General features: G+C 38.1%; 1 protein-coding gene, 3 non-coding genes and 2 pseudogenes across 19 annotated transcripts; 4 read left to right on the top strand and 2 right to left on the bottom strand.

Annotated features, from left to right (window-relative positions):
• Nucleotides 1–175234: 175234 nt before the first annotated feature.
• SEMA6D (semaphorin 6D) lies at nucleotides 175235–782953 on the bottom strand. 16 transcript variants are annotated; one of them, XM_067029195.1, is made up of 22 exons: nucleotides 782822–782953; nucleotides 573000–573080; nucleotides 514767–514838; nucleotides 360073–360104; nucleotides 189645–189803; nucleotides 189133–189244; nucleotides 188521–188581; nucleotides 188349–188411; nucleotides 188139–188240; nucleotides 187814–187904; nucleotides 187029–187148; nucleotides 186256–186344; nucleotides 185323–185540; nucleotides 185093–185224; nucleotides 184626–184781; nucleotides 184362–184535; nucleotides 183432–183572; nucleotides 183259–183336; nucleotides 182722–182783; nucleotides 182307–182363; nucleotides 180666–180833; nucleotides 175235–178954 (listed from the first exon to the last, which is right to left on the bottom strand). In XM_067029195.1, the coding sequence occupies exons 5-22, from the start codon at nucleotides 189751–189753 to the stop codon at nucleotides 177666–177668; spliced, it is 3222 nt and encodes a 1073-aa protein (XP_066885296.1). In that variant the 5' UTR covers nucleotides 189754–189803; nucleotides 360073–360104; nucleotides 514767–514838; nucleotides 573000–573080; nucleotides 782822–782953; the 3' UTR covers nucleotides 175235–177665. The 16 variants fall into 16 exon arrangements, with proteins under 16 accessions (XP_066885296.1, XP_066885304.1, XP_066885292.1 ...); XM_067029203.1 differs by lacking the exons at nucleotides 180666–180833; nucleotides 182307–182363 and having other exon boundaries at nucleotides 782822–782952; XM_067029191.1 differs by lacking the exons at nucleotides 573000–573080; nucleotides 782822–782953 and having other exon boundaries at nucleotides 182722–182822; nucleotides 514767–514839.
• On the top strand, nucleotides 371784–371865 carry TRNAG-GCC (transfer RNA glycine (anticodon GCC)). Its single transcript is given in 2 exon segments — nucleotides 371784–371820; nucleotides 371830–371865. It is a non-coding gene; the product is annotated as a tRNA-Gly (tRNA).
• LOC131754173 (small nucleolar RNA SNORA20) lies at nucleotides 522237–522329 on the top strand. The gene has a single exon (XR_009335206.1). It is a non-coding gene; the product is annotated as a small nucleolar RNA SNORA20 (small nucleolar RNA).
• Nucleotides 629746–629852, top strand: LOC131754042 (U6 spliceosomal RNA). Its single transcript, XR_009335092.1, has one exon. It is a non-coding gene; the product is annotated as a U6 spliceosomal RNA (small nuclear RNA).
• On the bottom strand, nucleotides 757808–762295 carry LOC131752862 (rRNA 2'-O-methyltransferase fibrillarin-like; annotated as a pseudogene).
• A 130938-nt stretch (nucleotides 782954–913891) lies between the features above and the next one.
• Nucleotides 913892–914745, top strand: LOC131752638 (voltage-dependent anion-selective channel protein 3 pseudogene; annotated as a pseudogene).
• Nucleotides 914746–1149342: the final 234597 nt, after the last annotated feature.

Below are 1149342 nucleotides of genomic sequence, written 5' to 3'. Positions count from 1 at the left end.
CCAAATCCCTGCTCTTAGCAACCACTGGGACCTTGTTAAACTAGTGTACAGTTCCTTGGATAACTTCCCAGGACCTTTTGAACACACTTTTCTCTCTAGGCCCCCTCCATCTCTCAAGTCCCTCTTCAGTACTTTCTCTCCTCTCCTCTCTCTTGGCCACACTTAAACATCAGCTGCTGACTTCCTGGCCACCCACTGTAGCTCATTTTCCTGCATTTATCTCATCCTGTTCCCTGATCCTTTCTTTTAAGCATCTCTCCCACTTCAGGGACTCACTACCTGAGATTGCTATTTCCTCTCTTATTGTCCTCTTGTCTCAATCATTGATGACACATTATATCTATTATCATGTCTAAAACCTTATAGTCAACTGTTTCTGTCTACCCAGAGAATCAGAGTATATATGCAATGAATATAGAATTGGAAAAGATGGCAATTTTCATTATAATCTTTTATTATTTTTTAAGGTTTATATTGTACTATTTGATCATTTTCTGAGATGGCTTAGGAGGGTGTGGAACCAGGGAACTTACTTAGACTAGAAGCCTGAGAATTATAGTATAGAAAAATCTGTTTTCCATCATATACAGATATTATTTAATTGATGATTATTAAGTGTTAAATAGGAACAAAACATAGATTTCCTTACAATGTTCATACTCCATAAGAAAATTTGATGAACCCCATAATGGAATAGGGTTTTGATTTTGTTTTTTATGTATTATTTTTTACCATATTTATTGTTTCATTACTGGTTTTTTTTTTACTCAAGTTTTGTGTTTCCTGGTTCATTGTCTCTCCTCCCTTGTTTTCTTCTTGGCAGATGTGAAGGTTGAGAGAACATTATGAGTGGATTGCGTGACTTACATAATATCTCCTATGGTTTTTGTGACAGGATAGGCACTCAGAATGGGGGAACACTTTAAAAATTCCACAAATTTTCTTTCCATATAAATGTATAATGAAGAAAGAGCAATAGAGAGACTCATACACAAAGAGAACTATGTACCCAGAGTGTATCTAAGACGTTTCCTTAGAGCTTAATATAGGATATCACCTGCCTTTCAATGAATTGTTTATAGGAAAGCTTCCTCTTGAAGTAGACATTAAAATTGATATTATGAGGATAAAGAAAAAAAAATAAAACCAAGCATGGTTCAAGAGTGTGTGTCCTGGAAATGTGCAAAGAGTAGACAACTTGTGATGATTTAAATCATATGTTTTTTCATGAGAAAACTAATACACGCTTATTGTAGAGAATGTTGAGATGAAAGAAAGAAAGGAAGAAAGAAAGAAAAGAAAGAAAGAGAAAGAAAGATTTATGCATCTTTGTGCATAAATCTTTATCCAAAATTTCAAAGTTTTTTTTTTTTAGGATAGATTCCTGAAGGTGAATAAATTGAGCCAGAGTGCTGGAATATCTGTAAGACTCTTGACATATTTTGACAAATTGCTTTTCCAGGAGGTGGTATCAATTTACACTCCCAGCAGGAGTGTATGACTGTATCTCACCTCACCTTTGCCAGAATAAGATAATTTTCAAAATCTTTGTTAATTGGATAAGTAAGAAATAGCATTCTTTCTTGGCTATATTTTGTATTACTTTATTTCTAGAGAAGTTGAAGGTTTTTCATTTTTATAAGCTCATTAGAAAATAAGACTATTTTTAAAAGAAAATCATGTGCAAATTGAGACTCTTGTTAACCTCTCTTATTGTTTTGCAAGTGTCGATAATAGTTTCAATGGATGATACAAAGGTCCTCCAAATAGAAATGGTAACTGTTAAATAAGCCCATGCTGATAGAAGTAGAGGCATTAGCAGTATGTATGCTTACACAACACCCTGTTTTGGAAGGGAACTAAAAGACTGTATTCAACTCTCTAAGTGCCTTAGATTGGATTCTTCAGAATCAGCCCCTTAGGGTGCATGTGAAAATGATTTATTAAAAAGTATTTCCAATAAAAGACAACAAGGCAACAGGGAAGTGGGCCTGGGACAGAAAAGAGGCCAAACAGATGTGAGATATCAAGCAAAGTCGAATGGAAGGTAACTATAGTATAGATGGGCTTGCTCTGGAGCCATACCTCACAGCCACCCAATCAGGGGCCTAAGGAGCTGGAGTATTTATTTATTCCTCCCCATTCTCAGTCATTGTTTAAGGTGCTCAGGGAAAGAACATAGACTTTTCCAGGCACTACTGACTCTCCACCCTCCATGCCTTTTAGGCAATGTGGGTTCCAGAAGCCTGAGGGCAGCCCTCTGGCAAAGAGATGCAGCAAAGAGATGCTGGCTACCGGAAGTGAAAACATACAGGAACCCAATTTGAGTTTATTTTTGTGTATGGTGTTAGGGAGTGTTCTAATTTCATACTTTTACATGTACCTGTCCAGTTTTCCCAGCACCACTTATTGAAGAGGCTGTCTTTTCTCCACTGTATATTCTTGCCTCCTTTATCAAAGATAAGGTAACCATATGTGTGTGGGTTTATCTCTGGGCTTTCTATCCTGTTCCATTGATCTATATTTCTGTTTTTTTTGCCAGTACTATACTGTCTTGATTACTGTAGCTTTGTAGAATAGTCTGAAGTCAGGGAGCCTGATTCCTCCAGCTCCATTTTTCATTCTCAAGATAGTGGGAAGCAGCCGCATGGCACAGGAAGATCAGCTAGGTGGTTTATGACCACATAGAGGGGTGGGATAGGGAGGGTGGGAGGGAGCGAGATGCAAGAGGGAAGAGATATGGGAAGGGAACATATGTATATGTATAACTGATTCACTTTGTTGTAAAGCAGAAACTAACACACCATTGTAAAACAGTTATACTCCAATAAAGATGTTAAAAAAAAAAAAAAAAAAAGATGTGTTTAAAAAAAAAAAAGCAGGGCTTCCCTGGTGGCGCAGTGGTTGAGAGTCCACCTGCCAATGCAGGGTATGCAGGTTTGTGCCCGGTCCGGGAGGATCCCACATGCCGCGGAGCAGCTGGGCCCGTGAGCCGTGGCCGCTGGGCCTGCGCGTCCGGAGCCTGTGCTCCACAACGGGAGAGGCCACAGCAGTGAGAGGCCTGCGTACCGCCAAAAAAAAAACCCACAAAAAAACAAACAAAAAACAATACAGGAAGGCAGTGGTGCACAAAATGGTAAGAGGGATTTGAGGGTATCAGGGAGGAACACAGGATAGCATCTTCAACCCCAGGCATCCTGGGACTAAATACTTTTATGGAGAATAACTTACTTGACTGCCTTAGGCAAAGTCAATTACAGTTTGTTAAACATAAATGGACCTATGTTTTCATGCCAATGGTGAGCCATAAAATGTGGAGAAGAAACAGTAAAGTAAAATCTTGTTCATGTTTGTGTGTGTTGCTTGATGAGTGGGTGGGTAACTTGAAAAAAGAAAACCAGTGGAAGGAGAGTCTAAGAGGATGGAGGGAAAATGTGAAAGAAAAAAGAAACCTGATGGTAAAAAAAGAAGTGGGATCTGAAGGCCACTGATTGGGAAATGAATTAGGAGGCTGGGTGGCCAAAAGCAAACCTGGAATGGGAGCCAAATAAGGAGTGGACACAGGCTATATCCCGGTGGCCATAGCAGGGTTTGAAGTTTCTTGGTAATATTTTCTGTTTGACTTGAAAAGAAAATATAGATATTGACTTAAGAAATTAAATAATGTATATATTTGGAACATTCACAAAAAGATTTGAATATTTTGTGTATTAAAATGTTAATATTTCATTAGGTTTATGTAAAACATAGATCCCCTAACATGATAAATAACTGGATATAATAAGAGAGAGGGAATTTCCTGGGATTGACCACTCAATCTCCATTTCACCCTCCTTCTATTTGAATAGATTGGAAATCTAAAACGCAAACAAACTCTAAGGAACAAAACAAAACGCATTTACCTGAACCAAAAACATCTACCAAAACTTTTCAAGCTAGAGCCCTGGATGAATGAGTTTCTGCCCAAGAGATGCGCTTGTGTGACTTAGAAAACAGAAGAAACACAGGATCAGCTTCAGGTTGTTGCCATCGGTTAGGAAGATTGTAGTTTATCTGTGGCAATTTCTGGAATTTATTCTCCAGCTTCCTGGATGTTGAGAAACAATGGTGGTAGCAGCAACTCTCTTGTGTTGACTCCCTGATATGTGAATAACATTTTTAGGTGTCCTTTCAAGGTTTTAAGGTGCCTAGACACTGCTGTGGAAAGGGTGGCAGCTCTGGGCTCCAAGCAGCATGATCCAACAGCAGCCCCAGTCCTGCATTTCTCCAGAAATCATTCCCAAAGGCTCAGACTAGAATCTGCTGCAGCATCCTCCAATGAACCTGTAAGTATCCAATTACCTAAATACATACTGTTTAAAATACCTGGAGTGGTTTGCTTTTTACACTGAGCACTGGCTGACCCAGGAGTGCACACAACGCCCCCCCCACCCTGTGCCATTTTTAAATAATAAAAGGAGCAGTGATTCTCTTCCTCTTTCCCTCCCTTCCCTTTTCTCTTTCCTCTCTGCTCCCTCCCTTCACATCCCTTCTCTTTCTAAATGCTTCAGTCCAAAAGCCATTATAAGCATCCACAGGGTAGGAAGAGTCCTGGTGTGGCATTGTAGCCCATGTCGGTTGAGGAGGGCATCCAATGGGAGGGTGGCGGCAGCAGTGGTCTGGTGTAGGCCATCAAAGCCACAGCAGGATAGGGAGTTTCCTGTGCAGAGGTATCAGAGACTCAGTGAGGTGAGGAAGTCATGCTTTTGGGTGTGTGTGGTGCAGGATGTCAGAGCCTGAAAAGAGTAAGGACAGTCTATGTGTGTGCATGGCTGGGACAGGAGGAGCCAGTGGTGGTGGTTGGACAGAGTGAGAAGAGCATCTGCAGGGCGGCAGCATCAGCGGTGGCCTGATATGGGGTTGTTGGAGCCTGAGACAGAGGAGGAGAACATCTGTGTGAGTGAGGGGTATGTGAGGGGGAAGAGGCGGGTACAGCCCAGCATGTGGAGTCAGAGCCTGAATGGGATAAAGAAGGCATCCACGCAGCAGAGGGGAATTAATCCAGCAGCAACAGGATGTTAGATACAGACAGGGGGATTGAGCAAATAACTAAATATTTTAAAGATGATAGGAAGAAGATTCTCATTGTCAGAGAAGGTAGTTACAAATATGAAAAAGAGAACAAAATTAGAATGAACCTGATGGTGTTAGATTGGAATTGGGGATATTGATGTGAAATCATAGTTTTTGATAGATGTATATACAAATTGGGTATAAATGTGTGACATGCACATATTCTCTAGCTCTATTCACAAAGAGAGTCTGAGAGCAGCGACAGCCCAATAGCAATAAACACAGCAGATGTCTAGATCTTGGAAACTAAATGCCATTCTCCACTCAAAAGGATCCCTGAAGAAGCCCCAGAAATGGGACAGAGAAAGTATAAGTAATCCTGGAACACTGCATTGTGCCAGAAAGTAGTGATGTGCCTGATGAATGATGGGGACATGTCAAAGGACACAGAACATAGCCTGAGGGGCTCCCATTCAACAAAGCTAGGACAATTTGAGCATCTAAATAAATTATGATTATAATGGAATATAAACCGCTGAATAGAAGAGGCATCTATGTGCCCATGCTGATATCAGTAAGCCAATGAATAGGTTGAAAGTTTGATGAAGAGTAGAAATCAAGGCTCAAAGTAACTTCCTACAAAATACGTATTAAATACAAAGGAAAAAGGTAAATTTACAGTGGAGAAGCTGGCAGACACTGGAACTGGCAGACAACTGATCAGCTGATTATCACTTGACAATCAGTAATGTGATGTTAAATCATGTTGCTACCTAATTGAAATCATGTGCCACCTAATAGGATGCAGTGAAAAGAACATAGCATCACTTTGTTGTCATTCCTGCCAAAGCCAAAGTTGCATAATCGGTATCTAATCATACAGAATCATCTAACAACCCCAAATTGAGGGCCAGTCTACAAAATAACTGGTCTGTTATTTTTAAATGTCCAGGTTATAAAAGACTGAACAGATTTTTCAAATTAAAGAATACTAATGACACATGATAATTAAATGCAACTTGTGATTTCAGGCTGGTTTATTTTGCTATAAAGGACATTAATGTGACAGCAGGTGCGACTGGAATGGATCTGAGAATAAGATGGTGCTAGGTATCAATGTTACTTTCTTTTTTTTTTTTTACTTTCCTGGTTTTGATGGTTGTATCGAGTCTTATAGGAGAAGGTCCTTGTTTGTAAGAATTAGATACCAAAGCATTCAGGAGTGATGGGGCATCATGTTAACAAGTTACTCTTCAGTGGTTCAGAAAAAAACATTCTTGTGCTGTTCTTGAACTTTTTCTGAACATCCGAGATTGTTTCACACATACACAAAAATAAACAAACAGACAAACCCCAGTTGTTTAGAGTATCATTATCTAGACTCTCAAAGAAGGAAAGGTACCAAGGAAGGCACACGGTCACAGAGGCACAGAAAAATAAAGAGAAGAATTTCTTCATCCTTGGGTAATGGCAGTGAAGTGGCCAGAACCCAACATGGAGGCCTCCATTCAGGGAGTCTCAGTAGGGGTCTCTGAAAGGATAATACAGCACGGAACTGGACAGCGCTTGGGGCTAGGATTTACTCCTGGTTAGAGCCACTGAGTCTGACTCTGGCGGGGGCATCAGCGAGTGTTTTAATCAGTAAACCAAGGTCCTGTGGTCATCACTCATCACATCCCAGTACATCTGAGAAGAGCTCCCCCATCCTTGTCATCTTGGGCAGTGCCACGTGCAGTGCAGACCCCACAGAGTCCACTTTCAACCTTGACTCGTGGGCAATGCAGGTCTTAAACCTGCTAAGAAGGAGCCTCCATCATTCTTATTTGACTCATTCTTTCTTTGCTCATGACCTTCACTGCAAAATTTTTTGTCTTGTTCTGGTTCACATTCTGCCTCATCCCTGTGGCTCTGGACCTCTTGCCACTCCTGCCTGCAGCCTTAGTCTCTGTCTTTGCTGTATTTCTGTTCCTGATTGCTCTAGGAACAAACCTGGTTATCAGTCACATGCTAGGCAAAGAGATTGGCCTTTCTCTTTGAATGCCTTTTCCTATTGAGGGAAACCAGAGCAAGTGTCTCTGCTGGAAGGGTCCAAGAGATCCTTTAGCCCAATTCCATCATTTCACAGATGAGGAGACCGAGGCCTAGAGAGGCTACCTGATGTACCAGTGGTGACAGAGCCCGGAGCAAAGCCCAGGTTTTTAGTCTCTTGGGTCAATGTACAGACTACAGGCTATATTGAAGTGGAGATGGTGGTGGCAGAATTTAAAAAATGAAAGTGGAAGAATAGAAAAGGGCCTCTTAAAGGAGGCAGAGAATTCAAGTCCAAAGCTTGTCAATTTGATCTAGAAATGAATAAGGAGTCACTGCAGAGGGATGATGTATTTGAGATGGATTATGGCATTGATTTAACACAGGGTTTCTCAACAGTGGTATTACTGATACCTGGGACTGGATAATTCTTTGTTGTGTGGGCTGCCTAGTGCACTGTAGGATGTTTAGCTGTATCCCTGGCCTCTATCCATTAGATGCAATAGCACCTCCCCAGTCTTGACTCTCAAAAGTGACTCCAACATTGCCAAATATCCGCTGGGGTAAAAAATCACCCCTAGTTGAGAACCACTGGTTTAATGCATGGATTGGAACCGAGATGCACTGGAGAAAGGAAGCCAGTAGGAGGTTTACTAGAGTTTCAGTTCACTGAGGTGGTGCAACCAATGGTTTCAGATGTCTGCTTCAGGAGGCAGACCGCCTACTTTACATCAAGGCCAAACACTGGCTATGTGGCTGCCCCTGGGCTCGCTAACATGGCAGTGATATTAATACCTATCTTTTAGGGTTGTCATGAAAGTGTATCTAAAAAAACACTGATAGCAGGGCTGGCAAATAGGTAGATGCTTGATGTGTGAAGAGAAATGGAGGGAAAACGAGTAAGCCTTGACTGAGTATGTGACCCAAGAGCCAAGCCCTACAGTGATGTCAGGGTGATGGCCCCCCACCCCCCAGGGTATTGCACCAGGTGCTGTGAGCAACACATCTAGACCATTCTAAGTGATCTGTTGACTAATGTATTTGCTCTATAAGGATTTGATGACTGATTGGTAAATTAGACTTGCAGGCATTTTAGTTTCTACTGAAAGGCTGACAGGTCAAATTTTAGTAAACTTCATGTTTTATGGAAATAGATGAATCAAAGGAAAGAAATCAAGTCAGATGTCTCATCTTTGTTTCAAACATGAAAATAGATATGGAGGTACATATTTATTTCAAGTGAAAAGAAAAATCACAACAAATGCCTGAAGCCCTGGCAATTCAGGACCCGTTCTTCTGTGATCTCTTCAGTCAATTTGCCAGAAAGGCCTACACAGAAACGGTTCCTAGTGCCACCTGCCTTCCACTCACCACCTGTAACACTGCAATTCCCGCAACTCCCCGCATTCACGGGAACCTTGGAGTTTCAGCCTTCTTAACCCCGTACTAAATCTACCACTAATTACAGTATGCAAACCCAGGTGACTGTGCAATAATATTATGATAGCACTCTGTGCCCTTGTTCTGGGTCTTCTGGAAATATTTTGTGGGAATGAAAAAAATCTCCAGGTGATAACCACAGCATGGCTGAGCTCCAGTGGCCTCTAACATACCACTGGTGCACATGAAAACACTCCAGCGACGGACATGTGAACAGGTTTTACTTGGCTGCTGTTTGCTCTCCACATTTGTATTGTTTCCTCTGCCAGAGATATGCACTTATTTTATTTTCCCATCCTGAAGATTTATGACTCTCCCACCAAGAGGCCTCTCTCCCTCTTGCAGCATTCTTTTAAATAATAATAGTAATAATCCCCTACATTTATAATACTTTATATTTCCAATGCAGTTTCACATATATTAACCCACTTGCAGTATTATTTTTGCCTCAGAAATGGCTATCAGCCTTCTATAGAATTTCTAATTTCATTCTAAAACCCTGCGATCCTTTCATTTTGTTCTTTTAGCAACGTTATATGTTGTTCAGTTCGCAAGGTTCAATCTTAATTAAACCAAGTTCAGGATCCAAGCGGAAATGACTAGCAGTGAGGGGCAGATTACTAACACCCTATGGCACATTCACTCTAAATTTAGACGCTACCCTTAGAGTCTTCCAAGTGGAATCACAACCTTATAATTAATATTTCCTGTCCTTCCTCCCTGCGTGAGATTGTCCCAGTGGCATTTCACAGTATTTGCAAGTATTTATTCTTTACAAAGTGTATGTTACCAAATGTGAACTGAGAATAGCAAGACCATGCTTTTCATTTTTCCTGAAGAGACAATTAAAAACTAAAAGCCAAACCATTACTGTATAATTGTATGTAAATATATGGATTCTCCCCCCCAAAGTCCCTAGTTTGAAAAACCATATTTTTAAAGTTAAAATATGTTGATGTGTGTGAATCCTAATTCTAGTATCGCAATATGTGTGCATGGGAACACACTAGTGTGTGTAGAATGAAGTTTTAAAGCACCATGAACTTTTGTAGATCAGTATGCAAGGTAATGTCCATTTTGTTTGACAGCAGTATATCAATATGCATGAAGACCTAATACCAGAATAAAATTTACTAACAATTTGTAGCTTTTCCAATTTTTCTCCAACCAGATTTAAAGACACAGAAGAAAACCTCAATTTCAAAAAAATCGAGGTTCAATGTCAGGTGCCAGGAATTCCATATTCTGCTATGTGACAAATGTCTAATGTCTAAGAGGGAAGTGAGAGGAAGTAAAGGAGGGGAGAGAAAAAGACAGCAACCACCTAGGCTGAAAATGAGCAATGCTGCTTAAGGCTGGTGTGCATGTTTTCATGTGTGACCCTAATAAAAGTGTGTTTTATAGCTGACTTCAATGGGATAATTAACTGCTCAGATGTGCCCATCCATATTTGCCAATGGAAGGTATATTTGATAATTGGCTTTAATAACAAGCTTGCATAATAGTAACCAAGAGAAGAATTTGGCTAGCTGTGGATTTTCTCCTGTGAAAACCACATTTTGGATGAACTAACAACAGCTCAAATTGTGATGAATCTAGAGTGCTAGCAGAAGCCCAAAGCTACTCAATCCATCTATAGTTAAATTATCTAGTTCCTGGTCAATAGCAGGCGATATGAAGCCATCATTAAATGAACCACATACCCTAATATCATACTTGGAGAGGTTTATGGTCATTTGAGATGAGATAGCCATCTCTGTGACTGGCATGTCTCCAGCTATCTATGCATCAAAGACTTATGCATATCTATCCCAGTCATTTGCTATCCTAGTGTGGCTATGCCTTACAGAATTATGAACACCTGTAGCCCTCTCATATTAGGTCAGTACACATCACCTGCTGGTTAATAGCTTCCCAAAGAGGTTCTTGATGTCCCAGGAGACTAGCAGTGCTCTCATCATTGGGAGGCTTGTTGGAAATGCAGTCTTGAACCCCATCTCAGACCTCCTGCATCAGAATGTGCATTTTAATGAGATTCCCAGGTGATTCAAATGCACTTTAACATTTGAAAACCATTGCTTTACACAGTCTTTCGCACCTTCCTTTGGTCATTATCTTTTAAATCTGTATCAGGGCAAAGGACTCTAAACAGATCCTCCTGTCACCACTCTTACCCCACTTCATTAATGCCTTCATGCAGCTGCCAAGGCACAACTCAAACGATACAGGAAGTACACATCCAATCTCCCCAAGCCTTCCTGTGGCTTTCAGAATTAAGCCCGGACTACTCAGCCCTTTCTGGTCTATTCCCCATCTACATTTCCAGCTGCTTTTCTTAACATTTCCATGGGATGTGAGAGTGACTTGAGCAAGCATAGAGGTGGCTACTCTAAATTAGAAGGTCCAAGAAGTCTTCTGGAGGAGGAGATGGTTGAACTGAGACCCAGATGACAAGAGCTCACTATGCCCAGAACCTGCCTCCTTTTTGCACAATCCATTTCCTGCACCTGGAGGAAATGTGCTTACCTTACTCTGCTTCCTGCCTCAATTTTATATGCATTCTCCCAGATTCAACTGAAATGTCATTCCTTGCCAGAGAGTCTTTTCTGAGCAGCCCTGGTTCACATTTGGGTTAGTTCCCTTGCTTTGGACTTACATATATGTCAGGCTAAAATGACACTGTGAGGGTTTGAGTCGCTGGAAGCAGACACTGATGCAGAGTTTGAGTTACAAGATATTTATTCAGGGTCAACATTTGTGAATAGAGGATGAAGGAAGCAGGACTGGTCTATGGACACAATCTGAGGAGTTATGTAATGGAGTTATGTAATGGAAGAAATATGGACTGAAGTCATGCAGATTTGGGGCCAATCAAAATCTCATGCAAGCTGAAAGTCTGGGGAAGCAGAGAAACTTCTCAGTCTGCAAAGAGAAGAGTAGAGAAGTCAAAGTCCATGGGGTCCACTTAGAGACAAACAAGCAGCCTGAGTTCTTAACCTACACCTTTTCATCCCTGAGAGTGGCTACTGTCAATGAAATTGCCTGCTTGGTTTAGCCTATCTTGAGTGGAGTTCTGTTTGGTGCAATGAAAGGATCCCTGGCTAAGGTATTAGATGACATGAATATACACCCACAGGAAAGTAGTTCTAGAGTGAATTTCTAAGCCTCTTCCATCCACAGCTGGCCACCCAGGTCCAGCTACAAGTGATCCAGATGTGGAATACCTCCAGAAGACAAGGGTCAAAGTAATGTTAGCCTGGAAAATTCACTTGGGTCTGCTTCTTTTTTATAAAACTACCAGGGGATTGCGAAACTCTAAGCCTTAGTGTACACTTGCATATGGGAACATCCTGACTCATTTGAACGTCTGGAGAGAGAATCAAGGTTGTAAGGCTGAGGGGTAACAAGAGAGTAGTAGACCAGTTGTCTTCTTCAAATTATGTTACAAGGCTTGTGAGTGCTTGCTGTGTATTGTATAAAAGAGGGATTTCCATGCCAGCAGATCTGGCCAAGCCTGATGTCATTGACTAGCAAGCATGACCAGTGCTGCTGCAAAAAAAGATGGTGAAAATGTGACTGCTGGTATTAGCTGGGATTTTCCCAGCAAAAGTCGAGGTGAATCCACCTGGAATTGCCTTGATCAGGGAAATTGGGCTATTCTTTGGCATATCTACTCTACTTGTACAGTTTTTATAGACTTTTTGTTCACTGATATAACTCTATTCACCTTGCCTTCACACATGTGGGTGTTTGATGTTTACTGGTGAGCATTTAAGATGATGTTTATATATTCTGGTTTTGCACAGATGTGTCTAGGGATTTAAAACTTGGGGATTTCATTATGCCTCTCTTAATGACTAGATATTTATTGACTAGATTAATTAACACATTGTATATTCTTAGGCAAAAACATCTCCATTGTCAGTGATATAATAGTTTCATGGGAGACATTGGAGTCATTCATTAAGGTACATCTTTACCCTTCTGGAACACAAAAATGATTCTAAACTATTATCCCTGGAAAATCACACTAAATTACATACATCAAAAGACTTAGGGGGAAATCGTGAATAGTTCATTTCTGTGTAATTCCTAAAATCTTAGCAGCATGCATGGAGGGTGATGGTATTGGCTAACTCAAAGCCCTCACCTCTGACAGTAATGGAACACGTCAACAAAACTGTACTTTAGGAGATGAAAAGAAAACTGAAACCACTAGGACCATAATTATGGGCGTCAGCAAAAGAGAGATCCAGCTGTACTTTAACAATAGATTTCAACTCATACCTGTTTAATTTCCATCTGAGTTCATTATAAATCAAATAGAGTCTTCTCCTCATCTCATAAAATTCTCAAATCTTTCCCTTGGAGAGAGGGAGCCAATATCATTTCTGACCTATTGACTGACAGATATCCACCCCAGGCTGACCATAGTTCATTGAAAAGAATACGTGTGTTTTTCTTTATGTCATCACTTTATTGAACCCCACATGTTCATTGCTAGTTCTGAGACTAAAAGGTTAAATTACTGATATTGCAGAAGTTATCTAACTTTTCTGAAAGTTATTCTTCATGACTTCAAGTTTGGCTCTTTGAGGTAAACCTCCGGCCTGGGCATTTTTAGCACATTCTGCTTCTGAGAAGCAGGCTGCTAACTGTTGCTCGCAAAACATCACACTCAGATTGCTTATCGCCCGCCACCCCCCACTTCAACTGTTGCCAATAGGCAGGTTTTAATGTGTCAGCTCACAGAGCTCTCAGGAAGCTGCTGTCGCTTTTCATTTTTGTCCCTGTGAAGTTAGTGGATGTGCTCAGCATTGTCTTCCCCTTGTGGTGTGGGCCGTGAGCCTTCCATAAGCTAGCATGATACATGTGGGCAGAGTGTCTAAGCAATTTGGGGAATTAAAATTATACATTTATATGCTGCGGATGGGCCTTTCCCAAGGGCTCCCATTCCCCTGATTCCATCCTAGATCAGGGCCTTGAATCTTTTCCCCTCTGCCTCTTCCTTTAGGCTGAGGTTGGTGCATGGGCACAATGAAACAGCATCCAAGAAAAAGGTGGTGATTTCTGCTCAAAGATGTACTAAACATTTTTTAAACCTCATTATGTAAATGTATTACCCTAATACACTGATTCTCCTCTTGTTCAACAGAGCCCTTAGACACCAGACAGCCCACAACAAACTCAGAATATTAACAAGAATTCTTTCTCCTACTCTGTGACTGATGCACAAAGATCTAACTAAGGCCATTTCAGAGATTCAGGTCCAAGGCAAATTATATTGTGTTTTCTTCCAAAATTTTTATGTAAGCAATATTAGGCTAAAATTAACTTCAAGCTTGAAATGTAAAAAGAGTAGCATAAAGACAACCTACAGACTTAAAGCAAGTGTGACAGTGGGGCAGGACAGACTCAGGTTACTCAACATGTTGCTTTAGGTTTTATGGGGAACAATGGAAGGGAGGTTCCAGGAGGACCAATAAAACTCAAGAGTATTTGGCATCAGCTGTGGAGCCTCCACCTCTTCCCTCACCTGCATCCTCTCTAAGTCACTGCCAGGTACTAAGCAGGACTCCCCCCAAAGAAAGGGCCGAGCAAGGAAAGTCAGAACATAATGTGTGTGGAGTCTCAGGTTGGCCTTGAAAGCAAGTGAAGTTCATCTTAGTGGAGAGGAATGGAGAGGCCATTCTTGTCCAGAGGGATCACAACACAGGGGACTCACAGGGTCACAAGTGTGTGAGTGGAGACTAGAGGTCAGGTGGGCACAGGTGACAAAGGAAGCTGGGCTGGTGGTGCTGCCGCCATCTTGTTTTCTCTGCCTCTGGATCCCTATTTTCTCACAGCTGAACCACCGATTCCCCCACTTGTAGTCTCCGTCTTGGTCCTGTTCTCTGCCAGTCCTCATGGAGACTGAAAGGGTGTCCACAGCCATACCCTCTTTCTCTACCAGGAGTTGCACACTGCGATTTACGTCACCATTACAGACCTGGCCCAGCCATACCTACAGGACTGCTAACATTGCTCTTCATCCACTAATCAGATGCAGACAAATTGGTGCCCCTGGAGCGATGCCTGGAATCAGATTTTCCCAGATGACAGCTTACTTCCTGTCAGCTCCCAGCCCTTCTAGGTCTAGAGTCCTGATATTTCCAGGCCCCAGGGCTTGGAGCTTTATGGCTCTGCCTTACTCTTGATGACCTTTTCTCCTATATGGGATGGGAAGTTTTACCCCTGACCCCAGCCCAGTTGTTGGGATTTTACTCCCCCAGGAAGAGCTTTTCAAGATGATTATCTGTCTCCCTCATGCTCTGCTTTCTGGAGTTTGGGCCAATGTCCCTTGCTGGCCTGATTGGGAGCCCCATTTGGAAGCCAATTGTCATTTGAATCATGACTAAGATTGATGTTGATTTAAACACTGTTTAAAAGAGCTTAGCACTGTTCTTTACCTGTTCTTCCTGGTCCAGGAGTCAGCCTCTGCATCCCCATTATTTTCCCACCACTCATTATGACCTGGTAGCTTGTTATCCTGCTTCTTGGAGAAACACCATGCATTGTACTTAAATACAATTTAATCTATTATCAAGACATGCTGGGGGGCTTCCCTGGTGGTGCAGTGGATAAGAATCCACCTGCCAATGCAGGGGACATGGGTTCGAGCCCTGGCCCAGGAAGATCCCACATGCCACGGAGCAACTAAGCCCGTGCGCCACAACTACTGAACCTGTGCTCTCGAGCCTGTGAGCCACAATTACTGAGCTCAGGTGCCACGACTACTGAAGCCTGTGCGCCTAGAGCCCCTGCTCTGCAACAAGAGAAGCCACTGCAATGAGAAGCCCACGCACTGCAACAGAGTATGCCCCGCTAGCTGCAACTAGAGAAAGCCCATGTGCAGCAATGAAGACCCAATGCAGCCAAAAATAAATAAATAAATAAATAAATAAATAAATAAATAAATAAATAAATAAATAAAACTGCCCCTGCCCAAGCTCCAGTCCAGTCTAACTAAATCAGAGTTTCTAGGGTTGGGGCTTGAGCATCAGTGTTAAAAAAAAAAAAAAAAAAAGACATGCTGTGTACATAGGAGCGACACTAGTGGACAACCTCAACTGATAGCCTGTGATGTTAAGGTCTGATTTTATGTAATAATAAGAACAATAGCAACAGTTAACACTAGTATAATACAATACTTTAGATATATACTTATTTGGTCCTCACAATAATCCCACGGTGAGTACTACTATAATCTCCATTTTATAAGAAGGGAAGCCAAGTCACAAAGAGGGTAATTGACTTGCTCAAGTTTACAAAGCTGGTGAGCAGTATGACTGAGATTGAATCCCAGACATCCTGACCCCTGTGCCTGCATGCTTCACCATCATGCCATGCTACCTCTCTGAAGCAGGAGGCCACTTTAGGTTCACAGTATAATCAGTGGTCAACTTTTGGGATACTTTTGGAAATGCTTACATAAAATATCTCTGCTAAAAGAGAATTACTGCTAACTAAAGCTAATTTAGGCTTGCACTCTGCCAACACATATACATACACGCAAACACACACACACACACACACAATCTGACACAGACAAGTACTTACCTCTCAGTGTGCAAATTGTCAACTTGGGCAAGAGTTTTAGAGTAGAAATCAAACAAAATATATAAAGGGATTATCACAGTGTCTGGTATATTGTAAACATTTGATAATGTTATTTTGTAATTATTACTGTTAATAATGCATATGTCAATATTATGAATTAATATGCAGTCTCTATACTACTGTCATAGACACCATAGCTTACTATGAAAAGAAACAGGAGATATGTAAAATGATGCTTCTTCCGCTGTGTTCCCTTGTCTTTGGATGTTCCTTTAAAATGCATTACTTGACAATTTCTCTATATGTAAAATGGATGCTAAAATTTTGTCTCTTTCAACATCACAATAATGTTGGGAGGTAAGATAAAATAATTTACAAAGTAAAGCCCTTGAAATAGACTATTTTAATGAAACACTTGGAGAGTTCCTTAAAAATCAGATTATATTTTATACTATTACCCCTATACACTCCCTAGAAATATACCATTTTGAAGTAGCTTTTATTAACAAGGAATAGCATGTCCAATAAAGGACATGAAATTATTTTCAAGTACATAAGAATAGGAACTTCTCCCTCTCTCTCTCTGGTCTATATATCTACCCAGCTTCATGATGACTTGTACAGCCACACAGGGTCTCACACTTGGAAGATCTCCGTGCTTGCTCTGCAGTCACTGTTTTAAAATTCTTAATAATTTATGAACCAGGGTGTTTGCATTTTTCACTATGCACTAGAAATTTGCTCTACAAATTACGTAGCACCTATCATTAGTCTGTAATGGGACCTCCTTACAAGGTAGGGTTGATTCACTTGGGGAGCAACTTCTCAGGGTCTAGTAACTCCCCATAGGGGGTTAAGCTAAACTTAGAACAGAGGAGAATTAAGAGCATATTTCCAGTAAAGATTATTTCCTTTACTATTACCACATCAGACACATATCCTAGCAAAGTGACTTGGAAAAAAACTAAGTGAGGTTAGTGGGGAAAAAAAAAACTGATCAGTGTCAGAAATACCTGCCCCAACCAGGAAGGAGAGAGTTAATACTGAGATCACCCCCATTTCTACGATCTTGGTTACTAAGAAACGTCTCCCATGCTCAGCTGCCCATGCTGTAAGATGAAAGCTGATCACCCTGGGGACTGAGCTTCTCTGTGTCTCTTGTCCTGAGTGGGGGCTGCACACCCTCCTTCAGCCAACTTTCACCTCAAGCGTAGAGCTGCTCTTGTTTCAGAGTCAATCATTTCCTAAAACAACTTTATTACGATATAATTCATATGCTGTAAAATCTAATGTCTACAATTCAGTGCTTTTTTTTTCAGTATATTCACAGAGTTGTGCAATCATCACCATAGTCGCTTTTTCAACACCCCTGCAAGAAATCCCATACCCATTAGCAGTCATTCTCCACTCCTCCCCCACCTCTCACTCAGCCCCTGGCAACCACTGATCTACTTTCTGTCTCTATGAGTTTGTCTATTTCAGATATTTCATATAAATGGAATCATACAATATTTGTCCTGTAGTGTCTGGCTTATTTTACTTAGCATAATGTTTTTAAGGGTCATCCACTTCATAGTATGTATCAGGACTTCATTTCTTTTTATGGCTAAATAACATTCCATTGTATGGATGTACCTCATTTATTTATCCATTCATCAGTTGATGGACATTTGGGTTGTGTTCATTTGGGGGCTATTATGAATAACGCCACTCTGAACATTCAAGCACAAGGTTTTGTGTGGCTCTATGTTTTCATTTGTCTTGGATATATACCTAGGAGTGGAATTGAGGGGTCATATGGTAAAGCCAGTCATTTTTCTACATACCTACAAAAAAGAAGACCCTGCTCTCAGCATCACTAAAACCAAACTAGATATTGAATATGAAAATCCCTAAAGGCTCCAAATTAGATAGTAGTGAAATCTTTTATATTTGGGTTCAAAACTTGGAGTCAGGTTTGCTGAAACAGCCATGGCATCAATGGCTCTCTAATTAAGTAAACAAGACCCAGAAAAGGTTAACTGCCCTCTGCCTTCCAGCACAGAGTAGATAATCCAGGATTTTTGCTCTATTTCTGCCAAAAATTGCATTTGGCATCTGTTTAGCATCACACTCTCTCCGGAGGCACTTTGGGAGGTCTGACCTGGGACATATTTGTAGAAAAATGGGCCAAAAATTAGCTGCATCTCTGTGTGTGTGCCTAGGACAGATTTGGGAAGGAGAGTTCTGGGAGATGCTGTGGTCTTAAGTGTATCTTTACCCCGTATTCATGTGTTGAAATGTACTGCAAGGCGGCGGTATTAGTAGGTGGGGCCTTTGAGAGGTGACTAGATCGTGAAGACAGAGCCCTCATGAATGGAATTAGTGTTCTCATAAAAGATGCTCTAGAAAGCTGTCTGGCCCCTCTTTCACCATGTGGGGATACAAGGAGGTCTGTGACCTAGACCAGGACCCTCACCCAACCCTGCAGCACCTGACTTAGATTTCCAGCCTCCAGAATTGTGAGAAATAAATGTCTGTGTTTTTTTGAGCCACCCAGTCTATGGTATTTTGTTATAGTATCCTGCCTGAGCAGACTCAGACAGGAGGGGGTGTCAGTTTGAGGGAAGAAGTTATAAAAAATAATGTGAGTACTGCCACGGGAGTATTGTCAGACTCTGAAGTGCGCATGAATTGCTCGAGTGTCTGATTCGGGTTTAGTAGGTCTAAGAAAGAGGCTTTGAAGCTGCGCTTCTAACAGGTTCCTCGGTGCTGCCAGTGCTGCCTGGCTGTTGACTCACGCATTGAGTAACAAGGCTCTTCTGGACTCTGTCGCGGCAACAGGACGTGCTCGGTGACGTGACCCCCTAGAGGCTGAGCATCTCATGGACCCCAATTTGCTGCCCCAAATTTGACTCCTGTGTGGTCTCCTGGGTGAAAGCAGGCTTGTTAGGACCACATATCCCACACCTAATAACCTGAGGGGAGAGAGGGGAAGACAGAAGCACCACAAGTCCGGTTCTCCTCCCGGAGAATCAGGGAACCACATCTGATTTTTCAATTCAATGAAGCTCAACAAGCTTGATTAAGAAGCAACTTATTTGAAAGCCCAGCAGCTTCATGGTGCAGGGGAAGGCCAGGGTCAGACCAGAAATGAAGAATAATTGAAAATGAAATTCGAAGTTGTTCTGTATTCTCCTGAAAAACGTTAAAGGGGGAAATAATTTAAAAGCCACGGGGGGGATAAAAAAACATTAAAATGCTTCTTCCTCAACTGCCCTCTAGGTCTCCCTAGACACAAACCAAGGTCCTAAACATCTTTGTTCTCACATTTCTCACAACCCTGTCTTTCAGTCTGACCCATAGAGACTTTCTTTATCCTCTCTCTTCCCTTCCTTCTGGGTCAGCTTTTAATTGGGTAGACACTGGCTCTCAGACTTTAAAGTACACCTGGGATCTTGTTTAACAGCTTCTGACACGTAGCTCAGGAGCGGCCCAAGAATCTGCATTTCTAACAAGTGTCTATGTGATGTCCATGTGTGCCATGCTCTGAGGAGCAAGGATGCAAACTCACTTAACCTCTCTGCTTCTTTAATTTCTCCTTCTCCTTAAAGTTAGTAGGTAATAAATGCTGGTTGAATAGACTAAATGATCCTTTCTGACTCTTAGTTTTATCATCTGTAATAGAGATGACAATGAAGGCTACTTTTCCAAGGTCAGGTTGAAAACTAAATTTAATAGTAATATATGGAAGACCTTGTACAGTGCCTGACACACAGTAGATGCTAAATAAATATTAGTTTAGTTCATTCCATCTTCCTAGGTTCTCTATGGAGCTCTAGGCAGGTAACTTTTGTAAATGCAAGGGGTAAACAAGCATTAATAATTGATATCAACAGCTATCCACAAACCAGACATTTCCCCATTAATAAATGCACTAGTTATTGAAATAGAAGTGAACTATACAATTAATTGCTGTGAAAAAGTGCAATCATACTGACGTAGAAACTATACGAATTGCGGGTGACATCCTTTTGAGTCCAGGCCATCTAAAGTAAGATCAAGATTTCAGAGAAACCCAAAGGCAAAGGCCTCACCAGTCTTTATTCCCCATCAAAGATTATGCTATCAAAGACTAAAGTAAGAAAAGTCAGATATCACCACACAGGTCCGAGCCTCTGCCTGAAGGTGGGTTCTTCAATCATCACAATGAGTCTGAGCCCCGACTGACTTGGCTCTCTCTGTGGTGGGTGGAAAGATGACAGATGGGTGCCTGGCTCTCTAATGGGGGGCGTGGGGAGGGTCCTGCAGACCTGAAGAACTTCCTTTCCAAAGGAAGAGACATTCTGAGCCCTGCTTTATGCTTCCTCAAGGCAGAAAACCTCGAGACCCTGGTGATACCCGATCATGAATCTAATTTCATCAGAGACACTGAGGATCAAGATTCTCATATTATGTGGTAAAACACAGAAAGTCAAGCTAGCATGACTTCCAAACAAAGAGGGACTTTTAACAAGAAAGTCACAGACATTACACATTCTCATTCCTTACTGCACCCTGCCATCCATCTTCTGGGAAAGAGGCATACAGATCATGGAGCCACTTGCTTAGAACAATAGACAATTGTCACAGTTTATTAATTCCATCTGCTTCTGACGGGAAGGAAAAATGGTTACATGGTGAAGTCAGAGGCTCTCAGGCACAGATGGGGATTTTCCTGAGGGTCTCCCACAAGAACTGATGTATAACTGGAAGCATGATGTAAGGAAGAGACCTTGAGACATTCTTGGCCTCTGGGTTATCAAGGTCTCGGTCCCACCACTGTTTCTGTGATCTGAGCCCACTCTTTTATTTAAAAAGATATTTTTTCCAGTGGAGAGCTGGGCTTGGAGCTGCAGTATTAATATGGATAGTGTGAAAGTGAAGAAAAGCAGGGAGGGACTTTGGAGTGAGATTATATTACCTGCTGTAGAGTGGAGGATCTCTACCTGATTTGTCCTACCCGTGTCCAGCTACTTCTAAACCAGAGAGAAGAACAGTGCCTAAATATTCTTAGGTTTCTTGATAATTCCTAAATTACTCCATTTTTTATTATTTTAAAAGTTCATATAATTTGAGAGTATCATTTAGACCACCTTACCCTTAATTGGATCATCCCAGGAAGTAGGCCTGATAGGAAGCCAGGATTCCTTACTCTTCAACTAAGTGCTTGTGTGATCTTGGGTAAATAGTTTAAACTTTCTAGGTCGTTATTCATAAGAGAGTAGTGTCTATTGGTGTTTTCCCATGTGCATTGTGTAGAATAAGTGTTAGGCAAAAATAGGATTCATTGATCAAATAAATAGGGGTAATGCTGAGTTAGGGTTAGTTTTCTTTGTTGTCGGACTTCTCAGTGTCCTTAATATGCTAATATACACTGGGACTCTCCAAAAACAGGCTAGAATATACAGTTTCCAGAAAAACTTTGATCACAGAGCCCCTCTCCTTCAACCCTACCACCACTTTAGTAACATTTCCTGGGACTTGTATGAGATTGAACACATTTTAAGAAACAATGGTCTAAAAACTAATAGTTATTTTGAAACCCTTTTGAAAGGATATTGAATTCTACTTATCAAGTTGCCAACCTGGAGAACATTGTCAGAAACTTCCTGTAGGCATTAAAAATTCCATTTCTCTCAGGCTTTTCATTGACATAATATGAATTTGATGTCGATCATAAAAGCATGAATGAGTCCAATACCTTCATGTACTGCATCTGAAATGAATTATTCAGGCCTTTGGGACTGCTCTATTAATTCATTGAGCAGGGGAATGTTTATGTGATTTAAACATTAGCTCCAAATCTACTCAATCCGATATTTTAGGCTGTTTTAAGAACACATCAGATTGATTTTATGGCCAAACAGATTGCTCAAAACTCCTTTTGAAAATGGTCCAGGAAAAAAGAATAGACTTCATACTGTTTGATTCAAGGAACATATACAGAATATGCTAAAGTTCATTATAAACCACCACTTTGGTGGATTACAGAGGTGTAGAAACGTCCACCAAGGGTAAATTCTGGTGAAAGAAATTATGAGTTATCAATGATCTTTAGAACTTGGGTATTCGTCCTCCGAGGGGATATCATTGTCTGTGCAGAAAGAAGTCCTAATCACAAACAGGTTATTACAGTAGTCTAAGCAGTGATGATGAACCATTTATTCATTTTATTTCTTGGGTGATTGGTTCCATCTATTAGCAGTCAGCCACATATTTAAAAGACTTTTCTCCATAAAAACTTTCCTCTTGGGTGTGATGGTCATCTAAGCCAGTAAGCATAGTGGATTTTGCCAGCATCTTAGATCTGTGATGTCAGACACACCAGGGATTGGCCATAAATACCTCCCCAAACAAGATCTACCCAGTGACTCCTACTATTTTCTGACAAAAATAATCCCAGGATGGTGTACATTTTGCAATTAGTTTTCTTTTATTGTACAGCACAGATTTATATCATTTACTTTGCTGTGCTCATGATATCCTTAGAACATTGTAGGTATCAGTTTAATATGCCATTTCAGAAGGAGAATCTATTCTCCACTTCTCTCGAGAAGCTGAATCTATTTTACAGTTTGCAATAAAAGAGGTCCTTTCTGAGATGAGAGCACAATACTGATTTTTATGTGCCTTTCATATTTCAAACTTGGATTTAGTTGAACTACAAAATATTTATGTTTTTCACAACCGGCAAGTTCCTGTTTTGACAGTCTGATAGTAAAGAGACCCCCATCTCTTTTTCAGTTTTCAAAAATGTCCAAATTCCTGACTTTTCTCTTACCACCACCATTGCCATCTAATCTTCATTTTGGAAAAACAATGTGATCCATTTAGGAACTGAGGCTAAAATGTGCTAACATGTTATCATGGCGGAAGAGTGATTTAATTCATATCATTCCTGAAGGGATAACAAAAATCTGTTCTAATTTGAATCTTGGACCAGAGGGGCTGAAAATGCTGTACGTAGAATAGTGAATCATATTACTGTTATATCTTCTGATTTTGATAATTATACTGAAAATAAATTAGTGAATATCTTTGTTCTTGGAAAAAATTGTTTTAAAATCTGTCCTAAACTGACAAAAAGCACCACTTTGTAGTTCTCTGTTCCTGGAATTATACCACATTCATTTGAAAGGTGTATGATTCATGCAAAACACACTTTATGGACTCAAATAACTATCACCTGAGACCCTCCTCAGTAATTGTAAAACACAGTCAAAGGGAGAAAGAGAGGATGGCTTTATTGTCTACAAGATCGGAGCAAGGGAAAAAAATTTTATTTCCTCCCTTGAAGGTTAAATTTTCATTTCCATGAATTTAACAGACTATAAGAATTTTTTGTTTTAAATTAAAAAACTAATTTTGGAAGATTTCAAACCCAGGAAATAATACAACAGTATTCTGTGCATGAATTATGAAGAGTAAACTTATGTTAACATTTTTCTATATTTCTTCAGATATGCCTTTTCAAAAGAAGTACTATGTTATAGTACACTCAAGTGTTTTCCCATTTGTCCCCCTTCTTCCCTCTACAACAGCAATCTCTATCTTGAATTCAATGTGCATCACTGCAATGCCTATTTTGACACTTGAAACATGTATGTATACATGTCCCCAAACAAAATCTACTTTTGTTTTCTTACTTACCTAAATGTTGTATTAGTCTACATCTTTTTTCAAACCAATTTATTGAGATATAATTCACCTAACATACAATTCATCCATTTAAAACAAGGGTCCCCCACCCTTGGGCCACGGACTGGTGCCGGTTCATGGCCTGTTAGGTAATGAGCTGTACAGCAGGAGGTGAGAGGTGGGCGATTGAGTGAAGCTTCATCTGTATTTACAGCTGCTCCCCATCACTCGCATTACCGCCTGAGTTCCGCCTCCTGTCAGATCAGTGGCAGCATTAGATTCTCATAGGAGCATGAACCCTACTGTGAACTGCATGTGTGAGGGATCTAGGCTGCGCACTCCTTATGAGAATCTAATGCTTGATGATCTCAGGTGGAGCTGAGGCGGTGATGCTAGTGATGGGGAGCGGCTGCAAATACAGATTATCATTAGCAGAGAGGTTTGACTGCACAGAGACCATAATAAATCAATTGCTTGCAGACTCATATGGTCATTTTATGTCGGTATATGCATGGACAGAGTGGCTGCCATGACTGGACAGCTTTCGGGTTTCACTACTCAGGTCAAAGAGGTCACTTCTGAATGTGAGTCTACGCCCTGTGTCATCAATAGAGAAATGCTGGCTAGCTGAAAAATGTCACCTGAACTTAACAACTTTTTGCAGGATGTGATTAAAATTATCAGTCATATTAAAGTACATGCCCTCAACTCACGTCTGTTTGCGCAGCTCTGTGAGGCAATGGACACACAGCACAAGTCTTCTCTTATACACAGAAGTGAGATGGCTTTCTAAAGGTAGATCACTGGCCAGTGTTTTTGAGTTGTGAGAGCCACTCCAGAGATTTCTTTTAGAAAAACAGTCACCACTGACAGTACATTTCAGTGACACAGAATGGGTGTCAAAACTTGCTTACTGGGCTTCCCTGGTGGCGCAGTGGTTGAGAGTCTGCCTGCCGATGCAGGGGACACAGGTTCATGCCCCGGTCCGGGAAGATCCCACATGTCGCGGAACGGCTGGGCCCGTGAGCCATGGCTGCTGAGCCTGCGCGTCCGGAGCCTGTGCTCCACAACGGGAGAGGCCACAGCAGTGAGAGGCCCGCATACCGCAAAAACAAACAAACAAACAAACAAAAACTTGCTTACTCGTGTGACATATTCAACCTGCTCAATGAACTCAATCTGTCACTTCAGTGGAGAACAACTGTGTTCAAGTCAGCAGATAAAGTGGCCGCATTCAAAGCCAAACTGGAATTATGGGGGTAACGAGTGAACATTGGGATTTTTGACATGTTTCAAACATTAGCAGAGATTTTGAAAGAGACTGAGCCAGGGCCTTCTTTCTCCCAGCTGGTGCATGATCACCTATCTCAGCTTTCAGAAGAGTTTGAGCATTACTTCCCAACCACAAAAGGCCCCTGAACTGGGAAGGAATGGATCTGTGACCCATTTGTGAATAAGCCAGGTGAATTGATTTTGTCCTTGCTAGAAGAGGATCAACTGCTTGAGATCGCAAATGACAGTGGCCTTAAAAGTATGTTTGAGACAACTTCAAATCTCCATATGTCTGGATGAAAGTCAAGGCAGAATATCCTGAGATTGCCACAAAAGAACTGAAAGCCTGCTTCCATTTCCAACATCCTATCTTTGTGAAGCAGGGTTTTCTGTAGGGACAGCGACCAAAACAAGATTACAGAATAGAAGTCTGCCCCAGGGACATAAGCAACACACTTCGGGTGTCACTGTTTCCCATCATCCCCAGATGGGACCATCCAGTTGCAGGAAAACAAACTCAGGGCTCCCACTGATTCTGCATCATGGTGAGTTGTATAATGATTTCATTACATATTAGAATGTAAAAATATAGAAATAAAGTGCACAATAAGTATAATTCGCTTGAATCACCCCGAAACTGTCCCTCCACCCCGTCCGTGGAAAAATTGTCTTCCATGAAGCTGGTCCCTGGTGCCAAGGAGGTTGGGGACTGCTGATTTAACATGTACAATTTAATGGTTTTTATTATATTCATAGATATTTGCAACCATAATCACAGTGAGTTTTCTAACATTTTAATCACCTCAAAAAGAAATCCTGTATCTTTAGTTATCATTCCCCATTCTCCCGTCAATCCTCCCCCAACCCCTGTTGTAAGCAGCCACTAATCTACTTTCTGTCTCTGTAGATTGCCTATTCTAGACATTTTATATTAATGGAACCATATCATATGTGGTCTTCTGTGAATGGCTATTTTCACTTAACGTAATGTTTTCAAGATTTGTCCATGTTGTAATATATGGACCTACAACAATTTGTTTATCTATTCATCAGTTGACAGACATATGGGTTGTTTCCACCTTTTGGCTATTGTGAACAATGCTCCTGTAAACATTCGTTTACATGTTGTTGTGTGGACAGATGTTTTCATTTCTCTTGAGTAAATTCCCAGGACACAGCGTTGGTTTTTGATACACATAGATTTAATTCATTGTAACTGCCGTATGATACTGCATTGTGTTAATAAGCCTCGTTTTATTTCTCTCTCCTGCTAATGGACAAGCTGGTGGTTTGTTTTTTTCGTCTTCTGCTCACAGTGCTGCAGTGATGTCCTTATATGTAGTCCATATGTGTAAACGGGGACTTTCCAAAGGATGACCTTCACAAATGGAGGGTGAGCACATCTGGCACTTTCTACTTTTTGCCAAACTTCTTGCCAACATTGCTGCAAACATGTTCACATTTAGTATCAAGGTATAAACATTCTTATTTCTCTACATTTTCCCCAAACTCATTGTTATCTGACAACTATTTTTTTGCCAGTGACGGCTCTGACTTGGTGTTTCATTAGTTCACTTCTATATTCATTTCTCTGTTTAATAGTGAAGTTGAGCAAATTCTCATCTTTCTTGATCATTTTCATTTCCTCTGCAGTTAATTTCTTTCTTAATTTTTGTCTGTTTTCCATTGAGTTATATAGTTTTTCTCTTATTAATTTGTAAGATACCTTTTAGATATTCATTTTATGTCTATTAAAAAGAGATTGCAAAGATGCAAGGTCGCCTTCTGGTCTAAAGTGTTTTCCCCAAATTCAAAAAAATTAAAATTTTTTTCCAGCTTTATTGAGATATAATTGACATATGACGTTGTGTAAGTTTAAGGTGTACAATATGATGATTTGATACACTAATACATCGCAAAATAATTACCACAACAGGGTTAGTTAGTTAATACATCAATCACCTCACATAATTTTCTTTTTCTTTTTTTGTGGTGAGAACATTTAAAATCTACTCTCTTGGCAACTTTCAAGTATATTATACAATTTAACTCTAATCATCATGCTGTACATTAGATCCCCAGAACTTATTCATCTTATAACTGGAAGTTTGTATCCTCTGACTGACGTCTCTCCACTCCCTGCAACCCCCAACCCCTGATAACCACCATTCATCTCTCTGTTTCTATGAGTTAAGCGTTTTAGGTCTTACATACAAGAGATAGAATACAGTATTTGTCTTTTTCTGTCTGACTTATTTCATTTACCATAATGCCCTCAAGGTCCATCATTTTGTTGAAATTGTTTCCCAAGTTTTAGAATGCTTTTTAATCATACATGGGTGGGCTTCCCTGGTGGCGCAGTGGTTGAGAATTCGCCTGCCAATGCAGGGGACACGGGTTCGTGACCTGGTCAGGGAAGATCCCACATGCCGCGGAGCGGCTGGGCCTCTGAGCCTGCGCATCCGGAACCTGTGCTCCACAACGGGAGAGGCCACAACAGTGAGAGGCCTGCGTACCACAAAAAAAAAAAAAAAAAAAAAAAAAATCATACATTGGTTTTAGTTTTTAATATCAAATTTATCAGTGTTTTCCTTTATAACCTATGAATTTTGTGTTTTAGTTTTAAAATTCTCTCTTACCATAATCTTATGTTAGTTCTCTGTATTTTTTTCTGAAATGCTAGGTTGTGCTTTTTTCATATTTAAGTCTGTAATTCATTTGGAATTCTGTGTGTGTGTTTTCATGGAATGAATTGAAAATCTAATTTCTCCTTTCTCTATAAAATTCTCTAATAGTCTCCTTTAGATATCTAATTGTCTTAGGATCTTTTATTAAACAGACTATTCTTCATTGTCTTGAGATGCCACTTTTGTTATACACCCATATTATGTGTGTGCATGTGTGTATGTGTGTGTGTGTGTGTGTGTGTGTGTGTGTGTGTGTGTGTGAGAGAGAGAGAGAGAGAGAGAGAACATGAAAGAGCAAGCAAGCAGGGGAAGGGAGAGAGAGGGAGAGAAAAAGAAAGGAAGGGGGGAAGGGAGAGGTTATTTCGGGGCTCTCTATTCTGCTGTGTTTGTCTATCATGGTGCTATTTCCCCTTAATTTACTTTAGCTTTTTAGAAAGTCTGGTTATCTGAGAAGGTGAATCCTTCCTCTTCCCCCTCCTCTTTCTTCTTCATCTTCAAAATTATCTAGGCTATTCATGATCTTTTGCTGTTCCATATATATTTTAGAATCATATCATAATTGTTAATGCACACTTGCTAAGTTCCAAAAAAAAAAAAAACCTGCTGGTGTTTTTCTTGTAACTGTGTTGAATTTAAATTAATTTGGAAAAAGTTGATTAAGTTTAGACTCCCTTGAGATAAGTATACAATCTAAAATTCAAAGAGTAACCATTAAAAAATAGAAATGGAATATAGAACTTCCAAATCAGTACAAAGAAAAAAGGAAATAAAAAATGGTCTGGTAAATTGACATCTTTGTCATATACTGTCTTTTTACATGTCATTGTGTTTACTATTTTACTAGCACCTTCATTTTACAGACCCTACAAATCATCATTAGAATGCAGTTAATGAGTAAAAAAGAGGCAAAGAAAACTATGGTAAATTAGAAGAACAAATGTTATAAGAGAAACAAAGTCAATTATATCAGTAACCGTAATTACTATCAATTAACTAAACTCACCAGTTACAAAATGTATACATTCAGGCTGAACATTTGAAAGTCCAGCTACAAACTGTTTACAACTGATACATTCCAAATTATATGAAAAAATAAAAGTAAAGGGATGATATAAAAAATACGTATCTGATACTAACTGTGGCAGTCATGAGAACACACCTCTCAGATCTCTGATGAAGGGAGCATAGATGACCAGGAAAGCCAGTCACTGTGCTCTAGATCCAAGCTTCCTCTGGGCTATTTCCAGCCACTGGCTCCATGTGGCAGGTGTGCAGGTTCCTGGGAGACTTAGGACTCCTCTGACAGATGACTCTGGCTTGAAGACTCTCTAATGACCTCGTTGAACTTCTTTTAGGCTGGACTGCAATCTAAGGTGCATCCACCAACTTTCCTTCCTTCCCTCCCTCCCTCCCTCCCTCCCTCCCTCCCTCCCTCCCTTCCTTCCTTCCTTCCTTCCTTCCTTCCTTCCTTCCTTCCTTCTTTCCTTCCTTCCTTCCTTCCTTCCTCTCTCCTTCACTCAGGGCCAGGCTTGCAGTGCAGTCTGATGGCTCTCTCAGCCTCTCCCAGCTCCTTCAACATTTTCTCTGACAAAAATGAATTTATTGCATGTTTAATGCCATCTTGGAGGCATTGGGAGGGCCTAGATTTGTACATTACCCGCCCCCCAAAGCAAAAATTTAAAAAATTGAATGAAAAAACCCAGACCCGTTATAGCTATATTAATATTAGCAAAAGACTGCAAGGTATAATGCCTTACTAAGAATAAGGAAAATCATAATTTAATGACAAAAGGAAATATTTACCAGGACACATTTACCAGGAGTAATATATATGTTACATGTAACTAACTTGTAACCTCAACATGGCATCAGAATATACAAAAGAAATTGACAGAATTACAAGGAGAAAATGACAGACAACTATATTTTTCCTTTTCAAATCTGCCTGTGCTTTTACTTAGTGCCTAGTGATTTTCTTAGGGTTTGCACTCACAGGTCCATATATATATGTAGTATTTTTTTTAACATTCTCACTGTATCATCTCTTTCATGTTCCTGTTCTGTTTTTCCAGGTTCTGGAGCTTTAATCCGGCTTTATCTGCTGACCCTTGCACCTGGTGGAGTAATTCCTCGTGTATTTATGATCATTTTCATTGTAGACTCATTTTTAGTAAACACTTCTCCCCAGCTCTTAACCCATCCCAGGGCTGTGAGAACTGAAAGGATTTGCATTTGCTTCTGCCAAGTACCTCACCAGTTTTGAGGCCATAATTGGTTCACTTTTTGGTGTGGGAGTTCCTAAATATAGGCTAGTGTGAATTTGGATGCCTGTACTACACAAGGTGCAGATAGGGTGACCAGCTGTCCTGGTTTGCCTAAGCCTGAGGGGGTTCCCAGGATCCAGGACTCTCAGATTTAAAACCAGGACAGTCTTGGGCAAACTCTGACCACTGATCACATTAAGTACAGGCCTGCTTTCAATTACTTTCACTCAGGGAAGAATTGTTTTCCCACCCAAGTCTCAGGCAGAGATGGACAAGCTTCTATATCATGTCCCCGACGAGGATAATACTTTCAAGTCCACCTTGCCAATGAGGCTGCCACCCTTGGGAGCTCCTCGCTTTATTCCAGAATCTTGGTTCCTACTCCCCTGTCACTTGGTTCAAAGGTCCTGTCTCCGGTACCTGCACAGAGTATTAGGATGCCCCTATGCCAACCCCTCTCTGATACTCCTCATCCATTAGCTCATGTGCTTTCAACTTGTTTTAATTCCACCTTTGTCTCAGGCAACTGGGTGTTCCTCTTCTTGGTTGTGAGTTCATTGTGCATTTAAACATTTGATTTTTGCAGCATTTTCTAAGTCTTTATAGCTAGAGGATTGTCATGTTATCTCATCTGCCATCTTGCCAAGAGCAGAGCTCTTCCCATAACAAATTTTCACCAGCCTGCCTGGTCCTGCAGCAACATAGCCTATAAAATCCATAAAATATAGCAAGTTTTAAATGATTGCAGTTGATAGAACACATGGGTTTGCCAAACAACAGACGCTGGATAATTTTTGCGTATTAGTGAGGGTTCACCAGAAAAGCAGAACCAATAGGACGTACAGAGATACATTGAAGAGGAGATTTATTATAGGAATTGGCTCACACAATTATGGATGCCAATAAGTCCCATGATCTGATGTCTGTGAGCTAGAGATCCAGGAAAGCCCATGGTGTAATTCAGTCCAAGTCCAAAGGCCTGAGAATCAGGGACCAATGGTGTAAGTGCTGGTTACAGTCTAAAGACCCAAGAACCTGTCTGAGCAGAAGTTAGATGGCCCAGCTCAAGCAAAGAGAGCAAATTTACCCTTTCTCTGCCTTTTTGTTTTATTCAGGCCCTCAAGAGATTGGATCCTGCCTATCCACATTGGTGAGGGCAATCTTTTAAACTCAGTCTACCAAGTCAAATGCTAATCTCTTCTGGAAACACCCCCACAGACACACCCAGAAATAATGCTTTACCAGTTATCTGGGCATCCCTTAGCCCAGTCAAGTTAACACAAAAAATTAACCATCACAATGTGATTCACTATTTCTATAAATTATTTCTAAAACTATTCTGTGCAGTAGAAAATATAATTATTGTTTAGTGAAACAGACACAAGAAATTCTTCTTTATGGCATCTGTAGAAAAAAAAAGTCCCAACAGTTTGACATGGGGTAGATGATCCATGGGATTTGTTTTTTAAAAACACTGATATTGATCAGCTCTCCAGCACCAAATCTATTTTGTCTCCATCTCCGTGAGAATTGGCTGTGGCAGTGCCAATGCTGTGCCCCATCCTGAATTGTTGGTTCAGGAAAAGGTGACCCCCTAGAAGAAAAGGTGGATGTGAAATCTGTGAACCTTAATGGTGTAGAAAAGCCCCTCTGCCAGATACACACATCCTAGGTGAGATTAAGTTGGAGGCTCGCATCCACACAGTAACCAGAGTTATTCAGTGAAAAAAGAGCATAAGACTTTTCTAGAAATTTTGTAGAAAGGAAACACAAAATCTTGAAAATAAGATAATCTCACTAAAATAATGTCTCTGAAACCCCAAGCTTTCAATGTAAAAAAAATTAACCTAGAGAAGTAAATACTATGTATATATTTTTGTTCTAGTCTTAATGATCCTACATATTCTTTTTTTAAAAAATTTTATTTATTTATTTTTGGCTGTGTTGGGTCTTCGTTTCAGTGCGAGGGCTTTCTCTAGTTGCGGCAAGTGGAGGCCACTCTTCATCGCGGTGCGCGGGCCTCTCAGTGTCACGGCCTCTCTTGTTGCGGAGCACAGGCTCCAGACGCGCAGGCTCAGCAGTTGTGGCTCACGGGCCCAGTTGCTCCACGGCATGTGGGATCTTCCCAGACCAGGGCTCGAACCCGTGTCCCCTGCATTAGCAGGCAGATTCTCAACTACAGCGCCACCAGGGAAGCCCCTGCTACATATTCTTATATCTTGAATTTCTGAGCACTAGTACCAGAAAACATGAATAAGTAAGCGTTTCTTACTTTTATCCCTACTGCTGGCAGAAGGGACTTTACTCCTGAAAGATTTCATTGAATACTGGATAAATGGCATTCAGGAGGTTATTTGGCTTTTGAAACTGGGCCAGGTATGTTGGTTTCGTACCCAACGACCATTTACTCTTCTTTGCTCACAAATCCTGATTTCATTGGGGTTTCTGCCTTTTCTCCATTTGGCTCTGGTGTAAATCCTGATTCATCTTAGTCAGTCACCGGAGTTCCAATTTTCTAGCCTGTAATTGGGTATTGGGGGTGGGCATGAGAGCCAATGGGAATTAAGAGGAGATCTGGTGGGCATTTTCTAGCAAAGAAATTCTTCTTTAAAAAAGACAAATGATAAGCAATTTGTCTTTTATTTGACTGCACATCTACATTTGCCAATGATGTTTGCAGTTTGGGAAATCATCTCACGAATTTGAGGGGAGCTTGTTAAGAACAAGGCCAACATGCTGAGGTTGGCATAGTGGAATGAAGAATAAACCAAGGGCCTGATGTCCTTGAGCTGCCTTATTGAGCCACGCTAGAGCCAACCTATGCTAGGAAATATTGTTACATAAGTTGTAATTGCCTTTACTGTTTATACCAGGTGAGGTAGGATTTTCTGTTATTTACAGCCCAAGTCATCCTACTTGATACAATAGCAATGTTTAAGGGTCTTGGCTTAAAACCACTCAACTGGCCCTTGTAAGATTTGAAGGCCAGGGGCAGAAGGGATTTGAGAAATTCAACTTCCCAAACAACCTAGTGGGAGGAGGGGATGATAAATATGAAATGAGGAGGCCGTGGGGTGTGACATCAAGGCTATTTCTAGAAATCTTTCTGCGGTGCAAAATCGTCATTACCCATTTCAAGAGAGAACCTTCTAACACTGCTGGAGGTGCCTACCGGCTGATGATTCCAGGTTCAGGCTACTGTGGTTTAATTAGCAATGGGGCTCTTGCCTGCATCAAAAATAGAAAATTCACTGTTTTTTCTTTTCTCCTGAGGTACAAACACTGTCCAAGATGCGTGACACTGCAAGAAGGAAGGAGGGATGAGGAAAATCTCTTGTTTCGCAATTTTAAAAGGGTGAGAGACTTTCTACAACTTTCCTGAGTGAATACAATGGTTCCAAGCAGCTGATAACTGCCAAAGAACAAAAGAACCTGATCTTTTGTTTTGTTTTGTTTGCTTGTTTGTTATTTTCTCTTAACATTGGAAACAGCTGGTGGCCAAGGAAGGCTCTGAGGCTTCCAACTGCGAGGCTGTGCTAGACACGCTGAGGTAGGTCTTGGGGCTGCCATGAATTCCAGTGCAGGAGGGGAGATGTCGACACAAGACAGACAGAAGGACTTGCTCCAGCATTTCCTTCCTAGGAAGGCCATGCTCTGCAAGGTCCTGCCGAAACAGGAAAATACCCAGAGCGACAGATATCCATCCTCCCGCCCTGCTCCCCACTCCATCTAACCACGGAAGGCTGATGGCAAGTTGGATCCTGATGTGCACTGTTATCACCACTGTACTGCATCTAGCTTTACAGAGACATGAACACGTCTTAATTTTTCGGTGAGGGGAGGGGTAGTGGGGAAGAAATATTCTAGCACCTAGCAATATGTTTCACACTGTGCCCAGGAATTATTAAAGGAGATTCAGAAAATGCAGTGCTCTCTTCCTAGCACTGCTGTCTCTCACTTTCCTCTGGTGTTCACATCTGCAGCTAGGCTGCCGAGTCTCCAAGACTCCCTAGGTCCCTGGACTAGAGCAAGGCAGGTGAGAGGGAGGCTAGCTTCTCACCTGTTGTGATTTTCCTCTGTCAATAACTGAGATGGACTCGGATGGGGAGGAAAGTGTAAAAAAGGGTCTTGGGACTCTTCCTCTGTTTCCAGCTTTCTTTTGTGTCTGCATTAATCAACTGCCCAATGCTTTAGTCACAGCTTGCTGGAGTCCAGAGAAATACTTGGGATTTAGAAATCAAACAAAAAGATAATCACCCAGAAATCAGACTTAAATCTGCAGTGACTAAAGTTGCTTTTTTAAGGAAATAAAAGTGGTAAGAAGCTTTTTCTTCTAAGGCTACTGAACAGTTGTAGCTGGCACAAACAGGTTTGGGGCTGTTTGCATTGAGTGATGTGAAACCCACCTTGCATGTGGAAACAGGCTGTATTTACTTTGATTTTAAAGTTCTTGCAATCACTCAGAAAATGGGGGAACAACTCCTTGCTCTGATTTAGAAGAACTGATGCTTTCCCTATTAATTGTCAAGGCTCAAAATAATACAAACTTGCTTTTGGTTGGATCCCAAATGCCACCCTCACATCAGGAAAGTGAGATGACAAATATGCCATGGGAGCCCAGTGTAGGCAAAAATTACAATGCATGTCACACTGTCATTTTACAAAGTGACTTTTTAAAATAGCAAATAAATAAATAAAGCCAGAAAAACCCCACAGAGACATGTTAATGCCTCAACCTGGAACAATAAAGCTCTGTTAAAAACACTTGCCATTAGCCACCATCTGCTGTCAGCAGTTGGGGGTAATCTTTATGTCCTCTTGACAGCTTTGCCTCATTCCCCCTTGATGAAGCAAAAACTCTATGGTGGACAAAGTATTCAGGGGTAAGGATCCCTCAGTTCTGCAGCTTTTCAGAGCTCCGACCTTGGTGGCCAAGAATCAATAGTCTGTTCAGGGTGCTCAGGGGTGCATATTGAATTGGAAAAAATTTGCTAACTGTATTTCCTTCCCCACACATACTGCTCTGTTCCTGTCAGCATTTTCTGCGCAAATCAGAGGTAAGGTGGGCTCCCTGTTCTTGACATATTTGGGGATTTAGGAAAATAAGAAAATGGCTTTCTTGCTGGGCTCTGATAAATGAGGGAAGCTGTGTGCCACGCCAAGATTCTCTTGATCAGAATTCCCGCAGTGCACCTGCATTTTTCCCCCATTTGAACTTGTACTTTTAGACTATTTAGTAAATATAATTCTTGTTCACACCAAAAATAAAATTATTTTCTCCTTGTAGGGCTGTAGGTTAAGAAATCTTAAAAACCATTAGCAAGATAGATGACAGAGTCCCGTGCTCCCTGACAATTCGGTGAAGAACGCTTGTGCAGAAAGAGGCCCAAAGACGCTATTAATATTCTGAGTGCATTGAGACACTATTTCCCATTTTTCAGATATAATCTTACTGCATATGAAGAATATGACTAGAGAAGGGAACGCAATGCAGGTAGAATGTCTGAATGACACTCGCCTGTCATCTTTTTCCCCTGTGGGGTTTTTCCCTATCTGGCTCTCTGTGATGGCACAGAGCTATAAAATGCACTGGATGTTCTAGAATGGTCCTTCTCCAGATTTTGGACTACGTGAACTTCTTTGGGACAACGTTCCTGCATTCTTTTGTAAACCTGCTTGTCACAGTAGAGGAAATGGACTGAAGCCATAGACACAGTCACCGGGCAGGCGGTTTCTTCAGTCATCTTCCATCCCAAGGATAGTGCCCTCTGATCCACTCCAATCATGGTTATTGAGGTCATGCCCTGTGCCTTCATTTTTGTGCCTTCAGGTAGTACACTGAGAGAGAAAATGGGATGCAGGGGAGTGGCCCAGGCCAACCGATCAGATGTACGTTCTTTCACCGACAATTTCTCATTCTCCCTACAGCTATCCAAGGACAGTATTCCTTGCATTAATCTCAAAATATGGTGTACTTTCCATTTAAACGAGTAATAATAGGGACAACATCACTTTGAATCCATCCTGAGCACTCATGCTCTATTGGGAAAAGTTGCTCTAAGCCCAAAACATATGTCTTCCTTTTCTTTTCTTTTCCTCTTTTTTGGGTCACAGTTTTAAAATTTATTCTTTGTTCTTCTTTTTTCAACCTTAAACTGGCCATGGATTCACCCAGACCAAAAGTGCCACACTGTATACCAGTCTGCAGTCGTCTGGAAAACTCTAGGGAACCAGCAGACATTCTTCTTAAGGGCAAGAACCACCGCTCTAGGAATTGATATTCTCTTGAAAGATTCCAGTAATGAATAATTTGCATACATATATGATTCATGGGTCAAAAGTTTCCTTCATCTGGTTGTACCATTATGGTCTTTCAGGCAACATGAAGGACCTTAGCCTAGAATAACTTTAATAATGGGAGTTTATTGCAATCCCTGTGGTATATCACTTGCCCTCATGGAGAATAAGAATGCCCACTGTGGGCTTCCCTGGTGGCGCAGTGGTTGAGAGTCCGCCTGCCGATGCAGGGGACACAGGTTGGTGCCCTGGTCCGGGAAGATCCCACATGCCGCGGAGCGGCTGGGCCCGTGAGCCATGGCCACTGAGCCTGCGCGTCCAGAGCCTATGCTCCCCAGCGGGAGAGGCCACAACAGTGAGAGGCCCGCGTACCGCAAAAAAAAAAAAAAAAAAAAAGCCCACTGTTTGGAATATTGCTCAGACTCAAAGAAGGAATCGTCTCAGTGCAAATCAGTAATCATAATTCCCAGGAGAGAGGATATGATCAGGTTAGTTTTCACCATTATGGACCAAACACCTGACGTAATCAGAGGTTCAACTCACGGTCAGATGGTCTTCCTCGTGTCTAGACCAGTCATTATTTTCATCAACTTTATCACCATTATCATCCCCAACACTTACACAGGCCCTGTTCTAAGCATCTGACATATATAAACTCAATTTAATTGTGTCAACAACCCCTGAAGTAAACACTACCATTATCCTCATTTTACAGTTAAGGAAGTTAGGCACAGCAAGGTTAAGCTACTTGCCCAAGGTCACCCAGTAACCTTGGAGGAGCCAGGATGCTGGTGTAGGGCCCATGCTATTAATTGACAGCTCATTCAAACATGCATGCTGGCCAAGGCTTATTGGGGATCCCCGATTCAGTCAGGGAGGCTGATTAAGGTGATAATGCTCCACTGGGTCCTAGATGCCCCTTGCTCTGCTGCTTAAATTTCTTTGATTGCTGGATCCTGGGGAAGTTCCAGGATCCTCAGGGAAGTGCTGGTGCAGCCGTTTTAGGGCTGGAGGGAGAGGCTGTTTTCCAATTGGTAAGGAGGTAGTATTTTGGTATTTTAATTATGTGCCATCCCCAGTGGCACGTACAACCCTCTGAACATGTATGCACACTTACAGGACTCAAATACAGCTTAGTTCTCCTTGATTGAAAGTCCCTTTTCCTCTAGCCAAAAATAAAGGCACCAGTTATACCACCTTTCCTCCAACACATACATTCTCCCATTTCAGTAACCAGTAAGTTCATATGTTAGTTCATATGAGATTAGTTCAGATAGCAAAGTTCACATGTATAACTCATTTTCTAAGATTATTATTACAAGGGAAAACTATGTTCTGAGAACCAGATGGCATCTCCTTTTGCATTTAAAAGGTACAGGTCTGGTTAACAATGCAGTAGTGTCTAGCTATACTCTAAGTTGAGCCCAAGTGAAATTAGGAAAGAGTCAAATATATTTAGAACTCATTTATAAAAAGACTTCATTTAATGAGATTAACAAGCCTTGAAAGAATGAAGAAGGCATATACTGGTGTAAAGCTAAAATTACCACCCAATACTTTAAACACTTGTGCTGACTTAAATATGTTACTGAATGCAAATAACACACCCTAAGAGAAAAACTGTTTTAGGAGTGACACCCATTGAAAACAAATTCTGATTTCAAGTCCAATGCTGTAATCATCTTTCACACACAAGGTCCATATTATACTAGTGGAGGAATTGAGTTACTTCATCAAATATAAGCCAAAACCAGCCTTTCCCCTCCCAAATTCTGAGTGAGCTATTGTAACTTGGACAAGGTAAAACACCTCCTTTTTATGCCTTGTAAGTTTCACTAGTAGGCAGTTCAAAAGTTAAAAAAACAACCATCACAACCATCCAGGGCACTCAAAGTGGTTTTCAGTTGCTTTCCCTTCATGTATCAGAAAAGATACATTAAGGAGATTCTGTGAGGTCCTGAAGCAGGCAGGATTCTGGGTTAGTTCCAAGGGTCTCATAGGCAATTCTTCTGGAATTATTTCTAATTTAGAGAAGACAACTTTAAGGAAAGAAGGAGGCAAATCTCTTGGATGTGCTATCACCTGGAGAAGCTTCAGAGCCTCACCCTCACTTTTTTAAAAAAAACTGTAATAAACAGGCTGAATGGCATACCTTGAAATTGCCTTGGAGGATCAAACTCCAGCGTGATGAAAGTGTGAAAACTCCATTTTTCTGTTATTAAAATGGTCCCAAGCCTGGGGCATTTAATCTGGAAAGTCTGTTTTTGTTTGTCTCCAGTTCTCCATGAATAGGGGACCAGCATCTGCCAATTGTTAAAGTTGCTGGGGGCGGAGGGAGACAGGATTGAACACATCTGACATGGCAGCTCTTCTCACATCCCAAGTCTTTACGTTTTCCATGTTGTGCCTGAATTATATGCCCCGGAGAATTTACGTCCTCTTCTCTGATAGCCTTGTAGCTTATATCAACTCTAAGTTTTAGAATAAATAAGGAAAACTTACAGTGTTGAAAATGGTACCTTTGTGACAACAGTTTCCCTCAGTTTGATACCTACTCAGGTTGAGAGCATTCCCTTAACCTCAAACGTGCCAGTCCTTCATAAACCACTTCTCTAGAGGATGGAAGTAAGGCCCAGCACGATACTCTAATCCCAGTTACAAGCCAATGGGGTAGATTTACTATAATTACAGGGTTCCTGAGCTTCAAGTTAAGACTTACTTCCTTGACTTTAAAGGACAAAGGTCACTCTGGTTTGACATATTCCATTCTGGGGGGGCCATTTTCTTCTCTCTTTATTAGAACTGCAATGTTTTAAATGAGGACAACAATGAGTAATGACCAAGGATAAGGTAGAATTGAGGTCAAAGAAAAACGTAATCATAACTTCTGAACCTTCTACCACCATCTTAATGCAATTTGAAATATAATTTCTATTCTAGGACAGGTGAGAAAACTCTTTGCCATAATCCAATCAATCTTAGGGGGTTTTCTTCCCCTCACCTGCTAAAAATCACCCAGTGAAGGAATCTGAGAAGCACTTCTGGTGGGATATTTATCCTGTGGTATATCTAACTTTGTCAAACTTTTGTCTATATATTTATGTTTCTTCTTGACTCTTTAAGAGGTGGCCCAAGTCAACTGGTTCATTCTACAGAAGAAGAAACTGCGCTCTCTGAGAGAGGAAGTGACTTACCTAAGATTCCAGTGTGAGAGAGGAAAACCTGAGATTAGATGTCAACATTCTCAATACTTATTTGAGTTCATTACCGCCCAGTGATACAATTCACCACTTAAATAAAAATCAAGTTATCGTAGCAACTTCCACTGAATGGGTAAAAGATTTGGTAGATGAATATCCATGCAAGAGGAAGGAGAAGAATCAAGGGGGATTCTTCAAAGTTCAATCTAACTTTGTTCCCCAAGCTCACAATATACTTTTCTCAAATAATTTATTTTTATATATTTATTTTTATATACCAGGTACAATTTTACATTCAACATGAGACAGAAGTAGGGTGCGTTTCCAATTGAAGGTTAATCCAAGGTAGGTCATGAGTAGAATTTTATTGGGAAGGGAATTGAAAACGTGTTTGAAGTTACCTACAAGACACTCACTGCTTATTTCAGATGCCTCATGTCTCAAGTCCATTCATGATCCAGGACTCTCTAAGCCATGGACATAGCCATAACTTATCAAGAATAAAATCTAAAAAAAAAAAAAGAATAAAATCTGAAGCCTAATTTATTTTTCTACAGCAGTTCAGTAGATTGTCTTCCCAGTTTAAAAAATGTATAAATCAGAGCTTCTTTTAAGAACATCTATGTGCTACGGGAATTTAATGTTTTAACTTTTAATTAAGGTAAAATCTACATGCAGAACAGTGCATATAACTGTTTCTTTTGCTGAATCATCACAGACTGAACACATTCACATAAGCAACACCTAGATCAAGAAATAGCACATTACTAGTATCCCCTCTGGCCCCCTTTCAGTCACTAACACCCCCCCCCCCCAGTAATCACACTCCTGCTTTCTAACCACACACTAGTATCTCCTGTTTTGTACTTATAAATGGAATGATGTAGTATGTACTTTTTTGGGGTGTGACTTCTTTTGCTTAGTCTTGTGTTTATGAGAATCATCCATGTTGTTGCATGTATTTCTAATTGTTCATCCACGGTGCAACTATATTACAGTTTACTTAACCAATCTACTCTTGTTGGGTGTTTAGGTATTTATCCTAAAGATTTTTTTATTGTGTTGAATTGTTTGTAGAAAACATTATCTCAAAGGTAATAAATTCACCTTTTAGAAGAGTGGTATATTCCACTGAAGGAAAATACTAGCTCACACTACAGAATTATTTTCCAAAATCGAATTTGTTTTTCACTGCATGTGTGTGTACATTTTAATTTACTGTCTTCCCAACCAACAGTTTCCATTGAGCCTTTCAGAGGCTAGAACCTCAGGCTGCACTTAAGGAGCCTGCTGCAGTCAAAATGAATGGCTTAAAAAAAAAAAAAAAAAAAAGAATGGCTAAATTACTGTGACATTAGTAAACAGGTAATTCATTTCCCATGTCATTGCTCCTCACCTCAAGCTGGTTAGCCAGCTCTTTTAAAAAACCCCAACTTGTTTGACATCCTACCAGTTAACAGTTCATTTCAAGTCCTTTGGTGTAAAATACAATCTTGTCAAAGTGAAGACACCTGCTCCCGGCAGGAGGGTTACGCACCAACTGCCAAGTCCTTTGTTACGGTGTCTAGAAACAAAATGATCTTTCCATCTGGAATGTGTCTACAGCTGTGACTGCTGGCCTTGGGTTGACTGCCAACCTCTGGTAGCAGGATGAGGCAGAGAAACATGGGAGGAGAGCACTCGGAAATGGATTCTGATGAGTTCTTGATATTGTGATTTTAAAGTTAATTTTCTCTGAAGGAAGAGTGTTTACTTCCTGGGTGATCTCAGCAAAATGCACTATTTCTAAGCCTGGTTTATCCTTCTGTGACTCCAGTTCTAGCGTATTTACTGCTTCTGGGCTATTTTGAATTTTTGAAAAGTCTTTCATTAATTTTCATTTTTCTCTAAAATAATCGCCTTTATGGAAGACAAACTCCTGATTGGGTTCCCAGGCTTTCTTCAAGGCAGGAGAAGCCAGTGGGCCTCTGTGCTACTTCACTCCCTTCCATGACAGCATGGGACGCTGGAATCCTCCAATGGCCTCCATCAGGAAGACAGCTCTGTCACAATGACACATGGGTTAGCCCTTTGGCAGTCTGGGGCCATTGCAGGTGGCTTCTCTTTCTAGCTGTTATTTAACACTGTGAGTCGAGTCCATTTGATGTTTAATGGATGCATTTTCTAGTACCAATCTGCTTATTTCTGACTGAAAATTATCAATGTCCCCACAGTTTCCAACTGCCTGCAGTTAGAAGTAGAGGACTTCTGAAAAGTCTGGCTTTATTTCTATCTTCACTGGGTTGCGCCCGGAACATAGCCAGATATAGTTTTCACGTGGCAGATTTTTAAAATCTCGCACAATGGAAAGTGTACACTAAAATAAAGCATTTAAAAATTTTAAATATTTTTCAAGATTACCATTCTCTATTGAAACTCATTTCAAAGAACTTTAAGGTTTCAACTAGGGACTATTATTTGATGTAATTGCTGTGGATGGGAAAAAGGCCACTCAGTTTGATGCTTTAAGACAGAGTAATGAGAAAGAAAAATTTATCTATCTCAAGGCATCCTATAAATTGGAAAACCCAGCACAAATGTATTGTTATTTTAATTGGCCCTGAGGAATTATATGTTTAATAATTGTCTAAATGTCCTTGGTCTTCAGATTGAGTGAAATCTTGAAAAACAGCGGTCACCAAACTGTAAAACAAAACCTGCTCCCATTGTAGAAGCCCAGTAGTAATCTCTCCCCCTAAATTGATTTCCACCAAAGGTAAATAACCTCCCATGGGCTCCATCTTTGTTTCCTATTTAATTAAAACAACACTAATCACCAACTAATCTAGCTCGCTCTTAACAAACTATTGTACTCTAAAAAGTCTGGTTTTGTTTATTTCTTTTTCCTTCTCCAGGGAGAAAAAAGGATGAAAAAAGGTAGGTATTGTTTTGAGGTCAGCAAGGAGATTTATGTAAGAAAATTAGACTAGCAGGGGAATCAACTCCATTTAGCCATAAAGCATTTCTCCCTGCAAGCTCAGGGAGGATTTACAATTATTTACAAACAGATAACATTGTGTAGCTCCCTCAGTATTATAGATAAGTCACCAGAAAACAACTAGTTTGACAAAATTGCCCAGCAGCCCATTAAGTATACAGCTCTGCTAAAAATCCACCAGGAGCATCCCTCTGTGGAATTTGCTAAGGAAACAGAGAATGGAGTGAGTTTCCCACCAGACATCTGGAAATCATGAAAGAAGTAGCAGGAAATGGCTTATACCACTGATGTACTGTCATCAGTTGAAGTACCGGTTGTCATGTTTGGGTGTGGGATGTGTGTGTGTGTGTGTGTGTGTGTGTGTGTGTGTGTGTGTGTGTGTGGGCGAGAGAGAGAGAAAGAGAGGGCATAAATAGATGGTAAACATCCAGTAAATGTTCTGGATCTTCTAACTGTGAATGAATGTTTTATTACAATCTGTCCAGGGATAGCTCAGCTTAGTAATGGCTAGAGAAAGTTATTTTAAAAAATTAATTAATTAATTAATTTATTTTTGGCCGTGTTGGGTCTTTGTTGCTGCGCACGGGCTTTCTCTAGTTGTGGCGAGCGGGGGCTACTCTTTGTTGTGGTGCGCGGGCTTCTAATTGCGGTGGCCTCTCTTATTGCAGAGCACGGGCTCTAGGTGAGCAGGCTCAGTAGTTGTGGTGCACGGGCTTAGTTGCTCCGCGGCATGTGGGATCTTCCCAGACCAGGGCTCGAACCCATGTCCCCCTGCCTTGGCAGGTAGATTCTTAACCTCTGTTCCACCAGGGAAGTCCCTAGAGAAAGGTTTTTATCTGGTTCAGTGAAAAGTTATTTTCTTCATCTTAATGTAGATAAATTCCTGTTGTACTATGGTACAATTGGAAAGGAATTCAGCCATGCTAAGCCTGAGACCCTAGTTTAGTGGTGCATATTTAAAATCCTAGCAAGCAACACTTTTTTAAAGTTTATCTTTTATTTTCTCCTCTCCTAAGGTGCCTTCTCTACAGACATTGAGAGAGGTCCAGGTCACTTCTGTATTTGGGAGTAGGGTTGGGATGTGGTTGGGTGGGGCCCTTCGTACACTATAAAATAAAAATAAGTGCCAAAATAAAAATTACAGAAGCTTATACAAGTTCAATATTTGCATTTAAGATACTCTTACTTGGGACTTTCCTGGTGGTGCAGTGGTTAAGAATTGCCTGCTAATGCAGGGAACATGGGTTCAATCCCTGGCCTGGGAAGATCCCACATGCCGCAGAGCAACTAAGCCCGTGCGCCACAACTACTGAGCCTGCACTCTAGAGCCCACGAGCCACAACTACTGAGCCCATGCCCTGCAACTACTGAAGCCCGCCGGCCTGGAACCTGTGCTCCACAACAAGAGAAGCCACCGCACTGAGAAGCATGCACACCACAATGAAGAATAACCCCCTCTCGCTGCAACTAGAGAAAATGCCCACACACAGCAATGAAGGCCCAATGCAGCCAAAAAAAAAAAAAAAAAGGGATATTCTTACCTTCAATTCAGAAAGTACAATTTAATAAAATTGTGCCATTCAAAATGTAATTGGAGGATTTATTTTAAAATTTAAATTATATCACCTATAAGTATTATAATCTGGTAATGGGACAAAAGTTTAAAATTATTTGATGAACATCATCTTCTTCCAATCCTGTTGGTTCACTTCTGTAATTAAATATATAAATAACATTATTTGGATATAATGTCAGAAATCTAAAATTTAGGCAGTAATTGAATGGGAGACCCTGACCACAAGGACCTTTGCCCCTTTCACACTCTAGATAGGCCATCAGTTACTTCATTCTACTTGTTCATGATGGTAAGTAAGTTTGGGGAGTGGGAAATGATTTGAGGAAATAAGTGATTCTTAACATTGGTTTTCAAAGGCAAGTCCATAGACTGTCACCTGCTTTAGAATCATCTGGGCTTTCCATTAGAAATTTACATTCTTGGTCCCCACTTTGAAACTTTTGAGTCAGGATTCTAGGGTGAGTCTTAGGAATTTGCATTTATTACAATGCTTAGGTGATTTTGGGGGGGGGCAGAAATGTTTGAGAACCACTAAGCTATGGGGTTGGGATTGAAGGTAATAAAGCCTGATTTTAGATGTGACTAAAGTTGCAACCCAGAAACACTACTCTGCTCACATTCTGGATGGAAGTGACCCCTTATGGCAGCCATATTTTTTTTGCTTACCTCCTATCATTGGGGACACCTAAATCACTCCAGTGGATTGGGAACCACTGGGAATATTTTGAGCTTGCCAGTCTTAAAATCCTTTTTTTTTTTTTTTTACCAACCTAGTTCTGTTCTTGTGATGAAACACAAGCTCCCTGGGCTCAAGGAGCTCCTTCAGTATTCTTACTAGTGTTGTCTTACAGACAGCACCATGGAGGTTCTAGAGAACCATGAAAAATTCCTGTGTACTACCATGCCTCACCCATTACCCTGGGGCAAGAGTCCACCAGGGAGGTGAAGGAGGGTTGGCAGGGTAGTACTCTACCATCCCATAGTGGCCCTACCCTACATACTCTGCCTCGTGCTCAACTCAGAGAATCCATAGGCTAAAGTCCTTCCCCAGGAGTGACATGGAAGCTCAGAGATTCATGGCCAATAAGAATATGTTTTTTCTAAGAACTTGAATGTGGGTCAGTCCTCCCCACTCCATCCTTACTTTCACACTGTATTTTATTTGAATAGAGAATGAATATGTTCAATGGGTAAAAAAAATTCCTGAGCCCTCCCATGGAAAAGGACCTGGAAAGCATCCAAAGAACAGAACTGAACCAGCACCGGGGACTGTTTACAAGGAGATGAGCCCTTGTCTGGCACTGCAACCTGCATTCTTCCCTGTAGCATAACCAGAGGACCAAGTACTCTGGCCACAGACAACTCTGGTAAGTTCTGAGGTAGCTGTCCTGGCTTGGGAGAGTCTTGGCTAGATTGCAGCCTTCACTGAGAAAAAGTGAGTGAAAGCTATAGGTAAACTATAAAGCAGTACATGTGTTAGTTGTTACTCTTATCATTAACAGAAATCAGCAAGGTGATGTCATTTGCTAATTAATCATCTCTTTCTATGGAGGAACTCTTAGCACGTCAAAACAAAGCTTTTTCAACCCAGAAAAGTTATACATTGTACTTGTTTGTGTGCATTTGTTTTGATTCTGAAAGTTACATTTCATATTCTAAAGGAAGATTTTGGGTACTGCTGAGAAGTATTGAATTCCTCCCATTTACTTCCTCCCCATTGAAATCCTTTAAATCCAGTGCAAATGTCACCTTTATAAAGTCTTCTGATGGCCCTCTCTCCAGCCAAAATTAACAGCTCCTTCCTCTGCATTTTGGAACTTTGTAATTGTACCTCTTTTTAGCATATTGTCCCTCTGCCTTACATGATAGCTGTTTCACGTCTCCTCCCTAGTTAATGGCCTTTCAGAGAGCAGGGGCCATGCCATCTGTGCTTACCCATAAGCGTCTATCACAGTTTACAGATAGCAAGTGCTCATGAAACATCCACTAAATTAAAGTATGTAGTCCTACAACAGAAGTCACAAACTGGCAGGTCATAGGCTAGAAACATCTTTAAATTTTGACGTAATGGCCTATTGGCAGATTTCACAGAAAACTTTGGATGTCTGGCATTTCTCACAGCTATAATCAGCTTGAACAAAGTGACAGCTGCCCCTTTAAAGGGGGTATACTTCCTCTAGTTTTCTGCAGTTGCATTTCAATCACTTGATCATTTATATTATCTGCCTGTCCTCTATGGACACCCTTCTCACAGAGACACCATTCCCTTATCTCCTTTGACATTAGTCAAAACTAGTTGCCTCTGTTGATGGATGCATGACTGTGCTTATGGTGGAGGCTGTTCAGAACCAAAGACTGTATGTTTGCCTGGATCGCTCATTTATAGGCCAATTGCCAAGTAATCAATTGGTTTGCTGTGCTCTATGATCTAATTTAAGGTGGCAAAATGTGATCTGATCATATATTGGTTAATTGTTTAAGGCTTAATGGCCTTAATACTAGGCAAACTTCAACCTGAAGCCAGTACAAATAAAATTAATATATACATTAATACCTAGATCTCATTGGTCTGAGGCTCTACCAGCGTGACGCTTGTACAGTCCCTCCTTAATTATTTCTAGGAATCCACCCACGGGCTACAAGTTGACAAGGCTTTTTCTACCTGAGATCTCTATTTCCCCATGTCCCACTTTTTCCTTGACCTGAGCCAGGCTGGTATCTGATCTCACTGTGCTAGAGAACAATTCTGATAATCCTTCCAGGTCACCAAATGCAATGGATATTTTTTCAGTGCTCTTTGTATCCAGTCTCTTGGCAATCCTTGCACTATTTACCATGCTCCCTTTTTCCTGAAGTTCTCTTATTCTTTAGTCACTGTGATACCACATTCTTCATATTGTTCCTACTGCCTAACTGGCTTCTCTTTGTCCAAAGCTTTCCCTTGCATATTTCTCTCCACCCGATCATTAATATTTGAGTTCTTCAAGCCTGAGTCCTGGTATTCTTTTCTTCTTCTTCTATATATTCTTCCTAAGAAACATATTCTTGTCCTCAACTTTAACTACTACTCATATGCCAGTGATATAAAAATATATATTTATAGTCCATATTTTTTCTTTGTGTTCTAGACCATGTAAGTCATTGTCTACATGACATCTTTACTTGGATGTCTCAAGGGTATCTCAAGTTTAATTTTTACAAATTCATATCTCCCTCCAAGATTGGTCCGCTTCCAGGGTTATCTACCTAGTAAATATTACAGCCATTCAGTTGAACAAGTGAAAAAACTGGAAATCATCTGCCTTACTCACTTCCCCACAAAATAAATAACCATCACCAAACTTGGACATTCTGCCTTCCAAATGCCTTGAATCTGGCCACTTGTTTCCATCTATGTCATCCCCTAGTGGTCTCAGTTACCATTATTTATCACCTGGACAACTTAGACAGTTTGTTAACTGGCTTCCTCCAGTTCATTCCTATGTTGAACCAGAAAAATCCAGATGCAAATGTGAGCATGCTTAAAGGACCCTTTTAGTGCCTTCCCATTGCTCTTAAGGACCAGGATCCTTGAAAAGGCTGTGCATGCGCTGGCTTCTCCCTACTTCTTTTACCCCAGTCATAAATACCCTCCCAGGACTCTGCAAGCCAACCAACTTCTTTAGATGTTAACACAAACATCACTACCCCAGAAAGTCTTTCTTGACCCCCTTTAGTGTGTTCTCTCTGTAATGGCATTAATTATAGTTTGTAATAAATTCATTTTTGTGACTTTGATTAATGTGTTTCCACACTGTGTTTTTGCTCATTATTCCCCTAGGAGTCTCCTTAGCCCCTGTGTAATTCAGGAAATAAATATAATACATACATTTTAGGGGGTAAAATTGTTATTTACCAAATTATTGATCAGAAATATCTGAGTCCTAAGTCTAGCCTAGCTAAACACCCTGGTATACTTCATCAAGTCATTTCCCATTTCAAAGCAATACTGTCTATAAATTGTCTTCAGAACAAAGTTAATAGAAATGCTTTAATTGAAAATAAGAACAGATTTCTATGTGTGTGTCTCCATACATCTCTACCCACACCCTAAATTTAGAATTCTTTCGTAGTTTCAAAAAGGAAAGTGTCAAAGATGGATGGTAATGACAGAATATTTAAATTGCTTCAGTAAAACCATTAAAGGGAAACTAGGAACAATATTTTGATTGATTCAGCACAACAAACAAATTGCACTGATATGCTTCTAAATTGCTACTATCATGATCTTTAGCAATTGTATAGTGTAAGTCATTAGTCAATCAAGCACTCAGTATACTGTGTGAGCTCTAACCAAAATAGGCTAGATATGATAATTAGGTGAGAGTGTGATCATTATATGAAAATGAACATAGGCTTCTATCAGTTTTGTGATTATGTATGACCCTCTTCATCCTCGTGTACTGTACTAATAATTATTCCATTACACTAAGATTCCCTCTAAAGCATTAATACATACTTGAATTAACATTGAATTCTACATCTGAGCCATAAAAAATATTCTGAGTTGGGTTTTGATTTAAAAAAACAACAACATAGTCTTACTGGTTTCAATTTCCAATCACAGCTTTTCTGCTGAAAATTTCCTGATGTGGTTGCAGAGAATCCTTTGCAGGATTCTTCTTAGGGTATTGGGAGGCAGACTTCAGGGAAAGATATACTATATAATTGAGAAGCAAGGAATTATAGCAAATATTTAAAAGTCAAAGAGTTGTATTCTCTAGACTCTGAAAAAAATTTTAAGGCAAACATTAACAAAGACAAGTGTCTTTCAAGCACTGTTAACTGCAAGTTCCTCTAGGCCTTTCCATTTCGTCTCTGAAACACTTGTTTTCAGTGACACCAGCTCATCTGAATGTAAAGTGGAAAATGCCACATGTTCTGTACACTTGGCACTCCTCATCTGGCTAGCTCCCAAATCAGAACAGACTTCAGTGAACACAAAATAAGAGCTAGTGTTTGGTTAAAGTAGGACGTAATTTGAGTCACCTTTTCTGCAAATATTCTGATTAGACTGTAGAGTTTGTTTTTGTTTGAAAGCTGATCGATGGCTGATCCGAACTGTGACGCTGAATGGAGTTAGTGCTGTGCTGCACTTCTGAGCAGTGGGGATTATTTGGAAATCGAATCTCCTAATACAATCAATGACTGCCATTTATCTTCCCAAGGCAATTTGACTAATCAACTTCTCTCATTTTCCTGTATTCTGACTTTGAACCATGCTTCCTATTAGAGGAGAAACACAGAACTCTCCTTCCAACTGCTTTCCATACAATTAACATCAAAGAGAAATAAGTGACTCACAGTCACAGATAAAAAATTAGCCAATTATATATTGAAACTGGGACAAACAATTTTGTCGATAAAATCAACTGGGACAAGATGCAGACCAATAAAACTGGGACACTGAGCAGAACGTAAGACTTCCAGTCCCTGCAAAATCTCACTCTCCTTCCAGTCTGTCACCCACTAGCACAACTGGACAAATGGACAATGGATAATGGAGACTTGGAAAAAAAAGGTCATGGCTCTGGAGGGGGTCATTTAGGGCCAGTTTATTCAGCATGGCTGTATGAGTGTGGAATGGACCAAAAGCACTTCCCTTTCTCTCCTCTAAGCAAACCTTCACATAAAGGCATTAATTTAGCAGCCCTTGGGACAGATGAACGTTATTTTTCAGACATAGTTCTTTTTTTCTTGGCGTATAATATAGAGGGGAAAAGAGCCATCGATTTTAAAACTCAAATATTTAAATCTTGGAACACTGTTTGCCAGACATGAAGAATGAATGACTTGATTCAAGGTCATGCCTCTACACAATGAAATGACCAGCCTGAAGCATCACTGAGCCAGCTGCCATGCCATCTTAATAGGGCATCACTCTCCGAGTGGTCAGGGCACACGTGGCACATCCATCCGGACTTAGGAGACAGGCTGTGGTGATCCAAAGTGACGGGTTCTATTGCTCCATGGTCTTTTTGTTCCATTTGATTAGACACAGCTTCAGTTTTGACTAGTTTACAGATGGAGATGCTCGATGCATTCCAATTTGCAGTGAGGTTATTATGGGGCTAACAAGTGAGCTCTCTTTGGTTATCTGAAGCTTGTGTGGTACAGCTAATAAGCAAACCCCCCATTATTCCATGTGTCTGAATCCCTCCTCAGTAGAAAGTTAGGTGCTTAGAGAGCTCTAGTATCTATTTAAGGTCAATTAGAATACCATTTAATGCATTATTGCTTCAGTAATGCACTCTTACCTTTGCAAGGGAGCAAAATGGCCATTTCTGTAAGAGATGGAGAAATGCCCCTTTGGCTTGACCTCTGACATCCTCCTAACCATCATCAGTCATGCCATTTCTGAGGAGAGTGGACCCGTATATTTTTATCAATTATAGGACAGGGTGGGGGACTTGAACTTAGCTAAGACACAAAGTAGATCTCTTATAGTATATTTTTTCTTGGCTGCATTGGGTTTTCATTGCTGTGTGCCGGCTTTCCCTAGTTGTGATGAGCGGGGGCTACTCTTCGTTGTGGTGCACAGGCTTCTCATTGCGGTGGCTTCTCGTTGCGGAGCACGGGCTCTAGGCACGTGGGTTTCAGTAGTTGTGGCTGCTGGGCTCTAGAGCACAGGCTCAGTAGTTTTGGTGCATGGGCTTAGTTGCTCCATGGTAATGTGCGGTCTTCCCATACCAGGGATCAAACCCGTGTTCCCTGTGTTGGCAGGCGGATTCTTAACCACTGCGCCACCAGGGAAGTCTCTTTTACAGTATTTTGTAAAGGCCCAAATACTGACAGTAAATTTCTAATACCCCCAAAACAGTTTGGACATAGTATCTGAAAGCATCACTTCTTATGTTTGTTTGTCAATGGGTCTCTTTCTTTCCCTTTAAGACCAGAATTGCATCAGCAATCAAATACCCTTAATCTGTCTGAGGAAGAGAGATGTAGAAGTGGGGCTGTGTCCCTTGTCCTGTGTCTTTTCAGATCAGACTAATAGTTTCCCTGCACAGTGTCCAGAGGACCATCCATAGAGCATGGGAGATGGGGTAGGTAACAGCCAGGGTCAGACCAGTGCCCACTGCTGCCGGCTGGGCATGAAGAATGAACCATGCATTGAAATATCCATGGGAAGGTCTGGTGACCAGGCAGAGAGGCTGACGTTGGAATTGAATAGAAAAGTCTTTGAAATTTTAATTTGTATTATGTAACAGATTCCTGACCCCATTCATAAAGCATCAAAGTTAAGACTCAGATTTCACTATTCTTAAGGACAACAGGCCTGTATAACATGAGTCGAACAAGAAAATCCCAAGGTCAGCTAACTTGAAATCCTCAGCAATTTCCTTTTCAACTGTTTTGCCCTTTTTACCACTAACCTCCAAGCTTAAGTCCACTGTGACTTGACAGAACTCTCCTGCCTGTAAGTGATTTCAAGAATAACCAAAATATAACAGTAGGGAGGTGGGTCATCTTTTTCAAAGGTGTTTCCTGGGCTGACAGGGGTCTCATGGAGTCTTTTTATCAGTCCCGTACTGAACTTGGATAGCAGTAAACCTTGTAGCTGTGGCTGAATCTATCCGGCATGTTTGACAAGTGTTATCATGGCAAGCACACTGAGTCTAAGCAGTGCTGGACAGAATAGAAGGAAGAATAATCCCAGAGGGGCAGCTTGGGACAGGGTCCCAAATATTACATTAATCAGATTGTCAGCTTCTCAGCAGCCCTTTCAGTGAACACTGACTGAGGGTGTATATGTGTAGGGAGGGGAGGAAGGGAGTGGAGAAGAATGCTTTCTGCCTTTCTATTTTTTCCCCATTTTTAAAATACATTAATAGACTTTAGTTTCTTAGCTGTGTTTTAGATTTACATAAAATAATGGAAAGAATAAAGAGTTCCCATATATGCCCTCACTTTCTCCCCCCATTTTTCTCTGTTATTAACATCTTGCATTAGTGTAATGTATTTGTTACAATTAATGAGCCAATACTGATGCATAATTATGAATTAAAGTCCATAATTGACTTTAGGGTTTACTCATGGAGATATGCATTCTTTGGGTTTGGACAAATGTACAACGACCTGTATCCATCACCATAGTATCACACAGAATAGTTCCACTGCCCTAAAAATTTCCTACACTATGTCTATTCATCCCTTCCTCCACCCAACTCCTGGCAACCACTGATCTTTTAACTGTCTCCATAGTTTTGCCTTTTCCAGAATGTGTTATACTTGGAATCATAAAATGTAGCCTATTCAGATCAGTTCTTCCATTTAATAACATGCATTTAATGTTTCTCCATGTCTTTTCATAGTTTGATAGGTCATTTCTTTCTATTGCCAAATAATATTCCCCTGCATGGATTTTCCAGTTTGTTTATCCATTCACCTAGTAAAGGACATCTAGGTTGCTTCCAATTTTGGACCATTATGAACAAATTGCTATAAGCATTCGTGTGCATGTTTTTGTGTCGACACAATTTTCTGCCTTCCTATTTTTTAGTATGAGACTTTGAGAATTTGGGTTAGATACAACCTTAGCCCAAATTCATGTACTCCATAAGTCAAGGAAGAAAAACAAGCATAATAACCACACATCCCAGATGTAGCACACTGATGGGCAATTGTAGTTGTTTGGTAAATATTGGTTAAATGAACAACCAGATGACCCAATAAATAGGTTCACTTGGGGGTGTCATAGACTGAATTTTGTCCTCCCGAAATTCATACACTGAAGTCTTAACCCCCAACATGATTGAAGTTGGAGATAGGGTCTTCAAGGGTGTAAAGTTAAGCGAGGTCATAAAGGTGGGTTCCTAATCTGATATGACTAGTGTCCTTATAAGAGGAAAGCTAGAGATCTCTCTCCTGTCTCTTTGCACTCACACACAGAGGAAATTTCATGTGAGGACATGGTAAGAAGGTTGCCCACTGCAATCTAGGAAGAAAGCTTTCACCAGAGACCAACTCTGGCACCTTGATCTTGGACTTCCAGCCTCTAGAACTATGAGAATATAAATTTTTGTTGTTTAAGTCATTCCATCTATAGTATTTTGTCATGGCAGCCCGAGCAGACTCATACAGGGGGACTCTCTTCAATGATATTCTTAGGGAGGTTACAGTAAGGAGATGAAGAAAAAAAAATGCTTGTTTTTCTTGCCTATCCTGGGGACCCCTGTGGGTTTGCATAGGCGAGAACCCATTTATTCCTGCTCAGATGTGACTTCCCCCTGCAGTAGGTGCCAAAAGGGGCTCTAATAGTGCATCCATATATTATATGTATACATATGTATATACATATATATATACACACACACATATATATAGTTGAGGTTTAGTTCTAAAACTCTAAATGCCAATGTCATTAAGGATTCTTGGGAAATGTATGGGGTTTTTAAAATAAATTATTTATTTTTGGCTGCGTTGGGTCTTCGTTGCTGAGCATGGGTCTAGTTGTGGCGAGTGTGGGCTTCTCATTGCAGTGGCTTCTCTTGTTGGGAGCACGGGCTCTAGGCATGTGGGCTTCAGTCATTGTGGCACATGGGCTCAGTAGTTGTGGCTCGTGGGCTCTAGAGCACAAAAGAGCATATTCAGTTTTAAAGATTGTTATGTGTTGTCCGATTACCAGCTATACCCATTTACACTTCTACTAAGAATTTTTAAAAATATTCATTTACCAGTGCTGGCTGTTGTTACTATAAAAAACAAAAGTAAAGCAAAGTTTGTTAACTTCATAAGCAAAGCACATCTGACAGATTTTACAATTTGTATTTATTTGGAAATTATTGAGGTAGGGTATTTTTTATTTTTTAATGATCATTCATATTTCTGTGACTTGCAATTCACATCTTTTTTCCTTTTTACTATCTGCTCATATTTTTCTTTTTAAATTGAAAGAAACCTTTATATATTGAGAAGACTAACTCTATGAGCCACATGAATTGCCCATTTCTTCCAGGACCTTCTTTTGACATTCAATTGTGTGTAGGTATTTTTGGTGTGCAGTTCTTTTAATTTTTATGCCAGTACAATATATTGATCTATTCACTTTTGGTTTCTGCCTTTAGGATCATGTTCAGAAATTCTCACCCATAGCAAGGTCAAATATATATTTTTTCTGTATTTTTATCTAGTACTTTGTTGTTTGGATTTTTCCATTTAAATCTTTAATCATCCCATAATTATTTGTGTATACAGTGTGCAATAGGAGTCTGGTTCATTTTAAAGAAGTGTGAACCAACTTCCTTCTCTCTCTGACTCTGTTCTATTTCTCACTGACTTCTTGAGAAAATCTGAACTGAATTAGAAGATCTTCCATCAACAGAGATCAGGAAAAGAGAGCTAGAAAGAGAGGGAAGAAAAAAAAAAGGGAGATCAAGGGGGAAATTTTGGTTGAAAAAGCCAAGTAGAAAAGCCACTTTAGTTTCTTCATCTTCTAAATGAGCAGTTTGCACAGGATAATCTGTGGAGCTCTGTTCCAGCTCAACTTTATAGGATTTGAGGATTGAGGGCAAAACACATCTCTCATCCAGTTTTTCTAAAATGAGACTACTGCACACTAAACAACTCTAAGCTGAAATGACTTTTAAGCTCAGGAAATACTGGAACCCACCTGAAAGGATCTTAGAGAACTTTTAACCTCAATCAAATCATTTTGCTGATAAGGACACTGAGTCCCAGGGAGGTTAATGGATCTACCCAAGATCCCACGACTGACTGGTCAGTAGCAGAGCCGGCCCAGGGCTCAGGCCCACAAATCCACATGCGGCTTCCCTCCCGTCCAGGGTCCAGGTCTCTAGCGATCTCTTCATTTCCTCTTGTCTTCCTTTTCTTTTCATCTCTTCAGTACGGAATTCATTTCATTCTAATCATGATTGCTCTGCTGGAGGTGACACTGTTTGACAATGAAAGCTGAGAAAGAAGGTAGCTCGCACCAGGAAAAATGTTCTCTCTTAGGAAATGAACCACTTAAGGCAGTGTGTATGTGCTTTAGGCCCTCTCAGGCACTTTAAAATATTTTCCTCTGGGAGCCCAGAGATCTTTTCACTTCTCTTCCGAGAATCTGATTGCAGCCAAAGCAACAGACTCTCCCATTTTTGCCTAAAAGCAATGAAATGATTACCTATATCTTTAATTTAAATTCCCACTGACAGCTCAGACACTGTTGCAGCTGGAGGGGGCGAGTTGACCTTCACATCTGTTGTCAGTGTGGAGACAGAGGGGAATTTTATTGACCAGAGAGGAAAATATGCATTAGGCAAACCAAGCAAGGATGCTCTGACCTATTGGAATATAGTGCGGGGCAAAGGGCACAGGATTGGAGCTGCACATCATCTTAGTGTAAATGCCAATTGCGTCCCTTTGTGAGCTCTGCTGCGGCCCCTGCCTGTCTGTACCTTGGGGACTGCAAGAGAGTCTCTTTCAGTTGCTCTTTGCTTATCTATGGCATTGAGAAGAGCTTTGCTGCCAGCTCCCTCGGGGCTGCCTCTTGAAAAAAAGAGAAAACAACCGATTGCAACATTGCGAATCCCAGAAATTCCATCTGCATATTTTCGGAGCCTCTGGGACACTGGGTCACTCCTTAGGGGGACAGTTTACTGTATTTGCCTTTTGAAATGAACCTTCAGAAATCACTTAAGGGAATGCCCAATGAGCAATTCCGCTTTCTTCTCTCCATTCCCCACTCCCATCCCCGCTAAGTGTCTTTGGAAAATCTCCTCTCTAGGGACACTTGTTCCTAGTAATATTAAGCCCCAGTAACGCATGAGACTCCTGGATATTTTTGTTGTTTACTTCTTTCCTCACTTCCCATGTATAGGAGGAGAAGGGCAGGCTCCGGGGCCTGTTATGAGTTCACCAGAGTCCTGGGAACCAGCTGTCTTAGGGGCTGCCTTTTCCTACTGCATGGATACAGCGCTGTTCTAAGTGGCAAGCACTGGCCTATGTGCTTGAAATATATTTTCTCATCAGGCAGGTATTACTAGTATCCCCTTTTGACAAATGAAGAAACTGTGACACAAAAAATTTCAGTGATGCAGCAAGTAAGGTGATACAGCAAGTAAGTACAGGAGCTGTGATGTGAACCCAGGCATTTTGATTCTAAAGTCCACGCACTTAATTACATTCCCTCTTTTCTCTCTTTCTCCTTCTCTTTCTCTGAAGCAGAGGCTTTTGGTGCCCCACCCAGATTCCCTTTAGCAGGCAGTGCCCTATCCCCTAATTGCTATTGCTGTTGACCCATACCAGTTCATGGCCTTCTCATCTGCCCAGCTGTTATAAACCCCTCTGTAACTCTTCATTCCAGGAGTAGCTTCTTAGTTCTTATGCAGAAGATAAGAGAGCACCCAGGACAGGGCAGCATTCACCTGGTGAGGGAGCAGCCGTGGCAGGAACCCTGGAGGAGATGGAGTACTTATCAGGCCCTGTAAATGCCCAGTGGACAAGATTGGTCATCAGCAGAGGCCGGGGGGTTGGGGGAGAGCTCAGCGAAAGGCATCTGAGACTCTTCTGGAGCCTCCAAGACAATTTGGCAGGTGTTAGCGGGGCTGTGTGAACAGGTGGGTGTAAGAGGAACACAAGTGGTTTATTAAAGTTAATTCGATTTCTTTTGAATCTGTAGCTGATGAGGCCTAGGGTCACACTAGTTACTTTTGCTGGGTAACACATTATCCTAAAACTTAGGGGCATAAAACGATCGATTTATTTTTCTTATATATTCCATGGGTCAGGAATTCAGGGAGGGTGCAGCAGAGACAGCTTGCCCCTGTTCCATTATGTCTGGGGCCTCAGCTGGGAAAAGTCAAAGGTTGATGGTGACTCTATGCTGGGGGTTGAACTCATCCGGAAGTGCCTTCACTCACAGGTCTGGCTGTCCTAAAGAGGACAAAAGAGACCCAGATGATCATCCATCTGCAGGACACATAGACTGATGACAGAGTGGACCAAAAGGGAGCTAAGGATCTCGTTCATGGAAAGCACCAAACAAAGGGCAGGCTAGGAGGATGAATCCAGACTCCAAACGGCTTTGACATGCTGCATCCTTGTACCAAAATCTGACAGATGAACTTTCTTGTTTCCCTTCTGGGGTTTCCATCTTTTCTCAGGTCTACTTGATAGCAGCCTCCGATTCAAGAAGGAAATGCTCTGAATGCTTTGGAAATAGTTATGAGAATGGATATGAAATTATAGTCACTAGATCAAAGTATGTTATTGCTGGAAGGAATTTTGGAAACTTACCTAAATCAGTAATTTTTAATAATTAAAAACAAAACACTTTTTCAAACAAAACATAAGGTTCAAGCCCAATGTTCAGAGCAGATAAAAGCATAGCTGATTTGACTGAAGCAGGGGTAGGGGGTTCATGTGTCTACTCACTCATTGGACACCTGTGTGCAGCCCTGGGGATCTTTTTGATGAGGAGGACATTGAGTCCCAGAGAGATGAAATGATTTACCCAAAGCCACCCAACCGGTTTTTGTTTTGTTTTTTTTGTTCTTTTGGTACGCTGGCCTCTCACTGTCATGGCCTCTCCCATTGCAGAGCACAGGCTCCGGACGCGCAGGCTCAGTGGCCATGGCTCACGGGCCCAGCCTCTCTGCGGCATGTGGGATCGTCCTGGACCAGGGCACGAACCCGTATCCCCTGCATCGTCAGGCGGACTCTCAACCACTGCACCACCAGGGAAGCCCTCAACTGGTTTTTGATGGAGGTGAGAATGGGTCTCTGGATTCTGACTCTCAGATTAGGGCTATCCTACTTTTACAATTAACATTTTTCATTTATATCACATGACTAGCATACTCACTGTAGAAAATCTAAAAAATACAGACATGTACAAGATAATAAAAATCATCTTTAATTCCATGATCGAGGAATAACCATTTTTAACATTTTGATGTAGATCTTTTCAATCTTTTATCTTTGTGAATATACACATGGTAACCTAAAATAAACATTGTTTTATAGCCTGTTTTTTCTTCTTCATAATTTCATGAGATTTCCCATGTCATTAATTTTTTATAACACCACTTAATGGTTGCATATCATTCAATCATAAAGAGGTACCATGATTTATTTAATGAATCTCCTGTTATACTTCGTCTATTTCTTTTCATTTTTCCCTTTTACAGCTATAAATTAAATTGTGATAAACATCCTTACAGATATATCTTCATGCACATCTGGGTTAATTTGATTATAAATTTAAAATTTATAGGCATATAGTCCTAGGAGTACACTTTTGGGTGAATATGTATATGTGTTTATTAAAGTCTTTTGATACCTTCTGCTAAATTGGGTAGGATTCTTTCTCTGTAGCACCACAGTGCCTCCTCCTAGAAGACCACCCTGCATTTCATGGTAGTGATGTTCATGATGTTCACCCTTGGGAAGAGTTATATTCATTGTTTTGAGTTCTCTTTACAAGATAAAACCATTGCAACATTGACCTAGAAAAACTTCAGAAGCTGGATAGATCATCTCTCTCCCTATTATAACTAATACAATTTAACCTGGGAGTGAATGAAGTGAAGAGAAAAGTAGTGACAGGAAAATTTCAAAATTTAAAATAAGTCAATTGCCTGCCATTCCAGGGTCATTTACAAAAGTGAATGATTAGGTTATAAAGAAATAAGTATCAGGATTTCTTGCTTTAGCCTAAGCTGGGTTTTAGGCATATTTGGTTATGTTCAGAGGATTGGTAGGGTATGTGTGCCAAGGGTATCTTAATAAGAGGTACCTAAGGAAAGGTAGGTGACTCAAGAACTTCAGAAGGAATGGAAAATTCTGAAGATAAGGATGATCATCTCCAGGCTTGTATTGGTTTTTCTTTGGTTTTTATTGTTCGTTTGTTTTTGTTTGCTTGTTTTTGTTCTTTTTTTGCTGCGGTAGCAAATTGCCACAGACTTTTCTGGAGGCCAGAAATCTGAAATTAGTCTTATGTGGCTAAAATCAAGATGTAGATAGGGCTGTTTCCTTCTAGAGATTCCAGGGGAAATTCATTTTTTGCCTCTTCCAGCTTTTGGTGGCTGCCAGCATTCCTTGGTTTGTGGCTACATCACTCCAATGTCTGCTTCCATGATCACATCACCTTGTGCTCTCTTGACATCAAATCTCCCTCTGTGCCACGCCATCCCCCCCTCCAACCCAATCTTACAAGGACACTTTGTGATTACATTTAGGGTCTGCGAAAATAATCCAGAATAATTTCCCCATCTCAAATCCTTAACTTAATCATACCTGAAAGTCTCTTTTGCCACACATGGTAACTTCACAGGATCCAGGAATTAGGGTCTGGGGTTATCTTGGATCAGGGGGAGGTCATTATTTGACCTACAACGAGGCCCCGCTGAAAGAGTGCATGCCTAAACGTTAGGTTAAGGAAGCTGTGATAAGACTGTCAAAGGGAAAGTACACTGAAAAAATCTACTTCATCCAAGTCTAGATGGCTGCAGACTACCATAAGCAGCCAGGAGCAAAGGCAGGGCAGCAGCAATAAAGTGGGTCCTCAGTGTCATTCATTGGAGCCACTGATGCCCACAATATAAGCACTGTTGGCTCAAATATCAGTGCCCTTGGCCTTGGACTCATTACCTGAGCTGAGAGGACAGTAGTAGAATCATGTGCCTTTATGATAGTCCCTTGGCTTGGTCTAGCTCTTGCCTTTGTTATTACCAAATAAATCTGGAGCATAAAAGACAAGAACTTTTGGAAATGTAGCACGAGGACAATATTCAGAGCTGACAAAGATTATAGCTATAAGAACCATTTGAGGATTTGAAGGGGGACAGATTTCCTACAGAGTAAGTGTGATGAGGTCAAGCCAGAAGAATCCTGTGTTGAGTTTCTGTCAGCCATTCACATCTGGTGACTGGTGGGCCTGGGAAAGTGGGTTATACAAACATGCCAGAGCTCATGTGTCTATGGAGACGGCTCAAAGTAGACATCTGCAAGACTGCTGATGACCCAGATGCAGCCACAGCTTAACACTTTGGTCACTCCTTCTTGGGAGCGTCTTCAAGATCTTTGGCTCATCCTTTATAATATCTCCATTGATCACAAATGTTCATCTCTCCTTAAGAGAGGAATTGATTTATTTTAAAACATCCAAAACTGTTTCAAAACAAGTTTACTGAATGAAGCATTTGATCAGATTCTTTTTCTTTTTTGTCAAAAGGAAGTGTGGCTTTAAAGCAGGGGTAGGAAAACTGTGGCCCACGGGCCAAATATGACCTGCTGCTTGTTTTTACAAATAAAATTTTATTGGTACACAGCCAAGCTCATTCATTTACATATTATCTATGGCTGCTTTCAGCTAGTACAGCAGAGGTGAGTAGTTGCAACAGTAACTGTATGGCCTTTAGAGCCTAGAATATTTACTCTCTGGTTGTTTGCAGAAAAGTCTTACAAATCCCTTCTTTGGAGCCACATACTATCTGCGTGGCCGTTGTTCCTTTTCTTTCTTCCTTCTTTCTTTCTTTTCCTTCTTTCCTATTGTCCTTCCTTTTACAATTCGTTAAAAAGGTAAACACCATTCTTTGCTGCAGAGCCATACAAAAACAGATTTCTGACTATAGTTTGCCACCCCCTGCTCTAATCTAAAGCATTGATTCTAACTGCATTACTTAAGACTATTTTAATTACAAGTAATGGAAAACCTAGAACAAAGTGCTTTAAGCAAAGGGAAAAAGGACTTTACTGGATCATATCACTGGAAACTCCAGGAAAATCTCTAATGTCAGTGGGGGTTGATGCAGAGGTTTGCAGCTTCATTCCTAGGGGCTCTATATCTCTGTGCTTCTCTCAGCTCTGACTTTTCAGTGTGTGGGCTTCGTCCCCATGTGGCTCCACTCATTGCAGCAGAAATGCATGATTCCAATCATCATATCCTTGTACCACATCATCCAAAGAAAACTGTTCCAGTAGGTTTCTTGGAGAGTGAAAAAGCTTATTTATGAACAGCTCCCAGCAACTATCTCATATCTCATTGGCTCATATTGGGTGACATGCCCATCAATGAATCAATAACTGTAGTCTAGGAATAGACTTCTCTTGCTATCTCAAGCTAATTTCACCTAAATATAATAGCAAATGGGAGAGGATTTGGTTATCCCAGTGGAAATATAGACCCTTGCTAAGTAAGAAGTGGTCCATTGAGCAGTAACCTCTGTACCACCAAGGAGAAATACAGGTCAGACAGAGTGTCAGGTCCCACCCTACACCTACAGAATCAAAATCTGTGTTTGCACAAGGCCGCCCAGATGATTCATCTGCACATTCAAGTCTGAGAAGCACTGACTGCTCTGCTAAGAAAGGAGAACGGATGCTGAGCAGTAACAATAGTTGACTGCTACACAGATTTCCTTGTGAAGGTGTTAAATTGATTCTGACAGCATTTTCCATCAAGGAGATTACAAAATGAGTTGAGCAGTTATCATTTATCAGTTTGAATGTTTTCAGTGACAAATAAGAAATCTTCAACTCCAGAGGCTTAAAAAATAAGGGAAAAAAATATTATCTTACATAACGAAATGTTACAAAGTAGCATAGCTCTTGGGCTTGTTGGTTCTTTTTAAAACCATTCCGTGAAAACTCCCAGTGGGCCTTCCCTCACATTTATTTCATTGACAAGGACTAGTGTCCATGCCTACCTCTAAACCAAGAAAAATGGTATCTCCATCACTGGCCTGGGCAATTCAGGATGTACCTGTGACTCATAAGGGGAAGGGGTGTATGCCAAAACCCAATCAGGGCCTTGGCAACAAGGAAGAAAGGTCACTGATACCCAGGGATTCTCTACAGCATCTTTGATGTATTTGTGGAACTTCCTAAGATTGCTAATCTTTATGCCAGTATTTATGTCTGTATGCTCCATTTCTTTTTAATCAGTTGTTATTTTAAAGCTCTACCTTAAAATAATTAACTGTATTTGTTTATATGTACTTGTTTTTACAAATGAAGTGAGGAAAATTTTTAGTAAGATGAGGACCAAGAACAGCAAGAAAGAATTTTCATATACAGACTTCTGGCTGAGTGTGACAAAAGGCAAAATGAATAAAAAAGACACTTGACAGAATCCTTTATATAAAAAACGGTCTTATTTGTTTTGTGTTTGGGCAGCACAGCTTCCTTTTCCAAGGAGTGCAGCTGGAGGTCAGACTGTCTGTATCAACCAGGTTCACTAGAATTTCTGGCACTGTGGGACTTAAGCCCTGGGGTACACATTTAAATTGTCATATTTGGCCTGTCTCACAATGACAGTCTTTAGCAAGGAGAGAAAAATAGAGTGTGTAGTTGGTGTGAAAGAGAAAAGCCAGATACCCTTGCCAGTCGCACAAGAAAGCTGGAGGTTTCTTTACACATAGGCTTGTTTTCCTTCATTAAGGCAAAATACCAAGTTCATTCTCAGTCTCCTAAGAACAAGGACCAGTATGGGAGTGAATTAGAAGGCAGTTAATTACGCCCAGGGCTGTGTCAATCCTCTATTGATGACACCAGTGTTTGTTAGGAAAGGGTGGACAATCCTTAGCATCCAGGGGGCTGCAGCCAGTGAATGGCGACCCTCTCTTCCGAGCTCCATGTAATAAGGGGGCTCTCCAGCCGCCCTGGGCCCCCTGCCTTGTGGCCAGCCAGTCTGTTGCGCTAAGGGGGCAGTGGCTGGTTTTGCACTGGCTTTGTTTGGTTACTGAATAGATGGTTCTTGCACGATTTCTTTTGTTCCCATTTTATTAGCAATCTTCCAAGGCAGAGGAGTTTTGGACAAGTGTGGATGCTGGAAGGAGGTTATATTACAGATTTCACAGGCTTCAGAATGGCCGTGGTGGCCCTTCACCAGTCTCCAGTAGATTTTACTCTTGAAGCCTGGCTGTTTTTGAACATTCTTCTTGGATTTTACGAGAGAAAGAGCGTTTACCACAACTGAGGGTCATATAGCCGCCAAGCCCTATATCGGGCCCTTTCAACGCAATAGCTCATTTAATACTCTCAACCACCCTTCACAATGTGTAGTGTTAGCTACATTTAAAATATGAGCAACTGAGGCTCAGAAGGAGAGGTTGTGACTTGTTCCTGGTCACGCAGCAAGTAGGTGGGAAATCCAGAAATAAAACCCAGCTTTAATTTACGCTGAAGTCTGTGCTCTTTACCGCCCAAGGCTCCACCCTGTTCTTTGGTTTTATTTATGACATGTTTGTGCCCTCCTAAGGAGAGAGAGGGAACCCAGGCACAGAGGGTAAAGGCATGGAAACACCAGGCTCACAGCCTGCCCATTGGGTGATTGTCCCAGCAGCAAACAAGGAAATAGACCTCATTCCTCTGCTGGAGTCCCCACATTATCACCTGGAGTGTGTTCTTGCTCCTTCAGGATGGAAACATTTATTTATTCATCACTGTATTCCCAGAACCTAACAGTGTCTAACTCAGACACAAAAAGCACCAAATGCATTTGAATGGATGGAGAGGAGGTGACGGGGGAGATGGGGCATCACAGCAAAGGAGCAGGCCCCACTTGTTTTTAAGTAGCCACAGCATATTATTTTCAGCTTGAACCTCAAATTTTAAATTGTTGCTCTGTGACATTGGGCAAAATGCTAATTATCCCTGAGTTTTAAAAATAATAGTATCAACAACTAGGTTTGTTTAGAGGATTAAATAAAACGAGACAAGGAATATAAAGACTTTAGCTTGGTCTCTGGATGGGACAGGCTTTTGATAAATGGTGGTTCTCATCTCATCATCATGGTATTTTGCCAGTGTTGGGTATAGTATTATCAGTCAGGTCTGTTTCTAATCGAGGGAGGCTTTTGGCTGCCTGGCTGCAGGAACCTTGGTCTGTTTCCTTTTTTGTTTGTTTGTATGCTTATTTGTTTGTTTATTTAACAGGTCCTTGTTGGTTATCTATTTTAAATATAGCAGTGTGTACATGTCAATCCCAAACTCCCAATTTATCCGTCGCCCCCACCCTTCCCCCCGGTATATTGGTCTGTTTTCTTAAGGCAAGAATACTTGTGTTTCATGACTCCCAAGAAAGGAGTTTCTTGTCCTTCAGTCACATTGCTCTTCAGGGAGCAGGCCCAGAATTCTGAATATGGCAGGCAGGGCTTCCATGGATTTCTATTTTCCATACCAATTGCCTCTTTCACAGCCCTGTTACCTGGAGATTGCTCTCCCATTCTTGACCTACCAAAACACCATCATTTCAAGAAACAAACATCGGAATAGTCACCTTCTAAGTGTTATGGAGACCAACTAGTGTCTTCCTCAATGAGTGTTTTAAAACTAGAGATGTGTGGTTCGCTCAGAGCCATTTTACCAGAAGAGGCAGCCGCAGGGAAAATGACTTAAAAGGACATGAGAAAGACGGACTCAGCCTGTCTTCATGGTAACAGAAATATTGCTGTTATTAATATCATGCACTTAGACAGTTGTGCTTTCCCAAGGAGCTCAAAACATTGCACATATATTATCTTATTTCTCCTTGCCACATGCGAAGGAGGTAAAAGACAGGAGCAGGCAATCTTCAGGGAAAAAACACTGTTTATTGAAGTGCATTTGGGTAGAACTAGAACCAGACCGAATCATCCCCGTCTGGTGGGAAGAGAGCTAATGAGTCGTATTCCCGGAAGCACCTGACTTCCTGTTACACCTTGCAGAATGCGGGGTGGGGAGATAAGAGTTCCCTCTGCGTGAGACATCTGAACCCACACCTCAGAAGAAGGACAGTGCGCTGAGTCTCTGTACCACTCAGCAGCCTTCAGCACCCACAGCTGACCTGGGGGCGCCACTTTCCCTTGGAGCTCTGCAGGCTCCTGGGTGAGCAGCTGAGTCCAGTGCTTGCTCCTTGGCATCTTGCTGATCTTAGCTGCTGACCTTCTCCAAGGGTGTTTGTGGAATTCTGTAGGTAGACTCAGGAGTGTTCGCCATTACCCAGGACCTCTCCCTCTGAAGAATTTTGGATACATTTAGGGTTAGGCCATGGAAGATGCACTAGATTGCGATCTCCCACTGTCCCCTAGCCATGGGAGATTCTCCACAGAGTTGTATACCTAAGAAGCTGTCCAGGAGTTCAGGCATTTATTTCATGCTCTACACCCTCAGCCTTAGTGCTAATCAGAGCATGTCAGACTTCAGTTCATCCTAACTGAAATTTGACTCAATATAAAAAGTGGGAAGTTGCTGCATAGCACAGGGAGATCAGCTTGGTGCTATGTGACCACCTAGAGGGGTGGGATAGGGAGGATGGGAGGGAGGGAGACACAAGAGGGAGGAGATATTGGGATATATGTATACATATAGCTGATTCACTTTGTTATACAGCAGAATCTAACACAACATTGTAAAGCAGTTATACTCCAATAAAATATATATATATTAAAAAAAAGGAAAAACTAGCAGTAAAGGGCTACAGGCCCACATTTCAATCAATGTTGTGCTGCATCTGAACTGGAGCTTAAAAGAGGCCTTATTCTCGTCTTTGTAGGTGATGCAAGCTTCAGATAAAGTTAGAGGCATTTGGGGACCAGAAGAACCACTCAAAGCTACCTCAGTGCCCTGGGATGGAGATATCTTTAGATATCAGGTTCTGACAGACTGGAATTTCAATCCCGGATCCCCATGTACTTATCCAGACGATCTTGGCAAGTTCTCTCATCTTTCTAAATCTCAGTTTCCCCTTCTGTAAAATAAAAACCACAACATGGATTTCAGAGGGGTGGTTATGAGACACAAAGATCGTACCACACACTTGCCCACTTAGAGGGGAGCTTGGCGTAAGACTGTGGGAATCCTTATCTCCCTGTTTTACTCAAGTACACGTAACTTGGAGCCCTCTAGGAAATGGTAAAATTGGGTGTATCCCTTTAGGAAACTCCAGGAAAATGCTAGCATTTAGGAAACTTTGGGCACGGGGCTAAATACTATAGACACCATGATGGAAAAGGACAAAATCCCTGCCCTCGGGGAGTGGTGGTGGTTGTGTTTGCTTGATTTCCCCCCCCCCCCAGTTGGTGATATAAAAACCCCATGTGGCCTGAGTTGGGCTGCTGTCTGTAGAGCAGTGAAAGGAAACAGCAGACAATCTGCTGAGTTGTCATAGCCCAGGGATTCAGCAATTCCAGCTGCACCAATCACAGTGTTTTCTGTTGGGGTTGACCTTTGAGGAGACTGCCTCACTTATAAAAGGTCAACATCTCCTGGTTCTGGCACAAGCAAGTCCTGAGCTAGGTGGTAAAATATAGCCAAATAACCCCATGGAGGTTCTTTGTCTCCGCCATGCAGCTATGACTTGAGACTGTCAGACACCTTTGGAACATAGTGGTTAAGTAGCTCTGACATGCAAGGTGTGGGCTGGAAAATTAACACTTACATCTTAATATAAGTAAGTTGTGTGGGCCTTTTTATTAACAATTCAAAATGGGTTTCCATAGCTAGTTAGTGGTTACTCTTAAATGAATCAATTCTAAGCGTTATGTATTTCTCCATACAAAAGTTAAGGTATAGTAGGGCAATGTTAGGTAGCTGTTAGAGAACTCATTCCTCCAGTAGAAGGGAAAGTGGGTAAAGATGTTCTGTATCAAGTTCCTATTTTTCATCTTGCTGCCTTGACACAAACTCCAATAAGAGAAATTATATCTTCTGACATTACTGTAAGGATAATAGTGACTCTGGACCTAGATGCGATTCCCTGTCATGAAGCTCCATCTTTGTGGACTGTAGAATTCCATCTCCCTGCACCCAAGGAGTAGAAGACAGACCAGGCTAAACATTCTCCTCGGACGGACAAGACAAGGGAGAAGAATTCAGAGAGAACAGTAAGCAGGGTCAGGCCCACAGCGATTCTGTGGAATAGGCTTCCCACCTGCATGGCTTCTTCTATGAACCATATCCAGCCCTATATTCACACCAATTCCAGAGAGATGTCCTTTGTGTCACTGGACAGGATAACCAGTTTATTCTCAAGCCAGAGCACAAATCAGGCTGGAAACTAATTTTGATGCACATTTTCACATAGCTTAGATTTACTTGTCAGGGAGGGGCCTGGAATTTCTAACTCTTGTGCCCTAGACCTTTGGTTTGTTTTTGAAGTCAAGTTGTCAGCAGAAGATCTTTTGACAGAGTGCTATTATCAGAATTCTTCACTCACTTTTCTCAGAGTAATGCTGGTAACAGTACCCTTTCTGACATAGTTAAATATTTGTATTGTCTGTTGGATAGTCTTCCAGTTTATAAAACTTGGACTTTACAGGACCATAGAAAAAGGTGTCTAATTCTGGGGTCACAAGGTCTATGAATGGGTTGAAATCCTTATAATTATATGCAAGCAATTTTGAATATGTACATTTCTTCTCGGGGAAAGAGCTGATATTCTTTACCAGATTCCCAAAGCAGTCAGTAACCTAGAGCATGTTAAAAACCACCGATCTAGACAAAGTTTCCTAAACTCTGGTAGCTGATAGGTGACCAATAGAGGTTAAAGGTCAATTGTAACCAGAGAGAGAAGCAGTAAGGGAAGATCTGTCAATAGTAAGAGGAGATGATTCTCAACTTTTTTGAAGTATGCACATTATAACCATGGGCCTGGTGCCTGGCCTAGATGGATGTATTTTGGTTTTGTGCCTGTGTTCTGACTTTACAATAGGCTTCATATCACCATTCTATGTTGAGTTTCTTATGAAAAAGATTTGTCCAGAGAGCATCTCACTTTGATCACACATAAATGGTAATTTTCGAGGCTTCTCATAGCCAGCAAGTAGGAAAGCCTTGCAAATTTAAATTTGTAAAAAGAATACAAATGACATCAATCTTCTCAAAAGAAAGTTAGGATGCTAGAAGACAACAGAGCAAGCAGTTTTAAAGTTTTGAGGAAAATAAAGTTCAACCTAGAATTTTTGCCCACTCAAGTGGGAAGTCAGACTAGAAACCTTTTTAGATATCAGAGACTCAGAAAATGTACATCTTATGACTGGCAAGGTTGAAGTATCAGATTGAGAAAGTGGGAGAGAAGGCATGGCTGCACAGCAACCAGAGAGTTGCCAAAATTAGGTCACAACTGAGTTAACCATTCCCACTTCCGTAGAATACTGACTGCATACCCTGTTTCACTGCTGCAGCTGGCCCTGGACGCTGGACCCTCACACCACTGTCTTGGTGTCACAGAAACTCAACACCCTGGCTGATGCCACCAACACCACCATCCCAACCAGACAAATAACTCTATGATCCTTGTTTCTTTGAGTCACTAGTTCTCAATTCAAAGTCCTGAGTAGGGAAATCTGATGGGCAAACCCTCGGTAACTTGTTCATGGCCATGGATGCAAAAGAGATTAGGAAAGAGGATTGTAGATTCCAGTAGAAGAACTTGGGCTTTGACCAAAAATTCCCCACAAAGAAAAATAAAGTTTAGATTCTGAGGAGAAAAATTTACAAATGTCTTCATAAGATAACTTGGGCATACTTGGTGATATCATAAAGACCAAAATGCAAACTAAAATGAGAAATAAAATTAGAAACTCCAAGAAAAATAAACAAAAGGGGCAGAATGACCCCACTATGAAGCAGAGTAAGATGTTTGATTTTATGTAATTGATTGAGTATAATGGTATAAAGGGTTTTTTAAACTCTGATGCTAGAAATTTTCCTACCAATGACTGAGTGATCATGAGGCTAGACCTGCAAAGAAAGAAACACAGTCCTGACGTGCTGTTCAATAGAGCAATGAACAGAATTTACACAGTCCTAATAATGTAAACAGGCTTTGTTGTTTTAGTAGATGTTTACTGTCAATCTGTGAACTAAGTGCATTTGCTTGTGGTTGCTGGAATGAATGCAAATGTAAAGCACACTGGCAATGCCAACGTGTAGGAGATGGAAGGGGGCTGTAGGGAAGAGGAGAAAAAGCAGAGGAAAAAGTAGGACACTAATATCTTTATTTTACAAATAGGGTATCAAGAAATATATTGAAAGTCAATGGGATAAGAAATAGAATAGCATATTTAAAGCTCCAAAGAGAAACATTAGACATTTAACTATCAATTGCTGGGAGCAGAAGAGAAGAAGGGGGTAGTGTAAGTGACCCAGATATTCATCTTTCATTTTTGAAAGTCAATAGAAAATCTTCTAAATTTAAAAAATCAAGACATGGTGTTACAAGCATCTCTGAAGAGGCATAGTGATAACTTCAGAACAACTGCAAACTGACTAGCATTGAGATTGCTTTTGAGGAGTGGGACTAGAGTAAAGAGATGAAAGATTTCCATGCTTATCTCTTGAGTTGTTATTATGCATATATATAACTTTGATAAACATTAAATTAAAAGTGAACAAGCATCTTTTTTAACTTTTTTTTTTTTTTTTTTTTGTGTGTGTGTGTGTGGTACGCGGGCCTCTCACTGTTGTGGCCTCTCCCATTGCGGAGCACAGGCTCCGGACGCACAGGCTCAGCGGCCATGGCTCACGGGCCCAGCCGCTCCGCGGCATGTGGGATCTTCCCAGACCGGGGCACGAACCCATGTCCCCTGCATCGGCAGGCGGATTCTCAACCACTGCGCCACCAGGGAAGCCCTAGCATCTTTGATTGAAAAATAACCATAATGCACTTATTTATTTCCTTTGTTGCATGAATAGAAGAAAAAGTGGACTTGTGATATTAAAAACAGATTAGGAACCAGGATTATTTAAAAATTAGTTTGTTACAGATGAAAGGATGCTCAACAACATTAATCATTAGAGAAATGCAAATCAAAACTACAATGAGATATCATCTCACACCGGTCAGAATGGCCATCATCAAAAAATCTACAAACAATAAATGCCGGAGAGGGGTGGAGAAAAGGGAACCCTCTTGCACTGTTGGTGGGAATGTAAATTGATACAGCCACTATGGAGAACATTATGGAGGTTCCTTAAAAAACTACAAATAGGACTACTATACGACCCAGCAATCCCACTATATATATATATATATATATATATATATATATATATATATTTTTTTTTTTTTTTTTCCTCAGGCATATACCCTGAGAAAACCATAATTCAAAGTGTCATGTACCAAAATGTTCATTGCAGCTCTATTTACAATATCCAGGACATGGAAGCAACCTAAGTGTCCATCAACAGATGAATGGATAAAGAAGGTGTGACACATATATACAATGGAATATTACTCAGCCATAAAAATAAATGAAATTGAGTTATTTGTAGTGAGGTGGATGGACCTAGAGTGTCATACAGAGTGAAGTTAAGTCAGAAAGAGAAAAACAAATACCGTATGCTAACACATATATATGGAATCTAAGAAAAATAGAAAAAGTTCATGAAGAACCTAGGGGCAAGATAGTAATAAAGACACAGACCTACTAGAGAATGGACCTGAGGATATGGGGGTCGGGGGAAGGGTAGGCTGTGACAAAGTGAGAGAGTGGCATGGACATATATACACTACCACATGTAAAATAGATAGCTAGTGGGAAGCAGCCGCATAGCACAGGGGATCAGCTCGGTGGTTTGTGACCACCTAGAGGGGTGGGAGAGGGAGGGTGGGAGGGAGGGAGATGCAAGAGGGAGGAGATATGGGGATATATGTATATGTATAACTGATTCACTTTGTTATGAATCAGAAACTAACACACCACTGTAAAGCGGTTATACTCCAATAAAGATGTTAAAAAAAAAAAAAGTATGTTACATTTCCCGTCTTTATTTTTGTCATGTATACAACTATAAAGCAATGATTTATTTTATTTTTCCTGGAAATTATTCCAATAAAGATGTTTAAGAAACATTTGAAATGTGTAGTATATGTGAGCTCAATGTAGAATATACAACAGGTTTTCAAATTCCTTTTGGCAAGTCTTGATTACATAGAGCTTTTTTCTTTTTCTTTTTTTGGTGTTGTTACCTCCTGAATTTCAATTTTAGAAATCATCATCAGCAAAGATCTGCAACAGAAAACTATATTTTCAAACTAAGTCCCTTAATTTGACAGAAGTTGTTGAGTTCTGCAATTAATTCCTGTCTGTAGATAAATGAGTTGCATAAATGGCAGATCAACCTAGAGGGAACAAAATCCTAACGATGAAATCCTAACGATACAGAACAATTGGCTGTGAATTTAGGTCAGTTTGTCTGCTTTGAAACACTTTTCCTCTGTACTATTTCATACTTGACTAGTCCTTATTGTGTCTTGACACGTTTTATAATTGTTCATAGGCAATTTAGAATCTTAATGTATAAAAAAATATTAAGAGGGCTTCCCTGGTGGCGCAGTGGTTGAGAATCCGCCTGCCGATGCAGGGGACACGGGTTCGTGCCCTGGTCCGGGAAGATCCCACATGCCGCGGAGCAACTAAGCCCGTGAGCCATGGCCGCTGAGCCTGCGCATCCGGAGCCTGTGCTCCGCAACGGGAGAGGCCACAACAGTGAGAGGCCCGCATACCGCAAAAAAAAAAAAAAAAAAAAAAAAAAAAAAAAAAAAAAAAAAAAAAAAAAAATATTAAGAGATGTGAATGTTCAGGGCATGGATAGCATCATTAACCTGAAGTGTTAACACAGTGCAGGAAACACAACACCTTAAATATTCTGAGATTTTGGAATAATACCTACCGCCAGAATATGAGGTAGTTGGCAGGAGGAGGGTGTGGAAAGGAGAGCAGGTCTGCTGAAAGTATGGGGTGGGGCAGCATTCTGTCTCCAGAAGACATGAAAATTAGGGTTTGGGGTTAGTATCTCACTTAAGAGTTTGGTGAAGGACAAAAGCAGAGAGGTACCAAAGTGATGTGTTGGGGCACCTTTGCAATAAGAACTTCCGACGTGGCAGGCAATGTAATAGGCTCACAAAGGGGGCCTCCTTATGCATGCTGGGTGGACTTGCCTTTTTTTTTTTTTTTTTTGCAGTACCCAGGCCTCTCACTGCTGTGGCCTCCTGTTGCAGAGCACAGGCTCCAGAAGCGCAGGCCCAGCGGCCATGGCTCACGGGCCCAGCCGCTCCGTGGCACGTGGGATCTTCCTGGACTGGGGTACGAACCCTTGTCCCCTGCATCAGCAGGCGGACTCTCAACCACTGCGCCACCAGGGAAGCCCTCTTAACCACTTTTATAAACAGTCAAGAAGAAGCTCTGCAGGCAAATTCAAAGCTTGCTGGATGGTCTCAGAGCCTGCAGATTTAATCCTGTTGCACACAGGTGAGCACACATTCCCTTGGTCATAAAGGTAGGCAAGCCTCCTCGGAATTGCAGGACTGGTGCAGAAGAGTGCTCATTTTCATCTGTGCAGAGGGTCACAATAGTTACTAGCGATGGCTACTCCTCACATTCCCTTGACCTCTACCCCATCCTCAACACTTTTTCATCATAGTGGGTGCAACTTGCTAAACACTTGCTGAATGTAGTTCTTGACTTTCTCTCCACTGCTCTTTCATCTGCCTTCTTCTACTTGGTGAGCAGATGTTCCTCCTTCCAAGTGCTGAAGCCAGAAACCATGAGCAATCCTTAATCCCTAATTTCTTCATCATGCACTCTATCCAATCTAGTCCAAGTTCGACAGATTTTATTTTGAGTTTGTCTACTGTCTCCATTCCCATTCGCTCAAGTTTAAACATTCATATCTCTTTCCTGGACAACAATAGTCTCACTAGTCTTCCTTCTTCCTTTCTTGGTCCTTGGCAGTCCCTTTTACATATGGCTGTTACAGTGATCTTAAAAAAACCAAAAACAGTCATGTCACTGGTGGCGGTCAGTATACTTAAAGTCCAGATTTCTTAAGACAAGTGGCCCCTGACTCCTTCTCCAGCCTCATCTTGGCCCATTCTCTTCCTGCTTCCCACAGTTCGATTACATTGGTCTTTTTTCATTTAGTTGAATGTGGCCAAGCTCTTTCTCACCTTGAGGCTATCACACAGCTGAAAAGTTCTTTCTTCCAGTCTTTACCTGGATGACTCTCTTCTACCTTCCAGATCTTTCCTTCAATATCACTTCCTTAAAGACACTCTCTACAACTCTCTATAAACTCACATATGTGGCTAACACTGTATTTTTATAGGACAGCATTGCTCTAAGGGTAAGTAGGTACTTACAGATGTGACAAATGCAAGGCTAGCCTAGCCCATGCTTTATCTTTGCCTACTTCTGCCTTTCCCCAATCCTACCAGCCCATGTCCCTTGCTTTCTGCATTTTGTAGAATGTCTTGGCCCTGTCCTCACTAATGTCTGGCCAAATCACCAACTTTTATATGGCTCCTCATTTGAATATGCAGAACTCAGAATCTCACGTTTGAGGACTCTCTAATGATGCAGAAATTGGTCCTTGATATAGTAAGCTCCATTCATTCAAACACTCAATAAAAATTTTTAGAGCTACTACATGCTAGATACTGTGCTAAGTATTGGGAATAGAAAGTGAGTGAGGTGAAATGTCCTCCTGCCTGGAGCTCATACTTGACTAGAGAGGCAGATATTAGGCAAATACACACACACAGACACACACACACACATACACCTCCTCCCCTGATGTGTACACATGTGCACATACAATAACATTGGTACAAGTTGTGATCAATTCTATGGTGAAAATAGTATGACTGGAGGATCTATGATTTTAGAATTTCTAGTAACTATATTTAAAAAGGTTAAAATGGTGAAATTAATTTTAATAAAAATATTTTTATTTATCCAGTATATCTAAAGTATTACTTTTCAACATGCAATGTGTATAGAAAATTAGTGAGATTTATTTACATTCTTACAAGTCTTCAAACTCTGCTGTGTACTTTTTTTTTTTTTTTTTTTTTTTGCGGTACGCGGGCCTCTCACTGCTGTGGCCTCCCCCATTGCGGAGCACAGGCTCCGGATGCACAGGCCCAGCGGCCATGGCTCACGGGCCTAGCTGCTCTGCGGCATGTGGGATCCTCCTGGACCAGGGCACGAACCTGTGTCCCCTGCATCGGCAGGCAGACTCTCAACCACTGCGCCACCAGGGAAGCCCTCTGCTGTGTCCTTTACACACATAACACATCTCAGTTCAGACCAGCTGTATTTCTAGTACTCAGTAATCACATATGGCTAATGGTTACCATATTGGACAAACGAGACTTACAGGTTCTTAAAGGCTTATTGGTGTTGACCATGAACTAGTCCTAATTTTCTCACAATGGGATATGATCATTCAAGTAGGATGTGACTCTGAGTGACACACTCCTGACAACTTTAATTCCACTCAAGGCTGAAGTTGGTGGGTAAAGCCGACATGTAAAAGAGGAAGCTTTTGTGTAGCTCCAGTATACAGAACTGGAACTGAATTTCAAGGAGGCAGATTGTATTCAGAACTTTAAACAATGAGAACTTTCAGGAAACAAATGAGATGTCCTGTCTTGCGCTTCTTGTGATTAGAAGAGACAAGTAGAGGCTGATGCCCACTTGGGCTAGGATTCAGTAATTCAGTGAAGGCGCCTATCAGATGATCTCTCAAGTTCCTTTGAATCATGAGATCCTGTAATTGAATTAAACTTGAAACATTCGTCCAACAAAATATAGTATTATTTTTGTCTTTCTTTTGGCTTTCATTTAGACATTAGAAAATGCTTTTGAAAGCATTTTATTTTTAGAGAAAACAAGTTATCTATAGCTACACATACAAAGAGAATATGAGAATTTAGGCAACTACTTGAATAATTTTAGGGAAAAAATTATGAAAACCTTTTTGGAGGGGTAAAGAAGAGATAATCACTTTAACCCTTATTTATTGACCAGTTTTGTTAGTATAAATTAGGCCTAAATGAATTTTTACCCTACATAGCATGTTGGACTCATCCACAATCTAATTTGACTGAATGACGTATGTTAGTGATGGCAGCCCGTTTTATAAATGAAATTCTAACTACATATTTGTATATGAAATTAAATAATATTTACAAATAGACATTTTCTATACTATGGAACTCAGTAGGCCTGGGAAATGCTGACTGATTATAGTCACTTCTCTCAAAATTTAGATCAATACATTATGCTTCCTGAGGGTTGCCAGGAATAGCCTTAGTGACGCCTGGGTCGGGTCAGTGTTGAGCACCGGCATCCCTAATGCTGGGAAGATAGAACTCAGCCCAGACTGGTAGGAATTCTCCCTGCTTTAAACCTGGAAGGCAAAATTAAAAATTAACTTTTTTTAATGGAAGAATATAGAGAAATAAAATTGATAATATAGAGAAAAATGATACAATGTATTTTGCAATAACAAATGTTCATTTTTATTTGTTTTTTTAAATGACTAAGGTTAGGATTGTTTCTGGAAATCTGCAATTTTTATTTAATTTCGGTATTTTCACCATGATTATTTCCAATGTGAAAGTGCTTTCTGTATTTGTGGAGAGTTTGTTATTAACTCTACTCAAATCCAGTGTCCGTGTGCTCCACACCCCCATCCCTGCCTCCCCCTCCTCCTCCAGACACTCACAGTGACCTCACACATGCAAATGTGGCCTCATGTGCACACACACACACACACACACACACACACACACACACACACTGAGCAGCAGAGGAGTCCACTCTGTTAAGGCAGCCCGTTTGCTCTCTATGCTCCCAGGAGAGATAACTGTGCCTTTGGTTCTCTTAATTTCCTCCCAGCCTCTTTGTGTCCTATCAGTTACCAGATTCCCTAAGACAAAGTTCAAAGCCTTTAGTTCTATGCTCTAAGAGTAGTTTAGGCTGCAGAAAAATCTACAGAGTGCTAGATGGTATCCTTGTCCTGTTTAGAAAGGACTTCATTCAGGTAAAAATGGAGAGCTGTTTCCTCCTTTAAGTTTACTGTTTAACTCACTTATCTATTCATTCATTCATTCAGTCGTTCACTTAGTAAACATTATTTCTGAACACCTACTTCATGCCAACCACTGTATGAGGAGAGCAAACCCTTTCCATACCCTTACTTAGATTGCAAGTAAGCAGGGGACACTTTCATCAACATACTACATTTACTAAAACATCACAGATCACATAACGGGCAAGTGTGCAAAGTTTCATGTCATGGGGCTGCTGGGGAGGGAGTGACACACTCCGCCCACCTCTCTGAAGAGATGGGATTTGAACCAGGCTTGCAAGAATGCTGTGCACTTCTGGCACTTGGCAGAGGGTGGGAGCCTGAAGCCTGGGCAGGGTGAACAAACTGAGAAAGCACAGGGCATATGCAGGGAGCGACGGGTAGTGTGAAGTGACTGGCTCATTGGAGTCAAGGCTGCAAAAGCCAAGAGTGGGCAGGTTCTGAAGAGCATAGGCGCTGGATCTGCCCTGAACTTTCATTCTTCTCCCTTGACCTCCAGAATATTTTAAAATTCGAAGTCTGACAATGGAGACTAGAGAGTCTTCTAGAATGCTGGATTGGAAAATATGAGAAATAACCAGGTGACATTTTGGTGGCAGTGGCCTTGGTGGAGATTCTTCTCCTTCCTCCTCCTCCTCCTGCCCCTCTCCCTCCTCTTCCTCCTCTTTTCCCTACAAAATAGCAAGAAAGCATCTTTTTGTAATAATTTTGCAAACAATAGTGCATAGAAGGCCTAGACATGGGGAAATTCGGGTGCCACTCTGTACTAGTTTTCTATTCAAAAACAAAATGCCGTTATCTCATAGGCATAAAATGTTAATGAGCTGAGCCTCTGTGCCCACTGGGAACCACCCATGGTCCAGCTCTGCCGTAGAGAGCTCTGGAGATTGCTGAGTAGAATGTCAGAATTCAAGTGACCTCAAAGCCCTATTGTGACAAAGTGTCCCTTGGCATGAATGGGGATGTTCACACTCAGGAAAAGGAGCTGACCCACCAACCCTAGATGATTATGGAGTCTTTGCAAACTAGCATGGTCTTGGGCTTGTTTTCTCCTGAACTGAGGCTATGATCCCATGGGAAAGCAGGAAAATCTAATGTGAAATCTGTGTCCTGCACCGGTTGCGATATCTGAAAAGCCACCACAATGGAAAATGACTGATGAATCCTGTTGACTCTGATGAGTTGGTACTCAGGTCTTAAGTGCCAAGACCATGTTAGTAAGCCAGTCAGGCTAGACTAATCAGAGTGGCCAAGCTATTTTGTGCATCCAGACACAGTCTGGATCCCCACAATAAGTAGACTCTGGGCCTGACTTTTGGTGAATCACTGCATTGTACATAGGGTTAATTCTAAAACTTTGTTGCCAACCTAAGCACCTTACTCCTCCAGCTTTTAAAAGACCAGGGTAGCAGTCATCCAGACTTTTGCAAGCTCACAGCCATAAACATTTTTCTGAGCTCACATATGCCCATCCAGGAATCACCTTCATGCATTTCAGAAAGGGATGTAAGAGGTCAATGAATTGAATTTTGGCAAACGTAAGCTTCTTACACTTAAAACTAGTTTCTTCAAAATCTCCCAATCTGTCTCAGCTTTTCTCCACCTATGATCTATATCAGATCTCCCATTTTTGATCCCTAACCTGCCCCCACCAGTGACCCACAAAGTTTGTTACTTTCTATTTGCCCTGTCTGTTCTCCCTTTCTTAAAATGTCAACCTCTTTTTCTCTTACCTAAATCCTTATCCCTCTAGCTCTTGTGGCTTTGGCTTCTTTTTCATATTATCTAGAATTCTTTCCCTAACAATTTCTAGAAAATACAAATAACTCCTCTTCTTTCATTTTCATTTTTGTAAATATTTATCAAGAGACTACTTTATGTCAGTATTATGTGTTGTGAAGAATATAAAGGTAGGTTGGGACCCCTGTCCTAAAGAACTTATAATTTAAAGTAGTTAGTGAAATAGACAAGTATACCAATAAGGCATGGTGAAATAAGTGCTGAATCAATGTTTGAAACCCTGTTTTTTGGGACCCTAAGGAAAATGGGGCTGACAGTGACTAGAGAGATGAGAGAGACTGAAGAGTTTGCCTTTGAATTAAGCCTTGGTGAATGTGAATGATCTTTCATTTCTGATGTTTTTCAGCACTTGTTATTCTTGCACGGCAGCATTTAATTAAATACAATGTGACAGTCTTTTAAAATATATGATTTGTTTCATGCCCAATTTTGCCATCCATGGTAGAGTGGGTGGGGGGAAGTCTGGTCTCCCTGGCAGAGAATAAACTCCTTTAGTGCAAGCCCTGTCATCTTTTTCTCTTGTATTCCTCAGGTACACAGCGTGTACTCAACTAACCCTGGTTGGGTCATGGGCACATCATCGTCGTGAGTATCAACAGATTTGGTTCCTTCAAACTATCTCAGTGGAAGAACCCAAGACTTCCTTTAAAATAGGGAGTGTTGTTTAGAATCATAATAGATAATGTGGTGCAGTTCAAGATACTACCGTTCTCTTTAAAGCTATTGAACCACTAGAGTCTGCCTAATGCCCCCAAAGGACTCTCTGCAGAAGCCTCTTTAGAGACATTGAGATCTTGGAACCTAAATCTAGAACCAGAGTAACCTGATGTTGGTGGCCGTAAATCGACCTCTTTCAGAGCCCAGGTAACTCTGCCCTATGGTATCGTGTAATCAAAGAGGAGGATCTTTTAGAGCAAATGGGCAAAGCCCACATGGGAACTACAAGCAGTTCCTGTTACCTCTAATTCCAGACTGAAGCTGTACATGATCACAGAAGCATTTTTCTCTATTCTGTGTACTTGGTATTCAGTTGATGCTTGTTCTGTGACATGGTAAGCTGTTTGTGGCCTCAGGAAACTCTGGCTTCTTGACTGATGATTTTTCCTAGGAGTTGTTATAGCCAATCTTCTAGCTTGATAAAATTATTGGAAAGGATGGATGAACCATTCACGGGCAATCCCAGGCAGGAGGAAGTCAGTACTGTAGTCACCTCACATTGGAGTGTCAGGCCATATTAATCTCCAGCTAGATGAAGTTTTCTTCTCAGGAGGCTCCTTGCCTCTCTCAATCTTTAGAGGTCAGCAGAGCCAGATCTTGGTTTATTAGATATCAGGATATGATGCTTCTTTCTGCTACTCACCTTGCACAATGGGCCAGAATTGAGGGCTGGCCACTGCAACGTCTCCTCATTGGCCCCAAGATTCAGCTATTATGTCATGCAGCAATGCCCTTTGGATCAGAAAAACCTCACTGTCTAAGGACTTGATTTTCTGGACTGCTAGCTTGTGTTCAAGGATGTTCATTTCCTGAGAATGGCACTGAGCAGTTTTAGGAAATGCTGATACAACTGTAGCAATTTTTCCCAATTTGTTCTTGACAAAGAACTCTCTTCAAAATTGAGTTGGCTTCTTCTTTTTTTTTTTTTGAAAATGCTGGTAAACACAATTAGCCTCATTAACCTCAGTTTCTGTTTCATAACTGAAAATTAGCCTACAATCACTGGTTTGCTGGAAAGCACAGTTATAATTAGTCTTTGACTGATATGAAAATTCTGCCTCTTCTTTAATTTCTCTGACATCTCAGTGCATGTGAAAACATGTCTGAACTCTCCCACACCAGCCCTGGGGAGGTGAGTAAAAAATAAATCCAGTATTTAAATCAAGGATCTCAAGCTGAAACATGAAAACCAATATTCTTGCACATGGAAACTGGAGATGAAGAGGCATTTGTTGAAGAGGCAACGATGAGAAGGTAGGCGCTATGAAGTGTTTTCCCAATGCCGCTTCTAGGTGTCTAAAGATGGTGCTAGTATGCTGATGAATCTGTCATTCATAGGCAAAGTAATATGATTACTTACAGAAAAAGGATCTGGGGAAAAGTAGTTGCTCCCTTGGCACAGGTGAAGAATCACTATCTCAGCCCTTTAAATCCATTTGTTTACCAGCTTTTCCATACCTTTCTGTGGGCAAGTGAAAAAGTCACATTTCACAATCAGTCTTGGCAGTCATTCCTTTTCAGGCTAGCTCCTGAAGACTAGACTTTCAGGTCTTGTGATCAGACAGCTTGGATGATTAGTCTCCTGGAGAAACTCCATTGCCATCATTCCTCCGGTAGCTGGTAGCCTAAAAAAGGGTCCAGTTCAGGAAGGATGGGGATGTTCATTTCCTTTTTGTCAACAGACAATCTGCTGAGATAAAGGGAAGGTAATCTGAAGTAGTTCAACATGGTCTTTGGGTCTGAGTTTAACAGAGTGTTGTCTGGGAAGCCAGGCCATGACGGGCATCCATTTGGTGGAGCCCATCAATCTGGCTTCATCACTGAGATGGCATATCAAGCACACATACTGATGTGTGCCTTTCTGGGTTGTTGTCTGTGGGGACAGCATGATAGAGATGACTATCTCAGTGCTCAGAAATCCTTTTGTGTGTATATGGGGGTGGGTATGAAGGGCAGCAGGTCCTTAGGCTGAAGCATGTATGACTCCAGATAAGCTCATGGTGTAGTAGTACCCAGAATGGGGAGGTGGGGATCTACGTGTGGCAAGCATCTCTTCTTTTATTGACCTCAGTTTCCTCTTGATGGAATGAGTAGTTTGGAGGTTATAGTCCCTGACACCCATCTAGCTCTGGCGCTCAGTGAGTAGATACTACGCAAAGCCATAATCTCCAGCCTGAACAAACAAGCACTGGACTTCTTAACACGGACATGATTCCTTCCTTTGTCCCCTTTACCTCCTCCCCACACTAATTTGTTCTCTTAACTCCCACTAAAGATACTTAATTTCCAAGTTGTCTCTCTATAGACCTAAAAAATGCCCCCCCGACAAGCACATGCTCAAGGACTCTGATTTGTATCCCTGCCAGTGTGGACTCTGGCTGGAGGCTGTGAAATGGAGTTGAGCCGTTCTGTCTCAGTGCCCAAACTGCAAATTAGAAATCTTATAATTCAAATTGAAGTTCTCCTGTGTTACTCCCTGCACCTCTTATTAAGCCCCATAATAGTGAAATAAAAGAGTCACTAAGTCAGGAAATAATCCAGGGCAGTAAAGTAGCTTTTATTAGGCACCTAAGGCATTAGATGCAAATAAAGTGATGAGAGAGGAAATTAATATTATTTTCTCTGTGCTCATTGGAGAAAGTGGCATGTGACCCTTGACTGAGTAACAATATCTCTGAAACATCTTCCTTATTCTCTTCAGCACTGTTTATGCGAGAGGCTCTGTCTCTTCAATAACCAGGTTGGAAATAATCAGGTCGGGCAAGATAACTGGATCTAATGACTGAAAGCTCCACGATAGAAGTGTCTGAGTTGACAATTCTGCTTGAAGAATTCCCAAGAATGGACAATTTAGGAGCCACTTATTCCCAAGAATGACACTGAGACGCTTCCTTGCAGAGACATGTTTTTATTTAGTTATCCCCACCCGATTCCACCTTCTCTGGCCTCACAGCCATATGCTTCATCCATTTACTTTTCTGTTCATTTCAAAAAAGCATCGCATACCCCGCAGAAAGAGAAAAGAGCTTGAAGGTGGTTATTTTGACAAGACACTCAGGAATAGGGACCTCCCCCTTGCTCTGGCATTCATTTCTTGCATGCTTCTTTTGGGTAATTAAACACACAAAGGTCACCTAGCATCCTGGCAATTTCAGGAAGTGGGAGGGGGGAAAGTAAAGTAAAAGCAAAACATCAATATGAGGAAGTCAACACAGTGTTTCTGTTTTTCTTCCAGTTTCTCTAGAAAGGGATTAGTTATTTATTGATTATTCATATGCCACCTACTTCCCCAAAGATTTTTGAGGCAGTCCAGTGTGATAGCATCTCAGTAACACCTGCATGCTCCTAAATTGAGTGTCTTAGCAAAATAACAACAAGCCAATACAAATGTCTAACTTGAGTGCTTCTGAGTTCCAGTGAAATAAAAAATGTGTCTCAGCAAAGATATCTGTATTCACTTGTTCCATCTCCCTGTTCCACCATCCAGTCATGCTGTCTTTATTTCAACAAAGTATTTGCTTCCTTGCCCTGCTCAGGTGCATGTGTTAAAACAGATGAAACTACAAGGTTTGACTCTTTCCATGTCTTGCACCTCTTTGGCTCAGCCCAGTGAGGAGTGCAAACTGTGTTCCATAGCCCCAGTGTCTCAGGAGCCTTGTATCAGAGTGAACCCTCTTTCAGTAGGACTGCTTGTCTAGAGAACAACCATCCTTCCAAATCCATTCTTGAAGCTGATATCATGATAGGGGTCATTTTGAAACTCTGAGCCTTTTAAATTTTTTTAAATTTTATTTTATTTATTTATTTATTATTATTATTTTTTTGTGGTATGCGGGCCTCTCACTGTTGTGGCCTCTCCCGTTGCGGAGCACAGGCTCCGGACGCGCAGGCCCAGCGGCCATGGCTCACGGGCCCAGCCGCTCCATGGCATGTGGGATCTTCCCGGACTGGGGCACGAACCCGTGTCCCCTGCATCGGCAGGTGGACTCCCAACCACTGCACCACCAGGGAAGCGCTGAACCTTTTTTATTGAACTGAGTTATTGCCATTCTGTGAACATATCTTGGGCTTTCTGACTCCATGGTTTTATTCATGCTATTCTTTGGCCTGAAATCCTCCATGTTTATACTGCCTGTCACAATTCTCATTCCTCATGGCTTTGTTGAACGATGACTACCTCGTGAAGCCTTTGGTATCAGTTACGAATTGTCACAATGAAGCTGAGTAACAAATATCCAAACTGTGGTAGCAAACTGCAGTAAACATTTCTTTGTCCTCACAAGTCTACAGGTCTCAGCTGGGTTCACCCACGTATCTGCAGACAGCTCTGTGATGGCAGAAAGTTCTGCTCATCTTGGCTGGGCTCTTTCACGTGTAAGGGGGGTGGCTGGCTGTGAGGTAGCCTAGGTTGGCCTTAGCCGAGACAACTCTGCTTTCCTCCACATGGTCTCTCATCCTCCAGCAGGTTAGCTTGAGCTTGGTCTCATGGTGGTGACAGGGTTCTGAGAGAAAGAGGCAGTGTGCAAGGCCATTGGAGGCTTGGGCTCAGAACCGGCATGCTATCCCTTCTGCTCCTTTCTATTGGCCAAAGAAAATCACAAGAACAACTTGGTTTCAAGAGTGGGGAGCTAGACTCAACCCCTTACTGAAGGAACTGCAAAATCACATTTTATCGGGCGTGGATAGGAAGAATGAAGAGTTTGGGAAATTTTTGCAGTCAGTCGACCACAACCTTTTTGATTGCCTGGTTTGAAGTGGTTTTGCTTGTGGTTTAATTTTACTGTTTTGATAAAAATTTAAAAATAGAATATAATTTGGGCACCTGCTTTATCACCTTTTATGAGTCCCTTAAAGTCAGAGGCCATGTCTCCTTTATTCTTTGGGTCTCAAGTTGCTTAATTCAGTGACTTTCCCCTTTAAAGCATTAGGCATGTCTAAGAATAGAAACAGTGTACAAATAAGGCAAGATAGAAAGCATAAGCACCTAGAATTTAAAATGTGGACTGACCTCAAAAGTAAACTCCAGGGATTCCCTGGTGGTGCAGTGGTTGAGAATCTGCCTGCTAATGCAGGGGACATGGGTTCGAGCCCTGGCCTGGGAGGATCCCACATGCCGCGGAGCAACTGGGCCCGTGAGCCACAACTACTGAGCCTGCGCGTCTGGAGCTTGTGCTTCGCAACAAGAGAGGCCGCGATAGTGAGATGCCCGCGCACCGCGATGAAGAGTGACCCCTGCTTGCCACAACTAGAGAAAGCCCTCGCACTGAAACAAAGACCCAACACAGCAAAAGTAAGTTAATTAATTAATAAACTCCTACCCCCAACATCTTCTTTTAAAAAAACAAAAGTTAACTCCATCATCCTGTCCTGTAGTAGTATGTAAGCTGCTCTAAATGGAAAGCCAATAAAACAATTGTCTCAAAATGCAGAGAAGTTCCTCCCGCAATGAATGCCTGTTGCAAACAATGCACCATCCATGCACCCTAACACTCCAGCTTTAATCTTCCAATTTCTTAGCAGACAGAGATTAGCCATTTCCCATTTTCGCCTTAGCCTCCACTGTCTGCCTTCCTCTTCTCACTGTGATTCAACTACACCTTTCCATTGGTGACAATGACTTCTGTTTAGCATCCCCAGTAGGGAACAGCACCCGAGTACCAAGAACAGTGCTCTGCACGTAGTAGGTGCTCAGTTCTGCTTGTTGAACACATAGATGTAGGAGACTCCTTCCACCTGAGTGTCTCCAGATCCCAGCGAATTGAGCATTTTCTGGCTTCTCTGATGTCTTTCTTGTCTTCCTTCCTGAAACATTGCTCCCGAGGAAGTCAGACCACCTCAGATGGTCAGTGGAAATTGAGTTCCCATCCACTCAGCATCTTCCACTCAAGTTTTTGTCCAAAGTTGTATTTTAGGAAGATAAAGCCAATCTAGTGGGAGAGGAGGAGAGAGGAGTGAGTTCTGCTCTGAAGAGAAGGAGAAGATTGATTCTCTATTGATTCATCCTTTTTTTTTAAACATCTTTATTGGAGTATAATTGTTTTACAATGGTGTGTTAGTTTCTGCTTTATAAGAAATTGAATCAGCTATACATATACATATATCCCCATATCTCCTCCCTCTTGCATCTCCCTCCCACCCTCCCTATCCCACCCCTCTAGGTGGTCACAAAGCGCCCAGCTGATCTCCTTGTGCTATATGCAGCTGCTTCCCACTAGCTATCTATTTACATTTGGTAGTGTATATATGTCCATGCCACTCTCTCACTTCGTCCCAGCTTACCCTTCCCCCTCCCCATGTCCTCAAGTCCATTCTCTATGTCTGTGTCTTTATTCCTGTCCTGCCCCTAGGTTTTTCAGACATTTTTTTTTTTAGATTCCACATATATGCGTTAGCATATGATATTGATTTTTCATCCTTCTCAAAAGCTCTTCACTCTGCAGAATGGAATTCAATTAATATTTCAGGTTTTTAATGAAACTTCTTCTCATATGACTCTTCCTGTTGCCACTTATTTGAGTTCTAGGTTTGTAGAGCTCAGTAGTAAAGAAGGTCTTTTATAATCAGTATATGTCCTTGTGGTTCTCCTGGTTTGATTTAATTCCCCAGTCATATCACTGAGAAAGAGGAGATTTTTTTCTTTCACCCAAAGAACAGTTTTCAAGAAGGCTTATTTAATCTATAATTCTGTGCCCTTTACTGTTAGTTATAGGTTAGTATGTTTTTAGTCTCAGTGTACAACACAGATTCTCCCTGAATTATTTTTTTAAATTAGCCCCTGCAATGGTTAATTTTATGTGTGAATTTGGCTGGACCATTGGATGGCCAGCTATTTGGCTAAAAATTATTTCTAGGTGTGTCTGTGAGAGTGTTTCCAGATGAGATTAGCATTGGATCTGTAGACTGAGTAAAGCAGATTGTCATGCTCAGTGTAGACGTCACCCAACCCTTTGAGGGCCTGAACAGAACAAAAAAGTGAAAGAAGGGAGAATTCTCTCTCTCTCACTCTCTCTCGCTATCTGACTGCTTGAGCTGTGCACTGGTCTTCTGTCCTCACATTGGATCTTGCACCATTGGTGTTCCTGGTTCTCAGACCTTTGGACTCAGCCTGGAATTTCCACCACTGGCTCTCCTATATCTCCAGTTTGCAGACAGCAGATTGTGGGACTTCTTAACCTCCGATGTTGTGGGAGCCAATTCCTTATAATACATCTCTTCATATATAGGCAATGGGTTCTGTTTCTCTGGAGAATTCTAATATAGTTCCTTATCGTGATACAACATGACTTTGTGACTATAGAACAACCTGCTGTCTGGTCCCTTCTGGCTATTTATTCTCAGCTGTCAGCACTTCTCCCTCAGCAGAGGTCAACACAAATAATTAAATCGATAGCCCTGACTGCCTTCTTACTTTTCAGGATGGTCTACTATTCTCTATGACTTTCAAGATTCTATCTTTCCTGAATTTGAGTTTTCCTTGAAATTTAGTCTTTCCTATCAGAAGAGGACAGTTTTCCACGTTGCCTTTTAAAATAGGAAAACATTTCTCCCTCTCCAAATCATTTCTTCTCTTTTCCGTAGTCAGAGTCTATTTGAAATTTTATATCGTACTTTTAAGACTGGCAGACATGCTTACTAAACCCACTATTTAGAGTGATAACATTACTGGCTAAAATCTTTACAAGGGTTTGTTTCTGAATGTTTGGAAATGAAATAAAAGGTAGACTTAATGTAAAATTTTATCTATAATTATTTATTCCTAATAATTTCCCAGAGATTTTACCAAATGATACAGACCTCTCTGTTTTTCTCTACTTGTCCTTATCATTTGAGAGAAACCTTTATTCTTCAGACAGTTAAAACAACATTCATTGAGCAACTGCTAGGTGACTGGTACTTGCATTAGGTACGGAGGATCCAAAGATGAATGCCATCAGGTTGTGCAAGGAACATTTGTGTGTCTTCCTGCCGCTCCCATCAGAAGCCTGGGGCTCCTGACTAGGAATGCTGGGTGAGCCTTTCCCACTTTCCTTCTCTGTGCCTCTGATGGCACAATGATGTTTTGAGCCCTAGACGTTCATCTAGTTACTGAATAAGATATTGAACAGGTTCCTTTCTTGCTACCAGGAGATGATTTTAAAAAGAAATATCACTATTTTTTTCCCTTGCCACTTTATTTTTAACATCTTTATTGGAGTATAACTGTTTTACAATAGTGTGTTAGTTTTTCCTTTACAACAAAGTGAATCAGTTATACATATACATATGTTCCCATATCTCTTCCCTCTTGCATCACCCTCTCTCCCACCCCTCTAGGTGGTCACAAAGCACAGAGGTGATCTCCCTGTGCTATGCGGCAGCTTCCCACTAGCTATCTAATTTACATTTGGTAGTGTGTATATGTCCCTGCCACTCTCTCACTTCATCACAGCTTACCTTTCCCCTTCCCCATATCCTCAAGTCCATGCTCTAGTAGGTCTGTGTTTTATTCCCGTCCTACCACTAATCTCTTCATGACATTTGTTTTTTCTTAGAGTCCATATATATGTGTTAGCATATATATGTTTTTCTCCTTCTGACTTACTTCACTGTGTATGACAGACTCCAGGTCTATCCACCTCATTACAAATAACTCAGTTTCATTTCTTTTTATGGCTGAGTAATTTTCTATTGTATATATGTGCCACATCTTCTTTATCCATTCATCTGTTGATGGACACTTAGGTTGCTTCCATGTCCTGGCTATCGTAAATAGAGCTACAATGAACATTTTGGTACATGACTCTTTTTGAATTATGGTTTTCTCAGGGTATATGCCCAGTAGTGGGATTGCTGGGTCGTATGGTAGTTCTATTTTTAGTTTTTTAAGGAACCCCCATACTGTTCTCCATAGTGGCTGTATCAATTTACATTCCCACAAGCAGTGCAAAAGGGTTCCCTTTTCTCCACACCCTCTCCAGCATTTATTGTTTCTAGAGTTTTTGATGATGGCCAATCTGACCAGTGTGCGATGATATCTCATTGTAGTTTTGATTTGTATTTATCTAATGATTAATGATGTTGAGCATTCTTTCATGTGTTTGTTGGCAATCTGTATATCTTCTTTGGAGAAATGTCTATTTAGTTCTTCTGCCCATTTTTGGATTGGGTTGTTTGTTTTTTTGTTATTGAGCTGCCTGAGTTGCTTATAAATTTTGGATATTAATCCTTTGTCAGTTGCTTCATTTGCAACTATTTCCTCCCATTCTGAGGGTTGTCTTTTGGTCTTGTTTATGGTATCCTTTGCTGTGCAAAAGCTTTTAAGTTTCATTAGGTCCCAGTTGTTTATTTGTGTTTTTATTTCCATTTCTCTAGGAGATGGGTCAAAAAGGATCTTGCTGTGATTTATGTCATAGAGTGTTCTGCCTATATCTTCCTCTAAGAGTTTGATAGTGTCTGCCCTTACATTTAGGTCTTTAACCCATTTTGAGTTTATTTTTGTGTGTGGTGTTAGGGAGTGTTCTAATTTCATACTTTTACAGGTAGCTGTCCAGTTTGCCCAGCACCACTTATTGAAGAGGCTGTTTTTTCTCCACTGTATATCCTTCCCTCCTTTATCAAAGATAAGGTGACCATATGTGTGTGGGTTTATCTCTGGGCTTTCTATCCTGTTCCATTGATCTATATTTCTGTTTTTGTGCCAGTACCATACTGTCTTGATTACTGTAGCTTTGTAGCATAGTCTGAAGTCAGGGAGCCTGATTCCTCCAGCTCCATTTTTCATTCTCAAGATTGCTTTGGCTATTCGGGGTCTTTTGTGTTTCCATACAAATTGTGAAATTTTTTGTTCTAGTTCTGTAAAAAATGCCAGTGGTAATTTGGTAGGGATTGCATTGAATCTGTAGATTGCTTTGGGTAATAGAGTCATTTTCACAATGTTGATAATTCCAATCCAAGAACATGGCATATCTCTCCACCTATTTGTATCATCTTTAATTTCTTTCATCAGTGTCTTATAGTTTTCTGCATACAAGTCTTTTGTCTCCTTAGGTAGGTTTATTCCTAGATATTTTATTGTTTTTGTTGCAATGGTAAATGGGAGTGTTTTCTTAATTTCACTCTCAGATTTTCCATCATTAGTGTATAAGAATGCCAGAGATTTCTGTGCATTAATTTTGTATCCTGCTACTTTACCAAATTCATTGATTAACTCTAGTAGTTTTCTGGTAGCATCCTTAGTATTCTCTATGTATAGTATCATGTCATCTGCAAACAGTGACAGCTTTACTTCTTCTTTTCCTATTTGGATTCCTTTTATTTCTTTATTTTCTCTGATTGCTGTGGCTAGAACTTCCAAAACTAGGTTGAATAAGAGTGGTGAGAGTGGGCAACCTTGTCTTGTTCCTGATCTTAGTGCAAATGGTTTCAGTTTTTTACCACTGAGAACAATGCTGGCTGTGGGTTTGTCATATATGGACTTTATCATGTTGAGGAAAGTTCCCTGTATGACTACTTTCTGCAGGGTTTTTATCACAAATGGGTGTTGAATTTTGTCAAAACCTTTCTCTGCATCTATTCAGATTATCATATGGTTTTTCTCCTTCAGTTTGTTGATATGGTGTATCACGTTGATTGATTTGCGTATATTGAAGAATCCTTGCATTCCTGGAATAAACCCCACTTGATCATGGTGTATGATCCTTTTAATGTGCTGTTGGATTCTGTTTGCTAATATTTTGTTGAGGATTTTTGCATCTATGTTCATCAGTGATATTGGCCTGTAGTTTTCTTTCTTTGTGACGTCTTTGTCTGGTTTTGGTATCAGGGTGATGGTGGCCTCATAGAATGAGTTTGGGAGTGTTCCTCCCTCTGCTATCTTTTGGAAGAGTTTGAGAAGGATAGGTGTTAGCTCTTCTCAAAATGTTTGATAGAATTCACCTGTGAAGCCATCTGGTCCTGGGCTTTTGTTTGTTGGAAGATTTTTAATCACAGTTTCAATTTCAGTGCTTGTGATTGGTCTGTTCATATTTTCTATTTCTTCCTGGTTCAGTCTTGGCAGGTTGTGCATTTCTAAGAATTTGTCCATTTCTTCCAGGTTGTCTATTTTATTGGCATAGAGTTGCTTGTAGTAATCTCTAATAATCTTTTGTATTTCTGCAGTGTCAGTTGTTACATCTCCTTTTTCATTTCTAATTCTATTGATTTGAGTCTTCTCCCTTTTATTCTTGATGAGTCTGGCTAATGGTTTATCAATTTTATTTATCTTCTCAAAGAACCAGCTTTTAGTTTTATTGATCTTTGCTATTGTTTCCTTCATTTCTTTTTCATTTATTTCTGATCTGATCTTTATGATTTCTTTCCTTCTGCTAAATTTGGGGTTTTTTTGTTCTTCTTTCTCTAATTGCTCTAAGGGCAAAGTTAGGTTGTTTATTCGAGATGTTTCCTGTTTCTTAAGGTATGATTGTATTGCTTAAAACTTCCCTCTTAGAACTGCTTTTTTTTTTTTTTTTTTTTTTTTTTTGTGGTAGGCGGGCCTCCCACTGCTGCGGTCTCTCCCCTTGCGGAGCACAGGCTCCGGACGCGCAGGCACAGCGGCCATGGCTCACGGGCCCAGCTGTTCCGCGGCACGCAGGATCATCCCGGCCCGGGGCACGAACCCGTGTCCCCCGCATCGGCAGGCGGACTCCCAACCACTGCGCCACCAGGGAAGCCCAAGAACTGCTTTTTCCCATAGGTTTTGGGTCGTTGTGTCTCCATTGTCATTTGTTTCTAAGTAGTTTTTGATTTCCTCTCTGATTTCTTCAGTGATCACTTCGTTATTAAGTAGTGTATTGTTTAGCCTCCATGTGTTTGTATTTTTTACAGATCTTTTCCTGTAATTGATATCTAGTCTCATAGCGTTGTGGTCGAAAAAGATACTTGATACAATTTCAATTTTCTTAAATTTGCCAAGGCTAGATTTGTGACTCAAGATATGATCTATCCTGGAGAATGTTCCATGGGCACTTGAGAAAAATGTGTATTCTGTTGTTTTTGGATGGAATGTCCTATAAATATCAGGTAAATCCATCTTGTATAATGTATCATTTAAAGCTTGTGTTTCCTTATTTATTTTCATTTTCGATGATCTGTCCATTGGTGACAGTGGGGTGTTAAAGTCCCCTACTATGATTGTGTTACTGTCGATTTCCCCTTTTATGGCTGTTAGTATTTGCCTTATGTATTGAGGTGCTTCTACGTTGGGTGCATAAATATTTACAATTGTTATATCTTCTTCATGGATCGATCCCTTGATCATTATGTAGTGTCCTTCTTTGTCTCTTGTAATAGGTTTTATTTTAAAGTCTATTTTGTCTGATATGAGAATTGCTACTCCAGCTTTCTTCTGATTTCCATTTGCATGGAATATCTTTTTCCATCCCCTCACTTTCAGCCTGTAAGTGTCCCTAGGTCTGAAGTGGGTCTCTTGTAGACAGCATATATATGGGTCCTGTTTTTGTATCCATTCAGCCAGTCTGTGTCTTTTGGTGGGAGCATTTAATCTATTTACATTTAAGGTAATTATCGATATGTATGTTCCTATTACCATTTACTTAATTGTTTCGGGTTGTTCTTGTAGGTCTTTTCCTTCTCTTGTGTTTCTTGCTTAGAGAAGTTCCTTTAGCATTTGTTGTAGAGCTGGTTTGGTGGTGCTGAACTCTCTCAGCTTTTGCTTGTCTGTAAAGGTTTTAATTTCTCCATCAAATCTGAATGAGATCCTTGCTGGGTAGAGTAATCTTGGTTGTAGGTTTTTTTCCTTCATCCCTTTAAATATGTCCTGCCACTCCCTTCTGGCTTGTAGAGTTTCTGCTGAAAGATCAGATGTTAGCCTTATGGGGATTCCCTTGTGTGTTATTTGTTGTTTTTCCCTTGCTGCTTTTAATATATTTTCTTTGTATTTAATTTTTGACAGTTTGATTATTATGTGTCTCAGCATGTTTATCCTTGGGTTTATCCTGTATGGGACTCTCTGTGCTTCCTGGACTTGATTGACTATTTACTTTCCTATATTAGGGAAGTTTTCAACTATAATCTCTTCAAATATTTTCTCAGTCCCTTTCTTTTTCTCTTCTTCTTCTGGGACCCCTATAATTAGAATGTTGGTGCGTTTGATGTTGTCCCAGAGGTCTCTGAGACTGTCCTCAGTTCTTTTCATTCTTTTTTCTTTCTTCTGCTCTGCAGTAGTTATTTCCACTATTTTATCTTCCAGGTCACTTATCCGTCCTTCTGCCTCAGTTATTCTGCTATTGATCCCATCTAGAATATTTTTCATTTCATTGATTGTGCTGCTCATCGTTGCTTGCTTCCTCTTTATTTCTTCTAGGTCCTTGTTAACTGTTTCTTGCAATTTGTCTATTCTATTTCCAAGATTTTGAATCATCTTTACTATCTTTATTCTGAATTCTTTTTCAGGTAGACTGCCTATTTCCTCTTCGTTTGTTAGGTCTGGTGTGTTTTTATCTTGCTCCTTCATCTGCTGTGTGTTTTTCTGTCTTCTCATTTTGCTTATCTTACTGTGTTTGGGGTCTCCTTTTTGTAGGCTGCAAGTTCGTAGTTCCCATTGTTTTTGGTGGCTGTCCCCAGTGGCTAAGGTTGGTTCAGTGGGTTGAGTATGTTTCCTGGTTGGGGGGACTAGTGACTATGTTCTGGTGGATGAGGCTTTATCTTGTCTTTCTGGTGGGCAGGTCCACGCCTGGTGGTGTGTTTGGGGATGTTGGTAGCCTTATTATGATTTTAGGCAGCCTCTCTGCTAATGGATGGGGCTGTAGACCTGTCTTGCTCTTTGTTGGGCATAGGGTGTCCAGCAATGTTCGTTGCTGGTCCTTGAGTGAAGCTGGGTCTTGGTGTTGAGATGGAGGTCTCTGGGAGATTTTCGCCGTTTGATACTGCGTGGAGCTGGGAGGTCTCTTGTGGACCAGTGTCCTGAGGTTGGTTCTCCCACCTCAGAGACACAGCCGTGGTGCTGGGCTGGAGTGCCAAAAGCCTTTAATCCACACGGTTTAAAATAAAAGGGAGAAAAAATAGAAAGGAAAGGAAGGAAGGAGGGAGGGAGGGAGGGAAGGAAGGAAGGAAGAAAGGAAGGGAGGAAGGAAGAAAGGAAGGGAGGAAGGAAGGAAGAAAGGAAGGAAGAAATGAAGGAAGGAACAAAGCAAGAAAGGAAGGAGGAGAGGAAGAAAGGGAGGAAGGGGGGAAGAAGGGAGTAAGGAAGGAAGAAAGGAGGGAAGGAGGGAAGAAACGAAGGAAGAAAGGAAGAAAGAAAGGGAGAAGGCAAAATAAAGTAGGATAAAGTATAGTTATTAAAATAAAAAATAATTATTAAGAAGAAAAATTTCTATTAAAAAAAAACAAAGAAAAACGGGTCAGTCTAACCCTAGGACAAATGGTGAAAGCAAAGCTATACAGACAAAATTTCACACAGCAGCACCCACATACACACTCACAAAAAGAAAAAAGGGGAAAATAATAGTATATCTTGCTCCCAAAGTCCACCTCCTCAGCTTGGGATGATTTGTTGTCTACTCAGGTTTTCCACAGATGCATGGCACTTCAAATTGATTATGGAGCTTTAATCGGCTGCTTCTGAGGCTGCTGGGAGAGACCTCCCCCTCTCCTCTTTGTTCGCATAGCTTCTGGGGTTCAGCTTTAGACTTGGCCCCGCCTCTGAGTGTAGGTCGTCCGAGGGCGTCTGCCCTTCGCTCAGACAGGACGGGGTTAGAGGAGCAGCTGATTCGGGGGCTCTGGCACAGTCGGGGGGGAGGGTGGGGCATGTATGCGGGGCGAGCCTGCGACGTCAGAGGCCGGCGTGACGCTGCACCGGCCCGAGGCGCACCGTGCGTTTTCCCGGGGAAGCTGTCCCTGGATCCCGGGAACTCGGCAGTGGCGGGCTGCACGGGCTCCCAGGAGGGGCGGTGTGGAGAGTGACCTGTGCTCGCACACAAACCTCTTGGTGGCGGCAGCAGCAACCCTAGCGTCCCAAACCCGTCTCTACAGCCGCGGCTTGCGCCCGTTTCTGGAGCTCCTTTAAGCGGCGCGCTTAATTCCCTCTCCTCACGCCCCAGGAAGCAAAGAGGGAAGAAAAGGTCTCTTGCCTCTTCGGTAGCTCCAGAGTTCAACCGGATTTCCTCCCGGCTAGCTGTGGCGCACTAGCCCCCTTCAGGCTGTGTTCACGCCTCCAACACCAGTCCTCTCTCTGGGATCCGACTGAAGAGCGAGCCTCAGCTTCCGCCCCCCGCCCCCGCCGGCGGGTGAGCAGACAAGCCTCTCGGGATGGTGGTGCCGGTCGGCACCGATCGTCTGCGGGAATCTCTCCGCTTTGCCCTCCGTACCCTGTTGCTGCGCTCTCCTCCGGGGCTCCGAAGCTTCCACCCAGCCACCCGCAGTCTCCGCCCGCGAAGGGGCTCCTAGTGGGTGGGAACCTTTCCTCCTTCATGGCTCCCTCCCACTGGTGCAGGTCCCGTCCCTATTCTTTGTCTCTGTTTTTTCTTTTGCCCTACCCAGGTAAGAGGGGAGTTTCTTGCCTTTTGGGAGGTCTGAGGTCTTCTGCCAGCGTTTGGTGGGTTTTCTATAGGAGAAGTTCCACGTGTAGATGTATTTCTGATGTCTCTGTGAGGAGGAAGGAGATCTCCGCGTCTTACTCTTCCGCCATCTTGAAGCTCCCCTTGCCACTTTTGAATACTAGGTTGTGGTCATTCCCAACTTTATGCTTCATCACGACCCAGGTAGTATAATCTTTATACCATCACCTATGTATGCTCCCTTACTTTTTCTGGCTGTGCTTTCTCCTGTCTTAAAGTTTAGATTTTCTGTTCCCCATCTGCCAGCCTTTCCCATGAACTCTCAGGCACAGAATTTATTTCAATTTTCTGTAATCTCACCCTCTAGCACCAATAATAAATCCACCTATCTCTGTGAGGCCCTGCTGCCCTTTGCTTCTTATCAACTTGACGTATTTTTATTTTCTGTCTTTAGTTTTTAACATATCTTTGCTTCATTTCTCTGGTCTGGCTTCCTTTTGACCAGCGTTGTACCCTGGCCACCTACTTTTGACTTCTCAGACCCACACCTTCCCCTTCTGTTCCTTTGCAGAGGCTCTTCCACCCCAAGGCTCATGTTCATGGCTCACGCCTTCTGACTTTCTCACCAGGGTCTGCTATCTGCCTAATTGCCTGGTTCTCAGCTCCTCTGGGGCTTGTTCTACCTCTGGGCCCTCACCCTCCTCCTCCTCTTGTCTGTGCTCCCCAAATTACTCCTCCCTGACCTGACTGTGCAAAGCAGAATTTCCAGAAGCTGGAAAGCCTCTTTACCTGCCCCACCCCATCATCTGTCCCTGTGACACCCTCATTGCAGTGAAGCACTGGAAGTGCTGATTTGTTGGACAGGACTGAGAAATATTTGTGATGCCTCTGGCCTCTGCGAGGCTCAGTGTTTCCTCTCCATTCCCTGCTCCCCACCTTCTCTTTATCAGCTATTGGGAAACTATTGTGCCATGCAAAGAGATTTGTGTAATATTTTATTTTGACAGTTCCAACCTTACAGAAAAGTCATAAGAATAGTAGAAAAACCTCATATAGAATCTTGACACAGAACCCCATTCAAATTTTGCTCAGTGTCTCTGCAACATCCCTTATAGCAGAAGGTCTACACAGGATCAACCATTAAGCCTGTTGTCAGTCTCTCTGGTCTTTCAACCGGCTAGTTCCTTAGTCTTCTCTAACCTCCGTGACCTTGACATTTTTGAAGATTGTCAAGCAGTCACTTTGTGGAATGTTCCTCAGTTTGGGGTTTCCAGTGCTTCCTCATGATTAGGCCCCAGTTATATATTCTGTGGAGGGAATATCACAGATGTTGGAGTCCTTTCCAATAGTTCCTATCTAGTGGCACATGATGTCTATTTGTCTTGTAACTGGTGTGAATTTTGATAATGTAATTGAGATGGTGTCTGCCAGGTTTCTCTATTGCAAGGTAACTTCTTTTTTCTTTCTAATTAATCAATATACTGTGGGTGACATTTTGAGACTGTAAAATCTTATTCCTCATCCAGTTTTTACCCACAAGTTTTAGCACACTTCAGCACATTTCTTGCCTGAATTACTCACTACTATGATGGAAATGGTGTTTTTTCCAATATCTTGGTTCCTTCCACATTTATTAGTTGGTTTCCTATCCTCGGAAAGAACTTTCTCTTTCCATTCATTAATTTATTTATTCATTTATTTATATCAGTGTGGACTCATGGCTTCCTATGTTATTCAACATGTTGTAATTCATTCTCAGATTATTATTTATTTTGATGCTCACATTGTCCAAGTTTAGCCAATGGAAGCCCCTATATATGTGAAATTTTGGCATGTCCCTATCATTCTTTGACCATTTCTTTACTTACTGTCACAAAAAGGTGTTCTAGACTCATCTTGTTTTTTGTTTGACCCAGTCCTGGGGAATCAGTAATTTATATATTTATTTATTTATTTATTCTCTATCTTTCTAACTAGATAGAAAACCATGAGTGCTCACTGATATTTCCAATTCCAATCTAGCATTACAGGTTCATTCCAACTTCCCCCATTCTATATGTGTACTTCCCTTCTCTGAATGTGAGAAACCTGGATACCAGCATCTGCAGTCTCCTCACCTGGCGCTACCCCCCTGGTTACCCTTGCTTGGGCCTTTCTTCTTCAGATCACCTACATATTTGGGTCTGCCTTAATGGCTTTTTGATAAAGGAAGGAAAGAAAACAATAAATAGTTTTTAAAGAAGGGAAGAGGAGGAGCAAAAGAGCAGTGCTAAGAAGTTGTATCCAAACTACATTTTTTATTTCTTCCTTTGAATTTAGACAATTACTTCTTTACCATTTACAAAATTATCCTAAATAGTTTAAAAATGTATCTTTGACTATTTTGCTCTAATATTTTTATTCTGTTGACATTATGTGTTGTTTTTACAAATAGTCACTGTTCAATTGTCTTTGAGAATGGATAGGAATATGAGATACCCAGTTTACTGCTGTGAAAGAATAACATTCGATTAACATGTGTTAAGTTAAACTGTACAAACATCCACCAAATCTCAGTGACTTAACACATTGAAAGTTTAGTTCTTGTTCATGCTACATGTCCAAAGCAGGTAAAAAGATGGGGACCTCAGAGACCAAGATTTATGGAGGTTTCATTTTTAAATGGATTCCCAGGATTTCTGTAGATTTCCCATTATCTGGAAAAGACAATGACTAAGTGCACCCTGCTTTGAAAGTTTCTACTGGGAAGTTAAACACATCAGTTCTGCTTATATTTCTTTAGCCAAAGAAAATCACATGACCATGTTTCCCAGGAGGTGGAGAAGGCATCGCTACCATGTGTCTTGAAAGAGGAACGTATGAAGCAGTTGGAGTGTCCCCCACAGTGTCTTTTGACAAGGGACATCAAGGCCAGTGCTCCGACTTTGGCTCTGCCTTTTGCTACCAGCCTGATCTTGTGTTGTTTCTATTTCTTTATCTGCAGGGCAGAAAAACCTAGCTCATGTGGTTGTTATAAAAAAAATAATAAAAGTCCTTTACAAAATACAATACTATAAGAATGCATGAGAGCATCAAAACTACCATTTCTAATAGTAATGTCTACAAATGGCAGATAATCTCCCTGGGAGCTGTGTAACTCAGTGCATTCCATATTTCAGGGGATGATGAGAACTTTCTTTTTTTTTTTTATTATAAAAGTAATAGATGCTCAGTATTTTCCCATATTTTTACTTAACCTTAACCTTTAAATATTTTCATATAGTTATAAATTCCTTTTAATATCTTTTTTCAAAGCCCACTTACTGTTTTCTAATTAATTAAACACTTATCTATGCCTGGGCATTTAGGTGGTTTTCACATTCACAATATTCATGGTTATTTGACTCTGCTGAAGAGGAGAGAATTCCTTGCTTTCACTATACCAGTGCTGGGCCTCAAATTCACTCCTCATCCTTCCTCTGTTTTGCTCTGTATTACAGGTCTCAGGGTCAGTTGACTGCTGGCTGAATTCACCTAGTGAAGGCACTACTAACAGGAGATTGCTGGACAGGGGAAGGTAAAAGCCCAGCTGTTTCTCTCTTTCCACTCTCCGTTGGGTGCTTTCTCAGCAGCAGCCATGCCTCCTCCTCAGCTCCTCTCTCACCAGACAGGTTCCCTCCACATGATCTAAGCCCTTGGCTCCAGTAACACCCTCCTCCTCCTGTCTCTCTTGCCCAGGTGTGACAATGGCTTCCTGCTGTTGCTAACCTCTGGGTTACCGCTGCATCTCCAGATTGGAGCTCAGCTCCTCCATCACTTGCATTACGAATTCCAGGCATTAAATTCTCTGTATTGTAAATACTTGAAGAGGTTGGTGTTATCCTGTCTAGACTTTCATTTATTCCCACATTGGGACATTACAGTTACCGTCACATTTTCTTTCTGCCCAATCCCAGCTTGTGATTATGGACTATTTAAACTCAAGAAACAAACCTATTAAAACTAGTTCAAACAAACACACATAAAAGAGGTAGCCATTGGAAGAACAAACGAGCAGCACACATTACCCATAAGCAAGAATTACAGCCGGGAATCACAAGGAAGTACAATTCAAAACTGCCCTCCTTCATCTTTTCTTTCTGCAGATCAGAGTAAACAGACACCACAGAACAGAATAAATAGACTACCTCAGAGGAAGTGGTACCCACAGCACCAGTTCTACCTGTCTTCTCCAACCCAGTGGTCAACATGAGCTAAGTAGATCTCTGTTTCTCCATTTCTTATTATCAAGCCTTGCTTGTTTCAGGTGCCCAAAACTCATGCAATCATCTGTTAGCAAGAGTGGGGTGTGGACAAGGTCACACCCTCTACTGCTTACTCAGCTGCGGTAGGGGAGCACGGATTCTCTGAGAAAGGCCATGAGAGGCCTGGCCCCTTGACTAGCATGTCCTCAAGCCTATTACTTAGTGATACTAAAAGCCATATGGACTTTCTGTTTCTGGTGATGTGGCATATCAGTGCTACAGAGAAAGGTCTCCTAATACAGGCCACCTAAAACTGCAGGATAAATTATAAAACAACAACAACATCTTTTTAGTTCATGGCTGAGCTGGCAGTAAAGTTAAGAAAACCACTGGGATATGAAATGAAGAAAAAAATTCCTCTATGAATGGGAGGAGTGAGGGAAATGGCTCAAGAGATGTATAGATATGGGCATTGGTGATCTTTTATTATATAAGCTTGGTGGTGAGTATAAGTGCATTCATTTTATTACTATTATTTAAACTAAATTAAATAGGTATGTTTGCATGTATGATATATTTAATGAAGTAAATAAAATATAAAATTATGTAGGTATAAACTGGAAATACTTCTAAATCTCAGTTCATAATTGGCCAAAGCTTAGTTTTGAAAGAATAAAGATTTTAAAATGTATTTCCCTTGTTCTATTTCTGTTATTGCTGCTACAGAAAACCATACACAGCTGCAAATCTCCAGGTTTTTTCTACTCTAATATGCAAATTCTTTGTAGAATGATTGCTATGAAATGCCTCCTTCGGCTTACTGCTGTGGTAGGAGATTACTATAAATTTTCTTACCTTTTGATGAAAAGAAAGTCATCTGGGGAATTCCCTGGAAGTCCAGTGGTTAGGACTCTGCGCTTTCACTGTCAAGGGTGCAGGTTCAATCCCCAGCTGGGGACTAAGATCCTGCATGCCGTGCAGTGCAGCCAAAAAAAGGAAAAAAGGAAGAAAGTCATCTGTGAGACTCTTTCTTATGCCTTGAAGGTCTTGGTTCCATGATCATTTGCTGGGCCAAATCGTCAAGCACACCACTTGGCCATAGCAGCTGTGGATGAAATACGTTCATTTACCATCTCACTAGGCTTTTGCTGTTTAATAATTCCTATTCCAAGTGAACTCACTAGGCAAGATGTTTCCTGGGTCTCTCCATGAATCACTCCATCTTGGTTTCTATTCTGCTCCCTTTGTTTATAATCTAAATGTCCATCCCCCAGCCCTACAAGGTCATCCAACCTCCCATCCAGTCCCCTTTTGTATTTTCAGGAGGCAATTGCCTCTTGATCTCGCCAATAACTGGAATATCGCAGAACCTCTGCTTTTACACACTAATTTGTCAGAACAGTGGGTTTCCCATTTTAAGTGTTTATTTCTTAACTCTCTCATCACTCATCTCTGCACTTCTGTTAATGTTAGCCACAGTAGGAAGTCAGGTCAGGCTCTGTTTTCAGTCATGGTCCCTGACTCTTCAATTTGGGTCTCCAAGTGTCCCTCAAAACATGGCATCTTTATAATGTCCCTGGGATCAGCCTTCCCCAAGGGTTTACCTCTTGCCACTTGTTTTCATATGGCATTTGCAATCGTGTACTAGAGAGAATCATAATAGCTAGTGAGAGCTGATTGTTAAATATTCAGGAATTTTGTAATCCAGTCGTTAAACTATTTGCAGCTTGAAATTAGTCATGGGAGGATTTATACCATGGAGATTGGCAAATACTATAAACCAGGGCTTCCCTCGCCTCCCAGAAAGCCAGTTTACCAGCACAACACTGCATTTGGGCAATTAAAATGAAAATAAAGAAGTATTTTTGTGAACATGGATAATCGGGAAATTTTTATTCTTGAGAACACTTAGAAAATGTTCTTTAAAAGTTTCAGTCAAAAAGTCACCCAAACATGTAAAGATTTTCTAGAGGAAACAAAAAATGCTAAATGTAAAGGGAAAGAGTTCATAAACTAGACTACCAAAATTTAAAACTTCTTATTAAAAAATACTGTTAAGAAAATGAAAAGATATGCCACAGACTACAGAACATATTCACGATATGGCAAAGAGCTTGTATCTAGAATATACAAAAGCTTCTACAAATAAATGAATTTTAAAAGGCAAACAATTCAATAATGAAATGGGGAAAATATTGGAATAGACACTTCTCAATAAAAGATCTGCAAGTGGCCAATAATCACATGAAGAAAGGCTCAACATCATTATCATCAGGGAAATGAAAATTAAAACCACAATGAAATGCCATTTCACATTTACTAGAATAGCTGAAATCAAAGAATGTGTTCAGGATGTGGAACAACCAGAGCTCTCATACTCTGTTGGTGGAAATGAAAAATGTTGTAATCATTTTGGAAAACTATTTGGCAGTTCTATATAATGTTAAACATACGTCTACCTTTTGATCATGCCATTCTACTGCTATCCAACAGAAATTAAAACATACCCTCAAAAAGGCTTACTCAAGAACTTTTATAGCAGCTTTATTCGCAATAGCCCCAACTGGAAACTATGCAAATGTCCATCAACAGGAGAAAGAGTACACAAATTGTGGTACGTTTATATAATGGAATATGACTCAGCATTAAAAATGAACAAGTCGGGCTTCCCTGGTGGCGCAGTGGTTGAGAATCCGCCTGCCGATGCAGGAGACACGGGTTCGTGCCCTGGTCCGGGAAGATCCCACATGCCCCGGAGCGGCTGGGCCCGTGAGCCATGGCCGCTGGGCCTGTGCGTCCGGAGCCTGTGCTCCACAACGGGAGAGGCCACAACAGTGAAAGGCCCGCATACCGCAAAAAAAAAAACAAGTCATTTATGCATGCAGTGACTTGTTGAGCAAAAGAATCAGACACCAAAAGACTATGTACAGTATGCTTCTATTTATATGAAGTTCAAGAACAGACAAAACTACCCTTTGAAAAAAGAACAGTGGATACCTTTCAGGGGATAGAGGTAGTTGGGAGTCACTGGAAGAGGACAGAAGGCAACTTTCTGGAATGATGGAGGTAGTCTATGTCTTGATTAGGGAAATGATTACACAGGTGTATACATTTATAAAAACTCATTATCTATGTGTAAATTAACTCAATAACAAGACATTAAAAGAAGAGAAAAAAACCCTCTCCCCAAATAGTAACTCAGAGAATGCAACCAAAATGAAGCAATCTCATCAAGTCTCAGGACAATGAAGAAGTAACATTTTACCTGGTTTAATGATGGAAAATACATATCATCAGATGATATCACACAGAGTGTCAGACCTTAAGACAAAAAGAACAGAGAGCAGAAAGCAATTTAACCATATACCATTACACATTTAGCATGATGGTACACTAAAGCTTTCCACCAATCATTTTATTTCAGCTTAATGGTAACTCAAGAGTAGTAGTTTAATTCCTGGCCTTAACAAAAAAAAAAAAAAAAAAAGAAAAGCAGTTTGGCCTGTTTACTCCTATTGGTGGAAATAAGAAATCTAATAAGTCATCGTAGCCTCCCATGCACCTTGGCTGGCATTAAGCTGTTGACCGACAGTGTAGCCACCAAGCTCAGCAAGCCCTACACCACGAGGCCTGCTAATTGCTGCACAGCCAAGAAGATTTGAAGAGAAGATTAGAGGAGAGGAGTTAGGGAGTTGAGGACGTCTGCCTAGGAATCACAGGGATGGCAGAGGCAGCTAACTCATCATTGCTTAAACTAGATGTGGTTAGCCCTCCCTGCTGTGCCCCCATCAGCAGATGCAAGATTTAGTGGTCATGGGATGTGGGTATCCTTCAGCCCTAGACTTCTGGGTTAGCTTTGATTTTACTATTCAAGTAAGATAGCTCCGGACTCTCGGCTGCAGTCTGCCTGGTTCTGGGCTCTCGCTTCAGAAACCACCTATAGCCACTGCCTTGTTCTGATCCCACCCACATCGTGGCATCATGCAGGCTTCTGACCCACTCAAAGCTGAGGCTTGTCTCTCCCTTCAAACCCAGTCTCATTCTTTAGGCTCAGACCTCCTCCTTGAACAGGTGTGCACAAGGGAACAGTTGCCTGCTCCAAAATGGAGCTGCCTGAAATAAGTATTACTCATCCTTTTCCTTGAGGATGTATTTGAATAAATTATGTTTAATGAAAAAAAAAAAAAGAAGTAAGATGGCTCCAGCCCATCCCTCATTTTGACTGCCACACCCTTAGTACCTTCCTGGACATTTCTGAGAATGCCTGGGTGGTTCCCATGTGTCCTTGAGTCACCTGTGAGCACCCTCTCCAAACCTGGCTCACTTTCTCAGTGCCCTCTGGCATCTGGGGTCCTGGGACCTGCAATGTGAGCACAGCCCACCCAAAGCAGGGTTGTCACCAGTTGTACCCTAAACTAAATGGTTCATTAAGCTGTCTTGAAGGCGGGGAAGCATGGAGAGGGATTGTAGCACATACTGGACACAGAAGCACACTGGCTATGGAACAGCAGAGTTTCTGAACACTTGGCGTTGGCCTCCCCATCATCATGGAGCCCTTTCCTCAGACCTGGCTTCCTCATCTTATCTCTGGGACCTATGTTTACCTTATTGAATCCCTGACCCCCTCTGCTCTCCTCCCTCTGTGACGGAGGCTGCCACAGAGGAAATGAAAACCTCATTTCACATGAGAACAAGCTCCCAGTCTCAGAATTTCCTTACTGTGTACAGTACGTTAAGTTCTTTTGTCTTGACAACCCCATTCCAGACCACGTTCTTGCCTCCCTAACTGATACCCCTTTAAACAAAAGAGCAGCACTGGCCTGTCCTCACTCATGACTTCTGCACAAATAGTCACCCCTACCCATTACACTGAAAAGCTGCCTTCAGTTTCATAAAATAGCATTTTTTTCTTCCCTTTAATTCATTTATTATACACTTTGATTTTCCTAATGCTGGTGCCATTTGGGCTAGATATTTGTGGAAGCCCAGCATTCTCTAGAACACAGTATAACCTGGGTTTGATGGACAGGGAGGAGAGGATACAGCTAATTAGTGTGCTGCCTGCATGTCCTCTTGCCTGGCTCTGGAGCCACTCTTTGCCTTCTTATTTTTCAGGTCTGACTTTAATTTCTCTATTTTATGGATGCTGAGAGTAGATTAGCTAGTGTCTGCTTCCGGCACTCAGGGCCTTTCCTCCAGGCTACCAGGGCCCATGCATACGAACCAAGCCAAGGGACATCAGCTCTGGGCCGCTGAGATGCCACCACTCAGTAGCCCACGAGCAGCCCACCCATTTGTATTAAATGCTTTTCAGCTGGTCTATCGTTTTCACACCAGCTCTCCTGTCCCATCCTATGTGAGGGTCCTGGTGGAGGAATCAAGATTCTCCTTAACTCATCAAACGCTTCCTGACTACTGTTTTCTGAACCCTGGTTTCCCAAAGCAGGTTTGGAATAAGCTTTGCCAATTTTTTTCATGTAAAATAGGAAAACGTCGAGGCCGGTTTCTCTTAGCTCCAACTTCAACTGCCCTTGTTTACACTGTGGCATACTCATCCTCCACGAGGCTTGTGACGTGTAGGTAAAGCTGGGACAGGGAATGGGCTTACTCGTGGCTGCCTGGCTTGGCCAGCCTGCAAGTTTACAGGCCGAGGCCAACCATAAACAAACCTGGATTAGCAGTTTCAAACAGGCTTAGCAAAAAGAATAAATGTTTGTGATAGAAGAAAATAGTACTGATTGGAGCATTTTGCCTTTAGACATTCTCCCATGACTTTGTCTTTCATTCCTGAACCTTATTACAATATTTACAAAAATGCCAGGCATAAGCATGGGCCTGTGATTTTCCAAGTTTACTAGCCTACTGTCTTTCTTTCTTCCACTGCAAGGAATTAAGAAACTGGAGCTGAAAATGAAAATATTCACTAGCATTTTCTACACCAGTGCATCAGCGATGACTTTTCCCCCACTTTTTTTCCCCCCAAGCAAATAGTGCTAAGAATTGCAGACATCCAGCTCAGCTTAGGGCAACTTTTAAAGCCTACCACCAGATCCCCACCAAGATAAGCAGGCTGCATGCTGAGACCCTCCACAGTCAGATACAAGAGATGACTGGGACTGATGATAGGAAAAGAGGAGAGATGCTTTTACAAAAATAACATAATTTGGCTCCCTGAGAAAAGGAAAGGTAAAATGCAGGTGGTGTTTCCTCTTCTCTCCCTTGCTTGCATCCCTGGGTGGAAGCATTAATAGGCTTAGTGCTTATTAAGGTGAAATCAAAAATAGAGAAAGACAGAGGAACTGCGTGAACAAGATTGCTAGAGACTCAAAGTTTGAGAGTTTTCAGCTGGCTCGTTTATTTCAAGACGGAAATTTAAGGAGTGCTGGAGCCCCTTTCTACCTTCATTCAGCTTTAAAATGAAGAAGAAAAGCAAGAAATGTAGAAGGTGTGATCCAAAATGATGGAAACTGTTCCATTTTTCACTTCAACAAGCATTTATTTTACTTATTTTTTTGCATTTTATTTTATTTATTTTTTTATACAGCAGGCTCCAAATTAGTTATCCATTTTTTGCATATTACTGTATACATGTCAATCCCAATCTCCCAATTCATCACATCACCACTACCCCCACCACTTTCCCCCCTTGGTGTCCATACATTTGTTCTCTACATCTGTGTCTCTATTTCTGCCCTGCAAACCGGTTCATCTGTACCATTTTTTCTAGGTTCCACATATATGCGTTAATATACGATATGTGTTTTTCTCTTTCTGACTTACTTCACTCTGTGTGACAGTTTCTAGATCCATCCACGTCTCTACAAATGACCTAATTTCGTTCCTTTTTATGGCTGCGTAATATTCCATTGTATATATGTACTATATCTTCTTTATCCATTCATCTGTCAATGGGCATTTAGGTTGCTTCTATGACCTGGCTATTGTAAATAGTGCTGCAATGAACATTGGGGCACATGTGTCTTTTTGAATTATGGTTTTCTCTGGGTATATGCCCAGTAGTGGGATTCAACAAGCATTATTGAATGCTTATTATGTGTCCAGCACCATGCTTGAAATGGGAACCATTAAAGACTTAATCAATGGAATATTACTCAGCCATAAAAAAGAGTGAAATAATGCCATTTACAGCAACATGGATAGACCTAGAGATTATTATACTAAGTGAAGTAAGTCAGACAGAGAAGGAAACTATCATATGGTAAAATTTATATGTAGAATCTTAAAAAATAATGATACAAATGGACTTATTTACAAAACAGAAATAGACTCACAGACATAGAAGACAAACTTATGGTACCAAAGGGGAAAGGAGGAGTGAGGGATAAAGTAGGAGTTTGGGATTAAAATGTATACACTACTATATATAAAATACATAATCAACAAGGACCTACTGTATAGCCTGGGGAACTATACTCAATATCTTGTAATAGCCTATAATGGAAAAGAATCTAAAAAAAGAACATATATTTATATATAAAACTGAATCCCTTTGCTGTACACCTGAAGCTAACACAACGTTTGTAAATCAACGATATTTCAATAAAAATTTTTAAAAATAGACAATCATAGATTCTGCACTTAACATCTTTATAACTTAATCTCTGTAAAGATGAACCAGAGCTCCTTGTGAAAGAAGGCTTTCCACTTTCTGTACTGCTGAGACAGTCTGGGATGATTCACATGCATCGGACCATACCAACAGTTAAAAGGTCCGGTTGTGGGTCATTTCTGAGTCTTTGCAGTGGGGTAGCAGTGATTTTCGAATCCAGTTGACCCATTCTAATTTTGGAGTTGTTTATCTTTGCCTTTTTTTCCCCGACATCCTACATCTGAATTGTTTGCACCACACTGGCATCACTTATGCGGAACGCTAACCAAATTTGTTTCCCACATTCGAGCTCAGTGTCTCCATATGTGTTGTTATAGAATCATCTGGTTCTAAGTCACTCAGACTCTCTTGGCAGAGGCTCAGGGTAGTTGAAAGCTAGTATGTGCTTGTTTCAAGTCCTTCTGGTTCAGGACTCCCTGTCTGTCAATCCAGGGTATCTGCTTAGTATCTCTATATGTTATATCTCTAAAGATGCCTTGTTGAAAAAAAAAATCCCTGGGTATACTCACCAGCATAGCAGTCAGTCTCTTCCAGTTATTTGGCTTTGTTTTATGTTGAATGAATACAAAGCTTTCAGAAATAGTGTGTGTTTTAATTCAAGTTCAGAGCAGACTGATGCCAGAAAGATCTGCTAGAATTCTTCCCTTTGAAAAAGAATCTGGTTATGTGATACTACAAGCAGCTGTAGATGGCCATGGTATCCATGTTGTCTTTTTTAAGTGTGTGTGTGTGTGTGTGTATGTGTGTGTGTGTGCGTGTGTGGTGGTGGGGGTTGGAAAGTTGGAATGGAAATGACACTAGGCATTTCTGCAGAAATTAAGCAATTACTATTCACTGATATAATGTCAATTCATAAGTGACCCCTTAATAGCATCAAAGCACATCACTTGGAAATTAAAAAATAACCACCTCACTGAGCAAGCAGAGGTATTTACTTAGGTGAAGTATCCGAGAGTCCTGCGACCCTTCCAGCTAACCCAGACTGCCAAAGACAGGACTCCATGCACCCATCAGCCCGAGGAGGGACTCAGGAACCTGCATCGCCTACAGCCCATGGGTTCTGACAGCAAAGTGAATCACTCACTTCTGGGGAAGACAATGACTTGTTTACTTTTCACTGAATTGAAAATTGAAGATATTTCATAATAGGATCTGGGAAAATTTGCCAGATGTTTCATTTCATTCTACTGTGTTCTTCTGGCAGGTCTACAAGATATAATGCTGAGAAAGGCTAATAAATCAAGATAGGTATGAAAAGCTTAGCGACAAAATTCATAAAAACTCGAACTGCAGGGGTTTCCCTAGCTGCTCAAATATGAAATTTCCTTATTTTTCATGCTCCCAGATGAGCTAATATAAACTGTAGATCTCACTTTTACTCATTTCTCCTCTTCTTTTCCTCCTTCTCTCCTTCATTTCTGTCTGTCTAAGAATGTCTAAACCTAGAATAGGAAAATGTATTATCTAAATTACTCAAAAAGGATGATCACATGAATACATAACCACAGCTTTGAATGTAGCTTCAGCTTGAGGTCTTGCTCACTTGGCCCAAGGAAAGGTACACAGGAACAAAGCTTGAGATGCTTTAAAATAACAAATTCATTTTGCCAGGGACAAGCACTGAATGGAAAACTTTTAGCTTATTTTCCTTTTCTTCCTCCCCAGATTTTTGAGGTGCTAATGAACTGTGGCATTGAGTAGAGGAACAGTGGTGCAGACTTTGTATTAGTGATCTGTTACTTTGGACCACTGTCATTATCACAGTGACTATAATCCCAGTTGTCATAGTTATCTACCGCTGCATAACATCACCCCAAAATGCAGTGGCTTAAAACAACAAACACATTATCTCACAATTTCTGCTGGTCAGGAATTTGGGAGTGGCTTAGCTGGGTGATCTGGCTCAGGATCTCTTGTGAGGTGGCAGTCAGGATGTTGACTGTAGCTGCAGACAGTGAAGGCTTGACTTGGGCTGTAGATTGGCTTCCAAGATGGCGCACTCATGTGGCTGCTGGCAGGAGGCCTCAGTTCCTTACTCTGTGGAATTCTCCACAGACTGCCTGAGCGTCCTCATGCCATGGCAGTTGGTTCCCCCGAGAATGAAAGCTTCAAGTGAGAGAGGGAAAGAGAACAAGCATGAAGCCACAGACTCTCTACAATCTAGTCTCCAAAGTCACATACTATACGCTTTATTTTATTTGTTGGCAACAAATAGCAGAGTCAAGCCCACACTTAAGGGGAATTAGTCTCCATTTCTAAAAGGGTGGAGTAGCAAAGAATTTGTGGACTTATCTTAAAACCACTTCACTTGTTGAGTAGAATTTCTAATTTGTGCAGTTGTTAGGGAGATATCAACAAATATCATGTATTAAAATGAAGAAGAAAAGGAAGAAAGAAAAAGAAAAGCATAACTCTATTCCTGTCACTCTTTATCCTGCCATTCACTTCCATCTGAAGCCCCATCCCCATCCCTTAAGCCATTCTGACATTGCTCATGGCTTTAAATAACTTCTCCCTAACTCCAATTGTTGATCTTACAATTGTTGAGATATTAGAACATTCTTAACTTCTTAGGAAAAAGGGCCCAACATAGGCAGAGCACCAGGTACCCTTGATGCCTAGAGTCATTTGAGAGCTGAAAATCTACGAATTCAGAGGACAAGGTAATGTGATATGTAAGGAGGAGAGAAATTCTCCAGTTCTCCCACGTTTGTGACCTTCTCTTACCTGAGGTCTCCTAGTGTTCTGCGAGGCTTGGCTAAGGCTTCCCAGAGGATTCCCTTAGTTCCTTCTAATGACAAGAGCAGGCAACCTCCGTGGGGTCAGCATATCTGCTTTCTCACTCATCTCTCCTTCTACAGCTCCTCTGAGCTTCCTGGGTGCAATGCTTCCAGCCTCTGTTGAGGAATAATCATGGTACTACATCACTCTTTGCCCATTATTATCCAGACTCTGCCCATGGACATCTTTACATCCCACCAGGAAGTCTATTCTGATCGGCCATTCATCGACTTCCTTTCATACTTACGACAGGCAAGAAAAGTGGCTCCAGGGACCAGCAGCTCACACAGTGCAGTCAGTCCTAATGGCCTTATCACTCGGCTACCTGCTCCTCCTTCCCAAAGGGAACACCAGTTAGTGTATGTGAGCCAGAGAGTCTGGCTGAACCATCCTATTACTGTTTTATATAAAGCACTTACCGAATTCCTAGAGGGAAGAGGAGTCTCCAAGGGGGACTTGTCTCATTAAACTGCTGCTTGCTTTCCAAGCAGCCAGAGAGGATCTGAGAGATGATGAGCAGAGAGGCAAACCTTTGGGGGGCTTGGTGATGCTAATGTGCTAAGCGGTGGGCACGTGGGCCATGTAAAGGGGAATAACCTCAGAGGGGAAAATGAGAAATGTGCTTTTCTCCTTTGTCCCCTTTAATGAGGTTGAAGAAGAAACAAAGACATTTTTATAGAGTGATAAAAATATACCCAGTATCAAAGTTTCTAGGTCTGTGTACCTAAAAACTCTTTATGATTTGTTCTTTCCTTTCTTTCTTTCTTCTTTTTTTTTAAATAAAGAAAATTCTTCTTCTGTCTCTGATCTGTAGAATTCTCTACTTAGCCCCAGATAGATAAAGAAAATGGCGTCTGAAAATGTGGTCTTTTAAAAGCCTTGAGAAGAAAGAACAGAAATTTCTTTAAAAGGCTTCTGGCCATGATGTCTTTCAACTCTGGTTTATAGGAACCATTCACAGGAACCCTCTGGAAAATGGCTTTTTGCTAAGACAGCACCACAGAAAACAAGCCAGCTCCCAGGTTGACAGGATGCTCTCTGCAGAGAACTTGGGGATTGCATTTGCAAAGCTTTCCAGAGCAGACTGATGCATCTGGATGCAATGTACATGGGGTGTCAAATCATTAGGGACCTCATTCTATTGCCAAGGCTAAGTCTGCAGAAAGAGGAGAAGGAAGCCCTTGGCACCGTGGAGGACAGTGGGGCAGGATGATTTCTGAATCTCATTTTGCCCCAAAATGGGGCTGGCAAAATTCTACTCCCCCTACCTCCTACCAAGCTGCTCAACACAGAGAAGGGGAGTCCAATTCTCCCTTCTCTAATGTGGGGAGTTTAAGTAAACATTTACACTAGGCAGTCTGGGGAGGGGTGTGTGTGTGTGGTAGTATGTTGTGCCCGTGTAGTAGCACCACCTTCAAATATCTGAGAACTCCTGGATATCTATGACCTCAGAAAAGTCAGGCTGTACTTGGAACAAAATGCTTTGTTGATTTTCCTTTCCCAGGATGTAATTTCTTCTTTTGGTGATGGTGCATGGAAGCACAGTAATTAGGGATGAAGAGCCATAGTCCTTAGGGCTGAAAGCAAATATTTACTTGCTTCTTTAGGGCATTTGGTAGAACTCTTTTGCCCCACCCGCTTTGAAGTGAGCTGTGGCCATCTGACTTGCTCTGCTCACTAAAATAAGGATGGAAATAATTGTACCATCTCTTGTTGAAGCTTTAAGAGTTACTACCTAATTCACCACCTCTTCTTTTACCTGCCAAGGTGACTGGCAATGGTCAGGTGATGGTGGCTTCGAAAATGGAGATGACTTGGAGCAGAACCCCTGCCAGCCATTGATGGACATGTAAGGAAGAGTGAGAAGCAAGTGTTTACTGCCATAAGCTACTAAGATAATTGCCTTGCTTGTTAATGCAGCACAGTCTACGCTGTTCTACGGGACTCTCACAATCCCTTCTGGGAAGAGGGGAGCTTCTAGCTGTCAGTGGAAAAAATCTGTGTTCATAGCTTATAGAAACACCTCTCTACATGAGGGTTTGAAAAAGTCCTTCTCACTTCCAGTCCAGGGAAATATATATTATCGAGGACACAGGAAAGAACCAAGTTTCCATAAAACTTTAGCTATATATGATTTTATTGTGGGAGAATAGAGAATTAACCGATTTTTTCCAGTGCTTTATTAAAGTGTATGATGAAACTGACCTGCCTTTCTTCCTAGGCCTGTGGGCAACCTATAACCCCTATAATGTATATACATATGCTAGTCTCACTTTTTATCTGAATGTATTTTATCCCTTGAACAGGATTGGGTTGGAAGATCATGAGCTAATCATGCTTCAACAATGATGAAACCTGGCAGCACTCTTGTCTAGAGCATAATTATTTTCTTAATGAATTCTCACATCTGTCCTCTGCAGGAAATACTTTGGAAAAGATCTACTTTAGGACCCTTAAGAGTAAACAAAGTGTTGTAGGAAGTGGCCTATCACAATTTTATTCTCATCCAATGGGAGGTAGGAAGTACAGTGTGTGTGGAGTCTGTATAATAAGGTTCCGTATACAAGATATGATTGTTTTAAAAATAGGCAAAACCCTTGGATATGCATGGAATTATCAGCCTGAGTTTCCTAGAGCAGAGCTTAAGGCAGGGTTTAAATGCTAAGGCTTCACTGGGGGTATACAATTCCAGGGCACAGAGAGTAAGGCAAGGGAAGCAGACAAAGCAAGTCAAAGGCAGTGGTTTCTGAGGCAGCCACAGCTTCATGAGAAAGCACAGTTGGTTGCTCCAAGGGCTCTGGAGGTGCTGTGAGGAGCCCCTGTACCTCAGAACATTCTATTGAGGGGAGAACAGGAGTAGTGTTTTCCTGGTGGTTTCTTTCTGCCTCCTCTGCCATTTACTGGTCAGGTGTGGTCTCTCTGGGTATCACCCCCTCCCTCACCCCCCAAACACACACTGCCAGGCTGTGCCACTCAGCCCTTCTGGGAGAGGGCCAATTCCTAGCCTCGTGCCCTGGAGTTTCATTTGTGCCCCAGAATGTGGAGGACCTGAGCCTTTATGCCTCTAACAAGGTCTGTATAGGACCTGAGCTGCTGCCAGTGGTGATAGGAAACAGGGCAGCAGCAGCCAGGGCTCTCCACTGAGCAAAATCCAAGACCTGGGGACATTTGGGGCAGAGCGAACTGGGGAGATGGATAAACTGAGTCCATCACTGGTACTTCGTATCTAAGTAAAAGAAGTATATGTCTATGTGGAGACCATGATTAGACTCCTTGAAACTTTCTTATATGTGGGCAATTGAATCCTTGTAATTATAGATGATTGTCAACTTGTTTTGGAGGGCTGTGGACCTTCTCAGCAGAAAGCAGCTTAGATAAGGTTTAAGATTAAGATATTACAAGCTGTGTCAGAACTAGTATACCTCGAATGTCCAGATTGCTGGAAATCATGAGACCCAGTTAGACTACTGGAAACTTTGAGAAGGTGAGATCCGGGTCAGTTCTGCAAGAGTGGTCAGTAAGTCCTCTGTGGCAAACTTTTCAAAGACAGAGGGCCAGAGATGGCACTCATCATACTACAACCAAGTGAGGCTTGCTAGTACACACGCATGCACACACTCAAATAAACACACAAAACCAAGGCATTAGGTTACTGGGCACTGAAATAATTTGAATAGTAGGTTATGCCTACTTGATACCAGAAATCATCCAAATATCCAAACTGTGGGTATCATATACACCAATGAGCATGACTTTTTAGAGTGCTTTCCGAGATGTAAGATGATCTGGAAGTAAAGGTCTGTACGGTCAAGTATGTTTGGAACTGCTATGTGCATTGCCTTGTCTTGGAACACTAAAGTAGCATGAAGGCTCCAAGATGTCTTATGGTGAAGCAGCCTGCTTAACCTAGACTCTCCCATACTTATTTCATCACAGACCACTCCTTTTTGCATAACAATTATCCACCTTCCAAGAAACTTGAAATCCTTGGAGAACACTTTTTAAAACTCTTTTAAGAAAGGCAGTGTGGTTTGGTAGGAATTCAGGTGGCTGAGAGCCTAAGAACTGTGCCCTAGGACTGCTTTTGACATTAATGCGCTGTGACAAGAAAATCGAGTCGCATAACCACACCCTTCCTCAGTTTCCTTGCTTTTCAAATAAAGATATGTTACAAGGTAACATGTAGTAACAAGGCAGGATGTTACAAGGTCAGCAGGGAGACGGATGAAGGAATGGTTGTGTTTTGGAAAATCAAAAGGAAAGAGAGAAGTGAACGCTCTACTCTTGAAATGAACGTTGTACTCTATGATGGATTCAATAAGCACCCTCTCTTTTTTTTTTACAAATGAGTCCTGTGCTGATCTGAGCAGGTTTGGCCTTTACCAACAGGCTCTCATAGAGCTCTGTGAATGCAGAGCCAAGAAGAGCAGATGTTGAGTGGTTGCCAGAGTGAAATGAGGAAGCCCCGCTGCCAGCTTCCCCCACAAAATGTAGGTGCTTAGATCATATTATTCAAAACCAGTTTTTTGAAGGCACTAAGTGGTGAATAAATATCACTAAGATATGTGTGTGGATTCTCTGCTTTGGAGCTAGGAAATGAATAATTGAGTTCAGGGTCCACCCCATCACATATCTCTTCCTGCATATGCATATCTTCCTGTATGTTCCTTCCGGGTAGAAATGGAAAGAAGAGTGTGAATCATAAACCCCTAGAATAGCAGAACAGGAAGGAAATCTGGGGCTCATCGTTTCCTCTCTCCACTTGACAGAACAGTAAATTGAGACCGAAGAGCTACACCAGCCAATCCCGGTCAAGATGACTATTGGGGGGCGGGGGGTGGAGCTGGACAGTTCCCTTCCTCCCAAGCCAGTCCTCTGCCACGACACCACAACACCACAAGCCTCATTTCTTCCTCCCCAGTGATCTGAAAACATGACTACTGGAGACCCAGTAGCGCTTACATAGAAATGAACCACAGGGCACATTTGTTAGGACTGCATAAAACCTCCAAAGAGCAGCCGTGCAGCAAAGCAGTCTACCTACCATTTAAACCGGCTTTTCTAGAAGAGAGTTATGTGGAAAGTCTGAGGAGAGATGGGCTGAATCATGTTGGGTTCCTTCGAAGCAGAGCCTGACACAGGGTAGGGCAGACAGAGAAGCTTAGTGAGGGTGTGGTTTGGTAAGGCCCTGCCTTGGTCTGATCTATGGGAGAAAGGTTCTGGAGCACATGCCACACAGAACAATTGTCCCCTTTTAGGCAAGGAGGTCGGCTTTCTATATGCCCTTGTATATCAGGCACTGGCTGTGGGCCTCTAGGGAGGGTGCGTATCTTCCTGGGCAATGCAGCTCCTGTCCTCTGAGGGTGGTTTTCTGGAGAAGAGGGCAGCTATGGGTCATTAGCACAGTAAGTGGGATTGGGGCACCAGCTGGTTAAGGGGATCTGGGCCCAGCACCCTGCCCCCGACTCCCACCCCATAGCATCTACTGCAGGAGCAGAGTGTGGATGCAGGAGAGAGAAGAAGTTTTAACAGGGCAGAGAGAAAAAGTCTGGTCTATTGTCATTCCCTTGGACATGGGTGTTTGCTCAGACCCTTCAAGGCTGGACAGAAGAGGCAGTCAAGTGAGACCATCAGAGGAATGTGTTTGTCTTTGTTTCTTTCTGTGGTCATGGTCAGAGAGCTACGTCCCTCTCAGCTTCACACTTCCTTTAGGGTTTCTCCTGCATTTCAATTGTAATGATCTAAGCAAAGTCAACAAGAAGAAGGACAGGTGTGATGATATCTCTTGATGCTTTGGCAGCCATCCTTGACCCTCATGCTCCTCAGAGAAGCCATCCAGAACTTTCCCATTCTTCAGAGTGACAGGACAACAATGGCTAGTACTCATGGAATAAAAATGGGGAGTGGTACACTCCTACTCTGATAAATTGGAAGTGTTTTTCTCGTGCCCCATCTCAGTTCTCTTTGGTACGTGAACTTGTGGTTCCAGGACAAATGAGATGGCAATGTTAATTTATTTGCACAAAGGTATCTAAAATTTGTCAGACGGTCTCTAAAAAACAAACACATTCTTATCATACTGTGAAGAAAATATTAATTCTTTGTTTTGGAGAGCTTGAGCCATGATGCTGTGGTATAACGTTTTATTGATGGGAAAAGCTTTAGGATAATTCTTGCCCAACTTCTTCACTTTAAAGTGGAGGAAACTGAGGCCCAGAGAAATGGAAATGATTTAACCAAGAGCACAGAGTTAGTTCATGGCAGAAACTGTAAGTAGCATTTAAAAAAAACAGACAACAACAACGACAAACCAATGAGGCTTCTATTGGGCACCAAAATGCCAAAGCTTGTGCTGGGAGCCAAACATACCAAGTTGACTAGGACTCAGTGGTTCCCTCCAGGAAGGCACAATGCACTAAGCACTTTACAGCATGTGCTCCATTTGAAGTACACAGAGGTTCTGGGGGGATCCTGGGAGTCAGATACCATAAGATCAACCTGGGGAATTTAGGGGAAGTCTTTTCAGAGGAGGAAGTCTTTTATTTTGGAACTTAGAGGCTGAATCAGATTTTGAAATTCATGAAAGGGAGAATGAAGAAGGGTAAAGGAGACACCCCCACCATATGCACAGCCTGAATGAAGGCGGAGAGAGGGGAAGGAATGGCACTTTTCAGCTGAAGGCACAAATGAGTCTGAATAGCTGCACAGGAGTGCTGGAAGGGACTCCAGGGGAGAAATGGTGTGGGAGCCCCAGGTGTGGAAATTAAGCCCAGAAGGTGAGGTAGGAGAGAAGGGAATGAAGACTGAACTCCCAAAGTAGACTTGCCCTATGAGCAGTGATTTGAAGAGCAAATATTAGGACCTCTTAACCACAAAATCTCTCTCTGATCCTATCCAGCACACTTTTTAGTCACCGTGCTTAAAAGTCACTGTTTGGGATGTATTCCTTTGGGTATTGAAGATGTCTTTGCCTTAAGTAAGCCCTATTAAAATGTCATGCCCCTGAACAAGATAAGAATAATCCGTCAGGTAATACCTCCAGAAATTTGTTGACAACTAAATGACAGCTACCTGAAATCAAGACCTGGAGGAAAGAAAACAGAAGAGGCACGTGCTGGGAGGGAGTTGGGTGCTGAGAGAGGAGAAGGTGCTGAGAAGGGAGGATTCAAAATTGCGCCTGTGGCTGACCCTTCCTGAGAATGGTATGTGCAGGCCAGATATGGGGTCAAAGTGAACTTTATCTGAACTTGAGACTGATGGGTGGTGCCCAGAACCCCAATTCTGAAGGGAAAGTAACCTATGTAGACAGGAAAGTGTCCCTTCAGCCAGTGGCTTAGGGAATGAGGGTGCAACTTCTCAATATGCCCACCTGATTTGGTTTGCAGGGGGAAAGAGGGAGTGCTGGCTCACATAAGACTCTAGTTTCCCTTCTGCTTACAGGGAAACATGATGAATGTAACTCCAAATCTGGATATTCTTAGACTCTGTTGGGAATCTGCAAACTGGTACAGCACTGGCATTAAACTTGCTTCAGTCATCTCCATGATATGCATTGCACTTATCTCCAAATTTGGATGATATTGCCTGCCCATTCGATAGTAACAAAAATGTCACATGGCTACTAAGTGGCAGAGCAAAGCTCTAAAGCCATTTCTGTTATTAAACCATGAGTAATATCTGCCAGTTGTAGCCAACTCCAAGATGGCCCCAGTATATATGCCTGTGTTAGAGGCCCCTCCCACAAAGAATAGGGCTGACCTATGTAACCATTAGGATACTGCAGAAAGGATAGAGTGTGATTTCTGAGGCTGGGTCATAAAAGACAGTGTGGTTTCCAGCGTGTGTTCTTGGATCACTGGCACTGTGGGAAGCCAGTTGTTGTATCACAAGGATTCAGGCAGCCTAGACTAGACCAATGTGGTTAAGACCTAATGTCTCCTGCCAACACCCATGTGAATAAATCATCTTGGTAGTGGATCCTCTGGCTCCATCAAGCCTTCAAATGATTGCACTCCCAGCAGATATCTTGACTGCCACCTCATGAGACACCCTTAGCCACTCAAATTCCTGACCCCAAAATACTATGGATGATAAATGCTTATTGTTTTAAGCCTCTAAGTTTGGGGGTAATTTGTTACACAGCAGCAGACATCAAATATATTGCCTACTACAATGAAATTTGTGATAAAATGTAGGAGGACCCTGAGAACCAATACATATTACTTTAGACTATAGGAAGGATATGGATTTCTTTAAATTTGTCACAATCCTAAAAGGTCTATCCAGTGATCTAGTGGCCTGGATGGGCCAGCAAAATAACAGGGGAACGTTCTGTAGATTTATTCCTCATCAAAATGACAGGTAGATATAAAGGAAAACCTGTTCAGACAGGCACTGTAGGTCTGATATGCAAGGAAAACTATTGGAGTTACACTCAGATGAAAGATGAAGGGAAGCAATAGTCCCATGGAGAGTCTAGAGACTTAAGTGGTATTACTGTGAACCTGATTGACTTCTTGCTTTCCCAGAAAACAGGAAATGAAATGAAAACTGGGGAGAGAATTACCCCTAGGGAGATGTAGCAGATTTAGTGAGAGCATGATTAAGATAGCACACCCTGACTAAAACCATGAATTTGGCTAATCCATTCCTCATGCCCCTCTAGATAACATTCCAGCTGACCGCAATAGAGACAGCTCCATTTAAAGAGTATCCTTAAACAGAAGAGAAAGAGCATAGACCTCATGCGTTGAATCTCATGGTGCAAAAGGGAGGAAGGAACACAAGCAAAGGCAGACGGTCAACATTCCTTCTAAATTTAATAAGAACACCCTTTTTTTGCAGGAGTGTGGGAAGAATTAACTCACTCTCATTACATGTGCTCTGGTGTGATTACCAGTCACTCTCTCTCACTTTTCCTGCCAGAGATATGTGATCCAAACCTGGCCAATCGGAATAAATATTTATGAGACAGGACTGATAGCTTCAAGGATGGGCATGTGGTTGAATCTGGGCCAATCAGTCTTCCCTGGAACTTCTCTGCCAGTGCTCGGAGAAAAAAAATGCTCTTTTCTTAGCTGTGTTGCTAAACAGTAGAATATGTCTTGAGTTGGCAGCAGCTGTCAGGGCACTCACTTGTAGAGAGCTTAACCAATAGATGGAGACTTGAAGACATCAGGTGAGATCCTAGATGATCTTAAAACTGCATTGCCTTTGGACTTTTCAGTGATATGAACAAATAAATTCACTTTTACACTAAGCTAGTTTGAGTTGAGTGTCTATCATTTGCAACCAGTAAGTACAAATCAATTCATTACTACAGGAAACAGAAGAGCTCACAAGATAGTCTCTTAGGGTCTTAGAGAAATATAAGATGGCATAGTTCTTCTGGAAGAAAAAGAAAACCTGCAAAAAAAAGGAAGATCAAAGAAAAGATGGTAAGACAACTGAAAGTTTGAAAAGTGACCTGGCCAAGCGCAGAAAAGAAATGGAAGAGAAAGTCAAACTATTGCAAAGAAGAAAGTCACATAAAGAAAATACAAATAGCGAAAGGAAATTGAATGCAAACATTGTTACAGACATGGATAACAGGCCTGAGGGAATTATCACTTTAGAATCACAATATAATTTAAAAAAATAAAGTGTTATCAATAAAATGAAAAACACAAAATGCAGACAAAAATATATAATATATAATAATATACATGTATATATGTAATATATATATGTAATATATATACATATATATGTATATAAATATACATGCATATATATGATAGCTGTTTATTATATATATTACATATATATGGCTGTTGTTCATGAATAGCTAATATTTATATAGTACTTACTAAAGTCAGGCATTTTCTAAGGCTTTTATTACCTAATTTAATCTTTATAAAAGCTGCATAAAGTAGGTCTCCAGTTCATGGGTGTTATGGACTGAACACCTGTGCCCCCCTCACCAAATTTACATGTTGAAACCCTACCCCCACCTGCACCTCGTGTGGCTGTATTTGGAGATGAAGCCTGTAAGGGATTAATTAAGGTTAAAAGAGGTCATGAGGCTGAGGCCCTTAATGGATTACTATGCATTAAGAAGAGACCCCAGAGAGCTCTCTCTCTCTCTCCACCATGTGAGCACACAGTGAGAAGACAGCCATCTGAAAGCCAGAAAGAAGATGCTCATGAGAATCCAACCTCACTGGCACCCTGATCTCAGACTTGCAGTCTCCAGAACTGTGAATTTCTGTTGTCCAAGCCACCTAGTCTATGGTATTTTGTTATGGCAGCCCAAACAGACTAACACAATAGGTGAGGACAGCAAGGCACAAAGAGGTTAAGTAACTTATCCAAGGTCACTTAGAAGGTAGGCAGCAGAGCTGAGATTTGAAACCTGAAGTCTCAAATGTTCTCAACTGCTATGCTATACAGCCTCTCATATGTGATACAAACAAATGGAGTCTTAAAATATTCAGAGATATAATTTTAAAAATTTTATTGAAATGTTAGCAGTAATAGTAAAATATGGCATTTACTGTGTGTCAGGCTGTACAAAATAGCATACTGTGTCAGCAGAAAAACTGATAGAAAGTGATCTACGTCAAAGTAACTAGTGATAAAGTTTAAAAAAAGAATCTTGTGGCATCCAAGCAAATCATAATCACAAGAAAAAAAATCTAAGTGACCTTAAACTTCTCCATAACAACATTTAATGATAAACTACAGTTGAGCACTCATGTGAAAAATCCACATCAAAAATAATTTTGCGGGCTTCCCTGGTGGCGCAGTGGTTGAGAATCCGCCTGCCGATGCAGGAGACACGGGTTCGTGCCCTGGTCCGGGAAGATCCCACATGCCGCGGAGCGACTAAGCCCGTGAGCCATGGCCGCTGGGCCTGCGCGTCCAGAGCCTGTGCTCCGCAACGGGAGAGGCCACAACAGTGAGAGGCCCGCATACCGCAAAAAAAAAAAAAAAAAAAAAATTTTGCTTGTTTTATTTTTATGTTTACCTTAATTTACACTTTTGGTCCAAACATATTCACATATTATATGAAACTACATTTTATGTTTAATTCTTTGTCTCACTACTGTCAATATAATACAACTTATATGAAAATCTCAACTATATAAATATAATGTAATTTGGCTTAAGTACAAAAAATAAATACATAATACTTTGTAAGTTACGTATGTCTCTTATTACTCATTTATACATCCAAACACATCAGTAGGAGCAAAAATAATTATATTCATTTGTCTATGATAGTTCCCAACTTTTAGCCATATAAAAAAACTATAGTTTTACATATTTTTCAGTTTGGTATTATGAAGGTATATTTATCAGAGTAGGAAGATAAAGAGAATTTCATTTAACAGTTAGCATTTATAACAAATATTTAGGCACAGGGTAAGTGAGTTTTTGTTTTACTGTCACCACAGACCTCACCAGACTGAATAACATAATAATAATAATCATGAGATGGAGAGAAAGAGTAGGATGCTAATTTCCTTATAATTTATAATAAAACATCAATAAACAGTGTTTAAAGTTAAAATAGGGAGTTTTTTCCCTTTTAAATGATTTTATCTCTTCATGTTATCCATAATCTTCACTTTCAAATTTTAGGCATCTTTTAGAAATGTTAAAAAATGTTATCTAAAGATCAATATGTTTTGTTTTATTATATTTGGTTATATTCTGCTAACATTTATAAAAATTAAACTTAAAACATTTACTACAAATAGCTTGTATAGTAACTTCATTTTTGTGAAACTTGTCTCCCAACCTCCTTCTATCTGTATGTGAATCTCTGGAATTATGGTCCCTAAAATTCCCTGCTGCCTCTGTTAGAGGCTATTTCTTACTTAGCTCTTTGTACTCTGTATGCTTGCTTTTTCTTTTCCCCACCAGCAGCTATCATTTTCCCCAAAATAAATAAATTAAACGGCATGCGTATATATGTGTTTAGAGAAAACAAAGACAATCAGATTAACTTTGCCTACCATGGCATGGTAATTACTTGGTGATTTGTTGAATTGGGGTTCACTGGCTTGATGAGATCAGCCTATGTCACCTCATTTAGATTCTGCTTGAGGTGATGTGCATCAGCCTTGCTGATTTGCACAGCACCATATGCTGCTCAGACTGAGTCTTTGCATGGTATGAAATAATTCCTTTTGACAGGAAAACCACTATGACAGCAGGTAGGCCAAACTGGGGGAAAACTGTAATCAAATTAAGGAAGCAGTAATTATACAATTAGGTTCACCCCACCACCAAATGCCAGCACTTATCTGTTCAGTATATCTAGAGAGCACTTGGTTGGGAATGGCTTGAGGGCCACTTAGAACATTACTGCAGTATGAATGTGAGACCTCCTGAAGGTTCTTATTCATAATCTGTTTAGTCCTTATTGGTGGCATTAAGTCCTGAGTTCTGCCGTATTTTGAAAAATGAACATTTCTGTCCATGCCTCAAAACCCGAAAGTATAGCCCCAGGATGAAGGGTGCAACTACAAATTGGCTTTTCTGTTTAGCCTGATGGCCTCATGCATTAGTTTATTAGTCACATGTTTAAATTTTAGTGTCACAGGTTAATGTTTAATTATCTGGCAGAAAGATACAGTTGCACACTCTGGAATATAATGTTCAGATGATTCTTCCTACCTTCTGACCCTGCCCCCTCCTCCATCTCCCTTCTGTGCTGTCAACCAGCAAGCCAGTTCAGTAAGCTGCAGAACAAGGATGTGATTTTATAGTTATCTCATAGACATCCTGCTCAAGGGGGCTGGCCCCAAGACACTAGTAGCCCCTTTACATTCAGAGACCTCACACTTTTCCTTGATTAGCAGGAAGCACTTGACTCCTACATTCCCTAGAAAATTGCTGCTGTTCCCCCTTCCCCAATGTGTGCTCCTGAACAGACCTGAGACCTCAAGCCAAGCTGAATGCCTGAGATGAAAATTCGCTCTGGAGATGACAGGATTCCAGAGGTCAGAGTTCCATGGGACTGCTCCTCTGAGAGTAAGGGAAACTTCTGTTCTTTTTTAAAATTTATATTATTGAAGTATAGTTGATTTACAGTGTTGTGTAAATTTCTGCTGTATAGCAAAGTGATTCAGTTTTATATATATATATATATATATATGTATATATATTCTTTGTCATATTCTTTTCCAGTATGGTTTATCATGGTATATTGAATATAGTTCCCTGTGCTATACAATAGGACCTTGTTGTTTATCCATCTTACATATAATAGTTTGCACCTGCTTCTGTTCTTAAGGATCCTGAACAATTCTGAAGGAGGCCATGTTGGCAGGAATGCTTTTTAATGTCTCCTGAAGTTAGAAGGAAAAAAAATCAGAGTGTAATTGTGGGGTCTGATGGCTTTTTTATAGCCTGGGTCTTTAGGAACAGTCAATTAAAATTTACCTGCTAGAGTATTTTGCAAAACAAATCAATATCTCATTTATTAAAAATTAAGAACCCATAAACTTCTAATACATGGGTCAAAAAGCAGGGAAGCAGTGTAGCCATGAATGCTTGGGGGACTAGGAAAAAAAAAAACCATACATTTATGATTCTAAATATACCACAAGGTTCAAGGTGTTGTCACACTGAACTGCGTGGCATCAGCATAATCAGATTAGCTTACTTTTATTTTAAGAGTTGTAGCCCGTAGTTAGGTTTGACTTGCATTCTGTTTCTTCTAAACCACAGGCTCTAGTCCTGAAAGCAGGAGAGCAAAGAAGGAACTCACAGAGGCTGGAGAGAATAAGAAGGCTACTGGCCTTCTTTGACATGGAATAGAAAACAGAAAACATGACGACAGTGGAGACTTTCCTTATTGACCTTCCCATTTGTGGATTTTGAATGGGTTACTCCACCAAGGAGTTCCCCACCAACGCTGGGAAAAAACAAAACAAAACAAAAAACCAACAATCCAGTTCCTCTTCCCCTCCCTATCCTGTAACTGTAAGAACAGCAACCCACTGGCATTCCACAAATGCTCAGGGCTGCCCATTCCACAGCCACATCCCTGATTGGCTCATCATATCAGTACCTTTAGATACAGGCTCTCAAACTTGCCTGGGCATTTGAATCACCTGGAGAGTTTTTTACAAGCACTGATGCCTTGGTCCCAAACCCCACCCCCCAAATTCTGATGTCGTTGGTATGGGGTGCAGGTTGGGCACTGGAATTCTTAAACCCCCTACGTGATTTTGATGTGCAGCTAAGTTTGAGAACCACTGCCATAAGTCAGCAGTTCTCAAAGTGTGGTCCTCGGACCAGCGACATCAGGATCTCTCGGGAGCTTGTTAGAAAGGCCTCACCTCAGTCGGACTGATTCCGAAACTGGGGGTGAGCCCAGCAACCTGTGTTTTAACAAGATCCGTAAGAGATTCTGATGCCTGCTAAAGTTTAAGAACAATTGTCTTAAGTAAAAAAATTCTTTAGACAAAATGTGTTGACACCGTTTGTGGAGTAACATTAACATCTCCCAAATTGTCTTTTTCAGGAAACAGCAAGATCAGATGGAAAAACTATGGGCTTTGGAGTCTGGCCAGACCTGGGTTTGGGTCTCAAATCCATCCTTTGTGAGCTGTGTGAGCTTAGACAAACATGCAATTTAACCTCTCTGAGCTTTAGTCTACTCAACTCTGAAACAGTGGAAATTTTATCTAACCCATAATGGTGTTGTGAAAATTAAATAGGATAACAACATCTAGAACTGAGTCATAGAATACTTTTATTCAGATCTGAGTTCCCTGTCCTTCCTCTCTTCCATTCCAAAGTTTAACGAGCAATGGGAAAAAGTGATGAAATCTCTCTGGGCTGGGAGTCTTCAGTTTCTCACCAGTTCCTAAATATTCTTTCCTATCCTCTTCTAACTGCATCATTTATCTTCACCTGAACCAGCAACACAGCATGGGACTTCACCATCAGGCAAGTTTCATGAACTGGGCTCCAGCTATTAGGCCAATGAAGGAGAGTCTGCCTGTGGCCTCATTGGTTGATGAGGGTCAAAAAGCATGGCCGTCACTCAAACCCAGGCAGACCCTTCCACAGAGCCCCAAGGGCATAGATATTTATTCTCAGAGGCACTCTGAGTCCTTAGAAGTAGCTCCCTCTTTGACTCAGGCAAATTGCTTAGTTTATTCCAATAATTCCCCTGTTCTGACTGGTTTGTAGAATTCATATTTTAACAGAAGGGATTTAATTTCCCACTGTTGCCCACTGTGAAACAGTGCACCCCTTTTGCAGCCTCTGCAGGGCTGCTGCCTGGAGGGACTTAATGAACCTCCCCTGTGCTCCCCCTGGGCTCAAGTGGAGGGCGTTGGCAGGAGGAGTGGGGAGTGGGTATAAGGTCATAGGATAGAAATCAGTGTCATCTAATCTGCCCCAGCACTGAGACTCAAGGCTGAGAGTGCTGGAATGAGGCGTGGGAAAGACACACGTGCTAGGACCCAGCCACGGAAGCAGAGTCCACAGACCAGAGGGTTTGGCATCACCTGGGAGCTGGTTCAGAGCTGCAGACTGAGGACAAATCACCTGGGGGTCTGGTTCAACGTGAGCTCTGACTGGGTAGGTGTGAGGGGAGCCCTGAGATACTGCACTTCTCCCAGGGACACTGCTGCTACTGCTGTTCCTTCAACAAGAGTGGTTCTGGGGCACCTGGTAATTGCAGTGCAGTTCCTCTCTGTTTTCAAGCAAGTGCTTTTAAAATTGGAAAATATGATTAGGTATTCCCATGAAATCGATCTCATTATTCTAGGGACTAAAAATATTGGAATCAATGAGGGGAGGGGGCTGATAGTGGAGGGCACGGTAAGCTGAGAGGAGAGACTTAGAAACAGTTACTCTAGATCCAGCAGTTTGTACATAAATGTTTGGGCACCTGTTTCTAGTCACCAAGTCTATGCATGTCTCAGGTGCTCTGTGTGTTTATATTCTTATCATTTATTATCATTATTACAGCAGCACAGTAATTAACAGAATGTGGAGGGTAGTTTAGAAAGATGACTCCCCTGTTTGCTATTTGCATGACCTTGGACAAGTCTCTTACCCTCTCTGAGCTTCAGTTTTTTCATCTGTAAAATGGCAATAATAATTATGCTTCTCTCACTGACTTGTGAGAATGAACTGGAGTTAAAGACATTATGAGTTAAAGAATAATGATCTATTCAGATGTTAATTGTCATTACTGCTCTTATCAGCGATTACACTGCATGGACCCAGTTGTCCTGGAGTGGACTTAGGTGCCTTTTCCTTGGGCAACAATGGGAAATTAAATCCCTTCTGTTAAAATATGAATTCTACAAACCAGTCAAACAGGGGAATTATTGGAATAAACTAAGCAATTTGCCTGAGTCAAAGAGGGAACTACTTCTAAGGACTCAGAGTGCCTCTGAGAATAAATATCTATGCCCTTGGGGCTCTGTGGAAGGGTCTGCCTGGGTTTGAGTGACGGCCATGCTTTTTGACCCTCATCAATCAATGAGGCCACAGGCAGACTCTCCTTCATTGGCCTAATAGCTGGAGCCCAGTTCATGAAACTTGCCTGATGGTGAAGTCCCATGCTGTGTTGCTGGTTCAGGTGAAGATAAATGATGCAGTTAGAAGAGGATAGGAAAGAATATTTAGGAACTGGTGAGAAACTGAAGACTCCCAGCTCAGAGAGATTTCATCACTTTTTCCTTATCCCAGCCCACCTGCACGTGGTGGTGGAAGAACTTACCTATGAAGCTGGTCTCAGTGTCTCTCTGTACCCATGGCTGGGATAAGCTCCAGCTCTGATGGATCTCATGTCATTCAGGAAGGATGGATGGTTCTAAAACCACATCAGGTGGATATGGCATATTTTATGGAAGGTTTTGTAGAATGTTCTCACCATACACACACAAAAAAGATAATTATGTGAGGTGATGGATGTGTTAACTAACCTTAATGTGGTAATCATTTCACAATATATACATGTATCAAATCATCACATTGTAAACCTTAAACTTACACAATGTTGTATGTCAATTATATTTCAGTATAGGTGGTAAATTTATTTATTTATTTTTGTTTTTTTTTGTTTGTTTGTGGTACGCGGGCCTCTCACTGTTGTGGCCTCTCCCGTTGTGGAGCATAGGCTCTGGACGTGCAGGCTCAGCGACCATGGCTCATGGGCCCAGCCGCTCCGCTGCACGTGGGATCTTCCCGGACCGGGGCACAAACCCATGTCCCCTGCATCGGCAGGTGGACTCCCAACCACTGCGCCACCAGGGAAGCCTGGTGGTAAATTTATTTACTGATTTAGGGATGGTCTGTATGTTCAACTTCTATGTACATAATGACTCATGGTCTTTTATTTTCCTTAGTTTTTATTTTCTTTTCAAAAGATGGTTTAACTTTTCATCATGTTATCTGAGAGATTTAGTCTCATAAAAGAGGTGGTTAAATTGATTATTAATATTTTTATTTCACATATAAAATATAGATACATATATTTACACACACATTGTATACAGATACAGCTACACATATTTGCAGTTTCTCAACGTGTCCTTTCTTTCCTTGGAACATTTAATCAGTAAGATCATTTTTTTAAGATCACTTTTTTTTTTTTTTTTTTTTTTGTGGTACGCGGGCTTCTCACTGTTGTGGCCTCTCCCGTTGCGGAGCACAGGCTCCGGACGCGCAGGCTCAGCGGCCATGGCTCACGGGCCCAGCCGCTCCGCGGCACGTGGGATCTTCCCGGACCGGGGCACGAACCCGCGTCCTCTGCATCGGCAGGCGGACTCTCAACCACTGCACCACCAGGGAAGCCCTAAGATCACTTTTAATGTAAACAGTTTATTCTCTTCTCAGTGCTATAGTTGTTGTCCTTAAATAGTAGATCTAAATATTACAGATTATTTTTACATTTATGAAAAAAACATTTTAAAAAATAGAAAGGAAAGAAAAGAAAAAATTAAATATAGCATTGCTTTAAACATAGTGGAATCTATGACTATTATTAAAAGTTTTCACCTCATTAAGGGATGCTGAGTTACACTACAATTCAAACTGATGTTTAAGTAAGATCATCGAATAGCTTCTTTTGCTTTAATAATTTCTTCCCTTCTTAATAGTACCATTTATGGTGAAATGTGGTATTCACATTTCTGAGAAATAAAGTTGAAGGAAGGAACTTACATAAGATGATTACAAATGTTGCTTCCACTAAGGATGTCCATGCCTCTTAAGATTCCAGTTTACAGTTTAAGCACTTATAACCAAAAGGGAAAAAAATATCAGGATGCTCAGCCTCAGCTTCCAGCCTGAAGCAGGACTATTTTGTGGATGCCCTGAGGACCTCTACAAAAGCCTGTAACTGGAGCTCGGGAGTACGTACTACTTACCTCTTCCCACTGGGACTGAAATACAAACTCTGTAAGTGCAGAAGTAAGGTAGATGGAGCAGAGTAAAGAAGATTATTTTGCATCACTCTTCCATTGTTTTCACCTTTCCTTTTGCTAAGTCGGCTGTCAGTGGCTAACCGATGTTTTATTTTAACTCTGTTTCTTCATTAAAAAAAAAAAAATCCTATCTATATAACATGCCCATCTCAGGCTTCACCAGGCAATAAGCACAAATTGAGTTTTAATACACAAATCGTAATGGCTCCAAGCCCCTTACAGCACACCCCAAGCCATTCTACCCCCAGGGTAATTGGTCTTGTTATGGCTCATCACTGCTGCTTTCTAAACTTCTACTCTGTTTCATGGACACACTCTGCAACACTCTGCAGCACTCTGCAACCCTGCCTTGTTGTTTCTGGGGAGGGACCATTCTGATTCTAGAATACAGCTGCAGTCTCTGTTGCTGTTGCCTGATTCCTGCAGGAATTGAAAATCAGCTGTTCTCCATGTCAGAGAAAATGGAACGCTATCTCCTGACCAGGTGCCAGAGATTCTTATCACTGCTCCTGCAAGTCAGAAGCTGAGTGAGGGTGGGACTGGGAAAGTTGAGGGTGGGAGACAGGATTTCCTGCAGAACTTCAGCTTGAACCTCAAAATATCACAGCAATTAATGATCCAGCTCTTTCCTCCTCCCAGCGTGGTGGGTGTGAGCCTAGATCAGGAGCCCCCAGGCTAGCCATTCCTCAGAGACACAGCTCTGAAGGTGGAAACCTGCTTTCGTCCCTACAGTGGTGAGTACTGCCTTCCCCTGTCTGAGGTTGAAGTGGGTGCCAGACGTGCTTACTTTTGAAGTCAAAGGTAGAAAATGACTTCAGGGCTTCTCTGGTGGCATAGTGGTTGAGAGTCTGCCTGCGGCTGCCGGGGACACAGGTTCGTGCCCTGGTCAGGGAAGATCCCACATGCCGCGGAGCGGCAGGGCCCGTGAGCCATGGCCGCTGAGCCTGCGCGTCCGGAGCCTGTGCTCCGCAACGGGAGAGGCCACAACAGTGAGAGGCCCGCCTAGCACAAACAAACAAACAAACAAACAGAAAATGACTTCATTTTCAGTTTGAAAGGGAGTAAGATTCCCTGAGCAAGATTACATGAGCAGCCCTCAAGTACTTAGGGATATATTCTTTCAATGTATACACACACACACAGCTAGTGTAACTGGATATGACTAAATTGAGATGGGGTCAAATTCTTTGCCAGGCTTCCCAAGGAGACGTGGGACCTATCTGTTCTCTCCCCACCCCTCCCCGTGACTCTGGCTGGCCTGTGTTTGACTAGAAGAATGAGCACCATGGAAGTGAATCTACGCTGGATCTGACCCTGGCTTTTAAGAGAGCTGGCAGCCTCTGCCTTGACCTCTTGGAACCTGGCCCCAGCGTATAAGAAATCTACCTTGCTTGAGAAACTATGTGCAGAGGCCCTAAGACTCCACGGAAAGGGAAAGGGTCCAGCTGAGTCCAGCCTTCCAGCCATGCCTGCCAAGGCCCCAGGCATGTGGCAGAAGCCTCTGGCCCCTCCAGGGGAAGCCAGTCACCAGCTGAATGCCATGAAGTGACCCCAGTCAACTCAACACGTGGCAGAGGAACCGACCAATTCCTGACCTATATAAAAATGGTAATTGTTTATTTTTTAAAATTTATTTATTTATGGCTGCGTTGGATCTTCGTTGCTCTGTGCTGGCTTTCTCTAGTTGCGGCGAGCGGGGGCTACTCTTCGTTGTGGTGCGCGGGCTTCTCATTGCGGTGGCTTCTCTAGTTGCGGAACTCAGGCTCTAGGCGCACGGGCTTCAGTAGTTGTGGCACATGGGCTCAGTAGTTGTGGCGCCCGGGCTTAGCTGCTCCACGGCATGTGGGATCTTCCTGGACAAGATCAAACCCGTGTCCCCTGCATTGGCAAACAGATTCTAAACCACTGTGCCACCAGGGAAGCCCCTAGTCATTGTTTTTAAGATGGGGAATATTCTGTTATGCAGCAATAGATTCCTGGATCCCTGGATAAAGACAAATTCTATAGGAGCATCTGAGCTGTGTTTAGAACTCCGTTACCTTTCAAAACCTTGGTCCTGTCCCTTGTCTGTCCCTCCTCACTAGACTCCTTTCCACTGGCTGCAGACCGTCTGGGACCCTCAGATACATAGATATATTGGGACCAACCAGGGTCATTAGAAGAGTTTCGCCTTTTCTCCTACTAGTTACAACTACTGTATGCAAAGAGATATCCTCAGAGAATTGGAGACCCATCCTCTGTCCGAGGTGGACATGAAACTGGAGAAAAAAAGTAAATATTTTCAAAGTTTTTCTTCTTAGTATTTGAGAGGAAAGAAAATATTCAAGTGTGTGAAGTGCATGAATAATTAGGGTGCTTGAGTCCTTCCTCATTTTTACTTTGTAATCGTTATGTTTTCTCTTCACCAAACCTCAAGTCCTGAGGCCTGCACTGCATTTCATGATATAAATCCAAATGTTCCCAATTATTTTTCTCTGTTAGAGTGATTTTCTCCTCAATATCTCTTTCACTAAAGAGAAAATGCTAAAATTAAAATTCGTAGCTGGAATCCGTAGCTCATTCAGTATGTTGCTCTATAGCTCTGAGTCACATGCCAAGAACACCTTTGCAATCTGGTTCCCAGGGTGTCGGCATTGATGTGCTGTGCCAGGGCACCAGTGTGATGCTCAGAGATGCATAGTTCTTTCTATTCTAAGAGGCTACATTTGACTGTTTATAGAGCAGCAAGACACAGCCTAATCTGCACCTGCTGACAAATGAATGTGGGGGAGGTGCTTCTAGATTCATGTCACTGACGCTCAGGATCAGTGATTAGCTGAGTTTGGGTGCAGCTTACAGCAGCAGTAACTTAGTGGATCCTGGATCCCCAAATGGCCTTTTCATTCGATTTGGGCCTGAAGAGACCTTTTCCTAACTGGCTAGAAGCAAGGAGGGTTCAGGAATTTAACGTGTCAAAATTACCGTGTCCCATTTATCAGGGGATCTTTATTTTCTGATCCTCTCACATCAAGTTTTGGAGTATTTGTGAAATGTGTAGAAAGAAATCCAGTCTGAGGAAGAACTGAATGGGCTAGTTAGGACTTGTTTCAAGTTATAGAAAAACTAGGGTGACCATATGATTTATTATCCAAACTAGGACACTTTGAGAGTGAAAGGAGGCATTGCCAATAATTAGTCCAGGACAACAGGTACAAACCTGGACTGTCCTGGGCAAACGGGTCACCTTCCCACCCTTAAAATACCCCAGTTCAAGTTGTCTTGAGCAATCTGTCCCGCAAAACAAGAACTCCAGAGGTCAGGTGGGCTTTGAAGCAGACCAACCAGTTTCTTCTAATGTCTCCACTCTGCCTTCTGGATGATAGCTTTATCCTAAGGCTCGTTCTTCTGTGGTCATAGGATGGTTGCCAGGAGGAACTGGAGCTCCATGCTGCTGCTTTCATATCTGGCAACGGGGAGAGCACTTCTGTCCCAGCCTTACAAGCAAGGATTTTGAGGTTCAGACACTTAGGTCACGTGCCCACTGCTTATAAATGACATGACCCAGGAAGTGGAATGCCTTGATTGGTTTTCATCAACAAGGGTCCACCATTTGGAACTGTGAGTGGGTCAGTTTCTCACAAATACTGGGGCCCTTTGGGAATGAGTGGCTTTTTTGTTTTTCATTAAAATCTGGGTGGTATTAAGAAAGGAGGTGGGAGGCATACTGGAATATAGCAGTAAATGCCAGCTCTATTAGAAACAAGCCTAAAATTTAATAATTTTAGGCTGTGGGTAGTTAAGAGGGAGATTTCCCAGCTGTAAACCCAGGTTGTACCACTTACTAGCCATGTGATCTTGGACAAGTTGTTTTACTTAAATCTCATTTCCCCAACTTGGAAAATGAGATAATAATAGTATCTGACTTCTATGGTTGTTATGGGGTTAAATAAGATAATATAACCAAAGTGATTATGACATTGTCTGGCACACAGTAAGTGCTTAATAAAGATTAGCTTCTGTTGTAATGGTCATTTAAGTGACTCTTCAGAGGGATGTTCATGGGAATTTGTAAAGAAATCCTAAGGCATCAGCAACACAGAGAAATCCATTCACTTGGCTGAGGAAGAAATAATGAAGGCAGAAATAAGAGCTAGAGGAAGTAGCAGAGTGAGGGCTGCATACGGGAGAGGGAAGCATGACCACAAATAAGCAGAGGAATAAAGTCGGGTTTCAGGAAATTTTAACTGGTTCCCATCCAAGGTGAGTCTGTCATCCTTAAACATTACAATAGACTTTTATAAAAGCCTTTTGCAATGATTCATGGTCAAGAAATTCTCCCTTATATTCAAGATAAATCCTTCCGGTTGTCACATAAGCCCGTTTTACGTCTTTACACAGGATAAAACATGGGTAAAGATTTAACAGACATGGAGAGCTAAGATGAAGTTAAGAGTTGTAGAGAAAAGTGACAAGGCTTAGTGACATCCATTTTTTAGTGACAGGGAGAAAAGGGTAGTGTCAGAAGCAGGCCTGTAATGGTGAGCATGAAAGATGAGGGAGACAATGGTATTTGTGACAAAGAGGGAACAGGGAGAGGTTGGTCTGCTAGATAAGGAGTTGGATTTATAAATAAAAGATTGTGGTATTACCAGGGCTTTGATAGTAAAATCAAAATGGTGCCAGAATAGTAAAGAAGACATTTTTTTTTCCCCTTTCTGTCCCTTGCTAGATAAATAGGTAGTTAAAACAGAGAGGAGAAGAGAAAATGTTGTCAACAATGAGAACTTTTAGCAATCTGTACACATCCTGGCAAGGTTTATAAATTAGAAAATCATCAAAAATGGAGATTGTCAAATCCTACCTTTTGTTGTAGGGGGAGTGGAGGGGGGATTGGTGGCTTTTCTTTTATTTTTTAAAATTTTATTGAAGTACAGTTGATTTACAATGGTGGGTTAACTTCTGCTGTACAGCAAAGTGACTCAGTTATACATATATATATTCTTTTTCATATGCTTTTCCATTATGGTTTATCACAGTATATTTTAAAAACATCTTTATTGGAATAAAACTGCTTTAAAATGGTGAGTTAGTTTCTGCTGTATAACAAAGTGAATCAGCTATACATATACATATATCCGCATATCTCCTCCCTCTTACGTCTCCCTCCCACCTTCCCTATCCCACCCCTCTAGGTGGTCACAAAGCACTGAACTGATCTCCCTGTGCTATGCAGCTGCTTCCCACTAGCTATGTATTTGGTAGTGTATATATGTCCATGCCACTCTCTCACTTTGTCCCAGCTTACGCTTCCCCATGTCCTCAAGTCCATTCTCTACGTCTGCGTCCTTATTCCTGTCCTGCCCCTAGGTACTTCAGAACCATTTTTTTAAAATTCCATATATATATGTGTTAATGTATGATATTTATTTTTCTCTTTCTGACTGACTTCACTCTATATGACAGACTCTAGGTCCATTCACCTCACTACAAATAACTCAATTTCATTGCTTTTTATGGCTAATATTCCATTGTATATATGTGCCACATCTTCTTTATCCATTCATCTGTCGATGGACACTTAGGTTGCTTCCATGTCCTGGCTATTGTAAATAGTGCTGCAATGAACATTGTGGTACATGACTCTTTTTGAATTATGGTTTTCTCCGGGTATATGCCTAGTAGTAGGATTGCTGGGCCATATGGTAGCTCTATTTTTAGTTTTTTAAGGAACATCCATACTGTTCTCAATAGTAGCTGTATCAATTTACATTCCCAGCAACAGTACAAGAGCATTCCCTTTTCTCCACACCCTCTCCAGCATTTATTGTTTGTAGAATTTTTGATGATGGCCATTCTGACCAGTGTATGGTGATATTTCATTGTAATTTTGATCTGCATTTCTCTCATGATTTGTAATATTGAGCATCCTTTCATGTGTTTGTTGGCAATCTGTATATCTTCTTTGGAGAAATGTCTATTTAGGCCTGCTGCCCATTTTTGGATTGGGTTGTTTTTTTTTTTTTTGATATTGAGCTGCATGAGCTGCCTGTAATTTTGGAGATTAATTCCTTGTCAGTTGCTTCGTTTGCAAATATTTTCTCTCATCCTGAGGGTTGTCTTTTCGTCTTGTTTATGGTTTCCTTTGTTGTGCAAAGGCTTTTAAGTTACATTAGGTCCTATTTGTTTTTGTTTTTATTTCCCTTTCTCTAGGAGGTGGGTCAAAAAGAATCTTGCTGTGATTAAAGTCATAAAGTGTTCTGCCTATGTTTTCCACTAACAGTTTTATCGTTTCTGGTGTTCCATTTAGGTCTTTAATCCATTTTGAGTTTATTTTTTTAAATTTTTTATTTATTTATTTTTTAACATCTTTATTTGAGTATAACTGTTTTACCATAGTGTGTTAGTTTCTCCTTTACAACAAAGTGAATCAGTTATACATATACATATGTTCCCATATCTCTTCCCTCTTGCATCACCCTCTCTCCTACTCTCCCTATCCCACCCCTCTAGGTGGTCACAAAGCACAGAGGTGAACTCCCTGTGCTATGCGGCAGCTTCCCACTAGCTATCTAATTTACATTTGGTAGTGTGTATATGTCCCTGCCACTCTCTCACATTGTCACCGCTTACCCTACCCCTCCCCATATCCTCAAGTCCACGCTCTAGTAGGTCTGTGTTTTATTCCCATCCTACCACTAATCTCTTCATGACATTTCTTTTTCTTAGATTCCATATATATGTGTTAGCATACGGTATTTGTTTTATTTATTTATTTATTTTTATTTTTATTTTTTTTAACATCTTTATTGGAGTATAATTGTTTTACAATAGTGTGTTAGTTTTTCCTTTACAACAAACTGAATCAGTTATACATATACATATGTTCCCATATCTCTTCCCTCTTGCATCCCCCTCTCTCCCACCCTCCCTATCCCACCCCTCTAGGTGGTCACAAAGCACAGAGGTGATCTCCCTGTGCTATGCAGCAGCTTCCCACTAGCTATCTAATTTACATTTGATAGTGTATATATGTCCCTGCCACTCTCTCACTTCGTCACAGCCCACCCTTCCCCCTCCCCATATCCTCAAGTCCATGCTCCAGTAAGTCTGTGTTTTATTCCCATCCTACCACTAATCTCTTCATGACATTTTTTTCCCTTAGAGTCCATATATATGTGTTAGCATACGGTATTTGTTTTTCTCCTTCTGACTTACTTCACTCTGTATGACAGACTCCAGGTCCATCCACCTCATTATAAATAACTCAGTTTCATTTCTTTTTATGGCTGAGTAATATTCCATTGTATATATGTGCCACATCTTCTTTATCCATTCATCTGTTGATGGACACTTAGGTTGCTTCCATGTCCTGGCTATTGTAAATAGAGCTGCAATGAACATTTTGGTACATGAGTCTTTCTGAATTATGGTTTTCTCAGGGTATATGCCCAGTAGTGGGATTGCTGGGTCGTATGGTAGTTCTATTTGTAGTTTTTTAAGGAACCTCCATACTGTTCTCCATAGCGGCTGTATCAATTTACATTCCCACCAACAGTGCAAGAGGGTTCCCTTTTCTCCCCACCCTCTCCAGCATTTATTGTTTCTAGAGTTTTTGATGATGGCCAATCTGACCGGTGTGAGATGATATCTCATTGTAGTTTTGATTTGCATTTCTCTAATGATTAATGAGGTTGAGCATTCTTTCATGTGTTTGTTAGCAATCTGTATATCTTCTTTGGAGAAATGTCTATTTAGTTCTTCTGCCCATTTTTGGATTGGGTTGTTTGTTTTTTTGTTATTGAGCTGCCTGAGTTGCTTATAAATTTTGGAAATTAATCCTTTGTCAGTTGCTTCATTTGCAAATATTTTCTCCCATTCTGAGGGTTGTCTTTTGGTCTTGTTTATGGTATCCTTTGCTGTGCAAAAGCTTTTAAGTTTCATTAGGTCCCATTTGTTTATTTGTGTTTTTATTTCCATTTCTCTAGGAGATGGGTCAGAAAGGATCTTCCTGCGATTTATGTCATAGAGTGTTCTGCCTATGTTTTCCTCTAAGAGTTTGGTAGTGTCTGGCCTTACATTTAGATCTTTAACCCATTTTGAGTTTATTTTTGTGTGTGGTGTTAGGGAGTGTTCTAATTTCATACTTTTACAGGTAGCTGTCCAGTTTTCCCAGCACCACTTATTGAAGAGGCTGTCTTTTCTCCACTGTATATCCTTCCCTCCTTTATCAAGGATAAGGTGACCATATGTGTGTGGGTTTATCTCTGGGCTTTCTATCCTGTTCCATTGATCTATATTTCTGTTTTTGTGCCAGTACCATATTGTCTTGATTACTGTAGCCTTGTAGTAGAGTCTGAAGTCAGGGAGCCTAATTCCTCCAGCTCCATTTCTCAAGATTGCTTTGGCTATTCGGGGTCTTTGGTGTTTCCATACAAATTGTGAAATTTTTTGTTCTAGTTCTGTAAAAAATGCCAGTGGTAATTTGATAGGGATTGCATTGAATCTGTAGATTGCTTTGGGTAGTAGAGTCATTTTCACAATGTTGATTCTTCCAATCCAAGAACATGGTATATTTCTCCACCTATTTGTATCATCTTTAATTTCTTTCATCAGTGTCTTATAGTTTTCTGCATACAAGTCTTTTGTCTCCTTAGGTAGGTTTATTCCTAGATATTTTATTGTTTTTGTTGCAGTGGTAAATGGGAGTGTTTTCTTAATTTCACTCTCAGATTTTTCATCATTAGTGTATAAGAATGCCAGAGATTTCTGTGCATTAATTTTGTATCCTGCAACTTTACCAAATTCATTGATTAGCTCTAGTAGTTTTCTGGTAGCATCCTTAGTATTCTCTATGTATAGTATCATGTCATCTACAAACAGTGACAGCTTTACTTCTTCTTTTCCTATTTGGATTCCTTTTATTTCTTTGTTTTCTCTGATTGCTGTGGCTAGAACTTCCAAAACTATGCTGAATAAGAGTGGTGAGAGTGGGCAACCTTGTCTTGTTCCTGATCTTAGTGGAAATGGTTTCAGTTTTTCACCATTGAGAACGATGCTAGCTGTGGGTTTGTCATATATGTCCTTTATTATGTTGAGGAAAGTTCCCTGTATGCCTACTTTCTGCAAGGTTTTTATCATAAATGAGTGTTGAATTTTGTCAAAAGCTTTCTCTGCATCTATTGAGATGATCATATGGTTTTTCTCCTTCAGTTTGTTGATATGGTGTATCACGTTGATTGATTTGCGTATATTGAAGAATCATTGCATTCCTGGGATAAACCCCACTTGATCATGGTGTATGATCCTTTTAATGTGCTGTTGGATTCTGTTTGCTAATATTTTGTTGAGGATTTTTGCATCTATGTTCATCAGTGATATTGGCCTGTAGTTTTCTTTCTTTCTGACGTCTTTGTCTGGTTTTGGTATCAAGGTGATGCTGGCCTCATAGAATGAGTTTGGGAGTGTTCCTCCCTCTGCTATCTTTTGGAAGAGTTTGAGAAGGATAGGTGTTAGCTCTTCTCTAAATGTTTGATAGAATTCGCCTGTGAAGCCATCTGGTCCTGGGCTTTTGTTTTCTGGAAGATTTTTAATCACAGTTTCAATTTCAGTGCTTGTGATTGGTCTGTTCATATTTTCTATTTCTTCCTGGTTCAGTCTTGGCAGGTTGTGCATTTCTAAGAATTTGTCCATTTCTTCCAGGTTGTCCATTTTATTGGCATAGAGTTGCTTGTAGTAATCTCTAATAATCTTTTGTATTTCTGCAGTGTCAGTTGTTACATCTCCTTTTTCATTTCTAATTCTATTGATTTGAGTCTTCTCCCTTTTATTCTTGATGAGTCTGGCTAATGGTTTATCAATTTTATTTATCTTCTCAAAGAACCAGCTTTTAGTTTTATTGATCTTTGCTATTGTTTCCTTCACTTCTTTTTCATTTATTTCTTATCTGATCTTTATGATTTCTTTCCTTCTGCTAAATTTGGGGTTTTTTTGTTCTTCTTTCTCTAATTGCTCTAAGGGCAAAGTTAGGTTGTTTATTCGAGATGTTTCCTGTTTCTTAAGGTATGATTGTATTGCTATAAACTTGCCTCTTAGAACTGCTTTTGCTGTATCCCATAGGTTTTGGGTCGTTGTGTCTCCATTGTCATTTGTTTCTAAGTATTTTTTGATTTCCTCTTTGATTTCTTCAGTGATCACTTCGTTATTAAGTAGTGTATTGTTTAGCCTCCATGTGTTTGTACTTTTTACAGATCTTTTCCTGTAATTGATATCTAGTCTCATAGCGTTGTGGTCGGAAAAGATACTTGATACGATTTCAATTTTCTTAAATTTGCCAAGGCTAGATTTGTGACCCAAGATATGATCTATCCTGGAGAATGTTCCATGAGCACTTGAGAAAAATGTGTATTCTGTTGTTTTTGGATGGAATGTCCTATAAATATCAATTAAGTCCATCTTGTTTAATGTATCATTTAAAGCTTGTGTTTCCTTATTTATTTTCATTTTGGATGATCTGTCCATTGGTGAAAGTGGGGTGTTAAAGTCCCCCATTATAATTGTGTTACTGTCGATTTCCCCTTTTAAGGCTGTTAGTATTTGCCTTATGTATTGAGGTGCTTCTATGTTGGGTGCATAAATATTTACAATTGTTATATCTTCTTCATGGATCGATCCCTTGATCATTATGTAGTGTCCTTCTTTGTCTCTTGTAATAGTCTTTATTTTAAAGTCTATTTTGTCTGATATGAGAATTGCTACTCCAGCTTTCTTCTGATTTCCATTTGCATGGAATATCTTTTTCCATCCCCTTACTTTCAGTCTGTATGTGTCCCTAGGTCTGAAGTGGGTCTCTTGTAGACAGCATATATATGGGTCTTGTTTTTGTATCCATTCAGCCAGTCTGTGTCTTTTGGTGGGAGCATTTAATCCATTTACATTTAAGGTAATTATCGATATGTATGTTCCTATTACCATTTACTTAATTGTTTCGGGTTGTTCTTGTAGGTCTTTTCCTTCTCTTGTGTTTCTTGCCTAGAGAAGTTCCTTTAGGATTTGTTGTAGAGCTGGTTTGGTGGTGCTGAACTCTCTCAGCTTTTGCTTGTCTGTAAAGGTTTTAATTTCTCCATCAAATCTGAATGAGATCCTTGCTGGGTAGAGTAATCTTGGTTGTAGGTTTTTTTCCTTCATCCCTTTAAATATGTCCTGCCACTCCCTTCTGGCTTGTAGAGTTTCTGCTGAAAGATCAGATGTTAATCTTATGGGGATTCCCTTGTGTGTTATTTGTTGTTTTTCCCTTGCTGCTTTTAATATGTTTTCTTTGTATTTAATTTTTGACAGTTTGATTATTATGTGTCTTGGCCTGTTTCTCTTTGGGTTTATCCTGTATGGAACTCTCTGTGCTTCCTGGACTTGATTGACTATTTCCTTTCCTATATTAGGGAAGTTTTCAACTATAATCTCTTCAAATATTTTCTCAGTCCCTTTCTTTTTCTCTTCTTCTTCTGGGACCCCTATAATTCAAATATTGGTGCGTTTAATGTTGTCCCAGAGGTCTCTGAGACTGTCCTCAGTTCTTTTCATTCTTTTTTCTATCTTCTGCTCTGCAGTAGTTATTTCCACTATTTTATCTTCCAGGTCACTTATCCGTCCTTCTGCCTCAGTTATTCTGCTATTGATCCCATCTAGAGTATTTTTCATTTCATTTATTGTGTTGCTCATCGTTTCTTGCTTCCTCTTTATTTCTTCTAGGTCCCTGTTAACTGTTTCTTGCAAATTGTCTATTCTATTTCCAAGATTTTGCATCATCTTCACCATCATTATTCTAAATTCTCTTTCAGGTAGATTGGCTATTACTTCTTCATCTGTTAGGTCTGGTGTGTTTTTATCTTGCTCCTTCATCTGTTGTGTGTTTTTCTGTCTTCTCATTTCGCTTATCTTACTGTGTTTGGGGTCTTCTTTTTGCACGCTGCAGGTTCGTAGTTCCTGTTGTTATTGGTGGCTGTTCCCAGTGGCTAAGGTTGGTTCAGTGGGTTGAGTAGATTCCCTGGTTGGGGGGACTAGTGCCTCTGTTCTGGTGGATGAGGCTGGATCTTGTCTTTCTGGTGGGCAGGTCCTCGTCTGGTGGTGTGTTTGGGGATGTTGGTAACCTTATTATGATTTTAGGCAGCCTCTCTGCGAATGGATGGGGCTGTAGACCTGTCTTGCTCTTTGTTGGGGATAGGGTGTCCAGCACTGTTCTTTGCTGGTCCTTGAGTGAAGCTGGGTCTTGGTGTTGAGATGGAGATCTCTGGGAGATTTTCGCCCTCTGATATTACGTGGAGCTGGGAGGTCTCTTGTGGACTAGTGTCTTGAGGTTGGTTCTCCCACCTCAGGGACACCGCCCTGGTGCCTGGCTGGGGCGCCAAGAACCTTTAATCCACACGGCTCAAAATAAAAGGTAGAATAAATAGAAAGGAAAGAAAAGGAAGGAAGGAGGGAGGGAGGGAAGGAAGGAAGAAAGGAAGGAAGAAATGAAGGAAGGAAGCAAGAAAGGAAGGAAGGAAGGTGCAGAGGAAGAAAGGGAGGAAGGAAGAGAGGTAGGGAGGAAAGAAGGGGGAAGGAAGGAAGAAAGGAGGGAAGGAGGGAAGAAAGGAAGGAAGAAAGGAAGAAAGAAAGGCAGAAGATAGAGTAGTATAAAGTATAGTTATTAAAATAAAAAATAATTATTAAGAAGAAAAATTTCCTTTAAAAAAAAAAAAACAGAAAAATGGGTCGGTCTAACCCTAGTACAAATGGTGAAAGCAAAGCTATACAGACAAAATCTCACACAGCAGCACACACATACACACTCACAAGAAAAAAAAGGGGAAAAAAGGGGAAAATAATAGTATATCTTGCTCCCAAAGTCCACCTCCTCAACTTGGGATGATTCGTTGTCTATTCAGGTTTTCAACAGATGCAGGGCACTTAAGGTTGATTGTGGAGCTTTAATCCGCCGCTTCTGAGGCTGCTGGGAGAGACCTCCCCCTCTCCTCTCTGTTCGCACAGCTCCTGGGGTTCAGCTTTGGACTTGGTCCTGCCTCTGCGTGTAGGTTGTCCGAGGGCGACTGCCCTTCGCTCAGACAGGACGATTTTAAAGGAGCAGTTGATTCGGGGGCTCCAGCTCACTCAGGCTGGGGGGAGGGAGTGGCACGGGGCGAGTCCGCGGCGGCAGAGGCCGACGTGACGCTGCACAGGCCCAAGGCGCGCCGTGCGTTCTCCCGGGGAAGCTGTCCCTGGATCCCGGGACCCCGGCAGTGGCGGACTGCACGGGCTCCCGGGAGGGCCGGTGTGGAGAGTGACCTGTGCTCACACACAGGCCTCTTGGTGGTGGCAGCAGCAACCTTAGCGTCCGACACTCGTCTCTACTGTCCGTGCCGACAGCCGCGGCTCGCACCCGTTTCTGGGGTTCCTCTACGCGGTGCTCTTAATCCCCTCACCTCACACCCGAGGAAGCAAAGAGGCAAGAAAAAGTCTCTTGTCTCTTCGGCAGCTCCACGCCCGCTTCTGGGGCTCCTTTAAGCAGCACGATTAATCCCCTCTCCTCGCGCCCAGGCAGCAAAGAGGGAGGAAAAGGTCTCTTGCCTCTTCGGCAGCTCCAGACTTCTCCCGAACTCCCTCCTGGCCAGCCGTGGCGCACTAGCCCCCTTCAAGCTGTCTTCACTCTGCCAACTCCAGACCTTTCCCTGGGATCCGACTGAAGCCCGAGCCTCAGCTCCCGGCCCCGCCCGCCCTGGCGGGCGAGCAGACAAGCCTCTCGGGCTGGTGAGTGCCGGTCGGCACCGATCCTCTGCGGGAATCTCTCCGCTTTGCCCTCCGCACCCCTGTGGCTGAGCTGTCCTCCGCGGCTCCGGAGCTTCCGCCTCCGGCGCCTGCAGTCTCCGCCCGCGAAGGGGCCTCTAGTGTGTGGGAGTCTTTCCTCCTTCACGGCTCCCTCCCACTGGCGTAGGTCCCGTCCCTATTCCTTTGTCCCTGTTTATTCTTTTTTCTTTTGCCCTACCCAGATATGTGGGGAGTTTCTTGCCTTTTTGGAGGTCTGAGGTCTTCTGCCAGCGTTCGGTGGGTGTTCTACAGGAGAAGTTCCACGTGTAGATGTATTTCTCATGTATCTGTGAGGAGGAAGGAAATCTCCGCGTCTTACTCTTCCGCCATCTTTAAGCCGTCCCACGGTATTTGTTTTTATCCTTCTGACTTACTTCACTCTGTATGACAGACTCCAGGTCTATCCACCTCATTACAAATAACTCAGTTTCATTTCTTTTTATAGCTGAGTAATATTCCATTGTATATATGTGCCACATCTTCTTTATCCATTCATCTGTTGATGGACATTTAGGTTGCTTCCATATCTTGGCTATCGTAAATAGAGCTGCAATAAACATTTTGGTACATGACTCTTTATGAATTATGGTTTTCTCAGGGTATATGCCTAGTAGTGGGATTGTGGGGTCATATGGTAGTTCTATTTGTAGTTTTTTAAGGAACCTCCATACTGTTCTCCATAGTGGCTGTATCAATTTACATTCCCACCAGCAGTGCAAGAGGGTTCCCTTTTCTCCACACCCTCTCCAGCATTTATTGTTTCTAGAGTTTTGTTTATTTGTTTGTTTGTTTGTTTTAACATCTTTGAGTATAACTGTTTTACAATAGTGTGTTAGTTTCTCCTTTACAACAAAGTGAATCAGTTATAAATATACGTATGTTCCCATATCTCTTCTCTCTTGCATCACCCTCTCTCCCACCCTCCCTATCCCACCCCTCTAGGTGGTCACAAAGCACAGAGGTGAACTCCTTGTGCTGTGTTGCAGCTTCCCACTAGGAATCTAATTTACATTTGGTAGTGTGTATATGTCCCTGCCACTCTCTCACATCATCACAGCTTACCCTTCCCCCTCCCCATATCCTCAAGTCCATGCTCTAGTAGGTCTGTGTTTTATTCCCATCCTACCACTAATCTCTTCATGACAATTTTTTTTTTTTTTAGATTCCATATATATGTGTTAGCATACAGTATTTGTTTTTATCCTTCTGACTTACTTCACTCTGTATGACAGACTCCAGGTCTATACACCTCATTACAAATAACTCAGTTTCATTTCTTTTTATGGCTGAGTAATATTCCATTGTATATATGTGCCACATCTTCTTTATCCAGTCATCTGTTGATGGACACTTAGGTTGCTTCCATGTCCTGGCTATTGTAAATAGAGCTGCAATAAACATTTTGGTACATGACTCTTTTTGAATTATGGTTTTCTCAGGGTATATGCCCAGTAGTGGGATGGCTAGGTCATATGGTAGTTCTATTTGTAGTTTTTTAAGGAACTTCCATACTGTTCTCCATAGTGGATGTATCATTTTACATTCCCACCAACAGTGCAAGAGTGTTCCCTTTTCTCCACACCCTCTCCAGCATTTATTGTTTCTAGAGTTTTTGATGATGGCCAATCTGACCGGTGTGAGATGATATCTCATTGTAGTTTTGATTTGCATTTCTCTAATGATTAATGATGTTGAGCATTCTTTCATGTGTTTGTTGGCTATCTGTATATCTTCTTTGGAGAAATGTCTATTTAGTTCTTCTGCCCATTTTTGGATTGGGTTGTTTGTTTTTTTGTTATTGAGCTGCCTGAGTTGCTTATAAATTTTGGATATTAATCCTTTGTCAGTTGCTTCATTTGCAAATATTTTCTCCCATTCTGAGGGTTGTCTTTTGGTCTTGTTTATGGTATCCTTTGCTGTGCAAAAGCTTTTAAGTTTCATTATATCCCATTTGTTTATTTTTGTTTTTATTTCCATTTCTCTAGGAGGTGGATCAAAAAGGATCCTGCTGCGATTTATGTCATAGAGTGTTCTGCCTATGTTTTCCTCTAAGAGTTTGTTTTCCTCTAAGTGTCTGCCCTTACATTTAGGTCTTTAACCCATTTTGAGTTTATTTTTGTGTGTGGTGTTAGGGAGTGTTCTAATTTCATACTTTTACATGTAGCTGTCCAGTTTTCCCAGCACCACTTATTGAAGAGGATGTTTTTTCTCCACTGTATATCCTTCCCTCCTTTATCAAAGATAAGGTGACCATATGTGTGTGGGTTTATCTCTGGGCTTTCTATCCTGTTCCATTGATCTGTATTTCTGTTTTTGTGCCAGTACCATATTGTCTTGATTACTGTAGCTTTGTAGCATAGTCTGAAGTCAGGGAGCCTGATTCCTCCAGCTCCATTTCTCGTTCTCAAGATTGCTTTGGCTATTCGGGGTCTTTTGTGTTTCCATACAAATTGTGAAATTTTTTGTTCTAGTTCTGTAAAAAATGCCAGTGGTAATTTGGTAGGGATGGCATTGAATCTGTAGATTGCTTTGGGTAGTAGAGTCATTTTCACAATGTTGATAATTCCAATCCAAGAACATGGCATATCTCTCCACCTATTTGTATCATCTTTAATTTCTTTCATCAGTGTCTTATAGTTTTCTGCATACAAGTCTTTTGTCTCCTTAGGTAGGTTTATTCCTAGATGTTTTATTCTTTTTGTTGCAGTGGTAAATGGGAGTGTTTTCTTAATTTCACTCTCAGATTTTTCATCATTAGTGTATAAGAATGCCAGAGATTTCTGTGCATTAATTTTGTATCCTGCTACTTTACCAAATTCATTGATTAGTTCTAGTAGTTTTCTGGTAGCATCCTTAGGATTCTCTATGTATAGTATCATGACATCTGCAAACAGTGACAGCTTTACTTTTTCTTTTCCTATTTGGATTCCTTTTATTTCTTTATTTTCTCTGATTGCTGTGGCTAGAACTTCCAAAACTAGGTTGAATAAGAGTGGTGAGAGTGGGCAACCTTGTCTTGTTCCTGATCTTAGTGGAAATGGTTTCAGTTTTTCACCATTGAGAACAATGCTGGCTGTGGGTTTGTCATATATGGGCTTTATCATGTTGAGGAAAGTTCCCTGTATGCCTACTTTCTGCAGGGTTTTTGTCACAAATGGGTGTTGAATTTTGTCAAAAGCTTTCTCTGCATCTATGGAGATGATCATATGGTTTTTCTCCTTCAGTTTGTTGATATGGTGTATCACGTTGATTGATTTGCGTATATTGAAGAATGCTTGCATTCCTGGAATAAACCCCACTTGATCATGGTGTATGATTCTTTTAATGTGCTGTTGGATTCTGTTTGCTAGTATTTTGTTGAGGATTTTTGCATCTATGTTCATCAGTGATATTGGCCTATAGTTTTCTTTCTTTGTGACGTCTTTGTCTGGTTTTGGTATCAGGGTGATGGTGGCCTCATAGAATGAGTTTGGGAGTGTTCCTCCCTCTGCTATCTTTTGGAAGAGTTTGAGAAGGATAGGTGTTAGCTCTTCTCTAAATGTGTGATAGAATTCACCTGTGAAGCCACCTGGTCCTCGGCTTTTGTTTGTTGGAAGATTTTTAATCACAGTTTCAATTTCAGTGCTTGTGATTGGTCTGTTCATATTTTCTGTTTCTTCTTGGTTCAGTCTTGGCAGGTTGTGCATTTCTAAGAATTTGTCCATTTCTTCCAGGTTGTCCATTTTATTGGCATAGAGTTGCTTGTAGTAATCTCTAATAATCTTTTGTATTTCTGCAGTGTCAGTTGTTACATCTCCTTTTTCATATCTACTTCTATTGATTTGAGTCATTTCCCTTTTTTTCTTGATGAGTCTGGCTACTAGTTTATTAGTTTTGTTTATCTTCTCAAAGAACCAGCTTTTGGTTTTAGTGATCTTTGCTATCGTTTCCTTCATTTCTTTTTCATTCATGTCTGATCTGATCTTTATGATTTCTTTCCTTCTGCTAACTTTGGGGTTTTTTTGTTCTTCTTTCTCTAATTGCTTTAGGTGCAAAGTTAGGTTGTTTATTCGAGATGCTTCCTGTTTCTTAAGGTATGATTGTATTGCTATAAACTTCCCTCTTAGAACTGCTTTTGCTGTATCCCATAGGTTTTGGGTCGTCGTGTCTCCATTGTCATTTGTTTCTAAGTACTTTTTGACTTCCTCTTTGATTTCTTCAGTGATCACTTCGTTATTAAGTAGTGTATTGTTTAGCCTCCATGTGTTTGTACGTGTTTGTACGTTTTACAGATCTTTTCCTGTAATTGATATCTAGTCTCATAGCGTTGTGGTCAGAAAAGATACTTGATACAATTTCAATTTTCTTAAATTTGCCAAGGCTAGATTTGTGACCCAAGATATGATCTATCCTGGAGAATGTTCCATGGGCACTTGAGAAAAATGTGTATTGTGTTGTTTTTGGATGGAATGTCCTATAAATATCAGGTAAATCCATCTTGTATAATGTATCATTTAAAGCTTGTGTTTCCTTATTTACTTTCATTTTGGATGATCTGTCCATTGGTGACAGTGGGGTGTTAAAGTCCCCTACTATGATTGTGTTACTGTCGATTTCCCCTTTTATGGCTGTTAGTATTTGCCTTATGTATTGAGGTGCTCCTATGTTGGGTGCATAAATATTTACAATTGTTATATCTTCTTCATGGATCGATCCCTTGATAATTATGTAGTGTCCTTCTTTGTCTCTTGTAATAGTCTTTATTTTAAAGTCTATTTTGTCTGATATGAGAATTGCTACTCCAGCTTTCTTCTGATTTCCATTTGCATGGAATATCTTTTTCCATCCCCTCACTTTCAGCCTGTAAGTGTCCCTAGGTCTGAAGTGGGTCTCTTGTAGACAGCATATATATGGGTCCTGTTTTTGTATCCATTCAGCCAGTCTGTGTCTTTTGGTGGGAGCATTTAATCCATTTACATTTAAGGTAATTATCGATATGTATGTTCCTATTACCATTTACTTAATTGTTTCGGGTTGTTCTTGTAGGTCTTTTCCTTCTCTTGTGTTTCTTGCCTAGAGAAGTTCCTTTAGGATTTGTTGTAGAGCTGGTTTGGTGGTGCTGAACTCTCTCAGCTTTTGCTTGTCTGTAAAGGTTTTAATTTCTCCATCAAATCTGAATGAGAACCTTGCTGGGTAGAGTAATCTTGGTTGTAGGTTTTTTTCCTTCATCCCTTTAAATATGTCCTGCCACTCCCTTCTGGCTTGTAGAGTTTCTGCTGAAAGATCCGATGTTAGCCTTATGGGGATTCCCTTGTGTGTTATTTGTTGTTTTCCCCTTGCTGCTTTTAATATGTTTTCTTTGTATTTAATTTTTGACAGTTTGATTATTATGTGTCTCGGCATGTTTATTCTTGGGTTTATCCTGTATGGGACTCTCTGTGCTTCCTGGACTTGACTGACTATTTCCTTTCCTATATTAGGGAAGTTTTCAACTATAATCTCTTCAAATATTTTCTCAGTCCCTTTCTTTTTCTCTTCTTCTGGGATCCCTATGATGCGAATGTTGGTGCGTTTGATGTTGTCCCAGAGGTCTCTGAGACTGTCCTCAGTTCTTTTCATTCTTTTTTCTATCTTCTGCTCTGCAGTAGTTATTTCCACTATTTTATCTTCCAGGTCACTTATCCGTCCTTCTGCCTCTAATCCCATCTAGAGTATTTTTCATTTCATTTATTGTGTTGCTCATCGTTACTTGCTTCCTCTTTATTTCTTCTAGGTCCTTGTTAACTGTTTCTTGCAATTTGTCTATTCTATTTCCAAGATTTTGAATCATCTTCACCATCATTATTCTGAATTCTCTTTCAGGTAGACTGGCTATTACCTCTTCATTTGTTAGGTCTGGTGTGTTTTTATCTTGCTCCTTCATCTGCTGTGTGTTTTTCTGTCTTCTCATTTTGCTTATCTTACTGTGTTTGGGGTCTCCCTTTTTCAGGCTGTAGGTTCGTAGTTCTATCTATTTTTGGTGGCTGTTCCCAGTGGCTGAGGTTGGTTCAGTGGGTTGAGCAGGTTTCCTGGTTGGGGGGACTAGTGCCTCTGTTCTGGTGGATGAGGCTGGATCTTGTCTTTCTGGTGGGCAGGTCCATGTCTGGTGGTGTGTATCGGGATGTTGGTAGCCTTATTATGATTTTAGGCAGCCTCTCTGCTAATGGATGGGGCTGTAGACCTGTCTTGCTCTTTGTTGGGCATAGGGTGTCCAGCACTGTTTGTTGCTGGTCCTTGAGTGAAGCTGGGTCTTGGTGTTGATATGGAGGTCTCTGGGAGATTTTTGCCATTTGATACTGCGTGGAGCTGGGAGGTCTCTTGTGGACCAGTGTCCTGAGGTTGGTTCTCCCACCTCAGAGACACAGCCTTGACACCTGGCTGGAGTGCCAAGAGCCTTTAATCCACACGATTCAAAATAAAAGGTAGAAAAAATAGAAAGGAAACGAAGGAAGGAAGGAAGGAAGGAAGGAGGGAGGGAGGAAGGAAGAAAGGAAGGGAGGAAGGAAGAAAGGAAGGGAGGAAGGAAGGAAGAAGGAAGAAATGAAGGAAGGAAGAAAGCAAGAAAGGAAGGAGGAGAGGAAGAAAGGGAGGAAGTGAGGAAAGAAGGGAGGAAGGAAGGAAAAAAGGAGGGAAGGAGGGAAGAAAGGAAGGAAGAAAGTAAGAAAGAAAAGGAGAAGACAAAATACAGTAGGATAAAGTATAGTTATTAAAATAAAAAAATAATTATTAAGAAGAAGAATTTCTATTAAAAAAAAACAAAGAAAAACGGGTCAGTCTAACCCTAGGACAAATGGTGAAAGCAAAGCTATACAGACAAAATTTCACACAGCAGCACACACATACACACTCACAAAAAGAAAAAAGGGGAAAATAATAGTATATCTTGCTCCCAAATTCCACCTCCTCAACTTGGGATATTTCGCTGTCTATTCAGGTTTTCCACAGATGCAGGGCACAAGTTGACTGTGGAGCTTTAATCCGCTGCTTCTGAGGCTGCTGGGAGAGACCTCCCCCTCTCTTTGTTCGCACAGCTCCTGGGGTTCAGCTTTGGACTTGGCCCCGCCTCTGTGGGTAGGTCGTCTGAGGACGTCTGCCCTTCGCTCAGACAGGACGGGGTTAAAGGAGCAGCTGATTCGTGGTCTCTGGCTCACTCAGGCCAGGGGGAGGGAGGGGCACGGATGCGGGGCGAGTCCGCGGCGGCAGAGGCCGGCGTGACGCTGCACCAGCCCGAGGCACACCGTGTGTTTTCCCGGGGAAGCTGTCCCTGGATCCCGGGACCCCAGCAGTGGCCAGCTGCCCAGGCTCCCGGGAGGGGCGGTGTGGAGAGTGACCTGTGCTCGCACACAGGCCTCTTGGTGGTGGCAGTAGCAACCCTAGCGTCCCACACCCGTTTCGGTTGTCAGTGCCGACAGCCGCGGCTTGCGCCCATTTCTGGAGCTCCTTTACGTGGTGCCCTTAATCCCCTCTCCTCACGCCCCAGGAAGCGAAGAGGCAAGAAAAAGTCTCTTGTCTCTTCGGCAGCTCCGCCCCCGTTTCTGGAGCTCCTTTAAGCAGCGCGCTTAAACCCCTCTCCTCGCGCAGCAGGAGGCAAAGAGGGAAGAAAAGGTCTCTTGCCTCTTTGGCAGCTCCAGACTTCTCCCGAACTCCCTCCCAGCCAGCCGTGGCGCACTAGCCCCCTTCAAGCTGTCTTCACTCTGCCAACTCCAGCCCTTTCCCCGGGATCCGACTGAAGCTCGAGCCTCAGCTCCCGGCCCCCGCCCGCCCCGGCCAGTGAGCAGACAATCCTCTCGGGCTGGTGAGTGCCGGTCGGCACCGATCCTCTGCGGAATCTCTCCGCTTTGCCCTCCGCACCCTGTTGCTGCGCTCTCCTCCGCGGCTCTGAAGCTTCCCCCTCCGCCACCCACAGTCTCCGCCCGCGAAGGGGCTCCTAGTGTGTGGGAACCTTTCCTCCTTCACGGCTCCCTCCCACTGGTGCAGGTCCCGTCCCTATTCTTTTGTCTCTGTTTATTCTTTTTTCTTTTGCCCTACCCAGGTACGTGGGGAGTTTCTTGCCTTTGGGGAGGTCTGAGGTCTTCTGCCAGCGTTCGGTGGGTGTTCTATAGGAGAATTTCCACGTGTAGATGTATTTCTGATGTATCTGTGAGGAGGAAGGTGATCCCTGCGTCTTACTCTTCCGCCATCTTCTCGCTCCCCCTGAGTTTATTTTTGTGTATGGTGTTAGGGAGTGTTCCAATTTCATTCTTTTACATGTAGCTGTCCAGTTTTCCCAGCACCACTTATTGAAGAGGCTGTCTCTTCTCCATTGTATATTCTTGCCTCCTTTATCAAAGATAAGGTGACTATATGTGTGTGGGTTTATTTCTGAGCTTTCTATCCTGTTCCATTGATCTATATTTCTGTTTATGTGCCATTACCATACTGTCTTGAGTACAGTAGGTTTGTATTATAGTCTGAAGTCTGGGAGCCTGATTCCTCCAGTTCCGTTTTTCTTTCTCAAGATTGCTTTGGCTATTCGGTGTCTTTCCATACAAATTGTGAAATTCTTTGTTCTAGTTCTGTGAAAAATTCCATTGGTAGTTTGATAGGGATTGCATTGAATCTGTAGATTGCTTTGGGTAATAGAGTCATTTTCACAATGTTGATTCTTCCAGTCCAAGAATGTGGTATATCTCTCAATCTGTTTGTATCATCTTTAATTTCTTTCATCAGTGTCATAGTTTTCTGCATGCAGGTCTTTTGTCACCATAGATAGGTTTATTTCTAGGTATTTTATCTTTTTGTTGCAACAGTAAATGGGAGTGTTTCCTTCATTTCTCTTTCAGATTTTTCATCATTACTGTATAGGAATGCAAGAGATTTTTGTGCATTAATTTTGTATCCTGCTACTTTACCCAAATCATTTATTAGCTCTATTAGTTTCCTGGAAGCATCTTTAGGATTCTCTATGCAGAGTATCATGTCATCTGCAAACAGTGACAGTTTTACTTCTTCTTTTCCTATCTGGATTCCTTTAATTTCTTTTTCTTCTCTGATTGCTGTGGCTAGAACTTCCAAAACTATGCTGAATAAGAGTGATGAGAGTGGGCAACCTTGTCTTTTTCCTGATCTTAGTGGAAATGGTTTCAGTTTTTCACCATTGAGAATGATGCTGGCTGTGGGTTTCTCATATATGGCCTTTATTATGTTGAGGAAAGTTCCCTGTATGCCTACTTTCTGCAGGGTTTTTATCACAAATGGGTGTTGAATTTTGTCAAAAGCTTTCTCTGCATCTATTGAGATGATCATATGGTTTTTCTTCTTCAGTTTGTTGATACGCTGTATCACGTTGATTGATTTGTGTACATTGAAGAACCCTTGCATTCCTGGGATAAACCCCACTCGATCATGGTGTATGATCCTTTTATTGTGCTGTTGGATTCTGTTTGCTGGTATTTTGTTGAGGATTTTTCCATCTATGTTCATCAGTGATATTGGTCTGTAGTTTTCTTTTTTTGTCACATCTTTGTCTGGTTTTGGTATCAGGGTGATGATAGCCTCATAGAATGAGTTTGGGAGTGTTCCTCCCTCTGCTATCTTTTGGAAGAGTTTGAGAAGGATAGGTGTTAGCTATTCTCTAAATGTGTGATAGAATACACCCGTGAAGGCATCTAGTCCTGGGCTTTTGTTTGTTGGAAGATTTTTAATCACAGTTTTAATTTCAGTGCTTGTGATTGGTCTGTTTATATTTTCTGTTTCTTCTTGGTTCAGACTTGGAAGGTTGTTCTTTTCTAAGAATTTGTCCATTTCTTCCAGGTTGTCCATTTTATTGGCATATAGTTGCTTGTAGTAATCTCTCATGATTCTTTGTATTTCTGCAGTGTCAATTTTTACTTCTCCATTTTCCTTTCTAATGCTATTGATTTGAGTCTTCTCCCTTTTTTTCCTGATGAGTCTGGCTAATGGTTTATCTATTTTGTTTATCTTCTCAAAAAAGAAGGTTTTAGTTTTATTGTTCTTTGCTAATGTTTCCTTCATTTCTTTTTCATTTATTTCTGATCTGATCTTTATGATTTCTTTTCTTCTGCTAACTTTGGGGTTTTTTTGTTGTTCTCTCTCTAGTTGCTTTAGATGTAAGGTTAGGTTGTTTATTTGAGATGTTGCTTGTTTCTTGAGGTAGGATTGTATTGCTATAAACTTCCCTCTTAGAACTGCTTTTGCTGCATCCTGTAAGTTTTGGGTCATCGTGTTTTCATTGTCATTTGTTTCTAGGTATTTTAAAATTTCCTCTTTGATTTCTGCAGTGATCTCTTGTTTATTTAGTAGTGTATTGTTTAGCCTCCGTGTGTGTGTGTGTGTGTGTGTGTGTGTGTGTGTGTTTATTTTTACAGTATGCAGGCCTCTCACTGTTGTGGCCTCTCCCTTTGCGGAGCACAGGCTACAGATGCGCAGGCTCAGTGGCCATGGCTCATGGGCCCAGCTGCTCCGCGGCATGTGGGATCCTCCCACATCGAGGCATGAACCCATGTCCCCTGCATTGGCAGGTGGACTCTCAACCACTGCGCCACCAGGGAAGCCCCGTGTATTTGTATTTTTTACAGATTTTTTCCTGTAATTGATATCTCGTCTCATAGCTTTGTGCTTAGAAAAGATACTTGATATGATTTCATTTGTTAAATTTACCAAGGCTTGATTTGTGACCCAAGATATGATGTATACTGGAGAATGTTCCATGAGCATTTGAGAAGAAAATGTATTCTGTTGTTTTTGAATGGAATGTCCTGTAAATATTAATTAAGTCCATCTCATTTAATGTGTCATTTAACGCTTGTGTTTCCTCATTTATTTATTTATTTATTTGTGTGTGTGTGTGTGTGTGTGTGTGTGTGTGTGTGTGTGTTTCTTTTGTGGTACGCGGGCCTCTCACTGTTGTGGCCTGTCCTGTTGCGGAGCACAGGCTCCGGACGTGCAGGCTCAGCAGCCATGGCTCATGGGCCTAGCCGATCCGCGGCACGTGGGATCTTCCTGGACCGGGGCACAAACCCGCGTCCCTTGCATTGGCAGGCAGACTCTCAACCACTGCGCCACCAGGGAAGCCCTCCTCATTTATTTTTATTTTGGATGATCTGTCCATTGGTGAAAGTGGGGGGTTAAAGTCCCCTATTATGGTTGTGTTACTGTCAATTTTCCCTTTTATGGCTGTTAGCATTTGCCTTATATATTAAGGCGCTCCTATGTTGGGTCCATAAATATTTACAATTGTTATATCTTCTTCTGGGATTGATTCCTTGATCATTATGTAATGTCCTTCTTTATCTCTTATAATGGTCTTTATTTTAAAGTCTATTTTGTCTCATATGAGAATTGCTACTCCAGCTTTCTTCTGATTTCCATTTGCATGGAATATCTTTTTCCATCCCCTCACTTTCAGTCTATTTGTGTCCCTAGATCTGAAGTGGGTCTCTTGTAGATAGCATATATACAGGTCTTGTTTTTGTATCCATTTAGCCAGTCTATGTCTTTTGTTTGGAGCATTTAATCCATTTACATTTAAGGTAATTATTGATATGTATGTTCCTATTACCATTTTAAAAATTGTTTTGTTTTTGTTATTGTACGTCTTTTCCTTTTCTTTTGTTTCCTACCTAGAGAAGTTTCTTTAGCATTTTTTGTAAAGCCAGTTTGGTGGTGCTGAATTCTCTTAGCTTTTTTTTGTTTGTTTTTTCTTGCGGTACGCAAGCCTCTCACTGTTGTGGTCTCTCCTGTTGCGGAGCACAGGCTCCGGATGCTCAGTCTCAGTGGCCATGGCTCACAGGCCTAGCCGCTCCATGGAATGTGGTGTCTTCCCAGACCAGGGCATGAACCCATGTCCCCTGCATCGGCAGGTGGACTCCCAACCACTGCGTCACCAGGGAAGCCCTCTCTTAGCTTTTGATTGTCTGTAAAGGTTTTCATTTCTCCATCGAATCTGAATAAGATCCTTGCTGAGTAGAGTAATCTTGGTTGTAGGTTTTTCTGTTTCATCACTTTAAATATGTCCTGTCACACCCTCCTGGCTTGCAGAGTTTCTGCCGAAAGATCAGCTGTTAACCTTATGGGGATTCCCATATGTGTTTTTTTGTTGCTTTTCCCTTGCTGCTTTTAATATTTTTCCTTTGTATTTAATTTTTGATAGTTTGATTAATGTGTGTCTTGGCATGCTTCTCCTTGGATTTATCCTGTATGGGACTCTCTGTGCTTCCTGGACTTGACTATTTCCTTTCCCATATTAGGGAAGTTTTCAACTATAATCTCTTCAAATATTTTCTCAGTCCCTTTCTTTTTCTTTTCTTTCTCTGGGACCTCTATAATTCGAATGTTGGTGCATTTAGTGTTCTCCCAGAGGTCTCTGAGATTGTCCTTAATTCTTTTCGTTCTTTTTTCTTTATTTTGCTCTGCAGTAGTTATTTCCACTATTTTATCTTCCAGGTGTCTTATCCATTCTTCCTCCTCAGTTATTTTGCTATTGATTCCTTCTAGAGAATTTTTAATTTCATTTATTGTGTTGTTCATCATAATTTGTTTCCTCTTTAGTTCTCTACGTCATTGTTAAAAGTTTCCTGTATTTTCTCCATTCTATTTCCAAGATTTTGGATCATCTTTACTATCATTACTCTGAATTCTTTTTCAGGTAGACTGCCTATTTCCTCTTCATTTGTTTGGTCTCGTGGGCTTTTGCCTTGCTCCTTCAACTGCTGTGTATTTTTCTGTCTTCTCATTTTGCTTCATTTACTGTGTTTGGGTGTCTCCTTTTCACAGGCTGCAGGTTTGTAGTTCCCATTGTTTTTGGTGTCTTCCTCCAATGAGTGAGGTTTGTTCAGTGTGTTTTGTAGGCTTCCTGGTGGAGGGGACTGGTGTCTGTGTTCTGGTGGATGAGGCTGGATCTTGTCTTTCTGGCGGGCAGGACCACATCTGGTTTTGTGTTTTGGGGTGTCTGTGACCTTATTATGATTTTAGGCAGCCTCTCTGCTAATGGGTGGGGTTGTGTTCTTGTCTTGCTAGTTGTTTGGCATGGGGTGTCCAGCACAGGAGCTTGCTGGTCGTTGAGTGGAGCTGGGTCTTAGCATTGAGACGGAGATCTCGGGGAGGGCTCTCTTCAATTGATATTTTGAGGGTCCGGGAGGTCCCTGGTGGACCAATGTCCTGCTCTTAGCTCTCCCACCTCAGAGGCGCAGGCCTGACACCTGGTTGGAGTACGAAGATCCTGTCTGCCACATGGCTCAGAAGAAAAGAGAGAAAAGAAAAAAAAGAAAGAAAGAAAAATAAATTATTAAAATAAAAGAATAAAAAAGCAATTAAAAAAAGAAAGAGAGTAACCAAACCAATAAACAAATCCACCAATGATAACACATGCTAAAAACTACACTAAAAAAAAATGGATAGACAGAACCCTAAGACAAATGGTAAAAGCAAACTTATACAGACAAAATCACACAAAAAGCATACACATACACACAAAAAGAGAAAAAGGAAAAAAAAAATATATAAAAGGAAGAGAGCAACCAAATCAGTAAACAAATCTCCCAATGATAATAAGCTCTAACTACTAAACTAGGATAAGCATAAAGCTAGAAAGAAATTAGATGCAGAAAGCAAATCTCAAGTCTATAGTTGCTCCCAAAGTCCACCACCTAAGTTTTGGGATGATTCGTTGTCTCTTCAGGTATTCCAGAGATGCAGGTTACATGAAGTTGATTGTGAGGCATTAATCTGCTGCTCCTGAGGCTGCATGGAGATACTTCCCTTTCTCTTCTTTGTTCACACAGCTCCTAGGGTTCAACTTTGGATTTGGCCCCACCTTTGCATTTAGGTCGCCCTCTGGCGTCTGTTCTTCACCCAGACAGGACAGGGTTAAAGGAGCGGCTGATTAGTGGGCTCTGGCTCACTCAGGCCGCGGGGAGGGAGGGGTACGGATGCTGGGGGAGTCTGCGGTAGCAGAGGCCAGCATGACGTTGCACCAGCCTGAGGCAAGCCGTGCATTCTCCCGGGGAAATTGTCCCTGGATCATGGGACCCAGGCGGTGGCAGGCTGCACAGCCTCCTGGAAGGAGAGGTGTGGATAGTGATCTGTGCTTGCACATAGGCTTTTTGGTGGCTGTAGCAGCAGCCTTAGCATCTCATGCCCGTCTCTGGGTTCCGCGCTGATAGCCACGGCTCGCGCCCGTCTCTGGAGCTCGTTTAGGCGGTGCTCTGAATACCCTCTCCTCCTGCACCCTGAAACAATGGTCTCTTGCCTCTTTGGCAGCTCCAAACTTTTTCCCGGACTCCCTCCCGGCTAGCTGTGGTGCGCTAGCCCCTTTCAGGCTATGTTCATGCAGCCAACCCCAGTCCTCTCCCTGGGATCTGACCTCCGAAGCCCGAGCCTCAGCTCCCAGCCCCCACCCGCCCTGGCGGGTGAGCCGACAAGCCTCTCAGGCTGCTGAGTGCTGTTCGGCACCAATCCTCTGTGCGAGAATCTCTCTGCTTTGCCCTCCACACCCATGTTGCTGTGCTCTCCTCCATGTCTCTGAAGCTTCCCCTGCTGCCACTCCCCCAGTCCCCACCAGTGAAGGGGCTTCCTGGTGTGTGGAAACTTTTCCTCCTTCACAGTTTCCTCCCAGAGGTGCAGGTCCCATTCCTATTATTTTGTCTCTTTTCTTTTGCTCTACCCAGGTACGTGGGGAGTTTCTTGCCTTTTGGGATGTCAGAGGTCTTCTGCCAGCATTCAGTATGTGTTCTCTAGGGGTTGTTACACATGTACATAGATGTCTTTTTGACGTATTTGTGGGGAGGAAGGTGATCTCCACGTCTTACTCCTCAGCCATATTGAAGGTCCTCTGGGGTGGGTGGCTTTTCTTTGCTTCTCAGTGACTTTGGTAAAAAAAAGTGATACTTTTTTGCACCAGTCAACAGTCAAGCAAGCCTCCTGCCTTATAAATATGGTCTGAATTGTTCATGCATGTGCAATCATTTTAGACTTTGTTTCCCTATAGATTTTCTGGGATATAAGTCTTTCTTATGAATGGTTTCAGTGAAAGATAAACTAGGTTATCTGAATTTTGGTTATTCATATAATTGCATTAAATGTAATTTCTCAAAAAATTAAATACATTTTCATTACCAGAAATTATCTGAGGTTTTTTAAGTACGTAATTTAACTTGCTATACACATAACATCTGGTCATGATTTTGCATCAAAAATAATAAAGAATAAGGACTTGCCTCTGAAGTTTGTACTTTGATTTGTAAGTAGAACTATCTAGTCATATAATTGGTAGAAAATTAAAATCCCAAAGAGGATTGTGTTCCATGAAAAGGAGAGACTATGAAAAGAATTTTTTTCTTCCTTTTTGGTTCTCCCAGCATGCTTTGCTTGTGTCACAAACTATGGATTTTTCATATATAGTACTTACCTTATCTCCATTATCAAACTCTCCATTATCAAAAAAACGTACTTTTTTTACAAACAGTAGTTGCTCAAAAAATGATTGCAAGTGAATGAATGAATGAATCTATCATACTTCAGAAAATCAATTCATAGTCCTGAATATTTTAATGAGAAGCATTGAAATATTATGTGTATTGATGCAAACTTACGGACACAGTAAAGTTGCATTTTACATTTTTAAGTAGATCTGGTCCTAATTTATTTATATGTTTAAGAATTTAATTCTTACTTAACCACTTGACCTACTACTATCCATTATTCTCGATTATTTAACAACTTAAACTAACACTTAATAAGTATGTATATGGAAGCACCCTAACATAATGCAGGTGTCTTCCTAAGTGCCAATTATATGCCTCAACATTCCCTTCAATTTGAATGTGTTAGTAAGAATCTAATTACACTGGTTCATAACTGATGGAATTACAGAAGGTTTCTCTCCTACATACTTATTAGACCTCAATAAGTGTTCCTTTACAATCTGTTGCTATTCAGTTACCAAGTAATAACTGTCTTAATTAATCTAATTGAAATGCTTAGTTCAGACTCCTGTCACACACAATGAAGGAGGCTTTACTTGGAGTGTTTCCCCTGGATGGGACCTGACTTGTTTATCCAGAAAGAAGTGACTTCACTGGGAAGAGGGTCAAGGGGCAAAAGCTTTTGCAGTTTCAAGGTCATTCATTTCTCCATCATTCAAGTGTCATAAAACTTAAGCCCCTCCCCCAAACCTTGCTACTCAAGCCCATGCCTACACTTATCTTCACCCAGTCTTCAGCTTGTATTTTCCCCTTACAGTGAGAAACGTTGGTTTATCTTTTCTCCATGAAGACAGAATAATAATAAAAATGTAAATACCAATAGCTAATATGCATAGAATACTTCCTAGTGCCAGAGCTGCCTAAACACTTTACATATAGAAACTCATTTAATCTCCACAAACTCCCTAAGAGGCATATATACTGTTATTGCACCCATTTGACAAATGAGGAGACAGAGGATAATTTATTTTTTTGAGAAGGACAAATTTGCACAGCTTATAGGCTAATAAATGACAGAGATTGTGAAGCAACCCCAGGTCAACTGGCTCCACTGCATAAACTCACAAAAGCAAGACGTGAAATGAATGTTAGAGCTTAGTTGATGCAACCTCTTGTTACTCAGGAAATTGAGGGTTCAGCCTTACACAGCAGAGAAAGGTCTAGTTCCTGACCTCTAGTCTTGTGCACTCTGACCTAAACTACGCTGCATTGTTTAAAAACAACAAAATATTTATGAAACCAACACAACAACAAAACCCCTTGAGTTAGATGTTCTATTTAACACTCCTTCCCGCCTCCCTCTCCCTTTCTGTAATTGTTGTTTGGATCAGCGACTGGGTTTTAAAACTCATTTATCTCAAGGTGATGATAGAATTTGTTTGGAAGAATGTATAAGAGGACAGCCCAAAACATACCACAGTGTTTATTTTTCTTAAGGAAGAAATTTAAATTGTATTAGTCCAAACAGGGATGTGAGGTTGATTCAGGGAATTGCAGATCACTGATAGTTTACAATTTCTATGAAGATTCTGTGAGGCTGTGTCATTGCAAACCACCCTTGGAGAACTGGCTTGGCCACAGAGCTGCTGACACACGTGTGCTAAGCCCAGAGACTCACTGAAAGTCAAGTTAACCTCAGCAGGATGTGGTCCTTCTCAGTTTGTGTCCCCAGAGGCATGGTGATGGGCAGTTATCACATCAGGGTTCAGCTCTGGGACATACTCTGCATGGATTTTCTTCTCCAAAAATGATAGTGTGTTCAGGAGACACCACAGTGATTGCAGGGATTTCTGCTAGGAAAATGTCTCTATGGAATTTACAAGGATTTTAGATACACACACACACACACACACACACACACACACACACAACTATCTGGCAAGAGTAACAACACTTTACGTAAATTAGCTAGGTTTGCTGAAGCAGCGCCTTATATACAGGTGCAGTTTTTCTTCTTCACCCGTGGTCCATCTCAGTGGTGACTGGTGTCATTGCTCCAGTTATAAATGGCCAGAAATGGGAGTGCTCAGGCCTGTTCCTGACCCACGTTGTCATTTGTGCAGCATTCTTCTCATTTTAGTCTGTGATATTTTCCTCTAGACATCTATGCTTGTCCATGCTGATTCTAGGGGCTTGCTTTAAGACTCCTTTTGCATTCACTCAGGAACAGTTTGTAAGGAGCAAGGGTCCTCATATCTACCCAATGAACATATCACCAAAATTACAGAGACTTCTAACAGAACAATAACTTTTTTTCTGTGGAAGGAAAACAACACTACAGGTGTAGGATATTTACCCTCTTGAGGAAGCCCTGAGTTCCTCCAGCCAGCCAACGGAATCACTTTGGGTTCCAGGAATGTACCAAGCACTGTACTAGGTTCCCTGGCTCAAGGCCTTCCAGGCTATAGTTTATGGAAAGCTCCCAGGAAGGTCCTTGCAATGATGTCTGTGGGAAATTTGCAGTGGAGAACAGGGAACACAAAATGGAGAAATGAGAGCTTAACTTAATCCTGTCCTTCCTGAACAGAAAAAGCCCAGAACAAGGCTTCCTATAGATCTCCAGCAGGCAGGGACCAGTTCTGTGCAGAGAAAATGGTTTATGAAACAAAATTCAAGAATCACCAAGAATTTAAGTCCAAAATGGCTACTTATACGTATAGAAGGATCATGTGAATTTGAAATCTTTTCATCTGAAATCTTAAAATATTTAAAATGTGGAATTGTGTAGGTGCACACTGTAGTTACAAGCAGTAAATTTAGTAGAGTATGTGGACATTTTTTTTCCACAGGGGAATAGATCGTATAGCCCTTACAGAACATACACAGAAATCTGTATTTTTATTTGCTTTTTTTCAAGAGAGTGCGTTGTTTGGTTTTGAACATTTACAAGGGTCATTTACTTATCAGATGTTGTTTCTTTAGGGTACACGGTGTCAACAATCTTTGAATCGATGCCAGAGGACCGCAGTCTTAAATGTAGTCTAGAGAGTGATTCTCCGGGTTTGCACGTGCTGCTGGGCTGCTCCTTTATTTGTGGCCCCAAGCAGCTCTTCGTGAATCTTCCGCCCTGGAGAATTTCACTGCATCTCTTCCCATTCTCTCTCTCTGTCTCTCCCTCCTCTCTGTGTCTCTCTGTGTCACTGTCTCTTTCTTTGTCTCTCCTTTTGCTTCCTCTTGGCTCGTTAATTTTCTTCATAAAAACCTCAGAATCAATTTTGAGACTCTACTTTTGGTCCAAAGAGTTGATATGGATAGAATTGAATGATCTAAGCTCTGGATTTGAAGATCTTGATAACAAATGGAAAGGAAATAATCCCAGGGTATTAGGAGAGACACACAGGGTAAAGGGAGCCTGGGCTGAAGAAGGAGAATTTCTCTCATTCATTCAGCATATATTTACTGAGTATCCAGTCTGTTCTGAGGGCAAAGCCGTGAATGAAACAAAGTCCTGACTCGGTGCAGCACGCATTCTTAAGACAATCAGATAAAACACCAACAAATAAGGAAATTCTGGTAGTACTGAGTGTTATGAAGGCGATAAAAAGTGCCATTAGGGCTTAGGAGGAAGGGGTTATTTCAAGTAGGTAAGGCTTCCTGTGAGAAGTTAACACTTGAACTGAGATCTTACAAGCTGTGCAACTTTAGATAAATTATTTAAATTTCCTGAATCTCTCAAGGATAAAATTAAAGTACTCAGCTCTTAGTTTATTGTAAGGATAGAGGAGAGGAAACTATATATAAAGTGGTCCAACAAATAGTAGCTGTTACTGTCATTGACAAAATACTGTGTCAGTTAAAGGGTCCGAACAAGAAACTGACAACACACTCAAATTAAGATTTCTTGAGTAAAGTTTAACAGAAAAAGAATTCAGAAGATTCTTTTGTAGGGAAATGAGTGCAATATCTGGTGTCTAGTAAGAGCAGACAGCAATTCTCATCTCTCGACCCAAAGGAGAGAATGCAGTGTGGTTACTGGCACTTAGAGGCAGAGGGAGCCACGTGGAGCAGGCAACCAGGCTGAGCTCAAACCTTTGGTTCTGTGGCTTTGAGACATTTGAGGGTCTATCAGGTGCAGGGCTGGTTTAGGCCGTGTCACGTGTTACAAAGATGTGCTCAATATGGAGTCAGCCACAACAGGCTTACAGTCAAGGGTGGGAAATGACCAGTACATGTGCAGTTTGGTTGCAACGTAGAAAACAATAAGGGCCATAAAGGGAGTTTGGACTAAGGAGTCCTCGGGGTCAGATTTCTTCCAGCCAACAGATCTAGGGAAATGCCATAGAGGAGGTGGCTGTGTTTGCTGTGGACCTTAAAGGATGCACAGGATTCACACATGCACTGGTGAATGGTAGTGAGAAAACCCTACACGTGCAGAAACTAGGAAGTTTTGTTCAACTGGAGCCTCCGGCACGCAAAAGGGATTTAGATTTTGTCATGTCTGTGAATGTCCTTTCAAGCTATACTTCCCCTTCCCTATGTCGTTGACCTTCTCATTTTGCTCTTGTCCTCTTTTATAAGAGGGGGATTTGGGTGGAAGGGCAAATGGGAGTGAAGTGAGTCTCTACGAGGTACCAGAAAAGTGCGCTCAGCCTCGATTTCCCAGCCTCTAACTCAGCCTATTCCAGAGATCACTTGACAGGACGGGAAATAATGAGGAAACGAAACAAAATAACCCTAGAGCTAAGGCTATTTACTTTATCCCTTAAACCCAATTCTTGTGCTTCTATCCCCATCTACCAAGAACCAAAAGCAGAAAACATGGGAAACAGAAGGGAGAGAGATTTTAGAGAATGTTAGCATGGCATATGTCCTTCAGTGTGCCACTACCAGTTTCTGTGAAAACCTGTTTCATTTCACACCCCACCAATGTGCACCCCCTGCCTTGTACTTGACTCAGGTACCTGTCATTGGCTACAGGGCAGCAGTACTTTCCAATGTGCTGTACAGTTCCCCAGATTAGAGGCTTCTCTTATGCACAGGATAGCACTGCTTAGGGAAAGATAGATAAACTGTACTGGACCTTTTTGTCTGTTTGTTTTTTGTTTCTTCATTCACCATGGAACCCCATGGTGGAAAATTTAAGTTCAGTGCATTCCCACCAGTTTCTCTAGGTGTTTTCATACTGTTCAGCAGTAGACACTCACTAAATGTCCATTGAATGAATGAATGCATGTTTGCAAAAGGGTACCTGGGTTAGAGAACTATCATAATTATTACAATGTGTGCACTCTAATTGCCATTATTTGTTTGTTTATTTATTTATTTTTGCCTGCATTTGTTCTTCGTTGCTGCATGCGGGCTTTCTCTGGTTGCGGCGTGTGTGCTTCTCATTGCGGTGGCTTCTTTTGTTGCAGAGCACAGGCTCTAGGTGCGCGGGCCTCAGTAGTTGTGGCACACGGGCTCAGCAGTTGTGGCGCACGGGCTTAGCTGCTCCGCAGCATGTGGGATCTTCCTGGAGCAGGGATCAAACCCATGTCCCCTGCATTGGCAAGTGGATTCTTAATCACTGCGCCACCAGGGAAGTCCTCTAATTGCCATTTAAATTTTTATTCCTGGCCCTAAGTAAGCCTTGAATCCAACGGTGGGGAGTGGGGGAGGGAGGAAAATACTTTGTTCATATTTGAATCTCCAGCAACTGGAAGACTATATATGGTCCATAATAGGCCCTCAATGAATTCTTATTTGAATGAATGAATAACTAAATTACTGAATGAACGGTATTGGCTTCTAAGTATGACTTAGGGAAATGATAGGAGATAATGAGGACCCATCATTGAAGCCATGTTGGGAAGGGCCTTGTATACAAATAAGGAAGTTGGGATTTATTACTTATTCTTTTTGTTATAGGAAATGACTGAAGCTTTTTAAGCAATCAGGGAGTAATTTAGTAACCAAAAGCTGTTTTAGAAAATCATGCTGATGGTCACGTAGAAGATCAGTTGGGGGGTGAAAAGACTGATGTGCACCTAATCTTCTGTTGCTTTCAAAAAGTGATAATGAAAACTTTAATGACCAAAGGGCTTTTTAGTCCAGACATAGATGTGGCTGCCTTAACTCTGTTTTCTATTAACCGAAATAAATATACTTTACCAACCTTACACATTCTAAGAGTGCTGTATAGTTTTAGAAGACAAGTCCCCATGAAATTAGTGTAAACACATTTAATGTATTCAATTATCTATCATTTCAGTAAATATAAAGTCACAAGGAAATTCTAGATCCTTAATGGTCACCAAGACTATCCTCAGACTAAGAATAAGGAATACTCCCCTTCTGAATTTTTTTTTAACATCTTTATTGGAGTATAACTGTTTTACAATAGTGTGTTAGTTCCTCCTTTACAACAAAGTGAATCAGTTATACATATACATATGTTCCCATAACTCTTCCCTCTTGTGTCACCCTCCCTCCCACCCTCCCTATCCCACCCCTCTAGGTGGTCACAAAGCACAGAGGTGAACTCCCTGTGCTATGTGGCTGCTTCTCACTAGCTATCTAATTTACATTTGGGAGTGTGTATCTGTCCCTGCCACTCTCTCACATCGTCACAGCTTACCCTTCCCCCTCCCCATATCCTCAAGTCCATGCTCCAGTAGGTCAGTGTTTTATTCCCATCCTACCACTAATCTCTTCATGACATTTTATTTTTTTTTAGATTCCATATATATGTGTTAGCATACGGTATTTGTTTTTATCCTTCTGACTTACTTCACTCTGTATGACAGACTCCAGGTCTATCCACCTCATTACAAATAACTCAGTTTCATTTCTTTTTATGCCTGAGTAATATTCCATTGTATATGTGTGCCACATCTTCTTTATCCATTCATCTGTTGACGGACACTTCGGTTGCTTCCATGTCCTGGCTTTCGTAAATAGAGCTGCGATAATCATTTTGGTACATGACTCTTTTTGAATTATGGTTTTCTCAGGGTATATGCCCAGTAGTGGGATTGCTGGGTCATATGGTAGTTCTATTTGTAGTTTTTTAAGGAACTTCCATACTGTTCTCCATAGTGGCTGTATCATTTTACATTCCCACCAACAGTGCAAGAGTGTTCCCTTTTCTCCACACCCTCTCCAGCATTTATTGTTTCTAGAGTTTTTGATGATGGCCAATCTGGCCGGTGTGAGATGATATCTCATTGTAGTTTTGATTTGCATTTCTCTAATGATTAATGATGTTGAGCATTCTTTCATGTGTTTGTTGGCAATCTGTATATCTTCTTTGGAGAAATGTCTATTTCTTCTGCCCATTTTTGGATTGGGTTGTTTGTTTTTTTGTTATTGAGCTGCATGAGTTGCTTATAAATTTTGGATATTAATCCTTTGTCAGTTGCTTCATTTGCAAATATTTTCTCCCATTCTGAGGGTTGTCTTTTGGTCTTGTTTATGGTATCCTTTGCTGTGCAAAAGCTTTTAACTTTCATTAGATCCCATTTGTTTATTTTTGTTTTTATTTCCATTTCTCTAGGAGATGGGTCAAAAAGGATCTTGCTGTGATTGATGTCATAGAGTGTTCTGCCTATGTTTTCCTCTAGAGTTTGATAGTGTCTGGCCTTACATTTAGGTCTTTAACCCATTTTGAGTTTATTTTTGTGCATGGTGTTAGGGAGTGTTCTAATTTCATACTTCTACAGGTAGCCGTCCAGTTTTCCCAGCACCACTTATTGAAGAGGCTGTCTTTTCTCCACTGTGTTTCCTTCCCTCCTTTATCAAAGATAAGGTGACCATATGTGTGTGGGTTTATCTCTGGGCTTTCTATCCTGTTCCATCGATCTATATTTCTGTTTTTGTGCCAGTACCATACTGTCTTGATTACTGTGGCCTTGTAGTAGAGTCTGAAGTCAGGGAGCCTGATTCCTCCAGCTCCATTTTTCGTTCTCAAGATAGCTTTGGCTATTTGGGGTCTTTTGTGTTTCCATACAAATTGTGAAATTCTTTGTTCTACTTCTGTAAAAAATGCCAGTGGTAATTTGATAGGGATTGCATTGAATCTGTAGATTGCTTTGGGTAATAGAGTCATTTTCACTATGTTGATTCTTCCAATCCAAGAACATGGTATATCTCTCCACCTATTTGTATCATCTTTAATTTCTTTCATCAGTGTCTTATAGTTTTCTGCATACAAGTCTTTTGTCTCCTTAGGTAGGTTTATTCCTAGGTATTTTATTCTTTTTCTTGCAGTGGTAAATGGGAGTGTTTTCTTAATTTCACTCTCAGATTTTTCATCATTAGTGTATAAGAATGCCACAGATTTCTGTGCATTAGTTTTGTATCCTCCTCCTTTACCAAATTCATTGATTAGCTCTAGTAGTTTTCTGGTAACATCGTTAGGATTCTCTATGTATAGTATCATGTCATCTGCAAACAGTGACAGCTTTACTTTTTCTTTTCCTATTTGGATTCCTTTTATTTCTTTATTTTCTCTGATTGCTGTGGCTAGAACTTCCAAAACTAGGTTGAATAAGAGTGGTGAGAGTGGGCAACCTTGTCTTGTTCCTGATCTTAGTGGAAATGGTTTCAGTTTTTCACCATTGAGAACAATGCTGGCTGTGGGTTTGTCATATATGGCCTTTATTACATTGAGGAAAGTTCCCTCTGTGCCTACTTTCTGCAGGGTTTTTATCATAAATGGGTGTTGAATTTTGTCAAAAGCTTTCTCTGCATCTATTGAGATGATCATATGGTTTTTCTCCTTCAGTTTGTTGATATGGTGTATCACGTTGATTGATTTGCGTATATTGAAGAATCCTTGCATTCCTGGAATAAACCCCACTTGATCATGGTGTATGATCCTTTTAATGTGCTGTTGGATTCTGTTTGCTAGTATTTTGTTGAGGATTTTTGCATGTATGTTCATCAGTGATATTGGCCTATAGTTTTCTTTCTTTGTGACGTCTTTGTCTGGTTTTGGTATCAGGGTGATGGTGGCCTCATAGAATGAGTTTGGGAGTGTTCCTCCCTCTGCTGTATTTTGGAAGAGTTTGAGAAGGATAGGTGTTAGCTCTTCTCTAAATGTGTGATAGAATTCACCTGTGAAGCCATCTGGTCCTGGGCTTTTGTTTTCTGGAAGATTTTTAATCACAGTTTCAATTTCAGTGCTTGTGATTGGTCTGTTCATATTTTCTATTTCTTCCTGGTTCAGTCTTGGCAGGTTGTGCATTTCTAAGAATTTGTCCATTTCTTCCAGGTTGTCTATTTTATTGGCATAGAGTTGCTTGTAGTAATCTCTAATAATCTTTTGTATTTCTGCAGAGTCAGTTGTTACATCTCCTTTTTCATTTCTAATTCTATTGATTTGAGTCTTCCTTTTTTTCTTGATGAGTCTGGCTAATGGTTTATCAATATTATTTATCTTCTCAAAGAACCAGCTTTTAGTTTTATTAATCTTTGCTATTGTTTCCTTCATTTCTTTTTCATTTATTTCTGATCTGATCTTTATGATTTCTTTCCTTCTGCTAAATTTGGGGGTTTTTTGTTCTTCTTTCTCTAATTGCTTTAGGTGCAAAGTTAGGTTGTTTATTCGAGATGCTTCCTGTTTCTTAAGGTAGGATTGTATTGCTATAAACTTGCCTCTTAGAACTGCTTTTGCTGTATCCCATAGGTTTTGGGTCGTCGTGTCTCCATTGTCATTTGTTTCTAAGTATTTTTTGATTTCCTCTTTGATTTCTTCAGTGATCACTTCGTTATTAAGTAGTGTATTGTTTAGCCTCCATGTGTTTGTATTTTTTACAGATCTTTTCCTGTAGTTGATATCTAGTCTCATAGCATTGTGGTCAGAAAAGATACTTGATACGATTTCAATTTTCTTAAATTTGCCAAGGCTAGATTTGTGACCCAAGATATGATCTATCCTGGAGAATGTTCCATGGGCACTTGAGAAAAATGTGTATTCTGTTGTTTTTGGATGGAATGTCCTATAAATATCAGGTAAATCCATCTTGTATAATGTATCATTTAAAGCTTGTGTTTCCTTATTTATTTTCATTTTGGATGATCTGTCCATTGGTGACAGTGGGGTGTTAAAGTCCCCTACTATGATTGTGTTACTGTCGATTTCCCCTTTTAAGGCTGTTAGTATTTGCCTAATGTATTGAGGTGCTTCTATGTTGGGTGCATAAATATTTACAATTGTTATATCTTCTTCATGGATCGATCCCTTGATCATTATGTAGTGTCCTTCTTTGTCTCTTATAATAGGTTTTATTTTAAAGTCTATTTTGTCTGATATGAGAATTGCTACTCCAGCTTTCTTCTGATTTCCACTTGCATGGAATATCTTTTTCCATCCCCTCACTTTCAGCCTGTAAGTGTCCCTAGGTCTGAAGTGGGTCTCTTGTAGATAGCATATATATGGGTCCTGTTTTTGTATCCATTCAGCCAGTCTGTGTCTTTTGGTGGGAGCATTTAATCCATTTACATTCAAGGAAATTATAGATATGTATGTTCCTATTACCATTTACTTAATTGTTTCGGGTTGTTCTTGTAGGTCTTTTCCTTCTCTTATGTTTCTTGCTTAGAGAAGTTCCTTTAGCATTTGCTGTAAAGCTGGTTTGGTGGTGCTGAACTCTCTCAGCTTTTGCTTGTCTGTAAAGGTTTTAATTTCTCCATCAAATCTGAATGAGATCCTTGCTGGGTAGAGTAATCTTGGTTGTAGGTTTTTTTCCTTCATCCCTTTAAATATGTCCTGCCACTCCCTTCTGGCTTGTAGAGTTTCTGCTGAAAGATCAGATGTTAGCCTTATGGGGATTCCCTTGTGTGTTATTTGTTGTTTTTCCCTTGCTGCTTTTAATATGTTTTCTTTGTATTTAATTTTTGACAGTTTGATTATTATGTGTCTCGGCGTGTTTATCCTTGGGTTTATCCTGTATGGGACTCTCTGTGCTTCCTGGACTTGATTGACTATTTCCTTTCCTATCTTAGGGAAGTTTTCAACTATAATCTCTTCAAATATTTTCTCAGTCCCTTTCTTTTTCTCTTCTTCTTCTGGGACCCCTATGATGCGAATGTTGGTGCGTTTGATGTTGCCCCAGAGGTCTCTGAGACTGTCCTCAGTTCTTTTCATTCTTTTTTCTTTCTTCTGCTCTGCAGTAGTTATTTCCACTATTTTATCTTCCAGGTCACTTATCCGTCCTTTTGCCTCAGTTATTCTGCCACTGATCCCATCTAGTGTATTTTTCATTTCATTTATTGTGTTGCTCATCGTTACTTGCTTCCTCTTTATTTCTTCTAGGTACTTGTTAACTGTTTCTTGCAACTTGTCTATTCTATTTCCAAGATTTTGAATCATCTTCACCATCATTATTCTGAATTCTCTTTCAGGTAGACTGGCTATTACCTCTTCATTTGTTAGGTCTGGTGTGTTTTTATCTTGCTCCTTCATCTGCTGTGTGCTTTTCTGTCTTCTCATTTTGCTTATCTTACTGTGTTTGGGGTCTCCCTTTTGCAGGCTGCAGGTTTGTAGTTCTATCTATTTTTGGTGGCTGTCCCCAGTGGCTGAGGTTGGTTCAGTGGGTTGAGCAGGTTTCCTGCTTAGGGGGACCAGTGCCCCTGTTCTGGTGGATGAGGCTGGATCCCGTCTCCCTGGCGGGCAGGTCCACGCCTGGTGGCGTGTATGGGGATGTTGGTAGCCTTACTATGATTCTAGGCAGCCTCTCTGCTAATGGATGGGGCTGTAGACCTGTCTTGCTCTTTGTTGGGCATAGGGTGTCCAGCACTGTTCGTTGCTGGTCCTTGAGTGAAGCTGGGTCTTGGTGTTGAGATGGAGATCTCTGGGAGATTTTCGCTGTTTGATATTACGTGGAGCTGAGAGGTCTCTTGTGGAGCAGTGTCCTGAGGTTAGTTCTCCCACCTCAGAGACACAGCCTTGACACCTGGCTGGAGTGCCAAGAGCCTTTTCGGAGGTCTGAGGTCTTCTGCCAGCGTTCGGTGGGTGTTCTATAGGAGAAGTTCCACGTGTAGATGTATTTCTGATGTATCTGTGAGGAGGAAGGTGATCCCCGCGTCTTACTCTTCCGCCATCGTCTCGCTCCCCTCCCCTTCTGAATTTTTAACATCACTTTGGGAGAGAGAGTTCTTTGATTCCTATGGTCCTTTAAAGTGTTGGACATCCAATTGCATGATTTTGTAGCCACTCTAAGATTCGAAGGGTTGGACTTATAGAAGCAGATTGTTTTGTTTCTTTCTGCCATCTGTGTTGTGGGCCCCTGATGGTCACAACTTAACATACAGTTTCAGTCAACCACTTGGGATTTTCTCCATCAGAGTTAACTGAAATGTGTTGGCCTATAGCTGAGGCTACTTCAGGTCCATCAACCTGTGCTTTTTGCACCTCTAAAACATAGAAACACCTCTTTGTTACATATCATCATAAATATTGATTGCTCACTATGACAATATATGGCTGTAAATTTTTACAGCTCTTTCCATCAAGCAGTGGGGGTCTTTTCTCCCCTCCCCGCTGGATCTGGGCTGGCCCTCTGACTTGCTCTGACCAAAGGAAGTGACAGACATGATTCCGTGTGATTTCCAAGCCTCTGCTTAAAGCGGCCTTGGAGCTTCCACTCTCACATTCTTGGGACTCTACACCTTGAAGCAAGCCTAAGATAGCTTCTTTGAGGGAGAGATAGGGAAAAAGACAGACAGAGATCCTGTTACAATAGAGGTCCAGTCATCCCAGACATCCCAGCTGAGGCCCGAGGTATGTGAGGCCATCAAAGATCAGCCAGCCTCACGGCCAGCTCTACCAGCTGATGGATTGCAGATGCATGAGAAACCCCAGCCAACACCATGTGGAACAGAGGTGACAGAGGTGAACTGTTCCAACTGAGCCCTCCCCAAATTGCCAACCTATAGAATTGTGGAAAATAATCGTTGTTGTCAGCCATTAAATTTGGGATGTTGTGGTAGACAGAATTTTAAAGATGCCCCCACCCCAAGATTCTCATTCCCTTTTTATTTAATCAAATACTAATATAGGTACTGCTGTGAAGGGATTTTTCAAATGTAATTAAAGCCCCAAGTAGTTGACCTTGTGATAGGGTCCTGATGCAATCACTTAAAGTGCTGAAGTGAGCACTTTAAAAGCAGTGAGTTTTCCTTAAAGGTTTTCTTAAAGATAGAGTGGTGCCACATGACAAGGAATTACTGACAGCACTTAGAAGTTAAGAGTGGCTCCAGCTGACAGCCAGCAAGGGAGCTGGGGCCTCAGTTGTACAACCCAAACTGAATTCTGCCAACGGCCTGAAAGAGTTGGAAGGAGATTCTTTCCTAGAACCTCCAGGTAAAAGCCCAACTCAGCTGAGAACTTCTTACAGCCTTGTGAGACCCTGAGCAGAGAATACCCACAACACTAACCTATAGAATCATGTGCGAATAAGCATCCAGTTTGTGCTAATTTGTTCTGCAGCGATAGAAAATTAATACAAGTAATTTATTTCAGATGACCAATACACATACTAACATTTTCATGACACACAAGAAAGACATAACATAGAGCAGGGAATTTTAATTCTGGCTGAACATCAAAATCTTGTGGCGAGCACTTTGAACGTACCAATGCCTGGGCCCACCCCAGAGATGCTGACTTAATTGATTTAATTGTTCTGGGATGTGGCGCAAGCATTGGTAGTTTTGAAAAGCTCCCCAGGTGATTTTAATATGCAGCCAAAATTGAAAACCACTAATATAAAACAAATTATATATGGGCAAATAGATAGATGAGAGAGATTTCCACCTCATCACCCCTCCACGGTGAGATAACTACCTTAAGCATGTAGGTGACTCTATCAGTTAGGGTGATTTCAACTGGAAGAAACAATATCCCATCAGCCATGGGACAACAAGAATATTAATCTCTCCCTTAATAGGAAATCCAGATATGAGGGGCTTCAAAGTTGGTGAGTTCAGCAGCTCTATATAACCATCTTTCCCTTCGATATGTATATTTACGTTTAAAATAATTTGAATTCCATTGCTTTCTTCAGTTAAATTTTTTTACCATTTTCATTAAATAAATTTATGGTAAATATTTATGTAAATTATGCCAGCTTCAAGAGTTCAACTGTTTCTACCTCTCTGGAGATGGGTTGCATAGGTAATTGGAAATAATAGCTTAATAAGTCTCAGTATTCAGATGGGCTTATTCAGGCGGCAGCTGTCACTTGGGCAGTCTGAGAGGCTGTCATCAAGTCAGGTTGAATCTTAAGGTTTGACTTCAATTTTATGAGTTGCTGTAGGTTCATAATTGACCAACAAACAATCTAGATTGCTTAGACCAGCTAATGGTCCTGTCTCTCAACCTGAGATGTCCTTGAATTTTGGAGCCTAACTCAAATTCCAAATGCACACTAACACCTGAGGCTTTCAAGTTTGCAAAAGTACCCCGTTTCCATTTCCTTTTTACACTTTCTAAAGCTCTCCCAAACCTATGGCATGCTCCATTCAGAAAGTTAAAGAATTCTCTAATCCTCTTATTTGGGAACCTGATTTGCAAATGCTAAGTGGTATATGCTTCTGCTATGTTTATTAGCATTAACGTTTGCAATTGTCTGGTCAGTCTCTGACACTTGACTTAGAGTAAAACCCTGAGGCAGTCATCAAATTTGCTCCTTCAACAGACATTTTCTATGTTCTTATTCCAAGCCTCACAGAAGGCTAGGAAGCTCAGATCATCAGAAAACATTTTCCGTTAAGATAAAGTGTGATTCCTATAGGTCTCCCAACCATAGGGAAAAGTGGAAAAAATTATAAACGTGTTTAACTCCCAATGTACAACCCCAGCTCAACAGAAGAAATTCCAAAATAAGAAATAAAGTGAATTCTGCCCCAAAGACTCTCTGACAGTCCACAGATGTAGATCTGGCAGGATGCCCAGAAACTTAGATAGGTACAATTTGGACACATCAGGTTAGTTTCTTTTAACATCTCTAAATTCATCCTCTCGTTGCTTTCAGCCTACAGTATTGTATCAGTTCAATCCAGGGATTTTTTTTTTTTTCCAAATAATTGATTTGGCATGTTCATTATGATAGCCAAGCATGTGACCGATTCACTAAATGTTTCATTTTTTACTCGGTATTTGGCACATACCCCTCGATACTGTAATTATTCTACCCTTTTTGTCTCTCCTCATTATACATGAAACGCTGGAGAGAGGCCATCCTTTCTGATTGAACACTGATATTCTCTTTCAGCCCTTTCATGGAGAGTGTTGGTTTGTGCACAGGGCCTGAGTGTGAGAATATGTGAATTAGCCCTGATTTGTGAATTGGCTGTCATCTATATTTCCGTATCTGTCACATCCCCGCTGATCTCAACTTCTGCACCTGGAAAATGGGAATGACAAATGTTATTCCTTTCCAACAAAAAGCATGTTGAGAATTAACTCATAGAGCTCAAAAGCACCAGGAAAATGTAACAGGAAACCGTTCACCAAAGCCAAGTGCTGACCCTCTCTCAGGTTTCAATGGATGTGCCCATCATTGTTTCTAAACAAGAAAAAAAAAAAAAACCCAAAGACCCTCAAACTAGAACTGTGATTGATTGGTTGATCAACTGTGAGCTCAGTGTTTATGAGACACAAGGGTAGATATACAAAATGTACAAGGCAGGTCTCATCTTTTAATCAGAGTCAAGTGTCCCTTGGAGTTGTTACATTCAGAGCAGCAGTCTGACCTCTGACAGTTGTGGCAGCAGCAGTGGTGGCTTTCCAGATCAGTGCTGTCCAATATAGTACTTCAGTGGCATTGGCTACATTCCAACTGCTCAGAAGCCATATATGCTAGTGGCTACCATATTGGACAGCACAGCGTCTCCACCAGCATAGAAACTTCCACTTGACAGGGCTGTCTGACACTGACAAATCCTCCATCTCACAACTTCTCCAACTGGCCCTAAGTCAATCTTTACAGTAGCTTCAGGTGAGTCCATCGCACTCAAATGAACAACAGTATGAATTAACAGTGCATATGAAACAAGTGCCATATTTTCATACTTTCCTTCACCCAAACCCAGCACAAGAGGCTAAAATAAGCCAAAGTGTATGCTACAAAGAGATTTATCAACCAATAATCAATACCTAATTCTAAAAAGAATTATATCATGAGACAAGGTATAGAAATAGTCTATTTTCCTTAATTTGTGAGTCCCAGTTGATTCATGGTCTGAATATCCAGGGTCTGACTGCCCTCCCCCAACCTCTCACCCCCTGATTCCTCTGTGAATTAAAGATTGATTTTATTATCCATCCATTTCCTCTTTGTTTATGGTATCACATCTATTTGATAAAGAAGGCAACGTTAGCAGAGATTTAAGTGTTTTGCATGCTATATATGCAAAAAGGGTAAACATCAAATATAGACACAAGCTAAATGGCTTAAAATGCATTGTTTTCATGCATTATTTTATTGCCAATCTCATATATACCTCACATCTAACAGGGAACAGGGCTCACACATCCATAAAAAGCTTACAGACCGGGCTTCCCTGGTGGCGCAGTGGTAGAGAATCTGCTTGCCGATGCGGGGGACATGGGTTCGTGCCCTGGTCCGGGAGGATCCCACATGCCGCGGAGCGGCTGGGCCCGTGAGCCATGGCCGCTGAGCCTGCGCGTCCAGAGCCTGTGCTCCGCAACGGGAGAGGCCACAACAGTGACAGGCCCGCATACCGCAAAAAAAAAAAAAAAAAAAAAAAAAGCTTACAGACCAAGCTATTGAAAGAGTAATACTTAAGCGCAGCATTCATAAAATAGCTAATGGTGCTATAGAGTTGACAGATACCATAGAAGTGTCAGAGAAATGGATGTTGAACCATCTCCTTTCAAAAATGAGAACACTGAAATCAAGAGAGGGAACCCTCTTACACTGTTGGTGGGAATGTAAATTGATACAGCCACTGTGGAGAACAGTATGGAGGCTCCTTAAAAAACTAAAAATAGAGCTACCATATGATCCTGCAATCCCACTACTAGGGATATATCTGGAGAAAAACATGCTCCAAAAGGATACATGCACCCCAATGTTCATAACAGCCAAGACATGGAAGCAACCTAAATGTGCATCAACAGAGGAATTAGTAAAGATGTGGTACATATATACAATGGAATATTACTCAGCCGTTAAAAAGAATGAAATAATGCCATTTGTTGCAACATGGATGGACCTAGAGATCATCATACTGAATGAAGTAAGTCAGAAAGAGAAAGAGAAATATCATATGATATTCTAACAAGAAATGATACAAATGAACAAACAAAACAGAAACAGATTCACAGACTTAGAGAATGAACTTTTGGTTACAGCGGGGAGAGAAGGGTTGGGGGAGAAGGATAGTTAAGGAGTTTGGGATTGAAATGTACACATTGCTATATTTTAAATGGATAACCAACAAGGACCTACTGTATAGTACAGGAAACTCTGCTCAGTGTTATGTAACAACTTAAATGGGACAAGAATTTGAAAAAGAATAGATACATGTATATGTGTAACTGAATCCCTTTGCTGTACATCTGAAACTAATGCAACACTGTTAATCAACTATACTCCAATATGAAATAAAAGTTTAAAAAAAAAAAGAGAGAGGTATAGTGCTGCAGTTACTTGATGGGTAGTGGAGTCAGGATTTGAACCCAGCTCCCAGACCTGGATCCAGGGCTATTTTGGACCCCTTGTTCTTTGCCCTCCTCTGACAAGGAGGATGAAGGAGATGAGCTGGGAGGGGAGGAGAAGGGAGAAAGTTGGCTTCTCTCAGATGGCAGAAAGGCGAGTCCTCCTGGTACCTGGCCAGCACCTAGGCCACACAAGGCCCACTACTTTGCATGTGAGACACCCTTTCTTCTTAGCCTGAACCAGCATCTCTTGTGTTGCCATTTCCCAGAGTAACCTAAATGCCAACCAATGGGATCTCTGGAACCAGAGTATGGGTGATGTGTCTTGGTTAATTCATTTTCTTTCCTTATGAAAGAAAGTTCTCTAACTCCATTTCTCTCAAATGGCATCTAAGCATTTATCTTGAGGATTTGTAGATGTGGTTTTAGGGGTCAGTAAATCCCCTGAAAACGGAAAATGAAATTCAGCAATCAGTCCATACCATTCATTAAATTATCAAAGATGTCCGTGATTGAAAAAGGCTAAAATTTGCTATAAAGGAAGAAGAGAAAGATGCACTTTTTAGAAGAAAATCACTGAACCCAGGAAAACTTGTAAAATGGCCAGAAGGTATAATAAACAGCAACTTAATAGAAATAGACCATAGACATGAAAGAGAATACAATGCTCAAGAAGCCCAGGGAGAAGCAAGGCTGAAGATACATTTCCCTTAATTGTCTCTTCCTTCATTCGTTTGTCTAAACCCAATGACAGCAGCCACTAACTCCTGCCATGCTAAGGAAAGAACTAAGTGGAATCATTACTTTACCTCCCATTTCCATATTTGAGGAACGTTATCTCTTACTACATTCTTATTCAATTGAAACAATGGAATTGAGAAATGCCCTATAGCAACTAGCAAGAAATGTTCACAGGAACCTGATTTACCAGCTATAATTTTAGACTAAAATATTAAAAATTTCACACGAGAACACAAATCATGAATTTTAAAAATGCCCGTTGAACTAGCGATACGTGGACAAGGTGAGCCACTGGGATGTTGGCCTGAAGCATTTGACTGTTGCTGTAGTACATACAGTTCATCTGGTTTTCTGAATTATATGTTTTTCAGGGGCTCTGCCCAGCCTTCCAAGATGAGAATGGTGGTGCAACCACGACCTGACGGCAAGTATTCCAGGTAAGAATATTTTGGTATATTTTAAAAGAAGCTCTCAAGGATGTTGATTGACTTAAAAATATTTTAAAAACACGATACCTTCCAGACCTCTTCAACATCAAGAGGCAGGATATAATGACTTGTATATTTTATTTTGACTTTACATGCGGTGTTAAAAACCCAAAGTACATATTATTTACACATCCACAATACAAGTTTACAAGATATCTATACATGTTAAAGTACTCTATAAAACAGTATAGAGCCACTTCACTTTAGGGTTACTTTTTATGCCGTACCATTAAAAAAGATACAATCTGTGTTTACCTTTGCACAAATGGATAAAGCATTTAAAAATTAAATTAACAGGATACAGACTAGATTTTATGTTAGAAATTTCAACATAAATACTGATAGAATTCACATTACAAACTACAAGGCAGCACAATGTTACAAAATGTTATCCGGGTTCACATAGAGTTACTGTTCCACTTTCCACACGCTGGGATTAATATTGGTAAGGTGAATTCAAACAGGTTTGTCAGCGATGGACTGAGTAGTGTTTATCGTTGGTTGGTTTAATTTATTATCAATCTGTAATACTTTAGTTTCAAAGCTGAAGTGTTTCAAGAACAGAAGTTTTAGCTTTTGAGCTTCCAGAGACCTCAGGGAATTGCGTTCTTTATTAAACAATATTCTCAAAGGAAAATAATAACTGCATCCGTATTCTACATTCTGCATAAAAATGCTCTGGTCTTCTGCAACCCATCTCCCCCAAGTAATAGATATCATCACAGGAAAACAGTTGAACTTATTTGTCTGACTAAGTCAGAAGCACTCCTCTACCTTGATACTTTCTAGATGAGGTTCAATAAACTGGTGTGCAGCATATTAACCGAAATCATCATCAGGGTTGCACATCATCAACTCTAAGTGGCTTCTGCAAAACTACAAATAAATGACTCTGTATGGTTTCCGCAGGTGTCACATTACCCAGGAAACCTCATTTGACTTCACATTATCACTGTTTCATCCTTAAGAAAGTAGGAGTGGAATGTTTATCGTGGCAAAGGATGTAATGCAGCTATTTGGATAGATTGTTTTACAATTAACTGTTATAGATTGTTGTTAGGATTTTTTAAAAGTCTTTTCAGGTGCTGGTTGAAAAACATTTACAACTGGCACTCAGTAAATAATGTGCTATACTGAAAACACTTGACATATTTGAGTACTTCTATCATTCTCATGAATAAGGCACAAAATGCACAGATTTAGGTAAACTCACATGTAATATGTACAGTATACTGTCATTACCTGCATGACTTAGGAGAAAATTCTCACATCACACAACATAGACAACATGATTGCATCACTGTTAGGTTTTCACAGACTGTTTCTGCTAAGCCAATTACAACCCTCTCATATCCCCTTCTTTGTCTTCTGTTTTTTTTTTGTGTGTGTGTGTGTGTGTGTGTGTGTGGTTTTTTTGTTTGTTTTATCTTGGGGTTAGAGGGAGTTAAAAGAAGAGGAATTTTACTACATGGGAGGAACCAAACACAATCAAAATAAAACCTCGTTAGTGTGTCCAAGGTTAAGTAGAGTGATTCGGGCTTGGATTCACAGTGGACAGGTGAATTTTACTACTGAATACTGGTGGATAAATCAAGGATACCTCTTATCATCTCCATCTCCTTAAGCTGGCAAGACTGTTATAGAAGTTTTAGTGAATAGCAGCACAAAATTACTTAGAACTCTTACATTCTGGCATTGGGTAACACGTAAGTCAAGTTAATCATTTTGACCGTCAAAATCAGCCTCGGCTTTCTTTCTTTCTCAAAGCTGAACCCAATGGACTGCTGTGGGAAGAAGTTATTGTCTCTTGTTCAGTCATGTGCGATGTAAACAACTCCATAGCACTAAAAGATGCAATGGGCACCTAAACAAATCCTAGTGGGGACAGAACACACGCACACACACACACACACACACGCACACGCAACACAGTTCCTTGGTGGCATGAAAAAAATGCCACACATAAAAAAATGCTACAGTTTGGGTCAAAGACTGAATTTTTAGCAAATTGTTTGGTAATCTACAACTTCTTTTCTTTGAGACATTACCATTGTTTTTTGACATTTGTGCAAGAGGCAAGGTGAATGCATACATATTAAAATGTTCACATTTAATGGGAAGACCACACAGAATGGCAGTCTAAGTTGAACCCATTTTCAAGTATTTGCTCACAGACAGATTCTTCTGAGCACTGTATCAGCTCTTTATACTGGTTACAGGTAGCCCCTCGGAGCCACATATCTCTTTAGTTTCAAACAAAAGAAATGGAATGACCAGCACCTTCCTTTGTTTTCAGGCAAGTACACAGAAGCCTTGCTGCAGTAGCTACGTATGGCAAGCTCTGATGTTGCCAAAGTTAGGAAGAGTTTCTTTGGCCACTTGGTTCTCTTAAAATACAAGCGAGTCTCTTGTCTTAAGATACCCTTACAACATCATCCTCTCAACAACATGGACAGGATAAAGCCACATGGGGAAGAGCACACTTGAGGACTAGTAAGTATATTTGTTCAGTGGTCTGACAGATGTGGTTTGGGGAACAAATGAAGGCTTTGGTGGTACGTCAGGTTTTAAGGACGGTGTCCTCTTTAGTCCCGTCCTGGGAAGGGTGCCATTACTGGTGTAGCTGCTCTGTCTGGAGAGGGAAGGCTGCAGATGAACACTCACCGGTGTTCCCTGAATATAGTCCACCTTCGCCCCTGCGGGGGTCGGCATGTAGCCTCCACGGTTCATACTAGGCTGTCTAGATAACAAAACACCATTTGGTGAACTTAAGTTTTTAGGCATAGCAGATATAGAGTGCCTCTGGGAGGAATTTTTATGATAACCCCTTTGTCTTTCCAGAGAAGTCATTGGGACGCCAGGAGTGGTGGGGACGTCCACTCGCTTGGTTGGGCTATTTCTGGGGAGAGTCGAGGGAGGAGAGTAGAGTGATGCCTCGCGGTTAGGGACCTTGGGCGGGACCTCAGACATAGGTCCCACGGGATCCAGCATTAGGGTCTGGTGGGCCATTTGGATGTCTCCCATGATGGCTTTGGGGTTACTATTTGGGTCATTTAGATGCTTCAGGAGATCGTTGAGGGTATTTCTGGAATCCACAGAACGCCGGTGATCTCTTTTACTGGATGACTTTGTAAGAGGGTGGTCAATGTTTTGAAGTTTCTTTTCAGCTTTGTGAGCATTGGAGTTTGAGAAAGATGTGTTGTAGTCATGGGTAGCATTAGGAAGGACAATGGCACTGGGGATATGTCCATGACTTAGTGGGGAATGGGGTGGAGGACTAGAAGGAAAAAACTGGGGGGTTTCTTTCCTTGAAGCCCCATGGTTGTGGGCCTTGTCTGAGTGGCTCTTCATGGCCTGCAGGGTCTTCTGGTGAAGCACAGGTGTAGACTCAGGTGTCGGGAGAGCAGCCAGCTCGGGAGGTTGGCCTCGATGGTCCATGACCATGCATTTCGTATCTCCATTGGGTGGCAGCTCTTTCCGACTGGTCAGCAGGTTACTATACAATTTGGGAGAATCTATATTCTGTTGATATTCCTTGACTGGGCTGTCAAAGAGACCATTCAGCTTGGCAAAACTTCCACTGGAGTCTGTGCACGACTGGGCAGATTCTGCATCTTTATGGATCTTTCTGTTTTTCCGAACAAACATGTCACGATAGCAGTATACTGCCACACCTGCAATGAATGCACCCAAAACAAAAGCTGCAAAGACACAGGTGATGAGGACATTCATGTGGACCATCTGGTTGGACTCTCCAGATTGGACTTCCCATCGTACACCTGCAACAGACACACAGGAAAAGAGTCTGAGTGAGGAGCTTCTTTAAAACAATATTAGCCAGCAAATGGTTCCCATTGAACCAAGACTACCTTCACATGGTCCATATGCTTAGCTTGGAGGGTGAGATGGACTCCAAAATTCCATATTTTTTTCTTGAATCCCAATAGGATCCCCAGAGACATTTATGATTGCTACAAATACCAAGATAACTCTAATCTTCCACTGATCTGTATTTGTCTTTTCCCCTCCAATCCCTCTTAAATAGTTGTTACATAACATTCAAAAATTTAAGAGTTTCTACCTAAAAATTAGAGCTAGAAAGTGTATATCTTCTAAGTGGCCCATTTTGAACTCATAAAATATTTTTTTCTCATGATTTTCTCTTAATTCATAAATCAGGATTAAAGGGCAGCTACTGGGATTAGGGAAATGTATGAATTGGCATAAATATATATTTTGCTAATACAATTATGCTATCTTAATTAGAATGAAAGTATATAGTTCGTTCACAAACTAAAAGCATCTGCTTGGTCACTGTTAGCTACAAATATAGCCTTTCATGTTTACTTTGATTTTTTTTTTCATTCCATCTTGGAGTGAAGCACTCTTGAATTGCCTGCTATGAAAGAAATCCAGACAGTCTAAGGAAATATACTATTTTAAGTTATATTATCCAATTGTCTTAAGATATTTAAGAAATATTTAAATTAGACTAGAAGAAGAAGAGTGAATTAGTTTATAATTATTGGGATTTTTAATGCAACCACAGACATCTAGACATGTTAGTTTAAGAGGTATCCAAGTCTGTTACATGCTACAAGCACAGCTATCCCAGAGTAATGTTAAGTCAGAGTGATTTGAAGATTCTGTTTCTCTAGGTTAGTACTAAGGCCTTTGAACATTAGTTGTTTTTAACCAATGCTGAGGGCTGTGGAATTCAGTGGCATTGTGAAAGACAAAGAAAGAAATGTAGAGAGAAATGGAATTACTAAAGAAAATAAAAGAGGAAGAATGATTATAAAATTGTTTACAATGAAAACAAATAAAACCAAAATCAACCGATGTAAATCATAAATGACAATGCACTGCTATAAAAACTGATTGGAAACCTGATACCACAGTTTAGTAAGCACTAAAGAATAGATTTTTTCCCAGAGTGATCTGTCTAACAAGGTAACTCAGCAGACAGCTCTTTGATAAATGCTTCTATTATGGGCTGAAAATGATAGTTACAGACAAGCACTCTGTTAGGTTTCAGTGCTTGTGGCATTCAAACAACTTCCCGCCTCCCATACTTTTCAGATTGCATTGTAAATTGCAGCTAAACAAAAGTCTGGGAAAAGCTCCTCAACAAAACATCCGATATCAGGATATTTGCAATTAATGAGTTTTGTTTTTAGATATCGCTGGGGTGACCCTCGGAATTCTCTAATACCCAGCAGAGTGTAGCTTTTTCAGACAGAAGCCAACACGGATTAGATTGTCTGAGTGGCTGTTTTACCAACTCCTTCTTCAACAGCTTTCCACCTCTTTCATCTGCTAAGGAATGCACACTCCATGTAACCACAGAAAACCGGTGTGACTGTGGCCAGTGGCGGCGATGGTAACAACAGAGGCAGCTCCGTCTGGCTTCACCTCCACACGTTCCTCAGAGATATTAGGAATCAGGTTTCCACTCAGTGAGAGATGAGTTCCCTGGTGAGGCCTTACCCTTTGGGATACCTGATAAAGGATCAGTAAAATCAGAAGTGTTTGGGTCATCTTGAACTACAAATTTCCGGGAGCTGGTCAGTTTAGGTCTCCAGGTATCAATCACTTTAGGTGTAATTTCTGGGATACTTGCCATTGTGGTAACAGAAGATGAAGATACCTCCATGTCTGTGGTGGCAAACAGATTTTTATTAACATGGGTAGTGACAGCGGATTGCTTCTGACTGGTCTGTTGTATTTTCAAGTAAAGTTTAAGCAAATTTTATGAGAAAGCCTGTTCTAGGATTTCATAAAAACACATCCAAGGAGATTATACCAAATCCTTTTCTTGCAAGGGAAAAATATAAGCTAAAAATGAACAATAAAGACATATTAAGCAGATTTAGAACTTGAAGACACTGAAGCCTCTGCGGTGATTAATGTTACTCATGGAAAAGATACGATGAATCCCAAAGACTAATTGCTAGTTTCTCATCCTTTTGTGAGACAACATCACTTCTTTTAGTGTATATATTTTTAAAAGCATTTTCATAGATGGTTGGAAACTGTATTGCCTTCACTGGGGAGCCTACAGTGTAACGTCATCCGAAAACACCTGATTAGGTCTGCATAAACACTTGATTTTAGACCTGACAAAGAGGCTGTCCTGCTTTACCACAGCCATCTCGTCTATCTGTAGATTACTGACTGCACTGAGGGCTCACCATCCATGGTAAAGCACTGAAGCAGGGATGAACCTTGTCCGTGCCTTCCACAATGCTTGGGGAGTTTCTTCCAAAGAGTTAGCAGCAACTCATGCAAAAGCAATGGCATTTACAAGCTGAATAAGGATGTTCTGATACACAAGATCTTCCATCCTTTTCTCCCCTCCGAGGAATGAAACTGCTGGTAAGTTTTAGAACCAGCAACAGGATCGGGAGTAACTTAACCTCTTAGCGTGTCTATTACTGATTTCTGCCAAGTAGATTTTCCCTCAGAATGTAAGCATATGATCTTATGTTAAACCCCTGGAGACCCCAATTCAGACTGGTGCAACGGTCACAGATGAAGACTTCAAAATGGATGCAGACAAGAGGGGCACAGGGTGCCCAGTGAACATCTTAATACATCAGAAACCAGCTTCATTCGATGGGAACCTTTTTCACACCACTGAGACCACAACATTCAAAGGTTTCTGGGATTACCACAAACCATTCAGAAAAGATCTCTCAGATTTATAAATACACATTTTGGGGAAATGTGTATTTGTTTACTAGGTCTTAGGAAAGGTGAGGAGAGAAGGGGTAAATAATGAAATTCTGCCATCCATTAAATACAGATGGCCAGAGAGGGAACATTCACAATGCACAGGGTGAGAGAGAAGAAAGCTTGGGTGGACGGGCGTGCAGCTGGAATGCAGCCTATGTTAATCCATTGGATTTTTCTTAAAGGATGTGCCTTGGTCAATGATGGGCTGTTAACATGCTACACAGGGTGAAGTGCTGAATAAGAAAAAGTCTTTCGGACCATCAGGGGGGTTATGAGTCAAAGCACAAAAATGAAGGGCTGCCAAACTGTGCAAAAGGAGGGGAGAAGGGGCTGAAAGTGCTGAACTGAAGGAAAGAAAAGGTTGTTAATTCAAAAAAATTAAAAAAAACTAACCAGATGTTGGACCTCCAAATATTTTGTAATCTGGTGTAGTTGAAGTAGGCAAAATTTCTAAAAGAATTAAAGGAACAAGTAATCAGTAAAAAGTAACCAAAAGAAAGCAAAAATTTACGAATTCCAATTAAGTCAAAAAGTCAAAAGAAAGGACTATAAATTGAAAGATTAACCTACTGCTTAGACTACCTTTCTCTAGATTTCCTACAAGATTGTAAATGGTGAAGGAAAAAAAAAAGTAAGATTCTTCTCTAATGTATCCCCATGACCAAACAGCTCAGCTTTTGTGAAGTTTAAGTTAAATGCTAGGTGGCATGTGTCCTGAGTCATTATAAAAGGCTGATTGTAAAATAATGTTCACGTGCAAATGTGGTCAAAAAGAAGCACCAGGAGGGAAAGGAAGATTTGGTCTTACCATGGCAGTCTCCCAGATGGGCTGTGTTGCCATATTCCGTGTCCTGTTCAAATCCTCCAGCGCTGTGGTTATGGAAAGCAAAGAAGTCTTCAGTTAACAGCCTTCATAGGAAGACAAGTGACAACCAGAGCAGAACCAAGAACACAGACGGATTAGTATGAATGAGCAGACAGGAAAAAAAAGGACATTGCAACATAGCTTGCTAAAATTAGTATTTCTATTAAACATTTGGTAACTAGAATGTTTAAGAGAGCAGAAGAGAATTGGTTCTTTCTCTCCATCCATTTCCCATAGGTATTTCACTGTCTACAATCTCCTTTCCCTCTCACAGCTCCAGATTTTATTTTTTTCCTTCTCCCATACAAAACAAACAAACAAAAAACAAAAACAGAAAAAAGGAGAGAAAGAAAGAAAAGGAAAGCAAAAAAGAAAGGTAGCATTATTGGAAGTTTTCTAAAATGTCTAGCTTTAGAGTCCCTGGAGAAGATAGAAGCACATCTGGAGAAGATCTCAGCTAATGTGACAAAGTATACTTACAGCATCCCTGGGGTCACTTCACCACAGGCCCCTGGGCTTAACCAGCCACAGTATGGGTCTCGAGATGCAATACAAGACCTGTATAAAACCAAACAGAACGTAACTTGAATTTTCTCATCATCAAAGGTAATGATGCTGTAAGACCCAGGATAAGGAAAGAAACATCAGCCTACTTTTTACATGATCCATAACGCTCACAGCGACTGAGGGGGATGCGGATAACACAGCTAGAGAACGCCACATATAAAGCATGATGATCTTTATCCAACTGGAGGGAGATGACCTTTCTGTCCTCCTCATTCTCAGCATTGCACCTATATTGTGGGAGACATTTTGAAGCTATATGTTTAGTAAGTCAAGAGCTACAGGAACTATACGAGGCAAGTGAGGTTGGGTTTTTGCAATCATTGAGAGCTGGGGAGATATTAAGGAATACTCTCAGTAGCAAACCAGGCAAGCACGTAGTTTAGGAAGTAATAATTATGTGATTCATCTTCTACTGCTCTGCATGGCTGGTTTAATTTCAGGCTGGACAAAGGGTTTTTTAAAGATTGGCTTCCTGTTCTGATGATCGAAGGGAATTGCATTTGTGAAGAGCATGTTAGACTATAGGGAAGAAAAAGGATAATGTTTTAATGCATTTAAATCTTCCTGTGCTAGATGTTTCTGGATCTCTCCTTAGTCTTCTTTGCTCCATTTCTCTCATCTATTTCTTGTTTGTTTTAATGGTCCACATAATTTTTTATATCAGTGGTTAGAAGAATTATGGTGTACTGTGTGTGTGTGTTTGCAATCAACTGTCTGCTCCATGTAGCATCCTGAAATATATCTGCAAGGTAAGAGGGTCGTGGTAAAATATTCTCATTTTCCATAGGTGACAAACAAGGGCTGAATTATTTTTAAACTCATCACTGTCCACCCTCCAAGCCCTAGTGGACTCAGGAAAACAACAAACCCGGGTTTTATTTCAGTGAGGGAAAAAAACCAAACCAAAACAAAACACTAATATGCCAAACCACTGCTAATTTAGAGGGCTGAAAGGAAATGACTAGATGAAACACACACTGGAAGTACTAAAAAGTGTTCTCGTAAAATATACCTACTTTGCCTGGTTGTACGCTTCAATCTCTTCCAGTAACACGCTGTCATTCAAAGAGAAAGGACTGGTCTTTGCCAAAACTTTAAGTACCATTCCAGCTTCCGAGCCAACAAAGATGACTGTGTAGTTCTGGTGGGGTCCAGCAGAATGGTCAACGGCAATGGCCGTCAGTCTGTACCTGCCAGAGGAGGGGAGCCAGGTCAGGGGGCGGGCAACAGGAGGGGAATCTATTGGATGGGAGAGGGCCCGTGTTTCTGCACAGTCTTACCTGATCCGAGTCTTTGTGAACCAGGGCTCGTCGGCAATGGGTGGGACGGCAGAGTCCATCAGGGGGTGGGATTTAATGAATGACAGGGTTTCATCAGGGAAATCGATGGAGGTTTTATAAGCTTCGGCAAGCCCATGCTTTGCACAACAGCCAGGCCTGAAAGGAAAATAGTGTGTTTTGTCCCCCCTCACAATTTGTGTCTAGGGATTAAGTGTCCATTCTGGAAGTAGAGGTCAAGAGAGAAAGGAGAGTGAGCCAAACCAGAGGAGAGATGCTATTTCCCTGAACTCTGCGGGCTCTCCATATTCAGGCTCTCAGAGTCATATTCACTGACTTTCTGTCTGTAGTGCTGCACAGGGACCCTTCCTGGAGTGAGAGGTTGGCCCAGCTGCTCTCTGAGGATGGATGCTTCCCGTGACCAGAGGGTTTTGTCAAAGACGAAAATCCTCTCCGTTTTTTTTTCTTACCTTGGCTTTGGTACTTTGTCTTCAGGGACTGCTGTCCAAACAGAATCTGGAGTTTTCTGTTCTTTAAACCGTCCTCTGAATACTTTTTCAATGTCATCCATGCTAAATGCACAGACTGCAGAACCAGGAATGCTGAAAAAGAGGAACAGCATCAGGAGACAATGGGCCTGTTCTCGGTTCCCACAAGCGAGATAGGAAGGCCTTTTGAAGTGCCAGGGATCTGTTCTCACCTGTTGAGCTGTGTGGTAAACACCCCGACCACAGTGGGGATGCCATTGATTTGTATTATGTCTGTGACAGACTGCAGAACATCAAAGTAGAAAAATGAATCTCCGGGGACAGAACAGTTAAGCCGAGCCTTCAGAAATGAAGTCCAGTGTTTCTCCAGGACCCGCTGGGAGCCACCCATGTCGTTTTTACATATGCGGGCCACACGGGAATATACAGCCTGCCCATGGGACAAAAGCAAAGCAACGGGGTTATGAGCATGGAGGACGAACAGGAACAAAAAGCTGCCAGATAAGGGAGGGATGAAACATGCTAAAGATACATGTGGTTCAAAAGACCCCAGCAGCCTTCTCTCTAGGGATCTGTATAGTAAGAATGTAAACTAGATTTATCTGTGAGAAAAAAGGGCCATTTTCCTGCTCTGCCAAACAAGCTCCATAAGAAGTGAGCTATCGAATGGTCTGGCTGAATGGAAACCATTCCCGTACTTTGTCCCCCACTTAGCTTCTCATATTGTTAACAAAATGCACCATCCTTAAACCTGGCATAGAAGGGGCCGCAATATTTTAGAATCATATGGGCTTGTACTGAAGTATTCAACATTGAACAGGGGCCCTTACTTTCCATCCTGCCTTTTGATACTGAGAAAGAATAGCTATCAATAGATTTCTAAAGAGTTAAAGAAGCATCCACAGCTCAAGGGAGCCTGCGGAACATTCTCTGTAGTAACAGAAAAAAAAAAAAGAAATCTCAAGGCCCAAGGCTGCTGTTCCCACTCTGGCCATTGTGCAGGTATTTCACAGCAATTATTCTCAGGATAAGCAACTCACCTCTCTGCACTTGCCCCTAAATGCTTTGAGTGCTGGAAAATATGCAAAGACTTTACCAAAGTGGGCTCAATCCCATGTAGTATGAGTGCACAATCATATACTTGCCTTGCCCAAATTATTATGTTCTACAGCAATTTCTCGAAAGAAGAAATAGACATAGTTTCCATATTCTATGGCATGAAGAAAGTGTGGCTCTGAAAGAGAAATTGAAAACAAACTGGTTCCTAAAGGATAATTCAGTTAGTATCAGACCCTGACTGCCAGGCATGACTGACAGATGTCACATTGCTACATTCAAGCCAAGAACTCTCCTTGGCCAGCGAGTCTGTGGAGTCCCAGTATGGGTGTGTTGAAGCTTCAGGGAACCCAGAGTCTTTAATGTTAGCTAATGGACTAGAAAAAGCCTACAGGGAAATGAACTACAACAAAGGTCTTTGTTTCAACAGATTTATTCATTAACCTGTAGTTAACTAGGGAAGGAAACTTCTTACGTTGAAAATAAAAAAATCTTGATTTCTAGACTCCAAAGATCAAAATAACTCTGCAGATACGAACTAATGATTCCCAGGGTTAACTTTCCAGGGTAGGTTGATGGAAGTGGGCAAGGATTATTACATGCATTTAGAGTTAGGCAAATGGCACACAGAATTTAGATCTTTTTTTTGAGGTCACCTAGGATAAAAATCTACTTTCCTGACATGGCTACTGGTCTCCTCATCCCCCATTAATGCTCCCGTTCACAACCAAGGCAGCTTGTACTTGGCTCTAAATAAACAATATAAGGTCATGCACTGAATTTCCTGATGCCCAGGTCTCCTGTTCCCACTCAGCTATGTTACTTCCCTTGGTGATCTCACAAAGCTGTTCTTCAAAGATACCTTTGATCCACTTGGAATCATATTTTATAGTACGAAGGGCAGATCCATCGCCCATGCTTCGATAAATAACAGCATCACTGGCCAAGAAGTCAGCCACTGTGGCAGAATACAGCTTCCCATCTGAAACCAAAGTTATAATTTAGATAGAATAGCCATAATTATCCTAAGTGTGTTATCTTACATAGTGTATTATATCCTTTGGAGTGATTTCACCTACACTATTGCTACATATACAAATAAATCTAAACCCGATGCTCATAATCAACCTGTGACAGGTTGACCCATGGTATTATCTAAGTTTACAGATGAGGGATCGAAGCATCAGAAAGTTAAGCTGGGGCTTCCCTGGTGGCGCAGTGGTTGGGGGTCCGCCTGCCGATGCAGGGGACACGGGTTCGTGCCCCGGTCCGGGAAGATCCCACATGCCGCGGAGCGGCTGGGCCCGTGAGCCACGGCCGCTGAGCCTGCGCGTCAGAGCCTGTGCTCCACAACGGGAGAGGCCACAACAGTGAGAGGCTCGCGTACCGCAAAAAAAAAAAAAAAAAAAAAAGTTAAGCAACTTATTCAGGGTCACTGGCCTAGTTAACAACAGAGCCAACTGTCAGAATACTTATAATATGCTCACTTTTAATTCCTCTTTTTTGAAAACTAGTTCATAGCTTTTAGTCTTTGAAACACCTGTGTCAAGGTAGCTATCCTAGTTATGAGCTATTTTCTTCCTTTAAATTCCTTTTGCACCTTCAATGTCATTATTCATTTATATTCATTACACTAAAGAATCTTACCAGCAAAAAGGGCAACATTGGTTTGTCTGGCATCAAATGGGCACCTTGCCAAGCCACTAATTTCTTCCCCATCATACTCTAAGGTATTCAACTACAAAAGAAAAATAAATAGCTAGTGTCATATCTGTTCAATGTACATGTTTGAAGGCAATACTGCTTTATTTGCACTGAAATTCTATGGGAAGAATTCTGTCTTTATTCCTCCATAGCATTAGAGATAAAACAAATTACTGGGTCTATAGGAGAAAGGATTTGACACTAACGACATTCCAGTAAAGGAAGAAAAGTTGATTTTAAAAAAGCACATTGTATAAAATATACTTACCCTATAGTATCTACACATGGGATTAAAAGCATTGGTGCCACAAACAAAAACCATCTCATCGTTTCTCGGAACAAATACTTTAATAAAGTTGTGGCATTCATCCTAAAGAAAGTAACAATTACATTAACATTAGACATTCCATATGCTTACACTGTGGGCTCAAGCCCCCATAGAGACTCAATCTAGTAGGCACTTGTTTGTTTCACTTACTTTATGTTTGCCTTTCATAGCACAGTTTTCTCGATCCTGTTGTCTTGACCGCCATGTCAGTTTCTGTATCAATCAAGCAAACCACAGTTCAATATTTTAAATATTGAGGGGAGAGGGACATTACCCAAGTTCTGAGGGAATGCAAATAAATTTGCCAACTACACTTGCTCACCTTGTTTGGTATTACTTCTGTTTTGGGGATTTCATTTAAGTTTACTGTATAAACTTGATCCCTGTTGGAAACAAGGCAGTAAGTCATATCATGTGAATACATAAAAATGTTAAGCTGATTCTTATTTTATTTTTACAGATCTGCTTTTATTGTGTTTTAGAGATCATTTGGATTTTCTCTGTCTCCAACAAAGTCAACAAAGAGTGCTTTTTCCTTAGTAAGTTGCTTTTATATATCACTGTGGTTAGGGAGCAAAGAAAGTTCTTCAGGCATGGGTCAAACTGCTACTTGGTATTAGCACAGACATACTTCTAATGTTTGCTTGAATAATTCCAAGTTAAAAAAGAATAAAGAATGATTTTTTTCTGCTGCTGCTTTAGGAATAAAGAATGGTGTATGATTTCTTGATGGCAGTAATAAAATAAGACTGCTAAAAGTTTTTGCTATATTTTGTTCCTGGTACACAACACTGACTCTTCCAGGTGAATATTTTTGACTACTTGCAAGTTTTGATCACAATCACATATTAGTTTTTCATGAACTAGACACATTAATGCAAGCACCACAAGAGAAAAGAATTTTAATCTAATAAACCAACGAGAGGAAAATTACCTGCCAGCAATATAAAGTGTGTCTCGAATTTTCAACATCAGCTGAAAGTCCAGCCTATGCTGTGATTCATTGCCTGAAGGGCGTCCTCTAAAAACCGGATATTGCCTTGAATCTGCAAGTAAAAATGGGCTAAACCATCAGTCAGGATTACGGAGCTGAAGAATTGATATACAGCATTGATTAGCTGTATATACTAGTTGTAAAAGGGTTTTAACTAAATTCCCCTCTTAAGGTCTTGAATATGAATGAATAAAGGACAGTGAATGTCAGCAAATGGTCTTTTTCTTTTAACTGAAAACATATAACCTCTATATGGGTTGCTTTAGAAAAGCACCTAACTAAACTGTCCCATTTTCTCCAGACACTTGGAAATGATTATGGATAAATTAGTACGTAAAACATTATAAAGACATAAAACTCTCTCTCTCTTTCTAAAAATGAATATGCTTAGAAAAATCAAAACCCAAAAGGCTTCCTTCTTAGAAAAGGAGAATGTTCTTTAGATTACTTACAGTGATAGTCAACAGTATTAAGGGGTTCATCGTCTTCAGGAAAGCTGACTGCTCTCAACTGGGAAATCATCAGAAGCAGCATGTAGGCACAAAGCAGGAAGAACCTCATGGTGGGCCAAGATGAAATCAGAGCAGCCCCTCCTCAGAAATCCCACTTAGCTATGGGAAAACAGAAATAGTTTGGAAAGATCTCTATGCTGTGATGAAACTGTTTTGTCATTTGCAATCAGCTCAATTTTCACCACCAGCTCTCCAATGCCCCCTCCCATCAGAAAGATGGCAGTGGTGGAGGAGGTATCTCTGAAAACACAGGCCAAAGATGGAATCATGCCAAGTCTGATTAAAGCATCTGGTGAGCATATTGAAATTTTAGGCCAATTTGCAAGAGTTTTTGAGGTAACTACATATGTTATCACAGCAAAATCACCAGAACCACAAACAGAAATGCTGGTTGCTGATAAGAACATGGGCAAAGTTGGGATTAGAATTTTAATTAAACTCCAGTCTGCTTCCCTTCCCCCATCCCTGAAATAAATCCAGTACAAATCATCTCTGCCCCCTCCCCTGTAAAATGCCCAGGCTGCCTTGAGAGTATCCAAGGAGCTGATAGTCCTGTTACCCCTCACAGCCCCTTGAGGCTTGCCAAATTCCCAGCATTATTTAAGCCCTACCCCTAAATTCTTAAGTAGAACAGTTCCCTAAGCTTAGAAAGAACAACATGAAAGTAATGACATGAATGACCTTGAATGAGGGTGGAAGAGAATTAAAAGAAATGAAATGATTTCATGATCAATCAATCAAGCAGAGAAGGGGCCAGGATGAAGCAGCACAGCTGACACCAGATGACTGGGGAAGCCTATATTTTTACATAAAACCATTTGGACACAAACCAATTCCCTAAGTATGCCTGTCCTCTTAGCTTTATTAAGCTTTAGAGACATACAGGGCCTTAGGGACCATCTAGTTCAACCCCCTCATTTTTCAGATAAGAAAACTAAGACCTAGAAAGACGAAGGGACTCGCTGAATTTCATGGAGCTACTTAGGGGAAGATCAGAGTCCAGACTCACATCACCTGAGTCCCCCATCCAGGCCCTTTTCATCAAATTAGATAATGAAATTAAATGGCTGGGTTTTTTTTTTTCTTAGAAAATATAGCACTCCAAAAAAATCTTTCGGGGGGGTAATGAATACACTCATTATCTTTACTGAAGGGATGTTTCATAGGTGTAGGCATATGTTAAATTTTAACATGTTGTACAACTACATATGTGCAGTATATTGTATGTCAGTATCTCAACACAGCTTATAGTGTTAATTGTAAAATATTAGCTGCAAAAATCTTTAAATGTTATTAATTTATTAGAAAAATAAATTAAGGACCTACTGGGCCAATGGGTATGTCTGTGAAACTGTAAAACCTCTGCTTTGCAACAATATCACTCCTTCTTCAACAGAAACTGTCACTTATAGATACTATACTGAACAGTAAAACATTTAGCTTTAGCCTCAATCTCATATATCTAAGAACTTTAGGTGTGATCATGAGAATCACTTCAAATTCTGGGGGAGTACAACCGTTCAACTAAGTACTTACCATGCCTCTTTCATCTTCTTAATGTCAAAAACACAGATGCACACACATGCATTCTATACAACACTCTCAGTATTTGTCTTTCTAACTAGAGTAGAAGCCAAGTATGTATATGTGGAATTTAGAATCCTAGTTTTTCAAAAAGAGAGAAAAATATTGCAATACGATTTTTCTCAATGGACAACTAATCCAGCAGTAAGTTAACACACTTAAAATACTATATCGCTTATATGTGGAATCTAAAAAAATGGTACAAATGAACCTATTTACAAAAGAGAAATAGAGTCACAGATATAGAAAACAAACTTACAGTTACCAAGGGGGAAGGGGGACTAAATTGGGAGATTGGGATTGACATATACACACTACTATATATAAAATAGATAACTAATAAGAACCTACTATATAGGACAGGGAACCCTACTCAGTACTCTAATGACTTATATGGAAATAGAATCTAAAAAAGAGTGGCTATATGTTTATGTATATGTATAACTGATTCACCTTGCTGTACAGCAGAAACTAACACAACATTGTAAATCAACTATACTCCAATAAAAATTAATTAAAAAAAAAAAAAAAAAAAAAAAAAACCTGGAGGGTTTTTGGAAAAAAGCCTGCAAAAAAGCCTGGAGGACTGGGCCTTGCGGCAGCATCATTCTATACTCTAGTTGAAAGAGTGTGGACTTTGGTGGCAATGGGACTGGGGCTTGAATGGAACTCCACCACTCACCAGCTAATTGACCTGGGAAAGGTTCTTCGATCTCTCTTAGCATTAATTTCTAAAAGAACTAAAAGCTTGGCACCTACAGCTTCTCAGCAAAGTTAATCTTCCTTGCCCACTTCCTACAGGACACCATGTATATGACCAGGTTGACCTTAAGAATATGAGCAAAGTCCGGGAAAAAGATATCCTAAAATATTAAAGCTATTTGGCCAGTTTTTTTCCCACAAGTGGATAGTCAGTTTAAAATACGAAATGACTGCTTTTAGAATAAATTTTACAACTTGAGCCTATTTATCAAACCTAGAAAAAAAGTAAAAAGCAATCACTAACAATCCTACCATCTCAACCCAACAACCGTAATGATTTCATTCTAATCTTCTTGCCACACACACATATTTTCAATCATGACAAAATGACCTCTTTCAATCTACCATTTTTCCTGAAGCAGCGTCTTCCTGTCTTGCTTTTCCACAGTGTTTTCCCATTTATAAAGACCCTAAAGAAGATGTGGTATATATACATATACCACATATATATGTATACAATGGAATATTACTCAGCCATAAAAAAGTGAAATAATGCCATCTGCAGCAAAATGGATGGACCTAGAGATTATCATTAAGTCAGACAGAGAAAAACAAATATCATATGATATTGCTTATATGTGAAATCTATAAAAAAAAGATACAAATGAACTTATCTACAAAACAGAAATAGACCCACAGACATAGAAAACAAACTTATGGTTACCAAAGGGGAAAGGGGGGGATAAATTAGGAGTTTGGGATTAACATATACACACTACTATATATATAAATAAACAACAAGGACCTACTATATAGCAGAGGGAAGTATACTCAATATTTTGTAATAATCTATAAAGGAAAAGAATCTGAAAAGGAATATATATATATATATATATATATATATATGTATAAGTGAATCACTCTGCTGTTCACCTGAAACTAACACAATATTTGTAAATCAACTATACTTCAATAATAATTTTTAAAAAGACCCTAGACATTGAAGCAGTGTAAAAATATGAAATATTGCCCTAGGAATTAAATTCTGTTATTACATCAATCCCAAACTGGATGTTTCTGCTGGGTTTCAGAGGAAAAAACCAGAAACACCAATGAATCCTAAAGAAACACAGAAATATCTGCATGAACCCAAGAAGGTAGTTCTGTGAATCTTTCTCCACTAGGACAGGTAACTGAACGGTTCACATTATGTGGGCAGAGCTTCCATGCCCCAGACAGCAAGGCAGGGAGGGGCCCTCACCCAGAAGAGTGTCTTTCACAGCTGTGATTCCAGCATTGAGATTGACGGTGGAATCACTGCTGACTCACTGGTAAGCACCAAGCTGCTGGCTAAGCCATCATTTCCTGTAACTCATTCATCTGACACTGCAGAAAGCAATTTCTCCCTATACCCCACCCCTCACCAATCTCATCCTCCAAAAATAAAACCCCACCACTAATTACTTCCTGTCCCTGCATAAAGCTTTATTTAAAAAATTACTCTCAGATTTGCCACAGAACTTATAAATGGAAGCATTTAATGTAAAAACATATATCAAAGCAAAGCTGAGTAGGGGAGGTAAGAATCTGGAAATACCCAAGAAAAATGTACCAGGAAGGAGATTTATTTGCATGTAAACCCCTCAGAATACTTTGTTCTCACCTTATTTAAGGAAGTATCCCAGGATTCCAGGGCTCGGTGAAATCATCAAACCAGTTATGTGGAATGAAGGCAAGACATGAGGTAGGACAAAATGTTGGAAAAGAACCTAGACCTTGAGGTTAGAAAGATCTGAGTACAAACTTGCTTGTGCCATTGACTTCCTGGCTCTGGAACCTTGTTTAAGGTGAATTAACCCTTTAAACATGTTTCCTCATGTGTAAAATAGGGATAACTACCTTTACTACCTCATAGGTTCTTCTGGGGATTAAATGAGATAATCTATACAAAACATCTAACGCAGAACCTGGCCTATGATAAATCTCTAGTAAATCTTACTGAATATTATCATGACTATTATTGTTAGATCTTATGGTGCAAAAGGGCCAAAAAAATAGATATGTTTACTCTTTTATTTTGTACAGCTATTTATTTACAACTGTTTATATACATCATCATAACAATAATAGAGGTATTCTTAGAGGATAATGTAGAGCTTCATAGACATAGGTGCCTCCAAGAAGGAGGAGGGAACCACCTTCCTTACGTGTAAGCTTATAGTAAAGAACATACCTATATGAGGTTATTCCTTTCAGTGAGAGAGCAGGGAATCTGAGTAAGTATATTTTGGATTTTTTTTTTTTTTGTATGGGCTTCCCCCTTACATTCTTGAGTTTAAACCTAAATATAATGAGGATAACTCTTAAAAGGAGTTCAGAGCTGCCAAGATAGCCAGGGCTTGAGTGACAGAGACTATAAGTTTTTACACAAAATGCTCAACATTCAAGCGGCAATTACTAAACATTCCAAGAACTAAGATTAAGAGAGAAAAAAGACATAGAAAATAGGACCACAGGTAACCCAGGTATTAGAATTCTCATATATAGTTTTAAAAAGTAACTCTGTTTATTTTGTCCAAGAAAAAAAGGTGACAAGATGGAGAATTTCACCAGATACCTAGAATCTATTAAAAAAGAATTAAATATAAATTCTACATCTAATAAGCACAGAACTAAAGCTTCTTAATAGATGTGTTTAGCAACATATTTCTTATAGCTGAAGAAAAGATTAGTGAACTGAAAGATAGGTTAATAGAAAATACCACACAGAAACATGGACAGCAAAAAGGTTGGAAAAAACAGACCAGAGAGTAAGAGACACACAGGATCTTGTGAAAAGATGTCACATATGGGAGTCCCTGAGAGTGAGGAGAGAGAGAAAAATGGACAGAAGCAATAACAGACAAGATAATGGCTGCAAAACTGATGAAAGACCATAAGGCAATCATTAAAGGAGCACTAAGAACTTCTAAATACGAAGAAAAAACACACTTAAATATATCATAGTCAAGATGCTAAAAATAAAAATTTTTTAAATGTTAAAAGCTAAGATAGTTTACCTTCAAAGAAGCAGGAATACCGACAGATGACTTATCAATAGAAATGATGGAATTCAGTAGACCACAGAATGACATTTTTAAAGTGCTGAAAGAAATTACATTTCAAGCCTAGAATTCTATAATCAGTGAAAATATTCTTCAAAAATGAAGCAAGATAAGATGTTTAAGATAAGCAAAAACTGACACATTTATTGTTAGCAGGTCCAAACTAAAAGAAATACTGAAAGGAAGTTCTTTAAGCAAGAGAATTTATAGGGTTGGTTAATACAAGTTCTTTTTATGGTTACAGAATAGTGGCCAAATTTGAAGTTAATGAATCCCAGATAGAGAAATTGATCTATAGTCTGTCTCTCTTAAAGCTATATTAGTTCAAAGGAAATGAGAATTCAGAAATGCAGTAGGCCTACTTAATTTTCTCCGCAGTCCAAAGAACCCGGAAAGAACCATGCTGATTTTAAATCCCTGGCTCTCTTCTGGAAATGCTACTTCTCAAAGAGGAGCTGTTTAGACCCTCATACTCCCCCTACACCTCAGGATCTGACAGTGGAGTTGCTTCTGCCCAGTTTCCCAGTATTTCTTCTAGACTTTGGGCCTCCAACCTTTTACAATAAAATCCTGTGCTTACTTGAGGTTCTGCCCCTCCTCCTTTCTTTTAGCTGATAACTTCCCAGTCACTTTCTCTAAGAAAACCATTTCAAAGACTTTAGCAGCCCTGGTCCATGGTTCCACTCTTGGACTTATCAGCTATAGCTTCTTCACCTCAAAAATCAGGAAGTCAAGCAGTGCATGCTTTGATCCCAAACTTCTGTCCCTCCAGCTCGTTTGACTGCTTTCACCAGACTACTCTTCCTTCTCATCAGGGCCTTCAGTCTACTAACTGCTCTCCTCTCTTCTCCTAACTTCTAATCCATTATTCATCCCCAGTCTTGCCATACCACTTTATCCATCTTATATGTAATATTCGGTAGTCAACCACTTCAATAATACTTTTGCCTGTACTCTAGACTCCCTCATCCCTTGTTACTGTGTCAGACTTTCTTGCAAAGTTTCTACCTAGGATGAACACAGCCTTCTGCACCTTCCCCAGAGCAGCTGAGCTGCTGTAGGGAAGACAAGCACGGTCTGCCGCAATTTGATATGTACTAATGTCACAGAATTCTTGACCACCAACTACAACTCACACTATAAAACTGTGGGGATCCTATGTTTCTCTACTAGATTTGCCCACACCCCAAATCAGTAAGTTTAAGCTTTCCCCATTCACCTCAAGGCCCTCATCTCTTCTCCCTCCTCATAGCTACTTCACGTAGAAAATAAAGCTGTAAGTTAGGAACTTCCTCAATCCTTCCTTCCTCCTTCCCGTTATGAAGAACATCAACCTATATGCTTCGTCATGAAGTTTTTCCTCCTTCTCTCCTGTTTTAAGAGGATTTCACTCCCCAGCTCCCCTCCATGTGCTTTAAACCCAACCCCTTCTGTTTTTCCTGGAACAGAAAAAAACATGGATTATATTCTCTTCCGGCATGTTCTATAAATTTTTATTGCTTAAATATTATCCATCAGCACTTAAATTTGCCCACACCCCTCTCATCTCAAAAACAAAAAAGGTGAAAAAGCTCTTGTCACCCCAGACCCTTCTCTAGTCACCGCCTATCTCTTTCTTTCCATTTCCAGACACTGACAAAAAGTTTTTCATTCTCATTGTTATCATCTCCTCACCTCCCACTCAGTCTTCTACTTCCTCTGTTCTAGCTCCTCTCTCAGTAACATCTTTTAGTAAAAACACTGATGACCTTCAGGTAGCTCAATGCAATGGATACTTTCCAGTTCCACCTCATGTAATCCCTCAGTAGCTTTAGATGCAGTTGACTGTCCACAGCTTTTTAAAGCACTGTGGTTCCTTGCTTTGCCTTTTACCACATTCTTCTGACCTTTTCCCTACTTTTCTGTCTGCCCCTTGTTTGTCTCCCATTCATTCGGTAGATGAAACAAGAATGAGCTTTTCAGAATATAAACCCCATCATAGAATCTCATAATCCTCCAGGAACTTCCTATTACTCTTAGGAGAAAGTCCAGATCTTTGCAATGAGGCTTTAGGGCAGTTCCTGTTCTGAGTCCTGGCTCCCTCTCCAGCCTTATCTTGAGTCTCTCTCCCTCTTTACTCATGCTTCTACCACCCTGGCTATGGTTCTGGCCCTGGAATGTGTCATATGCCATCTACTTCCACCAGGCCTTTGCTCCTCCTTTCCCTCTGGATGGCCCTTCTTGCCTCCCATCCTTGGTCTAGTTAAGTCCTCCTAGTTCTTCAGAGCCCGAAGAAGAGTCAGTCCCTTGGGAGAAGCAGGTCTCACAGTTGTCAATACTTGATACAACTGTGAATAAACTGTAAATGAAGGAAGAAACAAAAGAACTAGTCATGTGTCCTGAAAACTACCAGCTCTGCTAAATTTCTCAGGGCAAGATTAGCATTTTGGATTCCTGCCCGATTTAGATTTATTTCATACTGTTAAACAAAACAACAACAATAACAACAGAGAGCAGCAGACCCAGGGAGGATGAGCACCCTAGGTTCTGCTCCCAAAGAGCATTCATTCTTTTATTTGAGTGTGCTGTGAACTACAGGAGAGAAGTGGGGTGGGCCTGGAGCTGCAGCAAAGGGCACCATTCACTCCACAGTCTATGAAATTCCAGGGGGCAGTGTTCACATTGCAGTCCATGAGAAGGACGGCCCATGGAGTTACAGGAGTTATAGGTCTACGGCCTGACAGCCCCACATGACAAAACGGAAAAGGAGCAACGGGTTTAAGTAGATTGAAAAAGAACAAAGAGAAGGAAGTTAATTGCTATTCCTTGGAACCTACCAACAAACGGAGGGTTGTAATTGAAGGTCAACTACAAAAGAGAAGTTTATGTTTATAGAGCATTCACGTTTTTAGATACTAGGCAGTGCGTTCTGTGTAGGACTATGGATTTTAATCTGTGCTCAACATCAGTATTTAATGAGAATGGTGTGACAACCAAGGTGACAGCATAACCTCTGGAGTATAAGAAGGTGAGAAGAAGAGATGATGATACAGATTCCAGGAGACCTCTTAGCAGAGTTGGGGCAGGGTCCTCTGGGCACTTCTCAGCAGCTTGGGTAGCTACTTACATCCAGGCTCACCAAGTGATTCTTTTTTTTTTTTTTTTTTTTGCAGTACGCGGGCCTCTCACTGTTGTGGCCTCTCCTGTTGCAGAGCACAGGCTCTGGATGCACAGGCTCAGCGGCCATGGCTCACGGGCCCAGCCGCTCCGCAGCATGTGGGATCTTCCCGGACCGGGGCACGAACCCGTGTCCCCTACATCGGCAGGCGGACTCTCAACCACTGTGCCACCAGGGAAGCCCTCACCAAGTGGTTCTTGACTGATGGAGTCTCTTGGGAGAGCATCAGCTCTCTCATTTAAGGAAGCTCTACTGTCACCCCCACTGCCACCATCCCCCCCTCGGCCCGATCTTCTCCTGCACAAGGGCTTGGGGACCAGGGCACCATGTAGGAACAAATATATCCTCCCTGACCCTGGGCCAGGAAGAGGTTTCTGAAAGGCCCTTGACTTCGAGACCCTTCCTCCCTCTGGGAACTTGGGTGCCCAGGTGAGAGGAAGAGGCTTCCTGCACTGTTCTGTTAATGACACTTTAACAACTTAAAACATTGCCCTCTGGCACTTTGAGGAAATGACAAAGCAGCTTTCTGACTCACCCCCCAACACAGCTGAAGCCCTGCTGACACACCAGAATCTGTAAGGATGTACGTTCTGATGGAGCAGGGAACAGTCAGTCTGGAGGATTGGGAGCTTGGAAGCATAAGGAATGTCAGGGCTGCTTCTCCCACTGACACCAGCAGCAGGAGAGGAAGGGACCAGGCACCAGCAGATCTGGGGTCATGGACTTGCTATGTGACCATGGACAGGAAACCTCACATTTTGGGCTTGAATTCTTCATGTAATAAAAGGGAGATAAATTGAAAGTGTAGGAGCACTTTTTCTCAGAGTCCATGAGCTCCTTCTGAGGGCTGGAGGGCAGAATCCAACTTCCCTGCCTGCTCAGATAAACATCCTGGTGTAATACCCACCGCTCCCGCGTTCTTTCCCCTCCACATACCAGCATCTCAAGTGGCTCGCATCACAAACAGTATCTCCCTGATCCTGAGGCTGCCTCCTTGATCTCCCTGTCTCTCACCCCTTCCCCAGCCAAACTGCTTTGAAGAGACGTCTCAGCCCACTGTCTCCATTTTCTCACTTTTTATTAAATTTTTAACTCAGTTCAGTCTAACTTCAACTTTTGCCCATCAATCACCTTACGGTCAAATCCAACTCAATCCTCTTTTTTTTTTGGCCGCGCCTTGCAGCACACGGGATCTTAGTTCCCCGACCAGGGGTCGAACCGAAGCCCCCTTGCGGTGGAAGTGTGGCGTCCTAACCACTGGACGGCCAGGGAATTCCCTCAATCCTCATTTTAAATCTTCTTTCATCTCCCTGAAGTATTCAGTCATGGTGGTCCCTCCATCAGGTCTTGAAGCTCTACTTTTGGCTTTCATAGTTATCTCCTCACCTCTCTAGCTACTCCTTGTCAGCAACCTTCCCAAACTTGTCCGAACATGCCCACCCTTAGATGTAGTTCTTCATGGTTCTGTTCAGGCTCTCTGAAGATTCACCCACATTACACACAACTTCTCCACTACCACTGATTAATTGATGAATCCTCACTCACTCCACATGCCCAGCAGAGATCATACTTCTCTGCTCCAGATCCAGCTTGCAACTCTCTTGCTAACTATTTCAGCTCATAAAATATAGGCAACTAAAATTGGTAAGGTGCAAATCTGAACTTCAGATACTCTGTCTTGACTTGTACTACTGCTAAATTCCCTACAGAGGGCAGGCTCTGAGCTCCAAGTGTTTGGGTTCAAATTCATGCACTATCACTTACCAGCCATGTGACCCTGGGCCTGTCACTTCACCTCTCAAAGTCTCAAGTTTTCACACATAAAATGAAGATAATTTAAGCACTAACATTACAATGATTTAATGAAATAATCTGTGTAAAGCACGTAGCCAAACCCTTTGCACCTGGTAAGGATCCAACAATTACAATTATTATTATTATTGTTGTTAGTAATATTTTTAAGATCCTACTCAGTCTCTGAAGCCTTAAACCTGGGAGTCACCCTAGATCTCTCCCCCTCCATCATCCTGTTTCCAACCTGTCAGTACATCCTGTTAATTTCTCTTTTCATTGTTCTAGAATCTACCCTGAACTGGTTTCTGCCCTCCTAGACTTTTAGTTTATTCTCCACAAAGCCACCAGAATAATCTTTTCAAAGCACAAATAGCATCATGTTACTTCCTTGTCTAAAAACAATTTTATGGTTCCCGAAGGCCTCTATGATAAGGTCCAAATTTATTTCCAGGATTTACAAGGTCCTCCACAATTTGATTCTTGCCAGCTTCTCTGTTTCAGCTACTAATGCTTCCCAATCTTCGTCCCAAAGTAGCGTCTTCTACACATACTATTATCTCTCAAAAGCCCTTCCTGGAAATTGTCTACTTAGCAGATCAGAATGTCCCTGGCCTTTGCCCCTTTCCCATTCTTCCAACTACCCCAAATCCTGCTCCCCTGGGTGCTCTGTTCCCCTCAGGATGACTAATCATACTATGACACTGTAAAGACTTCTATTACAGAACTCACCACCTCATCATCATGTTACTTATTTTTACATTTTTCCCTACTAAACTGGGCTCTGCTCGAGATAGTGGGTACGTAGTATTTGTCCTCTTTATCCTTTGCATGAGGCACAGGGCCTGGAATGTAGGAGGTCCTCGGTCATTATGTAAAGGATAGAGAAAAAAAGAAATAGATGGAGGCTATACACGTGGTGACTCAGCTGTGGTGGCGCAGGTGCCACGGCTTGAACACCTTGTCACCATTGCCCCAAACACCTGGAGTCTTGGGTCTACCATTTCCCTGCAACAGCAGTAGCACACAACCCTCATCAGCCCCAGGCGTTTCCAGGTGCTCCAAATCTAAGAGGTTCTTGCAAATGGCAACAGATGCCTCCTTTCACACCCTCCCATCATTAACAAACTGCTCTTTGATCCCGGAGGCATGGGCAACACAGGCCAAAAGAGTAAGTGATTTCCCTCACCCCCCCACCCCCACTGAAATTCTGCCTCATTTTGCAGCTTTCCCAGAACAAGGAAAGGAAAACTGAGCTGTTCCTGAAATTAAAGAGTGGCATATATGGAACTGGCAGAGAAGGAAGTCTGTTGACTCCCCACTACCCAACAAGGAAAAATAAAATAAAAATCAACCTGCCTAATGGCTGACTGATGCTGGAGATTCTGCAATGGGAAATTCTTTTCTTTGGCTGACGGGCTTTTTTCCAGTTATAAAGTATGTAGTGCTGGAGCGTAACATAAGCCAGAAATCAGTATGAATGCATTTGTAAGATCTTTCCTTGGGGCTAGATTCTGATAGAAGAGAAAAGAAAGAAAGGTGGCAGTAGACACCATGGAAGGCAGAAAAGGGCACACTGCAGGGTATGGAAGCCTGCTGTGTTCTTTATTAATGCCTTGCTTTTATAATCAATGTCTTCCTAAAAGTTGGGTCAGTTTTGTTTATTTTAATTATATTTTACATGCATGAGGAAAGCTGGCTATTTAAAGAAGTTTTCTGAAAATTAAAGCAGCTCTTATGTCAGGTTTTCATTCTAAGTCTAGGTTTTCTTAAAGCAAAGCATACCAATATCTCCATCAGTAATGCTTCTGGTCAAATATTAATAATTCAGAAAGGAACTGCACTTAAAAGGAATTGAGCAGGAAGGGACAGAAAACAGGATCTAACCTGCCTCTGCCAAATTCTAAGCAAATCTGACCAGGAATCCCAGAATTCGACCTCTGATCAGAGCCATGGTTCAGGGGAGCAAAATTCTAGTGACACCTACAAGCCTACAAGACTTTGCCTGTCCATCCTAACTCAAGTCGGGTAACATTTTAAAGCTAAACTGACCTAGAAACAATCTTCATTTAAAGTGAAAATAACAAAAGAAACTAATGAGAGGATGTGTCCCATATCTAAGCAGAGAGAATCTGCTACCCCGGCAGATGACAAAACACATCAACCTCTTAAGAGATCAACATGAGGACCAGTTTTGCGAAAATATAAAATATAGGAACCATCTGCAATTGAAAAAAAAGAGAGAGAGAGAGAGAGAGAAAGCAGAAGGTTGCTGTGGCAGAAATGAGTACAATGGTGTGTCCTTTTTCCAGGGAGGACTGCAGGGCTTTCAAGGCTAACTAGTGACAAGAGACATTAAAAGCTTTTCCTGTGTTATCTCCTCCACAAGTGTGGTCCCTGCCAGGCTCGGCTGCTCCCCTTTGGCCTCCAGGAAAGGAACTGTTCTAGACAAAGGAAGGGCTCCTGGTTCCAAGGGATGACTGAGATGCCAAAGGACTCAGCCTGTTTTTGGAACATTGGCTTATTCTACTAGATCACCTGCTGGGGCTGCCATATGGCCTGCGCAGACATTCTGTTCAGGCTAATAGGGCCTGGGTCCATGCCTGGTCCTGCCTTCTGGGCTGGGATGACAGAAGTAAAGCATGTTTGTTCTGTTTCTACTGACTCGTCTGATGCCACCACTATGGAGCCATAGCTTTCAATATCCTGTATGGGGCCTGTTTTAGGTTTTCAAAGAACATGAACAATACCCAGGCAAGGGAGGATTGAGGATGGGCTGCTGCTACTATTCCTAGGAGATAAATTAAGGGGCTTAAGGTCCAAGAGTGGTAAAGCTGGTGCAGAACCCAGATGTCATGGGAGTCTATTGATGTATGTTTCTCATTCCTGCCAATGACAGGAATTTGCTCTACATGAAGAAGCTAATGTTTTCCTGTTTCATCTTCTGCAGATCACCTTATCAGAGGTTCCCAGGTGATGTCATGATTTCAAATAGCTGTTGAAGGGTTTACAGAAGGGTTAAATTTAACAACCTAGAGAAAGCAAAGTAGACTTAAAAAAAAATCTGTAAAGCCAAACATTCCTGGTCCAAGCACTATGGTTTCCAGTTGCCAAAAATATGGCCTTTGTATTTGCCCTCTGTATCTGAAAACACAGTAACAGCTGCTTGTCTATGGCAAATGTGGAGAATGATTACTAACTGTTCAGAAGGATCTACGATACAGCACTAACATTATCTGCATTCCATTAGAGAATTCAGTTCTGACTTGTTTTCAAAAATCCACTTCCTGGGTGAAGAGTACATGGGACCCTGCTATTGCTGCAACTTCCTGTTAGTTTATAACCATTTCGAAACAACTTCTAAAAATGTTATTTTGTTCTACTGATGGAAATGAGGTCCCCTGGTGAGGGTTCAGCCAACAGACCTGGACTAATAAATTGGCCCAAGTGAATTTTTATGTCCAGAAAAAGCTCTGCGAGGGCCCAGGCTGGGCCTGAGTCAGTTCACCTGTGACTCACCTGCAGCCCTTTGTCTGGGCTCTGTTATCTCACGTATCTATGAGCTTTTGAAACCTCTGGGTCCACAGAGGCAAAATGGGAGTCTAAGTAAATCTATGCCAACTGCTGAGTTTTACTGAATCTATTCAACACCGAGCGGGTATGAGAAAAGTTGGGCCCTTCCTCCTCTGGGGTGGAGCCTGAGTGAGTGCTGAGCAGTGGAGTACCATGATTTCGAACATGAACTCTGCAGCCAGAATGCCTAGGGAGGAGACCAAGCTTAGTCACTTAAGCAGCCTCGGGCAAGCTGCTTAACCGCTCTGTACTTCAGTTCCCTGTGAAGTGGGGATAACTAGCAGCTCCTTTCAGAGAGATGCTGTGAGGCCTGAGTGAGTTACCTAAAGAGCAATCTCTGAGCTCCTGTGATCATGTTCTGTGATCAGGTGAGTGCCAGGAAGCCAGTGCAAGGCTGACCACGGCACCACCTTGAGGAAGGGCTGCGGGGTCCACGCTATTGCTGGAGATAATTATGCCTCAAAGGTTATACTACCCTTATCTACATTTATTCTCGCCTCTCCTTATGGGGATGCTAATTTCACGCCAGACGTCAAACATATCAAACACACCTAGAGATAACAGGGGACTGAGCAATCTAGATTCTACTCTAGCAGCCAAAAGGCCGCACCTCCTCTGGCTTCAGTTTCCTCATCTATAAATGAAGGGTTGGGCTAGAACATCGACCATCTCTAAGGCCCGTCTAAGTCATTAGATTTTATTGATTCTGAGTTTGGTGCCTGGGTCGAAAAAGGCTCTTTACCGAAAGTAACAGAATTCCGAATTCACACTTCTAAATTTTTCCTATAGCACTGGCGTTGCCTAGGATACAAAATGCATGTGCTCCCTCTCTGAACCCCGAGACAGGAGAGCTGTGATCGCTGCCTCTGATCCATAACACCAAACCACAAATGGGCTCTGTAGTACAAACCAACTGATGTGTTGAACATGGAATGTGTCTCCACTGGCGCTTATGAATGTGGATGTGGCATTCTGACTCTATGCCAGATAGAATGGCAGAAGATGCGTTTTTTTCCCCCTCCTCCCAATCACGTGGTCTTGGAAATACTGCCTTTAGGCGCTGCCCTCTAGCTTCCCTGGCCCCAGGGGTGAGGTGGTGCGGCCTCTCCCACTGGTCAACAGATCATTTCCAATTTCTTCTTTAAATTGTGTGATATGCTTGTGGGAAGCTCAGCTCACATACACCAGGAAACTCTAGGTTTCTTAGCCCCTCTCTGTGTCCCCAAATGTCCTTTGTAGCTGATCTGATGGAGGTATTTCACTAACTTCTGTGTGTGAGGGTGTGATGAGGAACTCCCAGCTCTCAGTGAGACTCACCCCAGACCAGAGAGTTGGGCAACGAGCTTTCACTTTTATAGCATCTTGCACTTTTTAAAGCAAATATACCTTATCTATTTTAGTCCTTAAATGTTTAGGACAGAAATTATTATCTCCATTGAACTCCATGTCAGCTTCAAGAGAACAGAGATGAGGTCTGTTCCATTCTCTGCTTTATCTTTATAACCCACCATGGTGTCTGGTACCCGGTCTCTACTTAGTGTTGGTTGAGTTAGTGAATGAATCTCCACTGTATAGATGAGGAGGTAAAGAACTGCTTGAGGCCAGGCTGTTAATAAAAGGCTTCTGGGGGCTTCCCTGGTGGCGCAGTGGTTGAGAGTCCGCCTGCCGATGCAGGGGACACGGGTTCATGCCCAGGTCCAGGAAGGTCCCACATGCCGCGGAGCTGCTGGGCCCGTGAGCCATGGCCGCTGAGCCTGTGCGTCTGGAGCCTGTGCTCCGCAACGGGAGAGGCCACAGCAGTGAGAGGCCCGTATACCGCAAAAAAAAAAAAAAAAAAAAAAAGGCTTCTGGGTCATCTGTCTCTAGGTCCACTGCTCTTTCTATCACCTTAGTGGCTAATCTGAAGAGAGGCTCAAAGTGGATTTGGATAGAAAAAGAAAAACCAGGTTCCACAGTGACATTCAGCAGTGAGCTTACAAATATGAGGCCCAAGAGGGACCAGAGGTCAGCATTTGGATGTCATTTCTCTTAGATGACACCTCTTTTGGCACCCCAAACTGTGGGTATATGAATTCACTGAGTTCTAATAACAAGCCTGCTTCTCCTGTCTCTTGGCCTTTGCATGTGCTGCATCCACCCCCTCGAGTGCCTTTCTTGTCCTTTCCTCTTCCTTTATGTGGCCAATTCCTAATCAGAAATCACTTCCCACCAGGCTTTTCCCTCTTTTCCTCCTCCTGCCGCCAAAATCTGGGCTCACCTTTATCAGAGCACATAGCACACAATATTACATTTCCTTAGTTTCTCAACATCCTCTCCCCTCCCCCAGCCCCACACTGTGAGTTCCTTCAGTATAAGGACTGTGTCCTTTACAACTGTAAATACATTCCTTAAAAAGTGGTTGGCATATAGGTTTTTAATAGTTGTTGGTTAAATGAATTGATACATGCAACTCCGTTATCTTTTGAAGGAAAAAAAAAACTTAAAAAATCTCCAAAGAGCACTTTTCCCACTCATGGTGAAGTGCTAGCAACAGGTCATCCCCCAGGTCACCAGCAACAAACGCAGACACACGCCAGCGTGGAATGATGCTGCAGTATGCAGGGAAGGTGTTCTCTCTTACAGCTGCTGATCTGACCACAGTAAGACTGGGGCCTCCACTGATTTTGCTATCGTTGGGATGAATATATAGGACTTAACGCACCAATGATATTCTCTGTCCCATTTCCTACAATGACCAGTGCCTTGGATCTGGGGCCCCCAATTCTATCCCTGTCACAGGCGGCATCCTGGGGAGGTACAGAAAAAAGTGTTGCTTTACACATGCCAACGGGCTGAACATTGTTGAAACTAGTTACCTTTGGAGGGAAACGTGTGGCTGCCTTTCTGTTTCACCTCCTACCCATATTACAGACTCACAGCTCCTGGATAAAAAGGAAAGATTATCCAGCCAGGGGAGATGGAGGGGTTGAGGTCTTTTGTATAAAGGATACATGGACAAAAGTGGGGTTACAACCAGATTTAGTAGAGAACCCTAACCAGTACTTGAAGAAGAAAGATAGGAGGGACCTCTGGGTTTCCTCCAAAGTGGTTGTGTCTGTACCAAGCTGGGGAGAGAGGGAGAGCTGCCTCTTTCACATTGGATCATACATGCTAAGGTCCCAGACAGCCCTCAGGGTGGTGGGAACTCAAGTAGCGGCAGCCACTGACAGGCACGATCTTCAACCCCATGGAGGTGGGGCTCCTCCTTTCGAGGTGCCCTAATCAAAAGTTCCCAGGCCCTGAGCTCTGTCTCGAGTGATCATTTATACCTTGTCCGCTTACTGTGTCTTTTGCAGCATCCATCCTGCCAAAGGGAGGAGAAATGGAAGCCACTGTGAAGGAGCACAGGGGTCCCGCAGCAAGGGTACCACCCACCCGCAAGTGTGGGGTACAGCGGCCTCCCGCGCTCCCAGGCCAGCCCTGTTGCCTCTTTGGAGGTGAGATAAGGGGGCATCGGTGCTGACTAACTCACCGTGGTTTTTCAAAGAGAAAAGTGAGACACTGTGAGTAAAAATACTCTGTAAATTGTAAAGGTGCTATCCGAGTGTGAAGAAGTCGCATTATTATCAGTGCTTTATTTAGCTTCTGCTCAGGTAAATATTAACATGCCTATTTCCCTGCATGAAGCTATGCTGCAAGGCGAGGGCCTTGCTGGGCCTCCTGCTCTGGGCTCCTGCTGTTCTCTGGACCAAGAACACCTTCCATGGCTTCTCTGACTGGCAAGTTCCTATTCGTCCCTTAGGAGCCTTCACCAGTTTGAGCCCTTTTCCACTTCTCTCCTTTCACAACACTCCATCCATTTTGACTATGGGTTGACCACGGTGGGTAGCACTGGCCAGCTACATGCTTGTCTTTCTGATTAGACTGACTTCCTGGAAGGCAGGATCTATGACTCCTTAGTGGAAATAAGTTCACAGGCCACTACATGAAATATTTACCGTGACTGCTCCACTAAGAGAGCAGGGTTTGCTGGGTAACATACTCCTCTTGTGTTCATGGGACACACGTGGAGTTATGTGTAATATGCACATGCTAGAGACTGGAAAAGTAGAGGTGAAACCGATCACAACAAGCCGTGGCTGAATGCTAAGGAAGCACTAGGCATTGTGCTAAGCACTCCCTAGGAGGCTGGTGCTATTTTCCCAAATTTTCAGCTAAGGAAATAAAGAGATAATCTGTCTCCAGTCACAAAACTAAACAGCGGGGCTTAAGTCTATTTGACTCCAACGTCATCTTAATCACCACACCAGAAAAAGATAATGCAGAAGAGACAAAAAGGAGAGGAGAAAGAGGCCTTTGTAATTTATTAAGAAAAGCACACTGTCATATGTTTTTAGCTTGATTTATTACTGTTATTTTAAGATATGAACAGCACTCATCTCTTCTTCTAGTCTAATGACCTAGCAGGTAACTATAGCAGACAAATAAATAAAGATTCCATGAAACAAAAAACTAATAAGAGAGGAGTTTCATGCCAGAAGCAAGCGAAGATCCTGTCTCCCTAAGTCTTGGGAGTTGGTTTCCACCTCTTCTTCCTACCTCCACCTTTGAAGCAGTCAGGGGCCTTTTGTTTACCATCCCTGACCCAACATCAGCGCCTTCAAGTTGTTTCTGGGGGTGACAGGGCAGGGATGCAATGGGGACCCACCCCCAAAGTCAGGGAACCTCCTCGTTCAGGTGTTCCTGCGTGGACACAAATTGAGGGTGGAAAGCCTGCCAGGCCCCTCTCTGCTCCTTGGTCCCTCAGAGTTAAAGAAAGGCTCCCTTGAGAATCTCTTCCTTTAAGTGTCCTGCAGGCCATGCAGAGTGGATGAGAGTGGGGGTGGGCACGTAAGAAGGCAAGTCTCCACCTCTGAAGGCTTGTCTACTTCCTTTAGTAGACAAGTGGAAACTCTTATCCACAGCCCACCTCAACCCTGAGAAATGGCTGAAAAAGGGGGTCACTGTGGAAACCCACAGAAGGAGCCATGAGAGGATGGCCCATCTTCTCACCACGCCTGAGAATAAACACCCTCACACAATCCAATGAGGAAATGGACTTTAAGAATACTCTGGTTCCACCACCCATTAGCGGTGTGACCTTGGAAAAACTACTTCACCTTGCATCTGTAAAAAATAGAAAATAATTGGACTATCTTAAAGGATTGTTTTAAAGGTTACAGGCTTAATATTCAGAAAACCTTTAAAACTGTACCAGTCAAATAAGTGCAGTAAGTATTAGCTATTATTATGGTTATTCCTGCTAGTATCATTATTAGCATAACTCTGTTTCTGAGTGCCCTGCCCTGTGATAATTTAATCTTTTCTGAAGACCACCTCTGGTGATTTCAGTGTCTTCTTCTACGTTCCAAAATCTCTCTTGGAATGTTCTTTGGAAGACTGGACAAAGAAACTGCCTTTCCCTTTGCCTGGCACTAGGAATAGAAACACCTAAATAAACCACTCAGCAATCAGGTGAGATCCTCATAAATGCAACTGTCAGCACATTAGATGATAAATATTTTGCCACTATAAATGCAGCAAATATACTTAATGTCATTATTTTTTTTGAGATGCATCACATACTCAGGCCCACCTCTAATATCTATCTTAAAAGAAAAGAGCCATGACACAGATGATTGAAAGCCCTGAGACCTGGCTTCCTGGGGAAGGCTGGGGAGTGGAAGGAATGCTGCTAGATTTCCACAGTGGAAAAGTCAGTCAAGAGACACCAAACTGAATGACTGAATTCCTTGTTGTGGGAAAGGTGAGTTAGGTAAATGGAGAACTCACTCCTGGAGTATTCTAGAAAGCAAGGGTAGAGCCCAGTGCTATAATATAATACCTCCCAGTCCATGGTGTTTCAAGTATCTAGATTCTTAGCCTTTCAAAGAGCTAGAATACTGTATGGCAGTTTAAAAACATGGTCCCCAAATATTTTTATACTGTTCCCATTTAGAAGTGGGTGTATAGATCCTTCTTTTGAATCTGGGATATGGTTACCTGAATAACAGAATATGGTAGAAGTGATGTTATATCACCTTCTGGGCTCAGAACATAATGAATGGGCAGCTTCCACTTTCTGTTTCTTCAGACACTTTTTGAATCCAGCCACCATAGTAGGAGGAAGCCCAAGCTGCCTATGAAGCATTCACGAAGAGGCCCAGGTAGAGAGGGACTAAGGCTGTGGCTCTCAGCCCTAGTTGATCTCCCAGATGACAAGCAACACCCATGGGCTTCCCACATGAGTGGGCCAACTTGGAAATGGATCCTCCAGCCCCTAGTTGAGCCACCCAAGTTGATACAATGTAGAGCAGAAGTGAGTCTCTCTGCTGAGCTCTGCCCAGATTGCAGATTCATGAGTCAAATGAATGACTGAATGATTGCTGCTATTTTTTTTTTTTTTTTTTTGTGCGGTACGCGGGCCTCTCACTGCTCTGGCCTCTCCCGTTGCGGAGCACAGGCTCCGGACGTGCAGGCTCAGCGGCCATGGCTCACGGGCCCAGCCGCTCCGTGGCATGTGGGATCTTCCCAGACCGGGGCACGAACCCGTGTCCCCTGCATCGGCAGGCGGACCCTCAACCACTGCGTCACCAGGGAAGCCCCGATTGCTGCTATTTTAAACACTCGGTGTTGGGATGGATACTGCATGTTTTGGGGAGAATCCTTTCCTGGATCCTTTAAGGTACTCTCTGTGGCCTGAAATATTGCTTTTTTTGCTTTCTCCTCTTAGTCGAGCTGAAGACTGAAATTAGCTGTCAGAGCTGGATATATTGCAGAGACACAGGAAGCTGTTGGTCAGAATGTAGATGCTATGACAACTCCCAGTCTTCAGATTGTTTTTCTGCATGTCAAGCAGGACTAAACTTGTCCCTAAAATGTCTTATCTCAGTTTCTTAAAAAATCAGCCTTCTTGTTATTAATCAGAAATGCAAATTACATCAACAAGGTACAGTTTTACAAAATGCAAATGCCTTTTTTTTTTCTTAAGGATAAAATTTAATACTAGTAAATTGGGATGAAATCAATATATTGAACATGGCAGGGTAAATCAGTACAACCGGGCTTCCCTGGTGGCGCTGTGGTTGAGAGTCCACCTGCCGATGCAGGGGACACAGGTTCGTGCCCCGGTCCGGGAGGATCCCACATGCCACGGAGCGGCTGGGCCTGTGGGCCGTGGCCGCTGAGCCTGCACGTCCGGAGCCTGTGCTCCGCAACAGGAGAGGCTACAGCAGTGAGGGGCACGCGTACCGCAAAAAAAAAATCAGTACAACCATTTAGAAGACAATTTGGCAATGTGTACACATATGCTCCCATCCATGCATGCTAACAATACTAACCCTAACTCAGTAATTTTTACTTCTAATACTTTATCCTAAGCAAATGATCTAAAGTAAGAAGAACAAAAAAAGAACCTGTTAGAGGAAGATGCTTATTTATGATGGTGAAAAAATTGGAAACATTAATTTTCTAAACATGGAGTAGTTAAAATAAAAGTATATTACACCAGTCTCATAGAATATTATGCAACCATTCAGATGATAATAATGAAGACCAGTAATCCTCAGTTTATGATGTAATACCAAGTGGGAAAAATCAGAATATAAAATTGTATGTCCACTGATTACAACTCTATAAAAACAGAGATACATATAGACAAATATTAAAAGAGACTAAAGACAAAATAAGTGATTTAAGGATTTTTCCCCTTTAAAAACAATACTTTGTATTTTTTTTAACATTATAAGAGGAGAGATGGAGAGATGATCAATTAAAAATATAAAGTCGGGACTTCCCTGGTGGCGCAGTGGTTAAGAATCCGCCTGCCAATGCAGGCAACATGGGTTCAAGCCCTGGTCCGGGAAGGTCCCACATGCTGTGGAGCCCATGTGCCACAACTACTGAGCCTGTGTGTCACAACTACTGAGCCTGCTCTCTGGAGCCTGCAGGCCACAACTACTGAGCCCACGAGCCACAACTACTGAAGCCCAGGTGCCTAGAGCCCGTGCTCTGCAACAAGAGAAACCACTGCAATGAGAAAGAAGCCTGCACACTGCAACGAAGAGTAGCCCCCCGCTCCCCTCAGCTAGAGAAAGCCTGAGTGCAGCAACAAAGACCCAACACAGCCGAAGATAAAATAATTAATTACTTAAAAAAAGCACAACACTTAAAATATATATATATATATATATATATATATATATAAATATAAATATATAAAGCCACCCTCCAACACAAATAAGCTGAGCATTTTCTTGATGAAGGCACTTACTGCCCTTCTGTTGACCAAAGCCAAGAACTAACAGTTGGATCCTATGGAATATGTCTCTTGGAATATTATTTTAGTTGGTAACTTCCTAGAGAATAAGTCCTCTGTAATTTTAAATATCATATTTATACTCTGGGTGTTCAGTAAAAGAAAATGGAAGTAATTCAGAGATTTCAGTTAAATTAGCATGTCATAATTTTGGCTTTACTCTTCTCCCCTTCTAACCTCCTACTTTTTCCTTCCTAGGGCTCCAAAATATAAAGTGCTAAAATAAAACCAGCAACAACAGTCTCTATTTTTAAAGTGAACTTTAATCTGATTTTCACAAAGATCCATGCCAATTCAAAATCGCTGCTGTACTCTTGGTGCTAGTAATATGGTGATTGCCTTTTGCATTAAGAATTCTAGTCACACAGAAGAAAGAAAACCTGGCTTAGACTTCTCAGTGGTCAAGTGCAAAAGCAAAGGAGAACTGATTGCAATTGTGTCCTTGGATATTTAAAGCCCAAACCATTTTTACCCCAGTTGTTTAAATATTGGCATCAAGGTCTCCTTTCTCTAGTCTAAAAACATGCACAGGAAAATGGAGAAGAAAGACCTGGCTCACACAAATTCCAAACTTCCTCTTAAAGCCCGGGGAGCGGACTGGCAAGAAGTAAGGACACTTTCATTGCCAGTCTTCTTGCTGGAGTCATCACCCTACTTCACTACCCGCCATGGAAGTGACATTCTAAGCATTAAGTATACTTTTATTTGTATGTGTAGCACAACATTAAATACATGTTTTCCTAATTTCTAAGCAGAACTGTTTACATTTTACCTTAAAGATAAATGGCTGCTGGAACACTGAATCCATTTCAGAATTTGGTCACTTTGAGCCATTTTTATTAGTCATAAAATAAATACCAGAGCAGACAAAGATAATGCTGTAATTCTGCCTCAAGGTGTTAGAGCAACAAGAAGTCAGACTTCAGCTCTTTCTGTGGCCCTTTTTGAATCAGCCCACTCAATGCTAATACAAATGTAAACACATCAGTCAGCCAACCATTCGGGGCTGAAGAAATATCTTGGGAGCTAAAATATAAACTCCCATTTGGTTCCAAGGCTCCTAAGCTAATCATCTTATTGCACACAATAAAACAGGCAGAAATCAAGATGTTCTCTACCAAGGTAAACTAGAATTAAATGAGGTTAAATTAAATGAAAATAAGTGAATAAACAAACAACCCCTAAACTGAGTAACTTTTAGGAGGCCCAAAGACATGATACTTCCAGCTCTTGAAAGCAGAAAAAAATTACCATTCTCTCTCTCTCACACACACACACCCTAAACTGAGTTGTTTAAAAGAATCTACATTAACACCTCTTGATCAATGTCAAAGTAAAAACTGCTTAATATTTAAGCGATGAAATCTGTAGCACCAAGCACCAAGGCTTTGATTTTAATTGGCTCCTGGTACTGTGACTTACACTGGAGTTGTTTGTGGGCTTTTAACATTACAGAACGGCTTCCCATCTCTGCTCAAACAGGCCAACAACATGTGTGCGAAGTGGAAAAAGGTCCACTTAATGATGCAGATGTTTAGGTGGGTGATTCGAGACACCTGGAGCATCAAATTGTCTTGTGATCTAAAATTTGCTCAAGTGGAAGGCAGCTCCAGGCAGAACTGAAGGTCTATCTCAACCTGATGACTGCTACATCTCAATTAACTTAAAGTTGTTTTTCTTTGATATGTCTTTATTTATTTCAGTTTGCTGGTGACCTCAACTTGATAAAAAGCATGAGTATACCTGAAGTCTGTGTTTGCCATTAAACAGCTACAAGTTTTAAATACAGAATTTACAACAGTGCTCTGAAGTGTCATAATGACTGAATCGGAGAAGATCTTGGTTCTCACACAGGGTGACTGCAGATTCATTGGCGGTACCTCTTTCTTGCACCTTGGAGAGACTGGGTCTCCAGAGAACTAGATATTTGGACCACCATGAGTACAGTGGTGTCTTCTCTACAAGTTAAAACTGAAGTTTAAGCCCACACAGTATATGCCCAGAGCCAGCATTCCCCCTGGCACCACACTGTGGGGTCTGTTTTAATTGGCCAGTTGCCCACGCCAGTGGGCTGCCTAAATAGTTTGATTATCACCTTGTAATATACAAAATGAGGACTGTAAATTAGAGAACTCTTAAGGATGCCAATATTTGTATATGAGAGTTTTAAAGTCTTGGATATAGATTTTTTTCTAAGTGTGGCTAAAGTATTGGAGTGAGTTACATCTCCTCTGGGATATTAGCATAAAATCTATAGAGAGGAAAGGACAATCCAAATGAAATGAGAAGAATAATGCCAGTGTTCAGTCAATTCGATTTTATGTTGTAAAATCACTAAACGGCATGTAGGCCTAGTCTAGAGGTCAAAAGTTTCAGCTACATAGCTCAACTTCTCAAAAAGAGTCCTGACGGCAACTTCTTTTTCTTTTGGTCCCATAATCCCCATGTCCTAATTTTGAATTTTGAGAGTGTGGTCACCCCCGTTACAATCCAAACCCAGGGCGGACATCATTTGACACTCGTTTCTTACTCTCCTGAAGTGTGCAGATTACCAGCAGTGACCCTGGAGACCATGTCTATTCTGCCTCAGTTTACAACTGAGGGAACCAAGGCCCAGAGAAATTAGGCAGCTTGCCTGAGAGTGCAAGGCAATGGGAACTCAGATCCTGTCAACTCAGATCCTACAGAATAAACAGCATTGGTGAAAAGGAGCAATCAGGCCAGGCTACCTGATTCACAGGGCCAGTGCAAAATGAAAATATGGGGCTCCTTATTCAAAAATTATTAAGAATTTCAAGATGGCTAAAGCAGCACATTCTAGGCATGGGGCCCAGCGAGACTGCACAGGTAACACACCCATGAAACTGATCCTGGATGCAGTTATTTCATTATTTACTAAACTTTGACTCTTTGAAGGCCAAGGGGAAGAAAAGCTCTTTGAACACTGAATATGTTCAAAAATTATCTATTGTGTGGATAAGTGAATGAATGTGTATATGAATGAGGGAATGCGCCTAGAAAAATTACAGTTCAGACCCAGGGTCAGGTTGAGTTGATACAGTAAGTCACTGTGAGTAACTTGGTCCATTATTTAAGTGATGCAATTCATAATCTGAAAATACTTCACAACATAATAAAATTTCCCAGCCCCAACATAAATAAGTTGCCAGAACCATGTCTAAAATGTGAGCAGCAAGGTGTACATGTGGTAGCATTATCAGGCTTTTATGTGCTCAAGAAATGCCACTTCTTAGCAGAAGTGGTCTTGCATTTTTTTTCTGTCTCTTTGTGTGTTTAGAAGTAACCATCCAGATATATTTTATGGAACCTATCCATGTGCAAAATCTACAAAATACTTCAGATATGAGTATTTCATATTGCCAAGCATCCTTGATTTGAAAACAGTAGTAATAACAAAACTATAATTTATTGAGTTTTTTATTATGTTAGATACCATGCTCAGTGCTTTGCATATGTTTCCTCCTGAAGAAAGACCTCACCACAACATGTCTATGAAGTAGATCTATTATCCTGATTTTCCAGTGAGGAAAACAAGGCTCCAAGAGGTTGAATGGCAGAATCAGCATCAGAATTTGACCTTAGGACCATTTAGACCCCTGGAGACTAATAGTTCTTCGGAAGGTTGGGTATACACAGAACAGCAGAGCAAGGGCTACTGCTTCCTTTAAGGAATGAGACTTTTATCAGATAAGGACTGAGTGAAGTTTCACTTTGGTGAACAAAAATGAAGCCATAAAGCACTGAAAGCAGAAATTTCTGATACTGAAGATCTAGGTGGTTAATTTTATTGCTTATTGCAAAGTCGTACAAAGACAGGTAAAGGAGGAACCTCCTCATCCAGATTTTAGGGGGCCTTAGGATCTGATTTACTGCATTACTGTATCAGGAAAAGAGGTTGAACAGTACAGAGTGAAGGAAGACTTAGCCAGGCTAAGATTTCCACTCAGGTAGTCTGCAGTATATTTCATTAAGGGACAAGAAAGACAAAAAAATGTGGGTAACTTTCAGGATTATAAATTCACATTTATCTCAGAGTTGAAGAGAAAGAGAGTTAGTGTTTCTGTCTCTACCTCTCAAGAGATAAAAGTGGCTTCATAATTATGGCTTGTATTTATTATGATGTTTCAAAGTGTTAATCTGGCAGGAGTATCTTACTTCTCCTTTAAAACAAGTCACAGGGGGGGAAAAAGAAAAAAATATGGGAGCAAATTCATTTGATATATTCTGTCCACTTGTTTGTAGCACTGTCCTCCAATGTCATATATTTTATATTTTTTAACTGCCTAATTAAATGAAAATGCTGTTCTAGGGACATAATATTTTCAAAAAATGGCAGAAAAATATTTCTGGCCACACACTAAAGTTTTATAGCTTGAAAGCACTCATGAATATGTTTATGTCACGTACACTGTGTGTACATAATATGCATATATAACAATGTATAAATACAAATAGTTTGTATTTTGTTCATGCATCCACTGGTAAGCCAGTCTCCTCCGTGTAAGTCGACTGTGGTGGTCCCATTCTCCTGCCCAAGGCTGCTTTAGGTTACAGGTGTGAGCAGGTGTCATGATTCTGTCAATGGGAGAGTTTGTACTAGGAAAGGTTTCTTAGGGACTCTTGGTCTCTTGATCTGCTGGATTCTCACCTGGAATGTGCCAGTTTTACTGGGAACATGAAAAGAGCTATAGCTAGCCAAGGGGAGCCTGACAGGATGAGAACGGCAGAGAATATAGACAGCACCTGAGTCTTTGATGATATTGTTAAGCCAAAGAATTAATCAACCCTGGAGCCACCCCATCTCGGGACTTATTATTATTGACTTAATGTTATATTTCCTCACTGTTCAGCAATTTTGAGTTGGGTTTTCTGTTATTTGTAGCCAAAACCAACATGACTGAGCACCTATTGTGTTCTAGGACCTAGCTGGCCAATTTCCATGCATTAGCTTTAATTTATTTCCCATCTCTTAAGGGACATTTTCTCCATTTAACAGAAAAGTAAACTAAGACTTGGAGAAGCTAGTGATATGCCCAATTTCTCACATCTAGTTAGCAGATAGGGGGCAGGATTCCAACCTATGTCTGTCTGACTTTGAAAAGTTATTTAAAACCTCTGTATGTGTTTGTGTGTATGTGTGGTGGTGTTCTATTTTTATATATGTCCACATTTATACATCTACGGTGAAGGTGTTATCTGTCGTAGCACAATCATTCATGGCATTTTTGAGTCTCTGATAAAATGGTTAAAAATGTTAAAAATATTCCCTCATAACTGAGGGAATAGCAACAAAATAAAGCAAATGGTAAGAACTGGCAAAAGTAATCATTATCAAGTTTCCTTATCCATTAGGAGTTACTTATTTTCAAGCTCGGTTCTGAGACATTGTGCCAGATGACATCTGCATTAAATTACTCATCAATCTGTATAGAGATCATTAATGAGTGTGAGTGCTTTAAGAGGGATATGTGTCTCCAAAGAAAATACCGAATCAAAGATGGCCAATTTGTTGTATAGAGGCTACCATGCCCTCTCCCTTTTTCACAGAAGACTTTGCAAATCAGTCAAGGTATCCTTTTTCTCCTTGACCTTAGATGTAGCCCCATAAGTTTCTACAACACAAGATGCAACAGCTACTACCAATCAGGTTTGGCTCTCTACTTTGAAACTCATTTGCCCTGTCTGTCCTACACATTCCATGGGGAGTGGCTCTTCAGGGAAGTAACTGAAAATTACAGGGAAATTGTGCAATGGTAGTGTATCAACCCCTGAGAGCTGAATGAGGTGCAATTACTGCTAACTGAAGATAGTATCTATGTATTTCTGAAAATTGAGTCTAAGAACTATATTAGCAGCAATGAAGTTTAAGTGATCTCGAAAGAAAAGGGCAAAGTGTTGTAAAATGTAAATGGCAATAATAAATTTGAAAAGTTGTACTACTTATGTGTCTGTCTCTTTGTACAGATAGCTATATGCACATTCACGAAGTGGATTCATATTTTTTTAAATCACTGTTAGATTTGCTACTATGAAGCAATTAAAATTAAATATGAAGATAAATATAACATTAAGGAATCCTGCTACTAGAAAGAAACTTGGAAATCATTTAGACTGTCTCTGATGCCCATCCCGACCTCACTTTGTTCTAATGAGAGCACTAGGGCCAGCAAGGCCAGGGCCTTGTCCAGAGCTATCTGGTGGGCTAACAGAGGAGCCAGGCCAGATTTCCAGACTCCAGCTCTGTCCTCTCACAGCCTTTTCAGTGATGGGTGCACGTTTTGAACTTTAAAACTACATTAATCCTCAGAAATCAGCAAAGTGTGTGGCAAAGAGAAGAAAGAGAAAGAGAAGAAAAGTAAGAGAGTGGGAAAGAGATCTCTGACAACTTTCTACAATTCTTAGCAAAACACAGGCTCCCGATTTTCTGACTGACCTCTGAGGACATCAAGCCTCAGAAGTTGGAGATGGTCTTGGCTATCAGTGGATGGGCTGGGGTAAGTGCTACCTGAGGAACCACATCCAATTGGCCAAGAGACACCATCAGAGACAGCAAAAGATGGTCTGGTTATATCCATTACCTTTTGTCAATCATCCTTTGCTGGACCAGTAGCTCCATTAACATACCTTTGTATAGTCCTCCAAAAATGGTCCCCTGGTCCCCCAAATGCTCTTTATTTAGTCACCCCATGAAAGACAACTGGATTCAGGGACCCTGTGAATTCATTTACCAGGTAAATAATATTCAACCTCACAAGAAAAAAGTGAATGACTATATATATAGAATGCTTAGTACAAAGTTAGACATGGAGATCAGTAAGGTTAATGTCTTGTGTTGTTACTGCTACAATGATATTTAAAAGCCCCCAATTGATTATTCTAAAAGTAACATGGCCCTCCTCACTACTTATGTTCTGTGATTTTATTGTTTCTTTCACTGACTGAACTGAGGAGATTTTATAGTGAGTGGTTGATATCATGGGCTTTGAAGTCAGACGGGCTTGGCCATGAATTCTGATGCTGCCATTGTGTGCTTCTAGCAAGTACTTAACTGTGGTAGACAGAATCATGTCCCCATCATCCCCAAAGATGTCCACACCCTGTCCCTAGAATCTGTGAATATGCTATTATATACAGAAAGAGGGACTCTATGTATGTGATTAAATAAGAGACCTTAAAATAGGGGGATTTTCCTGGATTACCTGGGTGGACTCCATGTAATCACAAGGGTCCTTAAAAGATGGAAGAGGAAGGCAGAAGAATCGAAGAAGGAGATGTGTCTATGGAAGCAGAAGACGGAGTTATATGATGGCTGGCTTGGAATCTGGAGAAAGGGGCCACAAGCAAAGAAATGCAGGTGGCCTCTAGAATCTGGAAGAGGGAAGGAAACGAATTCTCCCGTGGAGCCTCCAGAAGGAATAAAGCCCTGCTGACACCTTGACTTCAGCCTGGTGAAACACATTTGGGACTTCAAACCCCCGGAATTGTCAGGTAATAAATCTGTGTTGTTTAGACATCTAAGTTTGCAGTAATTTGTTACAACAGCAAAAGGAAACTCACTTATGCTCCTTGAGTATCTGTGCCCTCCGGAATTGTCAGGTAATAGATCTGTGTTGTTTAGACATCTAAGTTTGTAGTAATTTGTTAAAACAGCAAAAGGAAAGTCACTTATGCTCCTTGAGTATCTGTGCCCTCATCTATAAAATGGGAATAAAAATAGGATGTGCCCTAAAGGACTGACATGAGGATTAAATAAGAGAATGCAAATAAAACTCTTTAGTGCTTGGCAGGGATGAAGAACTCAATAAATGTTCACTGTCATTATGCATGGTATCATTATATAGAGAGGAGATTTATATATTGTGATTGTAATAAATGGTGATTCCATAAAGTATAATTCATTGTATCATAATAATCCCTTACATTTGAGTGGCACTTATCTGGTTTTTACGAAGCCCTTTTATCAACATCATCTTATTTGATGCTCGTTATAATTATGAGTCCACAGGTGAGGAGACAGTGCCTCCGAGGAGACAGTGCTTTCCTTAGGTCACTCAAAGAGCCCACTATTGGCCAAAGTTGGAGTCCAGGTCATCTGATTCCAGATACAATAGGCTGCCAATTTCATCATGTGGTTTATAGAAATATACACACAGGGTATGTAGAATCTTAACATAAAACAAAAATGATAAGGCCAAATGATGGAGTTCTTCATCCCACACAAGACCATTTCCCATGTGATCTCATCCAGAGGCGTTTTTTGCCAGGGCCTCCTGCCCCAGCTCCTGCAAGCGCAGCCCAAGGCCTCACTGTAATGCATCTAGTCAGTTGTGCAAAGCATAAGGGAAAAGATTCCATCCTGACTGCAGAAGGCAATCACCTGATACCCTGAAGCATGAAGTTTGATTACCCTTATCTCAGTTTATCGTTAAATCAAAAACTGTTGCTATGAATACTGGCCCAGGACTCCATTTATGAAATGATATAGACCAGTCAGCAGAAATAAGTGAGTGTCCTTTATGTTTCTTAATTTCTGCTCACTGTGAAGATCTTTTGCAAACTAGAAAAAAAAAATGGCAGCTTTGAGCAGATTTTATTACTTTTTATTACTTTCTAACTCTTTCATGAGCTGGCCAGGATGCCTTTGGCTCATAACCATTCACCCTGTGCTGTAGGCAAGAGGTTTGAGATCTACTACCTAGTGGCCTGCCAACACCAGCCTTGAAGTCTAGCACCTGGCTTTGATGGGAATCTGAATTTTAGCAAGATGCCAGGCAATTTGCAGGCGCACTGACATTTGAGAAACTCTGGCTACACCAGAGCACTGTTTCTCAAATTGTGGTCAAGGGACCATAGCATGAGTCACTTTAGGAGTTTGTTGAAAATGCTGACTCTGGGGCCCCATTCCAGACCCAGCAACACAGACCCATTGGTGCTGGGGCCCTGGGAATCTGCATTTTAGCCCTATGTGATTCTGATAAATTTTAAAGTTTGAGGACCACTGGTAGAGATCAAAATTGTGGGTGATGACAGGAATTGTTAGGAGAGGGCCTGAATTTCCATGGTGTTATTCAGGTTTTAATCAGACTAGGGAGCAACCAGCATAGAACACATACCAGTCACCTACATTTTTGTCCTTCGGCCCAACCAACAGAGGAAGCCAGATTTCTGACATCATGAATCTGAAATGGCTGATATATGGGTCAGGGCTAGGCAGCTAGGCGTCAAGGTCTAAGGTGACTCTCTAGGCCCCTGGAGCTCTCCTGCCAAATTCCCCTTTGCAGGCTGGCTGAATCTGTGGCAAGTATAGTGGGTGGTGGTAGAGAAGAGCTAGTTGTAAAACTGGCTTCCAGGTCTATATATCAGTCAAAGAGATATGATAAAATCACATGTGAAAAGACTGCATAGTATAAGGGCTAAAAGCATGGGCCTTGGAGCCAGACTGCATTTACTTTTACTTAACAGACACTGAGATAAATACAGCACTCACTGCTAGCCAAGCACCATTCTAAGTGCTGCTCAAATCTTAATTCATTTACGTCTCACAATGCCTACCAGGTGGGTACTACCATCATCATCCACCTTTTATGTCATGAAACTGAGGCTCAGAGAGGTTAAGTAATTCGCTCAAGATCACACAGCCAATCGATCACACAGCCAGGACGCACGCCCCAACAGGCTGGCTTGAGTTCATGTTCTTAACCATCCTACTGAGTTGCTTCCCATGGACCCGAGTCCCCTGGTTCCACTACTCATTAGCTGTTTGACCCTGGGAAAATTACTTAATCTCCCATCCCTTAGTTTTTCCCCCGTGTAAATTGAGGATATTATTAATAATATTACCCACCTCAAAGAATTCTGATCAGTTGATTTAATATATCCACTTAAAAGAGTATAAGGCACATGGTCAGCACTTAATAAATGCTAACTCTGAGGGAGCTATCAGCTATCCCACACTCTCAGGGGTAGCATGAGGATTAAATTAGGTAACATATTTAAAGTACTAGGCACGGTGCCACGGCACCTGGTAAGCACACGGTGAGGGCTAGCTGTTATTATTAGTTGAGCTGAGCCAGGCCAGTTTATTTTAGGTTTTGTCTGGAAAGCAACTGTGCTCTGTGCAGGGAGGCAGCACACCCTTCACTTCAGAAAGTAACTGGGTAGGAGCCAGACTAATTCCTAGATCCAGCAGGTTCTCTGCTTTACGTCACTGGAATATTCCTGAAAAGTCCCTAATATTGAATTTGTATATGCTTAACCCTTTTTCCCCATTGACCTATTTTATAATTTCTGATTGATCTTTCATTGGCAGTGTTCCCTCAGACTTAAGAGTCTTCTCTCAGACTGTCTGTCATGTAACCATTAACTTGTAAAAGACTTAAACATACCAGGGAAAATTGAACCACTGGAGCAATTCTTGGCAAAGCAATTGGCTTAACCATTCCCCAATGTAACTGTTTTCATTTTATTTTTCCTTTGTTACCTATTCATGTGCTTATACTACAGAGAACTTCCGGTCTTTCCTCCCAGAAAGCTTATCACCTCCACTATTAAATTTAATCGTGGATTGATTACAATTTACGTTAACTCAAGGGGTTAATGATGGCTTGGAAACCCTCATACCCAAACAGCCTCGCTTGGAGTATGGCAGGGCACGGGATGGGGGGGGCGGGTAAGGGAGAAAGGTGAAGGTGTGGGGGTTGGGAAGGTAGGGTCGTGGAGAGGCATGGATAGCGGTGAGTTTATCCTGAAAGCTCAGACCCAAAAAGGGATGCTGGATCCCCAGGGCCTCTCAAGGATGGGGTTTTCTAAAAGGAAGTATTAGTAACTCCAGGTTGTTTACTGCCACTTTTTTGCTCGTTCTATTAGGAAAAGGCTGCCATAGCTCTAGCGCCATTGCTTGCGAACTTTACCAGGCATGATAGGTTATAACTACAATCGAATGAAAAGTTAAACTCAATTAACATGTTTACTAAAATATCTGCACCACGTCTACTTATGTGTCACGTACTCTGCTAAGTTACAGCCGTGAACAGGCAGTCTAACCTCATGGGGCCTGCGGATCTCCTCTACCGAGCACCTAGACTCCAACTCATGCCTCTCTCGCGGTTTCAACAAGTTTCTACTCTCTCTTCCGCTTCCTATCTCCACATCTTCCCCAAACCCACATCTATGTATGCAGCTCATTCTCTGTTATAGAGTCTCTGTCTAGAGTCTCTTCAAGTTAAAGCAAAAAATAAAGCCCATGAAGCATCAACCTTCTAGTTTGATTCTGCTAAACCCCTCTGTGGGGGGAGCCAGCTTGCTGGGTAATTCGAGGCAAATCACGCGATCCCTTGCAATATTCCTGTGTAACACTGAACCAGTTGGCAGTTGATGTGGGGTCTCAGCTCTGATCACGGAGCAAACTCCTGAATCATCACAAGATTGATCCCATTCATTCTGATGGCTTAAGTCGCAGGGCCATCTGCTGATTGGCTAAGTAGAGTAGACCAGAGACACTCAAAAAATATTTGTAGATGGTACGGCAAACTGCTTCTTCACACCTGAAACGCGAGTCTAGGTCAGGACCCAAACGTGGACAAGTGATCTAGACCCCTACGCGCATCCCAGGGCCTTTGCCTAAGCTGTTCTCTATGCTTGGAATGCCCTCCCTCTCACCACCTCCCCTACTGCCCCTTGCTGTCCACCTGTCCAAATCCTACCTAGGTCAAGGGCCAGCTCGAATACCAGCGGCTCCACAAAGCCTTCCCTGACCACCCCAGCCAGAAATAACTTCTCACTCCTCTCAATTACCATAGGTCCATGTGTGTTTTCTGGCACTTAAGACACTTGCCATTTTATTTTGGCTCTATGGGTACCTCGTTTTCTCTACACCACTTAGTAAGAGCCTTGAACTCTGGATCCATGTCAGTTCCTCTTTGAACCGTTTCCCCACCCTGGCACCTCCTTGTACAGAGCCAACACTTGGTAAAAGTCAGCTGAGTGAACAAATGGTTACCCCAGCAAGGACAAAAACAACTGCAACATTCTGTATCTCCCCCCTTTTGCTGCCTGCCCTCCTCCTTCTTCTATAGCTTTAAAAAATATATTTACTTGATCCACCAATTACCCACAGGACGTTTGGGGACTTACTAATACAGACAACTCTGCAGACCAAACAGTTTCCAGAGACCCTTCTCATGACAAGAGAGGCGTAGGCCAATGTAGGCGCTGGGGGAGTCTGAGTCCCTGGTCTGCTGACAGCCGGCTCCTGGAATGGAAGTGTTATTTTCTCAAAGAGCTTCATCTGCTCTCGTTCATATGTGCCAGTTCCTCAGCTGAGTAGAAACTCCTGATTTTATTTTTAAATACAGACTCCAATAATAGGCTAAGTAATTGCAGATCCTCCTGAGGCCTTATTATACATGTACCAACATATTGGACTTTTTAAAACCCATATTTCTTTTCCCAAAATGTATGTTGAAAACCTTAAATTTCACCATTATATGTAGTGGTAATGTGTATTTGTTTTTTTCCCTCCCATAGGAATCCTGAATAAAAAAGAACAACAAAAAATGCGGGGCTTCCCTGGTGGCACAGTGGTTGGGGGTCCGCCTGCCGATGCAGGGGACCCGGGTTCGTGCCCCGGTCCGGGAAGATCCCACATGCCGCGGAGCGGCTGGGCCCGTGAGCCATGGCCACTGAGCCTGCGTGTCCGGAGCCTGTGCTCCGCAACGGGAGAGGCCACAACAGTGAGAGGCCCGCGTACCGCAAAAAAAAAAAAAAAAAAAAAAAAGAAGAAAAAAATGTGTATGCATGGGTGACAATTTCTCAACAACGTATCTGATTACTCAAAGAGGTAAAAGGATTCTCTCTCAACCATAAGTAAGAAAAATGTATATTACAGTATAATACATAGTCAAACTTCAGTAAGACAATTTCCATCCTCATGCCACTAATGCTTGAACAGCTGTAGCTCTGTCTTTGCTGATGGGGCCCATAAATACTCCTGGGAAATGGGACAGAGATACATAATGGATCTTCACCTGCCAAGATCAGGGAAATGAATGTCAATCGCACCCTGATGCAGAAGCACTTTTTTGGTGGCGAGTGATGAGTACTGCCATTTGTCCTATGCCATGCAATCTTGGACAGGAAAGCCTAACATGGAGAAAAATGGTGGAAGAAGATGCTGTTTTAGGACACTTGAAAAGAAGAGTGTGTCATTAATTATTTGGCCAATAGGAATTAAAATGAAAGAAGAGTACGCCAGTATGATTTAGTTTAGAGAAATGTTAAAACTTAAGAGCATACCGATTCTGTACATATCATTTCATTCAATACAAAGATTTCCCTCAAAGTATGACTCTTTTATTGAAAAAACAGTGTCAGAAATATCAGGGAGTCAGAAGATTGCAGGGTGATCTATGTTCCTGGAAACAGTTCAGTGCAGTGATGACATGGTGGGCTGAGATGTCAGTGAGACCTGAGTTCAAATCCTGACTCCACCACTTCCCTGGTCTAAGACCTCAGGAAAGTGACTTGACTTCTCAGGTGCTTGAGTTCTTTTTTTGATAAAGCGGTGATAATAACAGAATCTGCCTCACCCACCCCAGCTGTTTGTTACATGACATAATTAAGATAAAGGTCTTAGTGTGTGCCTAGAAATTAGTAAGCAGACTAACAACAAGTGTAGTTGTTGTGGTTGCTGCTTTCTCTTCTTCCTCTTCCATCATCATCATCGGCTGGAGCCACCACATCATCTCAGCTGTTTTGTGGCTGATTTCATTAGTAAACATTAGGAAAAGAGGTGAGAAGACTATCTCCCACCAAAATATGAGGCAGTCTCCCCTTCCCACATCAAACTCCAAAAGCAGTACTTCTAATTATAAAAGTCTTTTTTTAAAAAAAAAGCTTGGCAACGTAACCTAATAAACATGTCCACCTAATTCATGCCATCCTTGCTTTAACAAGCAATGACTACTGTAACAGATATCTTATTGAGTAAAAAGAAGAAAACAAACCAAACAATGTGGCAGAAAGCATTGGGTTCCGTTACTCATGGGTCCCAGATTTAGGTATATCACAGGTTCTTTGTGAAAAGAGATGAAGCAATGATACCTTCACTCTCCAAAGAACTAGACAGGGTCTTTTTCTGTTTTCAGTCATTTGGGATCACAGGCTAAAAGCTACTTCATTCTTTTCTTCCCCCTTTCAATAGACTGAGTTCTGAAGGTCTAGGATGAGTGGTGTGTGAATGACTCCTTTTAATTCTGTAATTCTGGTGGTTTAATCGTACCAAGTTTAAAGAGGCTTTCCTGTGGGTCACGTAAGGTTGAGGCAAGTCCGCTCTCAAGTGGAACATGCCACTGCAAGCCAGCAGGGCCTTTCTGCAGGTGTGCCCCCAGAAGTGGGTGAGGGGCCCAGCACAGGTTAGCAAATAATGGAAACCTCCTGTTCTGGGTGTTAACTTTAGCTACCACAGCCAGACAATGTTGCCAGTGGTGTGGAAGAAAAAATTGCTGTAGCCAGCTGTGTTGTTCACAGTCGGATGGATTCTGTGTAGCTCCAAATGGTGATGGAGCCAGCAGCTTGTTGTAGCCAAGGGCAGAATGATGGATGATCTACATACTGTGTCCAAGTAGAGAGAATGGCAGAAGTTCACTTCAGGGTTGTTAAAATGCTAATCTGGGTGAGTTAACAAAAGCTTAATAGAAAAGAAAAGTTTGAGAAAAGTATTCCTCGTGGGGTATCTAGTGGACCACGATTTGATCACTCTTGGTTACATAAACGGTTGCTTTTCAAAGTAAGAATGTTTCCTAGCGATCCTACTGGGAAGAGTGGAAGCAGCTTCACTTATCAGCTGCACTGACACTTGTCAGGGTCTGAGGAGGAAAAGTTAGCCCAACAATAGCCACCTTCACTGAAAGGGGTTATGATATGCTTAAAATAGTTACATGGTTTTCATTCTCTCTACATGTCATGAGAATAGATCAAAACACATTTTTCCCCCACAACTGGAAGTTGGCAGCTGTTCACAAAATAAGCTGCAACCTAAGACACTGGCTTTGGTAGATTTTAACTCTAAGTCTCCATTCACATGAGCCATTGAAAGCGAGATCTCCTGCTCCAATGACAGTTTCAACATGTGAATTACACTAATAGTACATTGCATTATTAGTGTTAAAGGCAGGAAGACTGGCCCCCCTATAAATACATGGTATGGATAATCTTGCCTTAAAATCTTTAGGATGAAAGAACATGCTTCAAAAAAAGATGCAGATTTACATTTCTTGCCAAATGATCCAGTTTTGCCATCCTCTGTTTCTTTGGATTCTTCTTTCTTACTTAAGTTGAACATAGAGAAACATGTCTGCCTCACCCGATGTTGGAACATTGGCTAGCATAGCTCCTTGCAAATGACAGGGACTCAATAAATACTGACTGGCTGGCATACCTCAAGCACTTCTTGCTTCCTCTAGAAATGAATCTAGAATGGGCAGGCTTAAAGTCTATTAACTGAAATAAAAGGTAATATTTTATCTTGTAATATGCTAAGAAAGGAGTCCACCTCCTACGGTTACACCAATAATGGTTAGACATTCAGCCAGGCTCTTAACTCTGCATAAAATGCATCAGAAGGGTGAAAAATGACCCTATTTCAGATGCATTTTTCACTCTTTGTCTCTTAGTGAAACTCAAATGCAAGAACAATGACTAAGCTAATTACCAAGGCTTATTTTGATGGAGCAGCAAGAAGTGAAGAACTTCTCCAGTTTCAATAAGTCCTTAACAATTATGGGCATTTTTTGTGAAACAAAGCTCCAATTCCTGCTTACTTTGTCTGTGTGCCTTTCATGCAATAGAAACCACCACACAGGATTCAGGGGCCTACTTACCCAGAGCACAGTTACTGGACAGATCCTTCCTGTTTAGCAAGCAGCCAGTGAACTTAAGTCCACTGGATTTCTAAGGAAGTTACCCTAACTCTAAGGACTAATAGGTTTGAGTCACAACCATCTTTCAAATCCATCCAAACGAGGGGAGACAAGACCAGATGGTGCTGTTAGAGGGCACATAAATAAATAAATAAATAAATAAATAAATAAATAAATAAATAAATAAATAAAGAGAAAGAGGGCAAAATGCCCACAAATCTAAATCAAATTCAGGTTAACTAGCTGTTTGGTGAAGGACAAACCACGATATTCCAGGCACACTGTCCTGCATCACAGAAATGTTCCTCAAAAAAGGTTACCTATGTAGCATCCCTAACAGAAACAAGGACAGGTAACAACTAGAATCCAATAAGAAATAGTAACTGGCTGTTAATTTCACCAAATGTACCACTGGAAGAAAATGGTTTGCTAAACAACACCATTTGGAAATCTCAGGGTTATTTGTCTTTCTGGGGGCACAGTCTAGGGACCTAAATGAAAGCATGGACACTAACTTTAAAAACAAAACTCAGCTATGTTTATTTACCTCAAGATGTTTACGTTCATGGTAATATAGGCCCAAATCTCAGAGCTTACTTGGCAATTTCTATTCATCTAAGCCAGCGTAAATGTTTGTGTAATATTTGCCAGCCTGACAGAATATGCCTGTCACTCACTACATTAAATGTGACGACACACAACTTAATTTCCTGAGTTAGCTATCAAAGAGAGCGAGGGGATTTTTTTTTAACAACATGAATAAACCAGCATCAAAACCTATTGTTAAACCACCAAAAGAATAGTAAAATCCTCACCTTGAGCTGTCTGGGATAAGATTTCTCAATTCTACAAGGAAGAAACCTTGAAAAATTTCTCCAAACAATTATTTCTCCAATTCTGAGGAACGGAGACCAAACCAGATTAAAAAATGTTAAACCTTTCCCCAGGACTTCAGCCTTGAAACAAAAGCATCCACTTTACTGCCCCAAATATCAAGTAGAGGGAAGGACAATCCTTAAAAAGCAACTAAACATTTTACTGCAGACTTCAATTCTTAGGAGCCAGAAGTTCTTGGGAAAATTGCCCTACACATTTCTTCTCCCAAGTAACTGGAAACACTACCGTTATTTTTAAGGGAAAGCCGCGGGCCCATAGTGATGGACATAAGGTCCTATTATTGTTTGCATGTCTGTATATATATATAATAATGATCTACTGTTCCTTCTGTGTGAATCTCCCAGCTGAACATAGTGAGGAGTGGGGATGCCGGAACTTGGGTTACTGACTGGTCACCTCAGAATGAGGAGTAGTATTCTGGGTTCCTATAACACCGCTACTTCACTCCTCTCTAGCTCCACGACATTTAGCTCTTTACAAGATTGGGATTTAGAGAATCACCTGACAGCAGTGGTCCCGAGAACTGATGTAACAAAAAATTTTCAAACCCAGTTCTCATCCGCACCTTCAAGTCCTTTATGACCTTTAGTTTCAATCCAAGAGTTATACACGACAGAGGAAGCTTTAAGCCCTTCCAAATTACCCAAGGCGGCTGCTGTATCAGTTTCTGCAGACCAGGAACAAACATCATTGCTGTCAAGACGGGAGATAAAAAGTTTCCCTACCTTCCGCCTCACCATCCCCCTGCCAGCGGCTGCCGACGCGAGCGGCGGCTCCCTCCGGGCTGCAGAATGCCTCTCGCCGCCGGAGAAGGGGCTCATGCAAAATTGACTCTTCCTTATTTGTTTCCATCCATAATTGATGGGCAGATGAGAACGTAACACATCTCAGCGCTGGGCTCTTGCCGCCTGGCGGAGACCCTGTCCAAGACGCTTCCGTAAATCATTTCCAGCCGGAGAACAAAGCACGGAAAGTTGCGGGGGAGAGCGGCCGGGAGAAGAAACGGGGCGCCGGGTGGGAGGCGGGCAGCGCTGGGCCCCGGAGTCCGCCCGCGGCGCGCTCGGCCAGCAGGGGGAGAGGGAGGGTTGGGAAGCGGCCGCCCGCCGGTACTGGAGCCTGGAGGGCTGGGGGAGGGCCTAGTCCCCCGAGCCCCCGCCCCTAGCCAACAGGCGCTACCGGTGGGCCGTCCGACCCCGGGGCGCACTGACAGGTAGCCGGCGTCCGCCGTGAGCCGCTCGTCCGTCGGCGGCTGAGCTGCGCCCCTTCTCCTGGCGCGGGCGAGTGCTCGCCCATCCACGGCTAGCCTGGCCCGGCGGTCCCAGAGTCGGCTCCCGGGCGGGCGGGCGGAAGGGGACGGCGGAGCCCGCAGCCGGCTCCTTCAGCCTTCGCTCGGCGGTCGCGCGGGCTGGGGACGTGGTGCCCGGCACCGAAGCAGCCGGGTTCCCACTGATAAGGTGAGGGGGAGCGCGGAGCTGGCGCTGCCTGGCGAGAAACTTTTGCTGGCTCCCTCCTTCGGCTTTTTTTCCCCCGAGGGGGGTGCACAGTGTTGGGGGGCTCACTCCCCGCAAGCCTCCAGCAATGCGAGATTTGACGCGACCGCCAAACCTCTCCAGCCCTTTGCGCGTCCCTGGTACAGCAGGCGGAGAGAACAGCTTGGAAAAGAAATCAACTCTCCAGTGCCAACACACACGCATACGCACACGTACACATACACCAGAAGCAATTCAGGCTCTAAGGATCAGGGTCCGATCCCCACCAGGCGCCTAGAGCATTAGCAAATTTTTATAAGGCTGTCTTACCTCATGGGGGGAGGCTGGTTTAAAAAAAAAAAAAGCTTATCACGCTCAGGGAGACTAGAAAATAAAAAATAAAGAAAAAGGAGATATATCCCTGTGTCTCTTTAGGTTTTGGCTTCTTCGATATAATCCTGAAACTCGCCACCACCAGTCCTTGCAGCAGCGGCAGCGACAACGACAGCAGCAGCGGGACGGAGCGGGAGCCAAACAAATCGAGGCACAGCAAATGGTGTAATTCGATCCATCTCCAAGTCAATCCATCAGGCGAGCCGGAGCCTCATTCCCTCCCCGCACTCGGCAGCTCGCGGCGTGGGGCCCACCCCCGGGCGCGGACGGCAGGAGGCGCGGGCGGCCCGGCGCGCTCGCCCTCTCCCGAGCGCCGCGGCCAGCGCCGCCTGGAGGCCCCCAGCCCGGCGCCGCGGCCCGGCTGACCCCTCGGTGGCCTCCGCGTCCCTCCTCCTCCCCGGCGCTCTGCTGCGCGCCCTCCCTCTCGCCAGCTCTGAAGAGCTGCTCCTTCCAGCAACTCGCAGCGCCTCAGTCATCCAGCTCGCGGTGGCTGCTGCAGCCTGAGAAGCAGCCTTTTTGCTTTCCTACCTCTTTCCCTCTTTTTTTCGCTCCCTCACTTTTTTTGAGCTTTCCTCCAGACATTTAGAGGACAAGGCGTTGCAGCCCAGAGGAGCTGCAGGCACAGTTGCTCCGTAAAGTTATGCCTTAGTTTCCTCATCTAAGATTTATTTTTTAAGCACATCCTTACAAGCCCGCCCCCATATTACCTTTGTCGTCCCCCGCCCCAATTTCTCTTTACAACCACTAAGCAAAACAGCTAGGAAGAAGCAATCAAACATTGTTTTATCTTTATAAAATACAGAAATTGCCTACTAAACATCCCATTTCTACTTTGAATGAAAGCCATTCAGTACAGTATAATTTTGCAGGCTAATGAGCCGGTTTTACAGGCAAGTGTGTCGTGTAATATGTTCTGGGAGAAATGAAAATGTCCTTGAAGTGACATCATTTCAAATTGACTGTCACAAAGGAAAGGAAAAAAGTCACATACTTAAAAACAAGAGGATTTTAATCCAAACTTCATATCCAAGAACAGGCTGTGTTTTTATTAAAATTTCCAGTTGAATTATGAATCACTGAGGGGTCTAAATGGCTGGAATGAACCATGATGCCCCCATTTAAAGAAAAAGAAAGAAGGGAGCTTTTCCAACAAACTTTTAATTTTCATTTGAGTATGGTTAATTACCGTGAATGAGAGGAGAAGGGGCTAGAGAAAGGATTTTCCTTTCCTCGATGGTTCCTGCTTTCTCCTCAGCACAGTTACACGTTTACATTTAGGAAAAATACCCTGTACTGAGTTATTTCTAAAACTTCCACTGACAGCCTTGAAAAGGAACTCAAAAAAGACACCCCAAGGAACTGCTGCAGGACTCATCCGGAGGACTGTTTCCTCCCTAGTTAACACTTTGTTACCAAAAGGAAGAAGGAGGGAGGAAGAAGGGGAGTCTTTTAAAATATAAACTCTCTTCCCGCTGTTTCTCCCATTCGAAGTCAGGGGTAGGGGGCAGAAAGAACAGCTTTGGCAACACAGCTTTGTGATTTTTCTGTTGTTGTTAAGGCTTTTGTTGGCTGGCTGGCTGGTGTTTTCAGGTTGTGCTGGGCTCTGACATCATTGCAAGTTACTTGGCAGTCGGGGCCCTTTCCCAGCCAACTTCTGACCCAGAAAGCTGTGCCTGTTTTACTGGTGTCCAGTCACTCCGTATTTTCTCCATCAAGGGAGCAAGCCCCGCTGCAGGGAAAGGGCTCTGTGCACTGAATGAAGATGCAAGAGGGTGACCAGTGGTTTGATGAGGATTCCTATCGCCACCCACCTGGAGGCAGAAAGCTTATGAACTGTCTTCTGTCTGCAGTAGCAGAGAAGAAAAAAAAAAGTTAAGTTCTCCAGATTCTTGAATTCTTTGCTGAAATTCTGCGATGGCCAGCTTTACAGAGTGCCACCCCAGAGAGTACAGTTTACCTGAGATTGAGTTCTTAAATTGTGGAATAAAAAAACCTTTAGGTTGCAGAAGAATATGCTGATAGGTTATTTTGAGCCAAGGATTAGATACGTTTTCAGTCTAGACCTCAGAGCCAATCCCCATGTTTGGTCCAAAAGGGAAAGAGAGGTAGGGAAGTGGACTATCTACTGACATCAAAAGAATGATACCCTTTATCTTTTAGTCAGAGCAAAATATTACTCTTAAAGATTCATCATTTTCCTGGTTCCCAGAACCAGCATTTGGTCCTTTCAGTTGATTTTACACACTTAACCTTTTAGTCCTGTTTACTTCTCCAGCTGGACTTTCCCCCTCCCTATGGTTGCGTTTGGCTCTAGCATTGCCCTGCTAAGTGCAGTTCCCCACTAGGTCACACTGTTTCACGTCTCCATGTCTTCACTTGTGTCTCTGCTTCCTGGGATACTCTTCCTCCATTACTGCATGTACTTTAATTTCTGCTTTTCTTGACTTTTAATAAAAATTTCGTTTAGGTGTCAGAATTTCCCTCATCCCACTAGCCCCCAGGATGGGTTTAAGCACCTCTCTTCTGTGCTCTCTTAGCAAGTTCACTTATGTAACTTATCACAGGGAAGGGAAAATAACTGTTTAGGATGACTTCCTTACTGGGTGCTTCTTAACTGCTAGGATCTTGTCTTATTTACTTGGACAGCCCCAGTGCCTAGCACGGTGCCTGGCATTTAATAGACACTCAATAAATATTTGTTAAACAAATCCGGCAAGGAAACCCACAACTTTCTCACACTCTTTTATGTGCTGAATCAGGGAGTATAGTCATCTCTAGATTGTATGCTCCTCCACAGTAGGCATTTATTCATTTGTGTCCCCAGGGCAAGCATAGTATCCATGTAAGGATGTTCATTGAATGAGTGAAGAATGAATAAATGAAAAAAGGAAGAAGGAAGGAAGGAAATAAGGAACATTTTGGCTCTTTTCACACCTAGAAAGAATACTTAAAAGTGGTCAGTGCTTTAGATAATTAGTGGTTATGCTTTTGCCGTTATCTCATATCTCCCAGGAGTGATAAGTAGTAACTTTATTTACAGTCTATTTTTTGTTTCTCTGTTTACTTTAGGAAAAGTTCAAAATTTTATTTCTATGTTTCATGTTCAATCTAGTTTTAAGAATAAAATGTATCTGAAAATTATAGAAAATCTGTGTGTAATAGTCAATAAAATTTTATCAATCATTGGAGAGTACCACTCCTTAACTATTACAGTTATTAAACAAAGCAATAGTGCTTACTATCTGCCAACCTCTTTTAAGCATTTTATAAGTATTACTGCTTACAACAATTCTCTGATTTAAGTACTATTATTATCTTCATTTTGTAGGAGAGGAAACTGAAGCTTAGAGGGTTTAAGGTACTTGCCTAAGGCCACACAGGTAGTAACTGCGCAGGAGCTGAACCCTAACCTCTTACTTAGTTGTAATAGTGGTTAGTAGTGAGGTCACAGTTAATAGCAGTAGTAAATAGTGAAGGCTTTGGAAACATTTGACAACCTGGATTCAAATCCATACTCCCCTCCTCTCTTGGGATAATTTATTTAACTACACTGTGCATCAGTGTTCTCATCTGTGAAACAGGAGTCATAACAATACTTCAAATGGATTTTATGAAGACTGAATGTGATAATTCATATAAAGTGTTTAGCATCTTACTTGGAACACAGCAAGCACTGAATAAATATTAGGCAATGTTATTATACGTGCCCTGTAGGCAGAGCAATCTTGGAATCCTGCAGAATTGGATTAGAAATTTAATCCAACCTCACACTAAATGTGAGACTTCGGGTGAAAGCACATGGTACACAATAGGTTTGCAAAATATTTTTGTTCCATTCCATCTCCTTCTTTCCCTCATCTATGTATATATGTCTATTAATTCAGCTATATACACTACTTAGTATCCAGTTGATATGAAATAACATGTATGAATTTTAATGAATCATACAGCTTAGAATTTCATGTTTCAAAACAAAAAGATATCGGTATTGAAATTTCAAAGGTAGCTACAGCTTCTGTGATTAATTTGGAATGCACATATAGTATTCCTTGCATTCGCACATTATAGAAAGTGCTTTCAAAACTCTCCATGACATGATAAATCATTAATAATGTAGACCCAAATCTCGGCATCTGCATGGGAACGGCTGGTCTCCTTATTTCAGCAGTCTGCATATAAAAGTGACTCTGTCAAAACACTTCACTTCAATGAAACATATTTATCATGGTAAAGCTTACACCTCAGATTTTACTGACATAATTCATTTCTATTATCATGTACTATGATAGTAGACCACCACAGCAATGCTTATGTTTGGAATGGTAAAAATGTGCTTTTGTAGTCATTGTGATTGCTCTATCTTAACATGAATAATTTTGCTGTGCACTCTGAGTAAGGGGAATGCACCGTGCATATATGGAAATAATAAATCAGTTACTTATCTGGTTTTGCTAATGACTCCTCAGGTGCCACTGTATGGAAGGACACTGAGTGCTCAAGCCAAATAAAAAGAATCAGCCTTTTTTTTTTTTCCCCATCAAAAAGATGAACAGCAAACAACCTCTAATAATACTAGCTCTTTTGTAAACAGACAAGAGGCAGGAATGCTATCAACATTTTATCAAAGATCTTTTGAACAAACAGAAGCACAATAAACTTTTTGGATGAAGGGTGACTTGCTTAATTTTACTTATATATACTTTGGGAAGGAATACTTAGGACACAGGGAGGTCAGCTTATATCCTGGCAGATGTAAGGAAGCTGGGACTCTGTATAAGTTCCTGACAGCCTTCTCTCCACAAATTTACAGTAACCAAGCCTCCGACCTTGAAGAATTGGGACCGAATAATATCTTTTAAATGATAGAATGTCCAAGGAGAAAGATAATGAAAATGAAAATAATGAAAAGGGGCAGAGAATTAGAACATTTTATCTGTTTTAAAAAATATATAACTTTTTACTTTGTTTTTAAAGACAGATCTCCTTGCCTAACGTTATTTTTTTTTTGCTTGAGCCAATGTTAAAATTCAAGTCAACAAAGGGAGAAGAAACTGTGGCTAGCCACAATAGTATCACTTAATTCTTAACACAGCTCTTGGAGACAGGCATCATTTAGGAACAAAGAAACCCATCCTTGCTGAAGTTAACCATCTTGTCAGGATTTTTAGCCCTTGTAGATGATAGAGTCTAGAGTCTAATACAGGTCTGTTTGGCTCTTAAGACTAATTTTCTTTCTAGGACACAATGCTCTGAAAAATGGAAAGAGCATACGTTTAAAAAAATATGTCTTGAGTAATAAAGGAAACAAAAACATTAGAAAACCTTGCCACATATAAACTAGTGTCAGGAACTCTTCAACGGGGTTTATAGCATGGTTTAAACCTCCATACATTATATGCATTCTATTACCCATGTAACTCCCTTGGATTGCTTGTAAATAAAGAGGTAAAAGACCTGTTTAGCAGCATGTGAATTTATATTAAAATCAACCTCACTGGTTAAGCTACAAGTATTTCAATTAATGGTTAGGGCTATATGATCATACCTGTGGCAAAATAATAATAATAATAATAATAATAATAAGGGCCGAATATTTATTATTGTTGAATGCTCTAAGTACAGGAACTTCTATATGTTAGAGCCAATTCTTTGCCAGAAACCACTAGGGCCATCTATTGGTTAAAAAAAAAAAAAGACTAGGATTCTGGGTAATTCCTGTCTTTCCAAATAAAGGCACAGAAAGCACACAAAGGATACATTTTTTCTTTCCTTTTGCTTTCTCAGATAGGATGCTTACTATTATGGACATTTTATTAATATTGAATATATTAGAGTCATTTAAAAAATTACACTGCTAGTATGAAAGGGAGTCAGGAAAGTATGTGTACAGGTGACAGGAAGAAGCTGACATTCTGGGATAAAAATCAATGGCAAACACTGTTAGCGTTCCACTGTAATTATAGGAGTTGTCTAAAATCCCCAATGCCCTATAAAACTGTGATAAGTGACAAGGCCCAGTAGCACATGGGAGATACATCTGGCTAACAAGTGTTTAACTCTGGGTCTGGGATATGCTGTCACTGAGTCAGCAATGGCACAAACTAGGTGACAGGAGGTAATGCTTGCTCCACCAGCCCCAGTTACAGGGGTTTTATTTGTGTCCTAGAAGGAGGCTTGGGAGAAACCTACAACTTATCTAACCTTTGGTTGGTTCCACAGAGTGGTCTGTACCCATGTTCTCCTCGTCCCCAGATCTGTCTGGCCTTTGAACCTAGAAAATATCACTTGTTGACAGTCTGCAAGGAAAAACAATAAGGCCTATTACATTTTTATAACAGACTTTCGTACCAGGGTGGCCCTAGTAACCCAGTTAGATTTAAACATTATCTGATCCACTTGACTATGGGCCAGGATGGGTTCCTCCATGGCTGTCTTCTACAAGCTTGAATTGTGATGGTTGCTGAAAAATCACTTCAAACTTATATTATCAAGGAAAGCTTTAAAATGAGCCTCACAGAGTTTGCCATTGTCTGAATTTGTATTTCAATTACAAAGCTAAAAGAAGAAATTGGTGGCTAAGAGCCTCTCTGGAAAATCCAGAAAGATCCAGAAGGACTGTTTAGAAATTTTTAACAGTATCAAACAGCCATTAAGGTAGAATATTTCCATGTTATAGTATATTCAACAGTTGACTTTTCAAATATTACTGTATCTGGATACACACACACACACACACACACACACACACACACACACACACACACTGTGTAATTTTCCTCCAAGAGTCCCTATTTAAAGGCTTTGTGAGTTCTTTTACTATTTTAAAATTTGAGGAATTGTGCTCATAGCATATCCCAATATGTTCTGAATTTCTGGGTCATAATTACAGAATAAACAGATTCACTTCTCATCACAAATTTTAATTAAGAATTCTAGTTATGCAATTATTTGCTAATGAAAAATAGCTGCTCAGTACCAAAGTACACCATTAAATATGTTTACTCAAAGTTATGTTTTCTAAAGATAGTTTCCATAAGTCAGTTTCTCATTTTTATGTCATCAACCTAATGTTAAAATAAGAGGAAAATACTTATCTCTTATTTTATCAAGCTACGTGGGGATTCAGGAGAAAAAGATAGTCTATAATTGCTGGAAATAAATTAATTTAATGTTAAAGTCTAATTAGTCATGATCTCAGCTCTTCATAAATGTCAAGATACTGAATTCTGTGATTTACCTTTGTTTAGATCCCTTCGTGGAGATACCCGATTGTCCATTCATTGGCTGGGCTTTTGCCTAGAAAAGGGGTCAGTGGAGGCAATTGTTTGCCCCACATTTATTTATTGTGCTTTAGAAAAAACTACCCCAATCTGGGTTACTGATTCCTTAAATATGCTCTTGGTTCCCATGTAGTAGGAGAACACTCAATTTGTTTGCTTTTGACTTATTTGCCAGCTTTTATGTTGATGAACAAAAAATATAAATAAATGAACAAATAAATAATCCATTTTGATATCAGGCAAGTGTGCAGCCTATTGAAGGGAGATATTTCTAGAAATTTCAAACAAAGTTAACCCTTCCAAGTTAAACTGCTAGAAACATACAAAGCCTGAGAGAGACTATGTGCAGAAAGGTTTCCCCTAAGAGACAGTGAGTTTAAAGGGAACAAAAATCAAATCAGGGCATTACAAAATCCAGTCGAGGTGACGAGAAGATATCACCCAGAGAAGAACATAAGTGAAGTGGAAAAGGACAGGATCATTCACTCATTTATCCTTGCATGCACTCATTTTACCATTATTAATAGCAGCAATCTGCTTTGTGTAAAGCAATGTGCAGAGATAAATGAGAAATATCTCGCATTTAGACAGCAACTTCAAGTTTGAAAAGCAGTTTTATCAGTCACAGTCCTGGCAGGAAACAGATGGCACATTCGACTTGGGTAATTTGAGGAGCCTTTAATAAAGAGATTATTTGTAAAGGTGTGGGTAGAGTGCAGGGAACCCACAAGGGAGAGTTACCCTGGGGCCTAACTTCCCCTAGGACCTAAGCAGCCAGAGGAGGGAGTAATTAGCAGAACCTGGAGACATAATGGCGATGTGGAGAGGTCCACTTCTAGAGTCAGAGAGTAGAGAAAAAGGACAGAGAGTGAATCTGGTGGAGCAAGTGGAAATTAACTATTTAATTTTATTTTGAGCCTTAAAGAACACTAAGTGGTAGGGATCTCAATTTAAAAATGAGAAAACTGAAACAAAGAGATTTGTTCATCATAACTTAGTTACATTAGCAGAGCCAGACCCTGAACCTGAGTCTTCTGAATCTCAGGCTGGTGCTTATCACACTGTCTTCCTATTTCCTGCCCTTGGGACTTCCTTATTATACTTATCTCACCACATCACATTATTTACATGTTTTATCACATACTAGACTGACCTCATTGACAGAGAGAAGTAGGTCTTCGTATCATTATTGTCTAGAATAGTGGCTGGGACTGGAATCCTGGAGACATTTGATGGATGCAATAATGAGAGGGTGCACATCCTAACTGGAGAGACAAAATGTTTAGAAGATAACATCATATGTGGCAGTTGATGCTGAATCCAGATGTAGAGAAAGAGTGCTGTAGACAGATGGAAAAAGGGGGTGGGAATAACAGTGAGGTTGTAAAAGACTTCATGATGCGGGGTCATATGAGCTGAGCCAAGCACTATGAAAGACGAATGTCAAAGGTAGAGGACGATAGCCAATGTGGACTGTGGAACTGTGAAGGCGGGAGAGGATGGCAGGGGTGTGGTGGGCTTGGGGCGTGCCTGCCGTTCCTGGAGGCAAAGGAGTAGGAGATGTGACCAGAAGGATGGGCTAGGGTTCTTTATGGGATTTCTGAATTGGCACTTGCTGGAGTTCGAAAGTTTTTCTCAGGGTGTTTAGAAGCCATAGTTTTTTTTTTCTTTTTTTAACATTTTTATTGAAGTATAATTGCTTCACAATGGTGTGTTAGTTGCTGCTGCATAACAAAATGAATCAGCTATATGTATACCTCTATCCCCATATCCCGTCTCTCTTGCATCTCCCTCCCACTCTCCCTATCCCACACCTCTAGGTGCTCACAAAGCACCGAGCTGATCTCCCTGTGCTATGCGGCCGCTTCCCACTAGCTATCTGTTTTACATTTGGTAGTGTATATATGTCCATGCCACTCTCTCACTTTGTCCCAGCTTACCCTTCCCCCTCCCCGTGTCCTCAAGTCCATTCTCTACGTCTGTGTCTTTATTCCTGTCCTGCCCCTAGGTACTTCAGAAGCCATAGATTTTTGAGGAAAATATCATGCTAGCTTTTGAGAGACAGCACTTAAGCCAGAGGGAAGCACAGCTTAGAGAAAGAGGAGGCTTCTGAAGTAAGGATGCTAATATAGGGGTCATGATAGAAGATGACTTTAATGGTGGAATCAATGGAAAAGTAGGGTTACATACCAGTGATGCACCAGAGTGGGCTGATCTTTGAATGTCAGAGGTAGAGATGTGGGAGATTTTTCCAAGTTTCTCTGTCTGGCTGAATTTAAGAAAAGTTGAAGTATTGTAAGGGATGGAGACACAGGAAGTGGAGCAGGTTTGCAGAGGGGATAACTGAGTTTGGTTTTGGCTAAGTGGAGTGTAAAGTGCTGGTATGGTGTCCCTGAGGGGATACCCAGCAACAAATTGGAAATTCTTATTAAAATTACAGCTAGTGGACAGAAGAACTTTCTATCTTCCAGAGAAACACCAAAATCTAAATGAGCCAAACGCTTACAAGAAAGTAAGAGGAAATAATCGAATGATTAGTTTAGCCCACATATCCTCTGAAGTTGCACGTGCTCGGAAACACTGAGGTGAGAAACTTTTACCCTTCCCATTTCTGGACTGTTTTCTCCAACATGGAAACCATATAGCATACAATTATGGAGTTATTCCCATTCCTCAATCATGTCTTACAAACACAGAAAAAGTAGACCCAGCAATTCATCATATTTTATTTAATAGTTTTTTGAGCTAACTGTTCAGTGCTATCTTTTCAGCCTGACACTTTTACTGAAAATGCTGATAGATACTTTTAAAACTTTTCATGAAATTATCCAAAATCATCATGTTAGATTTGCCAAGGGAAATTTTGTCTTTCTTAGTGTGGTGTAGATGAGAAAAATGTCCAAAAATTAGTTTACTTAAACCATTATCACTCCAGGTAAAATTAGGCATCCTTAGGCTCTGATTATCAATACTTGCTGCTAAAGTCTAAATGAACGTAGAGAATACAATGCAGACAAAGCTCTATGATTATAACCTGGGGAGCATCACGGAGGACTTGCTTTGGAGCCGTGTGGCTGACAGGGTCTTTGTGCTCTGGCCAGGTGTCAGACCTGAGCCTCTGAGGTGGGAGAGCTGAGTCAGGACATTGGACTACCAGAGACCTCCCAGCTCCATGTAATATCAAACGGCGAGAGCTCTCCCAGAGATCCTCATCTCAACACTAAGACCCAGCTCCACCCAACAGCTAGCAAGCTCCAGTGCTGGATGCCCGATGCCAAACAACTAGCAAGATGGGAATACAACCCCACCCATTAGCAGAGAGGCTGCCTAAAATCATACTAAGTTCACAGAATCCCAAAACACACCACCAGATGTGGCCCTGCCCACCAGAAAGACAACATCCAGCCCCACCCACCAGAACACAGGCATCATTCCCTTCCACCAGGAAGCCTACACAACCGAATGACCCAACCTCACCCACTGGGGGCAGACACCAAAAATATTGGGAGCTATGAACCTGCAGCCTGGGAAAAGCAGACCCCAAACACAGTAAGTTAAACAAAATGAGAAGACAGAGAAATATGCAGCAGATGAAGCAGCAAGGTAAAAACCAACCAGACCAAACAAATGAAGAGGAAATAGGCAGCCTATCTGAAAAAGAATTCAGAGTAATGATAGTAAACATGATCCAGAATCTTGGAAATAGAATGGAGAAAATACAAGAAACGTTTAACAAGGACCTAGAAGAAGTAAAGAGCAAACAAACAATGATGAACAACACAATAAATGAAATTAAAAATCCTCTAGGGGCTCCCCTGGTGGCGCAGTGGTTGAGAGTCCGCCTGCTGATGCAGGGGACACGGGTTCGTGCCCCGGTCTGGGAGGATCCCACGTGCCGCGGAGCGGCTAGGCCCGTGAGCCATGGCCGCTGAGCCTGTGCGTCCGGAGCCTGTGCTCCGCAATGGGAGAGGCCACAACAGTGAGAGGCCTGCGTACCGCAAAAAAAAAAAAAAAAAAAAAAAAAATCCTCTAGAAGGAATCAATAGCAGAATAACTGAGGCAGAAGAATGGATAAGTGACCTGGAAGATAAAATAGGGGAAAAAACTACTGCAGAGCAAAATAAAGAAAAAAGAATGAAAAGAAATGAGGACAGTGTCAGAGACCTCTGGGACAACATTAAATGCACCAGCATTTGAATTATAGGGGTCCCAGAAGAAGAAGAGAAAAAGAAAGGGTCTGAGAAAATATTAGGAGAGATTATAGTTGAAAACTTCCCTAATATGGGAAAGGAAATAGTTAATCAAGTCCAGGAAGCACAGAGTCCCATACAGGATAAATCCAAGGAGAAACACGTCAAAGCACATATTAATCAAACTATCAAAAATTAAATACAAAGAACAAATATTAAAAGCAGCAAGGGAAAAACAACAAATAACATACAAGGGAATCCCCATAAGGCTAACATCTGATCTTTCAGCAGAAACTCTGCAAACCAGAAGGGAGTGGCAGGACATATTTAAAGTGATGAAAGGGAAAAACCTACAACCAAGATTACTCTACCCAGCAAGGATCTCATTCAGATTCGATGGAGAAACTAAAATATTTACAGACAAGCAAAAGCCAAGAGAATTCAGCACCACCAAAGCAGCTTTACAGCAAATGCTAAAGGAACTTCTCTAAGCAGGAAACACAAGAGAAGGAAAAAACCTACAAAATGACCCAAAACAATTAAGAAAATGGTAATAGAAACATACATATTGACAATTACCTTAAATTTAAATGGATTAAATGCTCCAACCAAAAGACAAAGATGGGCTGAATGGATACAAAAACAAGACCCGTATGTATGCTGTCTACAAGAGACCCACTTCAGATCTAGGGACACATATAGACTGAAAGTGAGGGGATGGAAAAAGATATTCCATGCAAATGGAAATCAGAAGAAAGCTGGAGTAGCAATTCTCATACCAGACGAAGTAGACTTCAAAACAAAGACTATTACAAGAGACAAAGAAGGACACTACATAATGATCAAGGAATCAAACGAAGAAGAAGATATAACAATTGCAAACATTTATCCACCCAACATAGGATCACCTCAATACATAAGGCAAATGCTAACAGCCATAAAGGGGAAATCGACAGTAACACAATCATAGTAGGGGACTTTAATACCCCACTTTCACCAATGGACAGATCATCCAAAATGAAAATAAATAAGGAAACACAAGCTTTAAATGACAAATTAGACAAGATGGACTTAATTGATATTTATAGGACATTCCATCCAAAAAAAAACAGAAAACACTTTCTTCTGTACTGCACATAGAACATTCTCCAGGGTAGATCATATCTTGGGTCGCAAATCAAGCCTTGGTAAATTTAAGAAAATTGAAATCATACCAAGTATATTTTCCAACCACAATACTATACGAACAGATATCAATTACAGGCAAAAATCTGTAAAAAATACGAACACATGGGGGCTAAACAATATGCTACTAAAAAACCAAGAGATCACTGAAGAAATCAAAAAATACCTAGAAACAAATGACAATGAAAACATGACGACCCAAAACCGATGGGATGCAGCAAAAGCAGTTCTAACAGGGAAGTTTACAGCAATACAATCCTACCTCAAGAAACAAGCAACATCTCAAATAACCTAACCTTACACCTAAAGCAACTAGAGAAAGAAGAGCAAAAACCCAACGAAGTTAGCAGAAGGAAGGAAATCATAAAAATCAGATAAGAAATAAATGAAAAATAAATGAAGGAAATAATAGCAAAATCAATAAACCTAAAAGCTGGTTCTTTGAGCAGATAAACAAAGTTGATAAACCATTAGCCAAACTCAGCAAGAAAAAAAGGGAGAAGACTCAAATCAACAGAATTAGAAATGAAAAGGGAGATGTAACAACTGACACTGCAGAAATACAAAGGATTATCAGAGATACTACAAGCAACTGTATGTCAATAAAGTGGACAATTTGGAAGAAATGGACAAATTCATAGAAAAGTACAACATTCTGAGACTGAACCTGGAAGAAATAGAAAATATAAACAGACCAATCACAAGTACTGACATTGAAACTGTGATTAAAAATCTTCCAACAAACAAAAGCCCAACACCAGATGGCTTCACAGGAGAATTCTATCAAACATTTAGAGAAGAGCTAACACCTATCCTTCTCAAACTCTTCCAAAATATAGCAGAGGGAGGAAAACTCCCAAGCTCATTCTATGAGGCCACCATCACCCTGATACCAAAACCAGACAAAGATGTCACAGAGAAAGAAAACTACAGACCAATATCACTGATGAACATAGATGCAAAAATTCTCAACAAAATACTAGCAAACAGAATCCAACAGCACATTAAAAGGATCATACACTATGATCAAGTGGGGTGTATCCTAGGAATGCAAGGATTCTTCAAGATACACAATCAATCTATGTGATACACCATATTAACCAACTGAAGGAGAAAAACCATATGATCATCTCAGTAGATGCAGAAAAAGCTTTCAACAAAATTCAACACCCATTTATGATAAAAACCCTCCAGAAGGTAGGAATAGAGGGAAACTACCTCAACATAATAAAGGTCATATATGACAAACCCATAGCCAACATCGTTCTCAATGGTGAAAAACTGAAACCATTTCCTCTAAGATCAGCAACAAGACAAAGTTGCCCACTCTCACCGCTATTATTCAACATAGTTCTGGAAGTTCTAGCCACAGCAATCAGAGAAGAAAAAGAAATAAAGGAATCCAAATTGGAAAAGAAGTAAAACTGTCAGTGTCAGATGACATGATACTATACATAGAGAATCCCAAAGATGCTACCAGAAAACTACTAGAGCTAATCAATGAATTTGTTAAAGCAGCCAGATACAAAATTAATGTACAGAAATTTCTTGCATTCCTAAACACTAATGATGGAAAATCTGAAAGAGAAATGAAGGAAACACTCCCATTTACCATTGCAACAAAAAGAATAAAATGGGGCTTCCCTGGTGGCGCAGTGGTTGAGAGTCCGCCTGCTGATGCAGAGGACACGGGTTCGTGCCCCGATCCGGGAGGATCCCACATGCCGCGGAGCGGCTGGGCCCATGAGCCGTGGCTGCTGAGCCTGCACGTCCGGAGCCTGTGCTCCACAACGGGAGAGGCCACAGCAGTGAGAGGCGTGCGTACTGCAAAAAAAAAAAAAAAAAAAAAAAAAAAAAAGAAAAAAAAAAGAATAAAATGCCTAGGAATAAACCTACCTAAGGAGACAAAAGATCTGTATGCATAAAACTATAAGACACTGATGAAAGAAATTAAAGATGATACAAACAGAGGGAGAGATATACCATGTTCTTGGATTGGAAGAATCAACATTGTGAAATGACTCTACTACCCAAAGCAATCTACAAATTCAATGCAATCCCTATAAAACTACCAATGGCATTTCTCACAGAACTAGAACAAAAAATTTCACAATTTGTATGGAAACACAAAAGATCCCGAACAGCCAAAGCAATCTTGAGAAAGAAAAATGGAGCTGGAGGAATCAGGCTCCCTGACATCAGACTATACTAGAAAGCTACAGTAATAAAGATAGTATGGTACTGGCACAAAAACAGAAATATAGATCAATGGAACAGGATAGAAAGCCCACAGATAAACTCATGCACATATGGTGACCTTATCTTTGATAATGGAGGCAAGAATATACAATGGAGAAAATACAGCCTCTTCAATAAGTGGTGCTGGGAAAACTGGACAGGTACATGTAAAAGAACTAAATTAGAACACTCCCTGACACCAAACACAAAAATAAACTCAAAATGGACTAAAGGCCAAAATGTAAGGCCAGACACTATAAAACTCTTAGAGAAAGACATAGAACACTATGACATAAATCACAGCAAGATCCGTTTTGACCCACCTCCTAGAGAAAGGGAAATAAAAATAAAAATAAACAAATGGTACCTAATGAAACTGAAAACCTTTTGCACAGCAAAGGAAACCATAAACAAGATGAAAAGACAACCCTCAGAATGGGAGAAAATATTTGCAAGCGAAGCAACTGACAAAGGATTAATCTCCAAAATACACAAGCAGCTCATGCAGCTCAATATCAAAAAAAACAAACAACCCAATCCCAAAATGGGCAGAAGACCTAAATAGACATTTCTCCAAAGAAGATATATAGATTGCCAACAAACACATGAAAGGATGCTCAACATCACTAATCATTAGAGAAATGCAAATCAAAACTACAATGAGGTATCACCTCACACTGGTCAGAATGACCATCATGAAAAAATCTACAAACAATAATTGTGGTGAGGGTGTGGAGAAAAGGGAACCCTCTTGCACTGTTTGCGGGAATGTAAATTGAGACAGCCACTATGGAGAACAGCATGGAGGCTCCTTAAAAAACTAAAAATAGAACTACCATATGACCCAGCAATCCCACTCCTGGGCATATACCTTGAGAAAACAATAATTCAAAGAGAGACATGTACCACAATGTTCATTGTTGTACTATTTACAATAGCCAGGACATGGAAGCAAGCTAAGTGTCCATTGACAGATGAATGGATAAAGAAGATGTGGCACATATATACAATGGAATATTACTCAGCCATAAAACGAAACAAAATTGAGTTATTTGTAGTGATGTGGATGGACCTAGAGTCTGTCATACAGAGTGAAGTAAGTCAGAAAGAGAAAAACAAATACTATATGTTAACACATATATTTGGAATCTAAAAAAAAAAAAAAAAAAAAAGGTTCTGATGAACCTAGGGGCAAGACACGATAAAGACGCAGATGTAGGAATGGACTTGAGGACATGGGGAGGAGGTAGCTTAAGCTGGGGCGAAGTGAGAGAGTAGCATTGACATATATATACAGTAGCAAACGTAAAATAGATAGCTAGTCAGAAGCAGCCACATAGCACAGGGAGATCAGCTTGGTGCTTTGTGACCACCTAGATGGGTGGGATAGGGAGGGTGGGAGGGAGACGCAAGAGGGAGGATATACGGGGATATATGTATATGTATGGCTGATTCACTTCATTATACAGCAGAAACTAACACAACATTGTAAAGTAATTAAACCCCAGTAAAGATGTTAAAAAAAAATAAAAGAAATACAATTCAGTGGCTTCTTCTCTCAGTTATCCTGGACAACGTGAACATCACCATTTTACTTGATTTGAAATGTTAACATGAAATATAATAGAGAGTGGATCATTTCAGAGTAAGAAATCACATCTTGACAGCCAGGTGATGAAATTCTATAAAGATTAGATCACTTCCAATTCTCTTTACGAAAAGTTCTAGAAAAAATAGAATATGACTTTAATACTTCAAGGACAGTTTTCCTTTTTATTTAGAAAAAGAAAGGTTATGAAAAGTGAGTGGGGGTCCATGATCATCATGATATTATGTAATGTTCAGGGTGAGCTTTGAAGTAACAGTATTTTCAAGAAAATTTATAATGTAATAGAGGGTTAGAAAAATGGCCACTTTATTTTTTCTTATAGTGATTAGTTTTCATTTATATTATGTACATCATTTGAAAACATATAGTGTTTTCATAGTATTTAGCGGGGAGAGAGAGGAGGGCAAATGGGCAGGGGGGCAGAAAAGAAAAAATAGAGCAAAAAAGTGAAAGAAAAGGAAGACAAATAAGAAATCTAATTAAATTTAATGACACATTTCCAAGAAAAAGATATAGTCTTTAGCAACATCTGCAGTTTCAATTTCTAAACTGCAGGTACTTACATAGGTAGGTACTTACTTTTTTTTCTTTTTGTTTTATTATTTGCCATGAATAGAAGAAGAAATAAAATAGATATAAGTATTTGTTAATTTCATGCAAACCATTTCAAATTACACAGAATGTTATAGAATGTATACTTAATTACACAAGCAACCTTTGTATTAAAACCATCACTTTATTGCCCTCTATAAACATTTTATGAATCCGTTTAGTTTATGGTTAAATTAAGAGGAAATGAAAGGCAGGGATAAACTACAAAGGATTCTTTCTTTATCTTTTAAACCGACTTCATTAAAACTGTAATTTAGTGCGATGTATATCTGAGCAATCCAAGAGTAGAGATGGGACAAAGCTACACTTGTATTAGTCAGTCAAATGTTGAAAAAGTAGTGTTTGGCTTTTGATGAATATTTAATATGCCAGAGAGCTCTCAAGATTCCACTTTAGCAGTGAGATCTGGAGCAGTTTTCAGCAGGGACTGAATTGCTGATCTGGCCTCTTGAGCTCCCCTCTACCACTTTTCTCCCTCTGAAATTCCTTAAGTTGCAGAGAGGTAGAGAAATACAACATCCTGTTGCCCAAACAGTCTCTTATGTGTGCTCAGTAAATGGAGACAATCAGGAAAAGGACTTGGGACTGAGGCAATCCCCACTCTAGGGAAGGAGCAGGTTCCCCTGGGTTTGAGGAGTATGGCTACCCAGCAAAGGTTTCTGACTCCCTGGTAATGGCCTTAAGACTTGAGGGCTTGATGGAAAGCCAGCATTTTTCATACTGCAGCAGAGAATTTGGCCCTGATTGGAACACCCCCTCCCTTGCCTCTTGATCAGCCCAAGTCAAGACAGTTCTTGTGGGACAAGAACACAGGACTTTCACAGAGGTCTGGCCTTAGGGATTCCTACAATTCAGAGGGCTTGGGAAAAGCAAGGATTGAGAAGGCCTGGTGTGATTAACAAGTGACTGTCTGGTTAAAGTGGGAAATGGGGTAAAAAATCTTGGGGGTAAAAAAATCAGGGAAGAATGAATTCTAAAACCCTCTGCCAAAGATTATGGAAATTATTAAACCATATATTGCTTTATTCAATTATTTTCTTAGGGTGAGTGCAAAGAGCACAGGTTTTGGTGTTTTGCTTAGCCTTGGTATCCCAACAATTCCAAGTTTCAGTTTCCTCTTCTGTAATGTTGATATAATATGTAACATGAGGTTATCATTAGGAGTAAAGTAATTAATTTTGTGAGAACATATGTAAGTTTTATAGAGTAAAACTGTAAAAGCCTATATTAAGGTTAGATATTACTAAAGTTCAGAGACCAACATGGTGGCCATACAGCACCATGGGGTGCTTTGTTAAATGTTATGCACCACACCTGCCTCTCTTCCTTCTCCATTACTGATCTGTCCCTCTAGTGTCCTTCTCTCCTCTCTCATGAGCACCACTGCTTTAGTGACCCACTGTTATACTGTGTCTCATAAGTTCCTCAGAGTAATAAAGAGGGTAAAAGAAATTGCCCCCAGCAGTAAGAACTAGAAAGAAGGGGCCATATTTGTATCCCTAGTGCTTAGGTCGGTGTTTGGCTAAATACATATTTATTGAAAGGACGATTTGAGTGATAACACAGAAATTATTACCAGAAAGGTGAATGTACTTCTACCACTACAGTACATCTGTTAACTTGAAATACATCTTGAGTACAGCACTGAAACAAAACTCCAATAGGATAATGCTTTAACATGATCAAATGTAAACTGCTCAAATCGAAATCCAACTCAGTTCTTAGTGGTAAAATCCAAGAATTCCTCTTAAAGAAAAAAAAAAAGCCATGAACATCAGTCATCAATTGCTACTATTATCTACTATGATTTTGAATGTGCTGCCCAAAGCAATAAATCAAGAAAGTGAAAAATAATCATCAATATATTAGAAAGAAGGAGGAGAACATGGTAAAAATTTTAGAATAACAGAGTTTAGCAAGATTAATAGTTCATAAAATAATGAAAAAATCACGAGCTTTCCTATAAGCCAAATACCACACAGATATTGCAATGTTTATTGGGAAAATATTCCATTCACAAAGGCTAGTTACACATAGGTTATCTGAGGATAAACTTGGAAAGAAATGTGCTGAATATATATGAAGAAAACTGTAATGTTTTTTCTGAGGAACATGAAAGGAGATGGGTAAATGAAGAAGATTTAATTCCTACATAAGAAGTCTCAATGTGATAAATATGTCTATGATCTCTAAATTGATCTCTAAATTAATCTCTAAATACAGTGTAATTGGAATTAAATTCACAATCCTTGTTTTTTGGTGTTGGGTTACTGAAGACTACTTTAAAGAACACTTAGAATTATAGTATACAGCTAGTTTGGATAGTTCTGGACAAAGAAAATAGCCCTTGCCTACTCATGTAATAACATGTATTTTAAAGCTACAACTATTTTACATTTGGTAGTGTATATATGTCCATGCTAAGATAGGGAAGATGGGAGGGAGAGGCAAGAGGGAGGAGATATGGGGATATATGTATATGTATAGCTGATTCACGTTGTTATAAAGCAGAAACTAACACACCATTGTAAAGCAATTATACTCCAATAAAGATGTTAAAAAAAAAAAAAAAGCTACAACTAAAACAGTGCTACAGTGATGCAGGAAGAAGCATCCAAGTCAATGAACCAGAGCAGAGGATATGGATAGACACACATATTAATGTACAAACTAAATTCATCCTAATATGCAAACTAAACATAAATATGGTAGCATTTCAAGCAACAGCAAAAGGATAAATTATTAAATACCCAAGCTGAAACAACTGGCTGTCCATTTTGGAAAAAAAGCTGGAATTCTCTTTCACATTTGATTGCCTACCCCAAAAATAAATTTCTAATGGATCAAATATCTAAATTTTAAAAAGAGATTATAACAAAGTGTAAGTGATTATTTCCACAAACCTAAAGTAGGGATAGAGTTTCTAAATATGACACAAAACCAAAAATCATAGAGAAAAAGACTGGTATTTTTACTATAAAAATACAGAAGATTATATATAGTGAAAAACACAATAAAACTTGAAAATACTAACTAGAAATTGTTTGCAAGAACAAAAGTATCATTATTTTTTAAAATAACAGCTGTATTGAGATATAATTCACATGCTACGAAACTTATTCTTTTAAATTATATAATTCAGTGGTTTTTAGCATATTGATAGAGTCATGTACCCATCACTACAATCTAATTCCATCTCATCACCCCTAAAATAAACCCTGTACCCCTAAGCAGTCACTCCACATCCCTCCTTCCCCTGTCCCTGGTAACCATGAATCTATTTTCTGTCTCTAGATTTGCCTTTTCTAGACATTTCATACAAATGGAATCATACAGTATGTGGCCATTTTTGTCTGGCTCCTTTCACTTAGCACAAAATTTTCAAGGTTCATGGTTCATCTATGTTGTATCACATATCAGTACTTTATTACTTTTATGGCTGAATCATATTCTTTTGTATGGATAGACCACATTTTGTTTATCCATTCATCAGTTGATGGATGTTTGGGTTATTTCTACTTTTTGGCTATTATGAATAATATTGCTGTAAACATTTATATACAAGATTTTGCATGGATATATGCTTTCATTTCTCTTGGGTATATACCTAAGAGTTGAATTGCTAAGATAACCCTACATTTCATTTTTTAAGGAACTGCCAAACTGTTTTCCACATTGGCTTCATAATATTATATTCCTACCAGCGATGTATATGAGGGGTTCTAATTTCTCTCTGTACTCACCAACATGTGTTATTGTCTGTCTTTTTGATCATAGCATCTTAGTGGGTGTGAAATAGAATCTCACTGTGGTATTGCTTTTCATTTTTTAATGACTAAAGATGTGGAATATCTTTTCATGTGTTCATTGGCCATTTGTATATTTTCTTTGGAGAAATTATTCAAGTTCTTTTGCCCATTTATAAATTGGGTTATTAGTCTTTTAAATTAATGAGTCATAAGAGGTCTTCATATATTATGGATGAAAGCCCCTTATAAGGTATATGATTTGCAGATGTTTTCTCTCATTCCATGGGGTGTCGTTTCACTTTCTTGATGGTGTTCTTTGAAGCACAAATGTTTAAAATTTCAGTGAAGTCCGACTTACCTATTTTGTATTTTGTTGTTTGCGCTTTAGTGTCATATCTAAGAAACCATTGCCTAATCCAAGGTCACAAGGCATTATGTTTTCTTCTAAGAGTTATAATAGTTTTAGCTTTTACATGTAGGGCTATGATTCATTTTTGAGTTAATTTTATACAGTGTGATGTAGTGGGTCCACGTTCATTCTTTTACAAATGAAAGGACTAATATTCTTTTTTTTTTCTTTTTTTTTTTTTTGCATTACGCGGCCACTGTTGTGGCCTCTCCCGTTGCAGAGCACAGGTTCCGAACGCGCAGGCTCAGCGGCCATGGCCCACGAGCCCAGCCGCTCCACGGCATGTGGGAGCCTCCTGGACCGAGGCACGAACCCGCGTCTCCTGCAACGGCAGGCGGACTCTCAACCACTGCGCCACCAGGGAAGCCCCAGGACTAATATTCTTAATATATTAAGTGCACTTCAATAATAAAAAATGAAAATATGCCAATAATAAAAAGGCAAATGATATTGAGCAGGTAATTTCAGCCAACTGACCTATAAAAAGGTAACAATTTCATCATTAATCAAAATGCAAATTAAAACGAGTTATCATTTATATTCAATAATGTTGGCATTAATTATAAAGAATGATAAAATCCAAAGTTGAATAGTTGAATATGTATGGGCACATGAGCGTTCTTGTATGTATTGGTGGGAGCAATTTGACACTATGTACTTGAATGTAAGATGTACTTATCCTTTCAACCAGAAGGCCCACCTCTGTGAATTACTTCTTTTAAAAAGAATTAGGCAACTGCCCATAAATGTATGTATACTTAAGTCTATTTATGATAGCAATAAATTTCAAACAACCTAAAATATCTATTAATAGGAGAATATTTAAATTATGGTGTATTCAGTCACTGGAATACCATACAACTATTTAAAGTGATGAGATGTTAATATTTTGTGCATAGAACTACATCTACTATATACTAATATAAAAAGATAAGCTGTAGAACCTCTTATTTCATATGTTTTCGTTTCTAAAAAACAAAACCAAAACGAGGAGGGTGTGCGTCTGTGTATAAATCAAAATGTTAAAACCCCTAAGTTTTTATAAAAGGTAATTGTCTTTCTTCTACACACTTCCATGTACTATCAGAAGTATTCTTTCATTGAGTAGGGATTAATTTTATTTGCAGCCAAAACTTAATCTTGATTAAGAAAATCTAAAACCTTGTAAAACTTTTTAATATGTTCCCACATAATGATGCACACATAAACCTACCCCATCTTCCCTTCTCTCCAAAAAAGAGAGAAAGAAAACTGGGCCATTATTTAGCGTTGGACTGATATGTTATTCTTATCTCTACTAATTGATTTGGATATTTCAGGGAGGGTTTTTTTTGCCAGATTTATCTAGATTATTGTATGAATTTTCTACTTTCCTTTATGAAAATATAAGTTCAAAGAGTAAAAGCCATCTTACAGGCATCATTTTTCCCTCCAGGAAGTTTCTGGAAGTTGTCAGAAAGTGAGTTGTTTAATGGTGGGTTCTTTTCTCTTTTTCCATAAAAATAGTGACATATAAGAACCTTTACATAGAGGACCAAAAATGTGTTATGTTATTGATTATGACATAAATAACAGCTGTAGCCAATGTCATAAATTCAAATATGTAAATATGTATCTTTATATTTACTTTAAATAGCAAAATTATATTTCAGGTCCTATAAAAATAGCATGCAAATATTTTTATTGATTACACAAAAGGCCCTGAAGTGCTATAAAATGAATGTATAGCCTATAAAAATACAATCCATCAGGACATAAATTACAGTTAGCTAAAGCTAATGGGCTAGCTACAGTAAACATTAAACTCTTGATTAACAATTGTACACCTGCTTTAGAATTTAGAAGTTCTTCTGGAGGATTATTTCAATAGACTGTGTCTTTTTTAAAAAAGTTGTACATGGAATTATGAAATAAGAACTTTTTACTCTTAATAATAAATTCATGGAGCTGTATTCAAAAATTTTCCATCTGTCCTTTTCTTTAAACATACACACACATTGCATCATAGTCATTTTGGGAAAGTACTGACAAACACTGTGCTATAAGTGGGGGATTAGAAAGTAGGAATATCTCGAATTAGGTTTTCTGGCTTTTCCTCTGTTTTCTTTTCTCCCCTAGATGTTTCCTTTCCTTTCCTACTGAACTGATGTTAAATGTAAGAGGGCAACTTAAGCTACATGTGTAGGTATGGCTTGGACAGACAGCCACTACTCTCTGTTTCTGGTAACTTATGTTTCTAGGATTCAGTTTTCTGATATGTTAATAAAAAGAGTGCCAAATATCTAAGGTCTTTTTAGAGGTAATTTGGTATAGTGGAAAGAGCACTGTGTAGAGATAAATGAAGCTGAGTTTATATCCCAATTTCTTGGAAACATTACCTCGATGAGTTTTAATGTTCTTATGTATAAAATAAGAACAATGCCAATCCTAATAGGGTTGTTAAAGACTTTATGAGATATCATTGGCCAAGCACTACCATAGTGCTTGGACATAGCAGGGTTGCAATAATTATTAGGTCTCATGTTCTTTTACCTAAATCCTATTGAGGTAGGAGATAGATGGGCTCCAGGACGGGACAGCTGGTATCTGTCAAGTGGAGTAAAATTGAAGCTCTGTTTCCCCCAGACACTCCAAGGACAAAGCTAGTGGCAGAACCTGAGCTCTGCTGAAGTAAAGAGATAAGATGACCACTCCTGAGGTCAAGGAAAACTTCCCTGTCTGCACATGCACAGGAAGGTTCCTTGGAGGTCAAAAAGGGAGGGGGCGCCACCCCATAATAAGTGTGGACATACCCCCAAAGGTCTCTGCATTGGGATCCATCTTAGCAAAAAGTTGCGCATGCATGTTTGGGAGGGTCCTAGAATAGGTCAGGTGTGGGAAAAGAAATGAGATAACTGGCCAAAGGTAAACAAAGATCCAGAAGGACTGTCGTATATAAGTGATTTAAATCACCTCTTTACTGTGCTCCTCCTCATTAGGAAGGCTGCCCACACCCTTTCTCTCTGGGTGTGTATTTCTGCCTTGCTTCAGTCTTAAATAACGGTTTCTCTGTGTGCTCTCCCATATGTTGTGCTGGGTCTCTAATAATAAATTTTGTACCTGTGTTTACAGTTTTTGCCTCCTTGAAACATTTTTGCTTTCAAACTGGGTAAGAACCAGGGAACTTTGCTTCTAGCCTCTAGCCCCTGGTGGACTAGTGGCTAGGTACAATTCCTGGACAGGGAACTAAGATCTTTCTTCAGGACCACTCACTGCTGTCTCTCTGAGATCATTATGATTACATAGGGATTAGTTTCAGAGATGAAATTTAAGTGCCCATTGAATAGTATTGAATAAAAGGAGAAGTGAAATAAAGGCCTTTGAAAGGCTGGCATAGGCTTACCCTACTCATCATCTCTGGTCTGGCTACAGAGTAGATGTTCAATAAATTATATAAATAATGAGCAAAAAAAGCCATTTAGTCATTACTCTTTTTTCAGATTCTCCCTCTTTCATAATCATAGTCACTTCCCTTGTGCCTGCCTTTGCTCTCACAGCCATTTTTAAACTTTATTGAATGATACAGTGGACAATGTCACAGCTACTACTCTGGGGGTAGTGGTAGGCCTAGAAAACCATATATTAGGGACCCAGTTAGTCTCTAGTTCATGGGAGGCAAGTAAGTGTTATGTATTATGCCAACTCTGATAGTGACTACGTGGGATGCTGCACTGGCAAACATGCTATGGCTACAGAAGGAAGCATGGGGAAAGAGTACTATGATTGATTAGTTATGCCTGCCATGGGTACAGCAAGAAGGACTAGATGCCTGTGTTCCATGTATTTCTATTTCACATGTATGAAATAGCTAAACTAGAGGGAAAAATGGAGGAAGGGAAAAAGTAACAGGTGATTTACAGACAGGAAGAGAATAATCAAGTTTATAAATGTTTCTCATTTAGTAGATTCACATTTTTAGGTCCCATCTACATCAAAAGAAATTAATTTCCCTCTTGAGAAGTTTTCCTTGGTAGGAAGATTTTAATAGCCATGCCTTAAAGAAGTCTTAAGAAAGTTTTATTTTTTATTGCTAGAGGTTTTATGGTAGAAGCAAAAAGCATTTATAAAATTTTGTTCTTGACATTGGAGAGTCTGATCATTTTGTCTGTTAAATAATACCTTAGTTTACACTGGCCCTCTTTTTCTCATCTCTTCCATTGGTTACGTAAAGATAGAGGCAGAACATCTTAAATAGCTTGCATTTAAATGTTTATTGATCATCCCCCTGACTTCATCATGAGCACTGTCCAAATACTATATTTCATGGATTATGCAAAAAATATGTAATCCTAAAGGAATCTCACCAAACCCATAGTTTAATAATAAAAAGTAGTTATTTTGAGGGGAAATGAAAAAGTGCACATAGTTTCTACATGCATATGTTAAAGGTCAAGTGATATTTGATAGAAAGATTGAAACCTGAACGGATTCTAAAGATCATCTATGACCAAGTCTTCTAATTTACTGATGGGAGAACTAAGGCTCAGGGAAGTTAATGATCCTTTGGCCTTAGTGAGTGAGGTAAGCATCATATTGAAATGGAATCCAAGTTTCTTGGCACTAAGTCATAGCATTTGCTACCAAATGTTACTGCCCCTGAAAAGAGCCGTGTCAGAAATAAGATGGTAAGTATCTGTAGTAAGATGCTAGGAGGCTTATCGAAGGGAAAGGGGTAGGTAGGTTAAGGTGGAAAAATGAAGAAGGTGTAATCACTGTTACACATAAAATTAGATTAATTAGAATTAATCTCAAGTCAGCAGAGCTTCTCAATATAGGAAGAAAGATTTTGAAAGAGACTGAGGGACATTTGAAAAACAATGGGCTAAAGGGATTTTGGAGTCTGAATTCTAACAAATGTAGTTTATTGGATTATTATCTGAAAATAAGTAAAACTAGGATGAACCTTGGAATCCAATGAGTGTTAGCCAATAATCAGCCAATGGGAAAACCTCTCCCACTAGCAAATGCCACAACCTTTGCTAGTGGGAGAGAAGAGGCAAGAGGTTAACTAGGGCCACAACCCATCACTGTGGGCACTCTGGGTGTCCTGAGAAGTTCTTATGGGGAGTTCACAGAGGAAGGCAAGGCAGGATTTGCTCTTTTTAGGAGAGTAGGGTAACTGCTAACCCTAGAATACATATCAGAATACCTCTGTGAACAGTCATGGCCTTCCTGTGCTTCTCTGCTATGGCACTGAGGAGAGATACTCAGGTCCTTACATCCTGTTCTCTTGCCTCCAGCAAGTTCATAGACTTGCATTGCCCTTGCCTTTCCTGCACAAGGGAAGTGCTGCTGACACACCTAGCATGTTCTTTAAAACCTGGGCCTGGTGTGAGAATGAAGAGAAGCAGTAAATACATCCTCTTCCTATTTGGTAATTAGATAATTTTATAAAATATATTAGACACTTATGAAGAGACAAGCACATCATCACATAGTAATAGGGGCCTGGGTAGGACTAACAAGGTGATAATGATTGATTACTATGATAATGATAATAATAGCAGTTTCCATGTATTGAGTCCCTATTGTGTCAAGTACTTAAACAGATACTTTACAAATGTTAGTCTTTATAACAAATCCATGAGAGAGGCATTATTATCACCAGCATTGTATATATATCCATGAGATGTGTAGGCTGTCCCTAGAGCAGTGGTTCTAATGCCAGGTCTGTCACTACCTGTGTGACTTAGAGAAAATAACTGAACCCTTGGAGTTTCAGTTTCTTATGTGCAAAATGGGAGTATCAATTCCCACGTGGTAAGGCTGTGGGTGAAGTGCCTTTCACAGCACTTGGCCTCCAAGAAGCTGCAGAGCAGATGTCAGATCTTTACCATGGCTCCATCCTTTCTCTTCATCTTGGCAGCAAGAGAAGTCACTAGGAGCTTCTGCCAAGTTTTCTCACCACAGAGAACCCCTCTTGCTTCCCCCTCCCTCCCCTACTTCTAAAAATAGCTGCTGAGAGTTGCAGTCCCTGAGCGCAAGGTCTACAGTGTGCTGTTCAGGCTGAGAGAAACCCCTGAAAGTCCCCCCTCCATCCTGAACTTAGCAAGTGGTCTCATTGCTCAGGAGACGTTCAGAATTTCAGTGTCAGGTCAGGTAACTTTGACTCTGGGGATGGGTGGAGACTGCAGAACTTCCAACCAACACCTGGAGGAGATAATATAACCTGGTGGATTTGAAGCCTGAGTCATCTGAAGAGAGTTTGGCTTGAAAGCACGTTTTTACCCTAGTAAAAGCCTGGGGAAAAAAAGCCTGGAGTTCAGATCACCCTCTTAACCAACCAATCATCAGCTGACATCAAGGAAGCACACTGGAGGTGAGTAAAGAGAAGACTTCTCTTGTGCTAAGGAAAAATATATTTCCTAGTGGGTAAAGGACAGAATTAAACATTGTAGATATGCACGCACACTTGTAAACATATTTATGTTCTCTTTTGCAACAAATGTTTGCAAATGTTTACTAAAACTACCAATGACGTGATCCTAACAATATATTACTGAAACTTATGCTTACTGGATATAGTGATGGCATACTGGTTGCAAAAATGTCAGCTTAGTTTATCACAGATCAATAACTCATTACATGTTCCAGAATATACAAAAATCCAATATGAATCAACTTCCTGTCACATCCAGGCATTCAAATCCCACACCAATATGGACCGTCACTCATGTGACTTCATATTTTCTTCCTGTACTAGCTCTGGGGATTAAAATACATTTTATCTTTTGTTAGATAGAAAAATAATAAATGTTATGTTTAGATTTCATGTGGAAATTTCGAGAGTTGAAGGGAAGGCATCAGATGATGATAAGAATTAAGAACTTCATTTAACAAGACCTATAAATTGTGTGTGTGTGTGTGTGTGTGTGTGTGTGTGTGTGTGTGCGCGCGCGCGCATATGTGTGCACACAACTCTCTTCCTAGTTAGAAGTTATCAGGGCTTCATAATTCAGATTAGCAAATCTCTTCGAGCTGATTTTAGCTGAGACCATTCATGGCACCTTGCAAGGGAATGAAGGTTCCCAGACTGTTCCTACATTGTTAAACCACATAACCTATTAGGGCCTGAAATAGAGCTTCACTGAAGGGAATATAATTTACATGGCTATGCTAGCAAGATTCTTAAAGGCAAACAGGAAGAGGAATACATACTTTTTTTTTTCCTTTTCTTTTCTTGATTTGAAAAAGTAGATTTGGGTTTTTCATTGGTATTACAAATCAGCTTGAGTCCACAGAAGTTTGATTTACATTTGGACTCAGAAGAGGGACTTCACTGAGAATAGCCACCAAAGAAGTATCGACCACCAGTGGCTAGGCAATTTGCTTGTCTGCATAACTTAGGTTTTAAGCCCTGGGGGCATGTGTCAGGCACAGTGTTGCCATTTAATGAATAAATAATCTCCGTCAACATTAACAATTTTTGCCTAAGGCAATGCCCGACTCAAAAGCCTATCATGTTTGGGGCTTTGGATCCTCTCGCTGTAACTGGCATACATTACTATCTCAGTAACTGCAACACAGAATCTAATTGGACACAGATGTATTTTAATTTCCAACTTCTCTGCCATGACTTTTCATCTTTGTCACTTTCTTATAAAAATGATTCTGATTGGAGAAAGGCCATCGTATTCTTCCTATGCCCTGCTGCAAACAATAACTTGCAGCTGACTGGACACAACAGACACATGCGTTGATCTTTTCACAGCTGGGTTATTTGTATTCATATGAGCCTAGGAAAAATATTGCCATTGGTATCAGGTGAGTGAATGCACAGCTCAACCACAGGCCTGGAAACCTCAGTATGGAGATGGATGGCCAGAAGACGGAGGCTTGGGTTTCTTCTAAGCAGCCCTTGACTTAGCTGGAGAGGGGCATGTGAGGAGGGACAAGGGAGAAGACTTTTCTTGGAAGTTTGCTTATTTTGCAATTAAGAAAGGGGCTAAAAACTCTCTTCTAAATTTATGGTTTGGTGAGTTGGAGGTAGAGAGAAGAAGTCTCAAGTTCTTAAACTGGGATCTTTTGACCCGGAGATGTCCATGGAACAGAACGGTAGACCATGCACTCGCTGATGCTAAACACAAAATTTTGTGCACATATACATTTTTGTTGGTGGAAAAGGTCTGTAATTTTTCAGATTCTCATGAGCTGCCATCATGTAAAACAGCGGTCGCTAACCTTTTTGGCACCAGGCACCGGTTTCGTGGAAGACAATTTTTCCACAGACGGTGGAGGGTGGGGGAATGGTTTCAGGATGATTCAAGTGCGTTACACTTCCTGTGCACTTTATTTCTATTATTATTACATTGTAATATATAATGAAATAATTATACAACTCACCATAATGTTGATAGGAGGCGGAGCTCAGGCTCTGCTCCCAGACATTCTATTGCAATTGGTCTGGAGTGCCCAGGCAGTCAGATTTTCTTTCAAAACTCTCCAGGTGATTGTTATAATGTGCAGACATAGCTGAGGATTACTGTGGTAGAGCAACAGGAGGGTCATGGTGATAGTGGGGACAGGGAATGTATTGAGATAGAAGACCCCCTTTCACTTTCAATGATTTATCCATCTCATTTTTTCTTCTATACCAGGTGACAAACAACTGCATTAGTTTGCTAGGTCTGCTATAACAAAGTACTACAGAGTGGGCTTAAACAACAGCAATTTATTGTCTCACAGTTCTGGAGGCCAAAAGTCCAAAATCAAGGTGTCTGCCGGGTTGGTTCCTTCCAAGGGCTGTGAGAGAAGCATCTGTTCCAGATCTCTCTCCTTGGCTTGTAGGTGGTGGTATTCTCCTTATGTCTAATCACATTGCCTTCCCTCTGTGCACATCTCTGTGTTCAAATTCCCCTTTTCATAAGGATGCCAGTCATATTGGATTAGGGCCCACCTGAAATGACCTCATTTTAACTTGATTACCTCTGTAAAGATTCTATCTCTTTATAGGTCACATTCTGAAGTACTAGGGGTTAGTACTTCAACATATTAATTTGGCAGGGGTTGGGGTTTGAACACAATTCAATCCATAACACTAATACTGTTCTTTATAAGACAGCAAATATCCTTGGGAGGAAGACTCTTTCAGCAGATTTTCCATTCAAACCAAAGCCTTTTATAATGGTAGAAAACCAATCTTTTGTAAATATTGTCTTCTTTGCCTATGATTGCAGATTCCACTTTTCATAAGATGCTTTTGAGGCAGAGCAGTGAGATACCAGAATGAGGTCCCAGGGTCATTGCTACACGACTAGAAAATAGATGGTCATTGCTATGCATTGTGATGCTCACATCTGAAACCAGACCCCAAGAAAACTTGAACACCCTTTCCAGTTCAGCCAGCCAAGAATTTTCTGACAGGTTTACATGACTCTACTTTCCTCTGAGCATTGGAGAGTCAGGTATAATGTGTTTCTAATGTAATGTGACATTATTTAAGGCGCTAGACAACCTTGTTTTCACAGCTTAACTCTCTGTGCTCAAGGAGTGCTGTGTTTGCAGCATGCCTAGGGATTTTTTTAAGCAGAGAAATTTGTGTAATCACAAGTGGACCTTAGCAAGATCATTACCAGGGCAGCAGAGTGGTGGTTGGCATGGAAGATGTGGGAAAGCAAAGATGGTAAGTGGGTGTACATTCAATATTCTGATATGTTCACAGTGGAGGAGGGAGAACTCCGTGGAAATAACACTTTCAACTATGAGCAGAATTAAGTTAAGGGCTGGGGTGGGGTGCATTTCTAACACCACCCATGACTTAGATGAATGGCTAAAGCTGAGCAGAAATCTAGACGGTCATTAACTAAGAGGAAAAAAAAAATCTGTGAACAAGCTATCTGAAGAGTTTGGGCTATTCAGTACAGGTAGCTCTTAAATTCTTCACTGTGTTCCAGTCACGCTGGCCATCTTTTTTTTTTCTCAAACATCTCAAGCATCTTAAGGTTTTTGCCATTTCTGTTCCTTCTGCTAGAAATGCTTCTCCTCTGGCTCTTTGCACAAAGCAATCCTTGCCATCCTTTGTGTTTCATGGTAAATGTCAACTCTTGAATGAAGTGCTCTTTTACCATTCCATCAACATATGTTCCCTCTCCCACTTTTCTTTTATAAGAGTTTCACATTTTATATGTTTCCATTCGTTTACTGGCTTTTCTTTCACTAGAGAGTAAGTTCCACAAAGGCAAGGACTATATGCCCAGCACCTGGCCTCTGGTTGGCACTCCATATAGACTTTTTGAATGAATAAATGAGTGAATGAATGAACCAACCAATCTAATAAAGGTTTCAAGAATATGGACAGCTGACCAATGTTGGACTGGAAAACAGAGACATCTACTCCGTCTCCCATCAGACATGGTTAATACTTTTTATTAAGTACCTATTATGGGCCCAGCCCTACATGGGAACCCTATATTTATAATGTCTAATATTCAACTCAATCTGCAACATACATATTATTATCACTATGTTGTAGAAGAGAAGGTTAATAACTTCTCCAAGACCACAGACCTATGATTCAAACCGAGGATGCTCTGACACATCATTCTCATTTTATCATGAGAGTAACGATTGTTCCTTAATTCAATGTGTTCCCCTGCAACTGCAGACTAAAACACCAAGTGACAATGACAATGGTGCAAGAAGTGTTTACACTGCCTATCACCTTCAGTAAATATAGATACAGATGAGAAAGAGCATGGTTCAGTTTCTCTGCCTTCCCTTTGTTTCAAACACCCTGAGGTGCGCAGTGGTTACTATGATGGGTTACATAGGCTTTTGAGTATCATCCTGGAACTCTAGTTTTTAAAAAATAATGGTTCAAAGGGAGAAACAGTAACTTTCACAGTGGAGAAACCTGGGACACACCACTTTAACCAAGGGATCAAGGTTAACATCATCAGTAATAAGTCATATTGACATCAAGTACTGTATCTTCTGATATGATGCTCTGAGATGGGCTCAACAGTGCTTCTTTGGTATTTTTGAAAAAAATGCATAACCTCATTTTAATCATGAGACAACACAGATAACTCCAAACTGAGGTGCATTCTAACAAATAATTAGCCAGTACTCTTCAAAAGTGTCATGTGATCAGTAGGAACAGTCTGAGATTACAGGAGACTAAGGAGGATCAAGGCAGACCCTGGATTGCCTCCGGAACCAGAAGAAGGTTAGTGGGACAGTTGGTGAAATTCTAATAAAGTGTACGGAGTAGTTACTAGCACTATTGTATCAATGTTGATTTCGGGGTTTGGATTATTGTTCTATGGTTATATAACATGAGGAGGGAAGTTGGGTGAAAGGTATAATAGAAGTCTGAGTATTTCTGTAACTTTTTAAAGTTCAAAATTATTACAAATGGAATGTTAAGAAACAGCATAGTTTCTACAAAAAACAACAACAAAAAAAGATCTTCCAATTTCTAAAAACTAACCCTGAAAGAAAAACCTACAGAGGGAGTTTAGAACGAAGTTTGCTTGTAATTTGGGAACTGTCTAAGTTTGGTGCCACTGGGACCCAAAGTCTGTTTAGTGGATTCTGAAGGTACAGTTTGGTAATGTTTTGTTATTATTGTGTTTCTTAGATGAGGAATGAAGAAAAATAACTTGTGGAGTCTACAGGATATCTCTACACATGTGAATGGAAATGGAGAGTCTTTGATCCCTCACCCTCACCCCTGCTATTCTTTGGAAAATGAATTCCTTGTGGAGAATGTGGATAAAGTCTGGAATCAAGCTAGGAAGTGGATACTAATTGTCTATGTGACAACTATAACATCTCTAAGATTTGTGGTTCCTCTTTTCTCCATCTATCATGAAAGACTAATTCAAATGCTACCCCTTCCCTATCTTTACCATACACAGCACACTTGAAATACACCAGGAAAAGGTTCACAATCATTTAACTATGAGCCAGACTCTGGGAACAGTGACTTCTCAAAGCCACGAGGGAGAATCACCTAGGTTTTGAGGCTTCTGAGCTTTGCCATAGACACAAGTTGTTTCCTATTGTAGCCAGCCTATACCTCATAAATGGGCAAAGCGCCATGCATGCAGATGGGTAGCACAGAGTGTAACTGATGGAGGGAGCCAGCACCTCTGTATGACAGTAACACTCCACTTAATAAGGAATGGAGGCATATGGCCATGGAGGAGCTTTTAACAGCAGAACCCGCCCCCCCAGGCAGTATGTTTCAGGGAAACACTTTGCTCTAAATCCCTGCTTTCCCTGACCCCTAGCAAATCTCCTGCTGCCCAGGAAACCCCTGAGGAGCTGTGAATAGAAAAGAGATGATGATGAACAGGATTCATGCAAATAGAAAAGCTGCGTGCTCCAGGAAGCTCATTTCATCAGACTATTGTGGAGGCTGAGACTTTGAGTAGAGGCATGCCAATGAGAAGGGGCAGGAATGGAGTCAGGACCTTGCTCTGAAATATGCAGTCAGCTCATTTCCCAAATAAGTTGGCAGTGTGGCTGCGGATTGGTGCCGGGGCCAGAGAAAATTAGGCTTCTTAGAGGCCAAATCTCCCCTTTTGCTAGACCTTTTAGGTTCATGGGGGTTCTTCATTGAAGGCTCTTCATTATATCCAATGCCCAGGGCAAGCCCTTACACTGTGATATTAGGGAAAAATACTGCGGAAAGCAATCCAGGCGTCTGCTTATCTTCTAATGTTCTTCCCAATCACCTCAGTGAACTAGAAGCTGACCTTACAAGGCCAGGACCCCTACTTTAAGATATAACCAATTGGCTAAGCCTGACAAAATTCTCTGGGAGTTGCCCATCTGATTGGTATAATTTTATATGTGCTCATTTGGGAAGGAACCAAACCAATTTTTACTATGGAATTCAGTTACATGCTGTCTGAGACTGTCTTCCTAAGGCAATGTTCAGGATTTCAGCCTTTTTTGAACACATCAGCAGGGTCTAGAGATGTTCCAACTATCCATATAAAAATGAAATTCAAAGGGGTGACAAAAATTAGAAGCATACATTAAAAAAATCTGAATATAAGTGTAACTGTTGAGCATGATGAATGTGAACAAATATCACCGATACACTTTTCAATGTAAAGTCTAAGCTGATATCACCCACCAATTTGGAGCCCCTCCTCTTCCTGGGTGGGTCTTTGAGCAATATTAAATCCATTAAAATATTTGAATCATTGTCATGATTCAAACTGGCTTATCTATGACTCAACTGGTTTACACCTTTTTTGCCATCATGCACAATTAGCCAAGACGGATTTCCTTTGCCTCTCCAGAAGTCCTCTTTTTTTTTTAAAGTCCTTTCATCCAACCAAAGCATGTGTATGATAAATCTGCATAATTGAAGTGTATTGGTTACATATGTATAGAAAGTGTAGCCAGGAATATTAGCAAAACCTTCACAGAATTTAAGGACCTTAGCAAACATTTTGTCAATCTATTAATCTATCATATTTCAGTGAAGAAACTGAAGCACAGTCTGGTGAGGTTACACTATTAAATGGTGATTTATAAAATAAGTCTTCTTCTGGTTGCCCATTAAAATTACATTGCCTCGGGCTTCCCTGGTGGCGCAGTGGTTGGGAGTCCGCCTGCCGATGCAGGGGACCCGGGTTTGTGCCCCGGTCCGGGAAGATCCCACATGCCACGGAGTGGGTGGGCCCGTGAGCAATGGCCGTTGAGCCTGCGCGTCCAGAGGCTGTGCTCCGCAACGGGAGAGGCCACAACAGTGAGAGGCCCACATACCACACACAAAAAAATAAATAAAATAAAAAATAAAATAAAATTATGTTGCCTCATATATGTCTCTCTGTCATCCCCAGTCAGCGTAAATCATCTCAAGGTTGGAAATACATTAAAGGTTTGTTAACCTACCCATCCATCTGATCCATCTAACCTACCCACAAAATTCTTACCAGGTCTTCACTGAGCCGATGCTTAAATGCCCCTAGTGACAAGGAATGTACTACCTCCATGACTTTAATGAATAATTGTGAAATAAATGAATACTTTTATTATTTTTCATCATAATCATTAAAATAATTTTCATCCAGCTTCCATCTGATTGCCTTTTTAATATTTGAAGAAGAGTCATCTTTTATTTAGACTGAACATTCATGCTTGCTTCAGTAACTCTTAGGTTTTATCTTGGTTTTCAGTCTCTTCATCACCACCCTCTCTTCTGAATCTGCTTCTAGTGTGGTACCCAACAGTTAGCATGATGCTCAGCATGGTCTGATCAGCCTCAAGAAGAACAGAACTCTCTGTCTTAATTTGGAGGCAAATACTGTATTCATGCATCCTATCATTACTTCATGTTTGGTAGCCACATTGTGTTGTTGACTCTCTGAACATAGTGTATGTATATTCAAGCTCTATTTCCTATATATTCTATCTCTAATACTCTGGCCTCATTTAATCCCATGGCTTTAGTCATCATGTACATGTTGACTCTCAAATACATAGCTCAGTCAATGAGCTTAGACCTCTCTCATGAGTTCCTGATTCTTATGTCCAACTGTACTTTCATCATCTGTACTTTGATGGCCCGTAAGAACATCAAATTCCATCTGACTCAAATTTCAGTCATTATTTTCTCTCCTTAAACTGTTGTCCCCCAATATTTTCATCTCACTGAATGGCATAATCATATATACTCAAGCTGGAAATGTCGGAATCATCAGTGAGTTTCCCCATCTCCTTACATCTCCTATTCAGTAACTCAGCAGCACATCCAAATGCTTTAACCTCATACATGTCTTCTCTCCATTCTTACTAGTTATCAGACTCTTCAGCCTGGATTTCTCCTACACATGCCTATTTTCCACAAGCTTCCAGGTTGATACTTTTAAGACTCATATCTGACCATATTACTTTCTTGCTTAAAACTGTTCAGTGTGCTCCCATTGCTTTTATAGTAAAACCGAATCACTTAATGTGGCTTAAGAGGACTTTCATGGTCTGACTTTTGCTACACTTTCCAATTCTTTGAATAACCATGCCACATGCTATTCTGAAACAATCTACAGCTCTGCCTTACCTACTAATTCCCAATCTTTCTTTAGATTCCAGCTTAAATGTCCCTTCTGGAGGTTTGGAAGATATCCACCAGATAAGTTAGGTATCCCAACACTGTTTCTACTATTTTAGCACTTAGCCACATATTTTAATTCTGCTAGCTAAATGAATCTTCCTTCCCTGCTTAGAAGCCCTGCTGGACTGTAAGAATTTTGAGGCAGGATAGCATTCAGTTGCCCATCACTGTGTCTACAGGCCCAGACAGTGGCAGACATATAGCAGATTGTCAAAATTATTTGTAGAAGTTTGACAGTGTAGGAGCTTCCATTCTATCTCTGTAAAAGCTTCATATTTCTAGATCTGTTCCATTGCTTAAGTCTTTCAAATTATTTTTGGGTATTTTGTCTGTCATAATTAACATTAGTTTAATTTTAACTCATCTACAGTTAAGACTGTCTTTTGTGTGTTCATTCAAGAAATCTGACACACATATTGAAGTAATGATGAGCTCATATGCTGAAAACCAGCTGTTAATGAAGAGTTGGAGGGCCTGGGAGGGTGGCTGACCAAGAGGATGAAAAGAATAACCGTGGAGCTATGCTGAGGCCTCACCACATTTGGCAACAGTGAATTTGTGTGATGCTTTTTCACTGTTTTAAATGTCCATAATGTTAGCAACCTAGGTAAATGCATTATCATTGAGAATGTCCTAAACCTCTTTGAGATAGCTTTTCTTGCAGAATCTCATACCATGTAATCATGTGTATCTTTCCTCTAAACATTTTTTGCAGTTGGTCTAACTATGCTTAGATACCTAACCCTTCATACCTAGGGATGAAACTGTCATTGAAGCACTTTGTTTGTTTGTTTGTTTTCTTGCGGTACGCGGGCCTCTCACTGTTGTGGCCTCTTCCATCGCGGAGCACAGGCTCCGGACGCTCAGACTCAGCGTCCATGGCTCACGGGCCCAGCCGCTCCGCGGCATGTGGGATCTTCCCGGACCGGGGCACGAACCCGCGTCCCCTGCATCGGCAGGCAGGCTCTCAACCACTGCGCCACCAGGGAAGCCCCTATTGAAGCACTTTTAGAAAGTTTCAGAAGGTTGGAACTTAGTTAAAAGACTCTTCTAGGGCTTCCCTGGTGGTGCAGTGGTTGAGAATCTGCCTGCCGATGCAAGGGACACGGGTTCGAGCCCTGGTCTGGGAGGATCCCACATGCCGCGGAGCAACTGGGCCCGTGAGCCACAACTACTGAGCCTGCGCGTCTGGAGCCTGTGCTCCGCAACAAGAGAGGCCACGATAGTGAGAGGCCCGCGCACCGCGATGAAGAGTGGCCCCCGCTTGCCACAACTGGAGAATGCCCTCACACAGAAACGAAGACCCAACACAGTCATAAATAAATAAATAATTTTTTTTTTTTAAAAAGACTCTTCTAAAACCTGTAAACACTGAAAGTTTTTTTCGATTTGCCCCCAATTCATTACTTAATTTTTACTGTGAACCATTGCAAAGGATTTTATAATATGACTTCTCCCCCTGGGAACAAGGTAGATTATAAATGACTGAAGTCTTCTTAATAATATATCTGTACAGGAATGCATCATCCACTTGTTACATCTGGACAGTAGCTGAGAGTGAATATCCACATTTTCATTTAAATATACAATATCCAGTATTTTCGTTTCTATTCCTCTCTGCAAATCCAGACCCTCCTGCTCTTCACTGGGCTCTGTGGCAGTAATTATATACTTCTCCACTGGCCCATTCTCAGATATGCTTCTCTTAATCAGGTTGTGTTTTCTCTCTGGTTACTAGTTCTCCCAAAGGTATTGAGTGGAGTCTAAAGGATATGCAAAGCCATAAGAGGAATGTGGCACATCTCCCTGAGGTCATTACTAACGAGTTGTATTAGATTCCTCATATGACAGCCTCAGATCCTCTGGGCTTCACCTGTCTCCAGGATCCTAAGTCACATGCCCTACCTTAGCTGTTTTGGTTTGGGGCTCCCACTAGGGATCTCAGGACCCTCCCCCTACTTCTGGACTCAGATAAAGAACTACCTCACCTATGGGAGATATGGGTTGCTCCATGGCTTCTTGAAGGGGCTATGTGGTCCAATCCAGAATGCAGGGGAGTTAACTCTTGTGGGACAAATTTTCATAATACGGAAAGGAACCACTAGATAAATTCCTCCCTATCCCCTCCCCCACCCCTTCCAGTGAACTTTTCTGCAACACAATTGTCCCCATATTGCCTTTACCAAGACTTCTGGTCAGACCAGGAAATCAGTTCTGTTTGCTACAAGTGATGGCTAACTTGGTGATGTCCCCTCATCTTTACTCTCTCTTCTTCTCTGCTTCATCCCTTTCTCCTTCCCCCCTGCCTCCCTGGGATTACACTCACCAATGAAGTGTTAGTATGAGAGAATCTGCCTCAGGCTCTGTTTTCTAGGGATTCTGAGAAAACTCATTGGATGATATTGCACAAAAATGTCATAAATTTTATGATAAAACATGAGTTGCCAAAAATAGTTAATGCTTTCAATGGGCCCTTCATGATGTACAACTGGACCCCTTGGAAAGACAGTTTCCTTCTCTCTGCTCCTAGGGATTCTTCAGTAGAAACATTTGAGATGGACTGGAATAAGGTTGTGAGTCTTTCAAAACATTATTTGATCTTAATTAATATCATGGGAATTAATAATTATAGGAATTGATCATTGAAACTGATTATAATTGTGATAAATCTGCAAATATAAATTTTTAAAAATAGAATTCTCATATTAGTCTTACAAGTTGCTAAACATTCAACTGTCAATTATAATTGGTAAATTATTGGCATGCTGACCTTTAGACAAGCTATATAAATCCATTCATTTATTAAAAAAATAACTATTGAAGAGAGACCTTCATGATGGAGGAGGAGTAAGACGTGGAGATCACCTTCCTCCCCACAAATGCATCAGAAATACATCTACATGTGGAACAACTCCTACAGAACTCCCACTGAACGCTGGCAGAAGACCTCAGACTTCCCAAAAGGCAAGAAACATCCCACATACCTGGGTAGGGCAAAAGAAAAAAGAAAAAAAAAAGACAGAAGAATAGGGACAGGACCTGTGCCTCTGGGAGGGAGGTGTGAAGGAGGAAAAGTTTCCACACACCAGGAAGCTCCTTCACTGGTGGAGATGGGGGGTGGTGGAGTGGAAGCTTCAGAGCCATGGAGGAGAGCGCAGCAACAGGGGTACAGAGGGCAAAGTGGAGAGATTCCCACAAAGAAGATCAGCATCGACCAGCACTCATCAGCCTGAGAGGCTTGTCTGTTCACCTGCTGGGACAGGTGGGGGCTGGGAGTTGAGGCTTGGGCTTTGGAGGTCAGATCCCAGGGAGAGGACTGGGGTTGGCTGTGTGAACAAAGCCTGAAGGGGGCTAGTGCACCACAGTGAGCCACGAGGGAGTCTGGGGAAAAGTCTGGAACTGCCTAAGAAGCAAGAGACCATTGTTTCAGGTTGCGCAAGGAGAGGGGATTCACAGCACTGCCTAAACGTGCTCCAGAGATGGGTGCGAGCCGCGGCTATCAATGTGGACATCAGAGATGCGCATGAGATACTAAGGCTGCTGCTACAGCCACCAAGAAGCCTGTGTGCAAGCACAGGTCAGTGTCCACACCTCCCCTCCCGGGAGCCTGTGCAGCCCGCCACTGCCAGGGTCCCGTGATCCAGAGACAACTTCCCCGGGAGAACACATGGCATTCCTCATGCTGTTGCAACATCACACCGGCCTCTGCCGCTGCAGGCTCACCCCACATTCTGTACCCCTCCCTCACCTGGCCTGAGTGAGCCAGATCCTCCGAATCAGCTGCTACTTTAACCCCGTCCTGTCTGAGTGAAGAACAGATGCCAGAGGGCAACCTACATGCAGAGGCAGGGCCAAATCCAAAGCTGAACCCCAGGAGCTGTGTGAACAAAGAAGAAAAAGGGAAATATCTCCCAGCAGCCTCAGTAGCAGTGGATTAATTCTCCACATTCAATTTGATGTACCCTGCATCTGTGGAATATCTGAAGAGACAATGAATCATCCCCAAATTGAGGTGGTCGAATTTGGGAGCAACTGTGGACTTGGGGTTGGCTTTCTGAATCTAATTTGTTTCTGGTTTATGTTTATCTTAGTTTAGTATTTAGAGTTTATTATCATTGGTAGATTTGTTTATTGATTTGGTTGCTCTCTTCCTTTCTTGTTTTTTTAGATATAGATATATATATTTTTTTCCTTTTTTCTTTTTGTGAGTGTGTACGTGTATGCTTCTTTGTGTGATTTTTGTCTGCATAGCTTTACTTTTACCATTTGTTCTAGGGTCCTGTCTGGACATTTTCTTTGGTTTTTTTTTTTAGTATAGTTTTTAGTGCTTATTATCATTGGTGGATATGTTTTTTGGTTTGGTTGCTCTCTTCTTTCCTTCTTTCTTTTTTTCTTTTTGTATTCCTTTTTAATTTTAAAAAATTTTAAGAATTAAAAAATATTTTTTATTTTAATAACTGTATTTTATTTTATTATTTTCTTTCCTTAATTATGTTTTCTCCCTCTTCTTCTGAGCCGTGTGGCCGACAGGGTCTTGGTGCTCTGGCTGGGTGTCAGGCCTGTGCCACTGAGGTGGGAGAGCCGAGTTCAGGACAGTGGTCTACCATAGACCTCTGAGCTCCATGTAATAGCAATTGGTGAAAGCTCTCCCAGAGATTTCTATCTCAATGCTAAGACCCAGCTCTACTCCACAACCAGCAAGCTACAGTGCTCGACACCCTATGCCAAACAACTAGCAAGACAGGAACAAAACCCCACCCATTAGCAGAGAGGCTGTCTAAAATCACAATAAGGTCACAGACATCCCAAAACACACCACTGGATGCACTCCTGCCCACCAGAAAGACAAGATCCAGGCTCATCCACCAGAACACAGGCACCAGTCCCCTCCACCAGGAAGCCTACACAACCCACTGAACCAACCTTAGCCACTGGGGGCAGACACCAAAATCAACAGGAAGTATCAACCTGCAGCCTGAAAAGAGGAGACCCAAACACAGTAAGTTAAGCAAAAAAGAAGACAGAGAAACAACAGCAGATGAAGGAGGAAGGTAAAAACCCACCAGACCAAACAAATGAAGAGGAAATAGGCAGTGTACTGGAAAAAGAATTCAGAGTAATGATAGTAAAGATGATCCAAAATCTTGGAAGTAGAATGAAGAAAATACAAGAAACGTTTAACAAGGACCTAGAAGAACTAAAGAGCAAACAAACAATGATGAACAACTCAATAAATGAAATTAAAAATTCTCTAGAAGGAATCAATAGCAGAATAACTGAGGAGGAAGAACGGATAAATGACCTAGAAGATAAAATAGTGGAAATAATTACCACAGAGCAGAATAAAGAAAAAAGAATGAAAAGAATTGAGGATAGTCTCAGAGACCTCTGAGACAACATTAAACGCACCAACATTCGAATTATAGAGGTCCCAGAAGAAGAAGAGAAAAAAAGGGACTGAGAAAATATTTGAAGAGATTATAGTTGAAAACTTCCCTAATATGGGAAAGGAAATAGCTAATCAAGTCCAGGAAGCACAGAGTCCCATACAGGATAAATCCAAGGAGAAACACACCAAGACACATATTAATCAAACTATCAAAAATTAAATACAAAGAAAAAATATTAAAAGTAGCAGGGAAAAACAACAAATAACATACAAGGGAATCCCCATAAGGTTAACAGCTGATCTTTAAGCAGAAACTCCGCAAGTCAGAAGGGAGTGACAGGACATATTTAAAGTGGTGAAAGGGAAAAACCTACAACCAAGATTACTCTCTCCAGCAAGGATCTCATTCAGATTCAACGGAGAAACTAAAACATTTACAGACAAGCAAAAGTTAAGAGAATTCAGCACCACCAAACCAGCTTTACAACAAATGCTAAAGGAACTTCTCTATGCCAGAACACAAGAGAGAAGGAAAAGACCTACAAAAGCAAACCCAAAACAATTAAGAAAATGGTAACAGTAACATACATATCAATAATTACCTTAAATGTAAATGTATTAAATGCTTCATCCAAAAGACATAGACTGGTTGAATGGATACAGAAAGAAGACCCCTTTGTATGCTGTCTACAAGAGACCCACTTCAGACCTAGGGACACATACAGACTGAAAGTGAGGGGATGGAAAAAGATATTCCATGCAAATGGAAATCAAAAGAAAGCTGGAGTAGCAATTCTCATATCAGACAAAATAGACTTTAAAATAAGTCTACTTTACAATAGACTATTACAAGAGACAAAGAAGGACACTACATAATGATCAAGGGATCAATCCAAGAAGAAGATACAACAATTGTAAATATTTATGCACCCAATATAGGAGCACCTTAATATATAAGACAAATGCTAACAGCCATAAAAGGGGAAATTGACAGTAACACAATCATGGTAGGGGACTTTAACACCCCACTTTCACCAATGGACATATCATCCAAAATGAAAATAAAAAAGGACACAAGCTTTAAATGATACATTAAACAAGATGGACTTAATTGATATTTATAGGACATTCCATTCAAAAACAACAAAATACACTCTCTTCTCAGTGCTCATGGAACATTCTCCAGGATAGATCATATGTTGTGTCACAAATCAAAACTTGGTAAATTTAAGAATATTGCAATCATATCAAGTATCTCTTCCGACCACAATGCTATGAGACTAGATAACAATTACAGGAGAAAATCTGTAAAAAATACAAACACACAGAGGCTAAACAATACACTACTAAATAACCAAGAGATCACTGAAGAAATCAGGGAGGAAATAAAAAAATACCTAGTAACAGATGACAATGAAAACATGACAACCCCAAACCTATGGGATGCAGCAAAAGCAGTTCTAAGAGGGAAGTTTATAGCAATACAATCCTACCTCAAGAAACAAGAAACACCTCAAATAAATAACCTAACCTTACACCTAAAGCAATTAGAGAAAGAAGAACAAAAAAACCCCAAAGTTAGCAGAAGGAAAGAAATCATAAAGATCAGATCAGAAATAAATGAAAAAGAAATGAAGGAAACAATAGCAAAGATCAATATATCAAAAAGCTGTTTTTTTGAGAAGATAAACAAAATTGATAAATCATTAGTCAGATTCAGCAAGAAAAAAAGGGAGAAGACTCAAATCAATAGAATTAGAAATGAAAAAGGAGAAGTAACAAGTGACCGTGTAGAAATACAAAGGACCATGAGAAATTACCACAAGAAAATGTATGCCAATAAAATGGACAACCTGGAAGAAATGGACAAATTCTTAGAAAAGCACAACCTTCTGAGACTGAACCTGGAAGAAATAGAAAATATAAATAGACCAATCACAAGCACTAAAATTGAGACTGTGATTAAAAATCTTCCAATAAACAAAAGCCCAGGACGAGATGGCTTCACGGGCACATTCTATCAAACATTTTGAGAAGAGCTAACACCTATCCTTCTCAAACTCTTCCAAAAGATATCAGAGGAAGAGACACTCCAAAACTCATTCTATGAGGCCACCATCACCCTGATACCAAAACGAGACAAAGATGTCACAAAGAAAGAAAACTACAGGCCAATATCACTGATGAACATAGATGCAAAAATCCTCCATAAAATAGTAGCAAACAGAATCCAACAGCACATTAAAAGGATCATACACTATGATCAAGTGGGGTTTATTCCGGGAATGCAAGGATTCTTCAATATACACAAATCAATTAACGTGACACACCATATTAACAAATTGAAGGAGAAAAACCATATGATCATCTCAATAGATGCAGAGAAAGCTTTTGACAAAATTCAACACCCTTTTATGATAAAAACCCTGCAGAAAGTAGGCAGAGAGGGAACTTTCCTCAACATAATAAAGGCAATCTATGACAAACCCACAGCCAACAACGTCCTCAGTGGTGAAAACTGAAACCATTTCCATTAAGATCAGGAACAAGACAAGGTTGCCCACTCTCACCTCTCTTATTCAGCATAGTTTTGGAAGTTTTAGCCACAGCAATCAGAAAATAAAAAGAAATAAAAGGAATCCAAATCAGAAAAGAAGTAAAGCTGTTTGCAAATGACATGATACTATACATACAGTATCCTAAAGATGCTACCAGAAAACTACTAGAGCTAATCAATGAATTTGGTAAAGTAGCATTATACAAAATGAATGCACAGAAATCTCTGGCATTCCTAAACACTAATGATGAAAAATCTGAAAGAGAAATGAAGGAAACACTCCCATTTACCATTGCAACGAAAAGAATAAAATACCTAGGAATAAACCTACCTAAGGAGACAAAAGACCTGTATGCAGAAAACTATAAGACACTGATGGACGAAATTAAAGATGATACAATCAGATGGAGAGATATACCATGTTCTTGGGTTGGAAGAATCAACGCTGTGAAAATGACTATACTACCCAAAGCAATCTACAGATTCAATGCAATCCCCATAAAACTACCAATGGCATTTTTCACAGAACTAGAACAAAAAATTTCACAATTTGTATGGAAACAGAAAAGACACTGAATAGCCAAAGCAATCTTGAGAAAGAAAAACTGAATTGGAGGAATCAGGCTCCTGGATTTCAGACTATACTACAAAGCTATAGTAATCAAGACAGTATGGTACTGGCACAAAAACAGAAATATAGATCAATGGAACAGGATAGAAAGCCCACAGATAAACCCATGCACATATGGTCACCTTATGTATGATAAAGGAGGTGAGAATATACAATGGAGAATAGACAGACTCTTGAATAAGTGGTGCCGGGAAAACTGGACAGCTACATGTAAAAGAATGAAATTAGAACACTCCCTAACACCATACACAGAAATAAACTCAAAATGGATTAAAGACCTAAATGTAAGGCCAGACACTATAAAACTCTTAGAGGAAAACATAGGCAGAATGCTCTGAGATAAATCACAGCAAGATCCTTTTTGACTCACCTCCTAGAGAAATGGAAATAAAAGCAAAAATTAACAAATGGAACCTAATGAAACTTAAAAGCTTTTGCACAGCAAAGGAAACCATAAACAAGAGGAGGAGACAACCCGCAGAGTGGGAGAAAATATTTGCAGATGAAGAAACTGACAAAGGATTAATCTCCAAAATTTACAAGCAGCTTGTGCAGCTCAGTATCAAAAAAAACAAACAACCCAATCCAAAAATGGGCAGAAGACCTAAATAGACATTTCTCCAAAGAAGTTATACAGATTGCCAACAAACACATGAGAGGAAGCTCAACATCACTAATCATTAGAGAAATGCAAATCAAAAGTACAATGAGGTATCACCTCACACCAGTCAGAATGGCCATCATCAAAAAATCTACAAACAGTAAATGTTGGAGAGGGTGTGGAGAAAAGGGAACCCTCCTACTCTGTTTCTGGGAATGTAAATTGATACAGCCACTATGGAGAACAGTATGGAGGTTCCTTAGAAAACTGAAAATAGAACTACCATATGACCCAGCAATGCCACTACTGGGCATATACCCTGAGAAAATAATAATTCAAAGAGTCATGTACCACAATGTTTACTGCAGCTCTATTAACAACAGCCAGGACATGGAAGCAACCTAAGTGTCCATTGACAGATGAATGGATAAAGAAGATGTGGCGCATATATACAATGGAATATTACTCAGCCATAAAAAGAAACGAAATTGAGTTATTTGTAGTGAGGTGGATGTATCTAGAGTCTGTTATACAGAGTGAAGGAAGTCAGAAAGTGACAAACAAATAATGTATGCTATCACATATATATGGAATCTAAAAAAAAAAAAGGTTCTGAAGAACCTAGGGGCAGAACAGGAATAAAGATACAGACATAGAGAATGGACTTAAGGACATGGGTAGGGGGAAGGGTAAGCTGGGACGAAGTGAGAGAGTGGTATGTACTTATATATACTACCATATGTAAAATAGATAGTTAGTGGGAAGCATCCATGTAGCATAGGGAAATCAGCTCGGTGGTTTGTGACCACCTAGAGGGGTGATATAGGGAGGGTGGGAGGGAGACAGAAGAGGGAGGAGATATGGGGATATATGTATATGTACAGCTGATTCACTTTGTTATAAAGCAGAAACTAACACACCATTTTAAAGCAATTATACTGCAATAAAGATGTTAAAAAAATTACTAAAACCTTGGTATGTGGCACACATTATAACAGACTCTAGGAAACAGCAATGAACTAGTCAAAAACACCTGCACTCATGGAGCTTACATTCTATTTCATGTCTATGTAATTCAATACTGGTTGTTAAATGGGTATAGTCCCTAGCTTTCCTTTTTTAAATGAAAAATTGGGAATATATGGTCATAAATATATATATATATGGTCTCTCTCTCTCTCTCTCTCTATATATATATATATATATATATATACACACATACCCATAATTTTTAAGAAAGTTACAAACATAGTCAACACTGAATAAATGCTAGTAGCTATTATTGCTGTTGTTTTTATTATTAGTCTGGGAATACTCCATAAAATTGCATAGCCCACATGAAGCTAATGCAAGCATGACTATCCCCTTATTGCAGGCAGTATTTGATGTGGCAGTAGGAAGGTATCAGCATCTTTTAGGGAGAGGGGAATGGGGCCTATAATGCATTTCTTTTTGCAAAAACTGCTTAGGTGTGAAGACCATTGAGTCTCTCTTCCTGAAGTTGACTCCATATGAATTAATACAAAATGTATCCATTCCTTTAAGGAATTCTGCCTCTTTATCATCTGTCCTCAGCATCTCTTGGGTTTTGCTATCATTAGGTATTAATAGGAGCGTCACTAAAGGCATGTTGCTAGAAAAAAGTGAGATTAGTTACACATTATCAGAACTGAACTCAGTGAAGACACAATGCATTTCTTCTGTGCCGTCAATATTTCACTCAGCCATGGCCCCAGTGCCTCAACTCACAGAGAAGAATGAATCATTCATGTGCTAGTACAGCCATACTAATACTGGTATGTGATGCTAACACTAGTATACTTCAGATGTATGATGTCTGTTTATAAAACAAAGCAAATATCAATACAAACCAAATAGAATGTTCAAGGTTGTTTTTTTTCTGAAAAGAATGAAGAGAAGATATACAAATAATATCACCTTCCAGTAGGTACTAAACATCAAAGTGCTGTGCTTTCCAAATGTAGAGTTTATAATACAATGCAAATTTGAGAATTCTGAAACTTTTGCAAACTACTAGCTTTCTACTTTCAGAAGTTAGACATCACCACTTTTAGGTGGAGATCTTCTCATAAAAATATGTGCACAGATTAATCATTTCTCTTTGTGGTCTGCTGTTTGGAGTCTCAATGCAGCCGTGGGAATTAAACCTGAGTTTTTTCACTTTGCGCAGGAAAACAATCAACAGCATTTATATGCTTAGCATTAGTGTTGAGCATGATCTTTTGCTGGGGAAATCTCTCCTCCTCCTCTCAAATGGTAGTTGTGTAGTGTCTGGGGTTTCCATCTTCATTTCTCTCAGTGGACATGCATGAGGAGAGTTTTATGTACTGCTCAGGCTATGTGAACTCATATTAAAAATGATTTAATTTTCAGCTTAACTGGGATATTATTACTGGTAGCACTGCATTATTCTTAGAGTACTATGCCAGTTGTTCTGCAATAGTTTTATTGGTCTTTTGTTTGCACAGGATGATATGGCTAAGCCATCCTGTTAAAGAACCATCCAAGACTTGGTATGCGGGATAAGTAAACCAAGTCCTGGAAATGGGGGAATAAAGAGGGAATCAAGTCACTGAGGTCACCAATTCTTCACATATTTTCCTTTGTGATTCACAGATATGACTGAAAATGATGTGAGTACTGCAGACATAACTGACACAAAAATGGCACCATTTTAACTCCTGACATATTAACTGGTTGAGAAGAAACCTAAGAGCTAACTTTACCTTTTCAGGGTTTATATATGTCCCCTAAATCACACCTTACTTAGTGACATTTAGTAAGATTAATGTTATGGAGCTGAAACTTGGCTTCTATAAAAATTGAATATTATTTGAAACAAGTAGGCCATTCGACCTAAAAGCTTTTTCTTAGAGAGTATTTTTTTATGATAAATACTTTTATGACTGATTACATTTGAAAAACTTTGCCAACATCAACCACACCCCCATGACGATCTCTTCTTCAGGTGGAGAAATACTAATATAAGTTATGATAACAGTAATAAACCCACCTTTCATTTTATAATCCTTTACAATTAATAATCATTTCATTTGAATCTCACATCATCACTTTTAAAAATTTACTGTTATTTTTTAATTGAAGTATAGTTGATTTACAATTTGTGCTAATTTCTGCTGTACAGCAAAGTGACTCAGTTTTACACATATAGACATTATTTTTTTAATACTCTTTTCCATTATGGTTTATTCCAGGAAACTGGATGCAGTTCCCTGTGCTGTACAGTAGGACCTTGTTGTTTATCCATTCAAAATGTAACAGTTTGCATCTACCAACCCCAAATTCCCAGTCCATCTCTCTCCCTCCCCATGCCCCCTTGGCAACCACAAGTCTGATCTCTATCTATCACCACTTTTTAAAAGATTACTATCTAAGGATTGGAGAGGTGAAATACCATGTCCAATAACATACAGTGATCGAGTGACAAAGGCTGGTCTGAAGCAGGCATTCATTCATCCATTTACTTATTTATTTATTTATTTATTTTTTGCGGTACACGGGCCTCTCACTGTTGTGGCCTCTCCTGTTGCGGAGCACAGGCTCCGGATGCGCAGGCTCAGCGGCCATGGCTCACGGGCCCAGCCGCTCCGCGGCATGTGGGATCTTCCCGGACCGGGGCACGAACCCGTGTCCCCTGCATCGGCAGGCGGACTCTCAACCACTGCGCCACCAGGGAAGCCCCATCCATTTATTCATTCATTGAAATGTTTTTCTTCTTTATCTTGTTAAATAACATAGCATGAGATCTACCCTGTCAACAAATCTTTAAGTACAGTACTGTTAACTATAAGCACAATGCTGTATGGCAAATCTTTAGAAATTTTTCATGTTGCATGACTGAAACTCTACCCATTGATCAACAACTGCCTGTTTTCCTCTCCCCCCAGCCCCTGACAACCACCATTCTACTTTCTGTTGCTATGAGTTTGGTTGCTTTAGATACTTCATATAAGTGGAATCATGCCGTATTTATCCTTCTGTGACTGGCTTATGTCACTTAGTTTAATGTCCTCAAGATTCATCAATGTTGTAGCATGTGTCAGATTTTCCTTCTTTTTTTAAAAAATAGATATTTATTGGAGTATAATTGCTTCACAATACTGTGTTTGTTTCTGTTGTACAACAAAGTGAATACATATATCCCCATATCCCCTCCCTCTTGAGTCTCCCTCCCACCCCTCTAGGAGGTCACAAAGCACCGAGCTGATCTCCCTGTGCTATGCTGCTGCTTCCCATTAGCTATTTTACATTCGGTAGTATACATATGTCCATGCTACTCTCACTTCGCCCCAGCTTCCCCCTCCCCACCCCATGTCCTCAAGTCCATTCTCTATGTCTAGGTCTTTATTCCTGCCCTGCCACTAGGTTCATCAGTACCTTATTTTTTTTTTTTTTTGATTCCATATATATGCATTAGCATACGGTATTTGTTTTTCTCTTTCTGACTTACTTCACTCTGTATGACAGACTCTAGGTCCATCCACCTCACTACAAATAACTCAATTTCCTTTCTTTTTATGGCTGAGTAATATAAGGTTGAATAATATTTCATTGTATGTATATACCACATTTTTTAAGCCATTCATCTGTCAATGGGCATTTAGGTTGTTTTCACCTCTTAGCTAGGTGAATAATGCTGCAATAGAGATGGGAATGCAAAAATCTCTATTACCTGACTTCAATTCTTTTAGATAAATACCCAGAAAGGGGACTGCTGGATCATATGATTGCTCTATTTTAAATTTTTTCAGGAACTTCCATACTATTTTCCATAGATAAGTACCATTTAACATTCCCACCAACAGTGTACAAGGGCTCTAGTTCTCCATATTCTTGCCACCACTTGTTTTCTGTTTTTGCTTTGTTTTCTTTTTGTTTTGATAATGGCCATCCTAACAGATGTGAGGTAATATCTCCTTGTGGTGGTTTTTTTTTTTTTTTTTTTTTTTTTTTGCGGTACACAGGCCTCTCACTGTTGTGGCCTCTCCCGTTGCGGAGCACAGGCTCCGGACATGCAGGCTTAGCAGCCATGGCTCATGGGCCCAGCCTCTCTGCGGCATGTGGGATCTTCCCAGACCGGGGCATGAACCCGTGTCCCCTGCATCTGCAGGTGGACTCTCAACCACTGCGCCACCAGGGAAGCCCCTCCTTGTGGTTTTGATTTGCATTTCCCTGATGATCAGTGATGCTGAGCAATTATTTTTCATGTATCTGTTGGCCATTTGTATATCTTCTTTGGAGAAATGTCTATTCAAGTTCTTTGCCTATTTTAAAATCAGGTTATTTGCTTTTTGCTACTGAGTCATAGTTGCTTATATACTTTAGATATTAACACCTTGTCAGATGTAGGTTTTGCATATATTTTCTCTTTCTATTATACCATCTAGTAACTGTCTATACTGATTCATTTGAGCAGTGGGCAAGGCTCCACCTTGCCAATAACCATGTAACTTTTGATGTGTCCAGGTAACTACATTTATGCCATTGACCTCATTTCTTCGAGGGTAAGGACAGAAAGTCCTATACAAGATATACAATTAGGTGTAGGATTAAATAAAATATTAAAAATAAAGAATCTAATACAGTGTCCAATACATAGAAAAGACTTAGTAAACCTTTGCCATTAGAACAATAATTATGACTAAAGGGAAAGAGAAAGTGGGCTGGGATAGAAATCAGTACTTCACCACTGCCATCCACAACACTTCTAGGTTACTAGCTATGTGGTTTTGGCAAGTCTCTTCACTTAACAAGGGCTCCATTTTCCTCGGATGTAAGATGTGGACAATAGTATTTAGCAGTATTATAGCTGGTGTAAGGATCAAATGAAATAATTTAGATAGCACTTTCTGATATATAACATATCCCTAAGAAAGGATTGACAAAGACAGGATGGAAGGCAGAAAGAAGGAAGGAAGAAAGAAGGGAGGGAGGGAGGGAATGAAAACATCTGAAAACCATAAAGCACTTTTTGAATGTCAGGGGCTAAGAAAGGGAACTGTGCTTATCTGTGGCTGGAAAGTTGGGAACTATACCTTCTTGCGGCAGCTCAGCCACTGACTCATTGTTTGATGCTGAGAAAATCATTTAATCGCTAGATTACGATCTCAGTGGGTGTATATAATTTGTACTCTTCTGCCCTTTATCACTGCACTGGATAAGATGACCTTGAGGTCCCCTTCAGCTCTAATTTTCTATGATAAAACTACATTCTTTGTGCCAGTGGTGCCTCTCCAATAAAAAGAAAATAGTAAAACCTTAGGCCAGTGGATGTGTCAACTGCTTTGAGATTTGCAGGAGAAAATTAATGTTCACAGAGTGTTTCTCACTGAGAAAGGATACTCCCCATTTTCACACTCTTTTTTCTACTGAAGCTTTTAATTTAGAATTGTAATGCTTCTTTGCTGCTCTCCAGCTTTCAAACATGGTGTGCTTTTGTGAAAAGTCTTTAATCATCTAATTTCTTACATTCTCTGTCTAAAAGCTACATTATGAGAATTGCTGGCAATTTAAGCTTCTCCTTTTATACTATTTCTTGGTTTTCAGAGAGATACAGATGTCGTTTTTCACAAGGAGCCAAACGCTGGATGTCTTTAGTGTGAATAAACTGTAAAAAGTATCTTGCTCAGTTCTCTCATTTAAGATTGAAGCTCCTGGGGCTCAGAGAGGGAAGGCATCTAAACCAAAGTCACAGAGTAATGGACCCCAAACTCCTGGTTCTTAGTAACTATGACAAATTTCATTTTCTAAAGGTGGTCATAATACTATTACCCATTCCCACATATTTGTCTCTAGTGTGATTTTTGTCACTTTCCCATTAAGATATGGAGGTTAATTCTTCTCCACTTGAATCTGCTTTATCAAGTGAATGTAGCAGTGACGTGGGAAAATTGCAAGGCTAGGTTATGAGGGACCTTAGCACCCTCTGCCTGGGCCTCTAGGGATGCTTTAGTGGGCCACTAGGACCCAGCTTTAGTGTTGTGAGAAGCCCAAGCCACACGGAGAGGCCATCCCTAGGCAATATAGTCAACAGCTCCAGCTCAGCTCCCAGCCTATAACCAGCACCTACTCCTAGCCGAGAGTGTGAGATGGATGTCCAGCTGAGCAAAACTTCACATGACTGAAGCCCCAGCCACCATCTGTGACTCAGTGAGACACCCTAAGAGAGAAACTCCCCATCTGGGTCCAGCCTACCTGCAAATGAATATTTGTTTCAAGATAAAAGTTTTGGGGTGGTTTGTAATATACCAATTGAAAGTGTAATGCTGCAAAATGTAATTCAGTAATCTGAATAGTACTCTACCATTCATTGGTTCTCAGATTCCACACTAATAGTTTGTTTGACAACAGCTATTTGGGATTAGCAGGGTAATAGAATTAGCCCTCCATTGTTGCACAGAATTGAAAGTGAGAGTCAATCTGAGTTTGACTGGAGGAACAACCTAATGTCAGAATTCCTGAGGTTGCACAAATTGTAACTTCCCATCTTTTGCTTGTATGGAAAACTTGCCAATATTGGGCTATCTGTCTCTAAAAGTATCAGACCTCATAGAATTTAATAAGAAAGGAATCAAGTATGGAGATGCCGAAGTACTTTTTAAAGATGCAGTGGCAGAAACAGCTATTTGCCACCCAATATCCACTTTCCCCATTTTCTTTGGTGACAGAACCCTAATTTACTCAGAGTGTAAGTAAAATCAGCTAATAGTACATTTCTCAGCTTCTTTGGCTGCTAGAAGTAGTCATGTGACTAAAATTTGGCCAATAGGTATAGGCAGAAATGTATGCAATTTTCAGAAAAGTTGCTTTAAAAAGCTGCCTTAGACCAGAGGTAAGATGTTTTCATTCTCCCACAATTTCCCTCTTCTTCTGTCCTAGAACTAGACAGGATGGGTGGAGCTCCAGCAGCTAACTTGGACAATGAGGTGATATTAAGGACAAAAGTTGCTTTAGGCAGGGTCTAACCAGGAAAACAAAACCACACTCTGCATTTAACACTGATTGAATTCAAAGCAGGGAACTGCTTGAACAGGTATTGCAAAAGCTCAGAAGCTAAACTGAATGGTGAGAAGACCTAGAGATTAGCAAGAGCAGGTAGTCACTACCAATGCCACAATGGAAGGCAAAGGAAGGAGGCAGTGTTGCTGGAGCACAGAGTGCTGAGTCACCCCACACAAACTGTAACACAGTGGACCTGTCCTGCTGGAGCTAGAGCCCCAGACAGACACAGCTGCTCCAGAGGGGCAGACAAAGGCAGAAAAGTTTCTTCCTTCCTCCCGTGCCCCAAACTCTAGCCAATGCCTCCCATTGGTTAAATGCAGTCAGAAGCCAATGATCCCAGGAACCAAGCAAATAGAAGCTGCAGGGGCCAGCTTCCCTACAGCACAGGGAAGATTAGGGAAAGGGTTAGGTATGGCTCTAACAGCAAATGAGCCTGGAACCACCTGAGCCCCTGATGACCATGGAACTGTCGCATAAGATAAGTATTGATTGCCTATAAGTTGTTACTTTGGAATTTTTCTTATATACAGCAAAATACAATGCTAATTGATATTAATTCCTCTTAGGGAGGGGACTGTATTAGTTTTCTATGGCTACCATAATAAAATACCACAAACTGGGGGGCTTAAACGACGGAAATTTATTTTCCCACAGTTCTGGAGGCTGGAGTCCAAGATCAAGGTGTTGGCAGGTTTGGTTTCTTCTGAGGCCTCTCTCCTTGGCTTGCAAATGGCCACCTTCCTACCATGTTCTCATGTAGTCTTCTCTCTCTGTGTCTGCATGCCCTGGTGTCTGTATGCCCAAATTTTCTCTTCTTCTAAGAACACCAGTTAGATTGGATTAGGGCCCACATGAATGACCTCGTTTTAACTTAATTACCTCTTTAAAGGCCCTGTCTCCAAATACAGTCACATTGTGAGGTACTGGAGGTTAGGGCTTCAATGAATGAATTTTTAGGGGGACACAATTCAGCCAATAACAGGAGGTAAGGAGATTAAGTCAATTAAATTATATATGCTAGCTAGGAAATAATAGTGTTGATAACACCAAAAAGCAAATAATCTGAGAAACATTTTTACATGGCTTTATAATACTGTGGTCACTCCTTGATTAGACATCTCTTAATCCTGCTCTGTATTTTACATTGTTGATATGCTGTTATGTGCTCAGCCTGTTTTATTTGCTTACGTGCAGGCCCACCATTAGTTTTTCACTTAGATCTCTGAGCCAAGAGATCTTCCAAGAGACCTAAAATTTGGCAGGTGCTAATTATTCGCTAACCCCTCAACTAATAGGAATTCCCGCTTCTCCTGGGGAAGGGATACAGATGCCCAGGGAAGCCTTAATAAAGGGGCAGCTGCAAAACAGTGTTGCCTCCATCGTTTGCTCCTATAATTAGCTCCACCTTAATCCTTAACATACACAGTTCCTTCTGAGACTACAAAATCCCCAGCCTTGTCCAGCTGCCATCCCTCCCATTTAAGCTTGCTTTTGGCTGGACTGTGCTAATTCTGAAGATGTTATTTAGTGTTCTGTTTTAAAAGGCAAAGTCTAGTAAGTGATCTTGAGTGCTGGTAAACAGAATGCTCATCCTTCCAACCACCATGGCTACAAATAGGGTGAGAGAAAGCTGAGGCAGTCAGAGCGTCAGTGAAGGGGGCAAAAGTGACCCACTGGGTGGGAATTTCAAGTTATCCTCTTCATCAAACAATAGTTAATTGATGTTTTCATCATGAATCAAGCTTTCTCAAAACTGTGCTGTATGCAAGTAGAATCACAAGGGTTTAACACGGTCCCAGGGATTTCTGATGACATGATGATGATGGCTGAGGAATCAGGTGTGCTTTCCACAACCTACTTCTTTCCTACCAACCCTTCCTTGTCACTCTCCCTTCTACCAGGAGAAAAAGCCAGGCTTGAGGATATTTCAGAGATTTGAACATTACCCTAAAACTGATTTTTGAAATAGACACTGAGTTCTTATTTGGAAATGATTCTGCTAGCAACAGCGTATTTTCCCTATTTCACTTTATAGGGGTTCAAGCCAATGGGCCTCGGGGACACTTTGTCCAGGATGGGGACCTGGGAGCCAGAGCTGGTTTGGTGTGGAGGGTGGGTATGTCCCATAGGCTGCACAGGATGACGGGAGAGCTACAGAGAGTGTCCGGGGACAAAGGTAGATGACACTGCCAAAAGGAGAGGATGCAAAGACTGAACCAGGTCAAAGACAGAGGTGTTGAAGAAAAACTAGCTTGAGAAATCACCTCACACAGGGCACCGCCTGAAGACATATCCAAAGGGATGGAAGCACTGCATTACTTCTCCAACAGAGACCTTTATAGGCTATGCCTGCCAGTTTTCCTATGTGGGCAGAAGGGCATTTCTGCAGGCATCAGGCTAGTTGGGAAATTAGAAATTAACTCCTTGGTTTCCTTTCATTATCTTTCTTCTCCCAATTATCCTGGTGCTAATCCCCCCTGCCTCCAACATGCCCACGTGATAGCTTTCCTTCTTACTTTTCCTATCACACTGCAAGTTCCTGAGCAGAGCTGCCTTTGCCCCATAGACTGGGCTGGTTTTCAGCTGATCATGAAGCTTACAGTGTTGCCACTGCATCAAAACAACAAACTTTCCTGCAAACCTTATCCCTGGATTGAATGTGACATTTCCCGCTGAATGCTTTCTGGACCAGCCCAGTCATTGTGTGACAGGAGTGTAGGCGGCATTTGCAGATGTGGATGCTGGTAGACAGCCATTTGAAAGCAGGGGTTAAGTGGTAGAGGGAAAAGGGGAGGGGCAGTGTTCTCAGCTCACGTTGATTTCTGTCAGATTTCAGTTAAGGTCTGTGAAGAGATAATTGTGTTATATTTTCTCATCCTTCATAGCCTAGTGGTTCCTGTATAATTATATATGCCCAAGCTTAATATTATTTCAGAAAGAAGAAAAGTATACAACAGATTTTTAGCCTCAGGCTTCTTATGACTGGGTACAGATTTTACTCTTGTAAATAATTTAATTCTTTCTTCCCTTCACCAAGAGTAATTGTGGGGATGTGGCTCAAATGGATATCTGGCCACTGGGGGATTTTCTAGGGGTAGGGAAGATTGCCAGGTTAGGGGCATATGCTGTTCAGGACCCAGTGAAACATGTAGAAGTGGCCCTCCCCTGTTCTCAACAGCAACCAGGGAGATAGCGGATCTTTCTGTCTCTGGCATCAGAAGCTAAAGGAGTTGGCTTGCAATACAAAGCCCATTTGAAAAAGTGCCCTGTCTTTCTGATAACGCAACTGATTTGTTAAAATTGTAGGAACATTTCTTAATGTCATTTAATTTTTGCCACTTAACATTATTAATGTGATTAAATATTATTAGGTCATATTTATTATGTTGCACTGAATTATTCTGATAATTATTAATACATTGCCTAGAGTGGAAAAATAAAAAGCAACTCAGGTTGAGTGAAATTTTCATACTGATGTTATATAATTATCATTATTTAACTAGAAAAAGGAGCTGATGCAATTAGGAAAATAAAACCTAGTCCAAACGTTTTTATTGATATCATTAATACATGTACTCAGGATTGCCAATAAACATTTTCTTTTTTTTTTGTGGTACGCGGGCCTCTCACTGCTGTGGCCTCTCCTGTTGCGGAGCACAGGCTCCGGACCCGCAGGCCCAGCGGCCACGGCTCACGGGTCCAACCGCTCCGCAGCACGTGGGATCTTCCCGGACCGAGGCACGAACCCATGTCCCCTGCATCGGCAGGCGGATTCTCAACCACTGCGCCACCAGGGAAGCCCGCCAATAAACATTTTAATAAAACTTGGTGATAGAATAAATTACATCAGTAATTTAACTACTTCAAGTTAACTAAAATATTATTGGCATATATTTTTCTTAAAACTCAGGATTTAACCCTATGTTCCTCATTATTTCCACTACTTTCAGGGTTTCAATTTCCATGCAGTTGACTTTTACATATATCTTAGGTTTTGCCTTCTCTCTTAATTGTTTGGGGTCTATACGCAATAGAATAGTGGCATTCCCCCCAATACTTCACTTTGTAAGAGTCAGTTTCTGATGTGTAAAATGGGAATGATCAGGAAAGCCATTTCTCACTGTTGTTGGGCTCTGTCCAGTGTGATTAGTTAAGGCATGCGAAATGCTTAGCAGCATAGCAGAGAGGTTAAGAGTTCAGATTCTGGAGCCAGGCTACCTGGTTCTGAGCCCTGGTTTTGTGTGTGACCTTTAGCCAGTCACTTAACCTCTCTGTGCTTCAGTTCCTTTCTTCGTAAAAGGGAGATAAAAATATCATGTAGAAATAGTATAAGGATTACATGTGACAAACATATCACACAGGGATTTGAAAGTCTTCTATGAATTCATATAGGTCGTGTTTTTAGAACAGTGTCTGGCACATAGGACTCCGGTGTAAACGTTTGCTATTATTAGTAGCAGACTACCTGGCATGCAGTAAATGCTCAAATAATAGTAGTAGTTATTTTTACAAACATAATCACCTACGCTTGTCCTCAAATCAGGATGTTTCAACTCCCTATTCCACTGTAAGCACTGGTACCATATTCCTCTCTGCCACTCAAGTTCTTTCTCTCTTGCTTGCCCTTATATCGACGCAGTTACCAAGCTGTATAGCTTCTTCTTTCACATCTCTTTGATCCCATTTTATTGCTACCACCACCAGGTTTTCAAACTTAAAATATTGTAATAGCCTCTGAACTGCTACTCCTGCTTCTAGTGTTCTCCCTTTCCAATCCATCCTTTATGGTAGTAAAAGACACGCTTTTCCTGCTCGCTTACCACTTGGATCCTTACTTTGTCAACCCAAGCTTTCCATCTCTGAGCCTCAAATATGTTACTCCTTCCATTACCCGGTACTTCAACAGGCCTTGTGCTCCCCAAAGCTATGATCTTTGCTTTTGTCCGAAGTCCCCCTACCTATCTATTCAAACCCTACCTGCTTTCCTGTTTAAGTTTCTCTTTCTAGTTCTCAAATGTTTTTCATTATGCCATTTCCTGTGGATTTCAGCTATACTTTTTATGCACTTGCCATAGTTACAGATACTGTACTGCATTATGTTATCATTTGACCTCTGTCCACATTTGTCTACCCTTGAGAGCATGGGTCACTACCGACGGTTCTCTTGTATAACCTACATCGCCTAGTACACTGACAAGCCAAATGATAGGTGTTTTAAAAATTCTTGGAACAGCTATCATATCTAGCCAAAACTACTCAGTTTCATTTTTCAACTCAATTCAGCAGCATTTTGTAGTTCTTATGCACTGCGTATAATGAGATTTGCTTTGAGTTATCAACACTGCAGGGAAATGTTTAAATTAGTAGAGAAAAACCCACCACCAATTTCTTTGAAAATGGAATAAAAACACAAAGATATTTTTCTATATTCTATTATCAAAATATAATCTAAATCCAAAGCTATCATCTTGACAATACCATTGTTTTCTCAGGAATGCTAACTTGGTTTACAAAATGTACTTATTGTTAAGTAATTAAATGGAAAGCAAAATCCTTATAAAATACTACTGTGTAATATTTCTCACTACAAAAAATAGGTCGGCTAATGCTGGGTAACTAACACAACAGGAAGAAAAAGCAGATACCCACAAGAAAAGCACTGGACATGGGAATTTAATAGCAGTCCTTTAAAAGTGAGGGAGAAAAGAAGGAGGTGAGTGGTTTCCTAAGTGCTGAAGTGTGTGTGTGTACATACAGGAAGGAGGCAGTGGAGATTCCTTTTGTTCTTCAATCCTCAATTCCTTAACTATTTTCATCCCTTAGAAATTTTTCTTGTGCTCATCTTGGGAATAGAAAACTTCCTAAGCATTATTTCAAGGGAGTCTACAGTGATAGGAAGACATTATTGAAGAATGGCTTCCCCGTTTCTCACCGGCTTTCTGCTGTGCACTGGCCAAGACTCCCCGGGAGTTTTCACCTTGGTTCTCGAGTCAAGCACACTGCTAACCAAGCAAGGCCAGACACCCAGGAACCATATCCTTCTCACTCAAGACACTTTGCAAACTATAATTGTTTCTCAGCTAACATATCACATTCCTGGTGGTGGCGTTAGCACATGTGTGTGTAAGACAAACGAAGACACTACAGCTCACAGAGCAGTGAGTATGACAGACCATCCACAGGTGTTCACAATGCAACATAAGAATATTTTGTAAAGGTGTCTATGGAAGGTAAAGAGAGCACAGAGAAGGGATTGACTAATTCTGGTTTTTGTTCCTGAGTGTTCAAGAGGAGGGCGTCATAATCCAGGAATGCTTCATGGCAAGTGTGCTACTTGAACAAGATCTTGAAAGATGGCAGAATTTCTCCAGGTGGAGAAGTGCTAAGTTCATTTCAGGCAGGGGTGACATGCTCAAAGGTGCAGAATGAGGGAAATAGCTCCAAGTGCTTTGGGGAAGGACGGGGACTAGTACAAACCGACTGGCAAGCGAGTGAATGCCAGGTAGTTGTTTCACAACAGTTACTGAAACTTACAGTTACCTACGGTAACAACATAGTTCCCATATCCTAGAAGAAGAGAGGCTGGAAACAGCTGCAACGAGTTAGACCTAGGATTCAAGTCCAGCTCAGACCCTGAGGCAGTTTGTTCTACACACATAGAACAGGATGTGATGAAGCACAGATGCAAGTGTTATACAGCAAAGGAAGAAAGATGTTTCTTTCTCTGGAATAACTTAGAAGGAAAGGACAAATACAGGCATGGAGGAGAAGGAATTGACAGATATGTGTGAAGTGACATGCTGGGTCATCTCTTTTTTTTTTTTTTTTTTGCAGTACGCGGGCCTCTCTCTCACTGTTGTGGCCTCTCCCGTTGCGGAGCACAGGCTCCGAACGCGCAGGCCCAGCGGCCACGGCCCACGGGCCCAGCCGCTCCGCGGCACGTGGGATCCCCCCCCGGACCGGGGCACGAACTCACGTGCCGTGAATTGGCAGGCAGACTCCTAACCACTGCGCCACCAGGGAAGCCCTGGGTCATCTTTTGATACTAAAAGAAATGAGGCTGGGATGAGAGGGTGATAAGAGTTCTGAATAGTAGCCCTGGAGAATGAGAAAGCAGCCTTCAGAGTGTCAAGGCAGGCAAGGCTGATACCCAAGGGGGTGAAGGGCTTTGGAGTTCTGGGACAGGAAACCAAGAGAGGACTATCCTCATTCAGCCATTCATTTATTTGGCTCACAGTTAATAAACATGTCCCATATGCCAGGCATTGGGCCGGGCACTGACGATACTGAGAATAATAAGAAAAGGAGCCCTGCTCTTAGGAGTTTACAGCTGATTAAGAAGATACAGCCTTATAAACAACTCTATCAAGTACGAGTTACAGATGCTGAAATCAAGGTGTATATGTGAGAAAGGGGAAGGGGAGGCTCAAAAGCTGAGGTAAGGGTTCCATTTGTGAGGAGGTGTCAGGAAGGACTTCAAAAGATGGCACTTTAAGAATGACCTTGGGCTTCCCTGGTGGTGCAGTGGTTGAGAGTCCGCCTGCCGATGCAGGGGACACGGGTTCGTGCCCCGGTCCGGGAGGATCCCAACATGCCGCGGGGTGGCTGGGCCCGTGAGCCATGGCCGCTGAGCCTAGGCATCTGGAGCCTGTGTTCCGCAACGGGAGAGGCCACAGCAGTGAGAGGCCTGCATACCACAAAAAAAAAAAAAAAAGAATGACCTTGTTTTGAGGAGCTCTGTGCCCAAATATTTAGGGATAAAATGGCCTGACTGCTCTGCCCAACTTGCTTTTAAAACATTTAGAAAAGGAAAAGAAAAGTCAGATAGAAAGATGCAGATGAAATCAACACAACATTATAAATCAACAATTCTTAAATGAACTTTAAAAAAAGAAAGATGAAGATGAGGTCAAAGGCAGTAAAATAACAGTTGGTGAGTCTACATGGATGTCCGGTGTAATATTTTCTGACTTTTCTGTATGTTTGAAGTTTTTAAAAACTAAAAAGGAGTTACCTTACAATGAGGACGGAACTGTATAATACATTTACTGTGGAGTAGGCAAGGGCTGAGGGTAGAGGGACGGCTGGAAGATGGGAGGATAACTCCAGCAGAGGAAGAGCACGGGGACAAGACTCAGCCTGGGTGGGAACTGAAGGAACAGCATTCAGAAAGGATAGCACCTCAATGCAACATGGGGAAGAGGGGAGAGATGAAGCTGCAGTGGCAGAAAGAGGCCAGCTGTGGTAAGGAAAAATAAACTATTCATTAGGTCAAGGAACAATGATATTAAGGTATTGGAAGAGACTTTTGCTTCCCAATCTGCAGAGGGTCTCACTCTACAGGTTCAAATAAGCTTTTGGTTTCTGGAAGTGGAGCATGCAGAGAGAGGTAGACGGAAGGCAGGGAGGCATTTATCTCATTGATTTTGCAATTTCTGAGATGTACGAAACCAGAGCAAGCAGCTAGGAGCAGAATAGAGCCCATATATTACCCAGTTCTTTATGCATAAGCTGTTGGAATAGTGTACATGTTATAAACAGCAGAGTGGGAATTAGTTAGCCAAGACCAGGCTGGGATAGGTCTGACTTCATTTTAGTCTAACGCTTTCCAGTGTTAGATCAACAAGATGTTTATAGTATGACACAGAACAAACTGACCCAAGTTATTTCAGAGCCATTAATACTGTGCATTGTTTTAGACTACTGTTTTTACAGGTATATTCCAGGCTACAAAGTATATCAAAGAGGAAACAAAGTCAGTGGAGTTCATTATCAGTGACACTCTGGAGTAAGGTTGGAGATGAAGAAATATTCCACAGTAGTAATACTAAGGCTTTAATTTTTCCAAAACAAATTTCATGAACATTTTAATTAATTGTATTTGTTTAAGAAGATTTTTAAGCAGAGGATTAAAATTTTTTAAAATGTCAGAACAGAAACAGAATACGTATATGGGAATCAAAAGAGAAGGAAACACTTTTCTATCTTGGAGCCTGTCCAACTGGGTCCCCAGAACCCTGGACACCTCCCTCAGTGTCACAGTTTATGGAACTATCTGGATTCTCATGGGGATCAACGAATCCAATCTTCATGTAGCTTTCTATGAAGCATGAGGCCTGATGTTCTAGAGAATGCTTGTAGGTCCACACAAAATTTGATTATGTTGTGCTTGAAGAGTGTTTTTAAATACCCCCAGCATTCTGTACAACCATTTAGGGCTTCAGAAAATTAAAACTTCAGAATGACAAGTTAATTAACGATGATGGCGGTGATTGTTCCCGATATTCCTGGTTTTAACAAGCCACCCCAAGAGGTAGTGGCACAATACGACTCTTTGATTATGCTCACAGATTCTGGGGTTCAGGATTTGGGAGAGGGTGCAGTGGGGGTAGCTTGGATCTGCTCCATGATTTTTGGTGCTTCAGTTGGAAAGACCTGAAGGCTGGGGGTGACTGAACAGCTGGTGCTGAAATCATCTGGAGGCCTCTTCACTCCCATGTTGGACGATCCGGCTGCAATGACTCCAAGGCTGAACTTGGTTGGAACTGCTGATTGGAGTGCCTAGGAGTGGCCTCTCCATGTGGCTTGGGCTCTCTCCCAGCCTCGGGGTAGTTGAACATCCTACATGGCAGCTTAATATTTAGGGCCATTTAAGACCATGTAAGGGCCATGATGATGATGGTAATAATTTAGAAAGTATTTTTCAAACACTTAAAATGCATTCACATTGTAAAGCTTCATTTGTTGTTCATGTGATGAGCACACATTCCCTAATTATAGAGACTAGGGAGCAAGAACAAAAAGAGCAGGGGATTCTAACAGGTGGGTCATAGTGGGAGTAATTTAGCTGCACTTTGATAACTGTAAGAAAAGAAAATTCTATTGGAGCAGAAAAAAATTCACCACTGTACTCTGCATACTGAGGGGTATAAATACCTATGATCCTTGTCTCTGCCTTGCTCCCCCTACATAGTTCTGGTTTTGGAAAGATGCCACAAATCCATAGTATTTGCCTTTTGGAAAACATTCTCTCAGGTGCAGCCTCCCCAGTTCTCCTAAATGAAAATAAAGGAGTTGGTGACTAAGCAAGGGATTATCCCTTAAATGTCATCAATTTACCAAAGCCAGGCTGGTGTTAAATATAAATCCTAGTAGAATTACTCAACAGGGGTAAAATAGGGATTTTTCTTAGGGCACTGGCCTTGCCTTTATATATAGAGACATGTCTGGGCTCAACCTCTTGAAACAGGATGACAGTTCTATTTCTTGTTTTCTTTCACAGAACTCTCATGATGCAGTGAAGATGTAAACACTGTTAGAGCAGAACATTCGGGTAGGAATTGGTAAACAAAAGCATTTTTGTAAGTTCAGAAAAAGGTGTCATGTAAAATTTCTTTTAACTGCTGGCTGAAAATTTTACTATAAATGTTTTGGAAATCTGAATTCTCATGCTACTGGGACCATCCAAGTATTAGTGACAATCACCTAATTTTAGGACAGCAGTATTTTACACTCTAAGAATTGGGACACATGATCCAACAATAGGAAGAGCCCTGGAACTCTGAATTTATTCTGGATACTCTTGGCTATGTTGTTGCCAAACTTAATTCCCTAAGGCTGTTTCTTCATCTGTAAAGATGTGAGTGCTAAAACTGATCTAATGCTGACTAGTTCTTCTAGCCTAGTCACTAAGGGTAAACGTTTCTTAAAAAAGGGACTGAACATATTTACCCTAGGCAAAGTCTGCCTACACCCTCTCTCTGACATGATCTTACACTTTGACCACCTGCTGTTCTGTCTTCCTGAAAAATTGAGAGGATGGGAGAAAGACTGGGCAGGAAATGCAGAAAATAAAAGACAAAACATGAATAAGATAGGAATGGGAAGAAAAGGCAGAAAGGATGGAAAGGGAAGATGGAAAACAGCAGCTTATAACAAGAGTAGAGGAGATGGTCTAAAGCCACATAGAGAGTGGAGAATAGTTTTCCTTTGACCCTCCCTTCTTCCTACTCAAGGGCTGAGAATACCAAGAATCATTCATAAACACAATTTAAATTAAAAAGTTAAATAACAAACCCTACCAAGTCAATGTACATTTGCTATGGCTAGGGGGGTATTTGACAGAGAAGGACATTAACTAACGAAGCACGAAGTGCTTCTTAGAGGAGATAGGATCTTTTGGTGACACTCAGCCTGGGAATTTTTACCTACTTCCCCAACTCCCCATTAAAGCTAGGGAGGTGCATACAATCCTTCCATGGCAATAGCAGTTCTGTAGCAGCCATGGTTGCTGAAGCTGTCCACAGAGCCTGCCCAGAATTTGCATCTATCTGTCCAATTCGTGCAAATGCTGTGAATAGCATAAAGAGTGGATTGGTAAAACTCAACTCTAGAGATGAACTTCGAACAACCTCAAAGAAAATGCTTGGAAAATTTGCAATTAGATGTTCAGTTCTGATCCTAGGAAGTGGCTAATTGCTACAGATTGGTGAGGTTCAAGTGAAGAGGGCAGGAGAGGTGTACACTGGACACAGAGGAAAAGGCAAATGAAAAGCAGGACCAAGAAAGGGAACTCATTCCTCCTGAGGAAGTGACTTCACAGAGATGTTAATAGATCTGCCTAGGTTCACCTCCTGTTGAGGAGGGATTGTTAGACACCTGGTACAAATTATAGTTACACTGGTCCTTTACTTGTTTTTGAATATTTTATGGCTGTAACACATAATAAATGGTTCAGTTCATGTCATAGTACAGATTTGGGTATAAATAACTATTTTATTGCCTTTTTTAAGAAGACTTAAGAAGATTTCTTAATTGGAATCACCGCTCCCTAGAATTTTGCCTGGCACATGTAGTAGGAGCTCACTAGATATTCTATAAACAGAACTCAGCTATATATATAGGAATCTTCAGAAAGAACCCAATCGGAGCAAATTCCTCTGTAGTTGTGCCTGCATTTGTAAAGCATAAGGTAGGCACTTTATAAATGTAAAATGAGTGTCACCATTTTGTGTGTATATGTGGGTATAAACGTATGTTAGTTGAGCAGGACTAACTATAAATATTGGGTTGGCCAAAACGTACCTTCAGGTTTTAAGTAAAAATAAAAGACACATTTTTCATTTTCACCAAAAACTTTATTGAACAACATATTCACCATTTTGTTCCACTACCTTCTGCCATTTTTCAGGCAACTTCATAATTCCATCTTCCCAAAACTTTTTATCTTTTTGAGCAAAGAACTGGTCCAGGTGCCTTTTACAGTCTAACAAGGACTTGACATTTTTTCCATTAAGAGAACTTTGTAAAGACCGAAATAAATGGAAATCCGAGGTGCAATGTCTGGTGAATATGGCGGATGAATCAGAACTTCCCAGCCAAGCTGTAACAGTTTTTGCCTGGTCATCAAAGAAACATGCGGTCTTGCATTATCCTGATGGAAGATTATGCGTTTCCTGTTGACTGATTCTGGACACTTTTCGTCGGGTGCTGCTTTCAGTTGGTCTAATTGGGAATTAATCGTTTGGTTTTCTGGAAAGAGCTCATAATAGAGAACTCCCTTCCAATCCCAAAATATACACAACATCACCTTCTTTGGACGAAGACTGGCCTTTGGTGTGGTTGGTGGTTTATTTCACTTGCCCCACGGTCTCTTCCGTTCCACATTATTGTACAGTATCCACTTTTCATCGCCCGTCACAATTTGTTTTAGAAACGGAACGTTTTTGGTACCTTTCAGCAGAGAATCGCATGAGGAAATACGGTCAGGAAGGTTTTTATTGCTTAATTTATGTGGAACCCAAACATCAAAGCGATTAACATAACCAAGCTGGTGCAAATGATTTTCAACGCTTGATTTGGACATTTTGAGTATGTCGGCTATCTCCCGCATGGTATAACGTTTATTGTTCTCAATAAGCGTCTCGATTTGATCGCTATCAACTTCAACTGGTCTACCGCAACCGTGGCGCATCATCTAGTGAGAAATCTCCAGCACGGAACTTCGCAAACCACTTTTGACATGTTTGATCAGTCACAGCACCTTCTCCATACACTGCACAAATCTTTTTTTTTTTTTGCGTTTCAGATGTGTTTTTACCTTTCTTGAAATAACAAAGCATAATATGCCGAAAGTGTTGCTTTTTCTAATGAAGTTAAAGAAAACTAAGTGTTACTAGAGCCATCTTATGGAAAAAAAAAGAATGAAAGTTTTGGCCAACCCAATAAGTAATATCTGCTGTAGACATAATACCTTGGGTTGAAAACTGTTTTGCTTTGAGGCTCTATTAATGTATCCAGTGTCATTTGCCTTCAGATTTGTTTTAACACTGATTTCTAGATTTTTTTATTCATAAGAAAAATATCTACTCAGCCAAGATGAAGAAATCTGACACAGTAAAATATGAACAGACCCAGAAGTCTGAAGACTCAGGTTCCGATCCCATGAGTGCTCCTTATGGTCTGGGAGTCCATGGGCAACCACTATGCATTTGTGGAGCTGCATTTCTGCATCTCTAAACAAGAGAGCTGGGTTAGATGAGTTTCAGTATCATGTCCATATGCCTAGATTTTTTGAAGGACAGCTGCATTTTCAAACTTTTTTTCTTTTCTCCCATCTACCGCTAGAATATCTGGGAAAATCCAGCAGTTCAGTTTTCAAATTACAGTTCACAGGCTGCCTTCAATTCAAATAAGCACTGAGATCTTTTGATGAATTTTGTTTCAGAATTTTGGTAAAGAACTATAATCACTGTATTCCAGGTGCTTCCTTCCTGTGATACCAAATTTCACTGATTTTTATTTCTGGACCCCAGAAGCTTTAGCACCAGTTTACATTTAAAGGTTTCTTTTCCAAGCTCCCAACCCAATTACTACCATGGAAACAAAACAAAGCAAAATCCTGAATCAGGTGTTTCAGACATCAATCCGGGATTAATTCAAGATCAGGAAATAAGGTAACTCAGTTTTAGTGACACTGCATTGAGTCAGAATAAACAGTTTACTGGCCAGAGGAGTGAAAGATTTCAAGTACCTTACTAGTTGGAATAAAGTACTTTTCCCTTGTTGAACACACTTGGCCTTTTTCACAATGAACAATGTTCTTGCAGCATTCCTTCTGAAAATGATTAGTGTCTGTGTAATCTGTAAGGGCTCCAACTACTCACAAAATTAAAGGAGTTGATGTTTGTTGGGCACCCACATTGTATCAGGCACTATTAAATGCCTTATGTATGTTACTTCATTTGATCATCAAAATTGCTTTAAAATATATTATGAGTACTTTATGCTGATCTTTGAGGACTTCTGGAGTATGGTCTTAACTTACTTTTTGAGCCTACTTCTCCCCAACATGTAGCATAGTGCTGTTTCATCCCAACTGAACTATTTGCCATTCCCAAAACACACACTCTTGACTTACCATAACTGTTATCATTCTATATGAGTCAATGTATCTCTTTGTGTGAACAATAACCACTTAGTTTGATCTCCTTCTTCTCCCCCGCAATCTAACCTCTCAATCTAGGTGAAATGCCATCTGCTTAAAAAAAAACTTTTTTGTGTTCTACTCAACTCAAGGTTGTGTTCTATTCAACTCAAAATACATGTATTGAGTTGAACTGAATTCATATATTGTTTGTTTAAAATACAAGTTTAAAAGAAATTAACTCCTAAGAAGTTATGTAAATATGTAAACATAGAGAATGCCTATTGGGGCAGGGTATCGCTGAATCTTTTGGTATTTGTCCAAATAAATGTATTTGGACACGTTTAGGGTTCATATAGAGACCAAGGAAGGGAAATTCTAAGAAGAATGCACAAAGAGTGATGAGCTAATAACAGACTTTTCTGGCTTTTCTCATTTTACAACACTGTCATTAGCAGTTAAAACAGAGATGAATGCTATTTCATAAAAACTTGGCTAATTTTAGGTTTCAGTGGTTCATTCAAAGAGAATGGCAGAATCCCAGAGATGATTTGAACTGTCGTTCTGCTGAGAGTATAGTTTTGCTGCTCTCGGAGACAGTATGTAAGGACTCTGAGGACACAACACAATCACACTATATTACTCTGATTGCCTGTTTGCGGGGGAGACAGTGGGAGGGGGAATACTGCTGCCCCAGCACTGCATCTCTTTTGAATGCACAGCATTGGAAACACTGCAACCTGTCACCTTCCCAAACACCTAGACACACACTGATACACTCTAACATACAACCCCACCAGCTCTTCTTGTGCTTCCAAGGTGAGGCAAATCAGGTACATATCTGGGATTTGCATACCACAATTGAAGTCTGTAGTGACCAGCTAGGAAGGGGCCTCAGGTCAATTCATTGCTAGTGTTAGGAATATCAAATAATGAAATGAAGAAGCAACTGAGCACTTTTAACCATGATTTGTGCAAGACTCCTGGGATGATTGTCCAGCTGGGACAAGAAATGTGTTTGAATAACAAAGTTTTGTATTAGCATCATTAAAAATTTTTTTTTGCTTTGTTTTAGGGATGTGGGTTCTAACTCTACTCCTGCCTAAACTTCTGACATTTAGAGCAAAATCTCTCTGTAACTAGGCAACGTGGTTTTGCTTTGAACAAAAGGACTCCAGCATCACCTTCTCAGGACATAAGCTGGTCATTATTCTTCTTGGACGCACAAGCATTACCTTCAAAGTCTCCATTTTCCCACAGAGCTAGAGCTTCAGTTCTTCTGTTCACTTCCTGGAATAAGCTTTTCACTAATACTGCTTTTCTCTCTGAGTTCCTCCCTTCAGGAGAGAGAGTAAGAAGCCAGCTCTTCATGCAGTTTCCATAGCTTCACCCCTCACCCAGAAAATCTTAAGGACTGTAGATTTAGCAGGGCAGTGCCAAGGTGTTGACGCCAAAATGGATTTAGAAAATCTTAAATTTAGTCTGGTAGACAGAGATTACATCATCAGTATTTTCATTATCATCAATTTTGATTTCATTTTTGTTTAAGTAGAAAAAAAAAGATGTAAAAGAATCTAAAAAGAAGGCATTTAAAATAGGTCACCTCAAAAACAAATAGAGTCAAGTTCAGTCTTCATATGCATCTCTTATGAAACAGTTTCCCAGGGGAAGAGCATACTGGAAATTTCACGGAGGAGAGAGGAGGGAAGGGGGCCTGTCAGGTAAATGTTCCTTAAAGAAATGTGCAAGGATGAAAATGGTACTCAAAGTTGATTAAGAAAGAAAATCTACTTTTCGTTTACTTGGCTTCCTAAGAAAATTAAGTAAATACGAAAAAGAACTGATATCTATCGCTGAGAGTCCAAAACTGACTGGCTCTCTTTTGCTCCAAGAAGACATCTGGCAAATGTTACCGTGTTTCTTTATCCAAAACCTAACTTTATTAGCAGATGAAAGCAGCAGACTATGACTGCTTTTCAAATTATTTAAATTTGCGTTTGAAAACATGAGTTCCTGTAAACTGTCCAAACAAGTGTAAAGAAATATAGCAAAAAATCAACTCTTCAAGATCTTCAGGAAGTTTGTGAGATGCTGGATACAGAAAAATGTCACTTGTAACATCGAGATTAGTTTTTAAATAAATTAAATATTTTAATTGAAAAAGCAATACATGTATTTGACAAAAATTCAAATATTACAAAAAACTATCCCCCAAAAGTAATTTTTCTTCGTTCCCTGATCACTGGGTCCACTTTCTCAGAGCAAGTCCTGTTATTAGTTACTTGTATATCTGTCCAGAACTAGGCAAACAGATCCTATGCAAGCATGTAAGTCTACATACGTCTACATGTTATTTTGGCCCACATTTCATACGCAGTTTTCTGTATCTTGATACTCTTATTTTTTTAAGCTTAGAACATATAATAAGTCTCTTTATACATTTACATATAGATCTATCCCATGTAAAAAAAATGTTACACATTATCATAGTGCGCCAATCTCCATAATTTATTTAATTTGGCCTCCTATTCATCCAATTTAGATCATTTCCAGGCATTTACTACAACTTCTCAAGAAATATCTTATGTCCCTCACAAGTAGCGTGACCTCAGGCAAGTTATTTACTCTATGTCTCAGTTTCTTTATTTGTTTACTGGGGACAACAATAGCACTTATCTATCACAGATACTTTCATTTGCCTACCCAACAGCTATTTCCTCCTTCTTTTTTAAGATTTAGAACACTGACTTTGTCTTGGTGGCCACACAATATACTCGGTTAAGTTGAGTCCCTCCCCTAGTTCTAGAGGATAAACAATGATTGGTTTTAGCAAGATTGGCAATCACAATGCCCTTTGTCAGTGATCTGTTTAAGCAGATGCACACGATCTGGCAATATGGTTTGGTTCATTGTTTAAAAGTGTGACTGTGAAGTCAGAACCTGGGTCCAGCATTTATTAGCTGTGTAAACTTGGACAAGTTACTTAAACTCTTTTCATGTAAGAGGTGATAATAATAGTCCCTACTGCATTAAAAAATGTTGTGAACATTAAATGAGTGAATGGATATAAAGAACTTATAGCAGGGTCTGGTAATTGTTAAGTGCTCAAATAAGTGTTGCAATTAATATTATCTGTCCAGTGAAATGTAAGTGGAAGTTTGTGCTGGGTGAGGCTTCTAGAAAGACTTTTGCTCCTGATCAAAAGAGATGGACTAAGGAGGCACTGGTTTGCTTACTGCTTCTAATGCTACCATCTGACATTTTGTGAGACTGTGATGATCAGAGCTGCTGCAGCCTCTTGCCACCATCAGAAGGCCAAGAGAACTGCTAAGGCATCAACAAGATCCCAAACTGCTTATACCACAGATCTGAGCATAGGATCACTTTCTTCCAAACTTCTTGTTTAATTAAATACACTTCTAAATTGGGTATTTGGTTACTTGCAGCTAATAGCCTTCCTAATCGATGCATAATTTGTAGGATGTTTGAATGGATTATATAAACTGGCATTATATGTAAAGCACTTTGAGTAATGCTTGGTCTATAACAAATGCTTGATAAATGATAGCTACCATTATTACTATTATTATTGTATTTGAGTGCATGTGCAATTACATATTTTATATAAATTCCTAAAAAAGCAACTTCTGGATTACAGAGTATGTGCTAGTCAAACTTTAATATGTATCACCAAGTTACCCTTTACAGAAGTTATATCAAATTATAACGAGAGTATCAGTTTCCACAAACACTTGACAACATGTATACTCAAACTTTCCTAATTTTTAAGTAAAAATTTTATTGTTATTTTAATTTACATATTTTTAAGTGAGGTTAACCAGCTTTTGTACATTGATAAACCATTTGTATTTCTTTTCTGTAAGCTCTGTACTCATGATCTTCACCCCTTAATTTATTGAATTTTAAGAACTTTGTATATATAAAGGAAATCATCCCTTTGTTATGGCATACAAATATAAATTTGTCATCTAAAAATATTTGAGTCATGTGAGGACTTTTAATTTTGTAATCAAATTTATCAAGCATAATTTTTGTGCTTACAAAAACCTTTCCCACTCCCAAGTTTTTAAACAGCAACAAAACAACACAAAAATTATGATTACATATGTTTTTCTAATGCTTTCATTTTTTAAAAACATTTGACTGGTGGATCCATTTGTATTTGGTAACAATGTAGCTTTATTCTTTTGCAGATGGCTGGCCACTTTCCCATTACCATTTTATTGAACAACTCCTGTTTCTCCATTGATTTTAACATTATATTTATCATATACTAAGTTTTCTAAATATATTTGGAACTGGACTGTATCCTATTTTATTGTTCTGTTTGTATATAATGTGCTAGTACCAAATTATTTAATGTGGAAATACATTTATATAGCAATTGAGTTACAGCTCACTTATTATTTCTATTTTTCTGAACTTTTCTGACTGTTCCCATGTGTTCGTTTTGCCACGAGGACTTTAGAATCTGTTTTTCTAATTTAAAATATTCCATTGGTATTTTAATTTAGATTCTAGAAAATTCACTAATTTGAAAATTGACATCTTAATAATACTAAGACCTCCTGTTTAAGGATAAGGTATGCCCCTTTTGTTCCTCAATAGTTTTCTTTGACAAATCATGCTGATTTCTTGTTAAGCTTATTCCTAATAATTTTTGTTGTTATTTAAAATGATATTTTTTCTTCTTTTTATATTCTAAACAGTTTTATATTCTAAACTGCTGTGTGTCTGTGTGCTCTTGTGTGTGTGAATATGTGTATCTATGGAAGTTGAATGATAGTCTCCTACGATTTCTTAAACAGAATGTGCCTAATATAATTTAACTTTTTCTTTTAATGCAAATTGCTACTATTGTATAACTAATGTGATAACCTATGATTAAATAAGTTATCATAATAGATTCTAGAAGATGATGGACCAAATCTTTAGAAGTGTTGTGGGGGCAAAGATTGCATAATCCAATACCAAAATTGAATAAAGATAGCTTTGTTCGTTGCCATTTATGAATTTTGTTGCTAAAATAAAAATTAAACTTTGAAATTTAAATTTGGAAGTCTTCTATTTTATTTCTTTAATTCTAAGTTATACAGTTTTTCACATTTTAATGTTTTTGAAATTGAGAAGCACCTTATAAACCATATATATATCTTACATAGTAAGTTTCTTTTTCTCTTTGAAAGGTTCTTTACCATAATTATTGATGGCATCTAAGAATTGAGAAAATATTGATACTATAATACATTATAACTGTGAAGGCTCCCCCTTTCCCTCCAGGAAAGCAAGGATGGTTTAGTATATTTATTAATATGATTAATTACATTTGTTGTTCAAATGATAAAATGTATGAATTTATTGAAAGATGTTGAAAATTTGGGGTAAAATTTAATGTCTTCTAATTTTTTAAAAAGGTCAATAATGTATTAGGTAAAGAATAATACTTCATTAGCATCATAAAGATATCTATCTCAAACCAACCACCACCATAATTCTTAGAAAAGACAAATGTTACATCCACATCAGAATGAAGAAATTAAACCCTTCTGTCATTGCATGGAATAAATTTTTCTGTAAATTCTAGCTTAAGTTTTGTTGGATCAAAAAAAAAAAAAGGTATAAATGTTGCAAAGGAGGAGAACATGCATTGTTTTTAGATATATTCTTTCTCTTTCTGAGTTAAATTTTAAAGTAAATTTAATACAAAATAGGAAATGCAAAAATCATTAATTTCCTTCTATGCTTGTAAACTCTATTTCAAAATTAAAGTGGAAAAAGTACTGTTCAGTAACAATGTTAAAAACCTAGGAAAAAACTAAGAATGAGTAGGATTGCATTGAAGAAAACCATAAAACTCTGCTAAAGGACATAAAAGCAACTTCAACACATGGGGAATCATATCGCTTCTTTATCTAGAAATCCTAAATGTGTCACTACATACAGTTTTAAGGCACTCAGAACCTACAAATATTTAATAGCTTTTCATTCTTAATTCTGATAAGCTTAAAAGCTTACTACTCAGTTGACTTGCTATCATTCATTTATGCTCACCCATTTTTGTCTATAAATGTTATCAGCATTACTTTTTTGCTTCCATCTTTTCACTAGAGGAAGACAAATCAAACTGCCCATTTTTTTTCCAATGCTCTGATCTACTGCAGATATTGCACACATTCTACTGTTCAGACTATTTAGAGTAGTTCTGTGAGTCAGTATAATGGGTGAACAAGAGAGTACTTTGTTGGATGACGTGTTTTCAACATGGCAGCTTGATACTCTCTAGGGTTATAGGCATTACATAGGGCATTCTTTGCACCCTAATAGTTGTAGCTGTTCTATTTTTTTCTCTTTTGTCACTCATTGTTTTCCATTGTCAGAGTGTCTACTGGTTTGCACGCCTGTCTGTGCTTCTAATTAATGTCACCATCCACTGATCATCATCCTTCTCTGCATGTTTTGTAGCTGTTTGCAGGTTTAATATTTAAGCAAGGGGCTCTTTCCATCCATATGGCAGCTTTTATCAGCTGCATTTGGTGCTGGGATGCTTCTTCGCTGCTAAAAAGATTCTTTTATTTTTCTAGCTATTTTTGAGTTTGAAGACTTTCTTGAAGTCTCACTATTATAGAAGGCTCAATTCTAGACAGCAGAAGCTCACATGGAATTGTCCTTAACAGATAAGGATTCTATTACAAATAGAATTAATGTGTCCACTGATATCTGGACTTAATTCTAAAATAGCTTAAAGATGAAAACTCCTAATAATGCATGAGAAGAGCACAGAAACTAATATTTTCTAGCAAGAATTATGTTCCAGGGCTTCCCTGGTGGTGCAGCGGTTAAGAATCCGCCTGCCAGTTCAAGGGACATGGGTTCGAGCCCTGGTCTGGGAAGGTCCCACATGCCGCAGAGCAACTAAGCCCATGTGCCACAACTACTGAGCCTGCGCTCTGGAGCCTGTGCTCCACAACAAGAGAAGCCACCGCAATGAAGAGTAGCCCCCGCTCTACACAACTAGAGAAAGCCTGCCTGCAGCAACAAAGATCCAACACAGATAAAAATTAATAAAAATTTTAAAAAAAGAATTATGTTCCAGATACTTTATACAGTCAATTCCTGTTATTCATAGTAGTTATACTCTATAAAGTCACCACAAACATTGAAGTAGAGAATATTGAACAATTGCTCCTTGGGGAAACACAGGGTTAAAGTTCCTGTGAGCCTCTGTCACAACATTTATGTCAATGGATCAATATATAACCTTGTTTCATATGTGTGTTTTTGTTTAAAGGCTCCTATTTACTGTATATTGTTCATTGTTCATGGATTCATTAACATTGAACTCATGGCCAACAGCATAACTCATACCTGAGTGAAGCTTATCTAACACATGCATTTTCTCCATAATGCACATTACAGCCTTCTTGCACTTGGGAACACTAGACAGCACTTCAGCACTGTACTTGGGGACCATTTTGTGAGACACTGAAATTACCAAAAAAAAGCAAAAACATGTAAAAAAAATGGCAATAAATAGGCCATGAAAGGACAACTGTTTCCAGTATGAAGGCTGAAACAAAAAGGCAAAGCATAGCCTTGTCTGACTTTAGCTGGGAATGTGTTAAGCAACTCAAAATTTTCATCACTCCGCATGTCCATAAATAACCAAGAAAGTTCCACAAGTTTGATTTTGGAGTTACAAATAAATTTTGGCAAGTAGGCTAATTCACAATTACTGAATCTGTGAACAGTAAGGATCAATTGTATTTGAGTATTCATTTAACATTTAAAGTAGCTTTCAAAGATAAACTTTGGTATCCCTAACATATAGATGAGAAAGCTGAGGTATAGAGAAGCTCTGAAATAGAGAATTTGAAGAACACATTAATAATTTGTAGGGCTTTGTTTGTTTAATCCTATGACCTCTGTTCCTCCTACGATGGTTTTCCAAATATTTGCAATATTTAAAATAATGTGCATGGTCATTTAAAAACAATATGAGGGCTTCCCTGGTGGCGCAGTGGTTGAGAATCCGCCTGCCGATACAGGAGACACGGGTTCGTGCCCTGGTCCGGGAAGATCCCACATGCCGCGGAGCAACTAAGCCCGTGAGCCATGGCTGCTGAGCCTGTGCGTCCGGAGCCTGTGCTCCGCAACGGGAGAGGCCACAACAGTGAGAGGCCCGCATACCGCAAAAAAAAAAAAAAAAAAAAAAAAAACAATATGATATTGATCCATGTAAAGTTCCTGGACTTCTTTTAATCTTATTTAAGATACTTGTATTTATAGAAACAATATATGTGCACATACTATTCCCCATTAGGTTCCTGATTTTCTATTCAGAAAGATTTAAGAATATAATTATGAACAGACAGGAATTATGACAGTAGTTCTCAACTCTGGCTTCACATCAGAATCACCTAGGAAGTTAAATAAGAAAATATGAATTCCCAAATTCCAACCTGGGGCAATTAATTAGAATCTCTGTGGGTGAGGACTAGGCATCTGTAATTTATTAAAAAGCATCCCAAGTTATTTGAATGTAGAGCCAGGTTGAGATCCATTGAATTGCAAGGGTTGTGTAATCATTGAGGCCCATTTACTCCACCCTTCTTGAAAAGGGGTCATGCAAGTTATGGAGAGAAGGGTAAAGATCCATCTTATAATTAAAAACTGGCTGAAGAGTGGTGTAAGTGGTAATCTAACACCCCTGACTTAAACTGAAAGAGGACGAGTCTCCCAGTTTGGAGTGGAATGGAACGGTTATCATCATCCCTTCTTTCTTCCTCATCTTAGGTTATGACTTCGGTAGAAGATTTATAGTCACATCAATATGGGAGATAAGATTCCAAGTCATTATGAATGCCCAAGGGCAGGTACCCTATTTTGTTCACCACTGACTTTCCAGAACCTAGTTACTGTGCCTGGAACAATGTAAGTCAGTCTCATGTGTTGAATGTATCAATGATGCCTTACATTGATTTAGGAATGGATGAGGCATTCTTTAATCCTTGATTAATTCTCCATTTATTCATGGATAAGCATACCTTCAACATACATGCATGCCTTCTGTGTGGCTGTTTCCTATGCAGCATACAAAAGAATTTTTCTTTTTTCTTTTTTACCACCAAGGAACTTTCAATATTGTTGTGTAGACAAGGCATACGAATTACTAGTAATACACATTAAATAATAATTCTAAGTGCACCTCACTGAATCACAAAGATAATAATTACTGCTGTTGGGGGGTTTAGGCAAAGCTTTGCAGAGGCACTGGGTCTCTAAGTTGCTGCTGGAGAACCTTCAGGCTCTGTATAGAAAAGAGCAAGTCAGTCAAAGGAACAGTCATCAGATGAAGGAGACACTGGTGGTATCAGCTCTATTCCAGTCAGGCTTTGCTGTGAAGGAGCTGGCATTTTCTCCGAGTTAGGGAAGAGCACACGGGTTCTAGGGAATAAGCACTAGCAGTCGATTTTCTCTGCTTTTTGTGATTTTTTTATTTTCATCACATATTTGAAGAGTCTCTATTATCTCCTGCAGAGTCAAGTTTCTTTTTATGTGCAGATTCCATCGCACATTAAGAATGCTTACATGTGAATAGCTTCAGGTTACAGTTCTATTTAAAGTTTTTCTATGTAAAGCCTTGATTTAAGAAAATTTCTCATTATCTTGCATTTTCCTTGTAAACTGATCTTCCCTCAATTATACTTTGCCAGGTGTATGGGCATGTTTATCTGCTAAGAAGACAAATATTTTTATCATGCCCTTTCCTAGCAAAGGAGAATTGGGAGTATTAAGTATACACGGAGGTTAAGTCTATCAGGGTTCTTGAGTTTTGGGCACCACAAACTCTGTGTACAAGGAGTAATAGGCTCCTGTATGTTTCAGTACTTAGATAATTTTGATTCCTGTCACTGACCAATGATTTGATTTAAAAATCAGCTTTATTACAGCTGGACTGAAGGCCCCTTAAAAATACTTCCACTCACTGATGACAAATAGCATTATGGTGAATATCTAAGTCTGAGGCAAATCAGAGACTAAAATGATCACTTTCTTTAATAAATGAGACACCAATGAGACAATTATAGCTCCGAGCCAGTCTTTGAATCTTTGTTTGGACCTTGCTTTTTTTTGAGATGTGTGGGACACAAGCAACATGGAAAATTGTTTATCATCATCATCATCATCAATCATCATCATGATTATTTTAATAGTTCATGCCATAGGAGCACAGCCTACACTTGGGGTGGACCAAAGAATGCCCAGCAAGGATTTCTTGCTGTAAATATGACCCCACAAGTACTCAGCATTATCTAGCTACATAATTCCACAGTTGCATTTTGAATACTCCCTGGGAATTGGAGAGGGGTGGGGATTTTGAAGAAGAGAAGGGGGGTAGCTGGGGGTGGAGAGGGGGACTGGGGAATTCCAGCCACTAGCACAGACTTCAAAGTCCTATTCCTGCTAATCTCATAATGTCCTTGAGCTCCCCCACAAACAGCTGCAGTTGTTAGTAAAACTCTTCTTAACTCTTCACATACTGGTCCCCTGCAAGCTCAAAAAACCACACAAAGATCTGGTGGCATAGCTTCTGAAAACAATAGATTTTGGTTTTTGTTTTTCTCTCTCATCTTTTTTATATCTTAGAAGCATTCATTCACTCAACATTAACTGAGTGGACCTCCTATGTGCAAAGTACTGTTTAAAAAGAGCAGGGAATTCCAAATAAAAGAATTATTTCCTGACCACCAGGAGTTATAGCTTCCTGGTGAAGGTAGAGCAGAATATGATGTGTGGGGGGCCTAAAAAGGATTCAGAAGACAAGGTTATGAATAGTAAGAGTAGGAGGGGATCACCACCAACTTGGGAAATTAGGGAAGTGCTCCAGTATTTAAGCAGGCCATTCCTGAATGGCACACAGACTTCTCATCATCCAAGGTATGCTCAGGCAGAGGCAAAATGCAGTGGCTGCAAAGCACAAGGGAGTGACTGGTACCGCTAGGCTGAAGGAAGATTCACACCGGGTGGCAGTGGTTGATAAAGCTGAGGCTGGGGCCTAACTGTAAAGCCTGATGAAGTCTTTCTCATTAAGAAGTGCATAATCAAGGGGATGCTTGAGGAAAATGATTGCCTTGCTGGTGTGAGGTATTGTCTGGAGACAGGAAAATAGAGGCACACAGTGCAGACTGAGGGTTAAGAAAAATAATCCTATACATTTCTATAGAAATTGACCTTTTATGAAGTGCTTCCACATTTATCTCATTTAATACAAGTGGGGGAAACTGAGGGCCAGGGAATTTCACACCCCTCTTGGCAAAACCAGAACTCATATACTACTCTGTGATACCAAGTTAGGGTCCAGGGATTTCTCCCAAGTCACCAGAGTCCCAATGGTTCCATTAGGGCTCAAGTCCTTGAACTGAGATGGTAGCAGTGGGAAAAAGAAAGAGGGGATGGATAGAAAAGAGATTGTAAAGAAGACCCCCAGGTCTTGGTGAGTGATCTGCAGAGCCTGGCACCTGGGGCAAGAGAACAATCTAGACTCAATTCAACTCCTGACTTCCATTAAATTTTTATTGATGATTTGTCACTTTTCTGAATTCCTAGAACACATTGTCCGAAGCACGTAACCAGTCAGTTTATTCCTTACCAATATGTTCTCTAATTGTTTCTTGAGTGTTTGTTAGTTTTTAGTTCCAAGTCTTTAAGTGCCTGAACAGGAGACGTTAATTTGTTTATTTCCATTGTATTCCTCATATTGACTAGACCAGTACTAGGAAAGTACAAATAGATTTGTTAGAGAATCCTCTACCATGCACTTGAAATGTAACTTCTTTAGCTAATAGTTTAGCAAAACATGTATATCTTGGAAGAGAGGAGGAGAATACAAAATGATAACACTAATTAATAGATTAGTAAAATGTTGACATATGATTTTTTTAGATCTAAAAGGAACAAATGTTTGGATGCTACTCATTCATTTATCAGTATCTCACGGTTTCCTTTCCTGGAGGTATTCATGGTGAAGATTAGCTTTTTTTTGTTATACAAAACTTGTGTTGTAATGTATTTTGGATTATGGTTATTTATTCATTTAACAAACATGAATGGGTGTCTCCTACGATATAGGTATTGTCTTATGGAAATGAACCAGCACTTTGAAACCCTAGCCCTTCATGGGGGTAGATGGGTGGGTTTCCTTGGGACCAGATACCAAGGCAAGGAGTCAATAGCATATTAGAGGCACTGTCAACAGCATATCAGAAACTGTGTAGTTGTTTTTCTGTTTGTTTGTTTTTGTGGTCAGATCTTTCTAAGTAACTATTTTTCTGCACTCAATACATTTGGGGAAGACTGCTACATAGCTAAGAATGTAAATGAAAAATTAAAGATAAACAGATACAGCCTTCGTCTTTTACAAATATGATTCTTCCTCAATATCTCCCCAATATAAACTCTTTGGAGTGTTCATATATTCAGGAAGGAACAGTATCATCAGTACATATATAACACCTCTGAAGAAAGAATAAAGCTAAAAACAACCTCTGATTATGAATACATTTCAGTGTGGTGTAATAATGATATTACATTATAGTGATGGTAGAGAGGCTCTGATAGCACCCATCAGCATACTGCATGAGAAAAAAACCCAAGTTCACTTTTAAAAATTTCTACAAGCCACATACTAAAAAAGTATTTTTTTAAAACAGGACTACTTTATAGGACAATTTAACACAAATGTTATATGAACTGCAAATGAAGATTTAAAAGATTTAGCTGCTACTAAACACTCAGTACTGTTAATAGTATATCAGAAAATGTGTAGGACACAGAAGTTGCAAAACCGCTGAGATGAACATCAGAAAGGGTGCAAAATTCAGTAGGTAACATGGGAAGAATATATAGTAGAATCAGGAGGTCAGACCTAGAAGATCTACTGAAAATAAATTAGGATTGAAAATAGGGGCAGGGCATGGGAAGATCCTGGGTGATTGCCTTACTCAAGAATATTCCTTACCTGTCAAGATTTATAATGTGAGGGTGGATTAACTCTGGTTTAAAGACCTCAGCCAGATCAGTCATGAGTTGATTGGGAATCAGACTAATTTCTACTGGTAGAAGCTCTTTGATGGCAGGATTTGTGTATTTCGTGTTTGTGTTTGTGCCCCATTAATTGAAGCTTACTAACTTTTTGATGGCATATAGGTTACATACACTAAAGGAAAAGGAAAATGGACCTTTACCCCTTCATGTCATTAAGGTAAAGCTTTTTCTGAAAGTTATTAATAAGATCAGAAATAAGAAAACAGCATATAGGTGATTACAAACATTCACTAGGAAGCAGTATACAAAGAACAGATACAAACATTGACTGTTCTAATGAACCAATGACACAGTATGACAGGTATTAACTTCCAGATACTTAAATTTCCTTCTTAGAACATGTCAGCAAATTTGAATGCCATTTTCCTGTTTCCCAGGAAATCTGAACAGACTTGAGATGCAGCAGAGTAAGAGAAATACCACTCTGGACTCATGCCCCAGGGTAGGTGTGGTACCAGCCTTGTGGTTTTTGGTGAATTACCTAATCCCTTTGAGCCTCATTTTCCTGATCTGTAGAGTGGAAACAAAAATGACTGATTTGCCTATGTGTCAATGTTATTGTAAAGATAAAATGAGTTAATAAGTGTGAGTTTTGAAATGAAAACTACCTGTGATACAAACTACTATACAAATGCATGATACCTTGATCTGTTGAGAGGGAAATGAGCAATAGCAATTAATTACTGAGTTGGGGTCAGCTGTATGTCTATGTGTATATATACACACACACACATATGTGCACATATATATCACAATATATATTAGTATTTATATTGAGTATTTCTTATGTGCTAGGCAGCATATCTTCAAATTTGAATTAAGCAAAAATCACTCAGCTGTGAGTTCCCAAGTAGCCAGAGTGGTTTCTTGGATGAGATGTTGCCATGCTTTTTGTATCATAAGCCCCTCTCCAGGTGACTTTGGCATCGTTTATGGTACATGGACACATTGGATGAGGTTGTGTAGCACAGCAGTTCTGGGCTAGGTCTCTCAAGTAAGACAAACCTGGGTCTACTCCTGACCCTTCACTTAACTAGCAATGTAACTTTGTGCAAGTCAGTTAATTTGATGCTAGAATCTCCTTCCCAAGACTGCTGGGAGGACGTGCCTCCACGTGCTTAGCACGTTACTAGCACATCACTGGTGCTCAGTATATGTTATCTGTGTTGGTGATAGTGGTTGAGAAGGGACACCAGGGACCAGTAATCTGGCTCCAGCCTCTGTTTTATTACCTGTGGATGGTAAGAAGCTTTATTAACAAGAAATACTTTCAGTGTAGCCTATACTTTTTCCTGTAATGTTTCTTTAGCCAAGACCCTGAGCTGGTGGAGAAGGAAGTTTTAAGAATACACTATCAGCCCTCACTCCTTCATTATGGAAACTGCCTACAGGAGCTATTTTGTGGCAATATCTTTGAAAAGTCGTAGGGATTTGGCTTCTATGAAAGTGAACTGCCATCTGTTGGTCCTGCAGGCATTTGCACAAGGAAGAGTAGTAGCCCTTTCTTTTGATGGCTTGTGGCTGGTGCCCTTTTTCCCCTCTATTTTTGTGAAGGTCTCTGAGGGAAGGCCCTTCCTGCGCAGGCCGTTTTGATTGGTGTTGGATAGTTGTTCTCCCGTCAGCTGATAATGTTCTGATAGCTCAGCGCAGTTCAGCTTTGAATGAGTCAGTGTCATCTGTGTCAGGCATTTATTTTTAGTACATTTTGCCCCACAGATACATCTCTGAGATGTGTCACTTCCATCTGTCTGACTCTATGCTTCTGTTTAAGTGACACATAAAGGCTTGTATCCAATTCTTTATACCTAGGCCGTTCTCTTCCTTATACCATTGAGACAGCCACACAGAGCTACAGGGATGACCATTTATTCCCACTATTAAATGGGTTTCTCATGGTAATGATATCAATATTATAAATATATGTTAAAATAGGCCTATTCAAAGTACATACACATGTATACACATTTATATGCAGATATTCATACACAGTCATAAATACCCATGTGGATGTATTTTATATATATATATATATTTTTGTATCATTGATATTATATTGACATGTTAAAATTGGCACCTAAAAAGACATATACATATTTGCACATAAATACACAGGTGGATGTATATTACTCATAGCTATATCATATGTTTTGTAGCATCAAGTAGGTTTACAGTCTTCTTTTGTTATCTGTTGGGTTTTATATCCCCCAATTTTCCAGAATATGAGCATGTGAGTGTATGGAAAGGAATATTTCAGCTACCATCCCTCTGTTCCGCTTTGGGATGGAATGTGAAGTCTCCATTCCAGTATTAGGGAGTGTCCCACTACTTCTGAGCTGTGGGAGGTTATAAACACCACCTTACAATCTATAGAATACATTCAGGCTATTTAGATTCACTGCATAATTTGCCTTCATGAAGGCTGTCAGTGCTGATTTCCTTTGTCCACTATTGGGTGTGCTCAGTGTGAATTCTGATCTAGGAAAGCTCCAGTAGAACTTTAAAGATTCACAATGTGTGAAATTAATCTCATCTGCACTTGAGCAGACTGATTTAAGAATGAATGTGTTCCGATTTTCTCCTCTTTTTTTTATATATATGTGTTTTGTCATTAAAACATCCATACGTTTGTGTTAATGTGGAAAAATATATGCACATGCACATTTGCACTAGCAAAAAATACTCAATATTTCTTAAGTGTACCCCCCATAACTTATCAGGTATTGCATTTGTCAGCCTGAAAAATAAAGGTTTTCAATTAATACAATTCCAATCATGTAATCTTGTTAGCTCAAAGTGAGCTTCAATAGCCCTTGACAGACGCCAGCAGAACTAGCTCTCTGCATGAAAACAAACCACACAATTCCATTTCTATGTACATGCTGGTACTTGTTGACATACTATTAACTTGTTTTAATACGGCCTACTTAGAAAGGTGTATATCTTGGTAGTTAAAGCCCACTACATTGTAAAGTACACTTTATATCCAAAGTATTGCTCTCATAGGAAAACTGTAATTACAACGTTTAGACTATGTAGCCAAACTACGTTGCTTTGTCTTGTCTTTGGAAAACCCATAGTAAGCTAAAATTGTACCTGTCATTGAATCAGCAGTGACGAGAAAAAACAAAGTGATCACCCAGGGACTTAGCGGAATACGGAGGGTGTAGGTTGCTGCACAATTAACCACGGTTCTGCTTGATTATTATTGGTCACAGCTTCAGTCTGGATGGAACCTAAATGCCGACATTCCAGTCTCCGAAAATCCTGTTCTTTCATGAAATTTGTTTACCACAGTTTTCTCTCAGAGAAGATGATGAATAGTGACATATTTTTCACCTAGTGACATATTTTGCCAAAGGGGACATGTTTGCCTGGCAAATAAGTAAATCCAGTCCTACTCACACAAGCAGTCATATCCTTTCACTCTTATCCTGAAGTTGAACAACTTCCTGCTGCTTTTGTCATCACACCTGAGAGAGTGAGTGCATAGTCCTAAGCATGAATATGGATCAGTATATACTTAGCCCTACAGGCTTCGAGAGAATACAGTGATTCACAATCACTCTACTCACAGAACATTTCCAGCTTAGCTACAGCAACTTGATTTTCTTCTTTCTACTCTAAAAATCTCGAAAATACCATTAGGAGATTTTTTTTCTTCCCCTCAAATGATTCCACTAATGTATCCTTCTTTAGAAGTGTCTTTTTCTTGTTTTAAAACGGAGAGACTTCCAAATGTTTTCAGTCAGTTCTCAGGTCTACAAAGGCTTCATGACCTCAAATATCCTGCTTCAGTCTGCCTGGCACACACCTCACACCCATCCGTGACCACCTACAAGTAAGTTAGTCTATGTAAAGAGAAGACTGGGAAAGAAGGCCAGGGAGTGGGCTGGACAAGGAGCAAATGTGGAAGGATTCACTGTTTCTTGGATGTTTTGTGAATGACATGTGACGGCACATGCTGGTGCCTTCAGAGAGTGAGAAGTGGCCCCTTCAGTTGGTAATTGTTACAGTGATGATGACAGCAATGACACAACAGATAAGAAGAGGAAGAAGGAGATGAAACGAAGATGATCATTATATACAACTTGACTGTTTTCTTAAAGATGTTTCCAATAAGGGGCTAAAGCATCACAATTTGGCCAAGCTTCCTTTTCCCTTCTTCTTTGGATTATCAAAGCTGCCAGCAACGAAACAGGTTTGGAACCCAACCAGATCTCAGATAGAGTCCCAGCACCCACATGCCTAGTTCACTGTGACAGTCTGATCTCAACATCTTTACCAGAGTGGATATTCTTTTGTCATCCTGGAAACAGATGTGTTTGTCCTTTTAGAGACACACAGATCAGCACGTTGTGTCCCTGAAAAATCTCCAGTAAGCTAATTTTAGTCCTTCTCCTAATGTTGGTAAGCTTCATTTAGTCCTTTGAGACTAAATCAGGCCTCCAAAAGGAAACACCTACAGTTGGTAAGAACAGGACAGGCCCAAGGAAACACTTCAGTTGTTTCCATGACCCACCCGTACAAACTATTTGACACAGAAAAGCCCTCCTTATTACAAGTGAGAGGAAAGCTAGAATTAATTCCATCCAAGTGTATAGTTGATGCAATCCAATTTTATCATAATTAGTTTTACTTAAATGATATGACATTATCCATGACACAATGATTTTAATGCTGTGTAACTGCATGTGCACTTAACATCTGTATGTCATTTTCACTCATTTATCAACCATGCATGCATTCAGAATCCACAATATTCCAAAACCTGATTGTTTAAAAGTATATGATATTTGAAGGAGTTAAATATTAAGTGGGAGAACAAAGAATGGTACAAGTATTTTAATCTTTGAATGATTTTCAATACTTCACAGCAAATAAAACAGAAAGGCTGGGAGGAGACCTGGCATAGGTATTTTTTAAAAGCCCCCCAAGTGTAGCCAGGGATGGGGGTCACTAATCTAGACCATGGGGGATCAACTGACTGTCCTAAAAGACATGCTTTACAATCTTGCCTATGACCAGTGTCAGCATCCCTTGGAAGTTTGTTTTGAATGCAGAATCCCAAGCCCTAGGGGAGATCCACTCAATCATAATCTGCATTTTAATAATGTCCCTGAGTGAGCAGCACGTACACAGAAGTTTGAGAAGACCTGCTCTACCATGTCAGACATGGCAGCTGGGTTATATATTTGAAACCTATTGTTAAGCCTTGCCCCTGCCTCCTTCAAACCTGCATATGAAGCCTTGCTGGAGGCACTGAGAGGTTGCACTGTGCAAGTCAGACACATTCTCCTCTGTTTGTCAGATCTTCCAAAGCAATGAGCATGCAGGCCCTGAAAGCTCTAGGTGGCACAGAGAGCCAAGTCCATTCATGGTAATTAGTCCAAAATACATTCTTCTTCAGAGAAGCAGAGGTCGTGTGTGCAAAGTACTAGATTTAAGCCTCTGTACTCACTGTGTGTGGTGTATCCATCATGAATTGTCTTCCTGTCAATACAAGTTGTGGCGACCACAGAAAAAGACATCTCACATATATGACTGAGTAGAGATTTGCACACCTCTAACCTCTTTTTCCTTGTGCACTTGGGGAATCCTTCCTAGGAGTGGGACTTTGGAATAATCCCTATCTCTAGCACTATTTCTGCCTCTTTTGCTCTATTTCTATCTCCATCTCTACCTCTGTCTCACTCTCCATCTCTATTCCTATCCCTGCATCCATCGCCATCTCCACCTCTCATTATATCTAGTCACTCTGTCATTTTCTAAAACAGTATCCAAAGTGGTTCACAGTAAAAGAACAGGATAAAATCATACGTCACCCCAACCCCTCCTGCCTTATTTGCCCTGTCCTTGCTTCTCCACCATGATTGCATATTCAGCCTCATTGCCCTGGAGGTCATGGTCCACTCTCTTTCTGCTCACTACATTGTCTCCTTTGCTCTCTCTCACAGATTCTGGCTGGACCACTCCAGGTCTTCTGACTCCTTGTGGCTCCCACAAGGATTGCTGTATCTAGATGTGTGCATGCCCTGCCTGTCCAGCTAGATGGAGAAGACTTCGAGGGTAAAGCCTGTGGCTTTGGGTGCCCTAAAAGCCATGTTCCCTGCTCTCCTCATAGTGGGTGCTCAGCAGGTATTTATTGAGTGTGTGTGTGCTTATCTGTTTCTATCACAGGGTGAAGAAGAGTAGAAAGAACGCTGAGATCTGAGTCAAAAAAATCCCAGCATTCTCTGAATGACCTTTGCAAGACATTTAAGCTCTGCACCTCAGTCTACCCATCTGTAAAAAGAGAGGGTTGAACTAGTTATCTCTGTTTCTTCCAGTTCAGACTTGCTCTATTTCTGTTAGTGGTCACAGCTAAAGCCTCTACTGGCACTGGCTGCTTTAGAATCTACCTTAATAGGCATATGACATATCTTTGTACAGAACAATAATGTTCATCGATTGAGTTCTAAAATACAGAAAGATCTGATCCTGTTATCATCACCAAGTTAGGTAGGCCGCCTCCATTAAGAAGGCTAGGGAACAGATCATGATTCACTCAGCAAACACTTGCTGAGTAGCTATTATGTGTCAGACACTGTGCTGAGCTCTGGCGATAAAGCCCTCAAGGCTAGAAGGGAGGCAGACAAAGAAACCAACTGTAGTACTGCAGGCTCTGTCCTACCTTAGCGGTGCACACAGAGTGCTATCAGACAGTCCGAGTGCTAGGGATTATCAGACAGGTGCTCGTTCAGGTGCATTTCCTAGAGTGAGCATTACCAGTGGGCAGGGTTGGGGAGCATAGTGTTTCATGGTAGAGGGAGTGGTGGGTACAGACATGAGATTTATGGGAACCGAGAACAGTTCAGTGTGCCTGAAGAGCTAAAAGGTGTGAAGGCAGGTAGGACTTCAGAGGAGCAGGGAGCAATGGTCCTGTCAAACCGGATGCCTGGCTAAGGAACGGGAGTTTAGATGCCACACGCCAGGGAACTTACCTCTTCCACACAGAATGAGCCATATTTCCCACAAACTCCTGGCCGAAGAGCCCAGCCAGCCTGGATCCAAGCCTCACCAAGATGCAGATTCTCTAACCTTCACTGAGCTCCAGGCACTCCCCCAGGTACTTTCAGCAGCATGAGGCACGAAGGAATTAGGAATCAGAAATTTTGGAAATGGCAGAGAGAGACAGACAAAGAGACAGAGAGACAAAGAGAGGCAGAAATAGAGAAACGGAGAGACAGACATTCCTAAGGCTAAACACATACACAACAAATAATAGACCCAGGATTCACAGCTAGACCCTCTGCCAACAAACCCAATTCTCACTCTCTCTTAGTCCTACATCTTGAAGAGTTCCCATGTGTTTTGAAAATCTGCTTAAGGTCATGATAGTTCTGTAAACGATTCTTGTTTCCTGCTGTCCTTGCCCCTCACCACGGCCACTCATTATTCCACCCTAGTCCCCAAGCTGCATAAACATGTGAGAAGGGATAAAGGAGGGACCCGCAGGGCCAGAAGAAGCTGCGGGGATCTGGAGCAATGCCTTCCTCCTCCCTCTCTGCTCCATTTAACTTGGCTTTGAAAAGGCAGGCCATTGGAGACTGGGCTTTTATCACTAGTGACTTCCTTTCCCAAGAAATGTGAGCCCTGTGGATTTGAAGAATAATTGGTGAAGTGCTTTGAGGTTGCTTGAATACAAAGGACTGTGTAGGTGTGTAATATTATTATTACCACTTTCTGTTCAAGAAGTGATTTAAAAAAAAAAAAGAAAAGAAAAAGGTATGTAATTTTCAGCTTTTCTCCCAGACTGGCTACGGCCATATTAATATCATATTATCATTAATATTATATTCCTTTGGGTGCACATAATTAGATGTTTTTCTGTGACTAGTTAACTCTTGACTTGATAAGTGTATTATGTAACATCATCTTTGCTCCATTCCTAAGTAGTGAGGAGTCAGGCAGCCAACCCTGATGGCACTCAGTTCATAAAAGAGAGAAGGAAATAGCTCCACTGTATCATCTGAGGCTGTTAAGACAGAATATTTTAAAAGATCTCATAGATGTATAAAATTCATTGTAATTAATTAATAAGCAACTTCCTTTATGGTGATCCCTTAAGTGCACTGGAAGCTTTTTCTGGGGTGCTGATCCCCTCTTTGTGAGAGAATCACCAATTTCACTAGAGTATGAGACATTACCTTGAGCTCCCTCCAGGCTCAGATGATTTCACAAGTTCTCTCTACGGTGAAGTTAGGCAGGATTTCAAGGGTGGCTCTAGAACCACAGCAAGCTTCTGAAGATAACAGACACATATTTGTATCTTAAAAGGCGGGTCCAATTCTTTATAATTCTCTTCCTGAGACACCTTGATTCGTCCATCTGCAGGGAAAGCCCTGCAGATGGTGAGATGACTCATACATGGGAATCTCGCCTCGGTTCCAGCCTGTTTTTTCCTCACACTATGAATTATCCCTGGTGTCCAATATTTCTTGAAAAAGAATTACACATGCTTTTTAAAAAGTAGACTTTATTTTTAGAACAGTTTTAGATATGCAGAAAAATGTAAAAGATAGCTACAGAGACGTCCCACACATCCTCACACCCAGTTTTCCCTATTATTAACAGCTCACTTTAGTATGATATGCTTGTTATATTAATGAACCAATGTTGATACATTATATTAACTAAGGTCCATAGTTTATTTAGAGGTCCTTAGTTTTTACCGAATGTCCTTCTTCTGTTTCAATACTCCACCCAGGACTACACATTACATTTAGTTAGGTCTCCTAAGGCTTCTCTTGGCTGTGGCAGTTTCTCAGGGTGTTTTTGATGATGTTGATAGTTTTGGCGACTGCTCATTGGGTGTTTTGAAGAATGTCCCACTACTGAGATTTATATGATGTTTTTCTCGTAATAAAGATTGGAGCTCTGGGTTTTACTGGGAAGAAGATCACACAGGTAAAGTGCCATTTTCATCATATCATATCAAAGGTACAAACTATCAACATGATTTATAACTGTTGATGTTCATGTTGATCACCTAGCTGAGGTAGGATTTCTCAGGTTTCTCCACTGTAAATTTACTTACTTTTTCCCCCCTTTCCATTCTGTCCACTTTGGAAGGAAGTCACCATGTGCAGCCTACACCTTAAGGAATGGGGAGTTACGTTCTCCTCCCTGAGGGTGAGGTACCTCCATAAATTACTTGGAATCTTCTGCATGGGAGGTTTGACTCTTACTCTCCATACGTTAACACAGTTAATCATTTATTTATAATGGCATATATTCATGGATATTTATTTTATACTTTGAATTATAAGTCAATACTATTTTACTTCTTTGTTCCTCCAGTTGTTCCAGCTTTGGCCATTGGGAGCTTTCTGTTGGATTCTGTGCCCTTTTCCCGTTGGCTTCTGTGCCCTTTTCCCATATCCCTATCAATACATCGGCTTAATTTTTTGTTTGTTTGTTTTAAAAGCATGTCGTTACTTTCTGGCACTACAAGATGCTCCAGGCTCATCTTATACACATGATTTTCATTGGTGAAAAACAGCTGGTCAGCAGTGCTTGTCCCTTTAAAGGGATGTGTCCTCAGCCTTTGAATGAGCCTGAGAATGGATGTAGTTTAAAGCCCCACACTTATTGGTACCTGGTGGGAGCAGAGTCGTATCCTCCTGACAGAGAAAGTGGACAGGCTCCAGCGGCCTTTGTGCGTGGATGTGAGGGAGGACGCTACAGACATGCAGGTGACAGGACAGAAGAATGCCAGAAGGTTGTAGCTGAGGGCCAGCCCTCTTCCTGAGACCAAGTCCTACTTTCTCAGGCTGGGAGAACTGATCCTTTGCTGCTGAGAACAACCAGCCAGCCAACCTGATCCATCTGTTGACAGAATGTTTGAGTTGAGGCAACCAGTTTTTAAAGACACTGGGGGGAATCTTTGGTTCAGACAGGAGAGAGAAGGAGGGAGGGATAGCGGAGAGAGATGTAGGGAGGGATAGCAGAGAGAGAAGCATCTCCTTGGTGTCATGTGCCAACCCAAATTAACAACTAATGAAAGCAGATTGTATTTAGAAGATTTTAATCTAAATTAGGTTAATGGTGACACATTTGAAATAGTACATTGAAAAATCAGTCTGTAATAACAAGCTAACAGATGTTGGCATTTTTATTATAAATTATACATTTCATTATCATCTGATTATTGTCAAACATCGTTTGATAGAAAAAATCGTATAAATGATTCATACATATTTCTTACGTTGTTATGGGGTGCTAATATCTGTTTTATTAATGCAGTGACTTGAGTAGCCTGATACCATTCTAAAAATCTCAAGTTTAATCAAGACTATTGAGCTATACACAATGTCTAACAATAATCCTTAATTTAACTGTGCTTATCATTGCAGGATCTCAAAGAATTTCACATCCTGACTTGTCTGACTCACCCTTTTATCCTCTTTAGTGCAAGGCCTCAGAGAGGAGGTTCACTTTCTCAGGGAATATTACTTAAATATAGTGGCATCATCACACATCATGTCATCATTTCTCAAAAGGATTCCCAGAGAGAAACTGTTATGAATTTGTTGCTTTAGAGTCTGGGGAACTGAGAAATTAGGGTTTTCTCTTATATAAGCAAAATGAAATTAAGAAATGAGCAGCATAGATAGCCAGTCACCAGACCAACGCAGTTTTTTTTTAAATTTTTTACTGGAGTATAGTTGATTTACAATGTTGGGTTAGTTTCAGGTGTACAGCAAAGTGAATTAGTTATGCATATATGTATGTCCATTCTTTTTTAGATTCTTTTCCCATATATGTTATTACAGAGTATTGAGTAGAGTTCCCTGTGCTATACAGTAGGTCCTTATTAGTTATCTATTTTATATATAGTAGTGTGTATATGTCAATCCCAACCTCCTAATTTATCCCCCCCCTTTTACCAATGGTAGTCATAAGTTTGTCTTCTACATCTGTGACCTTTTCTGTTTTGTAAATAAGTTCATTTGTACCTCCAGACACTTTATTTATTTATTTTCAGAGCTGTAGCGGCTTTTTTTTTAATTGGAGAAAACTTGCTTTACAATGTTGTGTTAGTTTCTGCTGTACAATGAAGTGGATCAGCTATATGTATATATATATATATCCCCTCCCTCTTGGACCTCCCTCCCCCTGCCCCATCTAGGTCATCACAGAGCACCGAGCTGATCTCCCTGTGCTATACAGCAGGTTCCCACTAGCTATCTATTTTACACATGGTAGTGTATTTATGTCAAACTTAATCTCCCAATTCATCCCACCCTCCCCTTCCCCCTGCTGTGTCCACATGTCCGTTCTCTATGTCTCTGTCTCTATTCCTGCCCTACAAATAGGTTCATCTGTACCATTCTTCTAGATTCCACATATATGCATTAATATACCAATATTTGTATATTAGGTCCATCCACATCTCTACAAATGACCCAATTTTGTTCCTTTTTATGGCTGAGTAATGTTCCATTTTATATATGTACCATATCTTCTCTATCCATTCATCTGTCGTTGGACATTTAGGTTGTTTCCATGTCCTGGCTATTGTAAATAGTGCTGCAATGAAAACTGGGGTAAGTGTGTCCTTTTGAATTATAGTTTTATCAGGGTATATGCCCAGTAGTGGGATTGCTGGGTCATATGATAATTCTATTTTTAGTTTTTTAAGGAACCTCCATACTGTTCTCCATGGTGGCTGTATCAATTTACATTCCCACCAACAGTGCAAAAGGGTTCCTTCCCTTTTCTCCATACCCTCTCCAGCATACAGTTTTGAATGAGTTTTTTCCCCTCATATTCTTGGTCAAATCTGCTAATACAATAATCTGTCTGTGCCAGCAGCAAAACCTGTCTGGTCAGATATTCTTCTGGTTATGGTCTGTGAATACTCCAGGTCTTTTATCAAGTTGAACCTGCCCTCTTTGGCTGGAGTACACTCTCAGGGGTCCTCCATTACCCAGATGCCACATGATGCCTTCTGGCCAGTCCTCTTCTACTATTTCCTTATATGATTCCATGACTCCTAACAGCAAGAACATCTCAAGGCCAAGACAAGATGCTCTTTTCGACCCCAGTGTAGTTTTACTGCTTCTCCTAGACAGCACTGTACTAGGGTCAAAGGGAATAAGCCAGCATATTGGATTCTGTCCTGTTGAAAAGGAGTGAGAGGGAGAGAGAGAATCTTGCAAACAGCCTGCTCTTCTCTCACAATTCTGCCCATGCTTGGCTTTAACAAGAGCTGTACCAGGGACAAAGAGGTGCGTTCTTGGTTCTTGTTCCCTTTGGGTATTATACTGGTTCATCCATGATCAACATTAATTTTTAAGAATATAATTCAAGTTTGAAAAACTGCTCTTAATTCAGGAAAGAGTAAATTCTATCTGTAGTGCTTTTAAAATTTATCTTATGACTCTTTTATTTTTTATAATTGAATGATTTTTAATAAACTTATAAAGGTGTGCATCCATCACCACAATCCAGTTTTAGAACATTTCCATCATCCCTGAAAGGTTTCTTGTGCCTGTCTGCAGTCAGTCCTGCTCCCCTTCTGCATCAGTTTTGAGAGCAAAAACAATATACACATGTTGAAAATTCAAGATTACCTCTGTGAAAACAATGTGTGCTTGAGGGCCCTGAATAAAATGATCCTCTTTAGTAATGAGATTTGTTTAGTATTTAAGTTTTGTAAATTTTAATTTTTTGGTCCAGGGCAGTCTTTACTGATACTGACAACCAGGACAGAATTTCTGACTCTCACTCTGTATTTCGTTAAAACATGCATAACATCTGTCATGTGTACCTGCTGACATGGCTGTCTGCCTGCCAAAAAGAAGATCCTCAGTTTTGGCTGCACATTTTGATGTCCTGGTGTGGAGTATTTTCTTACACCAACAACAAATTCTCTGATTTCCTGGACACCAACTGTGTGTTCAACAATTCAATTCAATTTTGACACCAACTACCCAGAGTTCAAAGCTTAAGGACTCAGTCCCACAAGGCTGCTTCCCTACTCCCGCCCCTTCAGATGCTAGTCACAAGTCCTGGAACTCCTGTATTTTTGACTGACTGGCTATAAATCAAGTGTTCCCACACCCCTCTCCTCAGGTTTGATAATTTGCCAGAACAGCTCAGAGAACTCAGGAACACACGTTAGTTACTTTTACTAGTTCATTATAAAGGATATTGTAAAGGATACAAATCAACAACCAGATGTAGAGGTACATAGAATGAGGTCCAAAAGGGTCCCAAATGCAGGAGCTTCTGTCCCATGGATTTGGGGTACACCACCCTCCCAGCACATGGATACATTTACCAACCTGGAAGCTCTCTGAACTTCATCATTTAGGGTTTTTTAATGAAAACTTCATTACATAGACAAGGTTAAATAAATCACTTGCCACCAGTGATTAATCCAGTCTCCAGCCCCTCCTCTCTTTCTGGAGGTTGGGGGTGAGGCTGAAAGGTCCAAGCTTCTAATGATGGCTTTATTTTTCTGGTGACCAGCTTCCATCCTGAAGCTATATAGGGACTACCAAGAGCTGCCTCATTAGAACAAAAGATGCACCTATCAACTTTATCACTCAGGGAATTCCAAGAGTTTTAGAAGCTCTGTGCCAGGAACTGGGGATAAAGATCATACCTGGGGACTGTTTTAAAAAGTCCCAGTTCCTGGGCTCTATCTCTAGTTTCTGATCTAGTTGATCTTGGTAGGGTCTTGGTATGGATAATTTACAAAGTGCTCTAAGTAAGTCTAAAGTGTAGCTGAAGTTGATAATCACTGTAAAATATCGGTTGATCACCTTTTATACACTTAGCAGGGGCTATACTGGACTTTATGGCAATTACAAAGGAAAAAAAAACTTACTCCGATTCCTCAAGGGATTTATAATAGGGTCTAGGATCAGACAAATGGGTGCATATATTATAAAACTAAGAAATATGATAAGAAGATTTATTATTCTACTAAGATATAATAAAAAATCAATTGCTTTTGGCTGGAGGGACTGAAGAAGGCTCTACAAAGGTGGGGGCCTGTGGGCTAGGTTTTGAAAAATGAGTCAAACTGTTGTAGGTAGAGACTGTGAAATAGGCATTGCAGTTCCAGTATATTACTTATCCTTAAATTTCACAGACAAATCTGCTCTCTTGCAATGTTAACCTGGAAGGAAAAGTAACTGCTTCATTGAAAAATCCAGTTATACATGTATGTTTAACAAAGATTCTTTATTCCTCACTTATTCTACAAAGAATTTGAGGTAGGCAAATAATTCAAGGAATTTATTTAAAAATCACTGAGGACCAAAATAAATATATCCCATGTTCTGGTATTCACCACTCTGGTATATGACATGTGTACTTAGTATACATTTGTACAATAAAGCTTGACCCATTTCATATGAACTGCCAACCCAAGGTCTGGGAAAGAGAGTGTGATAAGATAGATTTGTGGAATAACACCTATCCTAATGTCAGTGGAGAGTGTTTGGATCTCAAGGCAAGTCTGTGCCTTCTAAATCTTCCATGAAATGGTATAATTATATCCTAAAGGAGAGTTAAAGTTTTATAACATCTGGTCTCCATTAGACAGTCCTAAAGAAAACACAGTCCATGTGGTGTTTGTCATGGAGGTGTGAATTTCAGCACTCAAGGGTCATGGCACTGAGATGACCAGTGGGGCAGCTCAAGGTAGCTCCATGCTATCAACAGTTCTGGTGTTCATCGTCCCATTTAAAGAGTCAGTGTGGTTCCGTCCATTCATTTATTGTTTATTTCTGTGATTCTAATAACTAGTATATGTCATCCTCACTGATAAGAACTTATGTAAAGTGAGAAGTGACAATTACATATGAAAATACATCCCTCTAATGGAATCTTCCAATTGAAGATTGGAAGATTGGACCACTTAAAATATGTTTCACTTAATATATGTACATCTTTGAAGTCCTACCTTCTGGTGAGAATTGCACTCTAAATTTGGCAATTAATTTAGAGATTTTTGTTCTAAAAAGTCACATAGAGAATATTAAAATCAAAAGGGAATTTCTGGTTCAGCCAAGATGGAGTAGCCCTGTTACTCTAAGATCCTTCTTACAACTAAAATCCTCGGGTATCATACAACAAGCATAGGAAGGCTCTGAAAGATGAAGAAAGCAGACTGCATATGGATGTTGGGTCTTGAGGAATGACAAAGTGGTGAGTTCCCTGAATTTCTTTATTGTCTCCCATATGTCCTTTACAGGGGGCTTCAGAAGCCAATAGGGATTGACTTTAAAAGCTCCAAAAAAGGCGTGCTGTCTTAGAAAAAAAAACAGGAAATGAGTGGCTCAAAACAGAAAAACTTTTTGGCAATACATGCCATACTCCTATCAAACACCAAGGGAAACACCTGCACCATCACCCCCTATGAGGTTTCAGTAGACCTTCCACCCTATACCCCAGCTCTGGAGAAGCAGGCAGTGCTCTGATTCATCTGCCTGGTTGTGTTGATGGGTAGGAAGTTGCACTTCTATTCCCCACCTGGAAAAAACAGGCAGTGCTCCAATTTCCCCTACCAGTAGTGTCAGCAGTGAGCTAGGCCTCTATACCTGCCCAGTAACAATGGGGTTGAACAAGGCTAGTTGATACTCCTGTTCCCCCTACCTGTGGTGTCTCATGGAGTGCAGTAGGTAACCGAGCCCCCACCTCTACCCAGATTTAATGAGGGTTTGAGGAAGGACTAGTGGCACTCTGTGTCCTCCCCTCCTCTCCCATGGTGGCAGTGGGCACATGGGGATGGTAATCTTCCATTCAACTCAAGACAATGAGGCAGTGCAGATTGGTGCCCAATCTTTGCCAGCACCTAGGGGAGAGCTGAATACACACCCCATCCATCTGCAACTAGGCATTATGAGTAAGTGCCCCACTTTTGCTGGTGTTGTGTTGGTGGGGCCCAGCAGGAAGCTTAACATACACACCTACCTGGCCTTCACTATATACTACAATGGGGGCACTCATGAAAACGAAGATTAAATGGATCCAGAATCTGGATAATATAACATCTCAAATATTTCAGAGACTATAGGAAATCACTAATCATATCAAGAACCATGAAAATCATAACATGAATGAGAAAAGACACTCTAAATATACCAAAACCAAGAAGAATGAGATACTGGAATTATCTGACAAGGACTTTAAAGCAGCCATCATAAACATGTTTTGACAAGTAATTATGAGTTATCTTGGAACAAATGAAAACAAGAAACAGAAATTGTAAAAAAGAACGAAATGGAAACTACAAAACTGAAAAGTGTAAGAACTAAAATAAAAGCTTGCTGGTTGGGTTCAGTAGTAGGGTGGAGATGACAGAGGACAGAAGCAATGAGTCTGAGAACAGATTAATAGAATTTATCTATTCTGAACAACAGAAAGAAAATAAAATGAAAAAGTTAACTGAATCTTGGGGGACCTGTGGGACAATAACAAAGGAGGTAACATTTTATCTTCAGATCTCAGAAAGAAATGAGAAAGAGCATGCTACTGAAAAAGTATTCAATTAAATAGTAACGGAAAATTCCATAGATTTGACAAATGACATAAACTACAGATTTAAGAAGTTGAGTGAACCCTGAATAGGATAAATCTAATGAAATCCATGCCAAGAAACATAATTCAAGTTTCGAAAACTAAAGACAAGGAAAAAATTGTGAAAGCAGCTTCAGAGAAATGACATATAACTTATACAGGGAACACCAATTTGAATGACAGCACATACTTACCTGAAACTATGCAAGCCGGAAGAAGTGGCACACCGTTTTCAAGTACTAAAAGAACTGTCAAATATATATCCAGTGAAACTATCTTTTAACATGAAGAGGAAATAAAGCATTCTCAGACAAAAGAAAACTAGGAGAATCTGTTGCTAGGAAACCTACCCTTAAAGAATGGCTAAGGAGGAAATATGGATAAAGAAAGGAAATAAGAACAGAAGGTTTTGGAAATTCAGAAAGAAAAGAACATTGAAATGGATAAAAATATGGGTAAATATAATTGAATATCTTCTCACGAGTTTCTTAACTCATATTTCATTGCAGAAACAAAAGGTATAACACCATATGGTGTGGTGATCAATATAGATAGAGGATATACATAAAACAATTATGCTTTAAAAGTGAGGAGGGTAAAGGAACCTAAATTGAAGTAGGGTTTCTATTCTTCACTTGAAGTTGTAAAACGATGATACTAACAGATTGTAATAATTATGTCTTTATACTGTAATAATCAAGGCAACCATTAAGAAAACTATAGAAAGTGATGTTACTTACAAGCACTATAAATAAATCAATATGGAATCCTAAAAATATTCAAATAACCCACAATAAGATACAAGAAAATAAAAGAGAGGAATGAGAAACACAGGAAGCAGAAAACACATAATAAAATGACAGACTTAAGCCCTAATATACCAACAATTATCTTAAATTTAAATGGTCTAAATATACCTGCCAGAAGGTAAAGATTGGCAGAGTGGGTAAAGGAAAAAAAACATGACAACTATATGCTGTCTACAAGAAATTCACTTCAAATTCAATGATATAGAAAGGTTAAAAATAAAATGATGGAAAAGATATACCACATAAACAGTTACCAAAAAAAATCCCCCAAAACCCCAAAAGTGGCCATATAAATATTAAATAAAATATAATTCACAGTAAAGAAAAACTACTAGAGACAAAGAGGCATCAATCCACTGGGAAGATATAATGATCCTAAATGTGTACATATCAAACAAAAGATCTTCAAACTATATGAACCCCAAACTGATAGAGCTGAAAGGAGAAACAGACAAATGCACAATTATAGCTGGAGACTTCAACACCCCTTTCTCTGCAACTGACAGGACTACTAGACAGAATATCAGCAAAGCTATACAAAATCTGAACAACAGAATCAGTCAACAGGATCTAATCAAAACATGTGTAGAACATTCTACCACAAAATAACAGAATACACTTTTAAAAACAGTGCCAATGGTACTCTCCCCAAGATAGACCATATCCTGTGCCATAAAACAAGCCTCAACAAATTTTAAAAAATTGAAATCATATAGAGCATGCTCTTTGACCATCATGGAATCAAACTAGAAATCAAAAACAAACAGAATAACAACAAAAAAACTTCAAACATTTGAAAATTAAACATTGCACTTCTAAATAAGTCATGGTCAAAGAACAAGTCTTATTCTTATTATTCTGATGCCAAAACCAGATAAAGACAGTACAAAAAAAGAAAATTACAGACCAATATTTCTTATGAATTTATATGCAAAATATTCAAAAAATTTAGCAAATCAAATCCAACTATGAATAAAAAGTATTATATGTGCTATGACCAAGTGGGATTTAATCCAAGTATGGAAGTCTGGTTAAAAATTCAAAAATCAATCAATGTAAATAATATACTATACCAAGAGGCTAAAGAAGGGAAAAAAATCACATGATCATACCTATTAATACAGAAAAAGCACTTGCCAAAGTCTAACACCCATTTATGATTAAAAAATCTTAGTAAAGTAGGAATAGAGGGAAACTTGTTCAAGAACATCTACAAAAAATACAATACCTAATACCATACACAATGGTGAAAGACTGAATGCTGTCCTAAGATTGGGAACAAAGCAAGGATGTCCACTGTTACTACTCTTATTTAACATAGTACTGAGAGTCCTACTCACTGCAATAGTCAAGGAAAATAAGTAAAGGGCAAATCAACTGTAAAGGAAGAAATAAAACTGCTCCTATTTGCAGATGATACAATTATCAAAATAGAAAATTTCAAAACATCTGCCTTAAAAACTCGTAGTACTAATGAGTTCAGCAAGGTCACAGGATACAAAATCAATATCTCATTTCTACATAATTAACAATGAACATGTGGAAACTGAAATTAAGAACACAGTATCATTAAAATCATTCCTAAGAAAATAAGATACTTAGATAAACTTAACAAAATATGTAGACGATCTGTTTAATGAAAATTTTAAATGCTGATACAAGAAATTAAAGTAACCTAAATAAATCAAGAGATATACCATGTTCATGAATTGGAAGTTTCAACATAGTTAGAATATAAATTGTCTCCAAATTCATCTATTGGTTTATTTCAATTCTTATCTGGCTCCCATCAATGTTTTTATAATAAGACAAACTTATTATAAAATTCGTATGGAATAGTGAAGGTTTTAGACTAGCTAAAACAATCTTGAAAAAGAATAATAAAGTGGGAGGAACCATTCTTTCCAAAATTAGAGCCTAGTATATAGTGGGAAAAATAGCCAATACAATTGTATGATGTATTATATAGCTACAATAACCAAGAGTGTGTGGTATTAGTGGAGGAATAAACATATAGGTCAGTGGCACAGAAGACAGAACCTAGAAATAGATCTAAACAAATATGTCCAATTGATTTTTTTCCCCCAGTTTATTGTTGACAAATGTGCAAAAACAATTCAATAGAGGAAGGACAGCCTTTTCAACAAATGGTGCTGGAGCAAAAAAAAATCTTGATCTAAATCTCAAAACCTATTAAAAACTGGCTCAAAAAAATGAATCACAGACTTAAATATAAAATGTAAAACTATAAACTTTTTAGAAAAAAATGGAGAATGTCTTCAGGATCTAGGACTATGCAAAGAATTAATAGACTTGACACTAAAAGTACAATCATAAAAGAAAAAAAAAAGATCAGTCCTCTTCAAAATTAAAAATGTTTGCTCAGCAAAAGACCACATTAAGAAGATGAAAAGACAAGATACGGACTGGAAGAAAATAATTACAAACCACATATTTGATGAAAAATAGAATCTAGAATATATTAAAACCTGTCAAAACTAAATAGTAAAAATGAAATAACCCAATTAGAAAATGAGAATTCACTGAAGAGGATACATAGATGACAAATAAGCACACACAAAAATACTCAACATCATTAATCTTTATGGAAATGCAAGTTAAAATCACAAGGAGATACCACTGCACATTTATCAAAATGGCTAAAATGAAAAATACTGACAACACCAAATGCTGATGAGGATGCAAAGAAACTGGATCACACACTTTGTTGGTGGGAATGTAAAATGTTACAGCTACTCTGGAAAATAGTTTGGCAGTTTCTTAAAAAAGTAAATGTGCAACTACCATATAACCTGTCAACTGCAATCTTGGGGATTTAGCTCTGAGATATGAAAACTTATGTTCACACTAAGAACCTGTGTACAAATATTCATAATAGTTTTTATTTTATAATAATAGTATTATAATAGTTTTATTTGTAATAGCCCCAAACTGGAAACAAACCAGATGTCTTTCAGTTGAGTGGTTAAACAAACTGGTACATCCATTGCATGTAGTTAATAGTGTGTGGTACTAGTGGAGGGGTAGATTAATAGGACAGGATAGCATGTGATACTATGTAGTAAAAAAAAAAGGGGGAACAAATTATTGATATAGGCAACAATGTAGATGAACCTTTAGGTAGTTATTCTGGATGACAAAAAGCCAATCCCTATAGTTTCCATACTGTATAATTCCATTTATATAACATTCTTGAAATGACAAAATTATGGAAATGGAGAACAGGTGAGTGATTGCTGGGAATCAGGGGCCAAGGGAGATGGAGAGGGTTGGGTGTGGCTATAAAAGGGCAAGAAGAGGGATCCTTGTGGTGATAGAGCTGTACTCTATCCTGGCTGTACCAATGTTGATATCCTGGTTGTGACAATGTATCATAGTTTTGTAAGATATTACTGTTGGAGGAAACTGGTAATAGAGAATTACTGGTATAGAAAATCTGGTGTAGATAATTTCTCTGTATTATTTCTTACAACTGTGAATCTACAATTATCTCAAATTAAAATATTTAATTAAAAATAATCCAATGGAAGTGACAGAAGGATTATTATTTATTGAGCACCTACTATGTGGCAGCCACATAACTGAATGCTTTTCACATATTATAGCGTAGATCCTCACAATATCTCTTTGAGCTATGTATGATTGTCCTAATTTACAGATGGGAAATAGCAATGGTTTAGAGATGAGAATCAAATTGAATGAGGAAACATAACTGATAGAGGCAGAGATAGAATTTCAACCCTGATAAACTGATAAAAGCTGGAAGACAGATGAATGTGATCAATTATTTCATTTACTTAATTCCACATCATCCTGATTTTTGCTTATTGGGTATTTTAAATACTCTCAGTGGTGTTCCTTTAAGATCTAGACTCATCTCAAAGCAGAATTTGCTATAAATGGATCTGAGAATAACCATGTCAAAGACAAAGATGAATTTATTTTTGTTCCTTTATACCTTCTCTCCCTCTCCCCAACTCCAACTGACATCACCAGGTTGGGAAGAGGTTGGCAGTAATCGCTAAGCAAGTCAGTGTCACCACCTGAGAAAGCTGTCCACTCATCTTTCTAAACAAGGAGAGCCTGCTGTGGTGAGAAGTTGAGTTCTCTTTCTGCTACCAGCGTGCTTTTGTAGAATTAAACGTTTTTGATAAGAAATTCTTTCTCTTTTTTTGTTTCATAGGATGTCCCGACTGTTAGTGTTCCTTTGTGCCTCCTGTTCTGTCAAATGATTTTAAATATCAGGAAATTAAATTCTGAACATCCCTTAAACAGAAGACTGCATGCATTTTGGAACAGCTCCATCAGCCAAAGCATTGAATTGTTTTGGTAGATAATTCAAGGCTGACTCCCACTTATTTGTTTAACACTCAACCCTCTTGAATAAGAGGAGTTGTTATGCCTTTCCAAAATTAACAGAGTACAAAAGGGACAAGGAAAAGCCCAGGGAAGGTGTGTGTAGAAGGGCAATTCAGGAAAACATAACAACAATAGCAGTAGCCACAGCAACAACAAACCTATTGTTTCAGGGCCCTTCTTTAATTCAACTTTCTTGGTTTCTCGGTCAAGTAAAAATATTGAGATTCTCACTTTTTTTTTTTTTTTTTAAGATGACAAATGTAGGGTTTTATTGAATCACCTCAGTTTCTCCAAGGCTTTGGGAAGCTGATGACAATAGTCATGCAGAAAGTCCACACAGTTTACTGGCAACTTTTATTAAGAAGAGCACTTCGTAGTTGAAGTATCAGTGACACGCTCCTTGGAGGGTGGCCACACACTCAGAGAGCTCACATTGTTTTATGTCACAGACCACAGCATCAGTACACCCAGGGAACTCCATGCCTACTCTTCTGTCCCTGAGTTTGTTAGGGAAGTAGCCTTCAACAGAACCCTGATTTCAGATAGAGCCAGTACTTTCTGCTGTCCCCTCACAACTCCTGAGTTGAGCATTGCATATGCATTCCCAGGGGCCAGTTCTTATCAGACAGCTTGACTGGAGAAGTCTTCTGGCTTAGGAACTCTGCCTGGAAAGTTGATGATCTAGGCAAAAGTTATACCTTTAAAAAGTCTACTAATGCTCAATCTCTCTCTCTGTCTCTGTCTCTCTCTCTCCCTTCCCTCCTTCTCTTTCTTTCCCCCTCACCCACCTCCTGGCTTTTCATAATCCCTTGCCTTTTCAAGCCCTGAAAAATCTTCAGCTAGATATTTAAATTAGTGGTCTCCAAAGTGAGATGTGGTTACTTCAGGGCTATGAAAGTCATTATATTGGGGGATAGGAAGAAAATACATGAAGGTATATTTGTCTGTAGTACATCACATCCTTTTATGTTCCTTTTTTGTAAATGTTGTATAAAGTTTAGTAGTTCATAATCATGCATATAATTTATAAATAAATGTTCATATTTTTGTATGTATTCTCAATAGATATTTTATTAATCAAGAAGCAAACACCAAAAATGTGGAGTCCACCCATCTAAACCATGCTTGGCAGATGACTGACTATCTTTTTAAGGAAAAAGATTTTTACAACTTTCAGTATTGACTCATCTAAACATTTTATCACTGTCGGTGACTATGCATTCATTCACTTCAATCACTTAAAAATTACTGTAGCACATAACCATTAGGCTATAAGCTAGGTAAATGGCTTTGGCCTGGAATTATTTTTCTTCCCCATGAGCAAGCTTTTCCCGTGAAAGAATCTTTGGGAGAAAAAGGATTTGTCTACCAGAACCTTAAGCTCATTTGTCCTTTCCTGAACACAAAAGAACAATTCAACCTTCTCATAAAAAAAAAAAAAAATCTGTGAAATGGTGACCATAATATTTAACCTGCAAGGCTGCATAAGATAATGCTTGTTAATGTAGCATGTTGTTAATTGGAACAGTTTTAAAAAATCCAGACATTGTTTGATTCTCAGGAGCAGTAATTCCCTTCTCCAGTCTATGCTAAATAATTCCATTTTCTTCAATATTTCCTCAAAATACATTTGATTAATTTATGACTCGGTGACTGAAAATGGATGCCCCACTCTGCTGAAGCCACAGTGGAGGTAAAATCCCTTCCCAGCCAAATACCTCAAACCTCAGTTAATGCATCTGGGAAATCTGAATGTGTCCTGCATTTTCTTTCTGTAATGGCACTTCATTGCTGACTCACATTTATCTTATTGTCAGTTATGCATCCTAAGTGTTTCCCCACTATATTTGTGCTTAGCCACCCTATATTTGTGTTACTGGATTTGTGTTCTTTGGAAGATGACCTGGCGTTTGCCATATTGCATTTCAGCTTTGTTGATGAAATCATTTTCTAATCTTTCAAGAACACTTTCTATTTTCCTCACCTCTAGAATTCTGGTAACCCCATCTTATTTAATATTATGTACAAATTTGATGAATATATTTGTAAGTTTTTCACAGAGGTGATAAAAAATGACATGTTCCCTACCAGAAACTGTTTGCTAGAGCTTCCCAGGTCAATGTCATTAGTAACTCCTTTTATCTTCTTTTCTTAGGCTAAAAGAAATGTGCAAAGCAGTGAATAAGTGCAATAATATGGGTAAATACCTGGAACTATGGAAGCATGCAGGTATGGTTCCTAACACAGTCTTGGGAGATCAAGGAAGTCTTCCAAGAACATGTAACATCTACACTGAGACAAGTAAAAAGGGACAAGACAATAGGTAGAAAGATCTGAAAATGAGAGACAGATCATATTTCTTCCAGGTACTGAAAGCAGTTCTGTATGACAGAGGGGGATTCGGGGTACTGGTGAGAGTTGAGGTTGGAGAGATTGGCAGGTCTAGTTCATGAGAGGCCTTGTCAGCCTGAGTAAGGAGTCTGGACTTTGAGGTCACTGGAGAGACTAAAGGACTTTTAAAGCAAGATCCTGACACCCACAGATTGTTTTGTAGAAAAATTAAAAATGAATCTCCTTTCAGTGTGAAGAATGGGTTATAGAGATGGCAAGATGTGAAGCAGGGGAATATTACAGCTATCTATATGGATGTCTTATCTTCCCTTATGGGCTACAAGTACTCTGAAACAGGACATAGTTCTGTTTCTTGTTTCCCTTCCATCACCTGGCATAAGCCCTTGAAAATATTTTATTGAGCACATGAAAGAAGATACATCACATCTGTACCTTCTCCCTTGTTGATCATGGCTACCAGTCTATTTTAGGAGAAAATTAAACTACATGCTCTTCACATGATACTGTTGGTATCAAAGCAGCTTTCATTTTCTAAGCCATTGCTAATTATTCACTTGATGATACACCCTAGTATATTCCTAAGAATGACTATGCTATTGGCAGGCATATCAGTTAGGGTATGTTGGTTATCAGAAAACATTATTTTGCTTTAGGTGCTTTATCTGTAAAGTAAGGATGATAATTTTACCTATATAATGGAATAACTGTGAGGATTAAATTAGTTAATGTGAGTAAAGTACATAAACTAGTGCCTAGCAGAAAGAAGTACTCAGTAAATGCTAAGTATTGTGTTGTGATTATTATAATTATTTTGGCTACAGAAAACAGAAGATTCAACCAATACATAAGACTGAGCCTGGGCAGGGCAACAGATGAGCCTTGAGAGGTTGGCCCGGCCATGTCAGGGAGGGCTCATATACTATGATATGGAGCTTGGATGAGGCCCTACAAGTAAACCTACTGATGTCATTCAAGCAGACAGAAACATGACTTGACATAACTCTCCTTTTGACTTAAAAACAGCTGTCAGAAAGGGGAGAAGGCAAGAGAAGGGTAGTTTTGGAGCAAAGAGTTGACACTAGAGTGGGTAGAGGACTTTGATTGAGCCCTGTCCAGATCCCCTTGTGTCCCTTTCTACTGTTTCCATGTACCCTTTCCCCAGCTTTTTTGTTCTTTAACTTCTAAAAGCCTGCAGCTCTCTTTGAAGGGCTGTCCAAGGGCTACTGGAGGCCTTGGGTCTGCAGTTGCAGAGCACCAGAAGCGCCTGAGAGTTCACAACCTCCATGGGACTTTCCCAATGGCCAACTCTAGACTGTACAGGCCTAAGAAAGCTAGGCTTCAGAGCTTTCCGTGGAACAAACCCTAAGATGTCATTTATGCTCAGAGCTCCCCACGGGGTCAGGGTGGGGCTGGGACTTTGCCTGAACTCACACACTTGCTTGACTTCTCCTTCCCTTTCCTGCTTTCCTTCTCCCTTACTGGTTTCTCCTGGAACTCTTCCGTAGTAAATTACCCACACTCAAGTTCTTGTTTCAGGGTCTGCTTCCCCAGAACCTCCTAGACGGGTGCTGGGAGGAAGGAGATGGAGAGTTGGAGCAAGAAGTTCAAAGGGCAAGGGCACTAAAGACAACCTCAGTTCCTCTAGTCCTGGACTGACTCTCTAGCAGTTTCTGGGATGGTTGCTTTGGATAGGCTGAGTTTCCCAGGTCTAGTATGTTCCTCTTTCATGTTGAGGACAGAAGCAACATAGAAGAAACCTCATGGAAGGCAAGCAGAAATTCAGCCTTGTTTGGAGACAAGGAAGTAGAACTTCAGTTACTCTTATTCTCAAGTTTTGAGATTCCTTGTGAATGAGGGTAGCTGAATCAGCAATCCCTCCCATATTTTCAGTGGCTGGGTTTGACCTGAATAGATTCAAGATGCTCACTGGTTAAACCACAAAAGGTTTTGATCAGGAAGTCATTTATAACCTCAACCACCAGTAATCTACTCTGATGACTCCTGGGTGAGTTTTCGGTCCTGTTGAATCAGCACTCTCAGTGGTGCCACTAGGAACTTCTACCTCATTAACAGAACCTTCCACGTTACTACCCCACCTGTCAAGGAGCAGCAGCTCCAGCTTTCATAGTCTGGAAATCAGAGGTGGGGTTAAAGTGCCATGCTTGAAGACTAATAATTTCTTAGTTTTCATAAGCTTTTCATGCTGCAATGTGCTTCCATATGTGCTACCTTGGTAGCTCTTTATAACAATATCATGATAATGGCGAATAGATTGAATTGTGTTCATTTAGCAAGTGAGAAAACTGAGGCAAAGAGAGGTCAAGTGAGGTCCTGAGAGCCACAGAAAGGGAAGATGTGGAGCTCAGAGTTGAATCGAACCAGGATCTCCATATTGTATGCTCTGTGCAGAGGGGGTGGGGCTGGGGAGTGTGGAAGACACCTTAACCACTTCTCCATTCTCCAGGACCTCAAGCATCCAGGTGCAGCATGTGGAAGTGAGATAAATTATGGCTGTGAACTCAGACACTCCTGGGCTTCCAGAAATTGCCCAAAGCCCCACACTGGCTCTTATCCGACCCAAATGCTCTCTTTGCACAGGTGTAGACTTCCTTGTCAAGGAAGATTTAAAGTGAGTCATTACTGTTGATTCACTGGGCTTAGGTATTTATCTAATTCAGCTAAAATAAAGATTCTGTTCTGGGAGAAGAGTTTGGACATGTAGAGCTTATAATTCCCACCTTTCTATTTCTGGTTGTGGCTGTGCTTTATGACATTTGGCCATCCTTTGTGGAGGGTGGGAGGGAGATGCAAGAGGGAGGGGATATGGGGATATATATGTATATGTATAGCTGATTTACTTCATTGTACAGCAGAAACTAACACACCACAGTAAAGCAATTTTACTCCAATAAAAAAAAGTTAGGGGCAAGTGTCTATGATGCCAGTGAGCACTGCAGATTTTAGCTGGTGGGGTCCTCACCTGTTGGTGTAGTGGTTGCACCCAGGGGAGGTTTGAGAAAATGCTGCCAATCTAGACTGGAACAGGCTAGGTTAGTTCCAGGATATTTTCTTACCACTGACTGTAAACTAACAAGGGTATAAGATCCCATCTATGTGAGTTTATACCCCACTGTGTGTACCACACAAGTGTCTTTTCATACAACCCTGTGTTGCCTAGTGTCCTTCTGTGCCTTCCATTAGGTCCCTCCTATTATACACACTCGGGATCCATGCTGTCAAGAGCTGGCACACAGGATGGCATACAGCAGGACACTCAGGCTGGGTAGCTCTTTCCCGCAATGGTTACTAGTCAGCCAGCCGGGGGTCAGGTTAGAGTTTGGTCTGCCCCAGCTTCCCCTTGCCACTTTGGAGAGTGGGTAGCTAAGATATATTCCCCTGAACCCCTCCACTCCCAAGGTTAAAAACACACCCACAATGAAACAATATTTGCACAAACATAAGATAATTTTTTAAAAGAGGTAAGCACAGCCACTCAACCACAACCACCACCACCCCTAATTTATTGCTTTTAGTTCCCACTAGATCATGGTGTGCTGACAGCATGATGAAGTAGGGAAGATGAACACACTGAGTGTCAGCACAGCTGGCTGATTTGCTTTTTAAAAATAACCCAGGAGTGGATCAATAAGTAACCAGAGGCTGCATGTTCCCCTTAGTTTCTAAACTTTAAATATTGGTTATTCTTTCCCCTGTGTCCTGAAATTATAAGGAGTGTCCATTACCTCCATATTGAGAACAAAATAAGCTGAGTGCTGACATGCAGAAGTGGATGCTCTCTCTCTCCAGCCTGCCCCCGCCCGTCATGGACCCTCCCTCCCCGGCACACCCACACAAGGTGGTCAGAAGCCTTGCAAAAGAACATGCCCATTTAAAGAGTTCAAAAACACCTGCTGCGCGGGCCCAGCGTGGGTGCACACTAGGCACCAACCTTGTGAGATGGCTCCCTGGGAAGTGAGTGCAGTCTTAGGTTGCATTCATAGATGCTTAGGGTCCAGGTAAAGGAGATAAGAGTGTCACTGGGCTGTGACCTGCTAGAACCATGTCTCAAGAGCTGAGCTCAGATCTGGGTGCCATATTTTAACCCTGCAGTTTCACTGTCACCCCTTTTCTAAGACATGTTGTTCCCTCACAACCTGTATTGATCGACAGTTATAGCATGAACCAGAAGACAAAATAAATTAAAATAATAAAATCTGATCACTGGAAGGTCTTTGACTTTTGGATTTCCCAGGCCAACAAAAGTGACGTAGGTTGCTAATCTTATATATTTCCTAGTAAGGATGCTATAATAAACACAGACAAAACTCCACTTACTTCTATCATCATTTCATTTTAAAGAAAGGCCTTTAAATGCCCTGAATTCAGCCTGAAGAGCAGTCCTTCAACCCAGAGTTTCTCAGACTTTAGAGAGCATCTGAATCACCAGGACAGCTGTTAAAAACAGACTCCTGGGCCTCACCCTCAGAGATGCTGATTTATAAGGCTTGGGGGCCTGAATTCTACATTTCTAACACGTTCCCAGGTCATGCTGATTCTGCTGGTCTGTGGGAACACTGCTCTAGAGAAAGTAGAATGAGTTTGGTTGGAACTCACCACCTTGTACTTATACTTATTTTGTCCAGAGCCAAGAAACATTGTTTCATACATGGGTTCATGCCTGCAGACCCAATGACCAAGTGTAACTTTTCACCAGATGCCACATCCCTTCTACTTGCACATCAAAGCATATGTCATCCATGGGTTTGAACAATCCCATCCTCTGTTGCATGGCTTTATTTAAAGATTTGAAGGTGGATATAATGGTCTCCTTCACCTGACATACTCATTGAATTAGTAGTTTAATTCCCTCCAAAGAGGAGAAGTGAGGATAAGGAGGGAAGGCTCTAGAGAGAGGGTAGCAGTGTTTGTCTAGACTAAATGGTGACTAATATAGGTCTTCCTTTAGTGGTTTGGCTGTTTCTGCTGGAGTTTTATTGCCTTGGGAACCACCTGGTCTGCAGAACTGCCTGTGGCTGAGTCCTGCAGCAAGTGCAGTTATCAGCTGAGTTCTCCCTTGATCCACCTTTACTCAAAAGGACACCAGCTCACAGCTCTTCTGGCCCAGGTCCAACTCTAGAAATGCCACCTTTACTTCCATACAGGAAGTGACCCAGATGAACAGAGAGAGTTATTTATATTCTATCAGACTATCTTATTTGTAAAGCATGCTTACACACATCTTCAAACCTATCCTAGGAAAAAGTTCTTATTAGCTCCATTTTTTAGATGAAGAAACAAATATTTACACCTAGCAAACTTCTTCAGTGTTACCCAGAAAGCTTTCTGTGTCACAGCAGTCATTCTACCGTGGCTGCACCATACACTTATTTTTGAGATTATTCTCATTCAGTTATGTTTCTCTTTCTACCCTTTCCAACACAGAGAGGTGGCAAAGGTCAAACGTGAAGCTAAATAAAGAAAGGAGATTATCTCTACTATTTCTATAATAGGAAAAACACCCTAAATCCCTATAGCGACATCAGAGAAAAGCGACCTAATTAATTCAGTGAGGAGATCAGCCACATTGATCGGCTGAAGAGTCAAGTGGACAATACAACTCATTGATTGAATGTTTTATTTTTCAGAGGGGTGTGCAGACATAGCCACAGGCAAGTCTCATCTGAAAGGGTTACCATGGCAACAGCCAATTGGTTTGCTAGTCCAGAGTCCTCTGGTTCCTCAGGCAGTCCTTTTAGAGACTCTGGTCAAAGGTCTGCTTGCCTAGGTCAGGATATGAGCACCTCTCCTTGGAATGGATCACTCTTCTAACAAGTGGGCTTGTCTTTCAGGACAGTCATTTCGATTATTACGTACCTCTTGATTCTTTACATGTACAAATTATTATGCTCCTTTTTTTGGTTAGCAATCCAAGCACTGAGAGAGGACCAACAGAGTTATCTCCATCTTAGAGGGTGTTAAGTCCCAGAGAGGGTTAGGTCAGCAAGCTAGATTGGGGCCAAAACTGTTTCTCCCAATTTGAATATTCTCTGAACTGTCTTCTGCATTTACAGGGATAAATCAATGAGATGCATTAACCTTGAGAATCAACTCAATTAAGAAAGAACAGAGAGGAACTGGAAGAGACATCTTATCAGGACCATACCAAATGGATACCTAGTGTAGTCTCAACTGGAGGAAATGAACTCAAAGGAGAGGGAGATGTTAAGAGTACCTAATAGTTATATTGCACCTAGCCTTTACTTTGTGCCAGGCACCGTTCTAAGTGTTCACACGGACTAACTCAGTTAATCTCTAGTTCAGCCCTAAGAGTCAGGTACCGTCCCATTTCATTCAGGTGAAAAACTGAGACTTGCTCAGGCTAATTTTACCCTAGGGCAACAGGTATGGGCTCTAAACCAAGTAATTTAACTCTGCAGGATATACTTAGGTGCTGTGCTTAATGCTTCTCGAAGAAAGAATGTTGTAAAATATTTCTTTATATTTTAAAGTGGAATAAAAAATACAGAAAAACCAAACCAAACCAAATGTATAAACCTGGCTATTTTCTCTTTTCCTTGAAGCTTCTTTCTGTTACAGTGTCACAGTCAAAGCAAATAAAAATTTGTCTACAGCAGCTCTGAAAAATAATATAAAAATTAACTGACTCCTCCTAAAGAGATAACAAAGAGGGTGACTTTCATCACACAATACACAGCAAAACTTTGTTCCATTAGCGACTGTTTTTCATGGTCCCATTAGAGCCTTTAGTTTTCATTGTCCCATAATCAACTACTAACAACAGTGATTTTCTCAGTCCGTTTCGTATAAGCCTTCAAGCAACAGACTGGAGTCTGAAAGATGATGAATTCTTCTTATCCTCTGCCACAGACTCTAGGTAACCTTGGAGGAGACACTGGAGAAACAGTAATGAGGCTCCAGCTTCTGAAAGAAACCCTGAACTCAACTAACAAAGAGATCAAGGTGGAGTGATGGCTTTGGCAGGCAACTCACTGCTGAGCTCATTGAAGGCAAGAGTTCACGCCTACCAATGTTCACACCTGGGAACTAAGTTTGCTGCTGCAAGTCTTGGCCCTGGGCTAATATGTGACTAGAAATTAAGGTGTAAAAAAGCATGCGTGCCAAAATCAGCTGTTTCTTAGCAGTTGAGTTGAAGCAGCTGAGGGAATCTAAAATACTTCTCAACAGATGTGTAGCGCTGTCTAGAAGTCATAGAACAGTAATGGTTGAGAGAAGATGGGAAGGCTGGAGCTTGAATTCCATAAAGGGGGAAGGGAGTTAAGGAAGGAGTTAAGGAAGAAAAGTGTACAGTCTTTCATTTTTGACATCTGTTTTTCCATCTCGGATACCAGGAGTTCCAGCACACAAAAAGCACACATCCAAGCCATCTTACCCAAACCTCTCATGCATGCATCATTTAACCACATAAATATCCACACAATTAAATAACTCACTGTCTAGGCTCATCTACAGTTTTGTCTTCAGGCTTAGCTCTTTGGAGAGCAATGGCATGCAGTCCACAATTCACATACTCTCTTTTTTTAAAGCATCCACATTGTACTACAGCCAAGTGGAGCAATGAAAATAGATGTTTTTGTCAAAAAGGAGATCACAGTTGAAAGAGAGGGAGAGATCAGTAATTGACTAATTCAAATATGACATACTCATATTTGAGTGTGCACAGAGGAATAAAGGTGCCTGCAAATGGATACCGCTAATCTACAGGAAGGCTTCAGGGAGGAGGTGATATATGTGAATATCTGAATTGGGCCTTCAAATGTATTAGGACTTTACTAGACAATCACAAGAAAAATTCACTTGTTAGTAATTGGCTATTGCATGACATTGTATATATTTTGATTTAAAATGCAAAACTTGTGTACATCTCAGATTTTTAACATCCCATCTGAAATGGTTTTCATCTTTTTGCTTTATTAATGCAAATGCTTTCACAAAAGAAAATTTCTGTCCAGGCCTTGCTGAGTGTTAAATAAAATAGGATTCCCTTCTTTTGTATGTATGACACACTTCCCTTTCCTTTTATTATCATCGTTTGGATTGATGTGGTAATAAAAGGTTTTGAAACCAAGTACTCAAATATATTAGAATTCATACCCCTTGGATCTTCCTTATATGTTTTCTTTGATAAGGATATTTTTCTGAATAGGTGGAAAAAAAGCGAAAATGTCCTCAATTTTGCAAGATAAACACATGAGAACTTTTTTTTTAGACCCTCAGTTTGTGTGTGTGTAAATGAAGTTTAATTTTTACAGTTATAACTATGAGGAAGCTGTCCTATGGTACAGTCATGAAAGTTGGCAGGTTTTGGATTCAAGGGAACTTCCTTAGAATGATCCTGAGATTCATCCAGAGTTCAAATCATTTCAGGTTTATTCTTAAATAAGTTGTGGTTGGCATATACCAGGGCCTTGAATAAAGTAGCTGTTGAATGGACTGAGAAAATACTAATTAAAAACAGTGGCCAAATACTGGCAAACATGGTGATAGTAGCTCATTTTATCATTAAATCAAACCCATAAGTAAGATACTATTATTAATCCCATATGATACATGAGAAAACCAAGGCTCTAAGGATTCAGTAAAGTGTTAAGGTCACACATCCTAAACAGCACAGTCTGAATTCAAACCCAGGTGGTCTGATTCCTAAACGTTGTATTCCAGTTACCGTCTGTCCTGCCCTGTTCTAGATTCTGGACCCACACAGACTGTAGGGTAGGAACTCTTGGGAGCTCACATCGTACTGGGGAGTTGATATGCGCACAAAGGTACTTAGCACCATCAGGAGGGCTATGAAGACAGGTGTGTAGGAGACAGTGGGGCAGAGTGGAGGGACTTGTTGGTGGGCTACTTAGGTCTTCTGGCTCATGCAGTATCCAAGTAACTTGACACAGGAAGCTCTGCTCTCTCAGAGGAAATCCAGAGGCTGGAGGGGAAAAGGGATTTGAGCTGCAAAGGATTAAACCAGGTTGTCCACTTAAGGAAGGGGTTTGGCACTTGGTAGGATAAACCATAGCAATGCTGACCCACTTGAACCATCTGAATTGGAATCTATTGCCTGCCATGACTGGCACATGGTGAAAACTTACAACTCTGCTGCGTGAGGTGCTCACAAACAAAGATGCACAGCTTCTTGATCATCCAGAGAGGTACCAATGAAGTGGTTTGGAACACACTTTGTAGTCATGTTAGATGCAGGATTTTTTGTTTGTTTCTTTCTCCGATTCAATCTTCATTTGTTTGTTTACATTTCTACAAAGGGGTCTTTCAGTTCTCTACCTGCAAACTAGCTGAAGTTTTTAAAGGAATTAAAACTAGATATAAAAAGTCTTAATTGCTGTAGAGTACTAACTGTACTAAGTTGTACTAATTTCAGATATTCCCCCAAATAATAACATTCATTTAAAAAAAAAAGAGGGGACTCTTTTTTTTTTTTTTTTGTGGTATGCGGGCCTCTCACTGTTGTGGCCTCTCCCGTTGCGGAGCACAGGCTCCGGACGCACCGGCTCAGCGGCCATGGTTCACGGGCCCAGCCGCTCCGCGGCATGTGGGATCTTCCCGGACCGGGGCACGAACCCGTGTCCCCTGCATCGGCAGGCGGATTCTCAACCACTGCGCCACCAGGGAAGCCCAGAGGGGACTCTTAATGGTCCAGATATATTGCATTCATAAGCATCTTCTTTCTTACAACATATCCTGTAAGCACCACAATGGTAAAGGCCAGGTGTTACCCATCCTAGTGTCTCCCCGCAAACTGAGCACTACCTAGTATTTTTGTATTATGAATGTATTTTTTTTTTTGCTGTTTTCCCCCAACAGATTTAAGCTCCTGAGAGAAAAGGCCTTGTCTGTCTTGTTCACTGCTGTATCTCCAGCACCTGGAGGGGTGCCTGATACATAGAAGAGCTCAATAAATATTTGATGATGAATGCATGACATATTAATTAAAACAGTGATAAAATATAGTAGAAACTTAAAACATTTCCTAATGAATGAATAAATGAGGTTCAAAGACCTCCTTCCACCCCCAACAACTGAAGGAGTAGGCCAGAGCTAGATGAGATGCAATCTGCTTATTATGCAAGTGTGTGTGTTGGTGGTGGTGTGAGGTGGGGTGAGGGTGAGGGGTGGAGTGGTGGGGTAGAGCTTCCTCAGTGCTATGCTTATAGACAGTTATCTAGATCTGTTTTACATAAATGTACATTTTCTATGTTCCTTAGAATTTAGAATAGACAGTGGCATTCTTTCTCCCTAAAATAATGGAAAAAGAAATAATCCGTAGTTTGAGGCTCCATATAGCTTACAATTCACTGCCATGAAACAACATTATCTATGTGTATCATAAACACACTTGCATTGGCTCTAAAATGTGTTTTGCATTGTACACTCTCTGTTAGCATTTTGAGGTTTTTATAACTCCAAGTTCCAGAAAAGAAGTTGTAGAAGTTCCAGATTTGTAGCAAGTTGCTGAGAGAACAATGGTTTGAGCATCCCTTCACTTACAAGAAGCCACATATTTGTCAATCTCAATTCTGCACAATAAAAGAGAAAAGTAAAAAACAAGCAAAAAGCCTCTGTGTTGCCAAAACAGTCTTTATAAAAGTCTGAGTGCTAAAGCCCATGCCTTTTACCCACAACAGCCCCAGGGCCCATGCTCTGTGACACAGTGCTAACCAGAAGCTTCCAAACCAGGCACAATGCAAAGGGCAAATGAGGAGGGCTTGGGGGCTGCTGGAGACAGTGAGAAAGGGCAGAGAGAGCCGGGAAATTAAAGAAAAGAAGTAATAGCCATGGAAAGGAATACAAGGTGTCCACAAGCATAGCCCTCCTGGAATCATTCTGGACAAGAGCTTTTCATACCACACGAATGTTTAAGGGCATTATTCTCCAATGTGAAAGTTTATTGTGTTAACTTTGCCCCAAAGGAAGAAATACATTGAATTTCTTCTGTTTAGGTAGGCAAGACCTGATGATCGCATTGTTTATGTATTTTATTTTCAAAAATGCTTGTTTTCTCAGTAGAAAGGTCTGTCTTAGTCACTGTGAGCCTTGAGGTTTGGTCACCATAATTCAATTTGCTTTCAGTTCTTTAAAGGAGTCTATTACCAATCCAAACATGAAAAGGGACAATGATACGGCCACAAGGACAGCATAAAGGGAAGTGTTTTGTTATAAAATTGGTACTCAGTGTAACATTCTCTTAAGAACATTCCATTCCAATGCTTAACAATCAGCTTCAACTCTCAGCCAGCTAATTCCAGGTCCACAGACAAGATTACCTAAACCGAGGACAATGCTAAGGGCAGAAACTCCCATCCCTGCTTCCTATTCAGCCTCATTTCCTCTTTGTTCCCTCACGCTCTGTTTTCATCCTACGTCTTTATTCTTGCCCCCTTTCCTCATGCCACTAGCACGCAGCTCTTACACATATGCCCCTTCTTGCTCTGGCTCCCCTGAAAGGTGGCTACTTTACCTGAGCTTAATCCACACCACAGCCTCTTCTGAAAACATAACTTTTTGACTATTGATTTCTGAACTCTTATTGGATGAACCTTCCTTTCTCAGAAACTGTTTAATGCTTTTCCTAGCACTCCAGGACTGTGGCTTTTGCAATAACCTATGCATCTTAACTATCTGTAAACATTGTTCTATTATAAGATTTAGTTTCCTATGTAGCATCCCATTTTTCTTTTATCTAATATATGCTCACTACAGAAAATACAGACCATACAGGAAAAATATACTTTAAAAATCTCCTGTAATTACATCAGCCTAATGATAAGCATGTCATGTATTTCATATGTATAAACATGCATGCACACAAACACGTTCATTGTATATAGTTTTGTAATTTGATTTTTCAATGTTTGAGCTTGAATATTTTCCCATGTCATTAAAAACTTATCGAAATAATTTAACACATATAATTTTGTCATAAAAACATACCATTGTCATTGTTGAATCATTTTTTTACTGTTAGATATTTAGGACGTACAAAAGGGAAGTTATCTTGCAGCTGAAATGTAGAGTAGTGCAAAGACTGTGGTATCTTAAATTCTGAAGCAAAGTTCTGTACTCTGTGTGTATGTGTGTGTGCGTGTGTGTGTGTGCGTTTGTGCATATGTGTGTGTGTGTAGGAAGGTTGTGGTGGGTAGGTGAATCAATTATATGCAACCTTGACACAGGTGCCTTTGCTGTTGCTTCCATTATGATGGGGTTTATATGCTTTCACTCAGGTACCGCATACATAAGGAATGACGACAGAACCTCAGTCATCTGTGTGCCATTTGCCATATAAAGACATATGCTCTGAACACATCTAGCTGTTTTAAAATCTTTGTAGCTGCCATATAACATAAAGTCATTCCTTAAATAACTTAATCCACTTTGAAGTGAGCTATATGTGTATCTGTTTCCTTTCCCCATCCTGCTTTCTTTCATTCTGCGCCCTACATTGGAAACAATCATATCAGGCATTTCTATAGTTTATTAACTATATTCTTTAGCAGCAGAAAAATAAGTAAATGCTGAAAAAATTTCCTTTTTAATATTTCAGCACAGGGTATTGCTATTAAGAGTCTGAAAGAAAAACTGTACCAAGAATAAAATATTGTACTATGAATAAGATAATAAATCTAGGAAGGAAGCAGATTATGAAAAATTTTCAAATAAAATCAGTAAAAAAAACTGTAAATGTACATTGTGGAGGGGATGTAGCTTGAGCCTCAGCCTGTTACTCCCCACTGCTAAGGTTCAGACATGTCTGCAAATCTTTATCATGCTGTAAGTGAAGATACAAGAAACATTTGTTCATATGGAACCCAAAGTTTTTCTTGGGATGGGGGACGTGGTTAAAGGTGAACCCACTGTTGGAATGGGTGCTGAACTTACATGGTGACCCGGTATAAGTCTAGTAGGGGTAGGCTGGCAGTAACACTAAATATTTTCCTGGGAAGAACCCATCCTAATGGAGGAGGGACTCAGCTGAGATGCTCTAACTCATGTAAAAGTCTTGGGTATCGGTGAGAAGCAGGGAGTCTGCCCACGGTGTGGGGTCTCTGACTCCAGTCTCTGACCTAGAATCCTGGAAACATAGCCAGGTCCTGGGGAAAGTGGGGACTGGAAACTAAAATGGAAAGAATCTAAACTAAGTCATTGGGGTTCAAGCCACACTTCTTTAGGACCTCTCTTAACTACAGAGGAAATCCATTCTTCTTACTCAACAGTGGGCTATGGGACAGTCTGGATATTTTCCAAGTAGCCACTAGGAGATAATGACCAGGTCAGACAGGGCAGCAAGAAAGACAAGGTCATTAGGCAGAACACAACAAATGTACAATGTCTATTGTAAAAGGCAGTTGGGGCCATGAAAGCAGTAGGGGCAGCAGCAGGTAGAGGGAGGTGGGGTAATCCCTGGTGGAGCTTCAAGTAAATACATGTGCTGTGAAAGGTGCTCCTGAGCACACGAGAGGTGCTGCCTGGGAACTCCCAGCAGGACTTGGGAAGGGGGAAATTTACAGCATACCAGAGTTCCTGCATGAGCGGGTAGGGGGCTGAGCCAGGTTAATGGGGTTATGGGTGTTAAGATTTAGTTAAGCCCTATGATTTACATATCACATACATATGCCATTTTAGTGCAGGAAGACTTCAATTTTAAGTAAGTTTTAGAAGCAGTGAACTTCAAAGACCTCCTTTGGGGTCAATTAAGACTTGCATATTTACCTTCAAGTATTTAAGAGAGTCATTAGTCAACAGAGGGGCAGCTATGCTAATGCATACTCAAATAGGAAGAGACTGATAAAATGGGCTCTGAAAAGGGCTTCTGCGTTTTGTTTTTAAGCTGGTATTTGTACTTTAGATCAAGCTCTGTATACACAGGAATATGATGGTAACAATAAACTAGTGAATTATGCCCCAAATATGTATCTCAACATGGTTTTTCCTGCTGGAGTATGGTATACACTCACCCTCCCTCCCTCTATGCCTTTTAATTTTGTTTATTTAAAGTTTTATTTTTTAAGCTCTATGTGATGGACTGTGCAGATAACAGAGATGCATAAGGGACAGTCACTAATCTTATGGCTACTCCGTTCTTCTGTGTTACACAATCCAAATCAGCAGAACTAGTGCAGGCACTTAAACATTTCAAGTGTAACGTCAGTGAAAATTCACAATACAATTTTAAACTGTTGCATTTAGTGTTTATGTGCGTTTACTGACTATAGGAAGAACACATCAAATCCTTAACTATTTGCCTAATTTTCTTTTGAAAGTGTGAACCACAGTGAACTATATGAATACAGACTAAACAAAAGCAGAGTGCTTTGTAATAATTCTGGGAGTAAATGTGTTTATCATTGTTTTCATCAATTTATAGTTTTTCCTTTAGGAAATTATTAGAGATTACCATGGATTTCAAAGGGAAAAAAATTCAACATAGAAATGATCATTTAATTATACCAGAAACACACAAGGTGCTGAAAGGATGGTTTAAATATACATACGTCAGATAAGTGAAATATTGATTTTTGCAGGATATATTTCGTTGAGTGTGCATCCAAAGAAAATCTGACATAAGTTATACATCTCTACTTTGTAAATAATATACATTTATAGGTAATAATAATATGGATGTTCATACCAAAATATAGGAAGTTATTTGATGCTTATAAGTTCTTGACACACTGTTATTTAACTATGGGAAAATAAATTATTAAGAGAATAATGAGACACAAGAGGGAAGAGATATGGGAACATACGTATATGTATAACTGATTCACTTTGTTGTAAAGCAGAAACTAACGCATCATTGTAAAACAGTTATACTCCAATAAAGATGTTTAAAAAAAAAGAGAATAATGGAGAGAAAACAAAAAAGTGGCCTCCTTCCTTCTAGACAATAGTTGGTAACTTTGCAATTTTAATGGAAATCTAGCAAATCAGGTATTGTAGAACTGTTTTCTCTTTCCAAAAGCGGTTAAGGAGGAAGTTCATATTCTATTGCTAAAATCTACAGCTGAAAATTCCTCTACAAGTAAAACCAACCCTAATATATATAGTTAGTTTAGTTCCTGGTCATTATGAGGTTATTAGATTAATCTAGGAAAGATAATTGCTAGTGATAGAGCATCAGGAAGAGAAGTTTATGAATCAATAATCTATGGATTGAAGAGTTTGACATCCTTTAAATCATCTAAGTAAATTGCCATAATGAATGTTTAAGGAAATGGCCAAGAATCCAAGTCTACGCCCATCTGGCACCTAAATGAGCCATTCCAGAATATTATCTTGACTGCAAAAAGAAAAGAATTTTTGTTTACATGTAAGCTGGAAACTTTTAAATAATAATCTTGAGAACTGAGAGTATACTACACTCCGAGGCCAAATTATGACCTCAGTTATAACAAAGACAGTACAGAGTCCTGAAAAGGGATAAGAAAGGGACAAAGAGAAGAGACAGGAAAACAAGTGGACAGAGGAATGCTTCGTAGAAGGCCAGCATAAGCCTGGCCTCTCCCCCAGGCCTTCTGCCTGACTGCGTTCACTCCTCATCCAGCATCAGCTCCTCTCTCCTCTAAGAAATGCCAGAGAACCCCTGCCAGTGCTTCATCAACACCAAACACATCAAGATAAATAGACTATAAGGCCATATTGCATGATTCTCCAAAGAAACTGCTTCTCATAAGAACAAGAGTTCTCATTTGCAAGATTTACAAAATCTGGAAGTACTTCTTAATCAAGTCTGTACTGTTCAATGAAAATATGTTTTTAAACACATTGGCACTTTCCCTTTGAAACCAATAATGCTCTACTTCTTGACATGTGTGTTTGTTTGTTTTAAGTAAAAGATAAACAGATATTTACTTATGGTAATAGAGGAAAAATGCTCAACTGCTCAGTATATTTAATATGTAGAAAGAGACAATGATTTAGGTGTTCTCTAACACAATCTGCTGAGGTCAATATCTTGCTTTGCAGCCTTACAGCAGCGTCTTAACCTTTCTGGGCCTCAGTTCCTAGAGCTTTAAGTTGAGAGTGTAGGAATGGTTGTGACAAATGTATAAGGTTGTTTGTTAGTTTGATGATCTGTGATCCATCCACACCAGCCAATTCCAAAATGTCATGCTAGAGATACCATTTGGAGGGTGAGTTAGGGGACGTGATTGACTGACAGGGGGGAGCCATGTGTGATTTTAATATACTTTTAGAAAAAGAAATATAAGATCTTATTCCCCTCAAATCAACAAAACATATTCCAATGCCCTTGACCTCGTCTGATGCAATCCTTATCACTTGATTTAAGCAATTTTCTTCCAGCCATCTTAGAAATGCATACATTTTAGCACTAGATGGTGCAATGTAGGCCATCCCTTGACTCTTAGATTTTAGAGATGGAAAAATTGAGGTCAAGGCACAACTCAGTAGCAAGAAGAGTACCAGAGCCCAGATTCCAAGGTTTGTGCCCAGTGATCTTTCCATTGCCAGATGCTACCCTCAGAAGCTTGAGCTGGACACATGGACCATTGTTAGGCCTTGAGAATTCTAGTGAGGATCACAAGCAGACTTATTTCAACAGCTCACATGTTCAAGGGCCACCAAGAGGTTAGTAAAATCAATGGATACTATATCATCTCTAGGTAAGAAATCACATTCTTGATCGAATTCAAACCACAGTCAAGGGGACACCATATTTCTTTGACACATCTGTAGCTAAAGGAAGAAAACTTGCAGCAGACGTGATGTTAGACTCCAGCATGGTTTCCGAATCCCTGCTTCTTGGTACACAGGCCCCTGTGTAGTTCCCTGCATGCTCTATCAGAGTTGTGTGTGTGACCAATAGAAAACAGCAGAAGTGATGGTATGTTACTTCTGAAACTAGATCATAAAAGGTATTTGGTTTTTGTCCCTGGTTCCTGGCACAAAGCTTCTAAAACCCTTAGAATTTCCTGAGTGATATGGGTGACTGAAGTGTCTTTTGTTCCAGTGAGATGACTCTTTGGCAGACCCTAGATAGCTTCAGGATGGGGGCTGGTCATGAGAAAGAACAAGCCTTCATTAGAAGCTTAGAATTTTCAGCCCCAAGCCCCAACCTCTGGGAGAGAGGGAATGGAGGTTAAGTTAATTGCTGATGATTAAGTTAATCAATCATTCCTACTAAATGCAATCTCCATAAAAACGCATAAAGGATGGGGTTTGTGAGTATACTGGTGTGCTTCAAGGGTGGTGTGCCTGGAAAGGGTGTGGAAGTTCCATACCCTGCCACTCCCTCCCAGGATATTTTCTCCTAATGCATCTCTTCCACTAGGTTATTCCTGAGTTGTATCCTTTCTAATAAATGAGTAATAGTAAGTAAAGCACATTCTTCAGTTCTGTGAGTCATTCTAGCAAATTACTGAACCTGAGGGGGGGGATCATGGGAACCCCTGAATTTATAGCTGGATGGGCAGAAATACGGGTAGCTTGAGATCTGAAGTAGAGACAGTTTTATGGGACTGAGTCCTATAACTATGAAGCTTTCACTAACTCCAGGAGTTGCTGTCAGAATTGAATTGAAGTTTTGGATACCCAATTGGATGGTATGAGAAAAAATATCTCTCAGGCTGCTGTCTTTCTTTTTCTCTCACTTTCTCTTTCTCTCAGATCACTCACTCTGGGGGAAGTCAGCTGCAAAGTCTTGAGGATACTCAAGTAATCTATGGACAGTCCTAGTAGTGAGGGATTGAGGCCCCGGGGCCAGCAGCCATGTTAATGAGCCACTGTTGAAGTGACTGCAGGACTCACACCTTGACTGCAGCCTTGTGAGACCTTGATCCAAGCTGCTTCTAGACTCCCAGCCCTCAGAAACTATGTGAGATAATATGTGCGTGTTGCTGTAAGCTGCTAAGTTTCCGGGTAATTTGTTACACAGCAATAGATGATTATTACAGTCCATGTTTCCTTATATCTACTCCATTTTAAGGTGCCTGTCATAAAATCCACCAAGGGTGGATCCTAGAGTTTGAAAAAAAGAAAGAATCCAACAAATTACCCTCAGATTTTCAAATAAAACATACATTCTATGTTTAATGTATATTATTTGTTAGCAGAAATCACAAATACTCATAATAGCTAATTCACTACCACCAAGTTTCAAGTTTCAGTGGCTCTCCAAGACTATTTTCTTCTATTGTTTTCTTGAAATTATTAGCGTTCTTGTTTAGTTATCTTTAAACAAACAGTGGAAAGGGTATCCACCTCTACTCCTAAGAAATTAAGTAGATCAAGACTTTCTAGGCTCTATTTTTTTCTCAATGCTTTACTTTTTTTCCAACCAGATGGGTTCTAGAATCTTTTTAGAAATTACGTTCTTTAATAATAATTATATTTTGAGAAGTTCTTTATGTAAAGCTTTAGTCCACAAACTCAGATGGGCAAGAAATATCCTATTTCTTCATTTTAAAAATATCAAGTTAATTTGGTGCCTGATTTCCATTTTACCAGACAGATAAGAAATCCAATCTCAGTTGGTATTGAGGCTTCCTCCTCCCCATCTCCCAGCATCTGGCCATGGTCTTAATCATTGCCAAAGCATCAGGGAGGGCCTCTGGCCTTCAGTTCCGACACTGGCCCTTTACGTGCTTATTTTGATACTGCAGCATGTTTTCTTCCAGCCCAAGCTGGGTGATATGCTTGCAGTGGTGGGAGAAAAACTAAGGAGAGAACAAACATTACACAATCCCTCAACAAATCATCCTGTGGCAGGGAGTCAGAGAACAAATTAAATGAAAGAAAAGAAGCAAGCAACAAGGTGGCAGCCTTCAGGCTTCTTAAACACTCAACAGGAAACAGAAATGCAGAAACAACATACTAAGGGATAAAAGCAGGTTATTGTAAGAAGTACCATTTAAATTGCAAGAGCTGGGGGAATCCACAGAATAAAATGTTGGGAATGGACTGGGTTTAATAACCACAAATCTATGCATATATAATCCCTCACATATGTATGGAATTTTATATATTATGAAGAACTTTTTCCACATTTATAATTTTGTTTGAGATACTCTTTACAATGAGGTCAGTAGGATACAAGTTAACAACTTCATTTTACAGGTGAGGAAACTGGGCCTCAGCTAGCTTTGGTGACTTGTTCAGTATCACAGGGCTGGTTGGGAGTGGAATATAGAACTAGGCCCAGCTCCCCTTCTACCAAGTCCTTTCTCTGCCCCCTCTTCCACTTCTAGGTGAATTGGTTCTCTGAAAAAGGTTAAGTTCTAAAGTAGGATTGGAAGCATCTACATGGACAAAGAGAAGAGGCCTCCAAGTGTGATAAGGAGTGTGGATAGCTGAGGGAGAACATGAAAAATACATGAGAAGGAAATAATCAAGGCAGGTGGAAGGTTCCAGATATAGAAGAGAAAAGCCAGGGTGTGGAAAGGAATGCTGAGTGGTGACCAAGCAGGCCATTGATATTAGACAGCAAATTTTCCCCTCCCACGCCTGACTCAGAAGTTTATCTCCTACATCTCTTCATACATAAATAACCACCAAGAAAACACCAGTATCTTGACCTAGTAGTACATCATCCAATTCAGGCATATACAATCCCTCTTTGGGCCCTTTCTAAATCTTAGACACAGTGAGTGACATCATTCTCATTTCCTGTTCTCTAAATCCTATACCCAAGGCTCACACAGGCATACCATGGAGATATTGCCAGTTCAGATGGAGACCACTGCAATCAAGTAGATACTGCAACAGAGTGAGTCACATGAATTTTTTAGTTTCTCAGTGATGTAAAAGTTGTGTTTACACTATACTGTGTAGTCTCTTAAATGTGCAATAGTATTATGTCTAAAAAAATAATGTACATACCTTCATTTAAAAATACTTTATTGATAAAAATTTCTATCACCTGAGCCTTCAGCAAGCCATATCTTTTTGCTGGTGAGGGTTTTGCCTTGGTGTTGATGGCTGCTGACTGATCAGGGAGGTGGTTGCTGAAGGCTGTGGGGGCTGCAGCAATTTCTTGAAATAAGACAATGAAATTTGTAGTATCAATTGATTCTTCTTTTCATGAACAATTTCTCTGCTGCATGCAATGTTGTCTCATAGCATTTTACCCACCACAGAACTTTTTCCAACGTTGGAGTCAATCCTCTCAAACCCTGTCATTGCTTTATCAACTAAGTTTATGTAATATTCTAAATCCTTTGTTGTCATTTCAACACTCTTCACAGAATCTTCACTAGGGGTAGATTCCATCTCAAGAAACCACTTTATTTCTTCATCCATAGGAAGCAAATCCTCATCTGTTGAAGTTTTATCATGAGATTGCAACAATTCATTTACAGCTTCAGGCTCCACTTCTAATGCTTGTTCTCTTGATATTTCCACCACATTTGTAGTTACTTCCTCCACTGAAGTCTTGAACCCCTCAAAGTCATCCATGTGGGTTGGAATCAATTTCTTCCAAACTCCTATTAACGTGCATATTTTGACCTCTTCCCATGAATCACGAATGTTCTTAATGGCATTTAGAATAGTGAATCCTTTCCAGGAGGTTTTCAATTTACTTTGCCCAGATTCATCAGAGGAATCACTATCTCTGGCAGTTATAGCCTTACAAAATGTATTTCTTAAAGAATAAGACTTGAAAGTCAGAATTACTACCTTGATCCATGGGCTGCAGAATGAATGTTGTGTTAGCAGGCATAAGAACAACATAAATCTCGTGGTACATCTCCATTAGAGCTCTGGGTGACTGGATGCATTGTCAATGAGCAGTAATATTTTGAAAGGAATCTTTTCTGCTGAGCAGCAGCCTCAACAGTGGGCCTAAAATATTCAGTAAACCATGTTGCAAACAAATGTGTTTTTACCTAGGCTTTGTTCCATTTACACGGCACAGGCAGAGCAGATTTAGCATAATTCTTAAGGGCCCTAGGATTTTCAGAATGGTAAATGAGCACTGACTTCAACTAAAGTCACCAGCCATATATTAGCCCCTAACAAGAGAGTCAGCCTGTCTCTTGAAGCTTTGAAGCCAAGCGCTGACTTCTCCTCTCTAGCTATAAAAGTCCCAGATCGCAACTTCCTCTGATATAAGGATGTTTACATTGAAAGTTGGTTGCTTAGTGTACCTCCTTCATTAATGATCTTAACTAGATCTTCTGGATTAACTTGCTGCAGCTTTTACATCAGCACTTGCTGCTTCACATTGTTTGAATGTTATGAAGATGGCCTCTTACCTTAAGCCTCATGAAACAACCTCTGCTAGCTTCAAACTGTTCTGCTGCAGCTTCTTCACCTCTCAGTCTTCATAGAATTGAAGAGAGTTAGGGCCTTGCTCTAGATTAGGCTTCGGCTTAAGGGAATGTTGTGGCTGGTTTGATCTACCGAGACCACTAAAACTTTCTCCATATCAGCAATGAGGCTGTTTCACTTTCTTATCATTCACTGGAGTAGCACTTTTAATTTCCTTCAAGAACTTTTCCTTTGGATTAATAACTTGGCTAACTGTTTGGCATCAGAGGCCTTGCTTTTGGCCTAGCTCTGCTTTTGACATGCTTTCTTCACTAGGCTTAATCATTTCTAGCTTTTGATTTAAAGTGAAAGATGTGCAACTCTTCCTTTCACTTGAACACTTAGAGGTCATTGTAGGGTTACCAACTGGCCTAATTTCAACATTGTGTGTCTCAGGGAATAGGGAGGCTGGAGGAAAGGGAGAGAGACTGGGGTAAGCCAGTCAGTGGGGCAGTCAGAACACACACAACATTTATCGATTAAGTTTGCTCTCTTATATGGGTGCAGTTCTTGGTGCTCTAAAACAATTTCAATAATAACATCCAAGATCACTGATCACAGATCACTATAATAGATATACTAAGAATGAAAAAGTTTGAAATATTGTGATAATTACCAAAATGTGACACTGAGACACGACATAAGCAAATGCTGTTGGAAAAATGGCAGTGATAGACTTGCTGGACATAGGGTTGCCATACATCTTCAATTTTTTAAAAACACAGTATTTGTGAAGTTCAGTAAAGCAAAGTACAATAAAATGAGGTATGCCTGTATTCTGGTCTGGACCATACAGACAGGTGAAGTCTTTAAGATGTGCATCATCTTCACGTGCCATTATGCCTCTGTAATTTTTACTGATACACCATATTGGCACTCACACTGACCCCACATAAACCAGTGCAAGAGCTTCTAGGGAGGTGCTACTCAAGCTGACTTCCTTCCATGGAATGCAAAGACAGGAAATGGTGCACTGTATCTTTAAGTGGAACAAGACAGAAGGTCTCTGAAGAAATAATGGGATGGACGGCCAATTTAGAATGAGACACCAGATGGGTACAGTGGACCATTATGATGCTGTAATGCTTTGTTAACCTTTCCATAAAGATCTTATGTGGCCTAAAGCTCTGATGTTGAGAATCTACACTGACTTATGTGTTTAGAAATAAGAAATTTATTAGCAAATGGAAAAAAAACATTCTACCAATATTCAATCCCTCCCAACTATACCCCTCTCTCAACATTGTTAGCTATTTTCATAAGCAACAGTTTTTCACAAATAAAAATTTTCAAAATCCTCAATCACACCCATATCCCAGAGCCTGGCCTTAGTTAGAAAGCTTTGTGGCTCTGACTCAGTAGAGCTGGTTATCCTCTTTAATTGGATTGATGGCAACAATTGCAATTACCTTAGATGAGATTGCCTGTAATGTAATTATGCTTCCTTCATCAGTGTGAGCTGGACTTGTGGAATACATACAGCAGATGCCTCCAGTTATTGAGAGGTTAAGGAGTGCATCGTATTGCCTCACAAATCATGTTTGTTACTGTATAGGATTTTAAAAATTATGTATGAAACTGAAGGAATTATGCCTCTAAAGCAGCTTTTCTGATCCCAAAACATTCCTATATAGAGCTATACTATATTAGTGAGATGGCTACATTCCAGAGCTCTATTTTTTATTTAAATAAAAAAAATATTTTAAGGACTCAACAGAGAGTACCAATAGAAAATCTGTATTTTCTTATCTAGTTACTGCTTATTGTTTATTAAGAGTGATTACATATAAAAAATATTTTTTAAAAGCATTCAATACACAGTACAGTTTAACTTGATTTTTCTCTATGATTTGAAAACTTACTGTTTCTGAGAGTAACGTAATAAATAACAGAGACATATTTAAAATAGACTTTATGATAGAACCATAATTAATACCTAAGAAGCCAGCTGCTTTGCTACAATGATGCCTCTTTCTATTTTTCAATTAACACACGGAGAACTTAAAATGTTTCAATTGGAAGCCCATCCTCTAAACAGGACAAGTCTGCCAAACGTACTACAAACACATGTAGTAGTTTAGGAGAGATGGCACATACTGGAAATCCACCCCAATCTTATTAGCTTTAGCATTGCTCTCATTAAAAATAGAGCTGCTTATGAGTTTTTCCTTCCCAAGCATATGAAACATAGAACTTGGAAATGTGCCTTTTTGAAAAACTTATTCCTGTATTCATAAATCAGATGGTGCACATCAAATGCATACTGATTTTCTAATGAAATAAAAAAGGGTTCCTATTGCGTTCTTTAACAAGATGAATGCATCCTCAATTGCTAGTTTTGATAGATACTCCTGGAAAGTTGAACAACTTGGCGAATGCTGTCCTGCTGTACCGGGACAGGAAGGCCTCACCCATGTAAAGAGATGGGACCATGCTCAGGGGACCTCTGCTTTTTAATTCTTCCAAAGTAGGTTCTAGGAGCAGTGCAGGCTCTTCCACAGTCACTCACAAAGAAACATTCTGTCTTTGAACATCAGAGACAGAGATGAAGAATCTGCTGTCTCATAAAAGGGCTGACCAAGCAAGAAAGACACTCTCTCTCTCTCTCTCTCTCTCTCTCTCTCTGTGGTTCACTGCTTAGTCAAGCCATCAAGCCATTTGATACATAGGATGCTTTCATTACTAACACCACCAATAAAAACCTAATTCTGGGCACCATTTGAATGTCACACTCATGACTTTGAGACGCCAAACAGTAAAAATGTATTCAAAGCCAATAAAATTATGCTGGATTTTTCCAACAAATTACAGAAAAATATAAGTTGTTTACCTTGGAGAAGGTTGGTTTGTATGGCCAAAAACCTGAAAAAAGAAAAAAAGGATTAATTTCTTGTTACTTCTGACCTTGCCACCATGATACTGCATTAAACACAGCTGTGGTATGCTTATTACTTGAGTGAGTAAATCCACATGTCATTTTTTTCTTGCTGGAAGTAATAGAATGGTTTAAGCCAAGCTGGATTTTAACCTGAATCCAGTTTCTCTGTTTAATTCCACTATTAAGTCTGGAATATGTTCAGCTGAGGAAAAGCATCCATCAGCATACTTGAAGAAAAACTTGAAGAAAACTGTGGCAGGCTACACATTGTAGTTTGAAACTTTTTTTAAACTTTTGACAACTTGAAGACCTCTGGTCTGCTATGTCTTATTTTATGTCACTCCACAGATGAGAAAACATTTTCTTTGTGCTGAGACATCCTATTTCATGAAATTCAACATCGTATCATTTTTCTTCATGAACTGCTCTAATTTAATGGTTATGCTGGAAGAGAACACACTACCAACAGGTTCAGCCATATAACACCCCAACCCTGGAAATAGCAAGTTGGATGCTTCACAGCCTACACAATAAATCAGTTACTCCATCAATTCTACAAGCCTAAGAGTCTGAAAATGGAAGGAAGGTATCTTGAACAGCACTGTACAAAAGCTGTTGCTGAGTTAGGTGTTCAGTTAAGCTGAACAACACGTTTTTTTCTCAGTTTGCTTTGCAGAAACATTTATTTTACATTTTAAATATGTGTATCTTCCAACTTGGGCTAGAAAGACCTAATTAAAAATAACACCACTACCACCAAGTTACGTTAAGGTTAATCAATACTCCAGGATTTGAAAAATTTTCCCTAAATGTCACACAGTTCCCTGGGACTGGGAGTTTTCCTCTCCTTAAGGTATGAGGCTGCTTCTCCTCTTGGTGTTGTACCATTTAAAAAAAAAGTATTTAGCAAACAGGTACCAAATCAATCAAAAGGTTAGCATTCCTTTTATTTTAGTGCTCTTTCTTAATAGGCAAAAATTGATTGATTAGTTCACCTAGAACATTCTTAGCCTTAGGGCAGAAACAGCACTTTGTACACAGTAGTGGACTGGAATTAAGAAAAGAAAAATCAACATTCAAGAATACAGTGAACTTCAAAAATGAAAGAAAATAGAAAAAGCAAGGTCTGAAAGCATATTGAAATTCCTATATATTTAAAATCTTATGTATATGTTTTAAGTTGTACTGGATTGTTATGTGTGTACTGGTGCTTTATCTTCGTTGGAAATGTACTTACATGATGACATCTAAATTCATCTGTATAGTTCATACTATCACCTTAGTTTCCCTAAGTTTCCCTTAGTTTCCTTCAATTTTTTTTTGAGAAAACAAAAATCAAGGTACTTGCCCAATAAATTCACAACCTCTGCTGCTTCCCTCCACCCTCACCTCCATACTGACTTCAAAGCTACTTTCAGGAAGAGGCTTCTTCCAGTGGAAAATCTGTTGACCTTTCAGATAAGACAGGGGGTGAAACAGAGCAGCAGCTAATTCCTTGCCACTGGCTAGAATAAAGTAAGAACTCTCAGGACTTAGTCACATGAATCCCCTTTTACTCTGACCCTGTTCTACTATTTACTGTTTGGGCATCTGGAAGTATCATGTCCCTGGCACAATAAGTTATATTGTAGGGAAAGTGGTTTTTAAATTTAAGTGTGCATGAGCGTCCCTTAATGGAGCTTATTAAAATTTCAGATTCCTGAGCTCTAACCCAGCTCTACTAAATCTGAATCTCTAAAGGGTTAGTGTGCAGGAATGTTTATTTTCAGTAACTTTCCAGGTGACTTTGATCAGATGGTCATTTGGAGAAACACAGACTTAGGAAGATAGGAAAAGTCATCTCAGTCTATGCCAAGTGCCAAGCCTTGGGTGGGTAAGTCTATTATATTGATATTCCATCTAAGAATACATAATAAATGTTTAAGTTTGAAAAATAGTATACAATATATAAGTACAATGTGTTCTTTACTTGCAAACGTTTTTCCTTCTCCTTTATGATTTCCAAATAGATAGATAACTGACCTGACTTAAGCATTATTCTCCTGTGGTAACCTATAAATCACTGAAAAAGGAGGAAGTTTAGGTAATATAGACTCTAATTAACATGGCCCTTATTTATTGTTTAACTCCAGTTAAGTCATAGAATCCTTGAAATTTATAGGTGGAAGGATTTCAGAAGAAAAATTAGTCCAGTCCTTTCATTTTTCTAGGTAAAGAACCTTTCATGCAGAGATTATCTTTAGGATTATTTTATAAATGGGGTGATCTGAAAGATTAATGGAAAATTTTAGCTATGATCTTGAATAATCGCCAGGTATCTGCTTAATTTTTACCCCTTCTCAGTGCACATGGAAATATCCACAAAAAGAACTATGTAAGTAAATACAATTAATCATAATCAATCATGTACTGTCTTGGATTTGCCTAGAACCAAAATATTGAAATGGACAGATGGCATCCTGCTGGTTCTAATTTTCCAACAATTTATTAAACATTTCATGCTTTGTTTGTGACAGCACAAACCTTTCAACTTCCTATTATAATTAATGTTATGAAAGGTATCAAAGTGCTCAAATACATGCCATGAAGTCCTTGAGAGTGGGATGGCCATTTCCAATACACACAGGGTTTGCATAAATTATAATAAACATATTTTCATTTTCTTTGTATCAGCCTCAGGACTTCACTTTCTTCACTTTTCTTTTGTTGGGCTCGGACTAGATGATATCTAAGAATCTAACAGTATGATACAATCAAGCTAAAACAAAACGTTTGATATAAAGATGCCAACTTTTAATTTAAAACATACAAAAATATTTTAGATCATCTCTCCCACCACCATCATTTCACTGAACAGGAAAATTTTAACCCCCAAAGCATAGGAAGCACATAGTTTCAAAATAAAGATAACTTTTAATTTGAAAAAAACATTAACTTTGTAAAGTGCTACAGTGAGTGTCCTTACGTTTTCCATATTGCTATAGATTCACAATAACTCTGTCACAGACCCAGTGCCAATCAATGACCTACTCTTCGGGAGCTACTGCTGTAAAGTTCTTCTACAAAGAACTCAGAGGCAACATTTCCCTACGTTTATCTGACACAACACTCATCCCCTGAGATGCTTCTAAATAAAGGGTTTCCTGGTTTTAGAACCAAAGGGCGAGGCGGTGGTGGGTGCTTCACAGCACAATCCCCTTTTAGAGATTCTTGGAGAATAATATATACAGAGTTCTCTTGAAATAAATAAAATGTTAACTTTATTTCATCTATTATTTTTAAAATATTATTTACCCCAGGAAACATTTTTTGCACATCTTACCTATTCACATTCTGCAAAACTAGTATTCTGCATAGCATACTGTCAGAGAGCAGTCTGTAATTTTCCCTAATCAGCTCCACATCCTGACCTGCCAATTATAGTTAACAGGTCCACCATTCCCCCACTCCCCAATGGTAACTTTAGGGGAAGCTTTGACATACACTCAAGAAATATTAGTTAAGTGGACTGGAAGTGAGCTCAAGACTCGCAGGTCAGTTCAGAATAAAGCCCTGGGGAGAGGAAGGCTTGGTCTTCATGAGGGAGATGGTGTCCTCCCATGCCCGTCAGAGAAACTCATGTCTCCTAGGCCCTCTCTCTTCCGGGTCACTTCGGCAAGTTCGGCTATGTGAAAGGACACCAAAATAACGATGGCATAAACAAGATAACTTTGATTTGTCTCTCATATATATAATGACTAACTAACATAATACATAATAGTCCTGAGCAGTGGTTCTCAAAGTGCACCTCTAGGGGAGCAGTATCAGCATCACCTGGGACCTTGTTAGGGATGCAAATTCTTTTTTGTTGTTGTTGGTTTTAAAAAATTTTTTAAATTAATTTTTATTGGAGTATAGATTTACAATGTTGCATTAGTTTCTGCTGAACAGCAAAGAGGGTCAGTTATACATATACATATCTCCACTCTTTTTTAGATTCTTTTCCCATATAGGTCATTACAGAGTATTGAGTAGAGCTCCCTGTGCTCTACAGTAGGTCCTTATTGGTTATCTATTTTATATATAGTAGTGTGTATATGTCAATCCAAGCTCCCAATTTATCCCTCCCATCCCCTTTCCCCCGGTACCATGTTTGTTTTCTACATCTATTGACTCTATTTCTGTTTTGTAAATAAGTTCATTTTTTAGATTCCACATATAAGCGGTATCATATATTTGTCTTTCTCTAAGTTACTTCACACAGTATGACGATCTCTAGATCCATCTATGTCACTGCAAATGGCATTATTTCGTTCCTTTTATTTTTTTAAAGAAATGCAAATTCTTGAGAACATCCTCACATCTACTGAGTCAGAGGCTCACCCAACCCTCCAGGTGCTGTTAGAACTTCCAGTTTCTAAACTTTCAGAAACGCTGCTCAGAGGTGGCTGGTCCAAGGCTGGAATGGGGACTCTGCTCCGAGGGGTCTTTTAGGAACCCAGGCTCCTTCTCTCTTGATGCTTCACTCACTACACCTTAGGATGTTTCTCTTACACTCGTGATCCCAAATGACTTGCTACCACATGTGTTCAGTCACAACTCCTGTGCTCTGTTCCTCAGGAAACGTTTTCTAAATCAGGTTCCCACTCTGAGTTCTTCAGCCATTGGCCTTGTTCAGGCCCTCATCAACTCCACCTGGACGGCTGTTAACTGTCTTCTAGCGAACTCTGTCATGCCCACTGATTCTCTTCAACTTAGTCCATCCCACCTAACTAGCAGAGCTATCTTTTTAAAAATGTGATTTGTTGTTTCTTTCTTACTAGACCATCATCTGATTTCCCTGCAAAGCCAAAATGAAGGTCACAGAGTCCGTCAATTTCTTGCAGCTATCTTTCTTCTTGATTATCCCTCACCCCCTCACCTAGACATCTTCAGGATCCCAGCTGCAGTAAACACCACTTCCACCCGCATGTTTTTACGCATGCTGTTCCCCTTGCTTGAAATGTCTGTGTTCACCCTCTACACACACACACACACACTCACACTCACACACATGCCCTCAGACACAATCTTCTTTTTCACCTGATGAACACCTTCTCATCTTTCAAAATCTAATCTACACACCACTTCTGCAGGGCCTTTCTCCACTTCCCCATGCTTGGTTACTCGCTCCCTTCTGCTCCCATTATAGCTATTCCTACTTATTCTAGAATACTCATCACATTGTATTTTAATTTTCTGTGTACAAATCTGCCTCCCAGATTAGATAGGGAGTTTCTTGGAAGCAGGCACTGCTACTTATTCAATAAACATTAAATGCCCACTTTGTGCCCAGAAGTTCATATCCTGAGGCCTAGGGCTTAGCACAGTGTCCATGTTCGACTGGTACCCAATAATGGCTAATTTAAAGCATGAATGCATTAATGTTTTCTGTGAATTCTCTCAAGGATGTTATGATTGTAACTTACCTGTGGGTGTCCCTGAGAAACACACATGGAAGCATCTTAGCTGTTAGTCATATATTGAATCTGCTAAATTCAGAAATGGGATAGTGTTTTCAGAATAAGTATTGGCCTTTAAAGAGCAAAAGAAGATGGAGGAGGGAAATGAGAAAAAACCCTGAGATCAGGGCAAAAGATATGAAATTTCTACACTCAAAGCAAGGAATGTGTTTGTATGTGGGGAAATTGGGCAGAACAAGTCCTGTAACAGTGATTGCAGCTCTACAGAGAAACAAATATTATCCTTCCAACTTTGTAAGACTTAATGGCACCTGTCCCTCTTGCTGAACTTGAGATGGTGAATTATGTTGTCTGTACACTGATAAATTTAAATTCCCACAGGCATAGTTTACTATGATGCCACTTCACCCTGAAATCTTTCCTTTCAATTTTTAAAAGAAGGAAGAATGTCCTGATGTGTGAAGCTTTTCCTCTGATTATTTAAAAAAATAAAATCTTTCCAGGCAATTGCCTAAGCCCAAGAGCTTAAATTAAAATGCTCATTTTGAGAATTTCTCATATAATTCCCTGTTTGGATTAAAGGCAGAGATCTTTTCTTGCCTAACGATGGGACAAAGAGTAATGAATGCTTCTGAAATTCCAAACCAAGTTAGAATCAAGGACATTCAGCAGAGACAAGTGGTATTGTTATGGCTCTCAGGAAGAGGCAGAAGGGCAAGCCAATCTTTTTATAGTCTGTCCTGTGCCAAGACCTAGCTTTGTTTATGCGATCAGTGAATCCATTCTGGAAGTTTATGCTCATTATGGTACTTTGTCACTAATAAGATAAGGGAAACAATGTGATTGCCAAGATTGTTACTTTTCAGAATGAATCAAGCGATATATATGCAGTTATGATGAATAATTGTTGGATGTAAAATATTATGGGCTATAGTTACAATTTGTCAATGATGGAGCCACTATACAATGCAAATAAAAAATTCTACACTTTTCATAATTTTTATGAAGAGCCTTATTCTAGATGCAAATTTTTATTTATGTAGTTTTCATAGGTTGTAATTTGACATAGTCTCTGTCTCCTAAGCAAGAGGTTTGCTATAAACACTCTATTTAGCTTGCAATTACCATACAGTTAAATGACTAATCACAGAAAGTCACTCCATGGTCACTGACAAAAATGGTCACACTTACAGCTGAAATTAACACAGAGAAAAATGAATCTGCCTCTCACCCACACCCAGGAAGTCAATCACAGAAAAATGCCCCAAACGTGACCACAATTTTGTGATGAGATACAGTTAATCTGTGCTGTCTGAGCCAGAAAATTTCATATCGTAGGTCTTGATTTCCCACTCCAAGTACAGCTGAGTAAAATGAAGAAGATGGGGAGAATTCATCCACAGCAACAGGGTAAGACATTCTCTAAGTATGTCTGGATGAGATGCTTGAACTCTATTTCAAAACATTTTTCTTCCCCACTAACCCTTCTCTTATGGCCTACCAAATAAAAAGATACTGATTTTTAATGAAACGTACTTATGAAACAATGACCATATCTTTCTAGCTCCCATTACCTTGATTTCAGAAATAATATCGAGTTCATGTTAGAGACTTCTGTTAGGGCTGGAAAACTCAGAAAATGTCACCAAGAATGCCATGACAGCAGGAAACAACTGCTCCCCCCTGGATTTCACTCCTCCCCCTGCAGAGTTTATCTGAAAAGGTGTTGGGGTCTTTTGGAGTGTGTTGATCGTATGCAGCTCTCTTTCCTGTTCTCCACTGTGGCTCTTTCAAAATGTCACTCTCCCTAAGTTCTCTCTCCTATCATATTTCTTATCAGATAAGAAAGCAGATAATCTTTCTTCTGCAGTCTGAGACATACTAGAAGCCAATACATGGGAACTCTCCCAACATGCTGAAACTTCTATACCGACCTCCTCATCCCTTTTTTCACCTACGTATTTGCTGTGTCTTCACCCATCCTCACCTGCTTCTCTCCTGATACAATGAAAGAGGTGTTTCTCCCATGGTCTAAAGCTGAACCCTTTAACTAAATCTTGAATCCTACCCTCTCATAGCTCTTCTCTCCTATATTTTCAACTTTTAGAATAGCTTTCCCATCGATATCTCAAATCACAATGCAAATGAAAACTTTCCATAAACCTTTCTACTCCTTAGAAATCAAACGTCCTTAAAGAATTGCTTCCAACTCGTGTGCTGTGTTGGTCAGTTCACAAAAATGACCCTACAACGAACCATTCCTCCTGGTCTTCAGGTCCTTGCTTCGTTCCCTCTCTCTGAAGCTCGGATGGACTTGTGACTCACTTTTTGGGCAAAGGGTGCAGCAAAGGGACACTGTGTAACTTCTGAGGTTAGGTCAGAGGAAGTCTTGCCCTTTCTACCCGGGTCTCCTGGAACACTCGCTTGCAGGGAAGCTAGTAGCCACATAAAAAGTCCAACTAGCCTGAGATTGCTGTGCTGGTAAGAAAACCAAACTGGCTATGTGGAGAGGTGGCGTGGAGAGAGAGAACAATGCCCGTCCAGCCCCCAGAAGTTCCCATCAACTCAGGTGAGTACCTGCCATGTGGGTGAGGAGCCCTCTGGGACATTCAGCCCAAGAGAACCTTCAGTTCGTTTCGGCCCCAGTCAAGATGTGACTTCAACCACATGAGAGACACTGTATTAGTTTCTGAGGGCTGCTGTAACAAAGTACCACAAACTGAGTAGCTTAAAACATCAGCAGTTTACTGTCATAGTTCTGGAGGCTGGAAGTCTGAAATGAAGGTGTTAGCAGGGCCATGCTCCCTCTGAGACTCTGGGAAGAATCCTTGTTTGCCTTGTCCTAGCTTCTGGTGGGGGCTGCATGGGCACTGATCAATCCTTGTCACTCCTTGAATTGCAGCTGTATCACTCCAGCCCCTGCCTCTGTCATCACGTGGTGTTCTCCCTGTGTGTTTTCTAAGGACACCAGTCATTTTGAATGAGCAGCCCACTTTACCTCAAGATGACCTCATTTTAACTAATTATATCTATAAAGTTCCTATTTCTAAGTAAGGTCACATTCTAGGTACTGGGGGTAAGGACTTCAACGTATGTTTTGTTTTTTAGGTTTTTTTTTTGCGGTACGCGGGGCCTCTCACTGTTGTGGCCTCTCCCGTTGCGGAGCACAGGCTCCGGACGCGCAGGCTCAGCGGCCATGGCTCACGGGCCCAGCCGCTCCGCGGCATGTGGGATCTTCCCGGACCGGGGCACGAACCCGCGTCCCCTACATCAGCAGGCGGACTCTCAACCACTGTGCCACCAGGGAAGCCCCTCAATGTATGTTTTTGAGGGACAAAATTCAGCTCATAACAGACCCCAGTCTAGAACCACTCAGCTGAACACAGTCAACCTGCAAAATGTGAGCGAGAATAATAACACCCTTAAAAAATGCAGGATCTGCAAAGTGCAATAAAACAAGGTATATATACCTGTACATCTATCTCCCTTCCTCAGTGAAGTCTATCAAAATGACCAAAGAAATTTGTATGCAAGAATAAATTCATCAAACCCCCGAAAAACAAAGGGTGACCTCAGCATACCAGAAACTTGAAGCATTTCTTAAAGATGCAAAGCAGGTGGAATTAGATTGAAAGAGGAAGCAAAAACACCAGCAGAGAACCCAGGAGGAGGCTGAGGAGAGAACCACTGAAACAGTGACACCTGCTGCCTCTACAGAGCCCAGGGAAGAGTCCAGGCTCGGAGTCGGTATTATCAGGAGACTCTTGAGAGGGCCAGAGCCAGTCTCTCCTCCCTGCAGCACTCTCTTCACGCAGAACAGCTGGGCAAGGTATGCTCCCTCACCTACGGGTGTTACAGAAATAAAGTGGGGCCCTTGCACGGGGGCTCCTACCTTGGGTATTGGGGCCAGAGGGGCAAAGGTAAAGCCTTGATAAAGGCAAGGCTCCGGAGATAAAAGGAAACAAAGCAGGGAGGGACACCCAGCTCAGCGTGGGGGCAGGAGCCATGAAACTGCCTCCCACCCATCTGCCCGCTTCTGCTGCACAACCCAGGTGGGCGTGGGGTCCTCGTCTGTCTGGCCACCCTCACACCCTGCAGGAAGCCTGCCCACAGGGACCCTCATATGACTATCCAGCCTATCCACTCACGAGGTCATTTCACCACTGACAGTGCAGAGCTGTTCTGAACAAGAGACACCTCTAATTCAGCATTTCTCAACATTGGCTTTACTGACATTTGGGGCCAGGCAGATCTTTGCTATGGGAGTCTGTCCTGTGCACTGGAGGATGTAGGATAAGCAACACCCTATCCTCTACCCACAAGTTGCTATAAGTACGGCCCCCTGCCCATGGTTGTGACAGCCAAAACAACGTCTCCAGACATTGCCAAGTCACCCTCTATTGAGAACCATCATTTTTTTTTAGCATCTTTATTGGAATATACTTGCTTTACCATGGTGTGTTAGTTTCTGCTGTATAACAAAGTGAATCAGCTATATATACACATATATCCCCATATCTCCTCCCTCTTGTGTCTCCCTCCCACCCTCCTTATCCCACCCCTCTAGGTGGTCACAGATCACCAAGCTGATCTCCCTGTGCTATGTAGCTGCTTCCCACTAGCTATCGATTTAACTCACCGCTAACAAGTCCCTTCTTCTGCTCTTTGCTTGCTATTAGGAGGCCATAAGTCTCTGCTGTCTGGGAAATACTGGTCGTGTCTAATTGTACCGGCCTGCTTAGCCCCTACCCCACTCTCTAAATTTCTCCAGGGACCCAACTCTCCTTCCCAGGCAGAGCTACCTCGGGGGTGCAGGCTCTCAGACAGCATCCAGATGTGGGTCTTCACACCACACTGGCAGATGCCGGCAGGGGAGGCTCTCTGCCGTCTCTAATGTGTGATCTGTGACTGCAGAAACGTGCAGTTCCTGTGCTAACTCAAAACTGCTCGCCAGAGATGATGGTTTGTACCAAGCCAGAGGAGATCGGCTCACAAGAGAGGAAAAGCAAGGGTGGAGCGGCCGGTGGAGAGGCAGATCCCGAGGATTCGACTCCCCTGAAGTTAGTGGAGGAGCAAACTATTCCGTGAAGGACTGGGGTAGAAAAGAGAACAGGCAGAAATTCTGCCCCCTCGACAGCTGGCTCTGCTGGAGTTTCATTGGAGTTCATTGCTCCTCTCGGAAAAGGAGATGTCCCCAGGGGAGAAAAGCCTCGCCTGCTTCTGGGAGGAAGCCTCATCTCCTCAGATGCCCTGGAGATGAAAGGTTGGGTGGAAGGAAAACTTGGAGAGTGAAAGGAGACACTTGATTGGGATTACGGCTGGGGTCCTTTGGGGGATCCTTCCAGCAGGCTGACCCCCACCCAAAGGACTGGGCGCATGTGTTAGGGGAGGGGAGGAAGCGGGGAGAAGGGGCCTCTTTAGCTCTGTCTTTCCACAGGCGGTGGGAGAATGTCTTCATCAGCCAGGCAGCTAGTTATCCTTCTTCAGGGCTTTCCTATGGAAGTAGATGCACACGTGCAACTCCCAACCACTGATTTCAGAGGGAACACATCTGCCTGAGTAAATCAACCTTGCCAACTCAGCTCTCACTGAGCTACTAACAGCAAGCTCACTCCAGTGGCAATGGAGAAGGGTGGGGAGCTCCAGGAATTCTATAATTCACCAAGATGCCAAAATGCCACCTCATTAAAAAAAAAAAGAAGTTGTTATCATTCCAGAGCAGTGGGCAGCAAACTCTGAGCCCACCAACTATTGTTGTAAACAAAGTGTTATCAGAACATAGCCTCACTCACATTGCCTATGACTGTTTACAGTGACAGAATAGAGTAGCTGTGACAGAGACCATATGACCTGCAAAGTCTAAAATATTTACTACCTTGCATTTTGCATAAAAAGTTTGCCAACCCAGCTCCAGAGCACTGAAGGCAGAATTTTTTTTTAATATGCCATTCAGTAGCCTGCTTTTCTTCTCAGTGCTTAAACAAAGTGTGAGGCTCACAACAAAAGACTGACATTTTTTGCAGAAGATATATTTAGATCTCTTAATTTTCCAACAAATGGTGCTTTTCAGAGAGGTCTGGAATGCTGCCAGCAGGGTCTAGTGTGGACCCTCAAGTCTGCAAGGGTGTGAGGTGGAGAGAGGAAAGACAAGACCAGAAATGTTTGGATGGAAGGACTGAAGACCAGGTGATGAGTCTACTTGAAAACCCCAGGACGGGGAATTCCCTGGTGGTCCAGTGGTTAGGACTCTGCGCTGCCACTGCAGTGGACACAGGGGGCCCAGGTTCAATCCTTGGTCGGGGAACTAAGATCCCACAAGCCGAGTGGTGAGGCAATAAACAAAACAAAACAAAAAATAACCCAGGACGGAGCCAGGTGAGCGGTGGGGTGAGGCAGGGCAGACAGAGTCCTGTATCCACGGCCCTTCCCCACTCCCAGCCATCCCGCCTTCTCGTCTCTGCTCCGCCACCTGTAGTAAGGGGCTTCCTCCCATGGTCGCCCGTACAGAAGTGCCAAAGCCCCTTCTCCCTGTGCTGCCCCTGTATTGCCATCACCTTCTGCTCTTCCTAACCCTCAAACCCAGATCCTCCAGAGAGTTCCGTCTCCAGCCCCACCCCTCCTGCAGCTTTTCCAACCCACTGGAAGCAGCACCCTGGGGAGAAGAGAGTAAACACACACACAGGCAGCGCTTGTAAAAACCCTGTCAAATATCATTTTGAGAATCTTGATCTGCTCTTAAATACAGTCCTAGCACAGAACAAGTAGCAGAACAGAGTTTTCTTTACAAATTGATGGCTACAGAGTTGGGGGGGGCTTGTGAATGCATCTGTTCTGTAGGATTTTTCATTGAAGAAAATTCATTTAATTTGGCAAAGGACTGTTACTATGAGCCAGCTGCTGGGGCATACAGGAAGCTTCGCTCACAGAACTCCAACTTAAGATGGTGTTGGTTTAAAAGTGGTTTTATCTTCCCAAAGTAAAAACTTGTTTATACAATGACTGGACATAGAACATTTGGATAATGCAACCCCCTTGTATTTATTGCATTTGTGTGATACTTCACAACGAATAAAAGCACTTTCACAGAGATGGCTATATTTGGTTTTCCCGGCCAATCTGAGAGGTAGGTAAAATGCTATTCCTTTGGGAAAATAAGTAAATTAGGCTCCTTGAGGTTAACTGCATTGTTAACCTTGGCTGTACTGGGTTAGTACACTAACCAAGACTTTGATTTCTATGTTCTTGGAATTTTCCCTAGCATTCTTATTGTATTTTCTAAATTAGAGTGCTAGTTTTATCTCATAATGAACCCCTATCATTTCTTGCAAGAGGCATCTGAATTCTTATGCTCACTAAGCATTGTCTATATACTAAATAAAGGTTATATCACAAATACATCCAAAGAAGCCATGATGAATAGAATATAATTAACTCCTTTACAAGGTGCCTTTTGTTATTTTTATAACCAACAAAGATTAAGAGTAAGGTCCTTTTAAAAAGCCTGAGAAATGTAAAATAATAGGCTAACTAAGAAGGCATTACAAGATTTGGGGAAACATAGGGGCTTTGGGTAGAAATATAATCCTGAACAAAGGGTCCCCTCTTGGCCCCATCTTTCCTTCAAAAGTCAATCAATCATAATAACTCCACATAGGGCTTCCCTGGTGGCGCAGTGTTTGAGAATCTGCCTGCCAATGCAGGGGACACAGGTTCGAGCCCTGGTCTAGGAAGATCCCACATGCCACGGAGCAACTGGGCCCGTGAGCCACAACTACTGAGCCTGCGCTTCTGGAGCTTGTGCTCTGCACCAAGAGAGGCCACGATAGTGAGAGGCCCGCGCACCGGGATGAAGAGTGGCCCCCGCTCTCCGCAACTAGAGAAAGCCCTCGCACAGAAACGAAGACCCAACACAGCCAAAAATAAATAAATAAATAAATTTAAAAAAAAAACAAAACCAAACTCCACATAGAGAGGTTGTGTGCCTGGTGGTTAGGGCTGAAGGCTAGAGCGTTAGATCCTGAGCAAGTTTCTAAACTTTTCTCAACTTAAGCTTCTGCAAGTATAAGACAGGACTTACTTTACTCGGTTACTGTAGGGATTGAATAGGATAATTCATTTTTATAAACTACTTGGAACAGTGCATAGCACATGGCAATTGATGGATAAATTTTTGTTACTGTTATCAGTAGGATTATTGATATAAACAATATATTTTTGGTCTCTCCCCTACCTCAGTCAGAAGTCTCTCAATTTCTGTGAAAAGATGCTGCATGGTTGAGGTATTGGATGCTTGCAGAAACCTGTTATAGGAAAGGTGGTCTGTCTTTCTCTGATTTCTTGCTACACAATGTTCTTGCCTCTATTAAGCTAGCAAAAAGCCCCGGGCAATATTACCTTTTCAAGATGAGGACAGGCTCCCACATTGGGGCTGTCAGAGAGAATTTGGGGTGTGTGAGCCATTTAAATGAATCAGACCTGACAAACCTGATTTACAGATTAAAACAATGTTGTGATATTTACCAAACGTATATATAGCAAGTTAAGACACCTCTGACAGGCAGCATTGATTGCCTATTTTAATCAGCTGGTATAATTTAGCTACCACCAGAAGCAAAATGCTTAGGAAAGTTAAATCTGATCATAAATAATTCCCATTTTGATGCATTTAAAAATCAAGTAAGACCTTCGTTCGGGGTTTGCTACAAGGTGACACATCTACTACATTATGCGAGGTCACATCAGGTTTCATTTGGGTGTTAGGAGAAGATCTGATATGACGTAAACAGATGCCAAACAAAGCGTTTAAAGCAATTTTACCAGATGCTGGTATATTAAGATAGATAGAGAAATGACAGAAACCCACTGCCTGCATATATTCACTAAATCTCTGGTGCTTGTGGGACTTTATCAATATTACTTAATCAATATCCCCACCAATTCTGAGCAGAATCAAGGATCATAGCCTTGAAAGAGACCTCAAGGAGTTACTCTGTCTAGAAACACTGGAGCGAGGTTATTGCTTAGGAGAAGCATGGTATGGCTTTCAAAACTTATTTGTTGAATGAACAGAAAAAATGATCTTCACCTCGCATCCCCAGAAGGCTGCTTTGTTCTGGAGGTATGAGTGGGACTGAAAAGTACGGAGCAGCCTCAGGGGTTTAAAGCCCTATCCCCTTACTTATTTATTATTTATAACCTGCCTTTTTCTAAAAAAGATTTGAGGCAGCTTACAACAAAAGACACAAACAGGGACTTCCTGGTGGCACGGTGGTTAAGAATCCACCTGCCAGTGCAGGGGACATGGGTTTGAGCCCTAGTCCAGGAAGATCACACATGCCACGGAGCAACTAATTCCGTGTGCTACAACTACTGAGCCTGTGCTCTAAAGCCCGTGAGCCACAACTACTGAGCCCATGTGCCTAGAGTCCTGCTCCGCAACAAGAGAAGCCACCAGAATGAGAAGCCCACGCACCGCAACGAAGAGTGGGCCCTGCTCGCCACAACTCGAGAAAGCCTGCGCACAGAAACAAAGACCCAATGCAGCCATAAATAAATAAATAAATAAACTAATTTTAAAAAAAGACACAAACAATAAAGAGCCTATCCTCAGTCATCCTTTGCAGGGTTTCATTATCACTTTCATGATCATCAAAAACGAGTATGAAGTGGCTATTTGCATGGGATGCTATGCCAGGGCTGAATAAATCAGGCAGAGCCAGCTCTGGCCTCTGTAAATTTCCATCCCTTCAGTTTGCGCTTATTCATTCTTTTGACAAATATTTATTCAGCACATCCCACATGCAAGTGCTGTTAGGTGGTATGGGGGGGTGGTAAAATGAGTAACGTGTGGGCACTGCCCTGCCTGCAAGAGGTTTATAGACAAGGGTAGAGGGTCTAGGACAAGTGTATGTAATACTCATGTGTGTGGGTGTGGATAAGACACAAACCTAAATTCCTCCAAGCGGGCAGAAGGGATCAGTGCTATGGGTGAGTTGCAGAGAATCACAGTGGAAGAACGTCAAGGGGGAGTGCATCTGCTTATTGTGTGTCCTAAAGAAAAACGGCGCTGAAGCAGATCAGGCTGCAGGCAAAGTTGTGAAGGAGAACTCAGCCTTCCCGGGCACCTCTTTGCCCTCCTGGCACTTTCTACCTCCTCTTCCCCCTCCTCTCCTTCTCATCTGGACACCCTAAGCCCTCATGCTGTCACAGCTGCCTAGTTTCACCTTTCCCAGAAGACTGGCATGCCACTTGCTGACGTGTCCTGGGACAAATGCCTGTTTGGACATGCTCTCTGCTGGCTATCATCAACAACAGGGATATGGAGCGCTTATCTACACCAAGGTAGAAATAACTAGCCATTATTTGTCACCATGCCATGCCTAGGAGTATCTGATTTTAAAGGAGGACCAGGCCTGGGCACAGAGGAAGCAATCTTGACAAAATCCATGATTGTTGGAGGCCTATGGTTGGTGTGAGAGCTTCCTGGGCACCCTCAAATCCAGGACCCAAATAACTCCTAGCCCTAGGTACCTAGAAGGCAAGGAGTCCCCAGAGAGAACATCCTGAAGGGGTCTCAATAGAAGATCTGCTCTCCAGCCAGACTGTGATAAGGAGGAGAAAGAACCTCTTCCAGCTACAGTCCTTCATTCGTTGGAGCAGTAGTTCTTAAAGTTTAGTTTATAGAAGAATCTCAGGGGAAGCTTGAAAAAGTACAGATTCCAAGGTTCATTCCTGGAAACTCTGTCTTCCTGAAGGAAGTCTGGAGGGGGTCTCAGAGTTCACATTTTAACAAGTATCAAGGCAGCCTCTGAGGAGGTGGTCTTAGGCTCACCTAAGACTTGAGATATATTGCCAAAGGGACTCACATTCTAGCAGAAGGTCCAGAAGAGCAGGACAGATGTCTGCTCTTCACGGGTGAACTTCTAGCACCTAGAACAGTGCATAGCTCAGATTAAGCACTCAGTAAATATGTTGATTTAATTAATGCCTGGGGACTTGCCCTGCCTCGTGGCACCCTGGGAGTGGGGGCCTTGGTAATATTTTTTGGTGAAGGAAACCTTGGGGAAAGTATAAAGGTATAGCAGTGTCTGCAGAAAGGATTATGTCGATGTGAAATGAGGTGGTGGAGAACTAGTCTAGTTGAGAGCAGGTATCCCAGGTGTATCCTGCCCTGCCCTCAATAAGTTGACAGGCTGAGGGTCAGGGTGGGAAGAAATGCTTTGAAGTTTAGCCCGAGGGTCACAGATCTGCTTAGCATCTCATCACTCACCACCCTCCCCTCCCTAGACTTCTAGAGGAAAGAAGATCTGAAAGAGAAGTGGAGACTGGAGAGGGAAGGAGGCACTGCTGGAAGCAGGCAGGGCGGGGAGCTCAAGGCCACGGGCGTGGGCTACCTGCTCTGACCCACAAGGGAGACTGAGCAGCTCTTGCCAGAGCTCTTGCTCATCTGCTTGGCACAGAGCAAAACCCTAAATGGGCTGCTCTGGGCAAAGGCATTTACCCTGCGGCATTTAGCCTACTGTAAGGTTAAATTTATTCTTTCGTCTTCTGACTGGCTTTGATAACAAACATGTCCCTCCACCTAGGAAGAGAAATCCTACAACTTCTTCCAATGACTCATTGCTGTCAGGAAATTCTCATGCCTCATGTCTGATGTCAGTTAGCAGGAAAACAGAGCAGTCCTGACGTCCACTAACTGCGTCGTTAGGTTTCTTAAGAGTGTGGGTAGATCTGGGCTCTGGCAGTTGTTCTAAGCGAGGCTGGCTGCCTTACAAATCTTGCTGTCATCTAGGATGGCTTCGTTGACATTTTGTCTGATCTATTTTCCTTTCACCAGTGGCATGAAACAGGACACTGGATATAACCTGGCTAAACTGGACTTCTTCCCAATATCATCATGCTTGAGAAAGCAATCAATGGATCCAGAATCTGTTTGGGGGCACTTTGGGAAAATTCCCCAACCAACATCTTCTTCCGCAGAGTTCGAATGAAGGACTCATCTAGGGACAGCTCCATATGTACGTCTATTACCATGCCAAAAGATGTGAGACCTAGGTTTTAGCTGTTAATGTAACTTTGCATAAGAAGTGTAAACTCTCCAGACCTCATATTCATCTGTAAATGGAGTGGGTTCTTCTATCAGTAGTGAAAAATCCCCTAATGAAAATTCCAATGACTTACAATATCGTATCGTCTGGGTGATTTGGGGTCCAGCTACTTTCCCCACCTCTCTATTTCTTGCTCTGGTTCTCTTTATTCCTCTAACACACGAAGATTATTCCTGCTTTGATTCCTGCTTTGCATAAACCCCCTCCCCAAAACTCTTTGCCCTCGATGACCCCATCCTCACACTTCTTCACAAGGAATGCTGTCATCCCAGGTTTTCTTTTTTTTGCATGACTGACTTCTTCATGTTATTCAAGTGTCAGTTCGAATGTGACCTTCTCAGAGAGGTTTCCATGGTCATCAATCTAACGAAGTGCCTCCCCATTTCATCCCAACACTCTCAACCACATTCCTTGACTAAATTTTTTCAAAGTACTTACCATTACCTGGAATTATCTTATTTGACAGTTTGCTTGTTTACAAATAGTTCTGCTACAATGTGACATATGCATTCCTAAAAAAAATCACCGTGTTGTATGAAATTACATACTATAAACCATGGAGCTACGGAAAAAATGGGATTGGGAACCCAACACTCAAAAACTTCATCAGTGACATATTTTAAAAAAATAGAAACAATAAAAATGGCAGCACAGTTTTATATACGTGTACTGGTCAAGATATACATAAATACTACAACAAATGTCACTTTATCTTGAAAAAGACCTGCAGTTTGCTTGTAGAAGTGGGGATGGAGTGGGTTGCAGATTGTGAGTTATTGTGAAGTGGTGGTAGGAGGGTTATGGACAGCTGTTAACACCAGATGTAGCTCATAACACACTCAGAGATTTGAGGTAGCTGGTAGATGTTTGAGTTGCATACACCTGTCCATTTTACGTATTCCTATGTGACTTGGTTCAGCTTGGTGCCCCTTTCTGCATTCTAGTGTTTCTCACAGATGAAATCATGCATAAGCAAACATGAAATTCGAATTGTGCTTAAATTATTCCCTAACATATCAGTCAGGTTGGAATATATTCTCGTTTTCAAAATAAGCATTATAGGAGATCTGATAGCATTTGTTTGCTCCACTCACTAGAATTTAAGCTCCGTAAGATCGGGGAACTTATCTGTTTGATTCATTGCTATATTTCCATCATCTAAACAGCCTGGAACATAGCAGGCTTTCAATTAATATTTGTTGAATGAATGAATGAATGAATCTTTCTTCAATTTTCTCCTCTCCCCACATACCAGTGATACCCTTTCAAGGGTTACAGTGGTCTACATTGGTATGGTGGTGAGGAAGTAATAGTACGACCAGAGGGGTTTCAAAATTGCTGTGTTGGGGGGAGGGGGCATGTGTTCTCTGAAGACAAACACAAAAATGGAAACAAGAAAAAACCTAAAGCCTAAATTACTACAAATGGTTATGATATCCACACAGGTCCCTCCACCTTTGTAGTCATGAAAGATCTCTAAGGCTCCTTCTATCCATTACAAATACACGATTGTAATGATGAATTATTTTGAAGAGTCAGTGCAGAACTATGGACCTAGAAACACTACACAGAGCCCTATGTTATGTGGAAAGGTTCCTGGAATTCATTCCACTAGGAATGAAAGAAGCTTCAAGTCTAGCAGGTAAATTTGCTGGGAAACACTAACTTCTGTCCCTCCTCTCCATATGTGTGTCTCAGACCTAAAATTTGATCACTCTTCTACTAAGTCAGAGAACAGAATTAGAAGTGGCTTTGAAAGGTCATCCTAGACAGGTAGGTTATGTCATATTCCTAAAGGGTTTGAAAACTGTTCGAATTTCAGGGAAATTGTCTAGTGCTACCAAGTAAAAGGTCAAATCAGAAAGCCCCCAAAGAGCTAAGGAATGATCTTTCTTCTGAATTTTTCTGATTTAAATTCTGAACCTAAGAAAATGTGCCTGCAAATGTAAATGTTGTGGTTGAGCTACTGTAGTTTATCAGGCAAAACAGGGAATATTCTGTTATGATTCTTTACTTCCTCAGTAACTGCTCAATCTTATGGAGAGTTGAGTGGAGTGGCAAAGTAATTACATGGTGAGTACCATATATTTACGATTATTTATGTTTTCTAGATTGGAGTACAGGGTAATTATTTTTGGTCTTATTAAGTGCAAATTACCAAGTAGTCTTCAGGAACATGTAATTACTATGTACTGTAGTCACATGCCACTTACCAAGCAAAATGAATGCAGTGAAAATTTTATTTAACACAAGCAGAATGACACATGTGGTTTTATGAAGCAAAGTACAGGGACCTGCCTTCCTGTCTTGGGAGAGGAAACAGAGCAGCCCTTCTTAACTTAAGGCATTTCCTCAGTGAACAAGATCCACATTTCTCAAGGGTTGGTGCTCATTAAGAATGCAGATGTCTGGAGCCCCATGCCAGACCTAGAGAGTCCCACTCTCTGAGGTGAGGCCGTGGAGTCTGTGTCTTCAGCAAGTCGCTGAGGTGCTTCATGTGTGCACTACAGTGAGCAAGCATCTTCCCCAAAGTCACAAAATACTCTGACCAGCAGGGTTACCTCTAAACACAGAGGTGGGAAAAAATGGGGCCTAGGTGACATACATTTTTCTGTTTTTCACTGACTAGTTTCTGTTCTTCTTTTTAGACTTTACATTGACAAGTATCCTTGAACCCATTGTTGCAAAGATATAGAAGTCTTATTATATGTTGAGTATTCCCTGTGAGTTGATTTTCTATTATACATAGATCATGTACATGTAATTTAGTTTAGATCTTTTAGATTTTAGTGAATACACACACACACACACACACACACATGCACACACACAGTTTGAGGGACAGAAGTATGAGGAAGAGCCAGAGGCCAAGGAGTGATTTGCCTCATGGTTGGAACAAGGGCAGATTTTACTCAACAGGTATTTCCTGTGCAGTTATTCCATGCAATGTAAGCTCACTTTCTATACCCATTCAATAGGTCTATTTCAATAGGTCTTATTTCCTTAATTGAGATAGATCACTAGAGTGGTTAAGGGCATAGGATCTGGAGTAAGGAGAGTCCAGTCCCACCATTTACTAGTTAGGAAACCATGGATGCTCTGTCAATGTTTGTGTCCCCCCAAAATTCTTAAGTTGAAATCCTACACCCCAAAGGTGATGGTATTAGTAGGTGGAGCCTTTGGGAGGTGATAGGTTTATGAGGGTGGTATCTTCATGAATGAGATTAGTGCTCTTACCAAAGAGACCCCAGAGAGCTCCCTCACTCTTTCCACTATGTGAGGATACAACTAGAAGTCTGTGACCCACCAGAGGACCCTCACCTGACCATGCTGGTACCCTGATCTCAGACATCCAGCCTCTAGAACAGTGCCAAATAAATTTCTATTGTATACAAGCCACCTAGTCTGTGGAGTTTTGTTACAGCAGCCCAAACCAACTAAGACAATGGGCAAGTCACCTCTGTGCTCACTTTCTTCATTATAAATTAGGGAAATAATGCTCCTCTCAGAGGTTACTTTCAGGAAAAAAATAACATAAATGCCTGCAAAGTGCTTAAAACACTGCTACCATCTATAAAAGTCTCAAAAAATTTGGCTATTATTGATGTATTAAACATGAAAATACCATATTCATATATTTGGCAGTTGGATTTTCTTCCTTACACCCATTCTGAAAGGAAAAATCAATAAGACAGTTTTTACACATATCTCTCCTCTCACATTTTAAAAACTCCAACCGCACTGACAGGCAAGAGTAGAACATGCTTTGTCCTTGCCAAGGCAGAGAAAAGGTTAACTTTTTGACTTCAAGAGAAGCCAGCTGGAGAAACAGACAGTCTGCTAATGGTAAGCGAGGGGAAGCAAGAACTAATTTTAGCCATCATTCTTCAATCACTGTCCAGTTCCCTCTCACACCCCTCCCTGCCTACCCCGATCCTCTCTGAACTGTGAGGCATAAGACTGCTTCCCCAGGGCACCTTCAATCCTGGAAGGGAAGGACATAATTCTACGACAACTCACTGCCTCTTCCAGTGAATTAGAGATGCTTATGCCCCAGCTTCAAAAATATCCTGAACACCATAAATACCAGCTTTCTATCACTTGCAAATTATCTTTGTCTTTTTCTCAGAAACGCTCATGCAACCATGTGCCTTTCCTGCCATTTTTGCTGAAAGTGACTTTTTCAGAAATGTGAAGCACTGCTGTGGAAAAATTTGAGAAAGTCCAGATACACTTTAACTCAGTCTTATAGTAAACAAAGATGAGGAAAGCAAAGATTAATGATGATTGCTAGGGTGAACCCATATGCTTGTATAACTTTCTTCACCCTGGCTGTTGAAGTGAAAATATCTGGGGAAAGGAGAAAAAAAATATTCAGGTAAATATTATATTTCATGAGCCTGAGGTTCTGCTATAAAGATTGTGAAACAGAATATGTATTTGTGAAATGCAAACATTTTTCACCTACTATTGTTTATAATTAAGGCACAAATTCTTACTGAAACAAAAACCCTAGCTTGGGGAAGAGAAGTATAAACAGAAACACAATTAATGCTTTTGCTGACAGCGGGTTTCTTCTGTGGAGAACAGCAAGCATTCCACGTGTGGAGAAATACTGAGATGTACTTCTGTAAGTACACGAATGTACATGCACATAAACTACGATCACAGGCAATGAGAGCTCAGAAACCAAAGGGGACATCTAACCTCAGATCTGAGAACCACATGAGCTCGTTTTGTTCTAGATTGATAAGCAATGCAGAAAAGGCTTGGATGACATAGTCTGAACACAGAGAGAATTAAAGAGGATTAGTTCTTTCTACCAAGCCAGAGAAAGCCCTGCCTGAAAGTACTCTGCTGGTGCTAGCCCAGGCCCAAGGAATAAGAATTTGAAAAAAAGAAGTTTTGAATCACAGGACTGTAAGAGGCCTTAATAGTCCTCTAGTTCAATCCTAGATTTGCCAGCAGAATGAACGCCCCAGTGACCGCTGGCCCAGGAACAGGGTGATTCAATGCAGTCACATAGCCTCTCAGCCTAGTAATGAGTGAGACTCAGACAAAGGGAGTCTTTACCTGGGGCCATCTGTGGATGTCAGCAGGCCCAAGATCTGAGATAAATTCATCAAAAGTGGGAGATGATTAGACCATCTTGCCCTACCTCTTACTGCCCTCATCATCATCATCTTCATTTTTTGTCTGAAGCTACACCTGGGGGCTTGCCTTGGAGCCTGGGCCTGCATTAGTCCCCGTTCTCAGGTATTTATCCCTTGGCCTCCTTTACCTGTGATGGGAAGATATGCTGAATTCAGCAGCATTTGGACCATGGTCTTAACAAATCATTTTAGTTTCTCTTTATTTCAGATCTATATCTCCATTACTCTGCCTTTTAAAGGGTAAATTTTAAACTAGACTCTAAACATTACAAAGGGTAGGTTTCAGTCAAAATTAAAATAAATACAGATAATACATTGGTTACTGATAGGTTTTTTTTCTTTTTAAATAAATCATGGTCAATTAGTAATGCTGGTAGAAACTTGTAGTTTAAAGGAATATCATTGAGCATCATTTTGTCATTTAAAAAATTTGTCTCCTTTGGGTAAATCCAGAATTTCCTCTATCATGGGTCCTTATGGAGCCAGACTGGAAAAACTGGAAGACAGAAAAGACAGTATGCATTTATTTAAATAATATACAGAAAGTATCTACAACATGTTTCCTTCTGTTAATCTTTAAATCTGCATACCCCTCATCCAGCTTCCACACCTACAAAGGTGAGATACCACAATGTTTACTGATGTCTTTATGACACCTCCTGGATGTCACCTCAAATCCCTTACTGCAAGAGTGCCCACGTCTTGTACTAGCCAGCCTCCATCCACCTGCACCTTCCCATGCCCTCTAGCCTGGGTTCCTTTAGGCCACCCCATATGTGGGCTTTGCTGAAACTTCAGCTAAGACGGTCTTGAATCTCTTAATGACCTTATTTCCACCCCCTGCCTGTCCAGCAGCTTTGTAATATTCTCTATTTAAGAAAGACTGTGTGTTGGAAGAAAGCTATGCATACTCTGATCCTCTTTCAGCACCCTCAAAAGAATTACAGAATTAAGAGATAGAGTGGAGTACATTACTACATAATTGATATGATTAATTTGTTTCAATGAATATAATGACAATTGTTTCTGCAGTGCCCTTGTTTCCATCAGCTCAGTGATCTGATCATCAGATCTGGTTTCACTTCATAGATACAGCTTAGCAAACACCCTTTGAAAGTCCTTTCATTCAAGAAACAATCTGGCATCATATTTTTAATGTCATGTTTGCTTGTAAGGAAGCTAAAAATTCTTTGGATTTTACAATTTGAACCAGGATTTAGCCAAACTAAATTTGATCTGTCATTTCCTGGGTAGATTAGAGTATTCAGATCCAAATGACACCAAACAAAAACTACTTTTTGAATATCGATTATTCTTAATATTGTGGGGCAACTGGGAGACACCAGAGCCCTGAGGATGAGATTAGTCTCTATCCAAAAGAACTTTGATGTTGTTCAATAATTGTTTTCTTGTACATCAACCTGCAAGGTCCATCGATTCTCGCTTAATAATTCAGATAATTAGCAGCTACAGAGCTCTAATGCACCACACTACAGGCCTCACGCTCATCATTTCACCAATTCACGGCAGCCCCACTGGGATACATACTACCACTCTTCCCATCTTTATAGATGATAAAATCCAAGTGACCTCCCTAGAGTCAATGTCATTGGTGGAACCAGAATTTAAGCCCACTTTGCTTGACACCAGAGCCAAGTTCTTAAGCGCTGGGTGTAGAAATCTAAGATGACGATGCCTCTTGAGAATGGCATAGTTTATGTGAAATAAATATCTAGTGAAAATGAGAGCCCAGTGCAGACAGGCTTTGTCACAGAAGACTGGATGGATTTGTGCTTGGTCACAGTGGAGTACAGATGGCATCAGCAATGAGGGATACTGTGAAATCAAAAGCATGGAGTAGTAAATGGATAAAGTGGTTTGGGTATCACTTAGATGTCAATGTTAAAAGATTGAGGGTTTATAGTTGGAAGGGGTGGAAAATAAAGTTGGATATGTAGGGCTCATTCCCGAGGAAATTTAAAGCCAGGCTGCGTTCAGACTTGGTTTGTTAAGTATAAAGAGTATAGCTAATGGTGAGCCAGGAACATATTTTAATAGTTGTGTTTTAGGAAGATTCAGTGCCATGTTAGCTACGAGAGATGGTAGAAGAGAAAACCAGCAATGATGTACCACAGTAATCTCAATGAGAATCAAGATGAGGGATTGAGCAAGGGTGGTGGCAGAGGTAATGGACAACTTGGGGTGTTTTCATGATACCTCAAAAGGAAAAATTATAGAACTTGACTGACTGATGTAAGGATCCCTTTTAGGAATTACAAGAATAGTATGTATTTAGTTCAAAGAAAGTCTGTCATATTAAAATAATTTCTATGTACTGGAAGTTTCAAATAATTTCTTTAACATGCATTTTGTGACTAAAGCTTGCCAGTTTTATAAAGTATATTTTTAGTATTTTAGCTAATTTTCCTAAATTTGCAGAATAAAATCTTCATGAGTTGTCAAATGTCTAAAGAGAACCTTCTTCTTAATGTGTAATATTTTCTTTTTAAGTAAGTGGTTCGTACAGTTCAGCTATTGATTTTTTGTTACATTAAAATATTTTAATGGGGGAGACCTTCAAGATGGCAGAGGAGTAAGATGTGGAGATCACCTTCCTCCCCACAAATACATCAGAAATACATCTACATGTGGAACAACTCCGACAGAACATCTACTGAACACTGGCAGAAGACCTCAGACTTCCCAAAAGCCGTGTGGCTGACAGGGTCTTGGTGCTTCGGCCGGGTGTCAGGCCTATGCCTCTGAGGAGGGAGAGCTGAGTTCAGGACATTGGTCCACCAGACACCCACCAGCTCCACGTAATATCAAACGGTGAAAGATCTCCCAGAGATCTGATCTTAACACTAAGACCCAGCTCCACTCAACGACCAGCAAGCTACAGTGCTGGACACCCTATGCCAAACAACTAGCAAGACAGGAACACAACGCCACGCATTAGCAGAGAGGCTGCTTAAAATCATAGTAAGGTCACAGACACCCCAAAACACACCACCGGATGTGGTCCTGCCCACCAGAAAGACAAGATCCAGCCTCATCCACCAGAACACAAGCACTAGTCTGCTGAACGAGGAAGCCTACACAACCCACTGAACAAACCTTAGCCACTGGGGGCAAAGACCAAAAACAATGGGAATTACAAATGTGCAGCCTGCAAATAGGAGACTCCAAATGCAGTAAGTTAAGCAAAATAAGAAGACAGAGAAACACACAGTAGGTGAAGGAGCAAGGTAAAAACCCACCAGACCTAACAAATGAAGACGAAATAGGCAATATACTGGAAAAATAATTCAGAGTAATGATAGTAAAGATGATACAAAATCTTGGAAATAGAATGGAGAAAATGCAAGAAACGTTTAAACAAGAACCTAGAAGAACTAAAGAGCAAACAAATAATGATGAACAACACAATAAATGAAATTTAAAATTCTCTAGAAGGAATCAATAGCAGAATAACTGAGGGAGAAGAACAGGTAAGTGACCTGGAATATAAAATAGTGGAAATAACTACTGCAGAGCAGGATAAAGAAAAAAGAATGAAAAGAATTGAGGACAGTCTCAGAGACCTCTGGGACAACATTAAATGCACCAACATTCGAATTATAGGGGTCCCAGAAGAAAAAGAGATAAAGAAAGGGGCTGAGAAAATATCTGAAGAGATTATAGTTGAAAACTTCCCTAATATGGGAAAGGAAATAATCAAATCCAGGAAGGGTAGAGTCCCATACAGGATAAATCAAAGGAGAAACCCTCCAAGACAGATATTAATCAAACTATCAAAAATTAAATACAAAAAACAAATATTAAAAGCAGCAAGGGAAAAACAACAAAAAATATACAAGGGAATCCCGATAAGGTTAACAGCTGATATTTCAGCAGAAACTCTACAAGCCAGAAGGCAGTGGCAAGACATATATAAGTGATGAAAGGGAAAAACCTACAACCAAGCTTACTCTACCCAGCAAGGCTCTCAATCAGATTCGATGGAGAAATTAAAACATTTACAGACAAGCAAAAACTAAGAGAATTCAGCACCACCAAACCAGTTTTACAACAAATGCTAAAGGAACTTCTCTAGGCAGGAAACACAAGAGAAGGAAAAGACCAATAATAACAAACACAAAACAATTAAGAAAATGGTAATAAGAACATACATATCTACAATTACCTTAAATGTAAATGGATTAAATACTCCCACGAGAAGACATAGACTGGCTGAATGGATACAAAAACAACATCCATATATATGCTGTCTACAAGAGACCCACTTCAGACCTAGGGACACATACAGACTGAAAGTGAGGGGATGGAAAAAGATATTTTATTCAAATGGAAATCAAAAGAAAGCTGGAGTGGCAATTCTCATATCAGACAAAAGAGACTTTAAAAGAAGATGATTACAAGAGACAAAGAAGGACACTACATAATGATTAACGGACCAATCCAAGAAGAAGATATAACAATTGTAAATGTTTATGCACCCAACATAGGAGCACCTCAATACATAAGGCAAATGCTAACAGCCATAAAATGGGAAATCGACAGTAACACAATCATAGTAGAGGACTTCAGCACCCCACTTTCACCATTGGACAGATCATCCAAAGTGAAAATAAATAAGGAAACAAAAACTTCAAATGATACATTAAACAAGATGGACTTAATTGATATTTATAGGACATTCCATCCAAACACAACAGAATACATGTTCTTCTCAAGTGCTCATGGAACATTCTCCAGGATAGATCATATCTTGGATCACAAATCAAGCCTTATTAAATTTAAAAAAATGGAAATCATATCAAGTATCTTTTCTGTCCACAACGCTATGAGACTAGATATCAATTACAGGAAAATTTCTGTAGAAAATACAAACACATGGAGGCTAAACAATACACTACTTAATAACCACGAGTTCACTGAAGAAACAAAGAGGAAATCAAAAAATACCTAGAAACAAATGATAATGAAAACTTGATAACCCAAAACCTATGGGATGCAGCAAAAACAGTTCTAAGAGGGAAGTTTATAGCAATACAATCCTACCTCAAGAAACAAGCAACATCTCAAATAAACAACCTAACCTTACACCTAAAGCAATCAGAGACAGAAGAACAAAAACACCCCAAATTTAGCAGAAGGCAAGAAATCATAGAGATCAGAAATAAATGAAAAAGAAATGAAGGAAATCATAACAAAGATCAATAAAACTAAAAGCTGGTTCTTTGAGAAGATGAACAAAACTGATAAATCATTAGCCAGACTCATCAAGAAAAAAAGGGAGAAGACTCAAATCAATAGAATTAGAAATGAAAAAGGAGAATTAACAACTGATACTGCAGAAATACTAAGGATCATGAGAGATTACTACAAGCAACTCTATGCCAATAAAATGGATAACCTGGAGGAAATGGACAAATTCTTAGAAAAGCACCACCTTCTGAGACTAAAGCAGAAAGAAATAGAAAATATAAACAGACCAATCATAAGCACTGAAATTGAGACTGTGATTAAAAATCTTCTAACAAACAAAAGCCCAGGACCAGATGGCTTCATAGGTGAATTCTATCAAACATTTAGAGAAGAGCTAACACCTATCCTTTCAAATTCTTCCAAAATATAGCAGAGGGAGGAACACTCCCAAACTCATTCTACAAGGCCACCATCACCCTGATACCAAAACCAGACAAAGATGTCACAAAATAGTAAACTACAGGCCAATAACACTGATGAACATAGATGCAAAAATCCTCAACAAAATACCAGCAAACAGAATCCTATTGCACAATGAAAGGATCATACACCATGAGCAAGTGGGGTTTATCCCAGGAATGCAAGCATTCATCAATATATGAAAATCAATCAATGTGATAAACCATATTTAAAAATTGAAGGATAAAAACCATATGATCATCTCAAAAGATGGAGAAAAAGCTTTTGACAAAACTCAACACGCATTTATGATAACAACCCTCCAGAAAGTAGGCATAGAGGGAACTTACCTCAACATAATAAAAGCCATATATGACAAACCCACAGCCAACATCATTCTCAATGGTGAAAAACTGAAACCATTTCCTCTAAGATCAGGAACAAGACAAGGTTCTCCACTCTCACCACCATTGTTCAACATAGTTTTGGAAGTTTTATCCACAGCAATCAGAGAAGGAAAGAAATAAAAAGAATCCAGGGCTTCCCTGGTGGCGCAGTGGTTGAGGGTCCACCTGCCGATGCAGGGGATGCGGGTTTGTGTCCCGGTCCGGGAAGATCCCACATGCCACAGAGTGGCTAGGCCTGTGAGCCATGGCTGCTGAGCCTGCATGTCCGGAGCCTACAGGAGAGGCCACAGCAGTGAGAGTGAGAGGCCCGCATACCGTGAAAAAAAAAAAAAAAGAATCCAAATCAGAGAAGAAATAAAGCTGTCACTGTTTGCAGATGATATGATACTATACATGGAGAATCCTAAAGATGCTACCAAAAAACTACTAGAGCTAATCAATGAAGTTGCTAAAGTAGCAGGATACAAAATTAATGCACAGAAATCTCTGGCATTCCTATACACCAACGATAAAAAAATCTGAAACAGAAATGAAGGAAACACTCCCATTTACCATTGCAACAAAAATAAAATACCTAGGAATAAACCTACTTAAGGAGACCAAAGACCTGTATGCAGAAAACTGTAAGACACGGATGAAAGAAAATAAAGAAGATACATACAGATGGAGAGATACACCATGTTCTTGGATTGGAAGACTCAACACTGAAAATGATTATACCACCCAAAGCAATCTACAGATTCAATACAATCCCCATCAAACTACCACAGGCGTTTTTCACAGAACTAGAACAAAAACGTTTACAATTTGTATGGAAACACAAAAGACCACGAATAGCCAAAGCAATCTTGAGAAAGAAAAACGGGGCTGGAGGAATCAGGCTCCCTGACTTCAGACTATACTATGAAGCTACAGGAATCAAGACAGTATGGTACTGGCACAAAAACAGAAATATAGATCAATGGAACAGGATAGAAAGCCCAGAGAGAAACCCACGCACATATGGTCACCTTATCTTTGATAATGGAGGCAAGAATATACAGTGGAGAAAAGACAGCCTCTTCAATAAGTGGTGTTGGGAAAACTGGACAGCTACATGGAAAAGAATGAAATTAGAACACTCCCTAACACCATACACAAAAATAAACTCAAAATGGATTAAAGACCTAAATATAAGGCCAGACACTATCAAACTCTTAGAGGAAAACATAGGCAGAACACTCTATGACATCAATCACAGCAAAATCTTTTTTACCCACCTCCTTGAGAAATGGAAATAAAAACAAAAATAAATAAATGGGATCTAATGAAACTTAAAGGCTTTTGCACAGCAAAGGAAACCATAAACAAGATGAAGAGACAACCCTCAGAATGGGAGAAAATATTTGCAAATGAAACAACTGACAAAAGATTAATCTCCAAAATTTACAAGCAGCTCATGCAGCTCAAGATCAAAATAACAAACAACCCAATCCAAAAATGGGCAGAAGACCTAAATAGATATTTTCCAAATAAGATACACAGATTGCCAACAAACACATGAAAAAATGCTCAACATCACTAATTCGAGAAATGCAAATCAAGACTACAATAAGTTATCACCTCACACCAGTCAGAATGGCCATCATCAAAAAATCTACAAACAATAAATGCTGGAGAGGTTGTGGAGAAAAAGGAACCCTTCTGCACCATTGGTGGGAATGTAAATTAATACAGCCACTATGAAGAACAGTATAGAGGTTCCAGAAAAAACTAAAAATAGAACTACAATACGAACCAGCAATCCCACTACTGGGCATATACCCTGAGAAAACCATAATTCAAAAAGAGTCATGTACCACACAATGTTCACTGCAGCTCTATTTACAACAGCCAGGACATGGAAGCAACCTAAGTGTCTACTGACAGATGAATGGATAAAGAAGATGTGGCACATATATACAATGGAATATTACTCAGCCATAAAAAGAAACGAAATTGAGTTATTTTTGTAGTGAGGTAGATGGACCTAGAGACTGTCATACAGAGTGAAGTAAGTCAGAAAGAGAAAAACAAATAATGTATGCTAACATATATACATGGAATCTAAAAAAAAAACAAAAACAAAAAACTCGTTCTGAAGAACCTAGGGGCAGGACAGGAATAAAGACAGAGACAGAGAATGGACTTGAGGACACGGGGAGGGGGAAGGGTAAGCTGGGACAAAGTGAGAGAGAGGCATGGAGTTATATATACTACCAATATCAAATAGATAGCTAGTGGGAAGCAGCTGCATAGCACAGGGAGATCAGCCTGGTGCTTTGTGACCACCTAGAGGGGTGGGAGGGAGACGCAAGAGGGAGGAGATATGGGGATATATGTATATGTATATCTGATTCACTTTGTTTTAAACCAGAGACTAACACACCATTGTAAAGCAATTATACCCCAATAAAGATGTTAAAAAATATTTTAATGTTTCCTTGTTTCTTTAACTTACAAATTCACTTGTCCCCACTATTTTGTGATGGTTGTTTCTTCCCGAGTGTAAGAGACTTTACATCTTATACATCTTTATTTCTTATTATCACATACCATGCTTATCATACTGTTGGGCACATAGAACATTTATTGATTCAGTGATTAACTTCATTTAAAAAACAAGGCTTTTTTCCCGTGTCAAGAATTTTAAAATATTAATATTTAATATTGCTTTTCAAATGTCCTGTTTTGACTTACTTTTAGAATGTAATTCCATAAGGGCAGAGTCTGCTATACGTGACTTTGCTTCTCTCTTAAAACCTAGCACAGTGTCTGGTGAACGTTGAGGAAACATTCACTGAACAAACGAATGGTTTATTTACTTGAATAACTACATTCTTATTCAAAATAATGAGTCCAGGTCTCTATGTTAATACTTCCTGGAAAAGCAATACATAGAACATATTCTGTGTTTGTGTTTTTCTTGTATTGGAAGAAACAGCTACAGCTATGTGTGCTTCTGGGTTTGCATGCCAATGTGAGTGAATGCATATGATTTGATTCTTAATGTGTCACTAGAGAAGTGCCTGTTTCTAAAAGTTGATCCTAGTGCTCTAGGAAAGCAGGAGAGAGGGTGGTAGACATCTTCCACACAGATGGTGGCAGAGGTGGGCCCATAAAGGAGGAGCCAGGGTCTAGCAGAACCTCTGTGCTCAATACAGAAATTGCCATCTAAAATGAAACTTTTGTTTCAAAACAGTAACAATTTAAGTAAAACAATTTTAAAAGTAAAAAGTATTTGTGCACTTCTCTGTATGTATATCACAATAATATATTTAAAAAGTGACCGATAGTGGTACACAAATAATTTATTTCTAAAAATAATTGAGGCTTAAAAAGTCTTTTAAAAATTAAAAATGACCTATAAACTCCATTTGATATACCTTTGGTCAGAGGAAACTAACCACTATCACAAACACATTTTAAGAAATATTTTGGATCTAGCTGTTCTCTGGAGATAACATCTAATCCTCAGATGATTGTACTAACCCGATGGCCTTTACTTTTGGAAATATATACTGCCACATGATCAAGGAGGTGTTTCTTAAGCTGAAATTTTCAATTTCATCTAGAATTAAGGTGATGCTGTTCTAAATCTATGATGATGTGTAATTTGCCTTCTGTTTCTGTAATACTTTGAACTTAATATTGGATAGGAAGCTCAGCTCCATGCAAAAAATAATAGGTTTTGTTTTTCAAGGACTTTTTGCTAGAAGAACAAATCATCTTTTCCAGGTAAGGATGAACTAAAGGACACACACACACACACACACACACACACACTCACACACAGAGAGACATACATATTTGTATAATCTCAGATACCCTATTTTCAAAACCCATATTTTTACAATTTAACCAACATTTGAGCAATTTCCTATTACTTACCCCCAAATGATCTTACAAAACTTTAATATTTGTGGTTCCTGTGAACATTACCCATTGAGATCTATGAAACTCTAAATATTCCTAAACCACAGCTGTTAAGTAAAACTATTTAACAGAATATTTTCTGCAGTGCTTTTTCAGGAAACCATCCCAGCCACAAAATAGTTCTCAGCATCAGATATTCAGCTTTCTTAAACCCAGATTAAAGACCAGTGATGATTCTGGGATGTTTTTAAATCACTCTGTAATTGCAAATGGTTAATCAAATTCATTAATCAGAATTTAACGACTTACACTTTGACTTAATGTACAGCTCTGAACTCAGGAATTCTCTAATCAGAGAGCAGAGCATCTGTAATTGGCACTCTCAAGGTCAGTGGCAGTGGTGACCACTTGTATAAATTCCAGGGACCTTAACCTCTGAAAATATCCTTTGTTTTATTTTCAAATGCTTTCTTCTAAGTTGGGCTTTGAAATTTTAAGAGCTCTATTCCAGCTGTGCTCTTAATATTGGCCTCAAATATATTTTAAATAAGTGGGCTGAAGAATGATTCTCCATGAGAGATGAACTTATGACCCTGTAAAGAAAAAGTCATGGTTAATGTGCAGATAAAGATTGAGGCAAAGCTTGCAGACAAGCAAGAGGGGAGCAGGGATGGGAGGGAAATCAGATGAAGTTTGTTTTTTTGTACCATTTTGGATTGTTTGTGGTCTAAAATTTATGTCAGCTTTTGGATCTGTTCACAGAGTCTGAAACTCCCCAGTCCTAGATGTATATTTGGCCGAGCACAAAAGAGTCTACACCTCAGTGACTTTTCAGAGTAGCTGAAACATGTGGAGCCTTTCTCACAGCATCAGGCCACTACATCACTGTGACTCCCTGGCTTCTTCCCACTGTCTAAAGCATTAGGTTGGACCTTGCTGTGCCTTTTGGCCACACCTTAATCATGTGGGAGGGAATAGTTTGGGGAGAGCTACAAAGTACCCCAATTTGTCCTGCATCAAGGGACAGCATCCTGGACTCAGAACTGAATAGAATGAGCCTTTGATAGTGGAGGGAGGATGTCACTGACCAGATGAGGCCAGGGCTGTGGCCACAGTGGGGGTGAGGCGCTGGGGCTGACTAGCAAGGGAGGAGATGATCGAATTAGAGGTCCAATCCTTTATGATGCAGGGAGAGTTAGGGAAATCTCAGGAGTCAAGTGGTAACTTTCTTATTTTATTCAGCCTAAGATATATTAAAAATAGAAAAAAGCAAAAGTGAGATTTCACCAATTATGGTGTATTTATTTATTAACAACTTTATTGGAGTATAAATGTTTTACAATGGTGCATTAGTTTCTGCTTTAAAACAAAGTGAATCAGCTATACATATACATATATACCCATATCTCTTCGCTCTTGCATCTCCCTCCCTCCCGTCCTCCCTTACCCACCCTTCTAGGTGGTCACAAAGCAGTGAGCTGATCTCCCTGTGTTATGCGGCTGCTTCCCACTAGCTATCTATTTTACGTTTGGTAGTGTGTATATGTCCATGACACTCTCTCACTTTGGCCCAGCTTAACCTTCTCCCTTCCTGTGCCCTCAAGTAGGTCTGCATCTTTATTTCCGTCTTGCCCGTAGGTTCTTCATGACCTTTGTTATTATTATTATTTTTTAGATTCCATATATATACATTAGCATATGATATTTGTTTTTCTCTTCCTGACTTACTTCACTCTGTATGACAGATTCTAGGTCCATCCACCTCACTACAAATAACTCAATTTCGTTTCTTTTTATGGCTGAGTAATATTCCATTGTATATGTATGCCACATTTCTTTATCCATTCATCTGTCGATGGACACTTAGGTTGCTTCCATGTCCTGGCTATTGTAAATAGAGCTGCAATGAACATTGTGGTACATGACTTTATTTGAATTATGGTTTTCTCAGGGTATATGCCCAGTAGTGGGATTGCTGGGTCATATAGTAGTTCTATTTTCAGTTTTTTAAGGAACCTCCATACTGTTCTCCATAGTGGCTGTATCAATTTACATTCCCACCAATAGTGCAAGAAGGTTCCCTTTTCTCCACACCCTCTCCAGCATTTATTGTTTGTAGATTTTTTGATGATGGCCATTCTGACCGATGTGAGATGATATCTCATTGAAGTTTTGATTTGCATTTCTCTAATAATTAATGATGTTGAGCATTCTTTCATGTGTTTGTTGGCAATCTGTGTATCTTATTTGGAGAAATGTCTATTTAGGTCTTCTGGCCATTTTTGGATTGGGTTGTTTGTTATTTTGATCTTGAGCTGCATGAGCTGCTTGTAAATTTTGGAGATTAATCCTTTGTCAGTTGCTTCATTTGCAAATATTTTCTCCCATTCTGAGGGTTGTCTCTTCATCTTGTTTATGGTTTCCTTTGCTGCGCAAAAGCCTTTAAGTTTCATTAGGTCCCATTTGTTTATTTTTGTGTTTATTTCCATTTCTCTAGGAGATGGGTCAAAAAGGATCTTGCTGTGATTGATGTCATAGAGTGTTCTGCCTATGTTTTCCTCTAAGAGTTTGAGAGTGTCTGGCCTTACATTTTGGTCTTTAATCCATTTTGAGTTTATTTTTGTGCATGGTGTTAGGGAGTGTTCTAATTTCATTCTTTTCCATGTAGCTGTCCAGTTTTCCCAACACCACTTACTGAAGAGGCTGTCTTTTCTCCACTGTATATTCTTGCCTCCATTATCAAAGATAACGTGACCATATGTGTATGGGTTTATCTCTGGGCTTTCTATCCTGTTCCATTGATCTATATGTCTGTTTTTGTGCCAGTACCATACTGTCTTGATTCCCGTAGCTTCATAGTATAGTCTGAAGTCAGGGAGCCTGATTCCTCCAGCTCCATTTTTCTTTCTCAAGATTGCTTTGGCTACTCGGGGTCTTATCTGTTTCCATACAAATTGTGAAATTTTTGTTTTAATTCTGTGAAAAATGCCAGTGGTAGTCTGATAGGGATTGCATTGAATCTGTAGATTGCTTTGGGTGGTACAGTCATTTTCATAATGTTGATTCTTCCAATCCAAGAACATGGTATATCTCTCCATCTATTTGTATCATCTTTTAATATCTTTCATCAGTGTCTTATAATTTTCTGCATACAGGTGTTTTGTCTCCTTAGGTAGGTTTATTCCTAGGTATTTTACTCTATTTGTTGCAATGGTAAATGGGAGTGTTTAATTAATTTCACTTTCATATTTTTCATCCTTAGTGTATAGGAATGCCAGAGTTTTCTGTGCATTAATTTTGTATCCAGCTGCTTTACCAAATTCATTGATTAGCTCTAGTAGTTTTCTGGTAGCATCTTTAGGATTCTCTCTCTATAGTATCATGTCATCTGCAAACAATGACAGCTTTACTTCTTCTTTTCTGATTTGGATTCCTTATATTTCTGTTTCTTCTCTGATTGCTGTAGATAAAACTTCCAAAGCTGTGTTGATTAACAGTGGTGAGAGTGGGCAACCTTGTCTTGTTCCTGATCTTAGTGGAAATGGTTTCGGTTTTTCACCATTGAGAATGATGTTGGCTGTGGGTTTGTCATACATGGTCTTTATTATGTTGAGGTACTTCCCTCTATGCCTACTTTCTGGAGGGTTTTTATCATAAATGGGTGTTGAATTTTGTTGACAGCTTTCTCTGCATCTACTGAGATGATCATATGGTTTTTCTCCTTCAATTTGTTAATATGGTGTATCACATTGATTGATTTGCGTATATTGAAGAATCCTTGCATCCCTGGGATAAACCCCACTTGATAATGATGTATGATCCTTTTAATGTGCTGTTGGATTCTGTTTGCTAGTATTTTGTTGAGGATATTTGCATCTATGTTCATCAGTGATATTGGTCTGTAGTTTTCTTTCTTTGTGACATCTTTGTCTGGTTTTGGTATCAGGGTGATGGTGGCCTCGTAGAATGAGTTTGGGAGTGTTCCTTCCTCTGCTATCTTTTGGAAGAGTTTGAGAAGGATAGGTGTTAGCTCTTCTCTAAATGCTTGATAGAATTTGCCTGTGAAGCCATCTGGTCCTGGGCTTTTGTTAGTTGGAAGATTTTTAATCACAGTTTCAATTTCAGTGCTTGTGACTGGTCTGTTCATATTTTCTGTCTCTTCCCGGTTCAGTCTTGGAAGGTTGTGCATTTCTAAAAATTCATCCATTTCTTCCAGGTTGTCCATTTTATTGGCATATAGTTGCTTGTAGTAATCTCTTATGATCCTTTGTATTTCTGCAGTGTCAGTTGTTCCTTCTCCATTTTCATATCTAATTCTATTGATTTGAGTCGTTTCCCTTTTTTTCTTGATGAGTCTGGCTACTGGTTTATTAGTTTTATCTTCTCAAAGAACAAGCTTTTGGTTTTAGTGATCTTTGCTATCGTTTCCTTCATTTCTTTTTCATTTACTTCTGATCTGATCTTTATGATTTCTTTCCTTCTGCTAACTTTGGGGTTTTTTTGTTCTTCATTCTCTAACTGCTTTATGTGTAAGGTTAGGTTATTTATTTGAGATGTTGCTTGTTTCTTAAGGTAGGCTTGTATAGCTATAAACTTCCCTATTAGAACTACTTTTGCTGCATCCCATAGATTTTGGGTCATTGTGTTTTCATTGTCATTTGTTTCTAGGTATTTTTTGATTTCCTCTTTGATTTCTTCAGTGATCTCTTGGTTATTTAATAGCATGTTGTGTAGCCTACATGTGTTTGTATTTTTTACAGATATTTTTCTTGTAGTTGATATCTAGTCTCATAGTGTTGTGGTCGGAAAAGATACTTGATACAATTTTAATTTTCTTAAATTTAACAAGGCTTGATTTGTGACTGAAGATATGATCTATCCTGGAGAATGTTCCGTGACCACTTGAGAAGAAAGTGTATTCTGTTGTTTTTGGATGGAATGTCCTATAAATATCAATTAAGTCCATCTTGTTTAATGTGTTATTTAAAGCTTCTGTTTCCTTACATATTTTCATTTTGGATGATCTGTCCATTGGTGAAAGCAGGGTGTTAAAGTCCCCTACTATGATGTGTTACTATTGATTTCCCTTTTATGGCTGTTAGTATCTGCCTTATGTATTGAGGTGCTCCTATGTTGGGTGCATAAATATTTACAATTGTTATATCTTCTTCTTGGACTGGTCCCTTGATCATTATGTAGTGTCCTTCTTTGTCTCTTGTAATAGTCTTTGTTTTAAAGTCTATTTTTTTCTGATAAGAGAATTGCTACTCCAGTTTTCTTTTGATTTCTATTTGCATGGAATATCTTTTTCCAACCCCTCACTTTCAGTCTGTATGTGTCCCTAGGTCTGAAATGGGTGTCTTGTAGACAGCATATATATGGGTCCTGTTTTTGTATCCATTCAGCCAGTCTATGTCTTTTGGTTGGAGCATTTAATCTATTTACATTTAAGGTAATTATCGATATGTATGTTCCTATTACCATTTTCTTAATTGTTTTGGGTTTGTTATTGTTGGTCTTTTCCTTCTCTGTGTTTCCTACCTAGAGAAGTTCCTTTAGCATTTGTTGTAAAGCTAGTTTGGTGGTGCTGAATTCTCTTAGCTTTTGCTTGTCTCTAAAGGTTTTAATTTCTCCTTCAAATCTGAATGAGATGCTTACTGGTTAGAGTAATCTTGGTTGTAGGTTTTTTCCCTTTCATCATTTTAAATATGTCCTGCCACTCCCTTCTGGATTGCAGAGTTTCTGCTGAAAGATCAGCTGTTAACCTTATGGGGATTCCCTGATGTGTTATTTGTTGTTTTTCCTTTGCTGCTTAATATTTTTTCTTTGTATTTAATTTTTGATAGTTTGATTAATATGTGTCTTGGTTTGTTTCTCCTTGTATTTATTCTGTATGGGATTCTCTGTGCTTCCTGGACTTGATTAACTATTTCCTTTCCCATATTAGGGAAGTTTTCAACTATAATCTCTTCAAATATTCTCTCAGTCCCTTTCTTTTTCTCTTCTTCTTCTGGGACCTCTATAATTTGAATGTTAGCGTGTTTAATGTTGGCCCAGAGGTCTCTGAGACTGTCCTCAATTCTTTTCATTCTTTTTTCTTTATTCTGCTCTGCAGTAGTTATTTTCACTATTTTATCTTCCAGGTCACTTATCCGTTATTCTGCCTCAGTTATTCTGCTATTGCTCCCTTCTGGAGAATTTTAAATTTCATTTATTGTGTTGTTCATCATTATTTGTTTGCTCTTTAGTTCTTCTAGGTCCTTGTTAAATGTTTCTTGCATTTTCTCTATTCTATTTCCAAGATTTTGAATCATCCTTACTATCATTATTCTGAATTCTTTTTCAGCTAGACTGCCTATTTTCTCTTCATTTGTTAGGTCTAGTGTGTTTTTACCTTGCTCCTTCATCTGCTGTGTGTTTCTCTGTCTTCTCATTTTGCTTAACTTACTGTGTTTGGGGTCTCCTTTTTGCCAGCTGCAGGTTTGTAGTACCCGTTGTTTTTGGTGTGTGCCCCCAGTGGCTAAGGTTGGTTTGGTGGGTTGTGTAGGCTTCCTGGTGGAGGGGACTAGTGCTTGTGTTCTGGTGGATGAGTCTGGATGTTGTCTTTCTGGTGGGCAGGTCCATGTCCGGTGGTGTGTTTTGGGGTGTCTGTTACCTTATCATGATTTTAGGCAGCGTCTCTGCTAATGGGTGGGGTTGTTCTCTTGTCTTGCTAGTTGTTTGGCATAGGGTGTCTAGCACTGTAACTTGCTGGTCGTTGAGTGGAGCTGGGTCTTGGCATTGAGATGGAGATCTCTGGGAGATTTTTGCCATTTGATAGTACATGGAGCTGGAAGGTCTCTGGTCGACCAATGTCCTGAACTTGGCTCTCCTACCTCAGAGGCACGGCCTTGATCCCTGGCTGGAGCACCAAGAGACTATCATCCACATGGCTTTATCATGGTGATAGTTGCATGAGTGTTTGCATATGTCCAAACTCATCAAATTGTATACAGGTAGACCTCGAAGATATTGCTGGTTTGGTTCCAGCCCCCCCCCCTTTTTTTCTTTTCTTTTGCACTTAGTCTAGTTTTACTGGCTCATAGAGTGTGGCATGCAGAGGCCTCAAACCCAGCACCTTCAGACCAGAGTTTCTAGCGCAAACTGGCTGCACAACATCCCAACTCAAGAGGGAGGCAGTGACAGCTGGCTGTGTGTCCAATTATGGTGTATTTAAATATTTACATTTAAACAAAACAAAAACACAACTTATCAAAAAATCCATTAAATTGTACTGTTCAGAAGGTAATTATAAGATTTATGACAAATATATCATCACAGAGTTCCCTATAAGCAGTGTGATTGGTAATGGGTCACAATTTAAGTTGAAGTCTGGACTACTTATTTTGATCTGGCAGTATACCCCCTAACTGTATGCATCACCTCACTTGAAGATGACATCAAAAGTCTTATCCAGATGGGCAATGGCCCTGTGGGCCAGCTGCATGGGGCAGGGCATGCAGCCTGGAGCCAGCAGAAAGGGCTTTATGAGTACACAGGTCTCTGTGTTTCTGAAGTTGAGAGACACAAGTGACTGCTGGGGCAGTGGGGGAAGATGTGTTGAGCAGCTTCGGGTTCTGAACTTTCTGATGTTAAAAAGAGACCTTGCACTAAACACAAGGAAACATTGTTCTGGGTTGGCAACTTTCATGTCTTTGTAAAAACATATGCTGCAAGATAACTAATTAGATATTAGTGTGTGTGTGTGTGTGTGTGTGTGTGTGTGTGTGTGTGTGTGTATTTCGCTCACTGCATTTCCTTTCTCCATTCCAAGAAGGTGTTTCTGTGTTCCCACAGAAGTGGGAGTAGTTGCTCCTGGGGGAGTGAAAGTCCAAGGTTAGAAGGGGAACGTACTTGGGGGTTCCTGAGTATCAAGGGCCTCTGCTTGGCACCTACAAGGCGCCATACAGTGGTGTCTGGTCCTCTGAGGGGTATGTCTCTGTGGTCCCCTTGGGTGGCTAGACCCAAGCACATGGTCTCCAGCTGCTATAAATGTCCTGTGCTCCAGATCATTCAGGATCCACTGAACCTCTTCAGGGCTCATATCAGCTTGTATGAAAAGCTTATCAGCAACGACCATGTGCACTGTAGGCCAGAGAGTCCTCTCAAAATGCCCTGCTTTGCATAAGACCTCTGGAACCTTGCATGATTCTAGGCAGTAGAGGGCAGGGCAGAAAGGGAGAACCACTAATAACAGATACTGAATTTCTTATCAGCCAGGTGGAACAGAGTTGCAGAATCAGAATCAGAATCAGTTTTAATATATTTTAAAAAATAATGTGACACTTCTTGCACCTTCATGTGATGCTTGAAAATGTATAGTTACTACAAAGTTATATATTTTTTCTTTAAAGGGAACCTTATTTGGAAGCCCAAAGTGAAAAGAGGTAAAAATTGAAGCTTTTCAGATTGAAACAGGTCACAAGGCCTAAAATTCTGTCTCCTTGTTTCCCCCAAACAGTGCCTAAGATGCTTCATAGATCTTTTGGGATTCCATAAAAATTTCTTGAGTTCCACTGAGCACAGCTTTAAAGCTGCTGTTCTACATAGTGACCGTTAGTGAAGAATTTATAATGGTGATAATGATAATACTAATAATGAGAATAACATGTTGCTCTATAGTCTAAAAAGTGCTTTTATGTATGTTATGTCACTTATTCCCTATGATAACTTGAAGTAGATAAAGTAGATATCTTAATTCTTAGGATGAAGCAACTTGTTCTGGACACAGTGCTAGTATGTTTGGTGCCTAATTTTGTAGACTTTTTTAATTTGAGAAAACAAAATACTAAAAGAGACACATAACTATCATTTATGTTCTTATCACTTGAAGAATAAATGTTAACATTTTGTCATATTTACTTGAGATGTAATCATTAAAAAATATAAAATTACAAATAAAAAATTCCCCTATGTTTTCTTCCCCAATCTCATTCCTTCTTTTTAATTCACAGGAACCAGTATAATTCATGTAATGTGGGCCAGGTTCTAGTTTTATTTATAAATGATGTGGAGAATTGTTTTGTAAATTTTAATTTATAAAGATATACTTCACATCAAACTTTCATTGTCACTCAACTTTACATCATTTTTACTGCTATTTGATAGTACTGCATAATTTGATTATACTACAATTTATTTATCCTTTCTCTTACCCATGGGCATTTTGGTGGTTTCCTGCTGTATGCTGTTACAAATATCACCTCAAAGATGAACATGACCATACCAGTTTTTCTAGAGGAAAAAATGTTAGTTTACAGGGTCTGAGTCTAGTAACTTTTATTAGATATGGCCATTTTTGGTCTCCAAGTTACATTCCTACCAGCAATGTATGAAAGTTTTGATACACTTATGTTCGTCTCAAAATTGGAATTGGCTTGTTTTTAAATTTTAAAAATCTAATGGGATTTAAATAATATGTTATTATTTCAGTTAGCATTTTCTCTCACTGTTAGTGAAGCTGAGCATTTTTTCATATGATTATTGGCCATGTGAGTTTCCTCATCTAGAGGCAAGTTGATATTTTCAAATCTTGCCCCAAAGAGGAAAAGGTGAGGCCTGTTCCTTTTCCTTTCCCTGATGCACCATCTTGTTTTCTTCCCAAACAAACCAAAAACATCTTCTATCTTCCTTCAGAATGCCGATTTTTGTCAGGACTAAACAGCTAGCCTTTACTGAACACTATCATGCAGCAGACAACATACGAAGCACTTTCCATGCATTAGCTCATTGAATTCTCCTAACAGTCCTGGGAGAGGTATTACCACCAGTTTCCAGATGTGGAGGCTCAGGTTCAAGGAGCTTAAATGACTTGCTCACACAGTTGTAAGAAGTACAGCCCAGATCTGAGCCAGGTGCTTCTGATCTCAGACAGGCACCTACTTAGTATGAAAGCAAAATGACCTGCCTGCGAAACCCTTGAGAATGCCTCTGTGCTTTCCCTTCAACTCAGAAAACCCTAGAGATACATTTCTTGTCCCTGCCCATGTGGGAGGTGTCTTGGGCTCTGAATCCTTGATGCACATACATTTTGTGATTAATTAACATGTAGATAGTAAAAAGCACACTCAGTTCAAGTGAACACACTCCAGCTTCATCTCATCTCTTCCTTTTCCCCATCATCTGCCTCATACTCTTTCCATTCATTTCTGCTGGCAAGAAGGCCTCAACACCACCCTCTTTTCTTATTTCTGCCTCCAGTAAGGCCTGAGTTGGGCCCATTATGCAGTTGGCAGAGCAGGTAGAAGCCCAAATGCTAGGATCTAAAGACTTTGGGAAAGTCCTCTGTCCCTTGTGAACCCAGAAACTCACAGATTTTCGAGTTGGAAGTGACCTCAAGAGACCTCCCCATCCAGCCATCTGCCTTTGTCAGGTGTCAGACATTATCTCAGTTTCGATGATGAGGTAACTGGGACTCTTCGAGATTACATGACCAACCCAAGGTCATGTGCTAAGGGAGTGACTGTGAGGGGCTGAAGCCCTGGTGTAATAAGCTGCTTCTTTTATTACACTATTAGAGTATTTTTTTGGGGGGTTGAGATATTTTTCAAATATATAAACTTTTATAATCCAGTGGAAAACTAAGAAAAAAATATGTGTAGTGACAAAGTTGATAGCCAGGAAAGAAACACCAAAAGTGGAGAGAGAGTCTCAAAGGGAAATGGAGGGATAATGAAGACAAATTTTGCTGACTTCCTGCTTTGCACTGCATAAAATACAATTTGCATTTCCAATGGTACTTTTCTGGAATTTTAGAATGACAGAGGTAGGAAAAAGAGGAAGGAAGAGATCCGTGCAAAATACACTACACATTTGTTATCTTATTTAATTTCCACCCCAATCCCCAAAACCTAAGAAGTGGGAACAGGTCCCCAATTCTTTATCTGAAACCCTTATGGTTAGATGTCTCCCAGATTCAGAATTGTTCAGATTTTAGAAAAGCAATACAGTATATGTATCATAAATTACAAAACATTCTGAACAGCATCTGGGACAACATCCTGTAATCAAACACATTTGTATTTACTCAGCCAAAAATATGAATATTCTCATTAAGTGGGATTAAATGAAGACTATAAATAGCCTCATATCAGTTCAAGTAAGGTTTTGCAGCCAACAAAGTTCTGATCAGGTCAAGTTTTGACATCAAATGAGTTATTTCAAAAAGGCTCTGTCTTGAGGGATTTCTGGAATTTGAAATTGCAGATAAGGGATTGGGGATCTACATTAATATCCTGTATTATTATAATATAACAAATGAAGAAATAGAGGCTTAGAGTTTAAGTAATTGCTTAAGTTCCCACAGTTCCAAGCCAGAAGTGGGAGTAGAAACCAAAGACCTAAACTCCACCCTCTTTTCTCATTTCTGCCTCCAGTGAGGGGGTTACTTCTCTCAAGGAGATGGAGGGCAAACTTATATGGACAGGCTGACATTTGTGCTTTATGTTTTTAATATATTCCAGGAGGGCTTGCACAGCATACGTACATGGTACACAGACTAAAGGCCTATGAATGAGAGAACGCCAAGGCTTACAAAGAAGCACAAAGGAGATAGTTTGGAGACGCGGCAGAGGTAGGGCTGGGTTTCTCTGAGCTCATAATTAAGATGGTGGGCAGAACCTCTCAAAGAAAGTATGGCAAAGGAGAAGTTGATTGTGGGTCTACACTTGCTCTTGTCTTTGTCAGGGAGGGTGAAGGCTAGTTGGCATTCTGCTTTTTAGGATCCTTGATTAGAAGAGGAGCTAAATGCCTATATTTGTAATCATCATGCAATCTCTATTTATTTCCCTAATTCTTCAATTTTTTTTCTTAAATTTTTAACAGATTTCAAGACTTTGTAAGTGATTCAGTGATTTTTAGTAAAGTTATGAAGTTGTACAACCATCATAATTCAGTTTTAGAATACTACCATCACCCAATAAGATTTCCCTGATTTTAGGGGGAAAGCATTCAGTCTTTCAGCATTAAGGATGCTAGCCATATGCTTCTGTAGAAGCCATTTATCATACTGAGGAAGTTTTCTTCTATTCCTAGTTTATTTCGAATTTTTATTATCAATGAGTGTTGGATTTTGCCAATGCTATTTCTGTGTCTGTTGAAATCATAATGTTTTTTACCCTTTGGTTTACTAATAATGTAGTATATTAATTTATTTTTGGATGTTAACTAAATGTACCTTCCTGGGATAAATTTAACCTGGTCATAATTTTTTAAATATTTTACAGAATTCAATTAATTTTGTTAAGGAATTTTGCATCTGTGTATGTCCCTCTTTGTCTTTAGTAACATTTCTGATCTTAGAGTCTATTTTATCTGCTATTAATATAGCCACTCCAGCTCTGTTATTGTTATTGTTTGCATGCTGTATATTCTCCCATCCTTCACTTTCAACCTACTTGTCTTTGAATCTAAAGTGTGTCCCTTATAGACAGCATAAACTTTCTTTTTTTAAATGAAGTCTTATCATTTCTGACTTTTAAGTGTGGTGTTTAATCTATTCAGAATTATTGTGATTATGATTGTATTTACATTTTTCATTTTGCTATCTATTTTAATTTCTTATATTTTTGTTCCTCTATTCTCCATTTACCTTCTTTTATGTTAACTAAAGATATTTTCATTTACTATTTTAATTGCTCTGTTGCTCTTTCCTTTCTTTTTCTTTCTTTCTTTCTTTTCTTTCTCTCTCTCTCTCTCTCTCCCTTTCTTCCTTCCTTCCTCCCTTCCTTCCTATCATCTATCATGATTTTCTTACTTTCTTCCTATCGTCTATCATGATTTTCTTAGTGGTTGCTCCAGGGATTATACTATGCATCTTAATTCATCACAGTATACTTCAGAAAAGTACTAATCTAGTTCTGGTAAAATATAGGAACTTTGCTCCAATGTATCTCCCCCTCTTTTGTGCTATTTTGTCATATATATCACATCTACATATGTTATAAACCCAACAACACAATGTTTTAATTATTACTTTTACAATCTTACCTAAAGAAATTAGAGAAAAGAAAAATACATTTATAGAATCTTTTATATATGCCCATATTTAACATTTCTTGTACTTTTCAGTAGTACTTTGGATTCTTGTTACTCTCTAGTATCATTTCCTTTCAGCCGGTATGACTTCCTTTAGCTTTATTATAAGGCATGTCTTCTAGCAACAGATTCTTTTAGTCTTTGTTTATCTATAAATGTCTTTATTTCACCTTCACTTTTGAAGAATACTTTTTTTTGGAGACAGAATATACGGTTGAGAAGATTTATTTCTTTCACTTGAAGGTGTCATTCCACTGACTTTTTTTTTTTTTTTTTTTTTTTTGCGGTACGCGGGCCTCTTTCAAATACGTCTAGATGTAGATCTCCTTGGGTTTTTCTAAATGAGATTCACTGAACTTCTTGGACCTGTAGATTAATATTTTTATTAAATTTGAGAAATGTTCAATCATTTCTTCAAATATTATTTTCTGCTCTGAATTAGTTTCCTGGGCTGCTGTAACAAAATGCCACTCTAACTAGGTGGCTTAAAAAAGAGAAATTTATTGTCTCTCAGTTCTGGAGGCTAGAAGTCTGAAATCAGGGTGTTAGGGTTGATTCCTACTTAGGGATGTGAAGGAGAACTTCATATGCCTCTCTCTTAGCTTCTGGTAGCCTCAGGCATTCCTTACCTTCTCTGTGTCATCAAATTTTCTTCCTTCTATGCAGGTCTTTCTCTGCGTCCAAATTTCCCCTTTGTATAAAGATATCAGTCTTATTGCACTAGAGCCCACCCTAATGACCTCATCTTAACTTGATCATCTTGAAATTCCCTAGTTCCAAATAAGATCACATTCATGGGTACTGAGAATTAGAATTTCACCATCTTTTTGGAAGACAAAATTCAATGCATAACATGCTCCTTTGGTTCTCTCCTTTCCTCTGGAACACCAATTATATATATGATGGTATGCTTGATGTTGTTCAACAGGTTCCTGAGGCTTGTTCATTTTAATTCAATCTTATTCAATCTGTTCTTCAGACTGGGTAATCGCTATTGCTTTATCTTCATGTTCACACTTTTTTTCCCCCTTCTTCCACTCAAATCTGCTCTTAAGCTCTCTAGTGAAATTTTTATATTTCAGTTATTGTAATTTTCAATTCTATAATCCCCTTTTGGTCCCATTTTATAATTTCTATATTTTTACTGAGATTCTTTACCTGTTCAATGTTTGTCATTATGCTTTCCTTTTGTTGTTTAAACATAGATTCCTTCAGTTTGTTGAACTTATTAATAAAAGCTGTTTTGAAGTCTTTGTCTGGTAAATCCAACATCTGGAGATAATCAGGAACAGTTTTTATTGACTGCTTTTTATTCCCCCTAAATGTTGGCCAAACTTCCTTGCTTCTCTACATGTTTTAGAAATTTCATCAAATACATTTTATGTAATATATTATAGTAATTTTGGATTTTAACTTTTGGGGATACTGTTTTTGCTGCTTTTTTATTCTTTTGTTTAGTAATTTGCAGGGATTAAATCTGTGAACTCTGTCTTCTCTGCAAGTTACAAGTCCTGGTGACCTTACTCAGTGTTTTCATTTACTTTGGTTTTATTTTTAAGCCAGCTTCCTAGGTATCATCCCTGTGTCTGCTTAACTTGGTGTTTAGGCCAAGATTGGTCAGAAGCTATGCTCAAACACTTTAAGCCAGTAAGTCTTCTACTCTATGCTAATGGATCTGGGTGTAGGCTAGGAAAGCATTCAAATTTCAGGTCATTTCCAAATCTTTCCTGAATTTTGCTTCCTTCCAGGTGCTCTTTTTTTTTTTCCCCCTCTGAGAATGTCTATACGCTCCATCAACCAGGGATGTTTGAAAGGCTTGAGCCTGTCCCAGTCTTTCCTGCACATCTGCACAGTCCAGTCAATTTAGGACATGTGGAACGCTTATCAATTCTCCTGTACCTATCTCACCTTGCAAAACTTCTTGTTAAAACTCTGGCTTTTATGACAGTCTAGTCCATTGCTTGTCTCACCTGGGACTGTAACCTTGGGCTAATGAAGCCTCTGGACCTCCCAACTCGCTTGCTACTAAGCTGACCACTTTAACTGCCAATGCTACAATACAGGTGAGCATTCTCTAGCATGGGTAGCAAGGCTGCTCCTTTTCATGAGCTAATAGAGCTTGGAGAAGTCACTGACAAGAACACCACAGATTTACATTGTTTTTAGCTGAAATTCAGTATTTTTCAAGAATAAATGCTTCTTAATTTGTTGTATGCCTTTGGTTGATTTCCAGAGCACTGAATGGTGGTTTCTCAGGTTTTCATCTAGTTGTATAGTTGCTTTTGGGAGAGAGAGTTTGTTTACCTCCCCATTCTGTCAGGCTTGAAGAGAATGAGCTCTCATTTTCATAGCTTTTTATCAGTCTTTTCTTTGATTTCTTCAGCATTGTGCATTGACTCTGCTGTGTCCTTTCAATGACGTTTTCTTTGATGCCTTTGGTTCTAGCAACTTGGAGATAGACTAGACAAGTTCTGGGGGTGGCTGAGCCAAACAAAATGCATAGGACCTTCATTTCCAATCCCTTACTTTATCTCTAGAAAATAACAAGTTTAGTTAAGCACCCATGAATTTTCTCATCCACTAGCATGCTCTGGAATGTTACCTCCCCCTTTTCAAACCAGCTGCTGCTCTAAGACTCTGTTCAAGACTACCCTCTTTTATAAAGTCATTTCTAATTTCTTCAACCCACTCCAACTTCCCTTCTCTTTGAACACTTTCGTTCTTATTTTTGCCATTATTTTTGGAGATTATACAGATTCTATAATATATTCTTCTCCCAACTATTCTTTTTATGCACTATTCTTTCTTATCTCCCCAGGGAGATCATATTTCTTGAAGGGAGAAGAAAAGCTATTATTATTTTGCATGTCTCATAGATTTTACTGAAATCCTAGATATAACTAGTGCACAATTTAGAGTTAGTAGGTTGAACTGAATATGATCAAGTGAATGGTTACCTGATTGGTGATCATGTCCTACACTTTTAGAAAAGTTGGAATCATAAAAGATGTTTTATACTCCTCTTCACATGGTACAAGTCCCTGCATGCTTAAATCACTGTACTTTTCAAAGTCTAGATAAAGTACCTCCTTCACGAAGCTTTCCTGGTCCCCTTCTTCCTGAATTTTCAGCACATTCTGTACTTTGCCTGTGGTGTTTATAACTTTCTGTTCTGCATCACAGCTTTATGTACATGCCTTTTTCTGTTACATATGAGCATCAGCTTCAGGCAAGGACTTATCTCTGTAGCTTCATTGACAGAATGTTCTGGTATACAATGAACTTGGTACTTGTATACTAAATGAATGAATAAATGAGGCTCAATCTTGGCTTTATAAGTTACACTCAGTTTGTAGAATACAGTAGTTGAAAATAGTATGTCCTGTAAAGTCAAAGCAGGTCAGCATTGAAAAGGAACTTACAGATGATCTAGAAGAGTTCCTTTTCAGATGGGATCACTGAGGTCTTACTAGGTAAAATGACTTGATCCAGTGAATGAGTAACAGAGTTCTTTGGATGGCTGATGAAGTTGCCTTGCATGTTTTTGCTCATTCTTCTCTCAGGAATGCAGACTAAAACTGTGGCTTTGTATCTGTTACAAGCAACTATTGGCTTCATCAGGATTCCAAGTTTCATTTAGTGCTTCTCTTCATGTCCATGAATTTATATTCAAATCCCTTCACCACCAACAGTAAAGCTGACCTTGCATTCACTGTAGAGTAACAAATTAATGGGCCCACTCTAATAGCAGAGTTAGCAGGTCTAACAACCAAGGCTTTTTCTTTGATGAGAAGATGTTAATAGACTCCAATGTATTGACTGGCCCTTAACAAGGAAGTAAATTCAAACCAATGAGAAAATGTAAACCTGATGTGATTTCCCTAGCCAAAACAGAGAGCAAACAGACCCCACCGTCTGTGAAGTGTATAGCTACTAAACTTTAATGACAATATCAGTTCTGCTTGATGAGGGCAATAGCAACTCCTTGGTTCATCTATTATAAAGATTGGAATTCAGGCTGATTTCACTTCACTTGGCAGGTGGCCGAGCATTAGCGAGCTAATGCAGGCCATATTCTAGCTATACTTAATGAAGGCAGTGCCCAAGACAGCAAATTCAAGCAAAAAGCTTATCTACATATCTGGTTCAGACTTAAAGGCAGAACACTGTGTTTGCCACATTGTTGATGTTTAAGAGAACATTAACCTCAAATTAAATAAACAGTAAAGTCACATTTGTAGGTTCTTCAAATTGTTAGGTAGCTGTCAAATTTGTACTTTCATTTTAATGAGGTGGGGTACTTTGGGAAAGGGCACTGATAAAGCGTGACAGGCACCGCCAGAGATAAACACTTCCCTCCTGTCCCTTTAAAACAACCCACGTTTACATCTTATAATAATCAGCTACTGTAAAATTTGTCCTAGGCCCCTTTTATCTTTACCCATTCTGCTCCTCTGCACCATCCCGACTCCTCCTGTATCTCTCTGCAACTAGAGATAACTGCTTTCACTAATTGAGAAGGTATTATACTCCAGGCTCTCTACTAGATGCCTTACATCATCTCATTTAATCATGACAAGTCGTTTAAGTTAGGCATTGCTACATGCATTTTAAAGATTAGGCACATAAGAGTCAGAGAAATTAATTGACAAGCTCAGGGTCCCAAAGCCAGAAAGAGGGTAAGTAAAGACAGGTTTTGAACACCTGGTGGCCTTGCACTGACACCTTGGTTTTATATTTTTATCCTTGATTCTTGACTTTGGGCACCCCAAAGACATCACGCCCAGCTTTTATTCTCCGGATTCTGTGTCCTAAAGTCAGGGAGAAGAATCGCACAGCCTGAGCCCTGTTATAGTCATCTAGGTCTCTCCTTTTGAGGAAAGGGGTTCCACAATAGAGAAAAGCAATCTGGGAAAGGGGACTTTGCATAAATTTTCTCCCTTAGTTCTGTATGCCCAAATAACTTTGGAAAGCCACCCATGGCTTTACACTTCTATAGCATGGTCTATAGACAATAGCAATAAAAATACAGGGAAAACCAAGAAAACTTTTACTATTGTGTTATATACACAATGCTGGGTGTAGTGCCTCACACATAACAGGTGGGTAATACATATGAATTTGACATTTTCAGTAAGGAAGTGTTCTCACAAAAATTCACTTCTTGATTATTTCATATAATAATATTTTTTGTCTATTCATTACACACTGTTATAATGTTAAATGAAATAAACAGAGAATAAAATCTTATCCATGTTATGATAACAAGGAAAAATTATGAGTGCATAAGGGAAATAGTTGGAAGGGAGTATAAAAATGGAAGTGTGGTAGGGTTTGTGTGGTAGGATTGTGGGATGATTTACTTCTTTCATGTTGATTCCTATTTAACCTATTATGGTGTTGTTTTGTGCAATAAATAATTTTTTAAAGTGTAACAATGAATACCAATTAAAAATAAAACACGTAAGGTGTGTGCTAACACCATCAGGAAGCATAAATGTGGCATTTCTATTTCTGCTGGAATTCTGGCTTCTAGTAAAGTCTTTATTCTTACTATCACAAAGTACATTCTGTTCTCAACTGTGTTAACTGAGGGAAGTGCTGATGAGGGTCATTTCAACATGTGGATGCTGAGGAGCCCAGGGCATCCTACCAGCCACTCCACTGGAAACCTTTCTGTTGTCTGTGGGCCTGACAGCCTAATAGGCATGGTTCTGTAGATCATTTCTAAATAATTTACATGGACTACCATGAAAGCATCTATACTTTGGCTTCCTTATCATATTTTGACTCAAACTGGAGTCATCACCTATTATACCATGTGATTTGATAATAACCAAAGGTACTGCAAGGACTGAACTAGTGGCTTCCAAAGCGTGGTTCCCAAGTAGCAACTGTGGGGACTTGTTAGAAATGCAAATACTCCAGCCCTCCAGTTTTTCTGAATCAGAAACTCTGGGGGGGCGGTCCCCAAAAACCTAGGTTTCAACAAGCTCCTCCCAGGTGATTTTGATGATTAGTAAATTTTGAGAACCTCTGCACTGAACATAGCCCCACCTTGTCCCCACTGTCCACTAGCCAAAGGGTCTAGTGTTTTTCAGGATTGATCATTAAGTTCATATTACTCACTTTATTATTTCAGGTTAAAACAATGAAAGTTATGTAAACCTGAATGTGTTGCATAGACAAGGTGGTGTTTTAGGATGTTATGTGCCATTAACACCTTAGATTGAATTAATTTATCAGTTTGCTTTGAAAGAACAGGTTCTTTAGGGTTTGAGAGTTGAGAGTTTTAACACTGGAGAGCAGTTATGAGAAGATGAAGACTAACTACGGTGTGGGAGAGGCTATCGCAGATATAGTTGGGGGTAAGTAGCATTAGGACACTCTTGAAAGGGGCAATCTGGGACCTGCAAACAAAACTTACCTACCTCTTAAGCCTTCCCAAACCAGCATGCTATGCATTCAAACCAGTTCAATGCCCTCCTCGGGAAATGGCTCCAGTCTACCTGCCCTTGTTGTAAGTAAAAGGTGGCTGTATCCATTCTCTGAACATACATTAGGAATTTAGTACCTAAAAATGGATCTTCTTGGAAGCCTCAATTCTTGTCCAGAAAACACTGCCTTCTTATGAGATACGAAGCTATTTTCAGATCAAAAATAACGTGCAGCTCAAACCTTGTCTTCACGTATAATTATGAATCCTGGATTGAGCCCTACTGAGCATGGTTTCATCCTAGGATCACCATAATCCCCCTGAGAACTCAGACTTCCTTGCTTTAGCACTTCCCCACTGAGTGCTTATTAGAGAAAACATACAGAAGCTACACAACCAAAGCAAAACCTTTATCTGAGGCTATCAAAGATGTTACCTACAGTAGCAACATGCAGCAGAGGACCTCAGGGGCTGCACACCTCTCATGTAACGCCACCATTCATTATCTAGGTGTCACTTTGGGTTTGGCTTTGCAGCCACACCTCTTGCTAAAAATGAGCAGGAGGATGATAAAAAGAGTGAAAACATAAAGCTGCTTTCTTGGGCACTAAAAGAAAACTGAACGCTGAAATTTATTAACATTATTTCCTGTCTAGTAGGACCATGATCAACCCTAAGCAGATTTATCCTGCAACAAAGTTTGTTTTCTTCCATTGCTACACCCTTTTCTCCCCAAAGTGCATCTCCTTCTCCAAAGTGCCAACCATTTGTTCTGTAAAACTACACTGACTGTACTCATTTCCTCATATAATTTGCATTCACACCTGTTCTTGTTTTTCTCCAGGCTAAATATCTGTAGTCTTCAGACTTATTTTTGATGACTAAGTAGGCAAACTGGAGAGAATAATGATTATGACTATGGGCTCTTGAGTTGGAGTGTCTGAGTTCAAGTCCTGTCTCCACCACCCAGTAGCTGTGTGACCTTTGGCAAGTAATTCAACCCTCAGGTTTGTCAGCTTTCTTGTCAATACTGTGGATACATGTATAGCTACCTCATGGTGTGGTCAGAGACGGTTAAATGAAATAACAGGTAGAGACCTCCTGGCACACAGTAGGTGCTTATATAGAAGTTTGGTTTCTTTCTCATGCTGCTCTATAGCCTGTCTCATCCTCGTCTTTCTCCTCTGATCATACTCATTTGGTCACCCTTCCTCCAAAAATGGGTTGCTAAGAGCACAGCGTACCTGGAATGCATTGCCCTGGGATGGTTTTCTCCTGGACCTCATATTTCTCTAATAAGAAATGTATCTTTATATTTAATCCACATTTTATAAAAGAGATTGGGAAAGCTTCTCAGATGCTATTTATTCGTTTACAAATATTTTACAATTCTTTTGTCTTGTCAAACAATACTGAAATGCCCTTCTTAAGATGGGAATAATATAGAAAAAAATGCTTTGGCCTCACACACAGCTGAATGAAGCGTGGTTTGTACCCCCAATACAATTTCAACTTCATTTCTAATCATGATTTAAAGTCTTTTTACACCCCCACCCCCGCCCCGTGCTCTCTCTTTCAAGTCCAATATTTGCTGGTACAATACATTAGTAGCTTTATTTTTTTATTTTTATTTTTTTTTTTGTATGCGGGCCTTACACTGTTGTGGCCTCTCCCGTTGCAGAGCGCAGGCTCCGGAAGCACAGGCTCAGTGGCCATGGCTCACGGGCCCAGCTGCTCCGTGGCATGTGGGATCTTCCCAGACCGGGGCACGAACCCGTGTCCTCTGCATTGGCAGGCGGATTCTCAACCACTGCGCCACCAGGGAAGCCCCATTAGTAGCTTCAAAATGTCTCTTTCAGGCAGGAAATGTGAGCTATTAGCAGGGCTATGATAGCACCAGCTAAGAGAAAAGGGTGATAGGCGTGGGTGTGGGCGAAAGGTGTTTTATGCAACCCCAGTGGGATCTCATCACTTTAGAAAACAATTTTACAGCCATAGAGTTAAATTCACTGGTACTTAGAGGCAATTATGTGATAAAGTAAAAATATTTATGCTCTTTAGAGCTCCAAAACTGTCATTTGAAGTGTAACACATTTTTAAGTAATTTCACCTGCAACTTTTGAAAGATTAGTTCTATGACTAAGGGCATAAAATTGAAACAGGTTGCCACTGTGAAATAAAATCAAACCTATCTCCTCGTAATTTCACTTGAATTTAGTGCTCATAAAATGTCTCACTGTCATAGTTCTCAGGCTCAAAATTTTTATTTTCTGAACAACCACAACTTGGAATTTAAAATTTTTAAATGCCATCTTCCCCTGAGGAACTTGAAATAAGTGCATGTGCACATGAATTCACATATACGTACACTTCTTGGTGCCTTGCCCTATAATTTTTTTTGCCTTTTTTCTTGATGATAAGCATAAGCTCATACTTTTCCCCTCATTCTTGTTAAAAAGTACATTAGAAACCATAAGCCACAGAAAAGAAAGAAATCACCTACTATCATATGTTTTACGGAGCTATTTTATGGCTGTTCATTACCATTTTTGTCTCTGCTCATGTACATTTACATTTTTACATAATTGCAACTATAGTGTATACAATTTTGTATTTTTCCTCCGTATTTTATATAACACATTTTTAGTGTTGTTACATATTCTTCACAACCATCATGTTAACAAGCTGCAAAATAGTCTTCTGAATGACTGCACCATCATTTACTATACTATTCTTCTACTGTTGGGCACTTAGATGGCTTCCAGTATTTCTCTATTGTACATAGTGCTGTGATGGACATTTCTATGCCTATGGCTTTCTCTTTCTTTTGCTCTATTTCCTTGGGCTAGAATCCCACAGGTGGGGTTACCAGGTTAAAACATATGCACCGTTTGCTTTGACAGCTCTTGATACCTAAGGTCAAATTGCTTTTCAAAGTGTTTTATCAATTTAAATGACCAGAAAACACTGCCTTCTTATGAGAAGACAATATATAATTTCATCTATACCTCTGTATATTTCAATTTCAGATAAACCTGTTTATTTATATGGTTTCAACAATATTATACCTAATTCTAAGGCATTTACTATGTCTCTGAATCTTTGGCCTTGGTTAACATATTTATTCCTGCAGTTTTAACAGGTATTAATATAACAGCATTCAAAGGCAAGTGCATGCATGGACACACAAGCACACACACACACAGAGCCCCAGATGTTAGACTTTGCCTGGGGTGGGAGGTGGGGAAATCAGTCAAATATGTGTCCTTGTTTACTGGAAGCACTAAGATGCAAAGAAGAATGAAATGTAGTATGTGGAGTTCAGACTCCACACTTTCTCACTTCATCCTTACCTCTTCTTTCCATCAACTCACTGCTTCAATCCTAAACTTCAGCTCCTGCAGAGGTTGTATTCTCTTTTATCTGAGGCAGGACACCAGCCTTTGTGCAATACTGTTGACCCACCTGGCCTTTTGCCATAGTCTAACTGCCTCTGAAAGTCACAGTAAAAATACGTGTATATTCAGTCCATCCATTCCCCCAGCCCTACAGACTGCTCCCAACCAAATAAACAAAGGATGGCCCATGGAGCAGTGCATGGAGCAGGCCATGGACTGCTAGGGCAGCACAGGGGCTAAGTATGCTCCTGGCTGGCCAAGCAATGGATAACCTCACTGAGTTCCCACCAATATGGCTCATGAATTGTGGTCATGTAATCATGAGAGACTGGGTCAGAGCTTGCAGCTCACTGCACATGGGTCACTCAGGAGCCTAGGACAGAAATAAGTTTGAATCAACACAATCAAAAGGTGAAAACCTCCATGTAACTAGAGGTGTAAGGAGCAAAGCTTACTGATGTCTAGAGTTGTTCTGGCTCTCATAAAAAATCATAGCTTTAACCTTTCATATATGATGGTTCTAGTCTAATTTTTATTATAATATGATGAATGATGTATGTCTATTTTATAGCATATGTGCACTTTCAAAAATGTTAATGCTGTATTTACTTTTACATTTTCTTCCACATAGAATTTTGCTCCCATTTTGGGATATTTCTGCTTGGACAGCATCATAAGGGTCAGCTCCTTGGGGTTTATAGGACCTCGGTGTCTCAGCCACAAGCGTGGCTCAGCTCTGGAAGAATTCTTGCAAATGAGCTTTAGGGTTACTTGAGCTTGAAAAAGGAAATGCTCTATACCTTTGATGAATATAATGCTCACTTGTCTATTGCAGCTTGGAATGGGCCCTGCATGGGCCCATGGGTGGGTGGTTTCCACTAAGCAGCTGGATCAGCCCATCAGTGGAGAATTGGGTCCCAGAGATTCTCATGAGCGCGCTACCAGATTCTTTTGCTAAGTAGTTTGGTTCTCACATTGGGGAACATATTTTGTATCCTATAAAAAAGAGGTTGTTTCTATCATATATACAAAATTAACTAAAAGCAGGAGAAATTAGCATGGAGTTATTTGTCTTTTAATTGAAAGAAGTGGGGGAGAAAATATATCTGGTATGGTTTTCTTTTGCCCCTCTTCTGCAATAATTCTGCCTCTCCTACCTCCCCTGTGGTGTTAGAAGAGTATTTGAGGGGATTTTTTGTTTTGTTTTGTTTTGTTTTATTTTACTTTACATCACAAATATTCAAACAAACCCAGAAAAGTTGACTGGCCATTCTTCCTCTTGATCAAAACTTCAAAACTTGGAAGGGAGGGAAACTGTAGCTCAAAAATTTATTATTTCAATCACTTGCTCACCCTCTTTCAATTTTAGCTTCCCACGATATAGTAAAACTAAAAGTCTCTTGAAAGGTTATAAAGTACTATAACAACATGCTCTATATTCTCTTAAACAGGACAGCATGTGGGCAGCAACACCTCTCTTCTCTCTCCTTAATGAGAACTTAGATTGCCCAGGGAGCACTTTCAGGAAGAAAGAAGAGAACACAAGTGGGAGATCCAGAATTCAATGACCTTTGTCATATCACCTGTGCAACTTTAGGCTAATATTGGCAACTTCAGGCAAGTTTAATAAAAAGAGTGAGACTCCCAAGGGTGAATTACACTTGCCTAGATCTACAGTGAAGAAAGGCCCACTTTTACACTTCTGGAATCTATTTCATTTTCTTAAAGTTAAGAAAGGCTAGGGTTAGGGTTAGGTTAAGATCTGAGGTGGAGGGGGAGGGTTATACAAATCAGTACTATAAATGTTTATAATCTTGATCTTCAACTCAATAACTCTAAAACTGACTTTGGTTATGGTTATGCTATTTGGTAGACACAAACTAATTTATTTCCTGTGCATTAAACCCACAGTGAAAAATTTGTTGATACTCTAGATTTTTAAAAAGTCATACTTAAAACATTTCTTCCATTTCCAATAAGATGGGATTGAGTTTTCCCTCAATAATAGCTCCATGACATAGAATAGCACTGTAGTCATGGAGACTCTGACACCACCACAGGCTTATCATAGAGTGCCTTCATGCCCTGATGGGAGCCTCACAGGAAATCAGCAGACTGTGCTGGGGAAAGAAAAGGACCCTCGAGGGTACCAAAACTTTGTTGCCAAATTTGAGAAGCTTCTCTTCACACACACAGCTGGCACAAAGTTCCCTAGGATTCCTCTAGCAAGGAAGCCTGGGTAGGGCCCCCATCCCCACTCCCAGAGCTGACTGTAGGCCCTCCTGCCACAAGCATTTCTTTGCCAGTTGTTGTGGGAAAGAAGCCCATGGTTGACTCCATAGGGCTGGGGAATAATACCCTGTGAAACACACAAGTGACTATGTATTTTTTCAGCCCCAAGGGTTGAATGAGTTAATTCAGATCAAAGTGTAATGATCTATAGTAGTTATGTCCTTATAACTCATGAGGTGACTTGGAAAGCACGGATGCCATGCTTCATGCTCCATGGTTGGTGCTGTTAATAATATTAATGATAATAATAACATTCTAATTAATAACAATAATGATAGTAATAGGAAGTTCTCCCAGGAAAGTCCATTATAATTTTATGGGATCACACTTTCCTGTATTTTTCTAAATGTTTACAATAGACACATGTTATTTTAGATTCAGAAAAAAATTATATATGTGTGTATGTGATAAACTTCACATATATGTATATATATGTGACATATGTATCAATCATCATACTGAAGGGGATTCTCTTATTCTGTCAATGGTTTTTTGAGAGCACAATGTGCTGTCCTCTGAGTGTTGATGCTGCTTTGAAGAACATCCAAATGGCAACTGGGATGCCTCAGAAGAGTTCTATGAAAACTATATTGAAAGGGCAATGGCTCTTTCCATATTTTTGAACACGTGCAAATTCCCTTACCTATACTTTGTATACTTCCTCATTTCTGTATTTGCTTCCAGAAGGGAGAGGGCCAAGAAAGAGCTGAACTTGTTCCAAAGGGAGGTGTTTCTGGCAGGTGTGAGGATTTTAATATAATAAAAACATGTAGCAACCAGCAGTCCCTTCAGCTGAGCAGCAGCTGCCTCTCCATGCTGTCTACTAAAGCCTGCTTTGGAAGTGTTCTTGGCTTCAGAAACTCAGCGACCCACTTCTGTGTTTCCAACCATTTGATCTTCTTACTTAGCCCATCGCTGGGGATTCCCAACTACTAAATTAAGAAAGTCTGAAAAGCTCTTCATTTCAACACTAGTTCCCATCAACTTTGGTAGGCAGAAAACATTGTTTTATGGTAAGCACATCATTTTCCTCAAATGGCCTGTGGCAAATAAAAGGACATAGGGATAAAATTGAATCAGAGAAAGAATGTGTCAGCAGTTACCATATTTGGGGGGAAAACAAGTTTTCACTTCAGAGGTGGGAAATTCCAGAATCTTCTGTGTTTCTGGACTGAGCTTAGCACAATTGTAGGTGAGAAAAAAACGGACTCTTTTCTTTTTTATCTATTTAATGTGGGTGAGAGCCATGGTGAGCTGAAACTGACTTCATTTTGATTGCTTTCCTGAAGGTAAGAGACAGATGTTAATAATGTTTTAGACATATTTTTATAAGGGTTTTAGAAGCCTTAGGCAAACGTGGCTGCTTTTCTAAGATTTCCTTTATGCTGTTTGCACATTTTTGAGCTTCAAATGAAGATTCTATGAGTCTGTTATTTTCAAGTGCAGATAAGAACATGATTGAAACAAATCTCTATTAAAGAACAAAGATGGATGAACACATTTCTTCCATTTTAGTGGGACTTACCAAATCTTGAAAGTTAAAAAAAAAAAGTTGAAAACCAATAAATCACAGAAACAGAAGCAGTGGCTAGAATATTTGATGTTTAAAACAAAAACAAAAGCAAAAATCCTAGTCAAGATATTCTACAAACATCAGTAGTAAAGTTTCAAAACAAGGCATTTTGGTCTGCCGTAAGGTCTTTCTCAAGCTTTGGGCCTCATAAAACTAAGCAGTGAATATGAATTTATCCCCCAAACAATTGTCCTGTGATTAGTGGTAATGGTGTTGTTGCTAATATTTCTGGAAGGAGTTCAGAGGCTTGTAGTGGTATGAGGGTTTATAAACTGGCAGATTTTGATACAGGCAGTGTATTTTCCTCATTTCCCCTGTCACGTACATCAGGATCCCCCAGAAATAATAATCATCTCCCCAAATAGGTATAATTTGATTTACTTGTAAAAATAGTGTCACTTCACAAGTGCACATAAAGTCAGAGTTATTTGTGTGTGTGTATTTTTATAAGCAATGATCCCACCATTGACTCTCCCCAGAGCAGGCTCAGCCAAGAACAGGCTATTTCTGTCAGCTAGAATGTCTGGCTCTTGATGCACAAATACTAGACAGAACTGGGTTGGAACATGGAGTGATGGGGCCAAGGTCACAGGCTGGATACCAGTTAGCTGTGCACAGAGTATACAACTGTGTCCTAGGGGCACAGATGCCCCCTGGTCATCTGACTGTGAGCTGCATGTGGTAGATCTCAAGGGAAATCCAAGTGTGAGTGGGCCAGCATGATCAGTCAAGTCCACTGGGACACACACCAAATGCTCATGCCCCACCACAATGGGTTTCTCCTTCATGGCCATAAGGTGCTGGTCATGAGTTCTAAATGTAAAGGATTGGTTGGGGTTGGGAAGGAAGCTCTTCTGGGTTCCATGGCATTATTTTCTAGGTCATTCACAATGGAACTTTTAAGCCAAGGTTTGATTATAATCTGAAACCATGTTCTGCACTCAGGGAGAATCCTATTTCAAAATACTTACAGATATACACCTACCTATTATCCAATATGGGTTTATTAGCTAGATTTCATTTAGTTAGAAGGCAAGATACTGCAGTAAAAAGAAACGCAACTCTGAAGTCAACTTTAAATTAGAATCCCAACTCCACACTACTTTCTACTTGAATAAACTTGGGAAAGTTAAATAATTTACTGAACCTCAGTTCCCCAAACCATAACATGGAAAATGGTTGATACTTGTCTTTTTCCCGTTTGGTGATACTCCAAACTCCTCTTTGTCCTCCCTCACACTATTTTCCAGCTCTTCTCACTTACATAGTTTGGAGTTTTCAGTTTCCTTAAATGAAAACTCCCTATGCCTATTAATAAAAACTTTGAAAACTCCCCTACCCCTCTCAGTAGGGTCAGTTCCAATCTCCCAACTCCTAACCTCTACACAAATGTAGTGAGTGTGTGTGCATGTGTGACGTGTTGGGAACGAGAGCTTCAGGCCGTACTTATTCCCGTGCCCCTACGCTTTTCCACCTTGAGTCACATGCAGCTTTCTGCTTCCATCTGGAAGGGGCCTTTCACATGGCCCAGCATGGCTGCCACATTGGAAGAGGAAGAAGAAAATGAGGGGAGAAGTGCTAGGAAAAGGTGGTGTCACAACTAAGGACAGAAGACCATATCTGAACTAGAACAGGATAGGATGTCCTCAGATGTTCATTCCAGGGCTCTTTAATTTGTTCTGTCCTCTGAATAGCAGAAGATATATATTTTTTCATCTCCTAGCTTGTTCATAAAATATGAGGGATAGTATGAATATATATTAAAAATTGATCATGTTTATTTAAATCTTAGAAGCTGGATTTAGAGTAACCTATTCATGGACATGCAAAGTAAAAGAAGACTCTATAATTCAATTCAGAAACTAACAAATTGGGAATATATGTTGATATTCTGAGCTCATAGCTCTTAATATCAAGAAAATGTGACATCTTGCTACTGCCCTGTGGTAAGGCTAATGTAGCATGAGGCGAATTCTAATCTAATGATGTATTATAGCCTAAGGAATGTGTCTTTCACAACAGACCACCCACAGCCTTAGTTATTGATCATGCAATCCAGTACAGGTATTGGTAGATAGAGTGCAAATCGATAAGTGTCCACTGTATTCACCCAGTGATGAATAACTTCACAGCCTATTTTAATTTACCTTAATTTGCAATTCAATTGGTTACACACTTTCCTCCAAAGTGTTAATCAATTTTCAATCAAAGCAGATTGAAGTGTCACCCTGCATCCCTTTCGAATCCCAAAGCATTATTTATTTTAGAAATAAAGTCAACTCTTTGTTATACATCTACATTTTCCTGGCAAGCTCTGAACGATAGATTTGTTGGTTTAATGACCCACTTGTACGAATAAAGGTCACCTCCTCTTCCCCGTCCCATGCCATCTCGCAAAGAAACAAATTCATGTATAATAATTTCCTATTATGGCAGCTTTAGATAAATCTACAGTTTTAATGACAACTTGCCCTCCTCCAGGTTTAGATTTTTCCATATAGTTATCTTTAAAAAGTGCCTGTCCACTTATTGATTGGCACAAACATTCAGGTCACTTAATGGATTGCTGCTCTAAGTTCTTAAAACAAAACATACTTTAGTCTGTAGCTGTACTGAGGCTGTGCAAAAGAAATACAAGTCCCCCTGGCCATTGTTTTTCTCTGTTTGGTTCTTCTGGAGCCTTAAAGCTGTTGTCTATGGAACCACATATAGGAGCATCCTACACTGCTCTGGATTTCCAGGGTCCTTCATGCTCTACACAACTTCCTGGTTCCTTTTTTCATCAGACTTTAATCACCATGACTTCCATTTTCCCAGGACTTCTTGGATGACAAGAACTAATCTGAATTATTTGATAGAAATAATGGGCTATGGTGACCTAAGATACTAATACTTCAATATTTTAAAATATAACAATGAACCGTAATATTATTTTAACTTACTTGTGAGTCCTAAGTTCCCAGCACAGTGCCTGGCAAATAGTTAAGTATTCAATTTTGGGCCCATAATAAGTATTCCACAGCTGTTTGTTGAATTAATAACTAAAGATACTTATTTGCATTCTAACAAGGATCCTCAAAGTTTTAACCCAAAGGGGTTTATGATGATGGTGTTATCAAAACTCAGAGCACATTTCTAAAGGATATTTTGGGATTAGGCTACTCCAGAAGTTATGCTGAATTCTACATGTTATTGGATGCTTGATTTACCACAGGTAAGGTTAATAAAAGTAATTTCACAAAAACAGATTTTTATAAAATACCTTGATACATCCATTTAGCAGGCATTAAAATGTTCTAATTGCTTTAAACCTAAAACCTTGAGCCCACATGCTTTTTTTTTTCTTAACATCTTTATTGGAGTGTAATTGCTTTACAATGGTGTGTTAGTTTCTGCTTTATAACAAAGTTAATCAGTTATACATACACATATATGCCCATATCTCTTCCCTCTTGCGTCTCCCTCCCTCCCAACCAGCCTATCCCACCCCTTTAGGTGGTCACAAAGCACCGAGCTGATCTCTCTGTGCTATGCAGCTGCTTCCCACTAGCTATTTTACATTTGGTAGTGTATATATGTCAATGTTACTTTCTCATTTCGTTCCAGCTTACCCTTCCCCCTCCCTATATCCTCAAGTCCATTTCATTCTCTAGTAGGTCTGTGTCTTTATTCCCATCTTACCCCTAGGTTCTTCATGGCCTTTTTTTTTTCTTAAATTCCATATATATGTTAGCATACGGTATTTGTTTTTCTCTTTCTGACTTACTTCACACTGTATGACAGACTCTAGGTCCATCTACCTTGCTACAAATAACTCAATTTCATTTCTTTTTATGGCTGAGTAATATTCCATTGTATATATGTGCCACATCTTCTTTATCCTTTCATCTGTCGATGGACACTTGGTTTGCTTCCATGTCCTGGCTATTGTAAACAGTGCTGCAATGAACATTGTGGTGCATGTCTCTTTTTGAATTATGGTTTTCACAGATGCCCAGTAGTGGGATTGCTGGGTCATATGGTAGTTCTATTGTTAGTTTTTAAAGGAACCTCCATACAGTTTTCCATAGTGGTTGTATCAATTTACATTCCCACCAAGAGTATAGGAGGGTTCCCTTTTCACCACACCCTTTCCAGCATTTATTGTTTCTAGCTTTTTTGATAATGGCCATTCTGCCTGGCATGAGGCGATACTCATTATAGTTTTGATTTGTATTTCTCTAATAATTAGTGATGTCGAGCATCTTTTCATGTGCATCTTGGGCATCTGTATGTCTTCCCTGGTGAAATGTCTATTTAGGTCTTCTGCCCATTTTTTAACTGGGTAATTTGTTTTTAGGATATTGAGCTCCATTAGCTGTTTGTATATTTTAGAGATTAATCCTTTGTCTGTTGTTTCATTTGTAAATATTTTCTCCCATTCTGAGGGTTGTCTTTTCATCTTATTTATGGTTTCCTTTGCTGTGCAAAAGCTTTTATGTTTAATTAGATCCCATTTGTTTATTTTTGTTTTTATTTTCATCACTCTAGGACATGGGTCAAAAAGGATCTTGCTGTGGTTTATGTCATAGAGTGTTTTTCCTATGTTTTCTTCTAAGAGTTTTATAGTGTCTGGTCTTACATTTAGGTTTTTAATCCACTTGGAGTTTATTTCTGTGTATGTGTTAGGGAGTGTTTTAATTTCATTCTTTTCCATGTAGCTGTCTTGTTTTCCCAGCACCACTTACTCAAGAGTCTGTCTTTGTTCCATTGTATGTTCTTGCCTCCTTTGTCGTAAATTAGGTGACCATATGTGTGTGGTTTATATCAGGGCTTTCTATCCTGTACCACTGACCTATATTTCTGTTTTTGTGCCAGTACTATACTGTCTTAATTACTGTAGCTTTGCAGTATAGTTTGAAATCGGGGAGCCTGATTTCTCCAGTTCTGGTTTTCATTCTCAAGATTGCTTTGGCTATTCAGGGTCTTTTGTGTTTCCATACAAATTGTGAAATTTTTTGTTCTGGTTCTGTAAAAAATGCCAGTGGTAGTTTGATAGGGATTGCATTGAATCCGTAGATTGCTTTGGGTAGTATAGTCATTTTCATAATGATTCTTCCAATCCAAGAACATGGTATATCTCTCCACCTGTTTGTATCATCTTTAACTTCTTTCTTCAGTGTCCTATAGTTTTCTGCATACAGGTCTTTGGTCTCCTTAAGTAGGTTTCTTCCTAGGTATTTTATTCTATTTGTTGCAATGGTAAATGGGAGTGTTTCCTTCATTCCTCTTTCAGATTTTTCATCATTAGTGTATAGGAATGCCAGAGATTTCTGTGCATTAATATTGTATCCTGTTACTGTACCAAATTCATTGATTAGCTCCAGTAGTTTTCTGGTAGCATCATTAGGCTTCTCTATGTATAGTGTCATGTCATCTGCGAACAGTGATAGTTTTACTTCTTTTCTGATTTGGATTCCTTTCATTTCTTTTTCTTCTCTGATTTCTGTGGCTAAAACTTCCAAAACTATGTTGAATAACAGTGGTAAGAGTGGGCAACCTTGTCTTGTTCCTGATCTTAGTGGAAATGGTTTCAGTTTTTCACCATGGAGAACGATGTTGGCTGTGGGTTTGTCATATATGGCCTTTATTATGTTGAGGTAATGTCCCTCTATGCCTACTTTCTGTTGGGTTTCTTTCATAAATGGGTGTTGAATTTTGTCAAAAGCTTTTTCTGCATCTACTGAGATGATCATATATTTCTTATCCTTCAGTTTGTTAATATGGTGTATCACATTGTTTGATTTGCGTATATTGAAGAATCATTGCATTCCTGGGATAAACCCCACTTGCTCATGGTGTATGATCCTTTTAATGTGCTGTTGGACTCTGTTTGCTAGTATTTTGTTGAGGATTTTTGCATCTATGTTCATCAGTGATATTGGCCTGTAGTTTTCTTTCTTTGTGACGTCTTTGTCTGGTTTTGGTATCAGGGTGATGGTGGCCTCCTAGAATGAGTTTGGGAGTGTTCCTCCCTCTGCTATATTTTGGAAGAGTTGAAGAAGGATAGGTGTTAGCTCTTCTCTAAATGTTTGATCGAATTCACCTATGAAGCCATGTGGTCCTGAGCTTTTATTTGTTGGAAGATATTTAATCACAGATTCAATTTCAGTGCTTGTGATTGGTCTGTTTATATTTTCTATTTCTTCCTGGTTCAGTCTCGGAAGGTTGTGCTTTTCTAAGAATTTGTCCATTTCTTCCAGGTAGTCCGTTTTATCAGCATATAATTGCTTGTAGTAATCTCTCATGATCCTTTGTATTTCTGCAGTGTCAGTTGTTACTTCTCCTTTTTCATTTTTAATTCTGTTGAGTTGAGTCTTCTTTATTTTCTGGATGAGTCTGGCTACTGGTTTATCAATTTTGTTTATCTTCTCAAAGAACCAGCTTTTAGTTTCGTTGATGTTTGCTATTGTTTCCTTCATTTCTTTTTCATTTATTTCTGATCTGATCTTTATGATTTCTTTCCTTCTGCTAAATTTGTTTTTTTTGTTGTTGTTGTTTTTCTCTCTCTAATTGCTTTAGGTGTAGGTTAGGTTGTTTATTTGACATGTTTCTTGTTTCTTAAGGTAGGATTGTATTGCTATAAACTTCCCTCTTTGAATTGCTTTTGCTGGAACCCATAGGTTTTGGGTCATCATGTTTTCATTGTCATTTGTTTCTAGGTATTTTTAAATTTCCTCTTTGATTTCTTCAGTGATCTCTTGATTATTCAGTAGTGTATAGTTTAGCCTTCATGTGTTTGTATTTTTTACAGTTTTCTTCCTGTAATTGATATCTGGTTTCATAGTGAAGTGGTCAGAAAAGATACCTGATACAATTTTCTTAAATACAGCAAGGCTTGATTGATAACCCAACATATGATCTATCCTGGAGAATGTTCCATGAGCACTTGAGAAGAACATGTATTCTGTTGTGTTTGGATGGAATGTCCTATAAATATCAATTAAGTCCATCTTGTTTAATGTATCATTTAAAGTTTTTGTTTCTTTATTTATTTTCACTTTGGATGATCTGTCCAATGGTGAAAGTGGAGTGTTTAAAGTCCCCTACTATGATTGTGTTACTGTCGATTTCTCCTTTTATGGCTGTTAGCATTTGCCTTATGTATTGAGGTGCTCCTATGTTGCATGCATAAATATAAGTGCTTAGATTAGCCAAGACATTCCATTGGGAATGAAAAAGGCCAAATCAAATTAAGGAATTTATTGGTTAGATAACGGGGGATCCAGAGATGGGTTGGCCTTAAGGCATAAGCAGTCAGTAAACAACTAGATGCAAAGACTCAAATGATCAGCCTCTTTCTCTTTTCCCTTTTCCTCTCCTGTATTCTCTCATTTCCTACTAGTTCAGGAAGGCAGAGATTGGGAACATGTCTTTAGCTAGCTGGAGGTTAATCGTGCTTATACTGGTAGTGGCCCTAGAAAAAACAGAATGCTTTCCACTCGCACTGTCCACTTATAAAATTTCAGGGAAGGACCCTGATTGGGTCCTCTTAAGTCATAAGATCATCTTTACCAATCCCTGTGCAAGAGAATCTGTACTGCAATTGGCATACCCATAAGAACCTTAGAAGAGAGGAGAAGAATAGTTCCCTAAAAGAAAGTTGAGGAAATGATTACTGATCAGGTAAAAGCTATAGATGCTCCTCCCTCTAAACCCCACTCCTCTAAAGAGGTCACTGCTGTAAAAATAGTTTTTGTTTTTCTGGACTATGTCCACACATTTCTAATACATGTAAATATATACATTTATACACACATCTGTGCATAGACATGTGCATATTTGCTTATGTGTATATATATGTGTACATATGCACACACATAGATATGTCTCTACATGTATGTGTATGTTTATGACTTTCTTAAAAACATAAATTGGATTATATTATAAGCAATGTTTTATAATTTTCCTTACTTAGCATTATATATTGGAGACTTTTCCATTACACACAAAAAAATCTCATATATATTTCTAATATTTCTCATAATTTTACTTTTTGTATTTAGCTTTTTCCTTTATCTGAGTTTTGGTGACTGGTTAGAGGCAGGAATCTCTTATCTGCCTCCCCCAAAAGCCACCACCACAAAATTACCAGTCACTTGCCTCAGTACCATTTATTGAAGAGCTCATCCTTTCATGGGTGATTTGAGAGCCTATGTATACTAAATATTAAATCTCTGATATGTGTGCAACTGTTTCTAGCCTTTCTGTTCTGTTCTACAGATCTATTTGTACATTCCTCAATCAATCATACTATTTTTTTTTAAACTTTTTTTTGTTTCTGTCATTCCTATTCTTGTTGCATAAGTATTACATAGTATTTCCTTTGCACGTGGTTGAAGGAGTATAGAAATATCTAGAGGAAACATGGAAGACCTTTTATTTTCCTTCTCATTACTCCCCCTGCCTTCCTTGCAATTGTCAAAAATTGGGAGATATTTTTCTTGTTTCCTTATATGTTTCCATATAAACAAGAAGCTATATAGACATATCCAATTTTGTCCTTCTTATTGATATAAATGTGATCATGCTATACATACAATTTCAACTTGCTTTTGTCATTTAACACTATTGGAGATCTTTTCATATTAGTGCATAATCAGACCTTATTTTTTTTTAAACAACTGCATGGGATTGCATAGTACTATGAGATATTTATCTACTCTTCTTTTTCTGAAGACACTGTTTTAATTAATGCAACTTCGCAGAACTTAATTGTATAGGGCAATAGTAGGATAATTTTTATTTGAGGATCAGAGAACAAGGTCTGAGATATGAGGAAGAGACGGAGGTAACCAGAGAGAGTAGAAGGAAGATCAGCCACAGCAGAAGCACCAATGTGCAAGGAGCCTGAGCTTGAAAAGCATGGCCTGGATGAAATTCTAGAAGGCCTTTGTGTGGAGCATAGTAAGTGAAGCAGGGGAGCGAATGAGGTAAAGACAGATATATAGACAGGGGTCCTATACAGTACCTAAAAGAAATAATATTTTACTCTAAAGCAGTAGTCACTGAAAGATTTTCAGCATGGAAGTGATATTTTGTAGTGGGTTAAACTGTGGATCCAAAAAAGATATGTCTGTGTCCTAACCCCAGATACCTGTGAATATGACTTCATTTGAAAGAAAGGTCTGTACAGATGTAATTAAATGAAGAATCTCAAGATGGGATCATCCTGGATTACTTGGGTGGGCCCTAAGTCCAATGACAAATGTTCTTATAAGAAGAAGAGAACAGGGGAGAAAGGCTATGTGAAGATGGAAGCAGAGGTTGAGGTTATGCTGCCACAAGTCAAGGAAGACCTGCAGCCACCAGGAGCTGGAAGAGAAGAGAAATGATTCTCCCCTGGAGTCTAGTCTTTGGATGTTGCACAATCCTGCCAACATCTTGCTTTTAGACTTGTAGTCTTGAGCAGTGAGAGAAAAAAACTCTTTTTTTAAGCCACCAAGATTGTGGTGCTTTGTTATGTCAGCCCCAGACACCGACATGCATTGCTTCCTTTATCTTTTTATTTATCTTTATCTTATCTTGAATATCACTCAGATATTCAACAAATGTCTATTGAAAGTGTTCATTATATATCAAGATTGTTCCATGTCTCAGGGATACAACAGGGAAAAGGAAACACACAAAAATGTTCCTGCATTTGTAAGCTTATATTCCTTTATAACACATTGGGTATTAGCATGGGACCTCGGGGGATTGCAGTCTTTAATGCCTGTCTTTTCTTCTCTCTTACCAACTGCCATATTGGGTTTGATCTTACTTGCAGTTTCTCATGATGGGTTCTTATGTCAGTGGGCCTTTGCATATGTCGATAAAAAATTTCTTCCCTACACGTGTTAAGTAGTAGCTTAAATATTTCCTCAGCTTCTATGAAACTTCCCTAATTGTCCTCAGTAAGTTTTTAATGTCTCTATTACAGCAGGTCTCAACATTGTTTTGTAATCACTTACCTGTTTGTCTTTCTCACTAGATTTTGAGATGCTTGAGGGAAAGGATTATTTTTGTTTTTATTTTTGTATCCCCAGGGAATGTCATAACCCATGTTCACAGTGAGTGCTCAGTATGCATTTAATTTATAAAATTTATTCACAAGAGAAATGATTGATAAATACAACTTTGTTAAATTAAAAACTTCTATTCTCTGAAAGGAACTTAGAAAGTTGCAAAGCCACAGACTTGTGAGGTGATATTTGTAAAACATACAATTGACAAAGTATTAGTATTCAGAGTTCATAAAATACTTCAAGAGGCAAATAAGGAAAGCAAAGGAAACAATTAAAAATGGATTTAGGGCTTCCCTGGTGGCGCAGTGGTTGAGGGTCCGCCTGCCGATGCAGGGGACATGGGTTCGTGCCCCAGTCTGGGAAGATCCCATGTGCTGTGGAGCAGCTGGGCCCGTGAGCCATGGCCGCTGGGCCTGTGCATCCGGAGCCTGCGCTCCGCAAGGGGAGAAGCCACAACAGTGAGAGGCCCGTGTACCACAAAAAAAAAAAAAAAAAAAAAAAAATGGATTTAAGAGAAGACCTTCAAGATGGCAGAGGAGTAAGATGTGGAGATGACCTTCCTCCCCACAAATACATCTACTTGTGGAACAACTCCTACAGAACACTACTGAACACTGGCAGAAGACCTCACACTTCCAAAAGGCAAGAAACTCCCCACATAACTGGGTAGGGCGAAAGAAAAAAGAAAAAACAGAGACAAAAGAATAGGGACAGGACCTGTACCTCTGGGAGGGAGCTGTGAAAGAGGAAAAGTTTCCAGACACTAGGAAGCCCCTTCCCTGGTGGAAATGGTGGGTGGGTGGTGGGGAGGCTTCAGGGCCATAGGGTATAGTGCAATGGCAGTAGTGCAGAGGGCAGATGGGGAGATTCCCACTTGGAGAATCGGTGTTGACCACCACTCACCAGCCTGAGAGGCTGTCTGCTCACCTGACGAGGAGGGTGGAGGGTGGGAGAGGGGCTCTGGCTTCAGGGTTCAAATCATGGTGAGAGGACTGGGTTTGCCTGTGTGAGTGCAGCCTGAGGGGGTCTCGTGCACCGTGGCTTACTGGGAGGGAGCCTGGGGGTGAGGTCTAGGACTGCCTGGGAGTCAGGAGTCCATTGTTTTGGGGTGCATAAGGAAAGGAGATTCGGAGTGCTGCATGAACGAGCTTGAGAGATGGGCGCAGACACCAGAGACAGGCATGAAACGCTGGGGCTGCCGCTGCGGCCACCAGGAATCCTGTGTGCAAGCACGGGTCACAATCCACACCACCCCTCCCAGTAGTCTGTGCAGCCCACCACTGCCAGGGTCCCATGATCCAGGGACAACTTCACCGGGAGAACACATGAGCACCTCAGGCTGTTGCAATGTCACAACAGCCTCTGCCGCTGCAGACTAACCCCACATTCTGTACCCCTCCCTCCCCCTGGCCTCAATGACCACAGCCCCCTAATCAGCTGCTCCTTTAACCCCCTCCTGTCTGAGCAAAGAACAGATGCCCTCAGGCGTCGTACACGCAGAGGCAGGGCCAAATCCAAAGCTGAACACCGGGAGCTGTGCGAACAAAGAAGAGAATGGGAAATCTCTCCCAGCAACCTCAGGAGCAGCAGATTAAATCTCCACAATCAATCTGATGTACCCTGCATCTGTGGAATACCTGAATAGACAACAAATCATCCCAAAATTGAGATGGTGGACTTTGGGAACAACTGTAGACTTTGGGTTTGCTATATGCAACTGACTAGTTTCTGATTTTTATGTTTCTCTTAGTATAGTTTTTAGTGCTTGTTATCATTGGTGGATTTGTTTAGTGGTTTGGTTGCTCTCTTCTATTTTTAAATTACTTTTTATATTTTTTTATTTTAATGACTTTAAAAATTTTTTTAGTTTAATAATTTTTTTTCTTTTTTATTTTTTTTTCCCCTTTTCTTCTGAGCCATGTGGCTGACAGAGTCTTGTTGCTCTGGCAGGGGGTCAGGCCTGAGCCTCTGACTGGGGAGAGCCAAGCAGAACATTAGACACTAGAGACCTCCTGGCCTCACATAATATCAATCACTGAGAGCTCTCCCAGAGACTTCCGTCTCAAGGCTAAGACCCAGGCCACTCAACAACCAGCAAGCTCCAGTGTTGGACACCCCATGTCAAACAACTAGCAAGACAGGAGCACAACCCCACCCATTAGCAGAGAGGCTGCCTAAAATCATAATAAGTTCAGAGATACCCCAAAACACACCACCAGACATGGTCCTGCACACCAGAAAGACAAGATCCAGCCTCATGCAACAGAACACAGGTACAAGTCCCCTCCACCAGGAAGCCTACACAACCCACTGAACCAACCTTACCCACTGCGGGCAGACACCAAAAACAATGGGAACTATGAACCTGTGGCCTGTGCACAGGAGACCCCAGACAGAGGAAGTTAAGCAAAATACACAGGAGATATATAAGCAAAGTAAAAACCCACTGGACCAAACAAATGAAGAGGAAATAGGCAGCTATCTGAAAAAGATTTCAGAGTAATGATAGTAAAGATGATAAAAAATCTTAGTAATACAATGGAGAAAATACAAGAAACGTTTAACAAGGACCTAGAAGAACGAAACAGCAAACAAACAATGATGAACAACACAATAAATGAAATTAAAAATTCTCTAGAAGTGATCAATAGCAGAATAACTGAGGCAGAAGAACAGATAAGTGACCTGGAAGATAAAATAGTGGAAATAACTACTGCAGACCAGAATAAACAAAAGAGAATGAAAAGAATTGAAACAGTCTCAGAGACCTCTGGGACAACATTACATGCACCAACAACATTAAATGCATCAGCATTCAAATTATAGGGGTCCCAGAAGAAGAAGAGAAAAAGAAAGGGTCTGAGAAAATATTTGAAGAGATAATAGTTGAACACTACCGTAACATGGGAAAGGAAATAATCAAGTCCAGGAAGGGCAGAGAGTGCCATACAGGATAAATCCAAGGAGATATATGCCAAGACATATTAATCAAACTATCAAAAATTAAATACAAAAACAAAATATTAAAGGCAACAAGGAAAAAGCAACAAACAACATACAAGGGAATCCTCATAAGGTTAACAGCTGATCTTTCAGCAGAAACTCTGTAAGCCAAAAGGAAGTGGAGGACATATTTCAAGTGAGGAAAGGGAAATACCTACAACCAAGATTACTCTACCCAGCAAGATCTCATTAGATTTGATGGAGAAATTAAAACCTTTACAGACAAGCAGAAATTAAAAGAATTCAGCACCACCAAACCAGGTTTACAAGAAATGTTAAAGGAACATCTCTAGGCAGGAAACACAAGAGAAGGAAAAGACCTATAAAAACAATCCAAAACAATTAAGAAAATGGTAACAGGAACATACATATCAATAATTACCTTAAATATAAATGGATTAAATGCTCCAACTAAAAGACATAGACTGGCTGAATGGATACAAAAACAAGACCCATATGTATGCTGTCTACAAGAGACCACTTCAGACCTAGGGACACATAGAGATTGAAAGTGAGGGGATGGAAAATGATATTCCATGCAAATGGAAATCAAAAGAAAGCTGGAATAGCAATTCTCACATCAGACAAAATCGACTTTAAAATAAAGACTATTATAAGAGACAAAGAAGGATACTACATAATGATCAAGGGATCAATCCAAGAAAAGATATAGCAATTGTAAATATTCATGTACCCAATGTAGAAGCATCTAAGGCAAATGTTAACAGACATAAAATGGGAAATTGACAGTAACACAATAATAGTGGGGGACTTTAATATCCAATTTTAACCAATGGACAGATCATCCAAAATGAAAATAAATAAGGAAACACAAGTTTTAAATGACACATTAAACAAGATGGACTTAATTGATATTTATAGGACGTTCCATTCAAAATCAATAGAATACACTTTCTTCTCAAGTGCTCACAGAACATATTCCAGGACAGATCATATCTTGGGTCACAAATCAATCCTCTGTAAATTTAAGAAAATTGAAATTGTATCAGGTATCTTTTCTGACCACAAAGCTATGAGACTATATATCAATTACAGGGAAAAAAATGTAAAATATACAAGCACGTGGAGGCTAAACAATACACTACTAAATAACCAAGAGATTACTGAAGCAATCAAAGAGGAAATCAAAAAATACCTAGAAACAAATGACAATGAAAACATGATGACCCAAAATATATGGGATGCAGCAAAAGCAGTTTGAAGAGGGGAGTTTATAGCAATACAATCCTACCTCAAGAAACAAGAAAAATCACAAATAAACAATCTACACTTACACCTAAAGCAATGAGAAGAAGAGAACAAAAACCACTCCAAAATTAGCAGAAGGAAAGAAATCATAATGATTAGGTCAGAAATAAATGAAAAAGAAATGAAGTAAACAATAGCAAACATCAATAATACTAAAAGCTTTGAGAAGGTAAATAAAACTGATAAACCATTAGCCAGACTCATCAAGAAAAAAAGGGGGAAGACTCAAAACAAAATTAGAAACGAAAAAGGAGAAGTAACAACACTGCAGAAATACAAAGGATCATGAGAGATTACTACAAGCTACTATATGTCAATAAAATGGACAACCTGGAAGAAATGGACAAACTCTTAGAAAAGCACAACCTTCTGGGAATGAACCAGGAAGAAATAGAAAATATAAACAGACCAATCACAAGCACTGAAATTGAAACTATGATTAAAAATCTTCCAACAAACAAAAGCCCAGGACCAGATGGCTTCAGAGGCGAATTCTACCAAACATTCAGAGAAGAGCTAACACCTATCCTTCTTCAACTCTTCCAAAATATAGCAGAGGGAGGAACACTCCCAAACTCATTCTAGGAGGCCACCATCACCCTGATACCAAAACCAGACAAAGACGTCACAAAGAAAGAAAACTACAGGCCAATATCACTGATGAACATAGATGCAAAAATCCTCAACAAAATACTAGCAAAGAGAATCCAACAACACATTAAAAGGATCATACACCATGAGCAAGTGGGGTTTATCCCAGGAATGCAAGGATTCTTCCATATACACAATCTATGTGATACACCATATTAACAAACTGAAGAATGAAAACCATATGATTATATCAATAGATGCAGAAAAAGCTTTTGACAAAATCCAACACCCATTTATGGTAACAACCATCCAGAAAGTAGGTGTAGAGGGAACTCACCTCAACACAATAAAGGTCATTTATGACAAACCCGCAGCCAACATAATCCTCAAAGGTGAAAAATTGAAACCATTTCCACTAACATCAGGAACAAGCCAAGGTTGGCTTGTTCACCACTATTATTCAACATTGTTTTGGAAGTTTTTGCCACAGAAATCAGAGAAGAAAAAGAAATAAAAGGAAACCAAATCAGAAAAGAAGAAATAAAGCTGTCACTGTTTGCAGATGATGCAATATTATACATAGAGAATCCTAAAGATGCTACAGAAAACTACTAAAGCTAATCAATGAATTTTGTAAAGTAGAAGGATACAATATCAATGCACTGAAATCTCTTGCATTCCTATACACTAATGATGAAAAATCTGAAAGTGAAATGAAGGAAACACTCCCACTTACCACTGCAACAAAAAGAATAAAATACCTAGGAATAAACCTGCCTAAGGACACAAAAGACCTGTATGCAGAAAACTATAAGACATTGATTCAAAAAGAGTCATGTACCAAAATGTTCATTGCAGCTCTATTTACAATAGCCAGGACACGGAAGCAACCTAAGTGTCCATCATCAGATGAATGGATAAAGAAGATGTGGCACATATATACAATGGAATATTACTCAGCCATAAAAAGAAACGAAATTGAGATATTTGTAGTGAGGTGGATGGACCTAGAGTCTGTCATACAGAGTGAAGTAAGTCAGAAAGAGAAAAACAAATACCATATATTAACACATATATATGGAAACTAAGAAAAAAAAAGTCATGAAGAACCTAGGGGTAAACTAGGAGACGCAAGAGGGAAGAGATATGGGAACATATGTATACGTATAACTGATTCACTTTGTTATAAAGCAGAAACTAACACACCATTGTAAAGCAATTATACTCCAATGAAGATGTTAAAAAAAAAAAAGACACTGATGGAAGTAATTAAAGATGATACAAACAGAGGGAGAGATATACCATGTTCCTGGATTGGAAGCATCAACATTGTGTAAATGACTATACTACCCAAAGCAATCTACAGATTAAATGCAATCCCTATCAAACTACCAATGGCATTTTTCACAGAACTAGAGCAGAAAATTTCACAATTTGTATGGAAACACAAAAGACCCGAATAGCCAAAGCAATCTTGAGAAAGAAAAATGGAGCTGGAGGAATCAGGCTCCCTGACTTCAGACTATACTACAAAGCTACAGTAATCAAGACAGTATTTTAATGGCACAAAAACAGAAATATAGGTCAATGGAACAGGATAGAAAGCCCTGTGATAAACCCATGCACATATGGTCACCTTATTTTTGATAAAGGAGGCCAGAATATACAATGGAGAAAATACAGCCTCTTCAATAAGTGGTGCTGGGAAAACTGGACAGCTACATGTAAAAGAATGAAATTAGAAGACTCCCTAACACCATACACAAAAATAAACTCAAAATGGATTAAAGACCTAAATGGAAGGCCAGACACTATAAAACTCTTAGTGGAAAACAGGCAGAACACTCTTTGACATCAATCACAGCAAGATCCTTTTTGACCTACCTCCTAGAGAAATGGAAACAAAAACAAAACCAAAAACAAATGGGACCTACTGAAACTTAAAAGCTTTTGCACAGTAAACAAGATGAAAAGACAACCCTCATAATGGGAGAAAATATTTTCAGATGAAGCAGCTGACAAGGGATTAATCTACAAAATTTACAAGCAGCTCATGCAGCTCAATATCAAAACAAACAACCCAATCCAAAATTGGGCAGAACATCTACATAGACATTTCTCCAGAGAAGATATACAGATTGCCAACAAACACCTGAAAGGATGCTCAACATCACTAATCATTAGAGAAATGCAAATCAAAACTACAATGAGGTATCACCTCACACCGGTCAGAATGGCTGTCATTAAAAAATCTACAAACAGTAAATGCTGGAGAGGGTATGAAGAAAAGGGAACCCTCTTGCACTGTTGTTGGGAATGTAAATTGATACAGCCACTATGGAGAACAGTATGGAGGTTCCTTAGAAAACTAACAATAGAACTACCATACGACCCAGCAATCCCACTTCTGGGCATATACCCTGAGAAAACCATAATTCAAAAAGATTCATGTACCAAAATGTTCATTGTAGCTCTATTTACGATAGCCAGGACATGGAAGCAACCTAAGTGTCCATCAATAGATGAATGGATAAAGAAGATGTGGCACATATATACAATGGAATATTACTCAGGCATAAAAAGGAATGAAACTGAGTTATTTGTAATGAGGTAGATAGACCTGGAGTCTGTCATACAGAGTGAAGTAAGTCAGAAGGAGAAAAACAAATACCGTATGCTAACACATATATATGGACTCTAAGAAAAAACAAATGTCATGAAGAGATTAGTGGTAGGACAGGAATAAAACACAGACTTACTAGAGCATGGACTTGAGGATATGGGGAGGGGGAAGGGTAAGCTGTGATGAAGTGAGAGAGTGGAAGGGACATATATACACTCCCAAATGTAAATTGGATAGCTAGTGGGAAGCTGCCGCATAGCACAGGGAGATCACCTCTGTGCTTTGTGACCACCTAGAGGGGTGGGATAGGGAGGGTAGGAGTGAGGGTGACGCAAGAGGGAAGAGATATGGGAATATATGTATATGTATAACTGATTTACTTTGTTGTAAAGGAAAAACTAACACACTATTGTAAAACAGTTATACTCAAATAAAGATTTAAAAAAAAAAAAAAAAAGATTCATGTACTACAATGTTCATTGCAGCTCTATTTACAATAGCCAGGACATGGAAGCAACCTAAGTGTCCATAAACAGATGAATGGATAAAGAAGATGTGGCACATATATACAATGTAATACTATGCCATAAGTGGAAATGAAATTGAGTTATTTGTAGTGAGGTGGATGGACTCAGAGTCTGTCATATAGAGTGAAGTAAGTCAGAAAGAGAAAAACAAATACTGTATGCTAACACGTATATATGGAATCTAAAAAAATAATGGTTCTGAAGAACCTAGGGTCATGACAGGAATAAAGACTCAGACGTGGAAGGTGGACTTGGGGATGTGGGGAGGGAGAGGGGTGGGCTGGGACGGGGTGGTGGAGTAGCACTGGCATATGTACACTGCCGGGTGTGGAATGGATGCCTGGTGGGAGGCGGCTGCATGGCATGGGTGATTGGCTTGGTGCTTTGTGACCACCTAGAGGGGTGGGATGGGAGCGGGTAGGGGATGCAGGAGGAAGGAGATATGGGAATGTATGTATATGTATAGCTTATTCACTTTGTTATACAGCAGAAACTAACACACCACTGTAAAGCAATTATACTCCAATAAAGATGTTTAAAAAAAACCCAAAACAATTATGAAAATGGTAATAGGAACATACATATAAATGATTACCTTAAATGTAAATGGATTAAAAGCTCCAACCAAAAGACAAAGACTGGCTGAATGGATACAAAAACAAGGCCCGAATATATGCTGTCTTCAAGAGAGAGACCCACTTCAGACCTAGGGACACATGCAGACTGAAAGTGAGAGGATGGAAAAAGATATTCCGTGCGGACGGAAATCAAAAGAGCCCGTATTCTTTAGTTTGGTTGATTGAAGTGATCAAAATTATCAAAATAATTTATTTATTTACTAGGTTATAGATGAATAGGGTAACTTCTAATCAATAGTAGACTTCTGAATATCCAAGACAAGTCTACCAACGGTTTCTTTATTTGAATAACTTACTTCATCTTCTTCCCTGGCAAATTCTACATTGTCTGATCTCTCATATCCATCATCATTTTTGTTTTATTTTTACTTGTATAGAAGAGAGCCCCACCCCCAATTTGACACAGTGAAAGTACCCAGAATCAATTTTATTAGGTTAACATCTTATCATAGACTAATAGGACTGAAATAACCCTCCAACAAGCATAGAATTCCAGAGCTGGGAGGAAACACTAGAGATAATTTAGTCGAAACCCTTTAGTAGAAACAACAGATTTGATTTAATAATTTTCCCAGAGTGACACAGCAAGTTTAGACTAGAATTTAGGCTCATTAATTCCTATTTCAGAATTTTTCTGTAGCACAATAGGTCATCTGTAGTCACACCGTCTTTAACTCAATCAAAACTCTTTTTTATTGTACATCTATAATGTGCCTTGGTGATGCAGGGACACAAGACAGTGCTAGCTTGATGCTGCCCTATTGCACTGCCCCTACCCTCAAGGTGCTCAGTCTAATATGTGTGACAGATGTCTAAACAGATAACTCCCAGCAATATAAAAATACAGAGCATTGTGGAAACACCTAGCAGGTCACCTAACTCAACCTGAGGTCAGAGAAGACACCTGAGCTGAGGCTTCCCTTCTAAGCCCCAGGGCTAACCTAACAGACACATGGAATCATTGCCGAGAAGAACATCTGACTTACTGGTTATGCTTCCCCCAAAGTCACACTAGTTCTCTTGTGACATTCTAGTGATCTACTCCATGTGGTATTGACTATAACCAGCAGAAAAGATTGACTTAAAGAAAACCCCAAACATCTCAGAAAAAAGGAGAATAGCACTGCTTTAAGCAAAATAGCATTCTACATTTTAGAATGGATAAGAAGGAAACGTAGGAATGCCAGTGCCATTAGCTTGGTAAGATGTGAAGCCAAAATAGGTCACATGTTCAATGTGTTGTTACTAGTGAATTGCACACAGGTTTGACCAATCGTTGTAAGTCACCAGGCAAAACAAGCAGTTTCACAAGGGCTAGCGTCCCAAGAATTGCATGTGTAGGATCAGGTAAAAGATGCATTTCTGTGCTCAGCTGAAAAGAAGCACGGCTACAGCAGAAAGGAAATCCAAAGGGTGGTGACTTGTTGCCAAGTTCAGGAAGCCATATAAGTTCTCCAAGGTTTATATATTCCAGATGCCACAGGATTGCCTTTTCGTCTAATCAGTTCCTCAACAAAAATACTCTTGTCAGACCACTGGGTTATTTCACTTTGGAGAGGAATATTTCTTGAATGTTATGGTGGAAGTCAGAAGAAGACAGAATATAATATTATTGGAATTTATGATTGGCTGATTATTATAGCATATCCATAAACTGAGGTACACCTGCAGTTCAGTTGTGTGACTGGTCTTCATGAGGATCTGACTGACTGTCAATGTCTCCATTTTTCATGTTATAACAGACACCTCACTCTTATATATGCATATATAACAGTTTTTTAAGGGAATGTGAAACTGTTTCAAGGGGTCTTTTAAAAAATCAAATAAGCAGCTGCAAATGGGGAAATAACCATTCCGACTCTGTTTGGGAAACAGCTCTGATCACTCAGGGTATTCAGCAACTGCACAGGGAACTTATTTAGAACAACTCTGAATATACCATGAAAACCAGCCCTAAGCTAATTCATCTGATTGTACTCTTGGCAGCTCTTTTTGGATTGCTAAAACTTTGCAGCTGTAAAAATAAAACAAAAACACCCTTGAAATAAGTTAGGTGCATATATGAAAAGCACAGCTGGGCTACTCCCACAGATCATCTGTAGATACAGGATTCTGTTTTTAAATGCTATTTTGTGAAAGGGAAAGACCATGGCCATCTCTGAAGAAAAGTCAAAACTGCAAAGATAATTCATTCACAGTTCTTTTTTCCCTCTTTACCTTTTCTCTCCTATCTCTGGCACCATTTTACTGAGCTCCATAGAAATTGCTGTTAGAAACATCAATTTTGGCTAAGTCTACACAAAACCAAGTAGAGATCAAGCAATTTTTGGAGGCTCAGAGTAACAGAGAATCTGGATAATTCGGTGCATGAAAGTTGTTTGCTATAGGGATTCTTTCAACTCAAATTCTTTGGATAATTGTTTATGTCCACATGGTCTTCACAGGAACACTTAGAAGTTATGGGGGTCAAATTCCCTTGTTGACTTTTTAGTGTACTGGAGTTAACATATCTTTCTAGAAAACTTTCAGTCCATCTTTAGTCCACCTAATAACACTTAAAGAACCATACAATTGAATATTTCTTACTTGCAATTTTCTTTAGTACGCTGCACATGAATGCTTTATCATGTCCAAACTTCAGAAGGCTCCATGAGGGAAGGGTCTGCATCTCTTACACATAGTATCCTTGCCTATGGCTCATCACAAATGTGATCGTGTCATTAAAATTCTTTCATCGTTCCCCTTTTTCTTTGTCATAAATGTTGGAATTTACATTTGATTTTTCTTCCTTTTCAGTCTTATCTCCTGCACTCTACTCCAGCAGTTTTCTTCTTGGCCAATAATGAACACTTGTTTTTGCGACACTCCACATTTAGCTCACACTTCTCTGCTCTAAAAGCTTTCCCCTCTGTCTGGAATATGCTCTCCATTTCTGTCTGGGATGCTCCATTTGTCCTTCCCATTCACTGTGACCTTCCTTTTGAAGCCTTCTTTAACTTCCTCAGGGCAGCCCTACATGTCTTTTTCTCCGTTCTTCCTGATGATAGTGTGAATTACTTCATTATAGGATTGATCATCTTGCCTTTCAATGAGGTGGAACACTCCCTGGGGCCAGAGCCTTCCCTTTTTATGCTTGTATTCAGAAGTGATATAGGGGCATTTACCAGTTAGGACACCAGCCACACATGCCTAGTTCATCTGTGCTGGGGCATGATGGCTGAGTGCAGCCTGCTTCCATCACCAGCGCCAGCAGCTACCAAACACTCACTTACCATTTACTGAATAAATTGAGAGATTCAATGGATGAGAGAATAAATGAATGGATGGATGAATGAATGATTTTTTTAAAATTCAAGTTCGTGGAATAACTAACTTGTCTGTTAGTAGCAAAGGATGCTTTTCTAATTTTGAAATATTATCTCACATTTATCAGTCACTCACCACAGAAACCTGGAAATCAAGTTTCCAGATGTTTTATTCAGATCCTATTTAAAGTGGATCTTTCTAAGCTACAGGCAAATCTCACTTATATGTGCGTAGATTCTTCGAATTATGGTTTATTCACAAGAAACCATGTTTTAAAGTTCTTATTAAGAATTAGCACCTACTATAAATTAAGTAGGTATTCACAGTGTGGCTTCATTATATGGCTTGAAGTGTTGTGAATTCCCAGAGCACCAGACACATCCAGATAAAAAAAATTTAAAAAACACATTACACAGCTAATGTAAAAGCTTTTGGGATCATGCTCCTAACTCATATCTTACATCAGTAGAGTCCTTCAGATTCTCCGAAGTGCCTTCTCATTCATTTTATAAAACTAGGGAAGCTGGCATCACCCCTTTTTACAGATGAGAAAACAGGTACTAACAGGATCAATGCATTGCCCGTGAAATGCAACTTGGTAACAACCCAAGTTGAAGGGCCCAGATCCACTGCCTCCTGGATCGGACATGGACCCATGTTTTCTGTCCGTTATCTTTTTGGCTACACTTCTCTGCAGTTGTACCTGTGTTTTCAACAGTGCTAAGCACACATAATCAACAGATGTATTTCTTATCTTTGCTCCTGTTTATATATTTAATTCCTTGGTGTAAAACTGAGCCCAGCATTACATGGTGAATGGCCTTTGTCTCAGAGGTATTAAAAATTATATTATTATAATATTATTAATCTCTTGATTATGTGAGCCCGTTTCTTTTGAGAATAAATTTACAATGTTTTAATTGTCACCATGGTATGTGGTAGCTAGTGACGTAGTTGTAAGCAGATGTTAGTAGAAATTTCAATGGCAGTACCAGGTGATGACAAGCATATCATAATATAGGAAACACTGAAATAAAACTTTTACATTCTAAATTATCTGGCTAGATCATAACATGTAGCAAAGCAGGATATTTCTTGCAATATGCTTTCTAACACCTTGTCCAAGAAAGACATGGTTATCAATTTCCCTGAAGGTTAAGTCGCAGCTTGAACATTTTCAGTAAGAAGAGGGTTTTTTAGGTTAGCTCAATGTCCCTTTTCTTAATTTTATCCCATGAGCTCTAAGTAGATCTTCCTGATACCAGGGAAATTATTTATTTTCTTCCTTTGGGTTTACATTGTCTGCATGGTTGTTAAAGGTGTGTCTGTGGCTTTCTTTCTCTTTAAATGATTACGTTTTCTAAATTTCTTTTTTTTGCTAATATTTTGCCGTACATCAGTGCACTGACACCAAATAATAATTTTAGTAGATTTTATGACAATTAGAAAATCCTGAAAAAGTTATTTGTTACTAAGCTCAATAAAAAAGGACTTCTTTATTAGAACATCAAAGTTTGCCCGACTTAAGCCTATTCATTGCTGTTTTAAACAACCATCCTCTTATATATTATGATGTATCAATAGCTATTGTGTTCATTCCACACACCAATCAACAGACCAGTAGGTTCTGGTACAGATAATTAGTTTGACTCTAACAAGATATCTTTGCTAAGCTGTTGGCTTTCTTTTCTAAAGTTGATATAATTCAAGTTTACTACAAGGTCTTGGTTTGAATTTTTAACTTAAAGTACCTGAGCTCTGCTAGCCCTCAACTTGCCTGATCTGCCTCTGGGTCTTATGGGAATTAGAGTGGAAGGTGAGACATATGGCTAAAGCCTCTAACCCCATTGTGACAACTCTCAAGTTGCTCACACTTTTTTTCTGGTAAGTATTTATAGGTCAGTCACTGTGTTAGACGTGGGAGACACATTATGAGCCTACACATTCTCTGCCCCCAGGTAACTCAGAAGCAAACAAAAGAGATCATGGTATTCAGATAATCATACTAAAACATTTCATCTGTAGCAGGTGCTTCCAAGGAGAGAAATATGATTTGATGAAAGTATACAACAGATTTGATCTAAACAGGAAGCAACTGATAACAAATTTCAGTTAATGTATTGTAGAAAGCCGAGGAGGGTTAAGAAGACTGGCATAAGGGCTCAGGACAAGTGGGAAAATAATAGGCAATATAGAGAGAAACATGGAAGAACAGAAGAGGAAACAAAAGGGGAGGAAGAGGAAAGATGGGGTTAAGACACATAAAGTACAGTTGATAGAACTTCTCACAATGGACTTCAACATCTAGATCTCCAGACCATATGGGTTTTGTGGTGGTGAGGAGACAGGAGATGGTGATAGTAATAGGCTAGGATTCATAAAAGAGAAGGGACCATAAGAGAGATGGATGTGGAGCAAAAAGAGAATCAGGAGGTGTCTGGATGGAAAGAGAAATCAGGAAGTAGAAGTTTAAACTATTGACTACATTCAGAATGTTCTAGGTCTTGAGTAATCAGAAAATCTATGGTTCTATCAAATTACTAGAATTTTTGAGAAAATATCTCATTATGCTTATATTTTTACCTCTCTGACCACATCTCCTCAGTCTCCCTACGTGGGCCCCAATTTTGTATGTGCTCTCAAGCTTTGGTCGTTCATCCTGGCTTCTTCCTGAATCACCTCCATGAAGAGTATATTTCATGATCGCATCCATATTGTTGACTTTCAAACCTACTCCTCCAGTCCCAACAGCTTTCCTACACTACTTACAGCCTCATGTTTTAAATCTGGGTAATCTGTTGTCAACTCTAACTCCCCACATCTAAATATAAATGACACATTCTCCCCTCTCTACAGAATCTCCAGCCCAGCAGCCTCACTTCTGTTAATGGCCATGCACTGTCCCAGACACAAAGGTAGAAACCCTTGAGGCATGTTTAAGTCATCCTTGACTGCTTCCATCTTTGCACCTCCAAAGCCAGTCTATCCCCAAGTCCCATGACTTTGAGAAGACTCTCAAGTTCACCCCATCTTCTCATTCTAACTGCCAACATCCTGGCCCAGGCCCACAAGGCTTCAAGAATGACACATGGCAGAGCCTTTAGTCTGTTCTCCCAGACTCCGGGGCTTTCTTCTCCTCAATACATTCTAAAAACATCTGTTTAATATTCCATAAATTAAATTTTAAACATGACTTTCTCCTTTTTAAGAACTTATAATGGCTCCCAATGCCTTAAAGCATCTAGTCTAAATGCTTTGCCTAGCATAGTTAATCTCCCCACTGCCTCCCTCTCATGCTGGACTACCTTCTACCTTGTACTTTGATTTGCCATGTTTCCTGACCCAAGAACATCCTTCCCTATCTTCTTAACCCATACAAATTGTATTTTTTCTTTAGGTATACTTTCTTGTTTTATAATCTGTTTAAACCCATCCCTACTAGCCATGATATATTTGTCAAGCTTTATTCTCTATTATTTGTGTCATGAAAATAAGAATGTTTGTTTTTGCCTCTTTCAAAATATATAATTAATTCATCTTTATTGTGATTTTCTAAATTATATACCACCTCCATGAGATTGTGGTAACCAGCATTCCCTGTCACAGGCTCTACTCTTATAAGATGCTTCTTATACAAACTGATCCTTTCTGACTTTTGTATCTAAATGCTTATAGATGCATCACTCTGATGTTTTCTTAATTAAATGCTTTCATGCACTGTTATATAAATGTGTCATGAAGACTCCTTACGTCAGACAATTTGAATTACTTTTACTCTTTATAAGCAACGAAGATATTTGATAATGAAATCAAAATGGTTCCACAGAATTTCCTGTTTAGAGCTGGGGGATACAAAATAGATATGTAATTATTAGAAAAAGTAAATATTTTACAAAATAAAGAAATAGGAAGTATTTTTTTAAGATTTTTTTTTTGATGTGGACCATTTTTAAAGTCTATTGAATTTGTTACAATATTGCTTCTGCTTTATGGTTTGTTTTTTTTCTTTTGGCCATGAGGCATGTGGGATCTTAGCTCCCTGACTAGGGATTGAACCTGCACCCTCTGTATTGAAAGGCAAAGTCTTGACCACTGGACCGCTAGGGAAGTCCCCAATAGGAAGTTTTAAAAAGCATTCAGTGCTTGTAAATGGGGAGATTATTCCCTAGATGTTCAGAGATGGCTCATCTGAGTTGGGTAACTTTATCGGTTTTTTCCATCTTGCCAGGTTTCTCCATGACTTGTGCTTTGTAGAATAATATAGCCATTGGAAATTGTGGATTTTATTGTTAGTGACCTAAATACATTCTGGTTGGCCTAATTATAATGGATGTGGAATAGCTGTTTTGTTTTTGACTGCATTTTTCCTCAATATTCATAATCAATATTTATCTTGGAAAATACATCTTGGGACCAATAATGAGATGCACCCTCTGTGTGAAGGCATGGACATCATTACTGATTTGTTCACCCTTAGTAATTCTTCCAAATTGTCCCTCAGTGTTAGCATGTCATTTGGTCTGAGCTGGAAGCCAACTGTACCATTTGACAACTGTGACTGAGCTTGCATTGGCTAAGAGAGACAGAACAGACTCCTCAAGTTAATCCTGCACAAGCTTTCACTGTGCCCCCAACAGAATTAATATCTCTTTCCCCTTGGACTTTGCACAACCTGTAAGTAGCTCCTCAAAGTCAGGGATAATATCTTCTTTATTTCTGTATTCCAGAAACCTACCCCAAACCCATGTTCCTAGGAGGTTCTAGATAAATGATTGTTCCATGGAACTGAACATAAATGAGCAGCTTTATCCACCCTAAACATCAACATTTTAAGTAACCATGCCATTCTCAATAATGGATTAATCTTCCTGAAGCACAGATGAAATTATTTTCATAGTCCCCAACCAAATAAAATCTAAATACTCTAGTAAGACATTCAAGGTTCCTCATGGCCTGAACATAACCTACCTTTCCTGCCTCACTGCCCACTTCTCCTCATGAAGACAACACAGGTTAACAAACTACCTGCTGTTCCCTGTATCCAACCCAATTTTTCTGTGTTTTTCCGTTACCTGAATATTCATTCAAACTTCACATTATCTAAATACAATTTACCTTTTAAATGTCCCCTTCATGAGGTTTATCTTCACACCCTCTCCTCTCTACCCACATCCCTTAACCCCTACTAACTAATTGCTCTCCTTTGAGAACTCCCATACCACTCACCAGTGTCTTCTTTTTTAAAATTTATGTCACATTCTACCTAGTATTCTAGTGGTGGCTATAGTTGTCTTAACTCCCTTTAGGGTAGCAGCCTCATTTATTGTTTACTCCCCCAAGGTACCTAGCATTTATGCATAGTAGGTGCTTAAAAGGCATTTGCTGAATTTTAATAGAATGTTTTCCTAGAATCACTAGATCCTCTGCTCATTTTAGGAACAAGGATTAGGGGCTGTAGAGTATAGTAGTTAATAGCATGAACTTTGAAGCAAACTGACTCAGTCCATATCCCATCTCTGCTTCTTCCTAGCCAGTGACCTTGAGCAAGTTCCTTGACCTCTGTCTGCCTCCATGTTCTTATCTGTGGAATGGGGTAACACTCATAACTACTGCATGGGGCTTAGAATTTAATAAGTAATATAAATAAAAGAACCTAAAATAGTACCTGATACTATGTAAATATCACATACACATTAGTTCAACCCCGCAGAGAAGTTATCTCAGCTTCTATTACTAATTTTCTGAAAGGCTGTTCCCTTTCATCTAGCTGGTTTTCCATCACATTATTTTTCTCTCATCCCTCTCAATTGTCTGACTCAATTACATGCTGTTGAATGATTTTCTCCCTTAGCTGTTCTTTTCCTTAACAAGTTTATTTCTAGTCTTCCTTGAGTTTAATACTACATATAGCTACATTTACATTTATTATGCATAAATCCACATATAGAACAAAGTGGTAGATCTGTGACATGCAAATGGAAAATGGGTTTTTTATTGGTACGGCCAGGGGAGATATGGAAGAAACAGTATTGTGGTAGAAATAATATAAAAGGAATTGTGTATGTGTTTGCAGGTAAGTAGAAGTGTGATAGGGTAAAAATTCATGCTGGGTGAAAAACTAAACTTTCCACAAGGGAATCTTCTTTAAGAATCAGAAATATTCAGAAACATTACATGGTTTCTTTAACAGTGGATATTGTCAGCCCAAACAACTTGTTTATGACAGTCAACACATCAACATATAATTAATATAATTATATTAGCTTAATAACATTCTATTTCTTTTTAATGAAAATTATATTATTAGGCTGCTTTAGTATTTAGCTCTAAGGAATAAATAGTTGTTGGCTTAGATGCATTTTTGCTAGTGATATCCTATAGGTGGGCACAAGTTTAGCGTATTTCCCCATTCTTCTCCCTGCCCTGCTCCCTTTCCAAGCAATAAGCACCCTGACAATCTCTGCCACAAATAACTATATAACTTTGGACTGATTTCATATGTGATGATTTAACATCAAATTCATACCTCTATGTCTTTGCATTGCAGTAAAAATTAACATCTCAGTAACATTTTCCAGTAAAACTTTTAAAAGCACTGACATTACTTGCAAATCTGACACAGTTCTACCATTTTGAATTTTGAGTCTTTTATCAAATTAGAGCAATCAAAGAACATTCAGTCTGAGTTCACAGGCCTATGTGACATCCCAGTTTTGGCTTCTATGTTAAACTCAGTAAACAAGTTCCATCCATCCCCCATCTACTTAAAAAGCCAAAAAATTTTTCTCTGCATATTCTTTTTCCAGTTGACTCCCTAACCTCCCACAAATAGAATATAATGGTTGGGTGTGGGCAAAGTCAAGGGGTGCAGCTTTGGCAAAAGTAATAGCCCTCACTCCCTCAGGAAGCCATCTACCCCTATAGCCCATCTCAGCTCAGTGAACTGTCAAATCTGTGTTGTCACTTCCTGTACTTCCTACACACCCTACAGAGAGCAAATCTACAGATTTTATTTTCAGCCTTAACAAAAATGACCAATTGAAAACTTTCTACTGACTATTACATTCTCTATATTTCCAAAGATGAAATAGCCATAAATAGTAATTTAATAATGTCCATGATATGTTTTACAAATAAATCCTGTGTTCAATTTACTGTCACCCGTGTTTTCAGGTTTTTTTTTTTTTTTTTTTTAAAGAAGATGTTGGGGGTAGGAGTTTATTAATTAATTTATTTATTTTTGGCTGCGTTGGGTTTTCATTTCTGTGCGAGGGCCTTCTCTAGTTGTGACAAGTGGGGGCCACTCTTCATCACAGTGCGCAGGCCTCTCACTATCGCGGCCTCTCTTGTTGTGGGGCACAGGCTCCAGACACGCAGGCTCAGTAGTTGTGGCTCACGGGCCTAGTTGCTCCGCGGCATGTGGGATCCTCCCAGACCAGGGCTCGAACCCATGTCCCCTGCATTAGCAGGCGGATTCTCAACCACTGTGCCACCAGGGAAGCCCCAGGTTTTTAAAATATATATATATTTTAAAGGTCATTTTAATAATTTCTAGAACAGAGTACAGGCTCTCTGCTGCCTTGCAATACTTTTTTGTTGGGTTTATTGGTTTATATTTATACCTTCTGAGGTAGATTCACATTTTCTTTTTGCAAATTTTCAACCACATGATCATTATAATTCCTTATCATCTACAGATCTTTTAGGCAGATAGGGAAAGAAAATACATTATCTCAGGAATAAAAATTTTAGATACCAATGGCTTCTCAATTTTATTACAGTCATTCTGCGGGTTACCAGTGGTAGCACATAAAATGAGTGACATCTAAGGACAATTTTTTTCTATTTTACTTGTGAATGTGACATATAAGATGGGCCGATTCTTCCTCAGGCTTAGCAATCTCATCATTATCATCATCATCATCATCAGTATCAATTGTTATTAAATGATCAAATTGGAATGTCACTGTGCTGAATGATATACACTTCACTTTATACCCATGCAAACTGAAATGAGCAATGAGAACACTGAAACGTATAAAGGTAAATTTTCTGCTATCCAGTAGTGTTGAGATTTGAAATGTTCGGCTTAATAGAAGATTAGAGTGAAATCAAGATACTGAGTCAATTTGTCAGGCATATTCAACTTCCCCTTCTTGATTAACCTGCCTTAGATAATAGCCTTGAAGGGCACTTCTCCACAGGATCTCTACCAACTCCTTTTGATTAGGCCAGGAGTACACAAAAGACCCAGGAAGACTCAATCCACTCACTGACCAGCCACCAATTAAATATTCCCTCTTAAGAATTTGAACTGAGAGATCCAGAATAACAAGGGAGGGTTAAACTCTGACATTTGATAAAGGTTTGGGGCTAGAATCAGTGCCATAACAACTCAGAGCTTCATGAAAGCCAAAGTGATGAAGAGCTGGAACTAAGAGCCTTAGTAAAAAGTCAGTGTGCAGTGAGAAGAACAGAGCAAATGTACAACACAAGTGAATGACACTGCAAAGCCAGAGAGACAGGGAGCAAGACAGTCAGACTTCATGAAGTTGGATTTTATGAGACTTTACTGCAGCCTCTTAATTAATGCCTTTATTCATTGACATTGTTTTTCCAGGGGTGGGTTTTCTAAAATGTTTTGCTTGAGAAAAACACTACTCAACTAAGACAGGCTAATTTTCAGAGGATTAAAATATATTAATGCCCAGTACAAGAAAACCTTTCTGGACTGTGATTTGATTTCACATTGATGCCTGAGAAAGTTCTCCAGGATCTTGCCAGAGGTGGTGGGGATAAAGCGCTGGGAGTGAGGCTGGGGTGTACAGGGTGGAGCGGAGAGTATGGGTATCATTCTACCACAAGGAACATTCTATTGGTCCACTGGGTGTTTCCCAGAACTGCCCTCCCCACCACCCCACGTGAACACACACACACACACACACACACACACACACACACACACACACACACACACACACAAAACAGTGAACAGCAACATGGCATCCAATTGGTAGCTCGTTTGGAATGTGAAAAAGTAATGACGGCTGGGGAGGCAGGCTGTAACCAGCCAGAGCCTTCCTTTCCATCGACTTCCAACACTCCATTTTGTCCTGACACTGACCCCCTAAAGGGGATGAGTTTGGGTAAAGGCTAGTCCTGTTCCCATCTACCCTCATGAATTGTTGTTCTAAATAACATCCGTGGAGGAAGCACTGGCTCAACTGTTAGATTCATTTGGCAAAAAGGAGATCATCACAAATACATGTGCACACATCCATAGTCCTTTTGCCTGAGAATATCTGCAATGATATAAAATGCTAGTTAAAATAGCATCTTCCCAACATGCAGCTCCTTTCTAATACGTGATAATTTTGGTCAAAACTATGTTACAGACTTCAGTGTGTGTGGTCATGTAATTAAAGCCCAAATATAATGTATCTATGCATATGGAGGCAAGGAGCAGAAATGAGGTTATCATGAGGATTTCCTGTTGGAATCCTAGTTTTCTGTATGCTTCAAATCACAGTCAATGCCAGGCATGTATTTTGCACATATAATTTTAAAGTGTCTATTTGCTATATGGGTATTTATAGCAAATTGACAATACATAGATTTCTTCACCAGAGTCTAATTTGGTAGGAAAATTTTCATATACATATAAACAGTACACATCTTTGACCTATTTTTATTTTCACTTAGATTTTGTTTCAGTTGTATAAAGGCAAATTGGAGAGACTGTCATGATTCATTTTTACTTATTTTTAATTTTTTGTATAAGTTTGTTATATGTAAAATATATGAAGTAAAATAATTATACCAATAGTAATGTACAATTATTGAATATTTACCTTGGTCAGATAGTGTGCTAAGTTCCTAACTTGAATTATTTAACTCTGTTAACAATCATATGGAGTAAGCATCATTCATTAACCCTATCTTATAGGTAAGGAAACCAAGGTTATGAGAGGTTTCATAATATCCTCCAAAATCATCCAGCTAATGAGTACCAGTGGTGGGACTCAGCTCAAGCTTCCCTGTCTTCCAGCTTTACCATCATCACTACTGAGCCACACGACTTTCTCTCAATAGCTCCTGTAAACGCAGATGATTTAAGCTCAAATTTATATTTTGGGAAAATGGATCTTAAAAATATCACTTCTGACTTGTGACATTTAGAAATGCCCTTAAGTACACACAGTGTATTCAAAGTCCAACTGAGGTCTCTTTAAACGTCTTGTGATCTTAATTATATAAACAAACAATCTAACTGCATCAAAAACAATCCTAGAGAATCTTTTAAAAGGAGCAGAAGAGTTTGAGTTTAGGTGTACACTGTATATGACAACAGACTTTCATACAAATGGCCCAATTTAGGGGATCATTGGCTAATGATGAAGTGTCTAATTTTGTTGTTTTAAATTAGGGCATTCGGCATTCAGAATGAAACATGTTAATGCATTTGTTCAAGTCCCTTCGGATCACTCACAAGTTAGATGTTCTGTCTAAAGGAATTTGTCATGAAAGGGAAGAATGCAGGGAAGATTTTAAAAATATGAAGTCCACCTTTCCTAAAGGAGATGCTATTGAACTGGAATCGCCCTTCTTCTGTTCCTGGGGTGTGTGCTGTCACGGCAGACAGCTTCTCCTATTTTGCCACGTGATTCAGGGCCTGAGAGGATCAACCAAGGGGCATCTTCTTGGTCCAAACGCATGGGAAAAAAGTCAAGATATGTGATCCCTTTGTTTCTGTCCTGACAGCCTAGCAGGGCTGTGGAAGCTCTCTCCTCCTCCCTATGGAGCTTTGTAAGCTTGCGATCGATTCACCACTTGTAGTGGAAGCTGCATTTCAGACTACCACCCAAAGAATGAAGACAAAATATGTGAAGCTTTAAATATCTTCCTGGAACATGGTCTTCCAAACTCGCAGCAAATTGATGGAGCAATCACCCCTTCACATGAAATAAAGTAAAGATTAAGAAAAACATAGGCTTTGAAAAATGAATATGATATTCTTCCCCAAACCCTACCATTTCCAAAAGGCTTATAGCAGTCTCACTTGCAGAACAAAAACCTCTTGCCAAATAAGGCTACTGAAGATATCATTAGTTAAAGATTGAGGAAATCCGTTAAGAAAAGGAAAAATATGCCTCAGAGTAAGGTTGACCTTTTTTTTTTTAGTACTAGAGAGACTTAGGGCTAAAATAGGGAAAGACCTAGGAGAATAGGAACCTCTTTTCTGAATGCAAATGAGTTAGCCTTAGGTAAGTAGATGACAGCCTATTTTGAAGCCTACCTTCTCCTACCCTCCCACCTCCAAGTTCCCCTGCCAATTCAAGTCTTGTTAACCAACATCTCCTTTTCCTTGTTGCATAAAATAGAATTATTAGCTGGGCACATAGACACCCAGTATATAGACTACATTTCCCAGCCTCCCTTGCAGCTAGATGTTGCCTAGGTCCGGCCAATGGGATAAGACAGGAAATGGTACCTCAAACACCTGTAGTGCAACCTTAGAGGAGGAGTTTTTCCCATCCTCCATCCTGCTACATGGTGGCTGGTCTTCTTGGATCATGCATGTAACAGCTACACCCTAGAGAGCAAAATATTCCTTCATCCCACAGTTATGGATGAGGTTTAAAATCAAATGTCTCCTAAAATGCTGTCCAACTGAAAGGGATGGAGGGGAATTAAATGATAAAGGTAAGACACAGTTAAATGGTTCCACAGACAACCTTTTCGATTTTCCATTCTCCAAGTTGCACTCCTTTTACTCAAGTTTGAGGACTGTACTCTAAGTTACCTTAAGAGAAGGACTGGACAACCTAACTGTATAAGGCATGGAGTGATGAGAAAGATCTAGATATGGGGGACTTTCTTCTTGGGAATTCTCTCCTTAGTTATTACCTAAGTAAAAACAAAACTAAAAATACATGGACATTGGTTACATGTCTAATCTTTAATATAGTGAAAGAGTGTGTGGAGAGCTGAAGATGCGTTGCCCTTACTCAGTTGAAAATGAATGCAGTGTCCACATTAAAGTTTAAAACAGAGACTCAGGATTACATCAACCAGATGCCTTCCACTTTTCTCTGCTTTGTTCTGGGGGCAGTCAAGCATGAGCATTGAAGGGCTGATCCTCCCACCCAGAGTCTGGCTGGCAATAAAATGATGCTACCTTTGTCTACTAGGAAACGGTTACACAGCACAGGAATTTTTCCTGTTGAAGGAATACTGGAAATCTGGTCTTAAAAAAATAATAATAAAGAATTGTGCTTTACTACACTGACATGCAATCTCCTGAAATCTGCAGGGGATTTTCCTACCTGCTGGGGGTTATAGAGTGTGAAAAAACAGCTGTTAGCAGTTTCAACAGTGGATTACTTTACAGAAATTTTCATGAAATAAATCCACATGCACTTTCAAGTTTATTTTTTCCCTTTCTTCAGGAAGCATCTAAAGAGGAATATATATTTAGTTTCTTTCTTTTTTTTTCTCTCACTGTTCAGAATGCCTAAAGGGAACAAACATCGTGGGGAAATAAAGTAAGGCTATGAGTTTTATAAGATTGGCATACAAAATTGCCTTCCTCATTTTGTGCTGTGAACTCAATAAAACATTTTATTTTCTCTAGGAAAAGAAACCCAACACAAAAACACACCTATACAAGAACACCTTTCATCAATTACTTTCACAGAAAACCTTTGAGAGGTTGGTTTTCTTGTTCTCCTCTGGAACTAGATCTACAACAAACTCCGGAACAATCTACATGTGGTATCACAGTTTTCTTTTGGCATTTCCATACAATTATTGGTCAGAATACCCTTTTGCCAAAATATGTATCCAAGATACTCATACATTTTTTTTTTGGCCACACTGAGTGGCTTGTGGGATCTTAGTTCCTCGACCAGGGATTGAACCTGGAGCCACACCAGTGAAAGGGCCGAGTCCTAACCACCGGACCACCAGGGAACTCCCATTCATACATTTTAAAAACACTTGTATAATATAAACAAAACATTCATTCTTTTCAAAATTTCTTCTTAGCAAATGTATATATTCAGTGTGTCACTTGCCAGTTTGAAAATTAGAGCATTATTTTTGGGGAGCGGACCATTTCATCTGTTTCTGGCTTTTTATTAGGAAAACCCAATCATCACAGTTCAGGCCCCGTTTGCACCCACTCAATCTGACAGGACTTTAAAGTACTTGGCAAACATTCCTCTCTTGGGGATAATTCCTGTCAGAAGCCAGCCTTAAGCAAAGTCCTGAGCAACACTGAGTAAATGAAGGACAGTCCACTTAAGAATCGCTAGTTCCATTTTGGTGCCAAACACCACTACCACCACCAAAACCCACACCCCAAACAAACAAACAAAAAACAATTGTAGCAGGCCAGGACAGCTGGTTGCCCACTGTCATAATCATAATACTATTTACTGATTATGGGTTCTAAATTAAAATGTTCATCACATTCTAATGGGCATTGCTGAATATTGGCCATGTCTCCAAAGGATTGGCTAGACACTTTCATGTGAATAAGGATGGTCCTTGAGGAGGATTATTAATAACAGTCAGGTCCCCAGGAGTGCTCCTCTAGCCAGAGCCTACCTCAAAGCCAGTCTTTTATGAATAGATATTCGCTTACATGGAACATTTTTAGAGATGTTGCTCTGGACTTCCGGCCCTCAAAAAGTTCCCCCTTCAGCATTCTTTTTCTCAATTATATTACATGATTGAAAGTTTTGAGGTCTTTTTCAAGTTCCCTAATAAAAGGCAAACAGTTTTAAGAAGGATGGTCATAGGCCCTCAGTAGTTCAGAATGAGGAAAATGTATGTGGCAGCTGATTGAGGGCAAAGTCCTGTAGGAATGGGCTGCCAGCTGGTAGCAGAGAGGGAAGCAACAAGAATGGAAATAAAGAATTAAGGTACAGATATTGGAGGTAAAAAGATGCCAAAGACTGACTTTGGTGAACAGCCCAAACTGCAGTTTGAAAGCACAAAATTTCTCTTTCTTATCTCATTGCTTGCTGAAACTCTACAGCACAACAAAGAAAAAGTGGGTGTTTTATCTGAGAGGCTTTTCCCCCCATAAATGCAGAGAACTTCTATAGTAGGTGGTCTACTTCCTCCCCTCTTCCACCTCACTGGACTGTTTTGTCGTTGTTGTTGTTTGTCTTTTAAAGACTCTTTTAAATGACTATAAGAGTAAATGATAGAGGAAGCTGCCTATCTGATTTCAGAGACCCCTGTGAGGCTCTTTTGCCTCTACTACCCTGTTGCAAGCTGAGATTGTTCAGGCAGAATTACAGGATTTTTCAGTGGGGTCAGAGGTCTGAAAGTGTATTAAATCAGGCTCCAGCTAATTCAAGGCCCTTTCTTAACCTCCTCTAGCAGAGGAGTAGTAGAGAGCAATTATTTCGGAAGTGAGGCTCCCTGTTAAAATGATAATACTTATTTTCAACTTCTGACCCCTCTTTTTGGATGAGTTTTTAAAATCCACTCTGAAAAGCAAGAATTGATAAAAGAGAAAGGGGAGAGCATGAAGACACTGATAAAGCAAGGAAATGGAAGGGTTACTTACTCAGGTGGCAGAAGAATTTGCAAAGTCCAAGAAGCTCTGAAGACTTTCTTCAGGTAACCAACTATGTAGCTGAGGTCCCTCCCTGGTTTGACCTGAATGCTTTGTAGCACCTTTTAAGATCTCATTTATGAAGCAGTTGTTTGCAAAAACATGAGGACCACAGCTATGTTTACATAAAAGACCCATGGTGACTTGAGGCTATGCTCAGACAAGTATAAATCTCCTATTTCTGCTATCTTAGAGGCAATCATTTTTTATCTTCTCTATCTCCTTAAATCAACTATTCTCACCAATCCTATCACCTAAGTGGGGAAGGGCAGAGGGAGAATTAGTGGCTGGAGGTAAAGCCACATGGAAGGATGACAGGTGAAGACATTGTAGTGAGCAGACGGAGGGACACTCTGTGACCATGAAAAGAGAGGAGCAAAAGGGAGCCCATTTCTTACACAGCCAGCCCCACTCGACAAAGAGAACAGCCTGGAGAGATGCTCAGGTTACCATGACTGTTACTAAATTTGGTCCATTGACATTATCATGAGCAAATACCTTGTCATCTCATTATCATGCTCATGTTCTACCTGGTTCTTGGTAGACATACTTGCCTTCTGTGATAGACTGCATGTTTATCTTCCCCAAAGGTCATCTTAGCAACCCTAACACCAATGGGATATAAGGAGGTGGGGCCTTAGGGAGGTAATTAGGTTTGGATGAGATCATAGGGAGCCTACGATCTCATAGGCTCCCTATCATGGAGGGGGAGCCTCCATGATGGAATTAGAAGAGAAAGAGACTTGAGCTCTCTTTCTCTCCACTAGGTGAGCACACAACAAGAAGACAGCCCCGAGCAAACCAGGAAGAGAGCTTTTACCGATAATCTGACTGTGCTGGCATCCTGATCTTGGATTTCCTCCAGAACTGTGAAAGATAAATGTCTGTTGTTTAAGCCACCCAGGCTATGGTATTCTCTTATAGCAGCCTGAAATGACTAAGACAGCTTCTGGTATCACTGGTCCCAGGAAAGGCCCTAACATTTGCTGCCTTGGCCTACTCCAATAAAGCAATTATTAAGCAATACCTTCCAGTAGACTGAGCCCAATTCATCTACTCAGGAAGATAAATTTCCTTATTTGCCACGGGGGTAATGCTAAATATGAGTGGAGAAGAGACTTCCTTGCATTAATGAAAATCTTTATACTGTAGTACTGTCTCCCTCTAACTAATTAGGTTTCAGAATGATCACACCCCTGAATCTTTTGGGTCTGACTTGATATTAAGTCATTTATAATTAGGCATAAACTACAGCAAGCTTTCTATTTGTCTATGATTTATCCATGGTATCAGGCACCTTTAGGAAAGTAAGCCCTTTATATATTTTTTATTGGCAGAAACCTCATTAATTTGTTGTGTTTTTTTTCCCCGATAAGGCTCAAATTATTACCAAGGTAATCTTTGAGTAAGTTTCAATCAGCAGCCTCACAAGGGGGGATGGTATGCAGGCAGGTGGAAACACAGGCCCCAGCCACCTGCATGAAAACTCTGCTCATCCTCCCGCACAATTTGCAGTCTCCCGGGGAGATGAGGATTAGGCTGAGCATGTTAATTCAGGATGGAATAAAATGGCTTAAATCTTTAGGCAGTTCCATCCATACCACGATACGGCAACATTCCACCGTGCAGCAGTCTTGTCAGCGAGGAGACATAATGCACAAAACTATCACTAAATTATACACTGAAGCCAGTTTGTATCAGTGGCAATAGATTTTATGATAGATCCTGTGCTGTGCAAAGCACATAATTTATATCTATCCCACATCTCTCGCCTCTCCTTGATAAAAGTCAGGAGGAAGGCATATTTGTATTCTGCTGTCCTCTGCTGAGGGTGTTTAACATGCTTATAGGCCAAACGAAGACGCTTTGTTTGTTATCTCCTGGCTTCCAGAAATAGTCGGCTCTGATAATGTGCCACTGGAGTTCTGAGTTACCACATCGTGATGTAATGGCTTGGGGAGTACAGTGAAACCACAGACTTTCAAATAAATTGACACAATTTTCTGCAGAGGAAGCAATCTGAAAATAACAGGCAGAAATTCTGGCTTCTTTTATACATAGAGGAGATGACAGTCATCACCAAAGGGGTCTCTGGGACTGTTCTGGTTGATCCACAAAAGGGAATGTTCACAAAAATCAGGCTTTTCTAAAGGTGTGGTGAACCCATCAAGTCTTCTTTACCTCCCTCCTAAGAGCAAATTGGGAGCAGGCTGTGGAGTAAATATCCAACACTGAGAATCATCAAGCCATCCTGTTTAGGTCTGGGCATCACTTGAAGAGTTCCACAAAGAATCATGTTCTCTTTTACTTCCTGACTTTGCACCTTCCATTTCCTCCACTTGGAAAGCTTCCTTCCTTCCCAGCCACTCCTCCTGCCTTCTCCTGCTCCATCCTGACCCCTTCCCAGCCTTGAGTCACAGCTTCATGTTGGTCCCCACTGGGAAGTGCTCACTGAAGAAGCCTGGAATTGGGAGAGTCCTTTCTCAGCAAACTGATCACCTGGGTCCTCTTAAAGCACAGTTCTGTCCACTAGACTGGGAGTCCCCTGAAGGTAGGCACTGTGCTTTATCCATTCATTCCTCTGTCCACAGCTGCTCTCACACTCTGAGTATAGAGAAGATGCTCAATCAGTGTTTACTGAAAGAATATTGAAAGACAGAATCCAAATTATGCGGCTTGGCTTTGTTGTTGAAATTTATTATTTTGAGTTTTCCTCTTTAAGCCCAGAAAGGTATTTACAAGTTCTCTCCAGAAGACCTGTGGTCTTTGCCATGGCCCTCTATGGGATATTCCATTTGCCCTTCAAGATCTACTCTTGACTTTTCTGCGCCTTGTTCCATGTCCTAGGAAACTGACCTCTCTGGCTCCCAGGAACCTGTGCCCTCTGGCTTTCAGCTGGATTCAGCCAATGAAGGGCACCATTAGAAGATGGAAGTTGGGAGTGAGATGGGGATATTCACTCCCCCATACCAAATCCCCACTCCCTTTCGGTGGGTTTGCTCTTTCCCTCTATTGGAAGGCTATATCCTTTTTATAGCCTTTTCCTACAGCACTGTGGCTCCATGACTCCTCTCTTTGCTAGGCATAGATGGCCTCATCATCTCTTACAGGTTTCTCTTAACTTGTGCATACCTTAATAAGGGTTCATGACATTCTCTCTAATTACCTGGTTTGAGAGCTGTCATCCATTTCCTGCCGGGACCCTGACGGATGTGCTTTCCTTCCTTAATTCTGCCCGTGGTGAACAAAGGAGAGCACACAAAGTCACTGGTGGCAGAGCTTCACCACCATTTGCTGGAGTCACTACGCATACCATATAAAGACCCCTTTTGCTTCCTCTCCAAGAGGAGATATCATTGAAAACTTTTGGAAGGGCTCTGATCCACTTAACTTTTCATTTATTCATCATTTAGCAAACATGCATTGAAGTTCCATGCTTGCCCCTTGAGACAGAGTGTGAACAAGACAGGCAAGGCCCCTGACCACATGGAGCTTATAGACTGATAGGGGAAATCAGATAATAACAAGACATATAATTTACAATTGTGGAAAATGGTGCAAGGGAAAAATGAACAGTGTCAGGAGATTTCTGAGCATATCATAAAGTTCATAGATGAAACTATTTCCTGTATGGGCTTCTGTATTTAAAAAAATCTAATACCTTGATTTTGAAATATAATTATAAACATTTAGCATTGTTCTTCAAAAGCACACAATATTCTGAAACTCCCTCTAAACTCCAAGTGCACGGCTTTACCTGGTTTCACATCAGCTACGTAGGACATGCTGTGTACAGTCTACCAGGTGCCCACAGAACTGTGCCAGCCACCTGTGGTTTGGAGCTGAGTTGGACAAATGTAGTCAGATTACTGCTAGATAAAGGGATACAGTCCCACTAAAGCACATTCTCGATAATGAATCTTTGTGATATATTTATTTTTTGGCCTGAGGAAGGATTTTTTTTTTAATCAAAATAATTTATTATTGCCCAGTGTTCTAAAGAGATTATAATCTGGAGTGATGGTATATGCAAAGAAAAGGAGACTCTTTCTAAACTGGTATCAGGACTTCCCTGGTGGTGCAGTGGTTAAGAATCTGCCTGTCAATGCAGGGGACACGGGTTTGAGCCCTGGTCCAGGAAGATCCCACATGCCGTGGAGCAACTAAGGCCATGCGCCACAACTACTGAGCCCATGAACCACAACTACTGAGCCTGCGCCACAACTACTGAAGCCCGTGTGCCTAGAGCCCATGCTCCGCAACAAGAGAAGCCACTGTAATGAGAAGCCCGCTCACTGCAACGAAGAGTAGCCCCCACTCGCCACAACTAGAGAAAGCCCATGAGCAGCAATGAAGACCCAACGCAGGCAAATATAAATTAATAAACAAACTGGTATCAAGCAATGATAGTGGAAGGAGTCATCCATTTACTCAACCAACATTTGTTGGTTGCTTGCTATATGCCAGCTGTGTCACAGGCACAGGGGAGGTAAAGGTAGATACAAGGCAAGCAGGTCCTTGAAAATTTTACATTTTAGTTGAGGAGACTTCCTAGAATGTCAGGGCAGGAGAAGAATGCACCCTCAGAAAGGCAATTGCCCTGGGCCCTGAGCAATAGCAGGTGGGGGCAAAGGTCTCTGCTACAAGGATGTGGGGAAGCCTGAAGCTTCTGTAGAGCCCAGAGTAACCCCACCACAACTGCCTCCCAGCACCTCACTCCTGACATCTCTTCCTCTTCCAAGTGCCCTCAAAGCACTGCAACCTCTGTCCAGCCAGGCTACGTGCATTAATGCAAAACTGAATGAGCCCACAATGATCCCACCGTGTACTCACAAGGTGGCCCTATGAATAGCACAAAGTTGCTCTTGTCAGCGGGGCACCTATGAGCCAAAACCTGCCAGAGGAGGTGGTTCTCTGCTGGTACAGTAATAGAAAAAAGGTAGCTTTTCCACTGTCCCAACCCTGATTCTGACCTCACTCACCCTGCCTGAAGCAGGATAATTAAAGCTCAAGAAACACAAAATCCAAGTTTTCTCTTCAGTCCTTTGAGACTCTTTTCTGCCTCAAAACCACAGCCAGCATAGACAGCAGGCACATCTGCCTTTGCTAGATGCTGGCTTCTTTCTGGTACCTTCCATCTCCCTTTGCTTTAGTTCCCAAAGCAAAAAAAAAAAAAAAAAAAAAAAAAAAAAAAAAAAAAAAAGCCTGGTACTTGATACTAGATTCTCCACTGTAATATCCCATTATTTGACCTTTGAACCCCTCAACCTCAACTCCTCTATTTCACACCATCCCCCCAAGGCCCTGCCGTTTATGGTTGAGATCACAGGTGTTCATGGGATACATTTCAGAAATAACTATCTTCAAGAATTGTTTGAAACCAACACAAAATGCGTATCTCTTCTCCTGGCTATTTTCTGTACTGTATTATGACAGGTAGAATTGGAGAGAAAATTCTGAGTCATCCTTCTGGTAGCTCAAATTCTATTGTATAGGTCTTGCCGAAGATGTGAGTAAAATGGTGTTAAAGCACGTTATGTCCATCTTATGTCCTCTCGGGTTGAGAACATGTGATATAATGAGAAAGAAAGGAGCACTAGTTTGTGTCCCAGGAGACCTGGTTTCCACTCCTTACTCTACCCCTGGCCGAGGCCCCAGGGCTTTAGCTTCTTTGGGTCTCAATTTCATTATAGCACTCTTTAACTATTAGGATTTGTTATGTGTGAAATAAATTTCCAGAGCATTATTCTCTAAAGTAAAATTTAAACTATATTTTAAAACCCAAAGAAACCTGATTTTGTATCGTCCACTGGTTTCTCTACTGCCCTACCTAGTAAGAACTGCCCAGGTTTCATGGAGACACAGAATCACACATGAACAGGCACAGGAAGATGTGGCAATTCTGTTTACATTTTCCTAAAGCTCTTGTTTAATGAGGAAACTCTTCTCCCTCTTTTCTAAGCTCCTTTAGGGAAGACCTTGGAAGGTAGGTAGCGTGAAGAAGGATTAACATAGGCTGAGAATCCAGTACTGAAAACAGGGTCTGTCCTAGCATGAAGCACAGTATGAAAACATTTGTGATGATGATAATAATGACAACTCTTGTATTTCTCCAAAGAAGCTCAAAGAATTTCACAGGCTTCGCATCAATCATTCTTGCTACTTCCCCATAAGGAAGGAAAAGGGCAGGCACTAATATGATATAAATGGCAGTAGCAGACTGAGCCATCACAGTGAGCTAGAGCCTTATAAATTGTCTGTTGCCCCTTGTAACAGAACAGCAGCTACAGGTGAAAGGCAGGGAGGGGGCTGGGTCCAGTCTCACGCCAGAAGCTACATCCCCTTGAAGGTCTCCAGACAAGTCAGTGCACCTGATTTTTAGAAATGGCACTTTGGACAACCATTTACCACTGATTAAGGCCTGTCTGGTTTCATATTTTGAAAGTCATCCTGATGTGTGTGCGTGTTTTTTTTTTTTTTCTGCATAAAACCTGCTGGTTTCCACAAACTAGTGATTATTGGATTTTCCCTTAACCCTCTGATTGTCATCTGTGTAAACAACTACTTATCATTCACTCCCTGATTGCCATCTGAGTTCTTGTTCTTGGGTTCTTTTTATCTAAAAAGAATTCGTGAAAGAGCTTCTTATGCTTAGTCATTACCTTTTTAAAAATAAGAGAACAAAGCCTTCTCCCAGGGCTGTTCCAGCCTAAATAGCTCCTTCTCTACTTTGTCCTCTCACTCCCTCTGTCCCTCTAAGTCTCTCAGTGTCCTGTGGCCCCTTATTATTAAAAACTAAATTCCTCTTCTGTGCTCTAAATCATACCTTTCAAATTCACACATAATTCCAGTTTAAAAGATAAATAAATAGCCATACCCCTGACCACTGTAATTTTCTTCATCTCACTATCGTTATCAAAATTTAATGGGCCCTCTGAAGTTCAGTCGACAGTAGTGGTCAAACAGAGCTGAAGCAAGCCAAAGTCCTTTCCTCGGGCAATTGCTTCTGGAAATGAGTTGGTATTGCCCAGCTTGGAAAACAAGCAGAAGGTCAGGGTGTGCTCAGTGAGGAAAATAAGCAAGAAGCCTAAGGAGAAGGCTTCAAGACATTTCTGGAAGATTGAGAAAAGACAGCTCCCCAACTTGTTGATGCTGAAAAAAGAAGTTTTATTAGTTGTTAGGGTAGAGGTCAGTCAATGAGGGGTTAAAGAGAGTTTGGGTGAGGCCCCAGAGGCATTGGATGTAGGTCACTCTACTTTAAAAAAAAAAAAAAAGAAGTGACATGAAATACAAGAGCTAAGAGTCATTCCAAGGTCAGGAGAAGAATCTCCTCCCAGATAAAAATTTCCTGGTGAGAGTTTGCTGGGGATGGGAGAGAGATAAGAAAACAAATACACAACAACAAGAGTAGCAGACACATAAAACCTCTCCATCTTATGTTATTTTAGGCTATATTTTGCTCCTACTCTCAGTGTCCTGTGGTCCCTCTGAAAAAGAAAAAGGAAAGCTCGAAATAGAATTCACTGCATTCCTTGTACCACAATATAGGTGTGTAATGAAAGCATGGTAGGGAGCAAATAGGTTTTTCCTATAAAAAAACAACTCAGCTGTCATGCCGGAGTCCTTCAAGTAGGTGGATTTCAGAGTGAGACTGTCTGACCTCAAAGACATCTGCCTTCCAATCTAAGAGTCTATGATCTAATTTCCAACACACCCACTTTGAAAGCTCCTGGTAAGCAATAACTGACAATGTGATCACAATGGAAAAATCAGGCAGCCAGGGAATCAGGAGCAGCGATACAACTGCCTAGGACAGTGTCTTTCCTCTGAATATGTATGGATAATAGACGATAGTTCATTCCTCATTCATTATAAAGATAAAGACCTTATGGGAACATATGTATATGTATAACTGATTCACTTTGTTGTAAAGGAAAAACTAACACACTATTGTAAAACAGTTATACTCCAATAAAGATGTTTAGAAAAAAAAAAAAAAAAAAGATAAAGACCTGAAAACTCTTTGGACCAAGATATTACTTTTCCCAGAAGTGCAGCTGAAAGCTACAAAATTAGAGAGTAGCACTGGCTTTTGAAAAGACTGGTTTTCTAGAAAGCATTGCTGTGCACCCATGGAGACTGCTTCAGTCCAGCACATCCCTCGACAAACCTTCATTCTTCTTGGGCACTTAATGTTTATTTAAAACAATTGTTTCTTCTTCAAAGAAATTAAACAAAATGCATTATTCAGAACAGCTACCTCTGCGTGTGGACGCCTTGCCTCACTGAAAACCCAATACTCGGGATCAGCTGCTAGGAGAATATTTTGGCACTTGGCAATTATTTTGCATGAGCAAGTATTATGACTCATCAATACTTATCACTTTAATGATGTCTTCTTCTAATTTCTTTAAAGAAGTGAGGCAAGGCACCTCACTTGTTAGCTTGGTAGAGCTGTAGCCCAGGGCACACTTCTAGGACACATACTAATTCATAGCATCCCTACCAGGCAGATGGGACCTTCCTGTCCCCGATCTGTCTGTCCTTAAAAGAGCAGTGGGGAGGAGCTCTGAACAGTTAGTATTCGAGTCTTCCTCCTATTCCCTGGGAAGGTACAACAAATTGATGAGATAGTAAATTAGGTTTTTTGTTAAGTCAACTCAGTTTGACAGTAATGGTTAAATTCAAAACTAGAACATCAATAGCATTTGAAAAGTAAGTTGACGGTCACTTTGATGTGCCCATGGTTGCTGTGATCATCTGAGAGCAAGCACACCATTTCATTCCAGAAGATCCTTTTGTAATTTCATTTAAGTTTGTTGTGAGGCCTGACTACTCATATTGTGGCATTGAACTGAAGTACCAGGTGGCTCAGCGTGATAAGGAGCTAAGTTTACATGAAGGTAACTGGGTGCCAATACCACTTACAGCATTATGAAATGAATCTGGCCCTCCTAAAATCAGGGTCTGTGAAGTCACTCTAAATGATGGTGCTGTTCCTGTACAAAAACCATCCATTCCATGTGGCTCAATGGAGGTCACTGTGCAAGTAGAATCCAATACTGTAGCTCACAAGTCTAAGGTTCCCTTCTGTAGCCAACCTGTTGCCCACAATTTGAGGTGTGGTTTTCTGCTTTCCAAAAGTAACTTTCTACCGCTGTCTTCCTTTTCAGAGCCACCCAAATTACAGCTCTGGATGTGAAGAAGGGCTGGAAGAATGACTGCATAGTGAAAAAGGTATTTTTGATAGGTAATTGCACTGTTTGCTAGTTCTGCTCCAAGTCTAGTCCACAGAGTCAAAATATATCAAAATGACACAAGACAGCCTCATTGGAAAGTCATCCTATGCATGGCTCATGCCTTTCACTAACTGAAGACATATGCTCCCAATAGCCTATCGTAGACCATGTTCTAGGAAAATGGTAGCCTTGCTCCAACTCCTCAGGGGTTCTCCAAGAGGAAAGGAAAACTCCCTGTGCAAACTCTACTTCTGGGGTTGCCTCTAGGAGGGATCCTATCTACTTCTTTCCACACTCAGACCTTTGTACTCTATCTGGGGATGAAGCCCTACCATTACAGGAGGATTGTTACAGAAATGAATATCCATCTCCAAACTGGCAAGCAGCAGAATATCTCTAGTACATCCATTAATTTATTCAACAAGTATTTATTGAGAGCCTGCTATGTGTCAGGGATAATTTTAGGTCCTTGATATATCAGTGAAGCTACTTGTGAAGCTGACATTCAGAGCAGTAGGAAAGCCGTGGGAAAACAGATAATAAAAACAGACATAGGGCTTCCCTGGTGGCGCAGTGGTTGAGAATCTGCCTGCCAATGCAGGGCACACAGGTTCGTGCCCCAGTCCGGGAAGATCCCACGTGCCATGGAGCGGCTGGGCCCGTGAGCCATGGCCACTGAGCCTGTGCGTCCGGAGCCTGTGCTCCGCAACGAGAGAGGCCACAACAGTGACAGGCCCGCATACTGCAAAAAAAAAAAAATTAAAAACAGACATAATAAATAAATTATGGCATATGTTAGTAGGTGATAAGGGGTAAGGAAATAAAAGACAGAAGCCAGATAAGGGTGACTAAGAATTTTGGGAGAGGGGCAGTTATTGATTTTAGAATAGGTAGTCTGTAGGCCTCTTTGAGAAGGTAATGTTTGAGCAAAGGCTTGAAGAAGGTGAGGGAGTTAGTGATATTGATGTCTGGAGGAAGATCAACTTCTGGCAGAGGGAATGCTCAGTGAGAAAGCCGTAAGTCAGGAGCACACCGCTATGTTTGAGAAAGTCTAAGAGAACGTGTGGACCCTTCTAGTATGATTGCAGAGGGATGAATGAGGGATAGGAGATGAGGCCCAAGAGTAATAGGAGTCCAGACCATGTGGGATCTCATAAAGCAGTGCTTATCAAACTTGCAAGTGCACATTAATCACCTAGGATCTTGTGAAAATGAATAGCCATATATACTTGATGTAGGGTAGGGCCTGAGATGCTGCATCTCAAACAAGTTCCCAGTTGCCTCTGGTGCTGCTGCTGAATGGCCCACACTTCAAGTAGCAGAACTTTTTACCGTTGTCAAATGACTTTTAGTAAAATGGGGATCCACTGAAAGATTTTGAAACTACTGAGAAGAGACTGTGGTGGAATAAAAGGAGAAAAGGGAGAACAGTTAGGAGGCTATAATAGTAACACAGGCAAGAGATAATGATGATTGGATCAAGGAGGTCTCAGTGGAAGCAGTTAGATTCTGGACATGTTTTGAAGGTAGAGCTATAATAATTTTTTCATGGATTAGAAGTTGTGTGTGTATGTGAGAGAGGAACCAAGTTGATACTGAAGGGTTTGACCTGAGCAACTGGGAAATGGAGTGACCATCCACTTGAAATGGGGAATGCTGCAAATGGAACATGTTTTAGAGTTAGGTTAGGAGTTCAGTTTGCACATAATTCATTTTGGCGATGTTCAAACTACAGAGTCTGGAACTTGGAAGAGAGGGCTGGATTGCAGATGAATGTGTGAGTGGCTGACAGAAGCTATAAAAAGCCATAACACTAGATGAGATCACCCAGAGAGCGAGTGTAGATAGAAAAGAATAGACCCATAACAGCTTTGTAGCACTCATCTCCTGGAGTTCTGTCAGGGATCTCCTGCCTTATAGGAGACAACACAGAGGAAGCCTGGAAACACAATTCTCTCTCAGGGTTCCCACGAAGTAACCCCTCTGACCTGAGTGTCTGAAGTCTCCTCCCAAGGCCCCCACAGCTCAGTTATACAGGTAATGAGGCATTTAGGAATGACTCATGAACAAATGCAGAGAGGGTGAAAAAGTGTACTTTCCCACCCTCTACAATCTCAGTTTCTACAATGAAGCCACATCCATCAGCATGAATTATCATTCGGACGGTCAACATCTTGGAGTCTCTAATACAGTGTGTTGAAACAGGTGAAGAACAAACAGCCATCAGAGGTAGCAGCACAAATATTTGTTTATCCATCCAACAACAAAGAGTGGGCAACACAATGAGTGAGTACTGACTTAAGCAAAACAGAAGCTACAGAGAACATCATCTATGAATCACCTAATTGTTTCAGTGCCCTTAACAGCTGAGCTTGGCTTGAGATGCTTCAAGAACAAACTACACAAACTACACACACACACACACACACGCGCGCGCGCGCGCACGCACGCACGCGCACATGCACACATCGCCCCCGGGAATCTATCTTGGATCTACTTCTCAAACCTGCTCATTCCATCTGGCCAAGCTTCTGTTGCAGATTTATCCCTTTACTACGCTACTTTCCTCTACCTGCCACTTTGCTAATGGAATTTTAGGTTCATATGTTTTCCTGGATTATATATTTGGCTCAGTTCTACCCATGCCTAAGGTCAGATGCAGTTCCCAAGACCCAGGGAAGGTGAAGCTGTAGGCCCTCTGCTCATTCAGGACTGGAAACGATTAGGTACTCTTAAGAAAATTATGGTGTAACAGTAATAGAGATTAGCATTATGACTGCTTGATAAATGAGCCAGAGATGTATATGTGCTTATATATTTTGATGTATACACAGAAGTGAACTATTCGTGGCAGACACCAGCATGTAACTTATGGCCATTTGGGACATTCTGCCTTGTGCTCCATCTCAGACTATGGCACCATTTTTTGTTTTTCAGAGGGAGGAGATTGTCATTCCCTGATATCCACCCCAAGTTTACGTGTATGCCTTAAAACTTCTTGGTTCCTATTGATAACCCACACTCTGGGTCTCTCATCCATGAATTTATCTATACCTTTCCTGAAGCTATTGACATTTTAGAATGTACCACCTCCTGGGGGTAATGACATAGCACTTTATGCATCACTGGAAAATGACAATGGAGAAGAAATCTGTCAAGGCCTGCTTTGGTTCCTGCTCCCACAGCCTGCCTCTTCCTACTGCAGGGGACGCATTCCTCCCACCTATAGACTAAGCCCTGTCTCAGGCCCTAGGACTAATCCTATCTTTAATCACAATGATTTAAAGAGTTGTCCTTCCACATTCAGGTGACTCAGAATCAAATCACCATAGCTGCTAGTTCTGTTAGGCCACATGACCCAGTTCTATAAATGAGCTTGTGTCTTGTTCCTGAGATCAGCTTCCCACATTTACCCCAGTTCTGGCAGCATTATGTTTGTGTTGCTCCTTTGTATCAAAGTCCCCAACTTGGTAACCTTCCCAGTACTCTCAGCCTTCTAGGAATATTTCCTGTCTTTTTATCCCAGGGCCTCTGCCTGAGTGACGGGAATCCTTCCACCTGAACCCTGGAATTGCCAGTGTCTCCTGATGCTGCCTGTTCACATGTCTGCCTGCCTCATGATCCCACATTTCTGTTCTCTGCTCACTTGTCAGGACTGCACAGAGTCTGGCATCTGACCTTCCACTCTCACTGCCTGCTGGATCCACCTGTTGTTGATGGTTTAACTGTGTGGACGTTGGGAGTGATGCATGGATGGTATTTGCTCTACCATGTGCACACATGCAGGAGAAATAAAGAATACTAACCTGAGCCACTGCTGTCTGCTGGGCAGACTACACACTGCTCAATCGCAGAGGGCACCACATGCAATGTCTGAAAGGTACAGCACATCGCAGCGTCAATGGCACCCCCTGGAGATGTACTGTGCAGCGACCCTGAGGCTAACCACTGCCTGATACCCAGGGGATACAACTAAGTGATTGCGCTTATAGCAAGTTAAGTGGTTATCAGCATATGCATCAGTATTTAACATATCATCAGCATTTAAGTTTGGGAATGCTGACTCAAAGCCACATAAATGTTAGTTATAGCCTAATAACAGGGCCAGATTCAAAGGAAAAAAGTGAGGCAGTATGCTTAATCTCAAACATTTGGTAATGTTAAACAATTTAACAGAAGATAAGAATTAAAAATTTCAGGATTGAGGCTGCTTGCCCAGGACAGGTGGCTTAATCCTAAATGATACAATATATATTTCAGATGCAATGGTCCTCAGAGCCCATGTGTGGCCTGAGGTGTGCCAAAGGCATTCTCGCTTTCAATCATCTCCTCCTCCCACCTGCCATAGAGCATACCTCCTCAACATTAACATCAGGTTTTCAGATTAGTTGAATTGCAGCCCTACTCAACTCTCATTTTCCCCTCTAACCGCCTCCAACTTTATCTTGGAAACCTAATTAGGTATTTATCTTAACACAAGTCAGCATTATTGACTTAATGGCTCATATATAAGTTTCTGAAGCGAGATGTCACAGGCCAGGTGGGTGGAAGGAATGTCAAGATATAGGGGCAACCTAATGTATTTGGCGGGGGAGTGGAAATTGATCTGAGAAGCAGGAGATGTGGGATCCAGGAGAGGTTAGACTACTCACCAACTGTGCAGCTTTGGTGAAATTATGCTATATCTCTGGGCATCTGCCTTTTCAACTGTAAAGATGAAGGAGGTTGGTGTGATGACTTCTAAGGTATTTTCCGCCACTAAAATTGCAGACTATAAATCTGGAAGTTGAAGCGTTTTTGGAGTGTAGTCCCACAGTGGTGATCTTTGGACAGCACAGGGATACAGACTAAACTGATGCTAAAGAAATTCCCAACAAGGGTGGAGAAGTGCCCCAAACCAACGCCACCTCCTCCACCGTTTGCCCCAGGACAGCTCTGAAGGAAGATGAATGCTTCATAACAAAATTGGCACTCACACAACAGCCACATATAATTGAAGAGGTGGTCTCACAGGCACCCTTTAAAATCTAAGGAAATTGGAAGCGGTACACGTTGGCATTCATTCAGAAGGTGGTATTGTGAATACTTATTATACACCCAGATTTTCCTCTCATAAATTAGATTGTAATGCACTTGGTTAAGTCTAGCAAGGTAACAATATCACATTAATCTGAGTCATAAAAATAAAGTATTTTTGGATCTGATTCAGCCCTCTAAGAACCAAGTGCCATATAGAAAGTGGTGTTGGAGGGTGGTGTGAGGTTAGTACACAATTCTCCCTGCTCCCATTCAAGGAAACGCATCCTTATTCATCTCGGTCCACTGACACCCTTTAAGCTGAGCTTGAGTTCCACTGCTCCGTGAACAGCCCCCATCAAGCCCGCCTCCAGTCTCTCCTCTTCCTGGTTTTCTGCGGCTCTTCCCGCCTGCACCTCATGATGCAGCTCTGCATTCTGACCACTTTATGTTTCTCTCTAATCATTGCATATATGCAAGTCTTGACATTCCAATTAGATTGTAAGCTCCTTCAGATCAAGATCCCATGATGAATTGTTCTATTATCTCTTCAAGGACCTGACACTGGAGGCTGACATATGTTTAATGCTCAAGAACATGATTTGAAAGGAATTAATTTCATAGACCTGTGAGAGTCTACTATGGGCCAGGTTGGGAGATACAACAATGGATTAGAGAATCTTTATCTTAAATATTTATCAAGGGAAAGAAAAGAGAGATATGTCCACAAGTAATCACTAAGACATGAAGGTCACGAGAAGAAAAAAGAACAAAATGTTTCACAATCAGACGAGAGCAATTCATTTCAAATGATAGGCCAAGTTGTGGATCTCAAACTTTAGCATGCACTGGAATCACCTGGAGGGCACATCTTGCTGGGCCCCACTTCACAGTTTCTTATTCAGTTTGGAAATGGCCTGAACATTTGCATTTCTCACTAGTCCCTAGGTGATGAACTAATCCCTAATTCAGGGGCAACATTGAGAACCACTGGGCTAAAGGACAAATAGGCCCAAAATAATGAAAAGTATCTCAGCAGCATCTCAGCAGTGGGGGAGGACATTGCCAAGTAAACAGTATGACTAAAGGGGTAGAGATATGGAAGCACCTGCAAAGTTTAGGGATATGCCAAATAGCTGTGTGAGGAGCTAAGGCTACCAAAATTCAGGGGCACTATTTTGGAGGCCGTCAATGTCATGCCAGGGAACTTGGATTACTTATTGGGCAATAGAGAATACAAATTCCACCCCCCCAAATTTTTTTAAATGTAAATAAAACAGAAAGAGAATACAGATTCCTAGAAGAGGCTGACAACAGGAGGCAATAGAAGAACGGACAAGAGGGCTTGATAATTAAGCCACTAAGCCAATCTGTCTTTATTCAGGGGGATAGAAGTGAGACAGGTGTTCTTCCAAAAGCCACTTCATATGTTTCTGGAGCTCATCTGAGTAAGTGGGACAAAGGTGTCCATTTGGCCATTGCCCAGGGTTTGGCGATCCTGCTTTTTAAAATCTTCACACACACAGAAACACACAGGTACACCAGAATTTAGAACACTCTTTCTCACACGCCCACAATAAGCTGTAGCTCCGAAGCTAGGATTTAGCCCCAGTGCTAAATGCATGGGTGTCTACGCATTACCAAATGCACAGGGTGAGACTGATCTATTACTCAAGTCAGGAGCTATCCAGGATGAAAACTGGATCTACCAAGTAAAGCTTAAAAGGAGGAAAATGGTATTGAACCCTCTAATCAGGTCTGTTTGAAAGAGAAATAAAATAGGATTGAGCTGTCTCCCAAAATAAAAATAACAGCCAACACATAATACCAAACAGCATTCTAAACATAATACATATACTATGTTATTTAATCCTCACAAAAGAGATGACTATTATCTCTGTTTTACAGATGAGTAAACCAAGAGTCCAAAACGTCAAGAAATGTGACAAGGTCACACAACTAGTAAGAGGGGGAGTCAGGATGTGAGCTCAGAAAGGCCAAATATCAGCATCTGTGTGTTTAACCACTGAATTAAGTTTGCACTCTCAGTTGGGTAAGATTCCTAAGATTACACCATATTTGAAAACTAAAGTCGTGATTTGTCTCTCATTTCTTCTTCCCTCCCTTCTGTCCTCCCTTCCTCCCTTTTTTCTTTCTTTTCAAATTATTGAACACCTATGGTTTGTCAAGCACTATGCACATAGATTGATGCTGCTTTTTAAAAGTTGAGCAAAGAAGCTATTCTAAGTAGAGAAATAATTCTAGCAGTGAATTACATACATGGCCAGTACACAGGGTCTTCCAAAAGATCAAACCACTCCATGGGGCCACTCTCTCAGAGTGCAGCTTTGGCTACACTTGCAACTTAATAAAATTCCAGGACCTCATCCCCAGCCTCATTTAGTTTCCTATCACAAACCATACTGAACCTTTTTGCAATGCCAAATAGGATTCAAAACCCCCTGGAAGAAGAGAGTGTAAAGAGGGCTTGTATATAGTTATGAGGAAGAAAAATCTTGAAACACATTCATCTGAAGGCTTCTTTCAATTCTCTCATGGAATGCTAACCTTTATTTGCAGTTTGTGAGATTCATGTAAAAAGCCTACTATAGCCCGAGGTTTAAACCAGAGAGATTTTGACTTGGTCCTGAGGCAGGTACCTCTGCAGCTTTCTAATCTCTCTCTCTGAAGTTCAGGGCTTTTAAAAGAGGTTGGTGATGTTCCCTGCAGAGGATTTTCTGTCATTTCATGGCAGGAATGCATGGTTGTGATACTAAGAACTGAACTTTAAATCTCTTTACATTCTGCTTAATTGCCATTATTGGCCTAATTGCAGGTACAGGGCTCAGAGAGAACGCATGTCACTTGCCATCTGTAGCTGGAAGGTGCTTGAATCAAACCGAATCTCTTCAGGATGCAAAAGACACTTTAATATATGCAGACGCCTGAAATGGCTCTACAGACCCAAATCCTTTTAATAAGCTTAAGACAGGCCTGAATTTATTTAAATGTCTAATTCTAAATGTACGTATGCCTGGTAGTAATGTTTACCATCTGTCTGACACTGCCTGTTGAGGTAACTGTCAAGCTACAGTATGACATATGGTGCACATATTTGGACCTTAGCTATAACAGCCTTGGCATGAAACAGTTGGAAACCAAGATTTAATCTTTGGTATCATTCAAATTGGAGTTGAACAAACAGACAGTTCTGGGCTATTACTGTTTTCTTCCTTTATGATAAATACTCCTCCATTAGATATACTTGAGAACAACACTGGAGGGTCAGGCCTGGCTTCAACACACTGTCTTTTTCTTGCTTTGGCTCTGGCACTTAGAAACCCAGTTGGAATGGCAATTCTGCAGACCAGAAGCCAGACTTGGGCCCAGGCAGCATCTAGTCTCAGCCAACAAATATAAGGAGGGTCCCACTTGAGCGCCCAGAAGAACTAGTTACCTGGGCCAAAGAGCAGAAGAATACAAGACAATGGCAATACAAGACAACTGCAATTACTCTTTCTACTCTTTATTCTATTCCCTAACTTCTCTTTCATCTCCATTCTATTTCCCTATTTAGTTTTCCCATCATCATTCTAATATGGTGGGGTCGGAGGAAAGAGGAAGAAAGGGTAGAGTCTGACAGTTCCAAGATCTCCCCTGACGCCCTGGGGAAATGCACATGGCTCCAGGAGATGAGAACAATACCCTTTTCAAGTTATTTTGGTTAAACGATAGAGACCCTAGAGTGACAAATATCTCAGGCACTGCTCCCTTTTTTTCCTTAAATACTAGCAGCACTGTAGCATTATATACAGCTGTGTAGATGCCTAAAGCCTGACTTGAAAGACCTACTTTATGCTTGGATTAGAGGATGAGTGTAGCTATTGTGGTTGCAGTCGCTGTCTGGGTCTAAAGTGATGTAAATATGGCAACAGGAATAATGTAACTCTTGCAGTGATATAACTGAGAATGTGGTCAGTGCCTCTTCTCAATGGGAATGGCATGTCATTATACATGGCACTCCATACAATAATAGCTTCCAGTATAAAGTCAACATAGACACTCTTTCTCTAACCCTGCTCTATCCCTGGGCTCCACTGCCTTTTCATTTAGAAAGGGAGGCATGGGGAATTCTGGTTAGCAGGATAGTCAACAATGATCTGTGTGTGTGAGTATGTGTGTTTGTGCAGATGCCTGCACAGTTTAGGAGGCCTGGAAGATGAAAATGACAATATATGAGGTTAGCCACCACGGCCATTCAGCCTTGGCTTTTCCCCCAGCCTGAAATCATGATTTGATTCCACATTTTGGTATCCTGCCAAGTTCTGTATTTAAGCCTGAAGCTTAACATGTCCTCTGTTCCTAATTAGCAACAAGGCTAAATTTAGCAAAGGTTTCTCTGGTGCCACCACAGTCACAAAACGATTCTAAAATCTAACATGAAGGCATGTTACTTGATGTATTTAGGAAAAGACAAAACAAATTCGAAAGTACGTCTCTGGGATCTGATGGCCTGGGATGCTAAGAAATTCTGAGACAAAGGGATAAAATTGGCCATTGTGTACATATTTAAATTTTGATACAGGAAACTCCCCCACTGAGGCTCAGAGTACACTGTGTGGCTGCCCAGGATTACACCCTCAGAGAGGCCTGGCCCCAGGAAACAGTGAGAAAAGGGCAAGATTCGTCTCTCATGCCTCCCAGTTCCCACACTGGAATCCTACTGACCCCCTATCTGACTCCTTTTCTCTGATCCTGGATGGTCCCCAACAGATCAAAGTCTCCCGTCCATTGCCATCCCCACACCCAACTTCTCCACACCTTGAGCCTTTGATCACCTGGCAATAATATCCCCACATCACCTTTCCTCCTGATTAGCCCCTTAGACTTTCTAGTGCTCCTTCCCCACGCTCCACAACTCTTTAAAAAAAATTCAAGTCCACAGAAAAGCTGTAAGAATAAGATGATGAACAATGAACAGGTGTAAAACCTATACCTCGAGTCACCAATTATTTGCATCTTGCCACATTTACTTTCTTTTTCCTTTTCTCCTTCCTTATATGTGTGTGTGTGTGTACATATAACACATGGAATATTTTTGCTTTTGTTGCTGAACTATTTGAAAGTTAGACATCCTGACCTTTTACTCCCAAGTGTTTCCACATATATCTCCTGAGAACAAGGATACTACCTAGATAACCACAATTATGGTCATCACACTTGAGAAATTTAACCTTGATACTCTATGACTAGCTAATATACAGCCCACCTTTATATATCCCCAATAGTCCCACAGTGTCTGCTGTAGGTCTTTCATGTATGATATCGATGTTCATGGAAGGTCTGGGCTAGTGGTTTTGCAGAATGTGCCTACTGCCATTAAGTCTCATCATTTTTGCTACCTCATCAGTGTTCCTAAACGTTGCTGGACATGGTTAAGACTTATGTTCTTATCCTCACTTAACAGGTAAAGAATAAAGATGCTGGATGACCTGCTAAAGGGCAGACACCCAACCTGGGACCAACCGAGGAACAGGGGCAGGAGAACACGCATACGGCCCTTTCTCGTCCCTTCATCTTAGGTCTCCCACAACCATATCTCTAGCTTCTGTAAGCCCTGGTTTCTTTTCTTACTCCTGGCTGACACCCACTTCTCATGCAAACAGCCACTCTGAGCCACTGTAATCCTGAACTCCATCCACATGCCTGTCTGGTTGCTGTGTCTTCCCAGGCTCAGATGACAGGAATGAGACAATTTCTCCTGATAGGAGCGAGCCCTTACTCCCCACTCCTCTTTTTTTCCCATAGAGAACAGGGAATTTCCACTCCTCTCCACAAAGAGAAAAGCTATGGGGAGACTCTAGCTGACCCCCTCCTCTGTGAAGTAACTAGTAAAACTGGAGGACAAAGGTGAGCACGCCCAGGCAGCCCCTTCCTCTTCTGTTCTAAGCTGCCTTTCTGAGCAGACACACTTACACGCTCACAGCATCCTCTGTGTGTTTGTGTGTGTGGTGGATGCTATTAGGGAGATACGTTCAATTGAGAGGGCAGACTAAGGTGCCTGTTGTGTGGCACATCAAAGCCCTATTACATTCTCTAATTAGCTTCATCAAACATACAGCTGCTATTTTGATGTTTATCTGTCTGATGCCTGCAATTCCGTGTTGTTTTCCATCTCAGGAGGGCAAAAGGGTCTCATTTACTGGCTCTCTGAATCCCCAACTTTTCTATCAGAGCATGAACAAGAGAGCAACACAGGTTTGCCACCACCCTCTCCATGGGGTGGAACAAACACAGTGCTTGCCCTGAGCTCTTCCCTCTTGGAGGAGACAGAGGGTGGCTTGGGCTGTGGGACAATGGGGACAACTCAGGGCCACTCCAGCAAGGTTGGGGTAGTGGGGACAAAGGCAGCCAGCCAGCCTCAGCTGAGCCCCAGTCTGCTGGTGTGCTGGGAGACTCCAGGGAAGAATTCAGAAGGTGGGAGGAAAGGCCCATGATTCTGATAAGCAGGTGCAGAGAGGATGGAAATGGACAGCAAAGTCTCCATTTTTAAGTCTCTGATGAAAGGGCCAATCTGGCTGATACTGCCAGCAAAGCACTCTCTCTGGTGCTCGGGTGGGAGAGGCTGCTGGACTCTGCAGCAGGAAGAGCAGCGGGCTTTGTGTCCAGCTGCCAAGGGCTAATGCGCTTGCTATGGGAACTGAGCCCTGGGGTTCCTACCAGGCTCTGTGGAGACACTCAGGCTTCTTTACCAGGAGGTGACTAGAGCTGTCCTTTCTAGAACAAAGGCTGCCCCTCAGATACAAAGAAAAATGGCCTATTGTAAGTTGGGGCATGGGGGTGGGAGGAAGGTTAAGTGGCAGTAAATATAAGGATTGGGGCCTTTCAGCCTTTTGCTTACATCACCAAGACTTTAAATGATGCTGAATGATATTTGGTTGGTCTCTGAGTCTAAGAAGAAAGGAAAGGGAAAGATGTCATATTCGAAACACGGGTGGAGCTGTGTAAACCTTGAGCTGTTACTCATAGGGGTCTGATGTATGAGTCTGTGTGTGTGTGTGTGTGTGTGTGTCTGTGTGTGTGTGTGTATGTGTGTGCATGTGTGCCCACAGACACAAGCAAAGCAGTTGATGTTCCCCCCAAGGGATAGTGAAATCAGTGTTCATGTCATCCCTACATGGCTGCCAACAGTTGAATAATTGAGTAGGTCCCAGCACCTCCACCTCCACCACCACACACACATATGCTTGTTTTCCTTCCCAGCAAGTATGAGTAAAATGGCCCAAGTCCCCTGGTCTGATCCCCCAGTCCTGACTAGAATCATTGCCAGCCTGGGTGTGCTAGACACGTCTGGATACATGGGTTGGTTTCTCAAGTTAAACTTTTGAGACCCTGTGATCACAGGACTTAGCATAGTGCATGGCACAAGGCAAGCATCTAGTAAAAGGGTAGACACGCTATGGCCTTTCCTGTGAGTGTGAAACAGTAGGATGTGGAGGTTAGTGGCATGAGGTTTTAGACCCAGTTCTGTCACCTATTAACTTCATGACTTTGGATCAGTTCTTTGACTCCCTTAAGTCTCATTTTCCCCACTTACAAAAGAACAATAAGGACTACCTTGTGCTATTGTTTGAGGATGTCATAATTTGGGCTAAAGTATGGAGCTGAATTCCTGGCAATAATAAAAGCTCAATAGAGTGTGGGTTGGAGCTGAGGGTAGTGCTTTATCAATAAACTGCTATATTCAAAAAGCTTTACTGGGCCTCTGCTCCTCATCTGCATAATTAACATGACTGGATTAGATTTTCAAATTAACCAGAAAGGATCTGCCATTGTTTGGTGTGTGAATGTTTGTGGGTTGGGGATGCCAGGGACATGGGTTCTCTTAGGAAGTCTTCATAGGAGGCTTCTGAGGCTCTAATAACTTGGGAAATTTTCCAACAGAAACTCTCGATTTTACATAATGTCTGCATTAATCCAGAGTTATAAAATTGCCTTTCTGGACATTTAAAACTATTAAGGTATGTTGAAAAAATAATGAATCTGATACATGAACCTGTGACAGACATAATTCAACTTTTAAACATTATGCTCTTCCTTTGCTCATCAAATTTTCTGAATTATACAGAAAGGACCAAAATCTTGCATTTCTATCATACTTGAATACATGATAAACTACAAAGGAAGCACAGCAATTTTGTGGCAATTTACAGGATTGAAAACCTCAAATGTGTAGTCTGTGACTAAATTAATGCATTTTGCTGCCCAGTGGCATTACTTTAGTCGTGGCATTTCTCCTAAGGTTGATATCCTAAGGAGAAGGAGGATTTCAGTTTGTCTTTATTTTTTTCTTTTCTTTTTGAATTGGAGTAAAATTGCTTTACAATGTTGTGTTAGTTTCTCAGTTTGTCTTTAGAAGTAGCAAAAACCATACACAGTCTCCACAGACGTAGACTGTGCACATGCTCATGTGTATAAATGTGTGTGTGTATGGACATGATGGAAATGTGCAGATGCAGTTAAATGCTGAACAATTTCAATTTCTTTTGTGACTGCCATTTTGTGTATTTTTTTTCCCCTGTGATGCTCCCATTTCATTCCTTATTTTATGGTCGCTGAAAACCCAGGGTTCCTCTCTTCCACAGGCAGTTAGCAGGGGATACAAGGAAATAAAATGAACCTATGCTTAAAGCCCAGACTTTCTAGCTAGGATGAGAGGGATCTGATTTATGCAAGATCATGTGAAAGAAAGCAGAGCACAGCATCATGTCCCACAGCAACACTCATACTCCTCTGATCTGATGCTAGGAGTCAGACCTAGAGTTATTTGGCTACAGCATATTCAAGAGCAGAATCAGGGCTACCACTGCCCTCAATATGTACAGCCATGCAGAGGAATGAGAGGACTCTTGGCGGTGATTCCCTCGTACTGCCTGATCGTCCACTTCTCACTGGCCAACAGACTTGTCTAGGAGTCTGCCTGTTTCTTGGTAGGCTATTCTCTCAGGATCTCCCCAGACGAAAGCTCTGTTGAGGTGCTCCTTAAAGTACATAGTCGTGAGCCCATGGCTTTGAGTATAGGCAAGTGATATGGTATATAAAAGAAAATGTGTCTGAAATCTGTGGCTCCTCCTCTTGAACTTGGGCAAGTTACTTAAACTCTTTAGAACTTATTTTCCTCATCTGTAAAGTGCAACTATTGGTGTATATCCCTCAGCTTGCTATTAAGGTGAAGTGAAATACATTTTGCATAATACCTACTATTCAATTGATGCTTGAATGTGTAAGCCTCTTTATCCTCAGTGACCATAGTACTTACAAGAGGGATGGACAATAACTCTTATCTTTCAAAGCATGTCTGTCCACCAGTCAAGCTTTGCCACATGACAGCAGCAGCAACAACCATAGTTTGGAGAACGGCAGGGCCATGTATTGGAGAAACCAAAATACTTAGGGTCAGGATACTTGGGTTCTCATCCTACCTCCTTCCTTTACTAGCCCCATGACTGTGAACAAGTCTCCTGACCTCTCTGGGTCTGTTTTTGTCCATCTCTAAATGCTTTTTCTACCAAACTCACATGGTGTTGTAAAGAGTAATAGAGACTGCTAGTGTAACTGTGCTCCTTCAATGGCAATGCTCAGTATAAACACATTAGATCAACAAAATCAAACGCCGGAGGTCAGGTTTCATCTCCAGAGGCTCTTCGTTCAGAACTGCTACTCTGCAGGAGGCCTGTCCTTCTTATCCTATCCTGCGGACTCTTGTAAAAAGATAGCACAGACATGTCTCTGAAACAAAAAGTAGAACCAGGAGAGGCTCAAACTTACCATATATGGCCCAATGTCATCAGTTCCCAATGCAAAGGATATTCAGATATCAGAACTTAGCCTGAGTCTGAAACAGATCTGTAACACTGTTAGGATAGTTCTCGGTGTCCTGGCTTGGCCAGGGGTCCCTAAATAATGAACAGCTGGCTCTTTATTAAGCAAGTTTTACATCCTAACATTAATTTATCAAACATTTACTACATTTATTAAGCATTTAGCAAGTGGCAGGAATTGGGCAAAGATGATTTATTTTATCTTAATAAAAAGTCTACAAATATTATTTATTATCCTCATTTTAAAGAAATGGGAACTCCAACTTGCCCAAGGCCATCTAGCTGGTGAGAGACAGATCAGTTGGAATAATCCAAAATCCATCCTCTTTTGACTCACCAGACTGACAACCTCACAATCTCTATAAGCAACACATTTAAAGGGATCTGGTATGGTTCCACTTACTTTGTTTTTCATTCTTGCAAAAGAAGAGTTTACATTTGGAATGAAGATGCAGTATGATCAGGTATATATCATTTCAAAGAAAATCAACATACAAAAAAAAGTTTTTCCCCTAAATAGATGTGTCAGCAGAAGGATATTAGAGTTTTATCTCAGAATTCATCACAAGATATCACTAAACATTAATTTCCCTAAGACATCTAATGTATAATTTGAATTCCAAATATATGGTTAGTGTAGATTTTTGTATTATATTGTGTGAACAAAGCAAGTATAAGAAAGTGTATAGTCAATAAAATAGACACCATTCAAGGCAGAAAAAAATTGTATCGGCTCTAAAGGCATATGAATACAACCATAAATATAATTACTGATTTTACTGATATTTTGTATCATGTGTCTAGGCAAAAAACACAAAATAAGACCTGGTTTTAAACAAAAATGAGGTTAGGGGGACGGGTAGGAGGAGATCACAGTAAAAACATCTTTTTCATTCTATTTATCTCAGTTTTTATGGGGAAATCACGGTGAGAATACAGTTTGATGAAAATAGTCCTCAAAATCAATGGACACATGTAGTGTCTTTGACCTAACAGTTTGGGTCACAGGACTCAGGAATATGGCAGAAGGCGGGGACAGCATTTATACATGGAGGTAGTGTCAAGAGACATTTCATGAACCAGTGAACATCTTCATGGTCTGAATGAATTTGAAAACTTGCTGCAAAAGATATTCCATTCATTTGGATAGAAGGGGACCACCTTTCAAAGATGATATGACATGCCCTTATCACCTTCAAGTGGTATGGGTCACAGATTTTTACTAATTACTGCATAGCCTTTAGATTTTTTGTCTCATATCAATTTTCTTCCAGTCACACCTCAGGCCAGAGGTGGAAGGGTAGCATTTTTCTTTCTTTCCAGGTGGCCTTATCCCAGGAAGCCCTCTCAATTGGGGGCAGGACAAAACAAAGGAGCAGAGACTGTGCAGCTGAATGTGCCAGATTCCAAGAGAGGCCCACTTTCTGTAGCTTACTTTTAAACCAAAGAACTTATTTATGTTGTCTCTCTCCTTTCTGTGGTCAATGACATGGGTCAAAGGCATTTAATCAAACCCTTGTAGAGAGATGGGTCCCATCACCATGCAGTGCGACGATCTAATTTGTCTTCTGTCAAAAAATGTATTTTGGGAACAGCGCTGAATATGATAAGTGTGATGTCTTTTTACAGTCACTGCTGAAATATGTGTTTGGCACAGATTTGCTAGGCTCATTATTTCATCTGTCTCTTGGTAAATATTGAAATTGTTGTTAGTGTGGATACTAAATACTGAGGAAAGAGGGGGACATGTTTTCTTTATTCCACTCTGAGTTCAGCTAGTTAAAGCCAAAATTACCTTCTGATCTCTGAACCAGAGTAACTGATAGCCAAGGAGGTAATTCAATGACAGAAGCATCTACTGCCAGATGCCTGATTGCTGTTGGAGAAATAATAATATAAACGGAGCTTACAGTAAGAAAAACAAAAACAGAAACAAACACAAAAAAACAACTCCAGCCAGCAGGTGGTGCCATAATTTATAATGTTTGGCTACTTTGGGTTTTATGTACAGCTTGCTAATTGCTTTGTGAATTAATTTAAGTGATGTAATTTAATTTCTTCTGCTGCATAGTGGCTTTTTAAGGAACTCATACCCAGCTCCTTGGCCCTGGGTAATCAGCTCATTTGTTAATGCTGTTAACTATTTCCAGGCACCCTCTGCTGACTACTCCATCTTCCTAACTCCCAGAGGAAGGGAAAAGCTTAATCCCATATATTAATCTAGTGCAGATATAGACCTAGTTTCTATATAGACCAGACCCTAATCTCAAACTTAAATCTGAACTTGTAAAGTAAGAAAACAGAATGATGTCCCATTCTCAAGATGTTGGAGAAAAATCTATATTTGGTCCCATGTAGGATCTTTTCCCCTAAGTCCATTCCAAGTTATTCCCCTGGTCAGTCCTCGTGTATTCTCCTACATATAATTTCTTACATTTGCTTTGAAAAAGAAGTGGAGGACAAAGTAACACATGAGCCAAGGAAGGGAAGTGAAAAACTAGCAAGAAACTTGACAGGTAGGGAAAATTCCACCTCTGAAAAGAACTCTAGCCAGTGATGTATCACCTAACACTTAGAGAGGTCCCTATTTAATTTCAAGCCTGGAATCCTGAAAGCTAGATTTCTAATGCAAATTAAAGAAACAAGGAACTTGTCTGAACAGATAAGGAGGAAAAAATTTTGTTGTTGTTGGGATTCCCATTTGCCCAGGTGCCAGAAGTTATTTCAATTCTCTGCATTGCCCTTTTCTGGAAATACCCAGGCCAATACTTCCCTCTACTGCTTGGAAGCAATTCTAGAACATAAGCCAACCTGAATTATTTATACAAAATAGTATACCTGTTTCACAGGTGTAGAAACTGAGGCATAAGTGTAAAGCTGACTTTTACAAAGAAAGTTTAGTAATAGTTCAAAACTGTCTCACCTCTGTAGAACACCTATATGTAAATATAGGCAAATTTACCTTTTTGAATGTAAATCTTAACCAACTGTCTCTATTATGTGAAAATGTAAAGCTTGGCAAAAGGAAACCTTTGAATAGATTCAGAAGAATAGAAGTGACAAGTTACTAAAATATGTATATACCTACGCCTGGGTTCTACTTCAGATTGATTACATCAGAACCTTTGTGGATAGAACCTAGGCACTAAAATTCTCCAAGGAATTCTAATAACTACTAAAGCGTAATCCTAGCTAGTGGGATATTTGAAAGCAGTGAAGAAGGGAATTAGAATAATATCTGTTTTATTAAATTCGTATAAAATTGTTTCAATTGCTTATTTGATATAAACATGGAATAAATTCATATGCATTGATTATACGATTGTCTTAATTATTTTAAATTGTACAAATATATGGAATAATCATAACTATTAGGCATAGAAACACACAATTTAGGGATTTTTGGCAGATATTGGTGTTTTTATATTTTTACCACTTGTAATTTAGCTGCCCAATTACATTTGGTTGCATTTGTTGAATAGCTACAGACAGAAGTTCAGTGTGTGAGTATCATCAGGTTCTGCGTGACCCCCAAGTACTTATTAAGAGAGCTTTCTTAAGGGCAGAGTGGTTTTTAACCAGTCAAAATCTCCTCTTTCCATTAGAGGGGCCATTCTACTAGTGTTCCCTCTAACTAGTTATGAAAATGGCTTCTCAAGAAACCAGAGATGGTGGTAGTACTGCAGCACCCAAAGGAATTCTGGCTGGGGAGAAGGGTTTGGATTTATCATTGATGGGTTAAGAGCAGACTGTGAGCAACTGCCCTTCAAGTAGCCATGGTGATGTCAAAAAACTTCTGTGGGTAGGATTGGTACTGCCTTTATTCACTGGAGAATAAGAAAAAGAAAGCTTGAACCATTGGGAAGAATCACTCATATCGCCACCTGTGAGCCTGCTGCTATATGCGGGAAAAATAACAGGCTATAAACACGATTTACCTGCAAAAGCTTTAGAACTGCAATTTTAAGCCTTACAGACATAGCTCTATCTTTTATTTAAACAGCCTTTGTTTCCATCCAAGAAACTATAAGCAATTTATAGACACAGATGAACCCCAAGTTTCATAAGGGATTTAATCTTGAGAAATATGTGACTTAAAATCATGTAATTAAAAGCTTTGACATTATCTTAAATTAGTCTTGAAAGATAATCTATTCATCATATTTTATGAAGCAGAATATTTAAATACAAAATATCACAATAACATTAATAATCCTATTCAAATGTTTGCTATGAGTTACAATTTGGTAAAGCTACACATTAATAAACTGCTAATTAATTTTTTAATTTTACAAATGACACAAATGTTTTATCTTGTGGCTGGTCTTATCTGGCTTTGCAGGTAAGCAGTGGAAGATATGCAGAACCTGGAAGAGGGAGGAAGGGGAAGTCTGGTGTGAATGAGCTTGAGAAGGGTGCAAAGCCGGGATAGAAAGACCACTTCTGGGGACAGATGAGAGGCTTAGAGAGAGAAAAGATCTTTAGTCTTAGACCTTGGTCTTGGTACCATCATTTCCTAACTGTGCAACCTTGAAGAAGTTTCTTAATCTTTACGACTGCTATGGTCTGAATGTTTATGTCCCCACCCCCACCCCAAATTCAAATGTTGAAATTCTAATGTCCAATGTGCTGGCTATTCATGCGTAGGGCCTTTGGGAGATGCTTAAATTGTGAAGGTGAAGCCCTCATGAATGAAATTAGTGTTCTTATAAAAGAGGCTCCAGAGAGATCCCTCACCCCTCCCACCACGTGAGGACAAAGTAAGTTGGTAGGTGCTGGCTATGAACCAGGAGGAGCGCCTCCACTAGAACCCGACCATGCTGGCACTTAGATCTTGGACTTGCCAATCTCTAGAACTGAAAGTAAATTTCTGTTGTTTGTAAACCACCAAGTCTGAGGTTTTTGTTATAGCAGCCTGCATGGACTAAGACAATGACCTTCAGTCTCCTCATCTGAAAGTAGTAAAAGATGATAATCACATGAAATCGTTTTAAGGGCGAAATTGAAATGATGCATAGAAAGTGATGAGCAAAGTTCATAGCAAGTACATAGAAAATGGTAACAACAATAATTTATATTATTATATATACCTGGTCTTCACTGAGTTGATCGAAAGAATAATGAACCATCATTCAAGAAATAAAGTTTTCTGCTACAAACTATAGTGCCTAGTACAAACAGGTGACAGTGTAAAGAGCAGTGCAACTACAAATCTACCTAGAATATCAACCCTACAACTTTTAATTGTCAGCTTATATTTGAGGTCACTGTATTCTCTGTCCATATCATGACTCTCCCAGTCTGCAGTCATGGGGGACTATTGTACATCAGGTTGCTTTTTAGAAATTTAACATAAATATTATTGAGGTGTTCCTCAGGTCCCCCCAAAGTAAGTCTTTTACACAGTTTATAATACATACTTGATTCAGTCTTTGATAACAATATCTTCCAAATTTGGTGAAAATACATCTATCCATTTTCATAATTTGTGGTATTATGGAGGCAAAAATGTACTTTTATTGGCCTTAATTGACAGTATTGTTATCTCCTAAATAACTCTGGACACCTATAACCCAGAGGGACTCGGGCTCCTGGGATTCCTCATTCTAAAATAAGATCCCAGAAAGGGCCTCCTTTTCTTATTCAAAGATTTCCTATCTAGCAGCTTTTTTAAGAGCTACGGATTTGATAGTTTGACATAGTTATCAAGATTGTTGAGAGATACAGGAAGGGGGGTAAGAGGTGCCAAATCAAATTTCCCTATTTTTCAATTTTTCTTCTGGTTGGTATGTAACTCTCAGTACTTATGATAGAGGGGGTTTTTCTTTGGTAAGCATAGGGTATATGTCTACGCCTCTCCATTGCTAAGTTTGGGAATCTGGAATGATAACCTTATGATAGAAATCCATGTAATGATCAGATCATTCTCTTCCTGTGGAAACACATGGTCTTAAAGTGGTATTGTAGGAGGAAAGGTTGTTAAAATAGGATGGACCAAAGTATGAAGACAATGATTGCCACATTGGAATATGGTCTTAGTTTGATAGGTAGTGGGGAATCGATGAAGGTTTTAGTGGTATTGGAGTCACACTTTAATACAATAATCTGACAGTACCATACAAAGAGACAGAAAATCACAGAGGAGATTTATTGTACAATGGTTCCTATGGGAAACCTTGAAGTTCTGATGCAGTATTTGCATCAGAAGCAGAGAGTTAACTTCTGCAGAAGTAAATCCTACTGGAAACTGACTAGAGGCCAAAGAGGGCCAAAGAAGGAAGCATGAAAAAGAGAGCAGGAAGATTAGGATGATTGCAAGTCTTCAATAGAAGTTGACTAGGAGTAAGGTGCTGCAGTAAATACAATTAAAAGATAGGAGTAAAAAAAAAAATAGTAGTTATAGTGGAAAGTGGGCTTGATTTTACACATTTTACACAGTTGGTTGAGGTGCTGAAGTCTGTTACAGAATTGATTGAGAAGCACTGGGAATGGAGCTTTGGAGCTGTGTAAGGAGGTCAAGACTATACCAATATACTTAAGGGTCATCTATTAGGGAGATACCTGCTACCAGGAAAACAGATTAATTTGCTGAGGGAAAGAGTGTATATTTAAGGGAGAAAAGGAGTCAAATAAGAGAATCAGAAAACAATAATGACAGGAAAGTAGAAATTTCAGAAAGGAACCAAATAGCAGCGTCAAGGATGTGAGGTCAAAGATAATGATCACTGGAATAAAAGAGGACCAAAGAAGAGGAGCCAAGGGTATAGATTTTGTTTGACACTGAAGGGAAGGAGGAAAAAAAATGAGGCATCAGCTTGGGGAAGTAACAAGTTTGAGAAAAGATTTTTTTCCTTTAAATGTTTTCTTTTTTTTAGTGTGGAGAAGACAGTATAAAGCAAGAGATTAACAGAGGCAGCAAGAAATGGAATCAGACACAGAGAAGAAAGGATGAATTCTGGCAATGAATAGGAACCCTCTGTTTCACAGACAGAGACAGAAAAGATCACAAATGAGTGATTACTTGTGAAGCACAGGACAGAAAATTAAGGGAATTGTATCAGATCTGAGTTTATCTATTGAAAGTGTAGAGAAAGAACTAAGACTGGGATTGTGAGACAATGGAGAGTGTTTAAACCATTGCTTAGACTTTGGTTGATGCCAACTAGTGGTGAATAAAGGGACTGCAATATAGACATAATAGCCCAAGTGAGGAGAGACAGCAAAAAGGCTTTCTCAGTAGTTTTCAGTGGCACAGAAGTCAAAACAGCCAAAGATCTTCTGGATTGGAGACCAGCAAGGTGGGAGGGTAGAAGGTCAAGTAGTCTAGACACCCTTGAATCATTCTGACTAGGATGCTGAATTTTCTGAAAGGGAATTCACGCTAAGAAAGTAGGAAAACATGGGGAAACAACCAAACAAAAAACAGGAAAGTGAGGATTCAAGTACCAGAAAGGATGTGGAAGATAAACATCAGGTTTAGGTAAAGGGTAGGGACTTCTTATCAGAGGTGAACTCGGACCATTTCAAATATGATGAGATCTAAGGTGTTGACTGAGTCACTGGTGTCTGAGGTAGAATGAAAACATGAGTTTCTGGAGCTGAAAAACAGAGGAGTAAATACTAAATTTAGGGAGGATGATGGACTCCAAGTACAGAGAGTCACAAAGAGGTTCTGAAGTCACTGAGGACATTGGGAAAGTGCTGATGAATCTTCAATGAAATAATGGAGAAGATGTTATAAATACACAAAGAGCAAACATTTAAAAAAATGTTCCTACCTTCATTGAGTGAATCAGTGGTTGGATGGTCCCTAACAAGATAATACCAACACTTTCAAAGACTACAAAATATAGCTCAGGTCCAATCATGGAAATCATACACTTAGTCTTTGACCACCTAGAGAAAATATTGAATATGAAAGTATAATAAATTAGCTCCAGTGTTCCATTAGGATACATTAGCATCTGTAATCAGAAATCTAAAAAAGAAATTTAATGAAAAAATGGAGGTGAGTCCCTAGTGTTTTCATAATACTCCATCTCCTAGTGAACATTGTTTCTCTCTCCTTTGGAGAATTTCCTTTTGGAGATCAAGTGAAAAATGTCTCTATAAAAGAATTATTGATTAGTTTAACAATCTCATTAAATTTGATTAACCTTTTAAGAGCATTAGGTAAATCTTTAAACTATACCAAGCTGAGTAATACTTTTATGTTCAATGAAGGGCACCTTTAAAGTACTTCAGAAATTTATGAGAATTGGGTACTTATAAGATTAAAGTTAACATTTAGAATTTTAAATATGCCATTCTTTCTGTACCTTACTTATTTTTTTAAAGATTACTCAGAATTTAAAATAACTTGATAACTGTTTAATGTTTTAAATTACTCATGAAGAGCATGATACACCACACTAGGCTAAAGGAGAGACCAATAGAAACAGAAAAGTTAAAAAGAGTCCTAGGACCTTCCTTTTCTTTGTTTTTTACCTTTTCCAAATTCTACATCCTCTCATTTATGATTCACAGATTCATGAACAAGACCTAGTAAGAAGGGTTCTAACATAAATAGTAATGGATCTAGTAGGGAAAGGAGTAAAATCAATCCTTCAGATGCAATAGCTAACCCCTCCATCTCTATAGATACTGTTAGGAAAATAAGTTCTTAGGCTTCAGTACAGAGTTTACTCAACTCTGTGAAGTCTCAATTTACAACCAAGGCATTAACGTAGGCTTTGAGGGAGAACAGAACTCATCAGTAAATAGAAAATCAGGCACTTTTTCTTCCTTTTACTTTTCTTTCCTTTTCTAAAAAAATAATTTATAGTAAGGAACACTCCATCTCTCTGAATGGACCGGTTGCAAGAATGGTTATTCCTTGTACAATTCCTTTAATCATGCAGTCATAAGAATCACTTCCAGTTTTTGTATTTCCCCTTTAGAGCATATTTTAAAAATAAAAATGGTAAAGCAGCGGAAACTTAGTCCCTTATGTAGTTGACCTTTTAAAAATTCAGTAATTTTATTGACTGTCCATTGTATTTTCTTCCCTTGAGATTCTGATATGATAATCAAAGCGTGGGAATAGTCAAACGTTATTACAAAACCCCAAAGCCAAATGCTTTTTCCACAAGGAACTGCATTACTCTTCCAACAACTAACTGTGTTTATGGTCAAATGCAAATATAAATGCTAGCAATCAAACAATGGCCTGCTATCATGTGCAGAATGATTCATCATTCAGTATAAACATATAAAATCAGTCTATTATATATAACAGATTATATTTACATAATCTCCAGATTTTTTTATTGTACTTTGGGGATAAGAATAAAAATAAGGGAACAGAACCCAAGTATTTTTTAAAATTATAGTAGAAGATATTGCCAAATCCTTCAGCAGCTATTTATCATATAAAGTAAGTTAGAGTAACTATTCACTGGTCATATACATTGAAACTTCCTCAAATTATATATTAATAAATTATGTCCAAGATGCATAAAAATTTTTGAAGGCTGATTTTCAGGACACAAAGACTTCTGACATGTTCCCTATATGTGACTTTAACACTGCTTAGAAATTTCTTCAGGGCATTTAAAACTCCTTTTGTGACTCTTCATCAGCTGTTTTACAGACAGCAGTGATGTCTATAATATATATTTTCACTTTTTGCATGGTTGAAGGAGTTCATGTGCTATATCCAATTTTAAGGTAGAGTGTAAGATTACATTTCTAGAATACAGAAAGCCATAGCCAACGAAACTGCACCATTGCTATTTATAGTAATTCCTACTATTTGCTGTTTGATGGACATTTGTGAATTGTAGAGAAGATGGTGCCAAGGTGATTATCAGGCCACTGTAAAAACTGGTGGTGCATGTTGTTAGCTGTAGATAGGCCTGAACAAGCAGGCACTCAGGTACTCAATATACTTTGAAGTGAGCAGATTCTCTGCTTTTTGAAACGGAACTGACTTTGAAAAATATGTTACAGAAATATATGAAATACCATTCTGGCTGACTTTCTTTGTCTTACTGAAGCCTTCGTGTTGCATAAGTTTGAGACTTGAACTTTCCATTGCAGATTTTATTCAAGTTGAAGTTTTGCAAACTACTCTGCATTTCCAGCACCTTACCATGAATTTTACAAAGAACACCAATGCACTTTCAAATAAAAAGTCTAGGACAAGCAGAATAGTGGGATGACTGAGGATGAACTTTAGAGGAGGGTGGTCTGAGATCGAATCTTAACTGCTCTAAGATAAATTACTTGGTTTCTCTGAGCACCATTTCCTGAGCTTCAGTTTCCTCACCTCTAAAGTGGGATCATTGTGTTTTCTACCTCCCAGGGATACATTGAAGAATAAATGAAACAATACACACAAAGCAGGTAATAGAGTCTCCGGCAAATAGAAAACACTCAGAACTGTTATGTAGTATAATTAAGAACTCACATACATATGTAGGCCATTTCTGTAAACTATTGTTTAGCTTGTTGACTGATTCCCTATCAAGGGTCTCTGTGAATGTTGGGGTATGTTTGGCTCCAATGCCCAGCATTGGTAACTACTTGAGATATATTATAATGTAATTTTCTAGCTAAGATATTGTGCTAGTATGGCTTTTCAATTCTAAAGAGAACCCTCCATATCTGACCCTGGTGATGTTTTTACTTGCCAGCAAAAAGACCACAAGATGAAAAGACCAAAAGGTTAGTGTTGCTAACGAAGTGTCACATGGCATGTTTCTCTGTGTTGCTAACAAAGTCTCACATAGCATGTTTCCCTGGCAGAGGTATGTTTTCAGGAAGCATAGTTTTCTCCACATAAGTACCAAACTCTGAGAATGGGCCATTGTTCACCTGTGCCTTCTGTTGATGTGTCCACCACCCCCATCACAGAATGGCAAGCATGAGGGATGGGAACCTCTTATGGAGAATTTGGCTTCCGTGGATGTTTCGAGAGTCTGATCGAGGTGGTTGATTCTTATATTAATTCAATTCCTGTTCTGCAGCCCATTGTTTTTGATTTGAAATCCAAGTGTGTTTCTTTCCAAGCTCAGCCTTTAAGGTTGGATGCAGGAGTAAGTTCTAAGTTTCTTTTCTTGTTTCCCCTTCTCAAAAGACCTTGGTAATGGATATGGAAGAATTTAATACCCTGAGGACTCTTCAAAGATTCTTACTTGGCAAATATCTAAACCAAAGTTGGGAACAAGACAACCATAAAAAATATATGTAAAACACTGATTCTTTTTTTATTTTTAAATGTTCACTATGAACTTTTTGTAACATTGTGTTTTCTCACTCAAGGGACACCAGTTAAAGTTATGCCAGTGTTTTCATCGTAAAACCCCTAGTACCCAAGCATTGAATGCCACCTACAGAAATATATGTGGACATGGAGTACGATATTCCAAACTTAAGATCTGAGTATATTTTTTAAATGCACTTCAAGTAAGTATTTCCAGAGTTTTTTTAAAGCTTAAAAGAAACAAACACACATTCAGGTTCTCAAGTAGTTTTTCAAAGCATCTTTATATACTGCTTGGAAAGGTATAAAAATATAGGGAGAACAGTGTAATAAATACACACATTTTAGTCCCGGCTAAAGATCAAATGTTCAGAGTTGCAACAAGCGAGCACTTCGTACATTTGCCTCAGAAATGTGTACTTCCTTCTCGCATGGACTCGAAGTGGGAGAGAACTTTTTAAGTATTAATCACAGTTTTATTTTTGCTCCCTTTGCCAGGAATTATAGAGACAATCCTATATTTCGATACTGTGGCTCCCTGGGATCTTATAGAAAACACTTCTGTTTTTTGTTTTTTTTAACCTCTATCCTCATTTCAGTCAAATTTAGTTTACCTAGTTTTCCGTCTAATTTGGATTTTTCTCTTTCGTTCTGGGTAACGTCATGTAACAGTATTTGAATTGGACATTTCTAATTAGGATCCTCTTATGCTTCTGTAGCCAAAGTTACTCACCTGTTTTCTTACATTAAGATGACCTGCCTTTATTGCAATCATAGACACTAATTGGAAAGTTATCGTGTTCTTGAATTTCCACATCTTGCATATCATGACAGAATCTAAAACTCGGAAGCCTAATACTCAGTACTTATGATCAAGATCCATCTTTTTATAAAGGTAATAACTCTAATAGAAAGAATTAGAACCCAAATGCATGAATTTATGAATTAATTCAACCAATGGGTTGAATTAATTTACTTTTTTTAACTGCTTTCTGCTCCAGGGAGGGACAAACCACTGCCATGTAAATGAGGAACAACTAGAGCACTGACGAAAGAGAAGATGAATTATACAGAATGAGATTCTTTGGCAGAAATTAGTAACTAAGGTCGTTTTGAAATGGAATCACACATACGCATGTATTTAGGTATGTATACACCCATACATACGTGTGTATATACACATACATATAAATGTATATAAACCTCAAATGGACAGACTTAATTAGGTTAATTCTAGTGTTTATTTATAAGATTATTGGTTTCTGCATGGCCCTCTTTTACCTTATTTCTGTTAAAAATATAATAAACTCACCACCAATTCAAGAACTAAAAACATTATCATTCACTTAGATCTATTAATGAGCACCTCTTTATTCCTTTCTTCTCCTAAGAAGTAAACAATATCTTGAATTTCGTGTATATAGTTTCCTTACTTTTTAAAGAATATAGTTTTAAAATCACATATATGTCATAAATAATGTACTGCTTAGTCATACTGTATTGTAGTTTTGCCTAATTTTGAGTTTTGTGATAAGGGTATCATATCATATAGCCTTCTGGGACTTGCTTTTTTCATTCCATGTCATGTTACTAAGAGTCAGCTGTATAATCTGTAACTCTAGTTTATATTTTGTTATTTCCATATAATATTCCATTGTAAGAATATATCACAAGTTATTTATCTACTCTCTTGTCAGAGTCTCGTGTCAAAAGACATCTTGGATGTTTCTAAGAGTGGGGTTATTTGAGAAGGGGGGGATGGTGGGAAGATTAAGGAAGTTTTATTATTTTACTGCTGAAAAATTATTGTATATGCCTCCTGATGGTGCATATGTGTGTTACTCCTTCTATGTATGTATGTATGTATATATAACTGCTAGGTCATAGGGTATGTAAATGTTCAACTTTATGAGATAATGCCCAATTATTTCCAAAGTGGTTGCTTTGGTTTCCATTTCCACCAGCAATTTTAAAGAGACTTCACTGAATCGTATCTTCTCCAGCACTTGATTTTGTCAGATTTCTCAGATTTTTTTCAAGTTTAAAGGGTGTAAAATGGTATTGCAAGTTTGCATTTCTGATTACTAATTAGATTGAGCATTATCTTCATATGTTTATTGACCAAATATATTTATTCTTCTCTAAAATGCCTATTGAGGTTTTTTAAAATCCATTTTTTGTTTCATTTGTTTTCCTTATTTGCCTCTTGAAGTATTTTATAAAATCTGAATACTAATACTTTGTCAATTGTATGTTTTACAAATATCATCTCACAAGTCTGTGGCTTTGCAATTTTTTAAGTGTCTTTTAGAGAATAGAAGTTTTTAATTTAACAAAGTTGTATTTATCAATCATTTCTCTTATGAATAAATTTTATAAATTAAATGCATACTGAGCACTCACTGTGAACATGGGTTATGACATTCCCTGGGGATACAAAAATAAAAACAAAAATAATCCTTTCCCTCAAGCATCTCAAAGTCTAGTGAGAAAGACAAACAGGTAAATGATTACAAAACAGTGTTGAAACCTGCTGTAATAGAGACATTAAAAACTTACTGAGGACAATTAGGGAAGTTTCATAGAAGCTGAGGAAATATTTAAGCTACTACTTAACACATGTAGGAAAGAAATTTTAATCGACATATGCAAAGGCCCACTGACATAAGAACCCATCATGAGAAACTGCAAGTAAGATCAAACCCAATATGGCAGTTGGTTAAGAGTGAAGAAAAGAAAGGCATTAAAGACTGCAATCCCCCGAGGTCCCATGCTAACACCCAATGTGTTATAAAGGAATATAAGCTTATAAATGCAGGAACATTTTTGTGTGTTTCCTATTCCCTGTTGTATGCCTGGGACTTCAAACAATTTTGATATATAATGAAGACTTTCAATAGACATTTGTTGAATATCTGAGTGAATAAATAAAAAGATAAAGGAAGCAATGCATGTCAGTGTCTGAGGCTGCCATAACAAAGTACCACAAACTTGGTGGCTTAAAAAAAGAGTTTTTTCTCTCACTGCTTGAGACTAGAAGTCTAAAATCAAGATGTTGGCAGGACTGTACACCCTCCAAAGACTAGACTCCAGGGGAGAATCATTTCTCTTCTCTTCCAGCTCCTGGTGGCTGCAGGTCTTCCTTGACTTGTGGCAGCATAACCTCAACCTCTGCTTCCATCTTCACATGGCCTTTCTCCCCTGTTCTCTTCTTCTTATAAGAACATTTGTCATTGGACTTAGGGCCCACCCAAGTAATCCAGGATGATCCCATCTTGAGATTCTTCATTTAATTACATCTGTACAGACCTTTCTTTCAAATGAAGTCATATTCACAGGTATCTGGGGTTAGGACACAGACATACCTTTTCTGGGTCCAAAGTTTAACCCACTACAGAATATCACTTCCATGCTGAAAATCTTTCAGTGACTACTGTTTTAGAGTAAAATATTATTTCTTTTAGATACTGTATAGGACCCCTGTCTATCTTTAACTCACTCGCTCCCCTGCTTCACTTACTATGCTCCACACAAAGGCCTTCTAGAATTTCATCCAGGCCATGCTTTTCAAGCTCAGGCTCTTTGCACATTGGTGCTTCTGCCGTGGCTGCTCTTCCTACTACTCTTTCTCTGGTTACCTCCGTCTCTTCCTCATATCTCAGACCTTGTTCTCTGATCCTCAAATAAAAATTATCCTACTATTGCCCTATACAATTAAGTTCTGCGAAGTTGCATTAATTAAAACAGTGTCTTCAGAAAAAGAAGAGTAGATAAATATCTCATAGTACTATGCAATCCCATGCAGTTGTTTAAAAAAAATAAGGTCTGATTATGCACTAATATGAAAAGATCTCCAAGAGTGTTAAGTGACAAAAACAAGTTGAAATCATACGTATAGCATGAACACATTTATACTAATAAGAACAAAATTGAATATGTCTATATAGCTTCTTGTATATATGGAAACACATGAGGAAACCAGAATATCTCCCAAGTTTTGACAGTTGGGAGGAAGGCAGGGAGAGTAATGAGAAGGAAAAAAAAAGGTCTTCCATGTTTCCTCTAGATATTTCTCTACTCCTTCAACCACATGCAAATAGAATACTATGTGTTCTTATATAACAAAAATAGGAATGACAGAAACAAAAAAAGTAAAAAAAATAGTATGATTGATTGAGGAATGTACAAATAGATCAGTAGAACAGAATGGAAAGGCTAGAAACAGTTGTACACATATCAGAGATTTAGTATTTAGTATACGTAGGCTCTCAAATCACCCATGAAAGGATGAGCTCTTCAATAAATGGTACTGAGGCAAGTGACTGGTAATTTTGTGGTGGTGGCTGCTTTTGGGGGAGGCAGATAAGGGATTCCTGCCTCTAACCAGTCACCAAAACTCAGATAAAGGAAAAAGCTAAATACAAAAAGTAAAATTATGGGAAATACTAGAAAAATATACAAGATTTTTTTGTGACATGGAAAAGTCTCCAATATATAATGCAAAATGAAGAAAATTATAAAATAATACGTATATTATAATCCAATTTATGTTTTTAAGAAAGTCATAAACATACACATACATGTAGAGACATATCTGTTTGTGTGCATATGTACACATACATATACACACACAAATATGCACATGTCTATGCACAGATGTGTGTATAAATGTATATATTTACATGTATTAGAAATGTGTGGACACAGTCAGTCCTACAAAAACAAAAACTAATCTTTACAGCAGTGACCTCTTTAGAGGAGTGGGGTTTAGAGGGAGGAGCATCTATAGCTTTTACCTGATCAGTAATCATTTCCTCAACTTTCCTTTAGGGAACTATTCTTCTCCTCTCTTCTAAGGTTCTTATGGGTATGCCAATTGCAGTACAGATTCTCTTGCACAGGGATTGGTAAAGATGGTCTTATGACTTAAGAGGACCCAATCAGGGTCTTTCTCTGAAATTTTATAAGTGGACAGTGCAAGAGGAAAGCATTCTCTTTTTTCTAGGGCCACTACCAGTATAAGCACGATTTACCTCCAGCTAGCTAAAGACATGTTCCCAATCTCTGCCTTCCTGAACTAGGAGGAAATGAGAGAAGACAGGAAAGATGAAAAGGGAAAGAGACTGATCATTTGAGTCTTTGCATCTAGTTGTTTACTGACTGCTTATACCTTAAGGTCAGCCCATCTCTGGATCTCCCAGTTATCTAACCAATAAATTCCTTAATTTGATTTGGCATTTTTCACTCCCAACAGAAGGTCTTGGCTAATCTAGGCACTTATATTTTGACTCTATATATTTGCATAGTTCGATTGTCTTTAAAAAGAGAAGGTATTAATGTGTTACTTGTATAAAAATGTCATACTTTGATTTAAATATCTATTTGTATATTTGTTTGATATTGTTTTGCCTATTAGATTTGAGGGCAAGGACCACTGTAAAAACAGGGTCCATGACTGCTATTTAGTAGTTGCCCAAAGAATGTTTAATTGAAAATAATGGTGTGTCATGGGAATGTCAAGTTGCATATATGACTCGACTGCAGGATGCTTGGGAAATGGCAGGGTTAATAAAGGAGATAAACATATAGGGACAAATCATGAAGGGTGTTTTAAGCTGTTCATAGTCAACAGTAGTATAGGTTTAGCATTGGTGTCATCAATTAAATTTCTGGTCTAAATTCTTCTCCCTATAAAATATACAAACTCAGTTATAGTTTTGCAATACCAAGAATTCATTAAAATATAATTATACTCTCCCATGTCTTTGACATGATGGAGAAGCTGGTTTCAGCAGGGTGCATATGAGGCCAAGATAACAGATGTGAGTCTTTGGTAGGCCTGCTTTCTTCATTGTACTGCATTTCCAGCTGTCTGGCAAACTTGCACTGGAGCTCATGATGGGAATGGGTGAAGGGTGTTTCCGAGTGGATGCAGATCCACTATAAAGAGCTCAAAACATTTTGGGTTGTTGGGGCATATCAACATCTTCATCTTCCTTAACAGAACACAACTTTACATATAGGAGACATTTTCCAACACTACTGTCTCGCCAGCAGAATCAACATGAAAAGTGCAATCTTCATAAAATCTATGCAAGTTCTTTCATTGTTGTTCTTGCCTGTGGTGCACATCTGTTTATTTTCTTGACTTCAGTTGCACATTACAAAATCACTCAGTACACGGATGGAAAATATTAGTGGGAACATTGACTGCAGCTGTCCTTTGCATAGCCTGATATTGTTTGCAACTCTGCCTTGTATACTTCTTTTAATGCTTTAACTAAAAATGAGTTCTTAGCCCTGGTCATTAAGTATCAACAATCCCATTTTCTCACTAGCCATAATGATGAACTTTAGCAGACTTTGGCTTTTATTAGCATCTTTGGATGTTTAACCATCACTCTCTTACCTGGCCCTACTGCCCTACTTTAGTTCACTACAAAGCAGAGTTTTGGCAATCCTGTTCTTTCATTATCTAAACAAACACAGTCCAGTAATGTGGACTTGCAATAAACAGTGCTGTTGGCCCTGTGGACTGAATCTTTCTGGCTCCTTTTGGAAAACAATATTGCCTTCTCCTATTATGTTAACTGTGGCTGATGAAAGAGCTCATCATTGGGTGCACTGTAGAGAGCAGTGCTACGTGTCTGGACTATATGAAATATGGACCTGACTGTGATGCTACTATGGCTCAGTGCTGTGCTTATCTGCCACTCTCAGGACCAATTTACAGACTATCCCGTTTGGGTTTTCTGCTTCATTTTTCTCCATGTGACACCAGTTCTGGACACTGGTCAAGCTAACCCAACTTAATGACATCATTCTAGAAAGCTCGATAGATAATAAAATTGAGCCTGGCAAAACTCTCTTAGGGTTAAATATTGTATGACTCTATTTGGCATAGGTTTAATTGTAATTAAGCCAGAGTATTTTACTCTCTGTACAAAATGTTTTACTATGTATTTGTTCCTGGTGACCTTCATTTCTTTTTTCTTGAGGGGTATGGTTATATCTTTATCTAATTGTGTTCATTTTGTGTTTATTCTTTCTTCCAACATATTAGTCACTTCTCCAAAATTATACCATGCTAGATACCATAAGAAACATGGATGTGACCCCCAAAAATGCTGGTTGGTTTCATTCAATGTTACTCATTACCTTAATGTGGATCTAGAAATATTGATCTCTCTTGTGCTTGTTTTTCAGGTCTGAATGACTCAGATTTTGACCACATAGTTAATCTCATTCAGTTTAGTCATGGTGATAAAGATATGGCCTTTATATCATCTAAGAGCATGATGAATTTCTATCTCCCATAACATAAAAGCCATATCCATAAAATTCCAAGTTGGTGTGTTCTCTAGGCTGAATATTCATAAGTATTCATAGATAACTACATTATCCTAAGATTTGTGTATCCAGTGTGATCTACTACAACCATCCCTGTAGTCTTTGAGGAATAAAGAGAAAAGGCTTAATAAATAAGTTTTCTAATCAGAGTCAGGATTTATCCCACAGGAAATCACATGACATTCTCTTCTCCCTTCCCCACAACTGTACAGCTTGACACTGCTCTTTGAATTGACTACTCTCTTGACAATGATAGGATTTAGATTGTATTTTTATTTATTGTTGACTGTAAGGAACAAGGAATAGAATTTTAAAATATAAATAGTATAAGATAGATATAAATGGTATAGGTTTTGCTTCCTTCTTGAATGCTATTACGAATTCATATGTTACATGGGGTCTTAAACCTGATTAGATTCCATCATTTCCATGCCTGAATATCCATGGCTTGAATGACTGACAAGGGAATAAAATATTAGATTCATCAACTAACTGGTAGTAGTATTTCATATGCTTCTGAAGAACTCTAATGATATCAGAAATGAAATAAACAATAAGGATCCTGAGTTGCTGCATAGTCATTGCAACAAAATATTTAATTAAAACCAAAAGTATCCATGTATCATCCCTCTCGATGGAAGGGATGTAATGATGTTACATAGGATGTGTCCCGAAAGTACCACAGAAGCATCCCTGCATTACTACTAATGGGGCAGGAATTTCAATAGTGTTACACACAGGAAATGTCCCTGAAGGGCTGTTGATGGGGAAGGGATATTTAACAGTGCCACACAGGAAGTACCTCTGCACTGTAACTGCTAAGACAATGTCAAAGCACTGCACGATGGGGAATGTTTTCAGCTTGGTGCCAGGCAAAAGATGACTCTTACTGCCAAAAAGAGACTGAAAATACCCTTCCTGCTGCCAGAGTGTGGTTAGAATGCTCCAAAATGCATAGAAAATGCTGATTGTTCTGAAAAGAATGTAAAGAGGAGGGAGCCCTCCTGCATGAGAAGAGTTGCAGGGCCAAGCAAATAAACCAAAGTCATTTATGAGGCTAACATGTAAAGCAGGCAGCCAGCATTTCGGTGACCTAAACAAAAATCTCTGCAAATGTTCAATGTGAAATGAACTTTAAGCTTCTGCAGATTGGAAGCCTAGAACTATCAATAAGGACCCTGAAATAAGAAACCCACATCCATGTATACGGAAACAAGGCAGGGCATTTGTAGCAAACCAAAGAGGCTCCAAAAAACAGGAACAACAAAAGAGGAGAAGAGTTCAAAGTAAGCCAGTATAGGTATCATCCCTCTTTCATGAGAGTTGAGAGATTTTAACAAATCCTTACTGAGAAGGGCATGAAGATCGAAATCTCAACACCACTGTTCTTGATGGTCATTCTATAGTAAAGGTAGTCTCATGGTAACTGAATAGTAAAATACATTTAGTTCCCATTCCAAAGAGTAGATTTAATCCCTCAACAAATCCTTCCATGGTCCTTAAAAACTCCTGGGTTTAAAATCTCCTCCAGGTATTGCAATTGATAGAAATTTAAATAGACTCTATCTGACTATTACAGTTAAGACTCTGGTGGACAAAATCAGGCAATCTGCCCTCACCATCCTTTGCAACATAAATTTATCCATGAAAGCAACACGGAAAATGCAACAGGCCAAATGTTCCACTCTATTCAGTCACTGGAGATTATCTGGACTTTCTTTTCATGAAAGGCAACAAGATTAGTATGAGTCAAGATATTGAATCTCTTGTCTCCTAAAAAGCCCTAGCACACATTTCTGTAGCCTGAAGGGTCTATGGCCAGTGAGTCTCTATGATCAGAGGTTAGAAAGTAATTGTTAACATTTCTTAAGTCGTATGGAGTTGACCTAACAAATATTCTGACAGTAGGACAAATGGTGAGGCTAAATGAATGACTCCTCATTCCCTCGGTACCCTCTGAATTCTTGATCATTCTTATGCTGCTATACATTTTTCTTTCTTTAAATTTATCTTCTTATAAACTACATGATTATTTATTGTATCTATTATAGTTTGTTTGTCCCCCCTTATTGTTGGAATTGATGCCCCAGGCTTGTTCACTGATGCATCTCTACACGCAAAAATGTACCTGGTACAGAGTAATTACTCAAAATATATTTATTAAAAGTGTTGAATGAATAAATGTTATCAACCTCAATATTATACCTCATCCTCTTTGTAAGCCATTTTTATCTAGTTAATTACATTCACATGGACCTAAACCTAATGGATTAATAAATATCTCCTTTTCTTATCAAAACAAGAACTCTTCCCATATTTCTCTATTACATTCTTAGAACAACTCTTTGTAGTCCCTTAGGGTACTACACTTTCGTTCATTTCCTGATCCTCATTTTTCCTCATCCTCTATGTTCATGTCATCCTGTTAGCATATCCTACATATTCCCGTTAGCATTCCTACATAATGGCCCCAGTTATGTCATTTCCACATATTATACCATAGTCTAAAACAGGAATAGCATTTAGGCGTCATCTAGCTTGCCAACTTAAATTGCTTGGTAGAGGCTTCCCAGAGAGCTGTGTTAACAGAGAAGGATTCTGATGCCATTCTGAAAGTGTTCTGCTTTGGAATATGGATGCCTGTCATGGAGCAGGTAATGATGGCATATGATCCCTGGTCTAAGGTCTCATCAGCTCATACACTTAATGTAGCAAACTCCTTCACAGTGCCCAAGTTTTAGGTCTTTCCACTATAATATCTTTACTATAAAAGTTTTTTTTTTTTACTATAAAAGTTTTAAACCAATCTTCCTCAAAAATATTTTACCATGTTTCTGTCCCCTCACTCAATAATTTATAATGGTCCCCTGTTGTCATCAAGTCATATCTTTAAATTAAATTCTAGACTTATCATTTACTGAACCCCCCCATTCTCAGAGATTTAATAATTTTTGATTTACCTACCCAGAATCCTTGCTCTAGCCATAGGATCTGCCTGTTTCCTTGCATGTCTTGCTTGGCACTGTCCAAGTCTACTTACACCATACTGCATGCTGCACCTAAAATGGTTGTTCCCCCTTTCCTTACCAAATAATTCCCTCATCTCTCAGAAAAATGACTTCTTCTAGCAGTTTTCTATAATTAACCATACCTGACAGGTCACACTCTACGTGTCCTCGGGACTCCTACATTGAGTTTTACTTTTTTTTTTTTTGACATGATTTTGTACTTAAACACATACCTATATCTTAAACAGGCAGGGTTGAACTATACATAGCATGTACCTGTGGTTCCTTCCTAGCACTAGGGTCAGGGTTTAGCGTTAAGAGGGAAATAGCCCACAGTGATTACAGACTAAGCCATACCACTTTCCCCTCTTGCTCGGAGCACTGAAGACATACTCAGTAATGGAGCTCAATGGATTTGCAAGTTGGAAGTAACTGGGGTTGGCAGTGGCCCAACTTCAGGGCCAGGTGTCTGGAAACTACAGTGGTTGTGGGTTAAAGGAGACTTGTATCCATCATTCTCAGATTCTTGGAAATAGTCATAGCCAGGCTGAGAAAAAGAACCATGGGAAATGTCCCAGTACAAATAGTTAGAGCTCAGGTGTCTAAAAAAGCTTAAGAGCTTAGGGCTTCCCTGTTGGCACAGTGGTTGAGAGTCTGCCTGCCGATGTTGGGGACATGGGTTCGTGCCCTGGTCCGGGAAGATCCCACATGCCGCGGAGCGGCTAGGCCCGTGAGCAGTGGCCGCTGAGCCTGCGTGTCCGGAGCCTGTGCTCCGAAACGGGAGAAGGCCACAACAGTGAGAGGCCCGCGTACCGAAAAAAAAAAAAAAAAAAAAAATCTTAAGAGTTTAAAACACTTGCTCCTTTCTAGAATCCATCCAAACTCTTTTCAAATCTGCCATAGGTACTTACCCTCTTCATGTACTTGAGCACAGAGTTACTTTGTAGCTGTAAATGAGCCCGGCTGTGGAGTTCAAGATGACAAATCCGAAGCTGAACATATTTCAGAACCTGAAAACTGGCAGTGTTCTGTGGCTGTTCACCTCAAAAAGGGCTCTCTACCCTTATCTAAAGTACCCTCATCTACTGTCTCCAGTCTTATCATGAAAGCTTCATGGATTTGAGCCCTGAAAGAGTCATTCGGAAAGTACTGAGCATCTATAATATAGTAGCTACGATGCTCAAGGCTCAGGTAATTTATTACTAGATAATTCCTTGGGGGGATTTTGAGTCTAATAGTGAAGACAGGCCTATAATTAGATAATTTCATTTTGATGATCTAGATCTAAGGTGAAAATATGAATAAAAGACAAAAAAGAACACAAAAGAGCACTTGAACAAGCCTTGAAGGTTTAAGAAGGACTTTCTGCAAGAGGTGTATTCAAACTGGGTCTTCCTAATTAAGCAGAAATTCACTAGGTGGAGGAAGGTAGCAGAGTTGGGGTAAGTGTGTTTATTTAAGTTATTAGGTTTTCATTATGAAGATAGAATGAGAAGTAGGACAAAGGTCTACTTTGTCCTCCACAAGACTGTTAGTGTTATTATGGCTGCATCTAGAAATAAATAAATACAAGCTAAAATGCTACAAATAAGAACCTTGGGAGGCAGAAGGGGGTGGGGGATTAGGTAAGGGTGTGTCATTAGTGTGACATGTGAGGTAGTTCTTGAAATAAAGATAGAATTGCAGGGTGGAAAAATAGTTGGGGTAGCATAAGCCAGGGAATGGAGGTAAGAAAGCTCAAGGAATGTACGGGACACATGAAGAGTGCTACTTAAATTGAAATTTAGGATGTCTGAAGGAGAGTAATAGGGGATCAGTTACAAAAGGCAAGTTGGGCTCAGCTTGTGGGTAACTGTGACTGTCAGGGTAAGGTGATTGGACTTTGTCATGTAGACCTTGGAGGACCTTTGAAGGTGTTTGAGTGGGAGAGCAACATGATCAGAGTTACCCATTAGATAGGAGAAACCCATTACACAGGAGAAGTACATCAAATACACTGGAGACAGGGAGAGATGGAATTAAGGAATATGCTTTGAAAGCACTGCTTTCCTCTAGGTGAGAAATAACAAAGAACATGGGCAGTGTAGTAACAATGATAAGAAAATAATGAATTTAAGAAATGTTGCAGTATTGCACTGGTCTCTAGATGGGTGTGTTAATTTAGGGAGGCAGGGGCCCTCTTCTTATCCCTGCACTCTTGTGACTGCAAATGGCCCCTAGATCTACTATATAGCAATTATTCAGTTAATAATAAAAGAGTTTCTGATTTACTCATCCCAAAGGTCGGTTTCCAAGTTGCTACTCTACAATTTCAACTTATTTTAGACAGACATAATAGAAATCAGATTCTCCCCACCTCCTGTGAGACAACCTCACAGAGTTGTTCTGATGAGATCAGAATAAAGTATGTAGTACATAAAAGATACCTGATACGTATGCATTTATTAGTATTGTTAGCGGAGTTCTTGTGTCAGTGGCTACATATAGGATTCATAAGAGGCCAGTCTCAATAATTGAGATAGGGTTCTTAGCATCATGCCTGCCCCTCACTTAACTTGGCATACAGAAAAAGGTTGGAGATGGAGACGATGGATGGGCAATTCAGGACACTCTGACTCATCAAATGACACTCAGCTCTGTACTGAGCATGGCAGAACACAAGGAAGATTCCTAAAGTGCGTTTGGTCCCCCAAGAGCTTATAACCCAGTTGGCAATATAAAATTAATATATGCATGAAGCGACTTTTTTTTTTTTTTTTGTGATATGCGGGCCTCTCACTGTTGTGGCCTCTCCCGTTGCGGAGCACAGGCTCCGGACGCGCAGGCTCAGCGGCCATGGCTCACGGGCCCAGCCGCTCCGCGGCATGTGGGATCTTCCTGGACCGGGGCATGAACCCGTGTCCCCTGCATCAGCAGGCGGATTCTCAACCACTGCGCCACCAGGAAAGCCCATGAAGCGACTTTTGACCAAGACCAATCAGGGCTGAAGAATGTGTTTCAGATTTTGAAGCACAAAGACTGATGGAGAAGAAAGTTCATCATTCTTTGTTTGCCATCTGCTGTAGTTAATCTTTGCCAAAGCTCTGATAAAGCCACCCTCATTCACAAAGCCTGTTTCGGTTCTAGTTCTCTTCCTTCCATCCCACACTACCCCAGTATATTGCCCTTGGCTTTTCCGTTACAGACTCCATGGTGGCTTCACAGAGGTCTGATATTAGCCCGATCCTCCTGGTTAGCATCACTCTTTCTTTATGATATTTGTGGGACTTAAAGATGAACCAGACAGACAAGAACTTTAAACTCTGTTATTGCCCTTCCTTGACACCTCCAACAAGTTAATTGTCTGTTTGCCTTCCTGTAATTACTTTAATTACATGCCATTACTGACTGACCATTAATAAATGCAAGTGTGTTTGAGTTTTCACAAATCTTACTTTTCTTACTCTCTGCAGAACTGCATCAAAGTTTTCACATGTGGTCAAAATAGAAAGTGAGGCAACTAAGCACTTTCACATTTAACCTTTGGGGCTAAAGTGAAAAATAAAGAATAATTCATGAATGGGCTAATTGTTTTTACTCAGCTTCTGACACTGGCCAGCATTCTTTCTATAGTGGTTACATATATACGCAGCGTGCTCATTTATAATACAGCAAAAGTTAAAAGGGGTTGAGAAATAAAAGCTGCCTAATTGCTGCTATTATCTCAACTCAAGGAGAGAACTGCTGGGTGATATTACGAGGATCGAAAAACCACTGAAGATTTTATTGATGGAACACTTTTGCTCTAACTTCAAGCCACAGAAAATGAAGGTCATAATTTCAGTTTTATGAGCACCTGATTGGGCATTTACATCGAAAGAGCTCAACTAAGAGGAGACTAAGACAATATTCTCTCTGCCACAGTTTACCAGATTACATCACATATCTAGTACAAAAACGGTTTCTCTAGTTTTATCTTTTGGTCAGCTTTAGCAATGAAGTCAACTGCAAGCTTGAGAAAAATGAAATGTATAGAGAACGGTTAGTTAGATGTTCCTCACTACATCATTCCATACACACATAAAAATCATTAGTAAAAATACTGAATTCTGTGACTGTTTAGATACTTCCAGCATAATTCGCTTGCTTATTAAAGCATTAAATAGACTAAATTTTTTTCATAATGATAGCAATATGCTCTTCTCCAAATATAAAATGATGATGTTAATCCCTAATTACTGTAATTTGTGATTTGAGTGTTTTTCTTGTGGTGAAAATGGGTTATGCCAGGTCATTCGTGATCTTTCTCTGCTGTAGACTAATGGCAACATTTGAGAGGAGGCTGGCCAGGGCTGAGCCTGTGGTCGGTCTCTCTGTAGCTATGGAAAAGCAACTTAAATGTGTTATCTATCCAGGTGAGCTCAAAAAGGTGGCGTCATTAGTGCCCAGGTGTTCCTTATTGGATACTCTACCCAGGTTATTAGGACTGATAACATAATTTACATGCTGCTTCCTGTAGGAGTTCATGTAGTATTTGAAAACATGCATCTTTTTGCAGAAATAAAAACCCAAACACTATAATTAATTCCAAAAAATGATATATTTTCCTGAAATTTGGGGCATATCTAGTTTGTGAATCTAGTCAGTAAATTTTGGTTAAATGAATTAGGGAAAATAAAATATATTCCACTTTATGAAACATCAGTTTTCTGATTCATCTCCATTGTTCCCACACCATGAGCCTTTAATCATACAATATGATCTTTCTACAAGACTGCTTAGTAGTACTGTCTCCTCCTTCTTTGAATGCCAACATCTTTTTGGATGAAAGATAGATTTGTACCTAAAGAAATCATCTGCCCAAGGCCTCTTGGTAAAGGAGGGAAGTGAGAGTGTGCTAAGAAAATAAATCGACAGGAGTTAGGAAAAAAAAATCTGAGAAATGGAGCAGGAGTTGTCTTAGGATGGAGTAAATGGGATGAGCTCAAGGGCAAAAAATTAAACAACTGACTGAATCAGGTCAGACAGTTTGCTTGAGCACGTTAGCTCTAGTCTATGTCCACACTTCCTCTATTCCTGTTCCCAGAGTTTGTTTCTAAAATGACTTCAGGTTTGGGGGATTTTTTGTTTTGTTTTGTTTGTTTAGTTTTGGGGGGAGACAGGAGCATGGGAAAAGTTGTAGATAGGGTAATAGATAGGTGGAAGAAATAGTACCTAACTCAAACTGTTTCTAAGCTCCACCATTGATATACGTTTAATTGAACTTGAAAATAATGTGTATTGGACTTACCTGGTGGCAAAGTGGTTGAGCATCTGCCTGCCAATGCAGGGAACACAGGTTCGAGACCTGGTCTGGTAAGATCCCACATGCCGCGGAGCAGCTAAGCCTGTGTACCACAACTACTGAAGCCTGCGTGCCTAGAGCCGCCCTCCACAACAAGAGAAGCTACCACAACAAGAAGCCCGCACACCGTAACAAAGAGTAGCCCCTGCTCGCCACAACTAGCAAAAGCCCACGCGCAGCAACAAAGACCCAATGGAGCGCCCCCAAAAAATAAAATAAAATAAAAATTTAAAATTAAAAAAAAGAAAATAATGTGTATCAAATTCTCAGATTTTTCACATACATAAAATGAGTATAATAATTAAGTCCATCTCCTTTCATCAAACAGAAGTTTATATTTAAAGGTTGTAAACATCATTTAGAATTCTCCATAAATGGAATGAGATAAAGCCTCTCCCAACCTGATTTTAATAACATTAATAGTTTATTTCTCTACCAACTCCTCTGTGAAATCTATGTTTAAACTAATCACCAGTCTTGAGAGTAGAGCTAAATGAATGAATGAATAAAGTGTCAACATCTCAAATGTAGAATCTTTTTCTATCTGCCTTTGCTTAGAATGCCCTACCTATCTCCTCTGCTTGGAACATGCCCAGGTCTCCTTCATGACCTAGGATAAATGTCACCTCTTCTATGGTACAGGTCTTCCCCCCAACAATTCTCTTTGTTCTACCATACTCTGCACAAACTCTCACTAGACCACTAGAGCCCCACAATTTATCAGCATCACTGTGAACAACTTGAGGGAAGTGCACACTACTGGCTTGGTACTTGTATTAGTCAGGACAAGCTCCATTATTCAAGTCACAAACTGACCCCCAAATCTCAGTGACTTAAAATGACAAAATACTATTTCTTGCTCATATTTTATGTCCAATGTGGGGTCAGTAGAGACTCTATCCACATAGTCACTCAGGGATCCTAGTTGACGGAGACTCCATCATCCTGTAGCTATATCATCTAGAACACGTGTCTCCTTGATTGACATAAAATCATACCATAAAATCATGAAAAACTGTATATGTGCTTTCATTTTCTCAGTCTGGAAGTGACACACTCATCACTTCCACTCATGGTCACAGCACCCTGCCTAATTGCAAAAGGATCAAGAAATATAGGGGAACAAAGGGAATATTATCTGAGCATTACTGTCTTGCCCTCAATACTCTATTATTGTTAAAATGTCCACACTCCCCTAAGCAATCTACAGATTAAATGTTATTCCTATCAAAATCCCAATGGCACTTTTTATATAAATAGGAAAAACAATCCTAAAATTCATATAGAACCACAAAAGATCCAGAATAGCCAAAGCAATTTTAATAGAAAAGAATAAAGCTGGATGTATCATGTCCTTATTTCAAAATATATTGCAAAGCTTTAGTAATTAAAACAGTATGGTACTGGTATAAATACAGATATAAAGAATCGATGGAACAGAACAGAGTTCAGAAAGAAACGCACAAATATGTGGTCAACTGATTTTTGACAAGGGAAACAAGAAAACCCAATGGGGAAAGAAAAGTCTCATCAATAAATTGTGTTGGAAAAACTGGATATTTGCATACAAAAGAATGAAATTGGACCTCTACATTACACCATACTTAAAAATAAACTCAAAATGGATTAAAGACTTAAATGTATGACCCGAAACTATAAAACTCTTAGAACAAACATAGGAAAAGAGCTTCATGGCACTGGTCTTGGCATTGATTTTTTGGATATGACCAGAAGCATAGGCAACAAAAGCAAAAATAAACAAACATAAACTACGTCAAACTGAGAAATTTCTATGCAGCAAATGTAACAATCAACAGAGTGAAAAGTCACCTTATAGAACAGGAAAAAAATAATTGCAAGCCATATATCTGACAAAGGATTAATTTCCAAAATACATAAGGAGCTCCTACAACTCAATAGCAAACAAAAAAATAAAACAAACAAAAAAACAAAAAATCACCCAATTAGAAAATGGGCAAAGGATTTGCATAGACATTTCTCCAAAGAAGACATACAAATGGCCAACCAATATATGGAAAGGTGCTCAAGATTACTAATCATCAGGGAAATGCACATCAAAAACACAATGAGATATCATTTCAAACCTGTTAGAATGGCTGTCATCAAAAATAAATAAATAAACAAACAAATAAATAAATAACAGGTGTTAGTGAGGTTTTGGAGAAATTGGAACCCTTGTTCACTTTTGGTGGGAATGTAAAATGGAGCAGCTGCTGTGAAAAACATTATGGAGTTTCCTCAAAAAATTAAAAATAGAACTATGATATGACCCAGCAATCTCACATCTAGGTATACAACCAAAAGAATTGAAATCAAGATCACAAAAAGATTATTTCACTCCCTTGTTCACTGAAGCATTATTTACAATAGCGAAGATATGGGAGCAACCTAAATGTTCATCAACAGATGAATGGGTATACAGAATGTGGTATATTCATACACTGGAATATTATTCAGCCTTTAAAAAGAAAGAAATCTTACCGTTTGTAATACTGTGGATGGACCTGGTAGAGATTATGCTATGTGGAATAAGCCAGTAACAGAATGACAGATACTGCGTGATTCCACTTACATGAGGTAGTTATCATAGTCAAATTTATAGAAGAAGAAAATAGAATGGTGGCTGTCAGGGGATGGGGGGAGGAAACAGGCAATTGTTCAATGGGTATAAATTTATAGTTATATAAGGTGAATAAGTTCTACAGAGCTGCTGTACAACATAGTGGCTATTGCTAACAATACAGTATTGCACACTTAAAAATCTAAGAGGGTAGATTTCTTGTTAAGTGTTCTTACCACGAAACAAAAACAGAAACAATAAAAAACAAAGTGACACAAGATAACTTTTGGACCTGACAGATATTTTTATTACGTTGGTTGTGGTGATAGTATCACAGGTGCCTGAATATGTCCCAAATCATCAAACTGTATACATTAAATATATGCAGTTTTTTGCCTATCAGTTATATTTCAGTAAGGCTGTAAATACTCTAGTAAGCACTAGGGAAACAAAAATGATTAAGACTTAGTGCCTTCTTGCTTGTAGCACTTTGGCATAGATACTGAATGGTTTTAATAAAGCCAGTACCTACTAGAGTAATGTTGCATAAATGAACATTTCATTGAGGTCACACAGTCCCTTTGAGAAGAATCATATTTTAAGATGACTCTTTGGAGTCATGTAACAGTTGCTGCAAAAATATACTCAAAAGTTTAAGACTTAATGCCATGTACCCTTTGATACATGCAATTAAGTTAGGGATGCTTAGAAATAAAAGTATTTGTAATTTATGTTTATGGTAATTTCATGGGAAAATAGAAAAGATCCCCAATGTATTGAGCAAACATTCCACAACTAATTAGGCCATTTACTCCTCAATCCACTTCTCCTCTAAACTGAAAGGAGAGAGGCTTCTGGCTAAGAGATTCTGACCCCAGTGGCGACAGGGAGGGTCTGCCTTCCTCTAGGCTCGGTTGTAAGCCTGTCTCAGGCAGCCCTCAGGCTTCTTCCGGACTCAGTTCACTCTACAAGCCCACAAACAAGGCAGCAAGCTGACAGGAACTAAGCCAGGATTCTTGGCCTTCTATTCTCCCTCATGCGCCAAAGGGAAAGGAGGCCACCTTCCAATATCCAGCCAGATAGGATTTAAGCCTCCTCCTCCTCCTCCCCTCTTCCTTTACCCTCGCCAGACAGCCTGTGGACAGCCTTCTCAGGCTTCCGGCTCTCCTAGCCAACTGGGAAAGGAACGGCCTTTCCAGACCCTGTGAGCTTGCCAATAAACCCTTTTTTTCTACTCAAGAGCCAGAACTGGGAGATTACAAAGCCACTGTCACAAAATGGTCTCTAATAGGGGGTTTAAGAGACCAAGGGAAAGAAAGAATTTCTGGGTCAAAGAAAAAGAAAGACAGTGGCGAGTTTCTAGCAGTGCAGTCATGGTTTTCTATAGTTTGCTGATAAGTAGAGGAAACCTTTTCCTTCCAAGGGACCCCAGGCAGGCTGGAAGATGTATTTCTGAAATCTGTTCAAAGCCACATTTCATTAGTTTTATTTTATGAGAAGCTTTCTTTTTGCGCATTAACCCCAATTCTCTAATGTATGAGAAAATTTTGATACTTTATGAAGAGACATAAATGTTGGTACCAGATCTCTGTTTCAGAGGTAGACTTCCTGGGGACTTGGTGAGAAAGCAGCTAGAAACACTCGTTCTTGCAGATTGCATTCGTGTGTGCCAACAGACTCAAGCATGACTACTGAACTGAACCTGTGGTGCAGATCTCCTCCAAGGTTAGCCTTAGTGTTTCTTGGCCCAGGAACTTCCCCAGCCCAGCCATAGACCTCTCTCAAATGGTGCTGATTCTCTAACTTGGCCTGGTATTATCAGGGATCCACTGGGCTCTACAAATCACAAATCTTCTCCAGGGCCGGTTTTAGATTGGCACCAAAGCTACCTTTGAGGCAGCCAAGGAGAAAGGCCTAGTGAGTAGCAGGTACTGCAGGGCTGTGTGGCCAGTGTGAGACCACCATACCTTTCTATGGAGGACTGACTGTCTGGCTCCTCTTCTAACCATTTTCCAGGCCACCAACAGTATTAGCAAAACAGTTTTTCTCAAGCTGACCCTAAAGAAGAGGTGCTGTCTGAATCTGTACTTCCTAGGAAGTTCCCATGATTCTTATGAGAACAGAGCACTGTCTAACTCCATTTACTTACAGTTTCTAATGTAGGTCCTAGACAAGGCAAAAATGTACTCTTAAGCTCTTCCTCCAGAAAAATGGCTTTCTCAGCCCTCTATGTCTACATAACTATTAGCCACCAGGCAAGTAGTTCTTGACGGGACAAAAGCACATTCAACCCTAAAAGTGAATGACCTTCTAACTTAGACTGCAGAAACCAGTTCCAATCATCAAATCAACATTTTCCAGCATCAACAATTTAAAATCCATTCTCCGCCCAGCACTCCTTTGTATATATATGTCTCATTTAATCTTCAATACAACTTTATTATATTGATGTTACTCATATTTTTCAGATGAGGAAGATGAAGCTCAAGGAGAAATCAAGTAACAAGATCAGTGTCACACAGATTATAAAAGATGCAGGCAAGATTTGACTGCAGATGTCTTTGGCCACAAAGCTCCTTTTCTTCTACTACATCTAGGCATTCACATTCCTCCAATACCGTCCTGGAGCCATTTTGGATGGAATGGGATTGCATGATTGGGAAGCAGGTAACACTATTCAAGCATTCTCATTATCTCTTCCAAACTTACTTTACCTGCTTTGCATATTGGGTTTTTATACAAGATTTTCTTTGAAGATAAGAAAAGTTGGACCACAGAACAATACACCATCTGTCCTCCTATTTCAGGCTTTCTGCTTAGGAAAAAATAACAGCTAGAAGAGCAATATATGATTACTGAGGTAACTTCTAAGGATAAGATTTCTGAGAGATCCTATGGCACATTAATCAATTACCATGTTAACTTACTAGACAATCAGATCATACTGCATACTCCCTTGTGGCCCAAATTTTGTCTCACAGACAAAAACTGTAATTAAGGAAAATGAAAATGACTGAATTTCAGACTCATTTAATGTGTTTTAAGTTTGGGAGAAAATATCAAATTTCCCCAGCTCTTCTGATTTGGAAAGGATAGGCTATTGACAATTAGGACAAATGAATTTCTACACCTAATACTGCCACTAGTTAACTAAGTGACCTTGGTCAAAACATGACACTTCCTGGGCTGCAGTTTTTGAAAATGCCATCCATCTTTAACATTTTCTGGTTTCTCTGTACAATAGGGGGTAAGAGAATGCACAGGATGTTAGAACCCACCCTAGTATCTAGTATAGTGGCACTTTGGCCTCTTTAAAGAAGGAAGAGGCAATGCCAAGACATGTGGCCTCAGAGCTGAGCTGTCATAAGTGGCTCCCCATCAGTCATAATTGCCTTCTGGCTTGTTGCTGATCTCAGTTAGCCTTGCTTTCCAATGATAAAACATGTTTATCCTCTTCTCTTTTCTTGTCTCTTCTCTACTCTTCTCTCCCCTTCTCTTTCTTTGTGTGTGTGTATGTGTGTGTGTGTGTGTGTGTGTGTGTGTGGCAGTCCAGCAGAACTCTGATCATCTGAGGTTGGTATATTTCAGGAACTATTTCCCTTTCTCCTGATTTCTCAGCCTCAGATGTTACTATCAGGACTTTACTTAACAGCTGTGCTGAGCACCGTCTTCAGAGAGGTACTCCCAGATAGAAACAAAGAACAGAGTCAAAAGCCGCTTACTTTGGTAGTCTAGCTCCTCCCACTAGGTCCAGCCCCCAATCTGGCCCCCAAACCAAGTAATCTGGGCCTGTGTGTCAGGCTGCTCTCTACTGCCATCTCATGGTGAGCCAGCCTTTTTCTGAGAATTAACCTTTCCATTGGTGCAGGGCCTCATGGACAAAGCAGACATAAAAATTAGGAAAGGTCCTGTCCACAAGAGCAGCAGTCTTTATTACAGATTGCATAGGACATGAAGGTTGGAAATAACTAGAGAATGACTGAATGGGTTGTAGTTTAAGCAAGGAGTATATCAGCACTGATTCAAGAAATAAGAAAAAGTTACTTAGAAGAAAACAGAATCCTGAATATTCTGAGTCCCATCTTTTTTCATGGGAGTGGGAACTTTAAAATTACTAGAATCTTGGAGACCCATTTATAGGGATTAACAGACTTAAAACTGTACAAAGAGTCAATAATGGTTTCAACACCATCACTATTAACAGTCTATCAGTGTCTCCCAGGGTCTGTACAGATGTTCACAGTTACCACGATACTCACTTAGTCACCCTATAACACTGTCACTGTTTGAATAGAACAGCTTACTACCCTAATCCTGCTCCCTCAAATATTCAGGAGGCAAAATGGTCACATTTCCCAGTCAATTAACAGTCTTTCTTTGGTACTTGATTGCTTCTTCTTGTGTCACTTGGTCATAATCAGGAGTATTGCCCTCTATATACACCACACAACTTGCCCTGCTCTGTCAACTGCCTGCCCTACATGGCTGTTACAGTATACACATTTGGTTGTGAAAAGAAAATACCTGACATTGATTTAAATTTGGAAACACCCCTGTAAGGCATGTTCGGTGTATGGCATGCAGCAAACTGACCTAGATTATTATTCAAATGGTGTGCTCTGAAGCAGTGCCTCTATTATTTATCTTTAATTCTCCTCCTTTTGTGTTTTTCTAAATTGGCAATGCAGGTTTAAAAAATCAGGGTAAAACTTGAATTTTGATCTATACTAAATCAAGAATCCAATCTGAAGAGCTAACCCAACCAGACAACTTAGCACTAGTCCAGTGATAATACTGAAGCACAAATCCATATTAGATGATAGATATTTCCTTAAGAAAAATAAATCTTCCAAGTTCAAACTTAAATCAAATAGCAGTATACACATGTGGAAGAGACATAATTGCAAAAGACCCATGTCTTACCGTTAGGAGTCTTGGTCTTCCTCAGGATTCCAGGCTGTCAATCTGTGGCCAAGAGATCCAAGGCTCTGCATTCTATAGGAAATAGGAAAGAAAAAAAAAAGAAAAACAGACATTAAAATAGCTAAAAATGCAGTGAAAATGCATTGCCTGAAGTTTACTAAACAAAGAGAAAATAAATTGGAATTAGGTTTATAATCCCAGTTTATCTAAGCAATTCAAGGCCTTCAACCAAAAAGATTTCTCCATACAGAACCAACACGTGAGCCAACAGCCTTGTACAGGGCCTTAGAAAGCATGCAATGTGGTTACTACAGGTAATAAGACCGTGTTAAGTAGAATAAGAACACGGATGAAATAACACCAAGGCACATATGACAATGTTAATGCCTTTTCAATTAATTCTGCTGAGTTCAAGGAAAAAGTCTTATTTTGATTAAAGTATGTCTCTCATTTTGCTAATCTCTCTTTTAACTAACATAGGTCTTGGCAGACCATAAGATTCAGCTAGTATTTATTAATCATGCTTGTTTGTATTGTATTTATATTTTTCACAAGCCATAGGAGTTTTCATTTACATACTTGTGGTAGAGATAGTGTTGCCTTTTAAGGTGGTTATAAGTTTGAGTCAATTTAAAAAAAAAAAAAACTTAAGAAAATAATAGTACTTCTGATATACCAATATGGGAAAAATCATGAAGGTAATAAGTAGGCGACTACATTTGTGTACTATTTACATAAATAAGAGAGGTAAGCATACATGGGAGATCGGAAGCTACATTAAGACAGAGTCAAGTATTTCTTTGTTAACCTTATCTCCAATATCTAGCACAGTACAAGGCATATAGTAGATACTTGATAAATGTTTTTAAAATAAATGAACAAATAGACAAATAGCTTTTGGAGAATATGAAATACGTTTAGATATCTGAGCTGCTGATGGACATGGAACAGGGCTTGTCTATTAGTATTGGAATTCTAATATCTAGTACGGGTACTTGATCTAACAATACTCCGTGAACCCTTGTTGAATGTAGAATTGAACAGGCTTAAGTGTCTTAAGAAAATTCTTCAGAAAGAAAAAAAACAGTGAACACCATTTTGATGTCCCACTCCCCTCTCCTGCAAAAACAAACAAACAAACAAAAACAACCTTAGAGCAATAGTTCCAAAAGTTCCTGGGTTTAGATGATGACATTCCAAAGTTCAGGCAATAAGGGGTGCACTGCTATAGAGAATTTAAAAGCAGTAATACATCCACCTAAAAGCATATTTGACTTTTATCATCACCATGCACTGATAATCCTCAACCATATCAGTGATAAAATACTCCTCCTCACCAGGCAGATCGCTCCCATTGTCCCCCACTTGGTATACCACTGGCTTCAGAAAAGATAGGCTATTTACCTAAACTAAGTAAGAAATTATGCTAAGGAATTAGGCAGTGACAGATTTTCTGTATCCAGAGTCCTCAAGAGTTCAAGGGTCAATGGTAAGAGAAATCTAGGAAAAGTTTTCTATAGAGAAAATTCTAAGGGATCCTGGACAGGGTGGAGTAGATGGACTTTGTCTTAGGAATCATCCTGAATGGTTTCCTAGTGTGTTGTAAAAGTAAGTGAATATAGCCCAGAGGCAGGACTACTTCTGGTTTGAGTATTACCGGTTAGGGACAATTTCATCTGTGCCATTTAAACCTGGATATTGGATATTGGCAATTGATCTGTGCTTTCTTGACTGCTGTAGAAGATAACCAAAGAACAGTGTTGATTTAATTTCTGGCCCCTAATAAACTAAGGGGCTGTCATCAGCAGATGGTCTTATGGAAGGTCTTGAAACAGATGCTCTTGATACCTCTCTGCTCTGAAATTGCTTTCCATAATGTAGCTCACTTTATATCTAGTGTTACCTCTTTCAGGATTATCACCTTAGCTGACTGTGGGCCTTGCTGACTTGTCCTCCTTCTCAGATCCCAGCATTCATTCCCTTAAACTAAGGTTATGAGTCAGATGATTCTTGCTTCTCATTGCCTGCCTCCTAGCTGAGCTAGTGCTCAGGGTTTAAGCCATTTGTCTCTAGACCATTTTACTCCCTGTTCAGTCACAATGGTTGAAGCAGTCTCAATTTCTACTATTGCTGTTAATTCAAGCCAAATCTGCTATCATGAGAGAACTCTAATGATAGAAATTACTGTCAGCTGCACCTGATTTTCAACAATGAAGAAACACAGATATGAATATATATATATGTATATATACACACACACAAATATGTACGTGTGTTGGTATACATATATACCTGTATATAGTATCACATATTATTTAAATTAGAAAGGAGGCTGAAATTGCTGATTGCCTTGGTTGTTTTCTATTTCCAACAAGAAGGCAGTGAGATATAATGCAGCAAGTGGCAAACAGTGGCACAAGCCTGTTATTTACATAACATGTAGACAGGTCTATGCTTCACCAAGCACTGTTACGTAAACTGCCTCATCTGAACCTCAAAACAACCCTGTTGATTTATTATTTCCCATACGACAGATGAGAGAAAACTAAGGCACACAGAAACAGAGAAACATTTTGCAGATCACATTGTTAATAGAGGATGGGGTTCAAATTTGTCTTCTTTCTACTTTCTGCTCTAGCAGGCACATCTACTAAATGGCATCAATTCTGCTGGGTTAGGTCCTACAGAAACCCGTGATGGTAAAGAACTATAAATTTTCCCTTAGCACCCTGTTAGAGAAAGCATAGAGACAATACCCTCAGACCAAGCAAAATGCCATGATATGTAAAAGGAATGTGATAACGTAGAGCAACTAGCCCACCCATTTCCTACAAATCTAGATTGACTCTTACAAGTTTATCCTTAATTAAACAGCCTTCTAAATTCTCCACCCCTTCCTTTACTTCTAAATCTACCATTTAGCTAACATTTTCAAGTTATTTTTTCCTGCAAATTTGCTGGCCTTCTTGCATTGCCAGCCTTCAAACATTTAATGAGAACACACTGGGCATAAGGCCTTGAGTCAACTCACCTTCTCGAGGTTGTATTTTCTAGCAAGCATTAGCATAAATACCAGCATGTTTACATCATAATTACTTTAATTCCCTTGGCCCCAACAGACCTGGAGTACTGTCAATCCACAATGATTTCAGGGGTAAGGGATGATTACTGGTCCATGAAACATAAATTACAATAAATGCTTGGAAACTTGGCACACCACTTCTAAAAGGATCCCAACTTTGCATCAGGAGGACACAGGGCTTTCTCACTGATGTGAGCAAATCACGATTTTCTCGGTCTTCAGGTTTTCATTTATAAAACAAGGATCAAAATTCTCATCTTTACATTTTCTCCATGAAAATTAAAAATATGAACATTTTGGCATCTGAAAAGTATGTCAGAAGAAAAGCATGTCAGAAAAGTATGTGTCTCCCTGGAGAAAACCACTAAGTAAATATTACTATAAAGTTGGCAAGACCCTTTCCTTTCTCTTTTCATAAAAGAGTTTAGCACCACTAGCAATGGTGCAAAGCAAGTATCTAAGAAGTAATAATTTTAAATGGCATGTGGACAATTATTTACACACACATGAATGTACAGAGATCTATATTTAGGGGCTTATTATTAATAACCAGATAATTAACAGTGGTAGAGGCTAAAGTTAAAGGCCCAGTTTAAGTGATTACAGCTTTATGGGGGATATTTCCATTTTTGTTATACAATAAAGATCCATATATCATTAGTCAAAGCATATTTATTGATTATTTAACATGTGCAAAGCACTGGGGAAATAGGACTGAAGAAGTTCTTGTGTTTATTGAGCACATACCATATTCTACGTGCTGTGCAGGAGCATTTGCTTGTGTATTTGTGAGTAGTGAGGGTTGGGGGGTAGGGACGAAAAAGAAGTATAGGAGAGAGGAACGGAGAATTCTAGCTCGAGTCTCAGTTCTATTCATCACTGGGATTCATACATATCTTGTGGAATTATTTTTCTATTTGCACAAGGGACTTAGGAACTTCTTAAGTGAGTGCTAATTCAGACAAAACCACTTGGTCCATGACAAGACCTCATTTATCAGTGAGATAAGGCAATCCATGGGACTGTCATTTTGATTTGTGTTCTGACCTAACTGTGCATGGACCCATGTGTATGGCACTTGTCTATTAAAGAGGTATTTAAATTAAATGTGAGAGAGAGAGAGGAGAGAGTTTCCATTTTGGCAAGGGTGCAGGTGGTTTGTACATATGGATGACTGAAAAGTATACAATATAACTTTGGCATCTTGAGAGTCTACCATGGCAGCATACCAGTAGCCCCTCAAACCAATAATCTCAGAAAAGTGAAAAGCAGACCTGGCCGTGCAATATACTGCAGGCAGATCTGCGGGTATCAGGAAGCTTGGCCCTTGGCATGAACCTGGGTATTGGTAGCAGTGGTTTGATATGAAGCAGAGACCACAGGTATGTCACCAAAGGCACCTGAAGCAGGATGGGGTGGGAGGAGGAATGTCTAATATCATACAATACTGAATGCATACCTTAATGAGTACATATGAGACACTCTAGGGACACCATGTTACAGGGGCTGAATTTATTAGAATAGCAGTGAGTGGTCTACCTGCATTAATACTTTTTAGTATTTATTATTTATATGACTCTGGAAAACAAGTTTTACATGGAAAGTACATTTAACAGCAATGACAATGAAAGCTCATTGTCCTCATCTTACTGACAAAGTATTCTAACCCTCCAAAATGAAATCTCTTTTTAGGGACACTATATAGGTTGAATGGTGGCCCTTAAAAAGATACGTCCACTACCTAAGGAGACAAAAGACTTGTATGCAGAAAACTATAAGACACTGATGAAAGAAATTAAAGATGATACAAATAGGTGGAGAAATATACCATATTCTTGGATTGGAAGAATCAACATTGTGAAAATGACTCTATTACCCAAAGCAATCTACAGATTCAATGCAATCCCTATCAAATTACCACTGGCATTTTTTACAGAACTAGAACAAAAAATTTCACAATTTGTATGGAAACACAAAAGACCCCGAATAGCCAAAGCAATCTTGAGAATGAAAAATGGAGCTGGAGGAATCAGGCTCCCTGACTTCAGACTATACTACAAGGCTACAGTCATCAAGACAGTATGGTACTGGCACAAAAACAGAAATATAGATCAATGGAACAGGATAGAAAGTCCAGAGATAAACCCACGCACATATGGTCACCTTATCTTTGATAAAGGAGGGAAGGATATACAGTGGAGAAAAGACAGCCTCTTCAATAAGTGGTGCTGAGAAAACTGGACAGGTACGTGTAAAAGTATGAAATTAGAACACTCCCTAACACCACACACAAAAATAAACTCAAAATGGGTTAAAGACCTAAATGTTAGGCCAGACACTATCAAACTCTTAGAGGAAAACATAGGCAGAACACTCTATGACATAAATCGCAGGAAGATCCTTTTTGACCCATCTCCTAGAGAAATGGAAATAAAAACAAAAATAAACAAATGGGACCTAATGAAACTTTAAAGCTTTTGCACAGCAAAGGATACCATAAACAAGACCAAAAGACAACCCTCAGAATGGGAGAAAATATTTGCAAATGAAACAACTGACAAAGGATTAATCTCCAAAATTTATAAGCAACTCATGCAGCTCAATAACAAAGAAACAAACAACCCAATTCAAAAATGGGCAGAAGAACTAAATAGACATTTCTCCAAAGAAGATATACAGATTGCTAACAAACACATGAAAGAATGCTCAACATCATTAATCATTAGAGAAATGCAAATCAAAACTACAATGAGATATCATCTCACACCGGTCAGAATGGCCATCATCAAAAACTCTAGAAATAATAAATGCTGGAGAGGGTGTGGAGAAAAGGGAACACTCTTGCACTGCTGGTGGGAATGTAAATTGATACAGCCACTATGGAGAACAGTATGGAGGTTCCTTAAAAAACTACAAATAGAACTACCCTACGACCCAGCAATCCCACTACTGGGCATATACCCTGAGAAAACCATAATTCAAAAAGAGTCATGTACCAAAATGTTCATTGCAGCTCTATTTACGATAGCCAGGACATGGAAGCAACCTAAGTGTCCATCAACAGATGAATGGATAAAGAAGATGTGGCACATATATACAATGGAATATTACTCAGCCATAAAAAGAAATGAAACTGAGTTATTTATAATGAGGTGTATGGACCTGGAGTCTGTCATACAGAGTGAAGTTAAGTCAGAAGGAGAAAAACAAATACCATATGCTAACACATATATATGGACTCTAAGGAAAAAAAAAATGTCATGAAGAGATTAGTGGTAGGACGGGAATAAAACAGACTTACTAGAGCATGAACTTGAGGATATGGGGAGGGGGAAGGGTAAGCTGTGATGAAGTGAGAGAGTGGCAGGGACATATATACACTATCAAATGTAAATTAGATAGCTAGTGGGAAGCTGCCGCGTAGCACAGGCAGTTCACGTCTGTGCTTTGTGACCACCTAGAGGGGTGGGATAGGGAGGGTAGGAGAGAGGGTGATGCAAGAGGGAAGAGATATGGGAATATATGTATATGTATAACTGATTCACTTTGTTGTAAAGGAAAAACTAACACACTATTGTAAAACAGTTATACTCCAATAAAGATGTTTTTAAAAAAATTAAAAAAATTAAAAGTAAAAAAAAATAAAATAAATAAAATAAAATGCATTGTGCACTCTAAAATGCAATGCAATGTAAGACGTTATTATTGTTAGTCTATGCAATTAGCATTGAATTTTCCTATTTTTAAATAACATGACTTGTATGAGTCACTTCATGATGAACATAATTAGCCATCCTGGTTTCCTTAAAAGTCCTTTGAAAATGTCCAAAATTTCTGCTTTTTCCTTTATGTGGATGAGACCATCCTGAGTCAACCAACTTTTAAACTCTTGTGTCTTTTGCAAGAGTTGGTGACCATGGATAGATTGGCCCCAACTATTCATTCCTTCCCGTATCCCTATCTTTGGCACATCCTCATCATGGGTGACGCGTATTTCCTCAACGCTTGGCTTTGGACTTGCTTTGGTCAACAGCACATGGGCAGAAGTGGCAATAAGCTGGTTCCAAGCCTGGGCCTTAAGAGACCTCCCATGTTTCCACCTGCCCTCTTGCACCTCTGCTGTCACCATGAGCACACCTATCCCAGGACAAGGATGAAAGATGCATGGAGCCAAGTCAACCAGCTGAGCCCCTGTCCAGTTTTGCCAACCTGGAAGACTCACAGGTGCATGGGGATATATGACTATTGCTTTAAGCCACTGAGCTTTGGGGTGGTTTGTAATGAAGCATAATTGCAACAATCCACTGATCCACTGGCCCAGAGAAGAAGCCCCAAACCTGTGAAATTCAAATACAGCCAGACTGAATTAAAAGAAGAAAAGAAAGATGCTTCCCATTTATTTGCTTCTATAGTCTTTCAATGACATGAGCAGTTATATGGATGGGATAAAATAATGTTGGGCTATACTATACAAAAAATAATAACTAGATAACTAATAACGACCTACTGTATAGCACAGGGAGCTCTACTCAATACTCTGTAAAGGCCTGTATGGGAAAAGAATCTAAGAAAAGAGTGGATATATGTATATGTATCACTGATTCACTTTGCTGTACACCTGAAACTAACACAACATTGTAAACTGACTATACTCCAATACAAGTTAAAAAAATAAAAAACTAATAAATAAATAAATAAATTAAAAAGATACGTCCATGTCCTAACCCCTGGAATCTCTGAATATTACCTTATATAGAAACATATGTGATTAAGTTTAGGATCTTGAGAGGAGGAGTTTATTCTGGATTATCTAGGTGGCTCTTAAATGCAATCACATGTACCCTTATAAGAGAGAGGTAGGGCTTCCCTGGTGGTGCAGTGGTTGAGAGTCTGCCTGCTGATGCAGAGGACACGGGTTCGTGCCCCGGTCCAGGAAGATCCCACATGCTGCAGAGTGGCTGGGCCCGTGAGCCATGGCCGCTGAGCTTGCGCGTCTGGAGCCTGTGCTCCGCATCAGGAGAGGCCACAACAGTGAGAGGCCAGCGTACCGCAAAAAAAAAGAAAAAAAAAAATAGAGAGGCGGAGAGTTTTGGAACGGACACACAGAGAAGAAGACACGCAGGAGAGAAGGAGGCAATGTAACCACAGAGGTGAAGATTGGAGTGATGCAGTCACAAGCCTGGAGCCACCAGAAGCCGGAAGAGGCAAGGAACAGAGTCTCCCTAAAACCTCCAGAGGAGTCAGGCTTTGCTGACACTTTGATTTCAGACTGCCAGCTTCCACAACTGTGTGTGAGAGAATACATTTGTTTTAAGCCACCCAGTCTATGAGAATTTGTTAACAACCGCTACAGGACTAAATACATAGTCACACAATTAAGTAGCAAGAGGAAGCAAGATGTTTCAGATCTAATTTTGTCTGACTTTAGAATCTGTCTCTTTGGGCCCCACTGGGATGCCTCCCTTATGCCATCAACATATGCTGTGGCCATACGGTTCTTGGGCCTTTCAAGATACTTACTTACCATCTACTTTAGTCAAAACCACTTTCTATCTGGAAATCACTAAAAATTGCTGTATATGTTAACATTTAAACAAAATGTGTATGCAGTAAAGGCTGCAGCAGTTGAGACAAGAGAACTTGTTATGGGCAGAGATTATCAGGAAAAACTGTATGAAGGAGAAGGTTTTGAATTATGAGGAAAAGGACACACATAATTGGGAAGGACCAGGTAGAACATTGTGGGGTCTCCGAAGAACAGCTTGAGCAGTATTTCAAAGGGAAAATTACAAGCCCCATTCAGAGTACACTGTGTAAGCCAGCTTGCAATTGAAAGTCTTGTGCTTAAATGAAAAACGAATTAGATTTACATCCTGGTTGTTTCTGTTATTTCTATAGTGGATTGTTACTATCCTTTCTGGAATCTGAGGTATTCTTATTTACTTACTGAAGATCCTTCTCTTAAAAAAAATACTTCCCACATCCAAGGTCATTATTGAACTGGTTTTGTATCTGCATCTCTTTATGGTCAGGCATTTTCTTTCTATGTGCCTCTTTCAATGCCATCTGTTTTGCTAAGGGATTTAGTGAATTACAAGCCAGACCAGCAAAATACATATCATAAATGCTGGGTTCTTGAAAAACAAGTTTAGCTTTACTTCAGCCCTTCACCCCCTCCACCAATGGTGAATTAAGTCATCTTCATGAGAGATAAAATTACTTATATTCCTGCCTAACCTTAATAACCAAAAAAGGTCTTTTATCTATTAATTGTAAATGAGCAATCACAATTTTCTATGGCTCACAGAAACAGGAAAAAGCAGTAACAACAAGCCACCACAACTAATGTGTTTTTCATTTTCTCTGTGAACCTGAACAAGTTGGTAGTCTTAACTCTAGTTCATTATTACCAATGATTTAATCTCTATGGCAGAGAAGCAAGAAATATGTTTATGTCCAGGGTAGTAACAGCGTCACTAAGATCAAGACTCACAAGTACTGTAGGAAACAGGTTCAGTTTTTGCAAAAATATCTATATGTTTCCCACCTGAGAAGAACAAGGCTGAGATGGGGCATTTGGGGTGTGGCTTTCACCCTCTAGAGCTATTGGTCAGGCAACATACAGTAGTACTTTCTTGCTACATAAGGCACAGAGCTAGGGAATGTCGGGAATAAAAAAGGTTTAAAGTGTCATCTCTGCCCTAAAATTCTAGTTGGGGAGATGAGAAACAATGTCTTATTATTTTAACAGTCCCAAACAATCAAAACCAAAAGAACCTCAAATAAGAGTTCAAGACAACAAAAATAGCACAAGATAGGACACATTTAATTATCAATAATTGCTACAGGATGTCAGAGAAATAGAGAGAACATATCATACTGGAGTGGTCTGGAAAAACTCCATGGCAGTACCAAGATTCAAAATGAATTATGCTAGATGGATATAAAAGGCCACAAACAATCAATATCTAGAATCACCAAATGGTACCTTTATGGATATTCAATATACTCTGGTAATGCACGAGAAATGTGTTTCTCATGTGGCAGGATCAAATCTGCTGTGAACTAACTTGAACCAGTGCACATCTGTAGCCTTTTTCTTCTAATACAGTATAAATATGAGTATGCAAATAGACACATGCATTTCCTTTACCTATTATACAAATGTGTCCTGCAAGTGGAAGTTCTAATCTTATGGATTTTATCCCTTTGGAACTATTTGTGTGTTTGTATTGACCTTAGTTCATCCTTCTTAAATTAACATAGGAGGGCCAGATTTTCCATTCCAAATAGAATGACTCATCTAAGTAGAGAAAGCAATAAAATTTCCAAGAAGGAGCCTCTTCCTAACATCCTGTACACCTCACTTTATCAATAAGAATTTACTTGGAGATATTAGGAGGAGTAGTAGTAGTAGCACTACTACTACTCACTTTAATGATGGAAAGATTCTGGTCCCATGCCATCTATTATATTTTCATACAATTATCAAGTCTGACAGACAAACCTCCGATTTTCTTTTTCTACCAGATTCAACTTAACTATTTATCCGACAAATATTACAGAATGCCTTCTTTATACTAAGTAATGTTTCAGGCACTGCAATTACAATGGTAGTGGCGGGGAAGGTAAAAGGTCTGCATGTTCATGGAGTTTACATTCAAGTGTGTGTGTGGGGTGTGTGTGTGTGGGTGTGTTGGGGGGAGACAGACAATAAACAAGTGGTACAGTGATTAAAGGTAATTCAGATTGTGAGGTATCTGCTATGTGGAAATAACAGTGATGTGATGAGATGGTGAGTGACTGTTGGGGGTGGTGGAAGTGGGAGTGCAGTTACTTTAGATGGTGTGGTCACCAAAGGCCTCTCTGAGAAGGTCACATTCAAATCAATAACTGAATGCAGGGAAGAGTGGTCCAGGTAGGGGAAAGAGCAAGTACGAAGGCCCTAGGGTGGAAGTGAGCTTGTTCAAGGATAGGCAAGAAGATAAGCAGGGCTGAAGCAGGGTGAGAGGGGAGTGTTGGGAAGAAGCAGGAAAAGGAAGTAGGCAGGAGTTAGACCATGTGGGGCCTTGTAGACCATGGAAAGGATTCAATATGCCTTCTTAGGGCAAATGCTATTAGTAATTTCATAAGATCAAGGCAAATTTAGTTGAATTCATTTCTAAGTTATTATATCTGCTGTTGTATATTAAGATACTTATTGGTAACAAACATTTTAGAAACTTATTTGAACATTTACTAAAAATATAACATTTACCAAAACTGAGATGTGTTGTTTACATAGTTTGATGACCTTATTTCAGTTTAAATAAAAATTATGGGATTTTTGCAATACATTTCAGTGTTCCCCATCCTCATCTCACAAAATTATCTACATAAAAGGATCAAGTAACACTAACAAATCACCTATTTTCAGTTGTCTTTGTTCCTTCTTATACTCTGTCTTCAAGCATACACCATCATGATGTAGGTTTGTTTTGTTCTTTTTGGTTTTTTTGCGGTACACGGGGCTCTCACTGTTGTGGCCTCTCCCGTTGTGGAGCACAGGCTCCGGACGCACAGGCTCAGTGGCCATGGCTTACGGGCCCAGCCGCTCCGCGGCATGTGGGATCTTCCCGGACCGGGACACGAACCTGTGTTCCCTGCATTGGCAGGCGGATTCTCAACCACTGCCCCACCAGGGAAGCCCCCCATGATGTAGTTTTAATCACAACAGATATATGATTTTCTTCCAGTGCTTTCAAAGCATATTTAGATTAGGGTACTTATTATTTTGTAAGATTTGGTCATTGGCAAGAAGATTTCTCAGCAACTTTAAATAAGCTTCGTTAACTGGACTTCATTGATCACTCCTTGCAATGATTTTTCCCCTCTCTTTGATGCAAATCTTCACTTCTTATCAAAATTGCGATTTCAGAGTAAAAAAGGACTTCAGATGAAAAGTAATTTCTGATAAGCAGTAATGAGTCTGATTTCCTCTTACTAGGCTCCCTGGGTATAAAAATTAGATTCTACGTAATTTCTAAATAATTTCTGAGAATTCACAGGAGGAGAATTCCTCCTTTTAGCTGAGTGCCATTTGTTTGCAAATGAGAAGACACAGCTGTGGGATGGCTAATTAGAAGACTTTAACCTTACCTAACTATGTCTTAACAAAACCTAGAAAATAGACATTTTTCTTAGTCTCTGTGTAAGATTTTTAAACTCTCTGACTTGGGGATTTGAATGTAGGGATCTAGAGAGCTTGAAAAGTCAATGGAGGAATTAGTGGAATTGATTTTTAGGAATGGATTTTATTTCATAAATTCATGTGTTAACTAGAAAATTGAAGTAAAAGGACCAAATACAGTATATTCTATACTACTCCACATTTTCCCTCAGATAGTTATCGCTGGTATTGCCACAAAGATGAAATCCTTTTCAACAGAATTTAAGAGTTTTCTCTATTGCTAATAAAATCTAGTATTGGTTTAAGTAAAAGTCTATAGGGAAAAATAAGAAAATCTCTCATTTATTTTGTGGTTATTTTACAAGTTTTAATTTCCTTTCAGGTATCACAGGTATCTCAAACTTAATACAGTCAATACAGAAATCTTGATTCCCACACTCACTATCCCATCTATTATTAGTCCATGGTCTTTCCTACTAGTCACCACACGCCCAGTGCCAAATCAAGCTAGGTTGTTCTTCATTCTCTTCTTTCTCAGACCCTCCTTCAACTCCGTCCACGTCCAGTTCATCTGCAAGTTCTATTAACACAGTCCATAAAATATATCACAAGGCTGCAATCAAGGAATTGCTGGGCTGTGTTTTTATCTGGAGGCTCAACTGAAAAGAATCTGGTTTCAAGCTTATTCAGGTTATTGGCAGAATTCATTTTCTTACAACTGTTTGACTGAGGGGACTGGCTTTTTGCTGGAGGTTGGCTAAGACTGCTTTCAGGTCACTGTGGCCACAAGAAGTTCCTAAAGGCTGTCTATATGTCCTTTCCACATGGGTTTCTCCAACATAGCCACTTACTCCATCGAGCCTATGAGAAGAGTCTCTGGTTTGAGTAGGCTAAGACAGAGTTTTATATAATGTAACATTATGATGAGAGTTGTTCCCTATCATCTTTGACATATAATATAACCTTATTACAGGTGTGATACACCATCACCTTTACCATATTTAATTGGTTAGAAACAAGTCACAGGTTCCACCTACACTCAAGGGGAGGAGGGTACACAAAGGCTTGAACACAAGAAGGTGGGAATCACTGGGGCTTACCTTAAGGTCTTCCTGCCAGATTATAACTGATATTATTTATTACAGTTTTAAAATTTTATTGTTCTTGGCTCATGTTCTTACTATTTCCTTTCTTTTGCTTACTTTGGTTTAAATTGCTTTTCAGTTCAAAATACATCCTGATTTCCTTTTTGATCTTTTCTTTGATACACAGGTTAATTAGCAGTATGTTAGTTAGTTTCCAAATACTTGGGCACTTTCAAGATATCTTTCTGTTATTGATTTCTAACTTAACTCCCTTGTGGTCAGGGAATATACTTTAAATATCTAGAATCCTTTTTAAATTCACGAGACTTGTTTTATGGTCAGAATATTGTCTATCTTGGTAAATGTTCCATAAGTGCTTGAAAAACAATACGTATCCTTTTATTATTGGGTAGAGTCTTCCATAAATGTCAATTAGGGCAAATTGGTTGATACTGTTAAGTCCTCTATAGCTTTATTTAATGTACATTTTCTTTTTTTTTGTACACTTCCTATTGCTATTGAAAGAAGGTTGTTGAAATCTCCAACTATGATTGTTAATTTGTCTAATTCTCCTTTCACTACTATCAGTTATTGCTTCATGCATTTGGAAGCTTTGTTTTAAGTGCATAAATATTAAGAATTGTTATGTTCTCTTGATGAATTGACTTCTTTATCATTATGAAATGATGCTCTTCATCTCTGGTCATATACTTTTTCTGTTATCAATATAGCTACTCAACTTTCTTTTAAATAGTGTTATGGTATAATTTCTTGTATCATTTTACTTTTAACCAATTTATATTTTTCAAGTTTGTTTCTTGTGAGCAACATATCTTGTTTCTTAGTTTTTTTATTCAGTCTGACAATCTCTCTTTTTTAATTTGGTGTTTAAATCATTTACATTTAAAGTAATTATTGGCATCAGTCCCCAACTTTTTTGGCACCAGGGACCGGTTTTGTGGAAGAAAAGTTTTCCATGGACGGGGCAGGTTGGGGGAGGGATGGTTCAGGCAGTAATGTGAGTGATGGGGAGCGATGGGGAGGCAGCAGATGAAGCTTTGCTTGGTAGCCCACCACTCACTTCCGGCTGTTTAGCCCAGTTCCTAACAGGCCGCGGATTGCTATCAATCCAAGGCCCAGGGGATTAGGAACCCCTGATTATTGGTATCATTGTATTTAAATCTATCAGGCTGTTCATTGTTTTATACGTGTCTCATCTCTTCCTTATTCCCTTTCTCCCTTTATTACAGATTGAATGTGCCCCTCCCCCAATTCAGATGCTGAAGGCTTAACCTACAATGTGATATATTTGTAGATGGGGCCTTCAGAAAGTAATTAGAGTTAGATTACATCATGAGGGTGGGGGTCTCATGATGGGATTGGTGGCCTTTTAAGATGAAGAAGAGAGATCTCCCTCCCTCTCTCCACATGTACACACCAAGGAAATGATATTTGAAGATATAACATTAATGTGGCCATCTTCAAGTCAGTAAGAGAGCTCTCAACAGGAACTGAATCAATCAGCTGGCACTTTGGTTTTGAGTTTCCCAGCTTCCAGAACTGTGAGAAGTAAGTTTCTGTTGTTTAAGGCACCCAGTCTATGGTATTTTATTATGGCACCCTGAGCAGACAAAGACATCCTTTTATTCCTGTTTTCTTTTGAATTAGTGGAATGTATTTTTAAATTATTCTACTTTATATCCTTTGTTAGCCAATTAGCTATGTCTCTTTTATATAGTGCTGCTTTAGGGTTTATAGTGCATACATCTTTAAAACTATCACTTACTTCAAGTAATATTATGTCCCTTCATGTAGAGTATGAGACCATTACCACATCCATTTCTCCTTTCCCATTTTTTTGCTATTCTTATCATCATGCATTTTACTACTACATATATAATAAATCCCCTCAATATGCCAATATTATTGGTTTTAAATAATCAATTGTATTTTAAAAATGAGAAAAAGTATTTTAATATACAGCACATGTTTATCATTTCCAGTGCTTTTCATTCCTTTGTGTAAATTTAGATTTCATATTTTGTCTGTTTGAAAATATTTTTATTTTGGTTTTCATTTTTGAGAGATATTTCTGCTGAGTATAGATTCTAGGTTGACAATTTTGCTCTTTCAGTACTTTAAAGATGTTGCTTCTCTATCTTCTGGATTGCATTGTTTTTAATGAGAAGTCTGCAATTGTTCTTTTTTTTTTGCAGTACGCGGGCCTCTCACAGCTGTGGCCTCTCCCATTGCGAAGTACAGGCTCCGGATGCACAGCCCCAGCGGCCATGGCCCACAGGCCCAGCCGCTCCACGGCACGTGGGATCCTCCCGGATCAGGGCACGAACTTGTGTCCCCTGCATTGGCAGGCGGACTCTCAACCACTGCGCCACCAGGGAAGCCCTGCAATCGTTCTTATCTTTCTTCCCCTGTATGTACTTTGTCTTTTCTTCTTTGGCTACTTTAACATTTTTCTTTTTATTACTGGTTTTGGCAATTTATGTTTATGATATGCCTTGATGAAGTTTTCTTCATGTTCTTAGCCTGGTATTCATTGAAATAGTTTCTTGGATCTCTGGGTTTATATTTTTCATCAAATTTATAAAATGTTCACCCTTTATTTCCTCAAATATTTTTTTCTATAACTCCCTCCCTTTTGAGGACTGCAATAACAAATATATTAGGCTGCTTGAAATTTTCCTATACCTCACTGATGCTCTCTTCATTTTTAAATTTTTCAGTCTTTTTTTCCTCTGTGTGTTTCATTATGATTATTTTCTATTGCCGTGTCTTCAAATTCACTAATCTTTTCTTCTGTAGTGTCCAATCTCATTCTATGTATTTTTAAATCTCAGTTCTTTTTTCATCTTTGTGCTTTATTTGGATATTTTCAAATATCTTCCATGTCTCTCCTTAACATGCTCATGCTTTCTTTTACTTTTCTGAACATATGGAATATACTTATATATTATTTTAATATTCTTGTATGCTAATTCTTTCATTGGTGTCATTTCTGAGTCTTTTGTGTTGATTGGTCTTTTCTCCTAATAATGGGTGTATTTTACTTCTTTGCAGTAAATTTTTATTGGATGCCTGACACACGAATTTTACTTTTTTGGATGGTGGATATTTTCATATTCTTTTAAATATGCTTGAGCTTTGTTCTGTGACTCAAATAAATTACCTGGTAAGCTTTTTCAGGCTTGCCTCCAAGCTTTTTTTATGGGGGCCCAGAGCAGCCTTTTGTTTAAGGTTAATTTTTCAGTGCTACAAAAGCAATACAATTCTGAGTACTCTACCCAAAGCCCTGTGTATTACAAGGTTTTTCCACTCAGGCTGTTAGGAACAAAAATTATTACATGTGTTGTGTGATTTCTTGGGTCTGTTTCACCTGTCCTTTATAAGTCCTTTCTCCACATATGGTGGTTTCATCACATCCTTGTGCTGAGCAGAATCAAGGAGAACACTTAAGGAGAAAGCTTCAGAGATCTCAGAAGTCCTCTCTGTGTACAGCTCTGTCCTCTCCAGTACTCTGTCTTACAAATTCTAAACTTTTTGGCTTCCCTGAATTCTCAACTCCGTCTCTTCAGTTCAGGGAGACTACTGGGATCTGTTTGAGGTCCCCTTTCCTGGAAATTCTTGGGGAAGTAAGCTGAAACAATCATAGGGCTTGCCTCATTTTTTTTTTCTTTACATAAGGTATCATTGTATTATACTGCCTATTATCCAATATCTGAAAACTGTTGTTTTGTATATGTTGCCCATTTCTTGTTGAAGGGAGGTGAATAAATGTGGTCTCTGGTCCTCATTCTTACCAGAAGTGCAAGTGAGCAGGTATCCTCAATCTTTCCATTTTGTGCCATGACCTCTTAGCAGTCCTGTGGAATTGACTCACTCTTCTCAGAATATTGTTATTACATACATATATACAACTAAAGCATAGGATAACAAAATAAATGAATTATGCTGAAACACATTTATAAAAATATTTTTAAAATTCCATTAAACTAACACACCACTGTAAAGCAATTATACTCTAATAAAGATGTTAAAAAAATAATTGCATTACTGTAATATATGTGCTTCTACATTAAGACATTAAAAAATTCTAGGAGCTGGTCTAATAGTTACCAAAATTTGAAGCAGTGTTGAACATAAATAATATTTCCAGATATCTGCAACAGCTGTATGTCTTATGAAAATATTTTTAATTTCTATTCGTGACAAAATCACAAGAACTGCTAATACTACTGATATTTGGATACTGCATCCATAATTGAAGGAATGTTAAGTTTCAGTTAGAGGTTAGTGAAAATAAAGATGTATTTTTTTCTTAGCTAAGTTCATGGACTCCTGCATTGTCCATGAATATCATGGAAATCTATGGACCCCATGTTAAGAAATACTGTTGTAGAGAAACCTTCCTGAATCTTTGATCTTGGGGATTAAGTCATGGTTCATAGAACTTGCTGCCTCTAACACTTTGGTTTCTCAAACTTGCTGCTAGTTCTATATCCTCATTGTTAGTGAGAGCCTGGAGAATGGTAGGATTAAATTGGATAGTAGGGGAAGCATTTACCATTGTGTTTGGCACCCAATAAGCCTACATAACATAGCTAGTAATCATCATCACCATCCTTATCATGGAGGGACCATTTTTGTTGGGCGGCAGGCTGAAACATATAATATGAGGGCTCTCTTTTAAGGAAACAATTAAATATCTTCCTTTTGCCAATTTTATGAAACCTTATGACTATAAGAACCTATTATTAAGGTCTTTCCGAGGGCCTCAAAGTCTCCTGGGCAAGTAAGGATTCCTGAAACTTAAACTTCATTAATTTCATGGTAAGTCTACTTCCAATTGACATTCTCCTTTTCCTCATCTTCATAATTCTGATTAGTTTTATTCATGATGACAGAGTAATACCTTTGTCCTTGTTAATGAAGAGGTAATGGTATGCGGAAATGTGGAGGGGTGGGGAAGATAGGAGAGAACCACTACCGAGCCTACCCTCGATCTTTGGAGTCCTAGCCTGAGTGTTTGACTCCAGGAAGAATTTATTTTCCATGTTCCCAACATCAGGTGTATTAGAGTGGACCAGTGACAGAGAACATACGGAAGGGAGGGCCCCACCTAATTTACTTCTTACTCCATTGCCATCACCTAGCAAAGTAATAGCACATAGTGGATGCTCCATGCTAATGTATCAAAACAATGAATGAACGTTGTTTTCTAAGAATCTTTTGAAAATAAAAATGAAGTAAAAAGGAAGAAGGAAAGAAAATACTAAATCCAGATATTGCTACAAATTTTTAAATTTTAACCATTGAATCAAATATTTCTCATGCTGGGATGTAGGTAAGTGAAGTGTATTGGGGTGAAGAGGAAAAATGATCTGTTTAGTTTTTCTTTAGTGCCTTTCCAACTGCCCTACCAACTGCTGTCACCCTTTCTCTAAGTATGCCTTCCTAACCCTCTCTACTTCTAGTGTGTTATTTCTACTAATCTCTGGTTCCAACTGAGATGCGTATGGATAATTGATGATGATGATGATGATGATGTTGATGATAAGAATAATAATAACTAACAATAATGATAACATGTATTGAGTAGTACTAAGTGCCAGGTTCTGGGCTGTTTTTTAACAGTATCATCTCAATCAACCCTTACACAATCACAATGCAAGTACTACCATCACCTCCATTTCACAAATTGGGAAATTGATGTTCAGAGGTAACGTGTTCAGTGTCACACAATTAGCGAGTAGTGAAGCCAAGACTCAAACTTGGGCATTCTGACTCCAGAGCTTGGGCTTAAAACCGTTTAGTCACCATACCACCCTACTGTAGTAGGAATAAAATTCAGGGGTGATTCATTCAGCGAGCATGTGTATTTTAGAAAGCATACAGTGAAAAGCCTTCAACAATCAAAGAAATACAAATAAAAGGGCATATTAAGTGGTTGAGGTAAACAAAAATCATATCATACAAACATCAGCATGTCCTGTGTGTAAATAATAGAATAAAAAGCTGTGTGTGTGTGTGTGTGTGTGTGTGTGTGTGTGTGTGAAAGAGAGAGAGAGAGAGAGAGAGAGAGAGAGTATGCAGGCATGGTGAACTCTCTTAAGGCATAGCCCTCAGAGTCCCACCATTGCTTTCTTGCTGGTTAGTCTTCACAGCACAACAGGCAGTCTTCTGGGACAGGGATCTATCTATTGCCCCAAAATTATTGGAATGAAGAAATTGTATTCTGGTACCAGAGAAATCGAACCAGAGAACATCAAATGACAAGCGCAAAATTACCTTAGAAATTAAGCTACATTCAGGGAAAAAAAGCGGCTTTACTCTAGGATCATTAATGGGCAAGAATTCAGTTACCAAAATTAGACCCTGAGTTCTTGAAGTGTATTATAAAACTCTAAGAAGGCAGGGATTCACAGCCTGTGATTTATGTTTGAATCTTACTAGCACAGCCTAGTATATAACCACCAGCCTCTCTATTTATGCTCAATAAGTGCATGAAAAAAACTGCACTGTTTTACACTATATGTTCTCCACTTGATTGCAGCACAGGCCTTGTATTACTTAGAACAGTAGTTGGGTAGCAGCATGCTTTTGTTCACTTGTTGTTTAGTCCTATGAAGTCCTGGTTGCCACAATCACTTGGATGTCAGATACTCATGGCCAAAGAGATCATCAATAGTGAATAAGCTTTATAAAGAGCATGGCTCTCTGGGCCTCATCCAGGAGGGTTCCTATTTCCAACAGGTGTTTGTTTGGGATCACTCTACCTTGCAGTTTCATCTGCAATAGCTTTCAAACTTGTGTGTGGCATGTCAGAAATTCAGGTCACAGGATGGGACTTCCATGAGTTCTTGATTCCCCTTCCTATGTCATCTTTTTGAAAAGAATTGTTAGAAGCAAGATGTTTTGAAATAGATCAAACCAGTGACATTTGATTCTGCCTCTTTGTGGAGCAGGGCTATTTGTTTTAGTTCACGGAATAAAACTGAAAACTCACAGATGTGCTGTTACTACTTAAAACTGAACTCTTCTCTGAACATGAAATACAGATAGATCCTAAGTACCATTCCCGGCTCTTTCCTCGCAGTAGGATACAAAGCTTTTGTACACATAATGAACTCAGACATTTTAATAGCCGATTTGTACCCTTCAGGCTGCTGTTGTCATAACCTCTACTGACTCACTGAAGATTATTATGTGGGGCTTATCATTGTTGATTTACTTTTTCTCGTATCTGTTTCTAAAGCAATAGATATTGTCACTTCCGTTTAAAACACATTTGTTGAAATGGTGTTTTCTTCTAAAGGGTGCTGAAGTCATTTTTATTTAAAATAAATTAATTAAATTTATCTTCCTCATTTGCCTCTATACAACCCTTTGGGAACTTGGAAATTAAATTTTCTCCTAATATTTTACTTTCCAACTTGGCAAACACTGGCGTTGTTTTAGTTTCTGAACAGAGTTGAAAAAGCACAGATTTCTTTTCAAAAAACACTTCAACTTTGAAACAAGAAATGATAATGATTCTGGAAATTTATCTGCTATGGTATGAGCTTTACTTTTCCTTTTTAAATGAATTACAAAGGAGAGGGTAATGTTTAAGAAATAATGAGATCATTAAAAAATCAACTAAAACAAACAAAAAGCACCCAGGGGAGTGATTTCAACTGTAAATATTTTCATTTAAAAAGAGTTCATGTTGCAATAAATATTATTATTTGATGTTGATAAACATAATAAGTCACTGACCAGAAGCTGAAATACACATTTTTTGAGTAGGCCAAATTAAAACTTTACTAATGGTAATAACAGTAAGATCTCCCAAATATGCCAAAATGAAGAAATAGATAAAACAGAATTTGCTATTTATAACTTAAAATACTTTTTCATGCTTAATTACATAATCATGTAATAAAAGTATTCCTGTAGCTTCAGGAAATATTTTTTAAAAAACTGCCCCGTTAAAGTTCAAAAACAGATTCCTTTTCCTTAAATATATCAGTATTTTTAAATGAAAAAATAAAAGATTACTATTATTAGCTAATTACACACTAGAAAAACACGAATTGCATACAGCCCAGCCTTATAATTTGTGGAGGTATCTCCATATACATATCTTGAAGAGGTAGATAAGACAAGTATTTCTTATTCCTACATTTAAAGATAGATATGAAATAGAGCTCAGAGAAATTAAGTAATTTTCCCCAAAACACAGATTAAGTGTCAAAGCTGGGGCTTGACCACAAGTCATTTGCCTTTGAATCCACTTTTTGGTTAATCAAGAAACACACCCTTCTTTAATTTCTGCAAAAACAATGAAGACAGTTTTCTATGTGATTTAGTGACACTGAAGGACTTCCATCTTTCATTTGCCTCATCATTATTATCAGATATGGGTATTTCTTTAGTGTCATGCTTACAGCTATGGAGAACCCAGAGAAGAAAGAGTGAGAAGGGCAAGCTGTAGGCTGGGCCCTAAGGAATTGAGAGGTTCATAGTGGAACAAGCCAGGAAAGGAAGTAGTGACAGAAGATTTATGTGTGAACAAGACAAAGTACCAATTCTAAGCACCAGTGGCCTTCACAAAAAGAAGCGATCAGCTGGGGACTGAGGTGAACAAGAAACAATTCAATTTTGGGTTTTTGTCCTAAGTCAACTACATTGAGGTATAATCTGCATATAATAAAATGTATCCATTTTCAGTGTGCTGTTCAGTGAACACCACAATCAAGTCCAAGAACATTTCAATCATCCTTAAAGTTCCCTCCAGCCTTTCTGCAATGTCTCCTCCACCTTCGGCCTCATACAACCACCGATCTAGTAAGTTTTTTTAAAATTTGGAAAGAGAAGAAAGTAAAGGAAACAGTAAGGATAAAGGGAAGACTGAAATCAGATGAAATTTCCCAGTTGTTTGAATTCCAGGTAATACGTCTAAGTAAAATTTCCAGGCAAGGAAAGAAAAATGAGTCAGGTTTGTCAGGGAGGGACAGCCACCTGCTCTCCCATGTAACCTTCCTCCTTTCCAACAGTCATTTCCTGGTTTCTCACTTCTTGTCCCATCACCAACCCCAGGATCATCCATTGCTTATATTTATAGGATGAAAATGACACCTGCAGAACCCTGCTGTATTGGGAAGCTGCAAACTCCAATCACCATCCCAAATGTCCACAAATCCTAACCAAGATTCTACTCAAGTAGTTCTTAAACTTCTGGGGGATCACAGATCTCTTTGAAGAAGGTTTTGATCCTCTCCTCAGTAACATGCACCACAACAAACAATTTTGCATTCAATTTCAGGTGGTCCACAGGGCCCCCAGAATCCATCCCTGGTATCCAAAGAGTGTCCTTGGTGTTCAGGGTAAAAGCTTCCCATTATCTTGCATTTTTCTGCATCTTCCTGCACTGGGCATACCAGGGAGAAATATCTCACACTGTGCAAAAGGAACCAGGAAAGCCTCTGCATCACCAATTTTAAGTCCTACATTAGCACTTTCTCTGCAAAGCATTTTAGGAACTTTTGTAATACCTTATGGTTCCTTGTGCTGGACTTGGAGATTTTCCACCACGTTACACAAGGAAATAAGGTTCAGAAGAAAGACATGTGGAGAAGGGAGTGATGTGTGGTCTGTTGAGAAGCAATGCAGCAAAGGGTAGAGAGAACACAAGACATTCTAGGGTTCCCCTTAGTCCTGTTTTTGCCCCAGTAGCTATGGGTATAATGTCTGACACATTCTAGGGAATCAGTAAATAAACATGGCTTGAATGAATACATGAAGAGAGGGAAATTATGTTACATGAACTGGGAACAGAAGGCAGAACATGGAGTGAATGAGTTAGATATTTTGGTTCATTTTAACTGGGATTATCTGATTTATTAAACATGTTTTTAAGGTAAGCTTGCCTTGAGAGGTTCTTATTCTGTGCAATGTGCACCAAATTTGTTTTATTTGCTTCATTTCTAATCCTATTTTTTAAAAGACAATTAAAATGGTGCCAAATAGTCCCTTATGCACAAGAGGTCAGCCATTCTCAAAACAGCTTTCTCTGGCTTCATAGTTGTGGAGCCTGTGATATGTCTCTGGGAGTTTCCCTAATTCTTTGTAACATTTTAAAATAATTACCCTGGGACAGCTAAACATAGAACTTGTCATCTAAATATGCATTTAGAGACTTCTAACACATATTATAAATATGTATTTAGGGATTTTCTTACAAGGAATAAAGAGCTTTATAATAACTCCTTTGGAAGGATTGTGCTCAATTGCATTATATGTGTTCAGTCTCTTAAAAAATTCATGATATTTTCCTGATAGACCAGGATGTCTGATAAGAAATGGTAATGAGACACTGTCAGTGAGGCATGGAGAATCTCAAATTCCACATATGATGAGAACCCTCATTCTTCATAAAGACAAGGTATGTGGTGAGGAGCTCAGGATACTTTGTTTTTTCTAATAAATAATGCAATACACTTGCTCACATGTCAGCCCATAAATGGGCAAACACAATCTACATGAACTGGGTCATCCAGGTTCAAGGCAATTTGTGAGAGAAAGGCTTCCCACAATTCTAAGTGGGAGATGGAACCTGCTTTTAGTTGTAGACGGATGAATGCACCAAATTCCTACATAAGATCCTGCAGCCCCTTCCCTAGTCAGATCCTTTTGGCTCCGCACACATACACCTCCCTATTGTCTAGTACAATGGACATTTTTGTTCTGTTTTTGATCATATGCTCCATTAATAAAATATTTTTGTATTTTACTCCAGTATATGTATATTCATCAACTCATAAACTACATATCTTGAATATAAGTAAAGCTTAATTTATGTTTTATTTTTAAGTAAAACATGAATATACATGCTAATACTTTTCCCCACACTTCAATAAATCACCAGGTTCCTGGTTTTGGAGAAGCCAGCCCAGATTGGGAAGCAGCCTCACTCACTATGTCTGTCTAGGACCTTTCTTGCTTCACAACAGTCTCTTCAAAACATGCAAAGAGGGCTTCCCTGGTGGCGCAGTGGTTGGGAGTCCGCCTGCCGATGCGGGGGACGCGGGTTCGTGCCCTGGTCCGGGGGGATCCCGCGTGCCGCGGAGCGGTTGGGTCCGTGGGCCGTGGCCGCTGAGCCTGCGCGTCCGGAGCTTGCCCCGCAATGGGAGAGGCCGCAGCGGTGAGAGGCCCGCGTACCAGATAAAAAAAAAAAAAAAGAAAAAAAAAAAAGAAAACATGCAAAGAAGGGAATCAAAGCCTGTAGCCATAGCAGCACACAGCAGCAATTGTCTTTGACTACAAGTGAAGGTATGAATGGGGCAGAGGGTGAGTTTTCATCTGTTTGTTTGCTAGAATGAGATTCTCGATGGACAAAGCACCATGACCCCCAGAACGATTTGGAGAGAGTGGAAGGACGAAGAGGATTTGTCACGCCCACCCTGCTTGAGTCACTGGCAGGGGCTGTTCCAGAACAAAGGTGAAGACTCCAGTCCTCTCACCGGAGGAAGGTGTCAACCTCGGTTGCTTCTGCCGGCAGAACAGGTCCTTTTACTGCAAGTAGCCTCTTGTGAACAGAACAAAACGCTAAAGCAGGGCTCTTCCTTCAGCCCTATTTGCTTCTTTCTCTTCCCCTCTCTGTTCACCACATTAAGTCCCTGTGGCCCTCTTTCTCCAGTGAGGCCCTGCTACCAGGAAAATACAGTGATAAATAGATTCAGCCATCCTTTCATGTGACAGATGTTATTGAGCTCCATCAATGTGCCAGGTTGAGAAACAAGTGATTGACCAGGCATTACTCCCTGGAGGGCTATCTGCTTAAAGAGTGTGCCCTACTGCTAACAGTTCAGGTGCCAGTAACCAGACCTCCAAGCACTGTCAAGGCCATGCCACAGACCACTGAGGACTCCCAGCACAGCCTCCATCCACAGCCTGGCCCATCAGCTGAGTCTAGATCATACTCAGGTTATTTTCTTGGAAAATAGCCAGCTCTTCTCCATTCAGTTGTCACACAGACATGAACAAAGATCCTGGCCCAAGGTTCATGATACACTGGGATTTCTTCCTGGGTCGAGGATATGTAGAAAGGAGTGCAGAGTCATAGGAGGGGGCAGGTGCATGCAGAGCAGCACAGCAAGACAATAGCAGCAATGCGGGCTTCATGAAGCTAATGTTAATACCTCTACAGCAAGGGTAGCTTCTGTGTCCCTCAAAAGCACAGCGTAGTTGGGTTGATTCCTTGGTTTCTCTGGAAGTGTCTTATAGTTTTACCCCCACCTCGAGAGGACACTGGTCACATTCTTTTGGAGAAGGAAGTGTTCCATGTAGCTTGGAAAGGGTAGGTATGGGGATCATTCTACCCAAGTGGCCATTGGCATTAAGATCCAGCTAAGTTGCCAGGTCATTCATTCATTCATCAAACATTCATTTGGGGATTCTATGAACCATGAACAGCACCAGAGGCCTATAGCAAATAAGGTACATGTTCTGCCTACAAGAAGATTGCAATAATTGAAGGGTGATAGAAGTTTAAATTCATAATAATAGAGAAGTACAAAAGCAGATGTATGCCATGTTCAGTAGAGGTACATGTGAAAAAGGGGTCAATTTTTCTGGATGAGAAGGTTTCAGAAAGGAAAGGCTGACAGAGATGAGAGGGCCTTGAAGGATGAACGGCAGTGGCAGCACATGAAAGGAGGTGAGATACTCTGGTAGAGGAAACGACATGTCAAATCTCATGGCAGAAATGGAGACCTGGGTGTTGTTCAGTACGGTTGTAGCAAGGGGTGTCTGTGGGGATACAGCTGGAGCAGGAGGTCAGGCATGTAGGCAAGGAAAAGACCATGGAAGGCCTTGTGTGTCATGCTGAGATTTCTGGGCTTTATCCTGTATGCAAGTGGAAATTTCTGAAAGTTTTTAAGAAATGAAATGTATTTTAGAATGGACTAGGCCTGTTGAGCTCCTTATCACTTTGCTTAGTATTTCAAAACAGGAGTTCTAAAAATCTCTACAGGGCTTCCCTGGTGGCACAGTGGTTGAGAATCTGCCTGCCAATGCAGGGGACATGGGTTCGAGCCCTGGTCTGGGAAGATCCCACATGCCGCGGAGCAACTAGGCCCGTGAGCCACAACTACTGAGCCTGCGCATCTGGAGCCTGTGCTCCGCAACAGGAGAGGCCGCGATAGTGAGAGGCCCGTGCACCGTGATGAAAAGAGGCCCCTGCTCGCCGCAACTAGAGAAAGCCCACGCACAGAAACGAAGACCCAACATAACCATAAATAAATAAATTTAAAAAAAATCTCTACAACACACATGACATATGATATTCCCACCTGCAGCATGCTTCCATGGAACATTGTTATAAGTAAGGTAGGGATGTTATGTTTAATTCAGCACACCGGCTGCAACTCCATTGCTTTCTCTCTCTTTCACGAGGAAGCTTGTTGGCTTTCAAGCAAAGGAGAGTAGATTTATTTATAAAGATAATATTGAAAAGAAAAATGGACCTTGTGTGAAGTTCATTACTAAATTACTTATGAGTAACTAAACACCTGTTCTACAAAAGATTGGGGCTTGTCAGTGAGTTATGACAATGAGTGACCACCACTGTTTTAAACAGATATTTGCATTAGTAATTCCTATCTTAAAAAAGCCTAAACACCCATTTTGTTAATTGAAGAATTGAAGTGTACGCATAATTTATCTATATAGTGTATACATACAACTTAGCAATGCAATTACAGACCATGAGAATATGTATACTAACACAAATACACTCGTGTTCATTCCTGGGACCCACAAAGAACAAATCATCCCATGGACACCCCAGTGGTACAGGCTGGCATCCCCTGAGGCCAGTGAGCTCTTTCTCTCAGATCATCCTTACAGGGGCCAAGGAGGAGTCCTTCCTCTCCTGGAAATTATCAGTGCCTCCCTGTTCCACTTAGCAGGGATTAGGGAGGACAGGCTGTCAGGGAGAAGGAGACCATTAAGGCTGATCACCCAGGGGCATGTGGAGCATATGAGGAACAGAGGATGGGTGAGGAATGGAGAACATTTTCATGCAGGAAAGAAAACATTTGTGCACAGATATTTATTTTCTCTTGCACAAGGATTACCTATTTTCCTTTAGGGGGAGGGAAGAGGGAGGTGATCACTGTGCATTCCTTGTGAGTCTAAACTACTTTTATGTTTAACGCTCATCTCCCAAGTCTGTATCGTGTTGCCAGATTTTTTTTTTTTCGGATTGCCAGACATTCTTTTTTTTTTTTAAACATCTTTATTGGAGTATAATTGCTTTACAATGGTGTGTTAGTTTCTGCTTTACAACAAAGTGAATCCGTTATACATATACATATGTTCCCATATCTCTTCCCTCTTGCATCTCCCTCCCTATCCCACCCCTCTAGGTTGCCAGATATTCTTGATGTAACTTGTGTCAAAGGTGAGCCTTCTCACCCTTTGAATATAACCTTTTGAAACTGATATTTGTCAAGTATATGGAGCTTGAATGGGGGACATGAATGTAGGCCAAAGGGGAGGAGGACATTCCTTGACTTCTGAAATGCCATCTGTTTTTTTTTAAGTTGTAAATTTGAATCAGAATAGTAAAAATTAAAAAGTGAAAAAAAATAACCCTCTGACTAAACTGGAAACAATGTAAACATCCTACAAAAGAGAAATGGCTCAATAATAGGTAACACAAAGAAAGAAGGAATATTATGCAGCTACTAAATTAGTACTAAAGATATTAGTACTAAGAGACTAAGCACTATGCTAAATTAATGAGTATGGAAGACAAATGGGTATATACCATAATTACCAACATGTAAAACAGAGCCAAGAATGGGTATGTCCTGAGCAGAGAGGGACATGAAAGAGTTGACATATAACTGTGGTGGAAGATGAGTGAGTTTTACTTACTTTCTCTTTTTCCTATTTTCCACAAGTTTTCTTTGATGACAGTATTGAAACATAATGATAATATGACCATAGCACAACATAAAAATTTAAATATTTTAAAAATCTGAGATACAAATAAGAATTTTGTCTGACTCTGGTAATTTTGTACTTCTCCCAACAAATAAACTAGTCCAGCTCATTCTGGAGGCAACTGAGCATCTACCCCATTGTCTCTGTGATGACATGTACTTCTGACGCTTAAAGGACAGAGATTGGAGAAGCAGCCTTCCAACCTTGACAGCTTATCCTGGAGTCATGGGAATTATCTTAGTTTAGTTAAAGGAAATCAGCTAATCCTACACTCTCAGCTTTTCTTCACTTGCCAGCACTTTATTGAAGGCTTATATATTCCACCTCCACTGACAAGCCATCCTTACTCATTCTAGCTAACACGAACCTTCTCCTTTTTGAACATCCATAGCCTAACTATCAATACTACTTATTTGGGAGTCATAATGTGTATTGCTGGTAACTCTGTTTGTGTACGTGTGTGTGTGTGTGTGTGTGTGTGTGTGTGTGTGTGCTGATTATAAATTCCATGAGAGTTTGTTATTCTCCTGCACATAGTAAGTAGGCATGGGGGAACGTTCCAAGATACAGTCACTGCAGTCACTGGTGAGCAAGACAACAGCACACTCAGTCACATCTCAGCCAGGTGTAGATCACATCCAGAATGGGGGTTGTAGATGACTCTAAATGGTAAGTGAGGCTCTACTCTGTTCTCTGTATCTATGTGTTTGTTTGCATTTGGTTTGGTTTGAGGCAGTGGGGAGAGTGTAATGGGTAAAGGGGATCAAAGGTATGGTGGCAGATGGAAACAAAATTTTTGGTGGTGAGCACACTGTAGGGTATACAGAAGTAGAAATATAATATTGTATACATAAAACCTATATACTTTATAAACCAATGCCACCTCAATAAAAAATAAATTAAAATAAAGGTAAGTGAGCCTTCAAAACTGGGATTCTGCCACATCCCAAAGACACTGATTTTCTAGATCATCCTTTTGTTTGTCATCCTTATTACTCTGTTTGCACTAACTGTGGTCTAGAAACAGTGGGCTATTAATAAATATAACGTTCTTAGATATCCTGAGAAGACAAATTCCCATGGTAGGTAGCCATAACTAATTAATTTCCTAAAACCACCGGATGTGTAAATGTACCCCTTTACCTTAAAAAAACTGCAGGACTTCCAAAGTTGCTAACGAAGTTTCCTTTAAGGTTTTAACCAAAAAATTAGCATAAATGTTAATATATTCCCAGTGTCTTCTAGTTATTTATTACTGCAAAAAATCACCCCAAAATTTAGAGGTTTAAAACAATAACAATTTTATTATCTCCCATGGTTTTGGAAAGGGCTCAGCTGGTTGGTTTGGTTGGGTCTCCTGTGAGGTTGCAGTCAGATGGTGACTGGAGCTGGGACAGCAGGAGCTAGAGCAGGTAGGAGCTGGTGGGGCATCTTTCCGTTCACGGAGTCTCAGGACCTCTCCATGTGGTCACTCCACGTGGGCTAGTTTGGGCTTCCTCACAGCATGGCAGCTTTAGAGCCAGACTGTTTGAATGGTAGCCAAAGGCTCTAAAAGAATTACTTCCACTGAGCTAAGTGGAAGCTACATTGCCTTTTACAACTTGGCTTCAAAGGTCATTTTAACTGTCCTCTCTTGGCCAACACAGTCATGACAGCTTGCCAAGTTTCAAGGGGAGGGGGCACAACATAGACCCCATCTCTCAACGGGAGGATGGTTGGGATAGGAGATATGGTTGTGACTGTCTCTGGAAATGCCATCTGCCACAAGGTGACATATCTGTCATTGCATTCCAAGCAATTAGCAATCACTTTAAATTGCTGAATAGGAATGCTGTTTTCTACCATCACTGGCAGAAGAAAGCTTATTTTCTAGTCAGTGAACTCTTGTAAAAATCAGAAACTACACTTAGTTAGAGTAGGATTAGCCTACCTGTTTCAGTTTTGGAGAATGCTATTATATCTGGTACACTAACAAAAGGCTTAGAGGAAAGGGACGATTAAACAATAACTCTAGTCCATTTGGAATTCTTAGAGATTTATAGGTTTTAGGGTTCTGCTGCATAAAGGCAGGGTTTTCCCTATTTCATAGCAAAGCTTTTTCTGTACAAAGAATCAACATCCAGAAAATGAGGCTCTGTCACGTTGCAGCAGAGGACCAAGGCAAATGCACTGCTAGTCCTGGCATTTCTGATCTAGCTGATAACAGTAATGTAGACTTATATAGCACTTTCCTCCCTGGAAGGTGGCTAAAACAATGTCAACTTTTAACATTTAAAACTTTAAACTTTTTGTAGCACTTTCACAGATTTTTTTTTATAATCTGTGGGCAGATTTACTCTCATTTGAATGATGAGAAAACAGAGAGGCACACGGAGATCAAGCAGCATGGGTCACATGGCTTACTGGTGGCAGACAGCAGAAATATGAATTCAGGACCACCAAATGCAGGTTAGGGTTTCTTCTTGCTCAGGGTTGTGGGGTAGGACAGGTATAAAATTTTCTGTGGCTAAAGAGACGTAGAGGAAGTCACTGAGTCTCCCTTTTCTGTACATCATAAAGGGTATCCTTTGAAAGTGTGGCTATAGCCCATTCCTCTGATAGGAAGAGGAAGGGAAGGGGAATTCTTGGGGTTCTAAGTGTTTCAAAGAATGTCAGGAAGGTCACAAACCTTGGAAACATTGTTGATTCTCAGAATTTGATTGTACTATATACAAAATGCTATTAATTGGTTGTAACCAAACTTCAGTGGAAATACTGTCAATGTATTGGTAATACAAGGTTTGCTAGTCATTCAGGATCTCTTTCTAAGCTATTTACTCTAATTATAATATACTGTATGAAATTAGGAGGAATTTTAGCTGCTTTCATAATGCTAGAAATTGTACATGAGAGAGGTGTGTAAACTTGCTAGAAAGTGCTCATAATTTATGAGTTAAAAACTTGGTTAGTTATCTTATTTAGTTATACTAATATCAATAATAAACTAAGGAATTTGTGGTCGTAAGTGATCTCTCAGTGTAGAGATGTAGCAGTCCCACTCCTGCATTCCATCCCTCCCAACCAAAAGAACCATACAGAAATCAGCCTTACACAGGCTGCAAATGCTTTCTCTGCTTCATTCTTTGAATTGAAAAGTTTTGTATTAACAGATATTCATAATATATCATGGTTTGGAATATCTTCAAGTCAATTTATTAAAATATAATGTGTATTGGCTGTACTTCCATAAAACAATTCAGCATATGTACTCTTTTAAGGCCAGTTTTGTTCAGTCAACTGGGATCTGCTGTTGCCAAAAACCATGCAACATCTAAGGTTGAAAAGGCAGCTATGTATTTTGAAACTCCTGCCCCTAAACATTTAAAAGACAAATGGTATATCAAGCTATTAAATAAATGACCTTGTGTCTACATTCTTTTACAGTAATAAACATATCATTTATCTTGCTTGTTGCAACAAGAATATTCCATTTTGTCTTTGCATTGGTCATTTCTCACTATACCTTGCTCCCATCCTCCCCATCTGCATATTACAATTTTTTTTTTTACTTCTGACTTTTGTCCACTCTAGTTTATTTCCAGCATTATTTGCTTGGTATTTCCCTTCTCTGTTTAACTTGTCTTTCACTTTCCAGATTATTATTTTTTCATTACATGTTAATTACAAGGTAAAGAATGTATTTTGGGGATTAGGAATGATTGCCCAGAAAATAGAGACATTTGTCTTGAAGAGCATGTGATCTACTTAGGTGACATCACTCATTTATGTATAAGAAGGACCAAAAGAGACTTGTAAAGAGATACAAAATAGTGTTGTGTAAAGTGAATGTCTAAAAGCTAACAGGAGATTATTTATGATTAACCTCACAAGGCTGTCATGAAAAGGTAAGTGTCAAGCAGAGTGTCAGAGGATGGTGGCATTTCAAAGGCAAAAGGAAGAAGGAACAAGTAACATACAAGATGATGACAAATAGATAGCCTGGTTGTCATGTCTGGTCTCCTAAAGGTCAACAAAAGAATTATAAATGGGAGTGCCAGCAATAGGTTCTCCTGAAGTTTCCATAAAAATTTGTCACAATTCTCACTTTCTTTTTTCTTTTTATATGTTAAGCTATCTGAATGCATATACTCTAAATTGCCTTCATGTCCTCACCACTAATGTCTTTCATCCCAGACAATCTGGCTGCATTTCAGTTTGATTAACAAAAAGTTCACAGAGGTCCCCGATGACCTGACCTATTTGCCTATTCTGTTTTTGAGCAAAGCTCCTCTTATCTTAGACATCATTCAACACCATCTCCTTGACTTTACCTTCAGAAACATTGTACAGTTGCTTTCCTTTCCAATGTGATGCTGCCAAAGTCATTCTTACTAAGTGGTCCTTCCATCTCCCTCATGCACGAATGGCTGTTCTCTTCTGAAGTTTAGTTTCGGTCTTATACTTTTTCCTCAGTGCTCTGTTCCTTTCCAGCCAACAATTCCCACAATCCCACCCAATACATGTTTGCATCTGACTCTCCCAATGAAATCCTCAGCCCAGTATTTCTTATTGGCTATAGTTTGTCGTCACACAGATTTCTTGCCAATAACAAGTGAGATGTAACCACAGCCAAGTTCGTTATAAAATCCCTATTCCCTACAGCAAACACCCACTTTCATGTCTTTGGCTTTATTGATGATGAGGATAATCTCTTGCCTCTCTGTGTCCTTACTCATGGGAGGCCATCTTTAAGTTCTCATTTTCATTTCTCCATTCTGCCAAGTCTCTATATTTTTATCTCCCTCTTAGGTCTTAAGACATGTTCCTTTCTCTATTTCTGAGACCACTGTCTTCATCCAATCTCTAACAAACTCACAACTATTCTACCATATTGACCACCGCCCTGGTTTCCACCCCTCCTTTTGTTCTCCCAAGTTCAGCTTACTCACATCTCAGCAACTTGCTTTTATGTAACTCTCCAGACTGGTCATAAAGTGTGTGCTCATTAAATGTTGGAGGCTGACATTTCCTGTCACTTGAGACTACATCTTGGATGTACTGTATTTTTTCCCTCTTTTTCATTAGTGCCTGGAATGCTTTTTTCAAATGAAACTACCATCCTCTTTGTATTGAAATTCCTCTTGGCAACTGTGATCTTTTGGGAAAAAAAAAAATTTAGTAGTATGTTGGTAAAGAAATTTTAGAGATTTAAGTGAGTCTGGTTTTTTTGAGACCTCACAGTCACTTTTCATCTGATTTTTATTGTCTGTTTAACTTGGCCTCTAAACCCACAGGGCAGAAATTAGGTATAAAGTGTTCAGTTGTGTGAACAGCACTGGCGCTTAGTCAATAACGCACTGTCTACTTTTAGCTCTGCCTTTGCAAAGTGAATGAGAAATCCTGCACGGAAAAGCCTGTAATGAAAAGATACACCATGGCCAAGAGGATATTGTGCAGATTGTATCATCACTTAGGTCACATGATAAATTCTCTCTGCAAAGGAGAGTTCACACATTCAGAGAAGAAAGTACGGCCAAAATTGTAGTGTTGGCACAGCTCGGGCCCAATTCTATTGGTTGTTTCTAGTAACTATATAAACAGAAGCACAGAATCTTGAGCAGCTTATAATTAAAGACTTCTAAAGAACTGATCTGTATAAATACAGATACTGTAAGTGTTCAGTTTATATAGATTTTTAAAATAGAAGTGAGCTGACTCACAAACATCATTAAATGTGTACACAAACTACTCACTTCTTGATACGTAGCTATTATTTGATTACAAAAATAAAACACTGCTAATGCAATACTTTCCAGAGTATATGCGCAAATTAATTGGCACAGTGCTCTAATTATAACATGCAAAGAATACAATGTGATTCCCCTCTTTCACTGCAAAAAAATCAGAAATTAAAAATTTGCAAAAGCTCTAGCTTTCAGGTGACTTTTCAGCTTCTCTCTTCAAATTGGTAGACTCAAATGTTTTTATTCTCTCCCCTTCCACTCTTCCCTAAAATGTCACCCTACTGCTCTAACTGTTTACCTACTGCAAGGTACTGCTGGGCAACAGTCCCATATCAAATGCATTCACTAAATATTACTGCATATCTACTGTGTAACAGGTAATGTACTAGGCATTTGAGATACAACAGTGAGACAGATAAACAAAAATCCTCTCCCACGTGGAGTTTACATTCTAGAGGAGGAAAGCTAACAACAAATGAAAAGAAGGAGAAAATTAAATGGATAAGCAGAATTAGGGACTCTCAGGGTGAGGACAATGGCAAATGATCACGGTAGGCCTCATGAAGGTGATATTTGAGCAGACTTGAAGAAGGTGAGGGACTTAGCCCTCTGTAGAAAGAACATACCTGGTAGAAGAACGGCAAGTACAAAGGACTGGGGGCAGGAGCATGTAAAGAGGGTTTCGGGAACAGGAAGGAGACCAGTGTGGCTGGAGCACCATGAGCAAGGACATAGGAGATTTTATGAGAGGAGAGGAGAGACGTAAGAAAGAGTCAAATCCCATAGGAACTCATAGGCTATTATAAGGATTTTGGCTTTGACTGTGTGTGAGATGAAAATCTATTATGGCATTTTGAGCAGAGGAGTGACAGGGTCTTAACTACATTTTAAAAGATCACTCTCACTGCTGTGTTGAGAGAGGATCTAAGAAATCAAGAGAGGAAGCAGAGAGACCAGTCAGGAGGCTACTGCAGTCAAGAGATGATGGAAGCTTGTACCACAGTGGTAGCAATGAAGGTAGTGAGAAGGGTAGGATTAAGGATATATTCTGAATATAGAGTCAACAGGATTTTCTGAAAGATTATATGTAGAAGAGAGAAGCACAGGATAACCCGAAGATGCTTCGGTCTGAGCAACTGACATGGGGAAGACTGCAAGTTGAATGAATTTGGGGGTAAAGATTGGAAATTCACTTTAGGATGTGTGATGTCAGACAATTCATTCACACTATCCAAATTTGGTAGCAGTCATACATTAGAAGTCCCAAGAATGAGACAGCTTTTACAAGCCGCCCCGTAACTCATCCCAGATTTTGGTAGAAGCTTAAGTCACAACAAGGGCACAGAGAGAGAAAGAGAACTACAGTAGCCTCATGAGTCAAAGAGATTTTTAGGGTGTTATTTTTGGTGCCTTCAAGGCAAACAGTAGAAAGGTGGAAATGTTGAAAAAAAAAAAAAAACAGGCCCAAGGTTTTTATTTTGTCTCACCTCTAAGAAAAAAGAAAATTTGTAACTATAGCAAAGTGGCAGGATCATTTGCATTGGACTCTGACTCAGACAAATCAGTGCTGTATAGGCCTCTTGAAGATAGCTCTCCTTTAGTCAGAGGGAATGAAAGTGATTAAGAGCCAGCATGTCAGCAAGGTTGGTATCCAATGTGGGAGATCACTTCTTTTTCCACTTAAACTACTAGACACAGCTTAGTTCCTTTGTTAATTTCAGACTGTGTGGGTAGGGAATAATTTAGAATGAAGGAATAGAATTAATATTATGTAGGCAAATGTGCAAAGGGAAGCTTGTACAATTTATTTTCAGTTAGGCTGGAACTGATTATTCAACAACTTTTCTGACATGCTTGTAGATAACTAATAATTTGGACATGCTGATTCATTCAACAGTAAACATTTAATGTTGCTCCCTAGGATCATGGATTGTATTAGTGGAGGGGGTAAAAACATAGTAAGGCATGACCTTGCCCTCAAGATCACTGTAGGCCTTCCAAGCCTATAAGAAGGCTAGATGTTCCTTACAATAATCTGAATGAGCACAGGACACAACTTGGAATGGTCACGAGGCAGCAGTTGGCTAACTAGGTGTCTCACTAAAGGAACCACTGAAAATTCCTCTTTTAGGGTGAGGAAAGGAATACTCTTTTAAGTGTTAGTGAGGGACAGACAACCAAGCCAACCATTTTTAATGCTGGTTCCAAGCAATCATTTTTCCACAGCATTATTCTACATCATAGGATTGAAAAGATTACATTTCCACTTTAGATAAATATTTAAAATATATATTAATCATTTAGAGTCTATTAACGCATCACAAATGGTTATTATCTGTATTAGTCAGGTCAGGCTAACAATGATATGGTAACAAACAGCTCCCAAACTCAGTGCCTTAACATAGGAAATGAAGTTTTTATTTGCACTACTATCTAATATGGTGGAGGCTCTCCTCTCTAGAGTTAATCAGAGACCAAAGTGCTGGAAGACTCAGGCTAGGCCCTCAGGGGATGAAAGACTGAGCATGGGTTTCTCAATGACTCATGCCATTCCCTTCACAGCCCTTAGGCCAAAGCTAATCATATCATTCCTACTAAATTGCAAGGATACATACTGGGAAATATAAAGAATATTTGGTGAGTTCTTTTCTTTTCCATCCCTCCTTTTTTTAAAGTTGTTTTATTATTATTATTATTATTATTATTATAGGCCATGCCACACAGCTTGTGGGATCTTAGTTTCCCGACCACGGATTGAACCTGGGCCCTCGAGAGTGAGAGCAGAGTCCTAACCAGTAGACCACCAGGGAATTCCCCCCATGCTATCTTTTTGTTTATTTGAAAAACCCAGAGCATGATTCTTCTCTAAGATGTACATAGAAGTTGGTTGAAAACTATTTTTAAAAACTTTTCAAACTTCTTAACAAAAATCAGATGAAAGGATCAATTTATTCCAGTCAGTAATGCTTCTATCCAGAAAGAGCTCAGTATGAATCTTGCCTCTCTCAAGAGCCAGATCAGAACAAGGCAAACTGAGCCAGAGCATTCTCAGGGTCCAGCAGACACCAGCCTCAGCACCTCCCTTAGCTAGGGTGCTCAGAAGGAATGAATCTAGCCCAATGGAAGAGGGAGCCACGCATCTTCATACTTGCCATATGCAGTTCATTGTTTCTCATCAGGGTCTTTGAGTGTGTATATTACAGGACACAAGGTACAGAGCTTCTACCATACAGCCAAATTTTATCATGAAAGATGGAGACAGAGTAGAGGGAGAAAATCTATGTTGCTAATGGTTTGAAGGGTTATGGAATCAAAGACAGGGACTGATTGTTTTATAAACCAGGCTGCCTCTACTGTAGGAACCTCAGAGAAATTTCAGACTGCTGTTTAGAATATCTTCTTCCTCATTCAGGAAAACAGTCTTTTCAAGTATAACCTTCTAAGAAGCCCTGCTTCCTCACCACCTACAGCTAACCACAAAATCTGTGAAGAATAAGGCGAAGTATAAAAAGGGACTGAAACTTGAACATGGTGTTTCCAAAATAGTTAAGTTTAAAATCTGGCCATTCTCCACTAACTTGCAAGCCAGTGGTTTATTTTTAACATTTATTATCTTTCTTCGGAATCAAGATAAAGCTGTCGAAGAACTGTAGTCTATGTGTGTATCTGGGTGTGTGTGTTGTTTCTGATGACCAGCTGTGTTTAGTCCCTCTTAAAGGTCAAAGGAAGGCTCCTTTTTCTTCCCATCTGGCATATTTCTTACAAAGAACACACTGATATAAACACACATACTCCTCTTGCGCGCTAGGTCTTGCCCTTGGATTGATTCCGGGTTAGTCAATGGGCCCTCACATATGATTCAGAGGGAGTTATGCCATGTGGAACCACACACTATCCATTTGTAGAATGAATTCTATATGCCAGACACTATTTATGTGCTGTGTAGGATACAAAGTTGGATCAAACAGAGATTTGACTCATGAATTAGCTTCAATCCAATAGTCTGTCACCTGCCTTTAGTTAATCTTTCTGAAGACTGAGGAAAACGAAGTTGTATTTCTATATCACTTGCTCATGGAGGCAGTCAAAATAAGAAAAACAGCAGAAAATTACCAGGATGGCATGTAGCAAGAAGAGACAGAGGGACAGAAGACAGAAAAAGTAAAACTATCTGCTTTGATTCAGACAGTTTACCTTTGGAGCCAAAACCATTCTCCTTTGGCTTCAGTGCCTCGTCACCATCAGCCTGTGGGGCATGTCAATCTGGGTGATCCAGAACACATGCATTTCAACAGAATTAAACCCCTATTCTCAAACTGCTTCCTCCAAACTTTCTTATTTTTGTCAGTCCTTTCAATATTCATTACCAGACTTGAAACAACAGAGTTATCTTGTTTCTCCTCTTCTCTTTCAGCCCCCAAACCTAATTACTCTGCCCAAGATTACCGCACAACATTTCTCCCTTTCCCTTAACAATGCAGCAACTTAACTGAGGCCTCATCCTTGCAAACCTAGATGGTTGTCACTGTTTCATATTTGGCTATCGCACAATTAGTCTGCCACCTCCACACCATCATTTATGATTTTAGGTGACATTTTGGCAATGTTGGAATTTATTGAGAAGATAATAACTTATGTCCTTGCTAAAAATCTTAACATTCAGAATTTTGATGTAATTACTGAATGCCCATCTCATAGTTTACGTTTTCAAAAGCATAAGGGAGCTCTGGACAGAATGTGACTATCACAGTACCAATGATTTCTTTCTCTTAATCTTTTCCACATCTTGTAAGTGAATTAATTTTGACATCTAAGCCATATTTTATACTTATTCCATCATGCTTTGGAGAGAGACTAAGAGTTATCCATGGATTCCAAGGTTATGAAGGTATACCTCTATCTGTAAATCAGGCTCTCCCATGCTCCAAAACTTCAGTGAGTTCTTTTTCTAATTAATCGTTAATCTCAACTAAAACTGAGTCCCAGAATGTGTAATCCATAAAATATTGAATTGCAGTGTTTGACAGAAAAATATTCTGGCAAAATTAAGCATAAGATTCATTAAATTCAGTAATCACACAAATATCTATACAATGGGTCCATTTTTATTAAAATCTAAACCCTGGTATCATGAGGCAAAAATCATCATTTTAGCTGGAGAAACTAACTAGTTAATAAAAAGCCATTAAAGTCTCCATTTTGCTTTTATTGCTGTTATTCTGTATGACAAGCTGTTGTTTAGAAGGCACACTTTACAATGGTAAGATACTTGAACATATGTCTAAAAATCAAGAAATGTACTACCTCTTATTAGTAGTCCAGCAATGTAAATAACTCAAGGGCCTGACTCAAACTTATATTTGCACTGTCCTTGAAAAGAGCTTAACAAAAGAAATTAAGAGTATATTTAAGATGGAAGTGATAATATCTGATATACTAAAGAACAGACAGCATTTATCACAATGATAATTATAGATTAGAGTTTGTTTATAGCTTATAAATAATGCTTTGCCACTATATCTCAGCACTTAGCCCACTGTCTGGTACAAAGACTCAGAAAATTTTTGTGGAATGAATGAATTTTTTTGAGTACCCTACAAACATTGGAAGGATCCATTCACAAGTAATAAATTAATCATTTTACCGACTCTTTAAAAATAGCTCATTAAGTTTTTGACAAATCACTGATGGCCTAGTTTATTTCATGGTTTTAAAAATAATTTTTCACATCTTAAAAATTCACACTTCTCACCAAAGCAAAATGGTGAGATTTTACATTTGATCATTCAGATTTTTAGTTTTTCTAAGCTGAATTGTTTTAATTCGGAAAACACAGTAGTTCTCACAAGGTATGCACAGACCAACTCATAATTTGGAGTGGTTAGTTTTAGAGCTGCTTTTTCATCTCAAGTGTGGTCACATGATCTCTTCAGCACATTTGCCTATTCTGTTTCCTCCTGGACAAAGCTAAGTCACTTGCCCTCTTTTATTCTTTTTTTTTGGCTGATTACTTACTAATTCTGTGTGTGGATGTATACACATATTTGCACATATGTGTATGTACAAATATAAGTATACATGTACATTACATATATATAAGTGTGTATATGTATATGTTTGTGGGTGTGTGTGTATAAAAGAGGGGGAATGAGAGAATGAATCAGAAAACTGTCAGCTTTTAATAAGAAAAGATTCTTCCCCCCTTCTAAAATTCACCACCCTAAACATAAATTGCTCTTTATTAGTTTCTATTGATCTACATTTATAAGCCATATTTATTCAGGGATATATGTCCCTACCCTCTCTCTCTTTTTTTTTTTTTTTCTTGGCCGTGCTACGCGGCTCCCAACCAGGCATCAAACTCGTGCCCCCATGCAGTGGAAGCACGGAGTCCTAACCACTGGACTGCCAGGGAATTCCCCTTTCTCTTCTTATCTCTATGTTATAAAGATAGAGGATGTAAGAATCAAATCTATAGTTTCATAGAGTAGACACTGGCTCTTCCACTAGTTGTTTTCAGTTCAGGCATTACTCTTGGCTCTTCTGGATTCATTAATGATTTTGTGAACACACAGCTCTCCTCTGAAAGGAGAAAACATCTTTTAGGGCTCAACAGTCTCAGGAATTGCTCAATGCACTGGAAACTCACCCCAGTAGAGCCATGTCTCATTGATGATGGTTGGGGTGAATATTTAAAAGAATAAAAAGGAGCCATCGATACTCTTAACAGATTTCAAGGTTGTCTCAATGAATACAAAGTCTTGTGCATACACAGATTTATGAAATAAATAAGAGGCTTATCTATAATTATTTTCCTTGTTTCAACAGGAACACTAAGATATCTTTTAGACACGTAAGACATGTCTTGATGTCAGATTCATTTTCATTTGCACTGTATCTGAAGTCTAAACTGTTCAGTTCTTTTGTGCATGTGAATCAACAGGCGGTACTGAAAACATTACACAAGAAGCATTTTTGTGGGTGCCCTTGGAATTGAGGTCAGCATGACTCATTCACATTTACATGCTGGACCTTGAGGCACCATGACAAAACTATCCGTGCTGTCCATAGTGGTAATGCTGCCAGCTAGCCCTATGTCCATCCCACAGCTCCATCCAGCCAACCAGGAAGCTGTGCTTAGTGGGCAATCTGGGATCACCACGGGAGGATACAGGTTTGCTGAACAGTGGGAAGAGCAGCAGAGAATTGTGTTCATACTGAGGATAAAGAGCAAAGGAGTGGAGATGTGGACTTGGAACCATTTAGGCTGCAAGCAATGTTAGAAGGGGAGGAGGATCGTGTTTCAACTGGTGTTATGCTCAAATTGTGCTTTTAAATGTTAGTTTGCAGGGTATCCTTCTAAATAAAATTTTAGTTTATTATTTATTTTATTAATTTAATATAATAAATTTAATTTAATATAATAAAGTAAGTAATAATAATGATGATAATAATACCCAACTATATGGTAAAAGCCTCAGAAATCAAAGATTTTAAAGAGAAGGCTTAAGACTCACATCACAAAATGTCTTACACATTAATTAACAGCCATCCATCCTCACGAGAGAGGCCTAGAATGAGGCAGTGGAAAAAGTGATAGGGCTTCCCTGGTGGCGCAGTGGTTGAGAGTCCGCCTGCCGATGCAGGGGACACGGGTTCGTGCCCCGGTCCGGGAAGATCCCACATGCCGCGGAGCGGCTGGGCCCGTGAGCCATGGCCGCTGAGCCTGCGCGTCCGGAGCCTGTGCTCCGCAACAGGAGAGGCCACAAAAGTGAGAGGCCCGCGTATCGAAAAAAAAAAAGCGATGCCCAAACCTCACCGCCATGGGTAACTCTTCAGAAGAGAAAGTTACTACTGCCAGGTGTTCACATCATGAACCTGGTATGTTTCATCTGTGTTCTTCAAGGAAAAAAAAAAAAAAAAAGTAAAAACTTCGTTCAACAAGATGAAGAAAAATCACATCTTGAGCCCTAAACAGAATCTAATCTCTCTAGAGGTCATTGGTTCTTTAATAGCTACAGAAATGACCATCATCTATGATCCGCAGAACTTGCCCGTGTAACTTGCTTCACAAGAATACTCATTGGCTGGGGCTCTTAACCAGGAGAGCTTTGCCTCCTGGCCTGACTTAGGCTTCCCAGGCAAGAGTGCTCAGTCCTGCAATTCAGCACCCCTGCCTCCACCCCATCCAAGAGGCCACATTGCTGAAACGGCAGAGGGATGGTGAAGACTGAGGAAGGGTGGTAGCATTTGACAAGGTCTTGGCAGTCTTCTCAAGAGACTGGCATTTACTACTTTTCTATGCTTTTCTTTCTTTCCTAAAAAAACAAAAAAACTTGCATTTTTATAGACAGCAAACACACAGAATGTGTATGTAGCTGTCTTCATATCTTACCAATGTTCATCTGGACTTTGAGACATCATCTTGGGCTTGTGGGAGGCTGGGGTGGGAACAGAGGCAGGAGAAGCAAATTATGACCTTGAAAGGACACGTAGGTTCTTTCTTTTCCAGGATTTTACATGTTTTGTCCTTGTCTCTCTGCTCTGCTTTAGCATTTCCAGGCACAGACACTGAACTCTGACCTGCCAAATGGGAGACCCAGCTCCCGTTAGTCCGTCCCTGTCCCAAGCTTTCTACCCTTCCATCTGCCTCATTAAAAATTATACATATTTTATATTGGAGTAGGCACAATTAACTTGCTTTTCCCAGACCAGCCCCTGCCAAAGAGAGAAAAACACTCCCTGGATGATCACAGACAACAGGCAAACACATACCAAGGAAGTGAAAGTTGGCAGTAATCGTGCAAGTAAAAAACGGGCCCCCAGGCAAAGTGTTCCCCTCCTCCTTAGCCGCAGGCTTCTAAGCTAGCAAAACGAATTCTCTTTCTTTCTCTCTGTAGCAGGGGAAATGGTTTGGCATACCAAGGAGGAGATTCTTTGGAGAATGGGGTAAAGCGGGAAGGAAGGAGGAGTAAGAATTTAATGCTAAAATCAGAGTAGCTGGTACAGGCACAGTGTACCTTCGTTACTTTCCCTCCCTGATTAAAGTCTGGCCCCTCCGGGTACCCAGGAGAGCGGTTGTTGAATCAGGTCAGAAAGCATATGAGCTCACCATAGGAGCCTCTCACTGTCAGATTCAGCTGTATGAGTCCCTTATAGAGACTGGCTCCAAACCAATATACAAAACGCTTTGGCTGTTATATCATTTAAAGGTACAAAAAAGTAAGCAAAACTTTCATGGATGTCTGCTCAGTTACCACTAGGTCCCCATACTGTAATTTTCTAATCACTGGGAAGGTCAAAGGGTTGGTCACAAAAATCTGAGAGCTTTAAAACTCCCAAGGACAAGAACAGACATCTGAAAAAAAAAAAAAAAAAAAAAATCCTCTTAAAGCCATTTTAGTTATTGAGGGACTTTGACAAGACCAAGCATAGTGGTCTTGACCATAAAATATTCAGAAGAGTACCATCTGCCCTACTGTATTCCTTCCCAGACAGGTGTTTCTTGTAGAGCCAAGTATACAATTTTGTTAGTGTTCTATTGACTTACCAAGAAATACCAAGTGGAGTCATAGCACAACTCTCCCACAGATATTGCAAATCTGTGTCAAATAAAATCCCTCAGAAATTCACACCAGATTTTTGAAGGATTGGCTAGATTGGATATTTCATGACCTCTTGCAGTTTCATCTCACTTCCACACATAACAGCAATACTATCTCGCAGCTGCCTAACACTTTACTAATGAACTCCCCATACCTTTATTTAATTCTTAAAAGAACCCTGACAAGAAAGCACACTACTGCAGAAGATTTAAGAGGCTTACCTGAGGTCACACAGGTAGGGAGTGGCAGAGGCAGGAACTGACCAGCTCACAGTTTCTAATGATAACTTGGGTACTGTCTACACTGTCTCACAGCTACTTCCGGCTTGCCTGCTCCTGGGAGCTGGGCAGGCCGTGGGCTTACACATCCTCTACAGGAGGCCTCACATACACCAGTACTTGCTCTACATCTTAGCAGGAATGCCCTATTTTACTGGAACTGTTCTCCATCTGTCCCTCCCTCCTTCCTTCCTTCTTCCCACATCCTCTTGTCTATTCACCCAATTATGTAACACAACTGTATTGAGTATCTGAGTACCTACAATACACAGTGTACACAGATACCAAAGTGATGGGGAGAGAAGAATCATGACACCCACCTTACCCATTTTAAGGGCCAACTTAAGCCTAAATCTGTACCTGAAGACTTTTCTGCCTCTCTAGTCTTAAAACTCCTTTTGCTCTTGTAACTGCAGCATGCAGTTGTAACTGGAAATATTTTGGTTTTCTGCAAAGCTGGGATTGATTGCTCTCTATTTACACCATGTGTTCATAATAGCTCCACAGTGCAATTGTAAGATTTTTGATTAACATGCACACATCACACTATTCTTTTTACTCCCACAGTGCTGAGCATTTTATAGTACATAATATGTGCTAAATAAATTCTCAGTGGTTAACTTATTGTTGTTCTCTTATATCTGTTGCAATATGGGCAGGTAGATGAACCATTTTACATCTAAATTCACCTACGTATTGTGGTTATTAATAATGCTCAACTGCTTCTCTCTTTTTCTACATTTTTTTAGCTTAAGTTTCTTGTGCAACCTGATAAAAACAACTGAATCTTGTACTTCTTCTGGGGAGCTAACGATTTCAAAGTAATTTAACTGAAAGCAATTTATTTGATTATCCTATTTCATATACCCCATTCCATTTCTCTTTTTCCCTAAGAAGAATATACAATTTCCCTTAGCCTCCTCAGAGAGGGTTGAGAGGAAAGTTTAGGGAATCAGAAAGGGCTCTGGTAGGATTAGTAATAATTTCTTGACTAGTTCTGAGGCATAGCTCTAGTAACAGTAGTAGTAGTAGTGGTAGTAGTAATGAGATTGTAAGTGAGAGTACTACTTCTTTCAGAATTTGGATCCAGTAGCCCCCTGTGAGTTACAGATGAGAACACTATTCCCATTTCATAGCAAGCTTAAATAATATCCCTAAAGTCATATATTTAGCAAAGAGCAGGCAGGAATCTAACACAGATTGTCTAGTATCACATCCAGTGTCCTTTTTCATGTGTATATTTCTTCTCTTTTTAAAATAAATTCATTTATAATACGAAAAAGATAGTATTACTGAGACCAATGTTTTCCAAAGTGTTTTCCATGGAACCAAAATTCCATGGGATACCCTAAGATGTGACAGAAACAAAAGAAGTCCAATAAGTTTGGGAAACAATAGGCTAAAAATGTTAAACTGCAATATTTGTCAGGGCATTTAACCGACTATTGTGCATTGTTGTGTGTTGTGATTCTCCATGAGTGTGCAGCATTTCCCAGACCTTTTGGACTGTGGAACACATAGTACATGGCAGGTATGTGTACAGTGTTTCTCAAACTTACATAACCAAGGGATCATTATATTGCCCAACATCTCATGAGATTTGTGTCCCAGGACATATGCTTTGGGCAATTCTGATCTCCATCAATGCCTCTTTACTCCCTACTAAAGTGTTTCACATTGTGGATTCTTGCTATGTCATGTCTTTAAATTAAAGGAAATGATGCTATCACCAAAAACTGGATCTTACTTCAGTAAGATCACAAAAGAAAATGCAAATATGTCTTATTACACCCTACTGTCATTTGAAATTGCATTTGGTCCCTCAGTTATTAATTTATTTTTACAATAGTTTAACCTGTATAAAGAAGCATGTGATTTCTACCATTTAAACCCTATCAGTAAAATGAACGTTATGTCTTTTTAACAGAAAATATTCGCTTCAGATTTATGAGGTGCATCTGGCAGAGAAAAACTGTGTAATTTATACAGTTCATTACCAGAGTGGTAACAAGAATAAGAATCACAGAAGCCTTTAGGATATTATAAAACAAATCTGAAACTAGTCCTTGCTAGTGTTGGGCTCCATTTGGGGAAAAATACTTGGTATTTTATAGGTGTGTGGAAGAGAGAATTTGAGTTTCTATACCCTGTAGGAAGCACACATCAGAGATGTGCTTTTATATGTTAAAGAAAATGTTAACAGAAGACCAAAATCTATCTTCAAATACTTCCTTCTGTATCTCCATGCCTTTTAACTTGGGAAAAAAGATTTTACAAGCAATGGCCCTAAGGCCTTATCTTTCTCTATATACAGACCACATCCTCATGTGTCTCACATGACAGGGTCAGAATAGAGCTGGTTCAATTAATCCAAATACTTCCATGCAGGGTACTGATTATCAAAACTGAATCCACTGTGTTTTCCTCTGCATCAGAAGCTCTGCAAGTTCTTGTGAAAAATGGGGAATTGCTAGACAGCAAGATAAAATAAAACAGAAAAAAAAAACAATTAAAACTCTTGTACTAAGCTATCTCAGGTCTTAGGTAATAGAAAATCAGTGTGTATATGTTTCTGGAATTTGAGAACATAGCAAAAAATTGTAAAAGGGCTTTCAAGGGATGAGACTAGTAGACAAAGTAGCATTTATTAATACATAATAGCATAAACACAGAGTCTCTTATAGGTTTTTTGTCCCAATTATTATGGAACACCTGTCAATAGCCAATATACACACAAAAATCTCCAGTAGAGAATAAGAGTAATTAGAACAGGTGTTTATTGGGCTGGGAAATTAGAAGGGAGACTTCGGATTACACACTGAAGAGAAGCCCCAAAAGCGCCCTTGGATTCTGTGAAAACTTGGAAGTGGAAGAAAAGGCCCCCTTACTATTTAAGTCCAGTGAAACAAATTCCTGTAGCATTCAAGGGGAAGGTGAGGGATACCAAACCACACCAGTACTATTCCAAGGGGTAAAAGGGCTAAAGCACAGTACAAGGAATTAGCATTCCTTATTGGGAGGGGGACTCCATTAGTCCATTAGCCTTTTAGGCCAACATAGAAGTTAAAGATAGAATTCACCCATCTTATTCAGCTTTACTCTGCCTATCTCATACAGCAACAGTACCATTTTTCCAAGGGATGAGAAAGTTTAACATTAACTAATATTGTTGAAGGGCATCTCTCATATGCAAACACTTTTTTAAAACTGATGCTTGTGTTTAAGAAGTCAGGTTACAGCTTACCGTAATCTTTCTACTTAAAAATTGGTCCCAGTAAGAATAAAGGCCTAACACTTCATCTTGACCTCTTCTTACAAGATTTATTCATTCGTTGTTTAATGGTTTATAGTCCCCTCTCTCTCCCATTCAGATGAGAGCAGTAGGATCCATCTCTGATTTTTTTCTCAGGTTTCTCAAGCTGTACCACTTGCCTTGTTCCAAAAAGTATACAAACTGCCTTGTAATGAACTGCCTTGTTCCATGGTCAGTGGTCAGTGAATAAATGGATGAATACATAAATTTAAAAATAAATAAACTGAGGATATAGTATCTCAGACATTTATTCTGAACAAATGTTCTAGGTAATTATAAACTGATAGGCTCTGATTTAACCAAGATTTATAGTAGGTAAAAATTTTATTCCATTAAAAGTTGTTTTATTTCATCATGAATGGTCTCTAGAAGCAACTGAAAGCACAGTGCATTTTTAAATTTTCAAAATGAATTACTTTTTTAATTACTTAGAATGCATGCAGTATTTTAAAGCTCCATATATATTCTAAATTCTTCTCTTTATATTTCCATGGTAGACATCTATTTTTAATTCCCAGCAGGAATTAGAGGTATCGGCAAATAGTCACTACACACTCTTCTACGTACACACGGGATGTATTAAGTGCACTTTCCTAGTTAGTAGAGTTACTCTCTAAACAAATACATTGCGTAACATAGCAGTTGAATAATACTCTATGTGCCATGTGCCATTTGCTGTTTCAGATGTTGGCTGCTCTCTAGGCCTTCATTAACATTCTATTTAAAATTTAGTAAAGTTGCAAAAGTCTGTGAATAAAAATCATTTTATGAGCTTGTCTTATTATATTAGAAACTAGTGGAGACTGTGAGTTTCTTATTTGTCAATTATGGACAAACACCTTTTTCCTGCTCCCAATGATTGGTATCATTTTTAAATGGTTTTAGTCTTATTTAATACTCAAAGCAACAAGAGAAATTGGAAACGGTAAAAGAGTAATGTCAAACACCAGTTAATTTTAGACAACTCCCACTCTCAATGCACAGACAAATACTTGTCCTGGCAAAGCAAGACTGTGAAAGAATAGAATTAGAGTTTGCTTGCTGAACCCCTTAAGTCTGGGGAAAAATCAATAGTCTAATTTGTGTCTTGCAGTGGTGAATATTTCATATACATCAAGACACACTATAGTATATCCCAAAAAATGGAGTATAATTTCTCACTTGAGGAAAAAAATTGATTCCTTTATTCTGTGGATTTGTAGTTGTTGTTTTTCTTTAGTTGTCATCTAAGGGTTTGATTGTAGTCATATATGTTTCTTTGATGAGGACTAGAAATTTCATTAGAAAAGGTCCCAGGTGAGCTATCAAGTATGTTATTAGATGTGTTTTGACTAAGAAAGCAAGAAGGCAGATTCAGAATGAGCATAAGCATTCAAAGAATTCTTGTAACAGGAAAGGCTAATTATGATTGATCTTTTTTGTTGTTTTAAGAATGCGTGAGAGGAGCTGGTGGTAAAGATCTTTTATCAATGGAGTAAGCCTGAGTTCTAGGCCCCATGGCAACTATATGTTCCTTAAATATATAAGCATACTTCTGAGAACTTCCATCTTTGGTCTCCTTCAAAGTAGATGCTGCTTGGGTGGTTCTCTTTTGTCTGAGTGTTCTATCACTGAAAGCCAGAGTTAAATGTTCCCCAAGGATAGAGGTGTGACCCATCATTCTATAACATATGCAGTACAACATACACATTACAGTGACTCAGAGTCAAACGGAACAGGAACTCAGCGTATTGCTCTTATTTCAGCAAAAGGCCAACCTCACCTTTCATTTATATATATCTCTGTTAAAGGCTCTTTTAACCCAAGGTTTTTTTCTTCTCTCTCCTACCAATTTCCTTTGAGAGCTGGCCTTCCATTTCAACTGACTTATTTTGTTGATAATGTTTCCTTTAAGATGATTATTTGTTTAAAGTTCAAGCTAATAAAAGTAACTTATCCTATTAGAAATATTCTGGGGAGCAGAACAACATCTTAGGATGTTAATTGCTCATGTTACCAGTCATCCATGAAACATATGCCAAAAATGCTCTAAAAGGTTCCAAAATGTCTCCTGCAGCTATAAATCTTTTACAGGTACAATTATGTGGGAACATAAATAAGAAAAAGTACATCCAACATCTGGAGTCAGATGGTTTACTGAAGTACAATTACAAAATTAAATTTAAATGAACTTAATTAAAAGGGGGAGAGGGATCCAATTTAATATGGCCATTCATCATGTCCTCATTGAAGTTTCTTCCAGCACCATGGAAAAATACAATAAAGTTGGAATATAAAAGTTGGATAAAGCCCCTAATGGAGTGTGAAAAGATGACCAAAGAGACACAGTCAGGCAGAATATATTCTCTTTTTCTCCCTGCTATTTTAATGACATGGAATACCCAATTGCTTTGAAAAGACAATATCAATCAAGAAAACTGAGCTTGGAAACTTATCTGTTTCAACATCTCTTCTGTTTAGAGTTTCACTGTACATACTTCATCACTTGAGGATGGTGATTACTAGGTTCGGTTTTTAATTCAATGATACATGATTGAAGACTCTTAACAATACGCAGCCAAAATTTTTTTAAAAAGGTCCAGATAGGAAAGTGTTCATTTCAAATGACCTGCCCTTCCATTTTAATTCTCTAAAAGAAAAGGAAGAATCAAAACACTGATCCCTTTAACACTGTGGTACTGAGTTCTGGCTGCTATTTGATCAGTTTCTGTCTTCTTAGTTCTTAAACATTCTTAAAGCATCTTCTTAATTCTATGCTATGCCTATGTGCTGAGAAAGACATACTAAGAAATGAAATTGCATGTCTTAAGTTACCTATCCATAACTATATGAAAACAACAGAATTTTATTTTATTAAATTAATTGACTGACAGATTCTAGAAAATATAGTCAATGTTATTCAGCAAATTTTCACTCCAAAGTAGTTCCTACATACTATGGACATTGCTAGATGTTTGGTTTATGAAAACTTTATACCATCAGCGGACACTCAGATTCCCATTATGTCATCTTTCCTTCCTCCCCATAAATATTTAGTTTTGTCATACATGTCATTAGTACCTCACCTTCACATCCTCCTTATCTAAAAGAGAGACATTTAACCTCTTCCTTTACAACCATAAAGCTAATCTAATATGGTACAAACTCATCAGTTGAGCAGAAAGCAAAGACAAAAAATTCCTTAAGCAGAAAAAAGGAGTAAACAGTTGAGCAGGCCGGAAAAACATAAAACAGGAAAACTAATCAAGCATCTGAGACTGAAACCAAGGAGCAGATGATAAACAAAGCATTATCAATGCATATTTGTTGAGCACCTACTGTTTATCAGTAATGTACTGAGCACTTTCAAATACGTTGCAGCTGTTAACATGGTAACCATGTGATAAGAAAGCAGAGGATAATAGCACTTATGTAACTTCCTCAACATTGTACAGCTGGTAAGTAACAAAGCCAGAATTCAAATACCACCCCTTTGATGCCACATCCCATGCTCCTGCCTCTATCACACTGCCTCAGAAACTGTAGGAGGAACCATATTAAGGGCAATTGAGGAGTATAACAAGATTGAATTTTGGAATGAGGATTGAGAAATAACCAGTGGTACAGGTGAGAATGAATAATGAACAATTTTAACTGTCAAGAAAAGTTCATTCATCTATATCACGTGTTCTGCACTAACTCATAGCATTTGTTTCCCATAAAAAGTACAGAAATGTTACACTTTAAAATCCTTGTAATATCTATACATTGTAGGAAAAGAAGAGAAATAGCAATTTTATAATTCATAGTAACCCCAATGGTACTGACTGTCTGTGTCACTAATTGTGATCCCATTCTATTGATATCTATTTCAGATGTATATACTTTATTTTTTCAGAGAACTGAATAGCTGCTCAAAAACAGAAAACAGCTTTGCTTTCAAAGTTATTAAGTCTAAGGCTTTAGATTCCATTACAACTTGTGTTTTAGTCCCATAGATTGGCTGAACATCTATAGTGCCTCCAAAAACTACTGGACTATTACCATCCTTCCTAAAACAATGTTGGTTTTAGAACTGTCTTAGATGGAAAGAGAAAAAGTTGAGTCATTTATGATTCAGATGCAGTTCTCAAGTCACTTTTGCAAAGACAGAGGGTCAGGACGAAGGGGAGGGTCACTAGAATTTGTAAAGCACATACCTTCACTCAGTTCAGAATGCATGACCTCAAGGATGAGCAGAGTGTGAGGTGAACAGTATTTTAGAAAATGTACAGAATGAGAGAATGCTGTATGTCTAAGGAAAAGTGGCAGACAGACATGTGGGCAGTTATTCATTCATTCACTGCATCAAGGAATGAACAGGTTGGGGGAGAAAAATCGGGAGGTGAGGAAGGGTTTAAATAAGCTGGTGGGAAAAAGCTGGAGCAAAGATGACAAGAGAAGGCCACTAAAGTGCAATAGTGAGTTCCACAGTTGAGCCTGAATCTGATGGGCCAAATAGTAAAATATTCTTCTGATAAAAGGAATTAACAGGGTCTTCTGATTAAAGATGAATGAACCACTGGGTTCTGTAATGATGAATCCAGAGGGAACTAACGCACTCCATGTAAGACCACCTCACTGAAGGACCACCATTTGGCTCAAGTCAAAAGAGTTTCTGTGTGTTTGTTCTGAGTCATCCCACTCTTCTCAATGACAACTGCCTCCTTAGCAACAGTAAAGTGGGAACCTCAGAACTCTTCATGTTCTTGGAAAGGTCTGTCTCACCATCCTTGAATCTTGTACTCAACACTCCCCTTCGTGAAATCTTAGTGCCTACTCACGATCACTCTATTACTACTCCTATTCAATTTTTAGTCATTTCTGTATCCAATGGGATGATCCTTCCACTGTCCTGTCCCCTCAGTTCCTGGACTTCCTCTCTTCTAAAGATTTCATCAGCCATCATTCCTAAGCCACTCACTTCCATAGTCACACCCTTCACTTTGTTGTTACCAATAACTGCAGCCCTTGCAAAACCTCAATTTCAAATATTCCTTTCCCTGATCATAACTTCTTATCTTTCCTGCTCACTCCCTCTAACACCCCAAATCCTACAATTCTACAACCCCTCCAGGACCTAAAATCCACACTCTCAGTGTCCCTGAGATATCTCCCCCATGATATCCTCTCTTGCCTCCTTTCCAGCTTAAGTTCCATAGATAATCATTAAAATTACATCTTAGCTCCTTCTCTGCTTTAGTGAACTTTCCTGATGAAATCTTAGGAAATCATCTTCTCGTTGAAGTCACTCTGGCAACCACTCAATGCCTACACTCATGAAGTCTGATGGGCCTGTTACCCGGTAGATAATCAAGAGAGAACTTGTTCTCTTGTCTCAGAGCCTTTGCACTTACTGTTCTCACTGCCTAGGAAACTCTTCCCCCAGATATCAGTATGGTTTGCTACCTCATTTCCTTTGCCTTATTTCAAAAAGTCTACATAGAAAAGCTTTACTAGGCCTGTCTACCTACAATTCAAACCCTCACCACCACCTTGCGACATTTCATACCTCCTTCTCTACTTTACGTTCCCTCTTTAGCACTCATCTATATATAAAATACACATCAGAGAATAAAATATATAAACACCATATCTTTTAGATTTCTATCTTGCTTACTGCTCATCTCCTCTACTAGAAGGATATCCATGAAGACAAGGATTTTTATCTGTTGGATTCACTTCAGCATCCCCAGTACACAAAACAATGCCTATTAAATACCTACTTGGTGATCAATAAATATCTGTTCAATGAATGAGTCCACAAATAAATGGATATATGAATGACTAGGGAAAGAGAAAACATAAAGTTATAAATGTTTTTCACATGGAAATTAATATTTAGAGATGCCTATTTTTATTATGATATTTCATGTTCATGAAATCAGGACTTCAGTGGGATCCTAGGATACAATAGTTGTCATAGTGGTGCCATGACAATATAACAATATAGCTTATTGAACAATATAAAAACACCAAGAATTAAAGCAAATCCTTGAACAATTCTAAGATTACCGTGATTAATCTTAGCAGTAATTGTCAGTCCTCGAGGAAAGAGATATTTGGTAGATCTTGCCCTTTCAGGTAACCTATGGAAGTGTCACTTTTCTTTTTTGGAAGTTTCACTTTTGATGACATCTACTTTCTACTTGCTAAGACATTTCTCTCTCTTCCTCTCCCTCTTCCTTCCCGCCCCCTGCCCCCCAGCACAAAAGTAGATAGAGTCTAAAAGCTGATGTGCACGACCAAAGGACGGAATGTCAAAGCATGTCTTCTTGCCTGATATGAGGATGCAATCATAGTATGCTTATACACTTATGTTCTCAGCTCTCCTTGCCCTCTACATTCCCAAAGAAAATTTATAACGTTTTTAAACATTTTCCAGGTCATATTTGTGCCTTTACAATGTATTTTTATAATGTATATTTAGATAATTAATTAGAATTTTTTACAGATGTTTGATAGGACATCAGAGAAGATGTTATTAAAAACAATTTCTCTCCTTCTCCCTCAATTCAGTGATACAAAGATTGCCTTTTATCAGAGGTTCTCAATCTATCCCAATTTTCCATAAGTCACTGTGCTGTAATGACACTTTGTCAGATGCAAAAGTTGAAAATAAAAGGAGAGAATTCACTTTCGACTTTATTACACCAAAAATGTCTGAGTGATAGATGGGACCACTGCAGATATGGTGGTTGTCTGGTTCCTATTGTTAGTCATGGGTTATTTTGATCAGCTGCAGAGTTTTAGTGGGTGACTAGAATAGAAAATATTTGCTGTTTTCTGGAGCTTCAGTGAAATGCTAATGAAAGTAGCTGAGATTTTAAAAACTCTACTTGAATTTCTATCAGTTTCCATTGTTTCATGATCCCATTACTGAGAAGGGACCTTAGGATCCCTTTTTGCTGATTATATCTCACCTCCATTTTGACTTTGGGGAGAAGCAGAGGTCAATGACTGAAAAGAGAAATTACCTTTTAGTTGGGAACACTGGAAATAACAGTATACAGATCAGCCAGATCACAAGGAAGTTAGTTCACTGAGTTGTCAGTAGTATGGTCTACTGTGATGAATAAAAACTATAATTTTCAGGCTAATTGGGTTAGCTATAAACACATGGAAATCTGGATAGAGTATCTTGAGATAACTTTTCCCATACTTAACTTTATTCCTATCTTAATTCTCTTTGGTTACTTTCCCAGATTGGTCACAGAATTTTGTGACCCAAAGAAAGTTGAAACTAAGTTCTAACATGAGGATGGAATGGACCATACCCAGGATTAAAGTTTTGTTTTCTTTGGAGAATATATTGGTATGATTGAAGGTGGATTTAATAGTCAGAGAAGGTAAAAATGATGCTTCCATGTAGTTGAGGGGTCTTGAGATGAGGGAAGAAAATGGTACTGCACATAGGTGAACATCTCCATCTTGGTTAACTTTGGATGGTGTTCAAATTTTATCCATAAAAAAACTAAATGGATGATACTCTTGGTTGGTATTTCATATGTCAGCCAATTTCCCTGACCCACATACATTATGTTAATGTTCTTTTCTAGCACTCTGGATAAAAAATTTGGACCACTATGTTTTTTGGGGTTTTTTTAACATCCTTATTGGAGTATAATTACTTTACACTGGTGTGTTAGTTTCTGCTTTATAACAAAGTGAATCAGCTATACATATACATACATCCCCATATCTCCTCCCTCTTGCATCTCCCTCCCATCCTCCCTATCCCACCCCTCTAGGTGGTCACAAAGCACGGAGCTGATCTCTCTGTGCTATGCAGCTGCTTCCCACTAGCTATCTATTTTACATTTTGGACCACTATGTTTAACTTCATCCATTATTCATAGTCCTTGATTGCTTTTAACATTAGTACATGAACTGGGAGCTCTGGAAGATTTTCTATAACATGTGTAATTGTTGGAATTTCCTGTTTATTATCCAGGTGACATTTTCCAATAATTATGATTTTATTCTTAAGGGACATGTGATCAACAGTTCTTTTCAGGGGCAAAGACTATGGTATGTTCAAGCAAATTGTGGTTTTTTTGACCCAAGACATTCCCACCCCCCACACCCAGTTCATATTGATTGTCTACAATGCTCGTAATGAAACAGAGTCAGAGAGTAAACTCAGGGCTATGGGGGTATATTTGTCTTAGAGATCAAACACTTAAAGCAGGATTTATGGAAGCAGAGGGCTGTGGGTCAATAGCTAAAAAAAACCCTGGATTGTAAACAAGTAAAGGACTTTCTGAGGTGTGAAGGAGAGGAGAAAGGAGACTGGAGGGGGTGTAAAGGAAGATAAGGGGAGGAAGATAAGCAGAGAATCTGGCTCAGTAAAAAGTATACATCTAAAAGAATTAGAGGGAGGGAGGTCTAAGAAAGGCTGATTCACTTCATGGATCAACCCCAGAGACCTGTTCCCCCGTGATTCTAGGACACTGAAATTTAAGATCAGTGCAACATAATCACCAGAGACAGGTTCACACACAAGTTACACAACTGATTCTTTTGCTATCATAATTTAATACAAAAAAAACAAGTAGATTAGAACTCAGAACAACTGTTAGCCTTTGTTCAATATGAAGACACCTATGAAAATCTATGAAGATGCTTTTTTAATATAACTTTCAAATCAGAAAACTGCTATAAATAAGGAATCAACTTTCTAGCAATATAAAATTCCGTGTAGTGATTTTAAGTTCCTCAAAGTGTTTCCTATTTATTATTTTATCTTTGGATAAATCTACAGAGGAGTAAGTACAGTGAATAATAACCTCATTTTATAGATTAAAAATTAAAACCCAACAGTTAAGACACTATTTAGGATCTCAGAGGCAAAAAAAGAAAAACACTTCTCTAGCTAAATCAGCTCTGGTGTTAGGATTAGGATTTAGGTGCACCGATTGTTAAATCATGGCTCTTACTACCATGCCACTTTGTGTCAATGTATCTTTTCTCAAACAAGCCTACCTGGTCAACAGAGTGTTCTCATATTGCAGAAGTGGCACAGGATTCAGTATCACCTGGTTCCCTACGGAGATTAGGAGCTTCAAGGCTAGCTTCAGAAAACCTTCCCACATCCCAAATGACACGAGTCATTTTAGCATGATCTATTGGGTTTCTTTGTTAGCCTTTCACTCTTGATAACAAGAAGCAGAATTTGATATACAGAACTCAGATGAAACGATGACTTCTGTGGTCCAGAAGTGAGTTATTAGAGGGACCACTTCCACAGAGGTTTATGGTTTCATTAAGGCCAATCACATGCATGTTTCTCTTACTTTTTTTTTTTTTTCTTTCCTCAAATTGCTCAGCTTTGAGGATTTTTAAAGGCCCTGTCTGTTTAACTCTGGCCTTTCTGATATCTGAGATTTAATGACTCTCTAATTAAGATGTTATCTTGAATTCCATGTATACATGAGAAACCATGACTTATGTATGGGAATTTGGGTTTGGTGGCAGTTCCTCAAGAGCACATCTAAATCATGAAATAAAGCATTAAACTCAAGTGCAAAGTAATTTAATTTTTAAGAGGAATGTGTTATTCAGATAAAAGAAACCATAATGGTATGATCATTTACTTTTATATGTATAAACGTGTGAAGCTGTGCTGTCAGTTCCAGGTTATCGGTTTAAGTAATGTATCTTCCAGACTGTTTCACAATCATCCTTCCATTGTTCCATAAATAGATTATGCAAATACAAGCTGTTAAACTAAAAGTTGTTGCAATAATATAACTGAATAAATCAGCAGGGCAATGTGAGAGGAATATACTTAGAAGACTAAGTATGAATGCTGAATTACCAAAATACATCCTTTGAAAATTCACAGATTTAAGATATCTAGTACTAAAAAATGGACAAATAAGTTGGCTAAAAGTCAAATTTTGTTCAATGTACCATGGACCTGCTAAAAGCCCACGTGAAAATGGAGACCTGAACAACATCTGTAGAAAATATACTAGAATGGAAGCCCTCAGAGAATTAAAGGTGCTGAATATAGTCCCACCCTATGATGATCTGACTCAACTTGAAGATGGTAATGAAATGAGTATTATTACTGAATTTAACCCATTAAATTCAACAAGTCAGGGTCCAAAGAATCTACCTGGGGCCTACATGATCTTGTTTAACTCCAGTAAACCACATCGTGGTGCATTTTTTTACTCTACATTGGAAATGTGTCCAGAGACTCTGTTCTGGAGTCTAAAGATGGACTAAATGAAGATGGAATGGAAATTAAAGATGGAATGCTTAATTACTACTTAAATCAATATTATATTTTGGCCTCAGATCTAAGACTCCTCTTTTCAAAACAATCTTCGAATAACACAACTTGCTATCCATCTGCCAGTATCTTCACCATTATGCCTCTCTTTATAAGAAACATCATATAGTTGTGCCTTTGATGCCAACAAGCGTCCAGTGCATACCACACCATCAGCATCAGGCAGTCTTCATTTTCAAGCAATCTCTTAATTGACTACAGATTTGGTTCTTTTAGAAATCCAATCTCTGGAACCATATTAAGGGTATGACTGCCCCCTGAGGTACTGAAAACTGAATTATTTACCTTTCTCTACATTGATCTTAAATGTTGTATCCCTTTGTGCTCTGAGAATCATATCTCTTCGGAATAGACATAGTTTCATTGTTCAAAAGGGAGACCATTTACCTCACTTGGTCCAAGTGTACAGAAATAAAGAAATCTGATATTGCTTAGTTTCCCTATTTTTCACCAATACCAATAATATTAAGTTCAATCTTTACGAACTATAGATTTCTCCTGTTTTTACTGTGATTTTGCAAGGTAATTGAATAGAGACCTGTATGGGTCAAAAAATTACACCTAAACAACTTTAGTTTCATAACTAGTGCCAACAGCCAGGTTCCAGTAATATGTAATGTCCTTCATTGTTATATCTTTAAATCTTACCACTGCAAGGAAATGTGAAAATCCTTAAACTGCTGGCCTCAGTGTTCCCATGTCAACTGGCATATGCTCAGGTTGGAGATCCTGCCAAAAGTCAAAGGAAACATTTATGAGACAGAGCCTGAGAGACGATTATTTTAATCCTGCATGTCCAGCACTGCCCGCAAGCTTGGTTTATGAATGCCTGCTGCTGCTTTAATGATAAGACCTCTTCAACACAGCTGAATGCAGTGAGTACACGAATGGATTTTCTTTTTCTTCTCTTTTTTTTTCCCTACCGTAACTAAGAGACTGATTATTGATCTCCACCTGGATGTTCCTATTGAGAACAGGCCATTCATGAATACAAGCAGGAAGAATAATGGTGCACTGCATGGGCAGTCTTAATAAACTGCAATAGGGACACAGTCTCTGTGGGAAAAAAAAAAGAACCAATCCAATCTTAATGTAGCATTTGCTTACATGACTAGAAATTCTGTGGGCATTCTATAGGCCAAGCATCAGAGGGTCCAGAGCTCCTGGGCTTTGACTCAGTGCCATGTCAGAGTGAGTATAAGACCCCAAGGACACCCTATGTGCCTACTCAAGGGAAGCTCCTAAGTTCTCTCTATTGCCCTTAGAACAGAAGCTTTGAAGGCTGGAATGGACAGATCTGACACACAACTGGAACAGAGGGATCTGAACCCAGATGTGGCTATACAGAAACACAAGGGATGTGAGCCCACTGGAAGACTCGAAAATCCAAAACCTTAAGTCTAGAGGGTGAAAAGTAGATGAAAAAAAGAACTAATTAGTACAGGCCACATTCAGACGCAGCTAATGAGAAAACCTTTTCTGTTTTAGCCAGCCCCTTCTTGTGTTATCTGGCTACAGCTGACATAAGTCAAGCACTGAATTTAGCAGAAGTATATGCAAGAGGAACAACAGCTGTGATATTTAAAAGGGGAACTGGCTTTTTAAAAATCAGAAACTGCCATCAACAAAGCAAGTGAGTAAGCCTTGTTTGGAGGGCAGATATAAACCCAAACTTGTTCCAGTTGTGTTGAGATGCTTTCTGCACAAATGAAGTTATTAAACCAAAAAATTCAAAAGCACACTTTCCAACACATATAATTATGTTTCTTTTTAACATCTGATTCCAACACCTACTTTGAGTAATAAAGTATAGCATAAAGGCTTTAAACCTGAAATCCAAGAACCTCTCCCCTTAAAATAGTGTGCAAATTTTATGTGTTTTGTTTGTGAAGTATTTGCCCTCATCCCCATCTCCCACTCCCAGAAGGTCCATAGCTTTCATCAGATTTTTAAGGTGGACTCTGACGCATAAAAGGTGAAGAACCTTTGGATTGGCAGTCTGAGGATGTTGGTTCTAATCTTAGCTTCTAACTGGTTTTGTGGCTTTCAGCAAATGGCTTCCCCTCGCTACACCTCAGTTTTCTTATCTGTGAAATGAGAAAGCGGAACTAGAGAAATCCAAATATTCTTCCAGGTCAACAAATCTAGGAAATGCCCATAAAACTGGGAGGATCGAACTGGAAGATATCTTGCCGTGTCTGTTGGCCTAATCTCCTTATTTATCGGGGAGAAAGTGAAGCCCAGAGAGGTTTTCATACAATACTTAAGGTGAAAAGCAAGGATTGAACCCAGAATTTCCAACTCAAACACCGATTCACTCTTCATTCTAACACACACAATGTCTGTAAAGCTCTATTCCCAGCTCACAGTCTTACTTATTGGCCGAGGGAGCATTTCAGGCAGGCTTTCCCTGTCTTGGCTGGGATAGGGGTACAGTGTGTCCTTTGGGGTTCTCTCCCAGATTTTCTCAAGGAGAGCACATATGCTCAGGCCCCAGATAATTGTGCTTTCACACTCACAGCTGTAAGACAGACAAGAAAAAGCTGTCCACAAAAAAAATAATCACCATTTGCAAAAGTGCTCTGGGGTAGCTTCAGGAAGTGTTCCAGGAAAATTGCTATTATAAAAAGATCACTAGGTTCTCTCCTCCTGGATCCTATTCCACACTCAGACATTAATATTTTAGGTACATTGGTGATACTCATTTACCCATCCAAAGTTCAACAATCAGCAAGTACGCCTGGCAACAACAGACTGAGTCCTTGCTTTCATGCAGATTACTGTCCAGCAAGGAACATGGCCTCCTGGAATGTCTGCTGCAATCCTGCCTGTATACACCAAGAGCCAGGGGCAAGCACCGCCTCCCCAAGACAGGGCTTATGCATCCTTTGAGTTGCCCTTTCTCAAATTTATAAACATAGCTCAAGAGAATCTCTATTACTTTACTGCAAACCAGTTTATCTAAATACCTTTTGTTAAAGCCAATAAAGCATGAGACTCTGTATAGTCTTTCCTTATTCTGTCAATTCCTATTTGCTTATCAAAATCCTACTTATTCAAAAACACCTAGATCAAATTCTTCCTTCTCAATCTACCAGTATGACTTTATTACAGCTACCTAAGAATGTACAGAGCAACTTCATTTATTCTTCTCTTACAGTACTTGAAGTACAGAAATGCTAGACCTTCACAAGTACACAGTAATTTTAAATCACTGAGTTCATTTTATCCATAAAGAAAGAGTGGTCTAGGAACACAAAGTCTCCAAGCTAATTGCTCATGAATTATTACAAATCAAAGGGAAAGAACAGGAGAGTACATTTTTGTTTAGCATGTTTAGCTATGTTCTTTGTAAAATGTTTTAAATATATGATTTCATCTAATTCTCAGAAATATCTTGCTCAGTGGATATATTATTATCCCCATTTACAGATGCAGTAAGCAAGTCTCAGAAGGAATAACTAACCTAAACCAGGTCAGACAGTTGCCAAATGGTAGCTGGAAGAGGTGGGTTCAAACTCAGCTCTGTCTGAGGATGCCAGACCACATCAAAGGCAATTCTTGTCCCCCCCCACCCGCCCCACCCTCTCCACTTCCACGTGAGGGGATGAGAAGAGAAAGTGGTGGAATTTACTAAGAAAGGGGAATCGGGCAGCAGCCCCAGTGATAAACAGCAAGTCCCTGACAGCTTGGTCAAGGGCCCAATCTACTGACTACTTCTGAGATCCACCCCCCCTCTCCTACAAAGTGGCAGTGAGGATGGAGAAAGGCATGAGAGCGCCATCTTTGTGGGAAGGAAAGCAATGAAGACTAGCAAAATCTGAAAGTACCTGAGCTTCTGGCTGCTTATCATTCAAATGGGCTTTGGCAATCCTGTTCAATCTTTAAGCTCCAGGGATGATAACAGCTCAGTAGTTGTAAAATATAAAAAACTGTAGGATTCCACCTTGTACACATCACTTTCAAAGGGAAGAGAGAATCTCCCAATCCTTATTTCCAAATACTATCTACCTTCTACACACACAAGGTATTGTGCAGTTTTTCACACCAAAAGGTGGACAAGAATGGGGCTCCATGGGTGAATGCAGCTATTCCTCTGTGGATTGGTACCTTGAAGTATATCTACTTCAGGTGGACTTTCCCCAAATATTCTTGTAACTGTGACAGCCTAAGTACCTCTAAAATAATGATAATGACCACACTTTCTGGATATTTGGAATTTTTCACTTTACAAAGTATCTTTACACGCACTATTATTTAATTTCCACAGAAACTATATAGGACAGTCATTATTAGTCCAACTTTAGAAATAAGGAAGTTGAAGTTAAGTGAAGTAATGTATAATTACAGAATCAAGATAATATGTTAACTATGTAAAAACAATATAATTTGTACTTATAGAGGGCCTGCTAGGTACCACACACCACTGCAAAGATTGTATAAATCTGCTCACTTAATCTTCATAACCACTCCATGACATAGATATTATCATCTTCAGACAAAGGATTAAAGAGGGTAAAATCATTTTCCTAAGGTCATACAGCAAGTTAATACCAGAGCTAGGATTCAAATCCATGTTTAAGTCAAAGCCCAGCGTCTCAACCCAAATCTGACTGTGAGTCTAAATAAGGCAATCTAATTTCCAGAAATGTCCTTATTGCCTGAGTATCCAGATTCACTAGCCTGCCATGCCTTGCCTTTCTTTGACATTCTGTGTCCTCCTTGTCACACTTTAAGACGCAGAAAAATTCAAGTCATTGGTAACTTGCAGTCAAAATTTTTTAGTATTACTTTCCATAATCCAGGTAGTTGAGACAAAATGATCTATTTCAGAGTAGTCTAGCTACCTCATTTTGTTTCCCTTGCTATGTTCTTGAAGACTGAGCTTTGTTGCTCTTCTCACTTTCCCCTTTAGCTACTGATGGTTACTTGCCTACATATGTGCAAAGCTGTATATAACACATAATGAGAACACTCAGAAAACCTTTTCCTTACCCCTTTCAAGGGTTCAGAAAAAAAAAAAAAACAACTGACAAATTGTAGCAAGAAGATAGAAAAGATATGTGAAAGCACTTTCCTTTCAAAGAGCGATTGGTTCTCAGGTCTCCTTGCATATGGCACCAGTGTGAGTGAAAATGTGGCAATACTTCAGAAATGCTGTAGGGCAGGTATCTCTGCATACATATGCATAATGTCCTTTTCACACTTTGGAGCTACCAGATGCCTAGTTCTGCTTGGAAGGGGCCTGGTAACCAACTTGAAATCATGAGGATTCATAATTCATTTATGCAAGCTGCAAAACCCCTCTAGATGACATCTCCTGCCCTGAAGAATGATTGAGAGAAAGATGTAATAGAGCTGAAAATGACAATGAAATATTAGCAGTGTGACAGAGTTTATATGAGGCCCCCAGCTAGATGAGGGAATTATGCAAGTCAAAAGAAGATCCTTCAGGCAAGGAGAGGCAAAAACAAAGGAAGAATGTCTAGGTGTCAAAGACTAATTTTGTTGCTATGGAGAAAGCCCTGAGGCATTGATTCATTTTATAGGTAGGTATGCAGCCTTCTACCTTGAATTATCCAAGTGGTGGGCAAAACCACTCCTCCATTTACATTTGAACTCTAAAATTACTTGGTGCTCTGAAGAAGTGTTTCAGGGTGAAGATGGGTAGTTAGGATGGACCCAGGCTCTGCCTGAGGTGGAACTTTAGGCTCTGATCCTGTTTTCTCCTGGCACCATCCACCTCCAATCAAATCCTTCCCCATTCGCTTTCAAAATTTTTTTCTGAAACACCAAGTCTTGCCATCTCCCTCCACTCCCTTACCTGCCCCCCACTCAGGGGTGAGATCCCTGCTCCTTAGAAGAGAATACAAAGCTCTTTAAAATCCTGCCCTGCTTTTTCACCTCTTGCCACATGGAGCTTCTTGCATCTCCTAAAATGCTTTCAGTTTACTGTGCTTTTGCCCTGCTGTCCCCTCCTCCTGGAATGCCTTCCTCACTTCTCCACTGGGCATGCTGCCGACTCATTCTCTAAGAAACAGCTGCCACATAAACGAGCTGGGTGAAGACTTTCTCAGCCTCTAGGAAGGAGCTAGTCATTCCCTCTGCTATATTCTCATGATACCTGGCACTCACTTGACTACTTTGCACTCTCCACTAGAATTCTAGCTTACAAGGTTTACGCTGCACAAAACTATGGATTTCTGGAGGGCAAGAGCAATGCCTATAAATATACCTTTTTATCCTTTATACAGAGCAAAGTGCCTGAAATATACTTGCTTAAGAAATACATGTTGATTGGAAAAAAAAAAAATGAATGAATGGCTCCCTCATTTCCCTCCCATGTGCTTTTAGTGATTCAGCATGTGATTCTTTGTTTTAAATTTTTTTAAAAAATTATTTATTTATTTATTAACATCTTTATTGGAGTATAATTGCTTTACAATGGTGTGTTAGTTTCTGCTGTATAACAAAGTGAATCAGCTATACGTATACATATATTCCCATATCTCCTACCTCTTGCGTCTCCCTCCCTCCCACCCTCCCTATCCCACCCCTCTAGGTGGTCACAAAGCACTGAGCTGATCTCCCTGTGCTATGCGGCTGCTTTCCACTAGCTATCTGTTTTACGTTTGGTAGTGTATATATGTCCACTTTTGAAACACTCCAGTGGTGATATTGGAGAATAAAGGCAACTACAGAAGGCAACAGATCAGAGTACTGCCTTGGCATCTTTGTTCTGAAATCTATCTCTTTGGCCAATTTCTTCTTTCCTATAAGTGACACCCCTGTATTATGATGCTAGGTTTTTCTCAGGTCACAGTATTAAAGCTCCCAGACAGAGTTAGTACTGTATGCTGCAAAGAGCTGGAACTTTGCGATGAGATAGCCGTTGGCTCAAATCCAGGTGTGGTCTTCAGTAGTAATGCGAGCTGGAGCAAGGTTCAGAATCTAGCTGAATTTCAGGTCCCCCCTTGGAAAAATGAGGATGAATTCCTACCCTATAAGGCTGTTGTGAAGATCAAATTAAATTGTAGCTGCCAGAAACATGGCTCACTGTACACTCTTAATAAATAGTAACATTTATTTTTCCACCTTTGGCCTCTAGAATAGAGATTAACCTTTATGGGGCGGTTAAAAGGTGGTTTCTATACTAGAATCATCTGTGATGACTTTCCAAACTACATCCCCACTTTCCTTTCTAGAAACACTCATGTGGTATACTATCACAACTACAGATTGAAGTATGTTTTCTTTCTCAGGAGTTATCAGACAGAAAGGAGATTGAGAATCACTTCTCTAAAACATACCCTGGAAAGTTTTGCTCTTTACTTCACAGCTATAACTCTAACTGGGACCCTAAACCTCTCACCCTGAAACCGTTATAATATCTTCCTAGCTGACACTTTTACTTAGACATTTTCCTCTTGTCAATTCATCCTATATATAATAGCAAACATAATCTCTCAAACTCCAGACAGGCAGAGCAATCTTTTGATGAAATGGACACCTCAGGAGTCCCCACTGGGAGAGGCAGGCACCTTTCCCCAAACACCCCCTACATGCTCTTTCATACCTTTGTGCCTTTGCCTATGCTCTTGCTTCCAACTGAAGGGTCCTTCCCTTCCCTTCCTAGTCTCTGGTCCCCCAAGTTGTAGAGCTAAATAATTTCTATACATTGTGTAAGACAAACTCAAGTAGAGCTAACAGCCCCCTCCTTTGTGCCACCACAGGACCTAGCACACCTCTCTTATTGCATTCATCACACTCTGTTACTAGTTATTAGTTCACAATTTTTTTTGCTGTGCAAAATTGTGAATTCTTTAAAGGAAGAAATTGTGTCTTAATTATTCATGTATCTCCCCATAAAGTAGATACTCACTAAATTTTTATTGAACTGAATTAAACTGAACTGAGATGAATCCCTGTTCATGCTCCATTTAAGCATTTAACTTGCTACTGCCAACTGCTAAGCTGTATATATGTATGCATGTATATCTGTATTTCTGGTGTTTTCTCATCACTTTCATGTTTTTCCCCAGGGAATTCTCAGACAAAGATTATGTAAAAAAGAAGAGTTGCACATTTACTGGTCAAGTTCATTTCAGAACCCAGGGAGGCTGGGCAAACTCTCCAGCCAACATGGGGATTGTGAAAAAAGGCTTTGTTAAAACATCTTGTTGCTTCCTCTTCACTAAACCCAAACTCCCTCAGGTAGACGGCAAGATGGTACTGCCAACTTGACTGAAACTCCACCCAATCTAACTGCCTGGACTGGCCTAGAATGCATAATTGTTTCTCTCTGTGACTGTCCTGCAAACAGGACAGGATTCTGTTCTCACATGTCTCCCTCTCTAGTGGGTGACACTGCTTCAGGCTGGTTTTCCTGTGTATTCATTCTTCTGTGATGGATGTGTTAGGCCTCTTGGAGTCTAAGAATCAAGTTTATTCCTTGATTCAATGTTCATTCATTCATTCATCAAACATTTACTAATAACCCTCTTCCTTTTGTCACATGCAGTGATAAGTCCTAGGGAAATAAAGATGCATAAGAAAAAGAGTTACCTAGGATGGGGAGAAGACAGAACATGAACAAATAATGACAGCAAAGTAAGACAAATGGAAAATAGATACTTGTGCATAATGTCAAAGGGGCCCAGTGAAAGTAGATAAAGAGAGGCCGATGTCTTTTCCCACTGGTAAACTCTGCAAAGAACCTGAGTGCACTCAATACAGACATCTTACTCAGTCCCTGAATATTCCCCATGAACCCAAAGACTGTGGAGAAGAGTGCGAACCCTTTGACAGAAATTCCTAGGTGGCTCTAACAGCCCAAATTTCTCCTCTGAAGAGCTATCATCCCATCCTCAGAGAGACCTGTATTGTGCTAACAGAAGAGTGGTGCTGTCACATTGCAGCATCTTAAAATCTCTGTTCTCCAATATATGTAACTTCATGACTTCGACCAAGTATAAGATGAAGAGTGTAACTAAGAAGGAAATACAGTTAAAGCATATTCCAGAAGAACCTTCAATAAAATCCTACTCCAGGTCTAACTCTACAACCGTGCTGTCCAGTACATTAGTCACTAGCCACATGTAGCTCTTTAAATTTAGATTATCTAAAACTAAATAAAATTAAACTTATAGTTCTGCAATTGCATCAGTCACATACCATGATTTCAACAAGCACTTGTGACTAGTGGCTACCATACCGGACAGATATTGAACACTTTCATCATCACAATTATTTTCTAAAGGACAGTGCAGCTCTAGAAAATGATTTGAATTTTTTATTCATTGATTCATTTATTTTGTAATTGTATGACTTGCTTACTTTGTAAAAGACTCAATTCTGAGTTCTGGAGCAGGCAAAGATAAAAAGTAAAAGTTTTTTATTGTTGAAAGGCTAACGGTTTGGTGGTAAAGACAAATATTTAGTAGAAAGAAAAAAACTGGATATTGTGCAATGGGGGATATGAGGGCACGGAGACAAAACAGCCTAATCTTGCCTAAAGTAAGAGGAGACCTCAAAGAGAAGTGACAGGATATGATTCTCAAGGGATGAGTAGGTACCTTCCTAATTTACAAAGTGGAAAGGGCACAGGAGATGGTGAGGACAGTATATGCAGAGTCACAAGGCATGGAAGAGCTTAGCATGCTGCAGGTGTTTAGTATTCCTGAAGTAGAGTGTAAACTTTTGGGAAGTTGGGTGAGAACAGGCTGGCAAGGTAGATGCCACAGTGTGCTAAGAGGTTTTGGGTGAGCAGGTGGTGGGAGGATGGGAGGTCACAGACTATATACACAGTAACTAAGAACACTGAAGTTATATAAAGCTGGATTATACTCAAACTTTGCCACTCTTAGCTTTATTTGGCAAGTTTTAAAATCTCATTGAATCCCATCTTTCTGTAAAACGGTGTTACTAACACTGCCAACCTTTTATGATTATTGTGTGGATTAATGAGACCATGTGCTTATCACAGTGTGTGTGGCACATGTTAAATAATCAAAAATGAAAATTATTGTTAATTTATTCTATAAGGAACATGGAATCAACAAAGCATCTGAGCAGAAGTAAAAAATGATGATACTGTATAGAAAAATGACACAAGACTATCAGCGATATCAATAATAATTTTAAAATGGCTTATATTTACAGAGTATTTTACTACATGTAAAAGTGTGATTCCAAGTGCTTTAAATAAGTTAATGTATTTAACTCCTCTCAACAACCCTATGAGGTAGGCTACCATTACTTGCTCCCTTTTATAGATGAAAAAACAAAGGCACAAGGTTGTTAAATAATTTGTCACACAACTACTAAGTGACAGGCCATTATTCAAACCCAGATATCAGGCTCTTGAATCTATACATTCAGCTTCTGGGTTCTGCTTCTGTTAGAAATTCTTTGACAAAAGTCTGCCTGATTTTATATCGAATTATTTCCCACCACAGCATGGCCTCAAAATAATTTTATTTAAGTACAGATCTTTAAAAAATTTCTCACACCATGAAAACCAGAAGCCAGTATATGTGTTCTACAAATATTCCATAGATGATCATCTGGATAGAAATGGGCAAATGCTTGATAAAGTGTGTATCATTAGAAAGGTAGGTTCAAAATCTCCTTGGATAATCAAGACCTGACTATAATTCAGAGCATTCTCATCAACAGTGAGCCTGTAACAACTTTTCATAAAAGTCAGCTTCCATTTTAGAAAATGGGGCTAATGTGTGCCTCAGAGGTTTGTAAGAAATATTAAGAGAATGTGTAGAAAGGATTCTGCACTGTGTGTGGCACACAGAAATAGTTCATTCAGAAGTAGCTTTTGCTGCTACAATTTTTGTTCTTTTAATTAAAGTGTCATCTTCTAATACAAGGTCTGCTGAGTCTTGAAAAGCCTTTCCTAAGATTCACTTGAACTCTCTTAAACATCTTAAGGATGGACAGAAGGGTATCATAGATATGAAATTCTTCAAAACAAACACATCCCAGTCTATGACCTAAATTCCAACTCTCCTTATTTAAAACTTTCTCTGATTCAGTTTCAGCAACACTTCTCAAAACATCCCTGTTTTTACCCAAACTGAGCCCAGACTAGCCCAAAACAACAATATTTTCATTGATTGACCTCACCAAAGGCCTCATCTCTCAGGGAAGTTCTTCCAAATGTCTTTTCTTCTGATATTCTGTCCTTTAGTTTGAAGTTCATCCTCATATAATTCCACTTCAATGAGTGAGATGATATAATTATCCTTCAAATTTGTTTCACTCCTTTAGAGTCCAGCCTCTCCCCATGGGGCCTTGTCTAGCATGACTGTGCTTCTCCCAGTATAAGACACTGGCCTGGGTCTCAGCATTGGTCAAGAGGGCATGTTCTTCCCTGTTGATGATGACAAGCAATAATTGTTGGAAGCACATATCCTCAAACCACCAAAAGCAAATTGTTCTTTTTTTGGTCTTACAAATTTGGTAGAATCAGAAAGCAGATGTAGGGCATCATCCAGGAAGCCAGAGGAGCTGAAATCCAGGAGGTCAGGATTTGGGAAGAGAAGAGGATCAGGTGGCTGATTGATATATAGTTACCAAACCCTGAGTTGAGAGAAATTTTTGGAGAGATTCAGCAGAAGGGCTGGTAAGAGAACCAGGAAGTTGAATGTTGCTTTGGCACTTGATTAAAAGCAGATTGTTGGGAGCTGAGTTGTCATGGGAATCTCACTGGACTAGAAAGCTCACTGTGGGTTTGTAGGCTAGAATTATCAGCTATGTGACCTTGAGCAAATCACTCAACCTCTTTTATTCTCTGTTGTTTTTTCACCACTAAAATGCAGATAATAATTGAAAATAATAGAAACTGCAAAGAGGTTTTCCTTTTTTTTTTTTTTTTTTTTTTTTTTTTTGTGGTACGCAGGCCTCTCACTGTTGTGGCCTCTCCTGATGTGGAGCACAAGCTCCGGACGCGCAGGCTCAGAGGCCATGGCTCACGGGCCCAGCTGCTCCGCGGCATGTGGGATCCTCCCAGACCGGGACACGAACCCATGTCCCCTGCATTGGCAGGCGGACTCTCAACCACTGCGCCACCAGGGAAGCCCCGACGTTTTCTTTTTTTAACTGAGAAAATGTATAACAGTTCATATTTTTTTGAAGTGTCTATAAATGTACACACTATTCTCACATAAAGAATTTATGTGATTATGTTTAGCAAGACTAGTGGCTCAAAAATGTTGACTAAAACATTTTCACACCAATCTTTCAGTGGTATATAGCAATGGCCATTTTTAAAGCACAAAGAGGTTCAGTATCTTGGTCAAGGTTATACTACTGGTAAGTTTAGCCATGGAGTATGGCTCCTGAGCCAGTGCCACTAATCATTAGAGTGTAGTTCCTCCCTAGATGAGGGCCCTTACAGTCACTGTGGTTTATCTGAGTTCCAAGGGCAAAGGTATCAGGTTGGTTCCTGAAAGGTTGATGATAATTACTCAGAGCCATCACCTGATGCCAGAACCCCTACAGCAGTGGCCACAGCGTCACCCAACAACACTTACTTGTTCTCACTTCTGAGTCTTCACACATGCCCTTCCCTGTGTCTAAAATTATGAAGTCTTCCCTCTTCTGTGCCAAGCTATAGCTCTCCAATCCTTTAAAATTTAAAACCATAATTTGAAAAGACACATGTACCCCAATGTTCATTGCAGCACTATTTACAATAGCCAGGACACAGAAGCAACCTAAATGTCCATCAACAGAAGAACGGATAAAGGAGAGGTGGTACATATATACATAATGGAATATTACTCAGCCATAAAAAAGAACAAAATAATGTCATTTGCAGAAACATGAATGTCCTAGAGATTGTCATACTGAGTGAAGTAAGTCAGACACCGAAAGAAAAATACCATATGGTATCGCTTATATGTGGAATCTAAAAAAAGGGTACAAATGAATTTATTTACAAAACAGAAGTAGAGTCACAGATGTAGAAAACTAACTTATGGTTACCAGGGTATAAGGGGTGGGGAAAAACTGAAGATTGGGACTGACATATACACACTACTATCTATAAAATAGATAACTAATAAGAACCTGCTGTATAGCACAGGGAACTCTACTCAATACTCTGTAATGGTCTATATGGGAAAAGAATCTAAAAAAGAGTGGATGTATGTATATGTATAACTGATTCACTTTGCTGTACACCTGAAACTAACGTAACATTGTAAATCAACTATATTCTAATAAATTTTTCTTTAAATGTTAAGATTTTATGAAGTCAAATCTGTCAACGTCTTCTTTTGGTTTCTGCATTTCTGTGTCTTAATAAAGGCTTTCTTGTTTAGGGACAAAATAACATTTTTATTTTCTTTCAATGATTTTAGTATTTTGTTTGTTAACACTGAGGACTTTGATCCATCTAGAATGTATTTTGAATAAGTTAAGTGGACAGAATCTTTGTCTCTTTGGATAGTAAATTGATCCAACACCATTTCCTGAATTATTCAGCCTTTCCTCCCCAGAATTATACTCCCTTTACCATACACCAAAGAATGTTCCATTTTTGTAAAGGTTATAAATATATATATATATAAAAATAAGGCACATTCTGTAAAATTTTAATTATAAATTAAAAAATTTGAGTATAGCATTAAAATAGTCCTTGTTCACACAGTTGAGTGGATATTCAATAAATATGGCTGTTGATCATAAAAAATAAAATAAAATGAAATAAAATTCTCAGCTGAAGCCTCATGGAAATGGGGAGTAGGAATTATAATGTTTTTCATCAGCATTTCATGATATTGAAAAAACAAAAACAAATAACAATAACAAAAACCCTTGTTAATTTTATTGGCATAGACACAGACTCCAGGACGCTTGGTCCTACTCTGAAGATGTACAAAACACAAGCAGAAGTTCAGGGATTTATAGCATCAAAAGTGAGGTATCTGTGACTTTAGATGGTTTGAAAGTATATCTTATCTGATAGTAGCCAATAAAGCAGGAGACAGTGCCAGATCAGATAAGAATAAAGAACATCTCCGGTCAGAATTTAAAAGGCTATTTTGGGATATGTCAAAAGGAGTAAAGCTAGATTGGAAATGACTGCAAAGGTGATTAAATACGTGAGAACAAAGAGAACACTTCCTGAGTTCTGGCTAAGAAGGGGAAAATTCTTAATCATCTTTTAATTGTACCTCATAATTAGCCAAGTTACAAATGCCATGGCTGGGATTAAAAGATTTTTCATAAGGCAGAAACTGTTATGGATTTTTTGCTAGGGAAAGAGCTCATCGTTGGGGGATGGAGTGAGTGCTGAAGCCTTTCAATCTGTGTAACGATTTGAGAAACCAGGTCTTACAATCATATTTGTTCATAACGCACATTTTGAAAGATACTGTTCTTCTATTTTTGCTTTTTCCCTTTTCCAAAGGAAATGAAAAACAGTGATGGAAATTTTTCCAGGGGAACAAAATCTCAACAAACAGTGAAGCAAATAGGCACTGGAAATTGCTTATAAAGCTCTTAGAGATAATGGATATATGATATCATAGTTATAATATCTTCAATGACAAGCTATAAAGATTAAGAAAATGCTGAAGTTATATTTGAGTGAATTATTCCATACTAAATATTCTTAATTAGTATCACAGAAGGCATGGAAAACAGGTTAATTACTTACAGAAATGAAACAATAAAATCACCTCTAACAAGCATGCATATATCAATGTATAATTTCTGCTGGAAAAGTAAACCTCACCAAATTAGAGGGAGTTAAGGTAGAGTCTGTGAGAAAAATAATAATACTTTTGGATAACTCATTGCTTGCATTTTTATGAATTCTTTGAGCGTTTATCTAACATCTGTAATGTGTGAGATTCTTTGCTCATTGTCAGAATTGCACAAACAAATTAAAGCACTGATCTGCTCTCACGAAGCTTGCAGTCTAGGGAGAAAAACAAACATTTCTTTCTCATCTATGCTCCCTGTTCTCGCTCTATCTCTCTATGTGATTTCATTTTGTTTGTAGCTTTGAATAAGCTCTATGTGCAAACTAATCTCTGAATGATATCTCTAGCCTGACCTCTACTATAAGCACACGACTCACGTACCCAACTAAACCTAAGTAGTCTCATTAGTTGCCTACACAGAGGTCTAAGAGGGCTCTCCAGATAAATGTGTCCAAATTAGACCTGGCCATTTTTCCATTCCTTCTTCAGTCCTTCCCCAAGCTCTACCAGTTGTTCAAGGCTATCATTGATAAAAGCTGATTATGGCAGAGGAACAGGGCACAAGAACAGAACCAGAAGGGTCTAATGGTTTAATGTTCTCCTGCTACTGTCTTGAAATTCTTAATAATTTTATCTTTGAACTTGTGTTTTGTATAAGAAGTTGATGGGACAATGGAACATGTGCATCAGAAGAGTCCATACACAGATGAAAGGAAAACCTTGATATTTTAGTACCTTTAATGGCACTTTTTTTTTTAACAAGGAGCCCCGCATTTTCATTTTGCACAGGGCCTCTAAACTGAGTAACCAATCCTATGTGTGAACATAATGCAAATCAGATTCAGGCAGTGTGGTCATGTTCACACTCTATCCCTGAAGTGCTAACCTACCCTATTTCGTTCCCCTCACTTCCTACTATGTGTTTTAAATTGATCTGAGCATTGGCATTTGGTCTTTCTCTTCCATGACGTCTCGGATAGCTTGCCTGACAGTGGACTTGGATGCTACCATGGCATCAAAACATTTCCCCACATGATAGCACTTGCCTCCTGGACAGGCCTTCTCTAGCCTGTGTGCCTTCTCCAGAGGAACAAGCAATGATACCCAAATGATTTCTCATTCTTTCAAAAGCATGTGTTTTTTAAATCATGTGACAGTTAACAGTCCACAGAAAGACTGAAAAATAAGAATATGCGTAGTGAATGTCTTATTACAACTTTCTGGTCTAAAAACCAGGGTTTGTTCCACAGGATTTGACTACTTCATTTGATTTCTCCATTGACAAAGCCAGTGATGATTTTGCATATTAAATTTCACAGCTTTCCAATGACATTTTAAAATTCTCACTCCCCAAAAGCAGAAATGTTTTTAAAATCCCAAGAGTACACTTTGAAGAAAATCTCTTCCCCCTCACAGTGCTGAGTGGAACAGTGTCATATAATATATTTTCCAAAGTACAACTAATTGAAGAACTTTTTCTTAGTTTTCTGCATTTCAAAATACCTATTATGTATGTAATTTTATAACTTAGATATACTGTAATATCTTACTTTTATGTATTTGGGAATTTTTCAGGTTTTAAAAAATGTCAAGGAAAGCTATACATTTTGGGGCACAGCATCTCAGAAAAATATATCTTTAAGACCACAGTGATCTTAATGAGGTTTGCTTTGATATAAAATGGCAACAGGGAAGAAGTGAAGGATTACTCTTTTCTTCACTTAAAAAAATAGGCATCATAGGTTGCCACTTCACAGCAATGTCTTAATATTCTCTCATTCAATTATGTAAATCATCAAAGAAGGCTGCTGTTTATGGTAATTTACATGTGCAGAGATCTGCTTCCTAGGTAAGCTAATTTAAATCAAATTATAACTAAGGGAGATTTACCACTTGTTAATTTAGACAGACAATCATTTGTAACTCCACCAAACAGCTAGTAAAGACTGCAGGATTTCAAAAGTGAGGTGAAACAGTAGTCATCCTGCTGTGAAAGGAATCAGCTGAAATGCTATGGAAGGATTTAGTATTCCTATTGATGTCTGTAAGAACTGAAGGCAGTCTCTTTTGTCAGGGAAGTGATTAGTGAATACCGTTGACCCTTACTACCTCCAGATTCAAGCCTTCCTTTACACATGAAGTTAAAGGCTGTTCTCCCCAACTAATTCACCACTCTCCTTTGACACAAATCCAGCACTCTTCAGAATCCGCCTGCATTCTGGTTGAAGAGTTCTACCAAGTGCTGAATGTAACTGAGAAAAGACCATTGTAAATCGCTCAAGAGTTCACTGTCCCTGGATGCTTTCTTTTTTTTTCTTTCTTTTTTTTTTTTTTTTTTTAACCATTTAAAGATACTCCATTTCAGTTTGAGAAACTAAGCATATACAAATTCATTCTTTGTTTTAGGGGCATTTTTGTTACAGAGTGAATGCCCCCCTTAGCTAATGAAACTTCCATGTGGGGTCTCTGAAAGACCAAGAAAGGTACTCAAGTCCAGCTGGATACAGACACAGGTGTCTGTGATAGTGGTCAGCCACAATTCGGATTTGGCAACCAAGAGGTTGCAAGTATAGCAAACTGATTAAGAGACTGGGATTAAGAAGCAGTGATGGGTCCAAATACCCATCTTGACCTTCACTTGCTAAAAAAACTTTGAGAAATTTGCTCAACCTCTGTGAATCCTGGTGTTCTTATGAAAAGATAGCATTCATTATACCTTCTTCATAAGGCTCATATGATAACTTAATAAGCCAATGCATATAAAGCACAAAGCTTTAAATAAATGTTCATCCTCAAAAATAACAGTTAAGAATAATAACAATAATGATGAAGATCATGCAGTCTTATACATGGAAAATGGACAATTTCCAACATATTTATGGGTAAAGAGTTAACAAAACCTTTTCCATTCTGCATGATAATTTGACCTTCATTTAACTTTCAAGCTTTGTTAATTTGTTAAGTGTAATATGTTGGCTATCTTGCTAACCAATGTTTTTTATGGTAAGATGTGACCCACGATTAATAAATTACATCCGGATGGCGAGGCACATACATGAACTATAAATACCTGATAGGAGGCCTTCCTTGGGGCTTTCCCAAGTATGCTGAGTTTGTCACTGACATGTCCTTTGTGGAGACCCTGGAAATTATGCCTATATTGTTGTTATTACAAGAGATACTGGCTCTTGGGGGCACAAGACTTTGAAGCATCTGCCCAGTATAGACCTTGTCTCCTTACAGCTGACCTGTGCTGCACAGAATTCTGTGATGGTTCCCAACAGAAAATAAACATCTGGGGCGGCCCCTGCTGGCATGCTAGGTTTCCCATCCAGATCCTTCTAAATGAATACAATGTTGAATATTTTCTATGGCAATCTTGTGGGTCTGAATGTTTAGCTGTGCCCAAGAAAACACTCTGAAGACATTGCTGGATATTTCAACTTAGTGTTTTGACCACCAAAGCATATGCTTGAAGGCTAAGAGTACGATAACATTAGAGTAACAAAGGTTCTGGATCAACTGTGGCTGCTTATGGAATACCAGAATTCTCCCCTGCTTATATGTGTTTTCCCATTTCCTTGAGGGAGACATTTCTGCTGCTGCTGATTCTTCAGGACTGGTAAAGTCATTTGTGGAGGCCAGTCAAAGATTTCTTGATTAGAATCAATTCATAAATGTAGTCTTCTCAATCTGCCATATGCAGATGGCCAAACAGAACAGAAACACAGATCTGCCGGACAGGAGTTTCTCCCCAGAGACACATTCAGTGGCTGGCTGAATGCCAAAGGCAACCAGAGATGTTCCTCACTTTCATTAGAAAGCTTTGCTTACCCTGGTGGCAACCTGTCTCAACTGGGGTTCTTGGAGAGAATTAACCTCTAATGCCCTTGAAGCATCTATGTTAGTTCCCTATTGTTGCTGTAACAAATTACCATGAAATTAGTAGCTTAAAACAACATAAATTTATTATCTTACAGTTCTGGAAGTCAGAAATCTGAGATAGGAATCAATGAACTAAAATCAAGGTGTCTGTCAGCAGGGCTGTGTTCCTTCCAGTTGCTCCGGGGGCATCCATTTCCTCGACTGTTCCAAATTCTAGAGGCTGCCTGCATTCCCTGGTTCATGCCCCCTCCTCCATCTTCAAAGACAGAAGCATAACATCTTCACATACATTTCTAACTCTGACCCTCCTACCTGCTGCTTTGACTTGCGGGGACCCTCGTGATTACATCAGCTCGCCCAGGCAATCTGGGATAATCTCCCCATCTCAGGATCCTTAACATAATAACCTCTGCAAAGTTTCTTTTGCCGTGTACAGTAACAGACTCACAGGTTCCAGAGATTAGGAGTGGACATCTTTGTGTTGGGGTCATTACTCTGCAACCTTTGTTTATAATAAATTAATTTCTCTCATGCAACTAAAATGGCACTAGTTATGTATCATCCTCAGAAGAACTGAGAAAACTGTCACTCAAATCATTTTAGTGATTTAGATGAGGAACTTTCATTGTGAAAGAGTGCTTGGTAAGAATAATGCCTTAAATGAACAGGCAGTGAGACATTTTTAGTGACAGTAGTTTTATAAATTCTTTGAAAATTTGGATAGAGAAGCAGGCAAAGGAGGTAGGCATTGAAAATTAAGTGTGAGACCAGAAAGCATATGGTTGTGATTGTAAGATGCATTGTTGGGTAAATACATCTACAAAAGAGAGGGATATTTGGGCAACAAGAGTGGAAGAAAACGTGAATATGAATGGTTGATGCCCCTAAATTCCGTCTTTTCTAAAAATGTGCAAGTTATGAAAGTTGTCTTTCATTTAAAAAAATCTAGCCTTTATTCTAATGACCTCTGCATACGTCAGTGGATACTCCCATAAGAAGCATTCAGCAAAAAATGCATCTGTATAGAAACCACACAATAGCTAGTTTCACTCCTCCCACCAAAAAAAAAAAAAAAAAAAAAAAAATCAGTAGTTGTTTCTGTCCCTAAATTTCATCTTGGGTCTCTTTGTGAAATGTGCAGTTCAATTTAGTGTTGACAGATCAATCCAGTGAGTGTGAGTTTATATACAATTCAGTATTAATTTCCAGCCAACTGTAAACCAAAGCACTCTAGTTTGACAAAGTCACCTCTTCCTAGTCAGCCTGACATTATCTTTTAACCAGTAATAGGAGCCAGTGTCTGCGGGATTGACCCTTATGATCATCACATAAGGTCCAGTAGGAAGACTGGAAGACTCATTACTGTAAGTACTTATTTAGAGCTGAGTGAAGGTTTTGGTATAAACTTAAGGCTACCTAATCTAGCTGCTAGAATGTTTTCCATCATAAGAAACAGTTCTGTAGTGGCAGACAGGAGGCCTGGCTGTAGTCGTGGCTCTGCCAGTACCCAGTGTGTATGTGACTGGTGAGCAGTTCAGATAGCAGGGGAGAAGCCAGTTGGCTGAGTGGGGTTACTGATGCTTATTTGGGGGAAACTTTTATGTGTAGAAGCAGGAACTGCTGTCCAGTAGAGGACTTAACAGTACCTCACAATTTAAGAGGAAAAGCTTTCACAAGAGAAAGGAGAGCAAAATGGGTTAACCTGTCAGACTGGTAAACTGAGAAAGCAAGGACCAAATTCAGGAAGAAAGGTTCATAACAGACCCAAGAGTCCTCTTGAGAAGAAGGAGAATAAGAAAAAGAATTGGGCCATAGTAAACTCTGAGCTGTGTATGCACTCTTTGAAACACTAGACTGCTTCTGACTCATGTCCCCACCCTTACCTCTTGATTATTAATTACAAGGGGAAGCTAACACATCAGACAATATAGAAAATGAAGGAAAAATATCAGTTTAGTAGGGGAGACAGATCCCAAAACCAGTAAAAAGAAAACAAAAATAACAAATTTATATAAATGCTATCAAAGGAGAAGGATACTTAGAGAATCACAGGAGGTTACTTCCCACTACCGTCTCCAGAATAGACCTTTCTGAGGAATTGATATTTAAGCTAAAATGAGAAAGAACAGCGCTGTGAAGACTTACAGAGCTTGAGGGAACTGTATTTGCAAATGTCCTGAGGCAGGAAAGAGCTGGTCCTGTTTGAAGAACTGGGAAAAAAACAGTGAGGCTAGTTCAAGGTGAATAATTGAGGTCAAGTTAGAAAGACATATGTGGTAGATTACTCTTAGGCAAATATTCACTTCCTCCCTCATACCCACTTCCATGGATGAATATACTTGTCCACTTCACTGTTGTTAGACTTGGCCACGTGATTTGCTTTGGCTGCACAGTGGATGGGTGGAACTCTGGTAACCCTTAACTTTGGCCTCAGCCACCATCACTTCCTTGGTCAAGGGATACTGCAGATATGATGCAAGAAGAGGTTTAAAATAAATGTGCCTGCTCAGTTGGGCTCACTCTGTTGCACTTTTGTCACTGTGATGCAAGAACATATCCTAGACAGTCCATTGATAGCAGGTGGATGAGAGACATGTGTGACAGACATGGATCTAACATGCAGCTTGGAGTCAAGACCAGCTGAGCCAGCCCTACCTAGTTCAGCCAACCTCCAGCTGATCTGCAGATGCTTGAGTGAGATTAAAGCATAGTTGTTTTAAGGGTGCTTTGTTATTCAGCATTTTTTGGGAATAACTGACAGAGTATAGAAGCGTCATTTTACAGAGCTTATGGGAAAAAAAACTGAAGAGTTTTAAATCGAGAGTGATATAATATGAATTATATTTATTGCAGCTCACTTTGGCTGCTGTGAGAGGCCAGTGAGGAGGAAGCATTTAGAATAGTCCATTTGGAAATGGTAGCAATGCAGTAAAAGAGAAATGAATTATTTTAAATAAGTCTTGGGTGCAAAACCAACAGTACTGGCTAATAATTAGTTATATTCAGAGAGAAAGGAAAGTGGAGAACTAAAGAGTGACTCCCAGGTTTCCAGCCTGGACAACTGGATAGAGAGTAAAACACTTTTGGTTTTCCATATTACTGTTTTTTTCACAATAATAATGTAAATGGCTATACAGTCAAAACTCAACACTTAACCTCTAAGTACAGGTAATTCTCATATATTTTAGATGTGGGAGGGGGTGTAGATTCCTAGAAATGGGATAACTGGGTCAAAGCATTCCAGTGGCGTCTTTTCTTTTTTCTCCAAAGAGTTCATTCCTTCCCATAGACAGGAAGTGAATGGAGAATGTGGAAGAAGCACATCCACAAACAGCAATGAATTTTGCTTTGGTGAAATGTCGCAGTCTCCTTGAGGCTTCTAAGAATATCAATGGCAAACCTTTATAAAACGTTCTGTATGCGCCAGACACTGTTCTAGGCACTTTATATATACATTAATGGATCTAACCCTCACAACAAGTCTATGATGTAGGTACTAATGTTATTCCCATTTTGAAAATAGGAAACCTGAGGCAGAGATGCTAAATAACTTGCCTCTAAGAGCATAAGGAAAAATTCTGCAGAAATCACTGTCTCTGTGGTAAGGATGATGCTGAAACATGTGTTACTTAAGTAAGGTACCTTATTTGGACTTGTAGAAGAAACTGCTTCTCACTTTTGTACCAAATAATCCTTGTACTTATTCTAAAGAAATGATAAATTTTTAAAAATTAATTTTTATTGGACTATAGTTGATTTACAATGTTGTGTTAGTTTCTGCTGTAAAGCAAAGTAAATCAGTTATACATATACATATATCCATGCTTTCTTGTGGAATCTAAAAACATGGTACAGGACTTCCCTGGTGGCACAGTGGTTAAGAATTCACCTGTCAATGCAGGGGACATGGGTTCCAGCCCTGGTCCAGGAAGATCCCACATGCCGTGGAGCAGCTAAGCCCATGCACCACAACTACTGAGACTGTGCTCTAGAGCCCGCAAGCCACAACTATTGTGCCCGCGTGCACAACTACTGAAGCCTGTGAGCCTAGAGCCCATGCTCCGCAACAAGAGAAGCCACTGCAATGAGAAGCCCGCACACTGCAATGAAGAGTAGACCCTGCTCACTGCAACTAAAGAAAGCCTGCACGCAGCAACAAAGACCCAACGCAGCCAAAAATAAATAAATAAATAAATAAATAAATAAATTTTTAAAAATGGTACAAATGAACCTATTTACAAAACAGAAACAGAGTCACAGATGTAGAAAACAATCTTATAGTTACCAAGGGGGAAGGGGAGGAGGGATAAATTGGGAGATTGGGATTGACATATACACGCTACTATATATAAAATAAATAACTAATAAAAAGCTACTGTAAATCAATAAAGTAATGACCTATATGGGCATAGAATCTAAAAAAGGAAATGATAATTTTTTAATTCATGAGTTTTGTACCAAATAATCATGTGTTTCTCTAAAGCAAATGGTAGGTTTTTACTGAACAGACTTTGATTAGATTTTACCTGGAAAATCTGGAGCCAAATGTCTAGCCCAGTTGTGGCAACTGTCTAGAGCTTTATGCGTGTTTATCCCCATTTCTATATCCCTGCTATGCCTCTATCTATCATCTTTTCTCATTTACTTCTAATTTTAATTTATCCCATGATAGATATTATATATCTTGTAAGTTTCCGTAAATCCTTTTTGAAACAAAGAGAAATATAAATAATAAGAGACAGATTCAGGCAAGCTTTAAAAAAAGAATGTCAGTATAAAATCAGCTCAAACTACGTCTATAAATTCCACAGGGTCAATTTCACTGATATATATTGTTTGTTTGTTTGTTTGTTTGCTTGCTTTTGACGTTCTTTGGCACTTCCAATTTTTTTAAGTGGTATCTTCAGTGAACTTGATCAGGAAACGCTACCTGAAAGAGTCTTCCCTTTCCAACCCGTCTTCTGTTTGTTCACTGAGAAACCTGGTGCAACCAAATAATAAGAATCCTTAAAATACTAATGCAAATTTTTAAATAATAATAACGATATTTATTAAGTGTTTACTACTATTCTAACCAGTAGAACTTAGGCAGGCACTGTTGTAAGCACTTTACAACAAATTATTTTCTTTGCTCCTTACAACAATCCCATGAGGACCTCACTGCCATTATACACATACTACAGATGAAGACACAGGTTTCAGGAGGTGAAGTAACTTGCCCAGTGACACAGAGCTAGCAAATGGCAGATCTTCAGATTGAACCGAGGTTTGTTCAGCAACCAAGCCTGTATTATTAACTATGCAATATTTACATATATGCCTGGGATAATGAGCTCCCAATTTTCTTTACAATTATTTCTATTTTTCTTTTTAACATTGTTGACCCTGCTGTAACACTTATCTGAATCAATGTGTCAATCAATCCGTCAGAGGAAATAAATGAGCATTTTTGAATCCCTCCTATATGCCAGGTGTGAGACCAGGCACTTTAAACATTGTTCATTAATCCTCACAACAATTTCATGAGGTGGATATTACTGTTCATGTTTAAACTTGAACATACTGGGACTCAAAAGGTTTCAGTTACTCATCCAAGACCACAAAATTAGTAAGGATAAAAGCTAGGATTGAATCTGAATACCTTGAAATCCATGTTTTGTTTTGTTCTTTCCACGACTTTGGGAAAACTACAACTTTAATGCATCTCAACCTTCTCATCAGTAAAATGGAATAATAACATTGGCCTTAAATTTCCTGGACAGTGTGTTCCAGGTTGATCATGTATAACAATTAGGTAGGAAAATGCTTTGAAAATTACTTCCCACGGCACTTTCTGGGTTACTATTAATGAAGGATTTCTGGTGTCCTAGAAGACTGCTTACCCCTGGGGATGTGGCCACAAGTCTAAGTGGCCTTGAATTAGTCTGATAAAAGGAAGCAATTGGGAGCAGGATGAGCCACCCAAACAGCAGGGCCTGTGATCAGGCACAGTAATGGATGGCCTCAAAGTGCACGTGCTCATAATGACTGTCTGCAGGGGCAGTGCCACTGCTACTGCTTCCTTACTTCCTTATTCCCACCTCTACAGCATTTGTAAGTAAGTAAAAGACAGAGATAAATGTTCCTGTCTCAATACCCAAGCCCAGCTGGCCTGTAAGATAGTTTAATTCTATGAATTTAATTTGACTCATGATTTCTAGCTTTTGCGCCATTGCATATGAGGTGGCCATAAGAACATATCTTACAGATCTCCAACTACCAGAAAAGTGATTGACCAGGGTCCCCAGCTGCTGTCCACTGACACCCAGCACAGGCCTGCAAAAGGTCATGCTTCCCACAGGCTACTGCAGGGCTACAGAGACAGGTCCCAGCCTGAGAGACAAAGACTCCTCTAACAGTCAACTTTGGCTGCAGAACTCCCTGTCTGAAGGACTTGTTGCACATTCATTAGACTACAAGACAATCTGGGACCTTCCTTCCCTCTCTCCTTCACTGGGGTCAGTCTTGGAAATTTCAAGGTCTGAAATTTCACCCAGACTTCCCTATATCTCTTCATTTTCACTCACAGGCGTTTCCCCTAAACAAAGCCTCATACGTTTAATCCCCCATGGGCAAATGTTTCTTGAAGGACTTGGACTAACACGGTTTCCAATGTTTCCTGCTGCTTAGTGTTCTCTTAATTCTACCCTTCCGACCGTTCCCATGGAGCATTCATTGATTCCCCCAAGCCCCTATTCCCAGCTGGAAGCTTCTCCTGTTACCGCTTATCTTTACCTCTTTTAGGGTGCATAAGTTATTTTACCATAAATTATGGTTATCTATGTAAATATTTTATCTCCTCCACCAGATGTTGAACCCCTGAAAGTAATAGCATCAAAACTTATTGACATATTATATCACTCTATGCCAGGCATTGTACTATGGGCTTTACATACATATCTACTTAATCCTCATCAACACATGTCGAGGTATACATTATCAATTTCATTTTACAGAGAAGAAAATTGAAGCCCAGAGAAATTAAATGACTTGTTCAGTGTTGCACAACTAGTTGGTAGTAGACCTTATTTTAAATTTGGGCTTTTAAACTAAATCTTGTGCTCAAATTATTATTCAATCCCTGTCAAAAGCCCTTGCTGATATAAAAAGTGCTAGATAACTAATCCCATTTCTTATTTTAACTCCTAGGAAGCAGAGGGCTAAGTTTTATGCCCTGTTGGAGCAGATGTACTTTGCTTTGGGGTTCAGGTATAGTTATTGTTCCCTACTCTCAACCTTGATTGTTAGTCCTTTGTTGTTGTTGTTGTTAATTGCTGTATTTCTAATGTACACGAATCTTTTTCTTTGGAGGAATGGCAGGTATAAAAAGCAAGCAAGAACCTCTGGATCTGTATGCTTTGGGTTCAGGTACATAGGAGTATAGAGATACAATTCTCTGACAAAACCAAAACAGGCTATGAAAAGTGATCTCAGAGAAAGTAGAGGCCAGGTGATGCTTTTCTCTGTTAAAACAAAAAGGAATTAATTTTTATAAATTCACACAGCAATTTGCTTATGGAAATTAGAATGGAATTCAGTACTCCCAGTTCCCTGGGCAAAGACCATGTTCATTGCCTTCAGAGCAGAAAGGAACAGCGTAATGCCAACTGTGACTATGTCAAAATGTATATTCATGTGTATTGAGACAAGGTATTGTAAACGGAAAGCAGGTCTATGAAGCCCCTTACTTGACTTAATGGCACTTATTAGCTCTTGAATTCTTTATTGCAATATTCTGTTTGTAATGCAAATTGCATTATTAAGTATTGATGAAAATTCCTAAAAATACCCCTCTAACTATCCAAAAGATAGATGCAATATTTATATGAGTTATGAAAACTATTGTATATAATGAGTCGGAGCACTGCCTCATGAATTCTGCGGTAAAAAATTACAGTCCAGTTCCATGAATGTAATTATTCAGGCACCCAGTCTGATTTATCATCTTGATGAGAAACTGAGCCATGAAATATCCTCTGCTAGAAATCAGCCTTCACTCATTTTGCAAATACACCCGAGAGAAGCAGGAGGGGTGAGAAAAACAACAAATGATCTGCCAGGACTAGAAGAAACATATTTCTTTTTCTTTACTTAAAAACAAAACAGGGCTTCCCTGGTGGTGCAGTGGTTGAGAGTCCGCCTGCCGATGCAGGGGACACGGGTTCGTGCCCCGGTCCGGGAGGATCCCACATGCCACGGAGCGGCTGGGCCCGTGAGCCATGTCCGCTGAGCCTGCGCGTCCGGAGTCTGTGCTCCGCAACGGGAGAGGCCACGGCAGTGAGAGGCCTGCTTACCGCAAAACAAAACAAAACTGTAACAATCAAATGTTAATTTTGAAATAGATAAATGGGAAAAAACTGCACACTCCTGTATATGATTTTGGTAGTGTGAGCCTGACTCAGGGCTAGAGATGTTTGCTTTCACATCACTTACCCAAGATAAAAACCCAGGGATGGTGAGACTCAGAGGGAGGAGCTTCTGAGCAGGAGACGTAGAGGCGTGTGGAGCTCTCCACACAGACATCCTCATGCCACAGTTGGTAGCTAATTAGTCCTTTGCAGGCAGCAGTGTCTCTGCTGGCCTCTGCTCACTGCTCAGTACACAAATTAGTGAAAATGAGTCACAGTGTGTGCAAGCGAATGGGTATGACGAAATCTGCAGAGGTCAGCTTGCTGAGAAACCACTGCAAAGGAAAACAGGACCTCCTGATAGATGGAAGAGTGGGAAGCTGATAAGGATGTTTCAGACAAAGGTAAAGGTGAAGTGGGAAAAGAACCACACTTCCCAGCTGTGAACAACAAGAGAACTAAAATGTGAACTAAAAATGCAGCAAATATTTTAAATTTGCCCTTTATTCCAGATCGGTTAAAAAGCACCTCTTACACATTGCCAAACATGCATACAATGTTTTGGCTTTTCTGTTTTGACACAACTGCTGTCACTTGGAGGAGGTGGGGCGGGCATGTGGAAGCTGGTAGTTGCCTATTCTGATTTGTGGGAAACACAAATCCTGCTATTTTGGCCTTAAACCAAAGGTCCCTGGAATTTCTAACATTTAAAAAGCATTTAAAGGTTCAGCCAAAAATGAAATAGGGTATAAGCAATGACTGAGCCTATGGAAATGAGACAGTGGAAACAGACTTTGTGTGTGTGAGTGTGTGTATGTGTGAGAATGTATGTGTTTCAGGGAGTAGGAGCTTGAACTTGGGTCATGAGATACACAGAGTTGCTTTTGAGAACAAAGGTAATATATTATGAGAAGCTGAATGTGTGCTAAAATTCTGTGGCCTGCCAGAGACCATTCAGTATAGCTTGATGGTTAAGAGTTCTGCCTCTGGAATCAGAAAGAGCAGAGTTCAAGTACCAATTTTTCCCCTACATCTGTAAACCTGGTTAATTGGCTAATCTCTCTGAGCCTCAATTTTCATTATCTTATATATTTATAATATAAATACATAACATTTAACTCATAGGGTTCTTGTGAAGTAATGCATTTAGCTCATTGTCTGACACAAGCACTCAACAAAATATTATTATAGTCTTGTGAGTTCCGAGCCTCTGCCAGTGCCAGATAATAATGGAAGCTTGATTTCAAAAAGGATGAGTATGCTCCCTTCAGGAATATCAGTGCTGGCAGCTTTAAAAATCAGCTAGTAGCCAGGGGATAGGAGGAGTTAGAGACCCATTACAGTGCTGTTGTCCGTTCCACTCTGCATGGGAGGTACTGTTATCTGACATGCTCTCCCATTTTCCATGTGTGCTATCTGAGCTAATAAGTCACCAAGATGAATCAGTCCACAACTCTTCCCAAATGAGCTGAGGCATAAATGAAGACACTAGGATCTTTTCTATGTGACCCTAGTGAATAATGATCTCCAGAACCCTGGACGTAGGGGATTGGCTTAAGACCATTTAGTTGCATCAGAGCTGTGGAATACCAGAGGGCTGAGAAAAAATATTGTCCTCCTGAGGACAGGCACAGAGGGAAGTCCCTTGGATCATTTTGAGAGATAAATATTAGAACCATGCAAATGTCACCTGTCACCTGTCTTCACCAAATAGTGCTATAAGATTAACAAGCAAGAATTAAGTACAGAGGGCTGTCCTTCTGATTTCATGTTTTGCTATAGTCCTACCTACTAGATGATGGGCTCTCTGAGAACAGAAACCATGTCTTAGCCACGTGTGTATTCAACCTGGGTACTTGAGCAGCTCTGTAAACCTTTGTTGACTTGGCTCCATTAGCATAAAAATGCCTCAGTATCCCATTTTAAAAGGCTTGATTCATCATGTAATTATTTATTTGTAAGAGAGCTTATATAATAATACCATTCCTGTGTTTCTTTTGCTATGTTAATCTACTAATATTCTACTGAAAACAAGTAGCAGTGATTCGCAACTCTTCTCTCTTTATGTCATCAAATATTTCCTTCCCAAGGAGAAAAGTAATGAAAAATATTCTCAGGGCATTTACAAGGTCTTATTCACCGCTGTTGACTCTAAACCCAAACACAGTCTCTGGCTCAGAGTAAATATTCAACACATCCTCATTGAATGAATGAATGAAAAAAGGGGGCCAGGTAGGACAAAGATCATTTATAACCATGCGTAAGAGGAGTTAGCTCATATGTTCCCCAGTGTTTCATTAGTTACCATTTAGAAAGTTTGTTCACAGTGCCTATAAATTCATTGTAAGATGATGAGGTTTACAACTCATTTTCCCCCTAATTTTACATTAATATCACATTACTTTGCCTTTGTATACAATTGTATACTTTTTCTTTTTAAGTGTTGTCACAACTATTATTTTGTCTTACCTCTGCTAAAAAACATTTTAATTTATGTATAATAAACTCCCTGACACCCTCTTTGATAGGTTACTTTGAAATCTTCAAGAAAGCCCACAAGTCACCCCTAGTAGAGAAGGATCACCTTCCCAGTGCCTTTTATTGGAGTATCCCCAAGGTCATAAGTGTGGCTAGTGTACCCCTGAGTCTGGGGCATGGATTAGATTAGTTTGGGGAACTATTCTGTAGGTGTCACTCCAGAGAGTGATTTGGGTAAGAAAGACCCCCTACAGAATGAGGCCTTTTGGTCAGTCTACAAGGGTGATCAGTGGATGGGCTCTTGCTCAAAAATAGAATTTGCACCTATTGGCTATTTCCAGTAATAAACTAAAGCAAAGAATAGGATGATACTACCTGTTGGATTGCCCAAGTTTGTGGTAGAACCTATGGATTTGCTCTGAAATGGCATATTTTGGAGATTATAAATCCACCATAATCCACTGTCATTTTCACCATGTTCTCTACTACAGTAATGTTGAACCAGATGTTCAAAGGGTAAAATCTACTAAAAGAATGTTTGGCGCTAAGCCCAGGAGGCTGGTAGCTTCAGCCTGTTATGTTTCTGAGCCACAGAGATGTTTAACTTATTTTTTGATTGCAGCTGTTTTAATTTTCTCCTTCTAGCATTTTATTTATCATCACTAGGGGTTAAAGTCATGGGTGATGTATGATGACCTCTAGCTATTTTGACTTCAAGTTCTAGAGTCACTTTTAATTGACTCCTAAATCTAGGCTCATCTTTGAGATTACTCTCATTATTGTATTACAATAGCTATTTCAACAGAATATCTGTTTGACTGACTTAACATACCATTCATTTCTAAAATATAATGAGACTCTCTACATACTGAATTCTCTTGTTCAGCAGGTTATCATTAGTAAGCCCACATACATGCTCATACTTCTACTCCCATAAAATGAGTTAACTACTTTTTTTTTCTTAATATGAAGAAAAGCCATTTTATTCTAAAATACACCTGGAGTCCTGTAAAAAGATTCTTGTTTTCTTATAGTATCTAAAACATGTCTTTCAGTAAATTGTTTTCTGGGTTTTTAAAATTTTTCTTTATTTTTAAAATTTTATTGAAGTATAGTTGATCTACTTTCTGAAAGTCACTTATATGTTCCTAAACCCACTTATAGTTGTTCTTATTACAGCATTTATATAATAGAATTAATATAAATTAACCAAATATGATATTAAAATAAAAAGAATTGTTCTTATTACAGAAATTACATTGATGCTTTCAAAAGACTTTTGAAGGTGTGTCCCCAAACAATCAGCTTTCAAATTCTGTATAGATGGGATAATTATAAACGTTTTTTGGGGAGGGAGCTGCAGCAGGAGACTGTATACTCATATTGGTTAGCAAATGTCTCAGAGTTCCAATCTTGCTTCCAACTGAACTTGGAAATTGAGAATTATACATGTGGGTGTAGTTAATGCAAGAGAGTCATTAGAAAAAAGAAAGAATCAACAGAATCCAACTCAAAAGAAAATATCCTGGCATTACGCTGAAAAAAACTGTGGTTGAGTGTACATTTATAGGGTTTACTTTAAAATAAAATGTTTAGAGTGTATGTGTTCCATATTTTGATTCCCTTTTTAATGTTCTTTGTTGATTAACCAACCAATATATGTCAGATGAAAGGACTTCTACATTTCTAAACGTGGTATTTACTCAGGCTAAGAAGATTTCCTATTCTCTGCTCAGAACTTTCTACATCAAGTCTCTAGTTGTGAAGGCTACTTATCTCACTTAAAATTTCTCTCCACTAATCTCTTATCAAAATCCTATTCAAAATTCACCTCTTCCATGAAAGCTTCTCTGATTAATTCCACCTGTGTTTTAATTACCTTTACTTTATATCTCCTTATCACATATCTCAATCTACCCATCTCAATTGCTTCTTCTTTTTATACTGCCAAGTATTAAACACTTTTCTTATCTAGTAGGCTACTTTCCCTAAATAGATTATAAGTTTTTCTAAAACAAAGACTGCTTCTTCTCTGTTTTGAAATTTTCTTCAGTGTCTTTGACAGTACTCTCTATAGAGTGGGGTTACTTAATATGGCTTAACTGACCTATCATTTAGACATTTAATTGAATGGATTAAATAAATGATTTCATATACACAAATATTTTCTTCCTTACAAATCCCAGTTTTAAGGAAGGTATAAGCAGTTCCCCAAGAACATTATTTCTACCCCCAAAGCTGTAGAAATTTGGTGGGAGAAATGTAGAAATTTGGGGTTAATTTATCAGCGAGATAATATGAAAGACAGCTAACTATGTCAATGAAGGATTTACAAATTCAAATGTTCATAGCTGGGCTGCAAATTATATTTCAGGCTACAGCAGTTACAGAGCCAGAAGGAAGTTTCCAACATAATTCTAGCCTTTCTATCTCTGTTTTAAGACAGTCTCTGGTTGTAGAAGGGAAAAAATTACATGAGAAAATGCAGTATGTGGCTTCTGGTATACCCTTCGCCAAATGACTACAAACTGCTCACCTTGACTGTCGGAGTTAATGTTCTTTCCACAATGTCCAGAGTATGTCTGGAAGTAAGATATATATATAATTCTGGAAATGGCCCAGTGAGTACCTCATTAAATTTTGTGATGTCAGAGCTGAGTATAATACTAATAGAGCTGTCTGCCACTTCTAGTAATCCCATTTTACAGATTATACAATTGATTCAGATAAGTCCGGATTCATTTAGCAGAATCTTATCTTTCCAAGCCACAGGAACTACTTAATGGAGTAGATGGCAGCATCTAGTAGAAAATAATGTACTTAGGCCAGCTTTGTGCCTTTTGCAATACATTGCACTAACTAAAATAAGCAAGGCATTAAGAATTCTGTCTTGGAAGTAGGCACCAAGTTTGAGGCACAAAGACTATTCACTGCATTTTTTGATTATCGTGAAAATTCTTAGGTTGGGAGGAAAGACTGGATTCACCTAAACTTTAAAAGATATGCAAAGCACATGTTCCAGTGATAATACACCAAATAATTGGCCAAACATTTCCTCATGAAGATCCTTTGACCTTTAACGTTGAGAACAGTAGTCTAATTTTAAAACAGGGAAGCAGTGGAAAAACAGCATTTCTTTCAGACTCAGTATTTTTGGTAGCCACACCTGCTGGGGATATTCTTCTTCTAGAGAGGTGAGAATTGTGCTTCTATTATCACCCTATCAAGATGCAGACCAAGTATGTGTTTTTAAGCATATCTCCCATTAAGGACATTTCCAGTTAATACATTTTATTGAAAGTGACCAAGCAGCATAAACTTTCATCTAAACACTTTAATATAAACATGTAGGAATCTCACTAAGCAGGTAGGTTTTCCAAATCTCAGTCTGAAAGGACAACACCCTCCCACCAAAAAGAAATTAAGAAGCAGTAGCATTGTAATTTGTCTCAACCCTTCTCACCAGCCATAAACACCTTAATAGTCCCCTGAGACTCTTGGGGAAGGGGTTATTAGAGGTCACCTATAAGATTGCACTTAGTTCCTGTATTTCAGATAACTTTTCCAGTTCTATTCTCACTTTACCACTTCAGACTCAGTCACTCCTTCCCTGGCTTATTTTGGGATTGACTCCGTACTAGTTAGGACTATAGGACATCTGACAACTTCCAACCCTCCCACTATTGAGGAATGCTTTTTCATTTTATGAGAGCTTAATTTCCACATACCCTTTACTACCTTCCTGCAAGGACTCATAGGCTCTGATTCTTAGGTCTCCATAAAACATCTTTTTTCCCCCTAAGCATTGCCCTCTATTTCTCATCCCTGTAGCCCAGGAGGCACTCAGCAGCAGTGACAGACATAAGTTACTATTTCCATCTGATTGCATTGCTAGGAATTACTGAATTCCCCCATGAGGCCACTTGTACCTATTTCCTGATGGCTCCAAAGATGACAGCCAATCCCTGAAATCATTTCATGTTATTAGACACAGATTTATCATCAATGAATAAATTATATATTTGATTCAAAATTCAAGCTAAATGGAAGAATTAGATTATTACTATCATCACACACAGATCTTATTATTAATTTGTTCATTTGAAATTTAATAATTCTAGGCAGGTCAAATAAATTATTTAAAATTGTATTCTGCCCTCAGGCACAAATCCAACATATCTTCAGGCATTCAATTACTCATCATATATAGCTCCTTTAGAAGTCAAGATGATGTCTGGCAAATACTGACGGGGGAAAATAAGGTCATTGGTCATCAACTATCAGACGCCAATTATTGATTATTTTAAGCCAAATTAGTTGTTTAAATTATAATTATAATATAAAAACAATAGATAACAATATCCAAATTAAGCTTCTGATGTTATCATGGGAAAAATAAGGGGCTGATCAATTTCTCAGTAACAGATTCATAAAAGGTCAACTCAGGGATCTGTGGAGACTGCTGATATTTAACATATTTTACCCCACAAGAAGGCAATCTCCTTTAAAGCCCACATCTCTGCCCATCTCCACAGTAATATGTAACCTAATAAAGAGCCACTGTTCCCCAGCTACCCATTGTCTGGGTAGAGTTGTTTATCTTTCTTTAGCAAGCTCTGCAGAAAGAAGAGCAGTTTTCCAAAACTTAGATGAACAGTCTGGGCTTACAGAATAGCATTTTGGTTTTCTCACAGTAGCAATTTTAGGCGACACTAGTGCTTGGCTAGAAAGCTGAACACAAGTTATAAACAACCATTCACATAACAACCGGGTGGACATTATGATGGAGCCAACTTTTGTGTTCAACATCTGCATTGTAAAACCAGTTTGGCACTTGGTTTTGTAAAAGTAGAAGGCAGTTTGTGCACAGGGTGCTGATGTGGATTTCTTGCTGTGCTCAGCATCAAGCAGCAGGCTGAATTAGTTATATTCAAATGCCGGTTGTGATAAAGAAAAGAAGTTAAAAGGAGTACCCCCAGAAGACAGATTTGTCAAAGGAAAAGGAGACGGAGATCCGAATAGGAGAACTGCAGCAAAGGGAGTGCAAATCAGCTAGGGCGGCATTACTTATCCCTTCCACTGTCTCCTGCAAGTTCTCTCCCTGAAAACAACCAGTCAGGGTGTTCAAGAAATGTTTGCTTCTCAAAAAGATTTACAAAACGTTTAAGTTCATTTCAGTGATGTGCACTGTTTGAGGACACAGTGCTAGACCCATTTTAAATAGTCTGCTTTCTTTACATGGGTTAAGCCCTGCAGTTATTAATATAAATAACATAGAACTGCAGGCTAAGAACAGGCAATATGAGCGGATTCAAACACATAGAAATGCACTCAGTTTTAAAATTTTTTCTATATATAAAACACGAGCATTTGACTCATTCATATTTCTCCTATTCATACAATAGAGCATAAATATAAATATATATGTAATGTCCATTATCCTTTAAATTGTTTTCAATGCATTATAAATCCTAATCCACACAATTTATTAGAAGAATAAAATTATATTTACTATGCACCCTGGTCATTTAATTTTTAACAGACTTCTATAAGTAAATCCACACACTTTTCTTTGTCTTATAAGAATTAGAATTATAACTAGTCAATAGACCAATCCTTTGCTGGAATGTTGGAAAACTGAATTTGACTTTTTATCTTCTCTAGCTTGGTGTGAAGTCATGCTCTCTGCTCTCCAGCCAGTTAAAAAGTAACTAAGATATGCATCAATATTATAATGCAATGGGTATGTGGAATAAAAAATTAAAACAAGTAATTTGCTTTGAAGAAAATAAGAATAAAAGGGGATGAGATGGAGACTTTGAGAAAATAGAGAGGTGGAGGTGGAGGAGGAAGGTGAGGGAAGCAACAGGAGCAGAGGGAGGGAAAGGGGAAAGTCAACATGAGGCTCCATGGCTGACAAACAGGCACCTGAAAAGCTCTCCACTCAAGATTTTAGATGATTCCACACCAACACCATTCCTTCTTTTCTTCTACCCTCTGATTCATACTTCTGCTGCTCCTAGCGTCCTCCTGACCCATCTTTTTGGAGCCAGGTAGTTTTTGCTTTCTAGTCTATCAAATGTTAGACTGCTAGTATGGTTAGTCAGCTTTTTCAGACATCTCATAAGGAGCAATACTGACAAAATACGGTTAAGAAATAAGCAGAGGGCTTCACTGGTGGTGCAGTGGTTGAGAGTCCGCCTGCCAATGCAGGGGACGCGGGTTCGTGCCCCGGTCTGGGAAGATGCCACATGCAGTGGAGCGGCTGGGCCCGTAAGCCATGGCCGCTGAGCCTGCGCGTCCGGAGCCTCTGCTCTGCAACGGGAGAGGCCACGGCAGTGAGAGGCCCGCATACAGCAAAAAAAAAAAAAAAAAAAAAAAAAAGAAAAGAAAAAGAAATAAGCAGAATGGCACAGACTGCAAATGGTATTTAAGTTCAGAGATGAAAAGTTATGAAGTGCCCTCTGGGGAACAGGAAAGAGAGTAGTAAGCAGCTGCTGCTACTTGGCCTCTGTGACAGGTCTACAGCAGAGCTGGAGAAACCAGCCTTGAATCTGATCAGGAAGAGGGAAGATACTGCAGCATTTTTCTGTCTTTCCACTCAGCTTCAGGGGCGCAGATCTGGTCCCATGTCCAGGTCCTGAAGCACTGAGATGGCAGGATAAATAAGGCATCTAGCCCAGAGATGCAGACATTTGTATTTTGCCTCTACTGCTCCTGCCCCTTATTTCTGCACAATAATCCTAAGCCTAGGACAGGTGCTAAGAGGTCTCACTAATCAGTTGAGACAGATGCTAAGAGGTCTCACTTAATAAAGTGTCCCTCATACGTAGTGAAAGCAGCCAAATCAAGCTTTAACCTCTACTGACAATCAGCCTTTGCAGGTGACTCCCAGACAGAGAAGAAAAGGAGAATTCTGCCTCAGAAAGACAAGGACAGGGGACGAGAAGGGTATGAGACCAGTAGGGTTAAGCAGGCACTGATTCACCAGCTTGCATTTGGCTTGTCCACGGAAGAGAGGCCCATTGCTATTCTTGCTTACTAAAAGGTTCCCCCAACAGAAGGGAGGAAATTCAGCCCTCACCCCAAGAATGAGCTCTGTCACCATTTTCTGCTTGGTTCTTTTCCCTCTCACAGCTGTGAGGAAGGGTAAGCTGAGACTAGAGGACTTCTTTCTAACACCTCTCCCCGACTCCTTCAGTGGGATTTCTTCCACAAACCAATTTCCTAATTCTGATCCCATTCCTTCTCTCTCAAATGAATGTTCCAGCCCCTTACATTAACACCTTTCTCATTTATTCTAGAATACAGGGAAGTGGTTATCTATCCTTAACATTGGAAAATAGTGAATGTTTGGAGCTACAATGAATGTTTTCCTTTTTATTTGCTAGCATTCAGCATTTTTTGTCTTAGCACATTTCCAAAATAAGGTTGGTTTTCTACCACCTAATCTTCACATCTGCTGTGGTTCAGTCTGTAGCCATTACACGAACAAAAAGTTATTTACCGCTGAATGGATTTGTGCCATGACCCTGCTCATGGTTGTGCCTAAGAACCTCAATGAAATGAGAGAAACCAATTATTTGCCTTTATCCAATAAAAGATTAACACTTCCATTTAGAGCTTTCGTTCAAAAGTCAGGGAAACTTTTACAGTATAGAAAACACAGATTTTGGTAAAAACAGTTTTTAAAAACCACACCTGTATGAAACAGAACCTGGAACTTATTAGAAGGCATCATGAATAATAGTAGCTCAATAACCAAGTGTTAAATTAAATAGTAATATTTAGTCACAAGGTTGGGAAATATCCAGTTTACTTATTATCATATATAGAAACCTCATAGTGTTCTTAGCAACTGTACCAAATACAATTCTGTTTGCACGTGGACGGCTCTGTCAGAGGAGTGAGGTAGGAGAATACTGTTTTATCCCTCCCTCCCTTTCTCATCCTCTGTGAGGGGCATTTCTTTTTACTCCAGGACTCCAGTATCCAAAGCCATTGGGTTCTCTCTTCCCTCTTAAAAAAGGAACTCTCTGAAAATATGGTGATCGTAGTCATGTGTGAGAGTTAATGTATGTCATTGTGTTATTTCAAATATGGAGCATATTTACATTTTAGGATATCTATAATTTCCAACCACGTTTCTTTTAAAAAACACACAAGAACTAGAAAACAAGTGGAGGAGGAGTGGGAGAGGAGGCTTCCTGGCCTATGAAAATCCCACTGTCCATGTGACAACCTGCTACAAACACAATGGCACCTACAATGACATCTCAGAGACACTTGGATCTGATGGGCACCATGAAGTCAGTTCAGCTGGTTGATTCAACCCTTCATTCTTGTCAGTGTCCTGGACAGTGAAATGCACAAATCTAGTTTTTAACACTGAGGTTGTTGGTGGTGATGAAGCGCTTTGAGGACTAGGCAGGGAAATAGAAGCTGAGATAGATTTCATGCTTATGTGTTTTTGGTAGAATTACTGTTCCATGATCTAAGTTTGGCATTCGGTGACCTTGTCATCAAGGAACTGGAAGTTAGGAATTAAGTTATATTTCTTGTGACACACAATCTGGATTCTATTTCTTTCCTCAAGCCTGAAAATGACCCTGGCCAGTCCTATGATTATCGACTAGAATTAGCAGTGGAGGATGTTCTAGTGAAAACATAGCTCGGGTGGCAGGAGGATAACATTTATAAGTATCCTGGAGGGAGCTGCTAAAGTTTTAGGGGCAAAGTTTAATGTGGCTATTTCTTTCCCTTTTGAAACCTGAGGCCACAAAATAAACAATAATGTAGTTTTATTAAAACACTAAATACATGGTGATTTTCCACTGACATTTACCTAAACATGGGAAAGCGCATACCAAAGGGGCTCAGAGGCCCCTGCAGATTTGTGCTTTGTAAGCTGTAGCATCAGCAAACATTTGCAGCAGAAGTAAGGAGGTGAGCTAAATAGGGAGCTCTCAGGTCATGTGTATTTTGAGGCTAGCTAAATATGGAGTGGGTTTTTGCTTTGCATCTATTTCTTCAAGTTCAGCTCTACCTCTGCAAATAAAAAGAAAGAAGCAATTTCAATGTTTTTCCATCCATCTGTCCAAGCATGCAAAATTTTAGAATTTCCTATTAGAGGGTATCCCAAAGCAGGTATGTCAGGTTTTCTGCTTGCCTGAGGATCAGGGGAGGCCTGGGAGTGGTGCCAACCCAATGACTTGGGGTCCTAGGCCTGACTTTGATCATAGAGTACAGTTATGAAGCCAGAGGCTGGATGCCAACTGAGCAAGAGTTCTAAAGTCAAAATCACTGAAGCCAGTGCTTTAAACAAGTCAAATAAATGAGTTAAGAGCTGAGGAATAGAGATATGGAATTGCTACAGGCAGATAAAGTATACTACAGTGGGTGCCAGCTTAGGGATCAGGACAATGTGGACTTGAATCATGACTCCAGCACTGAACAGCTGTGTGGCCTTGAGCACATTACAGGATATTGCTAAGCTTCCATGTGTAACTGGGGGAAAGTATTACTGCCTACCTCACAGGACTGTTGTCACTATTGATAAAATGTTTGTAAAGCACTCAACACAGTTCCCGATAAGCAATTAAATACTTAATAAATATTATCTATGATGATGATCATCATCCAACACAAAATAGAGTAAGAGGCATCAAAGGAGTTTGAAATGAGAGGGCCTCGAGCATCAGCCTCCAAATGCTTAGGATGTCCAAATATGTTTTTAATGGCTCACCAGTTATATGGTAATTAGTTCACTATGGTAGACAAGAATCACAGGTGCAGAGAAACAGTGCCTCTGGGGTAGCATCACGGGTACCTAAGGCTCCCATACATGGAGTGTGTCTTCCTCCTACTCTTCCAGAAGGTCCCTGCATTCACATCACTTTCAGCAGGATTTTCTTCAAAAGGTGTATGATTTCATTGATTTGGGGTAGGATCCTAATTAAAGGAAGAGAGTAGCAAATACATGCAAGAAATACATGGTGGTTAGCAGATATACTGGCTTGATTCATTTGTTTGGTTAATTTACAGTAGTTCATTTATTTTATTCAACAAACTACTCTGCTTATGTGCAAAACATGGAGATACGAGTTAAGTGTCTATCATCATCACTTGGCAGAAAGCTGCCCTTTGAGGGCATGTTTGCGATGCATCAGCATTATGGTGAAAAGCAAAAGGTCTCCAGAATGTCATCCTAGGTTAAGAACTTGGTTTAAGGAAACATATGGATACTGGCTTTTCTTGAACTGTAGCCCTACAGGTGAAGTAAATGGGAGTCCATATTGATTAGGAGGATCCTGGGCCCACAGTGATATTTGGCCATCCATTTTTTCATTTGGTGCTGGACCCAGTGAACAGATCCTGCACAGCAGTGGGCATTAACTGGAATCAAGTTGTATTCAAAGTCTCACCTTCTGCATCAAAGCCCTTTACAAAGCTGCTCTAAGTTACATCATTCCCTTTGCTTCCTCCTGCACTATCCCCCATTCTTTCCTCTCCATGAACTCAATACTCTCTTTGTATAATCACTGCTACCCTTTAATTTACGAGATTGTCTCCCCATTTTTCTTAACTCAAGGCTGCCAAGCCCTCACCATTTTCCATTTAAACTATTTACGAAATACCAGCAGACTTTTTCTAAGCATTAGAGGGTGAAGGAGTGGAACATTGATAATGAATTGCTTGCCCTTTACCAGAAGAAGACAGAGCCAAACTGAGTAGGTTTATGTCCTAGCTCTGTCTCGAACTGGCTGTATAATAATCTAAGGATCTGAGGCAAGTTACATAACATATGTGTGCCTTATTTTCCTCATCTGTAAAATGGAGATAATAAGAGACCTCTCTCATAGGCTGATAAGTGAGTCATCCCAATGCATTATGCTTAAAACAGTGTCTGATATGTAACAAGCATTCAATTAATGCAGGCTATTTTCATACTTATTTTGTAATAGGTGGCTCCTGAAATGATGTGAACATTTATTACACCGTATGTAGATTTTCTAGTCAGAATCATAGTGTCTCACTATTTCAAAATTTTCCTTTTGGTAGGAACTTCCTCTATTCTTATGGCAATAACATATGCTTTAGCAGGGGCTGGTAATCCAACACATTCTAATGTACTAAACTTTTATGTATATGGTAAAAGACATCAATGACTACTATAATGGTCAGTAAGGTTAAAACATGAATCACTGGGCTTCCCTGGTGGCACAGTGGTTGAGAATCTGCCTGCTAATGCAGGGGACACGGGTTCGAGCCCTGGTCTGGGAGGATCCCACATGCCACGGAGCAACTAGGCCCATGAGCCACAACTACTGAGCCTGCGTGTCTGGAGCCTGTGCTCCGCAACGAGAGGCCACGATAGTGAGAGACCTGCGCACCGCGATGAAGAGTGGCCCCCACTTGCCACAACTTGAGAAAGCCCTCACACAGAAACGAAGACCCAACACAGCAAAAATAAATACATTAATTAATAAACTCCTACCCCCAACATCTTCTTTAAAAAAAAAAAAAAAACATGAATCACATTTCATCATAATCGGTATCTTATAGCAGAAGGAAAAAGGCAGAACAGTTATTTTTGAATTTCAATGGGAGGATTTAAACAATGATAACATATTGGGATTCAAATTTTCGCACTAAGCCCAACGTAGTAGATGAAACATCAGCAATAGTGGAAAGATATGGAGGGCAATTTTCTAAGATGTTTTTTCTTTTATAAACTATTATTGTGTTTTTTCCCTGAAAATTTCAATACATTGTAAAGGTGTCAGATAATTCAAAGAAATTGCTTCAAAACTCTCCGAGCTCTAAGCCTGATGCAACTTTTAGAAATGTTTTTATTGAATTAGAACATACATACAGAAAAGTGCACAAATCATAGGTAAATGATTTGATTAATTTTCACAAACTGAACACTCTCCTGTCCTCAGCTCCAGCTCATGAAACAGAACATGACTAGTACCTTAAAAGCCCCTGGGGCCCCTTTCATTTCCTGTACTCTGAAAATAATCACTACCTTGATTTCTGACACTGTCCATTAGTGTTGCCTACTTTTGAACTTTTATAAATGGAACCAGAGGGTATTTATCTGGCTTCTCTTGCTCCACATGGCTTATGATATTCACCCATATCACTTAGCACCCAAGTTACTTACAGATTAAAGCAGTGATGTAGCTCTCCTGCCAAGAACACACAGATCATTTGGGATGTTTAATGTGATCCCAGAGGGTCCACAAGGACCAAGAAGCATCTCTAAGGGAGACTGCATCTTTCTCCAGGGGTGATATGAAGAAATGTTAAATGCTGAAAAGTAGCAGAAAGTAGAAGACTTTTGATCAGATGAATCTGGGCTCCAATTCTTACTCTGGTATGAACCCTGAGCTTCAAGCTACGTAACTGTTAAAATGAAAATGGAAAGGTCTGTCAATTAATGCAAGGATCAGGGCAGCATTTATGAAACTCCTACTAAGTGCCTAAAATATAGTGCAGTAAAGGCCAGTTTCCCTGTTTCCCCTGTTAAGTGGGAAAAGACACCCAGAACGGTAGTCTATGGGTGTGAAGTGGGTATGTGAGGGGTCAGACAAACCTACTTTTTTGCCTTAATGATGGTGTTGGAGAGTCAGACTTATGAATGATTTCATGGCTAGGAGACTCAAGGCTTTCTGATCACCAGCTAGTGGAGCTGCCTCCATCACCTCCCCCAAGGGGCTTGCTGAGCCATTGTATGGCCAGCTGCTCAGGGTTTGCCAAGGTTGGGGAGCCTGGCACAATGCTGTTGGCTTGCCATATCTTAGAGGTCACTCTTGCAATGGTTTTAGGGTTATGAACACTGGTATCTAAAAAAGAAAGATGAAATTGTAAGTGCACCCTTGGAAAGAGATCTGAAAGGCTGGTAAAAGGCTTGCCCCTCTACCATTTTTTGTTGGGTGCAAACATTATGTTCTAGTCACACACCAAATGTTGTTATGAAAAGAAATAGGGAGCATTAAGCTAAAGGGGGCCCTTGGTCTCTCAGAAGTGTCCTCATCTTGTCAAAGCTAAACTGAGAGCTTTTGACTATGAGCCAAGGCTTGTCATCAGAAAAGCAGAAAGGCTTGCTCCAACATTATTTAATTAAAATGTTAAAGAGATGCATGTGTTGTCAGCTTAAATACAGGGATTGTAGTATTACTTAATAAATAAGCCAATGGTATCAATCAATCCGTCTCTCCTCTCTCTCCTTTCCTCCCTCCCTCTCTTTCTCTGTAAGTGTGTGTAGAAGGGGAAGGGGAAAGCAGTCATAATGGCAAAATCCCAGACTAAGGGTTCTCCTTTCCAGAAATTTCTTTTAAAATAATTTGAACTGATATTTGCTATAGTTTAGGGGGAAAAAACTAAGGTAAAGCAATGAACAGTAAACAGTTCATATGTCCCATAGTTGAGTATGCTAGAAGACAGTAGAGCTTTAAAATGTGTTATTTGATGTGAGAAGAAAAAATACTTAAGATTTACCTGATTTTCTTCCATTTTTAGTACTGTTCATAGAAAGCAGATATTCAGAAGACCTGAGGTTTGCTGTCCACCCAAACTAAAATAGTTATTTATAATCTAGTCAGAGCAGGATTAAGGAGACAATCTGGACTGTGGGCTCCATGAAATTAGCAGTAATAATAGTAGTTAATAATAGTAATTAGAAGAAGAGAAGGAGGGGAGGGCAAGAGCAGGAAGAAAAGTAGCAGCAGTATAAGAAGATCCACCAACAGTTATTGTGAATTAGTAAATACCAGACACTCTGGCAAATGAATTACATCATAGATTATCTCATGTAAAACCCACACCAACTCTATGAGGCAGATACTATTATGAATCCCCTTTAACAGTTAATGAAACTGATGTGTACAGAGGTTAAATAACTATGAGGGATGGCCCATGCATTCCCATTCCAGAGCCCATGCTCTTACTACTTTGCTGCCTCTACAGGCAAGACAGAGTTTTATTGGCTGTCATTTTTTTCTGATTGGAGCTAAACTGGCCAAGCAGTCAGTACTGAATTCATTTATTGATAAAATTTTATCTTAGATGTCCAAACAGTTGAACAAGGGTCCTCTGTGATCTGGGCCTTTGTGAAAGGCCCACCTTTCTAACTGTATCTTCCATTACACCCCTTGCCTGTACCCACTGTCCCCATTGTTTCCTAGTACTAAAGAATTTCTTACCTCTAAAAGTTGCACATTTTGCTATCTTATGTCTTTTCACACAAGGATTCCTCTGCTTGAAATTCTTTATTCACTCTATATCTACTCATCCCTCAAGACCACAGTCTAATCTCATCTCTGTGAAGTCCCCCTTGATTCCTTCAAGGCGAGTTAATAACTCTCTTCTACATTTCCCAACAGTACTCTGTACATACCAGAAATATAGTCTTAGGGCATTTTTTATTTCAGTGTAATTTTCCTGTCTTTACATATTTGCCTTTGTCACAGTTCTTTTTGATAGGCAGGGACTGAACCATCATTTCTGTATTCTCATTCTATGTTATTGAATAGATTAATGCTTTTGTCCCCATAGAACAGATGTACACTGAGCTGTCATGTATGACCATGCAGATTTTTAACTGCACAACTCCAGAGGGCACCATCCACAAAAATTACAAATATGAATGGCTCGTGGAATCATACAGTACATCCCCTGAACAACTGAACACAACTGCCTATTATCGACAATAAAATATTTAAAAATATGAATGCATATGGTACAAATGGACTAAAAGCTATAGCACATGGCTATATATGAATAACCGAGATCAGAGTGACAGGATTTTGACCTTTAGTCCAAACCTTCTTTACCGTTTGTAATCAGTTATATCCCAGTTTGAATAAAACACTGATACTATAAAGAGGGTAGTCAGCTCCTAACTGACCCAGGTCACACTCTAAATATCTAAATGAAATATGCTCCAGAAAAATCTTGGTGGATTCTGTTTCTAATACTATGTCTAAATTTGTTCAAGCACGGGCAGGCTAGTTTTATCATAAATAAATGGACACTTGACCCAGTCAAGAGATTAGATGCTGATGTTGGACACAAATTCCTAGTAGAGGAAGAGATATTCACAGATGTTATACTGCCGTGGTGTAGTTCTTTGGGCTTCAGTGGGGTTAGCTACCTGCAGGAGTCCCTGGGTACAGTTGCAGGTGCAGGAGGTGAAGATTAGCCATACTTCAACAACAAAACATCAAACCCCAAGAAGAGGTAAGACTGAATAGCCTAAGCAAGGGAGAAATAAATTCGAACAGTGTGCAATGTATAAATGAAATTGGCTTTCCTGTTTTAACTTTGCTTAGCCAGGCTGTCATCTTGAGACCTGATGATTAGCAGGTTGTCTATTTTGCTGGAGTCCATTCCTAATAGACGTTCTATCTGTGGGATGCCCTCTTGGAGCCTTTTAGGCCCTACCAGGCCAGCTGAAAGGCAAATGATTAGTGGCTGCTTTTTATTTCCCCTGGCTTCCCATTTGTTATCTTACTGCTTGCCATCTCTTAGATGCTTGTACTTGATGGATTCTGTGGAGATAAAGATAAGGATAATTTCTTGCCTACGATGCTTTCCTTTTGATCTTTTGTGGTTTCGTTTTTGCACTTTGGAGTGTGGCACTCTTACTGTGCAGCCAGATGTGCCCAGAACCTATGTGAGATGCAGCCCCGAGCACACAGACCAAAGCAAGACTGTTCTGAGATGGCCAGGATCATTTGTGTCCTGGACCCAGGTACAAGATGGGGAGGGCAGAAGGGGATGGAGTGGGACAGGAAGTAGGTGTGACGCTTAAGGTAGGGAAGGTACTGGAAGAGGAGCAAATAAGGGAGGCCCTGGAGTGGAGAGGTGGCCTGCTGCCTGCTCTATTTTGTGTTGGTTACATAGAAAACAAATTACAGCCACTGTATAAAATTCCACATTTGCCATGTAGGGCTATAAATAATGATAATTACGCTGCTCCTTCCCCAGCAACTTGCATGTTGACCCTGAGCAGACCCCTGGAGCTAGCTTATTTGAACTAAAAATCCCCTTTAGACCTTTTCTTCTCTGGTCTCTCGCATCTTTAGAATGACTGATTATGAGACAGTTATGTAGGCTGTGATCATTTTGAAGCTGAGATAATATAATACAGCTGGGCTCCTGTCACACAGAGATTCAGTCACAGCTGGTTTTGACCTGCAGCTCCAAAGGTATGAAAATATTCCACACCTACCTGGCTAGGACTTAGGAAAATTTTGGTTCAGAACAAGTGTAACTGAATGACACAGCTAAGGGGCGGGGGGTTCAATGCGATGAGCCATCATGCTCACCCGAACCTGGCTCTTGACTCCTTACTGGGAAGTAATGTCTTAATTTTGTAGGTGTGCCCTCCACTTTTTGACTGCATGCTATCTTTCTCACAGATTTCACTTTAAGCACATTCACTCCACTTTCTTTTTACAAGTACTCAGTTATTTGCTTTGTACTCTAGGTCTTGTTTTGTTTTGTTTTTCTGGGAGTTGGGGACAGGGCCAGCTTCATAGGATGCCACCTGTTCCTCTTTCAGAAGGATCCCATGTTTGGTTTAATGCTCCATGACTTAACATCAACATCTGGAATTTCTTCACAATTTTTTAAAAAGGGACCCAGCAAGTTATTTACCCAGTGCTGAATGGAGGCATGTATTCCCCCACCCTATCCCACCTCAGAAGTGAATTCAAATTCACAGAACCCCATAAAGCATACTTTATGCTAGGCCTATAATAGGTATTTAATGGATGTTCAATTTTAGGAGCATGTTCTCAGTAGTGGCTAAGAATCCATATGCTGAAACCAAATGCTTAGGTTCAAATTTCAGATACCACCATTACTGACATTTACTAGCTCTATGGTCTTGGACAGGTTACCTTCTTATGCCTTAGATTTTTCATCTGTAAAACAGAACAATAATAGCACCTATCTTATAAAGTTTTTGTGAGGATAAATTGAGTAAACACATATAAAAGTTCATACAACAGTTTTTGATAATGTAAGTAAATGTTATGTATCAGCTGCTATTATGACTATTGTTGCTATTGGTTTGTTTGGAGATCTTTTTCTATTACATTTGATCCAGGTATTGAAGGGCAGCAATGTTCAGAAGGTTTCCTAAAGAAGTCACCCTGTGTCAGTAGGCTCCCAAGGATTTGGTCATTGACCTGAGAGAGCCTGCATATTTCCCCCAGAGGAAATGAGCAGCATGAGGTCATCACCTCTGGAAGTTCCCACTGGCCCTAATTCAAGAAACTTGGCCACTCTCTTGGCCAGCTCTCCAGTATGGAGGGAGCTCCTCTCCGAGTGGTGAAAATGTCTGTGTACTAGGAAGAGCAACTCAGAGGCTTGCAGCTGCCCCCTCCCTCACCCGTCCTCTGACCAGCCCCTGTGGGGAATTCATTATGGTTGGCCACAGCCACTGCTCTTCTTTCCAAACTGGTGGTTAGGAGGCTCCAGAGAGGGCCACTCTGCTTTCTCCACACTGATTACTATGATCTCCAAGAAGCTCAGAGCCTAAAGCAGATTTTTTGGGGGGCTGGTAAACCCACACAAGAGCCCAGTGAGGAGTGGGGTCAGCAAGCATCAGCGACTATGTCAGATGGGGACATCCAGAGGTTAAAGTCATCCTGGTAAGGGGGAGAAGTGAGACCCCAGGGCAGTTCTGCTGATCAGTCTGTGTTAGGCCAAGGCCAGATTCCAATATCAAGAAGAAAGATTTTCCTGCCTGGGAAACAAGAATTCCTATTCTTGCTATGGAGTCATGAGGCTCCGTACTTATACTGACCCTGCAGCATACTATTTATCCACTCCTCTCCCAGACTAGTATTAATATTCAAACAGCTTTACCAAGGCAGGTGTGTATCTGTTTCCTCATGATGATTTCCACTTGACTATGTAGCCAGCTTTGTCCCCCATTCCTCTTTATTTCTTCTTCATCCTGTGTATTCCCTCTTTGGTTTCCATGGTAGTTACTTGCTGACATTTCTCCTTGCCAATTAAGACAGTCCACTCAGCTTTCAATAATTCAGAGAAGGTGACCACAGAAATCAATGTTTTATAATAAAAGGGGAACACATTTATGAAGCCAAATTTACTCTAACAAGCTCATTTTTGTTTTAATGTTTTTAAATCTTGGTAATTCTATAAAATTGGAAGTCTTCAAGGAGAGTGTTGCAAGGATAATTACACAGCACAGTTTGTTTTCTAGCCACAGCTATATGGAGAAATCAGAAATGATGGTGTAATGCAAGAGAGCTCCTGAGACTTTCTAAAAAGAAAAGGTACAGCAGTGATGATACCAGAAATAGAAGGGTGCAAGAGGCTGAGTGGAGTGAAGATAGTGGATGATAGAGACACTGGATTCAGCAGAAAAGCATATACAAGGGAGGCATCCACTCATCCCACAGATATGCCCTGGGCAGCTACTAAGTGACCGGCACTGTGCTGGACCCTGAGAGATACAGCCAGGAACAGGCAGCCCAAGTCCCTGCCATCACAAAGTTGCCAGTCTAGCTGGGAGACAGTGGTTCTTACTGAAGTTTGAATGGAAAGGAGCAGCAAGAGAGACTTTCTAGTCCAATCTTTCCATTTTATAAATGAGGAATTTTACCATGAGATATAGGATTTGCAGAAATCATTGTCAGCACTGAGTTTACACCTAGATCTTCTGATTTCTACTTGAATGCTTTTTACTCCTTTTGATTCAACTCAAGGAATAAAGCTGCCCAAAATTTCTCCATCAGTGCCCTGCCATGGAGTGTGAGCTTCTCCCTGCTGCTGCTCCTTTCCAAGGGGAGATGCAGATTTTGACTGAATGAAAGCATGGTATTATCTGAAAGGGTGACTGGTCAGGGGGATGTCACAGAAAGAAAGAGGAGTTTATCTGGCCAGCACAGCTAGATCCTAAAACACAGGGTGGCTGACGTGAAAGTACCAGGCTCTAGGCTCCAGGATGCAAGGGAGAAAGAAGGCAAAAGAAGTCCCTGAGGAGGAGGTGAGGAAGAAGAGAGGAACTGGGAAAGGTCCTAGTAGTTACCAAGCTCCTATGTGGGGTGAGTTTTGCCTGTTTTTGCCCAAGGAGGCCACAATTTGGCAAGAGGCAAAGTTAAGACCCAAATCCAGGATGGCTGGGTTCAAATATATATGTGGATATATATTTCAAATATCCACTCCACAAGCCCGATAAAATTTTCCAGCTTCATAGTTTCTTATGACTTTGTGCTCCATTAAAGCCTTACATTTTACTTTATTTTATATTAATTTATTTTTTAATTGCTGTCTAAATGTAATTAAGGATTCATAAACACTTAAAAATCAGTGAAGGTAGCTGAATAGAACCTATAATGAACTGCCATTTGAGGAGAATGAAATCTTCCTAAATTATTCTTTTTGTAAGCCTACATTTTCACAGGTTGGATTTTCTTCAAACAGGATATACTTGCTCTTTATTGGAAACTGGTAAATTTTCTTGCTTTATACCTGTAGTCTAGTGCAGCACCATCCAATAGAACTTTTTGCAATAACAGATAGGTTTCAAATTTGTGTTGTTCCAATATGGTAGCTGCTAGACACATATGACTATTAAGGACTTGAAATGTGGCTAGTATGACAAAGAAACAGCGTTAAATCTTCCTTAATTTTAATTTAAAATAGGCACATGATGGCTAATGGCTAACATATTGAACAGTGCAGGTTTAAAAAGTTCTGTAAATGTAAGTTGCTCACAGAGACCTATACTTATCTGCTAAGCAAGTTCAGCGTGTACTAGGGGAAAATGAAGAATGCTGGTACTCTGATATGAAGACACAAATGTCAGAAGCAATCTAGGATAATAGCTTCAGTAACATCCAGACATCATTAGTGGACTTAAGGATTCATTAAGTTTTAGAATCCCTTCACTGATGAGCAGGATGCACTTGCCTGATATGGCTAGTTGTGTCGCATTATTTTACTGGCAGAATGAACATTCTGGAAAATTTATATCCTTGTTTAGAAGGCTAGGAAGGAAAAAAAAGAACCTCTCAGCCTGAAGGACCATGACCATGCCAAACACAGCACTTCTGAAATCCTCTTTGGGCCCAGATCATACCAAGCATTGTCCGTGGGTGTGAGCGCAATCCAGCATTGCTCTGTGTCTTTTAGCCCAACCACATTAGAATCTGCTCAGCGCTTTTGTTTTTTTCCTCCCCCAGCTCTATTTGATCGCCTCCAAACTGTGCTAAGTCTCACAATATACCTTGCAAATTTGTCATAAGACTGAAGCAAATTTTAAAAGAAGAATCTCTGAATGAAAAGCTATTATAACCTAACTAGAAATGTGATTATCATTTTTTTCTTTTACTCTTTTTATATTTGCATTCTGTCAAGTAGGTACTAATCCCTAGGAAGATATTTCTTTCAGTTGGTATAAACTAAGTATTTGAATTTTTATGATACTTTTCAGCCACATATATAATAAATATGTCTTCTAACTGCATAGCTTCTTCCTCTCAGAAGCTTAAGTTTTCATGCTCATTTTGCTTCATTCCCAGAGAGGCAAGGAAAGAGGGAACGCCTCCACCAACACACACTTTCCATATTCCAGGTAAATATCAATTGTCCACTATGTGCCAGGCATTGCTCTAAGAACTGCACATGTATTAGGTCATTTGATTCTCATGACAACCTTTATGAAATCACTATTATAGATGAGGAAATTGAGGTACAGAGAGGTTAAGGAGCTTGATGATTCAATAAATATCAATCAGATGTCAGATATACACACATCTAGTACTGTGCTAGGTGCCACAGGAAATATAGCTCTTACTCTCAAGAATGTCCAGTCCAGGGAGGAGAGAAGATATGCATCTGGCTTTCTAAGATCCAAAGAGATGACATGATCAATTCTATAAAAGGTTATTATGGCAATTTGTATGTGTATAGCTGATTCATTTTGCTGTGCAGTGGAGGCTAACACAACATTGTAAAACAATCATACTCCAATAAAAATAAAAAAATTTTAAAAAGTTATTATGGCAGACCAAGTATAATCAGAACTAAAACTGTTCTTAAATACAAGACTGAAAAGTCTCTCTTGTCTTCTGTGTTCCCAGAGCTGTACAGGTCAGAAGAGTTAACTCTATACTCCGGGGCAACGGGCACCTTAAATTTATATTTAAAACATGAAAATAATCTCGTAAAATACTTTACTGCTCTTACGCATAAAGTAGCTATAGCCGTGATTCTCATTGAGGCCCCTGCCTCATGGAGTACACAGCTCTCCTGTGAGACTGATGAAATCCAGACCTCCACCCATGTGGGTGTTGAAAGAGCCTCATTCACACATTACCACTTCTGCCCAGGAAATCAATTACAGCCAGGTGGTCTCCTACTCATTTCAGAAACCAGGAAAGTGGAATATATAAAGATGATCCTTTCACCAGATGACTCGGAAAGTTTTTGGAGGATAAAGGAATAGGAAGCATATTTCCTATCATTCCAGTCCATTCCTTTCCCTCCTCCCCACAGACCATAATAAGTTCCCCTGTTTATATGGGGATCATCACGAGGAAGCAATTACAGTAAAAAGCTAAACCTATATGCTGTCACTTTATTACTTTCAAAAATATTTCTCTATAAATACACTGGGGGTGGGGAGACCAAAGTTACTGTGCAGAAAAGGACAGATTATGAACCAAAAAAGGCCAAGAAATAAATGGTGATTATATAATAGCATCCATAACTGGTTTTCCATGGGTCATGGTGATCATTCTCCACAAAATAGTAACTACTAACCAACCAAGGCCACTGACATTATTTTGTTCAAAGATAAGACTGGGAAGGCTCCCTTTCACATGTAGTGGCCACACAATCTTTCAAGAGTCAAATGAAGAGTTTGGAGAATAGCATCATTTGCCTATAGGGAAAACTCAGAGCCCTGGCATAGAATAAACTGTGGGACTCTGGGGAAATGGTTTTCTAAAAATTCCCGACGTCTACAGAAATATGGAGCTTCTTTTAAACTGAGTTTAAATATATTTAGTTAGTTTGTAATATATTAGTAAACCTTGTAACGATGTGCCTTCCTATTATGGATAATTGTGGAGAGGATTCCCCACCAAAATCATCTTTTGTGTTGAATCAGCTGATGGCATTGCTAATAGCTTTGGAGGGTGGAAAGGTATCAGTCTCTGATATTACTATGTAAATACAGCAAATGGCTATGTACATATTCAAGTATTTCTCAGTTTCCTCTGGTCTTCTCACTGGGTGGCTGTCTTGGTGTTCTGGGGTTTTGGGTTTTTATTTGTTTTCGTTCTGGAGTGTTTTATCAAAATGTCATTCACAGCCCCCATTTTATCTAAGCATTAAAATCTGTTCACATTCTAATAGAAGGGATTTGAAGATTATCTGCCCTTTTGGCATAATCAACATCTCTATTCCCCTCCACGCCTATAAACAATTGAGGTTTGACCCTATTCTCATTCACAAATAAAATGAAATAAAATGGTTTGGGGCGTTATTATAAATGAGCAGTGGACTGAGAAGCGAGTTGGCTCTCCTAACAAACTCTGGGTCCTTCAGGAGGGATGGAAGAGGGGACCAATGAAGGGGGAGAGGAAGAGATAAATGCATGTGTGGATAGGCCTGACAGATGAATGAATTTCTTGATTAATGGATGCCTTACTTATACATCTGCACTTGAATTTTAATAGAAACTTTGTTCAGTTTTTCTTTATCCTTCTGTGAAATGAGAGATGAAGGCATGGTGCAGCTCTCACATCTTACGATCACACCTCTGTAAAGACTTTTGGTCCCCTTCTCCCCTCTTTACCTTTCCACAGCATGTACCTTGGTGAACTCATCCTTCAAATTTAGGCTCAAATTTTTCTGATTTTCCCAGCATCTCAAATATGCTCCTACATGTCTTCTGAGGCAGTTATCATATTTTAAAATGTTTATTAGATAATCATATAGTCTTCTAGACTGTTGAGTTCTTCTGTTCTTCTCTATGGGAAAACAAGGGACCCTTGCCTACTTTATCTGGAACTGGATGGAAACCTAGGAGGTATTTAATGACATTTGTTGACATCAATTTTCCTTTTACTTTTAGGATGATCCTCCCTAAAGGATTTAGGTTCATATTCTTTTTTCCCACCTTCTTCCTCTTCTCTGCCTGTCTCTCTCAAATGAACAACAAAAAGGGTGGGGAGGGGAGAAAAGAAAAGGAACATTGGGCTTCCCTGGTGGCACAGTGGTTGAGAGTCCACCTGCCGATGCAGGGGACACGGGTTTGTGCCCTGGTCCGGGAAGATCCCACATGCCGCGGAGAGGCTGGGTCCGTGAGCCATGGCCGCTGAGACTGCGCATCCGGAGCCTGTGCTCCGAAACAGGAGAGGCCGCAACAGTGAGAGGCCCACGTAACACAAAAAAAAAGAAAAAAAAAAAAAAGAAAAGGAACATTGACAGAGTGACCAAAAGAAGAGAACTTGGTACAACAGGAAAAACCAACAAGGATTGAGCAGGCTGCCAACTCCCACTGTTTCTCAGAACTTCCCTCTGGGTTAGGCTGTCCCCATTTGGAGCTCTGATATTCTACGGTTTTCCTTCCTCCTCAATGGTATCCAGAGTAGAATGCCACTTTTAACTAAGAAATACTGTAAACAGAGACTTGGAAGAGCAATTGAAAACAGCAAAATCTTGCCCCTGAAATTGTTTTTGTAATTATAATTTCTGCACTGGGAAAACAAGGCCTTCTAATTCACATGCCCTCTTAGAGTGAAGGTCTGATGCACACTGATCTGCAATGTAAATCACAAGGAAGCCCTGCTGGATTTAAGAGAGCAGTTCTCTAACCACACTGTCAAGTGCATTGAGTCCTTTTTTTTCCTTCTCAGAGCTGGTTTAAAACCTATTTAAGCAGGTAAGCATAGTCCTGACAAGTAAAGCTAATGGAAAGGAAGGTTACAGGATATACCCAAACTAAGGAGCTAGAGCAGATGTCTGTCTCTAAAAAGACTACAATAGTAGATGCATTCCTGAAACTTTTCTCTTTCACACACGCACATACACACAGTCTTTTTTTTTTTTTTTTTTTTTTTTTTTCCGGTATGCGGGCCTCTCACTGTTGTGGCCTCTCCCGTTGCGGGGCACAGGCTCCGGACGCGCAGGCCCAGCGGCCATGGCTCACGGGCTTAGTTGCTCCGCGGCATGTGGGATCTTCCCGGACCAGGGCACGAACCCGTGTCTCCTGCATCGGCAGGCGGATTCTCAACCACTGCGCCACCAGGGAAGCCCAACACACAGTCTTTATTCTGACAATTATCTAATCTGAATAATTTTCCACCTCTGCTCTTTGATTCCTGAATATCTTTCTTAGGCAATATCAGTTGCAAGCAAGACATAAAGCTTTTCATTTTTATCTAGAAACAAAAGGAAAACAACAGCTATAATAGAAATTTTTGAGGTGGTAAAGTTATGATCAGCATCTACTATTTTCTTTTTAATTTAATTTTTGTTTCAACATTTCAGAATCTCAGTCCTCTTATCTATATTTAATTGATTGGCAGTTTGGTTTTTGGAATCACTCCTTCATTACTTGAGATCTACAACTACTTCCCCCTCCTTTCTGCTCCCATTTCCTTCTCCAGACCCTCAGCCTCTTACTCTTCCTCCCCTAACTTGAACACCAAGAAAGACAGAGAGAACAGAGTTGTTAAAACATGGAAATTTGGTATATAAAGTTACAGTTTGATGCCCAAGAAGGAAAATCCTAAACCCTTGCCATTTTTAATCACATGAATTCAAAAATTCCTTCCTGGCCTCTTAAATCTTCTCCTAAGTTGGTTTCAAATAATATGCAAAAAAATCTGATGAATTCATTGGAACAATTTTACAAATTCTTAGATGATTGTGTCCCCTAGGGCTGGAAACACACATTATAGGGAGCTTAAAGCTGTTAAATAAGCCCACTTTTCACTTCTTTTTTTCTTCCCGTACTTATGCTGCCAGCAATAGAGACATGATGTGAACTGTAAGGCCTTTTGCGGACCACACAAGTCTCCTCTGTGCAGAGTGGCAAGCAGCCACTTCTAACCATAACTATTATGTGCCTGTATCACTTCTGGCATCATCCCACTGATTCACCCCTACCCGCTCTTCAGTGGAGAGGAGACAGGCTAACTGAAAACTCACAGGGAAAAGGAAATCTTCTCATTTAATGGTAAATCCCAAGTTGCCTTTCCTCTGCCAAATAACAGTGGACTCCTAATCTTAAATTTCAACCTCAAAAAAGATCAGAAGGGACTAGGGTGAGGGAGGGATTGGAAAACTGAGCCTTGAGAATTGTTCATCATGATTTTTAAAAAATTAAACACAAAATATAAAATTAAAAATAAGGGGGGGAAATGTTGACCAATTATGTTGTGGGGTAAAAAAACCTTTTCTCTATTTTCTCCATGTTAAGGATTAATAGAACTGAGAATGCTTATCATGGAAAAGAATATTATAGGAAGGCTTGGGATGTGGGGACAAGGAACCTCAGTTGTCTTTGAATAGCTGAACTATTGCAACTGGAAAGAAGAAACAAGTTCCATGTGTGTGGCCCTAAGGAGAAGAACCAGGTCCAATGGGTAGAAGTTACAGGAAACTAGATTTTGAGAATGATAAGAATATTAGACAGTAAGACCTACCCAGTGATGGAGTGGGGCATCTCAGTGGAAGATGGGATAGAGCTTATAGCTTCTAAGTTTGTTCAAGAAACATCTGAATAAGTACCAGAGAATCCATTTGAAGCTAGTTCTTCCTTATATGAACGCAATGGTATGATGGAGAGGGGCACTGGACCAGGAGTCAGGAGTCCTTGCTTTGTCACTTAATGGCTAAATGATACTGAGAAAATCAATTAACCCATTTGGACTTTAGTTTTCTCATCTTCAAACTGAGAGACTGAGATATGCTTTTCTCTACAGTCCTTCCAGTTCTCATAATATCCTATTATTATTTCTTTACATTTTTTCCTACTAGTTGTTCACAAGTTGATGAGGTACTTATATATCATATAGACACAATTCGTGCATACTATTTGGATATACATTTCTCAAATTTCAGTCTCATCATACAGAATGCCTGGAAGTATTATGTGTATGCATTGCAGTGAAAATCCCTTTTAACCAGAGGTGCTTGAGGATTTTGGTCAACCTCTGTCTCCTGAAATGGTACAGCTAAATTTGTTCAAGTAGAAGTTGTAAGTAATACAGAGGGGAAAAATGTGGTATACCCGACTAGGATCAGAGCTTACTGACTTTATTGACGATACATTCTGCTATGTGTTGTTCAATGTAAAATAGAGAACCATGAAAAAGATTCAGGCTATACTCAGCTCTTGCAGGAAGCAAGATAAGGGTTCAGTGAAGCACAGCAGTGTTTTGTTTCCCTAAGACTGAGGAACTGCAGATTGGATATTGGTAAAGGCTCTGCCACAACAGTCCAATGTCAATTATTGCTTTGTGCCCATCCCTGAACTCTCACATTCATCTCATTCTTTGTAACCGCCCCCCACAACCAGCACAGACACCTGCATCAAACCATTCAGAAAATATTTCATTAGAAGACATTATGATAAGATGGTATAGTTAAACTTAAAGGAAGGGTATTTGTGGCTCCATATTCTTTCTACCCTAGGAAAAGTAGGAATTCGAATCACTAGAATCATGAGCAATACACCTCTGTGTTGAAAACTATTATGACATTCAATGAGGAAGGTGCACTGTTTATATCTCTTTCTATTCTGAAATCACCAAAAGGTATAGTCTCAAAAAAGGGCCTTATAAGAAAAGTACCAGCACACCAAAGGCCATGGAATGATGCCAAGATATTAAAAATTACCTTAGAAACTGAAGGATTAAAAAAGAAAGAGAGCAAGAGCGAGTGCTTATCAGTGGGATTTAAGAATCCCATAGAAAAAGAACTAAATAATATTTTAAATTCTGGTTCCTTGTGAAACATATTTTTTCAAAATCTTGAAAATCTTTCTAACTACTTATCTTAAGATATATCCTTCATAACTGTCTTAATGTCCTCAATAAAAAAGGAAAAGATTCTGTGTGTAACAATCCCGACAACCTTATCCAATATTTTACACAAACGGTACAAAATTGGCTTCATTATTGTCTTTAGGAAAATGACAATTCACTTGTTTTTTCCTGACAAATATTTACTCCCTACCTTTTTTGGACATTGCCTTATGAGCTGTGGGGGACTCAAAGATGAGATTAGCATGTTCCCAAGTAGCCTCAAGTAATTTATCCTTAAGCTGGGAAGATCAGATGTGTAATAAAATTTAAAATAATATGATAAGGGCTACAAGAGAGTTATAAGTTTAGAGAAAGAAGAGATGAATTCTGCTGGACAAAAAGAGAACTCTTTCTGGAGAAGGTAAGATATAACTGGGGTGTGACACATTCTCAGTGGAAACAGTAAGGTATCAAGGTAGAAAACACTGGAGATGTGCCTCCTTGTTAGAAGCATAAGGTACAAGGAAAAGAGTGAGAAAAATCCTGATCTACCATTTATTATAGAAAAAGAAATTTTATTTTTATTTGGTTGACTCTAGGAAAGAGTCATTGAACTTGCTTCATATGGTCAGGGACTTCTAAGTGGGATGCAGGTCTAAAGAAATCTAAAGACTCCATTATAAAGACAGAATACAGAACTCTTTAGGAAGTATCAGTGTAATTTGCATCATAAAATTCAGGATCTTTTGTGAGGCTCTTGGGGTAACCTGGAAACGCTGATCATAAAGATTTCCTTATGAACAGAGTTTGACAGAAATTAGTATATATATATATTTATATATGTATATAAATGAATAAACTGGCAGGAGAAAATAAAGCAGCAGTGCTCACTTCGGCAGCACATATACTAAAATTGGAACAATACAGAGAAGATTAGCATGGCCCCTGCACAAGGATGACACGCAGATTTGTGAAGCATCCCACATTTTTCATGTATGTCGAACCTAGAAAAATGGTACAGATTAACTGGTTTGAAAGGCAGAAATAGAGACACAGATGTAGAGAACAAACGTATGGACACCAAGGGGGGAAGCAGTGGTGGGGTGGTGGTGGGATGAACTGGGAGATTGGTATTGACATATATACACTAATATGTATAAAACAGATAACTAATAAGAACCTGCTGTATAATAAATAAATAAATAAAATTAAATTTAAAATAAAAAAGAAAGAAAATAAAGCAGCAAATCAAGACCCTAAGAGTACCTCTCGTGACATTGTTCAGCTCTATTATTATTTGTCTGTGAAGAGCTTTGCATGGAGCATTACTAGATAGAGATGGTGATATCCCAGTATCCAAACAATATACATCCAACAAATATTTAATGAAAATTCTATCAGCCTCATTATGTCTACATGATGTTAATTTAAGTATGTATAGGTTGGAAATAATCAGAATAAATCCTCCTAGGTGACTGGATTTTTGTAGCACAATATAACCAATATTGGGAATATACTTGATGTTCAGGAAGTTTTATAGGACACACTATTCAATTAGACCCTTAAGAATATAATCAAAAACTGTCAGTCAACTAGGCTTTCATCCTCATCTCTCTTTTTACCTCATGAATGAACAGGATGGTTGAAGGAAGTCTAAACTCTTTTTAGCATTCATTGTGCAATTGGGGGTGTAGTTAGGATGACTAAGGTAAATGATCCAGAACAGAAGGTTCTTCAATCTTAGAAGGTAAGCTCCTCACAGGTCTATCTGCTACTTCATAAGCCTGGACTATATTCCATCCTTCTGATGAGACATTTCCTCTCTGAATCAGTCTCGGGACATGATGATGGAAATAGCAGTGTTTATTCAAGGTCACTACTCTCTTGAGCATCTAAAACAGAGTAGTAAAGATAAGATAGCTTGTTAAAGACAAAAAGGTTATTAGTTTCCAGATAAGATATCTTATTTTCAACACCTTCTCCTACTTCAGTATTGAGGCTCTGTAAATTTAGTGACAATCATCTTGATGAAAAGCAGTCAATTATCTATCTGTATGATATAAATATAAATAAAGGGGAGTTTGGGGGAGAATGGATGCATGTATATGTATGGTTGAGTCTCTTTACTGTGCACCTGAAACTATCACAACAGTGTTAATTGACTATACCCCAATATAAAATAAAAAGTTAAAAATATAAATTAAAAAAAGTTATTATTCCTTTCTCTATTAATTATTAAAATATGAATATTAGCTATCGTTACATTAATATTTCTTTTAGTCAAGTATAATCTCTTTCATTTCAGTGGGAAATAGATTTTCAGATTCCTCATTTATGAATATTGCACAGTGACTGTGAAAGTTTAAAGACATTTACTCCTTCAATTAGGTGACTGTCCTTGTTTATTTTCAGGTAGACTAGATAATGGATTTAAAATCCCGTTTTAATTGTATTCTTTCAGAACATGTCATTTCTTTTGGGCAAAGCTATATTTTCCACTTTATTTTGATGACAGTTAAACATAGTACTTTCCTCTCTCAATAAATCTTCCATGTCAGAGCTATAAAAGAATATATGAAAGGTTCCAAATTTTTCAGTTGTTCTCCAAATAGTTTTGGACCACCCTTACTTTAGTGTGAAACCCTGAGTTCAGTCATGCTTAAAGTACCAAGAAGAATCAAACATAATTTTATCCCTCAAGGAACAACAACTATAGTAATTCAGGTCATAGGTAATTACACAACAAAGTAAGTGGTAAGTTACATGCAAAAGGAGGTATAGCTATGAAGCACAGTCTTGCTTATTGGCTAAGAATAAGGTCTATGAATTAGAATTCCAGATGTAAAACCAACCACCGGACCTTGGATTAATTATTGTGCCCTCTCTAAGAATTTCTTCCTAAGTGAATTAGGAATAACAATAGCATCATCCCCACTATGGGGTTGTTTTGTGGATTGCATGAGATAATGTACATAAGGAACTTTTCATATTATAGAATAAGGTTTAATATTTATCATTATCCTTGTGATTTTGTTCCTACTGGTAGAGTAGAAAAGCATCACAAAATGAGATCAAAATGATACTTAATATATGAGAGATTTTATAAATGAGAGAGAGTAATCATGCCCAATGTAAGAATCAGGGAATTCTTCAAAAAATTTTGACATTTGAGGTAAAATATTAAAGGTAAGTAAGATATAAACACATAGAAATGGGTGGAAAATTTTCTTTAGAAGGAAGAGGATGCACTGAGAAGTAGAACCAAGAAAGCATCTGGTACCAATAAGGAATAAGAGGCTGCTCAGCTCGATGTTTGGGCAGGGTACGTGAGGAGAGAGGTCAAGGTGTACCACTACATCCATGCAACATAGGAACCTGACCCTGATTCTGTAGGAAATGTACAGCACTTCAGGAGTTCTGATGATGAATGTTATCATATAACCAAAATAGCATTAAGTCATAGATGTGATAAGGTTCCACCTCCTACTTGGGACAGAAAACATTATAAACAGAATGGCTTGATGAGCTACAGTAAAGAAGCCAGTCATGACCTCATTTTCTTTAAAATTTATATTTACACTAAAGTTCAAACTGTTTAGATCTGCAACAGCTATCCTAAGCTCAGTAGCAATAACTAAAACAACTACAGTTCTTTTTTAAAATATTAGTTGCCCAATCATTTTAGGTATTTTAATAAAAATGCAAATACTTGAACACAAGTTTCTGCATTGGAAACGTGAATTTTCATCTCCTGTCCCCTCCCCAAAATTTTTATGAAAGTGATATAACAAAACAAACACAAGTTACGTTTAAGTGGAAGGTCTGGGTCTACCTATGGAGACTAATGGTAATGACTCAGAATGGTCTGTTGTTTGCTGCTATTACTAGAAACATACAGGCCATGTAAAAATAAGCCCTTGCTAACAGAATACCTTGAGTATCAACCCCCTTATATTTGACCTTATATTCAGGGCTACAGTTTGAAATTCAGTTTTCCAACATTTATTTAGTAGCTGCTATATGTAAAGTACAGGGTTGGTGTATTTAAGCCCCTATTATTGGCTTAGTTTCTGCCCTAGTGATTGCCCCAGTTTAGGAGTCCAGAGCAGGTGTTACAAGAATAAAGGACTAATTTATTAAAAGCCTACTAATCTCCAGTTGTTGTTTTTGATATCCATCCTATGAAATTCTAGATTTTTAAAATCAAGATCAGTGAAATTAAAAACTTGATTTGTGATAAAAGGGCATGACTGGGTTATCATGAAAACATACTTATGTGACCAAATACAGACACACACACACACACACACACACACACACACACACTTCCTCAGGGATGTTGGAGAAATAAAATGCTCTTTTATTACACTGATTTCTGAAATGAGTAAACTTCTGTGAAGCTGACGTGAAATCATTCTCCAATAATAGACCCTACTTTGTTAATTTGTTGTATTGTTATTGTGCACTGCATAGTAATGGTATGAAACCTTCAAGGGTTATTTCATCTTCCATGGATGAGGAGTTTATCTCCATAGAGCAATAACTGAGATCAAGCCAGTATTTTATTCTTGAATGTATTAGACAATATTAGCATTGAGACCAAATTTCAATTTACTCCAGGCAGTTACCAAAAATCTGTTTTTATATTAGGCCTTATATCTAAATCCATATTTTTTATAATGATCTCAATTCCACTTTCCTGCATCTTTTGGTAGTAGCAATGCCTGCTTAAATGCAATTAAAATTCATTGTAACACTTTATTTATACTAGAGCCCCAAACAATATTTTCCACGAAAATAGTATTCACGTTTTAAAACAATCAGAAAAAGGCCCTTCAAGCAGGAGAACCACTGGACAATATTCCCTGTCTTTACATTCAAAACATCTTGGCACATTGATAAGATGGTGAGGCTTGATCCTGCAAATGTCTCTTCTCTGGGCTTAACCAGATGCACCAACATGCCCGGTGAAGTCACTGACGGTGAGCAAATAAACAAAGTGCCTCTGCCTCATAAAGATATTAGCCTGCACTTGCAAAATCTCAAATAACATCCTCTGATGAGGAAATCAAATCAAATCCACAAAAAGTGCCTTCTGCTTTTCAAAAGAAAGTTATCAATATGCCTAGAAATATTGCTCCTAAGGAGTATGATTCTCTTCTGCATAGAAGAAGCAGGCTTAGATAAATGACTGTGGGCTGAACCACTCTGTGTTTATAGAATGGAGAAAATAATAGAGAGAAATGGAGGTCCTTCACCCACAGTCTGCTCTGGTATTACTGTGGAGAATGGAGCTAAGTAGATTCTGCCATCAGATGCCCTGGTCCTTTCCCCAGTCCTCCTATCCCATATCCTTGAAGAACAAATCCACAGGGTTGGTACAGCACCTGCTTGGCAAAGAACAAGGCCAGCCACCAATTTCTCATTTAAGTAATCCTGTTGTTTCCTCCATCACAAATGCCTCTTGCATTCTCTACTGAATAACTCTCATTCTTCCTTCAATACACTGCCTAAACATCACTTCTTCTGAAAGGTCTTCCCTGAGTCCTCCCACAGAATTAGTTACTGGTGGTATGATATAGCAGGAGAAAACAGTGTGTGTATGTGTGTGTTGGGGGGGTGTGCTCCTGAATCAAGGAGGCGTGGGTTTGAATACTGGCTTAGGCAATTAACAGCTCCATGATCTTGGGCACATTATTTAAAACTCAAAAATTCTGTTTCCTTATCTATAAATTGTACTTTTCTCATAGATTTATTTTTGAGACATGAGATTATACATTGTTATGGACTGAATGCTTGTGTTCCTCCAAAAAATTCATATGTTGAAATATTAATTTTCAATGTGATAGTATTTAGAGGTGAGGCCTTTGGGAGGTGATCAGGCCATGAGGGTGGCACCCTCATATATGAGATTAGTGCCTTTATAGGAAGAGACAGCAGCAGTAGTAGTGATAGCCTATATGTATGGTCCTTATGAGTACAGTGCTATTCTAAGAGTTTTCATATATTGTCAATAATCCTCACACCAACTCTATGATGAAGCACCAGTGTCTCCATTTTACACATGAGGAAACAGACAAATAGATGTTAGATAACTTTTCTAAAGTCACATTGCTAGTAACCAACACAGGCTCTATTTAAAACCAGGCAGTCTGGTGCTAGCGCTCATGGTGTGTAATAAGTATTTGTTAAATGAAGTAAAGGAAGAGCAAATAAAAAATGGCAGTAATGTGTATTCTTTCAGCTTTAAACCTAAATATGTGTGCTAGGCATGTTAGGATGCAAAACTTGAAATTATTCTGATTATACAGATTATTGAACTACAATTTTTAAAAAAACACAAAAGATTTTAATGGAAGAAAAGAAGGGCAAAAACCAGGGACTGCCAAAAACCAGAGAATCTAGATATTTATGCAGCAAGATCGAAGAACCTCAAAAACTCTCCTGTCCCAAAGCGTTTTCCTCACATACTTTTAATTTCTACCATAGGGACATGGCTGAATGTCTGGATATAATACACCAAGTTCATTGACACCAAAATATTAGTGATTTATTAGGTGCAGTAGATCCAATTTATTTAGAAATATACAGGGAATGTGTGACAACTGGTTTTCCAAGGACAGATTTGGTAAAGGAGAAAAGAGATTATGAAGGGAATGAAAGGACACAGAACATACTTTCTATCCAGTTTCTAAAATTTGGCATGTATGCATTCTTTTGGATAAGGGAGCAGATTCTCACTAGGTTTATAGAAGAAAGCACATAAAGCAAAGCACTGTTACTTCGGACACTCATTATTACCAATGGATATTTAAGTACCTCCAGTTAGAGCCTCCTAGTGCCTGCACTGTGATTAGGGATGCCCAGAAGGTCATTGTAACAAGTGCCGTAGTCTGAAAGGACCAGAATTTTTTATCAATATTCTCAATTGTTGCTTGGAGGGAAGTAGCTATGTACTTTCTCTTAGAAGAGTCTGCTCCATTTAATTTTCAACATTGGCTATGAACAGGTCTTCATTCACTGGAAGAAATACCAGCTATGTTGGGTTGGGTTTTAATTTAGGTTTTCATTTTTACCAGTTACTCTAAAGCTGTCCCTGACATTCCAAGGTAAATCGGCTTTATGTTAAGAAATATGTTTCACTGGAATCACAAAAGCTATGGTAGGAGCGCAGGTTGTCATCATTTATGCAAACACCAGTTCTGCTAGAGTTGGGTGGGACTCTGACAGTATTAACTTCTTTTTTAATGTTGTAAGAAAAAAATATAAAAATTCACTTAAGACTGAATCCAGGTATCATTCCTAGATGAGAAGATTGTACTTTTAAAACTTTTAAAAAATAAAAATAGAGAAAGAAAGTAGCAAATCTTTTATTCAACTCTATGTCACCACAGAATATCACTGAAATTATTGTTTCTAAATTTGAATTGCCTTTATTTTTTTATTTAAAATGATAAAACTCTTCTCTCTTTACTTTGTGCTATCATCTGGTGGTTGAACTTCCAGTCATCTCAGCCCTCTCAAACACAGCTACAACCTGGAGGCAAAATGACAGTCATGGAAGAAGTTTTAGGGATCAAATTTAAGCTCCTTGTTTTCCATATGCAGCCCAGAGACATTAAACGACTTTCTTAGACACACAGAAGAAATGAAGGCAAGGATCCAGGTGATACAGGGCAAAAAACTTGGTTTGCTGACTATTCCACTGCCTTCCAAAACTGCTTTCTGACTTTGAAAGGAATGCCCTGAGCAACATGAAAAACTAGTCTCCTAGAGTCCTTCTAACTTTACTTATTAGGAATGATGGACACATCTGCCAACAGAACTCACTGTTGGAGTATGGGTTAGCAAAATTGAAATTACTAAACTAAGTCTTTGTCTCATCCTTCCTTTCAGAACCTTAAGCTCTGATAACAGGTAGCAACAGTTTCCTGATGGTGGTATATGCAAGATGATTTTGGGTACTATGTGAACCAACATTTTGTAACAATTATGTATTTAATATTTTAAAAGCTATATGAGGTATAGTCAATGTAATAAAATGCCCATATATATATATATATATTTAAGCACACACACAGATTTGCTTTCTATTACAATATATTAGTTCACATTTCCTAGAACTTCTGTTAAATTTAATAGTACAATATGATTTTTTGGGGGGTGTAGCTTCCTTAACTCAGTTTTATTACTTTGAGATTCATCCATGTTGTTGCAGGTATCAGTAGAGCATTTTTTATAATTGCAGCATAGTTCTCCATTGTATTGTTATACCATGTTTGTGTATCCATTCACTTTTTAATGGACATTTGCATTGTTTCTAGTTTGGGGCTATGACAAATAAATATAAATGTAAATGTAAATAAACTGTACATATATAAACATTCACGTGCAATTCTTTGTAAGAACATGTTATCATTTCTCTTTGGCAAATATCTAGGCATAGAATGGATGTGTATTTATTTAACGTTTTAAGAAAATGGCAAATTGTTTTCTCAAATGGTTGTACCACTTCACAATCCCATGAGGACAGTATGAAAGTTCCAGTTATCTAAATTCTTGCCAACACATGGCATGGTCAGTCTTTTAATTTTAGTCATCCTAAGAGATATGTAATGGTATCTCATTGTGATTTTAGTTTGCATTTCTCTAATGACTAATGATATTGAGCATATTTTGTCAACTTGTATATCTACTTTGATGAAGTGTCTGTTGAAATATTTAGCCCAATTTTTAATTTGGTTATTTATTTTCTTATTATTGATTTTGAGAGTTCTTTTAAGTTCTGGATCTATGCTCTTTATCAGATATATGCTTTATCTGTGTCTTGTCTTTTCATTCCCTTAGCACTGTATGCTGAAGACTCAAAATTTTTAATTTTGATAAAATCCACTTTATCAATTATTTCTTTTATGGATTATGCTTTTGGTTTTGTATCTATGAAATCTTTGCCTGACCCAAGGAAACAAAGGTTTTCTCTTATGTTTTATGTTTTCTTCTTGAAGTTTTATAGTTTTGGGTTTTACATTTAGGTCTGTGATCCAAACTCAAGTTAATTTTTTGTATACTGTATACTAGTAATTTTTTTGTGTATAGTATGAGGTAGGGATCAAAGCTCTTTTTGTTTTTTCATATGGCTATTTGTTCCAGCATCGTTTGTTTAAAACCTTCTCTACAGAAATGCATTTGATTCTGTGTTGTAAATCAACTATATATGAGTTGATCTATGTCTACACTCCTTATTCTGTTCCATTGATCTGTTTGTCTATCTTTATTCCAAAACCATACTGTCTTGATTACTGCAGGTTTATAACTCTTACAATGCCATAGTGTTAGTCCTCCAAGTTTATCCTTTTCAAAGTCACTTTGGAATTTTAAGTCATTTGCATTTCCATTATGTATTTTAGAATAAGTTTTCAATTTCTACAAAAATGCCTGCTACAATCTGATTTGGAATTGTGTTTTATCTACAGATAAATATGGGGAGAATTGACATCCTAACATATCAAGTCTTCCAACCCATAAACACAGTATGTCAATCCATTTATTTAGGTCTTCTTTAATTTCCTTTAATGATGCTTTATAGTTTTCAGTGTATTAGATCATCATATCTTTTTTGAATATTTATCCATAAGTACCTAATATTATTGATGTTATTCTAAATGCCTTTAATTTTTATTTCAATTAACAAACATTCATTACTAATACATAAAAACACTTTATTTTTGTTTATCGATCTTACATGTTGTAACCTTGCTAAACTCACTTCTTAGTTTAAGTAGTTGTTTTGTAGATTTCACTAGATTTTCTACTTAGATATTCATGTTGTCTGCAATTAAAAGAACTTTTACTTCTTTTTTCCTATAAATCTCAAGGTGGACACTGCAGATCTCCAGAGTTCTCTGTTCATTTCTCTCTTCTCAGGATCTCTGTCCTGAGAACTCTAGCCATCTTAACCTCCTCATGCTCTCAGCTTCATATCCTGAACTCAGGGAGTATATCAGACGGCTCCTTGATTTCCCCTCCTGTACTGTGGCCTGGAAACTCTCCAAAGAGAATAAGTTGGGGCAATCATAGGTCCGAATTGTTTTTTTCTCATCTCTCAGGAATCACTGTCTTTTCTTGCCTGACATACAGTATCTTGAAAACTGTTACTATATATACTTTGACCATTTTACTGGTTGTTTCAGACAGGAGTATAAATCTGTTCTTTTTTACTTCATCTTGGCTGGCAGTAGAAGTCCTTATATATTTATTTTAATGTATGCTAAAACATAACTGACAATTATACTGGTAATGGAAGAGTGATATAATTTTCTTTTAAAATATTTTAAGTTAAAAAAGCCTATTGTTTTTAAAAGGCATTACATGTATAATAATGATGATACAATTGATGATGTGGCAGAAAACCTGAAGGTAGTACTAAAATTGTTAGTTTATGAAGCAGTATAGCAGGGAGTAAATTAAAAGTAGAGGAGGGTGAGGGCTTACACTTAAAGGAGATCAGCCAGGAAGATACAGGTGACACTAAACAAGGAAGCAAAAAATCTGGATGTCTTGCAAGTAATTTGGGTTTATTTAGTGTAGGGGAAAGGGCCTGCACCCAGCAAGAGTTATTTTACTAATCACTGTACTAAAGAACACTATAACTTTAGCTCTTAAACTATGTTCAGAATACTATGATACAGTAAGTAATCATAATACATTTTAGGAATAATTCAATAAACATCTGTTAAAATTTCTTGCTTGAGGAGACAAGACTTAGTGATTTGCAGAACTTATTCACTAAGAACATCTTAATCGTGTTTCCTGAAAACTGAAGAACATATGTGATTGTTCATTAGTTTTTAGATGATTAAGAGTAAAGTACTTTGGTGTTCTAGGGCCAACAAGGAACAATTTCATTGAATTTCAAAGGCTTAGAGTTGGAGCACCCCAAATGTGTTAGGCATGCAGTGATCTTTCAGATTTGTAAGTGGAAGGAGGGTGGGGAGGGAACAAACATGAACTTAACACTAGTGACACTTTGCTTCCCAGATGTCACAAAAAATATCATAAGCTGAAAAGCAGGGCCCCTGAAGTCCAATAACAATAGATTTGGATTTGTATAACTATTTCTGGAATAGCAAGTGCCTCATTCAAATTGTGCATAAAAATCACTGCAGAGTGAGTCTTTAAATATTACAAAGCTGTTTAATAATATGTATTTATAATTTTACAGTTAAGAAAGTATCAATACTTGATCACATCTTATCTCAACTTTCATACTCAGATAAAACTAGAGAGAGAGAGAGTTACAAATATCCCTATATTATATATTATAGATGAGAAGGTTCTGGGAGAATGTGATCTGTCCAAAATTATACGGTTGTTAAGTGGCAAAACTTGAAAATGAACACATACCTTTCTCTCCCAAGCTCATGCTATTTACAACACACAGAAATAAGTCTGGGTCTCATTTCTAATTCCATTATTGATCTCTAGTAGCATTAAAAACTTATCCTGAATCCACTGGCCAGCTTGAGAGATCACTAAATCTCCTAAAATGATTTCATATATAAGGACTTTTTTAATGAGTGAAAGAAAGGTACAAGACTCAAAGACTCAAAATGGGTTAAAAAGTTCTACTTGCTCTAGATAGTTTTGGAATGATCATTTAAGCTGGAGTTATAAATCTCTTATCTCTCAACATTCCCAACAGTTCCTCCCATTCCAATGGCATGATAGGATTTTGGAAAATAAATCAGTAAACACCAGAAACCTAAGGGAGGACAGAGTGGTGTTTCAACTTCTATTTGAATCAGTGCTTTCCTACTGCCCACTTCTCTTTTGCTAAGGACAGTTTATTTTAAGCCTGGGGCTACGGCCCTAACAACATGATTTAACTCTGTAGTCTTACATCCATATAATGTTTCCATCAGCTGACTGAAACCAACTCTACGGATTCAGCTGAAGGCTTCCAAATCTGAGACCTGAAAAAAAGTAAATATTTTCTAAAAAGAATGATTTTTACTAGAAATGTAAAGCCATAGATATGGATTATTTTCTCCTGACAGCAGTTCACTAACTTCCTAAACAGGGAAACAGCGAGTCGGTAACAATACAGGACTAAGTAGAAGGGTAGAGAGTTCTCTGTTCTCCCTAGAGAGAGTTGAAGCAGAATTATCATTCCAGCTATGTATTCTCCCAAGCAAATCTTTGACTTTCCTTTTTTTTCTTTTTTTTATTAGCACCTAGGTAGGCTGTTTTGCCTAGTTCACAGACATATCTGATTCTGAGGAATGATTTACTTGGGTCACTGCCATCTCCTCCAATGTTCTCCCTCTTCTTAATTTCAGGGCAATTTCTTCTCCAACAATGTCCTGTCACCCATCAGTGGGCCCCCACCCACCTCTGGAACCTCATCTCCTACAACTGTTTCCTCTGCCCCTCTGCTCCAGCCACATATCCTGGCTCTTCTTCAAAACTACCAACCATGCTTCCACCACAGGGCCTTTGTACCCAGAGGTGCAAAGAATGTCTTTCCCCCAGGTAGCCACATGGCTTGCTTCTTTACTCTACTTAGGTCTTTGCTCGAATGCCACCTTATTAAAGACCTTCCTATAAAAAACAGTGACCTTCCTGCTTCCAATACTATCCCCCTTATCCTGCTTCATTTTTCTTTATAGTCCCTGGTGACATCTGGAATATTATACATTTATTTACTTGTTTGTTTTCTGCCTTTCCCTACTTAGAATGTAACTTCCATGAGAGCAGGGATTTTGTCTGTCTTGTTTTCTTGATGATTTCCAGAAACTAGAGTAATATCCAGAAAAAGGAAGTGCTCAGTGAATGTCTGCTGACTGACTGAGTGAATGAATGATGCATGCCATCAAATTAACTTCTAATTTTCCATTACAAGTTTATGACACTTGCCATCAAATTTTAGGTATATTTCTGGGCCCAATACTAATGAGACTACTGCCATCCAGACACTTGGATAAGCAGTTACAAAGGGGACAGTGAGGTCTTCTCTACAGCCTTTTGATCTCAAGTATTAAGCCCAAACTACAAAAATATATTAGCGTGCCTCAGCTCTCACTTATGACTCATAAATATTTTCTCTAAGTTTTTCACCAATTTTTCTTAGATTTTGATCAATTATTTTTAAAATTTTATTTATTTATATTTACACAGCAGGTTCTTATTAGTTATCTATTTTATACATATTAGTGTATATATGTCAATCTCAATCTCCCAATTCATCACACCACCACCACTCCCCCCACTTGCCCACCTTTGTGTCCATATGTTTGTTCTCTACATCTGCGTCTCTATTTTTGCCTTGCAAATGGGTTCATTTGTACCATTTTTCTACATTCCACATATATGCGTTAATATACGATATTTGTGTTTCTCTTTCTGACTTCACTCTGTATGAAAGTCTCTAAGTCCATCCACGTCTCTACAAATGACACAATTTCATTCCTTTTTATGGCTGAGTGGGATTCCATTGTATATATGTACCATATCTTCTTTATCCATTCATCTGTCGATGGGCATTTAGGCTGCTTTCATGACCTGGCTATTGTAAACAGTGCTGCAATGAACATTGGGGTGCATGTGTCTTTTTGCATTATGGTTTTCTCTGGGTATATGCCCAGTAGTGGGATTTCTGGGTCGTATGATAATTCTATTTTTAGTTTTTTAAGGAACCTCCATACTGCTCTCCATAATGGTTGTATCAATTTACATTCCCACCAACAGTGGAAGAGCTTTCCCATTTCTCCAAACTCTCTCCAGCATTTTTTTTAACATCTTTATTGGAGTATAATTGCTTTACAATGTTGTGTTAGTTTCTGCTGTATAAAAGTGAATCAGCTATACGTACACATATATCCCCATATCTGCTCCCTCTTGTGTCTGCCTCCCACCCTCCCTATCCCACCCCTCTAGGTGGTCACAAAGCACCGAGTTGATCTCCCTGTGCTATGCGGCTGCTTCCCACTAGCTATCTATTTTACATTTGGTAGTGTATGTATTCCATGCCACTCTTTCACTTCATACGAGCTTATCCTTCCCCCTCCCTGTGTCCTCAAGTCCATTATCTACATCTGCATCTTTGTCGCAGGTTCCTCTTTGTCAAAAACTTTTTCTGCATCTATTGAGATGATCATATGGTTTTTCTCCTTCAATTTGGTAATATGGTTTATCACATTGATTGATTTGCATATATTGAAGAATCCTTGCATTCCTGGGATAAACCCCACCTGATCATGGTGTATGATCCTTTTAATGTGCTATTGGATTCTCTTCGCTAGTATTTTGTTGAGGATTTCTGCATCTATGTTCATCGGTGATATTGACTGGCCTGTAGTATTCTTCCTTTCTGACATCTTTGTTTGGTTTTGGTATCAGAGTGATGGTGGCCTCGCAGAATGAGTTTGGGAGTGTTCCTCCCTCTGCTACATTTTGGAAGAGTTTGAGAAGGATAGGTGTTAGCTCTTCTCTAAATGTTTGATAGAATTCACCTGTGAAGCCATCTGGTCCTGAGCTTTTGTTTCTTGGAAGACTTTTATCACAGTCTCAATTTCAGTTCTTGTGATTGGTCTGTTTATATTTTCTGTATCTTCCTGGTTCAGTCTCAGAAGCTTGTGCTTTTCTAAGTATTTGTCCATTTCTTCCAGATTGTCCATTTTATTGGCATATAGTTGCTTGTAGTAATCTCTTATGATCCTTTGTATTTCTGCAGTGTCAGCTGTTGCTTCTCCTTTTTCATTTCTAATTCTATTGATTTGAGTCTTCACCCTTTTTTCCTTGATAAGTCTGGCTAATGGTTTATCAATTTTGTTTATCTTCTCAAAGAGCCAGCTTTTAGTTTTACTGTTGTTCGCTATTGTTTCTTTCATTTCTTTTTCATTTATTTCTGATCTGATCTTTATGATTTCCTTCCTTCTGCTAATATGATTTCTTTCCTTCTGCTATCTTTGGGTTTTTTTTTTTTTTTTCTCCTTTCTCTAATTGCTTTAGGTGTAAGGTAAGTTTGTTTATTTGAGATGTTCCTTGTTTCTTGAGGTAGGATTGTATTGTTATAAACTTCCCTCTTAGAACTGCTTTTGCTGCATCCCATAGGTTTTGGGTCATCGGGCTTTCATTGTAATTTCTTTCTAGGAATTTTTTAATTTCCTTTTTGATTTCTTCAGTAATCTCTTGGTTATTTACTAGTGTATTATTTACCCTCCATGTGTTTGTATTTTTTACAGATTTTTTCCTGTAACTGATATCTAGTCTTATAGTGTTGTGGTCAGAAAAGATACTTGATACGATTTCAGTTTTCTTAAATTTACCTAGGCTTGATTTATGACCCAAGATATGATCTATTCTGGACAATGTTCCCTGAGCACTTGAGAAGAAAGTGTATCTTGTTGTTTTGGATGGAATGTCCTATGAATATCAATTAAGTCCATGTTGTTTAATGTATCATTTAAAGCTTGGGTTTCCTTACTTATTTTCATTTTCGTTGATCTGTCCATTGGTGAAAGAGGGGGTTTAAAGTGCCCTACTATGATTGTGTTACTCTCAACTTCCCATTTTATGGCTGTTAGCATTTGCTGCATGTATTGAGGTGCTCCAATGTTGGGTGCATAAATATTTAAATTGCTATATCTTCTTCTTGGATTGATCCTTTGATCATTATGTAGTGTCCTTCTTTGTCTCTGGTAACAGTCTTTATTTTAAAGTCTATTGTGTCTGATATGAGAATTGCTACTCCAGCTTTGTTTTGATTTTCAGTTGCATGGAATATCTTTTTCCCTCCCCTCACTTTCAGTCTGTATGTGTCTCTAGGTCTGAAGTGGGTCTCTTGTAGACAGCATATACATGGGTCTTGTTTTTGTATCCATTCAGCCAGTCTAAGTCTTTTGGTTGGAGCATTTAATCCATTCACATTTAAGGTAGCTATCAATATGTATGTTCCTATTACCATTTTCTTAATTGTTTTGGGTTTGTTATTGTAGGTCATTTCCTTCTCTTGTGTTTACTGTCTAGAGAAGTTCCTTTAGCATTTGTTGTAAAGCTGGTTTCAAGGTGCTGAATTCTCTAAGCTTTTGCTTGCCTATAAAGCTTTAATTTCTCCATCGAATCTGTATAAGACCCTTGTTGTGTAGAGTAATCTTGGTTGTAAGTTTTTCCCTTTCATCACTTTAAATATGTCCTGCCATTCCCTTCTGGATTGCAGAGTTTCTGCTGAAAGATCAGCTGTTAACCTTATGTGGAATCCCTTGTATGTTATTTGTTGTTTTTCTCTTGCTGCTTTAATATTTTTTCTTTGTATTTAATTTTTGATAGTTTGACTAATATGTGTCTTGGCGTGTTTCTTCTTGAATTTATCTTGTATGGGACTCTCTGTGCTTCCTGGACTTGACTATTTCCTTTCACATATTAGGGAGGTTTTCAACTATAATCTCTTCAAATATTTTCTCAGTCCCTTTCTTTTTCTCTTCTTCTTCGGGACCCCTATAATTCAAATGTTGGTACATTTAATTTTGTTCCAGAGGTCTCTGAGACTACCCTCAACTCTTTTCATTCTTTATTCAGCTCTGTGGTGATTATTTCCACTATTTTATCTTCCAGGTCACTTACGTGTTCTTCTGCCTCCGTTATTCTGCTATTGATTTCTTCTAGAGAATTTTTAATTTCATTTATTGCCTTGTTCATCATTGTTTGTTTGCTCTTTAGTTCTTCTAGGTCCTGTTAAACGTTTCTTGCATTCTCTCCATTCTATTTCCAAGATTTTGTATCATCTTTACTCTCATTACTCTGAATTCTTTTTCAGGTAGACTGCCTATTTCCTTCTCATTTGTTTAGTCTGGTGGGTTTTTACCTTGCTCCTTCATCTGCTATGTGTTTCGCTGTCTTCTCATTTTGCTTAACTTATTCTGTTTTGGGTCTCCTTTTTGCAGCCTGCAGGTTCATACTTCCTGTTGTTTTTGGTGTCTTCCCCCAGTGTCTAAGGTTGGTTTCGTGGGCTGTGTAGGCTTCCTGGTGGAGGGGACTACTGCCTGTGTTCTGGTGGATGAGGCTGGATCTTGTCTTTCTGGTGGGCAGGACCGTGTCCGGTGGTGTGTTTTTGGGTGTCTCTGACCTTATTATGATATTAGGCAGCCTCTCTGCTAATGGATGGGTTTGTGTTCCTGTCTTGCTATTTGTTTGGCATAGGCTGTCCAGCACTGTAGCTTGCTGGTTGTTGAGGTGAGCTGGTCTTAGCATTGAGATGGAGATCTCTGGGAGAACTTTTGCCATTTGATATTATGTGGAGCCGGGAGGTCTCTGGTGAACCAGTGTCCTAAACCAGTGTCCTGAACTCAGCTCTCCCACCTCAGAGGCACAAGCCTGACACCTAGCCAGAGCACCAAGACCCTGTCACCCACAAACCATGTGTTCCTTTAAGAGCACTCTTAAGTAACATCCTGATTGTATGTGGTACAACTTTATTTTTGAACTTAGAGTTGCAGAAAAGGGGATTTTTGCCTTCCCCTGATGGTTGGAGGTTATGATTTTTGTTTTTGGAAACTCCACCACCTCATTATTTCTCTTATTGTTTTTGCAAGAAAAGTATAAAGAGTGTTTGAGTGGAGGTGAGATTTATGTTCGGGAAAGCACTCCAGCATTTGTGGTTTGTAGGTTTTCTGATAATGCCCATTCTAACAGGCGTGAGGTGATAGGTATTTTATTCTTTTTGTTGTAGTGGTGAATGGGATTGTTTCCTTAATTTCTCTTTCTGATCTTTCATTGTTAGTGTATAGGAATGCAAGAGATTTCTGTGCATTAATTTTGTATCCTGCCACTTTACCAAATACATTGATTAGCTCTAGTACTTTTCTGGTGTCATCTTTAGGATTATCTACATATAATATCACATCATATGCAAATAGTGACAGTTTTACTTCTTCTTTTACAATTTGTGTTCTTTTTATTTCTTTTTCTTCTCTGATTGTCGTGGCAAGGACTTCCAAAACTATGTTGAATAATAGTGGTGAGAGTAGACATCCTTGTCTTGTTCCTGATCTTAAAGGAAATGCTTTCATTTTTTTACCATTGAGAATGATGTTTGCTGTGGGTTTGTCATATAAAGCCCTTATCATTTTGAGGTAGGTTCCCTCTATGCGCACTTTCTGGAGAGTTTTTATCATAAATGGGTGTTCAATTTTGTCAAAAGCTTTTTCTGCTTCTATTGAGATGATCATATGCTTTTTATTCTTCGATTTGTTAACATGGTGTATCACGTGATTGATTTGCATATATTTAAGAATCCATGCATCCGTGGGATAAATCCCACTTGATCATGGTGTATGATCCTTTTAATGTGTTGTTGGATTCTGTTTGCTCTGTTTGCTAGTGTTTTGTTGAGGATTTTGGCATCTATATTCATCAGTGATATTGGTCCGTAATTTTCTTTTTTTGTAGTATCTCTGTCTGGTTTTGGTATCAGGGTAATGGTGGCCTCATAGAATGAGTTTGTGAGTGCTCCTTCCTCTGCAATTTTTTGGAAGAGTTTGAGAAGGATGAGTGTTAGCTCTTCTCTAAATGTTTGATAGAATTCACCTGTGAAGCCATCTGGTCCTGGACTTTTGCTTGTTGGAAGATTTTGTTGTTGTTGTTGTTGTACGCGGGCCTCTCACTGTTGTGGCCTCTTTCGTTGCAGAGCACAGGCTCTAGACGTGCAGGCTCAGTGGCCATGGCTCACGGGCCCAGCCACTATGCAACATGTGGGATCGTCCTGGACCAGGGCACGAACCCATGTCCCCTGCATCTGCAAGCGGACTCTCAACTACTGTGCCACCAGGGAAGCCCTGTTGGAAGATTTTTAATCACTGTTTCAATTTCATTATTTATGATTGGTCTGTTCATATTTTCTATTTCTTCCTGGTTCTGTCTTGGAAGCTCATACCTTTCTAGGAATTTGTCCATTTCTTCCAGGTTGTCCATTTTATTTGCATAGAGTTGCTTGTAGCAGTCTCAGGATGCTTTGTATTTCTGCAGTGTCCACTTTAAGTTCTCCTTTTTCATTTCTAATTTTATTGATTTGAGTCTTCTCCCTCTTTTTCTTGATGAGTCTGGTTTATCAATTTTGTTTATCTTCTCAAAGAACCAGCTTTTAGTTTTATTGATCTTTGTTATTGTTTACTTTGTTTCTATTTCATTTATTTCTGCTCTGTTCTTTATGATTTCATTCCTTCTACTAACTTTGGGTTTTGTTTGTTCTTCTTTCTCTAGTTCCTTTAGGTATCAGGTTAGATTGTTTGAGATTTTTCTAGTTTCTTGAGGTAGGATTGTTTTGCTATAAACTTCCCGCTTAGAACTGCTTTTGCTGCATTCCATGGGTTTTGGATCATCGTGTTTTCATTGTCATTTGTCTCTAGGTATTTACTGATTTCCTGTCTGATTTCTTCAGTGAACTCTTGATTAGTTAGTAACGTATTGTTTAGCCTTCATATGTTTGTGTTTTTTACGTTTTTTCCCCTGTAATTGATTACTAATCTAATAGCGTTGTGGTTGGAAAAGATGCTTGATATAATTTCAATTTTCTATAATTTACCGAGGCTTGTTTTGCGACCCAAGATGTGATCTATCCTGGAGAATGTTCCGTGTGCACTTGAGAAGAAAGTGTAATCTGCTGGAATGTCCTATAAATATCAATTAAATCTATCTACTGTATTCTATCATTTAAAGATTGTGTTTCCTTATTAATTTTCTCTCTGGATGATCTTTCCACTGGTGTGAGGTGTTAATGTCCCCCACTATTATGGTGTTACTATTGATTTCCTCTTTTATAGCTGTTAGCATTTGCCTTATGTATTGAGGTGCTCCTATGCTGGGTTCATATATATTTATAATTGTTGTATCTTCTTCTTGGATTGATCCCTTGATCATTATGTAGTGTCCTTCTTTGCCTCTTGTAACATTCTTTATTTTAAAGTTTATTTTATCTGATATGAGTATTGCTACTCCAGGTTTCTTTTGATTTCCATTTGCATGGAATATATTTTTCCATCCCCTCACTTTCAGTCTGTATACATCCCTAGGTCTGAAGTGGGTCTCTTGTAGGCAGCATATATACGGGTCTTGTTTTTGTGTCCATTCAGCCAGTCTATTTCTTTTTGTTAGAGCATTTAATCCATTTGTTTTTGTATCCATTCAACAAGCCTGTCTTTTGGTTGGAGCATTTAATCCATTCACATTTAAGGTAGCTATCAATATGTATGTTCCTATTACCATTTTCTTAATTGTTTTGGGTTTGTTTTTGTAGGTCCTTTTCTTCTCTTGTGTTTCCCACTCAGCGAAGATCCTTTAGCATTTGTTGTAGAGCTGGTTTGGTGGTGCTGAATTCTCTTAGCTTTTGCTTGTCTGTAAAGCTTTTGATTTATCCATCCAATCTGAATGAGATCCTTACCAGGTAGAGTAATCTTAGTTGTAGGTTCTTCCCTTTTATCACTTTAACTATATCGTGCCACTCACTTTTGGCTTGTAGAGTTTCTGCTGAGAAATCAGCTGTCAACATTATGGGAGTTCCCTTGTATGTTATTTGTTGTTTTTCTCTTGTTGTTTGTAATAAGTTTTCTTTGTCTTTAATTTTTGTCAATGTGATTACTATGTGTCTTGGCATGTTTCTCCTTGGGTTTATCCTGCCTGGGACTCTCTGCACTTCCTGGACTTGGGTGGCTATTTTGTTTCCCATGTTAGGGAATTTTCAACTATAATCTCTTCAAATATTTTCTTGGGTCCTTCCTCTCTCTCTTCTCCTTCTAACCCCTATAATGCGAATGTTGTTGTGTTTAGTGTTGTCACAGAGGTCTCTTAGGCTGTCTTCATTTCTTTTCATTCTTTTTTCTTGATTCTGTTCCACAGCAGTGAATTCACCATTCTGTCTTCCAGGTCACTTATCCGTTTTTCTGCCTCAGTTATTCTGCTATTGATTCCTTCTAGTGTATTTTTCATTTCAGTTATTGTACTGTTCATCTCTGTTTCTTTGTTCTTTAATTCTTCTAGCTGTTTGTTCTTTAAGTCTTCTAGATCTTTGTTAAACATTTCTTGCATCTTATTGATCTTTGCCTCCATTCTTTTTCCAACGTCCTGAATCATCTTCATTAACATTATTCTGAATTATTTTTCTGGAATGTTGCCTATCTCCACTTCATTTAGTTGTTTATTGGAGTTTTATGTTGTTCCTTCATCTGGTACATAGTCCTCTGCCTTTTCATTTTGTCTATCTTTCTGTGACAGTGTTTTTTGTTCCACAGGCTGCAGGATCGTAGTTCTTCTTGCTTCTGCAGTCTGCTCTCTGGTGGATGTGGCTATCTAAGAGGCTTGTGCAAGCTTCCTGATGGGAGGGACTGGTGATGGGTAGAGCTGGGTGTTGCTCTGGTGGGCAGAGCTCAGTAAAACTTTGGTTGTCTGCTGATGGGTGGGGCTGAGTTCCCTCCCTTTTGGTTGTCTGGCCTGAGGGAACCCAGCACTGGAGCCTATGGGCTCTTTGGTGGGGTTAATGGCAGACTCTGGCACAGGTAACACCAAGGAGCACTTCTCAGAACTTCTGCTGCCAGGGTCCTTTCCACATGGTGAGCCACAGCCACCCTCCACCTCTGCAAGAGACCCTCCAACACTAGCAGGTAGGTCTGGTTCAGTCTCCTATGGGGTCACTGCTCCTTCCCTCTGGGTCCTGATGTGCACACTACTTTGTGTGCACCCTCCAAGAGTGGAGTCTCTGTTTCCCCCAGTCCTGTCGAAGTCCTGCAATCAAATCCCACTAGCCTTCAAAGTATGATTCTCTGGAAATTCTTCCTCCCATTGCCAGACCCCCAGGTTGGGAAGCCTGATGTGGGGCTCAGAACCTTCACTCCAGTGGGTGGACGTCTGTGGTATGATGGTTCTCCAGTTTGTGAGTCACCCATCCAGCTGTTATGGGATTTCATTATATTGTGATTGCGTCCCTCCTACTATCTCATTGCAGCTTCTCCTTTGTCTTTGGATGTGGGGTATCTTTTCTGGTGAGTTCCAGCATCTTCCTATTGATTATTGTTCAGCAGTTACTTGCTATTCTGGTGCTCTTGCAAGAGGGAGTGAGTGCACGTCCTTCTACTCTGTCACCTTGAACCCATCTCTCAATTATTTTTCATTATGACATGCATGTCACAATAATGTGGACTATTATAAACAATAAATATTTACCCATTAAATCTTACTCTATTAACCACAGCTTAATCTAACTGGAGTATGCCCTGTATATTTGAATGGAGCATCCTTTAAACTCATGAACTTTTAAAGTCATAAGGAACAATCAAAGGTCGCCAAACCTAATCTCCCACCTCACTTAGGAAATCCTTCCAATAAAAATAATATAAACCACAAAAGTGACAACTTCCATGTATAGAGTTCTTATCTTACAGTTATCGAATTATCTTAGGTTACAATAAGTGTTTGTTTGAATTTGTTGAGTTGTGACTTCCACCATCTCCTTCCAGTAACAAAGCTTAATAGACAAAAAACAGTCATTGGAGTGGCAACACTGTGTAAACGACTGCATACTTGTGCATACAGCTGAATGGTGCCTATGTTTGGGGTATTATATTGTACATATGTGCAGGTCTACTCTGTGATTCAGGACCCATCTCAAATAAGGCCTTAATCTACTCCACATTCCTTTATTCAAGAAGCTTGATTATTTTCTGGGAACCCTGAGACCTAACCTGGCAGAGGAAAGCTTTTAAGCCTGTGGACAGGCATGTCTTTCTCACGCATATCACTCTTTAAGAATAAATGACCCCACAGCCACAGCTAGATTCCAGAGGGAGAGCTCTGTTCTTGATTTAAAGCTTAAGTGGACTTAGAAAACCATCTTGAGTTTCATCCTAAAGGGGGAAAAAACACAGCTTGAGTAGTAAAAGAAAAGCTGCCATCACCCCTTTTTGTGCCACCCAGGGCACATTCCCAAGTTGCTTCTGGTTACTTTTAACCAGAGCAGCAACTATAGCAGACAATTAGGTGAAAGCCTTGAGCTTAAAAATATGCAGTCAGGGCCAGGACCAATTTCCTACACAGACTCAATGCTCAGAGTCAGTGTTTTAGCTGCCTGTTTTTCCAGTAGTGCCCTTCCCTGCCTGACATGTCCAAAGCTGGGGTAGGAACCTGAGAGGTTCTTCAATCTCACAAGCATTTTTTGATCTCCACTCAGGTTACATTAATATGCACAAACCAATTAAAACTCAGTTATCATGTAAACAAGGGGGCAGCATTTGTTGGCACTGAAGCACGCTGCAGTGCTATTAGCTAAGGAAAAGTAGAATTGCCAAAGATGTCTTGTTAGGTGCATTAATTCCATTTACACTCATTCTTCACATAAGTAAGCTAATTAGAAACAGACTTTAGCCTCAGCACTTCTCATTCAAAACCTAACACATTGGAAGAATGATAATAAAGGGGAAGAGAGGTGAGCTTCCTGCCAAAGTTGTGCACAGATTCAGGGCAAAGTCAGGGCTGTTTTACCGAGCTCCGCGTTCCAAGACTGTAACTGATTCAGTCATCACTGCATCAGGCTGTTACTTGTATAATATGAGAACCAGAAATGTATTAAGTGTCTGAAAACATAAATTATGGCTGTTAGTATGTTTGCCTATGTTGTCTCTCCACATAACGGCTAGGGACAGAAACACATACCACAGATCTATCCTCGACTTCTGTTTTTATTTACCCTTCGGTCTTTTCATTTTTAAATAATATTTTCATTATGGAAAAATTTGACAATGTAGAAAAATATAGGGGATAATAAAAATCACCTATAATTACACCATCCAAAGATACTAGTGTTAGTTTGCTTTGTTGCATTTCCTACACACTCACAGTTATACATATGTCCATGCACTATTTTTTTCCCAAAATTAGGTATATTATGTATTTAGTTTCATATCCCGTTTTGTCCAAGGAATACAATAAACATTTTCCCATATAATTAAGATGAAAATACAATTTAAAGATTGTGTTATAGTCTATCATATGAATGTGCATTATTTAAGTAAATTGCTCAAAATTTAATTTTTCACTATTATAAATAATGCTACATTGATTATCTTTCTGTATATATCTTGGCACACATACAAGATTATTTCCTTATAGCCTATGTTTTTAAAGCACAGAAAAATATATGCTCATATATCAGGTTAATGCTCATGAGTGTTAGCTCAAGGAAGGAAAGTAAAAAAACAAGAATAATGTGGTCAAGGGTTGGACTGTTCCAAAAGACATCCAGATTTTCCTATGGTGACCCTTTCTCCCTGTGGCCTCAGACTTGGGTAGAGTGCATTATGAAATTGAGGGCAAGAAGAATTTGCCAGTGTGGATTGGGGTAGGAACAGAAATTAAACTCATGACCTAGACTATTCAGATCTGATGCTCTTGCAACAGCTAAAGACTGAAATCGGACAACATAAAAAAAGGCTGTGCAACATGGAGGAGGAGCCAGGGTTCTGAGCATGGCATTTACATCCATAACTAAATATGCATTCTCAATATACTTTGCCCTTGCATGTGTCTACATCCCACGTCCTCTAATCAGAAACTCTCTCTCTTGTCTACCTGGAATTTTACAGTGCACCCACTGAAGCCCACCTTGAAAGTCATTTCCTCTGAGAAGCCTTCCCCCACCTTTCCAGAAAATTGTGGCTACCTCTGAGATCCCATGACATTTTGTATTGAGAAGGCATTATTTGATTGTGCGTGCGGGTTACTCTCAAATAATACTCCAGAGACTACGTTTCATTTATCTTTGTAGGTCCACAGATTCTGGTATATAGGTGGGGCTTGATAAATGTTGGCAGATAAGGAGTAGTGACCAGGACTGATATTAATACCATAGACTGTGACCCATTTATCCCATTCAATCCAACAGGCTTCCCAGCCAGGTTTAACACATGGAAAATATGGAGTTTGAGATTGCCATCTTAATACCTGGTTTCTCAGTCATGTCAGCTTCACCCGTCCATCACTGATCACCATCTGGTCACCATCACCATTGCTAGTCAACTACTTAAGGTCTCTAACCTACACAATGATCCTTAACATGAGATAGTATCTTTCCCTGAATGCCTTATCCCAGGCATAAAATCAAGAGTGCCTGGCTACAAATGCACTGTGGGTCATCTACATCATGCACACACAAACATGCAAACACACACACGTATTCATGTGTACACACACATACACAGAGACATCACTCATTTCTATATTCACATGCAAACATACACATACACTGTCCTAGGTCAGGCCAAAAGGAAGACAAAATAATAAAATGGGAAAAGCAGATTATAAAGTGAAAAGCATAACAAGAAATTGTCACTTGTTGAACACTTACTAAATGCCAGAAGTTGGCCAGGTGGGTCACATCTACAGGTAGGACCTGAGCTGGAGGCCTGATCAGAGGAGCTGCCGGCCACACTTTGGTCACCTCCCTGGGAAGAGTACTGGGAGATGGTCTGATGATAGTCTAAAGTAAATGCTAACCTTTAACCCATAGCAGTTCAGGTATTCTCCATCATTTCTGCCTTAAAATGGATGCTTTATGCCTTCAAAGCACGATCAAGACCTTGATCTGCACTGAAGACTTCATCCTCTCAGGAATCTCTGGTTTGTTGACGAACAGTATAGTAATATCTTTTGGGTGGAAATATCAGGATTTTCAGGGACAAAGCCCAAGCATTACTGCTTTGGAAAAGCTTCCCTAAGTGTTCTGATATACTCTCTTGGTTAGGAGTTTAGAATTCATGTCAGCTTGGCATCAAAGAAGAGCCCACATACTCTTGCTAGCTACATAGTTATCCTGAGAAACATTATGTTTCCAGCCTTCTTTGCTCTACCTAAGGTATGTAGAATCAAGATTCAAGATTAGTTTTGTCTTTGTGTCTGAATTATCGGATTTTAACAGCTTGTTCTGCAGCTTTCCTCAGATCGGTGAATTAAGACCCATACTCTAGAGGAACTTACACTTGAAAGCTGGCACCCCTGGATTCAAGTCCTGGTTCTGCCATTTACTTGCAATATATCCACGAAGCCTCACATGTGTAAGATGGAGATAAAGATAACAAACATCACAGGTATAATTCTGTGAACAATAAATGTGGAAAGGATTAAAAGTACCTTGATTCTGACATTTAGTAAGCATCAACAAGTATTATTTCCTTCCCTTATCCTACCTCTCAGAAAAGGTCTTAGTTTGTCAGCAAAGCCCTCTTCGGCATCTAAACATTGAAAACTATGCAAAAGTACTCTCCCAGTATTTCCCAGTCCAAAATACCATGCTTTCTTTTTCCTGAATGAGAAAAGCATTTCTCAGCTAAGCAATAATGTCCTTTATTGTTGCTTGAGTCCTAATATTTACCTTGTATTCATATTTTCTACTTCTAAGTCACAAGTTAAGGGACAAAAAGTACTATCTGAATAGGCTTGTATGTAAATACAAAGATAGGTTTTCTACACACATACCTTTTTAAAAAATACTTTAAAATATCTAAACAGAAACATAAAGTAATTTTATCACAAACTTCAATTCAAACACATGTGTCTATTCATAACTTAATATGGTTCTCCGAGCAGAGTGGTCCCTCTCTGGTGAATTTTAACAAAAAAGTTAGAAAATATGGGGGCAAGGCTATTAATGTAATAAAAATAAATACTTTTTATATTGTACTTATTATGTGCCTGACAGTAGGCTGAATGGTTTACATTTATTATCTGATTTGATCCTTACAATAAATGTTAAGAATTAGATGTGGTTATCAGGATTTTACAGGTGGGGAAACATTAGAAAAAGAGGCTAAATAACTTACCCGAGGTCACCTAGCTGGTAAATGGGACGTGAAGCCAGTGCTGATGGGCACGAGGCGCATATATAGTATCTGTGTAGCATCTGCCTCCCAAAGGCTTAAGCACCACTGATATAACCCACCTGATCACCCAAGGGACATGGTCTCACCACAGGAGAGTGACAAACTGATTCTGGGCTGACTCTTACTGTCGTGGAATTAATTGGCATAGAACTCTGGCTGTGGGAGCCTGTATCTTAGAAATGGCATGTCCAGGGCATAGATCCAGAATCTGGGATATGTATTTAGAATTTTCCAGAGAGGTGCTGGTGGCCTACTCACTGTAACCACATGAATAACCAGTCTTGCGTGGCTTTGGTGAGGATGGGGGAAGGGGGATAAAGAGATTAACCTGGCATGAGGAAAATCTTTTCCTCCTGTGACAAATGACAAACCCCAATTACTAAAAAATACACATCTAAGGAAGCCACTGATTTTTCTTCAACCATCAGTGTTTAACAACCAACATGTTGCAAACCTGATTCCCACATTCTGAGCTTCAGCTTGGCACTTTCAAAATTCCCTGTCAGATCTATTTTCAAGGTTCACATGACAACACTGCTTGTAAATAACTCAGCCCTTACTCACAAAAATGTAAATCAGGCTGCAACCTAACTGAAGATAGTAAGCAAATTTGAGAGGGGAAGAAGATGTACTTCCCATTTGACCTCTTTGCAATTTTGATCTTCACTCACCAAGTGAATGCAGTAAAAAGCAACACCTTTTGAACAAGAATGTGCACAGCAAATGCTTTTAACAGGCCAGGCCAGATGAGATGAAATGATCTCTTTTTCTTTCTGATTGAGAATAGCAGTATGACTGCTGCACTGGTTAATAGCAGAGCCATTATTGCCATAAGTAGGATGGAATAACGTTTATTATAACATTTCTGTAACTTCTTTACAATTGCTGGTTGGAGATCTTACGCATGATTGTGACAGAATTTAATTCCTCATATTTTCATGCCCAGCAGTAAATAAATTATTGAAAACTGCATTAGAGAATCTCTTTCTTTAATGGTTTCTCATATGGATCCTCTCCGATGCGGTACAGCTTAGGGAGGTTTTCACAAGGAACCGTGGACAGCCGCTTTAGTTTGGACCCCTAATGTTCAAAGTAATTTAAGAGCAGCCATTTTTCTGGAAAATCTTCTAAATTTCCTACAAATCCAAATCCAATTACCTGTGCAAGCTCTAATAACTAGTTACATGAGATGAGATGTTGGGTTTTTTTTTTTTTTTTCTTTTTTTTCCTGGTACCTCAGCAACTGCTTGAGGCAGCAAATTCATGTCACTTACAAGCAATTTTTAGTTTTTTTGTTTGTTTGTTTGTTTTTGTTTTTGTTTTTGTTTTACTATAGAAGAAGTCCTAAAGAAAAGATAACAACTTCAAATGAAATATCAAGATGTAAATTAGTCCTTTCATTAATGACTTGGCAACTCCAGGCACAGATGAGGTTCAGGGAGGGAAACGGCAAGGTGAATAGGGACACTGAGCATTTTGACCCAACCACCAGTAATGCAGCAGGGACATTAAGAAATGGATTGGTGGCCAGGGAGCCGCATAAAGGCGATTTAAATGCGAAAGACAGTTTAAGGTTGTTTTCACCTTTGGAGAAGAGGCCTTGGTAGGTAATGCATTTTAAACGGTAGGTGTTCTGTCACAGGTCATTAAATATGGGAAAAGAAATAATACTGACAGATCTTGGGTCTGAAAACCTCCACCCTATGCTCTTATTTCCAAAGAGTAAGTAATAGTTACGGACAATGGATAATTGATTGTTGCCTATTCTAGAGGAAAACAATGAATTGAGTAAGTTGGAGAAGTGTTACTAGGTTGAGTTTAAGGTTTCTGCAATGAGTGAGGGAGGATTACGACAGAGATGAATTTAGGGAATTTTTTTTTTTTTCCTGCAGAATTAAGTTGAGCAAAGCAATTCAGAGAAGTATATAAAAAATGGCCAAGAAACACAAGGAAAAATATTCAAACTGACTAGAAAACAGAGAAATAAAATTTTTAAATGAGGTAACTTTTTTTTTTCTTAGCGAAACAATTAAAGAGAGCAGTGATACCAGTATTTGGAGGTGTGGCATATCTAGCATGTGCATATGCTACTGCCAGGACAGTAAATTCGTACCACCGTTCTAAAGTGTGATTTTAGAAATTTGTATAAACATGGGCATAGTCTTTGAGTCAAAAACTCCATAAACCTATGTTCATCATAAGATTGTAATAGCAAGCACTAGAGCCAAAAATCAAATGCCAATGCACAGAGGGTTTTAAATAAATTAATGAACCTCACTGCAATGGAATAACCAACTTTAAAATGATATCAAACTATATTCATTGGTATGGAAGGATTTAAAATGTATTTCTAAGTGAAAACAGCAGATTATAAACTTTCCTGATTGGAGGGCACCATGAAAACAGTGGGAGACATTATTAATTTAACACTATGTCTTGTGAAATCTCTTTTTGGCCTCAATTGGCCAAAACTCCAATTGGCCTTTAAAGTACAAATATAGGCCACACTTTATCCAGACAATATGGAAAGGTGAGAAACATATACTTACCAGCTATAATATTTGGCTAGGTAAATGATACATGGTCTGAATAATCTGACCTTTTATTTATTTATTTTTTTTGACCTTTTAAATCATGAGTTGAATGTATAAATAGATAGATGGATAGTCCGGTGGATGGATGGATGGCTAAGTAGGTAGGTAGGTAGGTAGGTAGGTAGGTAGGTAGATAGATAGATAGATAGATAGACAGACAAACAGGCAGGCAAAGACTAAGACAGACTAGACTAATATGAGCAGGTCTAAAAAATTCAGTGCATTAACCAATTCTGCAAATACATCCAACTTTTGAATTAGACTCTTCCCTTGGAATCTAGCTAGATGTAGCAATATGTTCTCACAGGGAAGAGAGAAAAATAATTGTCATCTGAGGGAAATACAAAGCCACCACTAGGTAAACACTACAGTTGCGGGCAACATTCACCAGTGGATGCTAAAATCAATGTACAAATGTTTGAGGAGAAATGGAATGCTAGAATTAACTCAAAATATCTTCTCTAAGATATTTATCAATTAGAAAGAGAAAATTAGTCATTGGACAAAGGAGAAATACAGCAGATATTATCTTCACCAAATGATCAAAGTTCCTATCACTGGTAATAATACATATAGACAGCACGTACCTCTGATATAATGCCCTGAAAAGGGTGTGACACTGCCCCTGTGGTATTCTTCCCCCAAGTGTATAACCTCAATGAAATTATGAAGAAACATCGAAAAACCTAAGTTGAGAGACACTGTACAAAATAACTGGCCAGATCTTAGTAAAAATGTCAAGGTCATGAAAGACAAGGAAAGAATGAGGTACTGTCACAAACTGGAGTAGACTAAAGAGACAAAGCACCTACATGCAACGTGAGATCCTGGTTTGAATCCTAGAACAGAAAAATAACAGAAGGGGAAGGAAAAAAACTGGTGAATTCTAATAAGGTCTGAAGTTTACTTAACAGTACCTTACCAATGTTAATTTCCTAGATTCAGGGAAAGCTAGGTTAAAAGTATAATTCGTGAACTTTCTGTATGATTCTTGCAACTTTTCAGTAAGTATTAAATAATTCAAAAATTAAAAAATTATTTTAAAATGGGGAAAAATGGCTATGGCTTCCTTCTGGGTTTGATTCTTGTTCCATAGATAAAAAAGAAACTCTGAAATCCTCACATGCAGTTTTCTATTTTATATAAGCCCAGACTAACCCTGAATTTTAACAGTACAGCTAAAAAGAGATTTCACAAGACATAGTGTTAAATTAATAGTGTTTCCTACTGTTTTCATGGTGCCCTCCAATCAGGAAAGGGATTTCCTGCTCTCTGCAGAACATCAGAGGAGGGAGGGAGATTGTTTTATTAAGCATTTAAAAAATAAGCCCATGGAATAGTGTTAAAAGGGTTTATCTATTCATATTCTGTGATCATCAATCACAGTATAAATGGCCAGTACCTAAAGAAGTGTTGGACACATAAATTTGTGTTGACTGGTGAATAAGGAACATGAAACAACTAAGTGCTCTGTCTCCTTATATTGAAAATGTAAAAATGACTTTTCTCATAAATAACTAACACTTCTTCAAATGCATGTTCATTATACTATAGTATCATTTCTTATGAGGAACATAGACATTCTTCTAATAAGGTTGATGATAGTAATATATGGCTTATATAATGGGGTCTTTGTAGATAGTAAAAACATTGAAATAGACATAAACCACTCACTTTTGACTCTAAGATTGTGGTTAATGACCACATCTTTTTCACTCAATAAATATTATTGAATGATGGCTGATGAAACAAATGTATTCCATTATCTATCCTTAAAGTGTCCAGGCAAAACCCAGAGCCATTATTCTCTGCATCCCCTTGTAGGGCAGCTCCAAGGTCTGCAATCTGAATGATACTCAGTTCTGTCTTATTTTACCTAGCAAGAGATAGAGCTCATAAATGATGGAGATGAATCCCTGAGACTGTACCAGATACTCCACACCAGGAAGAAGGGCTTCCCCTGGTTGAATTGTGTTAATCAGACCTGGGATATATATTTTTCAAATTAACTTTCACTTAGCTAATGCTGTGTAATAAAAGGTAGGACCTTGTTATCAAGTAGCTAATAATTCAGCATGGAGGACAAAAATAATATTTCTAAAATAATTACAGAGTATGTAAGCATCAAGCCATATAGAGAGGTCAGTATGTCAGCAAAGATCCACCTACTGAATTATTGTTATCTATGTACTGCTTGATGTTAGGGATATAAAGATGAAACACACACTTCCTCTACTCTCAGGGAATTCACGAGTCTAAGGGATGAGTTAGGAAACTTTAAAAAAAAAAGCAATACAAGTGTTGAAGTGTTAAAACAAAGTGGCACTTCAAGACTTCAAAGAGGAGGTGATGTTTGAGCTGAGACTTAATGGCTGAAAGGGAATTTTTAAAGAAAGAACACAGGTTGGGAGAAAGGGCAGCCTAGGCATAGAGAACGGCAAGTATTAAGTCAGAAAAGCATGAAGAGAGGAAAGATGTGAAGAGTCATAAAATGTGTGAATAACTAACATATGGTACAGAAGGAAAAGGGGGCAGAAGTTATGGCTGGAAAGGCAGATCAAGGCCTGGGCAGGAAGCACCTTTATGACACATTGAGGAACTCAAGTCTTATAAGATAGATAATGAGGAATCACTGCACATGAAGTGAAATGGAGTGATACAATTTTGGCTGCTGCAAAGATAAAATATGGAACAAGGGCAGTAGAGGAAAAGAAGTCAGAAAATTCTTATATATTACTCACAGCAGAACTCTCAGAATAAAGAAAGAGGAGTTCAACAATGACTGGAAGGTTTCTGGCCAGGGCTATTGAATGAATGATGCTGGGATGAGGAATGCAGAGAGGAAGCTCATGAAGTCTCCTTGGATGTGATGAGCTGGAGGAACCTGAGAAGCATCCCTGCAGACATATCCATTGGGTGGTCAGAGAAATACAAGCAACAGAAAGGCAGAAGAAATGAGAAAAGCATGGCCTAAAATGGTCTAAAGCTGTGCTGTCCAACACAGTAGCCACTAAGCCCATGTAGCAATTGAGCCGTGAAATGTGGCTAGTCTGAATGAAATGTGCTGTAAGTGTAAAAACGCACCTGATTCCAAAGATTTTGTTGAAAAAAGTTAAATATCTTAATAATAATTTGGATATTGATTATATGTTGAAATAATATTTTGAATATACTGGATTAAATTAAAATATTATTAAAATTCTTTTCACCTTTTTATATTTACCTTTTTCAATATAGCTGTTTAGAAAGTTAAAATTACATAGGTTATTACATATGTAGCTTGCATTACATTTCTGTTGGACAGTGCTGGTCTAAAGGCTCTCACCTTAACACTGTGATAGAGTTTAAAGATGTAAAGAGGGAAGCAAGGGCAGTCGGGCATGTGTTTGGGGATAGAGGCTGTCAGAGATTGAGATAGGGAGCAGAAAAAACAGAAGCAATAAAGACATGATTGATTATTATTTATTTATTTTTTATTTTTATTTTTTGTGGTACGCGGGCCTCTCACTGTTGTGGCCTCTCTCGTTGCAGAGCACAGGCTCCGGACGCACAGGCTCAGTGGCCATGGCTCACGGGCCCAGCCGCTCCGCGGCATGTGGGATCTTCCTGGACTGTGGCACAAACCCGTGTCCCCTGCATCGGCAGGCAGACTCCCAACCACTGCGCCACCAGGGAAGCCCTGATTATTATTTTGCCAGCTCTTGATGAGGAAAACAGTTGGACTGGGGCTGATATGCAAAAAGGTGAACATGTATAAAGAAGTGAATTTGATTATGGAGAATAATGAATGATTGTGGCCAAACATATATGTAGTATAAAATAGAGAGCACCTGGAAAGAGTGGTATCATGATGAGAACATTGTTTTAGGAAGAACATAAGTCATTGGTACACATGATGAGGTGGGGACAGGAAGAGACAAGACAAGAAGGTAGAGGGAGCTATGGCTGTTGTCTAGCGTGAAATGATGTGTTTTTAGATGAGGGTGAAGGTAAGGGGAAGAGGAAGAGGAAAACTTAAGAAAGATGCCTAAGCAAGAATGAATGCTGTCAATTGGAACTGCAGTTTAAACCTTATCCCATCATTGGGGTAGACAGGTCAACATCACACTCAAAGCTGAGACACCAGAGATGGGAGGCTATACCCTTTTCTTGCCTTAGCAAGCACCTGTGAGGTGCTTTATTGGATCAAAACTTCAGAAGATGGCAAACTGGAATGTCCTCATTAGAGCTTGAAGAAATGGCAAGGTCACTGAAGATAGCTCCATAATTAAGACCCATTGCTAGGAACTGTCTCCTGTGGCTTTCAGCTGCTGCAGACATTTGGTTTGCCTCATGTCGACACAGAATAAAACCCACTGAGAGAGATTTCCCATGGGCAGGGAGGAAATGTGAAGAGCCTAGGGTACTTCTTGACTTTTGTTGCTAACTGCTGTTTGAGAGAAAAAGCTATATAAAGATTTTTTTTCATTCCTGTTTCTGTTATTTTAATGAGACCCAAAGTTAAAGTTAAAAGATTTAAATGCTCAAATCCAAATGATAACTTTTAATTTGTAGAAAAAATGGATATACATCTTTTACTTCAGGGTAAATATCACTGTGTTGATCTGCAAGATGACCTGATTCTGGAACTGAATACATCAAAATATATGTTAAAAAAAATCCACACAACACCTGCAAGCATTATATTCAATGTCCTTCCATGATCCCCTGTTGGCTCCAAAGCAGATTATATTCAGGAATCGAGGGGAAAACACTTGACTAAAAAGGGCATTAAAATGACTGCTGTGTCTCTGAGATAGCAATTACATTAATAACTTCCCTGGATCCTTAAAAAGAATCAAGTTAGCTATCACAAAGGGTGTCAGATTGAGCTCATAGGCAACTAAGTCCTACTTTACCTATATAAACTCTTTGAATGGAAGAGAACACATTATGCTTTCTTCTCACTGCCTGAACCAACTGATCCAGTCACTGTGTAAAGCAAAAAGTATGTGTATGATGCAACAAAAGTCAAGTTCTTTGGGTCAGCTGTTCCCAGGTTGTGCTGATAGGAAATCTAGAACAGAAAGGAGGAAGACAATGAAGTCTTTAATGGTTGTCCCTGATTGAAATTCCAAATCAAAGCACTATGACACTGGTTGCAATTTTACCTCCCAAGTATGCACTGTGTTGTACAGAGTTTCAGCAAAGAAATTAGGCAGTACGTGATATGACTAATCTTAAGAAATCCTGTGCTCAACTATGGCCATAAACCCACGGTAGGGACACTACATGAATTTTTTAATAAAAGGGACAATGGAGGAACTAGAATTTATTTGTCTATCTTCAACTTCTGCAGATTACAGTTGTCCCTTGGTATCCCTGGGGGCTTGGTTTCAGGAACTACCCTTGGATACCAAAACCCCCAGATGCTCAAGTCCCTTATGGAAACTGGGGTAGTATTTGCATATAACCTATTCACATCCTCCCTTATAATTTAAATCATCTCTAGATTACTTATGATACCTAATACAATGTACATGCTATGTAAATAGTTGTAAATAAAATGTAAATGCTATGTAAATAGTTGTCAGGCACAGGGCAAATAAAAATTTTGCCTTTTGGAACTCTCTGGAATTTTCTTTCCAAATATTTTCTATCTGAGGTTGGTTGAATCCATGGATGTGAAATCCACAGATATGGAGGGCTGACTGTATATTCAGATATTTCTTTCCTTCTGATTTTACCTTAGTCCTCCCATTGATTATGAGGCAGTATAACATTTGCAAAGTAGCTGTGTGATCTTAGGCTTCAGTTTCCTCATGGATAATATATGGAAAATACCATCTCTCCTCACAGGACTGTTGTGAGGATTAAGTGAGATGAAAGTGTGTAGGATATACCAGATTCTCCATAACAATTAATAATAATTACTATTACTATTCAAAGTGTCCGTAAGTTTAGGTTAAAAAAATGTGAACTAGAAAAAAAAGAAAAAAAATCATAAACTATATTTGCATATATTTAGAGCATTATTTTGGCCCCCAGGCAATTCCTTCAGGAATTTACCACCTCCTTCAAAGTAGTCTACAAGTTGGGCAGACTGGGAACAAATGAGAAAAGATCAACTGGCCCACTTTAAATAAGTAATATACTACATTTAAAAACAGAAACACACCTACTCTACCAAACGCAGACACTGGCTTACACACAACCTAGACCAGGAATTTGACACCCTTCTCAACATCAGCCCCCATTGCCTCTGCCCCACCCTATACCCCACTGTGACTGGCAGCTTTTATCTATCTTCCAGTTCATAGTCATGATGGAATGCATGGTTTCTAAATGTAAGCTGAGCTTGCAGACCTTCCACGTCTAAGTCAGTGTTGGGCATATGGCTTTGTCAGTACAAGAGTAAACACCTGTCACATGAAAAAGACCCACTTCATCTACCTTTTCCACTTGCCACAAACCTAAAAGGACATGTTTTAAGGATCTCTCTCACCTCAGGCACTTACCAGAATTTCAGAGGTTTGTAGTGAGGAAGCTGAAAATGAGTGTAAAAATGAACCATGTACCCTTTGCCTATATAGTCAGTCAAGGGTTCTTCTGAGAAGCATGACATGACTCCATATTGCCCTTAGGAATGATGTACTTTATAATTTTTTAAATGTGTACCATAAAGTAAATGTCAATCCTATAGTACTGCTGGAGGGGCAACCTGAGTGCTATGCTTGAAAGATACTAGGGGATTAGGCAGTCAGATGTGTGTTTTAACTTTGGTCACATCCATATGATGCCGATAGAAAAGAAAAGAAAAATTTTCAAATGGGTTAGATGTATAATTTTTAAATAACTAGAGCAGACTCAATGGTATGATTTCCGCTTCTGTCCAAAATAGTTCCAATCTAATGGAACGAAGTTAGCACTTACATCATTTTCCCCATGAAACCTCTTTCTACAGTTATAAGAGAAAAAACATAAAATTTGACTTCAGTTTTCTGTCAATGATCACTATGGCCTTTTTCCAGAGTACCTGAAGAGCCCAACCCAATACTTTGATGCTGCTGCCAACACTGCGATGTAGGCACACTTGGGTCATTTGTCTAAAGATTCCTCTGATAAATGATTATGAAACTATGTCTCAGAAGATTGGTTCTAAAGATTTCAAGGGGATTTCCTTGGTTTATCTAGTCAAGAAGATGAGCCTACTCAAATCTTCATTTATTTTAGAGATTATAGGTAAAGAACAATGATTTAAGGCAACAGATAAGGATGGGTAAAGCTTTAATATTTATTGTCTACTATATGCCAGAAATTATGCCAAATGCAGTAAACATTGTTTTCTTTTAACCCCAAGATGGCCATTCCCATCTGGCACATGAGGAAACTGAGGCCTGGAAAGAATGGTAATTTATCCAACAGCATACAATGACTATGTGGCAGGGCTGGGATTTGAACAAATGGTCATTTCAACTATGTACAAAACATACACCAAGGAGAAAAGAATACAGTTAGGCCAGTATTTAAATATTGGAAAACTTATTTTTCATTTCTCACCTTTTCATAAAATACGCCCTGAAACATATGAGCTTAATGTCAAGCAGCTTACCTCTCAACTATTAAAAAAAAAAAAAATGGCCAGATCAAATTCTCATACATTATTGCAGGTAGCAAATATGCAAAACCCATCAGAACTTCTCTCTTCATCTAATAGTCCTGATTAAACTGGTAAACAAGATATGCTTCTATGCAACAAGTGTGTCATCATACATAGACTCCTTTTATGTAATTCTTGTAAATCATCTTAGAGAAGATGGGTTAAATGATGAAGCTTAATTAGTATAACTGCGATTTTGCAAGTAACAGTCAGTCATTGTCTTTTACTTGGAAGGAAATGAAAGACATTTTGGAGATAAAGAGGAGATACTGACAAAAAACATTAGAATTGCTTTCTTTTCCTTATTGTACCTCCTTCACCTAACTGTTCATCTTATATCAAACAGCTAGGCTTGAACAAATATTCTATTCATAGTAACAGTCACTATCTTTCCAGCTTTATGTTCTGAAGTTTGGACACTTACCTTGTTCAGTTTTACACATCTGTGAGTTTCCTGGAGAACTTAGGGGAAAAAAAAAACCTTCTAGTAACTGAATTGAGAAAATTCATAATACTTTTCCCTAGGCCTAGGGTTAAGGTGGAGTTGGCAGAGAAAATTATGAAGAAAAATTCTGCGAGTTCCCACCAATTTCACCACCATCCATCTCTCAAATGTGTATCCCATCTTTAATTTTTTTTAGGTTCTCTGACACTTGATGGTCTTCAGTTCCTAGCAAAAGCATAACAATATAAGGGACTAATTAATTATAAGAGATTCATTTTACCCAGATGACATCATACATTTGCAGTTAACAAACTCCTTTAATCTAAATGTGCAATAACAAGGAATTAATAATAATGGCTAACATTTATTCACTATTCTCTAAGTGTAGGGCACTATTTTAAGGGCTTAACATATAACTAGCTATCACACTAATCCTCACAATAATCCAATGAGATAGATGCTATAATTATCCCCATTATACAGATGAGGAAATGGAAGTATAGGGAATTTAAGTTACTACCTTGGGTCATACATCTATTTAGAGGTGAAATCATGATCGAAATGCAAGAAATTTGGCTCAAGTGTTGTGTTCTTAAATACCACAATATACTGCCACCAGTAAAGTACAATACGCTCATACATAAGTTGTTATGTCAAAAAATATCTACCTGTTGTTGAAATTGCAGATATATCTACCTATATTGAGTTTAAAAGCCACATAACTTCTATAAATATTATAGAAGGGTATGTATATAATTTGTTAGAAAGGAAAATGTTAGCGATTGTCTCTAGTTGGTGGGATTATGATTGATCTCTTTTTATTTGTATATACATATGCTTATTGGTTTTGAAATTGTATTCTCTATTTCTTTTCACAAGGAATACATACTGTTTGAATAATTATAACAGTTTTAAAAAGGAAAAAAAAGTAGAAGCTGAATTCTTAGGAGAACCCTCTAACACCAGAGCCAGCTAGAAGATGAGTTACCACTAAACCTTGAGCCTCTCCCCAGTGGAAATCTCACCTACCTGTTTGAAGAAAACCTTTAATTTTGCACAGCACTTTAGAGTTTACAGAAAGTTTGCAAGTGTTATTTAAGTATTATCCATCAGAGCTTTCAGTTCAATTTATTATTCTTTGTGACACAGAGAGGAGAGGATGGCGAAGAGCAGGTGCTACACAAAGAACATTGAAGAGTGTACAATGGCTTGGACAGGAGCAGGCTGTGATCTATATGGGAAGGACTTTTGGGTGAGCAGCTCATCTTGGCTGCCTTGGTGGCAACTCAACTCTTACAGAGGTATCCTGGCCTCTGGTCTGAAACCCAGAGCTTCCATGTGGTCAGGAAAGTCAGAGCATGCGGTACTTCCTCAAAGCAGTATTGTTATGATGGTGGCAACAAAATTAGCAAGTTAGGAAAATTCTTCAATAAAGTGTCTTCATAAGAGAAAAAAATACTACCTTAATGTAATTAGTTCACTGTAGTATAAAATTGCAAAAACTAAGATGGAACAAAACAACCAGGACAAATTATACAACAACTTTACCATTAATTAACAGAATCTAGTAAACAAGGAAAGTAGTGCTCTTTCTTTTCTCTTTTACCAGATGATGCTACTTCTGGGGCAATGACCCGTGGGATACCATGTCTTCTTTCACAATGTAGCTTTGGTATGTTTCAAGGAAGTATAGCTCAGCAATCAGTGCCATGTTTCCCTACAGATATTTCCAATGACTTTGCTATCATCAGATCATCCCATGGGCCACACCCACGGAAATCTACATGGCAGTGCCACACCAATCCATTTACTCGATGGTCACCAACCCAATTGAGAGTGTTTACAGTAGAAGGGCTGCAGTATATTCTAACACAGTGGACCAAACTTTAAAATACATAGTAATCACCTTGTTTAAAAATGCAGATTCTCCAAGCCCTACTCCTGTAAAATCTGATTCAGTTGGTATGGGGAGAGGCCCATGAATTTACATTTTTAGTAAGTAACATTTTTAGTAAGTAACCCAGGTGATTCTTTCTAGCCTTTAGGGTACATATAAACAAAAAACAGGTGCTAGTTAACAACACTCAGCATATATTCTTGTTTGCCATATAAATTCTCATCTAAGTATGAATAGAGATGGTAAGGGTAAATCCTTCAGCTTTGCTTCATTAATAATTCAGCAAGACTGAATATTGTTGCCGAATATATTTGATTGTAAACTTGGCAGGCCTTGCAGGCAAATTTCCTCCCATATTTCACATCATCAGAGCAGCCTTAGTCATCAGCACTACAGCAGACTGTACATTTACTCAACAGTGATGAGGTGTGAGGCGATATAGTTCAGATAATAGTCTAGTCCACATTTTCCACTCAAATGCAACTGAGGAAAGAAAAAAATAAGCATCCATCTTCAAAACAAGAGAATATCTAGTAATTTGAGATTCATAAATAATAGGTAAATAAGAAATATAAAGCTATATAGTAGAAGTTTCAGATGAATTTTGGAGCATTTTGGACTACTTTAAGAAAGTGGCTAATATGGACAAGACCTAGAGTGATTCTGTCAAAATCAACAGAATATTGGTCATGTTTTTATTTGTTTGTTTCTGGGTTTTAGTCCTTTGAGCAGAATAGTCCAGTTGTAGAGAACTCTCAGTTCAAATCAAGATGAGAATAAATACTAGGCCACCCTATAGACTCTAACAGAAGCTTTTGTACAGAGAATTCCCAGAGGTGCCACTTATAGTATTAGTAAGACAACATGACAAGTTCTTTCTGGAGGAAAAATGTGATTTACACATAATGGTGGAAAACCTGTGCTGAAACGCCGTAACTAGTATGTTTAAATACACCCTTAGGTGGTGTATTTAAACATACTATCCTTCATAGTCAATAACCCTTACATCCTACTTAGTTATCCATGTGCTCTGACTAGCCAGAAAGTGATGTGGGGTTAAGAGACAGGTGGGGGTGGGTGGGAAAGCTATTCCAACATCAAAGGAGGTGGTAAAAAACAGTCTGAGCTCTCAGGTATAACAGTTCAGGGTCCCATCATTTGACTAACCTTTCCTGAAACTGAGAAAACAGCGCCATCACCAGCAGTGGGTTTGAACTTGTATAATTCAGAAGGGAGGTCTTACACTTCATTAACACTCCCCCAATGTCTAACAACTCTTTATTCATTCAATAAATACTGAATGAGTATCTATTAAGTGCCAAACAATGCTGGGAATGCATAAGTGAACCAAACAGATAAAAACCCTGCCCTTATGAAGCATGTATCTTAATGGGAAGAGAAAAAAGTTGAGAAAATAAATGCCAGACATATACTACGTCCAATGATGGTAAGGGTCACGGAGAAAGACAAAGCCAGAAAGGGGTGGAGAGTCCAAGGGTGGAGAGGTCAGGACATAATTTTAAATAAATTGGTTAGGAAGAGTCTCATTAAGAAGGTGCCATTTAGAAGACTTGAAGAAGTGAGGAGGTAAACCACGTGGAAGTCATTTGGGAGAGCACTGTAGGAAACAGGAACAGCAAGTACAAAGGGACATGGAGATCCCAAGAAACCTCAAGACCTCAGCATCTGAATCAGGGGTGTCGCTTCATAACACAGGCACCAACACTTGTCCCAAAATATCAGATTGTTGAGAAGTGTGCTTTCAGTAATCCCACAACTTCACCAGCTGCCTTAGGCTTCCGGAGAGCAAGGCTGTGGTAAAGTTTGGTTTGTGTCTATCTTTGGGAATTTTGTTAGGTGTACTTGTGTTCCTGTCTTTCCTTTTTCTCCAAGAAAGGACAATTTCTCCTATGAATTTGGAGAAGTAAGATGAATTAAAAATCAGAATCTTTAGTCTGCCCAGAAACAACCAGTGTGAGCACAGGACCAGCTCAATTTCCAGAGTAGGAGCCATAAATCCTGCCATGAATAGTTCTGATGATTTTACACAACTTATTACTGGTTAGTGTATTCATTTTCTGTGGCTGCTATAACAAATTACCACTTACTCAGTGGCTTAAAACAACACAAATTTATTATCTTACAAATCACAGGTCTGACATGGGACTGTCCAGGCTAAAATCAAGGTGTTGGTAGAGCTGTACTCCTTTCTGTAGACTCTAGGTAGGATCTATTTCCTCTCCATTTCCCTCTTCCGGAGGTGACCACAACCCTTCCTCTCTTCCTCCTTCTTCACAGTTTAGCAAAGATGAGTTGAGTCATTCTCATTTCACATCACCCCCACCTTGCTTCTGAAGCCACATCTCCTTCTCTGATTCAGGCTCTCTTCTGTCTCCCTCTTTTACTTTTAAGGATCCTTGTGATTACATTGGACCCACCCAGCAATCCAGGGTATCCTCTAAGTCCTAACTTAATTACACCTGCAAAGTCCCTTTTGCCATGTAAAATAATGTACTTATAGATTCTGAGCACTAAGACATGGACATATGTTTGGGGGCTGTTACTCTGCCTACCATGGTTATGCTTTTCTCGTTTTAGTTTCTTTTTTTTTTTTTTCATGTTTCAGGAGTTGATCAAATTTTATACGGAAAATTTGTATTAGTCACTGCAAAACTGGCAAGGGACAGAAAGGTCTCTAACATACAGCAGTTAGTTGAACAAAATTATTTTCTGGGATGATACTTCCTAAAAGGGCAGCATATGAATGACTGTAGGATCTTAAAAGAAAAAAAAAAAAAAGAATGAAGGAATTTAGGCAACCATTGCCTCCTTGGATATTTAAAAAATGTGTAAATTGGAGCAAATTAATTGACCACTGTGAATCTCAGTTTCCTTAAAGTAGCCTTTCAGGGTTGTTATGAGAATTAAAGAGGATAAACTATACACCATATGAATTAACATGGCACTGGCTCAGACTGGCCACTTACCTTGTTATTGTTTTTTGTTCCTATCACCATCATCAACATTTTTCTTTCACTTGCTTCCTAATTCCTCTAATCTACTCTCTGAATAAAAACCTAGATATTTGAAACTATTTTCTATGTAAAGTAGTCCCAGATATTGCATTTGACCTAGATAAATATTTCTGCTTTTCTCTCCTTCAGAGTTTGGGGGACTCTTGAACTCATTATTGCAAATTAAGCCCACCCAAAGGCCAAATCAGTATGCTGTAGCATGAACCCTGAAGCTATTTTTAAGAGAACTGCACTGTGGTTGCTGCCCCTCTCTTTTCTTCCCTCTCACAGCTGTTGCTGGGAGGGACAGTCACCTGGCGGAGACTGGCAGCAGCAGCTGTCTGTGAAGAGAAAGGCTGCAGCCCAGCAGCCACACTCCTGCCTACTGCTAAAGGCAGCCAGTGAGCTCAGACCAGGTGAGCAGCAACACTCAAGATCAGACTGCCCCTGGGACAGCTGGACATATGCCTGGTGACCTTCAAGGCCACCTGCCTCTTCAGAGAACTCCTGGGTGGAAGGAAAAGCAACAGCTACCTGTTGTCGCTTCTGCTCTATTTCTGATGAGTCTCAAGTTCATCTCTTATGTTGGTGTGACTCCCCAGACGCCTCAACAGTAGATGTCTAGTATCTGCCATATTACAAGGCTTAGGATGGCATGGATCCTGGAGCCTCTGCTCCCTCTGGAGCAGACCCACACCTAGGGCCACGCTAGTACTCGGATTGATGGAAGTCTAGCTGTCACTGTTTATACCGATTTACCTCTCTCTAACCTTTGCTGGCTGGCATGAATCACAGAGCCATTAAATCTGTGTTCAATTTGTGCCACTCCCTTGGGAGTGGTTTGCCTATAGACAAGACCAGAACCCTGTTTGATCTGGCTGCCAATTCACTTCTCCTTCTATGGCACCTCTCTCACCCACACTTGGAGTCCATGATGCTTCTCCTTAGAACTTTGAGATAAGCTTGCTGCATGGAGGGAGCACGTGAGTAGCTGTGTTGTTTTCAGAGTTTAATATTAAACATTCCTTTCTTGCAGATGAAAAGACTGGATGCAATAAAATGCAGTAGCTCTCTGCGGGTGGTGCAGAGCCATGGCAAAGATGGTCAGGGACAACACTGTATTGAACATGCAGTTCCATGGACTGGGCTTGGTGACATTACACACAACAGCTGTATTGGCCTAACTAGCCTTTGGGAACTGAACAGAAGGCAGATGGGTGACAGAAGGAAAAGTTGGTGTGAGATTAGGGGAAAGGAAAGTAAACATATTCCTCAAACCTCTCTAAAAAATGAATCCACAATTACCATGTTCCCAAACACTCACCTATCACTGATTAATAAAGTGAACCTACAGGTACCAGAATGACAGCCTCAAAGGAAATCATCTCAAATGTCAAATCTGTCTGTTCTATTAAAAGACACCTAGCTATACAAATAGAAAAATAAGGATTGAAGGACATAAGCTTGTATATGATTCACTGGCAGGGACCATGTTGAAGTCAGGTGTTTTGTTTTTGTTTTTCCTTCTGGTCATCACTATGCCTCTCCATATCCACCCCCCCGCCCCCCGCTTTCCCAGCACTCAACACTGAATTACACATAACAGGCACTCAGTAAATGTTTTAACTTGACAGAATTCTTTTACACCTACCTAAAACAGGCAAAACTCTCAATTTCCCTTTTTCATGATTTTTCAAGTGGACCAGGTTCACTTGGCACTGCAGACAATACAAAAGCAAACAGCCAAGAATGAAATGCCCTAAAGACTGGAAAAGCAGACATTTCAAACACTTGCTGGAGAATGTCCTCAGCATGAGGAGCAGGCTAGCACTGCAACCAAGCCACAGAAAGCACAGACCAGGCGGAATACATCTGCTCCCAGAGATCTGATGAGCCCATTGTTCTCCAAGTTTGCTCAGATTAATCAGAATCTCCAAATTTTCTGAGGCTCCCTAACACCCAACTAATAGCTATATCAAGGATAAATTTATGCTAATCTGCTAATATGTATGCCCCACAGTAATGACAACCTCCTCTATCCAATTGCTAAGGTTTCTTCAATAGAGAACTAATGGAAATGTCTTTAATAATTCTCCACGCTAACTCTGTATTGTTTTTGGTGCTCACACATATGTGCTTACAGTTCTTCATCAAGTATCTACAGAATCTTATTATGTTATAAGTTGCTTCTGGTAGACTATAACTTCCAAGGGAGGAAACAGCTTTTTGTAGGATGCAGGTTACTCAAGTGCATTTAATAGACTCCATTGAGGGTGGTTTGTAGTCAAGAATAACAACACAAATATTTTGATTGATGTTGGACTCGTTAATTATTTCCTTACAGTCTATATTTTGGAGTAGCTCCATATAAGCCGAATTTACTTGTTATTTTCATCTTCACTGAACTGAAAGCCCTTCTGCAGTTCTCACTGAAACAACTGTTGTTTATGGGCCATGCAGATCCGCTTTACTTTCCCTGCCAAAGGTAAATACCCCAAAGGAATCCAAAATTACACTGAATGAAAATTTGGATGAGCACCATTTGTGCTTTCATTTGGGTAAAAACAGTCTTCGAAGGTTATGTGCTATGAGGGAGATTTGGCTTATTAAGTAGGCCTGAGGTTGAAGTTATTCCAAGCAGACTGGGTTTTGTCCCAAACTGGCTATTTTGTGTGGACCTACACTGGGAAATAAAACAATTCGTTTGAAAGAAATGGTGTGTCTGGTTTAGTCTCTCAAGACTGCATGATTCATTTACGTGCTAAGTGTCAGTATGGCTAGACTAGCCCACGTGTTCACCTGGTACCCACCCAGCAAGCAACGTCCTCAACATCTTCTACCCCAACTTTCCCTCTGTACTTTCCATGCAGAGCCCTCTGTCTCTTCTCCAGACTTCTTTGCTTCCTTGACTATTCTACTGGTCCACTATGGCCTTGAGCAAGTCATAGTCTCACTGATACTCAGTTTTAATGTTAAAACAGGAATAATTTATACCTTTCAAATTTAAGAATACCTTCATGGATAAATGAGTTAATATAGGTAAAGCAGCACAATGTCTGAAACACAGTAAATATTCAATTAATGCAAGTTAGTACTATTATGACTAATATTAGAATCATCATTATCATCATTCCTCTTCACCAAGCAGCAGGGGCAGGGTAATAGAAGGGTGATGGAGAATTTGGGCAGAGACCTGGGTCAGGAGGGTCTTTGCAGTGAGAAAAGGGATCTGGGGTTGAGGACTAAAACATTACCATAAACACAAACTCTCACCAATCCTTCAGCCTGCTGGAGGGTAGACACGAAAAGAGAGTTGATAGAACATTATGCTGACATAATGGGCCATTTCACCACTGGGCAAATAAGAACAAAATGATTTCTACAAAAGGTTTGGGGTAAATGTTCCATCCAGTGGATACAATTCAGTCATTAAGTCACACTGTTGAGAACTCTACATCCCATCTTATTCTATACCAAACAGTTGTTTCCTATAGGTAGCTCATGCTGCAAGCTGTCCTAAACGTTTGTTATTTTTTACTTCCCCTTTATTGATGTTTAGAATAAAGGTATGTGTGTCCAGTGAGAAAACAAAACATTTTGTCTGTATTAAGCTAAGCTTTGAAATTTCCAAGCCTAACTGCTCCAGGAAGGTATTATAGCAGTCACTGCAGTCTTCTTCCCAGTGCAAGCTCCGCCCCTTACCCTGTGGGTCCTGGACCAGTCTCCTGTGAACACTTCTCATCACCTATTCCCATTGCTTACTGATATTGCCTTACTCATTAACTGCACCCTTTGAAAGTGTCACTTCACCTACAGGAAACCATTACACTTTAGAATAAAATCCAAACTTCCTGCCACAGGCTATAAGAAATAGCATGTTCTGGCCCTTCTTTACATCTCTGAACTCATCTAGGACCCCTTTATCCCTTATTCCAGTACCTCCACTGGTTTACCTTCTGTTCGTCCAGTGTACCAACTGTTGGGCTGCACCCCACAGGCAGTTTTTGCTCCCAGGTGGAAGAGGAGACTACCAGTTACAGAGGAATTGACATCAGGTGGGCTCACAGTTACCAGGGAAATCAGTAGAAGGGTATGCCCCTCACCATGCCTTTGATAAGAATAATCACCAGCTAGGGCGTGGGGCAAGTACATAGGAAGGTCAGTCACGTGCATAGGGTATAGGTGAAGTGGGCCCTGGTCAGGCAGGGGATGTAGAGGGAACAAGAGAACAGCCATCTTGAGTGGCCTGACCATACAACACCACTTTCCTACCTCATCTGTGTTTGCTTTCCTCTCTGTGTGCAACTGTCTTCCCCATTGACCCCTCCTGGCTACCTGTACTCAACTCAAATGTCCCTTCCTCAGAAAGGCTTCCCTGATCACCCTGTATAAAGAGACCCTTAGCTAATACCTCTAGTAATAACTCTCTAGCTCATCAATTTTTTTTTTTTTTTTTTTTTCGGTACCCAGGCCTCTCACTGTTGTGGCCTCTCCCATTGCGACAGAGCACAGGCTCCGGACGTGCAGGCCCAGCGGCCATGGCTCATGGGCCCAGCTGCTCCGTGGCATGTGGGATCTTCCCAGACCGGGGCACGAACCGGCGTCCCCTGAATTGGCAGGCGGACTCTCAACCACTGCGCCACCAGGGAAGCCCCCCTCATCAATATTTTTAATTAACTTTAGTGCTTTTATCACAGTAGGTACTCATTTTGTATATGTGTTTGTTTACTTGCTTAGTAATAAATGTAGTTCCCTGTGAGGAGGAACCTCTAAACCACTTATCCACAGCATCTATGCCAGTGCCTGAACAGAGCAGACAAGATTAAGTATTTAACGAATGAATAAACAAACGCTTTGTTCAAGACTTTCCCATTTTATGCAAAACAGCATGATATTTTATAATTATGCTCACTATCTCTTTATAAACATTTTTTGGTGATAGGAATGGGATCACACAAAACAGAGTGGGAAGAAAGAAAATAATAGGTTGCATAAACAAGCCAGAAAATCACTAGTTAGAGCTACATCACCTGATGACAGTTGTTTAAAAGAGAGTTTCTGGAATCTTGTGCAAGAAACAAGATTGAGAACTAATAAATATATGTAGGTGAAATTCTGCTTCATAAAGCAGTTGAAAAATCATAAAAATATTTTGTACTTTTAGGGCCTAAATATTTCCAAGACAAACACATATATATCTTTTTCACACTAGCAAACTACAAATGATTTATAAGCACATCTGGTATGTAACACAATGACCCAGATAATGTAAAATATGAGAACAACTGTCACTCCCCTTTTATACATTTGGAAATTAAAAAAAAAAATCTCCCTAATAATTCAAAGACAAAAAAAATAATTCATGAAGGTTTACAAAATATTTGCAACTAAATGACAATGAAAACACAAGATTTCAAGATTTGGTGAATGCATTAATTCTGTATTTAAGAGAAAAAAATTATAACTTCATATGCATGTGTTAAAACATTCAAAAATTAATGCAAACAAATTGTATAAAGAACAAAGAAAACCCAAAGAAACTAAAAGCCAAATAAAAATCAACACAGGAATTAATGCTCTAGAAAACAAGGAAACAATAAAAGATCAACAAAACCAAAAATTGCTTTTTTTTAACATCTTTATTGGAGTATAATTGCTTTACAATGTTGTGTTAGTTTCTGCTGTATAACAAAGTGAATCAGCTATATGTATACATATACCTCCATATCCCCTTCCTCTTGCATCTCCCTCCCACCGGCCCTATCTTACCACTCTAGGTGGTTACAAAGCACCGAGCTGATCTCCCCGCAAACACATATTTTAAAATGTTATTTATTCCTTCTAAAAACACCTGATTCTGCATTCTACTGTGCATCACTAATGATAACCTATTCACTTAACGCTTGCAATGGTGATTCTGGCTGAGGTTTGTGTGCCCTTGAACAAGGGAAAATACCTCCTTCCTGATGATTCATTTTGAAAAGTGGAGACATTCTCAAAATGGGCTTGAGAACTATTTTGGGGGGAGGGGAGGGCTGTGTTATAATTACAGTAATTGTATTTTCCTTTTTACAGACAAAAATGCAAAGATGATTTTTAGAATTCCATTTGCTTCTCTTCTTTTCCACCCAGCTACATGTTTATCAATTCCCCTTACTGAACAGTGAGCTTTAAAGGCATGCAGGTTTCCATATTCATATGGAAAATGTTCCTCAAACATGGTCCTAAATTACACTTGGTGACCAATTGTGTAAATATTTATGGTGGAGTTTAAAGAAAAGAAAGAGTATTTTTCCATTATAACTTTCATATCTTGATAAAACACTCACCATGTTATAGTCTGCCTTTCTAAAGGAATCCTCTGTTAAAACAGTATCTAGTTCTTTACTTTTACATTGTTATAAAATATGTTCAGGGACATAAATTGTCTTTCAGTTAACATTCCCTCTTGCTTTATTTTCTGTTTCACCTACACAGACTTCAATGAATGTATAAGTGTCGGCTGGTTATATGGACAAGTTTGCACAGCCATGGGTTTTGCGACTTTAATTTTCAGCATGCTGCACTAAAGTCGTATCTATTTTTCATAATGTCATAAAGCAAATATTTATTGAAAAGGGGGCAATATGGGAGCAACTGCTATTTCTAAAGGCAGCCATACCTTGATGAAGTTAGGTTAATTGTTGTATATAAACAAATACATACACACACTCAGACACCACTTCTCCATCTCTCCAAAAACCATCATTAGATTGTTCTGGTCTGTGGCTGTTGTGACCTCCTACAATGGATAGCAAGTCTGCTACACATTATTAAAAAAAAAAAAAAAAAAAAAAAAAAACTAGGCAAGAAAAATAGGCAGGGGTGGGAAGGTACAGGAATGGGTTGAATTTGAAATGCAAGTCCTTAATTAAAATAGAAACTTGATACATAGACTTCCACCTCTAACGTATTAGCATATATACTTGATTAAATCAGCAAACTGACACCTGGGCCTAAATCAGCAAACTGACACCTGGGCCCTTCAGGGTCAAGAGCCATCTAGTGATACCAGCCCAAGAGAAAAACACCACCAAATTCCAGCTCTGCGAGCCAGCAGAAGGGCAACAGGATAGTCATGGAGGCAATAAGGCAACATTGTGATATACATATACATATATAGAGAGAGAGAGAAAAAGAGAGAGAGAAAGAGAGAGAGAGAGAATCTTCCAGGGATGAAGCTAAAAATGAAACAGTTTTGTAACAGGTGTCTGAAAGGCTGAAAACAATCTCTTAGCAAATATCAGGAGAAACAATATGTTATGGAATTTGGTTTGTCCCCCAAATAAAATGGCTTTTAACTGTGGGGTCAAGTACATATCAAACCAACTCTGTGCTTACTTCTAGCATTTGACCTTTCACATTATAATTGTATGGTCCATAACAGGAATTCTGTACATGCTTTTGAATACAATCCCTAAGTTATTACTGAAAGATTTCCACCTCTCTGCCATAACAGCTCTCCTCATTCGTGCAACACAGGTTATTTCAATGCATAGGTCTTTCTTACTCTCCCAAAGGTCTACCAATAATTCTCTCAGGAGTTTAGGTCTGTAAATTCATATCAAAATTAGGCCTTGCAAAAGTTCAAACTGTTTTTGCCAACCCATATGCCAATTTAGAGAGAGGCAAAGCAGAGGAGAGGAAGGAGCACGTCTTCCTTCTTCAAACTGTGGAATTCTGGCTCCCCCTGAAGTTAGGAAAATAAGGTAAACAATTTATATTTATCTAGCCTGTGATTTAAAAAAAAATGATTTCCCATACATGACCTCACTTGATATTCTTACACATGCAAAAATATAACAAAGAATTTTTAAGAACCTCCTTATAAAATAAATAAGTACATTTATCTGCCTTCCTTGTACAGTTGGCACAACTTCTGCAGAGAATACAGGACTTTCAGCCAGTGCCTGAGTGACAGCTGCTCCAAGCCTGATGTCCCCTCTTTCCAGCCCTGCTGCCTTTCTGCTTCTCTTGGCTCTCTCTGCTCCATAAATCGCCTAGGGCTAGGCTAAGGTTAAAAGTGTCTTAATGATTCCTTTCAAAACAGAGGCAGCAAAGAAAACTGAAATATTGCCCAAGAGAATTAAATGTTTCAAATTTTGTTCCACTCTGGGCAGAGACTGAGACACACACATTTTCAAATATTGAGATTGCTGCTTCCCATCTCTGTCTTTGTCAATTGTTGGCAATAGCTGAGAAGAAAAGAATATAAATTTAAGCAATACACATATTCCACCTTATACCTAGGCTTTCAGTTAGAAGAAGGGAAAAAAACAACGTCTCTGCAAAGTACAGAGGTAAAATCCCACAGGAAGAGACCCAGAGGCATTTTGCCAAAATAGTACATTGGATTGTTTAGTTTTGTGGGTTTTTTTTTTTCCTGTGCAAGACAGAACCATCTCTTTATTTACAACAAGAGATGTTCTCTTCCTACCTCAAGAAGAAAATGAGAAACAACATAGCAACTCTTTTTGTAACATTTTTAATTTTACTTTTTAGTTTTGAGAAAGATTTAAATGGAATTAGTACCGTCACAAAGTAGGGGGAGAGAGAGAAATTCCCACAGATTTTTCCCCCTCAGAATTATAAGGTTCTTAACTTCTCCAGTACTACAGGGCTCTCAATAGCACTTTCAGAACACAGTTCCAACATTTCTTTTCAGGCAGTTCTTAAGAATGTTGGAATGTGAACAACAACAAAAAAATGTTGCTTCAACTGCCGTCCTCACTCTACATTTGTCCCCCAAGCACTGCTGATGTTGCAGAATAAATACCAACGACACCATAAGCAACTTGAAAAAAAAATTTTTTGGACTGACAAAGTACACATTATGCAAGACTTAACTGAATACACTTCTTTACATAAGAGAGAAACATCACAATGGTCACAGGGCAAAATCCAATGAATTGAATAACACTGGGTATTTTAATTACAGAAAATTAGGCATTCTTACCATAATTGTTTATAATAACCATATCCATGTGCTGCATTGAACCAGTTCTGACTTTGGACTTAAGCAAACTACTCTCAGACACACAGACTGATTTCCAATTCCCTATTGCCACTGTAGACTAAACAACTATTGGTCATTAATAAAACATCAAGGTAAGATATAAATATACAAAGCACCCCCTCTCAAAGGTATCATGGCAAAGGCCTTACACATATAAAACTGCTTAGTGCATCTCTTTTGGAAAGATACAGAGTGCAACCAGCTGTGCCTGTCTTGGACCCAGAAGTCCAGCTTTTATTAATCCAGAGCTCAGGCCATTAAACCACCTCTTATCGAGGGGGAAGAGCGGTGAACTTAGGCCATTCTGACCAAAAGGGCAAAAATGCACCATTGTAAGGGCAGACAGCCCAGTAAGGAATTGCCAGGACATATAAGAAATAAGACAGAAAATTCAGCTAAGATTTATAACTAGTGAAAGAGAGTGAAAAGCTACACTGGTGCAGATTGCTTCCAGGGTAAAAAGAGGGTGCTCGGAGCCCAGTGTGAGGAAGAACAGTGCTAAAGGAGGCTGGTTGGTTGAGAAGGGGGAGGACCCAGTGGGCCAGGAGACACCTGCTCTACCTCTGTTACTGGCATGCTGAAACTGCTTTGATGCTGAGGCCAGGGGAAAAAAAAAAAATCAACCACCAGGCTCCCAAATTAGACATTTTTTTTTCCCAAGAATTGAGTTATTCTCCTCTAAGATTGGATTCAGTAATCTCAGAAAGAGATGCAAGAAAATCAATTTCCTGATAAAAAAAAAAAAAATCTCATCAAGAGCACTCTTGGGAGACAGACTTCGAGGCCAGGCAAATGAGTTCCAGTGCAAAGGAAACAAAGATGGCCAAGCAACATGAAATGAATAGCAAATATTTAAATTGGTATACTCATGCACTCAGGAAATGGGGTTTCAATGAAAAAGCTATCAAAACTAATGATAAATATTTTTTCCATCTAAGGCTGGAAGGCTTTGTTGCTCACCCTGTCTACAGGACCCAGACCCTGGTTTAACACACCAGTTTCACAAAGCTGCAAAATACACGCTGTGGCTCACGACTTAGAGGGTACATGGCTGATGTGGACCCTTGCTGTGTTTGTCTGTGTGCATGGAAATATCAGACCTCTAGGTCCTGCAGTGCGTGCGCCAAGCTGGCTCACAGTCCAGACCTCAGAACCCAGCTCATCAAATCCATGGTTTACAAGCTTTCTTGAAGCTCCTAAATACAATCATTGTTTTAAAAACTCATCTGCTTAAAATAAAAAAGAAGGCACTGCCAGCAACTGCTTAAAGGAAAACAAAAAGCTTATTTGATTTTTTTTTAACTTTGCCCATCAGCTGCCAAGTAAACTTATTAAGTCTTTGTTTTATGAGGAATCATGAAACATGTCCAAAAGCAATTTTATATAGCCAGTAGGTATCAACCAAATATGCTGCCATTCACTTTTACGGGCTTTTTTTCCTGCATCCCACTGTAAACCTTTCAAAAGGAAGGTATCAAATCTTTTGCACACTCCCTTATTTTCTGTCACAGTTCCCTGAACAAAGTAGCCTTTCAGTCAATGTCCACAGTGGGCTTTCAATCAATTTTCAAAGTTCAATCAATGTTTCAAGGAGTGAAACAATGCATCTTCCAATCACACATTTATTTGGTTTTCTGTTTCCTAAAAATAACACGAATTATTTATCTATTTTAATGTGTTCTTCCTACATTGGGGAAAAGAAATTTCCTGAGAAATAAAGAGTAGAAATTCTGTATGATGTTTGCACACACACAAGATGTCTTTTATTATGATATCAACAGGTAGAGCATGGTAACTGGATTTCTCAGAAGACCAGAGGCCAAAATTTCACTTACTGCAGCATACTTTGTTTTGACTTGAAAGAGGAAGTCAGAGTATAAAGCTAGAGACAGATCTAGCTTAAACAGATACAAACACAGCAAGAAGCCTATCACCATGTTAAGATATTATCAAAAATGATGATGGTAAACATAACTTTCTAAAATTATGTCAAATGTGTGATTTGTAGGAGGGGTAGAGAGAAAACTATTTAAAGAGTTATAGATATTGGTGGAACAACAGAATGGCATATAGAGCAGAGTGAAGTATTTGGGAGTAAAGGTGATATCAGTTTAAAAAGAAGTGATTCCTATTCCCTAAAGCTCTCATAGGAAGAAAACTGGGACAAATGCTTCAAAAAAAAAGGCAGCTGGTTAGGAAGGGAGGTGAGGGAAAGGTGGACAACAATGTGGTCTTAATAAAGTCTCCAATCAGGTTTTTGGAACTATCCTAGGTGCCTCTGTGGGTGAGAGTCCTGTGCTAGAGTTCTAAGCTTCCATGTTCAGTCCGCATTTTACACGCATAGGCTTTGGAACTATGTGAGTGAAGGGGGTAGAGAAGATAATGAGGCTTCTGATAATAGACTTAAGACCATGGGCATTGGCCCAGGTTCCTCTTCTGGCTGCAATATATGATCACAAAGGCCATGTGTGATCTGTTAACTTATCCAAAAAAAGGAGCTCCTTCTGTCCTTGTGCCACTCAGAACTCCAAACAGGATCATTCAAATATTCATGGCCCTTCAAATAGTTTCCGTCTTAGACTTGAGGCTTTTTCCCCCATTAATTTGCCTGCCATTAAATATCCAAGTTGGAAAGATTCATCCAGAAAATGTCTCACTTCATCCATTATTCATGCACACCTTTTGTTTAAGAAGGGTGGAAACTACAGGTAATCCAGACTCTCCAGAGACTATCATACTGGGTTTTTGCATTTGTTTTTTAGCCTCTAACTTGTTGTTCTTCACTATCAGCCTTTTAGCCAAAAAAAAAAAAAGTGCAGAAAATCTGGTGAATATTCCTTTAGTATGTATTTAAAAATCTAGTCTCCACAGTGCAGACTTTGTTGGTCAGGGAAGTCTACAGTAAATAGGTGACATTGAGCAGAGACCTGAAGGAAGAGAGGGAGCAGGTCATGCAGATATAGAGGGAAAAGCATGTTGGGAAGAAGGAAAAGAATTGAGAAGCCCTTGAGGCAAGAGACTGCCTGGTATATGCCAGAGCAGCAAAGAGGCAAGCCTGATTGAAGTAGATGGGGCAAGGGAAAGTGTGGTAGAAGCTTTCAGAGAAGGGGCAGGAGACATAGGGGGCCTGATAAGCAGTTGAAAGGATTTTGGCTTTCTTTAGATTGAAATGGGGAGCTGATGAAAGGTTCTGAACATAGGAGTAGCATGATCTATCTCATGTTTGAAAATCTTCCACTAGTCACTCTGTGGAAATTAGTTGGTGGGAGGTGGGGAAGGACGGGTAAGACCAGAAGAAGAGAGATCATTTAGGAGGCTCTTATGATAGTTTAAGACAGGGGTCCCCAACTCCCAGTCTCTGGGTCTGTTAGGAAATGGGCCACACAGCAGGAGGTGAGCAGCAGGCAAGCAAGTGAAGCTTCACCTGCCGCCCCCCCATGAGTCACATTACCGCCTGAATCATCCCCCCCACCCCAACCCCCTGCCAGGCCACGGAAAAACTGTCTTCCATGAAACTGGTCCCTGGTGCCAAAAAGGTTGGGGACCGCTGGTTTAAGAGATGTTGTTAGCTTGAACCAGAGTGTTGGCAGTGGAGGTGGTGATAGGTGACCAGATTCTGGATATCTATTAAAGATAATATGATGAAGATTTTTTTTTAAAAGGATTAAATGTGGCATGTGAGAGAAAAGGCAGTTGAGGGGAGGGGGTAGTCAAGGGTTGGAGTAGTCTGTGGATCACCTTAGGCATAATTCTGTCCTTTTATTTGTGGAGCTTAAAACTGTAGATGGAGAATAAGGAAGAATTAGTAAGATATAGAGACACATTGTTGAGAGAATGAATGCCCTTCCATAATATCCTGAATGTGCCTTTACCTTAAGAATTACCACACTGCATTATTATTATCTTCACTGGCCCTCTTTTCCATGAGGACAGACACCGTGTCTCATCTGTTTTGTATCTATAGTACTTGACTTGAAGAAAGTATTTAATCATTTATTTCGATTCATTTATTTACTTACATTATTGTGATTAGAAGGCTCCAGGATCACAAGAAATATTTTTAAATGGTTGATACAGTTGGAGGAATAAAGGCAATAGCTTATGAGCAAAAAATGCTTTAAGGTGGTAATGTCAGATCTGTATGTGCTCTCTGGCTATTTTAGGAAAGAGTTAAAGAGCAAATACTTTAAGGTAAACATCTTATTAGTCAGTTTTGTTTTGCTAACAAACAATCCTCACGTCTCAGTGGATTACCAAAACAAGGGTTTATTTCTCACTCATGCTATAAGTTGGACATAGGTTGGCTATGGCTTTACTTTACCTACCTTCTAATTCCAGAACTGAAGAAGCAGCCCAAATCTGAAACATGTAGAGGGAAAGGGTAAAAGTGGTGGCAGAAACTTACAATGCTTCTAGAAGTTTTCGCACAGAAATGTTGTGAGCTGTATCCATGCACATTCCATTGGCTAAAGCAAGTAATTTGTACAGCTTAAGTCAATAAAGGTAGGAATATATAATTCTCTTACAGGAAACATGAGACTAAATAATTGCAGACAGTAATGTATCTACTATGAGTCACTTCCATAAGATATCAGCTCCTCTGGCCTCTTGGGTCCCAAATGAGACCATGGCCAAAGACTGGTATATCTACTACCATAGCCATCCATGTTCGTAAAGTTTGGATCTGAGTTTCAAAGAGACCAGTGGATGACCAATACTAGTCATTGGGAACCATGCCGCCCTTCTGTTTCTTTTGAGTCAACAAAGAATCATCATTTAATAAATTTAAGGATCTTTGGTTTCAGAAGATGCTGCAGGTCACTACCCACAGTGTGTATGCTGGTAAAATTTCTTTTGTTTAGCTTCTCAAGAATACATTCCTATGGTGACTTTATTCTGAACTGTGAAAATTGGGAAAGCATTGGGAGCAATAAGTGTCTCAGTTCCAGGAGTCAGTTCCTTCCAAATTTCTCCTCCCAACCTTGAGTATAAATACTACCTGGATGAGGAAACTACTTAAGTTTGTAACTAACCAAAGACAATTGACCAATTTTGTGCTTAAGGCCCTAAACTGTATATTAAAAATCACTCATAACATCATGACATCTAAGCATAGCATATTTATAAGGATACAGGGAGATAATAAATCAATGCTCCAACATTCAATAATTCTATGACTTGTGATGTGTTTTGGTCCAAAGTTTTAGGGAGCACCTCTCTTTAAAGTGGCACCAAAGAAATATTTTGAGGCTGAATGATTGTGTAGTTAGACCTACTTTTTAATGTGAAGAATATTATGCTGTGGTCCTTTCTCCCAAGGCTCTGAATGAAGACCTGGAACCCAGTGGGACACCTGGGCTAATTGGGGTGTTCAGCAGAACAGAGAAATTCATTACAAGAGACGCCATCATATAATGGCTCTAAATAAGAGGACTATTTCCGCGTCTTTACTGATGGTTCTGAACAGTGCAACTCTGTTCATTTGGCTAAAAATTCCTCACAACAAATTATCTCATGCAACAAATGTTTTACTTACTCTGTGTACATGTGTGAGTGTGTGTGTTTTTGGTATTTCTGATCCCACATTTTGGCTACAGCCAATGTATGTATTGGAGAGAAGAGGACTAATGGAAAGTATTAATTCATGAAGCTGTGGTCATTGATGTCTCAGTTACTTGTTCAAATAAATGAATTGACACTATCATGGTAGAAAGGGTATTCACTCAAAATTTAAATATATGTGTTTATATAATTAAATCTATATTATGTTATATAGTTAATTTATATTTACTAAATATAAATCACTTCCAGTGACATAGACACATATAATTTATACTTATTTAATTTTAGATTTAAAAATGTTTTAATTATTATTCCTTAAAAGACATAGAGTTGTTTACATTTCAACCATGTTATTCTTCTGTTTACATAGAACTGAACAATTCTCAATCTCCCAGTTTTTCAGTAGCTTTCTCCCTTTTTCATTTCAGTTAAATTCCCATGGAACTGGTGGAAGTAATTGCCCTTTGAGAGTATGGGACTGCAAGTTAAGTGAAACATTCTCATTTTATTTTCAGAAAAGAGAATGTTGCCTTGTTTTCAAATCTGGGGTAATGCTTGACATGCCAAAGGTGACATAATGACCCCAGTGAGCTATGGAATTTTAGTTTTAGCTAAAATTTTGCAGCGATTCCTGCAATTTCTGTTATGTCTAGGCCTTAACCAGAGACGTGAATGTACTCCTGTATTTCTTAGATGAAAAATACCTCTGTCAAATAGGCAGCATGTTGCAGACATATCACAGAGGCTCTAAGGAGAAAGTCATTTCTTACCCAAGATCATCGAGAGATTTTTTTCTTCACTTTTAGATTATTGTACTGCCCTTCCCTTTTACCCTCAGTCAGTGCATCTGAGAGGAGTTTGTCTATCCCAGGCAATTATTTCTTTCCTCCCAGGATGAAGCTCTAGTGGTGCAGCCCACCTTCTACGGATCAGCCTGCCACCATCAATACTCCCAGGATTAATATGGGGAGGGATGAGTATCTAGAATGTATGGGGCTGGGGCATAAATGCCTATATTATATTTCCTTTAGTATCTATACATAATGTCTTGATTTCCCACACCCCGCCCAGCCCGCACTAACCCTGAGATCTTATTTATTTACATTTCAACAATATTAGTACTTCCTGTAAGATTCAGCTTCCTGCTTTGTGCTTCTGAAGTTTCTGCAGGATTGAACACACTCAGCTGCTTAAACTACTTCTATAGAAACAACACAGTCGTCCCAGAGGACAGCTGCCATTTCACAACCACTCTTGCTTTCCTCGAAGCCACACTTCTTTCCTTTCACTCAAAATCCAATCCCCTTGGTTCTCTGTTGCTACACTGCTTCAGAAGACAAATTAGATTATGCTAAGAATATAAATACTGAAAAACAAATGTTCTGAACTGAAATTAGCTCTCCCTTTAAATGTTCACTTTGAAATGATCTGTTTGTGCCCTAAAATAAATCCTCTCTGACATTTGATTCTCATTTAATATTCACCTTGGTTGAAGCTTCTGGGTCTCCATCTCTCTCCAACCTCCCTCCCTTCAACTCTTGGTTGCTCGGCAACCTCAAACAGCTGGTTGCCCAAACAGGAAAAGTAAATGGGATTAACTCTGGAGGAAACTAATTGAAGGAAGCATTAGTATGCTCCCAATCAGAATTCTTTCAATACTAGCTGATTAAGTTGCACTTTGCTGTCCTAAGTAAGAATGCGGACTGTGTAGTGTACAGGTGGAAGAACAGTCACAGATCTAAAGACTGAATATGCACAGCAGTGGTGACAGCAGCTACTACATAATTGCACTTAACAGGCCACAGTCCTCTGTTTATAAAAGGGCGTAAAATTATATTACAAGTCTTTTGCCCACTACTCCCCTCATTCATGTATTCATGCATGAATTCATACATTCATTCACTCACTCCCTTACTGATCCACTCAGTTAAGTACTTATTGAAAGACAGCAGGCTAGTATAGAAATTCTATGGACTCTGGGGTGAACCAGGCATTGGTTTCAATCCTAGCTCCAACACTTCCTAGCTCTATGATACTGAACCAATTTTCTTAAACTTTCTAGGTCTTCATATAAACATTGGTAAAATCAAGTTATCAATACCTACTTTAAAGAAACATTGTGAGTATTAAGTAAGATGGAATATGCAAAACCACCACTACGGTGATTGTCCAGGTTAGACCTTCCATTAATTTACTTTCCTTCCACCACGTGGCACTGGAATGTGGGAGAAAAACTGGAGGTATGTTAGCTAGTTTGAGACTTGTGTCTGTATTTCAAGCATGAAGCCAAGACAAGAATGGAATTTTAGCTGTAATAATTAAGAGGAACAGACAGATACGAGACTTTTTTAATGACTAGAATGGGGTGAATGATAAATCAGTGCAAACTGTCAAAGACACCTCAATGTTTTGAGATTGGATCATCTCAGAGAACGGTGGTGTCACTGAGGAACTAGCAACTAAGGAAGGGAAGTTAGTTTGTGAAACAATTTAGGCTTAAGTACGAGGGTGGGGGCAGAGCTGATCCTGGGGTATAACAATAAAAGCCATACCTTGATTTCTACTGGTCCTGTTTCCACTGCTCTCAGACCCAGCTGGCTAGAACAATGAAGACAGCAGAGGCAGGTAAAGAAACAGGTGTAGTCAGCTGGAGTTAAAAGAACCTAGCCTGCTTATATGGGCTAGAACTCTGACATCCAAAGATTTAGCATCCACCTTTTAAACTATTGTCAAGATTTTTTTCTTCAGAGCAAAAATTTGACAACTACTTTCTAGACCAATTCATGTTAGTCATATACAGCCCTCAGAACTTCTGTGTGCTGGGAAAGTCCCCTCAGGATGGTGCTCCAGAATGTCTGTAGACTGGAAGAGCCCACTCAGAAACTAGGTTCTCATACTCTCTGCAGGTCAGACAAGTGGAACTGAGGAGATAAGGAACCATGAAGACTAGACTGGTCCAATCCAGAGTTCTAAAGTTCAGACAAGTCCTTTTAGGGATACGCATTTTGAAAGAAGCACAGAGCCACTATGTGGAATGGAATGATTTAGCTGTGAATAAGCCTAGCTTGGTTGTTGTCTGTTCATTATCACTCATGAGAGTGATCATAAAGACTTTACTCCTTTTTGAAAATGGTTGTCCAATGTGGTACGGAATGTTAGTAAAAGCTAAAGAGGTAGTTCACAGTAAAAGGATCACTTTAAGTATAAAGACAGGATAGAAATGAGACTGGAAAGAAAGGCAGGAACCTGTGCAATGATTTTCCCATTTGCAAATTTGGAGATGCTTGAAGGACTTCTAAAAGAGTGATAAGGCATGCAGGGGCAGCTGCCTGGCAATTTCATTCCACAGGATGAATGATGCTTTTTGCAATTCTTCTCTTATTTACCCTTCAAGAATGCCCTGTTCAGTTTATCCACCTTTCATCTGAATGATAATAATATAATTATTATTATAATATGAAGAATTCCATCAGGGAGGGGATGGACATAATACACAACATAGGTTTCAGGAGAACTGCACAGTTTTGAGGTCTGCCCTTGTGTTAGCATATCCTGCTACCTTTTTCCTTTCTTTTCCTCTTTTGCAAACGTCTATATCCTTTCAACTGTTTTCTTGTAGAAAAAAAATGTGAAGTCCCCTCCAATAAAGTAAAGAACAAGATTTGTAACTCATGTTGTTTTTTCTTCCATCAAAGACGGAGGCCATCTTTGTAATCTGTCCTTGCTAGAGATTATATATTTCCTCCACTCTGAATCAGTCACCAGAAAGGTTAAAAAAAAGGCAGAAAATAGGGATGTTTAAACTATACAGAATAAATAATTCAGTGATATTAACCTCTCAACTACCTGCAAAGCATTCTTTGTAGCTCAGATGGTGAGCCGCCCTTATGAGAGAAATGGTGTTTATCATTTATTTAATACACATGGTTGCAGCCTAAGGAAGAGAAGTTTAAAAGTAATGTCAACAGGCAAAGGATCACACTAGGAGTCATCGAGCTCACCTTGCGTTTCTCCCCAAGGCAGAGCTGATGGGAATTCATTCAGGGCCATTCTATTATTCATGCAAAGAACTGTCTATCACAAACGCAATATGAAAAGGAGGTGCACCCCATGCGAGGCATGAAATATCATCTCTAATAACTGTCAGTTTAATTTCAAGATTTTGGGACTGCTCATTTAAAAGTACCTGAAGCAAAGTTCTAAAGCACAGAATGATAAAGGAAATCGTTGTTGTTATACTTTAAGAAACTGTGTCCTATTTCTGCTAGAAAATGCAAGAAATTGGGTTAAAAAGACAATAGGGAAAACAATGCAAAAACTGACAATAGAATGTCATGGCAGCCAGTGCCTCAGATTAAGAACTTTTCATAACTCTGGAACACACTCACTAGGACATAGTCTTTGTAACTATCTTGGAAAACTGGTCTTTTATCCCTTTCTAATGCTATGGCAACTGAGAAAAAAAAATTCGCAAAATTTACAGTAGAATCTAGAATTTATAGGAAAACCTAGAACCAAAAATAATCATTTTTTGTCTGCTGACAGACTCCTAGCATTTATGACATATACCTAGAAAAAAACCTAAAGAATCACTCATTATAATAAACCTGTGTGAGTGGTTAAGAAACTGAGACCCAGTGATAGACATAGACCAGTACAGTAGACTCTGCATAGACAACCAGGACTGTAGACTCAGTATCCTTCCTATTATACTCTATAACTTTAAAAAATTATCTTTTAGAATAATATCATATTAATGATAAATATTTCACTGTACAAACAATAGGTTCAAGTACATCTTCTGGCACATGCTCAAGCCCCTCCACATCTATGATGCTATATGCCCTGTTCAATGCATGCCTCTTGTTTTTGCATTAAAGAAGAAGGACTACTGCCTAAAACCCCTGAATCAAATGCATTGTGGGGATGGGTGGTAGTTTTTGTGGCAAAAGTTAGAACTGGGGGATTTCTAAGGTCAAGGGTCTACTACAGAACCAAAATTAGAGCAATGGGTAGAGATGATAATAGGAAAAGAAGCCAAAGCCCACTCAGCCAAGAAAGGGAGTAAAAAATAGGAGGTCAAACAGAAACTGGGGCTAGGGACCCAGGATTTCCTTTCCCAGGGAGGCAAGTGCAAGAACAGCAGCAGATGTAATAAGGACCCTGTCTAGGGCGATGGCCTGTGGCAGATGCTGTCTGTGAATAGTTTGTACGTGCCAGCTGTGTCAGGATTGGGGGGTGGGCTGGCTATGACTAAATACTACAAGGCTGAGACATGCTCACACATACAGTAAGTGTTAAGTTGGTTTGCTTGATATATTTCTGGTCTAGCCCAAAATTTTCTCCAGCTGGACATTTCACCTAGCACAGTAGGAAAGCTTAAGCAGCAACAAGAGCCTCAGCCCACCCACTACTGACGAAGCTTGGCTCTCCTCTTGGGGTCAACTAGACCCAAGTGTGCCTCTGACCATTTGCAGCAGAATGTGAGTCATCAAAGTAAGGGATTTTTAGGCAAAGATGAGACTATGGGAAGAATAGTAGTGGAGACTGAGTAAGAGAGGACAGATGTTAGCTGTAAGTAAACTCCAAAGCCTCCAACTGAAAGTCAAAGAATGATTCAACCAATTAAGCAGTCTCTGCCTAGCGTCCACAATGACACACAGCTGACTCCTCTGGTGTCACAGCCTCCATGGGTATTTAAATTTAGTGATTCAGGATAGGGCATGTGCTTGAGTGAAAACACACACACACACACACACACACACACACACACTTCCTCCTACTGATTTTTTGTCCGTGTGTGTGTCAAAAGACCACATTCCAGGTCCTGCTACTTTGAGGTTTAGGGTGCGTAGGACTTTAGGAAAAAGGAAGACAGGGATGAGGTAGAATATGGGGCACTGCTACTCCTCAAATGAGAGAAAAGAAACTGCTGTGGACGATATTCCTCTAATTTGGCCTCTGAGAAACCAGGACTAAAGACACTCTGGAGTCTAGAAATTTTACATCCTATTATGCTGAATATCCCAGAATCACAGTGAATAAACAGAAAAGGTAAGACAGTAAGCATTTGAAAGGAGCCAAGGACAGCGGGAAAGAGGGAGCAGAGTGGCCAGAGAAATAGCTTGAGGAGAGGGTATGTAAGGCATAGTTCCTGCCCAACAGTGCTGCTAGTAAGAATCCACCTGGAAACAAGAAAAAACATGGTTTGAACCTTGGAACTGATTTAAGGAACAATGGCATAGGAAGGACAAAGACAAGGGACCAAAACATGGTCTACCTTGAAAGCTGCCAGGAAAGCAGAGCGTCTGACACATAATCGACTCTCAAAGTATGTTAGCATCTTTCCTTTATGTAAACTTTCCCCAAGTAACATTGAAATAAGATAGTCTCCACAGTTCACAAAACATTTAAAAGTACTACAAAACTGAATATATACATATTCTACGACCATCCCACTCCTAGGAATATATCCAACAGAAATATGTCCATACATTTACCAAAACATGTGTACAGAGTGTAGCAGCAGTACTCATAATAGCCGGAAACAAAAACTACCAAAATGTTAATCGACAGTACAATGGATAAGTAAATTGTAGTAAAACCTAATAGACTACTGTGACTATTTGCTCTCATTGCTGTAGTCTATTGTAAAAACAGAGGTAAATTTCACAAGCATAATGTTAAGCAAAAGAAGTCAGACACAAAAGAGTACATACTGTGTTACTCCACTTATAAGTTCAATAAACAGGTGAAAAGCATCTACACTACTAGACGTCAATATAGCTGAAACTCTTTGTTGGCGGGTAGGTACTGACAAGGTTTCTGGGGAATTGATAATGTTCTGAACAATAACTGTTATGTCAAAATTAGCCAACGTCCTATTTTCAGGGAGAACAAATACATGCATATGCACACATTCATTCTTTGTGTTTGAAGAGTAGGATACTAAGCACATTGTTATCATGTTATTTATAGTAATAAACATAAGAGTAACTCTTCCCTGTCAGGAAGTATAGTATTGTGGTGGAGAAAGGATAGCTTCTAGTGTTAAACAAGGTTGAGTTAAACCATGTTTTAACTGTTCACTAGTTCTATAATTGGGGCAAATCTCTATGTGCTTTAATTTCCTTGTTTGGAATATGAGGAGAAAAATATCTACGTCATAGGGGTGTTGTGAAATTTAAAGACATGACAAATGATATGAACTAACAGTGACTGTAAATAATAATGTTAATTTCATTCTTCTCACCTTCTCAGGCAGCATAGCACATATATATTTTTTTCTATCTTTTTAATATGATTGCAAGTGTACTTTTCAAAGCTATTGCAGCTCTTGGTCACAGAAAATGCAGGCAACCTTTAAGCCAAATGTGACAACTTGTCTCTGTAATGCATGATTTGTTAGCATTATTTCTTCTTACTGGACAACCACTACCATAGTTTCTGAGGTTGGATGTCAACGGATCCTGTTAATGTTTTCTTTGCCTATTTAGTTTAGAGTTAGTTGTATTTCACATATGTAGCCTGCTTCATTCTCATCCGCACTGCAAAACACAGCCCCCTTCTCCAAAGCTCTGAACTGTAGCTTCAGTGCTGGTGGATAGAAGCCTGCTGGAAAACCTGCTCTTCTGTTAGAAGTTAGGTGCAGTTTAGGTAATGAGTTATTCCCCATCTTCAAAGACAAATCTCCCTGTTGGAGAATGGAACATCTCTGAACTTCCTCACTGATGTGAATGGTCCAAAGGACAGAGGTGAGAAACCTCTGAAGTGATGGAACATCAGGTTGTGCAGAGCTGGGGAGACACGTGGAAGAGACGAGGCAGGCATTAAAGGTCACTTCTCTACTTCCCCTCCCCTCATGATTTACATACATCTTCTAAAATCTTCACAGCAGTCCCAGTCCCTCATTTCTCATCCCGTCTTCTTTTCACACATCCTACTCTCCATTCCTAATTCTTGGATTCTTTATAAAATTTTTCTTAGCTTTATGTTTCTTTTTCCTTTCAATCCAGGTTTGGCATTATGTACTTATTAAGCTCATAAATAGAACTTATGCCCTGGAGGAACACACTGAGAAATTAAATACATTGTATTCAACTTATTTTGAAACTAATATGTTAGCAAGTGAACCAAAATTTCATTTCCTTAAATACTGGTTAATGAACCTACATTTGGGCAGGCATGAACGTTTCTTTCAGAGGTTCCCCCTCCTCTTTTTTTAAAGGCTTTTTAAAAAGTAGTTTTACAGGCTAGTTCAGGAGGGGGATGAGTATGGAAGTTTGATACTACAAACCTTCCCTTTTCTCTCAAATCTCAAGCTTTCCTTCTTTTGCTGAGCATCTTAAACAAGCAGGCGGATGTTTTTCCTCTTTTATTTTTTAATTGCTTATGTTGATGTGCAAGGCAACATTTTCAATGAGATGCAAACGGAGTTGCCCACACAGCAATAATGGGGGCTTTGTGGGCTGCTCAGCATGTGCTATGTTTCTCTGAAGACTTTAGGTCCATATCCCCAGCTCTACAAAGGGGTCAGTACATTTCAGCTTCCCTCCCTCCCATACCAAAGAGATGCTCTGACTGTGAGAAAAACAGCAGGTAGAATAGCCACTAACAGAAATCCCCCCTCCCCACCACTATGCATAACACTTCTTTTCCACTGACAGTCAATTATTACATTTTAAATAATCAGTTGTACTCTATGAGAATTTAATGAAATGCCGCCATGATATGCTAAACCAGAGTTGACTGAAAAAGCTGTTTCACTCAAAGATGTTTTGCTTTTCAATTAGCTTTCCCTGTTAATACATCATGATAGTAACTGTGATTAGAAACAGAAACATTCACTAATTTACACCTGAAAGACATAGGAAAGGTTGCTAAGTGCTTTGGAAGTATAACAGGATTATTTTTTTATGTGGGGAATAATATACTTTCTGGGTAAGGACAGAATGCTGGTTAAAGTCTACAGAATAAACAAATACAAATTATCTATCCAGATTCAGCATTATTCTCAAGGATAACTATTCATTTAAGTTAAGGATTTTTTTTTTGCCCTCTATATAACTATTAGCACTTTCAAAGGCTTTTATTCAACATGGGCAGCACAGACTATTGATACTTTCTCAACTCCTCTTTATATAAGTTATAAGTGCCCAAACCCACAAAATCTCTATTAAAATTAAGGTTGTAAGAGAAGAGTGCAGTTGCTGTTGTCTGGGTAACAGGCTTGGGCACTGTAAGTACTAGAGACTTCTGCAGGCCTATTTTTTTAAAGGCAGAATAAAAGAGGGTTCCCACTTCAGAAGGGTTAGCTCACTCCTGAGGCATTAAAATTGGAAATGAAAGGTGGAAACTAAGGACACATATCCCCTTAGAATTATGTTGAAGATCACAGTAAATGGTGCTTCCACAAACTAGTGAACAAACAATGGTATAAACAGGAATAAACTTCGGGACTTCCCTGGTGGCGCAGTGGTTAAGAATCTGCCTGCCAATGCAGGTGACACAGGTTTGATCCCTGGTCGGGGAAGCTCCCACATGCCGCAGAGCAACTAAGCCCGTGCGCCACAATTACCGAGCCTGCACTCTAGAGCCCATGAGAAGCAGCTACTGGGCCCATATGCCACAACTACTGAAGCCCGTGTGCCTAGAGCCTGTGCTCTGCAACAAGAGAAGCCACCGCTATGAGACAGCCATGCACCGCAACGAAGAGTAGCCCCCACTCACTGCAACTAGAGAAAGCCCGCGCGCAGCAACGAAGACCCAAAGCAGCCATAAATAAATAAATAAATAAATAAATAATTTAAAAAAAGAATAATCTTAGAAGGTTCCCAACCTCACAGGCGGAGTAAGGAAGGTGATGTCTTTGGGGAATTTCAGGGACTGTGAGAAAAGAGGAATTCACCCCAATTTATAGATATCATAGGTGAAGCCAGATGATAAGTTCTTGGCTTGGCCTGTTACCCTTAAGATGCCTTTAAAAGTCCATTCTGAGATTCCCTATACAAATTTTCAGCAAAGCCAATTTAAGGTCTGCATGGTAAATTACCACTCCTGCTGCACCTATGTAATCAGGCCAAATCTAATGTGACCACCTTATTTTGTGATCAAGAATAATTTTTTTGAGATTATTTGATCAAAAAAAAAGGTGACTATAGAGAGAAGTTTTGTGTTTCAATGGAAAACTATTCATCATCTATAGCACACTCTTCTGGGTTATCAAAATCTAGACCTGTTCAAGGTCTTTGAGCCTTTTTGTAACTCTTTATAAACTGTAGGTAACTGATAAAATAGGTAAACTCTGTCTCGTCTGGTAGTGATTTAATTGGCTTCTTCTCCAACTGTGGGGGAAAAAAAACCAAACAGTTTTGGTGCTTAGATATACATTGGGCTGGATTCTGTTACTTGCACAAATTAACAATTCTTATCAAATTTTCAATTCTAATTTTCTTCAATAGCTGGCTACAATCCTCCAAACTAACTGTTCAGATTTTTTTTCCCTCTTGCCTAACTTAGCAATCTCACCAACCCTAAAATGTAACTGCCCAGATTTCTTACCAGGTTCTAGGCTGCCTTACAATTAGCCCTTTTACTCAAGATCTAAAGAAGTCCTGCAAGCTGAAGCCAGGCAATGTGGCATAAGCCCCCAAAGACTCACCATCACAGATCACGCATGGGCCACATTTCCTGGAAAGAAAGTCTGGCTAAATACTTGGATCACACATGCCCCTAAATAGGAATGTGGCTAACATCACCAACAGCATCCACATCTTAGCTTGAGAGCTTCAAGAAATTCAATGAGTGGGGACCTCCCTGGTGGCGCAGTGGTTAAGAATCAGCCTGCCTATGCAGGGGACATGGGTTTGAGCCCTGGTCCGGGAAGATCCCACATGCTGCGGAGCAACTAAGTTTGTGCACCACAACTACTGAGCCTGCGCTCTACAGCCCGTGAGCCACAATTACTGAAGCCCACACCTGGAGCCTGTGCTCTGCAATAAGAGAAGCCACTGCAACGAGGAGCTCACACACCATAACAAAAAGTAGCCTCCCCCTGCCCCGCTCACTGCAACTAGAGAATGCCCATGCACAGCAATGAAGACCCAATGCAGCCAAAAATAATAATAATAACAGATTGCTCCAAAAAAAAAAAAAAAAAAAAAGAAACTCAATGAGCGGTGCTGTATAATCAAAAGATTGTCCTCCACTCAACTCTTAGAATCCACTGGACTGATTGCCATCATGGTTCCACTCCTGGTTCTTTAATACAACTTTTTACATTAATACTTTTCTTTTTCATTTCAGACATCGCTTTTTAAAAATATCTGATCTCTAGGACTCTAAAACAACTGGCCTTTACCACCAACTTTCAAAGATGGTCTAATTGATTACAGAAATGACATCAACAAGAGTCCTTGAGGGACTACTTCTTAGTCCCTTCTATGTCCCACTCAGGGTGTTTATTATCTTCTCTGAGTCATACAGTAACAAATAACATTCTTCTCCAGCATAAGTGAAGACCAACAATGCTGAACTTTACCTGAGCCCTGTGCTCCCCAGAAAACAAAGATGGCTTAAAAATCTCCCCCACCCTTTCTTTACCAGAAAATAGTTAACTGCCCAATAACCACCCTGCCCTCTCATTCCCAGTAAGACTCATCTCTGTCTTTAATCATGACTCTCATAAGACTTTTGGATGAGTCCCTTGTTCAACTACCTCTGTAAAACCCTAGCCTACATCCTTTCCCTTAAGATGTTCCTCATTAATGAATGTTTTCCCTATTTTGATAGCCTAAATGGAATCATCTCCTTAATTGTTTAGTTCATTTTGTCTTCCAATGCAGATGGGTAACACACATGCATGCATTTGTCAAAAAATCATGAAATGATATAATTTGGATTTGCATATTTCATTAAATATAAATTTTACCTCAAAAGAAAAGAAGAGTAATATAAATAAGCAGTGAAACACAGTTAATGATATGAACACTTAGGTTGTTTAGAGGTGAGAAGAATGGATGTCTAAAATTTACTTTGAAATATATTTTTAAAAAGACAGATAGATTGATCCATCCATAAAGGGATGGATTGTTAGTTTGTGATTAAGTGAATAAAATAACAGGGTAATTACTGAATCTAGGTAGTGAATTTATTAGTGTTCATGTCAAACTTAATGGTGAAATATCGAATTCTTCTACTCTAAGACTGGGAAGAAGGCAAGGATATCCTCTCTCACCACTTCTATTCAAATCTGTACTATAGGACTTAACACAATAAGGAAAGAAAAGAAATGAAAGACATAAATTGTAATGAAGAAAATAAAACTGTTTCAATTTTCAAAGGGTAGGACTGATTATGTAGAAAATTCTAAAGAATCTACAAAGCAATTACTAGCACTAATAAGTGAACTCACCCAGGTCACAGGATAAAAGGTTAATATATGAATATTAATTATATTTTATATACCATCAGCACAAATAACTAGAAAATAAAAGTTTAAAATAACATTTAAAACAGTAACAAGAAAATCAAATACCTAGGGATAAATATAATAAAAGGTATTTAAGATCCCTACTTTGCAAGCTACAAAAACATTTCTGAGAGAAATAAAGATCTAAATAAATGAAGCTACACCATGTTCTTAAATTAGAAGACAGTATTTATAGATGTCAATTCTCCTCAAATTGACTCACAGTTTCGACTAAATTCCAGAGACTTCAGACTTAGGAGAGCAAAATTAAAATAATAAATAATTAAAATGTATAAGGCAGTTTTTCAGATTTTGAGAATCTTTGGAGACTTTTAAAGACAATAGAGCTAGTTTTTACTTAACAAGGATCCATTTAATTTACTAAATCTGCAAAAAATCATTAAAAGAATCAGAGCATGGGATTAGTGAAGAAACTTGGATTTCAGTGCTATCTGTGTCCACAGATCTTGTCAGTGACCTTAGACATATTACTGAACCTTTACTCATTAGACATACAGTTGGCAGACCCTTGCTGACTCATGTAAACTTTACTGAAAGCAACTCAATTAATAAAATACTAATTTATATAATTAAAAGAGGGGAAATGGGACTAAAAATAAAAGTAAAAATAATCTCTTGAATTAATGTACAGCAAATTAAAACAATTTACCCTATTCTATATTGATATGAATTTAATCTCTAACGAAATTCACTCTTTATAAAAATAAGTGTGTTTGCTCTTTTACCTTAAATTGAGCTCTATTTTTAACTGTTAATGTTTCTTTTCAATAATGAGCTACATTTCTATTTAAGTTCTAAATCAGATTTATTTACCCTTGGACAGAACTCTTCTATTGCATTGATGATAGTATTAATACGAACACTCCTGAATATGTTGGTACTCTTATTTGAAAGACAATTATTTTTATATATGTGCTACAGTACATATAGACAGCCACATATTTATAAGATTTAGGAAGATGCCTATAGCTCTTGAGTAAACTACCAATTTTTTAAATTAAAGCACATATAATAAAAGCATAATATAGAAAAATTTATAAAATCAAATATAAATTGGCTGGGATTTAAAGAAATTCTGACTGGAGTCTACTGTAGCCTAACGTATGCCTGCCAAGTATTTTTGCTTAAAATACAATTGCATATATAGTTTGCATGAATAGCCATGTAGCATCTAGATTAATGGCAAAATTAAGCAGGGCCTCTCTAATCAGTTTTCTAATAAAATGAAGGGGAAAAAGAGTGAAAATTTACCAGCAGCAAAAGGATGGAGTGGTAGACAATACTGAGTCATAAATATTAAAAAATGAAATTGAAACTTCTGTTATAAAATGACTTAATGTAACTCCTAACCCAACCATCAACCCACCAAAGTAGTACTAAGAAAAGAAGGCAAGTCAACTAACCCCTAAGAATTGTTCACTAATTTCCTACAATATAGAGAGAAGCAGGTCTAGAATGTGCACAGGTGTGGTCCTAAGATGAGTAAAGGAATAATCTTTAAGGTCCTGAGATGAGGAAAAGAAAAATCTTTGAGAGTGAAAGCTCCCAGCATTCCAATGGAATGGTCATAAGTGCTTGCTATTTTTCAAAGATGACATCCGTAAGAACTGGGATACATCCTAGCTTGTGAAGTTACATATTTCATGGGATCTCAGAAGAAAGAGCTGAACCCAGTTCCACCATCCACAGTTGAACTATCTTTTTCCCCTTCCACCTCCAACCTCTTAATACTCACCTTCAAATCGCAGAATAAATAGAAGGCAATATCCAATTTGTTGGGTGTGTACAGAGGAGGGCAGAATGCATGTAATAGGTGACAAACTAAATAAATTGAGAAAAATTTACAAAAATAAGTGACCCATACAATAACAGAAATAAATGGAAGGTCTAGGACAGTGGTAGTCACACTTTCCTGCATTTTGGAATAACTATCATGCCTAGTCCAAATCCCATACTAATTAAATAAAAATCTCAGGCATTAGACTTCTTTAAAGCTCTCCAGGCTACCTCAATAACTGCAGGGAAAGTTTGAGCAGTGCCTCTCAAACATTAATGTGCATAAGGATCACCTAGGAATCTTGTTAAAATGTAGTTTCTGTTTCAGTAGGTCCTGGGTGGGGTCTTTGCTTCTGCATTTTTAATTAACCTCCAGGTGACACCAACATCTCTGGTTTGAAGACCACACTATGAGAAGAAAGAGTATAAATACAACTGGTGATGTAAAGTTGAGAAAAATAAAAGGAGAAAAGCATAGAGATTATGTAAATATATTTTGTTAAATAAAAAAACACAAAGAAACAAAGAAAGATAAAGAACATAAAAGCAAAGGCAGTCAAGTAATCCAGTTGGAAAAAAAGTAGCAGAATCTGGAAAGTTGTTGTGTGCCCCAGAGTTTAATAGAAATTTGAAATGGGTAAAACATCAGCTCAAAAAGAAGGTACAACAACAGATTAAAAAAAATAGAAAAGGAGAATGCCAAGTTAAGTGGGAAAGATGGAGAACCAGGGGCTTCCCTGGTGGCGCAGTGGTTGAGAATCCGCCTGCCGATGCAGGAGACACGGGTTCGTGCCCTGGTCCGGGAAGATCCCACATGCCGTGGAGCAACTAAGCCCGTGAGCCATGGCCACTAGGCCTGCGCGTCCGGAGCCTGTGCTCCGCAACGGGAGAGGCCACAACAGTGAGAGGCCCGCATACCGCAAAAAAAAAAAAAAAAAAAAAAAAAAAGATGGAGAACCAAAACACTATTAGATATCTAAAAACAGAAAAAAATTTAAAAATTAGGGTTGTTAAATAATCTGAAGGAACCACAAAAAATAAAAGTCAAAAGGATTAAAGCAAATATTGAGAGAATGACAGACATAAATAATATTGATAATTCAGTCTGGATAACAGGTATCTCCTAATTAAAGAATATAATAAGTGGATCAGAAAAAATGTTAAGAGACATATGGGAAATATTCTCTTAAATGAGGAAAAAAAAGAATCCATACATTGAAAGGATATAACACATCAGAATGTGAAATAGTCAAAGTTAAAATACACCTTTGATAAGTTACTTAATTTCAAGAATAAAAAAAAGTTTGCAGAAAAAAATGAAGTTACTTGTAAGTACAAAGAGAAAACAAAAAGCCTCAAGACTTTTCCATAATATCCTTCAGTGTCAAAAGACAATGCAAGAGGTCTCCAAAGATCTAAGGAAAACAAAAGTATATGCCAAGAATATTTTAAGTGGCTAATCTTATTCAATTACAAATGCAACAGGGAGATATTCTTGATCATGAAAAAACTCAGAGAATACACACACATTCCTTCTGAAAAAACAAATGCTTTAGTCATCATCTGCAACCAACCAAGGCATAAAGCAAAATGAGAAAGCTGGGAATGGAGAAAGCTGTGTTAAAATTACTGAAGCTGGCTCTGCTTGTGGTATGACACAGAAAGGAGCTTTGTGGACCTGCTTCCCAGCAGAACTGGTGAAAATTATTTAAAAACAACATTTAAAGTCTCTGGAAGTGCTCCTAAGTACATACAGAAAAGGAGGAAACATTTATTCAAGAAAATATACTAAAACTTTGTAAGGACAGCATGACTCCATGGTATTTGAACCATGATCTCCAACTTAGACTTGGTGTATCCAAGAACACAAGGTTCCTTCTCCCCTCAGCTCCCAGATAGAGGGTTATCTTTCTAGGGGTTGGGGGTACAGAATATTAGTATTTCTCAACATGGACTGCTATCTATTGCTGAGGCTAAGTTCTAAGTGGATGCAGATGAGAACTGGGGGTTTCCTTCTTCTGCCCTGCCTCAACTTGTGAGATGGAGGCTCTGTCTTGAGCATGATTCTGCTGAGAACACTGGGAACTGATTGCCCTCATCCCAGCTTGTAAGGCAGTGGTTCAGTGCTGGGAAAGTCAGGCTGAAAGAACTTAAAGTTAGTGCCAACCCCACCCCACCAAGGATTCAGCATCAAAAGCAGGGTTGTTACTTAGAAAGAAGCATACCACTGTCCCCCTACCTACAGCTCCAGAGCTGTGGCTCAGAGAATTTTCCCAGGATGAGAAGCATTCTTAAAATACATAGCTCCTAATCTCTTCCTAAAGGAACTGACTTCAATTACAACAGATTATGAAGAACTTCAAGCCTAAGGGGGCTCTGAAAAACAAAAGTGGTGCTGTGGTGAAAGGTAATAGGGAGAAAATTAGTAGATTCATTGGAGATATAGGCCAAACAGGATGGGTTGTTTGAGGGAACAAGAGAGGATCCCTCCTGGGGTCAGAACAAATTTCATACACTGACCTCAGGAATTAACCCAATGAAGCCCAAATTTGATTGGATCCATTTGTAGAGCAGAGTATTCCCTAGAGCATTTATAAAAGAGAACATTAGGAAAAAACAGTCAGAAATTGGTGGAGCTTCACAACTGCATATAGTCAGGGATTGAAACAGTGATGAAAAGCCCTGCCAAAACAACTGGCATCTCAGGGTGACTGGTCATACCCAAGGCTGCACATACTGGGGAGCAATATCAGAAACAACATTGTGTGAGAGATATGGACTTTATTAAAATAATCCAGCCAGTCATTAAATAAATAAACAAGCAACAATAGCTAGCTCCAGAGTAGAGGACCAGTACTCAGACTGGCTACAATATATTAATTAAAATGTACAGTTTCAAACAAAAAATTAGAAAGAAACAGGAAAGTATGATGCACAGCTCAAAAAGAAAAGAAAAGCAAGAAAGAAAGAGCAGGCACCAGAAACTACTTGTGAGAGTAACCAGATGTCTGATTTAACAAATCTTAAAAGTAGCCATTATAAATATGTTCAAAGAATAACAATGATTAAAGTAAAGGAAGGGAAGAGGATAACACCATACCAAATAGACAATATCGATAAAAAGATTTTAAAAAATTAAATAATCACATAGACATTGTGGAGTTTTAAATTATAATAACTGAAATAAAAAATTCACAAGAAGAGTTTCACAATAGATTTCAACGGCAGAAGAAAGAATTAGTGAACTTGAAGATAAATCAATACACATTACATAATGCAAAGAACAGAGAGGGGAAAAAAAAAGAATTGAGAAAAATGAACAGAGTCTCAGAGAAATGTGGGATTCAATTAAGAACATAAACTTACATGTAATAGGGATACCAGAAAAAGAGAAGAGAGAAGAGAGCAGACAAAATATTTGAAGAAAAAATGGCTGAAATTCTCCCAAAAGTGTTGAAAACCATTGATCTACACACTCAGGAAGTTCAATGAATCCAAAGGATAAATGCAGAGAGATCCACAAACAGAGCCATCATAGAAAGATGTTCAAAGACAAAAAAATGGGAAAAATCTTGAAAACAGCAAGAGAACACATAATTTGCATGGAATCCTCAATAAAACTAATTGGCTTAATTAACTAAGCTAAATTTTCATCAGAAATAAATGGAGTCCAAAAGGCATAATATATTCTAAATATATAGAGAAAATGTATATAATATATTCTAAATGCTCAAAAAAATATTGTCAACCCAAAAGCCTATGTAGAAGAAAACTATCTTGCAATTAGGAAGGTGAAATAAACACAGTCTCAGGCAAACAAAAACTGACAAAATCTGTTGCTAGCAGATGACATATATGAAATACTAAAGGGACCGTCAAGATGCCGCAGCAGTAAGGCGTGGAGATCACCTTCCTCCCCACAAATATAACAAAAATACACCTACTAGTGGAACAGCTCCTACAGAACACCTACTGAATGCTGGCAGAAGACCTCAGACCTCCCAAAAGGCAAGAAACCCCCCATGTGCCTGGGTAGGGCAAAAGAAAAACAAAACAGAGACAACAGAATAGGGACGGGACCTGCACCAGTGGGAGGGAGCTGTGAAGGACGAAGTTTCCATACACTGGGACGCCCCTTCGCGGGCAGAGACTGCGGGTGGCGGAGGGGAGGAGTTTCGGAGCCACAGAAGAGAGCGCAGCAACAGGGGTGCGGAGGGCAAAGCAGAGAGATTCCCGCACAGAGGATCTGTGCCGACCAGCACTCACCAGCGCGAGAGGCTTGTTTGCTCACCCGCCGGGGTGGGCGGGGGCTGGGATCTGGCTCAGGCTTCAGAGGTCACATCCCAGAGAGAGGACTGGGGTTGGCTGTGTAAACACAGCCCGAAGGGGGCTAGTGTGCCACAGCTAGCTGGGAGGGAATCCAGGAAAAAGTGTGGAGCTGCCTAAGAGGCAAGAGACCATTGTTTTGGGGTGTGCGAGGAGAGGAGATTCTGAGCACCACCTAAACGAGCTTCAGAAACGGGTGTGAGCCATGGCTATCTGCGCAGACAACAGAGACGGGCATGAAACACTAAGGCTGCTGCTGCAGCCACCAAGAATCCTGTGTGCAAGCACAGGTCACTATCCACACCTCCCCTCTTGGGAGACTGTGCAGCCCGCCACTGCCAGGGCGCCGTGATCCAGGGACAACTTCCCCAGAACACACAGCACACCTCAGGCTGGTGCAACGTCACAGCGGCCTCTGCCACCTCAGGCTCACCCCACATTCCGTACCACTCCCTCCTCTCAGCCTGAGTGAGTCAGAGGCCCCTAATCAGCCGCTCCTTTAATCCCCTCCTGTCTGGGCAAAAAACAGATGCTAGAGGGTGACCTACATGCAGAGGTGGGGCCAAATCCAAAGCTGAACCCCAGGAGCTGTGTGAACAGAGAAGAGAAAGGGAAATCTCTCTGTGCAGCCTCAGGAGCAGTGGATTAAATCTCGACAATCAACTTCATGTACCCTGCATCTGTGGAATAGCTGAAAACACAATGAGTCATCCCAAAGTTGAGGCGGTAGACTCTGGGAGCAAATGTAGACTTGGGGTTTGCTGTATGTGACTAACTACTTTATGATTTATATGTCTATCTTACTTTAATTTTTAGTACTTGTTATCATTGGTGGATTTGTTAATTGGTCTGGTTGCTCTCTGCTTTTTGTATTTTTTAAATTACTTAAAAAATTTTTTTAGGTTAATAATAAATTTTAAAAATTTTTATTTTAATAACTTTATATTATAGTTTTTTTTCTTTCTGTCTTTTTTTTCCTCCCTTTTCTTCTGAGCTGTGTGACTGACAGGGTCTTGGTACTCTGGCTGGGTGTCAGGCCTGAGCCTCTGAGGTAGGAGAGCCAAGTTCAGGACATAAGACAACCAGAGACCTCCCAGGCCCAAGTAATATCAATCAGTGAGAGCTCTCCCAGAGAACACCATCTCAATGCTGAGACTCAGCTACACACAACGACCAGCAAGCTCCTGTGCTGGATACCCTATGCCAAACAACTAGCAAGACATGAACACAACGCCACCCATTAGCAGAGAGGCTGCCTAAAATCATACTAAGTTCACAGACAACCCAAAACACACCACTGGAGGCGGTCCTGCCGACCAAAAAGACAAGATCCAGCCTCATCCACCAGAACACAGGCACCAGTCTCCTCCACCAGGAAGCCTACACAACCCACTGAACCAACCTTACCCACTGGGGACAGATACCAAAAACAATGGCAACTACGAACCTGCAGCCTGTGTAAAGGAGAACCCGAACACAGGAAGTTAAGCAAAAAGAGAAGATAGAGAAATACACAGCAGATGAAGGATCAAGGTAAAAACCCACCAGACCAAACAAATGAAGAGGAAAGAGGCACTTTGCCTGAAAAACAATTCAGAGTAAGGATAGTAAAGATGACCCAAAATCTTGGAAATAGACTGAAAAAAATACAAGAAATGTTTAAAAAGTACCTAGAAGAAATAAAGTGCAAACAATGATAAACAGCACAATAAATGAAATTAAAAATTCACTAGAAGGAATCAATAGCAGAATAACTGAGGAAGAAGAATGGATAAGTGACATGGAAGATAAAAGAGTGTAAATAAGTACCTCAGAGGAGAATAAAGAAAAAAGAATGAAAAGAACTTATGACAATCTCACAAACCTCTGGGACGACATTAAATGCACCAACATTCAAATTATAGGGGTCCAACATTCAAATTATAGGGGTCCAACAGGAAGAAAAGAAAAAGACAGGGACTGAAAAAATATTTGAAGAGATTATAGTTGAAAACCTCCCTAATATGGGAAAGGAAATAGTCAGTCAAGTCTAGGAGGCACAGAGAGTCCAATACAGGATAAATCCAAGGGGAAAAATGCCAAGACACATATTAATCAAACTCTCCAAAGTTAAATACAAAGAAAAAATATAAAAAGCAGCAAGGGAAAAGCAACAAAAAACATACAAGGGAATTCCCATAAGGTTAACAGCTGATCTTCCAGCAGAAACTCTGCAAGCCAGAAGGGTGTGGCAGGACGTATTTAAAGTGATGAAAGGGAAAAACCTACAGCCAAGATTACTCTACCCAGCAAGGATCTCATTCAGATTTGATGGAGAAATTAAAATCTTTACAGACAAGCAAAAGCTAACAGAATTAAGCACCACCAAACCAGGTTTACAACACATGCTGCAGGAACTTCTCTAGGCAGGAAACACAACATAATGAAAAGAACTACTATAACTAACCCCAAACAATTAAGAAAATGGTAATAGGAACATACAAATAGATAATTACCTTAAATGTACATGGATTAAATGCTCAAACCAAAAGACAAGACTGGCTGAATGGATACAAAAACAAAGCCCATATATATGCTGTCTACAAGAGACCCACTTCACACCTAGGGACGTATACAGACTGAAAGTAAGGGGATGGAAAAAGATTCCATGCAAATGGAAATCAAAAGAAAGTTGCAGTAGCAATGCTCATATCAGACAAAATAGACTTTAAAATATAGACTATTACAAGAGACAAAAAAGGACATTACATAATGATCAAGGAATCAATCCAAGAAGAAGATATAACAATTGTAATTACTTATACACCCAACATAGGAGCACCTCAGTGCATAAAGCAAATGCTAACAGCCATAAGAGGGGAAATCGAGAGTAACACAATAATAACAGGAGACTTTAACATGCCACTTTCACCAATGCACAGATCAACAGAAATGAAAATAAATATAGAAACACAAGTTTTAAATGACACATTAAACAGATGGACTTAATTGATATTTGTAGGACATTCCATTAAAAAAACCAGAATACCCTTTCTTCTCAAGTGCTCATGGAACATTCTCCAGGATACATCACATCTTGGGTCACAAATCAAGACTTGGTAAATTTAAGAAAATTGATCGTATCAAGTATCTTTTCTGACCACAACGCTTTGTGACTAGATATTAATTACAGGAAAAAAAACTGTAAAAATACAAACACATGGAAGCTAAATCATACGATTCTAAATAATGAAGAGATCACTGAAGAAATCAAAGAGGAAATCAAAAAATACCTAGAAACAAATGACAATGAAAACACTCCTTAACACCATACACAAAAATAAACTCAAAATGGATTAAAGACCTAAATGTAAGGCCAGACACTATCAAACTCTGAGAGGAAAACATAGAACACTCTATGACGTACATCACCGCAAGATCTGTTTTGACCCACCTCCTACAGAAAGGGAAATAAAAACAAAAATACACAAATGGGACCTAATGATATTTAAAAGCTTTTGCACAGCAAAGGAAACCATAAACAAGATGAAAAAACAGTCCTCAGAACGGGAGAAAATATTTGCAAATGAAGCAACTGACAAAGGATTAATCTCCAAAATATACAAGAGTCTCATGCACTTCAAAACCAAAAAAACATACAACCTAATCCAAAAATGGGCAGAAGACCTAAATAGACATTTCTCCAAAGAAGATATACAGATTGCCAACAAACACATGAAAGAATGCTCAACATCACTAATCATTAGAGAAATGCAAATCAAAACTACAATGAGATATCATCTCACACCGGCCAGATTGGCCATCATCAAAAACTCTAGAAACAATAAATGCTGGAGAGGGTGTGGAGAAAAGGGAACACTCTTGCCCTGTTGGTGGGAATGTTAATTGATACAGCTACTATGTAGAACAGTATGGAGGTTCCTTAAATAACTAAAAGTAGAACTACCATATGACCCAGCAATCCCACTACTGGGCATATACCCTGAGAAAAGCATAATTCTAAATGATCATTACCACAATGTTCACTGCAGCTCTATTTACAATAGCCAGGACATGGAAGCAACCTAAGTGTCCATCGACAGATGAATGGATATAGAAGATGTGGCACATATATGCAATGGAATATTACTCAGCCATAAAAAGAAACAAAACTGAGTTATTTGTAGTGAGGTGAATGGGCCTAGAGTCTCATACAAAGTGAAGTAAGTCAAAAAGAGAAAAAGAAATACCATATGCTTACACATATATACGGAACCTAAAGAAGAAAAATGGTTCTGAAGAACCTAGGGGCAGGACAAGAATAAAGATGCAGATGTAGAGAATGGACTTGAGGACACATGGAGGGCGAAGGGTAAGCTGGGATGAAGTGAGAGAGTGGCACTGATATATATACACTACCAAATGTAAAATAGATAGCTAGTGGGAAGCAGCTGCATTGCACAGAGAGATCAGCTTGGTGCTTTGTGACCACCTAGAGGAGTGGGATGGGGAGTATGGGAGGGAGATGCAAGAGGGAGGGGATATGGGGAATATATGTAAATATATAGCTGATTCACTTTGTTATACAGCAGAAACTAACACAACAATGTAAAGCAATTATACTCCAATAAAGATGTTAAAAAAAAAAAAAGAAAGCAAAAAAAAAAAAAAAAACACAAAGAAAAACCAGAAATACTAAAGGAAATTCTTCAGGCTGAAAGCAAGTGATCCCTGATAGTAATTTGAATCCAAATTTTAAAAAAGCACTGGTAAGGGTGATTATGTAATTATAAAAGACAGTATAAATGCATTTTTTCTCATTTCTTTTCTTAACTGATTTTAAAAGCAACCATATAAAGCAATATGGGTATAATTTATCATATAAAAATTAAATGTAATATATTTGCAAATAACAGCACAAAAAGGTGGGTGGGAACAAAACTGTACTTGGCTAAGAAAATGATTGCAGATGGTAACTTAATCTCCCAGGAATAAATGATGAGAACCAGATATGTTTAATAAGAAAGTTAATACAACAAAAGCTATAAATATATGTTTGCTCTCTATTCCTCTCTCAGCTTCTTTAAAAAACATTAAATTTTATAAAGCAATAATTACAGCAATGACATGTTGTGTTTATAACTTTAGAGATATTATATGATTACATAGAATGCAAAAAAGGGTGGAAAGGAATACATATATATAGGAACAGCATTTCTATAGCTCAATGGAATTAAGTTAGTATAAATCTACAGCCGAATCTGAAAAGTTAAGATGTATATGGTAAGTACAAGAGCAACCACTAAGGAAATAACCCTCCAAAAATACTGAAAAAAATCACTAAAGAAATTAAAATGCTACATTAAAAAATATTCACTTAATGCTAAAGAAAGCAATAAAGGAATAGAGGAATAAAAATGATATGAAATATATAGAACACAAAAGGAAAATGGCGGCTGTAAATCCAACTATATCAATAATAATATTAAATGTGCATGGATTAAACAATCCAATCAAAGGCGGAGACTGTCAGATTGGAGATAAACAAGAGTTACTACATGCTGTCTAGAGAAGGCACACTTTAGATTCAAAGATACAAGCAGATTAAAAGTAGAAAGATAAAGAAAGATACGTCATGCAAATCGCAACTATAAGAAAGGGGGAGTGGCTATAATGGTATCAGGGAAAGCACACTTTAAAACAAAAAAATGCTAAGAGAGATAAAGAAGGAGACTTTATACTAATAAAATGATTAATAAATCAGAAAGATATAATAATTATAAATATCTATGCACCTAATAGCAGAGTACCAAATTTTATCAAGGAAAACTGACAGAAATAAAGGGAGAAATAGGGAATTCAATAATAGTAGTTGGGGATTCAACACCCTACTCTCAGTAATAGATAAAACAATTAGGCAAAGATGAATAAAGCAACAAAAATTTTGAATACCACAATAAACCAACTAGACCTAACAGACATGTAGAACACTCCATTCATGAACTGCAGTGTATCTTTCTTAAGTACACATGGAACATTCTCCAGGTAGAGTATATGCTAGGCCATAAAACAAACCTGAATACATTTAAAAGTATGGACAGAATACAAGTGTGTTCTCCAATAATGGAATGAAATTAGAAATCAGTAAGAAAAAGAAACATGGGAAGCTATAAATATGTGGAAATTAACACACTCCTAAATTACTGAATGGGTCAAAGAAGAAATTAAAATGGAAATTACAAAATACTTTTAGACAAATGAAAACAAAGACACAACATACCAAAACTTACAGAATGCAAATTTATAGCTGTAAATGCCGATGGTAAAAAGAATAAAGACCTCAAATCAATAACATAAACTTCCACCTTAAGACAATGGGAAAAAACAGAGAAAACTAAAACTAAGGCAAACAAAAGTAAGGGAATAATAAAGATTAGATCAGAAATTAATCAAATAAAGATTATAAAATTAAAAGAGAAAAAATGAAACCAAAAGCTGCTTCTTTGAAAAGACCAACAAAATTGACAAATTTTGTTGAGGGCTGAAAAATTACTCTCCACCCCACCTTCCAATTGATATTCATTACAATCTCTGGAACTTGTGAATGATACTTTACATGGGAAAATGTGTGGTTACATTACAGATCTAGAGAAGAGCTTAAGCTGAATTATCCAAGATGTGGCCAAAAGGCTATTACAAGTGTCCTTATAAGATAGAGGCAGAGGAAGATTTGACAGATAAACAGGAGAACAAAGAGAGAAGGAGGTAAAATGACTACAGAGGTAACAAAGATGCCAAGGATAGCTGCAGCTACCAGAATCTAGGAGAGAGGCATAAAAGGGGTTCTTCCCTAAAGACTCCAGAGGGAGCATGGCCCTATAACACCTTGATTTCAGACAATGAGAGAATGAATTTCAGCTGTTTAGGCTGCCCATTTTGTGGTAATACTATGGCAGCCAGAGGAAACTAATACATCTTTAGCTATATCGACCAAGAGAAGAAGAAAGAAAACTCCAATTACTGGATTTATAAATGTAAGAGAAATCATTACTAATGACACTACAAATATAAAAAAGGATTATAAAGCAATACTATGAATAATGTGTATCAACAAATTAGACAACTTAAATGAAATGGATAAATTCCTAGAAGACCACACAACTATTAAAAGGTTTCTGCACCACTTAAAGTGGTAGAATGTTGATATCCATAGGGTGGGATGAGACACATATGTACAGTGTAATACGCAGAACCAGCACCACAAAAACTATACAAAGATATACTCTCAAAAACACTACTAAATAAAGAAGAAATCCTAAAACAATGTCCCAGTAATCCATAGACAAGCAGGAAAAGAGAAACAGAAGAAAGAGAATGAGAGGAAACAAGCAGAAAACAAATAAGAAAATGACTCTAAACATATAAATATATTAGGTACTAACATATCAATGATTACCTTAAATGTAAATGGTCTAAATATACACCAATCAAAAGAAAGCAACTGGTATTTTGGATTTAAATAAATTGACCCAACTATATGCTACTAACAAGAAACCAAAATTCAAAATTTACCACTCTGAATGAAGTGTAGAAAACTTATTTCAAATGGAAAGTAAAAAGATTTAAAAAGGTAAGCAAACATTAATAAAAAAATGCACCGGGGCTATATTAACATCTGATAATGTAGACTTCAGAGCACAGAAGATTATTAGAGACAAATAACAGTAATAAAATAACCATCCAAGAAGATATAATGGTCCTAAATATGTATGTACTAATTGACAAAGCCTGAAAATACATGAAGCACAAACCAATAGAGCTGAAAGGAGGAATACACAAATCTACAATTTTAGTTGCAGGCTTCAGCACTCCCCCAATTCCAGGAAATCAGAAAATTAGTAGGAGATTTGAACAATACAATCAATAGATTCAAGTGATGTATACAGAAAAATCCACCTCAAAACAGCAAAGTACACATTTTTTTTTCAAGTGCTCATGTTATATTCACCAAGATTGACCATATTTTGGCCCATACAACATACTTCACAAATTTAAAAAATTGAAATCATACAGAACATGTTCTCTGACCTTAATGTAATCAAACTAGAAACCAATAATGAAAATAAATAGAAAAATTTGTAAACAACATACATATAAATAAAGCTGGTTCAAAATAAGACGTCTATTTAAAACACATATAATTGAGTAAAAATGAAAATACAATATATCGAAATATGTGAGATGAGGCATAAGCAGTTCTGAGAAGGAAATTTATAATACTAAATGCTTACATTAGAAATGAAAAGTGGTCTTAATCAATAATCTAAGTTCCTACAGAAAGAAACTAGAAAAAGAAGAGCAAAAAAATACCCAAAGCAAGTAAAACAGGGAAGTAATAAATAATAGAATTAATGATATTAAAAATAAAAAGCAATAGAGAAAAATCAATGAAACCAAAAGCAGCTTTTTGTTGTTTTGTTTGTTTGTTTTTTTGCCACACCATGCAGCATCTGGGGTAGCTCCCCAACCAGGGATCAAAACCCTGCCCCCCTGGAATGGAAGCATGGAGTCTTAACCACTGGACTGCCAGGGATGTCCCCAAAAGCAGAGTTTTTTGTTTTTAATTAATAAACCTCTAGCAAACTTCACAAAAATTAAAAGAAAGAATATACATATCAATATACATATCAATATCAGGAATGACAAAGGGGGTATTACAACAGACCCTGCAGCCATTAAAAGGATAATAAAGAAAAAATACAAATAATTTTATACAAATAAATTTGACCACTTTTCTCAAAACCCACAAACCACCAAAACTCAACCAAGATAAAGCAGAGTATCTAAAAAGTACAATAACCATTTAAAAAGTAGAATTCATAATTTAAATCTCCAGGAAAAGAAATCTCTACACTCAGATGGTTTCACTGTAGACTTTTACAAAACATTTAATGGGGGCATCCCTGGTGGCTCAGTGGTTGAGAGTCCGCCTGCCGATGCAGGGGACACGGGTTCATGCCCCAGTCCGGGAAGATCCCACATGCCACGGAGTGGCTAGGGCCGTGAGCCATGGCCGCTGAGCCTGCACGTTCGGAGCCTATGCTCCGCAACAGGAGAGGCCACAGCAGTGAGAGGCCTGCGTACTGCAAAAAAAAAAAAAAAAAAAAAAAAAAAGAAAAAAAAGAAAAAAAAAAACATTTAATGGAAAATTAACACCAGTTCTACACAATCACTTCCAGAAAACTGAAGAAGAGGGAACACTTCCCAACCCATTTTATGAGGCCAGTATTACCCTGATATTAAAACTACACCAAGAAAATACAAAGAAATAAAACTACTGATCAGTATCTCTCAAAAACTTAGACACAGAAATTCTCAACAAAATACTGGCAAACCAAATCCAATAATGTATAAAATGAATTATATACCATTATCAAATGGAATTTATTCCAGTTATGCATGGCTAGTTCAATTAGAAAACCTATTAATGTAATCCACTACATCAACAGGCTAAGGAACAAAAATTGAATGATTATATCAATTAACACTGAAAAAACACCTGACAAAATCCAACACCCATTCATGATAAAGTTTGGAATACAGGAAATTACTTCAACTTGATAAAGAATATGTAAAAATAACCTACAGCTAACAGTATACTTAATGATGAAAAACAGAATGCTTTCCCCTAAGATCAGGGACAGGGCAAAAATTTCTGTTCTCATCACTACTATTCAACATAATACTGGAAGTTCTAGCCAGCATAATAAGGCAAATAAATGAACATATATACAAAAATCATACAGACTGGAAAGAAAGCAAGCTGCTCTCATTTGCAGAAGACATGACTGTGTACATAGAAAATCCAAAGATATCTACAAAAAAATCTAAACTTATAAGTGTTTCCAGCAATGTCACAGGATACAAAATCAACATACAAATACCAATCACATTTCTATATGCTAATGCTGTGCATGTGAAACAAATTATTTAAATTATAATTACTTCAAAGAAAGTGCAACACAATGCAATCCGTAAAAATGCAATACTTATCAAAACTGTTGTGGGATCTCTGTGATGAAAATTATAAAATGGTGATGAAAGACATCAAAGACAACCTACATAAATGGAAAGACATACCATATTCATGGAATTGAACATGCATCATAATAAGGATATCCATTCTCCCCAAGTTGATCTATAGGTTTAATGCAATTCCTATCAAAATCTCAGTAAGCTGTTTAAGAAAAAAATAATGATATTTTAAAATTTGTATGGAAAGACACAGGGCTTAATACAGCTAAAATGATCTTGACAAAGAAAAATAAAGTGAGAAGAATTACTCTACCCAATATTAAGGTTTACGATATAGCCACATTAATCAGGTTCTACAGTATTAGTGGAGGAATTGACACATAGATTAATGCAGCAGAATATAGAATTCAGAAACGGACCTACCCAAAATGCTGAACTGTTTTTTGAAAAAAGTGAAAGAGCAATTTAATGAAGGATAGCCTTTTCAACAAATGGTTGTTGGAGCAACTGGATACCATAGGCAAAAAATAAAATAAAATAAAATAAAATAAAATAATGTCAATCTAAAACCTTACATCATTTTTAAATTTTTATTTATTTATTTTTTAATATCTTTATTGGAGTATAATTGCTTTACAATGGTGTGTTAGTTTCTGCTTTATAACAAAGTGAATCAGTTATACATATACACATGTTCCCATATCTCTTCCCTCTTGCGTCTCCTTCCCTCCCACCCTCCCTATCCCACCCCTCTAGGGGGTCACAAAGCACAGAGCTGATCTCCCTGTTCTATGCAGCTGCTTGCAACTAGCTGTCTATTCTATATTTGGCAGTGTACGTATGTCCATGGCACTCTCTCACTTTGTCACAACCTACCCTTCCCCCTCCCCACATCCTCAAGTCCATTCTCTAGTAGGTCTGCATCTCCATTCCCATCTTACCCCTAGGTTCTTCATGACTTTTTTTTTCTTACATACAATATATATGTGTTAGCATACGGCATTTGTTTTTCTCTTTCTAATTTACTTCACTCTGTATGACAGACTCTAGGTCCATCCACCTCACTAAAAATAACTCAATTTCATTTCCTTTTATGGCTGAGTAATATTCCATTGTATATATGTGGCACATCTTCTTTATCCATTCATCTGTTGATGGACACTTAGGTTGCTTCCATGTCCTGGCTATTGTAAATAGAGCTGCAATGAACATTTTGGTACATGACTCTTTCTGAATTATGGTTTTCTCAGGGTATATGCCCAGTAGTGGGATTGCTGGGTTGTATGGTAGTTCTATTTGTAGTTTTTTAAGGAACCTCCATACTGTTCTCCATAGTGGCTGTATCAATTCACATTCCCAACAACAGTGCAAGAGTGTTCCCTTTTCTCCACACCCTCTCCAGCATTTATTGTTTCTAGATTTTTGGATGATGGCCATTCTGACCAGTTTGAGATGATATCTCATTGTAGTTTTGATTTGCATTTCTCTAATGATTAATGATGTTGAGCATTCCTTCATGTGTTTGTTGGCAATCTGTATATCTTTTTTGGAGAAATGTCTATTCAGGTCTTCTGCCCATTTTTGGTTTGGGCTGGTTTTTTTTTTTTTTTTTTTTCTGATATTGAGCTTCATGAGCTGCTTGTAAATTTTGGAGATTAATCCTTTGTCAGTTGTTTCATTTGCAAATATTTTCTCCCATTCTGAGGGTTGTCTTTTGGTCTTGTTTATGGTTTCCTTTGCTGTGCAAAAGCTTTTAAGTATCATTAAGTCCCATTTGTTTATTTTTGTTTTTATTTCAATTTCTCTAGGAGGTGGATCAAAAAGGATCTTGCTGTGATTTATGTCATAGAGTGTTCTGCCTATGTCTTCCTCTAAGAGTTTGATAGTGTCTGGCCTTCCATTTAGGTCTTTAATCCATTTTGAGCTTATTTTTGTGTATGGTGTTAGGGAGTGTTCTAATCTCATACTTTTACATGTACCTGTCCAGTTTTCCCAGCACCACTTATTGAAGAGGCTGTCTTTTCTCCAATGTATATTCTTGCTCCCTTTATCAAAGATAAGGTGACCATATGTTCGTGGGTTTATCTCTGGGCTTTCTATACTGTTCCATTGATCTATATTTCTGTTTTTGTGCCAGCACCATACTGTCTTGATTACTGTAGCTTTATAGTATAGTCTGAAGTCAGGGAGCCTCATTGCTCCAACTCTGTTTTTCTTTCTCAAGATTGCTTTGGCTATTCGGGGTCTTTTGTGTTTCCACACAAATTGTGAAATTTTTTGTTCTAATTCTGTGAAAAATGCCAGTGGTAGTTTGATGGGGATTGCATTGAATCTGTAGATTGCTTTGGGTAGTAGAGTCATTTTCACAATGTTGATTCTTCCAATCCAAGAACATGGTATATCTCTCCATCTATTTGTACCATCTCTAATGTCTTTCATCAGTGTCTTATAGTTTTCTGCATACAGGTCTTCTGTCTCCTTAGGTAGCTTTATTCCTTGGGATTTTATTCTTTTCGTTGCAATGGTAAATGGGAGTGTTTCCTTCATTTCTCTTACAGATTTTCATCATTAGTGTATAGGAATGCAAGAGATTTCTGTGCATTAATGTTGTATCCTGCCACTTTACCAAATTCATTGATTAACTATAGTAGTTTCCTGGTAGCAACTTTAGGATTTTATATGTATACTTTCATGTCATCTGCAAACAATGACAATTTTATTGCTTCTTTTCTGGTTTGGATTCCTTTTATTTCTTTTTCATCTCTGATTGCTGTGGCTAAACTTCCAAACTATGTTGAATAATAGTGGTGAGTGGGCAACCCTGTCTTGTTCCTGATCTTAAAGGAAATGCTTTCAGCTTTTCACCATTAAAAATGATGTTGGCTATGGTTTTGTCATATATGGCCTTTATTAGGTCAAGGTAAGTTCCCTCTACGCCTACTTCCTGGAGAGTTTTTATAATAACTGAGTACTGAATTGTGTCAAAAGTTTAACTGCATCTTTTGAGATTATCATGTTTTTTATTCTTCAAGTTGTTAATATGATGTATCATATTGACTGATTTGTGTATATTGAAGAATCCTTGCATTCCTGGGATAAACCACACTTGATCATGGTATATGATCCTTTTAATGTGCTGCTGGATTCCGTTTGGTAGTATTTTGTTGAGGATTTTTGCATCTATGTTCATCAGTGATATTGGATTGTAGTTTTATTTCTTTGTGACATCTTTGTCTGGTTTTGGTATCAGGGTGACGGTGGCCTCGTAATGAGTTTGGGAGTGTTCCTCCCTCTGCTATATTTTGGAAGAGTTTGAGAAGGATAGGTGTTAGCTCTTCTCTAAATGTTTGATAGAATTCAACTGTGAAGCCATCTGGTCCTCGGCTTTTGTTTGTTGGAAGATTTTTAATCACAGTTTCAATTTCAGTGCTTGTGATTGGTCTGTTTATATTTTCTCTTTCTTCCTGGTTCAGTCTTGGAAGGTTGTGCATTTCTAAGAATTTGTCCATTTCTTCCAGGTTGTCCATTTTATTGGCATAGAGTTGCTTGTAGTAATCTCTCATGATCCTTTGTATTTCTGCACTATCAGTTGTTACTTCTCCTTTTTCATTTCTAATTCTATTGATTTGAGTCTTCTCGCTTTTTTTCTGGATGAGCCTGGCTAATTGTTTATCCTGAAAGGACCAGCTTTCAGTTTTATTGATCATTCCTATGGTCTCCTTCATTTCTTTTTCATATATTTCTGATCTGATTTTTATGATCTTTCTGATCTTTCCTTCTGCTAGCTTTGGGGGTTTTTTGTTCTTCTTTCTCTAATTGCTTTAGGTGTAAGGTTAGGTTGATTATTTGATATGTTTCTTGTTTCTAACATACAACTGTATTGCTATAAACTTCCCTCTTAGAACTGCTTTTGTTGCATCCCATAGATTTTGGGTCATCGAGTTTTCATTGTCATTTGTTTCTACGTATTTCTGATTTCCTCTTTGATTTCTTCAATGATGTCTTGGTTATTAAGTAGTGTATTGTTTAGCCTCCATATGTTTGTATTTTTTACAGATGTTTTCCTACAATTGATTTCTAGTCTCACAGCATTGTGGTCAGAAAAGATACTTGAAATGATTTCACTTTTCTTAAAGTTACCAAGGCTTGATTTGTAACCAAAGATATGATGTATCCTGGAGAATGTTCCATGGGCACTTGAGAAGAAAGTGTATTCTGTTGTGTTTGGATGGAATGTCCTATAAATATCAAGTAAGTCCATCTTGTTTAATGTATCATTTAAAGCTTGTGTTTCCTTATTTATTTTCATTTTTGTTGATCTGTCCATTGGTGAAAGTGGGGTATTAAAGTCCCCTACTATGATTGTGTTATTGTTGATTTCCCCTTTTAGGCTGTTAGCATTTGCTGTATGTATTGTGGTGCTCCTATGTTGGGTGCATAAATATTTACACTTGTTATACCTTCTTCTTTGATTGATCCCTTGATCATTATGTAGTGTCCTTCTTTGTCTCTTGTAATAGGCTTTATTTTAAAATCTATTTTGTCTGATATGAGAATTGCTACTGCAGCTTTCTTTTGATTTCCATTTGCATGGAATGTCTTTTTCCATCTCTTCACTTTCAGTCTGTATGTGTCCCTAGGTCTGAAGTGGGTCTCTTGTAGACATCATATATATGGGAATTGTTTTTGTATCAGTTCATCCAGTCTATGTCCTTTGGTGGGAGCATATAATCCATTTATATTTAAGGTAATTATCGATATGTATGTTCCTATTATAATTTTCTTAATTGTTGTGGGTTTGTTATTGTAGGTCATTCCTTCTCTTGTGTTTACTGTCTAGAGAAGTTCCTTTAGCATTTGTTGTAAAGCTGGTTTGGTGGTGCTGAATTCTCTTAACTTTTGCTTGTCTGTAAAGGTTTCAATTTCTCCATCGAATCTGTATGAGATCCATGTTGCGTAGAGTAATCTTGGTTGTCGCTTTTTCCCTTTCATCACTTTAAATATGTCCTGCCACTCCCTTCTGGCTTGCAGAGTTTTTGCTGAAAGATCAGCTGTTAACCTCATGGGGATTCCCTTATATGTTATTTGTTGCTTTTCCCATGTCACTTTTAATATGTTTTCTTTGTATTTAATTTTTGAGAGTTTGATTATTATGAGTCTTGGCATACTTTTCCTTGGATTTATCCTGTTTGGGACTATCTGCACTTCCTGGACTTGATTAACTATTTCCTTTCCCATATTAGGGAACTTTTCAACTATAATCTCTTCAAATATTTTCAGTCCCTTTTTCTCTTCTTCTTCTTCTGGAACCCCTATAATTCGCATGTTGTTGCGTTTAATGTTGTCCCGGAGGTCTCTAAGACTGTCCTCAATTATTTTCATTCTTTTCTCTTTATTTTGCTTTGCAGCAGTTATTTCCACTATTTTATCTTCCAGGTCACTTACCCATTCTTCTGCTTCAGTTATTCTGCTATTGATTCCTTCTAGATAATTTTTAATTTCATTTATTGTGCTGTCATCATTGTTTGTTTGCTCTTTAGTTCTTCTAGGTCCTTGTTAAATGTTTCTTGTATTTTGTCTATTCTATTTCCAAGATTTCGGATCATCTTTACTATCATTACTCTGAATTTTTCTTCATGTAGACTGCCTATTTCCTCATTTTTTGGTCTGGTGGGTTTTTACCATGCTCCTTTCTCTGCTCTGTGTTTCTGTCTTCTCATTTTGCTTAAGTTACTGTGTTTGGGGTCTCCTTTTCTCAGGCTGCAGGTTCATAGTTCCTGTTGTTTTTGGTGTCAGACCCCAGTGGCTAAGGTTGTTTCAGTGGGTTGTGTAGGCTTTCTGGTGGAGGTGACTAGTGCCTGTGTTCTGGTCGATGAGGCTGGGTCTTATCTTTCTGGTGGTCAGGACCGCATCTGGTGGTGTGTTTTGGGGTGTCTGTGACCTTATTAAGATTTTAGGCAGCCTTTCTGCTAACGGGTGGGGTTGTGTTCCTGTCCTGCTAGTCGTTTGCCATAGAGTGTCCAGCACTGTAGCTTGCTGGTTGTTGAGTGGAGCTGGGTCTTAGCGTTGAGATGGAGATCTCTAGTAGAGCTTTCTCCATTTGATATTATGTGGAGCCAGGAGGCCTCTGGTGAACCAGTGTCCTGAACTTGGCTCTCCCACCTCAGAGGCACAGGCCTGACACCTGGCTGGAGTACCAAGACCCTGTCAGCCACATAGCTCCGAAGAAAAGGGAGAAAAAAGAAAGAAAGAAAGGAAAAGATAAAGAAAATAAAGTTATTAAAATAAAAAATAATTAAAAATTAAAAAAATTAAAAAGTAATAAAAAAAGAAAGAGAGAAAGAAGAGAGCAACCAAACCAAAATACAAATCCACCAATGATAATAAGCACTAAAAACTATACTTCAAAACAAAACAAAACAAAGACAACTCTAGGACAAATGGTAAAAGCAAAGCTATACAGACAGAATCACACAAAAGAAGCATACACATACACAAAAAAAGAGAAAAAGGAAAGAAAAATATATCTATATATATATTTTAAAAAGTAAGAAGAGAACAAAAAAAATCAATAAACAAATCTACCAATGATAATATACTCTAAATACTAAACTAAGGTAAACATAAAACCAGAAACAAATTAGATGTAAAAAGCAAACGCCAAGTCGACAGTTGCTCCTAAAGTCCACTGCCTCAATTTTGGGATGATTCCGTGTCCATTAAGGTATTCTAGAGATGCAAGGTAAATCATGTTGATTGTGGAGATTTAATCCGCTCCTCCTGAGGCTGCTGGGAGATATTTCCCTTTCTCTTCTTTGTTCGCACAGCTCCTGGGGTTCAGCTTTGGATTTGGCCCTGCCTCTGTGTGTAGGTCGCCTGAGGGCGTCTGTTCCCGCCCAGACAGGACAGGGTTAAAGTAGCAGCTGATTAGGGGGCTTTGGCTCACTCAGACCTGGGGGAGGGAGGGGTATGGAATGTGGGGCAAGCCTGAGGAGGCAGAGGCTGCTGTGATGTTGCAACAGCCTGAGGCATGCTGTGTGTTCTCCCGGGGAAGCTGTCCCTGGATTACGGGACCCTGGCAGTGGCAGGCTGCACAGGCTCCCAGGAGGGGAGGTGTGGAGAGTGACCTGTGCTTGCACACAGGATTCTTGGTGGCTGCAGCAGCAGCCTTAGTTTCATGTCTGCCTCTGGTGTCTGTGCTGATAGCCGTGGCTCACACCTGCCTCTGGAGCTCATTTAGGCAGTGGTCTGAATCCCCTCTCCTCACACACCCCAAAACAATGGTCTCTTGCCTCTTAGGCAGTTCCACGCTTTTCCCTGGACTCCCTCTCAGCTAGCTGTGGCACACTAACCCCTTCAGGCTGTGTTCACGCCACCAACCCCAGTCCTCTCCCTGGGATCTGACCTCTGAAGCCCGAGCTTCAGCTCCCAGCCTGCACCCAGCCCGGCAGGGGTGCAGACAAGCCTCTCAGGCTGGTGAGTGCTGGCTGGCACCGATCTTCTATGTGGGAATCTCTCCACTTTTCCCTCTGTACCCCCGTTGCTATGCTCTCCTCCATGGCCCTGAAGCTTCCCTCCACCTCACCCACCCCGTCTCCACCAGTGAAGGTGCTTCCTAGTGTATGGAAACTTTTCCTCCTTCACAGCTCCCTCCCACTGGTGCAGGTCCTGTCCCTATTCTGTTGTCTCTGTTTCTTCTTTTGTTCTTTTGCCCTACCCAGGTATGTGGGGAGTTTCTTGACTTTTGTGAAATCTGAGGTCTTCTGCCAGCATTCAGTAGGTGTTCTGTAGGAGTTGTTCCACATGTAGATGTGTTTCTGGTGTATTTGTGGGGAGGAAGGTGATCTCTACGTCTTACTCCTCCACCATATGGAAGGTCTCCCTAGATCACAGCTATTAAATGACAGTTTAACTTTAGTTTTCTAAACATTGTGTATGTAGTAGGTATACACATGTACTATGCATAATATATTTGCATAGATAATGCACTAAAAGTTAATAGACCCTCTTGTTAACAATGGTTACTTCTACTTGTCTAATTTTTCTAAATTTTCTACAATAAGCAAAGATTGGTTTTATAATTAGAAATAATATTACCTAAAAACAAATATATTTCCAATACAGTGCATATTTGATCATAAGAATACAGATAATTTTTCTGAGGATTTTTTTTCCTTCAGACCCCTAAGCAAATTACCATTAGTTTGTAATTTAATTTAATATCTTTTTTTGCAGATTTAACAAAACTTCAAACCTGACCCCAAATTGTGCATATACCCTGTGGCTCCTTTTTCATCACATACCAACCATAAGTCATGAGCAAGAAGCCTTAGTTGATTGAGCCTAACTAAATCTATAAGCATCATGCAGAACACGAAGGAACAAGTGGGAGGAAAATTCTGATTATACCACTCAGCTTTGAGACCCTTGAAAACTTCATAAGGTAACTACAGAAAGGAAACCCAGATAACCAGGCAAAAATGGGTTGATACCTCAACATATCTAAATCCACGTTCTTTATAGTAATAATACCTTGTAATTAAGTACTCAATCTATGCTAGCTCCTCAGTCAGGTCATTGTTATAACAACATATGGCAACAACACTGTGAAACAGGAACTATTTTTAATGTACATTTTAAGAGTGGGTTTAGGATTCCAGAGTGATTGACTTGCCCAAGGTCATACAGGTAGTAAACAGCAAAACTGTAATTCATACCTTTTTCCCAGACTCCAGCCTCCAGTTGTTTTCTTTACAGCTAGCTGTCCACACTGGGTAATCCTGCCCCTGCCAGGAAGCTCAGAGGGTTAAAGCCAGAAATGCAAAGAAGTAGCCAGTGTGTTATAGAATTTTCTATCCAATGATGGGGTTCAGGAATATAGCACCCCAAAATATGGCCCCTTGGCATATTGAATATCTGAAGCTGAAGGAGTCTGAGAAAATGGAAGCAGGAGGAAGGTTACTTTCACCTCCTCCCCTTGCCCTTCTGAGCAGGAGCTAAATTTCCCATGTGAAAGGGACCCTCCTGTAGTGGGAAGAAGGGAGACATCCTTACAGGGAATGGAGGGCTGAGAAATCTGTACAAAATAACCTCATTAAACTAACCCTTACCTTCTTAGTTACTTCTTCATCACTTACTACCCCTAGCCCAAACTCCTTTGCTTTGTCAATTCTTCATAAATTTATTATTTCTTTGTCTAAAGGTACAAGAGCTTCCTGCTCTGGTCACTTCTTAGGATCTTCATTCTATAGTCAAGATGCCTATGTACATGTAAAAATTCAATAAACTGCATTTGCTTCTATCCTGCCAATCTGTCTTTGAATTTTTTTAACTTTCAGACCCAGTCAGGGACTCTAAGAGGGTCAAGGAAAACGTGTTCCTCCCCCTAGGCCAACTAGCCACTATATCCACCCTGGTAAATTCTTTTGAATAAAGAAACCTAATGAGAAAAATGCATTATTAAGTAGAACTAGAGGGTCCTCATGAACTAGATGCACATTTGGTAAGTAATGCTCTGGGTCATAGATTGATTTTAAGAGTTCTTTTTTTCAGGATTCTTCTTTCCTCCTTTTTTTCCTTCCCTCCCTTCTATCATCCTCCTTCCCTCACTCCTCCCCCTGCTGTCTCTACAATCTAAATCAAGCTCAACTGTGGTCATGTTTGCAGTATTTCCCTTCAATATGCTTAGGTTTACAATACATTTGAAACCAGAATGCACTAAAATCAACTAGGAGAGAGAGAGAGAGCACAAGAACCCCTACTGCAGTTTTGTGCAAACAAAATAAAGCTTCCAGGATAAAAAAAAAAAAAAAAAAAAAAATTAAAAAAAAAAGAAATAAACATGTAGGGCATGTAGAGACACTTTTTATCCTGTAGTTCACGATCACTTATGCATAGTCTGGCCATGTGGACAGTTGTCCCTTTCCTTCTCTTGCTTTCAGTCATTTCCTTTGAGGATCCAAGGAATGGACTGTGATTTTCAAGGCTCCCTACATGTTTGACATTCTGTAGTTTTTAATAGACCCTACTAGAGCCAAATAAGAATGGATTATTGACTAGTTAGAGCGAAAATACCCTCCAACAGAACCATTTAACACTAGGAATGTTTTTTAAATATACATTTTGGGCTGCATATTGTTTTATATAAGTCAGGATAACACTGCCATTTGCATTCTAATCCTGGCTCTGTCCCTGCCGTGCTAGGAGATAGATGAATCTCTCATTCTTTTGGTGTTTTAATTTCCTCAGTGGTTAAGCAAGAACGATACATACAATCTACTCTTCAGAATTTCTGAATGGATTATAGCAAAAACCTTTCATAATGTTTTGGCTTAAAAGATTTCCCTCTGAACCATATTTATGTTTTCACATTCTATTTACCCCAGACAGTCATCAATAAGATTCACAAAGGAAATATATTCATATAATTGGATTAATTTTCCTAAATCCTTGGATGATCCCAAAATGCTTGTCCATGACTAATCAGTGAATTTGAATTTTTGGCAAATGGCAATCGTTATGTAGACGTTTCAAATATCTGCCTTTTTCTCCATAGTCAGGGCAATCTGGTTTAACTAATTGTCAGAACATACGTGTTAATATTCAACAGCATTAAAATACTGTTCTGTTGGACTAAAATTCCCCTGATGACATAAGAAATCAAGATGCAAAAATTTCCATGTCGATGTCAAAGCAGTAAGTATAGCAAATCTATATTATCATATTCAGACTGAATGCTGAAGTTGGAAATGAACTTAAAAAGAAAAAACACTAGTAGGAAGGCTTGAATTTATAGATGAGGAAAGGAGGAAAGTATGGTACAGAAGCATGGTGTGGTTATGATCAGACCACAGATTCTCTGTCAGAGGTCCTGATTTAGAGGTCCAGCCAAAAACCTTTGGGGATGACAAATTACTCCATATGTAGGAGAAAATCAAGCTTATTCCAACTATACATCATATAACTGAGATCAGAATTTATAATAATTATGCTATAAAAATAATTTATTGAATGCTTACAATATGTCAGGGACTCCTAAAATGTTATTTCAAAGCCTTGTGTAACCTTTAAAGGTAATTGTTTTTTAATAAATTTATTTATTTATTTTATTTTTGGCTGTGTTGGGTCTTCGTTGCTGCACGTGGGCTTTTCTCTGGTTGCAGTGAGCAGGGGCTACCCTTTGTTGTGGTGCTCAGGCTTCTCATTGCAGTGGCTTCTCTTGCTGTGGAACATGGGCTCTAGGCACATGGGCTTTAGCAGTTGTGGCATGTGGGCTCAGAAGCTGTGGCTCACAGGCTTTGTTGCTCCGTGGCATGTGGGATCTTCCCAGACCAGAGCTCGAACCCATGTCCCCTGCATTGGCAGGCAGATTCTTAACCACTGCGCCACCAGGAAAGCCCTAAAGGTAAATATTAATCCTCATTTTACAGATGAAGTAACTGAAGCCTGGACAGATGGATAACAGCAACAACAACAATGATAGAAAACATTTGTTTAGGATTTACAATGGGCCAAGTACTAAGTACTGTCTTATACGTTGTTCATATCTTACATATGTAATATTTAAACTTCATAATAACTCTAGAGACAGGCATTAGTATCACACCCATTTACCATATGGGAAACCGATACATAAAGAGGCTAGATAGCTTCCCCAACCCAGGAAATCTGGCTCCAACAGCCAGGCCTTAAGCACTGCTCCATACTCAGCATCATACAGAGAGTAAGTGGCCATGGAAGAATTTCAACATGGGATTTCAACTCCAACTGAGCATTCTTTCTCAGTCTTCATGTTTCTCAACCCTGGCTGCTCATTAAAATAATCTGGAGAGCATTTGGTAGGTAGGACTTCCACTGAAGGTATGTGATCATTTTATCGTGCATGTAAAATGAAGGTGCTTTCTTCAGTTGTGCTGCCTACTTTTTCCTGTTAGTGAGTCCTAAAAGAGTGGGTGAGCACCTTCCCTTTTGCTTGGAGTGAAAGCTCTCATCAGATCTCAAATAATTTATCGGCTGACTCGTGGGTAAGTGCTAAGGCAGGGCCGGGACCCATTGCCACTGGCTCCAGCCTAAGCATGGCTGCCAGTAAACCAGAGCCAGCAAACCTGCATGGGTTCTACAGAAATGCTTTTATTCCCTAAGACAAAGTTTTGATTTAAACCTCTTTTAACTTTTCACTGTGACAAACACGTATTTATTTCTAACTATGGGCAAAATGCTATGAAATACTATGGTGGGTACTTTAGGGAACTCAGATGCCTTCTCCTCAAGAAAAGCACAATCTAGTGGGGAAAATATAAATATTGACAGCTAAGTATAATTCATGTTATAGTACTAAGAAGCCCTTTTGTCTGTACCCAACTTCAAGTTTCTGCTATGTGAGAAAATTCAGGTACACTCTGGGGGTGAAATCAGGCACCTAGGGGTGAGATATGGGGCCTTACAATGTGCTTTATTTTCATAAATGAGTTTAGACAATGCTGTGTGCTTTTAATGTACCCCAGAGAATTAGGTAGATCATTATTACTGTTGTTGTTATTTTATTCTCCAACTATGAGTTTACGGCATCTTCTCAGTTGTTTGTGTCCCAGAGAGCAAAATAAACTCAACATTTTCATCCTGCAACCTCTCATGAATATTAATGCTGTCTTTATTTATTGTTTGGCAAAATATGACAAAAATAAAAATGCACTACAGCGAAAAAGAACACGCATACACCAAAAATATCTAGCTACTGTCAGAATACTTGTGTCATTATCATTATCAATAAATGCACATTTGACAAGCATGCTCTGTACACTACATCATCCCACAATTCCTTTAACCAGTGACCTTTCTTAAAGGGTGCTGCTGGTTCTTTGATTGCTACACAGCATCCCCATTACTTTTAAAGTTGTACAGTTTTGTCACGCTTAAACTAGAAACACAGAGTTCAGCAACAACTGGCCAGTGAGATTTAAAAGAGCAGTCATCTAGAAACATACTTTCAGAGCCTTAGAATCATCCCTCAAGGGCATTATACTAAGAAGCTCAAATATATAAAACAAAAGTAGAACTGTTCTGGTTGAAAGGGGGGTAAAGATGGAGTCCCTCCTGTTCAGACCTATCCTCACATCCTAGAAGAGCCTGAAGCAACTCCACGGACCTCTTTGAGTTCTGCAGAACACAGTTGGACAGCCATTGATCAGTCCATTCTATAGAAGCAGGGCCAAAATACCAAGACAATTAAAGTAGGTAAGGCCACACAATTAGTAGCAGCAGAGCTGGGACTAATATTCCTATCCCTTCTGTCCTAATCCAGTGATCTTTTTACACTACTTTTTTGCCTCCCTAAATAGGTCAATTTGAAAGAAGGACAAATGGGATAATTATTAGAAACATTATCATGCCAGTTTGTATTCCAATTTGGGCACATTAGAACCCCTCTGAGGTTTCTCAGATACTCCTGGGATACCTATTGCATGTTGGACCAATAAGTAAAGCAGACAGCTTCAAGATGTCTACTTTGTGTTCTTATACTTGGAATAGCACATATGAAACTCCTAGTAACCTTGAGCTCTGGCAACCAAAAGGGAGTATGGCCACATTGAGAACTTTACCAGGATTCTAGACAGTATAGGTAGGCCCTTCTCTAGTTCAACTGCATTTGTAAGAGTGGTATTGAATTATATAACTTTGCTGATGCTATTGAACCACTCTGATAAAACTCTGCTCAAAGGCCCCAAAAAGTCCAAAGGCTGGTGGTATTTTGTTGCATATACATTTGATTTAACAAAAGACAAACATTATCCAGCAGAATGTATCCAATGTCAGTGTCATCTGTTGCAGCTTGGGTCTTAATAAATCCCTTCAGTAGTCATATGATAAACTGAGCTTTAGAGAGTATTAGGGGGTACACAGTAAATTAGAGACACAGTCATAATTTGAACTCTATCTTGATTCCCAGTCTAGTGATATTCACCCAAGTTGCTTCATAACCTATGTTCTTCTCCTTCCTATAGAAGATTACAGCTGATGTGCCAGATAGGCAAATATTTCCTAAGCATTTTCTAATTTTTTCTTTTTATAGCCTAACCACACCTATAGCAGAATTTTCCACACAAAACGTCTTGAGCAATTACTCTTCCTGACAACCTTCAGTGACAGCAGAATTTATCTGAAGGCAGTCAGAATTATTTTCTCATAAATATTTTTTGTCCTTTATGCTGGAAGGTTAAAAAAACATAACTCCCTTACACGGTATGGTAGAGAGATAAAAAATAAACTGATAAAATACATGACCATTGTTAGAATACTAAAAGGTTGTATAAATTTATGATTTGTTTATTAACTGCATTATTATTGATACTGATCATATAGAATGTGAATTATAATATTAAATTCTTAGAATTATACTCAACACTGGATAAATATAGAGACAGGGGACTTGAAATAACCCCAAGTGAATCCTCCCTCTCCTGGCAGGACTAAACATACCCAGTGGGTGTGATCCATTTCTCTAGCTATCCAGGAAAAGGGGGATCTCATCTTCCTTCAAGAAAATTCTCAGTTGTTACAGAAAATGGCAGATTAAGGAACTCTAAAAGTTTGCCCCTCTAGAAAAGCAATGAAAAATATGATAAAAACTACTGGAATCAATATTTTCAGAACTCTGGAATGTAACTAAAATTTTGCAGCTTTTTCTCCTGGGGACTTTGTAAAAAAATTTACATTTGAATGTTCTATTCTCTGCTTTAGCCTTTATCTCCTGGCTGCACAGAGTCTAGAGGTCATCCATAGGTGAGAGCTTTGAGCCTTCTCAGGTCTTTTCTGAGCTTATGCATAGCTCTGGGCCTGCATAGGACCTTCAAGATCCCCAGAACAATGTTAGAGTTCTTCAAAGTCCTCATATTTCCCAAAGCATGTCATTCCCCAGCTTTTCTTCCCAAAGCAGTGTGGGTTGTAAATACCATTTACATTAGGAAAAAAGAAAGAAAGAAAGAAAGAAATGCCTAGGTATAAAGCTAAGAAAATATGTATAAGATCTATATGAGGAAAAGTAAAAAAAAAAAAAAAAAAAAATGCTGATGAAAGGAATTAAATGAGATCTAAATAAATTGAGAGATATTTTGTTTTTGCTTAGGAAAATTCAATATTGTTAAGATGTCAGTTCTTCCCAACTTGTTCTATAGGTTCAAGGCAACCCCAATCAAAATCCTTGCAAGTTATATAGGTCGATATTGACAAACTGATTCTATGGTTTATATAGAAAGGCAAAAGACTCAGAATAACACACAATATTGAAGGAGAACAAAGTCCTAAGACTGAAACTATTTGACTTCAAGACTTATTATAAAGTTATAGAACAGAATAGTGAGCCCAGAAATAGACCCACAGAAATATAGCCAATTAATATTTGACAAAGGAACTAAGGCAACATTTGGAGAAAGTACAGTCTTTTCAACAAATGGTGCTAGAACAACTTGATATACATAAGATAAATGAATTTAGACATAGATCTTGCACCTTTCACAAAGATTAACTCAAAATGGAAAATAGATCTTAATTGTAAAACACGAATGTATAGAACTTTGAGAAGACAACATAGAAGAAAATCTAGGTGCTCTTGGGTTTGACAATGAGTTTTAGACACAACACCAAAAATACATGTTTCATGAAAGAAAAAATTGGTAAACTGGACTTCATTAACATCAAAAACTCCTAATCTACAAAAGATACTGTTAAAAGAATGAAAACACAAGTCACAGAATGGAAGATAATATTTGCAGAACACATATCTGATAAAAAGACTTGAATCCAAATATACAAAGAACTCTTAAAATTCAACAATAAGAGACAACCCAATTAAAATATGGGCAAGAGAATAGAACAAACATTTTACCAAAGAAGATACACAAATCAGATAGCAAATAACCATATGAAAAGATGCTCAGCATCATATGCCAATAGGGGATTGCAAATTAAAACAACAGTGAGATTCCACTACACACGTATAAGACTGGATAGAACCCCAAACACTGATAAAACCAAATGCTGATGAGAATGTGAAGAAATGGGAACTCTCACTCATTGCTGACAGAAATGCAAAATGGTACAGCCCCTTTGGAAGACACTCTGGTAGTATCATATAGAATAGTTTCACTGACATTATCAAAACACATTTGTCAAAACACATAGACCTGTACAACAAAGAGTGAAACATAACACAAACTATTATGAACTTTAGATAATAATAATGGGTTAATATTGGTTTATCAATTCTAATAAAGGTTCTATATGAATTGGGAGCACTTTCTTGCTTCCTGGCACAAAATGGTTCAGGCTTATCTCGTCCCAGCCCTGGAACTGGTAATTTCTCTAACATCCAACTAAATGCTGTTGAGTAGAGTCTCACTTTAGAGTCATAACATAAATTAATTGGAAAAGGTAATCCATGCAAACAGTAACCAAAAAAAGAGCTGAGGTAGTTATACAAAAGAGACTTTAAGACAAAAATTGTATGTAAGACAAATTGACCCTTGTATCTAATGATACAAGGGTCAATTCTTCAAGAAGATACAAAAATTATGAACTTACATATGTAGCTAATCATGGACCCCAAAATACATAAGTTGAAAACTGACAGAAATAAGGGCTGAAAAGATAATTCAATAATTATAATAAGGGACTTTATTACCTCACTTTAAGTTATAGATAAAACAACTAGACAGATGATCAGATAGAAAAAAGATCTGGAGAACTCTGTAAACCAACTAGACTTATATACATCTACAGAAAACTCCACCCAACAACAGAAGAATATACATTCTTCCCAAGCACATATGGAACATTCTCTGGGATAGACCATATTTTAGACCACAAAACAAGTCTCAGTGAACTAAAAAATAATGAAATCATATAAAGTATATTCTCTGGCCACAATGCAATAAAATTAGAAATCAAAAAGAGAAAGAAATATGAAAAATTCACAAATTTATAGAAAATAAAACACCTCAACAACTAATAGTCAAAGAAGAAATCACAAGGGAAATTAGAAAATACTTTGAGATAATAAAATCAAAACAACTTAAAAAAATTATGGGATGTAGTGCTCAGAGGGAAATTTATGGCTGCAAATGCCTACTTTAAAATATAAGAAAGATCTCAAATCAACAACTTAACCTTCTATCTTAAGAAACTAGAAGAACAAGAGCAAACTACACCCAAAGGTAGCAGAGGGCAGGAAATAATAAAGATCAGAACACAGAAATAGAGAATAGAAAAACAATAGAGAAAACCAATGAAACCAAAAGTTGGTTCTTTGAACAGATCAACAAAATTGGCAAACCTTAACTAGATGACCTAGAAAAAATGAGAGAACACCCATATTATTAAAACCAGAAACTAAAATGGGGATGTTACTAGTGGTTATACAGAAATTAAAATGTATATATAAGAGACTACTATGAGCAACGGTATACCAACAAACTAGATAACCCAGATGACAGAGAAAAAGTTCTGAAAAGACACAAACTACAAAAACTGACTCAAGAAGAAATAGAAAATCTGAACAGACCTATAACAAGTAAAGAGATGACTTAGTAATTTAAACACTTCAAGGAAAATCCAAGGATTTTCTTTTCAGGTGGCTTCACTGGTGAATTCAAACAAATATTTTTAAAGAATTAACACCAATCCTTCTGAAACTCTTCCATAAAATAAAAGGGAAGGGAATACTGCCCAACTCTTTCTATGAGGCCAGTGTTACCCTGACACCAATGTCAAAGACATCACAGGAAACAAAAACCTACATATTAATATCCTTTGTGAATGTAGATGCAAAAATATTAACAAACTGAATCAAGCAGCATTAAAGGGATTACACACCATGACTAATTGGGATTTATACCAGGAATGAAATTTTGGTTCAACATGAAGATCAATCAATATAATAAATCATATTAATAGAATTTAAAACCAAAATAATACAATCATCTCAATAGTCACAGCAAAACACTTACCAGTATACAACACCCTTTCACAATAAAAATACTCGGAAAACTAGAAACAGAAGGGAAATATCTCAATCTGATCAAAGGCATCTACAGGAAACATATAGCTACCATCATGCTTACTTGTGAAACACTGGATACTTCCCTCTAAGATCAAGTCAAGGACATATACTCTAGCCACTTCTACTCAATATTTTACTGGAATTTCTAGCCATGGCAAATAAAAGGCATCCAAACTGGAAAGGATGAATAAAAATACCTCTATTTGCAGATGACATGATACTTTATGTAGAAAATCCTAAGGAATACATGCATACACACACACAACACTGTGAGAGCTCAAAAAAGAATTCAGCGAAGTTGCAGTATATAATATCAGTAAATAAAACTCCATTGTATTTCTTTATAATTGCAATGGACAATTGGAAAATGAAATTAAGACAATTTCCATTTACAGTAGCATTTAAAACTATAAAATAATTAGGAAAGAATTTAACCACGAAAGTGCAAGAACTGTACAGTAGAAACTATAAAACATACAGTAGAAAGAAATTAAAGAAGACTTAAACAAATGGAAAGACATCGTCTGTCCATAGATTAGAAAATTCATTATCATTAACATGGCATTACTCTCCAAAGTGATTTACAAAGTGATCACTATCAAAATTTTAACTGTTGCTTTTGAAAACCTGGGCAAGATGATCCTAAAATTCATATAGAAATTCAAAAGACCCCAAAAGCCTTGAAAGTGAAAATAACCTTGAAAATGAAAAACAAAGTTGGGAGACTCACACATCCTGATTTCAAAACTCACCACAAAGATACAAAAATCAAAGCAGTGTGGTACTGGAATAAGAGTAAATAAAGAGATCAACAGAATAAAATTGAGAGTCCAGAAATAAGAGTTCACTCTATGGACAACTGATTTTTAGTAAAGTGTGCCAGACCATTCTATTGGGGAAAAATAGCCTTTTCAACAAATGGTGCTGGGATAACTGAACATCTACATGCAAAAATATGAATTTGGACTACTACCTCATACCATATACAAAAATTAACTTGAAATGGATTAAAGTCCTAAGTCTAACAGCTAACAGTATAAAAAGTCTTAGAAACATAGGTATAAATATTTGTGAGCTCAGATCAGACAATGGTTTCTTAAATATGACACCAAAAGCACATGCAATGAAAGAAAATAATTAATAAATTGGACTTCATCATAATTAATTATTTTGTGTGTCAAAGAACACAATGAAGAAAGTAAAAAGACAACTCACAGAATGGGAGAAAGTATTTGCATGTATAGGTATGTATATATATACATCATACATATATATGTGTGTGTATATATATCAGCTTTGTATATGTGATAAATAGCTAGATTATATCAAGAACACTTAAAACTCAACAATAAAAACAACCCAATTAAAAAAGTTGGCAAAGGATCTGAATAGTCAGTTCTACAAACAATATATATAAATGGCAAATAAATACATGAAAAAAAATGTTCAACATAATTATTCATTGCAGAAATGCAAATTAAAGCCATAATGAGATACCACTTCATAACCACTATATTGGCTATAATAAAAACAAAACAAAAAATAAAACAAGTGTTAGAGAGGATATGGATAAATTACAACTCTCAGACATTTCTGATGGGAATGTGAAATCTGACAGCCACTGTGGAAAATGGTTTGACAGTTCCTCAGAAATTCAGCAATTCCATTCCTAGATACATACTCAAGAGAACTGTCCACACAAAATCTTCACCATAAATGTTTATAACAGCACTATTCATTACAGCTGAAAAGTAGAAACAACCTACATGTTCATCAACTGAGAGTAGATAAGCAATATGTGGCATATCCTTATAGTGAAACATTGCATAGCAAAAAAAAGACTGAGTACTGATAAATGCTAAAATATGGATAAACTTTCAAAACACTCTACTAAATAAAAATATCCAGACAGAAAAGGCCACACATTGTATGTTTTATATAAATGAAATGTCCAGAAAAGGCAAATAAAAGAGACATGAAGTAGATCAGTGATTTCCAGAGGCTAGAAGGAGGAGAAAATTGGGATTTGCCTGCTAACAGTCATGAGGTTTCTTTTTGGGATGATGGAAATGTTCTGAAATTAGATAGTGGTGATGTTTACACAATACTGTGACTATACTAAATCACTGAAATGTATACTTTTAAATGGTTAAAATGATGAATTTTACATTATTTGTGTTTTATGTTAAAAAAAAATCAATTGCCAAAGAAAGATTCTAATTTCTTTATAGCCTATGTGTTACCCTTAGATAGCTTTTTCAAAACAATGGATGCAGGATAAGAATTAGGCAATATTTCGTGTTCTAATTGACATCTCCTGAAGGGATAAACTGCTGGGGCATAGTTTCATGTAATAAGAAATAGAAGAACTGTCCTACATAAGAAACAAAAGTAATTATGAATTAGATATACAGAAGCTTAGTGAATTGCCAATTCTGGAAAGTATAAGCAACAAATTTCATTTCTTCAAATAGCTGTGTAAATTTAAAAGTACCCCTGCCTGGAAAAAGTGGGAGTAATGGTGATGAAAAGTGGATTTTAGTGATAGTAATATATAAAACAAATGGGGATGTTTCCTGTGTGGTGACTTGCTAGAATAGCAAGTATACTAGTAGAGATCTGAAAGATTAAGACAGAGCAATATGATAAAAAGAGAAGTGGTTAGAAGATAGAGAATGAGAAAGAAAGACAAGAAAGTACCAGCCAGTTTAGGTGAGTGGAGAAGGAGATTTTAGCATTAGTAAAGAAGATGCTAGTCCGGGGTCATTTATGTGAGTGAAAGATAAGGATGGTAGAATTCTCTGCTAGATGGATTTCAATGGCTACAGCATGATTTCAACCAAATAAGATAGGGAGAAAAGGAGAAGGAGGAGAAGAGGGATGAGGAGCGGGAAGGGAATGAGAAAGAGAAGGTAGAGGGGGAGGAAGGGAGGAAAGGAAAGATGACTAGACCTTTACTTTTCAACGTGCCTACTTAGTAAAAGTGAAGAAACAAGACTTACATTGTAAGGAAGAAGACAATAGGGGAGGAGAAAGAAAGTAAAACAGAGGAAAAACCTATTAAAAACTGATTAGTGACCTTGACTTATTTGTTTCAAGTACATGAAGCAGTATGATAATTACCCACACATCAGTTATCTGTATTTTATACATAAACACATAGGAAACCATTGGTTGTCCTAGCAATTCTTTAAGAATGCATCAGTAAGTCACAAAGAGAAAAACAAATATCATATATTAACGCATATATGTGGAATCTAGAAAAATGGTATAGATGAACTTATTTGCAAAGCAGAAACAGAGACACAGACATAGAGAACAAACGCATGGATACCAAGGGGGGAAGGGGGGTTGGGATGGATTGGGAGATTGGGATTGACATATATACACTACTATGTATAAAATAGACAACTAATCAGAACAGACTGTAGAGCACAGGGAACTCTCTCTACTCTATGCTCTGTGGTGACCTAAATGGGAAGGAAATCCAAGGAAGAGGAGATATATGTATATGTGTGGCTGATTCACTTTGCTGTATAGCAGAAACTAACACAATATTGTAAAGCAACTATACTCCAAAAAAAAAAAAAGAATGCCTCAGAATCACCTTGGAGGGCTTGTTAGAACTCAGATTGCTGGCCCCATCCTGGAATTTATCAGGCAGAAGGGCAGGAATGGGGTCTAAGAGTGTACATTTCTATTAAGTACCCAGGTATAGCTAAAAGTTGCTGGACCGGGGACCACATGTTGAGAACCACCCGACTTAGAAAGGCAGGGTACAAAGAAAAAAGTTCTGATGAGTGCAGAAGGATGGATGAGAGTAAAGGCAGATTGAGCCAGTTATTTATAGAGTACCAACCACCTGTGCTAGTACTGTAGATCATAGACAGAATTGGGCACCACAGGCAAATCCTTACCCTAATCAAGATGACAGAACACTGATGTTTATGCATTTATATGTCAATTGTTGGCAGTGGGTTTTTTTGTTTGACTTTTACATGCTATTTGTTCTTAAATGTAACCATGGAAATCCAAGATTAGTAAAACTTATTGTGAATTTCAGCCCAAGATATACAACTTTGAATATATCAGATTCTGTATAAGAAGAAAACATGTATTATAATAAATTTTTTTTAATAAGAGTATGAGGATTAAACAGTGAAAGGTGGAGCAGATAAATCAAGAGATCTTGGTAGCCCTGTGCTCCAAGGATTAAAAGATAAAAGTTTAGTTGGTTATTTAATCCCCAAATATTCTTTACTCCAAAGGAGAATTTCTTTAAGAGAGACCAGAGGTAAAAATACCTCCAAGTTAGAGTTGTCAGAATTAGCAAATAAAAACATAGGGCACCCAGTAAAATTTGAATTTCAGATAAACAATGCATCTTTTTAATATAAGTACGTTTCATGCACTATTTGGAACAAACTTATACTAAAAAGTTTCTCATTGTTTATCTGAAATTCAAATTTCTGGGTGTTCTATATCTTATCTGGCAGCTCTATTTAAGTGGACTCTGACCAAACATTCATTCAATGAACATTCAATATGTCCTCAGTCGTATAAAGGTAAAAGTGTAGAGCATATTCTGTGTCACACGAGACAATGAAGAATAAAAGGATGGTTAAACAGCACAGGCATTAAGGATGCCGTGGTGAGGAAGACCAATATGACAGGAAGAGTCTAGGAATGGGAGCTTCATCAGCAAGTATGACCACAGCTGGTCCTGAAGGTGAGTAGGATTTGATTAGCCAAAAGCTGGTGTCAAGGCTATGCAGAAGAAATGAACTGCATGTATATGAAGCGTAGAGTCTGGACCAAGCACAGCAGGCAAATGGGAGAGGAACAAGAACACTTATGACTGATTGAGCCAATTCCCTCACCAGCTATATAGCACAAGGCCTCTTGGAGAATAATTACTGACACTCATCAATATCTCAATATATCCATGATCATCTCCATTTTTTTTTTTCAGCTTCACGAGGACCACATGGAGAGAATGCAAAGCATGCCACAGGGTATCCAGACATTCTGAGCCCTTAAGACAAAGAAATAGAATCTGATGGTCGGGGTGTTTTTAAATAGAAAAGAAGTAGATCTCTGGTCCCAATGTATTTTCTGATCCTAGTTAGAAATAAAGATCTGTGCTACAGCACTGGGCCTTGGTCTCAGAGTCAGTAAATCTGGGTCCTAGTATCTTGAGGATGCTCACAAGTGAAACAGTCTCTGGGCTTCAGTTTCCTAGCTGTAACGTGACAGTTTGGGATTATAGGATTTCTCAGGCTCCTTCTAATTTAACATTCAGTAATTAATTGAATAAATCATCTATTCATTAAACACTTACTGAGAGCCTGGCATATGTAAGGCAATTTGTTAGGAGCTGTGATGGATACAAAGAGAGTTAATCATTCACAGTTATTTATTCATCACTAGGCAAAACTTTGAAGCAAATATTTGCCCCCTTTACCCATCCTTACACTGAGAGACTCTTCTGGCCCACTGAACTCAGGCTGTCAGGATTTGTTCTAGCCAATCTGCTGCCTCTTCTTTAACTTTATTTCACTCCCTCCCCTAAGTTTCCTCAAGGAAATTCCACTTCTCTGCATTTCATTCCCTAGGGGGTCCTGTACTCAGCCTTCCAGGGTGAGAATCAATTCATCTGACAACTCAAAAATGTCAAAGCCTAAAACAAAGAAAGGAGGGGGCCACATGTGAAGAATCTGAAGGTAAATGTGGGCTTCAATCTTTTTTCTTTCTATGTATTAGTGACTACAATCAGAAATTGATGTGGATAAAACAAAGCAAAAATAAAGAAAATAAATATTTACCAAGGCTTATTGGTGCTGTCAAGTTAAGTGCTGTCATGTATTATCTTATTTGATTTGCAAAACTATCTGTAACAACAGTTTGTTATCCTCATAGATGAACCTGAGGTAAGGAGTAGGCAGTGAACTTGCCCAGGTCCAAAGTGCCAGGGCCAGGAGTAATCTCGATTTGGCTTAATACTAAACCAATGCTCTTTCCAGTAAACCAGCTAATCCACAGGTATGTTTCCAGGCTGCCAGTATGTTTCAACCATTTATGCGGTATACCAACTAATAGTTGAAGTAACAAAGAATTTTATAAAAAATAAAGTAGATTCAATTTATTTATAATAATGTCAACTTCAGTGACTTCATTCCAACATGCCCTTTTCAGTTTTGTTCAAAGTAGGAGACTTACAGCCCAAGTTGGGGGCTTACACATAATTCCTGCCACAGGAATATTTGCTCACACAATTCCATAGATCATTCATATTGTAGCTGAAAAAAAAAGTTGGATAGTACTATCAATAAATGGCAATCAGGTGAATGTGGGGATTCTTTGAGGGCAGGTGAGCCTTACTCCAGTCCTGTATATATGTTCTGCTGACCCCACATCTTTAAAGGAGCGGTGTGTGTGTGTGTGTGTGTGTGTGTGTGTGTGTGTGTGTGAGAGGGGGTAGAGGAAATGGATGAGAGGGAAGGAGTCGGGGAAGGAGTGGGAAGAGGGGGAGAAGAAGAGAACGCAAAACAGAGAAGCAGAAACAGCTCTCCAATACCCACAAGGAGTTAATTTGGACCACCATGCCTCTACGGCAACTGAGCTTTTAACGATTTATACAACAAAAGTAGAAGCATTTCTAAGCTGTATTATTATATATGTAGCTGTCTTTTTATTATTTTTACGGCCCAGAGTCATTGTGATAATCATATAGTATTTTGTAAAATACAGTGATGCCCTTAAAGATAATCATGTGCTCAAGGATGTATACCTCTACCCTAAGGAGCTCCTGACTACTTTGATTTTAGTGCTCAAGGGCACTTTAACAAATGAGTCCTATTTCCCTTGTCTGGAAGGAGGGTGTTAGGAAGAAAAACTTGTCTGGGTATAGGACACATATTGAACCAATGGGCATACCAGGTTAAAAAAGCAGAATGGAGAGTATAGTTGAGCCAGAAAGGACAATTAGAAAAATGAAACCAGAAAATAAGCCAGCACAATACTTGATGCAACCCAAAGCAGAGATATGGAATGGGATGAAGGAATGGGTTCTGGAGAGTTAGAGACAGCAGCAAAGTCAATGGATGATAAGCCAGACCCTGCTCATCGTGTTCATGGTGTGGTTTCTTTACAAGCAGTAATGTTCCTTCAATATATAATAATGCACTGCTTGGGCTTCCCTGGTGGCGCAGTGGTTGAGAATCCGCCTGCCGATGCAGGAGACACTGGTTCGTGCCCTGGTCCGGGAAGATCCCACATGCCGCGGAGCAACTAAGCCCGTGAGCCATGGCCGCCAGGCCTGCGCGTCCGGAGCCTGTGCTCCGCAATGGGAGAGGCCACAACAGTGAGAGGCCCGCATACCGCGCAAAAAAAAAAAAAAAAAAAAAAAAAAATGCACTGCTTGCTATTTCTGGGTTTTCTGACTCCTCCCTTGCTATCTTATCAGTATCAATGTCTACATGGAAACTCCTGTGGCCCTCTAATCACCTGTTGCAGCTACAGACTTGAAAAACAGAAAGACAGTTGATAGAACTGTTAAGTTGAAAAGGAATGAACTGGCTCTGAGTGAGGGCCTACAGGTAACAAAGTATTTGGGTCTGTCTATGACATCTATTATGGTCACCCAGATACTTTCTTCATTTATTTCTAAATTTCATCTATGCTTTAGATAGGGAGATGGTAAAATCTGGATAGATAATTGCATTCCTTCCCTGGGACCGCCATAACAAAGTCCACACACTGGGTGGCTTAACAACAGAATTCACTGTTTCATAGTCTGGAGCCTAGAAGTCTGAGATCAGGGTGTTGGCAGGGTTGGTTCCTTCCGGGGCTGTGAGGGAAAAGCTGTTCTATGCCTCTCCCTTAGCTTTTGGTGGTTTGCTGGCAATTTCTGGAGATGCATCACCTAAATCTCTGCCTTCATCTTCACATGGCATTCTCCATATGCGTGTCTTGTCCAAAATTCCACTTTTTATAAGGACACAGTCATATTGGATTAGGGCCCACATTTTAATGACCTCATCTTAACTTGATCATCTGCAAAGATCCTCTTTCCAAATTAAGGTCATGTTCACAGGTACTGGGAGTCAGGACTTCAGCATTTTTGGGGGGAGTGCATAGCTCAACCCATAACAATAATGTTACTCTGTGTAAGTGTGTGCAGATGTGGGTGTTCTGTAAAGGAAAAGGAACTCTATTTAGGCTCCTATGTAAATGGGGCCCCTGTGCAGTAGGCCTTTTCCTACTCAGGTGTCCAGAGATGATGGAATTCTTCCCTGTTATAAAAGGCAAACCCATCAAATCTGAGTAGACCATAAGGGTCAGGGGCTTGGTGCTCTATTCTCTCAAGAGTGGGAGATGCCAGGGACTCACTAGCCAGAGTGCAATGGGGAGGGGAAGGAAGGGCACTCAGAACCTCAGAAATCAGAATAAGGATCTTCTGTCACTACACAACCAAGCAGGGTCCCCTCTGTCACTCCCATATCTTCACAGAGCAGTAAGGAGGAAAGAGAGTACCAAGAAGAAGTTAGGAAAGATAAAACTATTGGTTTAGAGTAACAGGAAATAGGAAGTCAAAATGGGACTAAGTATGGATAAAAGTAATTTTTTATGAGTTATGTTTGTTAGTAGGTCCCAGGCTTGTAAGTTCAATCGAATGAATCTCATTGATGTAAAGAATTTCCTTTCATAGTCATTTATTCAACAAATATTCATTGAGCATCTACCACATTACATGAATTTTGGTGACTGGGAATAAAATGGTAAGTCACAATCTTCCTTTTGAGATAACAGTCCTGAGTAGCTAGTAGGGTTCTGAGGTTAAAAAGACCTGAGATCAAATTTCATTTGCACAGTCTATCTGTGCTTCAGTTTCCTTAGGTGTAAAATGGAGACAATAATAATACTTAATCACAGTATTTTTGTTAAAAGGAAGTTAACTATTATATGGAAAGCACTTAGCATACTGCCTGGAAAACATTAAGTGTCATGAGTGCAATTATCATTGTTATGATATATTAATAATTAATATTATTATGATTACATATGTAGCACAGAAGAGGAAAGAATTAATTCTGATTGGGAAAGTGTTAAGAATGGATTCACCAATGAGATGACACTCAACCTGGTCCTTAAAGTGAGGTTTAGGATGAGAGATGAAGCAAAAGAAATTAAATAACAAATAATATTCCATCTTTTCTACCACAGACGCTGAAATTGCCCTGCTCTGGTATTTTAATCACAGCCTTATAGCAAACACACACATAAAAAGAATTTTCAGCTATTGCTGAGGTCCATAAATTATTATAGATGTTACTTCAAAAGGTAAAGAGAGAATAGAGTAGTGAAATATAACTGGAGATATAAAAAGAGTAGTTCAAATAAATATATGTACCATTTATAAATACAAGAATTACATTTTGCAGGACAATATCATCTCCCTATCTGTCTAGAGTTTTACTTACCAGACAGAATTTTGGACTTCACAGTAAGATTAGTGACCACCAAAAAAAGCAAGACAGAACCACATGATCACTTTATTTATCAATGGTTAGAGTGCACATACAGGGTGGCAATTTTTAAGCCTCTCCCTTCAAACCTGAAGGGTAACTTGGAACCATCTGACAGGAGATGACAACACGAAAGTTTGATGTCGGAAAACTGGTCATGTGAAGCACAGTTCAAAATATTGACTTCAGTGTAAAAATCCTTAAAGAGTGTTGCCACAGGTGACCAACAAAAAAGAAAAGAAAAAGAAAAGAAAATCAAAGGGAGAAAACTTGGAGAGAACTCAAACTTCAGTAAGAACCTAAAAAGCCCTGGGGGAAAAGACACTATAAACATCTTTCGTAGAAAAAGTTACAGACAGAAAACAGAAAGAACAGATAAAAAGTAGAAAACATCCCTCAAAGGGTAAGTGTAGCAGGAAAATTAACTGTAAAAGATAAAAATAATTCATAAATTAAAACATTATGTATGATTCCTAGTACTTTAATAAGATAATTTCTAAAACACAATTTTTCATATTTCAAACAAGAAGTCTGGTTAAAAGGGGCGGGGAATGAAGGTGGATGATTAACCAAGAAGGAAAACATTGGAATATTTACATATAATATTATATATATATATATATATATATATATATATACACACACATTATGATATACTACATATAATGCAATTAAAATAATAAATGCAGAAGTTTGTTCTCTATTTCTTAAAGAAGATAAGAAATAATTATTATTCGGAAGCTTAGTCTTAGCAAAGAAAGGTTTTAGCATTGATCTATATGGGGCCAAAAAAATCAAAGAAGATCACAATCCTTGTAAAGATTTTATAAATACTGCAAAGAAACAAAACACTCAGGGAGAATGGTCAGCATTGTAGTTAATCTTTCTAAAGGGGGTAAACATTATTAACTGTGGCTCTGCCTCTGAGAAATATGGATGGAACCTGGGATCATGCCCCAGTCAGTAAGAATCCAACACTATGCACATGATCCTCAGTGGGTCTAATGATGAATAAAATATGAATGCTGTCCTTGAAGTTCCTTTAGTATGGTTTTTCAGTCACTAAATCTGCTAACGAAGCAAATCCTCCTTGGCCCAGCTTAAATCTGCATCTCATTTATTCATCCAATAGGCATAACTGAACTCCTGGTATTAGGACCTGAGAATACTAAAATAAATAGAAGTGAAACGTTGCTCTCAAAGAACAGAGTTAATGGAGGAGATGATGCATTTGTAATATCACAGTAGTGGTCATATCTAGCTGTTCATGGTTAATTAGTAGGGAATCAGAGATAAAGAAAAAATATGTGAGACTGTTTGACTATCCTAACAGGACTAAATTATGTTTTCAGTGACAAAGGCAGAGTCCCTAATAGATTTGTTCCAGGTTGAAATGAATATTGAGACTTCCTCGTGCTATTGGGTCACTGTTTTTATTTTAGGTGTGTTTGGCTATAGCCAATATTATAATTCACAAGTGTGTTCTCACCATGGGAATGAAAATGGAGGGCTTGTGAAAACAGGGTTCAGGACACTGAAGAGGTGTCCAAGTACAGACTATAAAGGGAAAGAGGATAATTGGCAAGAACATGGAACCTAAGAGGAAAATATGTGGCAAGAAAACAAGTTGGGCAAAGTATAAGTGGAAGAGAAAGTCTAAGAAGCCTGTGTCCTATACCCAGTGGGACCTGAGGGGCAACAGCCTCTTTCTGACCAGACATCTTCATGACTGATTGCTCCTATTTCTGGAAATATCATATGATGGGTCATTCCCGTAGGATATCTTTTACTAAGTGTGTTTTGTGAAAGACTAGTTCCCTGAAATAGTAATCTATGAACATGAAAAATGGGTTCTCTGGTCAAATAAATTGGGAAGCTCATCTTCTGTTATATCAGTCATGGCCCTGCAGGAAATACAATTCACTCAGATTGTTCAGGAGTTCTTAATCTCTTTGTGTGTGTGTGTGTGTGTGTGTGTGTGTGTTAAAACTCTTGGGAGTTTGGTGAAGTCTATGAAACCAATTTCAGAAAATACATAAAATAAAACACACAAAGATTACAAAAGGATTCCAATTAAATTGAAATTCAGTTAACAAAATATTTTAAAAACATTTTTAGTATAGGAATAAATGTGCTTCTTTACTAACCTATTTAAATAACATGATCTAGCATCAGATCTCATAACTAACATAGTTTCAAAGTAGTAATAACAATAAATTCTTTTTCAAGATATCAACAAAACCTACAACGTGATATGAAAATATCTGTGATATCTGTTGATGACAAAGCCAGAGGTGCTGCTAACGTCTTTTGCCTACATTCATAGCTGAAAGAAAAGCTAAATTTCTTTTAGGGGTTAGTGAAAATAAAGGGGTAGTTTTTTACTGAGCAAGTTCAAAGCTTTTTTTCCCATCCAAGTTCTCCAATCCCCTGTTTTCTATCTATAGATGTCATTGGGGTCCTTAGACTCCCAAGCTAAGAAACCCTAGGAACAGACTTTAATGAAGAGACTGCTTAAGGAAGTGCAGGCAGGGTCAATGAACTAAGGGATGCAGAAGCACCCAGGGAATAGCAACAACAGGGAAGCCCGGGGCAGAAATGGGGGAGGAGAAATAGTGTTTCTAGAACCCATGGTAAGCTGGAGTCATGGGGAGGACCTACCCAAAAAGCTGTAGTCATGAAGGAAGCCAGCTACTGCCAGAGAATTGGCACCAAAGCAAAAAAAACTGTGAAGAAGAAATCATTCTCCTTCTGCCCTTTTTAACTTCTGCAGGTGTCTTCTATTGGCTAAACCCAATAAAAGGTCAGCAGACACAAAGCCTGGTGAGTCTTTTCACAGGGGTCAGCCTCCAGGGGACACAGAGCAGGGCACACAAGGGTGGAAAATGGAGTGGTACGGGAAGACACACCAGGAAAACTAGCCCATTAGGTAGCTATGATTCTTTAGGGAAGATTTTTCCAGATACTTCAGTATACTAACATGTACTATGATTAGTCATTACATGTATTAATTATTAATTTAATAAGGAATGTTAATCAAAGTTATCTTATCTCAGGATCCATTTTTCAAGGAACATCACAGAGGATTGATATTCTGTAGAACAAAAGTTTCCTGATACTGCTTTAGGATTTCCTGTAAACATGTATTTTACCTGCATTAAGTTATTTAGCTGTCTAGCCAGGTTAGCATATTAGCTAGCAAACACCTGTGAGAGACCAGAAAGACCTGATTTCAGCTTTAATTATTTGGCAGCAGTGAGAGTTGAGAATAAGTGTTGCAGAAAGAAAATCATAACCTGTCCTGCTTTTTATCAGAGATAGTTGAGAAAGTGCCCATCCTATTATAGCACTTTGGGGAGCCCATCCCCTCATACCTAGCTCAGGACTCCAAACTCCTCTGGCAGGGATTTCATAAATCCCAAATAGTCAGCTTGGGTCCTGGACAGATGAGAGTGCTTACAGCCTTTCCACTGAGATCATCAGCTGTGGTAACCACTCTAATCACAGGCTCTTTCATTATGCATCTTTTAAACATCACAAATAAACCATTGTGTATCTGTCACTTCAGTCAGCTAGCTCACCAGGACAGTACCTGGGCATAGATTAGCCAAGAGCTAAAAATTACTTTGTTGACAGATAAGAGCAAAAAGAAGGAACTTTTGGATGACTGCTTACAGAAAGGACCCAAATTCTCTAGCCCTTTCTATATCCACATGATTTGCAATGTGGCTTTGCAGCTCCTCCCTTTAAGTGGTGCAATATATTTACCCCACTTCCTGTATCTGGGGTTGCCTTGCAACTTGTTTTGGACAATAAAATATTGCAGACATACCACAGTGCCAGTTCTGAGCCCAGACATTAAGATACCTTGCCGGCATCTGTTAGTTCTCTTGGAACTCTGCCCAGCTGCCATGTGAATGAGCCTGAGCTAGGCTGCTGGAGGATGAGAGACCATGTGGATCAGAGTCAAGTTAGACCATGTGTCCCAGGCAAGGCCTCAGACATTGTGAGAGCTCAGCCAGGATCAATAAAGCTGACCTAAGCTGACCATCAAACCATAAAGAAGTCTAGCCAAGATAAGTGAAAGTACAGAGTGAATCCCAGCTTATATTGCTGACCTGTACAATCATGAGCAAAATAAATGGATATTGTTTTCAGCCACTACTTTTTGGGGTGATTCGTTATGCAGCAATAGCTAATTGATATAATAAAGCAAAGGATATAACTCTATCTTGCCCCAGTGCACATAATGATGAAAGAATGTGGGTAACCCAAAAACACTTGTTTTTTTTTGTGCTTAAAAATGAGTGGAAGATTTTGACAGGTAATACGAAATGGAAGTAGCACAAAAATTCAACTGCACACCTCGTATTTGTGCACAGGACTAGTGCTGAACAAAACAGTTACAGTCCTAGGCACACTGCAGGATGAGGGAGGTAACCATAGTCCATATGGAGAAAAGTGAAATAAAAAACATTCTTAAAGCATCCTATATCATGTTTCTGAAAATCTTGAATTTAGCCATGCTAAAGCAACAGTGTTTATGACCTGGCAACCTCTAGCCTCCTCATCATATCTTACTGAATATGCTTCTGTGAATGGGTGGGAGTCTTCATGTCATGGCCCACCTCTGGCAGCTGTGGAGGGGAGTACTGAACATCTTGACACAGTATACTTATATACAATCCACTACTAACTCCAGATCGTTAATGAGGATGGACAACCATCCAAACAATAATGGCTCCTGCTAACCAAAAAAGTATTCTTCTATAAAAAAAAACAGTGATTGAAAAATTACTCTACAAAGGTAAAAAAAATTTACTTCCTTAAAAAGAAAGTTTAAAGCTGTATAGGAGGACTATCTATGGGTTATTTTGTAATGCCAATGCTGACACACACAAAATAATAATAAATAACATTTTTGGAAATAAGATGCAAAAATCTTTGGAGTAGCAAATTTCAATCAGTTAGCAACCACTAGAAAAGGCATGGGCTTTGGCACCAGACGGATCTGTTAATGAACTTTGATTCTGCCACTTGCACACTACTATATATAAAATAGATAACTAATAAAGACCTACTGTATAGCACAGGGAACTTTAGTCAATACTCTGTAATGACCTATATGGGAAAAGAATCTAAAAACCAGGGCATATATGTGTATGTATAGCTGATTCACTTTGCTGTACACCTGAAACTAACACAACATTGTAAATTAACTATACGCCAATAAAAAATTTTTAAATAGAAAAAAAAAATGCTACATGGCCTTGTCCATGTTGCTTAACCTCTCTGAACCTATTTCCTGTTTTAGAAGATGGTAAGAGTAATAATTACAATAGACTCACAGGGCTATTGTGAAGATTAAATGAGATAACACAAATCAAACCACTGACACAATGTCTGGCTCATAGCAAGTGTTCAATAAATCTACACTGCCAGTTCCCTATGTTGAATGCAAAGCATAATCTCCATAAACACTTTGCTTTGGCTCTCATAGTGTTTAAATTGAAAGAGTTTTATCAAAAGATCAATCACACTCTTTGGAAGCAGTGAAAAGCATGACCGAGTTGTAGATAAAAAGCAAAACGGAGAAAGAATGCATCTTTGTTTGATGCTGTTAGTCACAGTCCAGGCACTCTCCAATTTTCAAAGGACTGTGTTCCAAAACTTAATTTGTGAGCCACTTCCTGGAAACAATTTTATAGATGGTTAGATTCTCAAGCCACCTCAGTAGAGTATATTTGGCCCATAAAATGGTTGACTAAAGTACTTTAACTCTGGTTCTCAGAGCAGAGCCACGTGTGGTAGAAGACAAGGATGTCGTGAAGAAGGGGAGAAGGGGCATTGTGAAGAAAAAAAACCAAAAAAGCGCTGGATGAGTAAAAAATACTAATAGTTATGGTGCGTCCTTTAGATTCCAGACATTGAACTATGTGCATAGTAGTTTTATTATTTAATGCTTATAGCATCTCTTTGATAAAGGTATTTCCCTCATGCTACCTAGAATAAACAATAAAACCACCTAGAATTTCAGAAATATTAATTAATTTGTCCAAAGTCACATAACAAGAAAATAATGAAAGAAGGGAATTTTGAATGTGGTAAAGTCAGTGACCAATCAAGGAGTGACCAGAAAAAATTTTCAGCTAATAGACTTCAGGCTGTGCCACTTTTATAGGGGGAAGATCCTTTCAAGTTATTTGGTTAAATATTACTTTTCAAAAGTGTGTCTGTATATGTATTCATATATATACATACATGTATACATATACACACATAATGTATTTTAAAAAATATTTGACTATAATTAAATTAAATCTAGGCAAATGATATGAAAATTTTCAAACAGCACAGGAAGGTATAAAATGAAAGCTAAACATCTCCCATCACCTATAGTTTTTTATCTGTATTTTTCTAGTAAAATACATATAACTATTACTTACACAAAGGAGAACGTGTAACGCATACCTTCTATATCACTTAATAATACATCTTAAAGCTCTTCCTACATCACCATCAATAGGTCTAACTTATTCTTTTCACCGACGCAGGGTATTCTGTTCAACACAATTAATTTATTGGCAATCCCCTGTTGAAGGGAAATATTGTTTTCCTGTTGTTTGCTATTACAAGGTACATCCCGTTTAGATATCTTAGTATCCTTTTGCAAGTGTATTACCAGGGTAAATCCTGAGCTGTGAAGTTGCTGGCTCAAAGGTCCTGTGAATTAGAAGTTTTTACTGCGATGGTTTCTTTCCTCACATCCTCACCAATGCTAAATATCATTGGATTTTTAAATTTTTGCTGAACTTAAAAATAAAAATTGCATCTTATTTTAATTTTCATTTCTTTAATTATGTATGACATTTATCATTTTTTATATGTTTACTGGTCATTTGTATTTATTTTTCTTTAAATTTTTTTCACTTACTCGGTATTTATATTTTTGCCTATTTTTAAAATTCACATTATTTTTTTCTTAATTATTTGTACGAACTCTTTGAAAATAAAGGAACTGGCTCTTTGTTTTTCATGGGTCTTGCATATTTTTTTCTTAAGTAAAACTTTTTAACAACCAGCCACTTCATCGTCTTAAGCAGATTTCTGATTATGATTTAACTTTCTCTTAAATTGGCTTTCAAGAGTATATGTCCTGGTTATGACTATTAAGAATATTCTGGCATGTGTAAAAGTTATATTTTCTTTTATGAAGTAATAAATTAGCAATCTGGTTTTAAACATACTACTCAGGATTATGTGTATTTGTGTATATATGTTTTTGAATTTTTGTTAATTTGAGTCCTCCTTGAGAGACAGATGCATTTTTGATGAGCTAAGAAATCATTTTCTGATCCTGCAAGACTAAGAGCAATACATGGGGTCATTGCTAATTCCCTGTTCATGCTACTTCGCAAAGTGGCTCAGTGCGTCCCGTATGCCAGTCAGTCAGTCAGCTTCTTCTGGCAATTCCTCAACCTTGCCTTCACCCACTTCATTTCCAACTTTCATGGAGCATTCTGGGCATCAGTAGGAGAAAAATGTGAAGGTAGGTCTTGGGTCTTTGTAAACCAGGAAGAATTCTGGGGAGATGAGTTGTTAGGGAGCATGAGATAGCTTTTAATATTTAAGGAGAAGATTAGACGCTGCATAGGGAAGATTCAAGGGATTTGGAACACTGAACCTCTGAACTCTGTGCCCATTGTAGGATCCTCTTAAAGGCTCACATTTATTCATTTCAGTTCATGATTGTTAATGATTAACATTTGTTTACGTATTTTGAAGCTTTAAAACCACAGTCTGTCAAACAAATAATTAGTAGTTACATAATTCAAAGGCCTTGAAATCTTATTCAAGCTCATGCAAAACATGTTGTATTTTAAAATAATTTTATGCTTATTTCACATTAACATCTTCTCAAATAATAAGGAAGACCATCCTAGTACTATTTTAAAAGATAAAAGTGACCATTCAACAGGATCAGTTACCTCTTCAACGTTTTAAATTAGATGTCAGGACTGATTTTAGACAGAGAATCATGCCGTAAGAACTTCTTGGCATTTTATAAATTGTCTAATTACTTTTGGGGGAAATGCCAATTCTACAACTCTATAATAAAAAGTAACAGTAATAAGTGGATCATATATGTCTTTGCCCATAACTTTATAGTGACCCTTGAGCATTGATTCTCTACTCTGGTGCCATTGTGCTTTACATGCTTTTCCAGTGAAAAGCACATTCTTCAGGCATTTAGCAACATTTGACATTATAATATCTATAATATTATCACGTGGTCTGTAAGTGAATGAGAATTTACAAAAAAGCAAAATACCCAAAACCATGAGGAGCTGTAGCTAATTATTTCCAGTTTTGCAATTTTGAGATGCTGATTTATTATATGTATACATGCATATCTGTATATATCCATCCAACAATAAATACTACCATTTATGAGTATGTGGTTCATATATATGAAGTATAGCTATAAATGAATTCGTGTATGAATAGAATTAATATATCTATGGAGTGAAATGTACTTATAAATGTATATGAACTAAATTCTTAAGACAGTATCTGAACAATATATGAATACCATAATGTGTGTTATTCATTCAAAACACATATTATTTGAAAAATGTCCAATATTTTTAACATCCCCTTTGTAGCAAAATGTATTTGTGCATATTTGCACAACCAGCTTTAATACACTGTGGACAAAGGGAAGCATCCTTGATTCAAGGGCAACTACGGTCTGGTTCTAATAACGAGGGTTTAGAAAATGCTCTTTTTTTTCCTTTAAACTCTTCAGAGAACAAAGATTCTCTAGCCACAGATCTTTAACAGCTTCTGTCTAGATTCAGGTAGATTGTCAATATAAAGTATAAACAGCAGATGTTAATTTGAATTTAAATGCAACTGAATTGTCCATCAAAAGGAATGTCTATCCAATTTATAATTAGCCTCCAAATAAATGAAAACCTACTCCTATCTAAAATGAAGCTTAGGTCTATTTATAGAACAGTCATCAGATCATGTGCTTCCACTGCTTACAGACAGAACACGCTCTTCCCTAATGGGCTTTTAAATCCATGTAACTGTCAGCAAAGAAAAAACAAAGTAAATGGGCAGATGATACTACATTAGCCAAGCTTCCCTTTTCCTCCAGCAGTTAGAAGGTCTGATATGGTCCTTGTGCTCATCTGCCATTTTCTAGAATGAACTCAGACTCTATCCTGAGAAAACTGGGAAATATAAATCTTCTGATGCAGTTTACCCTAATAACAAGATGAATTAAAAGTGATTACAATCTTCCTCAGGAGGAAACTTCTTGGTAGATGATCATTTATTTGTATCTGGGCTCACTGGATTACAGAAACCAATGAGAATTTCTAACATGTCATCCTTTCTATAACAATTTTGTTCTGCCCATAAGTAAATAAAGGAACTAGACAAGAACAGATGCCAAATTCCCTCATTATGTATATTCTAAACACAAGTGTCTTCAGAGTCTACAAACAAAAACCTGAACACATCTCAGGGAACTCAGTTAAATAATCATTCTGCATGCTGTTAGCAATATTATATTGTTTTCTGACTTTCAGACACGTCTTCCTATGACCTTTTCCTCCTTTCACATTAAATGTTTAACCTCTCTTTGCTTGTGAAGCCTTCCAGACTCTGTGCTTTTCGACTTTGTCCCTTCTCTCTGTTGACAAGACGAATCCTTGACCCTATTTCATCTCAAAAAAACATTCATTTAAGACAGACTTTTTACAGTTAAAACAGTCTAATTACTAAATAGCTGTCATCTAATTTTTTTAAAACAAGATTCAGGCAGTGAGGGAGAAATGTTTGGTTCCCATGACCAAGCAACAGTATAATGTATTGCTTGACATCATATTGCTTATAATGTTTTCAACAGTTTTTGCCACAGTGACACACATGGATAACATTCTGATCAATGACCCAATCTCATAAGTGAACCCAGGTATGGGAGCTATGACCAATGTGCCAGACATAACTCCACACGACACTTCTTTCCCATTCAAGAGAGCATGACAGGATGTAAGTAAGTCAGACCAACATCATTATACCAGTGATCAAGACTACTTTAATTTCTTAAAATAAAAAGGGGAATAATTTGCAAATGTTGACACTTATTAATAGCAACAAATTACTCACCACACACCTCAGAAGTGATCACAGCTCATCAGTGTGTTATATCTCTGTAGTTAAGACCTCCTGCTACAGACTGTCATTTTCTCATATACTTTCTCTAAACCCTGTCATTCACCAAACAACGTTAGGTATACTACAAAAAGTCCTTTATTGATTTTGTAGCTAGATTTAAAAATAAGTGAGATCAGTAAAATCCAATGAGATATATAAGTTTTTGAATTAAAAAACTGGGGGCAGCTAAGCATGGAAGAACATCAGATGTGGGCGGAGTTAAGCCTAGTCAGTCTAGAGAAGAGGAAACCAAAAACACATTACAAACACTTGGAGTTGATAGGTTAATCTACCCACTCCTCAGAATCTCTGGCATCAGATAAAATCTAAAAATGCCTAAAATCTGCAAAGCTGTTAACTAGTGCTTGTGATACTATAGAATTGTGCTGTTCAATGTGGTGGCCAGTAGCCACCCGTGGCTATTTAAATTTAAATGAAAATGAATTGAAATGTATTAAAATTAAAAACTCAGTTCTGCAATCACATTAGTCACACTTACAACCTATAGTCTGAAAGCAATGCTGTCCAATGGAATTTTAAGAAAAGGGAAATGTTCTATATCTGTGCTGTCCAATATGTGTAGCCACTAGCATTGTGGCTATTGAGCATTTAAAATGCAGTTAGTGCAAAAAGGAAATGAAAATTTAATTTAATTTTAATTAAGTTAAAGTTAAATTTAAATAGCTATATGTGGCAATTGGCTACGATATAGAACATTTCTACCACTGCAGAAAATTCTATTAGACAGTGCTCCTCCAGAACCATAGGATCCCTCATGCTGGAACGCCAAAAGGAGGGAAGGGAAGAATGTAAGAAGTAGGGGTGGTGCTGGAGCAGAAAAATAAAATTTTCTCTCCACCTACTATCTGTCAAGCACTTTGTTATAGGCTTTCCATATGTCATTTTACTTAATCTTCACAGCCCCCAAATTGCTATTGACCTAACAGTAGAGACTCAGGTAAGATTTGAATCCACATCTACATGACATCTCATGCCATACTCTTTCCACTACTCCTTGACATCAATACAATCATGAATGGTGTTCATACAGTCAATATAGACTTATCAAAAAAAAACAGATTAAAGAATGAGGTGTCATGTCATTAAGGCATGTAAAAACAAAGGAAATACTACTTTATATATCGGGCAACAAACATATGAAATGTGTTACTTTGAGAGATGGTATAGACTTAAAAGGAAACAGAATTATAGAAAATGAATGACTGATAGTTTCATTATTAAGGGAAGCCAGAAATGAGTGAATTGCCAAAAGTAAAACTGTAGTAACAGTGATCATCATAAAAGTAGCTATCATTTATTGAATCCTTACTGTGCTCAATAATTCATGCTCATAATCACCCACCCTCTGAGGTACAGGTGAGACTGTCACTGTCAGAGATAAAATTGCGGTCTGGAAAGCAGAAAGGTCTGACTGATTAACCTCTTTCTTTTCTTCTTAAAGTGAAATTTCCCAATGCCTTTTCACAGGTACACACAACAAAGTGATGAAAGGATAGATAATGTCCAATATCAGTCAGTGAAGAAATGCACTGCCATTATTGAAAGTCCTCGTTTAAATTTTAATTTGCCAGTTTCTTAATTATCCTTACATATGTCCTAATTTTTTTCCTAAGCTTTATATCTGGTGCTCATAATCATCTGCAAGGCTGACATTAAAATTTGTTAGGTTGGTAGGCTTGGGAGAATAACTTAATTTTCCTGTACCTTTTATAGCCCTGTCAGGTTATTGTTGATATTAGAAAGAATCTCAGTCCATCTTGGCCTTCTTAATATTTTCTCCTTTCTAGTTTTTATCATCAGTCATAGAGGCAGAACTGTTATGGATGAGAGTACATTTAAGGAAATAATAAAGACTCTTGACTGTCTGCAATATCCATCTCATACTGGCTGGAAATAACTTCAGGAAAGCTAATTATTAAATAATTAATAACAATAATCCCTTAACTAAAAATAATTGTGTTAACACCTAACCCAATCCTTGGCACATAAAGCTCATTCAACAATTGTTTCCTTTTCTCCCTTTCTAACTCTTAACTCCTTGGTCTGTCAGATTATAATATAAATTGTGATCACGAGTAAATTTGGCTCAGTGTTTTCCTCTTTGATTCAAGATCACCAAAGAAAACAACATTTCTATTCCAGATCCTCTCTATATATGGCTTTAGGAGAATAACTGCCAATTCTGACTTTCAAACCTCCTATAGTTAACTATTTATGCTAATGGATACTTAGGCTACATATATTTCAAAACATTATCAAATTAGGATCACACATCTAAAGAATATTTGTGTATCTTAATAAGGAAATATATTCTTGGCAATATACTACTTTATCTTATCAGTGGGCTAAAATAAGGTGAGGAAAATATATTCTTATTTTATGTGCAAGATAACTTTAGAAATTGTCCCCATTGATTGAATAATTTATGATAGATCTTGTGCGAGAGTGTTATGCAGCCATTATAGAGAATGAAGTAAATCCATTATTATTAGAATGGAAAGAGTTCCAAGACATAAAGTTATTGGAAAACCAACCAGATGTACAACACCAGATGTACAAGTATGTGCATGATATGATTTTTTTTAAGCAACCTGGAAAGTTGAATGGTTTTCAAATTGATACACGAGACAGAGAGTGATGGATGGACGCTGATATGCTATTGTTACTATTATCATTATAATTAGGCATCACACAAATGCAAAAATCAACAGTAGTTTTCTCTATGGAGGGTGGGGTTGTGAGACATTTATATTTTATCTTGTACTTACATACAATTTAAATTTTCTAATCATGTACATGTATTACTTTTTAAAAATATCATCAGAAATTATATGGGCATTGACACTTTGATCCGCTTCTGTTAGCCTACTTCTCTCTATTAAAAAAATAGTATGCTATTTTTTAACAATCTTTGGTATTATTGATAACAGGCTTAACTGAGCCATCATTTTCTCTGTCAAATCCACATTGCCAAATGGCTGGATTTTTAAAGGACTGCCTTCTAAAATAACAAAGCAATCCTGGTTTGGGCACATAACTACTTGGTCAAAGAAATATCAAGTGGTCATGACTGCCCATCCTGAAAATAAAAATCAAGGCTTGCATCTTCAAAGAAAGAGAAGTCATATAATATCCTCTATTTACTTATGACTACCTTCAGTAACTCCACCTTCTTTTGTACGTTGCTGGATTCAAATCTGGGGGGATGAATTATTATTTGAAACCTGTTCAAGGCTCCACTAATGTCTGGATACAGTAAAAGCCAGTGAAATCTCCCATTATTTTGACAAAATACTATAGAATTTAAGAAGCTAACTACATTGGAACAAAGGGGGGAATAGACCTAGCACCTTTCCAGAAACAGAACACCTATTACCAGTAAAGACTTGTGATCTAAATGTTCTTTACTCCATTCCCCTTTTTTAAAGAAAGGGAATGTAGTAAGTTTTCTTTCATTCAGGAAAAAAAATCTAATATTCATACTGGAACAAGAACTGCCAGCCATTACACTTTAAGGGTTTGATGACACTTTGGCAATTGCTCCTTTGGTCCAATGAATCAGGCATGAGTAACAATTTCAATCTTTTCTTTCTATACAAAAAGACCAAGTCAGGATTGACAGCCTTTTAGAAACTGGATGGCAGGGAGTTAAGCCCTGTTTTTGTTTGGCACATGAGCACTGGTGAGGACCAGTACAACAGACTTAGCCAGGCAACAGGGACCAAGAAATGATTTGGGCTTCAGATTTCTTCCTCACATCCCACATTGTATACATTCTTAAATATTCAGGAGTTACAGATGTAGAAAACAATCTTATGGTTACCAGAGGGGGAAAGGGGGGAGGGATAAATTGGGAGATTGGGACTGATGTATACACACTACTGTATATAAAATATATAACTAATAAGGACCTACTGTGTAGCACAGGGAACTCTACTCAATACTCTGTAATGACCTATATGGGAAAAGAATCTAAAAAAAAGTCGATATATGTATAACTGATTCATTTTGCTGTACAGCAGAAAGTTAACACAACATTGTAAATCAACTATACTCCAATAAAAATGTTTAAAAATTAGAAAATAAATAAAATATTCAGAAATTTTACAGTGTTCTCAAGATCTTTGAATTGAAAGAATAAAATGTGTTATACTGTAGTGGTGGATAAATATACAAAGTTTTCAAAATTCCCATTTTCAATGAATGTGTCTTAGGGTAAGCTACTTTTCCTCATAGAACCTCTAGTAGAAAACTTGCTTATTACATGGTTGACACTTGTTTACAAGCCAAAACTGGTAAATATTCTTCCAACATTTGCAAAAGTGTATTCCATGGAACACTGATCCCTTGGGATATTTCTTGAAGGTGAGGATTCCATGATCAAAACATTTTGGAAGCATTTTGTGCTATATTCTCATATTGGTAATTCACAGTGTACATCTGCATGTTCCAGATTCTGAGTAGTCAAAAAAAAATAACCAGTTTAAATTTGTTTAACATCTTAATTCTGAATCTTTTTCTTTATCATGGAAATACTTTCCTGATGCATTTATTAATATTTTATTGAATTAATATTCTATATAGAGGATACTTTGGGAAACACAAGATAATTCTACCTGTCAGTAATAATAGAATGGTCATGGGCCCAGCTACCACAGAAGACAGTGAGTGTCTCAAAGAGAAAGCAGATGAAAAGAATAGATCCACATGCTAGGTCTGGCCCAGTCAGCACCCTGTAATTAGAGTAATTAGACTCCTTATTGGTAAATATTCTTGCCTTACTGCCACTCAAATTTGGACCAGAGGCAGAGTGAAATAAACCACTAGGAGAGAAGGGGATGCTCTTTAGTTATCCCTACAGATCAACCCAATCTCAATTATACATGAAAATAGTAAGCCAAGAGATATTACATGACATGCCCAAGACCACTCTGGTGGTCAGAAGCAGGCCTGGATTGAGAACCCAGTCTTCTGAATCTGATGCCAAAGTACTTCTTAGCAGCCCACACCAACTTCTGCCCAGTGATGAGCAGAAAGCCTATTGATTGAACCAAATGTAATTGAATATTAATATTACTTTTGGGTCCATTACAGCCATGATGAGAAATGAACAATTAAAGACATTTAAAAATTGTTTAATGTTTCTTTTTTGCTTTATAATTTCTATTGTTCCTAATACTTTGAATGTATAAGTGGAAAACAACAGAATGTATAGCAGTATAGTGTAGTGGGTAGTAGAGTGGCTAGACATTACCCATCTACTGAGCACAGAAAACAACAGCCTACAAGCTTCTAAAGAATCACAAATTAAAAATCACCCAGTCTAACATCAGCCAACAGTAGCATTAACAGTAGCAATGCAATCTATCCCAATCCAGACGGTGCTGGGCTTCAGCTCACACTGGGGTGTGGCTTGTACACACCTATGACCACAGGGTGGTCTTTTTCATATTGCTCTAAAGCCAACTGCTCCTGGGGCTTCATTGTCTCCTGTTGCATCTTTTCACTTCAGAGACAAATATGGCCTCGGGAGAGGCTGTGAAGTCAATGCAATTGGGCTTAATGGAAATCACCAAGTGTCCTCCATTACATAGGAAGGTGTGGGCATTCAGGGCTACAATCTGGGTCTGGTCTGGCTGGGCCATGTCGGCAAACATCACATCCACCATTGCAATGAGCTTGTGGTAAGTGCTGAGCATCTTCAACGACAGGAATAATGTTGGTTCTCTTCTTGGCCAAATTAATGAGGTCACAGCCGGGCCAGTGGGAAAACTCAACTGCACAGACCAGACCCTGTTGGCCTATGATGTCAGAGACATGGGAGAGCGTGGTACCCAAGGTAGCCCTGAGGTAGAGCACCTTGGCCCCTGGCTTGATGTGGATCTGGTCCACAGAGTCCAAGACTGCTGCAGACAGCTTGGAATGGAAGGGGGTTTTGCTTTATTTAATCTGGGGGGTTAAACAGAGGTGAACTCCTATCATCCCTCATCTGTATTCTTGTTAAGACTCTAAGCATAAACTTCCTTATAATAATAATAATAATAGGAAGAAGAACAACAACAACTAGTAGTAGTAGAAGTAGTAGTAGCAGTGACACTTACTGTTTTCTTTATCTAATATGGTTCTAACTGCTTTAAATAGGTTAACTCATTTACTCCCTGTAATAATTCTGAGGTAGATAATACTATGTTTCTCACTTTACAAAGTGTGGGAACTACAGACCAGCTAGTTTTTAAACCTTGCCCCAAAATCTCATGGCTCTATGTGGCAGAGACAGAATTTAAACCCAAGCAGTCTTACCCCACAGGTTTTAGTCTTTAACCATTATGTATATTGCCTTGTAGGTGTCTGCTGATGGTTATTTTCCTTATCCATTTCCACACTCACTACCTCTTGTCCATTATGGATTCATCCATTGTTGATTTCCAAATTTCATGAAGTATCAAAATCACCTAGAGAGCATCTTTAAAATAGACACTGTAGTCCTCTCTCCAAGATACTCTGATCCATATTAGACTAGGTAGTTTCAAAAAGCACAAGAGGTTCATCTGGAGGCTCAGATCCAAGGACCCATGTTTGGGAGCCATTGATTTAGAGCCTTTCTCTCTTGGCTGGTTGCCTTATTCATCAAAGATACTAACTAGGGGGCTTCCCTGGTGGCGCAGTGGTTGAGAGTCCGCCTGCCGATGCAGGGGACGCGCGCGGGTTCGTACCCCGGTCCAGGAAGATTCCCACAAGCCATGGAGCGGCTGGGCCCGTGAGCCATGGCCGCTGAGCCTGCGCATCGGGAGCCTGTGCTCCACAGCGGGAGAGGCCACAGCGGTGAGAAGCCCTCGTACCGCAAAAAAAAAAAAAAAAAAAAAAAAAAAGATACTGCCTAGGTTCACAGAAGCCATGAGAGGAGGGAGGACACAAAGGGTAGCTAGACTGGCTAAACCAGCACCTGTCCCAGGAAGTTTTCACATCCCCTTCCCACACTATGAAATCCTTGAGGACAAGGACAAAACATTAGTCAGATTTGGACCTTCCATGATAGTTAGACTAGTGCCTGATTCATAGTAGATGCTCAGTTAATACTTACTGTCTAGGTTTCTGGGTGAATATTATTGATAAAAGGCAATAAAATAATGGTTTATCCAAAGAGACTAAGAAGGATCTTCTAACTAATAATTGCCTATTGCTCTGATAATAAAAGAGTCATAAATTTCTCTACAACATAGTAAATAGGAGATATAGCAAGAGAGCTTAATCACCATATTAACACAAAGGAAAGAATGAGAAGGGCAACAACAAATGGGTGCAAAGGAGGAAGTCGTGTTTAACTGATGTATGGTTTGACAAACTACATATCAATTTAGAGATTAAATATAATCATCTAGGTTCATTTGATTACATTCATTAAATAAAACGAGTGTATTTTTAAAAAATTCCTTCAAGGCTGGCTTCATAGGACCCTCAGATGAATTTACCCACTCATCCTCCCTTCCACTACTGCCTAATTGCCCCACCACAGGCTAATGCGCAAACAGTCCTCAGCAACCATTTATCTTTTTTGAAGTCTTCTCCTTAGAGCTCCCTTTAAGAATAGCAGTGTGTTTTCCCTTGAACTTATTTTCTCTCTCTTAGTTGTTTGTTTCCTTTCAAGCATGTTGGAGAGGCTTCTTTGCTGTTTGTTTCTGAAGCAAATCAGGGACACTAATTTGTTCTTTGCGGATTTTTGAAAGCTACCCCAGTGGGAGCCATTTGCTTTGACCAGGATTTCTGCCTGTGGATGATGGGGAGGGAGAACTCAGAAAGGCTATTAAGACAGATAGGAATGCTATAGCTAGGTGAACACATTAATGATGTAGAGCTGAGAAGCAGAACTCCTGATTTTGAGGAGATGCAACCAATGAGCACATGGAGACAAGACTACCCAAGCGCCAGCATTTACCTCTGTGCAGGTGTGTACTAAGTAGCAATTTCTGGCTGAGATAGAAAATCCTGTTCTCTTTAGACATGGGGATGCAGCACAGATGTGACACTGCAGGTAGAGAAAAATCTTCATGGGCTCTGAAGCTAGAAGGAAGTTGACAGTTCATTTTAGGGTGATGGGAAAAGCATTCTGGCTGAGGGGTGGGTGGAAAAGTTCTCAACTCGCTCAAAACCTGTACATTTTAATCCTGGATCTTCCATTAATTGACATCGTATCCCTGTCCAAATCACTTCATCTCCCTGCCTCCCAGAGTTCCCCCACCTGTAAAACCAACAGATCCAAACTGTTGGCCAAGTGCTCCTTTCCATTTTAATGTGCTGCCTTCAGATTAACAAAGATACACTCATATTTATATCTATAAGATAAAAGCCTTTCACTTATTACCTTAAGTTGACTTTCAGGAAAAACAAACTATATAAGAAAATGAATGTATACTGGGAATTTATTTTTTAAAACAACCTTCAAAGTATATAGCCAGAGAACAATTTTATATACCTTCTACCCAGTCATCTACATATTCCTAAATTTCTGTATAGAGCAAATGATAATAAATCTCAAGCCCTATAAAGACACTGAATTATCAGAAGAAAAGGCCCTACAGTATCTGTTTATGACAAAAGAAAATAAAATTTTTAGAAGTGTATTGAAAGATAATGTAAGATGAATAAATGTTTTTAAAATGCAAAACCAATTATCTTATTATCCTGACAGAACTACTAGTTTTATTTATGCATATTATCGATACACACATGCTGTATTTACATTGTTATAATAATGGTATACAGAGAATTTCATATTCACTATTTTTACATATATTATCTCATAAACACACCTTATTTTGCTACTTAATTATTATTTTAATGGCTACATAGCATTAAACTGTGTTGATGTACCATAATCTATAAAATCATTATTTTGCTGGACTTTTAGTTTGTCTCCAACTTTTTGCTACTAATATCGATTGAAATAAAATTTTTTATGGTCAGTTTTTGTTTCTGTTCAAATGTTTCCATAAGAGAAGAATTTTGAAGGCAATGGATATGAGTAAATTTGTGGCTTTTGCTGCAAAAGGTCATGCTACTTTCTAAAGGGATTATCAATTAATAATGTCACCAGCAAGGAATGCACACATCATTTTTACCAAAACTTCACCATCTTTAACGGTGATCATTCTTGTGATGTAATATTTTATGCATTTCAGAACTGGCAGAGTGACAATGATGTGTATGACAAAGTGTCCTCAATAAATATGTTTCGACCCTCCTCATTAAAACTCTGGACTTAACTTGGAGATTCATTTATTCATTCATTCACTCTAATGCACTTGTTCATTAACTCATGCATTCAAAAACCTTTCATTGGGCACAATTATGTAATGAAAATATGTTAGGCCCTGGCTATACAAAGTTATACTTTCCCTTAATGGCTCACTTTCTCAAAGAGAGAAATCTATGTGAGCACATATATGGTCTCTGCCTTTATTCCAGTGTGTTTTAGGATGCATAAGGACTCAGGGGAGAAGACAAAAAAAAGCTCATTATTTTTCCTTCATAGCATACTTTCAACGAAACATACTAGGTATCTCCAATTATCAGAACTAGTTTCTTAATCCATGCCATGAATGAGCAAACTACTTCTAAAGGTATGACACAGCTTATTTTCAGAGGCAGAAAGTTTGCAAAGAAATTGGTAAGAACTGTAATCAGCTAAATACTTATTCCGAAGTTCTCCTACTTCCTCTAATATTGGCTTTCTCTTCTTATATGTGCCCACTATGGTGTTGAAAACATATTAGGTACCTAATAAATTGTGATTTTTATGACTCTTTCTCCTTCATCTCTAAGCTTGTATACCATCTTCTTTAGATTCAAATCCCCTTACCTGAAAAATTCTTCCAGGCCCATACTCCAACATACTTAACTGTTCTTGACGTTAATCCTCCCTCCAAACAACAAGCATCAAGTGCTTAAAGTATGCCATGCACTGCAGTATATTATTTTTTGTAATTCTTACAAAATCTGCTTTATATGCTATTTATTAGAGAAATTATATAATTGACAAAGGTCACAAAGCTGATAGGTGAGAGAGTTGGGGTTTGCATTAAGATTATCTCTAAATTCCTTTTTTCCCCCTTTGGCCATGCCTAGCAGCTTGCAGGATCCCAGTTCCCCAACAAGGGAATGAACCCGTGACCTCTTCAGTGAAAGCACAGAACCTTAATCACTAGACCGTCAGGAAATACTCTCTAAACACTTCTTTGATTCTATCTTGTATTATTATAGTGTTCCAACTCTGGAGAAAGGCTTAGTACCTATGCCCAGTCTCCCTACAGTATTACCTATGTACTGGATGGTATTCAGGGGAACCAAAATGGGGGAAAAAAAACATATAAATGTGCTAAGCAAATTTTTCTATGATAAAATAAGTGGTCAAATCTATCAATTCCATCCACACCTTAACAGACTAGATGACTTAGAATGGTCATTATTAAATAGTCACCATTTCCACAGTGATTAATTTAATTGGATATTATTGTTAAGACATGACCTCGATTTTTATTGTAAACAATAATCTCTGGCCCCATATTTTACTGTGGCTCATTAATGATCCTGGACACATACAAAATGGGCCCTCACACATATGAATTGTATTCTGAAAGAGAGTATACTTCTACACCTCACATGGAGAAGTTTCAAGTCACTATTGATACTGCATTTGGAAGCCATAGTGCCGCCGTGGGTTAAATTTTGCTCTGAATTAGGTTTTATTGCTCATGAATATCTTAAGATGATCATGTCTGAACCATAGCCAAAATTAAACAGTGCGAACAACTGAGAGTCCCTCACAAATCACCTTTAAATGCCACCTATAAGGATAAAAACTGAATTTTTATTACCATTTGACCTTTCCTTAGCTAAGATCTCATCAAGTTCCAATGGTCCAGAGTGTCATGCCACTCTCTTCTCTAACAAAAGAGGTTTGCTACTAATGCCTAAGGTTACTGAGGATTCTGTACTACCAAATTCTTTTGTATTATCAACTCCATAATTTTTTTCTTTCTACAATTACATTCTGTGCAAAAATACTGATACAAACAAGACACTAACTTATTATACAATGTTTGCAGTCTCTGACATTAAATAAACAAATAGGAAAATGTGGATTCTCATAGTACGCACAAAACAATGAGATTCATTCAATAACTCTTAAACATACATGGTGTTTCACTTCTAGTAGTGAAAGGGGTCATCAGCTGAGTCTGTTCAGATAAGCAGACGGAAAACGTGATGTTGAAGATACAAGGGTACACATTTTTTGAAAATGACATTTTAAAAAAATACTTAGGTAGTCTAATTACATAAGCCTTTCTCATTCTTTGTTTTTACTGAAATGAGATGGTCAATCTCATTGGGGGAAATGTCTCTGAGATGTGTTTTATATACTACGGTAGACTCTACCTCTTAGAAATTCTTTGATTACAGAATTTGCTACAGTCTGGTCAAATTTCCCTCTCTTACAAATGCAATGATATTAGTAATTCATCCTCCAAACTACCTACTCCAGGAATTGATAGTGCCAATCTTCTGTTGAGCCCAAATAATTTCTATATAATTAAACAAATCCTTCTGATATGACTCAGTAGACAATCCAAAATAAAAGATCAAAATCAGGCTCACAGAAAAAATTATTAATGTGTCTTTTATATTTACTATGTTTTTATTTTTTTCTTTGGTTTGAAAGCACTATCATTCTATTTCTTAGATAAATTAGTGCCTATGAATTTCATAAATAAGCTTGATACAAAGACCCATTCAGACATATGGTAGAAATTTCTGTAATGCATGCCATTCAACCTTAATGGTTTTTATTTTGAAATTCTCTTTGGAGAGTGCCATGTTAGTTCATTTTACTTCATGAAACACTTGTGTTAATTATTTTTCTCTACAAACAAAGCAGCATAATGTAGAAAAAAGTTATTTAGAAGTAAATTAAAAGGACTGAACATTCTAAAATGCAAATTGCAAAAACCTTCTGCTAAACAGATGAACAAAACAAGGCAAAAGATGGTTTATCTCAGTTCTATAAAGACGGAGACTACCTTGACTACAGCTTACATATTGACTCCTCCTATCCTCCCTCCCTTCTCTCTCTCCCTTTCAGCCCACTCAAAGAAACCATGCAGCTCTGGTGGAAGAAAAAAATCATTGCCATCATATTGTTCTGATAATTTTTTTTCAAAACAATCAGCAATTATTTTGTTGAGTAAAGAAACCAGGAAACTTGGGGGCAGCATTCTAAGTTAACTTTGGGAAATATCGTTTTATACTTATAAATGTGTAATATGTGTTTACATGATATTTATAGGGCAGTTTGAAAAAAAAAAAAAAACTGCCATGCATTTTTACCTCAGCCTCAAAATGTCAGCTGGTGAAATTACATGTGCAATCTTATTCTAAATCCAGGTTGAAACTTTTAATGGCTTTACTCCAGAGATTCTGAGCTTATTGTAATAGTATATAATTAATTTTTCTGTATTTCAGCCACTCATTAGAATAAAAGTTAAAAATATTTAACAATGACTGAGATGCTAAGAATTATAAATTAAAAGTAGTACTTTGAATTTACTCCAGGCATATTTTATGATTTTGAGTAAACATTTTATTTCCAATAGATATCTGAATTTTATAAAATATAATATCAGACAGAAAAGGACTGCCAAGTTTCCCCCAACAAGTACCATTTAAATTTGCTTGTTTAGTTGGTTGTGCTTTGTATCCTGGCACTTCATAGTCTTAAAACACCTTTCACAAATGTATTTGTCTTCCCAATAACCCAACAAAGTAAGTACATCAGATATTCACATACCTCTGATTCACTCCATTGTCATTTCCCTTATCCCATGGCAACTTAAGTACATAGATAATCTTCTCTATGCTCCTTCCTTGAGGAAACTTGCTTTCAGGTTTACCAAACACTTTGCTTTACTGCAGGAAGCAGCAGAACATGATGATGAAGAGTGTGGTCTCTGAGGTTGGCCTTAATTCTACCCCCAACCAACCTAAAGGTTGGACATGCTACTTGACCTTTCAAAAACTCAGTTTTATCTTCTGCCAAACAGTGTTAAAAATATGAACTTTCATAATCAGGACTAAATGAAATAATGCATGCAACTAGCTAACCTAGCAGAGTGCAAGGTGCATGGTATGAATTCCATAAATTCAACTAGTTTTATTATTAGGCATCTCAGCTCACATCCACACAAAAGCACTCTAGAATAAACCTTACACTTTGTTTCTGGGAAGGCATAAAAGAAGATCTACTGTAGTTTGGTAAGTTTTCATGGAAAATAAATATGTGAGTAGTGGTTACCAGGGTGGAGGTGATCATGGGTCAGGATGGGGAAAATATTTTTAGCTCTTTCACGGTTAGGTTTTCACACTAGGACTACATAATTTTCTTGAAAGAACTGCTAAAATATCACACACATAGAGATACTTGAACATACCCACGTAGATATTTAAATGTTCATTCTAAAACATATTCCAAGTAAAACAAGAATGCTGGAATTCTCTGCCATTTGGGGTGAGGCACATGTACATGCACTCTTCCTCATGTGTACAGAGTTGTGAGTTGTGTTAAGCTTTGCCTTGTATACCACAAAACCTCCTTTGCCCACCAAGGTTGCTCAGCAAACACCTTGCTGAAAAGGTATTATTAATTCACAGGAATAGTAGAGTTCTCCAGGTGGTGTGATTCATGGTCGGTAGTGAAAGCAGCTGAAACAATCTTTTCATAAATTTCTTTCCCAACTTAACACAAACCTCTCTATTAGTCAATAGGCCTAATGAATTATCCTAACAGATTTGCTACCTCAAATATTTTTTTATGGAAAGGTTAGAAGAGACAGAAACAAATAAACAAACAAGTGGACTCGCAGCTGGAAACTTTCAATGGCCTTAGGGGTCAATTATTTACTGCAGACAAATGCAATAAGAGAAGGATGTATAAGAGGATAACATTCTTCTCTTCCACATCTCCCTTTTTCTTGTTTCAAGTCCTCAGAGCAAAGCTTCTACAGAAAGTTCCTTCCCAACAAGGAACGCCACACTGTACCCAATGAAATTTCATCACTTAGGGGTTTCAGAGAGGTACAGAAACATACTGACATGTAACTGCTCTTTCTCTTGACCATATATTTTTGTTATTATTTGTTACCAACAGTTTATAAAAATATTGGTGCCAATCAAGTGGAATTACAATTGAGGAGTCTGGATTAAGAAAAATATCTAAATTTGAATACTGGCTCTCTTGCTTAATAATTTATTAACTATTCTCACCCTCCCCCAGACAAAAGGAAAAAAAAAAAACTCATCAAATTGTGAGTGAGAAATCCAGGTCCTTATTTTGCATACCCATAGTGTTAAAGGTTCACCTTGGAGTTATACAATGCAGTAGCCTTTCTAAGCAGAGGGAGTTTCAAAGATGAAAAACATAGGATCCAAGGTATTATTATTCCCACTTATTTCACTGTCTTAGATCACTATCTTTAGGGAACAACATGATCTTAGCCACAATGGGAACCACATTCTTTAAAGGGAGAAGAATATCATAAAGGTTCAGAGACAAATCCAAAGAAATGGGTTAATTACTGGGTTTGAAGTGGATCCACTCAGTTTGATGTAAGAAAGGGGCTGACGGCCCTAACTCTGGATTAGACCTGGGAATATCGGGTGTTAAGTAAGACACCTAAAGGACACTAACTGGACAGTGTATGAATTCCTGTACATTTATGTACATGTGAGAAGCAAGAGGTACAAACAGAAGGAATCAGAAATCAGCCTGGGCCACAGATCCAAAGCAACTGTTACCGTACAGGACTCAGCAAGAATGTATAGGAGGTGGGTGGAAATTTACCATCCTATTCTGAGATGCGAAAAGAACATATAGTTCCTTTATTTCTCTCATATAACTCTTCTTTAAGTTGTCCTACTCCACATACACTTACTAATTCACAATATTTTAATTACTTTCAAGTTTAAGCAGTCTCCTTAAATTTAAATATTGGGTCTATTCAAAATTAACTCCTTAGTAGGGCTGTTTATATAATCATTTTCTGGAGGACACAGTCTTTTAAAAAAATTTTTAGATTAATTTTTAGGGGAGTATAGTTGCTTTACAATGTTGTGTTAGTTTCTGCTGTACAGCAAAGTGAATCAGTTATATGTATACATATATCTCCTCTTTTTAAAATTTCCTTCCCATTTATGTCACCACAGAGCACTGAGTAGAGTTCCCTGTGCTATACAGTAGGTTCTCATTAGTTATCTATTTTATATATCATAGTGCAAATATGTCAATCCCAATCTCCCAGGTCATCCCACCCCACCCCACCCCACCTTTCCCTCCTTGGTGTCCATACATTTGTTCTCTACATCTGTGTCTCTATTTCTGCTTTGCAAATAAGTTCATCTGTACCGTTTTTCTACATTACACATATAAGTGATATTATATGATATTTGTTTTTCTCTTTCTGACTTACTTCACTTTGTATGACAGTCTCTAGGTCTATCCCCATCTTTGCAAATGGCTCTATTTGGTTCCTTTTTATGGCCATAAATTGTATATATGTACCACAACTTCTTTATCAATTCCTCTGCTGAGGGACATTTAGGTTGCTTCCATGCCTTGTCTATTATAAATAGTGCTTCAATGAACATTGGGGTGCATGTATCTTTTTGAATTATGGTTTTCTCCAGGTATATGCCCAGGAGTGGGATTGCTGGGTCATATGGTAGTACTAGCTTTAGTTTTTAAGGAACCTCCATACTGTTCTTCATAGTGGCTGTACCAATTTAAATTCCCACCAACAGTGTAGGAGGGTTCCCTTTTCTCCACATCCTCTCCAGCATTTACTGTGTGTAGATTTTTAAATGATGGACACTCTGACAGATGTGAGGTGATACCTCATTGCAGTTTTGATTTGCATTTCTCTTCTTTATTCCCTAAGATAATTCCTAGACTGACCATGGGTTTATGACAGTGAATGGAAGGGGGCCCCAATCCACACCAAAATTTCAGATCCTCTCAGGTCCCTGATATAGAGTGGTAACACCACTTTACTCCCTATGTGGACACCCTGGAATAAATTCAAAATATTTAACAATGGGTACAGCATGGCACCAACCAATCAAAATTGATGCCAGTCCAATAAAAACTATCATTATAGACACTGACTGTAAACAAATGATATAAGCATGTCATTGTGGACCTGCTAATATAAGCCCTGTGGGTGACTACTGAAATTTGATTGCTCCATCTAGTCTTTTGGAGGAACCTGCTGGTGCCCCTCATTGTTGTCCATAGGTACAAGCCATTTCTCCTAATCTTTAAGATTCCACCCATAGCAGGCACCTTCTTCCTTCAAACCTCAGATCACCACTAATCTGCTTGCTTCCCTATGCCCTCACTGGGACATGGCTTCTAGATCCCTGTTTGGAGGTTCATCAACCAAGCCAACTGCCTGCTCTACTGTTGCCCAGGTCATACTGGGGCTCCTCCTAAAATCTTGCTGTTTCCTCCTAAAACCTAACACCTGGGAAGCACACCACTGGTATTCCTTCTGAATCCTGCTCTTTTTCTGATCTCAAAGTCAAGGAAGGAAGGTCAGGATCTTAAATAACCCATCCTGGTTCCCTAATTCCATAAATTTTCCCTGCCACAATTCCTTAGGGCCGAAAGAGTGGGCTTTCCATTTCTTCTGTCTCATCTTGAATTTGCCCTATCTCCTGGAATGCACTAAAACTCTGATCTATTCTACCAGTCTTGGTTCTTGATTTGCTGAAAGCTAGAGGATTTAGAAAATCCTTTTTCCTCAACAATACCTGATTTTCAAGAACATTATTGTGCTACAGTAAAGAAGTCAAGAAGTTAAGCTTTGAAATGCAAAGTTCATCAGTGGACACTCTATTTAAGAAAGTACCAACTGTGTCCTTTTCTAAAGCAATAAGTCTCCTAACCCCACAAGGAAATGACTTGAATATATTCAAAACTTGTTCCTTTACAAATATGAATTAGATATTGATAACAAAATAATTATAATTTGGTTAGAATTGGAAAAAATATACATAATAATACTTAGAGCAAGATATAATATTTACATATTCAGCAGTATATTAATTAAAGGCAGCATGGAAATGGAGATCTTTATACCAAGAGATAAAATCAAGAAATTTTTGATAAGTTGCCCAAAGCAGCCAAAGAAATAGAGACTAGTAGGCTGGGAAAAGCCCTTCTACGAGTCGTGGATCATCAAGCAGGATTTTAGGGTATGCTGGGATTTTTTTCCTTACTTATTTTGCTGTTAAAGTTGGAGTTAAATCAGAGGCTGTGAATAAACCGTTGTGGACCTATCTCAATTAATTCTCCATCCCCACCCCTCACTTTTAATCCCTAGCCTAGGTTTTCATCACAAAAAAACACTATTGTAAGTTCAACCCTTGAGATAAATCTAACAAAGCAAAGGCACACAGAATAGCAGTCTGTACAACACCTGCAATCTAATCTAAAAACAGACTTTGAGGGGTCATTCTAATCATCCTTCTGATTTTCTTCTCTATTCCAAGAAATTAAAGAGACCAAATGTACTGCCTACTAAGCGTCAGTACGTGGAGAACCAGCTAAGTTTGGCTCTCTAAACATCTATAAGGTAACCTCCCATACAGAACACAGCTTTAAATCGTCATGGTCTACCATGAAAGAACCTTCTGTGATGGAGAGTAAAATTTCACAGATTTGAGGGAAGAACAACTGTTCTCAAAAGTACCAAAGTGATATTTTAAAAAATCACTGAAGAAGCTACAAACCACTGCTTTTTACCAACCACCAGGACTATTTAAAACCAAAGTACAGAAAGGTGGAGGTTCAGATTCCCCATTTGGTTGCATAGATGAGGAAACATTTTCTGAATCTTTCATTTTTCTCTCAACACTGTGAAGATCTACCACTACAACCTATTCAAAATACCTTTTCCTAGTGTTTAGAACCTGGCATTTTTCCCAGATACTAAAATTTCTAATGAAAAGAAGCAATCATACAAACCCAACCCGACAAGCTTAAGATCTTTTGTTGGTTGTCTTACATAATTGATATTACATGTATATTTAGAATAAATGGACACTGTACCCTTGTCAGTTGCTCCTTCTAAAATGTTTCACATTCTTTTGAATTGTGTGCAACTTTAGAAATTTCCAATCATCTTACTTTTAAATACCTCACCTTACAATATAAAAGGGCTTAGAGCTTATTTAAATAAAGACATTATACATAGCTCTGCCTGCACTCTTTCAAAATACTCAGTCAATTAACATAAGCTACCTTCCAGAGGATTTGCTTTAAGTCAGGTGGAAAGGAATATTATTTCAGAACCAAAGAAGGAAAAAAGAATATGGAATGCATAGCAAACCAGACATCTGAAAAAACATTAAGACTATTCAATTTCCTCATATTTTAGGGATGGTGGTGGTGGGCTTTTTTTTTCCTCCCCTTTCAAAGCGTTCTGCCAATGATTGCATTCTAGACTCAACAAAAGGTTTCTGGGACGTCTCCAAAGGGATATAATGTCCAAACTGTTGCAGCCCCTTCTATTAGAGAGAGGCTCAGGAAGTCTCTCTGTAACCTCCAAAATATTGCAGGCTCAATTACCCTCAGGGTACAGTGAACGGGCAGCACCATCAATCATTCCCAGGGCACTTAATGCCCTGAGAACAGTTCTGAGTCCCACAGCAGCAACAGGGGTGTCTAAGAACTGAGCTGGTCTCTGACAGTTGGGCCATGCTGCCACCTGCAGGTCAGCAGGAAACACAACTCTTCGGATGCCAGTCTTTTCCCTCCAGTTCTAGAGGAGCTACAAGGTACGGGATGTGCTGAATATCCCCTCCTTCTTGGGCAAATAATCCTGTTCTTCCTCCTCTCCAGATGCTGGGACTTTCCTCTTCATTGTTTAGTTGCTTGTGGAACAAGTGAGGCCAACAGAAATGGGTGAAGGCTGGCAGCACCATGGTCTTTACCTTCCATGCTTTGCTCACCCACACCCTCATCCACATTGGAGCCCCATCTTTGGGTGCACCTGTTCTCGTTTGTCCATCCAGTTGATCAATATTAGAAGTTTCATGTTCTGTTCTAGAGACAAGATACTGTACCTACCTTAAAATACTCTGACTCTGGGTGAAGCAAGAGACAAGAAAATAAGATAGTCATGGCCCAGTCACGATGAGTGTTCACACTGGGTAAGCACCAGATGTTGTGGGACCCGGAGGAGGGATATCTACATTGGTCAGGGGTGAAAGGATGTTAGGCAAGTCTCCAGCGGGAGGGACTCTGTAGTGGCATTATACAAAGAATAAGGATGTGTTTTTGAAATCTGATGAGCCTATGATAAAATCACAGCTACAATTAGAAATCATGCAACCTTTCCAATTTTCATTCTCTTCACCGGAAAATTTTTTAGTAAAAATTTAGTAAAAATTTTAGTAAATTTTTAGTAGTAATATTATTATTTAGTAATAATATTTTGTTATCAGACAAGATAGAAATTACATGTGTCAAATAACTGAAATAGTGTATTAGCTCAGTACCAGATAGACATTTTTATTTTAATTATAACAGTTCTGGCAGAGCAAGCTGGTCTTATCTGGGCAGAGAAGAGGGGCAGGGAAAGGACAAAACATGCAAGTCAGATGGGTGGGAGAACTGTGTGTTCAGGGATCTTCAAGCAGTGTGTTTTCACTGGAAACACTTCAGTTTCACTCTTCATGTTTCTTGATGTCTATCTCTCCTCTTTATCCCCCTCTTTTTTTTTTTCCTCTTCACCATCCCCTGCCCCGCTCAACATTCAGAGAAAGTAAGAATGCTGTTTGTTTCCAGAATATTAAACAAGTGTTTTAGGTTTTCAGCTAGTTCATGACAGGAATATTTATTTGGAGGAGAAGGAGGCACCTGAAAAGAATTCTATTTTCATCAGATTTCCTTCAAGCAACTCAGTAAAGAAGTTGGTGTGTGGGTACTGACATTCTGATAAAATGCTAGCACTAGTTTGTCCATACAGAATGCACTAGCAAGTTTGAGTGAGCTGTAGTGACACCTCCTGGTAAGAAAAAAGGAACATCACTGGATACAAATCTTTGAAAACATCTTTTCCACATGAAGTGTTTTTCTGTCTGAAGAAAACAAAAAAGTTTCAAAGACAGACACACACATATACAATACTCAAGTTTGACTGATTTCCATTTTAAAAAGGAGCTGAATCAGAGAAAGAAAACAGTTTTGTTTTTATTTCATGACATCAAATAACTAATTTGACTTTTAAAAAAATCTTTCATCCACTTATTTTGGCTTTATGTATATACAGAGCCTTATTCAACATTTTCTAAAGCTAAGAAGTAAAATGTTATGGAAGTTACTTTATGTAGTATTTTTAACCTGGTTCTTTGTGAAATGCTGGTCTGACACTTGCTCTTGAATGCCTGAACTATCGACACTCTAAAACCTCACCCCCAGCCCACCCCATACCCCCATCACTGCAGCTTCCATTTAGCCTGAAGTATCTTTACATCTCAAGTCCCCTAATTCACCTACTGTTCCCCTGTCCACTCTCAAACTCTCTACTTCTTTCAAAATGTACTTGTGTACTGACAAGTATTGTTAAGGCCCTGTGAACCAGAGCTAAAGTAACAAGTGTTAACAACTTAACCTTCTATATCTCCTTAGTGACTTACAGACCTTACAAATATGAAGTTAGTCATTCTAGAAATGCAAATTCCAAGATGACAATAGTGAGAATCTCAGCCAGCCAGCCAGCCAGCCGTCCAATATTTATTCAGGACAACATGCCACACTCTCTTCTAGGTACTGGGGGAAACAAATATAGCCATGACAGGTGTCATATTTGTTTCACAGAATTTAAATTCTAGCAGTGAAAAAGAGGAGAAAAAGGTTAACAAACAAACAAAAAGCTCAAATTGTGATAAGGTCTATTAATAAAATGTGGAGAGTGGAAAAAAGAATAGTACGAAGTGTCCCTTAGGTGACTAGAAATCAGGAAAGGGCTCTTAGAGGATGTGGCAGAAACTGAGACTCGTAGGACAAGAAGCAGCCCTGGGGAGAATCAGATGAGAGTATACCAGGCAAAGGTAACAGCAAGTACAAAGGCCCAGTAACAGAACAGGACTTGGTGTTTTCAGAGAAATAGCAAGAAAACAGAAAATAGCCAAGAGTAATAAAGTTTGATGCAGGTGATCACAAGGATTTAATTCAAAGTGCAATCAGAAGTCCTTGGATGATATTAAACAAGGAAGTTTATAATCTAATTTAAGCCTTGACAAATAGCTACCACATAAAACTACTTGCTTTAAGCTAGTTGTTCATTTAATTCTCATAATAACCTCAAAAGGTAGGTATTGATATCTTTAATTTTATTGATGGTAAAATGAAAGTAAAAAGATGTCAAGTAACTTGCCCCCAGTCTCATAGCTAGTAAGTGGCAGTGCTGGGATTCACTCAGGCAGCCCACCAATGGGGTCCATGCTTTGAACACTCTGCAATACGGCCTCTCAGATCATTATTTCTGCAACAGCAAGAGTGGGAAGAACCTGCTGAAAGCTAAAGCAGTGATCCAGGCTAGAAATTGTGGTGTCTCACAATAGAAGGACAGGGGTGGAGATGGTGAAAAATGAATAAACTTGTGATGTATTTTAGCAGTAATTCCATGGGTCTTGGCGGATTGAATGTTGCAGGCAAGGGGAATGCCTGGTGGGGACTGATATTTCAATGACACTTGAATCACACTATAGAGATGGCTTTCACTATTGTATTTATTCAGTGGACGTTTTCTATGTCACCAGGATCTTCCTGTCGAAAACCTTTCTCTTCCAAGCTGAGTGGATTTTCCAAGAATCTGTTATACAGAACGATTTTCATCTCAATGTCCAAAGACACAGCCTTTTAACATGGTTCATTTATTTTTCTGGTCTTTCTACATATATATAACAAAACTGTATCATGTACAGTTTTAGGGTTTTTTTTTACATTATATCATTAATTTAAAAAATAATTTTACATGATGTTTAACATTCTGTCATAAGAATGTACTGTACTTTATTGCGGTTTTTTTCTCTCCTTGGGCTGGTCTATTGTTTCTAATTTTTTCATTATACCAACATGCTTTACAAAAATCTTTGACTCCAACCCTGATTATTTCCCAATGCTAAACAACTAAAAATGAAAGTTCAAGGTCTAAAGTAATAGTTTTACTCACTAATAAATTGCATTTACATATTTCTACATTCAATAAAATGTAACAGTTTAAATTCTACCAGTGGTATGTGAGAGAACCTGCAAGAAGGCAGATTACATGGGAGCAAATACCTGTCGTTCGGTAAGTGTGGTAGTGGGCAACAGTGCAGTTTTTTTCAGATGGCTCAATATCAGCGAATAGGAAGCAAGGCCTTCATCTGAGAGTGAGGATGTAGACAGGTACTGAGAGTTTGGAGGAGAGAAGAGGAAGCATGGTATATAGTCTTCTAGGAAAGTAAATGGAGCAGGCTAGTTCAGTAAGATTATGTGATGATTTTAAGAATCCATTTAAGATGAATGAATATGAAATGACACCATGGTTGTATACTTAGATATGTCCAGCTGCATGGGTGCAGACATACATTATAAGAGTGATGGATTTAATCGGGATTAAACCTCCAAATCTTGATTTCTAGTCTAGAATACTAAACTGGTCTTCAGTCTAACATATGATACTTCTGCTGGACATTCTGGATTTTCCACATATGCTTCACTGTTCTTTTCTCCAGCAGTTCTATGCCAGAGACCCCCACCTACTGCTTCTTCACCTGCTAGACTTCTGCTTGTCCTTTTTGCTTCAAATCCTCCATTAAACTTTCCTAGACCACCCTCAACCCACCCAAATTGAGAAACATATCTTTCCTCATAGCTCCCCAAATATTCCCTGATGATGTGTGTAGTTTATTTTACCACATTAATTCAGTATTTTTATTCTCCATTTGATTCTAAATTCCTTCAGGGCAAGACCTTTTTATTTATTTGTTGTTTTTTATGCTCATTTCCTATGTCAATACCCGATGCATAGTAAGTCTTCATTCAATGTTTATTAATGAGGGTTTTTTAAATTAAGGGATAAATATTCTGATAAACCTTCATCATCAAGAAAACAAGTTGCCTTGATCATACTCACACCACACCATACAGGACTAGTGAAGATTTTCGTCAATAAAAAGCAATAGGCCTAAGGACAAATTATTCAACTACTAGTCAAAACTGTTTAAAAAAATAAATAAGTATTCACTCCCACATGTAGCTTAGATCCAACATCTAGTTTATCTCTTTGGCATTATAATGATAGTAATAATCATAATAAATACTATATTTGTATAAAATTATTTAAATTTTCTAAACATTTTCAGCTTTACAATATGATTGTAAAACACACACACACACACATATACACACATTTTTCCAAAACAAATGCCAAATTCAAATCCAATGGTGGGGATTCCTTCAAAGAGAAAATGTCTTTTAAATAAATCTTTACGAAAAGATAGGCATTTCACAAATCTGGTAGGGAAAGTAGAACATTCCAGGTTGAGTGTAGCATAAAGAAAATGTCTAAAAGTTAAATTGTAAACTTATCTTTGTAGGCACAATGTATAGCTTATATAACTTTGCCTTATGGGATCACGTACAAAATCCATAGTGAACAAAAATATGCAGAATAAATAAAGAATTTACTTTACTTTTTCATTTTTTATTTGGTCTTTCTACCTTTAGGCAGACACAGACATGCAATAAAGAAAAGAAAAGCTAAATTTTGATCTAACAACATAGCATGGGAATTGCAGATACATTATAATTCTTTTACCACATTCCTTATACACAAAATGTAATGAAAAATAGAGACAAAAGAAACCTTAATTGTCATTAGAGAATAAAATAGTATTTCCACTTAGATCTTTAAAGGCAGCTATTCTTAAAAATTAATTCATTTGATAAATGTTCAAGTTTCTTCCTCACTTTTTCTACGTGAACATTTATCCTATGTGCTCTGGATGGAAATGAATGGTACCAGATCTTTGAGTTCAAATTCACAGCCCCAAGAGTTATTCATAACTGAACAAACTGGTCAAGGATACTTAACCGGTCTCCAAATCTCTTAAGGATAATTTGAAGACAAATTCTCTGCCCAAATGTTATTAATTATATATTTAGCAACTTAGTAGCTTATTTCTGAGAGGCTTTAGAGATCGAAAAGAATGTGAAAAAAGTGAAGAGAATCAAAGCTAAAACATCAATTTGAACCGCACTGCACAATGAGAATTTACTCCAGCACTTTGTTGCAATGTAATCTATAAATAACCCTCTAAGGTTCACTTGCCAATTAGGAATCATCACATGGCATGCACCTTAGATGTCAGTAGTTAATTTTCATGTCAGTTAAACATTAATTCGATGAAAATTTTAAAGCTTTGTGCACTATTTATAACATAAGTGGAAGCACAGTAAATGTACTACACGGATTTTCATTGTATCCAATGTGCTTTTTATTTTTAAAAATTTTTATTTATTTATTTATTTATTTATTTATTTATTTATTTTTGTGGTACACGGGCCTCTCACTGTTGTGGCTTCTCCCCTTACGGAGCACAGGCTCCGGACGCACAGGCTCAGCGGCCATGGCTCACGGGCCCAGCCACTCCGCGGCATGGGGGATCTTCCCGGACCGGGGCACGAACCCGTGTCCCCGGCATCAGCAGGTGGACTCTCAACCACTGCACCACCAGGGAAGCCCCCAATGTGCTTTTTAAAAGGTCAAGTTTAAATGATCATTATTTATCAAAGTCTGATAGTTTGCTTCAGTTCAGGACAACAGATCTGTGTTTCAGACTTTATTTATTTATTATTATTATTATTTTTTTGTGGTACGCGGGCCTCTCACTGTTGTGGCCTCTCCCATTGCGGAGCGCAGGCTCCGGACACGCAGGCTCAGCGGCCATGGCTCACGGGCCCAGCCGCTCTGCGGCATGTGGGATCTTCCCGGACCGGGGCACGAACCCGTGTCCCCTGCATCGGCAGGCGGATTCTCAACCACTGCGCCACCAGGGAAGCCCCAGACTTTATTTTTAACATTAACTATAATTGAGATGTCTGAAAAAAATGATGTGTATATGCGAGATAGAGAAGATGAGAATCAGATTTATACCCAGAGGTAGCTGTTTAGATTTGAAAGTTTAATTCAGAGTTTGTGGCCTTAGCCATAAACATGTCACCCTGGGTCAATAATTTAGTTCTTTTATTTTTCATGTTTTTACTTGTTTTTCTTTCCCTGAGAACAGTTTTGTGGGTGGTCCCTTCTAAAAGCTGAAAATGGTTGTTGATTCAAGTACAAAGGGAAACAACCAGTGGGCACTTAACTACTGTATTTAAGTACATTACTTAGAACTATTGTATTTACATATCCAGAAATTTCATAAGCTGACAAGCCTGGTGGGATTTAGCTTGACATTGGAATTGTCACACTTGTCAATCAGGTCCAGCCACTGGCTGACTGGGGAGCAAGTAGAAAAGCCAATGAGAGACAGAGGAATAGAGAAAGAGAAGAGAAAGGTCTAGAAGTCTCCACTCCACTACCACAAAATCACAGTGACTTTCCAACATTTATTTTCAACCTCATATCCTCAGATTATTTAGAGTTTAGTATACCCAGAGGGGAATTCTAATGAAAAGATTTGGTTACTTTGCTCTACCAGTTAGTACTATTAATAGTATTTTTCTAGAAAGTGTAAGCTGAGCATTATTAAAGATAAAGTCTAGGTTTTCAATTTAATGCAAGAGGTGTGTATATACATTGATTCATTGTTAGCTAATCTGTTATGTGTTTATGGCTTCTATATTGAGCTAGGTTATAAGTGTCTTCAGATCAGAAATTATGCCTTAGTTTGCCTGATATTCCCTCAGCATTTGCAATATTAGACCTCACTAATAATTGCAGACTTGATTGTATTTCTAAACACTTATTCAAATTGACTTTGATGGTCTGTCTCATTCCACAGTGGAAATAAAAAGAAAAAAGAACAGACATTTTGACAGAGAAAATACATAAGTAGAATAAGATAAGGTCATTGAGAAATATAATACACAAATGCATTCTATAGAGCCTTATCTGATCAATAAATTAGATCTCAGATTGGCTCTGAGCTTTCTAGTGGTCAAAGGAAAAGAGAAAATGTGATCAGTTAAGAAATTCACATCACCCCTGAGATTAAAAATACTATTTATCAGGGAAAAAAAGCTATATATCAAAAGTATACACAATCATTAATTTGCATCCCTTATATCTTCATTTCACAAATGTTTACATTTTTTGTTAATCATGTTAATCTTTGTTTTCAAGAGAATATAAATGAATATTGGTTATTAAAAATAAAACCTAATTCAATATTTTTCTTCATATTAGTTTACGGGAAGGAAAACTAAATTTAAGATTTAAATGCACTAATTTGAATTACTTAACCAATTTGTTTCTGGTTGCATCTGGTTATGAAAATTGAGTGTCAAACTTCTTCTTCCTCAGTAAACATTTAATAAGCACTAAACTTACAGAAGAAACTGAACTTTTAAAATAAAACTTTTCCAAAATAAACATTGACAATTTTCATTTTTACATACATAGAACAATGCTCCCTCCCCTCCTAGCCCCTCATCTATACCCACTATTGGCCAAAAAAACAAACAAACAAAAAAAATAAGAAAACTGTGGGTAGTTTTCATTACTTATTATGAAGAAAAGTGAACGGAATTAAAGTCACCATTCAAATGTAACGAAGCGAAGGCACTATGATACTCTTATTATTTCTATTGTTTGCCTTATGATATGTGAAGTTAGTACCTGAATTACCCAAATGTATATTATGTACTACATAGCTTGGACTTTTAAAGGTTAAAGAAGTATTCGTCAGTGAATTTTATTCAGGTGAAACCTGCCCTCTTTTCCCTTGTTAAGCTCTGACTCTCTCCAGGTTTAATAAAAGTGGTTCTCTCATCCTTCCCCCAATTCCCACGTGTTATCAATAGCAAATTCCCTAACCAAACAAGGTTGAAGATATTTTCACATAAATTTATGACATAGGAGAAAAATAACAAAAAATTCACAGCCAACAGAGTATTAATTTAAAAGGCAATTAATTCTGAAGAAAAGGGGATCAACATAAACTCAGCAAGGATCTGAATGATAATAAGTATATAGTACAAATAATTCTCTATTTGGGGGTCCTGAGAAATTTCAGCAAGTGGTTGTGGGGTAATGAATGTTTGTAATTCATTAGCTACTATTTTAAAATGCAAAGCACACCATGACATCAATGATGTTCTTTTTAATCTCAACAAATAGGCTATTACAATTAAAGCACTTGCAAAAAGACAGTATATTTAAATATAGATTTTGATGAGATTTCAATGTTTTAAATAACAATGATTTAATAACATTTCAAAATTCTATGGAAAGAAGAAAATGTGTTATGAAATTGGTTCAAATATGCATGTGTTTGTATGCACCAATCTTTTATGAGTATTTAGTAACAGCCAGCATTTCTATCCTGAAAATTTCTTTTCCTCAGGATCCTTTAAGAAGGTTTTAGTGTATCTTTAAGAAAATAATTACTATTTACTTAAAAAAATATTTTTCCCAAGTAGGGAAAATAATAGCATTCTAAAGTGCTTGATTTTCTTTTCTCACTTTCCATCTTCCTTCAGCTCCTAGACAACAAAACAATGGTTCTTTCTTCATGTGGAAGAGTAAACTCAATAAACACAAATGGCTAGGGGGCCTCCCAGCAGTGAAATTATGGCTTCACAAGGACTTTTTTTTTTCTTTATGAAGAAACAAGTTTAAAAGAACCTTTTTCAACATACTTTAGAGTCATGCATATTTCAATGATATAATTAAACTGGCAACACTAAACACTGCTGACTGATAAATAAGACCAAAATAATTAAGTTCTATTCTTTGTACAGTCAAGATTTAGGGCAGCAGTCAATCTGGGTAAGAATTTGGGAGTCTGGAGACTTCAGAAGATAAACAAGCAAGTAGCTAAAATTGGTCATGTGGGAAGGTAGTTAAATGAGTATACAGTTTATACAAAGCTGTGGATACTTTCCATAACTTAATCTTCATTAGAACCTGGTTGATTCATTGCTCACACGGTCCCATACTAAGTTGGACATGGCGTGCAAGGAGACAAACAAAAGAAGAGTATAAAAGATAAGTCCCTGTATTCAATGAGCACTACTGATATTGAAAATCTAAAATAATAACAGACTGAAAATATAAAAGTTTTTTTTTCAAAGCCAACCCCCTCCCCCCAAACAAGAGGCACAAAAACTGTGATGAAAAGCATTAAGGATATAAACAAATATTAAGAGTGATCAAAGAGAAAGAGAGAACACAATATACTTTCCACATACATATTTGTGGAACTATGAGTATGGTTTGGATGCCTACTCAGGCCCTCCATTTCTATTTTCTTCTACCTAACTCTTGCTTCCTTCCTTAGAATAAATCACACAGCTTTCAATAACCTAAATAACACTCCTGGGGCATGGTTTTTCCCCTGTGGAATCAGACTGTGGTCAGAGAGAGGTGTTCATATGATTTCTCCTGGGGGCTGGAACTTCAGGTTTCAGCAGACCGATGCCCTTAGCAAGTCCATCACGCAAGTCAAAGCAAATATAACCAGGGCAGTTAGGTGTGTTAGTAACTACTGGGATTTACAGAAATATATATTTATATATATTACACCCCCCATATATATATATATATATATGTAATTTTTAAAAATCCCTCTTGTTGGATCAGCTTACTCTGATTACTACCCATGGACTTTAGAAAAAGAAGAAACATCCTTCTCAGGAAAATGCACCTTCCTTCGTAGTGCTAAGGAACAGACACCATGAACAAGTGATATCACTGTAATTCAGGGAAATGGGAAAACGAGTGTCCTAACCTCCAACACATTGAGCATGCGCTAGTTGTGTTTTGGCATCTCCAGCTGGGGATAACTGGCTCCCTTCGACTCCGGGTCCACCGTCTGCATTCATGAATGCTAGCATGCGGCTAGGGTGGAGGAGCAATAAATGTCTACACCAGCGCTTGGCCCTTTGTAGAGTGGAAATTGCACTTTGTTTTTAAAAACGGATTCTTCTCCCAAAACCATACACTTCGACCAGCTGAAGGCACAAATAGAATGATAAATACACATTCCCCCAAAGAGGCGAGGGTGGGGGGAAGGGGTGAAAAAGAGAAACAGGTGCTAGCAAGAGAAAGCAGCCGGTTGCCAATAACACAAACTCCATCTTCGTTACTCTGAAAACAATTTCAGTGGGAAAATATCGCGCCCTGTTTCTGAGGGTTTCATTCACTAAGCTGTCTCTGTGAATGAGAGTCAGACCTAAGTTTCACACTCAGCAGCGGTTTTCGCTGACGACTACTGTTGCCCTCCAAGCTCGAAGAAGTCCGTTTCCAAACTGGAAAGCCCTTTCCTCCCGGGAGCCTTGACCTCACTCCGGCAAGTCGTCACTTTTATTTACGGCCCCGTTTTAAGTGTCTGTCGCTCAGCCCGGCCCCAAGAACAGTCACCGCGAACAATGAGCCAGACAAGGGATCCACCCAGCGAACGCCTCCTCGCCAGCCGCGCGCAAGCCCGCTAGCTCGGGACGCTCGGGCTTCGGAGCTCTCTTCAGCCCTGTCCTTTCCCCTCCAGAACCCGAGAAAAGCAAGAAGGTAGGTCGTTTCCACACCCAGACTCCCGTGAACACCCAGTCAGCCTCCCTCTCAACACCCGCTGTTAAAGACGCTGTATCTAAAAAGAAAACCAACAGAGGAGGCGGCGTGGTGGTCCGGCTGCTGCCCACCCGAATCCAGCTAGCCCAGCAGGGGCACTTAGGCACTCATTTGCGCCCGAGTCCGCCGCATGTTGAAATCCCGAAGGATTGGGGGGGTGGGGGGCAAGAAGTGGGGCCAGGAACCATAAAGTGTCTTCCGCTCCTTCCCCCCCGGCCTGGCCCGACTCTGGGATCCGGCCAGACACAAAAGACGGGTCGTATCTGTGCCGACAACTCTGCCGCCGCCTCCATCTGCGCTGCGCAGGGCAACCAGGCGGCGGGGCCTCGCGGCCGGGTCCCGGCGCCGACCGGGGCGCGCTCGGAGCTTGGAGCATCCGTGGACGCTGCCGGAGCTCTCTGGTGCGCTTTTCGCGCAGCCCTCCCCTCCCCCCAACAGGAGCTCCGAGCACCGCGCTCCGCAGATAAAGAGGCTGAGGCGGCGCAGGAGAATTGAGAGAAAAAGAGAGACTTACTTGGGAGTGGAACGCTCCGCCGGACTCCCGCTTCGGACCCGGCAGGTGTCAGGCACCGCGGACCCAGGCTGAAGGCGCTGGCGCAGCTCTGAGCTGGGCTCCACTTAGCGAGCACGGGAAACTCCCCTCGTCACTCGGCCCCGCGCCGCGCTCCTCGCTGTCACCGCACCGAGCGACGCAGGCACGCTTCCCACTGCCTCCTCAATCCCGGTGGGTCTCTCTGCCCTCCTCTCCCAGTCCGCTTGCTCCCCCACCGGCCACACCCTATCACCTCAACGGCCCTCCACTCCTTCCTCTTTGACACTTCCACCGGTTACTCCTCCGTCTGCGTCCTCCCACCCCCGCCCCCGCCCCCTCCCCCTCCCCCTCCCTCAGCCCACGTGCTTCTGCCGCTCCGCTGCTCCGAACTTCCCCTGACCGAGCCCCCACCTCGGCTGGCAAACACCAAGGTCTCCAAGCCGAGGCCGGGTCCCTGTCAGGGTAGCACAGCGGCCGACTGATCATTAGGTCCTCGCCCACATTCCACACCCCTGCTGAGTACGCAGGTTCCGTCATTTTGATTTTGTTAATACGATGGGTTAGGCATTGAGTACTATACACAAGGACGTGATTTTTAATGTGGCATGTATCACTTTTAATATTGTGGAAATTTATTCCTGCGTGTCACTTGGTAATCATACAGCAGCTATTCACTGGCCTTTGGGGCTGGACTGTCAGCCCAGCCTTCTCCATATGCAAAAAGCCCAGAAAATTCCTTAACACCCTCTTTTTGCCCAATTCAAACCAAAAAGCCATTTTCTACTGTTGTTTGCTGTTGTTATAGAAAGATCTTGATAGTCACTTTTCCCTGTTCTGCAGACAAAGTTAGAGGTTTCTTTCCAAGGGCTCTTCTCAGCACTCTTACAGTTCCATGATAGTTCTTACCACGCATTTGGTATTCCCTCTTCATTTGACTGCCTCTACTCCTGGTCCATAACTTTCTCCAGGCAGAACTTTGTCACGCTCATAACTTGCTCAGCAGCTTCTAGTATAGTTCCCAGTACATACTATATGCTCAAAAAATTGTTCAAGGAACCATGCCCTTTAGCTATGATGCAAGCATTGGTGGTTTTATATTTAAAGGAATGAAGCCTTCAGTTGCCTGCTTGCCCACATCCCAACTAATAGGTCAGGTAGAAAACAGAACTTTTTGCATTCAGCTGGGTGATTTCTCATGCATTCCTTAATTTAATACTTAAAACAACTCTTCTTTGTAGGTATTACTTTTTCCAACTTTGTGAAGGTTACTAAGCTTGAACTCCTAAGTGTCTGAGCTGAGGCTCCATGTTTCTTCAGATTAGCACAAGCTGCATGGGGCTGGTGCTCTTATCACATTACCATCTTGCCCTGACTGTCCAATGCTACATGCTAAGGCTACCTACCAGCTCTCCTCCAAAGAGGCGTTTTATCCTTTCCTTGTCCTCTTCTGTAGGTCTTGACCCCCTAAGTTAGGGTTCAAAAACAAAGCAAAACAAACACAAAAACAAAAAGCCTCTAAGCTCAGACTTCTCTTAGTACTTACTGTCTTAACTCTGACACTTAAAAAAAAAAATTTGGCATGTATCTTGCCTCAGCTATCCTTGTTTCTTACACAGGGATTCTTATTTCTTTGGTTTCTCCATTGAAATAAATAGCAACTAACATTTATTAAATTAGAGATATCTAACAGCCGGGCATCGTTCTGAGTGCTTTACACATGTGTTAGCTCATTCAATCCTCAAGAACCGTATAAAGTAGAGACTATTGTATAGATGGGAAACAGAAGCACAGAGGTGGGGTCACAAAGCCAGTAATTAGTGGAGCGGGGATTGGATTCCTGACAATCTGCTTTAGAGGCTGCTCCCTAACCACCCTGCTATGTGACTTTCCACAATCCCTTGCTCCTAAGATGTGTTAACAAATATTTTAAAATAATGAATATTTATTCATCTACACCTAGCTTCAGAGCAGGAAAAAGAGACAGTAATGAAATGGGCAGAAATCTAGGTTATTGAGGACTTATGATTGGCCCCAGCACCACCAGAACTACTTTCTTTGGGCGATCATGAACTTCACCTGTAACCTATATTTGAAACACGTGAGGGACACAATCCAGGCTCATGACTTCAGGTGTGTAAGATAGCAAAGGCTTCAAGGTTGGATTTCAGACAATCTAAAAAGACATCCCCACCTAAATTGACTCCTGGCTAAGGCCACCAACAAGCCAATTTATGTTCTTCAGGGACCCTGTTCTGTGCAAGGCATCCCCTCAGTCCCTGTGATAGGCTGAAAAATGACCCCCAAAAGACATCCATGTCCTAATCCCTGGAACCTGTGAGTGTTACCTTATGTGGCAAAAAATGGAATTTGCAGATGTGACTAATTCAGGATCTTGAGGGCAGATTATCCTGGATTATCAAGGTGCGTCCTAAATGCAATCACATGTCCTTATTAGAGGGAGACAGACATTCAACACAGAAGAGAAGGCAGTATGACCACAGAGGCAAAGATTGGATATAGCCACAAGCCCAGGAGGGCCACCAGAAGCTAGGGGAGGCAAGAGAGGGATTCTCCCCAAGAGCTTCTTGAGGGAGCATGGCCCTGCATACATGGTGATTTCAGTCTGGGGAAAGTGATTTTGGACTTAACCTCCAGAATTGTGTGAAAAGAAATGTGTGTTAAGCCACCAAGTTTGTGGTAATTTGTTATAGCAGCCAAAGGAAACACAGTCCCCAGCTCTGGAAGATGACTTTCTATACCTGAGGATGAAATAGAAGATAGATCATCCAAGCAATTGGTCAGTCCCCTCTTCTGTGGCTGGTGGAGCCAATCATTTGAGAGAGGGAGAAGGGCATTTGACACACAGCATAATATTATAGAAAAGGCTTCCATTTTAGACTTTGTCATCATACCCATAGGATAAATACATATAATAACTGAGATACACTTACACAGTTTCAAGTAAACTTGAAATTTTAAATTTGTTTCCCACTATGCAGCCATACTGCTTAAAATGTGTGATGGCTTAATTTAAATATACATTCTATAATTATCTAGTGAATAGCAAAAATATATTTTCATTGAGTTAGAAGTGATAATTTGTAAAATGAAAATATATATATAAACTCTCCATAAACTTTGTAACCTTTTTCTCACATTTTGCTATATTTGGGACCTCAGAACAAGCAAACAAAAAATGTGGACCAGGCTCTCTAAACTCTGACAGGCTGAAATTAAAAACTAGATTTTTCTTTATGTCTTCTTTTTGACTAGGGCTACCAGATAAAATATAGGACAAGCAACTAAACTTGAATTTCAGATTAAAAAAATAATAAGTTTTAGGTATGAGTCACTGTGCCATGCAATATTTGAGACAATAAATTGTTTCTATTTTGCACCCTGTTTTTAACTGTGAAATATTTGGGATTTGGGGACATACTTATTCTAAAAAGTTATTCATTGTTTATCTAAAATTCAAATTTAACTGGGTGCCCTGTATTTTTATTTTCTCAATCTGACAGACCTATTTTTGACTTTTCTGTTGCATGTGCATTTCCCCATTCTTCTCCCTTTCCCTGACCTACCACCTCTCCCCCTCAGTTTTTATTGGAACTAACTAATTTGTGTTCACTTAAAGAAAGGCTAACATCGGATTTGATCCCTCACTTCTGGCCTAGGGCTGATGTGTTGCTCCACATAGAAGAAAAGAGAATGATGTGACTCTTCTAAGATTTGGTCACAGAACATAAATCCACTCCACCAGTGGGGGATTTCCCATTGTCACACAGAGTGTTTAGCATCCTACTATTTATCCTACAAATAGTAGGTTGGATTAAACTGAAGGTTTGTTTCCTTTTGAACTAGTATTCCCCCATCATTCACAGTCCTTTGGCCAGCATTGGGTGAATATTCTTTGCCCCTTTCATATCCTTTCCAGTTTCTGGCAGCTAGATGTATGGGGGTGATACAAAAGGGCAGGGTTAGAAAGGATGATAATTTGTATGGCTTGTATTGGAAATGTGAGGGACAAATAAAGCAAGTCAGGTAAATCACTAAATTATCTGAGATTTAGTTTCTTCTTCTGTAGAAATAGAACATAAACCCTGATTCTACATACTTTACATCTCTAAGCTCTTACTTGTACCATTTTTTGCATCTTTTTCAGACGTGTAACATGTTCCATTTTGAATTACAATTATTCGGAGACATGAGAGTCAGACACTTCTTGATTTGGATCCCAATGCCTCTGCTTATTAGTTGAGTAAACTTGGTAAGTTTTAAATTTCTCTAAACTAATTCACATCCCAAAACAGAGGTATAACAATAATCACCCCATAAAGTTGTAATGAAATTAGATAAGAAAATATCTGTAAAATGTTTCACATAGTGCCTCATAGAGAATAATCAATCAATAAGTGGTAATATTTTTTTGCCTTACTTGATACAATGATTCCACGCAATGCTTCATCCCCCACTCACGTCTACTACAATGATTTGCACATATTAAGAGCTCAAAAATACTAAATAAATGGACGAAAGGATATAAGGTAATTTATCTGAAAGGGCTGTGAAATTGACAAAGTATTGTACAGTTTTAGGAGGTTAGTATTAATAGTAATAATTAATAAGTAATAATAGGTAACACCTTGAGTCTTTGATTCTGGCTCAGCTTTGGAGAACTGCTCTGCAAGAAATCTTTGATGCTTAACCTTTTTCATCTAAAACTTCAATTGGCAGAGACACTGTCTAAACAACAGCAACATCTACTGATCAATGGAAAATGGTTTATTCATTTTGCTTTGCTCAATAAGAATTCTCATGCTTCCTTCAAAGAATTTTACTATATTTCTTTGACTATACCTGTATAGTCTTGGCTAGATTGGACAGAGACCACCCCTCCCCCTCAAAAATGGTATTCATTTGTCTCTCCTGTATCAGTATGCAGAATTCAGCAGGCCACAGCCAATGTGTTGTCCCCACAGTCAATCAGGGATGCAAGCTCCAACATCCCTGCACTGCCTCTTAGTTGATGATGTCTGTTGGGACTCCAGTAATCCCTTCTTTATGTACTGGAGGTAGAGGGAAAATAATAAAGGGCAAAAAGGTAAAAAGTGAGCCCCTCCAGGTGAATCAGTCTTCTTTAAAGAACCTTTCCAAAGCTCTACCAGATGCATTTCACCTACTTTGTGTGACAGGAGAAGCTGGGAAATGCCACTTCTAGCAGGACACATTGCTGCCTGAATACGATTAAGTTCTGTTATTCAAGAGAAAGATGGATATTAGGCAAATAACAAGCAGTGTTTGCCATTGACTTCTTCACATTTCCCTTTCATCTTCATCTTCTAAGTCTTGGTTTGCTATCAAATTGGCACCTTGAAAATTCTGTAACCTGAATAATTTTCTCCTTTCTTTCTGTATGTCTTTTTCATTAATTCACAAGTCCACTGACTTCTTTTTTATCCATGCAGTCTTTTTCCTATTCTTATATTAGTTACTTAGTCATCCTAAAGTTCTTCATATATTTCATTTTTATTCAATTCTAAACTACTCATACTATCCCCTGTTCTCTCTCAATGCTGCCCAACTCTGCTCTTTGACTCTACAATCATTGACTTTTATGTTTTTCCACATTTAATCCAGATGCTTTCAGGGTCTTTGGTCCTTTGTGATCTAGAAAATATTAGCCTCTGATATGATATTGGCATTTGTTTCAAAATAATCCGGTGTTGGGAGGGAGGAAAAGTCAGTGGTGTACCAATGAAACAAGATTAGCCATGTGTTGAAATTATTGAAATCCAGTGATGGATTTGTAGGGGGTTCATTATATCATTACTTCTAATCTTGTGAATGTTTTAAAATTATATAATAAAAAGCAAAGAAGTGCAATTCTGAGGCTAAGAGAAATTCTATTGCCAGAAATTAATAACTTAATGTTTTCTCTACCTCATTACACCGAATTCCTGTATCCATTCCCAGGTCCAGTTATACACCCTCTCTTGTCTCCTTGACTTGCTATTGTCTGAACCAGTATAATAAATCTATTGCAAAGATCAAATCTAAACAACTTAAATATCATATTAAAAGAATACATTCAATTATCTATTGTTGCTAACAAATCACTCCAAAGTTTAGTTGCTGAAAATAGCAGTGTTTTATTATTTCTCACAGTATTGTGGATTTACTGGGATCAATTGGATGGTTCTTCTGTTCCACATGGTGTAGCTGAGGTCGTTCAGATGGGTATACTCAGCTGGAAGATATGCTGTGGCTAGAACATCTACTGTGGCCTCTCACCCTCTAGGGCCTCCCTTCTTCTGGCCTTTCATTATTTTGTTGTCTAGCCTGGGCGTCTTTGCAGCAAGATGGCTGGCTCCTAAGAAAGGCTCTTCCAAGAGGACAAGCCCTAATATGCAAAAACTTATTAAGCCTCTCCTTGCATTAGGCTTGCTAGTTTCCAGTTAGCCCAAACCTACAGATGAGGAGACGGTCCCCAAGGAGTTTTAGCAAATTATCCAGAGTCATAGATTTAGAAAGTAGTAGAACCAAGATTTAAAACTACTTAGGCCAATTCCACATCATAAGAATGTGATTATAGCTGGGCCTACAGAGTTTGGAACTTGATTATTATCTATTTAACATATGTAAGCTTTGGCTTTCCAATTATTTCCAGTTAAAAAAACAAAAGGCAGCGTATTGTATAGCTTTTCTGGGAAAAATGATGAGTATGTTGTGCAATTTATAAAACATAATACAAATGCTAAAAATGTGAGAGCTGCCTTATCTTAGTGTATCCTCCACAGTGCTGGGCAGAATGTCACTGTGCCACACAACAGCTGCACACGATATGACTGGACGCTGTGTGCCCTGGAGCTAGGCTGAAGCATGGCTGCTACTGGAAGGATGGGGGATTGGGAGGAAGGCTGTGTCCTCATGTTGAATTTCCAGGCATAAATGCCTCCCTGAGAGTTGAAACTCACTCTTCTTGCAACGAATGCAGGAGATGGATAGAGACATTCAGGTTGCTGGTTGAGTTTGCATGAAATCATTACCTCATTTCAGCACCACCAGAGAAGCCTGAAGGGTATGCATGAGGCACTTTAGCATTTTTAATCCATTTCAGTTCACATCATTATGCCAAGGATACAGTGGACTCAAATCAATTGTTTTAGGTAGTAAATGGAGCCCAGATGCACTGTAATGTAATTTATTTTGCAGAAATATTAAAAAATACTTCACAAGTAATTATGTTGATGTCAAAAAACACAAACCCTGAATGTGAAAATTTGTTATGTAGCTTGCATTTAGAAAAGTGTTGCATAGGGTTAAGGCAGTTTGCAAAGACTAGGGAAATAAAAATTTCACAAATAGGACTCTTGTTTAATTAAAGGAGTGATGAGGAAACATTTTTAAGGACTTAAGAGTGAGAGAGGATTCCTGTAGGAAATTGGTTCCTATTGTCCTTTGGTCTAAAACCTACTAAATACAATTAATTAAATTACATATACTAACTACACTAACATTTAATATCTATCTTTTTGGTGTGTATACCATTTTGGTTGTCTGTACAAAGTGACACGCCCTAAATTGTCTGCCCCTCCCCTCCTCTGCTGTCTCCTCTGTCTCCTACTATTGCTGTCTTTCTTGTTCCCCTCTGCTCAGCCATATTGACATCTTGCTGTTCCTCAAACACAACTATTCCTTATGCCTGGAACATCTTTCTCTCAGCTGTATGTATGGCTGCCTCTCTTACCTCTTTCAAATATTTGATTAAATTTCACCTTTTCCATAAGGCCCTATCTAAAATTGTACCCCACCACCATCCTCAGCATTCCCAATCTCCTTCCTCTGCTATTTTTAGAGCAAAAACCACTTTATAATATACAACATAATTTACTGTCCTCTTTATTATTTGTCTCTGCCTGAGCTATGTCCAACTGGAAAGCTCAACAGAGGCCTGAATCCTTTTCACTTTTTGTTTAATGACGTATCTCAAGAGCCTAGCACATTGCCTAGCTCATGGAAGATATTTAATATTTGCTGAATAAATAAGAAAGCTCTCAACTGTGCAATGTCTATTCTTAAAGAAGCCTTCCATGGCTACACTGATATTTAGCTTTTGCATTGCCATGGGGGTATAATAGAGCATAATACTTGATAGTATGAGAAGTGAAGGCTGAATTGTATGGAAAAAAATAGAGAAAGGATCTGCACTCCCCAAAAGAAGGAATGTGTTGTTCTGAGATAATGTAGGTAGAGTAAAATGTTCTAATGCCACAGTTCTAGTTCAAGGTCTCCAAATAACGGTGGTAAAAATTGTCTGAGCTGGAAGAGGCATAGGGCTAAGAACGAGCATCATGACAATACATTTTAACTTGCCTCACTTTCAAATTAATCACTATTTAAAAATTCCAACATACAAAATTGTTATTCAAGGGGATTCTTACAAATATGGATCTACTAAGTTTTAAATTTTAGTTGGCAATAAGTTTACTCACTTTGAAACAAGAATTTTTCTAGTAGGTCTCATATTAAAAAGCTTCAGGTGGCTAGTACAAACTAGAATGCTATGATGAAAGCGACTCCTGGCCTATATCCAGTATTAAAATAAGTGGGGGTTAAGATTGATTGCCACTGTCTGCCATGGGCATGGGAGGTACAACTGTGACATTAGTACCTGTATTTACCATCCTGGTCCTAAAAGATCTCTAAGATCCCTGTCAGTTTTATCATTCTCTGTGAAAGACAAAGTATTAAGTGTCAGCAGAAATTATGAGAGGGGAAATATCAAGTGAATATAAACGATCATAACTGGTTGAAAGGCAAGCAATGGAAATAAAGCATCACGGAAGATAAAATTTAAGTTAGAACTTCCATGGTAACATATGGGCTTACTCACATATATTACTTAATACAATATGCGAGGTCTCTTCCCACCTCATTAAAATACACCTGAAAAACAATCAAAAGACAGGAGGGGTGTTTGTGATTGTGTGTGTGTTCCTTTTTCACTTGCTTATTATTTGTTTCCCCAACTAGGCTGTATGTTTCATAATGGCAGGACCCATATCTGATTTGTTCATGAGTCCCTAAACATAATAGGAAATCATTAAATATATTTTAAATGCATGAGTTGAAAGAAGACTGGTGCTTTTGCAACATGTTCTAAAGGAGGATGTCATAACATTTTGTTGAGAAAATAGTAGCAAGAAAATCATCACTTTGATTCAATTTTTTTTCCTTCTAAGAATTCTATCATAGTTGCAATTATAACAAATATTTCTATTAACACGCCATAGACCTATTTTCATAGTAAATAGTTACATTTTTCAATTTTTTACTAATACGTACTAGCCATTCATTATGCTGTGCCCTACTCCAATTGTGTACAGCATCACTTGGATCTCATTTTAAATGCATTTATTTTAAATGTATATTTCTAAGCAATTAGCTTCAAAAAATAAGAAAGTCATTAAAACATTTGAAAAACTTAAGGACAACTTCCAGGAAACTAAAAATAAGAATTCTACCTAGCAAAAAAAAAAAAAAAAAAAAAAAAGCAAATTAAATGAACTCTACAAAATGAAATGCAGAAATAAAAGGAATAAAAGGTAGCTAGTAAGCAAAAAAATAGAGAAGGTATAAAATTAGAAAAAAAACAAAGATTAAATATATTGTTTATGACATTTATATGTGAGTTAAATTCCTCTATTAGCAGCAAATTCAAAAAAGAAACAAAGAGATGGAACTGGAAGTCACAATAATAATATCAAACTGGAACTCAAAGGGAAAAATATATTGAATAGAACAGTGGGAAATTCTATTGATAAAATCTATTATGAAAGGATAACAGTAATAAATCTCCATGAACACAAAACATAGCAAAAAATATTAGGAATCATTTGACATAAAAAACAATTATAGTGAAATGCCTTAACTTAGTACTATCACACTGTGAGTAATCAAGACACAAGTGATTAAGCACAGATATTTATGAACAATATAAATATATACTCACAAATATAAAAGATATTTTGTCAAATGCCTGAGGAATGGTTATAAAATTTAATCAGATCTAAAGCCATGCAAAAAACTTCTGCTTTTTAAAAAATGGAAACTGGATGGGCAAGATTACATCTTTTGTCCAAGAATAAACAAAACTAAAAATTAATTAAGATTACATTAAATATCAATTTAGTTAAAGAGGGAATAAAAATGCCATTAAAAACTGTTCAGAACATAATTGAACTGAGAATAGTATGTATCAAAATTTCTGGGATAGTTTAAAATACATACTCAAAGGTAAACATATATCCTTACAGACTGTCATTTAAAAAAGAAAAAATAAATGAAATAAGTATTTTATTTAAGAGGTTAGAAAGTTTTAAAGAAAGCAGCCCCAAGGAAAGCAGGAAAAAGGAAAATTATGAATTAGTAAACAGAAAAAAATATGAATAGATAGAAATATGCAGAGATTTTTCTTAAATGGAAGTCGCTGGGAAATATAGTTATTAAAAGGAAAATTATTTAAAAAATAAAGTAAGTATAAAAACATAAGGGAGAGATTTTAACTTTATACAATTCAATGCATAGTTGCATACATATATACTGGGAAGTCCTAATTTTGTGTAAAAAAATTAAATCAGAGTAGAAAAAATTGAAATGCTTATTATATATAGCTATAAAGAGTCCTTGGTTAAGAAAGTTTTACAGGCAAGTTCTTATGAGTATGCAAAGAACAGGTAACTAAGGTGTTACGTGAAAAGTTCCAGAGCCTTAAAAGTGCATAGAAAACAAATCAAATAATTTTAAGTTATCTTCAGATTGAAAGAAAAAAAAAGTATACCCTTTTGTATACCCCATTTTTTCTTACAAGTATATATTACTTTTATAATCAGAAAAAATAAGGCCAAATTTAAAACATCAATGGGCATAAAGCTGATTCAATTATAATAATTTGGTTTATAAATTTGAGGGTGGTATTTTGCATAATATAAGATGTGCTTATTTATAGCTTTTTTTTCTGTTAAGAAAACTAACAGGAATTTACTTCTTAGGATTGAGTAATCATGAATGGCCCTTGAGGCTTGATTTAATAGACATCACTCATTTGTATAACAAAACATTAATTAAATTATATTCTGATTAGATTTACTGTGTATGCTAATACACTAATACAATAACATTCCTATGTGCGTCTTTATTTCTTTATCAAATGAAGAGACTGTATTTTTGTCAATCTATTCAGTTAAGTCAATATAAAATTCCCATCACAGTTCTGTTGGGTTTGATATGCAATCAGACAATGTTTTAGTGGATAGCCCTAGGAAAATTCCAGGATAAATGAAAGAGTATGAAGCCTGCAGTTAGCATTTATATGATTGTGATGATGTAAAGCTAAATGATACATATACAATGGGTTGGGTATGTACAGAGTAGTAAAGCCCATTAAAACCTTATTACCTTTATTCATGGGGCTTCTTTGCCTCCACTCCAGTGGATTATGCTTGGGTATTATCACTGGGTTGTTATCACCAAAAATAATTATTATAAAAACCCTAGGGCTCAGATTATGATGAAAATAGTTAAAAGAAATGAAGTTTTTTGTTGGGAATGTTTTCTTATGTAGGTATCCAAGTGAGTACCCATTTTTTATTGGGTTGGTTGACTTTTTATTAGTGCATTATAGTGATTCTTTGTATGATTTGGATATAAGGCTTTTGTCAGATAAATGTATCACAAATATTTTTTCTCAATGGATTGCCTTTTCATTTTCTTGATAATGTCATTTGAAGATAAGAAGATATTAATGTTGGTAAAGGCTGTTATCTGTCTTTTTTATTTTATGGTCAGTACTTTTTATATCTTATCTCATAAATCTTTGCTTATGCCAGGGATATGAAGTTTTACTTTGTGTTCTCTTTTGGAAAGTTTAGAGTTTTAGCTTTTATATCTAAGCCTATTGTTCATTTCAAATTAAATTTTGTATGTATTGTGATATTGGCTTGAAGTTCATTAATTTCCATAGGATATCCAGTTGTTTTAGCACATATGTTGGAAAGACTTTTTCCTTCATGTAATTGAATTGATGTCTCTGTCAAAAATTATTTGACCACATATGTATGGTCTATTTATGGAATCTCTATTCTGTTTCCATTGGTCTGTAGGCTTACCTTTATATCAGTACAATGCTATCATGATTACTGTGGCTATATTCTAAGTCTTGAAATCAGGTAGTGTACATCCTCCAACTTTGTTCTTTTTCAAGATTATTTTGACTATTCTAAATCCTTTGCTTCTCCATATGAAATTTAAAATCAGCTCATCAACAACAACAAATCTGCTGTGAATTTAATTGAGATTTCATTGAATACATTTATCAGTTTGTGTAAAATTAATGTTTTAACAGTTTTGAGTTTTCCAGTTCTTGAAAATGGTTTATTTCTGTTATTTAAATAGTCTTTCAATGTCTCTCAATCTCTTCAGTTTTAAGTATAGAGTTCTTACACCTTTTTTGTTAAATTTCTTCCTCATTTATATTTTTGATTCTGTTATAAATAACCTTTGTTTTAATTTAATTTCTTCCAATTTGTTGTTAACATATAGAAATACAAAAATACAATTAATTTTACCATATTGATCTTGTATCCTGCAACTTTACTAAATTCACTTATTTCTCTAGCAGAGTTATTTTTAATACTCTAGTATTTTCTTCGTAGATAATAAAGGGGATCAGAATTTGCCTCCCCAAAATATGCATTTTAGGCGTAAGAATTATTTTAGCCTGATTATTTTTAAAAAGCTGCAGACATAGGAGAATCTCTGAAAATAGAGTAGAAGTTGCCCTTTTTTTAAGAGATGTTTACATTTATAAGGGAAATCTCCACTTAAAAGGGTATCTCCCTTTCTCCACCAGGAAGAGATGGATGACTAAATCTATAGGAACTCAAATCAGTGGAGAAGGCAACAACTTAGATCTGCATAACAGCCAATACCATTGTTACTTGTTCCAGTGTTTTTCCTTGTAACATCCCACAAACATGCCTTCCCCCACCCCCTCAACATCTTTATTTTGTGGTTGACTGAAGATGGTATTTAAGGTTATGGCTTGGATCATTTTGGGAAGTTACTCAGTTTTCCTGGGTATCTCCCATGTATACAGAAGATATACATGTTATTAAACTTCTATTTGTCTTTCTGATGTTAATCTCTATTTTATTATAAGGGATCTTAGCCAAGAACCTAGAAAGATAAAGGGGAAATTATTTTTCCTCTTCCATATAATTTATGGATAAGGAAAATTCTATCCTTCTACCTTTTGTCTTTTAAAAAAATCATTTGCATTTTTTCTTGCCTCACTGTACTGGCTAAGAGCTGTGGTGCAGTGTTGATTAGGAGTTTTGAGAAAGACATGTTTGCCATTTTCCTGGTCTTAAGGGAAAAAATCTTCATGTTTTACCATTAAGTACGTTAGATTTAGATTTTGAAGATACACGCACATATACATGCACACATGAACACACATATTTTAACATATGAAAAAACAGATAATTTGGTCAGTGAGGTAAATGGCTTACATGTTTGAACCCTTATTAATATGTTTAAATATTACTTTTAAAGTATTAGTATCTATCAACTCAAACATTAAATTTTGAGCCTTTAACAAATTAAGACATTTAATACTAGTATCTTGAAGAGGTGTGGCAGTAAGGGTACCTGGAGCAGATCATTCCCAAAATGTTTGTGTTATTTTTAAATTAAAAAAAAAAACTACTATAGTTCTCTAAAAGTTCAAACAGGAAAGAATAACAACTGACAAAGACACAGACTAACAAGACTATGTTTCCATGAAACATCACTATATTAAGGAACTTGGTAAGCTTATCTTCTAGATACACATGCCCATTATGAGATTTTGACTATCTCATTTGTTCCAACTAGGAAAATCAAGACAATCATATTATCCTCATGCTTCCTGTACCCCAGATCCCCATCATTACCAGCAGCCAGTGGCCCCATTAGTGTCCCCTGTAAACTTGTGGGCCCTCATCTCTACCATGAGCTTTGTTTCGCAGGTCTCCAGCCCCATCTCTTGGATGCTCTGATCTGATCTCATGAGGGCTACTTGAGTGATTCCTTTCCCTTTTTGCCCTTCAGTTTGTTTACAGATAAGGGAGGGGAAAGTTAGAAGCTAAACTCACACTATTTACTAAAAGCATATAGGAAATACAAATTTGTCTTATATAGAATTGGTCTTAAGTTCTTTAGATGCAGAACTTTAACTTTAGAAACAGCAGGAAAAAATTAGTACTGAAGAGTCAGAAGCATGTAAGGAATAACTCCATTATGGGGGACTCCTGACATCAAGGGAGTTGACAAGCTCAGGCACTAGTTTTGTATTTGAGAACAAAAATGTAAATAAAGTTAGGAATTTTTTATAAAGTTAGGAATATAAAGTTTTATAAAGTTAGGAATTTTATAAAGTTAGGAATTCCTTTATTCACAAAATATAAAGTTAGGAATAAAGTTAGGAATTTATAAAGTTAGGAATTCCTTTATTCACAAAATAATCACATTCTATTTTATCTGTTTGTAGGTTTGGATTTTTGTATTCTGAGTCTAGTTAAAGCCAAGCACACCCATGGTAAAAACAAAAGTATACTGCTTTGTTCCTCAGTACTTTTAAGCCTGCTCTTTCCTATGATCAAACTATAGGACAGCATACAAATAAATGCATTCAGTGTATGTAGAAACTTTTAACATGTGTTGGGAAGATCATCTCCTGCAAAGCTACTCCCTCGTCCCAACCGGACCCCACCACACACCCCCTAGTTTTCTTTCTGTTGTAATTATAAACAAACATTTTACCTCTCTGAATTGCTGTCCTCTTTCATATCTCCATGCTGTTGCATTAGCTATGTCTGCCATTTGGATTGTCCTTTCTCTCCTCTCCACTGTTTAAATCTCACCCACTTCTTAAGATCTCATGTAAAAGTTTCTCATCCCTGAAGTCTTCCCTGAATTGCTAGTCATTATTGGAATCCCTGTAGCAGTCTGTACCCATTTATATTAGGGCATTTACAAAACAAGAGCTTGGCTCTTCCTGTTGTTCATGTATATTAACTAGACTAAGCAGGACCATGTCTAATTAAATTTTATATTCCAAATGCTAAGGACAAAACTGATGCTTGGGAACTGCTCGCTAAGTGACTGAGTGAATGAATGAATAAATGAATGACTGAATCAATTTTTAACTTTCCTTTGTTCTGCTTTCTTGAACTCTCTTTTTTGCTCTAAATATCTTTCCATGGCACTTAACACATTCTAAAAATATTACATACTTTTCTTATTTATTATATTTGTTGTCAGTGTCCTCCATTAAGGAAGAGTATCTCTCTTTAGTATGTGTTAAAATTTATTTAAGGAATGGATAAAATAAATTCTACCATATGTTTTCCCTTCTAATTTCATGGCTTTGATTTTTGTGATATAAGAAGTAGGCTGGGGGGCTTCCCTGGTGGCGCAGTGGTTGAGAGTCCGCCTGCCAATGCAGGAGACACGGGTTCGTGCCCTGGTCTGGCAAGATCCCACATGCCGCTCCGTACCTTTGTCTAAAATTCCTCATAATCTGAAAAGGGTACTTTGTAAAAAGGCTTTGAGTCTCTGTTAAATATTTAACTATTAGCTGAACATTATCACCTTTTATCAGCCTGAACAAGTTAACCCAAATAAGTTTATCAGACTGGCCCTAGTAGAAAACAAAGCAAGGGAAAGCATTCATTCATTCATCTGATATTTCTCTGGCATTGCTTACACGCTTTTGTTCAGTAAGTTGGGCATGGTATACTCTAATAGGACTTACATCTGCTGAGATACACAAATATTTGGTGTTTGCAACATAATTCCAAACTGCTAGAATTTTTTGTAGATTAAAAAACTTTAAAATGTTCATAATACAATCACTACCATAGTGCAAGACTGCATCTTTATAGAAGTGTCCATAATTATCACAAACTTCGTTTGTCACCCCTTTAGCACCATGCCTCTGTTTTCTGAAAAATGTTTACTATCTAGACTAAGCTTTATTCTATTCTTTTTTTTTTAATTTATTTTTAATTTTTGGCTGTGTGGGATCTTCGTTGCTGTGTGTGGGCTTTCTCTAGTTGCGGTGAACAGGGGCTACTCTTCGTTGCGGTGTGCGGGCTTCTCTTGTTGCAGAGCATGGGCTCTAGGCATGTGGGCTTCAGTAGTTGTGACACACGGGCTCAGTAGTTGTGGCTCGTGGGCTCTAGAGCTCAGGCTCAGTAGTTGTGGCGCACGGGCTTAGTTGTCTGCAGCATGTGGGATCTTCCTGGGCCAGGGCTCGAACCCATGTTCCTTGCATTGGCAGGCAGATTCTTAACCACTGTGCCACCAGGGAAGCCTGGCTTTATTCTATTCTAAGGAGACAAAGTTCTCACATGACACAGTAAACATTCTGCCTTTTTGTGATGTCAGCTTGGCTTCCTAGTACAGTGTGTATCTCTTGCTCCCTTGCTTGCTACATCTTTCACAAACCATTCAACAAATTGTTCTATCTTTCATAAGTCAATGTGAGAGAAGTTTAGCTATAACGATACATTTTATACTTTGATCAAAATTTGGGGATACACTGACTGAGAATTTCTGGTTTTGGGCAATGTGCAAGTTGGCTACGGGAATGAGAAAATGAAAATGTCTGCTTGGTGGAAGGACGTGCAGCTGATGGCAGGGATGTAAGCATTCTGTGAATTAGGTGGGCAGCATGAAGCCCCTAAGAATGGACACCCCCCAAAGGAAGAAGAATGGTGGTGTAGGGGAACAAAATTTGTCTCCCCAACATGTATGTCTTTGGCTTAAGGATTATTGGGGGCTGATTTTTGGTTTTTTAAGAAACAAAAGGCTCAGAAAGAGCTTTTACCTTAACTGCCTAAAAGAATTTAGATAAAGGGCCTGCTCTAGGAAGAAGAACTATCATAATAGATAACTAAAGTATAATATGAACTAGGTGTGGTAGGGTTAGGGAAACTTAGCAAGGCCTACTTGATCAAAATCCTCTCTGTGTCCCATTGTCTCTGCATAGCCCAGCAAACATTTGTTTACCAAACATATGTTCTTTTTCATCTTCCTGTAAATTGCTTTTCTTCTCTTTGAAGTCCCAAAACCCTGTCCCCTTTTCCTTCTCTTAGATGGTATATAAGCTTCAGTTGCCTAACTTGTCCTTGGGCCCCATGTTCTTAAATTTGATTTTTTCCTTTTAATGTGTCTCACATCAATTTAATTCTTAGACCAACCAGAAGAATTTAGAAGGGTAGAAAGTTTCCCCCACCCCCAACAGTGGTGTTGTCAGAGAAAGACACTTATATTTTACAAATGAGTCCAGGCTAGTCCAAGTTCAGGACCTTCTGGAATCTTTGCAGGTACTATTGACTCATGGTTATGGTAATTTTCACTCAACCTTAGGATCTAATACATTGTTATCCTGGTGTCCAACTATATTTCCATTGTTTCATTCTGTTCCCCTGTATATGTCCATTTTCCCAAACTAGAATATTCTTCACTATCAAGCCTTCAAGACCATTTTATGTCACCTCTTTTTCTTCTTCTTCTAGATTAGACTCTAATTCCTCCCAGTAACCATTGCTTTTTAAGTCACATGCTATAATTTTCTTATGAACTACCTCTGTGCTTCCTTGTGGCCCTTATACAGAGAATAAATATCATTTTACTCAAGTTCTGTTTTCTCCTCCTAAATGTAGCATCATTTTATTCCTTCTCATAAGACTAGCTTTCCAATTCTAGCTGACAGCAGTTTTTATCTTTATCTTTCTATGAGTTAACTAAACTTGTCAGTTAATGGACTATATATGTGTGTGTATATATATATATATATATATATAAATATATATTAATATATATATATTTGGGGATACATAGACTGAGAATCATTATATATGTATAATTAACAAGAGGCCTCTAAAATGTAAGGAAGCACAAATATTTGAAAGTAAAAGCATAGAAAAAGATATAAAAGGGATTTCTAAGCAAAAGACAACTGATTAACTATTTTCATGTACCATAGGCAAAAGAAGACATGCTCAAGAATGTTCAAAGCAGGTCTGTTCATAATAAACTGGTCTGCAGGTGAATGGATAAACAAATTAGTTTATGTTCATAATGAATACCCTACATCAGAGTTAAAGAATGAGCACAGCTATATACATCAACATGGATGAATCTCAGGAATATGATTTTTGGCAAAAGAGAAAACCCACTAAGAATAAATAAGTAGCATTTAATTTATATTTAAAATGATCACTAGTGAGTAACAGTAAGAGAATATTGATTATACTGGGAAAAAAGTTAAGGAGATAATTAACCCAAATAATCAAATTTGTAGTTACTTATTAGTTGGGTGTGTGGAGGGAAGGTTGTGCAATAAGTGAGGGGGACACAGGGTCTTCAAAGTTTTGGCCACATTCTATTTCTAGGCCTGGGTAGGGGAATATATGGATCTTCACTTGTTATTACTCTTTATACTTCAATATATTATAAATATAATTTCATATATATTTAATAATTAATAAAACCATTAAAAATAAAAACAGAATAACACCACAATGAAAAGAAATGGGAAAATATTAAGTTGCACTCCTACTTATGATAATGGTTAGACTAAATTTCATATATAAACAGGTTCTTCTCAAGAAATTAATAGACCTTGGCAATTTTCTTGGAGGGTAAAATCTGTAACTAATCACAGATTTTCTGAAAATTGCCATGCAGCTTTCTTGCCTCATATTCCCTTAATAATACATTTATTACATATTAATTACAGATTCATAAATGGTTAAACACAGTTATTGGTGAAATTTGCTTAGGAACTTTTACTACAATGTATACTCACAACATTTTAAGAGGCATATTATCTTTAGTGTGTTGTGTATGTATTTGCATGTGTATGTGTGTCCAGTTTCTCTATAAGACTCAAAAAGAGATGTACAAATTCAGGAATCAACCATGACTTCCCTGTCTCCAAATTATTTTCACTCTGCTTCCTAGATAACATTTAAATTCATCCTCTCCTCTGCATTCTCACTGTCTTTACCTTGGCTCACTAGTCATCTCTTGTTTTCACTATTTTCATTACCTTATAACTGTTTCCCCTGCCCTATCTCTTTCTCTGCCAATTCAACTTTCACAGAACTTGTAGCCAGATTGATCTTTCTAAAACATAAATCCTGCCTTAAATTCCTAATTTCCTACAGAATAAAACCTAAACTTCTCAGAATGACATACACGTCTTTTAAAAATCCAAGTACAGCCTATTTTTCTAGTCTTATACATACCGTATGCTTCAGCTTTACCAAACTATTTCTACTTTCCCTGATGTGCCCTGCAGTTTCATGCAAGATCTTCCTTCTTGGCAGTTAATTGTCATTAATGCACTCTTAATGAACACATATCTAACTTTCTAAAACTTGGCTGCATTATTACCGCCTCTTCTGACCTTATCCCATTCCCTGGCACATTTAAGCGTTTTTTTTCTCTACTTCCTTAATACATAGGCTGTATTTCTGTGATAGAGTTTTTAATAAAATAGTGGAATCATTACTCCTTTGTTTGTCTCTTCCTCTAGGTTTTGTGCACCTTGAGGGAAGAGACTGGAGCTTATTTTTATTTGTATTTCTGGGTCTAAAACATTATCTGGAAAATAGTTTTGCTAAATAAATAAGTGAATCAAGATGATGAAACCAATGAAGAGGGCAAATATGGATGCAGGATTTGGGCTGAACATGGGAAGAAAGAGACAGATCATGAATTTCAAGCTAGGAAGTAAGGAAATTAAACAGAGAACATAGTAAAAGGTTTTGTTGCCTCAGGGTGAAGTATTCCTCATCACATACTATCGGCTTTAATTGAATAAAACACTAAGAAAAAATAATTAAACAATGACAGTGAGTCTGGACAATTGATGGTTAGAAAAAGGAAACAGAAAAGAACGGAAAAGATTTTATTTTTGGTGCTGTCAACCTGTGTCTAGAAAATGCAAAGCAAATATTTTGGGAAGGAGAAAACCAGTGCACATAGGTGCAGAAGCTTCTTTTTGGGCAAACACAATATATGTGATGAAATGTTTGATCAAAATGTTTATTTGAAATGATGGTATTCTACTAGACTGAGGAAAGGTTTCTGTCCCAAACATTTACTTTTTGTCATTGTAAACGAGAGTTTGGTGAATCCAATTAACTGAGCAGAAAAGACTACTTAAGGCCAGATGTACTCCTTTATTCCTTCCCAGAGGGTTGCTATATTGTTTAAGCTTATTTGGGTACTCCAGCATTTGTCTGGGCTTCTGAGAAGTCAGCTAGACTGTATGTACTTTTCTGGGAGGAAAAAAAAATAAAGGGAGCAGCTATGGCCTGCTGTGGTCTGTGTAAACTATACAGAAGCCTAACTCTGTGGCTGCTCTCTGACAGCACCAGTAGCTACCATTTAACTTGAGCCCACCCATGCCAGGCACTGCACAAAGCACTTTACATATATTTATGGTCTCATTTAACTGTCACAACAGTACTGTAAGGAACAATGTTTACCCCCGTTTTGCAGAAGAGAAAACAGAGTTTCAAGTTGAACAACTTGTTTAAGGTCACATTACACAACCATTTAAGCAGTTGAGGCAAGAATTGAGCGCAGGGCTTTCTGTGTTAGTTGCAAGATTTAGCAAATAAAAATACAGGACACTCAAACATTTCATGGGGCATGCTTAACTACAAAATTTGTCATTTTTTACTTTAAATTCAAGTTCAATTGGGTGTCCTGTATTTTGCCTAGCAACTTTGTTTTGAGTGAGTCTAACACCTCTTTCATGTGGTCACTCTGCTGACTGCTTCGGCAGATGATTCCAGGAGTGGCTCTGGGTGAGTAAACTGACAAAAGCACAGGCAAAAAGCATATGGATCTAGAAGTGACAAAGAGTTGCATGTCTTCCATGTGCCAGATGCAGTCACTTACACAGATCTCTACATGAGACAATTCATTAATTATCATCATATGTATGCCTATATTGTTCATTGCAATCCTCTGTTTAAACTCAGGTCTCTAATGGTTTATCATCCAATGATATCTATCAATAAAAGAAAATGTTCATAAGTTTCACAAGTATGTCTGAATTCAGTGACTTTAATTTTATTAAATTAACCTAAATTCAAAGTATTTTTCCCTCGTAAAGTTGCATTCAGAGAATGAGGCCTTACCCAATCTATAAACAACTCGTTCACATTAGAGGTACAACTAGAACCATAATAAATGTGATAATTGTTGTTGCTTTTCAATTAAGAATATTAGTACTCATTTAGAAATCTGTTAATACACTAAAAAATATATAATGAGTACTCAATTTAAAATGACCCCAAAGCCTGTTAGTTAACACTTGTGTCTGGTGAATGGATTTTTAATCTGATATATCCAGCCAACTTTTTTTTTTTTTTTTTCAATTGATCACAACCTAGATCCTGAAATTTGAGAATTCTTTGATTAGGTTCCCACAATGGGCTCCAGACTCTACCTTGGTCTTCTTAGTCTCCAAATTCACATAGTTTTAAAGCAATAAATTATGAAGGTAATGCCAAAACCTTTTTCTTCACATTTTGATACACACATAAATTAGACAAGGTTTCCAGAATATTTTTCTTTTAAAATTGGTGGAAAGTAGAAGGAAAGCAATGAGATCTCTTTACCATTGCTGTTTCCAGCTATGGTTACTTTTGTTGTCATGAGTCCTGTCAGAAGTTCTGGTAGCTGCTCCAATCAGAGACCAATAGAAACCTATGCATGTTTGCTACCATGCATAGTATGCTATCAGGTTACAGAACAACATCAACTCTATAAATAATTATGTTATAGTAATCTCCTTATTGTCTGAAAAGCACTTGAAAATATACAATATTTATACCAGTTTCCTAACAGATAGTAATTGTCATAAAAACAAATTTTAGCATCCCCAGCTACATAGCTAGATTGTGGATATTTTAATTATTTATATTTTAATTCCTCCATCCTCTAACTTATACCTTAAATCTTTAAAAAAGAGACTTATGGGTTAAATAAATGGCATATATACAATAAGATTATTAAAAATGATATAAATATAAAATCGTAAGGAAAAGGGGAGAAGCATATTTTATAGTTAAGAAATATCGACAGTGATTTAACTTTAAATTTGGGTCTAAGTACCCTAGCAGTCAAGACAAAAGTAGAAGCACAAAGTGTTCTGTAGTCTTTTTTCTATAATAGGATAAAATATATTAATTATTCAAGATTGACAAACATTTCCTAGTACAAATTAGTGGTAAGAATTTATTGCAAGAGACTTTAATGAAAGGAGTATAATTGAATTATTTTCAATAAGCATTTTGTAGGAAATGCCAAGGTTATCTCTAAATACTTTTATTTCCTCAACTGGCCCTCAGGTGCAGTCTTAATTTAATCATATTCCTAGTAAAGGTATATGATTTTTTCACTTTTTAGCCTTCAGAATCAGGAATATATTATATCTCAGTGAGGATGGTTCTAGGGAAGCATGTAGCTTTCAGATTAATAGAGGTCAAATTAATAGAGGTCTAAAGAGCAACATAGAAAAAAATCTTTCGCAGAAAAAATTAGTTTTACATTTGTTACTTCAGTGGTCTTCGTGCTGGAATATGCTTTCCCCTGGGGGTCCATTGAGACTTTCCACCAGGCACTCAGGCGGGAATAGTTTTAAGGAAATCCATTTCCAAATATTCAACTGCCATATGTGTAGTTTCTTAGAATTGATGTGCCTGACAGTTTGCTGGTGGCCAGTGCATTGTGCTGGAAGTTTCCTGTTTATTATTCTTTTTTAGTTTCTTTTTTTCTGTTTTTCTCCCATTTTACCATAGAAAGTCATAGATTTCACACAAGGGGAATCTTCATATGGTACATTACCTCTGTGTGACGGCCCAATCAGAGGGATAATTTAAGTAATGCTAATGACTGGGAAATGATTTCTTTTGCCAGTCAGGTGGCGTCTAATTCTTTGCTTTCAATAAAATTGAATGAAGAATCTAATCTAGTAATTAGATCATTACAGGTATATTTTTAATGAGAGATCAATATGTGATTTTTGTCTTATAAATTGAAAGGAGTTCAATGAATTGAATTTCATTGCCGCAATGAAAGTCTTTGAATTCTCATCTCTTTAGAGGACAAGTTATCTCAATGAATGTCTATTTAAAAAATAGAAACAATTGATCCTGAACCCCGTTTCATTTTAAAAGAGGGTGTATAAACTAATTGAAACAAAGCAAGAGCATCCATCATGTATTTCATTAAGAAATGCATTCTAAATTACATTTTACTTACTGTCCTTAATGATTATTTATTAAAATTGGTAGTAAATTTATTTTGCCTCTGTCGACATAGATGACAATAAAAATTATAAACAAATATATTTGTTTGTATGTACTTGCTGCAATTAAGTATTATAGGATTTCTAGAAAAGATTTTCATACATTAAATTTATTTTACAAGGAATAGATTGTATGTGGAAGTGGATATAAGAACCAGATCCAAAAGGAATGATGGTAGATTTTTGAAGAATACCTTATTCATTTTTTTAAATTTTATGGATGATGGTGGGCATCAAATCACAGTGATAATTAGATTTCCTTGAAAACATTTGAAATAGTGATCTAACATTTTTGTTTTAAAATGTTAATATTTAAAAAAAACACCAGCTCTTATACATTTTAAGTACTATTTAAAACTTAAAATGACAGAAAAATTTGGATGTCAACTTAAAATATACAATATGATTCATAGTTTTTCAAAATTATTTTAGGGGATATAAATAAAATGTTAGAAAGTCACTATTTTTATCTATGGTGTGTAGATATCATCTCTTTCACCCAGACTTTTGATGAAGGATAGAAGTATAAGGCCCTTTTATCTCAAGAGAACCAGCAGTGTGGAATTCTGTGATCCTGACTCACCTATTCTACAATGCTTAAAAAGCCCAATCAGGATACAAAGTCACCATACCTTGGCGTGAGATAAGCCATTGTTTCTCCCAACAAGGCAAAGAAGCATCAAATCCTCCTAAAACAGAGTTTGATCAAAAACTCATATGATTTTTGTTTTGTGTCTATGGCCTGGAGTCTTTCTTGTTTTCCAATACAAGGTTCTTTTTCTATTGCACACCCACCTTATTCCCAAATTTCATAGTTTGTTTAATGTACAAATTATTTTCCTTTAAATACGTTGCCCTTGGCAAACACTATTGAAATTTCTGAACTTTAGCAATAAAGGAAGTTTTGCTGGTGCTTCCAGACTAACACAGCAAGTAACCTCTGTAGTGTTTGCATTCCAAACACTAGGGGCAAACATCTGTTGTTCACTGGTTCTGTGTCCATTGGGCCTGGTCCTGTATGTTGCTGCATTTTTGTGGATAGCTTTGCAGGGTGCTGAGCCTTCCCTAGAACTTCGTGGCTCCCTGAAGCCAGTGTGGTAAAGCAGAAGGGAACCCAGTCCAGAGGAAGGAGATGTGAGATATTTAACAGATTTAACACTGCTGAGGTAAGTGAGCATGAATAATTTTCTGTACCACACAGGACCTTGGTTTCCTCAGCTATAACATAAAGAAATTGGACTAGATGCCATAAAATTTTCTTCAAGTCTTAAACGTTTGCGACTATGTGAGAACATTTTACGATGATGAAATGTTCTATTTCATGATCATCATGGTTACACTTTTGTATACATTGTAAAAACTCACTGGTGAATTCTGTTGTAAAGCTGACAGAAATTTGTGACTTTCAGAGGTAACAGTAATAGTAACACTTATTGTTTGTTGTGTGTCAGCTACTAATTTCTTTACATATGTTATTTCATCAACATTAACATATGTACTCTAAGAATTTGGTACACTTTTTATCCCCATTCTAGTGAGGGATAACCCTGAGATCTAAAGATGTTAGTGACTTTCCAAAGTCACACACTTAGTGAGTGGCAAAGCCAGAACTCAAATATATTTCTGCCAATTCCAAAGTCTGTGTTTAAATAATTTCTTTACTATTAGAAGAAAAGCTGGAGAATGAGGCATATGTACTGAGTTACTCCCTTCCAGCTCTACACATCAGGAAAAAGTTTCTGTTTTGTTTTGTTTTGTTAATCCCTACCTAGGATTAGTGAGCATTTCTAGGATTATCCCAATTTTCACAACAGGCCAGGGGATTCTATATCTTTATTTGTGTACTCAAAAGCACCACTACTTACATGGAAAATGCAGAAAAAGGGGCATGCAAACTGAAAAAAAATCATAACAGGAATTTATGCTTTTGTTGTTGATGCATTCAATTGATTGTAAATCATCATGTACACATAGAGTCTTAAGGTAATGCTAAACTTTGCCATCTACCTAACCTGAATATTGTCATATTCCCCTATAAATCAACTCGGCAATGTGTGCTTTTGTCAGAATATGTGCTATATCAGGTGATTTTTAGAAGAAGAGAACTTCTATAATCAGCAAGGTTATTTGTAACTTATTTTCAGTAGCAGCAAACAAACATGTCTAAAATAACCTATAGATGAAGACTTGGTTAACAAAACCAAGTTTAAAATTAATAAAAGTGGCCATTGATTTTTTTTTTTTTACTAGAATTCCTTAAAGCAGGCCATATTTTTTTGGTATAGTTAAATGCATTTTTGAAGAAAGATGTAATTATGATATGTGTATTTTAATGATATATGGCATGAAGTAATGACTGAAATGTTCTCTTTACAAATCAACATGAAACCTGCCTACACTGGTAGAACTGATTGGTAGTATCCAGGGGGAACCGAAATGTGTCTACTCATTAAAGATTGATACTGGGAGCCTTTAGTCTTTCCCAAGAGAATATTAACTGCATTTGAGATCTACAAGTCATACCCTCAGTAATTTTTCCTGAGAAACTATCATTGGATTTCTTTGGGTCATTGATTTTCCTAATGTACAAGTAGTAGATGCTGTCTGCTTTAATCTTGGAGATCTAGTTATACTCATTCTTATGAATTAAAAGTAAATATTATGTTCAGAAATTCCTTAAGTATGGTTTCATATTGGGGTTTTCTGGAAGATTTAAATTGTAACATTAAAATACATTTAGAATTATTACAGGTTATCTTTTCTTGGGGTGGGGGAGAGGAAGCTATCAAGATTAAATTAAGATTAATTTACAAAATGTGCTGTAAGGAAAAAACACCTGCCTCTCATTAAATTTCTCAAAATTCGGTGTCATCTGTACTAAAACCACCCAGCAAGATTTGCAAAGTGCATGTCCTACCCTAGGCTTGCTTTTGAGCTGAGCCTTATTTTTGTGTGCAGAAGCAGAATGATTATAAATGATTATAACATTTTAAATTCTAGGTTTATTTTCAAGTGTAGTTGATTTGCCTTAAATGGGAATTCTGTAGCTATTTAGTAATTGGGAATGATAGTTCTCTGCAATTCATAATTGGACCCAAAACAGGTGTTTTCTTTCTTTTTTAAAAATTAGAAGTATTTTCAGCTTTTTCAGAACACATTTGCAAATGGCTATGAGGTAATGAAAATTTGACCGAATGTAAAAGACAGGAAGTTTGTACTTTTGTTATATTTTTAGAAAGTATTTTTATAGAACAAATCAAAGGAATCTGCATTCCTAATTAATGAGTACATCATTTGAGGTTTTGATACCGTTAATCAGTTAGAGGTGATGGTTTAAACGGGCATTAAAGAACATTGATGAGAGAATTAAAAGGAAATAAACTGATACAACTATGTGTAACTTGTTATTCCAGAACATGCAAACACATATACTCATGAGTACAAAATCAGACTATTCATGTTATGAACTAAACATTAATCTAGGAAAGTTACCTCTTATTTCACCATCAGAGTCAAAATAATGATGGATCATAATTTATGTGGGACCATTAATTACCAAGTGAGTCTAACAATTATGTAATCCTAATAAGATAATAAGTTATTAATAAATGGCCCACAGCAATTTCCCAACATAAATTGTCAATTTGAAAACAGTTTGGATGGAGTATTTCCAGTTACATTCCCCAAGTAGGGTATACTTAAATGGTTTACAGACCACAAAATAGAATTGAGAGGAAGGTTGTCAAAAACTAGACATATTAAGAGGATTCTGCATCTCATTAGGGTGCACTACCTTACAATAATACCAGCTGGCTCATGAGGCTGTTCCCAAGAATGACCACAGAAGCAAAACAGATAGTCTGCAACAATGTTACCAACTGAGATAAAGATTTCCTTCTTCTTTAAAAGGAATGTACAGTAAAATGTTTCTGATTTACATGAAATAATGAATTAGTAATCAATGACCTAAACTGAAGACATTTACTGGAAGATTGCAGCAATTTGTCAGATGGTAGGTCATTTCTCTCCCTATTTTGCTTCGTTATGTATCCAAATTGTCTTATGTCTAATGTCCATTTAAAATTTCCCTTTAATTAGCTACTTTGCCCGGTTTAGAATTCACCCTATTTTAAAGTTTGCTTTAGCTTTTCCTCTTTGAAAAATGAGTGCAGACTCATTTGAAATATTCTAAATATGGCATAAAGCAGAAAAAAGATAAGAAAACCCACATAGGGTCTTTTTTCTCAGTGATGAACATTTTGAGGAACTGTGTGATTTAAATGACTCAGAAATCCCCTGATGTTATTACTACACTGTATAAATACAGACTTTAGTGTTATCAACTGTACGTCCACATATACAACATAAATGCCACAGGATTAGAGAAAGGTACAGGGGCTGTAGGCACTAGGTGTACAGTAAACTGAGGGGTATCACTCTGTTAAGTCATCCCATCTACTGCCAGCATCCTTAATTGAGGGGGAGACGTGGGGGCAAGAGGGAATCTCTTTGAACCATTCTTAGGCTTTCTTAAATCCAACAATATTGCTCTTCTAGGCAAGAATGCTTTCTTAGCACACTCCTTTGTGGTTTTATTTTAAAGCCTTCTCCACATGTTTTGCATTCAGATTCTAGCTAAGTGAGGACCCTTGGGCTCTACATAGAATTGTGCCTTCAACCTGGTTAGTAATGCTAATCATAGAAGAGGTCTGAATGAATTTTCAAGTAGGTGATAGGATGATCCAATAATTAACCACATTGTAACACAGCTCTGCCATGCATTTATTAAAATTCTATTATGATAACCCATTGGGTAAAACTTTCTTCTTCTCCTTTCATTTGCCCTCTTATAAAATACCTATTCTTTTTTGAGCATAAGAAATGTATTGATAGTAGCCTCAGAGAAACCCATAATAATTCTGCTAATATTGAACATAATGACTAAGACAAGGTTCATTCCAGATCTCCAAAAAGCCCGTCTTTCCAGACAGACACCAGGTGTATATAGTTTTGTATCAAAGAGAAGTCTTCCTGTTAGCATACTTATTATTAAAAATTGAAATGCACTGCGCACTAATCTGTTTATATTGGGTCTTTATCAGAGTACACACCTTAGTCAATGTCAGAATATGGAAAGAAAAACCTAGTATTGTGTTTGAGGCCTACCACTCAAACCACTTGAGACTAAGAGTTTATACAACTTCCTAGTGATATTTTCCATGTAAATGTTTAAGAAAGAACAAAGGTCACTTTGACAACTTACTTGATTGAATTACTTGGCTGAACACACAGTATATGAACACATTGATGAATATTTTTCCATGATAGATAAAAAAGATAATCCTCAGGTTTATTTTGGAAAACAGGTCTCCATTTTATTTCAGCTCCTAGCCAAAGAATCAGCCTATTTCTCAAGGAAATATTTTTCTTGACATTTCTGCCTTCAATGCATCAAGCTTCCATTGATACATATTTGTGTCTGTCCTTTTAACAGCTATGTCACCTATCAAGTATCTGATTTGATTTTCTTCAAATATCTGATCTCAGATATCCTCACAGCAGGCAATTTTTATGTAAAATACTGGTATCAAAACTAATGGATCTGATGACAGTTTTAAAACCTTTCTACATTAATAACCTTTCCATTGTATTTGTGTCATGTCTCCTATATGCTGTGATGAATGTAACACTGCCGTTATAATGTCCTAAGTAACCACTCTGAATGGCACACTATCTGTTTTTCAAAATTATAATTGCCTAATGCAATATATCGTTACAATTTATGACTTCCAGGGGGAAAAATATCCCTTTAACTTAGATGAGTGTCTAGTTATAAATGTGTCATTATGTGGTTACTTTACTATCAGAATATATTTAGAAAATATAGACCTTAGAGTAGGAACTGGCTTTGCTTGAATTATTAGAGTTCCATGTATTGATACTGACATGAAGTCTCCAAGTTCCTCTTTCGGGACAAAATGCGGGACAGGTGATATAGTGGTTATTAGTATATTGTCAAATATCCAGAACCAAATTTAGCTATAGAAAATAAAACAAGCAAATAAAGTTTGTTGAGTCATAACTGCAATACAATAAACTGTAAGCATTTAAATTATATAATTTTATCAGTATTGATCTATGTGTACACCCATGAAACCATCACCATAAAAGAGAAGAACATAGCCATCATCCGCCAAAGTTTATCCGTGTCCCTTTGTAAATCCTCTGTTCTACTCCCCTCTGTCTACCCCTACCCCATACCCTGGCAACTACTGATCTTTCTCTCAGTATTGATTAGCTTAAAATTTATAGAGTTTTAAATAAACAAATCATACAGAATGTACTATTTTTTGACTGGATTCTTTCACGCAGCATAATTAGTTTAAAAATCCAGATATGTTGTTGTATGTATCAATAGTTTGTTCTTTTTACTGCTGAGTAGTATTCCATGGTATGGATACCAAAATTTGTTTTCCTAGTCAACTGTTGATAGACATTTGTTTGGGTTGTTTCCATGTTTGGTTAGTACAAATAAAGCTTGCTAATACTATAAAACACTGATAAAAGAAATACAGTATCTATTACATATGCTATGATATGAGAGATATACTGTGTTCTTGGATTGGAAGAAGAGAATTAAGATGTCACTTCTCTCCAATTTGATCTATATGAATCTTAGTGAAAATTTCAGCAAGCATTATTATAGATATTGATAAGAAGGTTCTGAAATTTATATGGAAAGCCAAAGGAACTAGAATAAATAAAATGATTTTGCAAAAAAGTATGAGGTTGGAGAACTCAAACTACCTAATTTCAAGATTACTCATAAGCTGTGGTAACTGAAAGGGTGTGGGGTTGGTGAAAGAATTCAATGCACAGAAAATGGAACAGGTTACAGAGGCCAGAAATAGGCCCACACAAATATGGTCAATTTATTTTTGATAAAATTGCATAGGCCATTTAATAGAGAAATGGTTGTCTTTTGAACAAATGGTACTAGAAGAACTGGCCTTATGAAAGGAAAAAAATAAAGGAAAAAAAAAAAGAGGAACTTCAACACATATTTCACACTTTAAATGAAAACTGACCCAAAATGAATCGTAGCCCTATGCTACTAGCTGTAGGTTTTTTGCAGATGCCCTTTATTAGTTAAAGGAAGTTCTATTTGTAGTTTACTGGGAGCTTTTATTACAAATGAAAGTTGAATTTTGCAGTATTTTGTCAGTATTTTTGCAGCTATCGATATGATCATGTGTTTTTTCTTAGTCTGATATGGCAAATTATATGTATTGATTTTTAAATGTTGAACAAGACTTGTGTTCTTGGAATGAATCTCAACTGATCCTAATGTAAGTGATAGTAATCACTTATCCATGATGGATTATTCTTTCTACATACTGCTATATTTGATATTTTTCTTTATTATAATGTCTTTTTGTGTAGTTTGGTATTGGAGTATTCCTGGCCTCATAAAATGAGTTCTGAACTATTTCACTTTCTTCTGTTTTCTGAAGGAGATTGTGAAGGATAGGAATTATTTTTTTCTGTAAATGTTTGGTAGAATTTGCCAGTGAAACTGTCTGGGAATTTAGTTTTCTATTTTGGTAGAGTTTAACTAGAAATTTAATTTCTTTAGATATAGAACTATTTTTGTTATCTATTTCTTCTAAAGTGAATCTTGGTAGTTTGTGTTTTTCAAGGAATTATTCCATTTTATGTATGTTGTCAAATTTATTGGCATAGTGTTATTTAATAGTATTTCCTTATTTCCATTTAATGTCCATGGCAGAAGTAGACCATCCCTGCTTTTATTTCTGATATTAGTCATGTGTTTTCTGTCTCTCTCTCTCTCTCTCACATCAGCTGGAGAGAGGTTTTCAATTTCATTCATCTTATCAAAGATCCACATTTTGATTTCATTGAATTTCTCTGTTGTTTTCTGTTTCAATTTTTTCTCTGATTATTGTTCTTTCTTTTTACTTTTGATTTTATTTACCTTCTTTCTTAAGGTGGAAGCTTAGTTACTGATTTTCAATCTTTCTTCTCTTTTAATATAAGCATTTAATGTTATATATTCCCCTTTCAACAATGCTTTAGCAGAATCCCCCAAATTCTGATATGTTGTATTTTTATCTTTATTTAGTTTAAAATATTTTAAAATTTCCCTTGAGACTTCCTCTTTGACCCATGGATTATTTGGAAGTGTGTTTTCAAATTTCCAAATATTTAGGGATTTTTCTGGATATTATTCTGTTCGCAATGTTAGTCAGTTATGGTTAGACTAACTAACTAATGTTAGTTAGTCTTTATGGTCAGAGAACATATATTGTATCTTAAAGCTTTTAAAATTTCTTGAGACTTGTTTTATTTCCTGGAATAAGGTCTAACTTGATAAGCATTATATATATATATATATATATCTTGAAATAAATATTATATCTGTGTCCTCATTTTTAAAATAACTTTTGTGAAAGTGTCAGTTACCCTGAAGTACAAAAGTTGTTTAAAATAAGTATTACTTAAATACATAAAAAAAGATGAAAGAAAAGAAAAAGAGGAAGTAAAATGTGAATAGATCATTCAAGCAGGAAATGGAGCTTGACTTAGAATATGAAAATTGTTTACCTTACAGTATTTTGGAGGGACCAAGGATAACTGAAATATTGCCTCTAAGAAGAATAACTTGCCATCCCACTTCCTAAACTCAGTGGAGGTAGCTTTGGCCTTTCATTTTCACCATCTAATCATATAGGCCTAAAACTCTGAGGTCAGGTTAACAAATGTGGCATTTACTTAATGATCGTTTTTTTACTTCTTACTGTTAGTTAATAAACTAAAAAAACATGCTACATACCAGAATACATGTAGATTTGTGAATAAATTGGGTCAAAAATTAACAGTTTTCATCAAAGACCATAATATGTCTTTCCCCCTTATTATGTATATAATTTGCTCATGCATCTATTTCATTTCCTTAGTGAGGACATACTTTGAAATTATTGTTGGAGTTCTCAGTGGTTTATTCCCTGTCTCATGTCATTAGAAAGGCTTCCTAGCAGTGTACCAAAAGGCATTTTAAGTGAGATATAGAAGTATCTTACCCAGTTTTTGAATATGAGTTATCTTAGAAGAAAATGGTGGTGAGGTATTTCTAATTAAGTAGGCCTGACCCATGTGACTTTTTCATTTCTTTCAAAAGAAAATTGTTGCTTTCCTTCATAATACATTACATTAGAACTCTGCAAACAAAAAATGGTTTAAAGAATCTCTTTAAAGAGCAATTTGGAATACCTCCTAAAGTTAAAGATGAGCATGCTCTATGATATATTAATTTCTCTTAGTTTCTATTCTAGAAAAATTTTGCACATGTATACATGTACTAGGATTTCTTTTTACAGCAATATTTTAATAGGAAAAATGCACACAACTTGACTTTTCAATAAGATGAGGTATATTTAATCAACTAAATATTACACTGAAATCAAAGTGATTTAACTAGCTCTCCTCGGTTTTTCTCTGGGTGAGGCCTGACTGCAGAGCGGGTCTTGGGGCGGGGCTGGTGGAGGGCGTGTTCTGGGCAGAGCTCAGGGACACACCACGCCTGCCCAGGACCTCGCCCCTCCCCTCCCTCGGCCATGTTTTTCCTCAAGGGGATGATAGGTCCTGTAGGTACGACCTGAATCTGTGGAGCTCCTTGGACGCAACTGCGGCCGCTTCTCCGTGGATGCCGAGTGCGTGCCCTGCCGCTCACGACGTCGTGGTCTTCGCACCCGACGTCTCCTTACGTGTGGGCCTTGGCCCGGTGCCCTCACGGTGCGGCTTTTTAGAGTCTGAGCTCTGGGTCAGGTGAGTGGGGCGCGCAGGGACGGGAATAGGAGAGGAGTAGGTTCTCAACCTCGCGCCTTTGCCCTGGCAGTGCCTCTCCTGGAACCTCCCCGCCATTCCTAGTCTGGACTCGCACGTCTGAGCTCTCAGATGTCTTCTCCTCAGGTTGGCTCCCCAGGTTGTCTCCTCAGGCTGGCTTCTCAGGCTGTCTGCTCAGGTTGGCTCCGGTAACCTGGCCAGACTCAGGCAACACTTTTTTTTTTTTTTTTTTAATCTATACAGATAAAACTCAAAAACATAATACTGAGGGGAAAAAGTTTTAAAAAAGAGAAATGCCATTTATGTGAATAATTCCCCCCATGTATTGTTTCAAGATACCTACATATTTAATAGAACTACAGAAACATGAATTAAAGTCATATTTCCTATCTTTAGGATAGTAGTTCCCTTTGAGAAGGAAAGAAGGGAAATGGATCTGGGGTGGGGTTTAGCTGTATCTGTACATTTTTATTCCTATAAATGAAGAGTATAGTCTAAAACAAATATAGTAAACTATAAGCATAGCTTAAATATGAATAGTACATTCAAGGATTTTTGTTACATAATTTGTTATATGATGAAGTATTCTATGTTTTAAAATGAAAAGTAAATTAAGTAAATAACCTGTAACTTACATATCACTTTATTTTCATGTCCAATTGGAAGTTTCCAGATACCTTGGTATTCTAGTTATTTTTGAGAGCACAACCCTCAGAGGTCTTACAGTCCATTAATTCAATTTTTTTATTGTGGTAAAATACATAAAAATGTATTTCAACCATTTTTAAGTATACAATTCAGTGGTATTAGGTACATTCACATTGTTGTGCAACCTTTACCACCATCCCTTTCCAGAACTCTTTTCGTCTTACAAAACTGAAACTCTGTACCATTAAACAATAACTCCCCATTCCCTCCTACCCACCTCCCCGAGCAACTAGGATTCCATTTTCTGTCTGTATGATTTTGACCTCATATAAATGAACTTACATAGTATTTGTCTTCTTGTGACTGGCATATTTTACTTAGCATAATGCCCTCAGACGTTTGTTCATGTTTGTTCATGTTGCAGCATATTGCAGTATTTCCTTCCTTCTTATACCTTATTTGCTTATCTGTTCATCCACCAATGGAGACTCTAGTTGCTTCCACTTTTTAGCTATTGTGGACAATGTTGCTATGACCAAGGATGTACAAATATCTCTTTGAGACCCTACTTTGAATTCTCTTCAGTATACATCCAGAAGTGAAATTGGTTGGATCATTGTATGGCAATTTTTAATTATTTGAGGAAGCACCATACTGTTTTCCACAATGCTTATATCATTTTACATTCCCATTAACAGTGCACAAGGGTTACAATTTCTCCACATCCTCACCAATGTTTGTTATTTTCTGGCTTTGTTTTTGTTTTGATAGTACCCATCCTACTGGGTGTGAGGTGGTATTGCACTGTAGTTTTGTTTTGCATTTTCCTAATGCTTAGTGATGTTGAGCATCTTTTCATGTGCTTTTTGGCAATTTGTATATCTTCTTTGGAGAAATGACTGTTCAAGTTCTTTGCCCATGTTTGAATTGGGTTGTTTTGTGTTTGTTTTTGAGTTTTAGGAGTTGTCTGTATATTTTATTAATTCCTTATCAGATACGTGATTTGCAAATATTTTCTCCCATTCTCTAGGTTGCCTTTTTACTCTGCAGATAGTGTCTTCTGATACATGGTTTAAAAAAAAAAATCCATGCATTTGTCTATTTTTCCTCTTGTTATCTGTGCCTTTGGTGTCATATACAAGAAATTGTTGCTAATCTGACATTGTGAAGCTTGGATCATGGATCTGTTTTGAGATAGTTTTTGTATATGGTGTTAGGTAAAATTCCAACATTCTTTTGCATGTGGATGTATGGTTTTCCTGCCACCATTTGTTGAAAAGATTATCTTTTTCTTAATGGTTTTGGCATCCTTGTTGAAAATCATTCAGCTATATATGTGAGGGTTTATTTCTGGACTCTGTATTATAATCCATTTGTCTATGTCTGTCTTTATAGAAGTACCATACTGTTTATTTTTTTGTTTGTTTTGTTTTGTTTTTTGCAGTATGCAGGCCCCTCACTGCTGGGGCCCCTCCCATTGCGGAGTGCAAGCTCCAGATGCAGAGGCCCAGCGGCCATGGCTCATGGGCCCACCTGCTCTGTGGCATGTGGGATCCTCCCGGACCGGGGCACAAACCTGCGTCCCCTGCATCGGCAGGCAGACTCTCAACCACTGTGCCACCAGGGAATCCCACCATACTGTTTTGATTACTGTAGCTATGTAGTTAGTTTTGAAATCAGAAAATGTAACTCCTCTAGCTTTGTTGTTCTATGTTAGGATTTTTATGGCTGTTCAGGGTCCTTTGAGATTCCATATGAATGTTAGGATGCATTTTCTCTTTCTGCAAGAAACTCACTGGGATTTTGATAGGGATTTCATTAAATCTGTAAATCATTTCAAGTATATTGGCATTTTAATAATATTAAGTAATATTGAGTCTTCTATTCCATAAACATGAGCTGTATTTCCATTTTAAAAAATATTTTAAATGCCTTTCACCAATATTTTGTACTTTTCATTGTACAAGTTTTTCAATTCCTTGGTTAAATTATTTCCTAAGTATTTTAATCTTTTTGGTACTATTGTAAATGGAATTGTTTCCCTAATTTCTTTTTAGGTTTGTTCATTGTTACTGTATAAAAATGCAACTGGTTTTTGGGTGTTGACTTTGTATCCAGTTACTTTGCTGAATTTATTTATTAGTTCTAACAGGGTTTTTGTTTGTTTGTTTTACTTTTTCTTCTTCTTTTTTTTAATCTTTAAAGTTTTCTATATATAAGATCATATCATCTGTGAACAGGGATCATTGTACTTCTTCCTTCCTATTTGGATGCTTTTAATTTCTTTTTCTTGCCTAATTGCTCTGGCCAGGAGTTTCAGTACTATGTTGAATAGAAGTGGCAAAAGCAGGTTTACTTGCTTTGTTCATGATTTTATAGGAAAAGCTTTCAGTCTTTTATAATTGAGTATGATATTTTCTGTGAGTTTTTCATATGTTGGTTTTGTTATGTTGAAGTAGTTTTTTTCTATTCCTAGGTTTTGAATGTTTTTATCATGAAAGTGTGTTGAGTTTTGTCAGATGCTTTTTTTTTTCGATTGAGTTGATCATGTGGTTTTAACCCTTTATTCTGTTATTACAGTCTATTTCATTGACTGATTTTTATAGGTTAAATCATCCTTGAATTCCAGAAATAAATCATACTTGGCCATAGCATATAATCTTTTAATATGTGACCAAATTCCATTTGCTAGTATTTTGTGAGGATTTTTGCATCAGTGTTCCTGAGGGATATTGATCTGTAGTTATCTTCTAGTGTCTTTGTCTGGCTTTGGTATCAGGGTAATGCTGGCCTCACAGAACTAGTTAGGAAGTCTTCTCTTCAATTTCTGGATAAGTTTGAGAAGGGATTTTAGTTCTACTTTAAATGTTCGGTAGATATCTCCTTACTAATTATAGGTCTGTTCAGATATTCTATATCTTTCTGGTTTAGTCTTGATAGTTTTGTGTTTCTAGGAATTTGTGTATTTCATCTAGATATATAATTTATTCTTACATAATCCCTCATAATACTCTCTTATAATCCTTTTAATTTCTATAGAGTTGTCAGTAATTCTTCTGGGTTCCTGGACCCAGTCCCAGTGTTTATGTGGGGGGCGTCCCACATAACACCCAGCAATTCTCAGACATCAGCAGGGTATCTGAGAATTCTACTCACTTCAGCTCAATTCTGACACTGTCTATCTGGAGATAGCATCAGATTCCACAGGTTGAGGGCTCAGCCCCACAAGACTCTCCCCCACCACAGCCCCTCTTCAGACAACAGTCACAAGCCCAGGTTATCACCTGTGTTTCTGACCCATTGGCTATAGATTGGAGGTTCCAGTAACACCATTCTTGGACTTCAGATACCAGTCACAAGTCCAGGTTGTTACCTGTATTTCTGACTATAATTTGGAAGTTCCCATGATTTCCTCCTTGGGTTTGACTAATTTGCTAGAGTGGCTCACAGAACTCAGAGAAACATTTAACTACTAGATCACTGATTTATTATAAAAGGATATAACTCAGGAGCAGCCAGATAGAAGAGATGAATGGGGCAAGGTATGGGGGAAGGGGGTGGTGTTTCCATGCCCTCTCTAGTTGCATCACTCTTCCCAGGATTGTCATGTGTTCACCAACCTGGAATCTCTCCAAGCATCATTATTTTGGGTTTTTATGGAGGCTTCATTACATAGGCATGATTGATTAAGTCATTGGCCATTGGTGGTTGATTCAACCTCCAGCCCCTCTCTTCTCCCTAGAGGTTGGGAGTGGGACTGAAAGTTTCAACCCTCTTATCACAAGATTGGCTCCACAGACAACCAGGCCCCATCCTGTTCCAAAAGTAACCTCATTAAAATAATAAAAGACACCTTTATCACAAGAAATCCCAGGGGTTTTAGGAGGTCTGTGCCAGAAACAGGCCAAAGATCAACTATGTATTTCTTATTATATATCTCAATACCGCAGTAATGTCCCACTTTCATTTCTGATTTTAATATTTTGAGTCTTTTTTCCTCTTAGTTCATCTAGCTAAAGGTTTGTCAATTTTGTTTATCTTTTCTGAAAACCAACTTTTGCTTTCACTCATTTTTCTCTATTATTTTTCTATTTTCCATATTTATCTCTGTCCTAATCTTTAATATTTATTGTATCCTTCCTTCTGGTGTCTTTGGGTTTAGATTGTTATTCTTTTTCTAGTTCCTTAAGTTGTAAAGTTAGGTTATTGATTTGAGATCTTGCATGTTTCTTTATGTAGCATTTATACCTATAAATTTCCCCCTTAGCATTCCTTTCACTGTGTCCCATCAATTTTGGTATATTGTATTTGTTTCCATTGGTCTCTAAGTATTTTCTAATTTCCCTTTTGAGTTCTTTGATTAATTGATTGTTTTGTTTAATATCTACTAATTTGTGGATTCTGCAGTTTTCTTTCTGTTATTGGTTTCTAACTTCACCTCATTGTTGTTGGAGACTTAATTTGTGGCCTAACATTTTCTGTTGTGGAAAATGCCCCATGTGCACTTGAGAAGAATATGTATTTTGTTGTTATTTGATAGAGAGTTCTGTATATATCTGTCATATCTAGTTGGTTTCTTGTGCTGTTCAAGTCCTCTATTGTCTTACTTATCTTCTGTCTGGTTGTTTTATCTATTATTGCAAGAGAGGTATTGAAGTCTTCAGCTATCTTTGTAGAACTATTTATTTCTCCATTCAGTTCTGATAAAACTTCCTGCCTTCCAGATTTCACAATTGTGAAGAAATACTCAAAATTTGGGTAAAAAGTTGCCAATTTTTTTTTTTTGTTGTTGTTGTTATTGTACGCGGGCCTCTCACTGCTGTGGCCTCTCGCATTGCGGAGCACAGGCTCTGGACACGCAGGCTCAGTGGCCACGGCTCACGGACCCAGCCGCTCCGCGGCATGTGGGATCTTCCCGGACCAGGGCACCGAACCCGTGTCCCCTGCATCGGCAGGCGGACTCTCAACCACTGCGCCACCAGGTAAGCCCGAAGTTGCAAATTTTTATGCCTTTTTAAGCCATGTTTTCATAATAATTTAGTTAAATTTGATGGCGTCTGTATTAAAATAATTATTTAGTGTTAAATTATATATAAAGCCTCCTTGTTTTTTGTTATATGGTATTTAGTAATAATTATTTTGGTAATTATCTAAAAATTTTAATTAATTACCCTAGAATTGCTTTAATTTTGTTTAAATATATATAACAGTCATTTTTATTCTTAAATCAATTGTTAAGAATAAAATTCTTAACAATTGATTCTTAAATCAATTTAAAAATTCTTAACAATTGATTCTTAACAAATCAATTTTCAAAGATTTTGAAAAATAAAACTAAAGAAATAGAAAACTACCTCATTTTAAAGCTCATATTTTCAACATTTACTTTACAATTTGTTAGCTTGCAGAGAATGGACATTTTTGTTGAGAAAAGAAAGTAATAACAATTTCATATATATATATAATCAATATTCCAAAATTTTGCTATCTTTCCATGACCCCTGACAACTTTGCCAATTACTCTGTAGAAGCTTAAAAACAAGAAATGCAGCATCTCTGGTGTCAATCATCAAAATTAGGATTCAACTCCATGAGCAGCCCGTGTGAGAACCTATAGAACAGGAGACACAGAGAGATGGAGACAGAAATGATTATTCTACTTTAATTATCCTCAGGAGACTAAAGGCAGCAATAGAACAATCCACTTGACTAATGCAGAGATGGGAGGAGGAGAACCTAGTGTATCTTCTTAAAGCTGAGAAGAAATCTCCAATTGGTCTAGGTAGGCCCTAGGGTAGCTCTGTCTAAAAGTACAGACTGTTCATTCTACCAGCAAATACTAAAGTGGGATCTAAGGAGTACCTCACTGAAGATCAAATTGTGGGTTTTGGGACTTCATCCCCCTATATCTCCTGAATTTAGTGTCTGTGATGTTGAGTTTCAAAAATTTATATTTCTAACTAGATAGCCAGTAGATTATTTTTAAAATAATACTTCATGGAGATATAATTATATATAGTAGATTATGTGTGATGACCACCCAGACCAAGATATAGAACATTTTTATTACCCCAGAAAGTTCATCTTGCTCTTTTTCAGTCAATTCTCCTCAATACTCCGTGTTAAGCACAATTCTGACTTTTCTCAGCATACATTGGTTATGTCTGTCATTGAGCCTCATCAAAATGGAACCCACAATAGATAATCTTTGCTTCTGTTTTCTTTCTCTCAGCATACAATTTTTGAAGCCAGGTAACTTTTAGGTACACTAGAATTTGAAAAACAAAGTTCTCTGAAGCAGAAATTGGAAGGAAGCCTGATGTTGGAACTCCTCTGTGATGGGATGGAATCTTTTCAGACTATCCCATTTTAAGGCTGTCTTGCATCTGAGACAGATCTATTACATTAAATAGTCTGTTGTGCTCTTCTACATTCATGATTTCACTCATGGAGGCCAAACTAGCTTAAGAAATCAACCACTGATTTTTGCCATCTTACTTTTCGCATTTCTAAAGTTATACTTATCTTCATTTTGAAATTCTTCAAGGAGAATTTTAATAATAGTATGACAGCTCATCAAAATTTACTAATATCTGGCTTTAAAGAACATAATCACAAGTGGCTGAATAGCTCAGCATTCATCATGTCTCCTCAGAGTCCTTTCAGCTTGATTTCCAGAGGATTTCACTCAAGTATTCTAAGTGGTTTCTCAGAATGAGGAGAATAACATAGCAGGAAAGCAAAGTTATAATTATCAGGGAAGCATGAAAATTATGAAGGAAAACAGTTATTAGACCACCTAGGCTTCAGTCCTTCCAGGGAGATATTGGTCACTGTGGTAGGTTGCCGAGTTCAGTGCTTTAAACAATTTGGTTTCTGCTACTCTTTTGGCTGAGTCTTCTGCAATTGAATAATTGCTGCAGGATCAAAATTTTACTGAGGATGTAACTTAACTTTTCCTTCTAAGTTGGAGAAATACACTACTGTGTTTCTCCTCTCTTCTCACACTACTACTACACTTCACTTCTGACATCAGATGTTTGGGTTTTCCACACATCAAGCAATTCTCCAATACCAGATGGGTGTCCTGTAATTCAATTCAGTTTTGATGCTATCTACCTGGATATAGAATCATATCCTACAAGTTAAAGGCTCAATCTCACAAGACTTCCCCAACTTCAGATACCAAGCATAAGTTCAAGTTGTACTGTACAGGCTATATACACTAAGGTTCCTATAATCCCTTCCTTGAGTTTGATTATTTGTTAGAATGGCTCACAGAACTGAGGGGAATACTTACTTATGTTTACGGGTTTATTATAAAAGATATAATAAATGATACAGATAAAGAGTGAGATGAAAAGATACATAGAGCAAGGTATGGAAGAGTCCTCAGCACAGCAGCTTCTGTCCCCCTGGAGTTGGAGTGTGTCACCCTTCCAGCATGTCGATGTATTCATCAACCCCGAAGCTCTCCCAACTCTGTATTTTTTGGGTTTTTATGGAGGCTTCATCACATAGGCATGATTGATCATTAACTCAGTCTCCAGCCCCTCTCCCCTTCCCAGAGGATGAAAGGTGAGGCCACAAGTTCCAAGCTTCTAATCATGGCTTGGTCTCTAGTGATAAGCCCCCATCCTGAAGCTATTCATGATCCCACCAAGAGTTGTCTCGTTAGAACAAAAGACATTATTATCACCCAGTAAATTCCAAGAAATTTAGGAGCTCTGCGTCAGAAACCAAAGTCAAGGAGACCAAATATTAGAACAAAAGATGCTCCTATTCTCTTAGGACATTACAAGGGATTTAGGAGCAATGTGCCAGATGCAAGCAGCAGAGACCATATTATTTATTTTCTATTATTTCACACTTTCTTTTATGTCTCCTCCTACATACCCAAATGATGTCATCTTGCTTTTCATTAAATAATCACCTCTTAACCTCTGATGTCAGAAGATTTGATGATGAAAGTTGTAAGTGAACTGTCTCACTTCCCTACTGTGATTATACCAAAAGACCTCTTTGATGAGTGGGTGGGGGAAAGCATATGAGATTAAATTAGATGAGGGATAATCTAGACAATGGGGGACATCTGCATAGCTGATGGGCAGCATGGGAACACTCATTACAAGGACTAGTGAGAGAGGGCCACTAAAGACAGTACTAACTAAAATTGATCCCATCAGGGGAATATGCTGGGGTAATTTGGAACCTTAAATACTGCCTTTTTTCACTTGTATCATTAACACTAAGAACTTTCTTTTTATAAGCTTACCATCAATTTAGATTTTATCTTGTTTAGTTCCTTTCTTAAATTAGCTATCAGTGTGCAGAAAAATATATAAACTATAGTTCAATTCATAGGTTTGTAAATTGTTCTTTCCTGAAGCAAATATTTATCCACACTGGATCTTTAACCCTATCATGTTCAAAACATATTAAATTTCACCAAGAGATGTATCAACTTGTGACTGTGGGACTATTAAAACGGTCAGTAAGAGGCTCACAGATTATGGTCACAGTTCTACAGGGTGCTCTGGTTTCCACTCTCATTTACTGTGGGTGTAAAGGAATGAAAGCCACTATAATTCTGGGTCACTCAGATGTCTTAGTAGCCCCATTACCTTCTGCTTCAAAGAAGAATAGCTCATTGAAAATGTTACTAATTCTGAGCTAGGGTCTTTTCCATCTCTTTGACCTTTGATGCTTTCCCATTGATTCAGCATGAATTCTGTTTCATAGAGATGGAGATAAAATGCACATTTTCACTCTACGTTCCATTTTGTGCATCTCAGAGAAATGGACATTTTATAACTTTGAAGTTTCATGCTAAAAGATTAGGTATCAAAAAAAAAGAAAAAAGGAGAAATATTTGATTCCCAGGAACCTTAAAATGGGTAAACTCTACAAAGCGATCTATAAAAACAGAACATTTGAATTGGGAACAAAAAAGATATGGGTCAGAATTGTGGCTTTGCTATCTGAACCTCATTTTCTTCGACTGTGAACTGGGGATAGTAATACTTGTTCTACCTGTTGCAGAGGTTTTGGCTTTGTGTGGGTGTGTGTGTGTATGAGAAGATCAAATGAGGTCATCTATGTGAATGCACATTGTGTACTAAAAAGTACTATGGAAGTGTTACCTGTTGCTTTTACTGCTCCTGGTGCTGGTGCTGCTGATGATGGCAAGCATTCTGGCATACTGAAAGTCAGACAGACTGGAGTTCAAATCCAAGTTGCTTTTGTAATTATTGTGTGTCATATTTTTATGCCGTAGTTTCCTCATCTATAAAATAGCGTTAAAATTACTTTTCTTTCTAATTCCTCTCCCCACCCCATGCACATATACACACATACACACTCTAAGCAACAACTTTGGGACTAGGGCAAGAGTTGGTAATTTATAGCCTGTGGCTAGATCTGGCCCACCATCTATTTTAGTAAATAAAGTGTTATTTGAATACAACCATGCTCATTTGCTTACATAGTTATCTATAGATGCTTCAGCAGTATAATGGCAGATTTGACATTGCAACAGAAACTATATGGCTCACAAAGTCTAAAATATTTGCAGGCCCATATGACCTTTTACAGAAGAAATTTGCTTATCTCTGGTCTAGAGAAAGGTCTAGATCTAGTATTAAAAACATAAGAAGTGAATAATAGTCCTGTCACCTAGTGGCTACGCAAACTTGGGGGTGTAGATGGGATCACAAACTTTTTGGTGTCAGGACCACTTTACAATTAAAAAAACCTTTTGTTTGTATTGGCTATATGTTTATCATTCAAAATTAAAAACAATTGTAAAATTATTTATATATTAATTTATTTTAAAATAGACAATACATTTATTACATATTAAAATAAATAACTTTTTTGAACAACTATTTTCAAAAGGAAAAAAATTATGAAAAGATTAACATTGCTTTATGTTTTTGTAAATCTCTTCAATGCCTGGCTTAATTGAAGACTGTGGGAATCTTATATTGTGTCTGCATTCAGTCTGTTATGATATCACATGTATACAGCCCCTGCAAAATCCCATTGCACACTTATGGGAGAAAGAGAGTGTAAAAGGAAAAGAATGTCCTAGCATTATTATGAAAATAGTTTTGAGTTTGGGGACCCCCAATTGTTCCAGATTACACTTTGGGAACCATTTTTATCTGGTGGTGTGTACATGAAGTTATAGTGGTGCAAAATCCAAACCAGGATAATAACCTATAACTCCTCAAAAAATAAAAATTAACTTACACTTTTGATACCTGATCAACTTTACTCTGCTTCATAGCAAATAATTTGTTCTGAATACAGATATATTTTGTTAAGCAAAAGACTGCATAAAATGTAATCCTTAATCTGAAATCCCACATATAAAACCATATATTTTCTATTGATTTGCAATTTAAAAAATATAGATAGATTCACATATGCTAGGCTTAAAATACTTTTACAGCTATAATCCTGTGTCTTCCTTACTGAGGAGGTATACCATACTAGCCCAGAATCAGGGTTTTGGGAGGATCAATTTTTAAATATGGTTGCCTCTACTATTTCAAAGTCCCTGCTGTAAAAAGAAAGAAATATATAAAGTTTGATGTAAATAAAATGATCTTTAAATTAAGCTATAATATGTGCTCATTGTAGATGACTTAGAAATATGCATGAACAAAACCAGAAACAAAAATACATCCTAAACCACCAGAAACAACTACCTTTTGAATTTTTCTAGTGTTATTATTATTTTAATTAGATACCTGTGATTCTATGTATCCAAAACTTAAAAACTGGTATTGCATTATTTTATTTTATTTTTTCCTAAGATACTCACTTGATTGAAAAACCCACCATACTCTCTTTACAAAATCTCATTACAATAAATGTTCATTTGAAAATAATAATATACTATCTTTTAAAATATTTTGCTTAAAATTATTTTGCTTAGAATCTAGAAAGATTACTTAGGAAAACATTATTTTTGCATATAAGGACAAAGTACCCCTTTTTTATTAGAGGTTAGAAAAATAAATGAAATTCTCCTGAAGATTTAAATAAGGTCAAATAAACTGGTATAAAATGCATAATTGCAATAAGCTGAATTTGACATTATTTCAGGCAGGAAAGACATGATGAAATGAAAAATGTTGGGATTCTGATCAGCTGAACGGTGAAAATTTAGTTTTTCAATAGTAGAGTGACTAATGGTACATAAAAGAAATAGAAAAGAGGATTTGACTTATAGCTGTTAAAATCCCTCAGTCATCATATTTAGGATAATTAAGCTTAAAAATGGCAGTGAACTCAGGAATTTTCATAAGATGCTATGACACATGATATGTATTACTGTATTATATATTATATGTATAATTTCATTATATGAAATTATATGTACAGTCTTGAAAGTCTGCAGTTTCATAGTATCTCTAATTTTATCAGTATAGGCAACACATAGCAAAGTAATTATAGCATATATTAGAGAAAGCATATATTTACTGAATCAGTATGTTTCAGGAAAAACAGTCTTATTTCAAGAAAGCATGTAGTTTATCTTATAAAATATTTTCTTTTCTGCCAGCCATGTATATATTTTATAAAACACATACAATAGCAGTAATGAATTAGTAGTCCGTCCTCATTAGTATCAACAAAAGTTAATTATCAAAGGAATATGAATTAATATAAATTTCTCAGTGAAATTCTAGACTCTTTTGGCCTAAAAGACCATCCATTTTGTACCTGGACTAGATTTTGTGCTTCTACTGGGTATTGGAGCTATAAACATAAAAAAGAGAAGGAGGAACACATTTCAAAAGGAGGAACACAAAGAGTCAAATGTAAAGTGCAGGGAGCAGTATTTCGACATAGATGGAATAGGATAGCCTAAACAAGTTGTGGTATGTGGAAGAGAATCTTTTCACACATGGATCTACTGATACAAGTAAGCTTCCGTCAAAAAGTGGCTTCCTTCTAGGTATTTCACATGATGTAAATGTTGTCATTTCTCCTTTCTTGTCCTACAAATCAGCTTTTCTTCCAGAGTTTTCTCTTTTCTGGAGAAGGAAAGTCCAGGAGAAGACATGTTTAATTGTTACAATCATAAAAGTTATGGTCATTTGCTAAGGCTGCACCTGGGTAAGAGACAAAGCCCTACCTTTTAGCAGTACATCCACCAACTTCTCTTTCTCTCTGAAGAAATCATATAGGAATGAAAGTGAGTGGTGTTACTCTGGGGGAAAACTTGAATCCTCTTTAATTCATGAAAGACTCAATTATTCGTAATTATGAGACTTTATTATCAGTATTACATTACTTGTGACACTTTTATCAGTGTGCCTCAACTCTGAAGGTTGAGACTTTCTGTTAAAAGTGATACCATATTATTCCCATTCACTATGATTCATAATCCTCATAGACATTTATGGTTTCTCATTGTCCCATGGCTTGCACAACTAATTGTGAAGTCTAGCCAGTTCTTATTCCTTTGCAACACATTTAGTATCTATCCTTTCATTATCATTTCCATTGCCACATCTTAATACAGATTTTTGCTATTTGTTATCTGGAAAAATCACAAAGTTTTCAAGCTTTGACACATTGGAAGCTGAGAATATCTGTATGGATATTTTCCATTTTTATTGCAGTTGAATATCAATGTATCTCACAAAGAGATCACTCTTATTCTGTTACATAAAGGTTATGTTTCAATCTGGACACTATATTAAAGGAAAGTAATATAAAAATTGGAATAAATATTATAAAGTTATTGAACAAAACTCAAGATTGATTTCTGATTAAAAACAAAACAAAAAAAATTCTTGAAAAGTAGAAATACCAGTATCCTTAATTAATATATCAAGCATTCCAATGAAATTTCTAAACAATGTCATATTTACTAAAGTCATTACTATTAAATGAGCAGTAATCTAAGAATTAGTAATTAGAATTTGATACATTTCTGAGAATTCTGATCAATGCAATCAAATTTAAAACAAATAAGTAATTACAAAGAAGTGATAGCTTTTATTACTTATAAATATTATAGATATAAGGAACCTTAAAATGATCATGACCTCTGATCATAAAGTCTACCTTAAGAAAATACTACTAAGGAAAAAGGTATCAATGACAATGTTTTTTGAGATTATTTATCTTAAAAATTTGGAAAAACCTAAATGTTCAGGGAAATGGTTTGTGAATATGACACATTTATTTTGACTGTGCATTAAACTTAATTTTTGAGGCATTTGTATCATTCAAAGGCTGTGCCTTAAGACACTGCTGTAACAAATAAATTTATAATACTAAACATATAATATTATGGGAGCTCTGTAGAGAAAATCAGAGAACAAAATGGAAGGAAAAGGACAGAATCTGAATAGTGATTATCTTTGGACAGTAGATTCTTAGTTTCTTTTATTCTTTATACAAGTTTGAAATTTGCAAATTTATAACCATGAGAATACATTATTTTTATAATTAGAAAACATAAAATGAGTGCTAAAGAAATAAATCAGTTTAGAATTCACTTCCCCCAAGAAACCTTCCTTGATTAATCCCACTGGCATTGATCATTGCTTTATACTGTGCCCCAACACTTAATGTATACAGTTAGTACCATATTAATTTGCATGTTTAAAAAAATCAATTTATGAACATAATTATTTTATTTCCACATGTATATAGTGTAGTCTCCACACAGAATTATAAACTTGAGAATACGAGGAGCCACAAGTGTATTTCCTACTATATTCTATAATAATTCATGTGATACTTTTCACAGAGTGAATGTTAACTTACTGAAAACCTGATGAACTATTGGAAATGTAGTAATGTCTGACAAGAGGAATAAACATGAAATACAATCCAACATTCTCTACAGTCTTCATTCCCACTAAACCCTAGTTGTTGAATTTTTAAAAATACATACACAAGATTTGAATATTATACTTTGTTACCTGTATATTATCATTTCAAATCAAAATTATAAAATGTTTGTCCAACAATACCGTCCTTGTAAAAATTTTTAAGGTCTCATTTTCTGCCATTGCTACATTTCCTTTGTATTCATATATTTCTTAGTTCTTTCTGAGTTTTCATCAGAATTAATCTAAAGCATTTTAATATAAAATTAGATATTAAATAGAAAATTGGTAACTGCTTCTAGTTTAGGTTGAAGTCATTACCAATGCATTGCTTATTAACATATATGCACCGTTTCTTTGTGTCCCAGATGTTCAGGCATATTGGGATGAGAAAAATCAATGAATTGGAGCCTCTTGATTCAGTTATTCTGGTGACAAACAATCTGTATTGCTCATTGCTGACTGTTTTACCCTTGACAGAGTGGCTGCAATTGTTACTTGCAGGTGTAGCTACACTTAATTTCTTTTTTCCACTTCTCACCCCATTGTATTTGTTATTCTGGATTAGAGAAGAAGCTAAGAAACATGCCACTAACTGCATGCACTCCCTACACTGTTTAGCTAAGGAATACTATTAGTATTTCCTATTGAATCTAGATGAAAAAACATGACACATTAAATGCAATAATTTAGTGAAGATCTGTACTTATTTCAGGTAACAGGGCTCTGATCAATAGTTGTGAAGAACTATTGAAAAAGGATAAGGAAACAGGCTCCAATGAAAGTAATATTTTCCCAGAAGCAAAGGAAAAAATGTAGATGTATAATTTCAAACAGTATTTTAAGATTAGGCAATAGTAGATATGGAATTATTGTGAGTGATTGAAATCAGATTGATGTGAAAGTGAACAATGACCCAGAAATTCAGAAAATAAGAAGGAAAATAAGTTAGGTGAATAATGGTTGCAATGCTAACTAAATTATGTTATTATCAGCTAGCTCAATCCAAATTTGGAAGAAGTAGTTAGAGTGTTGATGACACTACATTTAATGTACAGGTGACAATATAGAGGCAGATGTCTGGATATAGTTTAAAAAAAGAAACTAGTGAAAGCAGAGAATGAAAAAGAGAATTGAACTTGCCTGGCTTGTTGTTATGAAAATTTTTCTATATCCAGCACCTATGCTCAAAAACAAAATATTGGGAATAGAGAGCAAATCTTGGTCATTCTAAATGTCAGTCAGCTATTAACTCTTTGGCTTTAGGCTATATTTCTACAAGCAGATTTTTGCTAAAATATGTGATTCACTACAAATACTATTTGTTTTTCAAAAATGTTTCTGGCCCAAAGGTTGAAAGTTTGACATACCTATCTCAAACACATCTGAAAAGAGCAGAAAGCTTAGAATGATAAATGGATTACATTAGCAGAGGCAAATTCTAACAACAAAATGGAAAAGAATGCAAACAGAAAATCACAAAGAGGAACATTTAATTTTAACATTGACGAAAAACTTTGAACATGAGTTCTATTCAATTACACAGGAGCTCAATAAACATAGCAACACACATTTTTTTCAACTGAGATAAAATGTCTCTCATTTGGATGTAATACCAGGAGAAGGATTAATATTTTGGAGGCATTGCAATAAATTAAAGCATTTACTGGGTTCCGTTTGCAGTTGCTATGCATTATTTTTGATATGTGTATGATATGTGTATTTTGGCAAGATTTAGATGTCTAATGTGAGGCTTGGGTATGATTTTTCAGCAATTGTTGCCAATACATAACTGGGAGAAAAAATGGTCTGCTGTCCTAGGTGAGCATGGGCACGTGGTATTTATGCAAATTAAGGAATTTGGACCATTTATATGTTCAGTTCAATTTAATGAGCATTTATTAACAATGTGCTAATCTTGGGGAGGAGTGAAGATAAGGGTGGGTGATAGAGAGATTTCAGTTTGGAAAGCCATACTGCTAACTATAAGGGCTGACAACACATACAAGTCAGAAAGACAAAGAATTTATTGAAATGCAAGGGAAATTTCTTGGAAAATTTGCATCAATTTTTATTGCTACTTAGGGAGAGACAGGTTATTCTAAGAACAGGTAGCAAGGCATGGAGTAAATTCCTTCTTGCACAATATCAGGGAATCCTACCGTTTTATCAGCAGAAGCTACTTTTAATTTCCTTGCATCCTTGAGATCATCTGGGAGGTTGGTGGTGGTAAGTAAGGCTGCTGCTGAGTGAAGACTTTGGCAGAGAAAGGAATTATCCATTCCAATGGCTTATAATTATGCTACCTTCCCATTTGAAATGGGAATTATATTAACTCCAGGTCAGGTTTTCCAAGGGTTGAATCCTGCTTCTTCTGGCCTCTTACAGCTCCAGGTGGACACCTGTACACTCAGCTACCTTCAGTATTAAACTAGTCCCTGCCAAAGGCTGGAAGTGTTTGAGAAAACTGAACCAGACTTCAGGCAGATCTGGAAATAGGATTGCTGCTTTAAGTCCAGTATCAAAGTTCACAATGAATCATAGATTTCTCCTGAACCAATTCTAGTGCATTTTCCCATTAGTTATAATTAATTTTGCCTTGATTACATATCAGTACAGTTCCCCTGCTGGATTTACATTACTCTCCCAAATGTTTTTGACTGATATGCTGATAAGTTGCCTAGTGTCTTTTGGTTACATATTCCAGTAGCTGGAGTCTGCCCTAAAATAAAATCACTTACATGGCCATGCTTGTCTGATACTATCTCTACATATCAAATAAATGTTTCAGTATCTATACCAGCTCAGTTCAAGCTTGAATTTGTTTTGCTTTGGGTGACAGATCTGTAACTAAGTTGAATTCACTTTTCCTCAGTCTGGTTCAATGCTATCTTCTTTCTCTTACAGTTATCAACATGCCAGTTTTCCTTGAGGCTAAGTCTGTTAGTATCACAATTGAAAACCTCATAAACTATATCTTAGTTGCCCCTTTCATAATATTCTTCCTTATGAAAAAATACATTCTAAACATTATTCCCATTCTAAGAACCTCAGCTGTGTCTTTGCAACAAAAACGAAGTGGAAACTTGCCAAGTGCTGTGGTAGAAAAAGAAGGCAAAATCATTGCTCTGAATTATTCATAAAATCACAAAATTTAGGGACAAACACTAAACTAGAAAGCATTACTCAGTGCCCTGAAACTGAGAGAGTTTTTCTAGTTTCTCATGTAATTTGATATGTACTACAATTCACATTCTTACTATTATAAATGTATGGATGGTTCTCTTTTAGTGAAAAGCACCCAATAGAATTATTAGACAAAGAAGATGAGTTTTTCTCCTCTTCCCATCTCTGAAAGCAATTTTCACATTGACATGTCTACAAATGTGTGTTTTAATAGACCTAATATCTCCCTGATGCCATTTTCCCCCTGAATACCAGAATATATATTTATTGCTCTAGAATTATTTAGCTCTTACATGCTGAGTACTATTTCCCTGGAGTTGCATTGCCCAAAGTAATGTGGACATTTTTCTCATTTTAACTCTCACCTCATATGGTCCCTTGGTTTGCAACATTTTGCAGCTGTTTTTATTTCTTTTCCTCTCCTTGGAAATTCTTTGCAGTCAGGAGAAAATGTGTTGATGTTTTTTCCTTATTCAGAAATTATGGTGGATGAAAAAATCTGATTAGGTGACTCCGTTGCAGCCTGTCCCAACTTTTTACTAAGATAAACATGAGGGAACTGAAAAGGTGAGAGAACTCAGGCCATTGAAAATTTAGAATGTAAGACTACAACATGCCACAATTTGAGGAAAAGCGTCAATAATTTAGTGAGAGACGTGGTGAATTTATGAAAAGCAGAAATTAGAAGCAAAACTGCCTTGACTTCTTTTTCATGACAAAGAAAATACATCCTGAAAGTAAGTAGGAAAACTCTTTTATTTCACTTATAATTGTTTCTATGCCAGTAGGAAAACTGTATACATATATCTCTGTATTCTTTTGGTGCTGGTGTTGACATAGGAGAGGAACTTTCCCTCTTCACTAGTCCTCTAACCTCCATTTTACTGTACTCCACATTACTATATCAAGTAAAATCAAAACATTTTAACTGGAATAGACTGCTGACTCTCTAACCAGGATCTTGATCTAAGATGTAACAGAAGTAAAAGGATTATGTTTGCACCTGAGAAATGAATGTAAGAACTGTGAAGAAACCCTGGAGAGTCTGAAAGTCTTTGAGCCTAATGTCTAGAAGAAATGGCAGCTGGAGGCTGATGACCTCTCATCACCTTTACTATTTCTCACCTAACAATATTGCAATAAGCACCTAACTGGTCTCTCTGCTTCTAGCTTTGCACTACAGTTTCTACTCCTTAAAATAGGTAGAATAATCCTTTTAAAACATAAGGCAGATCATTTCGCTCTTCTGCTTAAAAAAAACTCTTCTGCTTTCAATGGCTTCCCATTTTATCCAGAATAAAATTCAAAGGTCTTGCCAAGCCTACAGATGCCTATAGGGTCCTGTCCCTCAGCTATCTCTCTGACAAAATCACCAGCCTCCCCACTGATCATCCTGTCAGTCACACCAGTGTCCTTGGTGTTATTTTGAAACAAGCCAAGCATGATTTCACTTCAGAGTCTTTATCCTTACTGTTTTCTCTGTATGTCTTACTGGATGCCTTGGGCATTCCATGTGGTTTACCTCCTTACTCCCCAGTTCTTTGCTGATATGCCATTTTAATACAGAAATATTTACTAACTAAAATTGTACTCATTCTTAATTCCTCTTCTTTTTGATATCCTTGCAGCATTTGCCACTACTATTTACTAGTTTATTTGTCCTTTCCCACTAAAATGTAAGTTCAATACATTTTTTATAGTGATAAGAAACACATAGCATGAAATCTATCCTCTTAACAATTTTTAAGTGTACAGAACAGTATTGTCAACTATATGCACATTATTTTACAGCAGACCTCTAAAACTTCTTTATCTTCTTACGTAAACCTCATTGAAAAGCAACTCCCCATTTCTCACTCCTGCCTTCCCCTGGCAAATTCCATTTATTTTCTGTTTCTATGAGTTTGACTAACTTAGATACCTCATATAAGTTGAATCGTGTAGAGGATGAAAGGATTTCCTTTGTCTGAATAATATTCCATTTTACAAATATAGCACATTTTCTTTATCCACTTCTGTCAATGGACATTTATGTTGTTTCTACCTCTTGGCTATTGTGAATAATGCTGCAATGAACATGGGAGTGTGAATATCTCTTTGAGATCCTATTTTCAATACTTGTGGTTACAATTTTCCATATTCTCATTAACTTTTGTTATTTTCTGTTTTTCTGATAATGACCATCCTCATAGGTGTGATATAAAATCTCATTGTGGTTTTGATTTGCATTTCTCTGATGATTAGTGATGTTGAGCATTTTTTCATATATCTGTGGCCATTTGCACGTCTTCTTTGGGAAGGTGTCTATTCAAGTCCTTTGTCTATGTTTAATTGTGTTATTTTTTAAAATTGAGTTGTAGGAGTTCTTTATATGTTTTGGATATTATCCCCTTATCATATATGTGGTTTGCAAGTATTTTCTCACATTCTGCCTTTTCACTTTGTTGATTGTTTATTTTTTGTTATACAGTAGCTTTTTATTTTGGTATGTTATAGTAACATTTGTCTATTTTTGTTTTGTTGCTTGTACTTTTGATGTCATATCCAAAAATATTTGTTAAGATCAATATCATGGAGCTTTTCATCTGTTTTTGTCTAGGTGTTTTATAGTTTCAGGTCCTATGTTTCGGTCTTCAATCCATTTTGAATTGATTTTTGTGTATGGTGTAAGATAAGTGTCCAATTTTTTTCTTTTGCATGTGAATATACAGTTTTCACAAACACCATTTGTTGAAAAAACTATCCTTTCTCAATTTTGTAGTCTTGGTACCCTCATTGAAGATCAGTTGACCATATATGAATGGGTTTATGTCTGAGCTCTCTATTCAGTTCCTTTGGTCTATATGTCTGTTTTTATGCAGCTAACATACTTCTTTGATTAATGTAGTTTTGTAATATGTTCTCAAGTCAGTAAGTATGAGGCCCCCAGATTTATTCTTTCTCAGGAATATTTTGACTATTTAGGGTCCTTTGTGGTTCCATATGAATTTTATGATGAGTTTTTCTATTTCTGCAATAAATGCCATTGGAGTTTTGATAGGGATTGCATTAAATCTATAGATTGAATTAAATAGTATAGACATTTTAATGATAGTAAGTCTTCCAATCCATGAAATGGGATGTCATTTCATTTATTTGTTTTTTCTTTAATTTCTTTCAGCAGTGTTTTATGGTTTTCATTGTACAAATCTTTCACCTCCTTGGTTAAGTTTATTATTGTCTTCTTTTTGATGCTACTGTAAGTGAAATCATTTTCTTAATTTTCTTTTCAGATCATTCATTATTAGTGTATAGAAATGCAACTGGTTTTTGTATGTTGATTTTCTGTTGTGTGACTTTGCTGGATTTGTTTGTTAGTTTTAACTTTTTTTGTGGAATCTCAGAGTTTTCTACATATTAGATTATGTCATCTGCAAACAAAGATACTTTTACCTCTCCCTTTCTGATTTGGATGCCTTTTATTCCTTTTCCTTGCCCAATTGCTCTGGCTAGGACTTTCAGTACTATGAGGAAGAGAAGTGGTGATAGTGGGCATCCTTGTTTTGTTCCTGATTGTAGAGAAAACATTTTTAGTTTTTCTTGTTAGTATGATGTTACCTATTTGCTTTTCATATATAGCAAATTAAATTTATTATTTTGAGGTAATTTCCTTCTATTCCTACATTTTTTTGTTTTTTTTTAATCATGAAAGGGTCTTGAATTTTGTCAAATGCTTTTTCTGTGTCTTTTGAGATGATCATCTGATTTTTATCCTTTATTCTGTTATTGTGGTGTATCACACTGATTTATTTTCATGTTAGACCATTCTACAGCTTAAGGAAAAATCCTCCTTAGTTATGGTGTATGATCCTTTTAATGTGCTGTCAAATTCAGTTTTCTAGTATTTTGTTGAGGATTTTACATCTATATCCATCAGGTATATTGGCCTTTAGTTTTATTTTCTTGTAGGATCTTTTACTTTGGTTTCAGGGTAATGCTTGCCTCATAAAATTAGCTTGGAAGTGTTTTCTCCTCTTCAGTTTTCCTGGAAAGAGGTTGAGGAGAAATATTGATTCTTCTTTAAATATTTCACAGATTTCTGCAGTGAAATCATTTGGTTCTAGGGTTTTCTTTGTTGGGAGGTTTTGGATTACTGATTCAATCTCATTAGTTATAGGTTTGTTAAGATGTTTTGTTTCTTCTTGGTTCAGTTTTGGTAGGTGATATGCTTCTGGGAATTCATCCATTTCTTCTATTCAATTTTTTGGTATATAATTGTTCATAGCAGTCTCATAACTTTTTATTTTTATTTTTATTCTTGAGGCATTAGTTGTAATGCCTTATCTTTCATTTCCAATTTCATTTCTAGTTGAGTCTTCTCTCTTTTGTTTTTAGTCTACATGAAAGTTTGTTAATTTTGTTGATCTTTTAGGAAAACATACGCTTTGTTTTCTTTGTTCGATTCTCTATTTCCTTTATTTCTTCTCTAATCTTTATTATATCCTTCTTTTTGCTAACATAGGCTTAGTTTGTTTTTGTTTTCTATGTACTTGAAGTGTAAACTTAGATTGTTTATTTGAGAGCTCTTTCTTTAATAATTTAGGTATTTATCCCTATCAACTTACCTCTTAGTACTGCTTTTGCTGCATCCCATAGACTTTGGAATACTGTTTTCATTTTCATTTTCTCAGTATATTTTCTAATTTCCCTTTTGATTTCTTCTTTGATCCATTGAATATTCAGAACTTTGTTGTTTATTTTCCATATATTAGTGAGTGTTCTAGTTTTCCTACTGCTGCTGAGTTTTAGTCTCATTCCATTGTGGTTGGAAAAGTTCTTCTTATACTCTGAATATTCTTAAATTGGTTAAGACTTGTTTTGTGACCTCTAATATGATCTACCTGGAGGATGTTCCCTGGACACTTGAAAGAATGTGTATTCTGCAGCTGTTAGGTGGAATGTTCTGTATATGTTTATTAAGTTCTATATGTCTATTATAGTATTGTTCATGTCCTTTGCTTCCTTATTCTTCTGTCTAAATGCTCTATACATTTTGAAAGTGAGTTTTTGAAATCTCCTATTATTATTGTGCTGCTGTCTGTCTCCCTTCTGTTCTGCCAAGGTTTCTTTAATACATTTGAGTGTAGTAATGTTGGGTACATATGTATTTATAATCTTTATATTTTCCTGGTTAGTTGGCCCTTTTATATTATATAATGTTCTTCTTTGTGTCTTGTGATAGTTCTTAGCTTAAAGTATATTTTGTCTGATAAATATGGTTATCCCTGCTGTCTTTTGGTTACCATTTGCATAGAATATTTTTTCCATTCCTTTCAGCCTATGTGTGTCCTTAAACCTACAATGAGTCCCTTGTAGACAGCACATAGTTGGATTTTTTTTTTATTCATTATTCTTTGTCTTTTAATTGGGGAGTTCATTCCATTTATTTTTAATGTGTTTACTGATAGAAAAGGATTTATTATTGTTATTTTGTTGTTTTCTATCTTGTAACCTTTTGTCCTCTTTTCCTTTCTTGCTGTCTTCCTTTGTGGCTCATTTATTTTTTTGTAGTGACAAGCTTTGATTTATTTCTTATTTTATTATTATTATTTTTTAATTATCTGGAAAGCATCTTGGTGCTGCTTTTATTTATTTATTTATTTATTTATTTATTTATTTTTGGCTGCGTTGGGTCTTCGTTTCTGTGTGAGAGCCTTCTCCAGTTGCAGCGAGCGAGAGTCACTCTTCATTGCGGTGCATGGGCCTCTCACTAGTGGCCTCTCTTGTTGCAGAGCACAGGCTCCAGACGCGCAGGCTCAGCAGTTGTGGTCCACGGGCCCAGTTGCTCCGCAGCATGTGGGATCCTCCCTGACCAGGGCTCAAATCTGTGTCCCCTGCATTGGCAGGCAGATTCTCAACCACTGCACCACCAGGGAAGCCCCTCTTATTTTCTTTTCTGTATTTTCTATAGGTATTTTCTTTACGCTTAATGTGCAGTTTACATAAAGCAACTTAGAGTTATAAAAGCCTATTTTAAGCTGATAACTTCAATTGTATTCAGAAGGTCTGTTCTTTTATCTCTCCCCTCCCCACCCACTTTATGTTACTGATGTCACAAACTACATCGTATTATGTGTATTTATTAATATATCTTTATAGCTATTTTTATACTTTTGTCTCTTAATTTTCAAAACAGAATGAAAAGTTATTTATATACCACTGTTACTGTATTAAAATATTTTGTATTTATTTATATATTTACCTTTAACAGTGAGCTTTATACTTTCATAAGCTTTCTCATGTTGATGTTAAGTGTTCTTTTGTTGCAACATAAAAGTCTCCCTTTGACATTTTTTGTAAGACTGGTCAAGTGGTGATTTACTCCTTCAACTTTTTTTTAAAATGAAAGTCTTTATTTTTCTTTTCTTTTCAAAGAGCAGGTTTTGCCTGATATAGTATTCTTGGCAGTTTTTTCCCCTCATAACTCTGAATATATTATACAACTCCTTTCTGGCCAGCAAGCTTTTTGCTGAGAAATCCACTGTCTTTTGGAGGATTCCTGGTATGTGACAAGACACTTTTCTCCTGCTCCTTTAAAAATTCTTTTGTTTTTGACTTTGACAATTTGATCATAATGTATCTCTGTTTGGATTTCTTTGTTTTTTTCTTAATTGGATGTGTAGGACTTCTTGAGTCTGGATATTCATTTCCTTCTCCAGATTTGAGAATTTTTCAGCTGTTATTTCTTTAAATAAACTTTTTGCACCTTTCTTTTTCTTTTATTTTATGTGACTACCTTAATACATGTATTAGTCTGCTTGTAGTGTCCTGTACATCCGTTAGTCTTTCTTCACTCTTTTTCATTCTGTTTTCTTTTTGCTCCTCTGACTAGATAATTTCAAATGATCTATCTTTGAGTTTGCTGATTCTTTCTTCTGCTTAATTAAATCTGATGTTGAACCCTTCTAATGAATTTTTTTCAATTCACTTGCTATATTCTTCAGCTTCAAAATATATGTTTGGTTCTTTTTTATATTTTCTATCTTTATTGATAGTCTCATTTTGTTTGTGCATCATTTTCCTGAGTTCATTGAGCACCTTTTTGACAGTTACTTTGAAATCTTTGTCAGATAATTCTTATACTCTATTTCTTTAGGGTTAGTTTCTGGAGATATGTTTTGTTCCTTTGGTTGGGTCCTATTTCCCTCTTTCTTCAAGTGCCTTGTAACTTTGTGTTGGGATCAGACCATTTGAAACATCTGCCACTTCTTCAAGTCTTCATAGATTGTCTTTGTGTAAGCCCTTCAACAGTCATCCTGGGTATAGATTTGGGGGAACACGCAAACCTTTTCTGTGGATGCAATCTCTCTGTATTTGTGCATTTAATTACAGATTAGAGAGATTTTCTGATTCATTTTGTCAGGGTCTCACAATCTCTTGGTTTCTCTGGTGTCTTCCCTGTATAACTGCAAGTTCTCTGGAGCTGCTGTAAACTTCCTGGATTTCTTTTGTTCTCAGTGGCCCTCAGGCTTGTACAGTAGGCTGCATTGCATCAGTGCTCCTAGTTGGGTGTGACAGAAAGCAGTCCCTGGAGCAGTTCCCTAAAAAGCCTGAACATTGATTGAATTCATGCTCCATTATTCTTTCTCCCTTGAGGAATAAGCTGCTGACCTGTATCATCCTCTGTTTGCTGTACTATGGCCTTCTGGAGCAGTATAAAGCCATCCAACTCTATTTTGTTTCCAGTGGCTGACAGGCATCTAGAGTATATCAGGTCTCATCAGTGCTCTTAGACAGGCAAGACAGTAACCAATCCCTTGGGTAGGTACTGGAAAAGCTGGAACAGTGGACACACAACCAACTTCCACTCAGAGAGAACCCAGGAGTTGGGAGTTTGCTTCCACTCATTCCACACTGAGTTGGTGAGGAGGGACCATGGAAAGTGTATTTTCCAAACTATCACCTTTATTCTCAGCAGCCCTCAACCTGATGCCCTTTCCTGTCAGTGTTCAGATTCACACAAGACAGAAGCTGATCCCTTGGGTAGTCCCTCCAAAAATTCAGAATGCTGATTTGAGATCCAGATTTGTCTTTTTCTACCCAAGGAAAAGCTGAGAGTTGGGAGTTTCCTCCTAGTTGTATTGCATCTTGCTGGGGGAAGGGACTATGGAAAATGGGTACAATAACTTTTCCTACCAACTTTGTTACAGCTGGTTTTGCACTTGCATGGGGTGCAGGATTGTCATAACTGGTTTCTGGATTTTTCACTAAGGGAATTGGTTAATGTTTTGTTGTTGAATCAGTATCTCTGTGGAAGAAAGAAGGTCTGGGGTTTCCTATTCCTATTCCTTTTTCCATTTTGCTGATGACTAGGCCAGAATTTTTAACCTAGCCCTCCTCCAACTGTGGTTGGAGAACAGACTGACAGATAATAGGCACCCATGAAATATTTGTTGGGTGAATTCTCATTTATCATTGATTTTCTATCATTTAAAGTTTTCATTATGAGAATTTTTTGATCACTACTGAATGCTCTTGAAACACCAATTCATTACTTTGTAAGGGAAGAAAATCAAGCATGTATTTTTGTTTTCCTGTTCAAACTGTATTTTGGGGTAACCAACAAACTGGGAAGAAAATGTTATTTTATGAATTATTTCCAGTAATAAATGAAGAATAAATGAGAGAATTTACTATCCTTTTGTAATATCTTATAAAATAATAGCTTAGGCAAGTTTCACAAAAAAAAAGCTAAAGCAATTAGGTAAAAGGTTGATGGAGAACTTTATTATGACAGAATATTACTGACAATTTCTTATCTGAATGAGATTTTTGAAACTTTATGACACTTGAATTTAAAAGGGATTTTAGTGTAATTTTTTCTCTTTACCAACATGTAAATAAAGATTCATGTAAAAATCAACTACTTACTGATTGGTTGTATGTTCTTTTGGTGAAAGACTATAAATTCTGCTTTGTATATAAGATCTTCTCTACACTGTCAGAAGAAATCTTATTTCAGATACGTTCTGGTTCCATCTTTCAATTTTGACTTTGAACATCTTTCTTCATCATTTGTTTTATCAGGACCTTGTATATTTTTAATTTAAAATACATTGAATATCTACAGTCACTGAGTTAACTCAGGGATCTGGCTTATCCAGAAATACAACAGTTTCCTGGGTGAATGTAAGTTATACTTTCCTTTTTACCTCTAATATATAAATTCTAAAAATAAAGTTTGGGCAATTTGCTTGATTCCTGAATTTATGCAATGAAAAATTTTACCAAAGTTATCAAACATTCTTGGAATGTTTTAATATAGTCAATAACTGGAGAAAGCTTTTAATATAATGTTAGCAATTCTATTTAAACAAAGAGAATCTACCAAAATTATTACATTCTTTTTATTACTATCTTTCACATTAAAGTCACTTAGTACTCTTCATTTGCAGCATTTTATAAAATCTGTTAGTTTCTGATTTTCTATGTATATGATGCATAGGACACTGTAGTATTATATAGACATGATAATTCAATATCTATTATCATACTTTATAACAATGAGCTTTTAAAAAATCTTTTAAATTTTTATCAAACTACACATTGGAAAAGTTAAAACATCTCTATTTACATTTTCATGATGATATGCAAGTCTTTTCTTTCTTTCCCAGAATAACATGGGCAAAATCTGTACCTCATACATTGTGACTCTAATTGCTTAGGGCTCTTTCCATTCTCTGATGAATTTTAATTCTCTTTTTCTGAGCCTCATTTCAGTAACTTTTAAGCATTCAGTTTCCACCCAATTTTGTACACTGTAGGACATACATTAACCTCCTGTCATAATAGTTTCTACTTTCTTTGAGGGACTAGCTCTGTTATGAAAATAATATAGTCACATATTCTTTAAACTAAAGAATTTTACAATCATTTTCAGTGTAGAGACTGAAAATGTAAGTTAATTCTAAGGGAAAGATTCCAGTTAGAATGGAACCATTTGAAGATGAATATTTCAGGATACAACTATTATGTTGAAGTTGAATCTGGCTATGGTCCACATTCATTATGCCCCTTGAGTCTAAACAGACAGAGTAACAGATCATACCTTTCAGAAAGGAAATCTAATCTGAAACATGATGGTGAAGTGTAGTCCTTAACCATGATATTTTTGTGGAAGACACAGATTAATCTATAACAAATACTATTTGAAGTAATAAAATCCCCTATTTTACTCATTCAGAAAACATGCAATTAAGAAGTCTTCTGAATTTATATATAGATACTTTTGTGTAAATCATATACAGAAAGTATCTGATTAACTTAGATATGTAAATTCTTTAAGTTCTAAAGTAGAATTATATTCACTTAAGAGAGAAGCTTGTGGTTAGTTTCTCTGACTTTTATTCCTTTCAATCCATCATTAATTCTGTGGGTAGAATAATTTATAATGTGACTTCAATCATTGCATCCTTTGATCAGAAACGTACAAATATTCTCAATTTTCTTTTTAAATTTAAATTCTTCTTCATTGCTTTAATCTTTCTCCCTTCCTTGGTCCCACAGTACTTAACTAAGTTTGGGTTTTTTGTTTTTGTTTTTTTTCTCACTTTTTCATCTCAGCTCCTAAGTGCATTGAATATTCTTTTCTTTCCTTCTTATTTTTTCTCCTTATGTCAAACCCATGACTTCCCTCTTGTGTTCTCCTGGCCAAGAATGTTCTTTCTTCTCCATCCTGCCATATAACTATTAGCCATCCTTCATTGACTGGTTTAATTTTTTTCCCCATTCTCATCTATTCCATCCCTGATCACTATCCTTTCTAAATTTCTTCCGTACTTATAAACTGTCCCCTAAAAGGCAGCGCTTAATGGTATACTCTTGTGATGTTATTTAAATATTTGTTTTTGTTTAAATTTTAGAATAAAAGTGAATAGGTAGGAATAAGCAGGCTATCAACAGCATTCTTTATTTGCCAGAAATCATTCTGAGTCACACTTAGCTTGTATTATTGCTGTAACTACATGATCTCAAAAGGCACTAAACTCTAACACAGTTTTCCTTAGCATACTTAATGTACCTTTTTTCTTACCTAACATAATATTTTCACCACCAAGAAAATGTCCTTTGACAAAAGTCTGTTTCACTAGTATATATAGAAACTTGGCTTCCTCAGGAAGTGGGGAAGCCAGGACACATAGATGGGTAATCCTCCTTTTGTTTATTTTTATATCCTCACTGCACAAAGTGTAGAATCTGCCTCTTTCCCTAATAGGTACCCATTACCACAACATGAAGCCAGAAAATAGTCATATGAATACAATAATGGCTGCAGTTTTTACCTGGTATTCCCCCTTTTTTTTCTTTTTAAATTGAAATAACATTTTATAAGTGATCATTATAAAAACTCAAACAGTCCAGAAGTGGATTAAATATCCTTTTCTCCATAATTCCACTTGCCACATTTGTTTCTCTATCTCTCAGAAATCACTGGTAAAAATTTAGATTATATCATATATATGTGTGTGTGTATATATATATATATATAAATCTATAAAATACCATTTATGATTTGTAGTTCCTGATATTTCATTCAAAAATGCATTGAACATCTTACTATTATTTAAAAATGTCTGTAAAGTGTTATTTTTTACCTGTATTTAAATGAGTCATAATCAGTTAAAATTTAGGGCATTTCCATTTTTTCCATTTAATAAACATATTGGTTTGGCTACTTGTTCAGTTATTTAATAGGATCCAAAATGAGAAGGGGAGTTGAGAATTTTCAAATGTTTCTCAGGACCACTCCTTTAGCATGCTTTTGGAAATGTAGGTCATCTTAGGTTTAATCAATGACAGGGACATGACTAGCATTTACCAAGTAGATGTTAGAGATGCTCTGCATCCTGCATTGGGCTAGACAGTCTTAGACAAGGAAGAATTGTTTAGTCTGAAGATGCAGGTGTAACCCTTGGAGAAACATGGCAGCCGGAAGTATTTCACTATCTGTTTTAAGAAATTTTTCAATAAATATATATTACTCATCTGCAAAACAGTATATTCCCATTTAAAATATTTAATTATCTCTCACACCAACCAATAGAATTTTAATGTAAATCAAAGGAGGGTTTTTTTTTGAAAAGCAAATACATTAGACACCCCCCCAGAAAAGAGAAAGAATATAAATATATAGATCAAGAAGAAGGAGAAACTGGATGATTTAAACTGTTCCAAACAATACAGTATATAAATATTGGCCAAAATATTGAAAGTGTATATGAAGAGGTTAAATTTTAGAAAAAATGCAAAAAAAGCTGAATCAAGAGAAATGAAAACATTTTGAATATACCAGCAACATAGGAGAAATGGAAAAGATGTAAAGTCCTACCACCCAAAAAGCTTCAGGCCCACATGATTTCTCAAGCAGGCCCTATTCAACTTAATGGAAAAGTTAATTCCTGTGTTGTTTAAAATGTTCTTCCTATTAAGTGAGAGCACAGGAAATATAGCTCTGCCTTTCATTGTGTGTGTGTGTGTGTGTGTGTGTGTGTGTGTGTGTGTATTTTTAAATTGACTACTTTTTTATTTTGGCTTTCATAGAAATATGCATAGCTAATTGGAGAAAATGTTTCCCTTTAATTTGATTACAGTATCTCACAAATTCCCTTTATTTTCTTTTTTATTTTTAATTTAAAAAATTTAAAAAAACTTTAACACATTTCTGTCACCTTTCACCCCTTGCCTCTGATAACCAGCTGTCTGTTACTATTATCTGTATCTATAGGTTTGTCATTTTTGTTTGTGTTTTTTTTTTTAAGATTTCACATATAGAAGATATCATACCGTATTTGTCTTTCTCTGTCTGACTTATTTCATTTAGCATAATGCCCTCAAAATCCATCCATGTTGTCTATATTACAAGATTTCATTCTTTTTTATGGGTCAATAATACATATATAATACGCTTGAACAATATTATGTCCTGAATAATATTCCTGAATAGGCTGAAATGTATATATTTCAATTAGGTTATTTCCATATCGGAGCTATTGTAAATAATGCTGCAGTGAATAAGGGAATGCATATGTCTTTTCTTTCTTTTTTTTTTCAACATCTTTACTGGAGTATAATTGCTGTACAATGGTGTGTTACCTTCTGCTGTATAACAAAGTGAATCAGATATTCATATACATATATCCCCATATCACCTCCCTCTTGCATCTCTCCCACCCTCCCTTTCTCACCCCTCTAGGTGGTCACAAAGCACCAACTGATCTCCCTGTGCTATGTGGCTGCTTTCCACTAGCTATCTATTTTACATTTGGTAGTGTATATATGTCCAGGCCACTGTCTCACTTTGTCCCAGCTTACCCTTCTCCCTCCCCGTGTCCTTAAGTCCATTCTCTACTCTGCATCTTTACTCCTATCCTGCCCCTAGGTTCTTCAGAACCTTTTTTGTTGTTGTTTTTAGACTCCATATATATGTGTAAGCATATGGTATTTGTTTTTCTCTTTCTGACTTACTTCACTCTGTATGACAGACTCTAGGTCCATCCACCTCACTACAAATAACTCAATTTCAGTTCTTTTTATGGGTGAGTAATATTCCATTGTATATATGTGCCACATCTTTATCCAGTCATCTGTTGATGGACATATGGACAGGTTGCTTCCATGTCCTGGCTATTGTAAATAGAGCTGCAGTGAATATTGTGGTACATACTCTTTTTGAATTATGGTTTTCCCCTAGTATATACCCAATAGTGGGATTGCAGGGTCGTATGGTAGTTCTATTTTTAGTTTTTTAAGGAACCTCCATACTGTTCTCTATAGTGGCTTTCTCAATTTACATCCCCACCAACAGTGCAAGAGGGTTCCTTTTCTCCACACCCACTCCAGCATTTACTGTTTGTAGACTTTTTGAGGAAGGACATTCTGATCAGTGTTAGGTGATACCTCACTGTCATTTTGATTTGCATTTCTCTAATGATTAGTGATGTTGAGTATACTTTAATGTGTTTGTAGGCAATCTGTATATCTTCTCTGGAGAAATATCTATTTAGATCTTCTGCCCACTTTTGGATTGGATTGTTTGTTTTTTTGATATTGAGCTACATGAGCTGCTTGTAAATTTTGGAGACTAATCCTTTGTCAGTTGCTTCATTTGCAGATATTTTCTGTAGCTTTGTAGTATAGTCTGAAGTCAGGGAGCCTGATTCCTCCATCTCCATTTTTTTTTCTCAAGATTGCTTTGGCTATTTGGGGTCTTTTGTGTTTCCATACAAATTGTGAATTTTTTTGTCCTAGTTCTGTGAAAAATGCCATTGGTAGTTTGATGGGGATTGCATTGAATCTGTAGATTGCTTTGGGTAGTAGAGTCATTTTCACAATGTTGATTCTTCCAATCCAAGAACATGGTATATCTCTCCATCTGTTTGTATCATCTTTAATTTCTTTCATCAGTGTCTTATAATTTTATGCATACAGGTCTTTTGTCTCCTTAGATAGGTTTATTCTTAGGTATTTTATTCTTTTGTTGCAGTGGTAAATGGGAGTGTTTCCTTAATTTCTCTTTCAGATTTTTCATCATTAGTGTATAGGAATGCAAGAGATTTCCATGCCTTAATTTTGTATCCTGCCGCTTTGCCAAATTCATTGATTAGGTCTAGTAGTTTTCTGGTACCATCTTTAGAATTCTCTATGTATAGTATCATGTCATCTGCAAACGGTGACAGCTTTACTTCTTCTTTGCCAATTTGGATTCCTTCTATTTCTTTTTCTTCTCTGATTGCTGTGGCAAAAACTTCCAAAACTATGCTGAATAATAGAGGTGAGACTGGACAAACTTCTCTTTTTCCTGATCTTAGTGGAAATGGTTTCAGTTTTTCACATTGGGAACGATGTTGGCTGTGGGTTTGTATACATGGCCTTTATTTATTGAGTTAAGTTCCCTCTGTGCCTACTTTCTGAGGATTTTTATCACAACTAGGTGTTGAATTTTGTTGAAAGCTTTTTCTGCATCTATTGAGATGATCATATGGTTTTTCTCCTTCAGTTTGTTAATATGGTTTATCACATTGATTGATTTGCATATATTGAAGAATCCTTGCATTCTGGGGATAAAACTCACTTGGTCATGGTTTATCATCCTTTTAATGCACTGTTGGATTCTGTTTGCTCGTATTTTGTTGAGGATTTTCACATCTATGTTCATCAGTGATATTGGCTTGTGTTTTTCTTTTATTGTGACATCTTTGTCTGGTTTTGGTATCAGGGTGATGGTGGCCTCATAGAATGAGTTTGAAGTGTTCCTCACTCTGCTATATTTTAGAAGAGTTTGAGAATGATAGGTGTTATCTCTTCTCTAAATGTTACATAGAATTCACCTGTGAAGCCATCCAGTTCTGGGCTTTTGTTTGTTGGAAGATTTTTAGTCACAGTTTCAATTTCAGTGCTGTGATTGAATTCTTTATATTTTCTACTTCTTCCTGGTTTAGGCTCCATAGGTTGTGCTTTTCTAAGAATTTGTCCGTTGCTTTCTGGTTGTCCATTTTATTGGCATATAGTTGCTGGCAGTAATCTCTCATGATCCTTTGTATTTCTGCAGTGCCAGTTGTTACTACTCCTTTTTCATTTCTACTTCTATTGATTTGAGTCTTTATCTTTTTTTCTTGATGAGTCTGCCTAATGATTTATCAATTTTGTTTATCTTCTCAAAGAACCAGCTTTCAGTTTTGATCTTTGTTATCATTTCTTTTTCATTTATTTCTGATCTGATTTTTTATGATTTCTTTCCTTCTGATAACTTTGGGGTGTTTTTTTTTTCTTTCTCTAATAGCTTTATGTGTAAGGTTGGATTGTTTATTTGAGGTGTTTCTTGTTTCTTGAGGTAGGATTGGATTGCTATAAACTTCCCTCTTAGAATTGCTTTTCCTGCATCCCATAGATTTTGGGTCCTCTTGTTTTCATTGTCATTTGTTTCTAGGTATTTTTTGATTTCTTCAGTGATCCATTGGTTATTTAGTATCATGTTGTTTAACCTCCATATGTTTGTATTTTTTACAGCTGTTTTTTTTTCCTGTAATTGATATCTAGTCTTATAGCATTGTGGTCAGAAAGATACTTTATATGATTTCAATTTTCTTAAATTTACCAAGGCTTGATTTGTGACCAAGATATGATCTATCCTGGAGAATGTTCCATGAGCACTTAAGAAGAAAGTGTATTATCTTGTTTTTCAATGGGATGTCCTATAAATATTAGTTAAGTCCATCTTGCTTAATGTGTCATTTAAAGTTTGTGTTTCCTTATTTATTTTCATTTTGGATGATCTGTCCATTTGTGAAAAATGTCCCCTTCTATTATGGTGTTACTGTTGATTTCTCTTTTTACGGCTGTTAGCATTTGCCTTATGTATTGAGGTGCTCCTATGTTGAGTGCATAAATGTTTACAATTGTTATATCTTCTTCTTGGATTGATCCCTTGATCATTATGTAGTGTCCTTTTTGTCTCTTGTAATAGACTTTATTTTAAAGTATATTTTATCTGATATGAGAATTGCTACTGTAGTTTCCTTTGATTTCCATTTGCATGCAATATCTTTTTCCATCCCCTCACTTTCAGTCTGTATGTCTCCCAAAGTCTGAAGTGGGTCTCTTGTAGACAGCATATATATGGGTCTTGTTTTTTTTTTTTTTTTTTTCGGTATGCGGGCCTCTCACTGTTGTGGCCTCTCCCGTTGCGGAGCACAGGCTCCGGACGCGCAGGCCTAGCGGCCATGGCTCACGGGCTTAGTTGCTCCGCGGCATGTGGGATCTTCCCGGACCAGGGCACGAACCCGTGTCTCCTACATCGGCAGGCGGATTCTCAACCACTGCGCCACCAGGGAAGCCCATGGGTCTTGTTTTTATATCCATTCAGCCAGTCTATGTCTTTTGGTTGGAACATTTAATCCATTTACATTTAAGGTAATTATTGATATTTATGTCCCTGTTACCATTTTCTAAATTGTTTTGGGTTTGTTATTGTAGGTCTTTTTCTTTTCTTGTGTTTCCTGCCTAGAGAAGTTCCTTTAGCATTTGTTGTAAAGCTGGTTTGGTGGTGCTGCATTCTCTTAGGTTTTACTTGTCTGTAAAGGGTTTAATTTCTCCACGGAATCTGAATGAGATCCTTGCTGGGTAGAGTAATCTTGGTTGTAGGTTTTCCCCTTTCATCAGTTTAAATATGTCCTGCCACACCCTTCTGGCTTACAGTGTTTCTGCTGAAACATCAACTGGTAACCTCATGGGGATTCCCTTGTATTTTATTTGTTGTTTTTCCCTTGCTGCTTTTAATATTTTTCTTTGTATGTAATTTTTGATAATTTGATTAATATGTGTCATGGAGTGTTTCCCTTTGGATTTATCCTGTATGGGACTCTGTGCTTCCTGGACTTGATTGACTATTTCCTTTCCCATATTAGGGAAGTTTTCAACTATAGTCTCTTCAACTATTTCTTAGTCCCTCTCTTTTTCTCTTCTTCTTCTGGGACCCCTATAATTTGAATGTTGGTGCATTTAATGTTGTCCCAGAGGTCTCTGAGACTGTTCTCAATTCTTTTCATCTTTTTTCTTTATTCTCTGTGGTGGTTATTTCCACTATTTTATCTTCCAGGTCACTTATCCGTTCTTCTGCCTCAGTTATTCTGCTTCGATTGCTTCTAAAGAGTTTTTAATTTCATTTATTGTGTTGTTCATCATTGTTTGCTCTTTAGTTCTTCTATGTCCTTGTTAAACATTTCTTGTATTTTCTCTATTCTATTTCCAAGATTTTGCATAATCTTCATTATCATTACTCTGAATTCTTTTTCAGGTAGAGTACCTGTTTCCTCTTCATCATCATGGTCTGGTGGGTTTTTACCTTGCTCCTTCATCTGCTGTGTATCTCTATCTTCTCATTTTGCTTAACTTCCTGTGTTTGAGGTGTCCTTTTCACAGGCTGCAGGTTCACTCTTGCCATTGTTTTTGGTGTCTGCCCCCAGTGGGTAAGGTTGGTTCAGTGGGTTATGTAGAGTTCCCGTTGGAGGGGACTGGTGCCTGTGTTCTGGTGGATCAGGCTGGGTCTTGCCTTTCTGGAGGGCAGGACTACGTCTGGTGGTGTTTTGAGGTGTCTGTGAACTTATTATGATTTTAAGCAGCCTCTCTGGTAATGGGTGGGGCTGTGTTCCTGTCTTGCTAGTCGTTTGGCATGGTGTTTCCAGCGCTGTTGCTTGCTGGTCATTGAGTGGAGCTGGGTCATAGCATTGAGATGGAGATCTCTGGGAGAGCTCTCGCTGATTGATATTACTTGAGGCCAGGAGGTCTCTGATGGACCAACATCCTGAACTTGGTTCTCCCACCTCAGAGGCTCAGGCCTGATACCTGCCTGGAGCACCAAGAACCTGTCAACCACACGGCTCAGAAGAAAAGGGAGAAAAAAATGAAAGGAAAAATAAAAATAAAATAAAATAAAGTTATTAAAATTAAATAATTAAAAAATTATTGAAATAAAAAATATAATTAAAAAGTTTAAAAGTACTAAAAAAACAAAAGAGAGAAGCAAAGCAATAAACAAATCCACCAATGATAACAAATGCTATAAACTATACTAAAAAAAAAAAAAAAACGGAGAGGCAGAACCCTAGGACAAATGGTAAAAACAAACCTATACAGAAAAAAATCACACAAAGAGGCATACACATACACACTCACAAAAAGAGAAAAAGGAAAAAAAAAATATATATATAAAGGAAGAGAGCAACCAAATTAGTAAAGAAATCTACCAATGATAATAAGCTCTAAATACTAAACTAAGATAAACATAAAACCAGAAATAGATTAGGCACAGAAAGCAAACCCAAAGTCTACAGTTGCTCTCAAAGTCTGCCGCCTCAATTTTGGGATCATTCGTTGTCTATTCAGGTATTCCACAGATGCAGCATACGTCAAGTTGCTTGTGGGGATTTAATCTGCTGCTTCTGAGGCTGCATGGAAAAATTTCCCTTTCTCTTCTTTGTTTGCACAGCTCTTGGGGTTCAACTTTGGATTTGCCCCCACCTCTGCATGTAGGTCACCCTCTGGTTTCTGTTCTTCGCCCAGAGAGGAGGGGGTTAAAGAAGCGGCTTATTAGGGGGCTCTGGCTTACTCAGGCTGAGGGGAGCTAGTGGTATGGAATGCGGGGTGAGCCTGAGGCGGCAGAGGCTGGCGTGACATTGCAACAGCCTGATGCTTTCTGTGTGTTCTCCCGGGGAAGTTGTCCCTTGATCACAGGACCCTGGCAGCGGTGGGCTGCACAGTCTCCTGGAGGGCAGGTATGCATAGTGACCTGTGCTTGCACACAGGCTTCTTGGTGGCTGCAGCAGCAGCCTTTGCGTTTAATGCCCATCTCTGGTGTCTGCGCTTATAGCCGCAGCTCACGCCTGTCTCTGGAGCTCGTTTAGGCGGTGCTCTGCCTTCTCTGGGCAGACAGGCAAGGATTCCTCTGGCCTTGCACACCCTGAAACAATGGTCTCTTGACTCTTAGGCAGTTCCAGACATTTTCCGGGACTCCCTCCCTGTCAGCTGTGGCACACAAGCTGCATTTAGGCTATGTTCATGCAGCCAACCCCAGTCCTCTCCCTGGGATCTGACCTCTGAAGCCCGAGCCTCAGTTCCCACTCCCACTTGCCCAGGCGGCAGAGCAGACAAAACTCTCAGGGTGGTTAGTGCTGGTTGGCACTGATCCTCTGTGTGGGAATCTCTCTGCTTTGCCGTGTTCCCCCCCGTTGCTGCGCTCTCCTCCATAGCTCCAAAGCTTCCCCTCGCCCACCCCCCATCTCCATGAGTGAAGGGGCTTCCTAGTGTGTGGAAACTTTTCCTCCTTCACAGCTCCCTCCCAGAGGTGCAGGTCCCATCCTTATTCTTTTGTCTCTGTTTTTCCTTTTTTTTTCTTTTGCCCTACCCAGGTATGTAGGGAGTTTCTTGCCTTTTGGAAGTCTGAGGTCTTCCCCCAATATTCAATAGGTGTTCTGCAGGAGCTGTTATACATGTAGATGTATTTTTGATGTATTTGTGGTGAGGAAAGTGATCTCCACATCTTACTCCTCCACCATCTAGTTTTTATGCCAATAGATACTTTTAATTAATATACCTTTGTAATATAGTTTGAAATCAGGTAGCATGAGGCCTCCAGTTTTGTTCTTTTGCTCAAGATTAATTTAGCTATTCTGAGTCACTTGTGACCCATACCAATTTTAGGATTATTTGTTCTATTTGTATGAAAAATGACATTGGAATTTTTATAGGAATTGCTTTGAATCTGTAGATTGCTTTGGGTATTATGTTTATTTTAACAACATTGATTCTTCCAATCCATGAGCGTGGAATATCTTTTCATTTATTTGCGTTGTATTCAATTCCTTTTATTAATGTCTTGTAGTTGTCAATATGCATATTTCATGTCCTTGGTTAAATTCATTTATAGATATTTTACTCTTTGATACAATTGTAAATGGGATTGTTTTCTAAATTTCTCTTTATGGTAATTCATTATTAGTGTACAGACATGTGACACATTTTTGGGTGTTGATTTTTGTATGCTACAACTTTACTGAATTTATTCTAACAGTTTTTTGATAGAGTCTTTAGATTTTTCCATATATAATATATCATCTGTAAAAAGTGACAGTTTTAGTTCCTACTTTCCAATGTGAATGTCTGATTATAGGTTTTTCTTGCCTAATTGCTCTGGCTAGGGCTTCCAACACTATTTTGCATAAAAGTGGTGAGAGTAGACATCCATGTCTTATTCCTGATCTTAGAGGAAAAACTTTTAGCCTTTCACTATTGAGTGTGATATTAGCTGTGGGCTTGTCATATATGATGTTTTTTATGTTGCAGTATGTTCACTCTACACCCACTTTGTTTAAAGTTTTTATTATACATGGATGTTGAATTTTGTCAAATGTTTTGTCTGCATCTATTGAAAAGATCATATGATTTTTATCCTTCATTTTGTTCATGTGGCATATCACATTGACTGATATGCAGATATTGAATCATCCTTGCATTCCTGGAATAAATCCCAGTTGGTCATGATATATGATCCTTTTAATGTATTGTTGAATTTAGTTTGATAATGTTGTGTTGAGGGTGTTTTTCATTTATTTTCATTAGGGACACTGGCCTGTAATTTTCTTTTCTTGTAGCAACCTTGTCTTGTTTTGGTATCAGAGTTATGGTGGCCTTATGAGTTTGGAAGAGTTCCCTCCTCTTTTCTTTTTTGGAACAGTTTGAGAATAGGTATTAATTATTTGAATGTTTGGTAGAATTCACCAGTGAAGCCATCCAGTCCTGGATTTTTGTTTTTTGGGAGATTTTTGATTACTGATTCAGTCTCCTTACTAGTAATCCATCTGTTCAGATTTTGTATTTCATCATGATTCAATCTTGGAAGCTTCCTATTTTTTCTAGGAATCTATCCATTTATCCTAAATTGTCCAATTTGTTGGTGTATAATTATTCATGATAGTCTCTTATGATCCTCTGTATTTCTGTGATATCTGTTGGAAGATCTGCTATTTCATTTCTGATTTATTTATTTGAGTCCTCTCTTTTATTTCATTTCTGATTTATTTATATAGAGTCCTTTGTTTTTCTTCTTTTTTTTTGAGGCTTATGAGGGTCTTAATGGCACCTTCCTCAGAGGGCAATGCTTGCCACATTTCCCCCTCTTTTATTTTTTAAAGCTTGATAATGCAATTTCAACCCATACACCTCCTGACGAAGAGCAGCGAGACGGCCTACAATAAAGCGTAATAAACAAGGTAATGCAATTAACATCAACAATACACATGACCCCACGGTAATCAATCCTGTGAGTCCATTTTGAAACCAATGCATTGGATTTAACCATTGAAGCTGATCCAAGAGTCCTTGAATTAATTGTTGGGGCCCGTCTTCTTGTAGATGAGCTTCTTGAATTGCTTGTATTTCCGCATTAAGTTTTTGTATGTTCAAACTAATGTGTCCATCAGTCCATACACTTAAAAAGTGCATTTTTACTTTGTTCCAATCCCAGTCAGTTTCATATAAGCGTGTTGAGTCACACAAATCCAAGTATATTTATTTATTTATTTATTTATTTATTTTTTTTTTTTTTTTTTGCGGTATGCGGGCCTCTCACTGCTGTGGCCTCTCCCATTGCGGAGCACAGGCTCCGGACGCGCAGGCCCAGCGGCCATGGCTCACGGGCTTAGTTGCTCCGCGGCATGTGGGATCTTCCCAGACCGGGGCACGAACCCGTGTTTCCTACATCGGCAGGCGGATTCTCAACCACTGCGCCACCAGGGAAGCCCCCAAGTATATTTAGCATGGCAAATCAAATGCATTTTCAATTTTAAAGCCATAATTTGGTCTCCTAAACCTATGAGAGCATTTTTTAACTCATCAACCTCAGTTTTTAGTTGAGTATCAATATGACTTTGTAATGCTAATGCAGTACTGGTATTTTTAGACAATTGATTAACAATGTGCTTGTTGTACAGTTTTACTTAATGCTAAACCGGCGGTAGCGGCTGTGGCTGTTAAAGCGGCTAAGGCTAATATGCTACATATTAATATTCCAATGAATCATTTAGGTCTTTTTAAAACTTCAGATAATTCTAGCCAAGCTTACATGCTAGTATTATGATACCATGGTTCAGAAATATTTACAGGCAGCATTACATAGGAAGGTTGTTTTAACATCATAACAGAAAAAGTTCCTTTCATAGGCAGAAGGCAAGTACTAAAAATACAATTCTGACAAGTTGTATTATATCCTAAGGAACCAGAAGTAAACTCAATCTGTAAATCTCCTATTAGCAAGGCATATGAGGGTGTAACACAAGTAATAACTGGTTGATAAGACAATGCAAACTTCCCAAAATCCCAATGCTTATAAAAAACCAAACTATTATTAGTAACAGAAACTGAAGAAATTAGAATGGTACCATTATTATAATTTAAGGTGCACCAGATTTGAGAATTCAAAATCAGATTGGGGAAAATCAGAAGGAAAAAAGGAGGGAAACTTCAAACTTGTAACAGCTTTAACTAGCTTTAAACTATGGCCGGCCAGTAAAGTCCCTTGTCCTCCTACATATACTTCAACACAAAAATAGTATCTTTGACTTTGCAGCTTCTATTAGAGCTCCACTTTCAGCTTTATGATTAGACCCATCTTTGTTGCTGTAATTACCAGTCTCATTCTTTCCATTTTTGTTATTGTTTCCCTGTGAAATCATTATTTCTAGAACAGCAAGAAGATGTAAAGCTTTCTCAGCTTGGTAGGTTAATATATACAGGTCTACCAACAAAAAACACACTGCTTGGGCAAATTTTTCTTCAAAAGGTTCTATGAACTGATAAAGTTTTTCACCAACGGATATGGCTTCTGTATACTGTCGGACATGATACAGGATGACTGCTTGATTGTAATACAACATACTGTTTTCAAGATCATCTAGTCCATCCATTTCTTCAACAGCCGAGTGCACCTGATTCTTCAATTGGTTAAGTGTCTGTCTTAAACTAGCTGTTGTTGTCTGGTTACTTTTGAAAAACTCAGCTACTGCCGTATTCAAAATTATTTTATAATCGTCTTTGTTTATATCTTGTAGGCAGGCAAGATGTTGCAGACAGACATCATAATTTCCAGCTGTAAAAGCCTGGAAAGCACTGGTGGACAACTCCTTCTCTTGATCAGTGATCTCTGGTCGCTTCTTGGATACTTCTTATCCCATATTTTTTTACTTCTGACTATTGCCCCGAGTTACTGTCAGCTTTACTATGTGGCCACACTTTCACTCTTCACTCTGGGGATTCACCTACCGAGATTCAGATGTCCCTCTCGTCCGGTCCCTGTTCAGGCGCCACTTGCCGCCAGCCGCGGCGGGTCCTCAAAGTGCAGCAACAATCGACGAGAGTGGGTAGGGAACTGAATGCACCAAGGTATGGGATCAGAAGGGCACAAGCAACTGATGGTTGCAAGGCCTGTTTTTCTTCTTGATGAGTCTTTTTAAAGGCTTGCCAATTTTGTTTATCTTTTCAAAGAACCAGCTTTTAGTTTCATTGATCTCTGTTGTCTTTTTAGTCTCTATTTCATTTATTTTTGCTCTAATCTTTGTTATTTACTTCCTTCTGCTAATTTTGGGCTTCCTTATTTTTTTCCTATTTCTTTGAGGTATAAAGGTAGGTTATTTGAGACTTTTCTTGTTTTTTGAGTTAGGAATTTGTCACTGTGAACTTTACTCTTAGAACTGCTTTTGCTTCATCCCACCAATTTTGATATATTTACATTTTCATTTGTCTCAAGGAATTTTTTGATTTCTTCTTTGACACATTGGTTGTTCGGTAGCATGTAGTTTAATCTCCACATATTTGTGAATATTTCACTTTTCTTCATGTAATTAATTTTTAGTTTCATACTGTTGTGGTTGGAAAAGATGCTTGATACGATGTCAGTCTTCTTAAATGTATTGAAACTTGATTTTTCTTAACCTAACATGTGATTTATCCTGGAAAATGTTCCATGTGCACTTGAGAAGAATGTGTATTCTGTTGCTTTTGGATGGAATGTCCTATATATATACATCTGTTAAGTCTTCTGGTCTAACATTTTGTTTAAGGCCAGTGTTTCCTCATTGATTTTCTATCTGGATGACCTATCCATTGATTAGATGGAGTATTAAAGTCCCATACTATTATTGTATTGCTGTCTGTTTCTTCCCTTTACACCTGGTAATATTTGCTTTATATATTTAAGTTCTCCTACTTTGGGTGCATAAATATTTACAGATGTTATATCCTCTTATTGGATTGGCTCTTTATCATTATGTAACACCTATCTTTATTTCTTATTTTATTTTTAACTTTATTTTGTCTGATATGGGTATATGTTACTGAAAGTGGGACCTGGCTGCTTGCTGCTCAAAAGCCAATAAAGAGGCAAGTTTGGTGGAAAGGAAAGTTTGCTTTATTTCAGATGCAGGCAACTGCCAGGGAGGGCAGACTCCTGGTCAAAGGCTGATCCCCCCAAGCTACCAACAGTCAGTGGGCAAGAGCTTTTATAGACCAAGGAAGGGAGCTACATGCAGAAACAGCACAGTCAGCCCTGACAGTTATCTTGAAATTAGTCATGCAGGGATCTGATAAGTGTGATCTTGATTGTTTTAAGAACAGTTAGTCCTTAGTTCCAGGGTCAGTTTGTTTCCATTTCTTTGAGGCCAGTTCTTGGAATTGTGGCAACTTACTTCATGACTACAGTCTGGTCATCATGTAGTTAACTTCTTTTACCTGGTGGGGGTTTCAGTATCATAAGACAGCTCAAGGATATGGCTCAGAATGTTATCCATAACCCTTGAGGAGGAACTAAAGGTCCTTGACTATGCCTAATGACTAAACTATTATTATTTAGTCTTGTTGGACTGATTTCCTTTGTTTCTGCATTTTCTCACTTCTCTGATTAAACTTATTCTTTGGCTAAAGTTTTTCCACAGACAAAAGACAGGCTGATGACATGGGGGGCAAGGACTATAGGGTGCTGTTCCATTTCATATAGATACCTCAGCTTTTTGCATGGAATATCTTTTTCCATCCCTTCACTTTCAGTTTATGTGTCCTTACATCTAAAGTGAATCTCTTGTAGGCAGCATATAGATGGGTCTAATTTTTTCATACATTCAGCTACTTCATCTTTTGATTGGAAAATTTAGTCCATTTACAATTAAAGTAATTATTGATAGATATGTACTTATTGCCATTTTGTTAATTGTTTTCTGACTTTTTTAGTAGTTCCTCTCTTTTGCTCACTTCCTCTGTAGTTTAATGACTTTCTTTAGTGGTATGTTTATATTCCTTTTTCTTTATCTTATGTGTATTTACTATAGGCTTTTTCTTTGTGGTTACTATGAATCTTATGTATAACAACTTCCCCGAGAAAGAGTAGAGAGAGAAAGGGGCAGAAATCTTATTTGAAGAAATAATGGGTGAAAACTTCCCATATCTTGTGAAGGAAACAGACATCTGAATTCAGTACACCCAGAGAGTTTCAAATCAAATGAACCTAGAGAAACTCACAGCAAGACATATTAAAATTAAAATGTCAAAAGATATAAACAAGGAAAGAATATTAAAAGTGGTAAGACAAAGACAACTTGTTATGTACAAGGGAACCCCCATAACACTAACAGCAGATTTTTCAGCAGAAACTTTGTAAACCAGTAGGCACTGGCACAATATATTTAAAGTGCTGAAAGGAAAAAGACCTTTTAACCAAGAATACCTGGCAAAACTATCACTCAGAGTTGACAGAGAGATAAAGATTTTTCCAGACAAGCAAAAGCTAGAGTTCATAACCACTAAACCAGCCTTACAAGAAATGTTAAAGGGAGTTCTTTAAAGCTGAAAAGAAAAGGTGCTAGTTAGTAACAAGAAAACATATGAAGGAATAAATCTCACTGGAAAAGTAAATATATAGTTAAAGTAGTGTATTAATCACTTACAAAACTACTATGTAAAAGACAAAAATAGTAAAAATGACTATGATTACAATAAATAGTTAAGAGATAGATAAGATAGAAAGATGTAAATTGTGACATATAGATATAACAGTTTTTCTTTATGAAAACAACTGGAAAAAAGGAATATAAAAGAAAAATTACAACGTCTATCTGTTTTATTAAAAATAAACACTGTGAAAAACGCTTAAACAAACTCTAAGGAGTAGTTGCCCAATACCATGACAATTTATTCTGTTCTTCAAAATAAGGCAAGAGTAAGTACAGACTCTGAACAAATATGTCATATCAAATACATATAGATTATTCTTTCCTGAAGCTCTATAAATGGATGGTAAATAGTTTAGTGAAATGATAAACGCTTAAAGAATCAAAGAAAAAACAGCAATATTTTCAAAGATAGGACATCTAAGTATCAAAGAGACCAAAGAGAACCAAATTCTACACTGACAGTGGGGAGATCTGATCTCTCTAAAGGCTATTATATATACTTTTAATATACTTTAGGAAACAATATACAAAGATGAGCTTTCCCACCATTTCCAGGTAACAGCAGGAAGCTCCAATTACACAAATTTAGCTTTTTGTGATGGCTAAGAACAGCAGTCAGCACCAGACTTGAACAGTGAGCTACAACACAAGCATCCTTTAAAATGAAATGTCATAATAGCAAGACAGGTAAACTAGGGTTTAACAAATGACAACCACTTGGGAAGTGACTTAATCATTCTTGTTGAATTTCATATTTCATTAAATATGCTTATACACAATTTCCTGTTATTTGCTTTAAACAAAATCTCCCTTAAGGAATTGTTTCAATTAAGTATAAATGTTCAACAAGAATAGTTCTGACAAAGAATCCCCAGGTAGTTCAAATTCTAATATGCATTGACCAAAGGTAAAGAAAAATAAGTTTTTGTTTAACACGTTTATTACAACAGATACAATTTACATCTGACTAGCTGACTAGAATTGATGGCATAAGATACCATTGAAAGTATAGAGAAAAGTAAAGATGAAACTCAGGAAAATTGGTTAGAAATATGTTTTTAATGCTTAGTTTACCAAGTGTAGTGAATGCCTCTTGGCCTCTCTGGCAGAAAAATAGAGATTTATCCTCTGAACAGGTAAACAGGGAATCTTGGGATTGGAGATATCAATTTTGTTGGTCATACATAAAATAGGGGCTAAAGCAAACATTAACTACTGAAAGCTGAGATATCTCCAATCTTCACTCCTCTCTTGGCTCACAATATCAAGACCTATTAGTCTTACAACCTCAGAGAAGGAAACTGAAAGAATCTACTTTGAAGAAAATTGTCAGTCCAGTGAAATAGACTAAAGAATATATTATGAGGGGCTTTCACAAGGAAATAGTCCACCTAGATTAACCTGTAGAGAAGCCACAGTTGAAAAGTACTACTCATGAACTTAGAGATTACTATCAACATTCATTGTACAGCTCTTGAACATAAACAGCTAACCAACAACTATGAGAATCTGGGGATAATCAGTAAGATAAAACATGAGACAAAACTAAATAAAATAACTAGAAGTACACAGAGTTTATACAGGGAGGAAAGAGACTTACCATTAATATCTTCAGAGATAATACACCCACACAATAAGAACAAGATGTGACATAAAATGAATTACTAAAAACATAATAGAATTATTGAAAATTTTAAAAAATTGTTGTAATAATGTAACTTAATAGTAGGTTTGGAAGATAAAATTGACTGAATTTCCTGAAAAAGTGAGTAAAAATGAAAGAGATGAACATTAGGAGAGAACTGTTTAGTGAAGTAAAGGATCAGTCCGATAGGGTGAGCAACTAAAGTACAGAGTGAAATAATTCTATAATGAAAGAGCAAACAATACAATAGAGTGTGTTATACATAAATTAAATAATTTTTAAAAATGGGTAAGAATTAAAGTTCAATTTGAAGTTTCCAAATTGAATTTATACAGTGGATGAAAATAGACCTACCAACACCAAGAAAAATAATGAAAAAATCAGCTCACTGAGAAAAAACAGAAGATAATCCCAGCGTTTTGAAAGGAAAACCAAAAATAGGTCACTAGAAATCAATGAAGTAAAATCTTATAAATTGTAAGAGAAAATTATTTCCAATATAGAATAATATGCTTGGCCAAACTATTAATCAGATATGCGAAAATCATAAAAAGCATTTTCAACATTCAAATTTCCAAAATGATGCTTCCAATGCTTAGTATCTCAGAAAGTTACTGAAGAATGCTTTACTAAATTGAACGGTAAATGAGGAAAGAAAAGGGCACAGTGTGTAAGGAATCTCCAAGTTGTTAAAGAAGTAGAGCATATTTAAATGATAATCTGTGTGTATCAGAACTAAAGAAAAAAAAATTCTTCAAAAAGATAAAACTGATAAAATGCCTAATGTTTATGAATGTATTGATAAACTCATTAGATAATTGGAATTGAGATTGGAGCTTTTTTTTTTTTTTTTTTTTGTGGTACGCAGGCCTCTCACTGTTGTGGCCTCTCCCGTTGCAGAGCACAGGCTCCGGACACGCAGGCTCAGCGGCCATGGCTCACGGGCCCAGCCGCTCCGCGGCATGTGGGATCTTCCCGGACCCGGGCACGAACCCGCGTCCCTTGCATCGGCAGGAGGACCCTCAACTACTGCGCCACCAGGGAAGCCCCGAGATTGGAGCCTTTTTTGATACATATATAGAAAACTAAACAAAACAAAAATAAGAAAATTATCAACTCAAGGGGAGAAAATATTGGAAAGAAATGCAATCATTTATACTTAAATGGATCAGTTGTGAGTAGCATTAACCTAGTCATAATAATATGAACACTAACTATTGACCAAACAAGGTTAAGATATAATTATATTTGGAGGATGCGAAAAAAGAGTTAAATCTTTAGCTGTCATAGTGGTAAATCAGTAGAAAATACTTAATGATAAACAATAATGAAGTTTCAGTATTAGACTGTTATTTAGAGATATAGAAGCAAAATCCAAAAGCAATACTAAAGTAGTTGAAAGTAGTATCTTCTGAGGAGGGGGAGATGGGATGCAAGGGATGGGGTATTGCCATAAGAAGCTTTGAAGAAGTATTTGACTCTTTAACCTGTGTGATGTATGACATTTTAAAATTAAAAATAAAATAACAGGGCTTCCCTGGTGGCGCAGTGGTTGAGAGTCCGCCTGCCGTTGCAGGGGACGCGGGTTCGTGCCCCGGTCCGGGAGGATCCCACGTGCCGCGGAGCGGCTGGGCCCGTGAGCCATGGCCGCTGGGCCTGCGCGTCCGGAGCCTGTGCTCCGCAACGGGAGAGGCCACAACAGTGAGAGGCCTGCGTACCACAAAAAAAAAAATAAATAAAGAAAATAACAAGAAGAAAGAATTGATGCATGATCTTCAGATCATGGAGATCAAAATCCATACAGGACCTATAGCTAACAGAGTTGTGGTTTTTTTTGCATTACACGGGCCTCTCACTGCTGTGGCCTCTCCCGTTGTGGAGCACAGGCTCCGGACTCACAGGCCCAGTGGCCATGGCTCACGGGCCCAGCCGCTCCGCGTTATGTGGGATCCTCCCAGACCGGGGCATGAACCCGTGTCCCCTGCATCAGCAGGCAGACTCTCAACCACTGTGCCACCAGGGAAGCCCGCTAACAGAGTTTTATGGTAGCTATCAGTGAGCATATTGGGGTGTTTTTCATTGTGAGTTTTGAATATATAAAGGAGTATTGATAGTAAGTACAATATTTTAAGTTAACATGCAGCATATTAAAAAATTTTAAACACTTAAAAGTTTTATATTTTAAACTGGAAGTCTTTATTCTATTTATAGATCTAATACACTTAAAAATAATTTTAAAGTGGGACTTTGATTAATGTTTGGTTCCATTTACAACTTAGACTCCCTTAAAAATTTTAAAGTGCATTTATAAATGTGATATGTTCAATTATCTTTGTGAACATTTAAATTATCTGACTAACAAGACCTTCCAGAGTACTTAAACAGTCCTTATAAAGCTAGTAAATCAAACTAATAATATGGTGAATCTTAAGCTGTCTTAAATGTTAAAGCACTATTGCCAACTTAGTAAAACTTCTTATAGTTTTCAACTCAAAAAGCAATACAATGGAGTATTACTCCGCCATAAAATGAACAAAATCGAGTGATCTGTAGTGAATGGATGGACTTAGAGTCTGTCATAACAGAGTGAAATAAGTCAGAAAGAGAAAAACAAATACCGTATATTAACACATATATATGGAATCTAGAAAAATGGTACTGATGAACCTAGTGGCAGGGCAGGAATAGAGATGCAGATGTAGAGAAAGGACTTGTGGACACAGTGGGGGAAGGGGAGGCTGGGACGAATTGAGAGAGTAGCATTGACATGTATACACTACTATGTGTAAAATAGATAGCTCCTGGGAAGCTGCTGTATAGCACAGGGAGGTCAGCTTGGTGCTTTGTGATGACCTAGAGGGGTGGGATGGAGAGGGTGGGAAGGAGGCTCAAGAGGGAAGGGATATGCAGACATATGTATGAATATATCTGATTCACTTCATTGTGCAGAAGAAACTAACACAACATTGTAAAGCAATTATAATCCAATAAAGATGTAAAAGAGAAAAAAATATAATGCTTAAAATAATTGCTCAGTTACACATTTAAAGTTTGAATTTAAAGTGCTAACCTGTAAATATTTAAATACCAACATCAATTATTAATATGCATAACATCTTTAAAATATGAATATTATAGTTTTGATCTATTTCATCATTTCCCTACTTTTAAAAAAAAGTTTTCCCAGAGTAAAAAAAAAAAAAAAGATACCATGAAAACCATTATACTCTCTTAAGCAAATGGCGTTTTCAGCTCAAGTGAATTGTAGCTACAATCTCAGGCTGTTTCGTTAATGGACATTTCAGTTGGATATTGATTTCTGGAATTATGGTGAACAAATCTGAACTTTTTATGGAGTTATGCTAATAAGTAGAGATTCCAAGTCCATGAACTTTGAATAAGGATAAGTAGGTGTGCAACTCATGTTCATTAGATTCACCTTACCAATGTCTCCACATTACCTTATATCCATTCTGATTTTAATTAATCTCCCTACCCAGATTGTTTAAGGACTAGGTTGGATTAAAAATCTGTTTATTTTATGATTCTTATCAGAGTACTTTTCATATTCTTAGTATCTGCTGAAGTCATAACTTTTCTAGATATTCAGAGAACAAATGTATGGACACCAAGGAGAGAAAGCGGGGTGGGTGGTGGTGGTGGTGGTGGTGGGATGAATTAGGAGATTTGGATTGACATGTATACAGTAATATGTAAAAAATAGATAACTAATAAAAAAAATAAAGCTGGGAGGCCTTAAGGAGGAAAAAAATGACATACAAATGGATTTTTCATCTCATGTCTTTTTCCAGCTCAGTGGTCATAGTTTCCAAGGCTAGATTAATGATATAGCTAGACCGATTTACTGCTGGTATGAAAAGAATTATTCCCACAGATTACTGAGTTGCTGAGAAAATGTTCAGGGAAAAATAAACCTAAATTGATGCTGCTTGTTGACATAATTTACTCTACTGATCTCCTCTTTCACCATAGATGTATCAATAAATGTGATCTTCTAAAATTTAACAAAGCAATTATATAGAAAGCAAAATCCAAACTATATAATATTCATCCTTTATAACAAAATACTCCCAAACTGGAAATTAGAATACAAAATTTACATTAAAAAAAACTTAAAACCATCTATCAAGATTAAGAACTAAAATAATAATGGTGAATATCAACAAATTCAGAGATAAAAATTTTAAAGTTACTGGTAATCTAGAGAATCAAAAGTGAGAACACTAAATAAGACTGTTAGCAAAATGAGATTTTCAAAGGGCAAGCTAAAAGAAAGAGCATAGCTAATTTAATTTAGGAAATTTCCAACACTGTGTATCAGGATTTGGGTGATGAGACACACAGTTTTGTTTATAGCATTAAACACCTGCCATGAGTGAAGAAGAAAATCAAAACTGAACAAAATTATTCATACCAAGAAGTCCAAAGTAGAATGTGAAACAATATGACTTTATGAAAAGTAAAATAAAGATATTATTTAAAAACACTTTGATATAATATAAAACTGAAAAAACTAATAATGAATAATTGATAAAACTAATCATAGAATTTTTTATAACAATGACACAAAACCTGATATTTCCCTTCAAACACCTGAACAACTCCCAATAAAATTAAAGAATAAATCTCCCAAAAATGTAAACTTAAAACATAAAGAATTAGAAAGAATGATAAATGGAGATTGACAATATAGTTGGAGGAAATTGAAGAAATACATCCTAATGAAATTATTAGAGATATATTTTTAAATGTACATTAAAGTTCTCATTATAGCACTATTCATAAATCTAAAAAGTTATAAGTAATAATTGGATATGGTTATGTTTTTTATGGTGTTTGCATATCCTGGCACATAATATGGTAATTTTAAAAAGTTTATGAAACATTTTTTAGTAAATTGGAAAAATATTTTTGATGTGTCAAATTGAAAATTCTAGAGTAACTTACATATGATGTATAATTTCAGCTCTTTTCTAAAAATTGTGTAGAACAAGACTAAAAGTAAATGCAACAAACTACTAGTAGTTTTATAGTAATGAAATAGTGAAACAAGTCCTTTGACTTACTCCTTATGTTCTTATACATTTTCTCCATACCAGTAAGTTCTATATTTATGTTTTAAAATATTGACTTTCCACTAGGCATTGTGGCTCTGTCACTCTTCCATTCAGTTGATTATAGGTAGTGTGGCTGTATGTCTCAGTTTATGACTATTGTCCTGACATAATTATTAATATTGCCCCTTTCATTTTCACAGTGCCCTAGTTTGGACAGTGAATTATATGGTTATCTGAGATATAGGAAACCTAATTCTCATCCTGCTTTTTACATTGATAGCCTACAAAATTCTGGATAAGTAATGTATATATGCAAGATTTTGGTCCCTATTGTAAAATAGAATAATCTCTGTGCTGGTTAACTTCACAGGAATTTTGTGAGGACTAATGAAGATATATTTAGAAAATACTTTGAGATCCTCAGAGAAAAGTACTATGTTATTTTCACTATTACCTTTCTCTACTAGCTGGCTGAGTGGGAAGTCTAGGGAAATCAAGATTTTGTGAGTATCAGCAATGAAACTAAATCAGTCACACATGTTCTGGCAGCACATTTTATACAAGTGCTTCAGAGTACAGAATCTAGTGAACCTAAAATTTCCCCTAACATATAAATTAATAGAGACATATAGACTAAATTTTGACTCTAAACTGGCTGTTCAGTTAGGAGTTATGAGTAAATGTATTGAACTTCCCTTTCTGGGTGAAATATTGTGCTCTATCAAGTATTAACCATAAGGTGTGTTTGGAAGCTGAACAAAGACTGTTTCATTAAGCTTGAAAGGGACAGATCTAAGCCAGCCAGCACTCTGTAACCTGGCATCAGGCCTCTAAATCAAACTTACTATTTTAGAGGCCAATTAAATGCTTTAGTAACTTGGTAGAAAGGCAGCATCTTCAAAATATTTCTAACACCTTATAAATCGGATACCTTGGTCTGGCACTAAAAGATATTTCTTGAAATTCTTACAAATCAAAATCAAACTCAATAAATCAATGCAGTTCTGAAGCAGCAAAAAAGCAGATGAAAGGTAACAACAAAGCAGATTAAAGTTCTAGCAATGATTCCCCAAGCATAATGAATCCTTAGTTTGATTAAGACTCAGAGGAAGCATCAGGAAGCAGTGCAGCCAAGTCTGGCTCTTTGTCCCTTTTTTCTCCCTAAAACTAACATCCTTGGGTTAAATATATAGTACCATATTTGATATTTTGAAGTTGAAACTTAATACTTTAATTTTTCTGACATTGCAAATGTATTACATATCACCAAGTTGTTTCTGTTTTCACAAGAGAAACTGTTCCCCTATCAAAAATTCATACCTTGACCTTAAATGTCTGTCTTTGAGAATAAATCATCTTTCTTCTCACTGTCTGTCAATTTGGTCTCCTACTCTTTGTGGTATACTGGAGGCAAGGATGGCATATCTGTATCATTTGCCTATTTGTCAGAATGAAACAGTTCTTGGAGAGTGTTTAGCAGTTATTTATGCAAAGGTGAACTAGTTATTTAGTATTTTACTAGGTGCAGAAGAGAAATAAGTGCTGAAAATGGACATTTCTTAAAATATTCATTTTCTTCCATTTTATTTTATTTTAGTTGGAACATAGATAAAAGGTACATTTTAATTCAATAAGGAATATAAGGATTTAGTTATGAATCTATAAGAATATTTATATCTTAGAATTATTTTCACATTTCTGGTTCTAAGGAATTTAATTGAGGAAAATATTTTTAGAGCTTAGTATTTCTAAGTAAGAATTACATGAATATATATAGAAATTTAAAAAAATACAGCAAATGAGTGTTACCACACCTGGACTTGGGTCTGCTTGCCCACTGGCAGTAAAACCAATCTACTGACACCAGGTGGTGATGAAGGTAAGTACAGCATTTATTGCAGGGTGTGAAGCAAGGAGAATGGGTAGCTTATGTTCAAAAGAACCAACACCCTAATGGATTTCAGGGAAGGGTTTTTAAAGTTAGTGTGAGGGGGCGCTGCAGGGTGTGTGATCAGCTCATGCTCAATTCAGCCAGTAGTGTGTGATTTGTTGGCATCAAGGTGAAGTTTCAAGTGTCATCAACCTTCTGGTTTCAACTAGTCTTGGCTCTATGTGCTTGCAGTCAGCAGTTTTCATCTGGTGGGGGTCTGCTTCATGTAAAAACAACTTAGGAATGTGTGTCAGTCCTTTATCTCTATCTTTCGGGGAACTGGGAGTTCAGTGACTCTGCTGTGTGGCTGGTTTATAGTCTAAATTTTAAACTCTTAAGCCAGCTTTTCGAGACTCAGGGGAGGCCTGGGAGACTAAAGCAAAAGGCTTTTACTTCAAAGGACAGGGTCACAGGGTCTCTTATTGTTTCAGTCCCTCCTTTTCTTTGATACTCCTCAATTTTGAGGGGAACAGGTTATGGACAAGGAAGAGATAAATTTTTGGATAGAGGGGTTAATCATAAACTCAGCAGAAGAACTCAATTTTAGGCAGACTTGATTTTATGAGAAGATGATCTGAACTTGAGATATGAAAAGCAATCATTTAGTGCTATCATTTAATGATTTTTGTATTGCATTTTAGAAATTCTTGCCTTTACTGTGTGTTCTTTTTTTTTTTTTCTTTTTTTTTTTTTAAAGGAAAGGGCTGTGTGCTCTTTTCACTGACTGCTACTTACGTTGGGACAATTAGGGATATTAAATTTGAGTTCACTGGGTTTATGTTCTTTCTCACATGGGTTGAACATTGTGGCTGTAGCTGCTTCGAATGCATATTGAGTTAATCAGTACTATTTGGAGTTTTGTGAATATACAAACTTAAGCACTTTCTCTGATAAGAGACAATTTTAACTCCTGATTGTTTTCTTTTGTGTACATTTATATAGCACTAATCTCATGAAGTCAAGCATTAGACCAGCATGTTATTGATTTGCACATTAAGCATATGATTACCTCTGAATTGCTTTCCTTTATGATATTCTCAGGTGCAAAATCTTGAAAGAGAGAATGTGGTCAGATTCATATTTGATTTGTTTGATAATCTTTTTGCCTCTCCTCAGTTTCAGTTGACATCACTTATGGAAAACTATAGCAGTGAGAGCTCTTAAAGTGGCCATGTTGTGACCTCTGGATATGGCAGCTATAGACTGCATTGACTTTGTCTTTTTGTATGGGGAGCAGGGAAGAGATTACTTGCCTAGTACCCAAGCTCTAGTTTTGGTTACAATGCTTCTGCATAAGTGAAAATGGCACAGCTTCAGCGGGGTCCAGGTTGATGGTTATGGGTTTAAGATAGAATCTAATCACTAATTCATTCATAATATGCATCTTGGGGGGTGACTGTGTAATGTGAGTTACTGTGTGTGCTACACTCTGATGTTAAAATATATATAAACTATGGCCTCAATTCTCAAAGTACTAATTGTGTTTGTGTGTATCATGTGTGTTTTGATGGAGGATGACGAAGGAGAGGAAGATTTAGGGAGATCACACACATGTACATAATTCATGATGAGTTCATTGGACAACTGTATACACACACACACACCCCACATGGGGCCAAAACATAAAAGTGCAAAATCTACACTGTTAAAGGAATTATCACAAAACAAATACTTCAGTAACTACTAGAAACATTTTCTGCAAAATAGATCACTACCTCTTCCTTCATTTTCAAAGATACCCACTATTTGGAGTATTTTTTTCTTGGTGTTGTGAAATTTATATATCTACTCTGTGGTAGGCTGACAATGGCCCCCAAAGATATGTCCACATCTTAATCCCTTTAAATTTTACCTTATTTGAAAAAAGGGTCTTTGCAGATGTAATTAGTTAAGGATTTTGAGATGAGGAGACTGTCCTGGGTTTTCTGGGTGGGTTCTAAATGTCATCACAAGCTTCTTTATATAAGAGAATGCTGAAGGCAATGTGACAGTGGAAGCAAAGAGATTTGAAGATGTGATGCCACTGTTTTTGAAAATGGAATATGGTGCCATGAGTCAAGGAATGTAACTCAATCGGCTGGAAGAGTCAATGAGCAGATTATCTACTAGAGTCTCCAAAGGGACTGCAGCTCTGTGAAATTGGGCTAGGGAAACTGACATTGGACTTCCAGCCTCTTGAAGTATGAGAGAATAAATTTCTGTATTTTAAGTCACTAAGTTTGTGGTAATGTTTTAGAACAACCACAGTAAACTAGCACACAGTCCTTTTTTGGGGGAGGTCAGTGTTGTTACATGCTGTTCTAATTTGTTGATTTTCATTTTTGTATACAATATAAAGTTTTAAAATTTATTCTACCCTTTTTCTAAAGCAAATATTGCTGCTGTGAGTATCTGAATATGCTTGCACATGTCTTATAGTATAAATGTGAAAGTGGGTAACTCACACATTTATTTTTTCCCCGACAATGTTTGAGAATTATCATTGTTCTATATCTTCATTAATAGTTATTGTTGTTAGTATTGTTAATACTAGAGAATATGGAATGTGTACCGTGGTATCTCTTTATTGTTTAAATTGAATTTCCCTAATAAACAGTGAATAGCTTCTTATACTTATTGGATATATCAGGGCCAATACCAGGGTGAGTCAAGACAGACACCTAGGTACACAGTTTAAGGATGGGCTTATTTCTTCTCCTTTCTTATCCCATTTTGGTGCATTATTTCTACTTTGCAAGCAAAGAACACACAACTTATAATACATAACGTGTTGTTCTTTCTCCTTTGTCCCCAAATTTGTTGTACCTTTGATCTACAGTTAAATCCATATCCATATCTATATCTGTGATAAGTGTATTGAATGTTGGAGGAATAGGCCTTTTAACATTACTCAGCCTTCTAATCCTTGAGTATGGCCTATTCTTTTTGTGGAGCTGATTAATTTTTTCATTACTCTTTCATAGTTTTCACTGTAGAGGTCTTACACATCTTTTGTTGATGTCATATATAAGCATATAATTTTGTTGCTCTTTTAAACGACATTTAAAAAATTTCATTTTCTATTTGCTAGTGTATAGGTAAGCAGTTTTTACTTTTTGTGCATTTGTCATAATTTCAGCTACCTTATTAAATTTACTTTTTAATTCTAATTGTAGATAATTTTGGATCTTCTTTGTACTTTCTAAGAGTACGTGGTCCTCTTAGAAATAATATTTACATTTTCTTTGCAATCTTTATAAATGTCACTTCTTTTTATTTCATTATTGCACTGAGACCAGTAGAATATCTTTTGTAAATTTTTTGCTTTCTATAGAACCTGTATAATGTTCTGTCTTCAATTTATTGGTAAATTGTGTTCTTTCTCTTTGTGTCCCTGTCTATCTTTCTATCTCTCTCTCTTTCTGAAATAATTTAAATACATTATTATTCAAGAATTACAAAGGATATTTACCTATTTTTCAGGGAGAAACTTTTTCTCTATTGATTTTTTTTCTCTTGTATGTCGTTTTTTCCTCCTGGTGATTTCTTGTCTGTCATATTTCCACATGTGCCTATTTATTTGTATTTGTTTTGAGTACTAGGTGTTATATATTTGAAAATAATTTGAGGTCTAGAAAACTGTGAACTTTCCTTAGAGAGGAATTAAATTTACTCTGCAGGAAGCTAAGGGAAGTAGCATTTCAGTGTTATTTTAGTGCAACTACAAATGTACACATGATCCAGACACTAATCTTGTGTACCTCTGTAGGCTGGTCTTTCTGGAATGTAGTTCTTGGCCCCAACTCAAAACTTAGAGGGCCCTTTACTCAAATTTTTTACCCCATGGTACAAACACACAAAAATATACATATTTGGCTGTCAGAAATACTCATCAGTTTCACAATCTATTTTATGACTTCCTAGAATTAACAGAAATCTTAAGCAGAAAGGGAGTTCTCAATGCCAAACTCACATTCTCTTGGATCTTGCTTTTGTAATCCTTCACTGTTATGTTAACATTTAATGTCTTGAGGAAAATTTTCTTTTGCTCTCCTGAGACGGTTGATATCAATTGAGTCTGTTATTATTGGTGGTAGAAGTCTTGGTGGTTTCTCTTTTATCTTCAGATTTTACTTTTAGACAGTATCAATCTACATATCTTTACCAGGGATTATTTAGTTAGCACTCTTTGAGCTTTCTTTCTTTTTTTACTTTCTTTATGCAACCTATGGAGTTTTGTGGATTGCATTATTTTTATTCTGCCAGATTTTATAACTTATGTTGAGAATAAATGCTTTTAGTCATTTAATCTTGATTCTGTATTTAGTAGAATTTACTGTTTATCTCATCATTTTATAAAGTGTCTCTACTTCCTACTACTTTATTTTGGTTCATTCTTTGGTTGGCTAGGTTTTGTTGGGCTGTGTTCTCTCAGGTCTTTTATGTATGTTTGTAGCTTGAATGACCATCTAGGCATCATATAATTTTGGGGGTCATTCATAGGAAACTCCTAAGAATATTCTGATAACATAGCTTGTTGTCAGAAAATTAAGCAGGTTTTGTTTGTCTAGTCTAGTCAAGCCACCAAGAGTTACAACCACATTTACCTGCATAAGCAGTGACAACTATAGAAGGACTGCTGCCTTACCATCAGCAAATGTGATATAGGATCCTCTGGGAGACATTCTAATTTCAAATCAGTTAAAACGTAGAAAGGTACAGTTAGAGTCGTTAAACATGGTAAGTATCTGAATTTATAATGCACATAATCTTTGACTTAACATTTTTACCTATTATCTATACCAGATATTCTCAGTTGTCTGACAGGATTGGTAACAATACCTTGCCAAGCCATGTGGGAGCCTGAAGCAAAAGGAAAAATCAGTAATACTGATTCTGTCTTTATTTTCAAATGTTGCTACATTGCTTATCATGGATTTTTGAAAATTAACTTTGATTTAATAAAATATTGCATTAGAATATTATTTACCTTGATTACTGAGTTTTTTGGCACCTGAGGCAGGGGCCTCACTGCCCTACCCTAGATAGGTCCTGCACAAGACCTAGAAGTTTTACACTTATATCCACTTAGGAGCATTTAATAAACAGATGAGACTTTGCCCTTCTATATTTCTCTGTAGCTTACTACAAAGAAATGTTAAAGAGATATTGGCAGAGGACTACATTTTCATGGTGATAGTTCCAGAAAAATGCCTATATGACCCTGACTGCATTACAGAATTTAGAGATTCCTTGCTTCACTGCTTTATTTCCTCTTTGTCCTTCCCTGTTTGTTCCCCTTCCAGAGAGCCAGATAATGGGCATTGGTATTAGACAAACTAGGAGAGAAATTCCACTTAGTGTGACCTTAGATGAGTTACTTTACATGTCTGAGTCTCAATTTTCTCGTCTGTAAAATGAGGATGATTTTCAATTTATAAGGTTCTTGTGTGAATAAATATCATGTACAGAAAATCTATCACATGCTTAGTCCATAGCATGCACTTAATAAATATAATTTCTCTATTCTGCTCTTTTTCTTCCTATTCCTCAACTTGATACAATATGGTACCTACAGTGTATTATTCAGTTCTATCATATAGAACTGAAAAAAAATTTTTTTAAATGCTTCTGCATGTGTCTTTTATTGTTGTGATCATAAAGTGTAACATAGACCTCAATGATAGAGTTTCTCCATTTGGAGTTGTCCCAGTTATATTTAAAAACAGTTTAATACTTCAAACATGGCAAAAGGAAGGAGTTAGTTTGTTACTTATAATAAGAGGAGGGAAATAATCAATAGGGTTATTAAACCCACTCTAACTCTTGATCTAAACCCCAATATTCAGTTAAACTATTATGATGATACACAATTTTAGGAATTCATATTGCTGTTTCTAAAATCTCAATGTAGTTTTTAGTTGTTGGAAAGAGAATCAAGGAAAAAAAAATATTTTACTTCCTAAACTTCTTCTCACTCATTAGGCTATAAAAAGCTATTTACATAAAATAACAAAAATATCAGGAACTTCATCTTAAACGAACTTGAGCAAACCATGTCCTAATATTTGTGGAACAAAATGTAAGCCTCAGTTCTTAAATTATTTTGAAATCACATAAGCGTTTGTTTGAAATTTTAATGAACAAGACATATATCAAATAACTGTAATTAATATCAAAAATATGAAAATTTGACACTGATTCTCAGATACCCAATGTAGAAACCCAGCCTCATAAATAGTAAGAAAAATGTACTGTCCATCATTATTTAAATTTGTTTAAAAAATAAAACAACAGTATCTGAAAAAGAATTACTAATAGAAGTAATGAATAATATTTGAATTAAGAACTAAAGATTTGCAGGACATATGTGTTAAAATGTTTGCTTTAAAATAAAAAACATAACATTATCAGAAGTTTTATAGTGTTCTCTATGTTATTCAGGCTTACTTGCAATAGAATATGAATATTCTTATTTAGACAGGTAAGTCAGTACTAACTATGCCATAAATCTTTTCTATGGATTGTATTTAAATTACATCAGTTTTGAATGAACACATTTAATTAAAGCCAATAAATTGAGTTGTCCTTCTACAATTGTTATTCTTTTTAAAAATACAATAAATAGCAAACTTGTTCAGTGGGGCTTGTTGTAATCATGGAGTGAATAAACCATCATTTAATATTTCAACAAGAAAATGTTTCTCCATTAAAGAACTTTAAGATTTCTTATTTCAGTTAGTGTTTCTTGCATAATGGCTCAAGGAAAAGTTTCTTTTTCAGTTAGTTTCATATTCTCATTTATTGAGGGGTTTTGAGATCAGATTGAAATTTTTAATAACCCAAAACATATGGTCTCAAGTAATGGTGGAAAGTTACCACCTTAGTGACTATAGGGAGCAAGATTTCATGTGGTTTGATTTCTATCTTTCATTTCTGTCCAGCATGAAAAAATATCCTTCAGAGGTAAGAAAAAAACACTGTACATCAGGAGAAAATTTTGATGAAGAGCAGCAGCAATGGTTTGTAAAAGCTCTCTTGAAAGATGGGAAAGCTTTGTTTTAACTAGACACAATGATTTTTTAGGAGGGGCGAGGGAGAGTATAAGTGAGGGAACAAGGAAGGAACCTGACAGTATCAGTCACTGATGCCAGTTCTTGAAACAGATTCTTCCAAATTGGTTGGAGGTTCACAAGTCCTGAGGCCCTTTCCAAAGATTTTGGTTTGATTTCCAAATAAAATATTTATATTTTCCATTATTTTTCTTAAAACTAGAAAATTAAAATGAGAATCTGGGCTTAAAAAATTCCTACATATAAATGAAGTTAAAATGCCAAGTGTGCACACATATGCAAAGTTTTATTGAGAATACAATTTATCCATAGAGAGGATTTTAATACAAGCAAGGAGAAGCTCTAGGAAAACAGAAAGGAGAGGGATGAGCTAACAGAACTGATGTAGCAGAATTTGATACAAATTAAATATAGATGTAAAAGGTGTTATCAGTTTTATTTTCTCTAGATCTTCCATGTTTTCACAAGATTTGTGAGATTTTTTTTTACCTTTCTGAAAATCAAGATTCCTTCATGTTCCAGTATCATTCTGAAATACTGTCTTAGTCTTTTATTGCCACCATATTAAATTATGTCAAGCTTAATTGCTTAAGTAACATAAATGATTACCTCACAGTTCTGTAGGTCAGAGGCTCACAAGGTCCAAATCAAGGTGTCAGCCAGTGGAGCTCCTACTGGGAAGCTTTAGGAAAGAATCTGCTCAAGTTCATTCAGGTATTGGCAGAGTTTGTGGTTGTTGGTCACCATTTCCACTCTTCTGTGCAGTTGTAGATTGCTGTTTCCTTGTTAGTGTCAGCTTCAGTTCCTGGAGGCCTGATTGCTGTCTTTCCCTGTGAACCCCTACATCTCAAAACTAGCAAGGCACATAGAATCCTTCTCACTTGGAATCTTTTCAGTTTCTCCTTCTGCCATCTCTCTCTTTCTCCAGTTGGAGTAAGTTCTCTGCTTTTAAGAGTCTGTGTGATTAGGTTGGGCCCACCTGGATGACAGAAGATACTCTCCCTATCATAAGTTTAATAAACTTAATTACAGCAATAAACTTCCTTTTACCATATTCACTGACTCCAGAAATTAGGGTGGAGATATCTTTGGGAGCTATTATGCAGACCACAAATGCTAATCTGGTGATAATTTGTTCATTGCCTGCTATTTGGCCAGTACCTCACTGAAATTTATACTCTGCATTTTGTTAAAAATTCACTCTCTGGGCTGAAGCACAATAATAAGAGAATATCTAGATCATTAAAAATGAAAGTCATGTTAACAGACTAAGAAGAATATCAGAAATCATTGGTTTTTGACTAATGTATAGAATTTTATTTTCCTAGGTTTTTAGATACTTTTTTTTCTTAATCTTCTCCTTTTTAACTGTAGTATACTTTGGATACAGTGAAACACATACATCTTAAGTCATTGTTCAAAGACTCTTGACAAAAGTCTATACCTGAGTAACCCACACTCTAGTCAAGACAATATTTTCATCACCTCAGAAATGTCTCATGCCACATTCTAACCAGTTCCCATCATCTCAACTGTTGTTCTGATTTCTATCACTGTAGATTGATTTTTCCCATTCTAAAACTTTATATGAATATTATCTTACAGTAGGCACTTTTTGGTTTTGATTTTTTTTTACTCAGAGTATTTTGGAGATTCTTCCATGTCATTGTATGTATGCAACTTATTTCTTTTCATTACTGTATTATTTATGACTACTTTTCAATTCTTTGATTATATCACATTTTTAAATTAATTTTCTTATTTTTGGGGATTTGCATTCTTTTCCAATTTTGGTTATGAGAACAAAGATACTGTTACCTTCATTACTGCTGAGCTTGATAATATTTCATAATCATTTTTCTTAGAATTATGTACAATTTATTTATTTTAAAAGTCATAGTGCATTTAGAGGTCAATATTTTTTAGATTACCTTCCCAAAGACATATACTACCAATTGAGGCCCTCCTTTTATTTTGGTGGATATAAGCACATATACACTTGCAGTTATCCAGAAAGATGGAAAACATAATAGGAAATGTGATTAGTTTGAGTCAAGAAACTACTGTCATTATCATAAAATAATTGCTAGATTCTCCAGTTTATAAACTTGCTGACATTGCTGTAGAAGATATAGGAAAACAATCTTCATTATACAGTATTTACAGAGAAGAGTTTTTAAAGCTGATAAAACACTTTTCAAGGATTTTCTTACATATTTTTTAGGTATTCAATCAGTGGGTCCTATGTAGTTGATACATTATGTATAATATCAAAGGAGTGAGGTTTTATGCTATTTATTTATCTGGAAAAGTAAATTCCTTTAACACATAAGTTTTCATCTCTGTTAGGTAAGTGACCAGTCTGATAAGCTGGCACCAACTCCAAATATTTGAAACAATTCTTTACAAAGTCTTACAATAGAACTTACATTCTCAAATGCTTTTATTATTGTAATGAATAAACTGTAAAATAAGATTCCCAGAATGATATAAAAATCTAATTCAAAGCTAATATTATGGGCAGAAATTATCCTGATTTTTGTTGGTAATTTGCATGTTCTTTTTCCCTAGAACATTGAGAAACAAGGTAAAACCTAAACTTTTAATTAATGAATAGACTTCCAAAAATAAATTTCTGAAAATGAAATTTTTTTGAGAACTTGGAGAGAATAGGATGCCTCAATATATTAAGCTAACTAATCAAATATAAAAAGCTAAAGACCTTTGTTAAACTGGCACCAATAATTTAAAGAACCAGAGCTAAGCAGTGTTTGATTTATACCCAAGTAATGAGAAACTTAAGAGGAAGACATTCCTAGAATAGATTTTAAGTTTCTCTTTGTTTTTGGCAACAAAACTGAAATCAACCTAAATATCTTTTTGAAGAGTTCATATTCACATTCAGGAATAACTAAGCACATAACTTTCAAACCTACTTAGAATAATGGGAACTTTCATGATCTGCTTTTTTCTAGATGAAATACAATTGTTTGGCTGAAGACATCCCTATACTTATACCTGGTTTCAAAACTTGTACAAGCAATTTATCATAATAAACCCATACTTTAACCTTTTTTCTTCTCCTTTGTCCTACCATGGGTGTTCTCAAGTTCTTTCATTACACCTCTAAAGAGCAGGAAGTAAGGCATGGAGAACAAAATAAACTAGATAAGTCTTAGGGCTCCAAAAACCTTTTCTCTAGCTGGTATGGAAGCTCATGTTTCAATAAGAAGGTATAATGACTCTGTTTTGAAAAAAAAAAAAAGCCTTGGATATATTAAGTTCCCTGACAAACATCATCAGATATGACAATTACTAAGTACAACAATAGCTTAAAGTTGTCAGATAAGGATAATAAAAAATTATATCTTTTCCTGTTGAAACTTTTTGTTCTTTGTTGTTGCCACTATTGCTTAAGGTAAACATGCCCCACTTCCCCACCTGGTTACTTCTAGCACCAACTAGTAATAGGCTATTAAAACCAGCCCAAACTTCATTCTTTTTTGAAGTTCTATTCATTCGGCAGTTAACATGTAAACTGATTATTTCATATGTTTTAACAAAAACCCATAATTTGCTTTATGTTCCAGAACTTGAGGAATTAATGATAATTCAAATGGGTATCTGTGCAAAAAAATCTTCTCAATTTCCTATCCTGTTATTGCCAGAAGTTTTATAAAATCTTGGAGAAAGACTGGAATTTCTTATTATTCTGAGACTACATACACATTTTTACAACATTAACTGAAAAAAAAATCCAAGACAACTTGCAGTAGACCTGTACAAAGTCATTGACCAAATTACCTCTGTCAGTTGTTTTAGGAGGCAAATGCTCTTTCATGGGAATGGGGTGGGGATGGGGAAAGGAAAGAATTACTGAATTAATTACTGAAAAGAAAGGACAATAATCCTTAATAATATTCTCCAATTTTGTATCATTTCCATGCCTTAAAGCCTGATAGGTATTTTAAATTTTTTTGTGGTGCTTGTGGTCTTGAAGCAATGCTTGAAACTTCCCATTAGAGCAAGGATTGCTCTTCTACAGTCCCTGCCAGTACTGCCACTGTCACCACATGTAGAGATACAAACTTGGGAGTACTGACACACTTAAGGAGGCAAGGTACATGTTCACACACACCAATCTATGTGCCCATGTGATTGTTTCCAATTATTCCTTACTGTTCCCTTTGATACATCTGACATACATTTTACTTCTACGTATGTTCTATACCACACATTATTTTTCATTAAACAGTCATGTTTTTTAAATAAATTATGAAACAAAAATATCTTTTTTTGTGTTATCCACATATCTCCCATTTCTGACACTCTTGTCTTTGGTAGATTTGAATTTACATTTTGTATCACTACTCTTCTTATACAAAGGCCTCCTTTAACATTTCTCCTAGTACTGTTCCATTGGTAAATTCTCTTACATTTTATTTTAATGCAAAAAAATTGTTCATTTTGCCCTTGCTTTTTTTGTGTGTGTGTGTGGTACGCGGGCCTCTCACTGTTGTGGAGCACAGGCTCCAGATGCGCAGGCTCAGTGGCCATGGCTCATGGGCCCAGCCACTCCAAGGCATATGGGATCTTCCTGGACCGAGTTATGAACCCAGGACCCCTGCATTGGCAGGCAGACTCTCAACCACTGCGCCACCAGGGAAGCCCTGCCCTTGTTTTTGAAGATTGTTTTTGCTGGGTTTATAGTTCTGGAATGATACTTCTTTTCACTTCTTAGAATATTTTTTTCAGTTGTTATCTGGCTTAAATTTGTTCTGATGAGAAATTAGCAGTATTCATTATCATCTTTCCCTTCTGTATTATGTGTCTTCCCAGCTGGCTACATTTAAGATTTTAAAATTTTCATTTCTCTCCTGATATTCCTTATATCTTCTCTCTCTTCCATCTTTTCCTTTAAATCTTTGCTATATTTTAATACTTGATATGTGCTTGTCTGCTGTTGACAACATCCTGGTTATCTACAGTTCTGCTTCTATAGCTTGTTTGTTCTGATTGTGTCACAGTTTCCTGTTTTTTTTTTTTTTTTCATGTTTAATGGTTTTTTTTAAAATTTGATGCTTCATATTTTCCAGGCTATATTATTGAGAGTCTTGATTTTTATTTTCCATGAACTTGTGTTGAATTTTGTTCTGAGCAAGCAATTAATTTACTGTCAGATAAGCCTGATGCAGTTATACTTGATTTTAAGCTTTCTAAAACTTAGAGCATTTCTTTTGATGGGGCTAGACTATCCCTAATTATGCATTACTCTTCTGGGTTCTTAAACACCTGAGGATGCTTGGTGAGATCTTTTCACTTTGGCTAGTTGAAACTCTCATGCCTCCCAACATTGTATGACCACTCAGCTAATTGGTACTCAGTAACTGTTCTCTCTCTGGCCTTGTGGAATCTTACCCCGTGCACACAATTTAGTATTCAGTCAAAACTGAAGAAGATCCATATGTATGGTTTTGGATCTTCTCCTTGTTGCAGCTCTTTCCTCTCTGGGACCTTGCTCATATTCATAAATTTCAGTCACCTCAGCTTCATCCTATAATCTTTCTCTATCCAGAAAAATTCCTTCTATTTGGGTTTCTCCTTCCTTACTGAAGTTTTAAAAGTAGCTGTATATAGAAACCCAGCTTTAATATGGAGTTCACTGTAAGAATCACTACTCTATACTGTTTGCTGTACAATGCTTGGAAACTATTGCATCATAGATTTTATCTAGTTTTATAGTCATTTATTGCAGAAGAATAAGTCTGAAATCCATTATTTTGTTATTACTAGAACCAGAAATCAAACACTCTGGTTTTAAAAGAGCATGTATTATGTACCTGCTATCTGCTGTGTACCATACTAAATGTTTTCAAATACATAATCAAGTCAGCCTTTACTATTTGCTATTCACCAGGTAGGGCTTACATTTTATTATTTTGGGAGGGAAGGAGACCTAGGGCAGACTTTTATTCACCACTATGCATTTTCTCATGCTGAATATGTTTGGTATGTTATCTGTTTATCTTATGGGATTTATGGCATCTTTTTTCTGCATTATTTTCCTAATTCATCTCCCAAACCAACCCTACTTTCCCAACCTTATATTTTCATAAAATGCTTTTTGATTCACCTCTATTATAGCATTTGCCATGTTGAAGTATAGATATCTCTTTATGTACTGTAAACCCTAGCAAAATTTTAGGCTGCAGTTGCCTCTCTCTCATCTTTGAGTCTAAGCGTGTAACACTGTTTTGCACACATTAGGTCACCTTTAAGGGCTGGTATATTGAATATGTTATATCTAATTTAACTCACATAATAACATTGTGAGATAGATTATATAATTATCATTATTTTTAGTAAAAGAACTAAGAGCAGATTTGTTATTTTTTTTTGTTCTAAGTTGCTAGAGTCAGTGATATAATTTCATACAATTACAGAACATCAGATTTGGAAGAGTCAATAAAGCTTAATTAGTCTAACTCCCCATTCAATGCCCAAATTTCCTCTACAGCATCTATATCAACAAAACTCTATTATGACCCTTCTATTTGCATTTCTAACCCTTAATGCAATCAATATTTGATTGTTACCATTAATTTCTTATAGTAGTTCAAATTTGCTCTTCTAAAACTTCTATATACCATTTCTTTCTCTACCAGTTATTACAGTATAAAATTTCTCTCCAAGGTCATCTACTGTCAAGCCTTCAAATATTTGAAGACAGCTCTCATATCATCATAAAATCTTCATTTCAAGCTAAACATCTCTAGTTGTTTATCTGCTGTTGGTATAACTTGGTTTCTACTCCTTACATCAAATACTCCACAGTTGTAGCTCAATCTTTTAAGGAATCCCAAACTACAAAGCACACTGTCTTATATGATCACACAGATTACTATGACACTGTTATATTAGGTGTTATTACAAAGTTCTTATTTAATTTCCAAGTTAAACAACATAGCAACATAAATAAAGGGTATTTTCCCTCTGGTAACTGGAAGAGTTAGAGTATGATTTACAGATGGAAGCCTCGGAGCAGTCTTCCTACAGGACATTAGGCTACCTTTTCAAGAGGTGGATCATATATAAATTTTTCCAGTTATGTGCCCTCTTGCTCCAATCCTGTTTCTCCCTTATGCTCCTTTGACTAGTGAACAAAAGGAAATAAGAGAGGCAGTGATTGAGTTATATGTGAAATATACTCAATCTTTTTTCTGACCACTGGTCTAGATGAATAAGCAATAAAACAGAGAGGTGAATATGGATTTATGAGTCTGTAGAATTAGGGAATGCATATTTCAAAAATTAATTCTATCTTAAAAAAGAGCTTTCACTATAAATGAGCAACTGGTGGGTGGGAATTGCACATAATGGAGAAAATATGGACTAGAAGAGATTATTAACAGATATTACAGAGAACTGACTTTTTTTTTTTTTTTTTCCTGGTATACGGGCCTCTCACTGTTGTGGCCTCTCCCGTTGCGGAGCGCAGGCTCCGGACGCGGAGGCTCAGCGGCCATGGCTCACGGGCCCAGCCGCTCTGCGGCATGTGGGATCTTCCCGGACCGGGGCACGAACCCGTGTCCCCTGCATCGGCAGGCGGATTCTCAACCACTGCGCCACCAGGGAAGCCCCAGAGAACTGACATTTTAACTGAGTGAAATAAGTGAACTCTTGGCTAGATTGAAATTAGATTCTGGTTGACTGTAGTTTTCTCTTCAATTCCAGAAATATGACAACTCCCAATTTAGAACAAAGACCCAAATTCACAAAAATGAGGAAAGAACCCTTTCTTTTACCCAGTAGAGGAAATTAACTTAGCCATCAAATCATCCATAATGCCATTATTTTGAGATTTTCTTTCCACTGTAATAGGCAGTGAACTTTCAACAATACCTCATTTAATTCTTTGGTGTGTATTAGAAACCCATAATCTTTCTCTGCAAATTTGAAAGTCCCTTTCTCATACAAGCACGCACATGCACTTACATGTGTGCATGTGCATGTGTGCACACACACACATTAAGAATGCACCAACATTTGGCTTTACACTCTGTATTGGCTCAACTCTCCATTCGCCTTCAGATTTATCCTCAGACTTTGGGAGACCAAATTAGACAAACCTACTTTACCTTCATTTCTAGCATCCTTGAACTTGGGCAGGATCAATGATCTCACAATCCTTCAGATTTACTATAAATATTTGAATATTTACTTTGAAAGGTTGATTTGTCCAAGTGGAATCTTAAAATCTTCAGTTAAAGAAAACTGTGTGATATGCATACAACCTCGGAACTCCTTTGTTGTGAATCTATGCAATGTGAATCAGCAACAATTATATGTTACAGTGTTTGCTGGAACAAACCTTAATAGCAATACTTTGCATAGCAGGACTTACTGGCATCCAGTGCCTGTTTGCAGAGAAATTAATTGTTCACTGGAATTTGCTGAGGAAGTAGCCACTATAATATACCATTAGAATGTACATGTTTCTTATAGGATACCTGCTGTGAAGACCTTCTTGTCATCCTAACCTGGGTAAGTTGCTGAAATTAGTGTGCATGATGAAAGTTTAGATGTGACTGAAAATTCAGAGACAAGTGTTTTTTCTTGAAAGCCAATTTTATTCTTCTATTGCCACATTTTAAAAACTAAGACATTGACAAATATTCTCAAGTGATTTCATGGAGCAATTAGTGCAGGTAAATACAGAATAAAAAGATGTAAGTCAGGGTGACAATCCTAATTCTGCTTCTGAAAATATTGTCAGTATGCAAAGCTTTGGTTGGTGGGATTGTTACAAAGAAGGGGGACCCCTTCCAGGATCCAAGAGTGGGCTCTTGTCTAACGCTTGGAAATGAATTGTCTGAGGAGACACACATGCTGACAAAGCAAAAGACTTTATTGTGAAGCAGCGCCTGGGTGGAGAACAGTAGGGTAATGGAACCCAGGAGAACTGCTCTGCCACATGGCTCGCAGTCTCATGTTTTATGGTAACTGGATTATCTTTCTGAGTCATCTCTGGCCAATCATCTTGCTCGTGCCCATATTTGGTCTGACTCAGGGTCCTTCCTGGTGGTGCATGCATCTCTCAGCTAAGATGGATTCTAGCATGAGAATTTCTCGGAGGTTGGCAGGACATATTATGGCCTGGCATCTCTGCATTCCTTGTGGCCCCTCCCGAATTCTCCTGGTTAGTTTTACGAGGCAGCACTGTGTTCCTTATCCGGACCTCCTGTTGTGAGACAGTTCATGCAAGTGGTTATTATAGTGCCTGGCCAAGGTGGGCAGTTTCGGTCAAGAGTTCCCTAACAGGATTGCACCAATGAAACTGTGTCATCACCATCAACCCTATTTGCAGGATCCAGAATTTTCAAATCTGTACCATAGTCATTTAATATCATAGAGGGGGAAATCTAATAATTTGGTGGCAGCGTCATCATAAGTACAATAATGGAAAAGGTAGTCAAGTTAGCATCTACCTGTGCTGTTGCTCACAGAAGCAATCTAGCAGCTGACAGTGCTAAGAAATCTAGAATTTCATTAACAAAATTGCAGTTACAGCTGAGTTTGATAAAATTTTAGATTCATTCTGTGATAGTAATGTTTAGCTTCTGGTGAACAATGACTTTGACACTCAGCCTTTCAGCATGTGACCAAAACTTTATTTGGTTCATCCCTACTTTATAGATATTTGCAAATTTAAAAGTCAGTTTTAATTTTTTTACTAGCAACCTTCGTAAGAGATACGTACATACACATAGATTCATAGTCTAATAGTCTGATGGGAAACAAACACAAATATATACATACAGGGATACATTATAGGAAAATGTAAAAAAAATAGAACCATTCAAAGGAGGAATGATTACATAAGATGACAAAATTCAAACTAAGCATATCTTTACTAATATATGTAAGTGAAATAAAATTAAAAATTAGATAAAAACCTCATATTGGACAAGAAAAAAATGTGTTGGTTATCCTGTTTCTTCCAGCACATCCCTTCTCCAACTTTTGCTGGTCTGCTGTGTGCTCTGGGAGGCAGACTGCAAACTCTGTCACTTGGTCCACCTGCCAGCTGGCTTCTAGTCAAACCGGGTTGATTCAAGGTACTAGCAAGAGATCAGAGAGCACGAGGAGAGAGAAAAATCATGGCACTTCTTCCCTATGTCCCTGATGATTATACAGGAGTACAGTTTCTACCAAATAACATTTCTCAGCAGGGCTAGCTCTTCCTGGACTTAAATAATGCTATCTACACCCCTTGTCTCTTCAGGTCTAAATATTGTATGTTAAGAGCTTTTCACTGTTTCTGGTCTCTGAGTATTGCAGCATCCTTTGTTGAGTCCCTGAATCCTGCTCACATTGAGGTAAATAGTCCCTTTACTAAAGTCTGTAAGGTGGACCATTGAAGCAGAAATCAGTTTCTTGCAAGGATGCTGACTGATATAGTGGCTATTACAAAGTGAAGTATATAAGAATATCCCCTTTACAGATAATGCCAAGCAACTGCATTTTGTACTGCTCACCATGCAGAAAGAACCCTTTCAGCAGGTCTAGTTGGTCCTATAGCTTCCCTGCCATGTAAGCATAATGACTCATTAGATCTAATGGTACTGGAAGTCTCTGTGACTGAGAGAGAAGCTGTTTGAAGCTTCTAGCTAGGTCCTAGAAGAGAATTGCAGTTCATTTGCCTAATATTTTGAAGCAAAGCCACACTTGATTCTGCCAGATATTCTCTATTTGAAAAGCAGTTTCTGACTTGCTAAAGGACCCAGGAAGAAATATCAGTAAAATACTTGAGAATGGGACAGCAGGTAACTGTGTGCTTTGAAGTGTTCATGCCAACTGGGTGCTATTGCCCTCTGAGTTATCAAATCTTAAAGTGCATGTACATTAGCATTATAAGTTATAAAATGGAAATTATTTATATGAAACGGTCTGAACAGGTATGGGAGTCACAAGTACATTGTATGACCAGGTAACTCAGACTCCTACAGTCTATTCCTTATTTGCTGAATCTCCCTCAACCCATATTTGTATTCATCAGAAAATCCTCTGAAGAGAAGGTGCTCAGTAATCAAATGTGTCAGGTGTATGACTTCTCCCATAGATGGTTGTCTGTAAACCTCTTTAACCAGTGACTCTAGTGCTTACTTATTGGGACCATGTAGTAATCATGGTAGCATGGCTGGTGAATATGCATTAACTCAACAAAGTGGACTACTCTTTAGCAAGCTTGATTTGGTAACTATCACTAGTGTCCAACCAGCCAGTACCAGAGGCAATGCTGAACTCATGATATGCCACCATTCCATAGGGACGCCAGCCTGGTGGCAGGGTGATTACATTGAAGTCTTTACATTATGGAGTAAGCAATGATTTGTCCACATAGAAACAGATACACATTCTGGAAATGGGTTCCTGTTTTCCTGCCCTCCGTGCTTCTACCAGTATCACCATGCATGGCCTTATAGAATGCCTTACTCATTGCCATAATGTCCAAAACTACATTGCCTTTGATCAGGAAACTCATTTTACAGCAAAAGAATTGTCACAGTAGATTCATAGCCATAAAACTCATGTTTCCCCACATGTCTCATCGCCAGTAAGCAGCTGGCCTGATAGAATGATGGAATGGCTTCCTGGAGTCTCAGTTACAGTGCCAGTTGGGAGACAGTATTGTTTGAAATTGTGGTACTGGCCTGGATATACCATCAGCCAATACATGGTTCCATATGCTCAAAAGCCAGAATATGAAGGTCCAGGAACTAAGAGGTAGAATTGAGAGGAATCTTTCTCATTATTTTACCTTATATCCTATTTACAAAATTTTATTTATCTTCCCTGAAACCTTGTACATACTGGTGACTTTGAAGGTTTTACTTTCCAAGGAAGGAAGACCTCTGCCAAGAAATACAGCTGTGTCTCTATTAAACTGAGATTTGAAATTGCAGCTGTGTCATTTTTCACTTCTAATGCCATTGACCTAACTGGCAACAATGAAGTTTACTCTACTGGCTAGAGTGATTAATTCTGATTAGCAAGAGAAAATTGGGCTAGAAAGACTGGTCTGGAATCCAGGAGATTCACTATAGAGCCTTTTATCACTTACATGTCCCATAAAAATAGTCACTGAAACAGTGTGGCCACAAAATTAAGACAGGCTCACCAAAGACTGTTAGTTTTGTGTCCTGTGAAATGAAGATTTGGGTCATCTCATGAGAAAAAACATCCTGTCCTTCAGAAATTTAGCATAGTGTAGTTTGAACATGGAATGGATGATAGAAAAAAAAATTATAGTGATCAAATTTGGCCTCATAATCAAAGGCAAGAACAATAGCATCTAATTAATATATTTTATGTTAATTGAGCATTTCTTTCCTCTTACTACACTCCTTGCTGTCTTATATGAAGCCTACGGATGGTGGGTAATATTAAAATTTAGATTTCAGTTTGGATTATGGCTGAATTGCTGATACCCTGTCACAATTTAAGTCATAATAGAACTGTGGTTTTCTTTTTCTTTTTTTTAACATGTTTATTGGAGTATAATTGCTTTACAATGGTGTGTTGTTGGTTTCTGCTTTACAACAAGGTGAATCAGTTATACATATACATATGTTCCCATATCTCTTCCCTCTTGCATATCTCTCCCTCCCACCCTCCCTATCCCACACCTCTAGGTGGTCACAACCACCTAGCTGATCTCCCTGTGCCATGCGGCTGCTTCCCACTAGCTATCCACCCTACGTTTGATAGTGTATATATGTCCATGCCACTCTCGCACTTCGTCACAGCTTACCCTTCCCCCTCCCCATATCCTCAAGTCCATGCTCTAGTAGGTCTGTGTTTGATTCCCAGCCTACCCCTAGGCCCTTCATGACATTTATTTTTTTTCTTAGATTACATATATATGTGTTGGGATATGGCATTTGTTTTTCTGCTTTTGACTTACTTCACTCTGTATGACAGACTCTAGGTGAATCCACCTCACTGCAAATAACTCAATTTCGTTTCTTTTTATGGCTGAGTAATATTCCATTGTATATATGTGCAACATCTTTATCCATTCATCTGTTGATGGACACTTAGGTTGCTTCCATGTCCTGGCTATTGTAAATAGAGCTGAAATGAACATTTTGGTACATGACTCTTTTTGAATTATGGTTTTCTCAGGGTATATGCCCAGTAGTGGGATTGCTGGGTTGTAGGGTAGTTCTATTTGTAGATTTTTAAGGAACCTCCATACTGTTCTCCATAGTGGCTATATCAATTTACATTCCCACCAACAGTGCAAGAGGGTTCCCTTTTCTCCACACCCTCTCCAGCATTTATTGTTTCTAGATTTTTTGATGATGGCCATTCTGACTGGTGTGAGATGATATCTCATTGTAGTTTTGATTTGCATTTCTCTAATGATTAGTGATGTTGAGCATGCTTTCATGTGTTTGTTGGCAATCTGTATATCTTCTTTGGAGAAATGTCTATTTAGTTCTTCTGCCCATTTTTGCATTGGGTTGTTTGGTTTTTTTGTTATTGAGCTGCATGAGTTGCTTATAAATTTTGGAGATTAATCCTTCACCAGTTGCTTCATTTGCAACTATTTTCTCCCATTCTGAGGGTTGTCTTTTGGTCTTGTTTATGGTGTTCTTTGCTGTGCAAAAGCTTTTAAGTTTCATTCGGTCCCATTTGCTTATTTTTGTTTTTATTTCCATTTCTATAGGAGGTGGGTCAAAAAGGATCTTGCTGTGATTTATGTCATAGAGTGTTCTGCCTATGATTTCCTCTAAGAGTTTGATAGTGTCTGGCCTTACATTTAGGTCTTTAACGCATTTTGAGTTTATTTTTGTGTATGGTGTTAGGGAGTGTTCTAATTTCATACTTTTACAGGTAGCTGTCCAGTTTTCCCAGCACCACTTATTGAAGAGGCTGTCTTTTCTCCACTGTATATTCTTGCCTCCTTTATCAAAGATAAGGTGACCATATGTGTGTGGGTTTATCTCTGGGCTTTCTATCCTGTTCCATTGATCTATATTTCTGTTTTTGTGCCAGTACCATACTGTCTTGATTACTGTAGCTTTGTAGTATAGTCTGAAGTCAGGGAGCCTGATTCCTCCAGCTCCATTTTTCATTCTTAAGATTGCTTTGGCTACTCGGGATCTCTTGTGTTTCCATACAAATTGTGAAATTTTTTGTTCTCGTTCTGTAAAAAATGCCAGTGGTAATTTGATAGGGATTACATTGAATCTGTAGCTTGCTTTGGGTAGTAGAGTCATTTTCACAATGTTGATTCTTCCAATCCAAGAACATGGTATATCTCTCCATCTGTTTTTTTCACCTTTAATTTCTTTCATCAGTGTCTTATTGTTTTCTACATACAGGTATTTTGCCTCCTTAGGTAGGTTTATCCCTAGGTATTTTATTCTTTTTGTTGCAGTGATAAGTGGGAGTTTTTCTTTAATTTCTCTTTCAGATTTTTTATCATTAGTGTATAAGAATACAAGAGATTTCTGTGCATTAATTTTGTGTCTTGCTACATTACCAAATTCATTAACTAGCTCTAGTAGTTATATGGTAGCATCTTTAGGTTTCTCTATATATAGTGTCATGTCATCTGCAAACAGTGAAAGCTTTACTTTTTCTTTTCCGATTTGGATTCCTTTTATTTCTTTTTCTTCTCTGATTGCTGTGGCTAGAACTTCCAAAACTATGTTGAATAAGAGTGGTGAGAGTGGGCAAATCTTTTCTTGTTCCTGATCTTAGTGGACATGGTTTCAGTTTTTCACCATTGAGGATGATGTTGGTTGTGGGTTTGTCATATATGGCATTTATTATGTTGAGGAAAGTTCCCTCTGTGCCTACTTTCTGCAGGGTTTTTATCATAAATCGGTGTTGAATTATGTCAAAAGCTTTCTCTGCATCTATTGAGATGATCACATGGTTTTTCTCCTTCAGTTTGTTGATATGGTGTATCACATTGATTGATTTGCGTATATTGAAGAATCCTTGCATTCCTGGAATAAACCCCACTTGATCTTGTTTTATGATCCTTTTAATGTGCTGTTGGATTCTGTTTGCTAGTATTTTGTTGAGGATTTTTGCATCTATGTTCATCAGTGATATTGGCCTGTCGTTTTCTTTCTTTGTGACGTCTTTGTCTGGTTTTGGTATCAGGGTGATGGTGGCCTCGTAGAATGAGTTTGGGATTGTTCCTCCCTCTGCTATCTTTTGGAAGAGTTTGAGAAGGATAGGTGTTAGCTCTTCTCTAAATGTTTGATAGAATTCGCCTGTGAAGCCATCTGGTCCTGGGCTTTTGTTTGTTGGAAGATTATTAATCAGAGTTTCAATTTCAGTGCTTGTGATTGGTCTGTTCATATTTTCTGTTTCTTCCTTGTTCAGTCTTGGCAGGTGGTGCATTTCTAAGAATTTTTCCATTTCTTCTAGGTTGTCCATTTTATTGGCATAGAGTTGATTGTAGTAATCTGTCATGATCCTTTGTATTTCTGCAGTGTCAGTTATTACTTCTCCTTTCTCATTTCTAATTCTATTGATTTGAGTCTTCTCCCTTTTTTTCTTGATGAGTCTGGCTAATGATTTATCAATTTTGTTTATCTTCTCAAGGAACCAGCTATTAGTTTTATTGATCTTTGCTATTGTTTCCTTCATTTCTTTTCTATTTATTTCTTTTCCTTTTTTTTATTTTTTATTTTTTGACAGTACGCGGGCCTCTCACTGTCGTGGCCTCTCCTGTTGCAGAGCAAAGGCTCCAGACGTGCAGCCTCAGTGGCCATGGCTTACAGGCCTAGCCGCTCCACAGCATGTGAGATCTTCTCGATTCGGGGCACGGACCCGTGTCCCCTGCATTGGCACGCGGACACTCAACCATGCGCCACCAGGTTAGCCCTCTTTTTCATTTACTTCTGATCTGATCTTTATGATTTCTTTCCTTCTGCTAAATTTGGGGTTTTTTTGTTCTTCTTTCTCTAATTGCTTTAGGTGCAAGGTTAAGTTGTTTATTCGAGATGTTTCCTGTTTTTTAAGGTAGGATTGTATTGCTATAAACTTCCCTCTTAGAACTGCTTTTGCTGCATCCCATAGGTTTTGGGTCATCGTGTCTCCATTGTCATTTGTTTCTAGGTATTTTTTGATTTCCTCTTTGATTTCTTCAGTGATCACTTCCTTATTAAGTAGTGTATTGTTTAGCCTCCATGTGTTTGTATTTTTTACAGATCTTTTCCTGTAATTGATATCTAGTCTCATACCACTGTGGTCGGAAAAGATACTTGATGCAATTTCAATTTTCTTAATTTTACCAAGGCTAGATTTATGACCCAAGATATGATCTATCCTGGAGAATGTTCCATTTGCACCTGAAAAAAATATGTATTCTGTTGTTTTTGGATGGAATGTCCTATAAATATCAAGTCCATCTTGTTTAATGTATCATTTAAAACTTGTTTTTCCTTATTTATTTTCATTTTGGATGATCTGTCCATTGGTGACAGTGGGTTGTTAAAGTCCCCTACTATGATTGTGTTCTGTCGATTCCTCCTTTTATGGCTCTTAGTATTTGCCTTATGTATTGAGGTGCTCCTATGTTGGGTGCATAAATATTTACAATTGTTATATCTTCTCCTTGAATTGATCCCTTGATCATTATGTAGTGTCCTTCTTTGTCTCTTGTAATAGGTTTTATTTTAAAGTCTATGTTGTCTGATATGAGAATTGCTACTCCAGCTTTCTTCTGATTTCCACTTGCATGGAATAACTTTTTCCATCCCCTCACTTTCAGCCTGTAAGTGTCCCTAGGTCTGAAGTGGGTCTCTTGTAGACAGGATATATACGGGTCTTGTTTTTATGTCCATTCAGTCAGCCTGTGTCTTTTGGTGGGAGCATTTAATCCATTTACATTTAAGGTAATTATTGATATGTATGTTCCTATTACCATTTACTTAATTGTTTCGGGTTTGTTCTTGTAGGTCTTTTCCTTCTCTTGTGTTTCTTGCCTAGAGAAGTTCCTTTAGCATTTGTTGTAAAGCTGGTTTGGTGGTGCTGAACTCTCTCAGCTTTTGCTTGTCTGTAAAGGTTTTAATTTCTCCATCAAATCTGAATGAGATCCTTGCTGGGTAGAGTAATCTTGGTTGTAGGTTTTTCTGCTTCATCAGTTTAAATATGTCCTGCCACTCCCTTCTGGCCTGCACAGTTTCTGCTGAAATATCAGCTGTTAACCTTATTGGGATTCCCCTGTCTGTTGTTTGTTGTTTTTCCCTTGCTGCTTTTAATATGTTTTCTTTGTATTTAATTTTTGACAGTTTTATTAACATGTGTCTAGGCTTGTTTCTCCTTGGATTTATCCTGTACGGGACTCTCTGTGCTTCGTGGACTTGTTTATTTCCTTTCCCATATTAGGGAAGTTTTCAACTATAATCTCTTCAAATACTTTCTCAGTCCGTTTTTTTTTTTCTCTTCTTCTTCTGGGACCCCTATAATTTGAATGTTGCTGCGGTTAATGTTCTCCCAGAGGTCTCTGAGACTGTCCTCAGTTCTTTTCATTCTTTTTTCTTTCTTCTGCTCTGCAGTGGTTAGTTCCACTATTTTATCTTCCAGGTCACTTATCCGTTCTTCTGCCTCAGTTATTGTGCTATTGATCCCATCTAGAGTATTTTTAATTTAATTTATTGTGTTGTTCACCATTGCTTGCTTCCTCTTTAGTTCTTCTAGGTCCTTGTTAAATGTTTCTTGCAATTTGTCTTTCTATTTCCAAGATTTTGAATCATCTTTACTATCATTATTCTGAATTCTTTTTCAGGTAGACTGCCTATTTCCTCTTCATTTGTGTGGTGTGGTGGGTTTTTACCTTGCTCCTTCATCTGCTGTGTGTTTTTCTGTCTTTTCATTTTGGTTATCTTACTGTGTTTGGGGTCTCCTTTTCGCAGGCCGCAGGTTCGTAGTTCCCATTGTTTTTGGTGTCTGTCCCCAGTGGCTAAGGTTGGTTCAGTGGGTTGAGTAGGTTTCCTGGTTGAAGGGCGTAGTGCCTGTGTTCTGGTGGATGAGGCTTGATCTTGTCTTTCTGGTCGGCAGGTCCACATCTCGTGGTGTGTTTTGGGGTGTCTGTAGCCTTATTATGATTTTAGGCAGCCTCCCTGCTAATGTATGGGGCTGTGTTCCTGTCTTGCTAGTTGTTTGGTATAGTGTGTCCAGCACTGTAGCTTGCTGGTCGTTGAGTGAAGCTTGGTTTTTGGTGTTGAGATGGAGATCTCTGGGAGATTTTTACCATTTGATATTAGGTGGAGCTGGGAGGTCTCTTGTGGACCATTGTCCTGAAGTTGGTTCTCCCACCTCAGAGGCACAGCCCTGATGCCTGGCTGGAGCACCAAGAGCCTTTAATACACATGGCTCAGAATAAAAGCGAGAAAAAATAGAAAGGAAAGAAAGAAAGGAAGGAAGAAAGGGAGGAAGGAAGGAAGAAAGAAAGGAAGAAAGAAAGAAAGAAAGAAGGAAGAAAGAAGATAAAATAAGTTAGGATAAATTTTAGTTATTAAAATAAAAAATGATTATTAAGAAGAAAAATTTTAAAAAGTTAAAAAACAAACAGAAAAAACAGGACGGTCAGAACCCTAGGACAAATGGTAAAAGCAAAGCTATACAGACAAAATCTCACACAGAAGCATACACATACACACTCACAAAAAGAGAAAAAGGGGAAAAATAATATATCTTGCTCCCGAAGTCCACCTCATCAATTTGGGATGATTCCTTGTCTATTCAGGTATTCCACAGATGTAGGGTACATCAAGTTGATTGTGGAGCTTTAATCCGCTGCTTCTGAGGCTGCTGGGAGAGATTTCCCTTTCTCTTCGTTGTTCGCACAGCTCCTGGGGTTCAGCTTTGGATTTGGCCTCGCCTCTGCATGTAGGTTGCCTGAGGGCATCTGCTCTTTGCTCAGACAGGACGGGGTTAAAGGAACAGCTGATTCAGGGGCTATGGCTCACTCAGGCTGGGGGCAAGGATGGGTACGGATGCGGGGCGATCCTGTGGTGGCAGAGGCTAGTGTGATGTTGTACCAGCCTGAGGCACGCCATGCGTTTTCCCGGAGAAGTTGTCCCTGGATCCCGGGCCCCTGGCAGTGGTGGGCTTCACAGGCTCCCCGGAAGGGAAGGTGTGGATAGTGACCTGTGCTCACACACAGGCTTCTTGTTTGCGGCAGCAGCAGCCTTAGCGTCTCATGCCCGTCTCTGGGGTCCGCACTGATAGCCGTGGTTCGCGCCTGTCTCTGGAGCTCCTTCAAGCTGCATGCTTAATCCCCTCTCCTAGTGCACCAGGAAACAAAGAGGCAAGAAAAATTCTCTTGTCTCTTCGTCACCTCCAGACTTTTTCCCGGACTCCCTCCCGGCTTGTCGTGGAGTACTAGCGCCCTTCAGGCTGTGTTCACACCGCCAACACCAGTTCTCTCCCGGCTTCCGACCGAAGCCCGAGCCTCAGCTCCCAGCCCCCGCCTGTCCCGGCAGGTGAGCAGAGAAGCCTCTCAGGCTGGTGAGTGCCGGTCGGCACCGATCCTCTGGGGGAATCTCTCCATTTTGCCCTCCGCACCCTGTTACTGCACTCTCCTCCGTGGCTCTGAAGTTTCCCCCTCTGCCACCCACAGTCTCCACCCACGAAGGGGCTTCTAGTGTGTGGGAACCTTTCCTCCTTCACGGCTCCCTCCCACTGGTGCAGGTCCTGTCCCTATTCTTTTGTCTCTGTTTATTCTTTTTTCTTTTGCCCTACCCAGGTACGTGGGGAGTTTCTTGCCTTTTAGAAGGTCTGAGGTCTTCTGCCAGCGTTCAATGGGTGCTCTATAGGAGCAGTTCCACGTGTAGATGTATTTCTGATGTATCTGTGGGGAGGAAGGTGATCTCCACGTCTTACTCTTCCGCCATGTTCTCTCCTCCCCCTTAGAGATTCTTCTTCGTGGTTTTCTTAATAATTTTCTTAAACTTAGCAAAAGCAGCCAAGAATGGATGCTGAGTGGGCATAGAGTTCTGGAACTTTTCTGTTTGCTTCCTATATTTATTTTCTTTCCTTCTCTAACTTTCTTTTTGGTCATGGATACAGAACTGGTCATCCAGGTTCCTTTGTGATCTGAATTCTAGCAGAATACACTCAATGGGAGGCTCCAGTAGGGTTCAAGTTAGGATGAGGGAGAAGGGGTTGTTTCTACCCTGTTTCCTCCCTACTTTGGTCCTGTGCCTCTGGCAGCATTTCTCCATGTGTGGCTCCTGCTGGGGACCTTTCCTCATAGCTCAAGCACTCACTTGGCTCTGGTGACACTCTCCAACCTTTTGTCTCTTTATGGCTTCCTGTGGTTGCTATGTCTCTGTTCCTGAGCATCTCTTGCTTTCTCATATATTTTTTAACCCTAGCTATATCTCTGTAAATGGGCTCTTTATTTAGTTCTCTACAGTTGAACCTCGGAGAGGAATCATGATTCTTTTCAGAATTATCTCTGGTTACAATGCCACTGATTTACTGTATATAAGAAACATCTGTAATAAAAATTAACTCAAAAACCTCGAAAGGGAAGCTTTGGGTAAACGCATGACAGGCAAATGAAAACTAGGAAAAAAAGCAAGGATCACAATGTTAATATCAAGTTAGTTTCATTCATGGTTGGTAAAAAATATTAAAGGGTCAAATACAGACATATTAATAAAAAGATAATATACATAAACAACTTATAAATATTAATTTAATAAATACCATGTCTACAAAATTCATAAAGTAAAAACTTCAGGAAGTAGAAACATTTTTAAAATAAATTTATAGTACTCTTCTCAGCGGATGAAAGATCAAGTGGGCAAAACATAAGTGAGATTAAGGAGGACAAAGATAACTATTGAGGGAGAACTAGTAGGTGGATATTCATTCAAATGCTCATGGAAGAAGCTAAAGTCAACAAAGTACTGGGCTTCAAGGAAGACCTCAAGATATTCAGAAATGGAAAAGCAATGCAGAGCTTAATCTGTGATGACCATGTAATAAGACTAGATATTAATAATAACAACTGTAAGCAGAATATCTATGCCACTTGGTGTAAAAGTCTGTCAATCATTTCATTGGGTCAAAGAGGAAATCAAAATTAAATTGAAATCTAAGAAATAATAATTGAACATCATGCTTTAAAACATTGAACATAGCTATAGCAGCATTCAGAAGCTAGTTACTATAAATACTTAATTTAACATAAAAAAGAAAAAATATAAGTTAATAAATTAAGCATTCAAATACAGAATTAAAAAATGGAACAGTGAAATGGATCAAAATAAAGGATAAATGAGGAATAAAAATAGAAATGGAAATGAATGAATTAGAAAATAGAAAATGGTATAACTACTGAATAAATCCAAGAGCCATTATTTAATCAAAAATTAATTTAATCCAAAATTAAAAAATTAAAATAAAAAATATAGACAAATATTTAAGCTCATTAAAACAACATAAAGAGAGAGTCCTAAAGTAAGCACACAAAATTATAACATAGAAAAGGATAGTTACCATAGGTTATAGTTAAAGTTATAGCTCCATTTTTTTCTATCTGTATATCCATCCACCTAAATAGATATTGAACTGATTCTGGCTTGAACAATTAAGATATCTGTCTGTCTGTCTATCTATCTATCTATCTATCTCTCTTTGTATCTATCTTATTTGTTCAAATCAACATTAGTTCAGTATCTATTTAGACAGAGAGACAGATAGGTAGATAGATAGATAGACATAGATTATTTAAAAGACAAACCCATAACTGAACTAGAAGTTATTTCTGGGTTGTGATGCTGCTTACAATTTTTAATTTTTACACTCTTTATAATTATTCTATATTTTATTGAATAAACATTGTATATTTTTATCAAAATATCCAAATATATTAAAAAAACTTAACAATGTATAATTTTAAAATACTGTACAAATATCAAACCTAGAACATAAGTAAACAGTGATACCATATAACTTTTCCAAGTTCAAGCAAACATATCTACTGTGCTAATAGCTCCTAATAAGGTTGGGATTTCATAATTATATCTTTAAAGTAAGGTAATAGGTACATCTATATTGATTGGATGATGTACGGTCAGTAGATGCCATAGAGCCCAATATTTTACCTATTTTAATGTGTACAAATATAATTTGCTGTTGAGAAATTTTCACCCATTTAAAAATTACTTTTTATTATTACAAAAACAGCATACATATATGCATTGTAGCAAAATTAGAAAATATAGAGGAGCAAAATGGGCCAAAATATTCCCACCACTTACAGATCACCATTGTTAATACATTTTCCTCTAGGCTTACATGTTATATTTTATCAAATGTAAATTTCCTATATTATTGCTTTGTAACCTGCTTTTCAGTCAACAATCATCACATTTATATTTTTGTACATTTTCATTGCATAAAATACCCAAACTGTAGATTCTCCTGGTTAATTTAAAATTTTATTTAGAGCAAATTTCTTCAAACCATTATCAGTGCAGTATCACACATTATATCTGATTGCCATGCCCGTTAAATTTCTTTTAATTTAGAACTTTCCCCCCTTTTATGACACTGACTTGTTGAAGGAATGCGGCCAATTCGTCTACAAAATATCCTACCTTCTTGAGTTGTCTGATTGCTTTCTTGTGGAATCACTTAGTTTGTATTGCTTTATCTCCAGTTATATCTTAAGCCTTAATGGTTTTGAGTTAAACATGCTTGGCTAGAATAAATCTTAAGTGATATTCTGTACCTCATTGTGCATCACATCACAAAATACACAATATTAGTTTGACTCACTGTTAGTGATGGTAAGATTGATCACTGGTTTATGTGATATCTGACCCTTCTATTGTTCAATTAGATTGTTTCCCCTTGCAAGTATGGGACTCTATGAATGCTCCCCCATAAAATATTCATTTAATGGATTTAAAAAATTGCTTAAATCAATGATTTCATTGAGGGTTTGTGAAATTATTTTTTCCTAACTCAAATTATTCCTTCTCCATATTAGCTGGTGATGGAAATACCTTTAAAGTAGAGCTTTCCCTCATCAACTGGGGCTATTTTGTTGTCTTAAAATATAGTTCTTTACTGGAAGGGCAATGTGAGTACTTAAATCTTTATCTTTAGTTAGCAATTTTCAAAGCAAGGAGTTGTTTTAATAGCTGCCTCAAAGGATGAAGGGTGACATATGAGTTTTTTCCAGCTTTTCTTTTCTTAAAATCATTATGGACTCTTGGATTTTTATTGATCCATTGTGTTCCAACCCACTGAAATCATTTTTCTTTTTGATGCTCAAGTTGTCACAAAATTGACTAGTGGGAAATCTTTCTAGCTGTGTGTTTGGTCCTTTTGACATAATCCTGTTTCTCCACTAAATAAAATGATACCATTTTATTTCAGTGTTTCTCTTTTTAAAGTGTTTCATTGGAATATAGTATATATACATTAAATTGTACAAATCATAAGTATACAGCTCAATAAATTAGGACTGAGTGAACACACGCTTGAAACTACCATACTAGGTTAAGAAATAGAAGATTAACAGGACCTCAAAGTCTCCTCATGCCCCATCTTAATCACTGTGCTACCCCTTCTCCCAAAATGTGGCCGCTATCCTGACTTCTAATGGAGTAGAATAATTTAAACCTAAAAAGTTTATGTAATTGTATTAATACAGAATTTCCTTGTTTGTATTTACTCCTCTTGCTCAAAATTATGATTGAAATTCACATAAATGATTGTTCTGTGTCATACTTATTTCGCTAGATATATAGTAGTCCAATTTATGTGTATAACACTTTTTTCTTTCCTGTCTTGCTATACATTTTTTTCAGTCTGAGGCTATTATAAATAATTTTGGTGAACATTTATAAAAATTTCTAGTAGTGCATATGTACACATATTTCTGTTGAATAGATAACCTTGAATAGATACCTAGAAATGAAATTCCTGAGTCATACAGTAAGTATATGTTCAAATGTAGTAGATAATGTGAAACCCTTTTCCAAAGTGGTTGTTCAAGTTGCATCCCCAAAAGCATTATAAGAGATTTTCAGTTGCTCCAGGACCTCATCAACACTTTAAATTTTTTTTTAAGATATTCTGGTGGATGTGTAGTGGTTTCTCATGGTGGATTTAATTATCATTTAGTTGCAGATTAGTGAACTTGAGTACTTTTTCAAATGTTTACTGGATATTTGTATAGCCTCTTTTGTAAACTGCTTCTTCAAAACTCTTACCATTTTTCTTAGGATTACCTCTTATTGGAGATTTTGTGTATTCTGCATGCAAGCCATTTGTCAGCTATATGAGCGGCAATAATATTCTCCTAGTCTTTTGGCTTGCTTTTGAACTCTTACTGGTGCCTTTTTCAGGACTGCAATACTTAATTTTAATGTAGTTCAAATTATTAATGTTTTTTAATTACCTATTACAAAAATCTTTGCCTGACAAGACCCTGAAGATATTAATCTGTGTTGTCTTCTAAAATTATTATTGCTTTACCTTTCCCATTTATATCTACAATAAATGAAAATGATTCTGGGGATTGATGTGCAGTGAGAGTCTAGATTTGTTTTTTCTTATGGATACTCAATTGCTAAGCACTGTTTATTGGAAAGATCATCCCTCCTACACTGCATTGCCCCCTTTGTCATAAAACCAGGTTGTTCTTTTTCAGGACTCCATTCTGTCATATTGGCCTATCCACCCTTGCAATACTCCTTTATTTTCTTCGTTACTATATTTATAAAGTAGGCCTTGATATCTGGTACTGTAAGTAATTTATTATTCTTTTTAAAGATGTTAGCTACTCTTAGACTTTTGTATTTTCATCTAAATTTTAGAGTTAATGTGTCAATATTTGAAAATAAATAAGCCTGCTGGAAGTATGATTGCTGTTGTAGTCAGTGGATTAATTTAGGAAGATGAACACATGTATAAATTTGGGTTTTACATATAGGAACATATTTTATCTCTCCATTTATTTAGGTTTGATTCAGTTTTACTCAATAATGCTATATTGGTCTTTTGGGATTTTTCATATATTCGATTAGATTTATTTCAAGGTATTTGATGTTTTGATGCTATTCTAAGTAGTATCATTTTCTCATTTTAGTATTCTATTTGTTGTATAAAGAAATTTAAATATTGGCCTTATATCAGAAACCACACTAACTGTGTTATTTCTAATAATTTAGTAGAAAATTCTCTTGGATATCACATGAATACAAATATATAGACTGAAAAGTGGCGTTTTTCCCTTTCTACATTACTCTTTTACTCCATGTCTTTGCACTGATTTTGAATAAAAGAGGATGAAATGGAATGGAAGTGATGATTGTAACTAATCTAGCCTCACTTTTTATCTTGGAGGGAAAATAACATTTCACACTAAGAAGGATTTTCACTTGTAGATTTTTTTCTCATATTTTTGAAGATGACATTTATTAAATTAAAAAGCTGCTATAGTTTGCTGAGCTTTTACATAAATTGGTTTTGATTTCTAATTGGTTTTGATTTCTAATCTATGCCATTCTTCATAGATTTTAGAAAACTATTTGAGTTGTCTTTTCATTCACTAGTGAATTACACCGATTGATTTTTAAACGTATTTTTGGCAAATTTGGGAGAAGGGGGTAATATTTCAAACTAATAGGAAAGTTGTAAGAAAAGCTAAGAAACTACCATACATTCAGATTTTCCAAATGTTTACATTTTGCCTGTTTGTTTATGATTTTGCTTCTTTCTCTTTCTTTCTGAATCTTTTAAGAGTAATTTGCCATATTGTCCCCTTTATCCATAAACTAATTTGCTTGATTTTCTAAGAACAAAGACATCTCCCATAACCACAGTACAATTATCAAACTGAAGTTTATTTATTGATATTTGAATATTAAAACATCCTTGTATTTCTAGGATAAAAAAGAAATGTTTTAGGCTGTTAATACTTATATGTTACTGGAGCTGTTTTGCAAAATATTTGTGTAGGATTTTTGCATTGCATCAATTTTTATAAGACTGGATTGTGCTTTTCTTTCATGTAGTACCTTGTCAGATTTTCTATCAAGATAATGTTAGCTTCATAAAAAGTGCTGGAAGGGGTTTCCACAGCTTCTATTTTTCTGTAAGTGTTAGACTACGATTATTATTATTTTCTTAAATCTTTTAAAAAAGTTTATAAGTGAATTCTGGCATGTAGTATTCCAAAATTGAATATAGTAAATATTGAATTTCATGAATATATATCAGAAAACACAGATTTTCGTTTTTCCTGTGTCTATTTTAGTAAGTAGTATTCTTCTTCAAATTTATCTATTTATTCTAGATTTTCAAATTATTGCCATAAAATTAGTCATAAGACCATCTTAATAAATTTTTTAAAAGCATATTTACTAATGCATAATCTATACTCATTAAAATTCACCCTTTGTAGGTATATGGTTCTGGGATTATTGACAAATGTATACAATCATGTAACCACCATCAAAATCAAGATAGAGAATATTTCCACCATCCCAATAAATTCCTTTATGTACTAAATCCCCAACTGCTACCTATAAGTCCTGGCAACCACTGATCTGATTTTTGTTTCTATACTTTTGCCATTTCCAGACTATCATGTAAGTGGAATGAAATAGTTTGTCACTCTTTTTGTCTTTTGTAAGAGTAATCCATGTTCTTGCATGGATTTGAAGTCTGTCCTTTTATAATTGTTAACAATCAGTTGTATCTATGTATCACAATTCGTTTATCTCTAGCTGATTGATGTACATTTGTGTTGTTTCCTGTTTTAGGGAATTGTAATGATGCTATAAATATTTGCATAGGGATATTTACATGGACTTCTCCAACCCCCACTTTTTGGGGAAAATTCTTAGGAGAGGAATTTCTAGGTTGCATGTAAATGTATGTTTAAAGTTATAAGAAACTTCCAGACAGTTTTCTAAGGGACTGTATCATTTTGCATCCCCACCAGCAAAGTAGGAGAATTCTGTTACTCATTATCACTTTTAATTTTGTTTAATTTTAAAATTTTAGTCAATTTGGTATATGTATAGTGGCATCTCATTGTGGTTTTAATTTGCATTTCTCTAATGAATAATAATACTATAATTACCATGTGACCCAGCAATCCCACTACTGGGCGTATACCCAGAGAAAATAATAATTCAAAAAGGCACATGCACCCCAATGTTCATTGCAGCACTGTTTACAATAGCCAGGTCATGGAAGCAACCTAAATGTCCATCGACAGATGAATGGATAAAGAAGAAGTGGCATATACATACAGTGGAATATTACTCAGCCATAAAAAGTAACGAAATTGGGTCATTTGTAGAGATGTGGATGGATGTAGAGACTGTCGTACAGAGTGAAGTAAGTCAGAAAGAGAAAAACAAATATCGTATATTAACACATATATGTGGAACCTGGAAAAATGGTACAGATGAACCAGTTTGCAGGGCAGAAATAGACACACAGATGTAGAGAACAAACATATGGACACCAATGGGGGAAAGTGGCAGGGGTGGTGGTGGTGGTGTGATGAATTGGGAGATTGGGATTGACATATATACACTAATATGTATAAAATAGATAACTAATAAGAACCTGCTGCATAAAAAAATAAATAGAATAAAATTCAATAAAATTAATACTAATCATCTTTTCATGTGTTTATTGGCCATTTGTATATCTTCTTTGGTGAAGTGTTCAAATCTTTTTCTCCTTTTTAATTTTTAAATCAAAAAAATTATTTCATATTTTCCTAATGTTTTATATCTTTATAGGCAATTACTTTTGTGATTCTTGAATTCATTTTCAAGTCAGGATCTTGAGCTCTTTTTTTCCTGGATTTCTTGAACTGATGGTATCTGTGAGAATTATGCTGTGAAAAGCAAAACAGAAAGCTAACCAAAAGTCAAAAATTTGATGAGCAGTGAACACTATCATGACAAATGTTAGAACTCCATACTGTCAGTATGATTCTATAGTTTGCTTGTGGATCTTATGAAATCTAACATATGACTCTCAGAAAACAGAAAGTTAAAGATTGACTGCTTAAATATGTCTTAGACTTAGATTTGGTCAGGTTCCAGGTGGGAGGCTGTATCCAATTGCTTTTTAGCTCTTTCTCCAATAAGATTTTATCTTTATCAGGAGGAAAGATTTTTTAAAAATAAATGGTAGTTAAAAACAGATAAGAAATGAGCAGCCCTCTTATACTGCACCAGTTACTTATAACTCTATTGTAGAGTCACAGCAGTGCTAATCATCTGGAAGGGACCAAGGGAGGGCCTTATCATTGTATAACAGTGCACCCTATAGTATGTAATAGGCACTTCTCTCTTTGGACATAATCTGAATTTAAATGCTACTGTTTCATTGATAAATATATTTAAATTAGCAAATTAAAAATCACCATTATGTGTTAAAATTCCCTCTGATGACACGTCACTATGCAGAACAAGGTAATTACTTTGAGAAATCAGATAAATAATTGAGAAATTATTCCAGGGTAACTGGGCAGTTACAATATTTTATCAGGTAAATTATCTGTCACCATCAGCATTCATCAGGGACTCATTTGGATTTTATTACAGGTTGACATTTACTTATTTGCCCAATTTTTAAAATTACAACTTTTGCACGATTGCCCCAGGGAACAGCTGTAGAAAATTAGCACACTAATCACATTAATTATCATAAATAAAAGGTTATAAAAGAGCAGCAAGTAACAGCATAGAATTTTTTAAAAGCAACTTAAGACAACCCTAATAATACCTTAAATTTATATAGCACATTGAAATTGTCAAGTCTCTTTTATCCCTATAGTTTTTAAGTTTAGAAACTCTGCCATAGGGATGCTATTATTGATAGCATTTCAGAAATGAAGAAGCAGAAGCCTAAAACAGCTGTTTGGCTGAGCTAAGATGAAACAACCAGATAGGTTCAAAGTCAGGTCAAGAACTAAGTCTACTGAACTCCCAACACTCCAGTTCCCCCCCTATATTTCTCTCATTCAGTGATGAAGAGTAGAATATCATTTACCTTCTGTATTCCAGTCTATCAACATCTTCAGTGAACGGAAGGTACAAAATATATCTTGATCTGCTTGCCTCTTTCCACCTCCAGTGCCACCAGTCTAGTCTAAGCAAACATGTCTCATCTGGACTACTTATTGTGATAACTCCCTTCCTTCTTGCCCCCATAAAATCTGTATTCTACAGAGGAACTGAAGTGATATTTTAAAAATGTAAATGAGATATAACATTTTTATACTTACAATGATCTATGGATCCATGTAATCTGACGCCCTCTCCAGTGTCATCTCCTATCACTCCCTACCTCCTCACTCTGCTCCCTTTTCTCTGACTGTTGAGCATGCCAAGATTGATCCTGCCTCTGAATCTTTGTTGTCCTTATATTTTGCTCTGTTTGGAATGTTCTGTTTCCAGATTTTTGCAGAACATATTTCAAATTCCTCTTTCTCAGAGCAAGTTTCTTTGATAACTATACCTAATCTGGCTTCTCCTTGTTCCCTTTTCTTTCCCTCATTCTATCCTCCAGTCATTCTTTGTCATATTATTATTTTTTTATTTGTATAGCATATTTCCTTTGTTCTCAGGAATTACCTTATCCATGTATTTTTTTTACTTGTTTATTGTACTTCAATTCTCATGCATTATAAGAACCATAAGAGCAGACATCTTGGTCACTTCCTGTAACAGATGCTGTTCATCCTCCACTCATGTCTCTTAAGGCCATCCTGGAAATCACCTGCCCCTTCAGTTGACAGTTCCTATATATTCCAAAAAGCTTTCTATTTCAACACCTTCTGCCTGAGGGCATTCTCTGGGCATTCTTCCCAGCAAGCAAGAAATGCCAGAAAGTTGATGCTTCCAGGTATAACCCTCAATCAGTAAATAAAATCAGGAAATCATAAGTAAAGTACACAGTTTTCTCATTCCTCAGGTAGACAGTTATAAGGTCAAAATTATAGGCATGTTTTATATCTTTCAGAGTCTCCAGCATAACTGAGCCAAAGCTGCACACAATAGTAAGACTTATTCATGTACATTTCATTGGCTTTCATGTCTTTCTCTTTCCTTAATAAAAACAAAAAAGATACTTATAAAATCATACCCATTTCCATACTGCAGTGCTTGATTGCATTCGTTAATCATTGTGTTGTCCCCGCTCCCTACTCTTTGTTTCTGTCTTCCTTTCTTTTTTCTATCCTAGCTTGTCTTGTCCACGCTAATGATTTTCCTTTATAATTTCCTTCTCTGGTTCATAGTATTTTATCTTGCACCCATATGTTGTTTAACCTTAATTTGCATGTTTATGTGTAAATTGAGCACTGAATAATCTGGTACTTTGTCAACAATTCTTGTGGGATATATTTAGGTAAACATGGGAATGAATCCCTTGTGACATTCCTTTCTAATACCAAGGAACCAATTTTCATGACAAATACCTGCTGAGTCACTCCAGATGACTTTGGCTCCTTGTCCTCAGTATACATGTTTTCCTCTTTTGTAGTTCAGTTTGTGGCCACCCCCCAAAAAGACTATATTTTCTTGCCTCCCTTGCAAAAAGGTGTGGCCTTGTGAATAAGTTTTGGCCAGAGGGATGAGAGAGCAAGGAGATATGGGAATTTCACATTTATGCCTTTGAAAGGAACAAGTGTCTTTTTCTTTCCATGTTCTCTTTCTTTCTGGCTATAATAAAGATGTGGTGGTGCAACATTCTTGGGCAACATGGAAAAATGGTTGGATCCTTGCAGCATGGATAGAACTCCATCGCAGTAACTGGTTTCTTATTACTCTGTGAAGCAGGCTGCCATACCAGTGTGGGCTTAACGTGAAGGAGATATAAACTACCTTGTTTCAGCTAATCTTGTTTTACGTCTTTGTTCCATGGAGCTGACCCATGGATGGTCCTAATGACTAGAGTTGTCCAGGAGTTTTACATTCTCTCATCTCTCTCTTCATTCATTCTGTCTCTCTTTTTCCCTCTATATATGTTTTATGTATGTATAAAACATACATATATATTTCCATAATAAACTGGCACAGACCCATAAAAATCAAACACATATAATCAGAATATGTGATATATAAAAAGAACATGCTATATTTCTTAAAAAATGATAGAGTATTTGGAGTGTTTTCTCCTCAAAATAATATATATATTTATTCTCTTTGGGGTTATCTGTGAGGTCTATGCACAGGTATAATAGTACATGGAAAAATAGCAATGACACTTTCTATACTAGTGGTCTCCTCCCTTGTAGTCTAGGGGTCCCCAGCTTTATCCTTTTGACAGATGTTAATGTAGGATTTGAATTATGAGTAGTCTAACAATGATTGAAAGATAGTAGTGTTTGACATAGTTGTATTAAAGTATCGCTGGAGAAATTATAACACATGAAAGTTAAAATTTTTTTTACTTCTTTGGTGGTTACCTCTAAGCTAGTTGTATAATTCAGCCGACTTCACTCTCAGGTATTCTAATTCTGTTTTTAAAATTATAATAGAGAAACTACATGTTTGTGTGAATTATATATAAGAAAGGCAACACTGTGATACTAAGTAGACTACCTCACAATTTTACAGCCCACTTCCACTTTCAGATCATGTCTTGAATGGATTAGAATGAAGCAAATGGAGTGTGTGAACGTGTTCCATTTTTCCTCCTGTACTCCTGTGGCTTAGGAATCTCTTGATATGGAGCACCTTGATGTGGTCACTTGTCTTCTGGCTTCCAGTTAGGTTATCAGTTATCATTATCAGTGGTGAGCAAAGAAGGAGATAAAAGATCTCTCTCCCTTCTGGGTGGTCACAGGATGAGTCTTCCTCAAAAGAAAATCATTGTTCTTCAAGGTGGCTCTGTTCACACAGACATTTTGTCTCCAGGTTTTGATAAGTTTGTGTTCTCTGCCCCTTTAGGCCTAGAGGCAGTACCAGCTACAGGGTACATACAGCATTATCCCTTTTGATGTATCTACCCACAAGTTTTAAATAGCTCATTCATTCTACTCTATTCAAATATCCCCATTTAAGTGTATCATGTATTTTTTCCCCAGTACCCTGACTGGTACAGTTTGCAAATTCAGATATTAGTGAGTATTTCAAGGAAGATTTCTTTTTCTTTCTTTCTTCCTTCCTTCCTTCTCCCTCCCTCCTTTCTCTCTCTCTTTCTTTCTTTCTCTCTTTCTTCTTATGATTTTTTCACTTATTCTTACACTTGTTTAAATATTACAGTAGATCCAGTAGTTAGAGCAGAAGAGATTTAGGATTAAAAATCATTATGCCAGATTGGAAAACCACATCATACTAAGTTCTGTAAATAGATTCATAAAAATACTTTGCTATACACTGAACTCATAAGAACCACAATCATTTTTATCTATTTCTGCTTTTTTGATTCCCAGAGAAACCATTTTTTCCCCTGATATCTATTCTTTCCTTACAAGCCTTATTTTTGTTCTAGCTTAAATCAAACCTCTCCCAGGCTTCTTTATTGGAACCTCCTCTTTAGATTAGCATGGAAAATTTTTTCTCTTATTTACCTCTCTTCAGTTTTATTTTTTTTGAGGTATTACATTCATAGAGTGAAATACATTTAAAATGTATATGACTATTTAGCTAGGACCTTAATCAGGACATGAAATATTTCCACTGTCTCATTAAATTCCCTCATGCCCCTTTCCAGTCACTATTCCCCCAACCTAAGGCAAGCAGTGACTGGATTTCTATAACCAAGGTTATAGAAGGTATAAGGTTAGTTCTTCCAGTTCTTGAGCTTCATGTAATTGGAACCACAGCAAATGTAGTCTTTTGTGTCTGACTTCTTTTACTCTATATGTTTTTGAAATTCATCTATATTTCTGTGTTGTGGGTACTTTGTTCTTTTTTATTGCTGCACAGTATTCCATTGTATGAATATACTACTATTTGCTTATTCTTCTCTTGATGTACATTTGGTTGTTTTCAGTTAGGCTTTTCTTCTTGTACCTCACATTTATTGTAATGGTGAATGTCTATGACAGTTAGCTGGTAAATTGGATTCTCCCTCCTATTAGTCTACTCTCATCATCTGTCTCTAGTTGTGAACTCTGGGTTAATATATAAATATGACTCAGAATTTGACTTTTAAAAAAGGTAATCATTTTGATTCCCAGACAACACAAGATTGAGTATTGATAAACCACTTAACAGAACAATTATAAATTGACATAATTAATAAATAGACTTCATTACAAGTAAGAGCCCAAAAGAGTAATCTCTGGCTTTGGGGAAGTAAGAAGTTAAAGTGATCCCCAGTAACATAAATGATACCACAATTACACCTCTGCTTTCCTGATTCAAAGCCACTGCATAAGATTTTGCAAGTTGTGTCTGCTCTAGGGATTCCCAACAGATAAGAGAAAGTGGAACATGATCACACTAATGCTCTGTTCTCAAGCCCTTAGCCCTGGAGTAGGACTGCATTCCCCAGTTTGCAGCAAGTAAAAGACCCTGTTTTCCAATTATGTTAAGAATACTTAGTTTGGGGTAAGCCAGGAGCTTGTGGAGTGCAGTTACCTGGAGGCTATGCCATTTCAAAGGTTCTACCCTTTGAAAAGCAAATGATTGTAATGAATATCATATTTTCATGAAGACTCTTAAAAGCATATTACTTTTTAAAAAAATTCCTGAAACCTTCATGGAAGACAGTAATTTCAAAGCTCTGGGCAGTTTTCTGTTTTAAAGAGGTTGTAACATGAATTTACCTTTGAGGATTTCCTTTTTAATGAAAAAAATGCAAAACTGTGGTCATTTAATTATGCAAATGTAAAGCAGGTATCCACCAATTATCCCTGAGAAAACCATGCGTTAACTTAAAAAGAATTCTTTTATTTTTAACAAACTTTTTTGGTGTTAGTGAATGTCAAAAATTTTAATGTAGATTATTAAGAAATGTTGACAGATTATCCCTGGATTTCAAAAGAAATGGAAACTTTCCTCCTAAAAATCAGTGATAAAAGTGAGAAACCGGTGCACAGAAATTTTAAGACCAGGAAGACAAATATTCTGGTTAGTACATATGAATGGGAGTCTGACTATGCATATATTCTGCTTTGTGGTCAGCTAATGGTTTCTTTTAAATGTAAGGATTTAGATTTTACCATCTCTGAAAATTTTCACTTTATCTTGGTGGAAATGTTTGTATTTTATCTTGTACAGCAAGTCTTTTATTAGATTGGCAACAGGTGCCACAGAGATTGCAAAAAAAAAAAAAAAAAAGATACGCAAGCCTGATTTTCACCCTTTAGCAGTGGAAAAATACTAAAAAGGAGATTGGGCTGGGTAACAGAAGCTCAACCTGGACCAGTCAGATGGTGTCCTAGAATTGGCTGAGTACCCAGCTTTAGGATACAATATGCTGCAATTGTATGTGCTGGAATTATTCCATGGATGCTCATCAAGTAGGTTCACCTCAGGACGTGGAGATGGGTGTCCTCTGAGAGCTTTGGAATTACTGAGCATAAATCTTTCTTTAAAGAGGAGACAAGAAATGAGGACTGGAAAGATGATCTGGGGCTCTGGCCATGAGGTGTTTGCCTCTCTGAATTTTGTGGTTATTGCCTTGGAATAAGGGCAGTTAGAAAAGAATATGATATTTTGCAAAAAGTAATTCACTTTGTGTTTCAGGGCCACACTCAGGAAACCAGGCAGGTGACAGCCTATTGGAAACTGTTAAGAATGGGCCTGGGTCTAAATTTGTGTGCTTGTGTCCTGGTCATGTTTAGCAGCACTTCACTATCTGCACTGCACTAATATTTCTTCTTTTATTCTTGAACTTTTGTAAATCTTGTTTAAGTATTTCAACATTGTCTCAGCTATCACTGTTGAGAATTAAGGAAAGTGTTCGTCTCTCATACAGAACAAAGTCATTCCAGATGTTCTAGCACATATGTAAGTGTTTCAAGAACCAGGGAGGTGGTCAGCAGTGGAGCCAGCCAAATGGATGGTTGAGCTGTAAGGGGCATCATAACAGATATGTGGAATATATAAGCCTACTCTGAGGTATCTAGAAAGTATTTGGGAAAGTAAGACCAAAGAACAAACCACTGCAGAGTAGTGGGATGGGATTCTGAGTTGTAATTTCAGGACTACCAAATAATATGACCTTGCTTTGTAATTATAAACTGGTAAAACCTTGTCATGTATAACTATTTTCATTTAATTCTGTAATTTTTTTAGAAGATAACCAATGAGGTTTGGTTTCTCTGTTCTTGACCAGGCTTGATTAGAATAAATGTGACAGCTTCTGCATCAGCTTCCTATCTTTTCAAAATACCAACCAGAGTGGGGGCTGGTGTAGGGGTGGAAATACAAGACTATAAATTCAAATTATATTATTTTCTACTTCCATTCATTTATACATAAGTGAAATCCAGTTAAAACAAACATAAAGGGCAGTCTCCCGAGAGAAAAGAATCTTAAGGTCTCTCAAAAATGGGCAATTTGTAGGCAAGGGGTAATCATCACCATCATCAATTTATAAGAATAGCTACCATTTATGGAGTACTTACTTTTTTGCTAATATGCTTCACATATTTTATCTGTAATACTTTTTACAACAATGCGGATGAAGTGTTGTTATTCTTATTTACTGATGACCAAGACGAGGCTCAGAGATGTTAAGCGACTTGATAAACAGCACAGCTAATAAGTGACTATATAGAGATTCAAGCTAAATTTGGGCTGGATCTAATGCCAATGAGTTCGGCCATCCAGGGTGCTGCCAGAGAGTTTTGTCTAGATTATGTATCTGTGAGTTCTTTGGTCTTTCTTTTCTTTTTCTTTTCATTTTTATTTCATAAGTTAACCAAGCTATCTTCTTTCCATAATACTGTCTGTGACTCATTCATCCAAATGATAAGTCTGATTTGTCATTACCTATGGATATATCTCTTGAATACCACTTAAATTAGCTCATGATTTCCAGTGAGTAGCCAATCTCTTTCTTTTCATTGAGCAGAGGCTAGAGGTTCTTTGACTGACATAACATCACTTGCCACATCAGTTCCTAAACTATTTGAATTGTTTGCCTTATGCATCTCCACTCACAGCTAATTGGAGGTTGACTAGAGTTAGGATCAGTGAGATACGAATTAAATCAAATTATCCCTTTATTTAAATCATTAGAAAGATTCGATTTGTCTTTTTTTCCCCTACTCCACCAGAACTGTTTACTTGACACAATCTAAGCCATAATACATAATTTTCACAACTCAGACAAGAATGCCAATGTAATTTTTAGAAGCCACACAGTGTACATTTGCAGTGATTTATAATGTTATTTTATCAGATTAATTCTACAGCTGCATTAGAAAACTGCACATCTAGGTTTGCACACCTAGACAGTTTTACATTCATCATCTTCAAAGCAGTTTCATCCAGAAAGGGACATTTTTCACAAGGGTTGGTTTGAGCTACTGAGAGGGGCTGCTTGAATTTTACATAAATGAAGTCTCAAATATGGTATAAAACTTTACTAAAATATTCTGAAACAGAAAGGTCACTTTTGAGCTATACTACCAGGGTAGGTTTTCTTTGTTTCATGCCATATTGTCATTAAGTCTCAAATAAATGGAGGCTAGTACATAAAAATACAAATAGTTATTTGCTAGGTACTGTGCTCATCCCTTCGCCTCCATGATTGTATTTAATTCTTATACCTGCATTCAGAAGCAGGTTTTATTATCCCTATTTTATTTATCAAAACAAAACAAAACAATCCAGACACAAGGAAGTAAGAGGTAATGTGTCAAAAGCCACAATGTAGGGCTCCCTGGTGGCGCTGTGGTTAAGAATCCGCCTGTCAATGCAGGGGACACGGGTTCAAGCCCTTGTCCGGGAAGATCCCACATTCTGCAGAGCAAATAAGCCCATGCACCACAGCTGCTGAGCCTGCAGTCTAGAGCCCGTGAGCCACAACTACTGAAGCCCACACACCTAGAGCCTGTGCTCCACAACAAGAGAAGCCACCTCAGTGAGAAGCCCACGCACCGCAACGAAGAGTAGCCCCCGCTCGCTGCAACTAGAGAAAGGCTGCACACAGCAACAAAGACCCAACTCAGCCAAAAATAAATAAGCAAATAAATAAATAAATAAATAAATTTATATTTTTTAAAAAGCCACAATGTAAATTTGATTCAGATCTATGTTAGTATGACTCTAAAACCCATTCTCTAGCCACCATATTGTGTGCTTTTCTGGACCAAACTTGACATCTAACTCATTATTTCTGACTGTTTTACTTAAATGGTTGCACTGCCCCTTCTTTGCATCTTCCCTCCTTGATTTGATCCACAGCATTCCTGAAAGTTATTTTAGTCTTTTGAAATTTAGCAATTTTTAAAACTGCTCCAATTTGACAAGAAAGAAAAGAGGGGAAAATAGGTCAATCTAGCCTACTTATTTACCAAAGTAAAACAAAAAGGATATACCCATTTTCTGTCTGAGACAAGTTAATGTTCAAAAATATTAAGTTACTTATTCAGGTATCAACAAGGACAACTAGGGCCAGCAAATGAGGCTGATGTCTCTCATTTTAAAACTTTGGAAAATATATGTTGTCATTGTCCTTGTGAGAGTGAACAGTAAATTGCATTGATTTCAAAAATATATTTCTTTAACAACAGTAGATATCACTTAAAACTTACTGTACAGGGAGTGGACAGGCCCTCCTGACAGAGTGGACAGGACCTCTGGTCAGAGATATGTATAACACACTGACTTACTGTGACCTAGGAAAGGCTGCCAAGGACGTCTTCAACAAAGGGTATGGGTTTGACATGGTCAAAATAGGTCTGAGAACCAAGTCATGTAGTGGAGTGGAATTTTCTACATCTGGTCATACTTACACTGATACAGGGAAAGGATCAGGCAACCTAGAGACCAAATATAAGATCTGTAACTATGGACTGACCTTCACCCAAAGGTAGAACACAGACAATACTCTTGGGACAGAAATCTCTTTGGAGAATAAGTTAGCTGAAGGGTTGAAACTGACTCTTTTGATACCATATTTGTACTGAACACAGGAAAGAAGAGTGGGAAATTGAAGACCTCCTATAAATGGGATTGTTTCAGTCTTGGCAGTAACTTTGGTATAGATTTTTCTGAACCAACCATCTATGGCTGGGCTGTGTTGGCCTTTGAAGGTTGGCTTGCTGGCCATCAGATGAGTTTTGGCACAGCCAAATCCAAACTGTCTCAGAATAATTTCGCCCTGGGTTACAAGGCCACAGACTTCCAGCTGCACACTCATGTGAACGATGGCACTGAATTTGGAGGGTCAATCTACCAGAAAGTGAACGAGAAGATTGAAACATCAATAAACCTCGCGTGGATGGCCAGCAGTACCAACAGCCATTTTGGCATTGCTGCTAAGTACAAGCTGGATTGTAGAAATTCTCTGTCTGCTAAAGTAAATAATGCCAGTCTGATTGAACTGGGTTATACCCAGACCCTTCGACCAGGAGTGAAACTGACCCTGTCAGCAATAATCAATGGAAAGGACTTTAATGCAAGAGGGCACAAGGTCGGGCTGGGATTTGAACTACAAGCTTAATGTGGTTTTGAGTAAAGTATCAGCTTTGTCCCTGGAGGTGAAGAGAAATGAACCCACTATGTTTTGGCTTAAAATTCTGTGAAATTTCAAAAGTGTGAACCTTTATTCTTCCAAAGAAGTGTAATCCTCCCCACACTGAGGACTAGATATTGAGTCCATCCTAAGGGAGGTGCTTGAAGGCATGCCCAGAAGTTGTCATGTTTGTGCCACATTTCAGTTCAGTTCTGCAGTATTGTTTTAAATGTTTTCCTCAGAGATGGTGTAGTGTCATGTAACAAAGGAGGTGACCCAACCCTCCAGTTGTCCATCACGTCCTGCATGTCCCACACCACTTTTTCATGACCTTGTAATATATTGGCCTCTCTATGATAGTGGAATCTTTGGTTTTGCATCAGAGTAAAATAAAGTAAACCCATCACATTTAGAACATAAAAAAAAACAAACAAAAAACAAAAGTACTGTATAAAAAGATAGTTTAGAGGTCACCATTTCTAAAAAGGAAGGATGGACTTTGATTTCCTAAGAGTAGGATCCAAAATACAATGTGTATCATAGTATGTGAAACTAGGGCAATAATGAAAAGGAAAGAAAATGGAAGCAATTATTCCTTTTATTCATAGTCAGAAGTTATACATAAAAGACTTCATAATGCATTAACAGAATAAATATTAAATACAATGGATGGGTATAGGGAGATTTTCCAAGAAAAAATTAACATAATGTGTTAAATTCAAAGAATTCAACAAAGTGTTAAATCTATTTAAAAGTATCGGCTGTAATAGTACCATCATAAAAATTTTAATTATCCCTAAGAGTTCATGGTAATTGAATCACTGAATGAAAATGCAAACTGTTTTCTGAAGATTTCTTACAGTTAGGTAATACATGAAAACAAATGTGCAGTTAGCATAAGTAAGAAAATTTTAAAAAATTGGTCAAATCTCAAACGACTAATGACATAGTACTCATTAAAGGGAATTGATACTGTTATAACACCTTGAAAAATGAGAAACAAATTTAATTAGATGATAATAAATCTTAGTTTTAAAATGTGAAATAACATTATTGTATTTTCTAGTATCTTGGTTTCTTCTGACATCATAAATAAGCCACACAAGAAATATGACAACACTCAAAAATGACACATTATATGGGCTTCCCTGGTGGTGCAGTGGTTGAGAGTCTGCCTGCCGATGCAGGGGACACGGGTTTGTGTCCCGGTCTGGGAAGATCCCACATGCTGCAGAGTGGCTGGGCCCATGAGCCATGGCTGCTGAGCCTGCACGTCCGGAGTCTGTGCTCCACAATGGGAGAGGCCACAACAGTGAGAGGCCCACGTAGTGCAAAAAAAAAAAAAAAAAATTATCATTCTCTTTACTTATTATATTATTGGTATTAGAAGTCTATTAGACACAGCTAATCTGTCCCTAACACTTTTACTTTCCTCAATTTGTATTCAGCTTCAGAATGTGAAACCCATTTATCCCCATCTGTGGCTAGCCTTGACTGCTTTCTCTGTCTGCTTCATTCTGGCAGTTTAGGCACCCCAACTAAGTAAAAATGTTCTGTATTGATACTTCAAATTCATAGAAACATGATGAAAATGAATTTCTCAATTCTGTACAAAGATACAGACAACTAAAAATACCCTATTTTGGTAGTGCTATACAGTTTTACAAAGGTGGATAACCAGTTTCAAGTTTTATATGCTACTGTGAGTATCTCACTTTGTTTCATTCATTCTTCATGGTTTTTGTATTTTTAATTCCATATATATGGAAGTAGAAAATATGTAATATATATAATATTATATGTATTATTATGTAATATATTTTGTATTTATATAAATTTATATTTATAAATCATATATACGTTTAAAAAAATTCACGTACCCTCAACTGTCTTTTGATTAATCTAAATCCAAAGGTAAACTACAGAATTTTAAAATGTGTAGAAGTTTAAGGATATTTGATTAAAGAATGGTTTTCACAAAGATAAATATTATTTTGGTTATGTGTCTATAAGGTGTCTTTTGCAAGTATTTTAATTCAATGACCTTTTAGAGTTCTATCTTAGCCAATGAATCTTGCATTGCTGAACTGGGTAAGAAACTTTGGAACATTTTAGAAATAGAAGTTGAAGAACTAAGTGTGTCTACAGATAAATATTCTTCAAAATAGTGATTGGTCTTGGTGGCGAAGCTTTGCTTTTGTGATAAAAATCTTGCTAACAGTGTTTTAATTGAAACTTTTAATCTGAATGTTGTCTGAATCCTGTTAAATGTTGCTTTCCTGCCTCAATTCAAATTTTCTTAATCTTCATTTTCACATTGAATATTGTTATACTGTCTGCCTCATTATGCTAAAGAAAGATGAAGTAAGCAATTAACATTCTGAATGGCCTATGAGATGTTATGATATAAAATGTCATTCATTTTTATGAGTTGGCTGTCAGTGTGGGCTGCAATAAAGTTATAATTCCTCCCTGGCATTATGTGATGCCTGATATTGCTGCAAAATCCTTATTAAAATTTCAATAATTATAAATTAAAACAAAAGTAGGTGGGACTTTTATGAAATGGTTGTTTCTGAAAGTCAGGTGGTACAGAACAGGACTCTACAAGATTGACATTATTTGCTTTGTAGCTTCAAATCATCATAATTCCACTGTTATTTTCTTTACTGAAAAAAAAAATTGGACTCAGAATCATTCGAAACTTTCAGCTGCAGAACCTGGTTTGCTTATACTGAGAGAAAAGTGAGATGACAAAGCTGTATCGTTGCTTCACTAAGTCTACCCTTAAATTGCTGCATGATGTCATTTGCCAGAAAACCTGAAAGTTGTAATTTGAATAGGTTTTTCTATTTAAATATTTGGAAGGGAAGGGGCAGCCATTGTTTTACATGTTGTCTCATGGCCTCATTAAATGTATGTTAATGTAGCATTCAGCTTGCAAATTTCCTTACACAAAATAGAAAACAACTACAAGAAAGATTCTCCTAAGACAGATAAAGCTGTATTATTTAAGCATATGTTACCAAAAGAAGCAAACCATCATTCAAAACAAAGGAATTTATACTCAGTTCTCTCGTGTATTATTTATGAAAAGTATGTAGTTTCAAAGATAAGAAATGTTTTATTTATTATTTATTTTTAATTTTTTCATTGAAGTATAGGAAATATTTTAAATTAAGTAGATAGTAAATGTCATTGTAATGAATGTGATTGGAAGAGTATTTAAAGGAAGAATAGTAATTTGTGTCATATGTTTCATAGCGTTTATTTTCATCTCTATCATCTTAAATTACTGTAGCTCGAGGATAGAAATTTGGTGCTTTTAAAGATATGTCTAACTTTAGTGCTAGTAAGATGCTATACTCAGAGTGAACTTGACAAATTTGAAATATGATTTGTGTGACAGTGTAAAGGCAGCCTACCTAAAAATAGCTTCATCCACTGAGCTGTCATGGCACCTTAAATTCTACCACTTAATAAAGAATCTTTATTATGAATCTTTATCTTTATTATGAATCTTTACCCATGAGTCTTTCTTATTCACTAATATTATAGTAGTATATTGTTTTTTGTTGTTCTGTTTTGTTATATTCTCCACTGGACGTGTGGGTTGGTGAGATCTTCCATTACATTTCGGAATATTCATATCTTCTGGCCACCACAGTTGTCATTTCCATTGCTTCTATTAAGTGAACCTAATTGCACCTGGCGATGGTATGGATAATTGAGAAAGTATAAAAAAATATCATGGAATCAGCAAAAAATATGCCAATTCTATGAAGCTTCAATAGAGTAACAGCCTAGTTCCATTTCTAGGTGTAATCCATGGATCATGTGCATTGGAATCATCTGGAATGCCTATTAAAATGTTGATTTCAGGATCCTACCTCAGAGCTACTGAGGTAGAATTTGTATGCAGTTTGCTTGATGATTAACATGTTACAAACTCCAAGATGATTTCAATGGACATGGAAGCTTATTTTAGTGGTATAAATATTTGTCAGTGATGGCTCCAATGTTGCTTTGAATCCAACAGTAACCTTTGTTCAAAAAATATATCAGGGCACACTATAGAAACAATTTTCAAACCATTCAAGAATAGACCAGTAATTTTGTCATGAAAATCAACTTGTCAAATACTTCTTTTTTTCCCATTTTATTTAAAAAATGTGTTGCTTCCAGATTGAGCCCCTTAGCCTTGACCCTGTGGTCATCATCTTTCAGGACCATTTCATTTACTATTTCTGAGCATTTGAAGAGGCAATGTAGAGCAGTAGATCATAGTTAGAACATGTACTGATCAGTATCCCAGCAGAAGACAGATGGTGCACTAGATAGTTGGGTACCAGGGATGGGGCTAGGGACTGAGGGCATAAACTTTAAGAAGGCACTCACTCTGAAGTTTGTGAAAGCACCCTAGGTGCAATTGTCATTTAAAGGACTAGTCTAATACCTAGGATTTCCAGAGTAATGATGTCAGGGGAATAGTTACCAGAACTCAGAGAGGATACAGCACCTAACAGAAGTTGTAACCTTTGATAGAGGAAGGCCTGATGCCAGCAACCACCTTACAAGGAGGAAACCAGAATAATAAATATGCAGATATCCCTCTTCTGCCTTCTTTTATTTGCTGAACTTAACCAGAAGCTGGAGGGAAAGAGAAATCTTCACTGGAGTCCATACTCCAAGTCAGCTTTCCAGGGTCCCAGAAGGGTGGGGAAGACTGGGAAGTGGATCTGTGGTGAGGGAGACAAAAGGCACTGGGACAAGATAAAGAGTCAGAGTGTCTGGGCTTCCCAGTTCTCCACTGTCTATCTTAACGTCTTAGGGCCTTGCTCATCTCATCGACATGCAGGAATAATAGCATCTGCCTCATAGAGTTATTTTTAGGATTAAATTAAATAATACCTATAAGGACTTTATTTATTTACTTAAATTTTTATTGGAGTATAGTTGATTTACAATGTTGTGTTAGTTTCAGATGTACAGCAAAGTGAATCAGTGATACATATACACTCTTTTTTAGATTCTTTTCCCATATAGGCCATTACAGAGTATTGAGTAGAGTTCCCTGTGCCATACAGTATGTCCTTCTTAGTTATCTATTTTATATATAGTAGTATGTATATGTCAATACCAATCTCCCAATTTATACCTCCCCCTCTTACCCCCAGTAACCATAAGTTTGTTTTCTATATCTGTAATTCTATTTCTGTTTTGTAGATAAGTTTATTTGTACCCTTTCTTTAGATTCTGCATACATCATGAGTGATATCATGCGACATTGGTCTTCATCTGACTTATTTCACTCAGTATGACAATCTCTAGGTCCATCCATGTTGCTGCAAATGGCATTATTTCATTCTTTCTAATGGCTGAGCAATATTCCATTGTATATATGTACCACATCTTCTTTATCCATTCATCTGTCGATGGATATTTAGGTTGCTTCCATGTCTTGGCTATTCTAAACAGTTCTGCAGTGAACATTGGGGGGCATGTATTATTTCAGACCATGTTTTTCTCAAAATATATGTCCAGCAGTGGGATTGCAGGATCATGTGGTAGCTCTATTTTTTAGTTTTTTTATGGAACCTCCATACTATTCTCCATAGTGGCTGTACCAATTTACATTACCACCAGCAGTGTAGGAGGGTTCCCTTCTCTCCATACCCTCTCCAGCATTTACTCTCTGTGGGCTTTTTGATGATAGCCATTCTGACTGGTATCTGTCTGGTGATATCTCATTGTAGTTTTGATTTGCATTTCTCTAATAATTAACGATGTTGAACATCTTTTCACATGCCTCTTGGCCATGTGTATGTCTTCTTTGGAGAAATGTTTATTTAGGTCTTCTGTCCACTTTTGATTGGATAGATTTTTTTTTTTAATTTTAAGCTGCATGAACTATTTGTAAATTTTAGAGACTAATCCCTTTTAGGTTGCACCGTTTGCAAATATTTTCTCCCATTCTTTGGGTTTGTTCAGTTTGTTTATGGTTTCCTTTGCTGTGCAAAAAGCTTTTTGAGTTTAATTAGTTCCAATTTGTTTATTTTTATTTCCATTATTCTGGGAGATGGATTAAAAACGATATTGCTGTAATTTATGTCAGAGAATGTTCTGCCTATGTTTTCCTCTAAGAGTTATATCGTGTCTGATCTTACATTTAGGTCTTTCATCCATTTTGAGTTTATTTTTGTGTATGGTGTCAAAGACTGTTCTAATTTCATTTTTTTTACATGCAGCTGTCCAGTTTTCCCAGCACCATTTATTGAAGAGACTGTCTTTCCTCCATTATATAGTCTTGCCTCCTTTTTTGTAGATTAATTGACCATAGATGTGTGGGTTAATTTCTGGGCTTTCTATCCTGTTCCATAAACCTATATTTCTATTTTTGTGCCAGTACCAAACTGTTTTGATGACTATAGCTTTGTAGTATAGTCTGAAGTCAGGGAGCCTGATTCCCCCAGGTCCATTTTTATTCCTCAATATTGCTTTGGCTATTGAGAAAGCAATAGCCAAATTGCTGGGGTCTTTTGTGTCTCCATACAATTTTAATATTTTTTGTTCTAGTTCTGTGAAAAATGCCATGGGTAATTTGATAGGGATTGCATTCAATCTTTAGATTGCTTTGGGTAGTGTAGTCATTTTGGCAATATTGATTCTTTCAATCCAAGAACATGGTATATCTTTTGTTCTTTTGTGTCGTCTTCAATTTCTTTCATCAACATTTTATACTTTTCAGAATACAGGTCTTTTGTCTCCTTAGATAGGTTTATTCATAGGTATTTGATTCTTTTTTACATGATAGTAAGTGGGATGGTTTCTTTAATTTCTCTTTGTAATCTTTTGTTGTTAGTGTATAGAAATGCAAGAGATTTATGTGTATTAATTTCGTAACCTGCAACTTTACCTAATTCATTGATGAGCTGTAGTAGTTTTCTGGTAGCATCTTTAGGATTTTCTACATATAGTATCATGTTGACTGCCAACAGTGACAGTTTTACTTCTTTTCCAATCTAGATTCCTTTTATTCCTCTTTCTTCTCTGATTGTCATAGCTAGGACTTCCAAAACGATGTTGAATAAAAGTGGCTAGAGTGGACATTATCCTTGCATTCCTGGGATAAATACCACTTGATCATGGAGTATGATCCTTTTAATGTATTGTTGGATTCTGATTGCTAGTATTTTGTTGAGGATTTTTGTGTCTATGTTCATCAGTGATACTGGCCTGTAATTTTCTTTTTTTGTGGTGTCTTTGTCTGGTTTTGGTATTAAGGTGATAGTGCCCTCATACAATGATTTCGGGAGTTTTCCTTCCTCTGCAACTTTTTGGAACAGTTTCAGAAGGATGGGTGTTAAGTCTTCTCTAAATGTTTGATATAATTCGCCTGTGAAGCCATCTGGTCCTGGACTTTTGTTCGTTGGGAGTTTTTTCATCACAGTTTCAATTTTAATACTTGTGATTGGTCTGTTCATATTTTCTGTTTCTCCCTGGTTCAGTCTTAGAAGGTTGTATCTTTCTAGGAATTTGTCCATTCTTCTAGGTTGTCCATTTTATTGGTGTAAAGTTTCTGGTTGTAGTCTTTTATGATCCTTTGTATTTCTGTGGTGTCCACTGTAACTTCTTTTTCATTTCTAATTTTATTGATTTGAGTCCTCTCCCATTTTTTCTTGATGAGTCTGGCTAAAGGTTTATCAATTTGTTTAACTTCTCAAAGAACCAGCTTTTAGGGTCATTGATTTATGCTGTTGTTTTCTTTGTGTCTATTTCACTTATTCCTGTTCTGAGCTTTATGATTTCTTTCCTTCTACTAACTTTGGGTTTTGTTTGTTCTTCTTTCTCTAGTTGCTTTAGGTGTAAGGTTAGGTTGTTTATTTGAGATTTTTCTTGTTTCTTGAGGTAAAATTATACTGCTATAAACTACCCTCTTAGAACTGCTTCTGCTGCATCCCATTGGTTGTGGGTCATTGTGTTTTTGTTGTCATTTGTCTCTAGGTATTTTTTAAATTTCCTCTTTGATTTCTTCAGTGATTCATTGGTTATTTAGTAACATACTGGTTAGCCTCCATGTGTTTGTGTAGGTTTTTTTTTCCTGTAATTGATTTCTAATCTCATAGTGTTGTGGTTAGAAAAGATGCTTGATATGGCTTCAATTTTCTGAGATTTACAGAGGCTTGCTTTATGGCCCATCATGTGATCAATTCTGGACAATATTCCATGTGCATATAAAAAGAATGTGTATTCTTCTGCTTTTGTCAAACGTTCTATAAATATCAGTTAAGTCCATCTGCTCTAATGTGTCATATAAGGCCTGTGTTTCCTTATTGATTTTCTGTCTGGATGGTCTCTCCATTGATGAAAGTGGGGTGTTAAAGTCCCCCACTATTATTGTGTTACTGTCGATTTCCCCTTTTACGGCTGTTAGCATTTGCCTTATATATTGAGTTGCTCCTATGTTGGGTGCATATATTACAACTGTTATATCTTCCTCTTGGATTGATCATTATATAGTGTCCTTCCTTGTCTCTTGTAACAGTCTTTAAAGTCTATTTTGTCTAATATGAGTATTGCTAGTCCTGCTTTCTTTTGATTTCCATTTGCATGGAATACCTTTTTCCATACCTGCACTTTCTGTCTGTATGTTTCCCTAGGTCTGACGTGGGTGTCTTATAGACAGCATATGTGTGAGTCTTGTTTTTGTATACATTCAGCCAGTCTCTATACTTTGGTTGGAGCATTTACTACATTTACATTTAAGGTAATTATCAATATGTGTGTTCCTATTGCCATTTTAAAAATTGTTTTGTTTTTGTAGGTCTTTTTCTTCCCTTACTCTTTTGTTCTCTGTGATTTGATGACCCTGTTTAGTGTTGTGTTTGTGTTACTTTTTCTTTTTTGTGTGTGTATCTGTTGTAGTTTTTCAGTTTGTATTTCCCATGAGGTGATAATATAGCAGTCTATATATTTATAAGGCTGTTCTAAGTTGCTGGTCTCTTTCCCACATAGAGAGGTTCCTTTACTTTTGCTGTAAGCTTGTCTGGTGGTGCTGAATTCTCTTAGCTTTTGCTTTTCTGTAAAGCTTTTGATTTTTCTGTCAAATCTGAATGAGAGCTTTGATGGGTAGAGTATTCTTGGTTGTAGATTTTTCCTTTTCATCACTTTAAATGTGTCATGCCACTCCTTTCTGGCCTGCAGAGTTTCTGCTGAAAAGTCAGCTGATAAACTTATGGGGATACCCTTGTATGTTATTTGTTGCTTTTCCCTTGTTGCTTTTAATATTTTTTCTTTCTATTTAATTTTTGTTAGTTTGATTAATATGTATCTTGGTGTGTTCCTCCTTGGGGTTATCCTGTATGGGACTCTTTGTGCTTCCTGGACTTTGGTGACTATTTCTTTTCCCATGTTAGGGAAGTTTACAATGATAATCTCTTCAAATATTTTCTCAGGCCCTTTCTCTTTTTCTTCTTCTGGGAACCCTATAATTCGAATGTTGGTGTGTCTAATGTTGTCCCTGAGGTCTCTGGGACTGTCCTCATTTCTTTTCATTCTTTTTTCTTTATTCTGTTCCATGGCAGTGATTTCCACCATTCTGTCTTCCAGCTCACTTACTCATTCTTCTGCTTCAGTTATTCTGCTATTGAGTCCTTCTAGTGTATTTTTCATTTCAGTTATTGTTCATCTCTGTTTGTTTGTTCTTCCGTTCTTCTAGGCCTTTGTTAAACATTTCTTGTATCTTCTTGATCCATGCCTCCTTTCTCTTTGCGAGATCTTGGATCATCTTTACTATCATTACCTTGAATTTTTTTTCAGGTAGATTGCATATCTCCTCTTCATTTAGTTGTTACTATAGGTTTTTATCTTGCTTCTTTAGCTGCAACATATTTCTTTGTCACCTCATTTTGTCTAACTTACTGTGTTTGTGGTTTCCTTTCCATGGGCTATAGGACTGTAGTTCCTCTTGCTTCTGGCTTGTGCCCCCTGGTGTGTGAGGTTGGTCTAGAGACTTGTGCCACTATCCTCTTGATAGGGGGGTTGACTGGTGTTGTGGTGACCAGAGCATGCCCTGGATATTGAGTGGGGCCACCCCTTTACTCTGTGGCTGTCACTGCCCTGTCAGGGATGGGGTCTGCTCACTAGTTGTTTGAGTAGAGGCCCCCTGATCTGTTTCTGAGCAATGTTTCTTATCTGTGGTGTGAGGTAGGCAGGATTGGAGCACTCCCACTGGGAGAGAAGCCACTGACTATTACTCCTCTGGATCTGTTCACCTGTGAATGTGCTCTGTTATGTCCCCTTTTGCCCATTTTGTAGGCTTACAAAATACACTGGTGTTGGCACTGCTGTCAGTCCCACCTTAACTATGGATATGCCAGCAATTGGCCCTGGTGACCCCCAGGCGTTGTTTTCACTGGGCCACCAGGACAGATCTGCTGAAGTCATGTCCCAGGACTGCAGTAATCATGCACCTGGAACCACTGTGGGAGCTAAGGAGGCAGCTTAAACTCTTGCCTGACCCAACCACCATGTGTACCTGCCCACAAAGCCTACAGCTGCTAAAGCCACACCCATCACAGCTGCAGGAGCACTTGTTGTCCTTTCAGATTTTTCGCAGGCACTGAATTTAGGAAGCCGTCAAGGATGGTATAACTCTGTGGTCCACGCAGCCGTGAGGAGAGATTTCACCTCTTCTTCCTTAGTCACATGGCCTTTGGGACTCAGCTGTGGTTTCACCCTCACCTCTCCCTGTGTTCCTCTGGATCCAGAGGTTGCTGGAGAACATAAGCCCATCAGGTAGGAAGAAGCCAAGGTGGTGATTGGCGGTGAGAGGGCCACCCAGGCAGGAGGGTTCTGGGGTAGCGATTGGAAAATACGAGCCCATCAGGTGGTGATTGGGGTAAGTGGGTCACCCAGGCATGGTGGGGGGGTGACGGAGGAGGAGATGGCAGGGGCGTGTGAGCCAACTCTGGCAGGAGCCGTTCTTAGTGCCTGTGGAGGCAGGGGCCAGTGTGTGAGGAGAGAGGCTGCAGTGGGCAGCTGCTCTTTGCATGTCACTCAGTAGTGGAGCTTTGCTTCTATAGCAGTCCAGGCTTCCTCCACAAGAAGTCCTGGTTGCGGAACCCCTCATTCCCGTCCCCTCGGGCCATCTCACAGCCAACAGCAGTCCCTCCCCAGGTCTGCTTTCCAAACCCCACATTCCAGCTCCTGGCCCCTGTGCACACTGACAGACACCTGTCTTAGTCTGGGGCATGCAGTGCTGTGGCACAGACCAGCTGTGTAGGTCTCACTCTGTCCTGCCTTCCACAGACCAGTTGCTGGGCTCTCCTCCAAGCCCCCAAAGCTCCCCTTCTGTCCCACCTGATCTCTCCACCAGTGAGGGCACTTCCCCAGGTGTGGGAATCTTTTCTCACCTTAGCTCCCTGCCAGGTATGCAGGTCCCATCCTGCTTCCTCTCCTCTTCCTTTCCTCTTCTTCTTTCTTTCATCCCACCTGGTTACGTAGGGATCTTTCTTGTTCTTTTTGATGTCACAGGTCCTCTGCTAGTGTTCAGCAGGTGCTCTGTGAGAATTGTTCCATTTGTAGATGTATTCTTGATGTATTTGTGGGGAGAGATTAACTCTACATCATCCTACTCCTCTGCCATCTTGGAGAGTCAGCCCTATAAAAACTTTAAACAGGACCTGACACATATAAATCATGAAATAAATGTTACCCAGTATTATTTTTAATAGTGTTACAATGGATTCAGGAATTTCAGGTGAGATTCAAAGCATTTAGTCTAATTACGGTATATCAGAGAGCATGTAGTAATCACTTCCTACAGGAAAGAATTGCCAACCTAAAGGACTAAAGGGGAATGAAATATTGTCTCCCAATGGAATGTGGTGTGTCTTCCCTTTCACAAAAATTCTTTGTGTCTCTCTGTTGTCACTTCAGTCACTTTTGAAAAAAATGCATTTTAAAATGTTTTATTAAGGTAAAGATTGTACATAATAAAATTTGCCCTTTTTAAGTGTATTGCTTGATGACTTTTGACAAATGTTTATATGTATATAACCACCACCAAAATCAAAGTATAGAATATATCCTTTACTCAGATTGTTCCTTCCTGCCATTTTTCAGTCAGTCTTCTCTCCTCAACTCTTGCCTCCAAGGAAAGAACTGATCTGAGTTGTGGTCTTGATAGTTTTGTCTTTCCTAGTTTGTCATATAAATGGGATCATAGTGTATATAGTCTTATTTTTTGTCTTCTTTCATTAGCCTAATGTTTTTTGAGATTTAATTCATGTCATTATAAGTATCAGAGCTATATAACTTTGTATAGACAAGTAATATTTTATTGTATGGATATACTAAAATTTACTTACTGTGTTAGTCAAGGTTCTCCAGAGAAACAGAAGAAACAGAATCAGTAGGATGGAGATGTGTGTGTGTACATATCTCCAATAGTGCGAGCTGATGTTGTAAATCCTGGCCTGAGTTGAAAGGCCCAAGAACCAGGAGTGCTGATGTCCTGTCTGAGGGCAGGAGAAGATGGATATCACAGCTAAGACAAATAAAGTAAATTCACCCTTCCACTGCCTTTTTGTTCTTTTCAGGCCTTCAACAGATTGGATGATGCCCATCCACACTGGTGAGGGTGATCTTCTTTACTTAGTGTACCAATTCAAATGCAAATCTATTCCAGAAATATTCTCACAGACATAGTCAGAATTAATGTTTTACCAGGTATTTGGACATCCCTCAGCCTAGTCAAGTTGACACATAAAATTAACTATCACATGTATCAATCAGTTGGACTGTTTCTAGTTCTTAGAAATTATGAATAAAGGTATTATTATTTTTCACATATAGATCTTCGTGTAGATCTAAGTTTTGTTCCTTCTTGTGTAATATCCAATAGTGAGATTTCTGAGTCATATGGTAAAATTATACTTTTCTTTAGAAGAAGCAGACAAAATGCTTTCTAAAGTACTGTGACATTTTGTCTTTCAAACAAAATTTTATTTTTTATTGTCTCTTTTCTCCCCTTTTTTAGTGATTGCTCTAGGGATTACAATATACAGTTTTAACTTATCTCAGTGTACCATCAAATAATATTATACCATTTTAGATGTAATGTAAGAATCTTACACCATTATATTTGTTTCTCTCTCTTTGGACTGTGTTGTTGTCCTATATATGTTATAAAATCCACAATATGTTAGTATTTTTTTCTATTTGCTGTAAATTATCTTCTAAAGAGATTAAATAAAGATACTATTTTTTATTTACTAACTCATTGCTAACTCTTTAATCAGTCCTAATACTCTTCATTCTTAGTGTACATCTAAATTTCCATCTGGTATTATTTTCCTTTTCCCAAAGAACTTTTTAACATTTGTTATAGTGCAGTCCTGTTGGCAATAAATTTTCTCAGTTATTGTTTAGCTAAAAAAAAAACCCTTTATTACACGCTTTTTTAAGGTACTTTTGCTGTATATGGAATTTTAATTTGACAGTATTTTCTTTTAGTACTTTACATATTTTTTATTGTTCCATGATTTGGAAAGTGTTTGATGAGAGGTGTGCTATAATTTTAATTTTGTTTCTCTGATTGAAATATTTCAACCTATGGAAGTCTTCAATATTTTCTATTTATCTTTGGATCTTAGCCTTTTAACTATTAAATGCCTAGGAGTTTTCTTCTTTGAATTTATACTCTCTAGGGTCCATTGTGTTTCTTGTATTTGTGTATTATTGTCACATGTAAATATTGGAAAATACTTGGCCATGATTTATCTCTTTAAATATTTCTCCTGCCCTGTTGTGTCTGTCTGTTTTTCTGTCTCTGTCTTCTTTCTCTGGGATTGCAATTACAGATATATTATTATGTTTTATTTTGCCTCACAGATTTTGAATGTATTTTTTTTCTCTTTGTTGTTATTGTTAGCTAACTTGTTTATTTTTTAGTCTTTTTTTTTTTTCCTCTGTGTTTCTGTTAGGATCATTTCTATCAAAGTATCTTAAAGTACAATTTTTCTTTTCTTTGCTGTATCCAATCTGCTAATAGAACCATCAAACGAATTCTTTAGGTCAGATATCATATTTTTAAAAATTTCTAACATATCCATTTGATTTCTTTTTATAGTTTCTAATTCTGTTCAAATTTGCTGATTATGTACATTGTCCAGTTTTTCCACTGGATTATTTAACATATTAATCATGCTTATTTCAATATAGCTTTTATATCTGGGCATATCTAGATCTGGTTCTGTTAAGTGTCTTATCTCTTGACAATGGGTCCATTTTTCTTGATTTTTTTTTCTTTTTCTGTGTATGTCTTATAACTCTTATGTCTAAAATGATGCACATTGTGATAAAAGAACAAGAGAGACTGAAGTATATATAATTTATGCCCAGAAATGGGCACACTGTTGTTAAGGTATTTGTGTGTAGCTAAAGTCAGTCTAGTCAGTAATTGTACTGAGTTTACATTTTTTGTTTCTATAGTTACCTTCAATGAACCATAGGTTTCAAATTTCTGTTGTAGTGGACTGCCTTACCTTGCCCTTGTCTGTAGCCTGGAGTTCCAGAAGATTTTCTCAGTTATCCCTTCTCTATCCTAAGCTTTCAGCAGACCCTGTGTGCTGCCCTGTATGCTTGCATAACATAGTCATTCTCTCTGTGCTCTAGCTTCTTCTTTTGTCACAGACTGTTATTGCTTATGATTTGGTAAAGGATCATGGTGGGTGCAGGGAGATATCTCTATTCTTCTGCTCCAACATCAGTCTGAGGCAGGCATTGTGTGTATGAGTCTCAGGGGTAGATCTTTTTCAATTTTTCTCATTCTTCTCTAATGGCAGACAACTCCTGACTTTTACATAGTGCAAAATGAGTTATCTCTCTCTTTGCCTCCCTTTCCATGGCAGTCTAACTTTGCCTTTTATTGGTGGTAGTGAGGGAAACGTTGAGTACATGTGGCAGTAGCACTCTATATATCATATAGCAGCATCTGGTGCACAAAAGAATTTTCCCTCCTCCCCAAATGGTAGCCAACTTTTTTGTGGTGTTAGGGTAGTAACCAGACAAGAAAGTGTTTCCTTTCTCTCTCTCATTGGCAGATGACTTTTGCCTTTTTTTAGAGCTGGTCTGTAGTATGGATAAATCCCCTGCTCCTCGCTTAATGTCAGACAATATTTGCTTTATAGCGTAGAAAGGTCTGGTATGTGGGGGTAATATGTAGCCTTTTCTCTAGGGACTGCTGATCCTCACCTTGTTCTCATGCAGGGTCCAGAGCTCAGGAAGACTTCTACAGATTCTCCTGTTCCATCCTAAAACCAGGGCAGACTGGATGACAGCATTTTCAGGGGAATTCTTTTAAGTGTCCTTCCCTGACACCAATCTTTATGAGCACTTAGTACAGAGACCCTTGGAAAAAAAATCTGGTGAATTGATGTAGCCTACATGATTGATACATCTAGAGATTTTAAACTGTCATACAAAGGCATAAACAGATTTAAGAGTTTGTTAAATTATTTAGTTACTTTCTTATCAACTACTACTTCTTATGCTCTGTCAAAAATAAGAGTTCAGCATTCCATCTCCTAACGGAAAAAATTCTCATTCCTTGAAATCTACATCATCTGGTTGGCTTGTAATCTCAAATTTCTGGAGGACTATTTAAAAAAAAAATTTTATGTCTACTGATTTTAGTTATTAAAATAATCGATTACTTCTCGATATTATATTTCAAGACAAATAAAATGTTTGGGTCTTGCTTTCATTATTTATTTATTGCATTTGTAAATATATTTTAAAAATTGGGGTATAGTTGTTTTACAATGTTGTGTTAGTTTTTACTGTACAGCGAAGTGGAGTTCCCTGTGCTATGCAGCAGGCTCTCATTAGTTATCTATTTTATACATAGTAGTGTATATGTGTCAATCCCAATCTCCCAATTCATCCCATTTCCTCTTTCCCCCCTTGGGGTCCATACATTTGTTCTCTACATCTGTGTCTCTACTTCTGCCTTGCAAACTGGTTCATCTGTACCATTTTTCTAGATTCCACAAATCTGTGTTAATATACGATATTTGTTTTTCTCTTTCTGACTTACTTCACTCTCTATGACAGTCTCTAGGTCCATCCATGTCTCTATAAATGACCTAATTTCATTCCTTTTTATGGCTGAATAATATCCCATTGTATATATTTATCACATCTTTATCCATTCTTCTGTTGATGGACATTTATGTTGCTTCCATGACATGGCTATTGTAAATAGTGCTGCAATGAACATGGGGTGCATATGTCTTTTTGAATATGGTTTTCTCTGGGTATATGCCCAGTAGTGGGATTGCTGGGTCATATGGTAATTCTATTTTTAGTTTTTTAAGGAACCTCCATACTGTTCTCCATAGTGGCTGTATCAATTTATGTTCCCACCAGCAGTACAGAGGGTTCCCTTTTCTCCACACCCTCTCCGGCATTTATTGTTTGTAGATTTTCTTCTGATGATGCCTATTCTAACCAGTGTGAGGTGATACCTCATTGTAGTTTTGATTTATATTTCTCTAATAATTAGTGATGTTGAGCAGCTTTTCATGTGCCTCTTGGCCATCTGTATGTCTTCTTTCGAGAAATGTCTATTTAGGCCTTCTGCCCATTATTTGATTGAGTTGTTTGTTTTTATGATATTGGCCTGCTTGAGCTGTCTGTATATTTTGGCGATTAATCCTTTGTCAGTTGCTTCATTTGCAACTATTTTCTTGATTTCTGAGGGTTGTCTTTTTGTCTTGTTTATAGTTTCCTTTGCTGTGCAAAATCTTTAAAGTTTCATTAGGTCCCATTTGTTTACTTTTGTTTTTATTTCCATTACTCTAGGAGGAGAGTCAAAAAAGATCTTGTTGTGATTTATGTCCAAGAGTGTTCTTCCTATGTTTTCCTCTAAGAGTTTTGTAGTGTCAAGTCTTACATTTAGGTCTTTCATCCATTTTGAGTTTATTTTTGTGTGTGGTGTTAGGCAGTGTTCTAATTTCATTCTTTTACATATAGCTGTCCAGTTCTCCCAGCACAACTTATTGAAGAGACTGTCTTTTCTTTATTGTATATCCTTGTCTCCTTTGTCATAGATTAGTTGAGTATAGGTGTATGGGTTTATCTCTCTGGGCTTTATGTCCTGTTCCATTGACCTATATTTCTGTTTTTGTGCCAGTACCATACTGTCTTGAGTACTGTAGCTTTGTAGTATAGTCTGAAGTCAGGAAGTCTGATTCCTCCAGCTCCATTTCCCCCCCCCCCCCAAGATTGTTTAGGCTATTCGGGGTCTTTTGTGTCTCCATATAAATTTTAAGATTTTTTGTTCTGGTTCTGTGATAAGTGCCATTGGTAATTTGATAGGGATCGCATTGAATCTGTAGATTGCTTTGGGTAGTATAGTCATTTTCATAGTATTGATTCTTCCAATCCAAGAACATGGTATGTCTCTCCATCTGCTTGTGTCTTCTTTGATTTCTTTCATCAGTGTCTTATAGTTTTCTGAGTACAGGTCTTTTGTCTCCTTAGGTAGGTTTATTCCTAGGTATTTTATTCTTTTTGTTGCAATGGTGAGTGGGATTGTTTCTTTAATTTATCTTTCTGATCTTTTGTTGTTGGTGTATAGGAATGCAAGAGATTTCTGTGTATTAATCTTGTATCCTGCAACTTTACCAAATTCATTGATTATCTCTAGTTGTTTTCTGGTGGCATCTTTAGCATTTTCTATGTATAGTATCATGTGATCTGCAGACAGTGACAGTTTTCTTCCTCTTTTCCAATTTGGATTCCTTTTATTTATTTTTCTTCTCTGGCTGCCATGGCTAGAACTTCCAAAACTATGTTGAATAATAGTGGAAATCAGGAACAATATCTTGTTCCTGATCTTAGAGGAAGTGCTTTCAGGTTTTCACTATTGAGAATGATGTTTGCTGTGGGCTTGTCATGTATGGCCTTCGTTATGGTGATGTAGGTTCCCTCTCTGCCCACTTTCTGGAGAGTTTTTATCATAAATCGGTGTTAAATTTTGTCAAAAGCTTTTTCTACATCTGTTGAGAGACTCATATGGTTTTTATTCTTAAGTTTGTTAATATGGTGTACTACGTTGATTTATTTGTGTATATTGAAGAATCCTTGCATCCCTGGGATAAATCCCACTTGGTCATGGTATATGATCCTTTTAATATGTTGTTGGATTTTGCTTGCTAGTATTTTGTTGAGGATTTTTGCATCTATATTCATCAGTGATATTGGTCTGTAATATTCTTTTTTTGTAATGTCTTTGTCTGGTTTTGGTGTCAGGGTGATGGTTGCCTTGTAGAATTAGTTTGGGAGTGTTCCTTCCTCTGCACTTTTATGGAGGAGTTTTAGAAGGATGATTGTTAGCTCTTCTCTAAATGTTTGATACAACTCACCTGTGAAGGCATCTGGTGAAGGACTCAAATTATGATTTTATACATTACCTGGAGGTTTCTCATTGTTAGGAAGAGTGTGATGCTTTCTTTAACAGTTTTGCATCCTATGTGGTAACAGAACTTCCCTTAAGTTACTTTATTTTTCCTTCTAGTTACTTTTAACTAGGGTTTGTACATGTAGTGAGGCAGAACAAAGAAAACATATACAAAATAACAGCATGTGAAAGGAACTTTCACTTCGTGTCACTAATTCTTGAACACTTTTAAACTTCTTTTGAATATTTTAAAATATATTCATTTGTTAATTCAGTCAACAAATATTTAGCCAACATATCCATAAAAACATTTTTCTCAGTATTTTTTAGGTGCTTACTACTGTACCAGTTGTTAGACATACAAATGTTAACATCATTTGTACATTATGCAATTATCGTTCTGGGAAAATGAAGATAAAAATCTGTATAAATATTAGAACTTGAGATTTTAAATGCATTCATCATTTGTTAATTCATTCAACAAATATTTAGCCAACATATGCATATGACACATTTTTCAGCAATATTTTCTAAGTGCTTACGGCTATACCAGTTGTTAGACATACAAATATTAACATCATTTGCACATTATGTGATTATCTTTCTGGGAAAACGAAGAGAAAAAACTGTATAAATATTAGAACTTGAGAGAATTCAGTTAGATGACCAGTTGCCTTGCAAATAAATAAAAAATATTATTTTTATATATTTGTAATAAATACTTAGATAACATACAGAAAAAACTCTCATTCAGAATAGCAAAACAAATTATGGGCTACTTAAGAGTATATGTAATTGCAAATGTGAGCAAACTACATGAAGAGAAAAACAAAACTTTTTTTGACATACATTAAGTGAGCCTAAGTTAATGAAAAGTGATATCCATGTTCCCAGCTGGGAAGATTCAAGACTGTAATGATTTCACTTATTCCAAAAACACATTTATACATTCATGGTGTTTTCAATTAAAATCACTTAGTTATTTTAAGGGAACTTAATTAAATAACCTCTCAGGGAAGCAAAGAACTAATCAAACACTAAAGTATAATCCATCCATTAATAAAAATAGTTATTGTGTATCCTCTGTAGCACAGGTATTATGTAAGGTACTAGGTACAATGAAACAACACAGACAAGGGTACTGCACTCAAGGAAATGAAAATTTATAGAGAATTCTTACACTGAATAATCACATGAATAATTAATTTTATCAAATTGTCTGGAAATTCTTCCCTGAGGAAATGGAATTTAAGTTGAGTATTTGATTGATAACTAACTTTCTGGTTTCAGAGGTTAGCTTTATGTCCTTAACTTGTGGGTAATTTCATAGAAAATGAAGACATGCAAAGTTTTGGTAAAACACATATGTATTTTACTATTGTTTTTTACCCTATGGAAAGAGGGGGGGGATTCCTAGTTTTAAATGGAAGTTAGTAGTTAGGGTTTTCTACCACTTTAGATACACATGATGGAAGAGACAGAGGGAAAGAAAAGAGATAGACTTATTTTAACAGTCATTTGGCACCCAAGTAAAATGGGTTCTTTCTGGTCCACTTGGGGTAAGAGAAGCACCTCTTTACCTCTGGTCTCAAGGGTCTTCAAGAACTAGGCTGTCCAGGCATTACCCATTATAAAACTAGAATCATTGAAATAGACCTATAAATTTAAATGATGCAAAAATTAAGAATATAACTAAATGAACATTTTTAAGTAGTGACAAAAGGGTGGATTATTTAAAATGTGACAACTGGGTAACTATTTGTTAAATACAGCATTGTCTCTTTATCTCACATGATGAAATAAATTCAAGATTAATTAAAAGTGTAAAATAGAAAAAAACATAGAGAAAAGAACATACAGATGAATATTTATATAATCTGGGTATGGGGAAAGATTTTCAAGGAAGCACATCAAATGTAGAAGCCATGCAGAAAATGACTGGTTATTTGAATACATGAGTGAAAATAATTCAAAGTTACAAAAAAATAAGTTTGATAAATAAAGTAATAATAGATTAATTAGGAAAACAGGAATCAACCTAGTAGAAACATACAAAGGACATGGACAAGCAATTCTTCAAGGGAGAAATACAATTGGCCAGGAAACATTTTAAAATCTTACTATTTCTGGTAATGGAAATGCAGACTAAAATGTACACTTATTTCTTTTATGAATTGCTAACAGTTATTTCAAGACAATTCTTTGTATAGATTTGGGAAAAATACACTCTCATGTGCTGCTAAAAATTGATGTTATATGGTAAAATATATAAAACTGATATAAATGGAAGAAAACTTGATGTGAAGAATTAAACATTATAAACTTGCCTATTCCTTTGCTTATGTCTTTATATATTTCCCCATAATAAATTTCTGGAACAGAAGTGAAATTGTATGACTATAAGGATGCTCATAAAAATATTATTTACAGTAAAGGAATAGTGGAGAAACTGTAAGTCAAAACTAGATCATTACATAGATATTTAAAGTGATGCTTTACAAGTACATTTGTTGATATGATATATTGCCTTAAATATTGTTGACATATGTTTCAAAAACCTGCTGTTGAGTATAATTACATTTTCATAAAAATGCATGTGTGTGTTAAAATGTCAGCACTATATATTAAGATGTTTAACATGATTACATTGCGTACTTAGGAGTGGTTATTTAAATTTTTCTTATTATTTAGGTTCTATTTTTCTGTAGCATGTAATTTCTACTTGTGTATTTTTGAGATTATTTTTAAAATAATAAAATTGTGTTTGAATCCTTGTTAAGCCATTTATTAGCTATGCACTTTGGATCGTATCTTACTTTTCAGCCTTTTCACAAATTTGAAATAAAATAAAAAATACTCATTGAATATTGTTTTGGGATCACATAATATGAGTATAAACAAGTATACTTGTTTATACTCATATTTTCTTCTTCCCTTCCTAGCACATTTTCCTTGGATAACATTTACATTTACATTTTTTCAGAATGTTATTTCAAAGCTACATTTTTTGCCAATTTTGTATGGTTGCAGATTTGATTAAAGACATAAACTTAAAATTTGGCTAACACTCACAAGAGTCAGTGTAGCAGCATCAACTTCAAAAATTGTCCCTAATAATCTCTTTTCCAGTTTATTCACAAGTAAACACATTACCTCTCAAGTGAAAATATACTTTTAGGATGTCATGGCTTAAATTATTGTGCTTTTACCTTACTTTTCAAATTCTGTATTTTTTAAGTGGCTAAAATCTCCCATAGATACATATATTGATACATATGTATATCTGTGTGTACTGTAATTTATTTACAATCAAGCATCTTCATAATAATTCCCCATCTTTCATTTTGAGTCATAAAACACTGAAAATATCAAACAAAATTAAAATTTAATTTAATTTATTTATTCCCTGCATATATTATGTTTCTCCTTTTTTATTGAAGTTTAGTTGATATACAATATTGGTTTCAGGTGTACAACATAGTGATTTAACATTTATAATACAGTATAAATTGATCACCATAATAAGTGTAAGAAACATCTGTAACCAAAAAAAATATTACAATATTATTGACTATATTCCCTATGCTGTACACTACATCTTTCTGACTTTTTATAAGTGAAAGTTTGTACTTCTTAATTCCTTCAATGAGGTTTCTCCCAACCTTGTATATTCCCCTCTGGTGATCGCCAGTTTGTTCTCTGTATCTACGAGTGTACTTTTGTTTTTCTGTTTTGTTTGGTTTGTTCATTTGTTTGCTTTCTAGGTTCCACATATGAGTGAAATCATATGGTATTTGTCTTTCTCTGACTTATCTCACTTAGCATAATACTCTCTTGGTCCATCCATGTTAGCACAAATAGCAAGATTTCATTCTTTTTTTGACTGATATTCCATTATATATATATATATGCCACATCATCTTCATCCATTCATCTATCAAGCTTCTGTATCTTGACTATTGTAAATAATGCCACAGTGAATATAGAGGTGTATCTATCTTTTCAAAGTAATGTTTTAATTTTCTTTGGATAAATATTTGGACGTGGAATTGCTAGATTATTTAGTAGTTGTATTTTAATATTTTTATGTAACCTCATACATTTTTACCATAGTGGCTATACTAATTTACATTCCCACCCACAGTTCATGAGAGTTCCCTTTTCTCTACATCCTTACCAGCACTTCTTATTTATTGTCTTTCTGATGCTAGGCAAACTGAACAGGTATGAGGTGATATCTCACTGTCATATTGATTTTCATTTCCCTAATTATTAATGATTTTGAGCATGTTGGCCATCTATATGTCTTTCTTAGAAAAATGTCTATTCAGATCCTCTGCTCATTTTTTTAATCAAAAAAATTTTTAGATATTGAATTGTGTGAGTTCTTTATATATTTTGAATATTAACTCCTTATCATATATATTATTTGCCAATATCTTCTCCCATTCAGTAGGTTGCCTTTTTGTTTTGTTGATAGTTTCCTTCACTGTGCAAAAGCTTCGTAGTTTGATGTAGTCCATTTATTTATTTTTGCTTTTGTTGCCCTAGCCTTAGGAGACAGACCCAGAAAAATATGGTTAAGAGCAATGGCAAAATGTGTACTGTTTAGGAGTTTTAGTGTTTCAGGTCTTACATTTAAGTCTTTAGTCCATTTTGAGTATATTTTTATATATGGTGTATGATAGTGGTATAATCTCATCCTTTTTCATTTATCTGTTCAGTTTTCCCAGCACCAGTTTTCCCCCACTGAATCTTCTTGTCTCCTTTGCTGTAAATTATTGACCTTATAAAAATTGGTTTATTTTGGGACCTTTATTTGGCTCCATTGACCTGTGTGTCTGTTTTTGTGCTAGTATCACATAATTTTGATTACTACCTCTTTGTAGTATAGTTTGAAATCACGGAGCACAATACCTCCAGCTTTCTTTTTCTTTTTAAAAAATTTTTGGCTATTGGGGGTCTTTTGTTATTTCATACAAATTTTAGGATTATTTGTTCCACTTCTGTAAAAAATGCCATTGCTGTTTTGAGAGGGATTGTATTAAATCTGTAGTTTGCTTTGGGTAGTATGAATGTTTTAACAATATTCTTTCAATCCATGAGCATGATATATATTTTTTTATTGTGTCATCTTCTATTTCTTTCATCAATGTCTTATAGTTTTCAGGGTATAGGCTTTCACTTCCTTGGTTAAATTTATTCCTACTTATTTTATTCTTTTCGATGAATTTGTAAATGGGATTGTATTCTTAATTTCTCTTTCCAATAGTTATTATTAGTGTATAGAAATGCAACAGATATTCATATATTGATTTTATATCCTACAACTTTACTGAATTAATTTTATTAGTTGTAATTACTTTTTGGTGGAGTCTTGAGACTTTTCTATATATAATATCATGTTTTTTGCAAATAGTGAAAATTTTAATGCTTCCTTTCCAATTTGAATGTGTTTTATCTCTTTTTCTTGCCTGACTGCTGTGGCTAGGACTTCCAATACTATGTTGAATAAAAGTGGTAATAGTGAGCATCCTTGTCTTGTTCCTGACTGTACCTGCCTTTTTTTGGTTTTCTTTTTGTATATAGCTTGTATTGGTACATACCCTCTATAGCCACTTTGTTGAGAGTATATATCATAAATGAATGTCAAATTTTGTCAAATGCTTTTTTTGCATCTATTGAGATATGACTTTTATTCTTTAATTTGGCATTGTGGTGTATCATGTTGATTGATTTTCAGATATTGAACCATCATTCATCCCTGGAACAAATTCCACTTGATCATGATGCATGGTTCTTTTAATGTATTATTGGATTCAGATTGCTAATACTTTGTTGGGGATTTTTGCATGTATGTTCATCAGAAATATTGGCCTGTAATTTTCTTTTCTTGTAGCATTTTTATCTGATTTTAGTATCAGGGTAATTCTGGTCTCATAAAATGAGTTTGGAAGTGTTCGCCCCTCTTCATTTTTCTGGAATAATTTGAGAAGGATAGGTGTTAACTTTTCTTTAAAATTCTGGTATAATTCACCTGTGAAGCTGTCTGGTTCTGGAATTTTGTTCTTTTGGGGAGTGTTTTGATTACTGATTCAGTTTTGTTATTAATGATCAGTATGTTCACATTTTCTATTTCTTCCTAATTCAGTATTGGAAGATTCTATGTTTCTAGGATTCATCCATTTCTTCCAAGTCGTTCAATTTGTTGGTATACAATTGTTCATAGTAACCTCTTGTGATCCTTTGTATTTGAGTGGTATCAGTTTTATCTTCTCTTTTGTTTCTGATATTATTTATTGGGCCCACTTTCTTTTTTTTTTCTTGGTGAGGCTGGTTTAATGGTTATCAATTTTATTTATCTTTTCAATAACCAGCTCTTAGTTTAACTGATCTTTTATATTGTTTCCTTTTAGCTTCTATTACATTTATTTCCACTCTGATCTTTATTATTTACCTCCTTCTAACTTCAGACTTCATTTGTTCTTTTTCTAGTTGTTTTAGGCATAAGGTTAAATTCTTTATTTGAGATTTTGGGGTTTTTTGTTTCTTTGTTTCCTGAGGTAGGTTTATATAGCCATGAACGACTTAAGCTTTGTCCCACAAATTTTGTAGCATTGTGTTTCCATTTTCATTTGTACCAAGGTAATTTTTAATTTCCTTTTTGATTTCTGTGTTGACTCATTCATTGTTTAGTAGCAAGTTGTTTAGCCTCTATGTGTTTGAGTGTGTGTTTTTTCCATTTTTCTACTTGTAATTAATTTTTCTGTTTTCAGAAAACTGTTGTGGTAAAATAAATACTTGATATGATTTCAGTCTTCTTAAATTTATTGATACTTGTCTTGTGCCCTAACATGTAAACTATCTTACAGAATGTTCCAGGTGCACTTCAAAAGAACGTATATTCAGCTGTTTTTGGATGAAATGTTTTTCATATATCTATAAAGTCATCTGATCAAAAGTGTTGTTTAATTTTGACCCATCTCCTAGAGAAATGGAAATAAAAACAAAAATAAACAAATGGGACCTCATGAAACTTAAAAGGTTTTGCACAGCAAAGGATACCATAAACAAGATGAAAAGACAACTCTCAGAATGCGAGAAAATATTTGCAAATGAAGCAACTGACAAAGGATTAATATCCAAAATTTACAAGCAGCTCAATATAAAAAAAACAAACAGCCCAATCCAAAAATGGGCAGAAGACCTAAACAGACATTTCTCCAAAGAAGATATACAGATTGCCAACAAACACATGAAAGAATGCTCAACATCATTAACCATTAGAGAAATGCAAATTAAAACTACAATGAGATATCATCTCACACCGGTCAGAATGGCCATCATAAAAAAATCTACAGGGCTTCCCTGGTGGCACAGTGGTTGAGAGTCCACCTGCAGATGCAGGGGACACGGGTTCGTGCCCTGGTCCAGGAAGATCCCACATGCCATAGAGTGGCTGGGCCCGTGAGCCATGGCCGCTGGGCCTGTGCATCCGGAGCCTTTGCTCCACAATGGGAGAGGCCACAGCAGTGAGAAGCCCGCGTACCACCAAAAAAAAAAAAAAAAAAAATCTACAAACAATAAATGCTGGAGAGGGTGTGGAGAAATGGGAACCCTCTTGCACTGTTGGTGGGAATGTAAACTGATACAGCCACGATGGGGAACAGTATGGAGGTTCCTTAAAAAACTAAAATTAGAACTACCATACGACCCAGCCAGCCCAGTCCTGGGCATATACCCTGAGAAAACCATAATTCAAAAATATTCAAGTACCACAATGTTCATTGCAGCTCTATTTGCAATAGCCAGGACATGGAAGCAACCTAAGTGTACATCAACAGATGAATGGATAAAGAAGATGTGGCTCATATATACAATGGAATATTATTCAGCCATAAAAAGAAAGGAAATTGAGTTATTTGTAGTGAGGTGGATGGACCTAGAGACTGTCATACAGAGTGAAGTAAGTCAGAAAGAGAAAGGCAAATACCATATGCTAACACATATATATGCAATCTTAAAATAAATAAATAAATAAATAAATAGTCATGAAGTACCTAGGGGCAAGACAGGAATAAAGACGCAGACCTACTAGAGAATGGACTTGAGGATAGGGGGCAGGAGAAGGGTAAGCTGGGATGAAGTGAGAGAGTGGCATGGACATATATACACTACCGAATGTAAAATAGCTAGTGGGAAGCAGCCGCATAGCACAGGGAGGTTAGCTCGATGCTTTGTGACCACCTAGAGGAGTGGGATAGGGAGAGTGGGAAGGAGGGAGACCCAAGAGGGAAGAGATATGGGGATATATGTATATGTATAACTGATTCACTTTGTTATAAAGCAGAAAGTAACACACCATTGTAAAGCAATTATACTCCAATAAAGACGTTTTTTAAAAAAAATTGTCATTTAAGGTTAATGTTTCCATTCCCAGAGAGAGTCCACCTGCCCTTCTGGCACATGGCTTAAACTTAGTCAGTGAATCACCTTCTCATATGACCCAGTTGCTATTCAAGCTTCTGTTTCTATGCTCAGACTTGGAGTGAGTGGGTTTGTATGCAAACTCTTCAAGAGCTGAATCTTGGTTTCCCACAGCCCCTCAGCTCTGCCAGATGTAAGACCTGTCTGTCACTTTTCAAAGCCAGATGTTATGGGGGTCCGTATTCCCAGTGCAGGTACCCCATGCTGGGAAGACTAAAGTGGAGTTCACACCACTTGCTCCTCAGGCGGATCTCTTGCAGTTGTGATATTCCTCTTGCTTGTGGCTGTCTGCAGCAGAGGTTTGCTTTTTGACTAGACTGCATCTTGGCCTTTCCTACCTGTCTCAATGTGGCCTTTTCTTTATATCCTTATTTGTAAAAAAATCTGTTCTGTCAGTCTTCAGGTCATTCTCAGAGATAGTTGTTCTATGTGTATTTGTAGTTTTGGTGTGTCTGTTGGAGAGGTCAGCTCAGAATCTTCCTACTCCACCATCTTGATCTTGAACCAAATTATTGTACTTAGAAGGCCGAGAGATAGAATGTACCTGCAGGAATCCTTAGAGACATGAAATCAGTATTGGACATATGTATTTATAAGAAATATATTCTATCTAGGTATTGTCAGCAGCACTGAGACACTTTCTACAGTACCTCTTGGCATTGCTTATAGCACTGACTTAAGTATATGAAGAGTCAGAGGAAGCAGAGATGCAGAGATGCATCTGACAGAATAGCATTGCTATCTATATCACACATTTACAGTCTCCCATAATCTGTCCCTAATTAATAATAAATATTACTGGGTGCTCACTTTGTATTCAGTAACCTCTTAGCTCACACTATGATAGTTACATTTAAAAATCTTATTCAGTCGTCATCACAGTCCATTTTGTAGTTGAGAAACAGACTCCAAAAGGTTAACTCATTTTCCCATAATGGAACAGCTAGTAAAGTGTCTTGAAGACTCACCAACCTGGATGCTGGGGGGCCTCCATAGCAGTCTCCCTTGCAGTCTCCTTTTACCCTTTGAAGTTTCATCTTTCCCTTTCCAGTTTTTGGGAAGAATAGCAATGTTTAGTTCTTCATTGTACTACTTCTTTGAGTAGTACAATATCTGTCCCTACCTGAGATTCTTGCATCAGACTTGTTAGAAAAAAACTACATTTCCTGTTCTAGGTTCTGTCATCCCTCCATCTAATTGGCAATTACTGACTGTAGTTTAGGCTGGCTTTTCTGATAAATAATGACCTGTCAGTATCTCTCCATCAGTGACAAGTCCATCATCCCTTTCCTCTCTGATTCTTCAAAGATAGCAGAGATCAGTAAAATTAGTACTCCTCTGAGGCAGTCTGATGAAACCACCACCCAAGCTGCTCTTGTTCCTTTGGAAGATCAAACTGAGCTTCTCTGATCACTCCTCTCTTACCTCTCAGTCTCCATGGTTGTTCCTATCCTGGGACTTATATATATATAATTTTTGCCTGATATTTGTCTTGTGGTCTAACATGTAAATTATCTTACAGAATGTTCCATGTGCACATTGTTGGTATATAATTGTTTATAGTAATCTCTTGTGATCCTTTGTATTTGAGTGGTGTCAGTTGTATCTTCTCTTTTGTTTCTGATATTATTTATTGGGCCCACATTATTATTATTATTATTTTTTTGGTGAGGCTGGTTTAATGGTTATCAATTTTATTTATCTTTTCAATAACCAGCTCAGTTGAGAGAGTGTTCTTTGCTTTTCAGGTGTTTTTTAAGTTTAAGAATGTTGAGAACCAAGAATTTTTCTCCAACTAAAAAATCTTTTCTAAAAGTAGTCATTAAGATTGCATTTTGTAGATAAGTTTATCTTTTAAATTATGATTTTGGCTTTGAATTTTGATATAATTTTCATTGAGTTGGGAAATTAAGGTTGCTAGCATATCTAATGATATTTGGAAATAGCTCTGGTCAACAACAAAGCAACCATTAATTTAATAAATGAATTAAAAAGAGAGAATAGGGGCTTCCCTGGTGGTGCAGTTGTTGAGAGTCCACCTGCCGATGCAGGGGACACAGTATCGTGCCCCAGTCCAGGAAGATCCCACGTGTCGCGGAGTGGCTAGGCCTGTGAGACATGGCCGCTGAGCCTGCACCCCTGGAGCCTGTGCTCCACAACAGGAGAGGCCACAACAGTGAGAGGCCCATGTACTGCAAAAAACATAATAATAAAAAATAAAAAGAGAGAATAATCATGGGTTTTGCAGAAGAGTTTCATTCATGAGTTGTGTAGTATTGAGCCAGTTTGTTCACTTCCTTCATCTTCAATTACTCACCTCTAAAATGAAGATAAGAAAATGGTGAAAAGTGATTAACTTTTTAAGGTATCGAACATGATGCATAGCAGTTAGGAGATTTTCAGTAAACTCCAGTTCTGTCCATTTCTCTTACCCAACCCAACCTCCATGTCCTTTCGTTTTTTTTTTTTCTAACATCTTTATTGGAGTATAATTGCTTTACAATGATGTGTTAGTTTCTGCTGTATAACAGAGAGAATCAGCTATACATATACATATATCTCCTCCCTCTTGCATCTCCCTCCCACACTCCCTATCCCACCCATCTATGTGGACACAAAGCACCAAGCTGATCTCCCTGTTCTATACAACTGCTTTTCACTAGCTGTCTATTTTACATTTGGTCATGTGTATATGTCAATGCCACTCTCTCACTTCATCCCAGCTTACCCTTGCCCCTCCCCATGTCCGCAAGTCTATTCTTTACATCTGAGTCTTTATTACTGTCCGGCGCCTAGGTTCTTCAGAACTTTTTTTTTTTTTTTAGATTCCATATATATGTTTTAGCATATGGTATTTGTTTTTCTCTTTCTGACTTACTTCACTATTTATGACAGTCTTTAGGTCCATCCACCTCACTACAAATAACTCAATTTCCTTTCTGTTTAAGGCTAATGGTCCATTGTATATATGAGCCACATCTTTATCTATTCATCTGTTGATGGGCACTTAGGTTGCTTCCGTGTCCTGGCTATTGTAAATAGAGATGCAGTGAACATTGTGGTACATGACCCTTTTGGAATTATGGTTTTCTCAGGGTATATGCCCAGGACTGGGATGGCTGGGTCATGTGGTAACTCTATTTTTAGTTTTTTAAAGAACCTCCATACTGTTCTCCATAGTGGCTGTTATTTATCTCCACACCTCCAGCATTTAATGTTTGTAGACTTTTTGATGGTGGCCATTCTGACCAGTGTGAGGTGATACCTCATTGTAGTTTTGATTTGCATTTCTCTAATGATTAATGATGTTGAGCATTCTTTCATGTGTTCTTTGGCAATCTGTATATCTTTGGAGAAATGTCTATTTAGGTCTTCTGCCCATTTTTGGATTGGGTTTTTTTTTCTGATAATGAGCTACATGAGATACTTGTATATTTTGGAGATTAATCCTTTGTCTTTTGATTCATTTGCAAATATTTTCACCCATTCTGAGGGTTGTCTTTTGGTCTTGTTTATGGTTTTCTTTGGTGTGCAAAAGCTTTGAAGTTTCATTAGGTCACATTTGTTTCTTTTTATTTTTATTTCCATTTCTCTAGGAGATGGGTCAAAAAGAACCTTTCTGTGATTTATGTCATAGAGTGTTCTGCTTATGTTTTCCTCTAACAGTTTTACAGTGTCTGGCCTTACATTTAGGTCTTTAATCCATTTTGAGTTTATTTTTGTGTATGGTGTTAGGGAGTGTTCTAATTTCATTCTTTTACATGTAGCTGTCCAGTTTTCCCAGCACCACTTATTGAAGAGGCTGTCTTTTCTCCACTGTATATTCTTGCCTCCTTTATCAAAGATAAGGTGACCATATGTTTGTAGGTGTATTTCTGGGCTTTGTATCCTGTTCCTTTGATCTATATTTCTGTTTTTGTGCCAGTACCATTCTGTCTTGATTATTGTAGCTTTGTAGTATATTCTGAAGTCAGGGAGCCTGATTCTTCCAGTTCCGTTTTTCTTTCACAAGATTGCTTTGGCTATTTAGGTTCTTTTGTATTTCCATACAGATTGTGAAATTTTTTGTTCTAGATCTGTGAAAAATGCCATTGGTAGTTTGATTGGGATTGCATTGAATCTGTAGAGTAGCAGAGTCATTTTCACAATGTTGATTCTTCCAATCCAAGAACATGGTATATCTCTCCATCTGTTTTTTTCACCTTTAATTTCTTTCATCAGTGTCTTATAGTTTTCTGCATACAGGTATTTTGCCTCCTTAGGTAGGTTTATCCCTAGGTATTTTATTCTTTTTGTTGCAGTAATAAGTGGGAGTTTTTCCTTAATTTCTCTTTCAGATTTTTTATCATTAGTGTATAGGAATGCAAGAGATTTCTGTGCATTAATTTTGTGTCCTGCTACATTACCAAATTCATTAATTAGCTCTAGTACTTATCTGGTAGCATCTTTAGGTTTCTCTCTCTATAGTATCATGTCATCTACAAACAGTGACAGCTTTACTTCTTCTTTTCCGATTTGGATTCCTTTTATTTCTTTTTCTTCTCTGATTGTTGTGACTAAAACTTCCAAAATTATGTTGAATAATATTTGTGAGAGTGGACAACTTTGTCTTGTTCCTACTCTTAGAGGAAATGGTTTCAGTTTTTCTCCATTGAAAATGATGTTGGCTGTGGGTTTGTCATATATGGCCTTTATTTTGTTGAAGTAAGTTCCTTCCCTCTATTGAGTGGAATTCTGTGTTGAATTTTGTCAAAAACTTTTTCTGCATCTATTGCGATGATTATATGCTTTTCCTCTTTCAGTGTGTTAATATGGTTTGTCACATTGATTTGCATATATTGAAGAATTATTGCATTCCTGGGATAAACCCCACCTGATCCTGGTGTATGATCCTTTTAATGTGCTGTTGGACTGTTTGCTAGTATTTTATTGAGGATGTTTGCATCTATGTTCATCAGTAATATTGGCCTGTACTTTTCTTTCTTTGTGACATCTTTGTTTGGTTTTGTTATCAGGGTGATGGTGGCCTTGTAGAAAGAGTTTGGGATTGTTCCTCCCGCTGCTATATTTTTGAAGAGTTTGAGAAGGTTAGGTGTTCGCTCTTCTATAATGTTTGGTAGAATTCTCCTGTGAGGCCATCTGGTCCTGGGCTTTTGTTTGTTGGATGATTTTTAATCACAGTCTCAATTTCAGGCTTGTGATTGGTCTGTTTATATTTTCTATTTCTTCCTGGTTCATTCTCAGAAGGTTGTGCTTTTCTAAGAATTTGTCCATTTCTTCCAGGATGTCCATTTTATTGGCATATAGTTGCTGGTAGTAAACTTTCATGATCCTTTGTATTTCTGCAGTGTCAGTTGTTACTTCTTTTTCATTTCTAATTCTATTGATTTGACTCTTCTTCTTTTTTTTTTTTTTTTGGTGAGTCTGGCAAGTGGTTTATCAATTTTGTTTATCTTATCAATGAACCAGCTTTTAGTTTTATTGACCTTTGCTATTGTCTCCTTCATTTCTTTTTCATTTATTTCTCATCTGATCTTTATTATTTCTTTCCTTCTAACTTTGGGGGTTTTTTTGTTCTTCTTTCTCTAATTGCTTTAGGTGTAAGGTTAGGTGTTTTCTTTTAGATGTTTCTTGTTTCTTGAGGTAGGATTGTATTACTATAAACTTTCCTCTTAGAACTGCTTTTGCTGCATCCCATAGGTTTTGGTTCATCGTGTTTTCATTGTCATTTGTTTCTAGGTATTTTTTGATTTCCTCTTTGATTTCTTCAGTGATCCATTGGTTGTTTAGTATCATGTTGTTTAGCTGCCACGTGTTTGTATTTTTTACAGTTTTTTTCCTTTAACTGATATCTAGTCTCATGGCGTTGTAGTCTGAAAAGATACTTGATACGATTTCAATTTTCTTAAATTTACCAAGGCTTGATTGGTGACCCAAGATATGATCAATCCTGGAGAATGTTCTATGAGCACTTGAGAAGAAAGTTTATTCTGTTGTTTTTCAGTGGAGTGTCCTGTAAATATTAATTAAATCCATATTGATTAATGTATCATTTAATGCTTGTGTTTATATATTTTCATTTTGGATGATCTGTCTATTGGTGAAAGTGGGATGTTAAAGTCCCTTATTTTGATTGTGTTACTGTCAATTTCCCCTTTTATGGCTGTTAGCATTTGCCTTATGTATTGATGTGATACTATGTTGGGTGCATAAATATTTACAATTGTTATATTTTCTTTTTGGATTGACCCCTTGATCATTATGTAGTGTCCTCTTTTGTCTTTTGTAATTGTCTTTATTTTATGGTCTATTTTGTCTGATATGAGAATTGCTAGTGCAGCTTTATTTTGATTTCCATTTGCATGGAATATCTTTTTGCATCCCCTCACTTTCAGTCTGTATGTGACCCTAGGTCTGAAGTTGGTCTGTTGTTGACAGCATATATAGGTCTTGTTTTTGAATCCATTCAGCCAGTGTATGTCTTTTGGTTGGAGCATTTAATCCATTTACATTTAAGGTAGTTATCAATATGTATGTTCCTAATATTTTCTTAATTGTTTTTGGTTTGTTATTGTAAGTCTTTCCCTTCTCTTGTGTTTCCTGCCTAGAGAAGTTCCTTTAGCATTTATTGTAAAGCTGGTTTGGTAGTGCTGAATTCTCTTAGCTTTTGCTTGTCTGTAAAGGTTTTAATTTCTCTGTGGAATCTGAATGATATCCTTGCTGGGTAGTGTAATCTTGATTCTAGTTTTTTCCCTTTTGTCACTTTAAATATGACCTGCCACACCCTTCTGGCTTTCAGAGTTTCTGCTGAAACATCAGCTGTTAACCTTATGGGGATTCTGTTGTTTGTTATTTGTTGCTTGTACCTTGTTGCCTTTAATTTTGTTCATATTTAATTTTTGATACTTTGATTAATATGTGTCTTGGCATGTTTCTCCTTGGGTTTATCCTGTATGGGACTCTGTGCTTCCTGGACTTGATTGACTTTTTCCTTTCCCATATTAGGGAAGTTTTCAACTATAATCTCTTCAAATATTTTCTCAGTGCCTTTTTTTTTTTTTTTTTTTTTTTTTTTTGCGGTACGTGGGCCTCTCACTGTTGTGGCCTCTCCCGTTGCAGAGCACAGGCTCCAGACACGCAGGCTCAGTGGCCATGGATCACGGGCCCAGCCGCTCCACGGCATGTGGGATCTTCCCGGCCCGGCGCACGAACCCGTGTCCCCTGCATTGGCAGGCAGATTCTCAACCACTGCGCCACCAGGGAAGCCCTCAGTGCCTTTTTTTTTTCTCTTCTTCGTGTGGGTCCCTTAATTCAAATGTTGGTGCATTTAATGTTGTCCCAGATGTCTCTGAAACTGTCCTCAGTTCTTTTCATTCTTTTTTCTTTACTCTGCTCTGTGGTAGTTATTTCCACTCTTTTATCTTCCTTGGCTCTCGCACTCAGAGGCTCAGTCCTTACACCTGGCCAGAGCACCAATACCCCCCTTTCAACACAGCTCAGAAGAAAAAGGAGAAGAAAAGAAAGAGAGAAAAAAAATGAAGTTATTAAAATAAAAAATAAACAAATATTATTAAAAATATTTTTAAATAATAAAAAAAGAATGAAAAAAGATTGTAACCAAACCAAAAAACAAATCCACCAATGTTAAAATGCACTGAAAACAAACAAACAAAAAAATGGACAGACAGAACCGTAGGACAAATGGCAAAATAAAAGTTATATAGACAAAATCACACAAAGAAGCATACACATACACACTCACAAAAAGAGGAAAAGGGGTAAAAAATATATATATATACATATAATAAAAAGGAAGAGAATAACCAAGTCAATAAACAAATCTACTATTTATAATAAGATTTAAATACTAAACTGAGATAAACATAAAATGAGAAACAAATTAGGTTCAGAAAGCAAACCCAAAGTCTACAGTGGCTCCCAAAATCCACCACCTCAATTTTGGTATGAATCATTGTCTGTTCAGGCATTCCACAGATACGGGGTGCATCATGCTGCCTGTGGATGTTTAATCTGCTGTTCCTAAGGCTGCTGGGAGAATTTTCCCTTTCTCTTCTCTGTTCGCCTAGCTCCTGGAGTTCTGCTTTGGATTTGGCCCCACCTTTGCTTGTATGTCGCCCTAGGGCGTCTGTTCTTTGCTCAGACAGGATGGGTTTAAAGTAGCAGCTGATAAGGGGTCTCTGGCTCACTCAGGCCAGGGTAAGGGAGGGGTATGGTTGTTATAATTGGAATGTGGCATGGGCCTGCAGTGGTAGAGGCTAGCATGATGTTGCAACAGCCTGAGGCACACCATGTGTTCTCCAGGGGAAGTTTCCCTGGATCATGGACCCTGGCAGTGGGCGGGCTGCACAGGCTCCCAGGAGGGGAGGTGTGGATAGTGACCTTTGCTTGCACACAGGCTTCTTCGTGGCTGCAGCAGCAGCGTTAGCATTTCATGCCCATCTCTGGTGTCTGCACTGATAGCCACAGTTTGCACCTGTCTCTGGAGCTCGTTTAGGAAGTGCCCTGAATCTTCTCTCCTCGTGCACCCTGAAACAATGGTCTCTTGCCTCTTAGGCAGTTCCAGACTTTTGCCCGGACTCCCCCCTGGCTAGCTGTGGCGCACTAGCCCCCTTCATGCTGTGTTCATGCAGCCAACCCCAGTCCTCTCCCTGGGATCTGACCTCCGAAGCCTGAACCTCAGCTCCCAGCCCCACCCGCCCCTACTGGTGAGCAGAGAAGCCTCTCAGGCTGGTGAGTGCTGGTCGGCACTGATCCTCTGTGCAGGTATCTCTCCACTTTGTCCTCTGCTCCCCTGTTGCTGCGCTATCCTCTGTGGCTCCGAAGCTTCCCCCCTACCCACTCCCCTGTTCCGCCAGTGAAGGGGCTTCCTAGTGTGTGGAAAGTTTTCCTCCTTCACAGCTCCCTTCAAGAGGTGCAGGTCCTGTCCTTATTCTTTTGTCTCTGTTTTTTCTTTTTTATTTTGCTCTACCCAGCTATGTGGGGAGTTTCTTACCTTTTCGAAAGTCTGAGGTCTTCTGCCAGCATTCAGTAGGTATTCTGTAGTTGTTCCACATGTAGATGTATTTTTGATGTATTTGTGGGGAGGAAGGTGATCTCCATGTCTTTCTCCTCCACCATCTTGAAGGTCCCCCCCTCCATGTCCTTTCCATCGTTAATGTTTTCCTCCCTTAAATACATAAATTAAAAAAAAAAGAAATCACGTTTTGTTAGATAGCCAAACAGATGATTTTTTTAGCAGATGTCTTGGCAAGATCACAAACACTATTTTTTCTTCTTATCAGCCAAAATTATCACAACAAAATGGAAAGAAGTAAAAAACAAACAAACAAAAACACCAAAAAATGCAACAACAAAACAAATAAACAAAAAGGCCACTTATCCTTAGGAATTTAAGTTGTCAAAGCTTCCTATGAGGTTTGTGAATATTTTGTATACACTCATCATATGCTTATCATACTCAAAAATAATCCCTTAAATGACTCCCCCACCTCCAAGAAAAATAAGAGCTCATCTCTTGTATTTCTAGCTAGTATTTGTAATCTTCCTGTAAGGAACACAGAGGCAAAATGGTACGCGCATACGTGTGCACACACACACACACACGTGTATGGATATGTAAATATTATACAAAAAAAATGAACTCCCTTCCAAAAGTGCAAGTTTTCACATTCAATTTCTGTAAAAGTATAGTGTTATTTTCTTATATTTATTTATTTATTTATTTATTTATTTATTTTTGCGGTACGCGGGCCTCTCACTGTTGTGGCCTCTCCCGCTGCGGAGCACAGGCTCCGGACGCGCAGGCTCAGTGGCCATGGCTCACGGGCCCAGCCGCTCCGCGGCATGTGAGATCTTCCCGGACCGGGGCACGAACCCGTGTCCGCTGCATCGGCAGGCGGACTCTCAACCACTGCGCCACCAGGGAAGCCCTCTTATATTTATTTTTATATTATTAATTACTTCATGAAAACAAAGCAGTGTGTAAGACATGCTTTCCATTTCTCTTTTGCAACTTCTTATTTTTCATAATTCATCTTGCCTTGTGTTGTGGTATGAGTGGGAAAAGTACCCCCTTCCTCCTTTTAGGATATTTGTTTATTGCAATAGGCTTTTCTATTTTTAAAATGGATTTGAGGAGCTTGTAAATTAGTCAGATATGTATTCTTCTTGTATCAGTTAAGCCCAAGGACAAAGGATTCTGTATAATGTGCCATCACTATGGTCACTGACCCCATAAAAGTGAACTGAATTATCTAGAAGGATTAAGGAATTTTAATATTTTCACTTGGAGTCATTTAATTTTTTTGAAGTTCTGTCATGAATTCACTTCCACTGCAGTAGCATTGACTATCCACTGAATGCATTTTTGTGACAGGGGCACATGAGAGTTGACAATAATATAAGATCTCCACTCATGATATATTTGCAGTTTAATAGAAAAGTGAAAAATGGTTAACGTGCATGTAAAGGGAAAATACAAAAATTGTAAACTCTCAGCAGATAATGCTATTTTTAAACATACAAATAGTATAGTCACCTTGGAAAGCTTTTATCATAATGTTTCCATTGAAAAAAATATTTTGGAAACCTCATAAGCTATGGAGGACATCTGTTTAGTAACTTTAATAATGTATTTTATTGTTTTAAGAACACAACATGATTTCTACCATCTTAACAAATTAAGTGCACAATACGTTGTTGTTAGATATAGGTACAATACTGTACAATAGCTCTCTAGAGCTTATTCTTCTTACTAAGCTGAAACTTTATTTCTATTGATTAGTAACTTCCTATATTTCTTCCCCCTAGTCCCTGGCAACCATCATTCCAGTATTTGCTTCTACGAATTTGACTATTTTAGATACATCATATAAGCAGAATCATGTGGTATTTGTCTTTCTGTGACTGGTTTATTTCACTTAGCATAATGTCTTCAGAGTTCATCCATGCTTTGACATGTTGCAGAATTTCCTTTTTTTTAATGATGAATAGTATCCCGTTGTATGTATGTACTACATTTTCATTTTACATTCATCTGTTGATGATGGATATTTAGTTAGCTTCCACATTTTGGCCTATGTGAATAATGCTGCAGTGAGTATGGAAGTGCTAATATCTCTTCAAGATAGTGATTTCAGTTCTTTTGGATAAATACCCAGAAGTGGCATTGCTGGATAACATGGCAGTTTTATTTTTAATTTTTGAGGACACTCCATACTGTTTTTCATAGTGTTTGCACCATTTTACATTGCTACCAGTGGTGTGCAAGTGTTCCAGTTTCTCCATATCCACACTAACACTGATCATTTGTTTATTGATAATAGCTCTTCTAACAGGTGTGAGATGATATCTCAGTGGACTTACAAGTCCAAAACTGGTAAGTCAGGTACCAGTTCTCTGCATAACCCCAAAGAAGTTGGAGAATTAGACACATAGATCAACTCCTTCCCTCCCTAGGGGGAAGCTGAGAATTGTGGGGTTTTTTTGTTTTATTCATTCAGCCTGTGATAACAAGGGAAGTCTCCATATTCACCTGGTTTGCTAGACTGTGCTAGGCCCATCAGAGCTCTAAGATTGGCAAGACAGAGCTCTAAGATTGGCCAGTCCTCTGGGGAACCCTTTCAGAAAAGTTGGGACTGTGGATGCATGAATCAACCTCTTCTCTCCCCTAGGAGAACTGGGAGCTAAGGGATCTCCTCCTGATTTTATGGTTCTACACTTGAGGCAGAGACTGCCATGAAAAGATGTCCAGACCTCCCTACCAGCTTCAGTTAGTCTGGTTTTGCATTCACCTTTGGTGTGGGAGCCTTTCATTTAGTTTATGGCTTTTCAAAAAAGGAATTTGTCTGTGAATTGTTACTGATTTAGTGTGTTTAATGGGGGAAAAATGGTGGAGGGCTTCCTTCTTGCCATCTTGCTGATGTCACTCCCTATTTACTTTTTATTTATAACATCCAGTTATGCAGCTTGACCACCCATATTATTTAGCAGAATTACGTTTAAATGACTCTGGGTGCCTGCAAGTCTCCAATATACTATCAAAAAATGTTTGTGCCAAAAACGTCTTCATAAAGTAAGATGTAATATCGTTAAGATGTCAGTTCCCACCATTTTCCTCTGTAGATTCAATGGACTCCCAATAAAAAAACCTCACCCACTTTAAAAAATAGGTATTGACAACTTGATTCCAAAATTAATATGGAAAGACAAAAGAACTATAAAAATCCCAATAATTTTGTAAAAAGGACAAATTGGGATATCCACACTTATTCAATATCAAGGCTTACTCTAAACCTACAAAATCAAGACAGTATGGTGCTGGTTAAAGTGTAGACACTCAATCAACTCAGAATAGGGTGTTCAGACATAAAGCCTCACAATGTAGTAAAAAGATCTGTGATAAGTGCAAAGGCAACTTCAAGGAAAAGAGTAATCTTTTTCAACATGTGATGCTGGAGCACTAGCTGGAATTTGAACATTCCTAGGCATAATAATGAACCTCAACCCATACCTCACACTTTAGACAAATATTAACTTAAAATGAATCATATATATATATGAAAACATAAAACTGTAACTTCTAAAAGAATACATGTGAAAAATATCTCCATCATCTTGAGTTAGTTAAGGACTTTGAGATGTAACACCAAAAGCATGATTCAAAAAAAAAATGGTAAATTGAACTTTGTCAACATTAAAAACTTTTGTTCAATGAAAAACACTGAAAAAATATTTTAAAATGCCACAAACTAGGAGAAAATGTTCGCCTATATCATTTCTTAAAGAATTTTTATTGAAAGTATATTAAAAACAATAAAAAGGGGGATAAATTTAATCATACACTACACCAATGATGATATATGGATGAGAAATAAATAAGAAAAGAGGCTCAATATCATTACCTATTAGGGAAATGTGAACTAAAACCATAGTGAATGCTGCTGCACAACTATTGGAGTGGCAAAACAAAAACAAAAAAGAAAGCTCATAATAATGATAAGTAAGATAAGGTCAAGGAAATTTGAAAGAATGCTGAGCAAAGAGATCAAGAGTCAGAAAATGTGAGATAAAAGTTGAGACATGGAAAATGTTTACAGTACTCCATATCTGTTTGATAAGATGTCCAATAAATGGAGTCAGAGGTAGGTAAGAGAGAATAATCCAAAAGATGATAGAAGGAAATTTCCTTTGGGTGAATGGAATATTCAAATTGAAAGGGCCTATCAAGGGATGAATATGGTTAAAGGAGAAAGACTCCACACCTAGGCATATCCTGCTAATGTTTCAGAATTCTAAAGGTGAAGAATAAATATCAAGAACTTACAGAAAAGGATTACATAATATCTACAAAGAAAATGAGCAGCGGTCTCAAGTTAGGAAAGGTCTATTTACTTATGCCATGGTACACGAGCATGCAGTTCTCTTACATTGCTCTTGTCTCTTCTACCCCTCTTCCCCAAATTGTTAAAACACTATTTGTAATCCAAATGCAGTGTATATTAATATCACTATCCAAATGTTTCAGTGCCAAGCTAGCTTGTACATTCTGATCACACTTCCTTATGTGGGTAGACTTTTTTCATATTTAATTTCCATTTGCCTTTTCCTCTTTCAGTATCTTTCTTTATATATTCCTCAAATATTTAGGTTGCCCTATCATATCAATTATTTTTCTGGTTCACTTTATATAGGGAGATGGTCAGTGAGACCTCTCTGCCATTGTGTTCCAATATGTGCTGCTTATTTCAATACTAGCTGCACTGTGTCAGACTAACAGTGATGGATTCATTGTTACGTGAAGCCCACGTTTTCCAATTTCTATGTTTACAACCTTATCTTTTGTTGCATTCCCTCATGAAACTTCCTTAGAAAGTATCGGTAGAGGTAAAATTGCTGTTCCATTATGTGCTTGGAAGTGCCTCTACTATACTTCCTTATTTTATTATACACCCAAGAACTGAGAGTAGATTTCTAGGTCGAAGATATTTTTTCCTCAGAATGCTAAGGCGATGTTCATTTTTAAAAAGTAGCCAGTACTGCTTCTGAGTAGTCTTCTTATTATGTCTTTTTGTATCTCATTTCTTGTTTCCTTTTGGGGCTTTTGGATCATCTCTTAACTCTAATTTTCAGAAATTTTCTATAATATGATGCATGTCTGTTTTCATTCATTTTGCTGGGCACTTGATATATCCATTCAATCTTTAGACCCATGTACATTTAAAAATGTTGTTTGGTTATTTGATTCTTGCTTTCTAGAATTTTTATCAGTCAAATAATGGACCTCAGTTTAATCCTCTGCATTTAAAAAATATTTTGTTTATTTTATAAAATTTGTCCTATTTCCTGCTTCTTGAGAAGATTCTTCAAATTTTTATTTAAATTGTATATCTAAATTCTAAATTTCTTCTATTATTCTGATTATTGTTTTCCTTAGCATTTTATAGTTGTTTTATGATTAAACAAGAGGTCAACACAACATTTTTAACTGGAACTCAGTGGTTTTACACACATACATGTTAAGAAAATATATGTAAAGGGACAGAAATCTCATGAATATGGAACAGATTAAATATGTAGTACTAGACATCAACACAGGAACACTATGTAGCCATTAGAAAAATTAATGTAGATCTTTATGTACTAACATGCACCATCATTATTCATTCTACAAATATTTATTGAACATGTTTATTAGGCAGTGTTCTAGGCTCTGAGAATATAGCTGTGAACAAAATAAACAAAACCCCTGACCTTTACTTCAAATAGTCCTAAATTATGTAAAAATTAAACCTGGAAGAGGATTTAGAATGATAGAAGAATGATCATGGAAGTCCTCTCTCATAAAATTTAAACATATGTACAATTGAAATGAGGTTTTAAGCAATGTGTATATCTGGTCCAATTTATGGAAAATATTGATATATGTAAATTTCTGTTTATTTACATTTATATTTATATTTGTGGTCAAATAAAAATAACTTGAATTATGCACACTAAATATTGGTGATTGGGAAGTGAAAAGAGGAAATGATTTTTACTAAGATTCTCTTAGTAATAATCAGTATTCATTTCTTATATAATTTATTAAAACACAATAGAAATAAATATGTAAATACTTTAAAGCAAAAAAAGCACATTTACTTTTCTACTATCTTGAAAGGACACATTACATTTAAAATATCTTTATAATAAGTTTCTTTATTTGATTGCTATTGTGGACTCAGAATTTATATCAATCTTTACTAAAAAATACCAGCCCAAATTTCACCCAAATTTTAATGTGTAAATTGTTGATATCTTTAATTTTTATTTTTGGCTCTAAAGTAGATATATTCTTATTTCATCCTGGCCTGAACGAGAGAACATCTCATTAACCACAGTATTCTAGTTATTATGTAATATACATATTATGAATTACCCTAATTCCATCTTCATAAATGAGCACAGATAAAGAAAATTACAAAACCTCTTGATCTTGCCACTCCACACCAAGGACTGCCTGCCTTTTTCTTGAAAGTTACCTGAGCAGTACAATGTGTACTGCTAATAATTCATTCATGTTTTAAAAAATCTTTTCTAGAGTAAGTTCACATTAATATTGATTTAATTTCTTTGTAAAAACTGTTTTATTGAGGTATAATTCATATATGTTACTATTCACCCATTTAAAGTGTGCAGTTAGTGGTTTTCAGTATATTCACAGGTATGTACAACCATAGCCACAGTAAATTTTAAAACATTTTCATCACCTCAGAAAAAAACTGTCTACTTTAGGTTATCAACTTCCTAATCCCTATCAGTTTTTCAACCCCAAGCAAACACTAATTTATTTTACGACTCTGTGTCTCTGTAAATTTGTTGGTTCTAAACATTTCATGTAGTAGAATTATACAATATGTGGTCTTTTGTGAATGACTTTTTAATTAGCTTATTTTCAAGGTTCATTCATGTTGCAGCATGTCTCTTTATTTCATTCATCTTTCTGGCTGAATAATATTCCATTCTATGAATATACCATATTTTGTTTATCCATGAATTAGTCAATGAACATTTGGGCTCTTTCCACATTTTGGCTGCTATTAATAATGCTGCTACAAACATCTGTGTGAAAGTTTTGTGTGAAGTTATGTTTTCATTTCTCTTGGATATACACCTTGGAGTAGAAATGCTGGGTCATATTGCTGGGCTATTATGTCTTCAAATATGTTCTCTGTCCCTTTCTCTCTTCTCTTTCTGAGACACCTGTAATGAGAATGTTAGAATGCTAAATGTTGTTTCAGAGGTCTTTTAAACTGTCCTTTTAAACTGTCCTCATTGTTATTTTTTTTTCTTTTTTCTGTTCAGCTTGAGTGATTTTCACTACTCTGTCTTCCAGCTGGTTAATCCATTCCTCTGTATCATCTAATCTACTGTTGATTCCTTCTAGTGTATTTTTTATTTCAGTTATTATATTCTTTAACTTTGTTTGGTTCTTCTTTATATTTTCTTACTCTGTTAAACTTCTCACTGTGTTTATTCATTCTTCTCCTGAGTTCTTTGAGTATCATTATGATCAGTAACCTGAAATCTTTATTGGATAGATTGCTTATCTCCACTTTACTTGGTTCTTCTGGGATTTTGTCTTATTCCTTCATTTGGAACGTATTCCTTTGTTGCTTCATTTTGCCTAATTTTCTGTGTTTATTTCTATGTATTATGTAGGTGAGTTATGTTTCCTGATCTTGGAGAAGTAGCCTTATGTAGGAGACTTTCTTTGGGGCCCAGCAGTGCCCTCTGCTGGGGTTACCAGAGCTATATGCTCTAGAAATGCCCTATACGTGGGTTTCCTAGGTCCTTCTGCTGTATCGGGATCCCCAACTATTTGGGCACATGGGTAGGCATGGCTGGCCCCTGGCCTGGTTGGTTGCCAGGCCTTGCCTAGTGTGGAGGATGCCAGCCACTTGTGGGCGGGGCTAGGTCCTGGCACAGATGGCTGCATCTCCCACTGAGTTCTGGTCCTGGTACCTGCCAGCTGGTGGATGAGGCCAGGTCCTGGGGCTAGTACTGGCCCACAGGTGAGTGGGGCTGAATCTGTGGCAGCTGGCTGAGGGGCCCAAGGTGTCCCGTAGCTGGTGTCACCAGCTGGTTGGCAGGGCTCGGGCCTAAGGGGTTGCAGGACTGGTGCTCGCTCACTGGTGTGTGAGACTGGGTTTCAGGGCTACTGCTGACTAATTAGTGGGCGGAGCTGAGTCCTGGTTGCAAGACCCAGGGGTCCTGCACCTGGTATCTGCACCCGGGTGGGTAGGGTGGGGCCTGGGGCCATCTGGAGAGCAGAGCTGTGCCCCGGGGTACCTGTGAGGCTCAGGGGTGCCTACTGTATCTATTCTGTTGGTGGGTGGGTCTATGTCCCTGCACAGTTAGCTGCTTGGCCAGGACTGATTCCAACAGGCTGGTGGGTGAGTCTGGGTCCTGGTACTGATAAGCTAGAGGGAGGATTCCAGTATGGCACTTGCCAGCAACAGTGTCCTTGTTGTAGAATAAGCTCCCCAGAATGGCTTCCACCAGGATCTCTGTCCACAGGGTGAGTTGCAGTTGCCTCCTGCCTCTTTGAGAGGCACTCCAAGATCAGCAAGTGGGTCTGATCTAGGCTCTTTCAAATTACTGCTTCTGTCCTGGATTTTAGAGCATGTGAGATTTTGTGTGTACCCTTTAAGAGTGGAGTTTTTGTTTCCTATAGCTTTCTGGCTCTCCCAAAAGCAAGGCCCAGTGACCTTCAAAGCCAAACATTCTAGGAGCACTTTTTCCTTGTGCAGGATCACTGGGCTGGGAGTTTGGTCTGGGGTTTGTACCCCTTGCTCCTTGGGCAGAACTTCTGCAATTATGATTATTCTCTCACTTGTGGATTGCCTACCTGGGGGTGTGGATCCTGACTATACAACATCTCTGCCCTTCCTACCCCACTCATTGTGGGTTTTTTTCTTTATGTTTTTAATTGTAGAAGATCTTTTCTGATGATCTTTTTACTGATGATTTTCTCATTGATGGTTGCTCTGTAAAGAGTTGTAATTTTGGTGTGCCCATGGGAGGAGATGAGCTCACGGTCTTTCTACTCTGTCATATTGGCCATTCCCCATATACTTTCTCTTTCTTGATAGTGCCCTTTGGAGCACTTTCTAATTTTGATGAAGTCTAATTTATTTATGGTGGTTTTTTTTTTGGTTGCTTGTGCTTTTGGTATCGTATCTACGAATCCATTGGCAAATCCAAGTTTATAAAGATTTTCCCATAAGCTTTCTATTAATAATTTTATAGTTTCATCTCTTACATTTTGGTCTTTGATCCATTTTGTGTAAATTTTTATATATGGTGAGAGGCAGAGGTACAACTTCATTCCTCTGCATGTGACTTTCCTGTTCCAGCACCATTTATTGAAAAGACTGTTCATTTCCCATTGAATGGTCTTGGCACCTTTGTCAAAAATCAATTGGCTATAGTTTTATTTCAATTACAGAATTTTCATGTGTTTCTTTTTTAGTTTCAGTCTTTTTATTGATATGCTCTATTTGATATGACATTGTCTTCATATCTTACTTTACTTTTTCATCATGATTTTCTTTGAACATATTTACAATGGATGCTTTGAAGCTTTTCTCTATTAAATCTGACAGCTGTGTTCTTTCACAGGCAGTTTCTGCCTTTTTTCCTGATGTATGAGTCATATGTTCCTGTTTCCATAGTGGTTGTGCCATTTTATATCCCCCCCAACAGTGCACAAGGGTTCCCTTTTCTCCACATTCTTGCCAACAATTGTTATTTTTTGACTTTTTGAGTTTCACCATTCTGACAGGTGTGAAGTGATATCTCATTGTGACTTTGATTTGCATTTCCTTAATGATTAGTGATGTGGGGCATTTTTTCATGTGCCTATTGGCCATCTGTATGTCTTCTTTGGGGAAATGTCTATTCAGGTCCTCTGCCCATTTTTTAATCAGGGTTTTTTTTTGATATTCAAGTTGTATAAGTTCTTTATATATTTTGGATATTAACCACATACCAGATATATATTATTTGCAAACATCTTCTTTCATTCAGTAGGTTGCCTTTTTGTTTCGTTGGTTTCCTTTTCATGAAAAAGCTTTTTAGTTTGATACAGTACCATTTGTTTATTTTTGCTTTTGTTTCCCTTGCCTAAGGAGACGGACCTGTAAAATTATTAGTAAAAACAATGTCAAAGAGCCTATATTTTCTTCTGGGAGTTTTATGATTTCAGGTCTACATTCAAGTCCTTAATCCAGTTTGAATTTATTTTTATGTTGGTGTAAGACAGTCATTCTTTTGCATGAATAGACTATCGTTTCTCCATTGTATATTTTTGCCTCCTTTGTGATATATCAATTGACCATATATGCATGAGTTTATTTCTAGGTTCTCTATTCTGTTTCGCTGATCTAAGTGTCTGTTTTTTTTGCCAATATCATAGAATTTTGATTACTGTAGCTTTGTAGTTTGGTTTTAAATCAGAGGGCATGATATCTCCATCTTTGTTCTTCTTTCTCAAGATATTTTTGTCTATGTGATGTTTTTATTTTTTCACACAAATTTTAGGATTATTTGTTCCAATTCTATGAAAAATGCCATTAGTTTTTTGATAGGTATTACACTGAATTTATAGATTGCTTTGGTTAGTATGGCCATTTTAACACTATTAATTCTTCCAATCTATGAATATGGTATGTTTTTTTACTTACTTGTGTTGTCTTCAGTTTCTTTCATCATTCTCTTATAGTTTTCAGAGCACAAGTCTTTTATCACCTTGGTTAAATTTATTCCAAGTCTTTTAAAATTTATTTTTAAATTTTATTTATTTAATTTTTTGTGGTATGTGGGCCTCTCACTGTTGTGGCCTCTCCTGCTGTGGAGCACAGGCTCTGGACGCGCAGGCTCAGCGTCCATGGCTCACGGGCCCAGCTGCTCCACGGCATGTGGGGTCCTCCCAGACCGGGGCACGAACCATGTCCCCTGCATCGGCAGGTGGACTCTCAACCACTGCACCACCAGGGAAGCCCTAAAATTTATTTTTGATGCAACTTTAAATTGGATTTTAAAAAAATTCTCTTTCTCATAGTTCATTGTTAATGTATTGAAACACAATACATTTTTGTATATTAATTTTGTATCCTGCAACTTTACTGAATTCATTTATTATTTCTAATAGTTTTTTTTTTGTGTGTGTGTATGTATGTGGAGTCTTTAACTTTCTGTATTTGGAATTATGTCATCTGCAATTAGTGATGGTTTTCCTTCTTCCTTTCAAATTTGAATTCCAGTTATTTATTTATTTATTGCCTAATTGCTGTGGCCAGGACTTCCAATACTCTGTTGAATAAAAGTGGCTATGGTGGTCATCCTTGCTTGTTCCTGATCTTAAAACACTTTTCATCATTGAGTATGATGTTAACTGTGTTTTTCATATATAGCTTTGATTATGTTGAGGTATGTACTCTCTATACCACTTTGTTGAGTGTTTTTGTAATAAATGGATATTGGCTATTGTCAAATGCTTTTAATGCATATTGAGATAATCATGTGATATTTATCTTTGTTCTGTTAATGTTGTGTGTCATGTTCATTGATTTGCAGAGGTTGAACTATCTTGCATTCCTGGAATAACCTATACGTGATTGTGGTGTATGATCCTTTTAATGTGTTTTTGAATTCAGTTTGTTAATATTTTGTTGAGAATTTTTGCATCTATATTCATCAGGGATATTGGATTGTCATTTTGTGTGTGTGTGTTTTGTGGTGTGTTTGTCTGGTTTTGGTATAGGAATAATGTTGGCTTTGCAAAATGTATTGGAAAGTGTTCCTTCCTTCCCAATTTTGGGGGAATTTTTTATGAAGGATATGTATTAACTCCCCTTTAAAGTTTTAATTGAACTCACTTGTGAAGCCATCTGGTTCTGGACTTTTGTTTGTTGGAAGTTTTTGATTACTGATTCAATTTCATTACTAGTAATTAGCCTATTCAGATGTTTTATTTTTTCCATGATTCAGTCTGAAAGTTTGTGTGAGTCTATAATTTATCCATTTCTTCTAGGTTGTCCAATTTGTTGACATATAACTGTTCACTATAGTCTCTTATGTTCCTTTGTATTCTGCAGTTTCAGTTGTAAGTCCTCTTTCATTTCTGATTGTGTTTATTTGGGCCCTCTTTTTTTACTTGATGAGCTTGCTAAAGGTTTATCAATTTTGTTTATCTTCAGAGAAGTAGTTCTTAGTTTCATTGATTTTTTTTTCTATTGTTTCCTACTCTCTATTTCAATTATTTATGCACTGAAATTCGATATGTCCTTTTTAAAATGTTAACTTTGGGCTTTGTTTGTTCTTTATCTAGTTATTTAGGTATAAGTTTAGGTTGTTTATTTGAATTTTTTCTTGTTTCTTGAGGTAGGCCTATATCACTATGATCTTCCCTCTCAGAACTGCTTTTGCTGCATTTTGGATTGTTGTGTTTCTAATTTTATTTCTCTCAAGGTATTTTTTATTTATTTATTTATTTATTTATTTATTTTTGCGGTATGCGGGCCTCTCACTGCTGTGGCCTCTCCCGTTGCGGAGCACAGGCTCCGGACGCACAGGCTCAGCGGCCATGGCCCACAGGCCCAGTCGCTCCGCGGCATGTGGGATCCTCCCGGAGCAGGGCACGAACCCGTGTCTCCTGCATCGGCAGGCAGACTCTCAACCACTGCGCCACCAGGGAAGCCCCTTCTCTCAAGGTATTTTTTGATTCCTCTTTGATTTCTTTATTGACCCTTTGGTTATTTGTTAACATGCCACTTAACTTTCATGTTTTTGTGGCTGTTTTTCTACTTTTCTTTTTGTAATCCATTTCTAGTTTCATATTGCTGAGGTTGGAAAAGATGCTTGATATGAATCCAGGCTTTTTAAGTTTATTGAGCCATGTTTTGTGGCCTAAAATATGCTCTATCCTGGAGAATGTTTCATGTACACTTGAAAAGAACGTGTATTCTACTGTTTTGGGGTGGAATGTTCTGTGTGCATCTATTAAGTTCTTTTGATCTAATGGGTTGTTTAAGGCCAATGTTGCCTGAATGACTTTCTGTGTGGATGCTATACCTATTGATATAAGTGGGGGGCTAAAGTCCCCTACATATTACTGTCAATTTCTTCCTTTCTCTCTGTCAAAATTTGCTTTATCTATTTAGGTCCTCCTATGTTGGTTGTGTAAATGTTAACAAACATTCTACAGGCATATATCTGAGATATTGCAGCTTTGTTTCTAGACCACCACAATAAAGTAAATATCATAATAAAGCACCAAAAGATTTTCTTGGTTTCCCAGTGCATCTAAAATTATGTTTAAACTATATTACAGTCTATTAAATGTGCAATAGCATTATATTTAAAAAAAACAATGTACATATCTTTATTAAGAATACTTTATTGATAAACAATGCTAACCATTATGGGAGTCTACAACAAATTGTAATATTTCTGCTGGTGGAGGGTCTTCCCTCAATGTTAATGGCAGTTGACTGATCAAGGTGGAGGTTGCTGAAGGTTGGGATGACTGTGGTAATTTCTTAAAAGAAGGTAACAATGCAGTTTGCCGCATTGATTCTTTCTTTCATGAATGAGTTCTCTGTAGCATGCAATCATTTTGATAGCATTTTCTCCACATGGAACTTCCTTCAAAATTGGAGTCAATAATCTCAATCCCTACCTCTGCTTTTTCAACTAAGTTTATGTAATATTCTAAATCTTTGTTGTCATGTCAACAGTCTTCAGAGTATCTTCGCCAGTATTAGATTCCAACCAAGAAACCACTTCTTTGTTCATAAATAAGAAGAAACTCCTTATCTATCAAAGTTTATTTACAGCAAATATAAATGAACAAATATAATGAAAAAGTTTGAAATATTGTGAGAATTACCAGAATGTTACATAGAAACATTAAATGAGCAAATGCTATTGGAAAAATGGTGCCCATAGACTTGCTTAATGCAGAGGTACCAAAAGTCTTCAGTTTATAAAAAACATAATATCTGTGAGGTGCAACAAAATGAAGAACAGTAAGATGAGGAAATGCTTATATCTCTTGTTGGATTGACCCCTTTATCATTATGTAGTGCCCTTCTTGTCTTTTATTACACTCTTTTTTCTCAAGTTTATTTTGTCTGATTTAAGTATTGCTATCTCAGCTTTTTGTTTCCATTTCCATGGAAAATCTTTTTTCATCCCTTTCATTGAGTCTACATGTGTCTCTAGATCTGAAGTGAGTCTCTTGTAGGCATGATATAGAAGAGTCATTTAAAAAAACATCTATTCATCCACCCTATGTCTTTTGATTGGGGAATTTCGTCCATTTACATTTAAATTAAGTATTGATATGTATGTACTTATTGCCATTTTTGTTAATTTTTTTTTTCTGGTTACTTTTGTAGTTTTTCTCCTGTTTCTTTTTTTCCTCCTGTTCTCTTCCCTTATGGCTTGATGATTTTCTGTAGTGTTATATTTGGGTCTCTTTCTCTTTATATTTTGTGTATCTGTTATAGATTTTGGAATTGTGGTTAACAGAAAGTTCATGTATAACAATCTATATTTAAAGCAGTCTATTTTAAGTTGTAAGTTACTGAAATTCAAATGCAATCTAAAAGTATTACATTTTTACTCCACTTACCCAATGTTTTATATTTTTTATGTCATATGTTGCATCTTTTTATTTTTTGTATCCATCAACTACTTATGGTAATTATAGTTGCTTTTACTATTTTTGTTTTTTAACATTCCCACTAGTGTTATAATTGGTTGATCTGCTACCTTTACTATGTATTTGCTTTTACCAGTGAGATTTTTTCCTTGAATATATTTTCTTTTTTTTTTTCTATTTATAATCTTTTCTTGTTTTACTTAAAGAAGTCCCTTCCTGTATGGCCAGTTAGTAGTGATGAGCTTTATTAGTTTTTGCTTGCCTGTTATCTCTCCTCCAATTCTGAATGAAAACCTTGCTGGATAGAGTAGTCTTGGTTTCAAGTTGTTTCCTTTCAGCACTTTGAATGTATTATGCCACTCCCTTCTGTCCTGCCATATGTCTGCTGACATATTTGCTGATAGCTTTGTGGGGTTCCCTTATATATATTTTTTACACCTCTGGTTGCTTTTAAGAGTCTCTCTTTATCTTTAACTTCTGACATTTTAATTGTAATATGTCTTGGTATGGATATTTTTGGGTTCATCTTGTTTGAAATTCTCTTTGTTTTCTGGACCTGGCTCTCTGTTTCCTTTCCCAGTTTAGGGAAGTTTTCAGACATTATTTCTTCAAATAAGTTTTATGTCGCCTTCTTTTCTTCTTTTTCTTTGATCTCTATACATTGAATGTTGTCCCAGAGGTCCCTTAACATCTTTATTGTAGTATAACATCTTTATTGTAGTATAAGTGTTTTACAATGGTGTGTTAGTTTCTGCTTTACAACAAAGTGAATCAGTTATACATATAAATATGTTCCCATATCTCTTCCCTCTTGTGTCTCTCTCCATCCCACCCTCCCTATCCCACCCCTCTAGGTGGTCACAAAGCACTGAGCTGATCTCCCTGTGCTATGTGGCTGCTTCCCACTAGCTATCTATTTTACATTTGGTAGTGTATATATATCCATGCCACTCTCTCACTTCGTCACATCTTACCCTTCCCCCTCCCCATATGCTCAAGTCCGTACCCTAGTAGGTCTGTGTTTTATTCCCATCCTACCCCTAGTCTATTCATTACATTTTTTTTCTTAGATTCCATATATATGTGTTAGCATACGGTATTTGTTTTTATCCTTCTGACTTACTTCACTCTGTATGACAGACTCCAGGTCTATCCACCTCATTACAAATAACTCAGTTTCATTTCTTTTTATGGCTGAGTAATATTCCATTGTATATATGTGCCACATCTTCTTTATCCATTCATCTGTTGATGGACACTTAGGTTGCTTCCATGTCCTGGCTATTGTAAATAGAGCTGCAATGAACATTTTGGTACATGACTCTTTTTGAATTATGGTTTTCTCAGGGTATATGCCCAGTAGTGGGATTGCGGGGTCGTATGGTAGTTCTCTTTGTAGTTTTTTAAGGAACCTCCATACTGTTCTCCATAGTGGCTGTACCAATTCACATTCCCACCAGCAGTGCAAGAGTGTTCCCTTTTCTCCACACCCTCTCCAGCATTTATTGTTTCTAGAGTTTTTTATGATGGCCATTCTGACCGGTGTGAGATGATATCTCATTGTAGTTTTGATTTGCATTTCTCTAATGATTAATGATGTTGAGCATTATTTCATGTGTTTGTTGGCAATCTGTATATCTTCTTTGGAGAAATGTCTGTTTAAGTCTCCTGCCCATTTTTGGATTGGGTTGTTTGGTTTTTTGTTATTGAGCTGCATGAGTTGCTTACAAATTTTGGATATTAATCCTTTGTCAATTGCTTCATTTGCAAATATTTTATCCCTTTCTGAGGGTCGCCTTTTGGTCTTGTTTATGGTATCCTTTGCTGTGCAAAAGCTTTAAAGTTTCATTAGGTCCCATTTGTTTATTTTTGTTTTTATTTCCATTTCTCTAGGAGGTGGGTCAAAAAGGATCTTGCTGTGATTTATGTCATAGAGTGTTCTGCCTATGTTTTCCTCTAAGAGTTTGATAGTGTCTGGCCATACATGTAGGTCTTTAACCCATTTTGAGTTTATTTTTGTGTATGGTGTTAGGGAGTGTTCTAATTTCATACTTTTACATGTACCTGTCCAGTTTTCCCAGCACCACTTATTTAAGAGGCTGTCTTTTCTCCACTGTATATTCTTGTCTCCTTTATCAAAGATAAGGTGACCATATGTGTGTGGATTTATCTCTGGCCTTTCTATCCTGTTCCATTGATCTACATTTCTGTTTTTGTGTTAGTACCCTACCCTCATTTTTAAAAATTCTGTTTTTCTTTTTGCTGTTCCAATTTTGTGATTTCCACTACACTGTCTTCTGGATTTCTGATCTGTTATTTTGTATCATCTAATCTGTTGTTGATTTCCTCTATTGAATTTTTCATTTCAGTTATTGTATTCTACAGCTCTCATTGATTCTTATTTTTTCCTCCTTTTTGTTGATGTTCTCACTATGTTTATCGGTTTGTTTTCCAGAGTTCAGTTAGCTTCTTTATGACCATAACTTTTTTTTTTTTTTTTTTTTTTTTTTTTGTGGTACACAGGCCTCTCACTCTTGTGGCCTCTCCCGTTATGGAGCACAGGCTCTGGGTGCACAGGCTCAACGGCCATGGCTCATGGGCCTAGATGCTCTGCGGCATATGGGATCTTCCCGGATCAGGGCACGAATCTGTGTCCCCTGCATTGGCAGGTGGACTGTCAACCAGTTCACCACCAGGAAAGCCCTGACCATAACTTTTGATTCTTTATCTGGTAGATTGTTTACCTCCATATCATTGAGGTCTTTTTCTGAAGTTTTTTTCTTGTTCTTTCATTTTGAATATATTTCTCTCTTTCTTCATTTTGTTTGGCTCTGTGTGTTTGTTTCTATAATTTAGACAAAGTGCTATTTCTTTCTTTATTGAAGGAATGGCTTTCTGTAGTGACTTTTTAAATTTCTTGTTCAATCCTGTCCTAGCTCTTGGTTGTCTCTTGAATCTTTGTGAGTTTTTGTACTGCTCATTTTATTCCTGACATGTCCCTGTTGTTGAGGGTGTGCTGAGACCTGTAAGTGTTTCAAGGGGAGAAACATTTAGCACCTATTTTCAGGCTGATTGGATGACAGACCTTCAGGCAGCAGTTTTTATATTATGCAGATATATACATTTCTTTGGGGCTGCAGTCAATCCCTGATGACTTCCAGACCTGGGAATCTGGAATTGTTCCCTTGGTGACAGTTGCAAAAATCTGTCCATCTGAAGAGAGTATAAACTCCTTTCTTGGAAGTCTTATGATCTATTTCAAGGCCAAGGGGGTGCACAAGGTTGGAATCTTCCTGCTTATGTTTCCCAGGAGTGCCTCCTTAGCCTCTACATATGTCAGAAACCTGAAGTTTATCCCCCAAGGTGAAACTCCAGGCTAAGTAGATAGACCTTTTTTTGCAGGAAGTCGGGAGTTGTGTTTGTCTTCTCTCTGTGACGTTTCTGGACTGTGATGGCTTGTCAATAACTGTCTTTCTAATTGTTATAGTCCCATGGAGCTCCGGATCACCAGTTCCCTTGGCCACCAGGGCCAACCAGTCAAGGAGTATCCCTTGTGTGGATTTTATGTACCCATTTTCTTTAGCTAGGCAGTTTGAGTGTGTAGGGACAGGCTTGCTCTCTTGTTTCAGGAAATCACTGGGAAAATGACTTGGCTGTGTGTACCTGTGGACTTCAGCAGTACAGCATGATAGTGCTTTGCCTATGCCTACATGTCAGCTTTTCATTCAGAGCAGAAGAATGCCATGATGCCTTGCATTTGCCAGCCCCAACCAGAAGACTGGAGAGTATTCAGTTGACTTTTGGCAGGGAGAGGGATAATGCCAAGACTGCTCATACTTGCCAGTCCCAGCTAGAGGGTGGGAGAGTGTCACAGTGGCCCACACTTGCAGACTTCAGCTAGGGAGAAGGAGAATGTCTCAACCATTCATGTCAGGCCACCCCAATCAGGGAGGAAGGGAATACTGCAACTGGCAGAACTCTCTGTCTTCAGCAACACAGCCTTAGTTACTTGCCCCCGTGTCCAAGACTTTCTGCCTGTGCTAGCAGGTTAAGTTGGGAGCGCAACAACATTGTCTGTCATTGCTTCCATCCCCAGAGAATGTTTCCATGATCTCCTGCCACTCCAAACAATGCTTGTAGATTCACAAACAACTTTCCCTCACATAGAGACTTGGAAGTTTTCAGACTGCTGGTTATTGGAGTGAATGAGAACACCCACGATCCCTTTAAGATGGAAGCTTAGTTTTTTATAGTTTTGGGGCACCTCAGAGCTCAGTGCCATTGGTTTTCTAAGCCAGATGTTTTCAGGTTTCATTTCTCTGTTGTAGATCCCAGGGATTGGAGTGCCTGGTGTGGGGAGCCAGTTCCTCACTCCTCCAATAGAAGAACCCATCCAGTGAGATCCCTCTCTATTATGTGGCAATATGCTGGTGGTGGGGTTTTTGGTGAGAGAGTTTCTTTGCCTCTCCTACTTGTTTCAGTGTGGCCCTTTTTATCCTTTGTTGCAGGGCAGGTGTTTAGGTTGTTCTCAAGTTCTTTTCAGAGGACATTGACCCAGATGTAACTGTATTTTTGTTGTGTCTGTGGGAGGAATAAGTTCTGGCTCTTCCTTTGCCACCATCCAGAACCACTTCCAGTTGCCTTCTCATTTTGACTGCAACTAAAAGCCTCTTCTTTCCAAAGAATTCATAATCTCAATCAGAGCCTTAGAAAAAACTGTATTTATTATAGAGGGAATAAAATATCGGAAGGAGGCCTATATTTTGTATTGCAACATATGCTATATATCTAAAAATCACTTTCAGATATTTTTGTATATGTTTATGGCCTCAAAATTTTATTAGGTTAAAAGTAAAGTGGTAGCTATATTGGTAATGCACATATTTCCTTTTGAAGTATCTAAAATATCTAGACTCATAAGATTAATTAGAAATATGTACCCAAAATAATAAAACATAAGTTACCCACAAATTAAGTATTATGTTCATATTTGGAACATCCAACAGAATTGTCTGCAAGAGTAATACCAATGGCATTAATATCTAATATAATGCTTTTAGTCTCTTAGGTGTTTAAGTTGGTTAGCAATAACATTCAAGCTAAATGTTCAATATTTATTGGTGTTACTGGTTTTAAGTATGTGTGAATTGTCCATAATCCTGTAGCATGTTTATTGAGAAGAAAAAGGAAGCAGGGCACCCCTCCATATCAGAAAAGAGTTGGAACTTTCACCATTTTCCACTGGTAATGAGACCACTCTTAACATGATGTCAGTGGAGACTATGTGGATAGTCAGAAGTCACCCTTCTGCTCATTAGCAACAAGGAATCCCTGATCTTCAGGGTCAACAGTGGCCAAGTGGGGAACTTGGCCTTCCATCTTCACCTGGCAGTAAAGAACTGGTGTCCTCACTTTCCCTGCATGTACTATGTCAGAAAATACTAGTTAAAACAGAAGATTTAAACAAGACCCAAAGTCTTATAACATAATATGAAAATGAAAATGTCTAGATTTCAATTTAAAAAATAACTTATTCCAAGAACCAGACAGATTTCAAACTGAATGAGAAAAGGCAAGCAATAGTTGTCAACAGTGACAAGACAGAGATTTTATAAATAACTAATGAAGATAATGCAGTCATTATGAAAAACTTCAATAAGCAAACACATTTGAAACAAAAAACATCATAGAAAACTTCAGCAACAAAATAGAAAGTCTCAACAAAGAAGGTAATTCTGTGAAAAATCAAATGGGAATTTTAGAACTGCAAAGTCCAATAACTGAATGGTCTCAATTGTAAAATAAATGGGACAGAGAAAACAATGATGAACTGGAAGATAAAATAATGGAAATTACTAATTTAACAACAGAGAGAAAATGTAATGAATTTTTAAAAATGATTAAAAAATTAAAAATATTTGTGCAACTACAACACAAGATCTAACATTCATGTTTTTGAGTCCTGGAAAGAGAGGAGGTAGAGTGCAGGGCTAAAAAGATACTTGAGGAAATAATGGTTGAAAAATGTCCAAATTTGCCAAGAGATGTAAAATGATTCAAGAGGCTGAGAAAATTCCAGAAAGTATTAACCAAATAAATCCATGCAAAACATATTAAAATTAAATTCCTGAAAACTATGGACAAAAGAAAATACCTTGATAAATGCAGAGAAAATTGCCACTTTAGCTATAGGGAAGGCAATTCAAATGATAATAGGTTTCTCCTGAGAAATCACGGAGTCCAGAAAGGTGTAGTACAATATTTTTCAGTTGCTGGAAAAAAAAAAACCCTGCCAACATAGATCCTAAACCTAATGAAAGCATTTTTCAGGAATGAATGGGAAATCTGGACATTTTTTGATTTAAAAAAAAAATAAAAAACTAAGATAATTTGTTGCCAACAGATCTAATGGCTAAAGGATTTTCTGTAAATATAAAGGAAATGATAAAAGAAAAAATTTTGGAAGGAAGAAATAACTTGATCAACAAAATGTCGGTAAATCCAATAGACTTTCCTTCTCTTGGTTTTTCTACATTATGTTTGAAGATTGAAGCAAAAATTATGAAGTTCTGTTGTATCACTATAAATGTATGTAGAGAAAATATTAATAGCAATTATATTGCAAATGGGGGAGAGAAAGAAACAGAAAAAGTGATAAGGTTTCTATACATCACTCAAACTGGTCAATGAAAACACCAGTAGGCTATGGTAAATCATGTATATATAATGTAATGCCTAGCATGATCACTAAAAATTTTACATGAAGAGATACTCTCAGAAACACTGTTTGTAATTAAAATGGAGTCCTAAAAATGTTCATATAACCTAGAGAATAGTAGGAAAGAGTGAACATTAAATGAAAGCAGAGAGGGACTTCCCTGGTGGTACAGTGGTTAAGAATCCACCTGCCAATTCAGGGGACATGGATTCAATCCCTGGTCCAGGAAGATCCTACATGCCACAGAACAACTAAGCCCATGTGCCACAACTACTGAGCGTATGCTCTAGAGCCTGCTAGCCACAACTACTGAAGCCTGTGTGCCTAGAGCCTGTGCTCCTCAACAAGAGAAGCCACTGTAATAAGCCCATGGACCTCAACGAAGAGTAACCCCTGCTTGACGCAACTAGAGAAAGCCCACATGCAGCAATGAAGACCCAATGCAGCAAAAAATAAGTATGTAAGTAAATAAATAAATAAATGAAAACAGAGAAAACAAACAAGAAACAAATAAAATGGCAGGCAACATTAACATATCAATCATTAGATTAGATTTGAATGGTCTTAATATACCAGTTGAAAGATGTTGGCAAGATGGATTAAAAATATGACTCAACTATATGCCTTCTGTAAGAAACCACTTCAGATATAATGATATAGGTAGGTTGAAAGTAAAAACGTGGAAAAATTATATCATGTAAACATTAATCAAAGGAAAACATCAGTAACTATATTAGTATAAAATAAAGCCTACTTCAGAGCAAACTTATCAGAGACAGAGACATTATATAATGATAAAAGAGTCAATCTACAAAGAAGATATAACAGTTCTAAATGTGTATGTATCAAACAACAGAGCCACAAATATGTGAAATAAAAACAGACAGGATTAAAAGAAGAAAAAGTCAAATTCACAATTATCATTGGAAACTTCAACACCCCTTTCTTAGCATTTGATAGAACAACTTGACTCAAAGAATTATACAGAACTGAAAAATATCATCAACTAACAAGATCTAATTAACATTTATAGAACACTGCACCTAACAACAGCATAATACACATTTTTTCAAGTGCTCACAGAGCACATACCAAGATAGAGTGTGTACAGGACCATAAAACAAACTTCAGCTAATTTCAAAGAATTGATATCCTATTCTGGGTTCTCTGCCCACAGTAGAAAAAAAAACTAGAAATCAATGTCAGAAAGATGAAATCCCCAAACGTTTGCAAAGTAAACAATATACTTCTAAATAATCTGTGGGAAAAAGAGGAAATCTTAAAAGAAATTAAAAAGATAAAGAACTGAATGAAAATGAATATACAATATATCAAAATTCACAAGACCAAGCTAAAGCTGTGCAAAGAGGGAAATTTATAGCTCTAAATGCACACATTAGAAAAGAGGAAAAGGCTCCAATTAATAATCTAAGATGCTATCTTAAGAACATAGAAATTGAAGTGCAAACTAAAACTGAAGTTATCAGATGGAAGGAAATAACGGACAAAAGAATAGAAATCAATGTAATTAAAAACATAAAAAACAATAGAGAAAAGCAATGAAATAACAATTGTTTTTTGAAAGCAATAATACAATTGATAAATCTAACAAGACTTACAGAGAAAAAAGAGAGAATACACAAATTACCAGTGTCAAGAATAAAAGAGGGATCTCTACAGACTGTAGACATGAAAATAATAAAAAGAAAATACTGCAAACAACTCTATGTATATAAACTTGACAAATTAGATGACCCAAATCCTCTAAAAACACAAATTACCATGACTCACCATTATGAAATAGATCATCTAAATTGCCTTATAACTGTTAAGGAATTAAATTTGTAATTTGAAAACTACCAAAAAAGAAATCTTCAAGTCCAGATGGTTTCATTACAGAAATCTACCAAATGTTTAAAAAGAAGTGAAACAAATTCTACATAATGTCTTTCAGAAAATAGAAGAAAGACTTCCCAGCTAATTTTTAGATGCTACAGCACTACCTTGATATCAAAACCAGGCAAAGACAGTATAAAAAATGAAAACTACTGACTAATATTCCTCATACATATACTTGTAAAAATCTTTGACAAAATATTAGCAAATAGAATCTGAAGATTGTTTTTTATCACATCTATGTTATGTTTATTCCAGGATTGAAAGGCTGGTTTCATGCTGGAAAATAGCTTTTTAGATATTTTTGTCAAACAAAATATGCAATTACCATATGACCCAGCATCTATATTTCCACTCATGTATCCCAGAGAAATAAAGACACATATTTACACAAAAATCTGTACATGAAAAATTTTTAAAGTTTTATTCATAATTGCCTAAATTGGAAAAAAACATATCTTTCAATGGGTGAATGCTTAATCAGACTATGATCTTCTACACTATGAAATACTATTTTAGAATAAAAAGGAGCAGACTAATGATACATGCAACAGCCTGGTTGATTCTTCCAAGAATTATGGTGAGTGAAAAAGATAATCCCAAAGAGTTACATACTTGATGATTCTATTTATATAACATTATTTAAATGACACAATTATAGAAATGGAGAGCACATTAATGTTTGCCACAGGTTAAGGAGAAAGTGGCTGTGAGAAGAAGGTGGGGGTGGCTATAAAAAGCAACAGTAGGCTTCCTTGTGGTGATGGAAATCTTCTGTGTCTTGACTGTATCACTGTCAATATGCTGGTTGTGATAGTGTATTATGGTTTTGCAAGCTGGTTTTTGAGGTGGAGGGGAGCTACGTAAAGTGTACGTTGGATCTCTGTATGATTTTTTACAATTGTATGTGCATCTACAAGTATCTTAAAATGTTATTTTGAAAAGAAAGCATAAATCTTAGTTAAGTCTGATTGGATTTTGTAATTTAAAAAAACCCTTAAATTATGCCTACTGTCATCTTCTGAGTAAAGAAAAATATAGAACCAAAAGAATACAAAGGATATACTGTGCTTGAGTACTGTGATTGGATGAGTGAGTGTCATAATTATTCACAACTACAAGAAATAAAGTTTGATTTGCAGTTTCCAGTGTTTAAGGATGTGAAATACTTTTATATACTTATGTGTATTAAACAGTATAAGAGAGCTTTTCATTTCTTTATACCTCTTAGGCATCTAGCATAGATATTAGCAGTAAAATAAAACAAGATTGTAGGCAATCACAATTAAGATATCTAAAAATAAGACTGGTTATTATAAGTTAGGATGAATTAAAATTGAGTAGTTTTTAACAGAATATATTTATTGATCTTAGTTTTTTAGAGGGATAGATCTTTTTCTTTTTAACATCTAACTGTGCTTTTAAATTAAAAATAGTAGCCATCTGTGTTTTGGCCTTGCAAAATGCTAAGGGACTTGAGTGTGAAAGCCTAGAATGGATTTACTACCTCATTTTCTACTGGCAGTAGTGAGAAGAGGAGGTAATAAAAATATACCTGCATAGCAGTTCTGGGGCATATGATTCTGAGGAAGAAACTGGCATATGGCACCTTTTGCTACATGCGAAAGATGTATAAATGGCAACATTTGTGCAATTAGACTGAGGGCTATGACAGAGTCACAGATATGTGTGCATATGTGTGTGTGCAAACCAAGAATCACCTTGTGATGTTCCAAATGCTTCAAAAAAATAGTGCAGGACCTATTCTTATGTCTGTTCTCAGGTTCTCCATGCGCTTGCTTATAGTCTTCATCCACACTAGCACAAGAGAGGAATAGTCAGAAACGTCACCAGAAGAAAATAAGAACCCTACCGATGTTTCTAGCATTCACTGCAGGGTAGGGAAAAGGCAGTGTTGGATTATTCTGTTGAAGGAAAATGTTCCCTCCACCACCAACCAGCACCACACATACAATATAATCACACATATACTTCTATGTAAAATATTGTGAAAAATTATAGAACAATGGCATGCAATAAATATTATTTTAAAATATGGTTATCTTTAACTGCCCAGTATTATTTGACTTTCCAGTCTTTTCATGACCTCTAGCTTAATTTCACAAAGGCCTCTTGAATTACAGATGCAAATTAAGAATTACCCATGGGTCTACTAAATCTTTGAAAGCTGTATTCGTCAGGTTTCAGCTGAAATAGTGCTGCATTAAAGCAATTCAAAACTCAGTGGTTCACCATGACAAGTATTTATTTCCTTCTCATGGGTGTGCAAGCAGGCTATAGTTCTGCTAGTTTTAGTTGGGATTAGATGAAGTCAGCTTCTGGCTGACATTTGGATTCAGGACTGTCTTCTTATTCTCTTTGAGCCAGTGATATCCAGGACATGATCTTCTCATGACTTGTGGCAGAAGCATGGGAAGCTAAACTAAACCACACAACATATGTAAAGCCTCTGTTTGAGTAGAGCTCCTTAACGTTGCAATTGTCAGAGCAGTCATGCGGGCAAGCCAAACATCAATGGGAAAGGGCATCAAATCAATATTTGAAGGTACTTCAAAGACTCATGGTTCTCATAATTCAAATATAGAGAGGAAGTGAATAATTGGATAAAATTAGCTAATATACTAAAGAAGCAAGAAAATAAGTAGGGAGAATTTGGTCATTCAGATATTCAAATTTATTCATCTGTTTATTTAGAATGTAAACTTATCAAGTTTAACATGTATACAAGATGTATACAAGTCATAAATTTGTAATTGAATGACTTTTTACATAGTTTGATAAGAGTTTCTATTATAAACAGATGACTAAATTGAAGAAAAACTTTACGGCATGTTAAAATGATTTCATAATTGTTTTTCTTTTGTGTTAGCACAGTGAATGCATTAATTATTATTGTTTTTAAATGTTGAACCAAGCTACCACTCAGGGAATAAATTGGTTGTATTTTTTAATAAATTATAAAATTCATTTTACTATTACTTGGAGTAGAGCTCATGTCTATGTTAATGAGAACATTATTTTTACATTTTTGTTTCTTGTCAAGTTCTTTTTAGGTTTTGACATCGAGTTCATTTTGGCTACATAAAATGAAATTAGGAGTGTTTATTTTTTTATACTCTTAAGTTTTTAGAAAATTGATGTTATTTCATTTTTAAAACTTTGAAAGAACTTGAAAGGAAGCCATATGGGCCTTAGGCTTTATTTGTAGGAACATTTTAAATACTATTATGATTTATTTAGTAAAATAGACTATTCAGGTATTTATTAGCTAAGTTTCTTCAGAGTTTACTTTTATTATCTTTTTAATATCTGTAGAATCTGCATTAATGTCCCAGTTTTCATTCTTGATATTTATGTGATTTCTCTTTTTCTTCATTACCCTTGTTGGAGGCTTATCAATTGTATTTCTCTTCTCAAAGACCCAACATTTATCACTATTTATTTCCCTATTGTACCTTTGTTTTCTTTTTCATTGATAGCTGCTGTTATTTTGTTATTTCTATTTATCAACTTTCTTTGAATGTGATTTTCTGGTATTCACTAAATTTTTAAAATGAGTACTTATATTGATTTCCAGGCCTTATTTCTTTTATATAAATTTTAATCTCTCATTTTTTTCTAAGCTGATTTAGCTGTATAAATCAAGGATTTTTTCATGTAATACTTCAGTTATTCAGTTATAATAATTTCTAATGCCATTCATGTTATCCACTTTAGCTTTTGTGTTATGGAGAAGTATAAGGCTTAAATGCTAAACATTTAAGGGTTTTCCAGACATCTTTTTGTTACAGATTTCTAGCTTAATTCTACTTTGATCAAAGAGTATCTTTGAGGATTTCTTTATGTTTAAGTACATGGTTATATTTGATAAATAGTCTATGTGCATGGATGTGTACTCTGGCCTTAGTTGGGTTCAGTATTATATATATGTAAATTTAGTTGAATTTTTAAATTGTGTTAATCAAATTTTCTAATCACCTACAGATTTTTTTTGTTTTTTAGTTTTATTAATTACTAAGAAATAAATGTTAATATCTTTCCCTATGACTTTAGATCTTCCTATTTATTTTTTAACTTCTGACTTTAAATTATCAAGAGCTTACAGATTTAGAATACCTTTCTGAAAGATTGATCCCTTATTATTTTGAAAATAATTTTTATATCTAATAATGTTTATGTCTCAATGTCTCCTGTGTCTAATATTAGCACAGCTGTACTAGCATTTATTTGGTTACTGTTTTTATGCAATACATTTTTGCATTGTAACTTTTTTGTGTTAAATTTATGCTGTGTCTCATATGCAATACAAAGTCGTATTTAATTTGAGAATTTAATCCATTCACATATAATTGGATGTATATTTGGAGTTAAATCTGTTATACTGTTTCCTCTTTGCTACTTCTATATTGTGTTGCTGTATTTTTCTTCTCCCACTTTTAGGATTAATCAATTATTCTTTAAAATTCTGTATTTCTTCTCTATTGACATTGTAGTTATGCATTCTTTTATAATTCTTTCAATGGTTATGCATTAGATTACAACATACATCCTTGACTTATTTAAACCTAAAGTAAATTGGAGCATTTACAACTTTACTGACAAAACAAGAACATTTACAACACAGGTCTATTTATTTGCCTACAACTTCTGTGCTTTGGGGGCACATATTCTAATTCTACATAAATTTTTAATCCCACGAAATTAATGTTATTGTTTAATATAGTCAACATTTACTTATATTTAACCATATATATATACCATTAAAAATCTGCATTCATTTTTTTTGTACTTCCATTGGGCATCATTTATCTCCTCCCAGAAAAATTCAATTTGTGCCTTGAGTAAGTCTTTTAGTAAGATTCAGCAGGTGAGGGATTCTTTCAGTTTTTCTTTTGTCTCAATTAGCATCTTCATGTGGCCTCATTTTTGAAGAACATTGCCACTGCATATAGAATTCTAGTTTGGCAGTTGTTTTCATTCAGCACCTTAAAGACACTTTTTTAATTTTTCTGGTTTCCATCAGTTTTGTTTGAAAGTAAGCTGTGAGTTTCTTGTTACTCTGTGAAGGCAATGCACCTGTTTTTACTTTCTGGTTGCTTTTAATATTTTCTTCTGTCTTTAGTTTTAAGTAGTCTGACTCTGCTTTGTCTAGGTATGCTTTTCTTTGTACTTTTCTTTGTTATGATTCATTGAGCTACTCTAAGTGTCTTGTTTTTCTTCAGTTTTGGAAGATTTTTGGCCAGTGTTGTTTCAACTATTGTTTTTACCCCATTCATTCTTTCCTCTTCTTTTGGAACTCCTTTTTTTAAATTAAATTTAATTTTTTAAATAGATCTTTATTGGAGTATAATTGCTTCACAATACTGTGTTAGTTTCTGTTGCACAACAAAGTGAATCAGCCATATACCTGCACATGTCCCCATATCCCCTCCCTCTTGAGCCTCCCTCCCATCCTCCCTATCTCAACCCTCTAGGTCATCACAAAGCAGATGGCCAAGAGGCACATGAAAAGATACTCAACATCACTAATTATTGGAACTCCTTTTTTAGGTATTTTAGAGCTTCTCACATGGCTCCCAAGTCTGTTACCTTCTTTTGGTTAATTGGTCATACTCTTCTATCTCTGTGTTTCAGCCTGGATATAATCTGTTGAATCAATCAATTAACTCTTTCATCTGCTACATTTCATTGTTTTAAAACCTATATACTACATTCTCATCTTCAGTTATAGTAATTTAAGTTCTAAAATTCAGATTTGATAGTCTTGTTATGAGTCCTATGGCACAATTTTCTACCATGTAATTTGTTTCATTTGACATATTAATTATAAGTAAGCCCAAGTTGTAACTTTTAATATTTAGGCTACTTGAAGTTTATTTTTATGGTGTCCCAACCTCCCTTTGTTCCATGTTACTTGGTCACATGTTTCCAACAGCTGGTATGTGTGTGATATTTTATTAAGTGTTAGACTCTTAAAATTTTAGTGATAAAAGTTTATTTTTATGTTATTTGCTACGTTACTGAATGCTATTTATCAATTTAAGTGAGACATTGTTATTAGATTATTACTAATTTAAAAAATTATTACTATATTAGATTTCATCAAATATTTATTTCTCATTGAGATAGCTTGTAATTTTTATTTCATCTCTAGTGATTCACATTAATAAATTCTTATTTTTTAATGAGATATAAATTACATACTATAAAATTCAACCTTTTAAAGTATACAGTTGAGTGGTTTTCAGTATATTCACAATAATTTACAACCACCATCACTATTGAGTTCAAGAACATTTTTATCAGCTCAGAAAGCACATACCCCTTCACTCCCTGTGAGCTCCCCTCCCAACCTTCACTGTGACATCTACTTTCCATTTGTATGGATTTGCTTATTCTGGACATTTCAAGTAAATAGAATCATACAACAGTGGACTTCTGTGACTGGCTTCCTTCATTTAACATAATGTTTTCAAGATTCACCCATGTTGTATCAATACTTTATTCCTTTTTTAAAAAAATTCTTTTTCATATTCTTTTCCAGTATGGTTTATTACAGGATATTGAATATAGTTTCCTGTGCTATACAGTAGGACCTTGTAGTTTATCCATTCTATATATAATAGTTTGCATCTGCTAATCCCAAACTCCCAATCCATCCCTCCCCTACCTCCCCTCCCCTTTGGAAACCACAAATCTGTTCTCTTTGTGAGTCTGTTTCTGTTTTGTAGATAAGTTAATTCCTGTCATAGTTTATATTCCACATATAAGTGATATCATATGGCATTTGTCTCTCTTTCTGACTTACTTCACTTAGTATGTTATTCCTTTTATTTGCTGAATAATAGTTCATTCTGTGGATATACCATATTTTATTTGTTCATAAATTAGTTAAAGGACATTTGAGTTATTTCCACATTTTGACTATTATGAATAATATTGATATAATATTCATGTATAAGTGTAATTTTTTTAAAAAAATTAAGACTTTACTTTTTAAATGCAGTTTCTTTCACAGCAAAATTGAATTGAAGGTACAGATATTTCTCATATACTCGCTGCCCCCCATACATGCCTGACCTCCCCCATTATCAATATCACTCACTAGAATGGTACATTATTTACAAAGGATGAACCCATATTGACACATCATAATCATCCAAAGTCCATAGTTTCACTTAGGGTTCACTCTTGGTGTTGTACATTCTATGGGTTTGGACAAATGTATAATGACATCTCATGTATAAGTTTTTGTGTGGATATATATACATACATATATATATATATATTTCTCTTGGCTATGTACTGAGGAGTGAAATTGACGAGTCACATGTTAACGCTATGTTTAATTTTTGGAGATACTGCCAAACTTTTCCAAAGTGGCTGCATTATGTTATATTTTCAGCAGAAATGTGTGAGAGTTCTAATATTTTCACAATCTTATCAACTCTTGTTACTGCTTGTCTTTTTATTATAGCCATTCTAATGGGTGTGAGATAGTATCATGTTGTGGTTTTGAATTATATTTCCCTGATGATTGATGATGCTGAGAACCATTTCATGTGTTTATTGGCATTTGTTTATCTTTTATTACTATTCAAATCCTTAGAACATTTTTATTGAATAATTGGGTTATTTGTGGTTTATTGTTGAGTCATGAGAGTCCTTTGTACCTTTGTTCTAGACATAAGCCCCTTATCAGATTTATGACTTACAAATAATTTTTTTCATTCTGTGGGTTACATTTTCAATTTCTTGATAGTGTCCTTTGGAGCACAAAAGATTTTAATTTTGATAACATCCAGCTTATTTTTTTTTTCTTTTGGTTGCTTGTTCTTTGGCAGTACATCTAAGAAACAATTACTTATTCAAGGCCACAAATATTTACCATGATGTTTTATTCTACACATTTTATAGTTATAACTTGTATGTTTAGGTCTTTGATTCATTTTGATTTTAATTTTTGTATATAGTTTGAGGTAGGGATCCAATTTAATTCCTTTGCTTGTGGCATTCCTATTGTTCTATCATCATTTATTCAAAAGATCATTTTTCTGCATTGAATGATCTTGGCATGCTAGTAAAAAAGTCAAGTGACCGTGATGTCTAGGATTATTTCTGAACTCTAAATTCTGTTCTACTGACCTATATGTAAGTGTTTGGCCATTGCCACACATCCTCATTGCCATAACTTTTTGCAACGTTTGAAATCAGAAGTGAGAATTCTCCTACTGTTCTTTTTCAAGATTGTTCTGTCTATTCTGGGTCCCTTGAAATTTCACATAAATGTTAAAATAAGCTTGTCAATTTCTCTAAAGAAATGAGCTGTTATTCTGTGAGGGAGTGCATTGAAGTTGTAGACCAGTTTGGGAAGTATTGGTGCATTAATAGTATTAAGTCATTCTCATCCAACACAGGATGTCTTTTAACTTATTTAGGTCCTCTTTTAATTTCTTTCAATGATGTTTTGTAGTTTTCAGAACACAAATCTTACATTTCTTTTAAAAATTTATTCCTAAGTATTTTATTATTTTCAGTATATTTTAAATGGATTTTACATTAATTTCACTTTCAGACTAGTCATTACAAGTGTTTAAAAATACAATTGATTTTTGTATATTTATCTTGTATCCTACGATTTTAATGAACTCATTTATTAGCTCTATTAGTTTTTTACTAGATTCCTTAGGATTTTCTATATATAGGATTTGTGCTCCCTTGAAATACTTTTTTATTTCTACTAATGTCCATTCTTTTGTTCCTGATTTTAGTAATTATATTCTTTGCTCTTTTTTTCTTGGACAGTCTAGCTACAGCTTCACCATTTTTGTTGGCCTTTTCATAGAACTGTCTTTGGGGTTTGTATATTTTTCTCTAGTGCTTTTTTTCCCTATTCTCCATTTCAGTTGTTTCCACTCCAATCTTTATTATTTCTTTCCTTTTGCATACTATGGGCATAATTTGCTTCTCTACTTCTAATTTTTTAAGGTAGAAGATTATTTCTTATCTTTCTTTTTTTATTTTATTACTATAGGTGTTTACAGCTATAAATTTCCCTGTATGCTCTCATTCACTGCATCCCATAAGTGTAGTATGCTGTGTTTTTGTTTCATTAATCTCAAGGTATTTTTTCATTTCCCGTGTGATTTCTTATTAACTCATTGATCATTTAGCAGTGTGTGTTTAATTTTAATGTATTTGTAAATCACAAATTTCCTTCTGTTATTTATTTCTAATATCATTTGTTGTGGTTGGAGACTATATTTTGTATGATTTCAATCCTTATAAATTTACTAAGACTTGTTTTGTGGGCTAATATGTAGTCTATCCTAGAGAATGTTCCATGTGCACTTAAGAAGGATTTGTTTTCTGCTCCTATATGGAGTGTTCTATACATACCTGCTTGATTTAGTTGGTTTATAGTGTCGGTCATGTGTTTGTTTTTCCTTTTGGAGCTTCTGTGTAGTTGTTCTATCCATTATTGAGAGTGAACCATTGAATTGTTCACCTATCCCAGTTGATTTTTCTATTTTTCCTTTAATTCTGTGAGTTAATGTTTTATGTATTCTTTGGGCTCTATTTTAGGTGCATATTTGTTTATAATTGTTCTGTCTTCTTGATGAATTTACCCTTATTATTATTATAAATTAACAATTTATCATAATATTTTAGTAAAAATTTTTGTCCTAAAGTCAATTTTATCTGATATTGGTTTAGCCACTCCAGCTCTCTCTTGGTTACTGTTTGCATGGTATATCTTTATTCATACTTTTAGTTTCAAACTTTTTCTTTCAATTTATGTTGAAAGTAAACTTGTATTTTTTTAAATCCATTGTGCCATTGTTCATCTTTTATTGGGAGGCTTAATCCATTTATAGTTCATGTAATTACTGATAAGATAGGATTTATATCTGTCATTTTCCTGTTTTTTAATGTCGTACACATTTTTCTTCTATTCCTTCATTACTACTTTTGTGTTAAATAAGACATTTCTGGTGTACCATTTTTATTCCCTTGTCATTTTTATTCATTATTTTTGAGTTCTTTAACAAAACTGAAGAAAAACTACAATTTTTTTTTTGGAATTTGGAATTTACAAATAATATTTTGATGTATAGTAATCTGTCAGATTGGTAGCCACTCAAATTTAATAATATACAAAACGTTTTGTGAAATAACAGAAGATTTTTGTATTGGTCTCTACCCCTAGTTCCTGACTCAGAGCTTCTAAAATCCTTGTAATTTCCTAAGCAATAAGAACACTAGGAGCGTCTTTTCTTCTAATATTTGCTCTTTGACCCTGGTTCCTGACACTGAGTTCCTAAATTCCTTGGAATTTTCTGATTGATAAAAATGTCTTTCGTTCTGATGCAAAAGGCAACTCTGGGTGGGCTCCTCAGTGGCTCCTGTATAGGGGTCATCACCACAAAGTCAAAGCCATGCTTAGAAGCTTGGGATTTTTAGTCCATCACCCCATTCTCCAGAGAGAGGAGAGGGGCTGGAAATGGAGTTAATGATTGATCATGCCTTCATGATGAAGGCTGTATAAGAATCCCAAAATGTATGGGGTTCAGAGAGCTTCCAGGGTGGTGAACGTGGAGGTGGTGGGAAAATGGCATACCCACATAAGGCATAGTAACTCTGTCTCTTTCCACATATCTTGCTCTACAGATGTCTTTCATCTGGAGGTTCATCTGTATCCTTTAATATCTCCCTTTATATTAAACTGATAAAAACAGTAAGTGGTTTTCCTGGTTCTGTGAGCCATTCTAGTAAATTAATGGAACCTGACAAGGGGGTTGTGGGATCCTCTGATTTATAGCTATCTTTCAGAAGCATAGGTGACAAACAGGCCTTGGAATTGGCATCTGAAGGTGTAAGTTAGTCTTGTAGAACTGAGCCCTTACCCTATGGGATCTGATGCTATCTCTAAGTAGGTAACATCAGAATTGAGTTAAACTGTAGAACACACAACTGGTGTTGCAAAATTGCTTGGTGTGGATAAAACCCCCACATGCCTGCTGTTAGAAGTGTTGTGAGTATGATAGTGTGAGAATAAGAAGAAATATGCAGGAGGAGTTGTGTAGGTTTTCTTTACACCTTTGCTCTATGAGCTCCATTCCCTCCCAACTCCTTTGTGCTACTATTGTCATATAAACTAAATTCTTATCCATTGTATGTTACCAACACCAATTTATAATTATTGCTTTATGCAGTAATCTTTTAAGTTAAGTAGGAGAAAAGAGTTACAAACAAAAATACATTTATACTTTTTTAAAAAATTTACCTATATAGTTACCTTTACTGGTGCTCTTTATTTCTTCTTATTATCTAGTGACCTTTATTTCAGCCTGAAGGACACCCTTTAGTATTTATGGTAGAGCAGGTATGCTACTAATGAACTCTCTCAGTTTTTGTTTTTCTGGGAAAGTTTTGTTTCTCCTTTTTCTTTAAAGGACAGTTTTGCCTGGTGTAGAATTCTTGGTCAGCAGACTTTTTCTTTCAGTCTTTTGACTTTATTTTGCCATTGCCTTCTGACCATCATGGGTTCTGATGAGAAATTAGCTTATAATCTTATTGAGGATCAGTTGCATATGATTAATTGCTTCTCTGCCTATTTGCAAGATTCTCACTAGTTGACTATAAACTGCTTAGTCATGATGTGTCTAGGTTTGGGTTTCTTTGAGTTTATCCTACTTTGAGTTCATTGAGACTTTTGTCTCAATGCAGATTAATGTTTACATCAAATTTTGGACATATTCATTAACTATTTCTTCAATATTCATTTGTCCTCTTCCTCTCTCTCCTTCTAGAGTGTGGTATGCTTGATGGTGTTCTATGAGTCTCTGAAGCTCTATTGATTTTGTTTACTATTTTCTATTTGTTCCTTTGACTGGATAATAAATTAAACTATCTCCCAGTTAACTGATCCTTTCCTGTACCAGCTGAAGTCTCTTGTTGAGCTCCTCTAGTGAAATTTTCATTTCTGTCATTTCTGTTCCATCTATTTATTGATATCCTGTATTTAATGATGTATTATTCTAATATATTCCTCTGTTTATTAATATATGGTCTCCAGTATTTTTAACATATTTTGAAAAGCTTATTTAAAGCCTTTGTCAAATAATTCCAACTTCTGGGCTTCCTCAGGGACAGTTTTTGGCTTTTTTTTTTCCTGCACATGGGCCATATTTTCTTGTTTCTTTCCATGCCACATAGTTGTTTTTTTCTTTTTCTTTTTATTGAAAACAGGAAGCTGAAAATCACATTATTTTTCTTACCAGGGTTATTGTTTTTGCTTTTTGTTGTAGTTTGTTTGTTTAGTGACTTTTCTGAACTAATTCTGTAAAGTTTGTATTCTTTGTAATCTGTTGTTACTAAGGCTTCTGCTCAGTTAGCTTAGTGGTCAGATAATGATTGCATAGAGATTTCTTAGATACCTGGAACCAAGAATTCTGCCAATGTTTGTCAAGGGGCTCTATGTATGTATTAGTGAATGCCTTTAACACTCAGCCAGGGAGTTTAAAAGTCTGCCTTAGCCTGCACTTCCTGCTTGTGCAGATCATCAAGGATAGCTTGTAGTGAGAGTGTGGCATCTTTTCACATCTTTCCTGAACTAGTTCATAGCCCTGGGAATGCATAAAGCCCTACATGCATGGCATTCTAGATTATCAGAGATACATCAGAGGTTTTCCAAATCTCCTATTAACATCTTATGCTTCTTTCTTTAAAGCTTTTTTGTGAGCCTATTGTGTGCAATCTTTAGGACATTTTAAGTAAAGAAAGCCTTGCAAGTGAGATATTCCAAGGAAATAAAAGACCAGTCAAATAATAAAAATTCTCTGTGAATGGGGCTTTGAAAGAGCTCTAAACCTTTTCTTGCCGCCTCTAGTGATTACTAAGCTATTAATTTTTTACTGTGACTGGAGGCTGTTGGTTTTCAAAGATACTACAAAGCTTAAGGGGTAGGGAAGATGGGAATAGGGCAAATTAAATACTGTAAACTTGCTTATGGAGAGTCAGCTGTTTTTCTTGAATAAATGCTCCCGATTTTCTGCAAGTCTTTGGTTAATTTGGAGAATGCTGAAGTTTATTCTGATTTTTTTTTTTTTTTTTTTTTTTTTTTGCCAATGCCTTTATTGTTTTTGTGAAGTAGAGAATCTTTTTGAGGTTCTTGCTCCACCATTTTCATTGCTGTCACTTCTAATAAATTCTTAATATTATGCCATCACCAAATTCCTAGACTGATTTCAATGTATAGCCTATATGTATTGCTGCATTTAGGTTCTAAAATATTTCATTTAGAATTTATGGATTCTCTCTTACACTGTCCTTATCTGATACTGGCATCACAGTTTCTAATGTTAAGAGAATAATAACCAAATAATACTTTAAATTTAGGCATTGTCTTGTGTCAATATGCATTCAGCCTAGTTGTCTGTCTACAATCATGTGCAATTAAAATGGTTCTTCTGAACAATGATCTTTAGTTCTGTAACAACTAAGTCTTTATGAATACCTTTATTAAGGGACTGTTAGACTTCTGAATAATTTTTATTAGATGTTGACATAAATATTTTCCAGCTAATTTTACCACTCCATGTTCAAACATTTCACTTGATCAACATTTTACTGGGCTCAGTTAAGATTACTGTACCAGTATACATAAAGCTCATAAGCACCCATGGCTAAGCCTCTAAGAATACTTAAAAGTACTGAGTAGTACTTCATATTGAATATGTTTTCTAGATCTGAACATTTCAAACTCCAGTCTCAACCCTTTGAATTACCACAAAACCATCTTTTTGAAAAAATATATACCTTTATAATATGTGTACAATAAAATTATATAGTTTGACCTAACAATTTTATATCACATCATTTGAAAATACACTGGGGAAGCATATTAGTAAGATGGGGTGTCCCTGGTATTTATCCATTGATTCACAAATTAATTCATTCCTTTTTTTCCCTCCCTCAATAAAATATTCATTGTTGTCCATGTACCACATATTTCATGGGCCAATGATGATATAAGGATGAATAACACACACTGTCTTTCTATTCAAGGAATCCACATACTAGTGAGGAGACAGGTACATAAACAAAATCTTGTAATGCTTTGGAATAAGTGCCATACTTTGGGTAATTAAATAAGTTGATTTGCCCAGAGCAGTCCTAGATTATACTTGTTGTACTTATATAATTATTATTAGCAACATTTCTGAATTTAATAAAAGATACAATTTCAATGATAAAATATTCTACATATCTATAATATCCAAAATGTGATGAAAGCAAAATTGAGGGGAAGTTGGAAAAGTATAACCTTTATTTTCTAATTTTTTCCCTCTGTCTGTTTCTCTGTGTACTTACTAAATGTTGCTCCTCTTGCTACAACATCTTAGCCCAGGCTGATTCAGTAATTTCTTATTAACCAACTGTCTTTGGACTTTATTTTCTCTTCCTTGAAGGTCTGGGATTCATCAAAGTCAGGATTTAATAACACAGGCTCAGGCCAGACATACTGTGAGAACATGTTTCATTTGTTACTTGGCTCTGCCAATGCACATAAATCTATCCTGACTTAAGACTGCTTTGTATCAGAGGCAACCATCCACAAAGGAGTCTCAGATCATTCTAATAGGACCTCAGCTGAGATCATCAGATACATCTGCCAGTGGGTACTTGGTTCTCATCCAGACCTAGGTTCCTGAAATAAAATTCTCAACACCAAAATCTCTATGCTCATGGAAAGTTTAATATAACCCATAAAATATATTAACTTTTCTCTGTCTGTGTTTTTTTTTACTTTTAATTGCAGTAATTCAGAGAAAATTTAAAAAAAAAAACTTGTAAACTATTTTTTAATCTTTCAATAAAATCAGAAGATATCCTTAAAATTAAGGGACTGAATACGGCATTGTAAACCAGGACTCCTAGACTAAAATCTGTCAGAGGAAGCAGATAGTGACAATAATTTTAGGGGTTGGAACACCTCCCATTATATGCATGAAATATTTATGTTAATGCTTTGAATTATTTCTTGGATTAAGAATTACTGTTACTCACTTTGTGCATTTTATTTTTTTTATTATTCTAACTTGTGTATATTTGATTTTGACTAGGTAGTACATACACATGGTGGAAAATCCAAACATTACATAAAGGTATTTAGCACAGTCTTCAATTCATCTTTGATCCCAGCCAAGTAATTCTCTCTACTATAGGCAAACAATATTCTTTCTCTTAAATATTTTTCCAAAAATATGTTATGCATGTACAATCAAATACACACATACATAGTTTTGTAATTTTCTTATGGTTCCTTCAAACACTACTACGGTTTTATTTATTTAATTCTTATTTATATGTTTACGTGTAAATGTTTGCTTTATTTGGAATTTAATCTGGATAAAATTATTGTTTCCATGTAGATTTTTAACATAGTATATTAAATAATCCAAGTTTCTTCTTTTAATGTAGATACCTACTTTATCATATTCCCCTCTGGTTTTGTATCTCTTTCTACAATTTTTCATTCCATTCCTTTGATGCATCGCTACTTTATAAGAATAAAACCAACATTATTACTTAATATTTGTAATATGTTTATATATCTGCTTAAGCTAATTATTTCTCAATATTATTCCTTTTCTTGTGTTCTCATCTATTCTTGTTTGTTTCCATATGACCTTGGCATCACCTTGCATATGCTTTTGGCATTTTAATTGTGATTGTGTCAAATTTAAAGATTATCTTATGTAAAGCTTTTATTTTTATGAGGTTGAACCTTCCCATTGAAAAAACAATGTTGTGAGTTTCCATTAGTCTTACCTTCAGTCTCTCCGGAAAAATTTCAAGCTTAATCCACATAGGTCTTATATATATCTTAATGCATTTATTCCTAATATACTTCAACATTTTTTATTGATTGAAAATGGACATTTATTTTATTATATCTTTTAAACTGTTGCTGTCTTAATACATGACTTATAGATTTCTGTGCATTAGGTTAATATCTACTCATATTATGGAATTTCTTTTGTTATCAATTTTCAGTTATAGTTCCCCTTTTTTGATATAAAATTTTGGTGATTGAAAGTAAAGATAATTCCATACCATTCTCTTTTCCTGGGTTTGTAATTGCAATGATAGTACTCTAAGTACAATGCTAAGTAATAGTAGGGACAATGGACATCTTACCTTGCTTCTGAATTTTGGGGGAATGTTTTCAGTGTTTCCCCATTATGCATATGCTGTCTTTGGAGTTAACATAATCCATGTTAATTATCATGGATTCATGATTATGAATAATCATGTTAATTAAAATCATCCTGTTTTATTAAGATTTTTGAAATCAAGAATGGATAATTAATATTACTGATTTCTCTTAATGATCTATGGGAATTTTCCTGTTTGAACTATTAATACGTTTAATTATGTAAGTAGATTTCCTTTTTCTTTCTAACCATTTTTGTACTTCTAGAAAAAAAATCCCAATTGGTTTTGTATTTGTTTCTTGTTTTTGTTTTTTTATTGTGCTGGTTTCTGTTTGTTAATAATTTACTTAGAATTTATTACCAATTGTCATGTGGTATTTGTCTACATTATTTTATCTTGCAATATTTGTTGCTATTGCTGTTTTTTTGTTTTTGTTTTTGTTTTGTGGTACACAGGCCTCTCACTGTTGTAGCCTCTCCTATTGTGGAGCACAGGCTCCGGGCACGCAGGCTCAGTGGCCATGGCTCACGGGCTGAGCCTCTCTGTGGCATGTGGGATCTTTCCAGACTGGGGCATGAACCCATCTCCCCTGCATCGGCAGGCGGACTCGCAACCACTGCGGCACGAGGGAAGCCCATTGCTGTTGTTTTTAAATTATCCTCACTTCACATAAAGAGTCTAGAAGCTTTCTCTTTCTGTGCTTTGGAAATTAAAATGGCATTAACTTATCTGGTCTTAAAAGATATTGTATATCTCTTCTTTTTTTTTTTTAAACATCTTTATTGGAGTATAATTGCTTTACAATGGTGTGTTAGTTTCTGCTTGATAACAAAGTGAATCAGTTATATATATACATATATTCCCATATCTCTTCCGTCTTGTGTCTCCCTCACTCCCACCATCCCTATCCCACCCCTCTAGGTGGTCACAAACCACCGAGCAGATCTCCCTGTACTATGCGGCTACTTCCCACTAGCTATCTATTTTATGTTTGGTAGTGTATATATGTCTATGCCACTCTCTCACTTTGTCACATCTTACCCTTCCCCCTCCCCATATCCTCAATTCATTCTCTACTAGGTCTGTGTCTTTATTCCCATCTTACCCCTAGGATCTTCACCTTTTTTTTTTTTTTTCTTAGAGTCCATATATATGAGTTAGCATATGGTATTTGTTTTTCTCTTTCTGACTTACTTCACTCTGTATGACAGACTCTAGGTCCAACCACCTCACTACAAATATCTCAATTGCGTTTCTTCTTATGGCTGAGTAATATTCCATTGTATATATGTGCCACATCTTCTTTATCCATTCATCTGATGATGGACACTTAGGTTGGTTCCATGTCCTGGCTATTGTAAATACAGCTGCAATGAACATTGTGGTGCATGACTCTTTTTGAATTATGGTTTTCTCAGGGTATAAGCCCAGTAGTGGGATTGCTGGGTCGTATGGTAGTTCTATTTTTAGTTTTTTAAGGAATCTCCATACTGTTCTCCGTAGTGGCTGTATCAATTTACATTCCTACCAAAAGTGCAAGAGGGTTCCGTTTTCTCCACACCCTCTCCAGCATTTATTGTTTCTAGAGTTTTTGATGATGGCTGATCTGACCAGTGTGAGATGACATCTCATTGTAGTTTTGATTTGCATTTCTCTAATGATTAATGACGTTGAGCATTCTTTCATGTGTTTGTTGGCAATCTGTATATCTTCTTTGGAGAAATGTCTATTTAGGTCTTCTGCCCATTTTTGGATTGGGTTGTTTGTTTTTTTGTTATTGAGCTGCATGAGCTGCTTGTAAATCTTGGAGATTAATCCTTTGTTAGTTGCTTCATTTGCAAATATTTTCTCCCTTTCTGAGGTTGTCTTTTCGTCTTATTTATGGTTTCCTTTGCTGTGCAAAAGCTTTTAAGTTTCATTAGGTCCCATTTGTTTATTTTTCTTATTATTTCCATTTCTATAGGAGGTGGGTCAAAAAGGATCTTGCTGTGATTTATGTCATAGAGTGTTCTGCCTATGTTTTCCTCTAAGAGTTTGATAGTGTCTGGCCTTACATTTAGGTCTTTAATCGATTTTGAGTTTATTTTTGTGTTTGGTGTTAGGGAGTGTTCTAATTTTATACTTTTACATGTAGCTGTCCAGTTTTCCCAGCACCACTTATTGAAGAGGCTGTCTTTTCTCCACTGTATATTCTTGTCTCCTTTATCAAAGATAAGGTGACCATATGTGTGTGGGTTTATCTCTGGGCTTTCTATCCTGTTCCATTGATCTATATTTCTGTTTTTGTGCCAGTACCATACTGTCTTGATTACTGTAGGTTTGTAGTATAGTCTGAAGTCAGGGAGCCTCATTCCTCCAGTTCCATTTTTCGTTTTCAAGACTGCTTTGGCTATTTGGGGTCTTTTGTGTTTCCATACATATGTGAAATTTTTTGTTCTTGTTCTGTGAAAATTGCCAGTGGTATTTTGATAGGGATTGCATTGAATCTGTAGATTGCTTTGTGTAGTAGAGTCATTTTCACAATGTTGATTGTTTCAATCCAAGAACATGGTATATCTCTCCATCTATTTGTATCATCTTTAATTTCTTTCATCAGTGTCTTATAATTTTCTGCATACAAGTCTTTTGTCTCCTTAGGTAGGTTTATTCCCAGATATTTTATTCTTTTTGTTGCAATGGTATATGGGAGTGTTTTCTTAATTTCACTTTCAGATAGATCTCTTCTTAAAACTGCCTTAGCCTCATGCTTTTGGGGGAGTAGCTGTTTGACACACTTTTCTTTTTTATGATTGTCTTTTCTGACTTTCTGTTTCTTTAGAGTAAGTTTTGATAGATATAAATATTTCTCCAAAGCCACATAACTTTGATTATAAATTCTATCAAATATTTGAGGATGAAAAATAACAGTAATAGACCATCTCAGAAAATAGGAATGGTGTGAACACTTCCCAACTTATTTTATATAGACATACAAATTATGTGCATTTAGGTCATCTGTTTTCATAGGTTTTTAAAAAATATCCATTTGTTCTGTTATAGACTGACATTAGTGAATTTAAATATTTTGCTTATTTATTTTTTGCTTATCACTTAATTTTAACACCTATACGTTTATACTTTATGACTGCTGATGCTCTGTTATTTGGTAACCATGTCTGCTACTTCTTCATCATAAATTTTACCCTTAAATTGTTGCAAGTGCCTTTCTATGATTATTTAATGGCTTTCAAATGAATGTATCTTTATCTGATATGAAGGGCATACCCACTGTTCCTTTTTGTTTGCATTTTACTAACATTTCTTTGCAAATCCTTTTGTTTACTTTCCCAAATCACTTTGCTTTAGATTGTGTCTTAAAAAATGATGCAAACAGTATTTTTTATTTGTAAGGTAATGCAAATGCCTTTTTCTTTTACTAAGTGAATATAAGCCATTTCCTTTTATTGACATAGCATATGTGTTTAAGTTATCTTAAATTATTTTCAGATAGCTGTTGATAGCTTGTAAAAATATAATTTGGCTCTTTCTCTGTTTTGTTTTTTAACATATATTTCCTTTGATATATTTATTTTTGCCATAGTGTTTTTTTTTAAACTATAATGTTATATAATCCCCTACAGGGTCTATTTCTTTAGCAATATTTATTAATTATCTATGATACCACATACATTGTTTGCACCTCTAGATCCACTTTCCATATTTTTACTTGCTCTTTGGTCCAGAGTCTGACCCTATGGATTATATCAGTAAATTCCATGACCTCTGTCTTCTGGTTGAGCTCAGCCAATGATGAACCCTGGCAAGAAATAGGATGGAGGAAGGAGAGAATGACTGTGTCCCTTGACCTACCATCACTGTCCCTCTTAAGGTGACTGATTCTAAATAATACTCTGTACTGCTTCCCTCATTCTTTCTGGGCTAGGGATAGAAACCCTGGTTCTTACTCTATTCCTTGTTATTTCATTAAACCCACACTTTGTAAATTATTCCTTTGCAAATAAACCTACCTCAAACTTTCCTATTTTCAGTATGCCATCTCTTTGCATCTGGGCCCCTTGACTGATATGCCTATTATAAGCAATGGTAAAATTAGCATAATTACTTTTCTCTTCTTTCCCTCACTCTACCCCAATGCCAGAATTTAGCTAGTTATGATTTTTTTCTCAGTGTCTATCATTGTGCTATTAACTATGCTTACAGTTCTGTTACTTGAATACTCACCTGTAACTTAACTTATAAACTCTGATTCCTGGTATAGAAAATGAAAAACTGCACGTTTATGCTACCACTCACTTTTCACACACCTTCCACCCCAAATGTTTGTTAGTTGTGTTTTCTGCATAGTCAGGGCATGTTTACATACTGTTTTAATAAACTAATCACTATATTTTATTATCTTGCTGTTCTATTAAATACATTTAATGCTTACTGCCAGATGTTTTACCCTAGTTTTATGATTATCTTTTGGTTGGGTGGAGTTCCACCTCCAGTACTCTTCTTAAATTACTGCTTAGAAAGTTTGCCAGATAAAATTAAAAATGTCTAGTTAAACTATGAACTTCAGATAAACAACAATTTTTTTTTTTTTTTTTTTTTTTTTTTTTTTTTTTTTTTTTTTTAGTGGAAGTATGTCCCAAGACATTTAGTGTATGTCCCAAGACATTTTTATTGCTAAATCTGGCAACTTTATGTCTGGCATATAGCTACTGAGTAACATTTTTAGTAAGTGTTAGCTATTTGTATAATTTGGAATCTGTGAAAATTATAAGCCTATATTTTGACTGCAGTTATTCACGTTCAGTTTTTTCTGGAACACAGGATGTACTTTCAACATATTATATGACATTATTTTTTTAATATTGTTTTCTTAAATTATATTCCTGTAGAGGAGTAGATTACAGATGGCTATAGATCCTTTGCCACACCTCACCATAACTGAGTGATGGGAGTATCATCTTTCCCTTTAAATCTGGGCTGGCTCTGTGTCTGTTTTTGACTAACAGAATGTGATGGGACTGATGCTGTAGAACTTCTGCTTTTACCCATCTTAGAAATGGTGAAAGTCATTTCTAAGCCAGCCACCAGAAATAGGTCAGACTACCTTGGGATGCAGCCTGAATTATCCATGTAGAAAGATAGGCCAAGAGTAAGAGTCAAATGTATTTGGAACTTCTAATTCAGCTAAGACATTAGTCAACTTCAGTTGAGAGGACAGAGAGCTAAAGAACTGTCCAGCACATTCCCTTCTCTACCATGAATCTAAGAAAATAAAATAGTTACTGTTTTAAACCACTATATTTTGGGGTAGTTTGTTATATAACAATGAAATTATTATCTTGGATTCTTTTAAAAATTTGGGAACTGGTTTTAGAAATGTATCATCTTTTTTCTCTATTCTATATCCATTATTTTCCATTTAATTATTTTAAGCCTTTCTTTATGTTGTTTTATTTTGTTTATATTATTTTTCAAAATTTCTATAATTTATGATAATTGATGTTTTTAGATTGTCTCTTTCTTCTTGCAGTCCTTGCAGATTTACCTTAATTTTTTTTTTTTTTTTTTTTTTTTTTTTTGCAGTACGTGGGCCTCTCACTGCTCTCACTGTTGTGGCCTTTCCCGTTGTGGAGCACAGGCTCCGGATGCGCAGGCTCAGTGGCCATGGGCTCGCGGACCCACTGCTCTGTGGCATGTGGGATCTTCCCAGACTGGGGCACAAACCCGTGTCCCCTGCATCGGCAGGCAGACTCTCAACCACTGCCCCACCAGGGAAGCCCAACCTTAATTTCTATAATGGTTTTATTTTGTATTTGTCTTATATTTCTATCCTGACCATTGAATTTTCACTATTAAGCTCTGCTTGCTGTTGGCAGTCACTTCCCTGAACTTATGCACTTCATGAGCTTGTGCTTTGTTTCAGAGAAGCATTGGTTTTGTTGATTTTTTTTTTTTTAACTTGGGATGAAATTTGGCCACAGTTTTCATCTTCTTATAGACTTTCCTCCTTTTCTTGTAGTACAGTTGTGCACATTTTCTGCTATTTCCTTTTTGATTAATCATTTAAATCACAGGTGAGTGTTTTTTCCCTTATATCAGGTATTTCCAAAATGTTTGTTCAAAGGAAGGGTAGCTTACTGGAATTTTCTTTATTTCCAAGAGTTTTGTGTATGAGATTATTTGGTCTTTACTTTTTGTCACCTAAAGGTTATGGGTAGTTTGGGGATATTTCTCAATGCAATGTCTTCCTTCTCCCTTGAAGCCACTGAGGCAGACAACTCCATGAAAACATGGCTAGTCTATCTGACTTTTACTTAGCCCTATTTTCTGTGTTTCTCAGAGTTTAATCATCCAGGAAAATTTCCAATTGCAGCATATGTGCCCTTTTTCTGCTCTTAGAAAGAGAAATTTTATGGTTTATGCCTTAGAATGTGCCTTTCAGCTGTGAGAAGTATAAGTTGCTTATCAGTTTGTTATCATTAGCTTCAGTGTTTGCTCTTCTTGTTCTCCCAAAAACACGTCTGCCTGTTTCTATTGCATGTGGCAGAACTTCCTCCTCTATGAGGCTTTGAGTTTTTTATCTGTGTCCCTTACACATAGCTAATGGAGTGTGTAATTTTAATTTAAAAACAATTCTTCTTATTACCCTTGGATAATTCCAAAAAGAGAAGAAGAGACTGTCAAGTGTTTTATCATTATTTTCAAATGGGAACCTCCATAGAAACTTTAAAGGTTGTCATATCATATTTGTTTTTATTTAGTGATATATACAAGATGTAAAGGTGGACATAAAGTGTAAAGTAGATGATAAAGTTAACACTGTTTATCAAACATCAGCGTGAGAAAGACAAGAAAGTGACTAGGACGGAAGTTTGATATAGCTCCTCCATTAACAGATCCCTCTCCATCCTCCCACTGCTTTTCTTCATTGGTATACCATATACGTCATGTTTCAAGACAATATTTTTGAAATTTTGCCTATTTCTTTCACTTTGTATGAGTGAATATATAGGACATACTCTTCTGTGGCTTGTATTTGTTATGCTTTGTTATACCTCTGAGAATCACCCATGATGACATGTACATCTGTGGATCATTCTTTTTATTGCTGCATTGTATTTCTTTGTGAATGCACAGCAATGTACCTGTTATACTATTGATAGACATTGGATTATTTCTCCTTTTAGCTATTAAGAATAGTGCAGAAAAAAAAAGTATAGTGCAGATATGAACATATTTCCTGTAGCACATAAACATATTTGTTCAAGGAATATACATAAGTATGGAATTTTTAAATGAAGATTAAGCTCATCTTCATATTTATAAGGTAATTCAAAATAATTTTCTACAGATATTACACCAATTTATATTATTATAGAGAGTGAATGAGAGATCATATTGTCCTACAACTTGAGGAGTCTTATCCTTATCCACATTTGTTTACTTGTTGCCAATATATTGAGTATCATTGTGATTTTAATTCACATTTACCTGATACTTAATGAGGTTGATCATTGCTTTTATATATATATATATATATATATATATATATATATATATATATATATACACATATATATATAAAACCATATTTTTCTTCTTTAAAATACATTTTGTGGTGTGTGTGTATCTGTTTTTTTTTTCTTTTGATTTTTTAAAACATCTTTATTAGAGCATAATTGCTTTACAATGGTGTGTCAGTTTCTGCTTTATAACAAAGTAAATCAGTTATACATATACATACGTCCCCATATCTCTTCACTCTTGCATCTCCCTTCCTCCCAACCTCCCAATCCCACTCCTCTAGGTGATCACAAACCACCGAGCTGATCTCCCTGTGCTATGCGACTGCTTCCCACTAGCTATCTATTTTACGTTTCGTAGTGTATATACATACATATATATATATATATATATATGTATATACATATATATATATACATATATATATATATATATATATATATATATATATATATATATATCCTTGACACTCTCTCACTTTGTCCCAGCTTAAACTTGCCCCGCCCCGTATCCTCAACTCCTTTCTCTAGTAGGTCTGCATCTTTATGCCCGTCTGGCCCCTAGGTTTTTCAGACCATTTTCTTTTTTTAATTTTTTTTTTTAGATTCCATATATATGTGTTAGCATACAGTATTTCTTTTCCCTTTCTGATTTCACTCTGTATGACAATCTCTAGGTTCATCCACCTCACTACAAATAACTCAGTTTCAGTCCTTTTTATGGCAGAGTAATATTCCATTGTATATATGTACTACATCTTCTTTCTCTATTCATCTGTTGATGGACACTTAGGTTGGCTCCATGTCCTGGCTATTGTAAACAGAGCTGCAATGAACATTGTGGTACATGCATCTTTTTGAATTATGGTTTTCTCAGGGTATATGCCCAGGACTGGGATGGCTGGGTTGTATGGTAGTTCTATTTTTAGTTTTTTAAGGAACCTCCATACTGTTCTCCATAGTAGCTGTATCAATTTACATTCCCACCAACAGTGCAAAAGGTTTCCCTTTTCTCCATACCCTCTCCAGCATTTATTATTTGTAGATATTTTGAGGATGGCCATTCTGACTGGTGTGAGATGATATCTCACTGTAGTTTTGATTTGCATTTCTCTAATGATTAATGATGTTGAGCATTCTTTCATGTGTTTGTTGGCTATCTGTATATCTTCTTTGGAGAAATGTCTATTTAGGTGTTCTGCCCATTTTGGATTGGGTTGTTTGTTTTTTTGATATTGAGCAGCATGAGTTGCTTGTATGTTTTGGTGATTAATCCTTTGTAAGTTGCTTCATTTGCAATATTTTCTCCCATTCTGAGGGTTGTCTTTTCGTCTTGTTTATATTTTCTTTGCTGTGCAAAAGCTTTTAAGTTTCATTAGTTCCCATTTGTTTATTTTTGTTTTTATTTCCATTTCTCTAGGAGGTGGGTCAAAAAGGATCTCGCTGTGATTTATGTCATAAAGTGTTCTGCCTATATTTTCCTCTAAGAGTTTGATAGTGTCTGACCTTACATTTAGGTCTTTAATCCATTTTGAGTTTACTTTTGTGTATGGTGTCAGGGACTGTTCTAATTTTATTCTTTTACATGTAGCTATCCAGTTTTCCCAGCACCACTATTGAAGAGGCTGTCTTTTCTCCACTGTATATTCTTGCCTCCTTTATCAAATATAAGGTGAGGATATGTGCATAGGTTTATCTCTGGGCTTTCTATCCTGTTCCATTGATCTATATTTCTGTTTTTATGCCAGTACCATACTGTCTTGATTACTGTAGCTTTGTAGTATAGTCTGAAGTCAAGGAGCCTGATTCCTTCAGCTCCGTTTTCTTTCTCAAGATTGCTTTGGCTATTTGGCATCTTTTGTGTTTCCATACAAATTGTGAAATTTTTTGTTCTAGTTCTGTGAAAAATGCCAGTGGTAGTTTGACAGAGATTGCATTGAATCTGTAGATTGCTCTGGGTAGTAGAATCATTTTCACAATGTTGATTATTCCAATCCAAGAACATGGTATATCTCTCCATCTATTTGAATCATCTTTAATTTCTTTCATCAGTGTCTTATAATTTTCTGCATACAGCTCTTTTGTCTCCTTAGGTAGGTTTATTCCTAGATATTTTATTCTTTTTGTTGCAGTGGTAAATGGGAGTGTTTTCTTAATTTCACTTTCAGATTTTTCATCATTAGTGTATAGGAATGCAAGAGATTACTGTGCATTAATTTTGTTTCCTGCTACTTTACCAAATTCATTGATTAGCTCTAGTAGTTTTTTGGTAGCATCTTTAGGATTCTCTATGTATAGTATCATGTCATCTGCAAACAGTGACAGCTTTATTCTTCTTTTCTGATTTGGATTCCTTTTATTTCTTTTACTTCTCTTATTGCTGTGGCTAAAACTTCCAAAACTATGTTGAATAATAATGGTGAGAGTGGGCAACCTTGTCTTCTTTCTGACCTTAGTGGAAATGGTTTCAGTTTTTCACCATTGAGGGTGATGTTGACTATGGGTTTGTCATATATGGCCTTTATTATGTTGAGGAAAGTTCCCTCTATGCCTACTTTCTGGAGGCTTTTTATCATAAATTGGTCCTGAATTTTGTTGAAAGCTTTCTCTGCATCTGTTGAGATGATCCTATGGTTTTTCTCCTTCAATTTATTAATATGGTGTATCACGTTCATTGATTTGTGTATATTGAAGAATCCTGCATTCCTGGGATAAACCAAACTTGATAGTAATGTATGATCCTTTTAATTTGCTGTTGGATTCTGTTTGCTAGTATTTTGTTGAGGATTTTTGCATCTATGTTCATCAGTAATATTGGCCTGTAATTTTCTTTCTTTGTCACATCTTTGTCTTGTTTTGGTATCAGAGTGATGGTGGCCTCGTAGAATGAGTTTGGGAGTGTTCATCCCTCTGCTATCTTTTGCAAGAGTTTGAGAAGGATAGGTGTTAGCTCTTCTCTAAATGTTTGATGGAATTTGCCTGTGAAGCCATCTGGGCTTTTGTTTTTTGGAAGATTTTTAGTCACAGTTTCAATTTCAGTGCTTGTGATTGGTCTTTTCATATTTTCTATTTTTTCCTGGTTCAGTCTTGGAATTATGCATTTCTAAGAATTTGTCCATTTCTTCCAGGTTGTCCATTTTATTGGCATAGAGTTGCTTGTAGTAATCTCTGATGATTCTTTGTGTTTCTGCACTGTCAGTTGTTATGTCTCCTTTTTCATTTCTAATTCTATTGATTTGAATCTTCTCCCTTTTTTTCTTGATAAGTCTGGCTAATGGTTTATCAATTTTATTTATCTTCTCAAAGAACCAGCTTTTAGTTTTATTGATCTTTGCTATTGTTTCCTTCACTTCTTTTTCATTTATTTCTGATCTGATCTTTATGATTTCTTTCCTTCCACTAACTTGGGGTTTTTTGTTCTCTCTCTAATTGCTTTAGTTGTAAGATTAGGTTGTTTATTTGATATGTTTCTTGTTTCTGAGGTAGAACTGTACTGCTCTAAACGTCCCTCTTAGAACTGCTTTTGTTGCATACCATAGGTTTTGGGTCATTGTGTTTTCATTCTCATGTGTTTCTAGGTAGTTTTTGATTTCCTCTTTGATTTCTTCAGTGATCTCTTGGTTATTAAGTAGTATATTGTTTAGCCTCCATGTATTTGTATTTTTTACAGATGTTTTCCTATAATTAATTTGTAGTCTCATAGTGTTGTGGTCAGAAAAGATACTTGATATGGTTTCAATTTTCTTAAGTTTACCAAGGCTTGATTTGTGACCCAAGATATGATCTATCCTGGAGAATATTCCATGAGCAATTGTGAAGAAAGTGTATTCTGTTGTTTTTGGATGGAATGTCCTATAAATATCAAGTAAGTCCATCTTATTTAATGTATCATTTAAAGCTTGTGTTTCCTTTTTTTTTTTCATTTTTGTTGATCTGTCCATTGGTGAAAGTGGGGTATTAAAGTCTGCTAATATGATAGTGTTACTGTTAATTTCCCCTTTTATGGCTGTTAGCATTTGCCTTATGTATTGAGGTGCTCCTATGTTGGGTGCATAAATATTTACACTTGTTATATCTTTATCTTCGATTGATTCCTTGATCATTATGTAGTGTCCTTCTTTGTCTCTTGTAACATTCTTTATTTTAAAGTCTATTTTGTCTGATATGAGAATTGCTATTCCAGCTTTCTTTTGATTTCCATTTGCATGGAATATATTTTTCCATCCCCTCACTTTCAGTCGGTATGTGTCCCTACATCTGAAGTGGGTCTCTTGTAAACAGCATATATACACGTCTAGTTTTTGTATCCATTCACCCAGTCTATGTCTTTTGGTTGGAGCATTTAATCCATTTATATTTAAGGTAGTTATCTATATGTATGTTTCTTTTACCATTTTCTTAATTGTTTTGGGTTTATTATTGTAGGTATTTTCCTTCTCTTGTGTTTCCTGCCTAGAGAAGTTCCTTTAGTATTTGTTGTAAGGCTGGTTTGGTGTTGCTGAATTCTCTTAGCTTTTGCTTGTCTGTAAATCTTTTAATTTCTCCATCAAATCTGAATGAGATCCTTGTTGGGTAGAGTAAGCTTGGTTGTAGGTTTTTCTCTTTCATCACTTTAAATGTGTCCTGCCCCTCCCTTCTGGCTTGCAGAGTTTCTGCTGAAAGGTCAGCTGTTAACCTTATGGTAATTCCCTTGTGTGTTACTTGTTGTTTTTCCCTTGCTGCTTTTAATATTTGTTCTTTGTATTTAATTTTTGATAGTTTGATTAATATGTGTTTTGGCATGTTTCTCCTTGTATTTATCCTGTATGGGACTCTCTGTGCTTCATGGACTTGATTAACTATTTCCTTTCCCATATTAGGGAAGTGTTCAACTGTAATCTCTTCAAATATTTTCTCAGTCACTTTCTTTTTCTCTTCTTCTGCGACCCCTATAATTCGAATGTTGGTGCATTTAATGTTGGCCCAGAGGTCTCTGAGACTGTCCTCTATTCTTTTCATTCTTTTTTCTTTACTGTGCTCTGCATTAGTTATTTCCAGTATTTTATCTTCCAGGTCACTTATCCATTCTTCTGCCTCAGTTATTCTTCTATTTATCCTTTCTAGAGTATTTTATATTTCATTTATTTTGTTGTTCATCACTGTTTGTTTGTTCTTTACTTCTTCTAGGTCATTGTTAAACGTTTCTTGTATTTTCTCCATTCTATTTCCAAGATTTTGGATCATCTTTAGTATCATGATTCTGAATTCTTTTTCAGGTAAACTGCCTATTTCCTCTTCATTTGTTAGGTCTGGTGGGTTTTTGCCTTGCTTTTTCATCTGCTGTGTGTTTCTCTGTGTTCTCATTTTTCTTATCTTATTGTGTTTGGGGTCTCCTTTTCACAGGCTGCAGGTTCATAGTTTCCAATTTTTTTGGTGTCTGTCCTCAGTGGCTAAGGTTGGTTCAATGGGTTGTGTAGGCTTCCTGGTTGAGGGGACTAGTGCCTGTGTTCTGGTGGATGAGGCTGGATCTTGTTTTTCTGGTGGTCCGGTCCATGTATGGTGGTGTGTTTTGGGTTGTCTGTAGCCTTATTATGATTTTAGTCAGTCTTTGTGTTAATGTATGGGATTGTGTTCCTGTCTTGCTAGTTGTTTGGCATAGGGTGTCCTGCACTGTAGCTTGCTGGTCGTTGAGTGGAGCTGCATCTTGGCATTGAGATGGAGATCTCTGGGAGACTTTCACCATTTGATATTATGTGGAGCTGGGAGGTCTCTTTTAGATGGTGTTCTGAACTTGCCTCTCTTGCCTCAGTGGCACAGCCCTGACGCCTGGCTGGAGCACCAGGAGCCTGTCCTGCACATGGCTCAGAATAAGAGGGAGAAAAACAAAAAGAAAGAATAATAGAAGAAGATAAAATAAAATAAAGTAAAATAAAATAAAGTTATAAAAATAAAAATTATTTCAAAAAAAATTTTAAGTAATAAAGAAAAAGGGACAGACGAAACCTTAGAACAAATGGTAAAAACAAAGCTATACAGACAAGATCACACACAGAAGCATACATATACACACAAAAAGAGAAAATGGGAAAAATATGTGTATATATAATTGTTCCCAAAGTCTGCCTCCTCAATTTGGGATGACTCGTTGTCTATTCAGGTATTTCACAGATGCAGGGTACATCAAGTTGATTGTGGAGATTTAATCCGTTGTTATTGAGGCTGCCGGGAGAAATTTCCATTTCTTTTCTTTGTTTGAACAGCTTCTGGGGTTCAGCTTTGGATGTGGACCTGCCTCTGTGTGTAGGTTGCCTGAGGGCATCTGTTCTTCACTCAGACAGGACGGGGTTAAAGGAGCAGTTGGTTCGGGGGCTCTGGCTCACTCAGGCCAGGGGGAGGGAGGGGTGCAGATGCGGGGCGAGCCTGTGGCAGAGGCTGGCATGACGTTGCACCAGCCTGATGCGCACCATGTGTTCTCACGGGGAAGTTGTCCCTGGATCACGGGACCCTGGTAGTGGTGGGCTACACAGACTCCCAGGAGGGGAGGTGTGGATAGTGTCCTGTGCTTGTACACAGGCTTCTTGGTGGCTTCAGCAGCAGCCTTAGCATGTCATGCCCGTCTGTGGGGTCCGGACTGATAGCCATGGTTTGCACCTGTCTCTGGAACTCCTTTAACTGGCACTCTTAATCCCCTCTCCTTGCGCACCAGGAAAGAAAGAGGCAAGAAAAAGTCTCTTGTCTCTTCAGCAGCTCCAGACTTTTTCCTGGACTCACTCCTGGCTAGCTGTGGCGCACTAGCCCCCTCCAGGCTCTGTTCATGCAGCCAACCCCAGTCCTCTCCCTGGGATCCGACTGAAGCCTGAGCCTCAGCTCCCAGTCCCCACCCATCCCGGCTGGTGAGCAGACAAGCCTCTCGGGCTCGTGAGTGCTGGTCGGCACTGATCCTCTGTGCGGGAATCTCTCTGCTTTGCCCTCCCCATCCCTGTTGCTAAGCTCTCCTCTGAAGCTCCCCCCTCCACCGCTAGCAGTCTCCACCCATGAAGGGGCTTCCTAGTGTGTGGAAACCTTTCCTCCTTCACAGCTCCCTCCACCAGGTGCAGGTCCCTTCCCTATTCTTTGTCTCTGTTTTTTCTTTTTTCTTTTATCCTACCCAGGTACATGGGGAGTTTCTTGCCTTTTGGGAGGTCTGAGGTCTTCTGCCAGCATTCAGTAGGCGTTCTGTAGGAGTTGTTACACACGTAGATGTATTTCTGATGCATTTGTGGTGAGGAAGGTAATCTCCGCATCTTACTCTTCCGCCATCTTGAAGCTCTTCTTGTGTATCTTAAGGGTCTTTTTCATTCTCCCTTCTTTCAGCTTCCTAAAATACGTTTTTATATTTTCTCTTTTTGATCTTTTTCTTAGTTCCATGTAAAATTCCTGTGTATATTCTGCCAAGTAATATATTGTAGATTATATGTTTTCTAAAAATGTTCTCCCAATTTGTGGTTTACCTCTTTATATTCATTATGATTTATTTTAGTGAAGAACTATTTTTAAATTTAATATGGTCAAATTTAGCAGTATTTTTTATTTTTAATCTTTTAAAAGACATCTTTCTCTCCCCTAAAGGCTTTATTGTTTCTCCTTCCATTATTATTTCAACCACCTGGAATTGATCTACTTTATGATTTGAATTGGAGATTTAATTAGTTTATTTTTTTCTACAAAGATAACTAATTTTTCCTGGCAACAAGTATTGAAGAATCAACATTTTCTGAGTTATCATCAATTATTTTTCTGTTTTTTTAATCAAATTTTGATATAAATTTGAGTCTATTTCTGAAATATCTATGATGCTTCTTTGGCCAATTTGTCTATTGTGTATTAGTAACACACTGTCTTAAAAACTGCTATTAGAACATGTCTGACACCTTTTCATCTTTAGGTATATCTTGCTAATAATTGGCCCTTATCAATGTAAATTTTAAAACTATGTTTTAAGTTTAATTTTTTTAACATCGTTATTTGAGTATAACGGTTTTACAATAGTGTGTTAGTTTCTCCTTTACAACAAAGTGAATCAGTCATACATATACATATGTTTCCATATCTCTTCCCTCTTGCGTCACCCTCCCTACCTATCCCACCCCTCTAGATGGTCACAAAGCACAGAGGTGATCTCGCTGTGCTATGCAGCAGCTTCCCATTAGCTATCTAATTTACATTTGGTAGTATGTATATGTCCCTGCCACTCTCTCACTTCATCACAGCCCACCCTTCCCCCTCCCCATATCCTCAAGTCCATGCTCGAGTGAGTCTGTGTTTTATTCCCGTCCTACCACTAATCTCTTCATGACATTTTTTTCCCTTCGAGTCCATATATATGTGTTAGCATACGGTATTTGTTTTTATCCTTCTGACTTACTTCACTCTGTATGACAGACTCCAGGTCTATCCACCTCATTATAAATAACTCAGTTTCATTTCTTTTTATGGCTGAGTAATATTCCATTGTATATATGTGCCACATCTTCTTTATCCATTCATCTGTTGATGGACACTTAGGTTGCTTCCATGTCCTGGCTATCGTAAATAGAGCTGCAATAAACATTTTGGTACATGACTCTTTTTGAATTATGGTTTTCTCAGGGTATATGCCCAGTAGTGGGATTGATGGGTCATATGGTAGTTCTATTTGTAGTTTTTTAAGGAACCTCCATACTCTTCTCCATAGTGGCTGTATCATTTTACATTCCCACCAACAGTGCAAGAGTGTTCCCTTTTCTCCACACCCTCTCCAGCATTTATTGTTTCTAGAGTTTTCGATGATGGCCAATCTGGCCGGTGTGAGATATCTCATTGTAGTTTTGATTTGCATTTCTCTAATGATTAATGACGTTGAGCATTCTTTCATGTGTTTGTTGGCAATCTGTATATCTTCTTTGGAGAAATGTCTATTTAGTTCTTCTCCCCATTTTTGGATTGGGTTGTTTGTTTTTTTGTTATTGAGCTGCCTGAGTTGCTTATAAATTTTGGATGTTAATCCTTTGTCAATTGCTTCATTTGCAAATATTTTCTCCCATTCTGAGGATTGTCTTTTGGTCTTGTTTATGGTATCCTTTGCTGTGCAAAAGCTTTAAAGTTTCATTAGGTCCCATTTGTTTATTTTTGTTTTTATTTCCATTTCTCTAGGAGGTGGGTCAAAAAGGATCTTGCTGTGGTTTATGTCATAGAGTGTTCTGCCTATGTTTTCCTCTAAGAGTTTGATAGTGTCTGACCTTACATTTAGGTCTTTAACCCATTTTGAGTGTATTTTGTGTATGGTGTTAAGGAGTGTTCTAATTTCATACTTTTACAGGTAGCTGTCCAGTTTTCCCAGCACCACTTATTGAAGAGGCTGTCTTTTCTCCACTGTTTATCCTTGTCTCCTTTATCAAAGATAAGGTGACCATATGTGTGTGGGTTTATCTCTGGGCTTCTATCCTGTTCCGTTGATCTATATTTCTGTTTTTGTGCCAGTACCATACTGTCTTGATTACTGTAGGTTTGTAGTATAGTCTGAAGTCAGGGAGCCTGATTACTCCAGCTCTATTTTTCATTCTCAAGATTGCTTTGGCTATTCGGGGTCTTTTGTGTTTCCATACAAATTGTGAAATTTTTTTGTTCTAGTTCTGTAAAAAATGCCAATGGTAATTTGATAGGGATTGCATTGAATCTGTAGATTGCTTTGTGTAGTATAGTCATTTTCACAATGTTGATTCTTCAAATCCAAGAACATGGTATATTTTTCCACCTATTTGTATCATCTTTAATTTCTTTCATCAGTGTCTTATAGTTTTCTGCATACAAGTCTTTTGTCTCCTTAGGTAGGTTTATTCCTAGATATTTTATTCTTTTTATTGCAATGGTAAATGGGAGTGTTTTTTTAATTTCACTCTCAGATTTTTCGTGTAAGTTATATTTTTAAAGAGCCTATTGGGATTGCATCTATTTTATAGGTCAATTTAGGAAAAACTGATAAATTTTTGATGAGTGTTTGATCACTAAACATGGCATTTAACTCCATTTGTTCATCTCTCCTTTAATATCCTTCTCAAAAGTTTTATAATTCTCTCTAATGTATTTGCTGAACACTTTTTTTTCATATTCATTTTTTAACCTTTAACATTTTTACAAACTGAGTATATCTATATATATGTCAGATCAAGAAACAGAACATTACCCCAGAAGATGCATTAATATTCTCTTATGTTAACTAATGTAACTGCCATTTTGGCTTCTAACAGCATATTTAATTTTGCCTATTTCTGTACTTTATATAAATGTAATCATGCATTATATACTCTTATGTTTCTGGATCCTTTGCTTAATATTATGTGTATACTAATGATTCATATTGCTGTAAATTGTTAAAATTAATTTATTTTCAGTACTGTAGGATATTTTATTTTGTAAATATACACTTATTTTATCCATCCTATGCTTTGTAGACATTTGTGCAGTTTAAAATTTGAGGCTATTACCAAATGTACCACTATGAACATTCTAGTCCATGGCTTTTGATTTAAAAAGCTACAATTTTCTGTTTTCTATATATCTGCTCTGATGTAAGATTGAATTTTAAAAGTCCTAAGGTTTGTAAATATCCAGATTTATTCTGTATTTTAAACTATCAAATGGTTGTATCATTTTGTACCCCACATCATCAGTGTAAGAGAGTTCTGACTTCTTCACACCTTCATTGTATCTATGATTGGGGTGTGTGTGTGTGTGTGTATGTGTGTGTGTGTGTTTGTGTGTGTCTCATTTTGGCTAATTTGGTTCATACATATTTATATCCCAGTGTGATTTTAATTAGCATTTCCCTTACAATAAATGAAGGCGACTGGAAGTCATAAGTCATAAGGACCCTCGTTATATATACATTAGATTTTCAGGGTAGAGACCAGAGTAGAGAGGGTTGAAAAGTGAATCTGGAGGCGCAAGTAGAAGATGTATGGCACACGATGTTTAGTAAGTGGTTGGGATATTATTCTGGAGCTTAGAGAAATGGTCAGGATGAAAAATACAAATTTGGTAAGTTCAGTATATTGATTGTGTTTGAATCCATAGAACTCAATGCAGTGTTCGTTTGTAATTATAGACAGAGAAAACTAAGAGACCAAGGTGATCATTCTTCTGCTACTATTAATGTGCAGAGTTCTGGGACAAGAGACATTGAAAATCAAAAACAAAAACAAAAACAAAAAATTTGCAGTGAGGTATGGCTAGAACCAGAATGTTGAGTCCTGGAATCCAAGTAAAGAAATTGTTTCAAGAAAGTAGTGACTAAATATGTCAAATGATTTTGATAAAGTAAATAGATTGAAGCCTAAAAATTGACCATTGTATATGGTAAGATGGAGTCATTTTGAGTATGACAAGAATTGTTTCGGTGGAGTAGTAGCAAAGAAAGGCTAAATGGTATGTTAATTAAGTGAAGAGAGTAGGCATATATGGACAATTTGGGGACCTATTAAATGGGAACAAAAAATGCAAAAGGATCTTACATAAACAGGATTATTTTTAGATAGAAATATTTTGGTATGTTTGTATTTTTTTTAACATCTTTATTGGATATAATTGTTTTACAATGGTGTGTTAGTTTCTGCTGTATAACAAAGTGAATCAGCTATACATATACATGTAATCCCCATATCTCCTCCCTCTTGCATCTCCCTCCCACCCTCCCCATCCCACCCCTGTAGGTGAACACAAAGCACCCAGCTGATCTCCCTGTGCTATGTGGCTGCTTCCCACTAGCTAGCTATTTTACATTTGGGGAGTGGGAAGGGTAAGCTGGCTATGTTTGTATTTTGATTAAAAACATTATTATGTGGGTAAACATTGGTTATGCAGAAGTTAGAGGGTAGTTGAGGGAGCAGAGAACTTAAGTAGGCACTAGAGACTGAGAGAATGATATACAGTCCATAGAGAGAGAGGTTGGCATTAGATAAAATCAACGGTGGCTTATATATTAAAACAGGAAGGAAGATTATATGAGCAACAAGTACAGTTAGGTGGGTGGGCTTGTTGGTGGGATGCTGAGGTTATTTAATTTTGGTTGGTTCTATATTTTACATGATATAAGAAGTGAAGTCATCAACCTAGAACAATGTATAGGGACAGAATATTGCATAGTTGAGAGAAGAAAAAGAGCAAGTATAGTGAAGGATCTAAAGGAATACATCATTGTAAAGCACACTTTGATGGAAAGAAAAGAATCATTAGTTTGAAAAATGGTTTGGGATATTACCCAATGACCTGGGAGAAAAATGGTAAGTGAACTTGGTTAGCCAGAAGTTGGGCTGGAGAAATGAAAATGGGGAAAATGGGAAAATGGAATATTAAAATTACCATGTAAACTATGTTAATCACTTCACCTACCTTGACTTTACAAACTGCAAATATTTATACTAGAGAAAAAAAGTGTTTTGACAACTTTTGGAGAGTCTGTACTATGTGATGTTTACTAATAGTATTCTACCATTCTCTGAAGTATCTGGATGAAGTATAGAGACTTATGACATTTTATTTGTATCAATTGTTCATTTATTTCCAAATATTTATTAGCTGTTCTCACTTTCTGTTATTGTTTTCTGAGGAAATGCCTACTTAGCTCAGACAGCTAAGTAGGATTAATATAAAGACCTGTTTATGATGTCTGTTTATGAAAAACAAGGGAGAGACAACTATAATTAAGAGTAAATTCAGTATTGATGGAGATCGAGAGTAGTCAAGGTGCATCTCAGACATAGTGTTCAAAATGCAATGGATTAGTCAAGTTGGGAAAACTAAGAAAGATAGGTTCAGCCACCTTGTCCCCAAAGGAAGGGAGAGAGTCAAGGTTTAAGAAAAGTCAAAAGACACCCATTTGGAATTCAGTGTTATTAGTATTGGCATAATAATGTGGAGATACGCTTGGAAGTGTCCTATGATGTCCTCTAACTGTGGCTAAAGATGGTTAGGGGTGGACTATCTGCAGAACAGAAGATAGCTCCAAGATTGGGAGAAGGGATTGGTAGGAAGTTAAACTGTTATCGAAGCAGAAGACACATGTTGGTGGCTTTTCAACTGAATATGACCCACTGATGGACTTACTTGTCCGGAATAGTGTTTAAAATAACAGAATTAGTTTCCAACGTCCAAGATCTTTGAGATTTTACATAAAAGTCTGGATTTCCATTTTCTTTAAAAAATGGAAAGCTCTAGGAAACCCGTAGTTGAATTTCTGCGTGGGAAAAGATACTATGTTTTAGATAAATATTTCTGAACTAGTAATTTGCTGACCCTTATTAATATGGGTGTGCTAAAATGGTGTTAGGCTTCAGTAATAGTGTAACTTCCTACCAAACCTTTCTCCCAATCTTGGAGCCATCCTCTGTTCTGCAGTTTTTGATCCCTTATGATCTTTATCCTCAATTAGAGGACATTACATGGAACTTCCAAGCCTATCTTCACATTATTACTCCATTACTAATAAAAGTATAAAAAGAGATGAGGAGTCACTGTTTCATATATTTCCTATAAAATTCACTATATATATATGAAAGAAAGAAGCTAATTATGGCCTTGGGTCAGAGTCTGGACATGAAGTAACAATCTGCTTCATTATGGCCTGCTATCCTTGTGAGTCATAGGACAATACAGAGGGTAGAGCAGAAGGGTATAGAAATGTGAGAGGAAGATACACAAATAATGGATTTTCTTAGGTCCACATGATATAAAAATGGTAGCCATACAGTAATGTAGCTGATTCATAAAGATTATATCATGAAGAGCTGTTTGCATTGAAGATGAGTATCTGCTCTGCACACAGCTTTATTACTGGAATGCTGTCATTCTCTTTGGTTTAGTAAATTCAATAATTTCTACCAATTCTTCCTCAGCCTTCTGAAATTTTCATGCCATGGAACCAACAGTGGTCATGCAAATGCAAAAACTCTTCTGTTCTAGCACAACGCCAGTGAACAAATTAGAGAGAATAAATGCAGTTAACTCCAAATACATTTAGGAAATCTTTAAAGGGCAATGTCTCCTACCATTGCATCTAGTTTGAAGTAGCAGTACATTACGTTATAATTGGAAGCTCTTTTTTGAAATCTTTTCACGTGGGAAATGTTCTAAACATGATGCAGAAAGATTTCCATGAAAACAGTTCCAAGAAATAGTGATTATTGTTGGCTCCACTGAACAAAGGACTCTGAGATCTCCTAATATCTGTTGTTATGTAACTTGGTCAGGTCATTTACTCTCTGGGTGCCTACTTTCCTTGTCTACAAGTGAGTGATAGTATTTTCTCTAGCTAGCAAATAGAGTGGCAAGTAAAATTTGAGATTCTAATAATGTACATAAAAGGTTTTTAAATAACATAAGTTATTCTATGAATAAGGCTGATAATTTGCTATGCTTGAATTTTTGTATTATAAATAAACTTAATAGGAAGTAAAATAATGGGAAATACATTCCAAGTATTTTTTTAAAGATACACAGTAAAATTTGTAGATCTTAACTGTACACTTGGATGAATGTTGACAAATGTACACACTCCTTTTTTACTGAAGTATAGTTGATGTATAATATTATGTTCATTTCAAGTGGATAACATAGTGATCTGACAATTGAATACATTACAAAAGGATCATCATGACAAGTTCAGTAACCATCTGTCACCATACAAAATAATTACAGTATTATTGACTGTATTTTTTACATTGTGTGTTACATCTCCATGAAGTATTATTTTTACAACTGGAAGTTTGTATCTCTTAATCCCCTTCACCTATTTTGCCCAACCTCCCACACCATCCCTTGTGGTAATCACCAGCTTGTTCTGTGTGTCTATGTGTCTGTTTCTATTTTGTTTTGTTTGTTCATTTCTTTTGGTTTTTAGATTCCACATATAAGTGAAATCATACGGTATTTGCCTTTCTCTGTTTGACTTACTTCACTTAGCATAATACTGTCTATGCCCTTCCATGCTGTTGCAAATGGAAAGAGTTCATTCTTTTTTATGGCTGTGTACTACTCCATTATATGTATATATATATCTCACATCTTCTTTATCTCTTCATCTGTTGAGGGACACTTAAGTTGTTTCCATATCTTGACTACTGTAAATAATGCTTCTATGAACATTGGGGTGCATGTATCTTTTTGAATTAGTGTTTTCTTTTTCTTTGGATGTATTTCAGGAGTGGAGTTGCTGGATCACGTGGTAGCTCTATTTTTAGTTTTTTGAGGAGCCTCCATACTGTTTCCCATAATGGCTGCACAAATTTACATTCCCAATGACAGTGCATGTGGGTTCCCTTTCTTACACATCCTTGTCTACACTTGTTGTTTATTGTTTTTGATGATAGCCATTCTGATAAGTGTGAGGTGTGGTTTTAATTTGCATTTTACTGAATGGGAGAAAATGTTTACAAATGAGATATCAAATAAGGGGTTAATATTCAAATTACATTAAAAAATCACACAACCCAATATAAAACACACACACACCCCTTTAACTAATGTTTCTATCATGCTAGAAAATTCCCTAAGAACTGGGAAATCCATTCCCAGTTATGCATCCAAGAAAAATAAAGCATCTATCCACAAAAATATGTGTACAATAATTTTAAGTAAGCATTATTCATAATAGCCAAGAACTGTAAATAATTAAATGTCCAATAACAGGGGAATGTACAAACAAATCATGACATATTCATGAAATAAAATGCCATTCAGTAATAAAGAGGAGCTAAACATCAATACATACAACAATGTGAATGACTCCCTTAAAGATTGAAAGAAGCCAAACACAAAGAAATTATTCCATATGATTACATCTTGAGATTCTAAAAATCAAATAATGATGTTCAACCCTCTACAGCAAAGAGATTAATACATGGAAATAAATGCTATGAATCTCAGAAAGAAATGCAGGAGGTATCTGAGCATATGTAATTCTGCTTATTTTCTTCTCTAAACATAAGGACCTTCTTCCCTGTTTTAATGTGTTAAATATTATGACTTTGGATATATTTTTGGATGAAAATTATTGGCATGTTTGTGATTATAAGAGGTAAGAAAATTGTGTTAAATAGTCAATACTTCTTGAAAACAAATCACAAATAATCCCCAAATAAAATGAATAATTCAACTCAGATCTTCCTGTTTCTTTGAAGTGTAAACCATATGTAATACAAAATGTATTATTGAGTGGCTACTACATGAGTTATGAATAAAAATAATTTATAGGGATTGTCATTATACAACATTCACAATAAATATACCAACAAGGGTCTCTTGGGATTGGCTTCCATATATACATCCTTTCATTATGACATGGTGCAGATTTTTTCAGAATTTATTTGGCACAATGTCTGGGATTTCTTGGTAATTTTTATGGATTGCGACATGACAGTATATGTGGGTGAAATTAACTCTATTTACTGTTTACTTGATAGATTAATAACATTTCTGTAACTTTTATGCTCCATTTTATGCTGAAAATTCATGAATAATCCCTGACAAAGATGCTCATACTGATAGGGCATTTATTAAAAATGTTATGACAGAAGTAAAAAATAATTGTGCTGCCTTCACATTTAAAAAAGGTTGCAGTTGCATTTGCACAACTTTGTGGATAGTTTAAGAAGTTGATGTTGTTATCTGACATACAAACATTTTACTTCTTGGTCATAATTTGGTTAATTGACTGAGATCTGTCTTGTTCACTGGTGATCACAGATACTTCATATGCGAAGAGATACGAAATGAAGATCACACATTTTAAGATATGCAAAGTATCATGTAAGAATTATTTTCTTTGAGAACCTTACATACATTGTGCACTGCTTGTTAAGTCATAACCTGCTTCTTGCTCTGTTCCTCGTGCTTTTTTGATTTTTATTGCGATTATATTTTTATTTTTCCTTGCTGCACTTAGCAGAAGTGAAAATAAATATTGGTGGTGTTAGCTGACAATATGGCTCTTATTTTTCACTGTGGAGACTTCAAAAATAGGAGAAATCTTATGCTGAAATGAAAGGAATATTTTGTTATAGTATTTGAATATTCTCAGAAGATTTTTATAAGAAGGACAAACATCTCTAATTATCTGTATCTATGCAGAATTGCTTTCTGAGGAATTATTTACATATAGATATATCTGAAAGAAATCTTTTATGTAATCTGTCCTTAAAAAACCTGTAGTTATTTTAGACATGTTTGTCTGGCTTCCTTCCAGGGATAAGCTTTCTTTTAGAGTAAGTGTAAATCTGATTGTAAACCTATACCTTCAAAGAAACCAAAGTAGTCTGTTTCTGCCTTTGTCTTTGGTGCCCTTCCTATAAATGTCCAGTATTTTGAGGTAAAAAACTCATGAAGAAAATATCTTCAGGAACTTCTTTCATTATTTTCAACTCTCTTCCACTGATATTTTAGTGATCACTTAGAGGTTCATTATCTCATAGATGTTTAAAATCTTGCTATTAATATTTATATGTCAACTTTTTCTCATTCAAAGAGCTTTGTTATCATCCCATGGTGCTTTATAATCAAATTGAATGCCTAGAGAAGCATTCATTTTTCAGTTATTCATTTGTGTATTAAATATGTGTTGACACAATGTTTTGTGTATTGTATTTACTCATCTCCTATGGTTTTATAGGTTTTGCATGACTGTCATAAAAGTTTTAGCATAAGGGTTGAATTTGTACATCTTATTTATTTTATTCTCTGTAATCAAGCCCTTCGAGAATTTTGCATTATAACATCAGAGTACACTTAGACAATGATAATATTAGCACACTGGAGTAACCACATCTGGTTGTTTCCAGCAAACAGGCTGGGTTAGCCACACAGAGGCTGAGGTATCAAGTATCAGAATCTTGGGGTAGGCACTGCTTTGCATGCTGGAAACATAGCAGTGAAAAGCAGAGGTAAAGTTCCTGTCTTTGTTGTGTTTACGTTTTAAAGGTGGATAATATACTACGAACAAATACATAATATGTTTATAGAAAGCAAATAGAGAAAAGAAATAAGGAGTTGATGGGACAATGAGAAAAGTGAGTACCATAGGGTAGGGTTATCTGAAAAGTTTCTTTGTGAAGATGGCTTTTGAAAAGAGCAAGAATTAAACTAAGGGAGGGAATGAGCTTTGGGGAAATGTGAGAGAACATTCTATTCAGAAGGAATAGTAGGTACAAAAGTTAGAGTGTTAACAGAGAAATTTGAGAAATGGAAGGAAGATCAGGGTGGCTGAAGTGGAGTAGATGAAGTGAGAGTGGGAAAAGTTGGGGTTAGAGAAGGAGGCAATGACATGAGCATGTGGCACCTTCTAAGCCATGGCGAGAAGTTAGGATTTTATTCTGAGTGAGATGGGAAATGATTAGTACAGGTTTTTGAGCAGAGGAGTTACACCATTTGTCTTATATTTTAAAAGAACCATTTTGCCTTCTATGGGATGAATAGAAGGCAGGGAGACAAAAGGACAAATCTGAGAGACTAGTTAAGAAGTTATAGCAAGAGTTCAAAGGAGAGATCATGGTGACTTGGTCTGGGGGTCTAGGGTTTCAGTGGTAGAGGTAGCAAAATGTGACCAGATTCTAGAGGTATTTTGAAGACTGAACCAATGAGATTTGATGATAGGTAGGTTATTTATTTATATATCAGAAAACAAATGTTTATAAAAGTTAACCAGAAACAAAGGAATGAAAAGTACAACATTAAGAATGTTTGCAATATTCTACTTTTTCCTTTGTATAGATGGCTCACATGTGCTCCTCTTAACCTTGTGCTCTAGTGGTTAGGATTCTATAATTTCACTGCTGTGGCCTGGGTTCAATCCCTGGTCCAGGAACTGAGATCCCATAAGCCATGTGGCACGACCAAAATTTAAAAATAAATAAATAAAATTATTCTTTAAAGCTTATGTAAATACAGTCTTTTTGTATGTCTTAAACCTTATGTAAATATTATGTGTATTTTTATATGTATAAAATAGCACATTGAATTTGATATTTTTAAAATTGAGTATCTTCCCCATGATTTTCAAGTTAGTATGTAGCCCTATTAAGATTGAGAAAAGTAGAAAGTAGATGTGGAGGGCAAAAAGAAATTATCTAGCACATCTCACCCCAATCTCTTTATTGTACACTCATCCTTAATTCATTCTGATAAAAACTTACATACCCAACACTGGGGGCATACAAAGTCACAACAATTACTGTATCATCATGGAATGATATCAGTTTAGTCATACTTCCATCTAAAACTTAAAATCTTAGCTGAAACATTTATAGACTGGAAAAATCAAGGAACATTAAACATAAACCATAATTGCTGCTACATAGACCATTGCTACCATTTCTGTAGCTGGTGAGAGGTACTCCTCCTCTACAACAATACCTATACTCTTCCAAAACTGATTCCATATTGCCCATCCCATCTGCCAGAATATCAACTGAACAATGATACTTACCTGTTGGGTGACATAGCACTTCACTCCTGCAGGACCCAAGTTCGTGATGGTTTTGTCTTTACTGGGTTGCTGCAGTTTCCCATTTATTTTGACTATTGGGAAAAGGAATACTACGAATTCCCTGGGATCCAAACAGTATTCCTTGTGTTCACTACATAGCATCAATACAGTTGGCCTAGTAATCATGATCAATCACTCTGACCAGTAAATTGACCCCCTTCTCTGAATGTTGGTTTGCCATTATAAAGAAACTAAATTGGCCTGTAGTGGCTGCAGCATCCAAATCCCTTGAACCATGGTAGTGTTTGGTAATAATATTCTTCCCTTGGGCTTTAGGATCTCTAAATCCATTGAGCTCAACGTTGTAGAGACAGGATTCAGATTCTTCAACTGGGTTAATAGGAGTAATAGGAAGAAAAGTCAGTTCTTCTTTTGGTACCTTGGCTTGTATGGAGAAAATAGAACCATATTTTGGCTCCTATTTTAAATGGTACATTGTATCCTGTAAAACAGCACCATGAACCCATAGAGTTATCTATATGCTGATGCTTCGGGTGAACTTTCAGTAGTACACTCATTTCCCTCTTTCATCAAACCAAAGGCTCAAACAATGGGATATGCTTTAAAAATGATGAATTCTGCAGATATGCACCTGTTGCTTTTTTTTTTTTTCCTTAAAAATCCATCCTTCAGCTAGTATATCATTAGTGAGAGAAGTCAAAGCATACCCAATTTTCAATCAACCTTTGTATATCCAACTTCTAAAATTAAATGTGCTATGCTATTTGCCTGAAGATGTGTTTTTACCACTTTAATTAATAGTGCACATGGTCTGTGTAACTAGTAATGACATGTAACAACAGCAAATTTGTCCTAAGTCTATCACTTTACAACTTAAATAATTTGTCCCAAGTACATTAGTATGAAAGCCACTAAAGGAGGAAGCTTTAAGTCAGTTGCTTTAAAATCCTTAGTTATTAAGTAACTAAGAGAGTTTTTTTTTTTTTTTTTTGAGAAAGATTAAGAAGGAAACTTGGATCATACATCTAATTCAGCACAGGAATTGAATCTGAATGTTCTAGACCACATCAATGATGCTTGCCCTCAGTTTCAAGGCATCTTAGAAGTTGAGTTCCTCTATCTTCTTTTGCTATTCTCTTTTAGAGTCTGAGTAGACCCTAGTATTATTAATACAGGTTTTGACTGCAATGACAATAATGAGAGCCTTTCCTGTCCATGGTGGGATTATCTGAATGACATTCTTTATACTCTTCTATAAATGTCCTTTTGTTGATAATGAGTGTTTAAAAATGACAGTATTCTCCTGGAGTGATTTGTAGAATCATATTGCAGGCATCAAACATATGAAGAAATGCCAGTGAAAAGTTTAGGAAACTAACTGACACCAAGCTAGGGTGCTGCATGAATTGAAGTAGGCATATCATAAATAACTAATATCACAACATACAGAGGTTAAGGAGGTGTTACTTGGATCTTCGTGTTTTATAGGTTTCACAAGGACAAAAATATAATGTAAACATAATTACAAATCCCCACTTCAAGGGTTGTAGATAAATTACAGACCATCAATTAAATTTTAATTCCAGATAAACAACAAATATATTTTTTAGTATAAATACTTTCAAACTATCTCTTTGGGACATACTTATACTAAAAAAAAATTTTTTTATTGGAAATTCACATTTAACTCTGTCACCTACATTTTTATTTGCAATACCTGGCAAGTCTGTGTCCCTTCTACCAAGTTTTCCTAGGAAAACTCTCTTTATGATCTGCTGAACCCTTGGGATTTTATTGTTCTGATTGGGGTATTGGATAAGAAGAGACTAGATAATTAGTAAAAGAGGATACCTTCATTCTAGAGTAGAAAGAATGGGAGAATCCTTTCTGAAGGACAAAATAGTTGTGAGAAGGGCGTGGGGTGGAGTAAGAGGAGTGGGGTAGAGATAGAGAGTAATGGTGAGAAGAAGAGGGTTTGGGGAGGAGGTGCCATATTATGAGAGAGATTTAGACTAGAATAAGGCAGATATAATTTTTGGAAAGTTTTGCTCTTTTTTTATATAACGTAATTTCTCTTTTGGCATCTCATCAATAGGCTTCAAGAACTACATTATGCTACTAGGTTGTTGTTTTTCTGTTTTGTTTGTTTTTTTGATTTTCTGGTGTGAGGGTAAGTTGTTGGTTTTAGTTTCTTTAAGTTTTGATATCTGGCTGGAATTGGTCAACTGATGGCCCAGTTTAATTTAGGTTATATCAAAGTTCAGGGCACATTGATCATACTCAAAGTATGGGGACTGTTTTGTCAAAAAGCAAAAATGCTTTCATGCAGCTTTCAATAAAATTGGAAAATAGTAATTTAATATTGACTGAAGGGTTTGGAGTGGTTTGTGAAGTAAGGAAAAATCTTTTTCTAAATCGTAGCCAGAAAGTAGACAAGTGTCAATTTCCAAATTTAGGAAGTCATTTCAGTGAAAGAGTCTTGCTGGGGTGTGTTTTGTCTAGTTCTTACAGACATACTTGGCAGTTCAGTAGTTCTGCTTCAGGGATTCCCATTAAGTTCTTGAGTTACAGGCCCATCTCTGGCTGCCCTGAATTATAACTGCAAAATGAGCTGTAGTTAACAATGTCATTTAGTTCCTCATTAGCATTTATATCACTGCAATAGAGTTTTGAATTCCTGCCTTTGTGAGGACACTTGAAGTTTCAAATCAGATTGTAAACTAAGAAATGATCAATAGTAGGGCCATTTTTCAGGCCAGCCGAATAAAGCAACATGCCTTTGTGGCTTGAACAAAAGTAGAGTTTGTGAAGATGAAGAATATATATGGATTTAACACTGAGGTCCAGTTTTAAAAGAGAGAGGAAAAAGTATCAAGAATAATATGATAAACATTCATATACCACATATCCACAGTTTTTTGAAAAGATTGACATTGCTGCTTCAGATCTAAGGTTTTTGATAAAAGATATAAAGTAGATACATGTATAATGTTGAACTAACTTTGGCTACCATTTCCCCAAGGGCCACTACTGTAAAGGTTTTGGTGTGTATCCTTCCAACCTATGTTTTGCTCCTATATGTAACTAGTAAATTGGATAACCATGAATATGTGGGATTTAATCATGAAGCCACTTCATATGTCCCCCTATTCCTTTATACTGACACTGTGGGTGTTTACTCTTCCCAAGTAAAAGGCAAAATTCAAGTAGTCTATGACATTTCTAATTGCCCTTAGCTAATAAAGAATCATATGGTTATTTAGAGGCACTAAATACTGTCTCAATTTTGTAATTAAATTTTCAGGTCTGAGATCATTAGAGTTTCATGTAATAGTCAAAACTCTAAACTTGATTTAATGCTGAAACTTCTTTCCACCTCTATCTTTGGCCAAGTACATGAGTAAATTCTAAGGTTGAGATGGGGCACATATGGTCTGCTTCTCTTCCTCTGCCTTGAATTTCTACAGGGCTTTCCTTGTCTTTTTAATCTTGTGTCTGAGGCCTCCAGAGTTGATGGAGGTTGGGTAGCTAGGAGATGTAGGTAGATAAAGAAAGTTCTGACTTATTGTGTCATTCAAGGTCCTGGCAGGAAACAGGTGGCACATCCAAAAGGGATGATTACTAAGAATTTAATGAAGAGAGTGTTTTAAAAGGAAAGGTGAAACACCTCATGGTTAGAAAGAGTGAAAAGCCACCACCATACCTGAGGTCACCCATCAACAGCTTAGGCCCGAGGTGGAGGAATATAGATACTGCCAAGCCACAGCCCAAGCAGGGAGGGAACTAAGAAAATAAATAAACCAAGTTCTTTTTCATCCCACTTGCCCCAAACCCCCAAATATCCTGTGAGGTTTTTCCACTGGCTGAAATCAGCCAACAGCTAAAGACTTGATGTAACTCTTATGGGTAAGCCTTCAGGAATATAAAGCAGGAGCATATCTGTAAGGCTAAATCTTTCTCTTTGAGTACTTTGATGGGTCTTCAAATATTTTCTCTTTCCTTTCCTTCACCCCCACCTAATTTGTGGGGAACTCTCACCTGTATTTCCTACACTAGGGAGAATGTATTCTGATTAAAGTTTGTTGCTGTTTCTTTCTTAAATGCCTGGCTATCTAGCTGTATGTCAGCTTTCCAATTCTAAATAAGTTTATTCCTCCAGGAATGTTCTCTCTTCCACATGACCAACATCTAGTCCAAAGGAATCACTCATGCATTCTTGGCCCTGAAAGACATTGAGAGTGCATATTAAAATGGAAAAGCACTTTACCTTCAATGCAACCTTCACATCAGGAGGTCCACTAATCTCCATTCCTTTATGATTTTTCAGACTAGATTCAGAAACTGATCCCAATCTTTAGTGACACGTTAGTCAATTTTTGAGTGTTTAACTTAAACACCTACTCTGTTATCTCATACTGTCCTGTTCTTGCCTTATGGTTTCCATTTCATTTTTAAAATTGTGTTTGAATGTTTAGAAGAGCCTTAGTCTAAATGTCACTTTTAAATAATCTAGTAGTTCTGATTTAGAACTATCTAGTATTTCACAAACGGTAGATTGTGATTTTTTTATTATGAATTAAAATTCACTGATACTTCCTTTCCATGGAGCGCCCAAGTAATAAAAGTGACTTAAAGAGCTGACTTCATATTTGCCGCTATCAGGCCTAATATATTTTATTGATTACAGACTATTTCTATGTTAAATGTTTGTCTTGGGATTCCACAGCAAAAAGATTGTGTGTTTTGGCTCACACATGGATGTGGCATAGGAAGGACCTTCGGTACTGTTGCCGTGTACTTTATTTCTACCTATAGCTCCAGAAAGATGGCAAACTTCCTTGCTTCCTTTATGGATCAGTAGGTAGAGTTTTCCTACTCTTTATTTTTTGTATAGAGAAATGCTTTGGGATATCCTGGCTTTAATCATGTACAGCAGGTGTTTAGCTTGAACTCCTCTGTTATATGGAATTTAATTCTCTTCTAAATCATCAGTAAAACATTTTGGGTACCTAGATATTTTTCTTTTTGGTTTCAAGCTTAGTTCTATAATGTAAATATTTTTCCATATTTTATCTGACATTTCTATGTTTGGTACATATGTGTGGTGGTGACATATCTGATTAGTGTGACTTACTGACTGGACATAAATTTGGTTTAAAAAGGAATTTTTGTGAGAAATGGGCATTTTCATTTCTATGTAATTTTAGCACATGTAATTTCAGTAATGTAATACAGGCAACATAGCATAATTTCTAACTCAGTTTAATCCATTACATAATCGCTCTAAAATTTATAAAGATAGTACAGATGTAGATCAAGGAAGGAACTTTTTATTCACATGTAAATATGGAAGAATTCAATCACAAAATGTCATATTTCTAGATGTATTATATTTTATAATTATATTCTACTGTAAAAAGTGATTGAAAAAATCAATTTTTCCATTGCCCATAACAAAAATTTAAAATAAGGAAAGCCATGACAGTTCATATTTTGTTTTGTTGTAAGATAATTATTTAGTTCTTTCAAAAATTGAGAGATGTAGTGAAACTTTTATGTACAATATTTGTTTTTTCTCACCTATTTGGTTATGTAATTTCAAATGCATGAGGCATCAAGTCTTGCAAATGGATAAACAGGGAAGTCTGCCAGGAATTTTAAAAGATTATGATACATTTGGAAACTACTTGTGGATCATCATCTAATATTTCAAAATTCAAATTAATCATTAGACTTGAGAAAATAAATATAAAAGTAAGAACTCCATAATGACTATGGAAGTGTAATTGAATAGAGAATTTATTCATTAAGGTTATAAATCCCATTACTGGTTTAAATGCTTTTTATACCACTAACATTAATGTCAAATAAAGACTGGGTTGCTATGCATTAGACCTGAAAATGCATATTACACTAATTTTGGTCTAAAGCCTGTGGGTAAGATCATTTAAGTCATTACACAGGAATAAACCAGATATTCATGGTGTTGAACATAAAGATTTACATCATTTTTCCATCCATGTCTTGATTAACATCTCAGTTTTGGAGAGAACTTAGTAAAATATCAATGAGAATTAGGTTGTTATAGGGAAGTAATATAATGGTTCACTATTTACAAGAAATGGGAACATGGCTTCAATTACCAAATGTGACTTTTTTCTCTGCCTGAAGGTCACATGAAGCTTTACTTACAAAATATTAAGATATAAAAACAAACTTTTTTTTCTTCCTTCAGAGCTTTCTGCTTTATATTTATGGTAATAGCTTTTTGAATTAAAGGCAATGTCTGATAATTAATATGCCATGTTAGGATGATAATCAAACTACTGTATTTGCATCCATTAATTCTTTAGTACAAATTACTTTTCTGAGATGTGAAGGGAAATTTTCCTTTTGGGGTGTGTGTGTGAGGAAATGGGTAGATGGTACTTAGGATGAAGAAGATAGAATTGTCATGGTGTAGATTTTCTTCTCTCTCATGAAACAGACCTCTAGATTAGAGGTAAATAAATGAGCATAATCAAGCTTAGTTCATATTTTGTCACTTTCTGCTATATCTTCAAACCATTTTATTTTTGATTACTCCACAAAATCTCAGCAAAATCAATCTTTCTATATTTGCCTTCTGTGTTGCACAACTTTTTTAGTGATCTTTTAGTAATGTTATTAGTTGACTGTTCATTCTTTTTCAGTGAAATGGAAACAACTGCTAACCTTGGTTTCATTGACTGCCTACTATCTTGAAGTTTACTTTTTTTACTCCAAATTTTCATACTCTGTTTTTAACTTTCAATTTAACTGTTGATTAAAGACCCAATCTAAATCAACAATGAGATATTACTTTTTTAATGTAATTAACCACTCTTTTAGACTACAGGAGAAAAATATGATTATTTTAATAGATTCAGGGAAATAATTTGATAAGTTTCAACAATATTTATGATGAAAACATTCAGAAAACTAGTAATACAGGCAATAATCTTTAACTTGATACAAGCCAAACACATATCTCTCTTAAAACTGATAAATCAGTCTAAAAATTAGTAAAAATATAGAACAGTACTCTTTAATAAAAATATAATATAAAGCTCGTTTGTAGTGTGAATCAATAATTTAAATTCTCATGTATAAAATTTTCTGGTAGCCATATTTAAAAAGTGGAATGAAGCAGATGAAATTGAATAATTCCTTTCTAAATAACTCGAGTCAAAAAATTCTCCAGGGCTTCCCTGGTGGCGCAGTGGTTGAGAGTCCGCCTGCCAATGCAGGGGACACGGGTTCATGCCCCGGTCCGGGAAGATCCCACATGCCGCAGAGCGGCTGGGCCCGTGAGCCATGGCCGCTGAGCCTGCGCGTCCGGAGCCTGTACTCCGCAACGGGAGAGGCCACAACAGTGAGAGGCCTGCGTACCGAAAAAAAAAAAATTCTCCAGAAAAAATATAAAATACTTCAGACTGAGTGATAATGAGAATGAACATCACATATCAAAATCTGTTGGATGCAGTTAGATCAGAGTCAAGATCTATAACACCTAAATATAATCCTCATCCTTGGTTGGATTTCATTTTTAAAAGAGGGGCTCTATTGTGGAAGAAGTCCTTATTTTCTCTGTGAGCTTGATTTTTCCATCAACTTCATGTCCTGAAAATAGAAGTGATTCTCTTCAAATTTAATTCAAGCTTTAAGTAAACCAACTGTTTGTACTTCCGGAATCACACCCAAAAAATCTTGAATTTTTTTCTTCCTCATCAGGATAAGTTTAGATTATTTCTCTTTTATTATAAGTTTAAGAATTGTTGACTACTTTAGAGGCTACCCTTTTATTCAAATTAAAGATAGATGGAACTATATTTTCAGAAGAGTTTTTGGTAAATATCACTTATATGTTAACTTTACATGTGAGTTGTTTATATTTTAATTTTAATCATAATTACTACTCCATTATAATATCAACATTTATTGGAGCATTATATGTATGATTTATCAATAGAAAGTTCAAAGATAATTTTTGGTTTGATTAGCTATTTATTATAGATAAATGACAAATGTAAAAGCAACTTTATGTTTCCTTTAAAAATGATTAATTTTAAAAAGACAATAATGAAAATACCACATATAACTATGAGATGCACTGAAACAGCATGCATTTATAGAACACAATTTATAACATAAAACATTTCTATTAAAAAGAATAAAGGATAAAATTTATTAATCACATATCTTGCCTAAGAAAGTAAAAAATGGGTGCAAACCTAATATAAATGATGAGAAAGAATATAAAAGTAAGAGGAGAAATCAATCAGGTATAAAGCAAAAGATTCAAGAGAAGATTGTTAAGAGACAAAAGTTGTTTCTTGGCAAAGAATAAAAGACAAAACTTAATTGAGATTTCTTTTTTTAACCAGAGGAAGACACACACAATATTAGGAAAGATAAGAGGAACCTAAGCAGACGAACTACAGATTTAAAATATATAATAAAAACATCACTATAATTTTATTCACATAAATTTAAATACCTAAAAATAATAAATAATAAACAGAGATACGGATAGATCTTTGGAAAATATTATTGAATGAAAAAAGTATTGAAAATATGAGCTTTATAGCACAACTTCATTTAGTTATATTAGAAACATACACCTGAAACACCATTTTATATTTTATAAGATTATACACATTGTTTATTTTTCTAAATTACTGTTATTGAGTTATAAATCATAAACAATACAAATCACTGATTTTAAGTGTACAGTTTGTATTGTACTGTGACCTCTAGAAATTGTTCAACTTATAATTCTTTGCCTTTGCCTAGCTGCTTGAAGTCTCACCGTATGTATACAATTTATGGTCTGGAACAGACTCAGGAGGTTCAATTTCTGAAGCTATCTCTGCTGATCTTCCATATCTCCTCTATTCCACCACACCTCATAAATTCCAGCTACCTTAGTCTCTCCACCCACTTCTAATCTCTGTCTTCTCAACCCTGTATGACTAACATTTTCTGCTTGAGCTCCCTGTCTTTCTTTCACAGACTGGAATGGTCCTCCATGAAGAAAGCAAGGATGATCTTAGAACTCACTTCATTTGTTTCTTTCTCTCAGGAATCTCTGCCCTGCATTAATTATAGTCAAATAATGTTATTTAGTATATTTTTGTGTCATTTCTAATTGTTTATGGCATGAGGGCAAAGCAGTTATTCCTCACAGCAAAAGCAGAACTTCTATATATGTACATTGTTAAGGATCTTTGTGAAATATAACCTGGTAAGTGACTGGAAGCATTGTGCTTTGGGGTTAAAGAGTTAAAATTAAGGGAGAGGCCTTGCCTAAGTTAATGATAAATTTTCTATGAACTAAGAAGTATGTGTTAATAAACTCAATAAGTATATCCAAGGTACATAAAGAAAGTTAAATTTAAAACATAGATATATTCTGACAGAACTCACAGTAAGTGCTCACTAAACTATATGGTTCCCTAAGTTGGAGTGTTTTACAAGGTGGATTAATAAGTACTCAAAACTGTGGCAGCAGACTTCACTGGGGCTGGGGGGTAACTGGGGAATTGGCGATGGGTTAAAGGAAGGTAGAAAGGCACAGTTTTGTATGAGAGGAATGCTTGGATATACAAATACTGCACTCAGAGGCCAATTTTGTTACAGAAACATTGTTCCTCCTTATGTGAGAAGCTACCCTGAGGAAATTCCTAGTTGAAGCCCCAGAGGTTCATTTGACAAGAGAATGGCATCTTGCCCTAGCACAATGAATGAATGTGTCTCTACATGAGATTTAAGGGGCAGAGGTAACTCCAGAAATAACCCCCAAAATATCCCTGCATGCAAGCCTAAGGAACTGGGCTGGCTTGAGTTGTGAATGACATTCCTGTGTGGATGACATAGGCAATCTCCACAATAGGTCAATAGGCTGAGTTGGCTATAGGTGGGTCCCAACCCAAGAGCCTGGAGCAGCTGGAGGTATATGGATTTTCTTGGAAGGATGGTTTACTTGGTCACCTTTTCCTGGAGTGTTTGTTCCTAGGATGCAGTTGTGCCCATCATTGCTGAGACCTGTTCTTTACAAAGACCTGGTTACATAAGATGAGCTTTCTATCTTTATTCTACCTGGTGTGCTGACCCCATCCAATGCCATAGGATGGCTTCTTCGTGTCTGATTTTCCTTGAATGTTCTTTAGTGTTGTCCTTCAAAGATCTGAATATTTAGAGAAATATGATGAAGTTGTCTCTGAAGGGAAGCCTGGTATCTCCATATAGTGCTGCAATTCCAGATCCACCTTGGCTATCTGGACCCAGATACACTATTTTGCTGGTTCCAGAACAAGGCCATTTCCACCACTGATAGTGTGGTTTCCAGGTAACAATAGCTAAAGCACTGCTTTTTGTTTATCAAATTAGCAAAGCTTTTTTAAAAGTGTAATATCAATTTTTGATAAGGATCAATTGCTATAATCATTCTCATAAACTGCTTGCATAAAAATAAATGGGTTAACGTTTTCTGGAAAGAAATTTGTGAGTTTGAATTAAGAGTACTTTAAATAGTCATATTATTTATCAGATATTTCATTATCAAGGAATCTACCCTAAAGAAGTAGAAACTTTGTCATAGATGATTTTTCAAACTGTTTATTGAAGCATAATTGTTAATAGTAAAATTATGAACAAATCAATTACCCAAAAATAATAGAATGATTAAATTATTTATGATAAATTCTTTTGAAGTGATACTGGTTAGGTATTACAGTGGCGTTTTTCAGAGCTACCTAATATAATAGGAAAATGCTCATGCCGTAATATGGATACTAACCACATATGATTTGATTTCATTCTCGTAGAAATGCTTGCACATAGATAATTGTGGAAGACAATGCACTAAAATATCAACAATGGTTACTGCTTTCTGTCACAGAAAATCATTATTTAGGTCTTTGTACTTTTATTTATTTTTAATTCTTTTTTTTTTTTGCGGTACGTGGGCCTCTCACTGTTGTGGCCTCTCCCGTTGCGGAGCACAGGCTCTGGACGTGCAGGCTCAGCGGTCATGGATCACGGACCTAGCCGATCCGCCGCATGTGGGATCTTTCTGGACCGGGGCACAAACCCGTATCCCCTGCATCGGTAGGCGGACTCTCAACCACTGCGTCACCAGGGAAGCCCTTAAATTCTTTTTGACGACCATATATTATATACTAAAAATAATTTCATGGGACTTTATGTACATATTTTGCAGTTTCCTGGGAGTCTGTAATTATATCAGAATAGAAAATTTTGTCTGTTTTTAAAGTCCTGTACTAATTTGCATCTGTGATTGACTCTCCTTGTGTTGTTAAGATCTGCTTACAACAGAAGGTATGACCATTTCAGTAGAAGGATGGCAGAAACAAACATTTCTCCCTCTACTGATGTAAATTATCAGGCAAAAAAGAATCTTTAAAAAATTTTAAGTTCACATTTATTTATGCATTCAATACATAATTATTGACTGCCTACTATATGCCAAGCACTGTGCTACGTACTGGAAAAACAAGGATGAGTAAAACAGATTAAATCCCTTCAACCAATGTGTTTATATTATTATGGGAACTAGGTAATCCACAAGTATAAATTATGATAAGTGCATTTAAAAAGTACAGAATGTATTAAGAGAAAATATAACGGAGGAGCTGATCTAATCTGAGCATCAGTTATCTAATCTCCAAATGGTAGAGATAGCACTGACCTCAAAGGAGTTTGTGAAAAATAAGTAACATGTAAGGTTCATTGTACAATGCTTGGCACATTATTTGAGTTCAATAAAAGTTAGCTATCATTAACTTTAACAGCTGATTGATAGATAATGAAACTAAAAGAATATATAAGTAATAATAAAAAAGAGATTGAGATACTGTATCAAATTGTTGCTTTCAGCAGTCACTACAGTAGTGTATGCTAAGGAAAACACAGAGATAATTAGTTCTGAGGCCAATAAAAGCAAATACAGAATGATTAAGTAAAGACAAAGCAATAGAACAAGTAACCAATGTAAAAATATTTTATTCACCTAGTAAAGTAGAAATAGCGTTAGCAAGGAAAAATAAAAACAAGACAGAGAGAGTGAGATCTCATACTGTTGAAATATGTATAATGCTCAACTGGGATGTTTTATCAAATGGTTATCAGTGTCTGTTTTTTATACCTTTACTCTCATTACAGAAAACATCCCCCTGAAAGTAGATTTTTAACCAAAATTATGTCCTTTTCCAATCTATGCCCCATAGAAAGCTTGTTCTGATTAAAAGTAAAAAACAATGAAGAATATTGAATAAATGTTTTTGCTGGTTATTGTCCATGTAGCCTTCACTCTCTAAGATGTGAAGACATGTAATTATGTGTCATTGGCATTGCTAGTGAAGAAAGGAAGTCTGAACTCTTATCCATTTGATAACTGAAGAAAAAACTGATGGAACATCTGGGGATCATAGAATCTTTGTGGGACTCAATGGAATAGTGACCCAGTGAGTAAACTTAAAGTAAGAGTATTCACATGTCTGGTAAATTAGAGACCATCTTCTAGTGCTATGAGAAGAACAGGAAACATTTGTTGAGGGCTGATTTTGGGCCATGCTCTATTCTAAGCACTCATTCAATTCTCAACAACTTTAGAAAGTAGTTGCTAGTTCCTTTCCCATTTCATAGATAAATAAATTGAATCAGAAAGAGATCAAATAACTTTTCTACATACAGGCCATACAGGAGAGGATTTAAAACCACATCACTAAACTGCAGGTTCCAGGCTTGCTCATTTATACCTCTATTCTCTACTGCTACAGATTTAAGGAAGACAAACTGAAGATAAACATAGCATTTGCCAATTTTAATAATTAGTTTTGAGTTAATTGTATAAGCAGGAAACTGCCCAACCATGGAATAAAATGGATCAACTGGAATAAACTTTAAGAAATTCTTATAGAAAACACTCTACCAAAGTTCCAAAGGTTTAAGGTAGGTCAGGAGGTAAATAAGTAGATGTGATATTTTCCTTTTCCTTCTCTGTATCCATATGGCATGATAATAAAGCCAAAAACAATACAAATGATGATAGCAAAAACAAAATAGCTAATAACACCCAGAACTATGATTGGCATATAGTAGGTATTCCATAAATATTTGTTGAATGAATGATTGAATATTTCTTACATGCCAGAGAAAGCAGATCTTATATAAACAATTTAATATTATTTTACCACTTTACAAATGATGAAATTTAGATCTTGAGAGATTGATTTCTTTAAAAGTCAGTTTTAAAGTGTGAAACTAAGATTCAAACATTATTTCTCTTATTTTAGTTCCTACAGAGCCTTCTATTTTAAATTTTCTACACAGATGTTAAACCTCTCCCTTTACCTCCATATTTTGCAGGCTGGAAATAGAAATGCTAGCAGGTACTAATCTAACAAAACTATTCTTAAACCATCTAGTTTGTTTTGAATTTGCTGTAATGGCTTTTTATGTCAAAATAATGTGTGTCAGCACTGTATGTAAATAAGCTCTGCAATTGACAGCTCTGAAATGGGATTTTGAACTAAATATCTAGCAAAGCAGGACACATCCATCATTGGTAGCATGGACAACCTCTGGAAAGGGATAGTGTGCAATTGTCAAGACTTTCACCACTGGTGAAATGGAATGGTATCCCAGTGAAATGAAGTGCACTGATTGGTACATTATATGAAATCTTTGACAAATACAGGAGAAGTATAAAGACTATGTAATCAAATGCCTCTTGCGACAGTGTGTTGGATATGTCTAAGGACTATCTTTGTACAGATATCCAGTAGATGATTGGAGCTCAAGAGAGAAGTTGGTTCAGAAAATAGGCTTTTGCAAGATGTCTGCCTATAAAAAGAGCTTGCAAAAGCACTTGTGATAAAAAGAAACTTCAAAGGGCAGTGCCCTCTAGAACATAAACCCTAAAAAGAGTAGCAGAATGGGGGTATTCTGACAAGAAGAATGATTATAAAAGTGAGGAGAAGAGCTAGGAGAGAATAGTATGCCAAAAGCTAAGGGATCAGAGCTCTTACCTGAAGAGGGGATGGTCAATAGTATAGGACTAATGATGGAATAATTTTTGGCAATTAAGAGTTCATTGATGATGTCATCAAAAATGAACTAAATAAAAACAAAATCATCCTGGGAGTGAGTTATAATTGAAAAAATAAGAAACTAATGGACATAAACCACACTTTCAATTAGTTTAGTCAAAACTAAGAAATAGGACAGAGACTTAATGAGTAGATAGTGTGGAGTTTCAAAGGAAAAAAGTCCTTATGGAGAAGAGAAAATTTACTAAGATACCAACATGTGGATGATTTAATGTCAGGGATTTGGAGGAGCATCCTGTGGACAATTTGGAAGTTCCAGAGACAGAAAGATTGAAATTTTAAGAAGAGTTAATCTTCAAAAAACAAATACCAGTGAGAAAGGCAAATCATAAGATATGTCTACAACTCATGAAATTTTTAAATAATACTAATTCCATAGAAGAAATGTTAGGTGAAAATATAAAGTAGAATAGAAAAAAAGTTATCTGGAAATAGTAAAGATGGTATGAGAAGCATATTACCAGTTATTCTTTTATAGTTCACGAATGGCTTCATATTCAAAAGAGAAATTATAAAAAATGTGGTAGCTTAGAACTTACGTAAATAATGTGTTTGCAAGAATGGAGTGTTTTTGGGCTTCCCTGGTGGCGCAGTGGTTGAGAATCCGCCTGCCAATGCAGGGGACACGGGTTCGTGCCCCGGTCCGGGAAGATCCCACATGTCGCGGAGCAGCTGGGCCCGTGAGCCATGGCCTCTGAGCCTGCGCGTCCGGAGCCTGTGCTCCGCAACGGGAGAGGCCACAACAGTGAGAGGCCCGTGTACCGCAAAAAAAAAAAAAAAAAAAAAAAAAGGAGTGTTTTTGTATTTGCTTTCTGAGAAAACTTTTTTTTTTTTTTTGTAATAATGTGTTTTGATACAGGTAACATGTTAAAGGATTTGGATTTCTCTGAACAAGGTCCTGTATAAATATTAGATTTTGTTTGCTAAATTAGGATTACTTGGAATTCATTTGGAGCAGCTGTATCACCTTAGACCTTTGCAAGTATAGTGTGTTTCAGGAAGGAGTTCAGTGTCAACAGCTTAAGATTTGGAGTGTTACAACTTTAGCAGAAAAATCTTACACCTTAGAAGAAAAAAATGGCTGCAAGGTCAAGCTTTCTCTACTAAAAGTCAAGATTCCTTGCTTAACCTGGTGAAATTACAGACTAGATTGTATCCAGGTTTCCCCAGAGAAGGTGGTTCTCCTATCACAATATTTATGAAGCACACAGAGGAACAGATAAGCCTTGAAGGCCAGAATGTGACAAACTTTTTTATTCCTCTGTCTGGCTCTCCCCAGGCTCCCTTACATGCACACCTAATCAAAATCTAATTGTATAGTTGGAGCAGTTGTCTGATTTTTAAAAGTCCTTATGCTACTTCATAATCAAAGAATACAACCTTTACTGATTTCATTACTTGAAATGAGCAAAATAGTTTTTATGCACTGTAAAAAATTTTCTCACCTCCAAGTTGGTTATGGTTTTATTGAAAGGGCAAATTATAAGGCATATGATGTGATAAATTCTTTGATCAACTGTAAACACATCTTTAGACTGCCTATAATTTGTTATATATTTAAAAAATTTCTGTTGTTTCAATTAAAGTGTCTTCTTCAGTTCACAGTGCTGATCTAGGTCAAATGGGAACAATTTACCTTTAAATAGCATAAAACACAAGAAAAAATATTGGATATCATATGGCGTCAGCTTTATATTTTCTAGTTTTATGGTATCATTTTCCAAGTAATCTTCAAGCTCTACATGTAGTACTTGGGTGTAGTATTTGAATAATGTTTGTACATTTAGAAAAGGAGAGAGTTGTTCCAAACCACACATTGGCATTCCATCCTTTATTAGTGGTTTTGCATAACAAAGAGCTTCTTAAGTTTGCTATCAATCAGCAGCCTTTGTTATTTTTGTATATTCTGTTTCTAAGACCCTCAAATTTGGTATGTAGGAGGTTTTCACATGCTTTATTCTGGAGTCAGTGTGCACGAATTACTATTCTATCTGAACCTGCACTGGAATATGTCAGAGGATGCATTCAAGTTCCAGCGCCCTTTCATTATTACCTGAGAAACTAGGAAAAAAGAATTAATCTCTTTGGAAATTACCAACCATTTACCCCTAGGATTGTTGTGAGAATTAAAATAGGTTCTATGTGTAAATCTGCACAATGATTCTTAGTGGAGATTAAATGACAGTTGGCTTCCATTTGCCACTTTTTCTAATCCTTTCTAATTCTCAGTTTCCTCATCTGTTACATAATTTTTCTGAAACATTTCAAGTAAGTAGATATTTCTATTTATGAGTCACAAATGCAATGTCAAAAGGATTTGTGATTGCTGTTCTGCACTGCCTCATGAAAAATGTACAGAGAGGCATCAGAGAATCGTAATTCACTGGAGGATCATTCCACAGACCCAACTACATGAAAGAGATACAGGATTAGTCCTTCTCTACCCAATATTAAATTTAACCGAGATTCTCTCACTATCATGCAGTAATTTGCTCACAACTGCTGTCTGCAGTTTTCCTGCCTCTTATTCGAGTTCAAATGAATCAATCAAAAAACTTTCTGAGGAGAAACTGTGACCTGAGAAAAGAATTAGGTAATTTAAGAATTGAGGAAGTATGTGTGAAGAAAACAAATAGACTTCAAGCTCTCGCTATGACAGAATAGCTTGTATCAGATTAACTTTCCAACTGAGGGAACAGGAAGTGTATGTGGGAATACAAAAACTGGAAAAAATAACTTTAGAAATTAAAAAAAAAAACCACTATGAAAGACAATGGAGAGCAACCAATGCAGGCAGTGCTTCAGGGTCTATGATCCTTTAGAGGAAAAAAAGTACAGTAAGAGAGTTCCATTTTTATCCCAGCTTTATCTTCTAAGGGGATTTTCCACTGTGCTGCTAGGGAAAGGAAATTGGTAGAATTAACTGACTGAGAAGACAGAGTTCAGGTCTGTTGGTACTTTACAGGCTAAATTCTGGACAGAAGGAGAGTCCAGTGAAGACACTCAAAAATCTGCCTGTACACTCCCATGAGTCTTTGGCCAGTACTTAAACTATGTCTATATAGAGTAAGTCACCTTAGAATTCAGTAAAATATGACATCTAGAATGTTGAAAAACAGCAGAGATTTTAGCATCTGTGTTGTGCTGTGGAGACAGAGGTTGGAATTCAAGCATTTCAAAGGTGGAGAAGACTTCATAAACACCTTGGGCTTTCCAAGCGAATCTCCAGAAAGGCCACATCCTAAGAGTAAGGGATCCACCAAAAAAATAAGATTCATAGCTTGAGAGTAAGGGAAAATCTGAAGAAGCGCAGCACTGAGGAAGTCTGACACCATGCCTCCATACGATCACAGTGCTCTGCCAAAAGTCTTTCTGCCTGTCCAAAAAAACTTAACCCTCCTTGGAGGGAGATAGTATCATTAAGAGCCTTTATGATTTTTTAAAACTTGTTTTATGGAGGTGTAACTTAGATACTATAGACTGATTGTATAAAAGGCATTAAGTGTACAGCTTAGTAAATATCTTCATATATTTACACCTTTGTAATTACCATTCATTTCAACATATAGAACATTTCTAGAATCCTGGAAGGTTCTCTCATCTCTCAGAGGTATTCAGTATTCTTATATCACCATCAGTTAGTGTTGCTTGTTCTAAAATTAATATAAGTGGAGTCATTTGTATGTTTAATGCCCAACTCCTTTCACTCAACATAATAACTATGAGATTCATCTGTGTTGTTCTGTGTATGTATAGTTTCTTTTTATTGCTTTATAGTATGCCATTATATGAATATTCCACAATTTATTAATTTAATATGTTGATAGAAATTAAGGTTGTTTCCAGTTTAGGGCTATTATGAAATATTCTTGTATACACTTTTGGGGGAATTTATGCACTAATTTTTCTTGTGAATATGACTAGGAGTGGTATAACTTTAGCAGATATTGCAAAGTATTTTTCAAAGCGCTGGTAAATATTTACACTCCTAACAGTGATTGTTGAGAGTTCCAGTTACTCCACATTTTTTCTGACATTAGTATTGTGACTCTTTGGAATCTGAGTCTTCAGGGGAAATATGTAGTGGTATCATACTGTGGTTTTAACTTGCATTCCCTTTGTAGGTAAAAATGTTGTGAACATTTTCCTATTCTTACTGACCATTTGATTCCCTCTTACGAAGTCCCTTTCAAGACTTGCCCTTTTTCATTGGGTGTTTTTTTAACAAAATTATTTGCAGGAGCGATTTATATACTCCAGTCATATCTTCTGTTGGATATGTGAACTGCAATATCTTCTCCCTGTCTGTGAACTATCTTTTCACTTAGTTAATGGTGTCTTTTGATTGATAAACATCAAAGGACAAATAATCAAAGGATTATTTATATTCTTTTTAATTAGTGGTTTTGGGTATTGTTTAAGAAATCTTTTGCCTACAGCAAAGATGTGAAAATATTGTCCTATTGCCTTCTAGAAACTTTATTGTTTACCAATCACATGTAGGCCTATGATCCATCTTGAATAAACTTGTACATATCCTATGAGCATGTAAGGTAGGAGTCTATGTTCTTTTTTTTTTTTTTAACTAATAAATAGGCAATTGTCCCAGTATAATTTATTGAAAAGACATCCTTTCCTCCAGTGAATTAGTGCTCAAGCCATTGATGACTATACATTTGCAGGTCCATTATTAGATTGTCTATTTGGTTACACTGGTCTGTTTTTCTATGTATATGCCAAACTAGGCTCTCTTAATTACTCTAGTTTTAGAATAAGTCTTGAAATCTAATAATGTAGTTCCTCTGACTTTGTTATTCATCATCAAGATTGTCTTGGCTATTCTAGGTTCTTTCCACTTAGGTATAAGTTTTAGATTCAGCTTTTCAATTTTCCCCCAAAATATGCTGTGTTTGCAGAGGATTTGAAGACAAATTTGAAGCAGAATTTTCATACTAATCATAAGGGATTTTCTAATCCTTTAAAATTGGGCTATTAAATTCTTTTTGAGCAATGATTCATAGTTTCTGGTGTATAATTCTTACACATATTGTATTATATTTACTCCTAGGCAAACTAGTGTAGATGAAATATTTTTTTTAATTTCCTTTTATAATTGTTAGCTGCTGGTACAAAGAATTATTATTTTTTGAATATTGACATATCCTTCAACTTTGCTAAATTAATTAATTCCAACAATTTAAATTCTTCTGGATAATTTTTCTTACATACCCAATCATGCCATCTGCAAATAAAGTTTATTAATTTACAATATTTATATTTTTATGCATTTTCCAACTTTGTGTTAATTATAGATGCACATACAGTTGTACAAAAAAATACAGTACAATTCTATATGCCCTTCACCCAGTTTGCCCGGAGTTAAATCTTGCATAACTATAGTACAATATCATAGCCAAGAAATTGATGTTGATACAACCCATCAATCTTAGTCAGATTTCAGCAGTTTTACATGTGCTCCTTTGTATATGTGTGTGTGTTTGTGTGTCTGTGTGTTTTGTTCTGTGATATTTTATCATAACGTGTGACCATATTCACATTCAAAATACAGAAGAGTTCCATTAAAAGGATACCTTGTGCTACCCTTTTACAGCCATTGTTGCCTCGCCCCTGACTGCAACCCCTTGCCTGCCCTCAGCTCTGGCAACCACTAATATGGTTTTGATTTCTATAATTTTGTCATTTCAAGAATGTTATATAAATGACATGACACCTTTGAGACTATTCTTTTTCCTCCCAGCATGATGAACTTGAGATTCATCCACCATACAATATTCAAGTTGTATCAAAGTTTATTCCTTCTTCTTTCTTATATTCTGTGGTATGGATATATCACGTTTTGTTTAACCAGTTACCCATTGAAAGACAAACAGCTTATTTCCAGTTTGGGCCTAACAAGAATAAAGGTGCTGTGAACATTCATGTACAAGTTCCTGTGTAAACATGTTTCTAGTTCTCAGGGATAAATGCCCAGCAATGCCATTACAGAGTCATATGGTAAGCTTGTGTTTAATTTTTTAAGAAACTGCCAAACTATCTTCCAGAGTATCAGTTGACATTTCCATCATCAATATATGAGTGATCCAGTTTCTCCACATCCTTGACAGCATTTGATGTTGAGGTTTATCCAACTTTGGGTTGCTCAGCTTCTTGAATCTATATAAAGATTTATATGTTTCACCAAACTTGGGAAGTTTTCAACCACTATTTCCTTGAACAACTTTTCAGTTCCACTCTCACTCTTCCCTTCTTACAGGGTTCTAATTATACCAGTGCTAATTCTTTTGTTATAGTCCTACAGGTTCCTGAGGCTCTGGGTTTGTTGTTGTTTTATTTTTCAGTCTATTTTCCATTTTTGTTCAGATTGTGTAAATTCTATTGATGTGTTAATTTTACTGATTCTATCCTCTGTCATCTCCGCTCTACTATTGAACCCATCAAGCAGGTTTTTTATTTCAGTTTTGTATTTTTCAGTTCTATAATTTCCAGTTGGTCCCTTTTCATAACTTCTATTTATTTGTTGATATTTTCTATGTTTTTATTTGTTTTAAGAAGATTCACAATTTCTTCTTCAAGCCTTTTTATGGTGGATGCTTTAAAATCCTTTTCAGATAATTTCAACATATGATTTATCTTAGTGTTGACATCTGGTATATATTTTTATTCAGGGTGTGATTTTCCTTGTTCTTTTCAAAGATGAGTGATTTTTTATTGTACCCTAGATATTTTGGATATTATATTATGAAACTTCAGATACTATGTAATCTTCTTATTGTAGTAGGTAGTCCTCCCATTTGAGGTGTACCTCTGGGGCAGGTAGATGTGTCCGTCCAGCTTCGGGCCAGGCCCTGCCAAAACCACCCTAGCAAAAGTGGAGTGCCAACTCACACTGCATTATTGCAGACAAATCCAGTTTCTCCTCTGCCCTACTGATACCTTCTAGGTGAAACTGGGGCACTAATTTGTACCTCCTTGTTTCCTCCAAGAGGGGATTTAGGCTCAGCTTCCTGCTGGGCCCCACTGACACCAGTAGAGGGGAACAGAGGAAGCAGAGTGCCAACTAGCCTTTCCTGTCCCCAACAACCTCATCCTGCCTTCTTAATGCTAGGTGAGGTGGGGACTCAGCTGCCCCACTGGGCCCCACTGATACTGGGAGATGGCCAGCATTCATGTCAATTAACCTTACTTTTCAGAGCCTCATTCAATCTCATTGCTGCTGGGTGTGTGTGAAGGTTCAGCTTCTCGTGGGGCACTGGTAAGAGCCGGGGTGAGGAAGACTTAGAATATTGACTAGTTCTGACTCACACTGCCTTGTACAGTCTCAATGCTGTGGAAGGGGTGGAGGCTTAGCTTATGGCTGGATCCCCCTGACACTACCATGGTGGAGTAATTTTAGCACCACCTACTTCCAGGTGGAAGATCAGGGAGTTGGAGCATTACCATCTGCTTCAGACATACAGAGGATAGAAGATCAGCTCCAGTCTCAGAACGATGATACCACTTTATCAGGGAATTGGAGAGCTGCCAGCTTTGGCCAGTTTGGGGATGGAAGGTTAGCTCCCAGCTTGGCTACACCCATACCACTGGGGAGGAGAATTGGAGAGCTGCTGCCTGGTTTCTGCTGGGCAGGGGTAGGGCTGGTAGAAGATTAGTTTCCTGTTCAGCCTCTAAATTCTTACAGTGAGTGGTGCACTTTTTGCTGCTGGTGTTTGACCAGAGTAGGGTATTGGCAATAAGGATTTTTGTTGTAAGGCCATGGATTTCTGGTCCTTGGGCTAAGTGGAACAGGCTTGTCTTAGAGCTTTTTTGGTTTTGTTTTTGTTTTCTGTTTGTGCCTGTTGCAGGTCTTGGGTTTGAAGGCTTCTGCAGCACCCTGCTGAGATGAAATGTTAACCAGTAAGGAAGCCAGGGAACTCACTGTCCTGCCATTCCTCAGGTCCCAAGGTCCCTAGGCAGTTTGCCTTCTTTTTTCCACCTTTCTGAGCCTTGTGGTGCTTGTCTGCTGTGTTATGTCCAGAGTTTTCAGTTATGAGGCAATGCCTGGGAACAATGGGGCTATTTCATCTTAGCCAAAGCCAGAAGTCTTTTTTATGGCTTTTTTGTACTGGCCAAGACCTCAAGTACAATATGTGAAACAAATCAAGATAGTTGCATTCTTGTTTTGTTCCTGAATCAGGGTAAAATTTTCAGTATTATTAGTATGCCCTTTTGATAGGTATTTTTGTCTGATTAAGGAAATGTCCTTATATCCCTAGTTTGCCAAGAGTTTTTAGGATAAATTAAATTTTATCTAATGCTTCTTTTTTTGCTGTAATTGAAAGAACAATATACTTTTTCTCCTTTGTTTTGCTGAAGAGGTGAATTATATTGATTGATTTTCAAAGGTTAAATCCAACTTGCATTTTTGAAAAAAAAACACATTTTGTCATCATGTGTTATCCTTTTAGTGTTGGATTTAATATTCTAAAATTTCATTAATAAGGACTTTTGCTTTTATGGTGTAAGAGAGATTACCTTCTTGAATTTATTCATTGGATTCTTAATTTTATATCTGTTATTTTTTCAGTTATAAGAGTTTTATTTTCTTTCAAATCTAACTCCCTTCATATTGTTACTAATTCTCTTCCAAAATTTTCAATTTACTTCCTATATTAAACTATGTGAGTTGTAATTCCAATATCCTGACCCCCTGTTGTTCTGTTTATTTTGTCTGTTTCTTCCTTTAGTTTTCATTTATATAGTCTCTCTTTTTTTTTAAATTAGAGCTATGATGTCAGGGAGATATGGTTTCATATCCTCCTGGTTTTTGTCATTTACTGACTCTGTGATTATGAATAATCAACAAGACTTAGTTTTCCTAATGTAATATGGGAATAAAATCACTTTTCTTGTGGGATTGAAGTGAATAATAAGTGAGATAACTGTAAGAGTGGCCAGTATTCTTTAGTCTTTCTTGAAAAATTTTTTCCTTTTATAATTTTCTCATGTAATTTTTTATTTCTGTAGAAGGCAGGAGAAGAAATATTTTTCCTTGACTACCTCATTTTTTATTTATTTTAATATTATAAATCAGATATGGTGTCTCCTTTCTTACAAAACAAACTTTAAATACTATGGCCCCTGTTTGGGGCACATAATGGTAAAGAATAATAGCTATTTTTTGAGCACCTTACTACTTGCCAAACACAATATACACAATTTTCATGAATTCTTACAGAATTCACGTGAGGTAGGTGCTAACAACATTCACATTTTACGGACAGAAAGAGACATGAAGTACCTTGCATAAGAGCCTGGAGCCAGAATCCAAGCCCAAGGAATCTGACTCCAGTCCAGATAACTTACCTACTTCTTACCTACTTCCCTACTCCTTTGTTTCTCACCTACACATTTTAATTAAGAGGCAGTGTGTTGTAGTGGTTAAAACACAGACTCTGCAGTCACATTACCTCAGTTTGACTCCTGGTTCTGCTACTTATGGTGTGAGACAACAAGCAAGTTGCTGAAAACTGAGTTTTCTCATATATAGTAATTTGTATTATGATCTGTATTAAGTGTTGGGCCATTCATGTAGTCTTATCTCCTGTAGGCTTGATCATTTTGATTGTGTAACTAACATTATATTTGGAAATTTATTTTTAGAAGTGATTTTGAGGATTAGATTAGGGTCATAATCCTACATGGAGGACTCATCTTTACTTCTCCTAAGTATCTGGGGACACCAGAAATCTGGTATTACTTTAATCAATTCCCAGGAATTGAGAATATTTGAGGTTTTTTTTCAAAGTCTCTATGAGAGCCAATCTAGTTCTATTTCCAGGTCACTCTTTTCCTAGGTTGCAGCTTTTTAGAGTCCCAATCCAAAGTATTAGAATTACCAAGACTTACATGTTTTTTGAATCCTGAACTCCAAAGATTTATTCCCTGCCCCAAGATGTTTTCAGAAGTGCTTCTGACATTCTCAGCATATCAAACGCTACCAGCAGAAAAGCTGCTCCAAGTGTTGTTTTACCTCTTTGGATTTCTAACTTCAATTATATGTAGTATCAGTAAAATGTCTTCATTTTATTAGTCCTCAAGGATATTTATATACCTTTATATCTTTCTGTCTATCTATCAGATTGTTCTAGTTGTCCTTGGTGGGAAGATTGATCTAGTTGCTTTATCTACTATTAAAAAGCAAATATGATTTTCACATTTAGATTCAAATAATTAATAATTCTTTGAATGCCAAGTTTATGTTTTTTATTTTGTTCATTTTACTTATCTTTATCTCCTACAATGAATAGGTATTACATATGTAATATGAAATATTTATTTAAAAATATAAATTGTAAAAGATCAGGATGGGAGAGATCATGTTTGATAGTAAGTCATATGAAAGATGGAAGAAAATATAAAGTCACAGAATTCATGAATCATAGGCAATATAAAAAAACTACAGCCAGATTTACTTGCTCTCCATATGCTGCAGTGTGGTGGTCTTAGGAGTACTCAATTTAACTCAACCAAAAAAACTTCTGTGGATCATTGATGAATTGTGATGTATCCAGAGGAGAGCAGAAAAATCTTGAGTTTTCAGTTGCAATGAGGAAGAGTTGGATAAACAGGGGAAGTTTAACTGAGACAATATATGATTAAGAAGAAATATGATAACTATCTTCAAATATTTGAAAATATATTATGCTGGAGAAAGTTTATTTAGTGCATGTTGCTTTAAAGGGCAAAAATAGGGAGTTAAATAAAATAGGAAGGGAAGTTTTCCAAATAATCAGAAAGGTTACCAGTACTATATATTTATAGTATGGAGAGCTTTGCAAAACAACATTATCTGCCCCTGGAAGTGGCACAAACTAATGGATTGATGGCTACTTCTCAAACTTCCCTTAAATGAGTGTATCCATTACAAATCAAATATATTGTAAAATTTTATGTTTCTAGGGTTGTTCTAGAAACAGTATGTAGGATGTATTATAGGGGTAAGAGTTTAAGATCAAATAAACAAGGCAATCTAAACACTAAATTATGTCTTACTTGGACATGACTTGACAGTGGGTTTGGCAAGGACATGGAAACCAGAAGGATTCCCTGAAAAATTATCAAATTATTTGGTGGTTTACTATATATAGAAGATAAAGTAGAATAGAGTAATCAAATATTCCTTCTTTTTTTTTCGGTACGCGGGCCTCTCACTGCCGTGGCCTCTCCCGTTGCGGAGCACAGACTCCGGACGCGCAGGCTCAGCGGCCATGGCTCACGGGCCCAGCCGCTCCACGGCATGCGGGATCTTCCCGGACCGGGGCACGAACCCGCGTCCCCTGCATCAGCAGGCGGATTCTCAACCACTGCGCCACCAGGGAAGCCCAAATATTCCTTCTTAATGTGCATTAATTCTAGGAAGAATGTAGGATTAAGTGGAGTGAATAATGTGAAAAAATCACATTATAAATTGTAAGATATTTAAAAATATTTGTTATTGCATAAGTTTTTGTATAGATTTTTGCTTCCTGATTTCTACAACTACTTCTTTTCTTGAGAAGCAGTCATTTGTTCTATAAAATTTTCTACCTCTATAATCTGTCCTGCTGAAAAATTGCAACAACCCATGTGTGAATAATAGAAACTTTTCATTATTTCTGCCTAATTCAATTTTTAGCTTTCCCAATTTAAGGGATGTTCAGGCTCATTATCCATCCTGGAAAGGTAGATTATTGCTGATATAATAGTATTACTTTAGTATAGAATTTTTTTTTAATGGTGCAATACTTCTTATATCTGATAAAAAGTTATTTTTCATTATTCTTCTACTATTTGCATAACTCTGTACAAAAAAATTGAGTTATACCAAGAAACAAGGTAATTTAACCTTATATAGTTTTCTTTATGTAGTTGTTGGTAGGCAGAATAATAGCTAACCCAAGATGTCTAGATCTTAATCCCCAGAGCCTGTGAATATTTACCTTACTTGGCAAAAGGAACTTTAGATGTGTGATTAAGTTAAGAACCCTGATATGGGGAGATTATCTTGGATTATACAGGCCCAGTCTAATCATGTGAGTCCTTAAAAGCAGAGAACCTTTCCAGGCTGGAGTCAGAGAGAAATGTAACTACCAAGGAGTGGTTTTGAAGATGGAGGAAGCGGGCATGAGCCAAGGAATATGTGTGGCCTCTAGAAGCTGGGAAAGGGAAAGGAAGCTCCCCTGGGGCTTCCACAAAGGAGTACAGAACTGCCAACACCTTTATTTTAGCCCAGTGAGACCTGCATCAGATTTCTGACCTAAAGAAGTGTAAAGTGACGTCTGTATTGTTTTAAACTACTAAGTTGGTAACCACAGCAGGCATAGAAAACTAATACTTCCATGAGCTCATGTTTGCTACAACCATGGATTTTCTTACTCATTAATTTGGATGTAAACAGAAAGAAAAAAACAGAAAGAAAAAAAGTGTTCACTGACTTGAACAGAGTTTTTTTTCTCATGTAACAAGAAATCCAGAGTTAGGTAGCCCAAGGCAGGTGCTGCTGCTCATCCTGACCCAGACTCATTTTAGCTTCTTGCTCTGTCATTCTTAGCAGATGTTTTTCATTCTTATTTTTGTAAGATGGCTGCCACTTCTCTAGGCATCTCATCCTCACCCCAAGAAGGAAGAAGATGAAGAGATGAGTGAGCAGGTAGCAAAATGACATCTTTGCAGAGCTTTTCCAGAAGGCCCACTCAGCCTTTTCAGATTTATGTCATTGCTCAGGTAAATTCATATGGATACCCTAGTTGCAAGGTAGTTTAGAACTTGGAATTCTTAGCCGGGTACATTTGGTACCCTGAACAAATTTGGGATACTCTTAGTACGGAACAAGTAGAGTGGGTTAGAACTTATCATTGCCTTTTACTTCCATTACTACACATTTTAGGGAGTGCAGAGCCTACTACTGGAATCGAAAGGGTGTTCCTGTATTCTAAAAAAGTAACTATGAGCAAATTGTGTAAAGGGTTGAAACACACAATCCCTGATTTGGAGACATGGATTTTAGGAATTAAGAGGTAGAGAAGAATTACTTGGGAAATGGATCTATGATTAAGAAGATTGCTTCATCAGCATATTTATCTAGCCAACTTCTATTTTTTCCTTCCATTTGTTCTTCCTGGCTTTTCATCATAGCAATATTCCAAGACTTAAGTTTAAGACTTATCTTTCTGTTATTCTCTATAAAACTCTTCTACTGATAATTTCAAATACCTATAGGTTGTTTTTTTAGTATATTTCTACAGGATAACTTGGCCAAGTAAAAGGTATATCCTTTCACTTTTTCCCCCTATTTCCTAAATAAAAGATTAGCAAACTAGGCTTGCACACCAAATCCAGCTTATCATCTAGTTTTCTAAATAAAATTTTATTGGGACACTTATTTACATATTTCTTATGGTGGCTTTTGTGCTACAATGGAAGGTTTTGATAGTTGCCACAGAGACATATGTCTCACAGAGCTAAAAATATGTACTATCTGGTGCTACAGGTAATATTTGCCAACACTTGTCCTCAATTAAGGATAATTATTTTATGATATGGGGTTGAAGTGGGTAAAGGAAGTATCAGTACAAATTGGATTCCAACCACTATAAAATGCTTTTCGCCGTCTTGGGAGTTTATCTCCTATCTTCTTGTGACACTTCAATTAGGAGTATTACATCATTTAAGTTTTGTAAAAACACCTTGGTACTTTTATTTCTCCCTCTTATCTAGCATTAATAGACCAGCAAATGAATACCCAGAATTTTTCATCTTGAATATCAACTGGACATGAAGGGGAAAACAATCTGAGACAAAGGAGTAGAGGTTATTTGATTCTGTTTATTACAGTAAAAATCCATGCAAATATCTTGCCTAATCCTGGAATTTCTGTAACTCCAGACCTCCAGAGTAAATTGTTAAGTCCAAAATATTCTTCCAATTAAAGTCATATTAACAAGATAATTAAAGAATAATGTGATATGTACCATAAGGGTATATAAAGTACTTGTAGAGGACAAAGAGAGCATTTCTCAGATGAAACTGAGTTGAGTAGTGAACGATGAGTGGAATTTTACCAAGGAGACAACACAAGGAAAGGAATCTTAGGTTGGGGGAAGAGAACATTTAATAAATACCGTGTTGGAAACTTAAATGAATGTTATTTTGTATTAGTTTTCTAATGGCTGCCATATGAAAGTACAATAGACTGGGTGGCTTAGGCAACAGGAATTTATCCTTTCACAGTTCTGCAGATCAGGGTGTTGGCAGGATTAGTTTTTTTTCCGAAAACAATCTTCTTGGCTTGTAGTCAGCCATCTTATCTGTCTTCTGTATCTTTTCAAGGTCTCCCCTCTATATGTGTCTGTGTCCTAATTTCCTCTTCTCATAAAGACACTAGTCATACTGGATTAAGGCCTACCTTAATGATTTAATTTTAATTACCTTTTTAAAGTCCCCATTTCTGTGTGCAGTCACATTCTCAGGTGCTCAGGGTTAGAACATCAACGTATGAATTTGGGGGTGATAAATTCAGTTCATAGCATATGTATCCATAGATTTAGAAGTATTTTGATTCAACCATAGGATAAAATGATACACCAGGAGGAGTGGTAAAATATGTGACTATAAAGGTAGTCAAAACCCAAATTTGGGTAATGTCATAGTAAAGACTTTGGAATTATTTTGTAAATAATGATGAATCAAAGGCTGATGTTTAACAGAGAAATATCGTGATCAGAATTATACTTTAGAAAAAATAAGTCTTTATGGTGGTGGAGAAAGTTGTAAAGTGGGTGAGACTAGAAACAAGAAGACCAGGAGGTTAGTTTTTGCAATAGTCCATGCCATTGAAGATGGAGATCCAAATAAAGGCAGTGGAATGTTATACAGAAGGGAAGGGGCATATTTCTGGGCTAATTTAACTTTCCTAACCCCTTGAAATTAGGGTGGAGAGAGAAAGCAGAAGAAGCTTGGGCTGCTGGGTTGGCAGCGGCTCTATTTGTGGAGATAGGAATGGAAAAGGTCATTTCAGTTTGGAATGTTTTACTTTGAGGTACTTGTGATGATTAATTTTATGTGTCAGTTTGACTGGTCCACAGGGTGCCCAGATATTTGGTTAGAGATTATTCTGAGTGTGTCTGTGAGGGTGTTTCTGGATGATATTAACCTTTGAATCAGTAGACTAACTAAAGCAGATAGTCCTCCCCAGTGTAGGCAGCTCTCATCCAATCCACTGAAGGCCTGAACAGGACAAAATGCTGAGCAAAAGAGAATTCACTACCTTTTCCTGATGGTCTTGATAGTGGCACATTGGTCTTCTCCTGCTTTCAGGCTCAGACTAGAATTTACACTCTTGGCTTTCCCATAATCAAGCCTACAGATTACAGATCTTGGGACTTCTCAGGCTCCATAACTGCATGAGCCAATTCTTTATTATCTCTCTGTCTGTCTATCTATCTATCTATCCATCTATCTATCTTCCTATTGATTCCTTGTCTCTGGAGAACTCAGTCTAATACAGTAAGTACTCATCATCCAGTAAGGCGCTGGAAAAAACCCTTGAAGCAGCTAAAGATATAGGTAAATTAGAGAAGATATTTGTGAATCAGTAATGTTTAATGATTAATTAAACATTAATTATTTAATTAATTAGAGAAGAAATTTGTGAATCATTAATGTTTATAAGAGTTAACTAAAGTAACAGTTGAGAAAATAAAAATCACCATTCAATAATAAATTTCAAATGCAGTTTTGTATGTGGCCCTGTGCTTTTCTTCAGAACTCCTCAGGCTGTGCCTTGATCTTTGCTGTTTTCACAACTTCCCTTGAGCTGGGAACTATCTTAGATCCCCTCAGAACTTAGTGCTATGAAAATGTAATACTTTCATTTACTCTTTTCTAATTCATGAGATTATAAAACCTTTGATTAGCTGTCATCAGAGATAAACCTCTCATCTCCTGATTAAATTAAAACAAAATATTCAAATTGGTTTCTTTGCTTTACAACTACCCCTTCTCCAATCCTTCAAATACACAACCACCCCATATACTTCCTAAAGTTTTAGTTTGTTTCATTGCTCCATCCAGATTCCTTAGCCTGGTATTGAAAATGCCATGGTCTGGATCGAGTCTAGTCCCGTGACTCCATCCTCCTCCATCCCTCTACACATGCTCAGCCCACCTCTCCATTCTTAGGTCCAGTTTGTATTTATCCAACTCTTTGTTTTGCTCTTTAAAGAAGGAATGCCCAAGACCTACCTCTTCCATAATAGCCTCCCTGATTGCCCCAGCAATGATTTTCTCTCTGAATTATCTGTGACATTTATTTTGGTCAAAAGTAATTTCCTTCTTTATATAATGTATTAGTCAGCTTGAACTGCCATTACAAAATACCATCGTCTGAGTGGCTTAAACAACAGAAATTTGTTGCTTATAGTTCTGGAAGCTAGAAAGTCTAAGAACAAGGAGCTGACTGGTTTGATTCCTACTTAGAGCTCTCTTCCTGGCTTGCATAAGGCCTCTTTCTTGCTGTGTACTCACATGACCCTTCTTTGGTGTGTGTGCATGGAGTGAGCTTTCTCTCTTTATCTTCTTATAAGCCACCAATCCTATCAGATTAGGATCTCACCCTTGTGACCTCATTTAACCTTATATACCTCCTAAAAGCCCTACCTGCAAATATAGTCCCATTGGAGGTTAGGGCTTTAACATATGATTTTTGAGTAGACACAATTTAGTTGATGGCATGTAGTCACTTAACTGAGTTATATCTGTATATATCTTATCTTTTTAACTAGACTTGAATTCCTCTAAGGAAGAGTCCCTGATTTATATTTGCTTCTTCTATCTTTATTCAGTGTTTCCCACCTGGTTAGGCATCTAGTCACAAATACATATTTGATGAAACAGTGGCACTGGATGACTTTTCTTAACATATACAGTATCTTAATGTCCCTTCCTACGTTGCTGACTCTCATCTTCCTATGATGGTCCAGGTTTAGGTTTCCAGGTAGTGTATGTTTATTCCTCATATAGTTTAGCTTGACAAATGACTAACATTAAGAAATAAGAATTAAATCCCATCCAGTCCTAAATTTTCTCCTTAGGATGGGGATAACTTTTCATACACTAATCCCTCTATCCTTTTTTGGCCAGTGACAAATAAACCCCAGCTATTATTTCCATCAGTTCTCCTGTCTCCCTCTTTCTTCTCTCCTCTCCCTCTTCCTCTCTCCCTCCCCTGTTCTCTCTTTAGTTTTCAATTTTTAAAGGGGTGTGAGAAGATCATGAGGAAGAAAGAGTCAACTTTTCCCTTAACTGTGAACAAGGTCTTAAATTTTAAAAAAGAGAAGTATAAAGATGATCCTAGACAAATATTGAATTTTCTTTTTTTGTATTAATGCACACTTTTTTGATCATTTGTATCTTGTAAACTATCAAATCAAAGCTTGTGGGTAGACTCTAATCCATGAATTATTGACAGCAGCACCAGTAGTTTGTCCTCTGAGGCTCTTACAGTCTATTTTGTAAAAGCCTAAGTGGGTTTTTTTAATGTGTGGTTCAATAGTGGTTTGCTATGCCAAATAAGTTTAGAGTCAGCCTCTACTTAGTAACAACATAAAATCTCATTTAGCTTATAATTAGTGAGAGAATGATAGTCTAAATTAGTGATATCTGAATTTATACTATTTTAAGAAAATATTTTTTATAAATATATTTATATTCTCACCAAAGCAGATTTTCTAATTTGATTTTGAAATATTAGCAAACTTTTAGGATCTTGATGTAACTTCTTTAGGAATATATTCACCAGTGATTTCAGTACATAAAGTAAGGAATAGCCCAAAATGGTAATTGGATCTTTGGAGGCTAATGTTTGTGGACTTGAATTTTTGCTTTTTATTTTAACAACTCGAAGGTGACCCTTCACTCCTGAATTGCCCATTTTCACATTGTTACCCCTCATTTATTCCACTGATGTCCTGCCCAACTTTAGTGTTTTGTACCCTACCACACACCCACATAAACAAGTCCCTGAGAATTAACAAAACATGGTTTTTAAAAGTCTGACCGATAGGCTGTATATGAGTTTATACATCATATAGTATTTCTTTGTGTATGAGTTTATTAATGTCTTAATGCTGCTGTGAGAAGAGATTACGTATGGAAATTTTTTTCATAATCTTAAATACAGAAACAATATTTCAGAAGAGTTAAAAACACGAGTCAGTATCAGACAGATCTGTCTCTAAGCCCTGTCTGTGCCCTTGGGCAAGTTGCTTTTAACTGTTTAAGCTATGGTATCTTAGTCTGTAAAACATAACAAGGGTGTGCTCACCTGCTACGTCTATTGTGATAATTAAATTTCATAATGCAAGTACAGTGATGGCTCATATTAAACATTCAATAAAAGTCAGCCATTCTTAATATAGATTGATGCCAATACATTCTCTCCAAGTCACCGATACAAATCTCTTCTCTGTAATCCTGTCTTTAAAATAATTGATACCTATATGAATATTGGCAAAAATGAAAATATCAAGATCTTATCAGGGAACATGCTGACATTTTAATGAATAAATGAACGTTACTTGTTATTCTTTATTTACTTATATTTTATTAATTGTTCGCAAATGTTCTTGCTTAAGAACCTTGAAAAAGAACCTAAATTGATGGGAACTATGATAACATTTTGTTTTAGTGCATGTTTTTGGTAGTAAACCCCTTCTAAAAGTAGACTTATGTCCAGTCTGGCTCCATATTATAATACATCCAAATTAGTGGAGTCCAAGTAGAGATTTTTTACCTTATTTTATTTCATGAGATATTATTGCCACGACTGATTTGGAATGTCAGTTCTGCTTGGTAGCTCTGCCTTTGATAGCAAAAAAATGCTTTTCAAAGATGAGACCTAGAAAGCCTTCTTGTCTTCATTTCCATTTTCCAGGACAACCCAAGCTTTTACGAGGCTAGAAAAAGCTTTAAAGATTCTCACTTGTCCACTGCGTCCTTTGTAATATAAACCAAATTAATCCTAAGGAAAAGAGTATCTCTCTTTAATAATATGAAGCTGTTGGAATGATAACAGTCTAGTCTGTGAATACCCACATGTCTCCATTGGACATTTACTCCATACTCAGGTTGTGTAACATGCTTTCTACACCAAGGGCAGAAGTGAGCTCAGCAAGGGGTCAGGAGGAACCTCTTCGGTGTAGCAGTCAAGAAAGAGTCTCAGATACATGTGAGGACCTGTTATTTCCTGGAGTCAAGACATACATTGCTGTAAAGGGCTTTCCTATATACCCCCTTTTCTTGACTCTACTCAAAAAAAGTGATTGCTGTAATTATTAAAGAAAATAGAAGGTCCTAGAAAAGAAAGTTGTTTAGTAGACTCCAGTTCAGGGTCTATACTGCCACCTTTCAAAGTTCCAACATACGTCTGGGATGGGAGACCTTGTGAATATCTGGTGGGAAAGACAATGAGAAACGTAACCCATGAGAAATGAATCTTGACTTCCCTCACCAGAGTTCCTCACTACAAGTGTGCTTCTAGCTCTATAAGCGTGCTGCATGCTGACATCTGTTTTTGAGCTGGCAAATTCCAGGGCCTCCTGAGTTAGGGAAAATGGGACCACTGTATGCCCACTGAGTTACCCCAGTATTGATTTTTGCCAGAGCTAAGGATTTTAAGTGGCCAGATACCTCATGTGAGCCCAGAATACAGGACATGTTTTTAAAACCATTTTATTGAGGTATGAATGACATACAAAAAACATATTTAATGTATATGACAATGATTTGGAGATAAGTATACGTCCATGAAACTGTTAACACAATTTATGCCATAAACATATCTGTCACCACCAAAGGTTTCTTCCTGTCTTATTTATTATTATTATTACTGTGATAAGAACACTTAAGATCTCCCCTCTTAGCAAAATTTTACATATACCATAAAGTATTATTAACTATAGGCACTAAACTATACAATAGATCTCTAGGACTTTTTTTTTTTTTTTTTTTTTTTTTTTTTTTTGCGGTACGCGGGCCTCTCACTGTTGTGGCCTCTCCCATTGCAGAGCGCAGGCTCCGGACACGCAGGCTCAGCGGCCATGGCTCATGGGCCCAGCCGCTCCGTGGCATGTGGGATCTTCCCGGACCGGGGCACGAACCCATGTCCCCTGCATCGGCAGGCAAACTCTCAACCACTGCTCCACCAGGGAAGCCCCTCTAGGACTTATTTATCTTTCATAACTGAATGTTTACACCCTTTGAGTTTCTTTGATATCTGATTTAAGTTATTTCAGAATCTCAACTTCTATTCAATTTAATAAATATTTACAGAAGATGTGTCAAGAGCAGGGTCCTATGCTGAGGATTGTGAAGGATATAGAGTTGAAGAAGGCAGCTTTTGCTTTCCTTCCTATGAACTCAAAAAATAATGAGCAATCAAATAGAGAAGTACAAAATTCCATATATATACAGGCAACTTCTGGCCCCATATTCAATCTTTAATAATATCTAATCATGAGTGCTTCCTAGTTGAGCCTCTGACATAAGATATAGTCACAAACACTTGGCCGAATAGTCTGTTTTACACTTACTATTGTTTACCCATTAAAGGACTAATGTAAAATATATATATTTTTTGCTACAAGGCCTTCTAGTTAACTGAAGACTGCTTTAGTATCACTGTAGATTATGAGACACAGAGCTACTTCCTGTCTAGAAAACTCAAGTATAAACTATTGTTTGAGCATCAGGCTTTCCTTCAATTTGTATGTGACATGCTAGCCTTGAAAGCATGATGCAATTAGATGCTTAAAATATCATTTCCTAAAAACGTATTTGATTTGCAATTAAGCATTTGTTAAAATATAACATGATAGCTAAAATGTAAGCAAAGAGAATGGTCCTGATGAATCAGAAATGTTGCTAAAGTTACAAACTTCACTAGAATGACAATGTGTTCTTTGTTTAAATAAATAGGAGACAGGGGAGATTCTCAAGAACACTGGTTAAAGTTCATCCCATGAATCAACTAAGTACAACCTAAAAACTGCTCTCCTTACTTATAGTTTGAAATGGAAAATTCACCAGGGAGTATTTAAATAAATATATTACTAATAGTTTCTGAGGAAATTCATGTGGAAAATAAGAACTTACAAAGTTTATGGTAAAACTTAAGATGAATGTTGTCAGATTAAGTCTGCAGAAAGGTCAGTGTCACCTAGAATTTCTCCCATTGCTGTCCATTTCTCCACTGTGGTCCTTACCACACCCATGCCAGGAGTTAACTGAATCCTATTTATGGCAACCTCTGTTTAGGATTAAATAAGTATTTGTGATTGAACAAATAAATTTGGAATTGTCTGGCAAAGGGTTCTATTGTGTAACTACTTCCAGAAATAATATGAAAGAGATTTCTTAAAAGTAAAAAATCATCCATGATGCATCATAGGACTATTATAATAGTGAAAAGACAAGCCCTTCCCTTCAATTATTGGACAAATATTCCTTCCCCTCCCATAAAGCCCAATAGCATCTCATACTCAAACTATGCAGTGAAGCCTCGTGGTTAGAATCTCTGGAGTCAAGAAAGTCTGTGTTTGGGCTTCCCTGGTGGCGCAGTGGTTGAGAATCTGCCTGCCGATGCAGGGGGACACGGGTTCGTGCCCCGGTCCGGGAAGATCCCACATGCTGAGGAGCGGCTGGGCCCGTGAGCCATGGCCACTGAGCCTGCGCATCCGGAGCCTGTGCTCCGCAGTGGGAGAGGCCACAACAGTGAGAGGCCTGTGTACCACAAGGAAAAAAAAAAAAAAAAAAGAAAGTCTGTGTTCAAATTCCTACTTTGGACACAGCCTATCTGCTTGACCCTAGTCATGTTATCCAATCACTGTATGCCTCAGTCTCCTGGTTTATGTAAAGAGAGGATAATTATATCCACTTCATCTGAGCATTGATAAAGATATAATGTGATCATGTATATGAAGCCCTTGGCATAGTTTCTGACATGGAAAACACTCAATAAGTGTATATAGACATATATAATATCTAGAGTTGACTTGTTCACTTTCTCTTTGTCCTGACATTCTCATTTTGGTGAATTAAGATCAATATCCTTCTAAGTGCTAAGGCTCAAAACCTTAAGCATCATCAGCTCCTTAATTTGCATTGAAACAGCCTATCCTTTTTCAGCCCATCAATTGCTGAAATCTGGTATTTCTTTCATCCACCATGTTGTCTTTTGAATAGCTCCCTTTTGTTCCATACATTCTCACTACAATTATGGATTACTTCTCATCTAGGTTAAAGTGATGGCATCCCCACAAAGGAGGCCCCTATCTCTTCTCATTCTAATTCTCCCTATGTAGAACTTCCAGATCAACCCTCTTAAAGTTTTATTTTGACAGGGATGAATATTTATAACAAACTGAATATGATTATTTTTCATTCATTCATCTAATGAATATTGATTGATCAAATGTTATAATCCAGGCAATGTTTTAATCACTAGGGATATAGTAATAAATAACATAAATAAGTCCCTGCCCTCAGGAAGCTTAAATTCTGGTGAACACACTAGTTCTACAAATATTAATAATTTTAAAATAACATAATATATTTCTATAAAATAGTAAACTCCAGTGAATGCTTATTCTTATTAATCACTTTGTTATATGCCTAAATATTGCCAACCATAATGATACATATTTCATATATATTGCCTGTAAACTTTAGACAACCCTGAAAATTAGATGTGATTCTCATTCTACAAATGAGAGAAATGAGGCTCAGACAGATTAAGTAACTTGCTTAGCATCATACAATTAGTGGGAATCAGATCTGTTATGTGACTCTAAGTCTATATGGATAGCAAAATCAAGCAATTTTCATCACAAGTGACCTTTCTTCTATGGCTTAATAAATGGCTAAATAATTCATTTAATGTTAACTAGGACACCCATCAGCCCTCACTCAACCCTTTTTTCTAACTTTATTGACTACTTCTTCATTTCTTATATCCTACCTTCAAGCCATATAGGGCCACAAACCACATTTCACTTTCTGCCCTCTGTACAATGTCACCTCGAGTTCCCTACACCTAAGATGTTTTCTCTGTCTCTGTCCTTCTCTGGCCCCTACCTTTCACTCCTAGTTTCCAAGATCCAAGAAGCCATTAAGCTTTATAGATCTCCCCACCATAATTGAACTGTCCCTAACATAGAACCCATTGAATTTTTTTTTGAATTTGTCAAGATATTTATTTAAGATAAATATATAGACACAGAATTGTTGGATCAGTATACAATTTTTTTTATATACACAGCTGAGTTGCCACCAGCAGTATTTGAAAATAACTGTTTCCTTCACTCATACCTCACCCACTTAGTGTAAGCATTCTCTTTAATGCTTTTTTATCTCAATTTCTTAACACAAGACTGAACAGCAATGAAAAGCTCCACAAAAGTACAAGACGAGCAAATTCAGAACAAAATATTACTGATGCGTGTCTAAAACATTATAAAACTCCTCTGATGCTCTGAACAATCTATTGAAACATCTGAGAAACCACTTCATTCAAAGATGAAGATTTTTTTTTTTTACTCTGCCTATACAGCTTGGTCTTTAAGACTTCAAAATCTGGTGCAACTTCCTTATAGCCCTTTCCATTTAGTAGGAGCTCAAGCTTGGTTCTGATTATAAATAAATAGGAAGGTTTCTAGCCAAGAAGTATAGACCAAGGAAGTTAGGAGAAGAAATTTACATGAAAGCTTCTCCCATTAGAGCTGAACTAATTAAAACTCCATGATAATTGTCCTTCATCAGTTACTGACTAAACACATTTGCCTTAGAAATTTTTACTTCAGGTTCTAGCCTAATGGCCCACAGTTCCAAATTACACTTCACTTTTTTTTTTTTAACATCTTTATTTGAGTATAACTGTTTTACAATAGTGAGTTAGTTTCTCCTTTACAACAAAGTGAATCAGTTATACATATACATATGTTCCCATAACTCTTCCCTCTTGTGTCACCCTCCCTCCCACCCTCCCTATCCCACCCCTCTAGGTGGTCACAGAGCACAGAGATGAACTCCCTGTGCTATGCTGCAGCTTCCCACTAGCTATCTAATTTACATTTGGTAGTGTGTATATGTTCCTGCCACTCTCTCACATCTTCAGAGCTTACCCTTCCCCCTCCCCATATCCTCAAGTCCATGCTCTAGTAGGTCTGTGTTTTATTCCCATCCTACCACTAATCTCTTCATGACATTTTTTTTTTTTTTAGATTCCATATATATGTGTTAGCATACGGTATTTGTTTTTATCCTTCTGACTTACTTCACTCTGTATGACAGATTCCAGGTCTATCCACCTCATTACAAATAACTCAGTTTCGTTTCTTTTTATGGCTGAGTAATATTCCATTGTATATATGTGCCACATCTTCCTTATCCATTCATCTGTTGATGCACACTTAGGTTGCTTCCATGTCCTGGCTATCGTAAATAGAGCTGCAATAAACATTTTGGTACATGACTCTTTTTGAATTATGGTTTTCTCAGAGTATATGCCCAGTAGTGGGATTGCTGGGTCATATGGTAGTTCTATTTGTAGTTTTTTAAGGAACCTCCATACTCTTCTCCATAGTGGCTGTATCATTTTACATTCCCACCAACAGTGCAAGAGTGTTCCCTTTTCTCCACACCCTCTCCAGCATTTATTGTTTCTAGAGTTTTTGATGATGGCCAATCTGGCTGGTGTGAGATGATATCTCATTGTAGTTTTGATTTGCATTTCTCTAATGATTAATGATGTTGAGCATTCTTTCATGTGTTTGTTGGCTATCTGTATATCTTCTTTGGAGAAATGTCTATTTAGTTCTTCTGCCCATTTTTGGATTGGGTTGTTTGTTTTTTTGTTATTGAGCTGCCTGAGTTGCTTATAAATTTTGGATATTAATCCTTTGTCAGTTGCTTCATTTGCAAATATTTTCTCCCATTCTGAGGGTTGTCTTTTGGTCTTGTTTATGGTATCCTTTGCTGTGCAAAAGCTTTTAAGTTTCATTAGATCCCATTTGTTTATTTTTGTTTTTATTTCCATTTCTCTAGGAGATGGGTCAAAAAGGATCTTGCTGTGATTGATGTCATAGAGTGTTCTGCCTATGTTTTCCTCTAAGAGTTTGATAGTGTCTGGCCTTACATTTAGGTCTTTAATCCATTTTGAGTTTATTTTTGTGTATGGTGTTAGGGAGTGTTCTAATTTCATACTTCTACAGGTAGCTGTCCAGTTTTCCCAGCACCACTTATTGAAGAGCCTGTCTTTTTTCCACTGTGTTTCCTTCCCTCCTTTATCAAAGATAAGGTGACCATATGTGTGTGGGTTTATCTCTGGGCTTTCTATCCTGTTCCATTGATCTATATTTCTGTTTTTGTGCCAGTACCATACTGTCTTGATTACTGTGGCCTTGTAGTATAGTCTGAAGTCAGGGAGCCTGATTCCTCCAGCTCCATTTTTCGTTCTCAAGATTGCTTTGGCTATTTGGGGTCTTTTGTGTTTCCATACAAGTTGTGAAATTCTTTTTTCTAGTTCTGTAATAAATGCCAGTGGTAATTTGATAGGGATTGCATTGAATCTGTAGATTGCTTTGGGTAATAGAGTCATTTTCACTATGTTGATTCTTCCAATCCAAGAACATGGTATATTTCTCCACCTATTTGTATCATCTTTAATTTCTTTCATCAGTGTCTTACAGTTTTCTGCATACAAGTCTTTTGTCTCCTTAGGTAGGTTTATTCCTAGATATTTTATTCTTTTTGTTGCAATGGTAAATGGGAGTGTTTTCTTAATTTCACTCTCAGATTTTTCATCATTAGTGTATAAGAATGCCAGAGATTTCTGTGCATTAATTTTGTATCCTGCTACTTTACCAAATTCATTGATTAGTTCTAGTAGCTTTCTGGTAGCATCCTTAGTATTCTCTATGTATAGTATCATGTCATCTGCAAACAGTGACAGCTTTACTTCCTCTTTTCCTATTTGGATTCCTTTTATTTCTTTATTTTCTCTAATTGCTGTGGCTAGAACTTCCAAAACTAGGTTGAATAAGAGTGGTGAGAGTGGGCAACCTTGTCTTGTTCCTGATCTAAGTGGAAATGGTTTCAGTTTTTCACCATTGAGAACGATGCTGGCTGTGGGTTTGTCATATATGGCCTTTATTATGTTGAGGCAAGTTCCCTCTATGCCTACTTTCTGCAGGGTTTTTATCATAAATGGGTGTTGAATTTTGTCAAAAGCTTTCTCTGCATCTATTGAGATGATCATATGGTTTTTCTCCTTCAGTTTGTTGATATGGTGTATCACGTTGATTGATTTGCCTATATTGAAGAATCCTTGCATTCCTGGAATAAACCCCACTTGATCATGGTGTATGATCCTTTTAATGTGCTATTGGATTCTGTTTGCTAGTATTTTGTTGAGGATTTTTGCATCTATGTTCATCAGTGATATTGTCCTATAGTTTTCTTTCTTTGTGACGTCTTTGTCTGGTTTTGGTATCAGGGTGATGGTGGCCTCATAGAATGAGTTTGGGAGTGTTCCTCCCTCTGCTATCTTTTGGAAGAGTTTGAGAAGGATAGGTGTTAGCTCTTCTCTAAATGTTTGATAGAATTCGCCTGTGAAGCCATCTGGTCCTGGGCTGTTGTTTTTTGGAAGATTTTGAATCACAGTTTCAATTTCAATGCTTGTGACTGGTCTGTTCATATTTTCTATTTCTTCCTGGTTCAGTCTTGGCAGGTTGTGCATTTCTAAGAATTTGTCCATTTCTTCCAGGTTGTCCATTTTATTGGCATAGAGTTACTTGTAGTAATCTCTAATAATCTTTTGCATTTCTGCAGAGTCAGTTGTTACGTCTCCTTTTTCATTTCTAATTCTATTGATTTGAGTCTTCTTCCTTTTTTTCTTGATGAGTCTGGCTAATGGTTTATCAATTTTATTTATCTTCTCAAAGAACCAGCTTTTACTTTTACTGATCTTTGCTATTGTTTCCTTCATTTCTTTTTCTTTTATTTCTGATCTGATCTTTATGATTTCTTTCCTTCTGCTAAATTTGGGGTTTTTTTGTTCTTCCTTCTCTAATTTCTTTAGGTGCAAAGTTAAGTTGTTTATTCGAGATGCTTCCTGTTTCTTAAGGTATGATTGTATTGCTATAAACTTCCCTCTTAGAACTGCTTTTGCTGTATCCCATAGGTTTTGGGTAGTCGTGTCTCCATTGTCATTTGTTTCTAAGTACTTTTTGTTTTCCTCTTTGATTTCTTCAATGATCACTTCGTTATTAAGTAGTGTTTTGTTTAGCCTCCATTTGTTTGTATTTTTTACAGATCTTTTCCTGTAATTGATATCTAGTCTCATAGCGTTGTGGTCAGAAAAGATACTTGATACGATTTCAATTTTCTTAAATTTGCCAAGGCTAGATTTGTGACCCAAGATATGATCTATCCTGGAGAATGTTCCATGGGCACTTGAGAAAAATGTGTATTCTGTTGTTTTTGGATGTTATGTCCTATAAATATCAATTAAGTCCATCTTGTGTAATGTATCATTTAAAGCTTGTGTTTCCTTATTTATTTTCATTTTGGATGATCTGTCCATTGGTGACAGTGGGGTGTTAAAGTCCCCTACTATGATTATGTTACTGTCAATTTCCCCTTTTATACCTGTTAGTATTTGCCTTATGTATTGAGGTGCACCTATGTGCATAAATATTTACAATTGTTATATCTTCTTCCTGGATCGATCCCTTGATCATTATGTAGTGTCCTTCTTTGTCTCTTGTCATAGTTTTTATTTTAAAGTCTATTTTGTCTGATATGAGAATTGCTACTCCAGCTTTCTTCTGATTTCCATTTGCATGGAATATCTTTTTCCATCCCCTCACTTTCAGCCTGTAAGTGTCCTTAGGTCTCTTGTAGACAGCATATATATGGGTCCTGTTTTTGTATCCATTCAGCCAGTCTGTGTCTTTTGGTGGGAGCATTTAATCCATTTACATTTAAGGTAATTATTGATATGTGCGTTCCTATTACCATGTACTTAATTGTTTCGGGTTGTTCTTGTCGGTCTTTTCCTTCTCTTATGTTTCTTGCTTAGAGAAGTTCCTTTAGCATTTGTTGTAAAGGTGGTTTGGTGGTGCTGAACTCTCTCAGCTTTTGCTTGTCTGTAAAGGTTTTAATTTCTCCATCAAATCTGAATGAGATCCTTGCTGGGTAGAGTAATCTTGGTTGTAGGTTTTTTTCCTTCATCACTTTAAATATGTCCTGCCACTCCCTTCTGGCTTGTAGAGTTTCTGCTGAAAGATCAGATGTTAGCCTTATGGGGATTCCCTTGTGTGTTATTTGTTGTTTTTCCCTTGCTGCTTTTAATATGTTTTATTTGTATTTAATTTTTGACAGTTTGATTATTATGTGTCTCGGTGTGTTTATCCTTGGGTTTATCCTGTATGGGACTCTCTGTGCTTCCTGGACTTGGTTGACTATTTCCTTTCCTATATTAGGGAAGTTTTCAACTATAATCTCTTCAAATATTTTCTCAGTCCCTTTCTTTTTCTCTTCTCCTTCTGGGACCCCTATGATTCGAATGTTGGTGCGTTTAATGTTGTCCCAGAGATCTCTGAGACTGTCCTCAGTTCTTTTCATTCTTTTTTCTTTCTTCTGCTCTGCAGCAGTTATTTCCACTATTTTATCTTCCAGGTCACTTATCCGTCCTTCTGCCTCAGTTATTCTGCTACTGATCCCGTCTAGAGTATTTTTCATTTCATTTATTGTGTTGCTCATCATTACTTGCTTCCTCTTTATTTCTTCTTGGTCCTTGTTAACTGTTTCTTGCAATTTGTCTATTCTATTTCCAAGATTTTGCATCATCTTCACCATCATTATTCTAAATTCTCTTTCAGGTAGACTGGCTATTACCTCTTCATTTGTTAGGTCTGGTGTGTTTTTATCTTGTTCCTTCATCTGCTGTGTGTTTTTCTGTCTTCTCATTTTGCTTATCTTACTGTGTTTGGGGGTCTCCCTTTTGCCGGCTGCAGGTTCGTATTTCTATCCCTTTTTTTGGTGGCTGTCCCCAGTGGCTGAGGTTGGTTCAGTGGGTTGAGCAGGTTTCCTGGTTGGGGGGACCAGTGCCCCTGTTCTGGTGGATGAGGCTGGATCTCGTCTCCCTGGTGGGCAGGTCCACGTCTGGGGGCGTGTATGAGGATGTCGGTAGCCTTACTGTGATTCTAGGCAGCCTCTCTTCTAATGGATGGGGCTGTAGACCTGTCTCGCTCTTTGTTGGGTATAGGGTGTCCAGCACTGTTCGTTGCTGATCCTTGAGTGAATCTGGGTCTTGGTGTTGAGATGGAGATCTCTGGGAGATTTTCGCCCTTTGATATTACGTGGAGCTGAGAGGTCTCTTGTGGACCAGTGTCCTGAGGTTAGTTCTCCCACCTCAGAGACACAGCCTTGACACCTGGCTGGAGTGCCAAGAGCCTTTAATCCACAGGGCAACAACAACTCTGTCAATATGTCTTCATCAACCAAATGTGCAATGCCAACGTGGGACCCAGGATCACTCACTCAGTGGAAGAATCCCAGGTTCAGGCAGGGGACAGGCAGAGCGCAGGTAATATCTAGATACTGCTAGTGTTGGAGGATCTCCTGCAGAGGTGAAGGGCAGCTGTGTTTCACCATGGGACAAGGACAGTGGCAGCAGAAGTTCTGGGAAGTACTCCCTGGTGTGAGCTGTCCCAGAGTCTGCCATTAGCCGCACTAAAGAAAAAGAGAACCCATTGAATTTTTGACACTTGTGTATGACATTAACTTTAAGCTACCTTTTATTATAATAAAAATTCAAATTCTATAGAATATGAATAAATCTTTTATTATCTTCAGTCAACTAGCTTCACAAGTTGATGTCTGTCTCACTGTGTGTGATACAGTGTTTATAATAATGCTTTGCATATTTTATGAATGTAGTATAGTGAATAGAAATTTGGGGGAGGAAACAAATGATCCTTTAATTTGCATGAGGAAGTGGCTGCCAACCACTCCATATTTAGATGGGCCTAGTTGTTGAAAGCTTTAAAATCTATAAAGAATTAATAATTATGGCTGAATTATAGTAAGTAAATGCAAAAAGACACATTAGCTTGATTGAGTTAGAGGAAAAGTTATGTAAAAAATGATAAATGATTGTATGGATTGTTAAAATGACGTGTCAGATATTGGCCTGAATCCAAGTTTTTCCTTTTTTCAGCAGCTTCTTGCCTAGGGTCTGATTATTATAGGATTTTCAATGACTTCCTAAATAAAGACTACTAGTATTTTAGGACTTATCTTTGGATACACCCTTGGGATAATTCCAAAGGCACAGGGAATATTTAAATTGAAGGGGCAAAAAAAGAAATTGACTTTTCATAACCTTACTCTGCAGATTCGTATGTTTTAAGATAGTGGGAATTTTTAAAGAATAGTCTTTTCTGATACAGTGAGACAGGAAAGCCTTAGGTCAGAAACATCAGCTTTACAAAAAATGCCTTGAGGGAGGCCCAAATGTATTATCTAGAGGCCTTTCACCTCTTCCTCTAGCCCTGGTGCCTATCACAGCACCATCAATCCATTTCTAGCATTTTACTTAGCTATGAACTTCTTAGAGTGACAAGAGAGTGATTCATAATATATAGTAAGGCTTCCAGGAAGCTTTTTTTACTTTAAGCTACAGGGCAAGTGAATCAGCCTTTTGCTTTATCACAGGAACTACTTATCTTTAATCTTTCAATTAAAGGTCAAAAAATGAAAGAAGACACTTTGGTCGTCTATTATGGAATTTTGTTCCCATTGTCAGAGAATCTGTTCTTTTGTAGTTGTCTCTCAACCTGTTCAAGATTTGAGCTTTTCTCCCCCTGTTTCTGATTAAAAATGTGAGAAATTTTCTCAGGAGGTCTGGAAATCTTTGTGAATTACAAAAAAAAAAAAAAAGACATAGAGATTATAATCACTTTCAAAAAGAGGCAAAAAAATCATGCCTCCCATGGTAAGCATAATGTTTGTTTAATGCCTTTGCCAAAAAAGATTAAAAGCAAAAATTTATGAGCTAAACTAAAATATCTTTTAGGAAGTTGAAATCCTGCTTCTTAATGTCTTAGTCCGTGTCTGCCTAACTATATAAAGAGGAGATTAAATAAGTTTATGCAATAAAAACAAAAACAGTTAATTATTACAATGTGCCAGGCCTTTCATGAATAGTTGTATTTAATACCCAAAGCAACTCTATGAGATAGCTTTGCTATGTTCCTAAAGGACAAGTGAGAACTCTGAAGTACAGTAAATTGCCCAAGGTCAAAGAGATAGGAAGGGACAGAGCAGAGGCTTGATTCCATGAAGTATGGTTTCAGAGCCCATGCTCTTAACCACTGTACATTATCATTCTGTAATGCAGGAAACTTATATGGAAAGTTCAGACTCCTAGCATTAACAATGGGTTTGGAATCTGAAACATTTTAGTGATTCCTCTACTCCTCATTTGCTCTGTATATGCTACAGTAAGATACTTCTATGAACATATTATTCTTAGTCTTTAAAAAATCATTCAGGAACTATCAAATATATCCCTTAATCCAAAATCAATTTATGTTTATTAAATGTCTCATGACCTATTATGGATATTCAACAAATGTTCAACAAATTGTTGGGTGAATGTGTGAAACTACAGTTTATTTAACGAACTTCTGTTATCACTGTTCATGTATAAGTCACTGTGTTAGGTGCTTCTACACACACTATCTTATCTAAACCTCAAAATGCCCCTGAGAGGTATGTATACCCCAACCTGTTCTGAATTTAAGGTCACAGATGTCTAAGAGACTGAATAACTCACTCTAGGTCAACATATTAAGAGGAATAGAAGTCCCATTTTGAAATCTGTTAATCTCTGAGGCTCAAAAGTTTACCAGCAATCCAGTAGCACAAATCACCTTAAAATAAAAAAAAAAAAATCTGCTGTGCTAAAATACAATTCATTTATGCTTGATGTAGAGTGGAAAAATTCTTTAAGGGCTAGCCTTCCAAATAACAAAGCACAAGTTCTAGCAAAGATTCATTAATGGATTATATTAACACACTTGTGTCTGGTGGATTTAAAACCATCCAGGTATCATAGTAATAACATGTTAATAGTATTCCAGATACTTCTATTTCTAGGGACTTCTAGCTTCCCAGAATCCTGAGCCTCAACTCTTAGCAACTGAAAGTCTTAAGAATGTGTAGTCCAATTCCTCTACATCTCAATTCATTTGTATATAATTAAAAGTTATTATAATTGCCTTGTGTAAACCTTAAGGAATTATAGGATTCCTAATTAAAACAAAGATGTTAAAAGAAAGAAAAAAATCTAGAATTTACGGATGGGGGAAAGAGTGGGATGTAAAGTTTTATAGTTCTATGTTCAGGGAAGTTATGCTACATATCACTAGGACTCTAATAAAATGAAATGGACCAACGTCTCCCAACAAAATTCCCCCATGTGTTATTGAGTCCAAGAGGGATAAATATAATCCCTAAGCAAGACCCATTGATGAATCTGACTGACATCATTATGGCTACTACATTAATATTGCAGGGTACTTAGATCAAATTTTTCTCCAACTGATATTTTATTCACAAACTGCAGTAATAAAGAAATCAGTATATTTGGTGGCTTGTAAGGCAAGAGCCAGTTTTTGGTTGTGAAAACACTGAGAATCAAACTTAATGAACTTAGTCATCTTCAGATGTAACCCTATGATACGACTGGTTCATGGATACCTATGTAGAAGGACATTTACCTGAATAAATTCTAATAGTTCTGTGGTCAAAATATCAATAGAAGAATGGTGACTTAGACAAAGTCTAAATCTCTAAGTCTCTGGTTTCTTTTCCCTTTGTTAGACAAAGGGAAACCTTTAGATTCTTCAGCTTCTGTTGAACACTATCCAAATGATGGAATTAGCAACTTCTTTTGGCATATCTACTACTCTAGAGGCAGGGTATATATCAGGTGGTCAGAGTTTGATGCCTCTATTCATTAGGGTTTTCTTTTTTCCCCCTAATTTTATTTTCTGTTCTAAGAACGCTTAACATAAGATCTACCTTCCAAATAATTTTTTTAGCTTACAATATATGTTTGTTGACTATAAGGACAATGTTGCACAGCAGATCTCTAGACCGTATTCATCTTACTTAACTGAAACTTTATGCCTCTTGACTAGAAACTACCTGTATACCCCTCCTCCTAGCCCCTGGCAACTACCATTCCACTCTGCTTCTATGAGTTTGACTGTTTTAGATACTCATATATGTACAGTCATACAGTATTTGCCTTTCTGTGATTGATTTATTTCACTTAGCATAATGTCCTCAAGGTTCATCGATGTTGTGCTGTATCACAGAATTTCCTTCTTTTTGAAGGCTGAGAAGTATTATATTGTGTGTGTGTATGTATGTGTGTGTATGTTGTGTGTGTATATCGATAAAGAAATATGGAACTAATAACCACATTTTCTTTATCCATTCATCAGTTGATAAACATCAGGTTGTTTCCACATCTTGGCTGTGCTTTTGGTGACATATTCATGAAATTGTTGCCAAGACCAATATCAAGGATATTTTCCCTTATGTTTTCTTCTAGAAGTTTTACAGTTTGCGACATTTAGTTCAGTTTGAGTTGATTTTTTGTACATGGTGTAAGATACGGTTCCAAACATTATTTTTCATGTGGCTATCCAGTTTTCCTAACATAATTTGTTAAAGATACTGTCCTTTCCCTTTTGTGTATTCTTGGTACCCTTTTTGAAGATCAGGTGATTGTAAATACGTGGATTTATTTCTGGATTCTCCATTCTGTTCAATTGGTCTATATGTCTGTATGCCAGTACCATACTGTTCTTTTTTTTTTTTTTTAATTGAAGTAGTTCTCATGTCTCCTAGTTTGTAATTCTTAATTTTCTTATTAAATGATTCAAGGAAGACTCCTGGGATCCTTCTCAAATTTGATACAAGCATTAAGCAGTTTAAAGTTTAATCCAAGGTAGATTTTTTTCTCCTGTCCAAGTTATTTTATTTATTTAAAATTTTTTTTAAAAAATTTTAAGTATAGTTGATTTACAATGTTGTGTAGTTTTAGGTGTACAGTAAAGTGATTCAGATATATATATATATATACATATACATATGTATATATATACATATGTATATGTATATATATACACACACATACACACATACAAATATATATACATATATATATTATTTTTCAGATTCTTTCCCATATAGGTTATTACAAAATATTGAGTATAGTTCCTTGTGCTGTACAATAGCTCCTGTTGATTATCTATCTTATATATAGTAATCTGTATATGTTAATCCCACTTCCTAAATTATCCCTCCCCCACCTCTCCCCTTTGATAGCCATAAGTTTGTTTTCTATGTCTGTGGGTTTATTTCTGTTTTGTAAATAAGTTTATTTGCATCATTTTTTTTTTAGATTCCACATACAAGCAATGTCATATGGTATCTGTCTTTGTCTGACTTATTTCACTTAGTATGATAATCTCTAAGTCCATCCATGTTGCTGCAAATGGCATTATTTCATTCTTTTTTATGGCTGAGTAATATTCCATTGTCTGTAAGTACCATATCTTTATCCATTCATCTGTCAATAGACATTTAGGTTGCTTCCATGTCTTGGCTATTATAAATAGTGCTGCATTGAACATTGGTGTGCATGTATCTTTTTGAATTATACTTTTGATTTGCATTTTTCTAATAATTAGTGACATGGAGCATCTTTTTGTGTGCCTGTTGACTATATATAAGTCTTCTTTGGAGAAATGCCTACTTAGATCTTCTGCCCATTTTTTCATTGGGTTTTTTTTTTTTTTTTTTTTGATATTGAGCTGTAAGAGCTGTTTGTATTTTGGAGACTGGAGATTAATCCTTTGTCAGTCACACTGTTGGCAACTATTTTCTCCCATTCTGTAGGCTGTCTGTACCATACTGTTTTGATTACTGTAGTTTAGTAATATATTTGAAACCAGGATGTGTAATGCCTCTAACTTTGTTTTTCTCACTATTAATATGACGATTCATGGTCTTTTGTGTCTGCATATATGTTGTAGAATTATTTTTTTCTATTTCTCTAAATATCGCCATTGGGATTTTACGTTGAATCTGTGGATTGATTTGGGTAATATGGACATTTTAATATTATTAAGTCTTCTGATCTAGAACATAGAATGTTTTTACATTTGTTTGTGTCTTTCTTAATTTCTTTAGTCAGTGTTTTGTAGTTTTTAGTATGCAACTCTTTCACCTCTTTGTTTATTCCTATTCATTTTTGATGCCTTTGTAAGTGATATTGCTTTTCTAATTTCCTTTTGGGTATTTCATTTTTAGTGTGTAGAAACGCAACTGATGTTTTATATGTTGATTTTGCGTCCTGCAACTTTACTGCATTTGTTTATTAGTTCTAACTTTTTTATTTTTTTGAGTCTTCAGGATTTTTCTATATACAAGATGATGTAGTCTGCAAACAGGGGCAGTTTTACTTCTTTCTTGATTATTTGTATGCCTTTCATTGCTTTTTATTGCCTAAGTGCTCTGGCTAGGACTTCTAGTACTCTGTTGAATAAAAGTGACTAGAGTGGACATCCTTACCTTGTTCCTGATCTTAGAGGAAAAGTTTTCAGTTTTGACCATTGAATACAACATAAGAAATTAGTTTTCCAAATATGGCCTTTATTATTTTGAAGTAATTTCCTTCTATTTCTAGTTTGTTGAGAAGTTTTATCATGAAAAGGTATTCAGTCTTGTAAAATGCTTTTCTGCATCTATTAGGATAATCATATGACTTTTATTCTTTATTCTGTTAATGTGGTGTCACATTAATTGATTTTCAAATATTGAACCATCCTTGCATCACAGGCATAAATCCCACTTGGTTATGGTGTATGATCCTTTTAATGTGCTCTTGGATTCTGTTTGCTAGTATTTTGTAGAGGGTTTTTGCATCTATATTCATCAAGGATATTGGTGTGTAGTTTTCTTTTCTCCTGGTGTCTTGTTTGGCTTTGATATCAGGGTAATGCTAGCCTCATGAAATGAATTTGGAAGTACTCTCTTCTCTTCAATATTTTGGAAGTGTTCGAGAAGGATTCATGTTATTTCTTCTTTAAATATTTGGTAGAATTCACTATTGAAACCATCTCATCTTGGGTTTTATTTTTTGGGAGGTTTTTGATTACTAATTCAATCTCCATACCTGTTATAAATTTTTTCAGACTTTTTGTTTATTATCTAGTTTTGGTAGTATTGGCATATCATTGTTCATAGCAGTCTCTTATGATCCTTTTTAATCTGGTGGCATCAGTTCTAATGCCTCTTCTTTAATTTCTGATTTTATATATTTGAATTATTTTTTTCTTTTAAAAATAAGCATTCATTAATTTTGTTTATCTTTTAAAAAACTCGGTTTTGTTATGTTTTTCCTATTTTTTTCTAATTTCTACATGATTTATTTCTGCTCTTTTTTTTTTTTTCTTTTGCATCTATTGGAGTATAATTGCTTTACAATGTTGTGGTAGTTTCTGCTGTACAACAAAGTGAATCAGCTATAGGTATACATATAACCCCATATCCCCTCCCTGTTGAGCCTCCCTCCCACCCTCCCTATCCCATCCCTCTAGGTCATCACAAAGCATTGAGCTGATGTCCCTGTGCTATGCAGCACTGGTCTGTTATGTATTTATTTTTTGTTGCTAACTTTGGGTTTAATATGTTCTTTGTTATATAGCTCTTGGAAGTGTAAAGTTAGGTTGTTTATTTGAGATCTTTCTGTTTAATGTGGGTGCTTATTGCTATGAGCTTCCCTCTTAATACTCTTTTTGCTGCATCCCATAAGTTTTTTTATGTTTCATTTCATTTTCTTTTGTCTTGAAGTACTTTTTAACTTTCCTTTTGATTTCTTCTTTGACCCCATTGTTGTTCCAGGGTGTGCGGTTTAATTCCCAGATATTTATGAATTGTTTAGTTTTGCTTTTGCTGCTGATATCTAGTTTTATTACATTGTGGTCGGAAAATATACTTGATATGATTTAAATATTTTAAAATTTGTTAAGACTTGTTTTGTGACTTAAAATGTGATTGATCTTTGATGAAGACCCATGTGTACTTGAGAAGTATGTGTATTCTGCTCTTATTTGGCCAAATCGTCAGTGTATGGCTGTTAGGTCTATTTGGTCTATAGTGATATTCAAGTCCTTTGTTTCCTTATTGATCTTTTGTCTGGATATTCTCTCCATTATTGAAAGTCAGATATTGAATTCTCCTACAATTTTATATCACTATCTACTTTTCCCTTCAGTTTTGCCAGTGTTTGATCTATATGTAGGTGCTCTGATGTTGGAATCATATGTATTTATAATTGTTATATCTCCTTGATGAATTGCACTCTTTACACTATAAAATATTCTTCTTCATCTATTAAAGATTTTGAAATAAGTCTATTTTGTCTGATATAAGTAAAGCCACACCTGCTCTCTTTTGGTTGCCATTTGCAGGAAATATCTTTTCCCATCTCTTCATTCAGCCTATGTGTGCCATTAAATCTAAAGTGAGTTTCTTGTAGACAACATATATTTGATTCCTTTTCTTTCTTTTTTTAAAATCCATTTAGTCACTCTTTGTCTTTTTATTGGAGAATTAAAACCATTTACCTTTAAAATAATTATCATTAGGGAAGGATTTACTATTGAATTTTGTTAGTTATTTTCTCATAGTTTTGTGTTTCTTTTGTATGTATTTTCCTTTTTATGTGTCTTCCTTTGTGTTTTGTTGATGTTCTGTATTGATATGCTTTGATTCCTTTCTCCTTTTATTTTTCTATTGTGGTGACCTTGAAGCTTACATAAAATATCTTATTAACAGTCTACTTAAGCTGATAACAACTTAAGCTCAGTCACCTACAAAAACTGTCTCTACATTAGACAAAGCAGGTGCCTCTCCCAGTCTTCATAAACTAGCCTTTTATGGGTAAAGACCCCCTACCAATCAGCCAAGATTCTGGGGGTCTCTACCAAATTTTCCTTTCCCAGGGATAAGCAGGCAGCTGTGTTTCTTTCCATTCGTTCTGTGCTGAGTTGAGGTGGAAAGGAGCTATGGCATGTAGTCCAAACCACCATTCATGTTCTTCCCAGATGGCTAACTGTGCCATACCCATCAAAGCTCCAAGACTGGCAAGTCACATACCAGTTCTTTGGGCAGACCCAGAGAAATTGGTGTGTTGTATGCATGGATCAACCCTTTCTCTCTCTGGGGGAAGCTAAGAGTTGGGAATTTTCATACACATACTCCATGCTAGCATGAAGGGAAGAATCTGGTGTCTACAAACTGAAGCCACTGTTTATTTTCTTCTCTAGATGGCTAGACTGTGCTGGACCCATCAAAGCTTCAAGAATGGAAAAACTTGAAGAAAGGCAAAACTTCTTTTAGCACCTCTGGAGAATTTGGAGTTACATGAATCAACTTTATCCCTCCCTAGCAGTAAGCTGAAATTTTGGATTTTTCATTTGCTTGTTCTGTGCCAAGAAGGGTGAGGATCTATGGTATCTAACAGCCTGAGCATTTCCCTCTCTGGGGGAAGACTGTGGCTAGACTGTGCTGGGCTTATCAAACCTCCAAGATTGGCAAGATAGAAGCCAGTCCTCTGAGGCACCCCTCAAAAAAGTTGGGGCACTGGATGTGTGTACCTACCCCTTCCGTCCCCTAAGTGAAGATGGGAGCTAGGAAGTATTTTGCTGATCGTATGGTTCTGTGTCTGGGGCAGGGACTCTGGTGATAGGTTTTTCCAGATCTCCCTACTGGCTTTGATGAGTTTCATATTCTCCTGGTGTGCAAAAACCTTTCAATTAGTCTCTGGATTTTTCACAAATGGAATTTATCTGTGAATTGTTGCTGCATTGCTGTGTTTGTGGGTGAGAGGAGGTCCGGGGCTTCCTACTTTGCTATTTTGCTGATGTTACTACCATTAAGGTTTTCTCCAATTAATTGTTCCGATTCATACATATTGAGGCAATACTGACATATTGCACAAATCCAGGGGGCCATCATTACAATAGAATACAATGTAAATGATGCCCTCTGTAATTGTAAAATTCTGTTGACCTTCTGTTAGTATATTTTGTAGATTGAATGAAGGCTTGGATTAGGAGGGAGGAAAAGGTCATGAAAATGGGGAGCTAGGCAGCTACTGAAGTTAAACCTGGTCTATATTAGAGGATTATCTCACTGTGGCTTGAATTGTATTTCTGTGATGACTAAAGATACTGAGCATCTTCTCTTGTGCTCATGAGCTATTTGTATATATTCTTTGAAGAAGTGTTTATTCAAATCCTTAGCTAATTTTGAAAATTGGCTTATTTTTATTTTATTGTTGAACTCTTTATATACTCGTTATTGTAAGAGTTCATTATGTATTCTGGACATATGTCTATTATAATATATATGATTTGCAAATACTGTCTTGCTGGTGGCCTTCGCAGTACAAAAGTTTTTAATTTTGCTGAAGTCCAATTTATCTCTTTTTCTTTTGTCGCTCATGAGTTTGATATTACATCTAAGAAACCATCATCTAAGCTAAGATAACAAATATTTACATTTATATTTTCTTCTATGAATAGTTTTAGCTTTTATATTTATGTAAATATCCATTTGAGTTAATTTCTTGTATATAGTTTGAGGCATTTTGATTTTGCATTTTGATATCCAGTTATACCAGCATCATTTGTTGAAAAGATTTTCCTTTCCCCATTGAATTGACTAAGTGTCTTTGTCAAAACTCAATTGATTATAAATGTAAAAGTTTATTTTTGAACTCTCCAATTCTGATAAGCTATATATTTATCCTTATATGACACTATCTTGGTTACTCTAGCTTTCTAGTAAGTGTTAAAATTGGGATGTGTGAATCATACAACTTTTTTTGTTTTTCAAGATTGTCTTGGATATTCTGGGACCCTTGCATTTCCAGATAAATTTTAAGATCAGTTCATCAATTTCTGCAAAAAAGCAGAATTTGAGTGTCTTTATAGAGATTGTTTTCAATATGATTTATTTGTGGAGTATTACCATATTTAGAATATTAAGTCTTCTAATTCATGAACATGATATTTTATTACATTTATTTAGATCTTTTAAAATCACTTTAATCAGTGTTTTGTAGTTTTCATTGTAAGAGTCTTTTACTTATTTTGTTAGACTTATTCCCAAGTATTTGATATTTTTTGATGCTATCGTAAATGAAACTGTATTCTTAAATTTCGGATTGTCTATTACAGTGTATAGAAGTTGATTTTTGTAGGTTGATCTTATATCCTGTAACCTGCCAAACTTACTATTTCTGATAATTTTTTTTAAAATCTGTGATTCCTCAGGATTTTCTGTATATGAGATCTTGTCATCTGTGAATAGACGTAATTTTACTTCTCTTTCCTATCTGGATGCCTTTTTTTTTTCATGTCTAATAGTCTTGGATAGAACCTTCACCACAATGTTGGATAAAAGTTGCTGGAGTAGACATATTTGTCATGTTCTTGAGCTTAGCTAAAAAGCAATTAGTCTTTCACCATAGAGTATACTGTTAGGTATTGGTTTTTTATAGATACCTTTGATCAGATTTAGGACGTTCCCTTCTATTTCTAGTTTCTTAAGAGATTTTATTATAAAATGATGTTGTACTTTGTCAAGTGCTCTCTCTATGTTTATTGAGATGATCATGTGTTCTTTTGTCATTTATTCTATTGATATGGTTTATCACATGGTTTGATTTTTGGATTTTAAACAATTCTACATTTCTGGGATAAATCCCACTTGGTCATGGAGCATAATGTTTTTTATGCTTTATAGGCTTTGGTTTGCTAAAGTTTTATTCATGATTTTTGTGTTTATACTCATAAGAGATATTGCTCTCTGGGTTCTTTTCTTATGTCTTTGTCTGGTTGTGGTACTAGCATGACACTGACCTCATGGACTAACTTGTGAAGTATTCTCTTGTCTATTTTTTGTTTGCCAACAATATGTGTTAATTTTTTAAACATTTAGTAGAATTTAACAAATAAGTCACCTGGCCCTGGACTTTTCTTTGTAGGAAGTTTTTAAATTAATTCAACTTCTTGTTATATGTCTATTCAGATCTTCTAGGAATTTATCAATTTCTTCTAGGAATGTATCCATTTCATCTAAGTTATCTAGTTGGTTGACATATAATTGCTCATAATACTCCCTTACTTTCTAGTGAGAGGATTCAAATAAATAGAATAATTTCAGATATGGATAATTGTTCTGAAATAATTGGCTCCCAGTGCCTATAGAAAAATCTTAAGCTTTGTGTTTTTTTGGTGTTTAGGGACCTTTGTTTCCCAATAAGAAATCTTACTCTGTAGAGCAAGTCTATGCAATGCTCTTTGGATACCCCATACTGCTTCCTACTTCTCTGCTTAGGTCCTTGCAATTCCTCATGCCTTGATTCCCTTTCCTTTTCTCCTTCTTAGTCACCTAAAGGACTCTCTCAACTCTGCTCAGTTTAGCAGCCTCTGGGAGATTTTCCTGATTACTACAGCCCTCAGGACTCATTTCAGATCTATACTTGTCGTACTCATTATTGCACTCATTTGGCATTAACACAGGTGTTCTCAAGTACTGTTTAGTGTTTGTTACCTATGCAAGTTCTGGCACTTCAGATATATTTGATGCTTTTTGCAGGAAATAAAAAGTTGATTTTTAAATCTCTTTGTAATCTTGGTACTTAATACAGGGATCTAAAAACTGTACTCAATGAATTTAGGGGTATTATGTAATGAATACAGGAGTAAGTCCTTCCTTTTAGTGTAGCTTTTATTTCCTAAAGGCAGGTTCTTAAAATTGCCCCTGACTGACTGAGATAAAATATCCCTCAATCTTGTCTGATTTGAACTTGTACTCTTGTGAGGTATTCCCCAAAATGTGTTACAAAAGTTTTCAGTGTCAATGAAAAGGTACACTTTACATCCCCATCCACTGTTTCTTTATAATATGAGTATATTAATATATATCTTCCAGGACGAGTATAAGGATTAAATGGAACTTTGCATGTATTTTTTTTTTCTGTAATGGAAAGATGTGTGAAATAAGTGTGGTTACTTATTACCAATAATTTTCTTATTTTCATTGTTTAAATTGAAGTATAGTTGATGTACAATATTATATGTTACAGGTATACAATATAGGGATTCACAATTTTAAAGATTATACTGCATTTTTAGTTATTTTAAAATATTGGCTATATTCCCTGTGTTGTACAATACATCCCTGTAGCTTATTTTATACTTAATAGTTTGTACATCTTATTCTCCTACCCCTACACTTCCCCTCCACCCTTCCCTTTTCCCAGTGGTAACCACTAGTAAAAACCAAAAGCATTCCACAAACATTAGTGCTGTTGTTAAAGGAGTGAACTGAGGAAAATGTAGACAATATGAATACATTGTGCATTCAGAGAAAATTTTTCTTTAAATGCTTTAAAAAAAGCATTTTTGCTCCTCCCCCCAATGAGTTATGGCAGTTACAGGCAATGCATATTTTTTTTTTTTTGCGGTATGCGGGCCTCTCACTGTTGTGGCCTCTCCCACTGCGGAGCACAGGCTCCGGACGCGCAGGCCCAGTGGCCATGGCTCACAGGCTTAGCCGCTCCACGGCATGTGGGATCCTCCCGGACCAGGGCACGAACCCGTGTCTCCTGCATTGGCAGGCGGATTCTCAACCACTGTGCCACCAGGGAAGCCCCAGGCAATGCATTTTTAAAAAAACATAGATAGTAGAGGACAAAAGGCTCAGATGATGAAGAGTAGTATACAAAAATTTGAAGAAGTGTCGGGTACATCATACTGTTCTATAAAAGAGATGTAGGGTATATCTATCTGTAGTCATATTCCATCTGTCACTGGGAAATCTATGAGATGTACAAACCAAAGAATGAAGTGATTTACTCTCATTTTAAAAAACAACATTGGCTAGATGTCTATCATATCTATTACTTCTTTTCCTTTTTCATGTGCCCAGTGTTGGCCTATATTTCCAGCTTTCCTTGCAGTTTAGTGTGATCATATGATGCAGCTCTGACCACGGAAATGCAAACATTCTCTTTTTCCTTATCTTCCAAGTAGATATAGTGACCCCCAATCATATGCTTGGGCTTTGAAGTTGATCATTGAATTTGACATCACTGGGTCTCTGAGTGACTGCCAGAGATCATGTAATATATATTTTGTGAAAAAAAGCAAAATTGCAGCAACATGCTGAGGACTCCGAGAGGCTCTGCAGTGATTAAAACTCTTTATTTCTTTTTTTATTTTAACCTACTGTTATCCAAACTTATTGATCCATAAAATATTTTGAGATTCTGGAGAGGGGTAATTATATCCATTAACATCTGGTGGAACATACTTAATAAATTTATAGAGTTGTACAACCATCAACACAACCCAGTTTTCGAACACATCCATTACCCAAAAGTGTTTCCTTATGCCCAAATGAAGTCAATATCAGACAAACATGGATCAGCTTTGCCTTTTATGGAGCTTTGATATAAATGTAATCCTGCTGTATGTAGATTATTGCATCTGTCTTCTTTTACTTAGCATAATGGTTTTAAGATCCATTCATATTGTAGCACATATCAGTAGCTTGTTCCTTATATAGATGAATAATATTCTATTGTATGAATACCCCACATTTTGTTTATCCATTCACCAATTAATGGACACTTGAATTATTTCCATTTTTACTATTATAAATAATTTTACTGTAAAAATTTGTATACAAATCTTTGTGTGGACATATGTTTATTTTTCTTTTTTTGAATTCTTTTTTTAAAATATTAGTTATCAGTTTTATACACATCAGTGTATACATGTCAATCCCAATCGCCCAATTCATCACACCACCATCAACAACCCCCCACCACTTTCCCCTTTTGGTGTCCATACTTTTGTTCTCTACATCTGTGTTTCAATTTCTTCCCTGCAAACCAGTTCATCTGTACCATTTTTCTGGGTTCCACATATATGCGTTAGCATACAATATTTGTTTTTCTCTTTCTGACCTACTTCACTCTGTATGACAGTCTGTAGATCCATCCACATCTCTACAAATGACCCAATTTCATTCCTTTTTATGGCTGAATAATATTCCATTGTATATATGTACAACAACTTCTTTATCCATTCATCTGTTGATGGGCATTTAGGTTGCTTCCATGACCTCGCTATTGTAAATAGTGCTGCAATGGACATTGGGGTGCATGTGTCTTTTTGAATTATGTTTTTTTCTGGGTATATGCCCAGTAGTGGGATTGCTAGATCATATGGTAATTCTACTTTTAGTTTTTTAACGAAACTCCATACTGTTCTCCATAGTGGCTGTATCAATTTACATTCCCACCAACAGTGCAAGAGGGTTCCCTTTTCTCCACACCCTCTCCAGCATTGGTTGTTTGTAGATTTTCTGGTGATGCCCATTCTAACTGGTGTGAGGTGATACCTCATTGTAGTTTTGATTTGCATTGCTTTAATAATTAGTGATCTTGAGCAGCTTTTCATGTGGTTCTTGACCATCTGTGTGTCTTCTTTGGAGAAATGTCTATTAAGGTCTTCTGCCCATTTTTGGATCAGGTTGTTTGTTTTTTTTTTTTTAATATGGAGCTGCATGAGCTATTTATATATTTTGGAGATTGATCCTTTGTCCATTGATTCGTTTGCAAATATTTTCTCCCATTCTGAGGGTTGTCTTTTTGTCTTGTCTATGGTTTCCTTTGCTTTGCAAAAGCTTTCAAGTTTCATTAGGTCCCATTTGTTTATTTTTGTTTTTATTTCCATTACTCCAGGAGGTAGATCAAAAAGGATCTTGCTGTGATGTATGTCAAAGAGTGTTCTTCCTATGTTTTCCTCTAAGAGTGTCCAGTCTAGGAAGTGTTGTAATTCCATTCTTTTACATGTAGCTGTCCAGTTTTCCCAGCACCACTTATTGGAGAGACTGTCTTTTCTCCATTGTATATCCTTGCCTCCTTTGTCATAGATTAGTTGACCATAGGTGTGTGGGTTTATCTCTGGGCTTTCTATCTTGTTCCATTGATCGGTGTTTCTGTTTTTGTGCCAGTACCATATTGTCTTGATTACTGTAGCTTTGTAGTATAGTTTGAAGTCAGGGAGCCTGATTCCTCCAGCCCCGTTTTTTTCCCTCAAGACTGCTTTGGCTATTCGGGGTCTTTTGTGTCTCCATACAAATTTTAAGATTTTTTGTTCTAGTTCCGTAAAAAATGCCATTGGTAATTTGATAGGGATTGCATTGAATCTGTAGATTGCTTTGGGTAGTATAGTCATTTTCACAATATTGATTCTTCCAATCCAAGAACATGGTATGTCTCTCCATCTGTTATCATCTTGAATTTCTTTCATCAGTGTTTTATAGTTTTCTGCATACAGGTCTTTTGTCTCCCTAGGTGGGTTTATTCCTAGGTATTTTATTCTTTTCATTGCAATGGTAACTGGGAGTGTTTCCTTAATTTCTCTTTCAGATTTTTCATCATCAGTGTGTAGGAATGCAAGATATTTCTATGCATTAATTTTGTATACTGCAGTTTTACCAAATTCATTGGACATGCGTTTTTATTTATCTTAGGTAGATACATGAGAGTAGGATCTCCGAGTCATAAATTGACAGAGTGTTTTCCAAGGTAGCTTTACCATTTTACATTTCCATCAGCAATGCAAAGCAAGATTATCCACATTTTCACCAACAACTGTTATTTTCTGCCTTTTTGATTATAGTTATTCAAGTGGGAATATAGTGATATCTTGTTGGGGTTTTAATTTGTATTTACCAAAAGACTGGCATCTTTTTATATGCTTATTACTTCTTGATATATCTTATTTGGTAAAATGCCTATGGATATGAATTGACCTTTTTAAAAATTGTTTTTTTGTCTTCTAATTATTGAGTTGTAAGAATTCTTTATGTAGTTTGGATACAAGCCCATTATTGGATGTATGACTGAAAAAATATTTTCTGTAAGCCTGCACTTGCCTTTAATTTTGGTATTGGTGCATTTTGAAACTCTCAAGTTTTAAATTTTGATTAAGTCCAATTTATCAATTATTTCCTTCTTTGTGTTATCACATTTCAGAATTCTTTAATCCATTATCATAAAAATTAACTCCTGTTTTATTCCAGAATATTTATAATTTTAGCTCTTATCTTTGCTTCTGTACTTCATTTTGAGTCAATATTTCTATGTTGGTGTGGGATGTCTTCATTCATATTTCTGCATAAGGATATCCATTTGTCATAGCATCATTGTTGAAAATACTATTTTTCTCCCATTGTATTGCTTCAGAGCATTCATAAAAAAACAAAACAAAATGAAAAATTAATCATAAATATGAGGGTTTATTTCTGGACTCTCAAGTCCATTCCATTATCTATACGCCCATTATTACAAGGGTACCACAGTGCTTCAATTAATGGATAGCAGGTAGTGTAACTCCTTCAAATTTGCTCTTCTATTTCAAAGTTATTTAAGTTATTTGAGTTCCTTTGTGTATATGAACACATTTTCAGATATACTTGTCTCTATCCAGAAAATAAAAGTCTGATGTTTTTTGATAGGGATTACATTGAATATATAGATAAATTTGGGGAGAATTTCCATCATAATAATGTTGAAACTTCCAATTAATGAACATGAAATATCTCTCAATTTATTTGGATACTCTTCAGTTTCTCTTCATGTTTTATAGTTTCCCATGTGTCTTCTGTTAAGTTTTTTCTAAGTATTTAAAACTTCTGTTTAAATGTAATTGCTTTCCTAATTTTATTTTCTAATTATTCATCAGTAGTACATAGAAATACAATTGATTTTCTACTTTATAACCTTTCTGAACTCACTTATTAATTCTATCAGTTTGTTTGGGTGCATGTGTGAATGTTGTTATGTCTGCATTTTCACAAATATGATCAGGTTTCCTGTTAATAGAGTTTTACTCCTTCCTTAAAATCTGAATAGTTTTATATTTTAGTTTAGCTTGTTTTATTGCAATGACTAGAACTAAATTATTGAATAAAAGTGGTGAGAGTGGATATGCCCTCATGTCCATATTATGAGGACAGCATTCAGTATTTCAACATTAAGAAGGATGTTATTTGTATATTTTTCATAGATGCCCTTGCCAGGTTGAGGAAATTCTCTTTTATTCCTAATTTGTTGAGATATCTTATCATGAATAGTAATTGAATTTTGTTTAATGTATTTTCTGTTGAAAATATGGGGTTTGTCTTTTATACTATTAATATGATATATTAATTTATATTGAATGTTAAACCAACCTTTCATGCCTGGTATAAGTTTAATTTGGTCCTGTTTGATAATCCTTTTAGTGCTGCTGGATTTGTTTAGCTATAATCTCATTAAATGTGATTTTTTATTCTATTCATGAGAGATATTGACCTGCAATTTTCTTTTCTTTGTTTTATTTTTTTTTTTTCAGTTAAATTGACCTACAACACTGTGTTAGTTCCAGGTGCAAAACATAGTGATTTAATATTCCTATACATAACAAAATGATCACCATAAGCCTAATTACTATGTGTCACCATACAAAGTTATTACAATGTTATTGACTATATTCCTCACTCCATACATTTCATACCCATGACTCATTATTTTTTTGTAACTAAAATTTTTTAATTTAATTTTTTTATACAGCAGGTTCTTAGTAGTTATCTATTTTATACATATTAGTGTATATATGTCAATCCCAATCTCCCAATTCATCCCACCACTGGAGTGCAGTAGATTAATGATGACTGCTATTATAAGTAATATGGATGCAGTGGCCTGTGTTAGGAAATATTTAGTGGAGGCTTCTATAGCTCATGGGCTAAAGTTTTTTATTATGATGGGGATGATAGCTATTATGTTTATTTCGAACCTAATTCAGGCTAGTGATCAGTGAGAGCTAGTAATTACGAATGTAGTCCCTAAAATGATGGTTGTTAGGATAATAATAAAGATAATGGGGTTTATTAGTATGGGAAGGATATAAACCAACATTTTCGGGGTATGGGCCTGATAGCTTGTTTAGCTGATCTTACTGTAGATTGTAGTGTAATGTGGTAGCACGAAGAACTTTAAATTCTTAAGGGTAGGTTCAATTCCTATTTTTCTAGAAATAAGAGGACTTAAACCTCTATTATTTACTCTATCAAAGTAACTCTTTTATAAGACATATTTATTATGTTTGTGGAGGGATACTTGCTGTTATGATGGGTAGTGAGACATGTCATATACACAAGGCTAGTGTCAGAGGTAAGAAGTTTTTTCAGAGTAAGTGTATTAGTTGATCATATCGGAATCGAGGGTAGGATGCTCGAATCCATAGGAAAGATGTTGTTAGTAATAGTGTTTTAACAATGAGATTTGCTGTATATAGTTCTGGCATGTAGGGGTTGTGGAATGTTCCCAGGAATAGAATAGTTGTGAATATATTTATGATAATGATGTTGGCGTATTCCGCTAAGAAGAATATGGTGAAAGGGCCTGCTGCATATTCTACATTGAAGCTGGGTACGAGTTCTGATTCTCCTTCTGTTAAATCAAATGGGGCTCAGTTGGTTTCTGCCTGGGTAGAGGTGAATCATATTATAGCTAATGGTCATGATGGGAAGAATAGCCATAGTTGTTTTTGTGTTGTAGTTAGTGTTGATAGGGTACAGGATCCATTTATTAAGAGTACTGATTAGGAGGATGATTGCTAGTGTTACCTCATATGAAATTGTTTGTGCTACTGCTCACAGAGCTCCAATTAATGCGTATTTTGAGTTGGAGGCCCAGCCGGATCATAGAATGGAATGTACGGCTAGGCTTGATATTGCTAGTATGAATAATACCCCTTGGTTTATGTTGATGAGGGGCTATGGTATAGGCAGAGGGATTCACATTGTGAGGGCTAGGGTCAGGGCTTGGATAGGTGCAGTGATGAATATAGTGGTGGAGGATGTGGCTGGTCTCAGGGGTTCCTTAGTGAACAGCTTGATTGCATCAGCAAAGGGTTGGAGCAGACCATGAGGTCCTACAATGTTTGGTCCTTTTCAGAGTTGTATGCAGCCTAGGATCTTACATTCTACTAGTGTCAGGAATGCTACGGCTAGGAGCATAGGGATGATGAGCATTAAAATGTTAATTATAAACATTTTGTTGAGGAGAGGGTTTGAACCTCTGAGTATAAAGGTTTAAGTTTTACGTAATTGTCAGGCTCTGCCACCCCAACAAAACCCTGGTCTCTGGTAAATTAGTTTGTGCTTGCTTATTAAGTTGAGATTAGATCATTAATTGCTTTGAAGGTGCTTATTTAAAGTGGGCCTTATTTCTCTTGTCCTTTTGTACTGGGAGAAATGTAATAGACCAACCCCCCTGCTGCAACTAAAAATTTGAACGTGTTAATGTCCTTCACCTATTTCTCTCCTTCCCCTTCCTTTCTTCCCACTGACAGCCACCTGTTCTGTGAATCTATGAGTCTACTTCTGTTTTGTTATATTTGTTCATTTATCCTATTTTTTTAGATTCAACATATAAGTGAAATCTCACTTGTATTTGGCTTTCTCTGTCTGACTTATTTCACTTAGCATAGTACCCTCTTGGTCCATACATGTTGTCACAGATAGTGAGATATCATTCTTTTGTATGGCTGAGCAATATTCCATTATATAGATTTATATATACCAAATCTTCTTTATCCATTGGACTGTTAATGGACGCTTAGTTTGCTTCTATTGTTGTATCTTGGCTATTATAAATAATGCTACCATGAACATAGGGGTACATATATCTTTTCGAATTCGTGTTTTTGTTTTCTTTGGGCAAATACTCAAAAGTGGAACTGATGGATTGTGTGATAGTTCTATTTTAACTTTTTGGAGGAACTTCCATAGTGTTTTCCATAGTGGCTGTACTGATTTACGTCCCCACCAACAGTGCATGAGGGTCCCTGTTTATCCAGCACCTTACCAACACTTATTTGTTGTCTTTTTGATGATAGCCATTCTGATAGGTATAAAGTGATATCTCATTGTGATTTTGATTTGCATTTCCCTGATGATTAGTGATGTTGAGCATCTTTTCATTTGCCTATTAGCCATCGGTATACCTTTTCAAGAAAAATGTCTATTCAGGCCCTCTATTTTTAATCTTTTTGTTGTTGTAGTTGAGCTGTATGAGTTCTTTGTATATTTTAGATATTAATCTCTTATCAAATATATCATTTGTAAATATCTTCTCCTGTTTAGTAGGTTATCTTTTTGTTTTGTTGTTAGTTTCCTTCACTGTGCAATAGCTTTGTAGTTTGATGTACTTCCATTTGTTTATTTTTGCTTTTGTTTCCCTTGCCTGAGGTGACATATCCAAAAAATATTGCTAAGACCAATGTTAAACAGCATACTTCCTATTTTTTCTTCTAGGAGATTTATAGTTTCAGGTCTTGCATTTAAGTCTTTAATCCAGTTTGAGTTTGTTTTTGTATATTGTTTGAAAAAATAGTTTATTTTTTTTGCATGTAACTGTCCAGTTTTCCCATCACCATTTCTTGAAGAAGCTGTGTTTTCCCCACTGTATATTTTTGTCTCCTTGTTGTAGATTAATTAGTCATATAACTGTGGAATTATTTCTGGGATCTCAGTTTTGTTCCATTGATCTATGTGTCTGTTTTTGTGCCAGTACCACACTCTTTTGATTACTGTAGCTTTCATGTATAGTTTGAAACCAGGGAGCATGATACTTTCAGCTTGTGCTTCTTTCTCAAGATTGTTTTGTCTGTTTCGGTTTGTTTTTATTTCCATAGAAATTTTAAAATTATTTGTTCTAGTTCTGTAAAAAATACCATTGGTATTTTAATAGGGATTGCATTGAATCTGTAGATTGCCTTGAGGAGTATGGTCATTTTAACAACATTAATTCTTCAAATCCATGTGCGTGGTATATTTTTTCATTTGTTTGTGTTGTCTTCAATTTTTTTCCACCAATGTCTTATAGTTACCTGAGTATGGGTCTTTTATATCCTTGGTTAAATTTATTCCTAGATATTTTATTATTTTTGAGGCAATTGTAAATGGGACTTTTTAAATTTTCTCTTTTTGATAGTTTGTTGTTAAGCATATAGAAATGTAACAGATTTTTGTATATTAATTTTGTGTCTTGCAACTTTACTGAATTCATTTATTAGTTGTAGTAATTTTTCAGTGACATCATTGGGATTTTCTACATATAGTATCTTGCATCTATAAATAGTGACAAGTTTACTTCTTTCCAGTTTGATTTCTTTTATGTCTTTTTGTTGTCTGATTGCTGTGGCTAGAATTTTAATACTATGTTGAACAAAAGTGACAAGAGTGGGCATCCTTGTCTTGTTCCTGGTCTTAAAGGAAACGCTTTCAGCTTTTCACCATTCGGGAATATTTTAGATGTGGGTTTATCATATATGTCCTTTATTATGTTGAGTTATGTTCCCTCTGTACCCACTTTGTTGAACAGTTTTTATCATACATGGATTTTGAATTTTGACAAGGGTTTTTTCTGTAACTATTGAGATGATCATATATTTTCATACTTCAATTTGTTAATGTGATTTATCACATTGATTTTTTTTTGTGCAAATATCAAACCATCCTTGCATCCCTGTGGTAAATCCTACTTGCTCATGGTGAATGATCCTTTTAATATATTGTTGAATTAAATTAGCTAATATTTTTTGAGATATTTTTGCATCTATGTTTATCAGGGATATTGGCCTGTAATCGTTTTTTGGGGGTTCTTTTTCAGGTTTTGGTATCAGGGAGATGCTGACCTCATAGAATGAGTTTGGAAAGCATTCCTTTCTCTTCAAATTTTTGAAATAGTTTGAGAAATATAGGTGCTAACTCTTCTTTATTATCCTTTTTTTTTTTTTTTTTTTGGTATGCGGGCCTGTCACTGTTGTGGCCTCTCCCATTGCGGAGCACAGGCTCCGGATGCGCAGGCTCAGTGGCCATGGCTCGCAGGCCCAGCCGCTCCGCGGCATGTACGATCTTCCCAGACCAGGGCACAAACCCGTGTCCCCTGCATCAGCAGATGGACTCCGAACCACTGCGCCACCAGGGAAGCCCCCCACTCTTCTTTAAATGTTTGGAAGTATTCACCTGTGAAGCCATCTGGTCCTTAAATCTAAATTGTTGGGAGTTTTTTATGATTGATTCAGTTTCATTAATGGTAAATGGTTTGTTGATGTTTCCTAATTCTTTCTGATTCAAGCTTGGGAGACTGTACATTTCTACGTATTTATATATTTCTTGTAGGTCGTCCATTGTATTGAAGTATAACTGTTCATCATAATCTATGATCATTTGTATTTCTGTGGTGTCAGTTGTAACTTCTTCATTTCTGATTTTATTGATTTCAACCCTCTCTCTTTTTATTTTTTTTAATTTTTTTAACATCTTTATTTGAGTATAACTGTTTTACAATAGTGTGTTAGTTTCTCCTTTACAACAAAGTGAATCAGTTATACATATACATATACATATGTTCCAATAACTCTTCCCTCTTGTGTCACCCTCCCTCACACCCTCACTATCCCAACCCTCTAGGTGGTCACAAAGCACAGAGGTGAACTCCCTGTGCTATGCTGCAGCTTCCCACAAGCTATCTAATTTACATTCAGTAATGTGTATATGTCCCTGCCACTCTCTCACATCGTCACAGCTTACCCTTCCCCCTCCCCATATCCTCAAGTCCATGCTCTAGTAGGTCACTGTTTTATTCCCATCCTACCACTAATCTCTTCATGACATTTTTTTTTTTTTTAGATTCCATATATATGTGTTAGCATACGGTATTTGTTTTTATCCTTCTGACTTACTTCACTCTGTATGACAGATTCCAGGTCTATCCACCTCATTACAAATAACTCAGTTTCATTTCTTTTTATGGCTGAGTAATATTCCATTGTATATATGTGCCACATCTTCCTTATCCATTCATCTGTTGATGCACACTTAGGTTGCTTCCATGTCCTGGCTATCGTAAATAGAGCTGCAATAAACATTTTGGTACATGACTCTTTTTGAATTATGGTTTTCTCAGGGTATATGCCCAGTAGTGGGATTGATGGGTCATATGGTAGTTCTATTTGTAGTTTTTTAAGGAACCTCCATACTCTTCTCCATAGTGGCTGTATCATTTTACATTCCCACCAACAGTGCAAGAGTGTTCCCTTTTCTCCACACCCTCTCCAGCATTTATTGTTTCTAGAGTTTTTGATGATGGCCAATCTGGCCGGTGTGAGATGATATCTCATTGTAGTTTTGATTTGCATTTCTCTAATGATTAATGATGTTGAGCATTCTTTCATGTGTTTGTTGGCTATCTGTATATCTTCTTTGGAGAAATGTCTATTTAGTTCTTCTGCCCATTTTTGGATTGGGTTGTTTTTTTGTTATTGAGCTGCCTGAGTTGCTTATAAATTTTGGATATTAATCCTTTGTCATTTGCTTCATTTGCAAATATTTTCTCCCATTCTGAGGGTTGTCTTTTGGTCTTGTTTATGGTATCCTTTGCTGTGCAAAAGCTTTTAAGTTTCATTAGATCCCATTTGTTTATTTTTGTTTTTATTTCCATTTCTCTAGGAGATGGGTCAAAAAGGATCTTGCTGTGACTGATGTCATAGAGTGTTCTGCCTATGTTTTCCTCTAAGAGTTTGATAGTGTCTGGCCTTACATTTAGGTCTTTAACCCATTTTGAGTTTATTTTTGTGTATGGTGTTAGGGAGTGTTCTAATTTCATACTTCTACAGGTAGCTGTCCAGTTTTCCCAGCACCACTTATTGAAGAGGCTGTCTTTTCTCCACTGTGTTTCCTTCCCTCCTTTATCAAAGATAAGGTGACCATATGTGTGTGGGTTTATCTCTGGGCTTTTTATCCTGTTCCATTGATCTATATTTCTGTTTTTGTGCCAGTACCATACTGTCTTGATTACTGTGGCCTTGTAGTATAGTCTGAAGTCAGGGAGCCTGATTCCTCCAGCTCCATTTTTCGTTCTCAAGATTGCTTTGGCTATTCGGGGTCTTTTGTGTTTCCATACAAATTGTGAAATTCTTTTTTGTAGTTCTGTAAAAAATGCCAGTGGTAATTTGATAGGGATTGCATTGAATCTGTAGATTGCTTTGGGTAATACAGTCATTTTCACTATGTTGATTCTTCCAATCCAAGAACATGGTATATTTCTCCACTTATTTGTATCATCTTTAATTTCTTTCTTCAGTGTCTTACAGTTTTCTGCATACAAGTCTTTTGTCTCCTTAGGTAGGTTTATTCCTAGATATTTTATTCTTTTTGTTGCAATGGTAAATGGGATTGTTTTCTTAATTTCATTCTCAGATTTTTCATCATTAGTGTATAAGAATGCCAGAGATTTCTGTGCATTAATTTTGTATCCTGCTACTTTACCAAATTCATTGATTAGTTCTAGTAGTTTTCTGGTAGCATCCTTAGTATTCTCTATGTATATTATCATGTCATCTGCAAACAGTGACAGCTTTACTTCCTCTTTTCCTATTTGGATTCCTTTTATTTCTTTATTTTCTCTAATTGCTGTGGCTAGAACTTCCAAAACTAGGTTGAATAAGAGTGGTGAGAGTGGGCAACCTTGTCTTGTTCCTGATCTAAGTGGAAATGGTTTCAGTTTTTCACCATTGAGAACGATGCTGGCTGTGGGTTTGTCATATATGGCCTTTATTATGTTGAGGCAAGTTCCCTCTATGCCTACTTTCTGCAGGGTTTTTATCATAAATGGGTGTTGAATTTTGTCAAAAGCTTTCTCTGCATCTATTGAGATGATCATATGGTTTTTCTCCTTCAGTTTGTTGATATGGTGTATCACGTTGATTGATTTGCCTATATTGAAGAATCCTTGCATTCCTGGAATAAACCCCACTTGATCATGGTGTATGATCCTTTTAATGTGCTATTGGATTCTGTTTGCTAGTATTTTGTTGAGGATTTTTGCATCTATGTTCATCAGTGATATTGTCCTATAGTTTTCTTTCTTTGTGACGTCTTTGTCTGGTTTTGGTATCAGGGTGATGGTGGCCTCATAGGATGAGTTTGGGAGTGTTCCTCCCTCTGCTATCTTTTGGAAGAGTTTGAGAAGGGTAGGTGTTAGCTCTTCTCTAAATGTTTGATAGAATTCGCCTGTGAAGCCATCTGGTCCTGGGCTTTTGTTTTTTGGAAGATTTTGAATCACAGTTTCAATTTCAGTGCTTGTGACTGGTCTGTTCATATTTTCTATTTCTTCCTGGTTCAGTCTTGGCAGGTTGTGCATTTCTAAGAATTTGTCCATTTCTTCCAGGTTGTCCATTTTATTGGCATAGAGTTACTTGTAGTAATCTCTAATAATCTTTTGTATTTCTGCAGAGTCAGTTGTTACATCTCCTTTTTCATTTCTAATTCTATTGATTTGAGTCTTCTCCCTTTTTTTCTTGATGAGTCTGGCTAATGGTTTATCAATTTTATTTATCTTCTCAAAGAACCAGCTTTTACTTTTACTGATCTTTGCTATTGTTTCCTTCATTTCTTTTTCTTTTATTTCTGATCTGATCTTTATGATTTCTTTCCTTCTGCTAAATTTGGGGTTTTTTTGTTCTTCCTTCTCTAATTGCTTTAGGTGCAAAGTTAAGTTGTTTATTCAAGATGCTTCCTGTTTCTTAAGGTATGATTGTATTTCTATAAACTTCCCTCTTAGAACTGCTTTTGCTGTATCCCATAGGTTTTGGGTAGTCGTGTCTCCATTGTCATTTGTTTCTAAGTACTTTTTGATTTCCTCTTTGATTTCTTCAGTGATCACTTCGTTATTAAGTAGTGTTTTGTTTAGCCTCCATGTGTTTGTATTTTTTACAGATCTTTTCCTGTAATTGATATCTAGTCTCATAGCGTTGTGGTCAGAAAAGATACTTGATACGATTTCAATTTTCTTAAATTTGCCAAGGCTAGATTTGTGACCCAAGATATGATCTATCCTGGAGAATGTTCCATGGGCACTTGAGAAAAATGTGTATTCTGTTGTTTTTGGATGTTATGTCCTATAAATATCAATTAAGTCCATCTTGTATAATGTATCATTTAAAGCTTGTGTTTCCTTATTTATTTTCATTTTGGATGATCTGTCCATTGGTGACAGTGGGGTGTTAAAGTCCCCTACTATGATTGTGTTACTGTTGATTTCCCCTTTTATGGCTGTTAGTATTTGCCTTATGTATTGAGGTGCTCCTATGTTGGGTGCATAAATATTTACAATTGTTATATCTTCTTCCTGGATCGATCCCTTGATCATTATGTAGTGTCCTTCTTTGTCTCTTGTCATAGTTTTTATTTTAAAGTCTATTTTGTCTGATATGAGAATTGCTACTCCAGCTTTCTTCTGATTTCCATTTGCATGGAATATCTTTTTCCATCCCCTCACTTTCAGCCTGTAAGTGTCCTTAGGTCTGAAGTGGGTCTCTTGTAGACAGCATATATATGGGTCCTGTTTTTGTATCCATTCAGCCAGTCTGTGTCTTTTGGTGGGAGCATTTAATCCATTTACATTTAAGGTAATTATCGATATGTATGTTCCTATTACCATTTACTTAATTGTTTCGGGTTGTTCTTGTAGGTCTTTTCCTTCTCTTGTGTTTCTTGCCTAGAGAAGTTCCTTTAGGATTTGTTGTAAAGGTGGTTTGGTGGTGCTGAACTCTCTCAGCTTTTGCTTGTCTGTAAAGGTTTTAATTTCTCCATCAAATCTGAATGAGATCCTTGCTGGGTAGAGTAATCTTGGGTGTAGGTTTTTTTCCTTCATCACTTTAAATATGTCCTGCCACTCCCTTCTGGCTTGTAGAGTTTCTGCTGAAAGATCAGATGTTAGCCTTATGGGGATTCCCTTGTGTGTTATTTGTTGTTTTTCCCTTGCTGCTTTTAATATGTTTTCTTTGTATTTAATTTTTGACAGTTTGATTATTATGTGTCTCGGTGTGTTTATCCTTGGGTTTATCCTGTATGGGACTCTCTGTGCTTCCCGGACTTGGTTGACTATTTCCTTTCCTATATTAGGGAAGTTTTCAACTATAATCTCTTCAAATATTTTCTCAGTCCCTTTCTTTTTCTCTTCTTCTTCTGGGACCCCTATGATTTGAATGTTGGTGCGTTTAATGTTGTCCCAGAGATCTCTGAGACTGTCCTCAGTTCTTTTCATTCTTTTTTCTTTCTTCTGCTCTGCAGTAGTTATTTCCACTATTTTATCTTCCAGGTCACTTATCCGTCCTTCTGCCTCAGTTATTCTGCTACTGATCCCGTCTAGAGTATTTTTCATTTCATTTATTGTGTTGCTCATCATTACTTGCTTCCTCTTTATTTCTTCTTGGTCCTTGTTAACTGTTTCTTGCAATTTGTCTATTCTATTTCCAAGATTTTGCATCATCTTCACCATCATTATTGTAAATTCTCTTTCAGGTAGACTGACTATTACCTCTTCATTTGTTAGGTCTGGTGTGTTTTTATCTTGTTCCTTCATCTGCTGTGTGTTTTTCTGTCTTCTCATTTTGCTTATCTTACTGTGTTTGGGGTCTCCCTTTTGCCGGCTGCAGGTTCGTATTTCTATCCCTTTTTTTGGTGGCTGTCCCCAGTGGCTGAGGTTGGTTCAGTGGGTTGAGCAGGTTTCCTGGTTGGGGGGACCAGTGCCCCTGTTCTGGTGGATGAGGCTGGATCTCGTCTCCCTGGTGGGCAGGTCCACGTCTGGGAGCGTGTATGAGGATGTCGGTAGCCTTACTGTGATTCTAGGCAGCCTCTCTGCTAATGGATGGGGCTGTAGACCTGTCTCGCTCTTTGTTGGGTATAGGGTGTCCAGCACTGTTCGTTGCTGATCCTTGAGTGAATCTGCGTCTTGGTGTTGAGATGGAGATCTCTGGGAGATTTTCGCCATTTGATATAACATGGAGCTGAGAGGTCTCTTGTGGACCAGTGTCCTGAGGTTAGTTCTCCCTCCTCAGAGACACAGCCTTGACAACTGGCTGGAGTGCCAAGAGCCTTTAATCCACACGGCTTTTGGGAGGTCTGAGGTCTTCTGCCAGCGTTCGGTGGGTGTTCTATAGAAGAAGTTCCACGTGTAGATGTATTTCTGATGTATCTGTGAGGAGGAAAGTGATCCCCACGTCTTACTCTTCCACCATCTTCTCACTCCCCCAACCCTCTCTCTTTTTAAATTTTTTAATTTTTTGATGAGTGTTGCTAAAGGTTTATCAATTTTTGCTTATCTTTTCAAGGAAACAGTTCTTAGTCATTGATCTTTTCTATTTTATTTTAGTCTCTATTTTATTTATTTTGCTACAATCTTTATTATTTCTTCTTTCTGCTAAGTTTGGGTTTGTTTGTTCTTCTTTTTCTAGTTTCTTTAGGTGTAAGGTTAGTTTGTTTATTTGAGATATTTTCTTTTTTCCTGAGGCACACTTGTACTGCTATAAATGTTTCTCTTAGAACTTCTTTTGCTGTTTCCCATAGATTTTGGGACACTGTGTTTTCATTTTCACTTGTTCCAATTATATATTTTTCATTTCCTCTGATTGTGTAGAGTGACTCATCAGTTGTTACTAGCCTGTTGTTTAGGCTTTATGAGTTTGTGTTTTTGCAGGTTTTTTTCTTGTAGTTGCTTTTTAGTCTCATATCATTGTGGTCCGAAAAGATGTTTGATATGATTTTAATCTTTTTAAATTTATTGAGACTTGTTTTGTGGCCTAGCATGTGACCTATCCTGGAGAATATTCCATGTGCACCTGAAAAGAATGTTTATTCTGCTGCTTTTGGATGGAATGTTCTATATATTTTTAAATTATATACATCTAGTTTAATTATCATTTAATGCCAGTGTTTTCTTATTGATTTTCTGTATGGATGATCTATCCATTGATGTAAGTGGAGTATTAAAGTCCCCTGCTATTATTGTGTTACTGTCAATTTCTCCCTTTATGTTTGTTAATATTTGGTATATGTATTTAGATTCTCCTATGTTGGGTAATTATATTTATAATTGTTATATCTTCTTGTTGATTTGATCCTTCTATCAGTATGTAATGTCTTTCTTTGTCTCATATTATAGTCTTTGTTTTAAAGTCTATTTTGTCTGATATACATGTCGCTACCCTTGATTTTTTTCATTTCCATTTTTATGGAATACCTTTTCACATCCTCGCACTTTCAGTCTGTATGTTTCTTTACATCTGAAGTGAGTCTATTTTAGGCAGCATATATTTGGGTTTTATTTTTGTATCCATTCAGCTACTCTGTGTCTTTTGGTTGATATGTTTAGTCTATTTATATTTAAAGTAATTTTAATAGGTATGTACTTATTGACATTTTGTTGTTTTCTGGTTGTTTTGGTAATTCTTTTTTTGTTCTTCTCATCTTCTTTTGTTATCTTCCCTTGAGATTTGATTACTGTATTTAGTGCTATGTTTGGACTTCATTCTCTTTTTTTGTGTGTCTTTTATAGATATTTGGTTTGTGGTTAACATGAGGTTTATATATAGCAATATATATTATATATATGATTTGCTAAACTTTCTGATTTCTTCAGTTCAAAGTTCAATCCCCATATCCCATTTTTACTCTCTTCCCATACATTTAATGTTTTGATTTCATATTTTCCATCTTTTTGATTCGTGTGTTCCTTAACTTGTGGATATAGATGATCTTACTCCTTTTGTCTTTTAACATTCCTGCAAACTTTATAAGTGGTTAATTTATTATCTTTATGGCATATTTGCTCTTACCAATGAGATTTTTCCTTTTATGATTTTCATATTTCTAGTTGCGGTTATTTCCATTTTGCTTAAAGAAGTCCCTTTAGCATTTCTCATGAAGTTGGTTTAGTGGTGCTGATCTCTTAGCTTTTGCTTGTCTGGAAAACTTTCAATCTCTCCTTCAAATATGAATAATAGCCTTGCTGGGTATAATATTTTTAGTTGTAGTTTTTTTTTTCCCTTTCATCACTTTAAATATATTGGACCACTCCCCTTTTGCTCAAAAGTCAGCTGACAGTCTTAAGTTAGTTCCCTTGTACCTAACTAGTTGGTTTTTCCTTGCTGCTTTTAAGATTCTGCCTTTATCTTTAATTTTTACCATTTTAATTCAGTGTGTCTTGGTGTGGATCTCTTTAGGTTGATTTTGTTTAGGACTATCTGTGATTCCTGGACCTTGATATCTGTTTCTTTTCATAGGTTAGAGAGGTTTTCAGCTATTATCTCTTTAAATACGTTCTCAGCCTTTTTCCCTCTGTCTTTTACTTCCGGGACCCCTGTAATGCAAATGTTAGTATGCTTCATGTTGTCCCAGAGGTCTCTTGAGCTGTCCTCAATTTTTTAAACCCTTTTTTTCTTTTTTCTCTTCAGCTTTTGTGATTTCCACCACTCTTGTTTTCCAGTTTGGTGATTTGTTCCTCTGTTGTGTTGATTCCTTCTAGTGTGTTTTTTATTTAAGTTATATTCTTCAATTCTGTTTGGATTTTCTTTATATTGTCTAACTCTTTGTTAAACTTCTCACTGTGTTAATCTTTTCTTCTCCCAATTTCCTTGAACATATTTATGATCATTACCTTGAATTCTTTATTTGGTAGATTGCTTATCTCCACTTCTCTTAGTTATTTTTCTGGGGTTTTGTTTATTCCTTCATTTGAAACGTATTTCTCTGTGCCCTCACTTTGCCTAATTACCTGTGCCTATTCCTATATATTAGATAGGTTGGCTATATAGCCCGATTTTGGAGAAGTGGCCTTATGTAGAATACCTCTTATGGGGCCCAAGAGCACAATCCCCTCTGTTTACCAGAGTTTTATGCTGTAGGAGTGCCTCCTATGTGGGCATAATGGAAGGCAGGGCTGGTGCCCAGACCAGTTGACTGCCAGGTCCTGCCTTGTGCAGAGACTGCAGGCCTGCTGGTGGTTGGGTCCATTTCCTATGGTGTCTGGCTGTGCAACCTGGGAGTTCTTGGGATAGTGACACCCCTTGGTGGCCTGTGCTGGGTCCTGGGGTGGCTGGATGCATTGCCAGAAGTATCCTGGTGCCCATCCCCAGATGTCTAGCTGCAGGGTTTGGGGTTTCCTAGGGCTGTTGCTCCTCCACTGGTGGGCAAGACTGGGTACCCATATGGCTGACTACTCAGCCTAGGGTGTCCCAGTGCTGGTGTCAACCCATTGGTGGAAAGGTAAGCCCCTGGCATTAATAGCCTATACGGAGGAGTCCAAAATTTTGCTTGCCAGCACCAGTGTCCCCAATGTGGAATGAACTCCCAGAAATGGCTGTTGCCAGAGTCTTATTTCCAGGGTGATTCCAGATAGCCTCCTGCCTCTCCTGGAGGCTATCCAAGATCCACAAGTGTGTCTGTCCCAGGCTTCTTTCAAATTACTGCCTCTTGCTGAGTCTTGGAGCATGTGAGATTTTCTGTGAGTCCTTTAGGAGTGGAGTCTCTGTTTCTTTCAGTCCTCTGGCTCTCCCATTTATACGCCCTACTAGCTTTCATAGTCAGAAATTCTGGGGTTTTTTCTTCCCTGTGAAGGACGCTTGCCTGGGGAGCCTAATATGGGATTCAGAACCCTCACTCCTTGGGGACATCTTTGCAGTTGTGATTATCTTCCCATTTGTGGGTCCCCTAACCAGGGATATGGATCTTGACTATACTGCATCTCTGTTCCTCCTATCCATAATGTTGTGTTTCCTTCTTTGTATATTTAGTTGTGAAAACTCTTTTCTGCTAGTCTTCAGGTTGTTCTCATTGATAGTTGCTCTGTAAATATTTGTAATTTTAGTGTGCCCATGGGAGGAAGTAAGCTCAATGTCTTCCTACTCTTCCATCTTGGTCAACTTTCTTTTCTTTTCATACATTTCATTTGGTGTAATAGTATTATTGGCCTCTTAGAATGTGGCAGAAAGTGTTGCCTTCTCTATTTTCTTATAGCTTATTATGAAATACTGGTAAAATTTATTATTTAACTAAATTACAGATTTCATAAGATAAGTTCTCTGGGTCTGAACTTTTTATTGGTAGGGAAGATTTTCATCACAAATTCAATTTCTTTACTGGTTATAGATTTATTCAGTTTCCATTTTCTCTTGAGTCAGTTTCAGCATTGTTTCTAGCAATTTGTCCATCTCATCAGAGTTTCCTAATTGGTTGGCATAAATTTGTACACATTATTCTCCTTTAATCCTTTTACCTTCTGTAGCTCAGGAATAACTCCTTCCTCTTTCATTACTGTGTTTGGTAATTTGTGGTTTCTCTCTTTTATAAACTGATCAGTCTAGCTAAAGTTTGTCAATTTTTGTTTATTTTTAAGAATCAACTTTTGGATTAATTGACTTTCTCTGGTTTTTTCTTTTTTAATTTCAATAATTTCTGCTTTAATCTTTATTATTTCCTTCTTTCTGCGTAATTTTAGTTTACTTTTCTTATATTAGTTTCTTAAGATGTAAACTTAAGTTTTTGTTTAAAGATCATTCTTCTTTGTTAATATAAGCACTGAAAGACAGATTTTTCCTTAAAAACTGCTTTAGCTGTATCCTGAAATTATACTGTTTTTATACAATTCAAATTATTTTCTGATTTTCAGTGGGATTTCATCTTTTATTAATGGATTATTTTTAACCTAATTATTTGTATGAATTTGATTTAAAAATTAAAGTTACTTTTTAATTTTTATGTTTATTTATTTATTTTTTGCGGTACGCGGGCCTCTCACCGCTGCGATCTCTCCCGCTGTGGAGCACAGGCTCTGGACGCGCAGGCCCAGCGGCCGTGGCCCACGGGCCCAGCCGCTCCACGGCATGTGGGACCCTCCCGGACCGGGGCACGAACCCGCATCCCCTGCATCGGCAGGCGGATTCCCAACCACTGCGCCACCAGGGAAGCCCTAAAGTTACTTTTAAGGAAAAAAAATTCTCCATTCAGATAATACAATCTATTTTCTGAGCAACTGGTCCATAAAAAGTAAAAAAGCAATTATTATGCTTTTGGTTGTGATGCATAAATCCAGAAATCAAAAGGGCATCCAGGTGGCTATGTTCAATGGGAAGTGTTTTATTTAAATTGCACTGTTTTTAAAATGTTCAGTGTCAACATTTTTAGAAGGCTGCATTCTGCAGACTGTCTTATTTTCCACATTGCCTATCATATTACACCAAGTTGGCTTCCTCTATTACTGTTGCTTAAATGACCTCTATATTCATATGAGTTTGATACTCCTGACATTGTACTACAGCATCCTGAAAGCGTGAATGCCCCTTTAATGATTGCCAGGGCCACTTCTCTTGAGAGAGTTTTTGATTCTCAAATAACTTCATACTACTACTTTAACAGCATAGTAGCCATATCCCTTTATTCTAAAACCTGAGTAAATATGGGCTGTTTAGCCTCTTTTAAAAATCCCAAAGGAATATAGTGATTACTTTAGAAGAAGAGGAACTGAATAAGAGATTTTTCGTGGCTCATAGATGAACCTTAGAGGATCCTTCTTTTCTACATTTCAGTATCTTTATTCAGTTGCTTCAAATTACAAGTTCTCTGTTCCTCCAAAGAAAATTTTCACTTGTGTTCTTCATCTGTAGGAGATGTATTAGAGAAGCAGCCAATACTCTGAAGCCTGCTTTAGTCCTCTCCTCCAATCAAATTGATTTACAATACTGAGAAAAATGCACTTTTCCAGTATTGAAATGCTACAATATTTAAAATTTTTTTGAAATTATAGGACAGCAAAGAGAAGAAAACTCTATTACCAAGAAATAAGTATTATTGATACTTTTCTTGATTTTTGAGGTAAATTTTTCACCTAGCAAAATTCACCCATTTCAGATGCATTCTTCTATGAAATTTGACAAATTTATAAGTCCTGGAACTAACACTGTGCTCAAGATATAGAATATTTTAATCACTCCAAAGTTTCCTTGCATCCTTTCATGGTCACTTTCATCCCCATCCCTGAGGCCCTCGTAACCACTGATCTGATTACTGTCACTATAGTTTTGCTTTTTCCAGAATGCTGTATAAACAGAACCATAAAGTGTGCAGCCTTTTAGGTCTGGCTTATTTTATTGTGCCTAATGCTTTTGAAAGGAATCCATGTTTCTGTGAGAATCAGTAGCTTTTTTTTTATAGCTGAATAGAATTTCATAGTATGGATGTACTACAGTTTATTTACCTGTTTACTAGTCGAAGAACATTGCTTTCTTTCCCATTTTTTGCAATCAGGAACAAAGTCTCAAAGAACGTCCATATGTAAATTTTTGTGTGGATATATGTTTCCGTTCCAAAGTGGCTGTAGCATTTTGCATTCCTATAAGCAATATATGAGCTTTCTAGTTACTCTGCATCCTTGCCAATATTTTGAATAGAAAGTTATTTTTTTTCTTTAATTTGGGCCCTTCTAATAGATAAGTAGTGATATGTTATTGTGGTTTTAATTTTTATTTCTTTAATTATTAATGATTGTGACAGCATGCTAGCATGTGCTTCTTTGCTATCTTGTATATATACATCTTCTTCAATGAAGGTTCTGTCAAAATCTTATGCCTACCTTTCATTCAGTTTTTTATTTCCTTTATATTGATATTTGAGAGTTCTTTATTCTTGTTTTGCAATATTTTGTTCTGTGACTTGTCTTTTTTTAAACAATGTCTTTCTAAGAACAAAGCTTTTAATTTTGATGAGGTCTAATTTAACAATCTTTTATATTTACATTTGTGCTCTTTGCATCATGTCTAGGAAGTCTTTGACCAACACAAGGTCACAATGATTCTCTCCCATTTTCTTCCATAAGTTTTATAGTTTTAAGTTTTACAAAAGTTTGTGGCCCACTTTGAGTTAATTTTTTATGTAGTGTGAGGTCAAGGTTTTTAAAATTTTTATTAATTAATTTTTGGCATAAAGATGTCCAATTGATCCAACACCTTTTGTTGAGAAAACTATCCTTTCTCCATTGAATTATTTTGGATCATTTGTGTAAAATAATCAACCATACATGTTTGGGTCTATTTCTGGACTCTTAACTAGCTTTCAGCTATGAACATACTGTAATGTTAGTAGAGGTTCATATGGTTTTACAGAACAAAGGTCACATCACATTTTTGTTTTTAAAGTAATATTTCTGTTATTATATTATGAATTATATAATTCATATATTAAGAATTATATAATATATTACATCATATTATGAATATAATAACATAAATATTTTATTTAATAATTTTATTAAATTTTACTTGAAAACGTGATTTTTTAATGTTAAATATATGTCCATGTAAGAGTTCCATGTTACAGATGAAATAAAATATCAGAATGAGATATTAAGGAGGTAGACTAATTTTTAATTTAAATGTACTTTCTTCATCTTAAGTAGGACCAAATGAGAGTTAAATGCTTCTAAGAAAGCATTTAGAAATAATGTTAAAGAGCTAAAGTCTAGCATCAGTAGTATATACATGCAAAATAAAGCCATTTACAATAGAAGATTGTTACAGACAAGTCTGACAGGATTATTAACATCCACAACTGAAAAAACAAGGACATTCATTAAGTTGTTATAGGATGGCTGGAGTCTCACTTGTTATTAACAAAAAAAGCACCTCATTAGCAACAGCTGCAACAGTGAGCATCAGAGCAAGCAATGCATTTTCAACCTGTCTTCAGTAATAAGAATATAAGCCACATTATGTGGGCCTCTTGTCAACTTCTAGGAACATTCCTGCCAGCTAGAAAGAGAGGCTGTAGATGTCCAGCAGTCACTTTGCTCACAGCAGAAAAAAAGATGTTTAGCAAAGTCTGGGCTTCAAAGGAAAACCTTTCAGATTTATCAGAATATCAGAAGCATCTCAACTTTACTTGATTTGCTCGTTCAGAATTGTCACTATCTCCCACTCTGTGTGTACTTCTGCTGCAAGTGGCATTTTTACTGAACAAAAGAATCAAGCAGTAACACCAATGTGGGGTGACTCCCTGTCCTAAAAGTGCACCTCCAGTACACTTTGATCACAGGCTCTCTACATTAACATTCTGTGCAGAAGTAAAAAACAAGCTATTCATACTGCCAAAGAGAAAACTTCCCCAAGGTTTTAATGAATTACTGTGTTTATTTAACAATTGTCAAGTGTTTCAAATCGCTCTAATAATAGTACAGTACTATGTGTGTTTTATGAGTGACAGTTAAACCTAAATACAGAAGTAAATGTGCCCTTACATAATATGCTACTATACATTTTGGAAATATGAACACATCTGTAAATTATAGTTAAAATTAACTCAGTGCAACCTTATTTAGAATCATTTGCTTTGATTCTCCAAACATCTTAGAAATTCTTCCCTAAAGCTCCACATTAGTTAAGATGTTGAATGCAGCTTTAGAATGAATGGTAAAGACACTTACAAAGAAAATTAAGTTCACCATAGGGCAAAATAGAACTATATTCATTCAATTACTGTTTTCTTTATTTTAACTCAAAAATGCTTGGGTAATTACCAAGGCTGATGTGTAGGCACAACTATGTTTTGGGAATCATTGAAAGCCCAAAGGGCAATAAAGGCAGCAAAGAATGCCATTTGAAATGTGGCTTGAGTATCTCTTAAATTAAGTTATGGAAACTTGCAAACTGAGGTCTCACTATAGGAAACCAAGGGCATCCATGCAATATACTTAGAATTGTGTCTCTTCCTGAAAATTCAGTTTGATAATTGCATTAGACCTGCTTAGAAATGTATTCATGAATTGGAGATTGGAGATTGGAGATTTAGTTATTTGTGTTTTCTTCATCTATAAAACTTCACTTGAAAAGTAATGCAGATCAGAACTTCTACTTTTCACTTGGGAAAGTAGAGATCTGGGAAAAGTGTCATTCCCAAATATGCAAAAGAAAAAGCTAGACAAGCTGCAAGTTCACCATACTTCTTGAACCTAAAATGGAATACCAACCATAGCAAATTAGTCTTACAGACCACTAATATAATTACACTGAGAGGGGTAGCGATGAACAGAATTCCTATAATTAACTTTGGAAAACAGTATTTGACTGCACATTGTAAAACTAAAGATAATAAGAACTGTATAAAAGTACTGTACTCTAGTTAGTAAATAGGTTTCCCTCTTTGAGGAGAAACAAGATATTTGTCTAGTATCGAAGTATTTTCCTCAAGATATTTATTAAATATAAAGGGGAATTTTATGGTGGAGAAACATGGCAAACAATTCAAATATTTCTTGTTACCTCATTCTTTATAAGATCTGCAGAGCACACCATCATATGAAAGTGCATTAATTTATTTAACAATACTTCATTAAAATGTGCTTATTTTCAGTTTATATAATTACAAAGAGTGCAGTGATATCAATCTACTTATACATCTTTTACAATCTTTGTGTGAGTATATCACACATATTCAAAAATGGAACTGATATGGGTCAAAAGTTATGCTCATTAAAAAGTGTATGTTCTCATATGTATCTATGTACCATTTCTGGATTCTCTATTCTCTATGTATATACAGGTAGATGATAGGTAAATAGGAGGGTAGATAATCAAAATGCCTCTCAAAATGATTTTACATATCACATTCTCAGAGTACATGAGAGTTTTGTATATTAATATTTCTTAACATTTTATTGATCTCATTGGTGAAAAGTGCTATCAAAAATGTTCAAATTTGTATTTCTTTAATTATATGTCAATTGACTGTTTTTACTCATTTGTTAGGCAATGCTGTTAATTTCCTTTGACCATTTTTTTGTATCTGAGTCTTGGTCATTTCAAAAAAGATTTAGAAAAATTAGTCTTTTGTCACATATTTACAATTTATGTATATATCTCAAATTCATATCTCATATGCATATATGTAGTTTTTATCAGATTTTTAAAATCATATTTTAGCCTCGTTAATGAAGCTGAAGTTTTGTTGTATACAAATTTAACATTTTCCGGTAATTAAACTTATCAATTGCTTCCTTTTTGGTTCTAGGATTTATGTTTTTCATAGAAAGACTTTATATAATTTAAGATCATAAAAATATTCACCTATGGTTTTTCTAGCAATATTTTAGTTTTTATTTTTAAATTAAAATCTGCTCTCTCCCTAGAATCTATTTGAGTATCAGGAGTGAGATATGGACCCAGATTTATTCATCTGTTTTTCGAACTATTAAAGTTATCCAAATATTACTTAGTGAAAAATCCTCACTAGCTGGTTTGAATCCTATATCATATATTAATTTCCCACATATATTTTGTGCTATTTCCAGAGTTTATATTCTGCTCTGTTTATCTGTCCATGTGCCAATACCAAACTTTTATAAAACCTGTGTTATTGAATATAATATCTTTACGACTACTCCTCCTTATACTTCTGAAATTCTCCAGTCATTTGTTTGTATTTATTTTTTCAGTTTAATATTAAAACCATTTTGTTAATGTCCAACTGATTCTTGTAAGAATTTTGATTTTTATTAATTTGATTATAGTCAAAAGTTTGTTTTAGTTTGTGTTTTAGTTTTGAAGTGAAAGTTTACCTGTATATATTTTAATTACCTGAGTATTAACTAAATGTATCTTTATCATAAAATTTTAAAGAATAAATAATTATTCAGAATTTTTCTCTTCATATGCTCCACTAATTCCTCTTTTCTCTCCAAGGGAAACCACAGCAAAAGTTTGGTGTCCAAATTGTCATTCTTCTATATTTTTCTTGTTTGAGCTATCTTTGTCAAATTTTGTTAATGTGTTATACTACATTTGAAATAAATTAATATAGAAGATTTACTTTTCTCTACATTCTCAGACAATTAAATATTATTTAATTTGTTCATCCAATAAATACTTGAATGCCGAATATATGCTAGGCACCCTTTTAGGTACTAGGAAAATAGAGTAATGAATGAAGCAGTATAAAATCTTTTCTTTCATAAAATTACATTTTAAGATTTTGTTTATCATGTGTTCACAAATGATAAACAAACAAGTAAATTATATAAATAAATTATTATCAGTGCTTATGAGACAACTAAATAATAAAGGGATTGGTAGTGTGGACATAGACTGTTCTATTTTAAACAGAGTAGTCAAAGTGGGGTGGTAGGCAGAATGACCCCAAAGATGTGCCACACACTAATCCCTGGAACCTATGGATATACTATGTTATGTGGAAAAAGGATCTTTGCAGATATGATTAAGGTTATAGACTTCACAATAGGAAGATTATCCTGGGTTATCTGGGTGTCCCGAATTTGATCATATGATCCCCTAAAGAAGAGAATTTCTCCAGCTGGAAGTAGAGGAGATGTGGCAGAAGTCAGAGAGATTAGAAGTGTGAGAAGGGAAGCATACTCTTGTTGGTTTGAAGATGCGAGAGCTAAGGTAATGAGGAATGCAGGTGACCTTATGGAGATGAGAAAGCTGTTTGCTGACAACCACCAAGAAAACATAAATCTCAGTCCCAAAGTTGCAAGGAACTAAATTCTACCAACCTGAATCATCTCGGAAGCATATTTTTCCCCAGAGACTGGAGGTAATTACCCATATTGGCTGACACCTTGAGTTGGCCTGGTGAAACCTAGAGGAGAGAAAGCAGCCAAGCCACCTCAGACTTCTGACCTACAGAACTGTGAAGTAAGAAATTTATGTTGTTTTGAGCTGCTAACTTGTGGTAATCTGCTACGCAGCAAAAGAAGACAAATGTAATCTCACTGAAACAGTGACATTTGAACTAAACAGGTGATGGAGTGAGCTATGCATTTATATAGGACAAGAACCTTCCAAGCAGAGGGAATAGCAAGTGATAAGACCCAGAAGCCAGAGAACTTACTTTGCATGTCACAGGAAAGACTAGTATAGCGGTGTAGCTAGAGTAATATGAGCAAGAGGGAGAAAGATGGGAGATTAAAATCAGAAATAACAGGAAGTCTGAGAGTTTGTGCCTTCTAGATGATTTTGAGTATTTTTTATTCTGAGTGAGATAGGAAAACTTTGGAAGGAATAATATGTTCTAACTTTTTGAAGAAGAGCATTCTTACTGTTTCATTGAAAAAGGCTGTAGGTGAACAGGTGGACAAAAAGATTTTTCAAAAAAAATAAATAAAAGAAGAAGAAGCAAGAACAGGGTTGAGAGGATTGGTGAGGAGGGTAGTGGATGATATGGACAAATAATGATGGTGGTTTAAACCAGGATGGTATGACGAGAGGAATGATAAAAGGCTAGATATCAGAGAAACTGGATATATTTTGAAGTAGAGCCAATAGGATTTACTGGTGGAATAGATGTGTGGTGTGAGAAAAAGAGAAGAAAATAAATGATGATGAAGCTTGTTGGCTTGAGTAAATGGAAACTATAGTTTCCATTAGTTGTGATGAAAGCCTACTCTAATGGAAAAGGCTGGGCTAGGCCTAGCGGAAATATAGAAGGACCAAGCAGGGCCAACTCTGCCACACCTTGCTGACACATCAAATAAAATGAGGGCTGAGGATTACATAGTCTTGTGATTATCTTTGATGTTTAAAGTCATAGAACCTGGCTTAAGTTTGGCGTTTAATCCTTTAGAAACCTTCTCAATTTCTTTTATTCCCAAGTGTATATTCAGCTTTTATATATTTCCTTGAGATCTTTATGCTAATTTATATTTCCAAGAAAAATGACCTATTTCAACCTTGTGTTCAAATCTATTTGCATTTAATTGTACAAGCTATTTTCTTTCATGGATGTGTGTGTGTGTGTGTGTGTATCTGTAAAAAACATTTACTCTTTCAGATCATGTTCCACATTTCATAAGCATTTTTTTTTTTTTTTTTTTTTTTTTTGCGTTATGCGGACCTCTCACTGTTGTGGCCTCTCCCGTTGCGGAGCACAGGCTCCGGACGCGCAGGCCCAGCGGCCATGGCTCACGGGCTTAGTTGCTCTGCGGTATGTGGGATCTTCCTGGACCGGGGCACGAACCCGTGTCCCCTGCATCGGCAGGCGGATTCTCAACCACTGCGCCACCAGGGAAGCCCCATAAGCAATTTTATAAGGTTATATTTTCTCCCCACTTTTGTATTAATTAATATGGATGATTTTTCTATTTTATTATTTTTCTTGTATCAGAGGTCCTAATATTAGAACTATTATGTTTACTTCCTTTCTGTTTTATAACTCACTAATTTATATTTATATCTTTAATAATCCCTCCTCTCTACTCTTTTTCTAAATTTTGAGTTGATAGTTCAATTCATTCTTTATTCTTTTCTGTTTATTAGTGGATTCATATGTTTAAGAGAGATTATTTTCACTGTTGCTGTTTTCTGGGTATTCTACACGTTTGGTTCTGATTTCTGTTTGATTTAAGAATTGGTTAAGAAAGGGTATAAAAATAAACTGTAGAAAGATATTTATATAACATTTAGAATTTATTAAAATTCAGGGTCATTAAAATGTATTCCATTTGTCTTAGAAAAAATGATTAATATCAGAGTGAACATTTATATGGACTATCTACCTTTCCATCTATTTGTATAGCTAATATTATTAATCATTTTATTCAGGTCCTCTATTTATTTTATGTTCAATTGTCAATGGTATCAAAAATGAGTTAATTACCATGGTGTCTACTTTTCCCTTTTATGTTTTGGCCCAATTTTTTAAACTTATAATCATTTTGAGTTCCTTGGTTTTACTTACTTGCATACAATACATAAACGGATTGTATTTTTATTATGTTCTGTTTTGTTTATTTTGATAGAATGTTCCCATTTTGAAAGATTAAAAAGTTAACATAATTAAATTTCCTCAAATATCCATTTTCCTTCCTGTCCCCTCATTTTTGTTTTTATAGTACCAAAGTTTATAACATTTATATTTTGTTTTTAATAATTATTCACATAGATCTAGACTTAAATTATTTTTAAAAGACCTTGGCTATGTACTTAAATTGGGCTTCAGTGCTCACTGCAGTTCATTCATACCAACAATAGATTTTCTGTTTCTGAGATTTTTATTTTTATTTATCTGTTAGCTTTTCCGATTACAGTTTTTAAGGTTTGTTTTTAAAGTCTGGTTCATGGGTGGTAGGTTTACTGATAGCTTCTAATCACATTACATCTTAATGTTAACCTCAAGTATAAAGAACAAATAATTGGAAATAATGTTCTTTGACATATTATGTTCTTTAAAATATTGTAAATATTCTTCTATTCTTTTCTGGTACCAAAATTTACTATGAAACAATAAGGAATTAGCCTAATGTTCCCCCTATGGAGAAGATCTACTAATCCTGTCTTTATTTCCTTGGGACTCTTTCTTTAAACTTGAATTCAGTAAATTCATCACAATATTATTGTATTAGTAGTCTTAATCATTTGTTTTCTATTCCTTTTGAAATTACTATTCGGTTTTTCATTTATTTTACTTATCATACAGGATTTATTTCTTATTTTATTGTTCTATTTTGTCGAGAATATTAGTAATGCATATGCTGGACGTCCTTTGGCTTCCATCTTTTTATCATATGCTTTCTAAGCATTGTATATCATTGCTCCTTTTTACTTTAGATTTTGATAATTTTCCTCAGGAAAATCTTTTAAGTCATAGACTTTGTTTTCAGCAATACCTATACATACTGTGTTTCACTGATTCAAATATGTTTAGTAAACACTGTCATGTACTTCCCTTATCTGCACCCATCAACTTCAGAAATAAAGCACTCACTCATTCCTCCAGCTATTGGGAATTGCTCTCAGCTTAAGAGAGGTTTCCAACCTCTATGGAAGCTTTCAGTAACTGGAAATGTCAAATTATAAAAGGCAGATCCCTCCTGCCAATTTGGTACAACTCTGTAGGGCTATTCCAATTCCTGAGTCACCATGAGATCAGTGCATACCTTTGTTGTGACTGCATAATAGCCAAACTTCTCACTCTATCCAATATTACTTTTTTCACTTACCAATAGATGTTGATTCCCAAAGCACTCCACAAAAAATTTCAGTCTTCTGTGTCTTATGTCTCGGGAACATGTTTATCTTCAAATTTTATCCTATGGAAATGACAGAAATCACCTGGCTAAAAGTTGAGGTGCCATCTCTGAAATTCACAGTTCTTTTGTTTAATTTTTTGCTCTTCTTTGATATGTTGAATGAAATCAGGAGATAATAGCTGATTGCTACTTCTCCCCCCATTTATTTTTTTCATGTTTATAAAATTTAAAAGGATATATTTTTTTTAAATAAATGATTAAGCTGTGCTTTTCTTTCTTTAACATTGTCTCCCCTGTTGATCTTCCCTCTAGAATCGTGCACACTAGAAGCTGTCAACTATTCTAATGGTTTTCCTACCCACCCTCCCCCTAATTTTTCCAAGGAAAGGATTGAAAATTAGGTGCTCAAAGTCCCATACATATCTTTTAGGGAACTACACATGCTATTCAAACTATGAAATACTGTATTGAGTTTTAGGATCTACCTTTATTTAATCCAAATCGCATAATATTTGATAGGCATTTTTGACAAAATATGGTTTGAGATTTGTGTCATTTTTAATCTCACTGTAGCTAAAATTTTCAGCTCACTTTCTTAATCATTTATTTTACTTAGGGAGAATAATTAAATAAACATCACTTTACTCCATCATGTATTATTGAACATTATTGTTTTTCTCTGTTTTAAGCTATTGTCCATTATGTGATATTTCACAGAAAATAATAAAGAATTCCTGTGACTATTATCTTAGACGATATTAGATTCTTCCTTCTCTATTCACATTTTAATATACCTTAAAATTAATTTTGTTGAAAATATTTAAAATCTCTGTTATTGTTTGTACCATCAAATCATAATCTGAATTTCAGAATGTATTCTTTTTGTTTTTTTAGTTTTTTTTGTTTTTTTAAAAAATTTAATTTTATTTGTTTTTTTATACAGCAGGTTCTTATTAGTCATGAATTTCATACACATCAGTGTATACATGTCAATCCCAGTCTCCCCATTCATCCCCCAACCCCAAGCTTTCCCCCCTTGGTGTCCATACATTTGTTCCCTACATCTGTGTCTCAATTTCAGCCCTGTAAACCGGTTCATCTGTACCATTTTTTCTGGGTTCCACATATATGCGTTAATATACAATATTTGTTTTTCTCTTTCTGACATACTTCACTCTGTATAACAGTCTCTAGATCCATCCATGTCTCAACAAATGACCCAATTTCATTCCTTTTTATGGCTGAGTAATATTCCATTGTTTATAAGTACCACATCTTCTTTATCCATTCATCTGTTGATGGGCATTTAGGTTGCATCCATGACCTGGCTATTGTAAATAGTGCTGCAGTGAACATTGGGGTGCATGTGTCTTTATGAATTGTGGTTTTCTCTGGGTATATGCCCAGTACTGGGATTGCTGGATCATATGTTAATTCTACTTTTAGTTTTTTAAGGAACCTCCATACTGTTCTCCATAGTGGCTCTATCAATTTACATTCCCACCAACAGAGCAAGAGGGTTCCCTTTTCTCCACACCCTCTCCAGCACTTGTTGTTTGTCCATTTTCTGATGATGCCTATTCTAACTGGTGTGAGATGATACCTAATTGTAGTTTTGACTTCCATTTCTCTAACAATTAGCGATGTTGAGCAGCTTTTCATGTGCTTCTTGGCCATCTGTATGTCTTCTTGGAGAAATGACTATTTAGGTCTTCTGCCCATTTTTAGATTGGGTTGTTGGTTTTTTTAGTATTGAGCTATTTATATATTTTGGAGATTGATCCTTTGTCCATTGATTCATTTGCAAATATTTTCTCCCATTCTGAGGGTTGTCTTTTTGTCTTGTTTATGGTTTCCTTTGCTGTGCAAAAGCTCTGAAGTTTCATTAGGTCCCATTTGTTTATTATTGTTTTTATTTCTGTTACTCTAGGAGGTGGATCAAAAAGTTCTTGCTGTGATTTATGTCAAAGAGTGTTCTTCCTATGTTTTCTTCTAAGAGTTTTGTAGTGTCTGGTCTTACATTTAGGTCTCTAATCCATGTTGAGTTTAATTTTGTGTGTGGTGTTAGGTAGTGTTGTAATTTCATTCTCTTACATGTTGCTGTCCAGTTTTCCCAGCACCACTTATTGAAGACACTGTCTTTTCTCCATTTTATATCCTTGCCTCCTTTGTCATAGATTAGTCAACCATAGGTGTGTGGGTTTATCTCTGGGCTTTCTATCTTGTTCCATTAATCTATGTTTCTGTTTTTGTGCCAGTACCATATTGTCTTGATTACTGTAGCTTTGTAGTATAGTCTGAAGTCAGGGAGTCTGATTCCTCCAGCTCCATTATTTTCCCTCAAGACTGCTTTGGCTATTTGGGGTCTTTTGTGTCTCCATACAAATTTTAAGATTTTTTTGTTCTAGTTCCGTAAAAAATGCCATTGGTAATTTGATAGGGATTGCATTGAATCTGTAGATTGCTTTGGGTAGTATAGTCATTTTCACAATATTGATTCTTCCAATCCAAGAACATGATATATCTCTCCATCTGTTGGTATCATCTTTAATTTCTTTCGTCTGTGTCTTATAGTTTGCTGCATACATGTCTTTTGTCACCTTAGGTAGGTTTATTCCTAGGCATTTTAATCTTTTTGTTGCAGTGGTAAATGGGATTGTTTCCTTGATTTCTCTTTCTGATCTTTCATTGTTAGTGTATAGAAATACAACAGATTTCTGTGCATTAATTTTGTATCCTGCAACTTTACCAAATTCATTGATTAGCTCAAATAGTTTTCTGATGGCATCTTTAGGATTCTCTATGTATAGTATCATGTCAACTGCAAACAGTGACAGTTTTACTTTTTCTTTTCCAATGTGTATTCCTTTTATTTATTTTTCTTCTCTGATTGCCATGGCTATGACTTCCAAAACTAGATTGAATAATAGTTGTGAGAATGGACAACTTTGTCTTATTCCTGATCTTAGAGGAAATGCTTTCAATTTTTCACCATTGAGAATGATGTTTGCTGTGGGTTTGTCATATATGGCCTTTATTATGTTGAGGTAGGTTCCCTCTATGCCCACTTTCTGGATTTTATCATAAATTGGTGTTGAATTTTGTCAAAAGCTTTTTCTGCATCTATTGAGATGATCATATGGTTTTTATTCTTCACTTTGTTAATATGGTGAATCACATTGATTGATTTGTGTATATTGAAGAATCCTTTCATCCCTGGGATAAATCCCACTTGATCATGGTGTATGATCCTTTTAATATGTTGTTAGATTCTGTTGGCTAGTATTTTGATGAGGATTTTTGCATCTATATTCATCAGTGGTATTGGTCTCCAATTTTCTTTTTTTTTGTTGTATCTTTATACGGTTTTGGTATAAGGGTGACGGTGACCTCATAGAATGAGTTTGGGAGTTTTCCTTCCTCCACAATTTTTGGAAGAGTTTGAGAAGGATGGGTGTTAGCTCTTCTCTAAATGTTTGATGGAATTCACCTGTGAAGCCATCTGGTCCTGGAATTTTGTTTGTTGGAAGATTTTTAATCACAGTTTCAATTTTGTTACTTGTGATTGGTCTTTTCATATTTTCTATTTCTTCCTGGTTCAGTCTTGGAAGGTTATACGTTTTTAAGATTTTGTCCATTTCTTCCAGGTTGTCCATTTTATTGGCATATAGTTGCTTGTAGTAGTCTCTTAGGATGCTTTGTATTTCTGCGGTGTCTGTTGTAACTTCTCCTCTTTCATTTCTAATTTTATTGATTTCAGTCCTCTCCCTCTTTTTCTTGATGAGTCTGGCTAATGGTTTATCAATTTTGTTTATCTTTTCAAAGAACCAGCTTTTAGTTTTATTGATCTTAGCTATTGCTTTCTTTGTTTCTATTTCATTTATTTCTTTTCTGATCTTTATGATTTCTTTCCTTCTGCTAACTTTGGGGGTTTTTTTTCTTTTGTTCTTCTTTCTCTAGTTCCTTTAGGTGTAAGTTTTCATTGTCATTTGTCTCTCGGTGTTTTTTGATTTCCTCTTTGATTTCTTCAGTGATCTCTGTGTTTAGCCTCCATGTGTTTATGCTTTTTATGTTTTTTCCTGTGTAATTCATTTCTAATCTCATAGCATTGTGGTCAGAAAAGATGCTTGATATGATTTCAATTTTCTTAAATTTACTGAGGCTTGATTTGTGACCCAAGATGTGATCTATCCTGGAGAATGTTCCATGCTCACTTGAGAAGAAAGTGTAACCTGCTGTTTTTGGATGGAATGTCCGATAAATATCCATGAAATCTATCTGGTCTATTGTGTCATTTAAAACACCTGTTTCCTTATTTATTTTCATTTTGGATGATCTGTCCATTGGTGTACGTGAGATGTTAAAGTCCCCCACTATTATTGTGTTACTGTTGATTTCCTCTTTGAGAGCTGTTAGCAGTTGCCTTATGTATTGAGGTGCTCCTATGTTGGGTGCATATATATTTAGAATTGTTATATCTTCTCCTTGGATTGATCCCTTGATCATTATGTAGTGTCCTTCCTTGTCTCTTGTAACATTCTTTATTTTAAAAATCTATTTTTTCCTGATATGAGTATTTCTACTCCAGCTTTCTTTTGATTTCCATATGCATGGAATATCTTTTACCATCCCCTCACTTTCAGTCTGTATGTGTCCCTAGGTTTAAAGTGGGTCTCTTGTAGACAGCATATATATGGGCCTTGTTTTTGTATCCATTCAGCAAGCCTGTGTCTTTTGGTCGGATCATTTAATCCATTCACATTTAAGGTAATTATCAATATGTATGTTCCTATTACCATTTTCTCAATTGTTTTGGGTTTGTTTTTGTAGGTCCTTTTCTTCCCTTGTGTTTCCCACTTAGAGAAGTTCGTTTAGCATTTGTTGTAGAGCTGTTTTGGTGGTGCTGAATTCTCTTAGCTTTTGCTTGTCTGTAAAGCTTTTGATTTCTCCATTCAATCTGAATGAGATCCTTGTTGGGTAGAGTAATCTTGGTTGTAGGTTCTTCCCTTTCATCACTTTAAGTATACCATGTCACTCCCTTCTGGCTTGTAGAGTTTCTGCTGAGAAATCAGCTGTTAACCTTATGGGAGTTCCCTTGTATGTTATTTGTCATTTTTCCTTGCTGATTTCAATAATTTTTCTTTGTATTTAATTTTTGCCAATTTGATTACTATGTGTCTCAGCATGTTTCTCCTTGAATTTATCCTGTATGGGACTGTCTGCACTTCCTGGACTTGGGTGGCTCTTTCCTTTCCCATGTTAGGGAAGTTTTTGACTATAATCTCTTCAAATATTTTCTCAGGTCCTTTCTCTCTCTCTTCTCCTCTGGGACCCCTATAATGTGAATGTTGTTGTGTTTAATGTTGTCCCAGAGGTCTCTTAGGCTGTCTTCATTTCTCTTCATTCTTTTTTCTTTATTCTGTTCCAAAGCAGTGAATTCCACCATTCTGTCTTCCAGGTCACTTATCCGTTCTTCTGCCTCAGTTATTCTGCTATTGATTCCTCCTAGTGTAGTTTTCATTTCAGTCATTGTATTGTTCATCTCTGTTTCTTTGTTCTTTAATTCTTCTAGATCTTTGTTGAACATTTCTTTCATTTTCTCTATCTTTGCCTCCATTCTTATTCTGGGGTCCTGGATCACCTTCACTATCATTATTCTGAATTCTTTTTCTGGAAGGTTGCCTATCTCCACTTCAATTAGTTATTTTTCTGGGGTTTTATCTTGCTCCTTCATCTGGTACATAGCCCTCTGCCTTTTCTTCTTGTCTATCTTTCTGCGAATGTGGTTTTTGTTCCACAGGCCACAGGATTGTAGTTCTTCTTGCTTCAGCTGCCTGCCCTCTCAGGAATGTGTTTTTTTTCTCTCCAAGTTACTCAATTCTGATACTTTAGAAGATAAGAACATACAAAAATATTTTTATATTTTGGAGTCATTAATAGCAACATTTACTGAAAAATAAACTGAGGCTTCACAGGTGTCAAGTTTGAGGAACTGAATTAAAATGTAAGCATTTGTTGAAATTACTTTTGCTAAATATAATTTATATTTTAGACTGTGCGCTTAGGGATGTCTTGATGGTTCCTTAGTTATAGAATAGTCTAATGTACCATCAGATGCCTCATTGGAACTTGGCTTCTCATTCAATGCGTGCTTCACAATATTCTTTGATCCTGACATATTCACGGAATTCTCTGGAAACAGCTGGTCCATGCTGTGGCATAGGGCAGCCATTTGGAGTTTGATTTTACATCCAGTTCCCATGAAATGTCCCTTTGAATTGAACTTTAGGAAATCTTTGTATATTTAATGGGGGCAATCATGAAGCCACTTCAACTTCTCTCCAGGAAATCATTACATGCTCAAGGGATTAGCTAAAACCAGCTTTTCATCTCATTGTTTATATTTGGAAATCTAGAAAGACCCTAATCTAGTGAAGTGAGGAGTGTTCTGCTGAGACCATGACTTAATCTATTTTTTTTCTCCCTCTCTTGATGCTGAGGCTGATTGAATATGTGATCTCATGCAAATAAGTGTGAATCCAGTGAACTTCCTGCTACATGTTCAATTGTTTACACATCGATTAATTTGTTTCTTGAGCAAGTATTTACTGAGTGTCTGCTTTCTGTAAAACACTTGGCTGGGTCCTCAATATTAGCCCTTAATAATATTAGTCTCTAAGGATCTAATATTTCAGCAGTCAAGTATCCCAACATTATAATTCAAAGAGATGTATGTTATAGGAGAATAATGGGCACTATAGTTTCATGTTTGGTATCATCCACCTTCTGCAAATGGTTTGTCAATAAAGAAACAATGAATATATTTTCAAGCAAATAATTACTTCCTCAAGGCTGATGTTAGTGGAAGAATACATTCAAGTAGCAAAAGTCATCTCAGTTGTTAATGGAATGAAATCATTGGCCAGGATATTGGTAGCAATTCCCAGGTGTCTCTGCTAGCTCTGCAGGAAGATATTTTCCTTTAGCATTTATAGATCAAAGAAAAGTACAGCTTTAGCAAATTATTTAACCACTGTCTCATGGCATCCTGATTAGAAACTACCAGGATAAAATCAGCAGTATATAGATAGCCTGGAGTGATTAATATCAGCACTTTTGTTTTTCCTATCAAAGACCCAAACATGAAACTGAGTTAATGAATAAAAATAATAAAAAATAGCAGTACTCATTTAGCACTTTATAATGTTTCATTTATATTTTCATTCACCTAATCATTTATTCATTCAGTGAGTATGGATAGATTGGGTATTTATTTATTTCGTTAGATACACTGCATAGTAATAGAAACTGAAGCTCAGGACTTAAAATTTAATTATTCTAAGTTATACAGCTATAGGTGGTAAAACTATTATTTAAATTAGGTCTGTCTAATCCAAAGCCTTGTGATCAAAATCTATATATTCTACAGCCTTGGAGTGAAACTCTATATTATATAGCTACAATTATAATTCTGAGATTTACTGTTATTTCATAAAGAAGTCTTGATTTGAAAACCTAGATCTAAATTCACAAAGTCACATGCATACAGGGCCAGTGGTGATATAGGTTTGACAAGGCAGGTATAACATTGAAGGGTTCCCTGACAGGGAGGCAATAGAGAGGAATGGGATGTGCAAAATGGATATGGTTGCTGGCACAAGGGAGCATCCATCATCCCTTCAGCCCTTTGGAATCATGACAAAATGAGGGGCTAATATTGCCAGATCATCTGATTTTCCCACAGAGGACAAAAATAGGTGTTGTAATGTGAAATGTTCTGATTTCAGAGGCAGTATAGCCCAAGGCAGGCTTAGTGCCTGAGACTCTGCATTTGAATCCTGGCTTTGCCACTTACTAGTCTGTGACTCTCCTGTTACTCAGCTGCTCCATGCCTCAGTGTTCTAAGAAGACCACACCATGATTGTTATTCTGGGAGGTGTGCATTATTGTAGTACTGCCTACCTCATAGGATTTTGTGAGGACTAAATAAGTTAAATTCATGTAAGGCCCTACATAATAAGCACTTAATAAATGTCAGAAACCATTATTTTTATTATTTAATTATTAACAAGTATTTTTTTAGTTAAACATCTGTGCAGGCTAAACAAAAATATTCAATTTGCAATGTTTGATTAAGTCTTACAGAAATTCTTTTATTCTTGCCACTGCATACATAGTTTATATAAGTACCCACCAGGCAGTTGGTAGTCTCTGGATTAAGCTTTTATAATTTAAATTTTTTAAAAAGGTTCTCATAAGTATGATACCTATATTTTTTTACAGTATAACATTTTTCCCCACTTGAGCATGTTTTCACTATAAAAGTAGAGCTCTTAATTTAACGAAACAAAGCATAACTATTACTTAAGTAACAGTGGTCTTTATTGGACTATAAATGAAACTGGACACAGATAGTAATGGAGGATCAAGAGAAGCTCACTCACATGAGAAACGAGAAGCTCTTGGAGCAATGCACCCTGAGTGTATAAGTATTTGAGAAGGCAGTGGGTATGTGTATAGTTCATATTAGCTTCTTGGTCCAGCCACCTTTGGGTTCATAACTAAGTTCCATGAAAATTAGAGTGTTTATAAGCAAAAAGGGCTTATTTATAAGCAAAAAGGTCTCTGTAAAATGTTGATCTTAAGAAAGAGCATTCACAGTGTGTTCTAATGTAGTTAAGAACCAAAGGAGAGAGAAGCAGTCTTCTCCATTTTGCAAAAGAACACCATGGAGGTTTATCATCTTGGTGGTACCAATGACTCGGCTGTGGAAGGAGATTATAGCACCTGGCGGAGTAGGAGGTACTCAGTGATGACTGACAAGAGATGATAGGAACTTGGCAAAATAGTGGTACCCAGATGATGCCAAGCAAGTCAGCATCTGTGCATAATAAAAAAGGATCTATTTCTGAGTATACATGACACTTCTTGAATTCTTCTACAGGCAGTGAAGACGACTTTGCTAGGGAACTGTGAGTCCTTTGCAAGAGGGGCAAGTAGGAGCAAGATTAGAACCATTATTGCTATTAATGTGAATTTTCCTTACTTTCAGGCTGTTTAGACCTGAGGAAACTTGGGCTATGCTTGTGACCTATCATATTATAAATATAAATTTTTAAAAAATCAATATTATATACTTAAAGAAACAGAAAATCAGGGCATAATTAAAAGACAAATCCCCATGTGCAATTGCATACCTCTTTTGTAAGCAGTTAATATTTATAAATTGATTGTTTCCTACATTTTTAACTCTTTATGTCACTTATAATACTTTATCTATGTTAAGCTCTAGGTTGATATCACACAATTTAATGTTTGTATTGACCGTTTGTAACTAAGTTTCTTACATGGTATCTATGTGAAATTCCTGCCTCCCATTCGTAAAGCCAACAGAAACAGTTCAAGAAAGCTTATTTAATATTTTGTTTCTAAAAAAGAATTCTACATGTCCATTTTTCAAGTTGTGTAGAACAGTTGTCCAGTGTAATTTCCCTTCACTGTACCTTTTTAATCATGAGTTTTTTATTGTTTACAGCTAACCATTTCTGTACTTGGACTAGCTTTCTGTTCTGTGAATCCAGAACTACAGATAATTTAAATTACAGATAATTGTTTGTTATACACATTGGCTACCACCTGTCTGCTCCCTTTAGCAATTGTATGTTCTCTCTGGCATTGTTTCTTGAAATGTGGTGCTCAGACCACCTGCATGGAATCACTTGAGTTGCTTGTTAAAAATGCAACTTTCTGAACCTATCACAGGCCTCATAAATGAAGTTCCTTTTGGCTTTGTCCACTAAAGTTTACAAAGCACTGCTATTGGTTTCACTTTGAAGATTCTGCTTCTGCTTTTTAAAAAGGGATTTTTCCTCTTTTGAAAATATGCAACTTAAATTAGCCAATACATTTTGATTCCAAAAGATACAATGTTACAGTCCAGCAGAAATTTGCAAGAGGATCATGTTGGTAATACAATAGCAAAAGGAAGATTAAGAAGAATGCAAAAAAATAAATCAATATTAATAAAGTGCCTTGAGGGTTCGGCAGAGAGAGACACCAGCACATATTGGGGAAAAATAACCAAGGATTTGTGAAGGAGGCAGCTTTGACATGGGACTTGAGAAGACTTGGAAATTTAGAGGTGGACATAAGGAGAGTCTACCAGGAAAGCAGCAGAGCAAAGGCACAAATATGGAAAGATGACAGTGATAATAACAACTCATAATTCATCTAGCTGAAGATAAAATACACTCACACATTTGTAAGTGACAGGGCTGAAGATGCAGTTGAAATGGTACTGTGGAGAGTCTTGAAGGCCATACTGAATAGATGGTATTTATTTGGCACCTCCTGAATGTCTGCAACATTTTAAGTAGGCTGTAGATTTAAGGTATGAAGTCACACAACCATGCATTGTAAGATAACATTTCTGATTTAATTTTTACAAAGTCTAATTAGAAGTAAGGCAGTCACACAGAGGAGAGAGTTACAGTAAATCTCAATGCAATTGCTTGGTCTCCAGAGAACCTAAGCGGGGTGGAAACATGAGCACACAGCATATGGATGACACTCTCTTTATAAGATAGGGTCTTGCAAGTCCTGACAAGTTCAATTCTTACTATGTCACAGTCATTTTCTACTTTGGTATTGCAGCATGATTTGTAAAGAAATTACACAGTCGGTGTGTTTCCACTGAATAGTATTGAGAAATAGCAGATTTTCTTTTGGACTAAAGTCAGTGCCAGTAAGACCATATTTTCATCCAGGGTATATGAGAGGATTGTTTCATAAAGAGAAAGCACAGGTAGGGCACAGGATGTCTGATGAATATCTCTGCCTACCACCTTCCAACATACTGGAAAATCAATTTCTTTGTAGTCCCTTTCCTAACACATTTAGTATCTTATTATCTTGGATTTCTGATCCTGACTTTGGTCAACATTCTATAATAGAGTCATTTCCTTTTAATGTATTATCTTATGAGATATCTGGAAACGGTGGGACCTACAGGGAACAGATTAAGAGGAACAGTGAAACCAGTCAGGTCAGCCTTCCCTGGGAGAAATTGATGCACTCCAGAGAGGCTGGGGTGAGGGCTTCAGAATGTATGTTAGACTCTAAAGAGACAAAAGTTGACCAGCAGAGAGGGAAGCATTCAAGGAAACCTGAAAAAACTGGCCATCACTCAAGAGTATGGTCAGTCTTGGGGGGATAGCTACAGAATCCTATAAGAGTATCTGGAACACGAAAGTCACAAAGAGCTCAAATACAGGTGTCAGCATAAGAGCCTTGTTATTAAGCTTAGCTGGAATTTATACATATGAAGTTCTATTCTGGAATATAGCCAATATTTTATATTAACTATAAGTGGAATATAACCTTTAAAAATTTAGGTCACTATGTCATACACCTAAAACTTATATAATATTGTATATCAACTATAGCTCAATTAAGAAAAAAAAGTTCTATTCTGGGTTCCTGACTTGTGCTTTCAAAGATAAAAGGTAATATGGGCCTGAGTTAGAGTGGAAATTTTAAAAAATAATTGATAAAAATGAGTCTATAAAATTCATCCTCCCATTGGGTATATATATGTTCAGAGGACAGAAGGGAAAGTAGTGGAACTTGTACACGTTGATTTTGAATAGCCTTTAGGGAAGTTGGGGACTAGGAAAGAGATTTGGACTAGAGATATATACTTGTAATACAAATCTCTAAATTGTAAAATACACTAAAACCTGTCATCTTCTGTTTTTTAAAAAGTCAAAATGTAGTACTGACTGCAAGTCAATATATATAACCTAAATATAACCACATCTGCAGCATAATTATTCTATGAGTAGTCCATAATGTAGGATATGTGTCCTTTTTTCTAAAACTAAAATCACATACAGTGATTCCCCCTTGCTGGAATACTATACTTGAAGGCAGTGTGGAATACTGCTGGAATGCACATCTTAAAGGCTGAGAGATGTCATCTTGGCCTGTACACCTAGTCACAGTAAATGAATTTGCTGTCTCTCTCATAGCTACATCTTTTTTCATGATTCCCTCATAAAGTAAGAGAGTGATGTGTGTAAACTTCCCTCAACAACAGGTCTCTGATAGGATTCCTCACACACTGATGTATTTGACAGAATCCACCACCTTAGTGAAGTCCACATACACAATTGACCAATGGCCACAATCTACCTTTCACTTCTCCCACTGCTGTCTAAGGGAAGTGACTACAATGCACGCAGTTCCCTGGTTGCCGTGAAGCTACCCCTGCCTGGCCAATATAAGCCATCGACATGGACGATTTAATACTTTACTGAAAACTATGTGTGAATGTGTCAGGTAACACGCATTATATGGAGACAGGCTTTTCAATCTACATGGACAACTCCTCGGTATACTTGGGATAGGCAGGAAGTTCTCCTGTAGGAACTGCTAAACATAAACTCACCTTTAAGACATGTGAGTTTTTTGTTTTTTTTTTTTTTTTTTTCGCTATGCGGGCCTCTCACTGTTGTGGCCTCTCCCGTTGCGGAGCACAGGCTCCGGACGCGCAGGCCTAGCGGCCATGGCTCACGGGCTTAGTCGCTCCGCGGCATGTGGGATCTTCCCGGACCAGGGCACGAACCCGCGTCCCCTGCATCGGCAGGCGGATTCTCAACCACTGCGCCACCAGGGAAGCCCCAATACATGTGAGTTTTGAGATGGAGATCAGAGTTTTCATCTGTAGTGAATGAAAGCAAGCTCTTACAGAGGAAAGTGAAAAGTGAAGTGAAAAGCAAGTTTTCACACTAGAATTATCACCCAATTCTTTATGAGCAATTCTTTACTAGAATCACCAGTTTGTAGCAGTAGTTCTCCTTTGGTCTTTTTTCCTGTCATGTATTCATACATGTATTCATTTACTCATTTTACTGATTAATAAGTCAACAAATATCTTTTGAATATTTATGATAACCCAGGCATTCTTTGAAGTATTTATATACATGGATGTACAAGATCATATTTTCTCTCCTCAAATAACTTAAAATATAGTGAATAAAGTGAAAAAGTAATCCAGAAGTTTCCATCAGTAACTACCAAAAACTATAGCTATGGTAGTAACTACCATATGGAAGTGTTCATATTGGAAGTACATCTTATTCAGACTACCTACAAGGAGGTGTGAATAAGGATTTCTAGAGGAGTTGAGATTTAACCTACTAAGTGAAGAATGAGTAGTAGGTGATCAGTCAAAGAAAACAAGGGCTTTCTAGATAAGAAACTGCACAAAGGGAATAAAGATTGAAAAAGCAGAAACTTGGGAGCAGAAACTTATTTGATATGTCTAGAACATAAGAGTATGCCCAGAGATGAGACTAGGGAGGCAAACTGAGACAAAGTCGTAAAAACAGTTCTGTATTAGCTGGGAGGTATGGCATTTTTTCCCCTGAAGGCTATAGGTGCCAACTGAAAGGAACTGTGGTTTGTTATAGTGTCTGCTTAGCAAACTGGAGCTATATTTCAGAGAATTTGCTTCCCTGTATGCTTTGAGATTAGAGTTGCCGACAAGAGAAATATGTGTAAGATTTAAGGGCAGAAGTGAAGTAACAGTCACTGTACTGCAAGTCAGTATGGGAGCTAGACACTACCATAGCTTGTTCACACTGCTGCTTATATGTGGAGACTCATCTTGTTGGCAGAGTCACGGCTCCTTCACCTCTCACCATATCTCTTTCTTCAGTTTCGGTGAGTCCTAAGCCAGAACGTGTGCAGGTATGTGTGAAAGATAATGGCTTCTTCTGCAGGTCACATATGTTGTCAAGGTTGAAATCAGTGAGAGACAGATGTGAGTTCCAGTTTGGCCTTGTGCAGTACATCCTAGCTATCCTCATGGGCTTGTTTTTTTCACTCTCCCTCCAGTTTTTCTTTCTGACTGCCAATCCTTTGACCTACAGTGACTTCAGCTCACCACACACTGCATAAGCAACAACCTTCCACAGACCTCTTTACCAGTTTCCACAATAGTGTAGGGTCTAACCTCTATAATAAATCTATTATTCCTTATCACTTATGGTTCTGGTTTCCTGAGCTGTAGGAAAAATCCCTAACTGATACCAAGGCTATTTATCAAGGAAATGATATAAGATTTTCACATTAGCATGATATCGATAATATGGAAAATGGATTAGATATAGAATAATTATTTACATATTCTAAATAGCAGAATCTTTACTTTTCAAAGGAAATATTATTTGAAACCTTAGATAGAGAGGGATATACTTGCTTGAAATAGGGATGAGCAACTTAGGACCTGATTGTTCTGCCTCCCTTCACCCCTCCCTCTTCAGTACAGGAAATACCCAATGTTTGGAGAACATGGTTTAACAAATGTCTGCATTAGAAATACTCCTATAGTCATTCTGGTGAGAAATGAAGTAGTTCAGAATTAAAATTTGGAGTTGAGCGTGGAGTGTATGGGGCATAGTTAGATATGTAGGCGTTAAAGTTAAAACTGCTTTGTGTGAGTGGTATGGAAAAGGCAGAAATCTGGGATGTTTTAAGGCCAGTGAATCCACTGATTCCATTGATGATATAATTTCTTGAGAAGTTACCACAAATGAACATGTTTATTTGAGAACATTGAAGAGTTTTTGGCTTGTTCAAGTCATGATGAGCTCCAGTCTTTGGGCTGGAGCTCAAGAGAGGGGTCTTCTGTAGAGACGTGGTTTTAAATTATTGCAAAGGTGAGTCAGTTCTAGATTAGGAAGAATAGGTTGAGAACAGCTATGAACCAAAAATATAGATTCTGAGAAATAGCAATATATGAGGAGTAAGAGGGAGGTAAGTGTTGCCTTAGGAATGAATAAGAGAAAAGCTCATTAGGCAGTGAATACTCTGTGAATGAAAAATATAAGAGATATGATAAAGAAAGGAATGTGGGGTCAAGCATGTGATATTTTTGAAGGTGGCAACTTGAGGGGAAAGAGTAATTTGAGAGTAATTTATTGCATACTAATCTCTGAGCCGTTCATTGTTTTCATTGAATTCTATCTCATTACTTTCATCTACAAATATCTTTCCTCCAAGATCTGTCTTGTTATCTTAAATAGCAGAAAACTCTCTCTTTGTAACTACAAAGCATCATGTTATATTCAACCTTCTAAAAGCATTAAGTATTCAATCTTTTCTTCTCCTTTAGCTCACATATTAGCCCTGCCCTTAAGTTTTACCACTTACTAGAAGTGAAATCAGGCTCCTGAATGTTCACAACTCTTGAAATTTCTGTACTTAATCATTGAAATTCAGGACTGTGGTTCCCCTCCCTTTCTAACCTTTGCTCCTGGTTTTGATATTTTCCTTCATTGGATTTGTATGAAGGCACAGTTTTAAAGGGAGCAGCCATAAGTAGCACGTTAATTTTTCTTTTTCCAGTTTTATAGGGGGTCAGTTCTTGATGCCATGTTTAAAATAATCATTTAGCATTTATCTATTCCCATACCAGGCACTCTACTTTTGAATTTTTGTTTCATTTAATCCTCACAACAATCCCATTTGAGAGATATTACTCTACCTTTTTTTATAGGTGATTGAGTCTCAGAGAGCTTAAAATTTTGTTCAGATATACAAAATTAATAAATATCAGGACAAGAATTAAATTGACTAAATATTGGATTGGCCAAAAAGTTCGATCGGTTAGTGAATACATCGTTCAATAATGGTCTTGGAGAAAATGAAAAATATGCCTTTTATTTTTACTTAAAACCGAATGAACATTTTGGCCAACCCAATATAATAATATAAGCATAGTGCCTGGTGTATAGCAAACACTGAAAATCGTGTTTTATTGTTAATGTTATTTCTTACAGCTTTTATAATCCATATCCAGTATTTTTCCGTTATGACAAAATTTTTTTTCTCCTATTCTCAATTAGTTCAAAAAGATGATAGCAAAGACTCACATGCTATCAAGACATAATAAATGTTAGCTAGTAATCTGCAATTAACACAATTAAGCATCAGAAAGAACATTTGGGATAGGATAAAAACGTGAAATTGGAGCACAATGATAGATGCCCTTTCTACTAGTACCAGTACTAAAATTGGGTTAGAGATTAGTTTCCAGTTATAGATGAGTATAAAATTGATACCTTCTCACTTTGGTTGATGCATGGTGATGAATTTTGTGATAATGTATTTAAGAAAACACTGAGGAAGACATGGACTTCTGAAATTTCTCTAATAATCATTTCCTGAATGTCAGGGATCTGAATTCAATTGTTTTTTAAATCCTTTGTCCACAAGATTTCTTTGGGGTATTTTGTTTGCATTTGAAGCAATAACTACAAGAACAGAATAAATGAAAGAGAGGCAAAAGAAAGAAAAAAAGGTGTGAAAACATGTTTCAATATTACAATGTTGATCAATTCTGATAGGATACATAATGCTATTAAAGGTCCTTACAGAAAAAAAAAAGGAATAGGAAAAATTAATAGTTTTAAGATTTCACAATCTGTTAATAAAAATGTACAAAGCCCTATTCTTGGAACCCAGGCTTGTTTGACTCTGATGATGGCTCTAAACCTATACAGTGCCCTGAAATTTTAGTCCTTCAGTAATCAGTTCTCAGAGACTCAGCCACAGACAGGAGCAGTATGCCGTTTTGGTTTTCACAGCAGGCATGATTGCCTTGATTCTTTCTAACCCAAGCAGTTATTTATCCTGCTGCAGATTCCCTTCTTCCATCTGTAGCTGAGTGGTTTCAGAAATCCCCATGAGAACTGTTGGCCACTGCATTTGTGGATGTCAGTAATTAAGCTATTTACTCCAGCTGCAAGCTGTTGGACAACGTGGATAGTAGAAGGGCATAGCTCTGCTGCAAAGCCTGGTCATATGAGAACAGAAAGGTCAATGCCCCCTGGTTGGTTTTTCCGTGCCCTAGGGACCTTAGCTTATTCTGGGTTCACCCCATGATTTTCTCATCAGTCTTGTATGATTTTTACAAGAAGGTGGTATTTGCTACAAGCCACCTGGCCTGTAAGTTGCTTTTAGGCTTTTATAGTGTCTATACACAAAGAACAATTGTTCTGTATATCTGCTATCAGTGTTTCATGCCATAGAATTATACTGGGTATAATGCTGATTCTATTATGGGCCTGCGCTTTGTTTTATAGCTTGTCCCTGACCTGGACTGGGATTGGTCTCATGTCACTCATAATTCATTTCCATGGTTTCTATCAAAATCATTTCTGTCTTTGGAATAGAGGACATTTTGTTATACATTTTAAAAATTTTACTCTGTTTAGTCATTGAAGTATAACTATAGGAGTGAGAGCTTTCTGTAAAGTATCATCTGTGATTATTTCACAATGTATGAGCTTCCATGTATCGTTTGCTAGATGGTTTTAGGTATTTTTTGATAATGTACTTTTCAGTCACAATTGGAATATACTGATGATTGGATTTGCACTCAGTGCTGATTGTGTCTTATCATCATTGTATCTCCAACACCTAGCATGCATCTGCATGTTTGCATATAGTAGATGCTAAACAATGTACACTGAATGAATGGAGTCCATTGATTGAATATTCCTGTTTTCATAACGCCTTTACAAGTAGGGCCCAATTTCTCATCTTTTTATTTTGATATGCAAACTCCTTCCTTCATTTATTCAACACAACATGTATTTTTCATTTACTATATGCCAGTCACTTTCCTCAAAGGGATCACAGCTGTGGTGCCTGTGTGTGTATATTTGTGTGTGTGACAGAGAGATAGATATTGAGAATAAGTGTGAGCTTTGGGTGGATTGTAAACAGACATGTAAACAGGCAATCACAACCAGTGTGTAAATTAAGGACAGGTGCAGAGCAGCACGGACAATACGTCAAATCCAAACCCAGACCTATGGATGGCTTCCTGAAAGAGATGATTATTTTACTAGGCTTTTTTTTTTAAAAAAGATGAGGTGTCTAGAACAAGGCACGTGGAGAGGAGAAAGGAATTACTGGCAGAGCCAGCAACACACAGAGGTGTGAGCAAGCATGTAAGTAGTGAGGTATGGCTGCTGGAGGGAGGTGTTGAGTGATGCCTGAGGCACTGCCAATTCTTAACACCTCTGATACCACTGTATTCTAAGCCAGTATCATTTCCTTGCCTATAGTAACTAGCTTCCTACATGTCTCCCTGATTCTACTCTTCTAATAGTCTTTCATACTGCCTGAGAGAGCTTTTGAAAATGCAAATCATGTCACTCCTTTGCTCAAAACTCTAAGCAGCTGACCATCTCATTGGAATGAAATCAAACATCTTCAAAATGGCCTACAACTGTCTAGATGCTTTGGCTCCTGGCTTCTCCCTCTGCTATTGCTTCCTGTCAGTCTTCTCATACTCACTCCTTTCCAGCCATACTCAGAATTCCTGTTGTCTCTTGAGGGGCACTGAACACTCTCCCAACTAAGGATTTTTGTATTTTTTGTTCCCTCTTCTTAAAACATTCTTTTCTCCAAACTTCCTCAAGACCCTGTTTCATGCTCAGGTGTCAGAGAAGTGTTCCCTGACTACATTGTTTAAAGTTGTACCCACCCTCTCTTCTCTTACTCACCTTTGTTTTCTTTGAAAACCTAATAGCATATCATTATCTGGCATTGTACTAAGTATATATCTGCGTATTGTCCATCCCTGCCCTACTAGAATATATGCTACGTTAGGATGTGGATGTTGTCTGCTTTGCTTACCATCTTAGACCTGATTCCTAGAACAGTGTTTGAAATATAATAGACCCTTCACACATATTTGTTGGATTAATACACATATGAATGAATGGGAATTTAACTTTTTAAAGAACCTCTCCTCCTACATGATTATTATACACTCTAAAGACATTGGATTTTATCCTAAAGGTAATGAGGAGTGATTGAAGAATTCTAAGTAGGGGAGTGACATGACCAAACTCGTATTTTAGAAAGATCATCTATCATCCAGGAGGAGGATGGATAGAAGGCTTTTGGAGTAATTCAGGCAAGAAATTATGAAAATTGAACAAAAAATGTGAAAATGATGAGAGGATGAGACACTTTAAAGAAATATTCAGCTGATGAAATCCACAGGTCGCCCTTAAATCACAAGTGTGCATTGGTGTAAGAGGAGGAAATGTAGAGTGACCAGTTTGCCCAGGATTCTCCTAGTTTTAATACTGAAAGTTCTGCATTCTGAGAAGACCCTCAGACCTGGTTAAAACAGACCGCTTGGTTACTCTAAAAAGTCAAAAATGCTTACAGAGCACAATCTTTTCCTCCATCCCATCTACATTTAAGTAGTAGCAATGATTCCCACATGGGTTATTGTGTTCTCTTAAGAATCACTTCAAATCTCATGTTCCCCTAAATATTCTTCACCTTTACCTCCTTTCCACCCCCATCCCCAACTGCCCCACAGCCTTATATCATCTCCCTCTTATGAAGGACCACAGTGTCTGTTAATCTCTTCTAGAACAAGTGACCTAATCTGCTTAGTGTAATATATTCATTGACCACATTGCACATTTACCTTTTAGACTCAAAGCTTATGTAGTGTAATGACCATGCTTTATTCATCCTACTATCCTTGCCAAACCATGTAGTACAGCTATGAATCCATGTCTGTTGAAGGAGCTGATGCAGGTATGTGTATATGCTACAAATTTGGGTAAACAGAAGGTGAAGGCTGACAGTGTTGATCTTTGCTTGGAAAAATGGGTATGATCACATACTAGTGGCAACCTAGAAACATTAATCAAAGACAAGCTGGCCACCATCTTTGAAGGAGCTCAGAGAATACAACAGTTATTGCTCACAAGCATGATTCTCAGGACATCTAATCACATGAAGACTGCTTTGTGTGCCATTTTGGGCCCATTTACTCTAAGTTTCCAAAAGAGGAGGAGGACAAATAATGTGAAATTGGTGTCAGAGTCTTTAGATAAACAGGAATACATATTTTAAGGCTATGTATATATGGATCAAAACACCACATGTAAATATAGAGTTTTGACGATCACTATGTTGGCCAGCAATTTGAGCCAGAATTTATAAAAATAAAATCCCTGTAGAATTACTTTTTACATGATGCTGCATTCTTAGCAGACATCACATTAACACTAAATACTTCCTCATGATCTCTAGCATTCTGATGCAGTAATATATGTGCACATCTCAATCTCATACTTCTTCAGACCCTAGTTATGTTTAGGACTTAGTATTAGTCCCTTGTAGTTAGATACAAGCCTCTATATTTGTGCCTATATGTAATACATGGAAATCAACTGAGAACTTGTGTTTTGTTTCCAAAACAAAGGCCAAAGTTGTGGGAGCCACCTCTTATGGCTTGAACAGTCATATAACAACAGTCCTCTTGTTAAAACACCTTACACAGAATAAGAATCATATTGGAACTTTAGATCCAACCTCTCAAAACTCACAGGCAAAGAATGTAAATAGCATATTTTTCTTGACTATTTTTTGGTGTGGGGACTTCTTATTTCCTTTCTTATTTGTTAAATGCTTTTACATCAGGTGACTAGATATAGCTTCCTTAAACAAGCCAATAGAGTCCACTGCTTCAAGCAAGGCTAATCTCCTCTTCTTTGATACCAGGTTCTCCCAAAACTGGTCTTCTAATATTTTCATTCTCTATCTTCTGAAATGAAAAAGAATTATCAGTTTTTCTAAATATTTATTTGCCTTATAACAACAGTCTGAACAGAGGATTTGAAATCCCAGTGTCCCTGAGGCTTTCTCCTGGGAGGATATAACCTCAAGAACTATGGGGACAAAATTCTCAAGAATATCCTTCAGAGTTATAATGAATTGCTTGATATAGCAGTAGGTTGGATTCGATCAACAGTAAAACAAGTTTTCCCATTTATGATAAAAACTCTCCAGAAAGTGGGCATAGAGGGAAACTACCTCAACATAATAAAGGCCATATATGACAAACCCACAACAAACATCATTCTCAATGGTGAAAAACTGAAAACATTTCCTCTAAGATCAGGAACAAAACAAGGATGTCCACTATCGCCACTATTTTTCAACATAGTTTTTGAAGTCCTAGCCACGGCAATCAGAGAAGAAAAATAAATAAAAGGAATACAAATTGGAAAAGAAGTGAAACTGTCACTGTTTGCAGATGACATATACAATACATAGAGAATCCTAAACATGCCACCAGAAGACTACTAGAGCCAATCAATGAATTTGGTAAAGTTGCAGGATACAAAATTAATGCACAGAAATCTCTTGCATTCCTATACACTAACAATGAAAGATCAGAAAGAGAAATCAATCCCATTCACCACTGCAACAAAAAGAATAAAATACTTAGGAATAAACCTACCTAAGGAGGTAAAAGACCTGTACTCAGAAAACTATAAGACACTGATGAAAGAAATCAAAGATGACACAAACAGATGGAGAGATATATCATGTTCTTGGACTGTAAGAATCAATATTGTGAAAATGACTATACTACCCAAAGCAATCTACAGATTCAGTGCAATCCCTATCAAATTACCAATGGCATTTTTCACAGAACTAGAACAAAAAAATCTTAAAATTTGTATGGAGAGACAAAAGACCCCAAATAGCCAAAGCAATCTTGAGGGAAAAAAATGGAGCTGGAGGAATCAGACTCCCTGACTTCAGACTGTAGTACAAAGCTACAGTAATCAAGACAGTATGGTACTGGCACAAAAACAGAAATATAGATCAATGGAACAGGATAGAAAGCCCAGAGATAAACCCACACACCTATGGTCAACTAATCTATGACAAAAGAGGCAAGGATATAAAATGGAGAAAAGACAGCCTCTTCAATAAGTGGTGCTGGAAAACTAGACAGCTACATGTAAAAGAATGAAATTAGAACACTCTCTAACACCATACACAAAAATAAACTCAAAATGGATTAAAGACCTAAATGTAAGACTGGACACTATAAAACTCTTAGAGGAAAACATAGGAAGAAAACTCTTTGACATACATAACAGCAAGATCTTTTTGGACCCATTTCCTAGAGTAATGGAAATAAAAACAGTAATAAACAAATGGAACCTAATGAAACTTAAAACCTTTTGCACAGCAAAGGAGACTATAAACAAGACAAAAAGACAACCCTCAGAATGGGAGAAAATATTTGCAAATGAATCAATGGACAAAGGATTAATCTCCAAAATATATAAACAGCTCATGCAGCTCAATATTAAAAGAACAAACAACTCAATCAAAAAACGGGCAGAAATCCTCAGTAGACATTTCTCTAAAGAAGACATACAGATGGCCAAGAGGCACATGGAAAGCTGCTCAACCTCACGAATTGTTAGAGAAGTGCAATCAAAACTACAATGAAGTATCACCTCACACCAGTTAGAATGGGCAGCAACAGAAAATCTACAAACAACAAATGCTGGAGTGGGTGTGGAGGAAAGGGAAACCTCCTGCACTGTTGGTGGGAATGTCAATTGATACAGCCACTATGGAGAACAGTATGGAGGTTCCTTAAAAAATTAAAAATAGAATTACCATATAACCCAGCAATCCCACTACTGGGCATATACCCAGAGAAAACTATAATTCGAAAAGACACATGCACCCCAATGTTCATTGCAGCACTATTTACAATAGCCAGGTCATGGAAGCAACCTAAATGCCCATTGATAGACAAATGGATAAAGAAGATGTCGTATATATACAATGGAACATTACTCAGCCATAAAAAGGAACGAAATTGGGTCATTTGTAGAGACATGGATGGATCTAGATACTGTCGTACAGAGTGAAGTAAGTCAGAAAAAGAAAAACAAATATTGTATATTAACGCACGTATGTGGAATCTAGAAAAATGGTACAGATGAACTGGTTTGCAGGACAGAAATAGAGACACAGATGTAGAGAACAAACATATGGACACGAAGGGGGGGAAGCGGTGGGGTTGGGGAATGAATGGGGAGATTGGGATTGATATGTATACACTAATATGTGTAAAAGATAACATAAAAACCTGCTGTCTAAAAAAATTAAATTAAAAATTTAAAAAAAACCCAAAAAACAGTAAACCAAGTTTCATGCTTTACAATGTCACATGATCAGGACACTAATATGTATGGGATGATTCTTCAGGGCTATACTTGTCCCAATTTCAATGCTAAAAATCATCTAAATATTCAAATAAGCATCTTTAAGGTTAAACCATGAAGACCAGTGTTACCTCTTAATCCAAATGGTTTCCTTCTTGAACATGGAAAGCATTACTTTTCTTTTTATATATTTCAAGTTTTCTTATACTTTAAGATAGTCTTTTCACTTAAGGCAGAATGATATAAGGATGTAATAATGTGTTTTAACGATATGTAGATTTTAAAAAGAATGGAAATATGAGAATTTCAGTACTGGACCAGAGTCCTAGTGACACTAAACACTCTTTATACTCATGCCAAATCTAGAATTTGTAAAACAGATTTATCGTCATGTTTACCAACACCTTCCCAGTTTGGAAAGAGATGAATGTACTAAATGGTCTTTGAGCCCAAGGATTCAATGATTAAATGACAATGTTTTAGTGCAGTGCTTTTTGGAAAGATGTTGTAGTGGCCTCAGCAGGAGTCTCTGCATGACCAAGCAGGCTGGCTTGGAGTTTGCATCACACTGAGAAAGGTAAGGAAAGGTCTGTCACTTTTGGCTTAAGCATCCCTTGTCTCCACTTTAAAGCTGGGCATTTTTTAGCTGGTTTGAGGGCCTCAAACATGAAGCAGTGGTATACATAATACTGTAATCACTGAAGATCTTTCACAGTGATGACAATTCCTTGCCTGTACAGACAGCTTTATAATCTACAAAGTTCTTTTAAGGTCATTATATCCTTCGCACTTTGCTGTAGGGCTAGATAAATATCTCCATTCCCATTTTGTTAATGGGAAACTGAATCTAAGAGCAATTATCTTGAAATGCAATAAACATTCAATTATTTAGCATAAGTATGGAATGTGTTATACTTGACTATATTCTGTTTAGTAACTATATAATAGGTCAGGTATTCCCAATTTTCAAAATATATTAACATATATAGGAAAAGTATAACTTAAACCTCATTGGTAAAAATGGGAGGCTAAATGTACAAAATACCTCCCTGCCTCCAAAAAAAAAGAGTGTATTGAGTACCTTTAGGACACAGTGCTAGACACAATGTTGACATATAGGGTTCTAAAAGGTCTAGGTTGTTATAAAACAATGATAAAATCTTTGCTTTTATTTGTAATTTTATAAAATTGACATTTCTTTACAAATGTCAAAGAAGATCTTCCTAAAATAATAGAATAATGCTTAAGGAAACTGGTGACTTCGTTAGAGCATTCAAGTAGCGAATGGTATGGAAAGTTCAGTGGGAAATGCCTCTTCCAAAGAGAGCATTGGTTCACACAGGGCAATTTGGTTGGGCAGGAGTTTTACAGAATAGTGCTGACTCTCCAGTTCTGTGCAGAGAAAAGCTATAATAAAATGGCTGTTCTTTAAAACACTTAGCTGTGGGCAGAGTTCTCAGACTGTTTTGCCTACATTATCCCCAATCTGATCTCTTATAACCACACACAAGTTTCTGTCAAGGAGATGTCTCAAATTTCTAATTCAGTCAATAGACATTTATTGAATCTTACTATGTGCAGAGCAGTACATAACTGTTGAAATAGTGTACCAAAGGAACTTGACTGTCACTTTTATTTTCCAGGTGTTCATTTTTCCCTCCTGGGAACAGAAACTTAGTTCTTTGTGAAAAATCTACTTATATAGCTCTAAGGTATGTAATACATTCAATTACTAGTTTCCAGTTCCCTCAGTGAAATGATCATGGGTCAATCTTAGGTACTAAAGGTAAATATTAATTACATAGTAGCTGAATTTTTGATTTTGGCCTACAGGATATGAGAAAATCTAGAGAAATCCATATACCATATACAAAAAATGTCAATCCAATGTTTTGAGATATTTACAATCTGTCTAAGAAAATGTTTAGGGTGAAAATACATGAGACACTTCAAGAAGTTTTAGAATTGGAGGGAAAGATAGGAGGCTAAAAACAATGCTGTCTTGAAGGCAATGTGAAAATGTAACTCTTCTATAATTACCTAATTACATTTTACAACTTTTGTTCCAGATTGATTCAAGGTTCCTTTGTTTTTCCAAGCATGGAGATCAATTATAGGATTTGCCAAGGGAAGCTCGTACATACAATTGTTTCAGAAACACAAGCTTCCAGCTTGAGGAAGCTGGGTGTGGTAGAGAGAATCAAACCATTTAAAATACACTTTTACAGGAGTTTCTTTCTACTAGTTATCTCCCTCATTCTTCTGTTTACTTGAAGCTGGGCGTTATTTTCAGGAGATGCAACAAAATATTATTTTATTTCTATGTGTGTTTTTGCTGATTCACTAACAGCTTTAAAGAAAACTGTGTTTTCTCAGAAACTCCCTTTATCCCCTGTGCACTTAGCAATATTTTCATCATTCAAAAACAGACCTCAATATTACCTCCTCTGTGAAGATCTGGAATGTTCTCCAATGTTCCAAGTCACTGTCTTACCAGGCTCCCATTGGTAGAGTTGGATTTCATATCTATCTCTACCAAGGCTAATTCACTATATTGTGCATATAGACTGTCTCCTCTCATGGACTTGGAGGCCCTAGAGGAGGAGAACCACTAGAGCAGTTACCTCCTACATACTGGCTAGACAAATAGAGGTGAACAGATTATCTACTCATTAGTTCATTGCATATATGTTCTTCTTTCTCCCTTAAATTTGGCTTTCTCTCCATAGGCCCTGTTTCCTATGTTGCACATGGTTTATCACATGCATCAAGAGATTAGGAACATTAAGCAGGTGACAAATATCAACAATGAGCTGGGGATTTATTGTAATCAACCAATATGCTCAGCCTTGTAATTGCTCAGAGCTTTTTGCTCCATAATTATGTGGTTGCCTCAGTGTAGCCATTCAATGATGTTATAATTAGTGGGTAATTAACTAAAGCATTTGCTGAGATGCTGCAGAGCATGAAACGTGTGCAGGTTGATAACATGAGGATTGATAAACTACTTAGTCAACAATTTTCTAAAACCACTTTAGCAGATCCTTTCAAACCTCAGCAATTGTAAACCCCTTTCCAGCTTGCAGACTCTATTCCACAGTTGTTTTGTGTGCCATCTCAAATGTGGAATGGAGCCATCTAAGCCCTGCCTTATTGCCTCTCCCACTGTACCCACACTTCCACACATGCCCTCTCCCACTTCCACAACACCTTAATCTTCATAGCAATTGCCAGCTAGCAAAGAGATTGCATGTTGTAACTTTATTTGATTTGTGAGGTGGATCCTGCAGAGGATTGGCTTCAACTTTGAGATGGAAAAAGCTTGGAGGGCTTAAGCCACTTGACTTAGTTTAAAAATCTGTTGGTAAAACATACCTGATCCTCTTCAGACTCAATATTGAGTAGTCTACAATGTACTTTGTATAAAAGCAGGAATATCAAAAGCCGAAGAGGAGGCAGTGCAGAGTGCATTTGGGAGGGGAAAAAAAGGGGGGTAGAATAAAAGGTAAAAGTAAGAGCAAATGTTGAAGGAAAGTGATACAGAATACTGTTGATACCTTAAAAATACACCCAAACTCTAAACACTAATCAATACATAAACACAAGTTGGCTGCTGTCACACCCTCTTATGCATGAGCTTCCCCCTCTGTAAGAAGATAAAACTAGTAGTACCTAAATCATAAGTCTGCTTGGAAAATTAACCAACTGAGATAATGCAGGTTAAGCTCTTAGCGGATACACAGTAACTTCCAATGATTGAGAGCTGGTGGATGGCGGAGAGGGGAGGAAGAGAGAGGAGGAGAGAAAGGAGGGAGAGAGAGGGAGACAGAGGATATGAAACAGGAATCTAAGGTGTTTGAGAGGGGAAATGGGTTCTGCATACCCAGCATTGCCCAGGGGAAGAATGAGTGACTGGACTCATGGCTGCTCCTGCTTGTCCAGACTGAGCTTACTGAATGTTGAATCCGATGGCTAAGCCCTCTTGTTCTGATTGCATCCTTTAAAAGCAATCGTCTGTTTATAATTTGGTTTCCCTCAGAGCCAGGGATGTGCTGCTTTTCAAACACCAGCACATACATCTCAATCTGGAACGACTGTAAGTGTAAAAAAATATCATTTTGGATTGTGCACTATCACAGTAGTAAGTGGTTTTGTAACTTACCCTTTATGAGCCTCCTTTTCTTCTTTGTCTCATTTCCACACTCCTCTGATGGTGTTTCTTTTACTTTCTAAGTAAACTAGTTACCCTGGAATACTTGTCTAAGGGTCTGCCCCTGTGGCAACTCAAACTATTACAATCACCATGTTTCTCTCTGTCTCTCTGCCTCTCATCTTGGCCTTTCTCTCTTAGGTTGCTTTTCATGGTGGGAGGCATGACCACCAGCAGGACTAATGCCATGTACATATAGGTCATGATGTATGGGAAGAAGAGAGCCATCCGTTCAACTCTAGTTCTAAAAAGTCCTGGGAAGAGCTGTTGTCTCTCATGAACTAGGTATCAAGGGAGGTGTAGTGCTTTGCCTTTCCTGACCTAAGTGACAAACCCAGACAGGAGGGGCAGGGTAATATGACTAGTGGCCTGTCAGAAATTCAGATAGTGAATGAGGAGCAATCCCCAAAAGGAAGGAAAAGAGACTTGCTATTATTACCAAGAGAGCTAAGCAGTGTGCTCAGCAGATAAAAACAATAGATGTCCAGTATAGATATATAAAATATAGCACCACTCACCAAATATAAATTGGCAGTAATGATATCATGTCATTCCTCCAAAAATGAAGAGAAGTAACTGTCAAGATAGTATGCTAAAAATAGTATACTATTTTTATTGGGTTGTTTTGTTGTTAAGTTTTAAGTATTCTTTCCATTTTCTAGATATACATCCTTTAGCAGATGTGTGATTTAGAAATATTTTCTTGGTGTCTGTGACTTATCATTTTGTTCTCTTAAAAATATCTTTCATGGATCAAAAGTTTTGGCAAAGTCTAATTTACTAATATGTTCCTAAAAGTTTTATAGTGTCTGGTCTTACATTTAGGTCTGTAATCCATTTTGAGCTTATTTTTGTGTATGGTGTTAGGTAGTGTTCTAATTTCATTCTTTTACATGTAGCTGTCCAGTTTTCCTAGCATTACGTACTGAGGTGCTTGTCTTTACTCCATTGTATGTTCTTGACTCCTTTATCAAAGGTAAGGTGACCATATATGCATGGGTTTATCTCTGGGCATTCTATCCTGTACCACTGATCTGTATTTCTGTTTTTGTGCCAGTACCATACTGTCTTGGTTACTGTAGCTTTGTGGTATAGTTTGAAGTCAGGGAGCCTGATTCCTCCAACTCCATTTTTCTTTCTCAGGATTGCTTTGGCTATTCGGGGTCTTTTGTCTTTCCATATGAATTGTAAGATTTTTTTCTTCTAATTCTGTGAAGAATGCCATTGGTAGCTTGATAGGGATGGCATTGAATCTGTAGATTAGTTTGAGTAGTATAGTCATTTTCACAATATTGATTCTTCCAACCCAAGAACACGGTATATTTCTCCATCTGTTTATGTCATCTTTGATCTCTTTCTTCAGTGTTTTATAGTTTTCTGAGTACAAGTCTTTCACCTCCTTAGGCAGGTTTATTCCTAGGTATTTTATTCTTTTTGTTGCAATGGTAAATGGGAGTGTTTCCTTAATTTCTCTTTCTGAGTGTTCATTGTTGGTGTATAGGATTGCCAGACATTTCTGTGCATTGATTTTGTATCCTGCAACCTTACCAAATTCATTGCTTAGTTCTAATAGTTTTCTAGTGGCATCTTTAGGATTTTCTATGTAAAGTATCATGTCATCAGCAAATAGTGACAGTTTTACTTCTTCTTTTCCAATTTGTATTTCTTTTTCTTCTCTGATCACTGTGGCTAGGACTTCCAAAACTATGTTGAATAATAGTGGTGAGAGTGGACATCCTTGTCTTGTTCCTGATCCTAGTGGAAATGCTTTCAGTTTTTCACCATTGAGTATGATGCTTGCTGTGGGTTTGTTATATATGGCCTTTATTATGTTGAGGTAGGTCCTGTATATGCCCATTTTCTGGTGAGTGTTTATCATAAATAGGTGTTGAATTTTGTCAAAAGCTTTTTCTGAATCTATTGAGATGATCATCCTGTTTTTATTCCTTAATTTGTTAATGTGGTCTATCACATTGATTGATTTGCGTATCTTGAAGAATCCTTGCCTCCCTGGGATAAATCCCATTTGTTCGTGGTGTATGATCCTTTTAATGTGCTGTTGGATTCTGTTTGCTATTATTTTGTTCAGGATTTTTGCATCTATGTTCATCAGTGATATTGGTCTATAATTTTCTTTTTTTGTGACATCTTTTTCTGGTTTTGGTATCAGGGTGATGGTAGCTTTGTAGAATGAATTTGGGAGTGTTTCTCCCTCTGCAATTTTTTGGAAGAGTTTGACAAGGATTGGTGTTATTGTTATCTCTTCTCTAAATGTTTGATAGAATTCGCCTGTGAAGCCATCTGGTCTTGGACTTTTGTTTGTTGGAAGAGTTTTAATTACAGTTTCAATTTCATTACTTGTGATAGGTCTGTTTATATTTTTTAATTCTTCCTGGTTCAGTCTTGGAAAATTGTACCTTTCCAAGAATTTGTCCATTCTTCATGGTTGTCCATTTTATTGGCATATAGTTGTTTGTAGTAGTCTCCTGTAATCCTTTGTATTTCTGCTGTGTCAGTTGTGGTTTCTTCTTTTTCATTTCTAATTTTATTGATTTGTGTCCTCTCCCTTTTTTTCTTGATGAGTCTGGCTAAGGGTTTATCAATTTTGTTTATCTTCTCAATGAACCAGCTTTTAGTTTTATTGATTTTTGTTATTGTTTTCCTTGTTTCTATTTCATTTATTTCTGATCTTTATGATTTCTTTCCTTCTACTGACTTTGGGTTTTCTTTGTTCTTTTTTCTCTAGTTGGTTTAAATGTAGTATTAGATTGTTTATTTGAGATTTTTCTTGTTTCTTGAGGTGAGATTGAATTGCTATAAACATCCTTCTTAGAACTGCTTTTGCTGCATCCCATAGGTTTTGGGTCGTCATGTTTTCATCATCATTTGTTTCTATTTTTTAGTTCTTCTTTGAATTCTTCAATGATCTCTTTTATTTAGTAGCACACTGTTTAGCCTCCATGTATTTGTGTTTTTTACAGTTTTTTTCCAGTAATTGATTTCCAGTCTCATAGCATTGTGGTCAGAAAAGATGCTTGATACAATTTCAAATTTCTTAAATTTACCAGGGCTTGATTTGTGACCCAAGATGTGATCTATCCTGGAGAATGGTACATGTGCACTTGAGAAGAAAGTGTATTCTGCCACTTTTGGGTGGAATGTTCTATAAATATCAATTAGATGTACCTGGTCTGTTGTATCATTTAAAGCTTGTGTTTCCTTATTTATTTTCTGTTTGGATGATCTGTCCATTGGTGTAAGTGGGGTGTTAAAGTCCCCTATTATTATTATGTTACTGTCGATTTCTCCTTTCATGGTTGTTAGCATTTGCCTTATGTATTGAAGGGCTCCTATGTTGGGTGCATAAACATTTATAATTGTTATATCTTCTTCTTGGGTTGATCCTTTGATCATTATGTAGTGTCCCCCCTTATCTCTTGTAACAATCTTTATTTTAAGTCTATTTTATTTGATATGAGTATTGCTACTGCAGCTTTCTTTTGATTTCAATTTGCATGGAATGTTTTTCCATACCTTCACTTTCAATCTGTATGTGTCCCTAGGTCTGAAGTGGGTCTCTTGTAGACAGCATATATTTAGGTCTTGTTTCTGTATCCATTCAGCCAGTCTGTGTCTTTTGCTTGGGGCATTTAATCCATTTATGTTGAAAGTTATTACTGTTATGTATGTTCCTATTACCATTTTCTTAATTGTTTTGGGTTTGTTTTTGTGGGTCTTTTTCTTCTCTAGTGTTTCCCACTTAGAGAAGTTTCTTTAGCATTTGTTTTAAAGCTGGTTTGGTGTTGCTGAATTCTCTTAGCTTTTGTTTATCTGAAAAACTTTTGACTTCTCCATCAAATCTGAATGAGATCCTTGCTGGGTAGAGTAATCTTGGTTGTAGATTTTTCTCTTTTATCAATTTAAATATATCATGCCACTCCCTTCTGGTCTGCAGAGTTTCCACTGCACAATCAGCTGATAACCTTATGGGGATTCCTTTTTATGTTATTTTTTGTTTTTCCATTTCTGCTTTTAATATTTTTTCTTTGAATTTAATTTTTGTTAGTTTGATTAATATGTGTCTTGGTGTGTTTTTCCTAGGGTTTATCCTGTATGGGACTCTCTGTGCTTCATGGACTTGGGTTACTATTTCCTTTCCCATGTTAGGGAAGTTTTCCACTAAAATCTCTTCAAATATTTTCTCAGACCCTTTCTTTTTCTCTTCTTCTGGGACCCTTATAATTCGAATGTTGGTGTGTTTACTGTAGTCCCAGAGGTCTCTGAGACTCTCTTCAATTATTTTCATTCTTTTTCTTTATTCTGCTCCTTGGCAGCTATTTCCACCATTTTGTCTTCCAGCTCACTTATTCATTCTTTTTCCTCCATTATTCTGTTATTGATTCCTTCTAGTGTATTTTTCATTTCAGTTATTGTGTTGTTCATCTCTGTTTGTTCTTTGGTTCTTCTAGATCTTTGTTAAACATTTCTTGTATTTTCTCAGTCCATGCTTCCATTCAATTCCAAAGATTCTGGATCATCTTTACTATCATTACTCTGAATTCTTTTTCAAGTAGATTGCCTATTTCCTCTTCATTTATTTGGTCTTGTAGGTTTTTACCTTGCTCCTTCATCTGTGACCTATTTTTTTGCTGTCTCTTTTTTTTGTTCTAATGAGTGGGATTGTGTTCCTGTTTTACTGGTTGTTTGGCCGGAGGCTTCCAACACTGGAGTTTGTAGGCTATTGGGTAGAGCTGGGTCTTGGTGCTGGGATGGGGAACTCCGTGAGACCTCTCTCTGATGAATATTCCCTGGGGTCTGTGGTTCTCTGTTAGTCCAGTGATTCAGACTCAGAGCTCCCACCACAGGAGCTTCTGGCTGACCCCAGGCTCATGAATCAAGATCCCACAAGCCATGTAGGGTGGCAAAAAAAAAAAAAAAGAGAACAATAAGAAAGTAAAAAATAAAATTAAACTAGGAAACTAACAAATATGTTAGAAAGAATGTAAAAATAAAAATATAAATGAATCAACAACTGGAAGGTACATCAGTACCACAATAATAAGAAAGAGGAGGAGGGAAAAGAAAAGAAAAAAATATATAAAAGGGGGTGGGGGGAAAGGCCTTGGCTGTGGAGAGCAGTGCCTAAGCAAGGGCGAGGTTTGGGTGGTGGGCGGGGCCAATGCTCAGGTCCCACAGGACTGGAAAAGTCCTGGGTGCTGTGGGGGTGGGGCTTAGGCTCAAGGAACAGAAGGTGCCCAGACGTGTCCCCCACCCTTGGTCTCAGAGGGCAGGGGACCTCACCTGGGAGCTCAGCAAGCTCCCTGGGTCCAAGTGGGCAGGGCAATCACCCTCCACTCCTCCAGAAGAGCCCTTCCCACCTGCCTCTCCTGTTCTCTCCTTGACCTCCCTCCTATGCCCCCAAGAACCCACATGATCTGGAGGGGACTTTGGAGGACCAGGGAGGCCTGGGAGCTCAGCAGGCTCCCTGGGCCCAAGTGGGCGGGGCAATTGCCCTCTGCTCCTCTCCTGCTCCTCTCACAGGGCTCCTCTCACCTGCCTCTCCTGATCTCCCTGGCCTCCCTCCTATGTCCCCAAGGACCCACACAGTCTGGAGGGGGCTTGGAGGGCAGGGTTTTGGCCCTGGATCTCAGCATGCTCCCAGATGGCCCCTATTTCTTGAAGAATATTTTTCTCTCCACTACTTTGGGGATTCCACTTATATCTATGTTAAGTTGTTTGAAATTGTATCATAACTCAATGACACTATTTTCATTTTAGTAGTTGGTTTTCCTCTCTGTTTCATATTGGATGATTCCTATCGTATGCCTCAAAGTTTCTTAGGCTTTACTTCTGTGATGTCTAATCTACCATTTATTCCATCTAGTGGATTTTTCATCTTAGACATTGTAGTTTTCACCTCTCAAAGTTTGATTTGGATATTTTTTATATCTTTTCCATATATTTATATGATATCTACTTAAATTTCTGAATATGTGTACTGCCATTATAGTAACTTTTAAAATGTTCTTCTCTATTAATTCTAATATCTGCATCAGTTCTGGGTTGGTTTTGATTTGTTGATTATTCTCCTCATTGTGGGCTATATTTCTTTTCCATCTCTGACATGCTCGGTAACCTTTGATTGGATGCCAGATATAGTGAATTTTACCTTGTTTGGTTCTGAGTATATCTGTATTCCTATAAATATTCTTGAGCTTTGTTTTGGGATGTAGCTAAGTATTTTAGAAAAAAAGTTTTACTCTTTTGAGCTGTGTGTGTGTTTTTTAGGAGGGACTGGAGCATTACTTATTCTATAGATAATTATTTCCCAAAACTGAGGCAAGTTTCTTCTGTTTTCACTACTCTCTGCCCCATGAAGTTGAGTTTGTCCAGTCAGACTGGTAGGAACAGGTACTGTTCTTGACCCTGTGTGAGCACCTGGCACTGTTACCTTTTATGTTAATTGCAAGGCTCTTTCTCTGGCCTTGGGTTGTTTCCCTACACACAGGGTCTGTTGAGTACTATGCTGGTTACTTCAGGGGACTGCTATTCAGATCTCCAGAGTTTTCTCTCTGTGTAGCTCTTTCCTCTCTGGCACTGAATCCTTTGAACTCTGGCTTCCTCTTCTCCCCCAAATCTCAGCTCAATCTCCTTAAATCAGGCAATGCCTGGCTCGCTCTATCTGGCGTCCTCCTTTCTGTGCTATATCATGGAAACTCTCTCAAGGCAGTAAGCTGTGGCAACCATTACAGTCAGGCTCACCTCATTTCTTCTCTCCTCTCCTCTCCTGTTCTCCCCTCTCCTCTCCTGTTCTCTCTCTTTCTTTTTAGAGTTTTATGGGAGAATTACTCTATATTGGTCAGAAGCAAACTTCCAGAGAACAACTTTTTATTTATTTTATGACAACAATCGTGTATATTTAAGGTGCACAACATAATAATTTGATATACATGTACATAGTGAAATCATTATTATAGTCAGGTCATTCAGACACAGACAGAAAAAACACTGCATGGTGTCATTTATATGTGAAACCTAAAAAAGTCAAATAGAAGCAGAGAGTAGAACTAGGGTTATCTGGGCCAGGGAGGTGGGGGGAATAGGAGATGTTGGTCAAAGGTACAAGGCTAAGGTTATGTCAGATGAATAAATCCAGACATCTGATATACAGTATGATGACTATAGTTAATAATGCCATATTAAATACTAGAAATTTGCTAAGGAAGTAGATATCAGGTGCTCTTATCATAATGCACATTTTTTTTGTTTGTTTTTTGATCATCTCTATTGTTGCATTGTTTTTAATGGCACTATTTTCTGCTCCTTTCGTTGTTATTGCTTTTGGTCTGTTTATTCTGTTTTTATTAACATCTTGAGATGGACACTTGGTTAGTTAAGTTTTAGTTCTTGTTTTCTAATGTGAGTACTCAATAGCTTTTTCATTTGTCTGATACATCATGTTTTAAATATTATTCAATTCCAAATATTTTCTAATTTCTGTTATGCTTACTTCTTTCACCAGACAGTTATTTGAACATTATTTTTTAAATTTTCAAATATATGTGAGTTAATTACAGTTTTGTTACTGGTTTCTAATTTCGATACATTTTTAACAGAGAACACAGTCTGCGTGATTGAAATTCTATGGCAATAACTGAGATTTTATTTGTGACCTAGTTTTGTTTTGAGCTTTTTGTTGATGTTTAATAAAACTTTGATGGATATAAATTATTTAGTTAATCCTCAGTTAAAGAGAACTAAACACTCTACACTTTAAATTGTTTTGGTATGTTACTCTGGGTACTCAAGAAATATTGCATAATCATGCAGTAAGAGAAATGATAAAATAGAGTTCAATCTAATTATTTTAATAACAGCATACTTCATTTATCCCATGGAACATTTTGAATTGTTATATTAATTTTAAGTACAATGATAGCACGTTTGACAGCAGATAAAAATACTCAGGATAAAATATTTTAAATATTACAATAATAAAATGACAAATTCTTACTGTATATGTTGCAGAAGGATTTCTCTTATAAGGCACAAAGTGAATCCTTTTGGAGTAATAGTTCAAAAAATTTAAATGGCCTTTAAAGTATATTATATCAACTATTTAACTTACAGTTCATATTTACTTTAGCTTAAGACCCTCCTTTTCTTTCATTCCCATAAAGCCTTGAAGAACTCAAGTGCATTTTATGGAATTGCCTATGTTTAATGACGTGAGATATTGGTTAGGTCTGTGTGCTCTGAATTGTTTTTTTAAGTAAAATAGTTTAGATTTTATAATTATAATTCCTGAAGTATGTGTATTATAAATATTATATGAAATATAGACTTTTATTTCAAAGTGATGCTGTCAAATTGAATTCGACAGGACCAGCCAGTTTAAGTTATGAGTTCCACCAACAGTGGAAAAATACTGCCTCTTTGGGAGGCTGTGAAAAATTGTGAAGAGCTAAGAGTTGCATCTAGGCCTTCTAAATAAAGAACTCTCCTTTTCTTTCTTTCTTTCTTTCTTTTTTTTTTTTTGATGCAAATAGTGAACGTGGTGATACTTAACCTATTGTAGTATGGCAGATAAATGTAATAAAAACTCTGCTCAGTTTGGGAGAAGTCAGGATGGATAGACCACATCTTAGCTGGCTTCATATTGGGACCCTTCTCAGCCTAAGTTGAATCAATCTCTCTCTCTTTCCTTTTCACTTTGGGATGCAGCTAAAATATTCACACCCAAAATGCCCTAGGTCCTGAGTCTGCAAAGTAATTAATCAGCATTTAGTACTTTGGTTCTGGAGTGGACAAAAAAGGAAATAACAATTAAGAGTCTACAAGCTATCTTGATAAATCTTTTGAGAATAACACATCAAGTAATTAAATTCACTTCTCTGTTGGAATCATATATAAATTTTATAGCTTTTCCTGGGGGACTGGACATAGCAACAGAGAAAGTAAGTAAATATTAGTGGTCTGGAGATCCCTGCTCTGTCTCCTTGCTTCCCTAGAAGAAGTTGCCTACCAATTTCTGCATGTCCATGACCATTCCACTGCATATCCTCTCTTCTCCACCAAAAAGGAAAAAAAGGCTGGCCAGAGGAGCCAACCACCAATCAAGTAATATCCAAATTCATTTTAATTAGGGAATGCTATATAGTTTTAACCTACTTTGTCTTGGTACACTTTATAATAAAATTAATGAGAAAGAGTGTTTCCCAAACCTGGTCTGAGACAGATCATTTTTGCTTGACATAATTCATGACCTCCGTCTAGGAAGTAATTATGATTTATGATAAACACTTGAGTAATATTTTGATATACCTAAATGAGATGAAGAATTTCTGGGAAGCTAAGGTTGCCCATACAACTGAGTGAAAGTCATAAAAATATTTTATCAGAGATACATATTTTTTAATCCATCTTAACAATAATTATTTAACAATTTTTCTTTCTTATAAAATGTCTCCTGCAGAACAGAAAATTTTGAATAGTCTTTTTTAAGGGGCCTCTTCTCTCATGAAAAGTTTGCACAGGGCTTCCCTGGTAGCACAGTGGTTGAGAGTCCACCTGCCGATGCAGGGAACACGGTTTCATGCCCCGGTCCGGGAAGATCCCACATGCCGCGGAGCGGCTGGGCCTGTGAGCCATGACCACTGAGCCTGCACGTCCAGAGCCTGTGCTCCACAATGGGAGAGGCCACAACAGTGAGAGGCCCACATACTGAAAAAAAAAAAAAAAAATTTGCACAAACGCTTTGACATGTGCTCATAATCAATTTGTCCAAGAAGTTTGATTTAACAGGAACAAGAAATCTAAACAGTAAAAAAATTTTTTAGGATATGGATTGGTATGTGGCTCCTATAGTAATTAAATTTAAAGGACATACATACCTCTATCTATTCTATACCTGGAATAATGCTGGAATATGGGAGGTCCAAAGATAAACAAGCAGTCTTTGTATCTGAGAAGCCTGTAGAGCAGGGTGGTATTTCACTTCTTAACTGGATCTTTTATTTTACTTTTTCAGACATATGGAGGATACTAAGTAGGGAAGTATGTCTGAAAGGCTGGCAGACTTTACACCCTCAGGTCAACTGCCTAGAAGCTGAATACATTATCCTTTTTAATCTCAGTGCCAGGCCACATGTAAACATTTCTCTGTTGTTTTTATGTTCTTTGACCTATTCCTGGATATCCTATTTCCAGAGTGTGAAGAAAACACTAAAGCTATGATAAAAGACATATAGGTCATCTTAATAATTAGAGGAAAATTCCTCATTCTTAGATAGGGTATCCTAATATAAGAAATATATCACTCAGAAACTCCCAACTATTTAAGTTACAGTTCATATTTAATACTTTAGCTTAAGACCCTCCTTTTCTTTCTTTCCCATAAAACCTTGAAGAACTTTGAGTGGATTTAATGGAATTGCTTATTTTTAATGACATGAGATATTTATTAGGTCTGTGTGCTCTGAATTGGTTTTCTTAAGTAAAATAGTTTAGACTTTATAGTTATAATGCCTGAAGTATGTGTATTATAAATATTATATGAAAATAGACTTTATTTTCAAAGTGACTCCTTGAGTAAATTAATTTCTAGAAAATTAATGTTTATAGTTTTTCCTCTAATGTGAAATGTACTTTTATTATAAGTTCCAGTTGGTGTATGTTGGTGTGAGAAAAAATGCTATTGTTATTTTTTGTTGACTTTGTATCCAACAGATTGCTAAACTCATCAGAATTTTCTTTTTTTTCTTTTTTTTTTTTTTTTGTGGTACATGGGCCTCTCACTGTTGTGGCCTCTCCCATTGTGGAGCACAGGCTCCGGACGCACAGGCTCAGTGGCCCTGGCTCACAGGCCCAGCCTCTCCACCGCATGTGGGATCTTCCCGGACTGGGGCACAAACCCATGTCCCCTGCATCGGCAGGCAGGCTCTCAACCACTGCACCACCAGGGAAGCCCCCAGAATTTTCTAATAGTTTTCTTGTTGATCTACTTTTTAGATGATCATATCTCCTAATAATAGTGACAGTTTTGTCTGTCTGTCTCTTATTTTAAAAAATTTTTCTTTCCTTATTACATTGGTCAGCATTACTGGTACTTTGTTAAAAAGTAGTTGCAGAAGTTCACATCTTTATATTGTTCCTGATTTTAAAAGGAATCTGTCAAAAGTTATTGCAGGTATTTGTTTCAGGTATTTGATATATAAACTTTCCATAGTTAAGGGAATAAATACACTTGTATTCATATTGTTGAGTTTTTATCATCAGTATGTGTTAAACTTCATCAAGTAATTTTCAACAGTTGAGATAATCATTTAAATTTTCTTTGTCAGGGTATTCAAATGGTGAACTATAATAGTTTTTTCCTTAAATAGAACCATCTTTGAATTCCTAAAACAAACTCCACTATTAAAATCTATTGTGTTTAAGTTAATATTTTTGAGAATTTGTGCACGTATGTTCATAAATAAAATTGTCCAATAACTATTCTCATACAATTCTAATATAGTATGGTTGTGGAATTAAGGTTACATAGATTCTAAAACGACCTAGGCAGTAACAGTCATCAAATGATTGATGGTTTGATGAGTGCATTGATGCATGAATAGATGAATAAATAAAAGAAAAACATTGTACTGTGGGGTCTATATAATTTTTGATGAAAGACACCTGAGAAAATATTTATAAACAGTCTTGAGGCTCATAATATACCTTGTACTTAGCTTTGATGATGAAGTTGACTATATGCTCTTCATACTCACATGTTTGCTTTGCTGAAGTTTTTGGGAATAGGGAACTATGACTACTCAACTCTACCATTTCTAGCAGAAAAAACTACTTTTAGTGTTTTATCTATGGAAAGAGGTAAAGGAACCTACAATTTAGTAATGATTAGTGACATGTTAAATTTCATATTTTGTGTAGAATATTGAACAGTAGCCACATTAATAGCAAATAAATTAATTTCAAATTTTGATATCACATAAACTGCTGAGTATTTATTGGTTTTCCAATACAATGTGAATATACTATCTTCTTGCCATTAAATATTTCTGACTGGGACTTCCCTGGGGATGCGGTTCGATCCCTGGTCAGGGAACTGAGATCCCACATGCCTCGGAGCAACTAAGCCTGTGTGCCACAAACTACAGAACCCACATGCTCTGGAGGCTATGCACCACAACTAGAGAAGAGAAAAACCCACGCACCACAACTAGAGAGAAGCCCGCACACCACAATGAAAGATCCCGCATGCCGCAACTAAGACCCAACGTAGCCAAAAATAAATTAAATAAATAAATAAATAATATTTCTGACTGAAAAACCTTTCCAACAATTTAATTTGTTAGTTTATTGCTGGAAATAGAAGTAGTACTTTATTTCTAAAATTTTATTATAATGTAACCATTGTTTTTTCCTTATTTTAGCTTTGCCTACAACCTCGCAATTTTCTATAATATATAGAGATTTAAAACTCCTAAAATTAAAATTTGGTTAAGCCTGGTCAGGTAAATATTCATGGACAACAGCAGGTTCTACATATAAATGTAAGTTTTATTAAAATTCAGGGTTATATAACCCTACTCCACACCCTGTCTTGGGAATGTCTGAGAGAGCTGGAAGTACATCAAAGATGTCATTCTGTTGACACATGTAAATTGGCATTAGTGCAAGCATAATTCAAGGTATAAAGCACCATTTGTGAGAGAGAATGATTTCCAGGAATGGAAGAAATGCTTTCTCTAGTTTTACACAAATAGTAATTTTTAAAGGTTCTTGTTTTTCTAAAAAATGTGGGCGCACTAAATAGTTAGGGTTGTGGGTTTTTAGACAAGTTATTTACATCTAAGGTTAAGGGTAGGGGCTTTGATACGACACAAATTTGGGTTAAGTTTTCAGTCTCTTCAGCTTATATAGCTATATGAATTGGACATGTTATCATCCATAAACCAACATTTTCATCTCTTAAATGAGCATGATAATACTTTTCTTACAGGGTTATCAGAGGGGTTATCATGAAAATGGACCCTAATGGCTTACCAGTGGGTTTGGCTCATATAAGACACTCAACTTCATAACTTACAGAGTTGCTATGAGGATCACGTCATATAAAGCAAGTGAAAATGTTTTGAAAACACTGAAGCACTATACAAATCTATCAGTGTTTCAATAAGGATTAAATTAAGATGGTAACATTAACTTTCTTAAAAATTATCTTCATACAAATTCAATTTTCCAAAAAAAGCTAACCATTTTAGCTTTTTCCAAGAACTTTATGATAATCCAAGACATCCTTGTACATACCAAAATAATAGTTTATTGTCTTTCTATCCATCACCTTTTGTCAAAAAATTTTAAGAAAATTCCATGTAACTAAATCTGTAGTAAAGAATTAGAGAATAAAGACACACCTAGGAGACACTATTTGCCTGAGGAAACCTGTATGGAAGCAGAAAACTGTTCTAAAGGCATGATAAAATATAAGCTCTAACAGGAATAGAAAGAACATGATGGAGGACCATAAAAGGAAATATAATATACTTGATTCAGGCAATAGGAAAGGCATCAGGGAAACTGCTGAATTTGAGCCAAGTCTTGAAATAAAAATAGCACATTATCCTGCATGGGCAAGGCTGGAGACATCACAGGCTGTATACTCAGCCTAAGCAATGGTCCAGAGGTTTGCATGCAGGCAGTGTGTTTGCCAGTGGTCTAACGGATTTGAAGAGTGCTGTCTGTAAGAGGTATGGCTGTCAATGAGGAGGCCAGTTCATCACTGGCCTAGAATTTGCCAATGTGCCTTGAACTTGGCTATTATGAATGTGTGGCATCTCCTCAAGGCAATTCTGGATCAGCTTTTATTTTCAGGATGTTCCATGATTGCACTGTATGGTCAGTGTAAATTCTCTGTGTAAACTAGTCATGAGTTCCCCCATTTTACAGATAAATAAAATGAGACTTAGAGACATTTAGGACCCAGGTCAGCCACTTTTTTCCCCACCTCATTATAGCTGCACCCACAGTGCAGCTATAAGATGTCCTGAATAGATGCAAAGTCTTCAGTGGGTTTAGAAGGCATGGAAACATCAGTCACATCTCAAGCAGATCTAACACTTCAGAGATGAGGGCAATGGCTTTTGGCAGTATAATGTACAGGCAGGTGTGGAAAGGACAGCTCAAAATAAAGTCAGAGTCCTAGTCTGGATCCGAATTGGACCCTGCCTTTTTTTTTTTTTTTGCAGAGAATTGAATAATGAACAATGAACTGCCAAACTGAGGTATACAGAAGTAAAAATGTAAGGACAGCTTTGGGTTAGGGCCCCAGAATCTGAAAATGTGAACTCAATAGAGATTATAATACAGATTAAATATACACAGTAAAAAGGAGGCCACCTTTTGGTGACATTCATCACTTAAAGCCACACTTTATAGCTTTTCTGTAAGTATTGATGCACATTTTGGAAAATATGTCGAACACACAGGTGTGGAACATATATTTATTTATGCCTTATTTTAAAAGTTTTAAAAAACTTTATAGATGCTTTTCTTTTCATTTTTTCTCAGTGCATCATTATTTCATATTTACATTAATAAATAATAGAAAATATCAGTTAATGGAATGATTAAATCACTAATAAATAATGATAAATGTACTTGCTTAAACTGCATACCATCATTTAATGACAATTATAAAGGCAATGTAGCAACATAGATACATGTTCTTGACAATATGTGAAATGAAAACAAAACAGAAATTGATACTTTGTATTGAGATTACCAGGATGAATGCATAGAGAAAAATAATAAAAAGTTAATATAGAAAATAAAAGTTGATGCCCTATTTGATAGGAGATGGTATAATTCTTTATTTCCATTTTTATTTTATAATCCTATTTTTGTAATCAGCATTGAAAGATCAATCCTTATTTAAAATGCAGTGGAAAGGGACTTCCTGGTGGTACAGTGGGAAAGGATCCACCTTCCCACGCAGGGGACACGGGATCGATCCCTGGTCAGGGAACTAAGATCCCAAATGTCGTGGGGCAACTAAGTCCCTGTGCCACAACTACTGAGCTCGTGTGTACCTCAGTTAGAGAGCCACCATGTCACAGACTACAGAGCCCACGCACTCTGGAGTCCATACACCACAACTAGAGAGAAACCCTCGCGGGCCTCAACAAAGAGCCCCCATGCTACAATGAAAGATCCCGCATGCCTCAACGAAAATCCTGTGTGCCGCAACTAAAACCCAGTGCAGAAAAAATTTAAAAATGCAGTGAAAATTTCTGACCTTGATGTAGGATGTCTGAAGTACTATATAACATTTTTAATTAGAGAAGAAATTCTCCCCTTCACTTCAAATTTAGTTCACTTTCACCTGCAAATAAATCTGCCTAAGTATTTGCAACAAAAGGGAGATACTAGGACAGTAAGGAAAGCTGTGTAAGTGCATGCTGGGTAGGGGTGGAGGGATCTATACATTACGGAAAAATTTCAAGGAAGTATTTTAGGCAGAGGGCTTACACCGTCTGTGTTAAAGTGTAAACTGTAGTATTTTACATATTTCAAACGTTGCAATGGAAATCCGTGGAGTTACTGTTAAAATGTTGCTATATATCATGAAACACTGGGAACAGGAGCGAGTGAGAGAGAGAGAGACAGAGACAGAGATGCTATGATGCTATCTAGGCTGCATGCAGGAAAAGGAATATTCCTTCAATTAGGTATATGTGAGGTGCTGATAAGCAGGCATTAAACTGTTTTAAAAAAAAAGGTATAGGTTTTTTTTGTTTTTGTTTTCTTTAGCAGAGAATGGCCACTGTAGTATGATAGGGATGAATGAAAGTGCAGAGAGGGCAAGCAAGGAGACATTATCTCAAAAATAGAAGCCAGAAAGAAAATAGAGAAAAGTCAGTAAGGAAGAAAATGAGATATACAATAATAGTAACAGAATAAAGATGAAGAACTGATGATCTGTGATTCTTGGGTAAAAAATTTTGTCTACGTCATAGATTAAAAATGAGTATAAGCAGGGATTGGATGTGGAAAGTGATGACAATGGATGACCTTAACACTTCCAGTGGAGAAATTCCTAAGTATCTACTTTATGCCAATCACCATGCTAGGTGTTTTCACGGATGTAAGCTCAGAGATTCTACATCTGCTGCTATCCAAAAAGTCAAAAAAGGGTGTATGTGGATATGGGTGTGGCTGTGTGTATGTGTTGAGGGGGATGTTGCCCAACAACAGACATGTAATTACATAATTTAACCTTTGGCAAAGATAACCGAGTAACATGATTGTTCCTCTGAAACACTTTACGTTTATACAGTTGATGTATACTATTTAGAATACAAAGAAAGAAGATTTTTTTATATTTGTATGGTACTTCGCAGGTGAGAAAAATGTTTTTCCAAGTTATGGGTAGATTTACTATGACTGCCATGGGGTAAAAAGTGTAGCAGTGGCTCTTTGAACACTGCTGAAAAAGTTACCAAGTCTAGTTGTAGATGGAGTGTAGATAAAGATGAATTAAAAGTAGTGGCTTGACTTCAGAAACTCACAGTCTAGCTTCTAGAATGATGTAATAAACTGTTGAAACCAGCACCTGGTGCCTTTAATCTGATGTTGCTGCTGCCTCTGGCTTTCAGATTGAACTTAAACTTTCACTTGGGGAACTAGCGAGCCAACTGTACTGACGCTGGTTCTTCTCACACTCTGCTCCAAAATGCTCCTCTCATTTGATTATAGGGAAGTTGGTTGTTTTCTTTCTCAGAGTGCTGTGTGTGAGATAGTTTTTACAAGGAAGGTGTAGCAAGTGTCTTGGGAGGCCCCTACCAAATCCATTTAGCCCACCTGATATCAGCACAGCTGTAGCACACAGCTTCATCATGCTGTGAGCCTCCTTTAAACATGCTGTCTTCCACATTTCTCTCAGGCCTTTCCCAGTTCTTCTTTGCATTTTAGTAAGGCCAAATAGGCTATAGTGTTACATCAAACTCCAAACCTACCCTTGGCCATTGATGGAGCTATGAAATAGGGTTTCAAAGCCACATCCAAAGACTTTTCCTCTAAAGATTATAAAAATCATTTGGAAATGTGAGCAAACAGGGAATAATGTCTGACTAGAATGTTTGTACAGTATGAATAAGGAGGAGAAAAATTTAGGCATGAAAACTTCATTTGTGACTTAAGTATAACCCAGGAAAAGCTCAAAGATTTAACACTAAAATTAACATAGGCAAACAAGTTTCCATTGTGAAATCAAAAGAATATTCAATGTTCAGAAATAAAGAAGTTGATTGCCACAAAATCATTGGAATCATGAAATAATAGTTGAATTTTGCTGAGAAGTGTTATTAGAAAAATAGAAGG

This window comes from Kogia breviceps, chromosome 3 (assembly GCF_026419965.1).
Source record: "Kogia breviceps isolate mKogBre1 chromosome 3, mKogBre1 haplotype 1, whole genome shotgun sequence".
Lineage (NCBI taxonomy): Eukaryota > Metazoa > Chordata > Mammalia > Artiodactyla > Physeteridae > Kogia > Kogia breviceps.
This window is presented reverse-complemented; position numbering and strand designations above follow the sequence as displayed.

What these genes read in the sequence shown, in the direction of transcription:
- SEMA6D (XM_067029191.1), bottom strand. Translation starts at nt 189,753, where the DNA reads ATGAGGTTCTTCCTGCTTTGTGCCTACATGCTGCTTCTGATGATTTCC. An exon ending in TGATTCCAAGTGGATCAAAG is followed by an intron (nt 186,345 to 187,028) that starts GTATCTTTGAAG and finishes TTTCTCTTTCAG; the next exon opens with AGCCACACTTTCTTCATGCC. An exon ending in TTTATCAGGTATCCCAAAGG is followed by an intron (nt 178,955 to 180,665) that starts GTAAGGCCTCAC and finishes TGTCTGTTGCAG; the next exon opens with GTGTACGATGGGAAGTCCAA.